The sequence below is a fragment of the Rhineura floridana genome, chromosome 7 (genome assembly GCF_030035675.1).
Source record: "Rhineura floridana isolate rRhiFlo1 chromosome 7, rRhiFlo1.hap2, whole genome shotgun sequence".
NCBI classification, from domain to species: domain Eukaryota; kingdom Metazoa; phylum Chordata; class Lepidosauria; order Squamata; family Rhineuridae; genus Rhineura; species Rhineura floridana.
The window spans coordinates 79,048,070-80,201,502 of record NC_084486.1 but is presented as its reverse complement, the minus strand read 5'-3'; the positions used below and the strand labels follow the sequence as shown (position 1 = coordinate 80,201,502).

The 1,153,433-nt window shown below is 42.0% G+C and overlaps 1 protein-coding gene, 1 long non-coding RNA gene and 2 pseudogenes across 2 annotated transcripts; 2 read left to right on the top strand and 2 right to left on the bottom strand.

Annotated features, from left to right (window-relative positions):
• The first annotated feature begins 237,145 nt into the window (after positions 1 to 237,145).
• Positions 237,146 to 242,995, top strand: LOC133388431 (uncharacterized). The gene is made up of 3 exons (XR_009763805.1): positions 237,146 to 237,201; positions 237,877 to 238,908; positions 242,246 to 242,995. It is a non-coding gene; the product is annotated as an uncharacterized LOC133388431 (long non-coding RNA).
• Positions 242,996 to 257,831: 14,836 nt separating this feature from the next.
• LOC133389792 (5S ribosomal RNA) lies at positions 257,832 to 257,947 on the top strand (annotated as a pseudogene).
• Positions 257,948 to 383,351: 125,404 nt separating this feature from the next.
• SORCS1 (sortilin related VPS10 domain containing receptor 1) lies at positions 383,352 to 1,013,515 on the bottom strand. Its single transcript, XM_061636065.1, has 27 exons — positions 1,012,644 to 1,013,515; positions 795,787 to 795,854; positions 716,752 to 716,851; positions 624,047 to 624,205; positions 589,386 to 589,459; positions 550,364 to 550,428; positions 522,921 to 523,039; positions 520,802 to 520,891; positions 506,948 to 507,127; positions 495,589 to 495,735; positions 491,189 to 491,291; positions 490,572 to 490,648; positions 474,266 to 474,357; positions 473,442 to 473,549; positions 472,396 to 472,513; positions 471,516 to 471,646; positions 460,807 to 460,920; positions 457,132 to 457,303; positions 447,950 to 448,136; positions 439,282 to 439,415; positions 433,554 to 433,677; positions 431,481 to 431,593; positions 424,518 to 424,649; positions 398,614 to 398,713; positions 391,396 to 391,501; positions 391,128 to 391,288; positions 383,352 to 383,450 (listed from the first exon to the last, which is right to left on the bottom strand). The coding sequence occupies exons 1-27, from the start codon at positions 1,013,418 to 1,013,420 to the stop codon at positions 383,386 to 383,388; spliced, it is 3,816 nt and encodes a 1,271-aa protein (XP_061492049.1). The 5' UTR covers positions 1,013,421 to 1,013,515; the 3' UTR covers positions 383,352 to 383,385.
• Positions 901,613 to 901,730, bottom strand: LOC133389812 (5S ribosomal RNA; annotated as a pseudogene).
• Positions 1,013,516 to 1,153,433: the final 139,918 nt, after the last annotated feature.

Genomic DNA, 1,153,433 nt, shown 5'->3' with positions numbered 1-1,153,433 from the left:
GAGAGATGTAGTTTTGAAGTTAGGAATGGATGAGAATTTTGATTCAATTTGCATTTCAGGCTGAATCTATCAAATTAGGATTTTCTGAAACAATATGGGAACTGAAACAGCCATTATTCAAAACTCGCACTTATTCAAATTTTGCAATGCAGTTTGCCGACCGAACAATGTTTAAAAAAATGCATATATTGGAAAGTGCATAAAAATGAATATAAAAGTGAAAATAACATGCAAAAATGATGAGAAATTACATTAATGTCAATGTGTACATTAGTCAAAACTGCCAACACTAATGCATTTATTAGGAGACATTAACACTAAAATAATGAAGTTTTTTTTGTAAAAAAATCACAAATTGCTGCAGAAATGTGGAGAACTGAAGACTAGAAAAATGAGAATCAGAGAACCGAAGTTGACAGATCATTCCATCCCTATTTGAAATTCATATTAGGTGTAACATGTGGTTTGATCCTCAGGGTCTGTGCAGGCTCATCATGTCATGTCATGATAAAGCACCATGGGAACCTGAGGGCTTTAGTTCAAATGACTGTGAAAGTCTGGCCTGAATGATGCTCTTTATTCTAAGCCTACAAGGCAGCAATTGGGAGATGACCTTTGCATAATAATATGCAAGGCCAAAACAACAGAAGGTAGGACTAGTCGACCTTCAATGTCCAATCCAACTCTAAAATGCTATAATTTTACAGTTCTAGGATCTCTAGAAAACAAGTCTTCCCAATGAAGCAAAGAACATGTAGTAAAGCAAATAACTATGGATTGTTAACCTTGTTTTCGGTTTATAAGCTGAAGGGCAAGCTAGAAGCAGTCACTAGATGAAGTCATAGTCAACCTAACAATGATGATTGTTTTTTAAAGCCTTAATCAACAGTTCCTAATTAATTGTAATATACTTTTGTTGTTGTTTCATCCATAGCCTGCTTGGGACCAATGACAAAAGTAAAGAGAAAAATAAGCTGCCACTTCAAGCTGCTACTCATTCTTTTTTCCACCTGGTTCCCAGAAGGGACATGGGAAGGTTTATAAATGTTGCCTAGTTATTATTAATTAATTGCTGTTGTCTCCTAATTAATTGGAAGCTGCCTCACAAGGTACAGTTTCTCAGTGCAGGCTCTTTAATGCTAAAGTTATCCAGAAATTCTGGGCAATGTTTGTAGTTTAAAATGTTGCACAAAAAATGTGCACGAAGAGAGAAAACATTAGTGAGAAGCCTATAGGCATCACAGTTTCAGAAAACACAGTCTTTTCATAAAGTGTCAATGTATACATGAATTATAGAAAGGCAATTAATGTTTTTAAAACAGTTCACAATAATTCACACATATCTTGGCTTATTTCTTTCAGTTATTGTACTGACTGAAAATTTGTTTCCATCCTCTTCTGGGCTTGATAACTAGATGTTTGAACTCGTAACAGAGTTCCCAGGCTTGATTCTTGAGAATGGTAGAAATTACGAGGTGGTGTCCCCAGATGTCATAAACTTTGAGAGACTGGGAGCACAGTTGAATGGACACAGGAAGGTAAAGGAAAGCTGAGAAGGCTGCTCCTATGTAGAAGGTCAGCACTGGACACCAGTGGGTGGCATCCTGCAAGGAAGAATGTTCCGGGGCAGTTCACACAGATTCTTCTAGCAACCACCAGAAAACTTAAATGAAGTCAACTTGCCTCAAGAGACTGAGCTTTGTAATCTTGCACTTCTCTGATTAGATTATAGATATATTCACTAAAAAGGGCAAAAAACCTTGCGGTTTAAGAATGTACCTATAGCCAACAGATATTTCTACCAAACTTTAAAAAGCAGGGAAATTGGGCAGCTATAGTGAATGCACCAGGGGAGCAGGAGACCTGAACTCCTCTCTGAGATATTGTACTGCCCTACAAAGTTGTCAAAATGCAAACACAATTTGGGTTGGTCTTTCACAGTCCAATCCACTTGCTGTGTAGCTTGGAAGAATTTGGTAACATGTGCCTCTGAGCATATGGTGAGTGGTGGCAACACCTGCCATCTCCAAAGATGGAGAATTATATTTTTGTATGTTTGTATGTTTGTTGGTGTTCTTCTTACTTTGCTTCTTTCCTGTGTTACTAATGTTTCTACAGAGAATCTAAACTAGACAATTTTATTTCCCTCATTATTCATCCTAGAAATCTGTGTCAAATTTAGTTTTATTATTTCAAAGCCTTTTTATTGGTCAATGTCATATGATGGTGAAGATAGCCTTTTGTGTTTCAAACTGGAGGTTATGGTCTATTTCTATTTGGGGTGCATTAACAGTTGGACCTGAAACTGCAGTTTAATGTAAAATCAGACTGATTACAATATGCTGCTACTTTAGCAATGACTCTAGTTGTTGGAAAAAAGAGGATGCATGTTTTCAGCCTGCTATGTTTAAACCACTTTATTTAAGGCAAGGTGTTCACGATCAATTAAAAACATAGAGCACACCTAGAATTTTGCTAGAATATATTTCACCTCCCACTGTTTTATCTTGTGCAAATTGAGACACTTCTGAGGTCCACTGGAGACTATTTTGCAGAAGTCAGTGCCATTATTCCACAATTATGTTTGGAGTTTTTTTAGTATAAATTTTGCAAAGTGTTGCTGTACTTCACATATTCATAGAAACAAAAGCAAAAGAAAATGATTTCCTATAGAAAACTTCACTAAAATTGCAAAGTAAATCAGACATATTTAAAGTGACCATCTGAACTATATCAACTGTCTTAATAATGTTGCTTCCTCCCGGCTAAAACAAGATCAGCACAGGACATATCTTCTTTCTGTTATTTGGGCTGATTGCAGGTGTTGCCACCACTCACATGCTCAGAGGCACACGTTACCAAATTCTTCCAAGCTACACAGCAAGTGGATTGGACTGTGAAAGACCAACCCAAATTGTGTTTGCATTTTGACAACTTTGTAGGGCAGTACAATATCTCAGAGAGGAGGTCAGGTCTCCTGCTCCCCTGGTGCATTCACTATAGCTGCCCAATTTCCCTGCTTTTTAAAGTTTGGTAGAAATATCTGTTGGCTATAGGTACATTCTTAAACCGCAAGGTTTTTTGCCTATTAGTGAATTTCCCTGCTTTTTAATCCGGGAGGTAAGAAATGGGATCATGTGCACGTTTGCTGAGAATGGATTGATCATTTGCATGCTTATTAAGTGGGATTTACACACACACACACACACACACACACGGCAATCATGCTTAGGATAGGTGAAACTGACCACAGGGGATGGGGAAGGGACGAGGGGGAGGAAGGAGGGGTGGAAAGGCAGAGGGAAGGACTGGGATGGGAGCAGGCAGGAGGGGGAGGGGAGAAGAAGGACAGATGTGGTCGTTTGCATGTTTATTGAGTTCAGTGGGATTTACTCCCGTGCAATCATGCTTAGGATAGGTAAAACTGGCTGGGGGGGAGGGATGGAGGGCTGGAGTGGGCAGAGAAGGTGGAAGAAGAAAGAGGGGAGGAGAAAGGGAGAGGAAAAGGGAAGGAGGGAAAAGGCAGGTCTGATCATTTGTATGATAATTGTGTTGAATCGGATATACTCCTATGCAATCATAATTAGGATAGGTAAAACTGACCAGGCTGGGCCTGCCAACCAAGACGTCTTCTGTATCTTTCGCAGTTGTGCTGGGGGAAGGGAGAATTCCACCTTGTGGTTTTTCACATTACAATGTTGCAAGAACACCTGCACTTGGCTGACTTTCTCTTCTCCTAAAGATACAGGATCAGTCTCAGGACCTGAACCTGGCAACCCTACCTCCCACCCAAATTTAAAACAAAGCTGTCCCTGGCCACATCCACACCAGGCCTCTATTACACTTTGGACAATCATTATTTATTTATCTATTTATTTAGTGTATTTATATACCGCCCCATAGCCGAACCTCTCTGGGCAGTTTACAATAACTAAAAACATTAAAAACAAATATACAAATTTAAAAACACATCTTTTAAAAACAATTTAGAACAATTTATCATGGCTTCTCTCAAAGCCATGGCTGAAAGCCAATCATGGCTTCTCTCAAAGAATCCTGGGAAGTGTAGTTAGTGAAGGGTGCTGAGAGTTGCTAGGAGACGCCCTGTTTCTCTCACAGACCTTAAATCAGAGTGGCTGACTGTTAACCATTCTCTCAGGGGAATAGGAGTCTCCTCTCAGCACCTTTCACAAACTACACTTCCCAGGATTCTTTGAGGGAAGCCATGACTGTCTCAAGTGAAATCAAGTCTGGTGTGGGTGTGGCCCTCTTATTAGCCAAGCCCAGCAGCTGTGAGGCTTTTAGAACACTGACAGTTGGTCCTTACTGAGCATGCCCCATGTTATAATAGGTTTCCAGCCAAAAGTTCTTAAATTAATTAAAAATCAACCAGGCATTTTTTAAACTTTTTTGAAGGTCAGAGTATGGGGCATGGTCAGTATTAGGATTACAGGTACTCTGTGAACATGGCTGATTTTTAATGAATTTCAACAGATTATGAGAACTTGCAGAAAAAAGTCCAAAAGGGCTCTGAGTTTTTTACTCTCTTTTTAGACTTTGAACTCTCGATTCTCTCTGACTGTTTTGTGTATCGCCATGAAAATTGACAGGGTTGTTAAGCAAGCGTTTCTGAATTCAGAACTATAAGTTTTGTAAGGTTTTGTTTTGAAATTTATTTTATTTATTTATTTATTTTTATTTATTTCTTAAACTTATATACCGCCCGACTAGCAATAGCTCTCTGGGCGGTTAACATAAAATACAATAAAATTACAGAATCTGATACAACAAGCATATAAAAACTACACAATCTAAAACCAAGTTACAAACATTTAACTAAGATTAAAATGCCTCAGAGAAGAGAAAGGTTTTAACTTGGCGCCGAAAAGATGATAGTGTCGGCGCCAAGCATATCTCCTCGGGGAGACTGTTCCACAATTCGGGGGCCGCCACTGAGAAGGCCCTAGATCTCATCACCACCCTCCGGGCCTCCCTATGCGTCGGGACCCGGAGGAGGGCCTTCGTAGTAGACCATAGTGTACGAGCCGGTTCATATCGGGAGAGGCGTTCCGACAGATATCATGGTCCCATGCCGTATAAGGCTTTATAGGTTAACACCAACACTTTGAATCTGGCCCGGAAGCGTATTGGAAGCCAGTGCAGGTGAGCCAGCACAGGTGTTATATGCTCAGACCGCTTAGTTCTTGTTAGCAGTCTGGCCACCGCATTTTGCACTAGCTGTAGCTTCCGAACCGTCTTCAAAGGTAGCCCTATGTAAAGCGCGTTGCAGTAGTCCAAACGCAAGGTTACCAGAGCATGTACTACTGATGTAAGGTCCTCCTTACTCAGGTAGGGACGTAGCTGGGCTACCAACCGAAGTTGGTAGAATGCATTCCGTGCCACCAAGGCTACATGAGCCTCAAGTGAGAGGGAAGAGTCTAAAACGACTCCCAGACTACGAACCTGTTCCTTTAGGGGGAGCGTAACCCCGTCCAGGACAGGGTATATATCCACCATCTGATCGGAGAAACCATCCACCAACAGCATCTCAGTCTTATCAGGATTGAGTCTCAGCTTGTTAGTTCTCATCCAGTCCATTGTTGCGGCCAGGCAACGGTTCAGCACATCGACCGCCTCACCTGAAGAAGATGAAAAGGAGAAGTAGAGCTGCGTGTCATCAGCGTACTGATGACAACGCACTCCAAAACTCCTGATGACCGCACCCAACGGCTTCATATAGATGTTAAAGAGCATGGGAGACAAAACCGAACCCTGCGGGACCCCACATTGGAGAACCCACGGTGTCGAGCAATGTTCCCCAAGCACTATCTTTTGGAGACGGCCCGCTAAGTAGGAGCGGAACCACTGCAAAGCAGTGCCTCCAACTCCCAACTCCGCAAGCCTCTCCAGAAGGATACCATGGTCGATGGTATCAAAAGCCGCTGAGAGATCAAGGAGAATCAACAGAGTTACACTCCCTCTGTCTCTCTCCCAACATAGGTCATCAAACAGGGCGACCAAGGCTGTCTCAGTGCCAAAACCAGGCCTGAAACCCGATTGAAATGGATCTAGATAATCGGTTTCATCCAAAAGCGTCTGGAGCTGGTCCGCAACCACTTGTTCCAAGATCTTGCCCAGGAATGGAACGTTCGCTACTGGTCTGTAGCTGCTGAAATCTTCTGGGTCCAAGGAAGGTTTTTTCAGGAGTGGTCTCACAGCTGCCTCTTTCAGACAGCCGGGGACCACTCCCTCTCGCAAGGAGGCATTTATCACTTCCTTGGCCCAGCCAACTGTTCCCTCCTTGCTAGTTTTTATTAGCCAAGAGGGGCAAGGATCTAGTACCGAAGTGGTTGCACGTACCTGTCCAAGCACCTTGTCCATGTCCTCGAACTGAACCGACTGAAACTCATCCAACAAAACATGACAAGACTGTGCCCCAGACACCTCGCTAGGGTTAACTGCTATAAAATGGGAGTCTAGGTCCCGGCAAATGCATAAGATCTTATGCTGGAAGTGCTCAGTGAACTCATTACAGCGGGCCACCGATGTATCTACCATGTCCTGTAGGCCTAGATGGAGTAGCCCTCGGACGACTCTAAAAAGCTCCGCTGGGCGGGAGAGAGATGACTTAATAGTGGCGGCGAAATGTTGTTTTTTCGCCGCCCTCACCACTCCTACATACAGCTTAGTGGAAGCACGAACCAGCGCATAATTGCATTCATCGGGAGTTCGTCTCCATCTCCGCTCAATGAGCTTATGGGAAGCCTCAGAATGGCATGGGGGATATTTTCCATTTAACATTGCGGAATGTGGAAAATCCCCACTGACTATAGTATACAGCCACTCTTGTGGCTGTATAATACTCCACCATCTCAGGCTGGAAAAGGCACAGGAGGGGGAGTGTTTTTGTTGTTCTCATATTTGATGGGTGAGAGAAGTTCAACCCACCTGGTGTCTGAGTGACTAAGATGTCTCTCTGGTTTTGGTGGTTCATCTCCATCATTTGGGATATTTCTGGTTCCCCCTCAGATGAGATGTTAGTCTCTCTCTCCACTGACCACCTGTGTTTGGGAGTGATCTAATAGCTATGCTGGGATCAGGGTTGCCAGGTTCATGGCCTGAGACTGATCCTGTATCTTTAGGAAAAGAGAAAGTCAGCCAAGTGCCTGGCCTGGCAACCAAGAGGTCTTCTGTATCTTTAAAAGTTGTGCAGGGGGAAGGGAGAATTCCACCTTGTGGTTTTTCTCATTACAGGGTTGCAAGAACACCTGCACTTGGCTGACTTTCTCTTCTCCTAAAGATACAGGATCAGTCTCAGGCCATGAACCTGGCAACCCTAGCTGGGATATAGACATCTTTAACACTATAGTCTTCATTTGCATCAAATCTTCAAATGGAAAAGGGAGTGGAAATAAAGGAGATATGAATAAAGAACTGGGAACCAACTGCAGCCTCATTCAGTGATGCTAGGAGAAAATGTGCACACTTTTTGAAACACCTCCCCCGCCATCCTGAAACAGTGTTTTATAACAGAGTCTAGATTTATGAAGAAGGTGGAGGCTGAGTGTCCTCTAACAGAGAGCACATGCCCACCACTACCTTTATATTTAGCTGCTGTCTACTTACCATTAGAGCAGACACAGACTGACAAGCCTTTGTACTGGTTGTACTTGATGGACATTGGGGGGGGGAACTACCGATATAACCCATTTCTTTTCGTAGACTCTACTTCCTTCAAGGTCAGCACTGTCATCAAGGAAGCTATTGAGTTATTGAGAAATATTACTAGCCTAGGCCAGACAGTCCAATCAGCAATATCAAGGACTGGAGCTTTTTTTCTTTACCCATGTGAACGGTGTTACGACATGTGCTCTTGAGAACCTGAGTGTGTGAATTTGCCACCCTCATGTCCCAGAAACACACCTCCTTGAGAGGAGGGGATCTTTTGCTAGGGATAAAACAAGCGCTTTGCCCTGAAATGTGCCTAAATGGTATAGAAATGAATGGCTATCTTTCACTAAAGTAAGTGGTTTATATGTAGGTATTCCACTGGTATGGACTCACAATTCCCATTATACAGGGCAGAGGAGTCTCTGCTGCAGACATCCATAACGGAGCTCAGGGGTGTTGGTAAAGCAATGCATCTTTGGGGTCCCTGAAATCTATAGGAACTTCCTCCTCCAATCATTGCACTTCACTTGAATGCTAACTACTGTGTTGAGGTTTATCCTGCTCTGTTTTGCTTAAGCATTTTTTCTCGACTTAAAACGGTTCATAGAGATACAGTCAAAAAAGTTTCTAAAATACGGATTGACACTCCCAACTTTTAGCTAAATTTAGCAGATTATAGCTAATTTTCAGTTTGAAAGCAAAACCTTCAAACCACAGCTGTTGCTTCTGGTATCACATTGTTTATAGTATCAAAACATTCCAGATATTTCATTTTGTGACTGGAGAGTGTGTGAAGTGAATTTAAATGAGTATCAAATATACTTCAAATCAATCTTTTGTTCAACTCACCTGAATAGGTAGTGTGACTTTTCATTCATATTCACTAATAGGCAATTTAAGAATGTACCTATAGCCAACAGATATTTGTATCAAACTTTAAAAAGCAGGGAAATTGGGCAGCTATAGTGAATGCAGCAGGGGAGTGGGAGATCTGTCCTCCTCTCTGAGATATTGTACTGCCCTACAAATTTGTCAAAATGCAAACACCATTTGCATTGGTCTTTCACAGTCCAATCCACTTCCTGTGTAGCTTGGAAGAATTTGGTAATACGTGCCTCTCAGTCTTCTCAATGGCTGATTCACCTCCTTTCACTCTGATTCACTCTAATTTGCTGGAAAGAACAAGGAAGTATGTTAGAAGACTCTTCTCAGTGCTTAACACAATCTCCTTTCATGCTGATTGGCTAATAGGATGCTGGAGACATGGGGACCCTGCTGAGACCCTGCTCCCAAAAAAGTAAGGGGTCTAAGCCCCCCTGAGACACTGGATCACTATACCCCTGCACATACCTCCCAGATTAAAAAGCAGGGAAATTCACTAACAGGCAAAAAACTGTTGGGGTTTAAGAATGTATGTGTAACCAACCGACATTTCTATCAAACTTGAAAAAGCAGGGAAATTGGGCAGCTATAGTGAATGCACCAGGGGAGCAGGAGACCTGACCTCCTCTCTAAGATATTGGACTGCCCTACAAATTTATAAAAATGCAAGCACAATTTGGGTTGGTCTTTCATAGTCCAATCCACTTCCTGTGTAGCTTGGAAGAATTTGGTAACATGTGCCTCTGAGCATATGGTGAGTGGTGGCAATACCTGCAATCAGAACTGCATCTCCATAGATGGAGAATTACATTTTTGGTATGTTTGTTGGTGTTCTTCTTGCTTTGCTTCTTTCCCGTGTTACTAATGTTTCTACAGAGCATCTAACCTAGAACATTATATTTCTTTCATTATTCATCCTAGATATCTGTATCAAATTTGTTTGTGTTAATTTCAAAGCCTTTTTATTGGTCAATGTCATATGATGGTGAAGACAGCCTTTTGTGTTTCAAACTGGAGGCTATATTCTATTTTTATTTGGGTGCATTAACAGTTGAATCTGAAATTGCAGTTTGATGTAAAATTAGACTGATTACAATATGTTGCTACTGAAGCAATTAATCTAGCTGTTGGAAACAGCAAACTTGGACTGCCCAAGATGCATGTGTTCAGCCTGCTATGCTTAAACCACTTTGCTTAAAAAAGGGTGGGCATAGTCAATTAAAAACACCTTGAAATTTGGTAGAATATATTTCATCTCCCACTGTTTTATCTTGTGCAAACCTGTGCTAACCTCATGTCAGTGCCATTATTCCACAATTATTTTTAGAGGGTTTTTTTTAGCGTAAATTATGCAAAGTGTTGCATATTCACAGAAACAGAAGCAAAAGAAAATGATTTACTATAGGAAACTTCACTAAAATTGCAAAATAAATCAAACCTATTTAAAGTGACTATCTGAACTATATCAACGGTCTTAATATTGTTGCTTCCTCCCTACTAAAACAAGATCAGCACAGCACATGTCTTGTTTCTGTCGTTTGGGTTAATTGCAGGTGTTGCCACCAGTCACCATATGCTCAGAGGCACATGTCACCAAATTCTTCCAACAAATTCTTCCAATTCTACACAGGAAGTGGATTGGACTGTGAAATACCAACCGAAATGGTGTTTGCATTTTGACAAATTTGTAGGGCAGTACAATATCTCAGAAAGGAGATCTTCTGCTCCCCTGGTGTATTCACTATAGCTGCCCAATTTCTTACTTTTTAAAGTTTGATAGAAATATATGTTGGCTATAGATACATTCTTAAACCGCAAGGGTTTTTTTGCCTATTAGTGAATAACGTCTGAAGTGTCTGATTCCCCATCTTTGGGGAATGAAGCCATGGATTCAAAGGAGGCATCAGTGGGAATGTCCCCACTGCCCTGGAAGCCCCAGCCCTTGAGGGCCCCATTTGCCAGCACCCTTTCAGACTACAGAGGCCACATTGCACTCATCTGCCTTGGAGGACTCTAGCCCAGAAGCCTCAGTGGAATTTGATGGAGCAACTTAGACCCCTTTAACTGAACATTCTTCTCTTACTAGAAACGGAGAAAGACACCCACACTGAGTTGCATCTTTATTTAAGGTTTTATCTGGAGTTACCTGTTGCTAAAGCAACATTTGAGCGTAGGTCCTATTAGTCTCCAGTTTAAGCTTCCCCACAGAACTGTCAAGATACACTCTGCATCCTGAACTCTAGCTTTGTCTTACCTAGACTTACTTAACCTTCTCTTATGTTGCTTGGCCCTGCAGTGCCTCAATGAAACCTGGAATTTGTCCTCATTTGCCTTGTCCAGCTTTCCTTTGCTAGATCTTGAAGTATTGCTGTGAATAGTTCAACTGGTCCAGAATCCTCACACCACTGTGACCATCACTTGGGATAGAACAGTCAATCAGGATTCTGTCAGGATCTGTACAGTGGATTGCTTGAAGGTGGTTTTTTTACCCTCAAACATTTTCAGATCCCTCATTTAGGCCACAGCTGCATCATGGTTTCCCCCAAAGAATCCTGGCAATTGAAGACTGTTAAGAGTGCTGAGAGTTGTTAGATGACTCCCTGTTCCCCTCACAGAATCACAATTCTCAGACTGGTTTAACAGTCAATTTCTCTTCCCAGGGAACTCTGAGAATTGTCACTCTGTGAGGGGAATAGGGGTCTCTTAACAACTTTCAGTACTGTTAACAAACTACAGTTCCCAGGATTCTTTAAGGGAAGGTGTGACTGTTTAAAGTGGCATGATACTGCTTTAAATGTATAGTGTAGATGGGGCCTTAGAGGCTACACTCTTTGGAATTACTATTATTTTTCTCTTCATTAAGTTTAAATGTAAGAAGATTTTGTGGTCTGGCTAAAGGCAAAATTACATGGGCTAGACGAGCCTTTTTCATTCTGGTGCCTTCTAGATATTTTGGGCTACAATGCCTATCAGCCCTAGCTTGCATGGTCAATGACATTTGGGATCATCATCAGGGATAATGAGACTTGTAACCAAAAATATCTGGAGGGCACCATGTTGCGGAAGATTGGGCTAGATTGTTACTGAGAACAGAATTTCTGCTCAGAATAGTGGGAGAAAACAAAACACAAGTTGTTGGCCAATTCTTAGTCATAAGCCAAAGAGCTGTCTGTGGAGAACAAGGTAGGAAGCAGATAAATTGGGGCAAGCAAGCCAACTTTGAAAGCAAGAGCTTAAGCAAAGGGCAGTGATCACAAGCAGGTGGAAGCAAACAGCAGGAAAGACTAATTTTATCTGACAGTTATCACTGACCTCTAACCCAATCCACTTTGGGCTAGGTGACTTTGCAAGAAAGCCCCTCCTTTGGATCACACAGCTACAAAACCTCCCTCGATGGCACCCAGAGGAACCATTTCTTGTTTTATTTTTGAGCCAGGAACTCATTAGTCCAGACCACCTCTCACCCTAAGTGCAGAAGCTCCGAGATGACAGCTGTTTCACCAAGGTTTGGAAGCCTGCCCTTAACGAAGCCATTTGGAATTCACAATGTATATCCTTCTCTTGGCTCCTATATTCACACCGTCTGCTAGTATGGCAGAATTCCTCCTCAAGAGATGGAAATGCCACGTTGGTAGCACAAGTGCCAAACAAGGAATGGCTTGGATGAGTGAAATGTCATTATGTCAATGCCTTCCTTCTGTAACATATTTAAGCTGGGACAGTTTGTCTGCTCACACCTAACAAGGTAAGAAGTATGAGTGAGGCTGTGCCAAATGTTCATTCGTTTTGATTTTTTAAATTTAAATGGTGTTTGTAGGGGGCAGATATATTTTCCCCAAGTCCTTAAATGCAACAAACTTCACTTTTTTTGGCAGGTTGGAGGAAGGTATACACTACCATGGTTTTCCCAGTTAGCTCATTAGCTCTATAACCCCCACCTGCACATTTATTTGCCACAAAAAATAAATAAATAGAAATACGATTCCTTCTGACTTTACTGTTCAATTTCTGCAGGATCCTCCAGACAACATATTCATCGAGCATTCATCCTGATTTCCCTGCCCAGTGCTTACGCAGAGGTTAGATTATATCTGGTCTTTATTGAACATTTGTTCTTATTTGTTTGTGGGGAGGTTATATGACAATGAGACTTCATCCCCGTTTGCTTGTGGGATGTTTATGTGTCCTCTTATTGATCATTCATAATTCCACACTTTTCAATGCATTTCTTCATCACTTTCCTAACCATACAAAGTCCATTTCTTTTTCTCTTTTTTTAAAAAAAGTGGATTAAGTGTTGTACCGGGGGACAGAACTCTTTCATCTACTTTAATTGTACAAACCTAAATTTCCTGGTATGATCTTGAATCCCTTCTGCAAAATATAAACTGTCTGGAGGTGTCCTGCATCTCAATATAATTTACATCCAAATTAAACAAATGGCAAACTATTGACATGAAACCAATTGCAAAGCTTCCATGGATTAGCGTGGCTTTGGATTTCACCCTAAGACTGGTTTTTTTCTTCTAATTGCACTACCAAAAGCAGTCAAGCACTGTATATTGCCGTGTATCTGACAAGCATCTTGTTGTTTGTATATTTTTTCATGTTTTAATCAACAGAACATTAGCAAAACAACAACAGGCAGGGCACAGCAGTGTATGACTTGTGCATGGCTGAATATACAATAAGATGACAACTGCCACTTACCTACACACCAAAGCACCCCAAACTTTTACCCTCTTCCCATACTGTTCACTTCAGTAAGTCTTTCCAGAAAGGAAATACCCATTATGGGAGGCTAAAGTTTTTGTTTACACCCATTATAAATGAAACCATGTCAATAAAATTATCATGGTTCACTATTCCTCTCCTACGGTGAGATATCAGCTGTTCCAAGTTTCCCACACACTACTTGTGCAGAGCACTTGAGATGTCTTGTGGCGGTGAGCCACCTGCATTTCAGTTGCCACTAGTAAAAACAATGCTGATGCTTTGTGAAGGAGAGGGCCATGTAAACTAGAATCTCCCCTCTTGTTTTGCATTCTCAGGCAGGCACCAAGGTTTGGAAGCCGACTGAGCTCCTGGTGGACCACTATGCAGGGTAGTAGACAGTGGTTGTGCTCCATTTGCTGGGTCCCAAATTGAACATGCGTGCTCTAGACCAGTACTAACCTGCAGTGAGCCTTCATGAGCTCAAGATGTCTTTCTCAGAACTATCTGAAACACATTCATTGTAGATGCTGAGATTTGAGGGCCATAGCACAGTGGTAGAGCACACGTTTGGCATGCAAAAAGTCCTAGGTTTAATACCTGGCATCTCCAGGTAGCACCCCTTGTCTGAAGGCCTGGGGAGCCCCAGCTAGTCAGTGTAGTCAGTGAGCTTTATGGCCCAATGGTCTGTCTCAGTATAAGGCAGCTTCCTATGTTCCAACTATACCACTATGCCTAATCATAGTGAATCTCCAGATGTATGGAGCTACATTAGGTCAGCCTTCCCCAATCTTGTGGCCTCCAGATGTTGTTGGACTACAACTTCTGTCAGCCCTGACCCTTGGCCATGCTAGCTGGGGCTGATAGGAGTGGTAGTCTAAAACAGCTGGAGGGCACCAGGTTGGGGCAGGCTGCCCTAGATGAAGCCACATAATCACTTCCAGCATTTCAGATCAATAATATACCTCTCATATCCATATAATTCTGATCCAAAATGTATACATGTGCTATGTGCTATTGAAAACAAATTAATGTAAAATAACTTCCTACAGTGACTTGTGCTAAGGGAAGTAAATAAAGAAAAAATATTGTTACAGTGACAGTAATACTAGCTGCCACAAACAAAATCAGTCAATAAAAGCACTTCGGAAAGTTAAAAAGCCAAATGAAACAATAAGTCTTTTCTTAAATTCAATATTCTCTTGTATAAAATATTAGAGCTCAAGCTCAAATTGCCTCCTCCTAAGTATAGTATTTTTTCTGTTCTATTAGCAGTCTTGCTCTCTTACTCCCAGTAAATTCATTTATTTGCTCTAAACTGCAGTTGGTTGCCAGTGCTTTCCAACCTTTTATCAACCCTAAAGCTGTTGTTTCATAGATTATTGATTTCTCTCTACATCTTTAAACACATATAACCTAATCCTGCCCTTATGTGTTGTGGGAGTGGCACCATGGGCAGCTGAGCAGAGCTCATCCTTAATTCTGATTGGCTGAAGCCAACTGTTAGGCAAAGAGTGCTGAAGGCAGTGTGGCACCACTGAAATTTCCTGTTACTGACATGTAGGGATTAATTCCTCCTATTTTGTAGATACAGAAAAAACACAATGGGATAGTGGCAAGTCTCACAATTCTCATTATTGTTATGCCAGAGTAGGGGAAGGGCTGCAGCTCAGTGGCAGAGCATCTGCTTTGCTTACAGAAGGTTTTACGTTCAATCTCTGGCATCTCCAGGTAGAGCTGGGGAGAACCCTTCCTGAAACCATGCAGAGCCGCTGCCAGTCAGTGTAGCAAATACTGAGCTAGATGGACCAACTGTCTGACTCAGAACAAGGCAGCTTGCTATGTTCCTGTGTTGATGCCCCATAAGAAAATGAATGTGTTTATAAGGCCCACTGATTATACAATGTTACCATTGTTGTCACTTCCTGATTCAGAGATTGATTCCACTTAACCCTTCATGTCACATCGATCCAACACACTAGAAGGATCAAGATTGTCAGATTTAAATGCGGGTTTATACTCTCTATATGAGTAGAATATAAGCCAGGGCAGAGATTGATAGGAGAATTAGGAATCCATCCACTGTTCAATATAAGGAGATGATGAAGCAAGATGCACACCAATCAAGGTCAAGGTGACAAAGTGCTCAAGGTGCTCAAAGTGGTCAAGGTGACAAAGAGTTGATGACCAAGGTGCAAAGCAGTACAAAGATTTGTCTTGGGTATATGAATAGGCCAGGAATAGGTAAAAAGGAGGTACTACGGACAGAAGATCCACAGAAATAGTAGAACACAAAGGAAAGTAAGAGAAAATGTGCAGTCTTGCCTGATGCAGTGTGTTCTCCTGGCTTCCCAATAGACCTAAAGGCAGCATGCAATCCACTGTCATCACCACCACGACCCCCAAACTGAGAAGCTCAGTGACCAAAGAAGAATTAGGTGGGTGGTTTTCTGGATTGCAAAATAAAACTGGTAATTTTAGGACAAACCTAGATGTGATTGGGCACTGCTGTCACCGGTATTGATGTATAAGCCCGCTTCATTGAAATTATAAAGTATAGATTGGGGACTTGGCCACCACTCTACTCACTCCTAACTCTAGATTGTTTATGAACAAGTTAAAAAGCACAGGTTCCAATACTGATCCTTGGGGGCTCCACTTTCTACAGCCCTCCATTGGGAGAACTGTCCATTTATTCCTGCTTCCTGCTTCCTGCTACTTAACCAGTTCCTGATCCACAAGAGGCCCTCTCCTCTTATTCCATGACTGCTAAGCTTACATAGGGTGCTTTCACACTGCACTTTATTCTGTTATTCTGACGATTTATTTCCTGTTAATTTGTGCATAAAATTTGAGCTTTCACACGACATAATGGGTAGCTCCGGAATTCTGGTGGAATGTAGTACAAGTAGAGCGCTAAATTCCGCAATAAAAGATACCTGAAATAATCCGATAGCAAGGCCGGGGACACGGAAGATCGCGGGAGTTTTGCACTAGCTGCTGCTGCTCACGTGACAGGCATCCCAGCATGCAGTGCATTCCCGCCCTTACAAACAGCCATCCCAGCATGCAGTGCATTTCTGCCCCTACCACTGCCTCTGCTGCTGTGCTGCCGCGCCTCTCAGCTAATCGCGATTGCGCCTCTCAGCTGATCGCGATTGCAATCACGCCTCTCAGCTGATTGTGATAGCGATCGCACCTCTTTCAACCCCCCCCATGCACCAAAAGAACAGGCCTCAAACCAAAGGTAGGTAAAGACCTGCTCATCGGGTGTCACCTGAGGCCAAATGAAGGGGGGAGAGAAAAACTCTGCTCTCTGTTCATTGTAGTGTGGCTGCTTTCACACATGGGGCTAATAGCGCCTCGAAAAGTTGTGGGGGAAATACACCAGTGTGAAAGACTGTTGCGCAAAATGCCGGTATAACAGGTACTGCAGTGTGAAAGGGATTTTTGAAATCCGGAATGAAGCATTACCTTTTTAATCGGTTAAACTAGCTCTATTAGCCCCATGTGTGAAAGCAGCCTCAATGGTCTTTGGTGAGGTACCTTATTGGAAGCTTTTTGAACGGCTAAGTACACGGTGTCCACTGGATCACCTCTATCTATATGCTTATTGACACTCTCAAAGAGTTCTAATAGGTTAGTGAGACAGGACTTTCCCTTGCAGAAGCCATGCTGATTCTGCTTCAGCAAGACTTGTTCTTCTATATGCTTGGTTAATTTGTCTTTAATAATACTTTCTACCAGTTTTCCTGGGACAGACATTAAGCTAACTGGCCTATAATTGCTGGAATCCCCCTGTATCTCTTTTTTAAGATTGGCATTACATTGGCAACTTTCCAGTCCTCAGATATGGAGGTGGATCTGAGGGACAAGTTACAGCAATTTCACATTTGCGTTCTTTGAGAACTCTTGGATGGATGCCATCTGGACCCAGTGATTTCTCAGTTTTTATTTTGCCTATTAAGCCTAGAACTTCATCTCTCATCACCACTATTTGCCTCAGTTTCTCAGACTCCCTTCCTGAAAATGTTAGTTCAGGTTCAGGGATCTGCCCTATATCCTTTACTGTAAAGACAGATGCAAAAAAAAATGGTTTAGCTTCTCTGCAATCTCCTTATTCTTCTTGAGCACACCTTTGACTACCTTGTCATCCAAGGGTCCAATCGCCTCCCTAGACGGTTTCCTGCTTTGTACGTATTTAAAGAAATTTTTGTTGGTGGTGTTTATGTTCTTAGCAATGTGCTCCTCAAATTCTTTTTTAGTATCTCTTATTGTCTTCTTGCATTTGTTTTGCCAGGGTTTGTATTCCTTTTTATTTTCCTCATTTGCACAAGACATCCATATTTTGAAGGAAGCCTTCTTGCCTCTAATAGCTGCTTTGACTCTGCTCGTTAACCATACTGCCATCCTTTTGGCCCTGGTGGTACCTTTCCTGATCTGCGGTATACACTCCAGGTGAGCTTCTATTATTGTGTTTTTATACAACTCCCCAGTATTTTGGAGTGATTTGACCCTGTGGACTTTGTCCTTCAACTTTCTTTTTACCAATACTCTCATTTTTGGGAAGTTTTCTTTTTTGAAGTCAAATGTGACCGTGTGACCATAAATAGCAATTGGCCATTTACATGTATGTTTCATTTAATATCACTATGGTCACTGTTCCCAATCAGTTCAACAACACTTACATCTAGCACTAGGATCTGGATGCCGCTTAAGATTAAGTCCAGGGTCACCATCCCTCTGGCTGGTTCCATGACTAATTATGCTAGGGCCCCGTCTTTTAGGGTATCTAAAACTTTTGCTTCTTTGTCGTAACTGGAACACATATGTAACCAGTCTATGTCAGGGTAGCTGAAGTCACCCATTATTACAACATGGAATGCATGTTGTTATTATTTTATTACTATTTATTAGATTTATATCCCACCCTTTCTCCCAGGAGGAGCCCAGGGCAGCATCATATTACATGATACTGCATCATGATGAAGACCTCTCTCTTTGAAAAGAGAGACAAAGAGGTCTGCGGCCAGAGGTCTCTCTGGTGTTCCACCAATGGTGTGGCAGGGAACAGGGTGCTTTGGGGAAGGTGTCAGGGGCATGTCGGGTGGAGGAGGGGCATGTCGGGTGGGGCATAGATCTGCAGGATTCTCAGTGTCCTAGCTCCCCTGAATCATCTCTAAAAGGGCCCTGGAATAACACTGGCCCTGGAGCTGGCATAGCAAATTCCTTCTCTTTGGAATCAGTGGAATAGGGGGGAAATGCTTAAAGGGGTAAAGACACCACCACAATCAGCAGGGCTTAAGAAGTGGTGGCTCTTCTGCCAAAGAACCTCCCCCCTGCTACAACCTTAGGATTGCTCAGCTAGTCTCTCTTTTATTGGACTATTTTCTACTACCTCTGTTCTCTCTCATTGGATTTCATAATTGTTTGTTACATCGTACTTTACTGCTGTAACAGATTGGATTGATTGTTGTAAGCTGCTGTAAGCACTTAGTGGCAGAAAGGTAGGGTATCAATCTTTATAGAAATAAAGCACAATAAAATAAATGCTGAATATAGTCAGTTATGACTTTCAGCTGTTGTTTTCTACAGCTGCCTTTAAAGCAATTTTGTCACATTGAGCTTTAAATTTCATAAGCACTCCCACGAGTTTCCAGGCCCTGCTTCAGAGAAAAATAGCTCTTAATATTAACAATCTTCCTCTGCTGGAAATGTTTGCCACCACCTTAATTTTATTTGCATGCAAAACATTGTTATGCTTTTAAAAATGGGGTCATCATGAGGCCTACTATATGTAACCCTTTTTTTTCCTTGCAAAAATACTAGACTTTCAGGTTGGAGGTGAAACTCCACTCTCTTTTCACCAACAAACTTTATTTTCTTTCTTTAAGCTCAGGCAATCTGATTTGGGAACACCACCCTTTCATGTTTTATGCCTATATGACTGTTTATTTAGTTGTGAACTGATTGATTGGTAAGTAAGTGCTTTTCTAGTTGGCAGTGTAAATAATGAAACTTTATTAGTGATATATGTGACACGTTTAACAATGCTAATTTTCCAAACTGCTATGTCTAATTCACTTGGCTTTTCTGGCAGGCTATAAACAACGGGGGTTTGTGGGGAAGTCTCTAATTTGATGGCTTTGAACGAAAAAGAAAATAGAAGCAATTTAGAAGCATCTACAGAGTGCCACCTAGTGGAGAAGAATAGAATTAAATGGGAAATAAGCAAAGATGTGGTTTTGTCTCCTTGGATATGCCTTCACTTATTTATATATAAAAAAACATTTTTATAAGGTCATTTTTTAAAATTCATTCACCCCAAAATTTTGCCCAGCTACCTGAGAATGTTAGTCACTTAGCTGCTTGCACTGCAGAGACAGTATGACAGTGTATCTCCTGGCCCCATTAGTCCACAAACATACAAACTAGACACAAGAGGTGTAAGGGAATTATAAATTATAAATTTAAAATGCTATCAAATGTTTAATTTATATATTGCTCTTGCTAGTTAATATCAGCAAAATATATCTTGCAAGAGCTCAAATGGTGGATCAAAGCAGAGCTCTGTGAGAGAACTCAGCTGCCTGTATGGTAGGCTTTACCTGCAGAACTGATGTGTAGATGTAGGATTAGATTTTGCAGTCTGGGGGGGGAATTAAGTGACAGGTTTGAGAGAGCAAAATAAAGCATTCATTGTTTTCCCTGTAACACATATTTTAAAACATGGTCCAGTTCAGCAGTAGCCAACATGGTGTCATCCAGATGTTGTTGGACTAAAACTCCCATCATCACTAACCATTGGTCATGGATGAGACTGACTGTTATTATTTATTAGTCGCTTGATCCCCAAAGATCCCCAAGTGACTTACACAATGTTAAATTAAAACAAATAAAACAGACTATAAAAACATAAGAATAAGATATTGCATATATGCTTTTAGTGTAACATTCATGGAAATTTTTAGATATATTTTTATAATTGTTACATTCTTTCTTTTTGTTTTGTATATGATTCATTTTGTTCTCATGTTATGTATATTGTTTAGAGATTTATTGTTTAGTTATGTTTACTTAAAATGTGAACTATTGTTTTTTATTATGTAGAATTTATATTGATTTTTTATGTTGTAAACTGCCCAGAGAGCTTTCGTTATGGGGCGGTATACAAATGTAGTAAATAAATAAATAATAACAATATACAACAACAAAATAATAGCAATACCACCCCCACACAGCCATAGGAAGAGTTGGCAGCATATTAAAAACAAAATATCATCTCAGTCTATCAAATGCCTAGAAGAAAATATAAGTCTTCACCTGGTGCCGAAAAGATGTCAATGACAGCACCAGGTGGACCTCACTGGGAAGCATATTCCACAGATAGGGAGCCACAACTGAAAAGGCCCTCTCCCTTGTCACCACCCTCCAAGCTTCCTTCAAAGGGGGGACCTGGAGAAGGGTCCAAGGGTTTGGGTAGGTTTATATTGGGAGAGGCATTCTTCAAGATATTGGGGTCCTGAGTCGTAAAGAGCTTTATAGCTCAAAACCAGCACTTTGAATTGGGCTCAGAAGCATATAGGCAGCCAATGCAACTGGAACAGGATAGGTGTTATATGCTCTGTTTGCTTTGAACCTGTCAACAGTCAGGCAGCTGCATTCTGCACTAATTGAAGCTTCCAAACTATTTTCAGAGGCAGCCCCACATAAAGAGCATTGCAATAACCCAACCTTGAGGTTACTTTGAGCATAGATAACTGTAGCCAGGTTATCCCTGTCCAGATAGGGTCACAGTTGGTCCACCAGCCTAAGCTTATGGAAGGCACTCCATGCCACTGAGGCCACCTGTGCCTCAAGCCGACAGCAATGGATCCAGGAGAACCCCCAAAGTATGAACCTGCTCCTTCAGAGGGAGTGTGACCCTAGCTAGAGCAGGCCACACACCATTCACCCAGTCAGAGGAACCACCAACAACAGCATATCAGTCTTGTCTGGATTAAGCTTCAGTTTATTGGCCCTTATCCAATTCATTATTGCAACCAAGCACTGATTCTGCTCATCTGCAGAAGATGAAAAGAAGAAACAGAGCTGTGTGTCATCAGCATACTGATGACACTGCACTCCAAAACTCTGTATGACCCCATCCAGCAGTTTCATGTAAATGTTAAACAACATTGAGGACAGAACTGACCCATGTGGAATCCCATACTGGAGAGCCCATGGAGCCAAGCAATGCTCCAAGAACCACCTTCTGGAGCCAGCCATCCAAGTAAGAATGGAACCACCACAATTTGGTGCCCCCAATACTCAACTTGGACTGTCGCCCCAGAAGGATACCATGATTGATGGTATCAAAAGCTGCTGAAACATCAAGGAGAACCAACAGAGTGACATTCCCCGTCTCTCTCCTGACGCAGGTCATCATACAGGGCAACCAAGGCAGTTTCCATACCAAACCCAGGGCTGAATCCTGATTGAAATGGATCTAGAAAATCTTTCTCCCCCAAGAGTACCTGGATCTAGTTGGCAACCACCCTCTTGAGAACCTTGCCCAGAAAGGGGACATTTGCTATTGGTCTAAAAATATTAGGATCTTCCAAGAGACTGATGGAAGTTGGAGTCTGACAACATCTGCAGGGCACCACATTGGTTACTTCTGGCCTCACTGTATGCAAATTTTGAAATCACTGACCAAGTTTGCTTTATTTTCCTTTTAATATGAGCTATATGTTTGTGTGTGTGTAGGGTAATTTCTGAAGCATAGAATCACTGAATTGGAGGAAGCCTTCTAGATCACCCAATCTACCTTACTGCTTGATGCAGGATATTCATCCCTGAAAGAAGACTACTCAGACTCTACTTGAAGACCTCTAGCAAAGGACAGCCCGCCCATCCTATAAACACTTGGGTCCATTTTGAACTACTGTACTCATGCAGTCAATAAAAATGAAAGACTTCAGGACAAATATATACTTGCATCATCTGGGTTCCCGGAAGGAAGGGTGGGATATAAATTTATTAAATAAATAAATAAACATTTCAATCTCAGATAGAGAATGTACCAGCTCGGTGTCACATGTGAAGGCATCTGTTTGGAATTTCCCAGCTCATGGAAGTAAGCAAACTTATCATACCTTAGAAGAGCTCTGAAACTTACTCTTCATTTTGATGCACATTTTTTTCAAGCTTCACCAGCTGGCAGGGGAACAAACTCATTGGCTCCAGAAATGAAAATCTTGGATGCTGTTGTAATATTGTTTATTTTTATTTTAATCATGCTGTGTTCTTGTGTATTTTTAATTGCTTATACACTGCTTTGGGAGCCTTTGGCCAAAAATTAGCATAGAAACAAATATTAACATTACATAACAACAAAATAACACACTGGAGAATAATGCTCACATCTTGTTTGAGTTTTGAGTATTCATGAAACTCTTTTCTAACAAGTCTGACAAATTATAAAGGCAGGTGGGAAACACTTGAGAAAAAAACAGTATGAGGCAGCACAATACTAATCTCAGTTTGTAGATGAAAGTGTATGAAGGAGGCAGTAGAGGGGACTTGATCCCCTTTGTGTGTTTGTGACATCCCCCCAGCTCTTGTTTTCAAAAGACTACTGGGGTACAATTTGGCTAAAATTGGGGGGAATTAGGGATCTGGGCTTGTGGATGTCATTAAAGTACTCCCTCCCTCCCCCCACATAGTATGAACATGGCCTGAAGTTGTTAATCTGGGTCCTCCTAGGCCTGCTAGACCCAGCAGTTATGATGAGTTAAAGCACAGTAGGGCAGCCATGATGGATTACGATGGATAACACTGTATTGTCTTTTTGACATTTCTGTGCAAACTGCTTGGAACTTCATGCTTTTGATGTTTGCGAAGACCTTGGCATCTTGATAGGAGTAGCAGAAAAACAGCCATGAAGAGTTCCCTGGGAAGAGGTTCTGACTGTAAAACAACTCTGGGAATTGTATCTCTGTGAGGAGAAGAGGCGGGTCTTCTAACTACTTTCAGCCTCTTAACAAACTATGGTTCCTAGGATTCCTAGGAAGCCATAATTATTAAAGTTGTATGATATTGCTTTAAATGTATAGTGCAGATCGGGCCTTAAAAGGCAACAGGCTGTTAATAAAGAAGTTAATGGTGTAACACATAAATAATATCCAACTTTGGTAGAAAAGATGAAGCAACAATTCTGTGTTCAGAAAAACAATTTGTTCAGAGGTTGGACTGTTATCAGTCACTCAAATAACAGAGTCCAGAGAGAAGAATCCTGATAACGCTTTACTGAGCAAACTGAACAAAGCTGTGTATAATCTGTATACTCTGATGAGAAATGAACAGCAAGGTTTCATTTTTCAGTTCAGGCCTTGTACATAGCAGGGAGACATATAACCAAACATACAGAGGTAAACTCTGTCAGATCTACACATGTACTGTCCAGTCAGAGGACATGCTACCTTAGTGAAGATGATGCCACTCTGCCAGGTTGCTAAGCGACACCTCCACCTGTCCTCCTTTTGACTAATTGAGTTTAACACTAACAGAATTAACCCTTAAGCTACAAAATGAATGATCCCTGCTGTTGCACTTCCAACATGGAGGAGCTTCTTTGGATAATGATGATGGTGATGTTTGAGAATAGGAATGGAAAGTTGTTCCCTCAGTTCCACCTGAGGTGAAGGATCTCAAACAGACCGTGTAGCGGAACTAGATGGGAACAGGATTCTCCAGTACTGTTATCACTACTAAGGATGCCACACCTTATAAGAAAAATGTAAAGTGGAGACAGACTTTTCACTCCTTCTGAGGTTGGGGAAGGAGAAGAACCAAGAAAAATAGAGGAACAGAAGGTCCCAGGTTGCCATACTGTGATCTGCCATGCTGTAATGCATGTTCAGAACTTCAGTGGTCTCTGTATGCTCCACTGTGTGTAACAGATTAAGAAAATAGGGAAATTCTTGGGCATGTGTGAATGGAGCAAAAGGCAGCCACCAGACTCAAATGTGCAACAAACAGTAAGTGAGAAATATGAGTGCATGCAAAGCATGGCTCTAGATGACAAAAGCAGTAAGGCAAGCAACAGGGTGCCAACAAGTCAACTACACATATATACACTACTGTGTTGCATTTGTTATTAATTATTCTGCTGTATGCTGAAGACGCATCTGTTTATTCTGGCCTTCAACACCTAAGATATGTGTTTTCAGGACCCACTCTACTCCAGTGATTGTAATTTGTTGTAACTGTTTTTAATACTGCATTTTAAATTATTGTAACCCGCTCTGGAACATGATGGATGATGATGATGATGATGATGATGAATTGCTTAATACAGAAGAAAAAAAGCCTCCAAGCAACTTACCAAAAAAAAGAGAGCCAAAGGCAGAGCAGAAAAAAGATACATTAAATAAAACCATTACAAACCCCATAAAACAGACCCAGCAAAGAGCAGGAAAGGTTTATACCATTTCAAGGGCACTGGTATCATTTGACAGCTGAGGGACACTAAATGATGAGTCCATGATCAGCCCGTGACTCCACAGCATATAACTCTTAAGACAAAATAATGTTGTTAGCTGGCTTCTGTTCTTTTGGGAGAAAGGAGTGGGGAATATAAAACTGATGAAATAAGTATATGTATTAAAAGAAGAGATGGAAGCTTGAAAGAGTGACCCTTCTGCTCTCGATTACTCAGCTTTGCATACTTCCATGGCAGCTCCACTAATATTAGTGGACAGGGAGAAGCAGATTGCTATCCAATGATAAAAGAATTTAATTTGAAGGTAACACTGGGAAGGAAAATTAGCATATGCTTTTAAACAAATACCTTATATGACATGATTTTTATTTTTATTTTTGCTTGCCTCATCAACAACTATAATTTTGGAATCTCCATAACTTACAGGGTTTCAAACATACATATATATACCATGTTCCTGGCTTCAGGTTTATATCCATAATGCAAAACAAAGTGAGGCAGACAGGGAGAGAGAGAGCGCACAAGAGAGGAGCAAATGTACTACTTCCTAAAAATTGGGCCAGTCAGATTGTGCGGTTTTCCATCGATAGGGCTCTGCAAAATGTGACAGTCTTGGATATTAACAGCTGGAGCAGTCCATTCCCTTCTGCTGTTCTATTTTATACTTCAGAGGACAATGTCAACATACTATGCCGCAACATTCCATAGTCCTAGAAGTCACTGAAGACGGGTCCTTTGGGCTGCTTTGTTTTGCTTTTTTATATTTTCCTCTTCTTTTAATTTATAAACTAATATACTTCATGGTATTCAAGAATCCCCTCAAGAATGCAGAAACAACTCCCTTATTTTTGGCTGGCCTCATTTATCTTCCATCTAGATAGGAATGACAACTGAAGTCTGGTTTTAAAGTGAGTGATGATATGCTGCTGATAGTTATCAAAAATGCTTCCAAATTGGTGATGGTTTATCCCCTTTCTAGCTCAAAAAGGACATAACATGCAGAAACAGCCCACTGAAAGAGTAGTGGGGTAGTGCCACGCAGTGACCCTTCCAACACTGGCGTTACTGCAGCTGACTTAGATGGTGAGGGAATGGCGTAGGGCAGCAGCAAGGTTAGGCTGTGTGGGTGAACCAATGGGAGCACTGGATTGGCTCCACCAGTACTCCCATGCAACCCCAAACTTCCTGCCACCCTGGCCTGCCTGTGTATTGTCCAGATAATCAACAGCGATGCCTTTGTCAGAAGAGAAGCATTGCCGCAAGCCCCCTCAACACTGACAGCTCCTTCATGATGGACATCTTCACTGACCAATGGAACTCTTCTCCTAACCAGGAAGTGGCTTCTGAAGGGTTTCAGTGGTTTCTGATTCATGCCTCCGGGCCTTCTAGAAGAATTGTTGCTAATTATTAACTACGCAACCTAAGCCCATTTTTTCTGAAGGCAATTTGCTTTTCATTTAGTTTAATTTCTATAGAAATGATGTGTTATCTCCAGTGTTTATATGTCAGAGGGAGAAATTATGCACAAAATTAAATAATAAATCATCCAATTATCCCTTGCAGAGTTGCAGGTTCTCTTCTCTTCTCTTCTTTTTTTTTTTTTTTTGCATGAAAGGAAAAGAAAGAGGACATCCTAATCTCTTCACACAGAGGCTGTAGGTTTGCTGCCACCCACACATAAGAGAGGGATATCAGTTAAACTGAAAGAAAAGAAAATAACAATCTCTCTGCAAAAGTCAGTGTTATTTTCTAAGCAGGTGTAAGCTTCTGTTCTTCCAAACTCTGCTAGAAAATGTGGTTTGTCAGAATCATTGATACAGTAATGAGAAGCCATATCACATTTTGCAAAGCATAGTCATTTTTTTCTGCCATATTTTCAAAGGGGTATCCCAAATAAGGATATAAGAAGGGATCATTCTTCATTCCACCCTGTATTCATTGCATGCAGCACTGTTTCAAGTTCTGCCACAGTTCATCTTCTGCTAAAACCTGTTACTTGTTTCACTGCACGCTTTGGTGAATTTACATAACTTATATAATTCACATAATTACATTGTTGTTGTTATGTGCATTCAAGTCGATCACAGCCTATGGCGACCCTTTGAATCAGCGACCTCCAATAGCATCTGTTATAAACTGCCCTGTTCAGATCTTGCAAGTTCAGGTCTGTGGCTTCCTTTATGGAATCAAGCCATCTCTTGTTTGGTCTTCCTCATTTTCTACTCCCTTCTGTTTTTCCCAGCATTATTGTCTTTTCTAGTGAATCATGTCTTCTCATTATGTGTCCAAAGTATGATAACCTCCGTTTCATCATTTTAGCTTCTAGTGATAGTTCTGGTTTAATTTGTTCTAACACCCAGTTATTTGTCTTTTTCACGGTCCATGGTATCTGCAAAGTGCTCCTCCAACACCACATTTCAAATGAGTTGATTTTTCTATTATCCACTTTTATCACTGTCCAACTTTTACATCCATACATAGAGATTGGGAATACCATGGTCTGAATGATTCTGACTTTAGTGTTCAGTGATACATCTTTGCATTTGAGGACCTTTTCTAGTTCTCTCACAGCAGCCTTCCCCAGTCCTAGCCTTCTTCTAATTTCTTGACTATTGTCCCCAGTTTGGTTAATGACTGGGCCAAGGTATTGATAATCCTTGACAAGTTCAATATGCTCATTGTTAACTGTAAAGTTACATAAATCTTCTGTTGTCATTACTTTAGTCTTCTTGATGTTCAGCTGTAGTCCTGCTTTTGTGCTTTTCTCTTTAACTTTAACTCTTTTCCTCTTTAACTAACAACAACCACCATGACTAAACTCACAAGTCCTTTCACACAAAAATCCATTCCTGGTATTCCCCAAAGTTTTTTTTCCAGGTACCTAACTGAAAGAGAGCCAGTGTGGTGTAGTGGTCAAGGTGTTGGACTACAACCTGGGAGACCAGGATTCGAATCCCCACACAGCCGTGAAGCTCACTGGGTGACCTTGGGCCAGTCACTGCCTCTCAGCCTCGGAGGAAGGGAATGGTAAACCCCCTCTGAATACAGATTACCATGAAAACCCTATTCATAGGGTCGCCATAAGTTGGGATCGACTTAAAGGCAGTCCATTTCCATTTTCAACTTGGGTGAGCTTTTTAGTTTTGCTGACTGTTAGGCAAGTGGAAGTCTGAAAACCTTGTTAATATACCCAGAGATCAACTGTGAGATCCTGATCTACCTTCTGCCCACCCCTGCATTAAGTTTTGCTCAGCCTTTCAAGCTTTGTCTCCAAAGGTTCCATATATATATATATATATATATATATATATATGAAGTATTACCTCCAGTTCTGAAAACACTGTCACACAATAGAATCTATGGATACTCACCCACAGAAACTTTTCAAGTTGTCTTTCTACTTTCTCTGAGATGCCTGTACTGTCATACACATACTGTCAAATTTATATGACTAAGAATGAAAGGTTTTAGAAATAGTCTCTCTTCCAGCCTGCCTGCCCGATTTTGAATTGAGGGAGGAGACGTAGGTTTGTAATCATGAAAAAAAGCCTAACCTAAAAATAGAAAGTAAAAAGAATCTGGGACACAACCAGGATATTCAGGCCTACAAACACTGGTCTTTACATATAGATCTTCAGCAAATCCAATGACGGTCCTGCCCATTTGGTAGGGGCGGGTTTGCCTACACCCTATTTCTAGGAAGGCTCGGGAAGGTTCCAGAAATTGTGTAAGAGGTCAGGTGGGGTATCTTGACCAATGGGGTAAGGGTTTTTGAGCGACTATATATAGCCTGCTCCGCTTTAAGAGCGCGCCTTTTTTGCCTTGCGGCACGCTTGCATTTAGCTCTTTTGTTGGATTGGTTCAGCTTCCCTCGCTGGATTTCTTCGTTCCTATGTCTCCTTCCTCCCATTGCAGCGACGCAGCTGGGCTGTTGCAGCTGGGCTGAGTCGGTGTTGGTTTGTGGAGGTTTTCCCGCCTTCCTTGCTGCGTGTTCCCCTTCACTTGCTCCCTCACAGATGCCACCCCAGTGTGTTAGAGAGTGTGTGTGTGTGTGGTGTCTTTCTCCTCATTCCAGCTTCAGCTGTGCTGCGGGTGAATAAATTCCCTGTGCTCCGGCGTTATTTAGAGCCTGGGGGGTCGTTTCCTTCCCCTTTTATCCCCGCCCGTCAGCTGGTCAGTGGGTAGATACCAGCCGGCCGTTTCAAAAAACTGCGGGCAAGCGTTTCTTTTTTGTTTTGTTTTTAAAATCTTGCTGCTTGCTCTGCAACAGTTGGTGAGTTGTAGTGATTCCCCCACCCCATTTTTTTTAGGGGCCTTTTGAGCGGCATGTTTTGTGTTGGTCTTGTTGGAGAGGGCCTTTTGATAGTGTGTTCCAGCACAATTCCTCCCCCCCATTTGTTTTAGGGGCCTTCCTTGCACCCTTCTGGGGCCTTCCTGGACTGGGATTTGTCAAGGCGTTTTGCACGAGCACCCCCCACTTGTTGGTATCCTCTGTCAAGCCCCCCCTTCCATTCAGCCTGCTCTGTAATTCTCCCACCCCTTATTGGGTGTTGTGGGAAGTTGGGTCGTTTACCACCTCCCCTTGCACCCCCTCTTGTTCCTTTTGCCGCTTTCATGGGGGAGGTGTGAGTTGCTTCAAAGGGTGGTGGGGTGTTTGTTTTGTCTTATTAATTTATTATATATCATACAATTTTATGATTATTAAATCAATGGATAATTGCATAATTTAATTTTAGGATAATTATAGATATATATTTTTTATTAAATAAATAAATAGATAAATACATGAATTCATTTTAATATATTTATAGATATATATGTAAATTTAACACACACCCCGTTCCTTTTGTTTAATGCTTTTCCCTATATCAATTTATTTTATATTTAGTTCTGTTTGTACTCCTACATTCATGTTTTGGTTTTTAAAATGCTGTTCTTGATTATTTAGCTTCATAATTTTGTTGCATTTATTGCACATGGAGAAAAAGTATAGATGCTTATGTAATATCATCTAAAGGGCAATAGATAATTTATTTTAAGGTGAGTTCATTGGAATCCCACATCTCAGACTTCTTATGTGGCTTCAACATATGTATAAGTGTGATTCAGAGAAAGGTAATTTATGCTATGCAAGCATAAAGGAAATGCTCTATAGCCAGGTGAACTCATTGTTGTGGCTTTCTGAGAGCCAATACGTTAAGGTTAATGGAAAAATAAATAAATAAGTAAATAATTATTTATATATATATAAGTTTGCTAAATCAGTGTTTGTTGGCTTTTTGAGTGATTAAGTTTTAACTGTAATTTTCTTTATGGATCTCTAGTAGTTAATAAGCTTATAACAATAGTTTTTCTATAGCTGGAGTGTAGCAGGAATGTTTTAATACGTTGGTTGCTTAAGGCATTCTATTGCCTGTATTTTTAAATGCTTTGTTTTATCCCTGAAATAGCTAAATGAAATATAAAATATGTCTATTTTAGGAATGATAGCTTATTGGTTCTTGCTTAAACTGTTCCTCTAGCATTTGGTAAATCTATATCATGAAGCTTTTCCAAGGCATTTTTAATTCAATTTAACTTTATTCCAAAAATATGAATAGTATACTGCTTGTTTCACAAGATACAGGTACCCTCTTCAATCACATCTATTTCATGGCAGTCTTGTGCATACTAGGCGCTGCTACCTGTTAGATTCACATTCATTCATACGTCGGGATGGCAGCACTTGTTTACATCATATGAAGAAGAACCTTCTGTGGGAAACCTGCATAGGTTGTGTGAGCTTTTGCATTATGGCCAGGTTGTCGCCTAGATCCTGATCACTTCTACTGGGTTGTGCAAGTGCTGCTGGCCAGATGTGACTTCAACGGCCATTCTTTCTTCAAGAACAAAGGACTTGCTCCTGTAGCTTGAACTGTAGGTAAGCTTTGATGCAGTCGGTGGTTGGTATTTTGGTGTCAATTTAGGATCTTGGGTGTGCCGAATAGTGTCACGAGTCTTCCTTGGTGTGTTGGCAATAATATATTTGCTAGTCTCTAAAGTGCTACTTGACTGTTGTTTTATTTCTGTTGTAAGCCACAGCTAGTTGACTATCCCTTTGACTGAAAGGATACCAGAGTGATGTATCCTACCCCACACAATGAGCCAGTGACAGAGAAGCAGATTTTTAACATAAGTCTCCAGATTATCTGGCTTGCTTGTTTTTTAGAAGATATAAAGACAAGAAACTTCTTGCCAATTGACTTACTGAGAAGGAAAAGATGCAGACAATATTCTGCCCAATCAAAGTATGATGTAGCCTAAAGGATTTAATAATTAGCACCACCTCACAAACCACAGCCTCCTCTCATAGACTTGAGCAGAGGAGATAGGATTAGGAACTATAAACCTCAGAAATAAATGGCATGATCATGCACAGATTACACTTGCCTAACCAATGAGGAGCCTCTGTTTGTCTTTAATAGTGTGATTCTACAATTGGTATCATTTGTATAAATACTACATCTTGTAAGCACCACAGTAGAAAAGCCTGCCAGCCCATCTAGTCCATCACCCTGTTCTCACAGTAGTCAAACAAACAAGCAGCATGTTTAAACTTAAAGAAAAACAGGAATGCAAAACCTCTATACTTCTCCCAAATCTAAAAGACACCCACATTTCTGCCTGTAGTTCCAAATGCAAATACAAGGCACAGGCACACAGAGCATTGTTTAAACCTAAAGAAAAACAGATATGCAAAACCTCCATACTTCTCTCAAACCCTGAGACACATGCATATCTAAAATAGATATGATAGACTAGGGGCTGTGCCCTTGCTCGCTTCACTCAGGACCTCCCCTCACCACCCCCATTCCCCACCACCCAGCAGGCACCCCCACTCCCCAGGCCTAGCTTGGAAAAGTTACTTTTTTGAACTACAACTCCCATCATCCCCAGCCAGCATGGCCACTGGATTGGGCTGATGGGAGTTGTAGTTCAAAAAAGTAACTTTTCCAAGCTCTGCCCCAGGCACCCCCACTCCCCTCCTCAATCTGCTTGCCTCACCTGTTACACCACCACTCCCCTGGATAAACTCTGTGGGCATCTCTGCTGGCCTCCCACCCTCCCACACACCTGCCCAGGCTGCAGCCTCCACAATGTAGCCTACTCACTCACCAACCCCTCTGTCAATATCCCCCTACTCCTCTCACCACTGCCACCACCCAATGGTGGGGGCCCCCACCAGGCACCCACACTTTCCTTCCCAAGCCACTTGCCTTGTCTGTTGTGCTGCAGCTGCTGCCCCAGACAAATTCCTTGGGTGTCACCACTAGCCTCTCACCCTCCCATGCACCTATCCAGATTGCAGCCACTGCTACATAGCCCATTCACTCACCAACTTCTCTATCAACCACCCCATTCCCCTCTCCACTGCCTCCCACCAGGCACTCACACTACCCTTCCCCAACCCACTTGCCTTGCCTGTTGTGCTGCCGCCACCCCGTACAAACTGTGTGGGTGCTGCCACTGCCCTCACACCCTCCCACGCATCTGCCTGGCTTTAACCTCTGCCCTGTAGCCCACTTGTTCAATTGCTCGCTGACCCCTCTGCCACCTCCCCACTCCCCTTGCCCCCTCCAAGGCACCCACACTCCCCACCCCAACCTGCTTGCCTCACCTGGTTAGCTATGTTTTTGTCTTGCCACCCTGCCATTAAGCTCCACATTACGCTGAATGACATAAACATGATATGACGACGCAACATCCTACATTTTTATTATATGTATAGAAAGATACTCATAAGCTCTGTCTGCTATTGCTCTCTCTTAACAAATGTTAATTTAAACAGCAATGAAACAATGAATGTGTTTTGCGGTGCAGCCTTTGAGGAAACCGTTCTGATTGTGCTTGGACTGCCCTTCAAGGCAGCCCTGCTAGGCTTATACTGGGGCCGTATGGGCCCTACTGAGCTCATAACAACCGGGGGGAAGGGCAACCTTCACAACTGGGATGGAAAGCTGACATTCTATGACTCAATTTTCACTTCTTTTTTTGCCCAGAGACACATAGCTATACTTTTGGATTAGGACTGGCTGAGTGCTATAGAGACCTGATAGGCCAGAGAACAGCAGATTGACAGAAATGTTTTCAGAGGTTCTCTGAGTTCAAATAGAAGAATAAAATGTGTGTGGGATAGGAAATTGAGATTTTTTTATTTTTATTTTTTAAAAATGCTTCACATTCTCCTTGGAGGGCTGTGCCCCAGTAGCTCTAGTGGACTAGTCTCCACTGCCCGGGTCTCTTATTTTGTATGATATGTTACTCAGTGGTGTCATGGATTCCACTGCCCCACTGACATGGAGCCACCAGCCATCACTGAAACTACTAGTTGCAGGCAATGATACGTCAACATCTTTAAGGTTGCTGGCTCCCCCAGAAGCCCCCCTTCCCCCCATTATTCCAAATGTCTTCCCTAAGCTCATAGTCTTAATGCTTGGGGAGGAGTCAAATAGAACATAAAATATCTCGGAATTTGGTGAGATTCTGGGTCTTCAAGATTGTGGATTTTTTTAGTCATTCTTACCAAAAAAGTTTGGCTTATTCCAAATATCCCTGACTAATTAAGGCCCCAATCCTTGGCAGCATATATACTAAGGGTGGTCGTTGGTTCTGTGTACTTCCCAAATAGGGATGGGGCTCGCTACCTAGTTCCGATCTGCTAGTATTCCAATAATCTGTCATTCAATCCCGATCCACCTTTGTTTGTTGGTTTGTTTCCGCTTGCTTTGGCACTTGCCAATTCAATCTGCTGGTTTGTTTGATTTTGGTAGTGAAAATATTGCGTAATTTGTAACATAAATGCCTATGGAAATGATCACAGTGTTCCATGTAGTTTATTTTTTCCTATTTATCACACCTACACACTGTTACGAATGCATCAACTAAGAGGAAATTACCAAGATACTTACATAAAACTGAGGGTTTTTTTTAAAAAAAATCTGTGCTGATTACAGTCATGGCCCACTGCAAAAAATCCATGCCGATTACAGTTGCAGCCCGCCGCAAAAAATCAGTGCGGGTCTGAAAAAATAGCAGACTGTCAAACTCAGTTGGAATCAGGTACTAACTTTGATTTAATGGATATTCTCCCCCATCCCTATTCCCAAATAATGAGCCTTTCCTGTGGATTCATGGCCTTTCACCCACCATTGCCCCATTCCTATATGCTTCCTATTGTACCCACCCCAAAATGTCCTTGCAAGAGTATCACTGCAGCTATCATTCTGAAATTTTATGGGCTTCATCCCCTCAGAAGGGAAGCTCATGCCTGCAAATTGTGTCCAGCTCTGGCAGAAAATAAAAGAGCCATTTAAATAAATAAATAAATAAACATAAAGGTGTTTCTCCAGTAATGCATTATATCTGTCTACAAGTTGGCAGCCTTGATCCCCTTTGGAAGGCTCCTATGCCTGTAGAATTCATCTACTTCAGTTAAAAGGGAAAAAAGTTGTACTAGTTTTTAGATTCCCAATGATTGTGAATAGGGGCAGAGCTTCATTTTTGACAGATCAAATTTAGTCCTGAATAATAAGTGAAATTGGAAGGACTAAGTGGCCTTGAAACAGATCAGACCAGGTTGCTTCCCGAATTACAGATACAAGGTGAACCATGTGGCTAGTGCAACACTCAATATACACAGTAGATCACTTTGGGTGATTTAAAACGTACAGTGAACATCTATTATTTGTTTATTTACATGCAAATATATAAATCCCTTCAAAATTAAAAGCAACCAAAGCTATGTACAATAAGATACAATACAAAAGACTACAGACTCCATGAGAACAGGGAGCACCCCAGTTCATATCTTCACCTCTGACTCATGGGTAAGGATACAAAGGGTGATGGAGGGGTTCACCATTCCCACAGGTTCCCCTTGCATGTTAAGTGAACTCACTTTTGGAATGCCTGAAGAAGGCTGGTAGGTGTGGATGTGAAGCACATAGGCAGCTAGAGATATCTTGGAAGTTGCTATGGCAAGTGATTAAAGTACCCTGATTGTCCCCAGAATATTTAGACATGCATTCTTCTGGCACATTCGGGGTGGGATGGTGCCCACTGTGAAAGCTCTATTGCTAACAGTAAAACAAACAAAGAACACAACACAACACAACACTACTGCCTCAGTAAATAGTTAGGCTCCAGTTTTTGATCCACCTGATAATCTCTGGCTAGCCCAGCCAAAATCGTTGCCTGTGGTTGGGATAGCATTTGAGGGTTGGGGTGAGGATTGTTTCCATCCACCATTTTCCTTCTTTACTTGGTGCAGGCTGTGGTGGCCTAAAAAGGTTTATGTCACAGTACACCAGAGAATTTTTAATCTTAATAATGTGTTTCCTCTCTGCTAACTGCCTCTTCTGATTTGTCTGGTGAGTTCATTGCAATTTCCTTCTTATCTTTTCCCATTGTGTTACATTAATTATCACCCTGCAGAAAAAGGCTGGTATTTATCATTAATAATCTATAGAAAGGATGGAAAGAATATGTATTTGTCAGGTAGCTGGGGACTTTGAATATCACTATAAGGCTACACTTCTAGGCACGCTTACAAGGGAGTCAGTCTCAACAAATTCAGCATGGCTTACTACTAGGTAAGCTAAACACACAGGGGTTTGGACTGTGGGACTTTGCTTGTCATCCATCTGTAAACTCTGACATTTTATAAGCTCTGTGGGGGGGTGCAGATATCAATATGCAGACAGTTTTTAAAACATTAAACTGAACTTCACCTAATCTTGCTCTGGATCCCTATAAGGATTCCATTTAATTGCTTAAAAATATACATATAATTGACTTCAAAAGAGGAAACTTCACAAAAATGAGGGGATTGGTAAAAAGAAAGCTGAAAAACAAAGTCCAGAGGGTCACATCACTCGAAAATGCTTGGAAGTTGTTTAAAAACACTATATTAGAAGCTCAACTGGGGTGCATACCGCAGATCAGAAAAGGTACCGCCAGGGCCAAGAAGATGCCAGCATGGTTAACGAGCAAAGTCAAGGAAGCTCTTAGAGGCAAAAAGTCTTCCTTCAGAAAATGGAAGTCTTGTCCGAATGAAGAAAATAAAAAAGAACACAAACTCTGGCAAAAGAAATGCAAGAAGACAATAAGGGATACTAAAAAAGAATTTGAGGAGCACATTGCTAAGAACATAAAAACCAACAACAAACAATTCTATAAATACATTCAAAGCAGGAGACCATCTAGGGAGACAATTGGACCCTTGGATGATAAGGGAGTCAAAGGTGTCCTAAAGAACGATAAGGAGATTGCAGAGAAGCTAAATGAATTCTTTGCATCTGTCTTCACAGTGGAAGATATAGGGCAGATCCCTGAACCTGAACTAACATTTGCAGGAAGGGATTCTGAGGAACTAAGACAAATAGTGGTAACGAGAGAGGAAGTTCTAAGCTTAATGGACAATATAAAAACTGACAAATCACCGGGCCCGGATGGCATCCACCCGAGAGTTCTCAAAGAACTCAAAGGTGAAATTGCTGATCTGCTAACTAAAATATGTAATTTGTCCCTCGGGTCCTCCTCCGTGCCTGAGGACTGGAAAGTGGCAAATGTAACGCCAATCTTCAAAAAGGGATCCAGAGGGGATCCCGGAAATTACAGGCCAGTTAGCTTAACTTCTGTCCCTGGAAAACTGGTAGAAAGTATTATTAAAGCTAGATTAACTAAGCACATAGAAGAACAAGCCTTGCTGAAGCAGAGCCAGCATGGCTTCTGCAAGGGAAAGTCCTGTCTCAGTAACCTATTAGAATTCTTTGAGAGTGTCAACAAGCATATAGATAGAGGTGATCCAGTGGACATAGTGTACTTAGACTTTCAAAAAGCGTTTGACAAGGTACCTCACCAAAGGCTTCTGAGGAAGCTTAGCAGTCATGGAATAAGAGGAGAGGTCCTCTTGTGGATAAGGAATTGGTTAAGAAGCAGAAAGCAGAGAGTAGGAATAAACGGACAGTTCTCCCAATGGAGGGCTGTAGAAAGTGGAGTCCCTCAAGGATCGGTATTGGGACCTGTACTTTTCAACTTGTTCATTAATGACCTAGAATTAGGAGTGAGCAGTGAAGTGGCCAAGTTTGCTGACGACACTAAATTGTTCAAGGTTGTTAAAACAAAAAGGGATTGCGAAGAGCTCCAAAAAGACCTCTCCAAACTGAGTGAATGGGCGGAAAAATGGCAAATGCAATTCAATATAAACAAGTGTAAAATTATGCATATTGGAGCAAAAAATCTGAATTTCACATATACGCTCATGGGGTCTGAACTGGCGGTGACCGACCAGGAGAGAGACCTCGGGGTTGTAGTGGACAGCACGATGAAAATGTCGACCCAGTGTGCGGCAGCTGTGAAAAAGGCAAATTCCATGCTAGCGATAATTAGGAAAGGTATTGAAAATAAAACAGCCGATATCATCATGCCGTTGTATAAATCTATGGTGCGGCTGCATTTGGAATACTGTGTACAGTTCTGGTCGCCTCATCTCAAAAAGGATATTATAGAGTTGGAAAAGGTTCGGAAGAGGGCAACCAGAAGGATCAAGGGGATGGAGCGACTCCCTTACGAGGAAAGGTTGCAGCATTTGGGGCTTTTTAGTTTAGAGAAAAGGCAGGTCAGAGGAGACATGATAGAAGTGTATAAAATTATGCATGACATTGAGAAAGTGGATAGAGAAAAGTTCTTCTCCCTCTCTCATAATACTAGAACTCGTGGACATTCAAAGAAGCTGAATGTTGGAGGATTCAGGACAGACAAAAGGAAGTACTTCTTTACTCAGCGCATAGTTAAACTATGGAATTTGCTCCCACAAGATGCAGTAATGGCCACCAGCTTGGATGGCTTTAAAAGAAGATTAGACAAATTCATGGAGGACAGGGCTATCAATGGCTACTAGCCATGATGGCTGTGCTGTGCCACCCTAGTCAGAGGCAGCATGCTTCTGAAAACCAGTTGCTGGAAGCCTCAGGAGGGGAGAGTGTTCTTGCACTCGGGTCCTGCTAGCGGGGTTCCCCCAGGCACCTGGTTGGCCACTGTGAGAACAGGATGCTGGACTAGATGGGCCACTGGCCTGAGCCAGCAGGCTCTTCTTATGTTCTTATGTTCTTATGTGATTAACAAAATAGAGTTTTTTTTATTTTTCCAACAAAACATTTCGGCTTCTGCCTTCATCAGCTGCTAACATACAGCTGGGCCAAGTTCAAAGATCTGCTTTTGGTGCACAAAGCCATATGCAGCTTGGGACTAAGATACCTGAAAGTTCATCTTTCCCCTTTATATACCCAGTTGATCACTGCCTTCTGCAGGTGAGGGCCTCCTGTAGATACCATCTTATCAGGAGGTCCGTTCTGCACAACATAGGATGCAGACCTTTAGTGTCGTGGCACCTACCCTTTGGAATTCCCTCCCCTTAAATATTAGACAGGCACCATCTCTGCTATCTTTATAAGTAGAGTCCTTATCCCAGACTGTGGTCTGTGTTTGAATTACTTGTTAAAGATGTTTTTAAAGCTTTTAAAACATGTTTTTAAAGCTGCTTTGTTTTAATAACTTTTTAAAGATGTTTTGTTTTAATATGTTTTAAAGTCTTTTGTTTTTAGAGTGTTTTTAATGTTTTTGTTTGCTGCCCTGGGCTTCTTCTAGATGGCAGGGCAGGATATGAATTTAATAAAATAAATAAATAATACAGCCTGCTAGACCTAAGTAATAGGTGTAGATATGCCAATAGATCCAACAATGTCAACTAAGAGGGAGCACTTCTGTATATGCACACTGGGTGCATTGGCACTACATGGCCTTAACCAGGAGGACAGTACAAACATTACTTAGCTTCTGCAAATGAAGCCCCTCTGAACATTCCATCCTCAAAACTCTATAACTGCCGCCTTGATAACATCATTACATTTGTATGTTAGTAGCTGATGAAGGTGGAAGCCAAAACGTTTGTTGGAAAATTAAAAACCTCAGTTTTGTTAATTGTGTGTGTGCATGTGTGTTATATCATATACACACACAGATTTCAAATAACTGTTCATAAGTAGCAATGTATCTCCAACAATGTACTCCTGATAACAGTCAATACAATTTACAGTTCCAGTTACGGGTCCCAGCATATTCTTGATTCAAGGAAGTAAAAATTACGAAAGACCAACATTTTGAAAGAACTGAACTCCAAAAGATCTACAAAAAATCCACAAGAGCTACAAGAAAAAAATCCATATTAGCAACATGGTATGAAAACATCTATTCCCAATTGGACTGGTTTGCTTTAACTCATTTCGTTCATAAAAATGGCCATGTGAAATGACATTAACCTGGAGGTTATATCTTCTTAATTACTCTATCGTGCCTGGTAAATATTTCATGAGCAGCTATAATAAAATATTGATTCTGATTTTGCAATTAATCTATATTGTGCAAAAATATTCTTCTAGTTTTCAATAATTTAGCTCATTCAGTCTGCAGTCCTTTCCTTTCTACATGGTGAAGGCAAAATTCACATTTCTTAATATATAATAAAATGTTTCATTTCTGCCATCAGTTTTAAGTCAGTTAATTACACATCATGGCAGACAATTCATGGTGTTGTTACTCCTCTCTTTCCCCAAATATTTGGAAGGAAATATCTCAAACCATGAAAATTTTTAACTACTCTTCAAACAAGAACTAGTTAGTATGATTCATCCTAAATGTTTAAAGATATTAAAGTATACAAAAATGTATTTAAAAAGGTATGTTCCAATCCATTTATGAAACTAAAATGTGTGTCTGTGTAAGAAATGGGTAGAATAAAGCAGTTTGCATGGAAGGCATACAAGTACCATGTTTCAGATCTTCCATGTCACCAGACATCTAGTTCTTAGGCACCTCCTTCTTAACTCCTGATGCTGCCTCTCTTAACAGTATTGTTGTGTGCAAACCCCTCTCCTAGCTTCAGCATTGACACTGATATCCTGATAAATGTAATTTTACAAGGAAGCAGTCAGTTTCTGACAGTGTGCTGGATAGCCTGTTGTCATACTTTCACTCTCAGATATTAATTCATACCTTTATGCTGATTTGAATATTTCACAGTTCACATGAGCGGTCCATTTGTGTGAACAGTGTCATGAGTTCCCAGTTTCAAGGATCTCAGTCAATCCCAAGATCATGTTGCATTAACATCTTTGAGCATTCAAATTAGCAGGTCAAGAAGTGCGACATTCTTCTGCCAGAGTAGCCAGTGTGTTTCCTCAAGATGCTGTTGGACTACGTCTCCCATCTTTTCTGACCATTGGCCATGCTGGCTGTAGCAGATGGAAGTAATAGTCCAATAACATGTGGAGGCCACTATGTCGGCTACCCGTTCTCTAGTGTCTTTTTTATTGCTTTAATATTATTAAGAAGGTAAGAAAAGCATTATATTTCTCAAGATTCTGCCCTGAACAGAAGGGAGCTTTCTAAAAATAAGGATGTGAGCAGAAAGAAATAAGGGCTGTGTGGGAGCACAAGATGGAAAAGGAATTAGAATTTTCAATTTCATTGATGGAAAATAATTTTGACCTCCATATACTGAGCAGCAATTGTACTGAATACCTATTGCTCATGAAAACGACGACATTGCTCTGTATATAAGGGTAACTAATAATGGGGCACTGATTTGTGTCACTGACCTCAAGTCTTCCATCAAGTAGTTGAGTAGATTGCCTGTTAACACCATAAATTATAGGCCACAGGTACATAAATGCTTTAATTGTATTGTAATAACTATGAAATGGCTGTTGGCATGTTACATCCTTTGGCATGACTGGTCACAGCCTAATGATTGTTCTGGCTGTCTAAAGGTCCAAACAGATGACATGCCAATTAGCCTAAGCCTGCCTTTTGTTTCTGCACCAACATTTTTCATGTGAATTGAACAGCAGCCAGGACAGATTGCTGTTCACAGTGTCCCCAGAAAAAGCAAGTCAGCAGAGACTTTTACATACTGTATATTCACTTACAATGAACTTGTATATCAGCACTGCTGAATGCATGCCTAAATTCAAATTCACATTTGTATGTATTTCACATCATGACTGCCATTATCATTCAGTTCAGAACACAATTGATGCTGATTCTTCTGAAGATGGGGATTCCCAGGATAAAATGTTTAGTCAATAAATCTGAGACAAGATGATAGAATAGATGGAAATGAGTTGGCATTAATGCACTCACAGATCCATTGCCACCACACCAAAGAAGACTCGTGACACAAATGTGGAATAATTTTATATTTATTAAAATATAACAAATATTAAACCTTAGCCATTTCCAACCAATTAACCAGATTGAACTGCTTCGGGCAGGTGAGGATCAACCTAACTAGGAGGGAGTATTCCCTCCATTCCTCTGGGCATGTCAGTCACCACAGACTATAACTCACCAGTCAAGGATGTGGGAAAACTTGTCCCTCCTTGCTAGTAGAGCCAGGTATGTGGTTCCAACCTCTGCAGCCTGGTCCTGCTGTACAGGCGTTCACCATGATACACAAGCTGGTCCCACAAGTACACGCCCCAGATCGCCATCAGACATGCAGCACTGATGGTTCCCTAGCGAGTGCCCTTTGCCAAAATGACTCAGTCTGTTTTTACCCCCTGCTTCCTCACCTGCCCAAATTCCATGCCAGCCAAAGCCAGACAACCACAATCCTCCCAGAGGCCAATCAAATCAACCCATACAGTATGGAGTAGGTGAAACCAAAGGGATTCTGAAATCAGGATCCTCCCCCAAAAATTCCTACTCAGTGCCAACAGGTGACTAGCAAAGCCCATACTGACAGGGAGGGACGGCGGGTGTCACAAGGCGAAAAGAGGCAAGATTCAAGGGAGGAGCAGGCTTTTATACCTGCTGATCCCTTCTTCCTATTGGTCCAAAGAGCACACCTGACCCCACTCAAAACCTTCGGGAACATTCCCGAGCCTTCTGCATAATGGGGGGGGGAGGGGTGGCGGCAAACACGCCCCCGCTCAAAGTGGGAACACCATTCACATGAATCCATATACCATTCTCCATATGAGTTTGTGGCTTATGAAAATAATGATTATTGCAATGTGTTCTATGTGGGGCTACCCTTGCACCTGGTCCAGAAGTTCCAGCTAGTGCATCATGCTGCAGCTAGACTGTTGTTAGGGATAGAATACTGCCAGCACATAACTCCATATGTTACTGAGCCACATTCAAGGTTCTTCTATTGATTTACAAGTCCCTTAACAACTTGGGTCCAGGATATCTTAAGGACCACCTGATCCCTTATATCCCAGCTCAAACACTGAGATCTTTGGGGAGTCTCTTTTGGTGGTTCTCCATGGCTCAGGTGCACAGGTTGTAATAACAAGAAGTCATGTTGAAGCCTGTGGGATGTCCTCCTGGCTTAGATCAGACAGGCAACCTCCTTGCTGAACTTCAGGTGCATGACTTAGGCTGCAATCCAATACACACTTACCTTGGAACATAAAGGGGCTTACTTCTGAGTAGACAAGTATTTGATTGCAGCCTAAGACTTTCTTGTTTCAGCAGGCATTTTAAAGTAGTGTTTGGTTTTATGATGACTTTATTATTTATTTTATGTATAACTTGTTTTTATGGACACTGCTTAGAAATGCAAATGATTAAATGGTATAAAATGTTTTAAATAAATGCAATAATACATAAATCTCCACAAATCAAGTTTTGTCAGATTGGTGTCTTGGTTTCCCTCATTTTCACTTTGATATTTCAGGTTTCCCTTAGATATGCTAGAATAATTAAAGACTAATTAGGAAAAATAGTGGCATAGCCTAGGATAATTAACGCATCAACATATAATTTTTCTCCCTTGCATTTTGCAAAGAAAAAGTGAAATGACTGATAATGAACTGGACACATACACATTGTGCTGCATCAGAACTAATGAAATACCAAGGTAGTTTACTTAATACCCAAATACAAATGAACAGACATCTTTATATATGTTTCTTCAAAGTCTTTCTCCCCCTGATAGTTTGCATAAAATCTGCCATTTGTATCAAACTCAGCAGTGTTTGCATAAATGCTCTGCTTTCAGGGTCTATTCTATGTTTCTTGTGCTTTGGGCCTCAGAAAGAGCTTGAGCTGTTGCTTAGCAACAGCCAACTGCCAGCTAGGGAAGACTTGCCTCCATCATGGGCTAACTGAGATCCAGCTACTCAGTCCCTCTCCCTTGCCTCAGAAGATTTTGGTGCTGGTGCCTGGTATGATAGGAAAGAACCTTAATAATCCTAGTTCCATATGGACATCATGAAAATTTTGTCCCTGTACCAGATTTGAATGAGATTTTATTATGAGAACCTTTTGTAAGCCACTTTGAGAGCCTCTTGGGGTTATAAATCATAGTCTAAATAAATAAACACATAAATGTTTTTGGATAGGATTAACACTATTTCCTGTTAAAGACCAGTAGTAGTAGTAATAGTAGTAGTAGTAAGCAATTTTATTAATTAGGCAATAGATCACAGTCAATCTAATCATTTATTAGATGTGGTCCATATGTGGTAGATACAACTGGCAACTGTGTTACCATAGAAAAAGAATCCATAACCAGGCCACTGGCAGAGAGAAGGATAAGATGGAGTATTTAAAAACAAGTAGCCTAGCTATTAGACCACACTTCCAAGTCGCTAGGAGGAGACAGCTGTTTTCACAAACAAAACATTGCAAGTTGTGTATAGAAATTGTTTGAGGTGTAAAATAAGTTCACAAACTATTCAAACACAGCTAGCAACAAGGTAATTTTAAAATAGCACATATAGCAGATGCACATCTGTGTTGGCTTTGGACCAACAATCATTTATGATGGTCAGCTTTAGTGATGGGTGAACTCCCATCCCACCCAATCATCTGATTGGTTTGGATCTTCCTCCCAACTCCTCAATTTCAAAAATAGCTCTGCTTTCTCTGAGCCAACCCAAATTAAATTGGGACTCATTGTGGTTCTCTCCCCCAAGCCATCTATAAGATGCAAAGTCCTCCATCCACCTGCAACCCTGCCTTCCACACACCACGCTGCAGGTCCCACATCCACATACTTCCCACTTATATTATATTACTTATTAAATTCATATCCCCACCTTCCACCCAGAGTGCAGTGATTGACTGGGTATATAAGGGATAAGCCAATCTTTCAGGTATCCTGGTCCCAAGGTGCGCAGGACTTTGTACACCAAAACTAGAACCTTGAACTTGGCCTGGTAGCTAATAGGCAGCTAATGCTGCAGCTTATGTTGATAACCCTGAAACCAGAGAAAGATTAAATTCAATCTTGCCGCCTCTTGCATCAGTTCCTGGCCGGCTCAGGGGGCATAAAAGCTCGGCAGCTCCTGGGTGGTGGGTCTGCCACTGGCGGGGTCACCACAGAAGGGGTGACATCAAAGAGGCTTGTCCCTTGGGGAGGCACTTAGGGAGTGCCAAGAGCGAGGGCACTACCTCTTCTATTTTTCCTCTGTTTTAAACCAATCTAGAGGAGATTGGTAGTGGGGAGGGTGTAAGGTGCATGTGTGGTTCCTGTGTAGGGTGAGAGCCTGTGCAATGAACTGTATGATAGGAGAAAGTCACCAGATGGCTTCAAAGTGAGAGTCTGCAAATGTCATGGGTCCAGCAGAACAGGGATGGTGTGGTGAGATGGCAGAGGCGGAGGAAGACTTTGCATGGACTGATGCTTCCCATGTTGAGCCGCCGGGTGCACAGGACTCTGAGAACTCTCTCATTTTGGATAATGATAGTTCCATCCCTGAAGCTCTGGTTACCTATGAGGAGGCTCAACTCTGTCAGGCAGTTGCCACCCCACCTGATGCACCTCCTCCATACACGCCTGCTCTGCTGCCTCTCCAGTGCATCACCCCTCCGACAAGGAGGGTCCTGCTGATGCAGAGCAGCCACCCTTGCCTTGCTCATGGAGGTGCCAGTGCTGGCAAGAACACGCCCCAATGGCTCCCCTGAGGTGGAGGTCTCGGGTGCACTCCCACAGTGACACTCATTTCACGTAAGTAGGGTGCCTACCCAACCTTACTTAAGCTGAGTGAGGGGGCGAATCTAGTGGCTGCATCTTAGTGCAGTGTAGTCATGTCTAGTATAGCCCAGTAATGATGATGAATCCTGTGTAACCTGTAAGTTGATTCATGAAGGTCTCTGAACCAAAATCTCTTAATAAACCTATTAAAGAAAAACACAGGTCCTCATTTGCTGTCCTGCCTGCTGTTCAGGCAGGACAGCAGATAGCAGAAGGCTGCCTCCCCTGGGTGTGAGATGGGGGGGAGTAGATATGCCTTGGGTAAAAGCAATTATGTGGGTCTGGTGTAAACACAAGAATACTTTCCCAGTTCTCTCAGAGGCATACTGGTTCTGGGAAGTTTAATTGGTGGCCTCTTGTTTATATCATGAGTTTAGGAGGAGTCCTGGGAAGGAGGGACATGGGTGATGACACACCAGTTTCAGTGACCATGGGTAGAGGGAGGTAAAGCCATGGGGAGGTGATGAGCTACCATGGAAAATGAGGGCAAGACTATCTACACCTTATTCCTTATTTCCATTCCCCCCATGGACAGGTCCCTGGTTGCTTATCTGCTGTGGGCACTTGCCTGTGTGTACTGTTGTTTTCACACCAGATCGATAAACATAAGACCACTCTCATCCATGATTTGATCATGGATGAAGATGCCAATTTGGTGTGTATTACTAAGACCTGTGTGGGTGAGTTGAGAGGAGTTGATCTGACCCAGTTTTGCCCACCTGGATACTCAGGAGAACACCAACATAGACTGCAGGGATAGGGGGCGGGGAAGGGATGCTGTGGTCCAGAGAACTTCCATTTCTGTCACTAGGTAAACACTCTGTCTGGGAGCTGGCTATGAGGGCCTGCACCTGGTGTCAGGCCAAGGAAACAGTAAACTAGGGCTGCACCCTAGTTCTGCATTGAGGGTGTTCTGTCCACCCTGCTGCACAGCAGCTTCTCTGATGGAGCTAGCAGAGGCCATCTCAGCTGTTGTATTGGAAGAGCCCAGAACAATAGACTTGGGTGATTTCAGTGTCCATGCTGAGGCTGCCTTGAGTGTTCCAGCTTGGGACTTCATGGACTCCATGACAATCATGGGGCTGTCTCAAGTTGTCCAACATATACGGCAGGGCACAATCTCAACTTGGCTTTTGTTCTACGTGAAGGAAGGTGTGGTCTGGAGATGGGGGTGGACGTCACCCCATTGCCATGGTCAGACCACTTCCTGGTGAAGTTTAGAGTTACGGCTACAATCCTCCATTGCAGGGGTGGTGGACAGATGAAGATAGGCAAACCTCGGAGACTAATGGAATCCACTGGATTACTGAACCCCTTGGGGGAGTTTCCAGTAGATAAAGCAGGTGACCCTGTTGAAGCCCTTGTCACTCTGTGAAACAAGATGCATCGGGTTCTTGACAGGGTTGTGACTGAGGTTCCTCTCTGGCATTGTGGGGCCCAGTTTGTGCCTTGGTACACCAGTGAACTAAGAGCAATGAAACAGGCTGGATGACAGCTAGAGCGGAAGTGGCAAAAGACATGCTGCAAGGTTGATTGGGCAAAAGTAAAAAAAGATAACTGTGCCTACTGTGTGGCAGTGAGGACAGCTAAGAATGCACACTTCTCTGCTTCCATTGCATCCTCAAGTAGACATCTAGTTGAGCTTTTTCATATTGTCAGGGGTCTGTTGACATCAACTCCAGGAAATGGAGTTTTAGACCCTTCGAAGGCCCACTGTGAATTGTTTGCAAGGCACTTTGAGGATAAAGTTGCTTGCCTCTGTAGCAATCTTGAAGCCCCATCCATATCTACTGCAGTTCCCAGTGAGGAATCCAGTGCAATGTCTGTTGCAACTTCTTGGGATGAGTTCAGTTGATGCAGCTTGATGACATAGACAAGTTGCTTGCAATGATACAGCCCGCAACATGTCCTCTTGACCGTTGCCTTTCTTGGCTTATTAAAAGTTGCCAAGGAGGCACAACTAAGTGGATCTAGGATGTAGCCAACATGTCTCTGTGGGAGGGAATGGTCACAGTTGCCCTGAAAGAGGCAGTGATCTGACCACTCCTGAGAAAGCCCACCTTGTACCCATTGGTTTGTGACATCTACCACCCGTTCTCAAATACCCTCTTTTTAGGGAATGTGATTGGGAGGGTTGTGGTGCAGCAATTGCAAGTACTCTTGGATGAAACAGATTATCTTGACCCATTGCAATTTGGATTCAGGCCTGGTTATGAATCAGCCTTGGTCGCCCTGATGGATGACCTTTATCAGGAGAAGGAGAGGGGGAGTACAACCCTATTATTCTTACTTGATCTCTTGGCAGCTTTTGTTACCATTGACCATGATATCCTTCTCAGCCTACTTGGTGAAATGGGTATTGTAGGCACTGTTTTACTGTTCTTCCAATCCTATCTACAGGGTCATTTTCAAAGAATAGCATTAGGTGATTGTCTTTCAGTCCCCTGGCAGTTGTACTGTTGTGCTGCAGGATACCATCTTGTCCCCAATGTTGTTTAACATCTATATGAAGCCCTTGGGAGCAGTCATCAGGAGATTTGGGGTGAGAAGTCAGTAGTACGCTGATGATACCCACCTCTATTTCTGGATCTGAATCAGGAGAGGCCTTGTAAACCCTGGACTGGATGAAGGCCAATAAATTGACTCTGAATCCTAGCAAGATGGAGGTACTGTGGGTTGGTGGTTCCCGAGTTTGGATAACCGGTCAATTGCTTGCTTTAGATGGGGTTGTACTCCCTCTGAAAGAGCAGGTTCATAGTCTGGGGGTGTTCCTGGATCCATCTTTGTCACTAGAGGTCCAGGTGACCTCACTGGCTAGGAGTGCCTTTTACCAGCTTCAGCTGGTAAGACAGCTGGGGCCATTTCTGGTCCAGAATAGCCTGACCACTGTTGTCCATCAACTGGTAACCTCCAGGCTGAAATACTGTAATGTACTCTATATGGGGCTGGTGGGGAATTTTGTAGTTTGTTGGACTGGGAGTCTTTGAGTAAAATTGAAGAACACAGGCTTGCAGCAAAAAGGTATGCCTTTATTAGATGACAAGCGTACTCTTGGTCAGTCTCCCTCTTAGTGAGTGGTGAACTGCAACATGGCACTGTTTGCCTGGAGTTTTTATACATTTCAGGACAAAGACTTTAACATCTACCAAGCAGGAGGTTACACATCAGTATGACATAGGCATTACAGTATTGTTACACCAGAATTAAGGTTCGTTCCTGCTGGTTGAGGTCCAATATCAAACAACGGAGACTCAGAATTGCCAACCAAGGCCTTTTATTAACTATACGTTTGCAAAGCGGAGAGCTCACAGTAGACTCGTGTCAGTCTGTGAGGTCTGAAGCATTCATGTTTCTTACAGGCAATTATACACTCTGAGTTTCAAGCAGTTGGCAATACATGGACATTCCAAAGGTGGGAGGGAGTTCTACTCAGTTCCACTGTGCTTCACAGTAAAGATAAGGAACACTCCCTTACTCCCTGAATTATACTGTGTTCTGCTTACTGACTGTTTTGTGCTTACTATACAAGGTCGCTTTTAAACAATGAACAAAACTGAGAACTGAGCGTCTCTTCTTAAAGCAGGCAGGAAACTAAAATCCATTCTTTCTATAAATCAATAATCTATATTTTTATAACAATTCCTCCCTCAAAAGCATGAAGAAAATTAATTTTAGGCATATTCATTTGCTTATGGATTATACTTTGCAGACCTGCGACTTTCTTTGGAATTTATCCTCCTTGCAATCATGGTAAGTCTAATTAGTTTATTACAACAATATATCCAGGCAACTATAAAATTATCTGTATTTCTAGAACACTAGGAACTCTAACAGAAAGTTTCTGTTTGAGTCCAACACATTTAGATAAAGCTTTGTTCTGTATAACAAGTGCATTTAGAATTATTAATGTGTGTATCATTAAATGAATACTGGTTACATTGAATTTCATCAAGCTAGATGGAAACACAAACCATTTTGAGTGTTTATGCAGGATAAATATCTTACTCATGTTTGTTTGGTTCAACTGCTAATTCTGGAGCTGTGACTGGGAGGGGGTAATAAGGAATTTCATCTCCTTTCACCTATAGTGTGACACATATTCAGCAGTTTATTAAATTAAATGTTTTGAACTTGTATTAAAATACTGTTTTCATGTGTTTGAAGGCATAGGGAAAGCAATACGATACACGTACCCTACAAATGTGCTTGTATAATAAAATTACTACTGCCTACAATTACTGTTCAGCAAAAATGCTGCTTCTATCATGTAAAGCTTAATAGAGTTCTAAGTTCTAATTCTGAAATAAAAAGTCACTGGATGCGGTGTAGTCTTATCTTTAAACCTAAACCGGGCACTGTTTCTGATAGCCATTTTGCTTCAGGGGTCTTGTCACTCCCCTCACCAGGTGGGAGGTCCTTCGCTACCTCCTTGGGTTCCATCGGCTCCTTTGACTCCACTGGTTGGGCAGAAGACTTTACACGATCTGTATGAATCCACTTTGGGTTGCCACTGACTTTGATTGCGGTGTGGGCAATTAAAAGAACCTGCTGTGGTGGTCCCCAGTTGTTACCTAAGGGATCTTTCTGCCAACTTTTCACGCGAACCCAGTCACCAGGCTGAAATTGATGGATTGGTCCTTCCAGGGGTAGTCTTTGGAACTCTCTGACGTACCTATGGAGATCACAGAGAACAGACTGCAGGGCAATTACATATTCTTGCACTTGTGCTTCTCCCACCACAAAATGTCTGTCCTGTCTTTTACCTAACCCCAACTCCGGTGGACTGCCATACAGAACCTCATAAGGTGTCAATTTAGTCTCCCCCCTTGGAGTAGACAGAAGTCTGGTTAGTGCCAAAGGTACAGCTTGTGGCCATTTTAAATTGGTTTCTTTACAGATTTTCACTATGGTGGTCTTAAGTGACCTGTTAAGTCTCTCGATCTGAATCTATAGTCTCTGGCAACATAAAACGTGGAATAATTTCCTTTAGTAAAATCTTTGCCACTGTCTGTGCAGTGTTGTTTCGACATGGGTATGCTTCAGGCCAACCTGTAAGTTGATCAACAATCACTAGCAAATATTTATAGCCATTTGTTCTTGGTAACTCTGCAGTCAATCTGAAGTCATTGGAAGGGGTAAAAAGCCCATGCCTTGCCTCCCATTGGGTGTGGAGGTTTTGGTCCTGCTGGATTTAATGCTGCACAAACTGGGCATTGGGAAGCTGCTCTCTGGGTTTCAACATATAATCCAGGGGCAATTATCTGTTGAACCAAAAGATCTCCCAAAGCGCTTCCCCCTAGGTGCGTGGCTTTGTGAGCTGCAATTACTGCATGTCTCAGTAAAGGCCGAGGAATTATGATTTGTCCTCCTGGTGTTTGCCACCACCCATCAGGTCTTTTTAATGCATTTGCCTCTATGGCTCTTTCTTCTTCCTTTGGGGAATAGACTGGTTTTAACTGTTCTAGTGATAAATTTGGTATTAAAGCTCCCTGTACATAACACAGCAGTGGATCTGTTTCTCCTGACAACGCTGCTTCCTTGGAAGCTTTATCAGCCAAATTATTTCCTTGCTTCAAAAATGGATCTTTGCAACATCCATGAGCTGACACATGTATTATGGAAACTTCTTGTGGCAATAACAAAGACATAAGGAAACTTCGAATCTGTTCCCCATTCTGTATAGGCCTGCCATCACTTCCCATAAAGCCTCGCTCTTTCCACAGAATGCCAAATGCATGAGCTGTTCCATACACATATTTGGAGTCTGTGTACAGATTTATTCTCCTCCCTGTCCATAATTTCAGTGCTTTTATAGCTGCATATAGTTCTGCTTGCTGGGCTGACCAATGTCCAGGTAACCTGCCTGTCCAGATTACTGAATCCTTTTTAACAACTGCTGCTCCTGTGTGATGTTTGCCTTCATAGATGTGGCTTGAGCCATCCACAAAAACATGTTCTGCCTCTGGGAGGGGGACATCTGACAATCCTGGACGTATGGATGTATCTCTTTCTAATACTTTCAAACAGTTGTGCAAAAGTTCCCCCTGTTCTGGCATGAGGGTGGCTGGATTTAAAGTGTTACAAACTGTTAGAGTCAAATTCTGTCTTCCTGTTAAAGCTTGCTCATACTCTGTATGGCGGGAGGGATTGAGGATTTTATCTGCTTTTGAGCCCAAGATTTTAGCAACATCATGGGGGCCTTGTATATCCAGAGGGGCTCCCATCACAATTTTCTCAGCCTTTTTCAACAATAAGGCCGCTGCTGCCACTGCGCGCATACATGATGGCCACCCTTTGGCCACGGAGTCCAGAATTTTAGAGTAAAAACCTATGGGTCTCCATGTTTCACCCCATTTCTGAGTCAGTACTCCTGACTTCAGATCCCTGAACCTGAACTAACATTTGCAGGAAGGGATTCTGAGGAACTGAGACAAACAGTGGTAACGAGAGAGGAAGTTCTAAGCTTAATGGACAATATAAAAACTGACAAATCACCGGGCCCGGATGGCATCCACCCGAGAGTTCTCAAAGAACTCAAAGGTGAAATTGCTGAACTGCTAACTAAAATATGTAACTTGTCCCTTGGGTCCTCCTCCGTGCCTGAGGACTGGAAAGTGGCAAATGTAACGCCAATCTTCAAAAAGGGATCCAGAGGGGATTGTGATGTTCCTATATATTAGTGTATATATGGTAAGTGCTGGTTGTTTAGAGTATACATGGTAAGTAGTGAAAGAGGAGGGGGAGTGAATGGGTAATAGAATGCTTGATGATTGGCTGAATGTTTAAAATGGCTGACAGTATAAATGAAAGGATGACTGGTAAATCTGGGTGAATGTGAGGTGGTGAATTGTGGAATCTGGGGGGAGAAGAGAAAGAGTGGATTGCTTGGTGGGGTTTAGAGAGTTGTTTACCAGGAGGGAGGTGGAGTTCGGATTAGTATTGAGTAAAACCGTATGCTTATGTGCCTTAAGAAGAAATCTTTTAATCTTGTTAGCTTTGTTATCTGTAATAAATACTTAATTTGGTTTACCAAAGGCCTGATCCTTGGCTGGGGTTTCACAGACCAGAAGGGAGGGTAAGGTAATGACCAAGGCTGAAGGGGAACTGTAACAAATGGTGGCAGTGGTGAAGAGAATAACAATACCAGTATTCAGAGTCTCTGGGAATACTAGTATTGGGACGTTACTGGTGGTTGCCTAGCAGGGGGATCTGTTGAGATCTGTGCTAGAGCGGATAGGTAAACCATAAGAGAGTGCGGTCCGAACTGGTGGAGTCCCTGGTGGTGCCTAGAGACAGGCAGTAACCACGAGCAGGTAGGAACCTGACAGGGAGAGCCAGGGAAGGACGCATCACATGTGGTGTCAGTAGCGGTGGGATACGAACAACAGAGAATCCAGATACGAATACTAGAGAATCCAGAACAGTGGTGTGGCAAACAGAAATAACAAAACAAGATTTCTTGTGAGAGTGACTGGCAAAGAGTGTGTGGCAAAGAGTGAGTGAACTCAAACACAATGGCTGAATACATAAAAATGAAAAGAGAGGAGCTGGTGGAGAAGTGCATAACATTCAATTTACCTCACGAGGGTAAAGGGGTAGATGAATTGAGGGTAGCACTTATAGGATTTGCTACTGCCCAGCAAAAACAACCTGTCAGGGAAGAGACCCCAGAAGGATATTTAAGCAATCCCGCTTATATAGAGTACTTGAGAGAGAAGTTAAGATGGGAGGCTGAGGAAAAAGACAAGCAGAGGGAGTTGGAAGCTGAGAGATTGAAGATGGAAGCTGAGAGATTGAGGATGGAAGGTGCAGAGAAGGAAAAACAGAGGGAGTTGGAAATTGAGAGAATGAGATTGGGGTTTGAGGAGAGGGAGAAGCAACGAGCATTGGATGCTGAATTACAAGTAGCAAAGTTAAAATTTGATAGAGAGAAATTTCACTCTGAGGAGACAAGGAAAGACAGAGATGGAGCAAAAATAAAAATTACTCCAAAGGACTTTGCTGTCTATGAGCCTGGTCAAGATCCTCAAATTTACCTCAGCACCTTTGAAAAAGCAGGTCAGTTGTGGGGGCTACCTGAAGATAAATACATGCAGTATTTATCAAATCTGATTAAAGGGGAATTGGCTGAGGTATACCAATATTTCCCCTCAGACAGGCCCGTCACCTATGCTGAATTCAAAGAAGCAGTGTTTAAAAGATTCAGACTGGGCCTGATTATTTTAGAAAGCTTTTCAGAAACTGCCAGATACAGACAGGGAGGTCTTTTGTGGAACTGGGAGCAAAGTTGATGGATATATTTGGAAAGTGGATGAGTAATGCCAAAGCTCAGTCAGTGGAAGAGGTGAAAAGCCTCATGATACTGGATCAATTATACCATCAGTTACCACCAGAAATAAGGCTCCTGGTCAAAGACTGTTCCCCTACATCTGTGCAGGAGGCCACAGAGTTGGCGGATCACTTCGCCTCCAATAGAACTGGCTGGGTGGGGAAAACATCAAGAGAGTTTAAACCCAGACCATATAGTGCTGGCAGAAGGGATGTGGTACCACAGCGAGTGAGTCCTCCAGTAAAATCTGAAGGGCACAGGACACCCCAGAGTGGATCTGTGTACCCTAAAAGTGAGGAGAAATTATGCTACAAATGTGGTAGACCGGGGCACCTACGTTTTCAATGTGAGGTTGCCAACCCCATTAGTAATCCTGCTCAGACAAGGGCAGTGAAAACAGAGCCCAAGGCTTTAGAAGCAGCGAAAAAGGTTCAGTTTTGCCAGATAAACTGGACAGAAGTAACAGACCTGGATTCAAGTCTGAGAGAGGAAGTGAGTGTACAAGGGGCAACTTATTGGGCATTGCTTGACACTGGTGCCGCTCAGACATTACTGAGGCCAGATTTAATAAAATCTGAAGAAATATTACCTCAGGAAACAGTGACTATCCAAGGAGTGAGGGGTCAACCAGAGAGTTTGCCTGTGGCCCTAGTGAAAATGGAATGGAGAGGCTGAAAGGGCCAATATAAAGTTGGTATTAATGCCCAGCAACAAGAACCAGTAATACTGGGAAGAGATGTTATGGGGGCACAGGGGAAAATATATGTAGTGACCAGACAGCAAATTGGCAGAGAAAAAGAAGCCATATTAAGGGCTGCTGAAACAAACAGGGTGGAATCTGTTAACCAGCCTCAGGTCACCATAGCAACCACTAGCAGGCCTGCTGAAGAAGACAAACTGTATCAAGTGGTCTCTGGGGAAGAAGCAGATCAATTCAGGGAAGAGCTGCATAAAGATATAAGTCTGAAGCAGATAAAGGAACAAGCGCTGACCCAACAGATTCCTTTCACTGACAAACTGAGGAATCAAGTTGTGTGTGAGAATGGGATTTTATGTGGACTGTGGATGCCTGCTGAGAGAAAGGATGAATGTGAACCAGTGAAACAAATGATGGAGGTGGTGAAAAAGAATCTCAGTCAAGCACAGCAGAAGCAAAGTTACTGGTATGACAGAACAGCCAGGGAACGTGTGTATGATGTGGGAGATATGGTTATGGCGTTCATACCCAGGAAACATGACAAATTACAGGCTAACTGGGAAGGACCATATACCATCAGAGAAAGGCTTGACACAGTGACATATGTAATCACCACAGACCAATTAAACAAAAGCAAAGTGGTTCATGTAAATATGTTGAAGCCTTACCATACCAGGGATGCACAGGTGTTGCAAGTTACCTTATTCCCTGAGGGAAGTGGGCCTGAACTTCCAGATTTGGTACAGGAAAGCAAAGACAAAGGAGGGGTAGATCAAGTGGAATGGTCAGAGGAGGTAGAGGAGGAAGTAAAAGAAGAGATTCTGAGAGTTTTGAAAACCTATAGGAATCTCTTTAGCAACAAACCTGGCCGAACCAGTATAGTTATACATTCCATTGATACTGGAGATCATGCCCCAATCAGATCTGTTCCGTACCGTGCGAATGGGAAAGTTTTGAATGAGATCAAAAAGGAGGTGGAAGATATGCTGGAATTAGGAGTGATCAGGGAATCCATCAGTCCCTGGGCCTCAAGTATTGTCCTGGTTCCGAAAAAAGATGGAACGACCAGGTTTTGCATTGATTATCGGCTAATCAATAAAATTACTGTCCCAGATGCGTATCCTATGCCTAGGGTAGACGCTATGTTAGAGTTATTGGGGGCAGCAACCATTATCTCTACACTAGATCTCTGTAAAGGATTTTGGCAAATGGAACTAGACGAGCAATCCAGAGCCAAAACTGCCTTCAGTACACCAGATGGGTTATATGAGTTTGTGACCTTACCCATGGGACTAAGGAACTCACCAAGTTCATTTCAGAGGCTAATCAATACTGTGTTGTGAGGCATGTCAGATTTTGCAGTGGCCTATATCAATGACGTGGCCATTTTTAGCAAGTCGGTGCCTGAGCATGTCCAACACCTGACAACAGTATTGGAGGCCTTAAGAAAAGCAGGCCTCACAATAAAAGCTAAGAAATGCCAGTTTGGACTAAAGGAAGTAATCTATTTAGGACATAAGGTGGGGAGTGGGAAAATCACCCCCTTATGGAGCAAGGTGGAGGCAATACAAGCGTGGCCGATCCCCTTAACCAAAAAACAAGTAAGGGCATTTCTGGGTGTGGCTGGTTTTTATAGGAAGTTTGTGAGAAATTTTGGGGAAATAGCAACCCCCTTGCATGAATTGACCAAGAAGAAGTGTTCTGAGCGTGTGGTATGGACGGATGAATGTCAGAAGGCTTTTGATCTACTGAAGCAAGCCTTGTGCCAAGGACCCATATTAATAGCACCAGACTATGAGAAACCATTCATCGTGGCTACAGATGCGTCGGACCTCGCGCTGGGAGTCGTCTTGCTGCAGGAGAGAGAAGGCACCAGACATCCAGTGGCGTACCTGAGTCGCAAGCTGACGCAGAGGGAGAAAAACTATTCGTCGGTCCAGAAGGAGTGCCTAGCGGTCGTGTGGGGACTGAACAAGTTGCGTGTGGGGACGAAGATTCACAGTGACTATGGATCATCGGGCCTTGTTATGGTTGCAGACTATGAAAAACCATAACACTATGCTGCAGAGGTGGTCCTGGGCCCTACAGGACTATCAAGTGGACTTCCAGTTCATCAAAGGCAAGGACAATGTACTGGCCGATGGACTTTCCAGGCAAGTGGCTGGGACTGCAGTGATGTGACCAGACAGAGGAACAAAGAAAGACATTTTCCCCATAGAGACTTTTATTTGTTAACGCGACGTATAAATCCTGGAACAGGAATAATACTCTGCCGTTGTTTAAGGGGGGGGAAATGTGATGTTCCTATATATTAGTGTATATATGGTAAGTGCTGGTTGTTTAGAGTATACATGGTAAGTAGTGAAAGAGGAGGGGGAGTGAATGGGTAATAGAATGCTTGATGATTGGCTGGATGTTTAAAATGGCTGACAGTATAAATGAAAGGATGACTGGTAAATCTGGGTGAATGTGAGGTGGTGAATTGTGGAATCTGGGGGGAGAAGAGAAAGAGTGGATTGCTTGGTGGGGTTTAGAGAGTTGTTTACCAGGAGGGAGGTGGAGTTCGGATTAGTATTGTGTAAAACCATATGCTTATGTGCCTTAAGAAGAAATCTTGTTAATCTTGTTAGCTTTGTTATCTGTAATAAATACTTAATTTGGTTTACCAAAGGCCTGATCCTTGGCTGGGGTTTCACAGACCAGAAGGGAGGGTAAGGTAATGACCAAGGCTGAAGGGGAACTGTAACAAATGGTGGCAGTGGTGAAGAGTATAACAATACCAGTATTCAGAGTCTCTGGGAATACTAGTATTGGGACGTTACTGGTGGTTGCCTAGCAGGGGGATCTGTTGAGATCTGTGCTAGAGCGGATAGGTAAACCATAAGAGAGTGCGGTCCGGACTGGTGGAGTCCCTGGAGGTGCCTAGAGACAGGCAGTAACCACGAGCAGGTAGGAACCTGACAGGGAGAGCCAGGGAAGGACGCATCACAGGGATCCCGGAAATTACAGGCCAGTTAGCTTAACTTCTGTCCCTGGAAAACTGGTAGAAAGTATGATTAAAGCTAGATTAACTAAGCACATAGAAGAACAAGCCTTGCTGAAGCAGAGCCAGCATGGCTTCTGCAAGGGAAAGTCCTGTCTCAGTAACCTATTAGAATTCTTTGAGAGTGTCAACAAGCATATAGATAGAGGTGATCCAGTGGACATAGTGTACTTAGACTTTCAAAAAGCGTTTGACAAGGTACCTCACCAAAGGCTTCTGAGGAAGCTTAGCAGTCATGGAATAAGAGGAGAGGTCCTCTTGTGGATAAGGAATTGGTTAAGAAGCAGAAAGCAGAGAGTAGGAATAAACGGACAGTTCTCCCAATGGAGGGCTGTAGAAAGTGGAGTCCCTCAAGGATCGGTATTGGGACCTGTACTTTTCAACTTGTTCATTAATGACCTAGAATTAGGAGTGAGCAGTGAAGTGGCCAAGTTTGCTGATGACACTAAATTGTTCAGGGTTGTTAAAACAAAAAGGGATTGCGAAGAGCTCCAAAAAGACCTCTCCAAACTGAGTGAATGGGCAGAAAAATGGCAAATGCAATTCAATATAAACAAGTGTAAAATTATGCATATTGGAGCAAAAAATCTGAATTTCACATATATGCTCATGGGGTCTGAACTGGCGGTGACCGACCAGGAGAGAGACCTCGGGGTTGTAGTGGACAGCACGATGAAAATGTCGACCCAGTGTGCGGCAGCTGTGAAAAAGGCAAATTCCATGCTAGCGATAATTAGGAAAGGTATTGAAAATAAAACAGCCGATATCATCATGCCGTTGTATAAATCTATGGTGCGGCTGCATTTGGAATACTGTGTACAGTTCTGGTCGCCTCATCTCAAAAAGGATATTATAGAGTTGGAAAAGGTTCAGAAGAGGGCAACCAGAAGGATCAAGGGGATGGAGCGACTCCCTTACGAGGAAAGGTTGCAGCATTTGGGGCTTTTTAGTTTAGAGAAAAGGCGGGTCAGAGGAGACATGATAGAAGTGTATAAAATTATGCATGGCATTGAGAAAGTGGATAGAGAAAAGTTCTTCTCCCTCTCTCATAATACTAGAACTCGTGGACATTCAAAGAAGCTGAATGTTGGAAGATTCAGGACAGACAAAAGGAAGTACTTCTTTACTCAGCGCATAGTTAAACTATGGAATTTGCTCCCACAAGATGCAGTAATGGCCACCAGCTTGGATGGCTTTAAAAGAAGATTGGACAAATTCATGGAGGACAGGGCTATCAATGGCTACTAGCCATGATGGCTGTGCTCTGCCACCCTAGTCAGAGGCACCATGCTTCTGAAAACCAGTTGCTGGAAGCCTCAGGAGGGGAGAGTGTTCTTGCACTCGGGTCCTGCTTGCGGGCTTCCCCCAGGCACCTGGTTGGCCACTGTGAGAACAGGATGCTGGACTAGATGGGCTACTGGCCTGATCCAGCAGGCTCTTCTTATGTTCTTATGTTCTTAAGCTACGCCACCCTTTTCAGTAATATACAGTCTATAGGGTTTCTGATCATTGGGCAAGGCGAGCACTGGAGGCTGGCTTAGGGCCAATTTTAATTTTCTGAATGCTTTTTCCATATCACCATTCCACTTCCAATCTTTTAAGCCTGTCTTTGTCAAGGATTCATAAAGTGCTTTGGCTTTCACTCCATATTCAGGGATCCATTGTCGGCAAAAGCCTGTCAGCCCCAAGAAGGCTCTTAGCTCCTTAGGATTCTTTGGCTGGGGCACTCTCATGATTGCCTCTCTTCTCTCATTACTAAGGGCACGAGATCCATACTTGATCTGATACCCCAAGAAAGTTACTTCAGGAAGGCACCATTGCACCTTTTCCTTGGAAACTTTATATCCCTTTTCTCCCAGCTCTTTGAGCAAAGATACTGAACTTGCTTCACACTGTTCACGTGTATCACTGCATATCAGAATATCATCCACGTAAACCAGTAGGGGGCAGTGCTGAGGCCGAGCTCTCCAACTTTCCAAGTCTTTTAAAAGGGCCTTAGTAAATTCGGATGGGGATCCGAGGAATCCTTGGGGCAAAACGGTCTAACTCATTTGGCATACCCTGCCTGTTTGGGAGTTCTCCCATTGAAATGCAAACAGATTTTGACTGTCTGGATGGAGAGTAATAGAGAAGAAGGCATCTTTTAAGTCCAAAACAGTGAAGTACTTGGACGTTGGGGGTATTTGAGTCAAAATGGTATGGGGGTTGGGCACCACAGGGTGGTCTCCTTCAGCTATGCTGTTTACAAGTCTCAAGTCTTGCACTAGGCGATACTGCCCTGGTCGATTGGCTTTAGGTACTCCCATTATTGGCGTGTTATAGGGAGATGTAGTTTCTTTCAGCCACCCATCTCGCAGAAACTGCTGTATTAAAGGCTGTAATCCTTGCCTAACTTCCTTCCTCAGCGGATACTGTCGAGTAGCCTGAGGTAAGCTTCCATACTTTAACCTTACTTTCACTGGCTCAGCATATTTAGCTCGAGCAGGATTCCCTTGAGCTGCCCATACATGGGAAGGGATCTCCTTTGGCAATGCTACCTGACCTCCATTACTTCCAGTTGGGCTGCTAAGTAGCATCTGATACGTGGAAGTATAACACTTGGGAATGCGTACTTTCATTTTGTCCTTTTCAAAGCTTATTTCAGCTTGCAGCTTGGTGAGAATGTCTCGCCCCAATGACCTCTGCGATGACATTTTGCACATTCGTCCTTTTCTAACCTTCTCCTTGGCCTATCTCCTACTTGCCTGTTCCTTTCTTTAGATTGTGTTCCCATGGCAACGACTAGCATGGTACACTCCTTTTTCCATCTCTTCTCCCCCTCCTTTTTCTCCACTTGGTCCCTGTTCACATACACCTTGTATGCCACTTCCATTAATTGGGCTATTGGCATTGCCTGGGCGCCTGGCAACTTCTGAAGCTTTCTTCTAATATCTGGGGCTGCTTGGCCAATAAACATCGTGGCTACTAGCCGGGTGTTTTCAGGAAGCATGGGATCCATTTCACTATATTGCCGAAAGGCTGTGTAAAGCCTATTCAAAAAGGAAGGAGGGTCTTCTGTAAGTCCCTGACGAACTTCATATAACTTATTAACATTCACTCTTCTTGGGACTGCATGGGTCAAGCCATGCATAATCAGGCGCTTATAAGTCTGTAAGGCCGGGGGTGAACCATTATGACTATTCCATCTTGGGTCCTGATCAGGGAATGTATTAGCTACAGGCAATCCCCCTTGTTGGCCTGCTTCCACCTCTGCTTGCCTTCTTGCCTGGCTTAATACCATGGACCTTTCTTCTGGCCCTATCAAGGTTTGTAGCAAAGTCTGTATATCTCCCCAAGTTGGATTATGGCTTGAGAAAATGGATTGGAATAAGGCAGTCATTTTTATAGGGTCCTCCCTCAGGGTGGGGGTCTGATTCTTCCAGTTAAATAGATCAGAAGTGGTAAAAGGTGCATATACATATGTCTGGGGTGCACCAACAGGTGCAGCAGGATCCACCACTTCTCTCATAGGACATTCCAAGGTACCAAAACTTCTTTCCTGTTCCTTTTGCCGGGTGCGGGACCTAGTCTGTGGGCCCTGAAGTGTACGTTCACTTTCTTCATTAAGAAGGCTTTGCTCAAATTGGAGCTGCATCCTGTCTATTTGTTCTTGTATGGCACTTAGTCTCAATGGAGTAGCCAAAGTCTGTTCACCCTCTCTTATTGATCTCCTATATCCCAACAAAGCTGCAGGTGGGATAAACTGAGAGGTTGGCTTTAATACTTGAGGAGTAGGTGTTGGTGTAGTGGATGAAACAGGTACTGAGAGAACAAGTGTTGGTTGTGGCAATCGGGAAGCAGGAACTGCCTGGGGGGCAGAAACTGCTGGAACAGGCACTGCTTGATTGTAGGGTGGGGGACGGACTTGAAGAGTGTCCAATAATGGGTCCTCCTCAACAGGGAGGATAGGACAGGGTTTATTGGGCTTCTGACCACCTGATTTGGATATTAACATTACTTTGAAATTTTTATTCTTATGTTTGCATTCATACTCGAGCAACCACTGTGGCCTTGCTTCCACCATGTTTAACCAGATCCCAGCATACGCAGCTGAATCCACATAGCCACTTTCTCGAGTCTGTTTGCAAACGGCTTTCACTATATCTATTTTGAATGTTCCTTCTTTAGGCCAGCCTATGTCCCAGCTGGGCCATAACTTTTCACAACACAGTCTCATTCCTTTGTCAGACACCATACCTTCCCCGTATCTTCCCATGAACCGGTTCTTATGTTGCAACACTAAACCTAAAGGGGTCCCCCTGTTGGATGTTCCCACGCCCATTCTCGGGGTTTTCACCTGGTTGCTTCACAACCCTGACCCAGCAAGCACACACCACTTTTCTCGCTTCGTCTTTCTCCAGCCGCTTCCCTCGCGGTAGGCGGAAACGTGAATCCAGACTCCATACTCACTTCACAAGCACTTTTGCGTCTCAGTCACACACACACACCAGGTCAGATGGGGATTCCACGTCCCACAGGATCCCTGGGCAGTGGCCTTTCCCTTACCTCCCTCTCCCACACGTAGGTAATGCTTACCAAAGTCCGTTGTGAGGGGCAATCCGCGTCCGGATGAGAGGCGTTGGTTCATCTGAGTCTTTAATGGGAGCCCTCAATTAATACTCACGTGGTGTTAGCTCTCCGTCCGCCAGCCCTGGGGTCAGGCCAAAAGTGGCCTGGAGCGCTCTAACCCTCAGCTCTCCGGCGCGGCCCTAACACCAGCAAGGTTAACCAGAGGACTCCTGGCTGCTAAGCTCGCCAGAACTGTTACACCAGAATTAAGGTTTGTTCCCGCTGGTTGAGGTCCAATATCAAACAACGGAGACTCAGAATTGCCAACCAAGGCCTTTTATTAACTATACGTTTGCAAAGCGGAGAGCTCACAGTAGACTCGTGTCAGTCTGTGAGGTCTGAAGCATTCATGTTTCTTACAGGCAATTATACACTCTGAGTTTCAAGCAGTTGGCAATACATGGACATTCCAAAGGTGGGAGGGAGTTCTACTCAGTTCCACTGTGCTTCACAGTAAAGATAAGGAACACTCCCTTACTCCCTGAATTATACTGTGTTCTGCTTACTGACTGTTTTGTGCTTACTATACAAGGTCGCTTTTAAACAATGAACAAAACTGAGAACTGAGCGCCTCTTCTTAAAGTAGGCAGGAAACTAAAATCCATTCTTTCTATTAATCAATAATCTATATTTTTATAACAGTATTGCATAGGCATTGCTCAGGTACTTTCTGCATCATGTTCTGGTGAATTTGTCAATGTTCAGTACTTCACATAAAAGTACATATTCATTGTGAGCTAAGCATTCCAGCTAATGCAATCCTTCCTACGTCTTGGAGAGCACAAGGATGTTCACAGATATTCAGTGTCTATCAATGTTATCATAATTGTTTAGAGTTCTAGCTGTTCCATACAAACCAAAACAGTCAAGGAAGACAGCTCCAAAAAGAAAAGGGTTCTGGCTGGCTACTAAACGTGTTAGATGTTAAATTAAATGATTAAAATGTTATAAACCTTTATAAACCTGTATAGCTTTATAAAATAATATATTTTGCTTATTTTTTGTATATAAGAATTTCCCCAACAATTCCCCGCTTTGAAGCTAGCTATAACACTAGCTTCACACATTCTATTTTATTGTTGTTGTTGTTGTTGTTCATCCTTGCCCATTCAGTCTGTAAAGTCTTCACCTTAGCATATTCCTCTGTAAAAAAAAAATGGGGGTGTGAGGTGATCCATGTTGTGTGTATGTATTTTGCTGACCTTGAGGTTGGTCCAGAACCTGCAGCTGGTGCAGAATGCAGCAGCGTGATTGCTCACTGGCGCAGGGTATCACCAACCTGTTACACCACTGCTGCAAGATTTGCACTGGCTGCCCATTAGCTACAGGGCCAAGTTCAAGGTTCTGGTGTACAAAGCGCTATAGAGGTTGGGGCCAGGATACCTGAAAGGTCATCATCTTACCCTTTATATACCCAGTTGATCACTGCGCTCTGCAGGTGAGGGCCTCCTGCAGATACCATCTTATCAGGAGGTCTGTTCCGCACAACATAGGAAGTGGACCTTTAGTGTAGTGGCACCTACCCTTTGGAATTCCCTCCTCTTAAATATTAGAAAGGCTCCATCTCTGTTATCTTTTCAGCACCTAGAGAAGACCTTCCTCTTTCAACAAGCCTTTCAAGTAGAGATCTTATCCCCGTTTGCATCTGTGTTGGAATTGCTTTTTAAGATGTTTTCAAAGCTTTTTCTGTTTTTTTTTAAATGTTTTAAAAGATCTCTTGTTTTAATATGTTTTAAAGTCCTTTGTTTTTAAGATGTATTAGAGTGTTTTTAGTGTTTTTGTTTGCTGGCCTGGGCTCCTTCTGGGAAGGACGGGATACAAATAAAATAAAATAAAATAAAATAAAATACATAAATACATAAATACATAAATACATAAATACATACATAAATAAAGCTATTGCTGAAGTTTTAACAGCAGTGGCATAAGTCTCTCTTATTCCTCTACTCCCTGGTCCCAGATACAGCAGCCACCTGGGTGCCAGGAGTCATGGGAAGAAAAAATAATTCTCAGTGCTCCTGATAGATGGATGACAAGCTCTGGAAAGGGAGAGAGAAAGGGAGAGATCTCTTCCTCCCTTATACTATTATTAGAACTACAGCAGCAAATAGTTCAGTGAGAGGGTTGGTTGGTTGCTTGCTTGCTTGCTTGGAAAGGGTTGCTGTGATGCCCTTCCCTGGCTCTCCCTGTCAGGTTCCTACCTGCTCGTGGTTACTACCTGTCTCTAGGCACCACCAGGGACTCCACCAGTCCGGACTGTCCTTTTATATGGTTTCTCTCCCCGCTCTAGCACAGATCTCAACAGATCCCCCTGCTAGGCAGCACCACCAGTCACGTCCTATAACCAGTAGTCCCAGAGACTCTGCCTGAGTCTCTCTATCTGGTTACCTCTGTGACTGAGTGCTAAAGCTGTCCCAATCCCTTTGATTTACTCAGACTGCTTATAATTCTGGTTTGCTCTGAATACTTGTGGTGTTATTCTTCCCTTCCCCGCTGCCACCATTTGTCACTCTTCAGCCTTGGTATTTACCTCACCCTCCCTTCTGGTCTGTGAAACCCCAGCCAAGGATCAGGCCTTTGGTAAACCAAATAAGTATTTTATTATATAACAGAGATAACAAGATTTCTTTAAAAGGCACTTAAGCATATGGTTACATCTATTCCTGAGGTACTGGTCTTAGTATTAATCCGAACTCCACCCTCTCCTCTCAAAACCCACCAAAACAACCCTCTCAAGTCCACCAACGTCCACACACGTCCACACCACATCCACCCAGATTTACCTGACATTCTTCCTTTTATACTGTCAGCCATTTTAAACATTCAGCCAATCATCCAGCATTCTACTGCCCATTCACTCCCCCTCCTCTTTCACTCCACTTACCATGTATCTTCTAAACAAACAGCACTTACCCTATTTACACTAATACAGGATCATCACAGTTGCTGACTTGTGAGAGTAGAAGGTTGGAGTCTTGCTGGGAAATTAGGGTTAGAGGCAAGTGAATGGGTTGGAGGGAAGAGCTGGATTCTTCTTTGGCTTGGATTAATAGCTGAGCAAGAATCTGAAAGGGCATGATGTTTATCATGCATTTGAGTTGAGAAATGTGTGTTGCTGAAATTTGTATTCTAAGCCAAGGAATGACAAAGCTTAGCAACATATCTGGTCAATTTAGATGTGTGCAGCAGCATGCAGTGCTGACCTGTGTCTCTATAAATTGAGTATTATAAAAAAAACCTTGTAGGTTTTCTTGCAAAGAGCAGATTCCATGTATGCAAATGTCATGACTCATGGCAAAACACCTTCATGGACTGGGGCAAGCGTGTTTAGCTTCAGCGAGCAAATAAAATAACAATTACATGTTTCTGTTGAATGGACACTGAAATGATAAATGAAGAAAATGAATGTGTATGTGAACATATGCAACGACACAGATACCAAACCTGATTGACTATGTGTGTCTCTACTCATTACTATAATCTCATCTTTTTCATTTTTGTTATCCTTGAATGAGGCAATAATTATCAGTTTGAGAGAGACCAAACCACCAAAACGTGATCGAATTTCAATTATTTATCTTACCGTGCTCTTCTTCTCTCACACATATATACACGTGTGTTCTTGTATAGTTGCATCAGATCCTCTTAATGAATGCAGAGTTTTAATATACTGCTATAATTACTTTTATTTAAATGTCTAAAAACAGAGCTAGTCTGCCTTGTACAGGGTTTAAATGTAGCCAAAGCACTTAGTTCTCCAGTAAATCTTCACCCTGTCTAAGGAAAACAGCTTTTAAAATAGCAAGTAGGGAGAAAAGGTCAGCGCTATTCTTACAATCTTGTCTGCGAAGTAGTATTATAAAAATAATTGCATTTCTAGCTAATCAAAGGTGTGTTTAGTAGAGCTAGGAATGTAAGCATAACATATTAGGTATTAGTCAGGTGTTCAAGTCTTATCATTTACTAAAAATAGGATTTTGAAATAGTTGGTTTTCTTATTCTAATTCGATCCATGAATCATAGGAAACTGACTTATGGTGAGTCATGCTATTGGTCCATGTAGTTCAGTACTGCCTACACTGACTGGTAGCGGCTTTTTGGGATATCAGACAGGGTCTTTTCCAGCCATACCTGGAGATGCTGAGGATTAAATCTGGGACTTTACTTCTGGATGCAAAGTAGATGCTCTACCACTGAGCCATGACCCTTCCCATGTAGGTAGGGCACACCATCGACTTGGTTTTTGCTCTAGATGGAGAAAGGGGTGGTCTGGAAATAGGGGGTGGAGGTCACCCCATTGACATGGTCAGACCACTTCTTGGTGACATTTAGACTTATGGCTCCAATCCTGCCCTGCAGGGCAGTGGACAGATAAGATAAGATAAGATAAATTTAATTTTTGTGTCGCCTATCTGGCCGATGGCCACTCTAGGCGACTTACAATTAAAATACAGTAAAATAAAATAATCACAATAAAATCATAATGTAATAACAGCAGTCAACAAGACATTAACAGTACACTGTTTAACCCACCCCAGGGATCTCAAAGGCCTGTCTGAACAGCCAAGTTTTTAGGGCCTGGCGGAATATATCAGACAGATTAAGATGGTCCACCCGCAGAGACAAATGGAATCCACAGGATTCCTGAATGCTCTGGGGGAGTTCCCAGTAGATAGAGCAGGTGACTCTGTTGAAACCCTTGTCATGCTGTGGAACAATGAGGTGCATTGAGCTCTGAACACAGTTGCCCCTGAGTGCCCTTTTCAGCATTGTGGAGCCTGGTTTGCACCTTGGTACACCAGTGAACTAAGGGCAATGAAACAGGCTGGATGATGGCTAAAGTGCAAGTGGTGAAAGATGTGCTGTGAGGCTGCTGAGGCATGAGTACAACATCATAATTGTGTGTACTGTGTGGCAGTGAGGACAGCTAAGAAGGCCACTCCTCTGCCTCCATTGCATTCTCAAGTAGCCATCCAAGAGCTTTTTCATATTATCACGAGTCTGCTGACATCAACTCCAGAAATTAAGTTTTAGACCCTTCAGAGGCCCACTGTGAATTGTTTACAAGGCACTTTGAGGATAAAGTTGTTTGTCTGTGTAGCATTCTCAATGCCCGATCCATATGTACTATAGTCCCCAATGAGGTGTCCAGTGCAACGTCCACTGCAATTTCTTGGGATCAGTTTCAATTGATCCAGCTGGATGATGATGACAAAGTGCTTGTGAATATGCAACCAGCAACATGTCCTCTCGACCCTTGTCCTTCTTGGCTTATTAAAGCTTGCCAAGGGGGTATGACCTAGTGGATCCAGGGTGGTCAACATGTCTTTGCGGGAGGGAGTAGTCCCAGTTGCCCTGAAAGAGGCAGTGATCCAACCACTTCTGAGAAAGCCCACCTTGGATCCATTGGTTTGTGACAACTACTGCCTGGTTGCAAATACCCCCCTTTTAGGGAAGGTGATCAAGTGGGTTGTGGTGCAGCAATTGCAAGTGTTCTTGGATGAAACAGATTATCTTAACCCATTGCAATTGAGGTTCAGGCCTGTTTATGAGTATGAATTAGCCTTGGTCACCCTGATGGACAGGGCCGGTTCTAAAGGGTGGCCAGGTTGGGCACTGGCCCGAGGTCCCTGGAGCTAGAGGAGCCCCTGAGGGGTCCCCCGCTCCCCTTCTGCGATCCACGCCCCCACGCCCCCCACTTACCTGTCAGCTGGCTTTTTAGCATTGCCCTTAATGAAGATGGCGGCCGCAGCTTCCCTAAGGTGCTGAAGTCGCTGCCGCCATCTTAGTTGATTGCAGAGATGTGCGTGCATAGCATGCACTTGTGCCATCAACAAAGATGGCGGCAGAGGCTTAATTCCCCTTAGGGAAACCGCAGCCGCCATCTTCATTAACGGCAATGTTAAAGACTAGACAGGTAGGGGGCTGTGGGGGGGCCGCACGCATGTGCGTACATGCACATGCACACCCACCCACCAGGGGGTCAGGGCAAGCTGATGCCCAAGGGCCCCCGCATGCCTGGAGCTGGCCCTGCTGATGGATGACCCTTATTGGGAGAAGAAGAGGGGGAGTGTGACCCTGTTATTATTGATCTCTCTGCAGCTTTTGATACTATTGTTCATGGTATCCTTCTGAGCCAACTTAGTGAGATGGTTATCAGAGGCACTGTTTTGCAGTAGTTTTGATCCTGTCTACAGGGTCCTTTTCAAATAATAGCATTGGGTGATTGTCTTTTGGCCCTCTGACAGTTGTGCTGTGAGGTGCTGTAGAGTACCATCTTGTCTGTTTAATATTTATATGAAGCCCTTGGGAGCAGTCATCAGGAGATTTGGGGCAAGGGGTCAGCAGTATGCTGATGATACCCAGCTCTATTTCTCTGTAATATCTGAATCAGGAGAGCCTGTGCAAGCCCTGGATTGGTGCCTTGACTCAGTGGTGGGCTGGATGAGGGCAGGTAAACTGAGTCTGAATCCTAGCAAGATGGAGGCACTGTGGGTTGGTGGCTCCCAAATTCAGATAATTGGTCAATTGCCTGCTTTCGATGGGGTTGTACTCCCTCTGAAAGAGCAGATTCATAGTCTGGGGGTGTTCTTGGATCCATCTTTGTCTAGATGACCTCAGTGCCTTTTACCAGCTTCAGCAGGTAAGACAGCTGCTGCCATTTTTGGACTGGGATAGCCTAACCACTGTCCATCAACTGGTAACCTCCAGGCTGGATTACTGTAATGTACTCTTTTGGGGCTGCCCGTGAGGTTGGTCTGGAAGCTGCAACTGGTGCAAAAAGCAGTGACGCAACTGCTTACTGGGGCAGGGTATTGTCTACACATCACCCTGCAGCTGATAAAATCGCACTGGCTGTCCTTTAGCTACCGGGCCAAGTTCAAGGTTCTGGTCTTGCTGTACAAAGCCTTATACAGCCTGGGAGCAGGATACCTGAAATATTGTCTTACCCCTTATATACCCAGTCCATTGCTACTCTCTGCTTGTAGGGCCTCCTGCAGATATCATCTTATCAGGAGGTCCATTCCACACATCATAGGCAGCGGACCTTTAGTGTAGTGGCACCTACTCTTTGGAATTCCCTCCCCTTAAATATTAGACAGATGCCATCTGTGTTATCTTTTCAGTGCCTACTGGAGACCTTCCTCTTTAAATAAGCCTTTTAATTAGAGACCTTACCCATGTTGCATCTGTGCTGAAATGGTTTTTTAAGATGTTTTTAAAGCTTTTTTTAAAAAAAATGTTTTTAAATATGTTCTATTTTAATATGTTTTAAAGTGTTTTGTTTTTAAGATGTTTTGGGCTCCTACTGGGAGGAAGGACAGGATACAAATAAAATAAATAGATAAATAAATAAAAGCTATTGCTGCAGTTCTAACAGCAGTGACATAAGCTTTTAAAGATGTTTGCTTTTTTAAATGATATTGTCTTTTTGGTGCCCAGTGAAGACCTTCCTCTTCCAACAAGCCTTTTAAGTCAAGATCTTTCCCAGTCCACATCTGCATTGGAATTGTTTTTAATGTTTTATCATTTATGTGTTTGGTGCCCTAGGCTCCTTTAGGAGGAAGAGCAGGATATAGATTTAGTATCCACCCAAGCCTTCCAGTGTTGGATAGGAAAATATGAAGGAGGCTTCTAAGCAGGTTCAGATGAATGTGCTTATAAGCCTCTGCACAGTTGCGAACCCTGATAATTCAAGATTCCTGATCACGTGGAAGATTCTGTGTTCAGCCGAGCACAATTAGAAGCCCCTTCAAGGTCTTCAAGCTCAGTGTGTAAAGGTCTCCTGTGGAGATGTTGAGGGCAGAGGTTACACACATGACCCTGCTTCCTTTTTTATGCATTTACCTTGAAAGCCAGAAGAGGGCTGATGTGTCAGTATCAGGGAAGTGCAGGCTTGGGTGGATACTAAATCTATATTCTGCTCTTCCTCCTAAAGGAGCCTAGGGCACCAAACACTTTTTCAGGAGTGGTCGAATCACTGCCTCTTTCAAGGCGGCTGGAACCACTCCCTCCCGCAATGATGCGTTGACCACACCCTGGATCCACTCAGTCAGACCCCCTTGGCAAGCTTTAATAAGCCAAGAAGGGCAAGGGCCGATGTCAGGCCCAGGATGTGACTCAGGAACCAGACCAACGGCTGTAGTTAATTCGTGTTTTATTAGGGTAATGTCCAAACAAAGACTGCGTTTTCTCATGAAGCAATACAGGGATACAGGTCCTGTGGCATTGGGAGAAAGTTGACAGAGCAAGGGACTTCTTCCCGCCTGTTCTTTAAGAAGGGGCCAAATGGGCGTGCAATCTTTCGCTCCTCCTTAACTGCCCCTCAGGTACTGCCCGCCTTCCCCCCCTTCTCTCCTGTCTTTTCAGCTGTCTGCGTGTGCGCGGTGAGGAGGGAAGCATCACCCCTTCCTCTTCTGAAGTTTCCGATTCCAGGATGGGGGATAGGGGAGGGGCTGATGGTAAACTGCCTCCCCGCTTTTCGGCTGTGAGCAGCCCTCCCTCTTTCCCCTCTTGCTCTGAGCCTGAAAGAGGGGGAGGCGTGAGAATGTCCAGGGAGGGCTCAGGCTCCCCGTTGCTAAGCGACCTTATCACTGGCAGTTCCTCTGTTTCGTCTTCGCTCCAAAGGGGGGAAGTTCCTCCCCCTTCCCTCTGCCATCCATCCGAATACTCTTCTCCCAACTCTCCGGGATCCAGCTCCCCGGGATTGGGACCCCAGCTCTGCCTTCCGACACCATCCCCCCTCCCAGGCTGTGCCCCCCTCCCCTTGTCTGGCTTGGGACGGTGGGGAAAACATTGATGGAAAAGTTTTACCAATTCTGGAGCATGCACATCAGCTGCATCTTCCCATGATCTGTCAGCCACCCCATAGCCTTTCCAGTGAATCAAGTACTGCAGCTTGTGGCGTCTGATCCTGGAATCTAAGATCTCCTCAACTTCAAACTCAAGCTGCTCATTTACCAGGAGTGGAGCTCCGGGAGGTTCCTCCGGCCGTAACTCACTGGGAGGGGCGGCTTTCGTTAAGAGGGATCGATGGAACACAGGATGTATTTTAAACGTGTCAGGCAGCTTCAGTCGGTACGCCACGGGATTAATTTGAGTTTCTATTTCGAAAGGACCCACCCTCTTGTCTTGTAATTTTCTACATTTGCCCGGCATCTGGAGGAAGCGGGTGGACAGCCATACCTGGTCTCCCGGTTGAAGGGGGGGGGGCTCCTTCCTGTGCAGGTCAGCAACTCGCTTGTACTCCGTTTTGGCTTCGTTTAACTGCTGTTTCAGTGTCTGTTGCGCCGCTTGCAATTCCTTAAGGAAGTTCTCAGCTGCCGGTACCAGCATTCCTTCTGAGCTGCTTGGAAAGACTTTAGGATGGAATCCATAATTAGCGAAGAACAGGGTTTGTTGAGTGCTGGAGTGCAGAGAATTGTTGTAGGCGAACTCTGCAAAATGCAAATATGATACCCAGTCAGTCTGTTGATAGGACACATAACTTCGTAAATATCTTTCCAAAACGGCGTTCAAGCGTTCCGTCTGCCCATCTGTCTGGGGGTGATGGGCGGAGGAGAGTTTTAATTCCGTCTGCAACTGTTTCCACATTGCTCTCCAAAATTTGGCTGTGAACTGAGTTCCTCAGTCTGAGACTACGCTGTTTGGCAATCCATGCAGCCGGTAGACTTCTTTTATGAATAACTTGGCCGTTTCTTTAGCCTCTAAGGCCCCTGCACAAGGAAGAAAGTGTGCCATTTTGGTAAGTAGATCCACCACTACTAAGATGGCTGTCATTCCTTGGGACTTGGGTAGATCAGTTATAAAATCCATGGAGAGGTCCTTCCAGGGTTCATGTGGGACAGGCAACGGTTGTAACAGTCCTGCTGGTGCCCCTGTTTGTGTTTTTGTCCGCAGACAGACAGAGCAGGACTTTACATAACTCTCAATATCTCGACGCATTTTAGGCCACCAGAAGTCCTTGGCCACGTTCTGAATGGTCTTGTAAATCCCAAAGTGTCCCGCTGTGATGGAATCATGACACTGGCGTAGGATTCTGAGCCTTAATTCCCCTTCTGGCACATATCTGGCGGTTTTGAACCATAACAGTCCATTTCTCCAGTGAAAGGTTACTTCTGAGTCTTGACCTTGTCCCGTCTCCTGCTGATATTTTAGCATGTCTGCATCTTCTTGTTGTGCCTTTTTGAATTCCTCTTCCCATGAAGGCTGGCATACTTTTCTTTTCTTCTTCCGACAGTCTTGGCCTAGCCCCTCCCTGTCCCTCAGTTGCATTACCTGCCATCCCTGCAGTGGGAAGGGTCTTGTTGCGGGATGCCGAGGCTGAGTATCTCGGGACCTCCTGCTTCCTTTCCAGGCGCCTTCCTTCCATCCGGTGATCTATCTGTAGGCATAGCCGGATGAGCCCTGGTAGGTCAGCGGGGGGGGAGGTCCTGGCCAACTCATCCAGGATTTCAGCATTTAATCCACTCCGGTACATAAACATCAGGGCGGCGTCATTGTAACCAGTTTCCTGGGACAGAATTTTAAAAGCGTTAGTGTACTCGGAAACAGTCCCTTTAGCTTGCTTCAGAGCGCCTAGTTGCCGCGCTACTGTTTCAGCCCTTTGCGGGTCTTGAAACATCTCGGTCATCTCCTGTATAAATCCTCTGTACCTTCCTAAGACAGTATCCTTTCTCACGAGATACGGAGTCACCCATTTTGCAGCTTCTCCCTCCAGGAGGCTAATCACGAAAGCTACTTTAGTCCTCAAGAGTTCCACTTCTTCCGTCTCAGAAGTGGGGTTCGTCCCCCCCGCTTCTCCCTTTGACATCTTGTCCCAGTCAAGTGAAGAGAGTGTTGAGGGTGATTTAGGTGGCTCTGTCAAGCTGTCAGGCCCAGGATGTGACTCAGGAACCAGACCAACGGCTGTAGTTAATTCGTGTTTTATTAGGGTAATGTCCAAACAAAGACTGCGTTTTCTCATGAAGCAATACAGGGATACAGGTCCTGCGGCATTGGGAGAAAGTTGACAGAGCAAGGGACTTCTTCCCGCCTGTTCTTTAAGAAGGGGCCAAACGGGCGTGCAATCTTTCGCTCCTCCTTAACTGCCCCTCAGGTACTGCCCGCCTTCCCCCCCTTCTCTCCTGTCTTTTCAGCTGTCTGCGTGTGCACGGTGAGGGGGGAAGCATCACCCCCTCCTCTTCTGAAGTTTCCGATTCCAGGATGGGGGATAGGGGAGGGGCTGATGGTAAACTGCCTCCCCGTTTTTCGGCTGTGAGCAGCCCTCCCTCTTTCCCCTCTTGCTCTGAGCCTGAAAGAGGGGGAGGCGTGAGAATGTCCAGGGAGGGCTCAGGCTCCCCGTTGCTAAGTGACCTTATCACTGGCAGTTCCTCTGTTTCGTCTTCGCTCCAAAGGGGGGAAGTTCCTCCCCCTTCCCTCTGCCATCCATCCGAATACTCTTCTCCCAACTCTCCGGGATCCAGCTCCCCGGGATTGGGACCCCAGCTCTGCCTTCCGACAGCCGAGAAGAGTTCAATGGGCCTTTCTCTAAATTAAGTGTGCGAAGGACTGTAGCTTTAGTCTACACTACTAGTACTCTACTATTACTATTACAATATCAAAATTCAGTGTTTGTTCTTGCATATATTTCCAAAACCAATTCTATAGTAAAAAAAATAAATAACATAGAATTTTTTAATACCTTTGGGAGTCAGATACTAGTAAATTGAGAATGCAATATACAACTTAATAATAGGGGGATGCTGTGGAAATAAATGTATTTACTTCAGCAAAGTTTTGCTGATATTCATGATTTGATATTCTGATTAGCATGCTAGATAAAAATGGGCTGGATGGAACAACTATCAGGTGGATCCACAGTTGGCTACAGAATTGTACGCAAAGAGTGCTTATCAATGGTTCCTTCTCAAACTGGGGGGGGAGGTAATGAGCAGGGAACCACAGGGCTCAGTCCTGGGTCCAGTGCTCTTCAACATTTTTATTAATGCAGGGGATGTTTAGCAAATTTGCAGATGATATAAAATTGGGAGGGAGAGCTAATACCCTGGAAGATAGAAACAAAATTGAAAGTGATGTTGATAGGCTGGAGCACTGTGCTGAAAGCAACAAAATGGTATTTAATAGGGATAACTGCCAAATTCTACACCTAGGAAAAAGAAAACAAATGCACAGTTATAAGATGGGGGATGCTTGGCTCAGCAATACGACATGTGAGAAGGATCTTGAAATTGTTGTGGATCACAAGCTGAACAAAAGCCAACAGTGCAATGTGGCTGCAAAAAAGGCAAATACTATTTTAGACTGCTTTAACATAAGTATAGTTTTAAAATTGCATGAAGTACTAGTTCCTCTCTATTCAACACTGGTTATGCCTCATCTTGAGTACTGTGTCCAGTTCTAGACACCACACTTTAAGAAGGATGCAGACAAACTGGAATGGGTTCAGAGGAGGGCAATAAGGATGATCAGGGAACTGGAAACAAAGGCCTATGAGGACAGACTAAAAGAAATGGGCATGTTTAGCTGTGAGAAGAGAAGACTGAGGGGGTTACGATAGCATTGTTCAAGTACTTGAAAGGTTGTCACACAGAGGAGGGCCAGGATCTCTTCTAGATCATCACAAAGTAGGAGTTTGGACAATAAAAACTCGAAATGGCTCTTCCTAGCAAGAGATGCAGGCACTAGGAGAAGCTTCCTACCTAGGCTAACTTTCTGTGCATGACCGGTTTGGAAAGAAAGAAGAGGCAACCCTTCAAGTTTCTGAGTGTCTTTTGTCATTCATCCAGCCTAAACAGAGGAGATCTTGGAAAATAAAGAGAGGCTGCTAGACTGGTGTCTTTTGGGGATGTTCTAGCAATAGCAACAGCCCTGCCTCAGTGAAAGGCGAGCTGCCACCCCGCCTGACACTGCTGCCGTCAAGTACATCTCCCCCAAGCACCGGCTTATCAAAATCGAAAGCAATGAAGGCTGCAAGGGAGGCAGCGGCATCCCCATCACCTGGAGTCCTTCAGCAAGCGCCGGGCCCGGCCAGAAGAAGTTCAATAAGTGTGTGGAGCAAGCAGAAGGCGGTGGCGTCTCCAGCACCAAGAAGGAGAAATGGACGCAGGAAGGCCGCAGCGAGGAAAGGCCTCCGGCGGCTTCTCGCTCTTCCTCCCTCCCCCCATCGGACTCCACCTTTGGGACCCTCACAAGGTGAACCGGCGGTTCCAGGGCCAGAACTGCCATCCCGCCGCCATCGTAAGCGGGAGCCCCAGCTTCCACGGGCTGAGAGGGCTGCGCCACTCCCAGAAATATGGGGATAGGACTATGACTGAGAGAGTGTGGCTAGCCTTGCAAAGTAGCCCAATGCCTATAATACCTATTTAGCCAAGGTGAGGGGGGGTAGTTTGTGCTAACTTTGAAATGTATTACCAATTGTATTGTTTTTATTGTTTATTGTTTTATTTATGTATTATTGATGCTTTATTGATATATTAGTGTTTTATTGGTGCATTTTTATACGGGTGCCCTTTTGTAAGCCGCCTTGAGGACCTTTTGGCCGGAAGGCAGGGTAGACATATTAAAATCAAATCAAATCAAATCTTAAATACAGGACACAGAATAATGGGCTCAAGTTATAGGAAGCCAAATTTCAACTGAACATCTGGAAAAACTTCCTAGCTGTTAGGGCGGTATGACAGCGGAACCAATTACCTAGGGAGGTGGTGGGCTGTCTAACACTGGAGGCATTTCAGAGGCAGCTGGACAGCCACCTGTCAGGTATGCTTTAATTTGGATTCCTGCACTGAGTAGGGGGTTGGACTTGATGGACTTATAGCCATCTTCCAAATCTACTATTCTATGATTCTGATTCTAAGTGGATGAGCGGGATCTGCAACAACATGTGCCCTGCTGAAGTTTCAGCCAGCTATTTCCTCAAAGCAGGGCATTTTGCTCCCCCCCCAGGTTTCTGTCCCCCTCCTACAAGTTACATTCAACATTCCTTGGCTAGTGAATATGTACTCATTGTTCTATTTTTGAGGAACCCCACCTTCTGAAAATATAAGAGTTCGCCCAGCATGCTGATACTTCCCTCTTGTTTCTCCAAGGCCTACTTTTTATTCCATTTATATTGGCATTCACCACTTGAGTTTGCTCTTGGAGGGACTGGGATGTATCCAACTAAGTTCAACTCAGAGTAGACCCATTGGGATTAATGGACAATTTAGCTATGTCCATTAATTTCAATTAATCTCCTCTGAATACCACTAAAATTGGATACAGCCCACTGATTTTACAAAAATTCTCAGCGGGACTAAATTATGAAGCATACCCTTGAATAAAAACTATAACTGAAGAAGCTATCAAGTCTCTCTCTCTCTCTCTCTCTCTCTCTCTCACACACACACACACACACACACACACACACACACACACACACACACACAAACTTTTACTCTTTTCAGTATTATTTTCTAACACTAATCCCACACAGAAAAGATTTGTTGCCAGTTTCAATGGGAATTGGCTGCAATTCTGAAAGGCTTGAGTAAAACCCCCCGAAATCAATACAATTGCAATCAATACATTTTTTCTGTTTTTTTTAAATTGGCATAAAGGTTGGTTCACAAAGCTTTAATTCAAAACTCTCATTGCACGTGCTGTCTCTGTATCTAAATGTTGATTACCTAGAGAATAAAGACTATGATACACTACTCAGCAGTTTATTTTCCTGTTGTTTGCACTGTGACAGGATAACTTGAACAGTGCCAGTAATCTCAGATATTCATTACTATGGAAATCTTTTGATCTATCTATAATATCCCCATGGGACAGCAAACCTATTTCCTCCTATAATGAAAGCAATGTTTAGCATGTATATGTGTATATAAGCAATTGCTGGCATTTCTCATGCAAAGTTCCTTGCCTGAATGCTAATTTGAAGTGTTCTGCATTTTGCCATCTAAACCTTCATTCCTTCCCTAGGAATTCTCCAAGAATATTTGTTTGCACACAGGGAACATTTTGATGTGCTATATTTGATGGACTGGGCAAGTGTATTCATTAATAGGTATTTCTTCCTTTCAGTGTGAGAATGACACTAGAACTCATGGACATCCAATGAAGATTAATGTTGGAAGATTCAGGACAGACAAAAGAAAGTACTTCTTCACACAATACACAGTTAAATTATGGAATTCACTCCGAGGCTGTGATGGTCACCAACTGGGAAGGATTTAAAGACAGATTTAGACAAATTCATGGAGGAAAAGGCTACCAGTGGCTACTAGCCATGAAGACTGTGCTCTGCCTCCATAGTTGGAAACAGCATGCTTCAAAATACCAGTTGCTGGAAATAGCAGAAGGGGAGAGTGGTCTTGTGCTACTTGTAGGCTTCCCATGGGCAACTGGTTGGCCACTGTGATAACAGGATGCTGGAGTAGATGGGCCATTGTTCTTATGTAATGAGTGCGGAAATAAATTTGTGCCCCAAAATATATCTGCCACTTTTTTGCACATATTTTCTGAATATTCTCTGTGTCAGCAAATGTTCAGTGAACATTTTAAAGTTTTATGTAATGCTTTTCCAGGAGCCGTCAACATTTTTACAATATTATGTTCATGCAGTGGTATGTAATGTGCATTAGCAGTCAGCACTTCACTTTAATTATTTCACCATATCTCAAGGCTGATATTTAAATATTTAACTAGATAAATAAATTGTTAACTGTTACCCTTTATTTTATATATATTTATTTTATCTCTCTCTATATATATATATACACACATACATATAAGGTGGCATTGACAAAGCATTAAAACAACAGTACATGAAAATACAGCAGTTATACCAATCCACATAGCTGATAGTACCTTAAGTGTATAACAAATCATCAGATGGCATTTTATATGTATCAGGATTGTCTAGAATCATACAAGAAGGGTATGATTAGGATGAAATTGCCTGACACGAATCTAATTTTTCTTTCCAGAATTTTGAAGTTAATGATTCTGAAGTGATTCACAACAAATTAATTTAGCAAGTCATAAAGATGGTGGTGTGGTTTATACTTCATGGTAAACCGAACCATAACTTAACAGCAGAGCTTGGAAAAGTTACTTTTTTGAACTACAACTCCCATCAGCCCAATCCAGTGGCCATACTGGCTGGGGCTGATGGGAGTTGTAGTTCAAAAAAGTAACTTTTCCAAGCTCTGCTTAACAGGTCCATGTGAACTCCTGAAGAGATGTTTGTAACCACTTTGCTCCATCCTGGCCTTTTCTACTCTCATGCCATGCTGAACTAAGGCTAGTTTGGCTTAGTGCAGCCTTTCCCAACCAGTGTCCCTCCAGATGTTGTTGGACCACAACTCCCATCAGCCTCAGCCAGCATTGCCAATGGTCAGGAAAGATAGGAAGTGTGGTCCAACATCTGGAGGCACACTGGTTGGGAAAGGCTGTCTTAGTGTGTTGTCTTAATCTGGGTTAAGCTCACTCCTCACAAACCATAAACTGAGGTTTATTCACAGTGAGCTCTTCTTCAGGAGACCACATGAGCCCAGTAAGCCATAAATTAGCTTACTGTGATGTGCAAACCGCTTTAGAGTAGCAGATAGGGATGGGGCAAAAATTCAATTCAGTTCACATTTAAAGGTACACATACCTAATTTGCACTTTCTGAAACAATATATGAACCAAAACAGAGCTATCCTTTGAAATTCACACTTCTCAAAATTTTGCAATGCAGTTCTCCAGCCAAATAATATGTACAAAAATGCATATACGAGGGTGAAGTGTGCATATAAATTCATATACCAATGAAAATAACACACACAAATGCACTATATTCGAGAACAAATTGCAGTGCAGAAAGGTGTATATTAGGCAATATTGCTTGCAAAAATGTGTACATTACGATAAATTCATAGTAAAATGCTGATGAATTTTCATTTGGACTTTTTTAAAGAAAATATTGCAAACTGATATGGAAATGTGGAGAAACAAACTTAAAACTGGAAAGAAGAAAAACTGAAATATATGGAAGATTCACCCATCCGTAGTGACAAAGAGTTCGTTCACACGGCGACTTACTGTGGAATTGGTGCTACTTGCATCCCTGTTTAATTCGCATGGTTCACATGCCATTGCAGGCAAGCCAAAGTTATGACAGTTTTCCCCTTTAAATCTATATTAACCCAATCTGCTGATAATGCAAAAAGTGAAGGAAAAAACATCTCCGCTTTCACTGTGTTCCTCCATGTAAGAGCTTTGCTCCAATGTTTTTTTTGCTGGGCGGGTGGATCGTCCCTTTCAGATACTCCCCTTTCTCCACCCACTAAACTCTCCTTGAATTCCATTTTGTTTCCGGCAGCTTAACCAGCCACTTCTGACTCGCTCTGTCTTCCCATATCGGAGTTTGCTATAGCCTTCCTTTTTTCCCCTTCCCCCCATTAAGTCCCCTCTCTCCTTGAAACCAGTGATGTGCTCCATTTCAATATTATTTAATGATGCGCTCCATTTCCATGGTATTTAGAATTCCTCTCAACATTCTTTCTGACATCCCATTCTCCCTCTCCACGCCTGTATCACATTTTATCCCCCCCACACAAACCCTGTCTCCCACTCAGATATAAAAATTGCATTTAATACCTTCTTTAAAAAGGGGGGTTACTATAAATATGTGAGAAGGAAATGAAACTGACAGAAAAAAGGAGAGGTGAATGACTACTTTGCCTTTCACTCAGTTCATATATAGCTTCATGTCGATTGCACCCCAACGCTATCCTGGTTTCAGCGTGCAACTGACAAAAAACAATGAAATTGACCAAAAAAACCCTGTCCTGCCCAGAGTGTGAGGCACGAGACAGAGACGAGGGTGAAAGAAATTCTTCTTTTATTAGGGTAATTGAAACATCAAAGGCAGCACGCCTCATTAATTCGACTAACTAACTCACTGCAAGCCCTATCTAAGCTACTAAGCATACTCTGCAGCATATGAAGGAAGTTGACTCAGCACCCCAGTCAGGGGGGTGCAAGCTTAAATAGGAAAGGTCTTCGCTCGTAATCTTTCACTCCTTCGAAGAACCTCCCTCTGACCGGCGTGCTTCTCACAATGTGTGGCGCGGGGTGAGAGAGGGCACGCCTCTGATGGCTCATCTGCCAATACCGACTGGATAGGTGCAGGCTGGAGGTCAGGAGGTGGGGAAGCATTTGAAGTGTCAAGAGGGGGATCCAGGGTGGTTGGAATTGGCACATGCACCAGCGATTCTCCCAACGGTTCTGTTGGTGCGTCTTCTTCAGCAGGAGGACTGTCCATGGGAACTGGCGCAGTGTCAATTACACTCCCTCCCCCAGTGTCCTCGAAAGTCTCAGGCTCTGCCCCTTGCTGCTATAGCTGAAGGGGCTGAAGCTCCTCCAGCCCCCTTCCTTGATTCCCTTGAAAGACCTGGGGCTCGACAAAACCCTTCCATTCTCCATTAGCAATATCAACACTCCGGAGGGAGTAAACATGTAAAATTGGGAGCGGCACCAAAATGAAACAGCGATACTAAACCTTTCCAGAGGAATGTCAACTAGTGTGAATAGAAAACAGTGGATTGGAAGGTAGGAAGTGTGCAAATCTATCGCAATGGCAAAAGCTGCATCTTTAATACAAAGTTTAGCTTCTGTGTGAATGAGCCCAAAGGCAAATAAAATACCTGAGTAGTTTGTATTTGCAATTTTCATATTTGGTAGGCACAATTTTCCTATCCTAACCTGCACACTTCTGTTCTTTTTGCTTTCCCAGTGTTTATTCTAGCAACAATGTACCGTGTGATTATTCCCGTGGTAAATTCTCTCCTTAGAATCCTTCCAGCTTAGTTTGGTTAAACCTGGTGGCCTTAAAGACGCTCTGTCATTCCACATTTCATATAGCATTCAACAGAATTTACATTTAACATTCTAAACAAGAAAACTTTGTATTAATTCTTTTTATTTCAAAAGCCATTTGGCACATTTAAAATCTAATTTCTTAAACTACACAATGGAATTATTATGCAGCTCCAATTATAATTTACTAGCTGTTCTGAAAAAAAAATGGCTCACAGATAATTTCTTTATTTTAATAGATTTTTCTAACAGCAAGAATGAGCTTGAATAACCTAGTGTTATATTTTGCTGATATAGAGTTCCTTAGAGTTCCTTCTAGGAATAATGTGCCATCATCTAATGGCTTTGCTCCATTGTGGATTGTGTTTGTTTTCCCCTCCCATTTACTTATTTTTTTTTTTGGGGGGGGGTTCTATGATCCCTGAGCCATAGCATACACCATAGCTCCTTCTTTGACACTGGAGAGTTCCAGTGTTAAAAAGGGAAATATTATGTTGCATCCACCAACCCCATTTAATTTATTTATTTATTCAATTTATATTCTGCCCTTCCTCCAAGAAGGAGCCCAGGGCAACCCCATTCCTAGGAAAATATCCAATACTACCTATGTCAGAACTCCAATGTTGGCACAGCCAAAAGGAGGCATGTTGGTGTGGTTTGGGGTATATGTGTCAGGGATGACCAGGAAACAGAGGGTGGTATCCAATGCACTTGTTTCATTACCACAAGGATTTACATGTGCACAATGGAACTTCCCCCCTTCCACCTCCCATAGACACTCCATACCCTCCCCAAATCTGCTCTGGAGTGTTGAAGGAACCCCAGAACAGGTTTAAGGAGTGTGCAGGAGTACAAGGGGAGCAGTTCCATCACACAAACGTAAATACTCTTGCTAACAGAATGAGTTACCTAGGGCTACATTGGATTCAACCCAAAGGATCCAAATGAATAATTGCACATGGAACGGTGTCTTTTACAATGTCCATAACATACTGACCTCCACTATTTTGTATAGGGCTAAAAAACTTATATTTTTGTTTATTTTTTTTTTATTTATTTATTAAATTTATTAGTCGCCCATCTGGCTGGCTGTCCAGTCACTCTGGGCAACGTACAAAATAAAAACATACAAATACATTAAAACATTAAAAATCTCAACAATAATAATAAAACCTAACCCACCCCAAAAGCCTGTCTGAAGAGCCAGGTCTTCAAGGCCTGGCAGAAGCTCATCATAGAGTGGGCATAGCAGAGATCATTTGGAAGGGAATTCCACAAAGTGGGGGCCACAATTGAAAAAGCCCTCTCCCTAGTTCTCACCAGTCTAGCTGTTTTAACTGGTGGGATAGAGAGAAGGCCTTTTGAGGCTGATCTTGTTGAGTGGGATCTCTGATGATGTTGGAGATAGACTGGGCTGAAACTGTATAGGGTTTTAAAGGTCAGAGCCAACATCTTGAATTGGGCCCAGAAAACAACCGGTAACCAGTGCAACTCCTTCAGCACTGGAGTGATGTGATCTCACCGGTGGCTGCCCATCAGGCGAGCAGCCACATTCTGTACCAGTTGCAGCTTCCGGTCCATTTTCAAGGGTAACCCCACGTAGAGCGCGTTACAGTAGTCTAGGCGAGAGGAGACCAGGGCATGTACCACGGATGGGAGCAGATGGTTGGGAAGGTAGGGGTGCAGCCTCCGTATCAGATGGAGTTGATACAGCGCCGCCCGGCTCACAGCCAAGACCTGAGCCTCCATGGACAGCTGGGAGTCAAGAATGACCCCCAGGCTGCAGACCTGGACTTTCAGGGGCAATTGTACCCCATTGAGCACCAGGTCAACATCCCCCAACCTTCCCTTGTCTCCCACAAACAGTACCTTGGTTTTGTCAGGGTTATTTCTTATTATTTCTTAAGATTTTTTGGAGACTCTGGGTTGGAGCTGTCATTTCTTTTATTTCCTTATATATTAGGGTTGTATCTGATGGCCCTGAGAGCTGTGGCATGGTAGAAGATGGGTGAAATGTGGAGGCAGGAGGATGCTGGGGATATTAGGCAGTGAAAGAGGAATGGATCTCTCTCTCTCTCTCTCTCTCTCTCTCTCTCTCTCTCTCTCACACACACACACACACACACAGGATAAGGGTATGCAGAATATCCTGATTGCAGGATATGGATCATATTGTGAGCCCATTCGACATTTAAGTGGGAGGGATCAATAGTTCAAACTAATTACATGACTGTGGGAAGCAGCAACATCTAAACCAAGTGGTTTAATTCCCCTGGCCCCCATCACTGGTGTAGTGATTAATATATAATCTGAAAACTCTCATTTATGCATTGGTTGGCTAATTTATGTAACACAGGTGTGGCAAAATGCATATGGGGGGGAGGTGGCCTGAAAAATCATCTATGCTCATGCTTAACTGATTTCTCTGAAACTATACAAGAGAGACTGTAAAATATAAATTATCTCAGGAAGATTTACAATGTTCTGCTGTAATGTCTTATTATGTGCCATGGAGCTTAAATGTGCTGAGAGACACAGCAAATGAGGGGCAAGCAGAATTCACTGTAATTGAATCAGAGAGTTTGAGGCTCAATCAGTTTTCAGTTCAAATATTACAATGATATGAATTCTTAAACATGGAGAGATAGTTGACCCATACATCAAGTTTAAGAAATCCTTCTGAGACACAATAGGGAAAAGTACTAAAAAAAGAACGTCTTCATCCACATTCAGGCCTGCTAAAGAGAGGGAAATGATAAATCAGAGGCTTTGCCATGCACAGACACACCCCCTCTGCCTGATGGGTCTAATCCAGAGGAGGGGCATCAGGCCGACCTGTCTTGGCTCACTTCGGGCACCACTCACCCCATCTTGGAGCCACTCCTGAGTAAGTTTGGGAGGCAGGGATCATGTTTAATTAGGGTAACCCCCCTAATTAAACACATGGTGGGTCAGAAACACATCTTCCTATCCCTCTCCTGACTGAGAGCAGGGTCAATTGTTCTATGCAATGCTGTTTTGCTTGTTCTTGCTGCCCTGGGTTCCTTCTAGGAGGAAGGGTGCAATATAAATTTAATTGATGATGATGGTGATGATGATGATGATGATGATTAGAAATGGAATAACTTATGATCTGATGATATGGGATTCCTTTTATAAGACTACTTCGCTACATGAAAACTGAGCACTTGTATGAGTTAGGGCTTAGATGACAGACCATGGTGCTAAAACTTTGTTACAATGCTGTCACAAGGGTAACTTTTTTAAAACTGTAAGATCTATATTAACTATAAGATCTATTTTCCTCAATGTGAAACATTTCCATTGGTGATAGTGGATTTGTGGAATCATGCCATAAAGCACGGATGAAGAATGTGTGCCCCCCAAGATGTTGCTGGACTACAACTTCCATAATTCCTGGCCATTGACTACGTTGACTGGGGCTGGTGGGAATTGTAGTCCAACAGCATCTGGAGGACCTCAGATTCCCTATCCTTGAGTTAAGGTCTGATGGAATGCTAAGAAGCTAGCATCCAAATTGATTGTGTTTCAGGCCATTTTAATTTTAAACCATCTTGCTTGTTGAAAAACAGGGTGTTAAGAATTTCCTCCCAGTTCTGTCTCATTACCTGTAAGAGCTATTGCTTATGTGAATCTACAATTTCATTATTCAATGAACTTTATATCTAGATGACATTGTGGTTCAGCTTCTGTTTGTTCATAATTGGGAATTAATCACATTGCATTAAACTGTTCACTAAACAACCACTTCATCATATCTTTCCAATCTGTCATAACAGTACTCCAGGCAACAGTTATTACTTACATTTGTGGATTATTTTTCCACATTTATACATCACATAAAAAACCCTACATATTGAAAACTAAGTACCCATGTCATGATTTTGACATCATCTAACAATAAAGCACATTATGTTAATTAATAGTTATTTACAATTAATAGTTTTAGGGTGGTTGTTGTTGCATCGTTTTCTCCCAGAGAAGCAGAAACTCACAGGAATGGCAAAAATCACCTATACAGGAATGTGGAGAGTGTGTGTGGAGAGTGGGATAGAACACTTTTTTTTTTAGTACCCATCCAATTTGTGCCCTCCTTTCAGATACCAATGGCACATGAAGATATCCCAGAATGGGTAAACAGAAGTTGACTGCTCCACAACCTTCTGTTAATAAAACTTTGAAAAAGGATTGGTTCAAAATACATGATTGATTTTTCCCAGCCGATATTTATTTTGCAGCAGATTTGTTTGCTGAAATTACTTCAACGCTAGATCTATTGTTTGCATACTCCATTATGGTTCAATACAAACACTAGACAAACCATATACACTGTTATCATAGATTAGAGGCAAAGTCAGTTTGCTTGCACCATCTAGCTAATGAGATTGGATTCTTATGTCCTTGTAGCTACTACAAAAATCAGTGTCCCAAGATACTAAATATATTTCAGTAAATTAAAGATTTTGCACACCTGTCACTTGGAACACTATCTATCAGTACAAGTTCTACTGAAGTTAAAAATTAATGGGTGTGTACCCCTTTTACTTTTGGGCTGGATAAAGATCACCAATGCCCAAATGACCAACATGCCTACTAGGGATGGAGGAGAATATTCGCTAAATTGGACTTAGTACTGGATTCTGACTGAATTCGACAGTCCATTATCTTTTGGACCTGACGGATTTCTTGCAGCAGGCTGTGGCTGTAATCGGCACAGATTTTGCGGCCACGGCTGCAATCGGTAAGATTTTTTTTTATCCCCCCCCCATTTTACATATTTATCTTCGTAATCAAAGCTGCTGCATTCGTAACTGCAGGTGTGATAATGATTGCCATTTATCCGTTATATATTACCAAAAATATTATGTTATTATCGCCATACAATGCAAAACATATTGGCTGCCTGGCCTGCTCTAGGCTATACATGTTCTCAGTTATAATTGTCAGATCATCCTGCAATTTCGTGTTTTTAAAATAAGACAGCTCAGAGCATTCTGAATCTCCATCCTCTTGCATGGGAAACATGATGATGATGAGACTGATCCACACTACCTGCCCCAGCCCTGCCCTGCCCTGCCTGGCCCTGCCCTACTTTTTTTCATTCTCCTGCCATTTCACTGTGACTGTAGACAGCACACCAGCCACACTTGGACAGGATCGTCTCCCCCCCCCCAGGCTTTTGAATCTGTACTACTGATGTGTGTGTGTGTGTGAACAAAAATACAAGGTAGTACTAGTGGTGGTGGTAATGATGCTGTAGTGCTGCTGACAAACTAATTCAAGAATAGCAAAAAGAAGGGGAAGCAAGAGACAGACTCAAAGGCAATTATCTGCCTCATTAATATGTAAATAGGGAAAAAAGTCATTCACATAAGCATTTACACTAAAAATTATGCAATATTTCCCACCACTGGAGATCGTTTATATAAGTATTTATGTTAACAATTATGCAATTTTTGCCATCACTGAAAAAACACACACAACATGCATTGAATCACAACCCCCCCCCCCGAGAATCAAATTGGCAAGTGCAGATTGTGATCAAACAAGACTGTTGGAATACAAGTGGGTTGGAATTAGGCAGCGAACCCTATCCCTAATGTCTACATGTTATTACAGGCTAGATGACTACTAGTTGCTTGCCAGTGCACAATAAGAACAAGGGTTTGAATTAGTGTCCTGCCAAAATTTGTCCTCCAATTTCTCAAAGCTTTTTTCCTTTCCATTTTCCTGTCTAGTTCCCAGGATACTTTAAAACTTCGATAGAATTTCAGTACATGGGGAGTTGAACTTACTTTATTGCAGCAAGGCAGTTGTGGATAATGTGTATTTTTATTACCATTAAATATTTTGTCAGCATTTCTGCAGCCTCTTTGGCTATCTCACTTTCTGATCTGAAAAAGGCCCAGTGAGAAGAGTTACCTCTAGATGTCTTGTCTTGCTTTAATTAAAATCCATGGCCAGTGAGGTTAGTTTCCAAATGCCTGAATCTGTGTGCTCACCTATTTTGCTTTCAAGTTCTTTCTCTTACATTTTTTAAAAAATTGACACTGATTTCATTAAAAATAAAAAAGACTACACTTAAAACCCCCAACATAACTCAACAGCTTTGAAGTACACAGCAGGCAGCCTCCTCACATTTCTCTGCTTACAGAAAAGCCCACCCAAGAGTGTCATGAGGTTTTCAGGAAGTGCGGGCACACAGGAAGTCTGCAGAGTGAAGACTATTAGAGAGATGATTTGCAAAATGAAAGACAAGGCACTTACAAGCACCTCTCTGCTACTTCACAAACAGTATAAATACAACAAAAAGCCTGTACTACAGCCATGAAAAGTGTGTATAATATAATATAATATAATCATAAAATGTCTTCACTCAGTCCCCACTGGAGGATTTGTAGCGCTGCAGCACAATCCTGTATTTGCATGAAGCCAGGGCACAGCCCCCATTGGAGGGGTTGGAGTGCCTCATTACAACCCTGGGATTTCCATCAAGTCAGGGTAGAGTAGGGGAGCAAAAGAGAAGGCAGGTTGCACAACAACAGTGGGTGCGGCAAGAAGGGAGGGACAGTGACAAAGGGAAAGTGGTGGTTTAAAACAACAAGAGAGGTCTGAATAGATTGACAAAGGAGGAACCTTAAGGTTTTTAAAAAAAAAATAACAAGGAGAAATAGCAGAGATGGGTACAACACAGAAGCTAACACAACAGAGCCTTTCCCAACTCTCTGCTCACTGTACTGAAAGCTCTGCCATCCTGTAAAACTGCCATTTTTCTCTCAATGTCTCTCAATTCTTGCTTCAATCAAACCTCTGGCATTGTTTAAAACAGACACATTTCCCCTTTTAGTGTCCTCCTTTTCTCACACATCTCCCTCAGTTGCTTCATGTGAGAAAGATAAAGGATGTGGAGTCCTCATATATTTCATAGGACATTCACACAATGTATTTCACTCTCGGCACAATGTGTTGTCAACATGACATTCCAGATTCACTCTAGTACTTTAGAACAGATATTTTATGAACAAGCAAACACTCATATACGAACAACATCCAACAATTGAACTTCACCTTCTCTAATTGAACAAGCTAAATGCCTGGCTTGCTCTTAAGATTCTATTCATCTTGAAGATACATTTTCATCACAGGGTGTTGTGTGTGTGCAAAGAGGGTTGCAGAGTAAAAGAGAGGGGAGGAGGCATGGAAGTTGGGATGGTCTATGTGCAAGGGAGAGCTAAGAAGAGGAGGGGAAGAGGCAGGGAAAGGTGTGGAAAGTGAAAATTGGTGGGTGTGCAAAGAAGATGCAGAATCGGAGAGAGAAGAGGCATGGAAATGGGGGGTGATCTGTGTGCAAGGAAGAGTTGAGAAAAGGGGGAGAAAGAACAGAGGGCAAAGGGGGTAAAGATGAAAATGTGGGTGAAGATATTTGTTGTTGTTATGTGGCTTCAAGTTGATCATGACTTATGGCAACCCTATGAATCAGCGACCTCCAATAGCATCTGTTATAAACCACCCTATTCAAAAAAATTTAAGTTCAGGTCTGTGGCGTCCTTTATGGAATCATTCTATCTCTTATTTATTTATTTATTTTATTATTTATTTTATTATTTATTATTTTATTTATATCCCGCCCTTCCTCCCAGCAGGAACCCAGGGCGACAAACAAAAGCACTAAAAACACTTTAAAACATCATAAAAACAAACTTTACATTAAAACAAAACATCTTTAAAAACATTTTGTAAGAAAGAGCTTTGAAGACATCTTTTTAAAAAGGTTAAAAACATATTATTTTTTTAAAAAAAGTTTAAAAACATGTTAAAAAGCAATTCCAACACAGACACAGACTGAGATAAGGTCTCAACTTAAAAGGGTTGTTGAAAGAGGAAGGTCTTCAATAGGTGCTGAAAAGTTAACCTATTGACAGATGGCACCTGTCTAACATTTAAGGGTAGGGAATTCGACAGGGTAGGTGCCACCACACTAAAGGTCCTTTTCCTATGTTGTGCAAAACAGACCTTCTGATAAGATGGTATCTGCAGGAGGCCCTACCCGCAGAGCGCAGTGATCGACTGGGTATATAAGGGGTAAGACAGTCTTTCAGGTATCCTGGTCCCAAGCTCTATAGGGCTTTGTACACCAATACTAGAACCTTGAACTTAGTCTGGTAGGAAATGGGCAGCCAGTGCAATCCTTTCAGCAGCAGGGTAACATGTTGGTGATACCCTGCCCCAGTCAACAGTCTCGCCACCACATTTTGCAGTAGCTGCAGCTTCCGGACCAACCTCCAGGGCAGCCCCACATAGAAAGCATTACAGTAATCCAGCCTGGAGGTTACCAGGCTATCCTGGTCCAGAAACGGCTGCAGCTGTCTTACCAGCCAAAGCAGGTAAAAGACATTCTAGCCACGGAGGTCACCTGGGCCTCCAGCGACAAAGATGGATCCAGGAGCACTCCCAGACTACGGACCTCCTCTTTCAGAGGGAGTACAACACCATCCAAAGCAGGCAACTGACCAATTATCCAAAATCGGGAACCACCAACCCACAGTGCCTCCATCTTCCTAGGATTCAGACTCAATTTACTGGCCCTCATCCAGCACACCACCGAATCCAGGCACCAGTCAAGGGCTTGCACGCCCTCTCCCGATTCAAATATTACCGAGAAATAGAGGTGGGTATCATCAGAGTACTGTGACACCTCACCCCAAATCTCCTGATGACCACTCCCAAGGGTTCATATAGATGTTAAACAGCATGGGGGACAAGATGGTACCCTGTGGCACCCCACAGCACAACTGACAGGGGGGCGAAAGACAATCACCCAATGCTATTCTCTGAAAACGACCTTGGAGATAGGATTGGAATCACTGTAAAACAGTGCCTCCAATACCCATCTTACCAAGTTGGCCCAGAAGGATACCATGGTCAATGGTATCAAAAGCCATTGAGAGATCAAGTAAGAGTAACAGGGTCACACTCCCCCTGTTCTTCTCCCGATAAAAGATCATCCATAAGGGTGACCAAGGCTGATAGAATCCCATAACCAGGCCTGAACCCAGACTGGAACGTGTGAAGATAATCTGTCTCATGCAAGAGCACTTGCAATTGCTGTCCCACAACCCTCTCAATCACCTTCGCTAAGAAGGGGTATTTGCGACTGGTCGGTAATTGTCGCAGACCAGTGGGTCCAGGGTGGGCTTTTTCAGGAGCGGTCAAAAGTAGTTTGGCCTTCCTCTTTTTCTACTCCCTTCTGTTTTCCCCAGCATTATTGTCTTTTCTAGTGAATCATGTATTCTCATTATGTATGATAACCTCAGTTTCATCTTTTTAGATTCTAATGATAGTTCTGGTTTTATTTGTTCTAACACCCAATTATTATTTTTTTATTTATCACAGTCCATTATATCCACAAAGCTCTCCTCCAACACCACATTTCAAATGAGTTTATTTTTCTCTTATTCACTGTCCAACTTTCACATCCATACATAGAGATCAGGAATACCATTGTCTGAATGATCCTGACTTTAGTGTTCAGTAATACATCTTTGCATTTGAGGACCTTTTCTAGTTCTCTCATAGCTGCTTTCTCCAGCCCTAGCCTTCTTCTGATTTCTTGACTATTGTCTCCATTTTGGTTAAGGACCGTGCCAAGGTATTGATATAATCCTTGACAAGTTCAGTGTCCACATTGTCAATGTTAAAGTTACATAAATCTTCTGTTGTCATTTCTTTAGTCTTCTTGATGTTCAGCTATAGTCCTGCTCTTGTGCTTTTCTCTTTAACTGTGAACAGCATTCATTTCAAATCATTATTGGTTTCTGCTAATAGTATGGTATTGTCTGCATATCTTAAATTATTGATATTTCTCCCTCCAGTTTTCACACCTCATTCAACTTGGTCCAATCCCACTTTTGTATGATATGTTCTACATATATATTAAACAAATAGGGTGATAAAATACACCTCTGTCTCACACCTTTTCCAGTTGGGAACCAATTGGTTTCTCCGTATTCTGTTCGTACAGTAGCCTCTTGTCCAGAATATAGGTTGCGCATCAGAACAATCAGATGCTGTAGCACCCCCATTTCTTTTAAAGCATTCCATAGCATAGGTTTTCATGATCTACACAATTAAAGGCTTTGCTGTATTCCATAAAGCACAGGGTGAATTTTTTCTGAAATTCCTGGGTCCATTCCATTATTCAACATATGTTTGCGATATGATCTCTGGTACCTCTTCCTTTTCTAAATCCAGCTTGGACATCTGGCATTTCTCGCTCCATATACGGTAAGAGCCTTTGTGTAGAATCTTGAGCAATACTTTACTTGCGTGGGATATTAAGGCAATAGTTCCATAATTAATGCGTTCCCTGGGCTCCCCTTTCTTTGCAATTGGGATATATATTGAATGCTTCCAGTCTGTGGGCCATTGCTTAGTTTTCCATATTTGTTGATATTTTTTTGTCAAAATTTGGACAGATTCAGTCTCAGTAACTTGCAACAACTCTATTGGTATGCCATCTGTTCCTGGTGATTTGTTTCTTCCAAGTATTTTAAGAGCAGCTTTTACGTCACATTCTAAAATTTCTAGTTCTTCATCATACGGTTCCTCTGTGAATGAATCTGTCATCCTTGCATCTCTTTTACATAGTTAGAGGTTGCAAAAAAGGAGGAAGTAGGAGGCATAGACATAAGGGTGAAGGTGAAAACAGGGGTGCAAAGCAGGGCTGTAGAAAAAAGATGTGGCTTCAGAAATGGGGTTGTGAAGGTGTAAAGGGAGCTTAGTAGTTGCATGGGGTAGGGAGGAGAAGCTCTGGGCAGTTAATCTGGAGAGAGTCATGGGGGAGGAAGGGGAAGCTCTACGGGGTTGATGTGGAGGGGACTAGAGTGAGCAAGGGTGCAGCCCTGTGTGTGTGTGTAATTTGAATTCAATTTCTTTTCTCAGTAACTGATGGAGAATGGGGAGCACTAGTCTAACTCACAGACAAGCATATCACCAGAAATTGTCTTGATTCTGGGATCCGTGTTGGTGTCAGGAAGGGGGAGGAGAAGAGATTGGGTGGGTGGGCACTTGGTTAGAAATGAAGCCCCTTTCCTTTCCAAAAGAAAACATTGTGAACAGTATCATGACTACACAAAAGGCTGTCTTCACCATCATATGACATTGACCAATAAAAAGGCTTTGAAATTAATAAAAATAAATTTGACACAAAATTTCTAGGATGAATAATGAGAGAAATATAATTTTCTAAGTTAGATCCTCTGTAGAAACAGTAGTAACACAGAAAAGAAGCAAAGTAAGAAGAATACCAACAAACATACAACAATATAATTCTTAATCTTTGGAGATGGCAGGTATTGCCACCACTCACCATATGCCCAGATGCACATGTTAACAAATTCTTCCAAGCTACACAGTTAATGGATTGGAGTGTGAAAGACCAACGCAAATGGTGTTTGCATTTTGACCAATTTGTAGGGCAGTACAATATCTTAGAGAGGAGGTCAGGTCTCCTGCTCCCCTGGTACATTCACTATAGCTGCCCAATTCCCCTGCTTTTTCAAGTTTGATAGAAATATTTGTGGGCTATAGGTACATTCTTAAACTGCAAGTCTTTTTGCCTATTAGTGAATTACATATACAAGTATTTGTTATAACAGAATGTGAAAACTAATTTTCCAGTTATCTGTCTCATATTTAGGTTTGTTAATTTGTAGCAATGCAAATACTTTTTTAAAAAAACAGAAAATATTTTTTTAAATTTTAAGTCTTTATAAACAAAATCTGATTTGAGTTTTGAGAGGATACATAAGAACAAAAGAACATAAGAAGAGCCTGCTGGATCAGGCCACTGGCCCATCTAGTCCAGCATCCTGTTCTCACAGTGGCCAACCAGGTGCCTGGGGGAAGCCCGCAAGCAGGACCCGAGTGCAAGAACACTCTCCCCTCCTGAGGCTTCCAGCAACTGGTTTTCAATCCTGTTCTTGTGAATATTTATGCTCTTGTGAATATTTAGATGGAAGAAAGTCCTATTGAGTTCATTCGGACTCACTCCTAACAATGTGTGCATAGAATCACAGCATTAAGTAGTCAGTTCATGTAGGTCACTTTGTTCATTGCAGTACTGGAACACCAGCATGAGCTACTACTCGAAAGCCTATCAATATATTGCTCCGAATATTACTGAGAACTAGAAGAAAAAATATTTGATATTGACATTTTAATGAATATCCTATCATTTTTTTTAAAAAAACCAATTTTTGTCTGGCACTCTGTGCTTGTAATTGACACTTGACACTTAAATCCTAGTGCCAGCTCCAGTACTGACAAGATATGATGATATGACTGATAGGAAATATCCACAAGAGGCATGAGCTCTTCTCCTTATTGCCTACCAAGCATTTTACACTTACCTGTGGTTCAACATTAGGAGCCAATAAGGTGACTTATCACATGCTGGGCAAACATGCTTTTTATAGCAGAGCTATAAAAAATGAAATCATATTTAAAGTGTGGTCATAAGGTATAATTTCAAAAGACTGAATAATAAAATGTTTTAATTAAAGTGATAATGGCACACTTAAAAATGAGAAGTGCTTTATTTGTGTATCATTTCAGAGAATTCACTTGCTTCCTCGCTCCTCTGTCTCAACTCTCTGCCAATGAAAGTGTTGATTTTGACTCCTTTTGGATATAATTATCTGAAGAAGCAAATGCCTTTGCCCATGTAAATCTGCCCAGCTATTAAGATCTTGGGATGAGGCCCTTCTGGTTGTACCATAGCCTGCCAGAGTACATCTGGCAGCAACCAGGAGGTGGGCTTTCTCTTGTGGTGCCTAGCCTGCAGAACCATTTGCCACTAAAATAGGCTGGGCACCAACTCTGACAAGCTTTTGTGCTTCCTAAAATTGCATTGATTCATCCATATATTTGTGGGTTACTAATTCCTTGATATACTGTCTGGCTACTGTGGTTATTGGTTGTATTTCAGACTGTTTCTTTATTGTGGTGTGCTTTTACTTACCTTGTTTTAATGCACTGTTTTGTTTTACTGTCATGAATCGCCTTGGGATTTGTATGAAGGGCAGTATAAAAATACATTAGTACATAAATAAATTAGTAGAAGTGAAATAGATTTGTGCCCTTGCTCTTTAGTTGTGGCAGCAAGTTGCTTTTGCAACTAGCAACATAGAGAAGAAGGAAATTGTTTCAAAGGTTCAAATTCAGTTGCAGGATTTCACATTAATGAATGATGTGATATTTGGTAGTATAGAGTTTTACTGGGAGAAATTCTAAAAAAAATAGATGTTTTTTTAAAAAAATTGTAGTAGTAGTAGTAGTAGTAGTTGTTGTAACAACATATTAAACTGTCTGATATCGAACCACACCAGTGGGATCTTGGGAAGTTTGAGAAAGTGAAGAGAAATAAAACTAAAATCATGTTTGACACTGCCAAGAACAAATATATTGCCCTTCCTTTTTAGTGATGTTGGGGTTGATAAGGCCTGAAAGGAGATGGAGTTGGTAGCATCAGCACAATTTGTTGCATACCTGGGGAGCAAAGATGAAGCGGAGGAAGAGAATTTTGACTGTAATCACAGCAGTCCAACGAAAATTGAGAAATGAAGGGTATGTTGGGTGGTTGATGGGAACATAAAAGCAGAAGCAATGAGGACTGAACTTCCTGTGGGCTTTGTTTGTTTGATTGGGTATGTTGCCCCACTCCCAGAAAGAAGACTCAGGACACAAACTTTGGAATAATGTTATATTTATTTAAATATAACACATTTTGGAGATCTTGCAGGCCAGATCAACCAAATTAACCAAATTCAAACCATCCGAGAAGGTGAGGTTTAGACTAACTCGGGGGGAGCCTGTTCCCCAGCCCCCTGGGCATGTAACCAGCTGCAGGCTGAGGCGCCTCAGCCAAGGATGAGGATGCAAACCTCCCTCTTTGCTAGGCAATCCTTGGGTGTGCATCCAACCTGTGCATCCAGGCCCCACTGAAATGGCCTTCACCCCAATGCGCAAGCCAGGCCACTAGGGGCACCCAGGTCCAACCCAGGCATTAAGTACCAGGAGATTCCCAGAGGGTGCCCCTAAACCCAAAATGCCTCAGTACAGCTAATTTTACCCACCCCAACCTTGTCACCTGCCCAGACTCCACACCAATAGGCAAGCAGCCATGCCCCTCCTACAGCCTATTGAATTAAATCCCGCAGTATGGAATAGGTAAAACAAAAGGGATCAAAATGTCAATCCATCCCTAAAATCCTACTCAGGCCCTAAATGGTGACTAGACAAGCTCATACTGGGAGGGTGGGTGCAGCAAAAAAGGCAGAGAGGGGAATTGGGGGCAGGGCTGACTTCTAAGCATTGTCCCTTGCCCCCTCCAGGTTGGCCATCAGGTCCACATGACCTCCCCCCTCTCCTTGGGACTAATCCACCCAAGTCTTCTTTGAAAGGAGAAGGATGGAGGAAAACACATCCCTGCATAAAGTGAGACCGATATTGTCATTTGCTATTTCCAGTATCGCTATTTCCAAGTGAGTTCAATCACATATTGGCAAATTCAGGTTGCACAATTGAACTATATTTGGATCTCTTGCACAAGGACTTTTGTGGTAAGGAATGTGAAAGGGAAATGCAGTGGAAAGTATGGGATAGCAATTGCTTGACACATTGTCATACAATCTCCCCAAAACAAATCAGGACAAATTCTCAATAACCAGCTGATGCTGTAAAAACTCCCCATAAACCTTGTACAAACAAATCAGGATGAGCGCTCAATGAACAGGTCATCTGGAAATGACTACATAAACTTTTTGATGTGTGGCTTTCAGGATTAAGAGTTTACAGGGAAAAAATAATCCATTACCAAAAAAAAAAAAGAAATAGAAAGAAAAGATGTTTGGGCAGCCTTCTATGTGCTAGCACTGAATCAGACAGATATTTATGTTCCACAATATTTACATCTCAACAGGAGCAACTTATTAGGAAAGTAAGACTCTTCTGTTAAAATAAATAACATTAAGTATGCATGCAGATCTTGGTTAAATCTCTGAACCATAATATAGAAAGACATTTTAATGGTTATAGTTGAGCTTGCACATAAAATCCAATTAATAAACTAGCACCTTTAATCTCTTGTTTAAAAGAAAATTAAAACAAACTGTTAATAAAATGAAACACACATTAGCAGACTTTTTACTAGTGGTCATCACATTTTTATGTGAATTCCATGTATTCAGGAGTACATTTTGCTTTCTCACCTAGACATATTCGGGTGGTGTTACTTCCAAATCATTTCCATTTTTTAATGGGCCTGGCACGATTCACATTCATATTCTACAAAAAGGGAAGGCAGAATGACAAGACATACCCACAAATAGAATTAGTAGTGGCTGTCACCCCTGCTCGTTTCATTTGCCAACCCTGCCTACACCCCACCCAACAGCAACCCCAAGACCTCCCCCACCCCATATGCCAGGTGCCCCTAGCCATCCCTCCATCACCAATTCTGTGTGCACTTCCCCCACCCCTCATCAACCCCAGACCAACCCCACCCCACATGGAAGGCCAGAGCCCCCCAACCCCCATGGGTTGCCACAGCCGCCCATGGGTTGCCAAAGATCTCCTATTATTTATTTATTTATTTATTTATTTATTTATTTCATTAAACTTATAGACCGCCCCATAGCCAAAGCTCTCTGGGAGGTTAACAAGAACAAAAACAACATAAAAAACACAATAGCATATAACACATTAAAACACAATTAAAATACAGAATATTAAATTAAAACAGTTCCAATACATACATACAAACATGATTAAGATGGTTAAAATGATTAAAATGCCTGGGCGAAAAGGAAAGTTTTAACCTGGCACCGAAAAGATAGTAACGTTGGCGCCAGGCGTATCTGCTCTGGGAGGTTGTTCCACAATTCGGGGGCCACCACTGAAAAGGCCCTTTTCCATGTTGCCGCCCTCCAAGCTTCCCTATAAGTAGGGACTCGGAGGAGGGTCTTCGATGATGAGCGTAGTGTACGGGTAGGTTCATATCGGGAGAGGCGTTCCAACAGGTATTGTGGTCCTGTGCCGTGTAAGGCTTTATAGGTTAAAACCAGCACTTTGAACTGGGCCCGGAAACATATAGGCAGCCAATGCAGGCGGGCCAGAACCAGTGTAATGTGGTTGAACCATCTAGTCCCTGTTAACAATCTGGCCACTGAATTCTGCACAAGCTGCAGTTTCCGAACCGTCTTCAAAGGCAGCCCCACGTAGAGTGCATTGCAGTAATCTAATTTTGAGGTTACCAGCGCATGAACTACGGAGGCAAGGTTCTCTCTGTCCATATAGGGGCATAGCTGGGCCACCAGCTGAAGTTGGTAAAAAGCACCCCGTGCCACCGAGGAGATCTGAGCCTCAAGCGACAGGGATGGTTCTAAAAGAACTCCCACTACGAATCTGATCATTCAGGGGGAGTGCAACCCCATCCAGAACAGGTCAAACATCCCCCATCCTGTCAGGAGAACCACCCACCAGCAGCATCTCAGTCTTGTCTGGATTAAGCCTCAGTTTGTTAGCTCTCATCCAGTCCATTGTCACGGCAAGACATCGGTTCAGCACGTTGACAGACTCACCTGAAGAAGATGAAAAGGAGAAGTAGAGCTGCGTGTCATCAGCGTACTGATGGCAACGCACCCCAAAACTCCTGATGACTGCACCCAGTGGCTTCATATAGATATTAAACAGCATGGGGGACAGGACTGACCCCTGTGGAACCCCATACCGGAGGTCCCAAGGTGCCGAGCAATGCTCCCCAAGCACTACCCTCTGGGGACGGCTCGCCAAATAGGAGCAGAACCACTGCCACACAGTACCGCTCACTCCTAAATCAGCGAGTCGCCCCAGAAGGATACCATGGTCGATGGTATCAAAAGCTGCTGAGAGATCAAGGAGAATCAGAAGGGTCACACTCCCCCTATCTGTCTCCCGACAAAGGTCATCATACAGGGCGACCAAGGCTGTCTCTGTGCCAAAACTGGGCCTAAAGCCGGACTGAAATGGATCCAGATAATCGGTTTCATCCAAGGACCTCTAAGCCTCCCCTGCCCCCCACAGGTCACCAAAACTGCCCCCACTCCCCACTTACCTTATGGCCTTGTTGTTGCTGCTGCTGCTGCTTGCTCATGTGCTAACTAGGCCCCACCTGTTAGGCCTGCTATATCTTCGTCCTTTTTCATGTCCCAAGACCACTAAAATAAATTTGCTTGGACCAAGGAGAGGACAATTTCAGTAGCTGTACCAGGGTTTGGAATTCCCTCCCAAGGGAAGTCCACCTGTCTCTCTTGTTAGTGGCCTTTCATCTTATTTTAAATTCCTCCCTTAAGAACATAAGAACATAAGAAGAGCCTGCTGGATCAGGCCAGTGGCCCATCTAGTCCAGCATCCTGTTCTCACAGTGGCCAACCAGGTGCCTGGGGAAGCCTGCAAGCAGGACCCGAGTGCAAGAACACTCTCCCCTCCTGAGGCTTCCAGCAACTGGTTTTCAGAAGCATGCTGCCTCTGACTAGGGTGGCACAGCACAGCCATCATGGCTAGTAGCCATTGATAGCCCTGTCCTCCATGAATTTGTCTAATCTTCTTTTAAAGCCATCCAAGCTGGTGGCCATTACTGCATCTTGTGGGAGCAAATTCCATAGTTTAACTATGCGCTGAGAAAAGAAGTACTTCCTTTTCTCTGTCCTGAATCTTCCAACATTCAGCTTCTTTGAATGTCCACGAGTTCTAGTATTATGAGAGAGGAAGAAGAGCTTTTCTCTATCCACTTTCTCAATGCCATGCATAATTTTATACACTTCTATCATGTCTCCTCTGACCCGCCTTTTCTCTAATCTAAAAAGCCCCAAATGCTGCAACCTTTCCTCGTAAGGGAGTCGCTCCATCCCCTTGATCCTTCTGGTTGCCCTCTTCTGAACCTTTTCCAACTCTATAATATCCTTCTTGAGATGAGGCGACCAGCACTGTGCACAGTATTCCAAATGTGGCCGCACCATAGATTTATACAACGGCATGATGATATCGGCTGTTTTATTTTCAATACCTTTCCTAATTATTGCTAGCATGGAATTTGCCTTTTTCACAGCTGCTGCACACTGGGTCAACATTTTCATCGTGCTGTCCACTACAACCCTGAGGTCTCTCTCCTGGTCGGTCACCGCCAGTTCAGACCCCATGAGCATATATGTGAAATTAAGATTTTTTGCTCCAATATGCATAATTTTATACTTGTTTATATTGAATTGCATTTGCCATTTTTCCGCCCATTCACTCAGTTTGGAGAGGTCTTTTCGGAGCTCTTCGCAATCCTTTTTTGTTTTAACAACCCTGAACAATTTAGTGTCGTCAGCAAACTTGGCCACTTCACTGCTCACTCCTAATTCTAGGTCATTAATGAACAAGTTGAAAAGTACAGGTCCCAATACCGATCCTTGAGGGACTCCACTTTCTACAGCCCTCCATTGGGAGAACTGTCCGTTTATTCCTACTCTCTGCTTTCTGCTTCTTAACCAATTCCTTATCCACAAGAGGACCTCTTATTCCATGACTGCTAAGCTTCCTCAGAAGTCTTTGGTGAGGTACCTTGTCAAACGCTTTTTGAAAGTCTAAGTACACTATGTCCACTGGATCACCTCTATCTATATGCTTGTTGACACTCTCAAAGAATTCTAATAGGTTACTGAGACAGGACTTTCCCTTGCAGAAGCCATGCTGGCTCTGCTTCAGCAAGGTTTGTTCTTCTATGTGCTTAGTTAATCTAGCTTTAATCATACTTTCTACCAGTTTTCCAGGGACAGAAGTTAAGGTAACTGGCCTGTAATTTCCGGGATCCCCTCTGGATCCCTTTTTGAAGATTGGTGTTACATTTGCCACTTTCCAGTCCTCAGGCACGGAGGAGGACCAGAGGGACAAGTTACATATTTTAGTTAGCAGATCAGCAATTTCACATTTGAGTTCTTTGAGAACTCTTGGGTGGATGCCATCTGGGTCTGGTGATTTGTCAGTTTTTATATTGTCCATTAAGCCTAGAACTTCCTCTTTCGTTACCACAATTTGTCTCAGTTCCTCAGAATCCCTTCCTACAAATGTTAGTTCAGGTTCAGGGATCTGCCCTATATCTTCCGCTGTGAAGACAGATGCAAAGAATTCATTTAGCTTCTCTGCAATCTCCTTATCGTTCTTTAGTACACCTTTGACTCCCTTATCATCCAAGGGTCCAATCGCCTCCCTAGATGGTCTCCTGCTTTGAATGTATTTATAGAATTTTTTGTTGTTGGTTTTTATGTTCTTAGCAATGTGCTCCTCAAATTCTTTTTTAGCATCCCTTATTGTCTTCTTGCATTTCTTTTGCCAGAGTTTGTGTTCTTTTTTATTTTCTTCATTCGGACAAGACTTCCATTTTCTGAAGGAAGACTTTTTGCCTCTAAGAGCTTCCTTGACTTTGCTCGTTAACCATGCTGGCATCTTCTTGGCCCTGGCAGTACCTTTTCTGATCTGCGGTATGCACTCCAGTTGCGCTTCTAATATAGTGTTTTTAAACAACTTCCAAGCATTTTCGAGTGATGTGACCCTCTGGACTTTGTTTTTCAGCTTTCTTTTTACCAATCCCCTCATTTTTGTGAAGTTTCCTCTTTTGAAGTCAAATGTGACCGTGTTGGGTTTTCTTGGCAATTGGCCATTTACATGTATGTTTAATTTAATAGCACTATGGTCACTGCTCCCAATCAGTTCAACAACACTTACATCTCGCACCAGGTCCTGGTCCCCACTGAGGATTAAGTCCAGGGTTGCCGTCCCTCTGGTCGGTTCCATGACCAACTGGTCTAGGGAATAGTCATTTAGAATATCTAGAAATTTTGCTTCTTTGTCATGACTGGAACACATATGCAGCCAGTCTATGTCTGGGTAGTTAAAGTCACCCATTACTACCACACTTCCTAGTTTGGATGCTTCCTCAATTTCATATCTCATCTCCAGGTCTCCCTGAGCATTTTGATCAGGGGGACGATAGATTGTTCCCAGTATTAAATCTCTCCTGGGGCATGGTATCACCACCCACAACGATTCTGTGGAGGAGTCCGCCTCTTTTGGGGTTTCGAGCTTGCTGGATTCAATGCCTTCTTTCACGTATAGAGCGATAACACCACCAATACGTCCTTCTCTGTCCTTCCGATATAGTTTATATCCAGGGATAACCGTATCCCACTGGTTTTCTCCATTCCACCAGGTCTCCGTTATGCTCACTTTATCAATGCTCTCCTCTAAGACCAAGCACTCCAGTTCTCCCATCTTGGTTTGCAGGCTCCTAGCATTAGCGTACAGGAACTTGTAAGCAGTGTCTCTCTTCAAGTGTCTTTGGCACTTGTGGTTAGGCCTGTGGTAATTTTGCTCTTCTGAATTTATATCCTGTGCCCCTGCTCTCACAATGCCTACTTCTAGGCCTACCCCTTTTAAAAGTTCATCATTTCTTTGGTCTTAATCCAAGGGGGTGGTTTACTCCGAACCGGACCTTCCTCAAATCCTGTCGGGTTTCCCCCTCAGTCAGTTTAAAAGCTGCTCTGCCACCTTTTTAATTTTAACCGTTCTTAGGAAGGGTTTTGGTTAAGTGTTTTAAAGATGATTATTGTTTTACTCCCACCATAGGGAACCTGTGGCCCTCCAGATGTTGCTGGACTAGAATGCCCATCATCCCCGACTATTGGCCATGGTGGCTGCAGCTGATGGGAGTTGGAATTCAACAACATCTGGAGGGCCACAAGTTTCCTGCCTACTTTTAATCTTTGCTTCTTTTAGTTTTATGTAGTTTTTAATTGTATTCTTTTATTTTAATTTATTATTAGCTGCTTTGATACCTTTTATTGGGTATAAAAACCATTTCAGATACAGTAAATAAAACATTTGAATATGCACTCTTACTGCTGTTTATGCTCACTAGTCGACTCCCATTTACCCCAACATACATACTATTTCTTTTCAAAAACAAACCAAGTGAAGGAACAGAATTGCACTGAAGCAATGCGCTGAGAGCATATTATTTTTCAGATTGATTTTTCATGTTTGCTCAGCTTCTCTTCACAAGCCACCATTCCAGTCCAGACTCCAGACAAATAAGAGCAGCTCACAAAACAAACGGACAGGAAGATGGAAATAATACGTGTTTAAATATGAGTGACCAGATTCTTCGCTGCCAGCCCTAAAGTATGGAAGGCTTGTTATAGAGTACCTCCTTTAATCATTTCTGACAGATTCTTTCCTCCACTCTTATCTGTCTATCCAGTGGGAGGATGGAAGAGCTCTCCTCTGATTGTTAGTCAGAATGATGGACAGTTGAATTATTTAGATTGTTTCCACTGGCTCCCTAATCCTTATTTGTAATCCTTATTTGTAAAGTGTGAAAGTGAGAAGAGACTTGTTCCCACCCTGATGCTCCACTTAAAGTTCAGATTGCTGGTACTTAAGTTCAGCAGGTGCTTAAATGCCTGATATTCCATTTATAGCTAGTCACATTTGCAAATGGCTGTATGTGAACATTCTCATAAGAATGCAACACTTGAAGCATTTCTACATTTGAACCCCACAAGGCTTGGCAAAACTAAAAACAAGGGGCATCCTGGAGTTCGATACAGCACTCACTGTGCAATGTGCTTTGTAGGGTGAAGAAGTCTATGTTGAAGAGCTTATATCCTGAATTCAAAATGGGGGAGGGGCAGCCATGTATATCTTTCTATAACAGGAAAGGATAGAAAGATCTGTTAATTTTGGTTCTCTCAGTTCCTCATTTTTCCAATCTTCAATTCAGTTCTCCACATTTCTGCAGTAATTTGTAATGTTTTTTTAAAAAAACCTCTTGTGGAAATTCTCCAGCAAGTTAGTGCTAAGTTTTCCTAATAAACACATTTCTATAGGCAGTTTTGACTAATGGCCACATTTGTGCAAGCCATTTCTTGTCATATAATGCATTTTGTATAGTTATTTTCATTTTATTTTCATTATATTCATTTTATGCATACTTTCCTCTAAATATGCATTTTTGTAAACATGGCTTGGTTGGTGAACTGCATTGCAAAATTCGAATATGTGCAAATTTCAAAGGTTATTATTGATAGTGTTTTGGAAAGTGCCACTTTGATAGATTCAGCTTGAAATGCGAACTGAATTGAATTTTTCACCCATCCCCAATAACAGGGATGGTGGACCTGTAACCCTCCTAATTTTGTTGGACTACAACTCCCATCATCTATGTTCTTACATTCATTAAATTTGTATTTTTGTGAACAGGAACATTGACCATGCTGGCTAGAGATGATGGACCTGGAATCCAACAACATTTGGAGACTGACAGGTTGCCCATCCCTGCCCTACAACAGAAGCATGCAGAAAGTTTAGTCCTCATCCCAGTGATGCCCCTTAATGTACCCTCTGTTTCTCTTCTATAAATGAATGCCTGTCATTCCTATAAAGTAAAAAGATACACATGAGGCTAATAATTTGGTGAGGGCAAAAGAGCGGAAGGCATAATCCATTGTAGTGTGTGCCCTAGCTTCCAGGAACTGGTTCTCTATGGCTTTGCAATATATAGTTCCTTGCTTCACATATATCCCACTTTTCATAACAAGTATTTGACTAATATTTTGTATTAGCCATCTTACGGATCATTGTTGTAAAGGGCAGGGTTTAGGCCAGAACCTCCAGTGGTGGGTATGCTGTTTGGTGAGTGAGGAACTGGAAGTCACTATCCCTCTTCTATCTCCCACCCATCCAACATGATGTCTTTAATTAATAGCATAATTGTGAGTACATGCAGTTTCCTATGTGCTTAGATATATTACACTTTTGTGTAAAGCAGCCTTGAGGAGGGATCAGAGGGAAAAGAGGCCAGTATATGGCCTGGTTCACATATAATGCTAAGCCACACTATGGCTTAGTGTGAACAAGTAAGCATGCTGATGCACATTGAGAAAATAATGGCCACTCTGCTCCTTCCTCACCCCTGCTGCTGCCATGCTACTAGGAGCTAAGCCATGGTTTAGCTTAGTGTTACATGTGAACCTGGGGTCATGGTCTGTCTCACTCCAAAGAGACTTATAACCAAGGTTTGTTCTTGGCTTCCCAAACAAGCCATAAGCCCAGGTTTGCATGCAACAGTAAGCCAAACTATGCCAGTAGCACTGTGGCAGCAGGAGTAGGGGAGGAGTGAAATGGCCATGATTTTCTCAGCATGCACCAGCATGCTTTCTTGGTCATGCTAAGCTGTTGTTTGGCTTAGTATCTTGTGCAAACTGAGCCGATATGATTAGGAATAAGGGAAAACTGGGGAAAATTGACTAACTCCTTTGTGATGGTACATAAAAGCAAACGTTTTGGCTGGAAATATCAATAATTATATACAGTTGGTCATAAGAATCTAAGAAGAGCTGTGCTGGGTCAGAACCAAGGCCCACCTAATCCAGAATTCTGTTCCCACAGTGGCTAACCAGATGCCTCTGGGGAGCTCAAAGCAACGCACAACTGGAATAGCACTCTCCTGCTCATGATGTCCAGCAACTGCTATTCAGACGCATAGCTTGTGTGAAAGCCTGCAAGGCAGTGTTCAGGGACTGGGTGCATTAAAAATAGCAGGCAAATATAATTCATTTAGTAAATGTCTTGGACAAGGTTAAGGGAGAAGTTTTAAGAAGTTGTAAGAAAATAATACCTATGAAGAAAACTCTTACCTACATAGATGAAATGATTACAGTAAGAATATTCTTCTTACATTTTATTCCACTGCCTTCCTCCAAATTGTCTCTAAATCTGTGTATTTTAAAGGAACAAGTGGTGATTAAATCAGGCATATCTTTTCATAATTTCCATGGGATACACATGTTTAGTATTCTAGTATCTCCACTTGGGTACAAACTGTTACATGTGAAAACATCCATAGAATCAACAGAATTCACTTAGTAATGTAATACTGAAATGTATCTATCTACCAAACAGAGAATTTATTTCAAAATTCTGCTTGCCTATGCATAGTGTCTCTGAAAATTATGTTCTTTTCTTCTTCAATTCACTGCACAAATTTTGCTTGAACTTAAACACTACCCTTTGGAGATCAGTAACAGACTGATCAAGAAAAATAAGCCAAAGTTCGTATCCCTGCCTCTATGGAATAATTTATTCTGATCCACAGAAGAACAAACTTGGAAAAAAGATATTATATTTTCTATAAACATGAATTTCAGATAGCAGCCATTAGGACCAGCATTTAATTAAACACTTAAGAAATTTTCAGGGGGGAAATTAATACTGGCAGTTTTCAGTACATAGTCTCAACAGGCGTTTTAGGAAAGAAGAACTGATCCAGATGGGTATGATGGTGCCAGTAATGTTGCTGTTACAACTGTCTTCACTGGTATTGTACACATGAATTGAGGGATTACAGGCAGACTTGCATTAATTTCAATTGTGATTTTACAATACAAAGCTGCCCAAAGGAAAAAAAGGGAGGCTGACCAGGATGAAGATGAGGGGAGTGAAAGTTAGATCTATAGATTGTGCCCAATCCTTTGTTTCAAAGACCTTGTTCATACAGTATAACCAGCTGAAGGAAAGTCAGGAATTGCTAAAGCTGGATAGAATGCATCTGTGACTGGGTTGGCACTCTCCCAAGATGGAACAGTCTACAACAGAATCCATACGTTTAAAGAACAATAAGGCATGGTACAACCTTCTTTCTTTCATTCCTTCTTTCTTGGATGTAAAGTAAACAGGCACTCCCCACCTTTTATTGGAACAAAGCAACAGGGAAAAGTCTTACCATTTGCTTTTACCAGACCTATGAGACAAACTGGACATCCCCCTGACAACCCTTTGACAGACCTCTGGGACTGGTGCAAAGAAGTGAAAAGTTCATACAATATATCAACTTTCATATATGTGGGTATAGGATATACATGTTTGGTCTCTCTTCCCCCATCATCCCTCCATAGCCCTATGGTATTATATTAATCCTAGAGATGTTACTCTCACTTTCAGAAAATGCTTGTCTGCAGCATTTTTAAATGCGGGGATCAGCAAGGTGCCATGAAGCGCTTCAGGGATTCCTGCTTCATCTCATTCCACTCTTAAATCCCATGTTGCTTTTGACAAGCCCAAAATACTTTCATGGAATCTCTGCACTTTGTGAGTCATTTGAACCTGATGCACACTCCTACTGTATATTAATTTTGCAATATAAATATTTTGGATAAAGTGTGTACTAATAGCAGGTCCTGATGCTGAACCAGCGAGATAAACTTAAGCTATGCAAATTCGACTGTAATGACATTGTCCCCAAAAGAGAAATGACAGGCCTGCTAATCAGAAGGTATGTTGCAAACTATGCAATCATTAATTGCATTTGAGCCCAGGTTCCCTTTGGCAGGAGAAATAACAAAAATAGAACACAGAGACCTCTATACAAAGAAAAAACCCCACAGCCTTCCTTTTACAATATGCTTTTAGCCTGAATGGAGCACAATTTCCTTAACATATTAAATTAATTAATCAGATCCATCCCTGGAAGCCAAGCTTCCGTTGCTGTATTTAACCATCAGTGATTTCACGGAATACTAAATAGCCCTTCAATTCTGTTACTTTAACGGCCATTAAATAACAAAAGTGGAAGAAAGGCGATCATGGCCATCTAACTATTTTTAATTAAAATAAAATGAAGAAGTAGTTGTAATTTACTCTCCACCTTTGACGGGAAACAAATAGTAAAGTTTATAGCAGGCACTACTGAAAATGTTTCAGCTTTTAATTAAAACTTTAGTAGTTTGAGTTAGAGATGAGCACACAGAGCAGCAAAGAAGTTTCTGAACATACAGATCAGCTGTTATCTAGAAAAAAGGTTATTTACTGTAACCTAAAGGGATGTAATTTATCTCTGTTTCTCTGTCGTGAATATAATATGAACACTGAGTTCTGGCCATACATGGGCCGACTTGGGATGGGACTAGACTCATTCTGGCTGGTACAGCTACAGACAATATCCATACTGATTTCATATTGCCAAAGTACTACTAAATGGATGTTACTTTATATAAATATATATGTTATTTTAGATTTTAGAATTTTGGTTTGTCAGGACCTAACCTATCTTCTTGCATTTAAAGTTATGAGATGGATACTAATCTCTGGTACTGCACCTAAGTTCAGAAATGAATGCATACACCATTTCTATGTATACACATACATAAAATATGCCTCTAGATATGTTGAATTAATCAAATGAAAGTTTCTATAGACATCCCTGTCATTTGGTGGGCATTTCACTTTTTAAAATGCACCTAGTCTACAGCACATGGCAGGTTTCAATGAGCAAATAACTCATAAACGGCATCTACATGGACCACACATATTTAAGTGTTGATTTTTCTGAACAGTGAATACAATAGTGTATCTGCATTTAATGAATTGAAATCAGGCAAACATACATATACACACTTGGAAAAAGTTATCAAATTCACCTTCACCTGCCATCTTTTTGCAATTCAAGATGGCAGAGGGCAAAGTCACATGGTTAACTTAGTTGATTCATTTCCCCCTACTTTGATTTTTAGCCTCTACCTTTCAGCTGTGATGTTTATAATCAGAGACAACTTATTTGCTTGGGTTTCAAATCACTGTCATTCTTGGTAATGGGACTAAAACCTCATAATGATTCGTGAGTATTGTTAACTCCCTCTGCTGATCTGCCTCTTGTGAATCTTACTCTAATTAGGGGTTGGCTTCATAACGTCTGTCAGTGTAATGAGATGGGCTGGCAAAGTTCAGTCACTGCTGACTTTTATTATTTATACTGCTTCCAACATAGTAGAACAGTATACTGTAGTCAGAATGTGGCTTATATATTATCTTCATTGTGCTTATTTCTCTGTCATTAATGCGTTATGCAATCTGTCAGATTCATTTTATTAGAGACCACTTTCCCGCATATGCTTCGCACAAGGAAGTCCGAAAGCTCCATTAGATATCAATTGTTAAAAATATAAGAAAAGCCTGCTAGATCAGGCCAGTGGCCCATCTAGTCCAGCATCCTGTTCTTAGAGTGGCCAGCCAGATGCCTATGGGACACCCACAAGCAGGACCTAAGCGTAAGACCACTCTCTCCTCATGCAGTTTCCAGCAACTGGTATTCAGAAACCTCTGACTATGGAGGTTGTTTAACTTTGGGACTTCAAGAAATACTCTTAATTAAGTCTATCACAGGCAGATCTTCCTTGACTGTGCACTGGGGGAGTCATGTTGGAGGTATGATAGATATGCATAGACCACCCATTTCTCCTAACTAGGTATTAAGGAGGAATCTGCTTTAAATGAATTTGACATTTCTGACCAAATTGTGCTATGTTTGCATTGGCTTCTTGTTTCGAGTGCCTGCTGATGTCTGAACCACTTGTAAATTGTTGTGTTTTTTTAAAAAAAGCTGAATTTATGCAAAATTATATGCAAAATTCACATAATGTATTGTTATATGCATTATATATATTATATGTATAATTAATTCTATAGCATGAAGCTAGGGATGCAAAGATCTATCAGTTTTGGTTCTCTACATTTCTCATTTTTCCAATCTGAAATTTACTTCTGTACATTTCTGTAGCAATTTGTGATTTTTTTAAAAAAAATCCTTATGAAAATTCTCCAACATTTTAGTAGAAATTTCTCCTAATAACATATTTTTGTATGGAATTTTGACTAATGTACACATTTTTGGAAGCAATTTCTCCTAATACATTGCATGTGGTATACTATTTTCACCAATATATTGATGTTACACACATTTTAATACAAGCATTTCTGTAAACATTATTTGATTGGAGAGCTGCATTGCAAAATTCAGATAAGTGTGAATTTCAAAGAATGGCTGTGCTTCAGTTCTCATATTGTTTCTGAAAGTGTGAATTTGATGGATTTGGCTTTAAATGCTGCCATCCTGGACCTACTGGGAGGAAGGGTGGGACATAAACAAACAAACAAACAAATAAATAAATGCAAGCTGACTCAAAATTCTTCCCCATCCTTACATTATCATCATCTTCATCATCATCATCATTTATTAGATTTGTTAGTCGCTTGATACCTAAAGGTCCCCAAGCGACTGACATGTTAAAATCAAACAAATCAAATGCACTATAAAAACATAACAATAAATAACTCAAAACAATAGCACTACCATCCCCACACAGCCACAGGAAGGTTTGGCAGCATATTAGAAACAAAACATCTCAATCTATCAAATGCCTGGGAGAAAATGTACATCTTTACCTGGTGCCGAAAAGATGTCAATGACAGCGCCAGGCAGACCTCACCGGGGAGCATGTCCCACAGATGGGGAGCCACAACTGAAAAGGCTCTCTCACTTGTCCCCATGCTCCAAGCTTCCCTCAAAGGGGGGACCTGGAGAAGGGCCTCAAAGGAAGATCTAAGGGTCGAGGTAGGTTCATACTGGGAGAGGCATTTCAGAAGATATTGGGGTCCTGAGCCGTAAAGAGCTTTATAGGTCAAAACCAGCACTTTGAATTGGGCTCGGAAGTGTATAGACAGCCAATGCAATTGGAACAGGATAGGTGTTATATGCTCTGTTTGCGTTGAACATGTCAACAATTGGGCAGCTGCATTCTGGATTAATTGAAGTTTCTGAACCATTTTCAAAGGCAGCCCTATGTATAGCGCATTGCTTGAAGTTATCAGAGCATAGATTAGTGTAGCCAGGTTATCCCTGTACAAATAGGTTGCAATTGGGCCACCATCCTAAGTTGATGTAAGGCACTCTGCACCACTGAGGCCTCCTGCGTCTCAAGCAACCGAAGTATAAACCCACTTCTTTAGAGAGCGTGTGGCCCCATCTAGAGCAGGCTGCACACCACTCAGCCAATCGGAGGAACCACCACCAACAGAATATCAGTCTTGTCTGGAATAAGCTTCAGTTTATTGCCCCTCATCCAGTCCATTATCGCAACCAAGCACTGATTCAGCACGTCCATAGCCTCACCTGCAGAAGATGAAAAGGAGAAATAGAGCTGTGTGTCATCAGCATACTGATGACAATGCACTCCAAAACTCTGTATGACCCCATTCAACAGTTTCATGTAAATGTTAAACAACTTTGGGGACAGAACAGGCCCCTGCAGGACCCCATACTGGAGAGCCCATGGAGTTGACCAATGGTCCCCAAGAACCACCTTCTGGATTGGGGCATCCAAGTAAGAATGGAACCATTGCAATGTGGTGGCCCCAATACCCAACTTGGACAGAAGGATACCATGATCAAAGGTATCGAAAGTCATTGAAAGATTAAGGAGGATCAACAGGGTCATATTCCCTAGTGTCTCTCTCGACACAGGTCATCCTACAGGGTGACCCCATACTAAACCCAGGCCTGAATCCTGATTGAAATGGGTCCAGAATATCTGTCTCTTCCAAGAATACCTGGATCTGGTTGGCAATCACCCTCTCGAGAACCTTGCCCATGTATGTATGTGTGTGTGTGTGTGTGTGTGTGTGTGTATGCATGTATAATATATATAATAATATATATAATATATATAATATATAACAGGGGCACCTGTGGGGGAAGTGAAGGGGAGGAGAAGGGATAAATCTCCTTTTGCTAGTTGACATCATTACACTAGTGCAAGAAAATAGTTGAATACCATCCATTGTCTTGTAAATTGCTTCAGTACTCCATAATAAACCAAACTTAACAAATTAACTAAACTATATAGTTCCCTGGACCTTTGAAGCCTTTGCTGGGGGCAGGGGGAATGTACAGCTTTGTCCACAAAAATGAGTCTGCTTGGTTGGGTAGTCTTGTTTGGTCATGTAATTCTCAGCAATCAGCTAGACCAGGGACAGACAACATGGCTCCCTCCAGATGCTATTGAACTACAACTTCCATCATCTCAGATGATGGACCATGCTGGCTGGGGCTTATGGGAATTTGGAAGACACTATGTGAGGTTTTCCTGAGAGTTTTATCAAGAGGGAGCACATAACATTAAAGAACATTTGTGTGTGTTCCTATAAAGCAGCTGACTGAACCTGAAAGTACATGGACAGGATTTCATTTTATATTTCATGACAGTGAAGAACGTGTAGGGGAAAGATGCTCAATTTGTAGTACATCTGTACTGTATGAGATGAACAAAGTTGCATTCCAAGCCAGGCAATTAGTTATAATATTTTGTAACATCACTCATCACCCTTTTACCTCTGTATAGCCAAACTACATTGTACAATCCCCTTCTCCACCAGAAGCTTAATTCTATCAGCTGGTAAGTCTATGAAGAGTTCTTTTGTGAGCCATCTTCAGACTGCTTGCAGTAGGATTTAATTTTTTGTCATGCTTGTTACATGCTAGGTGTAAATACTAGGGGTGTGCACCAGCCACAAGATTTATTCTGTATCTGTAGTTTTGAGGAGCAACCTGGTCTGTTGCAGAACCATCCAATATCTTTTCAATTCAACTCAATATTCAAAGCCAAATAAAATCTGTAAAAATGGAAGCGCTGGCCCCTCCCCCAATTTTATTATAATGGGGAATCTAAGGCTGCATAATACGGCATTTTATTCTAGAATTGTTAGAGACCGAGTTCTTGGTATTTTTCTATCTAGCCCACACACAATCTAGACCTATTGCAATTTCTTTTTGACCCTGAAAAGTGCTTCATAACAAACTTGCTTCATTCCAAAAATAAAAAGCTCATTGCAGGTGGTGATGGTGATGAAAAAAAGAGAATGGATCCTCAAGAAAAATTAAGTTGGATGAAATTCCATCCAGCAAGGACCCTGTTACCCCCATGGTCATTGATGTGTGTATGTGGACTTTCATGAACCCAGGAATTTCCCCCCCCCCAGATATTTTCTCTGGGAGAGAGAGATCTCTCCATTGATTTGCCTAAGGGAAGAGGGTGAGAAAACATCATGTATCTCCAGGAAAGACTGCAGTGGAGAAAATATCAGCTTCCCAGCAAAGATCATGTTACCAGGATGGTGATGATGGACTTCTGCCCCCACTAGGGATTTTAGGGACAAACCCTGGAAGAGAGGAGTTGACCTGAACATCAGAAGGGGAGGTGGAGGAAAACATAGCATAGATCCATGTGAAAAGCAAACACTTTTAATATTTATTTCAGCATCCTTTCCCCAAAACACTATGACTAAAGTGCACTGGCAAAAATAATTAACTGTAATTAAAACCTAGATATGTCCATCAATATAAAAGATCTCCCACCTCTCCACCACATCCCCACTTGAGCTTTGACAGTTTCCCTAGTCAGGTTGGTTTCACTTTTTTAAAAAAGTACAGTGGTCACTTTGTAAGTGTGGTGTTTTGGGGGCACTTGACTCAAGAGAACAACTCGTGACTTTAGGGAGTACCTGATCCAACTGGAAACATCTTAATGGTACAATTCAATGTGGGCATGCAAAAAAAAAACCTCATCTGAAGATTCCCTGTTTGCCTCATAATTCAGGAAGTACACAAAGTTGATGCACAGTTGATGCCTAGAAAATGCACATGAAGGCCTGAACTCTGTCTTTTTTTACCAAAGAAAAGCAGATTCTGGATGGGAAAAGTTGTGGGGGAAAGGAATGGGGTGATGGAGTGTTACAGAGTATCTACTGTTTTTTCCATTCTAAAACATTCCTCCAACCTCCTTTTCCTCTGCAGGGTTCAGTGATAGGGTTAGAGGTTAAATCCCACTGATTTCTGGGGAGCTTAACTTTGCTTATCTTCCCTTTGATTTTATGTATTGATTGCTTGTAATGCCATTTTCATAGATGTAGCAAGTGCTGAATGCAGTGATAATGAAAATTAAATCAAATCTGTGTAACTTGCTTAACTTGCAATAGTTGCAGAATTTGACACATTTAATATGGATTTTGTTTTAAAATGCAGAATTCAAATATATGTGTTAGTTATTCCATACTAGCCTTAATAACAAGTATTTCACTCTATCATAGATCAAGACAATAGCGAAGTGGCAACAATATTAATTTCCCAATAAGTAGGTCAGGGAAAATCATTTCCAGACTTACTGCAATAACCCAACTTTCCATTTGTTTTTAATGTCTTTGCATATACTCTAATTGGATTTTTAAGAAACACATTGTATAGTAACAAATACAGAGGCTATAAATATAAACTGCACTGGAAAAGCAATTTGTTTTCTGTAAAGTCCTTTAGTCCTTATCAATCATCCAAACAATACTTAGCTACCCACCTGAATTTCTATGAACTTAAAATCATTCCATGCTTTCTTAATCTGTCATAAAGTTGACACAAAACATGCAGAAAAGGTGAGGCATCCTGTGCTTTTGGTACACAAATGAATCTGTATAGTTAATTATATACAAATCAGCTTCACTAACAAGTACCTAAATAATTTAGCCTTGGATTCATTACCTAGGGAGTTATGACACATTTCTCAGGGGATTAGACAAAGGATATTAATCAAAACACTTTGTAAACCCAAATGAGCTTACTTGATAGTTGACCTTTGTACTTTCAAAGTGTGATACAAATATAACAGACATAAAAGTATTTTATTGGAAAAGGAATTTTGAACAATATATTTACCTAGCATTTGAAGTTGGCTTCTCCCTCTCTCCATAAATGTAGAGGTTTTAAGTATGTTGAAAATAAAGTAATGCATGACAAATCCTAATCGAACAGCATGTTAGCCTATTGTAATGAAGAATCAGACATCATCTTCAAGACAGTCAGAATTATGGTTGCTTTCGTGGGTTGGGCTGTAGCCCACTTTGTCATCAGATATATGAAATGTGTAGGTACACACACAAAAACAGAATGGGTCACTGCTATTGTATTCATTTGGTGACAATACCTTAGAATTGAGTAAAGCACATCACGCATTTGATGTAGTGGGGTCTACACCATATAATTTATGAAGTTGTGATCTAATAGGTGCTCAGCATCCCACCTTCTCTTAGTTTGTTTAATCCCAGGCATGTAGCAAAAACAAAAGTTGCATCTAGTCCAAGACAGGATACCAAATGTGACTGATGATCTATATTCACAACTTCTACAGCCCTGGAATATACATTTGAGGAAGGCTCTCCTAAGGCCACACGGACTCAGGCTTGTGGCAAATAAAGAAAGCACTGACTGTTCAAATTGGCCAGGCCTTCAGTGTGCATGTCTGAAAATGTTCTTTGCTAGGTGTTTGGATGACACCTAGGGATGGGATCTGTTGCTGGTGCCAGTTTGAAAGCATTCCATTGACCTAACAGGCTGGTATTGATTCGAGTCTGGTCTTTGTCCACAAGCTGCTGCTTATACTGATGCATTTTTCCCTCAGAAAAAATATTAATATCGACATTTTGAAAGGAAATGTCAATAAATTAAAGGAAATATTGATAAATTGAGGGAAATGTCAATAAAATATTGATATTAATATCAATATTTTATATGCTATTTTTTTAAAAAAAATCTGTTTCTGAAAATAAGCACGGAAAATTACTACATAAAAATCCAATCGGCATCAATAGAAAATTAATGGAAAATTTGGTACCAAATCTGAATTAGACAGAATTCTAGCGTATCCCTAGATATCACTCAGAAGATGAAGCCATCTCTCCTTCTCCCAAGTCATACTGGAGAACGAATAGTACTAACAGTAATAATTATCCATGAGAGTGGACATGAGAAGATAGTAACTGAGGTCACTTATGTGTAAGGATTTTATAAAATAAGGAACCATAAGGCATCTTATTTTTGTCTCCGACAGTTGGTCTTCCTTTTACAGTTTCCTGGTGAACATTGTTTATTTTTTTAGTTAACAAAATTTTATATCACTTGAATGTAAAGATCTAAGCCATTTAGAAAAAACACAAAAATTATCAATAAAATAGTTAAAAACATTAAAACATATTTAAAACAATTAAAACAGCTACTAACTGAATAAAATTAAAACAGATCAACAGCTATGTGTCTGGAAAGGCTTGCCTAAGCAAAAAAAGTTTTAAGCAGGTGTGAAAAGCAGAGCTTGGAAAAGTTACTTTTTTGAACTACAACTCCCATCAGCGCAATCCAGTGGCCATGCTGGCTGGGGCTGATGGGAGTTGTAGTTCAAAAAAGTAACTTTTCCAAGCTCTGGTGAAAAGGGATACAGTGTGATAGTCTTTGGCAGGGAGTTCCAAAGAGTAGGTGCCACCACACGATAAGAATAATTTCTTGCAAATGTAGAACAAGTATTTTGTGGCACCTGTAACAATGCCTGTTCCACAGATCGAAGTGTTCGAGTGGGCACATACGGGGTAAGGCGATCTCGCAAGTAAACTGGTCCCGAGCTGTTAAGACCTTAAATATCTTGAATTTAACCCAGTAACAAATTGGCAACCAGTACAGATCTCTGAGCAGAGGTTTTATATTCTGACAGTATCTCATTCCTGTCAGCAATCTGGCTGCAGCAATCTGCACTAATTGCAGTTTCTGGGTCAAGTGCAAGGGACACCCCACATAGAGTACATTGTTGCAATACAACTATAGGAAATCCCAAATTCATTGCAGCTTTTTGTAATGTTGAATTTTGAGATTTTAGGAAAAATACACTCCTCTTTCTCTTGCACTGCACAGGAACACTGGGAAAATGACAAAAAAAGAAGAGAGTTGATTGGTATGGTAGTTTTCTTCCCATGATAAAACATTCTGTTCGTGGTCTATTTGAAACATTTCAGAGTGCAATTCAGCCTGTTGTTTTCCATTTCGAACCTCTTCAATCAGCCTCTCTTTCTAGCTTCCTCTTTGTCATTGATTTATTTCAATTAAGGATCACATGTTCAAGTACCATAATTACCCCTTGTCACTATTAATTCCCATCCCGTCAAATTTATAAATGGATCCAGAATCCATGATGAGAAGTTAGAAGCACTTGCTCCTCTCCAAATGAGCCAAATGACAGTGGAGAATTTTGGACGCAGAAGACTCAACAAGCTTAAAAGAAGCAGGAGAGACAGCAAGGAATGCAAAAATATTGCCTCGGATACTGGGGTAGAATTGTTGATGAAGTGAATGGTAAAGTGAAGACAGCATCAGTATCAGGAGGAACTTTTGAATGTTTGTCTGTGCTCCAGGAGCAGGCTGAACCAGGCGACACTTGTCATGTTGCAAATAGCTGTAAAACTCCAGCCTAGAGTTTATAATGGTTTTTTTTAGCCTGCCCAGTCTTGGGCAAGTAAGAGTATCTGAATCCTGCTCCATTAAATTATGTTTGCCCTATTTATGCCATAAATATAAGCAATCAGTTTTACTGTTACTTATATATAAATTATTAACCTTGTAGCCTTCTGATTAGCAGGTATTTTACAGCACATCAAGGCATGATTTACTGTAGAGCAAATGCCCTCTTGAAATTCTCCACGCTATTTGTGGGCTGAGAAACTGGGAGCACCATTTTACTGAATTTCTCCAGAGTTTGTGGAAATTCTCCAACAGTTTCTCAGGGATGAGGCTCATCACTACGTAATGCACTTCTTTCTTTTTTCCTTTTTTTCTCTCTGTCACTTTAAGTGGCAACATTAGCAACTGTTTTAGCAGCCTGGCCACCATTTTTCATCTTCCACAATGCCCTGTACCTAAGTACCTCATTCTAGGGCATTGTGGGTAGGTAGGTGGGGGCAACAGAAAAATTGTGAAGTTTATTTGAAGAAAATTCCACAAAGTGGTCTTCTTTTTTTAAGGAGATTAAAAAAAATCTCAGAAATTTTCTCAGAAAAATATCCTCTGATAAATGTTGGGGCTGTTCTAATATGGTACAAGTGTTGCTTGTCTTGTCTTATCTTACCATCTTATCATCTTGGTTTATCGTCATCTTGTAAAAAAGGAAACCATTTTGCTTTAGATTCAAGGAACAACTCAAGCAAGGTAATCCACATCTTGTTGCGCAAAAATGCCTGCGTGAATCAGCATGAAAGCATGTGTTTTTTTTAAATGAACTTTTAAAAAATAATAATGAAGGATGAACTTCAGACTTTAGGCAGCACACAAACAATAATCACTGTACAATCTGTAGCTTAGCAAAGGAGATTGGGTGTATCTGACTGAACTGGATCAACTGTTGTCCAGTCATAATTTTGGAAAGTTCTTTGAGGCAGTATAGAAAATAGAAATGGACTGCTTTCAAGTCGATCCCTATTTATGGCGACCCTATGAATACGGTTTTCATGGTAAGTGGTATTCAGAGGGGGTTTACCATTGCCTTCCTCTGAGGCTGAGAGGCAGTGACTGGCCCAAGGTCACCCAGTGAGCTTCATGGCTGTGTGGGGATTTGAGCCCTGGTCTCCCAGGTTGTAGTCCAACACTCCAACCACTACAGCACACTGGCTCTCGAGGCAGTGTAAAAAGGATACTATTTCAGGTTTCACTGGATAAGTGTATATGTAATTTTGTTAACTGCATTCATTTCCAACAAGTGCACACTTCTATTTTCTTAACTGTGAACATTTTTATTCATACTCGTATATTTTAATGTAAGGTCTTTTGTATGCAGTGAATGCTCAGTTATTCCTTTCGACCTGCTTATTTCTTCTCTTAGAATCCAGCACACGTTATCACTAAGGTCTCTTGCCTGTTTTCTTACAAAACCCTTGCTATGGTTCTGAAATTCTCTCCAGTTTTCTAGTTGCAACTTTGATATGAGTCCAGTTCAAGAGTTTGCCAGAACATGTGAAGAGTTAAAGTGGGGGCAGGGGCAAGAACACAAGCCCCACCGTCAATGTCCTTGGGCATGCTGGCTGCTCTTGAGATCTTCACATGATTAGCACAAAGGTATGAAGAGAGTTTTTAAGCAAGGTTGATTAATTGTGGGAAGAGTTTCTAAGAGCATTCACTCACAATATGTACCCTGTCCCCATCCTGTTTGAACCTTTTGCTTCATCAGGTAAATGCCTGAACATGGCTATGAGCTTTGGAATTCCCACTTCTGCAATGTCAGTCTTATTTCTCTGTCCCAATGTAATCATCCCTGTTTCCAGTGAACATTTGTGTGTATGTGCTAGGGATGGAATGATTATGTCAATTTTCTCCCAGTTTCTCATTTTTTGAATCTTGAATTTGGTTCTCCATATTTCTGCAGCTATTTGTGATTTTTTAAAAAAAATTCTCATGAAAATTCTTAATTGTTTTAGTGCTAATTTCTTCTAATAAATACATTTCTGAATGCAGTTTTGACTAATGTACACATTTTGCAAGCAATTTATCCTAATATAATGCATTTTTATGTTATTTTCATCAATATATTCATTTTGTACACACATTTTCCCCAATATATGCATTTTTGTAATCATTGGTTGGTTGGAGAACTGCATTGCAAAATTTGAATAAGTGCGAATTTCAAAGGATGGCTGTGTTCCAATTCTTATATCGTTTCAGAAAGTGCAAATTTGATAAATTTGGCTTTAAATGTGAACTGAAATGAATTTCTCACCCATCCCTAGTATACACATGTGTGTTAACAGAAACATAATCTGATTGTACATTTACCAAACAGTCAATATTGTCATGGTGGAAAACTGGCAATGTTTCTAAATGTTAACAGAATGATTCCACAGATTGATATCATATCCAAGTCAATGTTCAGGCATGGATTTGACAGTGACTGGGTCTTCTGTTGTGCAATGTGCCACCAAATTCCTATTCTTTCTCACTTAATTAGTCCTCATAAGCAGATGTTTGCACTGAAGGAGCAGATCAGCTTACCTCATACATCCTTGCATTACCCTAGTTCAGGGATAGCCAACATGGAGCCCTTCAGATGTTGTTGGAGTACAGCTCCCATTATCCCTGATCATTGACCATGTTGGCTGGCACTGATGGGAGCTGGAGTCCAACCATATCTGGAGAGCACCATGTTGACTACCCCTGCCATAGCTATTATTGTTGTTATTGTTATTACCAGATTACCAAATATGATAGTATCAGTTACAACTAGGTGGTTTCCCTTACAAACATCTTACAAAAGAACTGGAGTAAAACAGGGAGCAAATGTTGTGAACATCTCTCTCTCTCTTACAGAAACACACACACAGCACATTTTAGCGGTGTGCCACAAAAGGAGTCAAATATGTTCACAAAGCTGAAGCATCACCTGGCAGATAATCAGATGACATCCTCCCTCCAACGTCCTGACCATTTAGTAGCACATCTAGGTAGCCAGTATTCACATGGTGATGGCATGAGTTCCTCACAGCCTCAACCTGCTTCTTCTTTAGCTCTCATAGATATTTACAAATCAGTCTAGTTCCTAGTATATCGCACCAGTAGTGTAGTGCCCAATTCAGAAGTGCAGGGTGCCTTCATGATAGTCACACTACACCCCTTTACAGCCAATCCCCCTTCTAAGATTATACTATAAAATGAGCTTTCAGTCTGTTACTGTATTTTGAGTACTTTCCCTTAGTGATGCATTGCAACACTCAATGCAGATCTCCATGTTGTCTTTCAGCTAAATCTATTATTTTCTTTGCACGTACATGGGTAAATTCACTGATATGCAGAAAATATTGCGGTTTAAGAATGTACCTATAGTCCACAGATATTTCTGTCAAACTTTAAAAAGCAGGGAAATTGGGCCGCTATAGTGAATGCATCAGAGGAGTAGGAGACCTGACCTCCTTTCTGAGATATTGTACTGCCCTACAAAGTTGTCAAAATGCAAACACCATTTGGGTTGGTCTTTCACAGTCCAATTCACTTCCTGTGTAGCTTGGAAGAATTTTGTAACATGTCCCTCTGAGCATATGGTGAGTGGTGGCAACACCTGCAATCAGCCCAAATAATAGAAACAAGACATGTGCTGTGCTGATCTAGTTTTAGCAGGGAGGAAGCAACGTTAGTAAGACAGTTGACATAATTCAGATAGTCACTTTAAATATGTCTGATTTACTTTGCAATTTTAGTGAAGTTTCCTATAGGAAATCATTTTGTTTTGCTTCTATTTCTGTGAATATGTGTACAGCAACACTGCAAAATTTACACTAAAAAAACTCAAAAAATAATTGTGGAATAATGGCACTGACTATTCTATTTTTAAACAGCAGAAGATGAAGGTCAGAGTATGGGGCAAGGTCAGTAATAGCATTACAGGTGCTCAGTGAACATGGCTGATTTTTAATGAATTTCAACAGATTATGAGAACTCTGACAGTAAAAAGTCCAAAAGGGCTCTGGAGATTTTTTCTCTCTTGTTAGACTTTGAACTCTTGATTCTCTCTGACTGTTTTGTGTATCACCATGAAAATTTAGATGGTTGTTAAGCAAGCATTTCTGGGTTCAGGACTATACATTTTGTAAGGTTTTGTTTTGAAATGAGCTCATGGGAAGCATCAGAATGGCATGGGGTGTATTTTCAATTTAACATTGCAGAATGTGAAAAATCCACACTGGCTATAGTATACAACCACTCTTGTGGCTGTATAATGTACTAAGATGCTGTCAGGTAAGGAACTTCCTTTGCTGAGTTTCAGTTGTTGTTGGCCATACTAAGACTAACGGAGAGCATGTTAACCACTGAGAAGATTCTTCCAGTGGCTGACTTGTCTCTTTTCACAGTTCACAAAGTCAGCAGGAACGGACACTGATGATATACAGGCCCTGCTCCAAAAAATGTAAAGGATCAAAGCCCCCCTGGGACCCTGGAGGACTACACCCCCATGTAGCAGTAATAATGACATGTTGCCAATTATATTTGGCTGCATGATGGCATCACTATTCCTAGGATGAATAAGGGCAATTTTAAAACAAAAATGCCGCTGAAACTGACAGTAGCCAAGCAGCAGCAAATGACGTTCAAAAGGTACGTTTTTAGAGGTCTTTAGGGAAATACTGACACCCAGTCAATCCCCCTTCTTTGCATCAGAATTATTGCCCTTAAACACTACACTTAAAATGCATTGGGCATACAGTCATAGCAACTGCCATAAATCTCTTTCTACTTATACTGCTGAAATAAGTTTGTAGTATATAAAGTTGTCATGCCATTGTTCAGGCCCCATGTAGTTCTCTGACATTTAGAGCTTTCTTCCTGTAGGGTTTTTTTTAGGAACCTCTAGCCAAACGTGAAGCATTCTTGTGAACACTTCTCCATAAATACTTAAGCAAGGTTTGATGTGCTGTATCTCATCATTTTCTGCATCTGCCAAAAAACAATCAGCTCCAAAATTCACTCCAAGTTTGGATAATTTTAAGAATTTTCCTTTATATCTGCTTGGACCATATTACACATCTTTTCTTCTTGACAAGCAAATTGCTTTCTCTATGTAATTGCAGAAAACCATGGGGTGTCCTAGTATTGGCAGGGTCTTGGTACATGTGTACTGTATATCACCAGTGGGCCAGATGGTTATCTTCCCTGCTCCTGCTGGGCAAATTTTGACAATGAGGTGGGGCTGCCCACCTGTCAGTCATCTGATATCATAATGGCAGGTGACCTGTTTTTGTGGACATGGTTTGAAATCAAACCATGTGGGCAAGGAGCACAGCCCAAAATGTGCTGATTATCCAAAGTGCTATGCACAGGGTTTGCAAGCACCAATGATCAGCTGATTGTTCATCTTACAAAGACCAGTGCATAGTGCCTCACAAGTCCTGGCAATAAGCTGATCGTTGGAACTTGGCAAAGCCAGGTGCACAGGGCTTCACAAGACCCAACAATCAGTTGACCATTAGGTCTTGCAGAGAGCTGTATAGAAGGCTTTGCAGGAGTTCTGCTTGTAGGTGTCTGAAAATCCCCTTTCAGCTCAGCTGCATGCTCCACACCTTTATGTGCCTGACCCCTAATGTCATATATGATGTCAGGTGTTGGGTGTGGCTTAGCCAAAATGGCTTGGCAGTCCAAATGGGAGGCCTGGTGGGCCTTTTGTCCTGTGGCCTTGAGGTACTCCAACACTGTTCTAACCATTGGGCAGAAGAGATGGAGAGAAAGTTTCCTTCCTATTGCCATTAGGTACTGAGATTTAAAAAACCCCACTTCACAGCATGTTTCAAGCTCCAAACTTGTGACACATCTTTGTTTTGTGTCCATGTGACATGAAGCACTGAAACCCACTGCTGCCTTTGAATGCAAATCAAGGTCTACTAATACAACACCTTGAATTAGCAAGCACTGGCAGTCCTTGATACCGGGTTCTTGGGAACTGCTTTGGTAGATTCAGCTAATTGAATCTATTGTCCTTGGCAGCAGTCCACCTTGGTTTATCCATCCATTGCCTTTGTCATCACTGCTAATTATACAGTAGCATCCTGCTTGTGTCTGTTTCTATAAATATACACCCACGAGTATGTGAGTTCTTCTTTCATGGTTGGCATTAATAATCTTTATGAGGCAGAAGTGAGCATAGTATATTTCATACATAGTGAGTTTTGGAAGTTGTGTCACTCACTGTGGATATTGGAGTGTATGTTTTTTAATCAAATGGTCTCATTTTGACACAGAAAATGTAAGTGCAAGGTTAGATGAACATTCTTTAAACACAAATACAAATTAAATTGATATTACTATGTGGCTGACACTGTTATGAAGGCATATTTTTTGGGGGGTGCAACTGCTCTGTGGCCAAACAAAGAGGGAAATTGAATGATTCAGGGTGATTTCACCTTTCCCAAGTGAACTGTAATGTCAACAAAAGTCTAAATCGGATCAAGGCCCCTACAAAGGCTTGTGTTGCTCTGTCACTCTCTACTTAGCTGTGCATGATATATCTATATTCACTAATAGGCAAAAAAACCTTGCAGTTTAAGAACATACCTATAGCCAACAGATATTTGTATCAAACTTTAAAAAGCAGGGAAATTGGGGAGCTATAATAAATGCACCAGGGGAGCAGGAGACCTGACCTCCTCTCCAAGATATTGTAATACCCTACAAATTTCTGAGTTCAGGACTATAAGTTTTGTAAGGTTTTGTTTTGAAATGAGCTATGGGAAGCATGGAGGATATTTTCAATTTAACATTGCAGAATGTGAAAAATCCATGCTGGCTGTAATATACAACCACTTTCGTGGCGGTATAATTGTTGCTATCGTTATGTTTCTCTACTCTAGGTCCACAGACTTCACTAGAAGTGTGGCTGTCTAGTTTTCTCTTTTTTCTTCTCTTTGCATTTAATAATGCTGCTATTGTAACAGCCTTTTGACTTCCATTTTCTTTCATTCATATGCTTTGGTTTTTAATAATGACAGGCAGTAAAATAAATCTTTGACTATCTACATTAGATGCCGCCAGCCAGCAAATATCTTTAGAGTTCCTTGACCTTCTGAATCACTGAAAAAGCTACATGATTTTGTAGCCCACAATCCACTATGCTATCCCCTACCTTACCAAGACACAACAAATTAAACAGAGACAAGGAAAATCATTCAAACTACAGGAAAGGAAATATCACTGAAAATTAGTACCCTCCCATACTCTCCAAACACAGTGCTAGCTTTCTTCACAAAATTTGACTTCTCAGATCATATGCTCTTCATTCAATTCCAGTTTCTTTATTACTCCAGCTGTGCTATTTTTATTGTTAATGTTTTAAAACAAATGAGTTACATATGAGTTACATTATATCCAATCTATATAACAAAGCACTGTTGGCATTAGGCCGTACTGCCTAAGGATGTTTTCATCAGGTCTGAAAGAGTTACAAGCATGTGTCTGAAGGAGCAGCGTTATCAGCTAAGACTGGCCTGGGAAACAGACACGTTGCCATGGCACTGGGTGATAACAGCTTGGGAATAGTTCTAACAGCTATCTGTACAAGTGAGTGCTGTCTGTGTCTTGTCTCTGAACTGAGAACTTCTCCTAAAGGGGGGGAGTAACTCTAGATGTATCTATTCTAAGCCTTTGGCCTTAATGTCTAAGTAAAGACTCTTAAACTTTCTCAAGCCTCTGTGATGTTTCTTTACCATCTTACATCCAAACGTAACGTGTTGTTTCACGCAAGAACCGCCAAGCTTCAACAGGGTTATGGGCCCAGATCCACAGCGCGTTACACAGGAGTAAGTGGCTGGTCTGAACGGCAGATGGAGATCCAGAGGGCAGCTTGATTGATTGTACCAGACAGAGGTGAGCAGAGATGGCTGCTGTAAACATGTCTGGAGGCTTGCCAATGGAGAGGCTTACAGAAAAGAATTATGGCAGTTGGAGGCCGAGAATGCGTGCTTTCCTGATAAAAGAGGATTTATGGGAAGCTATTGATGGAACACCCCCTGCACCCCTTACAGCGGCCTGGATATGGAATGATGAGAGGGTGCAGGCTTTTATTACTCTGGCTCTATCCGACTCTCAACTGCTACACGTGAGAGATGTTACAAACGCCAAACAGATGTGGGACGTGTTGGAGGCCCTTCATGTGCAACAGACCACGGGATCTAGATTGTGTTTGGCACGGAAACTGTACCAGATGCGCTTCACAGGAGAGTGCGACATGAGTGAGCATCTCACGGAATTCAGACGTTTGTTTGCTGAGCTGACGGACTGAGGCGTCGAACACAGTGAACTTCAAAAGACTTATTTGATCCTGGCTTCGCTCGATGGGAGTTGGAATACTTTTGTCATGGCCATGGAAGCCATGCCCGACGGGGGGCTCAACGTCGCGTTTATTGAGGAAAAGCTGAGCCAGGAATGGCAGCGGAGACAAGAGGCGAAGAAAAGTGCCGAGCCAAAGGAGGCAGTCGGAAGCAAGCAGGATTACAAGCAGGAGCAGCAGTGGCTAAAGGCTTGTTATGTCTGCGGAGCTCGTGGGCATCTCCAGAAAGACTGTGCAGTCAAGTGAAACTCCAGGGACAGAGACTGGAAACAGGGAAGTGTGAACTTTGTTTGTAAACAGAAGCCTCACAATTTGGGACAAATTGACTGGATTCTTGACAGTGGTGCGTCCCATGTATTAATCAAAGACAGGAGTTTGTTTTACACGTCTACAGATGAGCAGGACTCTGTTCTTTTGGCGGATGGATCGCGGAAAAATGTGGAAGCCCGAGGACTGGTGAGATTTGATAAGCTTGGAATACTGTCAGAGTGTTTATTGGTACCAGAACTGTCTCATAACATATTGTCTGTGAGTAAACTGACCAGTTGTGGGTATTCAGTGTTGTTTGACAGAGACAAATGTTATGTAATAAGGGGAGATGAAGTGTGTCTGCAGGGAAGTCTGAATGATGCACAGTTTGTAATAAAGAGCAGTCAAGCAGGGTGTGCTGTGTTAAATGCTGAGGCACAGGCACATCACGGCTGCGTCCATGATTGGCATCAGAGGCTGGGGCATGCAAACTTTGACACGATTAAGAAAGCCCCAATGCATAGTGAAAACATGCGGTTAAAAGACTGTGGGCAGCTAATGGATTGTGATGCTTGCCATAAAGCGAAAATGACAATTGCACCAATAAACCAGGAGGCTGAAAGCACCACAACAGCTCCCTACCAGCTAGTTCATGTTGATTTATCAGGGCCAATAAACAGTTCACGTGGAGGTGCGAGATTCTTTATGGTGGTGGTTGATGATTTTACGAGATTTTGTCATGTTTATTTGCTCAAGCAGAAAAGTGAAGCTGAGCAGAAGCTGAAACTGTTCATTAAGAGAATCGAAACTCAACATGGCACCACGGTGGGGGCTATACGCTCAGACCAGGGAGGGGAATTCACGAGCAAAGCATTGAGTGACTTCCTTGAGAGTAAGGGAATACGCCAAACTTTCACAGCTCCATATTCTCCGTTTTCTAACGGGACCACAGAGAGAAAAAACAGAGTGCTTCAGGAAGCAATGAGAGCCATGCTAATGGATTCCAGTTTAGGGAACTCCTTCTGGGCAGAGGCAATAATGTATGCGAATTACATTCACAATAGGGTGTTACATAGTGCAATTAAAATGTCACCCTACGAGAAGCTCACTGGGAGAAAGCCGAAAGTGCAACACATTCAGAAATTCAGGGCACGTTGTTGGGTACACATACCGCAAAACAAGAGGAGTGGCAAACTTGCACCCAGAGCACAACAGGGTTTTGTTCTGGGGTTTCAGAATGCATATTTCAGAGTTTGGATACCGGAAACACAGCAATTAGTTCTGAGCAGAAGCATTAAAGTCTCAGAAAAGCCTTGGGATCAAAGGCAAACAGTCATTCTCACAGGGTCAGATGATACACAAGCACCGGCACAGACATTTAAACCAAACCTAGATATAAAAGTGGAAGGCACACAAATTCCACTCAGGGACGCATTAAATGAACTCATTTGTGGGAAACGAAGAACAAAGAAACACAAGGCTGAGGAAATGGAATATCCTGAGCAAGCTGTGCCAAGCACCAGCTCAAATGGGGGGGGGGGGCTGGGAGAGCAGAAGCTCTAGTGCCTTTGAGACGTTCTGAGAGATCCAACATTGGGAAACCTCCTGAAAGATTTACTGTGGGATTAATAACCAGTCCAGGGATGCACAAAGCAGTGGAGATGGATGCAGAGACTCTATATCTGACTTGTGTGCAACCAAAATTTGATTAATAAAGTTTTGACAATGTACTGAACTGTAAACTGGAAATGTATGATGCAATGTATTGAAATGCATTACTTTGTATTGTAGAATTGTATTACTGTAATGGATATACAGACATGATGAAAAAGGGGGAAATGTTGGCATTAGGCCGTACTGCCTAAGGATGTTTCCATCAGGTCTGAAAGAGTTACAAGCATGTGTCTGAAGGAGCAGCATTATCAGCTAAGACTGGCCTGGGAAACAGACACGTTGCCATGGCACTGGGTGATAACAGCTTGGGAATAGTTCTAACAGCTATCTGTACAAGTGAGTGCTGTCTGTGTCTTGTCTCTGAACTGAGAACTTCTCCTAGAGGGGGGGAGTAACTCTAGATGTATCTATTCTAAGCCTTTGGCCTTAATGTCTAAGTAAAGACTCTTAAACTTTCTCAAGCCTCTGTGATGTTTCTTTACCATCTTACATCCAAACGTAACGTGTTGTTTCACGCAAGAACCGCCAAGCTTCAACAAGCACAAACTTTATAAAATCAGAAATGTGTTACCAGAATTCCATTTTGCATTTACTCCTCTGTTCAACATCCTCCCCTCCCCCAGTGATGTCCTATTTATCAAACGTCAATATAAATAATTTTTCAGCTGCAGTTGTGCATAAAAAACAGAGCTTCACCAATAACACCTACGTTTGTGTGCATGAAGATGGAAGAGGGCAGACACAAAAGAATGGAAGATTTAATTTTCAAATCACATGAATTTCTGCTGCTTCCAAGGGACAAAACTAGGCACAATCTGTAATTTGTATCTGCTGTGCTTATTTCAGATTCCTGTAACAAAGCTGGGTTAAAAAAATAAGTGAAAAGACTGGAGCAAACTCCAGGGTATCCTTACAAGAGGTGTATTTTTTTCTGCAGAGTCAATTTCAGACATAAAACCAAGAGATATTGATCATCTTCAATTAAATAAACTTTCAGATTTATTCAGAGCCATAAACGATGCTGTGATAAACAGAAAAATGATATATGGATTGACCTTGCATAAAGAATTGTGTGAGGCATGAAAATTCTTTTTCTGCCATAAGGGAAAACAAGGCTGCCCATTGATATCTTGGATCCTATAGTTATGGCATAATGAAATATGAAAACCTCCTGGTATGTGCCAAGTGGCAAATCTCAGCAAAGTCACTGGCAAAACTCCCTTTGAGCACAATCCACTAGGAAGTTTTTCTTGCAACTCCTATTTAAAAATGGAGTTCTTCAAAGCTTATTTACACACTACATTGAACACAGGTAGAAGCTATACCTACATATGCACAAGCGTTTGCAAGAAAGAATGTACATTTGCCTGTTCAACTATTGTGTACATAAGTACACAGATTCTACAGTCACTGAACATTACATGTAGGGTTATAAAGCTCAATTATTGTATACATAAGCACACAGGCTGTATACTCGTCGATTGTAACTTATAAACACCCTTTGAGTAGTGTAGGATTGCATGTAATGTAACCATACCTAGCAATTAACTATGGGCATAAGGAATGGTATGTTGCACGCACATATATTAAACCCACAACACTGTCCTAATCACTTTAATGGAGGCAGCAGATAGAAACATATGAAGTTGCTTTATACTGGGCCAGACCACTTAGCTCCAAATTATCTTCAGTGTAGCCACACCAACTGGCAGTGATTCTCCAGGGCTTCAGACAGGGGATTTTCGTAGCCCTTCTTGAAGATGCCATGGATTGAACCTGGGACCTTCTGCACATGAAGCATGTGTTCTGCTACTGTGCTATCATCCTCCACAAGGTTAATTCTAACATGCAGCTAGACAAATTTTGTGTAGTGTCAAAAAAAAAGTGCAGTGTGAAATAAGTTTTGGTGTAGTTGAGCATATGGGATTTAATGAGGACCTAAGTAATTTCTAAAGAAGAAATAGATGACAAAAGGTGAAAAGAAATAGAAAATGAAGATAAATACTGGTTCCTTTCAAATCTTCATAACCTTATACTACTAGTCAGTGTTTTTTTTGGTAAATAATGAGGTGCTGGTACTCATATCTTGATAAAAGTACTGTGGGTGCCAGCACAAAATGGTTGCATGGGAAGCAACAAAAAAGAGGTGCTGGTACTCCATACTGGTGAGTACTGTCACAAAAAAGCCCTCCTAATGGTATATTATGTAAATGTAAATTTAATTTTTAGGTCGCCTATCTGGCCGAAGCCACTCTAGGCGACGTACATATTAAATTCCAATAAAATACAATAAAATACAGTAAATACAATAAAATATGATATACTCAGCAATAACAAAAATAACAACATAGGCAGTACATAACAACAGGCATTCAATATATAAATTAGCCCACCCCGGCGGTCCCAAAGGCCTGTCCAAACAGCCAAGTTTTTAAGGCTTGGCGGAAAGTATCCAGGGAAGGGGCATGCCGAAGATCAAATGGGAGGGAATTCCAGAGAGTGGGGGCCATCACTGAAAAAGCCCTCTCTCTAGTCCCCACCAACCTAGCTACTGTTGTTGGTGGGATTGAGAGAAGGCCCTGCGTGGCTGATTTTGTCGGGCGGCATAATTGGTGACGCTGGAGGTGCTCCTTCAGATAAACTGGGCCGAAACCGTATAGGGGTTTAAAGGTTAACACCAACACCTTGAATTGGGCCCGGAAAACCACTGGAAGCCAGTGTAGATTGAATAATACTGGCGTAATATGATCACGGCGATGACTGTTTGTAAGTAAACGAGCCGCCGCATTCTGTACCAGTTGAAGTTTCCGGACCGTTTTCAAGGGTAACCCCAAGTAGAGCGCATTGCAGTAGTCTAATCGAGAGGTGACCAGGTCATGTACTACCAGTGGGAGCTGATGAACAGGGAGGTAGGGTTGCAGCCTATGTATGAGGTGTAATTGGTACCAGGCTGCCCGGCTCACTGCCGAAATTTGAGCCTCCATGGACAGCCTGGAATCAAGAACAACCCCAAGGCTGCGGACCTGGTCCTTCAGGGGTAATTGTACCCCATTAAGCCTCAGGTCAACAGGGCCCAACCTTCCTCTGTCTCCCACAAGCAGCACCTCGGTCTTGTCAGGATTTAGCTTCAGCCTGTTCCTTCCCATCCATCCACTCACGGATTCCAGGCACTTGGACATGGTCTCCACAGCCAACTCTGGTGAGGACTTAAACGAGAGATAGAGCTGAGTGTCATCTGCATATTGGTGACACCGCAGCCCAAATCTCCTGATGATGGATCCCAGCGGCTTCATGTAGATGTTAAATAGCATGGGAGAGAGGATAGAACCCTGTGGCACTCCACAAGTGAGAAGCCAAGGGTCTGAAACCTCATTGCCCAGTGCTACCTGTTGATGCCTGTCAGAGAGAAAGGAACGGAACCACCGTAGAACAGTGCCTCCTATTCCCAGTCCTTCCAGGCGATCCGATTATGGGACTAGTTGCTTGAATAGCTTGGGGGCGGGCAGTATACTGGCTGCTAGTGCTGTAAAAAGAAAACTTCGAATAAACCCTGATCCTCCACCAAAGCATTCCTGTGTCCATTCCTTTATATGCCCTGGCCTACTATTTATTTTCAGTGCAATAAGTGGTGAAGCTTGCGTCCTCAAACTCCATGTGCAGATCACAGGACCCATGAAACAACAGAATTAACCCAAGCAGTCTTGGTGAACTGGGAAAGCATTCTAAGAGAACAATGACATATCTTAAATTTTATTTATTTATTTGTTTCATTTTATTTATATCCCGCCCTTTCTCCCAGTAGGAGCCCTTTCCCTCTCAGCTTCCAGTAGTACCTTTTCCACCTATACAGACAAAGCAGTTTAGAAGCAGAAGATGGGCAGGCAAGCAGCAAGACTTGGAAAGGTGTGGTCCATTATTATAGGTGATATTATTAGTTTCCTCTGCTATGAAATGATACTCCTCAAGGTTCTCTCCTTTGCCACTCGGTGCAATGAGCTCCTGGCTCTCCAGGAACGACTTCATTTCCTTGAGGCCAAGGTGGCTGACCTGGAAAAGCTCAGAGAGGCAGAGAGGTGTGTGGATGAGGCCTTCAAGGATATTATAGCTGTGTCCCACTCCAAGGATGATAGCTCTCTTGCTATCATGGAGAACGATGGTCTCGGGGAAGGAGAACATCCAGCCAAGGAAGAGGGAAATGATCCCTTAGAAGGGACCCATTCCTTGGGGGATGAACAGCTATCCTCTCGTGCCGAGGATATATCTCCGGGGGGTGGAGGGATCCTTGTAGTGGGCGATTCGATCATTAGGAACATAGACAATGGGATGTGTGATGGGCGTGCAGACCGCAAGGTGATTTGCCTACCTGGTGCAAAGGTTGTGGATATTGCCCGTCTTTTAGATAGTTTGGTAGACAGTGCTGGGGAGGAGTCAGTGGTCGTGGTGCATGTTGGCACCAATGACATGGGGAAATGCAGCCGTGAGGTCCTGGAAGCAAAATTTAGGTTGCTAGGTAGGATGCTGAAAGCCAGGACCTCCAAGGTAGCTTTCTCTGAAATGCTACTGGTTCCACATGCAGGACCAGCCAGACAGGCACAGCTTTGTAGTCTCAATGCATGGATGAGACGATGGTGCCGGGAGGAGGGGTTTGGATTTGTTAGGCACTGGGGAACATTTTGGGACAAGCCGGGCCTGTACAAAAGGGACGGGCTCCACTTGAACCAGAATGGAACCAGACTGCTGGCACTTAAAATTAAAAAGGTGGCAGAGCAGCTTTTAAACTGACTGAGGGGGAAAACCCGACAGGAGATGAGGAAGGTCCGGTTTGGAATAAACCTCCCCCCGGGATAAAGACCAAAGAAATGATGAACTTTTAAAAGGGGTAGGCCTAGAAGTAGGCATTGTGAGAGCAGGGGCACAGGATATCAATTCAGAAGGGCAAAATTACCACAGGCCAAACCAAAAGTGCCAAAGACACTTGAAGAGAGACACTGCTTACAAGTGCCTGTACGCTAATGCTAGAAGCCTCCGAACCAAGATGGGAGAACTGGAGTGCTTGGTCTTAGAGGAGAGCATTGATATAGTGAGCATAACGGAGACCTGGTGGAATGGAGAAAAACAGTGGGATACGGTTATCCCTGGATATAAACTATACGGAAGGCAGGGAAGGATGTATTGGTGGTGTTATCGCTCTATACGTGAAAGAAGGCATTGAATCCAGCAAGCTCGAAACCCCAAAAGAGGCGGACTCCTCCACAGAATCGTTGTGGGTGGTGATACCATGCCCCAGGAGGGATTTAATACTGGGAACAATCTATCGTCCCCCTGATCAAAATGCTCAGGGAGACCTGGAGATAAGATATGAAATTGAGGAAGCATCCAGACTAGGAAATGTGGTAGTAATGGGTGACTTCAACTACCCAGACATAGACTGGCGCATATGTGTTCCAGTCATGACAAAGAAGTAAAATTTCTAGATATTCTAAATGACTATTCCCTAGACCAGTTGGTCATGGAACCGACCAGAGGGACGGCAACCCTGGACTTAGTCCTCAGTGGGGACCAGGACCTGGTGCGAGATGTAAGTGTTGTTGAACCGATTGGGAGCAGTGACCATAGTCCTATTAAATTAAACATACAAAATCAAGATTTTATATTTTTATATTTTTATATTAATTGTAAAATGCTCTTGGATATGCTGGTCATGTGACCGTAATAAGTTCATTCATTCATTCATTCGTTCATTCAACATACATGTAAATGGCCAATTGCCAAGAAAATCCAACACGGTCACATTTGACTTCGAAAGAGGAAACTTCACAAAAATGAGGGGATTGGTAAAAAGAAAGCTGAAAAACAAAGTCCAGAGGGTCACATCACTCGAAAATGTTTGGAAGTTGTTTAAAAACACTATATTAGAAGCTCAACTGGAGTGCAAACCGCAGATCAGAAAAGGTACCGCCAGGGTCAAGAAGATGCCAGCATGGTTAACGAGCAAAGTCAAGGAAGCTCTTAGAGGGAAAAAGTCTTCCTTCAGAAAATGGAAGTCTTGTCCGAATGAAGAAAATAAAAAGGAACACAAACTCTGGCAAAAGAAATGCAAAAGAAATGCAAGAAGACAATAAGGGATGCTAAAAAAGAATTTGAGGGGCACATTGCTAAGAACATAAAAACCAACAACAAAAAATTCTATAAATACATTCAAAGCAGGAGACCATCTAGGGAGGCGATTGGACCCTTGGATGATAAGGGAGTCAAAGGTGTACTAAAGAACGATAAGGAGATTGCAGAGAAGTTAAATGAATTCTTTGCATCTGTCTTCACAGTGAAAGATATAGGGCAGATCCCTGAACCTGAACTAACATTTGCAGGAAGGGATTCTGAGGAACTGAGACAAATTGTGGTAATGAGAGAGGAAGTACTAGGCTTAATGGACAATATAAAAACTGACAAATCACCGGGCCCAGATGGCATCCACCCAAGAGTTCTCAAAGAACTCAAATGTGAAATTGCTGATCTGCTAACTAAAATATGTAATTTGTCCCTCTGGTCCTCCTCCGTGCCTGAGGACTGGAAAGTGGTAAATGTAACGCTAATATTCAAAAAAGGATCCATAGAAGAACAAGCCTTGCTGAAGCAGAGCCAGCATGGCTTCTGCAAGGGAAAGTCCTGTCTCAGTAACCTATTAGAATTCTTTGAGAGTGTCAACAAGCATATAGATAGAGGTGATCCAGTGGACATAGACTTTCCAAAAGCGTTTGACAAGGTACCTCAGCAAAGACTTCTGAGGAAGCTTAGCAGTCATGGAATAAGAGAAGAGGTCCTCTTGTGGATAAGGAATTGGTTAAAAAGCAGAAAGCAGAGAGTAGGAATAAACAGACAATTCTCCCAATGGAGGGCTGTAGAAAGTGGAGTCCCTCAAGGATCGGTATTGGGACCTGTACTTTCAACTTGTTCATTAATGACCTAGAATTAGGAGTGAGCAGTGAAGTGGCCAAGTTTGCTGACAATACTAAATTGTTCAGGGTTGTTAAAACAAAAAGGGATTGCGAAGAGCTCCAAAAAGACCTCTCCAAACTGAGTGAATGGACGGAAAAATGGCAAATGCAATTCAATATAAACAAGTGTAAAATTATGCATATTGGAGCAAAAAATCTGAATTTCACATATATGCTCATGGGGTCTGAACTGGCGGTGACCGACCAGGAGAGAGACCTCGGGGTTGTAGTGGACAGCACGATGAAAATGTCGACCCAGTGTGCGGCAGCTGTGAAAAAGGCAAATTCCATGCTAGCGATAATTAGGAAAGGTATTGAAAATAAAACATCCAATATCATAATGCCGTATAAATCTATGGTGCGGCCGCATTTGGAATACTGTGTACAGTTCTGGTTGCCTCAACTCAAAAAGGATATTATAGAGTTGGAAAAGGTTCAGAAGAGGGCAACCAGAATGATCAAGTGGATGGAGCAACAGGACAGGACCACCTTGCTCAGGGGATAATCCATCCAAAAGGCTGAGTCATGTCTTCCATCACTTGCTCATGAAGAATGAGCCAAGGGGGCATCATGAACCACCCTACACTCATTGACCAGCATTTGGTGGGGTAGGCCCATTGGAGCTGTTCCTTGCCATCTTCCCTCAAACTGACTGGTAAAGCAATAGGTTGGAAGCTGCAGATGCCTCAAGATGCTTGTCACTGAGCATATCCATTATTTTCCAGCTCCACGTCCCACCAGCTATGACCTGTTATGTGCTGACCCCATGTTCAATGTAAATTACCCCTTTAAGAGTCCTGAAAAAAATGCATGCTATAGTTCTTATGTGTGGAATATTGTATGTCCAGGTATGTAGAGCTCTTCATACAAGAGTATACAGCCATAGTATACAGTCATACAAGAGTATACAGTCAAGCCCTGGTGTTAAAAGGAGACTTTTTTGCCTTATTTGGAGAGTTGGAAACTGCACCTGCCTCTCAGCTAGTTTAGTTAAGTATGTCATCAGAGATGTTGCTCAGAAATGGAGGTCAGGGATGGAGCTCAAACAGCTGTGATACCAAAAGATAACTTTGGCACACCTCTATAAAAGGAAGAGAGTTCGAACAGTAATTAACAGTGCTTCTTTTGCACTTGTCAAAGCAAGAAGCATGTGTCCCATCTATACCATCCGATAGTAAAAAGTATTATTGTATATTTCTGTATGTCCAACTACTTTTCAACACTCTCTTAGTAAGACTTTGAGCTTGGACTCAGTCTTGTACAACAGTGTAGTGTAATAGATGCTGTACCTTGAAGGTTTCATACTTTAAAGTTTAAAGTTTCTATACTACATATATATATTGATTGTATACTGCAATTAACCTGTTTCTGGTATGTATTTCTGATTCTGATATGTTGGCCAAGGCTGACTAGAGTGTATTTAATAGTGGTAGTGTGCAAGTCATGAATAAATAGACCATTATAAGGATATTCCTCTGTCAGCTTCCCATTATTTTCCTGTTATCCCCCAAGACTCACAGATATGTGGGTGGGAATTCTCACCATTAACCTACCTGTACAGATGACTGCTGTTATGAAACTGTGTAAGCTTAGGTGAACATGACTTCTGACATATAAGGACTCTGAATAGCCAATGGGCAAAGGGGAGAAAGCAAGAACCCTCAATCTTGTACATTCACTAGAAACAGACTGTCTTGCCAGTTTCAGACCAATAGTAACAAATTACCCAAATCAGGCAAATCTTAATAAAGACAGTTTGGACTTCGCAAAAAAAAAAAAAAAGTGAACCACAAAGCCAACTAGGGTCCTCTCCCCAAAATTCCTACTGAGCCTTCCAAAGGAACAGCTAGCCAAAGCCCATACTTATTGAGTACACAATTTTGATCTATAGAATATGCTCCTGCAGGTATTGTGAGCATATGCCACCTCAAAAATGGATTTGTCCCATTTTTTGTGACAGTGTGGAAGGCAATGGCAAGACAGCAGCCACGCTGACAAAAAGCCTTCTTTGGTGATGGGGCAAGAATGGGAAAGATGAATTTTCCCTCACAGAGGGGAAGTAAGTACATAATTGTGGGCTTTATCTTGAAAATATTAAGATCTAGCAGCTACATAACAAGAACCTTGCCCTGACTCTTCCTTTCCTTTCATTGTTGCCAATCAGGAAAACATTCTTTTGAAGTCCATTGATGCACACCAGAATCCAGCAGGTATAAGCGAGAAAAGACTAGCTCATGGGAGTGAAACAGTTACTTGCGATACAGATCTGTCATTTAGGGTAGATGAAAGGTTGCTGCTCAGTAAGGGCTCCTTTTAAGGATTTCAAAGACCTGATTGATCTATAGCCTTCTCCTCACCAGCTGTGCCTAGCAACATTAGAAATTTCTCTTCACTTTTAGGAATTGGATATAAATATCCTAATTTCTTTCCAACATCGGGCAGTGTGCATCCCAGCAGGAGCTGTAAGTTAGTTAAGGCCATCTCAGTAAAGAATTATTCAAGCTTTACTTAGTGGCATGTGAGTTGTCTCTATGCTTTTCATGGAAGAAACCCATCTTTGGAATTGTAGACCGCCCTCCAGTTATTCCAGTCAGGTTCTACTCCTGACATGCAGCCCATCTATCAGTTCCTTAGGTTGACTTTCAATCTATTAGCCACCATCATTAAATTGAATTGGAGTGCTACTGGCTATCATAGAGGGGGGGGAAGTGGAAGTAGAGTAAATCACTATAAAATCACCATAAATCTGGCATAACATCTACGAGGTACTGTGCTAGGCATTCTGTTCAGTATTGGTTGATTATTTTTGCAAGAAGGATCATCCAGTATCTCAACCTGTGGAAGCATTGGATTACAGCATAATCTTTACACCATGGAAAGTCTGGCTTGGCTCTTAATAAGTGAATTATGGTCCACTGGATAACAAAATTCTACAACAGTTTCTGGTCATGCACAGTGAGGCCCAAGGATGTGCCTAGCTCCTAGTAAATTTTGCTGCAGAGGACACTAGCCATGTGAAGCAAGTCCTAGCATAACCTAGAGAAACCCCAGGCTATAGTTGCATGATGACTCAAGGCACCAAGAGGGAGCCAATCATATTATCCAAACACTGTTATGTCTTCTGGAGAGATGTTTGAAGTGTGCACAGACTTACACTAGGACTTTCCCCAATTTCCAAGTGTTTAGGAGGAGTCTTAGTAGGGAGGCATATGGGTGATGCCACCCCAATTTCAGTTATCATGTGTAAAGGGAGGTATGGCGATGGGGAGGTGGTGAACTATCATAGAAGGTGAGGACAAGGCTATCTACCCCTTGTTCCTCACTCCCACTCCTCTCATGGATGGGCTCCTCTTTGTTCATCTGCTATGTCCACTGGTCTGTGTGTGCTGTTTAACGCCAGATCGGTACACAATAAGACCACACTCGTCCATGATTTGATAATGGATGGTGCCTTTTTGGTGTGCATTACTGAGACCTGGGTACATGAGCTGGGAAGAGCTGACCTGGGTGATTTCACCCCGAGACATGTGTAGGTAAGCTGACCCAGCTTTGCCGACCTGGATACTCGGTGCAACACCAGCACAGGCTGCAAGGACAGGGGGAGGAGTTACTGTGGTCTACAGAACTTCCATCTCTGTCACCAGGAAACCACACTGTCTTGGAGCTGGCTGTGAGGGCCTGCACCTGGTGTCGGGCCAAGGAGACAGGAAACTAGGGTTGCTGCTGGTGTACCATCCACCATGCTGCCCAGCAGCTTTTCTGACTGAGCTGGCAGAGGCCATCTCGGCTGTGGTATTGGAAGAGCCCAAAATGATAGCGCCTGGTGATTTCAATGTCCATGCTGAGGCTGCCTCTAGTGTTCTGACTCAGGTCTTAATGGCCTCCATGATGACCATGGGGCAGTCTCAAGTTGTCACCAGCCTGACACATAGGGCATGGCACATCCTCAACTCGGGTTTTGCTCCAGATGGAGGAAGGGGTGATCTGGAGATGTGGGGGTGGATGTCACCCTATTGCCATGGTCAGACCACTTACTGGTGAAGCTTAGACTTATGGTTCCGATCCTCACCTGCAGGGGTGGTGGACAGATTAAGATGGTCCTCCCCTGGGGACTAATGGAATCCACAGGATTCCTGAATGTGATGGGGGAGCTCCCAGTAGATAGATCAGGTGGCCCTGTTGAAGCCCTTGTCATGCTGTGGAACAGCAAGGCGCGTCGGGCTCTTGACACGGTTGCCCCCGAGCTCCGACTTCGGCATTGTGGAGCCCGGTGTGCACCTTGGTACACCAGTGAGCTAAGGACAATGAAACAGGCTGGATGATGGCTAGAATGCAAGTGGCAAAAGGCATGCTGTGAGGCTGATCAGGCACACATAGAATATCATGACTGTGCCTACAGTGCAGCAATGAGGGCAGCTAAGAGGGCCCACTTCTCTGCCACCATCGAATCCTCAAGTAGTCACCCAATGGAGCTTTTCCATATTGTCAGGGTTCTGTTGACATCAACTCCAGGAAATCAAGTTTTAGACCCTTCAGAGGCCCATTGTGAATTGTTTGCAAGGCACTTTGAGGGTAAAGTTGCTCGCCTCCATAGCAATCTTGATGCCCCAATCACATCTACTGTAGTCCTCAGTGAGGTGTCCAGTGCAACATCTGCTGCAACTTCTTGGAAACGGTTTCAGTTGATGTGGCCTGATGACATGGACAAGGTGCTTGCGACGATGTGGCCAGCAACTTGTCCCCTCGACCCTTGCCTTTCTTGACTTATTAAAGCTTGCTGAGGGGGTTTTGTCGGTGCGTGCGTATAGAGATCATACAAGGAAGAAATCCAAGTGTCGCATAGAACAGTAAATAAGCCAGGCCAGGCAAGTTTCTTGTAAGAGTCTTTACTAGGCAAAGACATTAGACACAGTTCTCTCCACAAACGACTTTTCCCCCACACAGAGCTTCTGCAAGAGTCCCTTCTTATCTGCTTGCCAGCCAGCTGCTGACCTTGGCAAACCTGGCGCTCTGTTCTTCCAACTTAACCCTTCTGCTTCAGGTTTCACTCTCTCTGCTAAAAACCCTGTCTGTGAGTCTCACAGCATGCCTCACTGACCAACAGCCCCCACCTGAGACTCACAGATTACAAAACTTCATTGTAACATTTATACACTATTAACTTTTCAATACAATACACATCAGTACATGGTTTGTTTCCTTACAGTTTCTATTTACATTTTTTTTCAGTTCAGTTTTTGTTTCTTTATTTCTTTATTCACACAGGTTTCACAATGTTTTGTTCACTTTTATTTGATAACACATTTATATTTCATTCCTCAATACAAAACTTCCACATGAGATCCATTGTTTCTTTATCTATTGGCCCTTCTTTTTCCCATTCTACAGGATATTCATCTGTCTCATCATTCTGTTGTGTAACATTAAATGTGAATCTCTGAAGTGGTTGTCCTTTCGTTTTTCTTTCTGATCTCCTAACATTATCTATTTCCATTTCTTCCTCACTCTCTATTTTACTTGGACCTGCACCTGTGTCTGCACTTGTTCCTGCACTAGTACCTGGCACTTCTGTATCTTGCATTGCCATGTCTTCATTTCTCAGTCTTTTTACAGTACGTTTGCCACTGTGTATTAGATCAGTCAATGCAGTTCTTAATGGAATTTGATGCCCAAAAGGAACATCTGCTGCTTCCTGCTTGCTTGCACCTTCAAGGATAACTGTTTGACTGTCTCTCCAAGGTTTATCTATCACCTTTATACTTCTGCTTAACACTAATTGTTGTTTCTCAGGCAACCAAATTCTATAATATGAATTCTGAAATCCCAAAATGCGTCCTGCCTGAGCTCTTGAGCCTAATTTACCATGCCTTTTCTGTTTTGCAACACGTACCCAGCATTTTGCCCCGAAACGCTCTATGTGTTTCACCCTGGGCTTTCTTCCAGTCAACTTCTCATATGGAGACATGCCTATTACTCTGTGCAGAAGGCGGTTCTGAATGTATGTAGTGTACAGAATACATTCACCCCAATAAGTGTTATTCATATCAGCATCTGCTAGCATGGCTCTCATTGAATCCTGCAATGACCGGTTCCTCCTCTCTGCAGTTCCATTGGAGGATGGGCTGAAGGGAGCAGTGAGACTCTGTATTATTCCCTTCTTTTCCAAATATGTTTCAAATGAATTACTGGTAAATTCCCCACCTTGATCTGATTTGATATTCCTGATAACAACCCCATATTGTGTCTCTGTCCTCTGTATAAATGCCTTTAATTTCTCTTCTGCTTCACTTTTCTTTTTCAATAAGAATACATGTGTAAATCTGGAGAAATCATCCACAATCACTAAATAAAACCTTGCTCCACCTTTTGAACACTGGAAAGGTCCAGCCAAATCCACATGTATGAGCTGATAGGGTTTAGTGGTCGTGCTTTCACAGCTCTTATTTACCGGAGTTACAGTCATTTTTGTTTTATAACATACCTCACATTCATCTACATGCTCACAATGTGTCAACTTCAAATCTTGACTATGCTTTGGAGTATTTTTCACTTTTTCAAAATGTGATGTCCCAATTTTCTGTGCCATTCATGTATACAATTTTCATGTTTATTTTTATTTACTCCTATCCAGGCACACGTGGGTTTATCAAGAGTGCACTCAACCATAAACATTTGATTCTGTAATTTCCCTTGCATACAGATTTCACCCTCTTTTCTCACAAAACATCTATCCCCTTCAAATGTAATTTTACAACCTATTTGAGCCAATTTTCTTACTGATAGAATGTTATATTTTAAACCAGAAACTAATAACACATCTGTTAATATAGTTCCCAAATTACTCAACCTGAGCGTGCCTCTTGCAATTGCGTCCTGAGTCGATCCGTCAGCCAGATAAATCTTCTCCTGCACTGGCTTTGAAGTGTAAAATAAACTAGAGTCTGTGATCAGGCAATTAGACGCTCCGCTGTCGAGAAGCCACTTAGAGTTAATGAGTTTATTGTCCTCCTTAGTAACAAAGTTCACGCTTGTTCTCTGACTTCCAAAGTCCCTGTTATTTCTCTTCTTACTTAAACAATGTCTCTGTATATGTCCACGGGACCCACAAAAATAACATATTTTATTCTCTTGCCTGTTTCTTTGATATTGTTGTTGTTGTACAGCCACAGTCTCTTTTAACTCTGTTTTCTTATTCTCTTGTCTCCGATTCCACTCTTGTTGAAGTTTCTGTTCCACAAAGTCCAAATTTAGATTTCCGTCTGGTAAACTTTCCAAGCTCGAGACCATGACATCCCATTTTTGATCAAATGAAGATAACAGTATATAGACCATCTGAATGTCACTATGATGCACTCCTCTATCTTGCAGCTCAGCATTTAATCTACGAAATTCAGCCAGATGCTCTGTCATAGTCACTTCATCTGTAAAATGCATCTGATAAAGTTTCCGTGCTAAACACAGCCGGCTCCCTGCGATTTGCTGCACATGAGCGGCTCTTAGCTTCTCCCACATCTGATTAGCTGTCGGCTCATTACTCACCAGCAACAGTTGTGAATCAGACAGCCCCAGAGTAATAAAAGCCTTCGCTTTCTCATCTTTCTTCAACCACGCTGCTGAAGGAGCTGCCGGAGGGGGGTTTTCTACAACATCATTCAACTCTTCTTTAATCAGAACTGCTCTCATTCTCCATTTCCAGCTGGAGTAGTTTACAGCATTCAGTCTCTCCATCGGCATCCCGGATAACAGGTTTACAGCCATGTTGCCCACTCTTACTTGCCTCTTTCTTGCACTTTCGTTTCTCTCTGCAACAACGTCACGTCAACGACTCTCGAACCCGTCACCTTGTATGATAAGCTGGGCCCATAACCCCTGTCAGTGCGTGCATATAGAGATCATACAAGGAAGAAATCCAAGTGTCGCATAAAACAGTAAATAAGCCAGGCCAGGCAAGTTTCTTGTAAGAGTCTTTACTAGGCAAAGACATTAGACACAGTTCTCTCCACAAATGACTTTTCCCCCACACAGAGCTTCTGCAAGAGTCCCTTCTTATCTGCTTGCCAGCCAGCTGCTGACCTTGGCAAACCTGGCGCTCTGTTCTTCCAGCTTAACCCTTCTGCTTCAGGTTTCACTCTCTCTGCTAAAAACCCTGTCTGTGAGTCTCACAGCATGCCTCACTGACCAACAGGTTTAACTGAGTTGATCCAGGCTGTGGTCAGTGGATCACTGTGGGAGGAACTGGTTCAAACTACCCTGAAAGAGGTGGTGATCTGACAGCTCCTGAAAAAGCCCACCCTGGACCCATTGGTTTGTGACAACTACCTCCCGGTCACAAATACCTCCTTCTTAGGGAAGGTGATTGAGAGGGTTGTGGGACAGCAATTTCAAGTACTCTTGGATGAAACAGATTATATTGATCCATTCCAATCTGGGTTCAGACTGAATCAGCCTTGGTTGCCCTGATGAATGACCTTTATCGGGAGAAGGACAGAGGGCGTGCGACCTTGTTACACTTACTTGTTCTTTTGGTGGCTTTTGATACCATTGACCGTGGTATTCTTCTGGGCTGACTTGGTGAGGTGGGTATCAGAGGCACTGTTTACAGAGAATAGCACTGGGTGATTGTCTTTTGGGCCCCTGGAAGTTGTGCTGTGGAGTGCCGCAGGGTACTATCCTGTCCCCCATGCTGTTTAACATGTATATGAAGCCCTTGGGAGAGGTCATCAGGAGATTTGGGGTGAGGTGTCAGCAGTATGCTGACCATACCCAGCTCTATTTCTCTATGACATCTGAATCAAGAGAGGCTGTGCAAGCCCTGAACTGCTGCCTGGACTCGGTGGTGGGCTGGATGAGGGCAAATAAACTGAGTTTGAATCCTAGCAAGATTGAGATGCTGTGGGTTGATGGTTTCCAAGTTTGGATAATTGGTCAGTTGCCTGGTTTGGATGGGGTCATACTCCCTCTGAACAAGCAGATCAGTAGTCTGGGGGTGCTCCTCAATTTATCTTTGTCGCTGGAGGCCCAGGTGACCTCAGTGGCTCTTTCACTAGCTTTGGCTGGTAAGACAGCTGCGGCCATTTTTGGATTGGGATAGCCTGACCACTGTTGCCAACACACTGGTAACCTCCAGGCTGGATTACTGTAATGCACTGAATGTGGAGCTACCCTTGAGGTTGGTCCAGAAGTTGCAGCTGGTGCAAAATGCGGCAGCAAGACTGCTCACTGGGGCAGGGTATCACCAACATGTCACCCTGCTTCTGAAAGAATTGCACTGCCTACATATTAGCTACCAGGCTAAGTTAAAGGTTCTAGTTTTGGTGTACATAGCTCTAAAAAGTTTGGGACTGGGGTACCTGAAAGACTCTTATCCCTTATATACCCAGTCGATCACTGTGCTCTGTGGGTGAGGGCCTCCTGCATATACCATCTTATCAGGAGGTCCATTCTGCACAACTTAGGAAATGGACCTTTAGTGTAGTGGCACCTACCCTTTGGAATTCCCTCCCCTTAAATATTAGGCACCATCTCTGTTATCTTTTTGGCACCTACTGAAGAATTTCCTCTTTCAACAAGCCTTTTAAGTTGAGACCTTATCCCAGTCTTCATCTTTGTTGGAATTGCCTTTTTAATATGTTTTTAAATCTTTTCTTCTTTTGAAAAGATTTTTAAGCTTTTTTTAAAAAATGTTTTTAAATATGTTTTATTTTAATGTATTTTAAATTCTGTTTGTATGATGCTTTAAAGTGTTTTTAGTGCTTTTGTTTGCCGCCCTGGGCTCCTACTGGATGGAAGGGTGGTATATAAATAAATAAATAAATAAATACATTCCAGACCTATCAGTTTTTAACTGTCTGCTAAGACTGCAAGCAGCCATTAAAGCAGCAGCATCAAGTTCTGAGAGCGAGGATCCTGTACTGGTATTTCAAAGGGGGAGGAGGACAGAATAATGAAGAGTTTGTGTGCTGGAGAGACTCCCTGTGCCAGCAACACTACCAGGACAGAAACAAAATGTGAGAAAGAGCTCTACTGACTGGCTTCACACCTGGCAGCATGGCTTTGGCTGCAATCTAAGCAAATGTGGTCAGAAGGGAGAATATGTCCAGTAAGCTTACGATGGGAGGAAATTCATTAGTCTGGGCATGGAGACGCTCAACAGGATGGTTGGCAATGTCAGGACTCAGATGATCAAGAAGAGATGGGAGGCCAATCTTGTCGTTATCCAGGGTCAGAATCACTCCCTGGAGGAGGACTGCACTGAGTGGCTGCAGAAAATAAGAGAGCATAGGAAGGAGGTCTACAACAGCTTGGGAAACCTTGTCTGCCAGGCTGCTAACTTCTACTCTAGGGAGATTGATGCTGTCTGGATGAAAGATGGGAAGGCCTGAGGGTAAGACCCATTCTGTGGAGTTGTTGCACCTAACTCAGATGGTACCTGTTACACCTGGCTCAGTTTTGAGATCTACTCTGAAGACATTGGTACCACGTGGAGCATAATAACCTGCCAGACTACCTGAACTTGGCCAGGGAGGAGCCTTTCTCAATGTAGTCCGTTGTGGAGAAAATCACAAGGGCCATGTCTGCTGCTGCCATTCTGCTGGGGACAGGGGTCCACGTCAGGGATCTACCAAAACAAGCCACAAGAAATCTGAAAGCTCTGTTAGTGCATTGCATCTTGGGGGAATGTGAGAAGAGAGCAGAGGGAGTACACTGAAGGCTTGCTGCCGAACTTATGCCAGGATTGTAACAGTGTTTGCTACCCTGCCCAGTGTTGGCGCCAACTGTCAGCCCCAGTTGACAGTATGGCTTGGACTTTGAGGAATGCCTTTCCAAGGGCTTTGGACTGCTTTTTGTTTTTCAGCTAATTCTTCTGAAGCACTTCTACTGATCAGAAATGTACCAAATATCCAGTATATGTGCAAGAGAATATTGGTCCACCCATCACTGATTTTTTTGAGAATTTGGAGTGTTACTGTATCTTTAATTTGATATGTTTGTACACTCTCTTGAGTTTATTAAAAAAAAATAAAAATGGGGATCTTAGAGAGCAAAACTGAAGTCTTAACTAGGGAAATGGAAAAAGATTTACACAATGTGGCATTGTTAGAACTCAGAGAAAAAGAACATTGTTTGAGATTGAGGGCGATTCCTGAGGATTCGGATGAAGATATTAGAGAAAAAGTGGTCAAGGTTATAGCAAACTTTTTGAAATGGGAGGAAGAAATGACTGAATTGGAGATAGATAAAGTCTATAGGATAAACACACGATATGCCAGACTGAGAAGTGTTCCAAGAGATGTGTTAGTGCATTTTGTTGGAAAAAGGACTAGAAATATTGTTCTATAGCAACACTTTACTGTTAAAATGCAAGTGGATGATAAAGAAATAATTGTGCTCAAAGAAATTCCCATTAGGATCTTGCATAAGAGAAAAGACTATATGTTTTTGACAGATAAACTCAAACAAAGTAATATCCAATTTCGATGGGACAAACTGGAAGGTGTTATTTTTATATACAAACACCAGCGATTCAGATTGAATACTGTACAGAAAGCAAGAGAATTTTTGGAAAAATTTAAAGATAATATGGAGAGACAACAAATGAAGGATATTGAGTCAGCAGAGGCGAAAGTAGGACAGCAACAATTTATCCCTGAAATGGAGGAAGATAACTTGGTATTGGGAGATACAGGAATATACACTTTTAAACTGCAAGCTTAATAATGGCTTACAAATACTTAACTTGGAATATAAATGGAGCCAATGCTCCACAAAATAGGAAAAAATATTTCATTATTTGAAAAAGTTAAAATTGGATGTAATTTGTTTACAGGAAACTCATATCAGAAAAAAGGATACAAAGTATCTGATTTATAAGAGTTTAGGGGAAGAGTTTGCTTCTGCAGGATTGAAGAAAACAAATGGAGTTGTCCTGTATATAAATTCTGTACTATGTCCAAAGCTGATATTAACTGATGAACAGGGTAGATATATAGGAGTGGAAATAACTATACAAGGTCTTAAGACTTTAATTTTGGGTATTTATGCACCAAATGTCGACAAAACAAGATTTTATAAAGGACTTATGAATAAGTTGATAGAGCTCTCATATGAAATTGGTGTATTATGGGAGATTGGAATGGTGTGGTATCTCCACAAAGAGATAGAAAGTCTGGAAGAAAAATTAAAGTGGCACAGGGTAAGTTGCCAAAGATTTGTTTTGATTTGCTGAACAACTTAGAGTTATTGGACGTATGAAGACACATTAATGGTGATTTAAAAGAATATACGTATTTCTCTGAGAGACACAGCAAATAAGTTTGTCATCAAGTGACAATCTGCTGGTCAAGGAATAACCAGTAGAGTCTCCTCAGAAGATATTAAAGCTCAGTTTGGTCTGTACTGGCAGATACAATCTAATAGATACCTCAGGTGGAATTCAAATAAATTATACCAGTAGTGCAAGGTTTAGAGCCAGTACAGTTGGACTTTTCTCCTTCTTCTCCCTGTGTGCCGCATGTCATCCCTAAATCTGCTCTGGAGGGTTAGAGGAAAACCCAGAACAGATTTAGGGAGTGCACTGGGGGGGAGTCCTATTATGCTAGCACTAACCCTTGCACTAGAACCATTTTAGTTGAATAACTCCCCCTCTATCCACTTCTGTAACAGAACAAATAATTTGGAAATACTCATGCACATGAGAAAATTCTAGCTTGGGGGAGCAGGGAGAGAAATTCTCCCTAACCACAGATTTGTCATACCCTTTGTGGTATCACTGGAGTTCTTTACAATTATATACTTCATGATGTGTTTCCTCCATTTTTGAATTCCAAAATCGGCATTAAGAAGATGGCATCCACTGAGACACAAACTGGAAGTCTCTCTGACTCATGTATTGCTTTGGCCAAACACAGCAGCAAGCTTATTAACAGCATAATTTTGCTTGTTCATGACTTGCCTATCAACATCCGTCTTCAAATTCAGTACTAAATCATCAGCTTGCAGATGCTATGTAACATCTCTCTCTCTCTCTCTCTCTTTCTCTCTCTCTCTCTCTCTCTCTCTCATTTCCCCTCCCTAGTTTCTATGCATGTGTACTGTAACTCAGTGTCCGTGTCTGTTATCAGTGTCATCCTAAAGCAAAATTGCTCTCTTAACTTGTGGAGATGTGACAGATGTTGCCAATCAGTCACCAGGAAGAGATAACAGGAGTGCCTGGGATCATTGTAGGACATGAATCTTTAGAAGTAATTATAGGTGGTAACAACTGAGATGACTATCAGGTCCCTCCGGTCTGCAGCTCACTGCTGAAAACAACTGCTAGTGATATTTCCCTACAGGAAAGTGCCACCAGCTTCAGGATCCTGCTGTTGTTTAGTATGATGTTCTAATATGCATGTTAAGTAGGAGACATTTTGTCATTACCTTTTCCTAAATTAGCATAGCAGAACTTATAGGGATCTGTGGAAATACACAAAATTATTAGGTGGAAATATGCATTTTTCTCACAACAAAAAAGTCACCTCTTTGCTGAAACATTCATTGACACATTTAGGGTTTCATTCTCAGATAGTGTTAGAAAATGAACATTACTTTTAGTAGATATGAAATTGCTTTAAGCTTTCCTAGGCACTTCATGTTAAAAGTCTCTGGTTGTTTTGTTCAGAGAAAACATGCGTTCTGGGCCATCTCCAAGTTTGTCTCTTCTCAAGCTGCAGAGCAGGGATAATTATATGCAGCCTTGGTTTTACTGAAAATATATAAATATGTGGGATGTACTGATGAAGGGGAAGCCATATTTATCATTGTAGGTATGATACACTCCATTTTTAGTGATTCCAACAACTTGCATCTATATGGTCCCATACAGTTGTTGGATACAATAATAGGAACTATTTCCTGGACAGGGTAGGAAGCAGAACCATGGCAAAATCAGGAAGAAGTGAGCAAGACAATAGAAAACAAGCTTAGGTTAGACGTAGATCATAGGTCCAAATTTTGCTGGATGTTACCCATTTGTTAGCCCAAACAACTCAAGGACAAAAGTGATGTTCATATTCACTTACCACTCATGAACCTTTTGAACAATGTCCATTTCTCCTACAGTTCACCTTGTTCAGGTGAGAACTAACAGAAGAAAATTCAGGGTTGGGGTGAACGACACAGTTGCTTTGGACCAAGTAGGACTATTTACCTTTATCCCACCCTGGCTTTTGAGACTGATTGTTTTTCATTTACTCTGCACCAATGGGTTAGTTGTCTGGTGTACCCAAGCAGGATGAGTGCTAAGCAGATGCATTTGACCTAGTCATGGCTGGCAGAAATAGTTCAGGTAGGAGGTGAGTAAGAGGTAGAGGATGTTGCTGAACACCCTGAGACATCAATCTGAGGATGATGTTTCTTTAGATCAGCATCTTAGAGTTAGGGGGCATGGGGGAATAGAGCCTACTGAGCACATGACTAAAACTGAGCTAACAAGTCCAGGGAGTGGCAACTGAGGCAGGCATCCTTCAACATATCACAAGTGATGCTGAAGTGAGGAGCTCAGAGCAGTTATAGCAACTGTTCTTAGACTCTGAGTCTGGGTTGAGCTTGCCCATACATGTGTGAGGCAGTAGAGAATTTACATATGCAATCTCAGCCCAGACGTGTTAATTGAAATTTGTTAATTATTATTCTGTTGCAGAACCTTTAAAAAGTTATGCCCTTGTTTAATCCAATTGATGTTGTCTCCCCTCATTCATAGATCTAATTGCAAACTATAATTCAGAAAATATTACCCTCTTGAATGTTCAAAAATGAGGCAAAAATGATTGGGGAGTATTGTCACATCCCTACTTTGTGTGTGGATTTTCCTCCCCCCATTGGTGTTCTCCTGACTGTTTGTTGTTACGGTAAATAACAACAACAACAACTTAGATTTACTACAGTCTTAAAATATGGCAATATAAGAAGTCGTGTTGTTTTTTTGACACACCTTTAGGAGACATTCTGAAGGGGTGGAAATGCTTAGAATGCTTCATCAAATTTTATCAGCAGTACTTTCAGAGTGTGACACTGAAAGGGTATTTTTAAGATTGGAACCTAAATTTGCCTGTTATAAATTTTCACACATGGACAGGTTTTTTAGAATAAATATACCTTTCAGATTCTTGTAGACCTTGAACAAATGCTTTTGTTGTTGATTTGTGCTTTATCTGAGGAATCTAACATTAAGCAAAAAGTATGCTACAAGTTTTTAAGTTATGGTGAACCTCTTTTCAGTAAGGAAGGGAGATAGCTGAATTGTTTAACTATCAACCACCACTCCAAGAGGGACCAGGCTCGAAGACAGCATAGGCAACACTGGAAGTGGTATCACTTGAAGAAGAATAAAGGGAAAGAGGAAGTACCCTAATGAAAAGCCGAATGGGAAGATTTTATAAAAAGCAAAAAGAACTCAGTCTGTTTACTGAAGAGATGATGCACAATAGGTACATAGATACAGTGACAGCTTAAGTGACAACAAACTACATAAGCAAGAAAGAAGGGCAGAGCAATTGTGGATACAGGCCTAACTTGTATTTTGTAAATGAGCAAAAGATTCCTTGTATATCCTGTGTAGGTGTTTGTCCAGTGTGCTTGGCTGCAGAATGATGGGTAGAGGGAATGAGTATCCCACTTCAAAAATGGAAGTGGTAAAGATGAAATGCTTGAGTCTAGAAAGGAATAAGTAAAGTATTAACAAGGCTGGAAAAAATCCATAAAGGGAGGGTATTGATAATTTTGCAGATCTGCACATGCTTGCTGAAGTCAGTAGCCCAAGACAGACTTGGCCATGCAGAAGGCGAAGTTACATGTTTGAAGAAGTACTTCAAATGATGAAGGCAGGAATTGATGGTAGCAAGCAAGACTATAGTGGTAGTGATGGGGATATGGCCTCCATTTCAGGCAGCAAAATCTCTTACAATAGGCTACTACCATAGGCCATGACCTCTGGCTGGCACAATGGCACTGGCTTGGGGGTTAGAGTTCAGGTTAACAAAGCCAGAGGAAATGCATTTACTTATGGTCTGCCTTTTGAGGACGTAAGGAGGTGTGCAGCCCCATCTGGGACATTAGTCAGATGCTTCATGGAGAGAGCAGGGATGAGCACACTGCCCCCACCACCACCTTTTGAAGTGGGAAACCTTATGTAGGCTGCCTACTGCAAATAATTGCCTAGGCTTCATGGATGGCAACAAGGGCAATGATGGGGAGTGAACACTTGTCCCTGTTCTTCTTCAACACACAAGAGTAGGAATTGGAGAGCAATTTGATTCAGTTCACATTTAAAATAGAACTTTTCAAATCTCCACTTTCCAAAACAATATGAGAAATGAAACACAGCTGCCTGTCAAACTTCACACTTATCTGAACTTTGTGATACAAATCTCCAACTAATGTTTACAAGAATGCATATATTAGAGGAAAATGTGCATACAAAAATTATATTAGGAGAAATTGCTCACAAAATGTGAACATTAATCAAAATTACAAACAAAATTGTGTTTATTAGGAGAAATTTGCATTGATATGTTGGAGAATTTTCACGTATTTAAAAAAAATAGCAAATTGCTGCAGAAATGTATGGAATTGAATTTCAGATTGGAAAAATGAAAAATTGAGAGAACCAAAATTGACTTATCTTTCCATCCCTATACAAGGGATTTAGAAACAATGCCTGAACAGGGTTACTGAGAGCCTTCTTCCTTATAGGGACAGCAGAGGAAATTCCAGGGAAGAAGTGCAACCTGGAGGCATGGACACCTTCCATATTATTGGGCTTCCAGCCAAATGTATCTGATAATGATTAAATTTATTACCTGCCCTTCACTATCACGTCCCAGGGCAGGACACAACAATATAAAATACACTGTTAAAAACAGTTGAAACCAAATTATCCAGACATTTAGAGTTTGGAATGGAGTCGAAATTTGCTTTGGTTCACATTTAAAGGTAACCCTACCAAATTCAATTTCCAAAACAATATGCAAACTGAAACACAGCTATCTCTCAAAATTCACACTTTTTGCAGTGCAGTTCTCCAGGCAAGTACAATGAATAAAAATGCACATTTTAGTGAAAACAACATGCAAAAATGCAGTATACTGGAGAATTGCTTTGGAAAATGTGTATATTAGATGAAATTAGCACTAAAATGCTATAACTCTTCATGACAACTTTTTTTTCCTGATGAGGAAATGCAGAGAACTGAATTTAAGATTAGAAAAATGAGAAATTGAGAGAAATCAAAATTGACAGATTCACTCATTTCTATTTTGAGAAAATTGACTGGTCGGGGCAGTATTATATTCATATTGTATAGTATCTAATACTTTTTTTAAAAAAAGATTATTTACTTTTTTAAAAAAATCTTACTTTGAATTTTATTGTATTTATTATGTTTTAAATAGCATTTGTAAACTGCCATGGGATCTTTTTTTGGATGAAGAATGGTCTAAAAGTTCAGTAAACACTAAGAAGAACAATAGTGAGGAATGTCAGCAGCAGCAATCTTTGGTGGTCATAGAAGAGAGGCATGGAAGACAATGAAAGTGGCTCTTGTGAGCCCTTATGCTTGCAAAGATACTTCAGGGTTGGAAGGATCAACACGCACCATCCATTATGCAGTGGTCTGAAGATCCCCTTTCTATATTTGATCATATAATAATCAATCTTGTTTGGATATCTAGTTTGACATATGGACTGTTATATCAATATACATTTAAATTAGGATTGTTGGATTGTTCGTATTGTTAATGTGAGTTAATGTTTCTTTTTTCTTTCTGTTTTATTTGCATTAAAATATATTTTTGAAAAATATTCTGCACAATTTGGATTTGGTACCGAATTTTTCATTAATTCGCTGATTCTCTGTCATCATGGGTTGGATTTTTATGTAGCCATTTTCCATGACTATTTTTGAAAACTGTTTTTTTTAATCCACCTCTAAAATATTGATATTAAGAACAATAATTTTATCAATATTTCCTTTCATTTATCAATATTTCCTTTCATTTATCAATATTTCCTTTTAAAATATTGATACTGATATCAGTATTTTTTGCAAGGGAATTTTTTTGCTAAAAGCAGTGGCTAACGGACAAAAAAACAAACTCAAATTGATACTGGCCTAATAGATCAATGAAATGATTTCAAATCAACACTGGCCAACAGATCCCATCCCCAGAGAGGCATTGAGCAGCAGGGATTTGTATTGCATATTTATAGGAGGAAAGGGACAGCTGACATTACTGCAGGTCCTAAATCTGTGTGCTCCTGCTCCTTGCTGCTTTCTATCAGTAGGTTTTAATTCTACTTTTGTTGTTGTTGCACAAACAAGATCAGATGTTATTTTAGGGGTCTCTGTCTCTTTTTATCTTGGGGGTAGGAATATATGGTTGAGGCCATTCAGTCATACTCAGTTATACACTGAGTGAGACACCATACCCAGTTCAGTTAGCTCAGTCTTCACCAATCTGGGATAGTCCAGATGTTTTGGGCTACAACTCCCATCAGCTCCAGCCAGCCCAGCCGTTTGGAGGACGCCAGTCTAGCTAGTCTCTCCCCTTTAATTTGGATATGTTTGTAGGTGCCACACCAGTCTGGTAGGTTTCATTGTCTGGTAGTACATGTTTGTGAAATAAGACTCTACCTCTCTGACAAGGGACATATAGGTTACTGTATACTATACAGTGAATACCACTGGTCTTTTTTTTTTTTTTACTCTCAACTTAGACATTTGTTACTTGAGCTTTTGCATGCTAGTTTTCCCCAAACTTCAGGAATGCAGAGGTTATGTGTTACTTCACAACCATGCCATCCATCTTCTGCTACACTGGGGTGGTGGTAAAAGCAGGCCTGGTGCCAGCAGGTGGCCAAGTAGGGAACTGGCCAAGGGCCCCTGCCACCGAGAGGGCCCCTGCTGCTGGGGCTGGGTGGATGTAGCTCCTGCGCCACAATCTGCACTAGCATCGGGTTGTGGAGCATACATCCTGTGACCCGATGTTGGTGCAGATCAAACAGCAGCAACCACCCTCCCAGGCAACAGCCCCCGCTGCCTGTGGCACAGGCTGGCTGCAAAATGTTCTGTGGCACCATGGCACTATGTCAGTGTGCTGCATGTGTATGCTTGCCATCACCCAAGATGGCAGGCATGCACGTGCAGTGTGCTAATATGCTGACACAGCCAGTCCTGTTTAAACCTGTTACTGACACAGGGCCCCTGCAGTCTGGTGACCAAGGGTGTGCTGCAGTCTGGTGCTGGCCCTGCATAAAAGATACTGCAAATTCCCTAAAAGCCACATGATCTGTTCCTGCTGTGAGATTAATACAGGATCCATTTGCCTTGTGATTATGCCATTTTATGTACAGGGCTATTTCCTTCTTTTGTAACAGGTTGTGGTGTTCTGTCTGTCAATTTCAGGGCATGATGCTGTAACTATCTATGCTCAGCCCTTGAAAACAGCCCACCTTCTTGCATTGCAAATCAGCTTCAGGCTTCCATTTTGTCTTAGCAGAGCCCCTTGGACTGCAAGTCATAAATAATTCCACCATTCCGAAACATCAGAATGCCATGAATTATGAGCTTTTCATCAAGGATCAATAGAAACAGAGGGTGTCTAGATAAGCACATTTCATAATTACTGCTTAGAACTGCATAAATCAATTTGGTGACGCACTTCGGAAAAGTTTTTCAAAATCTTCTCTTTTTTGGTGTAAGATTTATAAGAGTAATGGTGTCTCAGTGGAACATTCCATCCCATCTCCTTTTTAATATACCCTTTTAAGGAAATTTAATTTCAGCTTCAAAAGGAGTTACATTAAAGATCAATCCTGTAGAATCATATCTGACACATTTATGTTTCATTATGATGTTTTTTTACCAAAGGAAATGAATCAATCATCTGGTATACTCTTTGATTCATCATCTTCTTGATCTGTAGCATCTCCTTGAAATAACCAGAAGTCTCTGGCAGTAAGTTAATGAACAGGCACTTAAGGATTCCTTTCTTTCAGTCAAATACTCCAGGTAATGAGGTTGAAATGGATTGCACAATATGAGTTACATAGGATCCTTCTCTAGCATTAATCTAATAAACTCTCAAGCTTTGTATCAAAAATGCATTTGAACTTTCTGGTGATGCGATTACAAAAAGGATATGAAAGATGTAGCATTTTATATGTAAAGTATATTTGCTGAAGTCTTCTAATTTTTTATTTTTTTGCAGAAAAATCCTAAGGGCTGGGGATATACTGATGGCTTGATATAATGATTTAAAGCAGCAGTAGCCTTGTAATAAAACTGAAGTGCCCTTGCAGCTTTGCCTTCTTTTTCCATGTGTTGGCTTTTGCTAATTCACTTCCTCCGGTTCTAGTGTTCCCTCTTAAGAAGTAGTTGTTTTACCATAAGAATTACAAGATAACACATATCTCTACTCTAGAATTGTTTTTAAACAGCCACAAAAGTGGCTGTATACTATAGCCAGCATGGGGTTTTTTTGCATTCCACAATGTTAAATTGAAAATATCCCCATGTCATCCTGATGCTTCCCAGAAGCTCATTTCAAAACAAAACCTTACAAAAATTATAGTCCTGAACTCAGAATGCAGTTCCTGAATGCATTGAGTAAGATAGCTGCTTGTTATTTTCCACCTTTTCTTACGCTGCACCAAGTTCTTTTAAGGGACAAACCATATATAACTGGGTCATCTCATATGTCCATACCATTTACATATAAAAGAGGAAGTAACAGAGTCTTGTTTTTCTTCCTCGCTGGTTTGGATGCCAAGAGTGAATCAAGAACAGAGAAAAGTACTTGGAGCAAGAAGTGGGAAGGACAAAGATCTTCTTCCATATAATACTTTTCCCATTAAAGGAAGACCCCCATATTCACTGTAATGGGAGGGACACATGTACAGAAACATGCCTCTGCCACTGTCATGTCTACTTTGGTACTCTCGTGGCTGTATACTATAGCCAGCATGGAGTTTTTACATTCCGCAATGATAAATTGAAAATACCCCCCTTCCCATTCTGATGCATCCTATAAGCTCATTTGAAGACAAAACCTTACAAAACTTATAGTCCTGAACTCAGAAATGCTTGTTTAACAACCCTCTCAATTTTCATGGCGATACACAAAACGGTCAGAGAGAACTGAGAGTTCAAAGTCTAAAGAGAGAGAGAGAGAAACCAGATCCCTTTTGGACTTTTTTCTGTCAGAGTTCTCATAATCTGTTGAAATTCATTAAAAATCAGCCATGTTCACAGAGTACCTGTAATCCTGATACTGACCTTGCCCCATACTCTGACCTTCTGCAGTTTAAAAGTTTAAAAAATGCCTGGCTGATTTTTAATTAATTTAAGAAATTTAATATAGGAGTCAATGATAAGCGTGGGCATGCTCAGTAAGAACCAACTGTCAGTGTTCTAAAAGCCAGACTCACAGCTGTTTGGCTTGCCTAATCAGGGGGCCACACCCACACCAGACCTTTATTTCACTTGAGACAGTCAAGGCTTCCCCCAAAGAATCCTGGGAAGTGTAGCTTGTGAAGGGTGCTGAAAGTTGTTAGGAGACTCATATTCCCCTGGCTCCAGTGGCCAGAGTGGTTTAACAGTCAGCCCCTCTTCTGGGGAGTGAAGTTCTGTGAGGGGAAGAGGGCATCTCCTAGCAACTCTCAGTACGCATCACAAACTACACTTCCCAGGATTCTTTGGGAGAAGCCATGACTGAAATAAAGGTCTGGTGTGGATATGGCAAGGGACAGCTTTGGTTTAAATTTGGGTGTGAGACTACATGTGCCTGCTGTAGAATAAAAAGGTGGGGAAAACCCTGAAAAACAATGGTACTGCTCACAATGATTTCATTTTGGAAAGGAAAGGGGCTTTCCCTCTGCCCAGTGCCAACCCACCCAATCTCCTCCTCCCCCTCCCCCTTTCTCCCCTTCCCCCTCCTCCCCCCTCCCCAGGTCAGTTTCACCTATCGAAAGGATGATTGTACAGACGTAAATCCCAATGAACTCAAAAAACACACAAATGATCAGAACTGCCTTTCCCCTCCCCTCCCTCCTCTCCTTCCCCTCTCCTTCTTCCCTTCTCCTCTCCCCTTCTTCCCTTCTCCCCTCCCCTCCCCTCCCTTCTGCTTCACTTCTTCCTTCTTCCTCCTCCCCTGCCCTCCATCTTTCTTCTCCTCCCCCATGGTTAGTTTCACCTATCATAAGAATGGTTGCACAGGAGTAAATCCCACTGAACTCAATAAGCATGCAAATGATCAAACCTGCCCTCGTCCCCTCCCACCTGCTCCTATCCCCCTCCTTCCCTCTGCCCTTCCTCCGCCCCTCTCTCCCCCCCACCTCTGCCCTTCCTCCTTCTCACCTCTCCCGTGGTCAGTTTCACCTATCCTAAGCATGGTTGCAGGACTCAGGCTCAGGGGCACATGTTACCAAATTCTTCCAAGCTACGCAGGAAGTGGATTGGACTGTGAAAACCAACCCAAATTTTGTTTGCATTTTTACAGATTTGTAGGGCAGTACAATATCTCAGAAAGGAGGTCTCCCACTCCCTTGGTGCATTCAGTATAGCTGCCCAATTTCCCTACTTTTTAAAGTTTAATAGTAATATATGTTGGCTGTAGGTACATTCTTAAACCACAAGCCTTTTTTTTTTGCCTATTAGTGATCAATATTATTTATGGGCAGTTGTCTAGTATACCATGTTAAGTAATGCTACTAGTAATTAACAAAGACTCTGCTTTAGCAGCCATAATAATCGGACTGCCTGGCTTCTCTATTCTTAAATCTGCCTTGATTTACAGAAGGCAGAAAACTAAAGGTTCCTCTACAATGTAACATCAAACTAACCTTTTTTTTTTAAGTGAATCTGGTGTAAAACTTGCCTTTTGCTTTCTTCATAGCATGGTTGGACTTGGTGCTTCAAATTTTTACTCCTGATATAACAATAATGAAGAACCTGTGACCCTCCAGACGTTTTTGGATAACTCCCATCATCCCCAGCCAGCATGGCCAATGATCAGGGATAATGGGAGTTGTGGTCCAGCAACATCTGGAGGGACACAGGTTCCCCACCCCATGGTATAACATGACATAATTTTCCAGCTATTTTCTCATTTCGTTCCTGGCTTATTCAAATGCATTGTGTTCCATTTTTAATCATTACTTGGCTCTTGGTTCAAGTTATTCAATTCTACTTGCCCTGAAAGTGAAGTGTCAAACATCTTTCCTATTCCCAGGTCATTATTTTAAAATATCAAATCCACAGGGTCTATGTTCTATGCTAGATAGATGTCACCTATTCCTGAACCACAAAATGATGTAAGGAGGCACCCATGTGGTCCTGCCTCTGAAGTACTGCAGATCCTAGGAATGTCTTCTTTAGAAATTTTTATATTCTAGTGAAGTAAGGAAAATGGTGTCTATCAGTGTTTGACTACCGATAACTTCAGTATAAACAATTATAATTAATTCAGCTACAGTGAGGCATAGTAGGATATGAATGTTTCTTCAGAATTATTTGGGGACGGGAAAGTAAGCACAGAGATGGGAAGACAACATTTCTTAGAAGACTGCTTAGAACATTCTCTTACAAAATGCCACAACATTGTATGACACATAGGAAGTCCATGGAATACTAAGTGTGAATCGGCACAAAAATAAAAAAAAAAGTTTTCCTTGGCCTGCTAAAGACCTGAAGGTGTAATAAAACACATTTTCTTTTTTAAAGAGATAAGTAGATATAATTTTTGATCAAAATGTTGTCATTGGTTATTGTTATTTCTTAGACAGTGCTGAACGTTACAAGTAATTACTAAAATAAAAAAATGTTGGTTTTGGTAAAGCAGTCATTGTAGGCCTCACAATTATTAATTGAATTGTTTAGCTGCTAGCCAGAGTCCCCCCCCATCATCTGTGACATTGTCCTCTATGGAAAACTTCTCCCCAATATAAAGACTCAGAATACAAAAATTCAAGGCATGTGTCACCACTTCTCATATCTGATCAAGGACAACTGAGACCTTGGAAAACTTCTTTATCAAAACAATAAAATATGTTAGTGAGGCTGCAAGTGAAGAAATAAATAAAAATTTGCATAAATAGCCTTATATGTCTGGCAATGTGAGTTATTCATAGTAAGAATTTTTTAAAAAATGGGAAAGTGATTGATGCCATGTTTCAGTGATCTCTTGCTGGTGCAGGGGCAGACGCATCTATGAATAGAAAAAGATTACCCATAATTTGGGCAATATGAGGACATTGAGAAGACAAATAAGATGAGTTTTGAAAATATGTTTTATTGTTCCAAAACAAACATAACCAACAAGTAGATCAAGTGTGAGTCTTCTTACACTTACCCCAAATTTCCTTCACACATCTCATTACATCAAGCATCAGAACATTATAATGCCACCTCTTTGAAGCTGTTCTAGTGAGGATGTACTGTGATATTATTATTATTATGTTTTGGGGGGAGGCTGTGTTGCCCTGTTAATAAGCTCTAGAAATGCTTTTCTGGTGTGCTGGTTTCTAAATAATAGACTTTTCATTTCTTGTTTTGACAGGCAAGAAGGTGGGGTGGTGATTGAACAAATGTTCCAACTATGGCAGCTTGGCTTTTATTTCTAGCAAATTCAGTAGCGTCAATTTCAGAAGAATCTGAAGATTTGTGTTAAACCTTGACCACTAAATCAATGTTTGCCACTTGCAATATCCCTCAAACCTACAATAAACTGTCTTCTGAGGAAAAACTGATGCTAGCTGATTTGTTTCTTGTTGGCCAGATTGCATTTCAACTTTATTGATCCATCCATCTATGGCTGGTTTCTTTCATCTGGGACCATTAGTTTAACTCTCTCACAGTAGCTGGTGCCACACCTGTTTCAGGAATAAATATTAAAAGGCCTTTACCCAATAAATAGGGCACAATCCAGCCAAAGTTAAGCACAATTAAGCCCTATTGGTTTTAAAGAGGTTGCTTCCAGACAATCTGTTTATTGAACATTCATCCTGATTAGTTTGCACAAAGTTTGCAGGGAGGTTTGATGATGTTAAGCATTCATTATTGAGCATTCATTCTGATTTGTTTGAAGGGACAACATTGTATCAAACAAATGTTTTCCCACACTTTCCAGAGCATTTTCCTCTCACTTTCCTTACCGATTTTGGGGGGAAGCAGGTTTGTTGTGCAAGAGCTTCAAAGAAACTTTAGTTGCAGAACCTGAATTTGTGCAATTGAATCCCATCCAAAATCTGTAAGTACCCTGACTATAGATGGTGGAGAAATTAGATTTAGTTCACATTTGAAGTCGAATCTATTAAATTTACACTTTCTGTAACTATATGAGAACTGAAACACAGCTAACCTTTGAAATTCACACTTATCTGAATTTTTCATTCTCCAACTAATATTTACAAAAATGCATGTTAGGGGAATGTGTGCATAAAAATGAATATATGAATTAAAAATAGCATACCAAATTGCATTATACAATGAGAAATCGCTTGCAAAATGTGTACATTTGTCAAAACCGCTTACAAAATGTGTTTTATTAGGTGAAATTTGTACCAAAATGCTAGAGAATTTCCATGAGTTTTTTTAAAAAAAGAAAAAATCACAAATTTCTGAAGAAGTGTGGAGAACCAAATTTAAGATCGGAAAAATGAGAAACTGAGAGAACCAAAAATGACAGATCTTTCCATCCCTCGACCTGACAACCATCCTCTTCCTTTCTACCAATCCTTATGTCAAATATATTCCCCCCACATGAACACAACATTCTCACTCTGTTGCCCAACCCCAGAAACCATAGGCCAAACCCTATGCTTTGCCTGAAAAATCCTGCAACTATGAATCTGGCCTTTTAGCCTCCCACAGAGTTTGGAAATTAATCCAGCATTCAACCTCTTCCACAAACAGAGGCAGAAACTGGAAACCAAAACTAAATAACTTGCCTGCAGCTGCATCTAATTCACCCTGCTGTTCTTTGAACATTTTAACCATCCTTATTGTGTCCTACCAGTGTTTCCATATTTAGCAGTGCTGATGGGTCTTTGGGAAAACTGCTGGTTGGAAAAGAGCCCAGGAAAGTACTGAGAATGTTCCCACTTTCCCAAAACTTTCCTCAATAGCATGAGGGGAAAGGCCCTAGCTCAATGGCATCTGCAAGTCAAAGGTTTAATCCCCAGAATCTCCAGCTAGAGCTGGGAGAAGCCCTCGTCTGAAACCCTGGAGAGCCACTGCCAGTCTCATCTAGGCTGCTTTCACACGGGGCCGAATGCATTAGTTTAATGGGTTAAAATGGTAGCGCATCCGTCCCAATTTCTAAAATTCCTTTCACATTGCAGTACCTGTTATACCAGCATGTTGCGCAAGACTTGAAAAACAACTTCAGCAACTATAAGCCTCGTCTGAAAGCAGCCAGGGGAAAATAGCTGGAGTAAAGTGAACACAGAGAAGAGAAAAAAGGTGGGTAAGATCTTTTAGCAGCCGCCTGGCTCCATGGGGGAGGAGGGGGGAAGAGGCAGGAAAGAATGGGACTTCCAAGGCACAGACCAGAGGTAACAGAAAAATAATGTAAGGAGGACTCAGGCAAACCAAAGCAAATAGGGAGCAGGCACAGGCAGGAATGACTTTAAAAATGCAGAAATATAGCAAGGCTACTGAGAGGAAGTTTAGATGCTTGTCACGTGACAGGCTGCTAGCACAAATCTACAATCTTCCGGGTTCCCAGCCTTGCAAATGGATTATTTCTGGTATTTATCATGGAAATTAGTGCTAAACTTGCGCTTTATTCCACTAGAATTCCAGAACTAGCTTATACATTGTGTGAAAGGTCAAATATAATGTGCAAATTACAAGGTAAGAAATTGTCAGAAAACCAGAATAAAGTGTGAAAGCAGCCCTAGACAGATCAATGATGGGACTCAATACACGGCAGCTTCCTAACAATTTTTTTTTTAGGTTACCCTTTGCTTTCCTTTCACCATCTAGCAATTAGAGAGAAAACAATATATTGCATGCACCAATATAATGACAGCTATACTGGACCCTTGTAAGGGATGAGACTACTGTCAAGGGGCAAATATTTCCACATGCCTTGTCCCCTCACCCCTGCTCTTTCTGACATCTTTATGGGGACTGCCCTTTACCAAAAAGATGAATTTATCTGGCTTTTAGTTGTTGCTTTTTAAAAATGTTAAGATTTTGTTGTGGGTCTTTTTGGAAAATTGAATTGTTCTTTTCTTATATTTTTCATTTGTGTGCATTCTTAGTGAGCCACCTTGGGGGCCTTTTTGGCCAAAAGGCAGCATAGAAATAAACCATGAAATAACATCCTGTGCTGATTTATTTTGGTGAGAATGGTCACCACAAAGCAGTCTGAGGAGGTCTTGAATTTCAAAGGTATAGGCAGGCATGTTTAAGGAAGTAAACATGAGTTGATGGATTTCTCCTGGACAGTTTTCTACAGCTTTTTGGTTTAGGCACTCCAAGATGAAGAGTGAGATTCAAAATGGAACCTAAGCAGGTCCAGCACTACTATTAGTGGTCACCTCAGATGCCAGGTACTAGAGTGCTGGAGCAGCAAGGTGTTGAAAGAGTGGTGTGTGTCACACTGCCTGCTCTGAGCCCCTTAAGATAACCAGGAACTCACACAAAGGCAGCAGACTATCAGCAACAATCAACCATCAGTCCAGTTGATATCTGTAGTGTGTGTGTGTGTGTGCAGAGAGAGAGAGAGAGAGAGAGAGAGAGAGAGAGAGAGTTGTCCTTTACCTCAGGCAACAAAATATCTTGGCCAGCCCTTAACTGAAAAAAGAAACCACTTGTTCCTAGTAAGCCATGTTGGCAGTTCCTCACATACACCTATACAATATTTCTCCCTTCCGCTCCTTAAAACTATCTTCATGTGGAGAATGGGAGTGACCTCATCTGTAGCTAGTTTTCAGAACATAAAGAGGTCAGTTACTTGCATAGTTTTAGGCATAACTTTGGAAAGAAATGTCTACAAAATCTGTTTTGAGGGACATTTGCATCACTAAATGTTATAGCATGACTAAAAGCCATTTTCTAAACTTCCAAGTTCATTCCAGGCTGACAAATGTAAATACTCTAAATATTATAGTCATGGAGAAAAAAGAAAAAGAAAGCATAAGGCACATTGACAAAACTGGCAAAAGCAATGCAGAATGCATTTAATATTGGCTTACTGAATTTTGGGGGACTATTCACCACTTCTGCAATAAGGAGCAGGGGATTTTAGCTGCCTTGGGGGTGGGCAATAAATTTTCCTAACGTTTTTGGCCTGGGGTTGGCTTACCTAAGTTTCAGGTGTGGAAGAAACAGGGCTTCACATTGTGTTTGAATCAGACCTGCCAGAGGCACTTAATTAAAATAAAGCAAGCAGCTGCTTGGAGAGAAATTAAGACATGCATGGAAATAACATGCAAGTCCAAAAGTTCTCTCTGCCTCAACCATTTTTCAGCACATACTTATAGGGATTTTCAAAAGCACACAGGCAGCAGTGTCCTACCTCTCAGAAAACAAAACGTCCTATCATTACACAAGCAGTTTTCCTTATCATTGCACAAACATCTTTGTCTGCTTGCAGTTAGAAGGCTGAGCGTCAGCAGTTTCTTGGAATGTTCTCTGACATATCCTTTCAGAACTTTTGCAGTGGCAACATCCTGTAAAACACTTTCCAGTATGCTTCAATGTCACTCTTTTTCAAGACCACCTTTGTACTTACAAAGTCTGAACCAAAGTTTGAGGCCTACAATTTTTTATTCCACACAGATGATGAGTAAGGTGTTTTTCTTTTTGATTATCCACATTTTTAAAAAGTGTAATCTCTGCATGGCAACGTCTGCAGCCTTCCTCCTGTCTTCCCTTCCTTTTGGCTGATCCTGATAGACAAATACTTGCTAACTAACATATTTATCTGATTGGCTATTATGGTTTGATATGTGCATTGGACTCTTCTTGTATTATCATTAGGACGAACCTTTTGACTCAAGCATCCCTTTTTCCTCTGCTAAAGTGAGATTCACACTGTTTGTTCTCAAAGCAGAAACAAGTCTCTAAAAGATACAAAAAATATTCTCCTTTGATGCTTGAAGCAGCTAACACAATTTGAAATACTTGAAATAACAACTCAAATTAAATGTAATGCTAAAGGATTTCCCAATTACTTTACTGTATAAACAACATAAATAAGCAAATCATATTAGCCTTTAACATAATTAATTGAACACGTGAGTGTCTAAATAAAAACCCATTCCTTTCCCCCCCTTTGTGTGTGTGTTTTTGTGTGTATATGATCTAAGAAGATTTGAATGTTGAGCTATTTGCATGAATTTCAAAGAATCAAAAGAACTGTCACTTTTCTTAAATAATCTGAGTAAGTACCAGTGAGGAAGAATGGGACAATACTTCCATACAAGGAAGAAAAACTCTGAGGCAGAAATATAAGCTCATTAGAATTAACTTGACAAGGGTTTCAAAGAACAGTACTCCCCACTCCGCACGGTACTTACTGGCTGCGGGGCGAGATTTGCGGCCTGGGGTGAAGCCCTAGCCGCCATTTAGAGGAAGGGCAGGCGCGCCAGGACTGGCCCAACGTCATCAAGGTGCGCCGCGGGCGGTGATCGGCCGAGCCTATTTAAGCTCGCGCTGGCCCCTCACCCTCCTCTTCTTCTTCGGCACCTGCCCTACCCTCCCTCTGCTGCAGTGTGATTAATTTGGTCGCTTCGGGACCGACTAGGAATTTTTGGCTTGCCTGCGCTTTAGCCGGTGGGTTTCTTTTGCCTACTCCATACTGTGGTTAGCAGTGAGGGTGCTCAGGGTTAGCACGGGTGCATTTCTGGTTATTAGGTTGATTTGGCTGTTTGATCTTAATATCTTAATTGGTCGCTTTATGGCAAGGAAGTGCGGGAAAGTGTAAAGGTGAAGGGCAGCTAGGTGACACCTTTAGGCATCTTTGGAGGTGATTGGCGGTTCCGGAGGCCTGCAGCTCCGGGTTATACGGCCCGAGGGCAGGATACGGGTCGCCTTTGGGGCCAACATGTCTCATCCACTCAGAGTTTCAGGGCACCGGGTGCAGGCGGTGATGCAGGTTGGCCTTCCTACACACCCTATGGGTGTGGTCAGGCCAAGGGGTTGGCAGATTGACAGCCCCTTGACTGGCAGGGGTTGAATCGCCCCAATAGCTGCAAGCAGGCCTTGCCTGACTCACCAGGAGAATCTCGCACTTATGTTCCCCTCTGTAGGTTCGTTATGCAATGTGAATTTGGTTAATAAAGTGGCCCGTTATTTAACCCAAATATATATTGTGTCTGTGTCTTATTTCACCCCTGGGCCGCAAATGCATCTCAGATCATATTAAATCCTTACTCATGCATCCTTCAAATCCCAAATGAATTGGTGTAAATCATCTCAGACTAAAGCCAGGCAGGAGCTAGTTGCATTGTATATAGTATGAGCAGATATTCTGCGACAGAGTTGATCAGTGTTTGTCAAGGACACATTAGAAAACTGAAGGGAACCTTGAGAAGTTCCTAAGAAAAAGGGTAATATTAGGCCCAGCAAAAACAGAATAAAAGCATAGGACAAAGGCCAGGGGGTGGGAAGTCTGTGGCTTTCCCGATGTCACTAGACTCCATTTCCCATCATCCCTGAGCATTGGCCATGCTGTCTGGGGCTGAAGGGAGTTGGAGGGCAAGAACATCTGGAAGCCACAGGTTCTCAATTCCTGTGATACAATAAGAACCTAATGGTTTCTTAATGGAGCTAAGGGCTAGAAAATAGCTGGCAATTTCTCTGGAATCTTCTGAATGGAGAAAGCCATTAGGATGTGAATTCATCTAACCCACTCCAGCTAACAGTGGGTCTTCATGTATTTCTCTCTGTCTCTCTCTCTGTGTGTGTGTGTGTGTGTACATGTGAGTGCGTGTGAATAAGATAATCACTTTCAGCACAGAGGTACACAAGATGAGTGAGAAACAGAAGGAAGGTGAAGGCACCTAGTGATACACAAGTATCACTCTCTGCAGAATCTGGTATATGGCAATGGATGTGTTGCCTGCTAGGACCGTGCTGTGTAGTTTACTTCCATCTATGTTCTACTTGTATATTTGTGAATAAAGCAAATATTAAAGAAATGTCCAGTGATGATCTCTCCTCCAAAAGGAAGATAAATCCTGGTTTCAATGCTGGCCCTGGAATAGTAGGCAACAATCTCTTGGGTGGGAGACCTTTTTTTCTTTACCTAATGTGTATAAATTGCTGGTTCAGTGGAACTACTGTTTGGTATTATTAACTGCATAGCTTTTCATTGCTGGTTATGAATTCTAGGGTTTTTTGGTGTTTTTTAAAAAATAAATTTATTGTTTCTAGTTGATATTGCATTTTTGAATTTTTTAAGATACAAGCTACCTTGGAAAAGTACACTTGGAAAGGCAGCATACAAATGTCTTAAAATAAACTTACAAAAAGAAAAAAATAAACTTCTCGCTGTTCAGGGAAGTGAGAAGTGCATTAACAGTTATACTTGTTTTCATGTATTACAACAATATCGTAATCCTGGGAACATCAACCTTATTGGACCAATGGGCCCATCAAGAATTTTAAGAGAGTGCCATGGGCACCAGTCACAAAAGGCTGCTCTGGAGGGTGTAGCATAACATAAAATGGGTACCATATCTAAAAGAGCAGAAAAAGAGGCAGGATCACAAAATAGTGCTGTAATGCTCCGCCCATCCACCACCTCATCAAAGAAAACTAATGCAACTATATTACTGCACTCACAGAGAGAATCACTTTACACAATGGCAGCTGGTAATATTTTCACTAGGTAGGGTTGCAATTTTTAACCTTGCTTTTTTATAACAATATTCATTTTACAGCACTTACTGAAGAAATTGTGCCATTACACATTTGCAGAGTGCCATTGTCTCTTCACTAAAAATGTATCAATTATTTGCACATCTATGGACAATAGAAGAGCTTCCATGTACAAGGACCTAGTATGATTTTCAGATAAGATCAGCTCCATAGCTAATGTAGACACTAAGCCACACCACATGACATATGTTTTTGAATTCATGTACTGATTACACCTTCATTTATTTTATTTATTTAAAATATTTCTATCCCGTCCTTCTACCTTATAATAGGGCACTCAGAGCGGCTTACAATAAAATCGAGCCCGTGCATAATAAAGTTGTACACAATAAAAATCACAAAAACATTAAAATAAATTAAAATACATAAAATGCAATTAAAATACATAAAATTATATATATATATATACACACACATAGACACATATATGCCTATATAGGGAGTGGTACTGAAGGGACTACTGAGGTAAAAATTAACATAGAAGGCATAAAATCAGTGTCAAGCTCTACCTTCAGTCCTCCCAAAGGCTCTCCGGAACAAGATCATTTTCAAAAGTCTCCAGAGAACCATTAGGGAGGGAGCAGAGCGGGCTTCTTGGGGTAGGGTATTCCAAAGCTTGGGGGCCACACCTGAAAAGCCTCTCTCCTGCGTGCCTGTCAATGTAACATCTTTCACTCCAGGCATGCAGAGGACACCCGAGGCAGATGATCTTAAATCCCGGGCAGGTACATATGGGCATAAGTGATCCCTCAGGTACATTGATCCAAGGGCTTTAAAGGTCAGAACCAGCACTTTGAATTGGACCCAGAAACAACTTGGGAGCCAGTGGAGTCGATAAAGCACAGGGGTGATATGCTCCCTGAGCCTTGCTCCAGTTAACATTCTGGCTGCTGCTTTTTGAACCAACTATAATTTCTGAACTGTTTTCAAAGGCGGCACCACATAGAGTGTGTTACAGTAATCAAGCCTCGATGTCACCAATGCATGTGTCACTGTGGCCAAGTCAACTGCTTCCAGGAACGGACACAGCTGGTAGACCAGTTTGAGTTGGCCAAAAGCACTCCTGGCTACCGCAGCCACCTACGAATCACAGAAGGGGAGTGCTGGGGCCTGGGGCAGGCTGGTGTCCAAGGCATTCCCCCAAGAGCACAGGGCCCCCACTAAGTGCAGGGTCCAATTGAGCCTAATTAGTTCTATCTGTATTTTGCCTGCCCTGGAGCCAAAAATAATTGCACCAGCATTTCCCTCCATTCCACTGCAATGAAAATATATTGAACTTAAGCTAGGGGAGGAGTTTGTTCAAAACCAGATCCCCACATTTTTTTTCTGGAAGTACTTTGAAAAATACTCTGGAATTGCAACTGGTTCAGATTAATCTGTCCTGCTCCACTCACCTGTTAAAAGGAATGTTTAATACAAAGTTTGCTGCAACACATACATAAGCCATCCACTATTTCTCCTCCCAAGTCCCAATTTCATAAAAACAAATGCAAAATGATTAAGTATATATATCGGTTCTAAAGGGCGGCCAGGTGAGGCACTGGCCTAACGGCCCCTGGAGCCACAGGGGGCCCCTCAGCCACCCCTCCGCTCCCCTCCCGCGATCCGCAGCCCCCCACGCCCTCTACCTACCTGTCTGCTGTCTTATACCATTGCCCTTAACGAAGATGGCTGCCACGGTTTCCCTAAGCTACTGAAGCCCCTGCTGCCATCTTAGTTGATGGCAGAGATGTGCGCACGTGCCATCAACAAAGATGGCGGTGGAGCCATCATCCCCTTAGGGAAACCACGGCCACCATCTTCATTAAGGGCAATGGTAAATGACAGCAAACAGGTAGGTGGGGGGGCTGTATGCGTGCGTGCATGTGTGTGTGCGCGCGCACACACACACACGCCGGTGCCCAGGGCAAGCTGATGCCCAAGGGCCCCGGCATTCCTGGAGCCGGCCCTGCCTGCTTGCCTGCTTTCTTGCTTGTTCTCTCTCTCCCTGTCTAGAAAGGTCACACACAAAAATACTAAACTAAATTTTTAAAATCTCCTCAAAGTAGGAAACATTTCATGTTTCTTCTCTGGTTACCAATGAGGAGATCTGGCTTTCAGGGAAAGAGCTTTGAGCATGCTCAGAACTAGACTTCAAGAACATTGGGCTGTTCTTGAAGCAAGCCTAATTTCTCCCTAATCTGCCGCACTGACTGTGCTGGATAAGCCGTATACCAATAGATGGAGTAGGAGCTTTCCTGGTAAGCAAACAGGCAGCCACTCCAGGAAGGAACTTCTTTGTCATAGCTACACTTTTGGATTAGGACTGACTGAGTGGTGCAGAGAGCTGACTGGCCAGAGAACATAAGCCTCTGTAAGTTCAAGAAATGATAAAATTGTGTATGAGACAGGAAAGAATGTGCAGCTTTGAACTTTTTGGGGGGCTGTATATATATGTATGTATTTAAAAAGCTTGACATTCTAATTGGGAGGGCTGTGCCCCAATAATCCTAGTGAGCCAGCCTCCACTGACTTTACATCCTTCTTTTCACAATTGAAGGAAGAGGGTGTCCAATCCTGGCATCCACTGCAGTGTGGGTTTGTTTAAAGGGGGGGGAGTTCAAGCCAGTGCAAATAGGAACTGAACAGAAACAGCAAACAGTCTCCCATGCAGTGTGGATATTTAAGGGGATCAATATTGAAATCTTTTGCAGGCGTCAAATTAGTGCTGGCACCCACAGGCGTCATGTTGGTGACCCCATCTTAAACTTTTCTGCGAGCACACAGCTCCCACTTCCTTTCTGTTTCACCAATAGCAAGGACCTTCAGATATATTGTTTACTACCTATTGGTATATGAACAGGTAAGGATATGCATGAAAATTAAAACCTCATTATCTGCATTTTTAAATTTAAAAATTATAATTCCAGGAAGCATATCGCTGTTTGCACTCAGAAAAGGCTATGGGCAACCCTCTGAGGGGTGTTCACTTTGTTGATTGTACATGAATATTACTAAGATTTATAATATGCTGCCATATCTACTGATAGCTGCTGCTCCTGCATGTATCATTTTTTATATTTACCAAAGAAAGCAGGTTTATTTCCTCCCCCTCTTTCTTTCCACAGTTTTGTACCTTATTTCCAGGTCTCTCATTTGAATGGTTACTGATGAGAACATTTGCCCGTGTCATTTCAGTTGGAGAGATTCCTACATACAAAACAATTTTCCCCTATATTTGAATTAAATTTTGTACAATGCTTTTCACAAACCATGAAATTGCCTTAACAGCAAGCATTACTGATTGAAATTACACACTTGTCAAAATGCTCCTAATTAGTCATTACTCGCTGAAACTGGCAGTTTATTCTTGTCTGTGATGAGAATAATTTTTCATTAGGGGCTGAGGGCTGGAATGTGATGTGAGGTCATACTTTTTTCTGATAGCCCTGCGTTTTTTAAAAGACATACCACAAAATGATCTAAAGGCTGATTAAAAATCATCCTCAGGCTATAGCCCTCAAACCGCTTATCCTAGGGCAAAACCAATTAAGTAAAAATTAAGTTAAAAAATTAATAGAGTAAGCCTGGTCAAAGGTTTAATCAGCAGCAACTTTAGTTTTGCATTAGCCTATGCAAAATACAGTGCAGCATGATCCTCAGCATGCTTATGCAGAAATAAGTTACACTGAGTTTAATTGAATGCAATCTCTAGTCCAGGGGAAGGCAACCTGGACGCCCACTCGCGGTTGCTGAACTACAATTCCCATTACCCCTGAATCTTAACAATTGGCCATACTGTCTGGCACTAAAGGGAGTCCAAGAATATCTGGAGGACCACAGGTTCTTCAACCTTGCTGTAGTTACTGTAGTTTGTAGCCTATAACAAGAAGATACAATAGTAGTTACTCTGATCCTGGTTCTGCTCTGACTTCAATTCTGATTCTGAATCTGATTTGCCATGTTTTATTTTATTTATTTATTAGTTGATTTATATCCCACCCTTCCTCCCAGCAGGAGAGGTGAACAAGCTTATTTTATCCTCACTGCATGTGATCTGATACTTAGCATCACACCTTGTGATCTTTCTTCATAGAGATAATTAGTGTTGAAGGAGAGGCAAGCAGCAGCAGCTGTAAGGTTTCCACCCCATACTCCATCATGATCTCGTCATGGTTCTTTGAGGCCAGGGGAGGAGGACACTGACTGAGACATCAACAGCCCACATAGTTATCACCACTTTTGTTCCAGCAAATCATGAAATGTGTCCATGTGAAATTGTAGAGATAAAAGTGTGCTGTTAATGCAACATGATTCATGATAACCTGTCCTTATGGGAATCGGTGGGTTTTTCTTGTTATTAGTATTTTATTTAGACAATAAAGCAAAACAGTGTGATAAGCACCAGTAACCCAGATTTTACTTTGGTTGTCCCAGTGTTTTATCATCCATATATACCATATATATATATATACACACACACCATATATAGGCTGCTTTCACACTGCACTTTATTCCATTATTCTGATGATTTCTTACCTCCTAATTGACACATTATATTTCCCATACACACCCCTGTGTTGATACAACTAAAACCATTTTAAAAGTCAGATCCTAAAGGGAGAGGGCTTGCATAGCAACAGGACGAGATCTTAGACCTCCTGCACAGTGGAGAACAGTGTGCATGGGTGAGGGACGAAAACAAGCTGTGTGAAAGACAGTTGCACAAAGTGCTGGTATATCAGCTGAAAAAGCTGCTGTTCCTTAACGCAACTGGTACTGCAGTGTGAAAGGGATTTTAGAAATTGGGACAGAAGTGCTACCTTTTTAATCTGTTAAACTAATGCAATCAAAGCAGCCATAGTCAAGTATACTATCTATACATATCATCAATATGTAAACATAGGGAAAAACAACTGAGATTTGTTATTTTTAGCCATTGCAGCGGCTCCTTCTAGACCTGACAAAGATCTTACAAAAGATCAACCTCTTTGGTTCCGCCAGTTATATCTGGTAAAAATTTTCATTCATCAAGTTTAAGGGGAAGGGTCTTAACTAAGGTTGTGCACCAGATTCAATGGAGAGAGCTAGGCCCATTTGGAGGGCATCCAGGCTTTGACTGGGTCAGATGGAGACAGCCTTGGATTACTATGGGTTGGGCTCACCAGAGCGATCCAGGGCTGTCAGGGAGAAGAGGGTCAGGTGGGAAAGAGGAGAGGTTGGGCTAGAAGAAGGGGAAGCAGTGAAAGAAAAGGCCTAGGGAAGTAGGAGGGACCTATCAGGTCAGCTGTATCTCAGCTGTATGCTGTATCTGCTTCCTCTCCTCTCCCAATTGTTTAATTAGTTTTCTTAAATTAATAATTAAACATTAGCCCCATCCCCAAATTGATTCTATGCCAGATCTAGGATGTGGTGGGTGGCCTGGATCAGGGCCCCAGGTCAGAAAACAGGGGCTGTGGAGAGCCCTAGTCTTAACCATTTCCTCCCCTGCTCTGGCCCTGAGGAAAACCCCTCTTCTGAAGCCAGTAGTTGTCTTGTGGGGAAATCCCTCACTGACACAAAATGCAAAAAAAAAGAAAAGCATTTAACATAGTTTGGCCCTGAGAAGATGACTCTATGGTTTTGATAGAGTGACTCTTGCTGATCATACTCATGTACTCTGTTTTAATCCTATTCAATCTCTGCTGGCCCCCAGAAGAAGCACTATCATGATATTGTCTATAAATCCACAAGGATTATCTAATGCCTTTGAGCATGAAGTAAATCTTTCAACATCTCGTCACTGTCATGTAGGGTTGCCAGGTCGGAACCATCCAAAAACCTGAGAAAATGGGGGCGGGCCCTAGTGACGTCACGGGGCGGGCCCTAGTGACATCATTAAACATGATACATTGTATCAACCACAGTTGCTTGGAGCATACCATTCAAAAAAAATTCTCTGATTGGAGATTAAAATAGAAATCTTTCCTAAAATAGGGTGTTCCTAGGTCCATCTGAAGTGACAAGGTCATTCTTTCTCACAAGCTGAGGGTGATGCAAAATGGAAATGGACTGCCTTCAAGTTGATCCCAGATAGGGTCTTCATGGTAAGCAGTATTCAGACAGATGTGGTTTACTATTGCCTTCCTCTGAGTCTGGAGCAGTATTGCTGTTGCGATCTAAAATTTCAGACACAGTTCTTAGTGCAGGCTTCTCCAGCTTGATGCCCTCCATATGTTTTAGACTGCAATTCCATCAGCTCCAGCCAGCATAGCCAATGGTCAGCAATAATGGGAGTTGTACTTGTAGTATCAGGTTGTGGAAGCTGGCTTAATGCAACACACTTAAAGCCTATTGTTTCAAAAAGCAATGTTACATTTCTAACATACACATTAGAAGGCTTACAAAACAAGCAGTAAGTTGCAAATAACAACTATGGCTTATTGCAGCTGAAATCTCCCCAAATGATGCAAGTGTTCTGAGAATCCTTAAGACATATCAAACTTGCAAGAACTGCTTTGTGTATTATCAGTAGTCATGACAATAAAGTAATAATACTGATGCAATTAGTACAGGTGTGACTAATGTTTAGTCATCCATATAATGCTGTACTACAGCTCCCATCATGCTGGCTGAGGCTGATGGGAGTTAGAGTCCAACAACATTTGGAGGGCCACATGGGTTTCAGCTATAGCTATTCCTGGACCTCAGTAACTTGGTCACAGACAGTAACACATGCACTGGTAGCCTCCCAATTGTAATGTGTTGTAGTGGGGCTACCCTTGAAGAAGGTCTGCCAGAGTGAATGTAGTTGCCAGAATGCTGAGCAATATGACTTATTGTAGCCTTATAACACGAGCCCCATTCAAGGTATTGTTGACATGTAAAGCCTTTAACAGTCTGCCCACTCCCTGTGACCTGCAGGAAAGGCTCTTTTGGAGGTCCTGCAAGTGACTGGTACATGAGATGGTGACTTAGGGTAGGGCCTTTTCTGTTGTGACACTCCAACTATGGAACTCCCATCTACTAGAAATACAGCAGTGCCTACATTGTATGGATGTCAATGTCAGCTGAAGATACATGTCTTCACCAAGGGAATGGTTGACTAGTGCCACCTGTTTGTAATTGAGTACTGCCTTCTGCTATAAGTTTGGCCTGGATTTTAGTTTTGGTTTTACTTTGCTGTGCTGTGCTTTATTGTTTCAAGGAAAGGTTTTGTGTATAAACTTCATCATGAATGAATTCAGGACAGTTTATACACAAAACTGTAAATAAATTGAATGAATGGATGAATAAAAGAAACACTCTTGGTTTTGCTTCCATAATAAACTCCTTGAGTTATCACATTGATAGTAGATGTTAAAATCGGCTTTTTCTTTAACTTTCAAGAAAATTAAGTTCTCTCAGATTCCTTCTCTGTAAAGTCTGAAACTTCTGCACTCTCCTCTGTGTGGGACCCTGAAAATCTTAACCACCACAGATGCAGCCAGTCTTTAAAATAATTTATTTTTTAATTTTTAATTCTTCACTGTATAGCATCCCTCTCTCTCTCTCTCTAGCCTCTCTCTTCCTCTCCCTCCCTCCAGAGTCCAGCCTCTCTTTCTCTCTCTCTCCAGCCAGCCTCTGTCTTTCTCTCCAGCCAGCCTCTCTCTCTTTCTCTCTTTCTCTCCTGCTCAGGGCCAGGCAGCGGTTGCTAGGAGATGGCGTGCGCCTGCCAGCCTCAGGCCGGCCAGGGCCGGCTCCTTCTTAGGCCCACTGGAGCCGGTTCCCCTGCTCCGGAAAGGGCGGCCAGCGTCTTCACCCCTCCTGCTGTGGGTGCCACTGGGCAGCAGCGGCCGCGATGGGGCTCAGGCTGGGGGCCTGATTCACGGCCGCTGCCGGCCAGCCACGGCGCCCACAGCAGGAGGGGTGAAGATGCCGGCCGCCCTTTCCGGAGCAGGGGAACTGGCTCCGGGGCCAGGCGCCTAAGAAGGAGCCGGCCCAGCCTCGCTGCCACCGCCTCTTCACGGCTCAGGGGCTGCCAGGCCGGCCGGCTCGCTGTCTTCTAGCAACCGCTCCGTCCCGACTCCTGAGACTCCCGACTCCCGCAGGGGCTGCTGCTGGGGGGGGATCCCAGGGACAGCGGCTGGACGGATCCCATGTCAGGACGCTCAGCCAGGCGGCTGCAGATGGGGGCTCCACATCCAGCACCCCCCTCACCTGTAGTTGTGTGTGGGCACTGGCTGGTGGTGGGTGGTGTGGCTGCAGCTGCGGCTGCCTGTGTACCGCTCGCTAGCGGGCAGGGGCTGCTGCTGGGGGGTTCCCTGGGGCGGCGGCTGCTCAAGTTGGAAGTCCTCCTTGTGCAGTCCCTGCGGTGGCGGCCTGCCTGTGTGTGACTGACAAAGGGCGGGAACGCCGGGAAGGTGGCCCTCCACAGCCCAACGTATGCGTGCGTCAATCACGCATGCGTGGCTGAGGGGGCCAATGAAAAACCGGAGATCCACCTTTTTAAATAAAGTATTGCCGGAGGCCGGAGATGGCCCCCTTTTCCCTGAGACTCCGGCAGAAAACCGGAGACCTGGCAACCCTATTGTCATGCCAGCTTGCCAGCCTTACCCTGGCCTGCAGTTAAAATGGCTAACTCCCAAAGCCTTATGGGGAATTCTGCCCCTTGACATCTTCCTTGGTAGCTTGCTAGCAAGCAATTAAATCTTTGATGTTCTTTCATCACTGTGACTTGGTAATTTTTATAACACAGCTGTACCCGCTTACAGTAATTTTGCACCTTCTTATCAGTGGAAGGGGCCTGGTTCTGTCAAGGCTGTAAAACTCCTTGCTTTGTTATGGGAAACCAAGAGGAGGCGCCAGGTGCTGTGGGAACATCATTTTTTCATCCCTTTGATGAAAATGTTAATTGGTTAATTGTCTCCAGCTGGGAGGGAATTTTCCTCCATAAGAGGAGGCTCAGAACTCTGGGTTTGTGTCCCACTTCGGAGCATCACCTTGCCTATGGTGATGTTCTGTTGTGGCTCCATTTACATCTTGTCTTGCAACTCCCTGAGGGGAAGAAGGCTATTCATTGAGAGATCCTATGCTCTTGTAAGTATAGCTAGGCAAACAGCTTTGTTATTTTGATTTGTGCCAAGAAACTTTCCTTTACCTTTGTTACTAAGCACCTTACCCGTTTGGGTGTATGGTTTTAGGATTCAATTTGCTGCTACAAATTATTTGTGTGTACCTTTTTGTTTTTTGTAACCTTTTTATGCTTTTCTTATTTTTTTAATAAACTTTAATTACTTTAAACCAATGTGTGTTTATTCCAGAGAGAGGGGTCAGTTCCTAAATTCAGTCCTTGCCATTTGACCACAACTACCGTGTAACAGAGAAACGTTTTTACCTAAGACTTCAGAAGAGGCCAGGAGTGTATCTAGATTCTGGTCCTGAGACATTCAGGGGTTTAAGTGGGCTCTGGGGTTCCCTTTCCCTGGGGATTGACTCCTAGGACAGTGAGAGCAGACAGGGAAGAGCTCCCCGCTTTCACTACAGTCACCATTTAGTCTGTTAAAAGTTTTGCAAATGATCAAACTCATTAGTGTGACATTTTATTATGTATGAATTAGTTTTGTTTTTTAAAAACACACACACGCATACACATCTCCTTTGTCCTGAACTCTATAAATGAATGCCTGCAAGTGAGAGAGAAATTCTTCACTGAACTGCAAGGCTTGCTGTTATGGAATTGATAAAATTAATTAATGCATTGTGTGTCAAGCAGCTTGCACAAGTGAAAGTGATTTCAGCTGCAGTTCAGGTGTGTATGGTTTTATACTCAAACTGCCTATGTGCACCCTATGCGTATGCCAGGAGTGAAACAGAGAGTGTGTGTTTATGTTTACTGAAGATCTCACCAGCTTCAGTACCATCCATGATATCCTTCTGGATTGTGTGTGAATGGTACTTTTGGTGAAGCTGCTGATACCTGGAGAGTAATTTCTAGAAGATGGTGCTAGTGGATTGCAGCTTGGCTTTCTGACATTTGTGCTTTGGAGTCTACAGGGTTTCACCTTTCCCCCCCAGCCTGCCCAACATCTACATGAAACCACTAAGTCAGATTATCAGGAGTTTTTTAGTGCAGTGTCACAAGTGCCCTTATGTTACGCAACTCTATTTTTCCTTGTCAGCAAACCTAGGTGAAGCAGTGGATGTAGTAAACTGGTGCCTTGCTATGGTAATGGACTGAATGAGGGCCAATAAACTGAAACTCAAACCAGATCATTTGGAAGTAGTGTTAGTGGGAAAGAAAGTTAGTGGTTCATCTTTCCAGATATGTGTGTGTGTGTGTGTGTGTTATGTGCCTTCAAGTTGATTATGACTTATGGTGACCCTATGAATCATTGACCTCCGGTAGCATCTGTTGTATACCACCCTGATCAGATCTTTGGGTCTGTGGCTTCCTTTTTGGAATCAATCCATCTCTTGTTTGGTCTTCCTCTTTTTCTACTCCCTTCTGTTTTTCCCAGCATTATTGCCTTTTCTAGTGAATCGTGTCTTCTCATGTGTCCAAAGTATGATAATCTCAGTTTCATCATTCTAGCTTCTAGTGATAGTTCTGGTTTAATTTATTCTGACACCCAATTGTTGTCTTTTTCGCAGTCCATGGTATCTGCAAAACTCTCCTCCAACACCACGTTTCAAATGAGTTGATTTTTCTCTTATTCGCTTTTTTCACTGTCCAACTTTCACATCCATACATAGAGATTGGGAATACCATGGTCCGAATGATCCTGACTATAGTGTTCAGTGATACATCTTTGCATCTGAGGACCTTTTCTAGTTCTCTTGTAGCTGCCCTCCCCAGTCCTAGCCTTCTTCTGATTTCTTGACTATTGTCTCCATTTTGGTTAATGACTGTGCTGAGATATTGATAATCCTTGACAAGTTCAATGTCCTCATTATCAGCTTTGAAGTTACATAAATCTTCTGTCGTCATTCCTTTAGTCTTCTTGATGTTCAGCTGCAGTCCTGCTTTTGTGCTTTCCTCTTTAACTTTTATCAGCATTCATTTCAGATCATTACTGTTTTCTGCTAGTAGTATGGTATCATCTGCATATCTTAAATTTTTGATATTTCTCCCTCCAATTTTCACACCTCCTTCATCTTGGTCCAATCCCGCTTTCCATATGGTATGTTCTGCATACAGATTAAACAAATAGGGTGATAAAATACACCCTTGTCTCACACCCTTTCCAATGGGGAACCAATCAGTTTCTCCATATTCTGTCCTTACAGTAGCCTCTTGTCCATAGTAAAGGTTGAGCATCAGAACAATCAGATGCTGTGGCACCCCCATTTCTTTTAAAGCATTCCATTGTTTTTCATGATCTACACAATCAAAGGCTCTGCTGTAATCTATAAAACACTAGGTGATTTTCTTCTGAAATTCCTGGGTCTGTTACATTATCCAACGTTTGTTTGCAATATGATCTCTGGTGCCTCTGCCCTTTCTAAATCCATCTTGGACATCTGGCATTGCTCGCTCCATATATGGTAAGAGCCTTTCCAGATGAGTGGTGTTAAAATATTCTGGAGAGAGACTATCCTCCCCCTTAATGATCATATCTGTAGTTTGAGGGTGCTTTTGCATCTGTCTTTGTCACAAAGGTACAAGTATCATCACTGGCCCAAAGTACCATTTTCCACACATGATGACACATCAACTACAGCCCTACTTGGTTGGATATAACCTGGCTATGTAGTCCATGTCCTTTGTAATCCATGACTCTGATTCATTGCACCTGGGACTGCCTTTGAAGTCCAAGTCCAGAAACTGTGGTTGGTACAGTATATGTCTGCAAGAGTATTAACTGGGACTGGAAGTTAGCAGAGCTTGGAAAAGTTACTTTTTTGAACTATAACTCCCATCAGCCCAATCCAGTGGCCATGCTGGCTGGGGCTGATGGGACTTGTAGTTCAAAAAAGTAACTTTTCCAAGCTCTGGAAGTTAGGAATATATTATGCCAGCATTTCACCATCTTCACTCTCAGTCTGTTTCTGGGACCAGTGCAAAGAGCTGATTTTGACCTTTAAAGCCCTTCATGGCTTGGGGGCTGCAATATATGAAGGACTGGCTCTTCCCATACATACCAGTCATCTCTGTGTGCCTCCTCAAGCTATGGCATATGGCTCTACAAGAAAGGGTCTTCTCAGCAGTGGTCTCCCACATCAAAATGAGAGGCTCACCCAGCATCTGTTTTAATATCATGTCAGTGCCAGGCAAAGCCTTTTATCATAGTCGTTATAAAACTGGGTTTTGCCCCTAGAATGTTTAGGCTATGATTTTAGTTTTCTCTCTGTTTTATATTGATGGTTTTAATGCTTCTTTTTAAAAGTGTATTTTGCATTTTATGATTGTACTGCTTTTATTAAATGCTGTACATTACCTAGAGAACATTAGTTACAGAGCGAGTAATAAAGACAGTAAAAGATAAACAATAAACATTTATTGCACATAGAGGGGTTTTGAACTTGTGAATATATGCAATTTAGGAAACTGACTTTTTAAAAATCTGAATTGTCATGGAACTGTGCCCAGGCCTTTGGTTCACTAGAGGCCTCTGCACAAGTTCAGTGTACTTGATTATACACTGTGCAAAACAGACTTTTCCAGCTTCCATCATTGCCACCCACTGGTGCAAGATAATAGAAGTGTAAGCCGTTCCCCCATAAAAGTTCTCCACTGGCCCAGTAATGTTCATGAGTACACAAAAGTGAGACACAATTTGTGGCAGTTTTCCTATCATTCCTTATCAATAATAATCACTTATAAAAACAGGAGTGTACAGGAATACCCTCTGAAGTATACACGTAAACAGAAGCCCAAGAATATGTATCATCAACTAGCACTGGAACTTATACTGCACTTATACTACAGATTTTGTAAACTGCTCAGAGTATAAATTAGGTTATATTAATTTTGAAATCCCTGTACGTTTCCAGAATTGGACAAGACAACTTTATTATGCTTAGAAATTAGCCTCTAATATATCTGCTGATTATACTGGAGAAGAGGAAACCAATAATATGGTTAACTGTGGTAGAAGAAATAGTAATGGGACATTTATTGTCAGAGAGGGAGGGCATAGACATTTCATTAATTGAAAACGTTTATATCCCTTTCCATCAAATATAATCTACAAGGTGGCTTAAACTGAAATAAAAAGCAAAACACAAGCAACATTAATGCACATCACAGAACAACAGCAACATTAAAACTAATAAGAAAGACAAGAACATCAGCTACCTACCCACCTCCTACATTTCCCCAAACCTATCAGTAAGGCAGGTTGGAAAAGCTCTCATGAAAGGGCCTTCAACAGGCTAGGCACCATCACTCAGAAGCTGCCCAACAGTGACCCATTATTGATCTACAATATTACCCCTTTTCATGCTGTCTTCCATTCATTCAGTCAACATTTGCGGAGAGGGAAGTATCAGTCCCCCTGGCCCCATTCTGATCTTCATGTGAGAAAAGGTTCTATTGGTGTAAAACTATACATTTAGTGCAACTGCCCTTGTGATAGAGAAACCCGGTCTTGTGCATAAGTCTTGGTCCTTATAAGCCTTGGGGAATTGAGGACTAGGGTTCATATTGTGCTTGATTGACTGGAGGACTGCCAGCCACTGGGGTGAATAAAAGGCTTTATTTGGTTCAGACATATTGTTCCTTTGCTCAGTCGTCTGGGAAGAGCACATGGCCTATGTGAAGAAGTATCTTTCCCACTAATGGGGAATGAGCTCATTCTTACACTTGTGCTATCTGGTACAAGCTATACTTCAAGGCCACCATGGCAGTTCTGCTAATTGGATTGGATCCCTCTCTGGTGAGATCTCACATATGCTCCAGTTCTGGAAAGTTATAGCCAGCTAGCTCTCTGAATGGCCAGGAGAGTTGGTTCCCTGTCACTTGGCCTTTCCCTGTAAAAGTAATCTTGCCCCTTTGTTCTAAGCCTCACATATTGGATCCCGACACCTGTGGACATCCCTGTGCTACTTGCTGGTTTCTGTGGAGTCAATTGATCTATCTGGTTTGTATTTAGAGTTAGGCAAGTTAGCTTTGTTATTTTCATTCTTGTCTTATAATTCCCTAAATGTACTCTTAATAGTCTTTTATAATCCAATTTTTCACTGGTATATGAATTCTGCTTTTATGTTGTTATATTTTGGTGTAGTTTATTGGAACTGAGCTTTGGGTACTAAACCAGTTAATTTGCTTCTTGGTCAAATTGCTACAAAGTAACTTTTGAGGCTTAGGGCTCAAGGGACAGAGAGATTGATTTTTAGCTCTTGTCTTTATTGAATCTCAAGGACATCAGGCGTAAGGCTTGGGAATCTCATGACCTAAATTGGTTGGACTTAAGGTGTTGGTTTTTATCCTGGAAATTTGGCACCTGCTGCCCCAACAAGACTCTGGGGCCCAAGTTTTGGGGCCAGTGGTTCTTGACAACTAGTATTTCTTAAATGTTCTTAGAGAAAGGGTAGGGAACATTTTTCAGCCCAAGGACCAGATTCCCTCATGGACAACTTTTACATGCTTAGTGGAAGGTGACACCATAGCCAACAGTGTGTGTGGCCAGAGGCAGAAGTAGGTATAGCCATTTCTGTTTCTCTTACTTTTGTATAGTGGACTATAATCCATTCATGTAAAAGTCAGAGGTTACTGCAAACACATATTTTCATCTAGGCAAGCAAGAGGCATCACAGCCAAGGATGCACTCCTGCCAGGCAAAAGCACAGCGAGGGCATGGAGGTCACTGACAGATGAGGTCTGGAGAGAGGCGGGTGGCTTGGGAAAAATCATGAGGGCTAGATAGATAGCCTAGAGGGCTGCATTCACCCCCAGGGCCTGAGATTTCTCATCCTACCTATCTCTTAGAACCTACCCTATCCTTATCTCATCCAATACTTCCAGCCCTTTTCAGAAAACGGTCACTCTCCACTCCATCCCTTCTATTTTCCTTCAAAATTCCACCCCTTTCCCTTTGCTAAGCTCTAAATCCCTCCTCCATTTAGCAGATAACATCCTGCTCAGTCTCTTCCATTTAACAGTCCATGTAAGCAAGGGATTCTTTGGAGGATCTTTTGTTGCTATCCCTGGAAGGTTTCTAGTGCACCATTACAAGATGGAGATGCAAGAGTGATACATTAGTTTGCTTTATGTTAATTCCAATAAATTATTGTCCATTTTATTTTATTTTGACAATTTACATACCACTTAATTACAGTCACCTCTAAGTGGCATACCAGAGACTCAGTACAAGGAAGCTAAAAAGCTACCATCTTTATTTTGTATACAAGTGGCTCAGTGATTCATCACAATGGGAAGGTAACATAAATTATTTATTTACCATTGGTACTTTGACATTATTACCTCTCAAGCTGTAAGAATTTTCCTGTAACATCTTTAAAAAGTATGGCAGTTCCTCTGTCCCAGACTTGAAGCATAATGGATTACTGCGGGAGAAACGATTTCCAGGGGCAAAAAGGAATATAGCTGTGTTTACAGAATGCAGGCTGAATTTATTTAGAAAGTACATTTTCTGCTTTTACTTGAATCCCAAATGGATAAAAGCACCATCATAAAATAGGGCTGTCCTTTTTTGCAGCAACCCATGCACAAACCTATGCCTAGTTAATGATGTTTCCATTTATACAACATGACTTACTAAGATTTTGAATTTGTTTGCTTTCATCTGCAGTCTTTGTATTTCAGTCCTTCCCAGCCCCTATTTCCCTCTCTGAAGTGTTTCCATGGGAAATCAGTGGAGTCCCTTTCAAATGGGTTTTCTCTTGCTTCAGGGTCAGATTTTAATGGACGAAGTCATTAAATTAAATAAAAACAGCATTAATTAAAGTCATGTATGTGCCTGCTGTTTTCTCAAGAGCTGCTCACTATAGAGCTTAAGAGGTGCCATTGTCGCTGTCATTCTCAATCATGAGAAATTGTGTGTTTATAGGGTCTCCTTCTGATTTCTTTCACTTGATAAAGATACTGTTACATGAGGCAGGACAGTGCATCTGTGTTTTGGATGAAGGGCAGGATAAAAAAATATAGAAGTCTTCAACCTTTTCAGACTTGGGATCCATCTTTATTTCAAACATATATTTGGGGACCCACTTCTTAATTTATTGTACCATATATTTGTATAGTGATAAAGTTGCTGTTGTGACTACCTTAGGTCAGTAGTAGGTCATGTTCTATCAGATGAAGACTCATGCAATAGAAGCCAAAATGAAATGTTTTTAAATCCTATTTGATTTCAGTGGGATGGTGTTTTCCTCTTATACTAGATAAAATTAGTACCAAAGTAGACATGACAGTGGCAGAGGCATGTTTCTGTACATGTGTCCCTCCCATTACAGTGAATATGGGGGTCTTCCTTTAATGGGAAAAGTATTATATGGAAGAAGATCTTTGCCCTTCCCACTTCTTGCTCCAAGCACTTTTCTTTGTTCTTGATTCACTCTTGGCATCCAAACCAGGGAGGAAGAAAAACAAGACTCTGTTACTTCCTTTTTTATATGTAAATGGTATGGACATATGAATGATGACCCAGTTATATATGGTTTGTCCCTTAAAAGAACTTGGTGCAGCATAAGAAAAGGTGGAAAATAACAAGCAGCTATCTTACTCAATGCATTCAGGTAAATTACTGCTGAGAAGGGCATGGTTAATTGGGCAGTATATAAATGCCAAAAAGAAGGGAATAGATTACAAATAATAGTCCACTTTCTTTGATATGTATACCTATCTACAGCTTATAAAATCCAGGCAAAGTACACTGTACTGTGTATTCCTATGCAAATAGTGTGACATTACTTCAGCAATGCTTGATCCAGGCCACTAACTTATAACTAACTTACAAACACTGTAAATATGTGAAAAGTAACACTTCCACTTTGCTGGATGGAGGCTCAGTTTGTAATGATCAGTTTTACTTTGAATGTGTTTGATTTTTCAATGAAGTACTTGCAAAGTATGTTCCGTTTGACTTTTGCTTCTGCAAGGTATTGCAAGAAAACGACTTGAGATCCCTGAAGACTAAAAATGAAATGGTCACAATCCTATGCAAGTTTATTCAGCAGTAAGCCATGCTATGTTCATAGGGGCTAAATCTCTGGTCAATGTGCTTAGGAATGCAGCCTGGTGTCACTCCTTTGTTGTGTCTCTTGTTCTTGTATTGTAATGTGACTCATGGATCATGCTACCATACTGTTTTCCTATCTTGTTTTGTTTTTAGAGATTTGTGATGGCATAAAAAAAAATACTGTGATCTGTGAGCCACTACATACAAATGTCTTGCCACATGGAAACAGCTGCCATGGGAAGCAATCTAATTCATTCTTAATGGTAACTACTGGTATTCTCATTTTCATGAATACAAATTATACATGTCAGCCCCTTCATGTGTTGAGCATAGGGACAACTTGTTTAGAGCCAATTATGTAATACAGAAGATATGTCCTATGAAAAGTAACAGGCCATGTTATTAAAGTGGTGGTTGAGCAGGAAGGAGAATAGCTCTGGTAGAGTGGCCTGAGCCTGCTCACTCCCCTCATAATATCTGGGGAGGAGAAACTGAGATTTTGGTTTCTTGACCAAGGATTAATCCTCCCTATTTTCTTAGGACAACCTTTTATCTCTTACTAAGGGCCAAACAACACATTGCATTGATTATATTGTTCACCCTGAATCCATCACAAGACTCTCATCTGGATCGGTACCCCAGCATGCATGGGGAGCAAAGAGGCAATTCTTTGTGCCCTTGCTGTGATCTTGAACTGGGTTACCTGTTACTTGCATGGGGAGAAGCTCCCGTTTGCTCCAGTGGAAATTTGCCACCAATTCAAATAGCAGGTACAAGAGTCCCTGATCTAAAGCGGGATTACAGTGGGGGGCATATTTTCTTCAGGGTAAACCACGTAATTAACATAATATGTCACCTATATTAAGGTATCCTGGAAGGATTTACAATATCCTTTCACATCAGCCATTCATTATATATTCTCCTCGATGTGTCATTAATTCTTTTCTTACCTTCCTTCTTTTAGCTCATCTACTACTTTAGCTTTTTTTGCTTCTTCCCTGAGCATTGGTCTTTGCCACACTGCTGCCTGTTCTTCAGGGTCTGCTCCCACCCAACTAGCTATATTTTTCTCTCTTGTAATCTCACTTTAAAACTCACTTCTTAAAAAAAAAAAAATTCCCCTTGAACCACCATAATCCCACATTATCCTGTGTTGTCTGCTGCCATTTTAGGTTTCATATGTTATGAACACAATTCTCTAGTCGTCTCTGTCTTCATTCTTCATGTTTCTCCTTCCTGACTTGGTGAGTAATAGACTTGGAGACTGGATGAACTGAGCAATCTTTTCCCATTTTGTGCACATTCCTTTCTTTGGTTACTTTGCTATCTCTGACACACAGCTATGACGGGTTTTGAAGCGCTAAGGCTGCATTCGGACATAGGGTTTATTTTTCCTGATTATAATGCTAGCAGTTCTGTTCCAATTTCTAATGTTCCTTTCAGACTGCAGTACCTGTTGTGTTATGGAACTGTGTTTTTTTTCATCAGTGTATTGCCATGTTTCACAGTAGTTGCATTCAGACAGCACTTTATTCCATTTGATGTTTTGTTACCTCTTAATTTTTATGTTTTTATGTGCTCTTTCACACAATCCTAAAAAACACTTATGGAAATCTAGTGGAATCAAGTGGAACTTTAGTCCTCATTTCCATGATAATTGCTTAAAAAATATCCATGTGCAACCTCATTAACCTGGGAAATCATGGGAATTTGGCATTGTATTTTCCTTGTAGGTTTCATGGAAATGCACCACCGCCACTCACATAATGAAATTTGGTGCGGTATTCCAGCATACAGAAGCACGCATACACATAAAGGGTGGAGGAGTTGACATGTTTGATGATATCCGCTGTTGTTGTATCACACCACACCGAGTGAAATTTCATGCAACATGGTGGTAGATTGGTGAAAAAACCACAGTTCCATAACACAACAGGTACAGCAGTGTGAAAGGAACATTAGAAATCAGGTCAGAAGGGCTAGCATTATAATCTAGAAAAATAACACAATAAAACCCCATGTCTGAATGCAGTCTAAATTTTATTCACACCTTTGGGTGTGGTATGACACAATTATAGCGGATGTCATTGAATATGTCGTCCTCCACCCTTTATGTGCATGCACATTTCTGAATGCCAGAATACTGCCCCAAATGTTGTTGCATGAATGATGGTGGCTCCCAAGAAAACCAAAATAAAATGCCAAACCTCCACTATTTTCCAGATTGCAAACAGTTTTTTTATGTAAGCAATTAACATGGAATCAACTTCCATTTGATTGTGCTAGATTTTCAGAAGTGGCTTTTATGTTATGTGAAAGATCACATAAAATATAAAAATTAACAGGAAAGGAAACTTTGGGAAAATAGAGTAAGTGCTGTCTGAATGCAGCCTAAATGTGCAAAACTGTTGTGACTGACCAGAGATAATGATGGAAAAAAAGAAACCAGTGTACACACCCATCGCAGTACTGGCTCTATCATAGTGCCTCAAGATCTCTGAAATATATACATTCCATTTTGAGTCAATGTCTACTAAATTTGTGTTTCAACTAGCCAGTCATTCGCATGCTGCTATGTTGTCATGCAACTGCATCCCTCAAAATGTCCATAGGGAGGAATTACAATTAGCACCTAGCACACTGCAGATAGTGTTAAAGATGAATAATTGTTATGAGTCATAAAAGTATGAATGCCGATGAAGCGGGTGTTCAATGCTCATCGTGAATAATTAATAGAAGACCTCAAATTGGCCCAGTTCTCTGGAATGCTCTGCCAACAGAGATTCAGCAAGCACCTTCTGTTTTAACCTTTAAATGCCTGCTGAAAACCTTTCTGTTCCACCAGGCTTATGCAGGCAGTTACGAACATGTCTCTTTGCAATACTTGACTTTGTCTTTACTTTATTTTAATGTTTCTTATTATACATTTTTATTTATCGTAAACCACTTTGATGTTTTTTGAAATGAAATAATGGTATACAAATAAGTTTATAAATAAATAAAATAAATTTATCAATAGATAATTGTGGTATGTGTGTGAATGTATAGATGATAGCTAGATTAGGGATGGATGGATCAACCTATTTCTATTCTGTGTTAGCCTATTGTGTGCTCAAGCATAGGCTTGTTCATCCTGATTTTTTTTCAAATTTAGAAAAGGCACAAACATTTGCCTGTAAATTGCATGGATTTCGTACACAGTTTATATGTATGTAAGACCTATATGTATGTAATACATATAATACAGTTTAAATGCAATAATATGCATTTTCTCCCTAAAATAAATATTTTGTATGATTTTCAATTCATTTCCCTATTAAATATGTACTTTGTATGCATTTTTAAAACCAAAACTCCATTGCAAAATTTGGACAAATGCAATTGGGGGGGTGCATGTCAATGTGTTTATAGATGACAGATACATATAGGTGTGCTGTGTCATGCATGTCTCATGTTTCTTTTTCTGTAGACTTCCTGTTTTCTTTATATTTGAATAGAAAAGATAGAAGCACAAGCACTCATCAGATAGAAATATAATTCAAGTTGTGAAGAAAAGCAAATTCTAGGAGACAGAAGAATCCTCATTCACTCTCCTTTCATATCTATGACACAAAGCAGTAACTAATGCAGTACTGCAGCAGGGATTTTAACAGACAAGAAAATGAACATCATTAAGATGCATTTTCAAATGGGGATGGGAAGAAAGGATTAATTTACATTTGAGCACTATATGTGTGAGATTCATTTCTGCAAAAGAGGCATTGAATAGTAAATTTTCAAGAAACCCCCCCCCAAAAAAACCCGACCACTGAGTTCCATAGTGATCCTGCAGCCTTACTTACTACCTGGTTGTGGTACCTTCCTCTTCAGTAGACTTACCTGAACTTCTCAGAAATGGGCCTACAAATGCCTCAGTAGTTTCCAGCAGCCCACCTCATTGGGCCATTGTTGGAGGCAGGACTATAAGAGAGACTCCATCCTGGGTGACACCAAAGGGAAGTACTCTTTTGGGCCAGACCAGGGATGAAGGTCAGGACTCTTGGCAGCTGGGTTCAACTGGATGTATAATATTTGGGCTGGACAGGACAAGGATTCTGTTGGTGTACTGACCACCTCACTGTCTAACAGTCTCCCTGTCTTTGCTGACAGAGGTGGTTTCAAGTATAATGTTGAGAACCCCAATGCTTTTGTTGTTGAGAACATTAACATCCATGCCAAGACTGCCTTGTCAGGAACAGCTCCAGAAATCATAGCTGCCATGTCAAACACGGGCCTGTCTCAAATAATATCTGGTCCAACACATATGGTGCGACATATATTGGATCTGGTATTTTCTACAGATTTGGGGGGTAATGATTTGTGGATGGGGAAGTCAAAAACTGACTCTATTGGCATGGACAGATCATTAGGACTTCTCAAAGTTTCTGTAGGGGTGGTGGACTGCTTGTTATGGTCTGCCCCAAGGAAACAGATGAACCACCTGCTTGATCGATCCCTGCCCATCCAGGCTGGTTAAAACAGCAAGTTTTATAGGTAAATCATAGCTAAAATCCCTAAACAAAGAGAAAATCAATAAAACATTTAAAACAAATATAGGTAACTAAATCATGTATCTGGATTTGAACGAAGGTTTAGCCCAGAATTCTGTTTATCACTTTATATAACTACCAGAAGACCTGGTTCCCATGTCAGTTTTGACACATCATTGCCTATGTCTACATAAAAATAGACATAAACATGAGAGAGAATATCTATATGTCTGGAACACCAACAGAAATCCTTGAGCATAGCTTCCAGCTTCAGACTAATGTGCTGGTAGGGAATATGCCTATACAGCTGTATACAACAGTAAATCATTTGTAATGCTACTCTTCACTACAGCAGAAATATTTAATTGTTGGTATATATGCTTAATTATAACCACAAACAATGAGGAAACAGAATGGCCTGCCACTTCCTGGACAACAGCAAAGGAAATTACATAGCAGGGAAGATGTTTCAAGAGTAGATTGCAGTCCTTTAACTAGACTGATCTTGCATAGACCATTTAATACAGTGAATGATTGTGAGAGGAAGTTAGAGAATTATACAAGACCCTTGTTTTCTTTTCCTTGAAGAACCATCATTTTGCATTTTAGAAATAATTGAACAGTTTTATGATGGTAAAATCTGATGGCAGTACTTGGGAATTATTATTGTTGTTATTATTATTATTATTGATGATGATGAAAATAATAATAATAATAACTTTATTTATATACTGCATTTTACACAAATACACATATGCTCAAAGCGGTTCACACAAGCAGTCCAAATGCTGTAGCAGCAACACATAATAAAAAGTATAATTACTACAACATTAAGAAAAAATATATATACATCAAAGTATAAATGAACATAAAGCTCAACAACAAAGCCAAGGCAAAAATATTTAAAAATTAACTTCCAAGCTGATACAAAAATCTCTTCCATCCCCCCAATTCCAAATCACAATATACGGCATGGAGGGAACATCCAAAGTAAGTTGCAAACTGAGAATGCAATGAAGGTGAATAAGCTAGGGACGGAGGTGTGAGGGTGAAATTTGCAAGAAATTTGCCAGTTGTGTAGGGGAGGCAGAAGAGGAAGAAAGAGAGTGAGAAATGTTATTTGCCTATTTTTGTCTCCTGTTTGCAGAGAACATGAATGGCAAATAGATAGTTTCAGCAATCTGTACAGTATATGTCAAGTATGCCTTCTTTCCTAGGAAAACACACATACACACACACAAACACACACACACACACACAAACACACACACACACACACACACACACACACACACACACACACACACAACGGTTAACAAACTGGAGGCCTCAGAGGGAATGGGCAGGAGTTGGGAATCCGTCATTAGGAACAAAAATGTGAAGGAATCAGTGATGAAATGATTCAATAGAGAAGGTACAACCAGTCTTAAGTCAGATGACATTAATTGGTGGGGAGGCCAAGCATAAGCATCTTATTAGGGATGGGGACAAATTCAATTCAGTTTGCATTTAAAGCTGAATTTATCAGATTCACACTTTCCAAAACAATATGAGAAGCGAAACACAGCCATCCTTCGAAATTTGCCCTTATCTGAATTTTGCAATGTAGTTCTCCAACCAAAGAATGTTTACAAAAATGCATATATTAGTGGAAAATGTGCATAACAATGAACATATTAGTAAAAATAACTTACAGGATGCTTTATATTAGGAGAAATTGCTTGCAGAAATGTGTACATTCATCAAAACTGTATTCACATTATGTGTTTATTAGTAGAAATCCATGCTTTTTCATGAGGATTTTTTAAAAAAATGTGAACTGAATTTAAGGTTGAAAAAATGAGAAACTGAGAGAACCAAAATTGGCAGATCCTTCTATCCCTATTGTTACTCATAAGATGTTTTGCTTTATTTTTGAGAATATGCAAAGAACTGTGTTTGGTACAGAGAAATATAATAAACTGAGGAAATTATTACCTGAAAAATCAGGCTGAAAGTCTGTTCATATGTGCATTAGAGACAATTAACAAATCATGGTGACTTGTCAGATCCAATTATTGAACCAGATGGGTATGGCAAAATCCAGAATCCAAAAGCCGTAGTATTACAGCATTGGAGGTAACTTTGAGGTCATCTGTTCTCCCCCACCCTACCCACTCATGGCTCAGTTCAGGAATTCCAGAGCTAAAGCTGCCTAATATGCAAAAACTTTACCTCAACTAATTTAATAAAAGTCAGCATTGGTCATAAAACAAAGTTGTTTAAGTCAGTTTGGCAGGGCAAATAAGCCAAATAACTGGAAGATATAATCCAATGGCTATGTGTAAGTTTGACTTGCTTCTTTAAATTCTTCTCAGAGAACTAATTTTATCAGCTTGCCCTTTACAGCAATGACAGTGTAGAATAACTGATTAGACTGCAGCAATCTGTTCGGGATGGAAGTTTGACTGCATTTCTCTTAGGTCTCCCTCTTAACAACAGAATCAAAGCAGTATGTCCTCAGAGTATAAAATTGTTTTCTGGTATCCTCCCTCTGATCTCTCCCAGCTAGGACTGAACATTTTCAAGTAGTCTCCTCCTAGATACAGAAGTAAAATAAGGGCCAGGGGCTTGGGGAGGATTCATGGGCCTTCAGGATCTAAGAATAATGGTTTTACTATTATCGGAAATAACATACTGTATGTTTTGGAAAAGGTCCTCATATATCTTCCATCCTTTGGTCTGTTTTTTATAAAGATGCTACAAATAATACAGGGATGGGTTAGGGTTACTGGACTACAACTCCCATCATCCCTGACCATTGGCCATACTGGCTAAGGCTGATGGGAACTGCAGCCTAACAACATCTGAAAGGCCAAGATTACTCATCCCTGTCATAATATCTGAGATCATTTATCCCATGAAGGTGGTCCTGAATTGAAGTGAACCAAAGAGCTCTATTCTCACTGCTTTCTATCAACTGACTGCAGACAGTCCTGAGATTGACTAGGATGGTAACAGAGAAACAACTTGCCCATCCCCTTTGCTCCATTTGTCTACATAGTTTCTCACACTCCCTACTTCATGATGTGGTTGGAAAAGGCATGAAGTTGGAAGTTCACCTTTTTCCATTGTTAAGATATAGCTATCCCATCCTGACATATTCTTTTACAGTCTCCTTTTACAAGCATCCAGAGAAGGAGTTCACAGAACTTGCACAGGAGGCAATTGGTTGATTGTTCAACTGTTATTCCAGCTGGAAAGTATTTACTGCTCTCCAAACTAGATGTTTAGTAAAAATGTATACCTGCTGTTTGTTTTCCCAAACCTTGATGCTCCTGAAGAAACATTTCAGGAGTTATGACACTGCAGGGTTAAACTTCATAACCAGAAGAATTGTATTTTCCATGTTTTAAGGTCATCATTTAAAACCAATTTATTTTAAAGAGCTTTACACGAGATACTAATATCCAAATCAAGATAAATCTAGAGTAGTCAACTCATGCTCGTATAAGTCATGAACCGTTAGCTTCCTAGATATGTAATTTGGTTGTTTCATGTTTCTTGGAAGTGATGGTCTACAGTGACTTCTAGCTATTTTTGCTGTGTGCACTCCATCACCTATAAACAAATATGAAACCTTTACAAAAATCCCTCCTTTCAGGAAATTTAATTACTAGATAGAATCTTGTATAGAACCTGGTGAATCAATAGTCTTAGTGGCAATGTTTCAGAGATGCTACATCACCTTCTCATTTAAGAAATGTCTCCCATCTTGCCAGCTTTCACAGTATCATCAATTATACATAATTGACTTGAAATTTATTTCCATTTATAAGGTTGGATGTGCAGTACTTGGCGCTTTACTAAACAAACCCCTCCCCACATCTTCTAATTTTTACATTGCTTTTATACTACTCTGAACTTATGCACTTTCACAGTACTCTGTACATAGTACTCTGAACATGAACCTCATGTTAAGTGGTACCATGGCAATTTACAACTTAACAGGTTAAAAAAAATTAAATTGTCAACTGATCAACTAAGAAAAGGGAACAAATAGAAAACTGAACTGAAATTTAAATTCAATGCGAACTTACTTCTGTCTAACTAAGAAGTGCCATTTGACCTTTGCTAACAGTGCTTCTTATCAAATATTAAAATTACATCACATCACACAAAATTCAGTGAGAGGTATATCAAGGGTGGAGGAATACCTGAAGGCAGGGGAAGAGAAGATAATCTTACATAGAATCTCTAAGCAGTTTTCAGTGCCATCAACCATACTGTTACTCTATACAGTGTGGGCTACTGTTTTACAGTGGCTTTGCTCTTACCTGGCTGAGTTAAGATCCATAGGAAAAAAACTGTTTTGGAACAACTTAAGATTCATCTCATACCTTTTTCTATGGTGGTCCCTGTGTTATGGAACTTCCTCTCCAAGAACATTTGCTACCAGACTTTCACAGAACTAGGTTTTATTCTGTTTTTAATCATGAGATGAAGTGTTGCTAGGGTTTGCCATATTCTGTATTTTCTTTTATCACTGAATATTTTATGATGTTTGACTATGATTTCTTTTTTGGTAAGGTGCTTTGAGGACCCTTGTGGGTAAAATCTAAATGGAGGCCAATGAAACAAATAATATCAAATATCATTTCCCCTATGAGAATGGAAATGTCTTAAAATATTCAAATGTGCAAGTATTGTTTATGAAATAAATGGCCCTATATTTCAGGTATAGAGAAACTCAGCTATGGACCATCACATAGAGCAGATAATGGCTAGATATTCATTGAAAAGATTGGCTTCATCTTGCTTTTTACAAGATGCACAATGTCTGGCCACTAGCATGAGAGAGAGAGAGCATGAAGAGAAATTGTGTTGCAATTTTCCTGCAACTAAGGCATTCCACAAAGTTACTCCTAAAGCCATAAGCATTACAGCTATGTTTTGTAGTCCTGACATCCTTTCTAGGAGCTAATGACACTTTCCCTTTGTAACAGGTGAACCTGGTTATTTCTGCCAGGTCCCAGAACTTGTACCTATTGTTTTCAACAGTATTATTGATCCCAGGGTTTTCTACAGCTGTATAATGCATTCTTCAGAAATCATTTTGGAAAGATAGAGGTTTGATTAGGGTGATGCATTTGAAATGGCAAAGGTCCCTCTACCTCATCTAAAATAAATGGACAGAGTTGACAGATGTGCATGACGATAATGAGAAAAAGCTCCACTCTTACAAGGCCTTTATAAACTTCTGGTTTATCCCTCTCCCTCCTTTCCCTGCTCTCTTTGGGTACAAACAAGAGGGTTGTTACAAATAAGTAAATATAGAAATAAATTTGGCCCTGGTTGACTAACTTCAGTTACCAATTAGTTCTCCTTTACTTATTATCCTCTTCCTTGAACTTTTAACACTTGTCACAGTGATTGCACAATATGAAGTTAAATTCTTAAGCCTAAATTTCAGGTATCCTTTGCAAACTGCCTTCCCCAACCGGGTGCCCTCCTAATGTTGTTGGACTCAGCTCCCATCAACCCCAGTCAGCATGGCCAGTGGTTAAGGATGATACAAGTGTCAGTCAGTCAAAGTTTATTGCCAGGCCATAAGCCAACGCAATCTTAAAAACATGCATTTACATATAATATACAAATATAACATTAAAATTAAAACCGTATTAAAATTCACATAATAATAAAACATGAGTTAAGCAACCAGGAGCCTAGGCAGTCACTAAAATCTCTAAAATTCAGTAACAATCAAGTATTTAGCCCTCAATTTCTGAGCAGCAAAACCAAAATGGGCCACCATGTTGGTAATTTGAGGATCATTATCAGAAAGAAGAAAAGCTATAATTTGAGAAACGTCAGAAGTACCCAAATTATTAATCACGGGGTCCAGTAGATAGCTCTTGGTTGTTTATATAAGAGACAGACAAGTAGGTAATGTGGCAAATCTTCTACCTGAGCAGAGGGACAGATACATAAACGTTGTTCCCATGGGATTTGTTGGTAACGACCTGAAATTATAGCAGAGGGCATAGTTTGGAATCTAAGGGCTGTGAATGCATATCTTAAATGTACATTCTGAAGGCTTAGCAAATAGTCAGCCCTTGAGTGTTCACATTTATATGTACAGAACCACTTTGAAAACTTGCAGTTAAGAATGGTTATTTTATCTATCCAGTTGGAATATTGTGTTATCTGAGCACAAATTTTGGATTTATCAAGAAGATGAGGAGATTGCAAATTAAAGTGGTAATGTTTATAAATGTTCAAGGATCTCTGTTTCCAAAATCTAGACACCATGGACTGATCAAAGCAAGCCTTCGCTAGGATCTTAGTAACTGTATTGCTTAGATAGGACCAGTATGTTAATAAGCTCTTATGGATGTGGGCGCTAATTGGCAGAAGACCGCATTCGGAGCACAAGAGGGCAGCAGAGGAGCCAGAAGGTAATCGTAGTAGCTGTTTAAGAAAGTTATTTTGGATAGTTTCAAGAGATGGGAATGAAATAGCATCCCATCCCCATACAGCCGCTCCGTATAAAATCTGGGATAATACCTTACACTGATAAATTTTCAGTGTAGCGGTCGCTTGGTAACCCCCCACCGTCCTGTAAAATCTAAGTAATGCTCCCACTGCCCGATTTGCAGATTGTTTGATAGTATTAAGATGCCTTTTCCAGGATAAATTGTCTTGAAACCATATCCCCAGATAGTTAAAATGACGGCATTGTTCTATAGGACGATTTCCCATAGACCATTTGTGCTGTTTGTATCTGTTTCCAAACACCATAATTTTAGTTTTCTGGCAGTTAACTTGCAAATTTTCCTTTTTGCAATAAAGGTCCAGATTTGTCAATAGTCTCCTTAGTCCAACTGGAGTAAGGGATAATAAAATCATATCGTCCGCATATAAAAGAATTGTTACTTTTCTATTTCCTATAGAAGGGGCAAAGAAGGATGGATCTTGGAGCTCAGATACAATGTCATTTAAATAGAAATTAAACAGGAAAGGAGCTAATAGACAGCCCTGTTTAACACCTTTATTCACCTTTATGGAGTCAGTATAGGTGTTCTCTGCTCTTATTCTTGTAGTATTATTAGAATATAAAACCCTAATTAAATGTAGAAGGCGTTTGTCAATGTTGGTACTCGCCAGTTTGGACCATAAATGCTCTCTATCAATCGAATCAAAGGCTGCCGCCAGATCGATGAAGGCGGCATAAAGATGTTTTGTGGGTCCGTTTATCGATTGTCTGGCAAGAAAATATAGGGTATAGCAATGATCTATAGTGCTTTGTCCTTTTCTAAACCCCGCTTGTTCCGGGTGAATAATCATGCTCTCAGTTTCCCATTCCTGTAATTTATTTAGAAGGAATTTGCTATAAAGCTTCGCTCCTACATCTATAAGACTGATTGGGCGATAATTCGCTGGGTCTTGTTTCTGTCCCTTTTTTAAAATAGGAATAACTATGTTCTGTCTCCATCCCTCTGGTATTATACCTGTGTTATTTATCCAGGTAAAAAGTTTAGCAAATATTGGCGCCCACCAATCCGGAAATTCGATATATAATTCAGGCGGACACATATCCTCCCCGGGGGCCTTGCCCTTTCTCAAGGAAGAAATTAGCATTTGGATTTGTGTTACAGTAACCGGAGGCCAGCAACGAAAATTTGCCTCATTAAAAACTGGTAATGTAGCATCCGAAATTGTCGAGGAAAAGTAAAGTTTGTTAAAATGGTCTCTCCAATCTTGGGCGGAAATTTGGTCAATCGTGACTTGTCTACCGGATCTATAACCACCCGTGACTAGTTCCCAGAAAAAATGGTCATTCCCATCTCGTTGGGCTTGGATGAGATACTGCCATTGTTTGTTTGCAAATAGGGCCTTTTTTTTTCTTAAAAGTATTTTATAGGAAGAGCGTAAATAGACTAGGTGTTCCCTGGTATAAATAGATGGTTCCCTTATGAACCTACGTGCATAGTATGTTAGATTACGTTTGGCCATTTTACAGTCCTTATCAAACCATCTCTTTTCCAAAGGGCATGAAGTTTTAAAGCGACCTGATGTTATCAAGAGAGGTTTAAGTTGGAAAATGATATTTTGATAGAAAGCAAGTATATCAACCTCTGTATTCACAATTTCATCTCTAAGAGAAAACAAAGAATCACTATACAAAGATTGGGTGATAGAAAAATTTAGGGTTGGAGACCATCGCAATCTTCGTTCAACTATTTGTGCATCCTCCAAATTTGAAGGGATAACAAATGGTGGATGATATCTTAAGCTAAGTGTCGTCAGGGAGGGGAAATGGTCGCTTTCTGTTCTATCCAAAATTTGGAACATATATATCTCTGGGAGCAAAGATCTTGAAACAAAGACATAGTCTATTACAGAGGCCCCTACCGAGGAGACATATGTATAGGCTCCGTTAGTCAAATCTAATGGGGAACCATGTAGACATTTAAGCTGATGAAATTGAGTAATTTCTGCCAATTTTTCTCCTTGTTTGTTTATGAACTGATCTTTCGAATGTCTGGGAAAAATAGGGAAATCGAAATCTGGGCCCTGGTTCATAGACTTCCCTTCAATGTCCACTGGCCCTAACCTAGCATTAAAATCTCCTGTAAGTAATATCCTTGAAGCAGGAAATTGGTGTACCACAGAGGATAAGAATTCAGAAAAGTGAATCCACATGCAGCCGGGAGTAAAAATTCTAGCCACATCTGGGGGTATATAAGCATTTATAATTATGAGATCACCTATAGGAGGGCCCATTATTCTTATACTCTGCACAAACTGGTCACAGTTAGGGGAAATAATTTGCGTGGACACTACCGGATCATCTGATATAAAAATACAAAGACCCCCACTACCCCTGCCTTTATTATTAAATCTTTTCGCTGGTATAGTAAATGCTTGGTAACCATTTAACTGCATTGGAACGTCTGGGAGCATCCAGGTTTCCTGGAGGCATATAATTTTAAAATTATTTTTAAAAGTTGATAAATTTTCCCCTCTGCATTTATTTAACCAACCCCTTATGTTCCAAGAAAGAATCGAATAATATCACATTGAACCCCTCATGATCGGGGGAAAGGCTTGGACATTATTTGGTGTAGAGGTTGGTATTCTAGAGGTTGAATTCTCTCGATGTGGTGTCGGCTGTAGAATTGTCTTCAAAGTTGACCTAGATTGATTTTGCACCTGTGGTGATTGGTCTTTGGACTTGAAATTCGTCTCCATATTATCTTCAACCGGGATGGACGTGTCCTTCTCTGAGCGATCATGGATCGTTGAAAGGCGTAAAATTAAATGAACAAATCTATCTAGAATTTCATCCCTTTCAGTCTTAGGTAGATTACCAAAGGAGTGGAGCAGCTCTTGTTCCTCTGGTTCTATAAAAGCCTCCGTAAGTGATAATGAGAAAAAGCTCCACTCTTACAAGGCCTTTATAAACTTCTGGTCTATCCCTCTCCCTCCTTTCCCTGCTCTCTTTGGGTACAAACAAGAGGGTTGTTACAAATAAGTAAATATAGAAATAAATTTGGCCCTGGTTGACTAACTTCAGTTACCAATTAGTTCTCCTTTACTTATTATCCTCTTCCTTGAACTTTTAACACTTGTCACAGTGATTGCACAATATGAAGTTAAATTCTTAAGCCTAAATTTCAGGTATCCTTTGCAAACTGCCTTCCCCAACCGGGTGCCCTCCTAATGTTGTTGGACTCAGCTCCCATCAACCCCAGTCAGCATGGCCAGTGGTTAAGGATGATACGAGTGGTAGTCCAAAACATCTGGAGGTATGGATGGAAAAATCTTTCAATTCTGATACTCTGTTTCTCATTTTTCCAACCTTAAATTCAGTTTTCCACATTTCTGCAGCAATTTGCAAAAAAATTTTTTAAATACTCATGAAAATTCTTAAGCATTTGAGTGCAAATTTCTCCTAATAAACACATTTTGTATGCAGTTTTGATTAATGTACACATTTTTTCAAGCAATTTCTTCTAATGTAATGCCTTTTTGTATGCTATTTTCATAAATATATTCTTTTTTAAATATTGTTTGGTTGGAGAACTGTATCGCAAAATTTGGATAAGTGCAGATTTCAAGGGATGACTATTTCTGTTCTCATAATGTTTTGGAAAGTGTGAATTTGATAGTTTCAACTTTAAATGCGAACTTAATCAAATTTCTCCCTCAAATAGAAAGCATCTCATTGTGGAAGGCTATTTTAGAGTCACAGCATCAACTGCTAAGAAAGCAGGAATGAGTTCTCCAAAAGTAATTAGATTATAAACTTGAATAAGATGGAGGCACTGTGGGTGAGTGGTTCCCATGTCTGAGAAGTTAGACAGCTGCTTGCCCTGCATGGACAGGAGCAGGTACACAGTCTGGGTGCTTCTGGATCTAGCTCTGTCACTGGATGCCCAGGTAGTCTCACTGGCTAGAAGTGCTTATTATTAGCTGCATTTGGTAAGACAACTACGACCATTCCTGGACCAGGAGAGCTAGGCCACATGTGACTTCATGACTGGATTACTACAATGCACTCTAGGCAGGGCTTCCCTTTCACTTGACCCAGAAACTACAATTAGTGCAGAATGCTGCAGGCAGATTGCTGTCAGAAGTGACACCCTGTCAGCATATAACATCTCTGCCCAGAGATCTGCACTAGATTCCAATTCATTACCAGGCCAATTTCAATGTGTTACTACTGGTATATAAAGCCCGTAACAGCTGTGCCCATTTGAACACTTCAATCTGTAGAACAGGCACTATTACAGGTGTCACATAATACTCATTCCGCACTTGCAAGAAATCATTCTTTTAGTGTGGCAGCACCTATTCTTTGGAACTCCCTGCCTATTGACATCAGGCAGGCATCTTCATTGTATTCCTTTTGGCACCTGCTTGAATAAGATGGAAGCATTGGATGAGTGGTTCCCATGCCCAAGAAATTGGACAATTGCCTGCCCTCTATGGGGTTGCATTCCCCCAAAGGAGCAGGTACACAGTGATTTTTGTTTAGGCAAGTCTATCCAGACATATAAATGCTGATATGTTTTAATCTTTTTAGTTGCTGTTTTAATTGTGTTAAAAAGTTTTCTAAATGCTTGTTTTTAATTGTTCTATTGATAATTGTTAATTTTTTTGTAAACCACTTAGAAGTTTTTTTTACAATCAAGCAGTATATAAATTTTGTTAAGTAAAATAAAAAATTGAATACCATTCCCTAGGATCACTATTAAACTCTGCATAAATCAGATACAAATTCCTATGGAAGAGGGTAGAGAATACTGTCCCATTTTTGTAGTCCCATCCATAGTCTGTGGAGGTGGAAGGGCATTTGGGGGCATTTTCTCTGCAAGTAAGAAAAATTCAGATAATTTTCCAGGTGTGGGGACTGACTGGAAAGCATCTGTGGATGATAGGAAGATAGAACCTTGCAGAACTTCATAGTCCACCAGCCATGAAGAAGAAGAACAGTCCTGCAGCACCACCTTCTGGGTCCCAGCTCCCAGGGATGAGCACAGACTCTTCTGTTCTGCATCTGTAATTCCCATTCCTTCACGGCAACCCAGAAGGATACCATGGTCAATGACACAGAACACCACCATGTGGTCCAGGAAAACCAACAAAGTCACACTTCCACTATCCATCCCCCAGTAGAGATTATTGACTAGGACTGTCAAGAATGCTTCTGTAGCAAAACCAGACCAAAATCCAAAAAACCCAGTGGACGAATATATACAGTTTTGGAGAAGGATTCGTGCATCTCAGAACAAATAATACCAGTTCTTCACATTTTGGGAAGGGGAGAAAAAATATGTGAAAGACATCCAGTTTTGTTGCTGATGGTAGAAAAGCATAGTCCTAGCAGTGAGACACCCTCCTGGATACATAGTATTTGGTGCCATGAAAAATAAAAATACTGAAAGAAACAAAGTCTCTTAACATTTATTAATAAGTTCCAGGAGGAAAGCAAGTGGCAGGCTATCTGGCTAATTCTTCTGTCATATGTGCCATGATCAATCTGTGGTTCATCTAAGTGACATCAAAAGAATTATTTCTCTTCTCACTACAGAGATTTGGGGAAATTTTGCATGGCATGGTTTAATGTTCTTTACCTAGCCTGCAGTTGTGCTGGATCTTTCACTTCATACTTGTTGCATATCGAACTGTATATTCTACGATATGTTCTCTCCCACTAGTCTGGAAAATATTTCTCACTCAATATCTCTTTTAATAGCCTTGGCTACAGGGCATAAATATAAGGTAATCACTATGCAGTTCATGTTTACAAGATAACTTCCTAGTAAATTGCCACAGAGGAGGAGGAGATGTCTATTTACATATTAAAAGGGCAGGTTTATGACAATATCATTCTCCCAGACTCTGTCCGATACAACCTTGTAATTGCTTTTGGACTATAAACTCCTCCAAGGCATTTGCCTGTTGTGTGTTTACTTACTATAGGGGAAAGGGAGGAGAGATGATACATTTACAGAAGAAGAAAAGAGCAATTTCATAGAATAAGCTTCCTATCCCCAACTGCCCCAGCTGTATCGCATCTGCCAATTAAAATTCAGGCATGCAATGTTATTGGGAAGCTACAGAGGAACATTGTTCCAAAAAAGAAATGGGGTGATATTCACTTGTCATTCTCTTCTGAACATAGAGGGAAGATTTTGTAGAATGTTTCCAATCTGGACAGCCATGATTTTAATGTAAGCTCAAGCAGAAAAAATAATAACCACTACCACCACCATTGTTGTTGTTGCTGTGGTTGATGATGATATATCCCACCCTTCCTCCCATGATGATGATGATGATGATATATCCCACCCTTCCTCCCATGATGATGATGATGATGATGATATATCCCACGGTTTCTCCCAGAAAGAGCCCAGGGTGGTAAACAAAACACTAAAAACATTCTAAAACATCTTGAAAATAGAATCATAGAATCATAAAATTGGAAGGGGCCTATAACACCATTGGGTCCAACCCCCTGCTCAATGCAGGAATCCAAATTAAAGCATACCCGACAGGTGGCTGTACAGCTGCCTCTTGAAGGCCTCCAGTGTTGGAGAGCCCACCATCTCCCTAGGTAATTGGTTCCATTGTCAGTTAGGAAGTTTTCCTGATGTTCAGTTGAAATCTGACTTCCTGCAACTTGAGCCCATTATTCTGCATCCTACACTCTGGAACAATTGAAAAGAGATCCTGGCCCTCCTCTATGTGACAACCTTTGAAGTACTTGAAGAGTGCTATCATATCTCCCCTCAGTCTTCTCTTCTCAAGGCTGAAATGCCCAGTTCTTTCAGTTTCTCTTCGTAGGGCTTTGTTTCCTCTGAACCTGTTCCAGTTTGTCTGCATCTTTCTTAAAGTCTGGTGTCCAGAACTGGACGCAGTATTCAAGATGAGGCCTGACCAGTGCCCAATAGAGGGGAAGTAATACTTCATGCGATTTAAAAACTATACTTCTGTTAATGCAGCCTAAAATAGCATTTACCCTTTTCTGCAGCCACATCACACTGTTGGTTCATATTCAGCTTGTGATCAGTAACAATCCCAAGATCCTTATTGCATGTAGTATTGCTGAGCCAAGTATCCCCCATCTTATAACTGTGCATTTGGTTTCTTCTTCCTAAGTGTAGAACTTTGCACTTATCCTTGTTAAATTTAACTCTGTTGTTTTCAGCCCAATGCTCTAGCCTTTCATGATCACTTTGAATTTTGTTTCTGTCTTCCAGGGTATTAGCTATCCCAATTTTGTATCATCTGCAAATTTGATAAGCATTCCTGCACCTCCTCATCCAAGTCATTAATAAAAATGTTGAAGAGCACTGGGCCCAGGACCGAGTTCTGCAGTACCATGCTCATTACCACCCACCAGTTTGAGAAGGAGCCATTAATAACCACTCTTTGAGTAGCATTCTGTAGCCAACTGGATCCACCTGATAGTTGTTCCATCCAGCCCACATTTAGCTAGCTTGCTAATAGAATATCATGGGGCACTTTGTCAAAAGCTTTTCTGAAGTCGAGGTATTCCCACAGTCTATGAGGGAGGTTACCTGAACAAGGACCAAGTTCAAGGTTCTAGTTTTGGTGTACAAAGCCCTATACAGCTCAGGACCAGGATACCTGAAAGATCATCTTACCCCTTATATACCCAGTCAATCACTGCACTCTGCAGGTGAGGGCCTCCTGCCGATACCATCTTATCAGGAGGTTCATTCTGCACAATATAGGAAACGGATCTTTACTGTGGAGGCACCTACCCTGTGGAATTCCCTCCCCTTAAATATTAGGCAGGCGCCATCTCTGCTATCTTTTCGGCACCTTTTGAAGACTTTCCTCTTCCAACAAGCCTTTTAAGTTGAGACCTATCCCAGTCTGCGTCTGTGTTAGAATTGCTTTTAATATGTCTTTTAATGTCTTTAACCTTTTGTTAAAAAAAGATTTTTAAAGTTTTTTTAAATGTTTTTAACGTTGTTCTGTTTTAATGTATTTTAAGGTTTTTTATGATGTTTTAAAGTGTTTTTAATGTTTCTGCTTGCCACCCTGGGCTCCTGCTGGAAGGAAGGGTGGGGTATAAATAAAATAAATAAATAAATGAGATAAGACAAGTATGGAATGATTTGTTCTTGACAAATCCATGTTGGCTTTTAGTAATCACTGCATTGTTTTCAATATGCTTACAGACTGACCACTGTATAATCTGCTCCAGAATTTCCCCAGGGTTCGATGTCAGGCTGTCTGGTTTGTAGTTCCCATGTTCCTCTTTTTTGCCTTTTTTGAAGACGGGGACAACAAATGCATGTTATTGCAATAGTTCTTAAGGCAATCTAATCATTTCTAGAATGGAAAAAGAAGGAAAGCAGGTAGTGAAGTCCTACACCCAGCCTTCTCCGGTGCCCTCCAGGTGTTTTCAACTACAACTCAATCACCCCAGTTTAAAATACAGCTGCTGCAATCAGCAGCCAGGAGGGCTGCCAGATTCCCCCAAAAGCCTCTTAAGCAACACTGTCATGATGTACCATCTTTCTGGTTGCATTTGGGGGAACATGATACCTAGCACAAAAACCCTTGCATAAATTTGTGTGAAAGTTGGCAGGCTTCGTATACTGCAAAGGGGCTGCTATACCTACAAATGTCATACAATTATGTCAAAATGTTTTTAAAAATGTTGTTGCTGTTCGTTCATTTCCCCATGTAAATCAATGTGGAAACATACTAAGTCTCAGATTTTCCAAAGTGAGGTTCTGATTTGGATCCAAGGAAAAGCAGGTCATGCTTTAAGAAGTCCAAGTAAAATTGGCCCACTTTCTAAAGCACTGGAGTGGACTGCTAATCATTTCTGATCTTCAGTAACACCCTTAATAAATATTATTATAGCGGTTTATAAAGTTTTTCAAGAAGGTGTGGGTGGGTGGGTGTATTTGCGTATGTGTGTGTGTGTTCAGTATGTGTCCAGTGTAATAGTCTATGACTAAGATAGAATTTTAATAAACGCAGCAAGACATTTGCTTTTCCATAACACTTACAGCAGATTGAGTTCATGACTTCTGGGCAATCCATGAAAACAGACTTGGAAACAGATGAGTGTGGAAATAGCTCTGTATCTCAAGAAAATAGATATGCAGTTAATAAAAAACAAAAGGCCAAGTATCTTGTAATATAAAGAAGCAACAGAATGCATGACATTGGATGCAAATGTTATTGAATCACAAGGGATGTTTTGTAAAGCATTCTTTATAATAACAGATTTTGGGGAAATGTAGAAGATTGGATAAAAAAAATAACAAGCATGGAACTGAATAATATGAAGGCCATCCAGCCCAACCTTTTGCATTAAGGCAGAAAATCTCTTCATATCCAGTCATTTCTAGCAGACTAGTCCATACGATATATATTATATTGCTCTACAAAGATAAAGCTGGGTATTATGTCTAAGCAAAAAGTCTTACCCCCTCTAGGATGCACACTTTAACATGGTGAGGGGGTTTGAGAGTGCTGAAGAAGCTGAGAGCAATGCCATCAGGAGTCTAGACCAAGAGGCTAGACTTCTAATAGGGGTACCTGAATAGTCAAAACTGAGACACCAGACTAAGAGGCATCCATATTCAGAGGAAGACAATGGTAAACCACCTCTGAATACCTCTTACCATGAAAACCCTATGAACAGAGTATCTACAATGCAACACGAGATAGTGCTGGAAGATGAGACCCCCAGGTCAGAAGGCACTCACCGAGCTATGGGGGAAGAACAAAGGACAAGTATGAGTAGTGCTGTGACTAATGACGTAGCTGGGTCAAAGTCGAAAGGAAGCCCAGAGGCTGATACGCACAGATGCGAAAGGAATGTCCAGAGTTGTACGACGTACACAATAGGAACATGGAATGCAAGGAGCATGAACCATGGAAAGTTAGAAATAGTTTAAAAAGAAATGGAACATATCAACATTACAATACTTGATGTGAGTGAATTAAAATGGTTGGGAATGGGACATTTTCAATTACGCAACTACAAAATATTTTATGCAGAAGAAGAAAGAAACGGGGTTGCTTTAATAGTAGGAAGTGATGTAGCAGTTACAGTAGGGCCCCATTTTTTGGAGTTCCGCTAATATGGCGGTGCCAGCAGGGTGATCAGCTGTAGTGCGGGAAGCTCCAGCTGCCACGCTCCAGCTGACAGCGATCAGGGCCCCACTTTCTGGCACTTTCCCCTTTTTGGCGGGGGCCTGGAATGTAACCTGCCGTATGAGTGGGGCCCTACTGTATATCAGTGAGATTTAACAGGAAACCTATTAACATAACCATCATCCCAGTTTACGCTCCAACAGCAAATGCAGAAGAGGAGGAATTGGAGAGATTTTATGCAGAAGTACAGGAAGAAATTGTACACACACCAAAACAAGATGTGATGATAATCATGGGGGACTGGAATGCAAAAGTAGGGAACAGAGAAGAACTAGGAACTGTGGGAAAATGGGTTTAGGAGATAGAAATGAAGCAGGAGAAAGACTTTCAACAATTTAACATATGCAGATGATACCATACTACTAGCAGAAACCAGTAATGATTTGAAATGAATGCTGATGAAAGTTAAAGAGGAAAGCACAAAAGCAGGACTACAGGCCAAACAAGAGATGGATTGATTCCATAAAGGAAGCCACAGACCTGAACTTACAAGATCTGAACAGGGTGGTTCATGACAGATGCTACTGGAGGTCACTGATTCATAGGGTTGCCATAAGTCATAATCAACTTCAAGGCACATAACAACAACAACAACAAGGCTTAATGATAAGGGAATATGCACGTAGATAAAGACATAGTTCCAGATGGCTCAAATAAGAGAGTAAGAAGTAGTAGTAGTAGTAGTAGTAGTAGTAGTAGAAGTAGAAGTAGAAGTAGAAGTAGAAGTAGCAGTAGCAGTAGCAGTAGCAGTAGCAGTGATTACTGTGATATGTACATTTGCATCTATCTACCTATCTGCCTGCCTGCCTGCCTGCCTGCCTATTATTGACAGAACCGAAATAATGGAAGTTCTTAGGCTCAGCATACTTCCTTCTCATGAACATGAAGTAAGTCATGCACATCACAGACTTGACCTTTGTGTGTACAGAGTATCATCACTGAATTGGAATGTAAGGGAGGAGGTGGCAAGTTGCATCATAATGGAGGTACCTGCCATGCCAGGATAACAACTTTCTCACTGTAAAGTGGGGGCAATTTTGTCCTTACCCTCTCCCCGGGAAGAAGACAGGGCTGGTCTGTCCCAAAGGGAGGGGTCAGTGGAGGGGACACGTGACATGTTCCACTGCAAAAGAGGATGGGGCAGTGCAGGGCTTAAATACCTACCTCACCTTACCTTCACATCCACTGACATTTGTTTGTGCCTGCCCTCCCTCCCTGCATGCAGTATGGGTTATGACTGGTCGCCTTGTTTTTGGGCCCAAGGCTCACCCAGCAAGGAGGGAAGTTATTCCATAGCCTTGCCTGGTGGGTCACAGCTATGAGCTGGATGACATGCCCAGGGGACTGGGGGGAGTCTTCCCTACCAGAAGTATTTGAATTCCTCACCTGCCCAGAAGTTCTAATTGGTTAGTTGGAGATATTAAAACCTTATTTCAATACTGTTATATTTTAATAAATATAACATTTAATCCAATGCCTTGTCTCTGTGTCATCTTCTTGGGTGTGGGGGCAATGAATGTTTGCCATTGCTATCTGCCACTTCCACTGATGGAACCATGCAGCTACTACCTCCTTCAGTTCTATTATAACTTGGAGTACAGTATTCAACTCTCCCACCATGTTGCACATAACTTCACACACCTTAAACTTGTGTATACTTTTTTAGGCCATGGACAATTGTTAAGAAATGTAAGAAAATAATGGCTATTGAAAAACAATTACTTTTTGGAACAGATGATCTGTCTAAAATGAAATCTTCAATAGAGTAGGATGATCATTTTAAAAAGGGCATCTGGATGAACTGAATGCCATTATATGCTATTCCAGTAGGCAAATAAAGTAGCCTAGGCAAATTTTAGATGCTTCAATGTAATAGAATATAGAAGTCAATCGATTCATTTCCACCTACACAGTGTAGAAAGGGCAAATCATTCAGGAAAGACACCTATGATTTCTCATTGAAGGGCTCGCATTTGGCAGCTTAAGAAGCCAAATAGGAATAAATTTTGCTCTTTTCCTGAACTGCCACAATATTGGCCCTATGCTTAAGTTGAATTTAGCACCTCAATCATAAATAGAGTTCTGGTGGACTTCCCGGAAGGATTGCTCCACCTGTGGCTGCCTCTGAGATGAGCTCTGTCTCAGAGGAAGCTTTTTTTAGTTTAAAATCAGTCAAAAGGGAACTTTGACTGGTATAAATGTTCTCCCAGGCAAGGGTGAACCGAAGATTATCCACAGAAACTTCGTTGGGCTGTTGGTGGCTGGAATTGATCAGGAATTCCCTGAGATAAGAAGGCATACCTAGCAGCCGAGGACGGAGTTAGGACTTCCAACAAGCTGGGCTGAAAAAAAGTGAGATGTTTTTTCTTTTAAACAATCCACAACGGGCGAGCTTTCTTCTGTCTAATCTTATCATTTGGCTTAAATTACTACAATAAAAGAGATTTGTTTAAGAATCAGCAATTAAGATACCTGGGTGAGTTAAACTTCTCTCTTTTATACAAGGAATTAAGGAGGAGGAAAGAAAATTTAAAAAGCTTATCTTATTTTTTATGGCAAAAAGCTGGCCTGAATTTGGAATTATAAAGATTAAAATGGATGAGGGGCAACTTACCCAAAGAGAAAATCTGATTTAGATGATTATTTGATTGATATATGTCTGGGACTACTTTTTCTTGGACTATTTTCTTTAGATGAATCTGCTGTTCGTGTATGTTACTAATTGTTCGGCGCTGTGAACCAAATTTGTTTTGCATTCTTGGACGTGCGGGAGATAAGAACTGTGCTGGCCAGATGATGTCAACAGGCCTGGAATATTAACTCCCTTATTGCTGGAAAAAGAAGCAAATTACTCTTTGCTTGGGAATTGTGGCTATATTGGAAATTTGAAGGGTTTTTTTTCAGCTTTAAGAATGATAATCAAAGAAGTGGCAGACACCCTGCATATACCCCTGGAAGGGTTTTCCCCTCTGGATATGTTTCAGAAGATAATGGATGAGATTAAGATAACGAAACAAGAACTGGGAGAGAGTAGACAAGAGATGGCAACTGAATTTGGTAAAGTGAAACAGGAGCTGAAAGAAATAAAGGATTATATGAGAAAAAAAGCAGATGGACAAGCAATAGAAGATGAAAAAGAAATTAAAGGGAAGGAGCAAATTCTGGAGATTGGATCAGATATATCAAATGTGGAATTGGAAAAAGATTTGGACTTTATGGCAGAAATTGAAGGGAGGATGCAAGTCCTGGAGATTGGAACAGATATATCAAGTGTGGAACTGGAAAAATATTTGGAGTTTGTGGATCCTGGAGATAAAGATTACTGTTTGGAATTCGGCGTTGTCTCTGGAGAAATTGATGAAGATATCAGAGATAAAGCTATCAATGTTTCGATGGAATTTCTGGACTGGAATGATTTGATGGAACTTGAAATAGAGAAAATTTATAGAATTAATTCCAGATATGTGACAATGGAAAAACTCTCAAGAGATGTGCTAGTGCATTTCGTAAAAAAGAGGAACAGAGATATGACCTTACAACAATATTTCAGTAACACATTCATAATTGATGGCAAGGAAATATTTGTGATGAAGGAAATTCCCATCAGACTCTTACTATATGACTATGACTATGACAGCAAGATTATTATGGGTGCAAGGATGGAAGTTGGAAGATGGAATTAACACTGATAATGGAAAAATGGCTATTGAAATTATTGGACCTAGCAGACTTGATGAGATGGATTAATTGACATGTTTATTTGAAGAAAAATCAATGGATATAGTTCTCAAGGAGTGGAAACCTCTCTTTGACTTTTTGCGGAAAGAATAAAGCGATGTTAATAAGATTTGATGATTAATTAACATAACTACTGGAGGAAAGTGATTTTGTAATATGTTAAGAGACAGGTTTGTTATATATCATAGACCTATGGCTGATCTGCGACAAATCGGAAGTCAACATTTTATTTTATTGTTTGATTTGTTTCTTTTTTGTTTTGTTTTGTTTTGTGTTTGAAAATTTGAATAAAATTAATGATAAAAAAATGAATAGAGTTCTGGTGCGCATTGATACTGTGTATTTATGTCTGTGGCTTTCTTTAATGTACATGTACATTCAAAGTTATAGTGAGGCTCACAATACAATTCCTTCAGTCTCTTGCAGTTTAGGCATCTTTATATGTGTCATCTCACCACCTTCTTTGAAACACAAACTACACGAGGGAAAAAACACAAACTCATTCTGGAAAGTCTAGTGATAAACATTGCTGTCCTTCCGGTGCCAGATAAAACCCTTTTTGTTCTCCCAGGCTTTTTAACAACATTTTAACAACATTTTTAACATCTGTTGTAACACCTACATTTGCACTTACGCTCTTAATATTTTAGTAATTTTAATTACTTAACATCTTAACATCTTAATACTTTTAACTGATTTAATACGTTTTTAATATTTTTTAGGCTTGTGTTGTAGTTGTTTATATGTTTAATTATGTTCTACTACTTTTGGTATATTGTTTTTAAGTTGTTGATATCTGTTTTTACTTGTATATTGGATGTTTTCATGTTGTGCACCGCCCAGAGAGCTACGGCTTATTATAGAAATATAATAAATAAATAAATAAATAAAAACAAATATACAAATTTAAAACACATCTTTTCAAAACAATTTGAAACACAATTTTAAAATTTTAAACAATTTAAAACACATGCTAAGATGCCTGGGAGAAGAGGAAAGTCTTGACCTGGCGGCGAAAAGATAACAGTGTTGGCTCCAGGCACACCTCATCAAGAAAATCATTCCATAATTTGGGGGCCACCTCTGAGAAGGCTCTCCCTTGTTGCCAGCCTCACAGCTTCCCTCCAAATAGGGACCCGGAGGAGGGCCCTGGATGTTGAGTGTAGTGTATGGGTGGGTTCATATCGGGAGAGGCATTCCATCAGGTATTGTGGTCCCAAGCCGTGTAAGGCTTTATAGGTTAAAACCAGCACCATGAATCAAGCTCAGAAACACATAGGCAACCAATGCAAACAGGCCAGAATTGGTTTTATCTGTTCAGACCATCTGGTCCCTGTTACCAATCTGGTCGCTGCATTTTGCACAAGCTGCAGTTTCCGAACCATCTTGAAAGGCAGCCCCACGTAGAGTGCATTGCAGTAATCTAACTTGGAGGTTACCAGAGCATGGGCAACTGAAGCCAGGTTATCCCTGTCCAGATAGCTGGGCCACCAAACGAAGTTGGTGGAAGGCACTCCGTGCCACCGAGGCTACCTGAGCCTCAAGTGAAAGAGATGGTTCTAGGAGAATCCCCAAGCTATGAACCTGCTCCTTCAGGGGGGAGCGCAACCCCATCCAGGACAGGTCGGACATCCACCATCTGGTCAGAAGAACCACCCACTAGCAACATCTCAGTCTTGTCTTGATTGAGCCTCAGTTTATTAGCCCTCATCCAGTCCATTGTCACAGTCAGGCACCAGTTCAGCACATTGACAGCCTCACCTGACGAAGATGAAAAGGAGAAATAGAGCTGCGTGTCATCAGCATACTGATGGCAATGCACTCCAAAGCTCCAGATGACTGCACCCAAGGATTTCATGTAGATGTTGAACAGCATGGGGGACAGAACTGACCCCTGTGGAACCCCATATTGGAGACTCCAGGGTGCTGAGGAATGCTCCCCAAGCACCACCTTCTGGAGCCGACCCGCCAAGTAGGAGCGGAACCACTGCCATGCAGTCCCTCCCACTCCCAACTCAGCCAGTCTTCCCAGAAGGATACCATGGTCGATGGTATTGAAAGCCGCTGAGAGATCAAGAAGAATCAAGAGAGTCACACTCCCCCTGTCCCTCTCCCGACAAAGGTCATCATACAGGGCAACCAAGGCTGTTTCCATGCCAAAACCAGGCCTGAAACCCAACTGAAATGGATCCGGATAATCGGACTCATCCAAGAGTGTCTGCAGCTGGCCCGCAACCACTCATTCAAGGACCTTGCCCAGGAATGGAACATTTGCCACCGGCCTATAGTTATTATGATTTTCTGGGTCCAGGGAGGGTCTCTTCAGGAGTGGTCTCACTACTGCCTCTTTCAGGCAGCCAGGGACCACCCCCTCTCGCAGAGAAACCTTAATCACTTCCCCGGCCCAGCCGGCTGTTCCATCCCTGCTAGCTTTTACTAGCCAAGAAGGGCAAGGATCCAGCACAGAAGTGGTTGCACGAACCTGTCCAAGCACCTTGTCAACATCCTCAAGCTGTACCAGCTGAAACTCATCCAAGAAATCAGGACAAGGCTGTGCTCTGAAAACTCGCTTGATTCACCTGCTATAACACTGGAGTCTAAGTCCTGGCGAATGCTAAAAAATTTATCCTTGAAGTGCCCAGCAAATTCATTACAGCGGGCCTCAGATGGTTCTACTATGTCCCTGGGGCCAGCATGCAATCGCCCCCAGACAATTCTGAAGAGCTCTGCTGGGCGGCAGATTGATGATTTGATAGTGGCAGCAAAATATTGTTTTATTGCTGCCCTCACTGCCCCTAAATACAGCTTACCATAGGCACTTACCAGTGTATAATTGCATCCACTAGGAGTTTGTCTCCATCTGCACTCAAGCAGTCTCCTATATTGTTTCATTGCTCTCAGCTCTGGGGCATACCATGGAGCTGTACAAGTTCTACACAGGAGAGGGCGCTCAGGAGCAATCATGTCAACCACTGGGGTCATTTCTGTATTCCACAGTTCAACCAGGGTTTCGACAGGAGCGCCAGCCCTATCAGCTGGAAAACTCCCCAGAGCCCTTTGGAAACCACCCGGATCCATTAGTCTCTGGAGGCAGACCAACTTAATAGGCCCCCCACCCTTGCAGAGGGGAAAAGCCACTGTAAGTCTAAACTTCAGCAAGCAGTGATCTGTCCATGACAGAGGAACTGATGTAAGTCCCCCACATTCAGATCACCATCTCCCTGTCCAGTTGCAAAAACCAAATCTAGAGTATGCCCTGCTACATGTGTTGGGCCAATGGCATATTGGGACAGTCCCATGGTTGTCATGGAGACCATGAAATCCTGAGCCGCCCCAGATAATGTGGCCTCAGCATGGATGTTGACATCCCCCAGAACCAACAGTCCCCCAGAACCAACAGACTAGAGAGTTCTGTACACTTCCTCACCTGTTCAATTTAAATGGAAAATGAAGGGTGAGCACCATGAGGTGCACCTTCTTTTCAGAATTCAGAGGCATGCATATCCCAGCACCAAAGGCTGATTACCTCCCCCTCTCCCTATCAAGCTGGATGGGCAATAAGGGGGAACTTGGGTAAACATCCCTTCACCGTGATGGCACTCTTGAGCACTCACCAGGGCAACTAATCTAAGCCCCCATCCGGCCCAAGCTGTGAGCTAGTTCTGATGACAACAAACAACATACAAATCAAATTACTCCCCAGTCCCATCTATGGAGTAGGCAGGAAAAAAGTGCAGTTGCTGCCAATTACAGAACACCCAAGAAGTTCCTACCAAGTCCCAAAAGGTAACTGGATGTTCCTATATTGCATAAAGGTATAGATTGCTAGCTGCTAAAGAGACTGAACAGGTAGTATGGCTGACATTTAAAATCCAGCTGAACATTTCCCCTATACACATGCAGGTTCATCTACCTTTAGCAGCTGTGTGGGAAGAATCCCAGGAGGGGGGAGGCAAAGATCATCTCCAGGTGTCCTCTCTCTGGACTCCCCCCTCCTCACACACACACAGAGGGTGATCTACCATCAACTGCCTTGTGGGAAGGACCCTGATGTGTTTTTAATATAGTTTAAATTGCTTTTAAACTATTTAATAAAAATGTTACTTGTAAGCTGCCTTATATTTGAAAAGGTGGGATATTTTGTTGTTATGTGCCTTCGACTCAAATATAACTTATGGCAACCCTATGAATCATTGATCTCCAAGAGCATGTGTCATGAACCACCCTGTTCAGATCTTGTAAGTTCAGGTCTGTGGCTTCCTTTATGGAATCAATCCATCTCTTGTTTGGCCTTCCTCTTTTTCTACTCCCTTCTGTTTTTCCCAGCATTATTGTCTTTTCTAGTGAATCATGTCTTCTCATTATGTGTCCAAAGTATGATAACCTCAGTTTCATCATTTTAGCTTCTAGTGACAGCTCTGGTTTAATTTGTTCTAACACCCAATTATTTGTCTTTTTTGCAGTCCATGGTATGTGCAAAGCTCTCCTCCAACACCACATTTCAAATGAGTTGATTTTTCTCTTATCGGCTTTTTCACTGTCCAACTTTCCCATCCATAGACATTGGGAATACCATGGTCTGAATGATCCTGACTTTAGCGTTCTGTGATACATCTTTGCATCTGAGGACCTTTTCTAGTTCTCTTGTAGCTGCCCTCCCCAGTCCTAGCCTTCTTCTGATTTCTTGACTATTGTCTCCATTTTGGTTAATGACTGTTCCAAGGTATTGAAAATCCTTAACAAGTTCAATGTCCTCATTGTCAACTTTAAAGTTACATAAATCTTCTGTTGTCATTACTTTAGTCTTCTTGATGTTCAGCTGTAGTCCTGCTTTTGTGCTTTCCTCTTTAACTTTCATCAGCATTCATTTCAAATCATTACTGGTTTCTGCTAGTAGTACGGCATTGTCCGCATATCTTAAATTATTGATATTTCTCCCTCCAATTTTCACACCTCCTTCATCTTGGTCCAATCCTGCTTTCCATATGATATGTTCTGCGTATAGATTAAACAAACAGGGTGATAAAATACACCCCTGCCTCACATCCTTTTCTATGGGGAACCAATCAGTTTCTCCATATTCTGTCCTTACAGTAGCCTCTTGACCAGAGTATAGGTTGCGCATCAGGACAATCAGATGCTGTGGCACCCCCATTTCTTTTAAAGCATTCCATAGTTTTTCATGATCTACACCAGCCTTTCCCAACCAGTGTGCCTCCAGATGTTGTTGGACCACAACTCCCATCAGCCTCAGCCAGCATTGCCAATGGCTGAGGCTGATGGGAGTTGTGGTCCAACAACATCTGGAGGCACACTGGTTGGGAAAGGCTTATCTACACAGTCAAATTAAATAGATAAATAAAACAGAGGTGATCTACACAGTCAAATTAAATAGATAAATAAAACAGAGGTGGGGACTCGTTCTAGCCAGCAGGGCAGTTTGTTATCTCCCCACCCCAACCCTAGGCCAAAAAAGGTGACTCTTTTTGCCCACATTGTTGGAAATAAAGTGCTCCACTCGATTTGGCCATCAGCTGTCAGGGCCATTACAAAATGCTCCCACTGCAGAGCCTTTGTGGAGCTGATTGTCGGGTCTTGTGAAGCCTATTGCAAACTGCTTTGCAAGACCCCATTGCAGAACACTTTGCAGTGGGCTTCTAAAATCCAACAATCAGCTGATTGTTGGGGTTTATAAAGTCCATTCCAAAGTGTTCCATGAGACCTGACAATCAGCTGGCAGTCAGGTCTTGTGGAGTGGTTTGAAAGGGGCTTCACAAGACCCAACATTCAACTGCTCCTCAAGTTTTGCGAAGCCCTGTCCCAAGGCTTTACAAGGGTTGGCTATCAACTGATTGGCAAGCTGAGCCAGGTATTTTCAAGTGTAGGACAGATAGGCATGGCTTCACCAAAATAACCTTCAGGCTGGAGGTTCCTTATCCCAGGAATAAAGCATTTATGTGGGCATGTACTTTTATGACTGCACAAACTCTTATATTGCTCACTCTGACAGTCAATGAGGCAAAGCAGCCCCTACATTAGCTTTGGAACTAAATCTTAGCAAAACTCTTGTCCCTTGATGCATTATGGCCTTCCTTTTAAGTTTCACAGTTTGCTAACTTCAGTGATTAAGCTGCAAAACTGACACCGAAGACATCCAATGTCACTTAAGGCAAAACCAGAAGATATCTCAAAAAAGGTGGTGGCAGGCAAGGCTAATCTCTTCTTTTTGGCTCAAATTCAGGTGTAGTTCAAAGAGGTAGCACTGAACTGACTACAGTACTTCCTATTGTGGAAGCAACATATATTTACAGAAATGAAAGCCAATTGCAGCATTATTTGAATCATGTTGAAGTGCCCCACATGAACCAGAAGAGCCTCTCTTGATTTACTCTTCACTGTTACTACAGGTTATTTATTTTTCCCTCTGCTAATGGCAAGCCATCAGTCATAAGAGCTGTAATCAGGTTTTGCAGAAGGCCATGGGCATCATTTCCAATCATTTACCATGTGCCAACTTGCCTTGTCTTCCTTATCAATTGCCAAGAATATTGCTAAGGGATATTATTTGCCCCACCGTTCTCTCTCCATGTTTTTTTTTAAATCAAGCTATAATTGTTACCCTTTTGTTCCTATGGGAGTGCTTTATATATCTGGGCTATCTTATTAATGTTAGGTTTATTTATGTTTAGAGGAAACACATTTTTTTCCTGATCACATTAACTTAATCTTAAATGTTCATGGGTTTTATGTCCATTGAAAAGTACTGTGTGCACACTGCACAATCAGGGTGCTGAAGCGAAAACAAGTAATAACAGTTTGCTTGCTTACATAGGAAGATAGAATGCTGCCTAATACCAAGTCAGATGAATAATCTAGTGTATTGGCTATACTGACTGGCAGCTGTTCTCCAGGTCTTCAGAGAGAGCATTCTCAGCCCTAACTGGTGATGCCAGGGATTGAATCTGGTACCTTCTGCATGCAAAATATGCTCTACCATGTGAGCTACAGGTCTTCCCTGCATCTGCTTGTTTTACCCTCAAAAAATAAAGCTAGCCCTGTTGCAGCTGGCCCAGGTTGGCAAGTCCTCTTTGCCAACTGAGTTATTAATACAAATGCCATAAAGGAGTAGAACTGGGTGATCAGTCAAAAGAAGTCATTGCACTGCTTCTCAGGGCATTGAATTTATATCAAAAAGTCATTACCAGCAGAGCTGGCTGCTCCAGGTTCCTCGCAAGTCTTTTCAATACTAGTTAGATACAGGCACAAGATAACAGCCATTCTACACTCCACACACACACAAACACACACTCCAAATTTACAGTAGACTTCATGTCATTGATACATTTGCTCTACAATTATATTCAGTGCATGTCTTTTTCTTCTTCAGCATGCAGTAATGCTATAAATTTAGACCAAATATTATTGTCCCAGAGGCCTTTTAGTAGATGTGGGCTTAGAGTGTGCAATGAATAAACACACATTGTGCCATTGCAGGTGGAACGGCAGATATTTTGCTGGCATGTGTAGAATATCGAGTGTAAGGTTGAGAGTGTATAGTTACAGAAATGTCTCGTAATGTATGAGCTACTCCTATAAATGTGTTCAAGGAAATAAGTCAAAATGGACTTGGCTTTCAACAGAACACCATGCTGAGTTCCATTCATAACAAATCAGATGACAAATCATGTTGTTAGTATTATTCATAGAATTCTCAGTCCCATCCAGCCAAGAAATAAATACATAGTTTAGATAATCATGTTTCTATTTTGTGCTGTAGAATCCTCACTCATAACCTAACAAGTTCAAATCACTCTGCTATGAAATACCTATAACCACAATGTCATATTTATTTATTTACTGCATTTGTATCCGACCTTTTCTCTAAGGAGCTTCATGTGATGTACATAGTTCTATCCTCACAGCAACCCTGTGAGGTATGTTAGGTTGAGAGACAGTGACTGCCTAGTCCCACGTCACCCAGTGATTTCTTAGCTGCATGGAGACTTAAACCTGGGTCTTCCTGGTCCTAGTCTGACACTTTAACTACCTCACAAACTGGCTGCCCTATAGACCATTCCTTTGATTTGATGATAATAGAACACAGATGCAGATAGGTTTAAACAGGAGGAAGTTGGAATTCACCTAAGAATGTGAGGCAAGCAAATACATTATGGAGTGAAAGCACGGTGTCATAGACAGAAACTATGGGGAGAAATTGAGATCCATGCAGAAAACTATAAATACGACTCAGATAATCTGGTGTGGGCAGTGTTCAAGCTCAGAGAAGATGTGTTGTTGTTATTTATTTATTTATTTATTTATTTATTTATACATACATACCCTGCCTTCCAGTCAAAGGCCTTCAAGGTGGCTTACAAAAAACACAAATATAAAAATACAATATAAAAAAATAAATTAATTGATACAATTTACAAAATACAATTTACAAAAGTTAAATAACTGCTCTTAGGCTAATAATGTAAGATGCACAACACATGAGGGGAAAGGGACAGGGAAGAACAAGGAGAAAAGCACGCTCAGGCACCAGTTCTGAAATTACAGTTCTTATCATGACCAGCTAGAATGGAAGCAGGTAACCTGATAGCTTGGTGGCTACTGGGGAGGGCAAGGACAGTTAGTTGCTCAGCAGAGGCGATGAAACAGCTCATGGATGGATCAGCTTTGGCACGGAAACAAAACACATCTTTGCTGCTGAAGCCACGATGCATCCTGGCAAGCACGTTGCATGGCACCCTCCACCCCCACACTCTGCCCCTCTCGTTCACCTCTCACTCGGGTTCCTTAGCCGCCATGAGGCTACGGAGACGCTGGATATGCTCAGGGTCAGCGGAGACCGGCCAGCTCGACTCTGGGTACACATCCTGGCAGAGCGGCTGCTGCACCCAGGGGTCCCTCGCTGATGGCCCGAAGAGTTTTTACTAGAACCCTGAGATCCACCAAGTGAGGCCGGGTGCACAAAGACATTACACTTAGGATTAAAGAATTCTGAGCCCAGGAATGTGTTGTGAGTACCAGAACTGAATGGACCTCACAATTCTCCAATACACAGGAACGTAGGAATCTGCCTCACATTGAATCAGACCCATTGGTCCGTTTAGCTTAATATTTTCTGCTGCGGCTGTCCAGAGGTTTCAGGCAGCAATCAGCCCCAGCCCTACCTGGAGATGTTGGGGATTATATTGCAATCTTCAGCATGCAAGGTAGATGTCTACCACTGAGCTACAACTGATTTTAAAAAATTCAGTCCTTTTTATGCTCCCAAGCTTTCTTCATTTCAGGAGTATAATTTAGGGCAGGTAAGAGTCATTTCATTTGCTGCTATTGTTAAACAATCAGGAGCCAGAAATCCTTGCTGATCAGCTAAAAATAATCCAGAGATCTATTGTAAGAGTCCAATCAACATTTTCTCCACCCTTGATGTATACCATGCAAGTGTTCAGCCAAGGTTCCCCAAACATTTACAAAAAAAGAAACATAAAGTATAATCATAGATTGGTTCACAGCATTTCTTTCTTGCATCAATGTGAAATGGCCTCAAACCAACTCTTTCCTGTACATGCACAGGATGGAGGGTTCTTGTGTACTCCCCTAGTTCGTATCTACACAGACAACTTATATGACATATGTTGTGATCACCTGAGCTTCCACCGTTTTTGCCAGCAGTTAGGTCTGTCTAAGCGAACTGTAGTCAAAGGTTCCATCAAAGAACATACCAAGGTTTAGGGCTATCTCAGGGAAAATAATGTGAATTCCACAGCAGGAATAAATTATATTTTTTATTGACTACACATTTCTTTATACAGTATACACAAGTCACGTATAAGTCTCTGGCCGCAGCAAGTAAATCAGAACCATATAGGCAGTCTTGATAAATGTAAGGTGAAACCTGAATTACCATAAGGGAAGTCTACCACAATTTCCCATGATTCTGTCAGCTCTTTTGCTACTTACCACGATCAGGAAAATTGCTGTAGACAAGAATGCATTATGTTTCTCCACATGAATGTGACCCTGGGAAAAGTTTGGACAAACATGTCAACCTACTAAAAATATTTTGTGAATGAGAGTGCTAGGCAGGTATCTGCTCTTAAAATGAAACTGAGGGTCAAAAGATTTTGTGAGGTGGGCATATGCAACAAAATTTTCCTACTTACTTCAAATTGGGGGGGATGTCAAAGGGTTTTCTCTTTCTTTTTTTCTTTTAATTCTTTTAAAAATAAAAGGGCTTGTTCAAGTCCTGCTTCAAGTGGTGATTCAGATGCTTGCAGAAGCCATGTTTCTTGACCCAAATGCCCCTAGGAATGATGCTATCTCATGATGAAACATCATCCCCAGATGCATTTTTAGGGGGAAATGGGTTCCACCATTGTGGAAAGGAAATGAGCAGAAGAACGGGTAGGGGAGTCCAACTCAAATGGTCATCAGGAACCACAGGAGGATGGGATTCCGAGGGCCCCTTCCAGACATCCTTTCATTATGCATTCATGATGATATGTGCTCATGATGGTAACAGGGCAGTTATATGTGATCCCACTTTCAATACTGTTTGTGCCTGCATAGTTCTGAGGCAGACATACTGCCTCATTTCCAATTAGTGCATATTTCACAACTTCCTGCTGAAATCCTGTAACTTTTTAAACCACAAATCTCCCAGGGTTTCAGGGAGGGGGTTGTCCTGCTTTTATTGTGCTATATTTATTTAAGTCATAATTTCTATACCATTAAAAAAAAAAAAACCTTCAAAGTACAAAAATCAATAGCAAAATAGTGCCCCTTCAGAGAGCAATAAGGAGGTAACACTGGAGAAGCATTGCAGAACAAATAATAAAGTGGATGATGTGTAGCTGGTCCACTATAAATTAATCACAAATGCATCACAAATGCATTATTATTGCATCAATGATGTGTTGCCAAATACACTCACAGGAAGGGGGAGCAACGGAATAAACACCACAAGTCTGAAGGGTCCCTGATTCTTCGGCTGAAGCCCCTGCTACAATACTCAAATCATGGGGGGGGCAGGCAGAGAGGGCTGGTCCCCTTATCTTTTGTGACTCCTTTCTTAGCTACTATGTTTAAAAGGCTGTAGAAGGCTACAGAGGGCATGAGTGGAAAATACTGGGGCAAATCAGGCAATTGGGCTTTTAGATTTTATTATGGGCTTCCTACATTATCGTGCTTGTTGTCTATCAGATATGAACCGAAGCGGTCATAAAAGTTAGACCAGATTATACCAGTAGTCTATCTAGCCCAGCACTAACTTCTCTGAGGAGGAGGAGCTCTCGAGATTCCCAGATTTCTCTCTCTCTCATTGCTATTGGAGCAATGATGTCACACACAAAAATCATTTGTGTATGGTCCCTCCATATGGAGACATTTTGTGTGTGCATTATCCTTATGCGTGCAATTAATAATGAAGTGAACTGGGGTGATTTGGGGTTTCTCCTCATCCTGAGCAGAAGTGCAATGTCAATAAACCCCCCAAAGCATATTAGGGGCCCTATAAAGCCTTATGTCATACTGTCGCTCTGATTTTGTACATTTCTGTGCCATATACCGCTCTGTTTTCCTATATATCTCTGTTTCTCAAGGTCCATGTACTATGCAAAAATTGAGGCTGGCCAAATTTTGTTTGTTTGTTTTGTTAAAGCACAGCCATGGAGGTGGGTTTTTTTTAAAAAAAAGTTAAAAGCTTCATTTAATATTTTTTTAAATCCTACGTTGCTCTGCTTTAACGAAGACGAAAAGAAACCCAGAGGTCTTCAGACACAGTGTTCTAAACAATCTCATCTAGTAAGGTCAATTGGAGACCTAACAAAGCCCGTTTGGAGACCTGTAAGGCTTATCAGAGGACACAAACAACCACCAGAAAGAAAGGCTGGTGTGAAGCTGCAAAGTTTTAAAAAATGCACAAGCAAGAATAGACAGCACTTGGCCACTTCTTCATTATTTTAATGTAGGAAAGAGACAAGCCCCCAGGACTGAAAGGAAGTGAACCCCTTTTACTCCCCCCCCCAAAAAAACCAACCTTGGACCTATTTGCCTACAATTTGGCAGGCTTAATCGACTTTGGAAGGGTTCCTGTGCCTGTAAATTTAATCCACTTTGGTAAAAGGCAAAGAAAGTTATAGCCATTTTTATATTCCATATTTAGTAAATGGGGGGACACAGAAATTCATTTTCTAAAGAGGCAGCTTACCAAGAGAGGAGGAGGAGCTCTGGTGAGGCTCGGCGGCGCTCTCTGTGAGGGAGAAAGGACTCGGGATTCCTGACCCTGAAAGACCTGAGAGACTTGGGAGGCAGCTGACCAAGAGAGGAGGAGGAGCTCTGGTGAGGTAAGCAGCTCATCTGCATACTTTCTTTCTCATCAGACTCGGCGGCGCTCTCTGCAAAACTACAATCCGTTCAACTAATTCCTGGCACTCACAAGAGAAACATCAAGACTGCCACTGACAACAGAAATAGGAAACAACAAACATAAAATAGAGGGGGATCAAGCAGTTATTGTCACCTGCAACGTGTGCGCTATGTTCATCTTCTTAACGGAAAACAGACGCGATTACACTTGCAGCAAGTGCAGATTGGTGGCGCTCCTAGAAGAAAAGGTTAGGGGGCTGCCGCAACGCATAGAACCCTGCGACTTATCAGAGAAGATGAGGACTTCCTCGATAGAACACAAGAGGAATTAAGGGAGCGACACAAAGTACAGGAAGAAAGTGACAAGGAAGAACAGGACTGCAACAGCAACAAATCCCCGTGGAGGACTGTCACTGTAAGGGCAAGGAAAAACAGGAGGGATTCAGAACTGATGCAACTAACAAATCGCTTTCAGTGTCTCTCGGCAGACAGCACCTCTGAAGAGCCTCAACAAACTCACCTACATCAAGAGACACTGACTGCAAAGGAAGACTCCACACCCCAGAAGAAGGAAGCTGATGCAACCACTGCTCGCGGCAAAAAGAGGAGGGTGCTGGTGGTTGGAGACTCGTTGCTCAGGGGGGTAGAGGCACCGGTATGCCAGCCAGACAAAATGAATCGGGAAGTCTGTTGTCTCCCTGGGGCGCGCATCCAGGACGTCGCTGACAACCTGCCGAGGCTCATTGGGAAACAAGATAGGTACCCCTTTCTCCTCATCCATGTGGGCACGAATGACACGGCCAGAAACACCTTGCAACAGATCACCTCAGACTATGAGGCTCTGGGTAGGAAGGTCAAGCATTTGGGGGCGCAGGTGGTCTTCTCGTCAATTCTTCCCATGAAGGATAGAGGACTACAAAGGGAAAGGAAGATACTGCAGGTCAACGACTGGTTACGCAAATGGTGTCGACGGGAGAGGTTTGGATTCTGGGACCATGGTCTAAGCTTGTTGGAGGGGGGACTGTTGGCAAGAGATGGGCTGCACCTCACGAGGACTGGGAAGAATCTCTTTGGCAGAAGTATGGCAAAACTCATCAAGAGGGCTTTAAACTAAAGCCTCTGCGGGATGGAGATGATAGCTTAAAGACCGATCTAAAGTCAGCGGGTTGTAAACGCAATGATTTGAAGGGTACAGGAGACACTGGGAGAGAGAAAGGGATGCACGGCAAAGCTCACGGTATATTAATGGAGGAATCCAATCGGGACAAAAGAGACTTCTGGTGTCTATATACCAATGCGCGGAGCTTGGGAAACAAGCAAGGGGAGCTTGAAGTCTTAGTGCATCAAGGCAAATATGACTTCATAGGGATAACAGAAACTTGGTGGGATGACTCCCATGATTGGAATATAGCCATTCAAGGATATAAACTCTACAGAAAGAATAGAAGCAACAGAAAAGGAGGGGGAGTAGCGTTATACATCAAAGATAAATACACCTCTATGGAAATCCAAGAGAGCGAACAAAGTGGTCCGATAGAGACCATTTGGGTAAAAATAAATGGAGAAACAAATAAAACCGACATGGTAGTAGGTGTCTACTACAGACCCCCTGGCCAAGAAGAGGTGGTAGACGAGGCCTTTCTCAAACAAATCTCTGAAATCTCAAGGAGGCAAGAAGTAGTTGTGATGGGGAACTTCAACTACCCGGATATCTGCTGGGAGACAAACTCTGTGAAGCACAAAGCCTCCAACGAATTCCTGATGGGCCTTGATGATAATTTCCTCTTTCAAAAAGTAGAAGAAGGAACAAGGGGATCAGCAATCCTGGACCTGATCTTAACTGACACGGACAAATTGGTCACGGGAATTAAAGTGGTCGGTACCTTGGGGGAAAGTGACCACGTAATGCTGGAATTCGGGATTCTGGGGAAAGCCAAAGAAGAAAATAGTCAAACATGGACCTTGGATTTCAGGAAAGCCGATTTTAGCAAGCTCAGGGAAATGATGGGTAGGACCCCGTGGCTAGATATACTAAAGAAAAAAGGAGCCCAAGAAGCGTGGGAGTTCATGAAGAACGTATTACAAAAAGCGCAATCGCAAACAATTCCAAAGAGGAAGAAAAATGGAAGACATCGGGAAAAGCCAATGTGGCTACACGGAAGACTGGTGGAGGAGGTAAAAGTAAAAAAGAGCATGTATAAAGAATGGAAGGAAGGACGCATCACCAAGGAAGAGTACCAACGAGTGGCTCGGGCTTGCAGGAATAGCGTAAGGAAAGCTAAAACCCAGAATGAGCTGAGGCTGGCGAGGGAAGCGAGGAAAAACAAAAAGGGTTTTTCAGATATGTTCGAAGCAAGAGAAAGACCAAGCAAATGATGGGACTGCTGCTCAATGAGGATGGCAAAATGTTGACAGATAACGAGGAAAAAGCAGAACTGCTCAACACCTATTTTGCCTCCGTTTTCTCCCAAAAAGGGAACAGTGTGCAACCTTGCATCGGTACCAATCTCAGTAAGGGGTCGGGACTGCAGTTTGAGATTGATAAGGAGATAGTCAGGAAATACCTAGTTAACCTAAATGAGTTCAAATCTCCAGGGCCTGATGAACTGCATCCCAGAGTATTGAAGGAACTTGCGGATGTACTCTCGGAACCTCTTGCCATCATCTTTGAGAAATCCTGGAGAACGGGAGAGGTGCCGGAGGATTGGAGACAGGCAAACGTCGTCCCACTCTTTAAAAAGGGTAAAAAAGAAGATCCGGGGAATTACAGGCCGGTCAGTCTGACTTCAATACTGGGAAAGATATTAGAACGGATAATAAAAGAATCCATTGGCAACTATCTAGATGACAATGCTGTGATTAGAAGGAGCCAGCATGGGTTTGTCAAGAAAAAATCCTGTCAAACTAATCTCATCTCTTTTTTTGATCGGGTCACTAGCTTAGTAGATGGTGGAAATGCTGTAGATGTCATCTATCTAGATTTCAGCAAGGCGTTTGACAAAGTCCCCCACGACCTTTTGATTAGCAAACTAGTCAAATGCGGACTACATGGAAATACTGTATAAAGCATACAGCCCTGGGTTACTCTGGATACTTGACAATGTTACAATATCTCTCTTCACCGCTGCCACCATTTGATACTGTTTCTCCACTTTGGTAATTACCCTGCCCACCCTTCTGGTCTGTGTAAACCCCAGCCAAGGATCAGGCTTTTGGTAAACCAATAAAATATTTATTTATAAACACCAGGAAATAACAAGATTACTTAAGGTATATTTAGCAAGCGTATGGTTTCATATAGTGTCACTCTTTATGTTTCCAGTCATATATAAACTGCCTTAATACCAGCCAAATATAATCCAACCCACAACCAACTCCAACCCACAACAACTGACCCAACCAACAGAACTCTTTCTCAACTGTCATCCTCTCATTTATACCTTCAGCCACTCAACCGCTCAGCCAGTCACAATACAGCATTCTCCAGCATTCTAGCCCATGTACTCCCCCCTCTCACTCACTCTACTTACCACATTCACCCTACAAAACCTGCACTTATCTTATTTACAGTAATATCTACATACAGGGACATCACACCCACGCACACCCCTAGAAAATATTTTGTAAAACAATAATGTAAAGTGTCAGTGGAAGCTGCTGGGATCAGCATTCCATTCCATTCCCATGTTGTGTTTGCAGCCACCAGACAGTACCTTCTTATCCACAAAAGTCCTGTTCTTCCCCATCACAATCTTTCTATGCTTTGCAAAGGATTGCTTTGAACTGCAACAATAGAATTCATTACTCAGTCTCAGTTTCTGGGAACATCATTCATGTCCCCCTTGTTACTTGCTCTTCAGTCACAAGAGCTAAACGAAGGTGCCTTGAACTCAAAAGAAGGACAATGGTGTAATACATTTCCCATCAGCTGCAGGAAGAAAGGTTGCAACCTGCTTTGTGCTGAATTCAATTAGGCATCAGAGAGAGAGAGTCAGTATCTGTATTAACTCCTAGAGATACTGCAGCCTTTCAAGTTCCAGTTGAACCTATCTCTGACTGAAAGGATTTTTAATAATCATGAACTTGATATATATCAAGCATCTTCCTCTAAATGATGGGAGATCTATTCTCCTTTAACATGCTGAGCAGGGCCTTAAAAGATTTGGTGGGTTTTTTGTGGAAACCTCTGAAAGATTCAATTTGAGAAATAATTTGTGATTTTATATAATTTACACCCCACACACCAGCATGGAATCCACACCACTTTGTACTCTGCAGGAGGCTTTCTGTGTTGTTTATTGACATGCAAAGAAGCTCTCTAAAGCCAAGGAACTCTTCTTCAGACTTATTTAGGCATGAAATTGAGGGAAGCTAAGCCAAACCCTCTATGTCCATAGTAAATAAGTCACACAGCACAGGCAGGAGAATCTGAGGGTTATTTGAAATGCTAAATTTCTGTTTTCTCCTATGATTTTGCAGCACAAGCTAGAAGAGGATTTTCAGTTTGTCCTTAAAGAAAACAGGACGAGGCCATATTAGTCATGGATGTATATTTGACTTCAAATAGACCTTCAAGAATCATGAAACATTGTGCAAGGAGGAGGCTGTTGAGAACTAACATTGAAGAAGATGCCAAGTTGGAATTGGGTGTGCACGATTAAAATCCATCTGGACAGCCTTATGGCGCTGTTGCATTCTACCCTGGCAGGTGTACATTAGTCAACCAAGCCATGTAGTACTTCTCTGAAGATTTTTAATGGGGTATTAAATGCATCAAAATGGTAACGCACTGCAAACATTGCTGGTGGCAAGGAAACATTTCCACTCCTTATAACACAGCATAGTATATCCAAGAAGAAAAAGAAGAGAGACAACAGGAGGATGCCTAAGGATGTTGGATTTGGTTTTAATTATTGGAATTCTTTACCTAAAAAGTTGTCTCCAAAGCACTGTGAGTGGATGAAAAATAGCTCCTAGTACTCTACTGCAATTGTTTAGACAAGTGTTCATATAGCACTATAACTGATAGGTACTCTACAGTTCCCATGCCTTCTTTAAATTTCTTTCCATTTTCTAGCACAACAGCTTTCCTGTGAGCAGAAGATGACTTTCACATGCCTATATTTAGATATAGATACAGATACTGATACACACACACATAATTGAAGATTTATGTTTAAAGATAGCAAAACCTGAATAGGTAATCCTGAGTGTTTTACCTCTGAATAGAAAGTAAGGGTGTGCACTGGATTTGGATGAAACCTGAATCCTGAGATGAAACAGGATGACTCAGAGGTATTTTGGGCTTGTCAGATGTGAAGCAGGACCTCTACAAGGTGGCATTGTTGGGTGAGATTCAACATCAATCTCACTGTGCCTCCTTCCCCAGGTAAGGCACGAGCTGGATTGGACCCTGAACCAGGCTTAGGAAGGAAAACACATTCACACACAAGTGATCTTTGGCCAAAGGTTCCACCCGCACAAAGCAGCCCTCAGTCCAACCGAGCGACAGCCTTGGTCAGATGGACGAGTTTATTTAGGAAGCATCAACACTTTATAGATCACCAAGGCATGGTGAACAGTAAACAGATGAAAGACAGAGTCATCAAACAAAGTCGTAATACAGACGTAATAAAAGAACAAAAGGTGCGGTTTCATCCTTCCTGTCTTCCTGTTCTTCTGACAGATCCTATCTTAAAGTTAATCCCCCCCTATGACGCAGACCCTTCATGACTTATTGGAAAAGAACAAACATGTTTGTTCTTTTCAGGGTTAAATGCGTCTCTGCAGGGAACACGTTCTTTGTCTATGTCCTGGATACACAAGGCAATTTCAGCAGATTCTAAATGCCAGAACTTTATAAAGAATTAACATATACTTAGCACAAGCCTGAAGGAAAGGCTAAGGAGAGATGCATTTTAGAACACTCATAAGCCTACAAGGGGATAGTTTAGATCCATTTGGGGTTGCTACTTGAGGCACTCATATTTTCCACGCCAACAGCATAATTTAAAGTAGAGACCCCTGAAATGCTTTGTGGTAGAGGATTGGACATTTTTTAAAAATGATGCAGATAAGCATCTGCTGAATGTGAAAGTAATGTCACTAAGCTTACCATAACACCATAAACCAGGGTGGGATGATGGTGAAAGGGAGAACAAACACAGTCATGAGTTTGCCAAAGAAGGAAGAGCTCCACTGTGACTGACAGGTCTAGCATGTAATCAGAGTTAATATTTTATCAGTGTTCTCCAACTAAAGTGCTTTGCATGCCACATCAGCTTTGCAAAAGTGAAATCATGTGTACAAAAATAAGGAAGATGCTGAGAAGGGGAAGGGAGATGGTTGAGAGAGAGCATGACTGACAAATAATTTGTAATCAGAGGGAATGGCTTTACCTGGAAATTGAATCCATTGTAATTCTTCCCAGCCCAAAATCAACTTTAAAGATGCCTAGCATAAAAGCCCTGGACCTATTTGTCTTCAGTTTGGCAGGTTTGTATCCCAGGGTCACCTCTCTCATATCTGCACATTGCAGACCAAATGCCCACTAAATACCACCCCCAAAACTGTGATGGCTGCCCTTGCAGGAAAATTACTATAGCATTTGCCACACTGGGCTCCTTTTGAGAGGAAGGGCAGGATATAATTTAATAATAAATAAATAAAATAAATCCTAAAATTTGACAAATTCATGCTCTCAGAATGGGCAAAACTGGCTGCAAATTTCATTCAATCCTGCTTGAAAATAAAAAATTGAGAGAAGGTTCTTTTTGGGGGGTTACTTTTAGAAGTACCCAGTACAAAAGACCCTGGACCTATTTACCTGTAGTTTGTCAGGTGTTATCTACTGTCTAGGGAGAGTGAATAACACCTGCTACTATGCCTGCAAATATCATCCACTTATGTCAAAAGCAAAAAAAGTTTATATGTCTGGTGTAATTTCTTTTTAAAAAACTATCAATAGTGAATGAGAATAAGGGGAAGGAAAGTGGGATAAAACCTATGAGCCAAATTGGGCAGCTTTCAAATTGTTCCAATCCAAACTGGGCTGTTTTACAAAGCCCCAAATTTAAGTCTAAACTGAATCTTGTAATTAGTACACACCCCTATATAATTATCATAAACTGCAGCATGAGCTGATTAGAATGCCTTATGCCACAAAACCCAGAGGGCTGAGGAACATAGAATGCTGTATATGTATGTACTGCCTTCAAGTCGATTCTGACTTATGGCGACCCTATGAATAGGGTTTTCATGAGGCTGAGAGGCAGTGACTGGCCCAACGTCACCCAGTGAGGTTCATGGCCATATGGGGATTCGAACCCTGGACTCCCAGGTCGTAGTCCAACACCTTAACCACTACACCACACTGGCTCTCATATAGGATGCTATCTTAGGTCATATTATTGGTCCATCTAGCCCACTATTGTTTTTAGTTCTCCAACAGAGGCATTTCCCATTGCATGTTCCCTGATCCATTTAACAAGAGATACCAAGGACTGAACGTGAACCCTTTATAAGGAGGAGTTGCTAACTGAGAGATACTGCTGCAGAGGTGAGACTGTGCTGGGACCATCAAGGAACCAGCTTTTCTACCTGCCTGACCCTTCATCCCTGCTCTTTCTGACATACTTCTGGGCATTACGCTTTACCAGGAAGATAAATGCATTTAGTTTTTATTTGTTGCTTTTTAAAATGTTAAGACTTTGCTATCTTAATTTTTTGTAAATGTTTTTTTTTTCTTGCTTGGATTTTGTATCTGTGTGTATTCTTTGTAAGCCACTTTAGGGGCTTTTTTGGCCAAAAAAGTGGCCTAGAAATAAACTATAACATAACATAATATAGGACCTTCTGCATGCAAAGCATGCACCTTACCACTGAGCAGTGGTTTCCATAGGCTTAAACACAGTTCTACAATGGTAGCAGATACTGAGACTGCCATCTGCTCCTGTGAATGAACAATGTTGGCACTCTCCATGTTCCTAATATACCAGATTGTACCCATCAGTCAAAATCAAAAGGGCAAATATTTTTAAGAAAAAATAATATTTCAGGGCTTAAAAGTGCTGCTTGCTCATTTGTGGAAGCATCACTCCATCTGTTCCATTTGTGCAACATTGTGCTGAAATTTCTGTCACAAGATAAGCCAGCTATTTGGAGTGTGAACTTGAGGTAGTTCATTACTAGAGGAAAACACCATATAAAGCTGATGGCATGGATATGTATCTTGAGCTATAAATGCACCACATTTTAAATGTTCAGTTCTAATCCAGCAAATATTCCCCATGTTGGTTTACCACTTTCCAAAAAAACTATTAAAACAATGTTTTCTCACTCTCACTATGTGGAGTCATAAAATATATTAGAAATGTTCACCATATGAGCATTACCTCAATAAGCTTATCCTGGTCTTTTGCATTTGATGACATAAATTATAATGCAGGACCTGCAGGTGATGTTCTGTTTGATGTAACATGTCCTGCCTATTCTGATACAATTTATGTCATTGAATGCAAAAGACCAGGATATCATATCCAATACGTAAAAAAACCCACAACTGACCTATGCACACACTTCAGGAACCACAAATCAGCAATCTTAACAAAAAAAGTGGAGCAACCAGTTGCAAAACATTTTAACATCGAGGGTCACAGCCTGTTGGACTTTTCCATAACAGCAATAGAGATACTAGCAGATCCAGCAGCACTGACCAAAAGGGAGAACTTTTGGATATACTCTCTGGACACATTGGCACCACATGGCCTGAACCTTGGAGGACACTACCATCACTACTTAGCTTCTGCAAATGAAGCCCCTCTGAGCATTCCATCCTCAAAGCTCTATAACTGCCACTTTGGTAACAGCATTTGTATGTTAGCAGCTGATGAAGGCAGAAACCGAAACGTTTTGATAATACAATAAAAACTTCTGTTTTGTTAATCACAATTATGTGCATATATTTTTAGGTGATTAAAGGAATCCTTATAGGGATCCAGAGCAAACTATGTATGAGAGAGATATGATTTTAGCACATCCTAAATGAATGACTAAAAATACATAAACTACTGAAATGCCTTCACACTCTGATTATTAATATTTCAGATTACATATTCAGATAATCTTAGGTGTTAATTTGTTATTTGGGATCATTTTCTTGCTGCAACAGAAAAAAATAAAAGTTAAAAAGGAAAGAACTTGAAGACTTGTTTATTTTCCAGCTGCCGTTGGCTCCCATTCATGTCTACTCAGAAGTAATCCCCATTGAATTTAATGGGACGTACTCATAGGTAGAGGTTTGTGAAGAGGTTTGCAGCTTTAGGCCACTTTCAGATTGCTGCTATTTTGCAGGTGAGATTCATTTACATCAGGGAGGATTCAGGTAGTACAATTAAAGTTGATTTGGTGCTCTAGCACAATAAACCTGCTTCCAAAATCAGACCTGTTTCAAAAATCAGATTTTTTAAATAGTTTTTTTATAGTTAGGAAAATGATGGGAAAAAGCACTGCAAAGCGTGGAAAGTGTGGAATTGCTTGATGTGACATCATATAACATTCCCACAAACAAATCCAAATGAATGCCCAATAAACAGTGGGTAACATATTACCGCCCTGTAACCTTTGTGCAAACAAAAGGGAATGAATATTCAATGAGTAGATCATCTGGAAGTTGTAGTGAAATGTGTCTAAGTTAGATGCACAGCAAAGAAAGAGTTAACTTTCTCTAGCGTGTATTACACACCCTAGGGGGAGCTAGACTGATTTAAATACTGGAGTTAGTCAGTATTCTGTGTGCTGGGTGAGGCCTGGCACAGAACAAGCTCAGATGTTTTACTGTTTGAGAATTATTAAATAAAGAAGCTCTGTTTTATCCTTGGTCTCATCCTGATCAATATAACATGGTGTCAGAAGTTAAGAAATCCTCATAGTGTCTCCAGAGTCAATATAACATAAGTGACCAGAGTGTGACCTTTCCTTCATCTCCTCCAAGTCCCTTTTTTAATGTGTTTTAAATAGATATGGCATCAGGTCATTTTATTGTACCATTTTATAATATTCTGAGCAGAAATGTGTGGGGTGCTATCTAATAAAATAGGCAATATTTTCAGCAGCTTTAAGAATGTTAGTTATTTTGTCTCAAGAATGAAATGTGAGAACTAGGTCAAAATTGGCAATGAAGGCCATGCAAAACTTATACAATGCTGACACCTTCTTGGCTTTCACCACTCAAGGTTTCCTATCTCTAATATTTATTCATTCCATGTATTGTATATCTCACATTTCTTCCATAGAACTCAAGGCAATGTACTAAAGAATTCACAAGCAGTATCCCAGCCAGGTACTGGACGGACACAGGCTTATTTAGCTTTAGCAAGCTTGCTGCATTATGTGTTTTCAGTTTTGTGCCAGATACAAACAATAACTTTCTTAGTGTGACATTGAGCAGACTGTTTAGTCACTATTCAGATGTAACCACAAGTGAAATGAGACACAGCCATTGCTAAAGGACATAAACATAATAAATTAAGCTCAGTATTGTTTTCTGTAACTAGCAGTAGCTGTCCATGGTCCCTGAAGATCTGTCCATGGTCTGGAAAGTGGTCTTTCCCCAGCCTTTGTTAACTTGTGTACATGTTACTGCTTACGCTGACTCCACCACATTCCCACTGCTGGTTTTTGAATCCATGTACATGTCATTATCCACACTCCAGAGATATCCTGTCATTTCAGATGATGATCTTTCCTTCTGGGGAGTGGTCCCACATATCTGCTTTTCCTAAAGAACTCAGAATGCACAAGCATCCCCATCCTTTTCTGTCCCCCACCTCTCTTGCCAACAACACCCCCTTCCTTTCCACACAAGAGTGCACCTGCTGCTGCTGCTCTCACACATGCATGCACACACATACACAGGCACACACAGTTTACACCTTAAAGAAAAATCAAGGGGAAGAGGGTAGGTGCAGAACTCAGGATATATTATATCTCCAGGGTTGCTGTCTGAGAATAGCCTTGGATAATTGTCTTTCTGTGCCCTGGCATTTGTGCTGTGGGTGCTGCAGGGTGCCATCTTGTCCCCAATGCCTTTTATCATTCTTTATGAAGCCACTGGGAGCTGTTAGTAGGGGATTTGGGGCAAGGTATCCGCAGTATGCTGATGATACCCAGATCTATTTCTCAATAACATCTGAATTGTGCCAGTGCTGGACCAGTTCCTGGACTTGGTGGTGGGCTGGATGATGGCCAACAAACTGACTCCTTGCAAGACAGAGTTGCTGTCGGTAGGTGGTTCCCAAGTCCAGATAATTGGTCAATTGTCTAGTTTGGATGGGTCATACTCCCCCTAAAAGAGCAGGTTTGTAGTCTGGGACCTCAGTGACTAGAAGGGCCTTTTACCAGCTTCGGCTGGTTAGACAGCTGCAGCCATTTCTGGACCAGGATCGCCTGACCACTGTTATCCATGTGCTGGTAATATCCAGGCTGGATTACTGCATTGCACTCTGTGGGATCCAGAAGCTGCAGCTGGTGCAAAATGCAGTGGCTCGGCTGCTCACTAGGGCAGGATATTGCTCCCCTGGACTCCTGGGAGGAAGGGTGGGATATAAATATAATAAATATCACCAACTTGTTACCCCGCTGCTGAAAGAATTGCATTAGCTGTCCATTAGCCACCAGGCTAAGGTGAAGATGGGCTGTCTCTATGGATTTTGGCCCTCACAAGCTCTCTAGTGCCTCATAAAGTATGTAATAATAATTGATGTAAATTTCTCCATAGTAAAACACAAACCATTTTTAAAGAACATCTTGCCTTTCACTCCTCTTTTCTCCCCCATTTCTAGGAGGCTAGCCAGCATGTTCTCTGTTAATGTAAACACCAGATAAACAACCAGAAAACCTGCCAATTATGATGGTAGCTGTTCTTGCTGGCTGAAGCCATGTCTTTAGCAACACACAGATTTTACTGCCTGATCCAAACAACAGGAGTATCCAAACAGGTGCACTGACCTTGAGCTAGCTGGCCTTGAGTTAGTGAAATCCAGTATCTCACTGAGGCTCTTGCATAAAGTAGCATCCAGAAGAATACACAGTCAGCATATACAATCCCTAGATCTACAGATAGGATCTACAGCTGAGATCTACAGATGGGATCTTTAGATAATAAGGAGCTATATAAGGCAGATAGCTCAAGATAGGTTACCAGTGCTTTATGCATGTTCAGAAGAATGCTGCTCTGTGTGTTTTATTATCGGGGAAAGTGCCAGAGGGCAAACAGGTTGGGCCCTGGATGAGGGCCTCTGAGGTCCAGAGGGGCCCTGTTTATGATCCACACACACACAACTAGAGTGAGATAAGTCCAATACTTACTGTATTTAAGAATAATGTAATGTGATATGTGACATTTATTTATTTATTTATTATTTGATTTATATCCCACCCGTCCTCCCAGCAGGAGCCCAAGGCGGCAAACAGAAGTGCTAACAACACTTTAAAACATCATAAAAACAGACCTTAAAATACATTAAAACAAGATGTTAAAAACATTTTTTTAAAAAGCTTTAAAAACATCTTTTTAAAAAGGGTTAAAAACATTTTAAAAAACATATTAACAAGCAATTCTGACACAGATGCAGATTGGGATAGGTCTCAACTTAAAAGGCTTGTTGAAAGAGGAAAGTCTCCAAAAGGCACCAAAAAGATAGCAGAGATGGCGCCTGCCTAATATTCAAGGGGAGGGAATTCCACAGGGTAGGTGCTGCCACACTAAATGTCACTTCCTATATTGTGCAGAATGAACCTCCTGATAAGATGGTATCTGCAGGAGGCCCTCACCTGGGTATATAAAGGATAAGACTGCTGTGATGCGTCCTTCTCTGGCTCTCCCTGTCAGGTTCCTACCTGCCCGTGGCTACTGCCTGTCACTAGGCACCACCAGGGACTCCACCAGTCCGGACCGCTCTCTCTTATGATTTCTCTCCCCGCTCTAGCACAGATCTCAACAGATCCCCCTGCTAGGCAACCACCAGTAACGTCCCAATACTAGTATTCCCAGAGACTCTGAATACTGGTATTGTTATTCTCTTCACCGCTGCCACCATTTGTTACAGTTCCCCTTCAGCCTTGGTCATTACCTTACCCTCCCTTCTGGTCTGTGAAACCCCAGCCAAGGATCAGGCCTTTGGTAAACCAAATTAAGTATTTATTACAGATAACAAAGCTAACAAGATTAACAAGATTTCTTCTTAAGGCACATAAGCATATGGTTTTACTCAATACTAATCCGAACTCCACCTCCCTCCTTCTTCACTCTCTCCTGGCAAACAACTCTCTAAAACCCCACCAAGCAATCCACTCTTTCTCTTCTCCCCCCAGATTCCACAATTCACCTCCTCACATTCATCCAGATTTACCTGTCATCCTTTCATTTATACTGTCAGCCATTTTAAACATTCAGCCAATCATCAAGCATTCTATTGCCCATTCACTCCCCCTCCTCTTTCACTACTTACCATGTATACTCTAAACAACCAGCACTTACCATATATACACTAATATATAGGAACATCACAACTGCCTTTCAGGTATCCTGAAAGCTGCATAGGACTTTGTACACCAAAACTAGGACCTTGAACTTGGCCCAGTAGCAAATGGGCAGCCAGTGCAATTCTTTCAGCAGCGGGGAGACATGTTGGCGATACCCTGTTCCAGTCAGCATTCCCGCCACCACATTTTGCATCAGCTGCAGCTTCTGGACCAATCTCAAGGGCAGCTCCACATACAGCGCATTACAGTAATCCAGCCTGGAGGTTACCAGTGTGTGGACAACAGTGGTCAGGCTATCCTGGTCCAGAAACAACCGCAGCTGTCTTACCAGCCAAAGCAGGTAAAAGGCACTCCTAGCCATGGAGGTCACCTAGGCCTCTAGCGACAAAGATTGATCCAGGAGCACCCCCATACTACGGACCTGCTATTTCAGAGGGAGTATGACCCCATCCAAAGCAGGTAACTGACCAATTATCCTAACTCGGGAACCACCAACCCACAGGGGCTCCGTCTTGCTAGGATTTAGACTCAGTTTATTGGCCCTCATCTAGCCCACCACCAAGTCCAGGCAGCGGTCCAGGGTTTGCATGGCCTCTCCTGATTTAGACGTTATGAAGAAATAGAGCTGGGTATCATCAGCATACTGCTGACACCTCGCCCCAAAGCCCCTGATGACCGCTCCCAAGGGCTTCATATCGATGTTAAACAGCATGGGGGACAAGATGGTACCCTGCGGCACCTCACAGCAAGACTGCCAGGGGGCTGAAAGACAATCACCCAATGCTATTCTTTGAAAATGACCTTGGAGATAGGATCGCAACCACTGTAAAACAGTGCCTCCAAGACCCATCTCACCAAGTTGGCCCAGAAGAATACAATGGTCAATGGTATCAAAAGCCTCTGAGAGATCAAGTAAGAATAACAGAGTCGCACTCCCCCTTTCCTTCTCCCAATAAAGGTCATCCATCAGGGCAACCAAGGCTGATTCAGTCCCATAACCAGGCCTGAACCCAGACTGGGATGGGTCAAGATAATCTGTTTCATCCAAGAGTACTTGCAATTGCTGCACCATGAACTTCTCAATCACCTTCCCTAAAAAGGGGGTATTTGCGACTGAGCAGTAGTTGTCACAAATCAATGGGTGCAGGGTGGGCTTTTTCAGGAGTGGGCAGATCACCATCTCTTTCAAGGTGGCTGGAACCACCCCTCCCATAATTATGCATTGACCACACCCTGTGTCCACTCGGTCAGACCTCCTTGGCAAGCTTTAATAAGCCAAGAAGGGCAAGGGTTGAGAGGACACATTGCTGGCCACATCATCGCAAGCATCTTGTCCACGTCATCAGGCCGCATCAACTGAAACCGTTCCCAAGAAGTTGCAGCAGACATTGCACTGGACACCTCATTGGGGACTACAGTAGATGTGGATGGGGCATCAAGACTGCTACAGAGGTGAGCAACTTTACCCTCAAAGTGCCTTGTAATCAATTCACAGTGGGCCTCTGAAGGGTCTAAAACTCCATTTCATGCAGTTGATGTCAACAGACCCCTGACAACACGGAAAAGCTCTACTGGACGGCTACTTGAGGATGCAATAGAAGCAGAGAAGTGGGCCTTCCTCGGCGCCCTCACCACCACACAATAGGCACGGTTATGATGTTTTACTCATGCCCGATCAGCCTCACAGCACGTCTTTCGTCACTTGCGCTCTAGCCATTGTCCAGCCTGTTTCATTGCCCTTAGTTCACTGGTGTACTAAGGTGCAAGCCGGGCTTCACAATGCTGGAGAGGGTGCTCAGGGGCAACCGTGTCAAGAGCCTGACACGCCTCACTAGTGTGACAAGGGCTTCAACAGCGTCACCTGCTCTATCTACTGGGAACTCCCCCAGAGCATTCAGGAATCCTGTGGATTCCATTAGGTTTCAGGGGTGGACCATCTTAATCTGTCCACCACCCCTGCAGGGAAGGATCAGAGCCATAAGTCTAAAATGTACATGTACTGTTATAAATTGTAGCATGATTGGTGTACATCCCCTGCAATGTGATGTGTATGATCTGAGATTCTGATTCTCCGGCAATGGCCACCAATTGCATTATTTGTAATGAAGGGATTTACAAGTAAGAAATAAATAGAACATTGTAAGGATTCTGCTGTTGACCTTCCATTTATTTTTCTGGTACATCCAAGATCTAAGGATACTTGGGTGGGGTCTCCAACCAACTGCCTGCCTGTCTCTAACTGCTGTTAGTGATGGTGCAAGCTTAGGCAAATGCAACAACTGACATATAAGTAATCTAGATAGCCATAAGGTAAATGGGGAGACAGTAAGAACTCTTGGTCCTGTGCATTCACAAAAAAGGGGGCCGATCTTGCTGGTTTCAGTTGGTCTTGCTTTGTAAACCCTATACAGCTTGGGACTAGGACACCTGACATGATGTCTCACCCATCGTATGCCAAGTTGATCAATGCACTCTGCAGATGAGGGCCTCCTGCAGATACCAACTCATCAGGAAGTCTATTCTGCATAAACATAGGAATTGGGCCTTTTGTGTTGTGGCATAGCAACAACAATGCCTTTTAGAAGGCAACATGGGGGGAAACTACATGTCTGTAAATGTATGTATGAGAGACAGAGAGACCAAAAGCAAGACTGTGGGAGAGAAATAGATGTGAGTGGGTGCAGATTAAATCTGGCTAGATTAAGATCTTGCAGTAACGAATGTTAATTTATTTTGACTGCCAAATGAAGGGTTAGAAATTGTAAGAATGAGGTTAAACTTTGAGTGTGTGGTGTGTTCACTCAGTTTCTGTAAATCTCATTGCATCTGGAAGATGCATAGGACAGTGGCTCAGATTGCAGCCACACAAAGATGGCTTCTGGTGCATGTCTGTGTCTGTATCTCTCTGTGTGTGTTTGTGTGTTGGGGGAACGGGGAAACCAACCATGTAAGGTGCATCAGGCAAATACACCCTTGCCCCCTCTCTACCCACTGGTGTATACATACAGCAGATGACATGAAAACACACCAGATTGTACTGTTGTGTACAACAAGGTCAATCAAAAAGAGAAGGTCAAAGACCAAGATGCTGGAGAGTGGGAACTTTTATTTTTGATAAAACCCAACGCGTTTCAGCCTGTTATCTACAGGCCTTCATCAGGGGCTATGGTAAACCAAACACAGAGGACAAATTAGTTCTACACACATATAAAATAATATACACATACATAGTACATATAAATCTTTTGAACAGTCTTGTACTCACATAATAGCTTGTGAGATTAAAAGACGAGCAAATCGCTTTCTGTAATGTACCAATATCAAACGTCTCAATGAGTAATACAATGGATTGTCTGTATATATACACAAGCAACCCAAAGCAAGGTGCAGGTGAATGCAATTATGTTCCCTTTTGCATTAGGAACAGCTAACACCTGGATGCAAGAAACAGATGAGGGACTAAGGGAAATTTTTAAAATTTACAATAGGGGAAGAAGCTCAAAATCTTCATTTAAACCACTAGGGGTCATTGTTTTTAAAATTAATATCCAAGATAACTCTTTCCTCAATAGAATATCTTCATTCTCTCCATGCACTTTCTCCAAAACCCAAAATCTTAGATCGGCTGTGGAATGTGGACATTGGCTATAGTGGCCCACTAGAGGGGCTCCCATCCTTTTATTCCTTAAGTTGCTAAGGTGCTCTCCTATGCGTTTTTTAATCATTCTTGAAGTCTGACCCACATACATTTTTGAGCAGCCACATTGTATCAATTAAATGACTCTTGCAGTGTTACAAGTCAAAAAGTGATTCAAAGTGTGTCTTTTGTGATTGACTGGATTCGTAAATTCCGTCATTTTGCAAGTGTATCTGCAAAAAACACAATGACCACAGGGGTGGTGACCCCTAGGTACAGTAGTACCTGGAAGGACCTTTGTGCTCGGATGTGAATTTTACTTGAAATCACTTCTGACTAAAATGTCTTTCAAATTCCTGGTTCTCTTGAAAGAGATCAAAGTTGGCTCTTGACAACCAGGGATGTGACGTACAATGTACCAGTGTCTTTTTATGCTGCTCTGCAACATACTAGTGATATGGTCAAAAGTTAGGTTGCAGTTTAGGCGAACAGAATTTTTTGATACTGTCTTCTGCAAAATGTCAATTTCAAAAATTTCCCTTAGTCCCTCATCTGTTTCTTGCATCCAGGTGTTAGCTGTTCCTAATGCAAAAGGGAACATAATTGCATTCACCTGCACCTTGCTTTGGGTTGCTTGTGTATAAATACAGACAATCCATTGTATTACTCATTGAGACGTTTGATATTGGTACAGTACAGAAAGCGATTTGCTCGTCTTTTAATCTCACAAGTTATTATGTGAGTACAAGACTGTTCAAAAGATTTATATGTACTATGTATATTATTTTATATACGTGTAGAACTAATTTGTCCTCTGTGTTTGGTTTACCATAGCCCCTGATGAAGGCCTGTAGATAACAGGCTGAAACGTGTTGGGTTTTATCAAAAATAAAAGTTCCCACTCTCCAGCATCTTGGTCTTTGACCTTCTCTTTTTGATTGCCCATTTGGATGCTAGCCACTCTCTGTGTACACCAAGGTGCAATTTTGATTTGAAACACAGTGGGGGGAAATGACTTTGCTGCATTTTAAGCATTTAATATGTACACATATAATGTGTATGCAGCCTGAGATCTTTTTAAACAAACACCAGGGACCAAACCTGGGAGGGACCTTCTGCATGCAAACCTTCTGCATGCCACCAGTGCGCTATAGGCGTCTCTTGTAGAAGCAGGTAGCAACTCCATATGAGCTGGTTGCAACAGAAAGATTATTACTGGCACCTATTTAGCATTGTGGAGAAGAGGAATTCAGTTCTCCAAATGGGTTTTATATTTCCTGGGTCCTTTGGTTGAACAAAAGTCAGCTTCGAAAGAGATGGGGAAAGTATTTTTGTTGCTTTTGTGTTTCATTGATGTTTCAGAGGTTATCCTCAGTAATGTCTGTAAAAGCAAGCTTTTTTTCTGTTTCCTAGGCAGTGTCAGTGAAAGGTTCACTCCAAGACACTGAAATCTTTTAACAGGAAAGTACCAGTGAGAAGAACTAATGGGTCTTCTAGCAATTGTCATCTTCAAGTTGATCCTCCAACCTTTTGACCCTTTTCCAAGAGTTTCACTTTTGTCTCCCAGGAGACCTGGTAGATGAAGGATCTTCAGGTTTGTCCTCCTCTTCTTTGATACAGCAAGGGTCTAATCGCCATGTAAAAGCAGCCACTGTGATCCTCTCCATTCTCCATTTGTTCCTACTCCATCAGAAAGGAACTAATTCCAAACACTGGCAGATTCAGTGTCAACTGGCAAACTCACTCTGCTGCAATTCCAACATCTTACCTCTGGTAGTAAAGGAGACAAGAGCCCAGCACTCTTTCAACAGTCTCAGTGTGAAAAGGAGAATAGTTTAATCAAAATGACACTGTTGCCGCACTAGCATTCTTTCTTAGCATAGCTCTTTCTTCATTGCCAGGCAGTAAGTTTTGACTTGGTGTGTGGCAAACATCTGGAGTCCTGAGTGTAGAAGGAACTGGCTGAACTGAAGAAAAGGAAAATGGCTGGGATGGTCCTGCACAGCCATGTAGGGCAGTGGCAGTGATTTTTAAGGTCTTCACTGAAACTAAACTGAAGCCTAGCAAAATCATTTTCCTGACTTAAAAGGAATGATTAATCTTGTTAATCTGGGGAAGTTGGCCTCCATTCCCTTAATCGGGGATACCTGTATTTTTCAGTAGTAGAGTGTCTCAGGCAGCAAATGCTGGTTGGTGTTGGAGGATAGAGCTATGTGTGCCACACATGGGTTGCCTTGTGCCCCCTAAGCTAACCTGCTGCCCCCAAATGCAGTGGAAGATGTTGTCCTGTTGCTGAAATAAGATACAAGCACCAATCCAGCTGGCTTCTGTGCATTGAACTGCAGGGAGCTGCCATCTTATCCTACATCACAAGCAGCAAAACATCTTGGGGAAACCCTGTCCTTAGTCAAGGAAGATGACACAATGCTGGCCATCCAAAATATGGTAAGTCCCAGTCAATCAGTTGTCAGTCTAAAGCTGCTCCCACCACATCAAAAACAAAGCCTTTCTCTGAGTGGCAACTAAGGATGTCAGAGAATCCCAATGGAAACAGAAGTGGAAACTGCTGATGTTCACTTATTCATTCCATGTCTGGAATGGAAATCAATCTATCAAATACAATCAATAATCATTGGTGTTGTTTTCAGTCTGCAAATGATATGTAACTGATGACTCCTTCCCTCATTTGCATTGTGTTTCCCCTGCATTGAAATGAATGGCCTTTGCATTGAAATGAATTGTGTGGAATAACATAATGATAATATAATGAATCATGTAATTAAAATTCTGCCACAGCAGACAGGGAGATTAATAATGTAGATTTGGTCAGAAGTTTAGGTCAGAATGGAAATCAATGCCTTCTAACATTTCTAGTGGCAACCCACCTAAACTTCCCTCATTGGTTCTCAGCACAAAATTAGCTAGTTGCCAGTTCAGAGATTGAGCAAGGTTGTCCTTCAACTGGCAGCATGAGGTTGTTTGTTTTTTGCCTACATGATGAGCCAACTTTTGGGAAAATATTGTAACTTGGCTGGTTGTTATTCAATTGTTTGGCACAGCTGGCAAGTACAGTGTGGGCAAAGAAGGAGAGAAGGTGAGACTATGTTGAGCACCAAGAAGCATCTGAAGGGTTCTTTTCTAACCAACCCTTCATAGCCAGATGCTGAGACAAGATACAAAAGGGTAGCTAACCATTGGCTCTGGGTGTCTAAGCACATTAAGGGGCCATCCATCCATGGTGTCATGGGACTGTCAGGGGCCTCCTCTGCCTGCATCTTGTTGAGCAGGCAAGAGCAATCACAAATTGGTAAGCTGACTAGCTTGGAGGCAGGATGCATACTGACACTAGCAGAAGACTTCTTCCAGCTGTCACCTGTTCAGGGGGTTTAGGTGGTAGTTAACTTGTTCTATTGCACTGCAGAATGAGTTAATAACAACATTGCCCATTCATCCCAGTTTATACCTAGTGTCTTCATTCCTGTGGAGGGGAGAAACCATTCTTTAGCCAACTAAGTGTGCGTGCAGGGCGGGGTGGTTTCCTACTGCAAGCTCAGTTGCTTACTTATCTTGGTAGTTATATCTAGATGCTGTTTGCAGCCTTCTACTCCCAGCTGAAGCATAAACTATTCTATCCACCGAGATTACCATTGTCCCTTAATAGCAAACCCATATAGATTACCCTTTCACCAGAGATCTGTAAAATTCTCCTTACCACTTACCATCTCTGTGATGATACAAATGACAGCCAAGCTTCTCTGGATTGATAGAACATAAGAAGAGCCTGCTGGATCAGGCCAGTGGCCCATCTAGTCCAGCATCCTGTTCTCACAGTGGCCAACCAGGTGCCTGGGGGAAGCCCGCAAGCAGGACCCGAGAATTCACCCCTGCAACTCATTTGACTCCTGTTGCTTTTTGTTACCCTGATTTCCATAGCTCATGGCATTTTATTTATTATTTGCTTCATTTGTATCCCAAGAAGCAGTGTGGCATAGTGGTTAGTGTATTGAACTACGACCTGGGAGACCAGGGTTCGAATCCCCACACAGCCATGAAGCTCACTGGGAGACCTTGGGCCAGTCACTGTCTCTCATCCTCAGAGGAAGGCAACGGTAAACTACCTCTGAATACCACTTACCATGAAAACCCTTTTCATAGGGTCGCCATAAGTTGGAATCGACTTGAAGGCAGTCCATTTCCATTTTTTTCATTTGTATATAGCTCAATAACATATGTTCTGAATTTAAAATGCAAAACAATTTTTAAAAACATTTAAAAGGCCTGGGACAATAAAAATGTTTTTCCCTCACACCAAAAACACCATAAGGATGGCACCAAGTAAGCTTCTCTGTGGAGGCTGTTTCCATAACTAGGGTGCCACCACTGAGTAGGCCATCTCCCAAGTAATCACTCACCTCACTTCATATGGGAAGTGATCTTCCAGAAAGACTGATGCAAGCCATTAAAAGCTTTACAGTACAAAGGTATGGTCACAGCTGATTTGTCCTACAATGATTAGGCAGGCAACAGGTTCAGACCTCGTGTGAACCACATCCCTCTATTACCATTGTGCAGAGCTTCCACTGGAACGTCAGATGTGTATGGACCTGTTCCTCCTTCCTCCTCCAGCATGGCCACAAGTGGGAATAGCATCTACCTCTCTTTTTAGCTAACAACAGATTGTTGTGTTATCCAAACCAGGAACTGCAATTAGTTTTAACTATGGCTTATCTGAACAAGTTGGGATGAGAAACTGCAGGCTGAAGGTGATTTATTTGGACAAACAGTAGTTTACGTTAACCCACAGTTTATCCTACTTCAGACAAAATGTCAAACTGTAGTTAGATGAAAACAAAAGTGAATGCTTCTGATCTCTTTCTGGTAGTCGAGCCAGAGGCATTGGTGTTATGTCCAAATGCAGCCATTGCGTCCTGCCATATTACAGAGAAAGAAAAGCTAGGAGGTCGTGTGCACAGCTGTCTCATTGTGAGAAAGCCATTCACTTATTTTTTGTTTGTTTTTGAGTTCTGAACTAATGAACTGGAAAGTGAAGTTTCATTTTAATATATTTCTCATTATCTTTATAACAGTGCAAACAATAATAGAGTTAACCGATAAATTGATTCATGACAGCAACATAATCAAATAGATAAATGTGAGAGGTTGTGGGGGTTGCTTTTGCAAATTTACAGGCTGTTTTGTGAGTAATATGTGAGGACTCTCAAGTCTCTTGTAGCAATAAAAGTAGAGATGGAATGGTGAAAAAGTGTGTGTGTGTGTCAGTCAGAGAGGGAGAGAGGGAGGATGGGAGAAATTCAACAGTGGAAGGCACCTTAGTCATCCTATGCTCCCAAAGTAGCAAATATTATGGGGTATATTGTTATCCATTGGTTACCTATGTGCACTGAAGAAAGAAAGTGCATGCAGTTTGCTGAGACACTCAGCCCGCTAACATCTGAGTGATGTAGCTGACTTTGTCTGTGTAATAAACAGCAACACAGTGAATAATGTTTCATTCAGCCATGGCTCCAAGGGCTGCCAGTGATTACTCTTGGCATCCTTCATGCTTTCTTTGATTACAGCAATTCCACAAAGTCACCTCAGACTAGAAGCGCAGTATGGAGGTGAGAGCAATGCTATGGTGGTAATTCACAGGACCTTCTTGACCTTCCATGGGGCAAAGAGATTTTTTCAAATCATTGTTCCATATTGTTTAAATAACTATAGCTGTGCCTGGGTTTTGTTTCATCCACATCTTGCTAATATTGCATTGGTTTGCTTGCAGGCTTAATTTTCATCAAACTGCCAAAGAAGGTGATAAGCGTCCTTGCTTGTTGTCTCGGTCATGTTTTTAGCTGTCATGAAATGAGCCACACTCACTTCACATATTATTTTAACCAACTGGAAATAAACACTCATGCAATGCTTTATACATGGTGAAGTACATGTTTTCCTCCCTGGAAATGAAATATGGAACTACACAATATGGCACGGTCACCTGAATCTTCTCTTCATCTTCTGAATACAAGTACTGTGAACTTTACCAATGGAGCTTTCACTAACGATGGGGGAAGGGAAGTTTGGGCCATAATAAGTTTTTGTAGTTGTGAGAATGATTGATGTATTGTTTAATGAAGTGACCAGACATGTATCATTAAAGGATGGCTCCTAGACTTGTAGCAATTGCTTCTGAAGGGTTTGGCAGAAGGATATTTTCACTTGTTTTTATGTACACTTTTCGGTCAGCTTTCACAGGATATTTTGTGCTGGGCTACAGAGCATTACAGATTTGAGGGGACCCTGGCAAAGTATGCTCTGGTGGCCCCTCTTACTAGGGTAGGCCCCCAGCTGCAGGCCCTCAACTGTGGGAAGCCATTTTAAGTTCCTGCTGTAACAGAAGGGGGATGAAGATCATCCCACTCCCTTCCTTCCATAACTGCCAGTATGGGTAGGCCAGTCGTGCCAGAGGCTATCAAGGAGGCTGCCACTACACCCCTTAAACTCCCTCTAACCCTGGAAAGGAGTACTTTCTGTGGATCCAAGACAAATACTCAGGGATCAGGAATCAGGGATCAGAATATAGCAGGCCCTTGGGAACCAGACCGCAGGGGCCCTTGAAGGTGCTGGCACTATCACCACTGCTGGGGGTTTAAATAGGCCTGGCTGTGTCAGTGGATTAGTGCACTGTGCATGCACACCTACCATCAACCAAGCTGGTGGGGTTGTATTGATGCCCACGCCACCATCTTGGGTGATAGCAAGCATGCATGCACAGCTTGCTGATGCAGTGTCATGGTGCTGCAGGAAGTTGCATGGCCAGCCCATGCTGGCATCAAGGAGTGTAGCCTGGGAGGATGGCTACCACTCCATGATCTGCATCAGCATCAGGTCATGGGGTGCATGCTCCATGACCCAATACTAGTGCGGATCATGGAGCGGGAGCTACACCCAGCCAGCCCCAGCAGCAGGGGCCCCTCTCAGCACTGGGGCCCTTGACTAGTGCCTAACCTGGCCACCCACTGGCACTGGGCCTACAAATACTTACAAAGGGGAAACAGAGATGTCATCCAGCTGCATGTTCCTTTCTAAAGATCAAAGTAGCTTGCTCTTTTTCTGTCAAATTTCACTCTCACACACAGCTAGCACGAACCAAGTGACCAGACCAGTGAGAGGTTGAAATAACCCTGAGAGTTTTGGCACAAATGCATCCAAGACCCTATCAGCTAAACTTTAGGAAGTTTATTAAGAATAAAAAAAGAAAGGAAGAGGACAAACGGAAGAGGCAGGATGTTGTTTCGAGAAAATAACATTTTAGTTCAAGTCTGTCTGTCCTGTATATAGCTACTTACAAAGAGGCTTCTGGTCTCCTCACATGGAGCAGTATGGATGCTCTATTGAGGGACTTTGAGAGACAAAGGATTGTTTGGCAACAGTCATCTATTCAAGTGTTTCTGACCCTGGTGGGTCTTGATTGACAGGTGGCTGGCAATTTAGTCACATTCATCAGGAAGACAGTTCGATACAGTTTGTAAGTTGGGGGATGGGATATCACAGAATTAACTACTGTCAGATTTCTGCATCTCCCTGCCAGACAGAACTTATTCTGCCTGATGCTTATTCAAGGGAAGATCACACCTTTTTGCTAAGGCGGAATGGAGAACAAGATATTCTGGGCCCTTGCTACAGCCCCAATGTAATGTCACTATGGGGCATTGTGGGAAATTAAACAGATTGCCTGTCACAGCCACTACCAGGCTGCTCAGCTACTCCTAAACATTCCTGGGACATAATGCCCTGGAAACCATGATACATTGTGACATACCATCATTCCTGGGGCATTTGTGGGGGGGAGGATGTAGAATTATATATCTTGGACTGAAATGTAAATATTACATGAAGAATGCATTGTGCCTTCAATTAAGTCCATTCTTTTAAAATTAGGGTACTTCTACAGTGAAAGTTTAGTGCATAGGTTTTGCTGGTTTTATTGCTATCAAGTTTTAATGAACATTTTACACTGCCCACCTGATATCCTGCATCTTTCAGCTATTTTGTTGTTCAAACTAGTGGGAGGGGTATGACAGGACATGGACTGTTGACTTTCCCATTCCCGCAAAAATCTCTGTCCATGCCCTCTTTTATCAACAAGAAGTGCAGGAAGGGGACAAGGCAATTTTAGTTCTTCCCCCCACTGCCACTTTCCCACTTATGGATTCCCCCCCTTCCCCTCTTGCAACATCAGCCCCCCAGTCTCCTTCGCAATATGACTGAGCAGATCAGACCTTCAGTGAATGGATTGAACGTACAGCTTGCTAAAAAAAAACCATGTCCCCTGCAAACACAACATGTCAGGTGGGCAGTGACAGCAGCCTGATATCTGAAATATCAGGCAATTTACATAAGAAAGCTCTCACAAAAGTTGCACTTCCTAGGGCTGAAAACGATTTTTTTCTGGAAGCAGAAAACATGGAAACAATCACTAAACTTGCACTAAAATTCTGGGACTGGGTGTTACGTCATCTGAAAACTCCAGAAAAAAAAAGGGGGGGAGAGATAAAATAAGAAAGACATAAATGAACTGTCTAGAACAGCCTTTCCCAACCAGTGGGCCACCAGATGTTGTTAGACCACAACTACCATCAGCCTCAGCCAGCATTGCCAATGGTCAGGAAAGATGGGAATTGTGGTCCAACAACATCTGGTGGCCCACTAGTTGGGAAAGGCTGGTCTAGAAGCACCCTTCATGTTCAGGTTTCAATTCAAATGTTTGAATAATGACGTTGGAATCTATTCTGGTCCCTCTAACAGCATTCAATTCTACTCAAACATTTTAGAACAAAAACAGTTATGCAGCATGTAGGCTTGGTCAGTGTGTGCATGTATATGTGACTAAAGGACATTTCTTTTGAATACATTCTCCTACATTTTTTTTTAAAATGTCAAAAGTACCATTAAAATTTGGGATTTGAAATTTCATTTCTCTCATATAAAACCCAAATCCCGTTGTGGGAGTGTCCCAAATATTTTCCACTATGAATGACATAACCATAATCTTCCTAATCTATGTTAGTAGTAACAATAGTAATCATAGCAGTAATTTTGAGAATTCTTGCATACATTAGTGACAGTTCCTTGCATATATTTCATCTACGTCAGCATTGTCCCAGGGTATGGCCTGAAAGCACATGGGGTGACCACCTTATTACCTGCTTTGGGTGAGGTTATATTCCCTCTGAAGAACAGGTTTGTGGTCTGGAGGTGCTTCTGGATCCATTTTTGTCACAGGTGACCTCAGTGGCTAGGATTGACTGTTGCAGCTGTTTCTTGACTGAGATAGCCTGACCATTGTCATCCATGACCTAGTAACCTCCAGAGTGGATTACTCTAAGATGCTCTATATGAGGCTATCCTTGAGGTTGGTCTGGAAGCTGCAGCTGGTGCTAAATGTGGTGGGGTGACTGATCACTGGCTCAGGATATTGCCAATAAGTTACTCCACTAATGAAAGAATTGCACTGGCTGCCCATTAGCTACCAAGATCAAGGTGCTGTTTTTAGTGTATAAAGTCCTATACAGCTTAGGACCAGGATACATGAAAGATTGTCTCACCCCTCATATACCCAACCAATCACTGCGCTCTGCAGATGAGAGCCTCCTGCAGATACCATCTCATCAGGAGCATTGTTCTGCAGCAATTCTCAACATAGGAATTGAGTCTTTAATGTTGTGGCACCTATCTTTTTGAATTCCCTCCCCTTAAATATTAGACAGGCACTGTCTCTGTTGTCTTTCTGAAACCTACTGAAGACCCTTCTCTTTCAACATGACTTTTAAGTTGATACCTTATACCAGTCTGCATCTGAATTGTAATTGTTTTTAAGGATTTTTTCAAAGATGTTTTGTTTTAAAGATTTTTTAAAGGTTTTTTTTTACTGTTTTGTCACTGTTGTTTGCCACCTTTTCGGAGGAATGGTGGGATATAAATAAATAAATAGGTCTTCTTGGTTCTCGTGCTTCCTCACCAGTAACTCACTGGATTGGTCCCTTGGTTCTGACACCTGCCTATGACACTTGTGGTTTAAAAGGTGAATGGGACTGGAATGGACTTTGCTTCAGCTAATCATTCAATTCTCAAAGACAACAGCAGAATGGACTTTGCTTCAACTAACCATTCCATTCTCAGAGACAAGAGCAGTAAGTGATAAAGTATGGACTGTTTAAACACCTAGAAGAAAGGGAATGCAAAAACAATTCTCAGTGGCCCATATGATAGCTATGTGCTAAAAGAATGTTTATGATTTGCTACTTGGCTGCAGTGGGAGATTGTACTGGGGTAATTGATCCCAACTCCACAACTCTGAAACAGAAACTGGGAATACTCTCGAGTGCCCATTAGATTCACCAACTTTAGCACACTGTAGCTCTCCTAAATGTAAACATTACACTGACCATGTGAGAGGCCCAGAGCTTTTATCTCAGCAAACTGAAGATAAAGAATAAAAGATCCTCAAATCCATTCCCAAGTGGACTGGCCAAGAGCCAGTTCCTTGCACATATGTTTTAATATACTTTAGCTTTACTGCCTCCTAGAAATCTCTCTTCAGAGCTAAGTTATGTTTTGCTTTCTTGAAAAAGGGAGTGGGGAGGAGAGACAGTTATCCTAGAAAGAATAACTCTTAGGCTGCATAGCACAGGAATTATTCTTCTGTCATGAAGCATTTTATATTTTGGCAGCTGTTAAGCTGATTCATTTTGTTCTTGCCATTCTTGTTGATAGTCAAACAATTTTTCATGGTTTCCCTGCAAATATAATTCTCTTTTGTGTGGGTTTTTCAAAAAAGCAATTTACTTTTTCTAATTGGTTTATCAAAAAAGAGAGCCATCTACCTGAACTGAACAGGTTCATTATGAAATTAAAACATTTAGTAGCTTTCCAACATGGTTTATATGGTTTTCAATTAACTCTTTTTGTTTCTTTCCCAGTCAAAATCTTTGTCTCATTGTGGAGACAGGGAATAAAGACAAGTTGTGGCTCTCCCCAGAGTAATGGATTAGGGATGCTGTGCTCTTTTTGCAGCCTCTTTTCACAAAGATGTACCAAGGGGATGAAGTTAAAATTTATGTGACATGTTTCAAAAAAGACTGATGGAAACTGTGTGTCCTTTCCTGTCTGTTTTCCCAGTCTGTTGATGGAGGTCAAGACAAAAAACTGATAAGGAAAACCTGCTAGTGCAATTTGTAGCATTTTAGTGGAAAGCCTCCTAGTATATCTAATCAAAGAATCATAAAGAAATTGATGGACAGCAGAGGGTCACAACACACTTAGGTTGTCAGCACATTTGACACAAGGGGTCATACTGAAAATATATGTTCCAGAGAAGGTCATATATTAGCATATTTTATTTCTATCCAGCTAACAGTCTTTGCGTGTGCATAATCATTTTCATTTCAGGAGTGCAGGGGAGAGATGACAAATTCCCCTTTACTCTTTGTTTTCCAGCAATAAGAGAAAACAAAAGTGGTTTCCCCAGTCCCAATCAAGAAGCAAACATCAGAAGACAAACAGATCGATGTTCTCAGTTGCTCACTATTTAGAAAATTATAGTGATTTTGTAAGCTTCCTCTCAGAAAGTGCTGTAAGAATGAAAAAAAAATCAACAAGTTTGTAACAATGGCTGTGCACACTCCCCCTATTCACCCCATAGCTCCAATCTGAAGGGGGGAGCATCAACCTGGAGACCACCCACCTGGCTCAGTGATGCTCCTGGTTAATTGGGGTTAAAAAAGCAATCAAACGTGATAAACGTTGAGTGATCCTGGGGGGATGCTGGTTTGCAAGGAGTTTTCCTGCAGGAAAGCCCTTTGCAAAACAGCATCACACTGGATAAATTGACCTAGCTGTCAGTGGGGGTGGGAGGAGACCTCAGGCCACACCTCCACTGACCTTTCTTCAACACTGAGTGTTTTTGGGCTGGCTAGAATGCATCCTTGAACTTGGATCATGCTTCTTGCTTGTCCAGATGGAAGAACTATCCTACTATACAAATGTAAAATTTATATGTGTTGCTCCACCCACTTTCCCTTAACTTCACCCACCAGTGGCATGTGGCTGTCAGAAGGTTGCCCAGAAGGAATGCGGCCCTCAGGGTGAAATGTCTTCCCACCTCTGCTCTAAGAAATGTGGAGAGGTTCCTCTATTTCTCCGTTGCATGGGACTTGTCTGAGAACTGAAATCAGAACCACTTGCACTCCAAGTGAGAATCATGCTCTTAGACCTAAGCGGGGAGATGCTGGCCTTTGTGTACATGAGGCCCATGGCTAAATTTTATCTAGCCCTACAGCACTGCTCTGATGGTTCTGCCTCTTTCCCTTTGTGTGCGTGTGCACAGAAGCTAAGGGTCTACCATGGCACACCTGGTAGATGTTAAGAGTCTACCATGGCACATCTGGGCTGACATGGGGATAGCCACCTTTTTTTCTCCAAAAAGTCCTAAAAAATGATACTACACTGTTTCTATGAAAGATATAGTCCCATATTTCAAAGGGAATGCCACACACTGCTGCCAAGTGGTTATTTGGAGTGGCAAGAAAGCCCCCCTTCCTTTTTTTTTTTTAAAGGGGTGTTGTCTTCTTCAAGCACAGAAAACACTATTCATTTTGGAGTTTTCACAATAATTTGTCCTACAATTTTAGACATTCCTTATAAACGAATAGAAATATTCTATTTCAAAACCTCTCTGCCTGCAGACATTCTCAACAAAGATGCATGTAAGTCCCCTTTCCCCATTCTTTCCAACAGTTTAAGTAGTCATTTCTCTGCACGTGTATTACTTGCACAGAAGTATAGTACCATCTATTAAACATTTTCACAGAATTCACTCAAATGTACGCCAACACAAATTTCATTGGCTTTGCTACCCACAGGTTTCTTCTGACTGTTCAGTGGCAGCTGGTGAAGGTACCTTGGACAGCTCCTTAAAAGTTTGGACTAAAACCCATCAGCTGCCACTGTGACTATTTGAATTCTGACTATTCAAAGCTGGATGCTACATTGTTTAATTTATCAAATATCAATTGAAAAATTAATTTAATTTAATATTATTTAATAACATTCATGCTTTGACAAAGGAAATAATATAGTATATAAAAACAAAGCATCACTCATAGTATAAAAAGTAGATTTTTACAGTGCAGTTGTTTAATCCTTGAGTACCTATACCCACTTTCCTGTGAGTAAATCCCATTGTAATCAATAGGATTTACTTCTGAGTAGACATGCATAGGATTGTGGTGCCAAGGTGGCTTTGAAACAGGAATGGCTAGGTAGTTAATCTCCAGTCCATGTCACTTTTGCATATATTTAATAAAAAATCTATTTCATCCTGTATAACCCATATCCATATGTATTACCCCACACTAAAATTTGCATTTAAATTTTATGCATTTCTCCCTTAAATCTGCATTTTCCTATACATTCCCCATAAAATACACATTTTGTATGCAGTCACCTGAAATGCATGTTTTGTTTGCATTTTTCCCTACAAACTTTTGTATGCATTTTTAAGCTATAAACTACATCAGATAACTGTGGAATCCTAAGGATAACAGAATTCCAATCTGTGTATTAGTCTGGGAAGTATGAATTAGGTTGGCTTGCTTTGAAATGTAGACCAAACAAAAATCTCCTCTGCCCTTTCTTTAAAATGCATTTAATACCAAAGGAGCTACATAAATCAACACCTTTCTATTCTTTTCTGTGTGGGTTCTTTTATAGGATAAATGTCATGGATTTTTAAAGTATGATAACATCAAGAGTATGCTAATACTGAGTTTGAAGCTGTCTCATTAAAAATATATATTGATTCCTTCAGTAATCCCCTTTGTTTAGTATTCAAAGGGAGTATTCTCATTGTTTCCAATGATAAATCAATTAGGCCTCATCTGGGTAAAAGAATATAACAGGAAACACCACAGGCAGCTGAGGTGTGAATTGGATGTTTCCCCCCTCCCAAAATGATGTAATTGCAAAGGAGTCTATAAACTCTATGTGCTGTTATGCAGTGATTAAAAGGCATCCTGAATATTAGTAATTTGTAAGAGGGCAGAACAGAACCACACAGGAAATGTCATCTTGTGCTAATCCATGCACAGTCTCAGTCTTTGCCTTTACTGGGTTAGGGTGATCAAACATTTACAATTTCTGTTCACCGGATGAAAATAGCATATTTGCAGCTGTGGATGTGTCATAAATATAGTACAGGCTTCTGACTAGCTATCACAAATCAATACACTAAAAAAGCCATGTCTTGTTACAAAAAAGTTCAGAATTAAACATGCTTCACATAAAGGGAGAAGGAAATGAAATAAACATCAAAATCATTCTGTGCTGTGATCTTCATGCATCAGGGCTCCTATGCCTGATCCCTGGATCAGGGTAAATTGCCAGGCAATCTATGAAAATCTCTTAAGTAAGCATGCAACTAAGCTTGTTTAAAAGGGGGGAGGGACACGACACACATATAGAAAAAGGGATTGGATACAATTAAGTTTTACTCAGAGTAGACCTACTGAAATTTAAGTTAATGTTCATTAATTTCAGTGGGTCTACGCTGAATAGGACTAGTACTGGATACAACCCTATATATCAGTAGCAAGTAGCTAAGAACATTTGACAGAAGGATGCTCCTTGAACTGCAACAAGGGGTTTGCAACAAGTGAAGGGTAGAGTATTGCATTAGTACAACTTATACTGCTGCCCAATTCTGCAAACACCCAGAACTACAAAGACAAGATATTCAAGCAGCTGGACCATTGCCCCCACACCTCTGAATGAAACCAAAGAACAGTTGAGATTAAAGGGTCATGCTATATTATAATTAAGGATCTTGTCCTGTGGGACCTCAATCTCTTCTAGAACATCCCTCCTGATATGAACCTTCATCTGAGACTCTTCTCTGGGTCCTTCCTCTGAGGGAGGCTCAGGGAGCAATGATGAGGAAGAGGGCTTTTTCAGTTACAGCTCTCCATCTGTGGAATGCTCTCGCTAATGAGGTCCCCCTGGTGCCTTCACTGCCATCTTTTCAGGCCAGGTCAAGACTTGCCTTTCCCCCCTTCCCAGCCTTTGATGAACTGAGTCGATTTTGTTTTAGTCAGTATGCTGTCAAAGCTTTCTGTGGCTGTTATTTGGACCTTTTAGTTAACAAATAACTAATACGTAGTAGTAGTAGTAGTAGTAGTAGTAGTAGTAGTAGTAGCTGGAGAAACTCCATTCTTCCTCTGCTAGCCAGCATTTGGAAAGAAGGAGCCTCTCAGAACTCCAACCAGCTGGCAATGAGGAGTAGGTTGGGAAGGCATCACTTCACCCAGGGGTTGCCTCTGAGTGTTCACCAATACCTGTCCTAACCTTTCTCCCTGCCTGCTGTTGTGACCAAGGCTTGTAAAATTGGGCCAAATCACACCACCATATCTGGGTCAACCATGCATTGTGAAGCCGGGGGCAGGGGGAGATGATCCCAGTGGCCAACTGTGGATTTTCCCTCCAAATTCCTACTCAGCTCCCTATGGGTGACCGGCTAATCCCACAGTGATACAGTGATGGGTGGGTTGCCATGCCAAGCAAAGAGGATGGATGGAAAGGAGGGGCCACCTTCTATCAGCAAACCTCTTCCCCTCTTTAATTGCCTAGCCTGGCCCCTTCCACATGATAGGGGCAAGCTGAAATTCCCCAGAGTGCTTCATTCTGGCTCCGAGGTGGATGGGAAGGACAACATTTATGCTCAGTATGGCAAGGCCAGGAGTGGAGGATGAGATGATGAACCTTCAGCATGGTGTGCTTTTACAGTATTTGAATATGGCTTATATATTCAGGCAGATGGACCATTGTTTCACCTAGTACTAATGGATATTTCTTGTGTATTTGTGATTTTATCTCCAAAATAATCTGAGACAAATTGAACAAAGTAGTAGGTTCAGATCCTATTAGGTTTTTGAACACTGGTTTTGGAAAAATGTCAGGAGTTATTTCATAGGACATCCTTTATATGATTAGTCTAGATGAAATGGAAAGCAACTGACCTTCCACTTCAGATGTAAGATTAAAGTTAGAAATATAGAGATGCACTTACACCTACACATCAGCAGTAAATCATTTTCTGCAAGCTCACTGTTCTCTTGATTAACTCCCATGCCTTGGATTAACTCACATGCCTAATTGTGCCTTGGAATAGCATATTACCCATCTATTAAGAAGGCAACTAAATGATAGCAAGCTTGGTGCCAGCCAAATTTCACAGGGGAGGAAATTCCATAACTGGGATGCCACCACAAATAAGGCCATCTGTCACATCAGCACATAGTGTATAACACTTGGGGGGGGGTACTAAGAACACCAAGGCAGGACTACATAAGATGAGATGCTACTTTAAGCAGTTAAATCCCAAGTCATTCAGGGCTTTTTATTAAATGACAATGCCTTGAATTTGGATTGGAATGTATTGGCAGCAAGTCCAATTCTTTAAAAACCAGTGTTATATGGTTCTGTCTAGCTGCCCCACACAATAGCTAATCAGCTGCATTTTGCACTAGCTGAAGTTTCCACATCATCTTCCACATTACTGCAAGTCCCTCCCAAGGAAACTTACTAAAGAGCATTAAAATTTATTTATTTATTTTATTTTATTGCATTTTTAAACCGCCCTATAGCAACAAGCTCTCAGGGCGGTGTACAACAAGATAAAACCACATTTTAAAATACGAACAAGTGTGGATTACACTATACAATTATAAAACATATTTAAGAACAAAATTAGAATAAAATTAAAATTAAAATTAAAAATTAAGCTTAAAATGCCTGGGCAAAGAGGTAGGTTTTTAGCTGGCACCGAAAGGATAATAAAGAAGGCGCCAGGCGTATCTCATCTGGGAGGGCATTCCATAATTCGGGGGCCACCACTGAAAAGGCCCTAGATCTAGTTACTGTTCTCTGGGCCTCCCTATGAGTTGGGACCCGGAGAAGGGCCTTAGACGTCGAGCACAGTGAATGGGTAGGTACATAGCGAGAGAGGCGTTCCATCAGATATTGCGGTCCGATGCCGTTAAGGGCTTTATAGGTAAGAACCAACACTTTGAATCTGGCCCGGAAACATATTGGTAGCCAGTGCAGTTGGGCCAGAATAGGTGTTATGTGGTCAAATTTCTTCGTCCCAGTAAGAACTCTGGCCGCAGCATTCTGCACTAGCTGAAGTTTCTGAATCGTCTTCAAAGGTAACCCTACGTAGAGTGCATTACAGTAGTCCAATCTAGAGGTTACCAGAGCGTGAATAACTGAGACGAGGTTCTCCCTGTCCAGATAGGGTCATAGTTGGGCTACCAGCCGAAGCTGGTAGAACGCATTCCGTGCCACCGAGGCTACCTGGGCCTCAAGTGACAGGAGCGGATCTAATAAGACCCCCAAACTACGGACCTGCTCCTTTAGGGGGAGTGTAACCCCATCTAGGGCAGGTCTGACATCAACCATCTGGACAGAGAGCCCCCCCACCAACAGCATCTCAGTCTTGTCAAGATTGAGTTTCAGTTTATTAGCTCTCATCCAGTCCATTATCGCGGCCAGGCAGCGGTTCAGTACATTGACAGCCTCACCTGAAGAAGATTAAAAGGAGAAATAGAGCTGCGTATCATCAGCATATTGCTGGAAACGCACTCCAAAACTCCTGATGACCTCACCCAGCGGCTTCATATAGATATTAAAGAGCATGGGGGACAGAACTGAACCCTGCGGGACCCCATATTGGAGTACCCAGGGACTCGAGTAATGCTCCCCAAGCACCACCTTCTGGAGATGATTCCCAAGATAGGAGCACAGCCACTGCCAAGCAGTGCCTCCAACTCCTAAATCCGTGAGTCGCCCCAGAAGGATACCATGGTCGATGGTATCAAAAGCCGCCGAGAGATCAAGGAGAACCAACAGAGTTACACTCCCTCTGTCTTTCTCCCGACAGAGGTCATCATACAGGGCGACCAAGGCCGTTTCTGTACCAAACCCCGGCCGAAAGCCTGATTGAAATGGATCCAGATAATCAGTTTCATCCAAAAGAGCCTGGAGTTGGCGAGCGACCACGCGCTCTAGAACCTTGCCCAGAAATGGAACATTTGCTACCGGCCTATAGTTGTTGAAATTATCGGGGTCCAAGGAGGGCTTTTTTAGGAGCGGTCTCACCACCGCCTGTTTCAGGCAAAGTGGGACCACTCCCTCTCGTAAGGAGGCATTGATCACCTCCTTGGCCCAGCCGGCTGTTCCATTTCTGCTAGCTTTTATTAGCCACAAGGGGCAAGGATCCAGAGCAGAAGTGGTCGCCCGTACCTGTCCAAGCACCTTGTCCACATCCTCGAGCTGTACCAACTGAAACTCATCCAATAAAACAGGACAAGGCTGTGTTCTGGACACCTCATTAGGTTCAACTGCTACAATATTGGAGTCAAGGTCCCGGCGGATGTTCATGATCTTATCTTGGAAGTGCCTCGCAAACTCATTACAGCGGGCTATTGATGGTGATATTGCGTCCGGAGGACCAGAATGTAAAAGTCCCCTGACAACTTTATAAAGTTCCATTGGGCAGTTACAAGATGACTGAATAGAGGCAGCAAAGTACTGCTTCTTTTCTGCCCTCACCGCCCTCACATAGCGTTTGGTAGAGGCCTTCACAAGTGCATAGTTACAGCCGTCGGGAGTTCACCTCCATTTGCACTCAAGCCGTCTCCTTTCTTGCTTCATCACTCTTAGCTCCGAGGTAAACCAAGGAGCCGATTGAGCTCTGCAAAGGAGAGGGCGCACCTGGGCAATTGTGTCAACTGCCCGGGTCATTTCCGTATTCCACAGAGTGACCAGGGTTTCAACAGAATCGTCAGTTTTATCAGCCGGAAAATTCCCTAGAGCCCTTTGAAATCCCTCAGGATTCATTAGTCTCCAGGGATGGACCATCTTAATTGGTCCTCCACCCTTGCAGAGGGGAGAAGACAATGTGAGTCTAAATCTCAATAGGTGGTGATCTGTCCATGACAAAGGAATAGATGTAAAATTCCTCACTCCCAGATCACCTTCCCCTAGCCCAGTGGCAAAAATCAAGTCTAGAGTATGTCCCGACACATGTGTAGGGCCAGTAACAAATTGAGACAGCCCCATGGCTGTCATGGAGGTCATGAAGTCCTGAGCCACTCCAGATAAAGCGGCCTCGGCATGAATGTTGAGATCCCCCAATACTAGAAGTTTGGGGGGTTGCAACACCAAATCCAAGACCACCTCTGTCAGCTCAGTTAGGGAGGCTGTTGGGCAGCAGGGTGGACGGTACACCAACAGTATTCCCAGTCTGTCTTGCTGACCCAACGCAATGTGCAGACACTCCAGGCCATTAGCCACCTGGATAGGGTGCCTAACAAGAGGGATGGAACTTCTATAGACCACAGCGATTCCCCCTCCCCGACCGTTGGATCTACCCAGATGCTGGACCAAATACCCAGGTGGGCACAACTGGGAGAGATTAATACCTCCCAGATCGCTCACCCAGGTTTCGGTAATACATGCCAGATATACCAATAAAACAATCCATTTTAAAAAACCTATTGCAGTTCAAAGTAGTTTGCAACCCAACTCCAACACTTCTAAAAGAATGCAATTCTATTAAATAGCTCCAAAGATATGGGACCACTGCTGAAAAGGCTTGCCAGAACCCGTTATTGAAACTGAAGGGCATTAGTTTGGAATGTTTCAGAATTCCTCAAACTCCCCTACTAAAAACACTAAAGACAACACATTCCTGTTAGCTCTGCAACCACCAATCACAACACTAAGTAACAACAACATTCCCATGTAGCCAAAGTAGTCACCAATCAACAAGTCCCTATCATGCAAAATAGTACACAAATATTTATTTATTTATTTTATTTGCAGATTTATATCCCGCTCTAGTTCGGAAAAATCCAAATTCAGAGCGGTAAACAATAGATATAACCAATACAACCATACAAAAATTATAACAAATTAAAACAAAGTTACTACTAGAAAATCAGGGCAGTTCCATTTAAATATCTACACACACAACACACAAGAAGGTAGCCAGAAAGAGACTTGGGATGGAGTGGGATTTTGGTAAAAGCAGAGAGTGCATCAATATGACCAATGTACATATTGGATTAGGTTCCACTCCTGAATCCACACAATGCCAGATTGCCCACTTACCTTACAGATCTCATACAAGGTGGTCTGAGAGGCTGTCTCTATGTCTTTCTCTTTGTTGGTTTCGAAAGGAATTACTAAGAGTGGCTAGCTGATGCACACAGCTTCTGCCACAACAGATGCTGAAATCAAAGCAAGTCCCCCTGAGGAATGATGGGTCGATGATGTGCCATTGCTTTCAGGGGGGAATTGTACAGGAAAAAATGGCTGCCCCCGGGGGAATAAATTAAGAGTAAAGAGTGCTTCTCCCCCCCAAAAAACAATTTATGTGAAGTTTTCTTTTTATTACTAAATTCATTTCCTGGCAAAAGGTTAATTATGAATTGCGGTAGTAATCTATGGTGGGGCAGAGCCAGAGAGCCACCCTCCCATCAGCATTGCTATTGCAGTTTATCTGGGTGGAGATGGGATGGGGCAGGGAGGTCATCAGGTCAGGGCTCTATGGGTCCATCAACAAAGCAAATGTGGTTCTTCCACCAATGGGATTATGCAATGACACCCTCACGACTGCCCCATCCCCAGACCAGTAAGCAGCAGTGATTCCAGCATCAGGAGGGAAGCTCTGTGGTTCTACCCCATCTGATGCTGTGTTTCTGGACCATTCTCCACCCACTTCCCCTCTTGTATTGGTGCTCCCCTTACATAAGAGTTCCATTGGCAGCAGGTGCAACTCGTGTTAACAGTAGCATTACATGGCACGTCTTCATCCTCTTTCAGCACAGGACCAATTAAATCAATCCATTCTCCTCTGAAGGAAGGAGAAGCTAAAAGTGTTCAACTTTGACTGGATTGTACTCTCTATTTGCAGACTTGCTGTTAAAGTTGTATCCAAATTCTAGACATTCAAATGAGTGTTTGAACATAGGTAGGGATGGAGGGATCCCTCCATTTCAGTTCTCTCAATTTTCTCCCCCCCCCCAATCTTAAATTTGGTTCTCCCCATTTCTGTAGCAATCTATTTTTTTTAAAAAAAAAAATCCTCATGGACATTATTCAGCATTTCAGTGTGAAATTCTCCTAATAAACACATTTTGTATTCCACTTCGACTAATGCACAATTTTTGCAAGCAATTTATCCCAATGTAATGCATTTTGTATGTTATTTTCACTAATACATACATTTTTAGGTATGTAGTCCCCTAACAGCCTATGACACTACCCTGAACAAGCCCGATCTCGTCTGATCTTGGAAGCTAAGCAGAGTCAGGCCTGGTTAGTACTCGGATGGGAGACCGCCTGGGAATACCGGGTGCCATAGGCTTAGAGAAAGGCAATGGTAAACCACCTCTGAATACCTTTTACCGTGAAAACCCTATGAATATATCCAAAAAGATTCATAGGGCCACAATAAGTCATAATCAACTTGAAGGCATATAATAACAACAAAGTCTCCTAATATATATATATTTGTAAACACTGGTTGGAGAACTGCACTGCAGAACTCTGATAAGCATGAATTTTGAAGGATGACTGTTTTGGTTTTCATATTATTGTGGAAAGTGCAAATTTGATAGATTCGACTTTAAATATGAACAGAATCAAATTTCTCCACCATCCCTCAGTATAGGTGACTGATCCTTGCTGGGATGAACTTTTTCTTATTTGCAACCAGGTTGAGGACTCTTTTGTGCTATACTCCAAAACTCACTCTCTTTCTTTCTTGCCCTTGAAATAACTGCAAAGTACTGGTGAACAAAAGACAGCATGGAAAAGGAGGTTACAGTCAACACATTATCCTAACCTCAGTGTGTTTATTGACAATGGCAAATTAGTTCCTGGTGATAAGTTAGATTACGCAGACCGCAATAAAGCACAAATCAATAGCTTTATGAGTTAAGTATTCTGGGTCAGCAACAACACATAAGACAATGCATCCAGCCGCTCGGCACTCTTTGATAACATAACACACATAATTTGAATCTATCCTTGGTGCATCATTGCGTTGAAGCAATTTCTCCTATATACTTCTTGGCCTGAAATCTGCATCTTGTCTGATATTTTTGTTTATTAGTTTGTTTCTTTATTTTTCAAATTTAATTTCTTTTTTACTTTTTGTTGTATGTATTACTGTCTTTTGTGTTTGAACTGTGTAAGCTGTTTTTTTAATGCTGTGTAGCAACGTATATTTTTCTTTGATTTGGAAAGTCTTAATTTTTTTATAATAAAAAACTGCATTTACTGTTTTTATACTCTTTTTTCCCCATCCCACCCCTCCATATTTTATTTCATTTAGTGGAAATACTACTCTTCCCCTGACTTCCAGAGTGACTGGTAAGGTGGTTGCATTGAGTCCAGCCATCGGAGCAGAGATAGAATGCTCAAGTCAATGTACAGCCACACACAGCCTTGTGCAATATGGCCAATGAGTGGGACGCATGCTAGAGGCTGCATGTGGCTTCGCCTACCCCAAACAGGCACACTTTAAAATCATTTGGGCACCACCCCAGTCTTGATGCTTGAAGCTGTGTTTTGGGGCTCAATATTATTATTATTATTATTATTATTAATTAAATTTCTATACCACCCCATAGCCGAAGCTCTCTGGGCAGTTCACAACAAATAAGCATCTGAAGTACAATTAAAAAGCCATATATAACACAAGTTAAAAAATGAATTAATTAAGCAAAAAATGTAAACATAATGAAACACATAACTAACTGCAAAACTCAATACTAAATATGAAAATGGTAAAGATGTGAAATTGGTAAGAATGTTAAAACGTTAAGATAATTAAAAAATCAACATATTAAATAATTTAGATGTTTAAATGTTTGAGATGTTTAAAATGTTTAAAATGCCTGGGAGAAGAGGAAGGTTTTTACCTGACGTCAAAAAGATAGTAGTGTTGGCACCAGGCGTACCTCATCAGGAAGGGTATTCCAGAGTTCGGGGGCCACCACTGAAAAGGCCCTTTTTCTCGTTGTCACCCTCCGGGTTTCTCTCTGAGTAGGCACCCGGAGGAGGGCCTTTGATGTTGAGCGCAGCGTACGGGTAGGTTCATATCGGGAGAGACGTTCCATCAAGTATTGTGGTCCCAGGCCGTGTAAGGCTTTATAAGTTAAAACCAGCACCTTGAATCGGGCCTGGAAACATATAGGCAGCCAGTGCAAGCGGGCCAGAATCGGTGCTATATGTTCAGACCGCCTGGTCCCTGTTAACAGTCTGGCCGCCGCATTTTGCACAAGCTGTAGTTTCCGAACCATCTTCAAAGGCAGCCCCACGTAGAGTGCATTGCAGTAGTCCAATTTAGAGGTTACCAGTGCATGGACAACTGAAGCAAGGTTTTCCCTGTCCAGATAAGGGCGTAGTTGGGCCACCAGCCGAAGTTGGTAAAAAGCGCTCCGTACCACCGAGGCTACCTGTGCCTCTAGTGACAGGGATGGTTCTAGAAGAACTCCCAAACTACGAACCTGTTCCTTCAGGGGGAGTGCAACCCCATCCAGGACAGGGTGAACATCCACCATCTGATCAGGAGAACCACCTACTAACAGCGTCTCAGTCTTGTCTGGACTGAGCCTCAATTTATTCGCTCTCGTCCAGTCCATTATCGCAGCCAGCCATCGGTTCAGCACCTTGACAGCCTCACCTGAAAAAGATGAACAGGAGAAGTAGAGCTGCGTGTCATCAGCATACTGATGGCATCGCACTCCAAAACTCCTGATGATGGCACCCAGCGGCTTCATGTAGATGTTAAAAAGCATGGAGGATACCACTGACCCCTGCGGAACTCCATATTGGAGAGCCCAGGGTGTCGAGCAAAATTCCCCAAGCACTACCTTCTGGAGACGACCCGTCAAGTAGGAGCAGAACCACTGCCAAGCAGTACCTCCAACTCCCAGATCAGCGAGTCTCCCCAGAAGGATACCATGGTCGATGGTATCAAAAGCCGCTGAGAGATCAAGGAGAATCAACAGAGTTACACTCCCCCTGTCTTTCTCCCAACAAAGGTCATCATACAGGGCGACCAAGGCCGTCTCCGTGCCAAAACTGGCCCTGAAACCCGATTGAAATGGATCCAGATAATCGGTTTCATCCAAGAGCGTCTGGAGCTGGTCCGCAACCACTCTTTCTAGGACCTTGCTCAGGAATGGGATATTTGCTACCGGCCTGTAATTGTTAAAATTTTCTGGTTCCAGGGAAGATTTCTTCAGAAGTGGTCTCACCACTGCCGCTTAATGAGGCATTAATCACTTCCCTAGCCCAGCCGGCAGTTCCAACCCTGCTAGCTTTTATTAGCCAGGAGGGGCAAGGGTCCAACATAGAAGTGGTTGCACGCACCTGTCCAAGCACCTTGTCAACGTCCTCAAGCTTGCACCAATTGAAACTCATCCAAAAAATCATGACCAGACTGTGCACCGGATACCTCATTTGATCCCACTGCTGTAACATTGGAGTCCAAGTCCTGACGGATGCAAGAGATTTTATCCTGGAAGGATGATGATTGATGATGATGATGATGATGATGATGATGGTGATGATGGTGATGGTGATGGTGATGATTGCCATTGACTCTGACTGGCTGCAGAGAGGGGACTGTTGCATTTGGGACAGTGTTTCACAGTTTGGGGCAGTTCCAGTCTGGTAGTGTAAGCTTTCTGATTACAACAAACAAGGCAATGTAGATAAGCAAGGAGGGAAAAGAAGAGATTAGTGAACACTCTAAGGCATCAAGAAGGTGAAGGTTGATTTCCATAGACTGGCCACTCAGGGCTTTGGAACTCAGGGGAACAGGCAACAGAACTCCTTTGGAGCTTGGAGGAGACCAGTACAATGACATTTCCTTTTGACTTAGTAACTTGCAGATTGATCTCATTCTGATCCCGCTGGTGAAGCTGGTTCTGGGATGTATTTCTGTGCCCTCAGAGTGTTGGTTAGAGTGTTGGACTACAATCTGGGAGACCAGGGTTCGAATCCCCACACAGCCATGAAGCTCACTGGGTGACCTTGGGCCAGTCACTGCCTCTCAGCCTCAGAGGGAGGCAATGGTAAACCCCCTCTGAATACCGCTTACCATGAAAACCCTACTCATAGGGCTGCCCTAAGTCGGAATTGACTTGAAGACAGTCCATTTTTCATTTTTGCTGTGCCAAGCAGCACAATCCTGGAAATGGTTTTAACAAAGACTTAGCATGTCAGGACACCTCCTGTGGTCACCACTCTGTCACAGTCCCACCTCAGGGTCTGGTCTCTTAACTGTTCTCTCACAGGCCCTAGCACAGATCTCTCAAGATCCCACTGCTAGGCACCACAACCTGACACTCTCTGTAAACAATATTGCCTTGAGACTGTGCCTTAGTGTCCTCCTGGCCTATTGCTACTTTGTGTCTGGGTGCACCTGCAGGCCACAACCCCCCTATATCTTTGTGCCTATAAAGACTACAGCCCTGGGCTGTTTTGGATACAATGATGTTATACAGTAGGGCCCCGCTTATACGGCGGGTTCCGTTCGGGACCCCCTTCATAAAGCAGAAATTGCCGTAAGGTGGAACCCCATTGATTTTAATGGGGCGCATTGTGCAAAAATGCCGCAAAATGCCCCAAAAGCAGCAAAATCGGCTTTTAAAGAGGGGAGGAAAGCCGTCGCATTAGCAGAACACCGGTAAGCGGAGCCCCGGTAAGCGGGGCCCTACTGTACTATCTCTTCATCGCTGCCACCATTGATACTGTTTCCCGGCCTTGGTATATATCCTGCCCACCCTTCTGGTCTGTCAAACCCAGCCAAGGATCAGGCATTTTGGTAAACCAAGAACTATTAATTTATTTACACAGGGAATAACAAGATTACTTAAAGGTTCAGTCAACAAGCATGTGGTTTCATAAGATGCGTTACTCTTTATATTTCTTAGTCAGATAACCTGCCTCACTACCCACCTAAATCCAATCCACCCAACAACCCTCTCCAAAAACCCCTCTCAGAACTCCAACCCAGAACAACTGTCATCCTCTCATTTATACTTTCAGACACCCAGACGCTCAGCCAATAATCACACAACATTCTTCAACATCCCAACCCATGTACTCCCCCCTCTCACTCAGTCTACTTACCACATATACTCTAATAAACCTGCACTTATCATATTTACAGTATTATATTTACAGTATTATATTTACAGGGGCATCACATAGCATTCTTGGATTTATCTGCTTTTTTTTTTTTTTGGCCATTCAGTTTGATCATCCCACTTTCTTATTCCACAGCTGGCTTTTGATGTGAAAAAACTGGGGGATTTGGAGCAAGGTGTCATCAGTATGCCAATGATACCCATCTCTCTCTCCCTCTCTCTCCCTCTCTCTCTCCTATCTGAATCAGAAGAAATGGTAGCTATGCTGATCGATGCTTGGAGGCAGTGACAGTCTGGCTGAGAGCCAATAAAATACAACTGAATCCTGATAAAATCTAGGTATGGTGGGTGATAGGCAGTAGTTTGGTCCAAGAATTGGAAATATGGCTAGTTTTGGATGGTGTAGTACTCCACCTGGTGGAGCAAGTATGTAACTTGGAAGTATGTTTTGATCCACAGATGTCACTGAAAGGAAACTACAGCTAAATCCAACTACAGCTAAATCACCAGATATGGCCATTCCTGGACTGGGATATCATTAACCCATGTTCTAGTGGTCTTGCTTTTGGATTATTGCAATGTGCTCTATTCAGGTTGATGTTGAAAGTGATCTGGAAGCTGCAGCTAATGCACAATGTGGCTGCCATGTCAATAACTGGAGCAGTGAAATGGGATCATGAAACACCTCTCCTAAAGGCTCTGGATTAATTGTCTATATGCTACCAGGCTCAAATCAAGGTGTGCTCAACTGAAGATGTTAATGATGGTTTACAAGGGCCTATATGACCTGGAGTCCAAATATCTACAGAAGTGGCTCCTCCAATACCAAATTCAATCCTAATGGCCCCATCTCCTCCTTAGAGGTGTGTCTGTATCTCACATTCTTGGGTTTCAGGTGCTAATTGAAAATATTGTTATTTGCTCAGGCTTTTGTGGTTTGATAAATAAAAGGTGCACTTCTAATCAACAATGTGTATATTTCTGTTTTAATTGACCCACTACACATTTTTTGTGTGTATATACTGTTTTAGTGCTATTTTATTGTATTTTGTTGCCATGATTGATGTACATTGCCCATGGCTCTTTCTGAGTAAGGCCAATTTATAAACATATGATTGATTGATTGAATATCATAATCACCTGGAGTTATGCACCGAGTTCATGCTTGTTTTCAATATTTCACAGAGAACATCTTGTTCCTGGTACAATATGTCTCTAGTTTGGACAATTGTATTAGTGATACCCTCTCTTGTTTGCAATGCAATGCTTTCAGGAGTTGGCCCCAGCTGTCAAGGCAAAGAAGTACAGTATGGCATAGGTCACATAGAATCTTGTCAAATAGAGGTGAGAAGTGGTATTAGAGCAGCTCTGTCCCCAAGCACACAGACACACACAACAGTTTACTGGGTAGATCAGGAAATCTTTTGGATTTTAGAGCCAAGGAAAGTTTAGTTCTATCTTGGTCCACTGCAGTGAAACACCTTATACCATTTGCCATTCAGCAGAGGGGGTTGTCACTGAAGACTACAGTGGCTATGTGTTCTGTGTTGGACTTTAAAGCCAAGCAGAGAGCTGGCCCAACAAATCCAAGGAATTTCAGGGTTCCTAAAATGTTGGAAGGGTAGACCAGTTGTCCCCTTTGGTTTCCAATAAGCATTGTCCTTTCACTCCTGATATCTTGTATTTCTTAATTTTGCAGTTTGAACAGAAGTGTCTTCTTCTCCTTTTGAGGTTTGTTTCTTCACAGCCTTGTGGCTTTTTTGTTTTGTTTTGTGGCCCTTCACTTTGGTAAGCTTCTAGATAAATCATACAGTGACACACAAGCAAGGTCCTGGCCCCAGGGGATGTTCAGCACTCCCTGGAGTGGTTAAGATTCATAATTTATTATGTGCTGTCAGAATATTGCTAGCCTCTAAATGGTATCCATCTAAAATGCCAACAGTAAAAGAACAGATTATGAAAATCTGATATGTCACCATAGTGGTGAAATTAACTAAATTAGTTAGGATGAGAGAAAGGAAATAGAAACAAGGACAATTTGAAATATTATGGTCTCCTTTTGAGACATATATAGAGTAGAATTATAAGATATAACCATTTTTCGCAGCTGAAATGAAATGTAACAAAATGTTGAGAGAATACTAGTGAACTATAGCACTGACAATTATATTAGTCATTTATAAAGAATGAAAATGTAATACTGAATAGGATATGTTCTAAAAGAATAATATGTTTTTACTGTATAGATTTACATACATATTTATTTATGTTTTTGTATAAAAATAAATAAATAAATCACATCTGAACACCCAAAACTGATCAGAGGCCTTGGAGTGACTAAGCGCAGTTCAGGGGGTGTTATACACTCAGTCTTTGCCCTGTGTGAGTGGATGGTCATTATTGTGATGCTATATGGCAATGCCAGAGACCCCTTTTTCTATCAGCTTATGGTGTGTGTATTCTGAAGTCAGATATTTTAGTCCCCAGTTATATGATGATGGGGTCCATCTTTCTCAAGAGGGTGGGGTTTGTTTATTCAAGATGTGCAGAGGGGGGTGCATGCCCTCAGTGTTGGCAGGTGGGGGAGTTTACCAGGAGTAACCGGTGTGGGTTCTCCCACTGGTGCACCAGGGACACTGTCTCCAGAATCTTCAGTATTGCATGGTGCCCACATGCATCTCTTGGGTTATTGCCTTGCTGCAGATTCTTGTTTTGGATTAATAAAAGACTTATTCACACATTGTACAGCTACAAGCTATGTACATATGTACAACTGCTTGCGTGAAAGAGTGTACACTTGATGATGGTGGTGATTTCTTATCCACCCTTCACCATAAAGTCCAAATATGGGTTATAGCAATTGCCCCCAAAGGGGATATTTGCCACTCGGCAATAATTGTGTACCAGTTCTGGCTCCAAGGAGGTCTTCATAAGGAGGAGACACACTACCACCTCCTCCAAGGTTCAGCTATTGTGCACATAGGTACACAGTTTGTACACTCACTGAATGTAATGTGTGTTCACACTGCTAGTGTGACCCTTTTATCCACATTTTTGTGTCATGCCATTATTCTGGTGGGGAACAAAGAAGTAGTAGAGAAAGTGGAACCCCAAGAACATTCATTTCCTGTGCATTTTCCTTACTAATTATGTATGGAGTCAAGAAAAAGTTTGAGGAGCTAGAGAAAGATGGAGACAAAACTTGATGATGAAGAATGATCTACTTTATGAGGACAAATATGTTTTGTGAAATTCTGTTCTCTTGCCTCAATCCCCTGATGTGCTTTTTATATAAAATGCAGATGAAGCTGGCAACTTTATCTGTTTTAATTTTGTTCAGGCACACTGAGACCTCCTGACCCTTCCTGTTCCGCCACAGGAAGAGTGACTGTGAATGTGATAGAACATATTATACAAACCAAGCAGCATTAATTCTGATGGGATGATTAAATGCACCAAGGTGTGCTAATGAGCTCTGTTCAACAAGAACAGAAAGGAGAAAGTATAAGATAGAAAAGTTTCACTTTGCCACCAACCCATCATGTTTTACAGTTTTCTCAAGGGTTGCCCTAAGCATTCTCTACTTTTGACAGTCACTCTGAATGTAACAAACTCAATATAGCAGAACAGATTGACCATCCCTCCAAAAATTAATACTTATTGTGCTATTGTGCCCTTTCGTCTCCAACCTGCTGCTTGCCACATCTTGTTTTCATCTTTGCCTTCTTAGTCTGTGGCTTCATTTGCTGCACCTGAATCTGCTTGGCTGTTGCAAGTCATATGCTTTTATTTTGTGAACATTAATGATAATTAGGGGAGAAATTTGATTCAGCTTGCATTTGAAGATGAATTGATTAAATCCACACTTCCTGAAACAATATGAGAACCAAAACACAGCCAGCCTTCAAAATTCACACTCATCCAAATTTTGTTTTTAAATTGTTTTTAGATTGTTTTTAAATTGTTTTTGTATTTTAAAATTTGTATATTTGTTTTTAATGTTTTGAATTGCTGTAAACTGCCCAGAGAGCTGCGGCAATGGGGTGGTATATAAATGTAATAAAAAAATTAATAAATGCAGTTCTTCAACCAAACAATGTTTACAAAATTGCATATATTAGGGGAAAATGTGCATTAAAATCATCATATTACTCTGTTACTGAAAATAACATACAAAATGTATTATATTGGAGAAATTGCTTGCAAAAATGTGTAAATTAGACAAAATTGCATAGAAAAATGTGTTTATTAGGAGAAATGCATTAAAATGGTTAAGAATTTTCATGAGGAATTTTTAAAAAAATTGCAAACTGATACGGAACGGTGGAGAACCGAATTTAGGATTGGAAAAATGAAAAATGGATAGAACCAAAATTGATATTGAGGGAGACTGCAAAGGCAAAAATGTTGCCTAGAGCAACAATGAATCATCATTAATGTGTTTCCTATAACTGTGGGGTGGGGTGTCAAAAATGGAATCTTCAATGCTTGAGGAAAAGAGTAAAAAGTGTGTTAAGTATTTGGGGGTATACATCAATTTTCTCAAATTCTACCAGGGATTAATTTGAGCCACAGATCACCAGGAATTATAGTCCTGAATATATTGCAACCATTTCCTCCAAGAAGTTCCAAAAGCAGTGCTACTCAAGCTTTGATTTCCTTTGGAGGAGAGAACACTGAAAACATTTTGTGGAGCATTGTAAACCATAGCTGGAGACAAGCAGCTTATGCACTTTTGCCAGGAAGCTACTTCACATCCCATCTCCAAGGAGAAGTACCTTGCACCCTGATATTGCCAGCCTACAGCTAACTCTCAGTTATCTCTGCATCTGTCTGTTTCTCTCTGCCCCCCCAAGCTACATAAGATACATAACATTGTCTCAAAGAAGTGTTATCCCGTACTTTCCAGCACATTTTCCTGTCACTTTCCTTATCGCAAGAAGTCTGGTTGGGTAGGGAGAGAACTCCAGATCGCCTTTAATTGCACAACCTGAATTTCTCAGTATATGACTGAATTCCATCCCAAACTAGCGACAGTCTGAAAGTGCCCACATTCCTTATATCAGACCTCTCCTCTTAGCAGAAGTGGAAACGGTGTATCACCTTCCTGTTATTATCTTTATTTGTACATTGGTGTATATTCAAAAGTCTCAAGGCAGTTTACAGAGTAAACAAATATTAAAACGTACAATAATAACAAAAATGTTTCACTAGAACATCCCCCCAAGTACACATTTTCTGCCATAAAATTATCACAAGCAACCACCATAAAAGAGCAACCAACACCTAAAAACCATCCACCATGCAAGCGGCAGATCTCTCTTCTTATTCAAAACATTCATGAGGGATCTCCAACTAGTTCCTAATGGGGAAAAAATGCATCACTCATCCTGGGCTTTTAAAAATAATAAATAGCTGAATGGCTTTGAGCATATGTACAATGGTTTTCCTTGTTTCTCAAAGATTATAGCCAGTCCTACACAAGTGGATTTAATACAGGATGTTTGGGTTGGAAGGTGTTGTTTGCAGGCAGTCTCACCTTATCTCTTTCTTTCCTGAATACATTCTCAGTACAAGAATGCTCATCCTTTAAAAGTGAAGCTCATGCACCCTTCTGTTGCTCACAAATGAAGAATCACTGGATTGCTGGGTCTGATGTAAGATTTTGCAGCTTTTGGGACTGTGGAAAGCATTACTTATCACTGTTCTCATCAGTTATGCCCATTTGGACATGATACTTTAGTTTTCCTAAACAAATGGTTGAACTGACACATTGTCCAAGTTTAGCTTTTGTTTGCTTTTTCAATTTAGCAAAAGCCAATGAATGCGACAAGCATTCAGTATAGATGGAAGGACCGCAGATGGTGGAAAACTCACTCTGAAGCTGACTAAATGCTTGTCAGGTCACACAGTGCTGCTTACCAATTGCTTACTTAATTGCTGTAAACTGCCCAGAGAGCTTCGGCTATGGGGCGGTATATAAATGTAATAAATAAATAAATAAATACGAAGTGGTGGTGAAGGCAGCAAAGAAGAACTACTTGGCTGCCAGCATTGAATCCTCCATGAGCTATCTAACAGAGTTATTTCAGATGATCCGGAGGCTAACTGTGGCAGAAGTGGTGGATGGCCCTCTGGAGTACTTAGTAGCATGCTGTGAGCACTTTGCATGGCACTTTGAGGATAACTCAGCAGTTTATGTAAGTCTATTTGAGATGTCCAATGCAACATCTTCCCGTATTTTATAGGAACAATTTCAGTTTGTGTGCCCTGATGATGTTGACAGAATTCTTGCAGTGATGAGACCAACTTCTTGTTCTCTTGACTCCTGCTTATCCTGGCTGATGAAAGCCAGGTGGGGACGACTGAGCGGGTGGGTCCAGGGTGTGGTGAAAGTTTCTCTACATGATGCACTGGTGCCTGCTGCCCTTAAACAAGCAGTAGTGTGTCCACTCCTGGAGAAACCCATACTGGACCCTGTAACAACTATTGTCTGGTCACAAATATCCTCTTCTTGGGCTAGATGGTGAAGAAGTTGCTGACAAGGAGCTCCGGGAGGATAAAGACTATCTGGACCCATTTCGGTCTGGGTTCAGGCACAGTTCTGGAATGGAATCAGCTTTGGTAACCCTGACAGATAATTTGTATCAAAAGTGGGGCAGGGGGGATGCAGCTCTGCTCCTGCTTCACAATTTGTATGTGGCTTTTGATACCATTGACCACGGTATCCTCCTAGACTGGCTCTATGAAATGGGTTGGGGGGGACTATTTTACAGTGTTCTGTAAAACACTTGCAGGGCCATGTCCAGAAAGCAGAATTGGGAGATTGTGTTTTGGCCCCATAGTCCTTGTGCTATGACATGCCATACAGCACAATCCTGTTGCCAATGCTGCTTAACATCTCGATGAAGCTGTTGGGAGTGGCCATAAGGAGTTTGGGAACAAAGTGTCATTTAGTACGCTGATGATGCATAGCTCTATTTATCCATAATTGAGTCAGGAGAGGCTGAGTATGGTCTAAAATGTTGTCTGGATGCCGTTGTGGAATGGATGAGGTTTAATGAACTGAGCTGAACCCTGGGAAGATAGAGGCACTATGGATGAGTGGTTCCAGTGTCCCAGGGATTGACCATTTGCCTGTCCTGGATGGAGTTACTCTCTCACTGTGAAAGCAAGGTGCATAGATTGGGGTGTTTCTTCTTTGTCACTTGAGGTTGAGGTGGCCTCAGTGGCTAGGACTGCTTTTACCACCTATGGCTGGTGCACCAACTGTGGTCATTCTTGGATAGGGAAAACCTAGGTACAGTGATTCATGCATTGGTAACCTCAAGACTTGTTGCAATGCACTCTGTTGTGGGGCTACCCTTGCACCTGACCCAGAAGCTCCAGATGGTACAAAATGTTGCATCTACAGTGTTGATGGGGATAGACTACTGCCATCATATAACTCTGGTGCTTAAAAGCTTGCATTAACTGCCCATATGCTACCACACCAAGTTCAAGGTTCTTGTATTAATTTACAAGGCCCTTACATGATTCCAGGATATCTTAAGAACTGCCTGATCCCTGATATCCTGGCCCAGGCACTGAAATCTTTGGGGAAGTCTTGTTTGGTGGTCCCCCATGGCTCAGATACAGAAGTCATAACTACTAGAAACCATGAATTCAGTGTAGTGGGCCCAAGCCTGTGGAGTTCTCTCCCAGCTGAGATTAAACAGACACCCTCCTTGCTGAATGTCAGGCCCATGACTAAGACTTTCTTGTTCAGGAGGCATTTTAAGGTAGTGTCTAGTTTTATGATAAATTTATATTGTTTTATTTTCTGTATGGTTCATTTTCATGTACACTGCTTGGAAATGCTAATGATTAAGCAGTATATAAATGTCTTAAATAAAATAACTAATATTATAAAACTGAACGTTGTTAGCCTCTACACATTTACCTGAGAGTAAGTCTGATGGAGCTCATTCGGGCTTGATTCTGATTAGACATGCATAGGATTGCACTATAAGACACTGTGATACCAATGCAGCTAAAAGAATTTCACTAGGAGAGGAATGATATCAGATTTCTATATTCATAAATACATTGGAGGCATCATTTACTGTATGGAAAATGGAATCAGTCATAGAATTCTTAACTGGTCTTCAAGCTGTGCAGGTCGACTGATAATTAGTAACAGGATATTTTGCTTTTAGCTAAACAGTCAGTTAACTGTTTGCTTTCGTTAGGTTTTGAAGCTGCTGTCTGGTGGTTGAACATGTTATTCCAGCCACTGTGAGACTCTCTACATGACAGCAGAGACAATTTATGTGGAAAGGTGATGGGGCCTGCCCCTCACTGGAGTTTGGCATATATTGCAGCAGGATGCATAAATAATCTGGCAAGACTGTTGGTTGAAAGAATAAAGAAACAAGGTTTTTCGCTACTGGGAAATAAAGTCATTCTGACTACAGACATACATGTGGCCATTGTAGAGCCAAGAGGTTCAAATTCAGACACTATTATTATTATTATTTATTACATTTATATACCACCCCATAGCCGAAGCTCTCTGGGTGGTTTACAGCAGTTAAAACAATAAAAACAAAAATACAAATTTTAAAACACAAAAAACAATTTAAAAACACAATTTAAAAAAATTAAAAACAATTTAACAACACATGCTAAAACGCCTGGAAGAAGAGGAAAGTCTTGACCTGGCGCTGAAAAGATAACAGTGTTGGTGCCAGGCGCACCTCGTCTGTCAGATCATTCCATAGTTTGGGGGCTACCACTGAGAAGGCCCTATCTCTGATGAAAGGAAGAGGAAGGAAGTAAAACCTGAGAAAAACAAACAAGTAGTTACTAAAGGAATCAGTGAGGGAAGAATAGGTTGCTTTTCTGTTTATCGCTCCACAATGGTTCAGGTTACTTGTTACAAGCATCGGTGCTTTGCTCCCAACAGATATCATGTGCCCGCTCACCCCACTCCAAGACACTGAATGGGATTGCTACAAAGGGGCAACTATGCAATTGGAACTCCCAGTAACACAGGGGGCCTGGCTGCACCAAGTGCCAACTAACATGCATAGGCAGCCACTCTGTTCTAGATGTTCCACTCAGTGCACAAACATCTGACAACAAACAGGCAAAGAAATAATGTGTGTCACAATCATATGGAAGGAAGGAGAAGCCACTGGCCAGCTTTCCCTGTCCATTGTTTATCTACAATTATTTCTCCCTCTGCCTAATTTTCACTAGCAATTGAGAGTGGAAGGAACAATGAAAATTAGCCACTGTGAAAAGAGAGAGCTGGAGATAAACAACAGATGGATAAAGGCAGTTAGTGGCTCCTTCTACTATGTGTTTGTCTGTGATCCCCTCCAGCTTTCTTTGTCTGTTGTCTGAGCACCTTCCAAGTTCTTAACAGGCACAGCCTGGCCACTCCTCATGTGGTGAGCATAATCAGTATTCCAGCATTAAGATATACACACTGGTATTTCAGTAAAGCATTCCAATCAAGTAGTGGAAAAAAAAGTAAGTTTGTCCCAGATACAGCAACAAAATAATTGGAGTCATCAGGCACACAGTGCTACTGTTGATTTTTTAGGACTTAAAAAAGAAAAAAGAGATCACCACCACACTTTGGCAAAGCATGAAAGAGGCTGAACTTGCAGCAGCCAGCCTAGAATGTGGGATGAACTTCTGCAGGACTTGCTTCTGTTTTTGAATGCACCTGTTTCTCAGTCCTCATGTAGGGAGGGTAGTGACATGAGTAGTGGGTGCAGGAGCTCTTCTCTTCTTCTCCAAATCCCCATTCACATTATAGTAGTGTGTTGTATTCAGCATATTAACATCAAATCTAGGCTACCAAGTACTGATACCGAACATCAGACTCTACATTTTCTATTGAAAATCTAGTGGGTACCTACTGTTACCAGCCAAATATTGATGTCAAATCTTGGATATTTAATATTAAGTACTCTGAAGATTTGCATACAAATCCATAAAATATAATTTTGATCATGTGTTACCAGTTATGGGTAAAAATTCATTTCAGTTCTGCACGTGTTCAGGGCCTACACATGGGGGTGGGGATGGGATGCTTTACCCAAACCTGGACATTCAGAGGAGCCCAGTCTGGGCTGAAAAGCTATTAGAATAAGGAAACAAAATGAGGCTTAAATGTAGATCATGCTTGAGGATATCTAGGCAAATTGATTGCGCTTCATCTATATGGGGTATCCAGATCTTGTATGATCTTATGAGCAAAAGTCTAAACAGTGAGCTGCTGGTCCAGGCTGTCATCTAGAACACAAAAGGAATGTTTGCATGGGAACAGAGAGAAGTGAGCTGTATAACATGACATGCTTTCTCAGGCACTACAAAACCCAGGGTTCCTTAGTTTCTGCTGGCATTTCCTAGGTCAGGGGAGCCACTGGGGACTGGCAGCAGGAGGGAGAACCGATGTGGGATACAAAGGACAATGGAAGCCATTGCTACAATAGAATGTACACAGCTCCTTTGGGAGGAAGGACAGGATATAAATTTAATAATAGAACAGAATAATAGAAATAGAACACAGGATCAGGAGTGCCAGATTAGTTCCACTGGTAGGCCTGTGCAGCCCTGATCTTGGCACTGCCCATCCCCATCCCAGTAAGGGAGGGTGGTTATGTAGCACTGCCGCACTGTGCCCACTATTCCTACCATAATATATGTGAGTAAATCAGTTTGGCTTCTAGTCCTCTGAGTATACAGAAGAACTGACATTACATCCCAGGGACAGGCAGCAGTGTCAAAAGGGCATATGTCAGAAAGAAAAAGACCGACTGCAGGCGTATAGATAGGGACCTCTCTCTGGGGGTGAGACAGGGTGGGCACGATAGAAATTTGCACCAGAGAAACTATGGACAGGCACTGTAGAATTGTAGTGTATGCAGCTTTTATATCTCTTCTCAGTATGTTGTTGTTATGTGCCTTCAAGTCAATTACGGCTTATGGCGACCCTATGAATCATCAACCTCCAAGAGCATGTGTCATGAACCACCCTGTTCAGATCTTGTAAGTTCAGGTCTGTGGCTTCTTTATGGAATCAATCCATCTCTTGTTTGGTCTTCCTCTTTTTCTACTCTCTTCTATTTTTCCCAGCATTATTGTCTTTTCTAGTGAATTATGTCTTCTCATTATGTGTCCAAAGTATGATAACCTCAGTTTCATCATTTTAGCTTCTAGTGATAGTTCTGGTGTAATTTGTTCTAACACCCAATTATTGGTCTTTTTCGCGGTCCATGGTATGAGCAAAGCTCTCCTCCAACACCACATTTCAAATGAGTTGATTTTTCTCTTATCTGCTTTTTTCACTGTCCAACTTTCACATCCATACATAGAGATCGGGAATATCATGGTTTGAACGATCCTGACTTTAGTGTTCAGTGATACATCTTTGCATTTGAGGACCTTTTCTAGTTCTCTCACAGCTGCCCTCCCCAGTCCTAGCCTTCTTTTGATTTCTTGACTATTGTCTCCATTTTGGTTAGTGACTGTGCCAAGGTATTGATAATCCTTGACAAGTTTAATGTCCTCACTGTCAACTTTAAAGCTACATATTCATTCACTGGCGATCACTCATGGCCGAGTAAGATTGTCTTCCAAGGTAAGGTCTTTAACAGTGGGTCCGTAAGTGACTATGGAGGCCAATTCTGGATCCACACAGCCTTCCACAGTGAGGACATAGGTTTCCAGATGGAAGGTGGTTGCACTGAGGATTTGTTTGATGTGTGTTCTGCTTAGCTCATTTGTCCTGTTCGCTCTGGATTCATGCTTGTTCAAAGTCCACAGCACCTTTGATAATAGCCGACCTCCATTTGCGACATTCATGGGCCAAGACTTCCCAGTTGTCGATGTTCATGTTACATTTGTTCAGATTTGCTTTAAGAACATCTTTAAACCTCTTTTGCTCTCCACCTATGTTGCCTTTTCCATCAAGTTGGGAGTAAAGTAGCTGCTTTGGAAGATGGTGATTAGGCATTTGAACAACATGGCCAGTCCAGCCAAGTTGATGTTGAAGGATCATTGTTTCAACACTGGTAGTCTTTGCTTCTTCCAAAATGCTAACATTAGTCTGTCTGTCTTCCCAAGTTATTTGCAGAATTTTCTGGAGTCAGCATTGGTGGAATCTTTCAAGAAGCTGGGTGGTGTTTATAAATGGTCCATGTTTCACAGGTGTACACTAAGGTCGGTAGTACAATGGCTTTATAAATAAGCATTTTGGTCTCCCTGCGAATATCCCAATCCTCGAACACTCTACGCTTCATTTGGGAGAATGCGGCACTTGCAGAGCTCAGACAATGTTGAATTTCAGCATCGATGTCAGCTTTTACAGAGAAATGGCTGCTGAGATAGGGGAAGTGATCAGCGTTCTCCAACATCACACCATTAAGGTGGATTGATGGTGCTACAGAGGGACTAGTTCGCACCTGTTGATGAAGCACTTTGGGTTTTTTAATATTAAGTGAGAGCCCAAGCTTTCCATATGCTTCTGCAAAGACATTTAGGATAGTTTGAAGATCTTTCTCTGAATGTGTGGAGACTACATTATCATCGGCATATTGAAGTTCTATGACAGAGGTTGACATTACTTTACTTTTTGCTTTCAGCCTACTGAGATTAAAAAACTTTCCATCTGTTCGATATATGATTTCCACACCAGTAGGAAGTTTCCCCTCAATAAGGTGTAGAATCATAGCAATGAAGATAGCAAATAAGGTAGGAGCAATGATGCATCCCTGTTTTATGCCTGATCCGACTCTGAATGGATTGCTCTGAAAGCCATTGTTGTCCAAAATTGTTGCTGTCATGTTGTTATGAATGAGTCGCAAAATATTCACAAATTTATCAAGGCATGCAGTTTTTAGAAGGATGGTCCATAGAGCGGTTCAATTCACAGTGTCAAAGGCCTTAGTCAGATCAATAAAAGGCATATATAAAGGTTGATTCTGCTCCCGGCATTTTTCTTGAAGCTTTTGTGCACTGAAGATCAAGTCCACTGTCCCCCTGGAAGGGTAGAAACCATGCTGAGATTTGGGGAGGACATCCTCTAAGATTGGCAGGAGGCAATTTGCAAGGATCCTTGCAAGGATTTTACCTGGAGTAGCAAGAAGGGAGATACCTCGATAGTTTCCGCAATCTGTTCTATCACCCTTCTTAAAAAGGGTGATAATTATGGCATCCCTAAAGTCTTCCGGGATCTCCTCCCTCATCCAGATTTTTTCTTATAATAATTTTTTATTATTATTCAAATTTTTATAAAACAAATACAAATACAACAAAACAATACAACAACAAAAAATAAAAGAAAAAGAAGAACTTGACTTCCGATTTGTCACAGATCAGCTATAAGTATATAATATATATCAAACCTGTCTCCTAAAACATACGAAATTCACTTTTTTCCAAAGTCTATCTTAATTAATCGTCAAATCCCATTATCATCATTTCATTTTTTTCTTTCAACAAAAAGTCCAAAAGAGGCTTCCATTCCTTAAGAAATGTATCTGTCGTTTTTTCTCTAATAAGACATGTCAATTTGTCCATCTCAACGAAGTCCAATAATTTCAATAGCCATTCTTCCATTGTTGGTATCGATTCCATTTTCCACTTTTGCGCATATAGTAATCTTGCTGCCGTGATCATATATAATATTATTCTTCCATATTTCTTTTCCTTTTGTTTATCCATAAAACCCAATAAAAAAAATTCTGGTTTTGACTGAATATTTATCTTTAAAATTTTTTGCATCATCCTACCTATCTGTGCCCAAAATAATTTTCCCTGTTTACACAACCACCACATATGATAAAAAGATCCTTCTTGTTGTTTACATTTCCAACATACATTAGAAACATTACTATACATTTTTGACAACTTTTCTGGAGTCATATACCAATGATACATCATTTTATAAAAATTTTCTTTAAGATTATAGCATAATGTAAATTTCAAACCTTTTTTCCACATATTTTCCCATTGATCCATTTGTATATTATAACCAAAACTTTTTGCCCACTTAACCATACACTCTTTTACTTGTTCTTCTTCCATGTCCATTTTTAATAAAAATTTATACATTTTTGCAATTATACATTCATCATTTGTACACAAACCTATTTCAAAATCAGATTTATTTATTTCAAACCCATACATTTTCTTGTCCATTTTAAATCTTTCTAACAATTGTAAATAGGCAAACCATTGTGAACTATATCCTTCCTTTATTAGTTGTTCTCTCTCTTTCATTATATATTCACCATGCACATTTTCTAATAGTTCTTGGTAAGTTAACCATTTCTCTTTTCCAGCCATTTCTCTTCTATAAAACGCTTCTTGACTTGAAACACATAGTGGTATTTTCGAAAAAAACCTTGTTTTGTATTTATTCCATATACTCAACAAAGGACGTCTTATAAAATGATTATTAAAATCCACATTAACTTTTACTGTATCATACCATAGATATCCATGCCATCCCCACTTCAAGTTGTGACCCTCCAAATCCAATAATCTTTTATTCCTCAATAGAATCCATTCCTTTATCCAAACTAAGCAACAAGCAGCAAAATAAAGTCTCAAATTTGGTAATCCCAGCCCTCCTCTTTCTTTGGCATCTTGTAATCCTCATCCAGATTTTTTCAATGAGTTTATGAAGTTGTTGTGTAAGTTCAGACCCACCTTCTTTAAAGACTTAAGCAGGAATCCCATCAGGTCCACTAGCTTTGTTATTCTTCATTTGATTGATGGCATTACTGACTTCATCCAAATTAGGGGATAATGCAAGCTCGTCTCTGGTTTGTTGTTGTGGAATTTGTGAGAAGACCTGACCCCCTCACACGATAGAGTTACGATTAAGGAGGTTGTGGTAATGCTCTTTCCAGCGCAGTGCAATAGACTCTTTATCCTTAAGAAGTTTGCTACCATCCATTGAACGTAAGGGATTTGCACCATAATTTGTTGGTCCATAGATGGCCTTTGTGGCATTAAAAAAGCCCTGTGCATCGTGAGCATCTGCAAAGTGCTGGATTTCTTGAGCTTTCTTTATCCACCAGGCATTTTTAAGTTCTCTAGTTCTTTGGACATCAGCCTTTGCACTGGCATAGATTTTTTTCTTAGCAGCACAGTTAATGTCTTTCTGCCATATCTGGAAGGCTTTCCTTTTCTTGTCGATGATATGTTCAATCTCGCTATCATTCTTATCAAACCAATCCTGATGTTTCTTAGTTTGGTATCCAATAGTTTCTTCACATGCTGCAATAATGGATGTCTTCAGTTTAATCCAGTGTTCCTCAACATTTTCAGGGAGTTCCATTGGTAGATGTTTCTTGAGAGATTGAAAGCAGGCTCGCTTAATAGGATCTTGAAGGGCATGGATGTTCATTTTATGCCTTGGTTTTCTTCCTTGGAGCCTACGTTGAGGAACAATATTAATGGCCATAGTGGATTGAATTAATCGGTGATCTGTCCAGCAGTCGTTGGCACTCGTCATGGAGTACATCACAACGATCTCTGGCACAGACAATTACGTAAGCTAGGAGATGCCAGTGTTTTGACCGAGGGTGCTTCCATGATGTTTTAAATTTATTTTTCTGATGAAAGAGTGTGTTTGTAATAACAAGATTATGCTCTGCACATTTAGTCAGAAGTAGAATGCCATTCAGGTTGCTATTGCCAACTCCTTCTTTCCCAACGGTTTCTGGCCATAAATAGAAATCACGCCCAACTCTTGCATTAAAATCACCCAAGAGGATAATTTTATCCTCATTAGGTATCTCTGATAAGATGGTGTCCAGCTGGGTATAAAAAATTTCTGTGATATCTTCATCAGCATCTAATGTTGGTGCATAAGCACTTAGAATAGTTGCCTGCTGGTTTTTGGCAAGTTTTAACCAGAGGGTTGAGAGTCATTCATTAATGCCAATAAGAACTTCTGACAAGAGCTTCACAAGATTATTTTTAATAGCAAAGCCTACTCTATGTATTTGTCATTCTTGTTCAGGCAGTCCTTTCCAGAAGAAGATATAACTTCCTTTTTCTTCATTCAGGTGTCCTCCTCCTGCTCTTGGAGTTTCTTGGAGTGCTGCTATGTCAATATTAAAACGTCTCAACTCATTCACAATGATGGCAGTCCTGAGTTCAGGATGTTCACTATCTGTATTGTCCAGCAATGTCCACATATTCCATGTTCCAAAATTCAATAGTCTTTTGGGACCGCTAAGTGGTGATCCCACTGGACATGGTAATCCAGTCAGGGAGAGATTATGAGGCAGACTATGTTTAGGGCACCTTTTCTAGCCCCCTCACCATATGGGGTGAGCAGAGCGGATCCTGAATAGGACTACTCAGTCATGGATATAGCTGCCGAACTACTCAACTGTCTCGGTCCTTAAGTCAGGACGACTGAGTCTGTATCCACTGCCCATGTGCTGGTCCATGACTAGGGGCTTCCAGATTGCACAGTCCTGCCCCCGTCACCATTTGCCAATCGTCATGGGACTTTTGTTTTGTTTTGTTTTGCTTGGAAGTTGCCTGTGTGTGAATTTGTTTTATGTGGGGAGATCGGCGCACAACAATCAACACACAATCTTGACAGAAAAAGGCTTTGATCCAATGCCATGGATACCATGACGATTGGAAGTCTTTTATCTGCTGCAGTTTTCATCTGCCTTCACAGCCGTTGTAACATATACATAGTTATCCTCCGCCTGTTCTGCCGTTGAGGACTTTCTTGGATCATTCTTTGTCTGGTTCCTTTCCCTTGACCTTACCGCCATGGGTGACCCTGCTGGGAGTATGTGACTCCAGACAGCATTGCTCACAGGGTTCATTGGAACACGCAAGCCCACTCACCACTACAAGGTGACGATCCAGAGAGGGGTACGTACGTTTACGTACGTATGTTTAAAGCTACATAAATCTTCTGTTGTCATTACTTTAGTCATTTTGATGTTCAGCTGTCATCCTGTTTTTGTGCTTTCCTCTTTAACTTTCATCAGCATTCGTTTCAAATCATTACTAGTTTCTGCTAGTAGTATGGTATTGTCTGCATATCTTAAACTATTGATATTTCTCCCTTCAGTTTTCACACCTCCTTCATCTTGGTCCAATCCCGCTTTCCATATGATATGTTCTGCATATAAACAAATATGGTGATATAATACACCCCTGTCCACACCCTTTCCTATTGGGAACCAATAGGTTTCTCCATATTCTGTCCTTACAGTAGCCTCTTGTCCAGAGTATAGGTTGCGCATCAGGACAATCAGATGCTGTGGCACCCCCATTTCTTTTAAAGCATACCATAGTTTTCCATGATCTACACAGTGAAAGGCTTTGCTGTAATCTATAAAGCACAGGGTGATTTTCTTCTGAAATTCCTTTGTGCGTTCCATCATCCAACGTATGCTTGCGATATGATCTCTGGTGCCTCTTCCCTTTCTAAATCCAGCTTGGACATCTGGTATTTCTTGCTCCCTATATGGTAAGAGCCTTTGTTGTAGAATCTTGAGCATTACTTTACTTGCATGAGATATTAAGGCAATAGTTCAATAATTACTGCATTCCCTGGGATCCCCTTTCTTTGGAATTGGGATGTATATTGAACACTTCCAGTCTGTGGGCCATTGTTTAGTTTTCCATATTTCTTGACAATTTTTTGACAAAATTTGGACAGATTCAGTCTCAGTAGCTTGTAGCAACTCTATTGGCATTCCTGGAGATTTGTTTCTTCCAAGTATTTTAAGAGCAGTTCTAGTTATTCATCATACTGTTCCTCTATCAATGAATCTGTCATCCTGGCATCTCTTTTATAGAGTTCTTCAGTGTATTGCTTCCATCTTCCTTTTATTTCATCTCAGTCAGTCATTGTGTTCCCATTGATTATTCAACAGCCGTACTCTTGGTTTAAATTTCCCTTTCATTTCTTTAATCTTTTGGAATAGGGCTCTTGTTCTTCCCTTTTTGTTGTTCTATACAGTATTGTAGTAGTTCTCTGTTGGGGAACCTTGTTCAGCTCAAGGGCCTCATGCCAGTGGTGAATGTGGCCAAAGAAAAAAATATGGGTGGAGCAACATTTAAACATTCCAACCACGCAAAGGTCAGAGGTTTCTATATACACATTATTCCATCATCCAGAGCAACCAAAAGGCATCATCATAGGTCAAAGACACATTCCAGCTGGGCAAAAGCACTTAAGGAGGGTGCAGAGCAGGGCCAATGAGGAGCATGGCCTGGGAGGGGGCATGGCCTGGGAGAATCCTGAGGGCCAGATATGCCCCCTGGACCTGTGGTTCCCCACTCCAGCATTAATCAATGTAGAGGATTCAAAGTGGATTCAAATTCCTTTTCATGTATGCTTCCGACCACCTTGAGACAAGGTTCGGCTTGTGAATCAGTGTCTTGACCAAGTAAAAACAAAGGTTTTCATGGACAAGGATGGCTTTGAACTTTCATGTTCCTTACTGAAACTCAGACTAAGGAGTATTGTACCCTCCTGTCCCTGTTTAATTGATCAGTGTGCTTCTTGCCAGCAGTACCCATTTCCATGAGATTATCCCTAATACATCTTCCCTTACTGTGCATAATTTTTAGATTATGTCTTTTAATTTTGTCACTGATGGCTAGCAGGTAGGACTAAATCAATTTTAACAAGAACCTACTTAATTTTAAAAGCCACAATTATACAACCATGAACTCATTTCTTTTCCAGTAAGGAGTTCCTCAGTCTTACCTTTTTGTCTCCAATCTTCTTATAGTGTCACAATTACAGCTATAATTTACTCTTCTTCAAGAATAATTGTTTCTCTCCACCACCACCCCAATCTATCAGCCCATGTTGCCTGCAATTTGTAAAGGATGGTGGAATTATCATGAAGTCATTTTGTATGCGTGGCTAAATGATAGGCTTTCTTGCTGAGAATTGCCTTCCATTCTGGATCAGTATCTAACATGCTAAGGTTGCATTTCGATGCAAGTGTGACTAGGCACAAATCTGATGGCAGGGAAGGTTTGTGGGAGCCCTGCCCTCTAGTTGGCCCTTCCTCTTCAGTGGGCCCTGCTAGGTTTACCTGGCAGCAGCAACAGAGGGAAGCTGCAGCAATAGCAGCAGCACTCACAGTATTGCCCTGAAACACTGTAGGATGTTAAGATAGTGGCTAGACCAAGTCACTTGGTAGTACTCAGAATGCTGGGTTGGAAAATGATATTTAAAGATGTGTTCCAGGCAGGCATCTTCAGTGAGCTCTGCCAGGATGCTAGGACCCTGGCAGCTGTCCAAGGATGCCAAGCGCTCACATTGGCCATGGTTAGAAGGGGATGTTGCATGTGTTTGGGTAGTTTCTTCTTCCTTCTATCTCCTTCATGGAATAGTAGAGTTGGAAGGGGCCTACAAGGCCATCGAGTCCAACCCCCTGCTCAATGCAGGAATCCAAATCAAAGCATTCCCGACAGATGGCTGTCCAGCTGTCTCTTGAATGCCACCAGTGTCTAGAGCCCACTACTATTGTCGTATGGCTCTAACAGTTAGGATGTTTTTCCTGATGTCCAGTCGAAATCTGGCTTCCTGCAACTTGAGCCCATTATTCCATGTCCTGCACTCTGGGACGATCAAGAAGATCCTGTATGTGACAACCTTTCATGTACTTGAAAAGTGCTATCATATCTCCCCTCAGTCTTCTCTTCTCCAGGCTAAACATGCCCAGTTCTTTCAGTCTCTCCTCATAGGGCTTGGTTTCCAGTCCCCTGATCATCCTTGTTGCCCTCCTCTGAACCTGTTCCAGTTTGTCTGCATCCTTCTTGTAGTGCGGAGACCAGAACTGGATGCAGTATTCAAGATGAGGCCTAACCAGTGCTGAATAGAGGGGAACTAATACTTCACGCGATTTGGAAACTATACTTCTGTTAATCCAGCCTCATATAGCATTTGCCTTTTTTGCAGCCACATCACACTGTTGGCTCATATTCAGCTTGTGATCAATGACAATTCCAAGATCCTTCCCACATGTCGTACTGCTGAGCCAAGTATCCCCCATCTTATAACTGTGCATTTGGTTTCTTTTTCCTAAGTGTAGAACTTTGCATGTATCCCTGTTGAATTTCATTCTGTTGTTTTCAGCCCAATGCTCCAGCCTATCAAGGTCCCTTTGAATTTTCTTTCTGTCTTCCATGGTATTAGCTATGCCCCTCACTTCACTCTGATCTCTCTTGCTCCTATCTGCTGGCCTCTGAATCCAGTGCAGTCAAGAGGAGCTTCTAGAAAAGGCAAGGTTGCCTTGAGGATCATTCATTTTCCCCACCTCACTCATTTATGCTCACCTTGGAGGGACAGTGGCAAGAGGAAGCAACTGGCAAAATTGAGCCACCTCTTCCTTCTTCACTTTCTTCACTTCCACGTCTCCAAAGCTTACCTTAACAAAAGGAGAAGAACCTGATATGAAAGTTCAAGATTGGCTAACCTTGCATTGACTGTAGCATGTGGTCTGCTTAATGTCTGAAATGGTGCTCCACCTTGATGCAAATGGTTTCATTTTCTTAGTGGGGATGCTGGAACTTATAGTGCCAGTCCCCTCCCCAGTAGGAAATGGCATTTTGCTGGGGAACTGGAATGCCTCCTCTGTTTCTATCACTTCTCACTTCTCCTGCCCCAAGAAATAGTTGTAAGCTCTTGGATGGAAGAAGAGATGGCAGTGGATCCTTCAGGCACTGCAAGTGTTTTGCAAATACTTGCACAGAGCATGGGAAAAGCATCTATCTTTCACTTGATCTCTCTCAGTTCCTTCATAAGGGTGGTGACTTGTAATGGAAGAGAAAAATACGTTTCTGGGTATAAACTGATAGCAATGGTCAGTCTGATGTTTCATAGGTGAATCAGGTCACTTGCTGATTAGCCATCAACTCTGATGAGTATTTCACCCAGAGAGTTCTGGAAATGGGTATTTGATTATCATGGTGCAAGGCAATATTATTTATTACATTAATGCTGAGATCAATCTAGGTGGTCTTCCACTCTGAGCAGCACTGGGATCTGAGCATTCAAAATGAAAACAACCCAACCATAACAACATAAGAACCATAAGAAGCTGCCTTATATTGAGTCAGACCAATGGGCCATCTAGTGCAACACTGTCTATACTGATGGGCAGCAGTTCTCCATGGTTTCAGATGGGACATTCCCAGTCCTACCTTGAGATGTTGGAGATTGAACCTGGGACCTTCTACATGCAAAGCAGATGCTTTACTAAGATACTGAGATACAGTTCTTCCCCAACAATGTCAACAACATAACTATCATTTCTATCATCCATTTCTAAGCCATTGCAAAATATAAAAAACAGTGTGTACCCTGCTGTAGACATGGGATCAATTATTATGGTTGTCATGGAGGTCAAGAATCCTGAATCAGCTGAAAAGAGTCCTGGGTCCTGATTAGCTTTAAAAAAAATCCCTCCAAATAACAACATTATTAGTTCAGACTCAGGAGTTCTTGTTGATTTCAGCAAAACTTACTTCCAGATAGTAACTGATCCCAAAGAACTTGTGGACTAGGCACTGGTTCCTTGATTCTTCCACTTCTGCAGGATGAAAGAGGGAACAAAAGTCTGTACAACTTACAGAATACATCCCAGAATCTGGAGAAGCAAGTGGTACCAGACTGCCAATCCTATCCCAATAAAGCTCCTAGATTTGTTGCTATCATAAAGTCTGGTGACTAATTGTTGCTGAAGGAGCCTGTTTTCAGCATGACTAACTTCCAGCAGGAGCTTTCTAGGACCTGAGCAACTAGAAGTAGGATTTGGATTGAAGTCTAAATCTGGTTGATTTAAACATCACAGATCACACCAGCAATTTTAGTCAGTTTTGCAGGAAATCAGTATTTATTTATTTATTATTTGATTTATATTCCACCCTTCTTCCCAGCAGAGCCCAGGGCGGCAAACAAAAGCACAAAAACCACAGTTTAAAACATCATAAAAACAGACCTTAAAATACATTAAAACAAAACAACTTTAAAAACATTTTTTTAAAAGCTTTAAAAACAGCTTAAATAAAAAGGGTTAAAAACATATTGTTTAGGGAAGAAAAGGATTTTTAAAAAAATATTAAAAAGCAATTCCAACACAGACACAGACTGGGATAGGTCTCAACTTAAAAAGCTTGTTAAAAGTATATTAACAAACCCATTAGACTAAGAACATAAGAAGAGCCTGCTGGATCAGGCCACTGGCCCATCTAGTCCAGCATCCTGTTCTCACAGTGGCCAACTAGGTGCCTGGGGGAAGCCCGCAAGCAGGACCCGAGTGCAAGAACACTCTCCCCTCCTGAGGCTTCCGGCAACTGGTTTTCAAAAGCATGCTGCCTCTGACTAGGGTGGCACAGCACAGCCATCACGGCTAGTAGCCATTGATAGCCCTGTCCTCCATCAATTTGTCTAATCTTCTTTTAAAGCCATCCAAGCTGGTGGCCATTACTGCATCTTGTGGGAGCAAATTCCATAGTTTAACTATGCGCTGAGTAAAGAAGTACTTCCTTTTGTCTGTCCTGAATCTTCCAACATTCAGCTTCTTTGAATGTCCACAAGTTCTAGTATTATGAGAGAGAGAGAAGAACTTTTCTCTATCCACTTTCTCAATGCCATGCATAATTTTATACACTTCTATCATGTCTCCTCTGACCCGCCTTTTCTCTAAACTAAAAAGCCCCAAATGCTGCAACCTTTCCTCGTAAGGGAGTCGCTCCATCCCCTTGCTCATTCTGGTTGCCCTCTTCTGAACCTTTTCCAACTCTATAATATCCTTTTTGAGATGAGGCGACCAGAACTGTACACAGTATTCCAAATGCGGTCGCACCATAGATTTATACAATGGCATGATGATATTGGCTGTTTTATTTTCAAAACCTTTCCTAATTATCCCTAGCATGGAATTTGCCTTTTTCACAGCTGCTGCACACTGGGTCGACATTTTCATCGTGCTGTCCACTACAACCCCGAGGTCTCTCTTCTGGTCGGTCACCGCCAGTTCAGACCCCATGAGCATATATGTGAAATTCAGATTTTTTGCTCCAATATGCATAATTTTACACTTGTTTATATTGAATTGCATTTGCCATTTTTCCGCCCGTTCACTCAGTTTGCAGAGGTCTTTTTGGAGCTCTTCGTAATCCCTTTTTGTTTTAACAACCCTGAACAATTTAGTGTCGTCAGCAAACTTGGCCACTTCACTGCTCACTCCTAATTCTAGGTCATTAATGAACAAGTTGAAAAGTACAGGTCCCAATACCGATCCTTGAGGGACTCCACTTTCTACAGCCCTCCATTGGGAGAACTGTCTGTTTATTCCTACTCTCTGTTTTCTGCTTCTTAACCAATTCCTTATCCACAAGAGGACCTCTCCTCTTATTCCATGACTGCTAAGCTTCCTCAGAAGTCTTTGGTGAGGTACCTTGTCAAACGCTTTTTGAAAGTCTAAGTACACTATGTCCACTGGATCACCTCTATCTATATGCTTGTTGACACTCTCAAAGAATTCTAATAGGTTACTGAGACAGGACTTTCCCTTGCAGAAGCCATGCTGGCTCTGCTTCAGCAAGGCTTGTTCTTCTATGTGCTTAGTTAATCTAGCTTTAATCATACTTTCTACCAGTTTTCCAGGGACAGAAGTTAAGCTAACTGGCCTGTAATTTCCGGGATCCCCTCTGGATCCCTTTTTGAAGATTGGTGTTACATTTGCCACTTTCCAGTCCTCAGGCACGGAGGAGGACCTGAGGGACAAGTTACATATTTTAGTTAGCAGATCAGCAATTTCACATTTGAGTTCTTTGAGAACTCTCGGGTGGATGCCATCTGGGCCTGGTGATTTGTCAGTTTTTATATTGTCCATTAAGCCTAGTACTTCCTCTCTCATTACCACAATTGTCTCAGTTCCTCAGAATCCCTTCCTGCAAATGTTAGTTCAGGTTCAGGGATCTGCCCTATATCTTCCACTGTGAAGACAGATGCAAAGAATTCATTTAGCTTCTCTGCAATCTCCTTATCATTCTTTAGTACACCTTTGACTCCCTTATCATCCAAGGGTCCAATCGCCTCCCTAGATGGTCTCCTGCTTTGAATGTATTTATAGAATTTTTTGTTGTTGGTTTTTATGTTCTTAGCAATGTGCTCCTCAAATTCTTTTTTAGCATCCCTTATTGTCTTCTTGCATTTCTTTTGCCAGAGTTTGTGTTCCTTTTTATTTTCTTCATTCGGACAAGACTTCCATTTTCTGAAAGAAGACTTTTTGCCTGTAAGAGCTTCTTTGACTTTGCTTGTTAACCATGCTGGCATCTTCTTGGCCCTGGCGGTACCTTTTCTGACTATTGCAGGCTTCCATCAAGGGCACATATATTTTAGCTTAGGTTAGTGAAGCACTCTGTATCTTTGAAGATTCCCCAAGAATCACTGGAAACAGGGAAGAATCCATCAGTTCTGCTCACATAAAGATACTGAGGTAGTAGCAGAAACAGTACAACGCTGCAGATGCAATGCAAACCTCCAATCTGCTGGTCTGGGAGGGTGTTGATGGGGTGGCCCCCCTGTCCACCCACCAAAAATGGGTATTCTGGGGCTGAGGAGGCTGAGCCAGACTAGGATCTGATGGATTCAGAGCCATCCCCACTGCTGTCATTTGATAGCATCAGGTACAATCCAGACCTGATTATTATGCCACCATTGGGCTGGTATAGTCCAGAGGAGGCTTTTGCCTGTCATCCACTGCCTTCCACCCTGACCAGCAAGCTGACTGAGCTGCGGATATGGTTGTGGCAAAAGCTTTTGTGAAAAGCACTTTCATGCTTTGCTACTGCTTGCTTGGGGTTTGGATTACTCTGTAAGCTACCATGGCTTAATAGGAGTGGGCTGTCAGTGTGTTAAAAGAACTTTCTGCTGTATGGGGTGGTGGTGTTTCACTTGCCTTCAAAGCATGTAATGCCTAATGACATGAGCAAAATTCTTCATGGCCAGGCTAGGCTCTGATTGACTTCCCTGGCAAATAAACCATGTCTCCTACATCCATGTGGCTGTACTATAAGAGCTGCCATTGATTTTAATAGGTCATTGAGTGGTTTACACCTCTGAAAACTGGCTGAATCAAATATCCAGTCATTGTGGTAGAGCTATTTGCATAAGACAAATGTCCCTAAGCCTTTGTGTCTGGTCATTAAGGGCTTTTCTGTGCCACACAACTAGCATCCGTCTTTCAGCTACACTGAAATTAGCACTTAGACTATCTTCTAGACTTTCACACCACTCTCATTATATTATGCTAATCTGAGCCTTGCTATATCTTTTGTCTTCCAGACCACATGCTGAAAATAATCAAAATCTCTGTGTCCCCAAACCTTTACCACCTTTACCATCCTATATCTACGAATGCATTGTCTGTATGTTTACGTGTCCAACATTAGCAACAACTGGCAATCTAAAACAGCAATATTCATTCCTGAACAAAGCGGCATGAAATTACTGAATTTCACTTCTCATGCGTTTGTGATTCAAAGGATTATTATTGTACAAGGTTTCATGGAGCTGAGAGAGAATAAATAGTCTCTGTTGCTTTTTCCTCTTATGTCTAAAGCTTTTTTAAAATTTTTGAGCAAAAGTATGGCTTGTAATGAATCTGATTCAGAATTTTAAAATGGTGTTTGTCTTTTTACAAAATATAATATTTCCAGAGAGGTAGAGTCTTGTAGCACTTTAAATACTAACAAATTTATTAAGACATAAACTTTCATGGACTACAGTTCACTTCATCAGATGCAACTACTCTCAAAATTCTCTGCAAATCCATTGAGGAGCTTGTGTTCTGCAGAGACTGATTTGTTCCCTGAAATCACAGGGCAAAAACTGAAGCTGCCTTTCAATGTCACATATCCATTCAGGTCAGTATTGCCCATTCTATGAGCAATTTTCTGTGGTCATGGTCAAGGTCTCTCCCAGCACCTATCTGGCATCTGCATATTTTGTACTGAGCTCTTTTGCTGGAGATGCTGGGTATTAAATCTGTGACTTTATACTTGCAAAGTATGTGGTCCACCAATTCAATGACATCTCTCCATCACTTAAGTAATACCTGATGTCTTGGGGGCAGCTTCCTATCTTAGGACCAATTTTTTGGGGGGGTTGCTTTGGAACTGACTGGAAGAACCTGCTTCTCATGCTGTCTTCTAGCACAGTCAGGATATGCTGGGATGAGAAGAGGCCATCCCAGCCATTCAATGAGAGTTGTGTATTTTATTGGTTTAGGAAGGAGAATACGGGAAGGATGGACTGAGAGGTTACTATGGCCTGTAATGACAGCAGGGCCGGTTTTAAAGGGCAGCCTGGTGGGGCTCTGACCCGAGGGCCCCTGGAGCTACAGGGGCCCCTGAGGGGCCCCTCCACTCACCTTCTGCAATCCACAGCAGCAGCCACAGATCGCAGGGCAGGAGCTTCCACCTGCCTGCCATTCCCTTGCCCCATCTACCTGTCTCCTGCCTTTTAGCATTGCCCTTAATGAAGATGGTGGCCAAGGTTTCCCTAAGGTGCTGAAGCACCTGCCGCCATCTTGGTTGATGGCAGAGATGCACGCGCATAGCATGCACATGTGCCATCAACCAAGATAGCAGCGGAGGCTTCATCCCCTTAGGGAAACTGTGGCCACCATCTTGGTTAATGGCAATGCTAAAAGACAGGCGACAGGTAGGTGGGGGCAGGGGGCCCGCACGCGTATGCACATGTGCGCGCATACACACACACCAGAGCCTGGGAGAAACTGATGCCCAAGGGCCCTGGCATGCCTGGGGCTAGCCCTGAATGACAGTGTCAAGAGACTAAAACAAAGTGCAGTTGCAATGCAAATTCAGTGAAGTTGCACTTAATTTTTTTTTTAGTGGGTTATGTTGTTGGACTATGACCTGGGAGACCAGGGTTCAAATCCCCACGTAGCCATGAAGCTCATTGGGTGACCTTGGGCCAGTCACTGCCTCTCAGCCTCATGAAAACCCTATTCATAGGGTCGCCATAAGTCGGAATCAACTTGAAGGCAGTACATTTACATTTAAGTCAATAATTTTGCAGCAAGGTTTCAGTCTACAAACTGACACACTTTCTGTCCAACCTCACACTATGTAAGCTTGCTTTGCATACTATTTTCATTTGCACTCTGTTGATTCTTTTACACTATTACATGCGATTGTTTTCCCTCATTAAATATGCTCAGTTCATCTCTAATGTAACACTTGATTTCCTATACATTATATACTGAGATCATGATCTTTCCTGTATTAACATTTTAGCCATCTTCAGGTGTTCGTAAAAGCTATGAAAAGCATTTGCCTGAACATGTGATGTTTAAAAGTTGGGATGATGGAGGTAGGGACAGTCATGCAGGCCCAACCCCCAAAGTCCCCATGTGCATTGGCCCCACTCATTCAGTCCCATGTTGAGTAAGGAAGGTCTGCAGGGGGCTTTCACTTCTGTTCACTTGAAAGAGGGTAAAACCCTCAATGCAAGTTCATTCCTGCTCAACGCAGGAAGATCAGGGCCCATTTCCTGTTCAACATAGAGACAGAAACACATGGGGGCATGGGGCTGAGGCTTGTATGCACATCCCTGCCACCACCCATGGTTTTAAACATCACACGTTGTATTCAGAATCCTGACTGAGCTATTTTAGGTATGCTCCTCTTAAACGTAATATGCCTTCTATGTTGAGGGGAGAAAAGAAATATCTAGAAAATTCAAGACAATTTGGAAAAACAATGCAAAGACATAAAGTATTTATATAGTATGAAGCCTAAAGCGAGTCTGAGACTTTCATTATAAAAGTGCTGAAGTTTCTTGAGATTACCTAAACTACTCGATTGCTCATGAATTTTTTTGCTTTAGTTAACACTTCTCAGAACCAGTGAGTTTTGGAAAGACCTCATGTAGCTATTGTTTCCTATTTTCTCATTTCATGGTTGATGTGCTGATTTTCTACAGTTACTATTTTTTTAAAAAAAATTTTTTTGAAAAAGACAGTCATGACATTATTTTATATTAAAATGAGGAAATGACAATATAGGCTACGAAAAGAGCTACAAAAATAACAAATAGTATAGGATAATACCAACACTGTGTTTTGGCAAGGGAAGGAACAACATTGGAATTCTCTTGTTGCTCAGAGTCAGACCGGAGTTTGACCTATACGCTTTTTTGGGATCAGAGTGTACCACATGATAACTTTCTCTTTGTTAGTCTGATTTTCTCTCTCTCTTTAGCCAGAGTTTGGTGATGGCAGGGAGACTGAATCCTACCTGCCAACTCTCCAATTCAAGGTGCTTACATTAGTGTTTAAAGTGCTAACTGACTTGGCTCCAAATGTCTGAAAGACCACCTCCTTCCATACAGACTCTCTTGGGTATTAAGATCAGCAGCGGGGTGGGGGTGGTACTTCTACTGCTCTCAGAAGCTTGGTGAGTGGTCCGGGAGAGAGGATTATCTGTGGAAGCCCCTAAGTTGTGGAATTCCATCCCCACAGAGGACTTCACTATATAGTTTTTGTCATATGCTGAAGACAAACCTCTTTACCCTGACACTTGAGATGTATATTTTTAGGACACATTTTATTCTTGTGATTGTAATTTGTTTTAAACTGTTTTAAAGTTGTATTTTAAATTGTCGTGACCTTCCCTAGGACCTTAGCATGAAGGAAGGAAGGAAGGAAGGAAGGAAGGAAGGAAGGAAGGAAGGAAGGAAGGAAGGAAGGAAGGAAGGAAGGAAGGAAGGAAGGAAGGAAGGAAGATGACAATGACAACAATGATAATAACATCAACAACAGGTTGACAACACACTCAGGCATTGAATTTGCTTATGTGAGTACAGATCTGGGAAAGGCTAGAACTACTTGTGTAAACAAGCAATATATGGTATGAATGGATCATTATCTTTTGGGTTTTTGTTTTTTGCTTACTGAAAGGGTGATGAAAAGCCTGTAATATTACTTACTGCTAAGAATAAAAATTAGCAAGAATTCCTCCAAAAAGTATACATTAGAAAAAACTTGATGAAAAAACTTGATGAGGTTTTTAGTTGCCTTTTGACTTTTTTAAAGTGCTTGAGGTACAGACAAGATTTTTTTTTTACAACGAGCAACACAAGCCTATAAATATCTACTCAGAAGTAAGCCCCACAGTGTTCTATAGAACTTACTCCTGGCAACTGTACACAGGCTGCAGCTTAAGATGGCTAAAATGATACTGCATACTTCTCCACTGTAGTAACTTCAGAGTAAGTAGATTGTGCAGGAATGTGTGAGCTATGGATTGCCCACTCCTGCCTTCATGTAGCATAAGGTTTAGTCAGAAAATAATGAATACTTTTTCAGTGGTCAATTCAAAGCTTAAAGAATGTTGACTTTTAGCTCATGCCATATTGAAGTACAAAGCAAACAATTTTCCCACTAAAGGCTAGAGGGTCAAATTTAACCAGGCTCCGTCAGTCACAGTGACACTTAACTGATAGCTCCCATTCATTCAGGGAAGGGAGAAAAATCATCAGTGTTGCGCCTTCAGGGTGAAAAAAAAATCTTTCCCACTGTGAAGTGGTAGGCAGCAATTAGGGGGAGACTGTGCAGCATGCTCACCCTTGGAGAGGTTTGGTTCACTGTCTATAAGACAGAGTTAATGTCTTCAATACTAGAAGGCAAAATTGGGGTTGGGGAAAGAGAACAGATTAGTTTGGGTTGAGCAGCATCCCAGACACTGAAATAATTCCTCAAACACATAACAATGCTTTGTTCAAAGGAAAAGGGCGATGGCAGTTTTGTGTTTGCTACGAAGCAAAATGTCACAGCCAGGGTGAGGAACCTGTGGCCTTCCACATGTTGCTGGAATACAACTCTCATCATCTCTGGCCACTGACTATAGTAGGAGGGGCTGAGCGGAGCTGGGAGTCAGAGAACATCTGGAGGGCCACAGGCTCCTCAACTCCTTTGTTACAGGGTGGCTGTGGCCTGTGACTCAATTCACAGAAACTAGAAAGCAGCAAGAGGTGAACTAGGTTTGCTCTTGGGATAAGGCTTTTAGAAGCACTGCTAAGCGCTCTTAAGCCTTTACTCTGCAGAAAGAAGATTACCTTTTGATGTCCAATGGGGAGCAAAAAGAGGGAAGAGAAGGAGGAAGGGAGAAAAAGGAAAGGAAACTACAGTGGAGACAGAAACAAAGACAGTTCTTTAGTCTCTTTTCCTCTGTTCTGCTTTTTGGTGTTAGGCATCACTGAACCTGGGATCTAAATATGGTGTAGGAGTTAAGAGTATCAGATGAGGTCTGGAGAAGCCTTGGTTCAAATTCCTACTCAGCTATAAAGTTTACTAGATGGCCTTGGGTCAGGGCCGGATTACGCTGAGGAGGGCCCCTAGGCTGATTGGTGTTTGGGGGCCCTTTCTCCTCTTAGGCAGATCTGCGGAAACAGCCGCAGGAGGGATCGCAGGACAAGAGCTTCTGAGCTGCCCGCCGTCCCATCCCATCCCCCCGCTTCACCTACCTTTCCACTCTTTTGAGGCTGCGCGCACTGCGCACACAGGTTTGCCATCAATCAAGATAGCAGCTGAGGTTTCCCTAAGGGGCTGAACCCTCTGCCGCCATCTTGGTTGATGGCAGCAATATGCATGTGTAGCACGCATGCATGCCATCAACCAAGATTGTGGAAGAGGCTTCAGCCCCTTAGGAAAACCTCGGCTGCCATCTTGATTGATGGCAAACCGCAAAAACAGCGGAGAAAAAGGTAAGTGAAGCAGGGGGATGGCAGGTGGTTTGGTAGCTCTTGCATGGGCCCCCAAGAGCTCCAGGCCCCTAGGCTTCAGCCTACTAAGCCTAATGGATAATCCGGCCCTGCCTTGGGTCAGTAACTCTACCTTAGTCTAATCTACCTCACAGAACTAATGGGAGGGTAGAATGAGGAAGGAAGAACAACATACGCTGCCTTGAGAAAGGCTGATAGAAATGTTACAAAGAAACTTTGGTGTTATTTTTTGTTTTTAAGCTACAAGGCTACCCTGGGAGAGAGGCACTATCTGTCACTATTTTATCAATTTAATTATTTATTTATTGCATTTATATACCCCCTTTCCTCCAAGAAGCTCAAGATGGTATACATGGTTCTCTCCTCCCTATTTTATCATCACAACAACCCTGAACGTTAGACTGTGTTGTAAGAGAAAATATTCCCTTTCGGATCTTTTTCTAGGTACTGCAAATAACAGCCATTCGACAGAGAGTAAAGTAGCAGCAGTCTATTAGTTCAGAACTAAGACCCCAGTCTCTGAAATGAGACTGCAGTCTTGAAGAGAAGAGGCAAGTCACTTTTATACCTTTTACATTATAAACTTTGCATAGTGGTCCCTGCCTCATAGACACGTCACATGGTATCCATGGAGACAGTTCTTTGCATAGATAAGAACTTAGCACTTTGCTAACCACACAGGCTATATGGTACAAAACAAACATGGCAGATATACTTTGCATATGTTCTGTGTACCGTTGGTAACCACAGAGGCACACTGTCTAGGACAAAGCAGGCTAAAACAGACTGGAACAAACTTTGTGGTTAATAACATGATGCTATATAAAATAAGCTGAAAAAACAGGATGTGGTGCTCTGCTACTCCTGAAGTCACTGGGCAGATTTCACTGTGTATGTGTCTTGCTCGCCTCGAGCCTATGTCTATCAATCACATGGTCTCAGAAATATGGGGTAACTTTGGCTCTTCTCACAGTCCCCCCATTGTTCATAACCAGTTCACTGGTTCAGGAACACTTTATTATAAGGAAGACGTTGCATCCTAATGGCATCTCTACATCCCTTCGGATCCTTGGCCTTTGGTGCATACTCCAATCTTCCCCTGGATCTAACCAATGAATTTTGACCATGTGAGGGTTTCAAGATTTTAGAAAACACATTCTAAAACATTCCACAGAGACATTATTCACAACACAGAAATGTTATTAACCCAATTAGACAAGTTATTGCACCTATTGCCAATCATCTTAACCATCCTGAACTAGGCAATCAAGAGAATAATAAGTCCTATACAAGGGACTACTAGCGTTTCCACCTTCCATTACATTCATCCAAAGGTTTTCCATTTCCAACAAGTTCTTGATCCTGGGTCTGAAGTCACCCTGGACAAGAGAGCCCATGCTGACAAACCCACATTTTCTCTGCAGAGACATTAGTTAATTGTTGATAAAGGATTAAAGGGAAAGGGATGGATGGCACCTAGAAAGCAAATCAGGTAAATTATCATAAATATCAGCTTTATAATTATTTCTACAGGAATTCAATTGCCCAAAAAGCAAGCAATATAATATCACCAATAAATTAAAAAAAGCACAATATATGTGACGCACAGGTTCAAAAGCATTTAGAGAATAGAGTATTACTGGTTGTTCTAAGTTTGTTTCTTTACTAAGTCTAGGGAGACGGCCAAATGGGTAACAATGCATGAGTCTATTTCTTAGTATGCTGCCTTGTCAGCTTTAGTTTTATTTTAGACTAAGGACTGGGAAGCCATACGTCTACTTCTGGACCTTCCTTTTCATGGTCAGAAGGTCGTGCGTTGCTCCCACAAAGTCCGCCGTCATCTACTTCTGGGGACACAGTCCCTGCGATGTCCACCGGAGTTGAGGCCTTCTTGGTCCTAGTATAATGTATTCAGGAATTCTTCTCTTTTACTCTTATGTCTGGCTTATACGGATGTACAGGGACATCAAGGGGAAGGGCCTAGAACTGAGCCGCATATCTGCAGAGAGAGTGTTACTGATACTGCAATGACAGAACAAATCAGATTAGATCTTCATCGCCTGCCAAAAGACTAGTGTGAGCGGGACCTAAGGGCATAATAGTGGATACAGGATGGCCAAACAAATACTCAAAAGGAGACAATCTTCCCGAACTTCTGGCCACCCAGTCAATTGATCTACAAAAACAAGCATATGGTGAAACCCTTTGTATTTAGGCATATCAACATAATCAATTTGCAACCTTATAAAAGGTAAATGGACCCATAGCCTCCCTCCTGGAACATTCCTAGGTAGACCCTTTGGGTTCATTTCTTGACAAATGGGACAGTTTACCGCCACCCGCTTCACTTCCTGATGTACTCCTGGAGCAAACCACTGTCTGGAAATGATATCAGCCATAACATTAGCTCCAGCATGTGTTGTTCGGTGTAATTCCTGCAATAAAGTTCTGAGTAAAAATTTGGGGGCCACTGGCCTTCCATCACCTGGAATTCTCCAAACCCCATCCAAATCTCTGTCTGCACACTCTTTTGTCCATAGATGTTTTTCTTCTTCCAAAACTATTGTATATAGTTTTTCAAGACTATAAGTAGTTAAATTTCCTGGTAAAATGAAATGCAGTTCATATTGAATCAGTCTCTGAGGGATAAAATGTTGAGTTTTCTTTTGCAAAAAGGAGAACTGTTACCACATGAGGAACTCTCAGAATTAATAAATGTCCTAACACAATGTCCTGAGCACATTTGACCAATATCGCTGCAGCCGCTACCGCCCGCAAACAGACTAGTTCCCCCACTTTTCAACCTGATCCAATTGAACAGAGTAATAGGCAACAGGTTGCATAATATTTCCAAAGGTTTGGCACAACACATCCGAGTCCACACCCTTATTCTTGTGAACATACAAACAAAGATTTCTCATAGTTGGGGAGCCCCATCGTTGGGGTGGTGGACAATGCGCATTTGAACTACATATACATCAATTTGGGGTCGAAGGCCTTCGATAACTTCACGGGAGAGTGAGTACTGTGGCTCACTAGGAAATGTCATGTGTGGCTTAATAGTAATTTTTACTGGGGAAGTAGACTTTAGCATCCAATTCAGGGGCAGTTTGGAAGGGACAAGTGGGACAGTCAATTGGGACATCTTAGGTGCTGGCAGTACAATTCTCAACCCGTCAGGTGAATAGTAAATGGTTGCATTTAACTTACATAAGAGATCTCACCCCAACAAATTGACAGGGGAACCTTGCATCAACAAAAAACTATGTTCAGTTGTTAAAGGACCAATTGAAACTCTAGTAGTTTTTGATTTCTTCACAGTCTGAGGCCGGCCTTGTATTCCCATAATTTGTACATCTGTAGGGCTTGATGTTACTGAGCCCTGTTGCAACGTTGAATAAGTGGTACTGGTATCAACCAGACATTCATACACACATCCATCAACAATCAAAGACACCATTGGTTCAGACGACAAACATGACATAGAATACATAGAGGGAGACAAATCTGACACTAGGGAAGCAAGAATATATGTTGAGTCACCCACCTCATCCTATTCCGATTCTTATAAAATAAGCTGAAAAAACAGGATGTGGTACTCTGCTACTCCTGAAGTCACTGGGCAGATTCCACTGTGTACGTGTCTTGCTCACCTCGAGCCTATGTCTATCAATCACATGGTCTCAGAAATATGGGGTAACTTTGGCTCTTCTCACAACTGAGAGACAGTGACTGCCCAAGGTCACCCAGTGAGCTTCATGGTTGAGTGGGGATTCAAACTCTGGTCTCCATGGTCCTAGTCCAACATCCAAACTATTTCACCACACTGGTGTAATGGTCTTATGTCACAGATGCTGAGATTGTGTTTTACACAACCTCCCAGCTTGAAGCTTTCAGGAGTATTTTACCCCAGGAATTTTACCTCAATAGAGAGATGATGGACTATTTCACTGTAGTCCCATCAGGTGTAAATGTTGCTGCATGATAATTAGTTACATGGGTCAAACCTCTAAGTGGTCTGAACAATTTGTTTCCCATGAGTGATATGTTAACATATTTTCTACTCTGCATCTTGCATTATCCAGAGATGGCTAATCTATTCCAGTAATGTTGAGAGCTTTTAATCTTTTAAAGTACTTAGACATTATAGTCCTACATTGTCAACTGGAAGAGTGCACAAATCAGTTGGGGGTCTGTACCTTTAAATGTGTCCTGATATTGAGCCGGAATGACTCCTCTAGTTGCTTCACCCCATCAGCAGGTAGAAGAATTTGTAGGATATGGGAGGGGGAAAGAAGGGGATGAATTTGAGTTGTTCCTCCTGAGCTGGATTGCCAAAAGAAGATTTCACTTGAAGCAACATGGCAAAACACTCAGAGAGAATTGAGAGTTCAAAGTCTAAAACAAGAGAAAAACATTCCAGACCCTTGTTAAACTTTTTTCTGTCAGTGGTCTCATAAATTGTTGAATTAATTAAAAAATCAGCCATGTTCACAGAGTATCTGTAATCCTATTACTGACCTTGCCCCATACTCTGACCTTCATCTTCTGCAGTTTAAAAGTTAAAAAAAATGCCTGGCTGAATTTTAATTAATTAATTAAAAGAAATTTAACATTGAAGTCAATGATAAGCATGGGCATGCTCAGTAAAAACCAGCTCTCAGTGTTCTAAAAGCCAGACTCACTGCTGTTTGGCTTGCTAATCAGGCAGCCACACCCATACCAGAAATTCATACCACTTTAGACAATCATGGCTTCCCCAGAGAATCCTGGAAAGTGTAGTTTGTAAAGGGTGCTTAGAGTTGTTAGCAGACTCCTATTCCCCTGACAGCGCTCCAGTAGCCAGAGTGGGTTAACAGTCAGCCCCTCTTCCCAGAGAATTCTGGGGACTGTAGCTCTATGCAGGAACTCTCCTAGCAACTCTCAGCACCGTTCACAAATGACACTTCCCAGGATTCTTTGGAGGAAGCCATGACTCACCATATGCTCAGAGGCACATTACCAAATTCTTCCAAGCTACACAGGAAGTGGATTGGACTGTGAAAGACCAACCAAATTGTGTTTGCATTTTTACAAATTTGTAGGGCAGTACAATATCTCAGAAAGGAAGTCAGGTCTCCTACTCCCCTGGTGCATTCATTATAGCTGCCCAATTTCCCTGCTTTTTAAAGTTTGATAGAAATATCTCTTTGCTATCGGTATGTTCTTAAACTGCAAGGGTTTTTTGCCTATTATGTTTGTTTGTTCATTGCGGTCAAAGACCCATCACACAAAGGAATAAAATACAAAATACAAGGGTAGCATAAAATAGGATACAATAAAATACAAATACTGTGTATCTAGATAGGATCAACGTGCTAAAGTCATGTAGTAGGTCATTCAGGACAAAGATTTTGACCGTTTAAGTTGGGCAGCATGAACAAATTTAGCAACAGACATAGTAAAAGTCCTGTTTGAGCCTGTCAAAAGATAGAGTAACAAAACGATCAGAAGACTCATTAGGAAGCGTTTTTATGATAGGAGATAAATATTTAAAACGTTCAGAGGAATATAATGGGCAGACAAAAAAAACATGTAAGAGCATTTCGGTACCACCCTCCTTACAGGGGCAGAGGCGTTGGTCATAAGCTATACCCCGGTATCTCCCTTCCAATAATGCTGAGGTTAAGCAATTAAATCTGGCCTTGGTGAATGCAAGTCGATATTTGGGAACAATAAGAAAATCCAAGTATGAGGCACAATTCAGAGGGTCAAAACTCAGGTTGAAGTGAATGGGAGAGCATATTTTGGATGCTGCAGCGGTTGAACTTTGGAGATCTATATCCCTAAGTCGGGCTCGAATGGTAGATTTAACCATTGCTAGAGCTTGGGAGGATAAGTATTCTATGGAAAAGCCTAACCTGGAAAGTTTAGCATGAAATGTTTTCATCCGTGTGGAAAGATAAGGATCTTTCCAAAGGGATGCTAGATAGCCAGGAGAGCATTCATAGGATAATTTGATCCAGTAATTGAATGCAAGAGACCATGCTTGACATTCAATCGAGGCTAGGCTGGATTCTAACCTGAGAGCTGCGTTCGGGACGCACCTTGGGACACCAAAAATTTGTCGTAAAAAATTAGAGAGTACTGATTCTACAGAGGAGTTATAAGCACGGATCCACAGTGGGGCACCGTATAAAAGTTGGGGAATAATCTTGGTTCTAAAAACCTGGATAGCAGCGGGAATATACTGCCCCCCTTTGGTGTAAAAATATCGAAGAATACCCTTTACTGTGTTCCGGGCAGTCAAGACAGCCGCATGAATATGGGGAGCCCAGGAGAGAGAAGAATGAAACATAATGCCAAGGTATTTATAATGCGTAACCTGGGCATTTTGTTGGGCATTAATTGTCCACTCAGAAACAGAGGTGCGCTTTAAGAAAACTAGAATTTTGGTTTTAGAAAAATTTATAGTTAACTGATTATCAGAGCAGTAGGACATAAAAGCTCGAAATAGGTGTTTAAGGCCAACTTTGGAGATTGATAGGAGGGCAGCGTCATCTGCATATAGCAGAATGGGACATCTGTGTTCACTAAGTTTGGGGGGATGGAAGTCTGGGGAATGACACCTTATTTTCAAATCATTCAAGAAAATGTTAAATAAAAGGGGAGCCAGGATACAACCCTGCCTAACCCCTTTTGTTGTGGAGATCGAATTTGTTAGGCCACCATCACGCCCACAACGAACACGGAGAGAAGTATGCAGATGCAGGCTAAAAATTAGGAAAAGAAGCCTTTCATCAATTGCTGTTTTTGCAAGCTTAGCCCATAATTTGCCCCTTGGGATAGAATCGAAAGCAGATTTTATAATAATAATAATAATAATAATAATAATTTTATTTCTGAGTCGCCTATCTGGCTGAATTAACGGCCACTCTAAGCGACGTACATTAATACAATAAAATACAATATAAAATAGATAAGACCATCAATCATCTAACCCACTCTCCCAGTTAATAACATGTTAACAACTAACCCATCCCAGAAATCCCATAGGCCTGCCTGAATAGCCAGGTCTTCAAGGCCCAGCGGAAACCAGTTAAGGAGGGGGCATGACGAAGATCAAACGGGAGGGAATTCCAGAGGGTGGGGGCCACAATTGAAAATGCCCTCTCTCTGGTCCTTACCAACCTTGCTGTTTTAGTTGGTGGAACCGAGAGAAGGTCTTGTGTGGCTGATCTCGTCAGGCAGCATAATTGGTGATGCTGGAGGCACTCCTTCAGATAAACTGGGCCGAAACCGTATAGGGCTTTAAAGGTCAAGACCAACACCTTGAATTGGGCCCGGTAAACAATTGGCAACCAGTGTAGATCCACTAGCACCGGAGTGATGTGATCACGACGACGGCTGTTCTTAATCAGCCGTGCTGCCGCATTTTGTACCAATTGTAATTTCCGGACCGTTTTCAAGGGTAGCCCCACGTAGAGCGCATTACAGTAGTCTAAGCGAGAGGAGACCAGGGCATGTATCACCCATGGGAGCAGATGAACAGGAAGGTAGGGTTACAGCCTTCGTATCAGATGTAGTTGGTACCAAGCCGCCCGGCTCACTGCTGAAATCTGAGCCTCCATGGACAGCTGGGAGTCTAAAATGACCCCAAGGCTGCAGACCTGGTCTTTCAGGGGTAATCTTACACCATCAAACACCAGGTCTATATCTCCTAATCTTCTCTTGTCTCCCACGAGCAACACCTCGGTCTTACCGGGGTTAAGTCAATAAAGGCGACGTATAGGCCATTTCCCATTCGGTTCCTATATTTTTCTGCCAGATGGTTTAAAAGTACACAATGATCCAGCACAGATCTACCCCTCCTAAATCCTGCCTGTTCCCAACCCAGAATGTTATCCTCCTCTAACCAAGTGGACAATTTCCCCTTCAGGAAGCTAGCATAAAGTTTTCCTACTACCAAGAGAAGGCTGATAGGCCTGTAATTTGTGGGATCATCTCTTGGACCTTTTTTATATATAGGAATAACTATGGCTTTGAGCCACGCCTCAGGGAAATGGCCGGTATTCTTTATCAGAGTGAATAGGTTAGCTAGTATGGGAGCCCACCAGTCTTGGTGACATTTCAGGAGCTCCGGGGGTATATTGTCACAACCTGGGGCCTTAGCAGATTTTAAGCCACCAATCAAATCAATTATTTGACTCTGGGAAACAGATGGCCAAACAGGGAGATTTTCAAAATCAAAAGAAAAGGGATGCTTTGAGGGAGTATATCGGGTATCCTCATACATATCTGTGAAGTATTGTTCCCATATGTGGGAGGGAATATTGCATGGAGCGGGATTAGTGGACCTCAAGATTCCAGAAACAAGAGACCAGAATGTTTTTGAATTTTTGGTCCTGGATGCATAAATTAAGGCCTTCCAGCCATCGTGTACTGCTTGCCTCTTTTTAATGGCTATTAATGCCTTATATTTTCTTTTAATGGTAAAGTACTCGGAAGGAAGGGTACTAGCATTTTGTTGGCGATATTGTAGATAGGTCTGTCTTAATTGTCTCTTAACAGCTAGACAGTCTTTATCAAACCATCTAGGAGGACATAATCTTAAGTTTGTTCTAGAAGAGGAGGAATTGGGGACTAAGAAGGAATTTAGAGTCACAGTCAGGGTATCGTAGACATTTAGGGCCGTTTGGAGGTTGGAAGCCTTCACTAATTGTTCTTGAATGGCCAAAGCAGAAGGGGAGGAGATAAAGGCTGCAACCATAGAAGCTACACTTGGAGACCAAATGGATCTCTTATATATGAAATACGCTGAATTGGCTGCCGGATTGTACTCCATATCTAGGCGGCTCTTCTCTTTTAATTGAATTGAAAGGGTTAGAGGGAGATGATCACTATCTTGTCTCTTGCCCACAAGGAAATTAATTGTTGAATTTAATAGCTGATGGGAAATTAGCGCATAATCGATTACACTACTTCCTCTACTAGAGATGTAAGTGTATTCGGCGCAGGTATCCAGTGGATTAAGACCATTAAGGATAATAAGATTACGGCTTCCAGCTAGGCGGGTTAGACAGATTCCCGGATAATTAACCCTAAGGTCCTTAGAGGACCTATCATGGGCAGGGACATAGTGTTCATTATCCTCACCCCCCCACAGTTTTGATGCAAAAAGTGTAGCATTATTAGGTCCAATCCTGGCGTTAAAATCTCCCATGATGATTAATAGGGCTTTGGGAAACCAGGACTCAAGTTCTGTTATATAGCTGTCTAGATCATCCCATAATTGATCGGTGTATTCCCTTGACGAACATGGAGGCATATAAACATTAATTAAGAGAAGAGATAATGTATGAAACATCAACAGGACAGCCATAGCATCATTATTGCACGGATGGAGGCTTCTGAAATGAGCAGTCAATGTAGTAGAGAGTAGTATTGCCATACCTCCTTTTTCTCTACCTTTCCGTTTACCCAGGGATGGAACTGCTGGTAAATCAATAGAGGAAAAGCCATCCAGGAATAAGTTATGGGTAGACCAGGTCTCCTGGAAGAAAATTATATCGTGTTCATTCAGGTAAGTGCTCAGTTCTAGATTGTTTTGCTTGGCATTCCAGCCTGCTATGTTCCACGATAGGAGATGTAGTGCAGGCTTTGACAACAAGGTGTTCCGACGTATGCAGAAGGATGTTGCGGAAAAGGCTGTTATAGATCCATGTGTAGAGTTTATTAAAGAAGGAGAATGTCAATGTAACTCGCTGATCCGATTTAAGGAGCCTGTAACATCCGCAAAGATTGCACCAGATATCTTAGTGGGAACTACATATGTATTCACCGGTTGTATTGGCTTAACTGGAGAAAGGTCAGATTCAGATGGGGAAGTAAAAGAATATTTTTCCGACGGAGTCGCATCAGGTTTCATAGCAGCTAGTCGTCGTATTAGCTGGTATAGCTTATTGATAATCATCGATCGCTCAGTATCAGGTAAATGGGAATATAGTTCCGTAAATTGGAGCTCCTCAGGCTCCAATTCCTGCATTAAAGCTGACAGGGCTTGTGTCCCAATAGGGAGAACAGAGGATCGAGTTGACGTTGCAGGACTGAGCTGTAGAGGATTCCGTTGGGGGACATGAGTTAGAGTCATCCCTAGCTCAGAAGTAGTTGATCTGGGGGATTGTGAAGTGTAGAACACCAACGGTGAGAGAGGGGCAGTATTAATGTAATAACGCTGTATTACTAAGCCCCTTTTCTTAAGATTCTCCCTTACATGATAGATCTGACTGGCGATAGATGAAGAGTGAAAGGTGACGATCAGACGCCAGTAGTCAGGATTGATGGATATGTTAGCCATAGACTTGATATAGTTTGTGCGATGTAGTGCAGAGAGAGATTGGCCAAAACAGTTATCCAAAAATGGAATACTCGGGAAGGAGGGCCGACGTCCAGGGGTCCTCCGATGATATAAAACTACCAATTTTTCAGATTGTAGCACAGGGTTCCAGGGGAGAAATTCAGTTTTAGCAAAGGATGGCCTTGTATCCGGTGGAGTCGTCAGTGATAAAAGGCTTTCTTCCAAAGCCCTATTTATAGAGTCATTTCTGGAAGTTTGGCTCTCTGATTTAGAGACATACCCTTTTTTTGTAAGGGACTGTTATTAGGTTTTATAGGGCATTGCCCCCTCAGGGTGTCACTCGACGTCTGGGTATCCAGCAGCTTAAACAGAGGCTTAAAGTTCATTTTCCTATCAGGACTAGGTTTAGAGTTCTTAATATTCTTTGATTTGTTTGATTTCTTTGTTTGCTTCTGCCTCCCAATGCCTGAGGAGTTTTTCTTCGAAGGCTTATTCTTATTCTTGCCAGCTCCTCCTAAGGTCAACTTCTGTTGAACACAAGTAGGTGGAGAAGTTATCAAGGTTCCATGATCAAAAGTACTCTTAAGAAGGTGAGGCCCGAGCGCCTGCACCAGCGTGGTAAGTAAGTTATTAGTTTCTGTGATATACGTTTTAGCTAGGCTCAGTTCTTCGAACAAGAGAGCTTGCCAGCCCGGACTGGGAGTCCTAGGAGTGGTGGAAGATGGAGAGGTTGAGAAATTTGCCTCTAATCTCGTCTCAGGTAGGGACGTTGGTTGCCTCTGGGGTTCATGATATGAGTCGATAGTAATTACCTCCGAAGGAATTTAAGGTACAGTTGAAGCCAGCATCTAACAGCTCCTCAGCCAGACTTTTAGCAGCTGTATTAGCAGCATATGCTTTTATTGAGAAGGGTTGATCTAAAGTCCATTCATGTGACATTTCTGGCAGAGGATTCACTTCCTGCGCACTTTGGGGCTGTGATGGAGGTTGTGATGAGTCATAAATGTATGGAAAGAAGCTCATGATTTTGAATTGAAGGTTACTTGTCAAAACATCACCCTCAGTATCTATTCCCAGCTCCTGATATCGCCTCCTTGTTAGAACCATTTAGATACACAAATTAAAAATAAAATATAAAAGGTAGGTTTCGTTTTCAATTCCAAGGAGTGTCTCAGAAGCTTTGCACTTGAAGTTTATTTCACACAGACTATATAGTGCATTTATTTAAGTTCTGCACTCGGGTCGTTTTCGCCTTGCATTTAAAGTTGTAAACTGGAGTGATTAATGGCTGAGTCTACAGCCGGAGATTAATGGCGTTCGACTCCTTCAGTTTGCAGCCATCTTTAATAAGCAGCGTCCCGTATATAAAATGTTCTAGTGCTGTACAGGCTTATGGCTTGCAGTCGAGTACTCAAGGGAGTTAAATTTTCAAAAACGAAGGCTAATTACAAGTCGTTAAAAGCAAAAAACCGAGATCACATATAAGCGTGTCTTACCAGAACAGAGGTAGCTGGAAGTCTTTTTGCCTATTAGTGAATAATCGAAGTGAAGAATGTCTTGTGATATATCTGAGCTGGAGTTGTCTGGACCTTTTTGCACCTTGGTAGACTTAACCTCTTTCTCATGCTTTGCATCTGAAAGTGAAAGCATTTACATCTATTCCTCTCACATGATCTGCTAGCCTGAAGTCTTCTGGCCTTTCCTCTTAAAGACACAGTTCAAATCACACTTCTTCATCCAGTTCATGGTTGGATTATAATGCTGCAATTAGAGCAATCAAAAATACAAGCACTAAGTCCCCTTTGTAGCTGTTTTAAACCTCCTTCCATATCTTAATAACAGCCATGTGAGGTAGGTTAGGCTGAGAATTGGTGACTGGCCCAAAGCAGGATGTGAGCAAAACTAATGATAATAAGTTAAGTGAGTTGAACATGTTGAATTGCAAATGCTCAATGCATTTTTTTCATTCATTTAACCAAGGCTGGCCAAAAATAAAATTATTTGTGTTTTGCCAAGAGGTGTGAAACTGCACATACATTTTTGTAGTTCATAAAAGCTTATGCCATAATACATTTGTTAGTGCTTAAGACACTAGAAGACTTATTTTGTGGTATTTCATGTTCTTTTTTAGGAACTGCATCAGGTCCCACAACCTCCTTAATGTGGCCTTGATCTAGTTGGAACTGATGAAGAACATTAGATGAACCTTGAAGGATCAGGCCAAAGGTCCATCTAGTCCAACATCTTATTCTAATAGTGGCCAACCTGATAGTGGTATTCAGAAGCATACTGTCTCCAATATAGTGAAGGTAGTACACATTCATCAATAGCTAGCAGCCATTGATAGCCTTATGCTCTATTAATTTGTCTAAACCCCTTTTAAAGCCATTCAAGCTGGAGGCCATTGCTAGTTCTTCTGATAGTATCCATAATGAGAATATTGAACATCAAAAAGATTTTGTGGAACCTCTCTCTGATGTTAACCCATCTTCAGTTAACTGCATACCATCCTGCTGTAATTTCTTTTGGAGGGAAAAAGATCAGTCATGCTGTCTAGTGATAAATACATCTGTTTTCTCACTCACAACAACAATTTTGTAAGACCATTTTAATGAGTAATTTCCTGACTTCAGAAATATGACAGTTGAGGAGGAAGAAGAGGTACCAAGTAGACACTAGGCCAATTTGAATGCCTGCTAAACATAACTTCATTTTAGTCCGGGGAATCAGGCAAAGACAAGTCATTAGAAAATCACTTAAGATTTGATTAGCAACTCTGCTTGCCTAAAACACACCACACCACTTGTTCTTGTATAGATGAAACAAATGGAATGTAACATGAGTACACTTGTGTTGTCAATTATCTACCTAATAGGCTTATAATTGAAACCACCATAATCATGTTGATTTCCTAATAAGCAACGGATGAGATAAAGTAACACAGATTGTCCTTGTGGATTTATCCCAGAGCTTTTATTCTAAATAACCAAAGTTCCCTCTTTAGACTTCCTGAGATCCTGAAAAAAATAACCTAAAAATAAGCCTCTGCATCTAAATACATCTGAGCTTTGAGGAGGATTTGATTATTTGTTCAAGAAAGACAGAAGTTACAGGAGATACCTTTGAGGCTCACTACAATAACATAATAGATGAGACCATGCTTTTGAGAGTAAGCCAAACATTCACAATGATTTCACATTGGCTTAAAAATAAAATAAGAATTTAAATTTAAAAAGTCACACAAATTATAAAGTGTTATATAAAAAAGGCTTCAGTGTTAAGATACGATGTAGTAGTTCTGATCTAAGAATAATTTGGAGGTTATCTATGTGTTTATTATTTATTTTATTATTTATCTGTTGCTTTTTTGTCTTTCACCCAAGAATTATTAGTCACAAACAAATTAAATCTATAATGATGTAAAGTTGCTGGACAAAAAACAATGCCATCTTTAAGGCTACATTAACAAAAGTATTTCACCCCAAGCTCAAAAAATAACAACCACCTTTTGATCACCATTAGTTAGATCCCATTTGGCATTTTTTAATCTGTTCAAGAATGATCTTGACAAATTGAAAACAATTTTTTTAAAAAAACCTTAATAGGAAGGGGTTGGCAAAACTAGCATTGAACCAACAGGAAGAAGCTTTTCATGGGCTTTTTTTGATAACGCTGATTGTCTCTTTGACAATTTTTAAGAACATAAGAACATAAGAAGAGCCTGCTGGATCAGGCCAGTGGCCCATCTAGTCCAGCATCCTGTTCTCACAGTGGCCAACCAGGTGCCTGGGGGAAGCCCGCAAGCAGGACCCGAGTGCAAGAACACTCTCCCCACCTGAGGCTTCCGGCAACTGGCTTTCAGAAGCATGCTGCCTCTGACTAGGGTGGCACAGCACAGCCATCACGGCTAGTAGCCATTGATAGCCCTGTCCTCCATGAATTTGTCTAATCTTCTTTCAAAGCCGTCCAAGCTGGTGGCCATTACCGCATCTTGTGGGAGCAAATTCCATAGTTTAACTATGCGCTGAGTAAAGAAGTACTTCCTTTTGTCTGTCCTGAATCTTCCAACATTCAGCTTCTTTGAATGTCCACGAGTTCTAGTATTATGAGAGAGGGAGAAGAACTTTTCTCTATCCACTTTCTCAATGTCATGCATAATTTTATACACTTCTATCATGTCTCCTCTGACCCGCCTTTTCTCTAAACTAAAAAGCCCCAAATGCTGCAACCTTTCCTCGTAAGGGAGTCGCTCCATCCCCTTGATCATTCTGGTTGCCCTCTTCTGAACCTTTTCCAACTCTATAATATCCTTTTTGAGATGAGGCGACCAGAACTGTACACAGTATTCCAAATGCGGCCGCACCATAGATTTATACAACGGCATCATGATATCGGCTGTTTTATTTTCAATACCTTTCCTAATTATCGCTAGCATGGAATTTGCCTTTTTCACAGCTGCCGCACACTGGGTCAACATTTTCATCGTGCTGTCCACTACAACCCCGAGGTCTCTCTCCTGGTCGGTCACCGCCAGTTCAGACCCCATGAGCGTATATGTGAAATTAAGATTTTTTGCTCCAATATGCTCAAGTAAGGCTGCCTAATCAGGACTACATAGCATCATAATGTTACCTGGTTCACTATGTGATCACTGATTGGATGGGATTACTATATGACAATTTAAAGAGGAAGTAGACACATTAATTTCTCCTTTTCATTTCAGCTCTATTTCTCCTTTTCATCTTCTTCAGGTGAGGCTGTCAATATGCTGAACCAGTGCCTGGCTGCAACAATGGACTGGATGAGGGCTAATAAACTGAGGCTCAATCCAGACAAGTCTGAGATGCTGCTAGTGGGTGGTTCTTCTGACCGGATGGTGGATATCCAACCTGTCCTGGATGGGGTTGCACTCCCCCTGAAGGAACAGGTTTGTACCTTGGGGGTTCTCCTAGAACCATTTCTGTCACTTGAGGCTCAGGTAGCCTCTGTGGCACGGAGTGCCTTCTACCAACTTTGGTTGGTGGCCCAGCTACGCCCCTATCTGGACAGGGATAACCTGGCTTCAGTTGTCCATGCTCTGGTAACCTCCAAGTTAGATTACTGCAATGCGCTCTACGTGGGGCTGCGTTTAAAGACGGTTTGGAAGCTGCAGCTTGTGCAAAATGCAGCAGCCAGATTGGTAACAGGGATCAGACAGTTCGAACACATAAAATCGATTCTGGCCCACTTGCATTGGCTGCCTGTATGTTTCTGAGCTCGATTCAAGGTGCTGGTTTTAACCTATAAAGCCTTACACGGCTTTGGACCACAATACCTGATGGACCGCCTCTCCCGACATGAACCCACCCGTACACTACGCTCAACATCTAAGGCCCTCCTCCTGGTGCCTACTCCGCGGGAAGCTGGGAGTTTGGCAACAAGGGAGAGGGCCTTCTTAGTGGTGGCCCCCAAATTGTGCAATGATTTTGTTGACGAGGTGTGCCTGGTGCCAACACTGTTATCTTTTCGGCGCCAGGTCAAGACTTTCCTCTTCTCCCAGGCATTTTAGCATGTGTTTTTAAATTGTCTTTAATTTTTTTTAAAAAATGTCAATTTAAATTATTTTTTGTGTTTTAAAATTTGTATATTTGTTTTTATTGTTTTTAATTGCTGTAAACCGCCCAGAGAGCTTTGGCTATGGGGTGGTACATAAATGTAATAAATAAATAAATGAAAAGGGGAAAACATGGAAGAAGCAGTAGTTAGGGATCATAACATTTCTGTTGAAGGGAAGTCGGTTTATTTGTTAGGGAAATATTTTTCTAACAAGTACTCTTTCCATCTTGAACACAGAAACAGAAGAACATTCAACTGTATATTAAAAAATCCCTTGATAAATTTCACTAATCTTATATAAATTGTTTACATTTCTCACAATATTTCTAATATCTATTGGTTGCTGTGCATGATGTTCCTTCCAATCTTGTTTTAGGCTGAATTCAGTGATAATTTCAGAGGGTGCCAAAGTTTCCTGAGGAATTTCATAAGTATTATCAAAATACGTGGCGCAGAGTGGTAAGCGGCTGTAACGCAGCCGAAGCTCTGCTCACAGCCGGAGTTCGATTCCAACAGAAGGAGGAAGTCGAATCTCCGGTAAAAGGGGTCGAGGTCCCCTCAGCCTTCCATCCATCCGTGGTCGGTAAAATGAGTACCTGACATATGCTGGGGGGTAAAGAAAGGCCGGGGAAGGAACTGGCAATCCCACCCCATATATACGGTCTGCCTAGTAAACGTCACAAGACGTCACCCTAAGAGTCGGAAACGACTCACACAATAAGTGCGGGGACACCTTTACCTTTATCAAAATCTAAGAATTATCAAAGAAGTATTACAGTCTCTTTTGAACTTCCTAAGACATGGTTCTGGTAAGAGAGTTGCTACTAGTGTAGAATGGGGGGAAAGACTTGAAAACTCACATGAGGAAAAATTGAAGCTGGACAAAACCTGTCAGGAGAAATGTGCTGACAGCTTTCAGTTAAAATGCTGTCAAGAAGTCAGAATAATAGCTGTTCTTATCCACTGGGCAAAGATTACATAGCAAAAGTTTCACAATGGATGGACGGGTGTTCAGTTTATATTAAAACCTGAGATAGTAAGATGGGGGCAGTAATGGAATGAAGAAGAGATCTCACAGCTTGGAGGTCACATAAGACTTCTACATCCAAGAAAGGAGAGCTCTCCATAATATAAATAATATATTTATTCACAGGAATTTGTATACCACTCAACATCCAAAAGGCCAGAGTGGTAAATATTTTAAGACTTGAAATCATGTATATATAGCATCCTGTTCTGACAGTAGTCAACAACAGTAAAGCGTATAAACAACTAGGAGCACTGTGCTTGCTTTCATCACCAACCTCACCTACTGTCACCAAAGTCCCTCCTTCCCCCCTTGCTCCCACAGGTCACCAAAGCTCTTCCCTTCTCTCATGGGCCGCCTAAGCTCCACTCTTTTCCCCACCCATGGGCCACTGAAGCCGGCACCCAGCTTCCACGCTGTTGCTGCTATTACAGGCCTTCCACCAGGCCTCTCACCTGGCCTCCTGCCCAGGCTGCAGCTGCTGCTGGCCTCTCACCCAGCTTCCTGCTTAGGTCACAGCCACCAAGGCGTAGGCCACAGCCACCCAGTGCCAGACCGCATAGCTTGCTGGCGCATCCCATGCCTGCCATCATGCTGTGTCATCACGATGGCATGAGGGCTTACATTTTTAAAGCAAGAGACATGGCTGGATTACAGTATAGGAAAAGCCTGTTATGAATAAGAAAGCTTTAAGCAAAAATCTAAAGAAGAGGTGAGGAACCTAAGGCCTGGGAGGCCAAATATGGCCCTCCAAGCCTCTCTATCTGACCCTTGGCCCTCCCCAGGGAACATCCCCTCCCCAGCCACACCCTCTTTGCCCAGGCCACACTCCTCACCAGCCTTCCTTCACATCTTCCTGTAGTTTTTTTGTGGGTTTTTTTGTTTTATTTTGTTTTTGGCCTGAGTGGAATGTGTCCTTGAACTCATTGGAAGCAGGATAGAGTAGTGTGTCTGTGTAGAAGCTAACCTACTGTACAAAGATAAAATTTATATTAACTGCTTCACCTAATTTTGTCACTGGCCCTGCCAACCACTGGCATAGGCCCCTCAGAAAAATCTCCAGAAGTAGGGTTGCCAGATGTCCGGTTTTTGGCTGGATACTCTGGTTTTGGGGGGGGGGGGTCCTCTCAGGGTCTCTGGGTGACTCACCTTAATCTCCAGACTTTCAGCTTTCATTTTTTAAAAAATAAGTTTCTAGGTTGTCTGGTTCCCAAGATATACACCAAAATGTCAGCCCCCCCCCCCACAACTCCCCGCTCCGCACGGTACTTACCGGCTGCAGGGTGAGATTTGTGGCCTGGTCAGGGCAAGGGGTTGGCAGATTGGCAGCCCCTTGCCTGGCAGGGGTTGAATCGCCCCAATAGCTGCAAGCAGGCATTGCCTGACTCACCAGGAGAATCCCGCACTTATGTTCCCCTCTGTAGGTTCGTTATGCAATGTGAATTTGGTTAATAAAGTGACCCATTATTTAACCCAAATATATATTGTGTCTGTGTCTTATTTCACCCCTGGGCCGCAACTTCAGTTAAATCACTCATAGCTGGTTGTTCTAATTCCACCCTTTCAGGTTTATAGCCAATAAGTGAAGTGGGACTGCTCACCCTAAACCAGTGCCTGAAGGCTGTGAAGGGCTGGATGTGGGTGAACAAACTGAAACTTAATCCAGACAAGATGGAAGTGTTGCTGGTCAAGGGGAAAACTATGCCAGGGATAGGGTTGCAACCTGTTCTGGATGGAGTTACACTCCCCTTCAAAGAGCAGGTCCACAGTCTGGGAGTTCTTCTGGATCCTGCCCTGCTGCTTGAGTATCAGGTAGCTGCGGTGGCCAGGGGTGCTTTTGGCCAACTCAAAATGGTCTACCAGCTACGTCCGTTCCTGGAAGCAGCTGACTTGGCCACAGTGACACATGCATTAGTGGCATCGAGGCTTGATTACTGTAACGCTCTCTACGTGTGGCTGCCTTTGAAAACGATTCGAAATTACAATTGGTCCAAAATGCAGCAACCAGAATGTTAACTGGAGCACAGCGCAGGGAGCATACCACCCCTGCGCTTTATTGACTCCACTGGCTCCCAATTTGTTTCTGAGCCCAATTCAAAATGCTGGTTTTGACCTTTAAAGCCCTAAATGGCCTTGGACCAGTGTACTTAAGGGACCGCTTACATCCATATGTTCCTAGCCTGGATTTAAGATCATCTACCTTTGGTCTCCTCTGCGTGCCTGGAATGAAAGGAGTTAGATTGACAGGCACGCAGGAGAGAGCCTTTTCAATTGTGGCTCCCAGACTTTGGAATTCCCTGCCCCAAGAAACCCGCTTTGCTCCCTCCCTGATGGTCTTCCGGAAACTTGTAAAAACTATTTTGTTCTGGAGAGCCTTTGGTTGGGACTGATGGGTCCGCCTGACACTGTTTTAAGTTTTTTATCTTTTATTTTTATCTTTTAAGTTCTTTTATTCTCACTTTCTTTTATGTGTATGCACATATATACATGTATGTATGTTTGTATGTGTATGCAAAATACATAAGAACATAAGAAGAGCCTGCTGGATCAGGCCACTGGCCCATCTAGTCCAGCATCCTGTTCTCACAGTGGCCAACCAGGTGCCTGGGGGAAGCCCGCAAGCAGGACCCGAGTGCAAGAACACTCTCCCCACCTGAGGCTTCCGGCAACTGGTTTTCAGAAGCATGCTGCCTCTGACTAGGGTGGCAGAGCACAGCCATCATGGCTAGTAGCCGTTGATAGCCCTGTCCTCCATGAATTTGTCTAATCTTCTTTTAAAGCCATCCAAGCTGGTGGCCATTACTGCATCTTGTGGGAGCAAATTCCATAGTTTAACTATGCGCTGAGTAAAGAAGTACTTTATGTATGTATGTGCATAATGCATTTTATGTATTTTAACAACATTTTATGCGTCTTAATTTACTGTAATGTTTTGTGCTTTTATTGTGTATTTTATTATATATGTGTGCAATTTTATTGTAGCCACCCTGAGTGCCCTATTGTAGGATAGAAGGGCGGGATAGAAATATTTTAAATAAATAAATTGATGGGACTTTTGAGTGAACATAGCAAAGAATTGTATATCTTTCTCTTCCTCTCCAATCCTATTTTTAAAACAATTAGTCAGGGCTTACTTAGGTGTCACTGCTTTTATTATGTAGGAATCTAATACTGATTTTTTTTTTTTTAATGTTCTGCAATGATCAACTGGTTTTGACAATAAACTATTATATGGGGTGTATGTATTTTTACATCTCCAGTGTGTGTGTATGGGAATCTTTCTAACAACCCTGTGAAGTAGGGTTGCAGTCTTGAAATCAAGGCAGCTCACAATAAAAAATAAATCCCTTTAAAATCCAATAACCATAAAAACAAGTATAAACAGTTTCAAAACTGCTTAAAGTGGCATGATTCTGAATTTTGGGTTGCGTGAATGAAGTTGCTTATCACTTGAGGTTGCAGTTCTGTCCCTGATTGAGTGAGCCCAACTGAATACATTGGGACTTGCTTCTGAGTAAATAAACATAAGATTGCACTATAAATATCTTTACAGTTTGTGTAAATAATAAACATATTTGATAGTCATGCTTATATAAATATTTCTTCATACTATGTCCCAATAAGTATCTGATCTCACACTATGGTTGTACAATACTTCCTCCTACATTTTAAGTGTGCTCTTCTTCCTTGGGGTGTTCATGGTTCCCCTCTGTTGTTTTCATCCTGGGGGGCAGATTAAGCTGAGAGATGGTGAATAGCTCATGGTCACCCAGTAAACTTTATAGCTCATTTCCATTTTAAAAAAATAATTAAAACAATTTACATGCAGTCAAAGTTTATTAAGTAGATCCACATAATACGTTTAAAGCACATCCAACATGAATTTAAAGCACATGACTTCCCCTAAAGAATCCTGGGAAGTGTAGTTTCCCCCTCACAGTTATAGTTCCCACCACCCTTAACAAACTACAGCTCCCATGATTCTGTAGTGTGATTCATGTGCTTCTCCCAGGCATTTTAGCATGTGTTTTTTTTAAAAAAAATTAAAGTGTTTTTAAATTAGTATATTTGTGTATTTGTTTTTGTTGTAACCTGCCCAGAGAGCTTCGGCTATGGGGCGGTATACAAATGTAATAAATAAATATGTGTTGAATGTGCTTTAAATGAATGGTGTGGATCTGCACTAGGTATGATGTGCATTCATTTAGTGAATTGAAAAGAACAATTTTAAAAGATTTTTTTAAAATGGGAAGGGTTGTAGCTCTGTGGTAGGGCATATGCCTTGCATGCAAAGGTCTAAAATTCAATTTCTGGAAAAGACTATTGCCTGGAATGGTGGCCCATGTCATCAGCACTGAGCTAGATGGCACCAAATGGCCTGCACTGTATAAGGCAGATTCCTTTGTTCCTAAAAGTGGAAAGAGACCTAATGGTCACAGTGACTCTAAAGTTTATTTATGTATTTTAATTACAACATTTATATACCACTTTATTGTAAAATAAATCTCAAAGCAGTTTACAGAAGGAATTCAAACCAAAAAATTATTGGCAAAACAGTTAAAGACAGGTATTTAAAAATATTCAAAATAATAAAACCCGCAATGAGTTAAAAACAGATAAAAGGCATAATTGTTTCTACATGCCTGGGTAGGTTTGCCTAAACAAAAAATGTTTTTAGCAGGCACTGAAAACAGTTCAATGAAGGCATCTGTGTAATGTCAATAGGCAGAGAGTTCCAAAGTGTAGGTTCTGCCATGCTAAAGGACCGATTTCTTACAAGAGCAGAACAAGTACTATATGGCACCCATAAAATGTAAAGCACACCTTGAACTTGGCCTGGTAGCAAATCGACAACCAGTGCAGATTTCTGAGCAGAGGTATTATGTACTGATAGGGTCTCACTCACTCAAACATGCCACAGCTTTCTGCACTAACTTTAGTCCCAGGGTCAGGTTGTGCTGCATGGGGATTTCTGTGACCTTAGCTAACTGGCTGCCAGATGTTTTTTAGTTTTTGTTTTGTTTTTGGTTAGGAATCCTGACTGGCTGTGAGATACTGAGTTTTCTGCCTTACTCATAGGAATCTTGTGGTTGGTATGGTATTGCATTTACAAAATCATCACTGTCTTTTGTTTTTCTTTTTCTATTTGCATTTCCTTTACCTTTATCCTCACTCCCTTTCATCCGTAGAAGCAACAACAGTGGTTCCATGCACTCCACTCAACCCTCTTAAACCCACTGATGATGCACCTTGTTGTTTGTTTCTTGCCCAACAGCGGTAAAAGAGAATTCACATACTGGACAATGTGGTTGCAATAGTTGTTGTTCCCAAGCTGCTGCCTATGAAAGTAGACCAAATCATGTGTGCTTTCTGTCAATTATATTAACTGGAATTGGGTTGGCTGATGAAGTGAGTTTGTATCAGCCCAGAGGGGAGACAGAAAAGGGTAAAGAATCTTCTTATTCATTTTTCAGGGTCAAATCTGTAAAGAAATTTGGACATGAAAAGGTAGGAGCAGGGCATTCCATGCAGGGGGTTGCCAACCCTACTTGGATATGGATAACTTTGCAGAGGATCCCTAGTCAAGCTTTACCAACAACAAAATCCAAACCATATCTACTCAGAAGTAAGTCCTATTGAGTTCTATGGGGCTTAGTCTCTTAGTAAGTGTGTTTAGAATTGTAGCCCTTCAGGGGCATCCATCTTTACTCTTGAGTGCTCCCATCTAACATCTCCACAACACTAGGCTCCTTTCTTCCTACAATGGCCTTCTGGTGACTGGTCTGGCCTGAGGGCATTTAAACCCTTTTTTCCAGAAGCAAGTTGGCTAGGTTCAATGTTTCCTACCCAGGCTCCATCTTTTAGCTAAGATTTCTGTCTTAATTTCCAATCGGAAAAATGTTTTTGTTTGAATTGTGTGCGCCAAGCAACTGTGGTTGATACTTAATGTATCATGCTTAATGACATTACTCGGGCCCACCCTGTGATATCACTCAGACCCACCCCGTGACATCACTGAGGCCTGCCCCATGGCATCACTGAGGCACACCCCTATGACATCACTCAGGCCCACCTCAAAATCTCAGGGTTTGGGATGCTTCTGACCTGGCAACCCTACAGAAGTAAATGTGCCCCTGGGACTAAAAAAGGTTGCCATCCCATGGCCTAAAGCATACCACTGTAGATGCTAGCTAGGTGTCCAAAGGGAGGGAATTCCATAAAATAAGTGCAACAGTGCTAAAGGTTCTTCTCTTCAGCTACTATAGCTGGAGAATGCAATGACCAAGCAGGCACGTATGGATAAGGTGGTATCTCAAATAGGATGGTCCCAAGTCATTCATGTTAGTAAAGCAGGTATGCCTGCAGATGTGCCAGCCACAGAAAGAAGAACCATTACATGGTGGGGAGGGGGGGGGGAGGAAGATATCTTTTCAAAGTTTAAACAGCATTGGCCTTAAAATACATTTTTCCTTTGGGAGCAATCCCCAATCAAGTACAACATTTTTCACAGGTCTTAAACTGGATGAAATTATCACTAGGGAGTAGAGTTATTCTGCACTCAAGATAGATCACGTGTGAGGAACCTTTGACCTTTCAGATGTTGCTAAACTAAACTACAACTCCCATCAGCTCCAGCAAGCATAGCCAATGGCCAGAGAAGATGGGAATTGTAGTTAGGAATATCTGGAGGGCCAAAGGTTCCCCATGGCTGGGCTAGATGAATATGGCTCAAGGATTGACTCATTGGTGTTGTGGTTATTTTTAACCCCAACTTTCAATAGTGGGCCTACTTTTAATTTGTTTATTTCTCTCTCTCTTTCTGTCCCTTCTTTCCCCTCCTCTTTAAGAAAGAAAGAAGCAATGAAAGAAAGAAAATGAAGAAATACACGGTGTTGTTACTAGAGTACAAAACCATAATCCCACCTACCAACCATGGTCCATACTAGTTCAGCTGTCTGTCACAGCTGCATTTTCTTTTCTTTTTTTGGCCTAGCAGTGTTGCAATGTCCATAAAACTGAAGAGTGTTTTCCTACAATTGCTCTTAGGCCTATATAGTGCAGAATTCTCCCTCACTGCCTTTTCACAGTCTTGCTGATGACTCACCAGAAGGCAGCTCTTTGCCAAGAGATATTAAAGTAGTTGGAGCAGAAGTTCATGATTTAAATGAGCTTTTTTTAAAAAAAAAAGTTTTAATAATCAAATAGTTCTTATTTTTGCCATGAGATCTTTTCCTGTGACACCACATTTTGGAGGCCAAATGCCCTCATCAGAATAATGTTATATTTAGGGAACTGAAGAATACTTTTTTTTCTCAACAAGAATAAAAATGAAGTCAACTGTAGAGATTTTTAAAAGGCCAGAAGCATTATAAAGTTGAAATTAACTATTTTTGGATCACCCAGCCTTCTCCCAACTATTTCATCTGTCCTTACCTCATATCCATAATTACTAATTAAATGGGCCTTTTTGATGCCAGATATTCACAGGTCAGATTTAAAGACCTGTGACAGGAAGTTCCAAATCCAGCCTCTCTACTTTGGTCTACCAGTGGTCTGATGCCACACCAGTAGCAGCCGGCAGGGAAGCACACGTGAGGTAGCTTTGCTCACCTGGCTACCCAATGCCACACATCATTGTGTGAGGGGGAGAAGCAAGGCGGTATGGAGCTCAGTGCAATGTGGGTACAGCAGCAGAGCCAATATGACACTCCCAAAGCTGTGCCTGGTGCCTGGTTCCCCACTTCCTTGCCTTTTTTCCTCTCTTTAACTGGCAGCAATGCATGGCACTGGGAAGCCAGGTGAGCTACGCTGCCCTGCCTGTGCCACCCCACTTACCACCATTGTGTTACACATATACACACACACATCCTTGCAGCAATATGGATCCATTATAAAATTAAGCAATTGTGCATAAGGTATTAGAAAGAATGGACTGCAACAACCAAGCCAGGAAGAAAAAATACTAGATTTGTACAATTTACTGGAGATTATTTTTTAAAAGTTCCAGCAGCTATAATTTCCTTTCCCAAATACTTGTGTTTAATTATATTATGAGATCAAAGTCAATATTAAAATTTCTTCTTTTTGGGGGGCTCCAATGGAACTTTAGAACCAGGAGTGGCTGGTGTGGTAGGGCAGTGCCACAGAGCCAGCCTCCTGGCACTAGCATCACTGTAGCTTGCCTGGATAATATAGGGCAGGGCAGGGCAAGGGTGCAGTGATGCTGGGGCTGTGTGGATGCACTGGCAGGAGTGCTGGATTGGCTTCACCAGTGCACCCACACAGCCTTGACCTTTCTGCTACTCTGCCTTAATCCCCCACACCATCCAAGTAAGCTGCAATGATGCTAGTTTGGGGAGGCTAGCTCTATGGCACTGTCCCACCATAGTGTCTGCTCCTGTTTAAATCATTTGAAACTTGGCCATTATTTCCAGTATCAATAAGTATCATTAAATCGGTCAGCTTTTTTGAAAGTCTGTTCTCATATCTCCCTGCCCATTTGAAATCTTAGATTAGTGTGGTATATTATAAGAGATTTTTAAAAATCCTAAATACATAAGTGTTTCCACAAATCTAAACTCAAAGCCTATTTATAATAGGGTTACCAGATCTTGGAGGTCAGCCTGAAGAGCCAAGTTTAGCATCAGGAGTTCCTGAGACCACAGTGAAACCCTTAGTTATTCTTCTTGGCTCGATGAAAGCTCTTTTTCGGTCTCGTTTTGGTTAGAATCAACCTTTGAGACACCAGGACAAATTTATTAAGGCAGCTATTCTTCCTTCTACTCTTTTGTGGCATCACAAATGGCCTTTGAAACACCAAATGCTCAAGTTTCCAATAGAGCTTTCAAGGAGCAACAAATCCCATAAAATTAACCAGTGGGACAGGGGCCTTAGCTCACTGGTAGCACAACCACTTTACATGCAGAAGGTCCCAGATTCAATCCCCAGCATCTCCAGGTAGGGCTGGGACAGACCCGTCTGAAACCCTGGAGAGCTACTGACAGTCAGTGCAGACAGTGCTGAGCTAGATGGAACAATGGTCTGACCTGGTATAAGGCAGCTTCCTATGGTTCTATGTACAGTGCAATGTCTGCTCAGAAGTACCTGCCATTGAGTCCCATGGAATTTACTCCTAGGGTGTATAGGAACAGCAATATAACTATGGAGTACAGCAGTTGGTTCTGACTCTGTGTTATTGTTCCCAATAGCTAATGACATTAGTGTGGTGACTCCGCTGGCAAAGTTCACAGAAGCACTATAGTAAGTATCTTCCTGTTGCATGGGAACCACTGATTTTAAAGGAAACAGGCAAAAACATAAATGTATCTATTTTTTCCATGCAATTTTAATCCATGGCTTGTATCCAGTTAAGCTCTGCTCAGAGTAGACTTACTGAAATTAATGGACATGGCTAATTTGGATCCATTAATTTTAATGTGTCTACTACTCTGAATAAAATTTAGTTGAATAAAGTCCCATGACTATGTTGTGTAAATTTGTGTAAATGTTAGCTGAGATTGTCAACGGTCTGAGATGCGTGTGTGCCAGTGTGTGTGTTTACCTAAGAAAGCAAGCTTTTACCCTGCATTGAGATCACTGAGACTTAAGACTTAGTAAAATAAGGAAAGCTACATTATTTATAGAAATACATAGTAGATAGGAAGGCATACCTAGTTCTAATTAACTAAGTTGGAGGCACAACGCCCAGGTTTGGGAGTTGCCCTCATGGCTCAGGAGAGAGAGAGAGCAGAGACAAAGGTGTCTCCTCTCTCTTGGACAGTTGAAGAAGAGAGGAAAGGGCAGAAGGAGGAGGGGCAGATAAGCTTTCCTAAGCATATCAGTCTAATGATGGAAGGAAGTCAGTCAGAGCATCACAGGTAAAGGTAGTCAAGCCCAGCCATCTGGAGGACCCTAACTCTATCTTCCTTCTGGAACATAAACAAAAAAACAAAACAGGAGTTGCTCTTGCCCCACTTCCAACAGACTAGATGTCATGGTAAGTATGATTGCATCTCAAAGCTGAAAGTTAAGTCAGCAGTTTTGTCATGTGATGAATAGCATATTGATAAACATAGCTGTTGCATCTGTTGTATCATGGAAATGTCATAGCTCCATGACAGAGCTCATACTTGTCATTTGCAAGGTCCCAGGTTCAAGCTCTGGGTGCAGGGTAGGGCTGGGAAAGATTCCTGTCTGAAATCCTAGAGAGCAACTGCCAGCCTGCACGGACAATACTGAGCTGTATGGGCAAATGGTGTGACTCTGTATAAGGCTGCTTTCAGTGTTTCTGTGTTTCACTTGGTTAGCAGCAGTTTGTGCGATGGGGGCTTCTGAAGGGCACCAGTGCCCCAAACCTGGTGCTCTACCCTCCTCATGGGTCTCTGCTTCTCCTGGTTTCTTCTTTGATGATGAAAAGACCTCTGGTTCTGGGATAGCAGGAGGAAAGAATGAAGATCTGGGAACATGCAACTATGGACAGGTGAATCCTATTTCCAGTTTGTGTTGCTACAGCATATGTGCATCCATTTGTCATGTTTTCACATTAATCTTTGGCTTTCTTTTTTTAAAAAAGTATGAAAATGCTATTTAAATATGCACTTTATATTAAGAAATATAGCCCTCCCAATACACATTCTTAAATTTATTTTCCCTCAAAATACACATTTTAAAATGTGTTTTAATGCCTTTTTTACAAAGTCAAACACAGCATTGGAACATTTAGGAAGTATGAAAGCCAGTGGAGAACTAAGTCCAAATCTCCACATTAGCCCGTGTGGTGTACATTAAGTCAGTTTGTATCAAATTTCACAAAGATTGAATTCCTCAAGCATTCCTACATGCAGCCAGGCAACTGACCACCCAATGAGATGGAATGAAAGGCAATGAGAACAGCCACAATGATCTATAAAAACCAGAGTTTGGGGAGGGGAGGTAAGGTCTCTTCAAAGTGATGCTGTATGTCAGACAGGATAGAATCAGCCCCAGTGTAATAATATTTTATCATTTAATGTAAGCCACCTTTCTGGATTGGAACAGACATCAAATAGATAAAGTGGTTTCATGTTGTTATTTATTTCCATAATAGCCCATGAGGTAGTTCAGACTAGCTCCCCTTGGCTCTTCCTAGTGAGCTTTGTGGTAATTTTATAGTGAGCTTTCCAAGCTCAGCACCTTCCCATTGCAATTTGTTGCGCTATTCTGAATTCTGATAAGACCTTTGCCAATTGGTGCTTCACACATTGCTGTTAGAAAATTAGCCAAAAGGGGAGGGGGGAAGCCAGATTCCCATCTGGATTTGTGTGAGGTACTCTTCAGATATGATGACAGAACATCGTAGACATCATCAAAACATTAGGAAAGTACTGATTATTGCATTGTTACTGAAAGATGTTGCTGTTGCTTTTTTAACAATGTTAGTATTTTGTTATTTAAATTTTTGTACACTGTATTGTTCTTTTCTGATGTGTATTTTGTATTTGTGTTTATTTTTTGTGAGCCACATTGAGGGTCTTTTTGGCCAAAAGGCAGCATAGAAATAAACCGTAACATAACATAACATAACATAAAACATAACATAATGGGAACCCAGATTCCTAGCCTTTTGGGACTATGAACCAACTATGTGCACCCATGGGCAAACAACTGTCTGTCAGCATAATTTATCTTATTGGACTGTTGTGAGGAGAACGTAAGAATATTTGGTAACACTTCAGTCCTTGGAATAGGGCAGGAAACACAAATCTAAATAAACCACATAAATACCAGGGGTGATATTCAACACTGGTCCAACTCAGAACCACTGAAGTTAATGAACATGACTAACTTAGGTTCATTTATTTCAATGGGTCTACACTGAAAAGCTCTTGATTGAATACCACCCCATACAGAATCAAACTCAGGCTGTATCCATCTATACTTGCTGAAGTCTATTTAAGAAAGAGTGTTGCAAGTTCTCATCAATGACTTCTCTGTTGATACAATATTTTCTGGAAGGCACTAAAGTTCTTGTTCAGCCTTAGATCAAATGCAGCAACAACATTTTACATTTCTTCCTTGACACTTCAGATCTTTTCTCTAAATAATGGATCTGAGTGAGCAAATATGGCTTACACCAGGCTACTGAAATTGGAGGAGGTCCCTTCTGATTAACATTCTAAAAACATTTTAATAGCATGTAAAAATACTGAAATAGGCCTATATGGTGTTAGAGAGATAAGTGTCACACAGGACTGGGCTGAAGATCTCATGCATATTGCTAGGTAACACATTCTTCTCTATCTCTCTCTTTCACCTTAATATTCAGAAGTCAATATGTACTGTTGCAAGTTGGATATGTATAATTGCTGTGGATTTCAGAAGCTTAAGACACTAGAACTAGATAACAAAAATAGATTTTAATGAACAATTCAACAGGAGCCATTTATGAAGTGGTGTCTGGAGGATATCATAATGATTGAGAAAGAAGGCAAATTAGATGAGTCCAAAAAATGAGAGGGTGGGGAGCAGAAGAAGGAGTTGGCAGCAGGGAGAATGGTAAGATTGAGAGGAGATTAAAATAACTTCAAACATAAGCATAATGGGAGAAATAAGACTTTGAAATTAGTTTTAAAATCTTAATATGCCTTTTAATACTGCAAAATATGTTTGAATGGCATTGTTAGCAAATCTGCTTTGCGGACAGAACCAAGGATTCCAACAACAAAGACATGTGGGAAGAAAAAGAAAAGAACTGTCTCTATGAGACTGCTGTATATTGCTGCTTTATTATATAGCCACAAGAGTGGCTGTATACTATAGCCAGCATGGATTTTTCACAGCCCGCCATGCTAAATTGGAAATACCCCCCATGCCATTCTGATGCTTCCCATAAGCTCATTTCAAAACAAAACCTTACAAAACTTATAGTCCTGAACTCAAAAATGCTTGCTTAAAACCCTCTACATTTTCATGGAGATACACAAACACTCAGAGAGAATTTAGAGTTCAAAATCTAAAACAAGAGAAAAAAATCTAGACCCCTGTTGGACTTTTTTCTGTCAGTGGTCTCATAATTTGTTGAAATTAATTAAAAATCAGCCATGTTCACAGAGTACTTGTAATCCTATTACTGACCTTGCCCCATACTCTGACCTTCATCTTCTGCAGTTTAAAAGTTTTTTAAAAAATGCATGGCTGATTTTTAATTAAGTTAAGAAACTTAGCATTTAAGTCTATTATATAACATTGGGCATACTCAGTAAAAACCAACTGTCAGTGTCCTAAAAGCCAGACTCACAGTTGTTTGGCTTGGCTAATCAGGTGGCCACACCCATGCCAGACATTTCTTTCACTTTCAGCAGTCATGGTTTCCCCAGAGAATCTTGGGAAGCGTAGCTTGTGAAGGGTGCAGAGAGTTGTTAGAAGACTCCTATTTCTGCGACAGAGCTCCAGTGGCCAGAGTGGTTTAACAGTCAGCCCCTCTTCTGGAGATTGCAGCCTATCGCCAAAATGAAGCATAGACACCATTTGTTGGGTTGAATCATGGACCACTTTATTAAACAGAATCCAATTAGCATAATGAACTGGCAGAGGGGAAATTAAGTGCGGGAGCATCCTGATGAGCCAGGCAAAGCCTGCTTGCAGCTATAGGGCAACCAACCCTGTCAGAGTCAGGGGCTGCCCTATGCCAGACCCCAACTCAGGCCACACCCAGAGGATGTGTAGGGGGTCCAACCCACATCACTGCCCCTCGGGGCCCTGAAACCCTGAGCAGATGAGGCACGTTGGCCCCAAAAGTGGTCTGTATTCTGCCCCTGGGCTATATAGCCCTGAGCTGCAGGCCTCCATACCGCCTATCACCCCGAAAGGTGCCTAAAGGTGTCACCTAGCTGCCCTTCCCTTTTAATCTTTTCTCGCACTTCTTTGCCATGGAAAGGGGGACAAGCCTCTGCTTAGTCTTCCTTCACGCCACACCCCATAAGAATCTCGTGTAGGCCCCTCTGCAGGTCCATTAAGAGGATATCATTGCCCATGTCTGTCAGATGCACCCCGTTTGGCTGAAACAACTCTACCCTGTCGTGTCCAATCTCCGGGTGGTGAATGACAGAACCACCAGAGTCCAACAGAGCCCTCAGGATTTGCCTGTTCACCTTTTTGCGGGCCCTGTCCATCCCCCATGGATCACCACTGCAGTTCCATTTCCTGTGTGGCAGGATGTCAGACCACATCAAATGCACCCCCGGCCAACAACGTGCAATGGCCCGGAGGTCACTACATGCCTGCTCAATCAGGGCCTTGCCCTTCAATAGGCCCAAGTCATTAACCCCCAGGTGGATGACAAGAAACTTGGGTTCTGCCCGCTCCACAGCCAGCTGGAACAATGCGGGAAGGAGCCCGTCCCAATGCATCCCACGGCAGTCAAGCCAGTGCACTGAGGCCCATTGACTGAGCCCCAGCTGCGTACCAAAGCGAGACTTCACCACTCTGCGGCCTGCCCAGAAAACCATGCTGTGGCCACAGAGTAGGATGCATGCCTGCTCCATTCCTTTCCAGCGGCCTGCCAAAATAATAACAATCAGCATCAGAGAAGGGTAATAATTAGGAGCCGGCCTTCTGCGATTCCGCCAATGGTCTAATGTAAGTTTTGTACACGTTTGTATGCCACCTGCCCATTGCCTGTAGCCTTTCCTTTGAGAAACCCAAGTGGGCAGCAGGGGAGGCCACTCCTATCCTGAAGGAGTGTGTCCCGAACTTATGAGGGTCCACACCTAAGTTGCACAACACGGCCTTGGCCACTGTCCAGAACTGGTACTTGGTGAGGGGGTGAGTGTCCCTGTGTGTGAATAGATACCCCGAGTGCAGCCCCCGAACTGCCACAAAGTGCCACAAGGCTGTTACCGGCCAGAGTTCCTTCTGCTGACAGGGGGCCAACACAATCAGGCGTCCCTTACCATGTTGGTCAGTCTTTGTCATTGCCCCGTCAGAGGACTCATCAGACGAGGATGATTCAAGAGTAACAGCAGCAGACCCAGAAGCAGCAGACCCAGAAGCAGCAGACCCAGAAGGAGAAATGGAGGAAACTCCTGAGAACCCAGCTCCTTCTCCCCCTCAGCTGCAGAGCACCCCAGACACAGCTGAAGTCCTTCAGCCAGACGCAGACAGTGAACAGGATACTCCCCCCTCACCTGCAGAACATAGACAGCAGAAGGTCAGGCAGAAGAGGGGCAGGCCTGTCCACTTAAGGCCAAAACGCTGATGGCTCACACCTGCTGACAAACCTGCTCCTTAAAAGTCAAACCTTGGTTTCAGCTTGTTGCTGACTACAACGTCAGGCGTGACCACTGTGTGTCTTCTTATCCCCTGAACCTTGACTTGGACTGATCTCTCGGCAAACTAGACCCGGACCTTCACTGAAGTCTCTTCTGGATTTCTGGCTCGGCACGTAAGCTTTGAACGGCCTCTGCCCTTATCTTGCTTCCTCCTTGCTAGCCTGGCAGATTTACAACCAAGCTGCTGGCTGAGGACTTACGGCCTGGGAATTACCAAGGAATCTCCAGCCCTGCCTGTACCCCCACCGACACTGCTGTCTCAGTGAAGCGCTGACAGTCTTGGACCGTCTAAGTCGCAGGAGGGCACACTCCGCCTCCCAACTGAGGTCTGACACCATGAGGGCCCGAAGGAAGTTGTCTGTTTTAGACCCCACCACCACCTCCCCGATTCTAAAAGCCCCCAAAAATAGGGTGAGGGCGGCTGCATGAAATAGCAGTGCCTCAAAAGGGGAAGAACATAAATCCCTCCACTGCCCTTGCAAGCCAAACAGTAGTTCTGGGGAAAGGGGGAGGCGGGCATCTGCGGTGCCTGGACACCTGTGGGACCAGCCTTCTAGCATGTGGCGGACCCTAAAGTCACCCGTGTGGTCCTGGAAGTCCTGGGTCTTTGCCAGGAAAGAAAGCCCCGACAGCTTACCTCTGATGGTCCTAACTGAGAGGCCCCTCCGTTTGCCCTCCACGCAGAACTCCATAAGATGCTCCATGGGGATGGGCTACTCCTGTGCATAGCCTCCCGCACAACAGCCTGTCGGCGAGGGCAGAAGAGCCCCCCTGCGCAAGATGGTGCCACGCACTAGCCTCCCGCCAAAATCCTCACAAATTCCTGGCCAGAAAGGCTGCTTAGCAGTTGATGTGAACTGCTGCTGCCGTGCCGCCGCTGCACTGCTGCTGCCTCACCACCACAACTGCTGCTGCACTGCCACCCCAATTCCGCCACTTATGCTGCCACGCCGCCATGCTGCCGGCCGAATTCCGCAGCCACCGCTGCCTCACTGCCACTGATCACAAACGACACTTCCCAGGATTCTTTGGGGGAAGCCATGACTGTCTAAAGTGAAGTAAAGGTCAGGTGTGGATGTGGCCAGTGACAGTTTTGGTTTAAATTTGGGTGGGGGACTACATGTGTCTGCTGCAGAATAAAAAGATAGAAATCCTGAATAAAAAGATACTGTTCACAATGATTTCCTTTTGGAAAGGAAAAGGGCTTTCCATCTGCCCAGTGCCCACTCCATCTTCTCAGAGCTTGGAAAAGTTACTTTTCCAAGCTCTGCAATCTTCTCCCCTCCCTCCCCCGTCCCTCCCCCTACACTTCTTACCCACCTTCTCCCCCGCCCTCCCCTTCCCCAGGTCTGTTTTACCTACCCTAAGCATGATTGCACAGGAGTAAATCCCATTCAACTCAATAAGCATGCAAATGATTAAATCTGCCCTCCACCTCCTCCTCCCTCCTATCTCTTCCCTTCCTTCTCTCCCCTTGGTTCCCCACTTTCTTGCCACCACTCACCATACACTCAGAGACGCGTAACCAAATTCTTCCAAGCTATACAGGAACTGGATTGGACTGTGAAAGACCAACCCAAATTGTGTTTGCATTTTGACAAATGTGTAGGGCAGTCCAATATCTCAGAGAAGAGGTCAGGTCTCCTGCTCCCCTGGTGAACTCACTATAGCTGCCCAATTTCCCTGCTTTTAACAGTTTGATAGAAATATTTGTTGGCTATAGGTATGTTCTTAAACTGCAAGAGTTCCCCCCCCCCATTTGTGTATTTATTTGATACTACGGTTACGTCTTTCGGTTATAACTGCCACGAAACAATTAGAGTTGGACATAGAAAGTGGGTTGTATTTGGACCTTTCTGCCCTTCTCCTGAAAGTATGGCTGCTTTCACACATGGGGCTGATTGTGTTTGTTTAATGGATTAAAAAGGTAGCACTTCTGTCCCAATTTCTAAAATCCCTTTCACACTGCAGTACCTGTTGCATTAAGGAACAGCAGTTTTTTCAGCTGATAAACCGGCATTTCGCACAACTGTCTTTCAGATGGCTTGTTTTCATCCCTCACCCATGCACACTGTTCCCCATTGTGTAGGAGGTCTAAGATCTCATCCCCTCTGCCTTTAGGATCTGACTTTTTAAATTATTTTAGTTGTATCAAGACTGGGGTGCGTCTGGGAAATGCTGCTGCTATCTGCACCGATGCCGGAATACCGATACGACGTTCATCAGGCAAAAACAAAACAAAACCCCTGCATGACTAAAGGGCGGGAAAGCACTGCATGCTGGGATGCCTGTCATGTGAGCAGCTGCAGCTAGCAAAAAACTCATACAATCTTCCAGGTTCCCAGCCTTGCTAACGGATTATTTCTGGTATCATTTATCACAGAAATTAGCACTAAACTTCCACTACATTCCACTAGAATTCTGGAGCTAGCTTGTGCATTCTGTGAAAAATCAAATATAATGCACAAATTACCAGGTAAGAAATTGTCAGAATAATGGAATAAAGTGCAGTGTGAAAGTAGCCCAAATTGTTTTCTGTCTCTTTGTCCACTCCCTTTCCCCTTATTCCATTTCCTTGGATCTCTCCCTGCCAACTGTTGTTCCCTCTGGCATATGATATTTTATCACTTCAGTCCTAGTTCAGTCATTGTGTCACTCTAGGGATAGTTTCAAGTGATAACAGTCTCATGCATTGGCTACTTACGATCTCATTATCCAAGCAAAATGTCTGACGGATTTTCAAGCAGCAGTTATCAAAATGATTTTGATAGGATTAGGAAAAATTCTCCAGAGGTGGAAAGTTGTTCTACATCACCCCTAATCCTTAACACTATTCACTGTAGGAAGCCAGTAGATAAGAGGTGGAGCATGTGTTCCAGGTTCAATCCCTGATATCTTGCTAAGATGCCTGTCGGAAAGCCTAGGCAAAAAAAAAAATAACACAAAACCCGAAGAGAACTGGAAACCATATATTACTACCATGTCACAAGAACGAGCGGTGGGAAAGGCATGAAGAACTACGTTGCCACTTGCATTGCATCCTCAATTAGACATCGTGTAGAGTTGTTTCGGGTGAAACCAGACTTGATGGTTGGTCGTCTGGATCATTCAGCAGGATGCTGTGAGCAGTTTGCTCTGCACTTTGAGCATAAGTTGATCAGTTTCATAGTGCTGTGAGTGCCACAATTCTTGCAAATCCAGTCGAGGTATCCAATGCAATGCCTTCCCATACTTTCTGGGATCATTTTCAGTTTATGCAGCCTGATAACATGAACAGGATTCTTACAATGATGCAACCAGCTTCTTGCTCTTTCGGATGGTAAAAACCAGGGGTTTTTTTGTGGGGGGACATTGACTGGGTGAATCCAAGTGTGGTGAAAGTATCCCTATGCAGTGGAGTAACTCCTGCTGCTCTTAAACAGGCAGTAATGTTTCCACTCCTGAAGAAGCCCACACTGGACTCTGTGGTTTCTAACAACTACTGCCCAGTTATGAATACCCCCTTCTTGGGCAAGCTGGTGGAGAGCAGTTTCTGAAGATACAGATTATCTGGATCCATTTCACTTTGGGTTCAGGTATAGTTTCAGGATTGAATCAGGCTTTTTTGTGCTGATGGCTAGAGTGGGACAAGGGGAGTGCAATTCTGCTTCTGCTTCTAAATCATTCAGCAGCTTGGTATCATTAACCACAGTATCCTGGACTGGCTCTGTGGTGTGGGTATTGGAGGCATTGTTTTACAGTGGTACCATTCCTACTTTCAGGTTCATGTTCAGAGAACAGCATTGGGGGATTGTGTCTTGGCCCATGGTCCTTGCCATAGGCACAACCTTCTCTCCAATGCTGTTCAACATCAATACGAAGTCATTGGGAGTGGTTATTGGGAATTATGAGACAAAGGGTAGTCAGTATGTTGATGACACACAGCTCTATTTCTACATAACATCTGGACCATTGTCTGGGAGCAGTGGTGGACTGGATGAGCTTGCACCCTGGGAAGACACAGGTACAGTAGGTGGTTAGTTTCTGTATCTAGGAGATTGACCAGTTGCCTGTTCTGGATGGAATTGTTCTTCATTTGTTTTAAATAGTGTATTATTTAATTGTTGAATTATTATATTTATTGTTCTGTAAACCACTTTGTGACCATCTATGATGAAAAATGGTCTATAAATATTGAACATAAGTTAATCAATAAATCTTTGCAGGATCAGACCAAAATCTATCTAGTCCAACATCTTTCCCACATTGGCCAACCCGATGCCTATGGCAAGCCCACAAACAGGACATGAGGGTGATAGCTCTCTCCCACCATTGTTTCCCAGCAACTGATCATCAGAGGCATGCTGTCCCTGATCTTGAGAGCATTCATTCTCAAACATATTGCATGAATATAAATCCCACTGACTTCTATGGGACTTACTGTCAAGTGAATGCAATAGAGACTTCTATAGAACCATTCAGTGTGGCTTTCTTGGAGCTGACAGCTATTTTGACATCTGCTTTTCTAAGCCTTTTAGCAAAATATATAGCTGTGGAAGTCAACCAGATGATAGTTAATGACACCTTCTCGGCAACATGACTATTATATAAACCCAGAAATTAAAGAAAGGCTTAAAAATATCTCTGGCTATTTTATGCTGATGTTTATGCCAAAGTACTTCACTCTGGAGCCCTACACCATTACAATTACACTGGGATCAATTAACTGCATATATTGACTGACGTAATATACAGTGCAGAAATCTTCTCATTAGAGCTACAAGGGAATATAAACATGGAAACAAGGCAACGTTCCAGAACTCACTCTATGTTTATGTGCTGCCTGCCATATTTTCTACCCAGAATGGTGGTGTTGTTTTTTGTGAGATCATATCCTGCCATACTAAGGTCACCTGAGAATGACCAAGCCCTTTTGTTCTGACCCTCACTCTTTCCCCCTGCATGTGTCTAGTCCTTTTCTGTGTCCTCTTGGGGAATATAGATAAGAACTCTGCGAAGTGAATCCAAGTAAATCCCTTTGTTGCTTTCTGATGTTAGGTTTCTTTGCCTTAGGAGATTTCCTCTGCTAGATGCAGGGAGACTACATGGGCCTAGATTCCCTGGGATGCCCTCCTACACTTACTAATTTTGAAGCACTTGGCTAGTAGGGGTGTGCATCAGCTCTGTGTGTATCCCAAACTATTAGGTGAATAGGGGTGATTCAAGGAACGTTCTCATATTTCCAAATCAGATCATGTCATTAATATGGCATCCTGAGTCAGATCAGGGAATCTCTAAGCTTCCAAGTAGCTCTGGGGCCTCAGCTCTTCAAAAATGCATGGCTGTTGTTGGTTTTTCACTGATAAATAAAATCAAGCTGACTGAGTTGGGCGGGTGGAATGAGAGGAAAGGATGCATGTGTATGTGTATATGTGTGTGTGATCTTTAATTTTGATTGACAGGTCCAGTTTTATTCACAATGAGTTATTTTCTACTACCATGCCAGTCACAATGATTTGGGGGAGGGATGTTGAAATAAATAAACAGTTCTTCATGTGGTTGTCATTCTCCAGTTTTGGCTGTGACAACAGGGTATAAATGGTGTAGTTAGACTATTGGGTTGGCCTGCTTCTTTCCCATTTGTTCTTTTTCCTAACAAACAATTGCAAATCAAAGCTCTCTGTCTTTTTTCTTTATGGAGAGTATCTCTAGGAAAGGTGGGGAAATCTGACTTTTATAATGAAGGTAAAGTCACTGAGCACAATAGTGCTAAATCTTACCCAGGGCACTTCCCTCGTGTCTTCATCAATTTCTATTTTCCCATTCCAAAACATGATTTCTATTTTCCTATTTCAAAACAGTAAAAATATTCTGTTGTGGAAGAACTACTGTATCTATCTTTGTTAAAGTTGGCAGCCCTCATCTCCTCAGAAAGGGTAATCATGTCTACAGTTTGCATTGAATTCTGGCAGAAAATAAAAAGAGACTTTTGCTTTTTTGGGAAAAAAAACTTTAAATTTTCCCTGCACAAAACTGCTTGAATGGCTCTGCCTGAAATTTAGTAAACTTGATAGAGAGACTCCGTTACCTGCAAATTTTATTCACTTATGTGAAAATGAAAAAAGTTATAGCTGTTTTAGATTCCCCATTATAATCAAGGGGGGCAAAAGAGAGATTTTGGATTTAACAGATCAGATTTGGAGTCAAATAATTAATCAAAATGGAATGACACAGACCAAATCCAAATAGTGTGAGTGACAAGTACAAGATTCAGCATGCCTGTCATCCCAAATCTATGTAAGTATGTGCCAAATAGCAAGCACTGATAATCCAAATCATAGTTAGCTTTTACATTATGTAGTTGCTTCAGACAGCAGATTCTAGAAAGGCACTCTTTTCTTCCCTTCAATCTCCATCCTGGTTTGGTTTGGTTTTAAGTCCAGAATATGGGACTGTCATTTTGATTTGTGCCTCAGATGTGAAAAGGGCCAAGGCCAGCACTGAAGGGTATAAGTGCAGGTGGCAGTGAAAAAATCAATGATTCTCCCACCCCGTCCTGCAGTAAATTATAAGAATGTGGAAACCTCTCCATGGGAAAACACCCTTTATATAAAAAGATTAGACTTCTAGAGATGACATAAAGAGGAAGGCTCGGATCTATTGCTGGACATTACATGGGTGAAAATCAGTGTACTGGTGGAGTAATTACAAAACAATTCTATTGACAAGTATAATGCCATTCATATATACATTCATGGATTCATAGGAAATTGAGTACAAAATCACAAGTGTTGACAATAGAAATATGAAAGCACATCAGTTCATAAATATAACATTGCTTTGTCCAGATTAAATTCAATTACTGTTCGTAACTGAATAGTATTCTATCTGGTGGGATAACAGTCTGATACTCATTTTGGTTAAAACCTTATTTATTAACTTCCATATACTGACAATCAATGAACTGTTAGATCTCATGTATAAAGAGATGGTATGCTCAAATGTGCTTCAGGTAATTCTGTGATTTTTTAAAAAATTAAGTTTCCATTTACTCTGTTAAAATATATTTAAAAGTGTGTATATAAAGCTATAAGCTTTTAATGGAAATATGGGATATTAGGGGCTGCGCCCCTGCTCATTCCACTCGCCAACCCCTGCCACTCCCACCACTCCCACTATGGTGACTCCATAGAGATTTTTCTTCCCACCCCTTGCAACTATTAAGTTCTTTTCTTTCATTTTTACCTTGTTTTATTTTATTTTTATTAAAGAAATTCCAAATTTTAACATTACTGCCTGAAATATTAAGCATAAATATACCAAGCTCTTTTTTTACCTTTCAAAACCCCATTTCTGAAGCCACTTTTTCTTCTAATCTGCAGCCCCACTTTGTACACCTATTTTCACTTTCACCCCCATGACTATGCCTACTCACCCCCTCCTTTTCTGCAATACTGCCTTGCACACAGACCATCCACATGGTAATCTCTGCCTCCTCCCACACACTGCAACTACTAAGCACCATTTTCACCTTCTGCCCAATTATGAATCCACCACTATTCTTCAGCCCTTTTTGTCCCCTTTTTTGTCCCCATTTCCATGCCTCTTATTCCATCCTGGTTTTGCAACCCCATTTGTCCCATATTCACCTTCACCCCTTTTTCTTCTCTCCTCCTCCCTCATTTGTCAACTTCCCCTTGCACATAAACCACCCACCATTTCCATGCTTCTTCCTCTTCCTCTTCTGCAAGCCTCTCTGAGCACCCCCCACATTTTAAACAACAGGAGAGGTATAAGTAAAGCAAGGATGGAGGAACATGATGGAGAAAGTGTTGGCTTTAACCAATGGGAAGGCTTTGAGTAAAACAGGAATGGGGGAAAATGTTGGTTTTAAACAATAGGAGAGATTTGAATACAAGAAGAAAGGAGTTGGGAAAGGCTGTTGTACCCATGTTAACTTTTTGTGTTAGCTTCCTCCAGAACAGTTCCAGGAGTCAGAAGTGCCTGCTCCCTTCCACTCTGATTGGCTGTGAAGTAATCCTCGCCCTTTCTTTTTGGAGACGATGCTAAGAGTTTGTGCTAAAGGTGATTGCTGTCAAAGCTAGGTCTAGCTGCCTTTTTTTTCAAAGGCTGTTTGGAGACAAGAAACAGTGATGGGAGCATATTTTTGGTGCCTAGAAGGGCTTTCAAACAAAGGGAGAGAAGATAAGCAGTAACAGAGTTCACTTCCTCCCTTGCTTCATCTCTCGTGCTGATGGTGGCTTGAATATTTGCTGTGGACAAAAAGGAGGGGGAAGCAGCAACAGGGTGTTTTCCTCCTTCACCCCACCTCACCTTGTTCCCACCTGAGTATGTGTTAGTGATGTCAGGTAGGTAGCAGATCTCCTGCTTTGCCAAGAAGGGCAGCGGGAAGAAAAAAGTGTGAAATAGTGATTTCCATCATTGTGATTTGCTGCTTTGCCCTTTTGAAAAAGGGGAGCGTGAGGAAGGTGGCTGCTTCCCTCCTTGTGAATCTGCTACTTTTGCCCAGAAGGGGAGAGAAAAAGGCAAGAGGCATGGTTGTTTCCCTCAAAGGTTGTTATTGTTTTGACCTTTGAAGAATGGGGGAGTCAAGGAGGTGTCTTCTCACCCCAAATCTGCTATGTGTGCAAGCTCTGACTGTACAATCTTAGCCATGCATGTGAAGAACTGTTACTCTGTTTTTTAAAAAAATCTTCCATCTTCCTCACCAATTCCCCCACAAATATTTTAAAAATACCATTTGTGCAGCAATTTATAGTGCAGTTGTAACCATGACTACTCAGAGATAAGTCCCATTGAATGGAGTAGAGCTTAACTCCCATGTAAGTGTGGTTGGGATTGCAGCCTAAATATTTGAGAATGTGAGGAGTTAATACTGTGCAAGTTTTCCCCTTTCAGTTTGTGTGTTTAGTTCTCAGACTTGCTCTCACATGGGTCATTTTTATTTCTGGGTCTGAAGGAAGCAAGCAACCTTTTGGTTGTTGAAGGCGGCGACTGAAGCACTGAGGATCATAACATGTGCTTGCTTGCCCACCTGCCTTCCCACATGACCTGCCTCTTGCTGTTGTGGAAAGGAGGGGGGTCTGCACTGTTTGTCAATATCCTGTATGAGATCTCTGTGTGTGACTGAGAGTGAGAGATAATGACTGTGCCAGAATGCCTAGCAAAACTCATTGCTAAATGTGGGCCGTAAATTTTCTTTGACTGGGATGCCTTTGATTAAGCATGTTTATTTCCAGTACAGAACACTGGAAAGTGGGAGGAGATGTTACCCCAATACACACTGGGACGTATGGATCTAAAATTTAGAATAATCAGGCCAGTTTAACATTGGCTGAAGCCTTAGAGATATAGTAATTTGCAGGAGGAGGGGAATGACCCTTTACCATACAAAGATGCATAACTCTGGTTAAAGGAACTGACATTTGTTTATGATACAAGTACGAATTCCCCCTTTTCAGCCATTTTATACCTCCTATATTTACACAATAGCCATGTGAGATAAATTATGCTAAAAGCTGGTAACTGGCCAAAGGTAGGAAGTGAGGAAAAACAACAATGGGTTATTCATGCTCAATACTGTTATTTTCTTTTTGTTTATCAGCGATGGCAAATTGTAGTTTGTTTGCAGTCTGCTGAAAATTGTGAAACTATATTCTCGGGGGGGGGTTGTACTCCATGGAAGCTTATCCCATAATAAATATGTTGGTCTTTAAAATACCACAAGACTTTTTTGTGGTATCTTATTTCAGGTGTTTCTTCTGGGGGAGGGGGGTTGCCCCCTATTCTATGGAGATTGATTGAATACATTCTAATGGGACTGATGCTCAATAAAGACTCAATAAAAATTATCAATCCTAAACTGTAGAGGCTTTTGCCTTATCACAAAACAATAATTACAAATTCCTGGACAAAAAACTCCCATATGAAATCATCACAAGTTTGAAAGGAATGGGATCAATCAATGTGTTGAATCAGAATTAGCAGGGAATAATCCTACATCATAGAGTTCCAGACTCTCTGGTCCAAGTCTTAGAGCTATACCAATATCCAACTCATAAAATACCTACATAACTAATATAGCAGCAACATCATACTTAAACTGACTTCATCCATCACACATCTCCACCTCGAAAAGCTTGACAAAACAGAGACACTGTACGTGCAATGCACACCTTAGTGGGAAGATAATTCTATAACCATGGAGCTACCACTAAAAAAAACTCTATAGCCTTGGAGCCACCACTAAAAAGACTCTTCCACAGGCCCCTATACTGTGCACCTCTGTCAGAGCAGAGACTACCAAGATGTCTAATTGCTGATTGTTATGTATGGGTAGACTGAAATGGGACAAGATACTCTCTTAGATATTTGGGCCACGGAGCATTCAGGGCTTTAAATGTCAACATAAGTCCCTTGAATTGGGCAAAGGAAACAATAGGCAATCAGTGTTAACAGCAGTTTCAAGGTTTAATCATCTTGACAACAGTAACAGGCCAAGTGGTTTACTTTTACACGGAGCAGTACCTTCCATTTTCTCCTTTCATATGGCCCTTGAGAGACCTTGAAGGTGTGTAGTAATGCATTGCTGGATCTCTTCCAACCCTTTGCATGCATACATCTTGATTGGGGCTCCATCGGAAATCCTCCCACAGCCTCCAATTCCTGGCTTGCACCCTCCTTGCTGTGCCATTTTCACTCCTCCATCGGGAATCCCATTCTTTAGCCCATGGCCTGTACCTCTCCATCTCTAATTCCTCTTCCTCTTGTACCCATGACTCCTCATTCTTCTTCTCTTTACTCTCCTTCATCCCCTTCCCTTCTCAGAGCTTGGAGCTACCAGCTCCCCCTTCCCCATCCACTTCTTCCTTGTTTAACTGCCTGTTGCATCCTTATTTATTTATTTTATTTATTTTATTTGTTAGATTTTTATACCGCCCGACTAGCATAGCTTTGTGGGTGGTGTACAGCAAAAATACAGATACATACAGTAAAACCCATCATAATAAAACAAGAACACATATAAAAAAAATGAAAATCTAAAATCAGTTATAACAAGTTTAAAACTAGATTAGATCCTTGCATATCTAAGGCCACAAACACTTGGCCAATGTCTCCCCTTGCCCTTCTCCTGCCACCCAAACGTTGACTGTCCTTTCCCATTCCCAGCCAGACCCTGAAGACAAAGGGGTGAATGTGATTCCTGAGGAGGAAGGGGGCTTAAGCCAAAACTTATATCACCTGGAAGCCAGATGCCCACCCCCCGCGCACCCGCGCACCCACCCACCCACCGGCAGCCAGTGAATCAGAACTTTTATTTATTTCAGAATGCATTGGTGATATAATTATGTTAATCTGTTGTATTTATTATTCGTTATTTACAGCTGGTTTTCCCCCCCACCCATTGGATTCTGTGTTGCTCATAATTATAGAATGCTAGCTGCTTTCAATGTTATCTTGGCAAGCAGTGACCTTGCAAGCAAGGTCATTAATCATTAGCTGTTAGTAATGATTAGGACCCAAGTGTAATGAGTTGCAAGCCAAGGAGGGTTGGAAAGCAGATGTAGGACTGTGCTCTGCTAAGCAAAAAGAAACCTAAAAGGTGGTTTTCCACTTTAGGAGAAAGCAGACTGAAAGCCTGTGTAATTAAATTCATTGTGAGCTGTGTCCATCCGGCGTAACATAATAGGACTAAACCAGAAATTGTATCTGATAGCCTAACTTCCTGTTGCCATGTTAATTGTCATGCTGCAGAGCTACCCAGCAACCAAATTACATTCATGCAGGATTAATTAGTAACATTCTCCACAAAGTTAATATTCAATGTAAATGAAGCAGATTAGCATGGAGTTATGTGATGGCTTATGAGAATGGAAACAGTTGTTTTTTTTAATGTTGGGACTGTTATAAAGTCAAATTTAATAAAAGGAAAACAAAACTTTCAGATAGTCAAATGCAAGTCTTGTCATTGGGTTTCTCAATAGTATAGAAAGGACATGGATTTACAGAAACAGGAACAGCATTCTGTCTGGATGGATATATGTCCACTCCATGTCTCATTTGGTGCTGCTGACATCACAGCAAGGACAAATTGGAGTGATCTGAGGTGATTTGAGGGGGAGGGGGATATAAACAAGCTTCCATTCTTAAATAGGGAAATGTCCCCTCTAGCCAGATTTGGGGACACCTCTAAGCTTGTTTACTATGATGTAACTTTCTGCTGATCAGGTGTTCTCCCTTTTCTTTCTCTTCTTTGTTAAGAGCTGCTGTTCTCTTTTTGGATAAACATAGATGTACTGCCTTCAAGTCGATTCTGACTTATGGCAACCCTATGAATAGGGTTTTCATGAGGCTGAGAGGCAGTGACTGGCCCAAGGACACCCAGTGAGCTTCATGGCTATGTGGGGATTCAAACTCTGGTCGTACTCCAACACTTTAACCACTATACCACACTGGCTCTCTCCTCTTTTTGCATATCCCCTGTCAATCTACAGGAGAGAGAAGCCTTGGTTGACATCACAGATCAACCTGGGGAGTAAAAATTAATGGACTCAAATGAGATAGAACTACTCAACTGTTTCTATCTCTCAGCAAATTATACTTGGCAAAGCAGAATAGAGAATTATCCAGCCCAACTTCCCCTTATACAGACTAGTTGAATAAAAGCAACAGAGATAGTATTCTTTAGTAAAAAGTATAAAAATGTTTACTCATGACCTTTCATATCTTCAGAAAACATGGGGTTTAGCTTGGAGGAAACTGAATCCTTTTCCTCCCCACAAAACTCCCTGCCTCTGCAATTTGGCTGTCTTAATCCACTCTGTAGAGGCTCTGTCCTCCAGCAATGTGCTGCCATTCCCTCAATCCCCAGCATCTGCCACCTCAGGTTGCTTTTCATTCAGCCAAATGGTAGAGCCAGCCCTTTATGACTGATGGACAGACCCTCCATGAGTTTTTCATAGTTTGTATACAAGGACCAACATGTATACATACAACAGCATTTGACACTATAGATATACTCTGGATTTTTAAAGATAAGGATTGTGCATAGTCTGTGTGCACTGGATATATGTGCACTGGACCTCAAACACAAGAAAAACATAAGCAGAGGGTTCAGTCAGGTAGCTGACTGCCAGCACCCTCCACACATTGATCTGAACAAAGGTTAAATATTTGTTCAGGGTTGTGTTGTGATTGTTCCCCTTAATGTATATTTTACCAATGCCTCTCCTCTCTCTCTTCCTCAACCCCCAATTATGTCTGCAACAAATTAGTCTGTTTTCATGTTTAATGCAGGCTATCAATAATCCTTTCATGAGTAAATTGTTTCATATTAAGGGACAAATGTTAACTTTCAATGTATTTGTGTTATTATTGTTCTCTGGAAAAGATCCAGGGCTGCAATAAACCAGTGACTGGAAATGCTGAAAATATTTTAATATCCTTTCCTAATTATTTTTACTTAACTGCCCCTAATAGTTTAAATTGATTTGGATTTTTTATATATATTTTATGTTTTTTGAGAAGAAGGATTCTACACCTCCCTCTTCAAGAGTCATAAACACTACAGAAATGTAATTAGCCACAAATGAACTTTATGGGGAGGGGGAGATAACAGACACTGACAAATAGGCCCACACCCTTCATTTAATTATCTTTTTTTATTTTGGTCCTCCTTGACGGAAATAATTAGGAAGGCAATCTTGATTTTGTTTGCAGATCGTAATCAAACACCCACCAGCTTCCTACATGGTAGGCATGTAATAACGTTTGACAAAGTGCAAAAATGTAGTAAAATAGTATATATTTCTTCCTAACTTTGTTATCAAGTCTTGCTTGTATTGTTTCCATAGATCTTGTCTTCATAAGCAACATGCGGCCTTCTGATTGTATTTAATTGTATTAGCATAGCAGAAGGTAAATTGTATTGATTCCTGCTATCTCACAATCTTTTATTTACTGTCTCCTCATATCATGTTTATATGCAAGAAAAGCAAGCAGAGGCCTCAGTTCTGTACTTTGTGTACATGGAGACCAGGGTGGAGGGTGGTTCCTGTAGCCTTAGTACACTTTTTTTTTTTAAAAAAATGATATAGGCATCAATCAACAAATTTTTCTGGGCAGCTTATCCCACCCCCAAATACAATCATTAAAATCAACAATAAGCAATAAAAGAAAGCCAAAGAAGAACAATCCACCTTTCCTTGTAATAGAAACAGCATACATAGTTTACAGGCTGGATTTAAACTGCACTAGGCCACAATAGCCCAAGGTGAGTTTATTTATTTATTTATTTATTTATTGTATTTATGTACCGCCCCATAGCCGAAGCTCTCTGGGCGGTTTACAGTAACTAAAAACATTAAAACAAATATACAAATTTAAAAACACATCTTTTAAAAACAATTTAAAACACAATTTAAAAATTTAAAACAATTTAAAAAACACGCTAAAAAGCCTGGGAGAAGAGGAAAGTCTTGACCTGGCGCCGAAAAGATAACAGTGTTGGCGCCAGGTGCACCTCATCAGGGAGATCATTCCATAATTTGGGGGCCACCACTGAGAAGGCCCTCTGCCTTGTTGCCATCCTCTGAGTTTCCCTCGGAGTAGGCACCCAGAGAAGGGCCTTTGATCTTGAACGTAGTGTATGGGTGGGTTTGTATCGGGAGAGGCGTTCCATCACGTATTGTGGTCCCAAGCCATGTAAGGCTTTATAGGTCAAAACCAGCACCTTGAATCGAGCTCAGAAACATACAGGCAATAACAAAATTTTAAAAATGCTGGGCAAATATAAAGGTCTTCACCTGGTATTGAAAAGACCACAGAGAAGGCACCAAGTGAACCTTTCTGGGGAGGCTATTCCATAGCCAGGGTGTAACTACCAAAAATATCCTCTCCTTGGTAGCTACCCATCTCATTTCACTTGGCAGGGACAGACAAAGAAGAGCCTCCAAAGATTAAAGAACATAAGAACATAAGAAGAGCCTGCTGGATCAGGCCAGTGGCCCATCTAGTCCAGCATCCTGTTCTCACGGTGGCCAACCAGGTGCCTGGGGGAAGCCCGCAAGCAGGACCCGAGTGCAAGAACACTCTCCCCTCCTGAGGCTTCCGGCAACTGGCTTTCAGAAGCATGCTGCCTCTGACTAGGGTGGCACAGCACAGTCATCACGGCTAGTAGCCATTGATAGCCCTGTCCTCCATCAATTTGTCTAATCTTCTTTTAAAGCCATCCAAGCTGGTGGCCATTACTGCATCTTGTGGGAGCAAATTCCATAGTTTAACTATGCGCTGAGTAAAGAAGTACTTCCTTTTGTCTGTCCTGAATCTTCCAACATTCAGCTTCTTTGAATGTCCACGAGTTCTAGTATTATGAGAGAGGGAGAAGAACTTTTCTCTATCCACTTTCTCAATGCCATGCATAATTTTATACACTTCTATCATGTCTCCTCTGACCCGCCTTTTCTCTAAACTAAAAAGCCCCAAATGCTGCAACCTTTCCTCGTAAGGGAGTCGCTCCATCCCCTTGATCATTCTGGTTGCCCTCTTCTGAACCTTTTCCAACTCTATAATATCCTTTTTGAGATGAGGTGACCAGAACTGTACACAGTATTCCAAATGCGGCCGCACCATAGATTTATACAACGGCATCATGATATCGGCTGTTTTATTTTCAATACCTTTCCTAATTATTGCTAGCATGGAATTTGCCTTTTTCACAGCTGCCGCACACTGGGTCGACATTTTCATCGTGCTGTCCACTACAACCCCGAGGTCTCTCTCCTGGTCGGTCACCGCCAGTTCAGACCCCATGAGCGTATATGTGAAATTAAGATTTTTTGCTCCAATATGCATAATTTTACACTTGTTTATATTGAATTGCATTTGCCATTTTTCCACCCATCCACTCAGTTTGGACAGATCTTTTTGGAGCTCTTCGCAATCCCTTTTTGTTTTAACAACCCTGAACAATTTAGTGTCGTCAGCAAACTTGGCCACCTCACTGCTCACTCCTAATTCTAGGTCATTAATGAACAAGTTGAAAAGTACAGGTCCCAATACCGATCCTTGAGGGACTCCACTTTCTACAGCCCTCCATTGGGAGAACTGTCAGTTGATTCCTACTCTCTGCTTTCTGCTTCTTAACCAATTCCTTATCCACAAGAGGACCTCTCCTCTTATTCCATGACTGCTAAGCTTCCTCAGAAGCCTTTGGTGAGGTACCTTGTCAAACGCTTTTTGAAAGTCTAAGTACACTATGTCCACTGGATCACCTCTATCTATATGCTTGTTGACACTCTCAAAGAATTCTAATAGGTTACTGAGACAGGACTTTCCCTTGCAGAAGCCATGCTGGCTCTGCTTCAGCAAGGCTTGCTCTTCTATATGCTTAGTTAATCTAGCTTTAAGAATACTTTCTACCAGTTTTCCAGGGACAGAAGTTAAGCTAACTGGCCTGTAATTTCCGGGATCCCCTCTGGATCCCTTTTTGAAGATTGGCGTTACATTTGCCACTTTCCAGTCCTCAGGCATGGAGGAGGACCCGAGGGACAAGTTACATATTTTAGTTAGCAGATCAGCAATTTCACCTTTGAGTTCTTTGAGAACTCTCGGGTGGATGCCATCCGGGCCCGGTGATTTGTCAGTTTTTATATTGTCCATTAAGCTTAGAACTTCCTCTCTCGTTACCACTATTTGTCTTAGTTCCTCAGAATCCCTTCCTGCAAATGTTAGTTCAGGTTCAGGGATCTGCCCTATATCTTCCACTGTGAAGACAGATGCAAAGAATTCATTTAGCTTCTCTGCAATCTCCTTATCGTTCTTTAGTACACCTTTGACTCCCTTATCATCCAAGAGTCCAATCGTCTCCCTAGATGGTCTCCTGCTTTGAATGTATTTATAGAATTTTTTGTTGTTGGTTTTTATGTTCTTAGCAATGTGCTCCTCAAATTCTTTTTTAGCATCCCTTATTGTCTTCTTGCATTTCTTTTGCCAGAGTTTGTGTTCCTTTTTATTTTCTTCATTCGGACAAGACTTCCATTTTCTGAAGGAAGACTTTTTCCCTCTAAGAGCTTCCTTGACTTTGCTCGTTAACCATGCTGGCATCTTTTTGGCCCTGGCGGTACCTTTTCTGATCTGCGGTATGCACTCCAGTTGAGCTTCTAATATAGTGTTTTTAAACAACTTCCAAGCATTTTCGAGTGATGTGACCCTCTGGACTTTGTTTTTCAGCTTTCTTTTTACCAATCCCCTCATTTTTGTGAAGTTTCCTCTTTTGAAGTCAAATGTGACCGTGTTGGATTTTCTTGGCAATTGGCCAGTTACATGTATGTTTAATTTAATAGCACTGTGGTCACTGCTCCCAATCGGTTCAACAACACTTACATCTCGCACCAGGTCCCGGTCCCCACTGAGGATTAAGTCCAGGGTTGCCGTCCCTCTGGTCAGTTCCATGACCAACTGATCTAGGGAATAGTCATTTAGAATATCTAGAAACTTTGCTTCTTTGTCATGACTGGAACACATATGCAGCCAGTCTATGTCCGGGTAGTTGAAGTCACCCATTACTACCACATTTCCTAGTTTGAATGCTTCCTCAATTTCATATCTCATCTCAAGGTCTCCCTGAGCATTTTGATCAGGGGGACGATAGATCGTTCCCAGTATTAAGTCCCTCCTGGGGCACGGTATCACCACCCACAATGATTCTGTGGAGGAGTCTGCCTCTTTTGGGGTTTTGAGCTTGCTGGATTCAATGCCTTCTTTCACGTATAGAGCGACTCCGCCACCAATACGTCCTTCCCTGTCCTTCCGATATAGTTTATATCCAGGGATAACCGTATCCCACTGGTTTTCTCCATTCCACCAGGTCTCGGTTATGCTCACTATATCAATGCTCTTCTCTAAGACCAAGCACTCCAGTTCTCCCATCTTGGTTCGGAGGCTCCTAGCATTAGCGTACAGGCACTTGTAAGCAGTGTCTCTCTTCAAGTGTCTTTGGCACTTGTGGTTAGGCCTGTGGTAATTTTGCTCTTCTGAATTTATATCCTGTGCCCCTGCTCTCACAATGCCTACTTCTAGGCCTACCCCTTTTAAAATTTCATCATTTCTTTGGTTTTTATCCCAGGGGGGAGGTTTATTCCGAACCGGACCTTTCGCAGCTCCTGTCGGGTTTCCCCCCTCAGTCAGTTTAAAAGCTGCTCTGCTACCTTTTTAATTTTAAGTGCCAGCAGTCTGGTTCCATTCTGGTTCAAGTGGAGCCCGTCCCTTTTGTACAGGCCCGGCTTGTCCCAAAATGTTCCCCAGTGCCTAACAAATCCGAACCCTTCCACCCGACACCATCGTCTCATCCACGCATTGAGACTGTGAAGCTGGGCCTGTCTGTCTGGTCCTGCGCGTGGAACTGGTAGCATTTCAGAGAAAGCCACCTTGGAGGTCCTGGCTTTCAGCATCCTACCTAGCAACCTAAATTTTGCTTCCAGGACCTCACGGCTGCAAGATTACCTTAATATTAAGGTATGTAAATGCAGGAGTCTTTTAGGTCTTTCTACCATCATGCTGGCTCCATGCCCAACAAATTGCTTCTCAAAGTGTCTGCAACTAGGCCAGTAAGTTCTATGCAGTAAGTTGGCAGGCCAATAAGTTCTACACAAAGGCCTCCTGTGCCTCTAGGCACATTTGGCATTCAGTACTTGCTCTTTCCTAGGCTTCTGCAAAATGGCTCTACTCTTTGAGCGGAAAGTAACTTCTGCACCGGATGAATAGGAGCTGAATACAGAATGATCAGGCACAGGAGACCTCCTTAAATATGCAATGATTGGTCAAGTGTGCCCTTAGAAGTTGCAGATTGCCTGGAAAAGTAAAAGTCTTCTGTAATAATGTTCCAGATTTCACTAGGCCACCAACTCCTCATTTTTGTGGTGAAATTGGAAGAGGTACCACCAGAAAGTTGAAATGGAGCGTATGGTAAGGAACTTGCAAACTTTTAGTTGAGACAATCCCCTGACCAAAATGGCTCTGAAACCTTAGGTCAGAAGCAGGGAAGAGAAGAATACTTGGGAAGGATTCTAGTGGTGCTGCTAGAACTCATACCTAGAGCAGATGAAAATATTCAATTTACCAATATAAATCTACTTGTGCTTATGGGCAAGCTCTTCTTTAAAAAAAAGAGAAATAATTTCCTTTCAGTCCTTGCTCCTTTGAAGACCCATTGTTTGTTTATTTATTTGTACACATTTATTTAACTTAATCATAATGAAAATATCAATGCAGTGAATTTGTTGTTGTTATATGCCTTCAAGTCGATTACAACTTATAGCGACCCTATGAACCAGTGAGTTCCAATAGCATATGTCATGAACCACTCTGTTCAGATCTTGTAAGTTCAGGTCTGTGGCTTCCTTTATGGAATCAATCCATCTCTTGTTTGGCCTTCCTCTTTTTCTGCTCCCTTCTGTTTTCCCAGCATTATTGTCTTTTCTAGTGAATCATGTCTTCTCATGATGTGTCCAAAGTATGAAAACCTCAGTTTCATCATTTTAGCTTCTAGTGATAGTTCTGGTTTAATTTGTTGAGTTCTCTCATAGCTGCCCTCCCCAGTCCTATCCTTCTTCTGATTTCTGGACTATTGTCTCCATTTTGGTTGATGACTGTGCCAAGGTATTGATAATACTTGACAAGTTCAATGCCCTTGTTGTGAACTTTAAAGTTACATAAATCTTCTGTTGTCATTGCTATAGTCTTCTTGATGTTCAGCTGTAGTCCTGCTTCTGTGCTTTTCTCTTTAACTTTCATCAGCATTCGTTTCAAATCATTACTGATTTCTGCTAGTAGTATGGTATCATCTGCATATCTTAAATTGATATTTCTCCCTCCAATTTTCATACCTCCTTCAACTTGGTCCAATCCCGCTTTCCATATGATATGTTCTGCATATAAACAAATATGGCGATATAATACACCCCTGTCTCACACCCTTTCCGATTGGGAACCAGTCGGTTTCTCCATATTCTGTCCTTACAGTAGCCTCTTGTCCAGAGTATAGGTTGAGCATCAGGACAATCAGATGCTGTGGCACCCCCATTTCTTTTAAAGCATTCCATAGTTTTTCATGATCTACACAGTCAAAAGGCTTTGCTGTAATCTATAAAACACATGGTGATTTCCTTCTGAAATTCCTCGGTTCATTCCATTATCCAACGTATGTTTGCGATATGATCTCTGGTACCTCTTCCCTTCCTAAATCCAGCTTGGACATCTGACATTTCTCACTCCATATATGATAATAGCATTCATTGTAGAATCTTGAGCATTACTTTACTTGCATGAGGTATTAAGGCAATAGTTCAATAATTACTGCATTCTCTGGGATCCCCTTTCTTTGGAATTGGGATATATATTGAGCGCTTCCAGTCTGTGGGCCATTGTTTAGTTTCCCATATTTCTTGACAAATTTTTGTCAAAATTTAGACAGATTCAGTCTCAGTAACTAGTAGCAACTCTACTGGTATGCCATCTGTTCCTGGTGATTTGATTCTTCCAAGTATTTTAAGAGCAGCTTTCACCACACATTCTAAAATTTCTGGTTCTTCCTCATACAGTTCCTCTGGGAATGAATCTTTCATCCGTGCATCTCTTTTATATAGTTCTTCAGTGTATTGCTTCCATCTTCCTTTTATTGTATGTCCATCAGTCAGTATGTTCCCCTGTTGATTATTCAACATCTCTACTCTTGGTTTAAATTTCCCTTTAATTTCTCTAATCTTTTAGAATAAGGCTGTTATTCTACCTTTTTTGTTGTCCTCTTCTATTTCTATACAATAACTATTGTAATAGTTATCTTTGTTCCTATGTACTAGTCGCTATATAGTTGCATTTAGGGTTCTAGCCATGTTTCTATCTCCTTTTGCTTTTGCTTTCCTTCTATTTTTAACCATTTTAAGAGTTTCTTCAGTCATCCATTGAAGTCTTTCTCTCTTTTTAACTAGAGGTATTGTCTTTTTGCATTCTTCCTAGATAATGTCTCTGACTTCATTCCATAGTTCTTCTGGTTCTCTATCAACTAAGTTGAAAGCCTCAAACCTGTTCCTTATTTGATCTTTATATTCTTCTGGGATGTTATTTAAATTGTATTTTGGCATTATAATTGCTTTGTTGTTCTTCTTTAGCTTTACTCTGATTTTTGATATGACCAGTTCATGATCTGTACCGCAGTCTGCTCCTGGTCTTGTTTTCGCAGAAAGTATGGAACTTCTCCATCTTCTATTACCAATTATATAATCAATTTGATTCCTATATTGACCATTTGGTGATGTCCATGTGTACAGTTGTCTTTTCGGTTGCTCAAAAAATGTGTTTGCAAGAAACAAATTATTGGCTTCACAGAAGTCAATAAGTCTTTCTCCTGATTCATTTCTATCTCTTAAGACCCATTTCCCAGAATTCCTAGTTCTTCTCTGTTCCCTACTTTTGCATTCCAGTCCCCCATGATTATCAGCACATCTTATTTTGGTGTGTGATCCATTTCTTCCTGTACTTCTGTGTAAAATCTCTCCAATTCCTCTTCTTTTGCATTTGCCATTGGAGGGTAGACTTGGATGATGGTTATGTGAATTGGTTTCCCATTTCATCTCATTGATATAACTCGGTCAGACTTGCGTTATAGCTCCTAATTGCTTTTGCTACATCATTTCTTACAATTAAAGCAACCTTGTTTCTTCTTAATTTCTCATTTCCTGCATAAAATATTTTGTTGGTGCCTGATTGAAAATGTCCCATTCCCATCCATTTTAATTCACTCATGCCAAGTATTGTAATGTTGACATGTTCCATTTCTTTCTTGACAATTTCTAACTTTCCCTGGTTCATGCATCTCAGATTCCATGTTCCTATTGTGTGCATCGTACAACTCTGGACTCTCCTTTCACATTTGTGCGCATCAGCCTCTGGGCTTCCTTTTGGCTTTGACCCAGCTGCATCATTAGTCACAGCGCTATTTGTACTTGTCCTTTGTTTTTTCCCAGTAGCTCGGTGAGTGCCTTCTGACCTGGGGGTCTCATCTTCCAGCACTACCTTGTATTGCATTTTGGATACTCTGTTCATAGGGTTTTCATGGTAAGAGGTTTACCATTGCCTTCCTCTGAGTTGGATGCATCTTAGTCTGGCGTCTCAGCTTTGACCATTCCACCTTGGTGCCTCTGCTAGGAGTCTATCTTCTTGATTTAGGCTCCTGACAACATTGCTCTCAGCTTCTTTGACAATCTCAAACCCCCTTACCATGTTAAGGTGTGCATACTAGAAGGGGAATGCAGTGAATAAGAAATATAAATACATGAAATGAGCATCAGAATAAAATTTCACAAAGCAATCAAAGAAAATGCAGGCACGGGAGCTCTTCCAGAGTGTATAGTCTGACACGTTCCAGACAAATAGGTCCAGAGGTTGTTTGTGGGACAAATAAAAGGGATTTACTTCCTTCCATAATCCCTTATGAGTGGAGACGGCAAGCAGAGGTTTGAATCTTGCTTTCTCTTATCTTCAGATAATTAAGAGGTGGCCAAGTGGTGTGTAATATTGCTTATAGGGTTTTTTCCCCTCACCAGCCTTAGTTTCCAGTGTCCTCCAATGGGGCTCACAGGCTTACAGTAGGGCCCCACTCATATGGCAGGTTAGGTTCCAGACCCCTGCCAAAAAGTGGAACACAGACAATAAAATGGCACCGACGCCCAAAAAACGCCAAAAAAGTGGAACAAGCACCGTATGAGTGGGACCCTACTGTAACTGAAAACTGACATATTAGTGGAACACCAAGAAGCAGAACGCCAAAAAGCGAGGCCCTACTGTATTTGTGTTCTCTCTTACACCACAGGCCTCCAGTACAGGCATTACAATATGACGCTGTCTGAAATGCTGCCTGTGGAGTTACAAAGAGCTCTGGAGGTCTTTTTCTTAAAGTAGAGCAATGTAGGATTAAAAATAAAGAAATGAAGCTTTTAACTTTTAAAAATATCTTCCATTGCTCTGATTAACAAAAAAAAATCCAGGACCCTTCAGTGCTCCACATGCACTGTTTTGGACAGCCTCACCTGAAACAACATACAATTAAAATATTAAAAAAACAATTGAATCGAAATATTTAAAACATTAAAGATCAGTCACCAAGTTTAGGTATTTGACACTCACAATTATGGAATTCTATTGATGCCCCTCTCTCCCCCTTACTCTTCATATCTAGGCTCGTATACACAAATAGAAGAGCTACATAAAGACCTACTAACATTGAAAACAAGGTGGGCATTGTTTAAAGGGGTGGTTCTCTCTCTGTCTCTGTATATATTGTTAAATCTTCACTTTTATTAAATCTTTCTGAACGTGTCATTCTTTTCTTCAGCTGCAGCAGTCTGTGCTCCCACAGGCAGTGCCTTAACATTAACACTGCTATCTTGACATTTTAATATGAATAGGGAATAAATGAAAAAGGAGGGGGAAACAGTGTAATGAAACATTTTTGCCTCCCAAAATGAAATGCTCTCCAATAAAATGCTGCCCCTTTTGAGTTCCACTAGGCCCCCAATAGTACCTTTTGGATAGAGGTCTTCAATGGTCACTTCACAAAATACAATCCATATCTGCTTTCCATTTTCTCTACATTCATTCCTTTCCTCTTTTTTTTGACATGCTTAGTCACTGTGTTCTGACCCAAATCTACCCCACACCAGCCCATCCATCCAAATAAACCCAATTATTTCCCAGATACCCTGCTGTCTTGCTAAGCAGAGCTGTGTCATTCTTCCACCACCGTGTTCCCCTGGAGCTGAAATGTGTTTTTTTGTGCCCTGAAACTGCATCACAAAATCTGGGAATGTCATTCCTGCCTTTAGCAGAGCCGAGTTTGCTTCCACCGTCCCCTCCTTATCAAAGGAGGCTTGGGAGTTGCTCTCCCAGAGGAGGGGATTGGAGCTAGGTCATGTGGAGGTATACAGGGGAGGATCAGGGCTTTTATGCCAGCTCCACATCAACCCTTCCTCTTTTGCGCTTTGCTGCTCCCTTCCTATATTCAGTATGGGCTTTCACCAGTCACTGCTTATGGGCTGAGTAGGATTTTTCTGGCTAGATTCTGCTTTTTGGGGTCCTTCTTATTTTGCCTACTTCATACTGCTGGAATTCAAATTCATTTTTCTCTGGAGTAGTTTATTTATTTATTTAATTAAATTTTTATACCGCCCCATAGCCGAAGCTCTCTGGGCGGTGTACATCAAGATAGTTGGGTGCTTGCTGGTTGGCATGGAGTTCAGGCAGGTGAGGAAATTTTAGGGGGTAATTAGGAGGTATACTGAGACATTGTGGGGTTAAGGGGATCCTTTAGGGAACCCCCAGTGCTTTATGCCTGGGAGGAACTAGGGATTGACCTAGTGGCTTGACCTGTGCACTTGGGTGAACACCAGTGCAGCAGGGCTCTGGTGTGCAAATTGGGTGCCTAGCAATGAGCTCCATTTCTACCGTAATCAGATTTGCTATTGGATTAATTATTATTTCTGATATTCTCTATCTTTGCAGAGAGAATTTTGAAGTAGAAACTGTCCATACCTGGTTTCAGATTCATTCTTATTTTTTAATTTTTTAAAAAATTTTCTTTTAAATCATCAATGTATGAGTGATACTTTTATCAATCTACTTTATATGTGAGCTCTTCACATGTGTATTCCCTTTCACTGATGTCAGTGAGATGTTGATGGTAACTGACAGACAGAAAGCAGTGGTGGGACCTGAAGGATGCTTTCCTACCAGATTATACAACCCCACATACCCATATCATTTGAATTCAGTTAATTTAGTTTATTTGGTCTGCAGGTTCTCCAAGTTTGTTATATTTTAATAAATATAACATTATTCCAACTTGTCTCACAAGTTTTCTTTGGGGTTGTGGTGGCAAAGAGGTTAATCCAACTGAGAGTTGTGTTCTGATCTTCAAGCAAGTTCGGGAGCATTAGATTGGATCATTGTTAAACATGTACCAAACAAATTGCTTCTCCATCCCTAGTTCCACCTGCAGTGGGAGCTTTCTCAATCTCTCTGTCTGGTGTAGTGAGTGAATTTAAGAAGATGAAAGAGCTGAACTCACCTTACCAAAGGCAGCTGGTCTCTCTGAAATGGTGATGGGATAGCTTCTTTTCTGTCTCCTTTGTTCTTCAACTTGATGGAGTGGCTGCCACTAGGTGATTGTTATATTCAGATCTAGTTTATATATTTTTGTAAATGGCTGTAAGACTAGTAGAGTATAGGTATTGCTATACATTACCAAAAGCATGCACAAGCAGTTTGACGCTTAACCAGAATGGCAAATGCACAGCTGATGAGTCTTAAGTGTATTTACTATGGCTGAACACATAACCATAATTGGTTTAAAACATGAACAAGAAAGCTATTTCCAGTGCCAGCACTTTGTTTTGGATATCCGTTTTCCTCCTTCACAATAGGGACATACACTTGATTCAAACCTGAAAGATTTAGTAGACAAAGCCAGCAGCTGCCCATCTCAAGACTTCCTGTATTTCTTGCTAAAATATCAGTGGAGAAGCTAGGTCCCTCCGGATGCTGCTGGGCTACAGCTCCCACCATCCATGACTATTGGCCATGCTGGCTGGAGCTGATGGGAGCTGGAGCCCAGCAATATCTGGAGGGACCCAGGTTCCCCACCCCTGTTCTAAAGTGCACATTTCATTCACAAGGTCAGGATATAGATAAAACTTGTTGAGGGTCACCAGCCATTCATGGTGACTGATAGCAAAGCCCAGAACACCCTGCCCCCAAATCCCTTGACATCTACACATTGAAGCAGGAAACCAGTAATGAGGACAAGCTGTCTTCAAGAGAAGCTTATGTTCCACTATTGGCCTTTTGAGTGAGGAATCTCTGTTAAGCTTTCAAGATCCCAGGTTTCCAAGGTACAATGTTGAAAACTACTAATTTATTCATTTGAACACTGTACATTTTATTGACCATTGGTCAATTCCTCACAGAACTTTCTACTCCAATATGTAGCAACTCTCCAGAGTGTTAAGATGTCTGTTACCTGAGAACTTTGGGGGTTCTGTCCAGTTATTCAGCATAATTGTTACCTTTCTACATAGCTCTGGTGCTGCTCAGTAAATATCATGTATGACTATGATTCATTACTCCTGAGTCCATGGATATGTCTTCTATGCTATCATGACTAAATATAGCTTAATTAGATGCATAAATATGGACTACATCTTCCTTAGCATTGTTTTGCTTCACTGTTTTTCACTGTTCAGCTACACCTATGACAATTTGGTGTAGTTATAATCTCACAGACTATGAAGTAATTAAAACAATATGACCCTGTCATAACTAACTCCTTGGCAAGGCTGTGTTGTAGTGAAAGGCTGGCAACCCCCCCACCCACCACAAAAAAGTGATTGATTCTGGGTCATGTTTTGAAAATTCCTTTTTGGGAAGATGCTGACTTACATTCTGGCAAATGAGAGAGAAAATACAAATTCTGTTCTATTAGAGAATAAACTATCCCTAAAACTATTCAGTGAATTTGGCTTATAATAGAAATACTGACTTTGTTCTGGGGGGTGGGGGTATTCCCCATTTTGCATTATGCCTTAATTTACTTCATCACCATTCCATAATTCCTCTCTTTCTACCTTCCCTTCAAGTCATCTCTATCTCTATGTCATCTGCCTCATGTCTTTTTGCATTACCTGCCTCTAATAGCAGGTGCCCATCTGAGCAGTTTGGTTCCTTGTAGAAACAGCACCCAGGGACAAATGTTTTATCCAGGGGTGGTCAACATCATGTTCTCCAGATGTTGAACTCCAACTCCCATCATCCTTAGCCAGGATGATCAGGGCTCATGGAAGCTGTAGTTTAGCAACATCTGGAAGGCACTATGTTGGCTATCATTGGTTCTATCAATCCAGTGGGACAGTCACCCCCTGTTTTGTTAGGGTGTAAAAAAAATACTGCAGTGATTGGAGTGGTATAGATGGTGCATACATTCTGGAGGAAAGTTTTGAAAACAAAGAGGTTCCATCTATAGTTCATGTAACAATGGATGCACTGATCCTTGATATGCTAATGAAATCATGACTAGCAAATAATCTTATTTTGTACCAATGTAGCTCAAGGTTAGCAGTCAATTCTATTCAGGGTATGGAATCATAGAACTCAATGATGTCAATTTTATTTCATTGTTTAATCTTATACCTGCATTTCCACAACTAGGCACCCAAATTTTCCCCTAAGCATAGAAGTATCTACTGACCTTATTTTTCCTGAAGACTTATGCTAATGTAATAGCTCTCCAGAAATTGCTTGGGACTTGCTCACCAATAGCAGTGTGGGAATACAGAGAGAAGTAGGGAAATTCAACAATGAGCATCTATACACACATTACATATTTTAGGTCTAAAAATGTTATGAGACATGAACGAGACAGACAGAAATCAAATCAGAGAACCAGTATTGGGTGCAAGTCTGTCAGGTCTACAGTTGGTTAAAAAACTGAGTTTGTTGCCATATAAGGTGGGAAAACCTCAGGATTTTCTATTTCAAAGATTATAGACAAGTAAAAGCTGCTTTACTTATTCAGCCCAAAATAGATTTTCAACCCAATCTTAATCATATTTTCTGAGAAGTAAGTCACATTGATTTCATTAAATATGTCCAATGAATGTGCTTAGGATTGCTGCCTTTCATTTAAAATAAGGTTGGCACAATTTTTGATTTGTTACTAGAATAAACACAAAGAGTCCTTTAATTTCAAAACATTATTTGGAGAGATGTGATTTCTGACTAACTGGGGATGCCTTTCCAAGATGACACTGCAATAGCATTCTGCTAACACAGCTCTCTGTGGATGAAAGGTCATTTCCAATCCTGAATAAGATACTCAATTTGAAATTAGGAAAGTGGTTGTTTGACTGAAAGATGCTTGACAAACACAATCCTCTTATGGAGCTTCAGGTGAAAGAAATAGTCAGTGGAATTTAATTAGCAATGGTATTCTATGCTGGCTTGCTTCCAGTTGAAGCCTGCAGGTATCTGTAATGGTAATTAAAATGTCTGGCAGTTTATAAGTATAATCACCATAGTGTAAGAAAAATGCAAAATTCTAGGAAGTGATCCAGTATCACTATATATTTTTCTTAGCACCTTGAAGCAAAATTCAGTCTGTGGGGTCATAATGTTTAATTACTAGTGGTAGTGTCATTTTGAAATCTAAGAATATGGTGTTTTTGAAAAGCTTCTGAAGCTGATAATTTTAAGGTAATCATGTTTATTGGATGAAATTTTCTCTGATATGCAGGTATGCAAATCAGATCTGGTTTACAATGATTTATTCTAGATTTACGCCCTGTTCAGAAATGACATGATTTTGTATAAATTTAAAAGCAGTAGCTCAAATGACAACTTTGCCTGTTGTCTGTAAGAAAGAGAATAGATTTTGACAATATTACCATCATCATCATCATCATCATCATCATCATCATCATCATCATCATTATTATTATTATTATTATTATTATTATTATTATTATTATTATTATTATTATTATTATTATTATTACATTTGTATACCGCCCCATAGCCGAAGCTCTCTGCGCAGTTTACAACAATTAAAAACATTAAAAACAAATATACAAATTTAAAAACACTTTAAAAAAAAAATTGAAAACATCCTAAAATGCCTGGGAGAAGAGGAAAGTCTTGACCTGGTGCCAAAAAGTGTTGGCGCCAGGCACACCTCATCAGGGAGATCATTCCATAATTTGGGGGCCACCACTGAGAAAGCCCCCTCCCTTGTTGCCATCTTCCAAGCTTCCCTTGAAGTAGGCACCCAGAGGAGGGCTTTGGATGTTGAGCGTAGTGTACGGGTGGGTTCATGTCGGGAGAGGCATTCCATCATGTATTGTGGTCCCAAGCCATGTAAGCACTTTGAATCGAGCTTGGAAACATACAGGCAGCCAATGCAAGCGGGCCAGAATTGGTTTTATATGTTCGAACTGTCTGGTTCCTGTTACCATTCTGGCTGCTGCATTTTGCACAAGCTGCAGTTTCTGAACCATCTTCAAAGGCAGCCCCACGTAGAGTGCATTGCAGTAATCTAACTTGGAGGTTACCAGGGCATGGACAACTGAAGCCAGGTTATCCCTGTCCAGATAGGGGCATAGCTGGGCCACCAACCAGAGTTGGTAGAAGTCACTCCATGCCACCGAGGCTACCTGAGCCTCAAGTGACAAAGATAGTTCTAGGAGAACCCCTAAGCTATGAACCTGCTCCTTCGGAGGGAGTGCAACCCCATCCAGAACAGGGTGAACATCCAACATCCGGTCAGAAGAACCACCCACTAGTAGCATCTCAGTCTTGTCTGGATTGAGCCTCAGTTTATTAGCCCTCATCCAGTCCATTGTCGCAGCCAGGCACTGGTTCAGCACATTGACAGCCTCACCTGACGAAGATGAAAAGGAGAAATAGAGCTGCATGTCATTAGCATACTGATGGCAATGCACTCCAAAGCTCCAGATGACTGCACCCAAGGGTTTCATGTAGATGTTGAACAGCATGGGGGACTGAACTGACCCCTGTGGAACCCCATACTGGAGAGTCCAGGGTGCCGAGCAATGCTCCCCAAGCACCACCTTCTGGAGCCGACCCGCGAAGTAGGAGTGGAACCACTGCCATGCAGTTCCTCCCACTCCCAACTCAGCCAGTCATCCCAGAAGGATACCATGGTCAATGGTATCAAAAGCTGCTGAGAGATCAAGGAGAATTAAGAGAGTCACACTCCCCCTGTCTCTCTCCCGACAGAGGTCATCATACAGGGCGACCAAGGCTGTTTCCGTGCCAAAACCAGGCCTGAAACCCAACTGAAATGGATCCAGATAATCGGTCTCATCCAAGAGTGTCTGCAGCTGCCATGCCACCACCCAGGACCTTGCCCAGGAATGGAACATTTGCCACCATCCTATAATTATTCAGATTTTCTGGATCCAGGGAGGGTCTCTTCAGGAGTGGTCTCACTACTGCTTCTTTCAGGCAGCCAGGGACCACCCCCTCTCACAGAAAGGGATTAATCGCTTCCCTGGCCCAGCTAGCTGTTCCATCCCTGCTAGCTTTTATTAGCCAAGAAGGGCAAGGATCCAGCACAGAAGTGGTTGCACGAACCTGTCCAAGCACCTTGTCAACATCCTCAAGCTGTCATCCAAGAAATCAGGACAAGGTTGTGCTCTGGATACCTTGCTTGATTCACCTGCTATAACACTGGAGTCTAAGTCCTGGCGAATGCTAAAGATTTTATCCTGGAAGTGCCTAGCAAATTAATTACAGCAGGCCTCAGATGGATCTACCATGTCCTTGGGGCCAGTGTGTAATAGTCCGCGGACAATTCTGAAGCGCTCCACTGGGTGGCAGATGGATGATTTGACAGTGGCAGCAAAATATTGTTTTTTTGCTGCCCTCACTGCCCCTGAATACAGCTTACCATAGGCACTTATCAGTGTGTAATTGCATCCACTAGGAGTTCGTCTGTATCTGCACTCAAGCTGTCTCCTATATTGTTTCATCGCTCTCAGCTCTGGGGTATACCATGGAGCCATATGAGCTCTACACAGGAGAGGGCACTCAGGATCAATCATGTCAACTGCCCGGGTCATTTCTGTATTCCACAGTTCGACCAAGGTTTCAACAGGAGCGCTAGCCCTATCAGCTGGAAAACTTTAGAAACCATCCGGATCCATTAGTCTCTGGGGGCACACCAACTTAATAGGTCCCCCACCCTTGCAGAGGGGAAAAGCTGCTGTAAGTCTAAACTTCAGCAAGCAGTGATCTGTCCATGACAGAGGGACTAGTGTAAGGCCCCCCACATTCAAATCACCACCTCCATGTCCAGTTGCAAAAACCAAGTCTAGAGTATGACCTGCTACATGTGTTGGGCCAATGGCATATTGGGACAGTCCCATGGTGGTCATGGGGATAATGAAATCCTGAGCTGCCCCGGATAAGGTGGCCTTGGCATGGATGTTGACATCCCCCAGAACCAACAGTCTAGGGGATCTCAACAGTACATCTGAGACCACCTCCGTCAGCTCAGCTAGGGAGTCTGTTGGGCAGCGGGGTGGGCAGTATACCAACAGAATCCCCAGTCTGTCCCGCTGACCCAACACAAGGTGCAAACACTCCAGACCAGTAGTCACATGGACAGAGTGCTTGCAGAGGGAGATGGAACTCCTATAGACCACAGCAACCCCCCTCCCCAACCCTCAGGTCTATCCTGATGCTGAACCAGGTACCCTGGCGGGCATAGCTGGGAGAGACTGACTCCTCCCTGCTCACCCACCCAGGTCTTGGTTATACATGCCAGATCGGCTGCCTCATCCACAATTAAATTGTGAATGAGGGATACCTTATTGTGCACCGATCTGGCATTTAGGAGCAGCATCTGAAGGTCTGAGAGCTGGCTGATAGGGCCTGTGGGTGGGTGGAGGACTAGAAGAAGGCATATTCCTTAACTGCCTGGGCCGCGTTTCCCTTACCTGGTAAGTCCTCCTCACAATGCCATATCTCCCTCTATCCATCACTACACTAATTGGGGGCCCCTCAAGTCTCCCTATTGGCTCCAAGTCCTCTCTTCCAGGCACAACTCAAGACCCAAAAAAGCCAGGTAATCTGCAAAGCAGGAGCCACCTCAGCCAGCCGGGAATGGACAGGTGAATGATATCAGCAACAGCTGGCTGAGTACCTGGGGGCCTGGTCCTGCAAGGCGTGACCCCTGCAGAGCAGAAGTCCAACAGGGAGAGGGTGGTGGTGGTAGCCGAACAGCAGCAAGCAAACAAGCAGGCAGGCAGGCAGCAGCAGCAACAGCAAATGGCTCTCCTTCTTCCCTGGGCGGTGGTGGTCCCCTTCCTCCTGCAAGCACTGGGTTGACAAAAACCAACCATGTGGGGCTTTGTCCCTTTTCCAGTCAGATGTCTTTGTAGTGGAGAGTATGTTGTGCGCAGTCCAATATCTGAGTGGTGCGAGACTTCCATGGGTTCCTGTGCTTACCCACGATTTGGTTTCATTGGAATGAAGGTCAGAAGAGACTGTGGTGTCTTAGAATCATAGAATAGTATGGTTGGAAGGGGCCTATAAGGCTATGGAGTCCAACCCCCTGCTCAATGCAGGAATCCAAGTTAAAGTATACCTGACATCTTAGGATGTATTGTTTACTTATACATATATACAACCTGAGTGTAAGATGGAGGGATTCTCAGCATTAACAGTCCAACAGTGTCCCATCAGGTTTCTAGGGGAATCCTCCAAGCCATAGCTTGGAGTTCAGCACAGAGAGCAGGGCAATGATCTGGCCAGTAGTCCAGCTTTCTTCCCCTGCAGATCCCAACTTCCAGATACAGGATTACAGAAAGGGACCCACAGAAATCATTCATCCCAACCCCACAATCCTATAACAACTATTTCTGAAAACAGTGGTATTTATTATATTTGTGTCCCACCTTTCGTTGAGTTTCCAGGTGACCTGCCAACCAGACATTGTCTAGACTTAGTTTCAGCAGCTTTGCTGCATCATCCAGCTTTGGCTCATGATATTGGACCTAGCATATGGTAGTACATAGACCCAAAGCTTGGAAAAGTTACTTTTTTTGAACTACAACTCCCATCAGCCCCAGCAAGCATGGCCACTGGATTGGGCTGATGGGAGTTGTAGTTCAAAAAAGTAACTTGTCCAAGCTCTGCATAGACCTCACATATCATAGGGAGCACACACTTCCTTATATTGTATTATGATGTTTGAGGTCAGTCCTCCAGGAATCATATCTTAACAGCAGGAGAGGAATTTACCCCTCCCAAAGATTCACTTAAACATTTTCATGAAACATTTTTAATCCTACTAGTTTCAGTGACCTTTTGGAGAATAGAATTAAATAGCTATGGTGATTTTTCTTTTTTTTTTCTTTTTTAAAAAAGCAGTATATATATATTGTATTTGAGTTGATTTTTATATATTTTGTTGTTTCTGGGTTTGGAAGCTTTACAGTATAATGTTATGCATGTTTACTCAAAAGTAAATCATGTATCTGTGTTCAATAGTGCTTCTTCCAGTTTTCACCAACCTGGTGCTCTCCAGCTGTTACAACTGTCATCTATCACAGTGATGGATGGGTCTGATGAGAATTGTAGCACAAAACATCTGGAGGCACCAGGTTGGTAAAGGCTGGTACATAGGACTCCAGCATTTAACAATTAATTTGTGCAGTTAATTACAGCTGTGAGGAGATGGACTCCTAAAATTCTCCAATCTACTGTATTAATGGACAAAAAATGGGGGGGGGCAGAGTGTGAGAGAGAGACAGAGGAACATTCTACCCAATTTCTCCAGGGGGCTGATAAAGTTTCTTGCAGGTGGGGCTCACCAGCAGAGCATCCTCCTTTCCCCCCCTTGTTGCCACTCTAACTGGCATTAGCCCTGTTGGCAGCCTAGCCACTATTTTGCATTTTCCACAGTTCCCTGGACACAGAGTAATCATGGGACATAGTGTGTGCGCATGTGGGGGAATGGCGACCATAATAAAAAAAATAGTGGAAATATTTGGTGTAAGTTCTGCACAGTGTTCTTCTTTTCTGGTGGTAGGTAGTGGTGAGAAAAAGGATGAAACGAGGCCATATGTGGGGCATTCTGGCTCTATAGTAGCACATGTGCTCCCTCCTGATTGCCCATGCTGGCAAAGTGAGGTATCCTTTTTCTGTTGAAGTTGTTTGTTGAAATGGCATAATCTCAGACTTAAGAGAGGCCCTCTTTCTCCAGGATCCTTTAAAAGAATACATGCATCAAAGCTGTACAATACTTAAATGTATATACATTTCTTAATTAATCTGCTGGAAGCTGAGTTGGCAGACGATTAGATCATCTTTCTTCAGTTGACAGCCAGAGTCATTAGCATTTTGATAGGATGGGCTAAACAGGAACAGCAAATGGTACCCAGAACATGCACTGGGAACTCCAAGCAACAGGTGACTAAAGAGAGGTGTGGTGTAAGCAAGATGAGGCCAAATCACATCCCAGCAAAACAAGGGCAACTGTGAAGCAGGTGTGCATTCCAGCAAAGCTTGGATTTCTTGCAACATCCATAGGATATTTACAAGGTTTTTTCTCTGTGGAATCCTTGCTGATTCCTTGTCCGTTGAGCTCCATGTCCCTGAGAAAAAGAGAACCCTTTGATTTCTTCGCAGGCAAGATTTGAAATTATACAGATCTCCTCAGGGCACCTTGTACCAGAAGAAAGCATGCTTTCTGCACAATTTTCTGTCCAGCATGAAAGCAGAAAGACGTTCAAAGATGCCAAAGTCAAAGGCTGGAGAGAGGCCTTTTAATCCCACCACCAGGTATCTGAAGAGCTGCAGAGTTCCGTGTGTAGGCTGGAAGGTAATGACATTTCATGCATCATCTGCTTAAAAAAATAAATCTACTGCTGCTGAAGTCCTAACTTCTCTGTCACCTCTTCTTGCAGATGATTTTCAGGCATATATATATATAACGACTTTAGAATGAAATCTAATTCCAAAACTTAAAATATTCACTGCTTGACTTCTCCTGTTCTATATTTGCTTGTGAGGAGCAGAATCCTTAAAAAAAAAAAATCCTTGCCCCCTGCACAAAAAAATTACCTCACTATCTTGCATGATTTGCAGTGTCAAAAACCGCATTTTCAAGGAATAGACAATGTGATTGGTTCTGGTTTTCTAATCTGTCAGATGTACAAAGTACCTAACAAAACTAGTCTCTCTGCCTAGTTGATAAAACTGCTTGCAGGCACTTGTGGGTTTCTAAAGATTAGCAATGGTGGGAAGATCATACACTTAAATATTTATCAGGGTAAAGTAGCTACATTTATTTTGAATTAGGTAAGAAACTAGTTATTCAAGATGTCGTTACTGTCATAAGTAAATCCCTTCCAGTGGGCCTGATAACCAACAATATGCAACAATATATATTTTGAGAAACTTACTTTCATAAATCATTGCTTTTTTAAAAAAACCTCTTTTCTGTTATTTATATGGTTTCCCCCAAGTGAATCGTAGAAATACAAATTCACACAATCCCCTTTGCCCCCCTAACAGGCTGATTTCTTTGCTTTGAATGACCATATTTAAATGCACTGGTCGCATTCTGATGATCATAGTTAAATGCATAGGCTGTGTTTGGGCTTAACACTAAATGATGGTTTAGCATTACATGAATGGACCTAGCCCCTTCCCAGTCTTTCACACTGCTTCATTCCTCTTTCTTTCACCCCTAGGGCAAAAAGGAGACGTTCAGAAATTTTGCTTCTGCTTTTATTTAACCTCGGCCTGTTACTTTATCTATACGCACTCTGCACATTTAACTGTGGTCACCAGATGAAGATTCAAAGAGCCTGTTGGAGGGGGGGGGAGAAGAGATGGGCAAATCAAAATTTAAGAAGTGGATTTCTGTGATTCACTGGTAAGCTACTTCAAAACACAGCCATAGCTTCACTCTGCAAGGCGGCTCCAAAGCACCTGCACTGCAGTATCCCAGAGGTCACTACCATGGTGCCTGTGGGTGCAATGGCACCCTTGAAGTCTTCCTCTGAGTGCCTCTCCCTCATTCACTATCCCCTATGGTCACTGGGTAGTGAAGATAATAACCTTGAAAAGTACACAGAGCTGAGGAAGTTGGAAAAGTGACATTCTTTCCCACTTTCTTTGTCAGCTCCAAGAGCTTTTTAAAAGCTCAGATTAATTCTACTGAATCTGACTTTTATCCAAATACTATGGAAAAGTGAAGTGTGCACACTTTCTTTCTTTCTGACTCTCTGGGAGGGAGACTGATATGGGAATGAGGGAGAAATTGAAACTGAAATTGTGTGGCACCCATGGCACTCGCTCAAGATTCCAACTGTGTTCCTGGGCCTAAAAGGTTGGCGAGCCCTGCAATAGCCTTGTCTGAAAAAAGCAATCACTTACAATCACATGCTTTCTGGCACCAGCTACCCTGCACCACTTGACCAGTTTTACACAATCCTTTGAACTGAACCAAGGCAACAATTTGGTGGTGATGGTGGGGACTCAGAAAAGAGCCCTGCATAGGATCTTTTCTCTATTGAAGCCAGAAACACTGGTTTCCCCACCATAATTTTGTTGCCAAGTATAGTGCTTTGGGTTTTTCCCTCATAATAACAGCAGGTATCTGTGAAAATCAGAGGAGTTCAAGAGAAACCTTTGTGATGGGAGGAAAGCTTGCCTTTATCCCCGAGATACATTGAATTGGTGCAGAGTGGTAAGCAGCGGTAACACAGACGAAGCTCTGCTCACGGCCAGAGTTCGATTCCAACGGAAGGAGGAAGTCAAATCTCCGGTAGAAGGGGTCAAGGTCCATTCAGCTTTCCATCCATCCGTGGTCAGTAAAATGAGTACCCGGCATATGCTGGGGGGTAAAAAAAGGTCGGGGATGGAACTGGCAATCCCACCCCATATATGTGGTCTGCCTAGTAAACGTTGCAAGACATCACCCTAAGAGTTGGAAATGACTCGCACTACAAGTGCGGGGACACCTTTTTTACATTGAATTACAAACAAAATGAAAATCCATGGAAGTGAAATGAAGGCCTTTTCTTGCACACCAATAACTGGTTGTCTTTATGTTGGGAATTCCAAGGGTAGACACTATTCCAGTGACTGAGAAACAATTCCACAGACAGAAATATATAGAGATGCATGCTTTTATAAGCACGTGTGTTTAAACAACTTGTCTGCAAAAATGTTACCTCATATAGATATGAAACTGATGTTTGCTGTAGGTAGAGACATCCATTCATCCACCCTATCCAGGAACACCAGGAATATAAAGGGGGGGTATTGACAACCAAAATTGACAGTCATGGTGGATTTATATGAAATCAGACATGGACAACTTATGCTATTGATGCTCCTGCATACATTGCATATGAAAACAGAGTATTTAATATGCTCAGAGCTCTTCAAACCATTAATTCTTTCTGGTATCAGATGAATCATCTAACATTCTCTCCCAAAGTGATATAAGCAGTATTATGGATGGATATCCTGAGTGCATTATTCACCTATATTCAGGTAGCAAAATACAGGAACATTGCTGACAATATGATTCATGTATTTCACTGCTCTTTCCTATAGTAAGCTGATAAGCGTAACAAAAGGCCGTAGCCAAGTCTGACAACATGCAGGAACAATTGCAGTGACTACTTCTGAAGACAAATTACTATATGTCAGTTCAGCCACAGCCAACCATTGAAACAACTGGAGATGGGCATATAATATGGAAAGGATCTGCTAATTACCTCACTAAGATAAGGCCTTAGGTCTCAGGTAAGATAGTGAGAGTGGCAGGGAGACAATAAGAGGGAGAACTTAGGTGCTTTGATCACCTTCCATAGAACATAGAACAAAGATCAGACCAGAGATCCTCATCTAGTCCAGCATCTTGTTCTCAGAGTAGCCAACCAAATACCTACAGGAAGCCCACAAGCAGGACATGATTGCAAGAGCACTCCCTCTTTTGTTATTTATTTATTTAACAAAATTTATATACCGCTTAATTATAGAAAATCTCTAAGCAGTTTACAAAAAACATTACAAGTATCAATAAAAACAATTAATTAAAAATTTAAAACAATTAAGACAGCAATAGACTGAACAGATTACAATACACCAATATTATGTGTCTGGATAGGCTTACCTAAACAAAATTCCCTTTTTCACAACTGCCGCACACTGGGTCAATGACTTCATTTTGCTCTCCACTACCACCCCAAGGTTTTGGTCCTGGTTAGTCACCACCACTTCAGACCCCATGAATGTATATGTGAAATTAAGACTTTTTGCTCCAATAGGCAGATAGTTGTACATATAACAGAGAGTGCAAAACACTGGAAAGCCCACACGCCTCTGCTGGCTTCCTATCTGCATAACTGTTTTTGTTGGTTATTGAGTTACTTTATAGAAAGCTTAGAACAGTCAAGTCAAGGAACAGATGGGCACACTAGTGTGTCCTGGCCTTCCCACCCTGCCACCAAACTCACTCTGCTGCTAAACTAGCCTTGATACTTTGTCACCAAAGCAGAGACACTTCATTGGCTACCTCCTAGGCAGTCCTAAATTTATATCCTTGGCTGGTTCCTCCCAGCTGCTACTACAGCCAATGAGGTGTGGGTGTGTGGCTCAAATGCCTGACTGGAGGAATTTAAATGGGGTTGGAGTCAGGGCAGTTTGGCTCTTGGCAATGGGGAGTAAACAGAAAGTGTTGATTAAGCAGATAATGTGTGGTAAGTTGACTGGAGATTAACTCCTTGGAGAGGTTTTCCTTGTTTCCTTTCTTTCTTTCACCTATGAAAACTGCTTTATCTTCTTAGTCTAGGAAAATTGAAGGCTTGCACTGAGCTTGCTTTTAAAGGCTAAGGCTACCCTTTTATACTCTACATTGATTCTCTCACTAGCTAAATCTGTATTATGTGGAACTATAGATGTTTGTGGAGGGTTTCCTTTTTACCCCTTCTCCAAAACTGGAATTTGGTCTAGTTTACTGTGGCCTCTCAAGCTTCTCTGCTGAGATAGCGCTGCAAACAAGGTTTCTTTTTTTTTATAATTTTTATTCAAATTTTTCCAAAAACATACAAAACAAAGTCAAAAAAACATAACAATACAACAACAAAAAATGAAAATAAAATAGTTGACTTCCGATTTGTCACAGATCAGCTATAAGTATATAATATACATCAAACCTGTCCCTTAATATATACATACAGAATCCCTTTTCTCCATAGGCTGTCTTAATTAATCGTCAAATCCCAGTATCATCATTTTATTTTGATCTTTCAACAAAAAGTCTAAGAGAGGCTTCCATTCCTTAAGAAATGTATCTGTCGATTTTTCTCTAAGTAAACATGTCAATTTATCCATTTCTACTAAGTCCATTAATTTCAATAGCCATTCTTCCATTGTTGGTGTTGATTCCATTTTCCACTTTTGTGCATATAATAATCTTGCTGCCGTAATCATATATAATATTATTCTTCCATATTTCTTTTCTATTTGTTTATCCATAAAACCCAATAAAAAAAATTCTGGTTTTGACTGAATATTTATCTTTAGAATTTTTTGCATCTTCCTACCTATCTGTGCCCAAAATGATTTTGCCTTTTTACATAACCACCACATATGATAAAATGATCCTTCTTGTTGTTTACATTTCCAACAAACATTAGAAACATTACTATACATTTTTGACAACTTTTCTGGAGTCATGTACCAACGGTACATCATTTTATAAAAATTTTCTTTAAGATTATAGCATAGTGTAAATTTCAAACCTTTTTTCCACATATTTTCCCATTGATCCATTTGTATATTATAACCAAAATTTTTTGCCCACTTTACCATACACTCTTTTACTTGTTCTTCCTCCATATCCATTTTCAATAAGAATTTATACATTTTCGCAATTATATTTTCATCATTTGTACACAGTCCTATTTCAAAATCAGATTTACTTATTTCAAACCCATACATTTTCTTGTCCATTTTATATCTTTCTAACAATTGTAAATAGGCAAACCATTGAAAACTATATCCTTCCTTTGTCAGTTGTTCTCTCTCTTTCATTGTATATTCTCCATGTACATTTTCTAATAGTTCTTGGTAAGTTAACCATTTCTCTTTTCCAGCCATTTCTCTTCTATAAAACGCTTCTTGACTTGAGACACATAATGGTATTTTCGAATAAAACCTTGGTTTATATCTATTCCATATTTTCAACAGAGGACGTCTTATAAAATGATTATTAAAGTCTACATTTACTTTTACTTTGTCATACCATAGATATCCATGCCATCCCCACTTCAAATTATGGCCCTCCAAATCCAATAGTCTTTTATTCCTCAATAAGATCCATTCCTTTATCCAGACTAGACAGCAGGCAGCAAAATAAAGTCTCAGATTTGGTAATCCCAGTCCTCCTCTTTCTTTGGCATCTTGTAGTAATTTAAATTTGACTCTTGGTTTTTTTCCTTGCCATACAAATTTAGAGATATCTTTTTGCCATTGTTTAAAAGGTAAATCAGAGGATATTACAGGTATTGTTTGAAACAAAAACATCATTCTCGGTAATACATTCATTTTTATCACAGATATTCTACCCATTAATGACAGTTGTAGTTTATCCCATTTTAGCAAGTCTTTCTTAATCTCTGTCCATAATTTTTCATAATTATTATGAAACAACTTTGAATTTTTATTTGTCATAATGATACCTAAATATTTCAACTTTTTCTCTATTGTAAAATCTGTCTTGTCCATTAACTCTTTCTGTTCCCTTAAAGTTAAATTTTTCACCAACATCTTTGTTTTTTGATTGTTGATCTTAAATCCTGCTAACGGTCCAAATTCTTTTAATTTGTCCATCAATACATTAATTCCTTCCAAAGGATTTTCTAGTACAATTATCAAATCATCAGCAAATGCTCTCAATTTATATTCTTCTTTTTTTATCTTTAATCCCGAAATTCTTTTATCTTGCCTTATATCTCTAAGCAGCACTTCTAAGACCAGAATAAATAAAAGAGGAGATAAAGGACATCCCTGTCTTGTACCCTTTTGTATTTCACATGAATCCGTTAAATCTCCGTTAACAATTATCTGAGCCTTCTGAGATGTATAAATCGATCTAATCCATTTTATAAAATTGTCTCCAAAATCCATTTGCTCCAAAACCTGAAACATAAATTTCCAATTCAAATTATCAAATGCTTTTTCAGCATCTAAAAAAATCAAAGCTGCTTGTTTATCATTTCGTTGTTCTAAATATTCCAAGACATTCAAGACATTCCTGACGTAATTGTCACGTAATTGTCTTTTAGGTAAAAACCCTGATTGATCTTCCTGAATAAATTGTTGCAATATTATTTTCAATCTTTCTGCCAAGATCATTGTAAAAATTTTATAGTCATTATTCAATAGAGATATTGGTCGATAATTTTTTGTTTTAGTTAAATCTTGCTCCTCTTTAGGTATTAATGTTATATTAGCATTTTTCCAACTATCCGGTATCTTTCCCTCTTGCAGAATAAGATTCATTGTAGACTGTAAAGGTAGTAAGAGTTCTTCCTCCAAACATTTATAATACATTGCAGATAACCCATCTGGTCCTGGTGCCTTTCCTAATTTGATTTTGTTTATAGCTTCAGATATCTCTCTTAACGTAATAGGGCCATTAATAGCTTGTCTCTGAAAGTCTGTAATTTTAGGCAAATTCTGTTTAGATATATATTCTTCTATTTTTTCAGATGGAATTTCCTGACATTTGTACAATGTTGAATAATATTGATGAAAAATCTTTTTAATTTTTACATTATCTGTCAACGTCTCATCTCCTTCTTGTATCTTTAAAATGATATTTTTTTGACGTTCTTTTCTTAATTTATATGCTAACCATTTCCCAGGTTTATTTGCAAATTCAAAAGTCCTTTGTTCAGCAAAATTTAGTTTTCTTTCAATTTCTCTAACTGTCAGCATTGATACTTGCTTCTGTAACATTTTGATTTGATTTACAATAGAAACTTTAGTTGGATTCTTTTTCAATTCTTCCTCTTTTTGTTTTATTTCTTCCAAAATTAATTGCATTTTCTGTTGTTTCTTTTTTTTTAATTCAGAGTTACATGCAAACAAGGTTTCTACAGGTTTCCTTCCCCTCAAATTTAGCTCCTGAATCTGGCTGCTAAGCACACTGTGCCCTTACTAGTCTGAGCTGTTGCTTTAATTAAATAAATGGGTGTTACCCTCTCATTACTCTGTTGCTAAACATTTGTCACGGGGACAGGGATACTTTGTTGGCTGGGGCTTCCTCCAACTCAGCCTTTCCCAACCAGTGTGCCTCCAGATGCTGTTGGACCACAACTCCTATCAGCCTCAGCCAGCATTGCCAATGGTCAGGAAAGACAACAACATCTGGAGGCACACTGGATGGGAAAGGCTGCTCCAGCTCATGGAGCTTGTATGTGAAAGGAAGAGGTTTCTTCCCCTGAAGATGTCAGTGGGGTGAAACCTTATCCCACGTTTTAGAGTGCCATTGAAACTCCTGGGGGACATGGGATTTAGGAAGCCAAGAATATGATTGTGAATATGGTCCCAATATACAGCCCCACTTACACTTGAATCACTAACCACAGCCATGTTGCAGTCCATCATTTTTAGAATCTAACAGTGTAAACGTGCTCTTTCCTCCAGTTCACGTTTTCAGTCTGGTGAGTGTCAGTAGGTGGCTCCATTCCCCAACAGAAAAAAGTAACGTGTGGGGGTATGTGTTTTTTTATATATTAAAAAATTGGTAGACTGTTCTGTGATAATTTTTTTATCTGATCCAGAAGAAAACACTTGTGACTTACTATTTCTAATGCAACATTCTTCTGCACTTTCTAACCTCAAGCATTAGTCATTTCTGCACTTTATTATTTCATTTCATAGTGAAACTCTGTGACAATATCTCATTACCTGAAGTGGGGAAAATAGACTTTAAAAATGAACCCTGTGCCCAATGAAGCTCCCAATTTACTACCTCAAGTTGTGCCATTCTGATCAATGAGCGTTTGGAGAGATGCAAGCAGCAAATGAGACACAGTTCTTTACATTCAATTAGAGATCCTTGTGCAAAGATGCGCACTGGTTGTTATGATTTATGACTATGAGAACTAATGCCATTGTCATAAATACAAATGGGAAACCATGGTACAATTAAAAAGAAAAAGTCAAACAGTTCTGACTTCCATCTAGCATTGTGCGAACTTTTAGAAGCAGTGCTATTTAAGAACATGAAAGCACTGGTGTCCTCATCTCTGCATACGAAAAAGAAAAAAAGAGCCATATAGCTACAGTATATTATGTAATGTAATAATGGAACTATGGCACCATTTAGTATGAACTGCATCATTCAAAATAAAGTTAAGATAGCTCATTCCCTGTGGATAAAGGAAATATATCTTAAAAACCTCAGCATCTATCTTATGTCTTTTATTTATCTGCCTTTCACTGCCTATTTGGACATGTCTATAAATATTGAGGGATACAGAATAGTGGATTCAGTGTTGCAAAGAAATGAAAAACAGATGAAAGACAATGGAGAACAGAGAGTTTTCCAATCCTTGCTGTCCCTTCCCTTCCCTTCCCTCCCTCCCCCCCCCCCGGTACAGATTATGGTTTGATATCCTAAGGTTCCTTCTAGGGCAGCCTTTCCCAACTAGTGGGCCACCAGATGTTGATGGACCACAACTCCCATCAGCCTCAGCCAGCATTGCCAATGGTCAGGAAAGATGGGAATTGTGGTCCAACAACATCTGGTGGCCCTCTAGTTGGGAAACGCTGTTCTAGGGGCTCACTGAGATGACCTTTCAGTGTATGTAATGGTGTAAAAAAATGTAAGCCTATGCTGCCTCCAGCCACTGGCAAGCCATTCATATAAAGCTTAACAGGAAGTCCTTAACATGGATAAGATTTTAGCACTCAGAACCACAAATTTTTAAGTTGCTGCAATTATCAAACACCTGCATTAGTGCAGTCCTCACCACTATTTTATTTACAAAATTCTACCTGCTTCTGAACATTCTCCAATGCAGCATCAGGGCCATGGGGTACTGAGCAGGCCCACATTCTGCAACCTTACACCATGTGGAATGAAGGAGAAGGAAAAAGTGAAGATACTACTTAATATGTGATATTCCTAAGTGGGTCACATAAAACACAATAAGATCATTTTAAAAAACCTGTATCACAGTATTATAACTGAAAATACAAAGAAATACACCAACAAAAACAGAATCCATAAGTAAAACATCAATATAGGAAATGGACCTTTACTGTGGTGGCACCTACCCTGTGAAATTCCCTCCCTTTGAACATTAAGCAGGCGCCATCTCTGCTATCTTTTCGGTGCCTTTTAAAGACTTTCCTCTTTCAATAAGCCTTTTAAGCTGAGACCTATCCCAGTCTGTGTCTGTGTTAGAATTGCTTGTTAATATGTGTTTTTTTAATAATAAATTTTAACCCTTTTGAAAATATGTTTTTAAAGCTATTAAAAAAATGTTTTTAACGTTTTGTTTTAATGTATTTTAAGGTCTGTTTTTATGATGTTTTAAAGTGTTTTTAGCATTTCTGTTTGCCGCCCTGGGCTCCTGCTGGGAGGAATGGCAGGATATAAATAAAAAAATAAAAAAATAAATAGCGATGTGATGGATTTTATGAACCAGGAAAACAAATGGATCTTCCGGAAGCATTGAATGCTTGCCACAGTTTCCACCTCACAAACAATATGGGGAGGGTGTTCCAGAAAGTGAGTCCCACAATCGACAAGGCCTGCTCTTGCCATATTATAAGATGGCATTTTGGCAGTTGTGGTATGATCAGCAGGGCCTTCTCAAAAGATCTGCGAGATAATGGAGAAATAATTCTGATCCCAAGTTGTTTGGGGGTTCACATGTCAGCAATAAAACCTTGAACATGGCTTGGTAGTTATTAGGCAGCCAGTGCAGTCCTTTTAGCATGTATAAATGTGTATTGCTAGGGGCCCTTCTGACCACCCTGTCTGCTGCATTTTACACTAGCTGCAGATTCTGAAACAAGCACAGCACAGTGCAGCGCAGCATGCAATGCATTATAGTACCATGAGGTTACACTGTGGGAACCACAGTAGACAGGTTATACCCATCCAGGAATGTGCAAATTTGTCATACCAACTGAAGTTGGTAGTGGATGCTCTATGCCATGGAAGTCACTTGGGCCTCCTGTGACAATGAAAACTCCAGGAGCACTCAAAGACTACATATTTGTTCCTTCAAAGGGAAAGCAATCCTATTCAGAACAGCCCAAATCCTGGACCCCGGAACTCACAGGATCTCACCTGGATTCAGTTTCAGTTTATAAGCCCGCATCCAGCCTATGACAGCATCCAGGCATCTGTTAAAAACATCCATGGCCTCTCCTGATTCAGATGTTAGGGAGAAACAGAGCTTGATGTCATCAGCATACTTATGACACCTTGCCCCAAATGTCCTAATAATCACTACAAATGGCTTCCAATAGATAGCATTGGGGACAACACAATAATACCTTGTGGCACCCAGAGTGGACCCACCATAAAACAGTGCCCCCAACCCATGTGGACAGTACGGAGGATAGCTTGTTCAGAGGTATCAAAGGCCACTGAGAGATTAAACAGAAGCAACAGGACTGCATGCCCTGTGTCCATATTCTGCAAAAGGTCATCCATCACAGAGACCAAGGCCAATTCTGTCCCAAAACCAGATCTGAACTCAAACTGAAATGAGTTAAGCCATTATGTTCTGTTCTATTCCATTTTGTTCTTTCTTTCGGCTTGTACTCATACAATATCACAGCAACAGTCATAAAGGGAGGGATGGAGGTTTTCACCTATCCTCTTGCCACATTGCAATGCTCAACAAGTCTATACCTTGTATTAGGGAAGCTACCAGAATTTACCTTTTCCCAAATATGGGCAGCATCCTTCATTTAATGTCAAAGAAACAATGACTTGTTTAAAGTAGTCCAGAACAGGGTCTGGAAGACCCTACTTTTACTAATGCAGAGGGACACCTATTAGATCATTGAACAGCTGAGACCAGAGTTCTGTTTTGCTTAGCCAAAAGATGAATCTGGGTCTCTTTCATCTTCCCTATTTTGCTCCACAGATATGGAACACATCCTGCATCATAAAAGGCCCTGGCCATCCTGCAAAAGTCTCCCCTCCCCCAAGGCTAACGTGTAGCAGCAACTGCAGTGAGAAAGGACGTTTGTAGGGCAGGAAGAGACAATTAACTAGTCTCATTTATTGGCACAGCTATATGGGGTCTTACAATGACTGGAGGGCTTTGAGTCATCCCAACAGCTCATGGATCCAAAAGATCTCACAAGAACCAGGATCTACACCTCTCACAATATTTGGTTGCACAAGATTGTAGGTGGGTGGGTGTTGTACAGGGCCCATCACACATGGCATTTAATGGCTTTGATTTCTTTGGAGAAAAATAACCAAGAAATGTTTGTTGAATACATTGCTTTGTTTTATGCCCTGTATAGATAGAACTGATGGAATATGCATCAAATCTCTCATTTGGTATCTCCCCAAATAAGAGCTTGACCCAGTAAAAATTTTGCCTGTCACCTTAAGAACATAAGAAGAGCCTGCTGGATCAGGCCAGTGGCCCATCTAGTCCAGCATCCTGTTCTCACAGTGGCCAACCAGGTGCCTGGGGGAAGCCCGCAAGCAGGACCCGAGTGCAAGAACACTCTCCCCTCCTGAGGCTTCTAGCAACTGGTTTTCAGAAGCATGCTGCCTCTGACTAGGGTGGCAGAGCACAGCCATCACAGCTAGTAGCCATTGATAGCCCTGTCCTCCATGAATTTGTCTAATCTTCTTTTAAAGCCATCCAAGCTGGTGGCCATTACTGCATCTTGTGGGAGCAAATTCCATAGTTTAACTATGCGCTGAGTAAAGAAGTACTTCCTTTTGTTTGTCCTGAATCTTCCAACATTCAGCTTCTTTGAATGTCCACGAGTTCTAGTATTATGAGAGAGGGAGAAGAACTTTTCTCTATCCACTTTCTCAATGCCATGCATAATTTTATACACTTCTATCATGTCTCCTCTGACCCGCCTTTTCTCTAAACTAAAAAGCCCCAAATGCTGCAACCTTTCCTCGTAAGGGAGTCGCTCCATCCCCTTGATCATTCTGGTTGCCCTCTTCTGAACCTTTTCCAACTCTATAATATCCTTTTTGAGATGAGGCGACCAGAACTGTACACAGTATTCCAAATGCAGCCGCACCATAGATTTATACAACGGCATTATGATATCGGCTGTTTTATTTTCAATACCTTTCCTAATTATCGCTAGCATGGAATTTGCCTTTTTCACAGCTGCCGCACACTGGGTCGACATTTTCATCGTGCTGTCCACTACAACCCCGAGGTCTCTCTCCTGGTCAGTCACCACCAGTTCAGACCCCATGAGCGTATATGTGAAATTCAGATTTTTTGCTCCAATATGCATAATTTTACACTTGTTTATATTGAATTGCATTTGCCATTTTTCTGCCCATTCACTCAGTTTGGAGAGGTCTTTTTGGAGCTCTTCGCAATCCCTTTTTGTTTTAACAACCCTGAACAATTTAGTGTCATCAGCAAACATGGCCACTTCACTGCCAAGTAAGTAGCATGTTTTATGCTCATGAAGAGGCCCAGCTGGAGCAAAATTGCTAACAGGAATGAAATTTACAAAGCAGAAGTAAAATTAAGTAAAACTTAAGCACTGTCTATCAGTCGGAGAAGCTAGGGAACTGATTACTCTTTCTCAGTGGAAACTGATGGATGGTTAATCATGCTGCATGTAAGAGTAGCTGAGTAAACTGGAAAGTGCAAAAATGCACCATCTCAAATTCTACCTTATTGCACACAGAAAAACATGCCTTTATGATACAACAGTGACCCAAAGTGGACATTGGATTCTCTCTTCTGCCCTGTGACCCCTTTACTAATACATTTCACTTATTCCTGGCATACATGATGTCACTCATGCAGCCCAGAAAACACCACCTTCCATAGCAACAAGTCATGATGTGAATCTGCCATCATACAAAACCCCATTAAAATGTCTTTCATTATATCTGTCTCCTTAAAGCACTCAGTTCCTGTGTAGAAAAGCTCATCACACAGATTTGAATTAGATCTATGTTGCAGTGGCAGCTTTTTCATGTGTACTATGACACCAGTTGGAAAGGAAATGGATGTTGACCAAAGAGCTGCTTGTAACACAAGGAGGCAGTGATAAGACCTATTTTGAAAAAGCCCTCCTTGGACCCCCAAGATTTAAACAACTTTCGCCCAGTCTCCAATTTACCATTTTTGGGCAAGGTGATAGAGCGTGTGGTGGCTAAACAGTTACAGACACACTTGGAGGAAGCAGATTATTTAGATCCTTTCCAATCGGGCTTCAGGACTGGACATGGAACTGAAACAGCCTTGTTCGCTCTGGTGGATGATATGAGGAGGGCGTTGGATAGGGGAGAACATACTTTCCTCGTCCTCCTGGATCTCTCAGCGGCTTTCGATACCGTTGACCACGGTATCTTGTTAAATCGCTTGGAGGGATTGGGAAAGGGAGGCACTGTTTTACGGTGGTTCCGTTCCTATCTCTCCAACAGATATCAACGAGTAGTGTTGGGGGATGAGGTTTCAGACCCTTGGCCCCTTAATTGTGGTGTGCCACAGGGCTCTATCCTCGCCCCCATGCTATTCAACATTTATATGAAACCATTGGGAGCTATCATCAGGAGTTTTGGGCTGCACTGTCACCAGTATGCAGATGACACGCAGCTCTATCTCTCGTTTAAATCCTCACCAGAGTTGGCTGTGGAAACCTTGTCCAATTGCCTGGAGTCCGTAAGTGGATGGATGGGAGAGAACAGGCTGAGGCTGAACCCCGACAAGACTGAGGTGTTACTGGTGGGGGATAAGGGAAGGTTGGGAAACTTTGACCTGGTGCTTAATGGGGTGAGACTGCCCCTAAAGGACCAGGTCCGCAGCCTGGGGGTCATTTTGGACTCTCAACTGTCCATGGAGCCCCAGGTAGCTGCAGTAAGTCGGGCAGCCTGGTACCAACTTCATCTGGTACAGAGGCTGCGACCTTACCTTCCTATACATCTGCTTCCACGAGTGATACATGCCCTGGTCTCCTCTCGATTAGACTACTGTAATGCGCTCTACGTGGGGTTACCCTTGAAGACGGTCTGGAAATTGCAGCTGGTACAGAATGCGGCGGCACGCTTAATAAAGCAAAGCCGTCGCTGGGATCATGTCACCCCAGTGTTGATGGAGCTACACTGGTTGCCAGTTGTATACCGGGCCCAATTCAAGGTGTTGGTATTAACCTTTAAATCCCTAAATGGTTTCGGCCCAGTTTATCTGAAGGAACGCCTCCAGTATCACCAAATATGCCGCCAAACAAGATCGGCCTCACAAGACCTTCTCTCGGTCCCACCAGTGAAAACAGCTAGGCTGGTGCGGACCAGAGAGAGGGCCTTCTCGGTCGTGGCCCCCACCCTCTGGAACTTGCTTCCTTTTGACCTTTGACATGCCTCCTCCCTGATGGCTTTTCGTCGAGCCTTAAAGACCTTGTTATTCAGGCAGCCCTATGGGATTTCTGAGGTGGGTTAGGCTATTACTAACAGGTGGTTTACTGTTGTATGAATATGTTTTAAATTGTGTTTTATATTGTGTAAGTCGCCCAGAGTGTCTGTTAAGTCAGACAGATGGGCGACTAACAAATAAAATTTTATTATTATTATTATACACATTGGCTTATTTTAATCACTGATTCTCAGTACTACTACTGTACTATGAATGGCCATTTACAGTATATCTACTTATGGAATATCATATAGGCTTTTTTCAAATGAGGCGTTAATCAAGGAACATGTGACTATTATTCAGTGATTGTATCAAACATCCTGCTCTCATTCAGTGTTGATTTGCAGGGCAAACCAAAATTTTTATAGCATTCAAGTTGCAATTTTGCTATTAGTGGAAACTGTTATCCCCACCCACCTAGCAGTAGTGCCATGCTGAAAATTCACCCTGCCTTTCTTTTGTTCATTCTCCATCAATTAATAATAATAATAAAAGAAATAGTATTTGAAAATTATCAAAGGGGAGAGAAAATTTCAGTGGAATTTTCATGGATGGCGTTTGGGTTTTTTGTTGCACTTAGCTTATTTTTGAGATGGCCAAGGACAATTTCTGAGCCTCCTTTCATTCTACAAATCATCCCTCCAGTGGTCTACACTCTGCAGCCTTCCAAGGTGCCTGCACTTCCTAAAATCGCCATGAAGTCCTCAGCCTGTCTTTCCTGTAAGCATGGGATGTGTGGAGGCTGCCTATCATCTGACAACTTTCTTTATAGTAATGTCTATTAGTTTTTAAAGAAAGTGTGGATTTATTTGAAAAGGTAAATAAAAAACATAAAAAACAATATCAGCAATTGCACTCGTCGTTGTTTCCCATAAAAAACAATATCATTGTATGTTGTAATTGTATGTTGTTTCCCATAAAAAACAATATCAGCAATTTCACTAATCTCAGGCACATAGTAGACAGGTTCCCCAGCTTCATTTAAAGGCCAGGAGAAAAAGTCATGAGGTAACTTTTCATCTGAGGTATATTTAGATCAGATAATGCAGGCAGGAGAGACTGCAGAATGCTGGAGAAATGCTTAATGGAAACAAAAAAATGCACATGCACACTCTTCTTGGAAACTTTGTGACAATATGGCAAGCTCAACCTTGTATCTATTAAAATTCTATAGAAATTCTCCAGCGCCTTGAGAATGAAGCAAAATAAATGAAATGGAAATGTTTTGCAGGAGAGATTCCATTTTTGAGAAATTGGAGGAGAGGTTTTGGCATAGCTCTAGCCAGCACATCCATTCCAGTCCTGAATTCTGTGCAGACTATGGCTGTGATTGCTTGAACGTCACCAGCAGCTAACAGACAACAATGGTGGCCCACAGTGCACTTCTTTCCAGTGTGCCTGATCTGCCAGTACCATTTTTTAAAATTGCTTTTAAAAAGTCCTTGGGAGGATGTCCTGGAGCTGTAAGATTTTGTGGATCTCCACTCCATGGGTGAAGAAAGAGATCTGTGAGCACAGTGGGAGATTCAACCATGGAGACCTCCTCACTGCAGTTGCAGAAACTTGTGACTGTCATCCTCCACTAGGAGAGGGCAAAAAGGAGGTATTCAGGGTGTGTGGGTGTGTGCTTTTGGGTGGATCAGGGGAGGCAGAATGGGGAGGAGGGTGCACACCAGCCCTGGGGCTGACATACTTATTTTCCCTCTCATTGTGACCAATGGAAGACAAATTCTTAAAGAAAATCGGCAATGGAAACTTGGAGTAGGGCATGCATACCATGCCAATCACATTTTGCCCTGCAACATGAGTCCAGCAAGGATTTGGCAGTTCATCAGCCTTCAATTTTCCCTCCCCTGACCAAGTAGGATTGTTTCCCCCTTCTTTTATTAGACTGCACACTTGTGCTTGAGTGCTACTCTCATCTTTTTAAAGCATAAAAGAGGGGAAATACTACTCATCATTAGCGGATCCTCCCCTTTCCCCCTAAAAAATTGATTACAAGATGTATGCTCCATGACTCCATGGAACATTCATGCTTTTTTTTTTTTTGAAGAAAAAATGGAGATAAGATGATCCTGTCAAATTATTTATTGTCACCTAAAATCAAGGCTACCAGCACCCACCTCACACCCCTTGTGCAGACTGCACTTCTGTACTAGGCTAGTGTTGCTTGAGCACTGTTCCAAGCATTAATTTGCAGTCTTTATATGTCCCATGGCTTGAAATGGATTTGATTTCTCAAACTGCTTATGTATCAGAGTAATTAATGCCTGATAATTAAGGGCACAATGCAGTTAAACTTAAGCATTTTAAGACCCATTGATTTCAGTGGGAGTAATTTAAGCATGTGTGAACTCTGCAATGGAAATCAATGGGACTTCAGAGCTTTGCCTAGATTCTGCCCTTAACACTGAAGACACAGTTATTACTCCCTTACGACATAGCAGAAGTAAAACTTTATGTATATTTCAAAAGCATTCTTCTGTTTTCAGTCATGCACTGAGATAAACGAGCAACAAACACATCTACACCTTCCTTTAGAGACAGAATCTGTTTAATAAATATGACTGTAAAAGCAAAAACAATAGCAATTATACATTACACTACATTGTATCCAACAAAAAAGGGGGGATCACATCAAAAAGTCTTTTTAAAATTTGCAGTAGAACCAATGGGGGAAAAATCCAAATTTACCTCCTGTAAAAAATAACTCGGCTAATATTGGACTTCCATGGCCTATTAGAATTGTGAGGTTACTAAACAGGGATTGTGTTGACTACTTTCCAGTCAACCCAAGGGTTACAGCTATGGACATATGCGTGATGCCAAATCTTGTAGCAAAAAGTGCAGAGGAATTTGAGAGACCATCAGCATACATAAATCATTTAAAATGTCCCCATTTTCTTGAAATGTATTCATTTGGGACTAAAATACAACTTATGAAGCGAGGGTAACAAAATGGAGGCCACTGCTCAGTCACCTCGACATTTCTTTCTCTTAGTCACACCCCTGACTAAAATCACATTTCAAAGGTTTTCAAGAGGAACAACTGCTACTGTTTACAAATATATTTTGTAACTGTGTGGGGAGATGGTCATATGGAGGCTCTGACCATGCACTTAAGGCCAACATTACCATCTCTCATATTCCTGGATTTCCACATAGTAGTTGTGAGGAGTACTACCACTGGACTTCTTGTTAAGAAGCTACAGATGAGAAGGTGAGTAAAGTACACTTATATTACCACTTCCCTGTAGCAAGTTCCCACATGGCTCAGCTGCAGTAACCATGTGGGCATGATCAGTCAAACTTGTCATGGCGTGTTTCCATGGAGCCAATCTGGTCTGAATCTACTCTTAAGAGGTGGTGACTTGTACACCTGTCAAAGCATTTATATGACCAGAAGCCACATGTGCATAAGTGTAGAAAAATGGCTCACTTTTTTTCATTCTCCCATGCCAAAATGGTTATGTGGATTGGCCAGCCCGTGGTCCACAATCTAAACCAGGGTACTGGGATTCAAGCTGATTTGGTACCACTAAATCAAAGAGAACTGACACTCTGACCCCAAATATATGTATAACGGTTACACACATGGTGGCTTGTGCTGCAATAGCTGTATCACTGTCCCGTGTGGGACCACATTCAATCCCATTATAACAGGATATTTATAGCATGGTTTACCCATATGCAAAGTATTCAAAAAGCTCCATAGAAGACAAAAGGTGAGCCATATTTTAGGACGATGCACAGGTAAAACCATGGCCATGCTTGCTGCCCTAACCAAAACAATTCTCTCTGTGTGTGTGAGTGTGTGCACAACACCACTGCAACAATACTGATCACAGCAACGTATCGACATAGTGGCTTTTGTACTTTATTTCCCCATCCCCTTCCTTTGCTGGAATTAAAGGTTTGTCCTTTAAAACTTGCATCAGGATTGTCGGAGTTAATGATATTCAGATTTCATTTTTAAAGTCCTGCCATGTAACAAAGCATTTATTTCTTATGAATCAGTGTGATGTCCTTATATGTTAAAACCTGTAAATATGGTAAGTGCAGGTTTATTAAGGGATATATGGTAAGGGAATTGAATGAGAGGGGGGAGAGCATGGGTTGGAAGGCTGGAGAATGCTGGATGATGATTGGCTGAGTGTTTGAATGGCTGAAGGTATAAATGGGAGGATGACAGTTGAGAGAGGTCAGTTGGTGAGAGTTGTTGGAGAGACGTTAGTGGAGAGTTATTTGGATGGGTAACCTGGTGGGAACCTGACAGGGAGCCAAAGGTGGGATCAGAAGGAACCCAGATTTCTTGATGGAAATACAATTAAGCAGGGTGAAATTCCAGCCTGAGGTATATCCATCCAGCAAATCAGAGTGTGAGGTCAACTTGTTACAGCAACCAGTTTCTCATCAAGTGTTGGTGGTTCAAGATCTTGAGATCAGAGATCGCTTGGCTACATCTCAGATGAATAAATTTCTCTACCTTTACTGCAGTAAGGAAATGCCACATGTGACGATCCCACCGTTGGCTCCCAGTCAGGTTCCCACCTGCTTGTGGCTACCACCTTTCACTAGGCACCACCTCAGGACACCACCAGTCAGGATCGTCATTTTTATTTTTTTCTCACTCGGCTCTAGCACAGATCTCAGAAGATCCCACTGCTAGGCAGCACCACCAGTCACTCCCTGTAAACAATACTGCTAGAGACTTTGCCTCAGTCTCTCTATAGCTTGTTACTTTGTGTCTGGGTGCCCTCACTGTCCACAACCCCCTTGTATCTTTGTCTATAAAGCATACAATCCTGGGTTGCTCTGGATACTTGACGTTGTTACAATATCTCCCTTCACCGCTGCCACCATATGATACAGTTTCCCTTCAGCCTTGGTAATTACCCCGCCCTCCCTTCTGGTCTGTGTATTCCCAGCCAAGGCTCGGGCTTTTGGTAAACCAATAAAAGTATTTATTTGATAACACCAGGAAACAACAAGATTACTTTAGGAATGTTTAACAAGCGTATGGTTTCATATAGTGTCACTCTTTATGTTTCCGGTCATATATATACTGTCTAAATATCAGCCAAATATAATCCAACCCTCCCTCAGAACTCTGCCAACCAACCCATCCAAATAACTCTCCACTAACGACTCTCCAACAACTCTCACCAACCGACCTCTCTCAACTGTCATCCTCCCATTTATACCTTCAGCCATTCAAACACTCAGCCAATCATCATCCAGCATTCTCCAGCCTTCCAACCCATGTTCTCCCCCCCTCATTCAATTCACTTACCATATATCCCTTAATAAACCTGCACTTACCATATTTACAGGTTTTAACATATAAGAACATCACAATCAGCCTATTAGTTTTTTTGCTATATACAAGGAATATGTGTGTGAGAGTTTAAAAATAGCAGATATACTGTTTTTGTCATTATTAAGACATCCAAATTTTCACTATTCATTTTGAAATCCATAATAATTCCACACATCCATAATTCACATTTAAAAATGTAAGAGTTCAGACATTTGAACTGTTGCATTTCTAATATAGTCTGAAGAACCTTAACACACAAATCAAATCCATTATTTAATTCGATTTACAAGTAGAGTCCTAAATTAGCTTCAGTTTGAATAAAGCTCACTGAGATGAAAAATGAACCAGTACTATTATGATCTACAGCAGCCTTCCCCAACCTTGTGCCCTCCAAAGTTTCAGATCACAACTCCTATCATCCTTGACCATTAGCTGGAGTTGATGCAAGTTGTATTCCAAAACATTTTGCTAGTACCAGCTCAGGGAAGGCTGACTTACATAAATCAGTATGCATCTGATTTCAAAGTAGTTTTGAATGGACTGGTTGATCTGGATATTTGCTGTAGGTCAAACTGGTTTCAGATGTCTGAAAAATGTCCCATCTCTCCATACAATCACTTAGAAGCCTTTGAATCCTAGCACTGGGTACCATGACTTGAAGACCTCAGACCTGCAATGAATGGGCCAGTCTCCATTACCCCCACTTTGCTTACTAGAGGGAATAGCTACAAGAGGATCAAATTCACCATTTGAATATGGAACATCCAGGATTATTTTGATTTCTCCTACATGTGTATGGTGCATTCCGGCGAACTGTCCTGCATGCTGTAAATTGCCATAGGCCTTTGGGGAGGCCTAACTAATCTACAGCTATTGGGTTGTATTCAGCGACAGAGCTTGAAAAAGTTACTTTTTTGAACTACAGCTCCCATCAGCCCCAGCCAGCGCCATGCTGGCTGGGGCTGATGGGAGTTGTAGTTCAAAAAAGTAACTCTTCCAAGCTCTGCCACTGCACAGTGTTCCACTCACGCAATGGGACTTCTCTTTCCTCTCATGTATTCCCAAAATCTGCTCCAGTGTCCCCAAACTCTCTGGTGCAGATTTTGAGGGTGCACGGGGGGGGGGTTGCAGGGAAGAGGAGAGGAGGAGGAAATTCCATTGCACAAATGGAAGTTGGTGAGTGAATGGAATAGTATTAATACAACCCATTGGTATGGAATCTGATCAACAGGTCATTTTTGCTAAAATAAATTCAGCTTAATGTTTAGTGTTTGTAGCTTGCCGCGATGAGTTGGTGATAATGTGATCAGATCAGAATGACAATGATTAATCTGTGCTCTAAAATCTTTTAAATTGATAGGAGGACATGTATTTTGCATTTAACTGAAGAATGAAGCATGTAGCATGAAGATAAGTAATGTACACTGTGGGAGGGAGTGGGTTAGTCATGGATGTACCATTTTCCAGCCACGGGATGGGGCAAAATGTTTTGTGAATGGATCATCTATACACCTTGGTTTAGCATGTTTCTCTTACCTCCTCACCTTGTGGGATTGTCTATGAGCAGACTGTGTGAACTTCGTGCACAATGTGCAGTTGTGGCATTCACACCAGGAGCTGCAAAATTATTATTCTGGAGCAAGTCTTCTGATAGTTGAAAGTGGTTTGAAAGAGGAATTTGCTGTTCATGGGTTTTTTTGCCCAATTTGTTAGGTCAGAGAGAACAGTGGAGCAAAAAAAATGTCTGTGTACAGAATGGCAAAATACTGCATGCCTGCCTCAAACCACTCTCAGCATTCTTCAAAATGATTACTGTCAGAATAGAATAGTCAGGATCTTGGGAAGAGGCTGTGAAGTAATTGATATAGATGCTAAGCAGGACTAAATCCATTTGGACTGGATAGCACCATCACACTCTTTCTTGACTGCAGTAGGTATGTGTAGGAGGTGCCGAATAATAATCAGAGAGTGAAATGTCTTTTATGGATAGACCCTTCAAAGGGCAGGCTTGGACTTTAAGTAGCTTCATCCCATCTTACAGGGATAAGGAATCTGTGGCTATTCAGATGTGGTTGAACGGCAATCATCCCTGATCACTGGCTGTGCTGGCTGGAGCTGATGCCCAACAATGTCTGGAAAGTCACAGGACCTCCATCCCTGTATGACTAGATGTGATCAACAAGGGGAGCTATTTCTTAATTGTACTAGATAAGCATGAATAAAGGGGCAACACCTGTATTAGGAAATAATTGGATTTTGTCAGTGAGAGGAACCTGAGCTGCTTCTGGACTTTGAACTTTATCTGAACAAGCTAAAAACAGCCCTAGAGAAATGAATAACACAAGACACAATTTAAAAAGCCCAACAAAGACACCTGAATAACAAAAACAACCTCCCCCCCATAAGAACATTGTGATACCTTTAAACACTAGTGCAGTTTTGTGAGTACATTCCTATGCATGTCTACTCAGTAGGAAGCCTCACTGAGTTCAATAGGGCTTACTCCCAGGTAAGTGGGTATAGGATTGCAGCTGTAGAAATGTAGGTTGGAGTGGCAAATCCACCGTCAATCCTGCAGTGCTAAAAGTGTAAAAGTTTTACCGAAGTCAGGAACTTTCCCCCCACCTCATCCCTTCTTACAAAGACCCCATGCACATTCTTGGCCTATATTCATTATGAATCACCTACAAATTAAACCTTGATTAGAAAAGAAGAGAGAAGAGGCTTAAGAGGAATGATTTCCCCCCCCTTTACCCCATTAAAACAGAGCACCTGTACACTGCAGTTCCAAATATGTTATCCAAATGACATCCACATGCACAGGCTTAAAGCTAAAAACCCTTTTGTCTTCAGAGGAATCAAAACGTCCAAAAGCAGTGATTGGTTTCTTTTTCTTTTTATACATATATATATATATAGAAGGGTGAAGGGGACAGAGATAGACCGGTGTCCTTGTTTCAAACATTTATACAGGTAGGGATTTCTTTTGTGCTTTGAGTCTCAGCAACTGTGGAAATACTTCCTGCAGCAGAGAAAAACAACAACAAAAGGAGAGTTAGCAAAGTTAGTGGGAACAGAAAGTCTCTCAGTATCATGTCATTTGTCTTTGGATTTAATTGTTCCTCCCTAACACGCCATGCACCCAGAAGGTCTGCTTGTCATTTAGACACGAATGTAACATCTTGTTCCTATATTCATAAATATGACTTAACCCTGTCAAATTATGGCACAGCAGGTGAGGGAACGGAGGAACAGAACTCTCTGTGTTCCTCTGCGAAACAGGGCAATGTTTTTAACGGCATTTGAAATAAACTACAAGGTGTCAGAGGTTTGACAATCTGCTGAGGAATTTGTGTGAGCACAAAGAGTGTATTCTCAAACAATGAGTGCCAAATGCGGACAGAATCAGCTTTTACATCCAGTGGTTAATTTTTAAAGAAAGGCAGCCGGAGGCTCTGATTCTGTGTGTAAGCAGTGTCTTCTGCCCTAAAAACCCGTATCTCAGGGAATATATAACCCCCTCCAGCAGAATTCACTACGAGTTCCAATTACCTTGGTGACAGGTTGTGGAATTTAGCAGAAAATCTGCCTGGCCCATTGAATTTGTGCTGCCATTCTTACTATTATCTAGGTCAGGGATAGGAAACTGTGGCCATCCAGATGCTGTGGGTATACAACTCCCATCAATCATGACTATTGGGCATGCTGGCTAGGGTTGATTAACCTTGGAGTCCAACAGCATTTGGAAGGCCACAGATTCCCCATCTCTGATCTGGATCTTGAATGCTTTCACTCATATACACATTGCTCTGTCACAAGCATTATAGGCTTTGTAGTCTACAGCATCTGCAAGCCCAGTTGATGGTTGTCATGAAAGAGGAATGGGCATATGAATTATGAATACTTCTGAATTTCTGTCATTCTAAATGGAGGAAATCAATCCATCCTTCATAATGATGTGTCAAAACTTTGTTAGCAGCACAGCACCTGTAGACTTTATTTATGTGACAAATTTGTATTCCACCTAATCTGCCCACAAAAGGCCTTTGAGTGAAACCTTATATAAACCAAGCAACTGTCAAAGTATTAAGATGACCACCTGGAATCCTATTGAAGCCATGTTTACTCCATGATGCCCTTTCCCCCCAAATTCAGAAAATGGTTCTTTTCTCTGAGTGGAAATCCTCATTTAGTTCTAATTATTCTTTAAGAAACAACATTAATCCCAGATATGTTGAAACTGGCTGTGATAACTCAATATGGAGGGAAAAACAAACCTCACATGCTGAAGAGACACACACTCTTTTCATTCAGTGTCCAAGGCTGAGCCCTGGCATCACAAAACACTTTCAGGATGAGCCCTGGTAAGCACTGGCTCAGATTAAGCCAAGGCTAGATCCAAAATAGGGTTGCCAGATATCCGTGATTGATTTGGGCATGTAAAAACGGCTTGCTTTGTGCAGTGTCCAGGGCAACATTCACAGTCAAGCCTTGTGACTGGCAGCACTGAAAAGACTCCATCTGCCCACTCACTTTTCCATGCAGATGCTTTGGTTTTTGCCCCCTGCAGACAGCAGCCCCAGCCCCCAGCCCTTCCACTCTGCTGACCGCTAGTCCACTAATCAGCAGGTCAGCAACCCAGCGCACCTGCGCCTGACGAGCGTTCCTCATGCATCTGACCGCCAGCATGCTCATCAGCAGGGCAACAGTCTATGCACTGTCTGGTCCTGGACTCTGGGCAGTCCTTGGCTGTCTGCTCACGCTCGTTGGTTGGCGTCCAAGATGTCCAGGAAATTTTCCTCCCAATAGCCTCTTGTGTACAAGAATTGGTCTTTGGAAATCTGGCAACCCTACAAATAACCCCAGCTAGAATCAGATTCATTAAATGCACAGTTCTTGGATACTTTTCCACAAGTGCAAGGAAACAGGGGAGGAAGGGAAGTTATTAAGAATAAAAACCACACAATGGTAACAAGAGAACACATATTCACATGCATTTGATCACCAAGAACATATTTAGAATTAATATTTCATTTACTGAATTGTCAAGTTGTGCCCCGTTCCTTACTACTGGCAGGTCCTGCTCTGTTCTGTACTCCTTGACATCCATTTAACAAGTCATTTTTTACAGAGAAGATTCCACCCAAGCCTTCTCATGACTTAATTCAGTGTTTTCTCCCTGAATGTGGGTGCTGGAGGCAAAGAAAGCCAAACCTACTATGCAAGGGGTATGTCAGCCCAAACCTAAACTAGTATTTTCAGTCCCTTTTTGAACAATGCAGATTTAGTTGTTAGATTTAGTTGTTATAAGATAACAGAACTCATGTGATTTGTGCTTCCAGATGGAGGTGATGGAATGTAACCAAACATTCAGTCTTACTGGATTACTGCTTGTTTGCTTGATACTCATTGTCTGTCGAGCATGTTTTCTTTCTCTCTGTCCACACATTTTCTTTTTTTAGGCTTCTCTCGGGTTTACTTTGCTTCTTCTCAGGGATGGGGAGCTTTAAGCCCTCCAGATGTTGTGCAACACTGGCTCCCATAAACCCCAGCTAGCATTACCAGTGATCAGGGAAGAGGGGAAATGTAGTCCAAGAACACATGGAGCGTCACACGTGTTCCCCATCCCTATATCAGATCCTTCATCTATGCTCAATGGTCATATGCTTTGTTAGCTAGGTATACCAGCTAGAAACCTGCCCAGTTGCATCTGAAGTCCTTGCTGTTCTTCTCTTTCTCATTTCCTTTTGTACAGTCTCTTGAGTTGCAGCTTTGTGCATAATAAGACTGTTGTTATTCATGTGCTTTTCCTCTTTCAATCCTTCCATTTGTTGGCTGAAATGCAACACACATTCTCTCTCTCTCCGTCGGAGACTTCTGCTGCTATTTCTTTTAGTAGCTTCACATTTTTCATTTAATTAGCCATGAAGACTGTGGCAGCAAAGTTGGTTTTATGCCTCCCCCCACATCTCCTTGCCTTCTCATTCCTTTCCTTCATTTAATATTCATGCTGTTCACCTTTTCTTTCTTATGAATTGTTGTTTGGCTGTTGTCCATCTGCTAGTCAATTCTTCTTTTCTGCCTCATCTGGACTAACGGTTAAGTTTTCTCCTTTTTTCTTGGATCCCATTTTAGCATTCACAATTATTCCTCCCTCTCATCCAGCTGTTTCATATTTCCCCTGCTTCTCACCAGAACATTTCTGCCCACTCTCTTTGGTTGAATGTTCCTAACATTCTGCCCTACACATCCTGATCTTCAGTGCCCAAAATCTGACTTTGTCTCTCTCATTGTTTTTGCCTATCACCTTATTAATTTTATTCTCCACAGTCCTCATTTCAAGATTTTTTGTGATGTTCATTCCATGAATCCCAGAGCTTAAAAAGCAGTTTATGAATCAACAAACACCAGGAAGGGACTTTGGTAAGGACAGGGAGGGGGAAAATGCCCCACAGCCAATGTGAATATGTACGTATTCATGCTTTTGTCAAAATAAGTTTCACTGAGTTACAGCCAGAATTTTCTAAAAGTCCCCCCCCCCCATGAAAGGGGCTAATATAAAAAGGATAAGATAGCTCTGGTATATATTAGTACTAAGGATGGGCAAGAATTTTGAGTCAGTTTGCATTTCAAGCCAAATCCATCAAATTCACACTTTCTGAAACAATATGAGAACCTAGCCAAAGCCATCCTTCGAAATTCGCACTTGTTCAAATTTTATGATGCAGTTTGCCAACCAAACAATGTTTATAAAATGCATATATTAGGGGTGTGCATAAAATAAATATATGGGTGAAAATAACATGCAAAAATGCATTATGTGACAAGAAACGGCTTGCAGAAATGTGTACATTAGTCAAAACTGCCTACAAAAATGTGTTTCTTAGGAGAGATTCATACTAAAATGCTGGAGAATTTTCATGATGGATTTTTTTAAAAACAAACTCAAGCAAATTTTTCTAGAAATGTGGAGAACTGAATTTAAGATTGGAAAAATGAGAAACCGCAAGAATCAAAATCTTTCCATCCCTAATTAACACTGGCATTAATAGCATGACCTTATACATGTCTTCACAGGAGGACACCCAGTTAACCAATGAGACTTATTCCCAGGAAAGTGGGTACAGAACTGTGATTAAGAATAACAAAGATTTGTTAAATAGCTTCAAACCCTAGTTAAAAAGGGAGCTTTTGTAAATACCATTGACATATTCTGAATACCTTGACATATACTGGAATTGTGGTTGTAGCCTAGGGGCGGGTGCTTCACAGAGGAAATACTCAATCCCTTTCTCTCCCCTTTATTAGTCTTATAAACCGCCTCCCCCCGTGGTTAAAATAACTCCATGCTCCTTTTGCACATGGTTGTAAAAATATCAAAACTGCAGTGGTATCAAAATTAAGTGGGTTGTATAACAGTGTGGTGTAGTGGTTAAGGTGTTGGACTACAACCTGGGAGACAAGGTTAGAATCCTCACATAGCCATGAAGCTCACTGGGTGACCTTGGGCCAGTCACTGCCTCTCAGCCTCATGAAAACCCTATTCATAGGATTGCCATAAGTTGGAATCGACTTGAAGGCAGTACATACATACATACATACATACATAACTTCCCTGATGGAACATATGTAAATGAAAGTTAACAAGAAATTCTGCTATTTTAATAGGATTTTTTTCCAAAAAAAATATTGTTTTAATGCAGTTATGTTGATATGCTTGTGCCATAATTTTAAACTATTAACTGAACTTTGTGCTCTTTACATTTGTAGCAATGAACATGTTGCCAAGTTTTCCTCAACTTTCTCTTGTGTCTTTCACAGCAGCCTAAACATATAGGGCTGTATCCAATGCTGCATGAGCAGTGTTCCACTTGCGCAAGGGGACTCCCCCTTCCTGTCTTCTCCCTGTGTGCCCCCAACATCTGTTCAAGGGGGATCTCCCAATCCTCTGGAGCAAATTTTTGACAGTTCACGGGAAGATGGGAAAGTTCCATTGTGCAGATAGAGGTCTATTGTGCAAGCAGAATGCCAGCATTGGATACAACCTGAAGAAATGAAGCAGGCAAAGCATTATATCTCAGCATGGACATAAAGCACTGAGAAAAGCTTAACCTGCATTATCTCCAATTATTAAAGCACAAGACTGGGATCAGTTGAAAATGTGGTAACCTTAGGATCCAGTGATTTTGTTGTCATCATATAGACAGATAAGGTTTTATGGGCATCCTCCCCCAACTGCAACACTCATGTCCCCCCCCCCATGGTTCAGTACTATGAAGAATTTATAGTTCATTGCATATAATACAGTGCTTCAATTTAAAACAGCATACGCTCGTTGAAAGCAATGGGATTATGCCATTCAGTTCAGCCACTGATTTTTAAATGTTTTCTGGGTCATAAAAAATTGCATTTAGAGTATGCCTCTTTTTTTTGTATATATCCAAAACAAGTATATACTCAGATAATAGTAAAATTGGGCAGAAATGAACTTTGCATAGGGGAACACATTTTAATTATGAAGATTTTCAGGCAACCAATATTTCTGGACTATAGGATTTTCAGCTGTTCATAGAATTTTTGACTGAAAAAAGAAATAAAGGTTATCAAATTTAAATCCCTTCACCAAGACAGACAATCTTACATATTTAACATCACCCAACAGAATAGATATAAGCTAGATTATAGTGTGGGAGGGAGAGGGAGAGGGAGAGGGGGAGAGGGAGAGGGGGAGAGGGAGAGGGAGAGGGAGAGGGAGGGAGAGAGAGAGAGAGAGAGAGAGAGAGAGAGAGAGAGAGAGAGAGAGAGAGAGAGAGAGAGATGCTCAATCAAGAAAGCCATATGAAATTCTCTTAAGGAGAAAAAAAAGTCACCAGATGGGAACTGCCAACAATGACTAATCCAATGACAACGTACAGTCACTTGAGAAGGGACTGTAGCACATGTTTTGGTTACAGAAGCTTCCAGGTTCAATCCCTGGCATCTCTGGGTATTTTTGTTTGCTTTTAAGGATCAGAGAGAAGATGATGGGAAAGATCTCTTCCTGAGATCCTGAAGAGCCACTGCCAGTATGAGTAAATAATACCGGGTTAAATAACCCAGTGTTCTTACTAGGGTTGGGATCTGTTGGCCAGTGCCAGTTCAAAAACATTCTGTCGACCTAACAGGGATGCATCAAACTGAGTTCGTTCTGTACCCCCAGCCACTGCTTCTACCAATCTGTGGGTTTTTCCTCAGAAAAAATATTGTTATTAATTTTGATATTTTGAAGGAAATACCATTATTTCCTTTAACAGTATTGGTATCAATATATTGGTATCAATTGGTATCAATATTTTAAAAGGAAATGTCAATAAATTATCATTCTTACAATCAATGTTTTAGAAGTGGACTTTTTAAAAAAAAGCCTTTTTCAAAAATAGTCATGGAAATTCACTACATTAAAATCTGATCCTCAGCAATTGAGAATAAGCGAATAAGTAGAAAATTCGGTACCAAATCCGAATTGGGCAGACTTCTAGTACATTCCTAGTCCTGACTCAGTACAAGGCAATGTCTTATATTCCTATGAGCATACAACCATACATGGAGGCATTCATCAGTTGTCTGTGCCCAGTTGGTGAAAAGAACTTCCTCCTGCACTGGCTCCCCTAGATTTTTGATCAGGTGCAAGACTCTCCTTACCATGTGGGCAAATGTTAGGAAAATTTGCTCCTCACATGTTTGCATGTGCCCTGCAGTAATTTAATGTTTTATGAGCATCACCCAGTTCACCTGTAAAACTTCACACACATGCATATTGTTTGGTTTCCATTTGTCTTTTGGCTGCAGTCCTCAAGCTGTTATCTTTGAAGAAATTCCACTGAGATCCTGCCTAAATCAACTGAATTAATTGATGACTACTACTGAGAGAATGGTCAGCAGTCTGTAGTCTTAAACCAAGCCACATAACACCAACTCTGTGGCACCAAAACAATTTTCAGACTGCTTCAGGGCTACTCTGGAGAACACTGCTAGCAGAATACAGCGTAGATCTTTTTTCCCCCTTTTCCAGTTTCTTAAAAGCAGACTGCACTGATGGGAGATGCTACAAAGTAAAATTGAAAGTGAGATGTCTCTATACATCCTTTGCAAGACTACTTGTAGGTAGGACATGTTGGAGTGGCTATTTATGAGAGGGTGTTTTGAAAGCACAATGTTTTACCTGATGCTATTTTACTATATGTTATTTACTCAGTGTTTGTATTGTTTTTAATATTTTAATGCAATATTTTTGTGGGAGCTTGCCTTAAAAATAAATCAGTCTATGATTCAGTGACAAGGGACTCGGCAATTTGTTGGGAGGCTAGCAAGTTTTCACTTTCCCTCTTACGTACCATAACTTCATGGGTATAGTTGAACTTCATGGCACCAGAAGATAGAAAACATTTTCCTGAAAATACAGCGTTCATGTTTTCATAACCCTAGGCAGCTGCAAAGGGAGTTACTGTAGTGAAGGCAAAGCTTCACTGTTGATTTTCATATCATTAAATAGGAGACAAGGAGGAAAGATCTTGGAGTTAGTTTAGACCAATTTATAGAGAGATTGACAGGACAGTGGGAATAGTGAGTGTTTTAACAGAGGAGGCTGGAAGACTCAGAATAGATTTAGCCAATGAGAATGCAGACTTTGACTAATTATTGGCTGCTGTAGTTTATTTACCTATGGGCCGGGTATCCAACTTCTCATCTACTAGTTGTTCTGGGGTCATCAGCTCCCTTTGAGGGACATTAGGCATGCTTTCACTTTGACTGCCTGGACTGACCATCTCTTGATCTTTCTCATTCTGCATCTGTGCATAAACATTAATGCCCGGAATCTTCCTAAAACATTAACAGAAATCATAATTGGTGTGTACGCTAAGGTGCTCTTTGCATTATGTTTTCACACCTGACAGGAGAATGGCAGGGAAAGAAGGGATGAATCATACCTTTTGAATTTGTAGATTACAAATACTGCCAATCCGACAAATACCACGGAGAGCAGCATCAGCATGGCTGAACCACTGTGGCTAGGTGTGACATCTATGAGTGGGGCTGTAAAAAATTAAAGAAAAGTTTAAAATGCTTGGCCCCATATACTGTAATAAGGTTTTCTAACTACAGGATGGTGGTTATTATTTTGGTTTGGGTTTTGATTTAGAAATCTGTCCTCCTTTGTTATTTTGTATCTGACAGTCAACCCACACACCTTTCCCAACAGACAGTTGTTCTTGGTCTTCAGATTGGAAACTGGCTTTTCAGGGATCAGTAAATGAAGACATTAAAGATGCACACATCACATAAGTCTACACAGAAACTGCAGAGTGATCATCACCTTTTTATGAATAGCCATCTTTGATACTTATGAATTTCTCATCGAAAGGGCTGTACTTTTTTCAGCAGAAATGTACAATGCCTTGTAATCTGCAAATTACAGAACCTCTGCCATGCTTCTAAGACCTGTACTTGCACAATTCTGATCAAAACCATAGCAGCATATATGGACTAATCCACATAGTGGTGTGTGGCCTCAAAGGCTGACTCAGGACTGGCCCTGCCCGAAAAGCAGTTGTACTTGTTCCAAGTATGTATGTATGTATATATGTATTTATTACATTTATATACCGCCCCATAGCCAAACCTCTCTGGGTGGTTTACAAAAATTAAGAACGTTGAACATTAAAAACAAATATACAATTTTAAAAACCATACAAAGTTTAAAACCATGAAGCACAAATGAACAAGGTAAAAGACTTGGGGTCAGAACTCAGGACATGCTGTTAGAATGCCTGGGACAAAAGGAAAGTCTTGATCTGGCACCGCAAAGATAACAATGTTGGCACCAGGCGAACTTCATCGGGGAGATCATTCCATAATTTGGGAGCCACCTTGTTGCCATCATCCGAGCTTCCCTTGGAGCAGGCACCCGGAGGAGGACCTTTGATGTTGAGCATAGTGTATGGGTGGGTTCGTGTCGGGAGAGGCGTTCCATCAGGTATTGTGGTCCTAAGCCATGAAAGGCTTTATAGGTTAAAACCAGCACCTGGAATCAGGCTTGGAAACATACAGGCAGCCAGTGCAAGCGGGCCAGAATTGGTTTTATATGTTTGAACCGTCTGGTCCCTGTTACCAATCTGGCAGCTGCATTTTGCACAAGCTGCAGTTTCTGAACTGTCTTCAAGGGCAGCCCCATGTAGAGCGCATTACAGTAATCTAATTTGGAGTTTACCAGAGCATGGACAACTGAAGCCAGGCTATCCCTGTCCAGATAGGGCATAGCTGGGCCACCAACTGAAGTTGATAGAAGGCACTCTGTGCTACCAAAGCTACCTGAGCCTCAAGTGACAAAGATGGTTCTAGGAGAACCCCCAAACTACAAACCTGCTCCATCAGGGAGAGTACAACCCCATCCAGAACAGGTTGGACATCCACCATTCGGTCAGAAGAACCTCCCCCTAGCAGCATCTCAGTCTTGTCTGCATTGAGCCTCAGTTTATCCAGTCCATTGTCACAGCCAGGCACCGGTTCAGCACATTGACAGCCTCACCTGAAGAAGATGAAAAGGAGAAGCAGAGCTGCATGTCATCAGCATACTGATGGCAACGCACTCCAAAACTCCAGATGACCGCACCCAACAGTTTCATGTAGATGTTGAACAGCATGGGGGACTGAGCTGACCCCTGTGGAACCCCATACTGGACAATCCACAGGGCTGAGCAGTGTTCCCCAAGCACCACCTTCTGGAATTGATCTGCCAAGTAGGAGCGGAACCAATGCCATGCAGTACCTCCCATTTCCAACTCAGCCAGTCGTCCCAGAAGGATACCATGGTCGATGGTATCAAAAGCTGCTGAAAAATCAAGGAGAATCAATAGAGTCACACTCCCCTGTCCTTCTCTCAATAAAGGTCATCATACAGGGCAATCAAGGCTGTTTCTGTGCCAAAACCAGGCCTAAAACCCAACTGAAATGGATCCAGATAATCGGTCTCATCCAAGAGTGTCTGGAACTGGCCTGCAACTACTCGTTCCAGGACCTTGCCCAGGAATGGAACATTTGCCACCGGCCTATAGTTATTAAGATTTTCTGGGTCCAGGGAAGATTTCTTCAGGAGTGGTCTCACTACTGCCTCTTTCCGGGAGCCCAGCACCACTCCCTCTCATAGAAAGGCATTAGAGAGGCATTAGAGAGGCATTAATCACTTCCCTGGCCCAGCCGGCTGTTCCATCCCTGCTAGCTTTTATTAGCCAAGAAGGGCAAGGATCCAGTACAGAAGTGATTGCACGAACCTGTCCAAGCACCTTGTCAACGTCCTCAAGCTGTACCAACTGAAACTTATCCAAAAAATAAGGACAAGGCTGTGCTCTGGATACCTCACTTGATTCACCTGCTATAACACTGGAGTCTAAGTCCTGGCGGATGCCTAAACTTTTATCCTGGAAGTGCCTAGCAAATTCATTACAGCGGGCCTCAGAGGATTCTACCATGTCCCTGGGGCCAACATGTAATAGTCCCCGGACAACTCTGAAGAGCTCCGCTGAGTAGCAAATTGATGATTTAATGTTTGACAACCTTTGCTACACTGCTCTCCACATGAGGCACAAACAACAGTTATTCTTCACTAATTGCCTGAGTTCCCCCATGACCAAGAACAAAAGGCAACATAGTCTGCTCCAACTGTGACAATTCTGAATTTGACCTAGATTTGGACACTGTAACAAACATACTAGCCCACCAGTGCTTTTTACCAATCCTAAATGTCTTATAGAAACTGAGAATAAACTGGGGGAAAAGATGCTGCTACATCCTAGGTTAAACTTTACTGTATCTTTGCCCTGATGTTGCATACCAAAGCCAAGAACATGGCCTTTTCTCAATGCAGTATACAGGTTTCATGTAAAATCCAAAGGTGGAAATATGTTGCCACTCACGATAAAGTTCCCTGCTAAACACGAGGTGGTAGATCATTTTATTTACAGATAGTTCCACTTAATTTTCTACTTAGTATTTATTTGAATTGGATTTCCATTGACCTCAATGTGTTTTTGTTGGAACATAGAGAAACAAAAAGGAAATCCCCCAAATTCTCCCTGTTCCTTCTGCCCCATCTTAATGTGCTGGTGCACTGATGGAGAAAGGGAGGGAGGGAAAGAGCTCCACTTTCTGACACCTGGCACAAAGCATATCAAGACCCACAGGAAATATAGCTTTCTCAAGGGCTATGTGAATTGGTGTTTGGGAGGAAAGGGTTTTGGGGTAGGCTAGGTGGGAGGGGATAAAAGGGCAATTCTTTCTGAGCTCAGAGTAATATTCCAAGCCAGAGAAAAATTTGAAGGTCATAATGCTCACCTTGTTTTTGAGACAAACATTACAAGCCTTGAGGCATGTCCTTCATCTCTTCCTGCTTTTGAATATACATGCTTAGGATCACACTGGTAATTTTGAATAAATGGTCTTTGAATTTTGCTGGGTTTCGGGGATAAGGTGGTGGGGTGGAGAGTGGAATGCCTATATAAATCCCCGGTCCCTTGCCTTATCTGGGTAATTTAGGCAACTGGAACTAAAAACCCAAGATTTCATTTGTATTTAGCAGCATTTGACTAAATGTGTGGGGATTTTATTTTTTAAAGAAAAAAGTAGTCCATTTAAAAAGTGATAGCTGCTTACTTAGAGGATGCTTTTAGTTCGGTTGTGACAGAAATTAGATGGCACCTCCTGTAGTTTTTCAGTGTTATAAAGAGGACATGCAGATATTTGCTGAGCTGCTAATTGGATAGTACACAGCTCTGATCCCAAGAGAAGCTATTAGTAAATCTGGCTTAAAAATTGCTTTAAACAGTGACTCGTTCTTTATGCCCTTTAAAAGTATGTTGCTACTCTCTGCATATGCTCTTCCCAGAGCTCTATGCAGAGTCCTTTTTCCACATAGGCAATTGAACATTTACTCAAAAGAGATCCTCGCAGGAATAGCAGGAGACCACTGCCTTGTGGTTAAGAGCAGCCTTCATCTCCAACTTCCATCAGCCATGAATAGCATGGCCAATGGTCAAGAACGATGGGAGTTGTAGTCCAACAACAACTGGAGCGGGCCAGGTTGGGAAAGACTAGATAAAAGTATGGAAATTCTTAAATGCCCACCTATTGTGAAAGTATTTTGATCTAGCTGTAGACGAATCAAGATTAAAATTGTGAGATTTAGGATTAATTTGGATTTATTTGGGTTTTTTTTTAAAAAAAACCTAGACTAACAAGATCCAATTATTGCTAAAGCTCTTAATTATACATCTCTTAAATGCCACCAAGGAAGTGTTAGCCAGATACTGAGAAAGTGCAACTCTACCCGCTATTATGGAATGGCTGATTAAGGGATTAGAAATTATGGGGGAAAGGGCAAAATGACAGACAGTGTGCACAGAAGAAAATAATTTATTTCATCCATTCCAATGTCAGATAAATGGAAACTCTTTTTTACTTCTTGCTATATACAAAATAATGTTATTTCATTGAAGATAATTTCTTTTTAAAATTTCTGGAACCCCCCCTTTGCAAAAAAAAATAAATCTGAAAATTATACCACTAAATGAGCTTTTCAGGTTAATTTACTGGATCTGTCTTTGAGCCAGATTCCTTGGGAAAGTGATGTCTCTGTGTGCAAGGGCTTTCTCTCTCTTTTTGCTTCTTAGAAGGGAGCAGGCTGATCCAAGGAGGTGGGAGAAAAGTGGCCAAAGGGGGTTAACTGTGATTTTTAGGCAAAAAAGCCAGGACTGTGATTTGAAGTTGGTTTGTTTCTCTGAATTACGGTAAATACTGCTCATGCTTTGGACATAATGAGACACCACAATTAGTTGAAAATGAAAGCGAAAGCTTCTGTTCTCACAGCTGTGCCAGATGGAGAGAGGTGGGAGCACACAAGCCCAATGTTCATTGCTGCTCAAGCTAAGTGGCAGATAGTAACGTAGTGGTAAATTCAGAAGTGCAGGGTCCCTTCATGGTAGTCACAGCTTCCCCTTTTTTGCTGCTGGGTTGAGAATGAGATCCTTGTTAATGCCTTCTCTCACAACATCCCCAGGAACCAATAAAAATGAAAGGGGAGAGTGTTAGCTACTGAAAAAATCTTCTCAGTGGCTGACTTACCTTCTTTCATTCTGATTAGCTCCAATCAGCAGGAAAGGACCAGGAAGCATGTTAGAAGACTCATCTGGGTGGCTAACACATTCCTCTTTCATGCTGATTGGCTTGTAGGATGCAGGAGACATAGAGACCCTGCTGGGACCTTACTTACAAAAAAGTAAGAGTTCTAAGACCACCACCCCGAGACCCTGGACGACTACACCTCTGGTAGTAGAGTACATGCTTCCCATGCAGAAGGTTCCAGGTTCAATCCCCAATTTCTCCAGGTAGGGCTTGAGGTATCCCTTGTCTGAAATTCTGGAGAACTGGTGCCGCTCAGAGAGGGTGGAAACATATGCAACAGGTCTAACAAATGTAAATTATGGCATGAACGTCTTTCCAATATAGTGGAATACATTTCTGCTGAACTGGCTAGGTGACAGCTAGTAAAGATATCATTTTTATTAACATGGTAAGTTCATATTTCATAAACAGCGCTCTGGATGAAATGTGAATCTTAGAGGACCCACAGCAGCAAAAGGAATCCTGAAATAATGAAGAGACAGAGTGAACACTGAATTACTTAACGATAATGCTGCCATGGATACTGCTAATAAAAGCTGACAAAGTAAAGAGTATATAGTCCTATTCATAGTTTTTCATGCATATTTCCCATTGTAAATGATGACAAACTTTGTAAACAAAGCACTGAAGATCATGGAGTTTGCAAATGACATTTAAAATACAACTTACACACGTTATGATACCCCAATAAATCTAATATTTCAGATGATTACATAATTACATGTAATGGGCTTGTGCTGATGGATTTTAAAAGGTGCCTTGAGAAAACTGGCATCAAATTTGCAGCAGTTTATTAAATAAAAATGTCATTATCCTGCAAATGGGGCACATCTGATTTATACTCACTCTATGATAACCAGAGATTTTACTAATTAGCCAGCAAGGAATGGGAAATGAGAAAAGGGGGAAGCTCTGCATCACCATCATTATCATTAAGGTTAAAATGAAAAGTGTTCGAATTCAGAATTTCACAAATTATTTTTCCACATTCAAAGCATTCAAATTCCAAGCTACTAAGCAGCATTAAAATGTCATTGATTTTAGATATTGACAACTAGGGATGGTCAGATTGGTCTGCATTCTGTCTGTTTCAGTTTCGCACATGACAGGTACAAAGACTGTACTGTCCCATCTAAAAAACAAATGCACAACATTCTCTTTTAAAATGTTTTTCAAGTACTTATATTCTACAAGCTGCTCCAAGGGCTGCCTTTAAACTTTTCCCTTTTACAAAACAGGTTATACCTGCTCAGTACTGCTAGAAAGCACAACAGCTGCTATGTGCCTTGCACATGAGGTCACAAGAGCCCCTGGGAGGACAGGACATGATGACATGGCATCCCTACACTTTTTATGTTAAAAGACCTCGCTGCCTCCATGCCTCTGAGTACCAATTTCTGAGTATCACAAGTGGGAAGAGTGTTGTGCTTATGCCCTGCTTGCAGGATTCACATAGGCACTTGGATGGCCACTGTGAAAACAGGATGCTGGACTAGATGGGCCTTTGGCCTGATCCAGCAGGGCTCTTCTTATATTTATGTACCCATAGTAGCAACCAGTTTTTCCCTATACAATGCCACACTCAGGGTGCAGGGACATTGGAGGTGGGGGCAATGTGCACAGCACCACACAACCTATGTGCTTTATTTCCCCTCTCCCACAATGTGCTATTGAAACACCCAAATAGGACTAGTGAGATAGCCATTCCTACATTTATAACACACATAGGCTGCAATCCTAAGCACAATTAGTAGGAGCAAGCTTGGTTGTGCACAATAAGGCTTACATCTGATGTTCCCAGTAAAGATGCATAAAATTGATTATCTTGAGCTATTTTCAATACGTTATAATAACAACTGCAAAGTATTCTGAATATGAAAAAATAGGAAGCGTTCACAATGCTGCCACTGGAGAATTCATAATAAAATCTGTGCTAATCATACTGGCTGAGGTTTTAAGGAATCTACACCAACCTGCTGTTAAATGAGCAGCATGTACAAGGATTCGAACTCCAGGCTTCAGGTCAAATTGGATGGAGTTTTGGTTCAATTTCTGGACCAATATTTCTGAAATCTGGAATAAAAAAGTAAAGACAACCCAGCTGAAAAAAATACTTGCACAATCACAGAGGGCAAGAACAATATTTCATCTGGCCTAGTCTCCTGCCCTAAACAGTGGCTGTTATTGGATACTGCAGACAAAATGGTGTAAGAAGTATTGGTGCAGTTATGAAATGACACTATTACAGACATCCTTATTCAAACAAGTAGATGTTTATGAATGCTTTATGAATGACATTACTTTCCCCAACAATGTAATCTACCAGTTGGTAGAATGATGCTGTCATGAACAGTGGTGGAAGCCGCCAGCTAAATTGAGGGCCTATACAAAAGTCTTGGGTTCCCTGTGTATACAGAGGTTTTACACAATAAACATCATGTGGCCTGCAACAGGTCACTGGGAATTACAATGCTCTGAATCAGGGTGGCCACTATAGATATGGAAATAGCTTGCTCACACTTGCTCACTGTTTTGAGTTCAGTAAATTGTCCTTGGATCTGGCTCAAGCTATATCAAAAATTTGCATTACAACAGACTGAGCTGCAAAGAAGGTTATGATAATGCCAAAAGTGCTCTGACTTTTTCATAGGTATGTATGGATTTGTGATGATGCTTACATTCTTTAAAACATGTACACTCAAGAAGTATGAATAGGTTATGGAGTCAAAATAGATTATAATCTATATCCGCATGAAAATTACTAGTGCACATTTGGGGATGGTACCAAGGCACAACAGATGGGCTGGTGACTTCTGATTGTTTATTCAGGGCTACCCTTTCCTCTAGGAGGAATCAATATACATCTGTCTGATGATATGACTAATGGAACAATCCTAATTTCCAAATAGAAGCAGCAGTGCTGAATGGAGCAGCAAAGGTGCCACCACATCCAAAGCCCTGACATCTATGCCAGTGGAAGCACAGAAGCTGGGGGGGGTGTAAAGCTAATATTTGGGGGACTTATGTTAGTTACCACTGGAAGATACACTAGTGGTGGCTTCCACTTGTGCTTTTCACAGGCACAGTGAGACCTCCATGGTGACAACGCTCACTGCCGGTAGAGTCCAGCACAACCACTTCCTAACCCTTTCCAGTATGGTGGATTGGGGGTTAGATTGCTCTGCTCTGCCCACCAATCTAGAACCTAGTTCATTTTCTGCTCTTCCATATCTTGAGAATGCTATTGCAAGATAACTCAACCCAGTGGCATTAGCTTTCATTTTTAGCTGATTTGTTTCTTTCAACAGGTTCTTCTGGAGCAAGTGGGCTGTCCTAAAAGTATGAAAATATTTTGTATTCCATCATATTTATAAAGGCCAAACTAGATGCCGCCACATCTGCTGAAATCCTGATAATTAGCAGCCATTCCAGCTGATGCTATTTGCATTTTTAAAACCTTAACATTAAATATAAAGATGCATTGAAGATTATGTCTAGTTGAAAAGTTCTTCCAAGTTTTTTTTAAAAAATGTATTTCATGTAACAATTGGATATGATTTTATATAGTATATTTTGCATCTCCCGTTATTTCTCATCATGAGGATGTTAAGCTAATTTAGATAAGTTTAATAATTTAAAATGAAAAATTTCAAACCTCATATTTTGAAGAAGGAAAAGGAGACAGAAAAGTGTAGGAGCTGGGAGGGGAGACAACAGGCACTCTTTAGAGAAAACAGACACAGTGTCAGACATATGGAATGTCCATCTGTACTCATTTTTTAAAAATCCAACATGTGCAAGAAATTTGCTCCTCTTCAAGGTTAGTTCAATTTTCAGCATGTAAACAGATTTCCTAATTAATGCCGAGCTACAGATAGAGTTCCAAGCAATCAGTGGCCAACATGAAATGCAAGAGCCAAAAGTATTTAAAAAATTCAACAAAGATAATAAAAGCTGCTGATAAATCACTCGCAGTGAAGAATAGAAGTCAGCAAACTGCTTCCCATCTAAGCAGCGTTACAGAATTAAACTAGATCAACAAAATGATGGGGATGTCCTTTTACGCTTGATAATTTTTCATTAATCTTTGACCATGTATGGAGGCTTATTTAAAACAAATTACATTAGGTGACTACATTATGTGGTGAGCCTATTCATGGAAGTAGATTCTTCATAGATCTCTGTCACAAGATTCCTGCGCTCAGGTCAACTTTTGGTTGTTTTTTAAAAGAAAAGTAATTGTGTGAAGCACACTGGGTTACATGGAAACATTTTGGTTAAAAGGGAAGGACTGCTGGTTTTTTAAAAAGATAACTTCCCAGTCATTAAGCCTGTGATATGAGCCCTGTGTGTGCTGCAGCTAAGCAGAGGGTTGTAAGTCTGGCTCATTATGCTTGTTAACTACAATTGCCATATAGTTGAAGGCAGTCTTGACCCATTTATTTTATTTAACATTTATATATAGCTAGATTGTACATAACTTATCTGAGCGGTTCACAAACATAAAGAAAGCAAACATTAAAATTGTCAATAAGAATTTTTAAAAAATGTAATTAAAATTAACTATAGCTAAAAACAGACAATTTTTTTTGTCAACATCAACATGGTAAGATGGGCTTGTGTGAACAAAAATATTTTTAGCAGGTGCCAAACAGAGTACACTGAAGGTGCATGCCTGGTATCAGTAGACAGGAATTTCTAAAGTGTAAGTGCTGCCACACGAAAAGTTTGATTTCTTACGAGTTCAGAACCAATATTATATTGCATCTGTTACAGTGCCAGTTCCTGAGATCGAAGTGGTAGAGTAGGCACATGCGGATTAAGGCAGCCACTCAGGTAAACTGGTCCCAAGTTGTTCAGGGATTTATATACTAATAGTAACACTTTGAACTTGACCCAGTAATAAATCAGCAACTAGTACAAATCTCTGAGCAGAGGTGTTACATGCTAACAGGGTCTCTCTTATATAAGAATCTGTGCTGCACAATTCTGCAATAACTGCAGTTTCTGGATCAAGCACAAGTTCCGCACAGAGCACGTTGCAATATTCCAGTCCTGAAGTCACCAATGCCTGAGTTACTGTGGTCAAGCTCTCCCGGTCCAGGAATGGCCACAGCTGGTAAAAGGTGCTTCTAGCTATAGAGGCTGCCTGGACCTCCAGTGACGAAACTGGGTCCGAGAAGCACCCCCAGACTGTATACCTGTTCCTTAAGGGGGAGTGCAGCCCCATCCAGGGCAGGCAATTGACCTATTTCTCAGAGATGAGAACCATTTACCTACAGGGCCTATTTCTTTCTGGGATTCAAACACAGCTAATTTCCCCTCATCCATTCCATCACTGTGTCCACACACCAGTCCAGGGCCATATGGCCTCCCCTGATTCAGATGTTATGGAGAAATTGCTGAGTGTCATCAGAATACTGTGGCATCTTGCCCCCAAACTCCTAATGATAGCTTCCAGCGGCTTCATTATAGATATTAAATAGCATTGGGGAGTGCCCTGCAACACCCCATTCGAGGGGACCAAAAATCACTTTTCCAAAGTTACCCTGGAGTCGGTCCTGTAAGTAGGACTGGAACCACTGTAACACAGTGCCCTGAACTGCTATTCTACAGAGCCAGCCTAGGATGATACCATGGTCAATGGTATTTAAAACCACAGACAGACTGAGAAGCAGGTGGCACTCCTCTTGTCTTGCTCTCTGTAAAGGTAATCCATCAGGGCGACATGGAGTCTCTATGAGTAAAATTTGTGTCTAGTCTAGTAGACTAACTGTGCCAGTTTTGAAACTTGCCTACTTGTACACAGTTTAGACTTATATACAGTCTAAAGTACTCTACAGTGAAGGTTTGCAATGAGAGATATCCAAAAGCATTACAGCTGCAACAGTCCAAGAAGGAATTTGTAGCCAGGACAAGTAACGTTCCACAGCATCAGCTCAGTGTAAAAATGTGCCAACTCTTCCAGAAGGACAGGTGGCCTTTTATGGTTTCATGGCTGCAGCTCCAGCTTGGACACATAGAAACAAAACATGAAATGATGACTTGGATGACAGCCACAACAATATAAACTGCTCTAGAGGACTAACCAAGAAATTTGAGGTCACTGCATAAGAAGCATGAGCAATGCCCCCAAATTTAAAGGGCTGTAGTGGTAAGAACAAAAATCAGTGAAATGTTTGAAGGATACCCAATCCTCTGGAGGTAAAAATACACTGCTGGTGCAATTTTCATTTCAGAATTTACACAGAAGTAGGCATACATAGTCCTTCTAGGGCATTGTTACCTGCACAGCAGTAGACAATGCTCCCAAATTTTAGCCATTTACCATTTACAGGGTACACAAAAATATCCCAAGAAAACCAAGTGAATTTTACTTGTAGGGTCGTTTCTTGTCCCAGCCATTGTAATGTGTTGAGAAAGGGGCTGCTGACTGCCGATGCAGATGTAAGTGCCCAGGACGTTTTCTTTTTGGGAACCAAAAAAGCAACTGCATATGGAATTGGAAGCATATGTATTGCTTGTGCTCAAGAAAATGGGGAAAACTCCTAGGGTATGAACAAACCCATTTTTCTTTCCTGAGCACATCCACCTACAAGCATCCAGCTGACAGCTTTGAGAACAAAGCCTGTAAGAGAGGCACAGTGCTGCATAAAACAGGACTGCCAAGGTGTCACTTTCTTTTCATTTTTAAAAATTATATTTAATTTGATCTTTTAAAAAGTGAAATGATATTACATAGTACTCAGTTTCATATTAAATTACATATTAAAGAAAAATGAATACATAAAACATTTCACTTCACAGTTGTACTATTATATTAAATATTATAGTTGTACCTAATCCTAAAGTGCCACATCAAATAAGGGTTGTATTTAACTAAGTTATACTCAGAGTAGACCCATTAAAATGAATGGAACCCAAGTTAACCATGTCCATTCATTTCAATGGGTCTACTCTGAGTAGAGCTAACATTTGATACAACCACAAGTACACTTTACGAATACAATAGTAATGAATAAATCCCAGTTCTGTGCAAATCTATTAAGTTTCTGTCTGTCTTATTTTTCTTTTGTATAGCTTGTAAACATAGTTATTACTGCATATTCAAATATTTTTGCCTCCCGTTTTGTTGTTGCTGGGATTTGGACCTTTCCCAAGTATTTTATTTAACACATTCTTGCGTTTACAATAATATAAGATATAATTATCTTTGCTGTGAAGGAATTTATGTGTGTTTAGCTGTCAAAAATAAAGCAGAGTCTAAATCTAATTGCACTTCTTTTATTTTCTGTAATATATTCTTAATCTACTTGTTGTCATACAACTCTCAGATATAGAAGTGGCTTCCAAAACTTCACATTACCAGCTTTTATTGTTTAAGTTCCTATTTGTTTCATGTAGCCTTTCCGGTGTTGTGTACCACCTGGGCATAACTTTGTAATAATTTTGATGTCTTTGTACATAAAAAATCAATGCCCAGTTTCCTTTATATATTCCCAACCACACATTATTTGATTTCCCATATACTGCTCAAGGTGTCATCTTTGAAAGAAGTTATTAGAAAATTATTTGCTTTTCATTAAATGAGGGTTAGACATCACCTAAGCAAGTGTATGTATTCAAACAATTTTATATTGCTTACCACTTTAACAGCACATCAGCAAAATCTTTATGCAGGGATAAATGTAGTGCTGGATAAACAGTTATTTTTAATTTTCTGTAGATGGCAATATATAAATAAAAATGCATATCAAAGCTTGGACTTCACAATAGATAAGACCCAGAATGAAAAGCTAAGGAAGAAGAGCTAAAAGAGGACTAGGAAGACAGGAAAAATGAAAAACATGGAGAAGAAATAGCAAGGTTGACATGGCAAGACCAGGGAATGAGGAAAAAACAGTATTAAGATTGTTCTCCTACACAAGCCTCATTGAAGTGAATGGGAACTGTATGAGTGGCCCATTTGTTTCAACGGAGCTTGTATACATGAACTTTCTATCAATAAGGAAAAGGAAATTAAAATCTGCACACAAAGACAGATTTTAACATGTAGTTAATACATTTTATTATTTATTTTATTTTCTTAAAAGCATTTCTGTCCAGTTCTTCATTGCAAACAATTTCAGAGCAGGTGATGAGTTAAAAGAGACATTTGGTCTTACCGTGAAATCGGTCTTCTCTGTGCATGTCAAAGATGATATCAGGTGAGTAATTAGCTCCACCTAGTGGTTGAAGGCAAAAGAGTACTGCTGACATTTTATTGTAGATCCGTTCCTGGTCTGCGCCTGCTCCGTGCTCAGTTTTCAATGACAAGCCCATCCGAATAAGACCAATAAACACCACAAAGACAAGACAACAGTACTCATACACTCTCTGCTCAAGGTCTAATAGTGCTTGTAAAGGCAGCCCAGCCCTCATAGGGAGCGGCCCTGATATCATCTTTGACATACACAGAGAAGACCGATTTCACAGTAAGACCAAGTGTCTCTTCTCCTGTGCATGGAAAGATGATAGCAGGTGGGATATACCAAAGCTGACCCATGTAGGGTGGGAATACTGCTGGGCTGAAGCTACTATTGATCTGTGAGGACGTACTGTAGCACCCTCCTCCCGAAGGCTGCCTCAGCTGAAGCATAGGAGTCTATTTTATAATGTTTAATGAAAGTATTGGGAGTGGACCAAGTGGCTGCCCTACAAATCTCCTCTAGAGGGGCATTATGGGAAAAGGCCGCTGATGTGGCTACTGCACTGGTCGAGTGAGCTACTATTCCAGTAGGACGGGCTAATCTTAGAGAGGCATATGCCAATGATATGCACGCCTTGATCCACCTGGCTAGCGTAGACGTGGTCACCTTATTCCCCAGGGATGTTGGGTGAAAGGAGACAAACAAATTATCTGTTTTCCGAATTGGCTTTGTCTTGGAAATATAAACTTTAAGGGCTCTTCTCATGTCAAGAGAGTGCCAGGCTTTCTCTAAAGGGTGGACAGGATTCGGACAGAAGGATGGCAATACCAGCTCTTGCTGGCAATGGAAGGTAGACAACACTTTGGGATGAAAGGAAGGGACAGTACATAGGACTACTCTATCCTTATGAAATACACAAAAATTCTTATGGACAGACAGGGCATTCAATTCAGACACTCTATGGGCTGAAGTAATGGCCACCAGAAACAAGAACTTAAAGGACAGAAGACGGAGGGAAACTTGACTCAGAGGTTCAAATGGAGGTCTTTGAAGGGCTGACAAAACTTTATGTAGGTCCCAAGTTGGGTAGAGATGCACCGTAGATGGCGCTGTTATCGTTGCTCCCCTGAGGAAACGTTTGACAAAAGGGTGAGACCCGATTGGATTATCTGGGGATCTGGAGAGAATTGCAGATAAGGCTGAAACTTGGCGCCTCAGGGTGTTAGGTCTGAGACCCAAAGATAAGCCGTCTTGCAGAAAAGACAGGATCTCATTGACCCCCGCTTTCCGAGGAAGAATTCCTTTTTTCCTTGACCAGGATGAGAAGGTCTTCCATGTGCTTTCATATATTCTGAGTGTGGATGGGCGCCTAGAAGCCATCATGGTTTCTAATACTTGGGGAGAGATGCCTTGTTTCAAGAGTCTCTTCCGTTCAAGTTCCATATATGAAGCGCCAACCACTCTGGGTCCGAGTGGAGGAGCTGTCCCTGAGATAGCAGGTCCCTTCTTGCTGGAATTTTGCATGGTGGTTCCACCGACAGGCGAGGAGTTCTGGAAACCAAGGTCTCCTTGGCCACCATGGAGCAACCAACAGAACCGCTGACCTCTCAGCATGAAGTTTTTTGATCACCCTGGGGATAACTGGAATTGGAGGAAAGGCATATAGTCTGCCCGGAGGCCATCGGGAAGTTAACGCATCTATCCCCTGCGCCTGGTGTCGCATACCAGGAGAAGAACCTCTTCACCTGCAGATTGTGACAGGTGGCAAACAGGTCTACCTGAATGTGGCCAAAACATTCCACTATTTGACGAAAGACCTCTGGGTGAAGTCTCCATTCTCCTTGAATCAGCTTCTCCCGACTGAGCCAGTCGGCTTGGCTGTTGTCCTCCCCCTTGAGATATTCTGCCGCTATTGAGTCGACATTGTTTTCCGCCCATTGGAAGAGGAGAAAGGCTTCCTTCTGAAGAAGGAGGGAGCATGTGCCCCCCTGACGGTTTAAATAAGATTTGGCTGACACGTTGTCTGTTCTGATAAGCACCGCCCCTAACCGTCTGGTGCTCGCGAAGTGTCTGAGGGCCAGACAAACTGCACGCAGTTCAAGCAAGTTGATTGGCAGTGTGGATTCCTGAGACGACCACATGCCTTGAATCATCTGCCCATCACATATGGCTCCCCATCCTGATAGGCTGGCATCCAATGTTATCAGGGTGTGCAGTGGATCCTGGAAAGGGATGCCTCACTCCAGGTTGGGCTCGTGGGTCCACCAGAACAGCGACTGCCGAACCTGTGGTGACAGAGTTACCCTGCGGTGGTGTCTGGATGCTATGTCATTTTGGAAGGGCAGGAGCACCCACTGAAGTGTGCAGGAATGATGATGTGCCCATGGTGTTGTTTGGAAGGTGGACACCATCAAACCCAGAAGTGCTGCCAACTCCATCAGGTCCGTTGAGGGGGAGGATAGGACATCCAACACTACTTTGCGAATCTTGCTGATCCTTTCTTGGGACAATGTGATGAGGCCGTGTTGTGAGTCTATAGTCACTCCCAAATGTGTAATGCGTCTGGACAGAAAGAGATGGCTCTTGGCCTCGTTGATCAGGAAGCCATGGTCCTTTAGACAGGTCAGGGTGACATGGAGGTCCTCCCATGCCTTGTTCAACGATGGTGAGTGGATCAGAAAATCGTCCAGATAAGGAAAGATATGAATCCCCAGTGTCCTGAGGTGTGCCACCAGGGCAACCACAATCTGGGAGCAGACGACAGGCCAAAGGGCATAGCCCTGAATTGATAATGGTCTTGTCCCACATGAAGCGAAGGTACCTTCTGTGAGGGGGAAAGATTGGTATGTGAAGGTAGGCCTCCCTCAGGTCGATAGAAGAGAGGAAGTCCCCTAGTCTCAGCGCTTCTTTGATTGAAAGTAAGGTGTCCATACGAAACTTGTGGTATTTTATGAAGCAATTTAGACCCTTGAGGTCTAGCACCGGCCTGGACAAACCGTCTTTTTTCTCGACGGTGAAGAACAGAGAGTAATTTCCCAGGAATCTCTCTCCTGGTGGGACCTTCTCAATGGCTGCCATGTGTAGGAGATGGGAAACTGACTGTAAAACCTTGCCCCTCTTGTGTGGATTCACTGATAGAGGGGATGGAATGAATCTCGCCGAGGGGGTGGAAGAAAATTCCAGGTGAAGGCCGTAACGAAGGGTGCGTAGGACCCACTGTTCGGAGTATAAGTCCTTCCATCGGTGAGCAAAATGTTGGAGACAGCCTCCCACCAGCGAGGCGGAGGTGTCAGAACTGACCCGTTTCCACGCAACTGGGATGCAAAGCCCGATCGACCCAGAAGGTGTTGCTGGAACTTAAGCTGGCTGCTCTGTCTGTTCCAGAAGGGATGGCTGGAGTGAGCGTCCTTCTGTCTTCGAAAGGGACGTGAGCCCCAAAAGGACTGCGACAAATGATAAGGATGGAATGAGCGACGAAAGGTTCTTCCGTCATCCCTTTTTCTGGTGGATGGCATGGACTTTTTCTTTACCTTAGTTTCCAAGACATTAGCGAGGGAAGTGTCCCCAAATAATTTGCCTCCTATGTAGGGTTCTGAGGCAAGATTTGAATGAGCTGCCGGGTCTGCCTCCCAATGTTGAAGCCAAAGGGTTCTTCGCGTGAAGATCCCTGCTGTCAGTGACCTTGCTGCAAACTGCATGGCATCCATAGACGCATCTGCCATGAAGGTAACTGCTCGAGAGACCTTCAGCAGAGATTTGTGCACCCGGGCTGCATCTTGCTGTAGGCCATCCAGCAGATATTCCAGCCAAAGAAGTGAGGCTCGAGCAAACACCGAGGAGGCTGCTGCTGCCCTGATTGATAGCGCACTAGCCTCGTGCACCCTTCTAAGCCCCTGGTCCATCTTGCACTCAGTGGTATCCTTAAGGTGCGCATCTGAGTCTTTCAGATTCAATTATGGGTTTAGCAGATTGACTATAGGCGCGTCTATGAGTGGGACCTTCAGCTGATCCATGATCGGTTGTTCCAGCGTATAATATTTGTTGGCTAAGGAAACTGATTTTTTGAATTGCAAAGGAATGTCGAATTCTGATTTGAGCACCTTCGGGAGAAGAGAAGGAAGCTTCAACACTCTAGACCTAGGTTTTGGATCTGGACATACCGCTGAGACTCTCGAGGTGGATGGAGTAGGAGAATCCTCTCCAGAGGTGAGGGTAAGGGCTTCCATCGCCCTGAATAGCAGAGGAAGGAAATGAGGCTCTTGAAATATCCTAGCAGATAAAATCTCCTCAGATTCCGACTCCCCACTCCATTCCTCTTCATCCAAAACAATCAAGTCGTGTTCTGTGTCTATAAGCTCCTGCTCTGGGGGCTGAAGGTGCCTGCCTTGAGATGTCGCATAGGGATCTGGAGATGTGCGGCTCGGGGAAGGGCGTGGGTTTGCCCTCAAGTGATCTGTGGGTGGGTTCCGTGAGGGCTGTGGGCCCGATGTAGCTTGAGAAGACAAATCTCTAGCCAGATCCATTAAGAGGACATCCCTAAGCTGCTCCTTCAGTTGTTGAATTGAATGTGCTGGTAGGTGCAACTGTACAGGGTGAGCCTGAGTGTGAGATGAGTGGAGCCTGTGCCCTTCAGCATCTTGGATCTGCTGGACAGGGATTGGCTCCTCCAAAAACCCTGTAAAAGCCTCAGGAGAGGAAGTGGTAGAAAAAATAGCGCCCAAGGAAGGGTGAGACTGGCTGCCTTCCTCATCAGACAGGGGTTCCAGGTCCCTCTGATCCCTTGTATGGTGGACAGGACCTTAATTGTCTCTACAGGTTCCCTTATATGGGACAGGCAACCTGCCTTCCATAGGAACCCTGCCCGCCAGAACCTGAGGCTCAGCCACCTCGTGCCTGACGGTAGAGGGGTGGGCCACAGCCATATCTGCATGATCCCCCGAAGAATGCGACTTTCCTGATCCCAGGGTGGGAAGGGGTTCTGATGCTGCACCTATTGCAGGCACGCGGGGGAGCAGTTTCAACCCCTTTGAGAGGTGTTTAGTCTTGTGTGTGGCTTCCCCCATCGCGGGCACACACTGTGGGACTTATAGGGTTAATGAAGGAAAGACTCTCGCTGGCGGTGACTAACCATGCTGTCTTGGTAAAAGGCTGGGCGAAGCAGAAAAAACCAGCAGCAGCTGCAGCTGTCTTCCCCACTGCGTTTGTGTGTCTGCCCCCCCCCACTGCTATAGAGCGGGGAAAACAAAAGAGCTCACCAAAGGAGTGTGAAAAATCTAGGTGCCGGCTTGGACGCTGAGCCCCAGGGAAGCCGTCTCCAAGCTAAAGCTGCCGACGCTGTTGCTAGCTCTCCAAGGAGAAACGGCAGCGAATTTGGCTGGAGAGGGAGCCTGAAGAGGCCGACGGCCCCAGGAGCCGCGGGGAGGGGCTAGTTGCTCTTCGCCATGGAGAAAGGCTTCCAGGGAAGGACACAAGGAACTTTTTTTAAAAAAACTTTTTATTTTTTAGAAGGGAGAGGAATAAAACACACGGAGGGAAAGAACAAGAATAAAATGACACACAAAAACTCAACAAACAAACAATACAAGCCTAAACCAATGGAGACAGAGAGGATCCAACCACTTTCGGTGAAGGCAAAAGAGAAAACTGAGCATGGAGCAGGTGCAGACCAGGAGCGGATCTACAATAAGACGTCAGCAGTACTCTTTTGCCTTCAACCACTAGGTGGAGCTAATTACCCACCTGATATCATCTTTCCATGCACAGGAGAACAGTGCACCGCATGCCAGTGGGACTCTCAAGTATACCCTGAAGTAGGACAGGACAAAGCACAGGCCACTCCAAAAACAAGTAGTTAGAAAGAAACAAAAGGTAGAAGAGAGTATGAATGGGAAGGATACTCCAGTGGTTGTGACCTGCAAGCTGTGTGCCATGTTTGTTTTCTTGCCTGAGAACAACATGGCATACACGTGCAACAAGTGCAAGCTCATGGCACTGTTGGAAGAAAAAGTGACCGGCCTGGAACGGCAGGTGGCCATGCTGAGAACTATAAGAGAATATGAAGAGTTCTTAGATAGGACACTGGAACAACAGCAGCAAAGAGAAGTGGAGGTGGAAGAGCAACAGCATGTGGTAGCAGAAGAGGAGACTGCTTTGGAGAGGAACAACGAAGTGGAGGAAACTCCGTGGGAAATGGTGACAGTTAGGAGCAGAAGAGCTAGAAGACACCCTTCACCAGTGGAGCTATGGAACCGCTTTCAACCACTCGAGGAGGAGATTGGAGGACAGCCTGTGGAGGAAGAGTTACAGGAGACCCCGTGCGACAAAAACCAAGAGGCTGAAGCTCAATCAAGCAGGGACAATGAAACCACACCTCACAACAAGAAGAGAAGAGTACTAGTAGTGGGGGACTCCCTACTGCGTGGGATCGAAACCCAAGTATGCTGAGAAGATCTGTGGACTCGCCAGGTATGCTGTCTACCAGGAGGACGGATTAAAGATGTGACGGAAAGGTTGCCATCACTCATCAAGTCCACTGACAGGTATCCCTTTCTCCTTATCCATGTGGGAACAAATGATACTGCCAAACGGAGCTATGAAGAAATCACATCAGACTTTGAAGCTCTGGGAAGCAAACTCAAGGACTTTGGGGCCCAGATAGTTTTTTCATCCATCCTTCCAGTACTTAGAAGAGGAGTAGAAAGGGAAAGAAAAATACTCTGTGTGAATGAATGGCTACGAAGGTGGTGCCGACGTGAGATTTGGATTCTGGGACGATGGGCTATGGTTCCTGGAAGATGGACTGCTGGCAAGTGATGGGTTGCATCTCACAAGGACTGGGGAGAATGTGTTTGGCCACAGCATGGAGAAGTTCATCAGGAGGGCTTTAAACTGAATCTTAAAAGGGAGGGAAACGTAAACTTGGTGGTAACGACTGATGAAGGCTTATGTACAGTAGTGGGACCAGAGAGATCGGCTCTAATAGGACCCAGTAACAGCCCTCAGAAAAATGTAGTAAGGAAGCCAAGCCATAAATCACATGGTCTTCGATGTTTGTATACTAATGCAAAGAGCATGGGAAACAAGCAGGACGAACTTGAACTCTTAATACAGGAGGGCAATTACGACTTGATAGGTATAACTGAAACTCGGTGGGATGACTCCCATGACTGGAATACAACAATTGAAGGATATAACTTGTTCAAAAAGAACAGAAGGAATAAAAAGGAAGGCAGAGTCACACTACATGTTAAAAATATATATCCCTGCACAGAAATACAGGAAGATGAGCTTGGTAGTTCCACCGAGAGTATCTGGATTAAAATTAATGGGGCAAGTAATAAAAGGAATGTGATGCTTGGAGTCTATTACCGACCACCCAATCAAGGAGAAGACAAGAATGTAACTTTTGAAAAGCAAATTGCCAATGTTTCGAGGAGGCATGATGTAATAGTAATGGGGGATTTCAATTATCCCAATATCTGTTGGGAGACAAATTCTGCCAAACATGGCCCTTCCAAGAAATTTCTGACTAGTGTTGGAGAGAACTTTCTCCTACAGAAACTGGAGGAAGCAACCAGAGGATCAGCTATCCTGGACTTGATTCTAACCAACAGAGATGATTTGGTGGATGAAGTGGCAGTTACGGGAACTTTGGGGGAAAGTGACCACACCATACTTAAATTCTTGATTTTAACAGAAGCAAAAGCTGAGAGTAGCCATACGCGCACCCTGGACTTCAGGAAAGCTGATTTTAATAAACTCAGAACAATTGTAATTACCATTCCATGGCAAGCGACCCTAATGAGAAAAGGAGTCCAAGATGGGTGGGAGTTTCTAAAAAAGGAAATTATAAAAGCACAATGGCAAGCAATTCTAACAAGGAAAAAAGGGGGGAAACAGCAGAAGAAGCCAATGTGGCTTCACAAAAAGCTTAGAGATGACCTGAAAACAAAAAAAGACACATACTGGAAGTAGAAAGAGGTCCAGGCCACAAAGGAAGAGTACAGGCAGGTATCATGGAATTGCAGGGATGTTGTCAGGAAGGCTAAAGCTGAAAATGAGCTGAGGCTAGCGACGGATGCTAAAAGCAACAAAAAAGCTTTCTTCAGGTATGTCCATAGTAAAAGACAGAGAAAAGAAATGGTGGCACAGCTACTCAATGAGGATGGCAAAATGATAACAGATGACAAACAAAAGGCAGAAGTGCCTACTTTGGCTCAGTCTTCTCCCAAAAAAAGGGTCTATGACCCTACCAGGAAACATGAAGTAGAAGGGGCAGGATTGGAGCTTGAGATTGATAGACAAATGGTCAAGGAATACCTAATCACTTTGAACGAGTTCAAATCTCCAGGGCCCAATAAACTGTATCCTAGAGTATTTAAGGAATTGGCTGAAGAACTCTCAGAACCGCTCTCTATTATCTTTGCGAAATCATGGAGGACCGGTGAAGTGCCGGATGACTGGAGGAGAGCTAATGTTGTCCCTATCTTCAAAAAGGGCAAGAAGGAGGAACCGGGAAACTACAGACCAGTCAGCCTAACATCAATCCCTGGAAAAACTCTGGAGCAGATGATAAAGCAGTCAATCTGTAAGTACCTTGCAAGCAATGCAGTGATTACTAGGAGCCAACATGGATTTATGAAGAACAAATCCTGCCAAACTAATCTCATCTCATTTTTTGATTGGGTAACCTCCCTTGTAGACTGTGGGAATGCTGTGGACATAATATATCTCGACTTCAGCAAAGCTTTTGACAAAGTGCCCCGTGATATTCTGATTAGCAAGCTAGCTACATGTGGGCTGGATGGAACAACTATCAGATGGATCCTCAGTTGGCTCTAGAATCATACTCAAAGAGTGCTTATCAATGGTTCCTTCTCAAACTGGGTGGAAGCAACGAGTGGGGTATGACAGGGCTCACTCCTGGGCCCAGTGCTCTTTAACATTTTTATTAACGACTTGGATGAGGAGGTACAAAGCATGCTTATCAAATTTGCAGATGATACAAAGTTGGGGGGCATAGCTTATACCTTGGAAGACAGAAACAAAATTCAAAGGGACCTTGATAGGCTGGAGCATTGGGCTGAAAACAGCAGAATGAAATTCAACACGGAAAAATGCAAAGTTCTACTCTTAGGAAAAGAAACCAAATGCACAGTTATAAGATGGGGGATACTTGGCTCAGCAGTACGACATGTGAGAAGGATCTTGGAATTGCCGTTGATCACAAGCTGAATATAAGCCAACAGTGTGATGTGGCTGCAAAAAAGGCAAATGCTATTTTAGGCTGCATTAACACAAGTATAGTTTCCAAATCGCGTGAAGTACTAGTTCCCCTCTATTCAGCACTGGTTAGGCCTCATCTTGAATACTGCATCCAGTTCTGGTCTCTGCACTACAAGAAGGATGCAGACAAACTGGAATGGGTTAAGAGGAGGGCAACAAAGATGATCAGGGGACTGGAAACAAAGCCCTATGAGGAGAGACTGAAAGAACTGGGCATGTTTAGCCTGGAGAAGAGAAGACTGAGGGGAGATATGATAGCACTCTTCAAGTACATGAAAGGTTGTCACATAGAGGAGGGCCGGGATCTCTTCTCGATCGTCCCAGAGTGCAGGACACGGAATAATGGGCTCAAGTTGCAGGAAGCCAGATTTCGACTGGACATCAGGAAAAACATCCTGTTAGAGCCATATGACAATGGAACCAATTACCTAGAGAGGTAGTGGGCTCTCCGACACTGGAGGCATTCAAGAGGCAGCTGGACAGCCATCTGTCGGGAATGCTTTGATTTGGATTCCTGTATTGTGCAGGGGGTTGGACTCAATGGCCTAATAGGCCCCTTCCAACTCTACTATTCTATGATTCTATGAAAACATAAGACAACAACGCAAAAGGAACTGGGCTAAGTTCAAGGTTCTAGTTTTGGTGTACAAAGCCCTATCCAGCTTGGAATTAGGATACCTGAAAGACCGTCTTATCCCTTATATACCCAGTTGATCACTGCGCTCTGCAGGTGAGGGCCTCCTGCAGATATCATCTTATCAGGACGTCTGTTCCGCACAACATAGGAAATGGACCTTTAGTGTGGCAACACCTACCCTGTGGAATTCCCTCCCATTAAATATTAGACAGGCGTCATCTTTGTTATCTTTTCGGCGCCTACTGAAGACTTTCCTCTTTCAACAAGCCTTTTAAGTAGAGACCTTATCCCAGTTTGAATCTGTGTTGGAATTGATTTTTAATATACCTTCTTTTAAAAATGTTTTTAAAGCTTTTTTAAAAAAGTTTTTAAAGATGTTTTATTTTAATGTTTTTAATGGTTGTTGTGTTTTAATATACTGTTTTTTAAAGTCTTTTTTAAATGATGTTTTAAAGTGATTTTAGTGCTTTTGTTTGCTGCCCTGGGCTCCTACTGGGAGAAAGGGCGGGATATAAATCAAATAAATAAATAAAAATGGAAAATAAAATACAATAAAATAATAGCTGGCATCAATCTGACATTTATTTTATTGAAAGCATTTTATCTTCACATGTAAACCAAATTATACTTATATTTATTTCCTTCAATTCTAAGTGTGGCTAACATGATGGACACGTGTGGGACCAAACTGCCCTATATCTATGCCACCCTATATTATTCTTTTGCTTCTATGCTGAAAATGAATCTTCTCGCCATTGCAAAACACCTAATTTAGAGTCATCAAGAGTTCTCCCCTGTGAAAATAATTAGGTCTCTGAATTAGTTTTGGTCCTTCACATAGCTTCATTGACTTTATCTGCTTCATTTGCAGAATTAGACGCAATGTGCAAAAATGTTTTTGGTAATAGAAGCCATTCTTTGTCTATCATTCTCTCATCAATGGACATACAATGAATAATAACAACAAATAATTTGAAAAAGAAAGAGAGGGGAATTTAATTTACAAAGAGAACAAAACAAAATTAATTCGGCTTCTGCTATAGTTCTGCCTGAATAAGGTCCGACTTTGTCTTGCTATGTGTGCCAGCAATCTGAATTAGACATGAACAACTCCCTCTGCCTTCATCTAAGTTGATTCAGGAGTTAAACATGTGGGCTAAAGGAATACAGGAAGCTGCCTATGGTCCCTCTAGCTCAGTGTTGTCTACACTGACTGGTTGTAGCTCTCAAGGATTCCCAGACAGGGGTCTCTCACAGCCCTGTCTGAAGATTCCAGGAGTTGAGCAAAGGAGATGCTCAATCACTGAACCACAGATTCCTTCCACTACAGATTTCTTTACCCAGCGCTGGCTTGACATATGTCAATTAGCAACCCTCTCCTGCCCATACTGCTTTTAAAATGGGGTTTTATATCCTTGAAAAATTGAGTTTTATATCCTTTATGTTTATTTAAACTCATTTTGGAGATCTGCTATCAGAGCCGGCACCAGGCATGACTAGGCCTTTGGGCACCAGCTTGCCCCTGGCCCACAGAACCTGTCTGCCTGTGCCACTTACCTCTCCTGCTGCAGTGAATGCTGACCCCGCTGCACGTGCATGCCTACCATCAACCAAGATGGTGGCAGGGGCGTCCCTAAGGGGCTGATGCCTCTGCTACCATCTTAGTTGATGGCACCCATGTGTGGCCAGCATGCATCACAATGGGAGAGGTAGGTGGGGCATGCAGGCGGGCGTTGTGGGCCTATGAAGTTGTAGGGGGGTACCTGGGAGCTACCTCTCTGTGATCCGTGGCAGGGTCTGGAGCCAACGTTGCCATGGATTGCAGAACAGGAATGCTACCCTCCCACCCTAAGGAGGGCCCCTTTAAGGGCCCCAGGGGCCTTCAGCCAGGGCCCGACCTGGCCGCCCTCTGGTGCTGACCCTGTCTGCTATATATTTTGGAAATCAGATAGTCTCTTTGTCTGTTCTCTGTGCAATTGGACACATCTTAAGATAGCATAACCAATTTTTGCTGAGATAAAGAAGTGGGTTTTTTTGTCTATGTTTGAATAGAGTTGGATGCCAATTTGAATCAAGATGGTAGACTGGACCTTTCAAAATGGCACTGATTTCAACCACTAATTTCAAAACCACACTGATCTTTTTATTTGCTTGTTTGTTTCTTAGAATTCTCAAGCAATGCTGGTGAGATAGTGAGATTACAATATTCAAGTATTTAGGGCTGACCCTGGCAGATGACAGCACGAAAGGAGAGGAGGAATAGATGAAGGCAGAAACTGATGTATGGTGCAGCAAGACATTTTCATATGTCGGCCCTAATGGGGGAGGACACATCTGGGCAGCAAAATGCCTGGGGCCAGCACTGCAAGTATGATGATTCATAATTCAGTTCTCATATTCAAAATATAACCATATGATTGCCCACTTTACTTTTCTTGTTCTTATTTCTTATATTGGTGAACATAGTAGTTATAACTCAAAATCTCCACAAACGTCTCCTCAAAGAGTATGTACTAAAACAGGCCTGCAGGAGACAAAGCTTTGTGTGTGTGTGTGTGTGTGTGCGCGCGCGCACATGCACACCCACACTGTCTAAAGCCTCACTGAATGAAATGAAATCCATGGCAGCTTGTTTCACTGGGACTTCCACAAGAATTTCCCAGTGGAGTATGTCCAACTTAATGCTGGTTCCATATGGCAATATTATTGAAATAAATGTTGCTATTGCAGTATTCTGAAGTACTGCAGTGCTAAATTCTAGGGGGAAGGGAATCTTCCAATTCAGTATTGATGTCACAATACCCATATAGTTAAGATGATTTATGCTATATATTTTTCATCTAGCAAAGAGACCAAACTGCTTCAGGCCCCTGTCAGTGAGTTAGCTTAATGTATAAACCTGGTTGCCGTGTATGCAGCTTCATGAACTGGGAAGTAAAGCCCAGAGAAACACAGAACAAATAGGCAGCCATCTTAAGTTTCTTGGTCAAAATAGGAAACAGGAAGCAAATATTTACAGGTACAGGACTCTACAATGCTGATTGTGAATATAGTCAACAGCAATTATATAAATCTGTATCTAACATAGGCTTGTCCATAGATAATATAATGTTAATTAGGGAATAAGTTTATATTTTGCTGTAATTCTTTGCTCACTTATTGGGAAATAAGTCCCATTGAACACAGTGGGTTTTACTTCTGTGTAAACAGGCATAGGAATGCACAATTAATCATCTGTAAGCCACCTTGAGTACCAATTAGACAGAGGGATGGCCTAGAAATTATAAAAATTAATAAATATACATAGTGTATATCAGCCCTCCAATATCTGTACTTCATATTTTGTTTGCATGTGAAAATTTCAACAGATACTGAAATAAAATGTCAGCATCACATTTGATACAAACAGCTTTTGGTTTCAATGTGGAATTTCATTTCATTATAAAGTTTTAACCCCAAAAATTAATGGTATGAATTAACCAGATAACATGTGGGTATAAAGGAGTTTAAATGCATATAAACATGTATGTGTGTGCAGGTATAATGCTGCCCTCTAGTGGCATGCTGAAAATTGCTTGCCCTGTGTGTGTCAGAACAGAACTTTCAATACATCCTACTATATTTAAGGGTGATCAAGATGTGTTACTATGAACCTTGACATCACAAGAATCTATTGTGATGCTCTATTCCTTATTTGCAGTTTAGCTTCATTTTCCCCATGATTTCCTTTACTACTGTCTCTCCCTCACACACACAGATAACTACAGATCAAATAATTTCTCTTGTTTAGTTTCATTGTTGTTCTTCCAGCTTCTTTTGTCTTGCATACCAATCCTCCTGCACTACAAATTTAACTAGTAGAATTTGCAATATTAAATCTGTAATTGAATCATGCACAGTTTGCTGTAGTTTTCAATTCTTTTCATTCACTGAAATCTCCCCCCCCCGTTGAAAATTGGTTTGAATATGTGTATGGATAAAAAAGGCTGCAGAAAGCCATCAATGGGATCATATGTATGATTGCATATAGGCATTTTTTTTGTCCTGTATTATATTAATGCACAGTTGCAGTCTTGCAGACTGGTTGAACAATAACAACAAAAAAGGACATAAAAGAAAATCTAGCAGACATTCACATCAGAGGATTTGAATTGTCTCCATGCATTATTTGCATCTAGAGCCAGCATGTTGAAATGGGCACTGGGAGCATACATTTAGCTTCACAACAAAGTTCTAAATTGTGTGGGGAGCGTCAACACATAGAGAAGGCTCCTTGCTGCGGATATTATTTTCAACATGAGGATGGTAGCCCCGGGACAAGAGGAGCAGCAAGAGTTTGGAAGCGGGACTAAATGCAAGTTCCAAGACCCCTTTCAACATCCTTGCCCTCTACAAATAAGTAACACTTGAAGAGAGCTTTGGTTTTTTCAGACGTCACATCATCCTGGTCACCGTGGTCACCCTCCTATGTTCACCCTCCATTTTGTCAATGTCAAATGGACACAGTGCCTTCTAACTGTACTGTTTTAGACACCTGCTAAAAACCTGTTTGTTTCAGAAAGCCTACCCTGACATATAATTTAGCTTCCAATATTTGTGTTAAAAGTTTTACTGATTTTTATCTGTGTGTTTAATGATCGTGGTTTTATGTGTATGTGTTTTTTAATTGTTCTGTGGATTTTACCTGTGTCTTATGTACAATTTTATTGTACGCTGCTTGGAGGGCTCTTTAATTAAGCAGCTTATAAATCTTCTAAATAAATAAATACTGCAGTCCAGATGCAGCCTGATCAATGCAGAACAGAATGGAATTATAGCCCTATCCATTTGTTCTATACACACACAGAGCTCCCCACATGATTAAGAATGCTGATATCATGCAGAAAGCCTTCTTGAATAGACTGCCTGCTGCAGGCATTCAGCTCCCACCATGTGTGTGTGTGTGTAGAGGGGGCTGCTAAAGGCTGGCTGTGGTGAAAAATAAACCGATCAACAAACAAACAAATAAATCCTCCTCCACCCAAGCCCCTAAGCAGTCCTTATTTTGGCAGCAGAGTCCATCTCCCTGTTCACAAGAGAATTAGTTAGCTGTTCTCCTCCCCAGTACTCCCTGCCACCTCAAATAATTCAAGGAGTCATTATCACTGTCATGTCATGTAAGCTACAGAAATGACATCACTGGCAAGCATCAAAGCATCCACCTCTTCACAACTATTTCAGAGCTTCAAGAGACAGCAGACAGAGGTGCAGCTAAGACTGAAAAGTGGTTGGTAGGTGGGAGGGCATTTCATTAGACGGGTTATATGTAGGCTGCCACCCAGATCACTTGATCTGACAGGTCTCTCTAGTGCTGGGGTGCAGGCATGGGGAACCTCTCTCCCATGAGCCAAATATAGCCTGCTAGGCTTCCACATTTGGCCTGCAAGGCCATTTCCCCCCCAAACACACCAGCCTGCTCCACGCTTGATGTCAAGTGTGGGGCAGGTAGAGAGGTGGCTGGACCCTGCAGCTGGAAACCAGGACTGAATTGATGCACAGGGAGTTCAGTACTGCTTGGTGACTATCTCCCCCCCATTCCTGGCAGTCATCTTTGACAGGTGCGCCATCTTATGATGTCAGATGATTGACAGATGAGTGGTCCCTCCACCTGTCAAGGTTGGCCCACTGGATGGGGGGAGATAAAAGATCTGGCCCAACAGGCCAAATGAGTGCTTCACCCCTGCTCCAGTGCATAGCAATCTGATGATCACAAAACATGCGTGTCATCAAACAGCACTGGAGCTCTCCAAGTTTGATTTCTTTTACCATCTGCTCCTTCTCCTAGAGGTGCTATTATATGTCGGCAGCAACAGTTAATGTGGGAGCTTGTTGAAGGGTTTCCAGTCCCTACTGAAGAGTGCTTCTGTGTGGAGTGTCATGGCACCCATATCAAAAGGTGTTGTGAGGCAGTTGCCAGTAGCGGCTGATGTGGGGCATGTGTCACTGCAACTTACCTGGATAGGGTTAGGGGGGTGGTTCTGGGCCTGCTATTGCATCTGTGCAGCACCGCCCTCTGTGTGCCATCTCAGCCCTGACCAGGTAATCTGCAGAGATGCTGGTGTCAGGAGGGCAGCTCCAACTCATCACTCTTGCAGCTATTGGTAGTGGCAGGGCAACAGGGTCTGCTAACAGATGGAGCTTTAACTGATAGCACAGGAGCTTACAGAAAATAATTAGAATCAGCTGCATGAAGACCTGACTTCCACTGGAATAACTGAAACAAAAACCTGACATCCATATTTCAGCCTGTAAAGAACTAACAGCCTGTGCTTCTGATGCCAGGACCTTACAAATATATTATATTGTTGCATGGCAACCAACAAGCTACCCAGCTATAAACAACACTAGAGCTGGCAGCTAATTAAAGATTTTTTATTTTGGTTAGTGTGGTTTTTAACCGATTAACCAATTACTAATAATCATCTGTCAATGGAATGATGTTTAGTCGATAGCCACCTGCCTTTTAATCACTTAAACAATTGGTTGATCAGTAAAATGAAAATACTGGAGTTTGATTGCTGGATGGTAGAATGTAGAATGGCAATTTTGTTTTTAAGATTTTTTAAAAGTTTTTTTAGTGTTTTATCACTGTTGTGTCTAATTCTTGCTGAACCAAAAATCTATCATGGGTGGCAGAGCAGACTGTGCATCCTATGATACAAAATCTCTGTTCTAGTGAGTAGTAGATAAAAATACAATATCTTAAGAGAGACCTTTAGGATGCAAGTGGAGAGTGTGCCACAGATTGGGTCTATTCCAGGCTTCACATGATGCAAAGCTCCAAGGCAAGCAGGGGAAGATAGAACAACCTTTATGGTGTCATCCCAAATTTGCTGGAAATAGTCAGTCCTGCTCAATAAATGCTTCTGTCCACCTTAAATATGTAATTCTAGCCTAAACACTAGTAAAGGTGAAGCTATTCAAAAAGGCGGTGTTTCTGAGATCCTGAAGGAAGGGAGGATTGGTCATACATGACATAGTAGACCCCAGCTGATACATTTGGTGCCCATCAGTTTCCCTGAATTACCTACTAGATAAGGTGGAAAACCTGGGGCAACATATGTTTAGTCTAGGATATCTCATGAGAAAGATGTAAAAGCATTATCTGCTGATTGACCCTTAATAAAACCGGTGATTTCAATTAACTGATGAAAAACGAACAACAACAGTATTTGAGCCACACCCAAAAAGTGCACATGTGCCCTTATGAGTTGGTTTGGTGTTCACAACTCTGAAATAAACTGTATGCAAGTTTAATTATTTTCTAAAACTATAATGTCCAATATAATAGAGACGTTCTTCATTATGCTGCATTTCTGGAGTGACTCTTAAGTGCTAAAGATATTGTCAAGAGCACTAGTGCTAAAGGATTGTAATTTAATGCTCTTTTAAATGGAAATGCACTTGTGGAAGTACAGAACAGAGGTGAAATTTGACATGTAGAACAACTGCAGAAACAATTTGGATGACCACAGTACAACACCTGCAGTATATGTTGACTATTAGCCCAGCACAGTATAAAGAAAAAAAATGCATGGGCATGAATGAGAAGATGGCAGAGTACTTCTACATAATTGCTGCTGAAGAAACAGAGAATGCCTGCTTCTGTCACTGGGAATCAGCAATCTGAGAACGCAGTACCAACTTCTGGATGTAGTTGGTGGATGTAGTTTCAATTTTGCATTATAAAATGCATGCAGTGCTATATTGTTCCACAGGCAATGCCTAGCAATAAATAAAGAGTAATTCCAGTAAAGTAGCAGATTACAATCCTGTCCCTTCTGGAAGAACAGTGGAGGATGGTAGAGCCCGTTTAAAATTGTATTATTCTTGTCTCCCTATAAAGGCTTATGATGACAATGTGCCAGTGTTACAATACTTTATGTCCACAGAGAGTCTGGGAATGCAAGGGGGAAAGTATCTGTATAATAATTTGTGGAAGGCAATAAGCAGCCAAGTGCTGGAGGCGAGTTGGGTCAGTAGTAAATCTGAGATTCTACGTACTGCCTTCATTTCCAATTTATGTTGGGGGAGGGGATCTGCAAGTCAGTAAATTTTCTTTCCTGATGTTCATTACTAGCATGGGGAGAAAATTACAAAGATGCATAGTTTGTCAAGCAGGACAAAAGCTAAACAGGCAAAACAAAGATAAACAGGGAGTGACTTCTGCATGGCCATTGGACAGTAGGTAAAGCAAAGCTTCCACAAACTGAAATAAATCTGAAAGAAAATTGAAATATGGGGAAATTTCAGAATTCTTATTTTACTTTTAGAATTCTGAACCACTCCAAATGTCGCTTTTAAAATCTGATTTGCAAGTATACTTAAAAAAAATACTTTAATTGAAAAAAAAATGGAAATGGACTGCCTTCAAGTCGATCCCGACTTATGGCGACCCTACGAATAGGGATTTCATGGTAAGTGGTATTCAGAGGGGGTTTACCATTGCATCCCTCTGAGGAGAGTCCTCCCCAGCTGGCTAGGGCCTGCTCAGCTTGCCACAGCTGCACAAGCTAGCCCCTTCCTTGTCCGCAACTGCCAGCTGGGGGGCAACTGGGCTCCTTGGGACTATGCAGCTTGCCCACAGCTGCACAGGTGGCAGGGCATGTAACCCCAGAGCCACTCACTGTGGGGGTGATCTTTAGCTAATTTTAGTATTCTTGATCAGTGATTCAGCTTAATGAGAGAAGGTGTCAGCTTGCTAAATTTAAGAGTTTTGTACTTTATTCTTTCTAACATTCCTAAAACTAACGGTATCTATAACTGGTAGTACTGAGAGAAAAATATAAGAACCCCATCCAGAAGTTGGATTAATTTGGTGGCAGCTAGCACATGTCAAACAAATTAATCCATTTACTTCCAATGATTTCTAGAACAGATTTGAGCAGGTTTCGCCCATTGCTACTGTACTCTAAAATCTATACATGAACTAGTGGATCAGGTCGGAAGTCTTTAGAAAACATGCACTTTTATCTGGATTCATCCAGGAGAAAGGCAATCAAATAGTACAGTGACGGTTAACTGCTCAATTTCCTAAATCTCTGTCCTCGTCTAAACCACTCAGTTATCATCTTGACATGAACTTGCTGTGGTGGGTGAATATGTGCGCCATGCTATGGGTCTGAGGTCTATTCTTTGGGTCAAGGTGCATATAACCTTGATTTCATGAAACAATATATCCAATGCTATTAATGCCATATTTGTACACATCATTTATAAACATTATTAATTGGCTTTATTTCTGACATCTTTAAGAATCACATCACAGGTGTGAGGATTTCCCTCCCTAGAGGGAAATAATCCCAGTGTGAAAAATGGTGTGTATGACATAACCCTATGAAAAACCCAAGTGAAGTTCATCTTAAGGGGTTACGATCTGTTTTCTGGGAATCACTCTTTATTCCTGCACTCTTTCCCTACTCACGATGGTGCTCTTAAAAAAGATTCTTGGGATTGGCATAAACACACTTAGTTGTCTGACTCACAAGCAAACATGGACACCAATATTTCCAGTTTTGGATGTTTATCACACAGCTGACAATAAATATTGCTATGGATAAAAATGGTTAATATGAAAGTGCATGAATGTGGAAGTCCACTTCCCAATACAACCTGCCTGAACTTTCCAGTGTATGTTTGCCAACACTGTTTTTCAAAAAATATATATAGTTAAAATACAAGCTCTCCCCTGTGCACACCCATTGTGTATAATGAAAGGAAATCGTACCTGTTGCAGGTCTTCTGCTGTTTGTTTGTCTTCTCCTGTGACATCCTCATAGGGCAAAATAAAGAGTTCAGCAGATGTAGGTATACCTGGGAGGACTGCCACCAAAATATGCTTGCTGGAAATACCTGTTACCTAGTATGTGGAAACAATGAATAACAATAAACAGATGTGGCATCTCAAACTTTGTCTGTGTGGCTAAAACAGCCTTGAAATTAAGAGGAATAAAACCACTCAACTAGCCAAAAATGCCATAATATAAATATTGTGGGTGGAATTCAACATTAGCTACTGGCCCAAGTTTAAGGTTCTGGTTTTGGTGTTCAGAGCCCTATACAGTTTGAGACCAGGATACCTGAAAGACCGTCTTATCCCTTATATACTCAGTCGATCACTGTGCACTGCAGGTGAGGGCCTCCTGGAGATACCATCTTATCAGGATGTCTGTTCTACACAACATAGGAAATGGACCTTTAGTGTAGTGGCACCTACCCTTTGGAAATCCCTCCGCTTAAATATTAGACAGGCACCTTCTCTGTTACCTTTTCGGCACCTACTGAGGACCTTCCTCTTTCAACAAGCCTTTAATTAGAGACCTTATCCCAGTTTGCATCTGTGTTGGAATTGCTTTTTAAGATGTTTTTAAAGCCTTTTTAAAAAGATGTTTTCAAAGATGTTTTGTTTTAATATGGTTTTAAAGATATTTTGTTTGAATGTACTAAGTCTGTTTTTAAGATGTTTTTAGAGTGTTTTTAGTGTTTTGTTCGCCACCCTGGGCTCCTTCTGGGAGGAAGGGCAGGATATAAATTTAATAAATAAATAAAATACTTTTTCACCTTCTTCCCCTCCCCCCTGCAGTTCCTGTGCCCCCGCCCCATGTTCTGGAGCAGATTTTTTAGGGCATAAGGGGATTGCATGGGGGAGCAGAAGTCTGTTCGTCATGGACAGTATTGGATACAACCTCATATATGCAATATGTGAACTGATGCGTGTTTCAAATAGCATACTTCTCATTATTGTATCAGAGCTACAACAAATCTGAAGAAAAAAGTTTTAATTTCTATCCAGATTGGAAGTGTAAAGTTGTTTTTTAAAAAGTGTGTCTGTGGGCGATCATGCCTTGAAACCTGGTCCTTGCAACTCCCTTTTTGTATCTGATGTTCATATATTGGCCATTAGAATCCGTATCTTGCTCCTGCCAAACAGCCCACTTTCTATAGCCACTCTTGGATAAGCAATTTCTCTATATGAGTTTCTCAGCAGGGAATGTTAAAGAGTTGTAATGGAGTTTAAATTTAACAAAGCTTTCCATTGGCTAATAATAATAAAAAAGAAACAGAGTTTAATTAGCATAGTCACTTATGAACATGGCACTGGCTTACCTGCAAAGAAAAAGAATGAATGCAATTGAATGTTAGGAAGAAAAGATGCATCAAGGGCAAACTGTGCCTGCACAATGCTGTTCATAAAATGTAGATATCAAAATAAATAGAACGGTAACCTATCACACTGGTGCCACTACAGTAATAACCAACTAATTCAAAACACCAAATTCTGAAATTTGGAGTAAGGGAATTTCAGAAACTCACACATAGACAAACTATGGAAATCATCCTAACAATTCTGTTTAGATATTAGTGTAAACTAGCCCCAGCACTGGGTGATTGAGGGTTCTGCCTACATGGGACCTTGTTGTAGACAAAGGACCCAACATGAGCCTTCCCAGATGTGCTACGCATGTTTTCCCCCAGCGGCGTCACTAGCAGGAGTGTGTGGGGGGTGCAGACCTCCAGCGCGCGCCCTACCAGGGGTATGGACAGGGGTGGCTGGTCTCGCACACGCGCGCACTGCACGCTCCAGGCTGGCGGTGGAAGGCCCGTCCAGGCTTCACCACCAGTGAGCGGGCGCCTGCTTTTGGCACGCACCAGACCGGGTGCCAGGGGGCAGCGGCGTCACTAGCAGAAGTGCGGGGGGGGTGCGGCTCTAGGTGTCACCTCCTTCATGGTGTCACCCGGGTGTGATCCGCACCTCCCCCACCCAAGTAGTGACGCCGCTGTTTCCCCCTTCATCTGCTTGCCACCAGCTGGCCCTCACTAATGTCAAGATCATTTTAAAATCTCTCCCAGGAATGTGGAGCAGAAGCAGTAGGGGGAAATGCACTTCTTTGAACTTAGCATGGTGGTACACAGTTATGACACATCTACTGCTGTGGGAACTGTGTTTTCCAATCAGGCTGGGGAACTGCTCTGTGGCACGTGAAGTGTGGGAGTGAGTCCTGGGAGCTGTCTCTCTTTTTGATGAAGGCCTGCACCTAGGGATGGAAGAATCTGTCAGTTTCGATTGTCAGTTTCTCATTTTTCCCATCTTAAACTCGGTTCCGTGTTTAAAAAAAAAAAAAAATCCTCATGAAAATTCTTCAGCATTTTAGTGCAAATTTCTCATAATAAACACATTTTGTGTGCAGTTGTGAGCAATGTACGCATTGTTGTAAGCAATTTCCCTAATATAATGCATTTTGTATGTTATTTTCACCAATACAGGTATATTCATTTTGATGCACACTTTCCCCTAATATATGCATGTTTGTAAACACTGTTTGTTTGGAGAACTGCATTGCTAAATTTGGATCTGTTTGGATTTTGAAGGATGGCTGTGTTGTGGTTCTCATATTGTTTCAGGAAGTGTGAATTTTTGATGGATTCTGCTTCAAATGTGAACTGGATCTAATTCCTCCCCCATCCTTAGCTGTAGCTAAGTCACAGAGCACATGCTTTGCTCAGGTTAAATCCCAGCATCTCCAGGCAGGGCTGGGAAAGATCCATGGCACCTCCTTGAGAGCTGCTGCCAGTCAATATAGGCAACATACAGCTAGATGGTATAAGGCAGATTCTTAGGTCCCTAGAATCGTATATATAGAAAACACACACACACATGTTATATATGGTTGTACTGTATATAAGAATTGCATTGACTGTTTTAATGTGCAATGATTCATGCTGCTTTTTATTACTGCATTTTAAATATGCAACTAGCCACTCTGGGTCTGGTTTGAAGGAAAAGTGGGCTACAAGTAACTAACAATAATACTGACATATACAGCACTTTCTGCAAGTATGGGTACACTAGAGGCTGCTGCCCCTGCTTGGTTCGCTTGCCAACCTTACCTAGAATCACCAAAGTTCCCTTGCCCCTCTATAGATCACCAAATCTCCCCTGCCCCCACAGGTCACTAAAACTCCTTCCCCCTTGGTCACCAAAGCTTCCCCCTTCTCTCATCCACAGGTCGCCAAAACTGCCTCCTTTCCTCCATGGGTCTCCAGATCCCACTCTTCTGCCCCCCCATGGGTCACCAGAGCCTGCTCCCCATGGGTCACCACAGATCCCCCTGCCCCACACGGAATGCCAGAACTCCTGCCACCCCTGCAGGAGTCATCAGAGCTCCCCCCAGCCCTTCATTTTGATGCACACTTTCCCCTAATATATGCATGTTTGTAAACACTGTTTGTTTGGAGAACTGCATTGCTAAATTTGGATCTGTTTGGATTTTGAAGGATGGCTGTGTTGTGGTTCTCATATTGTTTCAGGAAGTGTGAATTTTTGATGGATTCTGCTTCAAATGTGAACTGGATCTAATTCCTCCCCCATCCTTAGCTGTAGCTAAGTCACAGAGCACATGCTTTGCTCAGGTTAAATCCCAGCATCTCCAGGCAGGGCTGGAAAAGATCCATGGCACCTCCTTGAGAGCTGCTGCCAGTCAATATAGGCAACATACAGCTAGATGGTATAAGGCAGATTCTTAGGTCCCTAGAATCGTATATATAGAAAACACACACACACATGTTATATATGGTTGTACTGTATATAAGAATTGCATTGACTGTTTTAATGTGCAATGATTCATGCTGCTTTTTATTACTGCATTTTAAATATGCAACTAGCCACTCTGGGTCTGGTTTGAAGGAAAAGTGGGCTACAAGTAACTAACAATAATACTGACTTATACAGCACTTTCTGCAAGTATGGGTACACTAGAGGCTGCTGCCCCTGCTTGGTTCGCTTGCCAACCTTACCTAGAATCACCAAAGTTCCCTTGCCCCTCTATAGATCACCAAATCTCCCCTGCCCCCACAGGTCACTAAAACTCCTTCCCCCTTGGTCACCAAAGCTTCCCCCTTCTCTCATCCACAGGTCGCCAAAACTGCCTCCTTTCCTCCATGGGTCTCCAGATCCCACTCTTCTGCCCCCCCATGGGTCACCAGAGCCTGCTCCCCATGGGTCACCACAGATCCCCCTGCCCCACACGGAATGCCAGAACGCCTGCCACCCCTGCAGGAGTCATCAGAGCTCCCCCCAGCCCTCCATGGGTAACTAGAGCTCTCCCTGCCCCACACAGAGCTCCCTCTTCCCCCATGGATCTCCAGAGCTTCTCATCCCCCTACAGATCTCCAGAGTTCTCCCATCCCCCTGCAGGTTGCCAGAGCTCCCTCCTCCCCCCACAGGTCACCAGAGCTCCTCTGCCCCCTCACAGGTCATTGAAGCTCTCCTGACCCCCCGTGCACATGCCACCAGGTCTTCTGGCAGGGGTTCTTCTTCTTTTTTAAGAAAAGGATTTTCTCTCTACTGCCTAATTTGTTTTTATTAAGTACCAGGATCTATGTGATGACATTACTGATTTGCCAAAACCTAGTGGGACCCACAAAAGGTGCAATCCAACCCCCAAACCCCACTAGCAGAGCTTTGCGGAGCAGCAAGGCCACAACTTCATCTACAACCTGGCTGCTCATGGCTGGTGCAACAATCCGGTGCAGATTGGGCCCAATGCCATTGCCTAATCGCAGCAGGACCATTTGGGGATCCAGCAGATCTCGGGCTTGCTAAGCCATGCCCCCTTCCCACCCTAGGAACACCTTATTTCAGGGCTTTCTGCTGGCCACTACTAGCAGGGATCTGCCCATATGTCCTGCAGGTGGAAGGGGAAGATGTTGACAGCAGGAGGATGGCTCAGCTGGCAGAGCTGAGCAAAGGGACATTCCAATTAATCCAAGTCTTCCCCCAGCACTGTCATGAACTTGTAAATTTGTTAACCTGGTTTTCTTGTAACATGGCTCAGATACAGGGAATTGTGGGAGTTACATCTTGGAAGGAGACAGGCCTCTGTGAGAGGAAAATGTTAAGTTTCGTTTCCAGCTGCAAGCACTTGGGAGGCCTGAACAGAAACACCTGTTTATCTCTGCTAATCTGCTGGGAGCCTGGTACTCAAGGCCATGCGGGCCTGAGAAGGTTGAGATCAGAGATGGGAGGGGGGCCTGCAAGGCGCGAAAAAGCGAAGACACTTTGGGAATAGGATTGCATCAGACAGCCCCCTGATTGGTTAATCCATCTTGAACCATTGTGTGCCTTTTTCCTTAAGTATAGGGGCTGTGACCCATAGCCTTTGTTCCCCTCTGGACATTCTACTGGACGTTCCCCTGGGGCGTTCTTGGGATACCTCTATGGGGTTCCACTGCTTCTTACCAAGCTGATGCTATTCTCTCTGAGGGGAGATGAGATTTATCAACAACTACCTCTTCAGTAAGTAGAACAGGCTAGTTAGTTTATTATTTTCTGTTGTGTGTTGAACTCTCTGATGTTATACCTAAACCCCTGGTTGGGTGTGGTTTTGAGGAATTGTTTTGCTGCTATGTCTATATTAAATGTGCACATATTTTTAATAAAGCTACTTCTTATTAACCTGGTGTATTCATTGAGTGAGATAAGTTGGTTCTGAATCCAGCACCTTGACCACTGACCACAAACTACCAAGAGTAAAAGCAGGGAATGTACTTTGGTTTTACCAGAGGTTTCTGGACAAGGAGTGTTTGGCTCTTGTCTTTTTGAACCTTGGTTTACCTATTTCTGGGATCTGAGTTCCCCTAGCTCAGAGTGGAACCAGTGAAGGGGTGGTGGCAGCCTATCTTCTACCTTGCAGGGTTGGTGTTGGTTTGCACAGCCTTGGCAAGGGGAATTTGGTGATTGGGTTCCAGATCAATTACCCAAGGTGAGGAAACTGGGTCTGAAGCCTGCTCCCCGTGGCTCTTGGGGGCCCGAGGGCACGACAAGCACAGCATAAGGGGAGTTGGTTTGCTCTGACGTATGTCCCCTACCTCACATCCAATTCAGAGTGTGATTTGCTCAGGCAGAAATGCATGGTGGGTCCATGATATTCCATATCTACCACTGTCTCTCCTCTAAACTTGTGATGATGTTTGCATGCCATTTAGAAATATTACTTGAATAATGGGAGAAAAGAATTTTTTCTGTATTTCAAAGATGCTCTGAAAAATAATGTGAAGGGTGACTTCAAAATCTATCCTAACATATATTCAGTCATACTCTTGCTCTGCCCTCACAAGTATTATGTTAATCACAGTGACTTCTATGGAATGCACTAGTACCACAGACTGGTGAATTACTTCCCCAAGAATGTTATTTTGCAGAATGGGTGCCAGTACTCCCTTGATCTCTGTTCTGGAACATCTACTCCACAGAGAAAATGTGGCAAAGCAATGTACATTTCAATTTTATATTGCTAAGCAAAGGCAGCAGGGATGATTAATTAACTGCATTATCGCAGCTCAGGCACAGAGCAGCATGCAGTGACCTGGAAAGTCTTGGTACTACTGTTTGAATACCACCACAGACATGGACAAAATGAAGCATCATAAACTGAAGGGAAAATAAAATGAAGATCCCAAATTGAACATTTACACTACTTTTCTTTCTCTGGGAGCCATGAGAAGAAAAGACAACTATTTATTTTTCCTAAATTAAACTAATGCTATTTCCCATAATAACCTTGCAAAATCACCAGAGAGTGCCTGCAAGTTGTATCATAGAGGTATTCTTGCAGGCATCTCCTTCCAAAGCAAGTGTTGGAGACAGAAAGAAATGCATCCATCAGAAGTGACAACTTATTTCCATGCTTACCTCAACCAGAGCAGCCTTGATGACTCGACCAATGTCTCGTCTCCATTCAGGAATGCTTGGATTGTATTCATCCAGATTTGGAGAGAATGATAACCTTAGCGATTGAAATTGCTCTGGGGCAGAAAGAGCAACAGGGCTATTATGAGTGAAAACTCCTGAGACATAGCTCCTGAATTTTTAAAACGTGCTTGGTTTGCATTAAAGAGAACTCTTGCTTTCTCCCAGGGCTGGGGAGGGAAGGATCCAATACAATTCAGGGAGAGGGTGGGTGCTGGATGCTGAGTAGACACCTTTTAAAACCCCTATTGAAGATGCTCCCATCATCTATGAGTGGGTATAAGAACCAATCCCATGTTATTCCTATCTCTGGTACCAAAGTTTCTCTTAAAGAAGTAATGTCCAGGAACACATCCACTTTGTTAACTGAGGTATTACTGTATTGTGTATTCCCTTTTTAACCAAATTGAGATCCATTGTGTTGTGAGACAACTATTACACTTCTCTAAATATAGTAAGGTATAGGCAGATGACCACAGGTGCAATGAAAATTGGAGTAGTTTATTCACTAATAGGCAAAAACCTTGTGGTTTAAGAATGTACCTATAGCCCACAGATATTTCTACCAAACTTTAAAAAGCAGGAAATTGGGCAGCTATAGTGAATGCACTAGGGGAGCAGGAGACCTGACCTCCTCTCTGAGATACTGTACTGCCCTACATATTTGTCAAAATGCAAACACAATTTGGGTTGGTTTTTTACAGTCCAATCCACTTCCTGTGTAGCTTGGAAGAATTTGGTAACATGTGCCTACATGTGTAGTCTCCCACCCAAATTTAAACCAGAGCTGTCCTGGCCACATCCACACCAGACTGTTATTTCACTTTAGGCAGTCATGGCTTCTCCCAAAAATCCTGGGAAGTGTAGTTAGTGAAAGGTGCTGAGAGTTGGTAGGAGATGCTCTGTTCCCCTCACAGAGCTTCAGTAAGAGTGGCTGACTGTTAAACCACTCTGGCCACTGGAGCTCTGTCAGGGGAATAGGAGTCTCCTCTCAGCATGCTTCACAAACTACAGTTCCCAGGATTCTTTGGGGGAAGCCATGACTTTCTAAAGTGAAAGAAAGGTCTGGCATGGGTGCGGCCCCCTGATTAGCTAAGCCAAACAACTGTGAGTCTGGCTTTTAGAACACTGACAGTTGTTTCTTAATGAGCATGCCCAACATTATCACTGAATTCAAGCCAAAATTTCTTAAATCGGTTAAAAATCAGCCAGGCAATTTTTAAAAACGTTTAAACTGCAGAAGATGAAGGTCAGAGTATGCGGCAAGGTCAGTAAGAGGATTACAGGTACTCTGTGAACATGGCTGATTTTTAATTAATTTCAACACATTATGAGAACACTGACAGAAAAAAATCCAAAAGGGGTCTGGTTTCTCTCTCTCTTTTCACACTTTGAACTCTCAATTCTCTCTGACTGTTTTGTGTATCACCACGAAAATTTAGAGGGTTGTTAAGCAAGCGTTTATGAGTTCAGAACTATAAGTTTTGTAAGGTTTTGTTTTGAAATGAGCTTTTGGGAAGGATCAGAATGGCATGGGGGTATTTTCAATTTAACATTGCGGAATGTGAAAAATCCATGCTGACTACAGTATACAGCCACTCTCATGGCTGTATAATGCATTGACATTGCAGCTGTACTAATTTTCAGTCACTACAGATATAGAATGAAGAGAGGCTTGGGAGATGCATTTTCTACAATCAAGATTTTTCATGAGGATGAATTTATTTTGAGGTGGGTGAGAGTTTAAAATATCCATTTTTGACATGCAATCTTAAACATGAAGTATGTTCTTTAGTTCAGGTCCTTGCAACTCCACAGAACTCCATAGAACATAACCATGCAAGAACTTTGCGGCTGCCCTTGATCTTGAAAATTTTATTTCACAGATATACATTTTACCTTGCATGGTTGTATATTGTTTGTGTCATCTTAGTGCCTTCTTCTCTGAATAGCAGAGGAAAACACCCAGGCTAGTCTGAGAAATGAATCAATACCTGTGAAAAAGATAGGGCTCACCATACACTGCAATCGTCTTGGTGTCTTGCAGAATGGCATTTCCTGCAGAAACCTGCACTGTGATAGTGCTCATCCCTTCAGTGGAGAATGTAAACGTGATGCTCCCTTCCAGGGTGATCAGTGGCTGCAAAGGCAAAAGAAGGGAAGGGGAACGTACTTAATGATGTTGCTTGCCTTATTTCCAGTTGCACAGAAAGCCAGGCTAAGGTTCCTTCTCCTAAAGTTGTTGTTGTTGCTGAAAATAGACCTGGATGAAGGATGCCCAGTATGGTGGGTCTGGAGAACGGAACAATGGAGGTTTTAAAAAAAATCCAGCCTGCCACCAGAATTCCTAGAAGCACTGGTTTGGAAGGGGAAGGGGAAAATGTAACATCTATTGGCAGGACTATTGATTTAAAAAGCTTCAGAGAAGAACTAATATAATCCAGACTACCGGGTATAACAAGCAGAAAAAAGAAAGAAGACTCTGTACAGAAGTTAACTCTAACTGACTCAAGATAGCATAGAAGTGGACAAAGCCCTCTCAAAATTGGCCAAACTGAGGCAGGGCAAAATTCCAAAATATGATAAAGAAGCTCTCCCACTGAATCTTGCAAAAGAAAATATTATATGGCAGGGATGAGGTACGTATGCCCCTTCTGATGTTGATGGACCCCACCTCCCATCAGCACTAGCTAGCATAGCCAATGGTCAGGGATGATGGGAGTTGTAGTCCATCAACACCTGGAGTGCCACAGTCCCCCGTTTCTGCCATATGGAACAACTCGACACAACTCAGCATCTTTGTCTTTCAGTACAGCAGTCCCTAATATTTCAGAAGAAGATAAAAGACTATGATTATTAACAGAGCACCATGTTAGATATTAGTGATTATGGCAAGGACAGATTTGTAGACATATATGGAGTTATTTTACATGAGGATCCTTTTCTACTTATCCTCACAGTAATCTAGAGACAAACATCATTTGCATTTCCATTTTATCAAAGGATAATGTAGGTCAAAATTATCACTGGCTGCAAACTGATATATAAAAATATGGGTGAATTCTCTGCAAAAGTGCTTAAGAACAATCAGCTCAAACAGTGGTAAAGCACTGCAGATCCCCAGCTTTCAATCAGGGACACCTATTTTAATGTTTATGCAGTCAGATCCTTGACACAAGCATAAAGAATGTCTCCCCGCCGGTGGCATGAACAGAGGTAAAAAAATAAAAGAGCAGAAACGTTGGAAGATAAAAGAGGGAAAACTGCAAAGAAGAGAAAAATGAAACGAAACGCAAAAGAAAAAAAGAAAAAACTGACAATCCTTTCATAAGTCACTCTAAGTCATAGTGGGAAACCTTTTTCAGCCTGAACAGTGCATCCCCTTCAGGGCAACCTTATTTATTACTATTATTTATTTATTTATTACATTTATACCCCACCTTTCTTTTCATGATAGAAACCCAAGGCAGTTTCCATATGGTTCCCAGGTGGTCTCCCAGCCAGGCACTGACCAGACCTGACCCTACGTAGCTTCAGCAGGGTGCTGGCCTAATGTGCCTTCAGACCACAGCCTGGGACCTAGGGCACATATCAGAGGCAAAAGTGGGCAGAGCAACAAATGCAAATTTTACCTTTGTATAGTCAGCTGGTTTGTGTACACATACTCTCACATACCTCTCCACTATCCATACAGACAAGCAAGAGGCATTATCAGAGTTTAAGGACACATTCCAGCAAGGCAAAAACATGGAGTGCAAAGTTCTGAGGGCCCGACAGAGAGGCCTGGAGGGCTGCATTTGGCCCCCAAGCCTGAGGTTACCTACCTCTGCCCTAAGTAATAACAATAAATCATAAATTATATTCCATAAGTAAATACATGAAAACCATGTATTACATTTATCGCCTAACAACTTTACCTAGAGCTCCAATGAGGGCTGCCATGTTTGTTTGTTTTCAACAATGCCCCTGGAATTATGCTACATCATAAAGTAGCATCATTCCAAATGAAGCCCTGTGGGAAAACTGAGCAGATTTGCCCAGGGAGAAATATATGTTAAAGAGAGAAATGTTACAAACAACAACACTGTCACCACTTTTCCCAATAAGCACTATCCTTCCAATTCTTTGATTGCCTACCCATTCCTAGAAAACTAACAATTTTTCCTCCCTTTTTGTTCAAACCCAATTTCCTGTTTCACCAAAAAGTTCTTTAGTGAACCTTTCAACACAGCCCAAGCTAATTCAGAGTGAGGGCAATGGTTTTGACAAAGTGCCCCATGATATTCTGATTAGCAAGCTAGCTAAATGTGTGCTGGACAGAACAACTGTGGATCCGCAGTTGGCTATAGAATCATACTCAAAGAGTGCTTATCAATGGTTCCTTCTGAAACTGGGGGAGGTAACGAGCAGGATACCACAGGGCTCAATCCTGGGCCTCATGCTCTTCAACATTTTTATTAATTACTTGGATGAGGAGGTGCAGGAATGCTTATTAAATTGGCAGATGATACAAAATTGGGAGGGATAGCTAATACCTTGGAAGACAGAAACAAAATTCAAAGGGATCTTCATAGGCTAGAGCATTGGGCTTAAAACATCAGAATGAAATTTAACAGGGATAAGTGCAAAGCTCTACACCTAGGAAAAAGGAACCAAATGCACACTTATATGATGGGGGATACTTGGCCCAGCAATACTACATACAAGAAGGATCTTGGGATTGTTGTTGATCACAAGCTGAATATCAACCAACAGCATGATGTGGCTGCAAAAAAGGCAAATGCTATCTTAGCCTGTATTAGCAGAAGTAGAGTTTCCAAATCATGTGAAGTATTGGTTCCCCTCTATTCAGCACTTGTTAGGCCTCATCTTGAGTACTGTGTCCAGTTCTGGACACCACACTTTAAGAAGGATGCAGACAAAGTGGAATGGATTCAGAGGAGGGCAACAAGGATGCTCAAGGGACTGGAAACAAAGCTCTATAAGGAGAGACTGAAAGAACTGGGCATGTTTAGCCTTGAGAAGACTGAAGGGAGATGTGATAGTACTGTTCAAGTACTTGAAAAGTCACACTTAGGAGGGCCAAGATCTCTTCTTGATCATCCCAGAGTGCAGGACACAAATTAATGGGTTCAAGTTACAGGAAGCTAGTTTTCAACGGAACATCAGGAAAAACTTTCAAACTGATAGAGCAGTACAACAATGAAACCAATTACCTCAAGAAGTGGTGGGCTCTCCAACACTGAATGCATTCAAGAGGCAGCTGGACAGCCACCTGTCGGGTATGCTTTAATTTGGATTCCTACATTGAGCAGGGGGTTGGACTCAATAGCCTTATAGGCCCCTCCCAACTCTATGATTCTATGGTTCCTATGCTACACTGCCCTTACTCTAGGAAGGTAGGACATGTTGGATGTTGGGCAGAGTGGGAAGCAATGCATAGCTGCCATTGCAGCTATTTATCTCTGTTGCTAAGCTGTTTGAAATGTCACAGTCCTGTTTGAACTCCACTCCTCACATTACTGTAGGTGGAATTTCCTTTTCATTGCCACCAAACAGGCTGTGAGAACTGGGAGGCAGTTTTACCCCACCAACAAGTGAAACTAAACATCATCTTCTTTAAATCCAACATTGTTCTATGGTTTATAGCAGTAAAGTGGCTTTAGTGCCCTTCCTGTCTGTGGCTTTTCTAAACTTTCACAAACTTAAAAAAAAAAAAGTCCTTGAAATGCACGTTGATTTAATGACACTAAGAATTAACCATTTTCACAACAGCCAACTGAGGGAATAAGCAATAATATATAACCAATGGAACCCCACTTATACTACAAAAATTCTTAGGCTTATGAGACACTGCATGAGCAATGCCACACCAATGTGTCACAGCTTGATATGCTACAGCAGGTGTGGGAAATCTCTGGCCCTCCAGATATTGCTCAGCTACAACTCCCATTATCATGATATATTGGCCATGCTTGCTGGGGCTGATGGGAGTTGTAGTTCATCTGGAGGGCCAAATGTTCCCCACTCCTCTGCTACAGACTGGATATTACATGGCTTTTATGATACTATTGTGCTAGCAACAGCCATCACTACAATATGTCACTTGGTTGCACCAACATAGGGGTCTCTCCAGTGGCCACCCCCTCTAAAACTGCATTTACTTTTTCCTCTACCCATTCTATCATCTCATCCCTGCCACTCCTGGTTTCGACACCATTTTAGCACCACCACCACCACCAAGTGCCATCTTTTGGTAGTGTCTATTGATAACACAATAGTGTCAGAATTAAAGCAATGCAATGCCCACTGTGCAGCACTCTGAGCTATGAGAGTTCTAAACCCATTGCTAACAGCTTTTCCTCTACAGATGCCTCATTTGTGCCAATAGATCTCAGCTGCATCAGAGACAAGGCATCTGATACACAGTAATAAGCAATGGGATTGGGACTAGTAGGCAATTTTATAGACTGGTCTAATCTCACAAAGGCTGCTGCTGTAATTCTCATCAGTGTCAGTCTCATGGTTCTCACCATTATTTATTTATTTATAAGTATATATTTAGCCTATCCATCATGTGAGCCTAGAGGGCAGGTTACATTATTATTTAAAGCAATATACAATCCAACAAGAAGGGCGGGCAAAAATAATACAGATTAACTACTTATACTGTACATAGTTATGCATATTAGTATTTATCAGATATCACACTGGCTATGGACACTGTTTCCACCTTTTATCAAGCAAGAAGTGTTTTACAGCTAGAAACCTGAGATAAGGGAAGCACCATGCACGTTTGCGTAACTCCTGAACAAACTCCTTCAGTCATGCTAGCAGTAGCAGTTGGTGTCTGCACTGCACCAACCTCCCCACTACCTCCCCTCTCTCCTTCTTGGTAAGCAGCAGTGACTCAGCTCTCAGGAGGTCAGGTGAGCATCACCACTCCAGCATGCTGTCTGCTAGTGCATGCCAGTGTCAGTTCTCCCAACTCCCTGCTGAAATGTAAAGCCTGAGAAGAGTCTTAACAACACACATAAAAAACAATTTATTAGATTAAAGATTTTTCCAACACACAAATGAGGCAGCAGAAAGGGTGGGTAGTGGGTTATTTTGGCATATCTTTTATGCTAACTACCATCCGTAGGCAGGGAAATGTACTACATGTCATTTCACTTCTCCTAGAGTGTGGTAATGAGGCATTCTTACAACTTAACAGCGCCAATGAGAAATTCGTTTAGGTTTAGGATTACGAAAGAGTAGGTGTTGGGACTCATCGCAAACATTCTTTTTTTGTTAGTGCTACCAAGCACCATGGACTATAAAAATACAGTTTCAAACCCTGGAGCAGTTCAGAGAGATCATCAGCCAAACTCAAAACTTTATCTCTGAAGTCTGAGTCTGTAACATGATTTTTGGGTTGTTTTTTTAAACCTTCCTGCATTTTACATAAGGGGGGGAAAGCCCCAGATCTATATTTGATAATCTGTCACTGTGCAGTGTTCTCAGTTTGATCTCTTCAGCCATGTACATTGGGGGATTAGCGATTTGCATAAGATGCAAATTAGGCCTAAACAGAGACAGTTAAGCAAGTTTTTTAAAAAGCTGATTTGCAACATAAAAGTGCAGAGAGTTCTTCTCTGTGATTCGCAGGGTCCTGTAATGTTCCTCAAGAGAACTCCCAAAGCCCATGATAATGCTATTATGTCATGATTTAACTATTAATTTAGCTCCATGAAATACAAACCTCAGTATTGTTTCCAAACCACCAGATGTAAGTTAGTGTTCCAACTTGACTGGGCCACAGGACTGCTGTGGCGTTAACTTCTTTGTTTTTCGTTGTTACAAATGGCAGCGATAAATGGACATGTTCCAAAGGGCCTGGAAACAAGGAACAATGGGGAGAATGTGCGCATAAGTCCAGTTTTATGCACTAATATTCTAAACTTGTTGCTGTTCCAATCTTCCTGTCCCCCTCCCCCATTTTCAATAAGGGCTGTGGACTATTTCCCACAGAATCTTATTATCATTGGCTGCAATCCTATGTGTACTTAGTTGGGAGTAAGTCCCAATGAACTCACTTACTTCTGAGTAGGGATGGGGAAGAAATTCAATTCAGTTCACATTTAAAGCCAAATCTATCAAATATGCACTTTCCAAAACAATATGAGAACCAAAACATAGCCATCCTTCAAAATTTGCACTTATCTCACTTTTGTGATGCAAATCTCCAGCCAAACAATGCTTACAAAAATGCAAATATTAGGAAAGAGTGTGTATAAAAATAACATACAGAAATGCATTATATTAAGAGAAATTGCTTTCAAAAATGTTTGTGTTAGTCAAAGCCGTATATAAAATGTGTTTATTGGAGAAATTTGCACTAAAATACTGAAGAATTTTCACATGGAGTTTTTTAAAAAAATGCAAATTGCTGCAGAAATGTAAAATGAATTTAAGACTGGAAAAATGAGGAACTGGGGGAATTGAAATTGACAGATCCTTCCATCCCTACTGTTGAGTAAACAAGCACAGGACTCAGGTATAAATGGGTTCCATATCCTCCATATTCTGCATTTACACTGGGAAGCCATGGCCAACCACAGCATCCTAGTGTACGCCCTTCAAGTATTCACAGAAGATCATTATACATAATGATGTACAGATGGGATTCCTACTCTTACACAGAAGTGACTTTCATGCAGAAATGTTATGATATGTGAAACAGCCCTAAACAGTATAGCTATTTTTAGGATAAGCTGAAGAATGCTGAGAATATTATTTGTGTTTTATCTTGTCAGGCCATGTAATTGAGCCCATGCTAAAGGTTTTCAGCACATTCACCAAATTACAGCTGGTCCATCAATGCATATTAGAAGGTTTTGTTATGGTGTGCTGAAGTACAGTCTGTGATTAGGGTGGAAATATCAACTCAGTTTGCAATGTTATGGTTTGCTAGATGAATATAAATCCCCCCCTCTCAAAAATGAGCATAGTTCTCCTTATTGTTCTTTTCCTAACAATACATTGCATGGGCAACTGATAAGTGCAAAGGATGCATTATCAGATGTCAATAACAAAGAATATACTTTTTTTTCTACACCCAGATTACTCCCAGATTGTGACAATCCAAAGCATATTAGTACAGCACATACTGTTTTTCAGAGGATCACAAATTTCTACATATCCAGTTACAGGATACTGAGCAGCAGGGTTTGAAAAGACCTTAGCATTAGACCTCGGATAGGTGCTACCAAATCAGAGACATCTATGGGCTATATGAACCATTGGTCTGACTGAGGATAAAATAGCTTAATACGAGACCTGGAACCTTTGTCTCACTGTACCAAATTGATCATCATTTCACTCAATCCTAAATGCTTTAGCAGGAATAGTCTCCTGGTTTTAAAGCATATTCAGCCTCCAAACTCTGAAAGCAACTTAGACAAAATATCATTCCACATTTATCTGGTATTCTGACTTATGAAAAACTCAATATATGTGTTGCTTGGGACAGTGACACTAGCTCATTGAACCATTTGGATCTGGAGAATTAAATTTAATTATTTGATTCTAATTCTAAATCAATTGCTGTTGGGAGAAGTGGCACCATGACAACTCTGGATAAGGATTTAAGAACTACAGCAGGTGTGGGGAACCTTTGGCCCTCCAGATGTTGCCGAACTACAACCCCCATCAGCCTCAGCAAGCATGACCAATGTCCAGGGATGATGGGAATTGTAATTCAGCAAGATCTGGAGGCCTTCAGGTTCCTCACACCAGGACTACAGGCTTTAAATTGTACATTTAATGAAGTTAACAAAATCTTTACTATGCAGAAGCCTACCAAAAAGCTATACACAGCCAGATCCTCAGCAGACACAGAGTGGTAGCCTGCCTTAATACAAGGGTGTTGCATTGTCTTGGGAACAGACAATGTATGAATAGAAAAAGCCCTTAATATCTGTTAGGAATATTGCCATAGGTCAATAGCAAAGTATCTATTTCCAACAAGGATCAGTTCCAAAGCACTTATTAACTTCTTCACACATCTTGTCTCCTATTTTTTTTATGCATAGAGAAGTTACAAAATATCAGGAAAAAAATATTTATATTTGTCCCTATTGCCCTCTGCCTCTCATTTGGAAAAATGTCCTTTTGAAAATAAGGGGGGGAGGGTGAGACACACAGCAGTACAGGGTCACCATAAGTCGGAATCGACTTGAAGGCAGTACTAACAGAAAAATAAAATCCAAAAGGGACAGAACATTTTGCATTCAGAAGGTCCCAGGTTCAATTCTCAGCATCTCTAGGTAGGCTGGGAATGTCCCTGGAAGGTCACTGCTAGTCAGTGTCAGCAATACTAATGTAGATGGACCAATGGTCTGACTCAGTATAAGGTAGCTTCCTATCCTGATGAAATTTTATTATTTATTCAGTTTGTATCCTGCCCTTCCTCCCTCTTGGCTTCTGTTTATGTCAGGCCTAAACTAGACAAGATACTTAGGCTGTAAACATGCTAGTTGCCAGATCAAAGCGTTTCCATTAGCCACACCTGGAGGGGGAACAGGTTGATCTCCTAATCAGCTGTGAAATCTCTTTGAAGCTACTCAAGCTGCGCCCACGAGGTTTTACAGTAAAAGGGGGCAGGGTTTGACTAGCATTGTGTGCCCCCATTTTCAGACGGAAGAGATGGAGACACACTGGAACCAGCATAACAGTGAATGTGTTTCTTCCCTTAATGCATCATTAGGAAACTAATCACTGTGTGTGTGTGTGTGTGTGTGTGTGTGTGTGTGTGTGTTTAATAAATATGGAGAGGTGTGGGACTGCAACAGAACAGCTGCATATGGGGAGGTGAGAGTCAATCCTTTAGAGCAAGGGTTAAACTTCCTGCATGTTTCAGTTCAGATGCTAATAATAATAATAATAATAATAATAATAATAATATCTGCCCTTGCACCTATGATAATGATGATTTTAACTTGACAGCATTACATCTAGTTTGACTCTGTTTAGGAGTTTATGGGTAGCTACTGTTTTCTCCTATCTTTAGAAATGCTACTGCGTATAAGTGTGCACACTATACAGTGAGGAGAAAATAACCACAAACTACTCGTGACTACCCCCTTTTTTAACTTCCCAGGTTCTGCATTATACTTAAAAATGCATGATAGAGGAGATAAAAAAGAAGCCAGTTCACTATTCTAAACATTTATGAGCTGAATGAAACCAAGCAGGAACTTCCTACCCTCAAATATACCATTTTACTAAAGATGTAATGTATAAAATGGCCATGTTGGAAAAACATTCAAGACCCATTCAGAATGTTGGCTATTCAGGGTTACATCCAACTAAGTCATGCTCACCCACTGAAATCAATGAAGTTAGCCATATCCATTCATTTTAATATGTCTCCTTTAGTATGTCTTAGTTGTATCCACGTGAGGCCAGATTCCCTGCCATAAGTGCATGTAACTAGAAATTGGTATGCCAGTTTGAATTTTGAAAAACTATTCACCAGATGTAAAATGTGTTAAACCACTTGGTACAGATAAACACTGTTCTGGCCCCATCAAGAGACATTTTCCCCTGCATGCAGCCTGTATGATCTGTAAGTGCTTGCAAGGGAATCTAATACTGATTTAGAAATTCTCAATTAAATATCTAAACTAGGCTTTCAGTACTCTGGTTAATGTCCAGTATTTTAATTTTAGCTCATGTAAAAGGCTACACAAACTCAAACTTAGTTCTCACTGAGGCAGGCACATTGTTAATACTGTTATGAAGAGGTATGTTTCTTCTTTGAGAGCTGAACTGTTTCTCATAAATATATCACCAAAGCAGGTAATTCTGATTAACTACTACAATCAGTGTGCTAGAAAACAAAAATGCAGTTTTGAAAATGCAGCATTGGAACAGTAGGTGGTGTTGTATCACTATCTACACGACACAGAGCAATAAAACTATACATTACTTTTTCTGGCGGAGTTGGGTGACCTTTTGTGATCTTTGAGTCAATTATTATTATAGGGTTTGCCTCCACAAGAGCTATTCAGGTGAATGGGATTGGTATATACTGATTTGCTCACTCTGAGATATTAACATTCCTTTCTCATGCAATGAGGAGAGCAGGCACATGCTAGCAAAGCTCTGCCCTCTCCCGCATGTCCCTATCCTGACTAGCCCCACTGCTATCCAACTTTTGGAGGGCAAACATCTGCAGTGGGAGCCTGCAGTCATCATGGAGGCTCCCCACTCCAATGAGACCTGTGCACAATCAGGAGCCTCCATGAGTAAGCAGACGTCTCACTGCAGATGTTTGCTTTCCAGCACATAGAGGGCAGTGGGGCAGATGATAGGGATGTGACAGAGAGAATGAAGCTAGCTGGCACTTCCCTATCGAGTGTGATTCTAATTGTGTGAGTACTAAAATGTCCGCATAGGGTTCTTCTTCTGTCCCAAATGTGCAAGAATTCTACAATATTGATATTAAGCAGACAGCTTCACTGTACTGTTTTCAGCACCTGCTAAAAATGTTTTAGTTCCAGCAAGCCTACTCAGGCATGTAATGGTAGCATGTAATTATGACATGGGATTTTGGTAAGTATAAGTTTTTTTAAAAAAAATCTTACTGATTTTATTTTATTTTTAAAACATATAACTTGTTTTGAATATTTGTTTTTCACTGGTATTTTAATGAATATTTAGACTGTGTATTGTAAACTGCTTAGAGATTTTTTGTTCTAGTAAGCAGTATATAAAATTTGGTTAAGTAAAACAAACATAGTTTCCAAATGAACTTATCTGGCTGCTAACATACCAGTTTTCTTAGTTTGGTGTGTTTGAAAGCTTTGCTAGTAAACATTAAGCTTTGACATTCTGAAAAAGTTCTTATGTCAAACAGGACAATATGGGGAGTGATCAATGCTAATCCTACTCAAAACAGACCAACTGACTTTAAGAAATGGCCAACTTAGGTTTATTAATTTCAATGGGTCTATCTCTGAATAGCAATCCAGCATACACTTACCTGGAAGTAAGTCCCATTAAACCCAATGGGCCTTACTTCTGCGTAGACATGTACTGAATTGCAGCCTTAGTTGACTACAACCCAGTGTGAGGTATTTGAATATTCAAATAATATATTTCTAGAATATAGGGAAATGCATCCTTGGCAATAATGTTTGACAGACGGATTGGTAGATGCACGTTTCCAGTCTTCCCAGGTAGAGAGTTGATGAGGGAGCACTTGGCTCCTTGTGCATCTGCTGGTTCGTCCCTAATGGGGCTCTTCCTGGCAGAGGGGAAATGGGAGCTGGATTCTGGAAGAACTGCAGCTCAGAGAGGGAGTGTATGTCTTGTATGTATGTATGTATTGAATACATACATTCATCTTTCAACAAGCCTTTTAAGTTGAGACCTTGTCCCAGTCTGTGTCTGTGTTGAAATTGCTTTTTAATGTTTTTAAACCTTTTTTTAACCTTTTTTTTTAAAAAAAGATGTTTTGAACGTTTTTTTTAAATGTTTTTAAAGATATTTTGTTTTAATGTATTTTAAAGTCTGTTTGTATGCTGTCTTAAAGTGTTTTTAGTGCTTTTGTTTGCTGCCCTGGGCTTCTGTTAGGAGGAAGGGTGGGATATATATATATATATATATATATATATATATACATATACACACACACACACACACACACATTCTGCCCTGGGCTCCTTTTGGGAGGAAGAGTGGGATAGGGCAGAAGATTGCATATCTCCAGTTACAAGGAACAGGTACCAGGTGATAGGAAAGGCTTCTGCCTAAGACCCTTCAGAGACAACACTTAGCTAAATGAAGGCAGCACTTTATATGTGCTATAAAGTGTCCAATGTCAATGGCTCATGGTGCCAACAGAAAATCTCCCCACGTACACAGTACTCTCTGTTTAAATCTATTTATTAGATTCATCTGGACAAATTTTATATGAGAACACTGGTTTGCTGTAATTTTATTTTATTTGAATTAATCCTTTGTTTTATATATCTATATATAAAAGTTCTTATTATAGGCATCAAGTTTAAAACCAGAAACAAAACCCTTTCTTGACCTTTAAACTATATGCAATTGATCACGTGAACCAGCTATCATGAATATCCGTTGTGAGCTTCTACACAAAAATCTAGACTAGCTCCCTCCACAGTAAAACTGAACACCTCCCAAGAACTGCACCTGCACCTCTCATTCCTCAGCCCTGTGGGATCTACAATTACTAAGGATGCTTGTGCATTTGATTCCAGAAACAGTTAAGAGAAAACATTAACAGCTATGCTGCTTGTGACTCTATTTTCATTCTGCTCCAGTGTTATACAGTGCTGATCAAATTCTATGGCGGGGAAACCTGTTACAAGAGAGGATTGACCCAGACAATGAATTTTCCTTTGCAGCTTGTGGCTTGCGTAGGCAAACAGGTCTTCCATCAAGTGGCCTCATTAGCTTGCAAACAAAGTAGTGCACGATGAAGATGGGCCCCTGCAGAACCATATTATGTCAAATTGCAGCAGATTGCATAGCCCTGCATTATCTGAGACCCTCAGAGCCTCTCTGGGGATATTACCACTGCTCAGTGTGTTTGCAGTGACCTTTACAAACAAGGCCTGGCCTTTGTTTTGCTGGCATTTTCATAAAATGGGAAGGGATAAGAGGCACATAATCAAATTTTATTTCTTTCTTATTGATTTTGGTTATTTTGCTTGTTGCTATTTAAATATTGATTTTAATTGTTTCTATATAGTCATTTAGCTGTACACTGTTTGGTAGCATAATGCCAACAATTGGTGTATAAATACAAAGTCATACATAAATAAATACCTCCCCCCAAATTATTTAAATAAAGATTGTCTGGCACTGGGGGTATTCACTGTTAGTCCTACTCTGAGTTGACTTAATTTAGGTTCATTAATTTCTAAGGATCTACTCTAAGAACACAACCCATAACACTGAATATTTTGTTCCTGGATTCGATGGGATGATTATTTTGTCAATGGAATGCTTACTTTATATAAGCTTATATTGTTTTACATTTAAAATATCTCTCATACTTGGGAGCTTTCAATATCTTTAAACCAAAACTTGATGTTGTGATATAGGCCTCGTGTTCCAGTATAAATGTAGGCCTGCTCACACTCTCTACCACAAGAAAAAGAGTAGACAGATTACACGGGCAGGGATGCCCTGTGTTCACTGCCCTTGGGCCAACACTTTGAATAGTCTTGTTGCAACTTTCAGCCTGCTAATCCAACTCCTGCTTTCATCTATTCCACATTCTGTCCTATGCACACTAACTTGGAAATAAATCCCATTGAACTCAGTAGGATTTACTTCCAAGTAGACCTACTTAGGGTGGTATTCAACTAATGTTTTATGCTAGTGCTAGAGATACCGCTAGCATGATGTTCCCACCGCCTCCCCCATGTGTGCCCCTTATGGATGGGATTCATTGGTCAGTGCTGGTTCAAAAGCATTCCATCAACCTAACAGGGCGGTAGTGATTCCACTTCATTCTTTGTCCACTAGCCACTGCTTTTATGATCCTTTTTTTTACTCACAATAATATTGATATTAATACCAATATTTTTAAAGGAAATGCCAATAATTGAAAAGGAATTATTGCTGTTTTGAAATATTGATAAATGAAAGGAAATATTGATAAAATTATTGTTCTTAGTATCCGTATTTTCCTTTGAAATGATCAATATTTCATTTAAAAATACTGATATTAATATCTTTGCAGGGAAACAATGGATCGATAAAAGCTGTGGCTAGTGCACAAAGAATGAAGTTGAATCAATACTGGCCTGTTAGGTCAATGGAATGCTTTCGAACCGGCACCAGCTAACAGATCCCATCCCTATTTATCAATAATCAAAATGGAGAACACACAGCTACCATTTTTGTCCTACAATGCTAAAGAACCATGCTAGGTCTGGGGCATTGTGGAGGTTGCAGTATGGTGACCAGGCTGCTAGCACAGTTGCTGCTGCCACCCCTTGCAGCAGCAGCAACAACAAAAATGAAACAACAAAATCCAAGGGGAAAGAAAGAAACTGTGCTACTACTAATGGTGAGCCCCACCTGAGAAAGAGTCAGGGAATTTTCACCCTCTTGGAGAAATTCAGTGAAATGGTCACCCCCACAATTTCTCTACCCACAGATAGGGTGGGGAATTTTGAGAGGCTATTTTCTTACAGCTCTATGGTCTCCTGTTTAACTTTTGGGGGGCGCTCATTCCTCTTTCATTTCCATCTTCCCCAAGGATAAATATTAAGATAAAAGTGAAATATTCCTTCTATTGGCGTGTCTCAAAGTATAAAAGTGTAGCCCTAAGAAGAAAAATGTATCTTTAAAATATTTCATATACCAACATAATAACATACAATTTACATGCAAGTACAGGACAGCACTGTCTGCCCCCAGGCTGTTTTCCACCTGCGCTGTTACTCGGAAAATCCCCACATTCTGGTAGATGTGCTTGATCCCATCTTCTGTTGAGCTGATATTGGCATATGACACAGCACTGCCATCTCCAAAATCCACACGGATTATTGATCTTTGAATATCGCCCTAAAACAGAGAAGTAAGGAGGATGCTCAGTTAATAAAACAGATATAAAATCTAGGACAATGTGAATATTTGCAATGGTTGAAGGGATTCAAGTGTATAAGTAGGAGTCTACAATTTATAGGGATAGGAAGAATCGAAGGCAGGTTTGGCCAAATTGATGTGGGGGGGCAAATCACTGAGGCAAAAATAAAGAAAAAGGATGAAATGATTTTGGGCTGGGCAAAATTATTCAAGGGAGGAAGCTTACAATTGCAGGGGGCTTCTTGCCTTTTTGTTTCTTTTCTCTCTTTTAAAAAGTGCTTGGCAAAACTGGCAGTTAAGAACAAAAACGTAGGAACTGCCAGTCCTGTCGCTATTATTCACCATTCCTCCCCACAAGGCCATTTCAAGGGTCACTACAAGGGTTGAATCACATCATCCAAAATGGCTGCTCCCAATTTTTCACCTGTGAATGGAGTAGCAAATTGGAGGCAGCTGTTTTGGCCTATCCCCATCACTGGCTTTTGGTGAACCACAGAAGAACTTAATGCTAATCTGCTCAAACGTCCCAGTGGATTGCAGAATCTGAAATATATTCTGCAATCCATTAAGATCTCAAAAATGGAGCCTGGAATGACCTAGAATAGCCTCCAAGCATTCATTTGTAGGAAGTCTGTTTCAGGTGCTACTCTGCCCAAAATAGAGCCACTTAAATCTAGTCCAAATTTTGGGTGCCACAGAATTCAGAGCCACCCTTTAAAATGTAAAATCTCATTTAGGAATTTCACAACAAAGTGACTGTCTCCAGACAGGGTGGGAAATACTCCTGCCTGAAACCTTGGAGAGCTGCTGCCACTGAGAGTCAACAACAATGAGCTAAACAGACCAATGGTCTGACTTAGTATAAGGCAGTTTCCTATGTTCCTGTGTTGTTCCTCATATTTTCTTTCTGTCTACAAGGAATTGCTAAGAACAGTTTTCTAACTGTTGGATAGGAAATGCATTATTTCATAACTGCTGGTATCACATGTAGCATAAACTTGAGAACACTCCAGTAATCGGATGTTTGGCTAAATCATAGTGCAGGGTCTCTAGGAAATTACTGATACAAAGCTGGTACAAAGAGAAACCTGGTAAATATAGATTGTCAGAAGGTATGTGTAACAGACACCCATTATGAGGATTTCTACAGTACATGAAATTACAAGAGACAGATGTGTCTGTCATTTTTCCCTATCCTTCATTCATCACAATGACAAATGTAATGATAGACTGAATGGTTTCCTGACTTTACTGAGCTCAAAGAATAAGGTAGGCAGTAAAGTGAATATATTTCTCCCACAGGTTTTATATTAACGCATCAAGGCTACAATCCTAAATGTATCAACTTAGAACTTAATCATTCATTCCCCAAACTCTCTTTAAATTGGTCCTTTATGACAATGGTTCCTAAACTTTTTTTCCCATGGACCACTTTAAAATTGCCGAGGCTCTTGGTGGACCACTTAAATGATTTTCCCCCCTGCCTGTTGTAGCAATTGTGCCAGATGCTGGATGATTTTTGAAAGTATTTTTATTGTTTTTATTGTTTCTTTTTTTCTTATATCATACATTATTGATTAGAATTTAAATTCTGTAGAATTCTGTTGAATTCAAATTGTACATGATCTTCACAGACATACCACAGACCACCTGAATGATATTACGGGTGACAGTTTGGGAACACCTGCTTTATGACATCAAATAGTATTCAAATATTCTCTGAGTACTTGAATATTTATCAAAAATTCTCCAAAAAGTGAATACTGAGACAAAGCTCGGTGGTAGAACACAGGCTTTGTGCAAAAAGCCACAGGTTCAATCCCATGCATCTTCCGCCTGATGGAAATATCCCTGTCTGAAATCTTGGATTGCAGCAGCCTGTATAGACAATACTGAGCTAGAAAGATCAATTTATAATACAGCTTCTAATGGAGCAATTATAACTATGGGAAGCCAGCATAATTTATGCTGGCTTAAGTTTAAACAGCATAAAGTATGCCAGATCCAAACCCCATTGAAAAGCGAAGCTGCTGTCAGCTGAACTGGCCCAAGCCTAGCAAAGGGAAAACAAGTCTGTAAAATAAGTTTAATTTACACCACCCTTTTTGCTGGTTTTAAGTTTCACTGAGTTGCCAGGTCATGGGACTGAACTGTACAGAGTTAGGATCCAGTGTAACCCCGCTGTGTGATCCCACCCATCATAACCCTGAAACACCGCTTTTGGGGATTCATACTGGCCTCAGCTGAGCTGGGCTAAGACCCTGCTGAACCAGGATGAGGGACTGACACTGGCGCATCTCCAGCTCAGCCAGGGTTGGAAACTTCACCAGTGTAACTGGCTGAGCTCGAGATCTGTCAAATCCTAACTCTGTCATCCCAGCAGATCTTGGCTTTGAATTGTTCCCTCTGTTAACTATCACAGACAAAGGTTTGATTATTCTAACTTTTACTCCCAAATCCTTGTGAAAATTGATTTCGGTAGTTGGAGGGCACAATTTTACCAAACCGTTACATTATTTTGATGCCAAAATCAAAATCATCAAGAGATGTCAACAAGTCTAAAATACTTGAATTCAGAGATAAGACTTAGCATTGAAAATATGAAAGCAAATCGCAAATTAAAAGTTTTGAATATGTCATATGAATGTGAACATTGGAAAGACTGGTGAATTTCAAATATTGTAAATATTTGCTTAAGTAGTTTTCACTGAAATAAGCACAACCTAAAAGTGATTCATGTATTACTGGTTGCAATTTTCATGTGCAGATCATGCAAATGGCCAGACCCCTCTAATAATGTGAGAAAAGCTGTCATGAAAGATCCATTGGCAACTTCTGTGAGCAGGGATTAGTTAGTCATGAATTGTTAAGTCATGGTATGGAGCAAAGGAGAAGTGATCCTTCACTTAATACTGAGTGGTGTCAGGAGCTGACAACAAATGCAATCACTGACAAACTGCTTGGGGATGAATGGCATCTACAAATACAGAATGTGTACAGAATGTGAATTTCCCCCAAATAGTTCTCTTTTTTTTGCCTAGAGCTTGGATTGTAAACTGAGTCAGGAAAAAAAACCCTCCTTCCTACCCCTACAACTGCAGCTGTGTAGTGATGGCAAGAATGTAAGTCTTCCTCCTCCTTGCTCCACCTCTCCCTCATGTGTAAAACACTGCAGGCCTCATCTCCAGAGTCATTCTGGTGGGCAATTTGCTCAGCCAGAATACTCAGAGCAGAGACACCATTAACAAGGCAAAGTACCTAACCAAGAAGACTCAGGCTTCCAACATGGAGGCTGTGAAAATGCTGGATGAAATCCTGCTGCAATTGAGCATGTCTGTGCCTGTAGATGTGATGCCTGGTGAGTTTGATCTCACCAACTACACTTTGCCCCAGCAGCCGCTACATCGCTGCATGTTTCCCCTGTCGAGTGCCTACTCCACACTGCAGCTGGTTACCAACCCTTACCAGGCTAACATTAATGGTGCCAGGTAAAGGCGGCTTTTCTAGCTTCTTAAGATGCAGCAGCAGCACTGCCCTATCATTTCCAGAGCGCTTTTAGGGGTTCAAAGCAGACCATGGAAGGGATGTTTCCAGCCTCTCCACTGCCCCCTGCCTTTGAAAGCTTTAGAAGAAGTTGCTACCAGACTGGGACTCTGAGCAACATCATGGGATTTCTAGTGGATTACTAGGAGCCAAGTGAAACTGTCAAAATTCTCTTCTTATTTTTGCTATTGCTAGAAAGTGTAACATTGCCTGCCAAGAAATATAATGTTGCTGTGTTCATGATATTGAAAAGTTGTTTTTGTTTGCTGTTATATTTACTGTTACATTACTGTTTTATTATTTTTTGTTATTAGGAAATTGTTTTTGCAATTGTTGTTTTCGAGATATACTTCTGTTCACCTCATTGTAAGCCACTTTGAGCACAATTTTTTTTGTGGAAAGGTGGCATACAAATAAAATGATGAATGAATGAATGAATGCTGTGGCACCATCACAAATGCTGAGGATGCTGTGACTAGGGATGTGCCAGAATTCCACCCAAATTGCATTTGGTACCAAATTTTCCATTAATTCACTTATTCTGTATTGTTGTGGATTGGATATTTATGTAGCAATTTTCTGTGGCTTTTTGAAAGGATGAAAATGTCTCACCTTTTCTGCTTAGCTATAAAAATGTAGATGTGAAAGATGCTGTTCCTAAAACAATCCTAGGCTGGGCTCTTTTTGCTCCATTTCATAGTTTACCAGAGGTGGAGAGCACTTCACTATTTGCACTTTTTTTTGCGAGGGAGGGAGACTTACCATGGTGCTAGCCAAGTCTCACTTTCCTTGTATTTTTGTTTTTTAGGCAGTTTGGAAGACAGATGCAGTAACAGTAATGACACTATGGCCTTCTATCTGTTTCCCATTACTCCCCCTGTAATGATGCCACTGTGGACACAATAGCATCATTCATTTGAGGTGCAGTCTAGGGAAAAGGTGCACACCTGGAAGAAGGAAGCAACATGGCAGTGGCCCAAGCTTCACTCCAACTATCACCACAATATAAAGTATTTTAACTAGACTAACTAAAGAAAAAAACTAAAGGAAAGGAATCCATAGCCACCAAAGCAACAACCAACTTCCTCTCCCAATGGTTTTGCGAGTCAATTTATGTATCCTGAAAAGTTGTCACTGAAACAGTTTCCACAATTTGCCACCTGTAAATTGGGAGGGGTGAATGTCTGTTTTGGTTCAACCCCATATTAGTCCCATACTTTTTAAAAAGTGTAAGAAAAGTCAAACACTAGGAGAAGAGGCTAGATCACGGGTGGAGACCCTCAGCCCCAGTGGCTGCATGCGGCCCTCAACCTACTTTCCTTTGGCCTTGGCCTAATTTCACATGGGTGGCAAGGAGGAAAAAAATGGGTAAGGGGGTGGCAGAGAGAGATAGAGAAAAGGGATGGCAGAAAGAAAGAAAAGGGGGCTTTAGCTTTGCCAAATTTGGCTCTAGCCCTGCCTGCAACCTGATCTGGCCCCTGGCATGTCACCTGTGATAGATTTTCCTGAGGAGATGCAAAAAGGGAAAAAAATGCTCTCCATTCTTGGCCTAGATACTGCGTCTCTCTAGCAAAAGTAGCAACTGGAATGGATAATAAGACCCATTTTTCAGTAAGAGAAATGTTCATACTATTTTAAATTAGCAGCCAAAGCAGTTCCACAGGAATAATCAAACTAATAATGTTCAAAGCATGTAACAATATTAGTCAGTGTTAAGAGACAAAATGGAATTATGAGCCTATCTAAGGCTGTTCAAGGACAGTATGCTGACTAGGCAACCAATTTAAATTCTAAATTTCTCTGCATTCGAAGTCTCAATTTCCAGGATGTGCAACCAAGACATACAGTTCTGATTTTCACTAGAAAGAACAAAATGGAAAGGGAAATACTCAAATAACTTCCATTTTTTTTAAAAAAAAGTACTTTCTTCATAGAGAAGTAAAAAAATAACGCTTTTAGGTTTTGACTATCCACCTGATAGTTTCAAGTATCCATAGATAAATCCTTCCCATAATGAAGGCTGCTTAGAATATGAATCAGTTTGTTGCTGAATGAATCAGGACGACGAAGAGAAGGGGGAGGGGGAGGTTGGGGAAAAGGGATATTATCCTGGCTGTGTGCCTCTGGATGCTTCCAGACTGTCACTATTTTAAGATGGGTTTGAATTGCACACCAGCAAATTCAGGTTGCTCAGTTGAAGTTGATTGGGCGAGGTCTTGCACAACAAACCTGCTTCCCCCAAAGACTGGATATTTTTGCAATTAGGAAAGTGAGTTAGAAAGTGAGTGCAGTTAGGAAATGCACTGGAAAGTGTTGGATAACGCTTGATGCAACATCCTCTAATGTGCCCACAAAAAGATCAGGTTAAAAGCTCAACAAATAGCTGGTGGCATCTAATCTCCTTGCAAACAAATGAGGATGAATGTTCAATAAACAGGTCATCTGGAAGCGACATCTAAGAGAAAGAACAGGCTCTTCTACTTGTCAGGTCATGGCTTTGTTTTACACTGCAGATTTTGGCAGGGTGTTCCTGAGTGAGAATACTTTTCCCAGTTCTGCCCTATGGATATATGGAAGAAGTGTAACAATGGCCCCTAGATTCACCTTGTACCTGAATGTTTTTAAAATTCTGCTCTGCTTCTGAATTATTCTGTGCTCTCTTTGCTTCAATCTTTGCTCCAGGTTCCCAGCTGTTCTGTTGAAAAAAAAGCTCTGTGTTCCCCATACACTGTAATGGCAAGCTTTACAGGCACAGGAGCACCTTCTGTGGATTAAATCTGCCAAATCGAAGGCAGATACATGCAGGGGTTTTGTGTAGGGCACCTTTAAATTTGATTTTTTGAAAAAGTCTATAACTTTTTGATTTTCTGCCAGAATTTGATAAATTTAGACATGATCACTCCCTCTGAAGGAATGAAACCTGCCAGATGTCAGATTGATAGCTGCAGTGGTTCTCCCACAAGGGCAGACTTTACCATTTTGGGATGGGTAGAATAGGAATCCTAGGGTGTGAGGAGTGTTGGTGAGGGGAAAAATAGCATGGATCCCTAGGAAAGGCTGGGGTGAAGGAACTGCCATTCATCAGCAATTTCTCTTTTACCCCAAGGATCATTCAAGGGTGGGAAGGACTTCTGATTCCCCATGGAACTCTGAGGATGCAATGGAGATCTCTCCATGAACTTAGACATAGGTCTGTATAAAAACAAATACAGTTTTTATTCCCTCCTCCCTCAAGTCACTGGAGTGATCTGGGGAAATAATTCACTGTGAATATAAGCTAGAACTGTCCATCAAAACAAAAGACACCTCCCCGCTTGAAGTCGGGGTATTTCCCATTCAGCTTGGTTTAATTTGGTGTGTTTGTGGGAGACGACTGTGTGTATTTTGGAGAGCAGAGTCCTCACAGAGCCACTTGGGAACTTAAGAATTTTCTGATCTGCCTCTAGACTCTTTGTTAATGCTGTTATCTGACTTGGAAATATGAAAACTTTTCCCAAATCACCCCAATTCAGGGGTACATGCATTGTAATTCAGGGTACAAATAGAGTCGATGCACATGCCTAGTATATACACATATAAACAAGACAGTGGTTGATGTTTAGCTGTATCTTATACCTAAATCCTTCTCACAGTCTCCCTGATTATTCACACCTAAAGATTCAGAAGTAACAGCCTGAGCTGCTTGCAGAATATTATTATGCCTTGATTACTATAAGCTGTCCATAGAGTTTTGATGTGTGAGAGATGATATTGCTAATTTTAATCATCCTAATGAGAATGACACCTTCAAACATTCAATTCCAATCTCACCCAAGTGGCTGTAAGCATGAATTTATTCTATAAAGTGCTGGGCTTTACATGTAAATTAACTATTAAACAATGAGATGCAAACTCAAAGTTTCTAAATCTAGTCCCAAGACTCACATTTTATTTTGGAAGTTTTCATTTAAGAAATGATTTGTTATCTCATCTCTTTATCCACACATATGTTTAACATTGATTTTAATTTAGCCTTTGCAACAAGCAAATGTGGCTTCTCCTTTGTTTTCTTCCAGAATGGAATTCTCAGAAAGTTGTTTTATGTAGCCTTTATGCAGATTAACCCAATTTTTCACTCCATAGTCCAGTGCAGGGATGGTATTTAACTGGTTTCTAAAACACCTAGCACATAGGAATATGATTCCCCCCAGGGTCTCAAGGGAAATTTGGATTAGATTTGGCTTAAGAAAATTGGTAACAAAATATTTCCATGTCTCAACACAAAAACACCCATGTTCCCTCTATCCTTGTTTCTCTGTGTGTTATCCTGTCATGTAGACAACTCTGATTCAGATGTGACAGTCAGTTTTGTAGCTTGTATTTCTTAAATATATGAAAAGATGGCAACTGTATGGGGTAAGGTTTCCTCTAGATTTCTACACAGTGGATACAATATTATTACTCTTTGAAAATGCTCACATAATAAAACTGTTTAAAAAATACCTGCAATTTGTACATACTGCACTAATGGTGAGTTCAATAGTTGACTGAATAGATGATAGGATTGTTATTATCCCTTGATTGTCTTCTTATAGATCAAGACACCAAAGCTGAATACCCACAACATTTTATTCTAGAATCAATGGAGACTGAATTCTTGTTTTTTTCTACCTACCCCACAAACAGTCTAAACTTACTGCACATTTTTTGCCCCTGAAAAACATTTCTTGACAAACTGGTATCATTCAGAAAATACAAGCTCATTGTAGATGGATTCTGTATTACTTTGCAATGTGTGTCCATTTGGAAATAGATGTAGGCATGTATCCACAGCTGCCCAATGACATGGGTAGACGACATATACCAAAATTGCAAGGGGAGGCTTTTCAAATGTGTAATCTAATCAAGGGGAGGGTTTTCCTAAAACATATCAAGCAACTACTCCCACCTTTCTGGATGGCAGGATCTACAATCAATCCAGATTGAAAGCAGCATGTTGAGGATGGGCATGGATGAGTCCGTATTGAGAAAAAATACATTTTTGCGCTACAAATGGGAAAGTGCATACACAGCCTAAGCCATGAAATCCAAGAGGAATAAAATTGCCAGTTTCCACGGACAAACAAATCCACATTCACCACTTGATTATACAAGTCAGACACATTGAACAAGTAACAATGCATTGTTTCAGAAATGTGCATTTTCCATGTCCCTGGCATCATTTGTTTGGCAGTACTAGCCAAAGTAGCTTCACTCTCTGGTGTACTCTTTAAGGAATCAGGGAGGGCAGATATGGAAGTAGGCAAAGGTTACATGAATAAGTGTATCAGGCCTTGCTCAAATCTGTGAAGCTATTGATCAGTTAAATTACACGGGGTTCACTTCTATCCATTTTCTTCTAAACAATTCTGACTCAAAAACCCCAGTGGGGAATGTGTGAAATAGACCATACCTCCTCCAGCTGTACCATGAAGGTAACATTGTGCCCTTGTTCTGATGTCAATGTGCCATCTGAAGTGACAACTCGAAGTCCTCGTGGGGCTTTGCCAGGACACTGCTGAGGCTTGGCTGTGTACTGTTCACGCACACCATCTGTGCAATTATTAGAAACAACCTTTCTATACCTGTTGAAAGGGAGAAGCAGACACAACAGAGTAAGGAAAGGCTACAAGATGCTCAGTAAGGATTATTTCCTAATTTTCCAGATCATCTCTGTCACATGGCATTTAGTTTAAGCAAATTAATAATAATATCACCACCACCACCACTTTTTAGAAAAAAAGGTCTCATAGAGACTTACAACAAGCTAAGAATGCAAAGAAACCATAAAATAGCCAAAAACAATAAAACCATGCATAGCATTAAGTGCTCATCCAACAGCAATCAATAACAAGGACATTAATCAAGAACCAGCTCAAACTGCCCAACATTAGGAACTAAAATGGGAAGGGAGCAGCTGAGCCACCATCTCATCTGAAAGACCAGCTGCTCACACCAGCCAGGGTGGAAAGAAAGATCAACAAGCATATAGATAGAGGTGATCCAGTGGACATAGTGTACTTAGACTTTCAAAAAGTGTTTGACAAGGTACCTCACCAAAGGCTTCTGAGGAAGCTTAGCAGTCATGGAATACGAGGAGAGGTCCTCTTGTGGATAAGAAATTGGTTAAGAAGCAGAAAGCAGAGAGTAGGAATAAACGGACAGTTCTCCCAATGGAGGGCTGTAGAAAGTGGAGTCCCTCAAGGATCGGTATTGGGACCTGTACTTTTCAACTTGTTCATTAATGACCTAGAATTAGGAGTGAGCAGTGAAGTGGCCAAGTTTGCTGACGACACTAAATTGTTCAGGGTTGTTAAAACAAAAAGGGATTGCGAAGAGCTCCAAAAAGATCTCTCCAAACTGAGTGTATGGGCGGAAAAATGGCAAATGCAATTCAATATAAACAAGTGTAAAATTATGCATATTGGAGCAAAAAATCTTCATTTCACATATACGCTCATGGGGTCTGAACTGGCGGTGACCGACCAGGAGAGAGACCTCGGGGTTGTAGTGGACAGCACGATGAAAGAAAATGTCAACCCAGTGTGCGGCAGCTGTGAAAAAGACAAATTCCATGCTAGCGATAATTAGGAAAGGTATTGAAAATAAAACAGCCGATATCATCATGCCGTTGTATAAATCTATGGTGCGACCGCATTTGGAATACTGTGTACAGTTCTGGTCGCCTCATCTCAAAAAGGATATTATAGAGTTGGAAAAGGTTCAGAAGAGGGCAACCAGAATGATCAAGGGGATGGAGCGACTCCCTTACGAGGAAAGGTTGCAGCATTTGGGGCTTTTTAGTTTAGAGAAAAGGCGGGTCAGAGGAGACATGATAGAAGTGTATAAAATTATGCATGGCATTGAGAAAGTGGATAGAGAAAAGTTCTTCTCCCTCTCTCATAATACTAGAACTCGTGGACATTCAAAGAAGCTGAATGTTGGAAGATTCAGGACAGACAAAAGGAAGTACTTCTTTACTCAGCGCATAGTTAAACTATGGAATTTGCTCCCACAAGATGCAGTAATGGCCACCAGCTTGGACGGCTTTAAAAGAAGATTAGACAAATTCATGGAGGACAGGGCTATCAATGGCTACTAGCCATGATGGCTGTGCTGTGCCACCCTAGTCAGAGGCAGCATGCTTCTGAAAACCAGTTGCTAGAAGCCTCAGGAGGGGAGAGTGTTCTTGCACTTGGGTCCTGCTTGCGGGCTTCCCCCAGGCACCTGGTTGGCCACTGTGAGAACAGGATGCTGGACTAGATGGGCCACTGGCCTGATCCAGCAGGCTCTTCTTATGTTCTTATGTTGTTCTTAAAGATACGGTTTTCTGCTGCACCAGCTCTAGGCTGCACAAGAGGGAGGCCTGGATCATATCCATCACCAGTAGGTAAACTGACTTAGGATCTAGTAGGTGTTTGGCAAGACCTGATTTGCTCCTCCCCCAAAACCCAATGTTGGGAGTTTACACTGGCTACCACTGGTGGTAGTTTCTGCCCACCCATGCTTTTGGCGGGGGCAGTAGGGACCTCCATGGCAGCAGAATGCCCTCCCTGCAGGTAGAGACAGGTGAAGCTCCTTTGCATCCTAACACCCTTCAGTGCAGCAGATCAGAGGTCGGAGGCAGTATGCTTCTGAATACCAGTTTCTCAACAGCAAAGGAGAGGAGAGTGCTCTTGAGTTCATATCCTCCTTGTGGGCTTCCCATAGGCCTCTGGTTGGCCACTGTGAGAACAGGATGATGGACTAGATGAATCACTGGCCTGATCCAGCAGGCTTTTCTTATGTCCTTATGTTGGGGTTAAGACTGCTTTGTTTGACACATGTGGTGCTCTGGTGTTCAAAGCAGGAGATCAAACATCCCTGCACTGGTAAAAGTGGCTGGTGCTGTCCCAGAACTTGAGCAGGAGCAAACATGAATCCTGCTGTGCTAGCCAGAAAATGACGCAAAGGTAATGCGGAAGTCCATGGGACTTACCTAATTTTTTCCTTCTTGATGTAAGCTTGTTTCTGCAAAAAAGCTATAATAAGACGTTGGAAGGGGCAGAAATGGCAAGGCTAATCCAAATGTCTCTTCCCTATTTATCTGTCATAGGCCTCTGCTTTAGCTGCTGCATCAGATACCTCAGCTACAAGCTAGCTATATCAGGCTGTGTGTTACCTTATGCAAGGTAGTTAGGTGTTGATTGCCTCTTTCCCTACTGTCATGTTTGTCATTCACCTGTGTTATATTTCTTCATTTCTTCCTCTTGAAACAATTCTCATTAGTTTAATTCCACTTTGATCAAAGTGAAAAAAAAGAGTCAGTACACTTAAGGTACACTTAATGTACCTTAAGAATCTGTACCACCTTGCATAAAGATTTCAGGGTGGGGGGCATGTTGAATGCAGCCCCATCTCAAAATTTCTCTGCTTGTGCTAAGTTAACAAGGATGAGGCTTCTAGTCTAGTCTTCTCCCTGCTCTGCTAATTTTGCAGGCACAAAGAGATTTTTAAGCAACAGTGCCTTCAAACTTACTCCAGCTGTCAGCCCACACTATTTGGACTGTTCATGTGTTTCTGTTGCATATGTGAAAAGACAGTCAAACGGGTGAAGCATAACTCCATTCCCAGACACTTCCCTGCTTCCTCAAGTAAGCAAAAACAAACCCAGCTTTAGGGTAACAGACAGTGGGGAGGAGGACTAGTCCCTTCCAGCCAGAAGAAGCAGGGCTTCCCATTAGCCTTGAGCATCATTTCCTGCCAGGGACTATGAGGCTTATAGGCCTGTGTAATAAGGGAGACCTGCCACCTATTACCGTCTTCCTTCAGCTATCACCACCCTTTTTTTTAGCTTTGACAAAGAGTGTCTGTGTGCGTGTGGGGTTGTGACTGGCAGAGAGGCCAAGTACCAAATGAGGTAGGTTGTGAACCCTAATTCAAGATGGGGGCAGACCTTTTGAGCAGTGTGACTTTTGCATATTGAGCTCTCTCCATCTGAAGTCTTGCTCTGTAATAAACCTGGTGAGCAGCACAAGGAAAGTTTGATATCCGTTCACAAACAATATTATGAATGAGTGATATTTGAATAACTCTGAAGATCACTCACCCAGTGCTATTGAGATAACTCTGACCAAGACTGCAGTCTTTTGATAAGGAGGAGGGGTTGTACCAAAAGGCAGGCAAACACTGGCCATTGCTGTGACGTTCAAATCCATAGTCGCTGGTTTGAATAAAGGAGAGGTCATTTCAATAACATGCAAATCACACATTGCAATGGAAGCATATATTTCAGAGAGATAATGTTACAGTGAATCCTGTAGAAATCCCATTCACACAAATAAAGCCTTCTAGGCTTAATTTGTCTTCTACACATATGTTGATATCACAAAGGTTCTATAGCTCTACAGCTTTTTTTCTGCATTTGCATCAATAATTATACAACATTTGACTGCTTTGGCGGTGGGGGGGCCTGTCATCGTGGATGCACTCCTTGGAGCAGGCGCTGGAAGAGGCGGTGGCCAATGGTGCTCTCAACCTGAGCGGCAGGAAGCTGAGGGATTATCCGTGGGGCAACGCTGCTAGCCACGACCTTAGCGGTACCATCCAGGCTGTACAATATTTCTTTGCTGCCGCCTCCTGGTCCCAGTCCCGGTCCTGCTTCACAGGCTGGCTGGCCATGAACTTCCAGGGCGGGCTTGTACAGAGTGCCAGGCAACAGCAGCAGCAGAGCCTGCCGGCGCCGGAGGGCCCGTTGCTGGGCGGTGCACCACAGCTGCAGTTTGGCCTCTCTAACTCAGCGGCCACCCGTGTCAAGATTGAGTGCTTCGAGTCAGTGCATCCTAACATCTACACCCCAACATCTATGCCATCTACAACCTTATTGAGCATGTCGACGATCTCACGCTCTAGAGCTGGATTCGCGAGCACGTCATCTCCACCGAGGGCAACAGAAATACAGCTAGAAGAGCTGGATAAAAACCATGCAGGAAACGAAGCTGTGACAACTCAAGCCAGAATTTCCAACAAGATCCGAAGGATCCAGTATGATTCCTACTATTGGAAGCTTGTAATTGCTGTTTTCTTTTCTTTTTTTAATAATGTTATTTGTTATTTAATTTTGAGAATTGTATTATTTTATTGATGTATTATGTTCTATTGATGTATTGCTATATTCGTGTTTTTTGTAAGCCGCCTTGAGGGCCTTTTGGCCATAAGGCGGGGTATAAATTTAATAAATAAATAAATAAACATTTGACCTTGACTGATTCTGGATTATATTCATTGTTTTCAATACAAAAATTTGAGCAGAAGCCTCTTCAACACCGAATGAATGGGTAGGTCAAAGCACATTGAGTATGTGCTGGATTTTGTCCCCTTCATTTCTCTGTGTTGCTGTGTGAGGCTGGAAGTTACGCAGAATATGGCTATGGCCAATTATGAGCAAATGAAGCTGCCTTATACTAAGTCTGACCATTGGTCAGTCTAGCTCAGTACTGTCTACTCCCCCTGCTGGTCTCTGAGCTCATCTCCAGCTCTGATATCTGATATCCTTTTACTGGAAATGTTAAGAGAGTGAATTTGGTATCATTTGCATGCAGAATGTGTGCTCCACAACTGAGCTGAGGGTCGTCCCAGGAGCTGCTCCTTTGGTTTTGAAAACCAGTGATCCACAAGGAGAGGGAAATGAGGCACTTCCTTTTTTTTAACCGCACACTTGATCCAACATTTTCACTTCCCTCTTTGCTTAACATTCCTGAGTCTTTTCTGTAACATGCTCAACATTGGTTAATTGCTTTATAAATAGGTGCTTGGTTATCCAAATGATGCAAAATAGATTTATAAGCAACCTTACTAGAGGGGTGGCATAAAGGCTACTGAAATTATCATTCAACAAATAGCAAAGCTCAGTTTCATTTATTTATGAATAAGACTTGTTTCCTCTGTGATCTGATTGTCAACAAGCTGAAATGCTTGTATTGCTGAGCTCTCATGTATCAATATAATTAAAAAGCCGTAACAACACACACACTCAGCATGTTCAATAATCGAGTGAAAAGCATAGCAGCAAAATATGCAGAGAAGAGAACACACATTCAAAGCCTGATTTAATCTAACAATATTAGATTGCATTTCTATGCTACATGCACCCTTTCTTCTAGGTGAAGGATCCTAGATATTAGCTCTCAGTGCTAGATATGGATTACACAAGCAGTGCTTAGTTTTTTTAAAAGAGCAGGTTAAGCATTGGAAGCACTGTCCCAATCAAGATTCTTTAGAGCTGGATGTGAGTAAGAAAAAAACACTCAGCATATACTCAGATGTGCTGTCTTAGCATTTCCTCATATATTCCAGGACTGAGCTCTGTCACTGAAACTAGAATTGAGACCTCAAATTAAGAGTCTATGATATATCAGTGATTAATCTGATTTAATATACAAATTACTATACTACACTATACAGTGGTGGATATGAGTAATGTCCCTTGGTTGAGGCAACTATACTCCATCAACACTGTATCAGTATTACCAGAACCACTTTATGAGTATATATATATTTGCACGTACATGATACTATTCTGATGCTTTCTTCACTGCTTTCTTTCTTGCTCAAAATTGGTCAGAGGGCACTTCCAGATGGGCTGTTTATTCACACAAAATTTGGTTGGTGTTCCATACTTTCCAGCGCAATTATGTCATCCCTTTTCTAACTGCAAATGTCCAATAAGAAAAAATGAGGGAAAATTGCATTGGAAAGGGTGGGATAACAACTACTAGTTGGCAGTGTTGTATAACCTCCATGTGAAGATATCAGGATGAAGGCTCAATAGAGAGGCAACAGAATATAACCTCTATGGAAGATTTGTGTGAACATGTCAGCAATGCATGTTCAGTTAATAGCCAGTCTGAAAGTTCCCAGAAACTCCTTTAGCACAGACACTGGGGGAAGATACATGGAGATTCAAAGTAAAGATGAGCCATATTCTAGAATGGAGAGATCACATGCATCCTTTCTTGTTATACTCATGTTAATCTGCTCCCCAGTGAAGTCCTCCTGATGCTGTCATTGACATTCTTTCAGCGCCAGGTAAAGACATACCATTTCTCCCAGGCATTTGATAGATTGAGATGATGTTTTGTTTTTAATATGCTGCCAAACCTTCCTGTGGCTATGTAGGAGTGGTATTATAGTTTTGTTGTTTTTTATTGTTATGTTTTTATAGTATATTTTATTTGTTTTGTTTTAACATTGTGTAAGTCACTTGGGGACCTTCTGGTATCAAGTGAACAACAACAACAACAGCAACAAGGGTTACTAATAATCTTTAACTTCATCAGAGCCTTCTAGTTCTGGATCTCAAAGTCACAATACCTGGCATTCCCAATAAAGGGCAATTCCATTTTTTATTAGTCTTCAGTCTGGAGAGAAGATGGACTTAGCATAGTTGGAAGCCCTGTCTAAGCCAAGAGAGATAGGGGAAGGGAACCAAGGAAGTTTGAACCAAGCAAAAGTAAGGGTTCTTGATGGACTGTAACATATGTCCTGGGAGCCTTGGATGTGCAGTTTCCAGGACTCCTCCATCCATACTAAAGATTCAGTTGCCCTGAGAAAACAAAGCATTCCTGCAGGCACAAGACAGAGAAGTAGGGAGGACTTCCATTTTCAGCTTTATCATCACCCTATTAAAGATGATTGGGAGGGAAATTAGAGATTGACAGACAACGTACAGTGGCCTGCTTGAGGTCATCTATTGAGTTTATTGGGATTTATTTGAGCAGGGGATGTCCTGGTTCACAGCCTTGTGTCTTATGCTTGATCTAAAAGTGACAGTGGGAAAATTGTGTGTTTTAAGTCCAGATTTGCCAAAGTCATATAGAAAGTATGTCTTGGGATCCAATATTAAGAGACGAATGGGTGCGTGGGCATGGAGTGCTGAACTTTCCTCCTGTCTGAACTTCACCACAGTCTGTTTCCCAATATCATTTTTCTCTCAGCTGGGCTCTGAAGCAATCCTAGCTGGAAGAAGAATCATTGGTGAAAGGGGATTTATGAAGGTGAGATATGGGTGGAAGGAAGAGAAGATTCCACACTTCTTACCTGTGTACCCCTTTTCTTTATTACATTATAACTTTCACCACAACTCCTACTTTATATGCAACTGGGCAGATCTGGGTTTAAGATACACAGCTATGTTTCTGCCTCTAAACTGGCTCTACAGACAGATTTAGAATTTTGATTGCAATGTTTGATTTGGTTTTGTCAACTTCTCTCTCTCTCTCTCTCTCTCTCTCTGCATCTCACTAGAGAGGCATTAGTATCTCTTCTTCACCTTGCAGACCTGTAAACTAATGAATTCCTTGTCTTCTCTCTGATGCACACAGAGCACTGATGATAACAACAAATTGCTGCCTAACTGTAGGCACAACAGGCTGCTTTGCAATCAACAAGCATTAGCATCAACTGGAGCCGCCGAGGATGCACCTGACTACTGAAATCCAAACAGAGGAGTGAACTGAGATCAACAGTATTACAGCCAGACATCTAGTGTTTGAAGCTAGTGTTTACCTATATTCTCTGGCCGATTGAGGCTTAATGCTGCAATCCTAACCCATTTACCTGGGAAGAAGCCCTACTGAATTCAATAGGACTTCCTTCTGAGTAGACACAGTGAGAATTATGCTGCTGCATGTTACATATTACTGGCATATGACTGTAACAGTTGCCCAACCATCAGCCCCAGATAGCCTGGTCAATATTTAGGGGTGATGAAAGCTGTAGTCCAGCACAATCTGGAGAGCCACAGATTAGCCAGCCCTGCTCTCTAAGGCAAAGGCCTTTCCAGTAAGAACAAGAGGGAGCATAAAGGCGGCAGGGGATGAAGAGAATGCTTAACTCATTCCTATCTATCACTTCTTCCTCCAGCAGCTTTTCCATGCTCTGAGATTTTTAATTTATGTTTTTCCAGATTTAAAATCCCACGGGGGGGGGAAGCCACTTAAGGGTGTAGATGGTTGTGGAGTAGGGATGGGTGAATGTCATTTTAGATTCTTCTCAGTTACTGATTTTTCTGATAAGTTTGGTTCTCCACATTTCCACATCATTTCGCCATTTCTTTTAAAGTCCTCATGAAAATTCATCAGAATTTTAGTGTGAATTTTTCCAAATATACACATTTTTGCAAAGCAATTTCTGGTAATGTAATGGATGTTGTTGTTTTCACTAATGTATACATTTCGAAGCACACTTTAGCCTAGTGTGTGCATTTTTGTACACATTACTTGGCTGAAGAACTGCATTGCAAAAATGTGAGAAGTGCAAATTTCAACGGAAGGTTGTGCTTCAGTGCATATATTGTTTCGGAAAGTGCCAATGAGGTAAGTTCACCTATAAATGCAAACCAAATCAAATTTCTCCCTCATCCCTAGTGTGCAGCAGGGGTACAACTCTTCCCCTAAAGAAAAGATAAAGTCAACCTACTTCCTACTTCCAATTGCCCCACTGGAAATGGCTTTTCCTCATTTCTTCATTTCAAGCACCACTTTCCATGTAACACTGAGTTTGGCCTCAGCAGAATGCAAGTGCCCGGCATTCATTTAAAAGGCTTTATTTCACAAAGCTGTTTTGTTGCAAAAAGAAAAGTAAATTCGGGGCTCTGGAGAACAGATTTTTTTTTTTTGCAGGTGATTATTGGAAACACAGTACAAACATCTTTAAAAACACCTCTCTGTGGACTGGAGTTTTAGCAGCAATTTAAGGATAAAACAATGATAGGCAATAAGCAGACAACAGGGATTCTACAAGACAAGATGTACAGACTTGATGAGACTCACCTTGGGGAGAACAAATGAATCATAAAGAGTGTTTAGCTGAAGGAAAAGGGAGCTGAAGGAAGGTGGCTCTGGCAAGCAACAGGCTACTGTAGCCCTCCATGGTTAAAGTTGACAAACCTGCACGTCTGTGGTGTGGCCACAGTTGGAATATTGCGTAAAGTTCTGGTCACCGCAGCTCAAAAAAGATATTCTAGGTTTGGAAAAGGGCAACTAAAATGATCAGGGGACTGGTGCAATTCTCTATGAGGAAAGGTTATAATATTTGGGGCTTCTTCAGTTTAGAATGAAGAAGGCATGTAAGAAGGATGCGATAGACATATATAAAATGACACATGGTGCAAAGAAAGTAGAAAGGGAAGCGTTTCTCCTTCTCTCATAATACTAGAACCAGGGATCATATAATTAAGCACATTGTTAGAAGATTCAGGACAAAAGAAAATACTTGTATACATACCATGTTGTTAAACTATGGCATTTGCTACCACAAGATATAATAATAGTCACCAACTTGGATGGATTTAAAAGGAATTGGACAAACTCACAATGGATAAGGCTATCACTTGTTACTAGTCGTGATGGTTCTATATGCCTCCAAATAGTTTCTGGGATTCATAAGCGAGACACAACTATTCTTATTATTTATTTAGTACATTTATACCCTGCATTTCTTTTCATGAAACCCAAGGCGGCTTACATATGGTTCCCAGGCGGTCTCCCATCCAGACACTGATGAGACCTGACCTTGCTTAGCTTCAGCGGAGAGCTGGCCTTATGTGCCTTCAGACCACAGCCTGGGACCTGCATTACTATTGCATTAATGTGCTGCTTGTAGGCTACCCAGAGGCATCTCACTGGCCAATGTGAGAACAGAATGTTGGATGAAGTGTGCCTTTGGTCTGATTCAGCAGGGCCCTTTTACATTCACAACCACTTGTGTTCTGCCAGTTTGTGTGGAATCTCTCTTTTTCAGATGATGGTGGTGGTAGTGTGGAGGTAGTAGAAATGGTGCAATCTCTGCACATTCAGGAATTTATGTGGAGGCCCCATCTCTTACTCCATCATCTGCATGGTGGAGGGAAGGGGACATGCCAGTTTCCCACTACATGACTTCCATATGTGACTATTGAAGAAGGGCTTTAACTAAAGAAGAGTACAGAAACCCCATTGACAGAATATGAAGTGTGGAAGGCTTTTCAACAATTGCATAAATATAAGGTATTCTAATTTATGGTACTTTAGCAAAACAAGTGAAGGTGTTAATCAAATCAAACAAGACCACTGTTATGGCCAACCTAGCAGAAGAACTGAATGATCTATTTAAAAAAAAAAAGCCTAGAATTGTATAGAATTTGTATAGAATGAAAAACCTGGATCTGTTGCTGGAGTGATCCTATGCATGCTGTGGTAAAACACAGGGAAACCTCCTAAATAAATGCTTTAATAACACATGTGTCACCGTGTAATCCATTTACTACTTAAATAAATACAATCTGGTTCTAGGCAGTTGCTAGGTAATATTGTCCTTAGGGCTATGCACACCATTTTCATTGTGATAATCATTCCTGAAACACTATTGCCCCCTGGTAGTGAGAAGTGGGCAATGCATGCAAATCTAATCTCTGCTACATTAACTCCTTTCCTAACAGTTTTCTAACTCGCCCATTTTTCCAACCATAATTCAGGCAAGACTTAAGTTTCTGTCTCTAGAAATAAGCATAAGTTTTTCAAACCTGTTTGGTGACAGGGATGGAAGCAGATCAAATTTTAGTTATGCATTACATCTTTTCAGAGCTTTTTTACTTTTTTAAACTACAACTCCCATCAGCCCCAGCCAGCATGGCCGCTGGATTGGGCTGATGGGAGTTGTAGTTCGAAAAAGTAACTTTTCCAAGCTCTGCATCTTTTTAAAAAACATTATTCCTGAGTAAATATAGATTTTCTTTGTGTGCCTGCCCAAAAAAGGGCATTTAAAAGTATTAATCTTTCAAAACATAAAATTAACTTTAAAACACATTTCTATCAATACCCTGAACTATGGAAGAGAGAATGTGAGATGAGTTATCTTATAATGGACTCAGGAGGCTTTGAATGTGAATATAGGAAACTAGTGAAGCTTGTAGCAACAATTAGGTATCAGGAAAGAGGATTCTCCCCAACCTGTTAATTAGGGTTTTTCTCAGTTTCTCATTTTTCTAAACTTAAATTCAGTTCTTCACATTCTGCAGCAATTTGCATTTTAAAAAAACCTCAGCATTTTAGTGTGAATTTCTTCTAATATACATATTTTTGTATGCAGTTTTGACTAATATGCACATTTATGAAATTTTCAATAATTATTGCATTTTGCAATGTTATTTTCACTAATTATGCATTTGCATGCGCACTTTCCCCTAATGCATACATTTTGTACACATTGGTTTGCTGGAGAACTGCATCACAACATTTAGAGAAGGGTGAACTTCAAATGATAATTGTGTTACAGTTCACAGATTGGATCAAGAAGTATGGATTAGGCAGTTTCCATTAAAATACAAACAAAATTGAATTCCTCCCCATCCCTAGTTCTGTTATTGTTCTTTTGGTCTGTATCTATTTTACATCCTTGTATCCATTCTTCTGTTTTCTGTTTTTTAACTAGTAAAATTTCTAAAATTAATTCTGGAATTGGCTCATACACAGTTTCCCACAACTTTCCATTCCTTCAGTTCATGTTTTCTTGTGCCTCTCTTTGTTACTGATGCTATATAATGACGGAACAGTGCAGAGAAGCAACCTTGATGTAATCAGTATGTAGGTTTGCATCAAGATTATTTTTGTGTAGTACTCTACTGCTGTACAGATGTATTCCTGCATAAAGGCGAAACACCCCACAAAAAGAAACTTGATCAGGGATGTCAGAGGAATCTCTTGAAAGTGGACTATTAAGCAGATTTCCTTCCATCCACCCATTTGACCTCCATAATGGCACAGACTCTTGCTATAAATGCTTTTTGCCTTTATACCAATTATGCATATTATACATAAATTGTCTGCCAATGTAGATTTTTTTACATATTGTTTCACTTATAATTGTCATTGTCCTGGCAGGTGCCTTATTTTTTCCCCTGAAGTGTTGTTTGTTGATTTTGTATAAGTTGTTTCATCGCCAGAGAGGCAGCCTATATGATTGTCTACTCAGAAGAAAATGCAAATGAACAGCCTTCAAGTCGATTCCGACTTATGGTGACCCTACGAATAGGATTTTCATGGTAAGGGGTATTCAGAGGGGGTTACCATTGCCTTCCTCTAAGGCTGAGAGGCAGTGACTGGCCCAAGGTCATCCAGTGAACTTCATGGCTATGTGGGGATTTGAATCCTAGTCTCCCAGGTTGTAGTCAAACACTTTAACCACTACGCCACAGTGGCTCTCACTCAGAAGAAAGGCCTGCTGAATTCAGTTATGCTTACCCCAGGTAAATGGGGTTAAGATTGCAGCATTCCACTTCCTACTGTGATTTTTTTTAAAAAAACAATGGAATGCATCATTCATTATTGTCCTTTTCATATGGAAAGAAGTGACATCTTTTGTTACCTGTAGACTTTATTTGAGCTCCTCAGTTAAACTCTGAGCCTCTTTGTCAAAATGGGGAGAAAATTCTGGATTAGCACCCATCTCCTAACTCTTTGTTTTAAACTCTTGTCTTGCAGCCAAATGCCAAATTAGCTTGAGCGTTATGTTTCAGCAGTCACACATATGGCTATTTTCTGAATAAAATGCACATTTGTGAAATAAATATTGCAATAAACAATGTGGTTAAATAGCATTACAGCTGAGTGAAGGCATACATTCATATAATCCAGGACGCAAAGAGCAAAATATCAACAGGGTGCTAAATTATCCCTCCCTGAGGCCCAAGTTATGGAAAGGAAACAGAATGGCAAGTTTTCTACTCCCTTCTGTTTTCTCCAGCATTATGGTCTTTTCTACATTGAATACAACTCTAAATTATTTGTAAATATCTGTTGATGGCTAAGATATGTACGTCTATTGTACACTATGAGATAAGTTAAAAATCCATATATTTCCACATCAGCAGTGGACAAAATGGAAGAAAGACTTGTACAAAATAAACTAACTGCAGTGGAAGGTTAATGAAGTTTCTTCCTATCAAACATTGCCCAGCTGGAGAGAGATGGAACAATCAGGTGCATCTTATTATTTATTTATTTATTAAATTTATATCCTGCCCTTCCTCCCAGAAGGAGCTCAGGGTGGCAAACATAAACACTAAAAGCATTTTAAAACATCTTTCTAGTCTTTCTTTCAGTTTTATCTCCTATATTTTCTATATCAACCATATTTTTTCAGAACTTTCCTCCAATTTCCTTTTCTCAATTCTTATAAAAAAGCCCTCTGAATATTTATCTCTTCTGTTTTCTCAGCTCCTGCTAGATTGTTTTTCTCCCACAGTGGACACTAAAAGATGGTAGTAAGAAGAGTTCTAACCATCTGCAGAAGGAGAAATATGGTGATTGTGACTCTGGGCCGAAAAAGGATCCCCTTCTATTTAATTGACAGCAAACTTTGAGAAAAGACTTGTCTAGGATAACATAACAATATATTTCCTGTAGGAATGGGCAGATCAGTCTGTTCCCATTCTATGTCATTTTTCCACTCTGTCCCATTTGTATCTTAATCTTTGCATTTTTAAAAATACAAAATCTGTCTCAAAATTATATTTAACTATGTATTTCATTACAAAATACAAATGCATCTTAATGCTTTTTTTTGTTAATCCTAGAATTATATCACAAAATTTGAAATCGAAGGAAAATTACTTTCTGATCCACACATTTGTCTGGGAGGTGGCTCAAGTGAGTTCTCATCAGAATTCACAGAAACCAAATTCCTCAAGCATCCTTAGTTCTCAGTGCACTTGCCAACATTATGTTTATTATCAGGCCATATAAGCTATAGCCTTGCTAAAGCTCTGCAACGACTACTCACCAATCAAAGTCGGCCTCTGTGCAAACACATGGTTCAGATGCCATGGCTCCAGCGTACTTGCCCTGCATACATTTCTTTTCTGACTTACGCTTCTTGTAGATCCTTTTTGCTCCCATGATGCATGCTTCTCCCTGGGGTAAGAGAAAAACATTCTCTCTACATACCACAATGATCAGATTTATCCCTGCAGTTTAATAAAAAAGGAAATGGAACAAAAATATTTGTGGCTCTTGTCTGACTAAATTAGAAAGAGCAAGTGGTTTTATTACTTTTTCTACTTTCAAAGCAAATAGACCAAACCTTTCTTAATTCTACAAAGACCACAGCTAGGAATGCAAAAAAAACCCACGGGCAAAAAAATAGGTGTGAGTCACAACTGAAGGAATCCAGATAAACCTGTTACCCTGTTATCCATTAGCAGCCATTGAGGTGGCGCAGGTAGAACACATTGCTCTTCCAGCTTCTGAACATGGTGGGTCTCTGCTGCTGACCAAGTGGGAGAGGTGTGCAAAGCTTGCTGCATGGTGGCATGGATGGTGCCATGCAGTGGAGGAGCCAATGCTACAACATGCCACACCACACCGACCTCCCCATGCCTTGCCCTTCCCCATCTTGATCACTGGCAGCAACCTGTCATGTGCAGAAGCCGGGAAAACTATGCTGCCCTGGCTGCACCACTTCACCAGCTGCTACTGCAATTAGCTCTAAGGACCACCTTCCACCAAAAGTGCTCACTAGCTGCAGCTGCGATTTGCATATATCAGATCCCTAAAAGAGGTGAATTCATTCATTCTGAACAACTAAAGTAGGCTGAGCAGAACTTTGTATCTTTAATCAGAAATCAATGGCACAACTCAAATCCAACTCTTGAATTTTTTACCTGGCTATGAAGCTGCCAGGGCCGGTAGTCACCTTCAGCACACCGTCTATCAAAGATTGACTTGTAGTCCACTTTCACCAGCTGCCATTCAGAGCGATGGCTGAAGTGCCCAAAAACTCTGCACAATATATATATTAACAGAATGTTATCATTTTGAGATCAGAACATGCCTGTTTGCCTAAATTTAACATTCTAAAACAACTTTTGAATCAAGCTAAAGAAAATGCATAAAAGTCCAGATGGCTCATATGAAACGGAATGTCAGGCTGCATCACACAGCTAGAAAGAAAGGATGCTAATGTGCCTGTGTGGCAATACCAGAGGCTAGTTTCTAGTCTCTCAAAACTTGAGGTATCTGATCATTAATTCTGCACAACAAGCCTAGAATCAACATTTACTGTATATGTGGTGTTACAGTGGGATAGATTTTTCATGTGTTATAAATGTATACTTGCAAATAAAATTTTAAAATAATAATGTAATAGGAATTTATTCAAAATATATTCTTCAGTACTCATCATTGTTTGATTTACAATGTACCAAACAACTATTAGTGGACTAAATACCAATGAATGCCCATGTGGATGGTAATTCAAACAGCAATATTAAAGATACACTTAGAAGCAAGTTATTCTGAAATAAAGCAAGTTAAATGCTTTCAAACGTGTTTGTTCTACCAATTACATTTTTACAATTGGTTTAGTATCTGGCTTCAATTAAACTAACTAGTTAAAATATAAATAAATGATCATATTACCAACCCCCCCAAATGTATGCATTTTATGAAATGTAAGAAATATGACATAATTTATAATATAATTAACTGAAATGTACCACACTGTTGAAATCATTTTCACTGCTACATTTCTCTCTTGTATTCCAAGGTTACATAGGATATCTAATCTGATCATTAGATTTTATACACTTAATTCTGTAATCCAATACATGTCTACTCAGAAGTAAACTCCATTGGGTTTAATGGAACTTACTCCCAGGTAAGTGTGTATTGGACTGCAGCCTTAGTTAACCATATATTCTCTACTTACGTCATTATTAAGGTCTCTTCTCCAGGCTCACCCAAAACTCCATCAACAAAAAGTGGGATGGAAGTAAAGCTGTATTTGCTCCAGGATCTTCCTTCATCAAAACTTAACCTGATGGAAACAAAAGCAATGGGACTCCCAAAAATATGATTTTTTCTACCATGCAAGTCTCTTAAATATCAGAGTAGTGACAATGCAGAGAGATAACTACAGGATTTCCCAAAGGATCAGCATTGATATCTATGTTTTCAGGCCACATATTAAATGCCCTGTGGAAACAGCATGGCTCAAGAAATGGCAAATATTTGCAAAGTGTGAGTCTTTAAGAGAATCTCATGACACTGGAAGAATGTGAAAGAAATGGTAGATGAAATTCAGTGTTGATAGATGCAAAACACTGGGGCAAAAGTTGCAGTTTTCTATATATCCTGTAGGATTCTTAAACATACATTTATCATGTACATAAAAATAATATATCACAGTTTGTCACATTAGGAGATGGAATGATTTATGACTACTATTATAAATTATTTTTTTATTTGAGGTTCCTGAACCTTGGGGGGGGGGATGAGAGGGACCAGTTCAGCTACTTGATATTAGCCCAAATGACAATTTGGCCATTAAAGGGTTCTTTCTGTAGCAGATCTTGTGTGTGAAACTGAAATCATTGCTTTAGTATGATCAAGAGAAGAAGCGTGTAATTTTTTTAATTGGCATTTCCTGGCACTTAGTTAAAATATTTAGTCATGGCCCAATTTTGTCAGGGGCGTGTAATATATAATGAAGGACTTCATGACTAATGAGATCAGAGAAGTCACAGTAATTACCAGAGATGTCGTATAGGCAGCGAGGTATGTTTCATGGCAACTAAAACCCCACCTTGATCCAGATAAAGAACGCTGTGTTCTTCTTCAAAGATCTGGAGAAATACATTAAAAAAAGGTATTAAGTTTAACTTCCCTCAGTGTGGGTCACAGTTCTAAAACCAGGTAGTGACAGGCTTCTTCTGCAAGATATACTGATGAGAATATAAAATGGCGAGAAAAATATTGTCACTCAGTTGGATCTAGCTTTTAATGTTGTCATATTCCCCACAAACCAAGCCTATTCTTGGAAATGAGAATGAACAAGGTGTCATTTCATTGATCAGGGAGGTTTGCTGAAGTTAAATTAACAAACACCCCTTTACTTTGCAGATGCAAGCTGAACAAATACAGAAATATTCATTTCCTGAAATGTTGGTTCAAATATTTAAATAGTTTCTATTTGTGGTTCTTTTTCAGTATCTGCCCATGCAGTGAAACTAGTAAAAATACTTACGAAAAATGAAAAAAACACATACTAAATGTCTCCTCCCCCACCCTGAAGAAATAATAGCATCTCTACAATGAGGATAGCCTGTCTATTTACATAGGGGGAACAACTGCAAGTCACCAAACAAGAACAAAAGTGGACACTGATTTGCATAAAGTTTGCATATGTGAATATATAAATGATGTTGTTGTTGTTGTTATGTGCCTTCAAGTCGACTACGACTTATGGCGACCCTATGAATCAGTGACCTCCAACAGCATCTGTCGTGAACCACCCTGTTCAGATCTTGTAAGTTCAGGTCTATGGCTTCCTTTATAGAATCAATCCATCTCTTGTTTGGCCTTCCTCTTTTTCTACTCCCTTCTGGTTTTTCCCAGCATTATTGTCTTTTCTAGTGAATCATGTCTTCTCATGATGTGTCCAAAGTATGATAACCTTGGTTTCATCATTTTAGCTTCTAATGGTAGTTCTGTTATAATTTGTTCTAACACCCAATTATTTGTCTTTTTCGCAGTCCATGGTATGCGCAAAGCTCTCTTCCAACACCACATTTCAAATGAGTTGATTTTTCTTTTATCCACTTTTTTCACTGTCCAACTTTCACATCCATATATAGAGATCGGGAATACCATGGTCTGGATGATCCTGACTTTAGTGTTCAGTGATACATCTTTGCAGTTGAGGACCTTTTCTAGTTCTCTCATAGCTGCCCTCCCCAGTCCTAGCCTTCTTCTGATTTCTTGACTATTGTCTCCATTTTGGTTAATGACTGTGCCAAGGTATTGATAATCCTTGACAAGTTCATTGTCCTCATTGCCAACTTTAAAGTTGCATAAATCTTCTGTTGACATTACTTTAGTCTTTTTGACATTCAGCTGTAGTCCTGCTTTTGTGCTGTCCTCTTTAACTTTCATCAGCATTCATTTCAAATCATTACTGGTTTCTGCTAGTAGTATGGTATCTTCTGCATATCTTAAATTATTGATATTTCTCCCTCCAATTTTCACACTTCCTTCTTCTTGGTCCAATCCTGCTTTCTGTATGATATGTTCTGCGTATAGATTAAATAAATAGGGTGACAAAATACACCCCTGTCTCACACCCTTTCCGATGGGGAACCAATCAGTTTCTCCTCTGTCCTTACAGTAGCCTCTTGTCCAGAGTATAGGTTGCGCATCAGGACAATCAGATGCTGTGGCACCCCCATTTCTTTTAAAGCATCCATAGTTTTCCTTAATCTACACAGTCAAAGACTTTGCTGTAATCTATCAAGCACAGGGTGATTTTCTTCTGAAATTCCTTGGTCTCTTCCATTATCCAACATATGTTTGTGATATGATCTCTGGTGCCTCTTCCCTTTCTAAATCCAGCTTGGACATCTGGCATTTCTCGCTCCATATATGGTAAGAGCCTTTGTTGTAGAAACTTGAACATTACTTTACTTGAATGAGATATTAAGGCAATAGTTCAATAATTACTGCATTCTCTGGGATCCCCTTTCTTTGGAATTGGAATGTATATTGAACACTTCCAGTCTGTGGCCCATTGTTTATTTTTCCATATTTCTTGACAGATTTTTGTCAAAATTTGGACAGATTCAGTCTCAGTAGCTTGTAGCAACTCTATTGGTATGCCATCTGTTCCTGGTGAATTGTTTCTTCCAAGTATTTTAAGAGCAGCTTTCCCCTCACATTCTAAAATTTCTGGTTCTTCATCATACGGTTCCTCTGTGAATGAATCTGTCATCCTTGCATCTCTTTTATATAGTTCTTCAGTGTATTGCTTCCATCTTCCTTTTATTTCATCTCGGTCAGTCAGTGTGTTCCCCTGTTGATTATTCAACATCCCTACTCTTGGTTTAGATTTCCCTTTCATTTCTCTAATCATTTGGAATAGGGCTCTTGTTGTTGTTTTGTTGTCCTCTTCTATTTCTATACAATAACTATGGTAATAGTTCTCTTTGTCCCTATGTACTAGTCGCTGTATTGTTGCAGTTAGGGTTCTGACCGTGTTTCTATCTCCTTTTGCTTTTGCTTTCCTTCTCTTTAACCATTTTAAGAGTTTCTTCTGTCATCCATTGAGGTCCTTCTCTCTTTTTAACTACAGGTATTGTCTTTTTGAATTCTTCTGATAATGTTTCTGACTTCATTCCATAGTTCTTCTGGTTCTCTGTCAACTAAGTTTAAAGCCTCAAACCTGTTCCTTATTTGATCGTTATATTCTTCTGGAATGTTATTTAAATTGTATTTTGGCATTATGATTGCTTTGTTGTTCTCCTTTAGCTTTACTCTAATTTTCGATACGACCAGTTCATGATCTGTACCGCTCCTGGTCTTGTTTTTGCAGAAAGTCTGGAACTTCTCCATCTTCTGCTACCAATTATATCATCAATTTGATTTCTATATTGACCATTTGGTGATGTCCACGTGTACAGTCGTCTTTTCGGTTGCTTGAAAAATGTGTTCACAAGAAACAAATTATTGACTTCACAGAATTCAATAAGTCTTTCTCCTGATTCATTTCTGTCTCCTAAGTTCTTCTCTGTTCCCTACTTTCGCATTCCAGACTCCCATGATTATTGGCACATCTTGTTTTGGTGTGTGATCAATTTCTTCCTGTACTTCTGTGTAAAATCTCTCCAATTCCTCTTCTACTGTGTTTGCTGTTGGAGCATAGACTTGGATAATGGTTATGTTAATAGGTTTCTTGTTTAATCTCATTGATATCACTTGCTCAGACCTTTCATTGTAGCTCCTAATTGCTTTTGCTACATCACTTCTCACTATTAAAGCAACCCTGTTTCTTCTTAATTTCTCATTTCCTGCATAAAATATTTTGTAGTTGCCTGATTGAAAATGTCCCATTCCAGTCCATTTTAATTCACTCACGTCAAGTATTGTAATGTTGATATGTTCAATTTCTTTCTTGACAATTTCTAAGTTTCCCTCGTTTATGGTTTTCACATTCAATGTTCCTATTGTGTGCATCATACAACTCCGGACTCTTCTTTTGCATCTGTGCGCATCAGCCTCTGCGCTTCCTTTCGGCTTTGACCCAGCTGCGTCATTAATCACAGCACTACTCGTACTTGTCCGTTGTTCTTCCCCAGTAGCTCAGTGAGTGCCCTCTGACCTGGGGGTCTCATCTTCCAGCACTATCTTGTGTTGCATTTTGGATACTCTGTTCATAGGGTTTTCGTGGTAAGAGATATTCAGAGGTGGTCTACCATTGCCTTCCTCTGAGTTTGGATGCATCTTAGTCTGGTGTCTCAGCTTTGACCTTTCCGCCTTGGGTGACCCTGCTAGGAGTCTAGCCTCTTGGTCTAGACTCCTGATAGCATTACTCTCAGCTTCTTCAACACTCTCAAACCTCCTCACCACATTTAGGATGCACACCTTAACGGGGGATATAAATGATATGCTAATTTATATCAAGAGATATAAATTTAGAAACAAGGGGTTGTATCCAATGCTACTGTTCTATGTGTGTAGCAAACTTCCACTCATGCAATGGGACTTCCCCTCTCTTTTCTTTCCTCTTCTCTCCCTGCCCCCCCAAATCTGCTCCCGAGGGTCTCCCAATCTGAATCAGAGGGTGTGTGCGGGACTTAAGGGGAAAGGAGAGGAGAGAAGAGGGGACTTTTGTTGTGCAAGTGGAAGTGTGCTGAATGAAAGGAACAGTAATGTTGGATAAAACCCAATGACTAAAATTCAAACTAAAATGTGATATGTCTCACTATCGTTGGGAAGACTGTGATTATGTCCAGGTGCTAACTGTTGATGGGCAACTTCAAGGCCCCTGCTTTCCGCTCCAATGGTTCTTTATCTTTGAACTGGAATTAGACTGGACAGTCTTTCAAATAGAGGACTGTCACCTGTAAAGGAGGACACGTAACCACCTTATACACAACCTGTACGGGTGCCTTGCAAATATGAGGCAAAGGCACCAATCCATCATCCAACCTGCTATTGCCACTTATGTAGTGGTGCTTGTCTGTGTCTTTCCAAACCAAGAGCAAGCAGAGAAACAGACATATGTGCATTCTTCGCATGTAATAATAAACACATCTTTTCTTAAGTGAAAGTTCTAGCTTTGTAAAACAAATTGTGAAGTGGCACTAGCTGGAACTCAGATGCAGAATTAAGAGATTGCGGCATTAAAAACCGAAGGAGTTGGGAGGAGAGCTCATCCATCACAGAGGTCCTGTGAGGGATGGCCTCTGTCCACCCTGGGGTTTGCCTCTGGAGCCTCTGCATCTAATCAAGGTTACTCCATTATATTGCAGAAGGGAAAAACAGTAAGAGGCAGCAGAAGCAAAAACCAAAGGAAGAACTTCTCAAAAGTACTCTTTGTGGGATATGCTCACTCCTTAATATTTACCCTCTTAATTTTTCTTAATGCAATGTAAGGATGTATTATAGTGTATATAGGAAGCTTTTCTATTACATTGTATTGAATTTCAAGCTTGCAGTAAGCTTACAGTGCTTTCTAGGCAAAACTGAGACATGTCGCAGCCTAATATTTGAAGAAGTAGTAAGCAGTTCACAGTTCTACAATCACATCTGTGAAGTACTTCCTAGATAAGCAAATGACCTTGATCTGCTATGTGATTCAACTCAGGTGCATTATATCAAATACAGAAGCATTGAGCATGAAATCATTCTTCAGGATTTTGCTGCTATCTAAGTCCCTCTTCACATGTTTCTAGATGGAGCATTATTCAGCCCTGGTAACTCCCATTGCTTCAGGCCCCTCTTTTACTTTCCATGCATGTGACGTCTGACTCCTTGGGAGGTATTTGCTTGTGTGTTATATAAACATTTTGTAAAGTTGAACCTCATGTAGTGAAGTTCTGAAATGTCATGAAAGCAATCACAGAGGTGATGGCAGCCACCGCACTCCAGGTTTGTGCATAGGTGTACTAAATCACTGGTAGCAAACCTGACATTACATTCACCAAAAATATTGCCTTCAGTTTAACAAACATACTTCAAAGTCCTTAGCACACTTTAATTCTGTACTGTTTGCAACAGGAATGCCACTCCCACTATTGGAGGAGGGGCAGAGGTTGGAAAAGTTACTTTTTTGAACTACAACTCCCATCAGCCCCAGCCAGCATGGCCATTGGATTGGGCTGATGGGAGTTGTAGTTCAAAAAAGTAACTTTTCCAAGCTCTGAGGAGGGGATATTTGTTCCCCATACACCCCTGCTTGAAAAGTCTCAAGCGGTGTTAGGCCAATTAGGAGAGGGCTCCTTAAGCCAGTTCCACCCCCAGATCTTCCTTCTTCTTTGTGGTGCTTTCCCTTTACAATGTGAACTTTGCTAGTTGCTTTTTGGGGGCTGAGTAGGAATTCTGGGGGGAGACTCTGTTTGGCCTTTGGGGCTCCAATTTTTCATCTACTTTACACCACTGGGTGAATTTAATTGGCTTTTGGAGTGGCATGGGTGAGGATTTGTTTATTTGGCATTTAGTTTGGACAGGTGATGAAATGTTTAAGAACTGGTTGGTTTAACACCTGAGGCATTATTGGCTGAAGGACAAGCTTTTGTCACCTTCTACTGTCTCTGCCTTGGGGGGGTCATTGGGGGTTCTCTTTAGGCTTGGCAAATGCACCTTGGTGAATGTGGACAGCAAGGCCATGGTGCACATGTCTGGTTTGCATATCCAAGGCTTTTGTACCAAGGAGGGGAAATTTACTTCCAATTCTTTACTGTGTGGCCATAGTTTGCAGCTATAAACATGCTCAGGAAATGGACATGTTTCCTTGTTACATAAACCCACCTGCTTGGATTTGTATGATTCGGTTAATTGGTTGTGCAGATCCTCTAATTTTGTTGTTTTTAATAAATATAACTGTTTTACCATTTAATTTTGCTTCTTGAGTATTCCTTATGGTTGTTCTGGCAAATACGGACTCTTAAAAGAGGAACAGCACGCAATAGTTGTGCATATTTTCCTTTTGTTGCTGTTGTTATTATCATTATTTATTAGGGCAATTTGCAAAAAATATAAGAAATGCAGTCCATTCCTTCCCAGCCTAGTGTATCTTGATCATCACAGATAGCACTTTGGTTATCAGAAACTATTCCCCTTAATAAATATCCATATATTGGATATGTTTTAATTAGTAACCAGAAATGCATTTAAGTGTATATTTAAAGTCAAGTACACAAGCAGTGAGCCTCAATGTTTTATGTATAGAAGGCAAAGTAATTGTCAGTTCAGCACTGACTCTTTGCTTTGTTAATTCCACTTAAGTATGTACTTGACTCCACTTTATGAGGAAAGTTATTGCACATTAATTAAATGCCAACTACTTACAAAAAACATATTTACTGATGTGCAACAACCATGCATTGTTGTCCATCTTATTACCTGATTGTGAAAGTTCATTACATATTTATAGTCAGTGTAATGAATATGCAATTAACAGGCAGGGAAACAAAGAGCAGTGAGAGGACAATTTTTGTTTGGAAATCATAATTTCTAATTTTGTGTGAAATGAATGTAAAGATGTTCTTATGAATAATAACTGATAGGCAGATATTTTAAAGCTGAAATTCACAAATCACTTAATCCAGAAATCTCATCCTATGGAAATGCATGTGAATTCTTAAGGATTGTGCCAGAGTAAGATATTTATTTCAATTAAAATATCCCACATTTCAGGATATAAATCTTTCCAAGGTAGCTTGGAGTATCAACCATCATTAATATAATAGCTATTTTTATATTTCACAGTATAAAAATGTATATAACAAGCCATCTGGATTCTCAGAGGGAAGCTAGTCGTAGATGGCACTATGATAGGCCAGTCCAGCTGGAACAGGCTTTGAAATGGTTTTGCCTGCCTCACAAGCAGGAGAGCGCAACTGGGCTCATGTCCTGCTTGTGGGCTTCTGAGAAGCATCTGGATGGCCACAGTGAGAACAGAAGGTTGTACTAGAGAAGGCTTTGGTCTAATCCAGCAGGGCTTTTCTTATGTAGTTACTCTCTCTCTTTCTGGACTGATGCCATTGTTATTTTTATCATTTTTATCATACCTATTATTCATATAAAAAAGTAACAAAAGACAGGAGAGGATGACAGGACTCCTGCCAGTGGGCTCGTTTAATGCTGCTTCAGTGTTATTTTGCTACCTGCATATCTTTCAAGTCAACAGACTGTCAGAGCCTTTCAAAATGGTGACTGCTATGCTTTCTTTTCACTCAGTGATGTTAATGATTAGAGGTTGCATCTGAATGCATTCCTGCTACCTCTCAATCACTAGTTGGATGCACTGGCAGTGTTGGATGCTGTGGAGAGAGACATATTCTAAAGATGTTAGGCTTACAGATGCCAGAAACAGTAAACCACTACATTACCCACCATGCCCAAGTGCTGTGGAACACACCTTGCATGGATTAGTATCTACAACCTCTGTGGATCTGATACTTTCAGGACATTATAAGTGTTCCTTTTGCCATTCTCACTGCCTCTGATACATCTGACGGATCATCTAGACAGGACAGGGGTGATTTGGCAGGGCCTGATTCAAATTCTGAATGCCGTAGCCTCTAGACTCTCTTTTTGGCAAGGTGCTTGAGAAGGTGGTGGTGGTCCAGATTCAAACTTGCTTGGAGGAAACTGATTACTTGTATCTATTCCAGTCTGGGTTCAGGCCTTTTCATGGCACTGAAACCACTTTAGATGCCCTGGTTGATGACATCTGTCAGGAAAGAGATGGTGGGAATGTGACCCTGCTCATTCTCCTTTTAATACTATTGACCACGGTCTCCTTCTGGAGCATCTCAGGGAGGTGGGTGTTGGAAGCACTGTGCTTCAGTGGTTCTGCTCATACCTTCAGGACTGTTTCCAAAACATTATGGGAGACTATTGCCTGGCATCATGGAAACTGTCCTGTGGTGTTCCTCAAGGTTCCATCTTGTTCCCCATACTATCTAACATCCATATGAAGCCACTGGTAGCTCTCATCAGGAGATTTGGAGTGAAGTGCTATCAATATGCCAATGACATCCAACTCTACCTCTCTGTTTCTTCTGAATCAGGAGAGGCGGTTGAGGTGGTGAACGGGTGCTTGGCGGCAGTGATGGGCTTGATGAGGGCCAATAAACTGAGGCTGAATACTGAAAAGACAGAGGTGTTACGTGTCCAGAGTTCTCACATTCAGGAACTAGGGAGATGTCCTATTCTGGATAGGGTTGAGAGAGGGTCCACAACCTAGAGGTACACCTGGATCCAACATTGTCACTGGAGACTCAGGTAGCCTCAGTGGCTAGGAGTGCCTTTTTTTTTATAGCTCTGGCTGGTTTGCTAGCTCCAGCCTCTTCTGTACAGAGATGACTTGGCCACAGTACTCCATGCTCTGGTAACTTCCAGACTGGATTATTGCAATGGGCTCTATACGGGGCTGCCCTTAAAGATGACTCAGAAACTTCAACTGGTTCAAAGTGCAGCAGCCAGATTACTGGCTGGGATTCCCTTTAGAACTCATATAACCCCTGTTTGAAAACAGCTGCACTGGTTGCCAATTTGTTTCCGGGCCCAATTCAAGGTGCTCACATGAGTGTTCAAAGCCCTAAATGATTTAGGTCCCAAATATCTGAAAGACCACCTCCTTCCTTACAGACCCTTTCAGGTGCTGAGATCAGCAGAGGGGGCCTTTGGGTAGTTCTGCCACCTTTGGAAGCTCGGGGGTGGTGGTCTAGGAGAGGGCATTCTCTGTGGAGGCTTCTAAGTTGTGGAACTCCCTCTCCACAGAGGTGTGTTTGGCAAGTTCATTGTACAGTTTTCAGTGAATACTGAAGAGGCACCTTTTTACCCTGGCTTTGACACCTGAGATGTGTATTTTTAGGTTAGGATCCACCCTTTTGTACAATTTTAGGTTGTTTTTAACTGTTAATTATGTATTTTAAAACTATTGTGACTTGCCCTGGGACCTTTGGGCAACATCCAGACAATAAATCATCATCATCATCATCATCAGAAGTAAAATAACACTGAGCTCAATGAGACTTACTTCCCAGTAAATGGGCTTAGGATTCTAAAGCCGTAGGCTGCGAGTAAGTCTCACTGAATTTTATAGGATTTACTTCTAAGTAGGCATGCATAGGATTTCACTGGTAATCTTAATTTCTAATATTTATGTGGCATTTTAGGAAATGTTTCTATTTGCAGTGATTTTACTGAGGTCTTGGGATGGTGCTAGAATATGTAAAATTTTCTGAAGTTTCTGACAACAAAGGAGTAAAGTTAGTATAACTTTCATTATATTTAACCATGAGTAATAGCATGTAAATAATGAATTGCATATTCCAGTTCTCATAAAATAATAAAAAGAACAAGGATCAATAAGGGAAACAGAAAGGCAATGAATTTAAATAGAACAGAGGTAAGTATTTAAGAACTTAGATTTCATAGTTCCTACTGTAGGCTGACTGTTATAAAGTATAAGGAAGTGGTAGTGTTATAAAAGGATTTGATATAACATTTAGAACAACAATATTTAGAATTGTATCAGATTAGGGGCAGAATGCCCCAGGTTGAGATTATTTTATTTATTTGATTTGATTTCATTTGTATCCCACCCTTCCTCCCAGCAGGAGCCCAGGGCGGCAAATTATGGTTTGGCTTTGTGAAAAAACTTTGATTTTTCAACTATTGCAAAACCATGAAATCTCATGGGGGGGGAGATGGTTGCTGCTAGATAATTTCAATTCAGCTCTTATTATTAAAACCATCTTTTTATGGGAAAAATTGAATGTAAGACGTACAAACCAAAGGAGTTGAGACTTTGCATATATTCCAAGCAAATGAAATCAAAGCCCTCAAATATGCTCAAAAAGTGCCTGTTTGCTCTGCTGCCTGATTGCACTCATGAACATTTGAGAAGGGGTGGACATCTATGCAAGCACCTCTCCTTGAAAGCTCACAATACCCCTAATCAAATGCTCTTAACAGAGAGTTACACAGGTGTTCTGTTGATAGAGAAGTCTTATAATAATAATAATAATAATAATAATAATAATAATATTTTATTTATTGGTCGCCTATCTGTCCAGGTTAGTGGACACTCTAGGCAACTTACAATAACAAAAAGCTATACATAATATACATATACAAAAACAAACCACAGTCCTAAACAATTTAAAACCAATTTCCAATTAAAACATCATAAAATTAATCCTCCTTAATCCCACAAAAAAAAAAAGCAGCACACAAAAAACAAACAAAAAACAAACAAACACCCAGGCCACCCCAGCCAGCCGGCTTATGTATCCCTCCAGAGAGGGACAGGTGGTAGCAATCAGTCCCAGCTGGCTGGGTACCTGGGGCCTGGTTCTGCAGGATGCAGGTCTGCCAGGCAGAAGTCCCACAGGGAAGGGTGGTGGAGGTGGTGATCCCACAGCAGCAGCAGCAGCAGACTCTCCTTCCCTGGGCGGCGATGTTCTCTTCCTGCAGGCCCTGGGTCTCCCAGGCCACCCCAGCCAGCCGGCTTATGTATCCCTCCAGAGAGGGACAGGTGGTAGCAATCAGTCCCAGCTGGCTGGGTACCTGGGGCCTGGTTCTGCAGGATGCAGGTCTGCCAGGCAGAAGTCCCACAGGGAAGGGTGGTGGAGGTGGTGATCCCACAGCAGCAGCAGCAGCAGACTCTCCTTCCCTGGGCGGCGATGTTCTCTTCCTGCAGGCCCTGGGTCTCCCAGGCCACCCCAGCCAGCCGGCTTATGTATCCCTCCAGAGAGGGACAGGTGGTAGCAATCAGTCCCAGCTGGCTGGGTACCTGGGGCCTGGTTCTGCAGGATGCAGGTCTGCCAGGCAGAAGTCCCACAGGGAAGGCTGGTGGAGGTGGTGATCCCACAGCAGCAGCAGCAGCAGCAGCAGACTCTCCTTCCCTGGGCGGCGATGTTCTCTTCCTGCAGGCCCTGGGTCTCCCAGGCCACCCCAGCCAGCCGGCTTATGTATCCCTCCAAAGAGGGACAGGTGGTAGCAATCAGTCCCAGCTGGCTGGGTACCTGGGGCCTGGTTCTGCAGGATGCAGGTCTGCCAGGCAGAAGTCCCACAGGGAAGGGTGGTGGAGGTGGTGATCCCACAGCAGCAGCAGCAGCAGACTCTCCTTCCCTGGGCGGCGATGTTCTCTTCCTGCAAGCCCTGGGTCTCCCAGGCCACCCCAGCCAGCCGGCTTATGTATCCCTCCAGAGAGGGACAGGTGGTAGCAATCAGTCCCAGCTGGCTGGGTACCTGGGGCCTGGTTCTGCAGGATGCAGGTCTGCCAGGCAGAAGTCCCACAGGGAAGGGTGGTGGAGGTGGTGATCCCACAGCAGCAGCAGCAGCAGACTCTCCTTCCCTGGGCGGCGATGTTCTCTTCCTGCAGGCCCTGGGTCTCCCAGGCCACCCCAGCCAGCCGGCTTATGTATCCCTCCAGAGAGGGACAGGTGGTAGCAATCAGTCCCAGCTGGCTGGGTACCTGGGGCCTGGTTCTGCAGGATGCAGGTCTGCCAGGCAGAAGTCCCACAGGGAAGGGTGGTGGAGGTGGTGATCCCACAGCAGCAGCAGCAGCAGACTCTCCTTCCCTGGGCGGCGATGTTCTCTTCCTGCAGGCCCTGGGTCTCCCAGGCCACCCCAGCCAGCCGGCTTATGTATCCCTCCAGAGAGGGACAGGTGGTAGCAATCAGTCCCAGCTGGCTGGGTACCTGGGGCCTGGTTCTGCAGGATGCAGGTCTGCCAGGCAGAAGTCCCACAGGGAAGGGTGGTGGAGGTGGTGATCCCACAGCAGCAGCAGCAGCAGACTCTCCTTCCCTGGGCGGCGATGTTCTCTTCCTGCAGGCCCTGGGTCTCCCAGGCCACCCCAGCCAGCCGGCTTATGTATCCCTCCAAAGAGGGACAGGTGGTAGCAATCAGTCCCAGCTGGCTGGGTACCTGGGGCCTGGTTCTGCAGGATGCAGGTCTGCCAGGCAGAAGTCCCACAGGGAAGGGTGGTGGAGGTGGTGATCCCACAGCAGCAGCAGCAGCAGACTCTCCTTCCCTGGGCGGCGATGTTCTCTTCCTGCAGGCCCTGGGTCTCCCAGGCCACCCCAGCCAGCCGGCTTATGTATCCCTCCAGAGAGGGACAGGTGGTAGCAATCAGTCCCAGCTGGCTGGGTACCTGGGGCCTGGTTCTGCAGGATGCAGGTCTGCCAGGCAGAAGTCCCACAGGGAAGGGTGGTGGAGGTGGTGATCCCACAGCAGCAGCAGCAGCAGCAGACTCTCCTTCCCTGGGCAGCGATGTTCTCTTCCTGCAGGCCCTGGGTCTCCCAGGCCACCCCAGCCAGCCGGCTTATGTATCCCTCCAGAGAGGGACAGGTGGTAGCAATCAGTCCCAGCTGGCTGGGTACCTGGGGCCTGGTTCTGCAGGATGCAGGTCTGCCAGGCAGAAGTCCCACAGGGAAGGGTGGTGGAGGTGGTGATCCCACAGCAGCAGCAGCAGCAGACTCTCCTTCCCTGGGCGGCGATGTTCTCTTCCTGCAGGCCCTGGGTCTCCCAGGCCACCCCAGCCAGCCGGCTTATGTATCCCTCCAGAGAGGGACAGGTGGTAGCAATCAGTCCCAGCTGGCTGGGTACCGGGGGCCTGGTTCTGCAGGATGCAGGTCTGCCAGGCAGAAGTCCCACAGGGAAGGGTGGTGGAGGTGGTGATCCCACAGCAGCAGCAGCAGCAGACTCTCCTTCCCTGGGCGGCGATGTTCTCTTCCTGCAGGCCCTGGGTCTCCCAGGCCACCCCAGCCAGCCGGCTTATGTATCCCTCCAGAGAGGGACAGGTGGTAGCAATCAGTCCCAGCTGGCTGGGTACCGGGGGCCTGGTTCTGCAGGATGCAGGTCTGCCAGGCAGAAGTCCCACAGGGAAGGGTGGTGGAGGTGGTGATCCCACAGCAGCAGCAGCAGCAGACTCTCCTTCCCTGGGCGGCGATGTTCTCTTCCTGCAGGCCCTGGGTCTCCCAGGCCACCCCAGCCAGCCGGCTTATGTATCCCTCCAGAGAGGGACAGGTGGTAGCAATCAGTCCCAGCTGGCTGGGTACCGGGGGCCTGGTTCTGCAGGATGCAGGTCTGCCAGGCAGAAGTCCCACAGGGAAGGGTGGTGGAGGTGGTGATCCCACAGCAGCAGCAGCAGCAGCAGACTCTCCTTCCCTGGGCGGTGATGTTCTCTTCCTGCAGGCCCTGGGTCTCCCAGGCCACCCCAGCCAGCCGGCTTATGTATCCCTCCAAAGAGGGACAGGTGGTAGCAATCAGTCCCAGCTGGCTGGGTACCTGGGGCCTGGTCCTGCAGGATGCAGGTCTGCCAGGCAGAAGTCCCACAGGGAAGGCTGGTGGAGGTGGTGATCCCACAGCAGCAGCAGCAGCAGCAGCAGACTCTCCTTCCCTGGGCGGCGATGTTCTCTTCCTGCAGGCCCTGGGTCTCCCAGGCCACCCCAGCCAGCCGGCTTATGTATCCCTCCAAAGAGGGACAGGTGGTAGCAATCAGTCCCAGCTGGCTGGGTACCTGGGGCCTGGTCCTGCAGGATGCAGGTCTGCCAGGCAGAAGTCCCACAGGGAAGGGTGGTGGAGGTGGTGATCCCACAGCAGCAGCAGCAGCAGCAGCAGCAGACTCTCCTTCCCTGGGCGGCGATGTTCTCTTCCTGCAGGCCCTGGGTCTCCCAGGCCACCCCAGCCAGCCGGCTTATGTATCCCTCCAAAGAGGGACAGGTGGTAGCAATCAGTCCCAGCTGGCTGGGTACCTGGGGCCTGGTCCTGCAGGATGCAGGTCTGCCAGGCAGAAGTCCCACAGGGAAGGGTGGTGGAGGTGGTGATCCCACAGCAGCAGCAGCAGACTCTCCTTCCCTGGGCGGCGATGTTCTCTTCCTGCAGGCCCTGGGTCTGCATTATTCTTAATGCTGTTCATGTTTTTATTAAAGTGCCTAAAACATACTTGCTAAATGTTACTCATTTTGTGCATCATCAAGGATATATAAGCCAGCCAAGCATTGTGTGGTTGTGGGACTGATTCTTATAGGAACTGAAGCAAAGTAATATCCTTCAGGTTAGTTAATTTCAATGGTGCCAAAAAGGCCCACTATAGCAGGCTTTCAGAAGCATGGCAAGCAGCAGTCATTACTAGAAGCATAACCCTATACAAAAACATTTTCAAGAGAGAATCACATTATTTTGGAGACCAATTTTCCCTCTCTGTCAACAAGGTAATAGCTAACTGAATTTATACCATACATGGTATTTATGTTATTTGTGTTATTTTTCCAACCAACATGTTCATTTGTTATTATAATTCTGCTCCCTCAGTAATGGGGTCATAATCACCTGAACTTAGATCCCCCTTCCCCTCCCCACCACACACAAATGCTTTCTTTGAGCTCTGGATTGTGTGGATTGAGCTGTTGATGGATGGTGTTCTGTTTCTGTAGCAGTGGCTTCAATTCAATGGCCTTTGACAGGGCTGTACATATTCTGGGTTCTACACAGTAAGTATGAGAGCCAGTGTGGTGTAGTGGTTAAGGTGTTGGACTAGGACCTGGGAGACCGGGGTTCGAATGCCCATACAGCCATGAAGCTCACTGGGTGACCTTGGGCAAGTCACTGCCTCTCAGCCTCAGAGGAAGGCAATGGTAAACCCCCTCTGAATACTGCTTACCATGAAAACCCTAGTCATAGGGTTGCCATAAGTCGGAATCAACTTGAAGGCAGTACATTTACATTACACAGTAACTATGCAAGCAGAGAATTGCTACCGGACAAGAGTTCAGCATCAGCTTTCATTTGAAGAGGAAAAGAAGGAGCAAGTTTCTAGTTCTTATGACTTCATTTAAAAAAGAAAAAAGAAAATGCCACAATGACACATATATCCTGGGGATATAATTGCAATGTTTTCTTCTAAAGAAAAACATCATGAGAATACAGATATGAAATAAATACTGAATGAGTGCTGCAGAATAAGTGCTACAGACTGAAAGAACTTGCAGAATGGGTCCGCAAAGACTGTGGGTCTCAGTCAGGATGCCAGAATTTTGAGAACAATATTCAACAATAACTTCTGTCTTTATCCTACATGTGGCTGTTTGTGAATTTTGGCTGAAACACTGCCAGAAACAGTGATATTAATCAGCCATTGTGCAACAAGATAGCTTAGATTCCCCAGTTCCACAGCTCACTGTGTAGCAACCACATCTCCTACTCTACCTCTTCCTCATGATGTAGAACAGGAAATGCTTCCTGGAGGGGTGCTCCAAAGAGCAAGAGGGGGCCTGCAACATCCAGAGGGCCACATGAAATTAGGCTGGGGACTGCATGCACTCCTGGGTATAGCATGATGAATGGGAAAAATCAGCCAAGGTTATTCATCTCACTGTATTTGATGAACTGCACAACTCTAATAGTTTTCATTAAATTGAAGCTAATAATGTCTGCTGTCTTTGAGAAATTCTTGCTCAGTTCCACAGCTCTCATCATAATGGGGGACCCGAGCAGTAGCTGTGGAACTGAGCAAAAATTTCCCAAAGGTAGCAGAAATATCAGCTTTAATTTAATGAAAACCACTATAACTGTACAGTTCATCAAATCTAGTGAGTCATTAAACACAACAGCTAAATGGGGAAATTAATCTGGTACCAATTTACATTCAGTTAAAATGCCCAATTCTGTTAAGAAGTCATACATGGTCCTTACCTACTGTTCAACAGGAAACTATAAACAGAGTGTATGTTATTATGTTTTATCTTTACCTGGCATAGTAGATTAATCCCTTGTGCCATCCAGAAGACAAACTACTTTTTGGGCATTGTTTTCCTTTGCTACTTACTTGTCTCCAAGTGTTGCCAGCATCAGATGAAACAAACATGCTGATATCATTGTCTGACAACTCATTCCCGATATTACCTGTAAAGAAAGCACCACTGAATGAAATGATATCTTAAAGCAAAAGGGAAAAAAAAGAAAATTCAATCCAAAGGCAGGAAAAAAGCCTCCTCCTTTTACTGATCTCAAAATGTCAGTCACTTGGTGACTTAAAACTGTGGTTTTTTGTTTTGGAAATAACCACATGTGGCCAATTTAGTACTTTAAATGAATAATGATGACAAGCACTTATACAACACTTTCAAATGCTATGCTTCATTTACACTATCTGCTTGCAATTGTTACAACAACCGTGTAAGATAAGTCAGTATTATTATCATCCACATACTGATGATGGCGGGGAGGCAGCTGGTGAGAGACAGTGGCTTGCCTCAGGTCCTCTAATGAATACATGACAGAGGTGAGATTTGAAGTAGGGACTTCCTGATTCCCAGCTCAGTCTCTTAGCCATGATTCCACCTTAGCCCTTATTTACAATTTGAAGATTTCAGCTCTCAGGCTCATTTTAAAAAATAATAGGTCATTGCAGACATCTGTATATAGAATTGGAACATTTCCTACCAGAGGCCACAATGATGCCTGGAGCAGTATCCCGACTGGCAATGTTGCCGGAAGTGTACGGATTTTCTGAAACCTTCAGGTGTAGGTGCAGGGAACAGTAGGGCTTGGAAGAAAAAGAGATATTGCATATAAGTTGTAGAGAGAGTAAGACACACTTTCAAGAAACTTCAGAGGAAAACTACATTTTGAAACTGCTGAACTGCAGCTTATCAAAAAGTTGATTTTTATTCATTTGGGTCTGAATAGAGAAATGGTTTTCCATTTAACTACTCAACAAATTACTTAATTTACTCAGCAATCCTAGACTGATTTTGTTACTACCAATTACTGACCCCATGAGAAGTAATTTTGCATAGATTTAACCTCTCATTGAAGTGTCACAAATTATACATTTTTTCTTTTGATTGCCATTTCGCTTCAACCTCTACGTTTTGTTCTCGTTTACACCAATGTGTGTATAGGTACTGAACAACAACTGAGGCTCACAGCCCATGCATCTGATGAAGTGGGATCTAGTTCGCAACAATGTCAATCAGGTGTCAGGCAAAGAGGAAATATGTTCTGACAATGTCCTGCCTGAACAGGTACAACTTTTTTTTTTAATGTGGGCTCTGTGTGAGTAAACCCTGGCAGCTGGATCAGGCAAAAGAGCCACATGATCAACAACCATTAGGTACATCTCCTCATCTACCTGCATCCACTCACTTTTAGGTGGATTGGTACAAAATGGGGAAGGGCTGTAGCTGACAGGTAGATCATCCATTTGCATGCAGAAGGTCCCAGGTTCAATCCCTGGCATCTCCAGGAAGAGCTGGAAATGTCCCCATTCTGAAACCCTGGAGAGCTGCTGCCAGTCAGTGTAGACAATACTGAGCTAGATGGACTAATGGTCTGACTCGCTATAAGGCAGTTTTCAAAATTCTCACTATATTGAAATTAACAGCAAAAAAAACCCCTTTATCTCATGAGTGTTAGACATTGTTTTAAAATTATATGTAAGTTTTGAACAGAAAGAGGTATACAACTCTACGAGTTTTTATCAGTGCCAGCACAAGACTGAAGCAAAAGACGTGATACCTCCCCGCTCAGCATTTTGTGTACAGAAGCTGACCAGACTGGGTTGTCCACCACACCTGAAGGCAGCAGGCTAGCTTATGGGGTGCAGGGCAGCCCACATGGCACACACAGCTTTCTCCTCAAACACCTAACACTGCTCACTGACCATGCCACCTGGCACTGCTTGCTGCCCGCTTAAACAAAAGCAGAGTAATGGATGCATGGTGCCCGCTGAACTGCTTGACCTGATCTGGCTGCCTTTCTGCTTGCTGGCTTAGTCGGGATCTTTCTCAATGGCACTGTCTGTGGTATGTTGGGAGAAGGCGACTAGGTGAATCAACCAGTCAGCTAGCCAAGCTCAACAACAAACAACAAACCTTTATTGTCACCACCAGAAAGTAGGCTCAGGAGACAGGAACAACTCAAAAAAGGAGGCTGCTGCTACTGCTCTCTGCTTCTGCCACCTACAGTGCTGTCTCACTCTGCCAGACAGAACGGTCTGCCTTAGGTTTCATTAAAAGATGCTTTCAAGATTCATAAAGAAAACCCCTCAAACATTGGTATATTCTTCCTTTTTGCAGGGATGTGATTTAAAAAAAAGTAGCAGGCAACACTGATCTTTCTCCCAGCACCATAGCACACAGAAATCTACGTAACTAAATATAATCTGTAGCATGTTAATGCGTGGATGCTGGCAGCGGGTGGTAGGGTGAGGAGAACAGTCAAAGTAAACAATGAAAATAAGGACATTTCCCCTTCACTCTCAAATCCTGGGTTGTAACAGTTTCCAAAGGCTAGCATAATCCTTCAAAGATCAAAACAATCGCAGTGGTTACACATGGAAAAGGCCTACCAATGATACTCCTTAACCTATTATTTACTCAGCTAATGAATACCTGCAAAACTGCTGGAAAGCAGATTACTGTTAAATGCCAATGAGCTTTGTATCAGACGATTCATTCCCCTGCCTGCCCAGTCCAAGGTAAGCCTTCTGGGAGCAAAAGTGTTCTCTGCACTCTTCAGAGTTCATGCCTCTTCAGAGAGGCTGTCAGCCCTGAAAGTCAGTATGTGTGTGGTATCAAAAGGTGAGTGGGATACCAAGTGCTGGGTGGTAGGATGTGAATTCTGTGCTGATGTGACAAAAGGCAAAAAGAAATGGAAAAAAAGAAAAGAAAAGGCAGAAGTGAATGAATGGGCACGTCACTACACAAGAACAATATACCAAACACCATAACAGAAACTGACAGTCTTGGAAGGGTTACACTCTGTAGCAATCCAACTGAGGATGATACAAAGCAATCACAATGGACCTGAAGTGCATCTGCAAACTGAGAAAGTGAGTTTGTGTTCCTTTAATGTGTTATCTATTCTGAAGGGCGAGCTGAGGAACACATTCTCTAAAAACCCAACTAATACTAATCACCACCACCCTGGTATGTTTAGACCATTTGTAAACTAAAGTAATTTACCCAGCCTTGCAATCCAGTGGGATTCTCTCTCTCTCTCTCTCTCAAAACTTTCAGATTATGCTGTTTCAAGATTCCTTTTGTATTTTATCTTTCAAGCACTCAGTGAGATCACTAAGAGATGGAGTACAAGTTCATGCAATTCACCCCTAATTTGCTTTGGTGGTCGCATCACAAACTGGTGAGCTTTTACTGATGTGTTTTGTTCCCTTCCTTCTCTCTGAAGCCTATGGGAATTCTCTGCCCTATCTTCCATGCAATATGATGACCCTGTATGTTGGAGGAAAGCAAGACAGACCATTTCCCCCATATCCTATCCTTTAGAAAGTTAAATTGTGCAAAAGAGAGGTGGTGGGCATCATGGAATTATACCCACCTGCACTGCAATCACAACCCTGTTTAAAGAACTGGATTGTGCTAAGAAAAAGGAAGAAAAGTTCAGTCTACCCTCTCCTTCATAAGTACTCTTGAGGACCACAAGATGGCAGACAAATCCTTATAGGGTGAGGAGAAAAGAAGTGCAGACTAACCACGAAACTTCAGGAGAGATGAAAAGTGGATATGTCAAGGCCGACACATCTCTACAGAATTCATCTTCATCTTACTGATACTACCGTGCTAGGCATTCTGCCATTGATACAATACTCGCAACGTCTGCTGAAAGTAGAGATGCAATGTTACAACACTTGCTCAAGTCATGTATTGTTGTGACCTGTTTAGACTAAAACAGTCCAGTTGTATTTGCCCTTCCTTTCCAGGGTTCGGTGAAATTGTCTAAACCTGTCAACCTAAGGAAGTGCTCTGATAATGCTCCTTTGCTATCGGGTTTGACAGGGAGATTAGAAGTCCAGAGTCGTATGTGTGCATGTGGGTGTGCAAGAGAGCGAGAGTGAGTGAGTAAGCAAGCGAGAGAGAGAAATGGAAAGAAGACTGACTGGTGTGTGCTTGAGTGAGTAGCAATGAATGGATCAGTCTATTTCTGGTCCATGCCAATTTCAGATGTGTTCATAAATCCATTCCACCTTGTTTCCATAATCTTCTATGGAACTGAAATCTATAGAATAAATGTGCCTGACAAGTTTGTATTTAAACACTATTTTATCCCAAAATACATATTTACACACATATTTTATCTCAATGTATTAACTTCTCAGTTCATTTTATTGCAAAAAATGTGCATTTTGTAACTCTTTTGAGCTGAAAACTGTTGCACAAAATTCAAAGGGTGCAGACCAAATAATCGCCTTCCAGTAATTCACAGTGCAAGAGGTGTAAATTAGGTTGGTCCATTTAAACATATGGACCCAATGAAATTCTCCTCCATCCCATGAGTTAGTGAGAGTGGTGGGGGTTTTTGGAGAAAAGGGAAACAGGCATGCAACCTTTTGCGAACTTCATGGACTTCCAGTGTTTCCCTTCCATTTTAAATAGAGGTCTTACAAATCCTCTCTAAAGAAATTCAGATTATGGGATGAGAAACCACACATTTGGCCATAAGATAATTGTGTGAATTTCCACAGATCTGATTAATTGAAGTAAATTATCCTGGGAATATTATTTGCACCCAACACTGGGGTTACCCCCAGGATTTGCTGCCAAAAATAGCTCACTCTCTCAACAGACCTGGCACAAAGTCCAGCCTGTATGGCCAAAAATGAATGCATCAGTGAAAAGATTCATGAAGAGGCATGCTTTTTCCTTTGAGAACCACAAGAATTGGATTCCCTTACCAGAGATGGTCGAAACTTACATAATGAAATTTTCACATAGTAGGTACTATATCGGGGGAGGGACTCTGGTGGAAGATACATTTATTTTTAACAGGCCGTGTCACAAACCACTTTCCTGCTCCAAGCTGTTCCAGAAACCATCACTTACCAGGAGGCAATGAACTGGATTTCCTCTCAGATCCGTGTCTGGGGCCTGTAGCAAGTGCCAGTCTCTGCCTTTATTGTAGGTGATGAAAGTTTTCACTTGGTTGTCAATCTTCTTGTTAGCCAAGAACATTCCCTTTATCCCTGCTACCTAGGAAAAATTGGCATGGCTGAAAAACAGATAAATTTGACACAGATTGTGTGTACATTGTTACCTGTCAAATCCAGTGTTGGGATATGGCATATAGTCTGAGCATGCTCTAAGGTGAAAAATACATCAAAGGCCCCCTTACTAACCACAGGCTGGAAAAGGAGTAAAATGAAACTCCACAGTGGATTCAAAGTTAAGATACTCGAGGGAAGGGTGGGCTTTGATAGTGAAAGTCACAAAACAAATATATATAATGGCTTGGATCCTAAGGTAAGTTAACTTAAGGAAGCCCATGGAATGGAAGTTTCCCATCCTCTTCTGAGGCAGCCTCTGATGTCTCTCTGGATTGTGTAGAGGCTGCTGGCAGAGGCAGAAATTACCCAGTTGAACATGGAACCAAAGAGAAGTAAACTTAAGGCAGGTCACAGTAGAAATGTTTCCCGTAACTTCCACCTCCAGCAGCCCCTGCACCCAATCCCACATTGGTACCCCTGACCCTCTGGAGTGGCTTTTTGGGGGATACAGGTGGCTGCAGGAGGAAGAGAAGATGGAGAATTTGCCTTCCATGAACTTCCTGAAGTTTACTTATCCAAGTCAGTGCAGATTTTAGGATGTAGCCTCTAAAATATAGTAATGATGCAGAAAAAGGAACAGTAGTAATTAACATAGCTCCCTTTCACAGTTGCTACTGTAGTGCAAATCTAGAAATTCCTGTGTGGAAAAAATATGAAGGATTTGAAAGACCAAAAGTTTCAAAAATTGTATTTTTTGGGGGGGCGGGAGGGTTGCACATTCATAATAACTATTTTGCCAGATAAGACTGAAGTTCCAATCTAGTCCACCATATTGTCTTGCAAGGTGGCCAATCAGATGCTTCTAGGAAGTCCACAAGAAGAAAATGAAAGACCTTCCCCTGTGGTTGTTCCCTTCCCTAGCAAAGGAGGCATATTGCCTCTGAACATTTCACCATCGTGAACATGTCACCATCATACTTAATAGCCTTTGATAGACTTGTCCTCCATGAATTTGTGTAACTCCCATTTAAAGCTATAGTTGCCTCCTGCATTGCAGATTCTGTATTGAGCAGGGAGCTGAATTAGATGACCTGCAAGGTACCTTCTAACTCAATGATTCTATGAGGCCAGTGGCAAGGAACACGTGTTGTTCCTATTCTCTCATGTTTCTGTAGAAACAGTCATATCAGCATCTCTCTTAGGTCTAAACTTCAAATTAATGAAATGGAAAGAAAAATAAGTTAAACACCTTCAGAAGAGACACGAAGATGGTTTACAAATTTGAAAAGGACAATTTATTCAGCTCTAAATAAAACTGAACAGGATGCAAGGAGCAACATGAAAAACAGCTTTGCTTTGTTAAACAGGGTGAGCTTTCTCCAAGAGCTGGAAATCAATAGCACAATATCTACAGCAGCATGAGAGACAATCTGTCACTGTGCCAATTGATAGTTTTGCAGTGGGATGAGAGGGGAGGGGAAAAAAACTTTTGTCTTTGAGCAGCGTGTTTCTGATTCCTGCAATATGAACAGCTCCCTAGGCAGGGGAGTACAAGAATTGATACATAATATCACCCATGGGGCCTTTTTCATATCAGTTGTTATTGTTTAATTGGCACCCAGCTGCAAAGTACTATAGCAGCAGGAAAACTTACCTGTATTTCAACTTAGATTGTTAACAACTAGCTCAAGAAGAAACACAAACAGAAGCTGAATGAGAGCACTTCTTGTCTTAACATGTGAAGCAAGCTATGGAGAGACAAAAGATGTACAGTGCAACTGGGATCCCACTGATGTTATAATTTGGAGTGTATTCATGAATGCACAATGGCAGCTGAAAGTTGGGGACCTTTTTTAAAAGTAGGAATGCAAGCTGTAGTTGAAACTAGGGATATGCTAGAATACCCCCCCATTCATATTTGGTACCAAATTTTCCATTAATTCACTTATTCTCTATCGTTGCAGATCAGATATTTATCTAGCAATTTTCCATGGCTATTTTTGGTTGTTGTTTTTTTTAAAAAAACCTGCCTCTAAAATATTGATAAAAGGAAAGATGATTTTATTGATATTTCCTTTCATTTATTGATATTTCCTTTAAAAGAAATATTGGTATTTTTGGAAGGGAAAGAATGGATTGGTAAAAGCAGCAGCTAGTGGACAAAGAACAAACTCAAATCAATACTGGCCTGTTAGGTCGATGGAATGCTTTTGAACCAGCACCAGCAGACGGATTCCATCCCTAGCAGAAACTATCACATGCAAATTACAGTGGTCTGGTGTGTCATTCATTGCTGCTTTAAGAAACTCATGAAACACCAGCATCAGGAGATTCCAAAAGAGAGCAGACACTTTGAGCTTTGCCATAACACATCCAAATTGTTGGTGTTCTAGAATTCATTTATCCATTTATAAGCAAGGGTTACATTAACCGGGCTTCCTTTCACCAACCTCAAAGTTGTTTTCATCAGCAGAGAAGGAAACTAAAATACCAAGCAATATCTGAGTCTTCCACAAGCCCCATTGAAATCAAAGGTGCTCTCTGAATTGTTTGCTATATTCTTGGAAAAAAATCAAAATGTAATGTATAAAAATCTAGCAGGGTGTGGGTTTAAAAGGAAAACCATGTCTCTTCGTTCACACACTAAACCCCTCAAAACTCTGTAACTTTCATTCCTATTATCTTAAGGAAATTGTGCTTTGCTCTCCCCCTCTACCCTCTCTCTGTAGGAGATGTTAGTCATAAAAGACTCAAGAATATTTTATATATAAGGTGAAAAAAGTGTTCTGTATGTATATCACCCTATGAGATACTGTTTGCCATTATGGGATCTGAAAACTATATCTATAATATTTAACATTAACGGTGGATGTGGTTAACTCTGGTAACTGGAATGCACTGGATGAGGTCATAACTAAAGACCAAAAATAAAAGGCCTGAATGACTTGAACATGAATAAAATCATACCAATATTATTATATATAGACAACAGATACAATGGTAGGTTCAGTGATCTTTAACAACAAAATGAAATTCATAACAGTAGCTAAATGACCACCATCCTCAACGTACATAGAATAATGAAACAGCTCAACACTACATTAGCTAGTTGCAAAGAAGGTAGAGCTAATTATAACCCAGGACTGCCATGGTCATCAAAGAGAAGCAGAGAAAGTGTGGTCAAGGGCAGAAAGCCTCATTATACAGAATGACCAGTGTGATTTTCGCATGGCTTGGGGAAGGAGCTCCTCAAATATTGGCAGCAGTCCCATATCCTCCATTATCTCCAACACTTTTTTTTAAAAAAAAAGTGAGGGTTTTTCTGGGGGTTTATCAATTTTATTAGTGCAAATATAACAGAAAAAATATTCAATCGATCGTGAATTAAACATATAAATTAATATAGGTAGTCCATATGTCCAAATAGGTATCCATTCACTTGTTATAAGGAGAAAGTTACCATGTTCGGAACTAGCAGGATTCAGAGAGCAGATCTGAAAACAATGTAATCATGGTCATATTTCCATAGTGGAAAAACCTTAGATAATAAAATCCGAGCAAGAAGCACAATTTCACCCTCGCTCTACAGTTGTTGGCACAGTGTGGTCATAGAGCAGCCTTCCTCAATGTGGCACCATCCAGAAGTTGTTGGACTATAACTTCTATCAGCCCAGCCAGCATGGCTGATGGCTAAGGATGATGGACATTGTAGTTCAACAACTTCTGGGGAGCACCAGGTTGAGAAAGGGTGCTTTAGAGGAACAAAAAGATTTTTTTTAATAACTGTCTTTATTGGATTTTTCATATATACTACAAGATAACACAAACCCCAAAGAACAAAAAACAAATCAAGAAGAACAAAGGGGGCAGATGGGCCAATATGGTATCATACAAATCAATAAAGAATCAAATCAACAGTTCCAAATTTCTGGGGTTGAAGTTGCTGTTGAAGCTGATATTCAGAACACATGAAATAAAAAGATTTTTGACAAACACCCATGCATATTAATGGAACTGTCTCCCCCCGCCACCCCCCTGGCAGTTCAATTACTATTACCTTTTCCCACCCACGCAGGCTCTCATCCCCTCCCTATTTTCTACTTTTTTAAGGAGTAGATTTCCTCCCTCCTGTCTGTCATTTATCTTCATTTACCCTTCAGAACTCATCAGTTACAGCAACCCTGTTGGGAGACTTGCACTGAATGGCTTTCAGCTCACTCCCAGCCAGAACAATCAGACTGAAGGGAACACTTTGTTCCAGCCTTGGTGTCAGCCAATATTCTTTCTATCTCGGCAATCAGCAGATACGACATGACCAGTCTGATCACATCAATTTCAATCCAGACTGCTATGAACTGTCAGCCTAATAATACAGAAGCTTTTCGTTCGATCCATCCTCCTTTCCCCTCTTGGGATGTAGGACACCTTTACATAATGCAGTGAAACCACTCCTCATCCTGATGGTAATAAGAGGCAACAGCCTTTTCAACAACCTGCCAAAGCTGAGAAGGGATTAATAGTGGGTTTCTTTTTGAAGAAAAAAAAAAGAAACCATTCTCAGTGTGATCAGGAAATGGAATGCCTATTCTTCCTCAACCTTGTATGCTTTTAATCATTGGCCATTCAGCTTTCTGGATGGTGGCCTCAAGGTTCTTACCAGTTGAAGATGTTCAGAGTCAAGAGCAAAAATCAAAGTCAATCCACCTAGTGACTTTCACATTCAGAGAGACAGCCCAAGGGCTTCTACGTTTCAAAGGAACTCAACATCTCTACCACATTTTGTTATAGATGGCCAAATGGAAACCTGCATGGTGTCTTACTCCCCCTACACAATTTTATCTGGCTCCTGGTAATTCTAATCAAAGATTGGCAATAGGTTTGCACACAGTCTCACTCCTAAGCAAACATATTTTCAAATTGTAACAGATGGAGAGAGTACATACTTGAACGTTACATTCCCTTTGAATTTTTTATGCAGTTTTTGGGTGCATGTTCTCAGTAACTGAACATTCCTTACTGTTAGGGATGGAAGGATTGTTTTTTGTCTTAAATTCAGTTCTCTACATTTCTGCAGTAATTTGCATTTAAAAAATCCTCTAGAAAATTCTTCACCATTTTAGTGCAAATTACTGCTAATAGTTCAGACTAATGCATACATTTTTTCAAGCAATTTATTTAAATATAATAATAATAATAATAATAATAATAATATTTTATTTATGAGTCGCCTATCTGGCCGAATTAACGGTCACTCTAGGCGACGTACATTTACATATTAAAATACAATAAAAACCAATGAAAACCAAAACAGTAATTAATGTACCTGTATTAAAAACAACCTACCCCAGAGATCCCATAGGCCTGCCTGAACAGCCAGGTCTTCAAGGCCCGGCAGAAACCTATCAGGGAAGGGGCATGGCGAAGATCAAAAGGAAGGGAATTCCAGAGGGTAGGGGCCACAATCGAAAATGCCCTCTCTCTGGTCTGTACCAGCTTCGCTATCTTAACTGGTGGGACCGAGAGAAGGTCTTGTGTGGCTGATCTCGTCAGGTGGCATAATTGGTGCTGCTGGAGGCGCTCCTTCAGATAAACTGGGCCGAAACCGTATAGGGCTTTGAAGGTCAACACCAACACCTTGAATTGGGCCCGGTAAGCAACTGGTAACCAGTGTAGATCTACTAACACCGGAGTGATATGATCACGGCGACGGCTGTTCTTAATCAAATGTGCCACCGCATTCTGTATCAGTTGTAATTTCCGGACCGTTTCCAGGGGTAACCCCACGTAGAGCACATTACAGTAGTCTAAGCAGGAGAAGACCAGGGCATGTATCATCCGTGGGAGCAGATGGGCAGAAAGGTAGGGTTGCAGTCTCCTTATCAGATGTAATTGATACCAAGCTGCCCCGCTCACTGCCGAGACCTGAGCCTCCATGGACAGCCGGGAGTCAAGAATGACCCCGAGGCTGCGGACCTGGTCTTTTAGGGGCAATTTTACCCCATTGAACACCAGGTTTATATCCCCCAACCTGCCCCTGTCTCCCACGGGCAACACCTCGGTCTTGTCGGGATTTAGCTTCAGCCTATTCCTTCCCATCCAATCACTTACGGATTCCAGGCACTTGGAAATGGTGTCCACTGCCAACTCTGGTGAGGACTTAAACGAGAGATAGAGCTGAGTGTCATCTGCATATTGGTGGCACCGCAGCCCAAATCTCCTGATGATGGCCCCCAACGGCTTTACATAGATGTTGAATAGCATGGGGGAGAGGATAGAACCATGTGGCACTCCACAATTGAGAGGCCAAGGGTCTGAAACTTCATACCCCAATGCCACCCGTTGGTGCCTGTCTGAGAGATAGGAACGGAGCCACCATAAAACAGTGCCCCCATCCCTAATCCCTCCAGGCGATCTAAAAGGGTACCGTGGTCAACGGTATCGAAAGCCGCTGAGAGATCCAGGAGGACGAGGAAGGTGAATTCTCCCCTATCCAACGCCCTCCTCATATCATCCACCAGGGCGACCAAGGCTGTTTCCTTTCCATGTCCAGTCCTGAAACCCGATTGGAATGGATCTAAATAATCTGCTTCATCCAAGTGTGTCTGTAACTGTTTAGCCACCACTCGCTCAATCACCTTGCCCAGAAGTGGTAAATTAGAGACAGGGCGAAAGTTATTCAACTCTTGGGGATCCAAGGAGGACTTTTTCAGGATGGGCTTTATAACTGCCTCCTTGAAGGCTAATGGCATTGCACCATCTTCCAAGGATGCATTTACTATTGTCTTGATCCCTTCGCTCAGTCTCTCTTTGCAGCTCATAATGAGCCACGAGGGGCAAGGATCCAACAGACAGGTGGTTGGCTTCACAGTAGAGAGCACCTTGTCCACTTCCTCAGAGGGAAGAGGCTGAAACCGATCTCACCGTACCGGAATGCAACTGGCCGGCTCTGGCTCACTGCCTGTATCCACGGCGCACAGAATCATGCTCTTCAGGCGCTCGATTTTATCGGCAAAGTGTTTAGCAAATGTGTCACAGGAGGCTTTAGAATGCTCCATGGGTTCCTGAACAACTGGACCGACGAGATTTCGGACCACTTGGAACAACCTCCTGGGACAGCACTCTGCGGACGCAATAGAGACAGCAAAGAATTCCTTCTTTGTTGCCCTTGTTGCCACCTGGTAGGCAGCTATTGCTGCTCTAACCAGTGTCCGATCGTCTTCAGAGCTAGATTTCTGCCACCGGCGCTCTACTCGTCTCACCTCCTGTCTCAGACCCCGGAGCCGTGGTGTATACCAGGGTGCTATCTGAGCTCTGTTCAGGGGGACAGGATGTTTTGGAGCCACCCGGTCTACTGCCCTCGTGATCTCCTTATTCCACTCCATCACCAGGGTTTCGACTGGGTGGCCTTCAGCCGGCTCCAAATCTCCCAGCGCATTCAGGAATCCTTTAGGATCCATCAGGCGTCTGGGGCGGACCATCTGAATAGGTCCTTGTCCCCTGCAGAGGGTGTGTGGCATTGAGAGGTCCATATTCACCAGGTAGTGATCTGACTATGACAGGGGGTTAGAAGAAACAGCCCCCATTTTCAGAGCACTTCCCTCCCCTCCCGAGACAAACACAAGGTCAAGAGCATGACCGGTTACATGGGTGGGCCCCATATTACTAAGGTGCAGTTCCCAGGAAGTCATGGTTTCCATGAAATCCCAAGGGGCTCCAGTGAGGACGGTCTCAGCGTGCACGTTGAAGTCCCCCAAAACCAATAGGTTGGGGGAGAGCATTCGTACACCCGAGACCACCTCGAGCACCTCGGTCAAGGAGTCTGCTGTGCTGTGGGGTGGGCGGTACACAAGTAGAACCCCTAAACTGCCCTTTGGGCCCAACCTCCAGTACACGCAGTCAACAAACTTGGTCTTATGGAGGGGAGGCCTGGCAAAGACCAAGGACCCTCGATAGATGACTGCCACTCCCCCTCCCTGCCTACCAGCCCTCGGCTGCTGCGCGCATTGGAAACCGGCTGGACACATGGCCTCAAGCTTGGGAGCTGAGGCCTCATCCAGCCAGGTCTCCATAATACACACCAGTTCTGCGTTCTCATCCAGGATCATATCATGGATGAGCGTTGTTTTCTGTACCACAGACCTGGCATTACACAACAGCAGTCGAAGGTCGGATGGAGTCCTGCGTCCCCCAGTTGTCTTCTGGTGATGGACAGGCCCGGAACAGGGGATAGATATTATGCATCTATCCCATGTTCCCCTAAACTGGCGTGGCCCGCCACCCGCACCTTTCCAGGAACTGCCGCCTAGCCTTTTAATATAAAACAATTTTGTATGTTATTTTTATTAATTTATTCATTTTATGCACACTTCCCCTAATATATGTATGTTCATAGAATTGTTTGTTTGGAGAACTGCATTGCAAAATTCAGAAAAGTGCAAATTTCAATTAATGGCTGTGTTTCGTTTCTCATATTGTTTCAGAAAGTGTGAATTGGATAGATTCAGCAATTTGAATTGGTTCACATTTAGCTTCCCCATCTCTGCTTACTTCTAGGTGGCTTGGCTGTCCACATAAAGGTCAATCGTCTGTGGAAAAATGCAGGCAAGCCCACAACTGTTGTCTAAAGAAGGGAGTGTTCAGCTAGAATTCTGCGCATGGCCTGGGGTTATGTGCTTATTTTGGCATTGCTCTAAGCAATGAGTGTGGCATCACTGCAGGGAATAGAGGAAGCTTCAGTAGTTCAGTGTAAGCATGCTCCCATCAGGGGAATCCCCTGTTTTTACCACCAAATGTCCTCTCCATAGTAGATGACATACAGAGGAATTTCCTTGCAATACCCGGTATGCATAATGGATTGTGAAAGTGCAAGCCTAATTAGTCCTCAGAATTTTTATCACATGTAATGTAAGTAGACACCTTTATTTAGCTTTTATTAACCCAGGACAGTAATGGAGGCAGCCTTCAGCATGCACCATCCAACAGTAATTTGATTCAGTCTAGGCATCTCAGACACCTAGTGGTTAGTTCTGATTGGGAGACCCTTTGTGACCTCCTGGCCATTCCCCAGGGGAAAAATTCCATTGTTGTGTTGACTGACAGACCTATGGTCTTATCATATAATGACCTTCTTCTGTGCAGCCCCATCCTTAACAAAATCACTCTTTGTTTTGGAGCTACCGCCCATCAGCAAGTGTCTTTTCTATAACTGGGTATCTCTCAGTCCCTATTTTGTTCAGTCTTCTGCCCGAGAGACTGCTCTACTTTGTCCACCTTTTTGGAATCCTCCAAGGGGATGCTCAAAGCTGTCCCCCCCCCCCAAGCCTGCTCTAATCCCGAAGATGCCTGCAGGAGCCAGACTTCTTCTTCAGCCTATCCTGACCCTTAGCCTTGTCTCCTCTTCTTTCTGGAATTGCTGCCAGAGAGATCCCTGAACCGAGCTGTGATCATGCAACTCAGGTCATGGTGAAACTCTGGACACTGCTTCTCTTTACTGCCCCTTCCTTGGAGCATGCAGTTCTTAGTGTTTCATATCTCCTTCAGACCTTGGGTCAGTCACTACCTCTCAGCCTCAGAGGAAGGCAATGGTAAACCTCCTCTGAATACCGCTTACCATGAAAACCCTATTCATAGGGTCGCCATAAGTTGGAATCGACTTGAAAGCAGTCCATTTCCATTTCTCCCCCTACTCTACCTTTCTCGTTTCCTTAATCTTGATATCTGCAAAGCCCAGTCATTTGCATTCAAGCTTTCTCTCCAGTTCATTTAGGCCTTCACTACACTCTGCCTGGTTCCCCAGCACCCCGCCCCCCTACTCCATATAAGGCCATCTCTCCATCTAGCTATATTTGCAATAGGAGCTGTTTAAGCTTACAGTCCAAGCAACATGGGTTTGGCCAGCCTGTGTAACTTGTAACAGCTAACCATTTACTAATTTATTCTTTTTGTACTGACATTTTGCTCACTGCCTGCCATTTCGAGTAAATAAACGCTAACCACAATAATTGTGTGGTTTTTGTTAAATTTACCTAAGTAAACCAAGCAATATTGACATTTCTAAAATAATTGTGTCTTTCTCAATAACCAACAGTTCTCTCCAGTAAAAGATCCCTAAAGTTATAGTTCCATGAATATGTGTATAAGATACAGGTGGTCTTCCACAAAAGAGTTCAAACAAAAGCCCTCCACGGATGACATTTTTCTATGCTTTGTGGTGGGCATTGTGAGAATTGGCCTTGCACCCTTGGTGGACTCAGTTTCTATGTGTTGGAATAAATATAAGCTCATGAGCCTATGTGAATAGATGTAGGTGTGTATAGATGTATGAGCAGACCTGGTGACAACCTATTATAGAGGATCCTGGTTCAGTAAACAGGCTTTGAGACAGGCACAGCAGAAAACATGCTTTGCGGGCAAGAGCTTCCACATTCAGTTTCTGGCATCTTCAATTAAAAGAACAGATAACAGATGACATAAAAGACCCCTCTTCTCCTAAGCTCTTACAGAGTTGCTGCCAGTTTGAGTAAACTGCATTGAGCAAGACAGTTTGACTGAGTGCAAAGGGAGCTTGGTGTGTTCAAAGATCAGCCTACATGCATTGCTTCCCACCTCCCCATGCTACTAGAAGCCAGCAGTTTCTGGTTCACTTTCATAATGCTTTAACCTTCCAACAACATGAAAGTGGACTCAGTGTGGGTATTCTGTTTTTTGTTTAATTTGCACATTAAAATCCTAATAAAATCGCTATCAAAACAGCCTAACTCCTCAAAGTGACCCCCACCCAGGTCATTCAATGCTTCCAAAAGTGCTCAGCTTCATACTTTGATGAACTTTTATAGGGAATAAGTTTTATGAATGAACTGTAGAACAGGCATTGAGAACTTAGATTGGTAAGAACACACTCTTTTTCAGTGTTAAAGATTTCAACAGGATATGGTTGCTATTCAGCCCAAGTTGTTTAGGGTTTTGTAAATCAAAATCAGCATCTTAGGTTATGCAATGAAGACAATGGTTAACCATTCACTGAAGGTGAGTGTATCCCTTGTATGATATGCTCCTGATGTGTCTACCTCTTGTGAGAGAGATATCACATTCTACACTCACAGAGACTCCCTTCTACAGATCAAGGGCATCCCAGCTTTTGTTAGGAATTTTCTTGTCTGAAAAAACATGAGATGAGAAGATGCCCTATTGTCACATACCTCATAGAGGTCTATCATCACATTGCCCTCCAGGTCTCGGCTGCTCTTGACATTTTCCAAAGCCAGGGTAAAGTAGATCCCTCGGGTATCAGAGATGTAAAGATTGTATGTATCATTCTGGTTCCATTCCTGGACTGCAGCAAATACCTGATTCTCATCAGTGCTGATGACATGCATGTCCTGGGGGAGAAAGCACAAAGAAGCATTATTGTTGGGAGTCTCATTTGTCCCTGCTCCAAGGACAAGGCAGGGTAAGTCTTTTGGAGAAAGACAAGAGATTCATTATGGAGTCTAATCAGAAACCAAAGCCAATCTACTTGCATGTGCACACACATATTTTACACATTCTCTCTTCTGCAAATATATGCAGAGCAATAATGAATGGAAGACATTAAATGAACATTTACACTGGTGACAGTATGTACAGTAGCAATGGAGGATGAGTATGTTTGTTATAGGAAATGTAGAATATTAATTCCTTTTTGTGTTTGACATGGTGAGAAAATTCTACAGTTAGGACTCACTGGGTAATATGGAAAAGGAAATGCCATAGGGCAGGGGTTCTCAAACTTTCTATTCCCAGGGCCCACTTGAGAAGGGGTACAGTCACAAATTGGTGGTGCAGGAGCAGATCCAGTAACAAAATGGTGGCAGATGGAAGTAGAAACTGGTATAATCAGCTGGCAATTACTGACATTATTTTCTTTTGGCATCTAATGCCTTTCTGGAGACGGCTAACGTTGATGACACAGTGATTTTCCTGTAGAAAGGAGTTCCATACTTCAACTTTCCAAAAGTTAAAAAGGAGACATTGCCCCTGGAGGTATTCTAACAAATCCTCCTAAGATTAGGTAGAATTTGTTGATCCAGAGGCTCTAAAGTGCATAAGTCTTTTTAAAATTATTTTAAACACACACCCCATGCCTCTTAAAGTATTATTACTAATCTCGTCTGTTTACTTCTCTCCTTCCCCTTTCACAGTTGATATGAACTTATCCCCACCTGCAAATTGCCAGTTTTCTCCATCCCTCCTCTCTGATCCTTTTACTTTCACCTGCTCTTCCTATAATGGGTTCCCTTTTTTTATCCCTGTCTTCTCTAGTCCCAGTTTATTAATACAGCTTTTGAAATAGATGGACCTTGTATCTTTCTCTGTCCTCCGCCCACCCCCATTTCCTGCAATGCCCACTCTGGCTCTTTCCCCTCAGTGGAGTGAGGAGAGGCTTCCTGGCTCAGCAGGAGACTGCTCAGAAAGAAAGGATGACTGGGGTGTGGGAATGTGAGTGTGAGAAATGGAGGAGCCAGAAGATTCTATAGCAGCCCTGGAAGCTTCTTCTTTTCCTTTCCCTCAGTAGAGCTATCCCTTCTGCTTCCCTTTTTCCTGCTCTCTCTTTTTCTTCTCACACACTCGGCTGACTGCATTGTTCATGTCCCATTCTTTCCTTTCTCCCACTCCAACTTTGCATGCTACAGCTTCACTCTCTAGCCACACCCTGGTCCCATGCATGCCCATGTACTGTGCACGTGAGGATCTGCTGCCACTAGTGTCCATTCATCCAAAAGGCTACTACATAACCAAGGCTGCAGTGCTAAGGCCCATCTGAAAATGGTCTGAGGCTCACTGATCGTCCCCAGCCCACAGTTTGAGAAATGCTGCAGTCTAGTAGACCATGTGCTTGCCCCTGTAATATTCCACACTCAAACTTAGTTTTGTAGGGAAAGGGACCCTATGCATCATTCAAGGTAAATTCATTCAAGGTAGGGTTTAAAAAATAAATAAATCTGACACTGAGACATCCACTTTCCAAATTGGACACAATGAAGCTTCCTTCTGAATACAATATAGGATTGGGTTTCACATGACCAAGTCGCTATGAAATCTGTAAATCCTGCATTGTTAATATTTGATGTACTTGAGGTTTCCTTAAATGTTTGTGTTTCCAAGCTCCTTGTAAAAAAATTTATATTTGCTGTTAAAATCTAAGCAACTGTTTTGCTGCTTCAGTCTGCTATTGGTTATGCTGATACTTGTAAATAATATTTTTCTTCTGCTATTGCATCTCATAAAGATTCATGCAAAAAAGCCTGAAAACTAATCCCATGGTATATTTTGCTATATTCCAAGACATAAACTTGTGTCCTCATTGTCTAATTCAGTAGTTCCCAACCTGAATGAGTATGGGACCCCCTTTGTAAGCTCAAAAATGTTCATGATTGAAAAAATGGCGTAGGGCAAAATCACATTTCCAAATATCCCTTTCCATACAAAGCTCCCTACAGACAGGGAGGTGTTGCTTTCTTTCTGCAAAGGTCCAATCAAATTGGGATCCCCCTCTACCCAACAGTCTGAAGATGTACAGTCCTGTCTCTTAACACTAGTGGGTTACAGTGTTGGGCTAAGATCCAGATTCAAATCCCCACCCAGCCATGAAGCCCACTGGGTGACCGTGGGCCAGACACAGCCTCTCAGCCTGACTTATCTCACAGGGTTGGTGTAAGGATAAAATGGAAGGTGGGGAGAACCATGTGCACCACCTTGAGCAACCTCGAGAAAAGGTGGGATATAAATGCAATAATAAATAAATAAATTTACAATTCAGCTGCAGCTCCAGCCTCAGACAACCTGCTGAGCTTTTTTAAAATCATCATCATCATCATCATGAAGCAGCAGTGGGGTAGTGGTGGGGATGCTAGATTGTGAAAAGGGTGGACAGATTGAGGTAAGGGGGAGTTAGTGCTTTTAGGCCTTGGGATGATCATCAGAACTGGTGACTTGGTTAGCGTACAGTTGGGGAATGAGAATGGAGCAGACGACAGATCAGCGCATGCACGCACACCAACACACCTGCCCCTCGTGCAAGCATCTGCAGCCATGCATGCTTTTGGGTATGTGGGAGGGAGGAAGACCTCAACTGCTGCAGCATCTTGGAGGAAGAGGTTGGGAGGGGTGGAATGTAGGTGGAAGAAAGGAGGGACACTGGCACACACACTTAGCCTTAGAGATGGGGGGCAAGCAAGTCCTGAGCTTCCTCACTGCTCCTTGGCTCCATCTGGGCTGAAGGTAAGACATGGGTGGCCTCGCAAATAAGAATAATTTTTAAAAGTGTCAGCAAAGCAGGAGTCAAGAAAGGCAGGCAGGCTGTCAGGAAGAAAGGGGGAAAGCAGCCTTTCTTTGCTGCCTTGTTTCTTTTTGCTTCACAAAAAGCCCTCTCCTCTCATTCTGAGTTAGGGCGTCATCAGCAGCAGCAGTGCAAGGAGAGGGGAGTCAGGATAGTAATCTCCTCTTCTTCCTGGTAGCACCTCCCTGAGCCTCCTTTGGGATCTGCCATGTGTGGTATAGGCAGATGCCTGCCCTTAGTGTGCCTGAAAGATGCTCTGGTACTTCAGCGAAGTCCTCCCCTCTCGTTTGGAGCAAGGGGGAGGTGTCATCTGCAGTGGCAATGGAGAGCAGACAGCTTCCAAGTAGTGAAGACGTTTTAAAAAATAACAAATAATTCATTTCTTTACTGTTCACGGCCCCCTCTGGATTACTTTGCAGCCCTCAGGTTGGGAATCACTGGTCTAATTAATACATATCTGTGTTTTAATACAGGTAATCTTAACCCATTTTTCTAGCACTTAAAGAATTAGCAAATAAATGATGACTAAAAATTGTAATTAAAATCTTGTTATAGAACAATGAATGTTCTATAACACTGGGGGGGAAAAGACTTGTACTGGTGAACTAGATCCCACAAAGCTGTTTATCTACATTTACTGATATCCAAACGTCTATCAGATACATCAAAGACCCCACAAAGCTGTTTATCTACATTTACTGATTTCCAAATGTCTATCAGATATATCAATTAGTTACGCAGTCATCTATTCCAGCTATAGGATTAAGACAGCAGAGTTCTCAGGTGAGTGGGCATCGCTTCCAGGCAGGCACCTCTTGTTAGAAATTCCCTGCTAGACTTTGCCTCCACAATCTACTTTTCACTGATAGCCTTCCACTTGGAATCCAGCTTGGCTTGAGCAGATGCCATTGTCTGGCCCAGGAATAGCCAATCTGCTGTTTTCAAAATAGTTATCTGTTTATACAAAGTATGGAGACTGCAATGAAAAAGGCAGAGGCAGACAGCTTCATAGGAATTACAGTTCAGTACTCGCAACTTGCAGATAACTGGACTGTTCCTTTCACTCTATATTTAGACAGGGAATACTTTCTCCCCATTCTTTATTCAGTCTATATATTACTAGGCTGAGGAATTGTCAGCAAACTTGTCATCTGCAACAAATACCACTCAGATGCACCACATAATGTGGCCCTTATTCTTTCTGTCAGACGCAGTAATTCACCTGTTATTTCTGCTGGGTAAATCATACCATGAAACAATATTCCCACTGACACGAAGAAGCTCGATACAGCGGGATGGAGAGGGAAGCTCTATCACCATTTTTTCCCAAGGAAAATAACACACATCTTGCCTTGTGAAAGAAGAGCAGGGAACGGTCTCTTCCAATTAGTAAATGCCTCCCTGACATTGGCTGTGACGCCGTTCCTATATATCTGCCTACAAAAACATCACAAGACAAGTCTTCATAATTCCCCAGTCTACAGCATTGCAGGACAGACAGCATTAACATGCAGTCCATCTGCCTGGCCTTTATGCCTTTGCAAAAAGCAATATTATGCATGCGTGTTTGATTGGGTGACTGCAGAGGGCTAAAGGTCAATGATTTCTGAATTGCCAACATGCTGAAAGTGCCCTTTTCTCAGTTGATCAGGGGATCCTTGCCTTTTGGCAGAAATGCAATATCTGATTTATAATTTTGATTGTAGATACTGTCACCTAATTTTAAGAGCCTATATCTTTTTGAATGTGTGGGTTTTCCTCCCAGTTCTATAGGATGCTTGGTTCTGTTTTCCTGATAACTCATTGGTTAAAAATGAATGAGGAGCACAGATTCTTTCTGTCATCACAGAACCTGGAACCCTATAAATGATTGGCCAGGATAACAAAGGTCAGACAGATAAGATATGGCACAGGCTGAAGACTAAAATTGCAAAATTATCCAACAAGGATGAATGGGCATGGATGATAGTAAAGAAAGAAAAGTGTTAAGAATGAAATTGTGTCTTATTGTACTTTGTTTTAAGAACATACTCTGTCTCAATCTTTCACATCACTACCTAGGTAGAGCTAATTATATCTGGGTGAGTGGGAGGCTCTGTAAACAATGCGTAACTTTAAAAAAAAATCCTGTAAATGAAAACAATTTTTTCACATCATTTTCAGATGAATGCCTACATTTTCAATTTCAAGCTATAGTTTCATGTTATGATTTTACAGTAGTTATGATTTTACAACATCCTACCAAGATTTCCACTCCAAGCAGAATGGCAATGGAGGACCAGTTATCTATCTATCATTACAAAGCAGTTTCTGAATTTTGTAGCTGCAGGAGAATGTTGGCCACACTGATACCCAGCACAAGCTGAGAAAACACACTTGAATGCACCCCACAGTCTTGTGCAATATGCAAGAGTTTCACAGCAGCTACACTTATATAGAAGGGTTCTCTGAGATTAGGAAGAGTGGACATCACTTGTCCTCAGGAATAGCTTGTGAGGGAGCAAATACTTCACACACTACTCTAATAAGTGTGCTTAATCAATGTGCCAGAAGATATCTCTCTCTCTCTATAAAGAAGCTGCATCCAAAGACAATGATAGATTCCAACCCCTGGTTGATCGTCCTTTCACCCAGCTAAAGTGCCTAATGTTACATCAACCCTGGAAAAAGAGGCATGCGAATTGCCTTATAACCAGCCATTAACAACAGCAGCAGCAATCTATAAAGTGCCCAAAAAGCAAAGCACTGCACACTAGGCCATCCTAGATCCTGGATTTACCTTTTGTACACCGCCCTGAGAGCTAGAAAGCTATAGGGCAGTTTAGAAATCTAATAAAATAAAAATAAAATAAATAAAAAATAAAGTTCCATGTGTAAGGCAGTGCAGTCACTAGTAAACATTTTCAAACTTACTAACATCCATCAAAGTTTATGGGAAGAGGCTCACCTCAGACATTAAAATTAGAGCTCAGAGTTAAAATTAAGTATCTTATATTTTTCATCTACCCATCTCCCATCTACTCATTTTGCATCTCTAAAATTCATGATTAAATTGTGTACTTGGTGGTTGGTGGCAACAGAACCATAACTATAAGGCCACCTTAGCAAATGCTGCGCTGCAGAAGGACAATGTCAAACATACAATGTTTGGAAATTATACAGATGACTGCTTTAATGATGGACCACTGGTCCACACAGGTCTACTGGATTTATTCATTTTTCTTTTAAACTTCTCTTGAATTGTGCTTGTGCTATTTGTATTATTTGTCGTAAGTATGGTTTGACAGTAAATTGATTTGTCTGATCAATGTTCCTTGACAAATTCCAGATGCTAGCTTTCTCCAGTGGTCACAGTGCTTTTGAAGGTGTCAGGAACACTCACAAAGCAATATGCCAGAGACTAAAAATGCCAATCCTTATCCTGATCAGTATTAGTTCAAATATATTAGCAGAAAATTAGTAACAATATTGAAAAACCATGTATAATAGCTCCAAATTGATAAATCCTAGACCTGTGCTTGCAAGCACAGGGCACTGTTGTGGGGCGGTGCATGGCCCCAGGCAGCAACAGGTGGGGAGATTCAACCTCCTGCCCATGGTCCAGCTTTTGCTGGACTGCCTGTAGTCGCGGGTGATCCCACAAGACCTCTAGGAAGGGCAGAGTCAGGCCTTTAAGAGGCTTTGGCCATGCTGCTGCCAACCTGTTTCTTTGCATGCCACCTTCCCCACCCACCTGCCCTCAGTTTTAGTGGATCACTGAGCTTTTCTTTAAAGGGTCACTGGTTGACAGGGCTGAACAGGAATTTTCCTCTGAATCAAGTTGGTTTTTTGCCTGTCCCTCAGTGATTGGTTCACAATTGTTAGGTGTCCATATGCTTCTGTCCCAACTTAAGGAGGAAATGGCATTGGGCAGGATCAAACATAAGGGGAAACCCTATAAGGGGTCTATTGAGGATATAGGTTGGGCAGTATTCCTAGCTTGGGAGAGACTGGGCCTCATCTAGCTTGCACCCACCCCCAATGGTTGACCAATGGGATTACAAGTGCATTGGCTTGCACCATACTTGGGGTCTAACACAGGCCAACACTCAAGGGTGATTCCCCAACTGCTAGTTGGGTGGACAAACATTCCTTTAGCATGGGCGGTTGTAATAAAGCCAATCTTTGCCCTAGTGGCATGCCAAACCCACTTACTGTGATCCAATAAGGTTCTGGTCCATTTTCACCCATACGTCATTGTTGGCTGTTTTATTCCTGTTGCTGATGAGGGGACGCATAAAGCATCTCCCTCACATCCTGCTCCTCTTCTGTGAGATTTGGAGATTACTTCAATGCCTATATTGGCTGTTGCTCAGAACCTGTTGCCTACAATCATTCTTGCTACTGCTGCATCAAAGGCACAGAATTTCACCACTTCCTTTCATCTAAAGAAGTAGAAACATCAATGTGGGGATCTAGTGATCAAGCTACTTTGTCTGGGTACAAGAATTCCACAAGATACTATGGTCTTTAAGAAAGCTTTACACACCATTGATTTTATTTGGGCAAAGTAATTGAGTTGAAAGATTAAAGACTCTCTAGTCATAAAGGACCTTGCTCGTTTCATTTCCTTTTGACTGTGCCACACTTTGTTCATTTTTAATAAAGGCATCCACCTGCTTTGATAACAGCATCCTGAACATGCCTTCCCCACGGTAGCTCTCTGCATACAGATTTAACTGTTCATCCTTTGAAGATGCTGCAGGATTGTAATGAAGCACCTTGTTGCCTTAAATATCACCCTGTAGGTGGATTCAACAACATCTGCTTCTTGTGCCGGGTGACAGAGAAGGCCTCTTGGGGCTTGTTAAGGCAAGTGACATCCTACATCAGAGGAAGTTTCTTGGGAAATATTTAATATGAGCTATTTCTACAAGGAATGAGAGAAGTTAATACATGCTCTGTCCAATAAGTGGGAATACATCCTTAAAGATATATCCAGGCCACATTCCACAATTTGTTCCACAATTATAAATGGTCATGGTTGCCCCCAAAGAATCCTGGGTAGTTTGTGAAGGGTACTGAATATTGTTAGGAGATTCCTATTCCCCTGACAGTTCTAACGGCCAGAGCAGTTTAACAGTCAGCCCCTCTTCCCAGAGAATTCTTCTAAAGCACTCCCAGACAAACATTTACAATAGGGCACTGAGTACCAAAATAAAGGGAGCTGAAACTGACTCATAGAGATACTATGCATGTACATGTTGCAGGCTGGCATGAAAGAATACAGCTGGTGCATGCCTTCTGCCACTAGTATGCTCAAGTTATATTAGGACAGGGATGGTAAACCGCTGGTCACAGGCCAGATCCTTGCCCCCAAGAATATTGTTTTGTCCCTGAGTCTCTGAGAAAATGGTGACTGCTCCATGCCCCACAGAAAAGGCAAGCAGATAGGCACAGCAATGTTCCTCCAATGTCTTCTTAAGTGATGTGAATGTGTGTGTGTGTGTATGCATGGGTGTCAGGGATTGTGATTTTTGATTTGTTATTCATTCAATGCAGTATTTTAATGCCATGCAAAATGCTATTTTGTTCTGGGGTGTGTGTGTGTGTGTGCTCGTGTTCTGAAGCATGGTATGTTTGTGTGAAATTGTGGAGTGGCCATGTCTGCTGGTGGGATTGCACTGGGGCAATGTGATCCTTGGATCAAAAAACACGAGGCATTTCCTTGTCTTAAAACCAAGACAGTGGAGATAAAATGTGGTTGGTGTCTGATGATGGTGGGAGATCTATCAAAGCAGAGGTATCAACAACAGCTCCTGGGAGATTTGCTTCCCAGTCATTGTCTACTGTCATGCCACAGTTCTCCTGTGACTTTAGCTAGCTGGCATTAGAGCTCCCAAAGCTCTATTTCCTGCTTACCTGTTCAGTTACATAAATGTGTTTTAGCTTATATACTGCTTAATATGAACTCTAAGCAGTTTACAAAAGAAGTATATAACTCCCCCCCAACAAACACATACATCAAAGTACGATATATTTGTTTTTAAAAAAATTAAAATATCAAAGTAATACAGTAAAATAGCAAGAAAATATACATACTGAGCAATGTGATTTGAAAATTCCCCCAAGAGTCAGGGAAAAGCTGTCTAAACAGAACGGTTTTCAGTTGCCTCTTTAAACCCACCACAGTGGATATCTCCCAAATTTCCCAAGAGGCTATTCCAGAGGAGAGTTGTCATAATAGAAAAGGCCTACCTCCATGATGACACAAGTTGACAGAACACTGATTGCGATAAGGTCAGCAGGACCTCCCCTGAACATCATAGGGCTCAACTGATCTATAAAGGGGAAGCCTGTCTGCCAAGTATCCTGGTCCCAAGATGTTAAGGGGCTTCTATGCAACCTTGAACATGATCCAGTAGCTAATAGCACAGGTGAAATGTGTGCATAGCTAGGTGCCCTATTCAACATCCTATCTGCTGAATTCTAGACTAACTGCAGCCCCACATACAACACTGAGCTATGAGCTATAGGCTGGCAGAGAGCACATAAAAGTAAGTGGCAACCAGTTTCTGTGAACCAGACAAGCAATAGTGGTAGAAAGAACAGTGAGTGGTGTTCCTCACCATGTGAATACAGAGGAGTACAGATGTGTAGAAAAAGAAGCCCTGGAGCTAGAAAAGAAAGATTACTGCTATTATTATTGTTGGTGTTGTTATTCTGTTGTTGAAGTTTTCACAAGCTCTTTTAATACAATATAACAAGGATGGGGAACCTCAGGCCTGGAGGCTGAACACAGTGTCCAAGCCTCTGTATATGACTCTCAGTGGGCTTCTCCTCACACACACCCCCTCCCCAACCATACCACTCTCCCCAGGCCACACCCCTCACTGGCCCAGCTTTACACCCTCCTTTAGAATTTGTGCCTGGCTGAATGTATCCCTGAACTCTGATAATGAGTTTTGCTGCCTGGCTGCCATCCTGGGCTCCTCTGAGAGGAAGGATGAGATGTAAATTTAATAAATAAATCAGGGTGTGTGAGTCTGTGTAGAACTACCCTACTGTACAATGTGATGTGGTATCTAAAAGGTTGTCCAGAAGAGAATGTGGCCTTCAGGCTAAAAAAGATTCCCTACTCCTGCAATATAACAATTCATCCTCAATCACTCCTTTGGTTCTCTTCCCCCCACCAATCCATTAGCCTGTTTTATAATGCTAGTGTTATGCCTGCCCTTCAGTCATTGTCAAGCCATGTAAATGAGTTAAGTATATGATAGTTGAGTAAGGATATAAATAAATAGATAACTATAAGAAATCACAAAATCAAATGCATAGAAGGTAAGTTTGAAAGGTTCCAATTTCCACATTGTGTGCAGTATCCTTTGGCCTTAGATGTCACTCAGCACAGTTCAAAGAAACCACTCCAAATCTCCTGGAGACATATTTCTTATTGTAGTTTGGTGAACAGAACTTTCTCATAGACTGCCGACTGCAGAATGTTATGTATCTAACATTTCATGCCTGGTGTGTCTTGGGATTTCAAATGTTAAAAGATTATTCATCCTGCTGCTAGTATAGCCTGTATGACTAGTATGACCAGGGCCGGTTCCAAAGGGTGGCCAGGTTGGGCACTGGCCCGAGGGCCCCGCAGCTCTAGGAGCCCCTGGGGGGCCTCTGAGGGGCCCTCTGCTCCCCTTCCGTGATCCCGCAGATCGCAAGATGAGCTTCCGAGCCTCCCGCCATCCCCCGCGCTTCACCTACCTTTCTCTGCTGTTCGTGCAGGGTTGGCATCAATAAAGATGGCGGCTGAGTTTTCCGTAAGGGACTGAAGCCTCTGCCACCATCCTGGTTGATGGCAGCAATGCGTGCACGGGACCAAGATGGCGGCAAAGGCTTCAGTCCCTTACGGAAACCTCAGCCGCCATCTTTATTGATGGCAACCCTGCGCAAACAGCACTGAAAGGTAGGTGAAGCGCTGGGGGTGGCGGGGGATGGCAGGCAGTTCGGAAGCTCGTCTTGCAATCCATGGGATCGCGGAAGGGAAGCAGAGGGGCCCGGGGCAGGCTAATGCCCAAGGGCCCCTGCATTCCTGGAGCTGGCCCTGAGTATGACCATCTTTTCTACTCTTCTGACAGGCCTCATTTTCTGGGTATGTGGCTTATTATAGTGTTAATGTCTTACATCTTTCTTCCAAGATTCTATGATTGGGCATCTCCAAAGGAGGTTTGTCAAGTCTTCCTGAGCATGCAGGCTTTGGGATTTGCAGTTGATGGAGTTTTGTTTGAGGTAGGTAGGTAGGTAGATAGATAGATTAGATAGGAATTCTTACCCCACCTTTCAAACATGAATTATTCGAGGAGGCTGACCATGGTTAAAATCACAGCATCATAATAAAACAGTAACATCAAACAAAACACAACAAATGTAGGCACAGCAGAAGGAACACAATCTTCAGATAAAACTATCTACCTCACAAGCTAAAAGTCTATCGGAATGATAACATCATCATCACCATCAGTATAGAATCATAGGCTGGTGTTCAACTAAGGTTTACTAAGAGCAGATCCACTGAAACTAATGAACATGATTAAATTAGATCCATTCTTTTCAATGGACATACTGTGAGCAAAACCTAGTTGAATACCACCCACTGAATCAATTCAGAATGATAACAATAGAATCTTCACTAACCAGTGCAAGACAACGAAAGTGGGGGAGGCCACCTGAGGTTTCTGAGCAAGGTGTTCGATAACATCATGCAGCCACAGAGAAGGCTCTACCCCTTGTCCAAACCAACTGTGCTTCAACCATGGGTGGGGCATAGAGAAGCCCCTCCACCCAAACTTGATTTTAATCAGCAGGACATTGTCTAAATTGGTGCCACCTCTCTCTTTTCAGAGTTTGCCACAAACCCAACTCTTCTGTAGGCTCAGTCATTAATAATACTATTATTATTTTATTAATTTCTTAATCAATTTTCACCATGAGGTCCCAGGGCAAGTTACAAAAATTTTAAAATACAATGACTTAACTAATAGATTGTCTTATATAAAATAAAATAGCAATCAGTTAAAACAAATTACATTACATTACACTGCAAAGCAGAAAGCACTTCCCTTCCATCCAAGGAGCTCAAGGTGTCACACACAATTCTCCTTCTACCTCCATTTTGTCCTCACAGCAACCCCATGTGGCAGATTAGGCAGAAAGACAGTAACTACCCAAAATCACCCAGTGAATTTGTGACTAAATGGATTTTGAAATGTGGTGTACCCATCCTAGTCCAACACGCTGGCCACTATACTACACAGGCTCTTAGACAGCCTTGAAGCCAGTGGAGTTCTGTGATATCAGATATTGCAACCTTTTCAGGCTTTGCTATCTTGGAGTGATAGTGTTTGGGGCCACTTCCAAGAGAAGGCAAGAGCACAGAGCTTGGCAAATTTATCTTCACAGTTCTTTCACTTTGACTAAACTAAAGTCAATTAGCAAGTTACCTTCCTCAGTTTTCTATAAAAATTAGAGAAGATCTGCTTATGGAGAGAAAGCATTTTGGAAAGCCCGACCATCTCAGTGTACAACCTCATCCCAATGGTCCATGTGAGCAGCAGCTTGGTATTTCCAAGTGACCTTTTAGCACAACCTTCACAATAACTGGCTAGGGAAAGGCTCTGATGAGTTTTTAAGCATCGTTCGCAAATAAACACTCATCTGACTATGATGTGATTTGATAAGAAACACCCTCCCAGGGCATTTCAAATCCCTGAGGATCATCTTTGTTCAGATCCCATCAGGACAATGATTTTGCAAAACCTATCACTGGATTTCAAATGAGGGTTTACATTTTTAAAAGATAACTGCATAAATAAATACCTCTATTTCTCAAGGCCATATTTCCAAATCATGGCATAATGAAACAAGCATCTTCATTATACTGAGAGACAGCAACTATCCAGAGTTTACCCAATGAGTGGTTTGTATGGGGAACAACAGTCCTTAATAATAATTTTTCCCTTCCCTCTTGTTTTCCTCCTGACTGACATATTTTACATAGTGTTTTTTAAAAAAAACAATTTATAGCTCCAGAAGGCAATGATAGCCTTTTAGGCTCCATTGCTAATTCTTAATTGTTCTTAATTAGGGAAGATGTGAAGCAGACAAATAAAGGCATTTTGTTCTTTAATCCCCATTAAATTCCATTAATAAAGCAAAATATGGAAGCCACTGGCACAAAGAGAAGGGAAAACATTTTAAAGAGTCCCAAATATCACTAATGATAAAAATGAAACACTAATTAGTTATTTCCACCAACTCAAAAATCAATCTGCATTTTGAACAAATGTCTGTAGCTAGCTGTAATATTGACCTTAAAAAATGGAAATGGACTGCTTTCAAGCCGATTCCCTATGAATAGGGCTTTCATGGTAAACTGTATTCAGAGGTGGTTTTCCATTGTCTTCCTCTGAGGCTGAGAGGCAGTGACTGGCCCAAGGTCACCCAGTGACCTTCATTCAAACCCTGGTCTTCCAGGTCATAGTCCAACACTCTAACCGCTACGTCACACTGGCTCCCTATTGACCTTAAAGGATGGGGATATTTTTTTTTTCTAATTGAACATTTTCTTTAGTAGGAATTTGGTATGCGTCTAAATTAAACCAACTCTGAAATTACTGCTGAAAAGTAGTAATGCTGATTGCTGGTCTGACTGTGAGCTGAAAGTATGTGTGTGAATATCCTAGACTTAAGAGTTTACCTTTGGCAAAGCGTACTTAGGAAGCCTCATCTGCGCAAATGCATTTCTCCGATAGGACACGTAGTAATGAGGCCGGCCTCCTGATGTCAGCTGCAACATATAACAGTTTTCTTTTATTATCAAGGTTATTATCATCAATGTTTCAATTTTTTTTAAGGCATGGAGAAAATAATAGGCATGCTGGAAAGGGGAATGCAATTGCAGCAGTGACAGCTCAAAAATGGGACTGCAGTTACAGCAGGAGACAAAATAGCCATCATTCAGATTGTCTGCAGTGAAAACTGACAGTGTTAAGTGGCCTAACCTATTCAGATTGCTTGTACAGAAAGACAAAAGGGCTCAGAAAAACCTGCAAATATAAGCGTCTAGAAGCAGCCTTCTGAAACCTCATCTGAGCATGCAGCAATTGTAATACTTGTGTCAGTGGTAGTTGTTCTTTATATCTAACAATCAGGACTTAAGAGTATAATGACAGAACCGTTTATGTTCATGTCACCTTTGGGAAAACTTTTTTTTCTTCAAACACAAGGCTATATCTAAAGTTTTGGCCAGATCTCAAGTCTACCAGGGCCACTGAATTTTACAGTGTTTAACACTTACTGTTATATGTTTCAAGGAAATCTATGTTTACACTACAGACAAAAGCTAACTGCAAGCAAACCAATGAAATAGACTATCTTCCTCAAATTTGCTTAAGGAAAAACAAAAGTGAATCTCAGTAGCTTATATTGAATGCCAGAATAAAAACAAGTATCATTTATTACAAGCGACAGGAGATGGCTGCCATATTAGATATTATAACAGTAGTCTAAGCTTAACAGTTTGGTCTTTATTAACAATTATGTATTATATATTTCCTTTTCATTTAATCATTTGAACACAATAAAACCAGTCTCTGTTAACACACAATTCTACTTCAGAATCCTGCCCTCAACCAAGTATATTTAAGTCCATAGCACTAACGGTACAAAACTGCATAGGATTTCAGCTCAGTCTGCATGACTAAACACTTCATGCATCTGATGAAGTGCCCATAATAAAGTCTTAATGGTGAAACAAGACTCTTTGTCATTTTTGCTGTAACAGACTAACATGGCTACCAGTCTGCAAATTGTCTTTTTAAGCCACACAACAGACTTATCTATGCAATATAGTGTATACTTTTGTTTGGCTATGTGTATAGTGGATTACACTTGGTAAAAGTAAGGCAATGCGTATGTGCTCTTTACCACACAAGAGGGCTGGCAAAAGTTTTATTTGAGTGGGCAGTTATAACAGGGAGGGGGGTTGTTAGGCCAGATTCTGCATACCATTATGACTGGGGAGGATGGGTAAGATAGTTCAGCACTATATCCAAGATAGCCAGTATAATCCCAGTTCAAAAATCAGGATCATTTACAACCTAGACAGGAAAGTGATCCTTCATGTATGCACTGAAACAAGCCAGAGGCCTCAGAATCTCACGCAATAGTTTGAAGCTATATAATTTACAGCTCGTCTCCACTCTGCTTGCACTTTATTTCCTTTCTCTTTGTTATGAAATGGACAGCAGCAGGAGGATAATGAAACCTGAAACCATTCAGATATATTATCTGGCTTTCACCTGGAACACAGCTCAGCTGAATATGTATCATCTCCATCCTTTTCCGAATAATCATAGCCCATGCATGACAATCATGCCTGATTACTCTTCTCAAGGACTCCCTTTCCATCTCTTTCCCTTACCCCTTCTTCCCTATCACAAACTGATAGAGAAAAGCTTGATTGGTCTGTTGCAATTGTGATATCAGAACCTGGCATACAAACTTAAAAACCTGGTGAGATGGAAGGATGCTCTTGGAATATAAAATGAGATGGGCTGATTAGCAAGGAATATTATTTCTGTACACATTGCACATACTCCAGGCAAAACGCTTCATGACCCCTGTGTTGATAAGGTACTTGAGATAGAGGCAGAAGGAAACAATTAGCATCCCGATGGGACCAATGCTTGGAGTCGATGCACTGAAATGGAGCATTCATGCAAGCTGTTTTGTTGCAAGTGTGAGGGAAGGGAGATTAAAATTCAGGGAAGGAGGACAAATGATTTGCAATCAATCAGTGAAAAAGCTGTTCAGACCTGAACAAACACATAATCATCCTGGACGATGAGGGAGTCAGAGTCGATGTATCCTGGAAAAGGTTTACTTCTTATAGCTTCAGAGCAGTTCTGCATCCTGCAGGTGATGTACTGTGCATCTGAAATCACAAAAACAACAACAATGCCTTTAGCTGTCAAATGCTCTTAAACCATCCCATGAAATTAATTTCAGATCTTCTTTCATACTTGCAATAAATTGATGACTTTAACTAAGATTAGTCAATGTAGAACAGAAGATAGAAATAAGGGAACAAATTGTTCCCTGCTCATTTGCCACTTTTAACTGGTGGTAGTGGAGGAAAGACTGGAGAGCAAAGGATGACTTTTCTGAGAATGGAAGAGATATTGGAAAAAGAAAAACCAAACAATAAAGTGGGCAGTGTCAAGAACACCTGAGTTTTACAATGGCTATGTGGCAAAGAATTGTGGGTATTTCATCTTGTCTGAAATGGCCTCTGGGAAGAGCAATGACTTGCATTTTTTCATAGCTGAAGCTACTTAATTAGGCCTAAGCAGGAACACCTACTTATCAGCAGTGACTGGTACAATCAAGGCTACAGGCCTGGGAAGGATTGGGGAGTACATGCCAGTTAGGTGCAAAAAATCCACCAGCATTCCATCATCTGCAAGCCCTATAGCTGTTGCTAGGAACTTTCTCATAAGTATAGGATTCAGAGTTTAGCCTTTGTTCTCCTGGGTTCCATCATGCTTATTGGTGTTACCTGTGTGGGGTTCCGTTTTCCATCTGCTATCCAGGCTATGCATCTCTAGGGAGATGTGGAATCATGGAGCTATACAAGAGTTATCTCTTTGTAAGTATAGAATAGGTTAGACAGTTTTGTTATTTTGTTTTATGACTGTAACTCTCTATATTTTACCTTGCCCTCTGGGTGTGGGTTTTAAGGAACCATTTTGCTGCTATTTGGGGGCACTTATATTTTATTTAATAAAGCTACGTCTTATTTCCCAGTGTGTGTTCATTTCAGGAGGAATGTGTATGTTTTTATTATATGTATCCACTTTTATCTGTAAGCCGCCTTGAGTTCCAACTTTGGAAAAAGGGCGGGGTAAAAATAAATAAAATAAATAAATAATACATGTGGCTCTGAATCTGGTACCTTGTCCATTTGTCCATGGAGTACTGTGTATTTGGTTCTTTGCTCAGGGCTCCAAGACAAGGAATGCATTTTTGACTCTTGTCTGCTGGAATCCATGGCAGGTCTATTTCTAGCACTTTGGATTTCCCCTTGGCCCAGAGTGGTTGACCAGTTTAAGGGGTGGGGGCAGTCTACCTACCTTGCAGGTCTGTTGTGACTTGCTCAGCCCTGGTAAGGGAGGCGTGGGTTGTGCCTTGTCAGGATCAATTGCCCTGGATTTGGGAATTGAGTCCTGGGACTAACAGGGTCAGGTTTATGACAGGGTCATGACAGGCAGAACAGCCTGTGTAGGAAACTAGAATGTCTACAATTGTTCTCCACCACCACCCCTTCCTACTTCAAATACATTTTCACCATCACTGGACTGATTCTTGATTTCCTCAAAATTATTCTGATGTTTTGTCACAACAGGAAATTTGAAATTCACCATGAAATTCACTGTGTGTGTTTCTAGAAATTTCCCCTCCCTGTTAAGCCAACTCTAAGGGTTTGGCAGGAAGTGGGTAAGTGGTGGACCAACTTGTAGCCATCATTGGCTGCTTTCCCTTTACTATAAAGAAAAGTATGTATTTGTGTGTAGGTGATTCTGAAAATGGATTGATGTTCTTCCAGTGCCCATCCAGCTCCTTATACACTTTAGCCTACACAAAGAGCCAATACGGCACCCCATACCTCAGTAGTTCCCTATCCTTTCATATTGCAGGTAGCAACTGAGTAGCATTACCACTAGTTGTATTCAATGTAGGGCTAAGTAAATAGTTCCATTAGTGCAAGGATTTCTGTCTGCACAACAGAATTTCCCCCTCTCTCCTTCCTCCCTGCCACCTAAAACTGTTCTAGGGGTTGGGAGGGAGGAGGAGGAAAGCTCCTTTGCACTAGTTATAATCCTTGCATTGAAGGGACAGGTTTGTTGAAGACTTCTCCATGAGTCCTACTTTACAGTAGGCATCCTCTAGTTTAAAGATAAAGTTAAAGAATCATAAGAAGGGAGAACAGGAGCCTTAGACAGTTAGCACCTGGACAGCAGACTAAGAAGTCATAGAGGTCACCTGGTTACAATCTTCCCCACTATGGTGAGATGTGCCGTATAGTATTTCTATCTCCTGCTGGGAGGAAGGGCGGGATATAAATCAAATAATAAATAAATAATATCTAAAGTATAGCCATTATTTCTAAATGTGCATCTATCTATCTACACACACACATATATTAGCATATGAAAATGTTATGCAAATCTGTGTCCTTGTTTTATTTATGTGTGTGTGTTGTGTGATACATTTCCTTTGTTTTTGGCAGTACAAAAGTGGCTACCCTACAATGGAGGAACAAGTAGAGCCTCCATTGCAAATACCATTATCTCAGCTTGCAAAAAAGAAAAGAGAACCTTCTTTTTCAAAATGTACACTTTTTCCGTTCACAGGACTTCTGGTTTAGTAAACAGCCAGCAAAAGAGAACAGTTAGAGAACATTTCTTGCATGATCTTAAGAAAGATCTGAAAATATTGACCCTCAAATCAATACATACAATTTCATAACAACCATGTACAACTACCAGTACTTGAATGGAAAGAATTAGTACAGTCATATCCAATGCTAACAGTGCAGAATGTAAAATGTCTGAGCTGGGGAATACAGCTACACACCCCATAGTCAGAACATCACAGTGAGTTCTTGAGTGCTGTGTTTTGATGCCAATGAAGGTTTTCTTGAAGGAAAGAAAATGGTAACGGAAACGGAAAGGGAAATTAATCTCAAAAACACTGTCATTTTGCACTGCAACAATTGGCAACTGATTATGTAAACAATAAATCCCTCTGCTGCATTATTTTCTCCTTTCATAACTGCGTAATATCCCTAGGGATGCAGTAGCATTTGAAATCACAATATTTAGATCCCTTTGCATATAAAAAATAGTAGCAATAACTCATTAGGGATGGGGGAGAATTTTTGGTTTGGTTTGCATATTAATGCTAACCTGTCTAATTTGAACTTCCCAAAAGAATATGTGAACTTTCAAAGCTGTCCTTCTCTGAATTGTACAAATTCTCTAACCAAATGATCTATACAAAAATGCATATATTAGGAGAAAATGTACATTAAAATGTACATATTAGTGAAAATATACCAAACTGCATTGTACTGGGGGACATTGCTTGCAAAAAGGGGTGTATTAGGGAAAAATACAAGTATAAATGTATATTAGGAGAAATGTTCACTGAAATATTGTTGAATTTTTGTAAGGATCTTTTTAAAAATGCAAACTGATGCAGAAAATGTGGCAAACTAATTTAAGATTGGAAAAAAAGAGAAACTGGGAGAAACCGAAATCGACAGCTTTGTCTATCCCCAGCCATTCCTAATTCTGTTATTTCTTTCCCATGGTAAAAGATTGCTCATGGCATGGCAGCTTGGGTAGAAAAATACTCTACTCTATTTCATGTCCAGCACCCCGCTTTCCCAAATTCCCATATCATGACTTCCAATGAGGATTGCTTCATATAGCAGTTTAGCTGTTATATTACCTCAACCTATAATGTCCACTAATGTGTGAGATAGATATACATTTTTTCACTGCATATACACCATGTGAACATGCTGGTGGGAGCCTCAACTGGCCCTGGTTCCTTGCTGTGTGTATACCATGTCCATGAAATCAAATAAAACAGCATTATCCGTCTCACTCATTATGAGGCACAGAGTACACTCATGCAGAGTGCATCTTCATTTTTTAATGCATGAGGAAATCTGTGCACGTGCATGTTTACTGAAAATAAACTCATTATGTTCAATAAAGCCTACTTGCACGCATCTGTGCATAGGATTGCAGCTTCTACTGCTATTTGGCCTCAAAGATGCTGTTTACAACAAAGACATGTAAACATTGAGACAGTTCTTCTGGATCAGACCGAAAGACTTTAATTCAGGGGGGTTTCATCTCCAAGCACTTTTTACTCACCCCCCAAGACCCCACCAGTTTTGACAGTGGAAGCAAAAGGGGGGAAATCAAGAAGACATGGCAGTGGGGTGGCCAAAGAACTTTTAACCTCTCTGCAGGCATCACATTGATCCTCCACAGGCATTACTTTGAACATTTGATGAGTGGTGAGGCAGCAACACCTCCATTCTCAGCTGATCTGCACAGAGGAGTTGAGGGTGGCTGTGTGAGAGGACGGGTTGGTCACAACCAATTTTGGCTACATCCACTACTGGCATACAGACCTGGAGAGTTGACCAAGGATGAATGTGACCCTTGGGCCATAAAACGTTAGCCATCCCTGTCTCTAATTGTGGGAGTAGCATATATCCATCATGATTAGCAACCAGCCATGGACAGCTTTAAAAGCCATCTAATTTTGTGGCCATCACAAAGAGGAAAGTGAGATAGCAAAAAAGGTTCAGTATAAGGATTTTCATATAAAGCAAACATTTTGACAGCTCTGTTCACAATAGTTACTTTTTCTTGAGCTAAGGGGGGTTAAAATAGGATTCAACAACAGTTGCTCTCTTGGTATTTAATCCAAGAGGACTCTTTATTTACCCGGTTACACAGGAAGCACCTCATCATTTACACTTAATTCATGTCAATTAATATATTCCATTGCTAAACGCTGGAATTAATTTCATTCCTTCTCTAGCGCAGATGTTTCCCTCCCACCAATAATTGGGATGTTATGCTTCTCATTTCCAGCACTCGCATATCCAACAACAGCTGCTGTTTTGATTGTTACAGTAACACTGAAAACATACCGGATCTAGCAAAAATAAATTAAGAATTGCTACCCTAGATCTGGTCCATATGGACTGAATAGCTTAGTTGATGTTCCCCTTGGTTTTTTAACCGCCTAAAATGAGGACATCTTATCATAAGCAATGTAAATGTATCCACTGAGTCAGTGAGATTTACATTCAAGTTATATGTTCAGGATTATGGTGGAAGAGGGGCTTATCTTCCTCAGTCTCAACCAAACTGGGCAGCTAGAGTGGGAAAGGGGGTAGCAATAAAGATATCAAAAGAACATGCATATTGAAGCAAATCTGACATATTTTTAATTACAACAATTGTGGCTAACATAGCCAACCTAAACTATTGTTATAATTACTAATATGAATGAATGAATGAATGAATGAATGAATGAATGAATTTATTTCGGTCATGGACCAGCCAAAATTTATTATTAATATGATTTATTACCTTCACCTTAACATCCCAGGGTGGCTCGCAACAATTCAAAATACAGCATTAAAAACATTTAAAACAAATTACAATCACAAGAATAGAGTGGGTCCTAAAAATATACATTTCAAACGTCAAAGGCTAGGGAAAAGAGGCGTGTCTTCTACATATGAAAAAAAAATCTATATAGTGATGGTGTCAGATGCATTTCTGTGGGGAGAGAGTTCCATAACTTAGGGGCTGCCATAGAGAATGCCCTCTCCTGAGTTATTTCCCCCCACTTATGAGGGCAGTGGAACTAGCAAGAGGCCCCCTCTGCTGATTAACATGTGAGAGGGTCTGTAGGGAAGGAGGTAGTCTTTCTGACATTTGGAGTTTAAGTCATTTAGGGCTTTAAACACAAGTGTGAGCATCTTGAATTCATCCTGGAAATGAACTGACAACCAATGCCAAAACAGAGGTTATATGGAATCTAAATGGGACTCCAACCAGTTATTTGGCTGCTGCGTTTTGGATCAACTGAAGTTCCCAAGTTGCCTTCAAGGGCTGCCCTATGTAGATCACATTGCAATAATCTAGTTTGGACACTACCAGAGCATGAAGTGCAATAGCAAGTCATTTCTGTGCAAAAGGGACAACAGCTGACAAATCAGCAAAGGCACTCCTAGCCACCGAAGCCACTGAGCCTCCAGTGCCAGTATTGAATCCAGGAGTATTCCCAAACTATGTACGTGCTCCTTCCAGGGGAGTGGAATCCCATTTAGAACAGGGGACCCTGTACTCTTGCCATTGGAGCAAGGAAAGACTATTTGTATTTCTTATTATTATGATTATGATTACTACTACTACTACAAAGTCACCTCATAACCAAAGGTCTCTAGGTGACTTACAACAAATTTCAATATACATACAAATTTAAACCCCTAACCCATCACATTGCAGTTTGCTTGGCTACAGACAGATGGCACTGTGAACTGCAGCCTGACTGAGCTGTGCTGGGCTCAAGGGCAGGGGGGAAGGAAGGAATAAATCCAATCAATGAGTGATCGAGCCACTCTAGGGTTAAGGCTGAGAGAGTGGAAGGAAGGAAGGAAGCTAAGGGGAGAGAAGGAAGATGGCATAGGTGGTGGTGGCAGCCTTGGTGCCCGGATGGGAAAGCCAGTAATCCACCTGGATACAGCAGTAGCCTAGGTGTGCTGCACGGTGGCACCACTTCTCGAGGGGGCCAGTAGCAGGGTCCTGCAGTGGTGCACAAACAAGCATGGCAAGACAGCCCAGAGCGCAAGTGGGCACATTCCAGCCAATGCCTGCAGACATCGGATATTGCAGGGGGAATGGGGCTGCTTGGAGGGGTGCCTGAGGTGGAGGAGTAGGGGTACCTGAGAGAGTAGGGCTGCCTGGGGGCATCTGGGGGTGCAGTGCCTGGGGGTCATAGGGCTGCCTGGGGAAGTGTCTGGAGGAAGGGCTGCCTGGTTGTGTGTGGGAGTGCTGGTGGTCGTATGTGAAGAATGCAGGGGCAAAGCCACGAGTAATAAAATACAATATAAAAGAATGTTTTTAAAAATACAATATAAAACAGATTTTAAAACATACAATATAAAAACTTAAAACCCGGGGGTGTGGCCAGCGGTGCTTCGAAATGGCTGCATAACTTCACTGCTCTGTTCCCTCTGGATGGCAAACACTGTCTTACTCACAGATAAAAGCTATTTCAAGGGGGGAATGCTCCCCGGCATATTTAAAGGAAAAGACAATTTGGAGGACTATTTTAAATTGCAAAACACAGAAGGCCCAAGCACAGCAAAGTGACAACTACTAGACAAGATGGCTCCTGGATCTCAGAAAAGCTCTAAAACTGCACCTGCGGATGTGAATTTTACGGCTGCTTCATCGAAGGAAGAGCTAGCTAAGCAATTTCAGCCTTTTAAATTGGACATAGCAAGTACCTAGGATGCCACTTTTCAGCGCTAGGAGGTTAAACTGACGGACCTCACTGCACGTTTGGATGATGTAGTACAATCATCATCAGAATAACTGGATCTGAGCCTAACTAATTCAGAGGAACTATTGCTACTCCAATATGAGAATAAGATTATAAAAAATAAGCTGGAGGACATTGAGAATCGGGTACGTAAATGGAATATTTATTTTTGTAGGATTAAAGAAGGGGCTGAAGAACACTTTGCATCAATGGCCACCTTTTTGGCAGCATGGTTAAATTCTGTATTCCTGGGCCTAGCAATATTGAAAAACGACTTCAAACAAGCTCACCGGGCACTAGCTGCAAAACCCAATGATAAAGCACCCCCATGGGATATTATTGCTTGCTTCACAAGGTTCACAAAGAAAGAAAAATTAATGCAAGTCCTGAGGAAGATTAAAGATTTGCAGTTTGTTGGCAAGCCTGTTATGGCATTACAAGATTTATGCCCTGATATGCTGCAAAAGCAAAGCAATTTTAAACCAGTCACCACCCTCTTGCAGGTACAGTAGGGCCCCGCTTTCTGGCTTTCCACTGATGCCGCGGCTTTCATCAGGGGAAATTCCCCATTTTAAAGCTGATTTTGCCGTTTTGCGGCATTTTGGCATCATTTTTGCGCGACGCGACCCATTAAAGTCAATGGGTTCTGCTTTACGGCGATTTCCGCTTCATGGCAGGGGCCTGGTCCCTAACCCGCCGTATAAGCGGGGCCCTATTGTACCACTGGAGATTCTCATTTCGACTGATTGTGCCTAAGAATGGAGGGCTGCTGACAGCGAGCACCATGAAGGAGGCTCTCCTTCCCTCCTGGTGGCATGCAACACAGAACACCCTGAAGGGATCTGAAAGGAAGACCTAAAAGCTGACAGAAATGACACACATCACAGACACAATGGGAGCTGGAAAAGCAGCAAGAAAAATCTTCACCCTTGCAAACACACTCCTACAGAATCAATAGCTTATACCAATGTGGAAGCTCGATCTCTCACACCAAGTCCCTCTAGTGCAAGATGAAGAGACTGTGCATCAATGCTCACATACTTCCAGTGGCATCACTAGGGGGATGCGGGGGAAGCGGACTGCACCAGGTGACACCATCAGAGGGGGGTGACTCTCAGCTTTAATTTTTTAAAAATTAAGTTCCTAGGTGGTCCGGTTCTCGAGATATACATAAAAACGTCAGCCGCCCTCCAGTGGTGTCACTAGGGGGTGCAGGGGGTGCAGACCACACCAGGTGACACCATCAGAGGGGGGTGATTCTCAGCTTTAATTTAAAAAAAAATTTAAATTTCTAGGTGGTCTGGTTCTCGAGATATACATAAAAACGTCAGCTGCCCCCGTTAAATCTTTTTTTAAACTACTGTATAGCACTTCGTAGCTTTAACCCCGCCCGTTCAGGATTGCAGCCAATCAGTGAAGTGTTTGTTTGACCTGTGGCAGTGTCTAGTGAACCTCATTGCAAGGCCAGAAAATGGTGGTTTCCCCCCAGTTTATCTGAAAATCTCATAAATTGGGTAAGTATATATATTTCAGTTTTTTCCCCTCTTGTGTGTAGGAGTCAGATCCTGCGCAGTGTTTTCAAAACCTTCCCAATACTTGCTTTTGTGGGGGTAAAAGCATTGCTAATCCCATATCTCCAGAGTAAATCCCATTGAATTCAATAGGATTTACTTTTGAGTAGACATGGTTATGAATGTGCTGAAAATCAATGGGACTTTGGAGTGAATGTAAAAAAGAATTGTGTTTGTGTTGTCTTTCTGTCCCCCCCTCCTCCAGTCCTATTTTAAAGCAAGTAGGCAGGGCTTACTTAGGTATTACAGTTTTTATTCTGTAGGAAACGAATACTGATTTTTTTTAAAACTAATACTGTTTTTCTGGAATGACCAACTGGTTTGACAATAAACTATTATATGGGCTGTATGTATTTATACATCTGCAGTGTGTGTGTGTGTAGTCTTTCCAACAACCCTGTGAGGTATGGTTGGAAACCAAGGCAGCTCACAACAAGAAATAAAGCCATTTAAAATCCAATAATCATGAAGCAAGAATAAACAGTTGGAAAACAGCCTAAAGAGGCATGCTTCTGAATTTTGGGTTGGGTGAATGAAGTTTATTTATTTATTATTTGATTTATATCCCCCCCTTCCTCCCAGTAGGAGCCCAGGGTGGCAAATAAAAGCACTAAAAGCACTTTAAAACATCATAAAAACAGACTTTAAAATATATTAAAACATCTTTGAAATAAAAAACATTTTTTTTAAAAAAAGAAAAGGCTTAAAAACATATTAAAAAGCAATTCCAACACAGACTCAGACTTGGATAAGGTCTCAACTTAAAAGAACAAGTTGAAAGAACAAGTTCCTTATCACTTGAGGCTGTAGTTCTCTGCACACTTCCCAGTTTGAGTACGCCCCATTGAATACATTGGGACTTGCTTCTGAGTAAACAAACATCGGATTGCACTATAAATATATTTAAAGATTGTGTAATTCATAAACATATTTGATAGTCATGTTTATATAAATATTTCTTCATACTGTGTCCCAATAAGTATTTGATTTCACACTATGGTTGTAGATGATTTTTTCCTCTACGTTTTAAGTGTGCCCTTTTTCCTGGGGGTGGTCATGGTTCTCCGTTGTTTTCATCCTGAGGGGAGGACAGGCTGAGAGATGGTGAGTAGCACATTTAAGGTCTTTTCACCTCCCCCCCCCTTTTTTGTTTGTATTTATTTTATATTTCTCCAATATCTTCCCCTGGCTGTTTTTATGTATTTTAAATATTTTTAGATTAAATAAATAGGAAATCATAATTGTGAACCTCCCTAAAAGCAATTTACCTATCCTTATGTTTTGGCAAAGTGATGGTGTGAAGTCATGCTGGTAGAACAAGAGACCATGTTTGAGGCATGTTATAAGGTGTTTGAGGAATTTGTCACACGTTACTTTTTGAGACCTGTAGATTCATGTTGGAAAGAACACGTGCACGTATTGAATGGAGGCTTGGGTGCTGTTTTTTCAGTCTACGTTGCATGCGTAGCGAAGGTGATACATCATCTGGCAGCTAGCTTCATAACATGAGAATGAAAAACATTTGGATCACCATTCACTTGTTTACTTTTCTCACCATTGAGACCACTTCATATATTACTTTTTCATACACAGAAATTTAATCTTTGTATAGGAAAAAGTATTTTGTAAAATGTGAAGGACAGTGGCTGCCCAGTCAGTATAACCACTGTACAAGATCTACTCAGCCACTGTAATTACCTTTTTGTTTTGAGTGCCCTTTTGTCTGGGTCTTGGTTCAGGTGTGTATCCAACTTTGATGTGCTTATGGAAGGGGTGTGCAAGTAGTGCCCCCCCCAAGTGTGGAGGCTTGGACAAACATTGTGTTATGGAAAACCAAAGTCTGTGCGAAAGTACATATTTGGGAATGCCATCAGTGTAATCCTAAACACACTTAATAAATAATATCGAACTTGCACGTCACAAAATATATTACGGTCATGTCCATAAGCACCAGGAGGGTAGTCGCCCAGGAGATCTTAGTCCCTCTGCTTATTTGGGAGCAGGGTCCCTATGTCTCCAAGCATCCTACAGTCAGCATGAAAAGGGGTGTGTTAGTCACTGAGAAGAGTCTTCTAATATGCTTCCTTGCCTTTTCTGCAGATTGGAGCCAATCAGAGTGAAAGGAGGTGAGTCAGCCACTGAGAAGACTCTTCTCAGTTGCTAATGCTCTCCACTTGCATGCTGATTGGCTCCTAGAGATGTTTGTTGTTGTGACAGAATGCATTAACAAAGATCTCATTCTTAATCCAGGAGCAAAAAAGGGTGTACGTGGCTGTAACTATCATGAAGGGACCCTGAGCTCTGAATTTTCTACTGAACAACTGATAAATACTTATGTAACTTTGTGTCTGGAGACTTATTATTAAGAATCACTTTCCATAATTGTAAGGAGGTGTGTCCACACGCATGCATCCCAGGCACCTAAATGAGGGGAGAGAGCAGCATAGGGACATAAGCAGGTGTCTTATTCCAGGGGTTCCCAAACCTTTCTTCTACATAGACCACTTGAAAATTGCTGAGGGTCTGAAAGTATCTGAAAATTTACTATGGGCATATGCAAGTGTTGCGCTGCAGCCAACTCAGAAGGGACAGGAAGGGGGGAGGCATGAGTTTCAGGCACCTCCACAGCCAGAAGAAGCAGAGTTGGGGATTGTTGTGTCTGAGCAGGATCGTGCGGGAGGGGGCAGCCTGCTCTCCAGCCAGTTCCCACGAGTAACGCCCTTTCCGAGGAGCCGAGTGCACCGCCCCCAGTTGATGCAGAGGACTTGTGGGGGGAAGCTTCAGAGTCAGTGCCAGCTCCTCCTTTACCAAGCAGTTCCCAGGAGGATTCCAGTGTGGCACCGCCCCCTGACCTCGAGCCCGTTGCTCGGGTGCAGGTGTCTTCAGATGAGCCGTTGGATGCGTGTCCCCTGTCTCCTCGTTCCCATCGCCATGAGAAATGGACAGGGCAAAGACAGGAATTATGAAGGAGTCAGAGATTACATTTGAAAACATTTCCTATATAAGCCTGCTGCTCCCAGTGGGGGGTCGTTGAGTCAACTTCCTTCGCACGCTGCAGATCATGTCTAGAGTATAGTTAGGGACTCTAGTGAGTTAGTGTAGGGTTTCCTATGAAGTGCAATGCCTTTGATGTATCCATTACTCTAATAAAACGAGATTTACTTGCACACACACTCCAGCCTCATTCTTTCGGCTCTGGACGGGACAGCAAGATAATTAACTCCCATTAGTAATAAGAGCAAGAATTTGAGCTGTGCGTATGATATTGTAATTTATAGGTGTAATTTTAATTTTGCTAGTTGTTTATGTCACTACTATTGCCATTACATTCAGTGATATATGGGAATTACAATTTACGAGTAACATTAGTACAAAAAACATTACTAAGGATTCTGTATGGTCTGATACGGGAGGAGGTCCATGGGGGTGACACCATGAGTTACCGCACCGGGTGACACCAACCCTAGTGACGCCACTGCATACTTCTGACAAATTCTCCAGCGTTTAAACCTCCAAAATGATGTTGTTTGAGAAACAGCACGCAAGTCACCCATATGTTAATCTTGGTTGCTTCTAATATTAAGGGGAGGGGGTGCATGGGGAGGGAAGGAGGGGGAATGATAGTTCTTTTTTCTCCCCTCCTTCCTTATTCCTTCCCATGTGTTCCCAAGTCTTTTTTCTTCTTTTTTTTTACCTCATGTTCCATCACGGGGGGGAGGGGACAAAGGGGATGGCGGCTCTTTGCAGCAGTCTTTTCCTTTCCATATTCTTTTTTGCCTTTTGGCCTTTCCCCCTAAAATAATTGCGTTTATCACAAGGGCCTAAACCCTGGATATATGCATTTTTGCATAGACGTGGACTCAGTATTTTCAACCAAGTCCACAAGGTCAGGCCTCTAATGGCACCACTCAGTGACTTTACGTTTTTCCCTGTAAGGAAGGTGCTGGTATGTTGTTCAAGTTTAGCATTTGTTCCCTCATTTAGACCCCATTGAGTAAGGTTTGGGTGGGAAGGGGCCCACGGGGAAGGAAAGGTGGCTTATTTTGGTTGCTATTATTAAACCCTCGATTGATGTATTCCAAGTTAAATTGGTGGTTGTATATGGTGGATGTTAAGGGGGGAGGGGAGAAAGGGGGGAAGAAGGCAGAACCCCCCCCAAAAAAAACATCATGACTAATGTAAAATTTCTAACCCTCAATGTGAAGGGGCTATGTGACAACATAAAGAAGCACAGAATAACTCGTTATATAAAAGGTATAGCCCCTGCTATGTCGGGATGCAGGATTGGGAACCTGATGTTTCTGAGGACGAAGAGAGGGAGGGGGTCATTTGGCCAGGGCCGTGTGAAGAAAATGAAGAGGAGGGGGAGGGAGTCTCAGAGATAGAACTGTCTGGCAGAGAAGACCTTGAAGTTCCCACAGACACATATCCTTCCCAGGAGCTTCCCACACCCCTCCCCCTTCGAGCTCAGAGCAGTTAGAGAAAGAGGGAGGGCAAGGGGGAATCCAGCCTCCTCCTGACTCAGAGAAAAGCAAAGAGAAAGAGCCCGACGATTCAGGCCTGGTCCCCCCTCTTTCCCCAATACCTGAATCAGAGCCCTCAGAAGGGGAGGGGGCACCTCCTTCACCACGTACCAGGAGACAGCAAAAGAGACAACAAAAGAAGAGGGAAAGGAGGGGAGTGGATGAGAGCACTTTGAGGCGGAGTGAGAGAATTCGCGCCCGATTGCCCCCTTCTTAAGGGGCAGCGGGAATAGTGATTCCTTGTTCTGTCAACTCTCTTTAAAGTTGCAGGTTATGTTTCATAGTGAAACTTCATGAAAAGGCATAGTTTTGTCTGGATATTACGTTAATAAAAACTGAATTGCTTTCACCAGCTGGTCTGGTTCCTGAGTCCCAACCTGGATACGACAGTTTGACAGAACCACCTACCCAACCCTCAACGCTTTCACCACTTGAACGTAACAAGATGGAAAAGGGAGCAGCAGGGGGGACAAATCCCACTTCCGAGGCGGAGGAAGTGCGACGGCTGAGGACTACTGTTGCAGATTTACAGACAGATGTCCAAACCTTGATAGCGTCAGTTAGGACATTGAAAACTGACAATCAGACCTTGAAAGCCACGATAGATCAAATGCGGACAGCCCCTTCAGCTGCTGTGGTTAAGGTCCCTATTGGATTACCACCTAAATATGCAGGACAGAGTGACCAATTCTCCACCTTCGTGGCTCAATGTGAAATGTATCTGGACATTAGGAATGCAGAATTTCCTGGTGATGTGGCCAAAGTGGCCTTCGTGATCAGTCTATTGGAAGGGGAAGCGGCCAAGTGGGTCACTCCCTATCTGGTAAGAAAGTATGCCATTCTAGGAAGATATCAAGAATTTATGCAAGCCATGACGGAGATGTTTCAGGACCCTCAAAGAGCTGAGACTGTGGCGAGGCAATTGGGCGCTTTGAAGCAAGGGAAAGGAACTGTTTCAGAGTATACCAATGCCTTTAAAATTCTGGCTCAGGAAACTGGTTATAATGACTTAGCTCTGATGTTCGTGTACTAAAGTGGACTGAATGCTGAGATCTTGGATGACCTGGCCAGAACTACACCCCCAACAACTCTGCCTGGACTGATCCGGCTGTGCCTACAAATCGACAACCGGTTGGAAGGAAGGCACCTGGAGAGGAAACAGGACATACAGAGGTACCCAGTTTCAGCCTCTCGCAGTAAAATCCCTCTGACTCCCGGGGTGACAGGCAACACAGGAGAAGGGTCGGGAGGGGCTCGTTCAAAGATCTCGGAAGAGGAAAAAGAAAGGCGTCGTCGGGAGCGTCTCTGCTTTTATTGTTCCAAGCCGGGACACGTCGCTAGGGAATGCGGACTTAAAGCAGAGAAAACAGGGCCGTCGGGAAACTAAAATACCCAGCTCTCATGCAGGCCGGAGGGCTGGGTGCCGCGGTGTACAAAGGGCCTCAGGTGGTTCAGCCCCCTTCAAAAGGGGTACTGGTACTACCGATTCGGATTACAACTTCCACAGGAGAAATGTTCAGCTCTACGGCACTGATTGACAGTGGAGCTTCCACCAATTTCATTGATGCAAAGTTGGCAAAACGTCACCGAGTCTCCCAATGGAAATTAGAAACCCCCTTACCAGTTGAAACCATTGATGGCAGGCCATTGAAGTCGGGCGGAGTGACTCGAGCCACAGAGGAATTGAAGCTACAAATTCCTGGGCACGAAGAGCACATTTCGTTGTATGTGTCAGATCTCTCGAACTTTGATGTGATTTTGGGAATGCCCTGGTTAGCAAAGCATGACCCAAAAATAGCTTGGAAGGATGCGGTCGTCTGGTTCACTTCTCAGTACTGTCAAGAGAACTGCCAGCCAGAGAAAACCATAAAAGCCCTGGCGGGAGCGGTACAGGAAGCCAAAGAAGTGGTACTTCCCTTGAAATATGTAGATTTTGAAGATGAATTTAACGAAAAGGAAGCCGAGGCATTACCCCCCCATCGCCCTTATGACTGCGCTATTGATTTAGTGCCAGGAGCAAGCATTCCAGCTGGGAAAATTTACTCCCTCACAGGGCCAGAGAGAGCCACTCTGAGAGAGTTTTGGGACAAAAACCTGAAGCGAGGATTTATCCGTCCCTCACAATCCCCCACAGGGGCCCCCTTGCTGTTTGTGAAGAAGAAAGGAGGTGAACTCAGACCCTGTAATGATTACAGCGCCTTAAATCAAATCACCATACCTAACAGTTACCCCTTGCCCTTAATTCCGGAGTTGTTAGACCGACTGCGTTCTGCAACAATCTTCACAAAATTGGACTTAAGAGGGGCATATAATCTAATTCGAATGAAGGAGGGGGATGAATGAAAAAACGGGTTCAACACCTCTTATGGTCAATTCGAATACCTAGTGATGCCTTTCAGGCTACGTGGAAGCTCAGGAGTGTTTCAGAAGTTTATGAACGAAGTGTTTAGAGACCTCTTGGATCAATACGTGATTTGTTATCTGGATGATATTCTGGTGTTTTCAAAGAATCAGGAAGAGCATGATCAACACGTGAAAACTGTGTTGAAAAGACTGAGAGAGAATCACTTGTATACCAAGTTGGAGAAATGTGGATTTGACTTGTCAACTTTGGACTTCCTTGGGTACAGAATCTCGGCAGGAGGAGTAGAGATGGATCCAGGAAAAGTAAGTTGTGTATTGGAGTGGGGCCAACCGACCACCAAGAAGGATGTACAGCATTTTTTGGGGATTTGCCAATTACTACAGAAAATTCATCCCAGGCTTTTCCAAGCTAACAGCCCCCCTTACTGACTGTTTAAGGGGAAAAGGAAAGTTTCAATGGACAGAGGAGGCAACAAGAGCTTTCGAGGAACTGAAAAGGAAATTCGCATCTGAGCCTATTCTGCGTTTTGCTGACCCTACCCGCCCTTTTGTCGTGGAAGCGGATGCTTCGGACCTAGCCATGGGGGGGGGGATTTCTTTTGCAGACAGGCATGGACAGAAAAGAATTGTATCTCTGTGCGTATTTCTCCAGAAAATTAAAGGACGCCGCAAGAAATTATACAGTGTGGGGAAAAGAGCTGCTAGCCATCAAGGACTCATTTGAGAACTGGAGACAGTATTTGGAGGGAGCCCAGCAGCAGATAGAAGTACGTTCTGATCATAAGAACTTGGAAAGTCTACAAACAGCAAGGAAACTGAACCAAAGACAGATACGTTGGTCGCAGTTTTTCGCCAGGTTTAACTTCAGGATTACTTACCATGCCCATGCAAAAAACCAGAGAGCAGATGCTCTATCTAGACAACCACAATACAAAGGCGATGAAGGTGGCAGCTCTCCCCAGTACATTGTTCCGCCGGAGAAGCTGATGTTGGGTTTATGCCAGCCTTCGTGGGAAGAGGAGCTCAGGAAGGCACAGCAGGGGGATCCATGCATGCAACAATATATCCAGGAAAGTGAACAGGACCAGGAAGAATAAGTAAGTTTCCATTGGAAGGATGGACTGTTGTGGTTTAAAGCTGCCAGGTACGTGCCAAAGGGGGACCTAAGACCAGAGCTTGGAAAAGTTACTTTTTTGAACTACAACTCCCATCAGCCCAATCCAGTGGCCATGCTGGTTGGGGCTGATGGGAGTTGTAGTTCAAAAAAGTAACTTTTCCAAGCTCTGCCTAAGACTTAGAATTTTGCATCAATGTCATGACTCTGTCACGGCTGGGCACTTTGGGATCTTTAAGACCATTCAGAATGTGGCTAAGGATTTTTGGTGGCCTCAAATGCGCCGAGACATTGAGAACTATGTAAAATCCTGCTCTGTCTGTATGCGCGCGAAAACAGACACGGGAAAACCGACAGGTTTGCTCAACCCTCTACCTACGCCGACCGAACCCTGGAAGGACTTTTTCATGGATTTTATAACTGATCTACCGAAGTCACAAGGAATGACGGCGATATTGGTGATCGTGGATTCCTTGACCAAAATGGCACATTTCCTTCCTTGCTCAGGGGCCTTAGAAGCTAGAGAAACAGCAAAGCTGTTTATAAAGGAAATCTATCGATTGCATGGATTGCCAAATAGCCTAGTCTCGGATCGGGGAACTCAGTTTACAGCTAAATTTTGGAGAGCTGTTTGGAAACAGCTGCAGACGGAGTTAAAACTTTCTTCAGTGCATCACCCCCAGACAGACGGGCAGACTGAGATACTTAATGCAGTTCTGGAAAGGTATTTACGTTGTTATGTGTCTTACCAACAGACTGATTGGGTCTCATATTTGCATTTTGCAGAATTTGCTTATAATAACTCTTTATTATTATTATTATTATTATTATTATTATTATTATTATTATTATTATTATTATTATTATTATTATTATTATTATTATTTGCATACCAGTACTGGGCAGACACCTTTTTTTGCTAATTATGGATTCCACCCCAAAGCTTTCCCTAGCAGTACAGGGAGCATGCCTGTACCGGCTGCAGGGGAATTTCTGCAGGAACTTCAGGTGGTGCAGCAAGTCCTGAAAAAACAACTAGATGAGGCTAAAACGGAGTATAAACGAATTGCTGATCAACATCGACGGGAGCCCCCCCCTTCAAATAGGAGACAAAGAGGGAGGGCAAGGGGGAATCCAGCCTCCTCCTGACTCAGAGAAAATACATCAGAGCAGATGCCGGGCAAATGCAGGAAGCTACAGGACAAGAGAGTAGGGCCCTTTGAAATAGAGGTGCAAATCAATCCAGTGGCGTATCGTCTGAAATTGCCAGATACTTTTAAAATACACCCTGTGTTCCATCGCTCTTTGTTAACGAAAGCAGCCCCTCCCAGTGAGTTAAGGCCAGTGGAATCTCCAGGAGCGCCGTTAATAGTGAATGAACAATCTGAGTTTGAAGTAGCAGAAATCCTGGACTCCAGGAGAAGGCAGAATAAACTACAATATTTGATTCACTGGAAGGGTTATGGACCAGCCGACAGGTCATGGGAAAATGAGAGCGATGTCCATGCCCCAGACTTAGTAAAAAACTTTCATCAACGGTTCCCTCTGCATCCCAAGCCGACAATCTGGGTGTCATGGCCCCGTCAGAGGACTCCTCAGATGAGGACAACTCGGGAGTAACAGCAGAAGACCCAGGAGCAGCAGACTCAGAAGGACACACGGAGGAGCCTCCTGAGAATCCAGCTCCTTCTCCCCCTCAGCTGCAGAGCACCCCAGATACAGCAGAGGCCCTGCAGCCAGACACAGACAGTGAACAGGATACTCCCCCCTGACCTGCAGAACGTAGACAGCAGAAGGTCAGGCAGAAGAGAGGCAGGCCTGTCTCCTTAAGGCCCAAATGCTGAGGGCTCACACCTGCTGTCAACCTTGCTCTTTATAAGGCACACCTTGGCTGCAGCTTGTTGCTGACTGCAACATCAGGCATGGCTTGTGTGTTCCTAGTTTCCTGGCACCCTCTTTCGGACTGACCCCTTGGCACTTGATTCCGGACCTCTACTGACCTCACTTCTGGACTCCTGACTCGGCAAGTACGCTTCGGACAAGCCTGGCCCTTATCAGCTCCCCTCCTCCTAGACCTGGCAGATTTATGACCAGACTGCCGGCTAAGGACTTTGCTTCCCTGCCAACCACCCAGGAATTTCCAGCCCCCCACCGGCACTGCTGACGCAGTGTAGAGCTGACACTGGGGGGAAGCACAGCATGGGAGGGGGATGGTGTCGGGATGCAGGATTGGGACCCTGATGTTTCTGAGGATGAAGAGAGGGAGGGGGTCATTTGGCCAGGGCCGTCTGAAGAAAACGAAGAGGAGGGGGAGGGAGTCTCAGAGATAGAACTGTCTGGCAGAGAAGACCTTGAAGTTCCCACAGACACATATCCTTCCCAGGAGCTTCCCACACCCCCTCCCCCTTCGAGCTCAGAGCAGTTAGAGAAAGAGGGAGGGCAAGGGGGAATCCAGCCTCCTCCTGACTCAGAGAAAAGCAAAGAGAAAGAGTCCGACGATTCAGGCCTGGTCCCCCCGCTTTCCCCAATACCTGAATCAGAGCCCTCAGAAGGGGAGGGGGCACCTCCTTCACCACGTACCAGGAGACAGCAAAAGAGACAACAAAAGAAGAGGGAAAGGAGGGGAGTGGATGAGAGCATTTTGAGGCGGAGTGAGAGAATTCACGCCCGATTGCCCCCTTCTTAAGGGACAGGGGAATAGTGATTCCTTGTTCTGTCAACTCTCTTTAAAGTCGCAGGTTATGTTTCGTAGTGAAACTTCATGAGAAGGCGTAGTTTTGTCTGGATATTACGTTAATAAAAACTGAATTGCTTTCACCAACTGGTCTGGTTCCTGAGTCCCAACCTGGATACGACATGCTATTACCTTCTTACAAGAAATTCACTCACCTCATATCTCTTGAAGTATAGCTATTTTGACAAGCAATATTTAGCAGTGGGCTCTGCCAAGGCCCATGGTACAGCAATTGTATTCAAGAGAAATTTCTCTTTTGAAGTGTAAATGTAAAAGGGCTAGATCCGGAATTGCTTGTTAAATCCAAACTGCAAAAATCAATTCTTAAAGGCAAACATAATACATTAAAAAAAAACCTACAAATTCTACAAATACTGCATAAATTTGGACTAAAAGATGTTTGGGCGGATATGCACCCAGGGAACCATAGTTTCATTCCCCCCCCGAGGACCCATCAAACTCAGACACACCTGAATAGCATCCTAGTATCAGAGACATTACTGACACGGGTGGCAAGCACCACTGTAGGGGCTATTAGAATCACTGATCATGCCCCTGTCATAGCATCTTTTTTTAACCTGAGCATTCAATGAAACTCCCCAGTTTGGAGGTTTAGACCAATCCTTCTTACCATCCTAGGCAGCACAAATACTATAAAATACACTTAAAAAAAAATTTCACAGTAAATGAAACCCCAGACACCTCTATCACTACCCAATGGGAGGCCATGAAGGTGGTGGTGCGCAGCATCTGTAAAAACAATTAGCAAACATTAAAAAATAAGCAGGTTACAGACAGATGCTATAGCAAGAGAGTTGGAAATATTGACAGCTGAATATGGGAGAATGGGATCTAGAAAAAATACTAGAAAAATACTACGTTCCATGGAAATAAAAAGACAGGAATTGGATTTACAAAAGGTAAACAAAACAATGGTCAGTCTGCTATATACGAAGCAACATTTTTATGAATATGGAAATAAAGAATCTAGACTATTGGCGAATTGGATCAAGAAAAAACGGTGGTACACAAACTACAAAAAAAGAGGGGGCAAATATGGGAAGCTAAGGCAATTAATAGAGAATTTATTGATTTTTTATAGCGAACTATACAAGGATAGAGGTAGCTCAATGAGCGCAATCCAGGACTAGTTATTGAATTGTGCAATTGGCAGCTCTAACAGGAGAGGAGAAAGCAGCTCTGATAGCCCCTATTCACTCTGAAGAAACTGATGAAATCATAAGCAACTTAAAGACCAATAAATCTCCAGGCCTGGATGGGTACACCAATGAGTTTTATAAACACTATAAGGAGCTTCTCACTCCAAGGTTGGTGCATTTATTTAATGGAATATTAGCTGGTGACACCTTTCCGGAAACCTGGAGATATTCCAAGATAGTGGTTTTACCAAAACCTTTTAAAAGTCCTCTATACTTGGAATCATACAGACCAATTTCGTTATTGAACTCTGATTATAATTTTTTTACCATTATATTAACCAAACAAATGAATTTAATTATCACAAAATTAATCCATCCTGACCAATCAGGCTTCATTCCAATGAAACAAATTGCTGACCCTATTAGACACATTTTAAATTTGATTAAACATTGTAAAGATAAATCACCCCTTGTTTTTGATTGTGTAAATTGGACTTTTAAAAAAGAAACTGCACGTAGAATGAATTTTGACCCCACGTTATCAATCATAGACAAAATATATAATACCTCATTTGCATCTGTCAGAGTAAATGGAATTGATTCAAATTTAATTTCTCTTCGTAGGGGTACAAAACAAGGGTGTCCCCTCTCTCCTCTCCTGTTTTTAATAGCCATAGAACTTCTGGCACAGTGTCTCAGGAGCAACAATGCCATTTCTGGGATCACCATAAGAGGCGACATGCACATACTAACCCTTCACTCAGATGACATGGCATTGCTGATCACCAACCCGGCAAAAGCAGCCTCTCACATTAAAAAGGAGCTTGATCAATTTGCTCAGGTATAGAGATTGACAGTCAATTGCCAAAAATCAGAGGCATTATGTTTTCATTTACTCCCTAGAAATCAACATATATTTGGAAGAATTTTAGGTATAAAACTCTGTCCAAAACAAGTACATTATCTGGGAGTACAGATACATAACAATTTTAACAAACTATTTCAAGCAAATTTCAGACCTATTTGGATGTCGATTAACGCGGACATGAAAATATGGAGCAAACTAAATCTCTCTTTAACAGCAAGAATAGCAACACTTAAAATTTCCCCGACTCACCTTCCTCTTTCACTCACTCCCAATATGGATTTCTGACAAACTGTTTAAGATATGGCAAAAAGAGAGGGAGTTCTTTGTATTTAAATCCAAGAGGCCCAGAAACAGGAAAAAAGTTAATATACCGACAGGTAAAAGCAGGAGGGTGGGGTATGCCCAACCTAAAATTATATTTGGAAGCCAATCAACTCTACCGTTTTACTTTCCTGATCCTGGGTAGCACTAGAAAGCGATGGATCCAAATTGAGAATGTATTGGTGGATGGCATACCTCTGAACACATTATTTTTTTCAAAAAATTACTAAAATAACATTACAACACATTATGGGAAACTTGTTTACAGCTACATTGATTAAATGCTGGAAGAAGAATTAAAAAACTCTGGTTGGTTTAAATTCCCCTTTGACTCCTCTCCATCCCAATTTTTACAATAAAAATAGATATATAGCCTGGCAGGAATGGAGGTTGAGGGGACTCTTCCATATTCAAGACTTTTTCACTAACCACCAACTAATAACAGAGCAATCTTTTAGAGATACACTGGGTGACATGAATTTTACTTGGATCCAATGGTGTCAGATGCATGATTTTTTTTATCAAGGACACGAATTAAAGAACAGGGCTGTCGCCAATTAAAAGCTTTTGATTAACTTATTGTAGCTGCAAATAATGGTGAGAGAGGCATTGTTTCTCAAATATACTCAATCTTGCTATCACTTGAAGACTCTGATTTATCCAGTCTCAAGATGCAATCGGAGAACGACTGTAGTATTTTCATAGATGAGGGGGTGTGGCATACTTACTGGCAAAAACCTATAATAAAATCAGCCTCCAACCAACTACATGAACATATGCTAAAATTGGTGCATAGATGGTATGTCACTCTGGTGTGGCTGTCCCAAATAAATCCAGCAACATCTGGACTTTGTTGGAGGGGCTGCGGGGAACGGGGTACGTGTTTTCACATGTGGTGGTCCTGCCCTTGAGCCCAGTCATTTTGGAATCTGGTATTTGAAGAAATCCAATTGATTGTGCCTGGGTCCTTGGGCAGGACTCCACAGGTGGCATTCCATAATCTCCTCACTGATGTAGATGTGGATAAGAGGGACAAACCATTAATTGGACATCTACTTATGGTGGCCCATCTAACAATAGCAAAACATTGGAAAGACCTAAAAGGTGCGACAATACAATATTGGTACCACAAGATCTGGTTCATTGCCTTTATGGAAAAACTAACATACAAACTAAGGGCTGCCCGTGGTATTTCTAAAACTGATAACTTTACCTCAATATGGTTTTCTTTTATTCAATATGTCAACAATAAATAGCATAATCAAAACCTACCATCTTATTATGCTAAAATTTGGAGCGACTAAATTAAACAAATTTAGAAATGTTTGTTTTGCTCACCTGCTTCATCCACCATTGTTTCTCCCCCTTTCCCCCCTTTCTGTTCCCCCCTTCCCCCCCACATCCCCTTATTCCTTAAGTAATGCCACCTGGTTGGGGGGATGTGGGTTTGTTTGAGGGGCTTGTAATTAGTTGTATTGAAGTTGACATTTGTGTAAAAGATGTATGTTCTCAATTAACTACAATGTGTGTATTACCATTAGAAGAAACAACAAAAACTTCTGTTACATCACATTGTAAATTTTATTTGGAAAATCAATAAAACATAATATACAAAAAAAAATAAAAACTTAAAACCCAAATAGACAGGAATAACTAAAACACCCCACATCAAGGCCAAAGGTCTGAGTAAAAAGGAAGATCTTTGCCGGACACCTAAAAGTGAAAAAAGAAAGCCCCAGGCATGCCTCCCTGGAGAGAGCATTCCACAGCCAGGGGGACACCACTGAAAAGGCCCATTCTTGTGTTGCCACTCTCCAGACCTCCTGTGGAGGGGGGGTACATGTAGAAGGGCCTTGGATGATTAATGCAGAATCCGGGTTGGTTCATATGGGGAGAGGTGGTCCTTGAGAGGACATTTTTGGAGAACATGGTGATCTAACTCTTTGAAGATACACACAATGAAGAAAGATTCTTAAGCAGGTGTTTCTTTGGAAGAGTTAGGTTCCATTGTTACCTAAATACGATACATACTCACTATATGATTCCCCAGTTCCTAGTATGTGCAATGGCTTTATTCCAAGGATGTCATTATAAACATCAATATATGGCATAATTAGCCACCTGTCAGGGTCAAATAAAACTCTCCAGGGACCATATTTTAACTGTCCTGTAATTGTAGAGCAGTGTTCCTCTGTCTACCAAATCTATCACTGTATGTGTGAATTTGCGTCTGTACCTTAGAAGAGTGAGCACATGGATTGGACTGGCAAGCTTCCTCGTATTGGCCGCACACTCAATAAGAGACAAGCATAATCACATCTGTTTTAAGCAACTTCCCTCAGATCCACCACAAACTTTTGGTAGTACAGGATGAGCCCACTGTCAGTGGGGCCACACAGAATTGTTTGGATTCCCGTTGTACTCTGCACTGTCAGACTGATGGGGTTAAGAATTAGCTTCATGTCACATTAGGTTTTCCCTATATAAATATGTGCAACTGGCAGGTTCAGAGTGGGTTCAAGGAGTGGAGATATGCAGAGGACATTGACAATAAGCCTAAGGCATCTGAGTTGTGAATGGACTTGTGGTTTACTAGCCCAGGGGACCGAGAGTTCAGATCCATTACTGATAGTCTCATTGACTTTTTGGAAAGATTTCCCAGCTCAGGGGCTGATGATGATGACAGAGCCCCCTCAGCACATTTTTCAAGTGTGTGGGCAGTGAAGAAGAAAGACCAGCCATAACACTGATCCAGTGCTCAGAGCCAGGGTGGTGTTGTCCATCCAATATGAATGCTGGGAATCACACTGCTGAGCCTTCATTTTGGCTGCACGTATACCTGTACTGAGATTGGGTTGGTTGACTTTAACTATTTAAGATGTTGCAGATCATATATTTAAATTAATAATTCTGTAGCCCACAATTCAAACCATTTACTGTCTGGTATCATCAGTCTGGTGGTTTAGGAGCAAAGTCTCTGCCAAGTAAACTATGAAAGCATCTGCGTTTTTCTTCTTCTAACAATAATTTCTGGTACAGTTTTAAGCTTACTGCAGACTCACAGTGATACCCAAGCGACACAAAATGAAAGCTTGAGATAACCTTCAGATGAGTGTCATCCAACAGAAAATGCAGAAATTGATACCGCTTTCCGGCTTTTTTATATAGAGCCTATTTATGGCTGAGAGTGTTCAGAACCTCACAGAACTCCCCAAATCTGAGTAACAGCCTGATCCTGACTCTGAGTAACAGCCTGTATATTTCTACTGAGTTCAATTGCACTAACTCTGGTTTGTTTGTTTGTTTGTTTGTTTATTGCATTTGTATACTGCCCCATAGCTGAAGCTCTCTGGGCGGTTTACAATTAAAAACATTGAAAACAAATATACAAATTTAAAAACACATCTTTTTTTTAAAAAAGCAATTTAAAAACACATGCTAAAATGCCTGGGAGAAGAGGACAGTCTTGACCTGGTGCCGAAAAGATAACAGTGTTGGCGCCAGGCATGCCTCGTCAAGAAGATCATTCAATAATTTGGGGGCCACCGCTAAGAAGGCCCTCTCCCTTGTTGCCAGACTCCCAGCTTCCCTCCGAGTAGGCACCCGGAGGAGGACCTTTGATGTGGAGCATAGTGTACGGGTGGGTTTGTGTCGGGAGAGGCGTTCCATCACGTACTGTGGTCCTAAGCCATGTAAGGCTTTATAGGTTAAAACCAGCACTTTGAATCGAGCTCGGAAACATACAGGCAGCCAATGCATGCAGGCCAAAATCGGTTTTATATGTTCCAACCGTCTGGTCCCTGTTACCAATCTGGCTGCTGCATTTTGCACAAGCTGCAGCTTCCAAACCATCTTCAAAGGCAGCCCCACGTAGAATGCATTGCAGTAATCTAACTTGGAGATTACCAGAGCACGAACAACTGAAGCCAGGTTATCCCTGTCCAGATAGGGGCATAGCTGGGCCACCAACCGAAGTTGGTAGAAGGCACTCCCCACCGAGGCTACCTGAGCCTCAAATGACAGAGATGGTTCTAGGAGAACCCCCAAGCTATGAACCTGTTCCTTCAGGGGGAGTGCAACCCCATCCAGGACAGGTTGGACATCCACCATCCGGTCAGAAGAACCACCCACTAGCAGCATCTCAGTCTTGTCTGGATTGAGCCTCAGTTGATTAGCCCTCATCCAGTCCATTGTCGCAGCCAGGCACTGGTTCAGCACATTGACAGCCTCACCTGAAGAAGATGAAAAGGAGAAATAGAGCTGCGTGTCATCAGCATACTGATGGCAAACTACTCCAAAGCTCTGGATGACCACATCCAACAGTTTCATGTAGATGTTGAACAGCATGGGGGACAGAACTGACCCCTGCAGAACCCCATACTGGAGAGTCCAGGATGCCGAGCAATGTTCCCCAAGCACCACCTTCTGGAGACGACCACCCAAGTAGGAACGGAACCACCACTATGCAGTCCCTCCCACTCCCAACTCAGCCAGTCTTCCCAGAAGGATACCATGGTTGATGGTATCGAAAGCCGCTGAGAGATCAAGGAGAATCAAGAGAGTCACACTCCCCCTGTCTCTCTCCCGACAGAGGTCATCATACAGGGCAACCAAGGCTGTTTCTGTGCCAAAACCAGGCCTGAAACCCGACTGAAATGGATCCAGTTAATTGGTCTCATCCAAGAGTGTCTGGAGCTGGCCTGCCACCACTTGTTCAAGGACCTTGCCCAGAAATTGAACATTTGCTATCGGCCTATAGTCGTTATTAAGATTTTCTGGGTCCAGGGAGGGCATCTTCAAGAGTGCCTTATGTTTATTATGTTTATTGACAGTCCATCATCAAAATGGTTCCAGGCCAGCATGCAAATGCTGTGATCACATATAACATACAATCAGCTGTAATTATATTAAAAAACCCCACAACAATAACATCAGAACATTAAAACACACTTGTATGATGTTACAGGAATTGAAGAGACCCAAAACTGGAAAGAAGGTCTATTAGAAGCAAAACCAACAGATCACCTTCTAACTCTTCCTAAAATTTAGGAAGGATGGAATGTTACCATTCCAAAATTATTCCTAAGTCTGCAAGGCAGTTTGTGGGAAACCAAACCAAGAATGAAACCTCAAATACTCCACATTTCTACTGCATCTCTAGAAAATGAAGCAGCCCACAAGGGGGGGAAATGCTTGTTGTCTGTTCCATTTTATGCTTTCCCCTTGCAGATTCTCCATGACTTACAAATCTTTTCTATTTCTATATAAACTGTATTTAGCTCCAGAATATCATGAATTGCAACCTACTTGAGAATAGCTTCAGCCACACCAAACCAGATAGAAATGTGCAGCTGCCATTAGATCTCTCTAATGATATCCTAGATTTGGATGCACCCTGTATGGCTAAGCATTTACACTTGCAATAAAATGACAACAAAGAAGCAAAAGAACTTACGGCCATCCACTGTCTTTGCCTCCAAATGGACTATGTCTGGATCTTTACCAGTGCCCATTCTAGACCTGCAAAGGGAGAAACCAAAGCTGTAGTATTTGTATGAAGAGATATATGGAAGATTTCATAAAACATTGTGTCTATTTGCATAACTGACATACTTAATGAGAAAAAAATTATAATTCGTTTTACAAAATAGAAAACAAAGTCCCCATTAATTTTCAGGCAGGTTATTACTACACATATTAAATGAATAAGAGATGCAGGAATGGCTAGGAAATAAAATATAATGTGCTCATAGAATTAGCAAAAGCAAAATATAATACACTCAGCATAATATGTGAATGGAATAAAATGCTTGGTTGGATACATTTAAATAGGTTCATATAGATCTACTTTTAAACAATTCTCTTAGAGAAGCTTTGTGGCCATTTGCACAATGTCATATATTATTTATGGCTCATCTCTGGATACTAAAAGAGCTGAATCCCAGTATTAGGCAGCAGCATCTGTGGAAAGGGTGGGGAACCCGTGGCCTTATAGGCTAGACCTCCCAACATCATTGGCCATTAGGGTTGCCAGGTCAGAAGTATCCCAAAGCCTGAGATTTCAGAGGCGGGCCCTAGTGATGTCAAGGGGCAGGTTGTAGTGATGTCACAGGGATGGGCATTAGTAATGTCACATGAGTGGGCCTTAGTGATGTCACAGAGGTGGGCCCTAGTGATGTCATTAAGCATGATACATGAAGCATCAACCACAGTTGCTTGGAGTATACAATTCAAACAAAAACATTTCTCTGATTGGAAATTAAGATAGAAATCTTAGCTAAAAGATAGAGCCTTGGTAGGCAACATTTAATCTAGCCTACTTGATTCTGGCAAGAAGGACTGAAGTGCCCTTAGGCCAGCCCAGTCACCAGAAGGGCATTGTAGGAATAAAGGAGCCTAGTGTTATGGAGATGTTAGATAGGAGCACTCAGGAGTAAAGATGGATGCCCCTGAAGGCTGCAATTCTAAATACACTTACTAAGACCCATAGAACTCAATAGGACTTACTTCTGAGTAGATATGGTTTGGATTGTGCTGTTGGTAAAGCTTGACTAGGGTTTCTCTGCAAAGATATCCACATCCAAGCAGGGTTGGCAACCCCTGCCTGGAATGCCTACCTCTACCTTTTAACATGGCTGCTGCAAACTTCTTTACAGATTGGACCCTTCACATCCAAAAGAGGCCTGAGAAATGAGGAAGAGTAAGAAGATTCTCTACCCTTTTCTGTCTACCTTGTGGGCCGCTATAAACTCACTTTGACAGCCAACACAATTCCAGTGAGTAATAACTGACAGAGAAAACACACAAGGTTTGATCTACCTTCATAGACAGCAGCTTGGGAACAGCCACACTTCCCAGTATGTGAATTCTCTTTTACTACTATTGGGCAAGAAATAAACCGTCATGTAACCAACAAGGTGTATCATCAGTGGGTTTAAGGGGACTGATCTGAGCGCATGGAACCACTGTTGTTGCATCTATGGATGTAAGGGAGTGAGGTTAAAGGTAAATGAAATGCAAACAAAAAAAGAAAAACAGAAGACAGTGATGATTTCCTAAATGCAATACCATACCAACAACAACAAAATCCCTATGAGTAATACAGAAAACTCAGCATCCCACAACCAGTCAGGATTCCTAACCAAAAACCAAAACTAAAAATATCCTGGCAGGCAATCAACCAAGGTCACAGAAATCCCCATGCAGCACAACCTGATCCAGGGGCTGCAGTTAGTGCAGAATGCTATGGCACAATTGCTGACAAGAATGAGACTATCAGCACATAATACCTCTGCTCTGAAATCTGCACTTGTTGCCGATTTGCTACCAGGCCAAGTTCAAGGTGTGCATTCCATGCTGCAGGTGCCACATAGTACTTGTTCTGCTCTTGAAAAAAAATCAGTCCTTTAGTGTGGCAGCACCTACGCTTTGAACTCCCTGCCTATTGACATTAGGCAGACACCTTCATTGTATTCTTTTCAGCACCTGCTAGGCAAGTCTACCCAGGCAGGTAGAAGCTATTGTGTTTTTTATCTGTTTTTAACTCATTGTTGGTTTTATTATTTTGAATGCTTTTAAATACCTGTCTTTAACTGTTTTATTTTGTTTTAATTCCTTCTGTAAGCCACTTTGAGATTTTTTACAATAAAGAGGTAAATAAATGTTGTAATTAAAATACATAAATAAATGTTGGAGTCACTGTGGCCCTTGGGTCTCTTTCCACTTTTAGGAACAAAGGAATCTACCTTATACTGAGTCAGGCCATTTGATACCATCTAGCTCAGTACGGATCACATGGTCTAGCATTGGCTCTCCAGGATTCCAGGAATAGTCTTTTCCAGAAATTGAATTTTGGACCTTTGCATGCAATGCATATGCCCAGCCACTGAGCTACAACAATTCCCCTGTTCAAAAACATATCTTTTAAAATTGTTCTTTTCAATTCACTAATGAATGCACAACATACCTAGGGCAGATCCACACCATTTATTTAAAGCATATTCAACACACATTTGAAGCATATGAATCTCACCACAGAATCATGGGAACTGTAGTTTGTTAAGGGTGGTGGGAACAATAACTATGAGGGGGAAACTGCACTTCCCAGGATTCTTTAGGGGAAGTCATGCACTTTCAATGAGAGTTGGATGTGCCTTAAATGTATTGTGTAGATCTACTTAATAAACTTTGCCTGCTTTGTAAATCATTTTAATTATTATTTTTTAAATGGAAATCAGCTATAAGGTTTACTGGGTGACCATGGGCTACTCACCATCTCTCAGCCTAATCTGCCCCTCATGAGGAAAACAACAGAGGGGAACCCTGAATACCCCAAGGAAGAAGGACACACTTAAAACGTAGAGGAAGTAATAAAGAAGTAAAGTACAAGCATAGTGTGAAATCAAATAGTTACCAGGATCTGGTATGAAGAAATATTTATATAAGCATGACTGTCAAAGATGTTTATTATTTACACAACCTGTAAAGATATGTGCAGTGTATTCCTATGACTGTTTACTCAGAAGCAAATCCCAATGTATTCAATGGGGCTTACTCAAACAGGGAAGTGTGCACAGAACTACAGCCTCAAGCGATAAGGAACACTCACCCAACCCAAAATTCAGAATCATGTCACTTTAAGCTGTTTTGCAACTGTATGTACTTTTTATGCTTATTGGGTTTAAAAGGGATTTACTTCTTGTTATGAGCTGCCTTGGTTTCCAATCAGCAATCCTACCTCACAAAGTTGTTGGGAAGACTCCATACACACACACACACACACACTGGAAATGTAAAAATACATACACCCCATATAAAAGTTTATTGTCAAAATTGCAGAACATTTTTTTAAAAAAATCAGTATTAGTTTCCTACATAATAAAAGCAGTGATATCTATGTAAGCCCTGCCTAATTGCTTTAAGAATAGGATTGGAGGGAGAGAGAAAGATTTACAACACAAACACAATCCTTTGCTATGTTCATTCAAAAGTCCCATTAATTTACAGCACAATCCTAATCATGTCTACTCAAAAGTGAGTCCTATTGAATTCAACGGGGTTTACTCTGGGTATGTGGGGATAGCATTGCAGCTTTACTCCCAGAAAAGCAAGTATTGGATTAAAGCTTCATATTGGGAAGGTTTTCAAAACACTGACCTCTTCAACAGCTCAGGAAAATTTAAACTTGTTTGACTCCTACACGCAGGAGAAAAAGACTTTTGGTACTGCTGAAAGCTATCGTTTATGAGATTTTCAGATAAACAGGAAAAAACAATAGTTTTCTACCTTTGCAATGGAGTCTAGGTATTACCTGGATGCCCAGAAATCCCTTGTCAATCACAACCCTGACTTCACTTATTGGCTACAAACTTGAAAGGGAGGGGTTAGAGCAGCCAGATAAGAGATGATTTCACTGATGTTGCGGGGGGGAAGTGGCTGATGTTTTGGTGTATATCTCATGAACCAGACCACCCAGAAAGTTTTTTTTTTTAAAAAAAGAAAGCTGAGATTCCAGAGATTAAACTTACTCACCAGGAGACTCAGAGAGGACCCCAAAAATCCAGAGTGTCTGAGCAAAAACTGGACACCTGGCAACCCTATTGGCCATGCTAGTTGAGGCTGATGGCAGTTGGGGTCCAATAAATCCAGAGGGCATAGGTTTCCCAGCCCTGATCTATAAGACACATATCCAGAATTTCATGCTACTTATGAAGAAGCTTCTAAGTTGCCACCTTTCCAGAAATACAAAGAATCCCTATGATCTTCCGATCACTTAAGGAAACATTATGTGACAGCAGAACTTTGGTTGTTAGGGTTTCTCCAGATGACCCATTTATTCAGCATCCATTCTGATTTGCTTGCACAAAACTTACACAGTGATTAAACTATGACTAGTCTTTCTTGAGCTTCTTCCGCCTGCCCATTCACTGCCTACATCTCTCCTGTCTTTTGCGGCTGCATGGGCTGCTACGCATACCCATCGCTGCCATCAACCAAGATGGAGTTGGAGGCTTCAGCCCCTTAGGGAAACCTTGGCCGCCATCTTGGTTAATGGCAGTCCTGCGCATGCAGCCCACGCAGCCTCAAAATACAGGACAGATGGGTAGGGGGAGCCAGCGAGCGGGCGGGCAGAAGAAGCTCCCTCCCTGCAATCCGCAGCAGCTACTCTGCTGCAGATTGCAGAAAAGGAGCACTACTCCTCCCCCACCCTATTGAGAGGCCCCTCAGGGGCCTCTGTGGCTCCAGGGGCCCTTGGCCAGGGCCCGACCTGGCCACCCTTTGGGACTGGACCTGGCAAGGGTGCTCAGAATTGTTGAGATGTTTCATTTTTAATGAAGAAGCTAGAGTCATTTCTGTAGTTCATTGATACTTTAACAAAATCTAAATTGTGGTTAAAGAAAAAGACTTAATCCCTTCAATTACTTTTGTTCAACAAACACATCTGGAAGGCCCTAGCCTATGAGCAGAATTTTATGTGGAAGAACAAATACTGATCATCATTTCTTACTAGATTTAAGTGAATAAAAAAAATGATTAATGTTGACAGCACTATATTTGCCAAAGCCTAACTAAATTAGGTATTCTATGGGAAGAAACCCTGAAGCTTTTGAATAATTACCTATTGTCAGTATTTGCATTAGAAGACTCTTTGCTTTGGGCATAATTCTGTTCGGAAAAGAAAAAAAAGATATTTATTAAACTTATATGGAAACATATACAGGATACTGACCCTGAGCTAAAAGAAAGTAGAAAGGCCAAAGGCTGATTCCAGCAACCTCAAATAGGCACTAATGAGAGTTTTCACCATGACTAATTGTGTATGTGTATGATTTTTGCTGCAATTCCATGTGGGAAGGGAACGGAAAAGAAAAACTTGACTTCCCTCTGTGCTGCTGTTGTCATCAAAAACACATCTGCCTTTACAATTAAGTAAGCAAGCAAACAAACAAAACACTTATGTGACTGGCAGCAAAGCATTTAGCATCTCATAGAGTTAGGCCCACACTCACTATGCTAGCCAAGCACAAATGGCTTGGTTCCAGGATGCTAAAGGACCACCTCCTCCCATAGCAGCTTGTCCAATGTCTAAGATCTGTGGAGAGGCTCTCCTTTGTGTCTTGACTCCCACCTATGGTAGAAGCACAGTTGACTGTGAGAAGAGACAGGGCTTTATCAAACAGTGGAATGCCCCAAGTTTGGATGTTTTTTATCTGAAGTGTAAAAGATGTGTTTTACCAATAGTTTGTTTTCAGTCTGTTCTGCCTGCTTCCATCATATTTGCTTTGATCACATGGTTTTATGATATTGTGATTTCAGTTCTTGGTATGCTGTTGCAAGATCACAGCTCTGATCCTTCTCCATGCTTGCTCAGGTCATGTGCACTGAAAGTTGCTGAATCTATTTTCCATGCTCAGGGAGTAAGCCCCTTTGGAATGATGGAGTAATTGGGGGATTTAGTCTGGTGCTAGAGAAACTTCCTTCTGCAGTCCCGATTCTGTTTCTGCTAAAGGATAGTTACAGACATAAAAGCCATAAAATATGTCACCTGAGAGACAAAATGGCTGAATTTGGGCAACACATGTATAATCTTTGTGCAATATTACTCTGGCTCCAATGTAGCAGTTCAGACCTACAGCACACTTGCCATAGCCAGGCATTTCATGCATAACATCAATTGTCCATCAGAGCTACGTATTTGGCTCATTTGTTCCATTTGTCTCATCTTTTCATTTTCTAAAGCATTCTGATTCCTTTTGCCTTGATGGCCAAATCAGGTAGGCTATATGAAAAAGCCACTGTTTGCTGGATCTGGACACCATGACAAATTATGCTTTACTCAAACCAGGAAGGAAGAGGTAGAACTGGACTGTGGCAGGCAAGAAGGGAGCGTGTTTGCCCCAAACCTGTCTGCCATGGTTTGTCTGTCACGTGAACCAATTCAATGAATTATGACACTTAGCTGTTGATATTGTGTGTCCCACATGAGTTGTTCTTCAGGAAATCCAACAATAGCAGTCAGCAGAGCAGTGGCATCCCCCAGTCTCCTGTTGCCCATGTTGCTGTTGCTTACCTGGAGGTAGAGGGGCAGGTATGAGACAGCGGCGAGATCAGTGTGGTTCAAATGCACCAGTGGAAACAATCTGGTGCTCCTGCTAATGTATTTGCACTGTGCCGATCTCACAGTTGCTTCCTCCCATCCCTTTTAACTCTTGGTAGACAGCACTGACACAGGCAATCAGAGGTCAAGTGAGCACCACTGCCTCACCCTGCCAGCCACTACTGCAACCCAGTCTTATTACAACCTGTTGAGCTGTAGCGAGCTAGCAGTAAACAGGCTTGTGCCATTGCAAGTATTGATTGATTGATTGACATCCCACCCTTCCTCCCCGTAGGAGCTAAGTGGCAAAACATGCAAGCCAACTTAGGAATATGGTTGTGTCCTACTTGCCATAGCCTTTTCGTTGTTTTGTTTTTGTAATATCTAGTTGTGGCAGGAGGAAAAGCAATGGGGCCAGTCTGCCAATCTTTAGGATTCAGCACTGAAAGCCATTAGAACTATTGTAAAAAGTTGGCTCATGATTTCCAAAACTTTACAGTACATTTGAGTTATAAACCAGTGAGGGCTTTGGACTAATTCAGAGATTTTAGTTCAGTTCATCATCTTGCCATTATACCATTATCAGAGCTTGGAAGTAATTAGTTACAAAAAAACAAATTACTTGTAATTCATTACTTTTTTGAGGAATGAGTGGGTATTTTCTTTATATTTTGATTGTAACAGAACGAGGAGTAATGTTATTATTTTTGAGGAGTAACTGTAATGTTTCCAGCATTACTTTGGGGCATTACTTGGGGGGGGGAGTAGGGGAAGTCTTCTGCTCTTCTGATTTGTGGATGAAAATCATGTGCCTCAAACTGAGCTTCTGTGCAGCATTTTTCTTTTTCCCTCATGCTCTGTGGATGGGTAGGAGGCGACGAGGGAGGAGGTGAAGAGTGAGATGGGGTGGAGTAGAGAAAACAAAACAATTGTTTAAAAAATGGATGGTGGAAAAGAATGGAGTGGAGGGAGAAAGGAGCCTGAGGACAAGAACATGGATAAAGGAGGAGAAGGGGGCAGCAGCAGAATGGAGATAAAGAACTGAGGAGATGAAAGATGACAACATCTCTCTCTTTCTGTGTGTGTGTGTGTGTGTGTGTGTTTGTGTGTGTGTGTGTGAATACTGTGCACTTGGCACACAAAGTGGCCTCCACTGCCCTTCTGGCTAATTTGCTGCATTTGCAGTGTTTTAACTTTTTTGCATCTCAGGGAAAATGTTTGCTTGGGTGAGTGTCCCTTAGTTGGTGGCAGGGCAGGGTCTGGGAGGTGGTTAAGTGAGAGAGATGCTTGCTGGTTGAGAGTGTGTGTGTGTGTGGGGGGGTTGCACTTGGTTTGATGTGCAAAGATCTGAGTGGTAACCTCTGCCTCCCTTCCCAGCTGAGAGACCACCATTGCTATATTATGGATAAAAAGAATTATTCTACTACCTCTGTATGTATGTGTTTATTTTTAATGTTGTTTTAGGCAACTTAGGTGTGCAGCAGCCAAGACCAGCACTTTGTAGGCACTCTAGGGTGTGTTTTTTAAGTAACTTAGTTGTAATTGTAGTGATTTCTTTTGAGAAACGGTAAAGTAATCAATTCCTTTCAGAACAATTGTAATTGTAATGTATTCCTTTTTGGGACCATGTAACAGTAATTGTAATTTATTCCTTTTAAACAGTAATCTTCCAAGCTCTAACCATTATTTAACAGACTCATTAAAATACATGTTAGACCATACGAATGCAGGTGATATTATGAGGATATTAAGGATAATAACTATTTTGCTTAAACAATTTGCACACACAAGTCATTTACTGTTTGGAAAGTGATTTGAGGCCTTTTTATATCAGCCACATTTCATTCAAATTCACTTTTAAAAATGCAATGCATGACTTGACTAAACAAGCTGATTCATTTAGTGCTTTCATGGCTAACCCAAAGTCTAAAAATCATTCAGTTTTGTCCAACACTTGAAGACAGGGTACATTTTCTTACAAATTAGTGCTACCCTTTCTTTCGCTACATAAATGTTTATTTTTATGGTACAAACTATGTATTTCAGGACCATACTATTCTGAAAGTACTAGAAAGTAGATGCTCTTCTATACTAGATTTTTCAATTCACATTTTTGGAGTTGGTACAAGTAGTAGGTCACAACTCATTATCATTGTCATTTCCACCTCTGATACTCTGAGTTTGTCCATCATAAGTGGCTCCAATCCAATGTAAGACTGTTACACAACTGCAATAGAGTGGTTGCCAAGGTGCACTTATATTAAGCCAGATCTTACTAACTACACTGAGTCCCTATCCAGGTCTAACTGGAATGCATTGTGCAAGCATCACCTGTAAAGCCCTACACTGCTTTGGCCAGTGTGCTTGAAGGAATACACTGGAACACAGGAAGCTGCCTTACTGAGTCAGACCATTGGTACATCTAGCTCAGTATTGTCTACACTAACTGGTAGTGGTTCTCCAGGATTCAGACAGGATTCCCTTCTACCCTACCTGGAGATACCGGGGATTGAATCTGGGACCTTCTGCATGAAAGGTGGTTGCTCTACACTGAGCTATGACCCTCCCCAGGCACTATGGTCAGTAAATGGGGATCTGTTCTAGATTCTGTCTTTCTGGGAAGTGAGATCACGCAGTAAATAGAGTAGGGTCTTTTTTAGAAATGGCAATTTTGTTATGGAACAGCTCCTCCAAGGTGCCCATCAGGAGCCTTGCATGTGCAATTTGAGATGCCAAGCCAAAACAAAACAAAATCTTTGGCTTTTCAGCATGTTTTAATAGTTAATCTTTCTTTTATATTGTTCCTTTTTATTGACAGCATCTTCTTCATCTGTTTCATCATTTTAAACATTTCATTTAGGGTTTCTGAATAGTAAGGTAGTTTCTAACAACCATTATGAATGACTAAACAATGGGAAAAAGGGTGTCAGGGATTTACTTGAAACTTTAGGCTTCATTTTAGACATGGAAGAATGCAAAAGAACTTCAGTGAGGAGAGTTTTAGGCATAGGAAAGGCAAAAAACAGATTCTACATTCCAAACAAAGCATTTGCCTCCCACTTTGTTTTAAATGGGCTGTGAAGCACCCTTGATTTGTTCTGGATCTGAACTGGATCAAAAACAATTGTACATAAGAGTGTATATGTGGGCTTATCTCAAACACTCATGTTGGCAGTGAAGTCTGACACAGTGATGCCTTTCCTCTCATCTACACACATTTGACATAGCAGAATGACTAAAAAGGGCTTTCATCACCTGTGCATACATGCAAATTCACTCTTGCTCACAGTTAACTCTGTCTGAGGGCTCATCCAGACGACTGTAAAATGTGTGACATGATCGCTTTGTATTTTCATTATTTTTCGGTCGTCCATATGACGTCACGCGCTTTTGCGCATTTTCGCATGGTTAAATCCGCTCCTGCAATACCGCAAATCATGCGATTTGCTTTTTTAAACGGGGAATCATCCACTGTACCTTCAGGCGCTCGGATGCAATACCGCAGACTTTACAGCTGTGGGTGTTTGATGGGCGGTTCTTGGGCAGTTCCCCATATCCCTTCCCTCATTCTCACCCAATCACGTACTTCCACTGTTGCACATGTGCGCGAATGTCCGGGGAAAGCCCGGGAAAAAGGAACCTATCAGAGCAATGGTGTGGTGTTGGGGGAGCCCCCCTGCAACTTCTACTGCACAGATGCAAAAAAGTGCATTTGCGCAGAAGCAGCAACTGCGGTTAATGTTGAGCCAGCCTGCAAACTGGGCAGCTGTTCAGGGTGAGATCTGCAATTGTGGTTGTTTGTAAACTTTTTCAAGGGAGAAGATATTTATCTTTGCCTAACCTCCACCTCCCACCCCTCACCCCCTGCATCAAATGCCCTTCTTGAACGTATTGGTCTTTGCTTCCAGGCATCCAGAGTCGAGGGGGGGGAGAAGAAATAGAGGCTTTCCTATTGGATTACAGACACTCACGCACCCTTAGTCAATTTCGCTTTCCTGCCTGCAAGGCTACTCTCTTTGAGTCTTGTCAATTTCAACCACAGCCTGCAGGTTCTCCCAGCCCAGCTGAGCTGAAAAGCATACAGTGGCTTTTGTGAAATATTGCAAATACAAGCAAAAAACCCACAGGAATTATTGGCATATAAGTGGTATGCTAGAGTGTCTCAGCCACCCGCAACCATAGAGACTGGTGGTCTACCTTCCTAGACATGACACATCGTTACTTGCTGTTCTGGAGAAATAAGTGGAATTGCAATCATGTGTATCTCCGGAAACATTAATATGTGTAAAGGTAGAAAAGCATACAGTCGGTTTTGCAAAATATCGCAAATACAAACAAACAAAAATACAGGAATTATAGGCATATAAGTGGTTTGCATGTTTCTTTTATCAGAGGGAACACCGCAAAGCCTGTGCTGGTTGCTTCAGCGCAAATTGACACAGCAGCACGTGGGGCTGTTTGCTCACATTCCCTGCCCGAGCCAAGAGTGGCCACCCGTGGGGGGGCTGTTTGCTTCCCTCAGGGGCAGCGTTCCTGCCACCCAGCCACATAACAGTCTGGGGCTGAACTCTGCAGTGAATGAACCCAAGGGTTACGGGGGGATTCACCCGGCGATTACAAGCACTGATCCCTTGCACTGCCCACAATCCCTCTGGATGGTCAGGGGCACCTGGAGACACACCCCTGGCCAGCACTGCTCCAGAGTGGTGAGTTACAAGGAACGCCATTACAGCCACTACTACCAAACCATCAGGAAATTCAAACTTTCGTGCTCATATGTTCAAGCGCATGCACCTTGTAGTGCTTTGCTGCAAAGGGGGAGAGGAGCATACGTCATATTTTTGCGGACCAATTGGTTGATGGGGGGAGTGCTATGGGCGGAGCTGGGAAAAAGCGAGAAGAAGTACGGGTCCTCTCGCTGCGTGTGTGGGCGCAAAAAAACCATTTTTTATTGGGAAAGAGAGAACAAACAGGCAAAGTGAGGACTGTCAGATGACGAACCGGATATGGAAAACATGGATTATCCCGCTCCATTTGGATGAGCCCTGAGAGTTGGCCATTTGGAACTTCCTTTTAACTCATACCAGAATATGGCTCACACATATCAGGGTCAAAATGAATATAAAATTCACTATTCAAAGAAAAGGTGTTAAATCAGCAATGGATTTAATGTGAAGCTTTAATGTTATATGGTTGTGTGCATGGTTTTTTTTAAAGGACTATCAAATCGTGGTGGAATAACAGATTAATAATCAATTTACATGCAAGGTATATCTGTTAAGTAAAGCTGGAAATGGAATCACAAGACATAAACCAAATCCTGTCTCTTTAGATGTTTCCCTTTTCAGAGACTTTGAAATGTCACTGGTTTATCTTTCGGGTGGCATTTTGTCTCTTTTTAGAGCAGTTGACAGTATTACTTAATAAATGCTGTAAAGTCCCATAATGTTCTGATGCAGATAACAGACAAAGCACTGAGGAAATAAAGAAGCATGACAGAGGAGGACGTGATTTGTATTCAAATCTAGCAAGGCAATACAGTGCCAAGTTGTGAACTGACAAAGATTCTTTCAAATGGAAGCAAAGCAAGCTATTCTCTCCCACAACTGAGAAAGACTTTGGATAACATATTATCCATAACCTATGATAGTTGCACCTTGAAGTTTAGTCTCACAAAAACAGTTTTCCTACAGACTTGTAGTCGTCCTTGGACAGTCTTATGCAAAGAAGTCATACGGCATTCCAAAATGGCAACAATGTGGATCCTTCTGTTAATTAATTAAAAATACTTGCATTCCATCTTTCCATTATAAAAATACCCAAGGCGGCTAACAGCAGAGCAGAACACAGTAAAACAAAACACCAATAAAAAGTATTATGTCAAAACATCACATATTTGTGATGGGCTCCTGCTGGGAGGAAGGGTGGGATATAAATCAAATAATCAAACACCACCACCAACAACAATAATAACAATAATAATTAAAAGCAGCAGGTAAAATGTTTTGGAAAATTACCATCACGGCATTAGTCTGACAGATGGTGATTTAACTGAAGTCAACAGTGTTTGGGCAAAGTGAACTAACTGAGCACTATATCCTTAAATACACCCCACTTTCAGACTCCCTACTTTGTCTTTCCATTGGAATATGAGAAGCCCTGTTGCAGGCTGGTGTTTTAGAGCGCTGCCAGTGAGCAATATATAAACCTGTTTAATAAATACTTTTGTGGACCCTCAAAGTATGTAAGATTCAAACAATAGAATGGCCAAGAGGGGAATGAACACAGTTCTCCCTGGTCCATGTCAAGCACTCTTGACCTAAGGAATGGTCTGAAGGCCCACAACACTGTTCAGCCATAGAAGCTAAGCAGGTTTGGCCTTGTAAACTGTCTGATAGATGAGTGTCTGGGAAGTACATATATGCAGGCCAGTAAAATTATTTAAAGAAAGAGTGGATATAAGAGGAAAGAAATGCAATACAATAGTGGTTTCCTTTAATGGGGAGGTGAGACACTTTCCTTCCCTGAGGAAACTGTGGCCCTACTGATTGTTGGACTCCCTACTACCATCAGTCTCAGCCAGCATGGCCAATGGTCAGGGATGCTAGAGTTGTAGTTCGACAAGATCTGGAGGGCTACTGTAAAGTATGCAACTAAATAACTGTATTTGCTTCCTAGGGTTTGTACACTGGATAATACCGTATTTAGAGAAGCTTGAGAGATTGGGAGTTCTGTTTATAAGAACTTGACTCTATCCTCTTGTCCTCAACCCAGCCAATCTTGTGCGTGCTCAGTTAGCCCACCCAGTTTTTGCAAACCATGTAAACACTAGTCACTATCTGGTTTTGTGTAGAAGACATAGGTGTGACGATCCCACCTTTGGCTCCACCTGTCAGGTTCCCACCTGCTTGTGGCTACCGCCTTTCACTAGGCACCGCCTCAGGACACCACCAGTCAGGATCGTTTTTATTTTTTCTCACTCCGCTCTAGCATAGATCTCTCAAGATCCCACTGCTAGGCAGCACCACTAGTCACTCCCTGTAAACAATACTGCTAGAGACTTCACCTTAGTCTCCCTATGGCTTGTTACTTTGTGTCTGGGTGTCCTTGCTGTCCACAACCCCCCCCCATATCTTTGTCTATAAAGCATACAATCCTGGGTTGCTCTGGATACTTGACGATGTTACAATTTCTTCCTTCACCGCTGCCACCATTAGATACAGTTTCCCTTCAGCCTTGGTAATTACCCTGCCCTCCCTTCTGGTCTGTATATCCCCAGCCAAGGATCAGGCTTTTGGTAAACCAATAAAAGTATTTATTTGATAACACAAGGAAATAACAAGATTACTTTAGGAATGTTTAACAAGCGTACGGTTTCATATAGTGTCACTCTTATGTTTCTAGTTATATATATTCTGTCCAAATATCAGCCTAATACAATTCAAACCTCCCTCAGAACTCTGCCAACCAACCCATCCAAATAACTCTCCACTAACGACTCTCCAACAACTCTCACCAACCGACCCCCTCTCAATTGTCATCCTCCCATTTATACCTTCAGCCATTCAAACACTCGGCCAATCATCATCCAGCATTCTCCAGCCTTTCAACCCATGCTCTCCCCCCTCTCATTCAATTCACTTACCATATATCCCTTAATAAACCCGCACTTACCATATTTACAGGTTTTAACATATAAGGACATCACAATAGGCTACACAGCAATACCACATTTTACCTTTTCTCTGTTTCCCACATTTCTGGCTTTGCATTACAGCACTGAGCTGCCTTTGCAAAAGCTTCTGTCTGGATATATCTAAGGCAGGAAACTGGAACAAAGAACACGGTGCCAACAGGAAATAAACTAGTCCAGTGGTTCCCTAACTTTTTCCCTCATGGACCACTTGAAAATTGCTGAGTCTTGGTGGACTACCTAATGATTGTTCTGCCTGCTGTAGCAACTGTAATGTGTTGTGCTAGATGGTGTATGATTTTAATCATTTTTTTAAGACAAGCTACTGATCACCTAAATGATGCTTGGGGGACCCCAGTTTAGGAACCCCTAAACTAGTGATTTCTAGTCATCTCATCTGAGCTAAAATGCAAAGCCTGTAGCTCAAATAAATTATAAATAAAAATGTGGGCTTAATAAAAAAAATGAATCAAAGTACTTCTCTTTTAAAATACATATATTCAAATTTACTTATATTACTTATACTTTTCTGGAAACACTCATGCCCCTCTCTCCGAGATTGTTATATACTCCATTGGGGGGCACACACCATTGCCTGAGAAACACTGGTGTAGACCATTTCATTGGGGGATCTCATTAGCAAAGACCTAATATCAGACAAGAAGCTGCCATTCCTATTGCATTGTTCTATCACTTCCTCTGTCAAAGCCACCAACAGCAATTCTGAGAGGCAGTCCAGGATCAATTATCAGTATTACTTGACATCTTCAATCAGGGAACCAAAATATATTCCCACCACTAACCAGAGCCTACCAGTGAAACCAAACCTGTCAGGTGGTGGCAAGTAGGAATAGCAGCAGGAACCACCATAGACTGCCTCTGAGACCTGTTCTGCCTCCAAGCTTAGCCCTTACTGCCTTTTACTCCTGGCTCCTCCTACAAGCCCCACTTTCTTACCAGGAACTAGTACTGCAGAGTCCTGAGAGGCATAAGAAAGGGCAAGAATCAGAAATGGTCTGCTGGTAGGGCGGAGCCTCTATCAGGGCCAGCACCAGAGGGCAGCCAGGTTGGGCCCTAGCCGAGGACCCATTTATTTATTTATTTATTTTCATTTATAAACTGCCCATAACCAATGGCTCCCTGGGCGGTGTACAACATACAATAATACAATAAATCAACAAAAATCACTAGATATAAAATACAGATACATAATAACACTAAACAGTATTGAGATAACTAAAACATTAAAACATTAAAATATATAAAATGCATTAAAATGCCTGGGAGAATAGGAAGGTTTTAGCCTGGCGCCGAAAGGATAACAATGTAGGCGCCAGGCGTACCTCCTCGGGGAGACTGTTCCACAATTCGGGGGCTACCACAGAAAAGGCCCTGGATCTTGTCATTACCCTCCGAGCTTCTCGATGAGTCGGTACTCGGAGGAGGGCCTTAGATGTCGAACGAAGTGCACGGGTAGGTTCATAGCGGGAGAGGCGTTCCATCAGGTATTGCGGGCCCACACCGTGTAAGGCTTTATAGGTCAATACCAGCACCTTGAATCTGGCCCGGAAACAAATCGGCAACCAGTGCAAGCGGACCAGAACAGGTGTAATATGTGAGGACCGATTGGTCCTCATCAACAGTCTGGCTGCTGCATTTTGCACTAGCTGCAGCTTCCGAACCGTCTTCAAGGGCAGCCCCATGTAGAGTGCATTACAGTAATCCAGTCTAGAGGTCACTAGAGCATGAACAACTGAGGCGAGGTCGTCACCGCACAGATAGGGGCGTAGTTGGGCTACCAATCGAAGATGGTAGAATGCATTCCGAGCCACCGAGGCTACCTGAGCCTCAAGTGACAAGGAAGGATTGAAAAGAACCCCCAAACTACGAACCTGTTCCTTCAGGGGGAGTGTAACCCCATCCAGAACCGGATGAACATCCTTCATCTGTGCGGAAAAGGCACTCACCAACAGCGTCTCAGTCTTGTCTGGATTGAGTTTCAGTTTATTAGCTCCCATCCAGTCCATTATCGCGGCCAGGCAATGGTTCAGCACATCAACAGCCTCACCTGAAGAAGATGAAAAGGAGTAATAGAGCTGTGTGTCATCAGCATACTGATGGCAACGCACTCCAAAACTCCAGATGACCGCACCCAGAGGCTTCATGTAGATGTTGAAAAGCATGGGGGACAGAACCAATCCCTGAGGGACTCCACAATGGAGAGTCCAGGGTATCGAGCAATGCTCCCCAAGCACTACCTTCTGGAGACGATCCGCCAAGTAGGAGCGGAGCCACTGCCAAGCAGTACCCCCGACTCCCAACTCCGTGAGTCTCTCCAGAAGGATACCATGGTCGATGGTATCAAAAGCAGCTGAGAGATCAAGGAGAATCAACAGAGTTACACTCCCCCTGTCCCTCTCCCGACAAAGGTCATCGTACAGGGCAACCAAGGCTGTTTCTGTGCCAAAACCGGGCCTAAAACCGGATTGAAACAGATCTAGATAATCGGTTTCATCCAAGAGTGCCTGGAGCTGGCTGGCAACCACCCGTTCCAAGACCTTGCCCAGAAATGGGACATTCGCTAATGGTTGATAGTTGTTCAAATTATCTGGATCCAAGGACGACCTCTTCAAAAGAGGTCTCACTACAGCCTCCTTGAGACAGCGAGGGACAACTCCCTCTCTCAAGGAGGCATTGATCACTTCCTTGGCCCAGCTGGCAGTTCCAGCCCGGCTAGCTTTTACTAGCCAAGAGGGGCAAGGGTCCAGTACCGACGTGGTTGCACGCACCAGTCCAAGCATCTTGTCAGCTTCCTCAAGCTGCACCAACTGAAACTCATCCAATAATTGAGGACAAGACCGTGATCCAGGTACCTCAATGGATTCAACTGTCCTAACATTAGAGTCGAGATCCCTACGGACGCATGCGATTTTATTTTGGAAGTGCCCCGCAAACTCGTTGCAGCGGGCTTCAGATGACTCTGTGGTGTCCTGAGGGCCAGAGTGTAAAAGCCCTCGTACTATCTTAAAAAGCTCCGCTGGGCGGCATAAAGATGATCTAATAGTGGCAGCAAAATAACACTTTTTTGCTGCCCTTACCGCTTCTATATACAACTTAGTGGAGGCACTTACCAAAGCATAATTGCATCCGTCAGGAGTTCGCCTCCATCTGCACTCAAGCCTCCTCCTCTCTTGTTTCATCACTCTCAGCTCCGGGGTATACCACGGAGCTGTATGAGCTCTACATCGAAGGGGGCGCGCAGGAGCGATCGTGTCAACAGCCCGGGTCATTTCCGTATTCCACAGTTCGACCAGGGCCTCGACAGGAGCACTAGTCTTATCAGCCGGAAAGTCTCCCAGAGCCTTCTGAAAACCCAGAGGATCCATTAGTCTCCGGGAGCGGACCAACTTAATGGGTCCCCCATCTTTGCAGAGGGAAAGGGATGCCGTAAGCCTAAATCTCAGCAGGCGGTGATCTGTCCATGACAATGGGGTAGATGAAAAGCACCCCACCTGCAAATCACCATCTCCATGTCCAGTGGCGAAGATCAAATCAAGAGTATGTCCCGACACATGCGTTGGGCCAGTAGAAAATTGAGACAGCCCCATTGTTGTCATGGCGGCAATGAAGTCCTGAGCTGCCCCAGATAAGACAGCCTCGGCATGGATGTTGAAATCCCCCAGTACCAAAAGTCTAGGGGATCCCAACAACACCTCCGAGACTATCTCAGTCAGCTCAGCTAGGGAAGCTGTTGGGCAGCAAGGTGGGCGGTACACCAACAGAATTCCCAATCTGTCTCGCTGGTCCAACACAAGGTGGAGACACTCCAGGCCAGTCACCGCCTGGACAGGGTGCCTGGTGAGAAGAAAAGAGCTCTTATAGACCACGGCGACCCCCCCTCCCCGGCCCTCGGATCTACCACAGTGCTGGACCATGTACCCGGGTAGGCAAAGCTGGGAGAGGGCAACTCCTCCCTGCTCCCCCACCCAGGTCTCGGTTATGCATGCCAGGTCGGCGCCCTCATCCACAATCATATCATGGACTAGGGAGGTTTTATTATATACCGACCTGGCATTTGAAAGCAGCACTTGGAGATCCGAGAGCTGGCTGATAGGACAACCCGAAATCCTGTGGATATGAGGAGAACCGGAACAGGGTACAGACACGACTTGTCTGGGACGAGTTCCCCTTACCTGGCATGTTCTCCTCCTAACACCATTCCTCCCATTACCCGTCACTACGTTAATCGGGGCCCCCGAAAGTCCCCCCGCTACACATAAAATCCTCTCTCCCAGGCACATATTAAAAACACAGAAAATTAATACACACACACACACTGACATACACACAACACAATCCTCACTCGTACAACACAACAACATAAGACGACAAATAACAATGATGATGATGGCGGCGTCCACACTCGGGTCAATGACAAAGCAATCAAAGGCTGTAGCAGCAGCAGCAACAACGCCCACAACCAAAGCACCGACGGCAATTCAGTTCCAGGCAAGCGACAGATGATAACAGATGACAGATGGCTCTCCCTCCCTGGGCGGTGATGGTCCTCTTCCCCCTGCAGGCACTGGATCTCCCAAGCCCCCTCAGCCAGCCGGCTTATATATCCCTTCCAAAGAAGGGACAGATGGAACAGTATCAGGCACAGCTGGCTGAGTACCTGGGGCCTGGTCCTGCAAGGTGCCCACGTGCAAAGCAGGAGCCCAAGAAGGAGAGAGCAGAGATGTTAGCCAAGCAGCAGCAGCAAAGCAGGCAGATGGCTCTCCCTTCCTGGGCGATGATGGTCCTCTTCCCCTTGCAGGCACTGAATCTCCATGGAGCCTGAGGGGCCCCTGAAGGGTCTCTCCTTAGGGTGGGTGGGTAGCACTCCACTCCACGATCTGCTGCAGCATCAGCTCCCGACCCTGCCACAGATTGCAGAGAGGGAGCTCCCAGGCACCCCCCTACGACTGCACAGGCCTGCAACACCCACCCGCATGTCTCACTGACCTTTCTCTTGAAGTAAATGCTGGCCGCGCTGCGGGCACTTGCCTGCCATCAACCAAGATGGAGGCTGAGGCTTCCCTAAGGGGCTGATGTCCCTGCCACCATCTTGGTTGATGGCAGACATGTGCACACAGCACGGCCAGCATTCACTTCAAGGGAAAGGTAGGTGGGATGTACCGGGGCAGGTGCTGGTGCCCAGGGCAGGCTGGTGCCCAATGGCCCTGGTATGCTTGGCGCTGGCCCTGGCCTCTATGCTAGCTTTCTGGCAGTTGGGTCTCTGTTGCTTACTGGGAGGGAGAAACAAGGCAGTGGGGAGAGTGGTGTGATGCAAACAGTCAGGACCCTGCTCAACCTATGCTTTGAGTGCCCTCCACTGGGACACTGCTTTCCCCAGTCCACTACAATTTATCCACAGCAAGAAAGAAGAGAGGAAGCAGCTAGGAAACATCCAGGAATGTCTTAGTTACGGATTCACGATCACGGTAGAGGTCTTTTGACATGCCCCTCCATATTCATTTAGTGAACACTGAGAGAGTGTTGAGCAGAACTGTTCCATTGTCCCTGCCTCCTGACACCATATAACCACATGTTCCCTAGATCCATCCACCCCAATTGTCCATGTGTTCAGTCAAACATACAGGCATTAGGTGGTGATAGCCTGGGTGTCAGTTCAGCTTCCTCTTTCACTTAAAGAGATACATAGAAAGGTAATGTCTGTCTATACAGGTCTACAGTTTGCATATAATTAAGAACTCCACGGATCTTTAATGCCTGTTTTCTATATTTGTACAGATAATATTTTAGGCATACATCTAGAATACAAGTGTAACTGTGACATACACATATTTAAAAATACATGCATCATACAGGTACACATAACAGAAATCTGGAACTGGCTGTGCCTCCCTTCTGAATGTACACTTGGTGGCAACCCAGACTTTGTTATTGGGTAATGTAACAAATGGCCCTGTCATGAAAATCCAAGAAGACATCTCCCAAGAAGGGAAGGCAGTGTTGCTGCTCCTTTCACCCAGATGCCTTATTCAAAGGTCTGAGCCAACTCCCTTAAGTCCATCAAAGGTTAGCACCTGGATAGTGCTGAGCAGTCACACAGGTCACCTGGTCATAGTCTTTCCCACTATTAGGAGGCATATTGTATTTCAATTTAAATTATAGTAATTATTTCTAAATTTGCATATATACATTTAAATTAGCATTTACAAGTTTTCTGCAAATCGGTCACCACTTTCGTCTACTTTTTTGGTAATGCATTTCCTTTTTTTTTGGTGGCAATTTGTAAGTGGCTACCGTCTTCACAGCTCCCATCAGTTTGTGTTTGAGGGAAGGTACAGCAAATGTAATTGTTTTTTACAAGTTGGTCAGTTCGTGCACCATAAATATTTTGTCATTGTCCCATAACTGTGCCTTGAAAGAAACAGTATCACATTGAAGGGAGAGAAAGGCCATGACTACATTTGTTTCAGAAACATATGCAACAGCAAGGTACATTTTGCCCATTAGAAACTCAAAGAAAATGATGATCGAAAGGCCCTACCTTCCCCTTCAGTGTGTATACTCTTTAGTCCTGAAGCTGGAAATAAGGTATTATTTAAAATATATAGAACAGAAATTTTGGTTGTTTTAACCTTAGTTATTGTAATTTTAGTTGTTTTGTACTTTTTTACTGTATTGTATGCTAAGCTGGAAAGGTCATGAAGGGTGGGCATAATTAGAATATAGTAATGTCATTTAGCTCTACAAATAAGTGCCAAATAATAGCTCTGTCTGTAATGTACAAGTTTAATTCTAATATCCAAACTTCACTTTTCCTTCAGTGATCTCAAGATGGCATGCATGGTATCTCTCACATTTTTTATCCTCAAAACAACCCTGTGAGGTAGGTTATGCTGAGAGATGGTGGGTGGACCAAGAATATCCCAGTGTGCTTCATGGCTGAGCAGGGGTTTGAATCTGGATCTCTCCTGTGTTAGTCTGAAACTCTCACTACTCACTACACTGTACTGACTGATTAGGGGATCAGGAAACTATGACTAATGAACATTCAAAACTCAGCTGTGCGCCCAAGTATCTTAATGTTGCCGGAATATGATGGATCAAAATGAGTGATAAAGCTGTGTATAACATGTTTTGCCTACTCTAGACAAAACAGTAGCAGTGGACTTCCTCCAAGCAGAGAAACATGGCTAAGAAAGTAAAAAGCTCAAGGTCTACTTTGTGGGATTATGGGGAACTGTTTTCTTGAACCAAACTAGTAATTCACATTATGATTAGTGACTTAATAGAACCAGGATGAGCTCCAGTAAATTCTTATGGGCAAGATCACAGTTATCCAAGATATCTGAAATTCTGCTCACTAAAACTTCATGACCTGGGTCTGAAGCTCTTTGTGTATGATTTATAGTTTAAACATAGCCATAATTCACCTTTTCTTCTGCAGGTCTTTACACACACCAAAGCTCCTCTAGTTTTCAGTCCAGTAGGGAAAAGAGCTGATGTGGATTCTCATAGTGACATCTACTGTGTGTCTGACTTACGACTTTCATGTTTTAGTTATGGAATTGTCTGGGTGGAATTTGAAAGCAAATGGTGGAAGAGCTAGAGACCGGTGGGGGCGAGGGGAGGCTCTTAAGACATAGTCATTCCAATGGGAATCGCAAACTGATGTTTCTGGCTGCCTTTGCAGAAAATGGTTATGAAAAATGTAAGACCCCCTCTAAAGCTTCTATTACAAAGCTGCTTCCTAAAATTTTAATCAGCTTCAAACCTTCCAAGTCACAACGAGAGATTCAAAGCTTCAAAAGAATGTATATTGAGGCCCAGTTATTTTGTTTTGTATGGGTGTGTAATGAAGACCGGCTTCAAAAACAGATTCATTCCCCTTTCTTCCTTTATTTCAGAAATCAAAATGTCAACAGCATCTAGTGTGATGTGTTGAACTGGTAAGCTTTATCACAGAATCACAGTCTAGAGAGTAATACAGTCCAGAGAGTGAGCTGCTACAACCCTTCTAGTCCAACCTCCAGCAGTGAGGCACAGCCTTCTGTGTCCATACACAGAACACCACAGCCACAGAATAACACCGGAGAATATAATACCTGAGTTTAAGACAATTTACTGCCTGAAAACCACAATTCTGGTAGCTAAGTTTTAATGAATATACTGTATACAATTCAGCTCCTCCTCTGTCCACTGAATTCAGCGGGGCTTACTCCCAAGTACAAGGTTAGGAATTCAGCCTTAATTCACCTCCTACTGTGAATTTTAAAAACCAATGGAATGCATTATTTCATTACTGTTCTTTTCACATGGAAATAAGTTAGCTCTTCTTTACCTGTAGACTTCATCTGTGCTCCTCAGTTAAATCCTGAGCCTCTTTGTCAAAGTGGGGAGAAACTTCTGGATTAGCATCCATCCCATAATTTTTGTTTTAAAATCTTACCCTACTCCCAGCCAAATACCAATCTTTTAATACATAAATTAAAGTGCTATGTTTCAGCATGCACACAAACATAACTCCTTTTTTGAATAAAATATGCATTTATGAAATAAAATGTTGCAATAAACAAGAACATATATGTAGTTAAGCAGCATTACAACTGAGTGAAGGAGTAATCCATACAACCCATGGATGCAAAGAACAAAATACAAACAGGAAGCTAAATTATCCCTCCCTGATGCCTGAGTCAGGAGAAAGGAGACAGGATGACAGTTATACTGAACTGTGAAATCAAGGTAGTGAGATAGACTGAAATCCTAAGCCCATTTCAGGTAAAAGTTAGTCCCACTGAAGTCAGTGGAATTTACTTTTGAGCAGATGTGGTTAGAATTGCAGCCATAGATGCCTTTGTGATAGGCCATTAGCCACTTCGTAAACTTTGTCTTCACAGTGCAATAGCGCAGTGGCAAATTCAGAAGTGCAAGGTCCCTTCATGATAGTCATGTCACATCCCTCACAGCCATGCCCTTTTCCAGTTTTCTTTGTCTACCTTGCTCTCCCTGTCATCTCGCGAGTACACACTCTACTACAACAGACACCCCTGGGAGTCAATCAACATGAAAGGGGAGGCTGTGTGTTAACTCCTGAGAAAAGTCTTCAGAAAAGACTCACCTCTTTTTACTCTGATTGGCTCCAAGAAGTATGAAAGGACAAGGACTCTTTTCAGTGGCTAATACACTCCCTTCTCATGCTGATTGGCTCATACATAAGGACAATGCTGGGACCCTGCTCACCAACAAGTAATGAGTCCATGACCCCTTGTGATCTTGGTTGACCACACCCCTAGTCTCAAGACTCTTGCAGTTTTTGCTATAAAAGACTAACAGGGTTATCCTTCTGGAAATTTATTAACATTGAAAGAGAACACAAATGGAAGGTAATTGATTTGTAAATATCTACTGGTGGCTGAAATATGTATTTCTGTGGTGAACGATGAGATACATAAGAAGTACACATATTTCCACATCAGCAGAGGATGAAATGGAAGGACTTGTGTAAAATAAACCAATTACAACCGACAGGAAATACCAGATGAAAGCATGAATAAATGATGAAACAGACTGAGGTACATTCATACACAGTAGTGTAGTGGCAAATTCAGAAGTGCAGGGTCCCTTCATGATAGTCACACCACACCTCATAGCCACGCCCCTAGAATTTACCATCTCTTCAGCAATTACAGAATTACAGAACCAGAATAAAATTGTGTGCTTAGGCTCCCCCCCCGCCTGCTCAATTTTGCTCTCTCTGGGGGCTAAACTTTGCCAAAAATGTTTAGATTTTAAGAATTCTGAAAAGAAGCCAAGTGTGGGACTAGGATTTGAGAAGCCAAGGTACTTTGCCATAAAGCTCACTTCTCACTCACCCTAGGCACCAATCAGCATGAAAGGGGAGGTATGTGTTAGCTACTGAGAAGAGAGTTCACAGTGACTGACTCAGCTCCTTTCACTCTGATTGGCTCCAATCAGCACAAAAGGACAAGGAAGCATGTTGTTAGCCAATTGAGAAGACTCTTCTCAATGGCTAACACACTCACCATTAATGCTGATTGGCTTGTACATAGGGACCCTGCTGGAACTCTGCTCCCAAAAAAGTAAGGAGTATACAACCCCCCGTAACTCCAGACAACCCCTGCTCATACAGTCCTACTTACAGAACATAGGACATGGCTCCACCTCCTTTGCCAGCATAATGTGTAATCAGAGAACTAGTTGTCCTTCAGAAGAATTACACTCTTGGTTTATTTAACACATTTGTGTTAAAACCCATTTGTTTTCCCATAATAAAATAAATACCATGACAAATTCTAAATTATAAAAAAATATAATTATAAAATATTTCAATCCCATGATAAAATATCTCTCTATTCTTTTCCTCAATAATAAGTTCTATTTTCTTTGCGCCACTTAGGACTATTTTGTGCCCGGCCTTAGCCTAGGAATCTGTTTTTAATATCAGGACTGAAATCAAATCCCTTCATAACTCTCTACAAAATAAATAAATAAATTCCATACCAGATTTCCCCACCATCTCTCATCCTTGCAGCCATCTCTCTTTTCTCTCCCTCTGAAAACTGCTCTGTTCCTGGGAATTTTCACTGCCAGAAGCTTATTGCAACTGTTGACAAAATGCCTCCATATCTAGATGCTAAACAATCATTGTAAATAAAGGTACTTGAGAATCAGGGCACACATATGCCACCCACAATAACAGAAATAATTTTTAATAGCACTCCAGCAGCAAATTGGGGTAAAATCTGTCCAGTAGTCTCTGACTCTTCTTTATCAGACCCCTTAAGAACAAACAATAGTGTTACAACAGGAGGTTGGTTGGTTTGGATGAGTCTGTGTGTACCCTCCAAGCCTTTACAACAAAGCAACATAAACAACACAGAGGTAAGCGCTGAACATAATTACACATCATAGCTGCTTGGTCACAGTAAATAAAATACACTGCATTAATACAACTACTCCTGGAGGAAAAAACAAAACCAAAGCAACAATAACCGAGAAGCCCAGGTCACAGCCTGTAGGTTAGCTTTTACATTCTGAGCAGGCCACATTAAAAAACCTTCATGTACTACTGCTCAAATGTATCAAGCTCTTGTTTTAAAACCAATAAAGTTTTTTTTTTTTTACTGCCACTGGCATTCTGGAAAGGCTATTTCAAGACTGTAGTCCTAACATTTAGACACTCCCCTCCCCGAAACTCCAGTGTAACATTATTAATGGGCAGCTTAAAACTATTTCTTCTTTTAGACCTACTCTAATCAAAATTCTGCTCTTCATTTCTAAGCACATTTGCAGTTGCTTCTCTCCTTCTCCTTCTTCTACCACTCTGGCTATATTTCTCAAAAACTGGGTTCCTTTTTCATATCACTTATTTGCTTTGCCCAAGAAATTCAATAGACCCTGTCAGGTAGAGTCTTTCACCTATTATATTTACTTTATGAGTGTGAAAAAGTCTATAACTCATGGACAGCAATGGAAGGGAAGTGTCAGTGAGTCAAGCTTTTCTTTGCTGTAAAGATACGTAATCAAATCGGCAATAAAGATCATCCATATCTGGTATTTCATCATGACAACCATTTTCCAGCAAGATAATTATTCACTGAAAGTGCAGATCAATAAGAGGCTCATTTAATTCCTAAGTAGTTGTGGGAGCAAAATTTTAAAATTTACATATAGCTGGGGGCTGCAATTTATTATTGGTTTTGGTTGCTTCATGTTTGGAAGCTGAAAGGTGGAAGGCTGACATTCTGCAAGCACTCTAAGAAGACATCTTGTTTGAGCAACACCTCACTCTTTTTAATCAAATCCCTATGCAGAATTCAGGATAGATGAACAGAAATTGAGGCACTCAAATTAAAGACAATTCTGGAAACATTCTTAGCGTCTTATGTGAAGCATTTTGGTTTAGAACTACTAAAAAGTGTTTTCTTTTGTAATCAACATGCCATGCTTCACTTATTTCCATGCATTCAGCAGTCCCAGAGGTCAGTGTTTAAACCGGACTTGAAACTACTCCTCATGTTTGCTGAGTTAATTAAATCTTCAGCAATTCTTGGCATACATGCTGTATTTTGCTAGGGGTGCCCATCTGTATTTAAAACAATGGCAACAGCAACAATAATACCTAGCACTACCTATATAGCACTTTTATGAAAGTAGTCAACTCATTTTATATACATTATGTCCATAATTCTTACAGCAACCTTGTAAAGTAGGCAAGAGTTACTTTCACATATTAGAGATGGGATGGAGCTAAGGCTGAGAGGTATTAGCTTGCCCTCAGCATCCCCATGAGTCAAAGGCTGACTTGAAAGATACAAATGTAACATCCTTTCTCATACTTTTAATATTCATACACAGCTGTGTATGAATTGTGCAACTACATTGGTAGGACAGATTGCAAGAATCTTTCCCACAAAATCAGTATAAATTGCATAGGAAAAATCTACACAATTGTAACCGCTCACTTGGTTGCAACATTCATATGCAACCTCAATCTTCTAGAATCCACTCATGGAAAAGCAATGAATGTATGTCTGGGCCTATGTTGAAAGGGTACCACAGTTAAGTGTCCGGTACTCACCGCAGAGGGGCACATATCCCAGATATTACCAACCATCTGATCATACTTTGTGGGGGACTCATGGCCTCATCTCCACTCATTTTACAACTAGCACTCCACATTTCCTTTAGGTTTCTTTTTTCAAACCTTGGGATGCCAGCCATCATCAACCCACAACCACTATTTAATCACAGGGCCTAATCCTACTCAGACCAATTAATCCCAGCGTACAGCCACCAGTATCTTTCTGGCCCTTCCCCAGGGCCTCCACTAGTTGATGAAGTATTTTTGAAGGTTCTAGGATTGAATATAGCCCCTGGTGTGGTGTCACCCCAAAATAATTTCAGCTTGATTAAGCCACAGATGGTGAAAAGTGGTGAGCTCTGGGAAAACACAACACAGAGCCAGGTCTTTCTCAAGGGATGTGTTAGCAGTGGGATTTTTTATATTATCTGCTGAGGCCCACAGTACCTTTTCTAAACAGAAGGAATCTAAAAGTGGAATGCAGTTTTTAACAAAACGAAGAGGAAAAGAATCTTAGTGTATTCTGCTAATGCCACATGACAATAATAGATGGATTCTCCTTATTTAACTTCTTGATCCATTAATAATATATCCTGGGATATTCTGTCCAATTATTCTCACTGGAATGACTGCTAAGAAACTAGAGATTTGGATTTAATCAGGAATCAAGGTGTGTGCTTGTTTTTTTGGTTATGGGATGCTTCAGGTTTGAAATGGAAATGGACTGCCTTCAAGTCGATCCTGACTTATGGCAACCCTATGAATAGGGTTTTCATGGTAAGTGGTGTTCAGAGGGGGTTTACCATTGCCTTGCTCTGAGGCTAGTCCTCCCCAGCTGGCTAGGGCCTGCTCAGCTTGCCACAGCTGCACAAGCTAGCCCCTTCCTTGTCCACAACTGCCAGCTGGGGGGCAACTGGGCTCCTTGGGACTATGCAGCTTGCCCACGGCTGCACCGGTGGCAGGGCACGTAACCCTTGAGCCACTCACTGTGGGGGTGATCTTTAGCTGGCCCATGACACCCAGGGGACACGAGCGGGGATTTGAACTCACAGACTCTGGACTCCCAGCCAGGCTCTCCTCCCCACTGTACTATACCAGCTGCTTCAGGTTTAGTGATGTTTAATTTCAAATGGTTGAGTTTGTCATCCACTCCACATCCTTTTATGTTTGCAACACCATCTAGAAGAATGGATTATTGGTGTCACGCTTGATGATTTGGAACACCAGCTGACCTTAGTTCTGGTCCCTGCTGGTCCAATAGCAAAATGAAGCAGATCAGCCAGCTCATTTTGTTGTGCAATCCATACATCTGTTTTTGACAAGCATAGATACAGATATTTTACGCACCATACATTTAAAGCACATTCAAAGCACATACTACCTTCCCAAAGAATCCTGGGAACTGTAGTTCACCCCACACAGATCTACAATTCCCAGTATCCTTAAAGGAATTACAGTTCCCATGATTCTTTTGGGGGAAGGTGCTTTGAATGTTCTTTAAAGGTATGGTTTATACACAGCCACAGCTTAAGCCAGGAGTGGGGAACCTGTGGCCCTCCAGATGTTGGACTAAGACTCCTCTCACAGTTGGCTATGCTGGCTGGGGTTTGTGGGAGTTTAGAGTCCAATAGCATCTGGAGAATCACAGGTTTGCCAGCCCTAGACTAAGCCATCTCCATTTTCTTCTCACATACCATCACCTCAGAAGGCTAATTGGCCACATCAGACTGCAGGGATAGAAAGCTTGCTTCCCCACAGTTATGTTACTAAAATTATCTTCAAGAGCATAAACATTTTAACAAGTTTTTCCTTGTCACAACAGAATGAGAAAGTGGCTCAGTTCACCACGTTATCATGTAAAAATGGCTTTGCAGCTAAGGACCAAACCAGACAAAACACCAATCACAAAATTAGCAATTCTACGATGGCTTTAAAAAAAGTAAATTACAGGCACTGGACCCTTGATATGGATTGGGATTCTGGTATGGACTGTGGGGAGGGTTTAACCCTTTGTCCTTCCCCAGTGCTGCGGTCCTGATCCAGATAGGGCTCTTGCCCCTGCAATCTGTATTGAGGAGAAGCTTTCATTCACTCCAAATAGTAGTAGTAGTTGTTTAACAATGCAAAGGCAGAATACCCAATCCACTTCAGTGGAGGGAAATGGCTAAAGTCCCTCTACCCTCCATGCCAAGGTCTCAATCCAGATTAGGTCCCCTACTTCTAAAATGTACTTAAAAAACAACAACCAATCATGCAATTGATAAACGGGGGCCAAACTAGATGAGATGGTAATCATGCAAATGACAATTTGGCCTCCTCAGTTATCAGAGTTTGGTAAGTCAGAATTTAGTAAGAGTTTCAAAATGGCACCCTGAAGTAGAATGAGTTTGGAAGTATAGTAAAGATCCCAAAGACAAAAGAAGTGAAGGGGATTTTAGCAAGAACTTTTTGCTAAATATAATGCAATAACTTTGGGATCCCAATGGAGAACAACATGCCAAATGGAGCATATGCTGCTCTGGTCACATCAGGAGGCAAAGATGTTACATAAACAGTTCTGGCTTGCTCACACAAGATGTTGGAGGCCTGGACTGCTGCCTTGGTTCATTTAGGTATAAAGTCCCCTTCGGTTCTGCTGGCAGCATCATCTTTTAATTGTAGAAAACTCAAACATTTTGTTGTGCAGGCACTCTGGCACCGAGAAGCGCCATTCACCCTTTTCTGTATGGCAGTGAACCATCTATCCCAAAGACCTCAGAGACCAGCCTCTTCAAAGATATCCACAGTAGGACATCAGCCCTTACCCCCTAAGGCTCTAACCTTGCCCCAGACTTCCTTCCAAATCCAAAATCCATTTGACAATAAAAATGCTTGATTAACTTCCAGTTGCACAGAGCTCCATAGAAGCTGCCAGAAAGCACATCCTTGCTCTATGGATAAGCTATGAAATGTATCCATTTTTAATCATTACTTTTTCCATGCTGTTCCATTCCTCCGCCATGATTTTTGTGTCTTCTCAACCAGAAGATTTTCCCAGATGTGCTCTTGTAGTGTCACTCTGATTGGCACATTCTACATCAATCTCCAGCAGATGCCCATAGGGATGAAAAGGTTTGCATTGCTGATAAATACTATGCTGGACTCCACACCATCTCAGTTGGCTCCTTCCACTTAAATACACACATCAAAGCCCAGTCCATCAAATGTGATCAAGGTTTTAAAGGTACTCAGTCTCAGATTTACTCATGCTGCCAGTGCCTTGCAAATAAAAATAAATTTATCTGTTTTTTAACCAGCTCCCCTGCCCACACTTCCCAAAATTAGTTAACTGTGGCATACTGATGGCCTAAATGGGCGGCGGGGGGCGGCGGGGGGCGGCGGGGGGGGTTAATGTCATTTCAAAAGCTTTGTTGCCTTGTTGCTTAGAGGCTATTTTTAATAACCGAGAATGATAGAGAAATGAGTATTTATAAAGCTCTTTGTGAGGATTTTCATTTGCTTCTGTGGGCTGTGTCACATAGCAGCAGCCCTCACGCAATCACACAGGGAGGATTCACTGCATGAACTAGGGATGCTTCTTTGCATCATGTCATCTGTTTCCTCAACCCCACCAGTGGTAACCAATAATGTGGAACAGGGGCAGGGAAGCACATGTGATGAAGGGCATAGGATAAGTAACTTCCTACAATACAGAAGAGAGAAAGAAGTTGACACAGGGATGCCATTTGTATTTGCCATTTGTATCTGCGGTCTCTACCCCTATGATAAATATTAATCAAAATAACTTTGTTCAATATAGTCATTTCAAATACATTGCAAATAGTTAACATAAATAGCATAAACTGAGCTCAGTTCTGGAATGGAAAACACATGTTTAGGCTGAACATGTAGTCAGATGTTCAAGTGTGTTTGTCCCCGAGTCACTGGGCTTATCCACATGGGAGCATAACTTGGTGCTAAAGACGCTGCTTTTACCTCCATTTTCTGTTTGCACCATCTATAATAAGAGATCAATGCCAATGGCACACACGTTTTCTAGTCACACTTGAGGGGAAGCATTAACCAGGCAGTTTCCTAAAGACCATGCCCTCTAATTTAATATTCCTACTCCCTCTCATTATCTGGCAACTGAGAGTACTCAGTTTGTTCTACCAGTAAGTTTCATTTAAAAAACAACCACCCGGAAGTACGATTATTTGTATTTTTCCTGGTACAATACAGCTGAAATACAAATCTTTGTTTCGGCAGTGTTATGTTTTTGTGCACGAGTTAGGAGGAAAAAGAAGATAAAGGCACTGTTTAAAGCAACATAAAAAAAAATACAGAACAGGGGAGAGCAGCTGTAGGCTGCAGGAAATAAAATGAACGAAGGGGAGGGAGTGGGCGTGGAGAAGGGAACGACTGACACACCCACCTAAAAACATCAGAGCAAAGTGTTTGCAAGTCCTACAGATACGAAGTGAAGAAGTTTTTTCCTTCCCTTTTTGGATTATCAGAGGATTGGGTTAGTATGAATTTATAGGGGGGAAACTGTGTGATAGCTTCTGTTTGCCAGTAACGTCATGTGAACCATGCAAATTAAAAGGGCATGAAAGTAGCACCAGACACACAATAAATCACTGTGTGGATAATCCCATAGTTTTGCACCTGGCTGCTGCTGTTGACTTGCGTGGCTCTGTGAAAAACAAAGTAGATCCCACAAAGCTTGCAATAATAATATAAATCTCTTAGATTGTGTGAGGATTCTGTATTACAATGCCAGAATTTCTAGCCTCAGGAAGCATGGTCATATCAAGCTTATCGCCCCCCCCCAAACACCCAATCACTCTACCGGCCTCACATTCACTTCTGTATGCCACCTGCCATGTCTCAGTGGATTCAGCACTTCCTTGCACTGACCTCATAGCCATTTGCTTTCCCATCCATCTCCCTGTCTCTCCCCATTTACAGAATGTTCCTGCACTCACTGCACTGACATGAAAGATGACATTCAAGGTTTGTCATTTTTATAGTATTGCACCATCTGGACCACAAACTGTCTCCCTTCCCTGAATCCCTAAGCAAATGACTTCTTTTCTTGCTTAGGCAATCTGGCCTTATGGTGATTTTCTCTTTTTCCCAATGACTGAATCTCCCCATGAACATTTATGGCATAATCTGTTAAACAGAAATTGTCTGAAAGATCAGATACAAACAAAAAGTGATTGGGTTTCAAATGGGCCAATATGGTGGAAACAAGAGTTCCAGCCAATTCATAAGAATAACTGTAGGTAAAATTCAGATATTGGGTCAAAGTTGGAGACTCAGGGTATGATACTGGATAGTCTATTGCTTTTATTTGCATTTTACGTTTATTTCTAATGAAAACCAGTTTCAGTTACTATTGTGCATATTCATACTTTACTTTTCAATCTGCATCTAGTACAGTAGATGGCACTTGATTCTTGGGGGCAATAGTGGCTACTGCAGATGTAGGGTGCTATTTTGCCTAGAACAGGGTTGGACACAAAGAAACTCTGAATCTACTGGTATATCGCTAGATGTTTTTGCAGTACATCCACAAGGGTTTCTGGCTCCCAATTGTTATAACAATAACAATTAAAAAAGTTCTCTCCTCCCACCCTTCGTTTACTGAAATGAAGCTGGGGGTGAGGTGGGAGCTAGAAATGGACTTTTGGGTGAAAGGACTGTGAGCTCTGGAACTGAAAACAAATGTTTAGGCTGCACATGTGGTCAGATGTTCAAGTGTGTTTGTCCCCAAGTCACTGTTTTTAACCTGGCTCCTGCTGTTGACTTGCTGGACCCCCAGCCTAGAACTCTATGGGTTAGATTCAGACTTGCTCCTGCATGACAGAAGGGCTACTTTTAACTACACAGCAAACTGGACCCAGCAAAGTCTCCCCACTGGAGGAAGGGGACACAGCAGCTATTTAGGATGATATGTCATTCCCCCTGCAGCCCCAGTGCCATCTTCCCAAGTTTTCAGGCTACGGGGGGGGGGGGAGAGAAGCAATTAGAAATAAAAATGTTGTGCCTCCACCTTTCTCCAGCAGAACTCTGTTGTGCGCCAGTCAAGACGAAACAGCATAGCAACATAAAGGGAAGAGGAAAGAGAATCAAGAGAAGGAAATGTTGATTGGATGGGCTATCAAGATTCACACACCATACCAAAGGCCTGGTACGGTAAAAACTAGAGGTCCTTGGTCTCTGAAGATGCAACAATTGCACAGTTGCCACATACAGCTGTCAGTACAGCTGGCACACCTGCCAGAGCTCCCCTAGCATTATGTTTAAGATCCACAAAGTAGGGCTGCTATGTATCAAACAGTTGTTACTTGGTAGCTACATTAAATTCCTCCCAGTGGCATATGTCTCCCACATGTCAAGCCATTTGTGTGCACAATTTACTCTATTGCAGTGAAACAGAATGTTCCCCATGCCAACACAATTCTTGCAAAACAAGGACAGCAACAATAAGGCAAAGACAGCTACTTAGGTAGCAGTTTGTTCCAGCCCAAAGCCAGGAGAAGTAGGTGAAGAGGGAGAAAAATACATTCAGTGATTGGAGGAGAAAGTGTGTATGTGTGCGTGAATGAATGAGAGACAGAGAGAAAGAGGTGGTGTTTCAACTTTTAAAGATTTATATATCTGTGGTTTGTACGGTAAGGTGAAATGTGTGTGTGTGTGTGTTGCAGCCAACACCAAAGGTTAGGATCAGGAATATCCATGCTTAAGTTTCTTCCTAAAACTCATAAATTCTGCCCAAATGCAGTTACTCTGAGTCTTAGTATGGCAGCCAAGAAGGGAAACTCAGCAAAGGAAGTTCCACACCTTACAGCATGATGATGATGAAAAACTGTGTGAATGTGCTAAAACCTGTGTCTTTCTAAAACTCTAGGTATGTGAGGAAGGAGGAGGGGGTGACACAGGAAGACAGGAGAAGGGGGTGGAAAAATCCCTTCCTGTCTTCTAGAAGATGGAAAGGTTCAAAAAGTTACAAATTCCTTTGCAAAATGAGTGGCCTGCTTAGAGAATGTGATTTCCTTCATTCAGGAAAAAAATAGGCTTTGTCTTAACCCAACAGCAAAAAAGCCCCCAGAGGAAGAGTGGGGAGCATTTATTGCTATAGGGCTTACTGAGTCAGTTATGCAGACCCAATGAGTACTAGTTGCAATCAAGCCTTTATTAGTTCCTACTTCAAAAAGCCAAAGTCCGTAATTGCAGAAGAAGAGACAGTGAATACTGATGATAGCACCCCATCCACATCATCGAGCAGTTTGGTAGCAGCAGGGGATTCATGCAATATCTCTGACAGAGAAACAGAAAGCAGTATTCAAGCCTGGGCCGATTATTCTATAATCTTACAAGGTTGTATAATCTTAGAAGGGCACACAGCTGTGACTATTATGAAGGGACTCTTTACTTCTGAATTTGCCACTACACTATCGGCACCAGCAGTGGTACCATCCCACAGTGTGTTGGGCTGCTGCTTTAAACAATTTACCAGATGTGGGAGCACAGATCATCACTAGCCTTTAAACAGGACCTATATAGGACCTATAATTACTCTTTAAAGCAATGGCACCTGCTTGCTTGCTTGCTTATTTATTTAATTAATTTATATCCCACCCTTTCTCCCAGTAGTCTAGGGTGGCAATTTTGTACATTCTGTACCACACATTTTGCACAGAATGTGTTGCCTCTACTGACAGTGCAACTGAACAAGGTTGGCACCAGACTGCAGCAGGCTCTTAAATAGGCCTGGTAGTGTCACCTAAGATGTTGGGGGGGCACATTGACCCTCTGCCACCATCTTGGTTGATAGCAAGCATGCTCACACAGATGTGGCACCACAGATAGTGGTGCAGCAGTGGCCAGTCTGCACCAGCAGCAGGGAAGGTGTTGTCTGGGAGGGTGGCTTTCACTTCATGATCCACACCAGCATTGGGTCACAGGGCACACACTCTGTGACTTGATGCTAGTATGGATTGCAGAGGGGGAGCTACACATGCCCAGCCCCAGCAGCAGGGGCTCCTTTCAGCCACAGGGGCCCTTGGCCAGCACCGAAGCTGGCTGCCTCTTGGTGCCAGGCCTGAACTGTACCTCCCTGTTCTAAAAGCAAATAGAAGGTGGACACAAGGCTCAGTACAGAAGGTGGCCTGGAGTTCATCCAGTGCAGATCTGAATTTGTGCCAGTGTGCAGACATGCTTCAGGCAACACACAGGGTAGTGTCCAACATATTTGTCCCACTAGTGAAAGGATTTACACTTGCACAATTGATTTATCCTCCTGTCTTTCCCCCACATGCACCAGACTTGCTCCTCAAATCTGCTGCAGAAGGTTGGGAACAAACCCAGAACAGATTTTTGGGGGGAGAGAGGTGGGAGTTCGACTGTACAAGTGTAAATTCTTGTGCTAACGGAACAAGTGACTTAGCACTACTTTGGATACAAGACAGTGTGAACAATGACCAAAACCTCATAAAAGGTCAATGCGATGCACAAGACCTTCTCAGACAGTTAAAAATAGCATAAACATCAGCTTTCCAAATGTATGCAGTCTAATTCTCTCCTGGATGCTTGATGGAAGATGTTTTTGCCCATCCATCTAAGCTCATAAATGATAAAATGTCCTTAAGCCAGGGACAGGAAATCTGTGGCCCTCCAGATATTGCTGTACTCCAACTCCTATCAGCTCCAGCCAGAATGGCCAAGGGCCAGGGGTTGATCGGGGTTGTAGGTCCACAATATCTGGGGAGCCAAAGGTTTCCTGTCCCTGGCTTAAGGACATTTTCCCTATTCCTGCTGCACAGTGCTAATATATAATAATGCAGGTGTTGGATTATGACCTGGGAGACCAGGGTTCGAATCCCTACACAGCCATGAAGCTCACTGGGTGACCTTGGGCCAGTCAATGCCTCTCAGCCTCAGAGGAAGGCAATGGTAAACCCCCTCTGAATACCATTTACCATGAAAACCCTATTCATAGCGTTGCCATAAGTTGAGATCGACTTGAAGGCAGTCCATTTCATTTTCATTTCCAAAGGCACCTCATCACGGGGTCATTTTATCCCCTCCATTGTGGAAAAGAACTATGAGACCCCACCCCAGAGCTTAACGTAATAAAATTCTTATGTCTGTTTCCTCTGAAGTTTTGTATTTGCTAATTCTCCTTGTTCTGTCTCTTCTTCTTGAGTAACATTACTATTCCTTCCAAATGACTTACAGCTGCAGATGCACGATAAACCCTTTAAAAGAAAATTAAAGGATCCTGGTTTCAAGCAAATGACTCATTTCTAATGAAACAGAAGACACAGGAGCACAGAATGTCTGTCATATATTGTCCTGCCCAGAGTAAGAAGCATGAAACAGAGGCGAGACTGGAATCAATTCTTGTTTTATTAAAGTAACATCAAAGGCAAGAGGTCACTAACTAGCTCACTGTAATCCCTAACTCACTACTCAGGCTTACTCTGCAGCATGTAAGGGAAGTTGACTCAGCACCCACAACAGGGGGATGCGGGCTTATATAGGAAAGGTTTTCACTCACAACCTCTGACTCCTGCACGGTGCCTCCTTCTGATCAAGTGCATGGGGTGACAGAGGGCGCGCATGTGATGTTCCTATATTAATGTAAATATGGTAAGTGTTGGTTGTTTAGAAGATACATGGTAAGTGGAGTGAAAGAGGAGGGGGAGTGAATGGGCAGTAGAATACTAGATGATTGGCTGAGTGTTTAAAATGGCTGAACGTATAAAAGGAAGAGTGAGAGTGGAATCTGGGGGGAGAAGAGAAAGAGTGGGTTGTTTGGTGGGTTTGAGAGAGTGGTTTGCCAGGAGAGAGTGGAGAAGGAGGGGGGTGGAGTTCGGATTAGTATTGAGTAAAACCATATGCTTATGTGCCTTAAGAAGAAATCTTGTTAATCTTGTTAGCTTTGTTATCTTTAATAAATACTTAATTTGGTTTACCAAAGGCCTGATCCTTGGCTGGGGTTTCACAGACCAGAAGGGAGGGTAAGGTAATGACCAAGGCTGAAGGGAAACTGTAACAAATGGTGGCAGCGGTGAAGAGAATAACAATACCAGTATTCAGAGTCTCTGGGAATACTAGTATTAGGACGTGACTGGTGGTTGCCTAGCAGGGGGATCTGTTGAGATCTGTGCTAGAGCGGGAAGAGAAACCATATAAAAGGACAGTCCGGACTGGTGGAGTCCCTGGTGGTGCCTAGAGACAGGCAGTAACCACGAGCAGGTAGGAACCTGACAGGGAGAGCCAGGGAAGGGCGACACAGCGCACACGTCTGTTCATCAGACATTCTAGACTCCTCAGGTGCCGGCTCCATTGAAGGGGGAGGAGATGTTTCTGGCGGGGAGGCGTTTGAAGGGCCAGCCAGGGACTCCTGGGGGGTAGAGTTGCCACACGCGAGAGGTCTTGCTCCAACGGCTCTCCTGGGATGCTCGGCAAAGGAGGGTGAGCGGGCAACATTCCCATGGGAATCGGAGAGCGGTTGGGCATGTCTCCTCCCCCCAGATCTTCAGAAGCATCCTCCTCATCTGACATCTCTCCCATCTGCGGAGATGGGGTGTGCACTCCCCACCCGAGTCACTCTGCGCTCCCCCAGCCCTGGATCCAGGCCCCCCTGGGTCCCCTGGGTCTCAACATATATTGGCATCCAAATTATCTCCAGATGGGATGTTCTAAAGTTTTGCAGGAAACACGAGCAGATCACTTTAGTGGATTTTTTTATCCTGCAGATTCCTTGGGAGATTATAGGGAAGCAACTGAAAATGGCAGAGAAACACCATTGAATCACAACTTAAATAAGTACCCGAGGGGGAAAAACAGCAAGACTATGACAATAGCTTCCATAGCAGTAGCATTTGCAGATTTCTCTACAGATGCTTTGAGGCATACATGTATTCATAAGACACAAAGTGCCAAGGGGATAATTAAGTGAGGGCAATGGCTGGGTCAAATGGCAGTTAAACTATACAGCTTGATATTCAAGAAATATAGCTTTGATCTTGCCAGCCATCTACAGTAATTCTAAGAAGTACACAAAGCTCTTCTGAAGATGCCTCTCCTTTGTTCTCAGGTATATGAAATCTAATTTTAGCAACTTGTAAGTAAATTCTTATCTTTTTAAGCTTCTACTTTGGAAGGTCTTGCCCTTCTGCCTTACCAAAGGGACTTTTCAAGCTAGCTATGATCTTCATCGGAAGAGCTTCTGAAAGACCCAATACAATTTATAGTAGGGCTATAAGCCACCTGAGGAAATCTGAGTTTGAATAATGGCATGGATAGATTGAATTTATCAATAAAGTTAGAGAAAAATGTGCATATGAATATGAACCGCCCTGGGCTCCTCCTGGGAGAAAGAGCGGGATATAAAATAAATAAATAAATAAGAATAATCAATAATTCTGAAGAAACAGGCATTGTGTAGCTAATGCCAACATTTGTTGAGTCAGGTCCAATCTTAGAAGAAATATACCCTTCTGTGGGAGATGAGAAATGATGTCCCTTCTAAGGTGTCACCACCCAGCCTTTAACTATACTTACTAACCAGTGAGAGCTAATCTGATGTAGTGGCAAATGTATCATACTAGGACTAGGAGGTTTCAAATCCCATTCTGCTATGTAGCCACTATCTCTCAGCCTAACCAACTTTACAGGGTTGTTGTAGGAATAAGATGTATAGGATCCACGTATACCACCCTGAATTCCTTGGAGGAAGAGCAAGATAAAATTATTAATAATTAATGATAATTTACTCAGACGTTAATGTTACTGAGTTCAATGAGACCAACTTTTATGTGTGTGTGTGATAGGATACAAAGTAAAATTGGCTATGGGACTTTAAAAACACATTAGCATATAGCAAATTACACAGATGGTAATCTAAACATGGTATTTATTTTTAAGAATATTTTGAGATCATACCACAAGAACTAATAACTCACAAATCAAACTGATCAGATGTTGCTGCACATTCTCAAAAAAGATCACCTAACACCAAAGAAGTGGTTATCAGTAAACTGTGTGATATGAAATTGCTTGCCTCTTACCAGTAGAATCTGTTTGGTGTTACGTTTTCTTGGAGAAGTAGCCATCTTCTTCCAAATTCAACTGAACTGTATAACTAAAGAAAAACATCAAGAAAAAATCAATCTCTTAATCTTCCGCCAGTAATTTTATTTTCTTTGGCTTTCTTAAATGCTGATAATTCAACAATAAATGTAAGTATAGAGAAAAATACAACCCACCAGGTTAGTTTTGTGAGCTATCTTCTTTAAACAATAACAACAAAAACTATAATGCCAGAAGCCTTATAGATAACCCACGGAAGTGTCCTACAGTATTTAATTTCTTTATTTTCTACCTTTTCAATTTTGCCCCATAACAAAGTTCTGTGGGTGGCTTACAATATAAAACCCCAAATCTAAATATAAAGCAAAGCATAATAGCATAAAATCAAAACTAAATATATATGTTGAAAATAGAGCACACAACAACCCCAAGATTAAAAATATAGATTAAAAAATGAAGGGTCCAGACCTACATAAATTGTTTAGAAGGCATGGGTAAACAGAAAGGTCTTTACATGGTGCAGAAAAGACCACAAAGATGGCACCAGGCAAGCCTGCCTGGGAAAGCTGTTCCATAACTGGAGTATCATTACTGAAAAGGTCTTCTCTCTGGTGGTTACCCACCTTACTTCATTAGGCATGGGCATTTGGAGGTAATCCAAAGCAGATTGTAAGGTTGAGGTAGGTAAATGTGGGAGAAGGTGGTCTTTCATGTAACCTGGTCTGAAGATGTTTTAAGTCTTTAAAAGTTCAAACCAGCATTTTAAATTGGACCTGGAAATAGACTGGGAGCCAGTAGAGCTGATAAAGCACAGACAATACGGTTATACCTCCCAATCCCAGTTAATAAGTCTTTTTTTAGACTAAATGCAGTTCTAGACCATTTGTGGCAGCTCTAGATCTATACCCGTTAGCTGTCACTCTTTAATGTTTGCATTGTTCTATTGCAACAAATATGTCCATTCTAGAAGAGATTTCTCATAACATGAGCTGACTGTGGCATATTGCATGAGGCTACAGCTATTCAACAGGCTGTTGTAGAGTGGCAAACAAATTCAAACAGGTGCAAGGGTTGATGGGTACTTTTGGAAGGTGGGGTCTAGCTATTCTGTCCAATCCCTTGCTCAATCCCTTCCCACCTCCTTTGCTTCCCCACCCCCTTACTCTCCAATTTTGCCCTTTTCACCACTCTAAATCTACCTGCGCCCTATATATTCCAACAATTTTATCAAGCTTCCTTTACTCTTGATTAAGAGAGCATATTGCAGCTGGTTGCTGTCACTCCTCATTGACTTCTCAGATGTGACAGCTGTTAATGACAGTACTGAATACTTTGCTGTCATAGTTGAGAAAATGTAGCCAGAGAGGGCAAGGCAAAGAAATGTGAAGATTAATCTCACTGAAGTTAAGCCCAAGTCGTGAACTTTATTAGAGACTATTTATCCAGGGAATGCCCTTGCTATATTTGCAATGAGACAGTTTTTTTGTTTTAAGAATGTATTCCAGGCTTCAGCAGAAAGTTAACATGTTCACTTGTCACATCTGCTAAGTATGTAACCTAAGGAGAAGAAATCTCAAGATCTCCTTCACCTGAAAAGAAGAATGCAGAAAAGCCGGTGGGCAATGGCAACAAAAGTGTACTTTCTGCACACTAATTGACAGTGTTGTTAGAATGGCAAGTCTACAACCTTGTCAGTTTCATAGGTGCAAAGCCCTAACTCTGGAAATACTGATCTTAGTCTGTGTCAGGTAAAAGTGGCAGATAATGCATGCTGGAAAGAAATACTGAAAACTTCTCTTCATTAGAGTGCCTGGAAGAAACTAAGATGTTGCAAAACACATTTCTCCCTGAATGTTCACCCATAAATAATAGAGGTGTTTCTGGTTGGATTAGGCTGACATTGAAGATAAAGAGCTAGCTTTGTACAGAGAAAGGTATATGCACTTGTACACAGTTTCTGCACTTAATATCCTGTTGCTGATTTTCCCCTCCCTCCCTTCCTCATTTTTCAGGAAGCTGCTGTTGTTAGATATATATTATGTTTTATAGTTGCATCTGAGACAAGTAATAACATGTTATGAGACTATGACCACCTGAACTATACATTTAGAACAGCATCATGCCACTTTACATAGTCAGAGCTTCCTCCAAAGAATCCTGGGACCTGTTGCTAAGTGTGCTGAGAAGTGCTAAAAAGCAGGGAAATTGGGCAGCTATAATGAATGCACCAGGGGAGCAGGAGACCTGACCTCCTCTCTGAGATATTGGACTGCCCTACAAATTTGTCAAAACGCAAACACAATTTGGGTTGGTCTTTCACAGTCCAGTCCACTTCCTGTGTAGCCTGGAAAAATTTGGTAACATGTGCCTCTGAGCATATAATGAATGGTGGCAATACCTGTCATCTCCAAAGATGGAGAATTACATTTTTGTATGTTTGTTGGTGTTCTTCTTACTTTGCTTCATTCCTACAGATTGTTTCTACAAATATTCTAATCTAGAAAATTTTATTTCTCTCATTATTCATCCCACAACCCTGTGTCGAATTTATGTTTATTAATTTCAAAGCCTTTTTATCAGTCAGTGTCACATGATGAAGACAGCCTTTTATGTTTCAAATTAGAGGTTATGTTCTATTTCTATTTTGGGTGCATTAACAGTTGAATCTGAAACTGCAGTTTGATGGAAAATCAGACTGATTACAATATGTTGCTACTTCAGGAATGACTCTAGCTGTTGGAAAAACAAACATAGCCTGCCCAAGATGCATGTTTTCAGCCTGCTCTGTTTAATTTAAGGCAAGGTGGGCACGATCAATTAAAAACATAGAGCACACCTAGAATTTTGTTAGTATATATTTCACCACCCACTGTTTTATCTTGTGCAAATTGAGACACCCCTGAGGTCCACTGGAGACTATTCTGCATAATAGTCAGTGCTATTATTCCACAAACATTTTTGGAGGTTTTTTAGTGTAATTTTTGCAAAGAGTTGCTGTACTTCACATATTCACAGAAATAGAAGCAAAAGAAAACTATTTCCTACAGGAAACTTCACTAAAATTGCAAAGGAAATCAGACATATTTAAAGTGACCATCTGAACTATATCAACTGTCTTAATGATGTTACTTCCTCCCTGCTAAAACAAAATCAGCACAGCACATGTCTTGTTTCTATTATTTGGGCTGATTGCAGGTGTTGCCACCACTCACCATATGCTCAAAGGCACGTTACCAAATTCTTCCAAGCTACACAGCCAGTGGATTGGACTTTGAAAGACCAACCCAAATTGTGTTTGCATTGTGACAAATTTGTAGGGCAGTCCAATATCTCAGAGTTATCCCCTGGTGCATTCACTATAGCTGCCCAATTTCCCTGCTTTTTAAAGTTTGATAGAAATATCTGTGGACTATAGGTGCATTCTTAAACCGCAAGTTTTTGCCTATTAGTGAATTTCTCTGCTTTTTAATCTGGGAGGTAAGAAATGGGATCCTATGCAAGGTTGCCGAGAATGGATTGATCATTTGCATCCTTATTGAGTTCAGTGGGATTTACTCCCCTGCAATCATGCTTAGGATAGGTGAAACTGACCACAGGGGATGGGGAGGGGAGGAGGGAGGGAAGGGAGGGCAGAGGGGAGGAGGGGGATGGGAGCAGGAAGGAGGGGGAGGGGAGGAGAAGGACAGGTTTGATCATTTGCATGTTTATTGAGTTCAGTGGGATTTACTCCTGTGCAATCATGCTTAGCAGAGCTTGGAAAAGTTACTTTTTTGAACTACAGCTCCCATCAGCCCCAGGCAGCATGGCCACTGGATTGGGCTGATGGGAGTTGTAGTTCAAAAAAGTAACTTTTCCAAGCTCTGATGCTTAGGATACGTAAAAGTGACTGGGGGGGAGGGAGGGATGGCTGGAGTGGGCAGGGAAGCAGGAATGAGGAAGAGGGGAGGGGAGGAGGAAGGAAGGAAGAAGAGAGGGGAAGGAGGAGAAAGCCAGGTCTGATCATTTGCATGCTTATTATTTCAGTGGGATTTACTCTTATGTAATCATGGTTAGCAGAGGTAAAACTGACCATGGGGGAGGAGCGGGGGGAGGGGAGAGGCGAGGGAAGGAGAAAGGGAGGGGAGAGGGGAGCAGAAGGTGGGGGAGGGGGAAGCAGGGGATTGAGGGGGAGGGGCAAAGTAAGGGACAGGGGAAGGCAGGTTTATTTGCATGCTTGAGTTCAATGGTATTTACTCCTGTGCAATCATGCTTAAGATAGGTAAAACTGACCATGGGGAGGGGGAGGGGAAAAGAGGGGATTGGAGGGGGAGAGAAGGGGCAAGAGGGAGGGGATAGGAGGGAGGAGAGGGGAGGGTGGTTTTGATCAGTTGCATCCTTTTTGAGTTCAATGGGATTTATTTCTGTGCAATCATGTTTGGAAATGGAAATGGACTGCCGTCAAGTAAATTCCGACTTATGGCGACCCTATGAATAGGGTTTTAATGGTAAACGGTATTCAGAGGTGGTTTTACCATTGCCTTCCTCTGAGGCTGAGAGGCAGTGACTGGCCCAAGGTCACCCTGTGAGCTTCATGGCTGCATGGGAATTTGAACCCTAGTCTCCCAGGTCATAGTCCAACACTGACCTGTGGCAAGGAGGGGAGGAGGGAGGGGAGGAGATTGGATGGGTGGGCACTGGGCAGAGGTGAAGCCCCTTTCCTTTCCAAAAGGAAAACATTGTGAACAGTATCATTGCTTTTCAGGGTTTCCCCCACCTTTTTATTCTACAGCAGGCACATGTAGCCTCCCACCCAAATTTAACCAAAGCTGTCCCTGTGTCCTGCCCAGAGTCCGAGAGACGAGACAGAGACGAGACTGGAATTAATTCTTGTTTTATTAGAGTAACAGTTACATTAAAAGCAGTGCGCCTCATAGACCTATCTATGCTGACTCACAACTGACCCTAACTAGGCTACCTAAGTTTGCTCTGCAGCATGTGTAGTAAGTTGACTCAGCACCCCAATCAGAGGGGTGCTGCCTTAAACAGGAAAGGTCTTTGCCCATAATCTCTGGCTCCTTCGAAGTTTCACATTCTGACCAACCCGTGTCTCGCGCAGAACGAGGGGGGGCAAGCCTCCGCTTGCTCATGACAGTGCAGGCCAGGTGCCAGCTCGACTTCAGGGGGCAGGGAACCCACTGGTGGGGAAGTGTTTGAAGTGCCAGGCGGGGAGTCCTGGGGGTGGTGGAGTTGGTGCATGAGAGAGGTTGTTCCCCAACATCTCTGTTGGGGCGCTTGTAGGTGAAGCGAGCTCTGGGTTGACGGGAGGACTGTCTGTGGGAACTAGCTGGCTGTCGACTTCACCCCCTCCCTCAATGCCCTCATCCACCTCTGGCTTCTCTCCCTGATCTATCTGGGGAAGCCAGGGCTCAACCAATTCCCCTCCCTGCTCCTCCTGGGGGAGTTGGGGCCCAACACCCTGGCAACATCCACATCAATCCTTTATTTCTCTTTAGATAGTCATGGCTTCTCCCAAAGACTCCTGGGAAGTATAGTTAGTGAAGGGTGCTGAGAGTTGCTAGGAGACACCTTGTTCCCTTCACAGAGCTACAATCAGAGCGGCTGACTATTAAACCACTCTGGCCACTGGACCTCTGTCAGGAGAATAGCAGTCTCCTCTCAGCACCCTTCACAAACTACACTTCCCAGGATTCTCTGAGGGAAGGCATGACTGTCTCCTGTGAAATCAAAGTCTGGTGTGGCCCCGATTAGCCAAGCCAAGCAGCTGGGAGTCTGGCTTTTAGAACACTGACAGCTGGTTCTTACTTAACATGCCTGACACTATCATTCAGTTCAATGCAAAATTTATTAAATTAATTAAAAATCAGCCAGGCATTTTGTTTTAACTTTTAAACTGTAGAAGATGAAGTTCAGCGTATGGGGCAAGGGCAGTAACAGGATTACAGGTCCTCTGTGAACATGGCTGATTTTTAATGAATTTCAACAGATTATGAGAACTCACGAGAAAAAAGTCCAAAAGGGGTCTGGTTTTTCTCTCTCTCTTTTTACACTTTGAACTCTGAATTCTCTCTGACTGTTTTGTGTATCACCATGAAAATTGAGAAGGTTGTTAAGCAAGCATTTCTGAGTTCAGGACTATAAGTTTTAAGGCTTTGTTTTGAAATGAGCTTATGGGAAGCATCAGAATGGCATGGGGTATTTTCAATTTAACATTGCAGAATGTGAAAAATCTACGCTGGCTATAGTATACAGCCACTCTTGTGGCTGTATAATTATGTTATATATTGACATTTAATTGCTGTAAACCGCCTAGAGAGCTTCGGCTATGGGGTTGTATATAAATGTAATAAATAAATAAAATATATTGTTGATTTTGTTCTGTGTTTTAAAATTTCCTGTGGTCTTTTGACAAAGGGTGGTATATTAATTTTAAAATAATAACTTAAAATGAACTACTTTTTCATTTGCTGGTTGGAAGACAAGATGAAAATCTGCTGCAATTAGACAGGAAGGAGAAGAGGTTTATTATTAGCTTTTATCCTGTAAAATCACACAGTGAAGATAAACTTGGCAGAGGGAAAGCATAGTCTGGCAGTCTTTGGGTTATAGCACTTTATTCAACTTATTCTATCTCACTTTTAATGAAGCATCAAATATAAATAAACTAAAATAAAACATGCTAGAAATATAACAAATAAGAATACGGCAACATTAAAACAAGCATAATATTCCAGTTGCCCATCACAATCACCACCAAAAATAAAGTCACAAGATAGTGACGGGGTGGACAAACGGTAGATTGAGATCTACTGATAGATTTCTGGATAAACTGGGATAAATTGGAAAGGATTTCTGACTCCCATTTGTTTAACAATAACAACAACAAAGTTATTCCATAGCCTAAATTATACTGATGAAAGAAGACCAGTGGATCTCAACAACCCTTCAGTGTGGGTCCCTGAACTTCAAGTCAGAACTGGGAGCATGAATATTTCATTATATACCTACCACTCATCTTGTCCATGCTCACTTATCTTAAAGATATGATGAGGAAGTACCTCATCACACATACCACAGTGGCTGGACAACTTTAGATGGAATGAGACTTCAAGGGCCAGACTCTTTAAATCTCCTTCTGTAGCCACTCACACCAGTAAACTATGAGACTGAATAATTGAATAAGCACCCCTTCACCATAAAGATGTTTCAGGATGCTTACCGGCATAGCTTCATCTAAATTCCCTCACCACTTACAGTGAACTGAACAGTTGTACAAAATTAATATTGTCACTAATCCAGCCAAATTACCCTCATACCCACAAGATTACTACAGCATGAAGTAGGTGAAAAAATATGCTTCCTGACAATTATGAGACACACCCAAAGCATTCCTATTCAACTGCACAACAAATTTAATTTGGTTTGCATTTTAATGTGCACCTACCTAATTCACATTTGAAACAATACGCAAACTGAAATACAGCTATTCTTTGAAATTTCCACTTCTCCAAGTTTTGCAAAGCAGTTTACCTACCCAAGAATATTTCCAAAATGTGTGCATTAGGAGGTGTGCATGAACATGCATATATTAGTGAAAATAACATAATGCATTATATGTTCTCCACAGTGAAGTGTTGCCTGGCACCTTCTTTATCTATCTTTAGGCACCAGGCAAAGACCTTCCTTTTCACTTTTTTTTTTTTTACCGAAAAACAGACTCTTTATTATGTATTGAGACAATATTTTTCTACATAAATATTTAACCTCACATTTATTTCTCTTTGATGTAATATATATTTTTACTTAAAAATATACTAAAAATAATAATTTATTTTTTTCAATTAATTTTTATTCAAATTTTCAAAACCAAAACAATACAAAAAGAAAAAACACAAATCAATAACTAATACAATAAAAAAAGAAACAAATATAAAAATATTGACTTCCAATTTGTCGTAGTTCAGCTATAAATCTATAATATATAACAAGCCTGTCTCTTAATAGATTATAAAATCACCTTCCTCCAGCGGTTATCTTAATTGGTTTCAAATCTCATTAACATCATATCATTTTATTCTTCCACAAAAAGTCAAAGAGAAGTTTCCAATCCTTGAGATATATGTCCATCAATTTTTTTTCTAGATAAACATGTCAATTAATCCAACTCATCAAGTCTACTAAGTCCAGTAATTTCAAATCGCTCTTCTTCCATTATCTGTATTGGTTCCATCTTCCATCTTCCATCTTTACGCACCCAATAATCTTGCTGTCATAGTCATATAATAAGAGTCTGATAGGAATTTCCTTTATCACAGATATTTTCTTGCCATCAATTCTGAACGTATCACTGAAGTATTGTTGCAAAGCCGCATCTCTGTTCCTCTTTTTTACATGATACACTAGCACATCTCTTGAAGATTTTTCCATTGACACAAAACAGGGATTAATTCTGTTAACTTTCTCCATTTCAAGTTCCATCAAATCCTTCCAGTCCAGGAATTTTTTTGAACCGATAATATCTTTATCTCCAATCTCTTCAATTCCTTCAGGGACAGCGCTGAGTTCCAAACCGTAATATTTGTCTCCAGGATCCATCACAGCCAGGAAATCCAAATCTTTTTCCATGTCCATATTTAATCCAATCTCCATAGTTTGAACCTTGCCTTTAATTTCTCTTTCATCCTTTTTTGGTTTTCCAGATCTATCTTTATTCTCCTTTCTCATAGAATCCTGAATTTCTTTCAGCTCCTGTCTCTTTTCATCAAATTCAATTCTCAACGCTTGACTATTATTTCTCAGTTCTTGTTTTATTGACTTAATCCCATTCATTATTTTCTGAAACATGTCTAAAGATAAAGTCCCTTCTTGTACATCCATGATCTTCTTAATTGTCATTCTTAAAGCCAAAAGAACAAAACTCCTTCAATTTTCAATGTCCCAAGCAAAGAGCAGTTTATTTCTTTATCCAGTTACAAAGGAGTTAATCTTTCAAACCAACTGGCGTCACACTCTAGACAGCCCTTATCTCTTATAAGTCCAGAAGTGCAAAAACAGCTTTAGTTCACAGCGTCCAAATAACTAGTAGCAGAAAGAATGAGCAGATTCGTCAAAAAAAAAGTAGATCAGAAAAAATAGTCCCAGACATATATTACACAAAAGTCTTATAAATCAAAAAGATTTTTCTTTTCTCTTCCAATCAGAAACCCCTCATCCATTGTAATCTTTATAATGCTATTTTCCATGTCAGCTTTTTGCAATAAAAAAAGATAGGCTATTTTTATTTTCTTCCCCCTTAGTTCCGTGAGTAAAAGAGAAGGAAAGTTTTGACTCACCCAGGTTTTCTTAATTGCTGGTTCTTTGACAAATCTCTTTAGCTGTATAGATAAGAAAGTAATAAGCGTAGACAGGAGAATGCTTGCCTGTTAGTCCGTTTTTCTTTAAAGAAAAAAAAATGGGTCACTTATTCAGCTGAGCTAGCTAGAAATCCTCGCTCCATCCGAGCTGCTGGAAGACCTTCTTTCACAGACAATTCTGACGAATTCCAGTCTCCAACAATCACAACAAAGCTGTGTGGGAAATCTCACATTTCTTCCTTATCCGGAAGAAATTATCCCCAGTCAAAAAAGATCCTTCTGACTGGATTTAAAACTGAAAAAGTTTCATCCAAGACGGGAGCCCGTCTCAGAGGCTGCACTGGCGGAGGGATCCTCCTGGGAAGTCCCTTTTCACTCTTTTGAAAGCCTTTGGCTCTTGATGTGTACTGTCTTAATTATTCCCTTTTGTTTGGGTTTTAAGTTGTTATACTGTGTTTTTAAAATCTACTTTATATTGTATGTTTTTAAATCTGTTGTAAATTGCCCAGAAACTGTTGGGTTACTAACTATTTGAAAATAATAATAATAATAATAATAATAATAATAATAATAATAATAATAATAATAATAATAATAATAATAATAAGCTTGAAGAAATGTGTACATTAGGTAAAACTGCATGCAAAATTATATAAGGAAAAATGTCTGAAAATGCTAACACATGTTCATTTTGTTTTAACCAAACTACAGACTGATACAGAAATGTGACTCGAATTGCAGATTAGAAAAATAAAGACATTAACAGAAACCAAAACTGACAGATTTGTCCTTCTCTAATGCAACCCCATCTAGGACAGGTTACACACCTCAACCCAGACCAGCAAAAACCACCTCCATCTTGACTGGATTAACTTTCAGTTTGTCCACCCACATTTTAAGGCTGTATCAGCCATAGTTATCAAAGACAAAGGAAGGTGTAGCTGTAAAATAAAATATTCAGTTTAATTTACATGGATGACTCTCTCTCTCTCTCTCTCTCTCATATACTATCCAATACATAGAGCCAAACACTAACAACATGTCCCTCTCCCTCCTCTGGAACAGTTGCTGTGGGCTGAATCTAACTCATTCACCATTTTCTTTTCCTCTTTTTTTAGTGGCAGTAACATTGGGAAGGCAAAGGTTTGCAGTGGATATGATTCTAAACTTCAACTTGGCCAAAGGATTTGCCTGCCATTTTCCTTGTGCCTATTGGTAGGAGATTTACTTGATAACAAAATATAAATGACATTCAAACTAATTCTGGCTTTTTAAAAGCCAATAGCTCACCTAAACAGATTGGCCATGAAACAAAATGTGGTATGTCAAGTTAAATCTAGTAAGTACTGAAGCATCACAAATATAGCTTGAACTAACAATCCAGACAAATGAAATATAATGTTCTCAACTGGGAGCCTTTGTCAAATGCTCGCTATGTGGGTAGTACCATTATGGATTGGGAGAGAACAGGTGGACTGGAAGTAAGAGACAGTGATGTCGATCAGCCTTTTGTCCTGCCAAAAAGAACACTGACATTTCCCCCCCTTCCCACTCCATTCTATTGCTCTTTGAAAAGGAAAAGTGCTGCTTTGTGTTAGAAGATTTTCCCTAATACAACAGATTTGTTCATGTGACTTCTCCCCAACATACCTTTCCCTCCACACAGAATCTAAAGACTGCTAACTCTTCATTATTGTATCAAACTATATAATGTATTTACCAGATGCTAAGAACATTTACAATTTGGTGAGATTTTTTTTTGTTGGTAGAGAGCAACAATTTGATATCATCAATTTATTTTCACTCTTACAAGGACAGAAAATAATTTTCAGGTACAGCAGAAACCAAATAATCAGGGTCATATGTTGTTACTCCTCAGGGAATACTCTATATTCCTTTCTACCTCTTTCCTCTATTATGGGAAAACTTGTATTTCAAGCACCTCTTTTGCATGGCCCAGATTCCCAGCAACTGTAAATTGTGTTCCAACTTGGCATGCAGCAGACACTGCTCTCCATGAGCACCTTATACTGCTATTATTTAACATTTACTATTCATGAGTTGTATAAAATGAAGACATGATGGGATCTGAGAAAGTTTTCAGTCAAAGCACACAATCCACCACTACATTTTCTACATAACAAACATTTATTGAAATGAATGGGAGCTTTCTGAGAACTTGCACAGCCCCCATTCATTTCCATGGGATTTATGCATGAGTTATTGGTGGGTGGTACCCAAACTAAGACGGTGAAAGGAGAAGGTAGGGTCTGAAAAAGATGTACATTTCCTGTGCTGTGGATGAGTATAGAAGTATAATGCATAGAACAGTCAGGTAAATGTCCAATCTATAAGTCTGTCTGGAAACAGGTTACTTAAGTGAAGAAGCAAGTACAGGCAGGGAATTCCTAAATAAGAGGCGGGGGGGGGTTGCTTTGTTTTTAGTATCAAACAAATTTTATTACAGTCAACAGACCATTAAACCATCATTTAAAAATCCAGATATTATTACAACCTCATTTTAAAAAATATAAATGGAATATACTGTATATAAATAGGTGAGATAATACTTTAAAAAATTACAAAGGACCAAAAGCACACAGTTGGTTTGGAGACTATCAAACAATCATTAATGGTCTAATATTAATAGCCAAGTTCAAGAATTTGGCCACTTGCTCTGTAATTGACTTGTCAGTACCTTGCGGTAATATAATCATAAGAGATTCGCTAGGATGATCAGGGAAAGACTGGATAATAGGGTATATTAAGTTCTTCCTGGCCCCTTGATAGAAACTGCAATTAAAAAGAACATGCAGGATGGACTCAACCTCTGCATTGTTGCAGGGGCAACACCTAGAATTCACAGGAGGGAACTCTATGGAGCTCTTGATGGTCTATATCTAGTAGTCTCTGCTTGACTATCATTTCAGGACTCACCAAATGCATAGATGTCAAATAGGAGGCAGAAAGACCTGCTGTAGTAACTTTATGCTCTATAGTCTTTCTCCAGGGAGATTCACAGGCACCTGTCAGTATTTTATAGACCAGAGAATTAGAGGTAAGCACATAACTGCAGCGAAGTCAGAAGTGAACAGAATGGATCCAAGCCAAACATTTCAAGGAATTCAACCTTGCTTCCAGACAAAGGGGGGCTCCAGCAACACATTTGAGAACTCCAAAAATTAACTTGAGGAAATGAGATTGAATTCCTTCAAAAAAACTTTTAGAGTATGGAAACCAAATTGGACCTCTAAAAAGAATTTGTGGCACAATTTTAGCTTTAAAGACCCAATGGCTGTTGGTAAGAATTTTCCACCCTTTGTAAAGAAAAATCAGGATATCACACCCACATTCTGTTCGGGTTTTGACCAAGCATATTCTTTTTGTGTTCTCCAACTTATGGCCTTATGAAACCATATACCCAAAGTATTTGTATGAATCAACTTGTTTAATTCTATTCATTCTGATGGCCCAGAGAAATCTGAGCTTCCTTTTGGGGAAAAAACACACACAATACTTTAGTCTTTGTCAGAGCTTGGAAAAGTTACTTTTTTGAACTACAACTCCCATCAGCCCCAGCCAGCATGGCCACTGGATTGGGCTGATGGGAATTGTAGTTCAAAAAAGTAACTTTTCCAAGCTCTGGTCTTTGTGTAGTTAATTGTTAAAAGGTTTTTCACAATACTCATTAAACCTTTCCAATAATCTCTTGAGACCCACACGGGTGTGCGATAACAGAACTGTATCATCAGCATAAAGAAGAATGGAAATTTTTGTTCAGCCTAGCCTGGGTGGATGAGATGGTAACAGTGCCAACATAAGAGGAAGGTCAGCCAAATACAAATTAAATAAAATGGGGGCAAGAACACATCCTTGTTTTACACGAGTGGACACAATCTCATTGGTGAATTGACCTTGATTGCTGCAACGGACCTGGGCAGTTGTATTGTTATATGAAGACTGAATCAAAAACAGAAACCTTATTTCAATAGAGAACTGTTCCAATTTACTCTACAGGCATTCACAAGACTCAGAATCAATTGTGGGTTTCAAATCAATAAAGGTGGTAAAAATTTGCCGCCTTTTGGCAGGGAGTACTTATGTACTAAATGAGCCAATACCAGGCAATGATCTAACACAGAGTAGCCCTCTTTATAGCCGATCTGCTCTTCTCCCACAATATTATTATTGTTGATCCACGTCTTTAATTTGAGGCTTAAGAAGGTGACATAAATCTTGCCAACAACAGATAGTAGACTGATAGGCTGCTAATTATATGGATCATCTTTCGGGCCTTTCTTATAAATTGGAACAATAAAAACCTTCAGGCTGGCTACTGGGATTATACTAGACTTATTAATTAAGGAAAAAAGAGAAGTCAGCTTTAAATCCACCAACTTGTGCTAGATTTCAGCAGCTCTGGAGAAATACCATCTGGTCCGAGAGCCTTACCCTTCTTTAGCTGTAGTAATAGTTCCTCAACAATGTCAGGGTCGACATTTGGCTATTCAGGAGTGTCAGAAGGCAGACAAGGAGAGGAATTAGTTGTATGAGAGTCATTAAAAACAGCATGGAAAGGATCTTCCCATATGTTAACCAGAAAGTGTCATTCCGGACTACCACTTCTATTGCTTAAGGCTTCTGAAACTGTCTGCCAGAAGGTTTTACTATTATGGGTAACCACTACAGCAGTTGGCATGACTCTCTAACAACCTCACTTTTTGTGTTGTAAAAGCTTCTTGTACTCTTTCCTTAGCACATAGTACAAATGAGGTATTTCATGCTCATTATTCACTCTGCAGGAGCGATAGACAGACTGAATTCTGCACCTGAGTCTGGCACACTCCTGATCGAACCACTTATTAGAGGGAACTTTCTGGGAATTTGTGATATTAACAGCATTTTGAAGTGAGGAGTACAAATCCTGTGTAACCTCCTCATAAGCAAATATACCCAACTTGGGAGAAGCACCAGCAGTAATCTACTTAGTAATATTTATATATTTAGGAGAATTCACAAGCTATTAAAAACCTGCCCAGTTTCATTTATCTATTTGATCATTTATAAATGTGAAGTAGATGTTAAATTAAAGAATGGGCAGTGATATACACTCAACCTTGAGAACCCTGGGAGTGCAAGAGAAAGCTGCAGAAGCATATGGTCACTGTCAGAAAGCACTACAACTCTGAATTTGCATTCCAGGGTTTTCAGGAACCTGTGTGTTAAGATGTAATCAATCACGCTTGACCCCTTAGAGGACACAATAGTATATTCACCCCACTCATCACCAGGGGAAGACCCATTCAAAAAGCATAAGTCATTGAAAAAACAAATTGGAGCAAACATGTACCCGAGGGGTTAACATATCTTTAGAATGACATAAACTGACTTTAAGTTGATCCTTACCCCATGGTTGGTGAGTGCAATGAGTGGAACAATTCACCAGATAAGTTCCAGACATTGCATTAAAGTCACCCACAATTATAGGGAATGCAAGGGGGAACTTAGCCATCTGCTCCAAATAAGAGCATTCAATTTTAAGCCAATTTGACACAACATCCTCCTTGCAAGCTGAAAGAACAAGACAGATGTTAAACACAAGTAAGCCCACGTCTGAAGCCCTCAGTTCCAGGGCCAGCACCAACACAGGGGAGTCACATTTGGGCAGCTCTGTAACGTTAGCATCTAAGGCTGAAGAAACCAGAAAATACTCTAAAATAAGCTCTACCCTTACTCCTATTGGGAAGGGCAGGGAGGCAATGGATATAAACCTATTTACATAAATATGGTCACTACACCAGGTCTCTTGACACAATAATATATCAAACCCTTTCAGGTAAGCTAGAAAGTCTTGATTCATACTTTTCGCATTCCAGCCAGCAATGTTCCATGATAAAAATTTTAGAGGCATATTGCCCTTCACTGATCTTGGTGAGTCCAGTTCTTTAGTCATGTCTAAGCAAGCCCCCGAATTTCCCATTATGCAGCAATTTGGCAATGGTGTTTGGGGGCTAAAAAAACCTGAAGCAGACCTACAGGGGAGCTTGGAATTTTGAGGACCAATCTCATCCAGTTCTATCTGTCGCAAAGCAAACAAATCTACATTTATTAAACTCTAAGCTTTATGATTAACAGTAGAGACATCTGTTGGCTCAGGATCACATTTGATGGAATCAAATAGATCAGTCTGTTTTTAGTAGAGAAATAGTATTTTGGATTGTCATAAATCCTATTCACATGTTACCCACATGTAGAACATGCCTGTGTTGTTGGAGCAGGACCATGGTTTTGCCCTTGCTCCTGCCATCTTCTTCCTGCAACAATCACGAGCGTACACAGTTGTCTGAAGAGAAATTCAAATACACAAGCACCCAACTGAGTGTAGAGGTTGCAGAGGTATCCTTATCATGTAGAGCTCCAACATTTACATAGCTGCTCATGCATTGGAACTGCTCTGCAGACAACTGCACACAGCTTGACAGTTGTTGCAGGAAGGAGACCTGGTGATAGAGCTAAAAGTATTGCCCCACACAGCTATCTACACAAATATGCCCTACACATACACGTGAAAACAGGGCTACACAATATTTGTAATCTGACAGGAATATTTCATATTTCATTTATTCAATATTCATATTGAATATTCAATATGAATATTTATTCATATTTCATTGTTCAACTCATATTTCAAATATTTCATTTAGGGCAGGAGTGGGGAACCTGTGGCCCTCCAGATATTGTTGGACTCCAAATTTCATCAGCCCCAGCCAGCATTGCTAATGATCAGAAATTATGGGAGTTGTAGTCCAGAAACATCTGGAGGGGCACATGTTCCCCACTCCTTATTTAGGGCAACATAACAGAAGTTCATAGAAATCAAGTCTCCCATCTTTTCCTTCCCCTGCAGCTGCCTGTACCCCTCAAACAGTTTCTCCAGGGGTTTTCTTTTGAGAAGGGGTTGCTGTCTGATTTTGGAAAGTTCTGCCCTCCTACAGCTGTCTCTATGTGTACCATCCCACATTTTTAGGAGGGCCCCCTGGTTCTCTACAGAGGCCTTCTGGGGCGCACAGGTGACTGATGGTGGCGGGGACAGGACAGAGAACAGCCTTCCATGAACTTCCTTCCATTCACTTATCCCAGCCATGCACTGTTAATGCCTCCCCTTTCCTGCCCTAATTGCCAATTCCTCCAAACTGAACTCCAATACTACAACAGTTTAAAGATTTATTAATGTATAAAATCAAATGCAAATAGGGGAAAATCCAAGTACTTAAACTGCTACCAAGAAATCAGTCACACTATGATCAATATAAAGCTATCAATATGCTTCACTGGCTACCTGGGTACTTATTTATTTATTCCTGATGGAGGCCACTGATAGTGATAAAACCTTTAGATATCCATCTAGAGGAGAAACAGTCATTTAAAACGTACTGAGATTAACATCCCAGCAATTAGTTTTCCTGTGGTGTCCCTTTAGGATTCTTTACAATCATCGTTAAACATCTTCAGGTAAAAGTATCTTCAATCAATGCTCTTTTCTCAAATGCTTCTCTTTTCTTAAATATAGTGGCAGTTTGATTCTTCTTTCTCAATGCATCCTCGTCTTAAATTCTGTGTTTCTCACCATGTTCAAATTAAAAAGAGCATCATTTAACATTCTAATTTCACCCATAGGCACATCAGTCTCTGATTCGTTTATCAGCCCAGCTACCACCAGCAGCCCCGAACATGAAAACAACTGGGTGGAATCAGACCATCTAACTTAACAGTGGTCAGTAAGACAATCCTAGTAAATTGACAAGCATGATATACTGGAGATAGCATCTCTTGTTATTTATCCCCATTATTAAATACCCAGAGGCTGCCTCTAAACAAGGAGGCTCCATTATAAGCTATCGTGGCTCTTATGCATCCATAGATCTGCCCTCCAGGAATTTGTCTCATCCTTTTTTCACAGCTAAAAACCAATGCACATGCTATGGTTCCTGCCAAATGGAAAATGCTTTAATAGCACATTCCTATGCATGCCTACTCACAAGTAAGTCCCACTGTGTTCAATTAACCTTATTTTCTAAGGCCCCATCTGCAGTATACATTTAAAGTGATATGTTACTTTAAACAGCCATGGCTTCCTTCAAAGCATCCTGGCAACTGTGGTTTGTTGTAGAGAGTTGTTAGGAGTCCCCTATTCCCCTCACAGAGCTACAATTCAAAGAGTGGTTTAACAAACAATCCTTCCCAGGGAATTCTGGGTATTGTAGCTCTGCGACTGGAATAAGAGTACTCTAACAATTTTCAGCACCCTTAAAAAAACTAGTTCCCAGGATGCTTTGTGGAAAGTCATGACTGTTTAAAGTGGTATGATACTGCTTTAAATGAGCACTGCAGATGGGCCCTAAGTGTATGCAGGATTGCAACCTTAATCACTTAGCCACATGAGAGTTGTCATGAAATAACAAGGTGAGCCATGCAGTGGCTTACTAAGTGGAAGAAGCAATTTCCTCCACACAAACACAAATGTTCTTTAGTGGCATGGAAGCAATTGTGTGGCGGTGAGTCACTGAACACAACAAACACTGTCACATGGTACAGCTTTTCTAAAGAGAAGCCATTCACAACTTGGTACCCTGTTTTGGGCCATCATCCTGGACCAGCGGCGTCACTTGCGGGAGTGTTGGGGGGTGCGGACCTCCGGTGCGCACCCTCCCAGGGGCATGGACAGGGGTGGCTGGTCTTGCGCGCGCTTGCACGTGCGTGCACTCACCACATGCTCCCGGCTGACGGTGGAAGGCCCGTCCAGGCTTCACCGCCAGCGAGTGGGCGCCTGCTTTCGGCACGCACCAGACTGGGTGCCGGGGGGGCCTTGGCGAGCCCCCAAATCTTGTGCTGAGCACACGCGGCCAGCCACCCCCGTCCATGCCCCTGGGAAGGGCGCACCAGAGGGGTACCCAGCCAGAGAAGCAGGCCTGGGAACACTGGCGCGCCTCCCTCACCTCGCCGATGCTGCTCCCAGTCTCGCCCGCCCGCCTGCGTGCCTCTGAGGAGTTGGCTGCTCTGACTGACCCAGAGTGCTTCTCGGCTCCTTTGCCAGGCAACGGCGTGGGGCGACTCTGGGTGTCACCCCCTTCATGGTGTCACCCAGGTGCGATCTGCACCCCCTGCACCCCGGTAGTGATGCCCCTGTCCTTGACCACAGGCCACACTGGCTGGGGTTGACAGGAGTTGTAATCCAAAAAGTCTGGAAGACTCCAGATTTGAAAAGGCTGCTATAGAGTCATTGGAAGTAGGTTTTCAGGAACAGTTATTAAGTTGTACAGCAACCCTAAGATGGCTTTTTAAGCAAGCCTGGCTCTATCATGAGGCCAAATTAGACAATTGTCTCAAGTGTTTGTGCAGGGAGTGACAAATTTGCAGCTCCAAGATCCCGTACTTGTTTGTCTTGCTGTCCCACTCAGCTATACAGGTGCTATCATCCACCTATCCATATTATATATAGCCCTTCAGAGTAGGCATAACTTTTTGATCCGCCCTGTATTTGTTGCATGCAGCACTATTTGCATTTCACTGCAATTCATATTAAAGTTCATACTTTATTCATCTTACTGTCCACTGTGGTAAAGTTACATTACTCCACCCCATTCATTTCAATGCAAAAGAAATGCAATGCAAATGAGAAACAAACTGTAATCAATTGCATAATGTTTGCAGACTGAAAGCAGTAACAACAGTGAATACCTATTGTATTCACAGGATTGATTTCCATTCTGCAAATGAGAAAAATGAGCAAATATTGGCAATATTTGTTCCTGTTTCCATTGGAATTCTCTGCCACCTCTACACCAGACCTATCTCCTGCTCTCCTCATATCCACTGCTACATTCATGGCCCCCTCTTACTCATCCCCTCTTGTTAATTTGTTGTACACCGCCCTGAGAACTTGTCGCTAAAGGGCGGTCTAAAAGTGCAATAAATAATAATAATAATAATAATAAATGCTTTGCCACTGCTAATGTTGAACTTAAGGTGTATAACTAAGGCTGCTTTCAGATAGCAGTTATTCCATTTTCCTGATGTTTCCTTATGTGATAATTTCCCCATTTTATTTGATCTTTCACATCTAGCAGAATCTAGTGGAAGTTAAGCACTCATTTCCATGTTAATTGCTTCTAGAAAAATCAATTTCCAACCACATTAATCCAGAAAATTGCAGTGAAATGACAAAATTTGGAACAGTATACCTGCATACAGTTTTTTCCTGTCATTTTCATGGGGAACAGAAGTGAACATGTGTGGAAAGGCCAGGGGAGTAGCAACGTGTTCAGTGATGTTCATTGTTGTGTCACACCACACACACTGATGTGAATGAAATTTAGTGCAACATTGATTATTGCTGTTGTTGTCGTTATATCCTGCCCTTCCTCTCAGTAGGAGCCCAGGGCAGCAAACAAAAACACTAAAAACACTATAAAACATAATCAAAACAGACTTTAAAAAATATTAAACCAAAACATATTTAAAAACTTATTAAACCAAAACATCTTTTTTTAAAAAACAGCTTTAAAAACACCTTAAAAAGCAAGTCCAGCACAGACACAGACTTAAAGCTTTGTTGAAAGAGGAAGGTCTTCAATAGGTGCTGAAAAGGTAACAGTGCCTGTCTGATATTTAAGGGAAGGGAATTCCAAAGTGTTGGTGCTACAACACTAAAGGTCCACTTCCTATGTTGTGCAGAACGGACCTCCTGATAAGATGGAGTGCAGTGATCGGCTGGGTATATAAGGAGTAAGGCCATGTTTCAGGTATCCTGGTCCCAAGTTGCATAGGGCTTTGTACAGTACACCAAAAGCAGAACCTTGAACTTGACCTGGTAGTTAACGGGCAGCCAGTGCAATTCCTGCAGCAGCAGAGTAACATGTTGGCAATACCCTGCCCCAGCAAGCAGTCACATTGCTGCATTTTGTAGCAGCTTCAGCTTCTGGACCACCCTCCAGAGCAGCTCCACACAGAGCACATTACAGTAGTCCAGCCTGGAAGTTACCAATGCATGGACAACCATGATCAAGCTATCCCGGTCCAGAAATTGCCACAGCTGTCTTATCAGCTGAATCTGGTAAAAGGCCCTCCTAGCCACTTAGGTCACCTGGGCCTCTAGCGACAAAGATGGATCCAGGAGCACCCCCAGGCTATGAACCTGCTCTTTCAAAGAGAGCACGACCCCATCCAAAGCAGACCAATTAACTCAGAAACCACTCAGGAATTAACTGACCAAAATGAACTCAGGAACCACCAACCCACAGCACCTCCACCTTTCTAGGATTCAGACTCAGTTTATTGGCCCTCATCCAGCCCACCATCGAGTCCAGGCAGTGGTCCAGAGCTTGCACAGACTCTCCCGATCCAGATGTTACAGAGCAATAGAGCTGGGTATCATCAGTGTACTGCTGACACCTTGCCCCAAATCTCCTGATGACCAGTCCCAAGGGTTTCATATAGATGTTAAACAGCATCAGGGACAAGATGGCACCCTGTAGCATCCCACAGCACAACTGCCAAAAAAGGGGGCCAAAACACAATAACTCAGCCTTTCCCAACCAGTGTGCCTCCAGATGTTGTTGGACCACAACTCCCATCAGCCTCAGCCAGCATTGCCAATGATCAGGAAAGATGGGAGTTGTGGTCCAACAACATCTAGAGGAACACTGGTTGGGAAATCCTTTAATAACCCAATGCTATTCTCTGAAAACGACCCTGGAGGTAGGATCAGAATCACTGTAAAATAGTGCCTTCAATGCCCATCTCACTAAGTCAGTTGAGAAGGATACCATCATCAACAGTGTCAAAAGACGCCAAGAGATCAAGTAAGAATAACAGAGTCACACTCCCCCTGTCCTTCTCCTGATAAAGGTCATCCATCAGCATGACCAAGGCTGATTCAGTCCCATGACCAGGCCTGAACCCAGACTGGAATGGGTCAAGATAAATTGTTTCATCCAAGAGCACTTGCAATTGCTACCATAACCCTAAGAAGGGGGTATTTGTGACTAGTTCAGAGTGGGCTTTTTCAGGAGCAGTCAGATCACTGCCTCTTTCAGGGTGGCTGGAACCACTCCCTTCTGCAACAATGCATTGACCACACCCTGGATCCACTCAATCTAACTCACTTGGCTTGACTTAATAAGACAAGAAGGGCAAGGTTCAAGAGGACATGTTGCTGGCCGCATCATTCCAAGTACCTTGTCCGTGTCATCAGGCCGCATCAACTGAAACCGTTCCCAAGAAGTTGCAGTAGATGTTGCACTGGACATCTTACTGGGGACTACACTAGATGTGGATAGGGCATCAAGACTGCTATGGAGGTGAGCAACTTTACCCTCAAAGTGCCTTGCAAACAATTCACAGTGGGGCTCCAAAGGGTCTAAAACTCCATTTCCTGGAGTTGATGTCAACAGACTCCTGACAATATAGAAAAGCTCCGCTGGATGGCTACTTGGGGATGTGATGGTGGCAGTGGGCCTTTGCCGCCCTCACTGCCACACAGTAGGCATGGTTATGTTTTACTTGTGCCCAATCAGCCTCATAGCACACCTTTTGCCATTTGTACTCTAGCTGTCATCCAGGCTGTTTCATTGCCCTTAGCTAATTGGTGTACCAAAGTGCAAACTGGGCTCCACAATGCTGGAGATGCGCTCAGGAACAACAAGCCTGACGTGCTTCATTTTTCCACAGCATGACAAGGGCTTCAACGGGGTCACCTGATCTATCTACTAGGAACTCCCCCAGGACATTCAGGAATCCAGTGGATTCCATTAGTCTCTAGCACAGACCATCTTAATCTGTCCACCATCCCTGCAGGGGAGGAGCCATAAGTCTAAACTTCACCAGGAAGTTGTCTAACCATGACAATGGGGTGACATCCACCCCGCTATCTCCAGACCGCCCCTTCCTCTATCTGGAGCAAAAACCAAGTTGAGGCTGTGCCCTCCCCCATGCATCAGGCCAGTGACAACTTGAGACAGCCCCATGGTCGTCATGGAGGCCATGAAGTCCCAAGCTGGAACACCAGAAGCAGCCTCAGCATGGACATTGAAATCACTCAGGACTATCATTCTGGGCTCTTCCAACACCACAACTGAGACAATTTCCACCAGCTCAGTCAGAAAAGCTGCCAGGCAGCAGGGTGGATGACACACTAACAGCAACCCTAATTAACTGTCTCCTTGGCCAGACACCAGGTGCAGGCCCTCACAGCCAGCTCCAAGACAGAGTGGTTTCCTGGTGATAGAGATGGAAGTTCTGTAGACCACGGCAACTCCTCCCCCCCCCATCCCTGCAGCCTGTGCTGTTGTTGCACCAAGTATCCAGGTAGGTAAAGCTGGGTCAAATCAAATCCTCCCAGCTCATCCACTCAGGCTTTGGTAACACACACCAAATCAGCACCCTCATCCATGACTAAAACATGGATGAGTGTGGTCTTATAGTGTACTGATCTGGCGTTAAACAACAACACACACAGGCCAGTGGGCACAGCAGATGAGCAACGAGGAACATGTCCATGGAAGGAGTAGGAATGAGGAACAAGGCATATATAGCCTTCTATTGTAGCTCACTACCTCCCCACAGCTATACCTCCCTCTACCCGTGAAATTGGGGTGGCATTAACCATGTTCCTCCTTACTAAGACTCCTCTTAAACACCTGAAGTGGACCCAACAAGAGCCCACCAACAAAACCTACCTGAGCCAATTATCCCAGTAGGCCTCTGCAAGAATTGGGAATAGTCAGACCCACTCAATATTTTTCACACAGGGCACATATACGCCCTCCCTGTCTCACACCCAGGAAGGACCAGCCTTCTGCCAGTTACAGATTCTCACTCTGAAGGCATCTGGCGACTTTCTCCTATCATTTGGCTCACTGCAGAGGCTCTCACCCTGCACAAGAACTACACAATCACCTTACACCCTCACCACCAATCTCCTTTGCGTTTTTTTTTTTAAAAACAGAAAGGTATAGCACCCTCTCCCACAGGACTCCCTAAGGGGCTCCTCAAAGGATGACCCCCTTCAGTAGCAACCCCACTGGTGGCAGACCTGCCATCCAAGGGCAGCCAGGCTTTTATGCCCCCTGACCCAGCCAGGAGCTGATGCAAGAGGCTGCAAGAGGCAGCCTCTCTCTGGAGTCAGGGTCAGGCAGGGGGTCCCAGTCCTTGCAGCACTCACCAGGGACCAGCTGTCTCAAGAGACAGCAACCCAGAGGAGCCAGTAAGCAAGCACCCAGATGCTCAGATACTCACTCCCAGGGCAGGTGTTTTCCAGTCCCCCAGTGCTGCAGCTGTTCCCAAGGACCCAAAGGGCAGCCAGACTTTTATGGTGGTATATCACTCAAAAAGCCATAGTTCCATAATGCAACAGGTACTGCAGTGTGAAAAGAATGTTAGAAATTCGGACAGAAGCACTACCATTAGAATCAGTAAAACTAAAGCAATAAACCCCATGTCTGAATGCAGCCTAAAACCTTCTTGTTCCAGCAGGCATTTTAAGGTAGAGTTTGGTTTTATGATGATTCTATCAGAGGAAGGCCAACAAGAGATAGATTGATTCTATAAAGGAAGCGACAGACGTGAACTTACAAAATCTGAACAGGGTGGTTCATGACAGATGCTGATTCATAGGGTCGCTATAAGTCAAAATTGACTTGAAGACACATAACAACAACAACAAATTGTTTATGTCTGGCTTGTTTTTGTGTACACCACTTAGAAATGCAAATGATTAAGTGTCATATAAACAGATTAAATAAATGAACAAACAAATGTGATGGCAACTCTGTCCATGCCTCAGTCTCCAGCTCCCATTCACCTCTGTCTCACTCTGAAGAAGGGATGGGTTTTTTTTCAGAGCAAAGCATTCTAGGCAATGTGGCCCAGAAGATTACCTGAAGAAGCACGGCTTTGTTGCCATGGGTAGAAATTCTCTTTTAAATTTAATTAAAAATTGAAAGGTGCTAAAATGACTTTTGACTTTTAACTATTTTTTTAAAAAAAAGAGAGACAAGAAGAATCACTAGCCATTCTCTTGGGCCACTTGCCCAGGATGCCTTTCTCATAGTTAGATAGAGGAGGGGGAGACCCAGCAGCTGAGGCACAACCAGCACTGTTGCTACATTAAAGTATCAAAGCAATTAACATGTAAGCCAGGAAAAGAGAACAGTGGCTCCCACTTCAGGCGGTACAATGCCTTACGAAAGCCAAAGGATCAGCTGTCAGTGGCTCATAATGATGAACGCTAATAATAGTTCTAGGCTAGCTATCATCACGTTTTGCAGCAACTCTATTGAAATATATGTGTTTCCCTTGATGGTAAGTAAATATCCTCCACAATTAAATGACTTTAATTCTGACATTTTTATTTCACTTGTTCCTTTGGAATCTTAATGGACTACACCAGCCTTTCCCAACTAGTGGGCCACCAGATGTTGTTGGACCACAACTCCCATTAGCCTCAGCCAGCATTGCCAATGGTCAGGAAAGATGGGAATTGTGGTCCAACAACATCTGGTGGCCCACTAGTGGGGAAACGCTGGACTACACCCTCTAGTTTAGACTGTGCCATCAGGTTGTCTAGCACTGCCTCATCTGTTTGTTTTTTCATCTCTTCTTTTCCTCACTGCAATTTAGTTTATTTCTTTCATTTCTTTAAGGTGTGTCCCAAAACATAATGTTTAGTGAGGTGTATTAAGAAAATAACTGATGGATGGACTCTGAGGGCATGCTTTATGGCCTAGTTTGTACACTAGTTTAGGGACAAATTAAAATAAAACGCATTCTAGCAGTTGAACCTTTTGCAGAATCTCAGCTAAAGATTCTGAAGAACAAGACAGCCAAAGACAAAAATAAATTCTGTGTTTTCCAGCTGGCCAGCTTCAAGCTTAATGACATGGAGGCAATTTCTCAGCTGAATTCACTCTCCCATTGAAGATTAGCAATGGGCAGACCATCTGGATCGAATCCCAAATTAATGAAAAAGGGATTAATTTTGCAACAACAACTGATAAATATCTAATAAATCACAACAACAACAACACAATTGATATATAGTCAATCAATCACTGAGATCTTCTGGAGAGGATTCTGTTCCATGCAATATAGGAATCAGCCTTCACTCAGGATTTCTTCCCTATTAAATATTAGACTGGTGCTGTCTCTTTGTCTTTTCACTACCTATTGAAGACAATCCACTTATAACAAGCCTTTTAAGCAGTGATCTTTCCAGTCTGCATTTGTGCTGGAAATGTTATTAGATGTTTTATTATTTGTGTTTTTGTTGACCTGGGCTCCTCTGGGAAGAAGGTCAGGATATAAATTTAATAAATAAAATAATAAAGAATAATTTTATTTTTATTTATTTTTATTTATTGCACTTTTAAACCGCCCTTTAGCAACAGGCTCTCAGGGCAGTGTACAACAGAATAAAACCACATTTAAAAACCAGCGAATGTGGATTACAACATATAGGTATAAAAATACAATTAAAAACAGATTAAGACAAAATTAATAGAGATTACAATTAATTAACTATAAAATAGAATTAAAACTAGAATTAAAATGCCTGGGCAAAGAGGTAGGTCTTTACCTGGCGCCGAAAAGATATCAAGGAAGGCGCCAGGCGTATCTCGTCAGGGAGGGCATTCCATAATTCGGGGGCCACCACCAAGAGGGCCCTAGATCTCGTTATAGCTCTCCGGGCCTCCTTGTGAGTTGGAACCCGGAGAAGGGCCTTCGACGTCGAGCGCAGCGAACGGGTAGGTTCATAGTGGGAGAGGCGTTCCATCAGGTATTGCAGTCCAGTGCCGTTAAGGGCTTTATAGGTAAGAACCAACACTTTGAATCTGGCCCGGAAACGTATTGGTAGCGTGCAGTTGGGCCAGGACAGGTGTTATATGATCAGATCTTTTAGTCCAAGTGAGAACTCTGGCCGCAGCATTCTGCACCAGCTGAAGTTTCCAAACCATCTTCAAAGGTAACCCTGCGTAGAGTGCATTACAGTAGTCCAATCTAGAGGTTACCAGAGCATGGATAACTGAGGCAAGGTTCTCCCTGTCCAGATAGGGTCGTAGTTGGGCTACCAGCCGAAGCTGGTAGAACGCATTCCGTGCCACTGAGGCTACCTGAGCCTCCAGAGACAGGAGCGGATCTAATAAGACCCCCAAACTACAGACCTGCTCCTTTAGGGGGAGTGTAACCCCATCTAGGGTAGGTCAGACATCAACCATCTGGGCAGAGGGCCCCCCCACCAACAGCATCTCAGTCTTGTCAGGACTGAGTCTCAGTTTATTAGCTCTCATCCAGACCATTATCGCGACCAGGCAGCGGTTTAGTACATTAACAGCCTCACCTGAAGAAGATGAAAAGGAGAAATAGAGCTGCGTATCATCAGCATATTGCTGAAAACGCACTCCAAAACTCCTAATGACCTCGCCCAGCGGCTTCATATAGATATTAAAGAGCATGGGGGACAGAACTGAGCCCTGCGGGACCCCATATTGGAGTACCCAGGGCCTCGAGTAATGCTCCCCAAGCACCACCTTCTGGAGACGGTTCTTGAGGTAGGAGCACAGCCACTGCCAAGCAGTGCCTACAACTCCTAAATCCGCAAGTTGCCCCAGAAGGATACCATGGTCGATGGTATCAAAAGCCGCCGAGAGATCAAGGAGAACCAACAGAGTTACACTCCCTCTGTCCTTCTCCCGACAGAGGTCATCATACAGGGCGACCAAGGCCGTTTCTGTACCAAACCCCAGCCTAAAGCCCGATTGAAAAGGATCCAGATAATCAGTTTCATCCAAAAGAGCCTGGAGCTGGCGAGCGACCACACGCTCTAGGACCTTGCCCAGAAAAGGAACATTTGCTACCGGTCTATAGTTGTCAAGATTATCGGGGTCCAAGGAGGGTTTTTTTAGGAGCGGTCTCACCACCGCCTGCTTTAGGCAGAGTGGGACCACTCCCTCTCGTAAAGAGGCATTAATCACCTCCTTGGCCCAGCCGGCTGTTCCATTTCTGCTAGCTTTTATTAGCCACGAGGGGCAAGGATCCAGTACCGAAGTGGTCGCATGTACCTGTCCAAGCACCTTATCCACATCCTCGAGCTGTACCAACTGAAATTCATCCAATAAAACAGGACAGGACTGTGCTCCGGACACCTCATTGGATTCAACTGCAACAATATTGGAGTCAAGGTCCCGGCGGATGTTCATGATCTTGTCTTGGAAGTGTCTCGCAAACTCGTTACAGCGGGCTATTGATGGTATCATTGCGTCCTGAGGACCAGAATGTAAAAGTCCCCGGACAATTTTATAAAGTTCCGCTGGGCGGTTAGAAGATGACTGAATGGAGGCAGCAAAGTACTGCTTCTTTGCTGCTCTCACCGCCTTCACATAGAGTTTGGTAGAGGCCTTCACAAGTGCATGATTACAGGCATCGGGAGTTCGTCTCCATTTGCACTCAAGCCGTCTCCTTTCTTGCTTCATCACTCTTAGCTCCGAGGTATACCAGACGGTTAGAACAGGCCATAACCTCTTCAGGCCAGATTCCCTCCTTACAGGGGCCATCTGCCAGTGGTGGTTATGTCAGAAGGTGTGACTTCTGCCTGGTGCCTTCACCGCACACCAGGAGGCAATTAAAAGCGAAGAGAACGGAGGGGGGAGAGAAGGGTGGTGGATGAGAGCACTTTGAGGCGGAGTGAGAGAATTCGCACCCGTTTTCCCCCTTCTTAAGGGACGGGAGAGATAGTGACCCCTTGTTCTGTCAACTCTCTTGTATGTCGCAGGATATGTTTTTGTAGTGCAACTTCATGAGAAGACGTAGTTTGTTTCTGGATATTACTTTAATAAAGACTGAATTGCTTTCATCAACTGGTCTGGTTCCTGAGTCCTATCCTGGATACAACACCTTACAGGGGCCATCTGCCAGTGGCGGTTATGTCAGAAGGTGTGACTTCTGCCTTTGAGTGCAGGAGGTTATATGCCAAATACGCAAAAGAAAAAGGTTTCTACGCACGTCTCCAACTACCATCCAAGCATGCAAGAGGAATTATCACAGTTCAGGGACACATTCCAGCCAAGCAAAAGCACTTCAGTAGGACATGAAGCACAGACAGAGTTATGCCCTGAGAAGAGGAGATGTGGCCTGGAGAGAAGGTCTGAGAAGAGTCCCAAAGACTGGATCAACAGGTTTGGAGGGCAACAATTAGATCTGATTTTCTACATTTCTGTTCTAGGTCACATTGTGTGCTAGGGATGGGTTCTGTTGGCTGGTGCCAGTTTGAAATCATTCCATTGACCTGACAGGCTGGCATTGGTTCAAGTTTGTTTGTCCACTAGCTGCTGGTTTTACTTATGCATTTTTCCCCTCACACACACACACACACACACAAGATATTAATATTGATATTTTGAAAGGAAGTATTGATAAATAAAAATATTTATAAAAGAAATATCAATAAAATATCAATATTATCAATATTTTAGAGGCCGATTTTTGTTTGAAAAATCTATTCTCATAAATAGCTACAGAAAATCCAATCCACAATGATAGAGAATAAGCAAATTAACAGAAAATTTAGTACCAAATATGAATTGGGCGGAATTCAAGCACATCCCTATTGTGTGCCTAATGATGTCTTAGAAGCACCTAAACTCTGCCTGACAGGAAAGGAGCTCTTTGCACTCTCCACCATACCATACATCACTTACCAGCACAACTGGTGAGGGTTCATTTCCTGATGGGAAAAGCACACATTGTCTTGGCCCAGATATTTCCACGTATGTATATGAATTAAGAGCAACTGAGATCCATGAGAACCATTTCCCATTGTCCTTGATGTACCACGCACTAAGGCTGTGCACCCCCCCCATCTGATCTGGTTTAGTGATCTAGATCCAGTCCTGATTTGGTTTGGCTCAATTTGGACCTGGATCCAGATATTCAAATCTTGTACTTCCATTTACTTGCACTGAGAAAACAAAACAACTTTTTTCTTCCACATAGGTGCATGAAATTTGGAGACATGATAGCCCCTCAGGAGGGATTAGCCCTAATTTCAATTTTAAATTAAATTAAATTTCAGATAGGTAGCTCCAGGGTTTTTCATGCTAACCACCTCTAAAGTTTTTTTGCCCCCAAATTAAAATATTTAAGTATTTTAAAAGACTAAATTGCACTGATGTATGTAATATTACACTGTATGTGTGCTGCTTGTGAACTGACTGTGTACAATGTACTCACAAGACATACTGGCACATGCGTGCACACACACACACACAATACAGTGATAATAAAGACAGTCACAGAAAACAGAACATAACTATAAAAAATGCAGACTTAACCCAAAACAGTAGGACTAAAATTGGGGATGGAGGTGGGGAATGAGGAAAGTAACACTGTCTAAGTAACTAAGGCAGACTAAGTCAGACAACAAACTCATTTTTTATTTTTTGTGTAAGGATGGAACTGGGATTGTTTGGGAAAGGATGGAAAACAGGTATAAGAGTGGGTAGGATACTGTGAAAGAAACAAAATGCAAGCTTAAACAAATGCCACAAACTTCACCAAATTCTTTCTAAGAGGTAGAACTTACAAAAGAGTGAAGGCAGTTTGTGCTTGCTGCATTTTAAGACTTCTTTTCCTCCCTCCAAGCACTGTGATTGGAGAGGGCTTGATGAGATTCTAAGCCTGGATTGCAACACTTTTACAACACTTTGGAAATAGTCCATCTGGCTTTAGAGAGACTGTTTTTTAGTTCTGGATAGGCACGTATAGCTACAAATCACTTTGTATACAGCTGCCTCAACCTGATCAGGAATTGACACAAATCAGTTTGTCATTCTGGATTCAGACATATCAGTTGCACAACACCACATACATCCATGGGAGCTTCCACAACTTCACCTAAAATTTGGTGTGATGACCCCACACTGCATAATCTGGCAAGTTTGTTGCACTTTGAAAATCCCAGCACTATGTATATTCATTAACCTCACTTAGAATATTAGAATGACCTGGTTCTGTTTAATATTGCTATATTTTGTGCAGTCAATTGCATATTGAGATTAATGCTAGCCCCCTACAACACCCAATACTTTGTTTAACGATTACATTTTAAGTTATGTGTTTATGTCATGATTCAGCAGTCTGTATAATGTGCAGTTTATGTTGTTCAAATGATTATTGTCTCTGCAGCTAAGAAGCTACAGTAGGGCCCCACTTCTCGGTGTCCCGCTTTTTGGCGTTCCGCTAATATGGTGCCAGCAGGGCGATCAGCTGGAGGGGGGGCTGGAGCTCCCCACACTCCAGCTGATCATGCCGGAGGAGAGGAAGATCAGCTGTAGCATGCTACAGCTGATCTTCTCGGGGATAGTCAGACTCCTGCACTCCAGCTGATTGCGCCGGAAGAGGGGAAGATCAGCTGTAGTGTGCTACAGCTGATCTTCTCCTCAGGGGTGGTCAGACTCCTGCACTCCAGCTGATTGCGCCGGAAGAGGGGAAGATCAGCTGTAGTGTGCTACAGCTGATCTTCTCCTCAGGGGTGGTCAGACTCCTGCACTCCAGCTGATTGCGCCGGAAGAGGGGAAGATCAGCTGTAGTGTGCTACAGCTGATCTTCTCCTCAGGGGTGGTCAGACTCCTGCACTCCAGCTGATTGCGCCGGAAGAGGGGAAGATCAGCTGTAGTGTGCTACAGCTGATCTTCTCCTCAGGGGTGGTCAGACTCCTGCACTCCAGCTGATCGCACTGGAGGAGATCAGCTGTAGCTGTCGAGCCCCAGTTTCCTCAGGGGGATCAAGGAAGGGGGCTAGATGAGCTTCAGCTCCCTCAGAGCAAAGGGAAGAATCAGAGGATGTTGACACTTTTGAGGACCAAGGGGGAGGGGGTGTGGTTGACTCTGTGCCAGTTCCCATGGACAGTTCTCCCACCGAAGAAGACTTTGCGCCACCTCCAGATGCCTCAACAGAGCAGTTGGAGAATGTCCTGGTGCACGTGCCAACTCCAACCCCCCTGAGCTCCCATCCCTAAACTTCAAATGCATCCCCACCCCCTGAAGCCGAGCTGGCACCTATTGAGCCTGTATTGTCAGATGAGCCGGCGGAGACTCACCCCCTTTCGCCCCGTGTGAGACACCGCGAGAAACGCCTTCTTTATGATTGGTAAGCATTTAGTGAATTGTGCCCTAACGTAGCAGTTCAGCCACTACTAAAGTGATTAAAACAAATTAATTCTGGTTCCCAGTTGACGGCCTGTTTTATTTTAGTTGACACATAGATTTTTCAGTCTGTTCACCACTCTTGCCCCACATATGGAAAATTCTACAAACAACCAGGAACAGAAAGTACTGTTTCAAATCCACTGAACTGTAGCACTATGGCCCCTGCATATATTAGGAGTGTGCATCAGCCACACCAGATACAATTTGCCTTGTATCTGCATCTATAGCACTGAAAAGTACCCCAATCTGTTGCGGAGCCATTCTGTGTCTTTCTGATTTGACTTGTCCAAATCAGATCTGTCAAACCTTAAACTCTGTTTCCCCCCCCATCCCATTGACTATAATGAGGGATCTAAAAACAAATATTACTTTTATATCTTATATAACTGGCATTTGCAGTCAAAAGAGCCCCTCCAGAGTGGATTAAGCCTGACAAATTATTCATTATTTATTTAATTAATTTGTATCCTGCCCTTCCTCCCAGCATGAGCCCAGGGCAGCAAACAAAGTACCAAAAAACTTTAAAACTTCATAAAAACGGATCTTAAAATACATTAATACATTAGAATACAGGCAGATCCATTCAGAGATTGTCATGCAAGAAACCTTTAAAGTTTCTTTTTGAAAAAAAGGGGGGAAAGTCTTTACTTAAATATAAGTAAATGTAATTTGCAAGCATGGTTGCCTGTTCTGAGGGGATGATGCCTGCCAATTTTCAGAACGATAAGTGCAGTGTTTCCCCCACAGTGGCCAACTTTTAGAAATCACTGAACCTCCCCTTGTGTTTTGTGGGCAATCAGTCTGACAACTGGTGGAATGAGAAAGGTTCCTTTTGGTAAGTGGATAATAATAGTGTGAGAATTACCAGCACAACTGGGAGCTTATTTAAGGAACAAGCAGACTTAGCTGAGAGGAGGAAAAAAGTACCAGGTCTAGAGGGGGAAGGAAGAGAAAAAAGTAATCAAAACTATATTTAATAATACCAGACAGCAAGAATTTGACATAATGAAATCACAGGTACCCTAAAACTGAAGAGAAGAGAATGAACAAGGAAACTAAAACCAGGAGGAGAAGAAAACCTGGACATGAATACAAAGCCACAAACCTACACATGTGCAGCAGCAAGGAGTTGCGCAAATTTAAGAAAAAAATAAGATAAAATAAAGAGAATGAAAAACAAATAATGTTCAACAAGCTGGTAGTCATACATATGATAGTATAAAACGCTGGAAAGCCCCCATACTCCTGCTGGCTTCCTACCTACGTAACTTTTTTTGTAGTTCTTTGAGTCGCTTTATTGAGAGCTTAAGTTTTCTTTAGGTCAAGGAAAGGATGGGCAGTGTGGTGTGTTATGGCCTCCTTGCCCTTCTGCCAAATTTGTTCTGCTGCTTAACTCATCTTGACACTTTGCTGGAACAGAGATGCTTCATCAGCTGGGGCTCCTTGTATCTTCTGGCATGCCCTCACTAGATTGCTCTAAATGTATATGCCAGGCTAGTTCCTCATAGCTTCTGCAGCAGCCAATGAGATCAGGTCTCATTGCCTGAGTACAGGAATTTGACAAGACAAATGGAGCCACATCAATTTAGCCTCCTGGGAATGGGTTGTGAACTGTGGGAGTTGATTAAGTGGGGAATGGATAATGGAAAATGGCTGGTGAGTACACAGAGGATTAACTTCTTTTGGAAAAGGCCTACATTCCTTAATGTGTGAGACAGTCATTTTTTAAAACTTTTAATAATAATCATTTTTAAAAGCTAGCTAGGTTTTACTTATTTCTGAATTGAACAGAGCACAGTTTTAAAAGTGTAAATTGCCCTGTAATTTTAAATTGTTCCTATCCCTCTGACTTTGATATACTAGAAAGTTTCAACTTTCAATTTAGATTAAAATCAGCTGAAAACTTTCAGCTGATTCTTTTTTCATCTACAACCTGTGGCTCCATATACAGATACTAAAGATGTGCAAGATACTAAAAATGTGCAAACAGGTTACAATAGCAACAAGATGCTGGATTATGATGCACTGTAACTGCAACATTTGGAATTATTGCTGCCTATATGCAATCCTTGGGACAAGGAGAGTGGGAAAACATGAAGGCATTGCCCTGGTTGTAACTGCATATGCAGGGATTTTGAACTTTATGGAATATGTAGATTTTTTAATGTGCAGAATCATCAGATCCACTGCCCATGCTCAACATAATCCAGGCTTCTAAGCAGGCTGTGATCCCTTACTCACAACATGCACAATATACACAGAGGGGATCAGGCCCTACTATTCCACCTCTGCCCCCTCCAATGTATTTTCTAGAGATGCTTGAGGAATTTGATGTTTGTAAATTCTAGTAAAATGGACCTCATCCGCACCTCTTGGTCTAAACTGAACACCAGGTTTTACATTTCCTTAATGTTCCAACACCTTGTATTGCACCAGTGGTGAAACTGACCATCTACCAACAGAGATAAATGGATCAATCTATTTCCAGTCTGTGTCAATTCTGCATGTGTACAGTCATAATTCCATTCCATTCTGTTTCTTCATTAACTTCAGATTTTTTAAAAATGAAATACATATTTAAATTTATTTTGTTACAAAATACATATGCAAATACATATTTTATCTAAATTTAGCTTATCCTAAGATATTAATTTTTAATGTATTTGGGTATAGTTTTTAGTCAAGAACTGTACTGTCTAATTCGGAGAAGTACAAAATCTAAAGATAATTGTGTTCTGATTTGTGGAAGGGCAAGTATACTTGTGAAGCAAATTAAGTTCTCTTCTGTCTTAATATACCAATAAAATGATTGGTTACTTCATAACTTGAGGTAAAATGCCAGTTTTACACAGTTAGCACCTTAAACTTTAACCCAAATACCTATAATTATCTGCAGGACTATGCACCATGCTTCAGCATTTAACCTGGGGAAAAGGAAGACTTGTGGCAGAAAACATGTCCTTAAATGACTTTATGCATTTGGCAGATGGAAGTACCAAGTTACTGACAAAGAAAACTGCAGATACTAACCTTCTGATCCTGACTATAGGCCAGAATCCAATCCTCCTGCTTGGGATGGAAGAGCATGCTGTGGATGTAGAAGTTCAGACGGTATTTTTGATAGGTAGCACCTTCATCAGAACTGATCAACAGGCTGCTCTCAATCTCAGGGTCAGTAAGCAACATAATCTGTAAGGATCAAACAGATGAATAGTGGAGTTTAGGATGAGGGTAGGCGAAGAAATAGCTAAAACCTCTAAATCTCCAAGAACTATGTTGTTGTTTTTGTTAAAAGAGTATTAGTTTTATTGGGCTCCATGACTGTGCAAAGCAATCCAAGTGAAACAAACAAGCTGAAACAAAACAATGGTGACCTTCTCAAAGGCAAAGGCATTTTATAACTTAACATCCTATTTATCAAAATGTCTCCCAATACTTCTGTAATCCAGTTTATTCTACGTCCTTTGCTGCATTCACTATTGCTATCGTGCACTACATTTGTGATAATGAAGGACCTAGGACAGATGGCCCATAAAACTATCTTCAGTTTGAGCAGAAGCTTAAAGAGTTTTGCATTACATAAAATCCATCTCAGTTTATCTTGGTTTTTACTGAAGCCCCCTATTCTTTCTGTAAGTGAATTCACTAACCTAGTGTTGCTAATTTGGATACAAAGCATCACTGAGTGGAAAAGCAAAGGTTAACCTCTCTTCCACTATGATTTCACTTGTCCACTAATATATGAGCAGCATAAAACAAGGGAAGGAGAGAACTGTCAGTGTGATGGCAAACACATTGCTTACAACTCCATAGTGAGGGCAAAAGCAGTGGTGCCCATAGGGACTAGCGGGGCAGTAAGTAAGAAGGACAAACAATAAGTGGGGCCAAACTCAAGGCAGAGCCAACTAATTCCAGTTTTGTCCCCATTTTCTTCCCTGCTGAGTTCTACGAAGGTACCGAGACTAAGGAGGGGGAATCTGACAGGCAGGGCCACCTGGACTGGCTGTAAGCAGGAAGGCAGGCAGTTGGGGGCTGGCTGAAAAGAGAATGAGATTAGTAGGGCAGCTCACCTCTTTCCTAATGGACCAACCTCTACTGTGTAAATGCGAGAGCTGGGAGGTGTCTTCAAGTGGCTAAGATCATTAAAAAACTGCTAGCAGAGATTAAACAACCCCAATGCATGCATTAAGATTTTGTGCAATTTCATGGCACACACATCATCTGTTATCACTGCAGATGGCTGCTTGTGCTTCCACAGAAATCACTAATGATAACACTGGATATTATTTGTGTTCTCATCAACCACTTCACACATGTGCACGCCCACTATCTTTCTCTCATACAAAAACAGTTACATTCTCACACAGATCTGGACTTGATTTTGAAAGACCTGTGTCAGCAGTGGACCTGAAGAGTGAAAAGCACCTCTCTCTCAGTGTTTGAAACACCAGAACCCACACAACAGCTTGTGTCTTCACTGTAGCAGATTGACATTGTATTTCTTCTCCTCATCCCCCAGCCAAGTATTGCTAATGTACCCCCAAATCCCACTCCTCACTCACAGAAATGAGACAGGCTTCATACTAAAAGCAAGATTGGATTGTATGAATCATGTTGATGAGGAAGCTGTAACTGGCCATGTTAAAATGAAAAAAGGGCCTGATTTGTTCTACAGGCCTGAGGGTAAGCATGTAACAGATATTGGACACTCACTCTTACACACAATGAATCTCCAGTAGGGTTACCAGACCTCCAGCTATCAGCCAGAGACTCTGGTTTTTGGGGTTCTGCTCCGGGTCTCTGGGTGACTCACCTTAATCTCAGGACTTTCAGCTTTCATTTTTTTAAAAAAATAAGTTTCTAGGTTGTCTGGTTCCAGTGATATACACCAACATGTCAGCTGCCCCCCCACAACTTCTGTTAGTTGCTCTAAATTCTGCTGTAATCACCAACCTTTCAGGTTTTTAGCCAATAAGAAGTCAGGGTTGTGACTGACAATAGCAAGAGCTAAACCTCATTTCAGGTTCTGAGAACAGTTTAATGTCCTGTTTCCTTTCACATCAGGAATTCAGTAAATATATAGCTTTCAGCAGCATAAAGTACTTTCTCTGTACAGGATTGGGACTTGTTTCTGAGAAAATATGCATAGGATTGCACTACAACAGAAGATCACAGAATGATCTTGGTAGGCATAAAAGTGTACGTGTAAGGTTTTTTAAATTATTTGCAAAAATGGTATACTATACTTTTTATTTTTCAAATAATTTTTGAACAGAAGTTTTAAAAAGTGTACATTCTTCAGTTATATTTTTTCTAATTAAGGAGTCAAACAAAGTTTAAATTTTACAGGACTGTGGAAGAGGGCAGCTTACTTGTCTTATTCATAACCTGTTTTGAAAACCTTCCCAATATGATTTTTTTCTGGGAGTAAAACTTCAGTGCTAATTCCACATATCTGGGAGTTAACCCCATCGAATTCAGTAGGACTTACTTTTGAGTAGACATGGTTAGGATTGTGCTGAAAATCGATGGGACTTTTGAGTGAACATTGAAAAGAATTGTGTTGTAAATCTTTCTCTTCCCCTCCAATCCTTTTTTTTAAGCAGTAAGGCAGGGCTTACTTAGGTGTCACTGCTTTTATTTGGTAGGAAACGAATCGTTATTTTTTTTTTTAAAAAAAATCTGCAATAGCCAACTAGTTCTGACAATACACTATTTTTACATCTCCAGTGTGTACACATATGGAATATTTCCAAAAACCCTGTGAGAGAGCTCACAACAAGAAATAAAGCCATTTAAAATCCAATAACTGTAAAACAAATATAAAACAGTTGCAAAACAGCTTAATGTGGCCTGAATTCTGGATTAGGTGAGTAAAGTTCCTTATCATTCAATTGCAGTCCCGTGCATGCTCCCCTGTCTGAGTAAGCCCAACTGAATACATTGGAACTTGCTTCTGAGTAAACATGCACAGGATTGCACTATAAATATCTTTACAGGGTGTGTAAATAATAAACTTCTTTGACATTCATGCTTATATAAATATTTTTTCAAAATATGTCTTGATATGTATCTGATTTCACGCTATGGTTGTAAATTATTATTTACAAATGATTATTTCGTCTACATTTTAAGTGTGTGCTTCTTCCTTGGGGTGGTCATGGTCCCCCTCTGTTGTTTTCACCCTGAGGGGCAGGTTAGGCTGAGAGATGCTGTGTAGCCCATTTTAACCAAGTAAACTTTATAGCTTATTTCCATTTCAAAATTTAATTAAAATGATTTATACGTAGGCAAAGTTTATGAAGTAATGGAGATCCACATAATACAAGTAGAGCACAACCAACTTTCAATTTAAAGCAAATTACTTCTCCGAAAGAATCCTGGGAAGTGTAGTTTCCCCCTCACAGTTATAGTTCCCACCACCCTTAACAAACCACAGTTCCCATGATGCTGTGGTGGGATTCATGTTCTTCAAATGTATGTTGAATGTGCTTTAAATGCATGGCGTGAATCTACCCTAGTATGCTGTGCATTCATTAGTGAATTGAAAAGAACAATTTTAAAAGATACATTTTTAAAAAGGCCTGTAGCTCTGTGGTAGGGCACATGCAAAGGTCTAAAATTCAATCTCTGGAAGAGACTATTTCCTGGAATCCTGGACTGTCAGTGCTAGCCCATGTCATCAGTACTGAGCTAGATGGTACCAAATGGTCTGACTTGGTACAAAAGAGGAAAGAGACCCATGGGCCACAGTGACTTTGAAATTTATTTATTTTATTTACAACATGTATATACTGCTTTATTGTAAAAAAAACTCAAAGTGGTTTATAGCAGGAATTAAACAATAAAATTATTGGCAAAAACAGTTAAAGACAGGTATTAAAACATTCAAAATAATAAAACCAACAATGAGTTAAAATAGATAAAACATAATAGCTTCTAAATGTCTGGGTAAGCTTCCCTAAACAAAAATATTTTAGAATGTGCCAAAAAGAGTACAATGAAGGCACCTGCTAATGTCAATAGGCAGGGAGTTTCAAAGTATAGGTGCTGCCACACTAAAGGATCGGTTTCTTACAAGAACAGAACAAGCACTATGTGGAACCTGTAACATGGAAGGCAGACCTTGAACTTGGCCTGGTAGCAAATCAGCAACCAGTACAGATTTCAGAGCAGAGATATTATGTACTGATAGGATCTCACTCGTGTCAACAATCGTGCCACATCATTCTGCACTAACTGCGGCCCCTGGGTCAGGTTGTGCTGCATGGGGATTTCTGTGTGACCTTGGCTGACTGGCTGCCAGAAGTTTTTTAGTTTTGGTTTTTAGTTAGGAATCCTGACTAGTTGTGGGATGCTTAGTTTTCTGCCTTACACATAGGAATCTTGTTGTGGTTGGTATGGTATTGCATTTAAGAAATCATCACTGTCTTTTGTTTTTGTTTTTCTATTTGCATTTCATTTATCTTTATCCTCACTCCCTTTCATCCACAGAAGCAACAACAGTGGTTCCATGCACTCCGCTCAACCCTCTTAAACCCACTGATGATGCACCTTGTTGTTTGTTTCTTGCCCAACAGCGGTAAAAGATAATTCACATACTGGGCAGCTTGGCTGCAAATGCTGTTGTTCCCAAGCTGTTGCCTATGAAGGTAGACCAGATCATGCGTGCTTTCTCTGTGTCAATTATATTCATTGGAATTGGGTTGGCTGACAAAGTGAGTTTATAGCAGCCCACAGGGGAGACAGAAAAGGGTAGAGAATCTTCTTACTCATTTCTCGGACCTCTTTATGAAGTGAAGGTGAAATTTGTAAAAAAAATTCAATGTTAAAAGGTAGGGGCAGGGTATTCTAGGCAGGGGGTTGCCAACTCTACTTGGATATGGATATCTTTGCAGAGGATCCTTTGTCAAGCTTTACAAACATCACAATCCAAACCATATCTACTGAAAAGTAAGTGCTATTGAGTTCTATGGGGCTTAGTCCCTTAGTAAGTGTGTTTAGAATTTCAGCATTTGGGGGCATCCATCTTTACTCCTGAGTGCTCCCATCTAACATCTCCACAACAGTAGGGTTCTTTCTTCCTACAATGGCCTTCTGGTGACTGGCCTGGCCTGAGGGTATTTAAACCCTTTTTGGCAGAAGTGAGTTGGCTAGATTAAATGTTCCCAACCAGGCTCCATCTTTTAGTTATGATTTCTATCTTAATTTCCAATCGGAGAAATGTTTTTATATGAATTGTATGTGCCAAGCAACTGTGGTTGATGCTTAATGTATCATGCTTAATGATGTCACTCAGGCCCGCCCAATGATGTCACTTGGGCCCACCCCACGACGCCACCTGGACCCACCCCGTGACATCACTAAGGCCCACCCCCAAAATGTCAGGGTTTGGGATGCTTCTGACCTGGCAACCGTAATCTCCAGGGATGTGTACACATCAGGGTCTTAACATGCACATGGGTTAGAAACATAAAACAGTAGAGTTGGAAGGGGCCTATAAAGCCATCAAGTCCAACCCCCTGCACAGATCTGATTTTTCCATGCCTGCTTTTGAGCACTTTCGTCCACATATGAGTACGTTCAGTTTAAATCTATCTTGATGCTTCCCATACACACTAGTGGGAGGTGCAGGATGGGACATATTTGTGCTGTGTGTTGTCGTTCCATCCCTTCAATTACTACTTCTCTGCCCTCTGGAAGTTCCAGAAATCTGAAAATCATTGTGGGCATGTACACATGTATATTTGCTTATCTGTGTGCAATCACATATATATATATATATATATATATATATATATATATATATATATATATATTGTCCATGGATTAGCACAATAACAAACTTTCACTAGTTCAAGTATGCTTTAGAGTGGACTAAACAGCCATTAAAAATAAACGTTTTTCAATTTACCAGATTTGCACAAAACAGCAGTTTCAAAAATAAGTATGTGCGTGTAATGCCCAGCCCCACCAGGTAGACAGCCAGCAGCCCACTGAGGAGTGCCCCATCAGGAAAAAGAACACCCAGGCAGGTGGAGGCATCGGTGCATCCAATCTCCAGACCCCTCCCCAAAACAAAAAGCTGCAGTGCGGCTTGGAGAAGAACATAAACAGTATGTTTCACACACAAGCACACACAGCCAAGGCACAGCAGGGAGGGCAATTTGGGGGAAGGGATTTAGAGACTGTGTTTTGCTTTTTCTTTACACTTTTCCTTTCCCACCTGCAAGGGCCAATTTTATTTTTAATACAGCTTATTTATTTATTATTTATTAAATTTCTATTTCCAGAGGCCCAGGGTGGCAAACAAAAACGCTAAAAGCATTCTAAAACATCTTAAAAACAAAAGACGTTAAAACATATCTAAACAGAACACCTTTAAAAACATATTTTAAAAAGCATATTTTTTTAAAAAAAAGCTTTAAAAACATCTTAAAAAGCAAAAGCATGAAAAGGAGGACGTCTTAATAGCCCATAACATCCCCTCAATGCATGTGGGGTTTTTTTGTACTCTGTATTAATAAATCCAAAGTAACAAACACACAACTTTCTGAATTCAAAGAACCAAAGCTGGGGCACTGCCAGGTGCTTAAAGGACTCAGGGCAAGGGCCCATGACATGGCATACATTTTCTTTGTTGTTGCTTTGCTTATGGTACTTCCTGTGCAGCCTCATAGATCTGCACCCAAAGGACACAGTGCAAGGAGGAGAAGGAGCTGCTTTGCACAAGAGCAGTTCTACACAAAACAGCTGTTTTTAAAAAAAATCTAATACTGCAAACATGCCTTCAGAAATACCTAGCAGAAACAGGTATACTGCAGCCTTTCCTTTTGACTGATGAAGAGAAAAAGGCTAGTTTGCCCTATGGAAATGAGCAAAGGGGAGTGTGACAACAGAAGGCACTTAGCAAAATGTCATTACACATATAAAAATAAAACCTGCTCACACAATGTATTTCAGCGCATCCAGACTTGAGTACCATGTGAGTTTATATTGGATTCCCACTCTTACTTCACTATCCACAGATTGGGAAAATCCAAATTAAATTGGGTGGGGGAAGTGTGGATGAAGATGGCATCGTGTGGATAACATGACAAAGTATGTGTACATGGGATGTATCAAATCCACCTTAAAATGCTGTGTGTACAGGTCTCAGGTCCTTTCTGGACACATTCACACCAAACATTTATTCCACTATTATTCCACTTTCAACAGTAATGACTTCCCCCAAAGCACCCTGGAAAGTGTAATTTGTGAAGGGTGCTGAGAGTACTTAGGAGATCCCTATTCCCCCCATATAACTACAATTCCCAGAGTTATCTGGGAAGATGGACTGCTCTGTGAGGGGGACAGGAGTTTCCTAACAACTATCAGTACCATTCACAAACTACAATTCCAAGGATGCTGTGGGAGAAGCCATGACTGTTTAAAGTGGAATAATAGTGGAATAAATGTTTGGTGTGAATGCAGCTTCTGTGTTTCCTCCAGACTCCTATTCAATTTTCATACCTACTTTGAACCTGGTTACTTCATCTCATCTCATCACTTAATTCTGGTCCCAAGAATCCAGATAAATGGATGATAAGAATGGAATCTGACTGGAGCAATATCATACAGTTAGCAAAATAAAGACATGTACCAGGATCCCCAAAAGTGAGATGCATTTGCGGGGCAGAAATACATATACAGCCAGCGCTACAGTACTTCTCACTGGCAAAGAAGGAATTGTTTTTCCAAATGAACAACAGATTGTCTCTTTGGCAATGGGAACTACTGTGCCACCAACATAAAGCCCTAACTATGGATGGGCTCTGTTCTCCTGCATGTTCTTTGGATTCTGGCCATAGCTAATTGTGACAGCATACATGCCTGCAAATATGCAATACATTGAAGAAACTCGGCATATCTGGCTTTGCTAGGCAGAAACAGTATGAATGGAGCAAAAAAGCTCCATAATCAAGATACACCATTGGCATGGATACTAAATAGACATATATCAGCATGACTTCATTCTGGATGACATATAAACAATGCCAGTATTCCAGAAATGAATAGACAGATGGTTGAGTAATTCCATTACCCAAAATGAAATTAAAACTGATGTATATTAGCTCTTCAGTCATCCCACCCTCCTAAGTAATTAGCATATTAATCAACCTATTTATCACTCCTCTCTGTGTATGTATGTATGCCTGCATGCGTGTGTGCAGGCATGCATATAGATACACTGACATGTACAGGTACATGTGTTATAAATATATTTATCAAGCAACATGAATGTTCTAGATTTGGTTTTCCATTTATATTATTTGATGATGCCTCCAAGTAGAATCTATTGGCTGGAAATTCTGTAGTAGGGGGGAAATGCAAACTCTTTCAGATATAATTTAATCTAAACTGAAAGCCACCCACTGCAGCAGTCACAGTGCTCACAGTATGAAAGTCTGCGAGACCTGGTAAAATGAGTTGAGGTATATAGTTCATGGCATCGTAATCATAGAATTTGCAGAAACGTGCAGTCAAGTAAAAACTACTCAGGCTTGTGATGCCTTAAAGACTAACAAGTTATGATGACATAAGCTTTTTTTGGACTAGAGTCCATTTCATTAGATGCACAAAGTGTTATGCGAAGTTGTCAGGTTATGCACATGGTTGTGAAAGGGATATGGTTGTAAATGGTGAGGTCAGAGGAAAATGAAATGCCAAAAAGAGTAGACTGTAACAATTAGATTAAAGCGTAAATGTATGCAAAATCATTTTAGTGAACATTCACAAAGCAGTGTTAATGATGTACTGATGATGTACTGCCCTCAAGTCGATTCTGACTTATGGCGACCCTATGAATAGGGTTTTCATGAGGCCAAGAGGCAGTGACTGGCCCAAGGTCACCCAGTGAGCTTCATGGCTATGTGGGGATTCGAACCCTGGTCTCCCAGGTTGTAGTCCAAAACAAATGATCCTGGCTTTGGTAAATTAATTAATATCTATAGTGGTGGTGGAAGTCACAGGTCAAGAAGGGGTTTCCCCTTTCTTACTTTTTAGTACAAGGATTGTGTACCCTTGCTCATTCTACTAAACATTAAAAGGCATCCCTGAAACACTAAAATGTATAATTGGACCTAACAGTTATCACTGTCACTAAATCAACTGTTTGTAGCCACTCAGGATGCTTTGGATCCCCAGAATTATTTTTTTGGGGGGAGGGGTGTTAAAAAGAAGTATCACTAGCATGTAGTTTAAACAAAAGGAAGCCTAAGTAGGCTTAAAAATATGGATTGCATTCAACTAAGAGTAGACCCACTAATATTAATGAACCTAAGTTACGTTATTAACTTCAGTGGGTCTACTCTTAGAAGGACTAGCATTGAGCACTACCCTATACAACCCAGATGGACAGTGTTCTAATTAAAACTGAATATATTTATTGAGATCACAGACATTCAGTCATAAAAGGAAAGAGGACAATTAAATATATAAGTAAAAAGGCAAGCTTTTGTTGCTTCCTATATGGTGAGACAGACAAGGCATTATTATCAGGTTTAAGGCTGCAGTCCTAACACCACTTACCTGGAAATAAGCCCCACTAAATTCAGTTGGAGTTACTTCTGAGTAGACATGGCTAGGATGGCATTGTTAGTTACCTAGTTTCTCAAAGTGCATTTCCAAGCTGCATCCAAGCAGTGAAGGCACAGACTGGTTCCCCTCCTGGCCTGGCACAAATAGTTCAAAGGAGAACAAAGAAACAAGGAATGTTTATTTATTTATTGCATTTATACTCCACCTTTTCTCCAAGCAGTTCAAGGTGGCATAATTATGGTTGCCAGGCTCAGGGCCTGAGAATGATTCTGTATCTTTAAGAGAAGATGTCACCAATGCGTGTGTCACTGTGGCCAAGTCAACTGCTTCCAGGAATGGATGCAGCTGGTAGACCAGTTTGAGCTGGCCAAAAGCACTCCTAATACAACAACTTACAAAAAATATGCAGGCACCACTTTGCAAAAAGCATTCCTCCTTTCCTAAATCAGGAGAGGATATGCCTCTTCTTTGATGAAGCCAAACGTAATGCATGCAAGCATCATCTAAAAATTATGTAGGCTTTTTTCTTCAGAACTATTTGCAAGTAAATTTACACAAATATAACTGATCAATTAATTGATTAAAAATCTTATGATGAATCAACTAAGATCTTTAATCATCCAATGGCTTTACAACATATCTGGACTACATGGGCATTTTTTCAAATATCCTTATTTTTATATACTATATTTCTAATTTAATCCAATAAATTCATTGTACGCATGAAGGCTGAAAAGACTGAAAACCTTTTTGGTAAAAATGAACAGAAACAAAAAAGAAGAAAGATTTTGCTTCAACAATGCAAATTACTCTATGAAGCATTTTGCTGTGGCTTCTACTGAGCCACATTTGCTGGATAGTGGTCGAAAAAGTAATTTCTGAGTAATACATTGCCATGCTAATTGATAGTAAGCACTTCCCAAAGAGAGTATAAAGCAACGTGACTGGCATCTGTCACTTTAATGATCTAATTTTATGTACGCTCATTCTGTAATAGATGAAGCAAGTGATGGGGGATTTGTTTTTTGGCTTTGCTTCTGTATTTTGAAATTCTGCCTATTGTGACAATCTCTGGCTGCCATTCTATGCACACTTGGGCTGCAAACCAATGCACACTTTCCTGGCAGTAACTCTAACTGAACATAGTTCTACTTACTGGTAAGTATGTACAGAATCAGATTGTTAAGTATATACTGTATTTTTGTGTATACTCTCTTGAGTTTACTCAGGGTTATTATTCTGTGTGAATATGATAGCAGCACAAAATCTATGCTTGCATCTAGAGCATGGATGTCTCCAGTTACGTAAGTAGTAAGAACATTCAGAATTACATTTAAACACATACAGAGAGAATCAAAATAGTTGGTGCCTATAATAAACTGAAGCTCAATCCAGATAAGACATATATCATCATAGTGGTAGGTAGTCTAGTTTTTTGCTGCCCAAGTCAACCATTTTGTGCTGGTACCCATTGTACTTTTATCAAAGTATGTGTACTGACACATCATTTTTTTTACCAGAAAAAGTACTGTATGTGTATAAACAGAACGAAACAAACAAATAAATAATAGAAAAGACCATTATGTGGGTAGGCTGGTGAGTCTATTGAAGAAGTTGCATAATCAGGCTACTTCCCAGTAATCACCTACCACATCTCATTGAGATGAGCACATGAAGAAGGGCCTCTAAAGACAACCACAGGATCTGGGTAGTATTACTATAGAGTATTCAGAAGTTACAGGCTGATCCAAAATGAAGCCTCAATAGGATTCTCAACAGGAGCAAATTGCAGAGACCATTAAACATGTCTTGCTAGAGCTGTACAAGCTACCAATTCACTAATGGGCAAAAAAGCCTCACAGTTTAAGCATGTACCTATAGCCAAAAGATATTTCTATCAAACTTTAAAAAGCAGGGAAATTGGGCAGCTCTAGTGAATGCACCAGGGGAGCAGGAGTCCTGACCTCCTCTCTGAGATATTGTATTGCCCTACAAATTTGTCAAAATGCAAACACAATTAGGGTTCATTTTTCACAGTCCAATCCACTTCCTGTGTACCTTGGAAGAATTTGGTAACATGTGCCTCTGAGCATATGGCGAGTTTTCACAACACCTGCAATCAGGACTGCATCTCCAAAGATGGAGAATTACATTTTTTGTATTTTTGTTGGTGTTCTTTGCTTCTTCCCTGTGTTACTACTGTTTCTACAGAGAATCTAACCTAGAAGATTATATGTCTCTCATTATTCATCCTAGAAATCTGTGTCAAATTTGTTTTTATTAATTCCAAAGCCTTTTTATTGGTCAGTGTTATATGATAGTGAAGACAGCCTTTTGTGTTTCAAACTGGAGGTTATATTCTATTTCTTTTTTTGTGATAGGGAGGAGCGGGGAAAGGGCTGACTGTTAAGCCACTCCAGCCACTGAAGCACTGTCAGAGGAATAGGAATATCCTACAAACTGTCAGCACCCTTCCCAAACTACACTTCCCAGGATTCTTTGGGGGAAGTCATGAGTGTTTAAAGTGGAATAAGTGTCTGGTGTGGGTGTAGGCCCTTAATAGCCAAGCCAAACAGCCATGAGTCTGGATTTTAGAACACTGACAGTTGGTTCTTACTGAGCATGCCTGAGCTATCATAGACTCCAATGTTAATTTTCTTAAATTAATTAAAATCAGCTATGCATTTTTTAAACCTTTAAACTGCAGAAGATGATGATGGGGCAAGGTCAGTAACAGGATTATGTGTACTCTGTGAACATGGCTGATTTTTAATTAATTTCAACAAATTATGAGACCACTGACAGAAAAAATCCAACAGGGGTCTGGATTATTTTACTCTTGTTTTAGATTTTGAACTCTGGATTCTTTCTGCATGTTTTGTGTATTGCCATGAAAACCTAGAGTGTTATTAAGCAAGCATTTCTGAGTTCAGGTCTGTAAGTTTTGTAAGATTTTGTTTTGAAATGAGCTTATGGGAAGCAGCAGAATGGCATGGGAGATGCTTTCAATTTAACATGGTGGAATGTAAAAAATCCATGCTGGCTATAGTATACAGTCACTCTCATGGCTTTATAATATAGTTCTAGGCTCAGTTTCCTAGTTTTGGCCCTTAAACTTCCTCTCCCATACATCTACTTAGGTGCCATAAAATCTGCAGAGGAGGCCTTGTACTATGTTTCTTCCCCCCCCCTTTTTTGGAGTTATCATTGATAACAAGAGTGGTAGTACAGTAGCACCACACTTTAGGAATGCCCTCCTCAGACGGGCTGACCTGATCCCCAATCATTAGATTAGTTAAAAGTTTGTATTTAGGATGACTTTGGGGTTCTTTGCTTAGTGCAGGGATGGGGAATTTATGGATCTTCAGATGTTGTTAGACTACAGCTTCCATCACCCATTACTTTTGGCCATGCTGTCTCGGGCTAATGGGAGTTGGAGTCCAACAATATCTGGAGGGCCACAGATTCTCCATCACTGGCTTAGTGATAGCTAGCCTATTTTAAAGGTGTTCTTTTAAAGGTATTGTTATTTAGATTAATTTAATTGTAGAATGCTACAACAGACATAATTCATTAGAACATTTTAAAATAAGCAATATATAAGCATGTAAATATATTAAGGATATTGTGATTAATGTTATATGCATATATCTTGAGATACTGAGTTTGTGACATGTCATCAAACCAAGGATCAACTTTGCAAAATGTTCAAAATGGAATCTTTCTTTTGGCATAACTAAAGAGTTTCAAAAAAGCATTGATGCACTAGTGTATTTAGCATAGGTTGCTATACATTCCTTTTATTTTAGTAGCCTGCATATGTAGCTCCACAATCTATTGATCCCAATTCACCAACATATATCTCTGCTTGATTTTTACCCTCCCTCGCTCCCTCCCAAGCACAACACATTTATTCCCAGATCACAAAATTCATTTAAAATAAACTAAAAGAAAATATACAAAGTAGGCTACAATCCTGGGCATACTAGGCATACATAGGGCAGTGGCAGAGCATCTGATTTGCATGCAGAAGGTCCCAGGCTCAGTTCCCAGCACCTCCACATACAACTGGAAATGGCACCTGAACAGCTGCTGCCAGTCCATGTAGACAGTACTGTGGACCAATAGTGTAACTCATATGAGAAAGCTTCCTGTGATATCTATCTGGAAGAAAGGATGTCACATTGAAATAAATAAGGCTTGCTTCAATTAATCAAGTAAAAGTTGAGTGAGGAAATACAGGGATTCAATATTGTTTGCCTATACAAGTATGTTTTTCCTTTACAGAATTTGTATGTTCTGTTCTGAGGTTTAGGATCATTCCATGTTTGTAGTATTCTATTTTCCTTTGCCTTATAATGGAAAGGAATCTCTAAGTGCATTTGGGGTATAGATCTGGTGAGGAGAAAAGCCATGGGACAGATTAAGAACACATAGCTAGGAGGAACGGGTTCTTATTAAGAACAAGGGCATTTGAGATGAATATTGTGAAATATGTTATAATAAGCCATATTAAGTCTATGAACTAGTCTCCCAGTGGATGTGGATATATGATTCAGTGTTTATGAGGGTTAATAAAATTAAATGGAGTAGAAATTCCTGCTGCTATGGATCTCCCTGTCTGTGTAAATCCTTCATTCCCCATGGGTTAAAACCTACTCAGCAGCTGTCTTGCCATCAGTTCACCCATCCTCACAGTGTTCTACAGACAATGAACTCTGTGTCACCCTGGGCAAATCTCTTGTTAATAATCTTGGCACCGTGCGTGCATACTCCAGCCAGGTCTGGTCATTTTTATGTTCACTTTGTAATGTTGTGATGCATCCAGACTTCTTGCTACAGGGAAGGCTACACTGATACAAGAAGTGGGGATGAATTCTTAGACTATTAGTAACTCAAAGAAAAAGAAAGGACAACTATTCATTAAACATTTGAAATAGTTCAATGACAAAGGAAAGGGGTGCTTGCCCTGGGAAATCCCATAGTTCCATAAATTATTTGTCTGAACTCTTTATAAGCAAAAGCTGGTTTTTTTTCCAGATGATAAATCCAGGAATAACTGCACAGGGGAAAAGGGAGATAAAGTAGGATCATAGCAGGCCTCATCCCATTTCACACACATTTAGTGGACTGTCAGAAGCGGCCATATGTGTATACAAACAAGCAAGTTTCCCGACTTTTTGGACAAGTCTATGTGCAACATACAGTTTGTATGTGTATACAGTCTGATCCAACAGTGGCCCATGGACTAGAAGTACACTTGATGTTAACGAGGAATCATGCCTTCAGTAGAACTCCCTGCCATTAGAAAGCAGGCGGGCACCGTCCTTGCTAAGTGTTGCGCCCCAGATGCAGGGAGAGTTAGATCAGGGAGAGGAGTCAGATGAGGACGAAGTTCCTGGGGCCGTTGGAGGAAGGAAGGGCTCTGACAGCCTGCAGACTCCCATGCCCGGCACCCCCCATCGAGGCAGTTCCAGACCTGCCTGCGAGTCCCCTGCCTGGACCACTGGGAAGCAACCCTTCGCTTGTGCCAACCCTGCCCATGTAGGAATCCCCTGGTTGGCACTTCAAACACTTCCCTGCCAATCAGCATCCCATTTTCAGAGCCCATGTTGTCACCTAGCAAAGCCCCATTCTCAGATGGGCTGTCTGAGGTTGCACCTCCTCGCCCCATGTGAGGAGGTGCAAGAAGAGAGACTTTCAGAGGGTGGAACTCCGTCAGAGCCATCATTTACGCTCAAAGCAGATGCCTCCTAAGACTAGTGCTGAGTCAACTCTCCCCACACGCTGCAGAGACTGCTTAGGTAGAATAGCTAGGGAAAGTAGAGTGAGTCAAGGTAGATAGGTTTATGAAGCTCACAGCTTTGGATGTGACCATCAAATTAATAAAACAAGAAACAGATCATACCTCATCTCAGTCTGGTTCCTTTGTCTCTGGGTTGGACACTAAGTTTCAGAATCCAGGTTAAAACGGAATCATTTCAGGAAGCCTTTGCACTATGAATGGTTTTCTAATATTTCTATTTTATAACTTTTTAATCTAAGTTTTACATTTTGTATATAGTATGTTTATTTATTTTTTCCTGTAAGACACTTTGGGACATAGAGAAAAGTGGGGTATAAATTCCTTACATAAATAAATACTTAATGAACATAGGGCAGTGTGCACCACAGTCCTGCTCCCCTCCCAAACAGATTTCAGTATTCCTAGATGATTTGTCTTTAAAAAGACTAAATGACTTTTTGTTGGCGAGGGGAACAACAACTGGACTTTGGGGTTTATTATTTTGTTTTAATTAAATGCATTTCTAAACTTTACTATTTAAAATCTCTAACCTGTGCACAAAAATGCAAACATAAAAATAGAAAATAGTATCATAAAAAAAGAAAGCTATTTCATGGAACAGGGAAAAGATGTGCATTTAGTATGCTACCAGAATCTATATGAGGTTCTCCATTGGGAACCCAGTCTTGGCCTGTCTAATTGTAAGGTTATGTCTTCCTGCTTTGCTTTTACTTTAACACCATGAATGATAATGAAGTGCAAGAAAACGGTCTCAAAGAAAAATTGAGTAATCTGATATCTAGGTACTATTTCTTTCTATGCTTGATAAATAGTAGGTAAGTAGAATTATACTTCCTCTGGATTTATGGCCAAGTCAGCACTGGTAGATTATGATGGCTTTTCTGTCCCTTAAATACAAAGAACACAGTTCTTTGTTAAATAGGCAAGTTTAGAGGTTTTTTAATCTCTTGACTGTCCTAGCAAGAGAATTAATGGTCTATGTAGGAAGACATTTAAATGAACTCCTTTCTTTATGAGAGATCAAGCAAGACAGAGTATGTTAAATCCATTTTTTTGCTAGTTTAGGGGAGTATATAATAAGTGTCCCATATCACATAAAGTGTTTTTATTATTATTATTATTATTATTATTATTATTTAAAAAAATTTTATATTCTGGCATAAATGGAATTATTAGTTTATTTAGCACAGGGTGTGAGAATGACCATGTTAAATAAAATGTATTTGTAGTTCCTCGATAATATTAAAAACTGAAGGTGCTCTTCATTTAAAACAAACATAGAACAAATGTAAAGGGGCCACACAACTTGTTCTTCCTATTTTAAAGGGCTGTTTTAACAAGACTGCCCAACCAGAGGAAGCGGCAGCACCTTGTCAGGCAGGGTGATGTTACCCACACTGTTGAGAGTTCATTGGACCACAGACAATAAGCTTATTATTAAATATGACAATCAATATAAAGGAAATCTTGAAAAAGAGCAAACTGGGGAAGATTTTGTGTGTGTGTGTGTGTGTGCGTGCGTGTGCGAGAGAGAGAGAGAGAGAGACTTGAATGAATCTATTGGCCTAAGGGCTTGGTAAATTCCAGACAAGAGCATTTGTGATGGGTGGAACAAATATTTTGAGAGGGGGGCAGGGGAGTCATGTAATAATTGTATTATTATTATTATTATTATTATTATTAATATTATTATTGTTATTGTTATTATTATTATTATAGTTTATTTATACCCTGCCTTATGGCCAAAAGGCCCTCAAGGCGGCTTACAAGAAAAACACAAATATAGAAATACATCAATAGAACAATACAATTTACAAAAATTAAATAATAACATCATAAAAAAAAGTGATTACAACTTCCAATAATAGTGTGGAAAACTAGCAAACAACAAGAACTGACTTCTTAAGATACATGTACCTGCTGTATTTGCCTGATTACCTCTTCCCATGTTTATATTAGACTCTGGCAGCCATAGGAAAATGGCAGTTTGGTGATGTCTTCCAGCTGGGATTCAAGTTTTGCCTTGCTATCACATAATGTAAGTGTTTATAAACCCTTGAATCTGCTTCAGTCCTGAGTTTGGTGCAGGCTACTCATGACTTACTCTAATAAAATTCACTGCCACAAGATGTGGTGATGGAACAATCTTAGAACCCTTCAAAGACAATTAGACGCGTCCCTGAGGGAAGGTGTTTCAATGGTATTAGTAGTGATAGCTGAAAGGAATCTTCATGTCCAGAGGCAATATGCTTATGAGACATACCTTGAATATTTGCTAGAAAGGAAGAAAAGACTTATAAATGCTAGTTGCTGGGGGAAACGAATGGAGAAAGGCTTTCATGCCCTGCTTGTGAGCTTCTCTGATACATCTGACTAGCCACTACTGGAAAGGTGCTGCTGGGTTAGATGAATCCAGTTCTGATCTGTTTTACAGAAAAGGGTCATAGCTCAGTAGTAAAGTTTGTATGTAAACTTGCTTTACATACAAAGATATCAGGTTCAATCTAGGAAAGCCTCTTGTATAAAACGCTGGGGAGCTCCTGCTTGTCAGTGTAGACCAAGAATGTGAATTTTTTTCCAGTCCCTAGAAGACTGTCTTGAGGGGAATCTTCTGGGACTACATGCCAGAGTTGGTCGGACCAGACGCAAAAGTAGGCAGAGCAATGAATGTGCTTCTTACCTTTGTACAGCAGGCTACGTTCTAGACACAGACACCCCTCCATCCTTCATCCAGGAAGCAAGATGCATTATCACAGTTCAACGACATATTTCAGCTAGGCAAAATAACTCAAGTAGGGTCTAGAGGAGGGCCAGTGAGTAGTTTGGCTTGGCGTGGGGTGGGGCATGGCCAAGAGAGAGTCCTGACAGCCAGATAGAGGCCTGAAAGATAGCATTTCTCCCACGTGCCTGAGATCCCCCACTTCTAGTTTAGACAGTAATGAGCTGGATAGATCAGTAGTCTGAATAGTCAGATTCTTATGATCCAGCAGAGCTTTTCTTATGATATCAATATGAGATTATGTAGCCTGAAGTCTGCATAAACTGATGCTTTGTTCACCAACTGACATAACTGTGTGAATTTAACTGATGGTACATAAATATTGTCAAGTTTGAAATGCTTGAAATGAATGTGAACAATTTACCACAAATTCAGCTCAGTCAAGAGATACTGCTCAATCCAGATTCTCATAACACCGATATTGTTGTGTGAACTGGGCCTAAACATCAATCCAATTAAACAGGCATAGTGTATAGTAATAATAATATTTCATGAGGATCTTGCTGAGCACCCTTGATAAAAATTCAAAGAGCTTTTTTAGTCCCTTATCATAAATGCTTACAATGTATGACAGTCATAAACAATAGCATACATGAACAATTTTTTTTTGCTGACTCTGTATAGCTTCTTTAACAAGAGACAATTAATGTGAGAGCAACATCGTTCCAAAATAACATGAATGTCCTCAGCTCTCCTTCCATAAATTGGAGACATTTTGCAAAATTTATGTCTTTAAAAGAAACGTCAGACTTTTTTTATAACTGCCCCTCATCAAATAGGGTTCAGCTAAGAACAGATGGTCTTGACGACAATCTGAACATCAGATCATTCATGTCCACCAAGGAAATGGATGTCAACCTATTGCAATTTCATAATCTTGTCTCATAACTGCTAGCATTTTGAGGAAGTAGAAACCTTCTAGTATTTTCAGATTTCATGGATTCTAAAAAAACTTTCTCAGAATTAAGTCAAAGCTAAAACAAGCCATATTTCCCCATTGTTAATCGGCTTACAACTCCACAGAAATGGCACCCCCTGGAAAATTTCAACCAAACCTACTAGTGATATGGTAGATATAAAACTGTGGGCCTGTTTTTAGACAATCAGAAGTTAAACTTTCCCAACTGAAGGAAAGGTGGTTCACTCTATGAAAATGATGAGACACTTCATAATTATACACAGTTGAAGGCAGCATGCTTCTGAATACCAGTTTCTGGAAACCACAGGAGGGGACAGTGCTGTTTGTACTTTAGTCCTGCTTGCAGGCTTCCCATAGGCATCAGGGTGGCCACTGTGAGAACAAGATACCTGTCGGAAGGCAGAGCTGGGGTCCCAATCCCGGGGAGCTGGATCCCGGAGAGTTGGGAGAAGAGTATTCGGATGGATGGCAGAGGGAAGGGGGAGGAACTTCCCCCCTTTGGAGCAAAGACGAAACAGAGGAACTGCCAGTGATAAGGTCGCTTAGCAACGGGGAGCCTGAGCCCTCCCTGGACATTCTCACGCCTCCCCCTCTTTCAGGCTCAGAGCAAGAGGGGGAAGAGGGAGGGCTGCTCACAGCCGAAAAGCGGGGAGGCAGTTTACCATCAGCCCCTCCCCTATCCCCCATCCTGGAATCGGAAACTTCAGAAGAGGAGGGGGTGATGCTTCCCCCCTCACCGCGCACACGCAGACAGCTGAAAAGACAGGAGAGAAGGGGGGAAGGCGGGCAGTACCTGAGGGGCAGTTAAGGAGGAGCGAAAGATTGAGCGCCCATTTGGCCCCTTCTTAAAGAACAGGCGGGAAGAAGTCCCTTGCTCTGTCAACTTTCTCCCAATGCCGCAGGACCTGTATCCCTGTATTGCTTCATGAGAAAACGCAGTCTTTGTTTGGACATTACCCTAATAAAACACGAATTAACTACAACCGCTGGTCTGGTTCCTGAGTCACATCCTGGGCCTGACAGCTTGACAGAGCCACCTAAATCACCCTCAACGCTCTCTTCACTTGACTGGGACAAGATGTCAAAGGGAGCAGCGGGGGGGACGAACCCCACTTCTGAGACGGAAGAAGTGGAACTCTTGAGGACTAAGGTAGCTGATTTGCAGACGGATGTTCAAGCCCTGCTAGCAGCAGTCAAGGCGCTGAAGATGGATAATCAAACCTTGAAGGCCACGATAGACCAGATGCGAACAGCCCCTCCAGCTGCCATAGTAAAGGTTCCCATTGGATTGCCCCCAAAATACGCGGGACAAAGTGATCAGTTGGCAACTTTCGTGGCTCAATGTGAGTTATATCTGGATGTCAGGCACACGGAATTTCCAGACGATGGGGCTAAAGTGGCCTTCGTGATTAGCCTCCTGGAGGGAGAAGCTGCAAAATGGGTGACTCCATATCTCGTGAGAAAGGATACTGTCTTAAGAAGGTACAGAGAATTTATACAGGAGATGGCCGAGATGTTCCAAGACCCGCAAAGAGCTGAAACAGTAGCGCGGCAACTAGGCGCTCTGAAGCAAGCTAAAGGGACTGTTTCCGAGTACACTAACGCTTTTAAAATTCTGTCCCAGGAAACTGGTTACAATGACGCCACCCTGATGTTTATGTACCGGAGTGGATTAAATGCTGAAATCCTGGATGAGTTGGCCAGGACCTCCCCCCCCGCTGACCTACCAGGGCTCATCCGGCTATGCCTACCGATAGATCACCGGATGGAAGGAAGGCACCTGGAAAGGAAGCAGGAGATCCCGAGATACTCAGCCTCGGCATCCCGCAGCAAGTCCCTTCCCTCTGCAGGGATGGCAGGTAATGCAACTGAGGGACAGGGAGGGGCTAGGCCAAGACTGTCGGAAGAAGAAAAGGAAAGACGCTGTCGGGAACGTTTATGCTTTTATTGTTCAAAGCCGGGCCACGTGGCCAGAGACTGTGGACTGAAAGGGGGGAAAGCTGAGCCGTCAGGAAACTAGAACACCCAATCCACGTGCAGGCCGGTGGACTGGGGGCAGCGTTGTATAAAGGCCCCCCAATGATCCAACCTCCCTCAAAGGGGGTGTTGGTCTTGCCTATTTGGATTACAACTTCCAGAGGAGTGGTGTTTAATTCCACTGCCTTAATTGACAGTGGAGCCTCCACAAATTTTATTGATGCAAAGTTAGTCAAGCGTCATGGAATTTCCCAGTGGAAACTGGACGCTCCCCTAGCTGTGGAGACTATCGATGGGAGACCCCTGAAGTCAGGAGGGGTGACACAAGCCACGGAGGAAGTGAAACTTCAAATCCCTGGGCACGAAGAGTTCATTTCGCTATACGTGTCAGATCTCTCGAACTTTGAGGTGATTCTGGGAATGCCCTGGCTAGCAAAGCATGAACCCAAAATAAGTTGGAAGGAGGCGGTGGTGTGGTTCACCTCACAGTATTGCCAGGAGAACTGTCAACCTGAAGGAATCAAGAACACCTTAGCGGGGGCAGTGCAAGAGATCGAGCAGGTGACCCTGCCGCCAAAGTATGAAGAATTCAAAGAGGTGTTTGATGAAAAAGAGGCAGAGACTTTACCCCCCCACCGCCCTTACGACTGTGCGATTGATCTAGTGCCAGGAGCCAGCATCCCATCAGGGAAAATCTACTCTCTCACAGAAAATGAGAGGGAGGCCCTGAAGGAATTCCTGGATAAAAACCTGAGGCGAGGATTCATACGCCCCTCACAATCCCCTGCTGGAGCACCACTATTGTTTGTGAAAAAGAAGGGGGGGAACTCAGACCCTGTAACGACTATCGCGCATTGAACCAGATCACCATCCCCAACAGCTACCCGCTGCCCCTGATCTCAGAGTTGCTGGACCGACTGCGCTCTGCAAAAATCTTCACGAAGTTGGATTTGAGAGGAGCGTACAATCTGATCAGAATGAAGGAGGGAGATGAATGGAAAACAGGATTCTTGACCGCTTACGGACAGTATGAATACCTGGTCATGCCGTTTGGGCTTTGTGGAAGTCCAGGAATTTTTCAAAAATTCATGAACGACGTGTTTAGAGACTTGTTGGACACGTATGTAATCTGTTACTTAGATGATATCCTGGTGTTCTCAAAGAACCAGGAAGACCACGACCAGCATGTGAAGACGGTGTTGAAGAGACTGAGAGAAAATCACCTGTATGCTAAATTAGAGAAATGTGGATTTGACCTCAAGTCTCTAGACTTCCTTGGATATCGAATCTCAGCGGAAGGCGTGGAGATGGACCCAGGGAAAGTAAGCTGCATATTGGACTGGGGCCAACCTGTCACCAAAAAGGATGTACAATGGTTTTTGGGGTTTGCCAATTATTACAGAAAGTTCATTCCAGGGTTTTCCAAATTAACAGCTCCTCTGACTGACTGTTTAAGGGGGAAGAAGAAGTTTCAATGGACAGAGAACGCCACCGAGGCCTTTGAGGAGCTGAAGAGAAGGTTTGCTACTGAGCCCATTCTGCGCTTTGCTGATCCGAACCGCCCTTTCGTAGTGGAAGCAGATGCTTCAGATTTTGTCATCGGGGGGGTCCTGCTACAATTAGACCAAGAAGGGAAGGAGCTGCACCCCTGTGCGTACTTCTCTCGGAAGTTAAAGCCTGCAGAGAAGAACTACACAGTTTGGGAGAAGGAGCTGCTGGCCATCAAGGACTCTTTTGAAAACTGTAGACAATACCTAGAGGGGGCCTCTCATCGAATTGAAGTGCGCTCCGACCACAAGAATCTTGAAAGCCTCCAAACAGCCAGAAAGCTGAACCAGAGACAGATAAGATGGTCCCAGTTCTTCACTAGGTTTAACTTCCAGATTACTTACCATGCCCAAGCCAAAAACCAGAGAGCGGATGCCTTATCCAGACAGCCACAATACAAAGAAAGTGAATCCGAGGACCAGCCTCAGTACGTAATCCCGCCAGAGAAATTAACGTTGGGAGTATGCCAGCCTTCATGGGAAGAGGAACTCAAAAAGGCACAACAAGAAGATGCAGACATGCTAAAATATCAGCAGGAGACGGGACAAGGTCAAGACTCAGAAGTAACCTTTCACTGGAGAAATGGACTGTTATGGTTCAAAACCGCCAGATATGTGCCAGAAGGGGAATTAAGGCTCAGAATCCTACGCCAGTGTCATGATTCCATCACAGCGGGACACTTTGGGATTTACAAGACCATTCAGAACGTGGCCAAGGACTTCTGGTGGCCTAAAATGCGTCGGGATATTGAGAGTTATGTAAAGTCCTGCTCTGTCTGTCTGCGGACAAAACCACAAACAGGGACACCAGCAGGACTGTTACAACCGTTGCCTGTCCCACACGAACCCTGGAAGGACCTCTCCATGGATTTTATAACTGATCTACCCAAGTCCCAAGGAATGACAGCCATCTTAGTAGTGGTGGATCTACTTACCAAAATGGCACACTTTCTTCCTTGTGCAGGGGCCTTAGAGGCTAAAGAAACGGCCAAGTTATTCATAAAAGAAGTCTACCGGCTGCATGGATTGCCAAACAGCGTAGTCTCAGACCGAGGAACTCAGTTCACAGCCAAATTTTGGAGAGCAATGTGGAAACAGTTGCAGACGGAATTAAAACTCTCCTCCGCCCATCACCCCCAGACAGATGGGCAGACGGAACGCTTGAACGCCGTTTTGGAAAGATATTTACGAAGTTATGTGTCCTATCAACAGACTGACTGGGTATCATATTTGCATTTTGCAGAGTTCGCCTACAACAATTCTCTGCACTCCAGCACTCAACAAACCCCATTCTTCGCTAATTATGGATTCCATCCTAAAGTCTTTCCAAGCAGCTCAGAAGGAATGCTGGTACCGGCAGCTGAGAACTTCCTTAAGGAATTGCAAGCGGCGCAACAGACACTGAAACAGCAGTTAAACGAAGCCAAAACGGAGTACAAGCGAGTTGCTGACCTGCACAGGAAGGAGGCCCCCCCCCTTCAACCGGGAGACCAGGTATGGCTGTCCACCCGCTTCCTCCAGATGCCGGGCAAATGTAGAAAATTACAAGACAAGAGGGTGGGTCCTTTCGAAATAGAAACTCAAATTAATCCCGTGGCGTACCGACTGAAGCTGCCTGACACGTTTAAAATACATCCTGTGTTCCATCGATCCCTCTTAACGAAAGCCGCCCCTCCCAGTGAGTTACGGCCGGAGGAACCTCCCGGAGCTCCACTCCTGGTAAATGAGCAGCTTGAGTTTGAAGTTGAGGAGATCTTAGATTCCAGGATCAGACGCCACAAGCTGCAGTACTTGATTCACTGGAAAGGCTATGGGGTGGCTGACAGATCATGGGAAGATGCAGCTGATGTGCATGCTCCAGAATTGGTAAAACTTTTCCATCAACGTTTTCCCCACCGTCCCAAGCCAGACAAGGGGAGGGGGGCACAGCCTGGGAGGGGGGATGGTGTCGGAAGGCAGAGCTGGGGTCCCAATCCCAGGGAGCTGGATCCCGGAGAGTTGGGAGAAGAGTATTCGGATGGATGGCAGAGGGAAGGGGGAGGAACTTCCCCCCTTTGGAGCGAAGACGAAACAGAGGAACTGCCAGTGATAAGGTTGCTTAGCAATGGGGAGCCTGAGCCCTCCCTGGACATTCTCACGCCTCCCCCTCTTTCAGGCTCAGAGCAAGAGGGGGAAGAGGGAGGGCTGCTCACAGCCGAAAAGCGGAGAGGCAGTTTACCATCAGCCCCTTCTCTATCCCCCATCCTGGAATCGGAAACTTCAGAAGAGGAGGGGGTGATGCTTCCCCCCTCACCGCGCACACGCAGACAGCTGAAAAGACAGGAGAGAAGGGGGGAAGGCGGGCAGTACCTGAGGGGCAGTTAAGGAGGAGCGAAAGATTGCGCGCCCGTTTGGCCCCTTCTTAAAGAACAGGCGGGAAGAAGTCCCTTGCTCTGTCAACTTTCTCCCAATGCCGCAGGACCTGTATCCCTGTATTGCTTCATGAGAAAACGCAGTCTTTGTTTGGACATTACCCTAATAAAACACGAATTAACTACAACCGCTGGTCTGGTTCCTGAGTCACATCCTGGGCCTGACAATACCGGACTAGATGGGTCAAAGACATAGGCTCTTCTTATGTTCTTATACATTTTTCCCAGTATGCATTGTGTTATCCTGGCTTGGTGCTTGAAGTATCCAGGGCTCAAACCAGGTGTCTTACAGTTCAGGTACTAATTCCCAACTACTGGCTGGAAGAAGAAACTGGAGTTCAAGCCAGAAAATAAATTTCATAGACTGGAATTCTCCTATTCCAGAGAGTAGGGATCTTAGAGAGCTAATCCTATATTCAGAAGTGTAGTGGAGCAGGAATGGGGATAGGAAACACAGCTCTGGGTTGTTGTTTTTCAGAACAGGAGCAATGATTTCAACTGCCATCATGCCAGAGCAATTGCTAGACTTGGTTTAGCAAGCGAATGAGGTGATAACAAGGTTCTCAAGTGTTGCTATTGTTTGAGACCTTAGTGCAAAAGAAGTCTGAGAAAGAAAAAATAATCAAGCAGAGGATGGATACTAATTTTCTTTGATAAAATGTTCTTACTTCATGACAGCAATGGAAACAAACAATGTGTTGAGTGCACTTGCTTACATCTGGCCACATTAAGCTTCAATGGATAACCCTGTCTTTTTTGTTCTAGGATTATCCATTTTATCCACACTATGCATAATTTTGTACTCACCTTTGTTTTTCTAAACTAAAAAGCTCCAAATGTTGAAGCCCCTCATAGTAGAGGTGTTGGTCTATCAAGTTTTGCACGAGTATCTGTCTACAGTAAAGACATAGAATATTACAAAGAAGCTGACATCTATTTACTTCACTAATTTACAGACAATACACTAATATGCAAAAAACCTTGCGGTTTAAGAACGCACCTATAGCCCACAGATATTTCTATCAAACTTTAAAAAGCAGGGAAATTGGGCAGCTATAGTGAATGCACCAGGGGAACAGGAGACCTGACCTCCTCTCTGAGATGTTGGACTGCCCTACAAATTGGTCAAAATGCAAACACAATTAGGGTTCATTTTTCACAGTCCAATCCACTTCCTGTGTAGCTTGGAAAAATTTGGTAACATTTGCTTCTGACCATACGGTGAGTGGTAGCAATACCTGCCATCTCCAAAGATGGAGAATTACATTTTTGTATGTTTGTTGCTGTTCTTCTAACTTTGCTTGATTCCTGTGTTGCTATTGTTTCTACAGATATTCTAATCTAGGAAATTTTGTTTCTCTCATTATTCATCCCACAACCCTGTGTCGAATTTATTTTTATTAATTTCAAAGCCTTTTTATTGGTCAGTGTCATATGATGGTGAAGACAACCTTTTGTGTTTCAAATTGGATGTTATGTTCTATTTCTATTTTGGGTGCATTTACAGTTGAATCTAAAACTACAGATGTAAAATCAGACTGATTACAATATGTTGCTACTTCAAGAATGACTCCAGCTGTTGGGGAAAAAAACTTAGCCTGCATGTTTTCAGCCTGCGATGTTTAAACCACTTCATTTAAGGCAAGGTGGGCACAGTCAATTAAAAACATAGAGCACACCTAGAATATATTTTACCACCTACTGTTTTATCTTGTGCAAACTGAGACACTACTGATGTCCACTGGAGACTATGAATAGTCAGTGCCATTATTCCACAATTATTTTTGGAGGTTTTTTTAGTGTAAATTTTGTAGAGTGTTCCTGTACTTCACATATTCACAGAAATAGAAGCAAAAGAAAATGATTTCCTATAGGAAACTTCACTAAAATTGCAAAGGAAATCAGAGATATTTGAAGTGACCATCGGAACTATGTCAACTATCTTGATAATGTTACTTCCTCCCTGCTAAAACAAGATCAGCACAGCACATGAATTGTTTCTGTTATTTGGGCTGATTGCAGGTGTTGCCACTACTCACCATATGCTCAGAGGAATATATAACCAAATTCTTCCAAGCTACACAGGAAGTTGATTGGACTGTGAAAGACGAACCCAAATTGTGTTTGCATTTTGACAAATTTGTAGGGCAGTCCAATATCTCAGAGATAAGGTCAGGTGTCCTGCTCCCCTGGTGCATTCACTATAGCTGCCCATTTCCCTGCTTTTTAATGATAGAAAGATCTGTGGGCTATACGTACATTCTTAAACCACAAGGTTTTTTGCTTATTCGTTAACTGCTTTTTAATCCGGGAGGTAAGAAATGGGATCCTGTGCAAGTTTGCTGAGACTGGATTGATCATTTGCATGCTTATTGAGTTCATTGGGATTTACTCCCCTGCGATCATGCTAAGGATAGATGAAACTGACCACAGGGCATGGGGAGGGGAGGAACCGTGGAGGGGAGGATGGGGAGGGGAGGAACCGTGGAGGGGAGGATGGGGAGGGGAGCAGGAAGGAGGGGGAGGGGAGGAGAAGGACAGGTTTGATCATTTGCATGTTTTAGTTCAGTGGGATTTACTCCAGTGTAATCATGCTTAGGGTAGGTAAAACTGACCGGGGAGGGGAAGGAGGGACAGCTGGAGTGGGCAGGGAAGGAGGAAGAAGGAAGAGGGGAGGGGAGGAGGAAGGGAGAGTGGTAGGAGATGAAAGCCAGGTCTGATCATTTGCATGCTTGTTGAGTTCAATGGGATTTACTCCTATGTAATCATGGTTAGGATAGGTAAAAGTGCATGAGGAGGAGCAGGAGGAGAGGGAAGGAGAAAGGAAGGGGAGAGGGGAGCAGAAGGAGGGGGAGAGGCAAAGGAAGGGGCAGGGGAGGGCAGGTTTGACCATTTGCATGCTTATAGAGTTCAATGGTATTTACTCCCGTCCAATCATGCTTAAGATAGGTAAAACTGACCATGAGGAGGAAGAGGAAAAGGGGGAAAGAGGGGATGGGGGGGGAGGCAGAGGGAAGGGGCAAGAGGGAGGGGATAGGAGGGAAGAGAAGGGAGGGTGGGTTTGATCAGTTGCATACTTTTTGAGTGCAATATGATTTATTTCTGTGCAATCATGTTTGAAAATGGACATGGACTGCCTTCAAGTTGATCCTGACTTATGGCGACCCTATGAATAGGGTTTTCATGGTAGATGGTATTCAGAGTTCGTTTTACCATTTATTTATTACATTTATATACCGCCCCATAGCCGAAGCTCTCTGGGCGGTTTACAACAATTAAAAACAAATATACAAATTTAAAAACAATTTAAAAACACATGCTAAAATGCCTCAGAGAAGAGGAAAGTCTTGACCTGGCACTGAAAATATAACAGTGTTGGCAGCAGACGCACCTCGCCAAGGAGATCATTCCAGAATTTGGGGACCACCACTGACAAGGCCCTCTCCCTTGTTGCCAGACTCCCAGATTCCCTCTGAGTAGGCACCCGCAAGAGGACCTTCAATGTTGAGTGTAGTCTACAGGTGGGTTCATGTCGGGAGAGGCGTTCCATCAGGTATTGTGGTCCTAAGCCATGTAAGGCTTTATAGGTCAAAACCAGCACCTTGAATCAAGCTCAGAAACATACAGGCAGCCAATGCAAGCGGGCCAGAATTGATTTTATATGTTTGAACCGTCTGGTCCCTGTTACCAATCTGACTGCTGCATTTTGCACAAGCTGCAGCTTCCGAACTGTCTTCAAAGGCAGCCCCACGTAGAGCGCATTGCAGTAATCTAACTTGGAGGTTACCAGAGCATGGACAACTGAAGCCAGGTTATCCCTGTCCAGGTAGGTGAGTAGCTGGGCCACCAACCAAAGTTGGTAGAAGGCACTCCGTGCCACCGAGGCTACCTGAGCCTCAAGTGACAAAGATGGTTCTAGGAGAACACCCAAGCTATGAACCTGCTCCTTCAGGGGGAGTGCAACCCCATCCAGGACAGGTTGGACATCCACCATCCGGTCAGAAGAACCACCCCCTAGCAGCATCTCAGTCTTGTCTGGATTGAGCCTCAGTTTATTAGCCCTCATCCAGTCCATTGTCGCAGCCAGGCACTAGTTCAGCACATTGACAGCCTCACCTGAAGAAGATGAAAAGGAGAAATAGAGCTGCATGTCATCAGCATACTGATGGCAAAGCACTCCAAAGCTCCGGATGACCGCACTCTACTGTTTCATGTAGATTTTGAACAGCATGGGGGACAGAACTGACCACTGTGGAACCCCATACAGTAGGGTCCTGCTTATACGGCGGGTTAGGGACCAGGCGCCCGCCGTAAAGTAGAAATCACCGTAAAGCGGAACCCATTGACTATAATGGGTCGCGTCGCACAAAAATGCCGCAAAATTGGCTTTAAAACGGGGAATTTCCCCTAATTGAAAGCTGCCGCATCAGCGGAACGCCAGAAAATGGAACGCCGTAAAGCGGGGCCCTACTGTACTGGAGAGTCCAGGATGTCGAGCAGTGTTCCCCAAGCACCACCTTCTGGAGCTGACCTGCCAAGTAGGAGCAGACCCACCGCCATGCAGTCCCTCCCACTCCCAACTTAGCCAGTCTTCCCAGAAGGATACCATGGTCGATGGTATCGAAAGCCGCTGAGAGATCAAGGAGAATCAACACAGTTGCACTCCCCATCTCTCTCCTGACAGAGGTCATCATACAGGGCGACCAAAGCTGTTTGTGTGCCAAAACCAGGCCTGAAACCCGACTGAAATGGATCCAGATAATTGGTCTCATCCAAGAGTGTCGGCAGCTGGCCTCCTCTGAGGCTGAAAGGCAGTGACTGGCCCAAGGTCACCCTGTGAGCTTCATGGCTGTGCGGGGATTCGAACCCTGGTCTCCCAGGTCGTAGTCCAACACTGACCAGGGGGAGGGGCAGGGAGGGGAGGAGGAGGGGAGGAGATTGGGTGCATGGGAACTGGGCAGAAGGGAAGCCCCTTTCCTTTCCAAAAGGAAACCATTGTGAACAGTATCATTGCTTTTCAGGGTTTCCCCCACCTTTTTATTCTACAACAGGCCCATGTAGTCTCCCACCCAAATTTAAACCAAATTTGTCCCTGGCCACATCCACACCAGACCTTCATTTCACTTTGGACAGTCATTGCTTCTCTCAAAGAATCCTGGGAAGTGTAGTTAGTGAAGGGTGCTGAGAGTTGATAGGAGATGCTCTGTTCCCTTCACAGAGCTTCAGTCAGAGTAGCTGACTGTTAAACCATTCTGGCTACTGGAGCTCTGTCAGTGGAATAGGAGTCTTCTCTCAGCACCCTTCACTAACTACACTTCCCAGGACTCTCTGGGGGAAGCCATGACTGTCTCATGTGAAATCAAAGTCTGGTGTGGGTGTGGCCCCCTGATTAGGCAAGCCAAGCAGCTGTGAGTCTGGCTTTTAGAACACTGACAGTTGCTTCCTACTGAGCATGCCTGACACTATCATTGAGTTCAACCCAAAATTTCTTAAATTAATTAAAAATCAGCCAGGTATTTTTTTTAACTTTTAAACTGCAGAAGATGAAGGTCAGAGTATGGGGCAATGTCAGTAATAGGATTACAGGTACTCTGTGAACATGGCTGATTTTTAATTAATTTCAACAAATTATGAGAACTCAGAGAAAAAAGTCCAAAAGGGCTCTGGGATTTTTTTCTCTCTTTTTACACTTTGAACTCTCTATTCTCTCTGACTGTTTTGTGTATTGGCATGAAAATTTAGAGGGTTGTTAAGCAAGCATTTCTGCGTTCAGGACTATAAATCTGGTAAGGTTTTGTTTTGAAATGAGCTTATGGGAAGCATCAGAACGGCATGGGGGTATAACATTGCGGAATGTGAAAAATCCATGCTGGCTATAGTATACAGCCACTCTCATGGCTGTATAATCATTTATTACACTTGCTTATTGATTTTGACTCCTTTGGCTACTCATTCAGCTAGCTGATATTGTTTCATACAAAATGTCTATAGGGGACATAACAGAGAACCTGGAGCTGCAAAGTTAGTGAACTTCTATATATTTCTTTTTAGAAGAAATCACTGTCAGCCTAGTCAATAAAGTACTTGCACAAATACTTGGAAACTTACAAATGTTGACTCATGTTCATGTGTTATTTCTAAGAAAAGCAAAACCAAGTTTCTTCAGTTTTGGGGATGGATGATAAATGGGTACATTTGGTTTGGTTGCAGGAGCTGGTGTCAATGTTATTGACTTTCTACCAAGAGAAAAAAGAAAAGAAAAACCCTTAAACAATTTGTTGAAGCATCTGTAAAGGCAACCTGCATCTGCTGTGAGTAAATGGATTCTGATCACTTCCAGGCAACAGCCTGAGAAGAGAATAATTACCTTTGCTGGGGGTGATGGCTAAAATCTTGATTTATCTACACTTTTCATTCTGACTGAATATAAACCAGCAAATAGTGGTTTGGGCAGAAGAACTGGTTAGGCATGGACTTAGTGCGAAACTTCTAAAAGTGGCTTCAATATTTTACTCCCACCCTCTTCCACATACAAACTAATCAACTTATCCAGAATTGTGAAGAATGGAGGCAATTAAAAAAGACCCTTCTTTGCTCAAATGAAAAAAACAATATTTTTGACTAAGTGATTGAAATAATCCTTGAGAAACTCCAAACCAAAACAGCAATACCCTTTGGGTTTAGGACATAAGTGAAGGAGTCATTCGTTATTTAGGTGATGTTTTAGGGCTACTGTTGTGACAGCATGGCTCTGTATCATCAGAGGCAAGGCAAGGAAACCAGCTAACTTAGCCCCACTTTCCTCACTGTTGCCGCCAAGTGAACATGGTTGGCTTTCCTGGATAAAAAAATAAATGAACTGCCTTCAAGTCAATTCTGACTTATGGTGACCCTATGACTAGGGTTTTCATGGTAAGCGGTATTCAGAGGGGGTTTACCATTGCCTTCCTCTGAAGCAGAGAGGCAGTGACTGGCCCAAGGGCACCCAGTGAGCTTCATGGCTGTGTGGGGATTTGAACCCTGGTCTCCCAGGTTGTAGTCCAACACTCTAACCACTATGCCACACTGGATCTCATTTCCTGGCTATCTTCACTAAAAAAAACTTTTATCGGATCTGATTTTGTTGCCTTCTTTGGACAGATCCAGGCAACTGCCTATATAGAACAGCAAGGGAATAAGGTTTGGGGAAAAGATCAAGACATAAGACCAAGGTTAAACCAGCAACAAATTTAGTCTTTACTATTAAGGTTTTGAAAAGCAAAAAATAGTTATTGTCATAATGTTTCAGTGTGTGTGTATGGGAGAGAGATTTTTCAATTGTTTTAGCGGTTAACCCTAAGAGCAATCAGGATATGAACATCAGTAGCAGTCAGCGTGGTGGAACAGAGCTGCCCTCTTGACAGCAACATTGCTGCTGCTTACCTGGATGGTGCAGGGGCAGGGCATTGGCAAGTCAGAGCTGTGTGGGAACACTGGTCCACATGTGCAACCCCAACCTCATCTCTGTCCCACACCATTCCAGTATGAGCCACAGTTGGTGCTGCTGCTGTAGAAAATAACCCAGGAGAAAAATGCATCCATCTACATCATGTCTAGACTATTTCTCTATAGCCAAGACCTAGCAATAAAGCGAATTTGTGAAGCTCATCCTAGTCCATTGGAAGTTATGCTCTTAGCTTTTTTGCTTTCACCTCAGTTTTGTTTGTCTCTGGAGTCTGGATCCTCTGCATTACCATCCATCATGACTATCTTTATTTCTTGTAGAATACCATTTCTATCTCTTTTTATTTTTCTGCCTGCTTTATTTATATACACAATTGCAATTCCTCTTCCCAATACCTTAGTCAAACGAAATGCCTTCTGGTTCCTGTAATAATTTGGTTTCTTCTCCCCACTCTTGGGTTTCAATTTCCTAGGCTGACATTTTGAAGCCCTGGCATAACTAAAGTATCTTAAATGGTTAATGTATTAATATGTTAACTTAGGTTTCTGTCCTTTCCATTGAATTTAGTAGCTTGCACACAACAACAACAACAACAACAACAACAACAACAAATGCTGTATAGCCTGAGTCCATCACAGAGGTATACAACAAGATAAAGACAACATAAAATACAAACTTGAAAAACAATAAAATCATTCCTATAATCTCTAACAACACCTCAGGGAACATCTTAAACAAACATGCCTTCAGTAGGAACTTAAACATCATAATTTCAGCTGGCAATTGATTCCAGAGGGCTGAAGCTGCAATACCAAGGGTACATGGGTCAAGGCAGTCCCTTAGGTAACCTGATCGCAAGATATTTAGAACTTTAAATGCTAAAAGCAAGACCTTGTACTGCACCCAGTAGCATATTGGCAGCCAGTGCAGCTCCCTCAGGGGAGATGTTGTATGGTGCTGACTGGATACCCCTGTCAACAACCTAGCTACTGCATTCTGCACCAGGTGCAGCTTCCAGGCTAAATCCAAGGAAAACCCCACACAGAATGTGTTGCAGTAATCCAGCCTTAAGGCTATCAGTGCCAAGACTACAGTAGCCAAGCTATCCTGGTCCAGGAACACCACAGCTGCCTTCGAAATCAAGCTGGTAAAAGGCATTCCTAGCCACTTGTGCCTCAAGTGACAAAGGTGGGTCCAGGAGCACCCCCAGACAACATACCTGTTGCTTCTGAGGAACAGATAAATGATCTATCTCCTGGAGTGCAGATCAGAACTTAGTTACACACACCAGATTTCACACTTCCCAAATGATCTGAGGCAGTTCTCAGCTCAGAAATGTAGCAAAACATGTTTTAAAATATGTATTGAAATTTGCAGATTAATGCAGAAATGGAATCGAGAACACATGTGAAAGTTACATGGATCAGAAATTGACTGATTTTTCCATCCCTATCATGCCAACCTAATCACAGTGTTATGTCTGTAGTCCAGCAGCTTTGATGCATTTTAAATATTCCACACTTGCGAAGTCTTTTTATTTCCCTTCACTGTGTGTGCAGTGAGGAATCCCATCACACAAAAGAAAGGGAGGGCCATGCAGATGTGAGACCTTTGCATCACACCCCATCCCAAAAATCAAGTTGGAAATGCTGGCTTTTATAGTTACTGGGGTGGTTTTTTTTGTATTTGGGAAACAAGAAAGCTTTTAGGAGTCAGGGAAGTGTGGTGTTTAAAGTATAAGACTAGGGCTGGGGAGCCTCAAATTGAAATCTCCACTCAACTATCAAGTTTGCTAAGTGGCCTTGGACCAATAGCTATCTTTCAGCCTAACTTATCTCAGGGGTTGTTGTGATGTGAAGATAATAATGCAGGACTGGTGGTAGAAACAGAACCTTATTAACCACTATGAAATCCTTGGAAGAAGGGTAGAATAAAAAATAAGTAATAAATATCTAAATATGAGTGGTGGAGGGAGAATCTAATGAAACTATCGCCAATTTCAAATTTTGGCCAAAAGCTTTTTGATTTACAAAGTATGTCTTGCTGCCCTTAAAAGGCTGATCTAATGAAGATATCTGCTTAGCTACTTTAAGACCAAAGTAGTAAACATCTTCTATGCAAGGTGTGTGTGTATAATCCTGAATTTTTTTTGTCCATATTTGGGAACAGCTGTTGCATTATTTTGTGGGATCACATAAGAATGAATCACGGCAGATTCCAGACTGCATTCTCCTTCTGTAGTGTTAAGAATTTCATTGAATTGGTAGACAGACGGCAAAGGGTTTTCATACAATAGCAGAATAACACAATGTAATTTGATTTTGTGCAACATCTCCCACAAGCAAGTATCAAAAGGACTACAATCAGAGCTCATAATTAATGTGTGCTGTCTTTAGTTTCTGTGTCTTTGACAGTTAGATAAAAGATATATTTTATTATAAAAAGAAGGGTGTAACTATGTCAACAGAGTGACAGAGCCGTTGAGTAATTATAAAGGATATGGTATTTGAGTGCTTTAATAGAACAGAGGTTAGAAAGGTGAGGTAGCAAGGAGAATGGACAAATCAGAAAATGGGATTTCAAGACAGCAATTTATGCAGGACATATTAGAACTACATAGAGTGAAAACACTTTCCTAGTAGATACTCTTAATTTTGAAAGAGGGATGGAAATTCAACAACAGGCAGTGAAACAAAGAAAGACAGTTCCCAACTTTAAAGACCTTTGGCTGATAGGATGGATGGAACCACCGAGTTTCCCTCTACAGAGTTTTGGTGTAGAATGAAAAGAAATCATGAAATCATTTGCTGTGTTAGTTCAATGGATTAAAATGGTAGCAATTCTGTCCTAATTTGTAAAATTCCTTTCACACTGCAGTACCTGTTGTGTGGCTTTTTCAGCTGATATAGCAGCATTTCGTACAACTGTCTTTCACATTGCAGCAACAAACAGTACCTTGTTTTTGTCCCTCACTAGTTATACATATGCACACTGTAGTTCCCCCATAATTCACTGTTTGAGTTAGTGTCTGGACACAGAGGTGTACGTGGGAAAAGGAGGAAGGGAATGCCACTACCTGCACCTACGCAGGAATAGCAGTACAATTTTCATCAGGAAAAAAAAATGTTGTATGCCTGAAGGGTGGGAACGCATTGCATGACTGGATGCCTTTCATGTGAGTAGCTACAGCTAGTGTAAAGCTCCCACAATCTTCCATGTTCCCAAGCTTGCATGATATTAGTTATCATGAAAAACAATGCAAAACATCCACTATATTCCACCTGATTTCTCAAACTAGCTTTTACGTTATGTCAAATATAATGCCCAAACTACTAGGTAAGAAATCATTGGAATAACGGAATAAAGTGCAGCATGAAAGGAGCTCAAGTTGCTGGCTGAGCATCTTCAGAGACCTTCCCTGAAGGTCTCTGATGCAGCAAGGAGTCAATAAAAACAGCATCACCCCCCCCAATTGTTCTGGGTGAGAATTTCAATTCAGTTCATATTTCAAGCAGAATTTATCAAATTTGCAATTTCTGAAACAATATGATAACCAAAACACAGCTATCCTGCGAAATTCACATTTATTAGAATTTTGGGGTGCAGTTGGCCAACTGAACAACATTTACAAAAATACATATATTAGGGGAAATGCGTAAAAATGAGTACATCAGTGAAAATAACATACAAAAAGGCATAAAATGATGAGAAATGCCTTGCAAAAATGTGTACTTTTGCCAAAACTTCCTACAAAAATGTGTTTATTTGGAGAAATTCACACTAAAATGGTGGAGAATTTTCATGACGATTTTTTTAAAAAACATTGCAGATTTCTGCAGAAATGTAGAGAACTGTATTTAACATTGGAAAAATCAGAAACTGAGAGAACTGAAACAGACAGATCCTTCCATCCCTAAGCTGGAGTATTGTTATACGGGACAGCTCAGCAGCTTTTTAGGTCCTACTAGACCCACATTGTGATGGTTCAGAGATACAATGAAGGGATGGTCCTCATGCCAGCTCTTTTCTACTTTGGAGACCTTTGAGCATGAAATTCAAATTGTAGCATGTCTCAAGGATGTCACTGGGCCCTACCAGAATACTCATATCCCATGCCTGCACTCTGATGATGAAAGGAGGTTGTGTTTAAAAACAAACAGATAAAATAACTTAAAGGTTAAGAATAATGAGACCCATATTCCTCTCAAAGAGTTCCCGAGTTCCCTGGGAAGAGGTAAACCACCCTGAATGAATGAATGAATGAATATCCTGCCCTTATATCCCAGGATTTATACAGAGCTTGGAAGATTACTTTTAAAAAGCAATAAATTACAGTTACAATTACATGGCCCCCAAAAGTAGTAATTACCGTTACAATTGCAATTGCTCTGAAAGTAACCGATTACTTTGCTTTTCCTTCAAAGTAATCACTACAATTACATTTCAGTTACTTTTTAAAAAACCGCCTACAAGGTGCTGTCCTTGGCTGCTGCACATCTAAGTAGCCTAAAACAACATTAAAAATAAACACACACATACAGAGGTAGTAGAATAATTCTTTTTATTCATAAGATAGCAATGGTGGTCTCTCCGCTAGTAAGGGTGATAGTGAGGGAGGCTGAGGCCACTACTCAGATCTTTGCACGTCAAACCAAGTGCAACCTCCCCCCCCACTCAGAGAGACAGCATAATATATCTCACTTAACCACCTCTCGGACCCTGCGCTGCCACCAACTAAAGGACACTCACTCAAGCAAACATTTTCACCTGAGATGCAAAAAAGTTAAAATACTGCAAATGCAGCACAGTAGCCAGAGAGGGTGGTGGAGGCCACTTTGTGTGCCAAGTGCAAACACAGTATTCACACAGTATTCACACACACAGTATTCACACACACACACACACACTTTGTCATCTTTCATCTCCACAGTTCTTTATCTCCATTCTGCTGCTGCCTCCTTCTCCTCCTTTATCCATGTTCTTGACCTCCAGATCCTTTTCCCCTCCACTCCATTCTTCACCACTTCCGGTTTTTTAAATAATTGTTTTCTCCACTCCACTCCATCTCACTCTCCACCTCGTCTCCTCCTGCCCATCCACAGAGCACGAGGAAAGAGCGACACTGCACAGAAGCCTAGTTTGAGGCACATGTTTTTCATCCACAAATCAGAGGAGCAGAAGACTTCCCCTGCTCCCCCCCCAAGTAATGCCCAAAAGTAATTCTGGAAACGTTACAATTACTCCACAAAAGTAATAAAATTACTCCTAGTTCTATTACAATCAAAATGTAAAGGAATTTCCCACTCGTTACTCAAAAAAGTAATGAATTACAAGTAATTCATTACTTGTAACTAGTTACTTCCAAGCTCTGGATTTATATCCCAGAATTGTAGTTCCGGGAGAGGAAAAGGGGTCTCCTAACAACTCTCTGCACCCGTAATGGACTACAGTTCCCAAGATTCTTTGGAGGAAGCCATGGCTGTTTAAAATTGTATGATACTGCTTTAGATAGGGCCACACACACATATGCCCACATGTGTTTGTGCAAATACACACACAAATACACAAAAATTGATCTGGAAGCCAAACTGATTCTTCAGGTGTGCCTCCTCTTTTTCTTCCCTGCGAGGAACTGAAAACAAACAGTGTATGTTTGTGTCTCTTGCATCTCTGATTTCACAATACACATCTGATGGGTTGCATTTGGCTTGGTAGGCAACATGTTAACCTGGCCTGAATTAGTCTGTTTTGCCCTCTGCTTTACAAGTGTCCTGTGAGGCCTGATGGTAATGGAGATGAAGGGATGCCTTGCAATGAAGGTTATTTATTTATTCATTTATGGTTGACTTACCTCTTTACATTTTTTGGCTAATAAAAGGATTCACTTGCCTTCCTTGCTTTGTTTCCTGCCAAACATGTCTACTAATACATAAACACAAAGAGTAAAAATGAGGGATGAGACATATTGTTGGAATGAATGCAATTGCAATAAATAAATAAATAAATTGCAACTATATTCAAAGTATATGATCCTCTGTGGCGCAGAGTGCTAAGCGGCAGTAATGCAGGCGAAGCTCTGCTCACGGCCGCAGTTCGATTCCAACGGAAGGAGGAAGTCGAATCAACGGTAAAAGGGGTCGAGGTCCACTCAGTCTTCCATCCATCCATGGTCGGTAAAATGAGTACCCGGCATATGCTGGGGGGTAAAGAAAGGCCGGGGAAGGAACTGGCAATCCCACCCCATATATACAGTCTGCCTAGTAAATGTCGCAAGACATCACCCTAAGAGTCAGAAACGACTCGCACTACAAGTGCGGGGACACCTTTACCTTTTTTTATAGTCAAAGTATAGACAACACTTGCACAATCACACTTCACAAAACACCCAAAACATGCAGGTGGGGGGAGGGGGAGAACTGCAATTTCCTACTTATTGTTCTATTGTAGTTTGAAAGGTGATGAAATGCTATATCCCGGCTACTTAAGGGAAATATGCCTGGATCCCCAACTGAATATCAACAACTACATTTATACAGAACTAACTTACAAAAGGCCCTGAGCGTAGTATCCATCCTTGGTCTCAAGAGGTAGCACAGTAAATAGGGTTTCTGCTGGACAAGAATGCTAATGAAAGTTCGGATTTGGTGGAAGCAAATACCAAGAGATGCAGGGTCAATGATGGGAGCAGATGTGATTCTGGGAAAAGCCCAAAGTCAGGTTGCCTTTGATTTTTGGTAGCCATAGTTATATCTCTCCAACCTAAACACTGATGACTTTGAGAACAAGTTCAAAATTCATATTTGAATTAAAAAAATGCATTCAGTGTTCCACATTTTTTTCCAAATGTGAATTGCTGCAGCAGCTCTACAAACACTGTTTCCAGTTCCAGCTGGAACTAATTTATGTCCTACACAGAACATGTGCCTAGCTATCCCTAGTCATTTTTGTCAAATAGAGATACAATCTCCTTTCTTTTTCTAACATTATTTCCCAGACTCATCAGCTGCATTGTTAATTTCAATAATTAGAGTTACTTGCCTGCTATTCAAAGAAAACACCATTCAGCAAACATGGATGTATCTTAATTGAATAATTTATTTGATGAGGGCTTTTATTTTTCCTTCCCGATATTTAGTCAGCTGTGACAATAATGGAATATTGTACTGAATGCCAAGTGATAACAGAACTGTACTTTTAATTTTTCATGTCCTTAATAATGAAATGATGTTCCATTTCTTAAAAGCATATAAATGATGAACTAATCAAGTGTGGAGCCTTTTTTTGAAAAGTGTGGCATCTTATTGTAATGTTTAAAGGAAGTACACATTCAAAACATTTGTGTTTAAATTCCCTGAACATTCAATTGTTTGGAAAATTCAAAACTTTTGAAAGTTTTAATAAGTTAAAATGGTGATGTATAAAGAAGAACGCAACCAAGTTGGTCAGGAAGGGCAACTACTGGCATAGCTCTTGTTCCCCAGGAATACTGCTTGAGAGAGGAGAGGAAACTGAAGAATGTAGCTGAAACTACTAGATGAGGAAGACAAGCCACTTACAAAGTATAAATATATATTGAGGACTATCATATCTTTTGCTCTAAGTTGGGAGGTCAAGTAAAAGCTAAGCCACCTACCAGAATACCTTCTGTGTTGGCAGTTGTCCCTCATTTTGCCACTTCAAGATTCCCAGGCTTGAATCCAGAAACCAACTACCATCAAAACACTTTTCCATCGGAGACTTCTCCCACCTCAGTAGATTTGGAGTTTTATGTGTTTTTATACTCCAAATAAATAAGTCCAATTGAACTTGCTTATTTCCATATTTAGAATGGCAGACTTTATAGTTTACAACCTTACAGTATGGCCTTAACAATGTTTACTCAGAAGTAAGTATCACTAAAACACAAACAGACCGAAGTTTTCACTCTCATTGAACTTTATGGGACTAAAGTGGGTCAAGTAGTTTGTGGATCAAACCAATTAATCAAGCTTAACAAATATAGCAGGGTTTAGCCAAGTACCCACTAAAGGAAATAATTTATGACTCAAATGACAATATTTCAGTTTTGGTTACCGTTGGATTTATGGGTCATGACTCACCTACCATTTGCAAATCTGTTCTGACAAGAAAGCCAGTCTCCTCCAGAACTAAAATTGGCAATTCACCAGATATTTTAAACTCCACTGGAACATGAACATTTACATGAGTTCAGTAAGAGGGAGCATTTACGTCAGTGCTTGCCTAGTTTGAAAAGCCACTCTTTCCCTTGACCACAGATATTAATGTTGAAAGAGTGTTGTAACAGCAACAGTTTAAAGCTATCCAGTTTCATGAAAACTTTGAAGCTTCATTTCTATTTTTTAAAATAATCATAATCATAAATTGGTTTTGTTTTAAAAGACCACTATGCTTTATAACATAAATGTATAACCAAATGCAGTAACTTGTCTCACTTCCCTCCTTTTCGTTTATTGAATTGATCCATTGCTATTCCACTGTCAAGCAATAGAACACATAGCTTCCTTCTAACCAGGTTTCAAAGGCTTGCATCACAGGATACAGTAGGGATGGGGGAGAATATCTAACAAAATTGAACCTGGTACCCGATCCTGACTGAATTTGCTAGTTTGCTATCCCTTTGGAGCCGCAGTGATCTCTTGCAGCGGGCGGCGGCTGTAATTGGCATGGATTTTGCAGCCGCTACTGCAACCAGTAAGAATTTTTTTCAAAATCCTCCCCCTATTTTACTTTTTTTTTTCATAATTAAGATGCTGTGTCAACTACAGGATTTCCATTTGTCCATTATATATTATGAAAAAAATAATTATTATCGCAATATAATACAAAACAATGGCTATATATGTCTTCAGTGTTAATTGTCAAATCATCCTGCAATGTCATGTTTTTCAAACAAGATATCTCACAGCATTCTGAATATCTTGTGTGGGAAACATTATGATGATGAGACTGACCCACACTACCTGCCTCACCCTGCCCCCACCCCTCTTTCATTGCTGCTGTCCTGAGCTAAACAAGGGCGCTCTCTCTCTCTCTCTCTCTGACTGTGCTTTTTAACTTTCTATTGCCGCCCCTCGCAAGACCCTTGTTGATGTTCAATCATTGGTGCAGCTCCTGATGCCCTGTCTAAGTGTGAGAGTTTTTAAATTATTTAAATAACCCGGGAATCCATTGCTTAAACCAGATTGTAAAGCCACTTAAAAATTACACCATGTTTTTCTCCAACACCAAAAAACTACATGGAATGCTGTCATTTAAATAAGTATCTACAAAAACAATTACTTAATTTTTGCCAAAAAAATCTGCAGATAGAACATCCAAAAACGCATGCAGCAGATTGAATCGGCAAGTGCCAGAGAAAGCGGAAACAAAAAAAGGATGGACTGGTAAAGAAATGACAGACTATCGAAATGCATGTGGATCGGCACCATGCAGCAAACCCCATCCCTAGGATACAGTCTCAAAAATGTTAGTTGGGTTTTACTGATCTGGCAAAGACATCTCTTTGTAGCTGTTTATTATTTGAATGTTCTAATGTGTTAGAGAAACATAGAGTCACTGTGGTGCTTAAACTGAAAATGGCAGTCACAATATCACCCATGTGTCTGTAACACATCAACGAATCACATTGGAAAAGTGAACCTTAGAACTATACCATTCACTAGGGACCATCATACCGATTCTTGTGACATTTTAAAGATTAACAGCTTTATTATAGCCCATGCTTTGGTGGGTCAGAATGCTCTTCATCAGATATATTAATATTTTATATAAGTGCTATGTCTAAATAATATTTTAGCATTTGTCCAAAAACATTGTAACAGTAGAGCTATCCCTTCATGCTTGAGTGGGTACAGATTTGCCTGTCCCCCACTGAGGCCAGAATGGGGACATGTGACAGGCCAATTGGCCAGATGGTGGCGCTTGGCTATTTAAGGCTGCACCACTTACCTCCTGACCTCTTTGGACTTCCATGCTGCTACCTTCCCGCTTGTCCCTCAGTAGCAGTTTGGGATTAGTGGGTCACTATTTTAAGGTATTCCCCTCAAAGAGCTTTGGGATTTCTTGTTAAACCACTCTGGGAACTGTAGCTCTCTGAGGGGAATATAGGTCCCCTAACAACTCTCAACACCTCTAACAAACTATGATTCCCAGGATTCTTTGGGGGAACCATGCCTGTTTAAAGTGGTAAAATGCTGTTTTAAATGTATAGTGAAGATGGGGCCATACTGAGCACACACTGGTGACATTTCCCATGCTATCTCACACAGTTGCAATACTGTATGTTTGTGCATGTGAAAAAATAGCTTGTGTGTACACATGTGCACACATGCATGAGTATCACAGCAATGCAGGAAGGGCTGATTACATCTAGATGGGGTGCTAATCAGGGAGAAGACTCATATGTTTGATCCCACCCACATGGTTTATACAAACTCATTGTGGCCAAATGGGATGGGATGATGGAAAACTAACCCAACCACACAAGTTATATTACTAGACAAGTTATATCATTGTTGCTGTTGCTTTTATTTGTTAGTCGCCTCATATTCCACAGTCTCTAAGCAACTTACAAGAATTTAATAACATACTATATAAAACAGATTTAAAAACATACAAAATAAAAACCTACGACACAAATAAAAAAGGAATAACTAAAACAGTCCACATGAAGGGCCCAAAGGCCTGTGTGAAAAGTAAGGTCTTTGGCGTCTAAAGATCATTAAATAAGTTATATGTGTACTGTATAATGCCAGAATGAGCTCTGAGGTACTTAGGAAATCAGCTCTCCATTTCTCATCAGGAATTCAATTTTAAATTCAGTATAAGAACTTTTACTGCAGCTTCCTAATTTTTCTTGTAATTACATTTCCTATTTCTTGAATCATGCATTAACTCTCTAAGCCTTTTGTAGCAAATATCACACTTATTTAAGATCACAGACTGCCATCAATAAACCTCTCTTGAGTTTTGGGTACTTAGACAAACATCTGCTTGGTAACAAATTTCAGAATTAAACCCAAAGAAGCTGCATTTAATTTTGTTGTCAACAGAGCATCTTACTTAATTGTAGAATCTGTGGATGATTAAAATGGAGGGGAAAACAAATGAGAAATGGTTTTGTGATTCAAATATAGGTTTGGCATGACCATTTATTGTTCCAGTTCTTTTAACATGATTAGGCTTACCTTAAAAATGATAATTCTATGCTAATTACCTTACAGAAATAACAATCGTTTGTTCTCTTATCCTGGTGTTAAAAATGATATTTTCAATTCAATAAGTAGTTTCTGTCGCCAAGCATTCAGAAGAAAGGGATATATTGTTCCAGGCCAGAGGAAGGAAACCAGGAGCTGAATGTGGCCCTCAGGAATGCTCTGTCATGCCCTTGTGACTCTCTCCAGACCACACAAGCTCCCTAGCCACCCCTGTAACCAGCCCTGCTTCTCACCCTCCGTGAGTGTTTTCCCCTGGCTGTAATGAGTCCTTGAACTCTGATAAAATCTCTTGCTTGCCTGGATGGAGGACGGAGAGGTGTGAGAGAGTGTGTGTAGAAACTAGACTACTGTACAAAGGTGAAATGGGCATTCCTGTCCACTTTTGCATCTGGCCCTGCTCACTACTGGTATGTGGTCCTTGGAACTAAAGGGAATCCAGCCCTTTAGCTGAAAATGGTTCCTCCTCCCTGCTCCAGACATACATTGACAAGACCCTGTATCAGTGATTGCCTGTATAACAAATATTCTCTGCATCTGCTACTCCATCAATTATTCCTTTCCCCCCTAAAACCCCTCTAAATATCCCTTTTTGATAAAGAGGTGGGGGGAGGATTTCTGATGGATTGATTCTAGATGGTTGAAAACATTGGGCCTATAAAATCTTCTATTTCATCTGTACAATATTTTTCCAAGCAGTAAAGTCTCTGCTTACCTCACATTTCTAACATACTAAAAATATAAAATATATATTAGAAGTGGCCTGACAACCAAAGTTCTAGCTGATGAGTTAAATATCAATATGGAAAATTCAGTGTTCCCCCACCCTGGATTTCTGGCCAACTCTTTGGCTTCTCTGTTTCACTGCCTTCATGATTTCATTTCCACATACCCACTACTCAACTGATGCCAAATCCTGTTTGTAGGTTTCTAAGCTGTATGGCATATTTTCATTCAACTCCATTATCACACTGGCCATCAACATTGCCTATGTTCCTCTTCCTTTCAAGCTGCATTCTTCCCCTTCTCAGGAATCAGGAGACTTACAGATGTTCATCAATTTCTTGTGCACAAAAAAACTAAAGATAAAACAAAACACAAAAGCTAGCCCAAACCATGGTAAAATGGGTCCCTGTTCAGGACTTCATTTGTGCTCACCAGTATGGATTCTGGAATCCATTCAGTGCTAGTGCTTTAATATCAAGCCTGGGTCCTGGAACAAGCACAAGGTGCATTTCCCCCTTATTATTAAACACAGCTGATTTATATGCCCCCCCACTCTCTCTCTGAGGGATGCAAGCATTCAAAGCATACAGGTTGATGGTCACACAGACTTAAGCCCCATCACCTTTCTTTTACAATAATAAAAAATAAGTACTGCCTTCACCTCTTTTGCCAGCATAACAATCAATCAGTCTCCACAACAATCCACTCTTGGTTTTCCCCTTATCCACTTTTCTGTAGCTCCTTACTAGAATACTTTTCACATAATATTCCAACTTGGGAACTTACTTAAGGATAGGGCATTTAAAAAGCCTTTAAATAAATAAATAAATTTCCAATAGGTTTGGAGATCCCATAGGCAACAGGTTTTTTTTATCAGCTGTTAAGAATGTTTCACATCGATTAGGCAATTAATAGCTGCTGGCCAGCACTAAAAACCTTTAGTTCCTCCTTAAGATGGCACAAGAAGCTATTACAACATGATCTTAGACTACTGGGAAGGATTTGGGGAGGGGGTTGTTTTTGTGTTACAGACTGCAAAATCAGCTCTTTCTCCCTGGCATCCCATAACTGAAGCAATGCAGGGATGAACTGTAGCAGAGAATCATACTGATAGCTGCCCTCCTGGAAGATCTGGGGAAAACAATGACAAAACAGGGATATTCTTAAGTTGTGTGAGGTTGATGCATAGAATTGCACTGGGGCTTGGATTTCAGACAGCTTCTTTTTCTTCTTCTTTTTTTTACTTTTGCCAAAGAGCTTTGTTCTGGCATGCTGACAGTGCATTTTGCTCAAGGAAGGTAAAACACAGCAGACACAACTACATCCTGAGGATGGGAGAAGGCATTGTGCCAGAGGGATAACACACCATGGTTTCTTGTTCCTCTCATTAAACATGCTGGGCTCTAATAGAGAAGTGAGCCTAAACTTTTAACAAACGTGGAGAAGCAATGGTTTCTCATAATTGTTGACTATTTAAGTATAACTTGATTAAAGGATTGCATCACTGTTAGGTATGTCAAAATAGGTTCAGCATCTCTAATGGCAAATAACACAAAGGCACTAAAATGGTTGTTGGGTCAAATGAAAGAACTATCTAAAAATATAAGAAGAGCCTGCTGCATGAGGCCAATGGTCCATCTAGTCCAGCATCTTGTTCTCACAGTGGCCAACCAGAGGTCTATGGGAAGCCCACAAGAAGGACATGACCTTAAGAGCATTCTCCCTGTGATTTCCAGAAACTTCCTAGCCTAGGACTGTGCCAATAGGAAGCTTTGAGACTGCTAGATGTACAGTCAATGACTACTTTGCTTGCTTGGCTTATTGAAGGAATGCAGTGCAACAGCTACCATTTTTGTTCACAGCAATCCCATGTCTGTCTGCACTTCAGACAGGAGTAACTTCAGGATCAACAGGGAACATCACGTATTATGATCTGAACTATGGTGGTAGCGTAGGTGCCATATTGGACCTACTTTTTGTGTTTGTTTAGCACTGTAGCACCTAGTGGTATCCTATTTTTTCTAGTCATGAAGCATGCATGTTAGGTGTGCTGCAAGTCAGACTGATCAGTCATTGGATGTGGGAAAGTATCATGTCATCCTGCAGACAGAAATTCAGTGCTACTTATTTCTAGGTTTAAACCAATCTCATGTTTTTGGGGGGATGAAGTGTTGTTTTTGGACACTGAGAGCTGGTTACAGATCTTACTTTTTTTAAAAAAAAATTGCATGCTTAAAGGATCACATGCGCCACCAAATGTGTTATGTAAATTAATTGGTTTCTTTGGTAGCAACACATGCAACTCCAAACAGGCTCTGGAGTACACAGAAATCAGCTCTTTTTCCTGATAAGACACACCATACAGTATCTTTTCATGAATATGCAGTACTTCCATGGGAAATAGTTATGATAAAGCCTGAGTGCTCTCTACTGTACACATGTATATTGTCATTGTAGTACTATGTAGCTAAACCTGCTCTTCCCTGGTGTCCGGAAGGGATATGTGGGGTGGGGATGGTTCTGCATCTATCCTAGATAGAAGCAGGATGTTCTCAACATGTATGCAAATGCATGCTGAGCTGGTATGCAAACCAGTGAGGCGGGGCCAGAAGGGCTGTGTTGCTCTGTAGCCCAGTCTTAGCCAGAGCATCTGTATTGTATGAAGAAGATCCCAAGTTCAATCCACAACATTTCCGGGTAGGATTCAGAGAGAACCCTGTCTGAAACGTTGGACAGCAATCAGTGTGAACAGTATTGAGCTAGATGGAGCAATGGTCTGACTGAGTATATATCAGCTTCCTAAATTCTTAAAGCCTATGCCGCCCTTTGAAGTCCCTCTTTCTGATCTCCTTGGCACAAGAGCAGCTGAGAGAACAACAGGGAGCAGAGCCATTCTTGGCCTAGTGGTCAACTGTCTGGGTCCTAGCAGGCCAGACGGTAATGGCCATTGGGTTCAGCTAAGGAGACCACTGTTTTCTGGCTCAGTGAACCTGAGCAATGATATTCCAGTAGTAGCCCTTTCACAGGAGTCCCCTTACAATCTACTCCAAGGATTTTATACCTATGTTGGGAAATACAAGTGTCTCATAATAAATGAATAACACTTTCTTTCTTTTTTGCTCTGGGATCATGCATTAGGGAGACATGTATATCAGATTTCTGATACATGTATCGGGGGTGAAAAAGACGGTCTGGACTTCATGCCTGATGAGATATGCACTTTTTCTGATGTAGAGATTCATAACTATGTCAGAAAATATACCAAACGAAATCACTCTCAGAGAAAACATTTCTGTTTTAGACCATGGAAATCAGATATTTATAGACTTTGTTGAGAATATGTTGTTTACCACTATAACTCATCTCTAAATATCAGATATATTTTTGTCTGAGAACTTTGGGTTCACTGTGATGATCAATTCTTTGTTCACAGATAAGCCCTAGACCATTTAGCACTGTTTATTGTCTGACAGCAGATCAATTGAACATCATCAGTTTGAAAGCTCCTGTTTCCCTTGACATGAATATCTAGAAACTGATGCAAAATTGGACAGTTTGTTTACTGGGGGCTTGTGACAAACAGAGGGACTTTTTTTTTAGTTGTATGCATTCAGCATCAGTGCTTTATATGTCAATAGTTTCATTTTAATAAGTGAACTCCCCTTGGTTCAATTTGATATTGGCTTAGCATTTATGAGTTTTCTGGGATAATTTTTCTGAAAAAAGCTCAGGGGCAGACGTCTTTGTATGCATAAGATTTGAGGTCCAATCTCTGCATCCATGTTAAAGGATCTCAAGTACCAGAGTCAGAAAAGACCTCTATCTGAAACTTGGGAGAGTTGTTGCCAGTCAAAGTAGGTAATATTGAGCTCAATGGACCATATCCCTCTTCAAACATTCTATTCATGTGTAAACCAACACTCAGGCAGAGAAAGCAGGTACAAATATGCTAAGCTCCACCCTGTCACCTCTGCCCTCCACAAGTTGGAGGGTAAATTTGTGAGGAACCTCCTAGATTCATAGAGGTTTCGTATATAAATTTAGAACCCTCCTGCAGTGAGCTTCCATGACTACAGGAGGATTCCCATTTCAGATGTGACAGAGATAGCCGTGGGAGGCGGAGCTTAGCACATTTGTTCCTGCTCATGTGTTGGTTTTAAATGCAAGCAGAACACCTGAATAAAGCTTTTATCTAAAACAGGTGTGGCTAACCTGTGACCCTCCAAATGTAGCTCAACTCCCCATCATGCTTGACCATTGGCCATGTTGCTTGAGGTTGAAGGAAGCTGGAGCCCAACAGTGGGCCTCACTCTGGTCTAAAACCAGTTTCATTTGTTCAGTGTCTGAGTAAGTTCTACATGAACCCAAGAAGCTCTGTCACCTGGCTAAACAAGTTGTCCTGCCCGCAGTGAGCCATAAACCCAAAGAACCTAGCTCATCTGTTTTTTAGTATTTATTTATTTTTCAATAGAACAATAGTAAAATTAAACCAGATTAAACCTCATTTAGAGTACAGACATTTTTTTTACATAAATGAATATTTTGCCCACAAGCACAGCAACTAAATACCAAGTCTTTTAAGCTGTCTCCATACAATTGCAAATTGTTCCAGAACATCTTTGAAGAAGGAATTGTTCAATTTTTAAGCTAGCCTCAAAGTACCAAGGCTGGAGAAATTCCTACTTCTTGAGCCAAGACAGCTATGCAATTCTGGACCAAGACCCAAAAACACTCAGGTCAGAGAAGCTTCTTAGCTCAACAAAGCAAGAGTTTGACATCAGCCTTTCTCAATCTACTCATGCAAGCCCACCCCTAACCCATGTCAATTTCAGCAGCCTTGCTCTTGCGGATGAAGAGTAACATGGAAACTACTCCAACAGAACAGGTGATGCAATGAAGATGGAGCCTTATTATATCACCTTGATGTCTACTGCATGCATACAGAATTTGAGCTCCAGACTGTAGAAATTCAGGAACTTATCAGGGCTTGATATAACATATATTAATTTCTGGAATAATAACACCCTTAACAACATGACTTCCTCAAAATATTGAGTCTCATAATTTCCTTTTATGCTAAGGCAGAATAGTCTGCACGTGTGAGGCTGTTACTAAAGATTAGAATATTTGTGATGTATGATTCACACATGGAAGGCACCGTTTGATGTAGTCACTGAATTATGAAGGTGCATATGTGAAATCAGTCACCCTCAACCTCCTCCCTGTTTCCTCCTGCATGTCTTCTCTCAACTTCAGATCTGTACAAGTTCATATCCAATGTCAGTCCCTTTTTCCTCCTCCTGTCAGTCTCATCTTCATATCTTGTTATGCTATATCAAGAGCACACATGGACCTCATGTGACACATATAGCAGGAGTTTATGACAGACTGGGCCAGAAGCATGGTTATGACATAAAACGAGGCCTACATTTGCACCACTGCACTGCTCCCTCCCCTTGGCTTTGTACCTCTGACAAAACCATCCTAGAGTCATTGGTGGGTTGCAGATGTGGTTTTATGTGCATTATAGCACTTGCTCATACATTAGACTTAAGGCACATTTTCCATAGACATTGGCCACTCCTCTAAGAAGAGCTTCACCCTCTTCATTTGCTAAGCTGCTTCTTTCTCCTTTATGTCCCTCCTGAAGACCCACTTCCTCTTTAGAAAAGCCTTTACTGAAATCCCTTAGCCTCCCTTTACCTTCTGTTTTGTGATCACGCTATACTCCCCCACCCCCATTGTGTTTACCATTGTTAATTCCTGGATTCCACAATCCTTGCAGTCTTGCCTAACTTTTGTACATTTTAAGCTCTCTGGAAAGACAACATGCCACATACACACATGTTCTGCACAGTACCTAGGTAAATGCTGGAGGAAATTAAAAACAACATTGTAAGTGAAAAATCACTTACTTATCCATAGAATGGGTTAGCTATTAGAATACCTTCTATTTCCCACATTTTCTAGTCCTGCTCTCTACTTCCTTAACAGGTACTTGCAACCCTCACTTAGCCCAGTACAGCACAGTTTTATGATAAAAATAATGACAAGGTTCAGTAAAGCAAAACAGAAGCTTTTGGAATAAAACATAGTTATGACAGTCTCAGGTTCATAATGCTGAGGCTGTGACGGATGAGATATCATCTTCCTTCTGTTCCCAAATCTGGACTGTGATCGAAATGGCATAATAACTTAATGTAGTCTCACTCACATATGCAAAGTTTTATTCAAATGAAGCTTTTAGGGCTTGATATAATACATTGTTTAGTTGACTGAGCACAGAAGTGCAAGCCAATGTGCCTCTGAGTGACTGTTCATTCTCTGTGGGTTTCCTTACTGGAGACTGCATATTCATGAATTAGAAGAATCTTCATTTGTCCTGTTCTTTCTGCCCAGAAATAGGCTTTTGCACTTTCAAAGAGAAACATAAAACCAATGCTGTGGTTGTTGCTTACAGCCTTAGGCTGCAGTTCTACACTTACCTTGTAGTAAATTCCTTGAACTCAGTGGGGCTTACTTCTGAGCAGATACATTCAGGACTGCATTGTTAATTCCCCCCCCAAAAAAAATAAGTATGAGAAGCATTTTCAGCATAATAAAATAAAAAATCAAACTTGAGCATCCATAGTAAGCCCATCTACACACTCTCTGCTGCTTCTGGTTTTTACTATTTTTCTTTCTTTTTCAATCTCTTTTTTCATAAATAGCCATATATTGTTGATTCATGTACTGAAACAGCCCCTTATTTTAGTATATACCAGTTTGTCTGTCCACTCTGATAGGCAAATAAGACATAGCTGACAAAGCAAAGTGGGATTCAGTCAATCAAAACATATGCCACAATCATTTTGTTAGTCTTTAAGGTGCCACAGAACTCTTGTTTGTTTGTTTTGCTTCAACAGACTAACAGTTACCCCACTGGGAACGCAAATCACAAGAGTGGCAGTGTGCAGAGGAAAAATACTAGGACCCTCCTTAGCCGCCCACTGTATGGTTTTGTACAGTGACCCAATTGAGCCCAGCTCCCAATTATTCAACCCTTTTGCATGCATTCATAGGAGAGAAGGGGTGGGAAAGGCTTGAACAGATAGATCCCTTGCAGTGAGCTAGAATGCTCAGCTACTCTGTATAATCCACATTATTCTATGTATCAAGCAAAAAAGGCTAAAAGAGGTACTACTCTGAAGAAGTATATTTTAGGGCAAGAAAAGCTATCCGTAAAACAAGCTCAGATGGCTGAAAGGCCTTGTTTCATATTTAGATCAAGATCACACAGTGAATTTGAGGAATTAAGCCAAGCTCATTTCAAATACACAAAACGCATCTATATTTCCTGAATAATAGGGTATTTATTCATTCATTTTCTGGATTTATTAGATGCCTAATAGCTATCTAATCAAAGACTCCTCACCAAGACTCATGAGTAAGTTTAATAGTTATGGAATAAGAGGAAAGGTCCTATTGTGCCTCAATAATTAAGACACAGGATCCAGAGAATAGGGAAAAAATGGCCAATTATCCCAAAGAAGGGATGTAGAAGGTGGAGTAGTCCCCAAGGATTGGTATTTGTATCTGTGCATTTTAACTTGTTCATAAATGGTCTAGAGCTGGGGTGAACAGTGAGGTAGCCAGGTTTGCTGATTATACCAAATTGTTCAACATAGTTTAAGCAAGAAGGGATTGTGAAGTAAAATGGTAAATGAAATTCAATGTAAATTCATGGGTTCTCACCTGGCAGTGACCAGGAAAGAGACTTCAAGGTCATAGTGGATAGCTCAGTAAAGATGTTGATCTAGCGTATGGCAGCTGTGAAAAAGATGAATGTCATGCCAAGTATTATGAGGAAAGGGACTGAAAATAAAACTGCCAATATAATAATGTCATTAGACATATCTAAGGTGAGACTGCACTTAACATACTGTGTATGGTTCTGGTTCACCTCACCTCAAAAAGGATATTGTAGAGCTGGAAAATGTTAAGGGCAACCAGAATGATCAAGGGGGTGGAGCAACTCCCCTATGAGGAAATGTTGCAACATTTGGGGATTTTTAGTTTCGAGAAAAGTCGAGAAAAGGAGGACATGATAGAACTGTATAAAATAAAGTATGGTGTAGAGACAATGAACAGATAAATTTTTCTTCCTCTCTCATAATAGTAGAACGCTGGGGGCATCCAATGAAGCTGAATATTGGAAGGTTCAGGACAGACAAAAGAAAGTACTTCGTTACACAGCACATAGTTCAGCTATGGAATTTGTTCCCATAAGAGGTAGGGATGGCCACCAACTTGGATCGTTTTAAAAGAGGATTAGAAAAATTCATGGAGGGTACGGCTCTCAATGGTTGCTGGTCATGGTGGCTATGACATACCTCGACTGTCAGAGGCAGTATACCTCTGAATGCCAATTGCTGGGAATCAGAAGTTGGAAAATGCTGTTGCGCTCAGGTCCTGGTTGCAGGTACCTAAAGACATCTGGGTGGCCATGGGGAGAACAGGATTCTAGATTAGATGGGCCTTTGGCCTGATCCAGCAGGACTCTTCTTACATTCTTAACCACAATATGAAAAACTGCACACAAATTATGTACCACAGGGAAGCAACCACCCTGGAACCTTTTATTTTTCAAAGTATCAGTTCTTCACCCTGTTAGCCTCCATTCTTGAATACACGCCTGTTGCTTGGGTGGGTGGCATGTTCTCCATTATGTACTAATTATGCCAGCTTTGCTTTGCCAAATCACATTTAATTTTGCTTGTTATTTGGAGGCTTTTAGAGTTTGACAACTGAATAATTAAACAGAGATAATCTACAGCTTGGCCATTTATTCTTTTTCTTTCTTTTTTGGCAATGTCCTGAAAAAAGAAGCAATTAGCCATTGAGGAATGAGGGAAGTCTGTCAACTATACATGAACTCAGCCATTTGCACTCCTGTTCTATAAAACAGATACGGATTTTCTTTCACTAATGGGAGAAAATGGTCCTTGATTGCCATGTGAGAACAATAGGTGCCCAAATGGGTGGCAACCCCCATGAAAGCATATTGTCTGTGAGTGGAAAATAACAGGTGTAGAACTTGAAATGACATAATTGATGGCACTTGTTGCAACCTACAAACCCTTTCATTGAGCCTTTACTAAATCAGATGCTATTTCTTTCTCATTATGACTTCTATAATCCAGCAAAGTTGGCTGTCAGTTGCCTATTCTGAGGCAAGCACAAACAGCAATGTCAGGGGGAAAATTGCCCTCAGTGTTCAGTATTTATTTATTTATTTATTTAATTTGTATCCCACCCTTTCCTCCCAGCAGGAGCCCAGGGCGGCAAACAAAGCACTAAAACACTTTAAAACATCATAAAAACAGATCATAAAATACATTAAAACAAATCAGCATTAAAAACATTTTTAAAACAACCTTAAAAAAGGGTTAAAAATATTATTAACTGAAGCTCAATCCTCAGGCACCTTGAAAAAACCTTGCATCATTTTAGGTCTTTGGTATCAGGCAATAACAGTACTGTGAGGCTATTTAGTTGCCATATTTGGCTTTGGTGCTAACAGCCTTCTGAGCCATACACTGCAGCAAGTTCATACAAGTGCTTGGAGAAAGCTCCTGTATGCCCTCTAATAAACTGTATGCTACATTTCCTCTCCATGAATGTGCAATGGGGCCATGCCTTGGTCCCTTAAACCTATAATGGAATCCATTGTTAACTTCTCAATGGCAGAGCACATGTGTTGCTTGCAAAAAGGTCCCAGGTTCAATCCCCAGTATCTTCAGGTAGGGTTGGAAAAGACTCTTTTCAGAAATGCTGAAGAGCCGCTACCAATCATTACAGCCATTACTGAATTAAAAGGAGCATGATTTTACTTGATATAAGAAAGCTTCCTATAGTGTTCTGAAGCCTCTTGCCTTTAATTTTTACATGGCGGTTCTCAGAAATGTGTTATTTGGGAACCTAATGCAGCTTACTAAAATCTGAAGACCCAGTTAATACATGGAGATCAGAATCTGGTTTCCTTTTCTATGCATTGATTATCCTCAATTTTAGCCTTTAAAGATTAAGTCTTCCTGATTCAACCAGTTTCAACATTGACAGTACAAGTGAACAGTTTCATTCTTTTGGTGACTAATGCAGGGCCTTTTCCTGTATTGAAGTGCTTCATTTTTTTCACACACACACACCCATGTTGTTCCCAGGTAACTTTCCACTCTCCATGTCATCTCTCACAACCACTCCATACACATTAATCAGCGCACATTACTAGCCTATTTACTGCACACACTTGTGTGTGTGTTGTCATTTTGTGTCTACCACAGAGCCATGCTGCAAGGAGCTATGATTGTCCTCAGCTCATGTTTCTGCAGTATACATGAGATTCAAAAGTGTGTATATGCTTCAGTTAATACTGTCTTAGTGCAATCTCATGAACTGTTTGATAGCAGCTACTGGAGGCATCTGGATTGCATTATGATGTGGAAGGAGAGAGGATTTAACCCTACATTTTATGTGCTTACTTTGTCTCACCCCTAAATTTGGCCATATTTTGAAAGTTTAGTTTAACGTCTCCTATTGACCTTTATCACTCTGCTCTGGCAAAAGCAAACAATGAATGGAACAGGTTTCCACTTCCAAATTGCTGTTGCTGCCATTGCAAAAGGGTATTGTGGAGAGGAAAAATAACAACCACTACCATGAACTGAGAACTTGTGGTGCTACTATACTATGTCTTTCCCACCTTACAGATTATCAGCTTTGATATAGTCAACTTCTAGTTAGGTGGGGACAAGGGTCAGGCATTGCCCCTAGCAACCTGTACCTTGACAACAGTTTTGCACATCAAACAGGTTGAATGTTTTCTCTGCTGTGCTTTCAGCTTCCTGGATTGGGGCCCCATGCAAAGTGCTGTAGCATTGTGAAGTCAATGGATTGCACTAAGGAGCATTTTATGATATACTTTGGGAAGAATTCATCAAAGGATGATGACACACATTTATCTTTTTGAAGGTTTTGCATTTCAATCAAATGACAGCCTTCTGACTGCTTAGAATTTCAAAGCACCTTCCTATAGAGGGTTGCCACTTGGGGGTGCATCACCTAAGGGATGAGGGAAATCACCTAAAGAGGATTATTTGCTCATTATTCTGGTGATGAATCTAAGTTTTGTTGCTGTTGTTTTTAAAAAAGCATTCATTCTTAAAGTGTAGTTGTGCCTACCTCTCACAGATATCTTTAAACTATAAAAAATGTTTTCCATCTCAAGTATGCCAGTAACATTATTACTCTTACAAAGCAATAATACAGCAAATTATATACAGCAGTGTGATCTCTATTTATATAATTCTTACAAGAATCTATATGTAGTGCTTTATGATGGCTGTAATTTTGATATATTTCATAATATCTCGTTTATAGTATATAACTAGTTTTTTAAAAAAATATGCACATGCATTGCCTATTTAGTAATAATAAAAAATTATGTTTATACTTCACCTATCCACAAGCTGCTGTTGCTTTCTCCACAACACCATTTTTAAGTCTACCAATTTTATGTGCATAGTCCTTTTTAAAATGGTAGTGCTATGGGCAGGATAATGGAAAAAATGGCATTGTAAAGAGGAGCTTTCCCAATATGTCTTCAGCCTTAATGTGATACCATTTAAAACATACTACAGAAGAACACATAGTGAACAACCTGACAAGATTCTAGATGTGACAGAGTGAAACTAAATGGGCCTAGTGAAGGCTACTTCACAATCTCTACATTTTGTAAATCATAAATCACATCAAAAAGACTATTAAACTCTATAGAATCTTATCTACTTGATCATTTTCTCACTAGCAGCAGTCCACATGGAGATTGCCCATCACTGGTACTATAGGATTGGTGGGCTAAAGTATAGGCACTGGCACTAGCTGAGAAATTGACAGAACGAAACAGGGCAATTCAGAGGGCAAAATCAAACCACTCATTTGCAGGAACTTGGAATCCCCTCACTGTATATGTAACCAGTAAGCATGCCAAATCTCAGTTTTTGGCCAGAGAGTCCGGTTTCTGGGGGTACCCTCCGGCTCTCCAGCTGACCCACCTTAATCTCTGGACTTTCAGCTTCAATTAAAAAAAAAAGTTTCTAGGTGGTCTGGTTCCCGAGATATACACCAACACATCAGCCGCCCCCCGCGACTGTTAAATCTGTTTAACGGATCTGTTACAGCACCTCCTAGCAGAGCTTGGAAAAGTTACTTTTTTAAAACTACAACACCCATCAGCCCCAGCCAGGATGGCCACTGGATAGGGCTGATGGGAGTTGTAGTTAAAAAAAATAACTTTCCCAAGCTCTGGCTCTAACCCCGCCCTTTCAGGATTGTAGCCAATAAGTGAAGCCAGGATTGTGATTTGTTGACCCAGGCAGTGCCTACACTTAATTACAACATCAGGAAAAGTGAGTTTATAGCAGCCCACAGTGTAGACAGAAAGGGTAGAGAATCTTCTTACTCTTACTCATTTCTCAGACCTTCTGAAGTGAAGGGTCAAATCTGTAAAGAGTTTGGAGCAGCCACATTAAAAGATAAGGGCAGGGCATTCCAGACAGGGGGTTGCCAACCCTGCTTGGATATGGATGTCTTTGCAGAGGATCCCTAGTCAAGTTTTACCAACAGCACAATCCAAACTATATCTACTCAGAAGTAAGTCCTGTTGAGTTCTATGGGGCTTAGTCCCTTAGTAAGTATGTTTAGAATTGAAGCCTTCAGGGGCATCCATCTTTACTCCCGAATGCTCCCATATAACATCTCCACAACACTAGGCTCCTTTGTCCCTAAAGTGGCCTTCTGGTGACTGGTCTGGCCTGAAGGCACTTAAACCCTTCTTGCCAAAAGCAAGTAGGCTAGATTAAATGTTCCCTACCCAGGCTCCATCTTTTAGCTAAGATTTCTAGCTCGATTTCCAATCAGATATTTTTTTAATTGTATGCTCCAAGCAACTGTGATTGATGCTTAATGTATCATGCTTAATGACATCACTTGGGCCCGCCCCATGACATCACTTGGGTCCGCCCCCATGACATCACTTGGGCCCGCCCCTAAAATCTCAGGTTTTGGGATGCTTCTGACCTGGCAACCCTAGTAACCAGGCAAAGTGGGTCTATTTTGCCACAACCTCCCAGAAATCATTTTGGATTGATTCAGTACTGAAACCCTACTGGTCTTTAATTTAATGGTACTGTTCTGCTCCCTCCAAGAGTCCCTTACTGACACGACTCTCTCTGGTGCTTCTACATGGATTCTAACAGTATGTGCTCAATGTACATTGTTTAATGTTGCTATAATTGTTTGTTAAGTGATTTGTTTCCTGTATTACCTTGTTTGTAATGCTCCTGAGAAGTAAAAAAAAAAAAAGACTTAAAAAATATGTTAAACCATAGGTAAAAATTTTTTTTGTTTTTTGTTTTTTTGAAAACAGAACGTATGGCCTGGCAGTCAGAGTTTTTGACTGATGTTAAAAAAAGCAGTCTCTCTTCTGACTCCGGGTTTCTTTGATTCACAGCCTCCAAAGTTTACCTTGCAGGTCCACCCCACTCTCCTTGATGTTGACATCACACCATTCTTCTTGGCCTGCATGTGGAATATTTCCCTTTAGTCTCGTTTTCCTACTGACCATCAACTTGTCCCTCTTCCATTCAAAGTATACATTCCCCTTAGGCTTTTCTTTCTCCTGATTAAACTTTATCACTCTGACCTCCCTCGCATGTTTCACCCTCACAGGTTTCTGCATCCAAACTGGGCCTGCCACCATAGCAAAAGGGTATGTTGCAGTGAGCACTTGGTGTACTATTGCCACATCAGGCATTTCCATCCTTAACTCATTTCCAACCTTCCTCTGCAGCCCATGTGTCTACGTGTATGTTTGTACTACAGGAACACAAATTTGGGGGTCACAGCAGCATAAATTACATTTACAGTACACTTATACCAGGGGGATTGACAATCAGGCAAGAGACCAAACCTTAGAATCAAAAACATTTACTAAGTATTGCAATAGATAGATACTATGTGTTCCAGAAATTGAAAGGAGAGAGCCAGTGTGGTGTAGTGGTTAGAGTGTTGGACTATGACCTGGGAGACAGGGTTCGAATCCCCACACAGCCATGAAGCTCTCTGGGTGACCTTGGGCCAGTCACTGCCTCTCAGCCTCAGAGGAAGTCAATGGTAAACCCCCTCCGAATACCACTTACCATGAAAACCCTATTTATAGGGTCGCCATAAGTTGGGATCGACTTGAAGGTAGTCCATTTCCATTTTGGTGAAATTCAAATTGGACCAGCAACATTGGAGTTAAATCCAAGAGGCAGCAGAGATAGGGAATATTGAATAAGATATACCCAAATACAAAATAGTAATATCACCTGTCACTTAGAAGAAAGCATGTGAGTATAATTTGATTCATTTCAAAATACTCACAACCAGTGATTAGGAAAGGATTAGAAGACTTTTGCAAATATTCTGAAGGGGAAAACTGCAGTTTATACATGGACTCTTTATAATTGGTGTGATATGCACTTATTTTGTACTTGGGAATTGGACATTGAGTACTAAATATATTGTAAGAAGCGGGTGAAGGGTCTGCTTTGGTTTAGCAATGTATGAAAGATTAGGAAGGCAGCACCTTTTCAGGAAGGAAGGAAATCAAATTACTGAGCACTCTGTCACATTGATTCAATAATTATTTTAACACCCTTTTGAAAGGAAATGTCATTATTAGTACACACAACATAATCACAATTTGTAGTTAACCCTTGGGTTAATTAAAGTCAGCCTACTAATTTGCTATACAATGTGTAATATGTTGTGTGACATTTAGACTATATCTAGTATTCAAGCCTTTCAAAAATGAAAACAGGCTTAGCAACTGTTCTAACATCAGTTGTTTGTATCTCTTAAAGGTATGTCAGATCAGCAAGAGACAGAGTATAATCCTGCATGGCTATTCTACCCTTCCCCCCAATAATTAATTAATATGCAAATACTGAAAACACAAGTAATAGCTATTGCATACACTGGGGTCCAGGCCTCTGGGGACCTGGACCATGAAAAAAATAAACAACATATTACAAAATAAATTTCAGTATCTCAACAGACCAGAGAGTGACTATAATGTCATTTGCTAAATTTCTGTATATCCAAATTTTCTTGGATAACTTTTACCAAGAGTGAGACAGGGAGTGCAACCTTGCTCCTGCTTCTTGATCTCTCAGCAGCTTTTGTTGTAAACTGACCACAGAATCCTCCTGGACTGGCTCCGTGGAATGGGAATTGGGGGCACCATGTTATGGTGGTTTCAGTCCTACCTACAGGATTGAGTCCAGAAAGCAGTGATGGGTGATTGTCTTTTGGCCCCTGGCAGTTGTGCTGTGGGGTGCCGCAGGGCACCATCTTATCCCCAATGCTATTTAATATTTATATGAAGCTGCTGGGAGTTTAGGGGCAAGGTGTCATCAGCATGCCAATGACACTTAGCCCTATTTCTCTGAATCAACAGAAGCTGTGCAGGTCCTCCCTCTGAAGGAGTAGGTACACAATCTGGTGGTGCTTCTAGATCCAGCTCTGTGCCTAGTAAGACAACTACAACTGTGTTGTAAGACAACTGTGCCTAGTAAGACAACTTACTAGCAGTGCCTAGTAAGAGAGCTACAACTGTTCCTGGACTGGGAGAACCTGACTACAGGCATTGGTGACTTCAAGACTGCATTACTGAAATGCACTCTATGTGAGGCTTCCATTGCACTTGACCTGGAAACTGCAATTAGTGAAGAATTCTGTAGCCAGATTGATGACAGGAGTGAGGCCCTGTCAGCATATAATGCTCTGCCCAGGGATCTGCACTGGTTACCAATTTTTAACCAGACAAATTCAAGGTTTTACTATTTGTATATAAAACCCTTAATAGCTAAGGACCAATGTACTTGTGGGACCGCCTTACATCATATGTACCCACTTGAGCGCTTTGATTTGTAGAACTAGCACTGCGACAGTTGCTGCATAATACTCATTCCACACTTGTAAGAAATTTTCTTTTAGTGTGGTAGCATCTACTCTTTGGAACTTCCTGCTCACTGACATCAGGCAGGCGTCTTCACTGTATCCTTTTCAGCGCCAGCTTAATACTTTCTTTAGGCAAGCCTCTCCAGACACATAGATGCTGATGTGTTTTAAACATTTTAGTCTGTTGCATGGTTTCAAAAACGTTTTAAATTGCTTGTTCTTAATGGTTTTATTGATAATTTTAAAGTTTTTTATGTAAACCACTTGACTGCATATACATTTTGTTAAATAAATTTTAAAAAGCATCAACATTTATTACTGTGATTCAGACATAGCAAAACACAGCATATACCTTGAGACCAGAACTATTGGTAATAGGTCTCAGTTCACAGTTCTGCATTAACACTACTAATTAAATAGTTTAGTAATGCAATAGTACTAAAATTATTTTAACTTGGGTTTGTGAACAGTGTTATTTGCAGCCCAAGGGTGAAATAAGACACAGACACAATATATATTTGGGTTAAATAACGGGCCACTTTATTAACCAAATTCACATTGTATAATGAACCTGCAAAGGGGAACACAAGTACGGGATTCTCTGGTGAGTCAGGCAAAGCCTGCTTGCAGCTATTGGGGCGATTCAACCCCTGCCAGGCAAGGGGCTGCCAATCTGCCAACCACTTGCCCTGACCACACCCGTAGGGTGTGTAGGAAGGCCAACCTGCGTCATCGCCTGCCCTCGGTGCCCTGAAACTCCGAGTGGATGAGACACGTTGGCCCCAAAGGCGGCCCGTATCCTGCCCTCAGGCCGTGAAACCCGGAGCTGCAGGCCTCCGGGACCGCCAATCACCTCCAAAGGTGCCTAAAGGTGTCACCTAGCTGCCCTTCACCTTTAACCTTTCCCGTACTTCCCTGCCATAAAGCGACCTTTTAAAGTATTAAGATCAAACAGCCAAATCAACCTAATAACCATAATGCACCCGTACTAACCTTGATCACCCTCACCCTTAACCACAGTATGGAGTAGGCAAAAGAAACCTGCCGGCTAAATTGCGCAGGCAAGCCAAAAATTCCTAGTCGGCCCTGAAGCGACCAAATTAATCACACTGCAGCAGAGGGAGGGTAGGGCGGGTGCCAAAGAAAGAAGAGGTGGCTGAGGGGCCGGCGCGGGCTTAAATAAGCTCGGCCGCCCGTCATCCGTGGCACGCCTTGATGCCGTCATGTCATCCTTGGCGCGCCTTGTTGGCATGAGGCCTGGTAGTTTTCCATCAAGTCTGAAAGTTAAGAGGAGTTATGTCTTTGCCCTGTCTGGGAACGGACAGTGAAGGCCGTTGTTATGGTAACCATCAAGATATAGACTGGGAAAGTTCTAACAGAGTCTGTGAGTTGTTGTTTCTTCTGCAACATGCCTCTGACCTGAGAGGCTGTCTTACTTTTGCTTTCGGAGAGAAATGTGCTGTAGAGCTAGAGGGGGGTGAATCTGCTGAAAAGCCTTAATGTCTTAATAAAGACTCTTAACATGCTCTAATGCTCTGAAGAAGTTTCTTGCTCAACTTAACTCCAACGTAATGTATGCTGTTTCATGCAACAACGCACACACGACAACACGCCTGCCCTTCTTCACCATGGCGGCTAGGGCTTCACTCCTGGGCCGTGAATCTCACACCGCTACGGTAAGTACCTTGCGGAGCGGGAGTTCTAATAAACATATTAACCATCCCATTCTGATAAATTTATTTCATTTATTTTCAGTCGTTCTCACCCTAAGTTAAACTTAAGCACTTAAAAACTTGTTTAAAGAAACAAGTTTAAAAACTTGTTTAAAGAAAGTAGTAACATTTGGTTTGTAGGAAGATTTAGGGAGGACCCAGGCCCAATGCTAGCTCTCAGAGGCCCTGCTTCCCACATTATGATTTTAAGCCCCATGTGTACTGTGTTGTTGTTGCCTAACAGGGCTGCCTTTATTAGAAACAACTCTAAGCACTTCAGGTAAACTCAAACTAGACAAGCTTTATTTAAGTCTCAGTACACAGGAAGCCAAGCTGACTCATTCCCCTCTAGGCCTCCCTTTTCTCCCTTGCTCCTCCTCCCCTCCTCTCAAGTACTTCCCCTTGATCCAGGATCTAACTATACATACTTCCTCAAAGCATCCCATGTCTCAAATGGTAAGACAAAAACCCATAGGCCACCACATTCTTAGCATCTCACTTTCTGGAGAATCATCAAATACCTTCTCAGGTAGTCACGGTGAACACTGGTGTTATAGGGTGCTTCCAGATGACCTGTTCATTGAGCATTCATCCTGATTTGTTTGAGGGGAGGCTAGACAACACTCTGTCAAAGCAGGTGCTACCCCACACCTTGCAGTGCATTTTCCTACTACTTTCCTTCTCGCAAAAAGTCAGATCTTTTGATGAAGTAGATTTGTTGTATGTCCTCCCAATCTACTATAATTATGAGACCTAAATTTGCTAATATATGATTGTCAATATTTTTGAATGAGATTCAGTCTGGAAGTGCCCATACTCTCATGATTTCAATACACATTATGATGTAGCTTTTAAAAACTGATCTAGTCAAAGACATACACATAAAGCCTTTCCACATTTTGGGATGACAAGAAATTTAATATCCCCTTAGGAGTCACCTAATGCTATGTTTGTTTTCTGGAAGTAAATCTTGAGCTGATTTATACTCCAGTTCTGTGCATGGTTACTCAGAACCAGTGAGTTCAATGGGACTTACTCTCAACTAAGTGTGCATAGATAGGTTTGCTGTCACATGCTCTGTGTTCTGTGCTGGATTCACCACAGGACTATTCCGAAATGCAGATACTCAGGATACATTTTCTCAGTAAAGCTTGACTTTTCAGAGGAGTTTACCCTCTGGAACATAGTGTTCAATTAGAATTAATTAGTTGCAGGGTTCTCTCATGACCACTTTCCACCACTTAAATAACATTATTTTAAAATTTTGATGAGTGAGGTATAGCAGGTGGTTTCTACTCCCTTCAGCTGAAAGGAAAGGCTCCAAGTTTCCTGACTACTTTACAGTACCCATGAGTCAGGGGGTCTTTTTCCACATGAAAGGAACTTTAAAAATCAGTGACTATTGCACTAGATTTCTAATATCAAAGCATGCAACTATACAGATGATAAAAACCCCTCTTTTTGTCATGCAAAGTGAGCTAGCTCTGCTAGGTTCTCATGATGGAAGGCTTTCACTGATTCCTGGAGGATGTCTTTAACTGAGCCTTTTTGCTTAGCTTTTCCAAGAAAAGAGAAATATGTTGATATTTTCATTTTCCTCTAGGGAAATTCAAATCTTCATATAGAAACCTCTCCTCCCATTTCATCCCTCCCACTGCTACTCCCCATCTCCTTGAATTATGAAATCTTGTCTATCAGAGTTTCAGAAATGCATTGAGCAATGAGGAATATATTCCTATTGCTAGGGAGTACCTGGATTAGAAAAATGAGGATAGATGTTTTACTTTTTAAATAAAGCACAGAATCTGAATCTCACTAACTTGAAGGCATGTTTTATGTGCCATTTTGGTTCAAAATTGAGTATTCCAACCAACGTGAACATTTTTTTTTACACATTTTACTTAGTATTTTCACAAATATGTTGATGGTTACATTGTATTTCTTGTGATTAGGTTTTTGAATTATCCCAGTGTGAAACAATATGTAGTAATGCTTAATTCCTGGGAGGGTGTATTGATCCAGCAGTCAAAATATGAGATCTCTGAGGCAAGTATAATCAAACCCTCGTGCTGTGTTGTGATGCACCAACTCTCAGCAGCTGATCCCTTGGCCACTGTAGTCCATTGCTTGGTAACCTCGACACTGGATAACTGCATTACGCTCTATGTGGGACTGCCCTTAGACCTTGTCTGGAAGCTTCAGCTGGTGCAGAATGCAGTGACTAGACTGCTGATGGGAACAGACAGCCTACAGCATTTGACATCTCCACTACAACGTCTGCACTGGCTGCCCATATCCTACCGGGCCAGGATTAAGGCTCTTGTGATGATTGACAAAGCCCTGAACAACTTGGCCAACAAAGCCCAAGTTGTTCAGGGCTCTGTTAATCAACAAAAGAGCCTTAAGGACAATGGTGTGCTGGTAAATGTTTAACAACAGGCTCTCCGGGAACAAAATGTATGCATATATATACGTACATAAGTTTATCATAAATTTTACTGATATAAAGGATGTGTAGTACACTATTTACAAATAGCACAACACAAAACCCTTTCATTTTACAGACTACTCAGCGCTCTCCCTGCAACGCTGGATTTTTATATGCAGGGGTGTCTTTTTCTGCTTTCCTTTCTGCTTTCCAAAGTAGCTAGCATTCAGTTGCGTGACCAGACCCCCGCTCCAGCTGATCACGCAGGAGGAGGGGAAGGTCAGCTGGAGCGCGTTACAACTGATCTTCTCCTCCTCTGGCACGATCAGCGGGTTAGGTTCCAGTATGAATGGGGCCCTACTGTAATTCATTCATTCATTCACCTACACTTATATACTGCCTTTTTACCATGGCACCCAAGGCAGTTTACAATTTTAAGATACTAAAACAAGTAAGTAGAATAAAATATAAAGCAACAAAGACTTCTCAGGCCAACTGGTGATCTCTTCAGCAGCTGATGGCACAAGCTGCCTGGGCTGGGCTTCCTTGCTTCTGCCTTCCTTCAGCACACGCAGGTCTTAAACAGTCGCAGGGAAGATGAAGGAGGGGCTGGGCCAACAGTTCTCTCAGGCCACTGATGGAGCTGGTGGTATGTGCTCCCTGGCCAGGGCTTTCTTGATTCATACAGAAGCATGTTGTTTTGAACAGAAGAGACTTAATGATCCCTAAATCTGGAGTTCTCTTTCAAATATATAGCCGCCTCCTGAAGAGAAAGACCTTTCTTGATAGAGTTGCCGCATTCATAATCACCTGCTATTTGTGCCAGTTTATCATGAAGTTTATATAAGCTACTCATTAGAGTTGTTTCATTTGCGTGTATATTAAGCTTCCCAGTGAACAGATTTTTATTGTCAACTCCTACATCCTCAGTTATTCATTTCTCCTGGCATTCTTCTTTGAAATTTGATTCTTTTTTCTATGTAAATGTCCATTTCCTTACATTTTGTTGTTGCATAGTTAATGGCCTTCTCTACAAATAAATAAATGAATAAGAACTGTCTGGCACATCACTATTCCTACTGGCAGCAGCTTCAGGAATGAAAAAAGGAAGGATTTCTTCACACACGGTGTAATTCATTTGTGGAACTCATTGCCACAAGATGTAGTGATGGCCAGTAGCTTAGAAGGCTCTAAAAGGGGAACAAGGCAAATTTGCTAATGGCTATTAGTTATGCTAACTATGTGGAACCTCCAGCTCTTAGCAGTTTTGCTTCTGAATACCCGCTGCTGTGGGAGCAAGAACAAAAGAAGGCTATGCCTGCATGCCCTGCCGTGGGCTTCCCAAAAGCATCCAGATGGCCGCTGCTGTGGGGAAACAATATACTAGACTAGATGGAACTTGGGTTTGGTTGCTCTGGGTTCTTCTTATGCACACACCATACATTTAAACCACATCTCCCCCAGGAATCCTGGGGACTGTAGTTCTGTGAGGGATAATTCCCAGGATTCTTGGAGAATGCTTTAAATGTATGGTGTGTAAGCAACTTAGGAAACACTCAGGTATGAACGGATGCCAATCTGGGAACAGCTATTGCGCTTGAGGAAAACACATCTTGACCAGATTTTGGGGGTGGGGGGAGATATACAAGAGGCAGTCCTGTTTCTGCAAACTCAGCCTTTTGCCACCCACCCCCATCTTTTTAATTCATTCCCTTGGGCCAGCCATCTACCTAGCTTAGAGAGCAGGGTGGACATGAACCAGACGAAGAAGAGGAACACACAGATTAAACCGAGCTGGTGCAAGAGCATCTCCCACCTCTTGCAAACTTTCCTCAGCTTGAAAAGAGGAGGCTTCAGGGGGACGCTCGGTGGCACTTCCAGCCGCATCGTGATCCGGGGCTTGCTGGGCGGGATCTAGAGGTCCTGCGGTGAAGAGGAGGCAGCCTCGTTCCCTCTGCGTCTTTGCAAGGAGGCTCACTTTGAAGGGATTCCTGTGGAGGGCTTCATCCTCACGGCCAAGGGCGAGACACCCACCAAAAGGGAACCAGCAGCCCTTGGAGTCACAGGACAGGAAAGTGGGAGAACACACACACACGTAGATGGGCAAAGGGGAGCTGGTGGGGCACCAATGTGCAGCCAAAGTAGCCGCCTTTGCAGAAGTGGCGATTTGCAGTGCCCCCAATCTCTTCTCAGGCACCCATTGCACCCGATCAGCTTGAGGAAGATTCCCCCCTGCAGGCCTGGTGCCAGAGGCAAAGGGAGGGGGAAGCCAGGCAAGAAATCACCACCAGTGATGGCGAAGCAGCTGCAACAGCAGCATCTAAGAGCTTTCCTCCACACACACGAGGGGAGGGGAGGGGAGGGGGGAGAAAGTGCCCTTAAAAATCTCAAGCAAAGCACCATTTCAGGACAGAGTGTGAGGGAGTGAGAGCTGGAGGCAATCAGGACAAGAGCCGCAGCCACTCAGCTCGGCACAGCAGCCCACTTGAAAGTTTGTGTTTTTTGCACCCGCACATGCAGCGGGAAGATCCGTACATCCTTTTTGCTTTTTCCAAGCCCAGCCTGTAAAACCATCCCCATCAGCCAATTGGTTCACAAAAAAAAAGACGCGTGCTCCTCCCCCCCTTTGCAATGCATAATATCGTGCATGCGCTTGAACATTAGAGCGCAAAAGTTTGAATTTCCCTGTGGCTGTAAAGGAGTTCCTTGCTGCTTGCTACTTACAGGTCTCTCTGTGGTGCAATCAGTTAGCGCCTTCGGCTGTTAACTGAAAGGTTGGCGGTTCGAGCCCACACAAGGACAATTCATATTTTCTTCTGTTATTACCCATCACAATTATAACTCATTTTATCTGGGTTAGAACCAATCGGGGAGCAGGAGAGGGGACGTGAAGGGACAAAACTGCTGGCTCCATTCTTTTTGTGCTGGAAAGCTGGGACTCAGCTGCCTTCCAAAAGCAGCTCCTCCAGGAGGGCCCCCCCAAGGGGGGTTCCTGCTCCCTGCCCTTCCATTTTTGAGAACGCCTTGTAACAACCACTACCACCCCTCCCTCCCATTTACCTGCATTTCTGGAGAAATAAGTGGAATTGTCAGCCCTGTGTATCTCCAGAAACGTTAATATGTATAAAGGTAGAAAAGCATACAGCCGCTTTTGCGCTATACCGCAAATGCAAGCTAACAAAAATACAGGAAGGGACTACACTGCTCGAGGAGGGGGTTCCTGCTCCCTGCCCTTCCATTTTCGTTTCTTTTATTAGACGGAACACCAGAAAGCCTGGCTGCCTTTCAAAAGCAGCTCCTCGAGGTCTACCTTTATACATATTAAGAGCATCTGCCTCACATGCAAATGGTCCCAAATTCAGTCTACGGCATATCCAGGATGGGCTTCAGCACAGCGGGGCTGTTTGCCCACATTCCCTGCCCAATCCAAGAGCCGCTCCCTGCACCAGCCAGCCACACTTCAGTGAGACCAGCCAGGAAAAGGGGGGCTTTACACACAACCACAATTGCAGATCTCACCCAGAGCGACCGCCCAGTTCGCAGGCTGGCTAAAAATAAACTTGGAATTTTGCATCTGCGCAGTAGTTGCAGAGCCCCCCCCAACACCCCACCATTGTGATGATCGGTTCAATTTTCCCGGGCTTCCCCCCGATATTCGCGCACATGTGCAAAAGTGCAGATACGTGATTGGCTGGAATGAGGAGAAGGGGCATGGGGAAACGCCCAAGCACTGCCCATCAGCTGTAAAGTCCACCGTATTGCATCCTAGCTCCTGAAGGTACAGCAGATGATTCCTGATTTTAAAAGGCAAATTGCATTTTTTGCGGTATTGCCAGGAGCAGATTTAACCCGTAAAAAAGCTCAACAGCGCGCAATGTCATATGGATGACCAAAAAATAATGAAAACACAAAGCGATTGTGTATCACATTTTGCAGTCATCTGGATGAGCCCCAAGTCAGTGAGCAGTGGGGAAAGAAACAGCTGGTGGACTTTTTTAGCAGAGCTGCTGAGGTATCTGGGGATGAGTGGACTTGAGTCAACATATTCACCACTTTTTGTCACAGCTGCTTCCTCCTCCTCCTCCCGACTTCTCCCCCTGTAACTGTTCCCAGCAGTAGGGGCTGACACCCTGACATTCACTGAAAGGCCACCAGCAGCAGCAACACTTTGCCCCTGGCCAGTCTCCATCAAGCCATCACCGGCTGCAGGACATGCATGGGCCAAGAATGGGGTAATGTGTTTGGCGCTGCTGTAGGAAACGAACCTATTCCCATTCACTGCCCGATTTTTACAGAGTTCCTGCTGCGGATCTTCCTCAACTGCCTCCTCCTCTTCACCACCATCCCCGAACTCTCTTCCGCCTTCGGTCTGCTCCCCAGCCCCAGCTGCGACTGTCGCCCATCTAGCAGTCACCACCCACCAGGCATTGGGCTTCTTCCGAGCCGGCACCTCCACCAAGGTGCTGTTATTGAGGCAGGCAGCATCCAAGACGGCTGCAGGCCTTGCGTCCCAGCATTTCGTTCCCTCCGGCTGCCAGTGGTGCCAGAATGGCCCCTGGGACTGGCCTCCACATCTGATTCATCAGAGTTAAAGCCCAGTAGGACTTTGCCGCCGCCACCTCCACTGAGGGGAGCTCCACAAACCCAGCCGCTCCTGCCACCAGCCGCCCCAGACAGGGAGGAAGGTCGGCATTGGCCAGCCTAGTCCCCAAGCCACCACCGCCACATCCTCCTCCACCTGCCCCCGGGTTATTGTTGTTACTGTTCTGGGTCTTGTTGGCGGGGCGGACCCCACCAACCCATTTTTCCTCTCGGAGCTTCTTGAGCTTCTTCAGGTAGACTGGTCGGGTGCTCTCCGTCACCAGCCCCGGGGAGAAGCAGAGTCGCCTCAGCTCGGAGAAAAGCTCCTCAGCAGTGAGCTGCACAGCGGCCGCCACCATTTTCCTCCCTTTAATTTCTAATAATGGCTGTGTTTAACAACTGGCTTGCAAAATTCCCAAAAATTTAACCATCGGCTCTCGCGAGCCGGTACAAGCCGGCTCCAGCACACCACTGCTTAAGGACCACCTGAGCCCTTATATCCCAGCTCAGTCACTAAGATCATCAGGAGGAGCACTGTTAGTTGTTTCCCATGTTATAGAGACCTGACTGGCCTCAACCAGGAGTCAGGCATATAGTATAATTGGTCCCATGCTATGGTACAGTCTTCCAGCAGAGATTGGGCAGGCATTCTTGCTTTTGACTTTCAGGCCCCTCTTGAAGACTTTTGTGTGCCAACAGGCCTATGCAGCTTTTTTTTTTAGCCAGTCATTTGAATGATTGTTTTGTATTGCTTTTACTGTTTTTATGTTGTTGTACACTGCCCTGATGTTATTTAAAAAATACATTTATAAATAAATACAAAATAAATACACTTCAGAAACCTAAAGTGAGTGCATATCTTTGTTGCTGGTAAGCCCAAATGCTGAAAAGCAAAGTATTCCTGGCATTATTTCATGGCTTTTAAAACTGAAAATCCATAGTAAGCAATACTTTTTTACCAGCCAAAAGCTTTCAAGAACTCTTAATCAGGCAAGATGTGACACAAAGCAGGGGATGAAGGAACAAGGAGAACAAAATAAAGTACAAAAATTAGGTCAGATGTTGTAGTCACAAGGTAAGCTTTCAGTCTCAGTTCCAAGAAGGAACAGGTATCAGGTTCCAGACCTAGGATTCTGCTCCCCATTTTTGAAAACACAAAGCCTAGTTGTAACCTACATCTGCCCCACGCATTAAATGAAGAACATAGGTTCCAGGTTAGGCACTGAGCAGAAACATCACAGTCTTAACATTAGCAAAGCCAGATATTAATGTTGGGTATTGTATTAGGTAAAATTGTGGTAAACTGACTATCCTTTAAATTGCTACGTTTTCAGCTCCCCATGTTTCCTTGGAATTCTCTAATATTCTATGACTAAGATTGCAGTCCTATGCACACTTACCTGGGAGTAAGCCCCACTGAACTCAATGATGCTTATTTCTGAGCAAATACAAATGGAAGTGCATTGCACAAGACATTAATGGTGATAAAGTTCCTTCTTAGCTTTTCTACTTTCTCTCATGCCCATCCTATGTTTATGATGGATAATAATGTACCATTCATAATATACCTATGAATCAGCTTATCCTCACAAATCTATAGTGGGCTACAAGATACTAACCTGTGCAAAGTCGCTCAGTAAAATTTCATGGTTGAGCAAGTATATGAAAATGTGTCTCCTCCACTGAACTGTACCAGAGGAGATACATATGAATTCAAAGGAGATACAGCTGAATTTGTTTCTATATTTTATTGCCATTTCTTGGTAGTTTATCCCTTGACTTCCCTAAACAGACTCAACAATCAAGGAGAGGAACAAGATCCTCTAATATGATCCAGGAGTCACCTGGGATTTCCATGACTTACCAATAAAATATATAGGCTAGAGTTTTCAAGCTGGAGGCAGGAGGGAAAACCAGGTTCAAACTCTCTGTCCAAAGCTTACTGTCACTGGGCAAGTCCCAAGATGAGGCTAAGCATCCCAAGAAACACAACACTGCCACAGAATATAGCAGTTCTGGGTCGAGATTCCCTTCCTCCACAAAATCTTACCCCACTCCTTGTTGCCATTACACTGCACACTTCCTGTTCTCACTTCATGTCATTGGCTTGCAGGAAACACAGAGTACTGATATCAGGATGTGGGACAGGTTGCATTAGAAGAAAGTGCCATTTTTGGTGGCAACTTCATCTTGTTCCTAATGTTAAATTCTTACCTATATTTTGGCCCAGCAGTATAGGAAGCAGTTTGCTAGTGGGACGTGCCAACCACATCTGTGGAGCAACTAAGGAGAAGGAGAACTTTCACTTTACCGTTAATCAGGAGGGGGTGGTGAAGGAAAGACAGCATCATAACAGCACATGGTTGCTGATTGGCTAGGTGATATCAGCAGGCCACACCCACAGCAGAAGTGGCTAGGTGACACTTGTGTAGCGCTGACTGAGCTGAGACATACTTGCAGTGTGCACCACTATCTCTCAACACTTACCATTAAGGAAAAAAATAGCCTCCCCACCACCACCACAATTGTTCCACAGGTGGTTCCTGTAGTGAACTTTACCAGCCATTCCTGCAGCTTAACATAACCTACACAATTTTTGTGAGGTTAAAATGCTGTCCTGAGCTCATTGGAGGTACAAATGAGCAAAACAGAATCATCTAACATCTTGGAAGATCAGTGGGCTGGCCTGGATATTCACCCAAAAGCATTCTGACTACTCACTGAAGTCTAATGCTTTGAAGGGAATGTCTTGTCCTATTAATATATGCCAGCTGATTAAAATGAATAAATCAAAATGAATGAATCAAACAGTATCTTTGGACATAATCCATTTGACTGTGGAGATAATTGTTCTTGATATTCTCTATATTCTCATTTTAATTTGATATGTTATAAAACTCTGTATGGGTGACAGTAATAAATTAATTCTTGCCAATTTCAATAATTTCAGGAACTTCCTGCATTCAAAAGGTTAATTTATTTGTTTCTTAAAACAGAATAAAACTCTCAGTTATGAAAAATGTATTTCATCCCTCAAATGGAAGTGTCAATATATTATAAGCTTTCATATTTCAAGTATGGACATTTTGCAAGTGCCATTTGGATTTCAGGAGTTCAAATTTATGTCTGTACAAATATCAAAGCCTACTCAAAAGGTATGCCTGACAAATGAAGATCATCGAAGCCAAATAAAACAAAAGTCATGAATGTGATCAAAATCAAAACAAAGAGTTTAAGGGATGCATCATGTATCTGAGACATCCAGTATGATGAGCAGTGATATTATTATATAAATTAGGGTTGCCAGATCTCCGGTTTTCTATGTGCCATCTCCGGTCTCCGGCCATAGTTTCGTTAAAGACGTTGATCTCCGGCTTTTCAGCGGCCCCCTCAGCCACGCATGCGTGATTGACACATGCATGCGTGAAGGCTGTGGCTGGCCGCCTTCCTGCCCTTTCTCAGTGAGGCAGGGACTGGAGAAACAGGAGGACTTGAGGCACCGCCGTAGTTGTTCCTGTGGTTGAGCAAGGCCCAGCATGTCTAGCCGCCACCCCTGCAGGGCCCCTCCCAGCAGCAGCCCCTGCCCGCTCCCGCCGCCCACACAAGTGCAGGTGAGGGTGCTGGAGTAGAGGCCGTAGCTTCCTGTCCGAGCGAGGGCAGCCTCCTGGCCCGTGTCTGCCACGACGTGGGCGCCTTCATCCAGCCGCCGCCCCTGCAGGGACCCCCCTCCAGCAGCAGCCCCCGCGGGAGCGGTTGCTAGAAGATGGCATCCGAGCGGCCTGGCAGCCTCAGCAGGAGCCATGAAGAGGCGGTGGCAGTGGAGGCCAGGCTGGGCCGGCTCCTTCTTAGCCCCGGCCCGGAGCCAGTTCCCGTGCTCCGGAAAGGACGGCCGGCCGCTTCACCCCTCATGCTGTGGGCGCCGCTGGGTGGGAGCGGCCACGATGGGGCTGAGCAGTCGCTGCCTGGGGGGCCCCATCGCGGCCACTGCTGGCCAGCGGCATCCACAGCATGGGGGGTGGCCGTCCTTTCCGGAGCAGGAGAATCGGCTCCGGGGCTACGAAGGAGCCAGCCGTGGGCGGCCTCCACTCCTGTTGAGGATGGGAGGCCTGTCGGACGCAGGAGCCGTGGAGGCGGTCGCAGGCTGGCTTGTTGTTTGGCCGGGAGCCAGGTCCGCTTGCTCGGAAGCCGTTGCGCAGAGAGAGAGAGAGAGAGAGAGAGAAAGAGAGAGATGTATATGGGGGGCTATATATGTATATGGGGGGTCAGTGGGCTGAATAACCTCAGAGAGAGGGGGAGCTATGGGCTGAATAATTCTCAGAGCTGATGTGCCTGTCCCCCCACCTTTATCTTGCTGTAGAGAGCCGGGACGAGGTCCAGAACATCCAAGAAGCACGCACAGCAGGATCTTGGTAGGCATGCCTTTATGGAATCATATGGCTTCCTTTATGGAATCAATCCATGTCTTGTTTGGCCTTCCTCTTTTTCTACTCCCTGCTATTTTCCCAAGCATTATTATCTTTTATAAAAGATTATTATTATTTTGTATAATCTTTTATAAGACGTTTCATCTTGATGCAATTAAAAACCATTCAGCATCTAGCACAGTGCATTACAATTGCTTCAGCAGGCAAAAAAGTCATTAAGTGGTCTGCCAAGACCCTCAGTAATGTTCAAGTAGTGGTGGTGGTGAGTTTGGAAATCCTTGGTCTATCGCCTTGCTGTCTGGTTGTGGGCTTACAGGATGCGTTTGACTGACCAGGGTTGGATGCTGGGTTTGAAGAATATAAGGAGAGCCCTGCTGGATCAGCCAAAGGCCCATTTAGTCCAGCGTCTTGTTTGCACAGTGACCACCTAGATGCCTGTGGGAAGCCCACAAGCAGGACCCGAGTGCAGCAGCGCTGTCCCCACTTGTGATTCCCAGCAAATGGTACACAGAGCCATATAGCTTCTGATATGAACGGCCTTTACTCTGATCCAACAGGGCTCCTCCAGCAGCATTGTGGCATACTTGTGTGCAGGGCTGGATTACCCACTAGGCCCCTGCATTAATGCCTATGAAACTCCTACAGGCCTACAAGAAAGTTTGGGTTCTACAAAATAAGTTAATTAATGCAAATTATTGTCTGATGTAGCAGTTTACTCAGCCTTGACCGAATGAACAACAAACATATGTCTTAAGTAAATGTAGATTAAAAACTCACTTTGCAGCTGTTGTTAGCAAAATCACAGATTACAATAGAGGAGCACAAGCCAAGATAGCCATGAAGCATTCTCAGTACATGATCTCTTCTCGGTTATCCCAGAGTACAGGACACGGAATAATGGGCTCAAGTTACAGCAACATAGGAGACCCCTGTTCTCACAGAGCTACAGTTTGCCATAGTGATTCAACAGACAGCCTCTCTTCCCAGAGATTTCTGTGATTGTAGCTCTGTTAGGGCAACAGGAGTCCTCTAACAGCTTTCAGCACCCTTTGCAAACTACACTTCCCAGGATTTGTTGAGGGAAGCCATGGCTGTTTAAAGTGGAATAATAGTGGATTAAATGTCTGGTGTGAATGTGGCCTGAGTCTTAGCAATAGTAAACCACCTCTGTCTGAATACTGCTTACCATGAAGACCCTATCTGGGATCAACTTGAAGGCAGTCCATTTCCATTTTGCATCACCCTAAGCTTGTGAGAAAGAATGACCTTGTCACTTCAGATGGACCTAGGAACACCCTATTTAAGGTAAGATTTCTATTTTAATCTCCAATCAGAGAATTTCTTTTTTAATGGTATGCTCCAAGCAAATGTGGTTGATACTTAATGTATCATGCTTAATGACATCACTAGGGCCCGCCCCGTGACATCACTAGGGCCCACCCTGTGATGTCACTAGGGCCCACCCCGTGACATCACTAGGGCCCGCCCCCATTTTCCCAGGTTTTTGGATGGTTCCAAACTGGCAACCCTAATATAAATTGACAAAATTTAGTGGGCCCAGATTTACAAGTCTGCAAACATGGCTCAAGGGAGTATTACTACTTGCTCCCCTACCTCAAAAGGAAACCAATTTTCAGGGTTCTTAAAAACATACAGGAATACTACCCTATAAAAATAACATTTCCACAGCTCTGGGATATTTGAATCAGTGAGAAAAGGAAAGCAGGGATTGCAAAGCCAGCAACCAATTCTGCTCTCCAATTATCAACAAATGGCAGCTGTAGATTAATGGGGACATCATAGCAAAGAGTAGGGAAAGCAAAAGCAAACAAACCATATTGCCATGCACACCCAGAAAATTATTTTCTCTGCTTCTCCACTTTGATTTGTGCTGACAAGCAATTTTTGTTTAATTAAACATTTTCATTAAAAACCACATCAGCGCCCCTCCAAAATAATTTACATTTTGTCCTCAATATTGCATTTTCAAAAATAACAGGGGGGGTAGGAGGAATAGTTCCCCCCCTGGAATAGGGCCAAGATTGCAATTATAGTCTATACTAAGCAGGAAAGTGAAATGGATTTTAATTGGGGGCCCAAGGGTAAAGGTCAGTTTGCTTGGAACAAAGGGTGTCTTTTGTGGTAATTGACTGAATCATCCTGTAGAAATTTGTAAATGTCAGTACTGTTCTTAAAATGAGAGGAAAGAGAGAGGCCTGATACCAAGGAACGACAAAAAAGCTTCAGCAACAGGGGAAAAATGTTATGATTGCTTAAACAACACCTTCACTAGGCATAAGATGAGAAAGCTGCAGAATGTAAAGTGGAATTCAGCACAGTTAACAAATAAGAGTCATATGATAGGGATAAGATGGCAAAAAAAATCAAAATGTTGACCTCATGTGTCCTTTGTCTCAAAACCCATTACCAAGACCACATGAACAAATAGGTTATTCTTAGCTCTTTAGCTCTATTCAGATCTGCAACGAAGAAATTTCCCACCATCGTCAGCCCCAAAGGCTCTGGCTCTGAGCCTTTGCAGTCATGCTGGGGAAGACCTGACATGGCTTCAAAAAACCCCATACCTTCAGCGCGACGTGACCACGCACGACTGTCATGTAAGGGGTGGAGCAGGGTGGCTATTTAAGCCCTGCTCCATCTCCCCTCGGCCTCTTTTCGGCCTCATGTGACACCAGAGGAGCAGGTCCTCACTTACCTTTTGCTGGAGGCAGGGCCAGATTATCCATTAGGCTTAGTAGGCTGAAGCCTAGGGGCCCGGAGCTCTTGGGGGCCCGTGCATAAGCTAAAAAAATTATCGCGGGACAAGAGCTTCTGAACTGCCTGCCATCCCCCTGTTTCACTTACCTTCTTCTCCAATGTTTTTTGAGGTTTCCCATCAATCAAGATGGTGGCCGAGGTTTCCCTAAGGGGCTGAAACCTCTGCTCCCATCTTAGTTGATGGCACGCATGTGTGCTACACACGCACATTGCTGCCATCAACCAAGATAGCGGCAGAGGCTTCAGCCCCTTAGGGAACTCTCGGCCGCCATCTTGATTGATGGGAAACCTAAGCGAAAAAAAAGTGGAAAGGTAGTGAGAAGAGGGCCCCAAACACCAATCAGCCTAGGGGCCCTCCTCAGCTTAATCCAGCCCTGGCTGGAGGCCTGTTCTTTTGGTGCATGGGGGGGCGGAAAGACGCTGATTGTGATCAGCTGTAGCATGGTGAAGCACAATCAGCTGAGCGGTGGTGGCGGCGCAGCACCAGCACAGGCTGCAATTTGAAGAGCCCAGCGGCAGCTTGCAGGGTCAGCTGGGTGTTGGTGCAGCAGCAGCGCAGGCTGCGTTTTGTGGAGCGCAGCGGCAATCATGAGCTGAAGCAGCAAGGGAGGCTGAGCGGCGTCGGCAACAGCACAAGATCAGTTGGCGGGGGACTTCTTGAGGTTTGGTGACAGTGGTTGGGCCTGGCCCCGGGGTTGCTAAAGGCGGTTGGGGCCTGGCCGCATTCCTGGAGGAGATGGGGTGGCTTTTGGCCCCTGTTAAGCAGGCTTTTGCTTGTCTTCTGCTCCTGGGGGGCGTAGCAGGTGGCTATTTAGACCATTCAGCTATTTCCTGCCAATTTGCCTTTTCCTTGGGGGTGGCAGCCATTTTGGAGCACATTTTGCTCCTCCATGTGTGCAGCCATTTTGAACACATTTTTTGTGGCAGCCATTTTGGAGCACATTTTGCTCCTTCGTGTGGGCCGCCATTTTGAACACATTTTCTGTGGTGGCCATTTTGGATCACATTGTGCTCCTTCTTGTGGGCAGCCATTTTTGAGCACATTTTGTGTGGTGGCCATTTTGGAGCACATTTGCTCCTTCTTGGGGGGGCAGCATTTTGAATAATTGTCTGCCTTGTCTGAGACAGGCATTTTGGGGTGCATTTGTTTAACCATTATTTAACCATTATGCCTCCCAAGAAAGGCGCCGGGGGTTCTAAAGGGAAGGGGAAGGCCGTGAACCGGCCTGCGCTGAGACCGCCCACGCCACCTCAGGAATCCTCATCCTCAGAGGAGGAGGGCCCTGATATGGCTTCTGTATTGGCTCGCATTGAGTCGTTGGAGAGGTGAAATAGGCAGTCTCAGGAAGTTAGTGGGGCAAGAGTTAAAACAGCTAAGGGGCCGCAGAATAAAAAAAAGTCAGTATGGCACTGATTGGGATTCTGTTTTAGGCAAATTGGCAGCTTTGGAGGGCTCCTCAGGTCGGTTTGCACCTCCTTGTTCAACGCTTGAGATGGAGGTGGTGGCTCCTAAGAGTCCTGCAGTGGAGAAGGCTGTGGTTCATCCAGGTTATGGTGAGTCTACACCTGGAGGTAATGTGTGGGGAATGCCCGTGTGCCCTGGGATGGGGCCTGGGGGCACACCTTGGGGATCGCATCAGGGTTTGCCTTATTCTCCTTCTGCAGGTGCACATCAGGGGTGGTCTCATTCTTCTTCTGCAGGTGCAGTACCTTCTGGATATAGAAGGGGGATGTCTCATCCAGTAGAACAGCAGCCTGTAAGTGAGGCTTGTAGGCAGGTCTGGACTTCTGTGGGCGGCCCTACCATGGGGCTGCCTCAGGTGCCTGCTGATCCTTTGGTTTATGTTCAGGCTGGCACTTTGCCTTTTGGGGAGACATCCTCTCCCCTGGGGGCTCATTTGTTGCTTGCAATGAAGGAGCATATATGGAGAGGGGAATACGTGGACGTGTTCTCCTTATTATATTGAGAGCCTGAACAGAAGGAAAAGGATAGGCAGGAAGAGAGGGAAAATGAGAAATTTAAAAGGAAGAAGGTAGATAGGACTTGGGGCAATTGGTTGGCAGGATTTTTTATCTATATGGGGTAGTGATCCAGCACCAGCCCATGGGGGCTACGGCCTTGATGAAGTACCTTGATATAGTTTTTAGAGCGCATACGGAATTCATGGGGTCAGCATTTCTGGCCTATGATGAAATCTTTAGGATGAGGGCAGCAGTGGATCATTACCTGCCGTGGGACAGAAAGGACCCTGAGTTGTGGTTGCAGTTTATGCCTGCAGCTTGACCCATGCAGGGTGATAGGGCAGATAGCGGGCATTTGCTTGGTAAGTCTGCCAGTGTGGCCCCTACCATGGGTTCACGGGGCAGGGGGTTCAACACCACCTGCTCTGTTGGGAGTTTAGAGCCAAGGGCTTTTGCAATAGGAACCCATGTAAATTTAGGCCTGAGTGTTCCATTTGCTCTGGCTTCCACCCCTTCACCAGTTGCCCTACGGCTTGAGGATATAAGGGTTTGCAAAGGGGGAAAAACCAGGGGCTGGAGGATAGCCTTCAGGAAAGGGGTCCCACACTGATTAAAATTCCCCAGCTTATGTGTTTGCTCTGGTATTACCCTAGAATGGTAGATGCAGCTTATTTGGGGGAAGGTTTTCATTGTGGTTTTAGAATTCCGGTTGTTGGGGAGTATAGGCCTTATATGTCAGGGAATCAAAGGTCTCTAGTGGGTATGGAGTTAGTGGCGCAGGAGAAAATTAATAAGGAAGTGGCTGAGGGATGGGTCTTGGGCCCATTTGATCACCCTCCCATGCCCACACTAAGGGTTTCCCCCTTGGGCATCGTTCCTAAAAAAGATCCTGGACAGTTTAGACTCTTATTATTATTATTATTATTATTATTATTATTTATTACATTTGTATACCGCCCCATAGCCGAAGCTCTCTGGGTGGTTTACAACAATTAAAAACATTAAAAACAAATATACAAATATACAAATTTAAAAACACTAAAAAAAAAAAACAATTTGGGGGAGCTTCATCACCCGTCTTACCCGAGAGGGCAGTCAGTGAGTGATTGTTATTCCCGAACATTTGTGTTTGGTGCGTTACACTTTCTTTGACAGTGCAGTTTTGATGGTTCGGTGTTTTGGCCCGGGCACTCTCATGGGTAAGTGTGATATTAAGTCAGCGTTTCACCTCTTACCAGTCCACTCTTTAGACTTTGTTCTGTTGGAATTTTCCTTTAAGGGTTTGTTTTATGTGGATCGAGCTTTGCCCATGGGGTGTTCTATTTTGTGTTCAGCTTTTTAGCTCTTTAGTACATTCCTTGAGTGGGCTCTTAGGAGGTGAGCTGGCTGTGATGCAGTAGTGCATTATTTAGATGATTTTCTGTTTGCTAGTCCTGCTGCTTCACAGCAGTGCATCCAGCTGATGGGGACGTTTGGGCAGTTGGCAAAGGAGTTAGGTGTGCCTTTGGCCAAGGAGAAAACCAAGGGGCCGTCTCCTGTGCTCACCTTTTTGGGCATTGAGCTTGACTCAGTCATACAGGCTTCTTGTTTACTGGCAGTCAAGCTGTGGGATTTGAAGCGCAATACCATGCAGGAAGCAAGGAAGGTTACACTTAGGGAGCTTCAGGAGTTGGTGGGGCATTTGAACTTTGCGTGCAGAGTCATAGCACCTGGCAGAGCATTTTTGCACAGGATTTGTGACCTGATGAAGGGCCTCACCAAGCCTCATCATCAGGTCAGAGTGACTAGGGACATGAGGGAGGATTTGCTAGTTTGGTTGCTTTTTTTGGAGCATTTTAATGGGGTTTCATTTTGGCGTAGGGATTTACTGCTGGAGGCAGAGTTGCAAGTTCACTCTGATGCCTCTGGGGCTTTAGGCTTTGCGGTTATTTTCAGGGATAGGTGGTGTGCTGAGGCATGGGCAGAGGCATGGGCAGAGGCTGGCATCACTAGGGATTTGACTTTCTTGGAGTTTTTCCCAATAGTGGTTGCAGTGCACCTATGGGCGGCTGAGTTGGCTAACTCTGTGGTGCATTTCTGGTGCGATAACCAGGCCACAGTACAAATTATCAACTCTCTTACTTCTAGGAATGCTAGAGTGATGGTTTTGGTATGTGCCTTTCTAACTCAGTGCCTTACATTTAATAGTCTTTTTCTTGCTCGCCATGTTCCTGGCCTGGACAATGGCATGACGTGTTTTTGGGAGTTGGCCCCTTTGGCCAAGCTTCAACCGGAGCCAATGCCAGTGGCATTGTGGGAACTTGGCAGCTTGAAGCTGAGGAGGACATAATGTGGTCCCTTGCCACCAGCACAAGAAACTCCTATTTGAGAGCGGGTAGGGAGTTCGATAGTTTTTGTCGTAGCAGGGGGTATTCTCTTCCCTGGCCCATACCTGTGGACCGGTTGATGGAATTTTGCGTGGCTGTGCATCGCCAGGGACTTTCAATGAAGACCATTAGGGGTAAGTTAGCGGGAATTGTATTCCTGGCTAAACTAAGGGGTGTGACTGATTCCTCCAGGGACTTTAGGATAAGGAAGGTGTTGGAGGGGTGGTCCAGGGCCCATCCTCCTGCACCAGACACTTGTAGCCCCATTACACCTGAGATTCTGTTGGGTTTTCATGGGCTTTGGCTGTCCTTATGTAGTTCCAGTTATGAGGCAGCCTTATTTCATGCAGTTGCTATTTTAGTGGGGGGGTTGGGGGGGCTTTTCGCATGGGAGAGTTGCTTGCTTCTTTGAGGACTGACAGGTCCGGTCAGACGATGGAGATAGGTGATGTGATGGTAGAAGATAGAGGCGTGCAAATTTATCTGCGCAGGTCAAAGACTGACCAGAGGGGGCGAGGAGCTGTTATTATGTTGGCCTCTTCCTCAGTAGGTGGACTGTGTCCAGTTCAGACCTTGAGTTTGTTTTTGCAAGTCAGGGGTGAGGCTGGGGGCTTCCTATTTTGTCATCAGGATGGTCAGCCTTTGACTAAGTTCCAGTTCTGGTCCATAACCAGATGGGCTTTGTCGTGTTTGGGTTTGGACCCAGGGCTGTTTGGTATGCATTATTTTAGGATAGGTGCAGCTTCCACAGCAGCTGTTTTGGGATTTGGAAGCACAGCAATTCAGGCAGTGGGGCGCTGGAGATCAGGTGCTTTCCATGCTTATGTTAGGCCAATTAAGGGCCCACGTTGATTGTTGCACTAATGGGCATATTGTTAATTGTTGTTTCTATTTTAACAGGTTGGAGGGTGCTGGAGAGAGTCAAGGTACTCGTTTGTGGCAACAGCATGGTGTTCTGGGCCAAGAGGAGGGTATCGCAGACCAGGCATGGAACCCAGTTGGGGCTCAGCCATTGCGCTTTGGTCCAGTGGCTGGGTAGACATGGCATGCTGTGGGAACGCCTCCTGCCAATGCTGTTTGATGCTTCATTGGTGCAGCACCCTCCACAGGTTGTGGTTATACATTTGGGTGGCAATGACCTGGGAATGCTGAAGGGGAAAGCTCTTGTCATTCAGGCTTGCCATACGCAGGAGGTGGCCTGGGACTGTGATTGTTTGGTCCGATATCTCCAGAGGAGGACTTGGAGGGGTGGGAATGATCCCAGAGGCCTGAATAAGGCTAGTCGAAAGGTAAATAGGGAAGTCTGGCTCACTCTTGCTGATCAGCAGGGCAAGGTAATACATCACCCGGACGTGAGGTGTGAGAGGGCCGATCTTTACGGCCAGACGATGTGCATATGTCTGACCTGGGTAACAATCTGTTTCTTTCTGCTCTGCAGAGTGCCCTGCATGAAATAATTTGTTGCAGGTGGGGGAAGAGGGAGTAAGCTGAGGCTTGTCCTCTTCTGTGGCGGATATGTACGGAATTTCACAAGGTAGGGTTTGGTGACCACCCTTAGGCACCCTTTAAGGTGATAGGTGGGTTCTTCTAGGTTGTGCGGCCGGTTGGCAAGATAAGGCTCACCTTTGGGGCTAACCTGTAACACCCACTCAGAGTTGTGCAGCCCTGAGGGGGGGGTGGAGCAGGAAGGCCTCCCTAACCACCCTGCTGGGTTGGAGCTCAGAAGAGGGGATTGGGCTTGGCCCACCCCCTTTTCCCATAGCAGGGTGCCCTCACCCGACTGGGGATGAGATAGGTTCCGCACTTGTCTCTGCAGATCATTTTATTATGCAATCAAGCATGTAATTGGCTTTATTCCAATAAACATGGCCCTTGATTTACCCACACATCATCTTGTCTTGCCTCTTCATTTCCCGGCTATGCGCTGCAATACTATTTTCCCAAACTACATGTTCATTTGTTACATTAGCCTTACAGAGGGTTTTTTCTTCTTAATATTCATGCTACATCAGAAAACTCATCCTGACTTTCCCTCAGAGAACAACAGCTGTTCCACATTCTCTATATGGTACTCTTTCATCATGAAGATTTGATCACCTATTATGTTCTTTAGTAGATGATACTGAACATTAAGCAAAATGAGGTGGTAGTTTTGAGATGGAAGAATGCAGCCATTGCAGACTGCAGGTGGGAAAATGTCATTGTTCAATTCTCCCCCATGTAATGAAAATTCTCTTTGAGTAGGAAATAGTACATCAGGAGGGAAAATCCTAGAATAGACCCCTCTCTCTGCTGTGCCAGCATTCTTCCTGTTAGACAAGAATGTAAACAAAATGTTTTGCACACAGAAGTTGCCAGAGAAATTGCAGTTAGCAGAAGCCCGGAACCGAACATGGGAACTTGTGTGTATAAAATTTACTTTACTGCTGAATTAAGAACTAGTAAAATGCTAGCACAGCAGGGATTGAGTTAGGCTGCATTCAGACAGCAGTTTATTTTGTTTTCCCAATCTTTCCTTACCTGACAATTTCCGCATTTTATTTTATCTTTCACATGACATAAAATCCACTTCTGGAAATCTAGTGGATTATAGTGGAAGTTCAGTGCTCATTTCCATGTTTTTTGCTTCCAGAAAAAAACCATTTGCAACCTCATTAATCTAGAAAATCACAGGAGTGAAGTTATGAAATTTGGGGCATTATACCGGCATACAGTTATTTCCTGCCATTTTCATGGGAGAATCATGGGGGAACAGAAGTACACATGTACAGAAAGGTTGGGGGAGTAGCAACATGTCCAAAGAAGTTCATTGTTCTGTCACACCATGCCCACTGGTGCAAATGAAATTTAGTGTCATGTGCTATATCGGTCAAAAAGTCACAGTACCAAAATGCTGCAGAGTGAAAGGAATGTTTCAAATTGGGACAGAAGTGCTATCATTATAATTAGTAAAACGAATGCAATAAACCCCATAGGTGAATGCAGCTGTAGTCTAAAAATCTCAACAGTGCTAGAAATGACGTTTACACATTTAAGAGCTGCTTCCAGTTCAAGTAAGTAATACAGGTTAGATGGATCAACACTGACTCCATGGAAGTCTACATTGTACATGCAGCATTGTGGCTTTATTACCTAAGGTACATTCAAAATGGTTCTCCACACCAATAGTATCCAAAGTGTGACTTGAGCATGCAGTAAAGGAGATAGACAAACTATTTGACACAAGCAGGAAGCTATCTTGTGAAATTGTTTTTAAAACTTTTGATATGAGATGATAAAAATATAGCTCAGCTATAGCAAAACTGATGCTATTATACACTGAGCATAGAATCAAAAGAGTTCAACCCTCAACAAAGTCAATTGTTCCTCATAAACCACATCACTGACTTTTAACCAGGTATCTCTGCCTTCACTGCTAGAGAAATCAGATCATGTTCCTTGGATTTTAGTTGTTATTATGGGGGGGGGACAAAAAGAAAAAAAGTAGAGGCATAAAACTCTTTTGTGCAAACTGATGAAACTCTACAGGTTTTATTGACTGCATTTGTTTTTGGAATGGCATCCAAGGTTATAAGTCTCAGCCGATTCAAAGAGTTTCGACCAGCCAAATAATATTGCTTCAGTGGTTTCAGCTATGCAGTGTCATCCATCGTAAAATAAAATATATTGACATCTTAATATTGCACTCATATTTATAAATATTTTCAACTTTAGGGATCCAGCAACATCAATAAAACACCAAGGCAGATTTGTTAAAACCATAGAAAAATATACTTAATATGAAAAAGGAAGGACAGAAGAAATTTGACATGTAAATTTGATGTCTTCTAGTTAGGATATTCATGCAGGTAGAAACAGTCATTCTGGACTGACTATAGCTGAAACAATATTCCGACCTCTACATTAAAATAATGGATTTTCTAGAAGTCAATAATAAAAACCAGACATCTCATCTGGCTTTTGAAATCTTATCCCAGCAGGAAGCTATATGCTGCATAACATGCCAAGAGCAGCACACCACACACCCTTCCGCCCATTTGCCAACACTGCTGTATCACCAGCAGCTGCCAGGGAAAAAAAGGAAGAAGCTTGGTTGATTAATGAAGGGAGTCAGTTTGAGGGGATGTGAAGCCTGACTAGGGGTGGGCGCTGAGTGGCGGTGATGTTTGGGAAGGCAGGTTCAATCTGAATTCAGAATGCCATGGAAATTACTCAAGATAATCCCCATTTTTTTTCTTTTTGCAAACTGTTTACCTTATTTCTGAGTCATTCCTATTTGTACTAGGCTGAATTTGTCCATCACTAGCATAGCATGGTCTCCTCCTGCATGGTCCAGGCTTCTTGTGTTACTCTGACATCATGGGAATGAGTTGTGCTCATCCTACATCACTGAGATTATACAAGAACCCAGTCCCAGAATCATAGGATTTGAATGCTCCACAGTCTATTCCAATTTGTTGCCCAAAAGTCAGGGAAATCATTTATGTAACCAAGGTTGGAGTGTGATCCCCAAACCTAGAGATGGTTTGCTGGAAGAAAGGATCAGCAAAACAAGTAGCTCCAGGCAAGTGCAACCACATATCGAACCATAAACTACTGGTGAAAGCATCCCTTCTACCTTGACCCATTCTCATTACTGGGTGGCTTGACCTGGGGGAAAATGTTACTGCTGGGTGAAGAATGTCCTCCCACTTTCACAGCACCATCCACAAGCAGTGCTGTTTGATGACATCTGGGAAGGCAGGCAAAAAAATTGGGAGGAGGTTTAGTTGTTGCAGCATCTGTTTATAACATACTCTTTCCCCATAAATGTTTCTAGTCTGTGGTTAGCTGAGCCACTATGCCCCCTTGAAATGCAACATGTGAATGATACTATGTCACAACAAGCATAGTGTCAGATGCACTGTATGTGTTGGAGATGGTGCTCATCCCTTTTGGGAGGTGGACAGACGGTTGCCCAATCACAGCTAAAATCTTGGATTTCTGCATTGATTTCTGTGGTCAGCTCTCACTTTTGTCCTTGGGGACATTAAAAAATAGCTTCTCAATGTAAACCAGTAAGTAAGTGTGTGTGTGTGTGTGTGTGTGTGTGTGTATTTCTCTCCTCCATCGTCTTTTGCTTCATTTCTCTTAGAGGAAGAAAGAGAAGAAAATAACTGGAGCAAAAAACAACAAAGAAAGAGACAGACGTATTATCCATCTTTCACTCTCCTCACCTCATCTGCACTCCTTATTTCTATGTCAGTTAACCTCTTCTGTCCACCTGTCAGCTGATATTCAGGACTTTTCTTTCCACCTTCCTTTTCACTCTTCCCCCCAGGCAAAGATCCACAACAGGAGGGATGGAAGAAAAAAGGGGAAATGTTGGTGTTTCTGGTCAGCTGTTTAACCCCTCCTTCTCAGTCGCTCCATTTCCACCCAGCCATTCCCTTTTCCAGGATATATTTAATCCCCATGGTTTTCTTTTCCAACTGAGCTACTGAGCATAAGCAGTTTTTTTTGGGGGGGGGGCATTTCTATAGAATTGATTCTAAAACTTCTACAAACTTCTACAAATGTTTGTACTTCTACAAACATACAGGTTCCTCCAAGCAGGCTGATACCTCCCTCTTGTTGTGAAGTGAGCATTAGTAGGAGAGTTACACAGAGGTACACATGACTCTGTATACATATGTCTGTAAATTGCAACACAGGAATGCTTTTGCAAGTACTGTATATATTTCACTCATTTATGTCACTCTCCACTGCCATGTACACTGTATTCATACACGAACATGTCCTATATCCTATGTTGAAAAGATAATGCTGCAATTCTTCCTCAGACAGCTTGAAATTCTGTACAAGAAAATATTCAGCTATATATCTTTTTACTCTCTGTTATGAATTATCATCTCCTCCTTCTCCTTTCTATCAATTCACTAGTCTCCTTTTTGTGAGACTGCAGTTTTGGTGTGATACTTCACAAGTATGTTTGTGTAGATGTTTTTTAAAAAGAAATTGTATACAGGGAAAAAACCAACTGTGATAACTTCCATGAAAAGAATCTTATTTGTCTTTAAAATAAGCTATGTATACCTATTAAGGTCAGGCTTTGCCACTTATTTTCTTTCAAGTGAATCAGCAGAGATTAGCAGAGATAGCCACAACTGGAGATGGAGTATCAGATGAAACAAGTTGGACCTAGAACTGAAGACTACACCATTTTATTGGGAAGATATGACACATTTTAAGTCTATGAACAGTATTCAACAACATTATTGTGCTAGTGCAAAGCTGTGCACTACCACAACAGGTTTTTCCCCCTTTATCTCCCCCCACACCTGTCCCATGCCATCCCAAAATCTGTTCCAGAGGGCTGGGGGAAACCTCAGAACGTATTTAGGGAATGGGCAAGGGGAGGAGAGGGAGAGAACATTCCATTACGCAAGGAAAAATCCCTGTGCTGATGGAATGTTCACCTTAGCACTACACTGATTACAACACTATGATTTTAGGATATTTTCCCATGTTTTGCTGAAGACTCCTAGCCCAAAACAGTTAAATCTTATACATCTTTATGCCATAATTGCATTGTCTGCAAAGCATTTCCTAAACCACAATAGCATCAGAGTTTCTGACCTGTCTGTGCACCTTCTCAGCTATCACTATCTTCTTGTTTTCCTGCTTCCATTACCGTATCTATTATGCTTGATACAGCCTCCTCTCTATCTACTAAGCCAACTTCACTAGCATTAAAGCTGCAAAGCCACTGTAGGAGTTGATGACCTCCAAATTCATCAATTTTTCCTCAGAAGGGAGAAGAAGAAAGCTGTATCTGAGCTCATCACCATGGACTGGCCTCTAACCTGAGGGTTCAACAACATACCTTCTACTTATCACGTGCTGTGAGCAAACTGACTTTAATTTGACACACAAGTTTAGCTTAGTGCTAAATCCAAGCAGTGTGCAGTTGTGCTTTGCTCTCTCAATAACCTGGTTTTGCAAAGATATACAGCTTTACAAGAGGATGAATATACTATTTTTCTGTTGCTTTTAAAATCAGGCAACACCTCTCCTACTCAGAAGCCAATAACACCTTGTCTTGAAAACACATTGAGCAATACTATACATATTAATCATGTCCTCTAAGTGTAAAAAAGGAAAAGACTGAAGGATTAAGGCATCTGCAGCCCATTCATTTTACACATTCAGCAGCACAGCAATTAAAAATGAAAGGTTTGGAAGATATGAAAGCAAAATTTAATACAGGCATGCAGGACAAGAGAAAACAAAACCTAGGCCCACAGGAAATAATCAATATCTGATGAGAAGACACGGTGCTATTAATAGTATGAAAGTGCTGGCAGATATTATCAACTGGAGTTTTATTAATTAACTGGAGATGCAAAGATACAATGGTGCTAGGAAGCACAAAGAACAAGTGTACTGATTCCTTGGAAAGAACACTGTGCAATTTATGAGGACACAACATCTAAATTAGCCAGCAGCTCAGTGACTCAAGCAAAAATATTTTCCCAACCAACATAATTCTTTTCTTCCCTTCCATTTTCATATCCATCAGGATTTCTACTTGTCCCATGCAGTTCTAAAATCAAATACTTGGAAACCTTTAACTTCAAAACCCATATAGAATAATAAAAAAATGTTTCCTGCAAACCAATTGCAAGAAGGCTTTTTGAGAACTTGCTGTGTAATCCTATGTATGCTTATTCAAAAGGAAGGTTCATTGTACTCAGTGAGGTTTACTACCTAGTGACTGTTTTTAGGATTGCAGCCTTATTTAAAATAGGCCAGGGGCTAAATGTGGCCTTCCACGCCTCTCCAAATAGCTTGCAAAACTCTTATTAGGCTATGCCCCTTCCCAATCCATGCCGCATCCCCTGGCTACGCCCTTTGATAATCCTGCTCTGTACCCTCATTGAGTGTTTTTGCCTGGCCGGCATGTATCATTGAATCGTGATAATGCCTCTTTCGTTCCTGGATAGAGGATGAAGAGATGTGTGTAGGGTGTGGGTCTCTATAGAACCCTTGACGTTTACTGTACAAAGCCATACTTATTGCTCTATCCACTTTTGCTTCAAGTGCTGCCCGCAACCAGAATGTAGCCCTCAGGTTGAAAAAGTTTCCCCACAGCAGCTTGAAAACACACAAACTCAGCCACATTTCTCCCAAAAACTTCACACTCCTTCCAGGGGATAACTATCCATTTTTTCCTATCCCATTGCAACAGTGTGCTATAACAAGACCAGACCAGATAAGAAATTTATTGGACATTTGGGATTCTCTCTTCTGGAAACTTGTTGACAATTAACTATGCAGGCAGAATCCTTAGGCAGAATTGAGGAGCTGAGATTTACCTCCTCCCCTCCCCCTTTCTCCACTGTCATAAATCACAGGACCAGGTGGCACCATATTTCAGCAAGATGAGAGTTATTTGCCTGTAAACAGGTTTTCTGTGGCTATTATATCTCCAAGGTTTATACTCCTCGGTATTATTAGATTATTGTTTTCTATTATTATAGATTGATCCAAAGAAGATGTTGTAATTTACCCAAATAAAACCCCAATAGTGACTGATCAGCAGCTTAAATGGTAAATAATGTTTTCTTCTTTATGTCTCATAAAACCCTCTGGGAACAACAGATTCATTTATTGTTGGGAACATCTTGTTTTAAAAAACCCACAACCTGTACTTAAATAAAATGAGAGACAAAAGGTGGAATATAGCAGCATTAAAGAGAAAATTGACATTCACAGACCACGACAGACAGTTTTCAAAATATGTCTATGTGCATTCAGATGTAGCACATTACTTAAGGAATGCTGGTAAAATAGATATTAGAATCACAGAATTGGAATACTGTAGAACTGACAAAGATCTGACAATTTTCTCATTTAGCTGTTAAACTGAAGCAAGTTGTGTACACCAAAGCACCCCCAACAGATTAGTGTAAACGAAACAAAATATAAAACTTAAGTTAAAAACACTTTAGGTCCATGGCTTTCAATAAGACTACCAGTCATCTTTGCTGGAACTTACAAGTAAATCTGGTTAGTATCGAGCTGTAGTTCAACTTATGTACCTTGTATTTAAATACTTTGTAGGTTGGTTTCCCTGACTTTATTCACATATCACTTAGCAGAGGGGAGTCTTACGTTTGCAGCAAACAAAGATGTCCAGGCATAAAGTACAACTTGCATGTCTTCCTACTAGAACTTACTCACCACACAATTAACTCACATTTTTGCTCATTATAATCATAAGATGACTGAAAGACTCAAGGAAGAATCTTCTGAGGAGAAAGTCAAAACAAAACACCAGTATCACTATCATCATTACTGTTGACAATCTACACGTGCATTCTCAAGTTGCTTTTTAAAAATTAGAACTTCCAACACTTCCTCTTTCTGTCCATCTTCTTTATTTAATTTTTGGAATGCTATTGGTTCTGTTGTATCATTTAACTCTTAAGTCTCCCTTACCATAGACTTCCATAGAATGCATCCACAAATATGCCAGCCAAGTACCTTACAGAGCAATTAATGCAGCTAGTTTATTACTTAGGCTACTGTGACTAAAAATTAGCTATTACTGGGGGGGAGGCGTAATTAATATGTCCATGTTTCCCAAAATAAATTTCAAGTGTGCACAAGTGATTATAATAGTCATTAGTGATGGTGAAACTGGTCTGGAGCTCAAGGTGGTATACATGGCTCCCCCCTCCACATTGTATCCTGATAACAACCCTATGAGACAGGTTAGGCTAAGACCCTGTGACTTGCCCAAGGTCACCCAGTGAGCTTCATAGCTGATCAAGGACTTAAACTTCGGTCTTCCACATCCTGGTCTACCACTCTAACAACTGCACCCATCCTGAATACTCCACTTCACAATTCCCTCCTCTTCCTCCTTCATCCAGTTTTCTACTTTTCATGGAACATGTTCCAACTTCATTGTGCTATGTTTGTACCTCCCTCCCTTAAATTATTTTTTCATAAAGGTGTTTTTTGTCTTTTGTTTGGTACTTGTGCAAACTTTTTAGTTTCAACAAGCCGGCTGATACCTTCCCCTTCTGCACGGATGGTATCACTATGCCTTCATAAGAAATGGGTTTGCTATCAGTATATAGGATATATGTGGGTGCAAATAAAAATGTTTGTGTGTGCCATAGGAAGTGAACAGGGCCAGCCCAAGTAATTTTGCTGCCTGAGGCAAAGAACAAAATATATAAATTACCTCAACAGTGGCAATAGGATAGTGTCCTCCATGGCACTTGAACATAGCAAGCTAGCTGAAGGGGTGCAAGGCAGGCTATGTGTAACACACAGCTTTGCCCTCCAACAGAGAGCAATGCTGCTCCCAGCAAATGGTAGGACTGGCCCTGGAAGTGAAGCCTCTCCCAAATCATTTTTACCTCTCTCAAAAATTATTGTCTGTCCCTAGTCCACATTTGTTTTCTACAATTAATGGTTTGTTCATATGTACATGGGGAGGAAAAAAATAACCACCCGCTTTTTATGAGTATTTCCACATTACAAATCCTTTGCAAATTATTGCTCAGTGGGGTGTTCATACGATTAAAACCTTCCACGCTTTGGGATGTATTTTCTTTGCAGGATTTTGTCAAATCCTTTTCAGTTAGCTATTGGAGTACTTAAAAGGCAAGCAACTTTAAATACAATCTGGCCTCTATAGTTGTCGTTCTAACATCTTAATGAGCTGCTTTCCTTTCTCAGCAATGAGTTTATTCTCATTCAAGAAGAATAAAAATGACTTCAGGATTCGTACCATTTATCCACACCTTGTGTATTTTCAATATGGCTGAATCAAACTTCTTTCCAAACTTCTTGCATTCAGCACAGTTAAAGAGTATGCAAATCTGAAAACAACCAGTTCCCATGTCTGAAATGTTGCCATTTTTAGAAAGAACAAAAATTTGGCAATGTTTTAAGATAACTTGTTATCACCTAATAATAGTGTCACATGCACAGGTAATAATTGCACTGCTAATTTCCTGACTTTCTATGGACATGTTTCATCAAACATCCTGTAGTTTTTTATTCTCCTGGATCCAGGCACTCCTAGATTTAATTCAGTATGTGTATTGTTTGTGAATGGGCCTGATTTTATTTTTAATGAAGGGTTGTATAGAGATGTTTTAACCAATCAACCATGTCCACCCCATAATATTGCAATGTAAAATAGGCAAGAGGGTGAAAACATTTTCAAAGGGCAATTCAGGAAAGGAGCCAAAAGGCAAGCAGCAAATTGTAGAAAGTTGGAATGGAGAGTGGTCTACTGCTTCCTCATCTGAGTGAGGGCACAAGGATGACACAGGGTTTCCCTTTGCAACCCTGTTGGCTGGGCCCATGGGATCACTGCCCCTCCTGTAGCGTCGCTGAGATTTTCCTCATGCCATTTCAGCAGACCACAGAGACCAAAGCTTTAGATTGGGGGAAAGTATGGCAATGTTTACACCATTTCCACATACACACTGAATTTGTAAGGAGGGAAAGAAGCAGGGTTGCAATGGCACGCTATTTCCCCACCATCTGTGTGTTCATCTGAAGTTGTTCATACAGCTCTATGCAGTACAACCTTACACACATAGACTCTGTACTTATGATCAGGGACCTGGCCATTTGCATTGTTCCCAAATGTGCATAAATTGTACATCTGTGGATGTCTATACACACCGTCATCTGGAGATGGAATACATGGAGATGGGAGTGAAGACAGGGATAGCACTCTCCATACCCATTCACTGAATGAATGATAAGCTCTATAGTATTATCACTGTGTACATGACAGATTGGCATTGGTCTAAAAGTAGGATGAGAATCAGAATATTAAATTCTGTGAACATTAAAAAAGAAGGTTCAAGACATTCTAAATTGTAAACTGCTTGTTTTTGTTTGTTTGTGAATTATTAACATTGGTAACACTGTGTATATTATAAGTAACCAATCAAGAAAAATGTTGTGTCAGGATTAAACCAAACACATGTTTTCACTTACCTTGCGCTTATTAGTTGGACAGACATAGAGGTAACTAAGAATGGTCTTCAGACCCACTTTGTCATTCAGCTTTTCATATGTTGTCCCATAATCCGTTGACCTGTAATTGCAGAGAAGTTTAGTAAGTAAGCAAAAGTAAGATGTAAACTATTTGGCTGCTTTCCAACTTTAGACTCGCAGCAAAACAGCTCTCTGGAGCTTTCTGAATGATTCGTGTAGTATATAATGACACTTAATTATGTACACATGCCATCATGTGAGTGGTTAACATTTGCATTTAAATTGGATTAGGAAAAATTAAAATTGCATCCTCCCGATGTCATTGCAAAGTAAACGCCTACAATAAGAAATGTTAATCTAGTTCTAAGAGGTGGTGGTAATGTTTATCGTAAATGCCAAGTGTCATGACAACAAGAGAATGAGTAACTTCTTTGCCAGATATCAATCTCTGCCTTAGGATCATGTTGAGATAACATAATGCATTCATCCCTGGCAAGCCAAGTAGTACAGTTCAAGATGTTTGTTCAGAAAAGAAAAAGCTTCCTCATATTGGGAAAAAAATGACAGCTTAGCAACAACTTCATTGTCCTATTTTTGTGGGCCATTTAGCTGTCTGTTCATACAACTATGGTTATTACAGAGGTGGCTACCCAATAAAATGGATATCTTGCTAAGTGTCAAAGGGCTGGTATACATGACTTGATTCCTCTTCCTGTGTTTATTTAAATATGGTGATGGAGGGCGAGTATCTGGATAAAAGAACCATGCTTTTCCAATAGAAATCTGCTTAGTTTAATACTATATATCTTACAGTCCCTGATAATGAGGGTTCTCCCTCAAAATGCAGTGGCCACATGGAATTGTTGTAAATGACCCTGGTTTTGCTCTTCATAATATGCTGGATGTGGGATTATTGACTTTATTTCTGTTCAGCCTATTTTTGTGCAACTTAGGCATTTGGATACTACACTTGTACTGCAAAGTTAAGACATCACTAATTAACCACACCAGTTTCTACACATCTGAGATAGAAATGGCTCCTGGGATGAGAACATAACATCTAGCCACACTTGAACCCTATTACCACCTCTGTTTAGATATTAAACACTGGGAATAAGTCATGTACATCCCCTTCTTGTCAGCTTCCAGTGGATTAGCTAAGCATTCACTTGCAGCTTGACATTTCCCAGCATATCTGAGTGAACAGTGGCATACATTAAATTTAGAAGTGATATTTGTCTGCACAAAATCAGATATTTGAAAAAGGCACAAGGTCATCTGATTAACTGAGACCAGAGGCACCCTGGATTTTTAGCAATGCTGCAGGACAACAGTTAAGCACAGACAACACAGTATTCAAGAAGTTGGGTCAAAAGCTCACAGGCAAATGTATTCATGGGTAATAATGACTCAAGCTACCAGTTCACTGCAGCAGTTTGTGCATCAATAAACCATACAATCATTTTGGCTTCTTCAGTAGGTCAAGACGTGATGACCGCTTTGTGTAGCTTATATCTTGTTTTCCAGCAATGATTACACTGAATAGATTGTCTGAATTGTTCATTACAGGAATAAATAATTATTTGGCATGTGAAACCATGATTGCACAGATTAAGCAGAAATATACCAAATAGTAATTTGTGCTCATGACAAAAGGGTTCAGACAACTAGACAATCAAAGACATAATTCAATCTTAGCTGAGGGACAACCAGCTTGTCAGTGCAGAGAGTAGCTATGTGAACTAGCTACCATGTGAGTTGAACAGGGTTTTTTCTCTTTCTCTAAAAGACATATTTCATGATAATCTTATGCATTTGCCAAATTGCCACCAATTGATTTCAGTGTATGACATCTAATATATATATATTTCTCCAAATCCTTTTTTAGTTTGTTCAGAATCATCAATAGTTTCTCTCCAACCAATTTCCAAGGCAACTGGATTAAATTATTTTAAATGTTTAAATAGGTTTTTATTTTATTTTTACTTGTTTTGTTTTAACTTTTTTCTATTTGTTGCCCTGGACTTCTTTGGGAAGAAGGGTGAGATATAAATTTAATTAATTAATTAATTAGTAATCTATCCTCACCCTTATCTAAAACATCACGATTATAGAAGAATGACGTTTCAATAGAGATCACTGAGGTGTTTTACAAAGATATATTTTGAAAATGAATTCATTAGCAGTCATAAGATCAGGAATCCTTCTTAATGGCTTTCAATAATTTCAATATTTTTATCCTAAATACCTAAAAGATGCTTACCCATACACATTATGCTTTTAATAATTTTATTCCAACTGCCTAATAATCACACACCTGCACTCATACCCCCTGCAACTCCATTTCCCTCTTTACTTATTATTCAAGAAGCCACAAGAACATTCTTCATTTTAATATGTATACAAGTTAGTTATAACCACCACAAATGAAAAGAGGAACCCAGATCATCCAACGCAAAGACCTTACAAACTACCCTGAAATCATCGGATCATGACAAAATCACTCAAACTGCTCCTTCCAAGTTTTAAAGCCTCACAATTCCATAAAGGTCTTAGACTTGTGTACATTTTACAGTGAAGGGGAAGTGTTTATAGAAGGCAAAGGGGCACTAGTCTTCCTCTTACTATAGGAATACTTCCCAAGATGAAGACTATCAATCACAATAATGAGAGAGAGGCTCTTGTGTAAGCAATTAGCAGACTGAGGGCCCAGTGTGGCCCCAGAGTTCCCCTCTGCCCTCCAGCATAATCACTGATCTCAAGAATGCCTCTTATTGTGCAACCCTCTACCATTTTCTAAGAGCTTTTTGGTTGTGTCACGGAGCATGGCAAAGAAAGGTTCCTATCAAAATCTCTGTTGCTGATCATGCTAGTAAATAATTATTTGCTTCTGTCATGACAAACATGGGAGCAATTTGCTCATGGGTGGCTGGTGGCTCTTTGTTCAATTCAGAATATGGTCCCACTTAAATACCAACAATGATTATAGCAAAGACAATTTCAAATTATCAATTGTTTGAAATTCAGAATATTCAAATCACAGGGTTTTTTTAACTATACTATCCTAAACCATTTGAAAAATCCATATTATTATTGTTTAAAGTAAAGGTTATTGCTAATTTTTCATCACATTGGTGACTATGCTATCTACCTTCATCTTTGAAGTCATGCCTAGACTGTTAAATGTGAATGAAGGCAAGCATCTGTGCACCTGGCAGAGAGATGTAGTCTGACTGCTTAAGATCCAAGGGCAGGCTGAAAGGTAATGGTCTGGGGGCATGGAGGGGAAATCTGATTGCATCTGCTAGCAACAAATTGCCTATAGAGCTGGACTAGACCCCCCACACACACACACACAAGGAGAGGGGGGTAGTGGCTGGTGCCCATTGAAGGCAAGGAGCCAAATACAGTAGCAGACAGAGCCAGATCCAATGACAGGCAAAGCCAGCTCATGCTAGCTTTGCCCCCCACCGTCCTCCTCCCTGCTGTGTTCTGTGATGGCAACAATGACACTACAGAGGAGGAAGTTGACAGGTAGTGCCACCCCTTTGTTGGTTGTAAATAAAAAGATGGGCTTGTGGGGGCTGGCTGAGGGCACTTACCCTAATAGACCAGCCTCCACTGCACACACACTTTCTCTCACCCCCTTCCTGCCCCCCAGCTCAGCTTAGCTGGAACACATCACACATATATGCTCATTCCCTCCCCCCCCCAACTGTCTCTGAGTTGATTGGCTCATATTGAGTTGTGAGAAGCAGAGAGTCTCGTGGATGAGATGGCATTGTTTTTGGGGTACTATGGTACCTGGAAACACCATGCTGGAGGATGCTGTTGTACATGCTTACTAGATAAGAAACTCCATTGAACCCTGTGGAATTTGGTTTTGAATAAACAGGCATAGAATTGGGCTGTGTTGGGAATTTAAGATAAATAATTTAAAATCCTGTCTTTCATGGTTCCCGTCCTTTTGTTCCCTAAACTCATGTGTCTATTGAGGGACATACAATCCATCTGTTTTATTTAAAACTCTGTGCACGGAGCAACAAATAAATCTAAGAATGTGTGCATGTGTAACACTCACACACTCACACACACACACACACACACCAAGATTTAAGCCACAGATTTAACATGTCTACTTAACATTGTTTGGGTGATGTATCTAAAGCAACTAAAGAAAATAACACAGTGAAAATAATGACTTAATATTTATTTGTTTGTTTGTTTATTATTTGATTTATATCCCGCCTTTCCTCCCAGCAGGAGCCCAGGGCGACTTCCTAATCTTCCATCACTCGTGCTTTGTGTAACTATAGAAAGCCTGCACTAACCTTTCTATCCACCCACACAGCTCCTGCCTGAAAAAAATTAGCTCAAACGTGGTTACACATCCCTAGAATAATTTTTATTTTGTAAAATGTTTTCACAAAAAAGATCTTGGCATTTAAATAACTTCATTATTATTCATTGACACTCTTCCCCCCCTCCTTTTTTCCTGTCAGGCAAATGACATTACTATTATGGTATTATAACAAAATACTTGCAAACTTTATTTAAAGTCACCAAATTCCATTAGTCCACCCACTGTCAGGACTATATCTCAATTTGCTCCTCAAAGTATTTTGGAATGATAATACAAAATCTGCATCCACTGAATATATGAGCCCTAAGGAAATTGTCATCTACTTTCTTAAGCATTGTACACAAGAATATTTGAGGCTGTCAGCTAGAATGCAAAATTTCACTACATTGTTTAAGGACATGTTATTTATTTCCTTGATCCAAAATATAGGACTCATGAGAAATACTTGTTTTACTTGAGTTCTTGCACACTTGAAACTCATTTTTCCCTGAAAACTCCCAAATGGGAGGCATCTAAGTACAGAAAATATATTTGTGCTATGGATATACAGAGGATATGCAGTGTCTGCTAGTACAAAATGTTTACGGAAAATGTCCATGGTTCCAGTATATTGTTGAAGGTCTCCACAGATGCACCTGTGAACAGGTGTGAGAAGTGCACTACCTGTTCAGAGAGACAATGTGAAAACTATTACACTTTTTTCTACTTTAGCGACTAATGAAATTACATTTTTCAAACTATTTGTTCTCTAGTTTGCTCTCTGGTGTGTTGTCTGCTAATGGTACTCTTTCAACTATAAATTGGGGTGTGCAGCAACTACAGAATTTAGTTCAGATTCAGCATTTTGGAAAACAGCTATGTCCTTGGAGCACTTCAGTGGCTGGAGCCTCCAAGTTCAGAAAAATAAAGCTTGGTATCTCCCCGCCCCCATTCACCGTGATGGGGAACTCAGAATGCCTACAAATCCCCTTCTTTTGACAGAGGTGGATAAAATTTGAAAACTTGGTAGCTCCTCCTGAGGGGATGAATACTGCCATATTTCAGACAGACAGCTGCAGTGATTTTCCTGCAAGGGCAACCTTTACAGTTTGGTGAATAAAAGAGAATTTGTGAGCAACTGGTCTGAAAATAGCTGACATGAAAGAGGTCCCCCTGGTTAAGAAACCTGCCAAATTCCAGACAAATAGGTCCAGGGGTTTTCTGCTAGGCACCTTGAAAGAGTTTTACTTTTGTTTTGTAAGGTGGAGATCTAAAAGGACTTTCTTTCCCTGTGGTAACTTTTGTTAACAGGACACAGAGTCCTGTCCCTCTCCTCTGCTGCCTCATACTGTTTCTTCTGCCAGCCTGGGGATTGTGGGTGGTTTAATACTGTAGTTCCTGCACTCATCCCTGCTTCTACCTGCAACAATGAAGGTGAGTGTTAGCTTGTGGGAGAGGGGGACTCAAATGGCACAGTTCTGCTGCCCCATTGCGCCCACCTGTGGCCTGGGAGCTCCATGTGGTTTGCTGTCTGCACCATGTATGAATTCTGTATTGAATGAATTCTTTATTATACAATCATAGATCCATAGTGCAAACAAAGCAAAATTAAAAAACAACAACCATGTACAATTTACAAAATTTAAAATAATTTACTTTCTAAAATCCAAGGAAAGAACCTGTTTATTGCGAATAGACTGGGCTATATAAAAATTTTTTGCTACATGTTCAGTAATAGCCTTATCATTATCTCATAGTAAATATTGTGTTAACCACCTTTGGGGTTTATCAGAAAAGATTATTATTAATGGGTGAATAATTTTTATCCTTGCGTCACAATAAAATTCACATACAAAAAGAACATGTTCAATAGTTTCAACCTCTTTTAACTTACAACTACATAAACGATTTTGGAGAGGAATGCCTTGGAAGCGACCTGATAGAAGTGAAGAGGGTAAGCAATTAAATCTCACTCTGGAAAACAAAAATCTATAATTTGGAAAGGTTAGCTCTTCTAAGTATTGTGCTGGGAGCGGAAAACGAAAATTTAAACCAAAGTGAGAAGGTGAGCAAGATGTATGTGCCTTTGAGAGTAGGTACTGACAATCCAAATCCTTTATTCTTTGACTTATAGTACTGTTGGCTATCACTAAGTCCCAGGATGCCAAAAGGTCCAAAGACAGCCCTATATAATTTAGTTTTTCATTAAATAGCTTGGACCAGGACCAGGAGCTCACAAAAGGGTCCTTCCAAATTAAATGGAGATATCCCAAAGAGGGTCCAGTACAGACCATCCTGGCCCAGAATCTAAAGGCAATCAGCCAAGCTGTACATTCGATTGAGGAAATTCCTGCCTCAAGTTGAAGACCTGTTGAAGAAACACAGCTTGGGAGGCCAAATATAGTCTGTAAAAAACTTGATGCCACTAGTTCAACATTTCTATTAAAATTTGTTATCCATATCGGAATGCCATAAAGAAGTTGTGAAAGTATTTTGGCTTTAAATTTTTTTAAAGCAGCTGGAATGTAACGTCCTCCTTTAGTGTAAAAAAATCTGGAGGTGGCTTTTGAAGTGTTATGCGCTACAAGAATTGCAGACTGCATATGGGGCGACCAAGATAAGGATGAACAGAATGTTACACCAAGATATTTAAATTTTTTAACCTGCTCATATATTTGGCCTTTTACTTTCCAATATTTGTTAGATGTTTCCGGGAAAAAACCATTATCTTAGACTTTGTGTAATTAATGCTAAGGAGGTTTCTTTCACAATACGTCATAAAGATACTTAGTAAGCGTTTAAGTCCAATTTCCGAAAAGGATAGCAATACCGTATCATCCGCATAAAGTAGCAGAGGACATCTCTCCTCTGCAATTTTTGGGGAGTGTAAATTTTCAGCACCACAGGATATATATCAACTATAGGAAATCAGGAACAAATATCCTCCCTCCTGAATATTATCTGGCAAAAAAATCTTATAAAAACTTAATTGTCCAGAAAAAGAAACTAGCATTACAAGAAAATTGGAACCTCCTGATAAATGCTTCCTTAAATAACGACTCTAAACTTTTTTGGGCCTTAGTTACAAATGCTTTGGGATCCGCTGCGCCTTCAAGTTGCATTATTCCTCCAGATCTATGGGAACATTATTTCTCCCTCCAATTTACAAAACATAACAATAGCAGTTGCTTTTCGTCTTTGACAGATTTCACCATACTCTCTAAATGGTCCCCAATAGAGCAAGCAAAGGTTGCTCTTTTGATTAAAAATCTTAAAAATGGAAAGGCCCCTGGAATAGATCAAATTCTACCTGAAATGTTAAAAGCAAATATAAATTGGTGGACGCCATTGCTCTCATCTCTGTTTACACAGATAAATTTGACTGGGAACATTCCTAAAGTCTGGTTAGAGGCGATAGTAATACCAATTCATAAAAAAGGCGACAGAAGCGATCCAGCAAACTATAGGCCCATTAGTCTTTTATCGGTTGTAGGTAAAGTTTATGCGAGCCTTCTTAATGTTAGGCTACAATGTTGGTTAGAGGAGGAAGAAATATTAGGCCAAGAACAGGCAGGCTTCAGAAAAAATAAATCTACCAATGACCACTGCCTAGTATTAAGATACCTGGCAGAAAAGTATACTAATGGTATTAACAGAAGCCTTTATGTTGCCTTTATGGATCTAAAGACAGCGTTTGATTCAGTACCTCGTGAATTACTATGGGCTAAACTGAATAAGTCATTGATTGATAAGCGCCTTCTATTTCTAATCTCTCGACTCTACCAAAATACCTCCCTTCGGGTGCAATATGGATTAGACGGTAGCATGACTAAACCGATTTTAGCAAACATTGGAGTGCGCCAAGGATGTGTATTGGCCCCTGCTTTATTTAACTTTTTTCTTAATGATCTGAGTAATAAATGTGGTGCTGCACCATGTACTTACCTCATGATCACTCACAGAAGCAGATTGCTAACAATAGGGGGTGACTGTGTGATGCTGATGTCTGGGACAATAAATGACAAAATGTGTATTGTGTGATGCTCTGCTGCTCATAAATTAGTACTTATGCAAACAACAGCACTGTAGTTTAGTAACAGACAGTAGTGTGTGCAAACACAGGGACATAAGAAGCTGCCTCATATCAAGTCAAACCATTGGTCCATCTAGCTCAGTACCATCTACACTGACTGGCAGCGGCTCTCCAGGGTTTCAGGCAGGGTTCTCTCCCAGCCCTACCTGCAGATGCCTGGGATTGAATGCGGGATCTTCTGCATGCAAAGCAGATGCTCTGCTGTTAAACCATCACTTTTCGTAAACATCCCACCTCTCAATCGCAAGAGTCTCTAAGGTTCTACTGATAAAAACGAACATGAAATGCCCATTCACAGAAAGGCACTAAGAAAAATAAAACACCTAATCACTTAATAAGGCAGACTATGGCTTGATAATGAAATTAATAAAAAGAATCACTTGAGACAGACTAAAGTGTGTGTTAAAAAGCCACAGACACTAAGGGCACAATCCCACTGCCATTTATGACAACTTGAGAAGAGCTGGATATGATGGACCCCTGGCTAAGCTGGCTGGATACTGACTCAGCCAGCTATGCTAGCAGAAGGCCCTCATCCCAGCTCAGTGGAAGTGAAACTGGGAGAAGGCCCCAAAAGAGGCGTTCTGGGGGGTGTTAGAGGAGGGCCCGGGGGGGGGAATTTAGCCCACATCCAACTCATGTTCAATGTGCTTCTGTAGGCCCCAATTCAGGCCAAAGTTATGCTGGGAAAAATGTCAGTCTAAGAAAATAATTTTAATGAAAGTCAATGGAGAGCCCTTACTAGCTGGCTTTTACTTTCCAGTCCCTGCATGCAGTTCCTAGCTGAGTCAGTGCTCAGCCGACCCGGAAACTTGCAAACATCAATTGGATGGCATGGACCTTCCCTTCCAGCTCCTCTCACACCGGCCCCCCTTCTGCTGGCTTCCCTGAGTTGGATTACTCTGTGCAAATAATATAAGGCAGACAATGGGCGAATCAAATCATGACAAATTAAATATATAACAGAACAATTAATTTAAGGAAACTCATCCAGAACTAAGGGGAAGGAGTGCGGGGTGGGGGGGAAGGATGTCCACTGACTCTAAGAACAAGCATGCAACAAAAGATTCAAATGCAAACAGATTTTTTTTTAAAAAAAAAAGAATAATGAAAAGGAAGTATTTGTAGAGGAGGGAGGGCAGTTGAATTTAATGAAGCAAAAGGAAAAGCCTCACTCCAACTTTGAGAGAAGTCTTAATAACATTCCGCGCTCAGAGACAGAACTAGGAAACTGCAATAATTATGTCAACATCCCTCCACAAAAATACTAGGATTGGAGAGTCCAGGTAAATTCATTCCCTCTGATTACAAGCCTGACCTATCAGGCCCCAAAGAGCTCTACCTCCTCCCTCTCCCTCCTGACCCTGGTGTTTGCTCTCCCTCCCTGCCTCCCTCCAACCTGGCATTTTCCATATATAGGTATCTTAGAGGCATTCGTTTTGCTCTTTGAAGACATTTGTCTGCAGGGTTGTATCAGAGGTGCCATGAGGCGCTTCAGAGGGTCCACACTTAGACTTGTGGCACCATCTCCTATGTATCACAGTTCACCTTAGACAAGCCCAGAACTCCTTTGAAGCACTCCACTTCTGCTCAGGCTTCATTCAAAGCCTCTGCACACCCTTACTAAAAGCAGAGCTACTTCATGTAGTTCTGTAATATACCAAAGGGGAAAAAAAAGAAAAATAGAAAGCTAATGACGAACCCGATTGGAACTTCCCAATCTCATAAGCAATCATTCAGGATGATGAACTCAACACTTCTGTGCATTTATACAATTTCAGAACTCAGGACCTGGTTATTAGTGGCTTGTTTTGATTGTCAGGTACTGTTAGTAATGGCTTGTGTGCAACAGGATTGGCAGTTTTCTCCCCTACTCAACAATTGTCTTGTTCCCCTTTTCCCTTTCCGGTCACAGGGTCACATATCCCTCTTCCAAAGCTGCCTGAATGATGCTGCATATTTGCAACAATTTAGAAAGAAAGATCTGGAAATGAGAAAGCAGCAACATCCAGCGTCCAGTCAGGTCATCACCTAACTCTCCACATGGGAAAATGGTTAGTTGGCAAGCCTTTTATTGGGAGGGTGGGGGGAAAGGGAACAGGTTTTGGGCACAGGGACCAAGTGATTGTTATTCCGTGAATAAAGACCTAAGAGTATACATGTACAAAGTTGATTTTCCATGTGAAGGGAAGGGGAAATATTACACCATTCAACTCAAAACTAAGCTCTGATGACTTGCCTCTTGCCAAAACAAAATATAAATTAATTCCTGATCAAGCAAAGTCCCTATTCCAGTGGTTCCCAAAAATTTTCCCCCATGAACCACTTGAAAAATGCTTAATGATTTTTCTGCCTGTTGTGGGTGCTGTAGGATTTTTAAATTGTATTTTATTGCTACTTTTATTTCTTGTATTGTATTATGTTGTATTACAATTTGCATTCTGTAGAACTCAAATTGTAATACAGTAAAATATGATATAAGAAATAAAAGAAGCAATAAAATGCAATTAAAAAATCAATACAAATGCTTCATGCAGATATGCTGTAGACCGCCTGAATGAAGCACTTTGGGAACGCCTGCTCTGTTCCATTTATTCCAGGCTTCTTGAAAAGGTGTGCAGGAATTGTGCTCAGTTTCATCATGACATTTATAATTTTGTCCTGAACATACATACCAACTTTCATTCTGGTATCTCAGCCTTCAAAGTATACATCACATTTATGATATATTTTGAATTTTCCCACCCCTTCCCCTTGAGAAAAAAATGTGGGGCTGAATAGGCATTTGACCAAAAAATGGAAAACTATATGACATATAAAACTATTGTTGTGCCCCCCAAAATCTGCATTTTTAACCATTTCCCATCAATGTATGAGAACAGGAATTGAATTTAAAAACTATGAAACTTCTCCAATGGTGCTTTTTTACATCAGTAAACATGGGTAGCTGAGGAGGACGCAGAGTTTTGCAGAAATGTTTAATGGAAAGAAAAATACCCAAACCTCCCACAGCCATTTCCCTCAACCCCATACCTACCAAAATTATGAAGATATCCTATAGTGCACTGAGGAAAAGGCAGAAAAATAAAAGTATTTTTCCAGGAGAAGAAAACTTTCAAGAAATTGGAAGGACAGATTTTAGCACATAGAACAGGCTTCACTGTGATCTTTCAATTTTCAGAGACAGAGATCTCACTGCAGCATGTTTTACATTTTGTTTCCCCTTGAAAAACATTTTGTGGCTTGATGTGAGGTTTTGAACTTGAGGGGCCATTGGGGAAGGGCCATAGCTCAGTGGTAGAGCATCTGCCTTGAAAGCAGAAGGTCCCAAGTTCAGTCCCCAGCATCTCCACGTAGGGCTGGGAGAGACTCCTGCCTGAAACCCTGGAGAGCTGCTGCCAGTCAGTATAGACAATACTGAGCTAGATGGACCAACAGTCTGACTCGGGATAAGGCAGCTTCCTCTGTTCTCATGTTCCTAAATGTGGAATGCTGTTCCCAACATACACACCAACTTTCATTCAGCAATCATAGTTTTCAAAGGTCTTTCCTGCCACCCATGAGTGTGGGGATCAGGCACAGTTTTCAAGTGCAGAATGTTGTGCTCAATGAGCACATCAACTGTCACTCCATTATTTCAGTCTTCAAGGACATAATCCCAGGGAAGTAGGTCAGGAAGTGGTCTGGAACAGATAGCCAGATAGCTTGGTATCTCTATCTACTTGAAGGTCAAGAGTCAGAAGCAGTCAGCAAGAGAGATCAGGAACAGGTTCTTCAGAACACTGGACAGATCTCAAGGAAGAATCAACATGTTCTGACAAGTGCTGGGACTTGACAAAGCCCTTATATAGATTCTCAGCCTCCATACTTCTCCAAGATCTGGCACCTTGCTAAAGAGCTAAGACCCTTAAAGGGACCAGCAGTGTAGTGGCAAATTCAGGCTCCCTTCATGATAGTCATGCCACACTCTCTCACAGCCATACCCCCTTTCCACTTTCCCTCATCTCCCTGTCATCTCACGAGTCCACATTCTAGTACAACAGACATCCCTAGGAGCCAATCAGCATTAAAGAGGAAGCTGTGTGTTAGCTACTGAGAAGAGTCTTCTCATTGGCTGACTCACCTCCTTTCATGCTGATTGGCTCCAATCAGCAGGAAAGGACAAGGACTCTTCTTAGTGGGTAACGCTAAGTCACTAAGTGGCTAAGTCCCTTTTCATGCTGATTGGCTCATACATAGGGACCTGGCTGGTGCTTGCTCCCAAAAAGCTATGACCCCCCGTGGCCCTAGATAAGTACACCCCTGAAAGGGACAGTTTTTTCTGGTATAGAGTTTTGCACTCTATTGATTCTTCATCCCTTTTGCAGCATAGTACCTATGGTGGTGAACAGATACAGTACATGAGAGCCTTGGGGCAAGGATGATGTTTTATTCATAGGATTCAGCTTGGGGGCTGCAATTCCAGGGGGTCTTGCATCAAATATGTCTGGGTTGCTAGACTGAGTCTCAGAATGTCAAGGTATAGATCTGGTCATTCTGTGGGTGATGCTAGTGACTCAGTTGATCCCTCTCCTTCCAAATCAGTGTCCAAGTCACTGCTGGTAGTCTGGGTTATGGCAGTGTTGTATTTTACATCTTTCCTAACCACCTTTAAAGAAGTTGGACTGAGGGTTCAGTGTTGAAACACAGAACGTTATCCTGAACATACACTCAAACTTTCACTCTGACATCTCAGCCTTCTGTTCTTTGTCTTTTACACTGTCTTTTACATTTTCCTACCTCTTTTAAAAGTGCATGTGGGAATCAATCTGGACATTGAATTTAAAATGTAGATTTGTGTCTTAAATGGGCATGCCAGATTTCATTCTGATATCTTAATGCTCAACATAGTCATCATTAGTAGTGGACAGTGTGGCAGGGCAGCAGCACTCATCTCTGGTCAGTCATGTTGCTGCTGCTTACCCAGAGGCAAAGGTTAGCACAGTGCAAATGCACTAGTAGAGCCAATCCGCTGTTCCTGGTGGTATATTTTCACCATGTCCATCTCACTGCCGCCTCGCCCCTCCCTCTCCACCCCCTGGTGAGCAACAAAGGCAAAACTGAACAGAGGTCAGATAAGTGCCACTGCCCCATCACACCTTCCACTACTGGCCATCATGTTACCAAAAAAAAGGTGACAGACTGACAAACAAATGTAATGCCAAGTGAACAAATTAAAATGGTCTTTTCTCACTTAAATGTGAGAGAATAACTCAGAGCAGACATCCCCAACCTGATGCCCTCCAGATGTTTTGGACAACAACATCCATCATACCATACCTGTGCTCACTGAGTCTGATGAACGTTGTAGTCTAAAACATTTGGAAAGCTTCAGCTTGAGGTAGGCTGCTCTAGAGCTATATTGATTTTCTTACATTTGTAGTGGCTTTAATAATCGCCTAGGTTCATATTCTGAGCCAAGGAAACAAAAACAGTGTATCCTTCAAGAGAAAGGGCAAGATATACATTGAATAAATAAAGAATAATAATCTCTAGCTAAAATACATGTCTAGTTTTCACAGGCCCTTTTCAGCCAATAGTGTTCTGATCATTAACTGGCTATTTTTACATTTCTAACTTGGACTTTTCCCTTTACATGTACTATCCCCTGTCTGTCTTAACATGCATAACATGCGCTTCAAAGACAGGCTGGCTCTGAGACTTCAGAAAACCTATTTCAGAATGTTCAAAGAGAATGTTCAAGGGTGCTGCTTTGTTAGCTGGCCTTACAACATCTACAGCCCTCACAATTAGTACTGTAAAGAGAGACTGGCTTATAGACCTTATCTTCACCAACCTCACAACTAAACCATTTTTTCGGTTTAAAAACTGAAACTCATATGAAGATGGATTATTACATACAGCCTAGTAAACTACCTGTGCAGATCAAAACATATGTTGAATCTATGAATAAAACAAAACTTGTGTTGTCGACTGTTGATATGAGGGAAGTTCGTAAGGTCACTTTCCGGTGCACAAAGCCATCAGCTGAAACCTTAATAATATCATTTCTAAAGCAAGAGCTCATTTACTCCCTCTGCAGATAGGGATTAGCTATTTCCTAATTTCTATCTGTAAACTTATGCTTCCATTAAAATTAGCCTTTATGTTTGGCCCTATGCTGCATTGTACAGGGCAAAAAGGAGATACTATAGTTTTCATGGTAAGGTCCAGTAGTGGCAGGTGTGTTGGGGCAGAGCCAGGGAGTATTCCTCCCAGCACCACTATCACTACTGTTTATCTAGACAGAAGTGGGATGGGGGACCCTGTTCAAGCCACCTCCATGCCCCGTGTCAGCCCTGACTGAGCAACACTGACACTGGTGTTGCGAAGGTGGCTCAGTGGCTCCACTCTACCACAAGTGGTGCTATTGGCAAAGTCTCTTGCACTAGTGCAACATTTTAAGTCACCACCTTGAAAAAACTTGCAGAAATATGGCCTATATATATTTTGAAATAAAATAAAATGACATTTTTGGGGTGGTAAGAAGCTTTGTTTCATATTAGAATTCTGAAAGAGAAATAACAGTGTATTTTACATGAATGTTCGCAGCCTAGAACTCCTCCAGACAACCTATTTAGTTAGCATTCATTCTGATTTGCTTGCACAAAATTTATGTGGTGGTTGGGCTATGCCCAATCCTTTTTGAGCATTCATTCTGATTTGTTTATGGGGCAGTTATATGACAATGAGCATTCATCCTAATTTGCTGGTGAGGTGTTCCCATGAATCATTAATTCATCCCTCACTTGTCAGTGCATTTCCCCATCACCTTTCTAACCATCACTTTTCTAAGGTCTGTTTCCTTTGTAGGCTTCTTGTCCAGGGGCAAAATACCTTTCACCTAGGCATGCTCCTCATACTTATACCACAGTTGCAATTAGCCATTTTGCCACTGAGAGCCACATGCACTGATGGCAGTGGTGGCTGTGTGCCAATGCCCGTCGCTGGAGCCAGCTGTTTGGTAAGGTTAGCAGGGGCATCACACACACATATTCACACTCATTCTCACACATACACTCATTCATATCACACATATGTGTTCACACATTCAAACACACTCATGGTTGACCCTCTTCAGGCAATGTTCTTTCCATGACAATTGTGCTGCCCCCAGCCCATCACATAGCTGTGTGGTAGGCTGAAGGAAGGAAGTGCAATTTACTTGGACAAGACAGTGCATTGGCTTGTGGGAGTGTCAGGGATGCAGCAAAATTCATTGATGGGGGTATATTTTGGGTCATCATGCAGGCTTCACTGAAGCTCACCGGGGGCCACATGAAGCTCACGGGCTGTAGGTTGTCCACATGTGTTATACCATAGTTTTGAATGTCTGTCAATCTCAAACATCTCTTCACAGCTATTGCCTTATGTTTGTTTACTGCTTCCTTAGCTGAAAATTAAACAAGCTTCTAGGAACCCATAAATGCTACCCTTCCAGAAAAGTACAGCTTAAAATCATTTGTTACAACCATACGGCTTATCTTAGAATGTGAAAAGTAATGTCATCAATTCAATCCATTCCCTAAGCGCTTGTGCATTAAAGAGTTCATTTTCTTGTTTTGCCTCTGTCACCAACTTTTGCTATATATCACATTAATAGCTACATTTGGTTCCTCAAAATGATAGAATAATCAGCAAACTATTAGATTTCCAATTGATGTAAATAGCCAAAATATCATGCAGGCTTGGTGGGTGGCTAATGAATTTTGCATTTGGGAGCAAACGGCAGGTGGCTGTTCACCATCACCATCTATCAGAGGGGTTTGACATAATCTGATCCTTCCAATCACCCACACAGATCACAACTTTGTGTCAGAAAAATTATAGTGGAAGTTTGACTTGAGAGGAGTTTTTAAAAAATCATAGTGCTTTGAGCCTCAAGAAAACATCTGCTATGAGAGTTGAAACTAATTTTGTCCAGGTCTAACATAAAGACAGATCAGGAAAGTGGATACATTTTATCAGACCAATTACTACTGGTAAAGAATTTGGAAGCTATGAGTTTTCTTATCCACACTAATATCCTTGATCCACTGTAAAGTGATTACATTTATTTGACAAGAGCTAAGTTTCAGTTGTTAAGGGTTCAGACCAGGCAAGCAGGGCACTTGTGTGTCAACACGGAATTATATCCCATAGGTTTTGAAATGAGTTGTTCCATGCTTCTGAAATGTTCTTGGCTACAGCTGGTGATTAGTGAGGAGAAGAGCTTAACCATGAATCCTGGGACAGATGACGTACTACATCAAACCTTGGCTTAGCTTAGTGCAACACAGCAGCAAAAAAGGACCAGGGAGGAGCAAAGTGGCTGTGAGTTTCTCTCTGGGAGTCCACACATTTGTACAATCTTGCTAAGCCAAATTTGACTTATTGTGTCATGTGAACCTGATTGATAAATCATGGAAGAGTCAGATTTTGTTCTGAACTGACCTGGCATACAGAAACAACACCAGTAGGCCCAAGGACAGGCTGGTAAGATAACTGTGGACCTGCTGGTTGTGGGGAAAGACCAGAACAGGACAAATGTTGGATGTCTACCTTGTCTTTCCCTTATCAGGCATATATGAAAAACAGTGCATGAAAATTAGTGCATTAAAACATATCCTGACTCTTCTGTGTCTCTAAAATTTAGCACATCAAATAAAGAAGCATCTGAGCCCTTTGTGTCATTAGCAGTTTATTATGATATATCTGGGGGATCAACTGGGTTATAAAGCCGTCTATTTATAGCTTCTCCTGGGATATGGAGTGGTAATTTGTTCCCTTGACACCTAACCTGAGGTCAATGCCAGCAGTGGAAGATGTATTTTTACAGGAAATGAAATGAAAGCATACAACAGAAGATTAATATATTTTCTGAGGCCTGAAGAAAAAATGTGGTAGAGAAAAATGGTCAAGAGCACACATTATGTATCAAAAATACAACAATGTGCTATGGCCAAGGTGAAGTGTTATATCAGTCTATTAATGAATTGATACACTGGTGTTTGTGTGTCATGGAGTTATAGCCTGATGTTTTTGAAATGAGCTGTTCCATGTTTCAAAAAAAAAATTTGTAGTTGAATGCCTACAACAGATCAAATGGTGTCTTATTTTTAGGTCGTCATAACATAACGGAGCACAAGCAAAATTGGGCATAGATTCCGTGGTAGAAATAAATGTTATATGACAAGATCTATTTACCATTTGGTCATAATTTACAATAGAGTTTTCAGTGCTCTAAGGCACTGGAACTACACGGGCGGTGGGAACCCTAGAATTCTTATACTTTAATTAAAAGGAACATTCCAGTGTTTTGTTCCTGCTCACTTCCTAGAACATGCAATCAAACATATTGACCCTACATATGAGCTATTAATTTTTCATACAAATACAAAATGCATGTATGCCCTATCACACTTATGTCCTCCACAGAGAGGCTCACCTGATGCCCAAACAATGGTCTTTTAGGTGCTAAGCAAAGATACTATTGTTCAATTATAATGGGTATTTTAATGGTCTTAGAGCTTTATTTATTTATTTATTTATTTATTTATTTATTTATTTTATTGTGTTTGTATACCGCCCCATAGCCAAAGCTCTCTGGGCGGTTTGCACTAACTTATTTTCCTTGATGCATTTATGCTATTTTTAAATTGTTGTAACTGCTTTGTTTGTGCTAGTTTTGGCTGCTTATAGCTGGTTTTAGTATTTTTATCATTTAATTGGAAGGTGGGGGTGGATGTATTTTCAGTGGTCTGTAAACTGCCTAGAAAACTATGGGTGGTATGCAAATGTAATAGATAAATAATTGTGGGAAGGTAAGTGTGATGGGCAGGGCTAGGATCCATCCTTTTCCATCTTCAGCCAGATGTTTTCCATCTTCAGATGTTGAGAGAGTTCAGCTCACAGTTAGTTGGGGAGTGGGAGCCATATAGTTGGCTGGAGCTTGGAAAGGGAATAGGGTAGAAATAAGAGATGTTATAAGTTGCCCTGGGCTCCTGCTGGGAGGAAGGGCGGGATATAAATCAAATAATAAATAAATAAATAAGTTGTTGGTAAAGGATAAGGTTAAGCAAGAGATACCAAGGGGGAGGAGGAAGACAGAAGGAGAGCGGTCAGGGAAAGTTTAAAGTTGTAAACAATGTATCACTCATGCCTATGAGCCAGCTATAAATGCTTGGGTGTGAAATTATTTTGGTTTAAAATAAAAGCTTTTCCTTTTTGTTACCCTACTGCCTGGACTTCCTGAATGCTGTGGAATTACAAATTAAAGTAGTTCTGGAACCCTCTGCTACTTCTCACACACCTAAAGACATATTGGGACACATCCTGAACATTTATTTTACTGTTCCTTTTGGGCAATCACCTCAGGAACCTGGCTGAGGTTACAAAAGGCAGGGGAAGTGGGACAGTTCACTCCAGTGAAGGGAAATAAAACCAGGAGAGTGTGCCTGGTTTTACTCATTTGAAGCAGGTTAAAAAGGGCTGACAGCAAGTGCATGTTGAATCAATCTCTTTAGTTTTAATCCTTTCTCACCCAAGTAAGGATTAGGCGATTACTACTATTGGGATTATATGCCCATGGAAACCTTTCATATTTGGTTGGGATTTGTGCATGTAATACTGTATATGCTTAAGTATGCATACCCAGGTATAGAAAATAAAGTCAGACCCTTACTATCTTATTCCTACAATCTCCCTGATCAATTGCACATAGAAAGAGTGGGTTGTATGCACTAAGGCTAAGGTTCCATCAGTACAAGGATTTCTCCTTCTGTGACAGAATGATTTTTCCCCTCCTCTGCATCCCCTAAATCTGTTATGGGGATTCCCCCAACCTCTGGAGCAGGTTGGGGGATGATGTGGGATGTGCACAGGGGGAGGAGGAGGAATGAAACTCTGTTGCACTAGTGCAAAAAGTTAGATGAATTCCGACCAGTGTTTTTTTTTCCCCTTAAAGAAAACTGACACTTTCCCAAATAATACTACTTGTACTCATCATTGTTCTCGAAATCATGGAACTTGCATGTGGTTCTTTGGTGGATCTGTAAAAAAGAAGGGGGTAATGTAAATTCAATGAAGAGAGGCTGTGCTGTTCCCTGCCTTTGTAGCAATGTTTTCAGTGCATTGTGATGAATCCTAGGGTATCTAAGGCACCTTAACTTTCACATCATCCTTCCCTCCCCCCCACCTTTTGAAATTTATGGTTACCATTTAGGCCAATTTCAATTTCCATTAATAATATGTGCAACTGCTGTACATTTAAGGGAATTTAATCATGTCTTGGTGACAGGTTTAGCTTAAAGCTGGGGCTTCACTTGGAACTATCAAGTAAATTTCTCTTGAAAAGGTCAGTTTAACATTTCACAGTGGAGTCCATTCCAGACAAATTAGATTTTGCTCCACTTGTCTTGAGTGAAAACACACTCCTTGCGTCAGATAAAACAGTGCTGTCAATCAAAAGGCAGAGGCAGTCTGTGATTGCACAGGTGCTTTGCCAGCACCTGGAGAAATGTGCTCCCTCTTGCATAACATCCTGGGCTCATTTTAAGAGCTAAAATATAGCTGCTTGATGACAAAATTATTATTATTCCTGGGAAAAGAGCAGCAGTAGTTGCAACAGCTCAAGATTAAAGCTGGATGTCTTCTGGAATTTCTCCTTATCATTACCAAAGAGACAGAGGATACCCAACGTCAAGCTTATGTGACAGAATCTGAGCAGCTACTAAGCCCTGGAGCTGAAGGTTTGAGGCTGTGGGTCACACTTACAGGAAATTAACAAATATAAATATTTATAGTGTTGTATATCTAACAAATAAGATGATTCAGACTTAATCATACTGCAAGTATATTTTAGGTCCTTTTCAGTAAGACCTAACAGCACTTTTTAATTGGAAAAATATAGACATAATTTTCGGGTTTTACAAAGTTTGAGTAAGCTCATGCTTTTATTTTGAGAATGATATATATTTACTCTATATTAATATAGATTAATATATAATTAATTAACTATAATTAATATAGTGAATATTACTAAACTGGTTAATATAGACTTGCGTTACAAGCAACACTTTAATTTCTCAGAATTCTAGGTATATAACCTGATATACACTATGCAGCATCTGGCAGGTGCTTATTCAGCATCCATTCTCCATCTTGGAACTGAGTCTACAGACTGACATCATGAATACAACGTCAGCCTGATTTTTGTTTTCCCTTGTTTTCCTCATGCCCTGCTTCAAGCAACATCTTCCCTGATGAAGAATTCTGGAGAGCTTAAATGCTTGTCACACTTTTGTGGCATTTGGTTAGTCCGACTAAAGGTACTGCCCAACTGAGGATATAGACAATTTAGCCTTATTTGTGGACTTGGTGAGGCAGTTGTACCTGAAAGCACTGAAATGATAAAGTTATTTTTATGAGAGACACCAATCTGCTTCAGAAAAGCCATATCTTGGTTTTACAAGCTGAGATATGAATGAGCCTTTTACCTGTGGAAGCAACCCCTTTTCACCAGCAGTGATCAATCTCTATGTAACCATAATCTCCTGCTTCTTCTGAATTGGGAAACAATTATTATCAGGTTCAAAACAAGCCAAAATTGCTATAGACTACATAAGCAGACCCAATCTTTTGTTTGGGTCCATCAATTCTCTTGAAAATTTATTGCAAACGTTTTATGTGGTTATATTCTCATCCAGATCTGAATGTAAGTGAACTAAAATTGAAGTGGGAAGATCTGAAGGGAATTTCAATCTCATAAGGATGAGTACACTTAGAACAGTGTTTCTTAACCTGGGGTGCGTCCCAGGGGTGTGAGACACTTTTTCTAGGGGTGCGAGGCATTGTTCAAGATATTTTGGAAAACTGTCATTTATCTTAGCTAAGTTAAACTAAAACACATATTAAAAGAAAAGAAAAGAAAGATATTTTTTCAGGGGATACAAGAGAATATTTTGGAAATCCAAGGGGTGCTAGCAGTGGAAAAGGTTAAGAACCACTGACCTAGAATGAACCATGAGTCCTGAATCCTCAGGAACTATCAGGAACCCTAATTAAGGTTGTGTGCATACCATGATCACCACTATTAGACCATAATCATTCAGGCAAACACCTGAGTATTCTTCTCACCTGAATAAACCTATAAATGATCTTGCATCCTTATCCATCAAGTCTCTGTATGTGACTCACATAAACAGATGTCTTTAATTAATTAAATAATTGATTGATTGATTGATTGATTAATTAATTACAATTTTATACCACCCCATAGCCGAAGCTCTCTGAGCGGTTTACAACATAAAAGCAATATACCATCACATTTGGTACAATTGATAGTAAAAGAAAAATGAATATATCACATTTTAAATAAACATAACTTAACAATAAATCACAGCAATATGCATATCTTCAAAAACAAACTATAACAATTATAAAAATATCTAGACAAAAATAAAAGAAAACCATATATCACATAAAACAGAAACCGAACAATAAATCTCAAACAATATACATTTCATCAAAAGCAGAACAAACAAAAAAGAATAACAGTTGTAAAATATGTCTAATAACAGTTATAAAATATGTCTCAAACAAAGTTCTCTGCTGTCCTGTTGTGCTTCTCCCCACCTAACCACCATCTTCTATAACCAGTAGGACTATAAACCCCTAAAGGTTTCGGATATATCCCAGTCTGAACTACACTTAAGACTTATTTTTTTTCTTATTTGGCATGTCTGTGTGTGGTGGGTGTGGGGACAGGGAGCTATACTACAGAGATCTAGAAAGTATTTTTAGGCACTTGCATTATAATGATTATAAATATATGACAAATGTATACATAAATTATGCCTCTAATTTCATTTTGGGATAGTGACGATCTGTGCATCACTCGTCAGTTCCCACGATGAAAATTCAGGCTTATTAATGGTCACTCAAGGGAATATTATAATTCCTAGTGTGCCAGATGCTGTTGCCAAAGCAAGTGCAGAATTATCCATCCAGTTTTAAATGCTGAAGACCCAATTGCTTCCCTTACATTTATTTCAGCCACTGTTGTGGGTTATTTCCCTCCCCCCCCCAAATAGCATCTTGATAAAACATAAAGCAACAAAGGGTCCTGTGGCATCTTAAAAATTAACAATTTTGTGAAGGTACAAACTTCCATGGTTTAGAGCCTATTTCATTATATGCATGAAGTGTGCAGGAGTGTTATTACATGCATACACAAACACTTAGAGGTACCAAGAAGAAAAATGGGGAAACAGTGGGGCCAACAGTCCAGGAAATGAAAAGATCAGCAGTATGTCCTTAACATTTCTATGCACAGCCCAAACGTATACTGTACTAGACTAGAATAGGACAAGCCATTCACAACAGTAGTCACTGGTGATTCTACTGGTGATAATAGGTTACTAGGCTTACATTGAGGAATCCCTAGCAAGCTTTCAAAACACTCCAGCTTCCTGTAAATAAATATTTGATGAATTTCTGACTTCAGTGTTATTATGGCACAATGCTGGAATACTGCCATGTTGGATGTGACCAAAAAGTGATCTGTTCCCCAAGGGTGCTAATAGGATTATCTTGGCCCAGTACACTGCATGTAGATTGGGAGTCCCCACCCCATTTGCAAACAAGGACACATATTCACATAACATTTGCATACACTTTGTGTCATCATATGTATCCTCTTTTGCAGATGGGGTGGAGAGCCTAAAAATAAACCAGGGGCTACACATAACTACTAAGATGTTAGACAGACAGAATGTCAACAGGTGAAGCTTTTCCCATAACTGTGTTTCCATACTTGAAAAGACTTAATCTGTTACATTTCAGCCTATCACACGTCTGTTAAAGGTACAGGAGACCTGATCTCCCGCAATGCCAATACTAAACCATGCAAACTGGGGAACAGAGGTTAAAAGATATTTAAGATTTTCATAAACCCAGGTTCACATGCACCTGAAGACTATTGTTTGTGGTTACTTATTATTTATAGCTTGAAATAACAACAATGTTATCAGCACAGATCAAGAATCCATTCTTTTCTCATCTTTGAACAAAAAGGATTTGAGCCTTTCCCATAAATATACCCATTCAAGTGTTTATACCAGCAGCACCAACTCATCCTAAGAATTTGCCTATTTTTCACTGTGGTTGGGAAAAAAATTAATCACCTCCTCCCACCTCAGTACAAACATCATTGTGCTGCTTGGGAATTCAAATAGATGTAAGTTGCAATCCAATACAAGTCTACTCAGAAGTAAGCTCCTTTGTATTCAGTGAGATTGACTGCCAGGGAAGTGTACATTTGGATGCTACTCCCTTCCCCTATAATGCCAAGCTTCTCTTTTATTATTTTTCTTCACAGGGTATGCAGCTATATGCTAGCATCTCTCATTTTAAGCTTTTTGCAGATAGACCCCTGCTCCCATCTCTTTTATTTAAGCAATTATCCAATCCCTCGTGTGAGATCAGACCTTGAGTAATGGGAAGGAAGTCCCATTTTTCCTACAAAATTATCATCTGCACAGCTTTGGGTTTGTACCATGAGAACTGTTCTGGTTCTGACCTCTCCCACCTTTCCATTCTTTGATACGTCATATCTTTCATATTGGCCTCTTGAGCTTAGCTCTCTAACTAAATTGGGACTGAAATATCCTCCCACAACTGAATTAATTCACTCAACAACAAGGGAGGAAAGCAACTGCTAACTCTCCTTATGACCTTAATGCTAATTAATGAGCAAACTAGGCCCTACTGCAGGTCTATGTGCATAGAATTAAATAATGCAGAGGTCACTATGAAGCCAAGGCCCCCAGGCATCCAAGGTCTTTCATCTAAGCCCTCCAGATGTAAATGCTGATAAAGAGATTTAGTTATGCCTTGCTGAAAATGGCTCTGAAAGAGTGTTTAGAAAGAAAAAGCAGTGGCATCACCCATAATGGAATTTAGTGTAGCTTCATCCCAATTAAAAGTGGCAACATGAACAGAGTAAGGCGCCAGTAAATTCAGGTTTATATGGAGGCTCTTGTCAAAAATGCTTCACAACAATGGCTGTCATAATCAATGCTCTTCAAAACTATGCAACTGTCTTTAGTACCACCAGCCATATCTTTGGGCAATTACAAAACAGAGGGCAAGAGCATCTGCCCTGGGTGTATATAAGTGGGGGATGTCTTAAGAGGATGGGACTATTTTAGGTTAGAAAAAAAGGATGTCTAACTGGGGTGGGATGTGACAAGGTTTTATAGAGTTCTGAACAGTCTTACAGAACAAGCAGAAAGAAATTATGTCCCCTCAAAAGATTATAAATTGGGCATCCTCTGAAATTGACTGGAATAGCTTCAAGACAAATAAATGGAGCATTATAAAACTGATTGCCACAGCATTTCATGATGCCCATTAGCTTAGATGTATTTTAAAAGTATTAGACAACTTAATGGAGGCTATGTCTATCATTGGCTATTAGCCATGATAGCTAAAACAAAAACTGTCTTATACAGAGACAGTATAATTCTAGTTGCCAAATGCTGAAAACAGAGGGGAGGGAAAGGTTTTGGATATCTATATAATGCCCTGTTTGTGACCTTCCCAAAAGCATCTGGCTCCTAGAGACAGAGTAGTGGCCTAACTGGATTTTTGGTGGGATTTAGCATGGGACGTTCTTAGACATGTTCTCTTGATTAGCGGCATGGTTTGTTTTAAAATGTTAATGTGTGTCACATTTTTCTAGCTAAAGAGGATTTTTTATTATTATACAAATCAAGAATTGTTTTAAAAAATAGGCAAAATTTTGTCTCCAGGCAATACTAGCATAGCCAGTGGTACATGCTGCTTGACCTCATTTCTACTCACACTCACATTTAAATTTCGTTTTATTTTATTTTGAGGGGAGGTGGCTATATCAGCTCTTGTCCCAGTTGTTTTGCTGCCCAAAGCAAAGCAGTGCCATGGGAGGTCCAGGGGCTATGCATGAACTTTTTTAGGTCCAGGTTTTTATACCTTCTAACACAATAAAATATCTGGCTACTTAAAATGAGATTGGCTCTAAAAAGAAGGACCTTTTTATTAGCAAAATCAATTACTCAGCACAAAGCAGTCTTCTGAAAAAAAAGTCAAACTCTAACGATTTCAAACTATGCTGCTATAAAGACCTGGAAAAACATAAAGATTTATTTGCTGCTCAGCAGAGTTTATTTTATTTTTCCAAGAGAAGCAGTTATTTGAGTCAACACAGCCTGGGTGATACATCTGGTGAGAAAATGTATCCCAGAGTAGTAGCTGCCAATTGTGTATTGGCATCTCAAGAGGCATTGTATACCCAGCATGTAATTAGAGAACATAACATGCTGCCTGGTTATTACATTCCTGTTAATGTTGCTGTATAGCCATTTGGTGGGGGGAGATCCTTCAAATTAGCAATCATTTGTTTTTATTTTAGTTTTCCAAGATCAAATTGTCTCAGCGGCACTTTGGGGAACAATATAGGAGAATTCAAATGGCTTTTTAATTCTTTGCCAAATTCATTAATAGAGAGTTTGTGGCATGCAATTTTGCATCTTAGACCCGTGTTATCTTGTAATAGAACCCTTAGCAAAAGGATCTTGATGATTGTAATATTTCTTTTCCTCCGTTTTGTTACATTGCAAATTTCAATTAAGCAGGAACCTAAATATATAGCTACAAACACCCTATATGTCACATAGAAGCAGGAATTATGAAGCACACATGGAATAATTTAAAAGGGTTTCCAACAGATTTCAATGCAGTACTGGGTGGCAGTACTGTGTTTCCATTCTTTTGCATGCATTATGCTGCATGTGCCACTGAAACAGAGGGATCAAAGTGTACAAGTGAGTAGTATAAGTAGACCACATCCTGTCAAACTAATAAGCCCCGCCCCTTTTGAGTTTCATTTATGACCTGTTTGAGTTTGATTGATGACATCACTGGATATCCCATCCTGGAAATCCCATGCTGGAAGTTCCAGTCCCCCCGATAACATCACCGGATATCCTGCCCCAACCCCAGATTTCCCACCCTGGAAATGGAAGCATGTGATCTCCCACTGGACCAAAGGGTGCATTTTTTACTCAAAATAAGGTCCTGGATTGGTCTTATAGAGGCATGTGACCCCTCTACAAACACATGGTCTCCAGGGGACCAATCTGAATAGATTTAAGCCCCTCAAGTGAAATTAGAGGGTGCCCCTCTCCAGATTGGCACAATAGGGACATGTGACCCCTCTACAGCTACATCACCCAATCATGAACCAATAGGGTGAGGTTTTGAAGCCCTAACCATTCAGGAAAGGGGACGGTCAGACTTGGCACAGGAGTCCATTTTGCATGCCCAGACACATTCTTAGGATTGAACATGGAAGCAGTCAGCACCCCTTTGTCCTACTGAATTAACCACACTGCCATCGGTAGAGAGGCCTAACCCTCAAAAGTGCTATACTAGCACGAGTTCTGATGAAGATGAATGTTTTTCACCAATTAAACTGCTAAAAGAGGAAGAAAATGAGATCAGCCAAATGTGGACCCAGTGCTCTTCAACATTTTTTATGAACAACTGACCAGGCATATGTAAACCACATTGTAAGTGTTATTAAAAACAGACGTTTTTAATTATAAAAGTGTTCTTACATCTCTCAATGAAACCTCTGAATAAAATGCTCTATCTGGAAACATGGTGGGTTTTTAAAAAAAATAAAGTTCTAAATACTTGACTCCTCCTGATTAAATTAGGATTGGTCTTGGGTAGGGTCACCAGATCTCCGTTTTTCAGCCAGAGACTCCAGTTTTTTGGACTCACCTTGATCTCCGGACTTACAGCTTTCATGTTAAAAAAAAGTTTCTTGGTGGTCTGGTTCCAGAGATATACACCAAAACGTCACCCCCCCCACACACACAACTGCTTAGTCGCTCTAAATTCTGCTCTAATCCCTGCCCTTTCAGGTTTTTAGCCAATAAGAAGTCAGGGTTGTGATTGAAAAGGAATTATAGAGCCAAAAAACTATAGAATCAAATTGAATTGTCTGCCTTCAAGTCAATTCTGACTTATGGTGACCCTATGAACAGGGTTTTCGTGGTAAGTGGTATTCAGATGGGGTTTAACATTGCCTCACTCTGAGGCTGCAAGGCAGTGACTGGCCCAAGGCTCAGAAAATGTGCTTTTTCCTGCTTTTCTGAACAACTCACAGATTAAATATGTAAGCTTTCAGTCTTTTGTTATCTTGTGTGTAGGAGTCAGACAGGTTTAAATTTTGAAGAGGGCAGTGTTTTGCAAACTTCCCAATATGAAGCTTTAATCCACTACTTGCTTTTCCAGAGTAAACATACCCAGAATAAACCCCACTGAATTCAATGGGATTTCCTTTTGAGTAGACATGGTGATGTAAATTGATGGGACTGTTGAGTAAACATAGGAAAGAATTGTATGTGTGTTGTATATATTTCTCTCCCCCTCCAATCCTATTTTTAAAGCAATTAGGCAGGGCTAACTTAGGTATCACTGTTTTTATTATGTAGGAAACTAATACTGGTTTTTTTTTAATGTTCTGCAATGATCAATTGGTTTTGACAATAAACTATTATATGGGGTATATGTATTTTTATGTCTCGTGTGTGTATGTGTGTGTGTGTGTGAATCTTTCCAGGTAGGGTTGCAGTCTGGAAACCAAGGCAGCTCACAATAAGAAATAAAATCCAATAACCATAAAAACAAGTATAAACAGTTGCAAAACAGCTTAAAGTGGCATGATTCTGAATTTTGGGTTGCATGAAGTTGCTTATCACTTGAGGTTGCAGTTCTGTCCCTGTTTGGGTAAGCCCCACTGAATACATTGGGACATGTTTCTGAATAAATAAACATAGGATTGCACTATAAATATATTTACAGGTTGTGTAAATAATAAACATATTTGATAGTCATGCTTATACAAATATTGCTTCATACTATGTCCCGATAAGTATCTGATTTCACACTATGGTTTACAATACTTTTCCTACATTTTAAGTGTGCCCTTCTTCCTTGGGGTGTTCATGGTTCCCCTCTGTTGTTTTCATCATGAGGGGCAGATTAAGCTGAGAGATGGTGAGTAGCCCATGGTCACTCACTACACTTTATAGCTCATTTCCATTTAAAAAATATTAATTAAAACGATTTACATGCAGGCAAAGTTGATTAGGTAGATCCACACAATATGTTTAAAGCACATCCAACTTGTATTTAAAGCATATGACTTCCCCTAAAGAATCCTGGGAAGTGTAGTTTTCCCCTCACAGTTATAGTTCCCACCACCCTTAACAAACTACAGTTCCCATGATACTGTGGTGTGATTCATATGCTTCAAATATGTGTTGAATGTGTTTTAAATAAATAGTGTGGATCTGCACTAGGTATGATGTGCATTCATTAGTGAATTGAAAAGAACAATTGTAAAAGTTGTTGTTGTTTAACGGGAAGGGTTGTAGCTCAGTGGTAGGGCATACACTTTGCATGCAAAGGTCCAAAATTCAATTTCTGGAAAAGACTATTGTCTGGAATCCTGGAGAGCCCATACTAGTCCATGTCATCAGTACTCAGCTACACGGCACCAAATGGCTTCAGCAGTATAAGGCAGATTCCTTTGTTCTTAAAAATGGAAAGAGACCCAATGGCCACAGTGACTCTAAAATTTATTGATATATTTTAATTACAACATTTATATACCACTTTATTGTAAAAAAATCTTAAAGCAGCATTACTCAGACCTCTTTCTGAAGTGAAGGGTCAAATCTGTAAAGAAATTTGGATGTTAAAAGGTAGGGGCAGGGCATTCCAGGCAGGGGGTTGCCAACCCTGCTTGGATATGGTTATCTTTGTGGAGGATCCCTAGTCAAGCTTTACCAACAACACAATCCAAACTATATCTACTCAGAAGTAAGTCCTGTTGAGTTCTATGGGGCTTAGTCCCTTAGTAAGTGTGTTTAGAATTGCAGCTCTTCAGGGGCATCCATCTTTACTCTTGAGTGCTCCCATCTAACATCAACACAACACTAGGCTCCTTTCTTCCTAAAATGGCCATCTGGTGACTGCCCTGGCCTGAGAACACTTGAATTCTTTTTGCCAGAAGCAAATTGGCTAGATTAAATATTCCCTACCCAGGCTCCATCTTTTACCTAAGATTTCTGTCTTAATTTCCAATCAGATAAATGTTTTTGTATGAATTGTATGTGCCAAGCAACTGTGGTTGATGCTTAATGTATCATGCTTAATGACATCACTTGGGCCCACTCTGTGACATCACTTGGGCCCACCCCATGATGTCACTTGGACCTGCCCCATGATTTTACTAGGACCCGCCCCATGACATCACTTGGACCTGCCCCCCAAATCTCAGGGTTTGGGATACTTCTGACCTGGCAACCCTAGTCTTGGGGGGGGGGAGCTAGTCATTCTTGCTGGACTAGCTTTAATGCCAAAAGTGAAAAAAATAATGATGCTGATCTTGATCTCTTTATTTTAATTCTCATTGGGGAAATCTTTGTAAAAATAAAATACACGGTTTTAGGGAACTTCCAGACTGGGATTTAAACAGAACTCTATATTAGGTTAACATACGTGAAAACTTTACCACAGACTGAGCCCCACATTCACTAATTCATCTATAGTGTAGCAAAAGACAGAGCATAACAGAGTTGTACCCACAAGCTGACAAGACTTATGGGCAGAAAAGGTCTATTCAGACTGGGGGCCCTGCATTTCAAAAACAAGCTTAATGGTAACTTTGAGCAATAAAATATGAAAAGAGGGATGAAATAACTGCATATGTACTTTGAAATAAGTCCCACTGAGTTTAGTGGGGTTTACTACTTTGGAATAAGGCCCCAGCTGCACGATACATTTAAAGCAGTATCATACCACTTTAAAAATCATGGTTTCCCCCAAATAATCCTGGGAATTGTCATTTTGAAGGGTGCAGAAAGTTGTTAGAAGACCCACATTCTCCTCAGAATGGTTTAACAATCAATCCTTCTTACCAGGGAACTCCAGGAATTGCAGCTGTGAGGGGAACAGAGGCCTTCTAACAACTCTCAGTGCCCTTAACAAACAAACTATAGTTCCCAGGATTCTCTGGGGGAATCCATTACTATTATTTTTGAAGTACAACAGCAAGGATCATTCCGTTTGTAACATAAGAGTTAATTCTGTTAATGTTAAAGTCAGCTAGCCAAGAGGAAGACTGGTGGAAGCAGAGCAACAAGGCAGAGTAGCATGATCTTCAGTAATGCAGCATGTGCTCTGATTGGCTATGCAGTTCTGAAAGACTTTTCCTACGTATATTTGGCTGTGTGTCTCCCTACAATACAAAGCCTGAACTGAAAGACAAAATCTCTGTTCCTTTCTCCTCAAATTATACACAATTTTTGTTCAGTTTGCTCAGTGAAGTGTTATTCAGGGCGTAAGAGCCAGCTCAACACAGACTCCACCACCACCAGAGGCTTGTTGGATGACGGGAGGCAGCAGCTGGAACCACTCAGCTGGGCAAGTTAAGCTTTTGCTCAGCCCTGCCTGTGTGTTGCTGCTCTCCTGGAATCCTCCTTCCCTGCCTGATAACACCAACCTTTATGCTGAGGGAGGAGAGAAAATATTTTACTTTAGGCTTGAAGAAATCTGCTTGCAGTGTCCAGCATTCAGCATTTTTGAAGAACTGGCTGCCTCTTATAGCTTTGTTGATATTTTATTCTACCAAAAATATTGTTTGTGTCTGACTCTAGCTTATATTTTGATAGTTTATTTTATAATGTATTTTAAATGTTATAAGATTTATATTACCAAAATGAATTCTTCATTTGGATTGTTATATTGTGGTTGAATAGACACTGGATTGTTACTATTATGTTATATTGGTATGCATTTTTTTCTGCTGTGTTATGAGCCACTTTGGGCATATTTGTGCAAAAAAGCAGCATACAAATTAAATAAATAAAAATAATAATTATCAGGGCTTTTCTCTCTGGACCATCCCTGTTATTTGAGTGACTTTGCTAACATGTTTAAAGTGATATTATACTGCTTTAAATGTATAATGCAGATGGTGCCTAAGTCTCACTGATCTCAGTGGGAAATACTTAGATACATGTATCTCGGCTAAGCAAAGATTTCAGTGGGATGCAGTCTTATATAACTTTGCGTACAGTTGAAGACTGCATGTACTGTATTTACTATACATAGTGTGCGGGGTGTATTCAATATATTATGGGATATATAAAGAAGAAGCACAATGCTTCCTAGTCAAAGGTATCCTGGTCTTATATGCCATATACATACATATATTAAGTATTTAGAGGCAGGTCTAATGATTTACTTATTAAGTCTCATTCTTATCACACATCTGCTTCATCAGAAATATTGGTAGGGATTTTCAGGCTCATGTGAGTCAGTGCCAGTACAGCCTTCTTGGCAAAACTGCCCAGTTATCCCATAGTAATTGTTTGTGGCTGCTTCATTTCTGTTTGGATCAAGTTTTCTTTTGTTTTGCTTTTTGCAGTTACAACACACAAGCAGCATCAACACAGACAAAAAAATATGAAAGGATGTGATTCATTCAGGTCCCCTCCACCCCATGCACAGAAATTATTAGAGAGAAAACACATTGGAAGGCTAATGACTAGAATAAGTGTCTCCCAAGCTTGGAACTGGCTTCAAAATGTTGTCATCAATCATCCTAATAAGCACTTAGGAAAGTAAATCAAAGGCTATTAAAACACTTCTGACATCAAACTCACATCCCTGAGTAATGCACAAACTCTTACAATTTATGGTCCTCTGCATGAGGACTGTGGGACTGAACTTGTGGGGGGAGGTATGCTGGGTTTTTACACAAAACATGCCACTTCTGTTGTTTTCTGTACCTAGATATGAAATATGGAACACTGTTCTACCCTGCCCCTCCAAACACCAAAATATTGAACATACAGATAAGATATGCATCACAAAAGGCTACAAAGAATTAGGTTACTTACTCTGGAAAAACAAATAATTAGATGGGAGTTTTAAAAATTTAAAATCAATTAGTGCAAAACTAATCTTCTATCAGTTGTATAAGGATTGGTTTGTACTACATGGTCACTAAGAGCATGCTAACTAACATGAGATAATGTGTGTATGTATTCTGACCCACTCCATTGCTGCTGCTGCTGGTGCTGGTGGTGTTTTTCAAGAAATTAAAAGTTGCATATTGTTATCGCTTTTCAAAGGAAAGGACAGATACTTTTCACAAGCTCCTGAATCTATTCCTAGTGTATAAATCTGGGGTCAGGAACCATATATATATTGAGGGCTATATTCCCTTGGAGACCACATACCACCAGTTAATGGGGCCTGAGCCAGTGACTGATGGGGCCAAAGCGAAAAACAAAAGTTTGGCAGAGCCACCCTCTCTCTCTCTTCCCCCATCCCCCCTTCCCTTTTCTTTCAGTTTCCATATTACACAAGGGGAGAGAAAGGAAATACCAGAGTTTGGAAGATTACTTTTAAAAAGTAATAAATTACAGTTACAATTACTTGGCCCAAAAAAGTAGTAATTACAGTTACAATTACAATTGCTCTGAAAGTAACTGATTACTTTACTTTTTCTCAAAAGTAATCGCTACAATTATATTTCAGTTACTTTTTTAAAAAAATGCCTACAAGGTGCTGGCCTTGGCTGCTTCACATCTAAGTAGCCTAAAACAATATTAAAACTAAACACACACACACACAGGGGGTAGTAGAAGGGTTCGAATCCCCACATAGCCATGAAGCTCACTGGGTGACCTTGGGCCAGTCACTGCCTCCCATGAAAACCCTATTCATAGGGTCACCATAAGTCGGAATCAACTTGAAGGCAGTACATTTATTTTTTTTATTTTGAAGAAGATGATTATGATAATGCAGCATTTCAAATTAATTCTGTATGACAAGCATTCCATGCCAAGCTTGGAAAACCAAGGAGGAGGTATAAAATGTAGGCAAAAATACTTTTGACAAAATGCCATTTATCCTTTATATCTATATCTATAATTAACAATACAGCTGAATGATGTATGTAAAGTATTTTTTCTCTTTCCCTTTTTTATTAGTATTTTAGTACTACTGCTAAAGTTCTGATGAAAGAATAAAGCATTCATTAGCCACATTCAAATGGTTAGAACACATCACATAAATTCCACTGAAGTTGGAGTTTTTGCCATAGAAAAGGCAAAAAATATGTACCCTATGATAGCCCAATAGACAATCAGAACTAATATAAAACCCTATTGCTTCTCATTTGCAAATGTTGCAAGATCTAAGGTAACTCTAGATCATGTGAGTTCAGGTGATGCATGTTATGTAAATTTGTATAGATATTAGCAGAGATTGTCAACAGTCTGAGATGTGTGTGCGCCAATGTGTGCGTTTACCTAAGTGGCAGGCTTTTACCCTGCACTGAGATCACTGAGACTTAAGACTTAGTAAAATAAGAAAAGCTATTTTATTTATAGAAATACATACTAGATAGGAAAGGCATACCTAGTTCTAACTAACTTGGAGGTGCAACACTCAGGTTTGGGAGTTGCCCTCCTGGCTCAGGAGGGAGAGAGCAGAGACAAAGGTGTCTCCTCTCTCTTGGATTACTTTATTGCTTAACTGCATTCTGTGTTTGCCTCCGTAATTTAAATAGATTTAAATACTAACCACTTAAACTGGTCAGAGTGTCATTCCCTCTATTTCTGAAGCTCAGGCTGGAAGTGTTGTTGCTTATGTAGCCATGGTATCACCATCCATACCACACATAATAAGGAGTATTAGTGGGCAAGAGGGAACCCCAAGTGTTGCAGAATACAAAAAAGTGAGAGAGAAAACAGAAAGGGGATGACTCCCAAAACAGCCCAAATGAGTACTGAGCATGCTCTGTTATGAAATGCTCAGTGGCTGTGTGAGTGAGTGAGTGTGTGTGTGTGAGAGAGAGAGATGTCTCAGCTAAAGGAAATTATAGAATAGTAGAGTTGGAAGGAACCTTTAAGGTCATCGAGTCCACACCCCTGCTCAATGCAGGAATCCAAGTTAAAGCACACCTGACAGGCCAATTCCCCCCACAGAACTCCAGCCACAGAATTGTCTGAGAAGAGGGGCTGACTGTTAAACCACTCTGGACATTGGAGCTCTGTCGGGAGAATAGGAGTCTCCTAATAACACTCAGCACCCGTCACAAACTACACTTGCCAGGATTCTTTGGGGGAAGTCATGACTGTTTAAAGTGGCCTAAATGTCTGGCGTGGGTGTGGCCAGAAGGTCATCCAGCGAGTTCATGGCTGTGGTAAGATATGAACTCAGAACGTCCCAGCTGCACCCAGCATGGAACTACACTTTCAGCAGCAAATACCAGAAAACCAACTAAATGTGTGCTGTCAATGTGCAAAGCATTTGCTGGGGTGCATTTGGGTAGGTGAAGCAGGAGATAGATACAAGGGGCTGTTTTCCATGCTTGCTACTTTACCAGTGCAATGCCCCATGTTTTTCCTTATTGACCTCCATCAGCTAGGGAAAAGTGGCCAGGGAAGGGGTTGCAGATAAAAAGTTTCAGCAGCAAATTACCCCCTCTCATCACTTCTCCCTAACAAAATGCCCCCCACATCAGTAGCAGACACTAGCAGGGAAGTTCTTTTTTGAGTTGTAATTCAGCTCTCGTTCTGTTAATTCCCAAACTACACCAGTTGTTATTTTGACCTACAAGCATAGGGAGAAAGACAGTGTAAAGGGTGTGCACAAGGGGGAGGGGATGACAAAGGATTTAGGACTTAAAGATTTAATATTCCATGAGTAGAAAAAAATACCCTATGCAAATGTCTATATTATTGCAGAAAAGTTCAGTTCTACATATGTTTGCCATCTTTTCCTCAAGCACAACTGTTTTTGACATAACAGTCTTATTCTCTCTCGCCCTTCACCAAAAAGCCATGTTAGTTGTCCAGTATGTGAAATGACTGCAAGCAGGTGCAGCCCAAGACATTTTGCTACTTGAAGCAGAAGAGCAAATGGTGCCCTGCCCCCAAGTCAAGGTCATAGTACCATAGCTTGAAAAGTTATGTTGGCATTTGAGGCAGAAAATCTCACAAGTACCTCTTCCTGACAGTAAATATACAACAACCAAAAATTAAAATAGCTAATAATTTGTTGTATGGTGCCCCAAATTAGTTGCTTGGGGTAGTCATCTCTTGCTGCCTAGTGAGAGTCGCTCTATGAGAGGCACATAACTGAAGCAAAACACACAAACAGAAGTATGAGACTGCACCTACCTCCTAGTCTCTTGCCAGTTCCCAATTTTCACCCTCTCTGGAGGGGTGCAAGGACAAGCGGAGGGGGTGCAAAGAGGGTGCCAGGACGAGCGGAGGGGGTGCAAAGAGGGTGCCAGGACGAGCGGAGGGGGTGCAAAGAGGGTGCCAGGACGAGCGGAGGGGGTGCAAAGAGGGTGCCAGGACGAGCGGAGGCGGGTGCAAAGAGGGTGCCAGGACGAGCGGAGGCGGGTGCAAAGAGGGTGCCAGGACGAGCGGAGGCGGGTGCAAAGAGGGTGCCAGGACGAGCGGAGGCGGGTGCAAAGAGGGTGCCAGGACGAGCGGAGGCGGGTGCAAAGAGGGTGCCAGGACGAGCGGAGGCGGGTGCAAAGAGGGTGCCAGGACGAGCGGAGGCGGGTGCAAAGAGGGTGCCAGGACGAGCGGAGGCGGGTGCAAAGAGGGTGCCAGGACGAGCGGAGGCGGGTGCAAAGAGGGTGCCAGGACGAGCGGAGGCGGGTGCAAAGAGGGTGCCAGGACAAGCGGAGGCGGGTGCCAGGACGAGCGGAGGCGGGTGCCAGGACGAGCGGAGGGGGGTGCCAGGACGAGCGGAGGGGGGTGCCAGGACGAGCGGAGGGGGGTGCCAGGACGAGCGGAGGGGGGTGCCAGGACGAGCGGAGGGGGGTGCCAGGACGAGCGGAGGGGGGTGCCAGGACGAGCGGAGGGGGGTGCCAGGACGAGCAGAGGGGGGTGCCAGGACGAGCAGAGGGGGGTGCCAGGACGAGCAGAGGGGGGTGCCAGGACGAGCAGAGGGGGGTGCCAGGACGAGCAGAGGGGGGTGCCAGGACGAGCAGAGGGGGGTGCCAGGACGAGCAGAGGGGGGTGCCAGGACGAGCAGAGGGGGGTGCCAGGACGAGCAGAGGGGGGTGCCAGGACGAGCAGAGGGGGGTGCCAGGACGAGCAGAGGGGGGTGCCAGGACGAGCAGAGGGGGTGCCAGGACGAGCAGAGGGGGTGCCAGGACGAGCAGAGGGGGTGCCAGGACGAGCAGAGGGGGTGCCAGGACGAGCAGAGGGGGTGCCAGGACGAGCAGAGGGGGTGCCAGGACGAGCAGAGGGGGTGCCAGGACGAGCAGAGGGGGTGCCAGGACGAGCAGAGGGTGCCAGGAAGAGCAGAGGGTGCCAGGAAGAGCAGAGGGTGCCAGGAAGAGCAGAGGGTGCCAGGAAGAGCAGAGGGTGCCAGGAAGAGCAGAGGGGGCGGGCGAGCAGGCTGAGGGAGGCAGGATGAGTAGGGGGGGCAGGGAGAGTAGGCTGGAAAGGGTAACACATACACTCACCTCCACAGCTCTTCACTTCAATTCTGCTGCTTCTGCCTTCTACTCCTCCTTGCCCTCCAGCTCTGTCTGACTCTCCACTTCCTCCCTCATGCCTCCATAGAGCACAAGGGAAGAGCTAAACAGCGCAGAAGCCCAGTTTGAGGCACATATCTTTCCTCCACCATTCCACCAATCACAGCAGCAGATGATTTCCCCTGCTTTCCCCCCCAGTAACGTCCAAATGTAACGCAAAAAAGTTACAGTTGCAGCTCAAAAGTAATGAAATTACCACTCGTTCTGTTACATACAAAATGTAACGAAGTTACCCACTCATTATGCAAAATTGTAACGAGTTACTTCCAAGCTCTGGGAAATACAACCCAGCAAGGACAGGTGGGTCCAGGGATGAGCAGATGTTCTGTTCTGGCCCTAACAACTTACTTGGCTTCTGTGTTGGGCAAGGAGAAAGCTTATCTTCTTCCCAACCAGCAAGGAAATGCAGGAGAAGTGGAGGTTGGTCCACTAAGGCTACTGGGGCACAGCCCTCCCAGTGAGAATGTCAAGCAATTTTTAAAAAAACAATCCCCCAAATCTCAAAACTATACACTCTTTCCTGTCTTACCCACATTTATAATTTACTGAACTCACAGAGGCTCGTAAAGGCATTTCTATCAAACTCTTGTTCTGTGGCCAATCAGCTTCCTGTTCTCTGGCCAATCAGCTCTCTGCACCACTCAGCTATGCCTAATCCAAAAGTATAGCTGTGGCAAAAAGGTCCCTCCCACGCCTGCCTCATTGTCATCTCTACTAGGAAGGCTCCCACTCTATCTGTTGTTAGGAGGCATATCCAGCACAGCCAGGGTAGCAAATTAGGGAGAAGTCTAGCAAATTAGGAAGTAGTCAGTATTGTTTCAAGAACAGTCCTATGTCATAGTCTCAGCCTATATCTGAATAATATATTGGTTCTAAGCATGCTCAGAACTGTTTCCCTGAAGGCCAGATCTCCTCATTGGTAACCAGAGAAACAACAGGAAGTGTTTCTACTTTAAGAAACTTTTTTGATTGGTTGCTTTTGTTTAGTATTTCTGGTGATTTTGCTCAAGAAAGAGAGAGCAACCAACAATGAGTGTCTTGCTATAATAAATATATCTATTTTTTACTTAATCATTTTGTGGTTATTTTTGTGAATTGGGAAATCGGGAAGAGAAATAGTGGATGGTTTGTGTATGTGTTATAACAAACACTGTATTAACCATTTCCCTTCATTCACTCATTAAAACCTGAGTGGAACAGGGCAGGTTGATCTGAGCCACTTGCAATTCCAGAATATTTTCTAGAGTGTTTCCAGAAAAGGTGTGTGGATATGCTTCCAACGAGCCCCTCCCCTAGCTTAAGTTCAAAATGTTTGCAATCCAAAGGAATGGATGGTAATGTTGGTGTTATTATTTCTAACTTGCTTTTTTGTGAGTTTTGTCAGTGATTTCTAAAATGAAAAGTTTGGGTTCTCTGCCTGCCTGGATATGACTCCACATCCTGCCCCAAACCTGGAAGATATTCTCTAATATCAGACATAACAGTGACCGATCCTGATTAGTCTGATGTGACTGATTGATTGATTTAACAAAATTCATATACAGCTTGATTATTTAAATAAAGCCTTCTAAGCAGTTTAAAGAAACATTTAAATTATCAATAAAAACAGTTCAAAACAAGTAATTTGAAACATTTTTAAAACAATCAAAACAGCAATAGACTAAAAAGATTAAAACATTTCAATATCTATGTGTCTAGATAGGCTTGCCTAAACAAAACAGTTTTAAGCAGATGCTGAAAATAATATAGCGAAGATGCCTGACTGATGTCAATAGAGCTTTTAGAGCTTTGCACTCCCTTATTCCCCTTGATGGGTTTGTGCTGGTTTTCAGTTGCTTTTCGCTGTTCTGTTTATACTACGTAGTTTTTTTTCAAACCTAGATAGATAGATAGATAGATAGATAGATAGATAGATAGATAGATAGATAGATAGATAGATAGATAGATAGATAGATAGATAGATAGATAGATAGATAGATAGATAGAGTAAGTAAGTAAGTAAGTAAGTAAGTAAGTAAGTAAGTAAGTAGTATGTTAAAAGGTGTGGAATCAATCCTTTTTGAAAATCATACTTGGCCCTCTTACATGGAAGTTCTTACACTGTCCATAGATGTGAAGAGAACTGATATAGTTTGATTTGAGGAGACAGTGGCACTCTGCACATGTGTAATGGCACATTTTCCTCAGTAAGTGTTGTACAAGTCCTATTGCAATTAAAACAGCAAGGTTAAAAATTGAACCCTACCAAGTGAAAATGTTACCAGCCACCACTGTGCAGCGGACTATAGACTCACAGCTGGGAAAGGAAGTAGGGCTGAGGAAGAGAGTCTCTAGAACAGATAGGAACATGTTACAGGATGGATCCAGCCCAGATGCTGGCAGTTCCCTACCCCAGTGTAATGTTCTCATAGGTTAAGGTATGATTCATTTCCCAGAAGGGCCAGGAAATGAATGTACCCAGTAACTATGCTACAGGAATTAGTGGTTCACAATTAAGCAATGGATGCTGGTTAGCATTAAATTTGTGAGAATACAGTAGCTTCTGAAACTTCCATTTGTGGCCGGATGAACCAGCTCTGGAAACAGAAGAAGTTATGAGAAACCCGATTCATTTTGGGTGTTGCTTTTGACCTCTGAATATTACAGTAATCATGCTAAAAATACCTCCAAAGAATGAAAGCAGCACAGTAAAATGGAAGATTTACTTAGTGTTATATCAGCACCAAATCATTTGTGCTCTTCAAGCATCAAATAAAGTCAAACAAGACAGTTCTCCAACGTTCATCTTTAGTTCTCATAGGGTACATGCCAGCTTTTCTTTGCTTGCTACCCCTTTCTGTGCTCCAAAGGGGGAAAATAACTTGATGAAGGGGAGAAGGTTAGCAGATGGAGAAGGGCTCCAACAATGATAAGTGATGCCCAATGGGGTTCCACAGAGTGAGAAATGATGCAATCATTTCTCCTTTATTTGCTTCCCATTCCACTTTCTGCAAAGTGAGAATTTTGTCCCTTGGAGGAGGGAGAGAAGGCAACAAGCACAGAAGGGCAGAATGCCTATGAACAGAATGAAAACAGGGTACCTACCCAAGCTGGGCTGTGAGAGAGAGATGAGTTGCTAGTGAGCCCAGACTAACTGCACAGTGATGCTTCAGTATATGGGGGAAAGAGAGGGGGAGCACTGGAAAGCTGGAGTGTAAGGAAGGGAGGAGATATGAAATCAGGAAGTGGGGGTGAGTGAAGAGTGAGCTATTGTGATCATGTCCTTAAGTTTTGACAAAAAAACAAGTCAAAGGGAGCGGGAAAGCAGTTATGATGAGCAGGCATTCCCTGGCCACAGGAAAGGCTTTACTAGACAAGGGGCTCATCCAGATGACTGCAAAATGTGTGACACGCCCGCTATGTGTGTTCATTATTTTTCGGTCATCCAAATGACGTCTCGCGCTGTTACGCATTTTCGTGGGTTAAATCCGCTCCTTGCAATACCGGCAAAAATGCGATTTGCTGTTTAAAATTGGGAATCATCTGCTGTGCCTTCAGGAGTTAGGATGCAATACCGCGGACTTTACAGCTGATGGGCGGTTCTTGGGCATTTCCCCTTGCCCCTTCTCCTCATTCCAGGCAATCACGTATCTGCACTTTTGCACATGTGTGAAAATAAGCCCGGGAAAATTGAACCAATCATCGCAATAGTGGGGTGTTGGGGGGGGTCTGCAACTACTGCGCAGATGCATTTTATTTTTTGCCAGCCTGCGAACTGGGCGGCCACTCTGGGTGAGATCTGCAATGCACAGCAAGCAAGAAAGAGGGGATGGTCGGTTTCAGCCTGCCTCCGAAAGCCTTGTCTATTTCATTCTACTTGCTGGGGTTTTTGCTTCAAATCAGAAAAGCATACATTGGTTTAAGTGTAATATCACAAATACAAACTTAGAAAAGGGCTTCTGGTCAGTTTCAAGCCAGCTCCTGAAAGCTTTGTCAATTTCATTCTCCTGGGAAGGAAAGGGAGAAGGAGGGTGTGTGTGACAGTTTCTTGCTTTTTTGGAGAAATAAGTGCAATTGCCAGCGTGTGTATCTCCTTAAATATCAATAAAGGCAGAAAAGCATACATTCGTTAAAGTGTAATATCGCAAATACAAACAAGGCAGGCGTGAAACCGACCAGCAGCCTTTCCTTCCGAGGCAAGAACTCCTTTACAGCCATATTGTGCTTCGTTGCAAAGGGGGACAGGAGCATACGTAATTTTTTGGCTGACCAATTGGTTGATAGGGGGAGGTTTTAGAGGCGGAGCTTGGAAAAAGCGAAAAGAATGTAGGGGTCTTACCACTGCATGTGCAGGTGCAAAAAAGTGTTTTTTTTTAATTGGGAAAGAGCGAACTAAAAGACAAAGTGAGGACTATCAGATGACAAACCGAATATGGAAACCGTGGATTATCCCGCTCCGTTTGGATAAGCCCAAGGACTGAGCAATGAGGAATCATAGCACACAAAGCCAAGAATTCCAAGAGTCAGTCAGACTCTGTGTATAGTCTTAGAAAGACAAAAACGAGGTTGGCAATTATAAGGAAGTACAAAAGGAGAGGATGATTGTCTGTGCTTTTCAGAATAGAGGGCTGCTTGACAAACTGGCACAAAAGCTCCCAGGTCTCAAAAGCCAATTGACAAATGGTACCATGTTAGCCCTATTTGGTGTTCTACAACATGTGACAATACTTGCATAAGAGAGGAGAGCAGGACCACACCCTATAGCCCTGCCCCCACCATCATACTCTGCAATGGCCCATCCCCAATACTGTCAATAATGGGGAATTTTATGTATCCACACATATATAATCATAGATATTAAGAAGGCACATTTCTTTTATAATCATAAGGAGTTAAGGATTGAACTTCAGGCCTATTGGGGCCTTGAGATTCATGCATATAGGGAACCCTGAATCAGCATTTAATTCAGATCTGAAAGAAAGAAAACCTGTTGCAAAACAGCAGCGGTCATAGAGACATTCTGTTTCTTTGCCAAGACCCGATGCAGAAAATTAATTACTTTATTGTTTGGAATCAAGGAGCGTTTCAATTTGTGAGAAGAAGCTGTGATTAGTAGGAATTTCCAATGTTTGATTCTTGAATACCATCTAAAGAAGAAAAGTTTTATAAATGTTTTAATGAAGAGAAATAGTGAGATTTTAATAATGATTTTAAAACAATCCAGTGTATTAAATTTACAACTTTATAAGTGTGTTTCAATAAAGAAAAAGGGTACATCTGGGGTGGCCTGCTTGCCTGCCTCTAGATTTCTGAGGCTGAAGGATACTAGTTAGCCAGAGTCACCCAAGTTTCTTTTGTCTGTGGAGTTTCACAATGTAGCCCAGGGGTTTAAACAAAATCCTCTCTCTTGAGCTATGTAGTTTATAAGTAAGGAAATGGGATTTCTGAGAACGTATAAGGACATAAGAACCCCTGTGGCAAAGAACTGGGGGTGCTCATAATTCACAAACACCGAGTTAAGTGCCCAAACTTAACTCAAGGAACTTGTCCAAAATATTTCCAGATGTACCTGGGTCAGCCTGACTGATCAGAAACAATGCAACAATGGCATATGGAATGTACTGGGTATGCTACTACATATTCACAGTAGTAACTGTTCCAACTAGTCCCAAAATTAATTAGTCTTTTAAGACAGTAGGATAATGGAGACATTAATGTATTTGATAGAATCTTGGAATCACCACTGGAGTTAGCTAATACTTTCTGATTGGTTTGGAATGATTGTAGAGAGTAGGAACTGTGATTTGGGTGGGCAGGAACTCATGTGATTGGTGAATCACTGTCACATGCTGCAACTGTACTCTATAAAAGAGTGTCTCAGTCCCTGGGAGGCTGGCCCTGCATATGCTTGTAAGAATAAAGGCCTACCGTTTTGCTCCAAGCCTGTGTCTTCCAACTTTATTCAAGGACCCCCAGCAAAAGATCCCAAGGAGAAGAATTCTCCAACATCCATGCATTTGGAGCACCCTGCAGTAGTACAGCCTGCTGAATGCATGTAGGCTGTCCCTGAGAGTTGGAACCCTGAGCACCCAGCAGGCTGTCTTACTGCAGACAGTCCTCTGAACGTGCAGACAGCATTGAAGAGGGGCTGGTGCAGCACATAGGCACAAGGTGAACATGCATGGTCCACTCTACCTCACACAAGTATTGTCACCTGTTTCAGAATGCCCAAATAGGGCATCTGTTTGTCTTGATTAACAATACAAAGTGGAAGAAATTTAGCTTAGTTCTTCCAGCTTCCAAAAGTTCCAGCTCAGTATAGAGAGGCCAGCAGCACTCCCTTTTCCTTATCAATAGAAGCTGTCAACAGGAACTTCAAATGTGCCCTGTCATAATATGTTGGCCATTGCCAGCTAACATTTACAGACAAAGTGGATACTTTCATCCAAGATGACAGCATGGCAACACAACAGGGATGACCTGGTTCTCGATGGAAAGACAGGAGTGCTTGAATAGTTGAGTATCACTGCTTAAAATGCTCATCCCATTCCTCAGTTTAATAAACAGGATCACCATGGTAGACTCAGGACTGGCCATTTCAGCTGGATGCACCAGTTAGCATAGTAGCTCCACTAACCCATTTCATGAGTACTTATATTTTTTTTATTATTTATTTATTTATTTATATCCCACCTTTCCTCTAAGGAGCTCAAGCTGGTGTACATAATTCTCTCCTCCCTATGTTATCCTCATAACAACCCTGTGAGATTGGTTAGGCTCAGAGACAGTGACTGGCTCAAGGTCACCCAGAGAGCTTCATGGCTAAGTGGGGATAAATGGCACACTATAGCAGACCCCATTTTCAACAACTGTGGCAAGCAGGGGCTCTTCAAATACTGCTATATGCCATGTTTTTACTGGTTGCCAGTGCCATACAAAATCCAAGGTAGATTAACAGTAGCTTATTTTATGTGGTGCAGGTGCTTCAGAAACAAATAGCCAATCCATTCCCACTCTTCTGTCCCTAACTCAAACATCACATATATACACCCATATTACACCAGTCTCCCAGCTCAAACTTCCTTTTTTCTATACACTCTGATTTGGGGAGAAGTGTAGAATGAAGCACAGCATACTTTAAAACCAATGAATCCACATAACATTTTGTCCACTTTGCCTTCTAACATAACTATTCCCTTGATCACTCACGGCTATGCCACTCAAAAGATTTGTCAGAGGAATGAAACCATTTGAAAAGCCTGTAACTTACTAAAGGAACAAAAATCTCTCAAAATGGAGTTAAGAGCTAGAAATGGTTCAAAGATTTTTAATTACTGGGGAGCGGGGTTGCTGTAATAATAATATGAAACAGTAATACCAGTTTGTCCTGTTCATCAGACTGCACTTCACTCAGTATGGGAGAGAAAGAATGGCAGGATAATCACTCACTATCTGTTTCATTCACACTTTTGTATAGTATATGAGACTAAATCATGCAATGAAAGAACGGCAGCACTGTCAACCCCCATGCGCTCAACACCACAGTATAATTTGACAGGGAAGAAATGGAGAGTTCATCATAAGGCAGTTTAGAAGGTCTTTTATTTGCTACCTAGTATTCCAGGATGAGAGCCAGTGTGGCGTAATGGTTAGAGTGCTGAACTACAACCTAGGAGACCAGGGTTCGAATCCCCACACAGCCATGAAGCTCACTAGGTGACCTTGGGCCAGTCACTGCCTTTTAGCCTCAGAGGAAGGCAATGGTAAACCCCCTCTGAATACAGCTTACCATGAAAACCCTATTCATAGGATCGCCATAAGTTGGAATCAACTTGAAGGCAGTCCATTTCCATTCCAGGATGCTTATATATTGTATAATACTTTTGTGGTATTTTACAAGACACAAATGGAAGATCTTAGACACCAACTAATGCACCAATTTCAGCTAGAGAAGCTGGATTCCATTGCACAATAAGGGTTACAAGCCTAACATGTTCTACTTGAACAAAAATAAATCATTCTTTCCTGCAGATATCCACTGAAAAGAGCTGGGAAATGCCAGCACATTGTATGCATATGAAATCCACTATAGTCCATGTCTTCCTGGGAATACCATAAAGGTAAAGGTGTCCCTGCACTTGTAGTGCGAGTCATTTCCGACTCTTAGGGTGACATCTTGCGATGTTTACTAGGCATGCCGTATATATGGGGTGGGATTGCCAGTTCCTTCCCCGGCCTTTCTTTACCCCCCCAATGCCCCATATTAAAAGTGAGGATGGAACAAAAGCATAAAGGCTGACACTATATAGAGTGTTCCTGTGTCTAATTCCCCCTTAATGTGTAGTAATGGAACAAGTGGCATGATATCACAACATCAAGCCTCTTACACCACAACCAGTGAAGTTTAGGAAACACACCATGTGATGATGTCAGATGATATACTTCATTACTTTAAACGGTCATGGCTTCCTCCAAAGAATCCTGCGAACTGTAATTTGTTATGGGTGCTGAGTAGGGTTGCCAGGTTCAGGGCCTGAGACTGATCCTGTATCTTTAGGAGAAGAGAAAGTCAGCCAAGTGTAGGTGTTCTTGCAACATTGTAATGGGAAAAACCACAAGGTGGAATTCTCCCTTCCCCCTGCACAACTTTTAAAGATACAGAAAACCTCTTGGTTGCCAGGCCCAGCCTCCAAAAGGTCTTCTGTACTTTTAAAAGTTATGCAGGGGGAAGGGAGAATTCCACCTTGTGGTTTTTTCCCATTACAATGTTGCAAGAACACCTGCACTTGGCTGACTTTTTCTTCTCCTAAAGATACAGGATCAGTCTCAGGCCCTGAACCTGGCAACCCTAGTGCTGAGTGTTGTCTGGAGACTGCTATTCCCCCTCACGGAGTTAAAATTCCAAGAATTCTCTGGGAAAATGGATTGATTATTAAACCACTCTGGGGGGAATGGGGGTCTCTTAACAAACTACAATTCCCAGGATTCTTTGGGGGAAGCCATGATTATTTAAGGTGCTATTCCACTTTAAATGTATAATGCAGATAGGGCCAAATTGTCACAAGGGAGGGGAGAGTGAACTAATCAGAGGACCACTGTTTTCAGCACAATGATTTTGGTAGCATCTAAGCCCTATTCAGGCATTTTCCTTCACTTGTTTGTAGGTGTATGGGGAGGGAGAACTGAGATACACTTCTGCCCCTGCCCCACCTGTTGTGTCCTCGTCACCTAGTCCATGCATCTCTCACACATTGTAAAGGTCTCACATGTCTGCAGTGAGGAGCCTACTGTAAAGATTAGGGTTCTAAATCGAGCAGGGATCCTTCATGATTACAGCAGGCTTGTCACCTCAGAAGTTAATTTTACGACACATGGACCAGGCGATGAAATTGCAACAGAGGGGTTGTAATTGCATGAGGGGAAACACCCAAATAGGGCTCTAGTTTTGCTGAATCATAGATTTTACAGTACTATTTTTGAATGCATAAAATGTTAGGAAAATGTTATAAGGGGTGGACACCTTTCCAACTGGTCCCACTGGGCCCAATCTAATCATTTTGTAAATATGGAGTAAGATATTCAGGAGATGTTGATCAGTTGCTTCAAATACACTAACAATAATCAGTCAACTCAATCTTCTCTTGAGCACAAGCTTGCCATCCTAAGCAAATGTGCCTAAACGAATAGCGTTCCACAGGGACATTTTTTTTAAACTCCTTGGAGACCTCTAGTGACAAAACACTGCCTATATAATCTGACTTTGAAGTTTGATCAACTTAACCTGACAAACTCCAAAACAATTTTATTCTAAGAGCCCCTGTCCCATGCAGTGTTCGTGTGGGGTGTGGAAGCTCTATTTATTTATTTTTTACATTTTATTTCTTCTTTGTCATACAAATATCAGAACAGTATAAAACAATACATAACACACAACAAAAAAAGAAAGAAAAAGGAACATTAATCACATTGTTGCATATAAAGACAATTTTGTGTTAATTGTCCTTTTTTAGTAATTGTTCTCTTTTCCACTTTGAGTTTTCCTATAAAGTCTTTTTAGAGTGGTCCGGGTGTGTATGTGTGCGTGCACACACACACACACACACACACACATACACACATTCACATAACCCCATATGCAATAAAACTTAACTAAGATGCTCAAAATTTGTCTACTGCGTTCCTTGAATTCCTTCTTTTTTCCTTAAATCAACTTAAGTGTAAAAATCAAATCTTCGTAGAAATTTAAATGCCTGTTACAATGTACTGACATATAGCTTATACAATCAAAACATATATACATAGATAAATTAAAAAAGGAAAAATAAAATAAAATAAAATATTAAGCCCTATTTTAAAGAGCGAGCCTGCTGGTATGATTGCTCGATTTCTGGTGTCTTTTTCCCTAGTCAAAATCACTCACTCATTCCTAAACAGTGGCGTCACTAAGGTTGGTGTCACCCGGTGTGGCCCGCAGCGCCTTCTCTCTCAGACTCCGAGCAATCGCATGTGCAGCGGAGCGCGCACGCGGCCTCTAAGAGCATGCGGCTGAACGACAGGGCCCAGGAGCACGCCGCCACCTCGTTGTCTGCCGCCGCTTCCACCTTCTAACAGCCGAGGAAGGCAGCCAGCCATCTGGTGGTGTCACCCGATGCAGCCCGCACCTGCCACACCGCCCTAGTGATGCCCCTGTTCCTAAATGAACCACATAGTTTATCTTTTACTTCCCAAAGCACAGAAAACGTGGCAAAAACCTTGGAAATTACATGAAACAAAGGGGCTCTTGCGACAATCTAAGCTTTGGGGTATCCTATTTTTGCCAGGGAGCGCAGAAATTAAAAGACAGAAATGCTCTCTGCCTCCTTGATTGGTCAGGGGCATTTCCAAAGTTCTCAACATCATTGGGAGTAAGGGGACTAGATGAGACGAAGAGATAGCCCAGGCCATCAACAAGCAAGCATTGTGGCTGCCAGGAACTGGCTCAGAAGGATGGGAATAACTCAAAACTTCATTACTGTAATTTACTTTATAGAGTTCCCCTTTGATGACAGCAAAAAATTATATGGTATTCCAGTCTGCCCTGACAGACCTCCACCTTCATTCCATTCAATATTCTTGTCATAACTTATAAAACACTTTACAGCATCCCCCTCACATTTTAGAGTCTATCCCTTCTCATACACACCTGTGTTCCCTTTATCTCAATCAAATGCACCCCCTTTAACAAGATTATTCATTTAACCTAATCAAACTTTGAACAGATAAGAACTAGCAGGGAGACACTGATTGGCTGGGTCAGGGAGTAGTGAATGCCTCATTTTGTCAGATGCCTCATTTTATCTAGGCCAAGGGTAGTTATTCTTTGATCCAAGACCCTGATCTGTCCCCAAACATTTTTTCAGCCCCTCCAACACTGCCATGAATGTTAGTGGCAGCAAAAGAAACAAATTGAGAGTGGGTCCTACAGTGGGTGAAAGAGTTTTAAGCCTTGATGAGGATGCAGATCAATCATCTGATTAACAGGGAGGCAACATGCCCCCTCATCAACTGATTGGCATTTATTTATCAAATTTTATTTAACAAAATTTGTATACCACTTAACTGTAAAACTTCAAAGCATGGATCAGCTAAACAGGGAGGGTGTATGCACACACGTGTATGAGAGAGACATGCCACTCAGGGCTCCTCTGGGAGGAAGGATGGGATATAAATTTAATAAATAATAAAATGTAGCCTTCTGATAGTTTGGCAAAGAACCCTGAACAGTTTTTATGTGATCTGAAGGGCAGGGTTGCAAGATCCCCAGTTTTTGTCCAGAGACTCTGGATTTTTGGAGTCCTCTCCAGGTGAGTAACCCCAATCTCCGGACTCTCAGCTTTCATTTTTTAAAAGAATAATTTCTAGGTGGTCTGGTTCAAGAGATATACACCAAAATGTCAGCTGCCATCCCCCCAACTTCTGTTAAATGAGATCATAGCTGGCTGCTCTAATGCCACCCTTTCATGTTTTTAGCCAATATGTGAAGTCAGGGTTGTGACTGACAAGGGATTTATTGACCTCCAGGCAATAGCTAGAACCCATTGCAAGGACAGAAAACTGTTGTCTTTTTCTGCTTGTCTGAAAATCTCATAAATTCTGTGGAGGTCAGGAGATGTAGAACAAAAAATCACAGCAGGATTTTGGTAGGCAATTGTTTACTGTAAACATTTTCATTTCTGATAATAATAAAAGTGTACATGCAGGGTTTTTGAAAAAAATTACTTGCAAAAATAGCATACTCTACATTTTATCTTTCAAATAATTTTTGAACAGAAATTTAAAAGAATGCAATTTATGATTACAATGTGTTAAATTTTTCTAATTATGAGGAGTCCAACAAGTTTAAATGTTTGTGGGCTGTTGAAGAGGGCAGTTTATTTGTCTAATTCATAGCCTGTTTTGAAAACCTTCCCAATATGAAGCTTAATCCTATACTTGCATTTCTGGGAGTAAAGTTGCAATCCTAATCCCACATACTGGGAGTAAATCCCATTGAATTCAATAGGATTTACTTTTGAGTAGACATGGTTAGGATTGTGCAGTAAATCAATTAGACTTTTTAGTGGACATAGCAAAGGATTGTATCTGTGTTGTAAATCTTTCTCTCCTCCTCCAATCCTATTTCTTCCAAGCCTTCTGGTGACTGGTCTGTCTTAAAGGCACTTAAACCCTTCTTTCCAGAAGCAAGTAGGCTAGATTAAATGTTCCCTACCCAGGCTCCCTAAGCAGGTGAGAAGAAATGATCCCATCAGCTGGACCTGGGAACACCCTCATTTAGCTAAAATTTATGTCTTAATTTCCAATCAGAGATTTTTTTTTGTTTGAGTGGTATTCTCTGAGCAACTGTGGTTGATGCTTAATGACATCATTAGGGCCCACCCCATGACATCACTAGGGCCCACCCCTGATGTCAGGGTTTGGGATGCTGCTGACCTGGCAACCTTACTGAAGAGGGATGTCTCATGTATGAAGAGGCCTATTAATTGAAATATCTTTTCAATACTCATTGCACATCTTTCACAGGTAATTTCACCAGAGCCCCATGCTAAGAATGGAAACTGAAACTGAAAAAGATCTCTCTTTTTGGACAGGTATTTAATGTCCAGAATTAAACAAGCAATGAGTTCGTTACAATGGAAGTATATTACAAAAAATACAATTATATTGTATGTTATTTTAATAGTGCATTGATACTATCTCTGAACCTCTGGGACTTAGCAAGATATAAGCTCAAACACAAACTGAGCATGTTAAATCAATTAATATTCACTAAAAACTACTATTATTGTCCATTGGGAAGAAATAACATTCTGTGGCTGGTATAATATAAAAGGAATATAGTATTGCACTTTATCATAGATGATCCTAGCACATTTTATGAGACAAATGTATGTTTAATTCTCTGGACCACTAGGGTAAACACAGTGACTTTATGCATTTTCTATCTATCTATCATCTACCTATCTTCATCATCATTTAAGAATAAAATGTTGTCAAGGATTTCCTTATTTAACTTTTCCTAGGGGAAGAATATGAAGAGTAATACTAACATAGTCCACAATGTCTCGCAGTTCTCCCATGTCACAAATACATAAGCTACAACTTATAAGGACTTTGACATATCTTCCCTTGAAATGGTCTGAAGGCATCATTCAAAATTGCAGAAAGCTACAACCAAGCAATTTTAGTGCTCTTGCATCCTTTGGTATGTATGACCTTCAGAAATCCAAGCTGAAACACTAACAGCAATACTATCCCAAACTGAACAGAAACAAGCTAATGCTATTATTCTGCCAAGAAAAATGTTGGTCATTTGGAAAGAGGCCATCGCTCAAGGATAGAGCTACGGCATTTGTTTTAAGTTTTTTTTTGTAGGGGGATTAGAGTTGATGTTTTTGTCATTTTGGACACAGAAGCTTTTAATATTTATTTATTATTTGATTTATATCCCGCCCTTCCTCCCAGCAGGAGTCCAGGGCGGCAAACAAAAGCGCTAAAAACACATCAAAACATCATAAAAACAGACCTTAAATATACATTAAAACAAAACGACTTTAAAAACATTTTTTAAAAATATATTTAAAATGGGTTAAAAAACATATTGTTTTTTAAAAAACATATTAAAAGCAATTCCAACACAGATTCAAACTGGCATAGGTCTCAACTTAAATGGCTTGTTGAAAGGGAAAGTTATATACAGTATAGTTTTGCATAATAGAGGAGTGAGCTAATGATTTTATGTAATTGTTAGGCCAATGCTTGGAAGCAATGATGAGCTGGATGTGGGCCAATAAATTGAGGCTGAATCCTGGAAAGTAAGATGTGTTATATGTCACAAGTTCTCATGTCCAGGAGGTAGGAGAGAAGGCCTGTTCTACAAGGAGTTGTGCTCCCCTGGAAGGAGCAGGTCTGCAGCTTGGGGTGTTCCTGGATTCAACACTGTCACTGAAGGCTCTGGTGGCCTTGGTGGGGTGCCTTTTTCCAGCTCCAGCTGGTTTGCCAGCTATACCCCTTTTGGACATAGATGACTTGGCCACTGTGTTCCATGCTCTAGTAACTTTCAGAATGGATTATTGCAATGCACTTTACATGGGACTGTTCTTGAAGACAGAAACTTCAACTGGTCTAAAATGAAGTAGCCAGATTACTGGTTGGGGTTCCATTTAGCTCTCATATAACCCCCATTTTAAAGCAGCAGCAATGATTGCCAATTAGTTTCCAGGCTCAATTCAAGGTGCTCACATTGGGGTTTAAACCCATAAATTAGTTAAGCCTCAAATATATGAAAGACCACTGCCTTCTCTGCAGACCCTCTTGGGTGTTAAGATCAACAGAGGGGCCCCTCTTGATTGTTCTACTGCCCTCAGAAGTTCGGGATGATGGTAGTGGTGGCCTGGGAGAGGGCGTTTTCTGTGGTGGGCCCTAAATTGTTGAACTCCTTCCTCACAGAGATGCACCTGGCAACTTCACCGTACAGGTTTTTTTTGGTGAATGCTTTGGTGAATGGTTCTCATATTGTTATAGAAAGTGTGAATTTCATAATTCTGCTTAAAACCTGAACTGAATCTGATTTCTTCCCCATCCTTAGTTCCATCTACATATGTAATGAGTACTGGAAAATCATTGGCTTCATTTTTTTCTACTAGCTACTGTAGGAGTAATAACACCCCATACATGTAAAAATCATTACTATCCTATATATAGTAAAATACCAAAATGGATACATAAGCAGGATTCCTCATGAATATTAAATTCTACCCTAACAATTTTTTAAATGTATTCTGTGGATAAAAACGTAACACTGAACAACACCGGAGTATTCTTTCCAGCTACATCTACAATTTGATCTGCACACATTCAAATTATTTGGGAGTGAGAATAGGGATCTAGGGAGCCAATGAATAATTGGAAAAGTTGTGAATCATACAGTTGCAATTCAAAGCATGGAACAAGTAGCTATGCAACTGAAGTTCACCATGTTCACAAATGAGGATTTCAGTGTACAAAGTTTCCTAGTTCAGAAGATCTGGTCTAATTATGAGTTGAGCTCAAACCTCTCCAAAGTTTGGGTTCAGTCTGTATCTAGATCAGCTCCAGAACAAGTCATACAGCTACAGCTACTCCTTTCCCATTCCTGCTAAAGCGTATCTGGTCAAAAAGAATGTTCCTGAGGCCTATCTTCAGGAGCAGCTTCATATCCACCAAGACTTCTCAGAAATGTTTTCCCTGGCTACTGGATCCTTACTGAGGACTCATTAGTCATGGGAAGCTACAATTTGAAGGAATTCTGGCATCCAGAATATGAGTGCCAAAAATCCAAATAGAAAAAGTAACTTCATTGTATAGCAGCATTGTGGGTAATTAATTGATTTGGGCTCAACTGAAATTTAGTCAAAAGTAGGTCATTTAGGTGAGCCCATTCAAAGTAAGCCCAGGTAAACTCACCTATTGCTAGCAGCAAGTCTACACACTGAAACTTCAATAGACTTTGACACAAGTTACATGTATTTGCAAATCACACTGCAACCTAGAATCCCTGCTTCCATATCCAACATCTGTGAGAGCTAGCTATGGTTGTCCATTGGTTGGGGGGGGGATCATCTTAGTATCAGCAGCGTAGTGGCAAATTCAGAAGTGCAGGGTCCCTTCATGATAGTCACATCCACACATACCCTTTTTTGCTGCTGGGTTGAGAATGAGTTCATTGTTAATGCCTTCTCCAACAACAACATAGGTGTCTAGGAGCCAATCAGCATGAAAGAGGGGATATTAGATACTGAAAAGAGTCTTCTCAGTGGCTGACTCACCTTCTTTCACTGATCGGCTCCAATCAACAGCAAAGGACAGGGAAGCATGTTAGAAGGCTCTTGTAAGTGACCAACACATCACCTGTCATGCTGATTGGCTTGTAGGATGCTTGAAACATAGGGAACCTGTTAGGACCCTGCTCCCAAAAAACTATGGGGCCTAAGACCCCCCGAGACTCTGCACGACTATAGCCCTGCTTAGTATATGTGTGATCTATTTGTCAAGAGTTAAACTGGGACTGGAACCAAATTCTAGGTCTGAGCCATAGCTCAAATTAAACCTTACTTCTTTTAGCTGTGAAGCTTGACAACTTCTGCCATTTCAGTATCCACACTTAAGTGTAGCACCTATTTCCTTAACAGCTAAGCTAGATCTGTGTCATTTGCCAGATTCCTCTGCAAAAGGAAAGGTGTTTGAAATCAATCTCTCACTATGCACAGGCTTTCTAGTACAGCCTTCCCCAGTCTTTGGCTCCTCAGATGTTGCTGGACTGCAATTTCCATCAGCCGCAGTCATCATGGCCAATGGTCAGGAATTATGGGAACTGTAGTCCAGCAACATGTGGGGATCCAAAGGTTGGGAAAGGCTATCCTAGTAGAAATACCTATTGACCCAGCACCCACCCCCAATTATACATTGTACTTTTTGTACCTTGCACATGTCGGTGTTCTTCTGAGCAGTAGAATATGTGAAAATGATTAAACTTCAGTTTTGCCTAGTGATCCTGACTTCTTCTGAAGCACAACATTTACATGAAATTGTACCGCTTATCAGCAGAGCTGTTAGCTGCAACAACTTTCAGATAAGCCTAAATTTACTATTAAGTTTTAAGCCTTGCAGAGTTCTGCATGACAAGCCTTTCATAAGGATATTGGATGGTGATCTGCTTTGTACTGATGAGTTCCTAGGGTTGACAAACATCCTGCCAAGAAAACATTTTATGTTCTGATCCCATAGATGGCTGGCAGAACCACATTCCATGTCTCTCACTATCTCATTAACACTGAGAGTTTAATCCAATTTATCATGGTTTCATTATTGTTATTAACATTATTTCACTCTGTCCAAATTTCTCTTCGTGTGTTAGGGCAAAGTGAAGACAGACAAATCACTGGGACTGTCATCTCACTGCAAGGTTATGATCACAGAGACAGAACTATTTGTATAAGATTAAGTAACAGACCAGCATAATGTCTAATGTGTCCTCTAACAGAAGACAGCAATCTGGTAAGATGGACATAGGAACATCATATATCTTCTTCATCTTTGACACCCATCAGCTGTGAGTTTTGGCTGTAAATCATTGTCATCATCAGGAAAACTTATGAATGAGAGGAGGCAAATAGATGATGGATGGGCTTCTTGTCATAGTGGGCACTAGCCTAGATTTTATGGAATGGTACAGCTGGGTTATATGTGAATATAGCCTAAGATATGTACATATAAGACCATTACACCATCTTTTGTGACTGTAGGTGTGGATAGTGGAAGCCTAGTGTGTTCTGATACATGTGGTCCCTATTAGCAGTTCTTATGTCTTCCTTTGTTAATTCCATTGTCTTCAGAAAACAAATAACTGACTTGTACGCTCTGAACTTCAGCAACAACATTTATTCTCCTTTACTGGACTGCTGGTGAAAGTAAACACTAGACTTTCAAAAGGCCTATCTGGTAATTTGTTCTTACACATAGGAGAGATCAACGAAGACAGATTCAATGATTGCAGGTCTGTGACATTCCTATCTGCAGGATGGAGTAGTGAGAACACGGCAGTGAACATTACATTTGAAATCTGTCTTGAAATCCCTGATGTAGATATTTGAAGTTGTATTGTTCTGTAGCCACAATTCAAGCATGAATTTCAGTCGCCGTTTGGCCCTCGAAATTAACTTTTGCCCCTTAAACACAGAATGAGATTTGGAATAATCTAGGCCAGTGGTGGGGAACCTTTTTCAGCCCGAGGGCCACAATCCCTTCTGAACAAGCTTCTGAGGATGACATTCCAGTAATATGTGTGAGTAGAGGCAAAAGTGGACAGAACAAAAAATGTAAATTTTGCCTTTGTGCAGTAGGCTGGTTTCTACAGACACTCACCCCCCCTCTCATTCATTCATTCACTAGATTTATATCCCACCCTTCCTCCCAGTAGGAGACCAGGGAGGCAAACAAAAGCACTAAAAACACTTTAAAACATTATAAAAACAGACTTTAAAATATATTTAAACAAAACATCTTTAAAAACATTTTTAAAAAAGCTTTAAAAACATCTTTATAAAAAAAACCACAAAGGTTATCCTCCATCCAGACAAGCAAGAGGCATTATCAGGGTTCACGGACACGTTCCAGCCAAGCAAAAACACTCAGGGTGTGACACAGACCCAGCGATAGGTGTGGTCTGGGAAGAGTTCCAAGGGCTAAATTTCTATTTAGAAATTTGGAGAGTCTGGAGAGTCACATTTGGTCTCGTGGCCTGAGGTTCTCCACCCCTGATCTCAGAGCTTGGAAAAGTTACTTTTTTGAACTACAACTCCCATCAGCCCAATCCAGTGGCCATGCTGGCTGGGGCTGATGGGAGTTGTAGTTCAAAAAAGTAACTGTTCCAAGCTCTGCCTGATCTAGACTACTCCTTGGCTACAAGAGGATTTCCTTATGGACTTGTATTAGAACATCTCCAGGTAAGTGCAGTCCTTGACTTAGCTGGGGAAGCAAAGACCCCTGTCTGAAACCCTGGACAGCTGCTGATAGTCAATGTCAACAATACCAAACAGGCTAGATGGAGCAATGGTCTGATTCAGCATAAGGCAGCTTCCTGAGTTCCTAGAAATTTGTTCAACTGGATCTTACAGTTATAAAGCATTTCTGCATTCCCAGCCCAATTCTGATTTGCCACCCATTGCAAAACCCATTGCGTCTGGATCTTTCCTTGGATGCCTTGATAAAACAGTTGCTGTTTATGACATTGTTTTGGGTATTTGAAAACTGCAATGTTATCATGTTTTTTAACATGCCGGTTCCGTCTGCGATCATCTCTCACAAGTTCCAAACACTTCATAATAATTGCTGCTCTTACAATACATAATGATTATATCAATTGCAACATTGAAAGAAAATATCTATGTAGACAATGCACAACCAGCAATGAGAACAATAAATTCTATGCATACAACAACAACCATAACAGCAGAGACCAATTCAATACGCCTGGAGAAATGTATCTGTAACATCTTTCATCAAAACATGGTCTGTGTGGGGAAAAGAGATTAACAGTAATCTGACACCAATTGTGTTTCCTTGGAAGTAAATGCCACTTAACGCAGTATGACATAATCTAAATAAATGAGTTTATGACTGGGCTTTAGAAATAAAAATATAATACTAATATGGATTGGCGCTTTTTTTGCCACAGTACAACAAAACTATTGTTTGTGCTACAGCAGCTCAAGCACTCCATAAATGGCAAATGAGGCCATCTAGTCCTATTTGTAATATGCCCCCTGATTTGGGCTGAGTTGTGCCACTATTCTCAGCTCCAGTGGCAATTATTTTGCTACTCCCCCACCCTGCCTGCCCCTGCTATGCCTCTAGCATACCCCAGATTCCCTCCTTGTCTGTGTCTGTGTTAGAATTGCTTTTAATATGTCTTTTAATATCTTTAACCCTTTTTAAAAAGATGTTTTTAAAGTTTTTTTAATGTTTTTAATGTTGTTTTGTTTTAATGTATTTTGGGGTCTTTTATGATGTTTTAAAGTGTTTTTGGTGTTTCTGTTTGCCGCTCTGAGCTGCTTCTGGAAGGATGGAAGGGGTATAAATAAAATAAAATAAATAAATAAATAAATAAATATAGTTGACCTCACATACCAGAACTGGGATTCATGCACTTGTTTATACAAGAAGATACTTCAGCATCTGGCTTCAAACATAAAGCCCACATAAACAATTCAATTAGACCTGAGATTTAATTGAAAGGTATCGCCTAAATTATGTCTATGTAATCCTATTACACCATCTTCTATGACTGTGAGTATGGATAGCAGAAGTCTAGTATGTTCTGATACAACTGATCCCTACTGGCCACCACTGTTCATTTTACAGGCAACAGAAAATACCTAAAAGGTAGATTAAAATAAAGAATTGGAGTGGAGTAAAAAGTTAAGACAGGCTAGTGGATTTTTTTTAAAAAAAGCAGGATACAATCACAGTGTAGCTACGTACACAATTTATAACTAATCAGCACATATAATTATGCATGTCACCTGCCTAGTATTAATTATACAGAGTTTTCCTGTAGGCATTATAGACAAGATGAGTTTTCAAAAAGGAAATGAAAGATTATATTTTACTAGATTTTGAATGGGAGTTTCCCCCATATGAAAAGTGATAGATTGGTGTAAAATATCCTATGTAGAACCCTGAAGCACAACAGATTTCAGCATGACTAATGTCAGGCAGTCAATCTTCTATCTACTTATGCAGTCTTGCAGCCTCAGCTTTCAACAGTGTTTGCAATCCAGTTAGCAAGTTTGCCTTGCATGCCAAAGCAGTAATCCAGAACCATAGCTTAAACACAGCAGGAAGCAGGAGGTAAGTCAAAATGCACCTGCTTGTGACTTTTAAATCAGAAACAGCATGAGAAGAGACAAGCCGGTGAGACACCACTTCTTCTGACATCATACAGACAATAATTCTGTCACTGCACTAGTGATTATATCCATCTCGGCTATACACTGCATGGCCCAGTGTCAAAAAATGCAGAGGTAAGGGTTGGCAATGAATCTGTAGTAGGGTTGCCAGGTTCAGGGCCCAAGACTGATCCTCTATCTTTAGGAGAAGAGAAAGTCAGCCAAGTGCAAGTGTTCTTACAACTCTGTAATGGGAAAAACCACAAGGTAAAATTCTCCCTTCCCCCTGCACAACTTTTAAAGATACAGAAGACCTCTTGGTTGCCAGGCCTGGCCTCCAAGAGGTCTTCTGTATCTTTAAAAGTTGTGCAGGGGGAAGGGAGAATTCCACCTTGTGGTTTTTCTCATTACAGGGTTGTAAGAACACCTGCACTTGGCTGACTTTCTCTTCTCCTAAAGATAGAGGATCAGTCTTGGGCCCTGAACCTGGAAACCCTAATCTGTAGTGCTGTCAAAATGTTAGGATACCATAACAGACTGTGGACTTACCAACATTTAATTTAGTTCCAATAGGGTTTGGAGGCTTCTGCAGCATTGTATCTGCATGTCTAGCAGTACACCACAAAGGTGTCTGTAGTCAAGGGAAATGCAACTGGCCCTCCATTTTCCAGTAAAGGTTTATGGTAAAAACTGTTGACTGAAGAACATGAAATAGATTCACTAGGAGTTGGGTTCAGTAGACATTTGGATGAAAGATCCACATACACTGAACTTTTACAGAGTGGATAAAACAATGGCTCTGCTCAGTCTCTGTATGATCCACACAACAATGAGATGGTACAGTCTTCTAACACATAAATTGTTCCAAATCAGTTTTCACTAAAATGTCCCCAGGTATAAATCACACCTAGCATGAAAAACATGCTGTGGCAGAGAAAAGGGTAATGTTGACATTCTAGAGTTTTCTACTTAGAGCACTGACTGCATGAAAATGGACATATACCCACAAATGTATATAAGAGTCAGTTATCAGATTATAGCAATGTGCATCTAATATACGAACATCCTATGGCAAAGGACAGGTTGCAAGGGTCAGTTGCACTTGATCATGCATCAGATCTAAAACTGACCCTCTGATTATTATATTTGTATTGCAGACAAAATCTATGCAAAGACAAGACAATAGCAAGTTGGATGTCAATAAACTGTACATCAGCCTTTGGGTCCCCAGATGTTGCTGGACTACAGTTCCCATAATTCCTGACCATTGGCCATGTTGGCTGGGGCTGATGAGAGATGTAGTCTTGCAACATCTGGGGACCCAAAGGTTGGGAAAGTCTGCTGTACATATTCTTTGCCACTTTCAAAGTTTCAGCAAGAAATGTTAGGGGGACTCATTAATGAAGAATCTCTGCTACTTTAAGAAAATAAAATGCTTATGGTTGAAAAAAGATCATTCCTAACCTAAACAATTATACTTTAGCAAGAAAAATAATTGCCAAACTGAGAAACAAGTGACACATATTGGAACTGAAAGGCTAAATACTAATTGTTTGGAAGGCTTGATGTTTAACTGTCTTGTCATCTAATCATAGAAAAACAGTGAAGATACACATATTAAAGGCATTAAGTCTTAGTAATAAGGACTATGTTGCTGTTTCATTCTAGAAAAAAATAGTCTATGAACAGAACAATGCAGAATGCTCTGTTGGACACAAACTGGGACCAATTTATTGGTATCTTGCCGCACAAGGCCCATGCGCAGTAACAGCTTCACATGGTTTGTGAAATTCCCTTTCATTGCAATATGACATGCACCATAAACATTACTCATGGATTGTGTCCAGTGTTCATACATTCTTCTAAATCACAGTTGCATTTGGGTTTCACTAAGAAAAAGGAATGAATACCACAACACTCAGCTATAGAAAGCCCTAGAAAATGGATCCATACTTTCAGTCCCCAGCTAAGTTAATCATGCATAACTGACTTCTGATGTATAAGTGTTTCTAACTTTATGCTGGAGTACAGCTGGTTTATTCATTTTTTTATTTCTGATTTTCACTCCATCACCAAACTAAAAGGAACCTAACTTGAGACTGGCAGAGTATGTGCCATACAATAAGGGGCCAATCCAATTCCTCCCTTCGGGGCTGGCCCCAGACATGCCAGGGGCCTTGGGCACAAGCCTGCCCCAGGCCCCGGCACTCCCCTTCCGTGAGTCGTGGCAGGATCACTGCCGCGGATAGCACACCCCACCATTCCCTTGCTTAACCTACCTTTCTCAGTTGTTCTGCGGTTGCACACACAGTGCTGCCCTTAACAAAGATGGTGGCCGAGGTTTCCCTAAGGGGCTGAATCCTCTGCCGCCATCTTGGCTCATGGCAGGGATGCGCGTGCACAGCACACATGTGTACCATCAGCCAAGATGCCAGCAGAGGCTTCAGCCCCTTAGGAAAACCTCAGCCGCCATCTTTGTTAAGGGCAGCACTGTGTGCGCAACAGCAGAACAAGGTAGGTTAAGCAAGAAAATGGCAGAGCTCCAAAGCTCTCGCCATGCGATCCGCGACAGTGATCCTGTAGCGAATTGTGGAAGGGGAGTAGAGGGGCCCCCCAGGGACCCCTGTAGCCCCAGGGGCCATGGGGCAGTGCCCCACCTGACCGCCCTTTGGAACCGGTCATGTCTCCCTTACACATGCCAAAAGCTCTATGAAGCCCTCCTGAGAGTGTAGCTAACCATTCATGGGGGAAGGAGGCTCTAACACAGGGAGCTCCCAGGGATGGATGGGCCAATCATTATCAATCAGGTCTGTGTTCCTTGCACATGAATAGACTGGCAACTCTGTTCCATCCCAATCCTGTGCTGATTTTTTTTTAGGTGAAGTCTTGTAAAATCCTTTAAAAAATCTGCATGGTTTCAACATATTTAAATTGATTTGGAAGTACTTAGGAAAAGGTGCTCTGAGGGTTTCCCTGGCTCTTTCTTCCATGCTTTTAAATTGTTTCTATCTGCTCATATTGATACTTCCAGGGGCCTTTTACTCAAATGTTTTGAATAAGCACTGCAAGCAGTTAGGAAAATGTAGCAGGTAAGTCCTCAGACTATTTAGTAAAAAAGAAAAGTAAGTTGGAGGAAATCCTGCTTGGAATTTTGAAAGGTTTGTAAGCATGCAGTCAGTGTGGAGTAATGGTTAGCATGTTGGACTAGGATCTGGGAGACCAGAGTTCAAATCTTCACTCAGCCATGAAGCTTCCTGCGCCAGTCACACTCGCAGCCTAACCTACTCCACAGGGTTGTTGCAAGGAAAAAATGGAGAGGGAGAAGAACCATGCATGCCACCTTGAGCTCCTTGGAGGAAAGATGGGATGGAAATGTAATAAATAAATAAATAAAGGTCTACATTCCCGCCTGAGCACAGTCCATCAAATGTGGGAGGTTAACTCCAAATTCTGGAGTGAACTGAAATTATCCCCCATCCCTGTTCCCAGGCACAAAAAAACACATCCTGAAGGGGAACAAGGGATGTGGTGGATGACTGGATCATGCTCCAAAAGGCAGAAAAGGGGAAATTTGAAAACTTGAGTTCTGTGCCAACAACACTGATGGCATTGCTGGATTGGTCTTAGACTGGCATTTTCTCAATACAGCAGCTCATTGGATAATGCTATAAAACTGCTGCTTTAATCTTTAATACTTCATTATAAGCTAGTTTAGTTCTACTGTTTAGCCTGTTGTTTAGTTCAAGTCAAGTCAACGTCATCTGTGCCATTTGTCTTAATTTAATTTTAAAAATTACCATTATGAAAAATGTAGTTATATTCAGTTTTGCTTATCCTTCCAAATAAATAGCCCCTTCAGCACTAGGTACATAAATAAATAACTAAATAGATTATTTTATTTATTTTAGGGGAGGGGAAGTTTTTTTTTTTTACATGCTCAAAGCCTCAAACCCATTTTGATTACTTGCTTGTTGACATTTCAGGTACTGAGAACCTTACCAAAAAAAACTTTGACCTCCATTGTTATGCAAAGTTTACAAACAAAAATGTGTACAATTTTGCTGTTCATTTCACTTTGTCAGGGTCATTGAATATTAAAATATTGGTTTAAGTGCTACGTATATATTTTGTACATTTTTGGTTCAAATATAGTTGCTTCCTATCAAATCTAAAAATATGCACATCTAAATTTATGTCAGAATATATGCACACAATAGACAATAAAGGAGGAGAAATGTGTTTTAAGTTCAATAAGAATCATGCAGGCAGGGCTGGGAGGGTAGGGAGGTACACAGTTAAGTAAGTCAGTTTCATGGTAACTATTAGGTTTAACTGTGCTACACTCTAATCTTGATCATGCCCTATGTATGTATGTGGTGCCAGCAGGGTGTATATTATGGTTCCAATACATACATCTAGCTCAATGGAAGCAGAGGATGACTAAGTATCCTATTTCAGGAAATGCTCTATTCACAGGTTGAGAAAAAAATATGCTCAGTGAGAGCAAAGTACATAAAGAGGAGTCTAGATTATGGTGCCAGACAGTCTTTGAGTGTAACCCTGTGGGTAGTGGTGAATGCTTTAGGGACTGCACATATGTTTAAGACAGGACTTCCAGAGGTATCCCGTATTGTTTTACTGTTTGATTACATTATTCTTAAATTAGTTTTAGGTATTTTTAGGTGATGTTTAATTGTTTTAATGCTGTAATGAGTTTAATTATATTTTAAATGTAGATTTTTTATATGTCCAAATTATATGTACCCATTTTTAGTTGTAAGCCGCCCTGAGTTCCAGTTTTGGAAAAAGGGTGGGGTATAAATAATAATAATAATAATAATAATAATAATAATAATAATAATAATAATAATAATGTCCATGTGTGTTCAATTAACAGCAGGATTACAGCCTGAATTTAAGGAAGACAAGAGATTAGGAAAACAAATAAAAATATGAGATGCCCTACCACTCTAATCTAGTGGTCACAAGAGGTATGTTGGGCCTCCAATGCACTGCAGAGCTCTATGTAAGCAAGTGCCAACTCATTTTTTTTTATATTAAGGAATGTTCTGTGCATGGGTGTTGTTCGAAGGTGAAAAGAACAGGCTTAATAAGAGCTCTAGTACACATTTTTAATTAAAATAAACATTCACATTTCTGCATTTCCATAAAAGGCACCAAACGCATATTGGTGCATTTAGTAAAAAGATGGATATCGTGCTGCAAGTGAAGAGAAAAAAAATTACATATAACTTGGTGTTTTCCAGACTTTTCTTAGCTGGAGCAAACTCCCCACGCCTAGGTTATAAATGGAGGTACACTTAGTCCTTATACCCAATGTATGAATAAAGATTCATTCATTCTTTTGGTATAGGAGGTATTTAAAATAGGACTCTATAAGGTTGGTTGTATTGTCCCATGGTTTTACCTGTATTTTTTTTTTTAAAAAAAATGTATTTTAGGTGTATGCTTCATGGTTTTAATGTCGTGAATAGTTTAATTGTATTTTAATTGTATATTTTTGTATGCTTTTAACCATATGTAGTTTTTATCTGTAAGCCGCCCTGAGTTCCAGCTTTGGAAAAAGGTCGGGGTAAAAAATAAAATAAAAGATTCATTCAGTGTAGTTTACTTTTAAAGCATGGAGACAGAGATATTAAGTTCCTTCAGAGGAGTCCATCCTTGTGTTTCTGCTAAAGACGTATTGAAAGGGGGATAGGCTAATGCTCATGCAGAGACACCAAAGCATAGGAAAAAGGAGTGACTGAATGATGCAAAACAAGAATATGGTAAATTACAAGGAGCTGCACCCTGCTTACTCCACTTGCCAACTCTCCCTACTCCCCCACATTAACCCCCTAGAGCTTTCCCTTCCTATCCCATGCAACTACTAAATTCCCTTTTCACCTTCCCAATCCCATTTTCCCTCTTGCACACAGATCACCCCCATGGAAACCTTCTGCATCTCCCTCCTCCCACACATTCTAACTACTAAGCATCCTTTTCACCTTCCACCCAGTTATGAAGCCACTATCTCCTCCTGTTCTGCAGCTGCTTCCATACCCGATTTCATCTTCACTCCCATTTCTATGCCTCCTACTCCCTCCTTTTTTAAGTCCCCATTTGTACCATCATTTTCACCTTGACCCCCTTTTCCCTCCTTCCCTTTTTTTCCTCAACTCTCACTTTCACACAGGCCACCCCATTTTCATGTCTCCTTTTCTCCTATTCTGCAGTGCCCACTTTGCATGCCCACTCTATTTTCACCTTCAACCTCTTTCCCTACCTATCCCCTTCCTCCCTTGCACACAGACCACCCCTATTTCCATGCCTCCTCCCCTCTCTCCTATTCTGCAGTCCCCTTGGCGCACGCACACACACACACACACTGATATATGTTGCTGTATCTTTAAGATGACTAGAATCGTAGGTGCAAGCATGCCATTTAGCTTGTTCGTTTAGAAAAGGTTAAATTAAGTTGGTGAGCATTGTACATATATGGGTGTTTGCTTTTTAATAAAAAGTCTGTTCTAAATTACTAAATTACGTACCCTGAATCTGGAACTTCATGCTGAAGACAACACAGGTTACCAGGAGTGAAATACATTGGATGAAGGTACTATGGAATATTTGAGGGCTCTCTCACATGGAGCAACTGAGGAATAGAAAAGGGAGATGTTTGAGCACAGCAAGAAGGGATGGGCATTAATAGGGGGAAATGGCTGTTTCAAACAATGGCAGAGGTTTGAGCAAAGCAGAAATTGAGACACAGAAAAACGGCAATTTTAAAGAATGGCAGAAATTTGAAGAAAGCAGGGATTTACAGACACAGAGAAAAAATGGTTTTAAAGGATGGCAGAGATTTGAGTAGACCGAGTAAGGGTTTGAGTACAATGAGAAGGGAGTTGGAAAAAGCTCTGTTGTGTTAGCTTCTGGGTTGTATCCATCTCTGCTATGTATTTTTTAAAAAACAAGCAAACAAATAACCCCTCAATGTTCCTGCCTTGCCAATCTATTCAGACTAGGGTTGCCAGGTTCAATCCCTGAGACTGATCCTGTATCTTTAGTAGAAGAGAAAGTCAGCCAAGTGCAGGTGTTCTTGCAACCCTGTAATAGGAAAAACCACAAGGTGGAATTCTCCCTTCCACCTGCACAACTTTTAAAGATACAGACCTCTGTTGTTTTAAACCACCACTTGTCCCCTGTCAGTATCCTTCCCTTCTTGCTCCCATGCCACACCACTGCTGTTATGCAACCTGCCTGCTCTTTTAGTCCCCTATCCTGCCCTGACTTCATGCAAATCCAGGACTGTGATAAGGCACTACAAATTCTGCAAAGGGGCTGTGCTCTGGCTTCACGCAATCCATGGTTGACATGCAGCACTACACATCCTCTGTGGGGGCTGAGTGATAATATTTTATGCTATTATTATATGTAAGGCATGGACCTAGAAAAGCCAGCTGAAAAGAGGCATATGAAGACAGGAAATCATGAAGAGAAACAGTGAGCAGTTTCGTCTGTGGATGGATGCTTTGAGCTCACAAACCTTTATCTTTCATGTCCCACTAGTGGGCCGTAGTATACAGTTTGAAAATTACTGGACTAATTTAACATGATTCCTTTTACTTGTTTGGACAGTAGTACTAGTGGATTCTGGAAACATTACCATTCAAATATTCTCAACATTTTTTTTCTGCCAACAGAAATTGGAAGGCACAGGAAAAATAAAATAGGCTTCAGGCTGTCACCAGCTGTTATGCAATTGTTTGCTTATCTGGAAATAAGTGAAGCCATTTGGCCTATGCTGCTCTAAGAGTTTTTGAAAGATGTGAATCTATTCAGTGGTCACATAGTGCTCAGGTTCAGAACAGTTGTAGGGCTGCGCCTTCTCATGACTTTGTATGCCTGTTCATGGGTTTTGAAAGAACCCCTCCTTTGTTAATTGTTCAGGGGGCTGCAAACAGGCAAATTTCACACACTATGAACAGGAAGAGACTATACCCACTCCCAATTACCTAAGTGAGGCTCCTAGGTGAGGCATTGCAAGGGTAAGTAATGAAAGCACCCCACTGCAGAACAGGAAGAAAGACAGACACACACTGTTGCTTAGACTACTATGGATGTCAGGGTCGGCGCCAAAGGGCAGCTAGGTAGGGCCCTGGCCAAGGGTCCCTGCAGCCCAGAGGGGTCCCTGAAGGGCCTCTCATTAGGGTGGGAGAGTAGCACTCACCTTCTGCAATGCCACGGATCACAGGGAGGGAGCTTCCAGGCCACTCGCCTGTTCGCTTGCTCCAACTACCTCTCTCCTGTCTGTGCTGCGCACACAGGGCTGCCATCAATCAAGAGGGCAGTGAAGGCTCCTTTAAGGGGCTGATGTCCCTACTGCCATCTTGGTTGATGACAGGCTTGTGCACGCACATAGCTTATGGTGCATGTGTGCCATCAACCAAGATGGCAGCAGGGGCATCAGCCCCTTAAAGAAGCCTCCACCGCCATCTTGGTTGATGGTAGCCCTGTGTGCGCACAGCAGCTAAGACAAGAGAGAGGTAGGTGGAACAGGCAGGAGCTGCACGCCTGGGGCGGGCTAATGCCCAGGGCCCAGTTGTTCCTGGCGCCAGCCCTGATGGATGTGCTCCCTCTCTTCCCTTCTTGTGGCAACTTTTTTCACTGTCCTACCCTCACAGAGCAATGCTGGAAGAGAGACAGTGTTGCTTGATATCTTAGGCTACTGGGTAGCACTGTCTTTCATACCGCTACATAACCAGTCGAGCCAGTGTGGTGTAGTGGTTTAGGTGTTGGACTATGACCTGGGAGACCAGGGTTTGAATCCCCACATAGCCATGAAGCGCACTGGGTGACCTTGGGCCAGTCACTGCCTCTCAGCCTCATGAAAACCCTATTCATAGGGTCGCCATACGTCGGAATCGACTTGAAGGCAGTACATTTACATTTTACATAACCATCTAGTGCACTATGTGATTGTTGCTTGGCTAGGATCATGCAGTAAGAGTAAAACAAAATGGTGCAGAAAGAGTCAGGCCTGGTGCCAGAGGGTGGCCAGGTTGGGCACTGGCTGAGGGTCCCTGGTGCTGAGAGGTGCCCCTGGTACTGGGTCTGAGAGGTGTAGCTCCTACTCTGTGATCCATGCAAGCATTGGGTCACAGAGCACGTACCCAACAACCCAATGCTGATGTAATCATGGAGCGAAAGCCACCCTCCCAGGCATCCCCCTGCCACCAACAGGGGCTGGCCATGCAGCTTCCTGTACGTGCATGCTTTCCATCACCCAAGATGGGAGGGGAGTCAACACACACCCCATCTTGGGTGACAGCAGGCATGCACATGACACAGCCAGGCCTATTTAAGCCCCGGCAGCAGCACCGCTACCATGGGCCCTTGCAGGCTGGTGTCCAAGAGCCCATCTTGCTATGATGCAAATTTCAATGGGGTTACAATTCACATACATAGCTTTGTGTGAGCAAGAACTGGCCATATCTTTTGGATGGCATGAAATGCTCTTTCCACACAATGTGGATATTTTCAGGTAGTAGAAAGAATGAGGCAGGCCATGCTCCACACACCTTAAATGACCACTTATGTTTTCGTCTAGCAAACTTTAATGAAAAACCTCATGGCAATACCCTATTTATTAGCTCCATTTTGAAAACAGAACTGACAAACTTTTAAAACATTATATAACTGAGAAGCACTGTGAGCATTACATATCTGTAATTTACAGTATCTGACTAATAAATGTCAATATTAATATTCATATTTCTGATTTACATGCTAACTCCTCTGCTGCAAATGGATCAAGGTTCTCTCTCTTTCCATGGCAGCGTTACTACATTTCATGACTGGATGCAAGAGAGAATGCAATTTTAATGCATATAATAAATTTGCATTCTAATTAATGTGGAATATTTTATAAAGACCAGCACACCAATGGAGAATGTACTGAAGTGAACTCTGAGTCAAGCCACATTCTTTGGGATTTAGAATCTGGTTCTTGCCATACTCAACAGCACTGATATGGTACAAGTGCAGAATAAGTAAATGTTTCTAAAATAAGGGTCTCTGTTGGCTGTGAGAAAAGCTGTATTTTAGCTATCATGAGCCTGTTTGGGGTGAGGGAGAGAGGGAAAGTGGGATACTAATTTAATGAAGAAATGCAATTTTTTACTTATGGATATGCTGACACTTTTTCAGGCATGGAAGTTCTTTAATTTTGAGATTTAGGCTTTAATAGGTTCCAGATCTTTATTAAACAGGTGATGGAAAGTCTTGGAGTATGATTCATCACTGACAGGTGGATGTGAAATAACTTTAAAGTCAGTTCAACCAAGTTTTGATGGCTGCAGGAAATGCTTTGCACATTAATGTCCCTAGAGCAAGCATTCAATGTGTTAACATAACACATGAGTATATACACATTTTTAAACTCCAGTATACACATATCTGAGAAGCCAGGCCCAATTAGGATTCTCAGGCATGCATATACTCCTGTTTAAATATGCACAGATTCATGTTTAAATATGAATGTATATGTGTGATGGCTACACTTGCACATTTATATAGGAAACATCAGTATAACACCAGTGTTTCCTGCAGCAATCAAAACGTGCAGAACTGGCTTAAGAGAAATTGGTTTCCTGTATTTATCTACTTTTCAGTGTTTTTTTCATAGGCCTGGAATATAGCATTGTTAGGCTTCATTTCTCTTTGTAAATCTACTCTAAGGTGCCTTGCTCCAGAGTCATAGATAGTTCTGGGACCAGTACAGGGCAAAAATGTGTCTCTAGCCTTCCCGAAAGCTATTTTTGCATCCAGTGTGACTGTTAAAGGGATAATTCTGCTATAGAGATGGATTGATCAGCCTATTTCTGTCAGGTTTGCATCTGTTTATTCATAAATTTGTTCTGCCCCATTTCCACATTAAACTGTTATTTTTCCTCACAAAAATGTGTATTTAAATACATACCCACTTACATATGTAATCATAAAATATGTAATTAAATAGTATTTTATTCAATGTATGCATTTCTAAACATATTTCATCTTAAAATACACATTTTCAAAATGCATTTTGTACTTCATTGAGCTCAGAACTATATTGCAAAATTTGGAGAAGTGTGAAATCCAAAGGATAATTATGTCCTGATCTGTATATTACTCGAGGAGATGCAAATTAAGTCAGCTCACTTAAAAATGCAGGCTAAACTAAATTCTCCTCATCTCTATTCTAAGGCAAGGTGGGAGGGAGAGCAGAGCACAGAGCTGAGCTCCAGAATTGTCACAACTTGTTGCTCCTTCTTTCTTCAACAAGCGAAACATGTTATATTTGATTATTTCCCAATAATTTCCTTCTAAGACTGCACTACCCTCTCCTCAGATTGTTGCCCCTGGGGTTGGGGCACTGCTTGCACTACAGAAGCAGAAGCAGCTCATGGGAGTTGGGTGGAGCCACTAACTAGCTTTCTGGCAGTTGAATCACTGTTGCTTGCTGGGAGTAAGTGTGAGAAAGGCAAGGCAATGGAGAGATCTGCACTATGCAAAAGCTCTTTCAGGAGCCCTGAACTGGCTCTGCCAGTGTGCTTGCACCACACTGACCTCCACAACTCCTTGCTTCTCTTCTAGTTTGGTTAGGTGCTTGGTTTGGTGCGTGCAACCACTTCTAGGTTGGATCCTTGCCCCTCTTGGCTAATAAAAGATAGCAGGGATGTAACAGCCGGCTGGGCCAGGGAAGTGATTAATGCCTCATTACGAGAGGGAGTGGTCCCTGACTGCCTGAAAGAGGAGGTGGTGAGACCACTTCTGAAGAAATCGTCCTTGGACCCAGAAAATCTTCATAATTACAGGCTGGTAGCAAACGTCCCATTTTTGGGCAAGGTCCTCGAACGAGTGGTTGCCAGCCAGCTCCAGACACTCTTGGATGAAACCGATTATCTAGATCCATTTCAGTCAGGTTTCAGGTCTGGTTTTGGCACAGAGACAGCCTTGGTCGCCCTGTATGATGACCTTTGTTGGGAAAAAGACAGGGGGAGTGTGACTCTGTTGATTCTCCTTGATCTGTCAGCGGCTTTTGATACCATCGACCATGGTATCCTTCTGGGGAGACTCGCTGATTTGGGAGTGGGCAGCACTGCTTGGCAGTGGTTCCGCTCCTACCTGGCGGGCCGTCTCCAGAAGGTAATGCTTGGGGAGCACTGCTCGGCACCCTGGGTCCTCCAGTATGGAGTTCTGCAGGGGTCAGTTTTGTCCCCCATGCTTTTTAACATCTATATGAAGCCCCTGGGTGCGGTCATCAGGAGTTTTGGAGTGCGTTGCCATCAGTATGCTGATGACACGCAGCTCTACTTCTCCTTTTCATCTTATTCAGGTGAGGCTGTCAATGTGCTGAACCGATGCCTGGCCACGACAATGGACTGGATGAGAGCTAATAAACTGAGGCTTAATCCAGACAAGACCGAGATGCTGTTAGTGGGTGGTTCTCCCGACCAGATAGTGGATATCCAACCTGTTCTGGATGGGGTTACACTCCCCCTGAAGGAACGGGTTTGAAGTTTGGGAGTTCTTTTAGAACCATCCCTGTCACTTGAGGATCAGGTAGCCTCGGTGGCACGGAGTGCTTTTTATCAACTCCGTCTGGTGGCCCAACTTTGCCCCTATCTGGATAGGGACAACCTCGCCTCAGTTGTCCATGCTCTGGTAACCTCTAAATTAGATTACTGCAATGCGCTCTATGTTGGGCTGCCTTTGAAGATGGTTTGGAAACTGCAGCTCGTGCAAAATGCAGCGGCCAGATTGATAACGGGGACCAAGCGGTCCAAACATATAACACCGATTCTGGCCAGCTTGCATTGGCTGCCTGTAGGTTTCCGGGCCCAATTCAAGGTGCTGGTTTTAACCTATAAAGCCTTACACGGTGCGGGACCACGATACCTGATAGAACGTCTCTCCCGATATGAACCTACCCGTACACTACGCTCATCATCGAAGACCCTCCTCCGAGTGCCTACTCAGAGGGAGGCTCGGAGGGTGGCGACAAGAAAAAGGGCCTTCTCAGTGGTGGCCCCCGAACTATGGAATAGTCTTCCAGATGAGGTACGCCTGGCGCCAACATTACTATCTTTTCGGCACCAGGTTAAAACTTTGCTCTTCTCCCAGGCATTTTAGTATTTTAGTATTTTCGTATTTTAGTATTGTGTAAAAAGGTTTACATTTTAAATTTAACTTTTAAGCTTTTAATACTGTTTTAAATATGTGTTTATTGTATTTTTGCTGATTGTTGTGAACCGCCCAGGAAGCTTTGGCTATGGGCGGTATATAAATTTAATAAAATGAAAATGATAATGAAAGAATGACCCACCTGCCAAGTAGCTAGCATAGTGGCTCTGTCCCACCCTGTGAGACATTTCTGCCTAGTTAGTTACCACCCTTCCCCACACATCACTAGCATGAAATAAAAGTTTAATAATAGAAATGGTGGTGGTGTCTGTCTGCTCCACAAAAACAAATGGATCCTCCTGGGTTTTTTTACATCTTTGTTAATCTTCCTTCCATTCCTTTTGCTAATAAAAGTTTTTGGAGATGCAGGGAGAAAAGCACCACACCAAGGTGCAAACTTTCAGTAGTGTGGGTATATTAAAAGAATGTTTCTTCATTTTTGTCCTTTTTTAAAAAATGCTAACATTATTTTAAAATATGTGAGCCCAGGGTATCAAAACGTTATTTTTCAATAGAGTGATTTGCTGCGAGACAAAAAATACAATCAAATCAAGGAAAATTCTTATTGAGTTATATGAAAGGTATTTCTGCCTTTAAGCCATATTCTGAATAATATCAGAGCATCTACAGAGAGAATAGCCCAATTCCCATTACTAAATGCATTTGCATTGAATATGTACATTCTCTGATCTTTCAGACTCATGGCTGAAAGTCTGATAAACAGATAGCACCACCTAAATTTGTATTTCAATTTGTTTTGAAAGACAAAGGCAACTGCTGAATATACAAATTTGAATATCCAGCTTTAGAATTCATCTTAAGATCCTCAAGGAGAATTTTTAAGTATTAAATTGATTTCAACTCCTGTTTTACGATGCCAATAAATTGGTTAATCACTGATTCCATTCTCATTAAATTCAGTGTTACTGATAAAAGGTAGTAAGGTCTGAAAAAGGTGGATTTTTGGAAGGATTTGCCCGTAGGCTTTCCAGTGATCAGAAGTGATGCACACAACTAAGCATTAGAGACTAGGGCTGTAATCATAAACACAGTAAGCCTCATTGACCACAGTAGTACTTATTTCTAAGTAATCATGTATAGGATTACATTGGGGTGTTTTTTGTTTCCACATTCAGACATCCACTCTTAGTCTGACAATGTTCCTAGCAAGATTGAACATAGCCAATATGCCAGACTATGATCCTATGGCTAAATATTAGGGAGTTATACTTTCCGCCGAGCCGTAAAAACTTGGCTGTTTGGTCAGGCCTTTGGGACTATTGGGATGGGCTAATTATATACTCAATGCCCATTACTGTGTACTGAATATGCTGCTATTTTGTTACTGTTGATTATCTGTATTTTATTGTATTTACTGTATTTACTGTATTACTGTATTTTATTCAATTTAATATGTACGTCGCCTAGAGTGGCTTCGGCCAGATAGGCGACCTAAAAATTAAATTAAATTTACTTACTTACATTGCACCCAATGTGACTTACTTCTCAGTGTACATATTTATGATTCCCCTGCAAGTGACCTAATATGGGGCAAAGAGCAATGATGCCACCAGGTAAGGACACTGGGGACAGAATGTCTTGGCCTCAATCAGCCAAATAATCAGGAGGGTTCTCAAGCACGGCTGGCTTACCACTGAAGTAAATGAAGTAATACACAAGACCATTCAGACCAAAGTCTACAATTATCTAACTCCCCCACAAACAGGGAGTGTACTGACAATGAGTCATTGGGGGAAAAGCACCTGCCAAAGTTATATCTGTCAAAATTCCTTCTTCTGTTACAGGCAGAAGAACCCTTTCCTTTCCTGCATCTAGTCAACCTAGCTGCCGTACAGGACCTAAGACAGAAGGGCCTACTGAGCTGACACAACAACTGCATTGAATCCAAGTAGAAAGTATAATTTCCAATCCCACTTATCACCTAATTTATGGATGGTCACTCATCATAAACCATAATCAATAGCAAGCCAGTACACCGTCAGTGATGCTGCACATACCCGGTACACTCCCCAACCAGGTTGATTGGGGTTTCTGTTTCATCTTGGAAACCCTATTCATCAGACTAACGCCAATCATGTATCGGCTAGGGAGTGCACACAGCACACATAGTTACTGAGGTGGTGGGGCTCACCCTGCACATTCCTACTCCCCTTTGGACATGCAGACTGAATGCCCTCTCCTCTTTTCTAGCGACAAATTTTGAGCCAGTTTCCTCACCCTCAGCAGCTGTTTAGAAAGTGAGAAATGTAAATGCCTTTCTTCTTGCCTTTCCTGTTTGCACCTGCAAACTGTCATCCACAGCACCCAGGTCACTAAACCCATATCAGTAAAACAAAGGTTACAGCTTCATTAATGAAGATCAGCAGGTGTCACCCCCCGAGTCACTGAGGGAAATCTTTCTGTAAACACAGGCCAGGAGGCTGATTGACATTCAAGACCCCTGTGAGACCCCACACTATATATGCGAGATACACACTCTGTATGTAAGGGCAAATGTCATAAAAACATTTCACTGTAATTTAAGACAGGTTTTTTTTCCTAAACAGAAAAATTATTTTAGAGAAACTTTACCCGGGCTACGAGGTAAATGTGAATGGACAGTCAGCCATCAACTGCTTGTTAATCGTCTTTTGCTTTGGTTTCACAGAAGCAAAGTCATTGTGGCAGATGCAGATACACTCACTTCAGAAACAGAGAAACCCCGACATTTTGCAATTTGCTTAATACTTTACTTCTTTATTTTTTTTTTTAAAAAAGCTCAATAAAATTGTCTAAGTAGCTGTGAAAGGTGCTCACAAGAGTACAGCACTCTCAACAGAGAGAGAAAACGGAAGCAACAAAAGTTCTAAGAATGTTAGAGCATTTCAACATTTATCTTAAATAAAGAAAATTCCTGAACACAATCCACTGGGAACTGAGTATTTCATTTTAGTGGGGTTTGTGCATGAAAACTTTCTGGAAGATTGTGCCCCTTGTTACCAGCCAACTTTATACACACAACAAAGCACTTTCCCAAATTGATTTCATTCATAACAGCAGCAAACTTTCATGTTAGGCTAGTTTAGTTACAACAAACATAAGCTCCCACTGAATTGACTTTGGGCTTACCCACACATTAAAGGCTTACCACTTCAACCCTCAACTAGAATGAATTTGAGTTTGTTTGGGAGATGTGATACACACACGTTCTGCTTGAATATATCAATTTCAGTTCAAGTTGGGTTCAATTTCCCAATTCAAAATGGGTATCACCTGTCTCACAATGTCCTGTCTCACCCATTCCTCTGTATTACCCTTCTATCAGTCCACCCATGCTTCCCAAAGAAGGGGGAAAAAACCTTGGGGAAGAGGGTTACATGCAGTGGAGAGCAGAAGAGAGGGCCAGGGAAGCCTCCAAGCGGCATTTATTCAGAGTCAAATGCCATGCTCTGTGGATAATTCCCCACTGGATCATGTAGCTTGACTGGGTCATGGGATGCTGAGTGTGTCATTTACCACCTAGAAGAGGCTTTGTCATGCCCTTCCTGCCCTACACTGCTGTTTCCTTTCCCAAGGGAAAGAGGAGCCTGGGAGGAAGGTGGGGAGTTGGAGTAGCAAGGCTGGTTAACTGGGGAGAATTGGGTTGGTCAAGTTGAATTCTTGAAAAACCCTACAAAAGTTCTTTCTTGGTGAAAAAAAAAATCCTTCCTTTGACCTGTGATACCTGTTTCATATAAGTCGTTCCTTGAACTGCAGCCATCAAGTGAGGAACAGGCATGCATCAACTTACCCTTTGCTACAAAATGTCAAGGTGAATTTAAGTTAGAACTTGCTCACACTTTAAAGGAAGAGAATGGGCAACGTAAAAATATCATTCTAGCCACTTGCAGCAGCATCTCTTCCCTTGGAGAGCACATCACTGGTTGGCATTCAAAGCCTTGAAGGATAAGGTTAATCACAGTTCTTTAATGTTTGTCCTCACACAGCTCCAATCACATTACAAATGTGGAGATTATTTCCTCCCTCCATCTTCCTGCCACCACCACCCATTCCCTATAGATATGGTATCTCTTATTCTGACATTTTATTTATCTTAAACTTAAGCTTATCTTTCTTTAGTAGTAGAAGCCACTGTTTTCTCCATAGTTCCCAAGCTTAATCTGTTGCGATCTAGGAGATATCTAGGACAGTGTTGGAAGACAAAAATATAAACAAATCCAACTTGACTAATTGTTCTGTGTCACATAATCTCTTTCTTACTCTTACTCCCTTCTTGGAGAAAAATAAATATTTATTTTAAAAAAAAAGAAAAATCAAGAACACAAGGAAGGTAAAGTCTGCCTAGAGGATTATAGTGTAATTAATGCCAACTCTAGCTGGAGAGAAATCTCAATAACTCATTTCAAAAGTAGAATCACCCTTGCAACTTAAAGGCTATTGATCTACTGAGACTTGGCACATGAAACACTCAGCGGCCTATCCACTTCTCTGCCTCTTAGACACTGTGTATTAGCACCTAACAGTTGTTTGATTACTAAGACTTTGAGTGGATCATTTTATTAATTTTACAGTAGGGACCCGCTTTACAGCGCTTCGCTTTACGTTGCTTCACTAATGCAGCAGTCTCAGACGCAATTAGACTAAAGCCCCACTCATACAGCACTTGTTCCGTTTTTACAGCAGTTTTCGGGAGTCGCGCACCATTCTATTCAATGAGTTCTGCTTTTCAGCGGTTTTTGCTTTTCAGCGGGGATCCGGAACGTAAGCAGCCATATGAGCGGGGCCCTACTGTATTACAACTACAAAAATAACTTTAGATAAATTTCTGGAGTGAGGTGATTGAAGTCAGGCTCCAAACATGGCTAGTAATCACACTGATGAAAATACATGTTCCCACATTTCCCCATTTCTGCCTGCAAAGGTCAGCAAAGGTTTAGCTTTACATGAATGAGTCTGCTTGACCTTTGTGCTCATGTGGTCCCACTCGTCCTTGTGGTACAGCCATGAGGATAAGATCAGAAGCATTCACTTTGATTCTAAGCTAACCACAGTTCCCTATTACATCCAAACTCAAGGGAACTGTGTTTAGTTTAAATTATGGCTAGTAGAAACAAGCCAGGATCAGACCATGGTTTATGATCCTGGCCTGTTCACTAACCACAGTTTAAACTACAGTTCCAAAGTTCAAATATAATAGGAAGCTCTGATTAGTTTAAATCTGGAAGTGGATGTTTCTAATTTTGTTCTTGTGGTTGTTTCACAGGAGAAGTGAGGAGGGGAGAGGAGCATGTAAATAACTGTGTTACATCTTACCTGGCCTTTAGATTGCTTCTGCTGTATACATACTCATTCAGCATACCTGATTATCTGAAGATACAAAGTACCTATGTAAAGCTTGCTCAGATTCCCACCTACCCACACTGCAAATAGGGAAAACTATGCATGGGCCGAGTAAGGATGTCAGCGCGCAGCCCTGCTATTTAGTGAACCCCATACTTTCAATTGTTCAAGCATCAGCTCAGGAGCCTGGGCCATATCCAGTGGACAGATGACCCTAGAATGTTTTTGTACTATGTGCAGTTAGCTAAATAAGCATTAAGCACAAAGCAAAATGGAAACTATCTGTTTTATAACTGAAACATACAAAGAAGCCACTGCCAAGTGATGGGAACGGATAGGAGTGAAGTAGTGAAGTGCCTGCATTCCCAGATTTATATGATTGCATGAGCCTGGCAGACAGGCAAGAGAGCAGAGTACATATTTTCTTACATCAGAACTGGGACAATGCACTTAGAAATGGCTAAATCTTTTTCTTTAAAAAACAGCGAGAGAAGGGCCATATCTCAATGGAAGAGCATCTGCTTTGCATGATGAAGGTTCCAGGTTCAATCCCTGGCATCTCCAGATAGGCTAGGAATATTCCCAGTCTGAATCCCTGGAGAGCCACTAGCAGTCAAGGCATATAACACTGAGCTAGGTGGACCCATGGCTTGATTCAGTATAAGGAATTGGGACCAATGTGCAGGTAGAGAGGAGTTTAGCTCTTTTTCTTGCGCTTTTCTTCCTTCTAAAAATAACATCCAAAACTGCTACTTGCACTGATTTTTTAAAAATCAATGTAATATGTTAAAATATCAATATGACTAATCATATTAAAGTTCCCTTCAACTAAATAGATTCTGCCAAACTATTATGAATGACATCCAAAATAAATATAAGAAGGCATGTTCACATATGATAAATTTTATGAATTAAAGGAAACATTCCGTTTGCAAATATCACCTGACCATTTGGGCATAGGTGTTAGTAATTGCTTTATAACCTACAATACGCTGTTCTAAAGGTTCAAGGACAATGACAAGATATCACTGTACTGAACCTAAGAGGAGGAAAAGTCCTTGCTCTCTTCAGCCTTCAGAAACAGGTTGCCATTTGTAAACAAACAAGATCAAAACACTCAAACGCAGGATAATATGTTTTCATTCATTGACATCAGACCTCAACAAGCTCAGCACATCAAAGACTTGCAGAAGGTCACTCTTTTCATATTATTTCTATGTGGTCTTTGATGTCTTTAATGTACAAATACCAAGATTTACACTTAGGTCACAAGGCAAATGGGAATAGCAGCCAATATCCTATTGTTAAACACTCTCAAAACTTCTCCTTACATCACTTTCTGCCATCTCATAGAAAAAACTTATGCAGCAGTTCTGTTGGTAGTCTCTGGTGAAACTAAAGAAGATTATAAAGAGCAGAGAGCAGCAATCAGTGCAACGATTTGATGCCCCATCCCAACCCCACCTGCACTGTTCTCCCATAGGAGTAGCTGGCCTCTTAGTAGTGGAGGTACGTCTGCTTACAGATGGGAGATGGAAAAGGAGGCAGGGAGAAGGGTGCTGTGCCAAGCAATTATATTCTAATATCTATTTACATTATAGATGTAGATATGTTTATTAGTAATAATATTGTTATGATGTAGTAATTTATGTGTAAAAAAGAAAAATACAGCATTGTCTTCTTGACAAAAATAGCAGAGTTTGTTTTCAAGGTGGTATCCTTCAGATTCCTTTACTCGATGCAAGATAGTATAGGATGACCAGTATTTTTCTTCTCAGCACAGGAGAATACAGAGAAGGAAAAACAGTATTTTCATCTGAATTATCTTGGAACACCAAATGCTACATTGTTGTTGGTTAAGCAACTATGGAGCTGATGAGTGTCTGGACAGGAATCCATTAAGAGCTCCATGTAAGTTTTCTAAGCAAGGAGTGAGATATAAGTTAGACAGATAAAACAGTATAAATCATCTGCTATAGCAGCATGAACAAAAGGGAAATATCACTGCTAAACTTCATATGAAAATTAACTCATACTATTGGAAAATGGGCTGTTAATGCACCACTCCCATTGTATTGTGGGAAATAAATTATTGCAAATTAGAACAGCAGGATTAGGTTTTGCATTTGCCTTTTAAATAAAAGTTATTTTTAATTAGCAGATACATGACAGAAGAAATACATCATGCAGTTGAATAGGATGGCTCAATCCTACCATTGCCATGTGTGAAGAATGAGACGAGCCCCAAATGACCACACTGAGAGACCTACAAACCTTCCATCATGTACAAAATCCAATTAAGTCTAATGAAAGGACTGTACCACAGTGTCCAAATTGTAAGTAAGCCGGTAATTATTAGCTCATCTTATCTACTCACCTCCAGAGTGAGCTCTCTGTGATACTCCCCAGGTTGTAGTCATACAGCTTTGTCAGAATTAAAATCACCTGCAGGCACAAGAAGGAAATCATGGTTATTCTCTAACAATTAGAATCTCATAGAACTGATATCACCCAGGGGAGGACTTAGACAGCTGTTAATGGGTGCTTAACATAATTAAATGAATTGCTCAAGCATTTGCTTAACTGATATGGAAGTCTCTGCAGAGATGTCCGCAGAAGTCAGAATTTTCCTCACCAGTGTCAGCTGCATATGGAAATTCCTCACAGAAAAAAAGGGGGGGCATTTGCTTTACCAGTCTTCTTGGGGAGGAAGGATGGGATATAACTTTAATAAATAAATTACTTTACCATAGCATAAGGCATTTTAATACTATTTTTCTAGGCCTGCTGTTCCATATGGGTTAATGATCAAGAACCTCTATACTGGTGGTTAGCCTTCCCTAGAAACAACCTCTCCATTTTACTATGGCACTGATAGATATAAAATAACAGAATGTAGCAGAGAATCATAGTATATATGATTCTAAGTAGTATAGGATCATAGAGTCAGGGCCTTGTAGGCCATCTTATCAAACACCCTGCATGATGCAAGAAATCCAAAGATAGAGTATCCCCAATAGATGGCTGTCTAGCCTCTGTTTGAAGACCTTCATCAAGGGAATCCATAATCTCCATATGTGATTGGTTCTGTTATCAAACTGCTCTTATGGCTAAGAAATATCTCCTGCTTGTTCAACCAATATCTACTCTCCTGTAATTCAAGTCCATTAGATCTAGCTAAACTCTCTGGGACAACCTAGAACAATTTGTTGTCCTCTTCTATGTGATAGCCCTTAAGGTATCTTAAGAGTACAACCATCCAGCTAAGTATACTTAGTCTCTTCAGCATTTCTTCTTAGGATTTGTTTTCCATACTTGGGACTATCTTTGTTGCCCTCCTTTGAATCTGTTTCAGTTAGTCTGCATTGAAACCTAGCATTCCAGGAGAAGGCCAGCATCAAATCTTTCTTCCCAAAATAACAATTGGCTATGTGCAGGCAGGTCTCTGTCTTCTTTTTAAGGGAAGCATTTATACATGTGAGGGATGGGGAACCTGTGGCTTTCCAGATGTTGTATTACAACTCATCTTCCTTGACCATTGAGCACACTGGATGACAATGAAGGGAGTTGGTCCAATGACACCTGAAGGTCCACAGAATCCCCATCCCTGATTTATGTGGTTAGCACCTGCAGTCTAAAACAGAAATTTCAGGAAAAGCTGTATTGCATAGGTTTTCAGTGCAGATCTGCTCTTAGCATTACTTAATCAAAGTGTGCTTTCTGCTGCCAGGTGAGACATTTTAAACCCATTCATTGATTGTGCTGGGCCTGTTTTCTCCCCCCCCCCTCACCCATACACATCATAGTGGTATTATGGCCATGTATAGCAAGGATATATAACATGTAGCTCTCCATATGTTGTTGAACTGCAACTATCATAATTCCAGACTATTGATCATGCTGGCTGGGACTGACGGAGTTGAAGTCCAAAGACGTCTGGAGGCCACAGGTTAGCCATCCCTGGTATAGATTATGCTCCATGGAAAACCATTCATGTGGGGTAGTTTGCTACATTCTCTGGTGGTTTTAATCATGCCACTCTAAAACCACCCCCCAAAATAAGAAAAATAGTGGTGCCCCTATGGACACTACAGACATGCTTTAGGTTATATCTTTGTTGGAGGTCTTGCTAAGCTGCTTTTTGGGTTAACAGGTTCAGTTGCTGACAGTGCCCTTAATTCCTGTTACAGATGGATGTGAGACCTGGCACACTGCTAGCTTGACTTCATTATTTAGTTTACTGCTGCCTTGTATCAGGAGAGCAACTACCAGAAATGTTTTATGTGCAAACGCCTCTCCCTTCCCCATTTTTGTAGTGGGGGATTTATAGGCCTATTCAGGGAGCAGAGCGGCAACATAATTCTGTATCTTCAACAAACAGCCACCCTGCTGCCACTGATAAGCTTTCCTGGGAGGGTGGTGATTGAAATTTAGCACTTTCCAAGTCTTAATTGTCACATGTCTTTGTCAGGCATATGCACCCGCTGTGGGAATGCCATCTGACAGGGTAGTAGGCAGCCTGACACCTAGTTCATGTTCTCTTTAAAGAAGTGAAATTAAAATGAAAGTAAGCCATCAACTTTTTGTAGATTCGAGTTTGGCAAATGGAGGAGAGAATGATTAGGAATCTCCAGCTGCAATTAGCTGTTCATCTCTGCTGTGCTCGACCACATGCTTGGCACCATATTGTTTCAGATGCATTGTGCCAATAACCCCATATGAACCAATCATTTGTTATGATTTATTTACCCACCACATGGCTCCATCAAGCCCCAAGGGCAGCATACAGACAAAAGCAAAAACGGTACTCAGTTTGTAATAAAACAAGTAACAACTGTAACTACATCAATGTAACTAATTCAAAATTAACATCCAAGTACCATTTTATTGAGCAGCTAAGACACCAATTTATGTGTAAATAAAAAAAGTCAGGCCATGCTTCCTAAAAATTTAGCAGAGAAAGTCTCTTCTTGAAGACTCAGGTTCACAGTTTGGATATAGTCATTGAATGGATGCTCAGATTTTGGCAGCGACAAGGAACACTTCTGCTCAAACAAGTATGCAAACTGTCATTCATGAAAATAAAAAAGATCTGGCCATGATGACACATGCCTTAGTTCAGAGATTTATTTATTATTTATTTTATTATAGTTGTATACCGCCCCATAGCCGAAACTCTCTGGGCAGTTTACAGTAACTAAAAACATTAAAACAAATACAATTTAAAACAGATCTTATAAAAACAATTTAAAACACAATTTAAAAACTTAAACAGTATAAAAAGATGTGGAACCATTCTAGCCTGGCAAGATTCTTATCTTCCTCATCTCTTGTAAGCAAATTTGAAAGACAGGAAGATTGCCCATCTGTTGATCACCTGATGTCACAATGATGTCAGGTGATGTTATTTATTTATTTGCTTGCTTGCCAGTAGGGATCTTCATAAGCCCTTTCAAAGCACTATTTTGCACTTAGTTACCTCTCATTTGGACTGCTGTAACATCCAGCATTAAATCCGAGGATGCCTTTGTTTGGAAAGTTCGGCTGGTTCAGAATATTGCATCCAGACTACTAAGATTTTCCTCTTCTCCCAGGTATTTTAGCATGCATTTTAGCATGTGTTTTAAATTGTGTTTTAGATTAGATTGTTTTTAAAAGATGTGTTTTTAAACTTGTATATTTGTTTTTAATGCTTTTAGTTATTGTAAACCGCCCAGAGAGCTTCGGCTATGGGGCGGTATCTAAATACAATAAGTAAATAAATAAATAAACTGCAACAACTTATATGTGAGAGTGAGAGTCTGGGTTGTCATGTTTTGTATGCTTCAGAGATGCCCAATACCACTCTGGTATTGAGTATGGCCCAACCTGGGTGAGAGATAGGGAGGGAGTGGTTGCATTTTTTTTTGTACGACACTGTGTTGCCCTAGATGGAAGTGGGTGAATGAATTGTAAATTATATTTGATGCTGCTATGTATTTTTGTAGGCTAAGCATTTGCTCCTTAATGGTGGTTCAGCTGGAGATAAGTTATCTGTATGGTTTGTGGGAATGAATCAGAGTGGGATTTAGACAAGGAGAACATATTTGGGAGGGATTACTAGTGTGTGCGTGCAGCTCCTAGTATAGTTGTTTTAATTAATTACTAATGATGCTGTTTCGGGAGTTTGTATTTTTGTATTTGATTTTTGACTCATAATGTTTTTGAGAATACTTTTATTTTTCTGTTAATTATGCTGTTTTGAATGTGTCTTTCATATTTGGCCTGAATTTGTAATGTTTTCTTTTAATATTTTGTGATGTTTTGCTTAATGTTCTAATCTAGGTTGTAAACCGCTTTGAAATTTCTCTCAAATAATAAAGTGGTATAGAAATGACTTCAATAACTAAATAAATAAATATGTGACTTCCGTGTCACAATAGCTTCACTGTCTACCAGTCATGATTTAGAGTGCTGCTTATGACCTAAAAAGGGCCACACAACTTGGGACTAGGTTATCTGAGTGACCATGTTCTCCCATCTGAACTGCCCCAGATTTTAAGATCTTCAGGGAAAGCTATTAGTTATGCCCCACCAATATCTGCAGCACTTTTGACAGGAATTCAAGAAAGGGCCTTCTCCGTAGCTGCTCTCAGGCTCTGGAGGCAAATATGTGTTTATTCAGACGGGCCTCATAAATTGACTGTTGTGGCCAATTTGTTCAACAGGCTGTTGCTTTTATAGATTTTATTGATGTATTACCTATTCATTTTTAAATTTTGATATATATTTTTTACTGTTCTTAGCTGCCTTGAGCACCACTAGCACAACTGCTATAAGAAATAAAAGCTCATCAATTTGTATTAGTTTTTAATATTATCTTAAAATAAAAGATGTAGCTACCCTCACAAATTATTCCGGAGAGGAAGTTTCATAAGGAGGACTCCACCACTGAGAAGACCCTGCTACTGGCTAATATATTGGTGATACATGCAATTTATCACACAACATTTAAGACAGTACATCACATTGTGTTTACCCTGAAAAAGCAAAAGGGCTGTGTGATTTAACTAGTAAGCTCACTTACAGCTAACTAGTAACTGCACATCAAAGCTGAGGATGGTATTCAATGCTAGTCCTGAGTAGACCCATTGAAATTAATGGACATGACTAAGTTAGGTTCATTAATTTAAGTGGGTCTACACTGAGCAGGATTTAGCTGAATACAACCCAGGAGTGTAGCCGGGGGGGGGGGAGGCAAGTGGAGTCATTGCTTCCCAATTTTGGGGAAATTGACTTTTTAATTTATAACATGATAGTTCTCATTTTGTATGGATTTTTTGGGGGGAACCTATGAAAACCCATCTTTTTTAATATTTATTCTTTCATTCTTGCCTTCATTTCATTGTTGTGTAGACTGTAAAAGGTTAGTTTACATTTGACACCTCCCGCCCCGGACTGTCGCTATCCTGATCTGAAAACCCTAATGAACAAAGCATGCATACTATGTTGTTCTAAATGTCAAAATATGGGTGTAATGGCATTCTGCAATGAAATGAAAAATAATGCATTGCCTTTCTTTCTCTTTGTTTCCATCCCTCCGATTCCCGATAATTTCACCAATCAGCACAACTAGCTACGGGGGGGGGGGAATAACAGAATGAAGAAGAAAGGATTAAGGGGAGTCCCTGATAAAGGAGCTGACAATTTTGTTTCCTGTAGTGAAACTTTTCACAAATTAAGACAAGATGTGACTCAAAGCTTCTCGAGGGCTACCCATTTTGGCTACTTCAGCTTTGCTTACGTATCCCGCAGTCTTGCAGGGGGTTCTGTGGTCATGCTGCTGAAGTGAAAAAAAAAACATGCAACTAACAGACATAGTTGCCATTTGCTATTTTTGCCCCCCGTGCAATGTTTTCCATTCAAACACTACGGTAACTTGTTCATAAATGATCTAGAGTTGGAGTGAGCAGTGAGGTGGCCAAATTTGCTGATGATACTAAATTGTTAAAACGAAAAGGGAATGCGAAGAGCTCCAAAAGGGCTTCTCCAAATTGAGTGAATAGGCAGTAAAATGGCAAATCCAATTCAATGTAAACAAGTTATGCATATTGGAGCAAAAAATCTTAATTTCACATACATGCTCCTGAGGTCTGAATTGGCAGTGAGTGACCAGGAATGAAACCTTGGCAGTATAGTGGACAGCTCAATGAAGATGTCAACCCAGTGTGTGGCAGCTGTGAAAAAGGCTAATTCCATGCTAGGGATCATTAGGAAAAGTACTGAAAATGAAACTGCCGATATCATAATGCCGTTACATAAATCTGTGGTGCAGTTTGTTTGTTTGCTTGTTTGTTTATATCCTGCCCTTCCTCCCAGCAGGAGCCCAGGGCGGTAAACAAAAGCACTAAAAACATTTTAAACATCATAAAAACAGACTTTAAAATACATTAAAACAAAACATCTTTAAAAAAAAATTTTAAGCGTTCAAGACTTTTTTTAAAAAAAAGTTAAAAACACTGGTTTTTTTTTTAAAAGAAAGCTTTAAAAATATATTAAAAAGCATTCCAACACAGAAGCAGACTGGGATAAGGTCGCTACTTAAAAGGCTTGTTGAAAGAGGAAGGTCTTCAATAGGCACCAAAAAGATAACAGAGGGGGTACCTGTCTAATATTTAAGGGTAGGGAGTTCCACAGAGTAGGAGCTGAAGGTCCGTTTCCTATGTTGCGCAGAACGGACCTCCTGATAAGGTGATATCTGCAGGAGGCCCTCACCTGCAGAGTGCAGTGATCGACTGGGTATATATGGGATAAAACTGTCTTTCAGGTCCCAAGCTGTACAGGGCTTTGTACACCAAAGCTAGAACCTTGAACTTGGCCCTGTAGCAAATGCGCAGCCAGTGCAATTCTTTCAGCAGTGGGGTGACATGTTGGTGATTCCCTGCCTCAGTGAGCAGTCTTGCCGCCACATTTTGCACCAGCTGCAGCTTCTGGATCAACCTCAAGGGCAGCCCCACATAGAGTGCATTACAGTAATCCAGCCTGGAGGTTACCAATGCATGGACAACAGTGGTCAGGCTATCCCGGTCCAGAAACATCCGCAGCCTCTGACATTGCCTCTGATACCCATCTCACCAAGTCAGCCCAGAAGGATACCATGCTCAATGGTGTCAAAAGCCGCTGAGAGATCAAGTGAGAGTAACTGGATCACACTCCACCTGTCCTTCTCCTGATAAAGGTCATCCATCAGTGCGACCAAGGCCAATTCAGTCCCATAACCAGGTCTGAATCCAGACTGGAATGGGTCAAGATAATCTGTTTCATCTAAGAGTACTTGCAATCGCTGCACCACAACCCTCACAATCACCTTCCCTAAAAAGGGGGCATTTGTGACCATTTGGTAATTGTCGCAGACCAATGGGTCCAGGAGTGATCAGATCACCGCCTCTTTCAGGGTGGCTGGAACCACTCCCTCCTGCAATGATGCATTGACTACACCCTGGATCCACTCAGTCAATCCCCCTCAGCAACTTTTAATAAGCCAAGAAGGGCAAGGGCTGAGAGGACATGTTGCTGGCCGCATCAACTGAAACCGTTCCCAAGAAGTTGCAGTAGACGTTGCACTGGAGACCTCATTGGGGACTACAGTAGATGTGGATGGGCCATCAAGACTGCTATGGTGAGCAACTTTGCCCTCAAAGTGCCTTGCAAACAAACAGTTGCATTTAGAACGCTGTGTACAGTGTCACCTCACCTCAAAAAAGGATATTGTAGAGCTGGAAAAAGTTCAGAAAAAGGCAACTAAAATGATGATGGGGATGGAGCAACTCACCTGTGTGGAAAGATTGAAGCATTTGGGGCTTTTTGATTTAGAGAAAAGGCATGTAAGAGGCAATGTGATAGAAGTGTATAAACTTTATGCATAGCATAGAGAATGGAAATACAGAAAAAGTTTTTCTCCCTCTCAATGCTAGAACTTGTGGAAATCCAATGAAGCTGAATTTTGGAAGATTCAGGACAGACAAAAGAAAGTACTTCTTCACACAGCACGTAGTTCAACTATAGAGTTCACTCCCACAAGAGACTGATGGGCACCAACTTGGATGGCTTTAAAAGAGGATTAGACAAATTCAAGGTCTGAAGGCACATGAGGTCAGCACCTTGCGGAAGCAAAGCAGGGCTAGGTCTGGTCAGTGCCTGGGTGAGAGACCGCCTGGGAACCATACGTAAGCCACCTTGGGTTTCTATGATGAAAAGAAGGCCAGGGTATGTTGTTGTTGTTATGTGCCTTCAAGTCGACTACAACTTATGGCGACGCTATGAATCAGTGACCTCCAACAGCATCTGTCATGAACCATCCTGTTCAGGTCTGTGGCTTCCTTTATGGAATCAATCCATCTCTTGTTTGGCCTTCCTCTTTTTCTACTCCCTTCGGTTTTTCCCACCATTATTGTCTTTTCTAGTGAATCAGGTCTTCTCATTATGTGTCCAAAGTATGATAACCTCCATTTCATCATTTTAGCTTCTAGTGACAGTTCTGGTTTAATTTGTTCTAACACCCAACTATTGGTCTTTTTCGCAGTCCATGGTACATGCAAAGCTCTCCTCCAACACCACATTTCAAATGAGTTGATTTTTCTCTTATCTGCTTTTTTCACTGTCCAACTTTCACACCCATACATAGAAATCGGGAATACCATGGTCTGAATGATCCTGACTTTGGTGTTCAGTGATACATCTTTGCATTTGAGGACCTTTTCTAGTTTTCTCATAGCTGCCTTCCCCAGTCCTAGCCTTCTTCTGATTTCTTGACTATTGTCTCCATTTTGGTTAATGACTGTGCCAAGGTATTGATAATCCTTGACAAGTTCAATCTCCTCATTGTCAACTTTAAAGTTACATAAATCTTCTGTTGTCATTACTTTAGTCTTTTTGACGTTCAGCTGTAGTCCTGCTTTTGTGCTTTCCTCTTTAACTTTCATCAGCATTCGTTTCAAATCATTACTGGTTTCTGCTAAGAGTATGGTATTGTCTGCATATCTTAAATTATTGATGTTTCTCCCTCCCATTTTCACACCTCCTTCATCTTGGTCCAATCCCGCTTTCCGTATGATATCTTCTGCATACAGATTAAACAAATAGGGTGATAAAATACACCCCTGTCTTACACCCTTTCCAGTTGGGAACCAATCGGTTTCTCCGTATTCTGTCCTTACAGTAGCCTCTTGTCCAGGGTATAGGTTGCGCATCTGGACAATCAGATGCTGTGGCACCCCCATTTCTTTTAAAGCATTCCATAGTTTTTCATGATCTATACAGTCAAAGGCTTTGCTGTAATCTATAAAGCACAGGGTGATTTTCTTCTGGAATTCCTTACTCGGTTCCATTATCCAATGTATGTTTGCGATACGATCTCTGGTGCCTCTTCCCTTTCTAAATCCAGCTTGGATGTCTGGCATTTCTCGCTCCATATATGGCAAGAGCCTTTGTTGTAGAATCTTGAGCATTACTTTACTTGCATGGGATATTAAGGCAATTGTTCAATAATTACTGCATTCCCTGGGATCCCCTTTCTTTGGAATTGGGATGTACATTGAACGCTTCCAGTCTGTGGGCCATTGTTTAGTTTTCCATATTTCTTGACAATTTTTGTCAAAATTTGGACAGATTCAGTCTCAGTAGCTTGTACCAACTCTATTGGTATGCCATCTGTTCCTGGGGATTTGTTTCTTCCAAGTATTTTAAGAGCAGCTTTTACCTCACATTCTAAAATTTCTGGTTCTTCATACGGTTTCTCCGTGAATAAATCTGTCATCCTGGCATCTCTTTTATAGAGTTCTTTAATGTATTGCTTCCATCTTCCTGTTATTTCATCTTGGTCAGTCAGTGTGTTCCCCTGTGGATTATTCAACATCCCTACTCGTGGTTTAAATTTCCCTTTCATTTCTCTAATGTTTTAGAATAGGGCTCTTGTTCTTCCCTTTTTGTTGTCCTCTTCTATTTCTACACAATAACTATTGTAATAGTTTTCTTTGTCTCTACGTACTAGTCGCTGCATTGTTGCATTTAGGGTTCTAACTGTGTTTCTATCTCCTTTTGCTTTTGCTTTCCTTCTCTCTTTAACCATTTGAAGAGTTTCTTCAGTCATCCATTGAGGTCTTTCTCTCTTTTTAACTAGAGGTATTGTCTTTTTGCATTCTTCCCTCATAATGTCTCTAACTTCACTCCATAGCTCTTCTGGTTCTCTGTCAACTAAGTTTAAAGCCTCAAATCTGTTCCTTATTTGATCTTTATATTCTTCTGGGATGTTATTTAAATTGTATTTTGGCATTATGATTGCTTTGTTGTTCTTCTTTAGCTTTACTCTGATTTTCGATACAACCAGTTGATGATCTGTACCACAGTCTGCTCCTGGTCTTGTTTTTGCAGAAAGTATGGAACTTCTCCATCTTCTGTTTCCAATTATATAATCAATTTGTTTCCTATATTGACCATCTGGTGACGTCCACGTGTACAGTCGTCTTTTTGGTTGCTCAAAACATGTGTTTGCAAGAAACAAATTATTGGCTTCACAGAATTCAATAAGTCTTTCTCCTGCTTCATTTCTGTCTCCTAAGCCCCATTTTCCCACAATTCCTAGTTCTTCTCTGTTCCCTACTTTTGCATTCCAGTCCCCCATGATTATCATCATATCTTGTTTTGGTGTGTGATCAATTTCTTCCTGTACTTCTGCGTAAAATCTCTCCAATTCTTCTTCTTCTGCGTTTGATGTTGGAGCGTAAACTTGGATGATGGTTATGCGGATGATGGTTATGTTAATAGGTTTCCCATTTAATCTCATTGATATCACTCGCTCAGACCTTGCATTGTAGCTCCTAATTGCTTTTGCTACATCACTTCTCACTATTAAAGCAACCCCGTTTCTTCTTGATTTCTCATTTCCTGCATAAAGTATTTTGTAGTTGCCTGATTAAAAATGTCCCGTTCCCATCCATTTTAATTCGCTCACGCCAAGTATTCTAATGTTGATACGTTCCATTTCTTGCTTGACAATTTCTAGCTTTCCCTGGTTCATGCTTCTCACATTTCATGTTCCTATTGTGTGCGTCATACAACTCTGGACTCTCCTTTTTCATTTGTGCACATCAGCCTCTGGGCTTCCATCCGGCTTTGACCCAGTTGCGTCATTAGTCACAGCACTACTCGTACTTGTCCTTTGTTCTTCCTCAGCAGCTTGGTGAGTGCCTTCTGACCTGGAGATATGTAAGCCACCTTGGGTTTCTATGATGAAAAGAATGCAGGGGTATAAATGTAATAAATAAATAAAATAATGCTATCAATGGTTGCCAGATATGATGGCTGTGCTCTGCCTCCATTGTAGGAGGCAGAATGCTTCTGAATGACACTTGCTGGAAACTGTGGGAGAGAAGAGTGCTCTTGCACACAGGTCCTGCTTGTGGGCTTTCCACAGGCATCTGATTGGCCACTGTGTGCTGGACTAGATGGGTCACCTGCCTGATCCAGCAAACTCTTCTTATGTTCTTTTATTATGTTTCCCTCCATGTTTTAAGTTTTATCAGAAAGCATCCTATAGCGACTGTAGTCCAACATACTATATAGAATGCTTCCTTCCTTATACACTATCTTGGTCTCCCAGATCAATCGAAAGTACTCTTTTGAGAATGCCATATCTGTGTTATGGAGCAAACTCTCACATCAAAGTAATCTTACTGCACAACCCTCAGAAACAAGCCCTACTAAGTTCAATCGTACTAAATCCCACATAAATGTGTATAAAACAGTAATGTCAGAAATGTGCTAAAATTCAGGCGTAAGAAGCATTCAGAAGTGTTTCCATATTTATCAGTGTGGCAACCCCAAAACAGCCTTGTTCTTACACTGCTCTTGAAGATGCTCATGTTCAAGTTATGATGAGTCTCTGAGGAAAAGAACCACAAGAACTGTGCTTGAAGCAGAGCAGATTACATGTTTTAACTCTGGCAACAACTACATTTGGTAGGCCTCAATGGGGGGCGAAGAGGGGGGCTTCCCATCAGACCAAGAAAGAATGGACACTATAAGAACCTCAACTTGTAGCTGCAACAACTGATCTAGGAAGTGAAAGCTACAAACCTTCATGAACAGCCATTGTCATCTTTTGATGCCAAGTTTCCCAGGCATCACAAAGGCAGATGTCAACATGGGTGCTATCCAGTTGTTTCCTCAAGTCTTCAAGGACTGGGAATCTGTGCTTTTGGGAAAATATGATCTCAGGACTTGTGCATTTCTGTTCCAATGCAAGACATAACATCTAATAACATCTAATAAGTGTCTTCAGCCAGGGGACCAAGGACCACTGGAAGGTTGCACCCTTGTCTTCCAGAAAGAACACAATGAAAGAAATACTACAGCTGTACATTATGAATTACAGGGATGCAGTTTGACGTGATATTCCTAGAAGACTCATTTATTTCTGCTAGACATGCAAAGGATCCAACTGTTTCAGACAACTTTCCAAAATGTGGATATCATATCAAGCCAATAAAGTGTCCCTGTATTGAACCAAAAACTTATCACTTGGCTAAGCTTCCTTGACACTAATGCTCTTTTCCCCTGGCAGCTACTGTGGCAATTTTTACACAATGGCATTCACTTAGAAAGATTAGTCACTATAACCCTATTCATTTTACAAAGAGACTGTAATTGTGCCAAGGAATAGAATGAGCAACCTTTTAAGATAGAGTTGGGATAGTTTAATGTATAAAAGACAATGGGCCCACAGAAGCCTCCCAGCAGCAGTATGCACAGCAAGAACCACTTCTGATGTAGCCTTTTAATACCCATGTTCTGAAAAAGACAGGACATGTTTAGTGTAACGCAGCTTTGTGATGCTGAAATGTTTGCATGTGATTCTGAAATGTATTAAATATCACAGGGATCTGTGAGCTACGCTAGATAAGACATCAAACTCACAGCTGATCTTTCCCACAATACAAAAAAATGTGCTTTGTATTTTGAGGAAGGAAATGGGGTCGTTTTCTTTTGTAAATACATTAAAGGGAGCAATTTCTGATTATGTGGCTATATCAAATATCCTAATGCAAAAAAACAACAACCTGTCTGTATGAACAAATAACTCAGTCCTTCCACCTAAAATATATATTGGCATGTTTTGAATCACCCTGCTCCCTAACGATAAATTATTTCCACTTTTTCCCCAGTACAATAAGATGCTCAAGTCAAGCAAATAGGTTTTATTGCCCCGTCGGAGAAGTTCTTCAAAGAAAGGCAAATAAATCAATCTAGTAAAACATGCTTCTGTTATAATTTCAGGACTGGATCCAGAATGTTGCAAGCCTCCAGGCAAGACATCTGCAATGGTCCCCCACAAGCAAGAAACCTCCATTCCTCAGTGAATGTGCACTGCTTGCTCATTTCTATCATCCTTCCATCACTCCTAGGCCAGAGGACCAAAAGTCTAATTTATAGAGTTTACCTCTGCCTGCCTTTCCATGTAGTGTTGCTGCCCATTGTCCACTTCACTGGACTAGAAGAAAAAACCACTCAACGGTTGGAGAGAAGATGAAATGCTGCAGATGAACTATGGTACACACTAGAACAACAACATTCAGTACTTTGGACTTTTCGCACACATGTCAGAAAGACTGGCTACCTCTGATTCTTCATCATTAGATGATAGACCAGGGAGCATAACTTTCTTTTTTTTTTTTTTTTTCAATAATTTTTATTCAGATTTTCATAAAACATACAAGACAAAATCATAAAACATTCAAAGACAAAAAACAAAATCAAAAATAGTTAAACAAAAAGAAAAAAAGAAAAGAAGAAAAAAAAAAAACAAAAATAAAAAATAAAGAGTAAAATATTGACTTCCCATTTGTCAAAGATCAAATCAGTTATAAGTCTATAATATATAGCAATCCTGTCTCTTAAGTCATATTATAAAATCACTTTCCTCCAGTAGTTATCTTACTTAATCATCAAATCTCATAAACATTACTTTATTCTTTCCACAAAAAGTCAAAGAGAGGTTTCAATTCTTTAAGAAATATATCTATCAATTTTTTTTTCCAGATAAGCATATCGATTAATCCATCTCATTACTAATTATGATAATCTTATTGTCATAACCATAGTCAAAATAAACATTTCAATTAATCCATCACATCAGAATCTGTTAGGTTCAGTAATTTCAGTAGCCATTGTTCTATTATCTCTATTAGTTCCATTTTCCATCTTCCATCTTCAGTAGTCTTGTTAAGTCCAGTAATTTCAATATCCAATCTTCCATTATCAGTATTCCATAATAATCTTGCTGTCAAAGCCATAGTCATATAATAAGAGTCTGATGGGAATTACCTCTATCCCAAATATTTTCTTGCCATCCATTCTGAATAAGTTGCTGAAATACTGCTGTAAAATCATATCTCTGTTCTTTTTTTCAAAATACACTGGGTCATCTCTTAAAAGTTTTTCCATTGTCACATGGCTGCAGTTAATTCCATAGATTTTCTCTATATTGGGCTCCATCACATCATTCCAGTCCAGAAGATAATAATCCATGCCATTGATAACTTTATCTCTAGAATCTTCATTAATTTCTTCAGAGATAACATTAAGTTCCAAACAATAGATTTTATTTCTAAAGTCCATAGACTCCAAATCTTGTTCCTGTTCCACGTTTGTTCCAATCTCCGGGATCTCCTCTCTCACAGGGACCCCTATTCCAGTCTCCAGGGTCTCCTCTCTCACAGGGACCCCTATTCCAATCTCCGGGGTCTCCTCTCTCACAGGGACCCCTTCCAGGGTCACCTCTCTCACAGGGACCCTTATATCTTTAATCTCCTGCTTCATTTTACTCAATTCAATTTTCGTTATCTCAATCTCATTCATTATTCTCTGAAACATAGTTATTTCCAGATTCTCAGCCACTTTCTTAATTGCCATTTTAAAAGAAAAATATAGGAAAACCACTTCTTATTTCAGCAACAATTGGGTTAATACTCCAAACTTGGTGACATCACAGTATAAACAGAGCAGACAGCCTTATCTCTCCAATAGTTAAGTAAACAAAATGCAGTTCCCAGGATCGAAGCAATTAATGGCAATCGTCAAGAAACAGATTCGTCAAAATAAAATAGACCAAAAAGAGAGTAGTCTCAAAACAGTATAATATTTTTCAAAATAAAAATCTGGAATAGAAATCCCTCTTCTGTGTGTATCTTTAGAATGCAAATCCAGGACAGCTTTTTGCAACAAAAACAGAGATAAGCTATTAATTAGTGCGTAGCAGAGAGAAGTTACGGCTCAGGGAGCATAACTTTCAATTCAAAATGAATGACAAGGTGGTGAGGATTTCTTTCTGTCTTTTATAAGAAGCCAAGCATGGGTAGCCAGTGCAGCTGGCTGTTGTGCACTTTGAGAATATGGGCACTAGTGCCCCTAGGAACTCAGTATGTGATGATGCTGTGTCTTCCCAGGTGCATTCCTGGAACAAAATGATGGTTGCCCCCCTGGAGGAATGTCATTGTCCCAGGAATGTAGGGTCATTAGCCCTTCCATTTTTAAAGTATGCTCAGTTGACCTCGGCTTGGTTTATTTATTTTATTGTATTTCTTACATTTATATCACACCTTTCCTCCAAGGAACTCACGGTAGCGTACATGGTTCTCCTCCTTCTCAATGTTATCCTCACAACAACCCTGTGAAGTAGGTTAGGCTGAGGGGCAGTGGCTGGCTCAAGGTTATCCAATGAGTTTCATGGCCAAGTGGCGATTTGAACCCTGGTCTCCCAGGTCCCAGTCCAACAACATAACCACTACACCACACTGGCTGTTTTAAAGTATAAAAGAAAGTAGGACAGAAGTACTTGCCACTTCAGAATCCCACACCTCAAAATCAATCATCTCCCCACCCCACCCCAAAAAGATCCCTAGAAGTCCTCTCTCTTCACAATGGAACAAAACTCTGATGACACGAGGAGGGGGGCTCTGTCCCAGCCCTACTATTTACACCCAAACTGGTAACTGGCTTGGTTCATTGCCAAACAAATCCAAAATTCATTTGGGATTCTCTTCAGAGCAGAGATTATCCGCTGAAAAACTGCACACATGGACACTAGGAGTGATAGGCAAAGGTGCATACCCCACTGGGGTCCTTGCACTCCCAATTATTCCTGTCCTGGTACAATCCGGGTTAAGATACTACAATTTGTTATATGCGAGGCTACAATTTCAGATGGTTAGTTCTAAATGTAGCTGAAAGGCTAGACTGGGCATTATTAATCTTGATCACATTATTGTCATACCCTGCCAAGTTCATTGGCTTCCAGTTTATTTCTAGGTTCAATTCAAAACACTGTTTTTGGCCTTTAACACCCTCCATGGCTTGGGACAAGCACCCCTGAAGGACTGCTTGTCTCCCTGCATCTGTCTGCTCCTACATTAAGATCTTCAACTGAGGCTCTTCCCTGGATGCCCCTGGTATACAATGGATGGCTACAGGGAACAAAGGTTACACAATGTGGGCACCCCAACAGTAGAATGCTCTCCCCAGGGAGACTTTTCTAGTGCCTACTTTGATTTCATTTTTGCAGCAGGCAGACATTTTTATTTTTCCATACATTTTAATCTTCTTTTTTTCAATTAATTTTTATTCCAATTTTCAAAACCAAAACAATACAAAAAGAAAACAACACAAATCAATAACTAGTACAATACAAAAAGAAGAAATATATATATATATATATATAAAAGAAAAAATATTGACTTCCGATTTGTCACAGTTCAGCTATAAATCTATAATATATAACAAACCTATCTCTTAATAGATTATAAAATCACCTTCCTCCAGCGGTTATCTTAGTTGGTTTCAAATCTCATTAACATCCTATCATTTTAATCTTCCACAAAAAGTCAAAGAGAAGTTTCCAATCCTTGAGATATATATCAATCAATTTTTTTACTAAATAAACATATCAATTAATCCAACTCTTCAAATCTACTAAGTCCAGTAATTTTAAATCTTCTGTACATTGCTTTTGTGCTGCTTGGTGTTTGCTTTTTATTTCCACTTATTGCTGTCATATAGTAAATATAACTCCTTGTACGTTGCCTTGGGGAGATGATGAAGCATGGAGTATACCTCCCATAAAGAAAGAAATAAGAAATATTTTTGTTTTCTTTTGAGTTCCATTTTTCCATTATATTTTCCCACAATCAGCAATATTAGCCTTAAAAAGCAATGGTTTAAGCAAAAGTCATGACGATGGTGAACAGTTCAGTTAGGGGAAAACACCTGCTTAAAATGTTTTACTATTCAGTTAAACTATTAATAATAGCATCTGGTTTATATGCATTATGGCCCATGGGTAAAGTACTTACCTATTTAAAAAAATTATATGTGCTCTGTCACATTTAAATGTGTGTACTGGCCAGTAGTGTAGTGGCAAATTTAGAAGTCCAGGGTCCCTTCATCAGTCATCAGGATCGGCCTCACAGACCAAATTTGACAGGTGACTGGGGACACCCACCTGTCAATAACATGACATCATTATCCAAGCCACTTATCAAAAACCCCTTTGCAGGGGGTTCCAAGCCACAACATCCTGCTGGCAATCAGGTGCTTGGAATCCCGTTCTGCGCCCGGTACATGCCGGGCAAAGGGGTGAGTTTGCGGCCGCAGCCGAAGCCCAGGCTGCCATCGTGGGGGATGTGTGTGTGCACGCAGCGTGCTGGTGCGCCTGTGTGACACGCAATAGAGGGCGGGGCTGCTGAAGGCCATTTAAGGCCCGCTCCGCCAGCCTCCGCCCTCCTTTGAATTTTGGCGGTGAGGCTTTTGGCACGGCAAGGCCTGCCGCGCGGTGAGGCCTTGCAGCGTCGGCGCTTCCAGCTCGGCAGCCTTGCAATGGTGAGACTTCGGCCGAGAGAGGCCTTACAACGGTGGCGGGGCTTCTGGCCATGGGAGGCCTAATGGTGGTGGTGGCGGCGGCAGCAGCGAGGCCTTCTAAGGGCATGTTGTGGCGCATTCAGCGCACATGGAGCTCTCTGGCGCACGTGGCTTCGCTTGCCTTGTCTTGGGCGATGTTGAGCAGTGTTGAGGTGGTGAGCCCTTGGCCTGGGAGGCCCTACAGCGGCGGCAGCGAGGCCTTCTGGCGGCGGCGGCGGCGAGGCCCTCCCATAGTGGGAGCAGCGTCGGCAGTGGGGCTCCTGGCCGGGGAGGCCTTCTGGAGACATTGAGGCTCGTGGCTCTTGGCCCAGTGGGGCCTGGTGGTGGCGGCAACTCCCCACGGCAGTGGCAAGGCCTAGAGGCGGCGGCAGATCCAAGGCATTACGGGCGGCTCAAGAGCACAGGCGAGGCGGCCTTTGGCTGCGTTCTTTCCTCGAGGGTTCCTCAAGGGGATCCCCGTGGGGGTGGGTGGGAAAGATCATCACCCCCTCACCTCACCACATAGTAGGGGAAATGGGTGCTGGGCACCAGCTCCATCACACCCCCTATTTGGTCACTTGGTGGCCCAGGAGGCCTGGATTGTCTGGGGCTGGACAAGGGAGCCAGTGGGTCGGTGACTGGAGTGTGCAGGATGACAAGAGGGCACAGTCTGGCCAGGCTGTGAAGGTGCTAGGCCCCCCTTTAGTGCTTCCTCACACTTACCACCTTTCCTTTCTGAAGGATGCACGCCCCTTGCTTCTGCAATGGGGCATAGGCTGGGGGGGGATTTGCAGAAAAGAATAGATCCAGCTACACGCTCAATGCCACCCAAAAAGGGCAAAGTGGGCCGAAAGGGAAGGGCAGGGCCCCCAGGGCGGAGGGTAGATGCCCACCCCCAGCTGTGGAGTGGAACATAGCCAATGCACTTCATGTGTTTTCTTGCTAGGATTATTCTACCATTTACAGGGATCTCGAACCCTGGAGATGAAGGATTGTAGCTCAGTAACAGAACACTTGCTTTGCATGCTGAGGGTCCTCAGGTTCAGCCCTCAGCACCTCCAGTTAGGGTCAGGAGATACTTCTATGGGGGCCCCCTCGCCCACTACAGAAAGTGAAATAGGAATAGACTCCTTTTCTTCATAGTGAAGTGTATTTTTAGTTTAAACCGAATGTTCCTTTTCACTTACCAATTACCTAGAGAGGCAGCTGGACAGCCATGTGTGGGAATGCTTTTATTAAGGGATGTACTGAAAAGGCCATTCCACTTCCACACTGTCTTTGCAAACCAGGAAAGTTTGGAGAGGGGGTTAGTCAATTAGGGAGAACTTAGGATGAGAGGGGCAAAATTTGCCTGTACCTTAGAAAGATGCTCTGTTACAACGTGGCAATATTCTGAGATATATTCTAAAAGATAATGGGGGTGTTGTTTCATCCCAGAGCATTTGGGGAGAGACATATGGTGGCCATCAGTTGGAGGCCATTTGGATTGGAACAATGCAATGTGATTACGAAGAGCAGAGGCTTTTTGGGGAGGGCAGGTGGCAGCTGGAGACAGAAAGGAGGCTGCAGGGGCCAGTAGGGATCCCAGTTGGTGCTGCAACCTCACCTCCAAAACTACCTCAACTCCGCAAATGCAAAGGGAGCTCATCCCCTCTTTTCACTGTCAAGCTTCCCCTCCCCAAATACTTTCTTCAAAACCCAGGTAAGAATATACAAACCTTTCCATTAGTTAAGTCCTATAAACCTCAGTCCAGAGACCCATTTAACCTGTGATATTCTGAGTAAACATACTTAGGATTCTGCTGTATGGGTGCAATCATGTGCACCCTTCCGTGGGGAAGAAGTAACAATACACTCGGTGGGATTTTCTCATAAGTAAGTATGCATAGAATTGGTCCAAGTCTTTTTCTCTGAGTAAATTATTTAAACATAATGGAATTCTTTTCAGTGATCATGTACAGGCTGCACATTTGCTTGCATCTTCTCTTTAGCTAGTTTGCAAACTGGCTGTAGATAAGGTAGCCACCTTTTTACAGGCCACTAGTCCTGTGCTTTTAAGAGTCATTTGATCAGCAGACATTAGAAGATGACATTGCTCAACTCCATGCCATCTAATAACTGCTGAATATGAACCCACAATTAAAGTCACAACAACAAGCCAGAAGGATAGCAGAGGCTGCTCAAGGAAAGTGTCCCTTTCCAGCTAAGCTCGAGGTGCTACGGACCTTACTGGCAGACTGCCCAGTTTATGGGGAGACTCATTTATGATGCGGTTTTCTTTATTAGGCTTTTTTTCTGGATCCTATACAGTGGCCCCCAGCTTGCCCTTATCCCCTCTTTTCACTGTCAAGCTTCCCCTCCCCAAATACTTTCTTCAAAACCCAGGTAAGAATATACAAACCTTTCCATTAGTTAAGTCCTATAAACCTCAGTCCAGAGACCCATTTAACCTGTGATATTCTGAGTAAACATACTTAGGATTCTGCTGTATGGGTGCAATCATGTGCACCCTTCCGTGGGGAAGGCAATCTTAAATCAGTCTTAGGTACAGACGCACTGGTCCAGGGGATGATTGATAAAGACATACAGTTGGGCAGGGTTATTGGCCCCTTCCCATCATCCCCTATGTCTGCTCTCACAATGCCCCCCCATAGTGCCCAATGTGGCAGTGGGCGGAGTCTACCTGATTCATCATCCGTCATACAAGTGGGGTCAGTCAGTAATGGCTTCATACCAGATAGACTATGCACAGTGCACTACACTGCATTCAATATGGTGCGCGCCTGTGGCAGAGGTGCCTTATGGGCAAGGGTGGCAGCTAATCTGCCTGCATTGCCGGATGTTGAGTTTTGTCTTTTAGGTCGACTATGCAGCAGAGCATTACCTATGGGCTGCTGTATTCTTGTATGGAGCACTTCAGCTCCTTCTTGGAAGGGACAGTCAGGAGACGAGAGGGCTCAGAAGCAGTGGGGCACTATGTTCATGATTTACGGTTCACGGGTAGGGCAGACTTTGGGTGCATGTTAGCACCTGATGGCACCGTTTATGGCGTGGCTATGAACCGGGGGGTTCCTTTGGCAGCTGGGAAAATGGAGGATCCTGCCCTAGGGTTCACCTTCCAGGGTATTAAGATTGTCTCTTGGACCCAGGGCTGCAGGCTGCCCGAGAAAAGGGCTTGAACCGTTGCAGATCAAGATCCTGGAGTTTTCAGGGGCTGGGAAAGTGTTTGCTTTCTGCCCTTCAGGTGTTGGGGGCCTTCGACGGTGGGGTTTATGGTGCCATAACAGGGATGTCACAGCCTTACCACAGCTTCAGGGTTTGTTTTGTTTTTGGCTGCCTTATGCGCCAACCTGAGGCGTGCCCCCCCTTTCCGACAGTGTGTCAATGGTATTTTTAGTTAGAGGAGGGAACGACTCTGGGGGGGAGAACTGCTAGTCCCATACCACACACTGGGAGATGGGGGAGGGGAGTCAGAGATGGCCATATGCCTATCTGTTGCCCCAGCATGCTCACCAGCTATCAGAGGGCAGGAGGGGATTTCTGGGAGTTAGGGGCCGGCAGGGGCTATGCAAAGTGTGGCCTATTCCTATGAATCACACGCAGGAATTCATCATGGATTGTAGGAGTAAAGCCTGTCCGTCAGTGTGTTGCAAGGTAGGCTGGCAGGGGGCCTTTGGGACCATTCAGATGGCTTGGGATATGTCATGTGCTGGCTGGCTGGCCCATGCACACCACCGTACCCCTTATCCTCATCCTCCGTGTTCACCTAACCCGCCAGGGATTGTTGTTCAGGGAGGTGCCCTGTGACCAGCAGTTGCGGGCAGCGGCCCTCACACTTAATTTTGGAGCCTTCTGGATGGAGGGCGGGAGTGTTTGGGTCCAGGGCAGACTTCCCTACGAGCCATCCTGCTGTCCGAAATTTGCTTCCAGGCAGACCAGGGGCACAAGAGGCACACCATTATTTATCCTGCCCCGGGACTGGACACTTGTCCCGTGAGGGCGTCACAGTGTTTTTTGGCCTGTAGCTACAGGCCCGGTTGCCTGATACTCAGCGGGAGGGATCTTACCTCATAAAGTTTCGGCCTAGCGTCACAGAGACTGGGAGCAGACACATGGGGTTTTGGGGGACATGCTCCTATGGAATTGGGGCTGCATACCAGGCAGGGGAATTGCCTACCTGAGCAATTGGTTTGGTATATGCAGGTGTAGGCCGTCGGAAGGTGGAATTATGGGGCACCTGGAGTGCATTCACCCCTGGGCCGAGTCTGAAGGTCCAGGACCCAACTGTTCACGATTGTTTCTGTTTTTGGCAGGTTGCTGGATGGGGATGGAGCAGATGCGCAGCCTACTCTGCAGCCATGGCATGATCTTATAGGCTGACCTTGGGGCCGCAAATGCACATTGGTTCACGGCTGGGCCTCTGATGGTGGGCCACAGATTGGTGGCTGGGTCAACAGAGTATGCACTGGGATGGTCTCCTACCCATGTTGTTCCAGCAGGGTTGAGTGTGGAAGGTCCCGCAGGTGGTGGTCATTCCCCTGGGTGGGAATGACCTTGGTTACTCAAGGGCAAGGCCCTCAATGGCAGGGATGTGAGGACATGCGGTTGAGGCAATGATAGCCTCTGGTTGTCTGCCGTGGTCAGACATGGAGGGCAAGGCCCTCAGTGGCAGGCATGTGAGGACATGCAGTTGAGGCTACGATAGCCTCTGGTCATCTGCTGGAGGGCAAGGCCCTCAGTGGCAGGCACACAAGGACATGCAGTTTGTGAGGCAACGATGGCATCTTCTTGACAGACCTGCAGAGGGGTCTGCACAAGATTCTTATCGGGTGTGGGGTAAAGGGAGACTAAGCAGAGGCTTGTCCCCCTTTTGTGGCAAGGAAGTGCGGGGGAAAGGTTAAAAGGGAAAGGGCAGCTAGGTGACACCTTTAGGCACCTTTGGGGGTGATTGGCGGTCCGGGGGCCTGCAGCTCAGGGCTATACGGCCCGGGGGCAGAATACAGGCTGCCTTTGGGGCCAACGTGCCTCATCCACTCGGAGTTTCAGGGCTCCGGGGGGCAGTGATGTGGGTTGGACCCCCTACACATCTTCAGGGCGTGGCCTGAGCTGGGGTCTGGCACAGGGCAGCCCCGGGCTCAGGCAAGGGTTTGGTTGCCCTATGGCTGCAAGCAGGCTTTGCCTGGATCATCAGAATGCTCCCGCACTTGATTTCCCCTCTGCAGGTTCATTATTATAATTGATTCCGTTTAATAAGGTGGCCCATGATTTACCCCAATGAATGGTGTTTGTGTTTTATTTCGGCAATAGGCCGCAAATTGCTGTACATGGAGTGTTGCTAGCCCTGTGCTCGACACTTTCCAAAGCACCAAACACAGAGCTAGCAAAGTGGTTGTTTCTCTCCTCCCCATGAGGGATGGGGACAAAGAAGCCGATATTTTACAGGCATTGCTGCCTGCAAGAAAGGTACCTTTATTTTCTTTTATTTATTTATTGCATTTGTATACCATCCCATAGCCGAAGCTCTCTGGATGGTTTACAACAGCTGATCTGCAAAAAGCAGGTTTCTTCCCCCTGCATTTTGCATATCAGCTGAGAGATGGACTTATCTCTTGCACATGATGGATGTAAAATACAAGGGGCATTGTTTGACACGTTTTTCTTTCTCCTTGCACAGACTCACTGCAGCCAAAACAGAGGGTGCAAAGGGAGAGAGAAAGAGGGCTAAGAAGTGTGATGGAGAATAAGGTGAGGTGGCATTTCCTCACAGACAAGGGGGCAAAGGAAGGCTGAAGAAAGGGAGATGGAAAGCTGCCTGTAAAATACAAGAATTGTTTGTAAAGCAGTTCCCCCTCCCCCCATTGTGCTTTTTGCAGATTGTCTGTGAAAAAGTGGAAGGAGGAAAGAGCGAGCGTCACGGAGGATGGGGGAAGACTGAAAGAGCAAAGGGCTAAGAAGAATTAAACTGCCTGTATTTTACAAGGAAAATAAACCTGCTTTTTGTAGATCAGCTGTGAGAAGGAGTTCTGTCTCACACAGTGATGTCTGTAAAATATCCCCACTCTTCTTAGCCTTTTTTCTCCCCCCCCCCTCTATTTTCTCCCAGACAATCTGCAAAAAGAATAACTGAGGGAGAAAAATGCTTTACAAGCAATGCAACTTGTATTTTACAAGCCGCCTTCCTTCTTTCATCCCCCTTCTCTGAAAGAAACCGCTGCTTTGCCTCACTCTTAGCTCCATTCTCCCACCTCCCTGGGTGGCTGTCTTCACCTACCTTCTGCATTGGCTACTATGGGTCTGTGTGGAACTGTTTGAAAGCCCTTCATTATAGTAAAATTCTGATGCAAATCCCCTCTCAAATTGAGCTTGACTGTCCCTCCTCTTCTCAGTAAACGTCCCTCTCTTAACTCTCCTTCCTCATGCTTCTCTCCTCCCCACAACAATAGATAGTGGGAGTCAATTAACATGCAAGGAGATTCACACAGACTGCTGATGAGCTGTAGTGACCTTGCTGGATTCTCTGGCTCTCCTAAGGCAAGAGGAAAGCAAACACAAGCATACACTCAGTGTCTGGGAACTGTGGCGGCATGATTGGCTGTAGAGACCGACAGAGGGACTCTGGCAAAGGCCCAGCTGTAAAAAAAAGTAATGGGGCTGTGTCCTGGAGCATCCTCCCAGGAAAACATACCTGGTGCTGGCCCATTCAAAGGCTTCTCTGTGTTGTGCCCTGTGAGCTAATGCAGAGATTGTACAGTTCCCTGTAGTTTTAAAAAGCTTTGTGGACTTTTGCACACTTCTCTCCAACGTCAGATTAGTATCTAGGACTTGCACAACAAGTAAAATGCTTTGTAATTTTGCATGATTTCTTAAGTGTCAAAAGTTTTCCTTCATCAAATGTGTGCACTGGAGAACAAAAGTAAATATTCATAAAAATTCAGTTCAGATGTAGTGTCCTGCTTTCAGGGACTAATGGCCCTAGACTTGTTTACAAGGGGCCAGAAGTGTATAGGCCTTGAAACATTGTTCTATATTAGTTTTAATATGGCTCATTTTCCCTCCCTCATTCCTCCATACATCCAACCATTGTTTATCTCTGTTCAGTGACCTTGTCTCCAGGGAACTAGAGCACTGAGAGTGTTATCCAACACAATGCTCTCTGTCGGTACTTACATGGGATTGTCTGGGTCAAATTTTATGCCTGGTAGATTCACTCATATCATGTATTGGTAAGAGAAGGCATGTGCACACAAACTGTCACGTCAGAAGTATCAGCCAGCTAATTGGCTATGACTTACTTGGTTTAATAAGTAAAACTGCTTCTAAAGCAGCTTCTCTAATGGTAACCATAGTGCTCATCCCCCATCCAGATAATCCAGAAGTGAGCTTTTCCACACTGTACAGGGGGATGAAAAGGGCAAGAACAAGTCCCTTTTGCAAATATCCCAGGCCAATACACACAATTATTTTGCACACAACAAATGTGCCAGAGGAATTGGATTGAATAGTTTGAATTTACCACAGTTTGAAAAATTATCAAATATGGAAGTGGTATATGTTGCTGTATTCCCAAGTCCAATCATCTTGCCAAAAAGCCTAACACATGGTGGATTTACTACACAAGTACTATATAAAAATATCTGGTAGTTGATTTGTGGATGAAAGCAAACCATGGAAGAAGAAAATGAAGATAGTTTTTAGCCTTCTAACACCCAAACATTCTCTGATATTCCACCTCTAGCTGTGACAGTCCTAGAGAAGTCTGAAGATGAAAAAAATCACACACACACACACAATCTGACCTCTCAGTGGGTATTCACTCCAACAAGATCCCATTTGTGGTAAACAGAATACTGTTTCTAGCCCTATTAGCACTCTTCTTTCACACTCAGACACAAATGACAACCACTCTGTCAGCATATTTCTAAAAACAGAAAGAAACTGCCCGGGGACAGTAGGGCAAAAATAAAGCATTGGTCTATAGCAGAAATAGGAAGCCTGGGGCAATCCAACTGTTATTGGACTCCAGCTCCCATCAGCTGCAGACAACTTAGCCAATAGTCAGTGATGATGGAAGATGGAGTCCAGAAACACCTAGAGGACCACTGATTTCCCATCCCTCATCTATGGCATTGCTAGATTTTTTTTAATGATCAAGTTCAGGAAGTGCATTCTTCATGCTAAGCCAATAATGCCCAGTAGTGGGCAGCATGTTGAGAAAGCAGTGCTCACCTGACCTCCGGTTGGTTGTGTTGCTACTGTTTATAAGCAGATAGAGGGGGAAGGGTGACGTTGGTGTGGTGCAAACACACTGGTGGAATCCCTGGGTTGGCTCTGCCGATGAGTTTTCACCATGCCAACCTCACTGCCAGCACACCCCGCACCTTCTACTTCTCAGGAAGCAGCAGTGACATAACTGACCGAAGGTCAGGTGAGTGTTGCCATCCCACCACCACTGTCTGTTACTAGTACTGCCACTGTTTTCTGCTGGAGAGTGGTTGATTAGATTAAGTCCTCATGTGACTGTTTCTCTCTATGTGAAACAATAACATAGGGAAGAAAGTTCCAGGTTTTGCAGTTATAAATTGGGTTGCAAACTTAGACAATTGCAAACTTCTGTACACATACATACACACACACACACACACACACCATACATATCTAAATTAGGGGCTGAACTCACACTATTTGGAAGCATTCTACAAACCTGACTTTAGTTCACATTTATCAGATGATGTTCTGCAGGATGGATGGATGCTTATGGCTCACAGTATTTTCTAGACTATTTCTAATAATTATAATAATGTCTATAAACCCAGACACAGAATCTTTCTAGCTAGAGGTTGTAGCAATATGAATTTACCCATTGTTTTCAGCCACTTTCTAAAGGAGAATGAGAAAATGTTGCAAAGAGAGCAGAAAAGGTTAGTATGGAAGGCCTTCCTTGGAAATAGAATCACTAGGTTGTAGGGAGGGAAATAATTAAAAAACAAAATGGCAAGACTCTTAAATCACTAGCTAGGAATATATTATACAGCCACAAGAATGGCTGTATACTATAGCCAGCATGGCGTTTTCGCATTCTGCAATGTTAAACTGAAAATACCCCCCATGCCATTCTGATGCCTCCCACTAGCTCATTTCAAAACAAAACCTTACAAAAATTATAGTCCTGAACTCAGAAATGCTTGCTTAACAACCTCTAAATTTTCATGGTGATACACAAAACAGTCACAGAGAATCCAGAGTTCAAAGTGTAAAAACAGAGAAAAAAGACCCAGACCTCTGTTGGACTTTTTTCTGTCGGTGTTCTCATAATTTGTTGAAATTCATTAAAAATCAGCCATGTTCACAGAGTACCTGTAATCCTATTACTGACTTTGCCCCATACTCTGACTTTCATCTTCTACAGTTTAAAAGTTAAAAAAATGCCTGGCCAATCTTTAATTAATTTTAAAAACTTACCATTGGAGTCAATTATAAGTCCGGGCATGCTCAGTAAGAACCAACTGTCACTGTTCTAAAAGCCAGACTCACAGCTGTTGGGCTTGGCTAATCAGGGGGCCACACCAGACTTTGATTTCACTTTAGACTGTCATGGCTTCCCCCAAAGAATCCTGGAAAGTATAATTTGTGAAGGGTGCTGAGAGGAGACTCCTATTCCCTGACAGAGCTCCATTGGCCAGAGTGGTTTAACAATCAGCTGCTCTGATTTAAGCTCTGTGAGGGGAACATGGCATCTCCTAGCAACTCTCAGCACCCTTCACTAACTACACTTCCCAGGATTCTTTGGGAGAATCCATGACTGTCTAAAGTGAAATTTAGCCTTCACTTTGCCCACCCACTCCAGTATCCATTCCATCCGCACCCAAGCGCCTCCGGATTCTTTGAGGAGAGCCTCCCCTCCCTGGACTCTGCCCTGGGGGGCCTGCTAACCACACCCTCCTCCTTGCTGGAGCTGCTGGAAGCCAAGCCCAAGAGGGGACGCTGCTTCTGGCCTCCCAAATGGACAGCTATCTACACCTGTTCTTACACCGGCTGTGAGAAGATCTACATCAAGAGCTCCCACCTGAAGCCGCACCTCTGGACCCACACAGGTGGAGGCAGCCTGCTGGGTTGCCCCATGGCCTTTCTGCATCTGCAGAGACCCCGTTTGGCACGCAGAGAGGCCCTGCCTCCATCTCCAATGTGGCAGTGCCCTGGTTTTTTTTTTGTTTCCGAGGTGGCTTCTGCCACCAAACATACCTGAAGTGGGGCTCCCTGTAGCCTGAGCCTGGGGGGGAGGTTTCTTGGCTATGATGGTTGAACTAGTAGGTTCTGAGTTTTGGGGACAGGAGGGGGGTAGCAGAAAATATATATTTGAGTTGTATTGTGTGTTGCGATTTTTATCGTATTCTATTTATTGTATTGAGTTTTGCTTGGTATGCTTTTGTACTGTTATCTTTTTTCTGTATATGTTTTTAAGATTTTTTTTCTTTTTTGTAAGTCACTTTGAGTTCCATTTTGGGGGGAAAGCAACTAATAAATATCATTAATAAATACATAAAAGTGAAATAAAGGTTTGGTGTAGATGTGGCTAATGACAGCTTTGGTTTAAATTTGGGTGGGAAGACTACATATGCTTGCTGTAGAATAAAAAGGTGGGGGAAACCCAGAAAAGCAATGATACTGTTCACAATGGTTTCCTTTTGAAAAGGAAAGGGGCTTCTCTGCCCAGTGTCTGTCCACCCAATCTTCTCCCCTCCCTCCCTGCCCTCCCCCTCCCTGCCCTCCCCCTCCCCTCCCCTCCCTGCCCCTCCCCCAGGTCCCTTTCACCTATCTTAAGTATGATTGCACAGGAGTAAATCCCACTAAACTCAAAAAGCATGCAGATGATCACACTTTCCCTCCCCTCCTCCTCCCTCCTATCCCATCCCTCTTGCCCCTCCCTCCTCTCCTCCATCCCCTCCAATCCCCTCCTAATTTGTCTCTTGACTGCCCTGACCAGGCATTTGGCATAATACAAATGAGGACAAAGATGGGATTTCAGAAGGACATGCCCTGGTGGTGTAAGAAAGGGAAAGCTAATGAGCAGTAAATTAAACACAGAATTCCTGGTTGGCCCAGCACCAAGGTCTGGGGGGCAGTGGCTCAAGTGTTAAACAGGCTAGTCCCGCCTACTGATTGGGAGCCTGACTTGGCAGAAAAAGGGGGGCCTATGCCCAGTGCTGTGTTGAAGTGTTTGGAGGCACTGGGGTGGGGAAGAAATGCAAGACAAAGGCAGTGGCAGGGATGGGATGGGTCCTGCTGAGTGCATTGTGCTTTGTGTCAGAGAGTTTGGAAGCCAGCCAGCAGAGGGTTCAAGAGCAAGTTGAGGAAGTTGCTGCACTAAAGGCTCAGCAAACTCTCCTGAGGGGAGCTTTGGTGGCTGCCCAGGGGCAGGGGGAGGAAGCTGTGGGGAGAGCTGCAGTAATGGCTGTTCGGTTTGCTAAACCTAAACACAGAAAGCAGGCAAGGCGTGGGCATATACCTAACCCACACAAAGTTCGAGCCCTTATCACATCCCAGGGGTGGGACCCAGAAACCTGGGATGGTGATATGGAATCTGAGGAAGTTGAGGGGGAGGATGAAGGAGAACACCCAGTAGAAGTAAGTCCCTTGGTGACTAATAAATCCAAGGGGCCTTCTGGAAATCCTCTAGCTGCTCAGGTGACTAGAACACTGAGGGATTACACCCAGCACAAACTGGCAGAGATAGCTAAATCTGCCAGACAGCACCAGGGACAGAGGCTAAGCCAGTGGCTGGTGAGGCTATGGGATCAAGGTTCTGGCAACATTCATATGACAGCAGAAGAGTTAACTAGATTGGGAGCTTTATCAAAGGACACTCTAATTAACCAGTTCCCTAGAAATCCAACTCCTGGGACTATAGGTACACTTTTAGAGTGGTCTATTGCTTCCATTCAGGTGAGATATCCGGCCCCAATGGACTGGGAAGTACAATTGCCCCCATGGCACAATATTGATGAGGCTACAGAGCATCTGAGAGCCATGGCCATGCAGGCAGGAATTTATCAGCCAGGGTTCCAGGGTCCTGATGCCCAGCTGTTTACTGATGGCATGAAGGGCTCCAGCCCACATGTGTGGGGCCCTGCTAGCTTTACTGGGGCCTGCGCGAGGGTCCAGTGTAGGGGAGGTGGTTGTCCTGATTGGACAGCTGGGAGACAACGAAAGGGAGAATGAACACAAGCCTCAGGCTAAAGCAGCAAAGGAGGGGGGGAAGACACGGGATAGCCAACACCCTCAGAAGGAAAGAGTGAACTGGAGACAGATGTTTGCAGATTTGCAGGAGGCTGCGGTGTTACAAGCTGACATTGATGGGCTTACCACAGCTGATCTGTATCAGATGTGGAAAGGAAAGTGTGCTAATAAAAAGAGGATGAGGGAAGGTGTGCAGCAAGACAAGGGTGCTACCCCAACAGCCCCACCTGCAGAATATTTGTATCCCCCACTGCCTATGGATACAGGGGGATGGGAGATACCCCAACCCTTAGATTAGGGCTGTGGCAAGGCTCCAGAGGTAAGGCTAATAAAGACAGCTATCCCTGGAGACCTGAGCCCACACCTACCCTTAACCATTTATTGGTCTAAGAGCAATACACAACAAGTGATGACTTTGCTAGATGCAGGGGCAGAAATGACTTTAATTCATCGCAGTCCAGACAAACATAAGGGGCCTACAGCTTACATCAATGCTTATGGAGATGGAGAGGAGTGCACTACCCAAGTGCACTTGCATTTGGCAGTAGGGCAATTGCCCCCAAGGTGGACCACTGTCCTGATTGCACAGGTCCCAAAAGATATTATGGAAATGAATTTGCTAAAGGGGCCTGTCCAACAGGTGTAACTCCAAGGGGTGGTCTGGGCAGAACCTGTGGGACATATACCTGGAAAAGCACTCAATGTAATTGTTACCTTGCAGGCTCCAACATCAAAGGTAGAAGCCCAGAGCTTGGTGGGCCTGTCCAACAGGTGCAACTCCAAGGGGTGGTCTGGGCAGAACCTGTGGGACATATGCCTGGAAAAGCACTCAGTGTAATTGTTACCTTGCAGAATCCAACATCAAAGGTAGAAGCCCAGAGCTTGGTCGGCCTGATGGGCTTCTGGCAACAGCATATTCCGCATGTAGCCCAGGTTCTGCAGCTCATTTGCCAAGTGACACATAAGAGGGCTCTATTTGAGGGGGGAGCTGTTGTGGAGCAGGCTGAGAGGGAGCTTAATGGTCATCATTTGAGCATGGGTCTGACACCCTTACAGCATATGACTGGGTTAACAGCACCTACACCAGTTGAACATCTGAAGGTGTGGCAGAGTCAACCATGTGAAGTGCTTTCACTCCAGGTGTTACCAGGAGCTGACCTCACCAGGCTAGAAGGAGTGGTGATACCGGCTGGAGGACAGACCCAATACCCTTAGGCGTAAAGATCACAACCCTCCATGGAACCTATCGGCAAGGTGTGCCAAGATCTGGTGTAACCCTTAAAGGAATACAGTGTTAGGAGGGGTGGTGGATGCTGCTTTCAAAGGGGATGTGAAGGTGCTGTTACCTGCTACCAGCTCAGACAGCATAGTACTCAAGCTGACCAGGGGATGGCACAGCTACCCTGTGAGAAACTAAGCGTGCCTATGCTCCATGAAATAACAGACCTGGGACTCCCAACCAGCAGAGGGGAGAAAGGCTTTGGTCCCTGGACAAAAGGTCTGGGCTATCTACCCAAATCAGTCAAACAGAACAGGTGAGGTCCTTAGCAAAGGGCCAGAGGTCACCTATTGGGTGATGGTAGCCAATGATGGTGGCCACAGTTCCAGTATGTTTGGATATTGGGAAACTGAGGCAAAGAGAGTAATTTACATGTATCTATCTACAGGTGGTGTGAAATAGATGAAGATGCCATTGGGAAGCATTAGCTTTGGTGTAGGGGCACCTAGAGTGCCCTGCTTAGATTGTGGTATGTTCCAGATTGGGCAGGATATGAGTGAAGGGGGGCAGGAAAGTTAAAGCAGAGGTTGAGTGGAGCAGCAGACTCTTTCAAGTAAGGATTGGATGTGATCCATTCCGTACCTTCTTTGTACTATGTTTTTTGCTAATGTAATTTGGCTTTTCCTTTTATGTCTGGAGAGCAATTGGAATGAAGTGAAGTTGCACACTAATCGTGATGCCTGTCTGGGTTCCCTTCGGCGTTACCTGCCAGAGACTGTGCCAAGGACACCAATCTCATGCTGTCTGCAGTGTTACAGCTGTCTCAGGAGGAAAGAGATGCAACAATTTCAGCTGTATAATGTGTTTTGATGTACTGTGTTTTGGGGACCCAAGGCAATTGTATGAATGTAACCAGAAAAGGGGAGGAAAATGTGTAAAGGAATGCTTATAGTTTCCTCTACTATTGTAAGAGATGCAGATGTTAATTGAATTGTATTTCTGATTGCTGTTATAATCCTGTTAGTGATAAATTGCTTTTTGTATATCAAGACACTGCCTGTGTATAAGAAGTGCAACCTTCAATGGAGGGGGGAGGGGAATTGAGGCACGAGGACAAGAGGAATGGCGCATGCCATAGGGATGGAGTGGAGTGCTAATTTCTGGAAAGCATCTTGATGTACAACTGAGGAGGTTTAGTATGGCATGCCTATTCCCCGTCCCATAATTCTTGCCCCAAACCCCTTCTTTATGGGGTGCTTATTGCTTTTGCACACTGTCATTGCATAGTATTGGAGTCTGGAGAGCTGAAAGCACAGGCTTTCTGACATTGTTTATAATAAGCTGAGAAAGAAGTTTTCACTCTGCCTATGTTCAAAAACAGGGCTTGGGGAAAGTTGTTCAGTTAACTAAAACGATCAAGATGAACTCACCTCACACCTGCTTGCCCAGGTAGATTTCTTTATGGCTTTCCCAAGCTGAGAAGGGACAGTGAGCTTAATTGGTTTGCAAATGTTCTCACCCTCCTTATGTAAACAAGAGTCAGACAGACTCTTGTTAGTCAAAATACAGGCGTTATGCCCATGGAGGGAGGGGCATGGGCAAAAGTTGGGAATGGGTATCATAGCTGTATACCCAGCCCAGGTTGTAGCAAACTCAGGGTTTCCATTTGCTCAGCTCAACCTCCTTAAACGCACTGATGATAGTGCTTGCATGGTTTGTTTCTTGCCCAATAGTGGTAAAAGAGAATTCACATACTGTGAAGTGTGGCTTCAATTGCTGTTGTTCCTAATCTACTGCCTGTGAAGGTAGACGAAACCATGTTTGTTTTCTTTCTGTCAATTATTACTCACTGGAATTGGGCTGCCTGTCAAAATGAGTTTATAGCAGCCCACATGGTAGGTAGGAAAGGGGAGAGAATCTTCTTAACTCTTATTCATTTCTCAAACCTCTTTCTGAAGTGAAGGGTCAAATCTGTAAAGAAGTTTGGAGCAGCCACGTTAAAAGGCAGGCAGGGCATTCCAGGCAGGGGCTTGGCAACCCTGCTTTGATATTAATATATTTGCAAAGGATCCATAGTCAAGCCTTACAAACATCAAAATCCTAACCAAGTAAGTCCTGTTGAGTTCTATGGGGCTTAGTCCCTCAGCAAGTGTGCTTAAAACTGCAGCCTTCAGGTGGCACCCAACTTTACTCCTGAGTACTCCCAACCAACATCTCCACAACATAGGCTCTCTTCTTCCTTCAATGGCCTTCTGGTGACTGGCCTGGCCTGAGGGCACTTAAACTCTTCTTGCCAGAAGCAAGTAGGCTAGATTAAATATTCCCCAACCAGGCTTCCTAAGCAGGTGAGAAGGAATGACCCCGTCACTTCAGCTTGGCCTGGAAACACCTTCATTTATCTAAGATATCTATCAATTTCCAATCAGATCTTTTTTGTTTGTTTGAGTGGTATGCTCCAAACAACTGTAGTTGATCCTTAATGTATCATATTTATTTATACCCTGCCTTTTGGCCAAAGGCCCTCAAGGTGGCTTACAAAAAACATAAATATAAAAATACAATATAATGACATCACTAGTCCCTGCAACTTCTCTAGGGCCCATCCCTGAAATCTCAGGGTTTGGGATGCTTCTGACCTGGCATCCCTATTGGTGTTTTGTATTTAAGTTTGGAACTGCAGATATAAATGTGTGGTGTGTGGTGTGTGTGTTTTAAATCTAAGAGAAATGTGGAGATTTTGCATTCCTGGTTTTTTCCCCCGGTTTAAATATGCTCTGTGTGTGTGTTCGTTTGGTTGGCTACTCTGAGGACAGGATGTTGGACTTAAATGGACCTTTGGCCTGATCCAGGAGGCTCTTCCTGTGATGATTATAAGATGTAATGTTCATACAAAGGGTACCTGTTGTGGAATCACCTTATTAAATACAAATAAATGTTTCTCATTGGTGAGACACTTGCACTCCGTGCATGCTCATACAATTTATTTCTGAGGCTTGTAGTTCCTATCATCATGCCTCCTCTGTTTAAGTCTCTGGGAGCTAGCTGTGTTTTGTGAGGAGAAGATGGTGATGCTTAGGCTGCATCACACTTTGGGCTTATTCACATGGGAGCATAACTTCGTGCTAAAGACTCTGTTTTTACCTCCAATTTCTGTTTGCACCGTCTACAGTAAGAGATCAATGCCAGCTGCAAACACGGTGTTTTCTAGTCACACTTGAGGGGAAGCATCAGTCACACAGTTTCCTAAAGACCATGCCCTCTAATTTAACATTCCCACTCCCTCTCATTACCTGGCAACCGAGCATGCTCAGTTTGTTCTACCAGTAATTTTCATTTAAAAAAACAACAACCTGGAAGAGTGGTTATTTGTATTTTCACTGGTACAATACACTAAAATACAAATCTTTGTTTGAGCAGTGTTATGATTTTGTGCACAAGTTAGGGGGGGGAAAGAAAATAAAGACACTGTCTGCAGCAACATAAAAAAGCATTGCAAAATGGGGGAGAGCACCTGGAAGTTGCAGAAAATAAAATGAATAAAGGGAGGAGCAGAGAGTGGACGTGGAGAAGGGATCAGTCAGCACACCCACCTAAAGCATCAGAGCAAAGCATCTGCAAACCCTAGAGATACTGAGTGAAGACTTTTTTCCTTCCCTTTTTGGATTATCAGAGGATTGGGTTAGTACGGATTTACAGGGGGGAAACTGTGTGATAGCTTCTGTTTGCTAGTAACATCATGTGAACCATGCAAATTAAAAGGGAATGCAAGTAGCACTAGATACCAGGGCTGTGGAGTCGGAGTCGGAAGCAATTTTGGGTGGAGTTGGAGTTGGAGTTGGAAGCAATTTTGAGTCGGAGTCGGAAGAAATGTACCAACTCTGGCTTCAAGATAAGATTAATATTTTAATATTAATATTTTAACATAAATCAATATACATTTGCCATTTATGAAGCAGTCAGAGTTGGACAGTAGAAAAATAGAGGAGTCGGAGTCGGAGTCGAAGGTTTGACATACTGACTCCACAGCCCTGCTAGATACTTCAATGAGATTGAAGTATTTGTAAAAACCACCAGATTATCACTATAAAATGTTCAACATCCACTAGATTTTCCACTAGCCAGGAAAATTTGCCACCAGATGCATGCCTAACAACACTAGATTTAGTGGGGAAATCACTAAATTGGCAACAGTGACTGTCAGGAAAGATTTTTTTTTTAAAGCTGCAAGAAAAAAATAGTAAGAAACATCCAGAAGAAGCAAAAGAAGGAGTCGCCAGGGACAAGGAGCACAGAGGATGAAAAAATGAAATGTAACAAACTGAAAAATAGGGTATATAGTATTTTACTTGGGGAATATGGTCATAGCTGTTGCATATCCACTTCCACAGTACAGTGAGACATATTATATTGAGCTTCCATTGTACCCTGTTCTGTTTCAGTGGCCTGTCTTAATTGTTCTCCTGATGTGGAAAGATGCTTATCTTGATGCAGAACCCTCTTTCCACATCAGAAGAATAGTTAAGACCAGTAGCCAAGTATTATTTCTCTGGGCCCGGTTCAAATTTGTAATGCACCCCCACCATTTTAGCAGAGAGGTGTGTGGAGGAGGCCTTCAGGGACGTTATAGCTGTGTCCCACTCCAACGATGATAGCTCTCCTGCTATCATGGACAATGATGGTCTCGGAGAAGGAGAGCATCCAGCTGAGGAAGAGGGAAACGATCCCTTAGAAGGGACCCATTCCTTGGGGGATGAGCAGCTATCCTCTCGTGCCGAGGATATATCTCCAGGGGGTGGAGGGATCCTTGTAGTGGGTAATTCGATCATTAGGAACATAGACAGTGGGGTGTGTGATGGGCGTGTAGACCGCAAGGTGTTTTGCCTGCCTGGTGCGAAGGTTGCGGATATCGCCCGTCGTTTAGATAGTTTGGTAGACAGTGCTGGGAAGGAGTCAGTGGTCGTGGTGCACGTTGGCACCAACGACATGGGGAAATGCAGCCGTGAGGTCCTGGAAGCAAAATTTAGGTTGCTAGGTAGGATGCTGAAAGCCAGGACCTCCAAGGTGGCTTTCTCTGAAATGCTACCGGTTCCACGCGCAGGACCAGCCAGACAGGCCCAGCTTCGCAGTCTCAATGCGTGGATGAGACGATGGTGTCGGGTGGAAGGGTTTGGATTTGTTAGGCACTGGGGAACATTTTGGGACAAGCCGGGCCTGTACAAAAGGGACGGGCTCCACTTAACCAGAATGGAACCAGACTGCTGGCACTTAAAATTAAAAAGGTGGCAGAGCAGCTTTTAAACTGACTGAGGGGGGAAACCCGACAGGAGCTGAGAAAGGTCCGATTCGGAATAAACCTCCCCCCTGGGATAAAAACCAAAGAAATGATGAAATTTTAAAAGGGGTAGGCCTAGAAGTAGGCATTGTGAGAGCAGGGGCACAGGATATAAATTCAGAAGAGCAAAATTACCACAGGCCAAACCACAAGTGCCAAAGACACTTGAAGAGAGACACTGCTTACAAGTGCCTGTACGCTAATGCTAGGAGCCTCCGAACCAAGATGGGAGAACTGGAGTGCTTGGTCTTAGAGGAGAGCATTGATATAGTGAGCATAACCGAGACCTGGTGGAATGGAGAAAACCAGTGGGATACGGTTATCTCTGGATATAAACTATATCAGAAGGACAGGGAAGGACGTATTGGTGGCGGAGTCGCTCTATACGTGACAGAAGGCATTGAATCCAGCAAGCTTGAAACCCCAAAAGAGGCAGACTCCTCCACAGAATCGTTGTGGGTGGTGATACCATGCCCCAGGAGGGACTTAATACTGGGAACGATCTATCGTCCCCCTGATCAAAATGCTCAGGGAGACCTTGAGATGAGATATGAAATTGAGGAAGCATCCAAACTAGGAAATGTGGTAGTAATGGGTGACTTCAACTACCCGGACATAGACTGTCCACATATGTGTTCCAGTCATGACAAAGAAGCAAAGTTTCTAGATATTCTAAATGACTATTCCCTAGACCAGTTGGTCATGGAACCGACCAGAGGGATGGCAACCCTGGACTTAATCCTCAGTGGGGACCGGGACCTGGTGCGAGATGTAAGTGTTGTTGAACCAATTGGGAGCAGTGACCACAGTGCTATTAAATTAAACATACATGTAAATGGCCAATTGCCAAGAAAATCCAACATGGTCACATTTGACTTCAAAAGAGGAAACTTCACAAAAATGAGGGGATTGGTAAAAAGAAAGCTGAAAAACAAAGTCCAGAGGGTCACATCACTTGAAAATGCTTGGAAGTTGTTTAAAAACACTATATTAGAAGCTCAACTGGAGTGCATACCGCAGATCAGAAAAGGTACCGCCAGGGCCAAGAAGATGCCAGCATGGTTAACGAGCAAAGTCAAGGAAGCTCTTAGAGGCAAAAAGTCTTCCTTCAGAAAATGGAAGTCTTGTCCAAATGGAGAAAATAAAAAAGAACACAAACTCTGGCGAAAGAAATGCAAGAAGACAATAAGGGATGCTAAAAAAGAATCTGAGGAGCACATTGCTAAGAACATAAAAACCAACAACAAAAAATTCTATAAATACATTCAAAGCAGGAGACCATCTAGGGAGACAATTGGACCCTTGGATGATAAGGGAGTCAAAGGTGTACTAAAGAACGATAAGGAGATTGCAGAGAAGCTAAATGAATTCTTTGCATCTGTCTTCACAGTGGAAGATATAGGGCAGATCCCTGAACCTGAACTAACATTTGCAGGAAGGGATTCTGAGGAACTGAGACAAATAGTGGTAACGAGAGAGGAAGTTCTAAGCTTAATGGACAATATAAAAACTGACAAATCACCGGGCCCGGATGGCATCCACCCGAGAGGTCTCTAAGAACTCAAATGTGAAATTGCTGATCTGCTAACTAAAATATGTAACTTGTCCCTTGGGTCTTCCTCCGTGCCTGAGGACTGGAAAGTGGCAAATGTAACGCCAATCTTCAAAAAGGGATCCAGAGGGGATCCCGGAAATTACAGGCCAGTTAGCTTAACTTCTGTCCCTGGAAAACTGGTAGAAAGTATGATTAAAGCTAGATTAACTAAGCACATAGAAGAACAAGCCTTGCTGAAGCAGAGCCAGCATGGCTTCTGCAAGGGAAAGTCCTGTCTCAGTAACCTATTAGAATTCTTTGAGAGTGTCAACAAGCATATAGATAGAGGTGATCCAGTGGACATAGTGTACTTAGACTTTCAAAAAGCGTTTGACAAGGTACCTCACCAAAGGCTTCTGAGGAAGCTTAGCAGTCATGGAATAAGAGGAGAGGTCCTCTTGTGGATAAGAAATTGGTTAAGAAGCAGAAAGCAGAGAGTAGGAATAAACGGACAGTTCTCCCAATGGAGGGCTGTAGAAAGTGGAGTCCCTCAAGGATCGGTATTGGGACCTGTACTTTTCAACTTGTTCATTAATGACCTAGAATTAGGAGTGAGCAGTGAAGTGGCCAAGTTTGCTGATGACACTAAATTGTTCAGGGTTGTTAAAACAAAAAGGGATTGCGAAGAGCTCCAAAAAGACCTCTCCAAACTGAGTGAATGGGCAGAAAAATGGTAAATGCAATTCAATATAAACAAGTGTAAAATTATGCATATTGGAGCAAAAAATCTGAATTTCACATATACGCTCATGGGGTCTGAACTGGCAGTGACCGACCAGGAGAGAGACCTCGGGGTTGTAGTGGACAGCACGATGAAAATGTCAACCCAGTGTGCGGCAGCTGTGAAAAAGGCAAATTCCATGCTAGCGATAATTAGGAAAGGTATTGAAAATAAAACAGCCGATATCATCATGCCGTTGTATAAATCTATGGTGCGGCCGCATTTGGAATACTGTGTACAGTTCTGGTCGCCTCATCTGAAAAAGGATATTATAGAGTTGGAAAAGGTTCAGAAGAGGGCAAACAGAATGATCAAGGGGATGGAGCGACTCCTTTACGAGGAAAGGTTGCAGCATTTGGGGCTTTTTAGTTTAGAGAAAAGGCGGGTCAGAGGAGACATGATAGAAGTGTATAAAATTATGCATGGCATTGAGAAAGTGGATAGAGAAAAGTTCTTCTCCCTCTCTCATAATACTAGAACTCGTGGACATTCAAAGAAGCTGAATGTTGGAAGATTCAGGACAGACAAAAGGAAGTACTTCTTTACTCAGCGCATAGTTAAACTATGGAATTTGCTCCCACAAGATGCAGTAATGGCCACCAGCTTGGACGGCTTTAAAAGAAGATTAGACAAATTCATGGAGGACAGGGCTATCAATGGCTACTAGCCATGATGGCTGTGCTCTGCCACCCTAGTCAGAGGCAGCATGCTTCTGAAAACCAGTTGCCGGAAGCCTCAGGAGGGGAGAGTGTTCTTGCACTCGGGTCCTGCTTGCGGGCTTCCCCCAGGCACCTGGTTGGCCACTGTGAGAACAGGATGCTGGACTAGATGGGCCACTGGCCTGATCCAGCAGGCTCTTCTTATGTTCTTATGTTCTTATGTTCTTACCATCACCACATACATACACAGAAAAAATTATCTGTTTTGAAAAACTGGATGATTAATTAATATTTCTGGCTGCTTTATATGCATTTTACTGCCAGACACAGAAATATGGTATATGTGTATGAATGTCTGTTAATTATACATAGATGGACCCATAATTGTGAGTTTACCATAGCTATCTTGTTGGACACTGAGAAGAAGATACTGGACCAGGTAGGCCTTTGCCCTGATGCAGCAGTGCTCTTCTTATATTCTTATGTTCTTATCATATGATTACCACAGTGAGGCTGCACTGTCAAGGTTATGTATTATGAAGTCTTTCCCACCCCGCAACATCCACAAATTAGGCTTCCTTGGGAGATGAAATCTTGAGGAATGTTATGCATAGATTTCCCCCATCAAACACCCGCACCAAATTCACGGATGACACAGAGCAGATAGGAAAGTCATGAGACCATGGCGATGGAGCTACACTCCCCAGTAATCACATGAAGACTCTTTCAGACATATAACATGAAGAAACAAGTGTTCCCTGCCTCTGGGAATCTAATGTAAGTTTGCTCACAGCCTTGTCATTTCAAAGTGCTATCTGTGCTGTGGAATCTCTGCAGAGCAGTTTCATGAAGGCTGCAACAGGGAATAAGCTGCTCTGCAGAGATTCCAACTAAGCAGCACAGACAGTACTTGGAGAGGCCAGGGTTGTAGTGAGTCAATGTGCATGTGTTCTGCCCACACATTCACATGTGCACCACCCCGGAGCAGCTCCCGGGCTTGCCGGATGCCATACCAGCAGCGATGCGGAGAGCTTCTGATGGAGGTTGGGACTCCCATCCTTACCAAGTCCTTCCAGGAACACTACAGTCTCAGCCCAAGCTGTGAACTCAGCAGGATGCGGCCGTTGCTGCTGAGCGAGGCACCGGGACAAGGAGGGCGGCTGCGGGAAAAGGAGCACCCCGGGCAGGTGGGCAGATTCCCCGAGAGGCAGCAGACTTAAGATGGCTACCATTCTGGAACCTGAGAATCTGGGGACATCTGAAGGTCATAGCAATTGTGCTTTCTTCAGAACCAGCAGAAAACCTCAGGATGACTTGCTGTTTAGCTGAGTCTTAAACTGTAAAAAGATGCTCGCAAGGCTGCTTTTTTAAGGCTGGCATGTGCTATTTGTATGATTTCCACCATCAATATCTAATGAAGGTTAACTATTTAATTTGCAATTTGCACATTGTATTGTTTTTATTGTTTTATTGATGTATTACTGATGTTTTATTGATGTATCTTTATATTGGTGCTCTTTTGTAAGCCGCCTTGAGGGCCTTTTGGCCAAAAGGCAGGGTAGAAATATTAAAATCAAATCAATGTGTATATACTTGAGTGAAAGAGGATATGAGTTTGCATACAGTAGGCAAAGGTTGAACAAAACAAATTGCTATTTTATTCCCATACTCTTTCTTATTGTTTTGTCTCCTTCCGTCCTCCTTTCCCACTCCTTTTTTATTCCACTCTTTAACCATAAGCTTCTGGAAAAACAAATTCTGAATGGGCTACAGCTATAGGGGTACAACTATGTGTTTTACAAATAAATGCCTGTGTGTTCTTGATATTGAAGCATGTGCATTGTAGCATGAGATAGGAAGCACATTTCAGGGTGAGCCCTGAATCTGACACTTTGTGGAGTTCTCTCAAAAAGCAGAGTATGAATTTCTTAAATAAACAATTATCTTTACCTTAATGATCCACAATTTCTGATGTCAAATTTAACATCAGTCCCAACTTTAAATTACCAAATCAGTAATTACTGCATTAGTATTAAATGTATTTTTCTTCCCAATGTTAAATTTCACTGAGTATCATGATCAATTTATTTTACACCAGGGATGAGGAACCTCAGGCCTGGAGGCCAAATGTGGCCCTCTGGCCCTCTCTGTCTGGCCCTTGGGACTCTCCCCAGGTGACCTGCCTCAGCCACACCTCTCACCAACCCTGTTTTGCACCCTCCTTGAGTAGGTGTACCTGGCTGGAATGTGCCTTTGAATTCTGATAAAGCTTCCTCTTTGTCTGCATAGAGGATAGAGAGGGGTGTGAGAGTGTCGGTAGAAACTAACCTACTGTAAAAATGGAAATGGACTGCCTTCAAGTCGATCCTGACTCGTGGCGACCCTATGGATAGGGTTTTCATGGTAAGCGGTATTCAGACAGGGTTTACCATTGCCTCCCTCTGAGGCTGAGAGGCAATGGCTGGCCCAAGGTCACCCAGTGAGCTTCACAGTACAAAGGTAAAATTCACATTTATTGCTCTGCCCATTTTTGCTTATGGTCCCATCCATCACTGGCATGTATCCACCAGAAGGTTGCACAGAAGGGAATGTAGTCTTGTTAACTACAATAGTAGCTAAAACAGCGATTCCCAACGTGGGCGGTAGTGCCCCCCTGGGGGGCGTTACAGCCTTTCAGGGGGGCATTGGCATGACTACAAACTTTAGGAGGGCATTTCAGTTCATTAGGGGGCATTGACATTTGGTGGTCTGATGCGACAGTTGAAGCATTTAAGTTTAATTTTATTTAATACACAAATCATTAATTTTTAAACTGTTTTATCCCTAGTTAGAATGTATTTAATAGTCTCAGTTCATGGAAATAACACTATAAATCGTGTGTGCTCTTTAGTAAAGAAATTCTGAATAGCAGCCAGTGTCATACCAAGGAATGGGGATATTAGCCACGCCCCAGCACTAGGTAACATTCCGATGCTAACTTGAGGGATGTTGGAACCAATCACAAGAGTGTTTGATAAGCTGGGTGTAATGGTGGAGGGCGCATTTTTCCAACGGATGAGTGCTATGTGCAAACGAGTGACGCAGACAGTTATTCGCTGGTTTTCTTCAGGAATGGGACACACTCGCTACCCGTTGTTTCTGTGATGTTTAAATGAACTTGTTTAACGAAACAATGCCGGTAAACTGAATGAGTTTGTTGTTAAGTAACACAGTGTATTCTATTGGTTCATACTGTGTGGACTTAATTAGTTTTTGCTTATGTATGTATATTAATAAATCATACTAATAATTCAGTGTGTAATCTAAGTGCAATAAAAAGGCATGATAAAAACAATCAGTAATAATAATTGAAAATACCTTTTATGCATTACTCATATTTTAAGGGAAGAATAGGAAGCATTGGCATATACTTAATCTGAGGGGAGCGTTGGGCACAAAAAGATTTTGCAATGGGGCGTTGGGTCAAAAAAGGTTAGGTAACGCTGAGCTAAAACAAAGATATAGGGTTGTATGCAATGCATCCAATGTTAATCCATACTGCAGAGGTAGACCCTTTGAAATTAACAGACGTGATTAATTCTGGTCTATTAATTTCAATGGGTTTACTCTGAGTATAACTTAATTTGATACAATGTATATATTATATTGTAGGGTAAATCCATTATCATCTATGGAAGTGTGCCAACAATTTATAGAGGTCATAATTAAATCTGACAAGCTACCATGGCTAAAACTGTCCTTAAATTTGGGCAAACGAATTGTCTAAACAGGCTCTTGGCAACATAAGTGAATTCCTCCCAGTTGCTTGTGGGTAAAGCTAAAAACCCAGCATTCTTGTACTGTCTCATAAGCTGTGACCTTTTGTGGGACAAATGCCAAAAGGAGGGCTGGAATGTAAGCTCATTTATTTCGGCAGAAACAATGGCTTCCAATCTGCCCACTCATTCATGAGACAGAGGAATTAGAGGAATAATTTTTCCTTTTAAAAAATACACATTTATGAATGCACTCTATTTTTCACCTTTCCTTTTTTAAAAAAGTGCTAACTCAATAAACTCCAACTAATTAGTTCTATTTATTCCATGACTGCTAATCAATTACTGCCAAAAAATTCTAATGACTTTCACTTCCCTCATCCTCAACTTTTAAAAAAAGTCATGCCATCCATAATCCCTCAGGTTTTCAAGTTTTCCTGGAGACAGACAGAGAGAAACTATGGTCTGCTTGAGTGTATAATAAAGTCCTTCACTTACTTGCATTCTCTCACCTATTCAGTCTCAATGAAAATAACCCTGTGCCAGCTGCTTGAAAGTAAGCTCAGAGGCATCTGGAGACCAATTGCAATGCAAAGGTCATATTTTCCAAGCTGTTTATAGATTGTAATTTGTAAGGGTGTAATGTCACGGGTTGTCAATAATTCAGGGTGGAAAATTACAAGTCGTAATAGGCTATCAATTCTTCATTCTTCCCCACTTAACTCTTTATCCCCAAAGAGTGGTTAAATTGCATTTCATTTGAGTTTATTCCTTGAACTTGGATTCCCAAGTTTCATTTGTTTATAGTAAAGACATTTAGGGTGGTAAAATGTAACTAATGCCTTAACAAGTCCTCAGGGAATATAACCAATAAAAAGTGCATGTTTCAGAGTACAGATATGAATTCCTGCAAAAGGTCTATTCCTGCTGGGCCCTTATATTCTGTACAGCCTGTTGGTAATGCTGTCAGCACAAAAAAAAATGATTTTTTTCCCCGCAGACTGAACAAAGATTGAAATGAAAAGCTCTGTGTGAGAGAGACTACTTCAAGCCACTAGATTTAAGATTTATCTCTTTGGATGCAATCCTATCCCTAGTTAATCAGGGAAAAGTCCCAATAAAGTCAATGGAAGCTGTTACACATAACAGATGGCAGGATTATACCTTTTGTGTAATGAAGCAGGAAATAAATTGCCTAGTTTGTGATCAAAAATGGGTTCCCCCCTCCCTTTGGGGAATCTAATTAGGACCTGGTTGAAATGTTTTATTACCTCCAGTTCTGCAAGCTGAGGAAAAGCAGATCTCTATTTTTTTAATCAGCAAAGCCACGTTTGTTGATCTGCCTCCATTCCCTCTATCCATTGCCCAACCCAAGGGCAAAGGTTGGTAAATATGAATTATTCACATCTAACACACAATTGTATTGTTTTGTTTACAACTAAAGAGACTTCATCTGATTCTATGAACCTCAGTACCACTAAATGAACATTAGGGGCTCATCTACATGGTGATTTACTCTGTTTGGTGCTACTCACATCTCTTTTTAATTCACATAGTTCACATGACTTTACTGGCAAATAGAAGCTATTATGTAATTTCCCCCTGTAAATCCATAGTAAGTCAATACACTAATAATACAAAAATTTAGAACAATACAGCTCCACTCCACTCCACATGTCTTTGAAGACGGTTTGCTTCTATGGTTTTTAGTGGGTGGGTGAATCATCACTTTCAGCTATTCACCTTTTTCTGCCCACTAACTCTCCCATGAATTCCATTTTGTTTCTGGTAGTTTATCCAGCAACTTCTGACTGCTCTGTCTTCCCCCCTTCACAGTTTGCTGCAGCCCTCCCTTCTTTCTTCTCTTTCTCCCTGAGTAAACTTCCTTGATTCCTTGTAACAAGCGATGGGAATTGCCATTGGATTTTATAATTCTTTCTCATATTCTCAATATTTGCAGAGATAATTTTGAAGTAACATCTCTCCATGCCTGGTTTCTGATTATTATTTTTAAAAGTCACCTCAAAAAATATTGGTATATTGATATTTTGAGAAAATATTGATATTGATATTTTCTTTAAAATATTGATATAATTGGTTTTCCAGAAGGGAAAATATAACTGAGAAAAAGCAAGTGACAGCAGAGAAAGGGGGGAGCAGATGACCCCATTTCTTTCAACTGCCAAACTCCAGGAAGTGGTGGGAGGAGGAGGGAGTGAAAATATTGCGCAGGTCAAAAATATTTGCACATGCCCTGTAACTGAGCAACTGGAGGGAGTAAAAATATAAAATTAGAGGGCAGGGCCATAAGGAAACAGTGACGCTAATTCTTCTCAGAGGAAAGCCTACATGTATGAATGGAAAACAACAGATTTGAAGCTATAATTGAGCACAAAATGTGGACCTTGCAAATCTATTATGATGGTAAAAGCAGTGTATTTGCTATAAAGAAATGCTCCCATGTGGATAAACCCTACGATGGAAAACACAACAATGACTGCTCAAGTATCATTCCATTGGCTCTGTGACCAAATTCCCCTTCATTGTAATGCTGGCAAAGCAATTTGGGTTGGTGGCTGGTACTGCTACACCAACAGCAACCAGCATTGTAAACTGTGGTGTAGCAATGCTATGGAAAGTACGGTATAGAATTTGGCAAACAGACTGTGTGGTGGGATTGTCATGGGGATTACCCTGTTGTGGATGGCATTCAATTGATGAAAAGTTGTTTTCCTGCGACCAATGTCCTGCAAGGCATTTCCACATTATCCCAGATGTGCAGATCTGGTTGAAACAAGTCAAAAACGTATTTTGGTTACTCAAAGTCATTCACTTTGATTATTTTATGTGTCCTGAGCACCTTGATTCTGAAGCAGTTTACAGCCTGAATCCTATTAAACCCTGACTCAAATTAAGTCTGGCACTAAAAAGACATTTTAACTGAGCATATAGGCTGTATGTTGGCATGTAATATTTAACATAAACCTTTTCATATTTTAATGGACACACAAGCAAAACAAGAGGAATTACGAAATAAAAAAGGCAAGATACAACTGTGGTGGGGTTTTTGTTTTTGTTTAATTGCAAATATAGCAGAAAGAAAAAAGCAAGTTACACCTGTAACCACATTGGCAGAAGCTACTTTCTCTGTGTTATCATAGTTACACATGCCTGTGAGATCAGGTTGCCCAGATGGGATCCATTGGCCAGTGCTGCTTTGAAAGCATTCCATTGACCTAACGCAGTATCGATTTGAGTTCATTCTTCGTCTACTATCTGCTACTTTTACCGGGCCAGTTTTTTCCTCCCAAAAATATTGATGTTAATATTGATATTTTTGGAAAGGAAATATCAATGTATTAAAGGAAATATCAATCATTTAAAAGGAAATATTGATCTCTTGAAAGGAAACATTTTAAACGTATTTATCAGCACTTCGGTATCAGGCAATAAGTCCTCAGTGGGATATATGTCTGAGTATGCCTTGCGTAAATATTGGGTTAAACTGCAGGGGGCACCAACCTTTCGGGGCCTGTGGGCACATTGGCAAGCCAGATAAACTGTTGTGGGAACACACATGTGGCACAACTCTAACCTCTGCAGCTGTAGCCCTCCTCTCTAAAAGTCACCCCATACACTGTAATTAAGCTTGGGAATAAAGCCTTCGATTTGCTAAAGAAGGATTATTTCAACAGAGGGAGAATTAGGGGGACAGGACTCTGAATGCACAAGGGAATGCCTATGAGGGTCAGATGCCACACTGGCAACCCTTGGGTTAAAGGTTTCAATGGATACATTTCTGTGCTTACACAAAAATGAGTTTTAGTATAGGTAGAGTAACCCGCTCGCCTCATTAATGAGCATCGCAAGAGTAACAGATTCCTAAGAAATAAGAATGTTTTGTCTAAAGTAATGATGTAGTTATCATTACTTAGACCCTAAAATCAAAACAGTTCTAAACAATGTTTTCCCTAATAGGCAAAATGCCCACGTTTAAAGTATCTGAACCCAAAAAGGCTCCAATATAAGCACATATCTGGGATATCTTCCTTCCTTAGTACAGATACAGGACAGACAAAGCACTTTCGATATTAAGGTTGAAAAGACATAAAATTCAAGGATTTACTGCACAAACAGGTAAAATATAAAAAGATTTGAACCAGAAATGCCAGAGAGGCAAAAACAGAGGAAGGGGGAGGGGGGTACACCTTAAACTGATGCCTAATGGAAAAATTATCTATTCAGTAAATTGTAGATTCAACTCCAGTTTGCAGTTTGTTTTCTACTATAGAAGTAGCATGTCTTCAGTTCATTGTCCTTCTCTATCTTTTTGGCTTTTTGTCAGTTTGTTTTTTTCTCAGTTTCTCATTATTCCAATCATAAGTTCAATATTCCACATTTCTGCATCAGTTTGCAATTAAAAAAAAAGTTCCCATGAAAATTCCTCAGCATTTTAAGGTGAATTTCTCCTACTATGTATAATTGTATGCATTTCTTCAAAAATATACACATTTTTGTAAGCAATGTCCCCTAATATAATGCATTGCTGCATGTTATTTCCACAACCATAGGCATTTTTATGCACACTTTCCCCTAATATACCCATTTTGCGAACAGCATTTGTTTTTTTAAAAAAATGCCTTGCAAAATTAGCAAAAGTGTGATTTCAAAGTCTAGTTGTGTTTCAGTTGATGTATTGTTTCAGAAAGTGCAAATTAGGTAGTTTCACATTAAAATGGAAATCGAACTGAATTTCTCCCACATCCCTACTTTTGGAATTTGTATTGTGGAAAATTCCAACCAATAGTATCAAAATCTCAATGAATATCCTGAGAATCCAAGGACTTCGCAAACCTCAAGGTCAATGATGACCAAGGTGACATTTATTTATTTTATTTATTTATTTTATTTTATTACATTTCTAGACCGCCCTATAGCAGAAAGCTCTCAGGGCGGTGTACAACAAATAAAATCACAATTAAAATATGAGCAAGTGTGAAAAATATAATACAATTATAAAAACATTAAACATGATAAAAATCCGAAATAGAATTGCCATTGAGTTTATAAATTAAAATCCATATTAGGTTTAAAATTAAATTTAAAATGTTTAAAAAGCCTGGGCGAAAAGGTAGGTTTTTACCTGGCGCCGAAAAGATAACAAAGAAGGCGCCAGGCGTATCTCGTCTGGGAGGGCATTCCATAGTTCGGGGGCCACCACCGAGAAGGCCCTAGATCTAGTTGTTGATCTCCGGGCCTCTTTATGAGTTGGGACCCGGAGAAGGGCCTTCGACGTCGAGCGTAGTGAACGGGTAGGTACATAGCGAGAGAGGCGCTCCACCAGGTATTGCGGTCCGATGCCGTTTAGGGCTTTATAGGTAAGAACCAACACTTTGAATCTGGCCCGGAAACATATCGGTAGCCAGTGCAGCTGCGCCAGGACAGGTGTTATATGGTCAAATTTCTTTGTCCCAGTGAGAACTCTGGCCGCAGCATTTTGCACTAGCTGAAGTTTCCGAACCGTCTTCATAGGTAGCCCCACGTAGAGTGCATTACAGTAGTCCAATCTAGAGGTTACCATAGCATGGATAACTGAGGCGAGATTCTCCCTGTCCAGATAGGGTCGTAGTTGGGCTACCAGCCGAAGCTGGTAGAATGCATTCCGTGCCACCGAGGCAAGTTGGGCCCCTAGCACACATACACCCAGCCCCGTTTGAGTTGCTGTTCATATTCCCATAGTTTTCTTTCTTTTTGTGAAAGAAAATACAGAAACTGATAACTTAACTGAAGAGTGAAGCAACGATCTCCAGCACCGATGACCTTGTTCTCTGGAGATTGACAAAAACCAGCTAGCAGCATCTGTAACCACAGTATGTAATGGCCTCACTTTCTCCATATCTCATGCACTCAGATAGAGTTGCCAGATGGCTCTTATTCTAAAGGGTTGTCACTTTTCTCTTTTTATCATACCCCCAACAAAACATTACAACTTCTTCGGGGGGATTTGGTAGATTTAATCTGGCAACCATACATGAGGGCATCTAACACAGAGAGAACAGCATGAAACAAGTGCATGCAAATCTGATGCTATTTTACACTCAGAACAGTAACATGAGCCCCACTTCAACAGCATTGTCTATTTCCCCTTGGCACACTTCTGAGACACAAATTGCTTAATGCAAGCAGAGGGGCAAGGCCAAGCATATTATAACACAGTGCATAATATTTCAGATCTTATTAGCCCCATATGATAGTGCCAACCAGATCCGAATATCTGAAGGACAACAGATCTGTGTTGGCTTTTGCTTATCAGCTGGAGGATTCTTCTGAATTTGCACAGACAAGAAAGTTGTTCTATCAGACTGGTGACCTTTGTATGAAGATTAAGCTAGTATTTGTCCTCTAAAATTCCCATTTGCAATTTTCTTTTTTAACCTCCTCAAAGACCAGGTAAATATTCAGCCATGTTTATACAAGTCCCTTTAAACCCCTACACAAAGAACTAAAATGCTAAATGAGTAAAAAAAATGAAAGAAGGGGGTCAAAGCATCCTTAGCAGCCATAACATTGCCATATTACAATACAATCTTGACCCTGCTGCTCAGTGCTGTTCAGGAAGGCTTCAAGCCGCCTTGCTTCTCTGAGTATGAGCAGTTATCAGATTGTGTTCATGCTGCAATGGAAGGGTTAACATTGCTGCAACTGTGTTCATATATAATGGAACAGAGGCCTTTTGAATTATTTCTCAGGGAAACCTGCTGCCTTGTCACCAGTTCAGTGAGCCATGTACTAGACTAATTTGACTTACACTTATGGTCAGCTATTTGTCAAAGAGCAGGTATGGAAAAGAGCTTTATATTCCATTCCCTTTGACTTATGGCTAACTTTTGACATATGTGCCTCCAGGGAAACACATACGTATTTTCCCTGCCTTCCCTGATGCTTGTCCAGCACCTGTTCCTAGAAAGAGAGGAATTGTGAGTCATTTGTGTGTGTGTTTTCCCAGGCAAAATAGAAGGAGAAAATAAATATCTCTCAGCAAATGAAACTCTTATTTTGTGAATGGCTATCATTCTTCTTGGGGTTTTTTTCTCTTCTGCCTGTCCCCCAGCTTTCTGTCCTTGTGGCTCTCTCATATTGTGAGGACTATAATCTCTTCATAGGATGCTTCTCCCAAGGGCCAATTGCACTTATCCACAGAATGGGTTTCACCACTAGTACTCATCAAGCTTACAATTTAAACCATTTGTCACAATCCAGAGAATCAGGCATGCCTAAATTCCATTGAACTCATTGTAACCAACAAATCTCATTGTACCATTAAGTTTGTCAAGTCCCAGAACCGGTAAAAGACTTAAGCGAGTCCGTACATTCTTTGGTGTACGTCCATTGTTCTTTTCTTAATTTTTTTTTAAATACAAAATGAAGTTTTTATATCCATATAAGATAAAATGTGTTTAATTTTAAGATATTTAAAGAGATGGGAAATTGGATATGCAAAACTATCTGGCAAAAGGTCACCCAGTAAGATTATAGCTGAACAAAAATTTGAACTCAAGTCCAAGCTCATTTTGTCTACTAAATTATAACGGTTCATGCCGAGCCAACTATATATCATAATTTCTGTGATGAATTGTTTTTAAAAAAAGAAAAGAAAGAAAATTAAGACATTTTTCATCCAGTGTGTATCATGTAAGTTAATGGTAAAGCAAAATGGAGGGGGGAAATGGAAATTTCCTTACAGTGTAACTTCTTAGTCTCCTCTCCAGGGGGAAGAGTCATCCCTCTCTCCAGACCGAGCTGACAGAGCAAGAACTCCTCCTCAACCCCTTAACACCAACCGTGCAGACATTCTTTTAGCAAAAGCCTGTACAAGGTAATAACTAGAGAAAAGGTAATAGACAGAAACAGAAACAGACACCTGGAGATAGCATCACATGGGAACAGAGACACACATTACTAAACTTTGTGTGAGAATGTAAGGCGCTGGCAGAATCCCTAAGCCCCCAACCCCTCGCTCCAGAAAGTCATAGCAGAGGAATGAGAGGTGGGTGGGATGTCCTCCAGACCTATCTACAAATAGAAATTTACAGTAAGGAAATTTCCATTTTTGCTAGATAGGGCTGGAAGACATTCCTGGTTAAGAATATAACAGAGCAGTATACTAGTACACAGGGTGGGATTCGTCTGTCTAGTGAGGCAACATATTCTGGAGCACCTTCCTATCAAATGCAGCGTCCACTGAGGAAAATGAATCTATTTTGTAGTGCCTGATGAAGGTGTGTGGGGAGGCCCAAGTGGCCGCCCTACAGATATCCACAATAGAGGAACCCCCTTTACATGCTGCTGATACTGCCGGCCCCTGAATTGAATGTGCTGTGGTACCCAAAGGGGGTTCCTTGCCCAATGCCTCATATGCTTGTGCTATAGCAGTTCTTAACCAGCGGGAAATAGATGAGGTTGTCACCTTATACCCTCTCAATTTTCCAGAGAAAGACATGAAGAGGGCCTCTGACCTCCTAAACTCTAATGTGCGGTCTAAGTAGAAACAAAGTGCCCTCTTCACATCTAGGAAATGCCACCTACGTTCCTGAGCACAAGATGGTGCAGGACAAAAGGAAGGCAGAACCTGTGGAAAACCGAGTTGACCTTGGGTAGAAAGGATGGGTCTGGTCGAAGGACCAACTTGTTCTGATGGAATATACACAATTGGGGTCTGAGGATAAGGCCCCTAATTCAAAAACTCTGTGTGCAGAAGTAATGGATATCAGAAAAAACTGTTTTGGAGGTCAGCAAATTCAGAGGACAGGTAGCCATCGGTTCGAATGGTGGACCCGTTAACGCTATCAACACCCAGTTAAGATTCCAAGTTGGGAACCTATGGACTGTCTGAGGGGAAACAACTGCAACCCCCTTCAGAAAATGTTTGATTAAGGGGTTGGACGAGAATGAAGGACCAAACAGAATGTTACTGAGGGCAGCCGCTTGATGCCTAATGGTGTCTGCACTCAGTCCCTTATCCAGACCCGACTGAAGGAACCCCAAGAGGACCCTGATGTCCCTGGACAGTGGTTCAGCCTCATTCACGGAACATCAGGACAGGAAGACCTTCCAAGTGGAGGAGTATACTCTGTTCGTGGATTCTCTACAGGAAGCCAGCAGAGTGTCTAACTCCCAGTGAATCCCATGTCACTCAGCCAGAGCAGCTCAGCCTCCAAGCTGTTAGCCGGAATAGTTCTGGCCAAGGATGGCATACCGGACCCTGTAACAAGAGATCCAGTTGTGTTGGCAGCTGCCATAGGATCCTGACTGACAGATTCAACAGGTCTGGAAACCAAGGGAGTCTTGGCCAATAAGGAGCCGCAAGGATCAGTTCCACCCTGAAGGTCTGAACCCACTGAATTGTGTGCTGTATCAACCCAAAAGGGGGAAAGGCATATAGAAGGCTTTGCAGCCACTGCACCTCAACAGTGTCTGTGCCTTGGGCCTGAAGAACCCGTCCAGCTGCACATTTTCAGTGGTGGAGAAGAGGTCCACTATTAGTTCGCCCAACCATCGCCCCACCTGGTGAAAAATTGCTGGGTTCAGCTGCCACGCCGCCTCCTTGATCGATGTCCTGCTGAGCCAGTCAGTTACAAAGTTGTTTGTGCCCACCAGGTGTTCGACCTTCAGGGAGGACTGCTGTCTCTCCACTCATTTGAACAGACGCTTCGCTTAGAGCATCATACCTCTCAATCAAGTGCCCCCTTGTTTGTTGACATAAGCTTTCACAGATGAGTTCTTGGTGCATATAAGGAGATGTTTCCCATTGATCTCTGATGTAAAAGCCCTCAGGCCTAGCCTGATGGCCCGTAACTCCAGTACGTTTATGCTGAGCTCTGATTCGGACACTGACCAAGTGCCCTGTGCCACCTTGTGATCCAGGTGAGCCCCCCCATCCATAGAGACTAGCATCTGAGGTCATGATTATTCATGGTGGGTCTTCCAGGTGGACCCTTTGGATCAACCACTGGGGTTTCAACCACCACCTGAGCTCTGCCCTCAGTGCCAGGGGGATCATTACCGTGTATCTGCGCTGAAGTAGAATGGCTTCCTGTTGGAGTAGCAGGAGCTGTTGTAGTGTCCTCGAGTGGAATTGGGCCCATGTGACCATGTTGAATGATGAGACCATGAGCCCTTGGAGTTGAGCTAGGAGCATCAGGTCCATTTCGGGAGATAAGACTATTTCCAGAAGCAGTTGATTTGAGTTTTAGCACCCTTTCTTTGGAGTGTCTCATCTGGAAGAGGTGCATGTCCAACGGTATCCCCAAGTGTAAAATCACTTGGGATGGGATCAGCATGCTCTTCTCGGTGATTACCACAAAACCCAGCCCTTGGAGCCAGGCTAGTGCGACCTGGGTATTCATCCGGGACTGGCTCTCTGATGGTGTTCTCACCAGTATGTTGTCCAGGTAGGGATGAACACAGATCCCCATTGTTTGAAGATGGGCCAACAGCGCTACTAGCACCTTGGTGAAGACCCTGGGTGCTGAGGAGTCCGAAGGGCAACACCCGGTACTGGAAGTGTCTGTTGTCATATGAGAACCGGAGACATCTCCTGTGGTGCCTGTGAACTGGAATGTGCAGGTACACCTTGCAGAGGTCCACAGAGGTCAACCAATCCCCTTTTCTTAGAACTGCTGTTATGGATCGAAGAGTTTCCATTTTGAAATGTCTTTTGGCCACCCACCTGTTGAGCCATTTTAGATCTAAGATGGCCCTGGTATCGCCATTCTACTTGTCTACTAAGAAAAAAATTGTATAGATCCCTGATTTCCTCTCCAAGGGGACCACTGGCTCTATTGCCTGAATGCTCAGCAGATGCTGAATGGCCTCCATTGGTGCTTCTTCAGTTTTCAGGACCATGAGGTGGGCAAGAACAGATCATGTGGAGTTTGGACAAACTCTACTGCATGGATACTGTCTCCAGTACTCAATTGTCCAAAGTGATGTCTCTTTGGAGGCGAACTCCAGCAGCCTTGCTCCCACCCTGCAAGAGACCTCTGGAGGCTGCCAGTCAGGAGGAGGGGCCCTTTGGGGTGCCCTTCTGGGGTCTCCCTGAGGAGAAAGATGTGCCTCCTGATTTTGTTGAGGAGGTGTGGCCACCACCTCTCTCCTGTCTGTCCCAGTGAAACCTGCTGGAAGATTGGTTTCTGAATCTGGAGGGCTGTCTTGGGGAACGAAAGAACTGGTTCTGTCTGTTTTTCTGTACCTCTCATTTAGCCATCGGAAGTGCTTTCTTTTTGTCTCTAGTTTCCACCAGGTAAGCCTCCAGAGATTCACCAAACAACTTAGAGCCTGAAAGGGGAAGTGCAGAGAGGCGAGTGTGTGACCCTGTATCCACTGCCCATTACCTGAGCCAAATGTTGCATCATGCCACAGTAGATGCTGCCATGGACCGTGCTGCAAATTGTAAGGTGCCCATAGACACATCAGCAGACAGAGCTGAGGCATACGCCATTTTCTTTAAACTGTCCTTCACAAACTTGGGAACATGGTCCGTTCCTCCCAGCTCTTCTGCCCACATGAATACTGTCCTGGAGAAAATTGAGGAAGTGGCCACAGTCCTGAAGGCCACAGCATCTACCTCAAAACCATAAGAGAGGCCCTTCATGCCCCTTTGACCCGCTTATCATAGTGGTCCTCACACCACCTCCCCTTTGGCGGGATCACTGCAGAGCAAGCAAGGGCAGTGACAGGCGGGTCCACTGTGGGAAAACACAACCATGCCATGATCCTTTCAGCAAAGACATAGTGCTTCTTTGACCACTTAGCAGGCGGCTTTGAATTGCACAGTGATGCCCATTCTGCATCCCACGCATCATCAAAAGCCTGAGGAAAAGGAACAATAACCGGCTTCGCGTCAGTCGAAGGAAAGGCCTTTTAGCTCCTGCCAAATCCAACTGGGCGGGTGCGTCACCTCTCCCCTCAGTCTCTGACAACTGTAGCACTCTATGCACCTTCAAGATAAGGGGTTGAAAAGCCGTTGGGGCGAAGAGCCTAGGTCATCTCAAGTTCCTCTCCTGACAACTCCCCCTCTTCCCTGTCAGGTTCAGGGGAATCATATGAATCAGATAATGCCCCCTGCTGGCCAGTGGCCTGCTTGGGCAGTTGTCCTTCTAGCTGCAACCAGTTCTTTTGACTCGTAACACCCCCTACCAGTCCACTGCATCCAGTAAGATCCTTGTCCCCTGTAGCGGCTGCTGGGAACTTCCCCCCCACACTGCATGATGTGACAGGGTGGGGTTTGCCCCCAATATGGTGGCAGTAGGTGTGCTACCCCGGCTGGTAGCTGGAGTAGAGGAAGGACGAGATGTGGAAAAGCTGTGGTGCAATGGCGAACTGCTATATCTCCCCTCCCTGCTAGAGCCGCTAGAGTGAGATCTGCGCCTCCACTTCCCCTTATGGGAGCGCCTGCTTGAGTGTCTGCCCCATTTACGTTTAAGGGAATGACGAAAGGAGCCACTGATTTCAGAGGCTAAAAGTGCTTAACCCATGACATAAACTCGAAAAGCTGGGAGGGGGGGAGGAAGCTTCCATACCTTCATTATTAATACACACACACACACTGCCCCCGCTTGGGGATGGAGAGAGCACAGGCTGAAAACTCATTGAGCCTTGCTCTTGCAGCTCCTTAGTGTCCATCGTGTCTCCCGTGTGGCAGGAGTCTTGGCAGGAAATCGAGGAGGGAGCAGACAGAGCCATCCAAATGGCGGCCGTGGCTGTTCTGTGCATGGGAGAAAAGTGTGGGAAGCTGTCATGATGGCAAGCCACCTTAGTGGGCACTGCTCAACCCCCTGCTGCCTTTTACATCCTGAATCTGGGGCTAGATACCCCCAGGCAGCCCGTTGCGCTAGTTCTCAGGAGGGGGAGAGCTGGAGACTGGGATCCCACTCATATGGGTGTGACAAGAAATGCAGCTCTGTGGAGCAGGGAGTCAGTCTGCCTTCCTAAGTGGCTGCTGCTGTAGCTGGGAAGCTGCAGCCAGCCATGCTCCGCTGATGTTTGAAGTGCCACATGTGGCGCCAAAAAGCCCAGCCGGGCTCGACAAGCCTCCCAAACCACGAACCTACAAAGTGAAGGCGGGGGGGTGGAAGATAAAAAGACAGATGGTAAGGGATGAGAGGGAAGAGAAAAAGAGTTATCTAAGTAAGGAGAGGAGAATGACTGAGAGAAGAGTAATAGGAAAAGGTAGCAAAAAACAGACAAAAGGAAGTTCTGGCCAGAGGGAAGAAAAGACCCAACCTTCACTGACTGCAGGCAGGGCCAGTCTGGAGAGACAACTCCTTGCCCTGGAGAGGAGACTAAGAAGCTTAGAGACCCTGCCTGTTATGATCAGTAGGAGGAGTCATCCCTAACCAGGAATGTCTCCAGCCCTGTCTAGCAAATAGCCTATTTGGTTATATGATAGCGACCATTGTTAAAATGATGAAATAGAACTGAAATTATCATAGCTACAAAATGTGGCAGAAAGAAGGAAAGTAAGTCTGAGTTTTGTTACTATAAAAACTCTATCAAGATGAAATAGAGAATGGAAGCACCAAAAGGCAGACTCACTCTTAAAACTCTGCTTGTGGCAAAGTTGTTCCTTATTCTACTCAACCCAAGTTTCTGTTCAGCAGAGATGGTCCGAAATGAAATTGCCTATGTTGGCTGATGTGAACAAGATACCTATTTCAAAACCAGCTCAAAAATAAAATTCAGCTAAGCGCGATATCACGATAACCTTCTAGAAGGATTCTGCTACATAAATGACAACTGAAGATTAAGCTGACTAACATATTGTTAAGCCAATAAATGGATCAACTGAAAACTTTCTCCAAGCTATCCAGTTCTGAGAAAAGAATGGCCTAGAATTTTAACAGATCTGGCTGGAAAAAAAATAATATATTACATTATTCAGTCCCCAGTCAGAGAGCAAGCCCTGTGGCTTTAATAGTAGCTTTGGAAGAAAACTTATTATTTGGTGTTACTTCCATGGTGAAATTCTACGCAAAGTGTCAAACAGACAAAAAAAAATCTTGCTATGAAATGTAGCAGGTATTTTTTTCTAGAAGATCTAGACAGAAAATTGTTCTATCTCCACCTTTTTAGTAGCCTTGGTAAGAAGAAACGAAGTCAAGCATGCAGCAGGGGATCCCTCCTCTTCCCAAGCACCACATCCCCACCTCTCTCTTTCTGTGTGTGTGTGTGTGTGTGTGAGTGTGTAAAGCAAGGTGCTCATGTCCAATTAGTAACTGACAAAGGATTCTATGCCAGAAGGAATGAAAAACCATACAAGAGATAATTGTGAGGAACATGTTATGTTATTGTTCTTGGTCCATGTGAACAGTGCTTGAAAGAACAAGTATGTAAGTTGCATGAACAATTATCACATTGCCAGCACTAGGTTAATGAGGCTGGGGTCAAGATGATGGCTGGGGCTTTTCCCTTTTATTGAGCTGGTTTCCACATAACATTAAGCTGTCGACACGATCGCTCCTGTGCGCCCTCTCCCATGTCGAGCTCATGCAGCTCCGTGGTATACCCCGGAGCTGAGAGTGATGAAACAAGAGAGGAGGAGGCTTGAGTGCAGATGGAGGCGAACTCCTGACGGATGCAATCATGCCTTGGTAAGTGCCTCTACGAAACTATATACAGAAGCGGTGAGGGCAGCAAAAAAGCAATATTTCGCTGCCATTATTAAATCATCCCTCAACCGCCCTGCGGAGCTCTTTAGAACTGTCCGAGGGCTCTTACATCACAGCCCTCAGGATATCAGAGAATCATTGGTAACCTGCTGTAATGAGTTCGCTGGGCACTTCCAAGATAAAATCTTATGCATCCGCCAGGACTTAGACTCCAATATTATGGCAGTTGAACCTAGTGAGGTATCCGGAGCACGGTCTTGTCCTCATTTGTTGGATGAGTTTCAGTTGGTACAGCTTGAGGAAGTTGACAAGGTACTTGGACTGGTGCATGCAACCACCTCTGTACTAGATCCTTGCCCCTCTTGGTTAGTGAAAGCTGCCAGGGTTGAAACAGCCGGCTGGGCCAGGGAAGTGATAAATGCCTCCTTGAGAGAGGGAGTGGTCCCTAGCCGTTTGAAAGAAGCGGTGGTGAGACCACTCCTGAAGAAACCTTCCTTGGACCCAGATAATTTGAACAACTTCAGACCGGTAGCGAACATTCCATTCTTGGGCAAGGTCTTGGAACGGGTGGTTGCCAGACAGCTCCAGGTGCTCTTGGATGAAACCGATTATCTAGATCCATTTCAATCCGGTTTTAGGCCCGGTTTCAGCACTGAAACGGCCTTGGTCGCCCTGTATGATGACCTATGTCGGGAGAGAGACAGGGGGAGTGTAACCCTGTTGATTCTCCTTGATCTCTCAGCGGCTTTTGATACCATCGACCATGGCATCCTTCTGGGGAGACTCACGGAGTTGGGAGTTGGAGGTACTGCTTGGCAGTGGCTCCGCTCCTACTTGGTGGGCCGCCTCCAGAAGGTAGGGCTTGGGGAGCACTGCTCGATACCCTGGACTCTCCATTGTGGAGTCCCACAGGGATCGGTTCTGTCCCCCATGCTTTTTAACATCTACATGAAGCCACTGGGCGCGGTCATCAGGAGTTTTGGAGTGCGTTGTCATCAGTATGCTGATGACACGCAACTCTATTTCTCCTTTTCATCTTCCTCAGGTGAGGCTGTTGATGTGCTGAACCGTTGCCTGGCCGCGATAATGGACTGGATGAGAGCTAACAAACTGAGGCTCAATCCTGACAAGACTGAGACGCTGTTGGTGAGTGCCTTCTCGGCCCAGACGGTGGATGTTCAACCTGTTCTGGATGGGGTTACACACCCCTTGAAGGAACAGGTGCGTAGCTTGGGGGTTTTGTTTGATCCATTCCTGTCTCTTGAGGCTCAGGTAGCCTCGGTGTCACGGAATGCGTTCTACCACCTTCGGTTGGTAGCCCAGCTACGTCCCTATCTGGACAGCGACGACCTCGCCTCAGTTGTGCATGCTCTGGTAACCTCTAGATTGGACTACTGCAATGCACTCTATGTGGGGCTGCCTTTGAAAACAGTTCAGAAACTACAGCTAGTGCAAAACGCAGCAGCCAGACTGTTGACGAGGACCAGACGGTCTGCACATATAACACCTGTTCTGGTGCGTTTGCACTGGTTACCGATCGGTTTCCGGGCCAAATTCAAAGTGCTAGTTTTGACTTATAAAGCCTTACACGGTGCGGGACCACAATACCTAGTGGAACGCCTCTCCTGATATGAACCTACCCGTTCACTACGTTCAACATCAAAGGCCCTCCTCTGAGTTCCGACTCACAGAGAGGCTCGGAGGGTTGTAACGAGATCTAGGGCCTTTTCAGTGGTGGCCCCCGAACTATGGAATAGTCTCCCCGATGAGGTTCGCCTGGCGCCTACACTTTTATCTTTTCGGCGCCAGGTTAAACCCTTTTTATTTTCCCAGGCTTTTTAAAAATTTTACATTTTATTGTTGTTATACAGACCAGGCTGTTAATTGTTTAAAATATATGCTCAGTGTTACTATTGTCATTTTAATGTATTTTTTATTGTATTGTATTTATTGTGCACTGCCCAGAGAGCCTCTGGCTTCGGATGGTATAAAAATTGAACAAAATAAAATAAATAATAATAATAAGCCAGACTATGTCTTAGGACACAATCCAACTTGCATTTATGCTGGGCTGAGGGGATTTGGATGTGGTAGATCTCCAGCTGAGCTGGCTGGGTCCTCAGCCAGGCTTCAGCCTGCCTCAGTGAGGGCTGAGCTGGGCCAACCCAGCTGAGCTGGGACCCAGCCAGCTCAGCCAAGACCTGTGCAGGGTCTGAAAAAGGGGCATTCTGGGGGCAAGTCAAGGGAGGGGCTGAAGTGAGGGGTCTTAGATCACATCCACCTCATGGTCAGAGCGCTCCTGCAGATCCCACTCTAGGCAAAAGTTATGGTGGGAAAAAGTTACGCTGGGGAAAAGGTCAGTCTAAGAAAATTAAAAAATGGAAATGGACTGCCTTCAAGTTGATCCCGACTTATGGCGACCCTATGAATAGGGTTTTCATGGTAAACTGTATTCAGAGGGGATTTACCATTGCCTCCCTCTGAGGTTCAGAGGCAGTGACTGGCCCAAGGTCACCCAGTGAACTTCATGGCTGTGTGGGGATTCGGACCCTGGTTTCCCAGGTCGTAGTACAGCACCTTAACTGCTACAAAATTGCAATATAAATCAATGGAGAGGGCTTACTCTCCAGTAGGGGTATTTGGGAGAGCAGGCTATTACTTTCTGGTTCCTGAGCACAACTCCTGGCTGAGCCGGCATTCAACCAACCCAGAGGCTCCTGAATGGCAATTGGATGCGGTGGAAATTTACGTCTGCTTCTCTTCCTCCAGCACAACTTATGCCAGCTTCTCCTGAGTTGGATTGCTCTGCCCTTGTGAATTAGGGATGGAAAGATCTGTCAATTTCAGATCTCCCAATTCCTCATTTTTCCAATTCAGTTCTCCACATTTCTGCAGCAATCTGCATTTTTTTTTTAAAAAAAATCCTCATGAAAATTCTCCAGCATTTTAGTGCAAATTTCTCCTAATAAACACATATGCATAGGCATTTTTGACTAATGTAAACATTTTTGCAAGCAATTTTTCATCACATAATGCATTTTTGTATGTTATTTTCATATTCATATGCTCATTTTTATGCATATGTTCATTTACCCTTACATAGGCATTTTTGTAAACATTAGTTGGTTGACGAACTGCATTGCAAAATTAGATTGTGCATTTCGAAGGATGGCTGTATTTCGGTTCTCATATTGTTTCAAAAAGTGCAAATTGTTAGATTCAGCAAATTTGATAGATAGAAACGCAAACTGAATCAAATTTCTTGCCCATCCTTAGTGTGAATGCATAAGCATGAGAGTGTCTGGGAAGGAGTGCCATGAGCTAAGCCATGGCTTGGCTTAGCATGTTATCCAAACATGGACTCATGGTTTATCTCCTCCAGATAAACCATGACCTGTAAACTGAGGAGCATTCCTGTGTTTACATCTTGTGGTTTCCCTGGTGTGAGACAAACCACAAGCCCAGTTTGGATGACATGGTAAGCTAAACCATAGCTTAACTCACAGCAGCACAGCAACAGGAGGACTGGAGAAGGAGGAAAGTGGCTGTGAAAGTGTTTGGTATTTTAAAAATATAAAATGAAATCGGAACTAAGTTTCGTGCTCCTATTTCTTAGCAGAGATATAAAATTGCAAGCAGCAGAATGAGATAAAACCAGTCCACACCTTTCCCTAGGCACAAATAACAACAGACACAATCTTCTTAGGTAAAAGATAAAGAATATTTATTCACAACCTTTCATATGTTCAGAAACAGACTCTAGCTTAGATGAAAGAAAAGTAGAAGTCTTAGTCCATCTTAGTCTTTAGTAGTGATTCTCTCAGAGGAGAGCATTTGCCATGCGGCCTCTTCCAGAGGTAAAAAGATCAGCAATGGAGATTATTCAAGAAATCTCCAGGACAAAGGAGGAGGAAGCCAGGTAACTAATCCCACCCATTAGGAAGTTACATCATGGTAAACAGGTACATGGGATATTTCCCCAAATATCCCTTAAAGTGAACATGCAAGTTTGCCTATCCCAACAGAAAGCTTGCTTAGTTTGGCTTAGCATGACCTAACATTTGAACCAGCTCGTTGTCAGTGTTTGATTTTATTTACACAGTGCCATTTACATGGATCTTTACAGGATGTCATATATTTTTAAAAAGCTGCCTGGCTGAACGAGCTCATACTTGGGAACCATTCAATAGTCAAGTTTTATCTGCTCATACTTTCTTTCCAGATCAGTTCATATCTAGGTTATCATCCTCAGATACGAGCATGACAGGCTAATGGGTGGGATATTAAAAAAATATGTGCTTGATATTTCAAGGCAGATTACTATGGAAGCAGCAATACAAAATATTTGCTGTAAACCGCCCACAGAGCTTCAGCTATGGGGGGATATATAAATGTAATAAATAAATAAATTTCCTGTTTTATGAGTGGGGTCATGCTGGTGTGCATTTACTTTCTTATTCAGCGTAGCCAGCATAAGAGAACAAAACTGCTTAAAATGCATGAAAATAAGAGTGTTTGCTCTATGTTTCCACTGTGCAAAATACTTTACAATTCCATCTATTCATTCTAATAATGATCCTGGTACTACCATTTTGTTCAGGAGAGAACCAACTCTCTAATACAGCAACTTACCTAAAGTTACACAGGAGTCCTTTCGAGAGCTAAGATTAGAACACTCTGCGAATAATATACCCCTCAATCACTCTTAATTGTGCACCCACAAAGATGGAGGCCACTGATTCATCGTGAAAAATTATTCCAAAAAGGGTACAGACTTGCATAAAATTTCCATGTTACCAAATTCTTCCAAGCTACACAGGAAGTGGATTGGACTGTGAAAGGCCAACCCAAATTGTGTTTGCATTTTGACAAATTTGTAGGGCAGTCCAATATCTCAGAGAGGAGGTCAGGACTCCTGCTCCCCTGGTGCATTCACTATAGCTGCCTTATTTCCCTGCTTTTTAAAGTTCGAAAGAAATATCTATTGGCTATAGGTACATCCTTAAACTGCAAAGTTTTTTGCCTATTAGTGAATCTCCCTGCTTTTTAGTCCAGGAGGTAAGGAATGGGATCCTGTGAAAGTTTGCTGAGAATGGATTGATCATTTGCATGCTTATTGAGTTCAGTGGGACTTACTCCCCTGTAATCATGCTTACGATAGATGAAACTGACCACAAGGGATGGGGCAGGGAGGGGGATGGGAGCAGGCAGGAGGGGGCGGGGAGGGTAGATTTGATCATTTGCATGTTTATTGAGTTCAGTGGGATTTACTCCCATGCAATCATGCTTAGGATAGGTAAAACTAACCGTGGGGAGGGAAGCCTGGAGTGGGCAGGGGAGAAGAAAGAGGGGAGGGGAGGAAGAGAGAACAAGGGGAGAGGAGAGGGGAAGGAGGGAAAAGACAGCTCTGATCATTTGCATGCTTATTGAGTTCAATGGGATTTACTCCTGTGCAATCATGGCTAGGATAGGTAAAATTGACAATGGGGGAGGAGAAGGGGGAGGGGAAAGGAAGAAGGTGGAGAGGGGAACAGGAGTGGGGGAAGGAGGGGATTGGAAGAGGAGGGGGAGGGGGGAAGGAAGGGAGAGGGAAGGGGCAAAAGGGAGGTGATGGGAGGGAGGGAGGGAGCGCAGGTTTGATCATTTGCATACTTTTTGAGTTCAGTGGGATTTGCTCCTGTGCAGTCATGCTTAAGATAGATGAACGTGACCTGGGGGAGGGGCAGGGGGAGGAGGGCAGGTAGGGGAGGGGATTGGGCATGTGGGCACTGGGCAGAGGGGAATCCCTTTTCCTTTCCAAAAGGAAAACATTGTGAACAGTATCATTCTTTTCTCCTACTTTTTTATTCTATAGCAGGCACATGTAGCCTCCCACCCAAATTTAAACCAAAGCTGTCCCTGGCCACATCCACACCAGACTGTTATTTCACTTTAAGCAGTCATGGCTTCTCCCAAAGAATCCTGCGAAGTATAGTTAGTGAAGGGTGCTGAGAGTCTCTAGGAGATGCCCTGTTCCCCTCACAGAACTTCAATCAGAGTGGCTGACTGTTAAACCAGTCTGGCCACTGGACCTCTGTCAGTGGAATAGGAGTCTCCTCTCAGCACCCTTCACAACCTACACTTCCCAGGATTTGTTGGGGGAAGCCATGACTGTCTCACGTAAAATCAAGGTGTGGCCCTCTCACTAGGCAAGCCGAGCAGCTGGGAGTCTGGCTTTTAGAACACTGGCAGTTGGTTGTTACTGAGTATGCCTGACATTATTATTGAGTTCAAGCTAACATTTCTTAATGGAATTAAAAATCAGCCAGTCATTTTTTAAACTTTTAAACTGTAGAAGATGAAGGTCAGAGTTTGGGGCAAGGTCAGTAATAGGATGCAGGGTCCGCCCCAGACATGCCAGGGCCCTTGGGCACAAGCCTGCCCCGGACCCCTACGTTCCCCTTCCTCAATTCGCAGCAGGATTGCTGCCACGGATCACATGCCGAGAGCTCCAGAGCCCCTGCCATTCCCTTGCTGCAACCTACTTTTCTCGGCTGTTGTGCAGTTGTGCACACAGCGCTGCCCTTAACCAAGATGGCGGCCGAGGTTTCCCTAAGGGACTGTGTATAGCCATGAAAATTTAGAGGGTTGTTAAGCAAGCGCTTCTGAGTTCAGCACTATAAGTTTTGTAAGGTTTTGTTTTGAAATGAGCTTATGAGATGCAGCAGAATGGCATGGGGGGTATTTTCAATTTAACATTGCGGAATGAAAAAAATCCATGCTGACTATAGTATACCGCCACTCTCGTGGCTGTATAATATTGAATGTGTACACACCATACATTTAAAATGCATCCCCGCCCCCCCAAGAATCCTTGGAACTGTGGTTTACCCCACACAGAGCTACAATTCCCAGCACTCTTAACAAAGTGCAGTTCCCAGGATTAATTTGGGGAGGGCAATGTGCTTCAAATGTATGGGGAGAAATAATATATTGTTAAAATTAGTTTTACAGGTTTAGCACCATTCCACAAAATGCTCGTCCAAACACGAAGGACTTTTACTGTTTGCGGCCTATTGCCGAAGTAAAACACAAACACCATTCATTGGGTTAAATCATGGGCCACTTTATTAAACGGAATCAATTAGAATAATGAACCTGCAGAGGGGAAATCAAGTGCAGGAGCATTCTGATGATCCAGGCAAAGCCTGCTTGCAGCCATAGGGCGACCAAACCTTGCCTGAGCCCGGGGCTGCCCTGTGCCAGACCCCAGCTCAGGCCACACCCTGAAGATGAGCGGATGAGGCACGTTGGCCCCAAAGGCCCCCAGACCGCCAATCGCCCCCAAAGGTGCCTAAAGGTGTCACCTAGCTGCCCTTTCCCTTTAAACCTTTTCCTGCACTTCTTTGCCACAAAAGGGGGACAAGCCTCTGCTTAGTCTCCCTTTACCCCACGCCCGATAAGAATCTTGTGCAGACCCCTCTGCAGGTCCATCAGGAAGATGCCATCGTTACCCCACGAACTGCATGTCCACGCATGCCTGCCACTGAGGGCCTTGCCCTCCATGTCTGACCACAGCAGACGACCCAAGGCTACCGAGGCCTCAACTGCATGTCCTCACATGCCTGCCACTGAGGGCCTTGCCCTCCATGTCTGACCACCGCAGACGACCCGAGGCTACCGAGGCCTCAACTGCATGTCCTCACATGCCTGCCACTGAGGGCCTTGCCCTTCCTGTCTGACCACAGCAGACGATCAGAGGCTATTGTGGCCTCAACTGCATGTCCTCACGTGTCTTGCCCTTCAGTAACCAAGGTAATTCCCACCCAGGGGAATGACCACCACCTGCAGAACCTTCCACCCTGAACCCTGCTGGAACAACATGGGTAGGAGACCATTCCAACGCATACTCTGTCGACTCAGCCACCAAACCATGGCCCACCATCAGAGGCCCAGCTGTGAACCAATGTGCGTTTGCGGCCCCAAGGCCACCCTATGAGATCATGCCATGGCTGCAGAGTAGGCTGCGCATCTGCTCCATCCATGTCCAGCAACCTGCCAAAACAGAAACAATCGTGAACAGTTGGGTCCCGGACCTTCAGACTCGCCCCCGGGGTGAATGTATTCCATGCGCCCCCTACTTCCACCTCCCGACGGCCTGCACCTGCATATACCAAAACCAAATAGACCGTCCCAGGTAGGCAATTCCACTGCCGGGTAGGCAACCCCAATTCCGGAGGAGCATGTCCCTCAAACCCCCATGGGTCCGCTCCCAGGCACTGCGACACTAGACCGAAACTTTATGAGGGAAGATCTCTCCCCCTGAATATCAGGCAACCAGGCCTGTAGCTTCGGGCCAAAAACACTATGACGCCATCATGGGGAAGTGTCCAGTTCAGGGGAGGGTAAAATAATGTGGAGTGACTCTTGTACCCCTGGTCTGCCTGGAAACAAACCTTGGACCCCAGGATGGCTCGAAGGGAAGTCTGACCTGGCCCCAAACACCCCCACCCCCCATCCGGAAGGCTCCAAAAGTAAGTGTGAGGGCCGCTACATGCAACTGCTGAGCTTTGAAGCATGATGGTCACAGGGCACCTCCCTGCTCAACAATCCCTGGTGGGTCAGGTGGACCTGGAGGATGAGGATAAGGGGTATGGGGGTGGGCATGGGCCAGCTGGCCAGCACATGACATATCCCAAGACATCTGAATGGTCCTAAAGGCCCCCTGCCAGCCTACCTTGCGACACACTGACAGACAAGCTTTACTCCTACCATCTGTGATGAATTCCAGCACGTGATTCATAGGAATAGGCCACACTTTGCATAGCCCCTGCCAGCCCCTAACTCCCAGGAATCCCCTCCTGCCCTCTGATAGCTGGTGAGCATGCTGGGGCAGCAGATAGGCCTATGGCCATCTCTGACTCCCCTCCCCCATCTCCCAGTATGCGGTATGGGACTAGCAGAGTCGGTCCTTCCTCTAACTGAAACACCATTGACACGCCGCAGGAAAGGAGGGGGCCACACCACAGGTTGGCGCATAAGGCAGCCAAAAACTTTGAACTTGTGGTAAGGCTGTGAAATCCCTGTTATGGCATCATAACCCCCACCGTAGAAGGCCCCCAACACCTGAAGGGCAGAAAGCAAACACCTTCCCCAGCCCCTGAAAACTCCAGGATCTTGATCTGCGACAGTTCAAGCTTTTCCAGGGCAGCCTGCAGCCCTGGGTCCAAAAGTCAGTCTTAATACACTGGAAGGTGAACACTGGGGCAGGATCCTCCATTTCCCCAGCTGCCAAAGGAACCCCCCAGTTCATAGCTATGCTATAAACTGTGCCATCAGGTGCTAACATGCACCCAAAGTCTGCCCTACCCGTGAACTGTAAATCATGAAAGTAGTGCCCCACTGCTTCTGAGCCCTCTCGTCTCCTGACTGTCCCTTCCAAGAAGGGGCTGAAGTGCTCCATGCAAGAATACAGCAGCCCATAGGTAATGCTCTGCTGCATAGTTGACTTAAAGGGCAAAACTCAGCAGCTCAAAATCCACCGTGTGTAACAGCCGGCAATGCAGGCAGATTAGCTGCCACACTTGCCCATAAGGCATCACTGACTGACCCCACTTGTATGACGGATGGTGAATCAGGTACACTTTGCCCACTGCCACTTTGGGCACTATATGGGGGGGCACTGAGAGAGCAGAGGTAGGGGATGATGGGAAGGGGCCAATAACCCTGCCCAACTGTATGTCTTCATCAATTGTCCTCTGGACCAGTGCGTCCATAGGATCCGGAAAACCGCATAATAAAGAAAAACCACATCATAAAATGAGTCTCCCCATAACTGGGCAGTCTGCAAGCAAGGTCCATAGCCCTCGAGCGTAGCTGGGAAGGGACACTTTTCTCGAGCAGCATCTGCTGGGGGCTGCTTCCCACTCCTTTGAGGGGCCCTGGCCCCACATATCCTTCTGGCTTGTTGTTGTGCCTTTAATAGCAGGTTCGTATTCAGCAGTTATTAGATGGCATGGAGTTAAGCAATGTCATCTTCTAATGTCTGCAGATCAAATGACTCTTAAAAGCACAGGACTAGAGGCCTGTAAAAAAGGTGGGCACCTTATCTACAGACCAGTTTGTAAACTAGCTAAAGAGAAGATGTAAGCAAATGTGCAGCCTGCTTGTGATTACTGAAAAGAATTCCATTATGTTTAAATAATTTACTCAGAGAAATATGAATTGGACCAATTCTATGCATACTTACTTATGAGAAAATCCCCCTGAGTGTATTGTTACTTCTTCCCCTGGAAGGGTGCATGTGGTTGCACACATACAGCAGAATCCTATGTATGTTTACTCAGAATATCACAGATTAAATGGGTCTTAGGACTGAGGTTTATGGGACTTAACTGATGGAAAGGTTCATATATTTTTACCTGGGTTTTGAAGAACGTATTTGGGGGGGGGAAGCTTGACAGTGAAAAAGAGGGGATGAGTTCCCTTTGCATTTTGGAGTTGAGGTAGTTTTGGAGGTGAGGTTGCAGCACTAACTGGGATCCCCACTGGCTCCTGCAGCCTCCTTTCTGTCTCCGGCTGCCCCCCACCCTCCTCAAAAAGCCTCTGCTCTTTGTAATTACATTGCATTGCTCCAATCCAAATGGCCGCTACGTTATGACAGAGCATCTTTCTAGGTTATTCTGCAAAAACAAGTGGCGGCCCATTACCTCTCTAGGTTATTGGTAACTGAAAAGTAACATTTAGTTTAAACTAAAAATACATTTCAGTATCAAGAAAAGGAGTCTATTCCTATTTTGCTTTCTGTAATGGGAAGGGGACCCCAATAGAAGTATCTCCTGGCCCTGACTGGAGGCGCTGAGGGCTACACCTGGGGACCCTCTACATGCACAGCAAGTGATCTGTTACTGAGCTACAATCCTCCCTCTCCGGGATCCCTGTAAATGCCCTGTTGGGCATCTGCAAACAGGTACGAGGTACATCCTTGAGGCATACACAAGGGACATTTAGGTAGGATAAAATTCCACTTCCTGTAGCTGCCCCACTCAGTGCACCAAACACACACACACTGCTAGAGTCGGCAGTGGGGGCCTGAGACCCGCTTGATCATCCCTTGGCGCTAGCCTCCCCCCCAGCAAGAGCTCACAAAAACAATTTTAAATGTCCTGGCCTGAGTGCCTGCTGCACCACTCCCCGGGTCGCTGCCGTGCCTCACTGCCGCCGCTACTGCGCCTCTCCTGAGAAGATGAGGGATCGCCGCCGCTGCACGCAAAGGCCTGGCCGCCCAATGGGGTCCCGCGCTGCTTCCGCTAGCCAGGATTGCGGCTGCTTCTGCTGTCGCCGCCTGACCTCACTGAGCCACTGGCTTCAGCCTCGGAGTCGCTTCTCCCGCCTGTGCCGCAAGGCCTCCTTGAAGCCTCGCATCCACTGCTGGCCCAGAAAGGCCCTGCCGCCCTAGGGCTCCTCAGCCAGGCCTTGCTGTTAATCAACAAGGCCTTATACTTGTATAATATGGCATAGTTTCTTCCACCCAGTGTCAGAAAGAAGGGAAATGACCAATGAGGTAACCTTCCAACACATCTGCTTTTTTACAGCACACTATTCTGTACATAGAATTCACATCTCAAATATCAAAAGGACTTCCTCAAACACAATTATGAGGAAAACCTTGCCTGGAAAAAATAAATAAATATATATTTCTTTCCTTACCTAAGATTTGAACTACTCCTAGAAAACCACTCTTTCTGTTTGTGAAATTTGAACTGACCACATTCAAAGAGCTGATTAAGTGTTCATTAATTAGTTAGCATTTATTGCCACAACAAGGCCTCCTGTTAATGCTGCCGCCGCCGCAAGACCAGCGCATCAAAGGCTCAGAAGTAAGCTGGGGAGTGTGATTTCATTTTTTAAAAAACTTGCCAGCACTGGTCATCTGTTCAGGGCAGCACACACACACAAAAAGGCAAGATGCAACAGATGTGCCCTTTAAGAAAGGAAACTAATGCACCACCTTTTAGAAGCCACCAATACTTTTATTCCACCAAACAAAACAACTACACCAACAACATCACCTGAGCAGTTACAGGCCGGCACATCAAAGGCCTCGCCGCGGCTGGAAGGCCTCCCGTGCCTCGCCGCGGCTGGAAGGCCTCCCGCGCCTCGCCGCCGCCACCCCCGCAAGGCCGGCGCATCAAAGGCCTCGCCGCGGCTGGAAGGCCTCCCGCGCCTCACTCGCGCCGGAAGGCTCCCCACGTCACGCCGCCGCTGCAAGGCCTCACTCGCCACCAAAATTCAAAGGAGGGTGGGAGGCTGGTGGAGTGGCCTTAAATGGCCTTCAGCCGCCCCGCCTCCTTACTGTGTGTCACGATGGCGCGCCGGCGTGCCGCATGCACACACACACACTCCTGATAGCGGCCTGGGCTTCGGCTGCGGCCGCAAACTCGCCCCTTTGCCTGGCAAGTACCGGGCACGGAATGGGATTCTGGATAATGGCAAAAGTATTAGACTTTAACAACTACTCAAGATGATTTTTCTAGAGATGCCACTGGAAACATCATTTTACATATGTCTTGCCATTTCAATCATGGTGCATACTTTTAAGAAGAGAGTTCTTTTTCTCCTTAATGGTTTCAATGTGAAGCCAAAGATAAGCAGGAAAGTTCTATTTGCATTTGTCTACGCTACAAAGTTATAGGAGTTATACCAACCTGATGGGACTTTTAAAATCATGTATGTGTGGATGTGTATTCACTGGAGCAATCAGAAGAGATATGACTTGACCTGAGATAATCAAAGATGTTGGACAAGAAGGATTTCCCAGACAGAAGGGAGCATAATGCCGTGGTAAGGTCACAGAAGTGTTCACATAAGCACCATGAACAGTTCCAACTATTACCAGTAATTACTGGGGAACTTTGATCTGTATATACGGAATACATTTGTGTAGCTGTTTCTGGTTTGGAAATACTTGGGCGCTGTCCACTGATGAAAGTCAAAATGGAAAAGTGACATACACAGACTTAGAAGAAGTGCAAAGAATTGAACTGTTCAACCGTATAAGGTCTGTGTCTGAGGATGACTTAAAACATAAAAGATCTGGGAGGAGGAAAAGGAGCACAGGAAACATTTTGTGCTGATTCAATTGGATTTATTTGTTAAAATGAAAGAGAATAGCACCTTGTTGTTTTGTTTGCAATGTAGATAAACATAAAGACAGTTTAGCTTCTTCCATACCTTTGAAAATAGTTCAAACTGCTTATATTTTGTAAGTCAATCTATCAAATACAAGCTACTCTATGAAAAGTACTTTTTCAAAGATCGATATAGTTTTACCTGTTGCATTCCATGATTATTAAACAAAGCGACACAAAATATTTTGCCTAATTACAAACAGAAACTTTGCTTGCTCTTTCTTGTTTATTGTATGGGAAAGCAAATCAAAATGAAACATATGGAATGCATCCACAATCCTGTCAAATGTTATGAAACATTGCATGTTTGCAATTTCAGCAAGAAGGATAGATCAGCCCCCTTATTTCCCCCACTCAAAGAGAGAGGAAAATACAGGATATTCGGATGCTTGATGCATTGCAGGAATACAAGGCAGAGATAGGCATGACAGAGCACTACTTTGCCAAAAGTGATTAGTGCTGAGTATCTGGAAGATGTATATTACCAGTCTTGGATCTGTGATTACTTTTGGGTAGACTAATGGAAGCTTTGTGCTTATCCATATTCCAATTCATTTCCATTCTTTCCTACCCTACCTTATCAGCTCTAGGATTAACACCAGTAATAGGGTTGTATGCATATTTACACATTGTAATTAAGTGGTGGGTGAGGAAGGAAAGAAGCTTAAGAATAATTACTGAAGCTTGGAAAGTATTTTCTTCACAATCTAAAATGGTTATTTAAAAAATAAAGTCCATACCAAGATTAGAGTACTATTTATTTCTGGGACCTCTTGGAAAACCAAATAAGTTACATCAGGTTTGTATTCTGGGAGCCACCAGCAGACTATAAAAACTGCTTGCGTGCCTATGTTTGTCATTTTTAAGAAGCCCTCTGAAAGCATATTTGCACATGAAATTTGGAGAGTACTCCAAACATCTGTGTAAGATTTCTCCCTCTTTTCTACCCCCCATGTTTTAGGCATACATGTATTATACCTGAATCAAAGACTATAGGATTATAGACATGGAAGAGACCAAAGGGCACATAACTAGTCCAATCACCAGCTACTAGGCTGAGCTACCCATGTACTAGCCTATCACAGATCACTTTATGCAATCAAAGACCAGAATGCCACAAGCAAGCAGCAGGAAGTGCTTGCCTGTCAGATAACTCCAGGTGGCACAAGTAAACTTGCAAATACTACGAAGGGGCACTCTCTTGCAATCCTACCTGTGTTTAGATCAAGATTATTCTGTGCAATCTTTCACTGGTGAGAATGTGTTACACTACAAAAATCAATCTTGCTATGATCATAATAATATTCGCAGTGTGCACTGATTTTCCCAGGATGCTCAAGTGCATATTATATCAGTAAAACAATGCACAAAAATCTTGATGCATCATATGGTCACATAAAGTATGCTTTTTTGTTGTGCATTATCAATGCTCATGTATGCATCAGTAATACATGTGGCCGGGGATGACACAAGTGGAGTGAAGAAATTAAAAATTATATTCTGGGTTTAATTTTAGAAATGTCAAACTAATCTAGAATTCAGGAGGAAAGCAATGCAGGATGGCGTAATCCATGGATTAGTAAAAGAATGTATCTGGGGAAACTGCTCATCTCAAAATGATATGACAGTTGTGTTCTTAGAAATGCCCCCTTCACATGTCAGTTTATGTGCATAGTGTAAAGTCTAACATACAAAACAATATATTTTGACCATGTTGAATTTACTAGGAGGATAGTTGACTGTATGACTAATCTGGTGCTGTCTATTGTTGTTGTTATGTGCCTTCAAGTCGATTTTGATTTATGGCGACCCTCTGAATCAGCAACCTCCAACAGTATCTGTTATAAACCACCCTGTTCAGATCTTGTAAGTTCAGGTCTGTGGCTTCCTTTATGGAATCAATCCATCTCGTTTGCCCTTCCACTTTTTCTACTCCCTTCTGTTTTTCCCAGCATTATTGTCTATCCTAGTGAAATGTCTTCTCATTATGTGTCTAAAGTATGATAAGCTCAGTTTCATCATTTTAGCTTCTAGTGATAAGATCATTTAAAAGCTGTATTGGAACAGCTTGATGGATCAGCATTATTGCTTTCTGTCTGGGGAGAAGTGGTAAGACCATTAACATACATGCATAGTTCAACTTTTGCTTCTGCATAGATCAACTTTTGCTTCTGGCCTTTATCATAAAAAGGGTGGAAGGAAAGTCAGGTTACTCTACCAAAATCTGAACCCAGGGAGGATTTATGTAGTTAAATTTGGCAGAATTTAGGAGACAGCTGTAACATAGCTCAGCATTGATGCCACAAATAATCAAGGTTTTCCCTTTGTTTTCTTTAGCATTAAATCATTTTCTACCCATTAATGCCTGTTAGCATTAATCACTTCACAACTTATTTATTGAATTGATTTATAATACAACTAGCCCTGAAGCAGCTACTGTAAAGTGGATACAGTCTGAGCTTCATTCTGATTTCAATCACTGCAGCTTTTTTACCCTTCACATTACCACTTTTCAGCCTGCAGTCACAAAGAGAACTTTGCAAAAAGAGTGCAACAATAGGTTACAGGTGGGAGGATTATGGTTTGCCTACATATAGAAAGTACAATGTAAACAAGCAGAATGAATATACTCTTGTTACTGTCATTTCTGTTCACATAGATATGGTACCAATTGTATCATGATGGGGGTAGAAATAAGTATGAGAGGAAAAAAGAAATATAACTCTGCCTTCTCCTAGAGCAGAAATGTGCTGGATGTGGGATGCATAACATATGAATGGTTTTAATACTGTAAATAGTTTAATTCGATTTTAATCTAGACTTTTGTATGTTTTTAATTATATGTGTGCTTTTATCTGGAAGCCGCTGTGAGTTCCAGTTTTGGAAAAAGGGCGGGGTAAAAATAATGACAATAAATAAATAAATAAACATATGGTGCCTTGCAAAATTACTCTAACACCTGACCAATGCTCTCATATTTCTGAATTATAAATGGTGCATTGTAATTTCGTTCTGTATGATATTTTATTCTGAAACACTGAAACTCAAAATCAATTATTGTAAGGTGGCATTGGTTTTATGTTGGGTAATCTTTGTAAGAAACATAAAAAACTGAAACCTGTTGCTGTAGTACATTGTAGTACATTGTGGGAAGGCAGCACTAAATTTTTTGAAGAGGTTTTTTCCACCCTCCAGATAAAAAAGTTAATGCTTCTCAAGAGCCAAGAAAATCAGTCACTCAGGACTAAACATTTTCAGATCTGGATTTAATAAATCTAATTATTGAAATGTTAAAATGATAGGCAAAATATGTTGATGGAAGGTAGTATGCTGATGTAAGAAAGTATACATGGATAAGTTTCCATACACAGAGATCTAGTACACTCAGATGCATTATTGCTTCATTTTTATTGGTTTTCATCTAAATACAAGAAAATAAAATTGAACAACCATAATAAATTAATGGAAATTTTCTTAAACAGCTTCATTAACTTTTCTCCCCACACAACCCAGAATTATATCACCAAAGTCTAATTCTAGAACACAGGTTAGATGGTGGTCCAATTTTATATGTTTTATATAAATTTTATATAATTTTATATAGTTTGTTTGCATAATTTGGGGAACAGTCACAGAATTTGAAATTGTATGTACATGTATATTTTTTTGCCAAGGGCACACTTCACTCACATACATACACACCAGGTGGCTGGAAGAAAATTCCCCATTCCCTGTTGCTGGAAAGTGTGTGTGAATATTCCAAACATGCAAACATCTACTGTAATTGAAATAGTAATACAATATATCTCACCATAGTGGAAACCAATAACTAGGTGATCTGTGAGTCTGCCCGCGGTCCAGGTGCTGTCTACCTATTCTCCCTACTTAGGGTTCTTTCTTTTTAACCAGACTTGGACCAGACAGCCCTTCAAACGGAGCACTCTTTCAAATAGAGGACTGTACTTTCAAAGCCCTATAAAGTAGGACACATGACCACCCTACTGATTACATGGATTTCCCCCACCAGACTGGCACTGTACCAAGTGTTAAGTGAGAAAGACCCACTCAATCTTACACATGCACAGAATACTGGTTCCCAAACATTTTCCCCCATTGACAACTTTTGCTGAGGGTCTTGGTGAACTGCTTCATGATATTTCTCACAGTTATAGCAGTTGTAATGCTCTGTGCTAGATAGTATATTATTTTAACTTAATTTTTACAGATATGCAGCATACCTCCTGAATGAAGCTTGTGGATCACTGGTGGTCCACGGACCACAGTTTGGAAAGCCCTGGCATAGAACAGTCACACATACTCCTCAGCAATGTGTGTGTCTTTATGTGTTTGTGGAGAGGGGGAGGTTCCACATCAGAGAAGCAGTCTCCATGTCACTAGGCAGTGTGTGAAGGGAGCTTGAAACACAAATAGAAGAGTTGTTTCCCTTGAAGAAGGCGCTGGGGGGGGGAAATGGAGGACAGGGAAATCCATACCTGATTGGCTTGGAGGAAGAATGGGATAAATGAAACAAAACTACACAGTCACCATTAGTAGAAAGCAGCTTCAGTAATATGTATGAAATTAGTCTCAGAGCCCTTACCTTGAGAATATGCAGTTGATAGCCTGAAATTCAATTGGACTTCCATGGACTTATTATTTATTTATTTATTTATTATTGCACTTAGATCCCACTTTTCCTCCAAGGAGCTCAAAGTGGCATACATGATTCTCTCCCTCCTAATTTCGTCCCCACAACAACCCTGTGAGGTAGGTTAGGTTGAGAGGCAGTGACTAGCCTAAGGTCATCCAGTGTGCTTCATGGCTGAATGGGGATTTGAACTCTGGTCTCCCTGGTTCTAGTCCAACACTCTAACCACTAATTCTAACCATATGGTTCCTAGCATAGCCTCTTTTCCTAAGACCCTCTGTTTATTTTGCACTTAAACCAGATGTTATGGTACATCAGAAACAAAATACAGATGAATAAATTACTCTTAAAACACACACACAAGAAAAACAACAAAAGCTTTGTCAGATTAAAACTGTCTCAAATTATAGAAGGTATACATGTATTTAAAAGTAAAACAGATTTGGTAGTTTCTGTATTCACTTGAAATGTGCCTAAGGTAGGGATGCTTGAGGAATTCAGTCTTTACAAACTGATCTGATCTGCAATTACCAAACTGATATGGATTGGAATATAGCTAACTATTTGATTTCGCATTTCTCCTAATGATGTGATGCAGTTCACAGCTCAAAAATGTGTTTAAAATGTTCCATTATGAGATACAGTCCATATGGCATTGTGTCTTTTGAAAGAAAATGGGTTCAAAATATGTATTGAAATGTGTATTTAATTTTTTTGTGGATTTTTAAAAAAATAAGTCACAGATTAATGCAAATACAAGGTGGAATGGACTTCTGGATGAGCATATGCAAAATGGAAACAGACTGATTCAGCCACCCCCACCACAAGCTCATGTTGTACAACCCATCATGTCTCCACTTCTTCTGTCTGATGTATTTTCTTTGCCCTATTAAGAACTTACTGAAGACACCTTCATTTTTTTTTTTAAAAAAAGCTGAAATTATTAAACAAAATACTGCTTTTTAGGCAATGGTAAGTGAAATGAAACACAAATGAGAATAATGCTTCTGTTACTTAGGGCAACAAAAGCAGTCAGCTTAAATAGGCTGCTGATTCTTCTGACTTCACTAATGCAAGTTTTAATGCTATTTCATATGCCCTACTCCCACTTCTCCACAATTATAATAATAAAAAAGATGGAACAAAGAATCATCATTAAATAAGTTCACTAAGGGTCAGTTTCTGATTTCAGTCATAAAACTGCAACTTCTGAAGACATTCAAAAAGAAAGATGTGATAGATCTAACTAGGGAAAGCTTACAATAGGATAGACGCAGGAAGAAAGAAAGGAAAACTGGAGGGCTTCCCCAGTTCTCTTGGGGAACTAGGCTGGTAGTGAAAATCTGAGAAGAATGGAAATAGGAAAATGCAGACCAGTGTCTTGAAAGACTGTAAAAATCTCATGCACCTTCACATCCAGTATTCTCTCTCTCTCTCTCTCTCCTCTTGCTATTCAATCAAAAACAGCCCAGCTTTCATTGGCAAAAATATTCCCAGGAACAGCTTTACATTTGCTGGGATTTTCCTTGATAAATATCAGAGTCCTATACGCATTTCAGGTCGCAGTAACAAAACAGATGCTGAAAGAAGAGTCACTCTAATTATCCTGCAAGGTGGCCTTTTTTAGAATCTCCACTATCAGAACTCTCAACTTTTTCTTCGAGTTTTTTAGGTAAAATAACGAGAGCTGTATCAATAGTGCCAAAGAATGGGATCAGAACAAACAAGAAGAAAAACCAATAGCAGGAGAGGGAAGAAGGCCTAGGTTACCTTGTTTTGACACAATAATTGTCACAAAGCCCAAAGGCAGTTACCTGGGTCACTCCCTATGCCCTCCAAATACTCAGATCTATAAAACACTTTACACTTCATGTAGTTCCTTGGCCACAGTTGTTTGAACACTGTTTGCTGCAGTGTACATAAAATGTGACATGAATAAATGAATATCCAAAAATGAAGTTGTCAGATGCCCAAAGGCTGCAGCCAACTGTGGCTCTCTGCTGCATATCTCTCCACTGACTCCCTCGTTATTAACACTCAAGAGGAATGTTTTTAAAAAGCATTCCTATTTACCATGGCATTTGGTGGCTGAAATATACTGTTCCTGGCAATGTTTGCTATTTTGTTATTTGCCAAGCAGGGTTCCTTTGGGAGGAAGGGTAAGACAGAAATTTAATTAATTAATTAACATCCATCATGTGTCCATGAGTATTTGGTACTCTGAAAACTATTGTTCCATAAGTATAAGGGTACTTCCTTTTTAACCTTTTAAACTATTGGGGCACAGTCCACTAGTAAAAATTGATGCAGTACAAACCTGTACATCTGTTCTTCTGATTGTAAGTTGTTTTAACAGATTTTAATATTGCATTTTTATATTGTTGCTATCCACCCTGGGACCTTATAGTAAACAATTGGTAAGAAATTCAATAAATCATCCTCACTGTCGTCATTGTCATCGTCATCACACTGTGGGTGTAAAAGGCTCCAAATCTCATATTTTGCCTGGTTTGTTCACTTTACAGTGGCCCTAGCAAAATCTTTGTTAGTGAGACCTAACCCAGAGACACTTCTGAAGGTTACTGCTATCACCTCTATTAGACATCCCTGAAGCATCAACAGAGTACACAGAGATCTGCTTGTGCAACACAACTTCGCCTTCCTCTTCCTGTGTAAACCAAAATATTCTCCAGAAGATTCCCCCAATCCTCTTAGGCAGATTTTGAGGGCGCACAGGGGGCTTCTGGGAAGAGTTCTGTTACACAGGCAGAAGTGTGTTGTACAAGCAGAATAAGAGTGTTGGATACAACCCTGAATCCATAAACCATCATTTATGTTGCATTGTTTCCTGTGTTTGGAAGCCTGGAAATCAATTCCATCAGTCAGTTGTGACCACCTACTGTCCTATCATCTGAACCTATCATCAGAAAGCCAATGTCTTACATACTGGAGCAAAAGTAATTATAATCTATATACATCCTAGACTCCACATAACGTTTTTAAAACATTGTGTTTCTCATCATTTATTTACAAAAGCATGTTGACTCACACCTTTTCAGCAGGTAAATGTCCCACAAAATGTGGTGATCACCAGCTTTGACAGGAGCTGCATTTGTTGTCGTGCCTTGAGATGAACACCTGTGTGAAATCAACTAAGAGCTTAATCCAACCTTGAGATCAATGGGAAATACATTAATTTTAATGAAGGGGATTTCTACACATCCTGATGCTTCAACAGGAAAGTCTAGCATTGTATATTACAATTGTTATTCAGTGTGGCTGAAGGACACAACTGCATCATACTGCTCTATCCATTTTTATTTGCAATATCCTTGGCTTCATTTCTATTTACATCGAATCAGAATTAATCAGCCAGACATTCATGGTAGCCAAAATAAAACAATCCATGTAACTCAGCGTGGCAGTATGACATTATGACTAGCTAAGTAATATTAGGTTTGTATGATTATCATCTCCGGGGAGCTCATGGTATGATAGAACTTCAGGTGCTGGAATGATAAACTATTATATCCATTCTTCAAGCATCTGCATGACACCCCTTCTCAAGGACAGGATCAGAAAGTGGAACAGTGGCTCAGACTTGATGTATTAAACATGTGCACCAAGGGCATTAGAGTTTTAAAATCACAATTTTTCCACTTTGATCCAAGTTAACCCTTCGCTTTGCTTTCTTACTAGAGTTGAACATAAGTTTGTATATAGAAGACCAAAATATTGTATCATTTAATAAAAATATCTCAGAATCTGTAGACAATAAAATACTCTATTTACTTGTTGACATTTATTCTGCTTTCCAGAACAGCATATGCTTGCTTTACAAGGGCTGGGTTGAATGTTTGTTAGCTAGGTGATTACTAAACATCAAATGTCATATGCGGGGTTCAAACCTAAAACTTATTTTAGACTAGTCACTTCAGGTCAAACTCAGAAAATTATACTGGGCTATAAATAGGAAAGCCAAATTTAGCCCTGCATAATCATTGGCCTATACTTGAGATTTCTGTTTAGGTAGAATGCTTATATTTAGCATTATTCAAGCCATATATCCAACTTGGGAGAGGATGATGTAGGGAAAAAACCCAATGTATATTTATGGCAATGTGGACAGGTTCACAGTATCAGATCATACTTTCCTTTAACTGACACATGGCCTGTTCATACTTCTAAACAGGATATAATTTTACAATTTATTATCTTCAATTTGGTTTTGAATGGGTCCTGGATGGAGGCTGATATAAAGAAATCAGAAGCCATCTTCAGCTTTTGGCAAAGACCACCTTTACTCATGTCCCATATCCATGCACCTTGCTTGTGGTGAATGAGTTACTCACTTACTCACTAGGTGGAAATTAAAATGTTATACACAGGTAACCTTGGATTGCAAAATTGCAGGTCTTGTCTGAGACGAATAAGTTACATGAACCATGGTCAAGGAATAGTCACTACAGTTACAAGAAAAAAATGGTTCCATTTATTATTATTATTATTATTATTATTGGAGAGCCAGCGTGGTGTAGTGGTTAAGGTGTTGGACTATGACCTGGGAGACCAGGGTTCAAATCCCCACACAGCCATGAAGCTCACTGGGCGACCTTGGGCCAGTCACTGCCTCAGAGGGAGGCAATGGTACAATTCCTCTGAATACCACTTACCATGAAAACCCTATTCATAGGGTCTCCATAAGTCGGGATCAACTTGAAGGCAGTCCATTTTTATTGTTGTTGCTGCTGCTGCTGCTGCTGCTGCTGTTTACCCTCCCTTCATCAGCAGGTCCCAAGAAGGGTTACAATTTAAACTTCAATATTAAAAATAGCTAAAACAAATTTGTTTTAACTATTTTTAATACCGAATTTTAAATTGTTGTAATCCTCTTTGGGACCTGCTTGTGAAGGGCGGGTAATTTATTTACCATTGGCACTGTCTTGAATGATGCATGTCTCCCCCTCTCTACCTAATGAGTACTATTAAACTAAGGGTATGTAAACACCATACTTTAAAAGCACACTCAAAGCACATCCCCCCCCAAGGATCCTAGGCAATGTAGTTAACCCCTCACAGAGCTACTAGCACTCTTAACAAACTACAATTGCAGGAATCTTGGGAGAGGAAATGTGCTTTGAATGTGCTTTAAAGTTTTAGTGTGTATGCTGTCCAAGTGAAAGAGGTAAGAATGTTTGTCTGATTACTCAGGATTTGGAGAGGAGCAAAGGATAATATCTCTGTGGACCTCACCTGCACGTTGGCTCTTTCTAGGCCTCTGCATTCAATTTGGACCAGGTGTTGTTGCTTTTCACTTTGAGTTAATTCTTTACAATTTCTCATATGGTTTCTGTGAAGATGATCAGCCCTGTTTTCTCTATTCATTTCAGCTACCAGAGGAAGTAACTGAGTCAGCAGGGTATGTGCCTCTAAGATAATGATTTACAGAGGGAAGCAAGCAAAGCAAAGGCAGAGCATAAATCACTTGGTTTGTCTGGGAGAAGCATGATACACAATTATAAAACAATTAACTCGCCCTTCTCTCAACTCAGCAAGCCCCGAAGAAGGGTAAAATATAATAAAAAAAAGATCCAAAGGGCACTTGGAAGAGCTGAGACACAGCAATGAACCAAGATGATATTTTTTCAATCTTAATCATTCAGAAAAGCATCAGTGTTCATGTAAATGTGTACCTTTTGCCATCTATAACTAAAAATTTGGGACATAAAAAGATCCTTGCTGGATCAGGCCAATGGTCCATGTAGTCCAGATCCTGTTCTCATAGTGGCCTACAAGATGCCTATGGGAAGCCCACCAGCAGGATCTGTGCACAAGAGCACTCTTCCCAACTAGTGATTTCCAGTAACTGGTGTTCAGAGGCATACTCTGCCTCCATTAGTGTAAGAGAAAGATGTTAGAACTGTATTCCTGCATGTCAATAAGAAGCTTATCATTATACTGAATCTTACTAGATGACATTTAACTACTACCTGCAAGAAAGGTAATCACTGAGAGGATCCCCACCCCTTATTCCATAAACAGTGTGTTTCATCATCCCAATCTCCATATTAAAAAGATTTCTGAGCTGATGCAGGGTTTATGCTGATTGACTGAAAGTATCATCTGCTGTTTGGACCCCCTTTACTTGGCAGGGAAAAGCTAATTAGATATTTATTTATTGCACTGAGTGGCTTTACTGAAGCTTTGAGGTGTTGTAAAGCCAGCTAATCATGGTGTAACATTTAAATTCGGACTTAGGAATTATCAAATGAATTGATCTAGAGTTGAGAGAGCTTTTGGTTTCAAGTGCTTTGCTGCATTTTTTTTAGAGTGGCCAAGTTTCTCGTATGATTTTGTTATAAATGTAGATCTTAAATGCAAACTATTCATTAAAAAGATGTCTGGCCTCATCAAAGCCAAGAAAGATATAATTTTCCCAGTGCTCATAATCCTGAATTGTGCATGATTATCAAAACATTGTGGGAAAAGAAAAAGAAAACTGTAAATTATGCAACAAAACTGCACAAGTTTCTAAAAGGCAACATGATGCAGCCCAAGTTTAGCTATTTTAAATACCACTGATTTCAATTGGAGAAATTTAGGCATACCTTTTCTACAAAATGAGTGGGATGCCGCTTTAGTTGCATCACTGACCAAAAAAAAAAAAAACAGGCTTCAAAATTTTGAGTGTAGGAATAGCATAATCAGCAGTGTTCTGTTTCCCCCCCCCCACAATACAATCAAAAGGCAGACGTTTCCGCATACTGTCATACTAGAGTGCAGGCATCCCCATTGTGGAGCCTGCAAGGTGCCATGACATCTGCACAGCCATGCCCCACTGTCTGCAAGTCTCATTTTATCCTGTCTGGATGACCTCACTCAGGTGGACAATGGCAGTTCTGTATGGGAGCCACTCAGCTCCCATTCTTCTGAGGCAGCAGCCATTTTAGAATCTCCCAAAATGCACTGTCCAACATTGATGCTGGGCAATGCATTTTGAGGATTCTAAAATGGTTGCTGCCTCAGGAGGGCAGAAACTGAGCAGCCAGAAGTGCCAAAACAAAACAGAAGATGTTGAGCAATGTGGGGAGGGAGAAATTGGAGCAATATGCAGGGAAGAAGAGAAGGCTGGATGAAGAGAAAGGAAAGTGGAGCAACTTGGGAGGAGAACAACTGGGAGAGGTGTCAGGGAGGAGAAAGCAGGATGAGCATGGGTAAGGAGAGAGAAAGGGCACAGAGTGTGTCAGAAAAAAATGGGGTGCCAAAAAGAGAAAGAGGAAGGAGCCCTTCATCTCTCATAGGGAAAACAGCACAAAGCAGGAAGCAAGAGTCATTGCAGCTTTGAAACACAAGCCAGAACATTCAACAATCAAGTGTGTATATTATTTAATTTCTTAAAAGGATTCCATGCTGTTTCCCAAGCTGCCATGTTAATGTACTCATTATGTCTGTACACAAATCACAGGAGCAATTTCTTGTTTTATTCAACATTTAAATATGCCAGATACTGTCAGTGTACTTACTACATGGATAGTGAGGGGCAGATGGGGAAGATAGTTTGCCTACCATGATAGCCAGAAGGCAGTTGGCATTCATTCATGCTTTCATTCAAAGCAAAGGCTCAGGATTATTACTTTTTCCTCTTGCATAGATGGAATAGATAGAGACTTCAACCTCCTCACTTTCTGTTTCTCAAAAAAACAAAAGAAAGGTGCTAAAAACTTTCAGTTTCCTGGCAGGAGCTGCATCTTTTCTTTTGGAACTGATCTTCAGGTTTTGAATCTTTAACAAAATACATAATTTCTATGTTAATCTTGTACTATAATGTCTCTTCAGAGAAATGTGCATGATCTTTAAACAAGTTCAATGTGCAGAAACAAGTCAAGTTGGCTGCTCCATTTCATTATATTCATTGCAACACCAGACACTCTTGAGAGTAGAGACTATCAGATATATTCCCCTCCTTTGTTTGTCAGTCACAATGATAAATTCTACTCTGCAGGTTTCTGACTGCAATTTTCCCCATTGTTTTTCATTCCATCTCAGACCATTTGATCTTTCTGTTCATCATTGCAAAACAAAATAACCTTTCATATAACTGATAGGAATGATCACAGCATGTAACTGTCAGATCCCCAACGTAAAATATTCAGCAACCAAAATGGCATATTAGCAAGAGACAAAAGAACGTGTACACATTAGAAAAGAAATACCCAAGGGTGCCACTAAAGTTAACAGACATGTCAACATGTCTAGTTAACTACCTGCTAGGTCTTTGGTTTAAGATTTGGAATCTGACCATTAATGCTTCCCTTGGGCTAAAGCACAGAAGAGGTGTACTCCCTGCATAATGCATGAGGGTGACCTAGCTAGTCAGTATTAATGAGTAATAATGTATCCTTAATTATATGGTGTACTATCTGTCACTATAGGAATCACAAAGCACATTCCAAATGGTATATAATGCAGGACTCAGTTACTACCTAGAGAAATCCAGGTCCAGGTAGAATGCAAGGTATCTGCCATAACTTCTGTAGGATGGGAAGTAACTAATTTCTCCAGAGGGCATTTGTTCACAATTATGCTGTCAAGCAGCCATATTTCTGATTATCCAGATTCTGGGGCTCCCATCCCCCACACATCCCTTATACACACACCTCAAGTAATTCCAGCATTATGTTGTCAAAGTTTTGTACATGAAATATTTGAAATAAAACTTAATGCCACCATAGGAACAGGATGATGTGTAATTTAATTTCACCCATGGGAATCTTACATTTACAAAAGTAAACCGAGTATGCAGATCATGCACAGGGTTGATGTTCAGAGAAATCTGCACAATAATCTCACTAAAATTCTGAACAATTTTGATCAGGATTTTAAAAACAAAAGGTAACAAATTGCAGCAGACACCTGGAGAACTGAATTTAAAATTGGGAAAATGAGAAACTGAGAGAATCAAATCTTACAAATCCTTCAATACCTCATATATTATTTATTTATTTATTTTATATATATCCCACCCTTCCTCCCAGAAGGGGCCCAGGACAGCAAACAAAAACATTAAAAGCACTTTAAAACATCTTAAAAACAAAACATGCTTAAAAACATATTAAAACAAAACATCTTAAAAACATCTTTAAAAAACAACTTTTTTTATTGTTATATCCCTTCAAGACGATTACAACTTGTGGCAACCCTATGAATCAGCGACCTCCAATAGCATCTGTTATAACCACCCTGTTCAATTCCAGCACAGTCGCAGACTGGGATAAAGTCTCTACTTAAAAGGCTTGTTGAAAGATGAAGGTATTCAATAAGCGCCAAAAAGGTAACAGAGATGGTGCCTGTCTTAAGGGGAGGAAATTCCCAAGTGTCAGTGCCACAACACTAAAAGTCCACTTCCTATGTTGTGCGGAACAGACCTCCTGATAAGTTGGTATCTGCAGGATGCCCTCATGTGCAGTGATTGACTGGGTATATAAGGGGTAAGACGATTTTTCAGGTATCCTGGTCCTAAGCTGTGTAGGGCTTTGTACACCAAAACCAAAACCAGAAACCTTGAACTTGGCCCGTGAACTTGGCCCATTAGCTAATGGGCAACCAGTGCAATTCTTTCAGCAGCAGTATATCCCTAGTATAGTGTCAGAATAGGACCAGGAAGACTGGGTTCAAATCCCCAGTTGTAGAGTTCAGTGGGTGACCTTGGGCCAGCCGCTATTGCTCAGTCTAACCTTCCTCACAAAGTTGTTGTAATGATAACATGGAAGGAGAGAACTATGTATATCCCCCTGAGCTCCTTGGAGTACAGGTGGGAGAGAGATTCAATAAATAAATAGCATGGAAAGAAGTTACTGGAACAACAGTCAAGTAACTTGGTGCAACATTTTTGTAAGGGCAGAAACCAATCAGCAGCTAATTGAGATATGTCTGAACATCATTTAGCATGTCCTCAGACAGACTCTTACCTTTGGGACACAAATGAAGATTTTATCCTTCATTGCTTCCTAGGCTACAAACTTACTTTTTTTTTAAAAAAAATGTAATTTTATTTGCAATAAAAAAGCTTATACAAAACTTACTTGATGGCATAATGAACAGAGGAACTGCATAGTAAGCCTCCAGTTTAGGGTGGAAATATCCAATTCCCTATGCAGGCATGTGTTTATAATTTTTAAGTCTGCCTCCCATTTCTTCCAGAAACCTGTATATTCTAGAGTCATTCCTCCTTTACTAACAAATATTAAGCAACCCCACCAATCCACCCAGACCAGCACTGGATGGAGGCTTTCTTTGACAGTCCTAAGAATGTAACTTCTTTGCTCCTCACCTTCATAGGCAGCATATGGCTGTCTGTCGTGCTGCAACCGTATTGCCTGACAGGTGTCACCATCACATGGCTCTGCTCTACAGAATTCTAGTTATTTCACACACTCTCAATTTATAGTTTGCCTTTTTATAACCTAACAATTTGACACTGGATCACCAAGCAAACAACTATCCAGTCTTGCAGTGCCTCATGTTCCATATCGTACATCGTCTGGCCTTACAGATAAAATTATACATGAACGTAGCCTCAGAATACAAATCTTTTGAAGGAGAGAGACCGATGAGCTCCTACATTCTCTCAGCAGGAAAGAAAACAGAGGCTCCTCGTTCCCAGCAAAGAGCATTGGTGGATCTCCTCAGCGGCTCTCCACTTGTATGTCATTACCTGAACCAATGCTTCATTGTAACTGACGTGTGGGCAATGAGGGCCTCCAGCTGTCAGTGTTTACAAAACTGTAAAAGGTCAGAGAAGTGAAGCTGACCTTTTCCACTGGCCTGCTGTGTAAGCATGAGGTGTTGCAAGCCTTGGGAATGGAAAAGGGGGGGAGGGGAGCTGACAATAACATCTTGACAATTAACATCAGACTTGTCTCTAAAGAAAGAGGTGGATTGGTGCAAAAAGCCCACATAGTGGTTAGGCATTAAGTATGTTGTAAGGCACTTGAAAATATGTAAAATAATGGATTTCACAGTGAAAGGGAACAAAACTTTTGAAAAAGTTAAGAGGACACATTCCTAAATGACTACGAAAAACTTGAAAAAGTCAAAATGATGCATGCCTTGAAAAAGTCAAAAATGATGTATGTATCCACGCATTTCATATAACTTTTGGAGATCCTGAATTAATAATAAATAAATGTACATTTGGAAATTAAGAACCAACTTTCAGTTAATGAATGGTTTATATATGTATTTGTTACATTTCTATGTTGTCAGGTCTGGGGAGTTCAGGCAGCATATCCCAGTCCTGCCCCCATTGTTTTATCTCCACAACTACCAGTAGGGCAAATTTCATGGATAGTGACTCTCCCATGATTAAACAGGGATCATGAATGATGGGGATTTGAAGCTGGGTCTTCCCAGCCCTAGTTCAACACTCTAACCACTATACCACACTGGCTCTTCATAGAACCTTCATTACTAAGTCTTGCTGCAGCACCACGTTTCAAAAGTACCAAACTAGCAGTTCAGGGCAACAAAAGTGCTTATTAGGTTCTCAAATTCAAGGGATGGCAAAAGGAGGATCAGTAAGTACTTGGAGTAGAGCGGGCAACAGACAATCAATCAAGTAGCAGGCAGGCAGTAAGGCAGGAAAGTGGTGCCAGATGGTAGTCTGGAAGTACGTAAGGATAGCCTGATGGCTTTCCTTATCACCAAAATGTCCAGACTGAGAGATATAGAACATCTTGGATCGATATAGGAGGTAATAAAAGGGGACTGATTTTACAGGATCACCCAATTCACAAAACCAAGAGGGTACTTTTCCATTATATGAGTGTCTCATCCTGAACTACCTGCAGTTTTATCTCCAACTTAGGTTTGTAGTGGTATAGGGAGAACACAATAGATGCCTGATACTCAGGGTCTTTGGTTTGAACTCATTAGCAATGCTTTTGGATGCAAATTTGCCCTCACTTTAAGCTTTACTCTACACCAGTATTCCCAATCCCCCCTCCCCACAAACTGCTTGAAAATTGCTGAGGATCTTGGTGGACCAATCTTTTTTTCCTGCCTATTGTACCAATTGTAATGAACTGTGCTAGATGCCGTATGATTTTAATTGTAATTTATTGCTTCTTTTGTTTCTTATGTTGTATTTTATTGTATTAGAGTTTGAAGTCCATAGAATTCAGTTTGTAAGTGTTCTTTGTAGACATGCCACAGACCACCTGAATGATGCTTGCAGACCACTGGTGGTCCACAGACCACAGTTTCAGAACCCCCGCTCTAAACTTAATAGAACATTTTGCAATCAAATTGTTACTGGCCTAAGCAGTGAACTGAGGTTCTGTCAGAAAATGATAACTGCGGAGTGAAAAGCCAGTATTCACAGTACCCATCATCAACCAAATTTAGTCAGGGTCTTCCCATAAACCACCAGGGTTATGGGTCTATCATAACTTACCCATAACCAACCAGATTCTCCCTAGGATTCTTGCCTGCTGTACCTAATTCCTCCAGGCTCTTGTCCTTGTTGAGTGGGTCTTCCATGATCCTGCCCCATATAGGCTTGTCTACAAGCCCTTTATCAAGCCACTAGTTTTGAAATAAAAAGTTGGAAAGCCCAATTATTTCAACAAACATCTCATATAAACTTCTCTTGCAGATGGTAAGCAGTATATGAATATATGCATGCAGTAAGCATATATGCATATGTGCATATGTAAGCAGTAAGCAATATATGAATTGGCTGGAATTAGTCTGACTTCCCCAACTGATTTGCTATGTCCCCAGTCTCTCATATAGAAACTGTCCCAGTTTTGCTCAGGATTGCTACCACTTAGTGTCACTCTTAAAATGATAGGGGACTTATGTAGCCATGTATGAAGGAGCAGGTCCGCAGTTTAGGAGTCCTCCTGGATCCTGTCCTGCTGCTTGAACATCAGGTGGCTGTGGTAGCCAGAAGTGCTTTTGGCCAACTCAAACTGGTCTACCAGCTGTGCCTATTCCTGGAAGCAGTTGACCTGGCCACAGTGACACATGCATTGGTGACATCAAGGCTTGATTACTGTAACACATTCTGGGGCTGCCTTTGAAAATGGTTCGGAAATTGCAATTGGTTCAAAATGCAGCAGCCAGAATGTTAACTGGAGCATGACACAGGGAGCATATCACCACTGTGTTTATCGACTCCACTGGCTCCCAAGTTGTTTCCGGGCCCAATTCAAAGTGCTGGTTCTGATCTTTAAAGCCCTAAATGGCCTTGGACCAATGTACCTGAGGGACCGCTTACGCCCATATGTACCTGACCGGGATTTAAGATCATCTGCCTCGGGTCTCCTCCGCGTGCCTGGAATGAAAGATGTTAGACTGACAGGCACACAGGAGACAGCCTTTTCAGCTGTGGCCCCAAGCTTTGGAATACCCTACCCCAAGAAGCCCATTCTGCTCCCTCCCTAATGGTTTTCCGGAGACTTCTGAAAGCCATCTTGTTCCAGAGAGCCTTTGGGAGGGAGTGAAGGTAAAGCCTGAACTGATTTTAGCCTTCTATTTTAATTTTACCTCTTTACTCTCTTCAGTACCACTCCCTATATACATATATATATATATACATATACATATATATATACATACATACATATATATATATACATACATACATACATACATATATACATATGTATATATATATATGTATATATATATATATATATGTATATATATATATATATATATATATATATATATATAATGTATTCTAATTGTCTGTTATGTATTTTAATTTATTTTAATGTTTTTGTGATCTTTATTGTGTACAATTTTATTATGTATGTGTTCGATTTTATTGTAAGCCACCCAGAGTGCCCTATTATAGGGTAGAAGGGTGGGATAGAAATATTTTAAATAAATAAATAAAATGTAAAGGCTAACAGAAAGTAGTTTGCATGAGCTCATGGCAAGTTCCAATCTCCCTGTTTCTGAACAGTGAAAACAGCTCCTTACTCTCAATAAGTATTCAGGACTATACCATGGTATTTCACTAATAGTGGGTTTCATATGTTTTCCCACCCTCCAGTCCAGAAAACATTTGTGGCATGTGGCATTCATGTCAATGACACTTCTGAGTGACTTTAGAATCCTAATTAATTGAAAAGCTTCCAAGCAATATAAACACTAAACAATAGGATTGTTAATACTGATTAGGACCCAAGGCAGCATGCCACACCGGGTTATGCTTGTAAACCTCCAAATTAGCTATTAGAAGCCTTCCACTACATTGCTTCCCCCCCCAATGTGTCAACTATTAAAAATCTCAAAGAAAGCACCCACACACACAACTACATAGTTGCTACTGGGTATTTAGAAACAGATACTGTAACAGAGAAAACTGAGATCCAGGGAAGCAATATAGGTTTCTAAAGCTTACGTTTATGAGTTTAGGAATCCCAACACTGAAAGGGAAACACAGCAGTAGAGCTAAAATAATAATAATAATAATAACCAGTAACCCTGATTCACAACCTTTCTATCCAGCGCTATGTTTCTTATTGGCTGTATACTATAGCCAGCATGGACTTTTCACATTCCGCAATGTTAAATTGAAAATACCCCCATGCTGATGCTTCCCATAAGCTCATTTCAAAACAAAACCTTACAAAACTTATAGTCTTCAACTTAGAAACGCTTGCTTAACAACGCTGTAAATTTTCATGGTGATACACAAAACAGTCAGAGAGAATAGAGTTCAAAGTCTAAAAAGAGAAGGAAAAAACCCAGAGCCCTTTTGGACTTTTTTCTGTCAGAGTTCTCATAATCTATTGAAATTCATTAAAAATCAGCCATGTTCACAGAGTACCTGTAATCCTATTACTGACCTTGCCCCATACTCTGACCTTCATCTTCTGCAGTTTAAAAGTTACAAAAATGCCTGGCTGATTTCTAATTAATTTAATAAATTTTGCATTGAACTGAATGATAGTGTCAGGCATGCTCAGTAAGAAACAACTGTCACTGTTCTAAAAGCCAGACTCCCAGCTGCTTGGTTTGGCTAATCAGGGGGTCACACCTACACCCACTTTGATTTCACTTGAGACAGTCATGGCTTCCCCCAAAGAATCCTGGGAAGTGTAGTTTGTGGAGGGTGCTGAGAGGAGACTCCTATTCCCCTGACAGGGCTCCAGTGGCCAGAGTGGTTTAACAGTCAGCCCCTCTGATTGAAGCTCTGTGAAGCGAACAAGGTGTCTCCTAGCAACCCTTAGAACCCTTCACTAACTACACTTCCCAGGATTCTTTGAGAGAAGCCATGACTGTCCAAAGTGAAATAAAGACCTGGTGTGGATGTGGCCAGAGACAGCTTTAGTTTAAATTTGGATGAGAGGCTACATGTGCCTGCTGTAGCATAAAAAGCAATGATACTGTTCACAATGCTTTCCTTTTGGAAAGGAAAGGGGCTTCCCCTCTGCCCAATGCCCACCCACCCAATCTCCTCCCCTCCCCCTCCTCCTACCCTCCCTGTGTTCAACTATGACCTGGGAGACCAGGGTTCGAATTTCCACACAGCCATTAGGCTCACTGGGTGGCCTTGGGCCAGTCACTGGCTCTCAGCCTCAGAGGAAGACGATGGTAAAACCACCTCTGAATACCGTTTACCATTAAAACCCTATTCATAGGGTCGCTATAAGTCAGGATCGACTTGAAAGCAGTCCATCTCCATTTTCAAACATGACTGCACAGAAATAAATTCCAAAGAACACAAAAAGTATGCAAATGATCAAACCCACCCTCCCTTCTTGTCCCTCCTATACCCTCCCTCTTGCCCCTTCCCTCCCCCTTCCTTTGCCCCTCCCTACCCATTTCCATCTCCTTCCAATCTCCTCCTTCCCCTTCCCATGGTCAGTTTTACCTGTCAAGTATGATTACACGGGAGTAAACACCATTGAACTATATAAGCATGCAAATGATCAAACCTGCCGTCCCATCCCCCTTCCTTTGCCCCCTCCATCCATTCCTTCCCCTCCCCCTCCTCTTCCCTCATGGTCAGTTTTACCTATCCTAACCATGATTGCACAGGAGTAAATCCCATTGAACTCAATAAGCATGCAGATGATCAGACCTGTCTTTCCCCTCCTTCCCCTCTCCTCTCCCTTCCTCTTCCCTTCCCCTCTTCCTTCTTTCTCCTCCCCTGCAACACTTCAGCCCTCCCTCCCCCGCGGTCATTTTTACTTGTCCTAAGCATGATTGCACAGGAGTAAATCCCATTGAACTCAATAAACATGCAAATGATCAAACCTGTCCTTCTGCTCCCCACCCCCTCCTCCCATCCCCCTCCTTCCCTCTGCCCTTTCTCCCCTCCCTCCTCCTCCCCACCCTATCCCCTCTGGTCAGTTTCACCTATCCTATGTATGATTGCAGGGGAGTAAATCCCACTGAACTCAATACATTGTGGTTTAAGAATGTACCCATAGCCCACAGATATTTCTATCAAACTTTAAAAAGCAGGGAAATTGGGCAGCTATAGTGAATGCACCAGGAGAGCAGGAGACCTGACCTCCTCTTTGAGATACTGGATTGCCCTACAAATTTGCCCAAATGCAAACAATTTCGGTTGGTCTTTCACAGTCCAATCCACTTCCTGTGTAGCTTGCAAGAATTTGGTAACATGTTCCTCTGAGCATATGGTGAGTGGTGGCAACACCTGAAATCAGCCTAATTAATAGAAAGAAGACATGTGCTGTGCTGATCTTATTTTAGCAGGGAGGAAGCAACATTATTAAGACAGTTGATATAGTTCAGATGGTCACTTTAAATATGTCTCATTTACTTTGCAATTTTAGTGAAGTTTCCTATAGGAAATCATTTTCTTTTGTTTCTATTTCTGTGAATATGTGTACAGCAACACTTTGCAAAATTTATACTAAAAAAACTCCAAACATAATTGTGGAATAATGGCACTGACTATTCTGCAGAATAGTCTCCAGTGGACATCAGGAGTGTCTCAATTTGCACAAGATAAAAGAGTGGGAGGTGAAATATATTGTAGCAAAATTCTAGGTGTGCTCTATGTTTTTAATTGACCGTGTCCACCTTACCTTAAATGAAATGGTCTAAACATAGCAGGCTGAAAACATAGATTCTTTTTTTTCCAACAGCTAGACTCATTGCTTAAGTAGCAACATATTGTAAACAGTCTGATTTTACATCAAACTGCAGTTTCAGATTCAACTGTTAATGCACCCAAAATAGAAATAGAACATAACCTCCAATTTGAAACACTAAAAGGCTGTCTTCACCATCATATGACATTGACCAATGAAAAGGATTTGAAATTAATAAAAATAAATTTGACACAGATTTCTAGGATGAAAAATGAGAGACATATAATTTTCTAGGTTAAATGCTCTGTAGAAACATTAGTAACACAGGAAAGAAGCAAAGAAAGAACACCAACAAACATACAAAAATATAATTCTCACCATGCTCAGAGGCACATGTTACCAAATTCTTGCAAGCTACACAGGAAGTGGATTGAACTGTGAAAGACCAACTCAAATTGTGTTTGCATTTTGACAAATTTGTAGGGCAGTATATTTGAGAGAGGAGGTCAGGTCTCCTGCTCCCCTGGTGCATTCACTATAGCTGCCAATTTCCCTGCTTTTTAAAGTTTGACAGAAATATCTGTGGGCTATAGGTACGTTCTTAAACCGCAAGGCTTTTTGCCTATTAGTTATTCCCATCTACCTTTCTTCATATTTGTTGACTCAAAGATTCATTATCAACCGCTGCACTGGCGTTGCTCTTCATTTCATCTTCCCCAAAAATCATAGCCTTGAGTAGTTTGACAGCTGGCTTTGGTGGAAATTATTCTGTCATGAAGCTGAATACAGGTTTTTGTTGCTGTGCAAACAAGGAGCACTAGACTGTATTTACCTTTGCATCTTGCTGGCAGTTTAGGGACCACATATTTTTCTATAACAAGAGCAATATTTTCTCTTTTGTTTTTTCCCCCCACCAAGCATTGAAGTTTATCTTTAATGTATTATTCAAAGACTCACAATGATTAATTAATCAGAACGCTGCTGCATGGGGAGAACGGAACTGGGTTCCATGTATCACCCCATCCAGATGCTCCAAGTTAACGGGAGTCAGGAGGGAGAGCATGTCAGCAAGAGCTGTTAATTATGCAATAAAATGTTACAGGATTTCAGAGACAGCTTTCATATTTTAAGGCATATCTGTTCATTGTTTCTTTCTCCACTGTATATAGGCTGTGCATCTTCCTTCCCACCTTGTCTGTCAAAGCTACTGCACACAGGAAAGTAGCAACAGTCTCCAAACTCACTGAAATTAGTTTAGAAAGGACCATCATAATTTGGACTGACTGCTGGCTGTGAAATGTTCAACTGTCTTATTGCATGTTGGCAGTCCCAGCAGAGTACAGGCCAAGGGTTTGCTATAGCAGCCAACGGACACAGATTCCAAATCTAATTCTACCACTGACCTTTGACTTCACTTTCCTGCTCTCTTCTAGCCCACTGCTTTACTTTTCCATTTGGATTCTAATCTATTTTGTTCACAAGCTGTTGGCTCACTATTGGTAAATTTCTCCTAGCCAAAAAGTGTTCAAAACCTGTAACAAAGTGAAGATGGTGTCTAGCGACAAAGATGGATCCAGGAGCACCCCCAGACTATGGACCTGCTCTTTCAGAGGGAGTACAACCCCATCCAAAGCAGGCAACTGACCAGTTATCTGAACTCGGGAACCACCAACCCATAGCGCCTCTGTCTTGCTACAATTCAGACTCAGTTTATTGGCCCTCATCCAGCCCACCACCAAGTCCAGGCAGCGGTCCAGGACTTGTACCGCCTCTCCCGATTCAAATTACAGAGAAATAGAGCTGGGTATCATCAGTGTACTGCTGACACCTTGTCCCAAAGCTCCTGATGACTGCTCCGAAGAGCTTCATATAGATGTTAAACAGCATGGGGGACAAAATGGTACCCTGCGGCACCCTACAGCACAACTGCCAGGGGGCCAAAAGACAATCACCCAATGCTGTTCTCTGAAAACGATCTTGGAGATAGGATCAGAACCACTGTAAAACAGTGAATCCAATACCCATCTCACCAAGTCAGCCCAGAAGGATACCATGGTCAATGGTATCAAAAGCTGCTGAGAGATCAAGTAAGAGTAACAGGGATGCACACCCCCTGTCCTTCTCCTGGTAAAGGTCATCTATCACGGTGACCAAGGCCGATTCAGTCCCATAACCAGACCTGAACCCAGACTGGGATGGGTCAAGATAATCTGTTTCATCCAAGAGTACTTGCAATTGCTGCGCCACAACCCTCTCAATCACCTTCCCTAAGAAGGGGGTATGTGCAACTGGTCGGTAATTGTCGCAGACCAATGGGTCCAGGGTGCACTTTTTCAGGAGTGGTCAGATCACCGTCTCTTTAAGGGTGGCTGGAACCACTTCCTCCCACAATGATGTGTTGACCACACCTTGGATCCAGTCGGTAATACTCCCTTGGCAAGCTTTAATAAGTCAAGAAGGGCAAGGGTCGAGAGGACACATTGCTGGCCACATTATCGCAAGCACCTTGTCCATGACATCAAGTCACATCAACTGAAACCATTCCTACAAAGTTTACTGGGTGACCATGGGTTCCTCACCATCTGTCAGCCTAATCTGCCCCTCATAGTGAGTGAAAACAACAGAGGGGAACCATGACCACCCCAAGGAGGAAGGGCACACTTAAAATGTAGAGGAAATAATAATGTACAACCATAGTGTGAAATCAGATACTTGTCAGAACACAGAAATATGAAGAAATGTTTATATAAGCATGACTGTCAAAGATATTTATTATTTACACAACCTGTAAATACATGTATAGTGCAATTCTATGCATGTTTACTCAGACGCAAGTCCCAATGTATTCAGTGGGACTTACTGAAACAGGGAAGTGTGCACAGAACCAACCTCAAGTGATAACGAATTTCATTCACCCAACCCAAAATTCAGAATCATGCCATTTTTATCTGTTTTGCAACTGTTTTATACTTGTTTTTATGGTTATTGGATTTTACATGGATTTATTTCTTGTTGTCAGCTGCCTTGGTTTCCAATTGGCAACCTTACATCACAGGGATGTTGGAAGGACTCCATACACACACACATAGGAGATGCAAAATACATACACCCCATATAATAGTTTATTGTCAAAACCAGTTGGTCATCGCATTGCAGATTTTTTAAAAAATAAAATAAAATCAGTATTAGTTTCCTACAAAATAAAAGCAGTGACACCTAGGTAAGCCCTCCCTAATTGCTTTAAAAATAGGATTGGAGAGGGAAAGAAAGATTTACAACACAAACACAATCTTCTGCTATGTTCACTCAAAAGTCCCATTGATTTACAGCACAATCCTAACCATGTCTACTCAAAAATAAATCCTATTGAATTCAATTAGGTTTAATCCCGGTATGCGGGATTAGCATTGCAGCTCTACTGTTGGAAAAGTGACTATAGGATTAAAGTTTCATATTGGGAAGGTTTTCAAAACAGCTTATGAATTAGACAAATAAACTGCCCTCTTCAACAGCCCAGGAAAATTTAAACTTGTTTGACTCCTCAGTCTTGTTGGGCTCCTACTGGGAGAAAGGGTGGGATATAAATCTAATAAATAAAATAATGAATAAATAAATAAAATAATTAGAAAAGCATCACACATTGTAATGGCATTTAGATCTCCTGCACGCAAGAGAGAGAGAAACTTTAGCTTACTCCATTCATGACATATTCAAACAAGTAGGGGGAAAAACACTTTTCTGGCCTTGCAATGGGTTCTAGCTATTGCCTGGAGGTCAACAAGTCCCTTGTCAATCACAACTGTGACTTCACTTACTAGCTACAATCCTTAAAGTGTGGGGTTAGAGCAGCCAGCTACAAGCCCATTTAACAGACGTTGCAGGGGGGTGGCTGACATTTTGAACCAGACCACCTAGAAACTTAATTTTTAAAAAAATGAAAGCTGAGAGTCTGGAGATTGAGGTGATTCACCCGGAGATCCAGAGTGGACCCCAAAAATCCAGAGTCTCCAGGTGAAAACCGGAGACCTGGAAACCCTAGTTCCCAGGTGTCATTCTTCTGGGCCTTGACAAAATACATACCTGCTTAAATTAAATAAGGTGGTGGCCTCATGTACCTTCAGACCATACCATGGGATTCATGATCCGACACACTCTGATCACCAAAGCAACAAATTACAACAAATCAGTAAATTTAGCTCCCAGTTAGCTAAACTATTAAAAGGGAAAAGTGCCATACTTCAAAAGCAAACATACATCCAAATAGATTTGCCAGCCTTTTTTAAAAAAAATATTGCCCTGCTCTTGTGCTTTTAATAGCAGCCTAATACTGCAAAATTAAGCAAATGAAGCTTTCCCTATCACCTTATATCCATGCCAGGAAAATCTCTGACTGCTAAATTTCTGCATGTCAAAGGACAGCTTCAGTGAACCAACTGGCAACTCTGCCTGCAAAATGCAATAGTCTTCAGGGTTGTTTTAATTATGGCGTTTAACTTTCAGAGAGGATCTCTATGTCAGAAAACTGTATATGCCATTGCAAGTAAAGTGCAGTGCAAGCATTTATTTTATCATGAGTATGCATTTGACCTATGCTCATTTATCAGGATTCCAGAAGGGTACCGTTGAGATTCTAATGCGTGTTGGGGAAAATGTTCTCAAAGTGCCTCCAGACTGTCACTCTTCTGTGGAAGGGATTCAAGTGTATACCGGGAAATGTAGGTTTGTGAAGGTAAAGTGGAGTAAAAAGCTCTGTTGCCCTAGTGCAACAAATTCATTTTTTAAAAGAAACTGATGTTTTGCCATTTGTAAAATGATGGGGAAATTCATTGAAAAGTGTGGGATGAATGAATCACTAATGGGGAGACCTATAAATTCCCTGCAAGCAAATCAGGATGAATGCAGGACAAATGTTGATTGTTGTAGACCTGCCCCGCAAACAAATCAGGATGAATGCTCAAGAAAGACTGGATATAATCTAATCTCCATGTTAGCTTTGCACAAGCAAATCAGGATGAATGCTCAAGAAACAGGATGTCTGGAAGGACCATCAGTTGCTGAATGTTAAAAATGAAAACAGAATTAAGACCCACAGTTCCAAACACTGAATCCTTCATGATTGATAGGTATGAGTTGCACAGGTTGTGAATGTGTATTTTGATACACACCACTACAGAATTACAATGGTATATTTGTACCCCATTCTTTCCCACCTACTTTGGTTAACATAACTTGAGAACTTTCTAGAAGACAAGGACAAACCTACAACTAAATACAGAAGCTTTTTCCACCAAGGAGATCCTTTAGAGACCAGTGATCAGCCCAGCTTCTAAGACCTTTTGTAAGATACACTTTTCTAAAGTTATTTTAGCATTGTCCAAATTTGATTGCAGTGGAAAGGGGAGAATGTGAAAAGAGCAGAGCTTGGAAGATTACTTTTAAAAAGTAATAAATTACAGTTACAATTACTTGGCCCAAAAAGTAGTAATTGCAGTTACAATTACAATTGATCTGAAAGTAACTGATTACTTTACTTTTTCTCAAAAGTAATCACTACAATTACATTTCAGTTACTTTTTTAGAAAAATGACTACAAGGTGCTGGCCTTGGCTGCTTCACATCTAAGTAGCCTAAAACAATATTAAAACTAAACACACACACACAGCGGGTAGTAGAAGGATTCGAATCCCCACATAGCCATGAAGCTCACTGGGTGACCTTGGGCCAGTCACTGCCTCTCATGAAAACCCAATTCATAGGGTCACCATAAGTCGGAATCAACTTGAAGGCAGTACATTTATTTTTTTATTTTGAAGAAGATGATTATGATAATGCAGCATTTCAAATTAATTCTGTATGACAAGCATTCCATGCCAAGCTTGGAAAACCAAGGAGGAGGTATAAAATGTAGGCAAAAATACTTTTGACAAAATGCCATTTATCCTTTATATCTATATCTATAATTAACAATACAGCTGAATGATGTATGTAAAGTATTTTTTCTCTTTCCCTTTTTTATTAGTATTTTAGTACTACTGCTAAAGTTCTGATGAAGGAATAAAGCATTCATTAGCCACATTCAAATGGTTAGAACACATCACATAAATTCCACTGAAGTTGGAGTTTTTGCCATAGAAAAGGCAAAAAATACATACCCTATGATAGCCCAATAGACAATCAGAACTAATATAAAACCCTATTGCTTCTCATTTGCAAATGTTGCAAGATCTAAGGTAACTCTAGATCATGTGAGTTCAGGTGATGCATGTTATGTAAATTTGTATAGATATTAGCAGAGATTGTCAACAGTCTGAGATGTGTGTATGCCAATGTGTGCGTTTACCTAAGTGGCAGGCTTTTACCCTGCACTGAGATTACTGAGACTTAAGACTTAGTAAAATAAGAAAAGCTATTTTATTTATAGAAATAAATAGTAGATAGGAAAGGCATACCTAGTTCTAACTAACTTGGGGGTGCAACACTCAGGTTTGGGAGTTGCCCTCCTGGCTCAGGAGGGAGAGAGCAGAGACAAAGGTGTCTCCTCTCTCTTGGATTACTTTATTGCTTAACTGCATTCTGTGTTTGCCTGCGTAATTCTCACTTTTTTTTACCCACTGTTTGAATGTCTTTTGGGAATGCCTACTGATTATTTGTTATCATTTTGGGCTGATTACCTTCAGCTATTATCTCACCAAAGTTGCATACACATGACAGATTTAAAGCACATTTCCACCACCACCCCAAAAAAGAATCCTGGGAACTGTAGTTTGTTACGGGTGCTGGGAATTGTAGCTCTGTGAGGAGTAAACTACAGTCCCCAAGATTCTTGGGGAAAAGCCATGTGCTTACATGTATGGTGTCTACTGGGAGACTCTTACGGATTGATTCTATACTCCCAGAAGTAAATCCTATTTACTGCTATGGAAATTACTTCCAAGTAAGTATGCCTGGAATTGCAGCTTTTAGGTCATGCTTAATAGCCACCTTGTATCAAATTGAACAGTTTCCAATCAGATTTAAATACTAACCACTTAAACTGGTCAGAGTGTCATTCCCTCTATTTCTGAAGCTCAGGCTGGAAGTGTTGTTGCTTATGTAGCCATGGTATCACCATCCATACCACACATAATAAGGAGTATTAGTGGGCAAGAGGGAACCCCAAGTGTTGCAGAATACAAAAAAGTGAGAGAGAAAACAGAAAGGGGATGACTCCCAAAACAGCCCAAATGAGTATTGAGCATGCTCTGTTATGGAATGCTCAGTGGCTGAGTGAGTGAGTGAGTGAGTGGCTGAGTGGCTGAGTGGGTGGCTGAGTGAGTGAGAGAGTGAGTGAGAGAGTGAGTGAGAGAGAGAGTGAGAGAGAGAGTGAGAGAGAGAGTGAGAGAGAGAGTGAGAGAGAGAGTGAGAGAGAGAGTGAGAGAGAGAGAGAGAGTGAGAGAGTGAGTGAGAGTGAGAGTGAGAGAGTGAGAGAGTGAGAGAGTGAGAGAGAGAGTGAGAGTGAGAGAGTGAGAGAGAGAGAGAGAGAGAGAGAGAGAGAGAGAGAGAGAGAGAGAGAGAGAGAGAGATGTCTCAGCTAACAGAAAATTATAGAACAGTAGAGTTCGAAGGAACCTTTAAGGTCATTGAGTCCACACCCCTGCTCAATGCAGGAATCCAGGTTAAAGCACACCTGACAGGTGGCTGTCCAGCTGCCTCTTGAATGCTTCCAATGTTGGAGAGCCCACCACTTCCCTAGGTAATTGGTTCCATTGTCATACTGCTCTAATGACTGACAGTCCTTTTTTGAGTGTTGAAAGGCGTTTCAAATAAAATTCTAACTTTTATAATAGTCCAGATTTTTTTAATGTCCATATGATTGATGGGCAGGCTGGAAAGAAAAATGACTCACTAAGGCTACATCCACACCAGACATTTATTCCACTTTAAACAGTCATGATCTCAGAATCCTGGGAAGTGTAATTTGTGAAGGCTCCTGAGAGTTGTTAGGAGACCCCAATTCCCCCCACAGAACTCCAGTCACAGAATTGTCTGAGAAGAGGGGCTGACTGTTAAACCACTCTGGACATTGGAGCTCTGTCGGGAGAATAGGAGTCTCCTAATAACACTCAGCACCCGTCACAAACTACACTTGCCAGGATTCTTTGGGGGAAGTCATGACTGTTTAAAGTGGCCTAAATGTCTGGTGTGGGTGTGGCCAGAAGGTCCTCCAGCGAGTTCATGGCTGTGGTAAGATATGGACTCAGAACGTCCCAGCTGCACCCAGCATGGAACTACACTTTCAGCAGCAAATACCAGAAAACCAACTAAATGTGTGCTGTCAATGTGCAAAGCATTTGCTGGGGTGCATTTCGGTAGGTGAAGCAGGAGATAGATGGAAGGGGCTGTTTTCCATGCCTGCCACTTTACCAGTGCAATGCCCCATGTTTTTCCTTATTGACCTCCATCAGCTAGGTGAAAGTGGCTAGGGAAGGGGTTGCAGATAAAAAGTTTCAGCAGCAAATTACCCCCTCTCATCACTTCTCCCTAACAAAATGCCCCCCACATCAGTAGCAGACACCAACAGGGAAGTTCTTTTTTGAGTTGTAATTCAGCTCTCATTCTGTTAATTCCCAAACTACACCAGTTGTCATTTTGACCTACATGCATAGGGAGAAAGACAGTGTAAAGGGTGTGCACAAAGGGGAGGGGATGACAAAGGATTTAGGACTTAAAGATTTAATATTCCATGAGTAGAAAAAATACCCTATGCAAATGTCTATATTATTGCAGAAAAGTTCAGTTCTACATATGTTTGCCATCTTTTCCTCAAGCACAACTGTTTTTGAGATAACAGTCTTATTCTCTCTCGCCCTTCACCAAAAAGCCATGTTAGTTGTCCAGTATGTGAAATGACTGCAAGCAGGTGCAGCCCAAGGCATTTTGCTACTTGAAGCAGAAGAGCAAATGGTGCCCTGCCCCCAAGTCAAGGTCATAGTACCATAGCTTGAAAAGTTATGTTGGCATTTGAGGCAGAAAATCTCACAAGTACCTCTTCCTGACAGTAAATATACAGCAACCAAAAATTAAAATAGCTAATAATTTGTTGTATGGTGCCCCAAATTAGTTGCTTGGGGTAGTCATCTCTTGCTGCCTAGTGAGAGTCGCTCTATGAGAGGCACATAACTGAAGCAAAACACACAAACAGAAGTATGAGACTGCACCTACCTCCTAGTCTCTTGGCAGTTCCCAATTTTCACCCTCTCTGGAAGGGTGCAAGGACAAGCGGAGGGGATGCAGAGAGGGTGCCAGGACAAGCGGCGGGGGTGCAGAGAGGGTGCCAGGACAAGCGGCGGGGGTGCAGAGAGGGTGCCAGGACAAGCGGCGGGGGTGCAGAGAGGGTGCCAGGACAAGCGGCGGGGGTGCAGAGAGGGTGCCAGGACAAGCGGCGGGGGTGCAGAGAGGGTGCCAGGACAAGCGGCGGGGGTGCAGAGAGGGTGCCAGGACAAGCGGCGGGGGTGCAGAGAGGGTGCCAGGACAAGCGGCGGGGGTGCAGAGAGGGTGCCAGGACAAGCGGCGGGGGTGCAGAGAGGGTGCCAGGACAAGCGGCGGGGGTGCAGAGAGGGTGCCAGGACAAGCGGCGGGGGTGCAGAGAGGGTGCCAGGACAAGCGGCGGGGGTGCAGAGAGGGTGCCAGGACAAGCGGCGGGGGTGCAGAGAGGGTGCCAGGACAAGCGGCGGGGGTGCAGAGAGGGTGCCAGGACAAGCGGCGGGGGTGCAGAGAGGGTGCCAGGACAAGCGGCGGGGGTGCAGAGAGGGTGCCAGGACAAGCGGCGGGGGTGCAGAGAGGGTGCCAGGACAAGCGGCGGGGGTGCAGAGAGGGTGCCAGGACAAGCGGCGGGGGTGCAGAGAGGGTGCCAGGACAAGCGGCGGGGGTGCAGAGAGGGTGCCAGGACAAGCGGCGGGGGTGCAGAGAGGGTGCCAGGACAAGCGGCGGGGGTGCAAAGAGGGTGCCAGGACAAGCGGCGGGGGTGCAAAGAGGGTGCGAGGACGAGCAGAGGAGTTGCGAGGACGAGCAGAGGAGATGCGAGGACGAGCAGAGGAGATGCGAGGACGAGCAGAGGAGATGCGAGGACGAGCAGAGGAGATGCGAGGACGAGCAGAGGAGATGCGAGGACGAGCAGAGGAGATGCGAGGACGAGCAGAGGAGATGCGAGGACGAGCAGAGGAGATGCGAGGACGAGCAGAGGAGATGCGAGGACGAGCAGAGGAGATGCGAGGACGAGCAGAGGAGATGCGAGGACGAGCAGAGGAGATGCGAGGACGAGCAGAGGAGATGCGAGGACGAGCAGGGGGTGCCAGGAAGAGCAGAGGGGGCGGGTGAGCAGGCTGAGCGAGGCAGGACGAGCGGGGGGGCAGGGAGAGTAGGCTGGAAAGGGTAATACATACACTCACCTCCACAGCTCTTCACTTCCATTCTGCTGCTTCTGCCTTCTACTACTCCTTGCCCTCCAGCGCTGTCTGACTCTCCACTTCCTCCCTCGTGCCTCCATAGAGCACGAGGGAAGAGCTAAACAGTGCAGAAGCCCAGTTTGAGGCACATATCTTTCCTCCACCATTCCACCAATCACAGCAGCAGATGATTTCCCCTACTTCCCCCCCAGTAACGTCCAAATGTAATGCAAAAAAGTTACATTTGCAGCTCAAAAGTAATGAAATTACCTCTCGTTCTATTACAAAATGTAACGAAGTTACCCACTCATTATGCAAAATAGTAACAAATTACAAGTAACTCGTTATTTCTAACGAGTTACTTCCAAGCTCTGGAAAAGAGAAAATGCTCATCCAGCCCAATAAAAACAAGATATATTTTTACTCTTTCTAAGTGTTATGCTTTCAAACACATCTGATTCTTTGCCTTTTCTAGTTCATAGCAATGTCTCTCCATTTTTTTAAGCATGCTTCCTTTTGTTCCCTCACTTACTTCTATTTCTTGGTTTTTCTTTTCATGCTGAACATGTGTTTTCTCCTGGTTGGGTGCCTGTTCAGAGCCTGTGAGCTGATACTCCTTCTATTATTTAAACACATTATTAATTTTTAATGTTCTCCAGCATTTTCATTTCAATCAAATAAGGGATTTGTCTATAACAAAGGAACTACTTTGAGGTCCCAAAACGTCTAATCAACTCCTTAATTCTAGAACCGAAGTGTTATTCTGAATCTCCTTACATAATGGTTTTACTCTTTCAGACCACTAACCAAATACTCATTTCATCCAGCGTTGAACCGCAGCTCATCTCTGGCAACTTCCATTACAACTTTTTTTAAATGTACATTTCCGGAATGTCATTAGCATCCAGCAGCCTCTCTACCTACATGACCAGCAGTTTTATGATACCACTGCCATTCTCACTGTTGTATGATGCCATTAGAATAGATATCTGAAAGAGACATTTGTATTAATTTATTTACAATATTTATACACTTCCCAATAACAAAGTTTCTCTGGCGGTTTCCTGCAAAAATTAAAGCCATCCAAAGAAATAAGACACAGTTATGAAAATGAAAACAGCTAGAGAATAAAACCAGAGCAGAATGAACAACAGCAAATAATATTAGTACAACGTATTGAAAAACCTGGGGGGGAAACCTGAAAAGCCCACAAAATTTAAAAAGGTATTCATCTGGTGCCTAAAACACCGCAGCTGGGGTGCCACCTCTTAAAAGACTCTCTCTGTCTAGCAGCCACTGCGTGCACGCGCGCACACTCACACCTTATTTGGTGGGAGCACACAGCAAAGGGCTTCAGAAGATTACTTCAAGATTGGGATACTGTAAGGAGAGTTGGAAGTGAAATCAGCTGCTGCTGGTTGCCTGGCCTCTCCCCCTTGCAGTTAGCCCATTTGTAAACATGGACAGGAAGTGGAATGCTAAGGGGAGAGCAAGTCCAGGCAGATGCTCTAGCGTGCACAAAGGCTACATAAAAGGCAGCAGTTGGAGCAACAGTGGCAATTGTTGTTTCAGAATGTTGTAGGAATGACTGATGAGGGATGTAGGTATAAAGAAAGTAAGGAGGAATTCTGTTCAGATAACTTTAGGGATATGCTAGAATTCTGCCCAATTTGGATTTGGTACTGAATTTTTCATTAATTTGCTTATTCATTATAGTTTTGAATTGGATTTTTTGTAGCAATCTTCCACATCTATTTTCAAAAATGGATTTTTTAAAAAAAGTCAGCCCCTAAAATACCAATATTAATAATAATTTTATCAATGTTTCCTTTCATTTATTGATATTTCCTTTCAAATTATCAATATCTCCTTTCAAAATGTCAATATTTCCTTTGAAATTATCAATATTAATATCAATATTTTTTGTGAGGGAAAAAACAGACCAGTAAAAAAAGCAGCTAGTGGGCAAAGAATGAACATGAATCGATACCAGCCTTATTAGGCCAACGGAATGCTTTCAAACTGGCACCGGCCAATGGAACCCATCCCTAAATAAGATAAAAGATCAGAGAAAACCAGGAGGAAGCTGAAGGGAGTAGAATTACAGAGGGGAAGAAGACTAGGCAAGAAATTATCTATATAGCTGGGGATTTACATAAATGCTTTGGAAAGAGCTAGCAAGAGGGAACCTGGCCTTCTCTAGGGACCCACTAGGCAGACCCTGAACTAAGGGCATGCTCTGGAGTTCTGAGGACTATCATTATAAGAGAAAACTTTACAGGTAGATATATATGGAAGGAGATAATTCTTCAAGTAACCTGGTCCCAAACTGGTTAGAGTTTTAAAGCTTAATGCCTTTGAATTGAGCCAGAAACAGTCTGGAAGCCAGTGCAAATGGCTAAGCACTGGTGTAAAATGATCATATCAGTCAGTCCCAGTTAGCAGTCTTTCTGCCATGATTTTGACCAACAAATTTCTAGAAAGTTTTGAAAGGCAACCTCATGCATAACACACTGAAGTAAACAATTGTTACAGGTGTCACATGACACTTGTTCCACACTTGTAAGAAAACATTATTTTAATGTGGAAGAACCTACTCTTTGGAACTCCCTGCCTGTTGACATCAGGCAGGTCCCTTTTCCTGCTGCTGCTGTTGTCGTTATATGCCTTCAAGTCGATTATGACTTCTGGTGACCCCATGAATCTTTTTTGGACATATTCATAGGGATTTCATGGTAAGGTATTCAGAGGTGGTTTACCATTGCCTTCCTCTGCCAGCACCCGGTATTCCCAGGAGGTGTTCCATCAAAGTACTAACCAGGCCTGACCTTGCTTAGCTTCCAAGATCAGACAAGATCGGGTGTGTTCAGGGTAGTATGGCTGTAGATGCTTCACCTTCATTTCAAGGTGTGAACATCAGCACTTCCCATCCTTTCTGCGGCTGAGGGTTTGTTTATGTATGATACTTCTGGTTAGATATCACTGTCATACATGAAATGGCAGGCCAGTTCTTAACTACAGTGTTAACACATTACCAAAGCACTTGCTTTTCCCCCAAAACAGCTGTAATGCTCTTGCTTTGATTTATTGCCAGTACATATGGGGAGAAATTCAATTCAATTTGCATTAAAGGTGAATCTATCAAATTTGCACTTTCTGAAACAACATGAGAAATAAAACACAGCCATCCTTCAAAATTCACACTTACTCAAATTTTCCGATGGTTCTCCAATGAAACTGTTTACAAAAATGCATGTATTCGGGGAAGGTATGCATAAAAATGAAGATATTAATGAAGATAATATACAAAAATGCATTACATTAAGAGGCATTTCACAAATGTGTACATTAGTCAAAACTGCATATAAAAATGTGTTTATTAGATGAACTTTGCCATAAAATGCTGGCAAATTTTCATGAGGATTTTTTAAAGAAAATTTGTAAATTGCTCAGAAATGTGGAGAACTGAATTTAAGACTGGAAAAATGAGAAACTGAGAGTACCAAAACTTACAGATCTTTCCATCTCTACTTTGCCAGTCAGATATGTTTTTTTAACAATTAACTTGAATTTTATTTCAGGATAAAAATGTGGACTATGAATCTGATCTCACCTGATCTGCCTCTGCAATTTTTGTGGTGTGTGTGTATGTATGTGTATGAATCAATCAGACAATGTTTGTTAAGATACATTTCAAAATGATTCATGAATTTGTCCATTTTATGTCAGAAAAATACTTATTTTTATTAAATATATAAAAATATCATTGGTACTAGAATATATTAATGTTTGTTTAAATTTGTTACAACACAATCTTATGCATGTCTACTCAGAAGTAAGCCATTGAGTTTAATAGGATTTACTCACAAGTTAGCATGCATATGATTGCAGTCTTAACAAATTAAGAAACTAGCTACAAGTAAATTAGTTGATACTGCTGTCACCCTCTTCAAAATGTGTAGTTTTATGTGGGGAGTTCTGGTGATGATACTTGTAGGATCTCTTCTCCAAACACTTAACCTTTTAATTGTTGTCTATGAGTGCTCAGTAGAGGAGGCAGTGGGAAAGGAGGAAAAGATGACAAAATTGAATCACTTTTTTTTTCTAATAGCAAATATTAAGCAAAAGGGGAAATGGCAATATCTGAACAGGTTCAAATGCAGCTAAGGAGTAGCCAGGATGTTCACAACTGCAGATTGAATTTTATCATAGAGCATAGTCATGGCATGACCTACACTCTCGCTGTGCCACATATTACTGTTAGCCTGAGTGTCTAAGTTTCCGCCGTCTGCTGAGTTGAAGTTTAAACTTGAATGGCAATTTTGGCTCAGTGTTTGAACCCTCAAAAGTAAATGGCCATCTGCTACCTTGTCCCCAGGCTTATCTTAAAGAGAAAAATGTCTAGTATCTCGAAAGAAAGAAAGAAAGAAAGAAAGAAAGAAAGAAAGAAAGAAAGAAAGAAAGAAAGAAAGAAAAGGCTCATAAAATAAAAATTTGCTCTGTTGAGCCCCCCTGTGGTAAATCAGAATTTACTACAGAATTTACTAGTCAAATGCCCTTATACCTAACAGACTATAATATTTGCATAAAGGAGCATTAATTTAGTAATTAGTTTGACTTGGTATTGGCTAAGTGTTTCAGTTTATTCCATCTTGGCTTATAATGCTGGTATGAGTGTGGTGATAGTGCTGTGTGCATGTGATCTCCTTCCACCTGGAAACAGGAATTTGGCTTTTGTTACCACAGGCATATTTGTAATCGTTGTGACTGCAGATCCAACAGAGCTATGGATTTGGTCTTATTTGCTCACACTTCACTTTGTTCTGTAAATGGCATGCCCATTTAAAAAGTTCATATTGTTTCAGACCAATCCAACTATTCTTCCTGTTTCTGGAAGCACCCCCAAGTATTGTTTTTGCTGTTGCTGTTTGTTTTCCAAGACACACACATCAGGAAACTAGGAGAAGTCCAATGACAGAATTGCCAGTGCTGTATTCTGCTTTTAGGGTGGTTTATATTGTTTACAAGGATCAGCAATTATGAGATGACAGTATCTAGCCATGCTATATTTTTCAATCATCCAGTATAATTGCATCATATAACAGTCAGAACAGATGTGATAGCATAAAACCACTGATGGAAGTAGGTTGCTGTGAACCTATTAAATTCAGGAAAGGTTAAAGTGAATTTTGACTCAATGTCTGGATGTCACAGTTTTTAGGGAACACTTGTAGAATTGGGTGACCCCTCCTTCTATTGAAACTTTCTTCCAAACACAGTTCAAGGGAAAAGTTAGGTGACTTAGCAGGGTGCAAGACAGTCATATGACTGCATGTAGATATTAGTGCATTTATACATGAAACCTACCTATGTCATCAAATAAAAATATTGGTCCAATGTCTCACAGTAGTCTGGAAGTATAATTTTAATAACTGTTACTATCTTCTACCCTGTGTGTGTGTGGGAAACAGAACCATGCGAAATCAACCAATATAACATAGTGCCATCATGAAGTCACATATATAATCATCAATATATCCTAGTTGAATTTAATGAAACATGACAAGATACCATACTGGGGAACACTCAGCTATTCATATACCGTGGCTTCCTGGGACTTGTCAATGGCATTCCTGATAACTTCAAAGAAATAAACAAACGCTATAGATGGCAGCAATTAGAAGGCAATTAAATTACACCCCATTACTTACTGCAGAACTTCCCAAACTTTTTTTCCAATGGGCCACTTGAAAACTGCTGAGGGTCTTAGCAGACCACTTAATGATTTTTCTGCCTATTGTAGAATTGTAATGTGCTGTGCTAGATGCTGTATGACTTTTAATTGTATTTTTACAGACATGCTGCTGACCACCTGAATGAAGCTTGCAGGCCACTTGTGGTCCACAGACCATAGTTTGGGTATCACTGTCCTACTGCCTTTTCTCTAGTTAACAGTAAAAATTTCCATTGTATTGAGCACAATGATCAAATTAGACTTTAGGAGAAAAAAATGGTGTGGCTATCACTTTTTGATGCAGTTCAGTGGGATATTAGGGTGTGATCCCAACTACCAGTTTTTGCTTTTTAATAATGATTTTTAACTCAGCTTGAAAATGCCTGTTTAATTTGAAATGGCCACACCTGGAACATTTTTCTGCACATGTCACTTTCTCCACTCTCCTAAACCTTTTTGTTGACCTGTTACAATTCTTTATCTTTGCTGAGTTAATAAAACCCATCCATGCCAAGTAATATCATAAAAGGAACCTTGAATATAAAGAGTACTTCTGGATACCATTTTTCTCTCACTGAATTGTGTATTCTAGAAAGTAAAAATAAAGTACTGCACCCGTCACAAAGTTGTACTAACTGAAGCTCACAGCATAAACAAATGCTACCCAAGGAGATATTAATGTAGCTCCCACATGCAGAGAGTGTATTATTTTAGAGCTCCATTGTTATCTATCGATAAAGGAAGATAATCATGGCTTATCTCCCAGTCCCACTGTCTTAGAGCACAGAAGAAACTATTCTGTATTTGAGACCATGTATCCCAAAAGCATAGGAATGAAATTAAACTCATATGGCTTTAACACCCCCCTCCCCCAAGATGATCTACCTCCCCAATTTTGAAATGAAAAAGCCGTATTTCATGATGTTAATTTTTATAGCACAGGCTCTTGTTTGGTCCATCAGAAATCCCATGAGTTACAGGCAGAGAAAATTGGAGGCTTGGATGTAATCTTGCTGCTGTTTTATAGTACATTCTACTAGATCAATGGAGTGTAGAAATATTGATTGAGAAACCTTGCCGAGCTGAAAAGCAGTTCCAGCTGCCAGGAGTGTCATCTAGAAGAAGGGCTTATCAAAGTTTCCTCACTTTGTCATTTGCTCTTTTGCCCTTATATTGCAAGGGCTCTTGCAGCTATCTCCCATTGGTGTTTAATTATCCTGCCTCCCATCTCATTTGAAAACCAAGAACTGACCTAGACCTTTCCTCTTCGTGTCCCAACTGATTTAAAAGTCTATGTTTAGTAAATGTTGAGAAAGGAGAAAAACTCTAAAAAGGATGTGCAACCCAGTCCTATGTCTGTTTCTTCAGACAGAAGCTCAAGTGAGTTCAATGGTATCTACTCTGAAATTAACCCCAAAACATTTTCTTTTCCTGTCTCAAAGGAAAACATGAGCCTATGCAATTGCAACATCCTCCACTCTGTTGCATGCTGGATTGTGTTTCATTTCATAGCAGCTCCTTAGAAGTGCTCCTGCAAATGCCAGCACTGATATCATCACCAGAAAATCTGTCTTATAAAGATTTTCCTCTCCTTTTTCTTCATGTTGTTATCAATAAACAATAACGCCTCAATATTTTGGAATATTGAAAGGCTTAGGCACGCTCCCAGATCACAAGGTTCCAATAAACCCAGGAACTACGAAACAAGTAAGGTAAAATATGCCAAGTTTATTAGTACTCTTGCAAGAGGAGAATAGCCAGGCCAATTCTGCTTGGGCTGGGCGCAGCCAGCCTTTTTACTCCCAGGAAAGTTACGTATAGAAAGTACAGCATAAGCCCCTGCCCATTTCCCAGAAATCAGCCCATTTACAAGAAATCCCATACGTGTACTTTCGTTCTCCCCTCATGGAAGACCCCTGTTAAGTTTCCACTTTCCTTATATGGTGTTGTTTTTCTCTCCTTTCAGGTTAGGGCGTTGGTGGGGGTGTAAGCGCCATTACTCTAACATAGGAATGCGATGTCTAAGCAAGTTAAGCGACCTTGACACACATCTTCCCTGATGCTACAGGCTTTTCTACAAGAGCTACTTCAAGACATTTCTCTCAGGGTGATGTGGGCATCTATTTCTTTTTAACATTCTAACAAACAACTTATAACAAAATTAAAATCATTTTCCACAATTCCCCCCTCAGAAGCCTTTGAAAGTTTACTTTCACATGGCTTCTTCTTCTTGATGTACTTGTTGATACATTATCTTTCCATAGGCCTGAATGGCCTTCTTTTCTGCGAGCATGGATAAACTGTTGTTTACAGTTCTCATGAGTATTGGTATTACACATGGTAAAATAATACAGCCTGCTGCTATTAACCCAATCATAGCAACTATGGCTTGCAACCCTGGTAATTTAGGAAACCAGCTACTGAACCAATTATTGATGTTGAATCCTTTCCATTCTTGGTCTGGGTTATGGGTCAATTGCCGCATTTCTGTTGTTAGTTGTTTGATTACATGTCCAGTTTCATCTATTTGAAGACAACAGTTTGACAAATTGAACTTCCCACAGACTCCGCCTTCTTGTGCTAAAAGATAATCCAAGGCCAATCTATTTTGATAAACTGCAGTGCGTATTTTGTCTGTGGTTTCTGCAAGGATATTTAAAGCCTTATCAATTCTTTGTCCGGCCAAATCTAATACCGCTTGTAATCGGATGATGCGGTTTAACATATAGATGGGGGTTCTATATCCATAGGCCCCGTCCTCAGCCCATGTGGCAAGACCATAAACACATACAATGCGTTCTGAACTCCAAACAGAACCCTGTTTTTCATACCAGTCAGCTTCCTTGCAGGGAAAACCAGAAAAGGTCGTATCTACCTCTCGTCGGCGTCATTGGGTTCCCACTGGCTGGTACACAGGAACCCCTAACACCTGGCGAGACCGGATAGGTAACAGGAAGAACGAGGGTTTTATCCATCCTAACACACAGCTTCCTGACCAATTGACTGGTAATTCCTCATAGGCAAAGGTGCCACATATCCAATACATTCCTTCAGGGGCATGCCATGGGAGGTTGTTTGCCTCTTTTATATATGGCAGGAGGGTTAAGTTGAATTTATGAGGAATGGTAAGATTACTTGGAGATTCCCACTGGGAATATTGTATGTCCCAGGTTCCTAAACAGATGAGATGACCAACTTGTATTGTTCCGTTTCGGGTGAAACAAGTATGGCTGACTAAATTTGTGGTCAGTGTCCAAATTAAATTATTTTTCTTTGCTCGCTTGGTAATGTTTCCAGCTGAAGACATGTTATTATATATTTCTGGGCTTGCCTCTAAGGCTTCCCATGGCCATTGTTCACCCATTTTCGTTTCTCCACACACAAAACAACTTTTAACCATGAGGGTCTCAGCAATCTCCTCAGCCATAGCTATAAACATATTTTCTGCCTTAGGCGAGATGTCAAATTTGTCATTTGCTTGGGCTATACGCTGCAGAGTATTGTAAACTGACCACCCAAGGTTTCTAATTTGACCATCACGTACTTTCTCCACCTTTATTGTTATGTATGTCATAGGATCTGCTCCCTCTCCATCAATTCCAATTCCATAACTATTTGAGGGTGGGTGATTGTGGGCACCCTCAGGGAGACTGCATTTGTCCAGGGTATTCTTTGGAATTTAGTCAAATATGTACATCCTTTATACCTTCCATCAGTATGATCACACATGCCCCGCCATCCTCCTTCTCCCCATCCTACACATGGTGACAAGAATGGGTGTCCTTTTGGTTCAGGTGGGGCCTTATTACACAGATATTTATGTCTTTCAGCATATTGTTTTCTCCATGCCTGGGATCCACAAGATCTATAGGCTATTTTATCCATGGCTGCACAAACATTAAAAATGATTGTGAGGGGCTGTGTTCCTTTTAAAAGGCCAATGGTGTAATTTAGAAAATATAGATCCGGTCGCTCTGGGCCCTTGTTAAATCCAAGTCCTGCCCATACAGTGACATTTAGACGTACAGGGGTAGCGGGATCATAACATTGAACCTTAGAATCTTTCTTACAGATAGAATACATAGTACCAATATGAACACATGTCCCATCTGGCATACAATCTTCAGGGGGTTGTGTATGATACACTAAAGTAAAAATCATTCTTGTATCTTGAATTGCCTGAACAATGCATTCAGAACAACTTTCTGTTAACCCCGGACCCTTCCCCCAAGTCTCATAGAACGATACAGCCAACAACAGGTAAAAAACAAGCAAATTGCTAAAGCTAGTCCAAAAAATGCACCCCCAGCTGCCCATCCCAGTTCGCTTCCTAAGATGGCAGTCAGGTTTTGCGTAGACGTAGCTTCAGGCCGAGACCCGGTACTGTCTCCGAGAGCCACTTTGCTTCAGGCGTCTGATCCTTCGCCCCTCCAGGTGGGGAGTCCTTGGCTACTCCCTTCTCTGGTTCCTTGGTTTCTACTGGAGCCGATGTCTTTTTCACACGACAGACATGCGTCCACTTGTGGCTGCCAAAGGTCTTTACAGCTGTCTCGGTAACCAGGACGATCTGCTCTGGAGGCCCCCACGATGGCTGTAGTGGTTCCTTTTTCCACTTCTTAATGCGTACCCAATCGCCTGGTTGGAAGTTGTGGATTGCCACATCCAATGGAAGTCTCTGGAACTTCCGATTGTGCCTATGAATGGAAGACAAAACAGACTGCAAAGCCACAACATATTCCTTTAACTGTATGTCCCCTACTATCTGATTCAATTCTACGGATTCTGTCCGTGGCCATGGCCCAACAGGGGGTCGTCCGAAAAGGGACTCAAAGGGGGTCAATTTAGTTTTCCCTCTAGGTGTACTCCGCATGACTGTGAGGGCCAAGGGTAGGGCTGTAATCCAGTTTAGTTTAGTCTCTCGACAGATCTTAGTGAGTAAAGTCTTCAGGGTCCGGTTAGCGCGTTCAACCTGACCAGATGACTGGGGATGCCATGGAGTGTGCAATGTCCATTTGATACCGAGGGCTTGTTCCAGTCCTTCTATGATTTTGCTTACAAAGTGCGTCCCTTGGTCCGACTCAATCACTTCCGGGAGTGAATATCGAGGAAACACTTCCTTCAGCAGGGTCTTTGCAACCATAAGGGCTGTGGCCCGTCTACATGGAAAAGCCTCCGGCCATCCTGTAAGTTGGTCTGTGATTACAAGCAGATATTTGTAACCCTGTTTCGGAGGTAATTCTGCAAAGTCTATCTGTAGTCTTTGAAAGGGATAATAGGCCCAAGGTCTTCCTCCCATTGGAGCGGGTGGTCGCGGACTGGGGTTCACCTGGGCACAAACTTCACAACTGACTACCGCCCTTCGTGTTTCCTCATATAGGCCTGGAGCGATAATTTGTCTAATTAAGAGGTCTCCCAGGGCATTGCCTCCCAAATGGGTTCGTTGGTGCATGTCATGGACAATATGTCAAAGTAGGTTTCGTGGAATCACAATCTGTCCTGTTGGGATCTGTAGCCATCCAGATGATAACATTTTGGCATTCTGATCCTTTGCCGATTGCATCTCCTTCGGGGAATATACTGGTTCCACTGTGGGAAGAGAAAATGTTAGGGCCATCACATGTCTTGGCTCGGTTCCATTGATTGCTGCATCCTTTGCTTCCATATCCGCTATTCTATTCCCTTCTCTCCACTCTGGGTTCTTTTCTCTGCCATGCGCTAGTACATGGATGATGGCCACTTTTGCAGGCAATCATATGGCTTCAAGCAAGTTCTTGATTAAGGCGTTGTTTTCTATGGGTTTTCCCCCACTTTTTACAAATCCCCTTTCTTTCCAGATCATGGCAAAGGCGTGTGCTGTTTGGAACACATACTTCGAATCTGTATAAATATTTCCTTCATCCTCTTTTAATTCTTCAAGTGCTGTTATTGCTGCTGCTAATTCTGCCATCTGGGCTGAATAATGTGCTGGGAGTTTAACCTTGTGGAGAGCCCATCTATGTTCACATACCGCATATCCTGCATACTGTTTGCCATCTATTACACGTGAGCTTCCGTCAATGTAGAGGTCTCTTCCCGGAATTGGGAGATCTGTGAGGTCAGATCATGGTCTTAGATTTAAGTCTATGGTCTGGATACAATCGTGTTGCAAAGATCCAGGCTCAGGCAGAAGCGTGGCTGGGTTAAGAACATTGCAGGGCCGAAGTTCCAGATCTGGCCTTGCTAAGAGCTGTTGTTCATATTGGGTTAGTCGACTTGGACTTAGGACTTTGGATGCTGCTCCACCTAATATCCTCTTCAAATCATGTGGTCCGAAAACTTCAACCTTTGCGCCCATCATGATCTTCTCCGCCTTCTTTAGGAGAATGGATGTTGCAGCCACAATCCGAAGGCAGGCAGGCCATCCTTGTGCCACTGGGTCTAACTTGGAGGAATAGTGCCCCACAGGTACTTGCTTTATTCCCATCTTTTGGGTTAGGACTCCTGCTGCCACTCCCTTACATTCTGAAACATAAAGGCGGTAGGGTTTCTGTCCATCTGGCAATGCTAATGCTGGTGCTTGTTGAAGGGCAATCTTTAATTTCTCAAATGCAGACTGACACTGTTTTCCCCATTTCCACAATATTACTCCCACTCTAGCTTCTGAATGTTCCTTCAACAGGCCATAGAGGGGGTCCGCCAATTCACTGTATCCGGGAATCCATTGTCTACAGAATCCTGTTAGTCCCAAAAATGTACGTAGCTCCTTCATATTCTGAGGTGGTGGGAGTGCACAGATTGCTGCCTTACGTTCAGGAGAGAGAACACGGCCTTCCTTTGAGATTAAGTATCCCAGGTACTTGACAGTATCTTGCGCCCATTGGACTTTATCCTTTGATACTCAATATCCTTTTTCATGGATGTAATTCAGCAATTCCACTCCTTCTGTCACACATCTCTCCATGTCTGGACTACATAAAAGCAAGTCATCCACATAAATCAATAAGGTGGATTGCTTCTTGGACCCGTACCAGTCGGCCATGTCTGTCTGTAGTGCCTTAGTGAACTCCGATGGTGAGCTGATGAATCCTTGGGGCAACACGGACCAGGTAAGTTGGCAACTGCGAGCTATTTCAGAATCATCCCATTGGAAAGCGAAGAGATCCTGGCAGTCTTCATGCAATGGTATTGAGAAGAATGCGTCTTTTAAGTCCAGGACTGTGAACACTGTAGCTTGGGGGGGAACACGGGCCAGTAGAGTGTGTGGATTTGGCACCACTGGCACATCCTCCAATACTTTGTCATTTATCACTCTGAGGTCTTGGACCAGCCTATACTGTCCTGGGCGACCTTCCTTGGGTACCCCGAAGACGGGGGTATTGTGTGGGCTGGTCGTTTGATGTAGCCATCCATAAATTTTAAACTGGTCAATCAATTCTTGCAGTCCCTTCCGGACCGCTGCTTTCAAGGGAAACTGCTTCACTGGGGTAGATGCAGTTCCTGGTTTTAGGGTGACTTTGACTGGTGCAGCATATCTGGCACATGCTGGGTTGTCTTTTCGTGCCCACACATCAGGGTGAATGGGGAGATGCACAGGTTCCCAATGGGCCTTTTGTTTTTCCTTGATGCCCTGGGCCACCATTTGGAAAGCACACTCTTGGCTTTTAGGCAGTATAACTTTCATGCTTTGACCATCAAATTCAATGCGGGCTTGTAATTTACTCAAGAGATCCCGCCCTATGATTGGAAGGGGGCAAGCATCGGACAATAGGAATTGATGGGTCAAGTACTTGCTGCCGGCTTGAACTGCCATTGCATTGGTTAGGGGTAATTTCTGTTGGGTCCCCTCAATTCCCATTACTGTGACTGTCTCTGAACTGGGGTTATATTGACAGGATTTTGACCGCGGCAACATTGAGAACGATGCTCCGGTATCCACTAATCCAGTGATGCATTTTCCCTTGACTTTTAATGGCAAACATGGTTCTTGTGCCGGGTCCCCCACAAATCCCGTCCACCTTCATTCGGATTCCTCTCCACTGTCTGCCCACTGGGCCATTTCCTTTTCAACCTTCTTCTTTGGTGGCTGTCCAGCCCTTTTGCCTTCCTGCCACATTTCATGATCAACATTGCGAAATTCCACTGGCCTGCTTTTGCTTGCTTGAAATTCCACTGGCCCATCTCTATTTACTCTGTCATTCTTACAATCTTTAGCCCAATGGCCTCTTCTTAAACATCGGGCACATTGATCTTTAGTCTTCTCCTTGGTCCTCTTTCCCTGTCTTCCCCTTGCCTTGTAGCAATTGCTGCTGCAATCATGCTGCATTGTTTCTTCATTAACTTCCCTTCTTCTTTCTTACTTACTTCATCTCTGTTTACATATACCTTGTATGCAATTTCCACAATTTGCCCCAGTCCCATGCCCATCACACCTTCAACCTTCTGTAATTTCTTGCGAATATCTGCGCAGCTCTGTCCAATGAACAGGGTGACAAGGAGGCGCTGATTGTCAGCTCCTTGTGGGTCTAGAGGGGTGTACTTCCTCATGGTGTTAGTAAGATGCTCAAGGAATGAGGAGGGAGATTCCTGCTTTTCCTGTCTCACGTCATACAATTTAGCCATATTTGTGGGTTTTGGAATGGCATCCTTAATGCCTGCCAGGATTAATCTCTTAAAACGTTCCAATTCAGGGGCGGCTCCAGGTGTGGAGGGCCAGTTAGGGTCCGCATTCATTGGAAGGACTCTGTCTAGGGCCAATCTCAGGATGCCACCCGCTGCCCTCTGTTCTCCTTCTGCCACCTTTCTTGCCTGACTCAACACTAAAGTCTTTTCCTCTTGGCTCAGAAGAGAATTCAATAAAGTCTATGTCAGCCCAGGTGGGGTGGTGACTGGCAAAAATAGAATCCCAGAGCTGATAATGTTTATCAGGATCCTCCCTTAATGATGGCATTTGATTTTTCCAATTAAACAAATCTGATGTAGTAAAGGGAACATGTACATATGCTAGTCCTGTCCCATTAATAACTTCTTTCATGGGACACATTACTGCTGGCGCTGGCAAGGTGGCGCCACTGCGTAGCGTCATTGGGGTTAAATCGATGTTGTTGGCTGGGGCTACTCTTTCCCTTCTTGCGCTTTCCACAAAGTCCAAACGTTGAGAGGTTAAACCAGGCGCGCTTTCAGGACTTTTATTCATTCTAATCAAGTCTGAATATTGATCAAGGGCATCCTGCCACTGATCGTGTGCTTGTCTAGAAATCTGTTCCATAATCTCAATAGTTTTACTGAGTTCACTTGCTGCTGAGCCTGTTTCCCTGGGTGTGCTGGAAACCGGCATTGAGGCTGTTTCTCCGAGTGGCTTGGAAGCTGACAAGGGGAGGGGGAAAGGAGGGGAGAATATGGATGATCCCACCCCTTCTGGTGTTTGGGATCCCATTGAAAATGATGCGCCTGGAAGCTGGGGGGGCTATAGGGTGGAGATTGGGAGGGGCCGTAGGGCGGCGGCGGCGCCGAGGGTACAGATGCACCAAATGCCAGACCCTCTCCCCCGCCCGCGGTGGTGGCACCAGGGGCATGGGCACAGCAAACACCAGAGGAGGTGGAGCCGGCACGGCAAACGCCCGAGGAGGCGGAGCCGGCGCGGCAAACACCCGATCCATCCCCATCTCCTCCTCTGCCTCCAAAACTGGGGGCATTTTTGGTAATTTTTGGAGAGAGCATGGGGCAACGGCCATCTGCAGCGCACAATCTGCTGGTGGATCTTGGCTGAATGTCTGCCAGGCTTGCGCGTATTGCCATGATTCTGCAGCATCAGGCAACATCCGTGCGAGCGTGGAGACTACTCTGAGTATTATTTGGCGAAATGAGCCTTGTGACGGCCATCCAACACCCAGATCCACCCAGTCAATCCTGCAAAACTTTCTCAACGTTTCTGGCTGAGGCTTTTTCCCTCCCAAAGACGAGATTGCAATTTCAAAGTCCAGAAAGTTGTTCAATACACATTCTAACGATGTCTGTCGCTCCTTTACGCGCACCCTTCCTTTCTCTTCCTTAACCATGTGCCCAGTTCCCTTGACTCCCTTCTGCTTCGAAGCACCCTTCCCCATGTTGCGGTAAACCTTTTTCCCTTCCTTACCGGGGAGATGTCTAAGACGAACACAGAACAGTCAATGATGTACGGCACGCGCTTCCCTGCGTTTGCGGCTCAGCCCCTCGCGGAGTGTGAGAAACACGCTACTGGCAGGTCCACACTCGCTTCAGAACTATGTCCCGTCTCGTGCATGCCCTTTCACACACTCTCACACCGTTTCTTCAGCCCTGAGGCGACTCACCTCTCCCGTTTCCCTCACCCGGGGTCCAAGCTCCAGACTTGTTTCGATTTTCAAAGGGAGATATCTTTAGGATGCCTCAAATGCTCCAAATCGCTCTCACAGCCTTGGACAAGCTAAAGCAGCCCGGAGCGCTCCCCCAACCATCTGTGGACCACGCTTGGAACGCAGAGGGTCACAAAAGACACTCCTGGCTTTGGCTCGCCAATTTGTTATCAATAAACAATAACACCTCAATATTTTGGAATACTGAAAGGCTTAGGCACGCTCCCAGATCACAAGGTTCCAATAAACCCAGGAACTACGAAACAAGTAAGGTAAAATATGCCAAGTTTATTAGTACTCTTGCAAGAGGAGAATAGCCAGGCCAATTCTGCTTGGGCTGGGCGCAGCCAGCCTTTTTACTCCCAGGAAAGTTACGTATAGAAAGTACAGCATAAGCCCCTGCCCATTTCCCAGAAATCAGCCCATTTACAAGAAATCCCATACGTGTACTTTCGTTCTCCCCTCATGGAAGACCCCTGTTAAGTTTCCACTTTCCTTATATGGTGTTGTTTTTCTCTCCTTTCAGGTTAGGGCGTTGGTGGGGGTGTAAGCGCCATTACTCTAACATAGGAATGCGATGTCTAAGCAAGTTAAGCGACCTTGACACACATCTTCCCTGATGCTACAGGCTTTTCTACAAGAGCTACTTCAAGACATTTCTCTCAGGGTGATGTGGGCATCTATTTCTTTTTAACATTCTAACAAACAACTTATAACAAAATTAAAATCATTTTCCACAATGTCATCCCCAAAATGGTAGCTTGGAGACAGACTCAAATCATGGTATCGAAAGATTCTGAAAAAAGCCAGCGCATATAGCATTTCCTGCTTAGCACCTTTCCAGTTTAGGGGTAGAAACACACTCATTGTTCTGCTGGTTCCAGTGCATCTCCACCTCTCTCTTCTGAAAACAGGAGCACACAACACTAGTCAAACCTGTCACTTTTTACTGTAAAACCTGGTGGGAGCTGCTTGAGAGAGAGAGAGAGAGTTTAAATCAGCTTCAAAGAGATTTTGCAACTGATCGGCAGTTCAATCCGTTCTCCCTCCAAGTGTGACTAATGGAAACACTTTGATCTGGCGACAAGTGTGTTTACAGCCTAGAACAAGTTTGGAAAACTGGGATTGCCCTTCTCAAACTGCAAAACTCGGCAGGAATAACCAAGCATTCCTTTTTGAACTTTGAAATGGGTAACAAAGCTCAGGATGAACTTATTGCTACCAAGATGGTAAGGTCAGCTACTGTTTTAAGTATTTCTTTGAGTGTCTTTGCTCCAGAATCTCCATTTTGCATGAGAAGGATATGCTAAATTGAGGCTTAGTCACCTAGGGCAAGAAAGCAGTGTAACTGGCTGTTCTCCAATAATGTAACCAAGGAAAATGTTCCTATCTCTGTTAAGTAAGTCATGTATCTCTGGAATATGCACTTGCCCTGCTCTCAGCTCACTTCCTAATGCAGTATCTGGGCACATCCATTAATTAGCAGTACTAAGGCCAGGGTGGTGAAATCAACACATATAAGGCACTGTGCAACCCACTGGTAAACACATTAACACCCACTGTGGTTAGAAGCCTTCACCCCAAAAATGCACATGAAAACTCACTATCACATTGCACACTTTTGCTCTAATTGCCTGTGCAATTAGTAAACATTTCTCTCTTACATAACCAAGCCTAAAAGAGCAATATCCAACTAGAATTGGTGTTTCAGTCCTTTTTTAGCCTTTTGTTCATGTTGTTTGCTTCCCCCAAATAATTCCTTAGATTGCCTTCCCCTTCTCCGGTTCTATTTTGTACCCTATTATTATTGTACTTGGTTTTTCTAAGAAACCCATAAGATCATAAGAAAAGCCTTGCTGGGCCGTCTAGTTCAACATCCTGTTCTCAAAAATTGTGATGGCCCCCAATTTGGTTGGCTTTAAAAGAAGATTAGCCACATTCATGGAGGATAAGGCTATCAATAGCTATGGGCTACTAGCCACAAGGGCTATGTTCTACCTCCACTGTCAGAGGCAGTATGCCTCTGAATGCCAGTGACTGGGAATCACAAGTGGGAATAGTGCTGTTGTACATGGTCCTGCTTTCAGGCTCCCATAGGCCATTGTGAGAACAGGATGCTGGACTAGATGGACTGATCCAGCAGGCTCTTCTTATGTACTTACGTTCTTTACCAGATGCCTACGGGACGCCCACAACCAGCATCGCTACACTTGTGTTCATAGCTTCACCTAGGAAAGTTCTATGCCATAGGGGACTCAAGAGGACCTACAAGAAGTCAGCTTACCCTCCGTCCCCCATCATAGCCTTTCCCCTGGATTTTTATAGATCTGTGGCTTGTTGTATAAAAACTAGAGTGAACAAGCCATCATAATGCATAAAGAACAATCTATTCAACCCTGGTGCCCTGATATAAATGATGACTTCCAGTTTCACAGAAAACCCTTGATGAAGAGTCCTTTCCCAACCCCTTTGCCTTGAAACAGGCAATAGCAGCAGTCTGGTAAAAATGGATTCCCTATAGACCATGTTCTTAAAGGAAAATAGTCACTTTGAGGTTGAAAGCAGTACTTCTAATTTTCTATAAGGTTTCAGTATTGGGATTTTCAAAAATCAGATAAAGTTTTGTTATAACCTTTAAGAAATTGTTAAACTAGTACGGGTTGAGGAGAGTTGTAGTCCAGCATCATCTGGAACCCCATAGCTGATGACCACTGAATGTGATGCCACTTTTGCTTGACAAAAGTTACTGTACAGCTCACCTAGAATGGGAAGACACCCACAGGCATGACCCACTTACTGTGCTAATTTGATCATCCCTAGAATAAGAGCACTGTGCAAGACTAGTCATGGGTCATTATCCCTCCTCCCAGCATTTGGATTGTATGATGGAGCTAGATGAAAGTGAGCCAAGATAAGCTTTGGTAGGAATTTGGGGGTCTTGAAATATAGATCTTCCTTCACTAGGCTATGCACTCTATTGGCAGTATAAAGCAGTGAGAAATTATTTGTCATTTCTGGGTATTCACCAACACAGAATAAATTTGTGTATATAAAGCCCAAATGATACATGGCACTAATCATGTCATCAGCAACTACATCAAGGTTATCATTTATTTATTTAAACACAGAGGCAATTTTCATCAGTACTGCAGTATGTCAGGAGGGGTAGGTAAACTCTTCCCTCCTCAATTGCAATCTCAACAAAAAATGACACCCCCCACCCCAAACATACACACACACACACACATATTGCTGCCCTGGGCTCCTTCTAGGAGGAAAGGCAAGATATAAATTTAATAAATAAATAAATAAAATACACACACTGCCATTAGTGAATTATGCCACTTTAATATGTTTTGCAACTGTTTTATACTTGTTTTTATGGTTATTGGATTTTACATGGATTTATTTCTTGTTGTCAGCTGCCTTGGTTTCCAGTCAGCAACCCTACCTCAGAGGGATGTTGGAAAGACTCCATATACACATACACAATGGAAATGTAAAATACATACACCCCATATAATAGTTTATTGTCAAAACCAGTTGGCCACAGCAGAACATTTTTAAAAAAAAATAAATAAAATCAGTATTAGTTTCCTACAAAATAAAAGCAGTGCCACCTAGGTATGCCCTCCCTAATTGCTTTAAAAATAGGATTGGAGGGAGAGAGAAAGATTTACAACACAATCACAGTCTTCTGCTATGGTCATTGATTTACAACCCAATCCTAACCATGTCTACTCAAAAGTAAGTCCTAATGAATTCAATTAGTTTTACTCCCAGTATGTGGGATTAGCATTGCAGCTTTACTGTCGGAAAAGTGACTATAGGATTAAAGTTTCATATTGGGAAGGTTTTCAAAACAGGCTTCGAATTAGACAAATAAACTGCCCTCTTCAACAGTCCAGGAAAATTTAAACTTGTTTGACTCTTCAAACTTGTTGGGCTCCTACTGGGAGAAAGAGATATAAATCTAATAAAATTTACTCAAAATCCCATTACTTTATACCACAATCCTAATCATGTCTACTCAATGGATTCAATAGGGCTTACTTGGGTATGTGGAATTAGCATTGCAGCTTTACTCCCAGAAAAACAAGTATTGGATTAAAGCTTCATATTGGGAAGGTTTTCAAAACACTGACCTCTTCAACAGCCCAGGAAAATTTAAACTTGTTTGACTCCTTCACACAAGACAGAAAAAGACTTGTGCTACTGCTGAAAGCTATATACTTACTCAATTCATGAGATTTTCAGATAAACAGGAAAAAACCAACCATATTCTGCCATTGCAATGGGGTCTAGCTACTGCGTGGAGGTCGACAAATCCCTTCTCAATCACAGCCCTGACTTCACTTATTGGCTACAAACCTGAAATGGCAGGGTGAGAGCAGCCAACTACAAGCTCATTTAACAGCAGTTGTGGGGGGGAGCTGATGTTTTGGTATATATCTCGTGAACCAGACCACCTAGAAACTTAATTTTTTTAAAAAAAGAAAAAAAGCTGAGAGTCTGGAGATTAATGTGACTCACCCAGAGACCCAAAGAGGACCCCAAAAATCTGGAGTCTCTGGGCAAAAACTGGAGACCTGGAAACCCTAATCAGGACCCTATTTCCTCATCCCCATGTAAGAAAAAATGAAGCACATCTATCATTCTGTTTGATCCCAGGGCAAGGAGGAGCTGCAAGCAAGAATTCTCACATGTAGTTCGTGCATGCAAGAATTCTCAGAAATAACCCCCAGCTTTGTACACACATGCATGGGTCCTCAGGGTCCCCAACATCACACTACAGCAGGTCCTTTGGGTGGTCTTGCAAAACTGACCAGGGGGAAGCACCGAAGGCACTCCTTGCCCAGGACGCTATTTATCCTAGGGCCAGCCCTATTCCTGTTCACCATGTATGTGAATGATGGGTCAGACTTCAGCCACGACAAACATCCTTCTGGACTGGGTAGAAACAAAAATTTATAGACCAACGTATGTGAGAAATATTTGGCAATGATCAGAAATAATGGACCAGTGCAAGATTTAATATGTAAGTAATACTTTTGCTTAGATGCTATTATTGTTTACTGTTCTTTCATTTTATGTATACATGTTTTATAAAAATAATATTAAAAACAGTGGTGGAGAGAAAATGGTGGCTTTAGAGATTACATCTATAAAGCAGAAAACAAATGCATTTGCAAATTATGTCTTTTCATTGACAAGCAATAAATCCAAGCTTGCCATTTTCAGTAACATCGTGAGAAAAGCAGTTGCAATTTCCCAACACAATGCCTCATTTTACAACAAAGTATTTTCCATGCAACAAAAAAGACAATTGGTTTTGGCTTATTGTCTCTTACCTAATGTTATATCTGGCCAGACAAATTTTGGCAGGAATGTTAGTAGATTTTCAAAAGACAGACAGAAGCATTCAAGAACCTAGTGAAAGAAGTTTGGAAGAAGCATTCCATGATAATCCACATGGAAAAGTATAGCTTATTTTACTAAGATTTGGGCTGAAAATAATGGTTTAGAACCCATTAGCAAAAAGGGTAAGATTTTGAAGCTTTTAATGTTATTGCAAATTATTGAAGTTCTCTTCTGTGGGACAAATGATTGAAATTGCCTCCTGCAGAACATATTTTTCCTCTTGCCGATTAGATTTTTATCTATATCTATATTTTAAGAGTCCGAATGTAGCTCCATCAAGTTCAACATGTCCCCATCCCACACACTCAAACTGGACAATTTATATTCTCTTAGCTCGTGTCTTCAGCACAAAAATGGCAACAGCACCTGTGAAAAGAGAGTAGACAGTGCAATTGTGTGTTCTCCCTGCTGACATCATTCTGTTTTCCATACACCATGGTCCAATGAGAAGGACCACTGTTCAACAACAGAGCACACATCTTGCATGCAAATGCACCATTGGTTGGAATGTAGCCAACCATACAAAGGTGTCATCTCTGTTGCTCCATCCACTTTTGCTTCTGGTTTTGCTCACCAACGTGTTGCAGCCCCCAGATAGTTGCACATGAGGGAATGTGGCCCTCAGGCTGAAAAAAATGCACTGTCCCTGCACTAAGTATTCCCATAGAAATAGCCCTGTGCAAACTTTCATACTGTATGTATGGTAGGATTGTGATCACTTTGATTGGCCCTGTCCTCTCAGTGTGCTCAGCCTCCACAGGCTGGAGGACACATCTACATTCTGGTCTATGTTCATATATCCCAGTGCACATAGGCCAGAACAGCATAATCTGTACTCCCTCAACATTGCCTCCAACACATAGAACAGGGATGGGGAACCTGTGCCCCTTGAGAGGTTGGTAGACTACAGCACTCATCATTCCTGACTATTTGCTCTGCTGGCTGGTATTGCTGGGAGCAGGAATCCAACATCTGGACAGTCACAGACTCCTCACCTCTGGCATAGAAATTGGACACAATCAGTCTTACATCTTCTCAGGGCTCATGTGCCCCCCTTTATAGGTTTGCACCCACAGTCCCACTCCTCCCCTTGTCCATTCATTCATCCCCCCTACACTTCTTGCCTGCTGTGGGGAAAACAAGAATTTCTACTTTCTTCAGCTGGTGTGAGAAAGGTGGATGAAAGGCTGGAGTAGGGGCAGACTGCAACTTGTATGGCTGCATCATTTTGCTGTTGCTTTTTTAAAAAGTCGCAAGTATCAAGGGGGGGAGGTGCAAGCTTTCACCTCTACAACTCAATGCATTTAAAAGCATTTACTTCTAATAATCCATTTAGGAGTGAGGTAGCCAGTTCCAATCCTAAATGTATTGATTTATAAGTCTGGCTGAGTTTAAGGGGAATTAACAGAACATTCTAATTAAGATATGGGGACTTAGGTATCTAATAATCAATTCCACAAGCCAATTAAGCAGGAGAGTTGATAAATTAATAGTTGCACCAGTTTGGTTCCACTGATTCCTGTGCTTTATTATGTTCAGAGGGACTTGCCCAAAAGTAAATTGGACTTAGGAATGCGGCCTGAATCAGCTTGTATCCTGATATAGTCGTACTGACAAATATGTTTGTAGAATGGGGATGTAAAGCCTATTTTCAGAAGTCATCCAGGCTCCAAAATGTATCAGTAAGACTACTTTGGAATAAGCCATTAGAAGCCAAAAAGCACCATTCTTATTCTAGATGAATCTTATTGATTTTGAAAGATCTTCAAACAAAACTATTCTGAAAGTTAATAGGAATAAGCCCTTTTTGGGGGTAGGAATAGAAGTCGACCAGCCAGCATGGGTCTGTGGATCAGAGTGTAAGCCAGCAATCCTATACAAACTTACATGATACGTCCCATTGAACTCAGGCTGTGTACACACTAATCTAGTTGTAGCAGATAAATCTAATTTTTCTCAGGCTGGAATTATTCATGCTCCTCCTCAACATGCTGCTTTCAATCTAGATTGATTCTACCTCATGCAGTCCACAAAGGTGAATGTGATTACTTGATACACATTAGAAAACTTTCGCCTTGATTAGGTTATCCATGCTTTTTCCTCCCTGCACATGTCCCAGGTGAATGAAGAAGGAAGTAGTGTTTTGATCTTGGGATCTTAGTATATGTCCACCCACAACATCATTGGGCAGGTATGGATACATCCCCCCCCCATTGCAAGGACTGCCCATATCTCTTTTCAAATGAACACACTGTGAGGCAATGCAAAATAAATCTGTAATGAGCTTTTATTTTCTGAATGAGACCAGTTCCTCAAGACATACTTTTCAGGGGCAAACGTTATGCAGTAGATCTAGATTGTGTGTTAGACCATGTAGAAAAAACAAGTACCCAGACTCCAATGATTCTAGAATAAAATACTGTGTATACTCAACTTCAGTGGCACTTATTTCTGAACAAACATGCATAAGATGTTGAAAGTCATTGGAATATAGGTATGAGAAAGTGGTTGTCCTCTCTAACTTCCCAATATATCCCAGCTGGGTCTTCCTGACTTATATGTAAGCAGAACCAGTTCATCAAAAACAAAACAAAACAGCAAATGCTCTAAATCCAAAGGTTGAGCCCATTTTTCTTCCCTCACACACACACACCCCTGCCGCCCCTTTCCAGAGGAACAGAGGCCTCTCCTAAACAGGAAAATGCTGAGGGAAGCAGAAATCACAAAAAATCAGGTAGAGAGGTCTTGCATAAAACTACAAACTATCTTCAAAAGTCTCATCATCTTCAAACCAGCAAGGGAGCCCGCTCCTAGAATGGGAAGGAAGCCTAAACCTGGTACTTTATATTTGGGCATTTGTCTGTTTATATCCATTAAGTTGTGTCAATCTACACTACTGCATGTTCAGAGAGGTGATGAATTCTTAGTTGGCAGAAGGGTAGTTAGAAATGGATAATTGTTAGGTAAACAATATCCTACCACAAGTTATGATTACATCCCAGAGTCCAAATGTAGTTTCAAATCAGCCTAAATTATCTGCCCCATCATTAGACAGAGTGAGAAGCTAATCTGAAGTGAAGTTACTGAGGCCTAAGAGGAAGATAAGTTAGGTTCACTTAAATGCATTCATATAATGTGATGTGCTAATTTTTAGCACCCCTGCAGTTTACTAGTTTCTTTTTTGTAGATGTGAAACAGGGTCAACAGTGCTTCCCTACCTGCCTCATATATGGTAACAAGGGAATGAATTATTTACTGTATGCAACACTTTGAAGATGAAATTGTTAAATAGATGCCAAGAAGATTTATCATCATGTGGTTGCAGGGAGGAGAATCTTGTTGTTGAATACTACTAGAGTTCATCAGAGCAGACTTTAAAAGAAAACTAAAAGGGGATGAGGGGGAAGAGAGAGAGAGTAATGAGGAAATAGGAAGTTTAAATAATTAAAATGGGCTGCAGTGTACATAGTTTATTAACATATCCCCCCCCCATTTTCCCATTTCTACATATAGCATTCTATATCTACATATTGAAGATGGCCTCAAGTTGAAGCTCTCCAAAGAAAGAAAGAAAGGTCTGAGATTTATGGTTCAATTCAAAACCTCTTCCTTTGTGTCTGACATCAAATAAAATGGCATGGATTCCATTCCATAGTTTTCCATTTGAATGTGGATTTTAAGCATATTAATAGCATGATCTCATAAATCCTGCTAGGTTGGCTACAAGCATAATAAAAAAGAGGATACTGATTTGCAAATGTCAATGTATATGTAGAGTTAACAAATTTAGTAATAATTACTATAATTTAAATAGAAATACATCTGACCATAGTGGAGAAGACTGTAACCAGATGACCTTTGTGACTGTTAAAACTGCTGTACAGGTGCTAACTAGCTGATGGGCAAGCACTCTCCTTTCTTATGGTTTTTTAAATCTTTATCCTGAATTTGGACTGGATAGACTTTCAAATAGAGGCTTGACCTATATAAAAAAGGACTTATGGATACCCTAAATCCTTTTATTTTCAAAGGGGTTTATTCCCAAGCATTATGAATGGCCTGAAAGTGAGGGAGAGACAAAAGTTTGGGTGGGTGGGGTCAGAGGCAAAAATTGGTTGAGCAATGAATGTAATGACTGTTTTTGTATAGTAGCCTAGTTTCACACATCCCTCTCTGTCCTCCATCCAAGCAAGCAAGAGGCTTTGCCCCCACACCCCAGAACAAGACACAGAGACAAGGCATTGGATTAAATGTTATATTTATTAAAATATAACAGTATTGAAATAAGGTTTTAATATCTCCAACTAACCAATTAGAACTTGCGGGCAGGTGAGGAATTCAACTACTTCTGGTAGGGAAAACTTCCCCCAGTCCCTTGGGCATGTTATCCAGCTCATAGCAGCGACCCACCAGGCAAGGCTATGGAATAACTTTCCCTCCTTCCTGGGTGAGCCTTGGGCATGGATCTCCCATGCGCACCCTGGCCCCACTGTACTTGTGTTTACCCTGATGCGCATGACAATCCACCAAGTGGCACCCCCCAGTTCACCCCAGACCAAAGGCCTGTTGGATCCCTGAAGGGTGACCCTTCCCAATAATGCCTCAGTATATCTAATTGGCACCCCCAAATTCCTCACCTGCCTGAACCCAATGCCATAACTGGCTATCCGCCACACCACATCAAATTAACCGAGCAGTATGAAGTAGGCAAAACCTGAAGGGCCCCAACAATGGGGGGCCCACTAAAAAATTCCTGCCTGGCCCCCAAAACAAGGTGACCGGTCATAACCCATACTGCATGTAGGGATGGAGGGCAGGCGCAAACAAATGTGAGTGGAGGTGAAGGTAAGGCAAGGCAGGTATTTAAGCCCTGCGCTGCCCCACCCTCTTTTGCGGCAGAACACATCACGTGTCTCCTCCACTCACCCACCAATCCTGTCTTCTTCCCAGGAGAGGGTGAGGGCAAAATTGCCCCCACTTTACAATGGGAACATCATCATCAGAGTTCAAGGGCACATTTCAGCCAGGCAAAAACACTCATGGAAGGTGCAAAGCAAGTCTGGTTAGAGGAGTGGCTAGGGAACTGATGTGGCCTGGAAAGAGTCCCAAGGGGCAGACAGAGAGGCCTGGAACGCCACATTCACTGATTATAGGATTGCAACCCTGGTTTATTTGGAAACATGTACATGGAAAAATAAATTTCATATAAATCTCTCTCCCTCCTCCCTCCACAGACCTTGTTGAGTGCTTTTTTATCCATAATGTACATTATTTTTGAACTTGTAAAAATTGTTAACATAGGATCCAACACAGGAAACAGCTATGTGCAATCAAATGATGCACATATACTCATTAATATGAATAATTTCACAGAGGCATATTTTCCATCTCAACAAACTTAGAAGATACACAGCATCAGCAGCCCATTACCATATTTGCCATGCAGAAATATAGTAGCCAGGTTCTCCTGGGTGTTGGCTCTCCCAAACCAAAAATCAATGATATCATAACGTAACTTTGTTAACATTTAATATAGGTTGCTGGGATGTCATCAGTAAGATGTGAGGAATTCCTATGGCATCTAAATGTATCTTGCAAAAACAGCATTTCTCTGAACAGAACAGCCCTGTTCCAGCCAACTGCATTCAACCATATAAGTGAACTAAAAGTAGTTGGCTAAATTTCTGTTAATCTCACAATGATCACAAGTTGTAGGTCATCTGGGACTGCTACATGGGCCTTCAGCATGGTATCTAAAATCAGAAGAAAAAACCCCTCAAATCAGAAGTTGGGGACTATAGAAAAGAAGCAGCTATGCTACCTACTAGGAATATCTTGAGCAGTCAAGCAGGAGCTCTTGCACATATCTGTGAACAGGATTGAGATGAATACAGCCTTGCTTGCCCTGTGTGAGCTTTGCCCACCTTGATCTTGCAAGTTGCCTCCTTCATAGTGGCACAGAATTCCATTCCTGGGAGAAAAAAGGTACTTCACTGAGGCTCTGGGAGCCCCTGCCACTACCTCCACTCTTCTCTTCCCAAACCCCAAAGCTGAATTCTTATCCTTTAAGATGGGGAAAGAGGAAGCATGAACAGACACACGATATGAGACCCTTTGAATCTTTTGAGAGCCCTCACATTGAGCATTCACAAAGCTCAAACCTTTTCCATGCTCATTCATGCCTTCTACTGCCTGTTAAAACCAAGTTTCTGTGAAACATTAACTGACTATCATAATGATAAATAACTATAAACCTGAAGACTTTTGTAGCAGATTTTAAGCTTCTCAAACCTCCCATCATATCCTATTAAACTGTGTCATTCTCCACTAGCTGAAAAAAATGCTATAAATGTAACGGCAAAGGGAAGGAGAATGACATCGCTCAAATATTAATGAAGAGACGAACTTAGTTTCCTTGCACCATCAGTCTTACTGCATATCAGTCCAAAGCCACTGTGGCTGTTTCTCATGCAAGATATTGCGCCCTCTGAAGTAATTTCTCTGGGGAACAATGATTGAAGAAGGGCTATCACCTATATTTAATTAAAGTTACAGAGCCAACTGTAATTAAAGCTAATTGAGACCTCGCTGCTGAAAAGAACTACTTGTTAACCAACCCTAAGGTAAGGGAAAGGGAACCCAATAGTGGTCCATCAAATATGACCTTGCATAATGTGCCAGTGTGGGTAGGCCTCTCCAAGTGCTGTCATAGAACAGTGTGTAGCTGTATGCTGTTGCAGCACCATACTGAACCATTGATATTGCTGATTTTTTTCTAATTGGGTGGCAATGGTCCCAGTTTCCAAACCAGCCCATATTGCAGATGTGATGACTGAGAGAATGGGCAATCCTTAGAGATATAAGAAGTGAATTCTTACCCTCTCAATTTCTGTACCATTTAGGGTCACCTTTCCAACTGCATCCTATAGTTCTGTCTTTAACAGCTGCCTAATCTGCAGGAGCATAATGGGATATTAATTACGAGGGGATGTTTATCTTCATGTCCTGAAAAGCTTCCTCTGCTAATTTCTCAGGATCAAACTGCTGCTGCAGTGACTGGTTCAAAACTGGCAACCCTACTAGCAACTTCTGCATGTACAAATGTATAGTGTATGCCATGGCTTCAATTATGTACACATTGCTAGATGCCTCTGAGAAAGCACAGAGTTCATGGTGGGAGGGAATTACTAAGCTCTCCACAGTAGCCTCTTTTTCCCCACCCTCACCTTGAGCAATGTTCTTTACTGTGGTGGGGTGGTACAGTGTGCATGGCCACAGCACTTGTGAAGCTGAAGTCTCTTGGTTGCAGCCTAAAAACCCTAGGGTTGAATGAATTCTTTCGAAAACAACTGGAAAATCCTGTCCTCTCCTGTATTCCTTTCAAATAATACTGAATCAAGCCTTTAGTGATGTTAAATCTTCAAGGGAGAACATTTACACAGCCAAAATGGAAGCACACATAAAAAAAGGAAGAAGTATCAATAGTCTCAAGAAAATGCTATAGTTAAAAAGAAGTATGAAACATCATTAGGGGGGGAATTCAAAGAGGAACCCCCCCCAAAAAAACCAGCCAATGATAATTGAGCATGCTCAGTAGGCATGGGATGCTGATTGTCTTGTTGTGGATAGTGGGAGAGAAAAACTGAATGGGAGGAAGAATGGAATGGAGTTTCTTAAGAGAGGTATTAGAACCCTGAACAGGAGCATGCCACAAGGCACCATTTTGTTGCAGGTTACACTTGTATGAAAATGGAAATGGACTGCCTTCGAGTTGATCCAGACTTATGGCGACCCTACGAATAGGGTTTTCATGGTAAGCGGTATTCAGAGGTGGTTTCCCACTGCCTTCCTGTGAGGCTGAGAGGGAGTGATTGGCCCAAGGTCACCCATTGAGCTTCATGGCTGTGTGGGGATTCAAACCCTGGTCTCCCAGGTCGTGGTCCAACACCTTAACCACTACACCACACTGGCTCTCACACTTGTATACAGTATTCTAAAAGTAAATGTAACATGGGTAGATGGCTACCTTTTCCCTAAGCAGCATTCTTATATATTTAAAAGCTGCATGGCAACATTTAGCAGTCTAAACATACACTATCGCTGATCCTTGTGGCATTAAAAAAAACTATTTTATTTTTGCCTGCCATGCAGCTGGTAAAGAGAAAACAAAAACTAGTAAAGACTATGCATAGGTGTCTACAAGGACAATATGAGACCTGCTGCATTTATCTCCTAAACCATGTGATACAAGATCTGCACTTTCTCATTGTTGGTTCACTTTCCTGCTCCATTCCAATATACTGTTAACACACAATGGGCTTTCTGTTCATTGATGTGAGTTAGTGTGATTCTCTTCTCTCATTGTTATGTTATTGGCTTGCATGACAGAATGAAAGAAAAGCTAACACTCTTTAACCACAGACAGCGAGTGATTGAACACCCAGAGAGCAGCTAGTTGGACATTTTCTTTTTTCTTCAAACAAGCTTTTTAAATTATTCACCGCACAGCAAATGCAAAAGAGATAGACAGCTGGGCTCCTACAAAATATCAGGATGGTGGGTTCAAAGCTAAAAGGTTTCATTGTGATACAGGAGATCTCAATTTTGCCTCTTTGTCCCTGTCTTCCCTCTCCCCTTCCATCCTTCGCATGTGTTGTTTGCCAACTCTCTGGGGTGAAGACTGTTTCCTCTGATGCATCTGGTACAGCGTGTTGCAAATCAGGGGCTCAACTATAGTTCTTGCCCCAATTTTCTAAATGCTTCTACAGCATTAATTAGCCAATCTGTAGAAGTAAGGAAAAGGCCAATGTGGGGGGGGGGAATTAATCACCTGAAACTCAGTTCAGATGTTCAATCTGTAGCAGCTTTTTATCTTGCAATAGCCCACTAAATTCATATCCTCAGCTGTGATTAACTAGCCCACTCCCAAAATAACAGTGCTGTGTTTTTCCCTCCCCAGCTGACAACAACTTAATGTCAGCTTATATATGAATTTCCCCAATGGGTGTTCTCAGTAGGTAGAAAGTATGATTATTAGCATACTATTAAAATCTTGATATGTTGACCTTTAGGAAATACACAAAACCTATACTTTTAAGGTAGCCTGCTGTAAGAGCTTGTAATTTTTGATAAGTGTGCCTTTGTTATTTCTTGGACTATGTTATTCTAAATATATTAAACTTGAGTCAAGCAATGCTTTGCAAAAAAATTAATAAGAAATTTCTTAGAAATGGGCACTGTTTAGGTTAAAATTGAAGTTCTTTCAGAATGTAAGTATAGTTATGTGGTTACTGTTGCTGAACAAGGAAACAACCGTTTGAACATTTGAGTCAGCTCATAGTACTGTCTATGGAACTTTCTGTTTTCTGTTGATCTATGATCTGCGTTACATAGTCTTGTGCTGGAAATTTCCTCATTCTCTATTAATTTGCAAGAAAATTAATTGCATTTGAGAATTATTATTTATTTATTATTGCACTTATATACCACCTTCTGGCAAGGAGCTCAATGTGGCATTTATGGCTCTCCCCTTATTCTTCTTGTTCTCACAGCAACCCTGTGAGTAAATTAGGCTGAGAGACTGTGATTGGCCCAAGGTCTCCCATTGACCTTCATGAGTGAGTGGGGATTGAACCTAAGTCTTTCAGGTCCCAGTCTAACACTTTAACCACTACCCCATATTGGTTCATTATTGGAACGCTATGAAAGAAGATAAATATTTAATGAAATTCTCAGGGTTTTTGTCACGCTTACATTGCTTTGGTAGTAGGCAAGGAGGGGTGTATGTCTGAATGCTCCTTCTTTCATCATTCAGATCATCTCTCCAGTGGTCTGCAGTCTGCAGCCTTCCTGGATGCCCATGTTTCCTGAAAAGGTGGGGAGGCTGCCAGCTCTGCCTGACTTGTGTTTGTTGTGGTCTTAACAGTGAAGTTTTTTACTTGTAAAGAAATCAGTGTGGAAAGACTGAGGTAAAAGGAAGGATTTTTCTCAAAAACAAAATCATTGGCCACACACAGGGCTGGCACCAGGCATGACTTGGCCCTTGGGCACCAGCCTGCCCCAGTCCCATGGCACCCGCACACATGTCCCACCTCTCTTTTGCTTCATGAGGATGCACAGGTCTGCTATCAACCAAGATGGCAGTGGGGGCTTCCTTAAGGGGCTGATATTGGTTGATGGCATGCATGGGTGCCATCTTGGTTGATGGCATGCATGGGTGCCATGTCATGTGTGCGCACATGCCTGCATCAACCAAGATGGCAGTAATCAGCTCCTTAGAGAAGCCTCCACTGCCATCTTGGTTGATGGCAGGTATGTGCGCACTGCACGCACAGCATTCATGGTAATGGGAGAAGTAAATGGGGCATGTGGACAGGTGTTGCAGGCCCATGCAGTCTGTAGGGGGGGCTGGGAGCGCCCTCTCTGTGATCTGCGGCAGGGTCAGGAGTTGATGCTGCCATGGATTGTGGCAAGGGAACGCTACCCTCCCACCCTAAGGAATGGCCCTTTAGGGGCCCCTCTGAGACACAAGGGCACTTTGCCAGGGCTCAACCTGGCCACCCTCTGGTGCCAGCCCTGGCCACACACATCTCAGATGCTTAATAATCAGCTTCCCTGGCTTCTCAGGCTTCAGTTAAAGGTCAGAGGAAAATATCATGAGGGAATTTCTTCTATGGGGCTTTTTCAGATCAAGAAGTACAGGCAGCTGGGGAAGCTGCAGACTTCTAGAGAAATGATAGTAGAAAGGGTGAAGCACAGCTACCTTGCAACGATAAGGGAAGCTCAACCTCACACCCACCCAAATTTTAAGGAAATTCTAAAGTGCCCTGAGTAAAAAGGCAGAAAAATGGAAACCTCTTTGACAGAGGAAGAAAACTGAAAATTAAAAAAGAAGAAAACTGAAAATTAAAGAAATTGGAGGACAGGTTTTGGCATAGCACTAGAGCTGCAGAACAGTTTTCATTACTATTGTATGAATATCCTTACCTTATAAGCATACTTCCTTCTTGTTCTTTCTGGGTCTTTGTGCTTTGTCATAATCTTCCTCTATACCAGGCCAGCACAGCTTATTTTAATGTTATTTATAAATAAATAATTTTATTTCTTTATATTATATGCTGGCTAAAAACATCTCCCAAGGCATTTTACAACAATAAAACATCAATGCCATTAATACAGTTTAATTTACAATTTCATTTAATCAATAGGAAGAGGGACACAGGACAGTGATAGGGCCTCTCCTGATTTGGATGAAACGGAAAGAGGTGAGTGTCATTTGCATACTGTGACACCATACCCCAGATCTCTAGATGACTCTTTCCAATAGATTCATATGGGTGTTGAATAGAATGGGGGTCAAGAGATACCTGGCAGGACCCCACAGCACAAGTGTCATCAGCCTGAACAGAAGTTACCCAGTGCTACTCTCTGATAGTGGTTCTGCAAGTAGGAAGAGAGCCAGTGTAATACAGCACCTTTCACTCCCAACCTGAAGAGCCACTCAAAGAGGATACCATGCTCCATGGTAGCAAAGGCGGCCAAGAGGTCAAGGTGGATCAACATGGTTGCACCCATGCTCCAATCCCAGTAACCAGGAATGTTTTCATGCCAAACCCTGGTCTGAAGCCAAATTGAAATGTGCCTAAATCAGGTGTGGGGAATGTTTCATCCTCCAGATGTTGATGTTTCATCATCTCTGGCTATTGGTTATGCTTGTGGGGGCTAATGGGAGTTTTCGTTCAGCAACATCTGCAGGGCCAAATGTAAACATTTTTTTCATAGGGAGCATTTTAACTTGTATAATCTCTCAGTTCTATTTTCTGATTTTTATCTGCTATATTTTACTATAGCTGCTAATGTTACGCTTTACTGTAGTGCAGTGGTTCCCAACCTGGGGGCCGGGAAGTAATCCAGAGGGGGCCGTGAACAGTAAAGAAATGAATTATTTATTAATTTTTTAAAAAAAGTCTTCACTCCCTCTACAGTCTGATTTCCACTGCCACTGCAGATGACACCTCCCCCTTGCTCCAAACGAGAGGGGAGGCCTTTTGCTGAAGCGCCAGAGCGTCTTTCAGGCGCACTAAGGGCAGGCATCTGGCTATAAAATACATGGCAGATGCCAAAGGAGGCTGAGGGTGAAGCTACCAGGAAGAAGAGGGGACTACTATCACTGATTCCTGTCTCCTTGCACTGCCGCTACTGGCAAAGCCCTTGCTTAGAATGAGAGGAGAGGGCTTTTTGTGAAGCAAAAAGAAGCAAGCCTGCAAATAAAGGCTGCTTTCCCCCTTCCTTCCTGGCAGCCAGCCTGCCTCCCTGGGAGGAGGGGGTCACAATTTTTTTCAGCTTATAAAGGGGGTCCCATGCTCATAAAGGTTGGGAACCACTGCTGTAGTGTATTAGGTTTGAATTAACTATCTGTATTGTTGTGCATCGCCCTGGAAGAGAAGTATAGAAATGTTTTCAATTAAAAAAACAAAAAACTCATCCCTATGATTTGTGAGATTCCCCCCCCCCCGTCCGAAGTGGTACAGTCTAGGAACAATTTTACTATGTGATGAGATGTTTGTCTAAAAAGAGGACAGTGTGCTCCATGTGCATGGATATGCTGATGGTGGTTATTGCTCTCCAAATATGCCACCGTCTCCCCAAATTTTTCAATCAATTGTAAAACATCAGGATTAAACCCTTGCAAGTACCAGGGTTGCCACATGCAACATCTCGTCCCTTTTTGTCACATTGAATTTGGGATACATTAAGCCTAATTTCCAGTATAGCTGTTTTGTTGGCAGTGTTTTATGAAGCAGGTCATACTTGCTGAAGGGAAATAAAAAGTTGTTTCGAATGTAAAGCCTGCACATTCGTCATTTTTGCCGACCTAAAAGAAACAGTGTGTATGTGCATTATCTGTGCTTTATCTCTGCCAACTGCACTCTGCTGTATATATAGTGCAGGATAAATTGTTTTGCTTTCCTGAATTATACATCAGGAACAACTTTTTTCCAGCATCTGAGGGTACAGCTATCCCATTAACTTTGTTACTCTTGCCATATACTGTAATTGAATTTGTATAACCCCTCTAGAACCCATCTGGGGATTAAAATACATATGTCAACTGGAGTTAGTACTACAAACCTACGTGCCCTAAACCTTTTTATGTGTGTGTGTCTGTGGTGCTAATGTGGGTGCATATGAGAGACTGCGTGTGGGCCAAAGCAGATGTGACATTAAATGTGTCTTTGCTTTTAAAGTGCAGGTTTTAAAAAATGCAAACTTCTTTAGTGGCTGGGAGGGAAGAGTTTATAATTATCAGGAACCTCACAGGCACGGCATGAGGATTTAATATTTTCCTTCCTTACTGCAGTCCTGAGGAATATCTCTCCTCTGAAGCTGATATTTTCATTGGGAAGAAATGCCCCATTAGCTCAGTGGCACATTTGTATGCACAATGTCCCAGGTTCAAGCCCTGGCAACTCCAGGGTTTGTTTTTTTTTAAGTCAGGTAGCATGTAGTAAAAACCTCTGTTGGAGAGCTGCTACCATTAGAGATTATTATTATTGTTGTTGTTGTTGTTATTGTTATTATTTCTTCTATCCCACCCTTCCTTCAAAGGAGTCTAAAGTAAACATTACTGAGGTGGATGGACTAATAGTTTGACATAGTATTAGGTAGCTTCTCATGTTCCTCTGTGCTTTAATTAAGTTCTTAGTTAGGTAGATGGCTTGGGTAATGCTGCCATATGCTCTGTATGCATGATGAGCGTATGATGGATGTGCTACAACTTTGGATATGTGTGGCAGCATTCAAGAATTTCATGGCCATGAATTAAATCATGCAGGAATCTTGCCTCTTTAGTTTAAACCAGACTCTAATTGAATAGTTGAACTGCCTCTCTGTTATTAGAGTTTTAATGAATAATCAACATGCCTTTTTATTTTTTAATCTAACTTACTGGCTTGGTTTTTAATTAGTCTGCTCCCTGAGTCCAAGAACGCCCTTTCCATTTTCAAGCATTGTTTTCCCCTCATTCTGTCAGCAAGACTTATCATTTCAATAATGCAATCCAACATTTAGCAGTGCCATCTCCCTTATGAAAATGAAATGGGCAACATTTTCCTTTTGCTGTTGCTGGAAGAACAACAAAGGCAAGAAATTAAAGGGAAATTAAGACTGGGAATTTATTTATTTATTTTTTGCCACACAATATATTATGTTGGATAAGCACAATCCAGAATTACTGAAAGCAACAAACATCGCATACTTCATTCTTTCCCAGCTGTCTTCCAAGTAGAATGAAGTTTGTTCAGCACATCTGTGATAGCTGAATGATTAGATGCCTGTACAATAGAATCTTCTTTCTCCCTAATACATGGACACCGTATTGTTGAAACTCATTCAGCTGCCTGAATTATGATATTTTTCTGTTTCTTATAAATGTCAAGAAGGATGCTAGTTACTAGTCATAAGAGGAAAAGCTGGGAGTTTCCTTCTGCTTTGCCGTCTAGTGGTGACTAGCGAGTATAGCTTAATTTCAGGTCTCTTGCTTCACAGGCCAGCTTCCACTGTGTCCCATGTTACTCTCAACAATAAGTACAGTCCCTCTGGATGCCTCCTTTCCTGGAGTCCATTGCTTTTGTGCTATTGGCCTTGGCAGGCTTAAGTCCTATGTGTTACTGTGGAGGAAGGGGGCTGAGTAAACCTAGAATGCAGCTAGTCACTCTATGGCCTCACCCAATAGGGTTGTTGATGATGATGATGAAGATGAAGAAGAAGATGAATAATAATAATAATAATAAGAAATAACATTTATATTCCTAGTCTTCATTGCTGCCCAAGGCAGCAAACAAAACACTAAGAACACTCTAAAATATCTTAAAAACAGACTTTAAAATATATTAAAACAAAACATTTTTTAAAAAGTATTTCACAAAGCTTTAAAAACATATTTAAAAGCAATTCCAGCACAGGCAAAGACTGGGATGTCTCTACTTTCCTCTTGTTAAATAAATAAATAAATAAATAAATTGTTGAAAGAGGAAGGTTTAGGGAAAGAACTTGAATATGGCCTCTGGCAGGAGAGTGAGGCCCAAGCCTCCCATCTCATTCAGCCAACTAGCTAAACCAGCCTGCTCCCTGGACTTCCATTGCCCATTTTCTCCCTCTCTTGAGGCTTTTATATTCTCCAGCTTTCCCCACCCTTAATTTTAGCTGAGGCCCTGCAACTGTGCTCCTTCCATGAATCAGGCAAATGAATGAGAGTACCCTGACCTGCTGCTCCTTAAAGCATAGATGGAGCCTCTAGGCAATGTCCAAATATGGTCTCCCAGAAGCCATTGCCTGGTTGGTGCTTCATGGTGGGGATCAGGGCCTACTAGGGTTGCCAGGTTCAGGGCCTGAGACTGATCCTGTATCTTTAGGAGAAGAGAAAGTCAGCCAAGTGCAAGTGTTCTTGCAACACTGTAGTGGGAAACACCACAAGATGGAATCCTCCCTTCCCCCTGCACAACTTTTAAAGATACAGGAGACCTCTTGGTTGCTAGGCCCAGCCTCCAAAAGAGTTGATGATGAACTAATTCATATATGTTGGTATTGAAAATTCTCATGAAAATTCTTAAACATTTTAGGGCAAATTTCTCCCAACAAATACACTTTTGTATGCAGTGTTGACTAATGAAGACATTTTTGCAAGCAGTTTCTCCTAATGTGATGCATTTATTTTCATTAATATTTTCATTTTAATGTACATTTTCCCCTAGCATATGTATTTTATCAACTTTGGTTGGAGAACTCCATTGCAAAATTTGCATAAGTGCAAATTTCAAAAGATGGTTCACATATTGTTACAGAAAGGGCAAATTAGACAGATTCAGCTTTAAATGTAAACTGTATTTAATTTCTTTCCCATTCCTAGCTCCTAGGAACAGTCAAGACACTGAGCAAATCAGAAAGCAAGTGACTGATAACTGATTAATTTTTTACAAGCCTGCTTTACAGTTCTTATATTGTTTCCCACTTAACAACTATACTGTAAAGTATGTCATTATCATCCCCATTTTGCAAGTGCAAAACGAGTAAAAATGAAAGTCTCAGGGAATGTCACCCACTAAATTTATGGTTGAGCAGAAATTTGAGCCCCGGGTTGATGGCTACCCACTGTATTTCATGTAATCATCTTGCACAAATTGGTTAGATGCACATTTCTCTAAAAAGTCAAGGTATTTATTTATTACATTTATATACCACCCCATGGCCAAAGCTCTCTGGGCAGTTTACAGCAATTTAAAAATATACAAATTTTAAAACAAAACAAAAAATTAAAAACACAATTTAAAAACACATGCTAAAATGCCTGGGAATATTGACTCCTTACAAGGTACATTTCTTTTAAAAGTTGTTGGTTTGCGCGGACCCAGTGATACACCTGCACTAGACCTATGTCACAATTCCCTATATGACATGAGGAAGCTATATTCTGTTCCAGGTTGCTTATTTTCTCCTCAAGAACAGAGAGAATCTGGACCCAAGTTAGTTCACTTACGTTTTTTACGCTCTATTTTAATGAGACTTTGTAATGAAAATGCTGGTTTATGATACATTATAATGGGCCTCATTTATTGCTTGTGTGTAGGGTTGCTTTAATTTTCATTACCTCTTTTACTCCCCAAGCTTGTAAAGCTAAGATATACCTAGAGCTACAGTGTCGTTTTCCAGCTGTTAGAAGTTGGAATACAAGGTCTATGAGACCTCAAACAACTGAATCGGCTAACTATAATTATTGCAGACTTATATTTTGTGAATATTGAAAAGGTACTCATGATCTCTCATTCCTCGAACATGTATAATTATGAGAAACTGCAAACCTATTCTGTGGGGACATTTAATTCAAGAGTAACTATAAAATTATAAACCTTAGCCATGAATGATCTTAACTTCCGTACAGCATTTCCTGTAACAATGGTTTTAGTGGTTAATGTTTAAAAACGTGAGACTGCATTCATATTTTAAACAGAAAGTATTGTTTATTTAAATAGCTTCTGACGTCTGCTTCACAATGACATGTTTTCTACACAGAGATATTATCTGGGCCGAACACCCTTAGATAATGTGTATTTGCTATTAATGCAAATATTGGGAAGCTGTTCTAGGCTACAGCTACTATAATTTCCCCTATGTGTCCTGGAAAAACACTCCCATAGTCAAGATTTTGGTTAAATAGATCATTTCCTTCCTTTAGATACTACTGCATGCTGTCTAATCCATTTGGGCCATTTTCCTAGCCACAGAGAGCTAGATAACAGTCTCTATAAAGTGTCAGATATGGCCTATTAACTTGTGTGTGTGTTGGACCTATGTAAACCCTATTAAAATGAACTTAAATGGATCCAGCGCCCAACACTCCATGCTACTTAGAAGCAAATTCCATGGTTTTCCATGGTGCTTACTTCTTATTAAGTGTGGCTAGGATTGTAGCCTAATCTATGTAGCCTAAATCTAAATTCCCTTGCGGTTTAAGAATGTACCTATAACCAACAGATATTTCTGTCAAACTTTTAAAAGCAGGTAACACCTTCCATTGTTTTATCTTGTGCAAACTGAGACACTCCTTGCATCCATTTGAAACTATTCTGCAGAATAGTCAGTGCCATTATTCCACAATTGTTTTTGAAGTTTATTTATTTATTTATTATTTTATTTATATCCCGCCCTTCCTCCCAGCAGGAGCACAGGGCGGCGAACAAAGTGCTAAAAACACTTTAAAACACCATAAAAACAGATCTTAAAATACATTAAAACAAAACAGCATTAAAAACATTTTAAAAAAAACAACTTTAAAAAAGGGATAAAAACATTATTAAAAACATATTAAGCAATTCTGACACAGATGCAGACTGGGATAAGGGCTTGTTGAAAGAGGAAAGTCTTCAAAAGGCGCCGAAAAGATAGCAGAAATGGCGTCTGCCTAATATTCAAAGGGAGGGAATTCCACAGAGTAGGTGCCACCATACTAAAGGTCCATTTCCTATGTTGTGCAGAACGGACCTCCTGATAAGATGGTATCTGCAGGAAGCCGTCACCTGCACAGCGCAGTGATCAACTAGGTATATAAGGGGTAAGACGATCTTTCAGGTATCCTGGTCCCGAGCTGTGTAGGGCTTTGTACACCAAAACTAGAACCTTTTTTTAGTGTTGCAAAGTGTTGCTGTACTTCACATATTCACAGAAACAGAAGCAAAAGAGAATGATTTACTATAGGAAACCACTAAAAATGCAAAGTAAATCAAACATATTTAAAGTGACTATCTGAAGTATATCAATTGTCTTCATATTGTTGCTTCCTCCTGGCTAAAACAAGATCAGCACAGCACATATCACTCACCATATGCTCAGAGGCACATGTTACCAAATTCTTCCAAGCTACACAGGAAGTGGATTGGATTGTGAAAAACCAACCCAAATTGTGCTTGCATTTTTACACATTTGTTTGTTGTTGTTATGTGCCTTCAAGTTGATTATGACTTATGGTGACCCTATGAATAGTTTGGATATATTCATAGGGTTTTAGGGCAGTACAATATCTCAGAGAAGTCAGGTCTCCTGCTTCCCTGGTGCATTCACTATAGCTGCCCAATTTCGATGCTTTTTAAAGTTTGATAGAAATATCTGTTGGCTATAGGTAAGTTCTTAAACCACAAGATTTTTTGCCTATTAGTGAATTTCTCTGCTTTTTCATCAGGGAGGTAAGAAATAGAATCCTGTGCAAGTTTGCTGATAATGTATTGATCATTTGTACACTTTTTTAGTTCAGTGGGATTCATTCCTGTGCAATCATGCTTAGGATAGGTGAAACTGATGTGGGGGAGGGGCAGGTAGAGTGGAAGAGCGAGGGAGGGGGAGGAAGGAAGGGGGAGGGGAGGAATATGGATGGGTGGGCACTGGGCAGAGGGGAAGCCACTTTGCTTTCCAAAATTAAAACATTGTGAACAGTATCATTGTTTTTCAGTTTCCCCCACCTTTCTGTTATTCTACAGAAGGCACATGTAGTCTCCCACCCAAATTTAAACCAAAGCTGTCCCTGGCCACATCCACACCAGACCTTTATTACACTTTAGACAGGCATGGCTTCTCCCAAAAAATCCTGGGAAATGTAGTTAGTGAAGGGTGCTGAGAGTTGCTAGGAGACACCCTGTTGCCCTCATAGAGCTTCAATCAGAGCGACTGACTGTTAAACCACTCTGGCCACTAGAGCTCTGTAAGGGGAATAGGAGTCTCCTCTCAGCACCCTTCACAAACTACAGTTCCCAGGATTCTTTGGGGGAAGACAGGACTGTCTAATGTGAAATAAAGGTCTGGCATGGGTGTGCCCCTTGATTAGCTAAGCCAAGCAGCTATGAGTCTGGCTTTTAGTTCTTACTAAGCATGTCCAGGCTTATCATTGACTTTAATGTTAAATTTCTTAAATTAATTAAAAATCAGCCAGGCATTTTTTTAACTTTTAAATTGCAGAAGATGAAGGTCAGAGTACGGAGCAAGAAGTACAGGTACTCTGTGAACATGGCTGATTTTTAATTAATTTCAACAAATTATGAGAACACTTACAGAAAAAAAGTTTTTTCCTCCCTTATTATTTATTTATTTATTTATTACATTTATAACCCACCTTTCTTTCACCATGGAACCCAAGGTGGCACACATGTGGTTCCCAGGCAGTCTCCCATCCAGTCAGTGACCAGACCAAGACCTGCTCAGCTTCAGCAAGGTGGTGACCTCATGTGCCTTCAGACCATAGCCTGGGACGTTTTTTACACTTTCAACTCTTGATTCTCTCTGATTGTTTTATGTATCACCATGAAAATTTAGAGGGTTGTTAAGCAAGCGTTTCTGAGTTCAGGACTATCAGTTTTGTAAGGTTTTATTTTGAAATGAGCTTATGGATAAGAACCATCAGAATGGCATGGGGGTATTTTCAATTTAACATTGTGGAATGCAAAAAATCCATGCTGGCAATCATATATAGCCATTCTTGTGGCTTTATAATCTACTTTAAACATACTGCTTCTTGTCCTAGAAATGTGGTGCTCCTCATAGATGCATTTTTTCAGCATCCACAGGAAATTGATGTCATCAAAATACAATTCTGTATTTCCCCCCATTTACTCCAGATTTACCCTTTCCAAGTAAATCCAATGTAGAGAACATAAGAAGAGCCCTGCTGGATCATGCCAAAGGCCCATATAGTCCTGTTGTCACAGTGGCCAATCCGATGCCTTTGGGAAGCTCACAAGCAGGACTTGAGTGAAACAGTACTCTTCCCTCTTGTGATTCCAGCACCTGGTGTGCAGAGGCATATTGCCTCCGACAGTAGAACATTGCCATTATGGCTAGTAGCCTTTGATAGCCATATCGTGCATGAATTGGTCTGATCCTCTTTTAAACCTATCCTAGTTGGGAGACATCACTACATCTTGTGGGAGCTAATTCCTCAACCGTGTGCTGTGTGAAGAAGTACTTTTTTTATATACTCCTGAATCTTCCAACATTCAGCATCATTCATTAAATAGCCCCATGTGCTAGTAGTATGACAGAAGGAGCAAAACATTTGTTCACTTTCTCCACAGCATGCATAATCTTGCCTTTTTTTTGCTAACCTAAGAAACACAAATGTTGTAACATTTCCTCATAGCAAGTTGCTCCAACATCTTCATCATTTTGGTTGCCATTTCGTGAACCTTTCCCAACTCTACAATATCCTCTTTGAAGTGAACAGACCAGAACTGTATACAGTATTCCAAGTGTGACCACATCACAGATATGTATAATGGCATGATATTGACAGTTTTATTTTCAGTGCCTTTCCTAGTGATCCCTAACATGGAATTTGCTTTTTCACAGCTACCACGCACTGGGTCGCCATCATCACTGAGCTATCCGCAATGACCCCAAGGTTAGTTACTGCTACTACAGACCCCATTAGCATATATATGAAATTAGGATTTTTTGCCTCAATGTACATTACCTCACACTTGCTTACACTGAACAGCATTTGATATTTTACTACTAATTCATGAATCTGTAGAGATCCTTTTGGAGCTCATCACAATCACTTTTTGTTTTAACCACCGTGAACAATTTGGTATCATCAGAAAATGTGGCTTTCTCCCTGCTCAGCCCTATCTCTTAAAAAGCACAGGTTCCAATATCAATCATTATGGAGCCCCACTTTCTACATTTCCTCAATGGGGAAACTGTCAATTTGTTCCTACTTTCTGCTTCCTGTTCTTTAACCAGTTACTAATCTGTAAGAACCTGTCCTCTTATCCCATGAGTGCTAAGCTTACTCAGGAATCTTTGATGAGAGACTTCAAATTATTTTTGAAAGGTTAAGTACACTAAACTTAAACTTAAGTACACAGAGGTGTCAACTGGATCACCTCTATCTATATGTTTGTTGACGCTCTTAAAGAATTCGAATAGGTTAGGGAGGCAGGATTTACCCTTGTAGAAGCCATGCTGGCTCTGCTTCAGCAAGATTTGTTCTTCTATAAGCTTGACAATTCTATCTATAATCATTTCTTTTTTTAAAAAAACACTGTTGCCAATGACCTTTTTGTGATGTTTCAGTGACCCATTCACAATATCAAGCCCCCATCTGGAAAAATCCCAGTGGATAAAGTGAACAATTACTTTCTCTTTCTTTCCTAACATCCATATGGAGCCAGTCCTTGTTTTCAAGTGTTGTTAAAAACATTTATATAGTCCTCAATCATTTGCTTCTAAGCGGTGTACATAAAAACAAACCATACAAATATAAACTAAAATTGTCATAAAACCAAACAACTTTAAAATTCCTGCTGGAACAAAAAAGTCTTAATCATATGCCTGAAGTTCAACAAGAAGGATCCCTGTCTAATCTAGCAATGGGCTCCGTTTCTGCAATAATTGGATTTGCCATCGGATTAATTATTATTTCTGATATTCTCTATCTTTGCGGACAGAATTTTGAAGTAGCAACTCTCCATGCCTGGTTTCCAATTCATTCTTTTCCCCCTATCTGTTTTATTTTAAAAAAAATGCTTTGAAGTCATCAATAGTGATACTTTTATCCATCTACTTTCTATGTGAGCTCTTCAAATGTGTATTCCCTTTCACTGATGTCAAAGAAGTGTTGATTGTAACTGACACACAGAAAGCAGGGGGGGAATGAGTTGTTGATTGTAAGCAGCAGGGGGGAAGACACTGACTTGATTATCTGCCTTAATCTGCCTGTTCTGCAGTGCACTTGAAAAGGAATGTAAACAGGCAATCATTACAGAGTTTAGAATAAAGATCGATACCAGTGGAGACTCATGAATAAATAGTGATTATAATATCGATAATTCTCTGCAAAGCAAAAAATAAAAAATAAAAGGACCACCAACAGAGAGTTCCCCCAAAGATCTCAGTGATGAGGACAGGATATAAGGGATCAGGCCGTCCTTAAGATATTCTGGAGCCAAGTTATTAAGAGCCTTGTAAATTAATACATGATCCTTGAACCTGGCCCAGTAACATATGGGCAGCCAGTGCAAGCTTTTAAGCACTGGAATTATGTGCTGGCAGTTATCTGTCCCCATCTACAGTCTATCCACATCATTTTACACCAATGGAAGCTTCCTCATCAGGCACAAGGGTAGCCCCACATAGAATGCATTGCAGAAATTAAGTCTTGAGGTTACCAATGCATGAATCACCACAGCCAAGCTATTCCTGTCCAAGAATCAGCAGTTTTATTTTCAGTTCATTTTCTAATGATCTCCACTAATAGAATTTGCCTTTTTCACAGCTGCCACACACTGGGTCAACATCTTCATCAAGCTATCCACAATGACCTCAAGGTCTCATTCCTGGTCAGTTGCTGCCACTTCAGATCCCATAAATTCAGATCCCATAACAAATTAAGATTTTTTGCCCCAATATGTATACACTTGTTTAGAGTGAATTGAATTTGCCATTTTACTGCCCATTCATTCACTTTGCAATCCCTTTTTGTTTTAATAACCCTGAACAATTTATCATGATCAGCAAACTTGGCTGCCTCACTGCACACCTAACTCTAGATCATTCATGAACAAGTTGAAAAGCACACATCCCAATACCGATCCTTGGGGGACTCCACTTTCTCTGTCCCTTTACTGGGAGAACTGTCCATTTATTCCTACTCTCTGTGTCCTGTTACTTAACCAGTTCCTGATCCATCCTTAATTATTCCTAAGGGTCTGCATCTTTCTTGTTTGTTCCAACTAATAATTCTCATTTGTGGTAGAAAATACAAAACCCAGCATTAAGTTTGCCTATATTACATCAGAGCTGTTTGCTCATGCCCTTGCAAAGGAACATCCATAAGTAGCTGTGTCATCAAATCTCTATCAGGCCTTGTACAGCTTAAGTTTCCTTTATTAACATTTAATAAAATATTAATTATGAAAAATAAATCCTTAATTGGACATTACAACAACAAAGCCATAATGTTTCCAGAGTGTAATTGCACAGCACACAGTTCCCATTAAAACTAAGGAAACTGTTTTTCTGTAGTTAGCATTTAACCTGTTCAATTAATTTCCAAAATGGGAGGGGGAGAAAAAATTAATCAGCAATCGTTAGTTTAAGCAGTTTCATGAATTCAAACTTTTTAGGAGAAACAGGAAGTGGGGCTCACCTTTCTGTGCCTTCAGTTCCCCCCTTCCCAAGTTTGAATGTAGTAGTGGTAGGCAGAATAGAGTGGGGTGGTACAACATTGCTTACCTGACTTCCCAATGGAGATGTCACTGCTGGTAACCAAGAAGGAGAGGGGCAAGGTGGTGTGGAGGCTGGCATGGTGTGGGTGCAGTAGTGGAATCATTCTAAAATTCCTGTGCCCACATCTCATACTTCTCCGATACCAGCAGCAACCTCTTTGTTGGAAAGCCAAGTAAACAATGCTGCTCGCCCACCCCCACCCCCCTGGCTGCTACTCCTCAAATTAGGGTTGCCAGGTAACAAGCATCCCAATCCCTGAGATTTGCCCAGTGCTCTTCAACATTTTTATTAATGACTTGAATGAGGAGATGCAGGGAATGCTTACAAAATTTGCAGATAATACAAAATTGGGAGGGATAGCTAATACCTTGGAAGAAAGAAACAAAATTCAAAGTGATCTTGATAGGCTGGAGCATTGGGCTAAAAACAACAGAATGAAATTTAACAGGGATAAGCACAAAGTTCTGCATTAACAGAAGTATAGTTTCCAAATCACCTGAAGTTCCCCTCTATTTGGCACTGGTTAGGCCTCATCTTGAGTACTGTGTCCAGTTCTGGACACCACACTTTAAGAAGGATGCAGATAAACTGGAACAGGTTCAGAGGAGGGCAACGAAGATGACCAGGGGACTAGAAACAAAGCCCTATGAGGAGAGACTGAAAGAACTGGGCATGTTTAGCCTTGAGAAGAGAAGACTGAGGGGAGATATGATAGCACTCATCAAGTACTTGAAATATTGCCACACAGAGGAGGGCCAGGATCTCTTCTTGATCATCTCAGAGTGCAGGACACGGAATAATGGGCTCAATTATTATTATGGGAATATTGCAGGAAGCCAGATTTCAACTGAACATCAGGAAAAACCTCCTAACTATTAGAGCAGTACGACAGTGGAACCAATTAGCTAGGGAGGTGGTGAGCTCTCCAAAACTGGGGGTATTCAAAAGGCAGCCGGACAGCCACCTGTTTGGTCTGCTTTAATTTGGATTTCTGCATTGAGCAGGGGGTTGGACTCGAAGGCCTTATAGGCACCTTCCAGCTCTATGATGAATGCTTCTGTCTGAACCATGCTGCCATTTTTAACCCAAGGACAGATTGTCTTATATATCAACCTAAAAAAACCCAAACAATTGGTTGTCACACTCAAGAGTGCTGATGGCATGAAAAAAGGGATACCAAAAGGAAAGGCAGATGTCTATCTCCATCTTTATTCCAGCTTTTAGTACGTCATTCATCATTCATCTCTGCATGACTATGACTACAGAGGGAAGATAACAAGATTTATACAATGTGTAATAGATGACCCAACATGGTATGTAAATAAGTTTGTAAAAGGTATGCTCCATCTACAATAGTTATATGTGAACAGCCTAAAGAACAACTAGTGTTTTTGTGGGGTTCTCTAATAAGGATGCATTCATACTGGTGTTCCACATTAGTACACTACTCTCCCCACCACAGACAAGAGTCAGCTAAAAGTAAAACAAATGTCTCTAAGCTTATCATATAAGAAAACAGCAGGGTAGGGGAGAGGTGGAGCAAAAGCCAAGGTGGAGAGATGAAGGAGGGACAACTTCAGTGTCACTGACAGCTCAAGCTTGTGATCAAAGGGGATTATTTTACCAGACCCAGTGCTTTGCGGAAAGCAGATCCCTTTTAGTTCTCCTACAAAAAAATTCCACTATACAAAAAAAAGCTGGGCCAGTTTGCCTGCTGTTTGGGAGGTTTCTTGCCTAGGGACATCTCTGTTATGTCTGCAATTTTCAGGTAACTGCCACAAAACACTAAGGGAGATATAGTGATTCATTTTACACACTCCAAAAATGTAAAGCTGTCCATGTGGCAAAACCATTGCAACTATCCTGAAATTTGGTAGCTTTCTCTTTAGAGGTGTCCCCCATGATGGCATTTTCATGAAATTCTGCCAAAGTTATGGCTCCACTTTCTTAAAAAAAGTAGAGATGCCAAACACAATATACCTGGGACCTATTTGCATGCAATTTGGCAGGCTTAATCTAGTTTGGAAGGGCTACTGTGTCTGCACATTTCATCCACTTCTGTCCAAAGGGTGGGAAGTTATAGCCCTTTTTATTTCATAATAGTGAGGGCAAAGGAATGAAGACTCATTTTTTCTTAAGTGGACTTGGCTCAAATCACAAGTGTAACCTCCAAAGAGCTTTGGACCAAGATGGACTGTTTGCAAAGCAGTAAATCAGGGTCCAAAGTGAAACTTCTGGTAAGTACACACCCCTAAATACTGTTGTATTTTTATTTTTTTATTTATAAATATATCTGTATTTCATTTTTTAAAAAACTATCAAAGTGGTTTACAACAAATAAAAAACCATACTGTAAAAACTAGAATTACAGTAAAAACAAAAGTGAACTATTTTAAAAAGACATCTTAATTGTCTGCATAAGCCTGGTGGAACAGAATGGTTTCAGCGGTGTTCAGAGATTAAAACAGAAGGTGCCAGCTAAATCTCTGTTGGCAGAGCATTCCAGAAAACTCAGCCAATGACACTGAACGCTTGATTTTGTGTTGACGTTAAATGAGCCTCACCAATGCAGGGGATGACCAATGCTGCTCCTGCACATGATCCCTGTGATCAAGCTGGGATATAAGGATTCAGATGATCTCTATGATACCATGGCCCTAAATTGTTCAGGGCTTTGTAAATTAATATAAGGTCCTTAAACCTGGCTCAGTATTGGATGGGCAGCCAGTGCAGATGTTTAAAAAGTGCTGCCACATGTTGTCAGCCATGTGCTCCCATCAAGCAGTCTGGCTGCTACATTTTGTACCAGCTGAAGCTTCTGAACCAGGGCCAAGGTCAACCCCACATAGACAGCAATGCAGTAATCCAGCCTCAAGGTTGTATTCTTCAAGACATTTGGATTATTGTGATTATAGTTTCTCTTTTTTTCTTTATTTTTTTAATTCCATCTGCTGTATACTTACACTGAGAGTTTTCTGTTTGGGATTATCAGATGTTTTAGATGATTCTTTGCACTGGTTTAAAGATTTCTATGTAAACTGCCTTGGTCATTTATTTAAATGGAAAAGCAGGATACACATTTTAAAGAAGTAGCTTAGTTCTAGCTTCTTTCCCAGGATATATCGAATATAGTGAAAACAACATTACAAGTCAATTTAGAACTCTTGGGTGTTTGTGTGTGAGGGCTGGGGCATGAAATTTTAAAAAATCCAAAGAGTTCTTTAAAAATACTTAGAATTAATTATCCATTTCTAATTGGGGAAGTTTTCCCATTACTAATTTTATGGTCATAGAAGTGAGAAAAAGAGAAAGAAATAGAGAAAAGCAAACAAAACTGGGTAAGATGCAATCGGTATATTCTGTGAGCTAGAGCAGAAGTTGTAATAAATAAATGTGACCATTCTTTCCTTTGGCTTTCATTTCATTTATCTGTTATATTTTATCTCACTAAACACTAAAGTCAGATCATTCAGACCATGGTATTCCCGATCTCTATGTATGAATGTGAAAGTTGGACAGTGAAAAAAGCAGATAAGAGAAAAATCAACTCATTTGAAATGTGGTGTTGGAGGAGAGCTTTGTGGATACCATGGACTGCGAAAAAGACAAATAATTGTGTGTCAGAACAAATTAAACCAGAACTATCACTTGAGGCTAAAATGATGAAACTGAGGTTATCATATTTTGGACAAATAATGAGAAGACATGATCCACTAGAAAAGACAATAATGATGGGAAAAACAGAAGGGAGTAGAAAAAGAGGAAGACCAAACATGAGATGGATTGATTCCAAAAAGGAAGCAACAGACCTGAACTTACAAGATCTGAACAGGGTGGTTCATGACAGATGCTGCTGGAGGTCGCTCATTCATAGGGTCACCATAAGTCATAATTGACTTGAAGGCACATAACAACAACATTTTATCTCACACTTATTTTCCCTTCTACCTGAGCCCACCCTTTTCTACAAGGTTGCATGTAAACAAAGCCCAAAACCGAGCAATTACATTATCCATAAAGAAAACACTGAGCTAAGGATCTAACATGCAAGAAGCTCAACTACTACAGAAGCTGCTGAAAAGCATGAGTAACTAGATCATATAACAAGTATTTTGCTAGTGGGAAAATTAGTTTATGTAACATGGTCTTTTAAGCATGAAGGCTTTTGGAGGAAGGTCAAAAGATGAAGACTTTGGAAGTCATTGTGCATAAGAAATGGTGGCCCCATGTTCAGGCATCCTGAACATTTTAAAGTGGGCTTTGAAGACTCTGTTGCTTCACTTGTGACTGAGCTTTGACAGCAGTGTTACTGTTTTACTTTGCTTGTAATGTACTTAGTTTTATGCTGGACCGTGGGTTGTCTTGTGCAATTTTTATGATTTTTAAAGTGTTTTGGGTGTATTAAAAGTTTTTAAAGTTTGTTTTTATATTGCTTTTGGTGGTTGTTTTTGCCCTTTTGATGCCAGTTTGTGAGGAGTTTTCACCTAAAAAGCAGGATATTAATTCATAAATTCCTAAAATAAATAGAAATATCTGTTGTAGGGTAGTTTTTCCAATATCACCATTTCATTCCCCCATTTAATCACCTATGTTATGATTGTATAAATTAACTTGAAGAAACTTATCCAAATTTATGCAATTTAAGAATGGGATTTTTTAAGTGCAGGGGTGCTTTAGTTTGAAATTAAAAAACACATGTATATAAGCATTTTTAATGTTTTGAAGATGATAAAGAGGGATGAAATCAGTATTTATACAGCAGAACCACAATGAGCACCTTGATGTGCAGCTGAAATACCCTATCTCATAAAAGGAATATTGGGCTGCAGTGTTGTGTGAATGAATCCAATGGAGGTGCCATTCAAGGAACAGTCAGGAAGCAGACAGAACTTTTAAATTAGCTCAGTCAATTGTTTATTTTTAACATGGGTGTGCTTTGGTCTTTGTTTTTTTGCTGCCACAGCAATCCCACCATGTCTTGGTGAAATGACAGAAGGCTGTCATACTCTGGAAAACACATACACAAACAAAGCACAATCACCATTTTCTTGTTAGTTGATTTTATCGGGGTGTGTATGTGTGCACAGTGCACATGCCTGTATGAGCATGGATGAATTTGACTTTGTGTGGGTACAAGAGCTGACAGCTTAAATGTTACAGCTTGCTGCATTAGAGATAATACTTATGGGCAAAAATTGAAGCAGTGTTTGTATCTTCATTTACTGAAATAGAAGAAGAGAAAGAGCTGTCTATTTCCCACAAGGATTTTTTTATTTTCTTTTTTGTCACAGGCCAAGTCCTTTGTCAGCCACATACAGGGTAGATGGACTGTCATGCTGCATGACTGCCTCAAGATATAAGTTCTAGAATTTACTACTACAGACTCATTGCAGATTTCTCTTACAAGAATCTAAAGCCCAAAGTGTTTTTCAAGGAACAGAATAAATAAGAGCAATCAATATAACACATCAAACAGCCTTTCTGCAGCATGGTAACCTATGATATCTTTATAATGGTAAACTTGTTGACACGGGGAAATATACAAATCACTACAGTTTAGCTGTACTAATGTTCATTATCAATCTTCCTGCCTTGACTAAAAAATGCTGCAAGAATCTCTTCCACCAAATTAATTGTCTACCCGCTAATCTCTCTCTTTCCTTTGCTTGGGCGTTAGTCCAAAGTCATGACAAGCTGAGAAGAGGGTGCTCAAAAATATTTTTTAAATTCTTGAATCATTACAGTTTGACACAGTTTAGTAATTGGGGTCATGGCATTCTGCTATAGCAAGATTAGGAGGAGAAACAAAAATCAGGTTTAGGTGCTATTAATAATTTTGCCATACATCTTAATAATTGCCCCTCCAAAAATCCTCACCACATGCAGTGAATTTTACAGATGGAGATGAAGGAGGTGCAGTCCAAAATCAGAAAAGAAAAATAAACAAGATGTAAGGACTGGGAGAGAGCCAGTGTGGTGTACTGGTTAAGGTGTTGGACTACGACCTGGGAGACCAGGGTTTGAATCCCCACACAGCCATGAAGCTCACTGGGTGACTTTGGGCCAGTCACTGCCTCTCAGCCTCAGAGGGAGGCAATGGTAAACCCCCTCTGAATACCACCTACCATGAAAACCCTATTCATAGGGTCGCCATAAGTCGGAAACAACTTGAAGGCATTCCATACATACATAAAGACTGGGAGAAAATACACATTATATGTTTTTAACATTGTTTTGGTTTAATGTATTTTAAGGTCTGTTTTTAGGATGTTTTAAAGTGTTTTTAGCATTTCTGTTTGCCCCCCTGGGCTCCTGCTGGGAGGAAGGGCGGGATATAAATCAAATAATAAATAAATAAATAATAAATAACAAACATTGAAGCCAGTGCTTCTTGCTGGATGGGCAGACACCTAGATGTGAGCTAGGCAATTGCTTAGAGCCATTTGACAGAATTCTTCTGGGGTCCCTACAGGCTGGTGTTTGTTTGCAAGCATATTCTGCAACATGTCATTGAAGCAATAATAGTGCCTTAGTGGTGGATTTATACTGGACTGTCCACACATCATTTCACTTTATTAGTTCCCCGATACTTCCCCAATGTTACCAGATTATTGCCATCTAAAGGGGCACTCTTGCAATACAGCACAACAAAAGCAGAACAATTCCCCCTGTCCCTGGAACATTTGGGGTATGAAAAGGTACAGGATTTCAGCAGGAAGTTACAGGATATGCATTGATTGGAAACAAAGGAATATGTCTGCCTCAAAACGTTTGCAGACGGAAACAGTATTGAAAGTGGAATTGTGTGTAACTACACAAACTATCATGAATGCACAATTAAAAAAAGACATCTAGAAGGGCCCCTAGTTTGACCTCAGAGTCATACATACATGTCTGCTTTTGTCATGGCTGCTGCTTCTTCCCCAACCCAAGTACCAAATGGCTTCTGGTGAATATGATTGCCAGATTGCATCCCATATATCCTCCCTATGTCTTCACCTTTGCTGCTGAATCAGGAGACTAAGTGGTGTAGCTATAGTAAGGACTCCAGGTATACCACAGAGCAGATGGAAGAAGGGGCAGATGAAAAGAACAACAAGGGAAGTTACTGCTCCCTCTACTCTAAATTCAGCAGCAACCATATAGGTCTGGGAGAAATGGCAACTTTTCAACCAGCCTCTGCATAGCTTGTCTTTAAGAGCGGCTTGAACATGCTGATATTAGTAGGCAACAATGTTTCTACCACTGCATTGTGAAAAAGCTTCAGCCATCGGTTCCTGCACGAACTGTCATATAGCAACAGCTATCCCATTAAATTGTAACAGAAGGAGTGAAGGGAAGCAGCGTCTCCATCAGTTCAGCTGAGAGCTCAGCAACTTTTGGCTCCTTTTCTTCTTGAACTGTCTGGATCCCAGCTGGTCATTATAATAACTTTTGAGCTAAGAACTAGTGCCCAAGTTTGCTATTTTCCTCCTCCCTCCCAACCCCTTCCCCTTTTATGTTGTGTCTTTTAGATTGTAGGCCAATTCTTTCATAAGATCATGTTACTGATCTTACGTAAGTCACTGGGAGCCTTTTGGGACTGAAGAGAGGGGTAAATATATAAAATCTTCCCATTTCTGTAGATCAAATTGCTATGGAAGACAAAAGAGCAGGCTACTGGTAATAAATGAGCTATTTAAATAATTTGCCATCAGAATCATCATGCGCTGTTGACTGAATTATCACTGGGTTGACCACAAAGGAAGTGTAGGATTGCTGCTAGGTCTCGCCACACTACATTTCTGGCAAACCCATTTGCAACATTCAGTGCTCAGTTACTGCTCCTTTAGGCCACTGCTCCCCTTGCATAGGTAGCAGAGTTCGTATATCCTAAAATACAGAGTCTGATCCCTTTGCTTTTAAATACCATGTACTGCCTAAGGCTTTAGAACTACAACTTGTGTGCAGTTGGCTCAATAGACTCACTGGGGAAAATAATGTGCTATGGGAGAGGCTGCTGCTCTAGCAAAACAGAGATAGCTTTTTCTGTCTCTCTTTACCTTTTACCTAAGGGGGGAAACTGCTGCATCGATTTTTTTCTTTATTAATGAAAACAGTCACACTGCAATTTTGTTTATATATGTTGCTTGGAGGCTAACAGCAAAATGCTGAAGAAAGGACTTTATGAGAGGACTTTCATATAGCAGGGCTCTGCCAACACAGAGCAATCATTTCTCAATTAAATCTCAGTGTGAGGTGGTTTGATATTATTATGTGCATTTGACTGATGAGCACATTGAGCCATTAGGGAAGTTTCATGCTTTCCCCCAGGATCCTACAGGCACAAAATGAACAGACACCTAAATCCATTCATAATCCTCCAACAACATTTCACAGATGAAATAGGGGCACTGTTGAGTTGGTGGGGCTGGAGGCGAAGTCTGGCAGCCCAGTAGCATTGCCTAATGGAGCTTAATGGGGCCAGCAGAACCCAGAGTTACATGTTTAATAAGGTGAAACTAGAAGAACATGCAAGCAGATGAGTTCAGATGACAAAAGCGATGAGGCAAGGCACACATACCTGGCACAGGTATGCAATACACACAGGGTTGTATTCACTGTAGTGCTAAGTCTAGGATTTTTCCTTTTGCAACAGAAGGCCCTCTCCTCCCCCCCCATCATCTAAATCAGTTCTGGGTTTTCCCCCTACCCCCCAGAGCAGATCTGGGAGTGGTGGGATATGTACTGGGAGAGGAGAGGACAGAAATCCCCTTGCATTAGTTGAAGTCATCCTGCTAGTGCAATGATTTAGTTGAGTACCACCCATAGCGCACATATGCATACCATTGTATTGTTACCATTTTGGGGACACTGGTCCCATTTTACATCTGACAGGCACTGAGGAGCAGCAATAACTAACTAATCCAGAAGTCAGCAACCTTTTGGGGGCCTGTAGACACATTTGAAAACTGGATAAATTGGTATGGGCACCACGTACGCAACCAAGTACATGCTGCAACATTCTAATTGCATAGTATTGAGCCATGTGATTAAGCCATAATAGGCATGAATGCATGAGAGGTGGTCATGTGTAACATACACCTACTTTTAAGTAGAATTTTTTAGAATAGATGTTTCAGTTGAGAACACCATGAGCTAAACTACATAGATTTGAAATAATTTCATCTCACTGACATCAGAGTACTAGAATAAAATTAGATCCAAGACTGGCTGAATTACTAAATAAAGGAATTTCACCTCTGTCTCTATAACAATAGGGCTGAGTTCATGCATGGGGGCTAATAGCCTAGATAAGCTATGAAGGGATGGTGGTGGTAAGGTCCACTCTTCCTAGGCTTGTAGGGCCATGATTTTCCAAAAAAGTCACATTTGTTCCAGCTTTCAGGCTATCTAATCCTTCCATCTTTTCATTCAGAGCAATTTTCTTCCACATGTCTTATCTATTTGATTAATAGAGTTAAAGAACAAAAATATGCAGTCTCCCAAAATAAACAATCCACAGCATATTAAAAATGGAATCTGTGTAGGCATAGTTTAATTAGGAATGATGGTAATTGTGCTTTTCAGAATTGCAGACATGACAACATTTTGCGTATGACAAAATAATCCATTTGTCTTCACCGCACAACCATTTTTCTTCCACCTGACTAGCCTAACTTGCTTCAGTAAGGACATGCAATGGGATAGTTCTATGAAGTTCAAAAGCTTTTTCCTCCTGAATGACATAAAAACCTTACCTTGTTGTAAGGTTTTTGTATAGCTATTATAAGGCAGGTTGTAGCCCCGCTCCCTGCCCACCTCATGTTATGAATCATTCACTACAACAAGAAACCACAATTTTGACTGGCACATCTCAATCTACATTTAGAAGTTTGTGCTATGTTTAACAGCAGCTGTTGTTTATGATGCATCGTGACAAAAGGAATCTCTCCTAACAGATTGATCATGTCCATTGCAACTCAGGTTATGAAGCATACTAACAGAAGCCTTGCCCTTTTTATTGGGAGAAATAAATAAATAAATAAATAAATTGTGGTAAGCTGGTGACTGGCATTTAAAAGGATCTGAACCCATCCAGGCCAAGGATGAAGAAGACTGCTTTCATGGAGAACAAACAATCCGGTGTGAAGCGGCCCTTTGCAATAGCATAATAGGTTAGATTGGGAAGGAGAGGAAAATAGTAGCTGTAGGGATCTATTTTAAAACAGGACAAAAAGAAACTGACTGTTAAAGAAGTGAAACTGACCTGATTTGATTTCATTGCCAAAGTGAAAGGAACTAATGTTTACCAGCCGCTTGAGGCACAACAAAATCAAGCTACATTTTTTTACAAAAGCATTTCTATGCCGCTAATAAGCTGCCTTGCTGTTAGGGAATCTGCTTCTTATCCTGAAAGTGTCCAATTAATTTTTAGCACTTCAGGACTCATATTTGCATTAACTCAACAAACTGCCTTCCAGTCCTAATTCAAACTGCCATCCAGTGACTGCACGATTAAACGTCCCATCTTCCATTCCCAAAGGGATGCTGTAATTTCCTCTGTTATTCCCTTTTTGGTTTCTAGGCAATAAAGGAGCATGCAGCCATTTTAGACAATGAAACCCCTAGCTGAACAAACATATGAAGGAGCCTTTTGCAAAAAGAATGACAGGGTCAACTTAGATTTAACTACTGCACAGTTTTTAGGTTGCTACTGTAGTTTCTATGTGAAGGCTGGAAAGGCATTTGCGAAGTAAGGCTGACAGCTACAGATGGACGTCAAAGGCTAGAAAGGCTCATTCTTGAAAACTTAAAGTTTTACCTGGAAAAGGTGATAGCAGAAAGAAAGAAAATTGCCCCTGAGAAGACTCTAGCAAATGGAAGTTGTATGATGAATAGGATCTGTTTTTAAAGTGATTCAGTACCATAAGCATGCTTAATATTTTTTATAAAAGGCACAAAAGCTCAGACTGTTGCTCTGGTAGCCTTGTTTTGAAACAAATATGTCTAGAAACTTGCTGTGGTAGATGCAAGGTTATTCTGTACTAGATCTGAGTTCTTCCCAGTGAAAATGTCCATTGGCAATGGATTCTTTAAGCGTATGGGTTTCCTAATATTTTCCAATTAAAAGAGTGAAAAATTCCACAATCTTCCTGCTAAATGGTGCACAGAAGATGGTTTATTGGCCCAAGTCAAGTCTGTTGACTCCCTCGTGTGCAAGTGATTTTTCTCTTTATAAACGGCCAAAATATCTTCCACATTTCAGCATTCCTGCATTTAGTGCCTTCTCATCTTCCCTTTATAAAATTGAACTGCAGGATCCATGTTCAATTCTACAGACCTGGTTCTGCTATATGAACTTACTCTGGGTTGAGAGTAAATGAGGAAGAGCATCAGAACTGTTATTGGTCATATAACATCACCATGGACTTTCTGCTCCATCATGGTGCAAAGACTAGACTGAAGTTTTCCTGACCCAAGTGCTGCCCTTTGGTGGAAGGGGCATTATAAATAGTGTTGTTGTTGTTGTTGTTGTTGTTGTTATCCAGCAAACTCTCCAGTTTTGCATGAGTTCCTTACCAGTAATGAGTCCCAGTTGTTTTTCAATTCAAATTCAATAGATTCAAAAGTTATTTCATGTATTCAAAATGTAATGCACAGCACCACATATTACCAGTGCATCCATTCCTACAAAAAAATAATGATTTTTTAAAAATCTCCAAGGTACTATTACAGCTATTATAAAGAAGACTTTGAAATTCAAAGTGGATATAAACCTGACCATAAGTGAATATTGAATGATGCAGCAGCAAAAAAGGCAGATGGTACAGTACAGTGCCAGAAGATAAATAGTATAAAATATACAAAGAAAAGGCTCAAGTCCAAAGAGAGTCATAAGCAGCTATTGGCTTGAAACAGCTAATTGGATGCACATTTGTATCTATACAGCAAGACAAATTGGAATTCTATCCCTATCCCTATCATAGGTAGGCATTTTGTTTGATGACGTGCCTCTGAATGTCTGTTCATATACCTACGCTGATCACAGTGCTGATCCAGCAAGAGAGTATGCACCCTGGCAAACACAATGTACTGTAACACAATCCTGCTCATGGATCGTCCTAGTGAAATTAGGACAAAAACTCTGTTTGTTCAATGAAAATATTTATTTAAATGCAAGGGTACTAGATTCCTTTTTAAATTCTAGACCTTCAGATAAAACTGGAGGGGACTTCAGAAGAATGGGAAAGGCCACCAAGAGTATATCGTGTGAGGAAATGTTTCAAAATGGTTAACTTTACCCTTGAGAAAAGAAGATGCGAGAGTTGATCACACTCTAATGTTCCTCTGCCAAGTTACAATACTTGCCAAGGGAGAATCCACTCCTTAGCACACTGCCCCTGCAGCTCCCATTTTATCTGCTTAGTCCTTCAGAGGTGAATAAAAACTGGCTTAAAGCCAGTCTCTTTTAACAATCTGCCTCCTTTCTTCATGAAAGTCTGTGCTTAAACATATACATACACAGTTTTGGTTTTATATCCTATCTTCCTTTTAGTTTGCTTGCCCTAATCTATGATAATATCTGTACTATCAGCGTACAAAACTAATTTATATGATCTTGTATACTAGTTTAATTGATGTCCAAGAAATCCTGGGCATTATAATTAGCATGTACATATACAGATGCACCCCAGTTCTCCCTGAATTACAATACTTGGGCAGAAAAATTACTATTAAAGAAGCTTAAACCTCTGTTGCAGAAAATTGCCCTGTGTATCAAATGATTACAGCCATCTGGAACACTATCTTGATCTATCTTGAACCAGCCCGAGTTTGGCCATTGGTGGGATGCCAAATGACAATATTCTGATGTAGAAAATCTTAGTAAAAGATGGCTAAAATGATCAACTGTATACTAAAAAGTTAGCTTGAAACTTCTAATGAGCCAGTGATGATAATAGATGCTAAGCACCATCAAATCAGAATGTCCCTGTCCTTTGAGCCCAGACAGAGATGGACCAAGCATTCAACCTGCACATAACATCTGGGAATAGTTACAGTTTTCCTGTCTCTCAGACCCTGCTTTAAAGGCTGAGCAGGGGATTCATGCAAAGCCTTCTGACACCTGTTTCTAATGGTCATTCCTTCAGTATATATTTGGGTGTCATCTGAAAAAGTTAATATGCAACAAGGGATGCCATGTCTTTTTAAATAGTTTGGCACCATTTCCACAAATCTCAACCAAATGTTTAGTTTGAGGTCTGGTTATCTTTAAGACTACCTCTACCATATGAACCAACCAATTTTTAACATTTTCATCTAAGGTCATGCTCTCTGGGCTCCTGCTGAATCAATCTCTTTGTTAAGTATCAGAGACAGGGCTTTTTCTGCAGTGACACCCAGACTATGGAATTCTCTCCTTTGGGAAACCCAGTGCACACGCACACGTGTACGCACACACAGCTCTATGAGGCTGAGCATGCTTTGGAAACACTTTTATTTAGCTTTATAATCTGTATGTGTGGACATGATTTTTAAGAAGACATTTTTACTGTGTCTTTTTGTTATGTGTGATTCCACTGTGTTTATTGATTATGCCATGTCTATTGCTTTTGAAATCTGTAGGCTGCCTTGTATGAAGTCATCCTAAAAGGTGAGGTATAAATAAGATAAAGTAAAAAATACCCCTAGAGTTACATTCTTTATAAGCTGTTTTACAAATTGATTGACACATCTGCACATTCTTGCTTATCTCATAGCAGTAATATTCATGGTGTGTTTGGCCGCTCTAAGACAGAAGCAAAAACTCACAATAGCTTTCCTTCCCCCCCACCAGAGTGTCTTCATACTCAGCCTGCCACTGTCCTTCCTAAAGCAGTGCAGCAATGCAGACAGACCACTTTTGCTATGTCCCCAGTGTGCACCTTTGCTCCTTCCTCTGCTTGGAGAAGTCATATACCAAGGGTCCGGGTGGAGCATGCAGCTGAATGCCCTAAAGGGAGGCACGGTTGGAACTCTATTTAGATAGAATGGTCTACTGAGATACCACATGCTCAGTGTGACAGCACTGCATTAAGAGCAGAATTGCTCTGGTGTGGGAAGGAGACTACAGGTACTTCCAGAGTGTCAATATTTTGGAGGAGGAGTTCATATCGGGAAACTGAGGCTTACACAATTAAAGTGGGTTTAAGTGCCTCATTGTAACAACTCCACTTTAAAAAATGGATTTTTGCAGTGAGAAAAATGACGGGAAAATGCACTGAAAAATATGAAAGGGACAAATGATTAATGGGAAGTTATATACTGTAAATTCGCCATAAGCAAAATCAGGATGACTGCAGGATGAATGCCCATTGTCATACAACCTCCCTGCAAACAAATCAGAATAAATGTTCAGCAAAGACCAGATATAATCTAGCTTCCATATACATTTTGTGGAAGCAAAGCAGGCTGAATGCTCAATAGATTGTCTGGAGAAGCCTTGTACTCGCTACTTTTGAGGAACTGATCCACATTCTGTTCCACTTTCACAGAGTGAAGGATTTTAGCATATACTAGCAATTCTTGAGGGATTGGCTCAACTTTTACAGTCAAGTAGTAATAATTATCTTCTCACTAGAAAATTAGAGTTGTGATGTTGCAATATATATGACATAACTTTCAACACCCTGACATTTTGTAAACCAGGTGATAGATAAATCACCAAGTACTGCTTTATCTCAAACCCTCATTAAACATAACACATTTTATCTTATTGTTTCAAAGGAATTCCACATAGTTTCCTTGGACATCTGTACAGACTTTTAAACTTCCCCAGAACCCTTCCTCGCACCTCCGATTGGAACTAGTTCTATGGGGCAGGGGGAGTCAGAACAACCCCAGTTGTATTCCTGGCACTATTGTATTGGTGTTGTCTGCACAGAGGCAAAATCATGTGAGACCAGGATCATCCTCATCACATCATTCCTTCACCACAAATATCTTACAGCATCTCCCCATTGTGGTTAATTTCCAAGGTGCCAGGAGGTGTGTGCCATTGGCTGTATGGCACAGGAGGGCTTTCTTAGTTGTACATACTGATAATAACTGATTTAATCTGCAACTTACTCTTTCATATATATATTATAAGAAAGCCTGATCTGGGCTGAGTTCTAATGAGTTCTGGCTCAAATTCTTTTTCACAGTAGCAGCAAAAAGAGGTGCAGAAATCTCTGCACTTCAAAGCTGTATAACTCGCTTCCATTCAGCATCCAGAGCTGCCCCCAGAGCTCAATAGAATGGAGAGCCTCTTCCCTGCTTAGAACTCTGTACCCACATCAGAGCATGCTTTTTCGTGCCACTGGCATATATGACAGATAAATCAGTATATTTTTGTGATGTTGTCATCCACCCAGCAAGAATGGAAGTGCCATTTCCCCTCCCACTCCCTTTTCAAATAGCAGGAGAAGAACCTGATTAAACTAATAAGCGTAATTTTCTAAATTTATCCCTCGTGTATGTAACACTACCAAACTCAATGGTCCACTAGTATCTCTTTATGTAACACACACACAATGGAGGTCAAAACAGAAGATTATAATGGCCCCTTTTGGGTCTTAAAATATGTTAGTGAAAACCCTGAAACTGAATTAGCAGATAGTAATGACACAAATTATAGCTAGCTTTTTGGAGCGCAGGGAGGGAGGGAGAAGCATGAAAATGTACGTTTTTTGGTTAGGCATATTTATTTAAGAACAATCTATTTTCTGCTTAAGAAACAGGAACATAGAATTTTTAATGAAATCTTCCTTAGAAATAAATGCTTAAATTAAGTGCCCTTCAGACATCACAGAATTGGCTCAAGTGAGCTCCTTATTCTATCCAGCAGAGACAGATATGGGCTGCTTTTGGAAATAGTTGCTCCTGGAGGAGCAATTGGACTCCACCCACAAGAACTTCTTCTTTAGTAATCCACTAAACCCTAATTGGGTCATTGATCTAATTGATCTCCATGAGCTGGAGGCAAATGAAGGAAGCAGGGAGCCTTCTGTATTCATGCAGACTTCCTGCACAATTTAGATCCCTGCAAGATCAGGGTTTGAAATCATGTGGGGACTAGCCTACATGAGTAAAAAAAGGCCCATACTTCAGAAGCCATCCCTTCAACTTGTGGACAGCAACAGGATCAACAACTGGGTAAATAGGGGAGCTACGTGATCCAAGCTCTCCCTAATCACGAGGGATTAAAATGCCTTAACAGGACATAACCTGGGCTGGTTTTGCAACATCTGGCCTTTGAATTCAACTAATCTGAATATATAGCTTCTGCTGCGATCCTAAACTGATAAACAGGATAATCTTGTGCATGTTGACTCAGACAAAAGTCTTATAAAGTTCAATGAGATACTCTCTAGTACAATGCTTTTGCACAATTGCCTAGGAGTACAGATGGAGAAGAAATTTGATTCAGTTTGTATTTAAATGTGAACTTTCCTAACTTGCATTTTCTGAAACAGTATGCAAACTGAAACACAGCTATCCTTCAAATTTCGCACTTCTCTGAATTTTTCAATTTTTCCAACCAAGTGATGTGTATAAAAACACATATACTGGAGTAAAGTGTGCATAGAAATGTATATACAGTAAAACCTCATTATGCCCCAGGGGTCAGGGGACAAAGGATGCACCCGCACAATAAGGCTTCTGTGTTATAATGAAAACTGCACGGAAAGGCACTTAGAACGATTTTTTTAAAAAAATAAAACAGATGAGAGGATCAGGGCAGAAGCAGAAGATGCAAACAAAATGAATGAAACAGTGACTGGGAGCAGAAAGAGGAAACCAGGAACAGATATAGGGCAGCGGAGGAAAAAAGAGAGAAAGAAAAGAAGAGGGAAGAGTAATGCTGAGGGAAGAATAAGTTAACAAGTTAAACTCTGCAGACAATAACAAAAGGGCTTGAGAACTAACCAAAACTGAGGAGGTTTGAGTGATAGACCCCTAGAAAAAAGCCGCCAGGAAGGAAAAAGGGTGGGAAATGGAGGGTTGGGGCAGAATGTCAGGAGAAAAACTAAAAGAACGCTAACAGGAAAAAAATGGCTCAAAAACACCCATTAAATTAAAGCCAGTGAATACAGTACAGATTCCTAGACAGGAACTGAAGTGAAGAAAGTTATTTAGAAAGATGGGAGCCTACAGCGTTTTTCAATCTTGTGAGTTAAAAGGTGTGTGAACTGCTTACTGTATATTTTACTCTGGGGACACTGTCATAACTAGGATATATCAGGTACATTGAAATGTGTTTTATCAAGGTTCTACTATGTTAGTGAAAATAACATATGCAACCACATTCTGATAGGGGAAAGTTGCTTTGTAAAAATGTTTATATTAGACAAAATTGATTTCAAAATATGAGTATTGGGATGAATTTGCACTAAAAGCTGATGAATGTTCATGAGGATTTTTTTTAAAAAAAAAAAAGACTGATGTGGAAATGTGGAACACTGAGAAAGTGAGGGAAACCAAAATTGACAGATTATCCCATCTCTACCTTGGAGTAAGCCTTATTGAGGTCAGTGTGGCTTACTTCCAAGTCACATACTTAGGTTGCACAGCTAAAATACTAAAATATGTTTATCATCTTTTTTTAAGTGTTAAATTAGGCTTGGGTTCAGACTAGATGAACAAAAGAAGACTGCATCCGTAATTGGTTTTTCAAGGATTCTGTATTAAGATCTCCCAGTAGGATGGATTGAACTCCCAAAGTGCTGGATTCACTCAACATTTATTTTAACTCCTTACTTTTGGGGCCAGGTGTCCTCATCTTTTGTAATTTCATGTGGCTGCTATGTTTGATTGCTGCACTCTTATCTGTAAAGAAACAAGTCCTTTTCTTGTCCTCTCCAGCCAAGACAATAGCTCTCCAGCGGCTCTTCAACAGAAAGCCAATCCCTGCCAAATTCAAGAGGGTAAACAAAATTCATCTTGTCTGGCACAGTTTCTCCAATCTAATGCATGTAATTACCGGGTCCCTTATGATGTCCATGTTTATCCCTTATGATGTCCATGTTTACAGATTAAAGCTACAAATCTAAATACAGTAATACAATTAAAACAGATGATTCAAAAATGCACAGTTGTTTTTAGTAGCTCTATTGACACTTGTAAAATGACTTGGGTTGCCTTTGAATTTCAAGACTGGGCCAACGAAGCAAACAGATCACAACATGAAGAACTAATCTACATCTCTTTATGGTCTGCTACATTTGTGACCTTATCCACCCACATGGTATCAGCTCAGAAGCAGTGAGTCACCATCCCACATCTCCACTTTAGAGACATTACTAGCACAGCTTACTTTTTTGTTGTTGTGCCATTTGTAGAGTTACCATGGGGACTGAATCCATTTTTGATGTGTGAAAAGTAATACAATAACAAAGCTACAAATTTATCCTACTTTCTTTTAAGGTAAAGACCTAAATGGAGGACGTTTAGCTTTTAACAGAGGCATTAAAGAGTGATGCTTTTAAAAATTAATCTCAACATCCAATCAAGTCTTTATTTTGCTCCCTCTAGGCAGCAATCAATTACAATATTTTAAGTCTATATAACTCATTGTTAAGTCTAAGTAACAGTCAAATATTCAAAGACATCTTTCCTTTGTACAGTAACTGTATCATGGCATATAGCAATGCCGGTTGCTTAAACTACCCATTAAGAACCTGATCTGCAACCTGGAGGCAAAAGCATAGGATCCCACCACTGTTGCAAAGAAAAGCTTCATTTCATCCCCCTAGTCCTCCACACCAAAGTAACAGCCAGCTGTCGTTTTTCCTTAAAATGCTGCACAAATGCTGAGCAAGGGGTAACACAGACTGTCATGGGGCCATTTTTTTTCCTAAACACCCAATACCAGTCTATTATATCAATACATAATCCTAACTAGTATGATGATCATGAGTGGCAGAAAGGGGATATATCTTTACATCTGGGACTTCTGGCTCTGCTCACCTGCCTTAGAGAGAATATTAAGTTGATATGTTGTCAACACTAGCTGCTGCTGGTCAAACTCCCACTACTGGGCCATATTCACAAATGCCTCAACAAAGCTATGGCACATCATGCTGGACTGCAAAACATATGACTAGGCTGGGCAGGAGAAGTATTTGCTGCTTTACCAAGAACAATGTTTTTGCTCAGTTTCTAATTTATTCCATTTTTATAAAACAGTATGGGTGGAATCCAGTGCTGGTCCTCTTCAGAGTAGACCCACTGAAGTTAATGAGCATGACTTACTTAGGTTCATTAACTTCAAAGGGTCTACTCTTAGTTGAATAGTTGCAAACAGAGTGATGTATAGTGTTGTATCCAAAGTAGTGCTAAAGAAGCATCCTGTCAATGCAATGATTTTCATTTTTGCAATAGGACTTTTTCCCCTCCTTTCCACATGCCTTAAATCTGCTCTAGGTGTCGCCCAACTCTCCAGAGCAGGTTTGAGAGGGTGTGGGACATGGAAAGAGAGGAAAATCCCATTGTTCAAGTGGAAATCTTTGTTTGCATTGATGGGATTCATTAGTTAGATACCACCCATAGTATAAGATATAAGAACAAAACTTAAGAACGCCTGGTGGATAAAGAAAGCTCAAGAAATCCAGCACTTTGCAGATGCTCACAATGCATGGGGCTTTTTTAATGCCACAAAGGCCATCTATGGACCAACAAATTACAGTACAAATCCCTTATGTTCAATGGATGGTAGCAAACTTCTTAAGGATAAAGAGTCTATTGCACTGCGCTGGAAAGAGCATTACCACGACCTCCTCAATCATAACTCTACTATGGCTGATGAGGTCTTCTCACAAATTCCACAACAACAAACTAAAGAAGAGCTTGCAGTATCCCCTAATTTGGATGAAGTCAGTAAAGCCATCAATCAAATGAAGAACAACAAAGCTAGTAGACCTGATGGGATTCCTGCTGAAGTCTTTAAAAGAAGGTGGGCCTGAACTCACACAACAACTTCATAAGTTCATCAAAAAAATCTGGATGAGGGAGGAGATCCCGGAAGACTTTAGGGACGCCATAATTATCACCCTTTTTAAAAAGGGTGATAGAACAGATTTCAGGAACTATCAAGGTAGCTCTCTTCTTGCTACCGCAGGTAAAATCCTTGCAAGGATCTTCACAAATTGCCTCCTGCCGATCTCAGAGGATGTCCTCCCTGAATCTCAAAATGGTTTTCACCCTTCCAGGGGGACAGTGGACATGGTCTTCACTGCACGACAGCTTCAAGAAAAATGCTGGGAGCAGAATCGACCTTTATATATGGCGTTTATTGATCTGACTAAGGCCTTTGACACTGTGAATAGAACCACTCTCTGGACCACCCTTCCGAAAACTGGATGCCCTGATAAATTTGTGAATATTTTGCGACTCCTTCATGACAACATGACAGCAACAATTTTGGACAACAATGGCTTTCAGAGCGATCCATTCAGAGTCGGATCAGGTGTAAAACAGGGATGCATCATTACCTTATTTGCTATCTTCATTGCTATGATTCTATACCTTATTGAGGGGAAACTTCCTACTGGTGTGGAAATCATGTATCGAACAGATGGAAAGCTTTTTAATCTCAGCAGGCTGAAAGCAAAAAGTAAGGTAATGTCAACCTCTGTCGTAGGACTTCAGTATGCCAGTGATAATGTAGTCTCCACACATTCAGAGAAAGATCTTCAAACTATCCTAAATGTCTTCACAGAAGCATATGGAAACCTTAGGCTCTCACTTAATATTAAAAAAACCAAAGTGCTTCATCAACAGGTGCAAACTAGTCCCTCTGTAGCACCATCGATCCAGCTTAATGGTGTGACGTTGGAGAACGTTGATCACTTCCCCTATCTCAGCAGCCATCTCTCTGTAAATGCTGACATTGATGCTGAAATTCAACACTGTCTGAGCTCTGCGAGTGCCGCATTCTCCCAAATGAAGCATAGAGTGTTCAAGGATTGGGACATTCGCAGGGAGACCAAAATGCTTATTTACAAAGCCATTGTACTACCAACCCTACTGTATGCCTGTGAAACATGGACCATTTATAAACACCACTCCCAACTTCTTGAAAGATTCCACCAATGCTGCCTCTGCAAATTACTTGGGAAGACAGACGGACTAATGTTAGCATTTTGGAAGAAGCAAAGACTACCAGTGTTGAAACAATGATCCTTCAACATCAACTTCGCTGGACCAGCCATGTTGTTCGAATGCCCAATCACCGTCTTCCAAAGCAGCTACTTTACTCCCAACTTAAGGATGGAAAATGGAACATCGGTTGACAGCAAAAGAGGTTTAAAGATATTCTTAAAGCAAATCTAAAAAAATGTAACATGAACATCGACAACTGGGAAGTCTTGGCCCCTTAACGTCCCAAATGGAGATTGGCTATTATCAAAGGTGCTGGGACTTCCCTCCCCGTTTTATCTTTGTAACAACCCTGTGAGGTAGTTACAAAGATACTTGCATTGCTCAACAGCTCCTGGCAAATGTGTCTATCTCAAATGTATTTTGTATATTCTCCAGGCAGTATACATAATCCCTAGTGGCCCTGGTGAATGTGCATATCATGGAATGAGGGGAAGTTTAACTTTTCCTCTCTCCACAATTCTGATAAATCGCCCATAGGCTCAAGCTTATTGACAGCGAAGAGGTGATCTTCACTGAGATTGTAGGAAAGGAAAGGGTTAAACCATCCTCCCTTGATGCTGATTAGCAGGCAACAGCTGAACAGTGGGGAAAGGGGCTCTGGGCATAAGATATTTCCCACCAATCAGTTCAACAATGAGGCTCTGCAGCCATGCCCACTCTTCCCCACTGCTCAGCTGTGTGAATTCAACTCACATAATCCTAATATATATTCACTAATAGGCAAAAGAGAGCCAGTGTGATGTAGTGGTTAAGGTGTTGGACTACGACCTGGGAGACCAGGGTTCGAATCCCCACATCGCCATGAAGCTGGGTGACCTTGGGCCAGGCACTGCCTCTCAACCTCATGAAAAACCTATTCATAGGGTCGCCATAAGTCGGAATTGACTTGAAGGCAGTACATTTACATTTAATAGGCAAAAAACCTTGGGTTTTAAGAATGTTCCTATAGCCAACTGACATTTCTATCAAACTTTAAAAAGCAGGGAAATTGGGCAGCTATAGTGAATGCACCAGGGGAGCAGGAGACATTACCTCCTCTCTGAGATATTGGACTGCCCTACAAATTTCCCCCATCTCCTCCCCCTAAGCTACCCATACATCAATTCAATTAAATTGGTTTTTTCAAGTGTTTTTAAATTTGTATATTTGTATATTTGTTGTTAATGTTTTTAATTGTTGTAAACCACCCAGAGAGCTTCAGCTATGGGGCGGTATACAAAAGTAACAACAACAACAATAATAATAATAATTCTGGAGTTTCTCCCAACCCTCCAGAGCAGAGTTGAATGTATATTTGTATTGTATTTCTTATATTGATTCTTCTGTTGGTGTATGTAAACAGCTTACAGATTTCTGTTGAAATATAAGCAGTATATAAAGCAAATAAATGATAAATAAAATTTGGGGGTGGCACAGGGTGTGTACAGGGAGGGAGTTTCACTGCACTAGTGCTAATCCTTGCACTAGCAAAACTAGGTGAATATCACCCAAAGATTATTTTTGAAGATAAGGTTTTAACCCATGTGAGGACAGCTTTTCAGCGTTCAACATATTGCTAAGTTGCTGGTTCCATCATATATGGTTGGGGACTGCACCTCAGTGATGCTTAAGGGTGGGGATCCTCCAGTCTGCAGGCCTAATCCAGCACACCAAGTCTCCCCATTTACCCACAATGCCATTTTGGGTAAGCCACAACTACATGTCCTACACCTGACATAATATATAACATCGGGTGAGGGGACAGGTAAAAGGCGGTGCTTGTCTAGAATGGGCTTTGCGTCCACCACCAGTCAGCAGTTCTTCCAAAGCCCCTTCTCCAGCCCTTCCTAAGCATCCAACAATCAGGTGGCTATCAAGTGCTTTGGAAGCACTGCACAAAGTGCTTTCGAAGCCTTGTGCTCAGTGCTTCCCAAGTGCTGCACACAGGGCTTGGATCATCCCTTGCCTAATGCTTCCTATATCAGGTATTGGGAAGCTCTGCGAGCTCTTGTGGAAAGAAAAAAAACACTCTGCCTTTAAAAGGAGTTTTTGTTTCTTTCCAAGGGACAGCAGTTTTGAAATTACCTAACAAGCAGTAACTCTAACCCACAGGATCGGCTATGCAACCAAGTTCAATCCCTGCAGAAGGCAGATTTGGATCACATCAATCTTTGCTGTGGAATTGGCACCAATCACAATACTCTCCAAATATGGATATTTAAATGCAATTATCACAAAGAATCTCCCACTTTCCCACCCTCTCCTGCACAGCTCACACAATGCATTTCGAACTTATTTAGGTTAGGGCAGGTTTAATCATTTGCATATTTATTAAGCTCAGTGGGGAGGAGGAAGAGAGAGGGAGGGCTGGAGTGGGCAGGGGAGGAGGAAGAAGGAAGACAGGAGGAGAGGAAGAAGGGAGGAGGAAGGGAGAGGAGAGGGAAAGGAGGGGAAGGTCTGATCATTTGCATGCTTATTCAGTTCAATGGCATTTACTCCTGTGCAATCATGCTTAGGATAGGTAAAACTGACCGGGGGGGGGAGGGACAGCTGGAGTTGGCAGGGAAGGAGGAAGAAGGAACAGGGGAGGGGAGGAGGAAGGGAGAGGAGGGGAAAGCCAGGTCTGATCATTTGCATGCTTATTGATTTCAGTGGGATTTACTCCTATGTAATCATGGTTAGGATAGGTAAAACTGTCCATGGGGGAGGAGGAGGGGAGCGGAGAGGAGAGGGAAGGACAAAGGGAGGGGGAGGTGGGGGAGGGGGGAAGGAGGAGATTGGAAGGGGAGGGGGAGGGGTTAAGGAAGGGGAAGGGAAGGGGCAAAAGGGAGGTGATGGGAGGGAGGAGGGGAGGGCAGGTTTGATCATTTGCATGCTTATTGAGTTCCATGGGATTTACTCCCATGCAATCATGCTTAAGATAAAGTAAAACTGACCATGGGGGAGGAGTAGGGGAGGGGGGAGAAGGTGGAGGGGGAAGGAGGGGATTTGAAAGGAATGGGGAAGGGGAGGGATGGGCAAAGGAAGAGGGAGGGAAGGAGCAAGAAAGAGGAGATAGGAGGAAGGAGGAGGGAAGGGCAGGTTTGATCATTTGAATGCTTTTTGAGTTCAGTGGGAATTACTCCTGTGCAATCATGCGTAGGATTGGTGAAACTGACCTGGGGGAGGGGGAGGAAGGGGAAAGGGGGAGGAGAGGAGATTGGATGGGTGGGCACTGGGCAGAGGGGAAGCCACTTTGCTTTCCAAAAGGAAAACATTGTGAACAGTATCATTCTTTTTCAGGGTTTCCCCCACTTTGTTTATTCCACAGCAGATACATGTAGCCTCCCACCCAAAATTAAACCAAAGCTGTCCCTGGCCACATCCACACCAGACCTTTATTTCACTTGAGACAATCCTGGCTTCCCCAAAGAATCCTGGCAAGTGTAGTTAGTGAAGGGTGCTGAGAGTTGCTAGGAGATGCCCTGTTCCCCTCACAGAGCTGCAATCAGAGCAGCTGTGATAAATCACTCTGGCTGCTGGAGCTCGTCAGAAAATAGGAGTTTACTCTCAGCACCCTTCACAAACTACACTTCCCAGGATTCTTTGGGGAAGCCAGGACTATCTCAAGTGAAATAAAGGTCTGGCATGGGTGTGGCCCTGATTAGCCAAGCCAAACACCCGTGACTCTGGCTTTTAGAACACTGACATTTGGTTCTTACTGAGCATGCCCATGCTTATCATTGAGTTCAATGCTAAATTTCTTAAATTAATTAAAAATCAGCCAGGCATTTCTTTTAACTTTTAAACTGCAGAAAATGAAGGTCAGAGTATGGGGCAAGGTCAGTAATAGGACTGCAGGTACTCTGTGAACATGGCTGATTTTTCATTAATTTCAACAAATTATGAGAACTCTGACAGAAAAAAATCCAACAGAGGTTTGGATTTTTTCCCCTCATTTTACACTTTGAGTTCTCGATTCTCTCTGACCGTTTTGTGTAGCACCAAAAGCATTTCTGAGTTCAGAGCCATACATTTTGTAAGGTTTTGGTTTTAAATGAGCTTATGGGAAGCAGCAGAATGGCATGGGGGGTATATTCAATTTAACACTGTGGAATGCGAAAAAGCCATGCTGGCTATAGTATACAGACACTCTTGTGGCTGTATAATAAATCCTTAACAGCCCACTTAAGAGATCACCTTGCCCCATATATGTCCACTTGATCACTTTGATCTGTACAACTCACATGTTTACAATGTCCATTCTGCACTTATAAGGAACCAATCTTTCATTGTGGCAGCACCTACACTTTGGAACTCCCTGTCCATTGATATTAAGCAGGTGCCTTTGTTGTATTGTTTCTAGAACCTGCTAAAAACATTTTTGTTTACACAAGCCTACTCATACATGTAAAGCTGGTGTGCATTTCAATAGGTAATTTTCTTTTTTTACTATTTTTATCAGTATTTTTAAATACTGATTTGGTTCATATTTAGAATTGTTTTCAGGTCAACTTGTTTTTAACTTCTGACTTGTATAGATAATTGCAATGTATACTTTATATTTTATGTAAACGGCTCAGAGGTTTTGATGGCTGAGTGGTATACAAATTGTATTATAAAACAAAATAAATATTTATGGGCAGAGAAACTGCACAGACTGTTTCACCAAATTGGGAAGTAGAAATTCTTGTAAGTTTCTCATGAGTGAGACTCATCAATTGCAGTGGCAATAGCACCCTTCGCTTTTATTCCTAGGGGGCTTTGCCATTGTTATGTTTTGTTTTTGTGCTGCTGCACCTGTTGCTGCCAGGGGCTACAACAGCAACTGTGTTGGCTGCTTAGCAACCATATTGCATCTGCCACAATGTACCAGACCTAGCATCTTTCTGAAGCAATATGTGTGTGTGGCAAGGGTGCTGGACAGTTGTTGATAACAGATACGAAATTGCATTTAATAACTTCAAGTCATATATTCAACCAATTGATCAAATATTTATTACAGTCAACCAAACATTAAAGAAAGTACAAATATATATACACACAAAGAAAATCAGACTCTGGGTTGTAATCTGAGTCTTCTGGGGACAGTGCTGTCCGTTTCCACCTGTGGCTCCTCATTGAGGGCATGCCTGGGGAGAAGGAGTTGTGGGTGGAATCTGCATCGGCTGGGGAGAATGCAGTATTAGATTAATAGCATTAATCTAATTTAATTTTTTTTACACTTGACAATAATTGGCAGATGACAACATAACAATTCATATCTCAGACGCGTCTACCAAAACCATGAGGTGCCAAGAAATCTATTTGGCTACCCCATTAAAAATTGAGGTTAAATTTCACATTCTAAACTCAAATTTGCATTTCTAATCCAAGTTTTCACAGTAAAAGAACAAATGGCAACATTTTAAATTTGAAAGGTGTTCTTTTTGTTTCAAAAATGACTGGTAAATTCAAAGATTCAAAGATTGGATGTTCTTAAATCCAGTCATTCTACTGCTAAGGCACAAGTCAACTCTCATTACACGTCTTGATTAATCCATTCATTTCTGAATGCTCATATGCCTGTTGTCTGGCTCATCAGAAATAGACCTAGAAATGCTGAACTATTTCATTGTTTATTCTTTACATTTCAGTGAAATACTTTTGGAAATGCTAGAGAGGCAGTCATGGCCCAATGAGGACTACAGTGTGCTTCAGTAGTTATAGATGTCAATGAGTTAGCAGTAGAACCAGCAAATCTGAAAGTCAACACTCAATGACAGATATTCTGGTCACTTGCCAATTTAGTATGAATGAGTCCTTTGACACAGATAATGTAGATTAATTCTGTTGACAATCAAGGCCTACTTCCACAGTTCTATACCAGGATGAACAATTAGATGTCTATCATACATGTAGGCTAATCTACTTGTTTGCCAGATTTTCATCTGATAGGAACTCTATGAGGATTCCTCCACTGGAATGTGCTCAGCACATTGATCCCCATCACACACACACACCCTGCTGAACACTGAGCACTAAAGAATATCAAACAAATAGTAGCACAAAATCTTTCATAGGATGGATTAGATGCACAAATTGGTAGTTCCTCATTTTCTGCAAAGCTTGCTTCCTCTAGAACCCCATAGCAAATTCCAATGTGTTATGAGGGCAAAAGGCAGCTGGAAAAAGATGCCTGCCTTGCATGTTACAAGGATTATTAGTGGGGCAGGGAAAATGTTCCTTGAGATTTATGTGCTTTAGGGCAGCACTCTAACTATTTATGAGAGATTGTATACAGCTATTTACTATGCAATAAAAAGAAAGTAATTATCATCTGCATCATTTACTGCACTTGCTTCAGCTGAAATACTGAACACTAAGACTTAGCAGTGACCTCTTGTGTATTTTGTGATAAGCATCAGTCTTCTCACACTTTCGTGCTGTTTTCAGCTAAATTAGCATTTATTTATGCCATATGCTCCGTGCCTTCATTTTTTTTTACCAACAGATGATGAAATGCTGAGCACCAAGATCTAGCAGTGTCCTCTTGTATATTTTGTGACAGGGAGGTGGGATTCTACTTTCAGGAGGGGGGACATTTATACTAACTATAACATTCTACAGTTGAGGTGTTCTCAGCTCCAGGCACTCTTGAATGAGACTGATTTTCTAGATCCATTTCAATTGAGATCCAGGTCTGGTTTTTGCACCGATACAAACTTGATCTCCTGTACCGGGAGAGAGGTGAGTGAGTGGTACCCTGTCAATTCTTTTGATATCTCAGCAGCTTTCGATACCATTGCCCATAACATCTGTCCAGAAATAATGCATGAGTCCAGTCCATCCCAGTTCTGCATAGGGATGGGACTAAGTACATCCCATCTAGTTTCTGACCCATTTCTTTTGAAACGGAAATCCTTAAAAATCCATGCAGAAACACCAAGGTACAATTTTTTTTTAAAAAAAGTACTTACGAGATGGTCCAAGGGCTTCTAAAAGAGACTTCTTTAAACTTGTATAAATGTTTAAAACAGCTGCCCACAACATGGAGAAACTTCAGTGTGACGATCCTTTCCTCTGCATATTCTGAGTGTAGCTGAGCAAGTCCCCTGACAGGACTTGATGACATTTGGTCCCTCTCAAGGAAAATTATATGGAGAAAAACATGGCTGCCCCCAGTATTTACAAACTCCATCTGAGAAGCACCCAGCTTGGCTATGCCTTTTACCTGAAATGATTACCAGCCTAGGGCTTTTGATTACTGGGCAACTTGTTTTAAAATACAGATTACCAATCACCAAATGCAGAATGGGTGAAAAGTGACAACACTTTTCTACCTATACTTATCCGGTGAATGGACTTTTTTTTTTTAACAAATCAAGAAACTAATAGCACATCATGTTGTATCAAGCTGTTGCTGCCTGCCATCTTCTAGTAATGATCTCACCATTCTGCCTGCAATTTGGGTTGCTTAAATCATCGTTTCTGTTGCAATGTGTCCATCACAAAGAAGCATCCCAGCAACAGTGTCAACTCTCTTTGGGATGCACAGAAAGGAGACAGAAAGAGCTGGTGAGACAAGTAAGTTCTTTATATATATATATAATAAAGGAGGGAAGAAAAAGAGCAAACAGTAATCCAGTGGGGGAAATGAACAGAGCCTAGCTGCAAAATCTAGTGGAGGAAATTGCTGGATTTATTATGAAGAACATCATGGAGAAATCTACTGTATTGTCTTAAATAAATTGGGACCAAAACAAGAGCAAGAAGAAAAAGATGCTATAGCCAAGGACTTGGGTATGTACTATCCATGGGTTGTAACCAACTAAGTTCTACTCAGAGTAAACCCAGTGAAATTAATGGACTTCAGTTAGTCATGTCTATTAATTTCAATAGGTCAACTCTATGACTTAACACTGGGTGCAACCCCATATTTTCAAAAGAAGCCTCCAATGGAAAATGCATGGGGTGAGATAGATGACTGAAAGAACTAAAGTTTAACATGATTTAACATGATTATGTTAAACTAGCAGTTTATAGTACAGTAGGGCCCCACTCATATGGCAGGTTAGGTTCCAGACCCCCGCCGGAAAGCAAAAACCGCCAAAAAGCAGATCAGCTGTAGCGCGGGGGTCTGGAACCTAACCCGCTAATTGCACCAGAGGAGCAGATCAGATCTTCCCTCCTTGGGAGCAGTCAGCTGGAGCAGGAGTCTGATCTCACCAGAAGTTAATTTATTTTATTAACTTTGGCATCAATATTTTTTTATATCTAGATACCCAAGCCCAATTCTGTATTGCTGTCTAGCACTTTATAGTACTTCCAGGCAGGGCCTGCCCCAGACATGCCGGGGCACTTGGACACCAGCTTGCCCTGGGCCCTGGCACATGCACGTGGAGGAGCGGGAGGTCGGGCAAGTGAGTGGGGAGGAAGGGCAAGCAAGGGAGCCAGCGGGGGCAGAGGGCGAGCGAGGGAGCTGGTACGTGTGGAGGGTGAGCAAGGGAGGAATCGGGCTGGCTAGCCGGTGAGCTTATGGGCAGCACACTCCCTGAAATCCGCAGCAGCCTGCTGTGGAAGGGGAGTGCTACTCCCCCACCATAACGAGGGACCCTCGGGATAGCAGGTGAGCAAGCGAGCGGGGGGAGGGCAAGCGAGGCAGGCCCTTGGGATAGTGGGTAAGTGAGCAGGCATGGGTGGGCTGGCAAGTGGGTGGGCAGCTCCCTCCCTGTGATCCGCGGCATCCTGCCACGGAAGAGGATTGCTACTCCCCCACCATAACGAGGGACCCCCGGGATAGCAGGTGAGCAAGCGAGCGGGGGGAGGGCAAGCGAGGCAGGGGGTGGGGGAGAGTGAGCGGGCCAGCTGGTAGCTCCCTCCCTGCAATCCACGGCAAGGTGCTGCGGAAGGGAAGAGGTACTCGCCCACCATAATGAGGGGCCCTTCAGGGAGGGCCCTCGGCCACGGCCTCACGTGGCTGCCCTTTAGAGCCGGCCCTGCTTCCTGGCACAGCAGTGTAACACATTCTTTGGAGGTTAGGACTTCCCACTGGCTGTAGGAGCACAATGAGTATTCCATGAAAGCTTGTTGTTTGACAATTAACATATATCATAGATCAGGAAGATGAGCCAATTGACATGGTAGAATTGCTATGGGGTCATTGAATAGTATTAGAGTTGGCATACTGTGAGCGTACCATGGTTGTACAAATGTAACATTACGGCCAAGTTTACAACTAATGCAAAGTTTAAGCCAATTTCATGTGACCCAAATGACATTTTAAGAATGTGGGCTGAGTAGATCTATACAGAGGCCACTTAAGTCCAGTGACAATGATGAAACAATATTGAAATGAATATAGGGAAACAACAGAATCATGTCTGCTAACCTACACCATTAATTGATTTTCCCACACACACAGGGGCATATATGCACAGCCCCACTATGCACAATCTGTTCACAAAAATAAAGAGTGTGTTGCACATTCAGAGCTTCCACATGCTGGTGTGTATGGTCAAAGGCACATGGGGAATGTGAGGAGGTCACCACCAGGTTCTGCAAATGGAATTCTGTTTCCCTTCCCGGTAATAACTTCTAAGATGTTTGACCATTTGCACATGTCTTTCATCTCTACTCCATAATCCTTCAGTCATTCAGGACACCTCTGTGCAATCAATGAATGGTACTTAGTGCAGAGAGGTGGCATTGTAGTACCTAAACACGTACAAGCATACACACAAGGTCACACTGCAGATGTGCAAAGGAATGCATAAACAGTGGAGTACAGGGCCTAGTGCCCCCCCCATTGGATACTCATTCAACAAATGCATGGAAGGGTGTCAATAACATATAAAGAAGACTCTGTTTCCAGGCCACCATCAGCCAGGGCTTTAATTTCTCTGTATAATAAATGAGTCTTTTTCTACACACACTTGAAGATTTTATTCATCATTAAGAAATGTTCTGTGTTTGTCAATTAAAAAAATCTTCACAATTAATAAACCGACTTAGAATTTAAAACGTGAGCTGGATGTGTGTACATGCATTATAAGCTTTCTTCAGACAGATAATGCACAAAGAGTAAATGGGGAGAGTAACAGCATGGTCCCATGGTGCCCACCCACAATCTATGAGTATAAACTAGACTCTATGCACAGACTGAGTGAGACTGTACACATAATCTAATGCACACATGGATAGGTCAGAACAGGCCTGCTGTCCACATGCACATTCACTTTTCACATATTAACTGAAGACCTCTGCAACATGTGTCACACTTTTGTAGCATCTGTACTAGATTAAAGAAATGTGACAAGTAAGGAGAAAGTGGGCTTAAAGGCTTTTTAATCTGTGGCATGCCTAGTGAACAGACCTGGGGCTGCATTTGACATGGATTCTATCATATTTGTACCACAGCAGACACTGAATTTAAAATGCACAATTTAAATATAAAATGCACCTAAAATGTACAGGGTCTAACCTCTCATAATAACCTTCCACCTTGTCTTCAAGACACAGACCACAATCCTAGGCATATTTACTAGATATTCATTTCTTTTAAATAAAGTTTTAATTTTCTTTTAATACTAAATGAATGTAACAGGTCTGATATTTATCTCAAATGATTAAATGCATTTTTGCAATTTGAAGTCCTAATATTTATTTTCTTATTTATGACAAATGAGAGAATGAGATTAATAAATATTTTGCAAAAAAAAGTTTCAAAATGGGATTTATTCCAGTATAAAAATGTTTAGGATAGGGGTATCAGGTATCCAAATTTCAGGACACTGCAGACATCCAGTTACCTGTATACTATAGCCAGCATGGCTTTTTCGCATTCTGCAATGTTAAATTGAAAATATCCCCCATGCCATTGTGATGCTCCCCATAAGCTCATTTCAAAACAAGACCTTACAAAACTTATAGTCCTCAACTCAGAACAGCTTGCTTAACAACCCTCTACGTTTTCATGGCGATACACAAAACACTCAGAGAGAATCCAGAGTTCCAAGTGTAAAACAAGAGGGGGGAATCTAGACCCCTGTTGGACTTTTTCTATCAGTGGTCTCATAATTTGCTGAAATTAATTAAAGATCAGCCATGTTCACAGAGTACCTGTAATCCTATTACTGACCTTGTCCATACTCTGACTTTCATCTTCTGCAGTTTAAAAGTTAAAAAAATGCCTGGCTGATTTTTAATTAATTTAAGAAATTTAACATTGGAGTGAATGATAAGCATAGGCATGCTCAGTAAGAACCAACTGTCAGTGTTCTAAAAACCAAACTCACAGCTTGGGAATCAGGGGGCCATACCCATGCCAGACATTTATTCCACTTTAGACAGTCCTGTCTTCCCCCAAAGAATCCAAGGAAGTGTAGTTTGTGAAGGGTGCCGAGAGTTGTTAGGAGACTCCTATTCCCCTGACAGAGCTCCAGTGGCCAGAATGGTTTAACCGTCAGCCCCTCTTCTGGGAATTGTAAGAAGAACACCAACAAACATACAAAAATATAATTCTCTATCTTTGGAGATGGCAGGTGTTGCCACCACTCACCATATGCCCAGAGGCACATGTTACCAAATTCTTCCAAGGTACACAGCAAGTGGATTCGATTGTGAAAGACCAACCCAAATTGTGTTTGCATTTTGACAAATTTGTAGGACAGTACAATATCTCAGAGAGGAGGTCAGGTTTCCTGCTCCCCTGGTGTATTCACTGTAGCTGCCCAATTTCCCTGCTTTTTAATGTTTGATAGAAATATCTGTTGGCTATTGGTACACTCTTAAACCACAAAGGTTTTTTGTGTCAAAGTGAATATACTTTGCATGCAGAAGTTCACTTCCCAAACTACCATGTTAAAAGGATCTAAAGTAGCAGGGCTGAGAAAAGAACTTGGATAGTTGCTGTTACTGGTATTTATAGAACTATGGTCCAACTCTGTATAATGCATAAATAGATAGAATCAGAGAGGGGGAGGCAAAGAGAGGTTACTTGTTAAAGGTCACTTGCTGAATCTAAGTCTTGAATCCATGTTAAAAAATTCAGTTTAAAGTTTAAAAAATGCCTGGCTAATTTTTAATTAATTTAAGAAATTTAACATTGGAGACAATGACAAGCGTAGGCATGCTCAGTAACAACCAACTGTAAGTGTTCTAAAAGCCAGACTCACACCTGTTTGGCTTCGCTAATCAGGGGCCACACTCACTCCAGACCTTTATTTCACTTTAGAGTCATGGCTTCACCCAAAGAATCCCGGGAAGTGTAATTTGTGAAGGGTGACGAGAGTTGTTAGGAGACTCCTTTTCTCCTCACAGAGCTACAATGGCCAGAGTGGTTGAACAGACTTCCCCTCTTCTGGAGATTGTAGCTCTTTGAAGAGAACAGGGCATCTCCGAGCAACTCTCAGCACCCTTCCCAGGATTATTTGGGGGAAGCTATGACTGTCTAATGTGAAATAAAGGTATGGTGTGGATGTGGCCAGTTTTGGTTTAAATTTGGGTGGCAGACTACATGTGCCTACTGTAGAAAAAAAAGGGTGGGGGAAATGCTGAAAAAGATTCTGTCCACAATATTTTCCTTTTGGAAAGGAAAGGGGCTTTCCTTATACCCAGTGCCTGCCCAACCCATTCCCTCCCCTCCCCCTCACCTCACCTCCCCCTTCCCTCTCGCTACCCATCCTCCCCTTCTCTCCTCCTTCCACCTCCTCCCTCCTTCCTGCCGCTCCCCCAGTTCAGTTTCACCTATCCTAAGCATGATTGATTATGCAGGAGTACATCCCATTGAACTCAAAAAGCATGCCAATGATCAAACCTGCCCTCCCCTCCGCCCCCTCCTATCTGCTCCTTCTTGCCCATTCCCTCCCCCTTCTTTTGACCTCCTGCTCCCTTCCCACTCCTCTTCCAATCCCTTCTCCCTACTTCCCCTCCCTTCCTCCTTCCCTCTCCCCCCCTCCCCTTTGTCCTCCTCCCCATGGTCAGTTTCACCTCTCGTAAGCATGATTGCATGGGAGTATATTCCATTGAACTCAATAAACATGCAAATAATCAGACCTGCCTTTCCTCTCACCATCCCTCTCTCTCCTCTCTGTCCCCCTCTCCCCTTCCCCACCCCTTCTCCCCCTCTTATCTCCCCTCCTCATCCCTTTGTCCTCCCCTCCCCTCTTCCTTTTTCTTCCTCTCCTACCCACTCCAGCCCTCCCTCCCTCCTCCTCCTCCTCCTCCCCCATGGTCAGTTTTACCTATCCTAACCATGATTGCACAGCAGTAAATCCCACTGAACTCAATAGGCATGCAAATTATCAAACCTGCCCTCCTACTCCCCTCCCCCTCCCATCTGCTCCCATCCCCCTCCTCCTTTCTGCCCTTCCTCCTCTTCTCCCCCTCCTCCATGGTCACTTTCACCTATCCTAAGCATGATTGTACAGCAGTAAATCCCATTGAACTAAAAAAGCATGCAAATGATCAATCCATTCTCAGCAAACTTGCACAGGATCCCATTTCTTACATCCCGGATTAAAAAGCAGAGAAATTAACTAATAGGCATAAAACTTGTGTGGGTTAAGAACGTACCTATAGCCAACAGACAAAAAGTTTCTATCAACGTTTAAAAAGTGGGGAAATTAGGAAGCTATAGTGAATGCACCAGGGGAGCAGGAGACCTGACCTCCTCTCTGAGATACTGTACTGTATTACAATTTTGTCAAAATGCAAACACAATTTGGGTTGGTCTTTCACAGTCCAATCCACTTCCTGTGTAGCTTGGAAGAATTTGGTAACATGTGCCTCTGAGCATACCTGCAATCAGCCCAAATCACAGAAATAAGACATGTGCTGTGCTGCTTTTGTTTTAGCAGGGAGTAAGCAACAATATTAAGACAGTTGATATAGTTCAGATAGTACCTGTAAATATGTTTGATTTACAATGCCTTGCAAAAGTAATCAGACCCCTGACCAATGCTCTCATATTACTGAATTACAAATGGTACCTTGTCATTTCGTTGTGTATTGCGTTTTATTTTGAAACACTGGAACTCAAAATCAATTATTGTAAGGTGACATTGGTTTTATGTTGGGAAATGTTTGTAACAAAGATAAAAACCTGGAACATGTTGCCTGCATAAGTATTAAACCCCCCACATTAATGTTTGGTAGAGCCACCTTTCGCTGCAATAAAGGGTAGGTATGTACCAGCTTTGCACATAGTGTCGGAGGGATTTTGGCCCATTCTTCTTGGTAGATTCACTCCCGGTGGTTCAGGTTAGTTAGACATCGTGTGTGGACCACAATTTTCAAAGAGCACCACAGATTCTCAATAGGATTGAGATCAGGACTTTGACTGGGCCACTGTAGGACATTCATCTTTTTGTTCTTGAGCCACTGCAGTGTTGCTTTGGCCTTGTGTTTGAGATCAATATCCTGCTGAAAAGTGAATTTCCTCCCAAGTTTCTTTTTTTTTAGTGGACTAAAGCAGGTCTTTTTACAGTATTTCCCTGTATTTTGCTCCATCCATTCTTCCTTCAATTTTAACAAGATGCCCATTCCCTGCTGATGAGAAGCATCCCCACAGCATGATGCTGCCACCACCATACTTCACTGTAGGGATGCTGTGTCTTTAGGCATGGGCAGTGTTAGGTTTGCGCCACACATAGAGCTTTGAGTTTTGGCCAAAAAACTCTGTCTGACCACAAAACCTTTTTCCACATTGTAGCTAGGGCACTCTCATGCTTCTTGGCAAACTCCAGACGTGTTTTCAGATGGTACTTTTTGAGTAATGGCTTCTTTCTTGCCACCCTCCCATATAGGCCAGTGTTATGCAGAGCTCTTGATATGGCTGACTAGTGCACCATTATTCCACTCCCAGCAACTGAACTCTGTAGCTCCTTCATAGCGATTGTTGGCCTTTCTGTGGCTTCTCTCACAAGTCTCCTCCTTGTTCGAGCACTGAGTTTTTAGGGATGGCCTTTCCTTGGCAGTGCCTGGGTGGTATGATGCAGCTTCCACTTCCTGATTATTTATCCAACTGTGCTCACTGGGATATCCCAACATTGGGATATTATTTTGTACCCTTTTCCTAATCTATGTATTTGTATTACATTATCTCTCACTTCTGTAGAATTATCTTTGGTCTTCATTTTCCTTCAGATCCACAGCCTGACCAATGATCCTTCAACAGTGGAGTCTTTATCCTAACAATGTGACAGCAACTTTACTGGTTCACAGGTGGGGGCCAACGGTAAGGTAATTGTGTCCTCAATAGGGCAATATTTTTCATCTGTGTAAACTGGAAGCTTCCGCAGCACAGAGGTTGAATACTTACGCAAGCAACATGTTTCAGTTTTTTATGTTTCTTACAAACATTTCCCAACATAAAAACAATGCCACCTTACAATAATGGATTTTGAGTTTCAGTGATTCAAAATAAAATATCATACAGAACAAAATTACAGTGCACTATTTATAATTCAGAAATGTGACAGCATTGGTCAGGGGTCTGAGTACTTTTGCAAGGCACTGTACTTTGCAATGTTAGTGAAGGTTCCTACAGTAAATCATTTTCTTTTGCTTCTGTTTCTGTGAATATATGAAGTACAGCAACACTTTGCATAATTTACACTAAAAAACCCTCCAAAAACAATTGTGTAATAATGGCACTGACTATCCTGCAGAATAGTCTCCAGTGGACATGAGGAGTGTCTCAGTTTGCATAAGATAAAACAGTGGGAGGTGAAATATATTCAAGCAAAATTCTAGGTGTGCTCTATGTTTTTAATTGACCATGCCCACCTTTCCTTAAGTGGGGTGATTTAAGCATAGCAGGCTGAACACATGCATCTTGGGCAGGCCAAGTTTGTTTTTTCCAACCACTAGAGTCATTGCTTAAGTAGCAACATATTGTAATCAGTCTGATTTTACATCAAACTGTAGTTTCAGATTCAACTGTTAAGGTACCCAAAATAGAAATAGAATATAACCTCCAATTTGAAACACAAAAGGCAGTCTTCACCATCATATGACACAGACCAATAAAAAGGCTGTGAAATTAATAAAAATAAATTTGACACAGATTTCTAGGATGAATAATGAGAGAAATATAATTTTCTAGGTTAGATTCTCTGTAGAAACATTAGTAACACAGGAAAGAAGCAAAGTAAGAACACCAACAAACAAACAAAAATGTAATTCTCTACCTTTGGAGATGTAGTCCTGATTGCATGTGTTGTCACCACTCACCATATGCTCAGAGGCACATGTTGTCAAATTCTTCCAAGCTACATAGGAAGTGGATTGGATTGTGAAAGACCACCCAAAATTGTGTTTGCATTTTTACACAACTGTAGGGCGGTCCAATATCTCAGAGTGGAGATCAGGTTTCCCGCTCCCCTGGTGCATTCATTATAGCTGCCCAATTTCCCTGGTTTTTAAAGTTTGATAGAAGTATCTGTTGGCTATCGGTACATTCCTAACCCGCAAGGGTTTTTTGAGTATTAGTTAATATAGCTCTGATTTATTGGACTAGAAACAGGCAGGGCAGCCTATTGCTCTGCCTTCTGCTGCTATGCAAGCCAAGAGGTAAGCACATTCAAGTGGACTTTCTACTGGTCATCTATCTAAATTTGCTAGCAGAAACACAGATGAGCTCCATGGATGAATAACTCAGAAGCGGCAGAACAGCGCTGGCTTCATCCCCACTGGGTGAGCCTCATGGTTGTTTCAGTCTAGTCTTTATGCAGTTCACTAGCTGGCTTCTGTGTCACTATGCAATCTTCACTCAAACACTTCTATCTTGATTCTCTAGCCTGAGTGCAACCAGGACAACTTTGCCATCCTGGCACTGCAGGCAGGTAAAAACAGGAAGGTTTTTAAGTACTAAGACCTGAGTAGCAACAATCCCTGGCAGAACTCAGTGTTGCTAGTCAAAGAGACTATATTCTTGCTCCCAACAGCACTTTGATTATACTACCAACAGTGAATCTATCAATTTTGGTTTCTCTCAGTTTCTTATTTTTCCAATCTTAAATTCCGTCTTACTCATTTACAAAACAATTTGCTATTTTTTTAAAGTCATAAAAAAAATCAGCATTTTAGTGTGTGTTTATCCTATTATATACATATTTTGTATACAATTTTGCCTAATATACACATTATTGCAAAACAATTTCCCCTAATTTTTTTGTTATTTTCAGTAATATATGCACTTTTATGCACACTTTAGCCACTACTTTTTATACTCAGTACTTGGCTGAAGAACTGCATTGCAAAATGCAGAGGAGTGTGAATTTTGAAGGACTGTTGTGTTTTGGTTCACATATTATTTCGGAAAGTGTGGGTTTGGTAGGTTCACCTTTGAATGCAATGAATGAATGAATGAATGAAATTTCTCCTCCATCCCTAACTACCAGTGAACTCGTGCTATGCCATCTGCAATCTGGCATGGCCTTTTCCCCATGCATCTCTTCAGTTCATACCAGTCTCTGCTCCAACCCTTCTCTATGAGGGATCACCAACAAGGCTTATCAATCTGTACTGGTGGACACAGGTAGTAAAGAGCAACCTCTTTGTTACACCTAAGATTTCTTTTGTGCATGTTTCTATCAGTGCACTGTGCCAGTAAAAATTTCACTAGTGCTGAAATCAAACGTGGCACAACAAGTGCTGATGTGGCACAACTAGTGCTCAGCACTAGGTAGACCAAGCAGATTTCATTTTAAAAATTTAGTATAGTCATATGTTTGGGAAAGGGCCCTACATCAGTCATAGTGCATCTGCATTGCATGCATATTCAGTCCCCAGCACTTCCATGTAGGGCCAGCAGAGACCATTATCTGAAAACCGAGAGAGTGATTGCCAGTCAGTGTAGACAATACTGAGTCAGATGGGCCAATGATCTGACTCAGTATAAGGCAGCTTGCTGTTGTCCTATGTTCTCTGGGTGACTAGCAAAATTAAAAGAATAAAATATTAAAAATACAATGCAAACAAGGAAACCAACAGGATTTCCTGGGCCCTGTACACTGTATGTATATTGGGGGCCCTAAATTCCATCCCCTCTCCACCTCCCGGCAATCTATGGGCAAGATCTGCTGCTCATATGCATATGTTACCAATGAATGGTTATTTTGAATCCATAATCTTGGTTTAAAATGTATTTATTTAACAGATATTTAGCCTTCCTTTCAGAGTTCCTGCTTTCACAAGGCGTTTTACAAGTTATAAATAGTTCCAAAACATAATCATATAGTTATTAAATAACATTTAAAGATTAAAATAACATTTAAAAGATAGCAGCAGCTTGACAGAACCAGCTCTCAACCTAACCAACCTGTCAGGGTTCTTGCAAAGATAGAAGGAAGAGGGAGGACCCTGGAAGAAAAGCAAGGTGCAAATATGACATATTCACAAACCATGCAGTAAAGGGGGGCATGCACAAGGCAGTCCTACAAATTTCTTTAAGAGCAACGTTGTATAGGCCTGATATTTTACAGCAAAATACCAACAACAAAAACGCTTGCCAACCCTGATAAATAACACTCACTCACACACATTAAGCATGTGCAGGTTGACTGAACCAATTCTCAGCCCACCCTACCTCACAGGGTTGTTACAAAGATAAAATGGGGAGGGAAGACCCAGGAAGAAACATGTGGTACAAATATATCATCACATATTCACAAACCATGCAGTGGGGGGGACATGCACAGAAGCAGACCCCCAAATTGCTTTAAGTGCAACATTCCACAGATTTTACTGCTAATTGCCAAGAAAGAAACCACTTGCTCACACACACACACACACAGAGACAAATATTCTAAGCATGTGCAACTTGTCTGAACCAACTCTCACCCTAACCTACTTCACAGGGTTGTTGTAAAGATTCCATACACACACACACTGGAGATGTAAAAATACACCCCATATAATAGTTTATTGTCAAAACTAGCTGGTCATTGCAAAACTTTTTTTTAAAAAAATCAGTATTAGGTTCCTGCCAAATAACAGTAGTGACACTTGCCTAATTGCCTTAAAAATAGGATAGGGGATGAGAGAAAGAGAGAGAAGGATTAGCAACACAATCCTATGCTATGTCTACTCAAACGTCCCATTGATTTACAGCACAATCCTAAACATGTCTCTGAAAAGTCCTATTGAATTCAATGTTTACTCCCAGATATGTGGGATTAGGATTGCAGCTTTACACCCAGAAAAATGAGTATAGGATTAAAGCCTCATGTTGGGAAGGTTTTCAAAACAAGTTATGAATCAGACATATAAACTACCCTGTTCAGCAGCCCAGGAAAATGTAAACTTATATGACTCCTTATATTTAGAAAAACTACAACATATTGTAATGGCATCATTAGCTGTGTGTACACTTTTGTATTTCTGTTCAAAAATTATTTGATAGATAAAATGTGTAATATGTTGTATCTTATATTTTTTTTAAAAAAAACTGCATGTACACTTTTATTATCATCATCACTGAAACGGTTTACCATCCATGCCTACTAAAATGCTACTGTGTGTATTTCTTTAATAGCCTGGATGTCATGTTAGATATGCACAGAGAGAAAAGTGGGCAGCTAGGGACACGTGCTGCTGCTGAAAGCTATAAGCTTACTCAACTCATGTGATGTGCATATGCACACCATTAACCAATATGCAGAGATAAGCATAGAAGGACAAAGCTTTTCAGCATTTGCAAGCGTTTCTAGCTATTGCCCAGTGTTCAACAAATCCGTTGTCATTCACAGCTCTGACTTCAATCATTGGTTAAAAACCTGAAAGGACAAGGATTGGAGCAGCAGGCTAGCTCATTTCACAGAAATTGCAGGAGGGCAGCTCACCTTTTGGCACTTAGAAATTTACTGCTTTTTAAATGAAAGCTAAGAGTCTGGGCCCCCTCCTGGCCCTGGGCCCAGCAGAAATAGACTCTTTCTAGCTGTTTGTCGGCAAAACAATTAAAAGCTGCATACAATTTGTTCTTTCTAGAAGATAAAATATTGCAATAAAATATGAAGCACAAGACTGAGAATCCCAGATTAAAAATACTAGTTGTAGGCCTTGGTAAATAAAAAGGTTTTCATTTGACACCAAAAAGACCATAAGGATGGTACAGGCAAGCCTCTCTGGGAAGGGTGTTCCATAACCAGAACAGAGAAGATTCTGTGTAGATCAATTCAAATCTATAGTTTTATACCTTTCTGGGGTACTGCTTTTGTAAAAATAAAATCTATTAACATTCACTTTATCAGGACAACGTGCCTTTGGTTTGGAAACAACATGTCATGCTATCCTGCTTATTTTTCATGTAATGATATATTTCAGCCTCTTTTTAGTTTTGCGAGCCTGAGAAAAGACCCTGCTGAAAGCAAATTGCATTTCCAGGTCAAATCCCGCAGTCAAACCCCTCTGTAATAATAGTACAATCTTGACAATAAATGTTATCATTATCACTACCAAAAGACACCTATGTATAAATTAGACCAAAATAGGCCTCCCACTCACCACTCTTCTATTTAAAAAATACTCCTTTGTCACTCACTTGAGCATAAAATTGAATTAGAGTCACCTGTCTCCATGTCCTTTTATATAGATTGAGAAATAACGGGTATTTTGCCAAATATGTTTACTGGTAAGACTGAATAGGAAACTGAGGGGAAGGGTTTCTTAAACTAGGGTAGTTAGAATCTGATCCCCCAAATTAGTATTTCTTGCTCTCTAAAATGCAGACCTATAAACAGGTAGAAGTTGAACTAAATAAAGTGAGACTTTCTCACAAGTAAGCATGTAGGAGTTGACCATCAGTCAGTGAGTAGACAGTGTAAAAATAAACATAACCTAAACCTATATAGACAGTTCTGGTTCAGAATGGAATTGAAACTGTGTTCAAGAGACTGTCATGATAGCTCCAATGATACTCCATGGCCCATTTCAACATTGTCATAGCTGGGTCCAAAAGTGGAAGGCTGAGTCTCTGGTCCCATTTTTTAGTGTGACACCATTAAAATGTTGATTCCCTAGAGTAGCCCCAACCTGGTGCCCCCCAGACAACCTGCATCATCCGTGACCATTGGTCTTGCCAGCTGGGGATGATGAGAATTGTACTCCAAAACATCTGGAGGGCACCAGATTGGGGGAGCCTGCACTACAGTGACAGAAATGTAACTATTCCACACCCAGCGTTGTATCATAACATTTACCAGGAATTTCAAGATGGTCCTGGATTATATGTCGCAACATTCAGAATAGTAGATTCCATTTCACTCATTTCAGGTGATGATGGCCAGAATTTTGGCAGGAAGATTTAAATCAAGGTGAGAATTTTGGGAAGCATGTAGAAGGACCTGGTAGGGAACTGGTTGAGAGAGAAAGAACTGCTTTGCTAATCAAATGTGGAAATAAGTCTGTTTTTAAACTTCTTATTTTGAAAAACTGTATACTTGAGAAGGGAAACTTGCATAGATACAGGTAGAATCAGAATACCTAGAATGGTTTAAAAAAGAGTTTTCAATGGCTATCCCAACAAGTGAAATTATTATAGTTTGTAGAAAGTTCTTTTCCAATTCCCTGTATCATGATTAATTAGAGCATGAGCAAGTCAGTTCCAATGAGAAAGCTAATAAAAAGCTTATTAGCACCAATGCACTCATTCTGATTTTAGTGTTTCTATTAAATATTTCTTTAGTACCAACTATGTGCTGAGATAGAAGATATATCATCACCACCTCTGCTCAGTAGAAAAAAAATCAAACTGGAGATTTTAGTGCAGAAAAGTTCCAAAACTGCCTTTCTTTTTCATACCAATTTATTTTCAAACTACTGAAATAGTAATAAAAAACTTGCCTTATATTCATTACATCTGGTAGATTCAACTCCCTAGCTTATAACTACAACAAATGTGGCACAGTCATCTCACACTACAAGAACTCCTAATTTCATTAGGAAGGGTTATTAATTTGTAAGCGCTTGTATGTTGTACCAGCTATATGAAAAGAAGCTGAGATTATCAGTTATCTAGAACTTTTTCATGTTGGGTAACAGTTTGATGTGAGGCACTCCCAAGAAGTAAGTCAAATGAACACACGAAGTCTATGGCGATATGTTTACATGGAGGATCAACACCAGAGAAGGTCCCGTGCACTTATAATTTCAAAACAAATGAATGTATTTCCTTTTAATAATTGTTCAGTTTGACTTGTCTGGAATAGTTGCCACGTGTAGGAATTCCACACTGCATGGAAATATCTGATACATATTGGATCTAATATACCTAGTATAACTAAAATGTGATTGACTTTTATCCACTCTCCTCTCCCCCTTACCCAGTCATTCACTCCAGACAGATCAGGTCTTTGCACAACATGAAATTAGCTATAATTGAGATTCAAATTTTAAGGGATATTAAGAAGCAATTTGTCAGATACTAGCTGCTAAGCATTCAAGTACATAGCCCTGGTGGCTGTTGGCAAATCTACTTGATGAATGGGTTTGGGCTCTACTCTCCAAACACTGCAAATTCTCTATGCATTATAGCCACCCCTGGTATTTATGTCAGCCCAGCCAGCCCATCAGTATGTCTTCCTGCTGCTTTGACATTAGAGAACACAATGGAGAAAGCAGTTTGCTTTATATACTTTGCCTATTCAGAGCCAAAACACAGCAGGTTGCTTCACCTTCATGCACTGTAATGTTTCTTGATACTGAGAGAGGTTCATTGCCCTTGAGGCTTATGGGACTTTGAAATCCAGCCATTTTAATTCACCTCCTGCTGATTAAACAGCAAGAACCAAGCAGTTGAAGTGCCCAGTCAAGACATTTTTATCCTCTGGTTATTTCAGGCTATATACATACATACATATAATTTCTAAACTTTAGAAAATAATAAAAGTAGTTGCAAGCATTTGACAGAGGCTGGTGGAGAAATCAGTGCAAGATGATATAGCTGTTAGGGATAGGGTAGAATTTCAGTTTGATTCAGATTTTAAGACAAATTTATCAAATTCTCACTTTCTGAAACAATATGCAGAAAGTATGCTTTAACCTGGATTCCTGCAGTAAGCAGGGGGTTGGACTCGATGGCCTTATAGGTCCCTTGCAACTTGACTATTCTATGGAAACCGAAACATAGCTATCCTTCAAAAGTCACAGTTCTCTAAATGTTGTGATACAGTTCTTCAGTCTACAAAAATGCATATATTAGGGGAAAATGTGAATAAATTATTATTCAGGACATTGTTTGCAAGAAATGTTTCTATCAGGCAAAGATGCATACAAAAATGTGTATATTATGAGAAATTTCCTCTACAATGTGGATGAATTTTCATGAGGCCCAATGCAGAAATGTGGAGAACCGAACTTAAGACTGGAAATGAGCCCTGTTATGAGCCCTGCGGAGAAATCTTGGTAGAACTGGTCTGAGGAAGAGATCCAGGGAAGGGTCCTAGTGGTCTGGGAGTGATGGATGAGGATGTCAGGGAGGGGCCAAGGTAGCAGCCTGTCAACGGCCCCTCCCCCAAGGTACTGGCTGAGGGGTTGAGTTGTCAGCCCGTCCCCTTAACCCGCCTCCAGTAGTCATTCCCCCTCCCAGACAGCTTCTTGTTGCTGACCCGCCTCTGGCAGAGGCAAAAGTGCCAGAGGCACAGCTAGGGGGAAACCTGGCTGAGTCATCTCCATCTCTGTCAGACTGAGCCCATTAACTAGCCTACTCATAGGAGTGCCTGCTTGCTTGCCCAGTCCTGAGCCAAGAAACAAGTCCTGCACACATAGTTGTGCCCACACCGTCCTTCAAAAGAGGGATTCAGGAGGCATGTTCAGTGTTGTGACAACATCTTTCCTTGTGTAGCTATATCGAGTAGTGCCTTGCTGTGATCTGAACTCTGTGTTATCTGTAATATGATCTATGTTTCAATTGTGTGCTAATCTACGGGTTTCCTTCAGAAAATGGAAGTCTTGTCCGAATGAAGAAAATAAAAAAGAACACAAACTCTGGCAAAAGAAATGCAATAAGACAATAAGGGATGCTAAAAAAGAATTTGAGGAGCACATTGCTAAGAACATAAAAACCAACAACAAAAAATTCTATAAATACATTCAAAGCAGGAGACCATCTAGGGAGGCGATTGGACCCTTGGATGATAAGGGAGTCAAAGGTGTACTAAAGAACGATAAGGAGATTGCAGAGAAGCTAAATGAATTCTTTGCATCTGTCTTCACAGTGGAAGATATAGGGCAGATCCCTGAACCTGAACTAACATTTGCAGGAAGGGATTCTGAGGAACTGAGACAAATAGTGGTAACGAGAGAGGAAGTTCTAAGCTTAATGGACAATATAAAAACTGACAAATCATCGGGCCCGGATGGCATCCACCCAAGAGTTCTCAAAAAACTCAAAGGTGAAATTGCTGATCTGCTAACTAAAATATGTAACTTGTCCCTCGGGTCCTCCTCCGTGCCTGAGGACTGGAAAATGGCAAATGTAACGCCAATATTCAAAACGGGATCCAGAGGGGATCCCGGAAATTACAGGCCAGTTAACTTAACTTCTGTCCCTGGAAAACTGGTAGAAAGTATGATTAAAGCTAGATTAACTAAGCACATAGAAGAACAAGCTTTACTGAAGCAGAGCCAGCATGGCTTCTACAAGGGAAAGTCCTGTCTCAGTAACCTATTAGAATTCTTTGAGAGTGTCAACAAGCATATAGATAGAGGTGATCCAGTGGACATAGTGTACTTAGACTTTCAAAAAGTGTTTGACAAGGTACCTCACCAAAGACTTCTGAGGAAGCTTAGCAGTCATGGAATAAGAGGCGAGGTCCTCTTGTGGATAAGGAATTGGTTAAGAAGCAGAAAGCAGAGAGTAGGAATAAACGGACAGTTCTCCCAATGGAGGGCTGTAGAAAGTGGAGTCCCTCAAGGATCGGTATTGGGACCTGTACTTTTCAACTTGTTCATTAATGACCTAGAATTAGGAGTGAGCAATGAAGTAGCCAAGTTTGCTGACGACACTAAATTGTTCAGGGTTGTTAAAACAAAAAGGGATTGTGAAGAGCTCCAAAAAGACCTCTCCAAACTGAGTGAATGGGCGGAAAAATGGCAAATGCAATTCAATATAAACAAGTGTAAAATTATGCATATTGGAGCAAAAAATCTGAATTTCACATATACGCTCATGGGGTCTGAACTGGCGGTGACCGACCAGGAGAGAGACCTCGGGGTTGTAGTGGACAGCACAATGAAAATGTCGACCCAGTGTGCGGCAGCTGTGAAAAAGGCAAATTCCATGCTAGCGATAATTAGGAAAGGTATTGAAAATAAAACAGCCGATATCATAATGCCGTTGTATAAATCTATGGTGCGGCCGTATTTGGAATACTGTGTACAGTTCTGGTCGCCTCATCTCAAAAAGGATATTATAGAGTTGGAAAAGGTTCAGAAGAGGGCAACCAGAATGATCAAGGGGATGAAGCGACTCCCTTACGAGGAAAGGTTGCAGCTTTTGGGGCTTTTTAGTTTAGAGAAAAGACGGGTCAGAGGAGACATGATAGAAGTATATAAAATTATGCATGGCACTGAGAAAGTGGATAGAGAAAAGTTCTTCTCCCTCTCTCATAATACTAGAACTCGTGGACATTCAAAGAAGCTGAATGTTGGAAGATTCAGGACAGACAAAAGGAAGTACTTCTTTACTCAGCACATAGTTAAACTATGGAATTTGCTCCCACAAGATGCAGTAATGGCCACCAGCTTGGATGGCTTTAAAAGAAGATTAGACAAATTCATGGAGGACAGGGCTATCAATGGCTACTAGCTGTGATGGCTGTGCTCTGCCACCCTAGTCAGAGGTAGCATGCTTCTGAAAACCAGTTGCCGGTAGCCTCAGGAGGGGAGAGTGTTCTTGCACTCGGGTCCTGCTTGCGGGCTTCCCCCGGGCACCTGGTTGGCCACTGTGAGAACAGGATGCTGGACTAGATGGGCCACTGGCCTGATCCAGCAGGCTCTTCTTATGTTCTTATGTTCTTAAAGCCATTGGCAATAACCAAGCCAAGAGTCCCAAATCTGAATATGTTGATGGGTACTAGGACAATACATACTTTTCAAGTTAATGCCAGTTACTTATTTGACAAAAAAAATCTATATTTATATTATGATGACAAATCATAATTTATAGTGTTGTAGTAGCAGTAGCAGCCCCTTCCAGCAGTCTTCCAGAAACAGAAAGATTTTTTTCCCTGTAAGAGTTGAACACCTCCTACTGAGGCTGCAATGTTCTGTTATACATACTTATTGAAATCAACTGCCTTTTACTTGGATTCCTGCACTGAGCAGGGGGTTATAGATAAAGTTGCCATATTCCAGTTCCACAAATCTGAGCAGGCTAATTTGCATATTATGTAAATTATTTGCATATTAATATTTGGATTGTCCAGTTGTTTTGTTTTTGTGCCTAGGAATTACCACCAAAAACTGGGGAAAGATGTGAGAAATCTTTTTTTTTTAAGCAACATTTTCAGCCTTAAATGCCTAGACTCTAGTTTCCAACACTATGGAATATTTATTGATTGATTAAGAGGATTTATATCCTGCCCTTCTGCTGTTAAAAACAGAGCTCAGCACAGCTTACAAATATAATAAAAACAATAAAAATACACAATCAAAAAAACATAATAAAAACACAAAATAGCAACAAACATAAAGTAAGTCAGGGCAGCAGTATGGTTAACCTTTGCTGGTCATTGACCAAAATAAACTTATCTACATTTTTTAGTATGGTTAACCATTACATATACAATATATTTCAGAGATGTGGTGGGACAGAAATGCAACCTCAAGTGATAAGCAACTTCATTCACACAAACCAAAATTCCGAACCATAAGACTCCATACACGCACACGCACACACTGCAGATGTATAAATACATACAGCCCATATAACAGTTTATTGTCAAACCAGTTGGTCATTGCAGAAAAATCAGTATTAGTTTTTAAAAAATCAGTATTAGTTTCCTACAGAATAAAAACTGTAATACCTAAGTAAACCCTGCCTACTTGCTTTAAAATAGGACTGGAGGGGAAGGGACAGAAAGAGTTAGAACACAAACACAATTCTTTTTTACATTCACTCCAAAGTCCCATTGATTTTCAGCACATTCATAACCATGTCTACTCAAAAGTAAGTCCTATTGAATTCAATGGGATTTACTCTGGGCATATGGGATTAGCATTGCTTTTACAAAAGCAAGTATTGGGAAGGTTTTCAAAACACTGCCCAGGATCTGACTCCTGCACACAAGAGGAAAAAAAACTGAAATGTATATACTTACCCAATTTATGAAATTTTCAGATAAATGGGGGGGGGGACCAATATTTTCTGGCATTGCAATGAGGTTTTCTAGAGTGACACTGCCTCAGGTCAACCAAATGCAACCCTGGCTTCACTGATTGGCTGCAATCCTGAACGGGCGGGATTAAAGATACGAAGTGCTATACAGTACTGTTTAAAGAAAGATTTAACAGTCGGGGGTGGCTGATGTTTTTATGTATATCTCGAGAACCGGACCACCTAGAAACTTAATTTTTGTTTTAAATTAAAGCTGAGAATCCGGGCCACCTAAGGGGCTAAACGGGCTCCAGGTGGCATGCAAAGAATCCGGGTAAAACCCGGCTGACCGGGCAATATGGCAACCTTAGTTATAGAAGTCTTATAGGCCCCTTCCTACTCTACTAGTCTATGATTCTATGAGTGTTACATAAAGACAAACTAACTACAGTTGAAAAATACAGAACAGAAATCCAGCACGCTGCTCAAATTCTGAAACAGTCAATAAAAACAACAATGTGTAATCTAATTCAGATATATCAGCACACAAAAAGGGTACATTTAGGTTAAATGGCATCATGAACAGAAGACATGACTTGCTGGATCAGATCAAAGTCCATCTGGTCTTAGAAATTTGTTTCCAAAAACCACCAGGAAGATACCACCAGAAATTGACAAGCAAGGCATGAAAATTATGAACTGTATCCTAGAGTATTGAAGGAACTGGCTGAAGAACTCTCGGAACCACTTCTAATACCTTTGCAAAATCCTGGAGGATGGATAAAGTGCCAGATGACTGGAGGAGGGGTAATGTTGTCCCTATAAAAATGTAAATGTACTGCCTTCAAGTCAATTCCGACTTATGGTGACCCTATGAATAGGGTTTTCATGAGGCTGAGAGGCAGTGACTGGCCCAAGGTCAAGCCAAGCTTCATGGCTATGTGGGGATTCAAACCCTGGTCTCCCAGGTTGTAGTTCAACACCTTAACCACTACACCACACTGGCTCAATAACCACCATGAAAAAAATGCAGTAATTGCTAGAAGCCAACATGGATTCATCAAGAACAAAGCCTGCCGGACTAATCTTATCACATGTTTTGATCAGGTAACCTCCCTGATAGACTGTGGGAATGCTGTGGACATAATACATCTCAACTTCAGCAAAGCTTTTGACAAACTGCCTCATTATTTTCTTATTAGCAAGCTAGCCAGATGTGAGCTGCATAGAACAGCTATTAGATGGATCCACAGTTGGCTACAGAATCATACTCAAAGAGTGTTTATCAATGGTTCATTCTCAAACTGGGAGGAGCTAATAAGAGGAGTACCACAGTGTTTGGTCCTGGGCCTAGTCTACTTCAACATTTTTGTTAAAGACTTGGATGAGGGGATGCAGGGAATGCTTATCAAATTTGTAGATAATACAGGCATACCCCGCTTTAACGTTCACAATGGGACCGGAGAGTATACTTAAAGCGAAAATAAATGTTAAGAGAAGCAATTGTCTTCACTTGTAGTGCACGCAATCACCACTAGATGGCAGCAGCATCATGCCAATAAAGTATACATTATTGCGACGGGCATGAACGTTAAGCGGGGTATGGGGATGAATGGAGCATGTACGTTATAGCAAGGCAACGTTAAGCGGGGCAACGTTAAGCAGGGTATGCCTGTAAAAAATTGGGAAGGATAGCTAAAACCCTGGAGGACAGAAACAAAATTCAAAGTGATTTTGATAGGCTGGAGCATTGGACTGAAACAACAGAATGAAATTTAACAGGGATAAGTGCAAAGTTCTACACCTAGGAAAAAGAAACCAAATGCACAGTTATAAGATGGAGGATACTTGGCTCAGCAATACTATATGCAAGAACCATCTTGGAATTGTTGCTGATCTCAAGCTGAATATGAGCCAACAGTGTGATGTGGCTGCAAAAAAGACAAATGCTATTTTAGGCTGTATTAACAGAAGTATAGTTTCCAAATCGCATGACATACTAGTTCCCCCTCTATTCAGGACTGGTTAGCCCTCATACTGAGCACTGCATCCAGTTCTGGACACCACGTCTTAAGAAAGATGAAGACAAACTGAAATAGGTTCAGAGGAGGGCACCAAGGATGATCAGGGAACTGGAAACAAAGCCCTATAAGGAGAGGCTGAAAGAACTTGGCATGTTTAGCCTTGAGAAAAGAAAACTGAGGGGGAGATATGATAGCACTTGATAAGTACTTGAAAGGTCACACATAGGAGGCTCAGGATCTCTTCTCGATCATCCCAGAGTGCAGGACATGGAATAATGGGGAAGTTAGAGAAGATCAGATTTCAACTGAACATCAGGAAAAGCTTCCTAACTGTTAGAACAGTACAACAATGGAACCAATTACCTAGGTAGGTGGTGGGCTCTCCAACACTGGAAGCATTCAAGAGGAAGCTGGACAGCCACCTGTTAGGTACTCTTTAAGTTGGATTTCAGTATTGAGCAGAGGGTTGGGCTGGATGTCCTTATAGGCCCCTTCCAACTCTACTATTCTATGATTCTATAATCTCTTTCTCATGTTGTCTGTCCCCAGCAGATGGTATTCAGATGCATATTGCCTCTGACTATGTAGGTTCTTAAGAACATAAGAACATAAGAAGACCCTGCTGGATCAGGCCACTGGCCCATCTAGTCCAGCATCCTGTTCTCACAGTGGCCAACCAGGTGCCTGGGGGAAGCCCGCAAGCAGGACCCGAGTGCAAGAACACTCTCCCCTCCTGAGGCTTCCGGCAACTGGTTTTCAGAAGCATGCTGCCTCTGACTAGGGTAGCAGAGCACAGCCATCACGGCTAGTAGCCATTGATAGCCCTGTCCTCCATGAATTTGTCTAATCTTCTTTTAAAGCCGTCCAAGCTGGTGGCCATTACTGCATCTTGTGGGAGCAAATTCCATAGTTTAACTATGCGCTGAGTAAAGAAGTACTTCCTTTTGTCTGTCCTGAATCTTCCAACATTCAGCTTCTTTGAATGTCCACGAGTTCTAGTATTATGAGAGAGGGAGAAGAACTTTTCTCTATCCACTTTCTCAATGCCATGCATAATTTTATACACTTCTATCATGTCTCCTCTGACCCGCCTTTTCTCTAAACTAAAAAGCCCCAAATGCTGCAACCTTTCCTCGTAAGGGAGTCGCTCCATCCCCTTGATCATTCTGGTTGCCCTCTTCTGAACCTTTTCCAACTCTATAATATCCTTTTTGAGATGAGGCGACCAGAACTGTACACAGTATTCCAAATACGGCCGCACCATAGATTTATACAACGGCATTATGATATCGGCTGTTTTATTTTCAATACCTTTCCTAATTATCGCTAGCATGGAATTTGCCTTTTTCACAGCTGCCGCACACTGGGTCGACATTTTCATCGTGCTGTCCACTACAACCCCGAGGTCTCTCTCCTGGTCGGTCACCGCCAGTTCAGACCCCATGAGCGTATATGTGAAATTCAGATTTTTTGCTCCAATATGCATAATTTTACACTTGTTTATATTGAATTGCATTTGCCATTTTTCTGCCCATTCACTCAGTTTGGAGAGGTCTTTTTGGAGCTCTTCGCAATCCCTTTTTGTTTTAACAACCCTGAACAATTTAGTGTCATCAGCAAACTTGGCCACTTCACTGCTCACTCCTAATTCTAGGTCATTAATGACCAAGTTGAAAAGTACAGGTCCCAATACCGATCCTTGAGGGACTCCACTTTCTACAGCCCTCCATTGGGAGAACTGTCCATTTATTCCTACTCTCTGCTTTCTGCTTCTTAACCAATTTCTTATCCACAAGAGGACCTCTCCTCTTATTCCATGACTGCTAAGCTTCCTCAGAAGCCTTTGGTGAGGTACCTTGTCAAACGCTTTTTGGAAGTCTAAGTACATTATGTCCACTGGATCACCTCTATCTATATGCTTGTTGACACTCTCAAAGAATTCTAATAGGTTACTCAGACAGGACTTTCCCTTGCAGAAGCCATGCTGGCTCTGCTTCAGCAAGGCTTGTTCTTCTATGTGCTTAGTTAATCTAGCTTTAATCATACTTTCTACCAGTTTTCCAGGGACAGAAGTTAAGCTAACTGGCCTGTAATTTCCGGGATCCCCTCTGGATCCCTTTTTGAAGATTGGCGTTACATTTGCCACTTTCCAGTCCTCAGGCACGGAGGAGGACCCAAGGGACAAATTACATATTTTAGTTAGCAGATCAGCAATTTCACATTTGAGTTCTTTGAGAACTCTCGGGTGGATGCCATCCGGGCTCGGTGATTTGTCAGTTTTTATATTGTCCATTAAGCTTAGAACTTCCTCTCTCGTTACCACTATTTGTCTCAGTTCCTCAGAATCCCTTCCTGCAAATGTTAGTTCAGGTTCAGGGATCTGCCCTATATCTTCCACTGTGAAGACAGATGCAAAGAATTCATTTAGCTTCTCTGCAACCTCCTTATCGTTCTTTAGTACACCTTTGACTCCCTTATCATCCAAGGGTCCAATTGTCTCCCTAGATGGTCTCCTGCTTTGAATGTATTTATAGAATTTTTTGTTGTTGGTTTTTATGTTCTTAGCAATGTGCTCCTCAAATTCTTTTTTAGCATCCCTTATTGTCTTCTTGCATTTCTTTTGCCAGAGTTTGTGTTCTTTTTTATTTTCTTCATTTGGACAAGACTTCCATTTTTTGAAGGAAGACTTTTTGCCTCTAAGAGCTTCCTTGACTTTGCTCGTTAACCATGCTGGCATCTTCTTGGCCCTGGTGGTACCTTTTCTGATCTGCGGTATGCACTCCAGTTGAGCTTCTAATATAGTGTTTTTAAACAACTTCCAAGCATTTTCGAGTGATGTGACCCTCTGGACTTTGTTTTTCAGCTTTCTTTTTACCAATCCCCTCATTTTTGTGAAGTTTCCTCTTTTGAAGTCAAATGTGACCGTGTTGGATTTTCTTGGCAATTGGCCAGTTACATGTATGTTTAATTTAATAGCACTGTGGTCACTGCTCCCAATCGGTTCAACAACACTTACATCTCGCACCAGGTCCCGGTCTCCACTGAGGATTAAGTCCAGGGTTGCTGTCCCTCTGGTCGGTTCCATGACCAACTGGTCTAGGGAATAGTCATTTAGAATATCTAGTCATGACTGGAACACATATGCAGCCAGTCTATGTCCGGGTAGTTGAAGTCACCCATTACTACCACATTTCCTAGTTTGGATGCTTCCTCAATTTCATATCTCATCTCAAGGTCTCCCTGAGCATTTTGATCAGGGGGACGATAGATCGTTCCCAGTATTAAGTCCCTCCTGGGGAACGGTATCACCACCCACAACGATTCTGTGGAGGAGTCTGCCTCTTTCGGGGTTTCGAGCTTGCTGGATTCAATGACTTCTTTCACGTATAGAGCGACTCCGCCACCAATACGTCCTTCCCTGTCCTTCCGATATAGTTTATATCCAGGGATAACCGTATCCCACTGGTTTTCTCCATTCCACCAGGTCTCCGTTATGCTCACTATATCAATGCTCTCCTCTAAGACCAAGCACTCCAGTTCTCCCATCTTGGTTCGGAGGCTCCTAGCATTAGCGTACAGGCACTTGTAAGCAGTGTCTCTCTTCAAGTGTCTTTGGCACTTGTGGTTAGGCCTGTGGTAATTTTGCTCTTCTGAATTGATATCCTGTGCCCCTGCTCTCACAATGCCTACTTCTAGGCCTACCCCTTTTAAAATTTCATCATTTCTTTGGTTTTTATCCCAGGGGGGAGGTTTATTCCGAACCGGACCTTTCTCAGCTCCTGTCGGGTTTCCCCCCTCAGTCAGTTTAAAAGCTGCTCTGCCACCTTTTTAATTTTAAGTGCCAGCAGTCTGGTTCCATTCTGGTTCAAGTGGAGCCCGTCCCTTTTGTACAGGCCCGGCTTGTCCCAAAATGTCCCCAGTGCCTAACAAATCCAAACCCTTCCACCCGACACCATCGTCTCATCCACGCATTGAGACTGCAAAGCTGGGCCTGTCTGGCTGGTCCTGCGCGTGGAACCGGTAGCATTTCAGAGCATTTCTTAGCAGTTTTGACTAAAAGCATTGATTTTATTTATTATTTTTTTATTATTACATTTATGTCCCACCTTTCCTCCAAGGAGTTAAAGATGGTGTACATGGTTCCCCTCCCTCTCCATTCTATCCTCACAACAACCCTGTGAGGTAGGTTAGGCTGAGAAACTGTGACTGGCCCAAGATGACCCAATGAGCTTCATGGCTGAATGGGGATTTGAACCCTGGTCTCCCACGTCCTTGTCTAACACTTTAACCAATACACCACACTGGCTCTCTTTACAGACCTACCTTCCATCTGCACTAGGTATGGGGAACCTGTGACCTTCCAGATGTTGTTTGCCATGGCGCTTCAGGCTCATGGAAGTTTGAGATCAAGAGCATCTGGAGAGCCACAGGTTCTCCATTCCTCATCTAAGCTTAAAAAAAAATACTGGGCAAACACAGTGGATTTAATTCTGCAAATATGCAGAATGTGCAGCAAATATGCAATTCTGAAAAATTAGAATTTCTCATCACCTACCGATACTGGTGTCACTACCTCTGCTGCATGAATTGGTCCAAGAGATGCCCATTCCCATTCAAGTTCAATGGTTCCATGCATACCCAGCATAGGCTCAGCACTCCATTGGTAAAAGCCACAATAGTGGCTGTTTACTACAGCCAGCATGGATCTTTCACATTCTACAAAGTTAAATTGAAAATACCCCTCGTGCCATTCTGCTGCTTCCCATTAGCTCGTTTCAAAACAAAACCTTACAAAACATAGTCCTCAACTCAAGAAAAATCTTGCTTAACAAACCTCTAAGTTTTCATGGCGATACACAAAACACTCCGAGAGAATCCAGAGTTCCAAGTGTAAAACAAGAGGGGGGGAAATCTAGACCCCTGTTGGGTTTTTTTCTGTCAGTGATCTCATATTTGTTGAAATGAATTTAAAATCAGCCATGTTCACACAGTAGCTGTAATCTTATTACTGACCTTGCCTCATACTCTGACCTTCATCTTCTGCAGTTTAAAAGTTTAAAAATTGCCTAGCTGATTTTTAATTAATTTAAGAAATTTAACATTGGAGTGAATGGTAAGCAAAGGCATGCTCAGTAAGAACCAACTGTCAGTGTTCTAAAAGCCAGACTCACAGCTATTTGGCTTGTCTAATCAGGGGGCCACACCCACACGAGACAATTATACCATTTTAGACCATCCTGGCTTCCCCCAAAGAATCCTAGGAAGTGTAGTTTGTGAAGGGTGCCGAGAGTTGTTAGGAGACTCCTGTTCCCCTGACAGAGATCCAGTGGCCAGAATCATTTAACATTCAGCCCCTCTTCTGGGGATTGTAGCTCTGTGAGAGAAATAGGTTTGTTACCAAATTCTTCCAACCTGCACAGGAAGTGGATTAGACTGTGAAAGACTAGCCCAAATTGTGTTTGCATTTTTACACATTTGCTTGTTGTTATGTGCCGTCAAGTTGATTACGACTTATGGCGACCCTATGAATCTTTTGGATATATTCATAGGGTTTTAGGGCAGTACAATATCTCAGAGAAGTCAGGTCTCCTGGTGCATTCACTATAGCTGTCCAATTTCCCTGCTTTTTAACGTTTGATAGAAATATCTGTTGGCTATAGGTACATTCTTAAATTACAAGATTTCCTTTGCCTATTAGTGAATTTCTCTACTTTTTAATCCGGGAGGTAAGAAATAGGATCCTGTGCAAGTTTGTTGAGAATGTATTGATCATTTGCACACTTTTTTAGTTCAATGGAATTCATTCATGTGCAATCATGCTTAGGATAGGACTGACCTGGGGGAGGGGCAGGGAGGGTGGAAGAGCGAGGGAGGGGGAGGAAGGAAGTGGGAGGGGAGGAGTTTGGGTAGGTGGGCACTGGGCAGAAGGGAAGCCCCTTTGCTTTTCAAAATTAAAACATTGTGAACAGTATCATCTTAAACCGCAAGATTTTTTGCCTATTAGTGAATTTCTCTACTTTTTAAACCAAGAGGTAAGAAATAGGATCCTGTGCAAGTTTGCTGAGAATGGATTGATCATTTGCATGCTTATTGAGTTCAGTGGAATTTACTTTCCTGCAATCATGCTTAGGATACGTGAAACTGACAACAGGGGATGGGGAGGGGAAGAGGGGGAGGAGAGCAGGCAGGAGGGGGAGGAGGGGGCAGGTTTGATCATTTGCATGCCTACTGAGTTCAGTGGGAACTTGCAATGATCGCTAGGATAGGTAAAACTGACCATGGGGGAGGAGGGGGGATGGGAGAGGAGAGGGAAGGAGGAAGGGGGGAAAGAGGGGGTCGGAAGGGGAGGGTGAAGGGATTGGAAGGGGAGGGGAGGGAAGGGGCAAGAAGGAGGTGATGGGAGGGAGGAGGAGGAGGGGAGGGCAGGTTTGATCATTTGCATGCTTATTGAGTTCCATGGGATTTACTCCCATGCAATCATACTTAAGATACATGCTTAAGTAAAACTGACTATGGGGAGGAGTAAAGGAGAGGGAGGGGGATGAGGAGGGGGGAAGGAGGGGACTGGAAGGGAATGAGAAAGGGAATGGATGGGCAAAGGAAGGGGAAGGGAAGGGGCAAGAGAGAGGGGATAGGTGGAGGGGAGGGCAGGTTTGATCATTTGAATGCTTTTTGAGTTCAGTGGGATTTACTTTCCTGCAATCATGCTTAGGATACGTGAAACTGACAACAGGGGATGGGGAGGGGAAGAGGGGGAGGAGAGCAGGCAGGAGGGGGAGGAGGGGGCAGGTTTGATCATTTGCATGCCTACTGAGTTCAGTGGGAACTTGCAATGATCGCTAGGATAGGTAAAACTGACCATGGGGGAGGAGGGGGGATGGGAGAGGAGAGGGAAGGAGGAAGGGGGGAAAGAGGGGGTCAGAAGGGGCGGGTGAAGGGATTGGAAGGGGAGGGGGAGGGAAGGGGCAAGAAGGAGGTGATGGGAGGGAGGAGGAGGAGGGGAGGGCAGGTTTGATCATTTGCATGCTTATTGAGTTCCATGGGATTTACTCCCATGCAATCATACTTAAGATACATGCTTAAGTAAAACTGACTATGGGGGAGGAGTAAAGGAGAGGGAGGAGGATGAGGAGGGGGGAAGGAGGGGACTGGAAGGGAATGAGAAAGGGAATGGATGGGCAAAGGAAGGGGAAGGGAAGGGGCAAGAGAGAGGGGATAGGTGGAGGGGAGGGCAGGTTTGATCATTTGAATGCTTTTTGAGTTCAGTGGAATTTACTCCTGTGCAATCATGCTTAGGATTGGTGAAACTCTCCATGGGGGAGGAGGAGGGTGGAGGTGAGGAGAAGGAGGAGGGGAAAGGAAGGGACTGCAAGGGGATGGGGGAGGGGAGGGGCAAGAGGGAGAGGATAGGAGGGAGAAGGAGGGGAGGTTTGATCATTTTAATGTTTTTTGAGTTCAGGGGGATTTACCCCTGTGCAATCATGGTTAGGATAGGTGAAACTGACCTGGGGGAGGGGGAGGAAGGGGAAAGGGGGAGGAGAGGAGATTGGATGGGTGGGCACTGGGCAGAGGGGAAGCCACTTTGCTTTCCAAAAGGAAAACATTGTGAACAGTATCATTCTTTTTCAGGGTTTCCCCCACCTTTTTATTCTACAGCAGGCACACGTAGCCTCCCACCCAAATTTAAACCAAAGCTATCCCTGGCCACATCCACACCAGATCTTTATTTCACTTTAGACAGTCATGGCTTCCCCCAAAGAATCCTGGCAAGTGTAGTTAGTGAAGGGTGCTGAGAGTTGCTAGGAGATGCCCTGTTCCCCTCACAGAGCTTCAATCAGAGCGGCTGACTGTTAAACCACTCTGGCCACTGGAGTTCTCTGAAGGGAATAGGAGCCTCCTCTCAGCACCCTTCACAAACTACACTTCCCAGGATTCTTTGGGGGAAGCCATGATTGTCTCACATGAAATCAAAGTCTGGTGTGGGTGTGGCCCCCTGATTAGGCAAGCCCAGCAACTGCGAGTCTGGCTTTTAGAACACTGAAAGTTGGTTCTTACTGAGCATGCCCAGACTTATCATTGAGTTCCATGCTAAAAATTTTAAATTAATTAAAAATCAGCCAGGCATTTTTTTAACTTTTAAACTGCAGAAGATGAAGGTCAGAGTATAAAGCAAGGTCAAGATTACAGGAACTCTGCAAACATGGATGATTTTTAATTAATTTCAACAGATTATGAGAACTCTGACAGAAAGACGTCCAACACGTGTCTGTTTTTTCTCTCTCTCTTTTTAGACTTTGAACTCTCAATTCTCTCTGACTGTTTTATGTATCACCATGAAAATTTAGGGGGTTGTTAAGCAAGCGTTTCTGAGTTCAGGACTATAAGTTTTGTAAGGTTTTATTTTGAAATGAGCTTATGGGAAGCATCAGAATGGCATGGTGGTATTTTCAATTTAACATTGCGGAATGCAAAAAATCAATGCTGACTATAGTATTCAGCCACTCTTGTGGCTGTGTAATAGAATCAGAGAGGGGGAGAGGCAGAGAGAGGTTACTTGTTGAAGGTCACTTGCTGAATCTAAGTCTTGAATCCATGTTCCCCAGTTAAAAGATTCAACATTTCTATAAAGAACCATAGGTTTATGTTCTTCATTCAGCACAAACCAAAGCTTGTGAATCATCTTTTCTTTCATTGCTTTCCATCATAATGAAATTATTCTTGAGGAAACTATTCTCTGTGTATCTTGTTACAGAAATTGTATTAAAAAAAGCTAGCTGGGCAACACAGTGGAAAATATAGCTAGAGATGAATCACGACAAAGGCAGAGGAATTATGGCAGCCATTTGGTTTGGTTCTGAAACATAAAAAGCTGCTTTGTTTGTCGGGGAAACCATTTTCCATTTCAAGGACTGACTGCCGTTTGTGTTGGCTTATCTTTACTGAATGCTTTCTCACTGAGGATTTTGTTTCATATCAGGAGGGCATAGGAGAGATTTGTGAAGTGTACAAAACAGAAGAGTGTGTGAATGTAATGTGAGAAAGGTGAAAGATGAACTTTTTGGGACATTTGCTATGGCAATCGTTCCATCAGCACAAGGATTTCTCCTTGCATAGCAGAACAATGTCCCCCTCTTCCCCCTACACTCCCCCTAAATCTGTGCTGAGGGTTCGCCAAACCCTCCAGAACAGAATTGGAGGGGAGAAGAAGAGGGGAGGGAACCTGTTGTGCTAAAGCAACAAGTTAGTTCAGTCTCGCCCATTCTTTGATGTTTGATGGCACTTTATATGTTACTTTACTCAAAAGTGGCAATATCACATTTGTTTTGATAAGCACTTTGTAATAACAGAAACAGTACCATAGCATGGGCTGATGAGATTGAAAAACTCAGAAAAAGCACCGGACACACTTCACTTCAGGCCACTGTTTCTCCCACACTCCCACATGCTTTCTTGTTCCACTCTTGTTCCAGTGCTAAATTTCATTCGTATAAACTCATGCTAAACTCCAGTGCCCTTTGAGCTTTTTTATGACATTATCAACAGAAGAATCAAACACCTTTCTTCCCCTCCTCACAGATTTACATTATTCAATCTGATTCACATACACATGTTCATTATTTGATGACTGCATCAAAGAGATACCTGGCATGTGTGAATAAGTCATTACTAGTCACTTGAACACCATCACAGAGAGAACTTTCATAACCTCAAATAAATTCATTCCTGAGCAAGTTTACATCTACTATCACTGCATAAAGTGAAATACATTGCTTTGCAAAATATAATAGCCTATGATATTGGAGGTGTTATCTTGAATGCAGCAAACACAGGACAACACAAATTTAAGAACTCATGTTCTTATGCATCCAGGTCTGAGCTATTATACTTGAAAAACTTTATAGTTCTGCAGGTATAAATTCCCAGGTACGAACTGCACAATTGTTCTATACAGAGGATTCTTACAACAAGGAATAAAGTTGCATTATCATGCTGCCTTTCTGTTGTTCAAGCCTTACCTTTCCAATAATAACAACAAAGAATCTCATTATACCATCTTATCACCAAACTGCCTTATAATGAGTTTTTTTCTTCTAAATTTCTTGCTTGATTATTTAGAGAAATAACTAAACTTAGTTTTTAAATTGCTTTTTAAAATATGTTTTAAATTTGTATATTTGTTTTTAATGTTTTAATTGTTGTAAACCACCCAGAGAGCTTCGGCTATGGGGCGGTATATAAATGCAATAAACAATAATAATAATAACTACAGGTTTCTTTAAAAGAAGCAACCTTTATGTGAGTCTCTCTTGCTTTTCAGGCAAAGAGGTGTGAAGCAAGAAGTAAGAAAATCAACTTTGGCAGACATGCTGCATTTGCTTTGTATTCTATATGAAAGCTTTTGAGTATGATGGGTCTTTCTGTGTGAAAGAACGTATGTTTCCACCCATCCACCCCCAAGAAGCTGTTAAAGAGTTTTGATGACATAGGCTGCAATCCTATGCACATTTAACTAGAAGTAAGCCCCACTGAACATATTAAGACTTACTTCCAAATAAATATGCATATGATTGTGTTGATACAAATACTGTTACTAGAAATTAATGGAAATGTGTAATAGAAATGCATGGTGTAGACCAACACACATATTAGACACTAAAATACTCCTCTAGAGAAAAGCTCATTTAGATTCTATTTCTCTTTTCTCCCCTATAAAAACGGGGGGGGGGGGAGGAAAGCAGCCATGAGTGTTTTGTGTGTCATGGCTTGGAGTAAACATAAAAGACTGAGGCCCTTTCAGGGGAATGGAGTGTGTGTGTTTGTGCATCTCTGGAAAGCATACACCCAACTTCCCAAATAATAAATTTTAGGCTTGTGCTCCCATGCACAGCAGGATGTGTGGTATAGGAGCAATGATTGCTCAGAGACTGATGAGGATTTAACATGGCCACAACTTTATTGGTTACAGCTCATGGAGTTTAGTGTGGCATTGGACAAGGATCCAGTATCAGGAAACCTAACTGCTGGCCACTGTCACCAGCTGTGTACACATTAGGCATTTAAAGCACATGATTTCACCCAAATAATCCCGGGAACTGTAGTTTACCCCTCTCAGAGTTGCAATTCCCAGTGCCCTTAACAAACTACAGTTTCTACGATTCCCTGAAGAACGCCTTGTACTTTTAATGTGCTTTAACACATATAGTATGTAGTCACCAGCCTAGTCTGATTTCGAGTCTGTATGCCAAAATTCAGGGAGTTGTATGACTATCATGTTCACTAACATGGGATGAGCCACTCCCGTGGACTCCTCAATCAACCTATGTGTATACTGGCCATGCCAGCCTCCTGAGCTAGCACTGAGGCCGTAATGTGACACCCCAAGATCCCTTATTGGGATCCTCCAGTGAGAAGCAGTGTGCCTACTACTCCACTTACCCAACTATGGATATGGCCCAATGCCTCCCTCACCTTCAACAAAAAGTTATGATAAATTTTTGGTTTTGTTAATTCCCAACCATAATGGGGGTGGCAAAACCACACAGTGTCAAGGCCCAGGTGTGCATATGGGTAAAATTCATTCCCAGACCCACCCCCCAGCCAGCCACTAAACTCTATCACCACAATGTAAGGAGGGTGGGCAAGAAGTCAGCAACAATAATGCCAAACCCAAGGCGTGGGCCCTCTATTTATTGCCCAGGAGCAGACCAGAGGGAGAACATTCTCCCTCCAATCTGTTCCCAAGCCCCATCCCCCTGGAGTCCACCAGCACTGCAGATTAGCTCCCGTGAGCAAGGTGTGCCCAGCCAATGCCACCACTTGGGTGTCAGTGGTTGCACATCCGAGAAGCTGAACCTGCTCCCTTCCCCCATGCCTATGCAGGAGCACAAAATGGGCTTCCTGTGCAATGTGGAGGCCTGTGCAGCTTGTTCATTTCTTAAATGTATGCTCAAGTGCAACCATACAAACAACAGAATAAAAATAGGAGCTGTTGTATTCTGTGGTTGCAGTTGTTGTTATTGTCTTGGGCCCCATCTGCACTATACAATGAAAGCAGCAGTGCTTTTTTGTGATGGGACTCACTGGTATAGAGGACTGGCATCTCTTTTTTTTAATGCCCATGGTAACCATTTTGTGCTGGCACTCACAGCACTTTTATCAAGGTATGAGTACCAGCATCTCATTTTCTTTTTTTTACCAAAAAAGCACTGGAAAGCAATATCATACCATTTTAAACAGTCATGGCATTCCCCAAAGAATCCTGGGAACTGCAGTTTGTTAAAGGTGATGAGAGTTGTTAGGAGATCCCTATTCCTCTCACATAGCTACAGTTCCTAGAATTCCCTGAGAAAGGGAATTGATTGTTAAACTGCTCTGAGTGAAAACTTATCCCTACATGCATCACTGCAGTGTTTTGTCACTATTTTCTGTGTGTTTGTTTACTGACTCTTAATACGTTCTCACATACTTAAAAGTTTACTGTTCATAATAATGTTGTTGTTTCAAAGAGGTCAATAAAATGTTCTTCCTCTCACTGAGGCTATTCTCTTCTCTTAGGAAAAAATTATAGGGTCGCCATAAGTTGGAATCGACTTGAAGGCAGTACATTACATCTCAAGAAATTTTTTACACTCAAGTTTAATGATAAAAAAGCAAAGGCAGCCACACTGGCCCATAATCAAGCAAGCAAACAAGCAAAACTCCAAAATCCAGAGTAGGGCAATATCTTTATTAGGACCAACTAAAATGTCACAAAATATTTAGCAAGCTTTCAAGTTCTCTTCTTGAGGCCAGATGTTATACAAATCAGAGGTTGGGAGAGATGGGGGGACACAAATATCCATATTAACCTTACATACCTTGTTGCCCTCCAGATGTTTCGGACTACAACAGGACTTCACTTTCAAGCTCCCATCATCCTGACCATTGACCATACTCTTTGGGGCTAATGGGAGTTGTAGTTCAAAACATCTGGAAGGCACAGGGTTTAGGAAAATTCATCTATATCTATAATACTCCACCCAGTCCACTTATCACACAACACACACACACAACTGTGATTCAGAGATATTATTACAGTTTTTTACTTAAACAAACAAACACACTGTCGTAATAAGGTTGCACTGCAGCCTTTTACCAGCTTCAGGTGGTGAGACAACTATGGCCATTCTGGACCGGGATATCCTGACCACCATTGTTCATGCACTGGTAACCTCCAGGTTGGATTACTGCTCTTTGGAGGATTGCCTTTGAGGTTGATCCAGAAGCTGCAGCTAGTGTATAAAGTGCTGACTCGACTGCTCACTGGGGCAGAATATCAGCATCATATTATGTTACTGCTGAAAGAATTGCACTGGCTGCCAATTAGCTACAAGGCTAAGTTCAAGCTGCTAGTACTGGTGTATAAAGTTCGGGAGCAGAACACCTAAAAGATTGCCCCAGTCCTTATGCACCCTGCAAAGATAACCTTATCAGAAGATCCATTCTGCATGTTGTCAGAACCGGGCCTTTAGAGCGGTGGCACCAACCCTTTAGAATTCACTCCCTTTACATATCAATCATCATCTTTATTGTCTTTTCAGCACGTGCTGAAGACTTTCCTCTTTCAACAAGCCTTCTAACTGGAGATTTTTATCCCAATCAGCATCGACATTTATCTGAAATTGTTTACTATTTGCAATTTTATATATATATATATATAATTAATTTAATTGGTTTTTATTTATGCAATTGTTCTGTATATGGTTTTATTGTATTATGAAATCATTTCCAGATTCTTCATAGGAAAGTTCAAAAATAAATGAATAATCCAACAATTATGGGATTACATTTAGAACTTTTATTATAATAGGATAGAACAAGATTCCATTATTATTATTATTATTATTATTATTTCTAAACTGCTCCTTCTCCAAAGAAAACAGGGTGGTGTACAACCTATCATAAACTATTCCACAGAAATACAAAAGCCTAAACGCTATAAAAATTAAAATCCTTACATTCTGTTAAACTATGGAATGTACACCATTAGACTTTTCTCCCCATCCTTTTTCATTTCTGCCCAGCAAATTACCATTATTATTGTTGTTGTTGTTAATTAAATTTATATCCCGCCCCTCCTCCCAGCAGGAGCCCAGGGCTGCAAACAAAAACACCAAAAGCACTTTAAAATATCTTAAAAACAAACTTCAATATATATAAAAACAAAACATCTTTATAAAAAAAAAAGCTTTAAAAACATCTTTAAAAGCAATTCCAACACAGACGCAGACTGGGATAAGGTCTCTACTTAAATGGCTTGTTGAAAGAGGAAGGTCTTCAATAGGGGCCAAAAAGATAACAGATGGCTTGAAATACAGTGCTTGAACTGTAAGGAAAAAGAGGAAGCCTTCAGGAAATCCACTGGACCCACTCCCCAACTTCTGTCAGTTTTAGCTACTTTTAACAATAGTAGCTGAGAGGACCGCCACAAAGGAGAGAGAGCCAGAGTCCCTCTAGCCCACCCTTACATAATTCTAGCACTGGATAAGCAGCCAGTTTTCTGAGTCTGCAATAAAGTGAGCTGGGGTTTTAGTAACATATTAAAAAAGTAACACACCAACTGTCTGGCCCAGGGGTGGCTAACCTTTAGCCCAGGGACCTGACCTGCCCCCCAAGTAAATTTTTCTGACACCCTCGAACACCTGAACAATTTTAAAAGCAGCAGCAGCAAAAAAGGGAAAGAAAAGGATAGACATAGTCCTGGGATAGACAAAAAGGTTCGAACATCTCTGCTCACTTCAGAAGTCTGATAGAAACATAAATTGCCCCCTCTCAGACACCAAATCAATAATCCCATGAGTAAGGAGGGGGCAAACCCCCTCTTCAGTGGATATCTACAGATCATCTAAAGGGGGCCTGTGTGCCCAGTGTGTGAGGGGGTGGCCACACTCACTTTTTGGTTACATCCAATGGTGGCATGTGGCCCCTGGCGGATTGGCCAAGGCCTTGGACCAAGAAAGGTGAGCCACCCCTGGTCTAGCCCTATCCAGACATTCAAAATGAGACTGAAGTAAGCATGTGAGGAGGAGAGAACATACACGGGCATGCTAGCTCTGTCTTCCCATCTCTGTCATCCTCCATGTGTTCAAGCATTACTATCTGTGGTTGGAAAGCCTCCTGTACTTGTGTAGGCTCCCACACTTTCCTTTGTATGTTTAGTTAAGCTCCATAATGAAGTCCCACTATGAACATCTGAATAGGGCTTCAGTATTGGGCCAAGCACACAACATATACAACCACACATATGAACATGGTGAGAAATGCACTTGTTGGTGAGAAATTCAGATAATTATTGTTTATATTAATGTAATGTTGTTTATACTGACACAGTTCAGATATAGACACAAGCCTAGATCATATGGGCCTCACCGTTGGGGATTTAGATGACTATAATGGTGGTTGTCAGGGATGGACAGCTGGTAGAAAGGGGTCTGGGAAAGCCCATGTGAGACAAAAAAAACATGTGAGGCAAAGAAAACTTGTGTGCTCTGCAAGATAACCAGATTCCAGACTGCACCACTGCTGGTGCTGCCATAGACTTTTCTGCTTCTTTATAGTGATGCTTACTTTGCTTGCTTGCATAGGGATGATATTACCACTCTACATAAACTACTGGAAATATTGGTTCAGATACATTTCAAAGTCCATGTTTTTTATGTACAGAATTAACTCTTCCAGTTCCAGGTTGTCTTAATTATCCAGAACCAGACAATAAATTCAACAGAAAACTCTGGGCAAGATGCCACTGACTTGTACTTTAGAAACAACATGCAAGGTCATAGGTATCTCACTGGATCATAAAGAGGTCTTGCTTCCACCAAAGACAATGATTCAGCATCAAGTTCATTTTGGCAAAAGAATTGTGATTTCTCTAGATTCTGTAGATATAAAGCAAACCACTACATCCATTTGCTGTCATCAGATTGTAATGTGATGAATGTGTTGTGAACACATGCAGCACCCAACTGGCCTGGGAAAGCCCTATATCTGCCATGTGCCTTAAAACACAAAACGTTCAAAAGAATATGACCAGTTAACAAAATAACTTTTCTCCACTCACTTTGAAAATAGACCTACCACAAAGGTAAATTAGAATGTAGCATTTTATAATTCACAGTACAATAATGATCAGAATTATATATTGTTTTAAAGTCTGCACCTTAGGTCTTCTGTAGTACAGCATCATAGGAGACTTTTAAGCCTATTTTTAAGTTGTAAGCTTTTCTGAGGACATGAATCATGTTAAAGCTGTGACAAACTTGTTCAATCAATTTTAAAAGTCCAAAGTGGAGGATTTTAGTGGCACTGTATCAGAGATAGCCAAAATGAGCAGAAAGGGAAAGGTTCCAACAAAAAGTGCAAGAGGGTTTTTTTCTCTTTCATTATTTGATTAAAGTTCCTGAAAAAACTATAAAATTATGGTCTGGTCAATAAAGTCTGAATTCTTGAGATGTACTGAAGACATCCTCCTGAACACTAAATGAGCATCCTGTGATTTATATTCATCCATACCAAAAGGAATTTGCAATGGTCAAATCACTATTTTAAACAAAAAATAAACACTGATGACAGGTAGCAGGAACTGGATGTGACATCCAATAATGCCTTGAGAAAAGTATGAAAGAGTAAATTTACTAATCTGCATACATGGTCTACCCTATAAATAAGGGGGGACTTGCTCTTCTTGTATTTTGATGCATTTCCTTGGCTCCCTTTAACTTTTCACTCTAAAGTAGCTCCCAGGGATCTGCATTATACAGAACCCCAGACTGTATTGTCCTACTTCTCTGAAAACTGAGATCCAGTTTATACCAGGCAGTGTTGTGAAAGAAAGGAGCTCTGTTTATTTGAATAAATCTTCAGCACTGAAACACGAGATACGGGTTAAAATGAAGAGGGATTGAATTAGAAGATACAGAGATTGAAAAACTCTCATTTTAACATATTTAAAGCAAAGAACAACAGGTGAGCAGAACTCATCTTGCAACTTTAGTTTCTCTTTTACATAAATGGGCACCTAACCATCTCTAGGGAACTGATGGTACATGGTGAGTTAATCTTCAGTTGCAAAAACTGAGCTTGGTTAATATGCTTGAGGGAAAGGAATTCAGGGCAGTCTTGAAGGAGATTCCAACACATGCATGCATTTAATCAAAACTGAACCTTGATTGCTCATGATGTGATCTATTAAATTAAATATAAGGGGCAACAAACTAGTGACTCAGTAGAGATTGAGATACACTTTCTATTCCAGTTCGATAATCCAGAAACACAGTTCTAGAAATTCGGCAAAATCATTCAGTACTACACAGCGAAAGAGGAAAAGAAAGAAAATGGCCTTGTCCATGAGAAAGAAGATAGAAAAGGCAAAGCCATGTGTGCTTAGATACACGTCATCAAATCAGCAATGGAAAGCCAGAGATAAAATGGACACACAGGAGATCAGATAGGATCCAATGAAGAAATCTGGCCTCACAGAGGGTTTTTGCCTTGAAAGCATCATCATAATTCCACCATTCATCCTTTAAATCTGGCAATGTTTTGTGCTGCTTGTCATACCAATAAAGCATCTCCAAATTGGAATGTTTAACACTTTTCATTCTGCTTTGAAACAGTTGATCAACATCCTTTTTTATCCCACACACAATGAAACATATTTTATCCCAGTAATCTCTGTGTACCATTCTCAGAACACAAAACCCAGGGGTTTCCTCATAAATTTTTGTGTGTGCATGTGTTTAAAGATGCAATTCAAGGCAGTGCCACTGCCAAGCTGAGCAGGAAACTTTCTGCTCCAGAGAGGAACAGCTACAGGGAAGCTTCAGACACAACAAACAGAACCCCCCCCCAAAAAAAAAACGGGGGGAGAAAAGAAAAGAGGCAGAGGAAAACAAATTATCCAGTGTTGTGCTGTAGGAAGGCTATGCTATATCCTGCTCCCTGGATCTTTTATAGAAAACATAGCTGGGGTGTGATGCTCACTGGGCCAGCTCCTCCCGCCCCTCACCCTGTGGCTGTAGTTATCATGAGGATGGTTACTCACGCTGCTGTTGTGGCCTGACCAATGCACCATGGCTTGATTATGCGCCGAATCCCCAGTAAGGGCAAAGGTCGTGCTAGTCAATTTCAGTTCCTCCAGTCTGAAGCGCGTGGCTTTTCCCTGCAGCTGCTCCGCGGATGCCTGTTCTCGGCTCTCCAGTTGGGGGTCTCTTTCAGCCGGAGCTCCTCTGGGCTTCCGGCTCTGCTGCCCCCTCCGAGCCGCACTGTGCTTTCTTTGCCGGCCGAGGATCGCCGATCTGGCAGCACGGCTAGCCTCAGAGTTTGCTAGCGAGCGCCCTTCGGTTCCTCCAGGGAACGGAATAGGCTCCAAGGGAAACTTCAAGCGGCTGGGCTGATGAACATCCAAGGGCGCCGGTCGGCGGCTGATCCGAGCCTCTGGAGGCTCGCCGGTCAGTTTCCTCGATCCCCTCAGTTTCTTTGCTCCCAGTCGGGCATCACTCTCCCCAGCGGGAGCAGAAGCACAGAGGGCTTGATGCCCGGCATCAGCCAACTCCTCCCCATGACTCGGGTGCCCCTCACCTCTTTTCTCCACAGGTAGCCTCCTCGCTTCTTCGCCTCTTCGTCCCGTCCTCAAGTGCATTAATAATCCTTCCTGGGGTTGCTGCTGCTGCCGTTGCTGCTGCTGTAGCTGCACCTGCCAGTGGCACGATCTGCAAGTGATTTCTGCTCCGATAAAGCCAAAAGTGAGGATCAAAAGCCATGTCCGGGTGGCTAGCAGAGCAACGTGCCAGCCTGGGTACCAGCCAGTAACTTTTCCCATCGCCTCTGATGCTGATGGGGGGTGGGGAAAGCCCGTGTGTGTGAGAGAGAGAGAGACTGAGTGAATGAGTGAGTGAGAAACAAAATGGGAGGGAAGCCGGCAGTTCTTATTTTATTTTTATTTTTTTATTTTACCCAGAGGAAAACAGCAGTAACTCCACAGAAGTTTCAGACCCTGCCGTGGCAGAGGAAAGTCAGAGGAGAAAAGGGGGGTAAACCACCCAGCGTTCTCAGCTTTATTTTCTTTCGGATTTCCCACCCCCACCACCCCCACCCCCACCAAAAGCTGGCGTCGCTGACAGGGCTTTTGATGGAAGGGAAAGCCACAACCACAAGAGGGAGGAGCCAAATAAAGACGAGCGAGCGAGAGCGCGCACAAGCAAACCCTGGTTGATTTCGCCTGGTTGCTTTGCTACAAGTCAGAAAACCGCACGCCCACCCGCACAGCCCGCCGCCTTCCCGCCCCCCTCTCGCCGATCGCATCTCCTCGCGGGGTTTTTCTCTCGTCAGTGTGTGTTTAGAGCATGGATGACCCACTCCTTCTCAGTCATCCGGCCGCGCCAACTTCTTCCATTCTCTCTCTGCGCCGGCTTTAGGCTGCCACCACCAGCCTTGCATCGCTTTACCGCGCTTTCCCCACGACGCTGAAGTTGGTTCCTAGTTCCCAGTTCCTTATTTGCGTGAAAGTTCAATCACTAACAAAGAAAAGTTGACAGCTACAGCAACGTCAAGCCAAATTTAACATGCCCCTGAACCCCAAAATATATAATGGGGTACCCTGTATGATATATCGCTGTAATTAGGAGACTCTCCCCATCAAGACTGACAATAAATTTATACAATCAAAATCATCAGGATTCTGATATTATCATAAATACATAATGATGTCATAAAATCATAAAAAATAAGTAACTGGGGTACACGCCCCAAAATCTGCTTTGGGCAGGACAAATCATATACCCCAGGAAAGGGGAGGGTGTCCCCTATGAGATGCCACTGCGTCCCGTCTGGCCCAGAGCTTCTGCTGGGCGCAGGGCACATTAGAGGGCATCTATGCAAAATCAAACTGGACAAAAACATGCAGAAAAAAATAAGTATCTGGGGGTACACCCCAAAATCTGCTGTCATCAGGACAAATCATATACCCCAGGAAAGGGGAGGGTGTCCCCCACGAGATGCCACTGTGTCCTGCCTGGCCCAGAGCTTCTGCTGGGCGCAGGGCACATGGGAGGGCATTTATGCAAAATCAAAATGGACAAAAACACACTGGAAAAAATAAGTAACTGGGGGTTCATGCCCCAAAATCTGCTCTGGGCCAGGACAAATCATATACCCCAGGAAAGGGGAGGGTGTCCCCTATGAGATGCCAGTGCATCCCGCTTGGCCCAGAGCTTCTGCTGGGCACCGGGCACTCATGAGGGCATCTATGCAAAATCAAACTGGACAAAACACGCAGGAAAAAATAAGGAACTTGGGGTGCCCACCCCAAAATCTGCTCTGGGCTCGGACAAATCATGCACTCCAGGAAAGGGGAGGGTGTCCTCTATAGCATACCAGTGTGTCCTGCCTGGCCCAGAGGCTGTGCAGGGCGCAGGGTGCGTATGAGGGCATATACTCACAACCAAAATGGACAGAAATCCTCTACGAGAATCCATGGCTTCCTGACTGGCCCAGAATTTCTTGTGTGCATCTGAGCAACTATACACATCCAAATGTTTAAATTAGGTAGGGGAAAAAAGGATCTGGTGGTGCCCACCCCAAAACTTTATTCGAAGTATTATATATCATTCATTCATTCATTTCATTCATTCATTGGCGATCACTCGTGGCCACGTAAGATTGTAAGGTCTTTAGCAGTGGGTCCGTAAGTGACTGTGGAGGCCAATTCTGGATCCACACAGCCTCCCACAGTGAGGACATAGGTTTCCAGATGGAAGATGGTCACGATGAGGATTTGGCTGCTGGTTTTTGGCAAGGTTTATTTGGAGAGTTGAGAGAGCTTCACAAGATCATTTTTAATAGCAAAGCCTACTCCATGTATTCGTCGTTCTTGTTCAGGCAGTCCTTTCCAGAAGAAGGTGTAACCACCTTTTTCTTCCTTCAATTGTCCCTCTCCTGCTCTTCGAGTTTCTTGGAGTGCTGCTATGTCAATATCAAAACGTCTCAACTCCCTTGTAATGATGGCAGTCCTGCGTTCAGGACGTTCACTATCTGTATTGTCCAGCAATGTCTGTATATTCCACGTTCCAAAGTTCATTTGTCTTTTGCGACCGCTAAGTGGTGACCCCACTGGACGCGGTGATCCAGTCAGGGAGAGAGATGAGGCAGACTGTGTTTAGGGCACCTTTTCTAGCCCCCTCTCCATACGTGGTGAGCAGAGTGGATCCTGAATAGGACTGCTCTGTCGTGGATACAGCTGCCAAACAACTCAACTGCCTCGGTCCTTGAGCCAGGATGACTGAGTCTGTATCCACTGCCCATGTGCCGGTCCATGACTAGCGGCTTCCGGATTTCAAAGTCCTGCCCCCGTTGCCATCTGCCGATCGCCATGGGACTTTTGGTTTGGTTTGGTTGGAAGAAGCCTGTGTGTGAATTTGTTTTATGTGAGGAGATCGGTGCACGACGACCAACACACAATCTTGACAGAAAGAGGCTTTGATCCAATGGCATGGATACCATGACGATTGGAAGTATTTTATCTGCTGCAGCCTTCATCCACCTTCACAGCCGTTGTAACATACACATTGTTATCCTCCGCCTGTTCTGCCGTTGAGGACTTTCTTGGATTGTTCTTTGTCTGGTTCCTCTCCCTTGACCTTACCGCCATGGGTGACCCTGCTGGGAGTACATGACTCCCGATGGCATCGCTCACTGTGTTCATGGGAACACGCAAGCCCACTTACCACTGCAAGGTGATGATCCATACACATATTCATACAGGACAGGGTCCTCTGCAAGATGGCATTGGTTCCAACCCAGGTCAGAGCTTTTTGTTCAGTTATGGCTCAGACAACGTCATTTATCATTTCTGATTTTAGAGTATTTTTTAACTGTATTTAATTATGCATTTTATAACTTTTGTGATCCGCCTGAAACGTTTTAGTTAACTGCAGGAAATAAATCTAAACAACACCAACAACATTAATTTATGTATCAGAAGAATAGCCAAAATATATAGGAAAGAGTATATGAAACTTGGATGCCCATTCCAAAATATGATTTGGGGCACCACAAATCATAGTTCCACACATCAGGGATACTGTCTTCTATTAGATGCCGTCCATGCATAGTTTAGAGTCTCATCTATGAAATTACATCTTTATGCTTCTTGAGTGAATCGTTGTCTGGTGATCCAGCCAAGTTTCCATCTGCCATGGCACCAGATAACATAGAGTCATACTTTGAGAAGAATTGTTGTGCATTTGATTTATTATATCTCTAAATAAATTACTACACATATATATTATATTTCTCCAACAGGTAACAACCAAATATACAAATTAACATATAAACAAGTGCAGACTTAATTTTTTTTAAAAAATAAGGAAGTCATATTTATAAGAACTGGTAAAACAGTAAAAAACATTTTGCTTAGAAATATATTAGAACATTTTTGCAGTTTACAAAATCAACACCATTTCACATGGGCTGGAATTAAACAATTTCACCCATTCGAAATAATCTCCTGGTTTTCAAACATCTCTGAAATAGTAGTAGATTTAGAAGAGCACCTTCTAAACTGCTCATTGCACATCATCGTTATTGTTTGGTCCTTTATAGCCTCATTGCTACAATATGACTTGGAGTACTATTTTTCTTTGTGAAGTCTTGGAACAACTCATCTGTTGCACAAACATCACCACATTTGCCCAGGGTGGCAAAAAAGTGATACCCCCCAAGTCTTTTAAAAACATCTTAAAAACAAAAGATCTTTACAAAATCAAATACAAAACATTGAAAAACACCTTTTGAAAATTACAAAACATTGTTGAAACATCTTAAATATAATTCTAATACAGATGCACACTGGGACAAGGTCTCTCCTTAAAAGGGTTGTTGAAAGATGGGATTTTTTTATGTTTAATTTTTGTATCGGTCTTCCCTCTTACCTTGTTACAGCTCAAATATTATTATTTTACAAAGCCATTGGTATTGGCGACAGAAGGAAACGTGGCAGGTTAAACAACAATGATTTCTTGAAGATGTAATTTCATAGTTGACACTCAAAAGCATTCATGGGTGGCATCTCAGAGAAGACACTCTCCCAGGTGCAATGAAGTATGTTTTATGGTGCCCCAAACCATCTTTTGTGATGGGCACCTCATTTCCTTATTCTTTTCCTGTACATATTCGCTATATTTTCTAATACATATATACCCTTGTCTGTGCCATACAGATACAAGAAATTCTGAATTGTGTGGGAACCCTCTCCAGAATGCATGGGTGTATGACCTGCAGTGCCCAAAGCATGTTTGATGGTGGAATCCCACAGTTCCTTATGTATTTTCTACATAGCTTGATTATTGTTGTTGTGCATAGATGTCGATACCTGTTCCATATGACCACAAACCATGCCAGGCAGGATGCAGTGGCATCTCGCGGAGGACGCTATTCACTTTGCTCAAGTGAATGATTTTTCATAGCCCACAGAAGATTTTGTAGTGGTCACCCCAAATTATATCTTTTCCCATATTTACTCTTCATTATTTTAGCTGGGAAAGACATGCATCTCATAGAGTACACCATCTTTTTTCCTGGGGTGTATGATTTGTCCTGGCCCAGAGCAGATTTTGGTATGGGCACCCCCAGTTCCACACACGCATATTTTCCTGGAAGTATGCCCCATAAAACAATTACTTTTTGAGAAACATGGCTAGGATTGTGCAGCAAAAGTGCTAAAGACTTCAGTCTAGCTTTGTAGATACCTTCTGTTGTTCACTAGGATAAGTGACTGCAGAACCACATGCATGGCCTTCAAGGAGCACCTTTGTCCATTTAAACTTGGGAAGCCAATTGCCAGTGCCAGTTGCATTACCCTGTGACTTAAGTGGTAGCTGTCACACAGAATTGAGATAAATAAATCACTCAAACTTTGCCAAGATCTGTTGGATTAAAACTGTCAAGAATGGAAATACGATTTAGAGGAATATAAAAGCAACAAGAGGAATTCAAAGAAATTCCTATTTTCTAAGGTGCATGCCCTCTAGCTCTAAGTGGCCAATAATTTATAGCCAAGGGACAATGGCTTGCTCCTCATTGATCACTTTATACCACCACCATCCCAGTGCATTTCATTTCTGCTTGTCAAATTTTCCAAACCATATCGAACATTTGAGGGTCTTTTTGGGCTTCTCTTCCACCCATATTCAGGTTTAAGAATGCCACTTAGTGTTTAAAGTAGTCACTAATGAAACATATGCAGCTGCACATGTGCATAAAGTGCTTCCATTAAAATACTGGATGAAGCCCTATTAGTGTCACTGAAATCATTGGGAGATATATAGCTGGCCTGATGGTGTTTTTATAGATGTGACACTAAGGTTATGGATTGTATATACCAGACCTTGGAAAAGTTACTTTTTTGAACTACAACTCCCATCAGCCCAATCCAGTGGCCATGCTGGCTGGGGCTGATGGGAGCTGTAGTTTAAAAAAGTAACTTTTCCAAGCTCTGGTATATACACTATTTCTGGTGAAATAACTGTATGCATCTATTTAATGGTATGCACAAATATTGTATACCTAATTTTATCCAGATGTACATGGTCTGATCTACACATGAAGCAGAATGGGATGATAGTATGCTGAGCTGGTAGAATGGACTGTATTACTTCCTTATCCTTATGTTATATATCCTTAAGTTAACAGCCATGAGGAATAACCACCCTTCACCCTAATATCCCAGGGCAGGTTACAACATTTTCAAATACATAATTTAAAAAAACTTAAAATCACAAAAAACAAACTGGGTCCTAAAAATATACATCTCGGGTGTCAGAAGCTGGGGTAAAGAGGTACATCTTCAGCACTCACCGAAAACTGTACAGTGAAGTTGCAAATGCACCTCTGTGGGGAGGGAGTTCCACAACTTAGGGGCTGTCACTAGTTTTCTGTTTGCAGTGTGTTTATTGTTACATAGACAAACATCCAGATGTGACATCCCTGAAAAAAAATCCAAAGTAGTATAATCCATTGTACCACCTCAGCATTCTTCCATTTACTTCTGCTGCACAGATAGATCTAGCCACCATGGTGCAATAGACACATACGAACTTAAGACCAAAAATAAACAATGAAAGGGTCCCTCCAGACTGTCACTATTTGCATACCAGAAGTTTAAGTTTGTGAAATAAAAGTGGATTAAAGCACTATGTTGCCACTGTGGAAAAAAAACCCAGCTGTTGCATTTCTGCCTTTCATTCAACCACTAAAGAAACAAAAACATGGCCCTAGTGTGTGGTCTGAAGCATACTGTAGTAAGCTTCTCATGTTCTTTTTCTTTTAGGAACCTTTTTAAGGACGTGTCTGTTCTAGATATTTATGATGGTTTTATATCAGTTTAACTGCCATGGCTTTTCCAATGAATCCTTGGAATTGCAGTTTGGTAGCAGGCTTCCTAAAACTAAGCAGGTTTGGTCAATGTGTGTATGGGAGACCTTGTGAGAACCACATATATGCCACCTTGGGTACCACTGGTGATAGAAGAAAGGTACTATAAAAATGTAAGACCATAAGTAAATGAGAAGGTGATAACTCTACATGGATGAATAGCCCTTGGATCCTAGGTGAACGAGGACATTCTTTTTATCAAACCTTTTCTTAAATCTGTAACAACAGTGTCAAGCCTACATCAGGCTGCAACAGAAGGGATATAGGAAGCAAGTGTCTTCCCTTCACTGGCTCTACTGAGAGACCAGCTCCATCAGGCTCCTTCCTCCATTAATTGTCATCTAACAGCTGCCATTCCATCAGGCTGCAGCAGAGGTAGAGATGGGAAGCAGGGCCATTTTATCAGCTCTCCTGAGAGACCAGCTCTATTTGGCTCTATGAACAGTTGCCATTCCAGCTAGTTATTATACAAACTATTAAGTCACATCAACAACTGGTACCCAAAATTGCTTGTTTTCCTGTTCCTCACTTTTTCCTTTTGTACTGTATCTTTTAGGGCTGTAAGCCTGCAGAAAGGGGTTATCTTGAGAGCATAAGAAGAGCCTGCTGGATCAGGCCAGTGACCCATCTGGTCCAGCAGCCTGTGGCCAACCAGATGCCTATGGGAAGCCTGCAAGGAGAACCCAAGCACAACAGTACTCTTTCCACCTGTGATTTCCAGCAACTGGAATTCAGAAGCATACTGCTTCTGACAGTGGAGGTAGAACACAGACATCAGGATTAGTAGCCATTGATAGCCATATCCTTCATGAATTTGTGTGAGATCCTCTTTTAAAACCATCCAAGATGGTAGCCATCACTGCCTCTTATGGGAGTAAATTCATGCTTTTACTGATCTTATGTAAGTCACTCTGGGAGCCTTTTTGGCTGAAGATAATGTGACAAGATGCAAAAAAGGATGGGACTCCTACATATTTAATAATTGTGTGGAAAGGAAATGCCAGCAGGTGCAGCTGGCATGACAACTCCTAAAGGTGTAGAATCCTTGCCATTTTTTACATCTAGCCAGTTAGCTGAAAAGTGGGGTAACTAAAAATGCTTTAAACAAATAAGTGAAAATGCATATTGGATTTGTCTTCCCAATCATTTCCCACATTAACAATATTCAAAGATGGCACATAATAGCAAGCAATACTTCATCAATCACCAGCCTTGCCTTTGTTGCACATAATGAGGCCTCTTGAAATTGCTTCTCCCAGAACACAATTGAGGACGTGATACATAACACATCGATCCCATCAGCAGCTCCCATCCAAAGACTGTCACTTACTATGCTTTCATTTTAAGATCACTTATTTATTTTTAAACATATCCATTCTTGTCCTACAGACTTGTTGCAGTATGTTTCAGTCAGACATTTAAGTTTTTCCCTCATAATTATTTTACTACTCTCAAATATTCTCTGGCTGGCAGCCTTGAGAATGTAAGCAAGTGGTAACAAGGAAGTGAGTGGTGGGATTAATTGAGGTTTCACAATACTTTCTGCGAAAGTTGAAACAAAGATGAATTATCTGTAATCTGACCATCAGACCCCAGTTTAGTCAACTGTAAACCAATTATCTTCATAACGGCTTGAACTTTCTTCAGATAAATGATCACTATTACTTGCATAATCTGTGGACAATTAATAACAAATGCTTTGAAACTATGCTGCTTTTTCAATCTGTAGGTTGCATATGATTTGTTATCCCTGTTTTATGAGTGGGAAACTTTGAGGGAGAAAAATGAGAGTTTAAGCTTCATGATTTGCTCCAAAGTCACCTTCAAGCCAGATCTAGCATTTAGGACAAGGTCAAGATGCTTTACTGTCAAACTAACCTCAAATGTCTCAAACACAGCAGTCCTAGAGACTGCTAACAACCATTGGTACTCATAGTACAAAAACAGGCCCAGTCTCAGAAACTCCTGCCTCACATCTGCTCAAGGAATATGAGTAAGTTTGGGGCTTTCTTACTGACTTTCATGGTAGCCTTCAAAATGGCCTACAAGACCTATATAGGTTTTCTATCTCTGCAAAGCTCTCAGTCTTATCAGGGTGTGACATTTGTCAAGGAAATCTCTCCTGCAACTCTTTGCACAGCTCACCTTCTCCCTCATTTGGGGTTTTTCTTATGTTCAGACTGTGTTTTCTTCAACTTTTGCTTCTGTTCTACAGCATACTCATAGTCACATCAATTAATGGTAAGTAGTCATCCTTGATAGTCAAAAACTTCATACTAGCCTTGGGCCAGCATCTGGGTGTTCCTGCCTGATGGCTAAAATCAGGACAAAAAATATACAATTTAAATTCAGAAATGAAGAATCTGATATGACAAATGCCTAATTCTGTGTATGTTGGAGTTTTTGGAGGATCTAGCATTTGGGGACTCAGATCAGATCGTCAACATGCATGTTTCAGCACTAACATCCGGACTGTGTGAAATGTTGTGAAGTTTACTAACAAATTTGGCATCCTGGGTTGATTAAAAAAAAAGAATGCACTGCATTTTAATATTGGTGAAATTTCAGTGCAGCTGCAATATGTTTCTCAAAACATTTTTCCCCAAAAGGGTCACATAATACAAGCTGAAAAAGAAAAGAGAATTGACAGTACAAAGCCAATTGTTTCTTTTAATGTAGTTGTAATAATATTCCTTTGGATGTCTGTTACCAATAGGAGAAATCAAGATTGACTGTTTGAAGGCTCTTTAAACATCTCAAAAGGTTTGTGGCTTCTCAGTACATGAAGACTCAGCAAAACAGCTGCATGTGCTTAACATACATGATCATGTATATGTGTTTTTGTTCTTTTTCCTACACCAAAAAATAATTTCTTAAAGTTGAGATAAAATAGCTTATGGATTTATACACACATACACCACACAATAAATAAGCTATAACTTTGCAAAGAGTTAGTCCTTCAGTGATGCTATAGGGGTCCTATGAAGCTTCTTCCCATTCATGTGATTAACCACTAAATGCACCACATATCTAAAGTGACATCAATTTCAGTTAGTTAATGCAGCAAAGTTGAAGTAAGATTGAAAGGCTCTGCATCTGGAGTCACATTTATCCAGTGTAGTACATTTTTACACCTCCATCACAGTTATTTCAAATAATCTCTGGCTAAACTACAGAGCTTGGACATTTCCAGACTGTCACTATTTTTGGGAGGGATTCAATCACATATCATCAAATTCAGGTTGTGCAATAAAATGTGATTCGGTGTTCTTGCACAAAAATCCATCTTCCACAATTGAACTATTTGTGGTAAGGAAAGTGATGGGAAAAGGCAATGGGAAGTGTGGAATAGGGATTGCTTGATGCAATATTGTATAACCTCCCTACAAACAAAATAAATGCTCAATAAATAACTAATGGTGTCTAACCTCCCTGCAAACTTTGTGCAAACAAATCAGAATAAATGCTGAATAAACAGGCTGTCTGGAAGTGACCCTTTTATGGCATCCAGAGCTAATATGCATAGGATCTTTCTTTTTTGTGGATATTATTAATTATTTTAAAGTCAACTTTCAAGTTCTTTCTGATATCACTTGGGAAGTTCTTCATGAGTTTTTTGATGGGCAAGATCTCAATGGCTATCTCGCTGTGCCACCTTCCTCAGGTAAGATACGAGCTGCAATTGGACCCTGAATCGAGTGAGGAAGGAAAACATGATCCAAACACAATAGAACTTTGATCAAAGGTTCTAACTGCCCCAGAGAAACTCCCAGTCCAACTGAGAGTGCAACCTTGGTCAGAAAGACAACTTTATTCAGGAAACAGCAACAATTTATAGATCAACATGGCATGGCAAGCTGTAAACATTGCAAAAGACAGAGTCATCAAACGAGGATGTAAACAGACGTAATATAGGGAACATACGTATTCAAAAGAAACAGAAGGTGAAGTCTCATCCTTTCTGTCTTCCTGTTCTTGTTAGATCTTACCCTAATGTTATCACCCCTTCAAACAGACACTTTGTGACCAGTGGTTAAATGCATCACTGAAATCGTCTCTAAAAGGAACATTCTCTGTCTTTGTTCTAGATAAAGTAAGGCAGTTACAACAAATTATAGATGTCATTGCTTTGCCAAGAATTAACACATACTTAGCACAAGACTAAAAGGTTAGGGAGAGATACATTTTTTTATAACAGACATAAACCTCAGAAGAGGGAGAATTTTCCATGCCAACATTTTGTTCTACATTCCCTCAACTGTTTCCTAGAAGAATTGGGGGGACGGTTCCATACATGGTAAGATCAAATGGCATATGAAACTAATGAACAATGGAGTGATTTGGCATGACTGTTAGTTATTTTTAGAGATGTGAAAGCACCACTTGGATTGGAAATGAGATGAGCTATTTTTCCCCAAATTCATAATTAGCTCTGCACATTAAAGATCAAATCCAGGCAGGTCTCCTACACAGCCTCAGCAAAGCAGGAGACATGTCTCTTTTACTAGGAGGCTACTTTGATTATTTATCCCTAGGAAAACGGGGTGGAGGCCAAAATCCATCCCCCCCAGTGATCATACCTGAAGAGTCACCCATAGGGAGGAGGTGTTTGACCCACTGCCATATTTACCAGGGTTTCTAAATTGGGGGGGGGAGCTGCATGAGCAGAGAATGCTCCCCACTGCAGAGGTCTGGAGCACAATGGTTGGAAGGTTGTGGGACTAGCAACAGCAATGAGACAGGGAGTTTGTCCCCCCTCCCCCCTCAGAACATTGCAATTGTGGGGGGGGGAAACACTTGAACAGGGTTATTGCATGTGTGCAATGTGTATTACAAGCAGCTGAGTTGAACATCTTGCTTCAGCTTGCTGGCACATTGTCCCACAGGAGTACAGAAAAAGAAAAATAGATCTGTAGTCTATTTTCTTTAATCAGAAAAAGCATCCCTAATGGGCATTTTGATTTGATTTTGTTTTTTTACTTCGAACGGTGGAATTCCATGCCACATCACAAAACATAAGGTGCTGGTCAACATCACATGCTCCACTGCTACATATCCTGGCACCTAATCCTATTCTTATGCTATTTTGTCAAATGAAAAATGCCATTTGTTTCAAATATTAAACTAGCAGCTTTACTGGGTCACATTTATGGCACATTTGGAGTGAGCTTCTCATCTCTAATCCTGGCTAGTGTTCGCTGTGTTCAGAATACTTTCAGTGAAATCCTAGACATGATTGCTCAGAAGTTAAGTTCTACCCATGTTCAGTGGAGCTTGCTTCCAGGAAAGTGTGCAAAGGACTATGCTGGGTGTTCCAGTTCTTTGCAATCAGTTTGGGGCTGGGAATCAAATATCCTTTTTTTTTAAGGCACACTGAAGACTTAGGATACCAAGTGGAAATGTCCTTTTTTTCTTCTTTGAATGGCAGACTTCCATGTCGTATATTTTTTTTGAAAGCCCCCTTGTTGTTAAAAGTAGCTTGTTGTACAGGTTCTGTTTGAAAAGTCAAAGCCCAAGGTGGCTTGGATGTGCAGAACAAGTTTCATAGGGGGTTGGGATCCCATCTAAGGCAATGCATGTTTTTCTTTTTCTTTTCTTTGGCCTAAATTGGCCATTCTAAGATCTAGATAGCAAGTATAAATTTCCTTCTAGAACAGTTTTTGGCATTTCAACTATTAAAACAAAAATGCTAATATTAGATCAGCAGAGTGTACAACAACAAATGTCAAGTTCACACCATCTGACAAAAACATAGCTGTGTTCAAATGTATAGAGACAATGTAGTTAATGCTTCGTAATAACCACATACAAAATAGTTTTTTAAAGCCCTAAAGAGAGGGCCTTACTTTGATGTAATATTGATAGTTTGTTTTGATAATGTTGGGCATTAGCTTTTCAAATCATAGCATTTATTGTCATAATATCTAATATTGTCATAGTATCTGATTGATACCCTAATTTTCTGAAAATTCAGAAAGAAAAATGTTTTGAGCCATCTCTGATACTACATGTCAAAAATTCTCTGGAATGAATACTGAATACCATGAAGCTTATTTATCATAAATCAAAACATGTGTGACTCATATCCATGCACAAATAAAATAAATATATTTGTCTACAAAGTTTGCTTTGCAAAGGATTAAGTTCTTTGGTACACAAGGACAGTCTGCAAGTAACTTCCAGAGCTGCAGGAGTAAGACCTTTTGTATACAGAAATTATCACAAACAAGTCATCAGCTCTTAGCTTTATACATCAGTATTGCATATCTGCAGGACCTTATTTACTTAACTCTTGTTCTTTTCAGAAGAGGGAGGGGGAAAGACTTTCTAAAAATATTTACTCAGTGGTGGCTGGTGCCCACAGGGACTGGGAGGGCAAAAACCATGGAGGCCAATGATAGGCAGAACCAGTTATAGATTTGTTCCTGTCCTTTTCCCCGATGAATTTTGCAAAGGCAACACAGATTAAGGAAGAAGAAGCTAACACACAAGGCCACCACTTGAACTGATTGTAACTAAGGTAGGCAGGTGGGGAGGGGCTAAGGATAGGTTAAGGTTGGTGGGGCAATGCCCTGTTCCCCTAATGAACCAGTCTCCACTGCGTTTACACAAGTTCTTTACTCACTATGCTTGTGGTATTTTAGGATTGCACTCAAAGGTGCAGCTCAACTGACAGCCTTCTGTCAATGGAACATCAAGGGAAGGAATTTTCAGCAATTCTGGGTCCTCCCTGTTTTTGTTATGAATAGTAGGTTCCCCTCCCCCCCCCCCCGTGCTCTCTGTAGACATATAGCACCAGCCACATTAAATCACTGAGCACAGGAACACCGGAAGATAACATACTGAATCATACCATTGGCCTGTCTAGCTCAATATTGTGTATGCACTTACTGGCAGTGACTCTTTGAGGCAGTGACTCTCTAGGTGCCCTCCAGATGTTGTTGGACTCCAACTCCCATCAGCTCCAGCCAGCATGGCCAGTGGTTATGGGAGTTGGAGTCCCAATAGCAACTGGAGGGCACCATGTTGGCTACTCCTGTTGAGACCGGAGAAATTCCCAGTCCTACCCAGAGAGGAGAGGGACTAAACTGAAACCTTCTGTATGCAAAGTAAGTGCCCTACTACCGCATTATGGCCCTTCCTCAGTGGACATGCCTGGGTCCTTCTGCATGCAAAGCATGAGCTCTATCACTAAGGATGGCCCTTTTGCGAAAGATAAAGGTCTTTTGGTTAAGAACACCTCTCCCTCCTCTGCTATGCACACAATTCTTTTCCATAGGGAAGGCAGACATCTGAGACTGAAACTTGAGTACACAGTTCTAGTATCTTATAGAATCCTCCCAATATAACTCAGTCCAATAAACCAGAGTGGTCCTCTTAGCAGCTGGCTGGCTTGAGAAGAGATATCTAGTGGGAAACAAACTGAAATTCAAAGCTAAAATGTGCAGAAATTGAACCAAGTGCCATAACAATTTCCCACCACTCCTTTATTGGCGATGTACAATATGCTCAGCTATGATTTTCCTAGCACGAGTGCCAGTTGTTTTTATACTCCAGCAAGATTTTATCTGGTAGTATTTTTTTAAAAAACCCAGAAGGGCAATAATTTCCCTTCTATTTCCATTATTGTTTTCAACTACGGTTGCCTTTTCTCGTTTCTCACAAGGACCATTCACGAAGCTGCCATAGCTGCTATGCAATTCAAATGGAGGCAAACTATAAATACCATTTAAGCTACCTTTCCCGGTGACAGAGTACCAGGATAGCATAAATCTTCAACAGATCCCAAGAGATGACAAGAATTCATTTGGATTTCACTCTCGCTGTCCCTCACCTCTTCAGAGATCATTGAATTCCAGCCATTGCTGAAGAAGTAGTCTGGTATTTTTTCAGCTCCGGGTTTATTTGTATTGACAAGACAATAAAAATTCTTGTCTATCACTGTCACCTTTAGCTTTTCACTTGGTTCTAAAAGAGTTTAACAGAGGCACATAGATAATGAAGAAGAAGAAAAGAATATAAATGTAATGATCTGTGAATGCTGTCTAGAGTTTGTCATAATTGTTGAAGACATATCGGCAAGAAGATCTTTGCATTTATCTATCTATTTATTTTGCTCTTACATTTTTATTACACTTTTCTGCCACAACATGGCTCCCAAAGCAGCTAAGTATGCATTTTTTAAAAACAATTCTAGCCCACCCTTCATCCTGGATGATCTCATGATAGGGTAGAGTAAACAATGTAAAACTATAATAAAACATTAATACAATCACACAATAAAATGAGGGCAAATAAAACAGATCAGTAGAGCAACAGTCACTAAACCACAGCCCACCATACCTTAGTACCTGTAAATGGCTGCAGGAGCAAAAAGAGACATTGCCAGCCATACCTCAGAGGGGAAAACTTTCCATAGATGGGGCATCACCCAGAGAATATTCTTTCCCATGTTGTTGCATAATGGATCCCACCTGGTGACAGAGCACCAAGAAGATCCTCCCTTGCTGATCTTAACACATGAGCAAGTTGATATAAATGGGGAATCTATTTTTGGACACTCACAAAATTTATGTGAGATTATTTGACATTCATACATGAATATCAATGTTCACCAAATTTTGGACCAATTTTTTAAAGATAAAGGGGAATTGTTGGTTAAAGAAACTTCTTTTTACTTTCTCTCCCAAAGAGGAAGGTACACTCGTATAAACCTTTTTATCCCCTAAACATACATTATTCTAAAGCCAAACCGATATATTGGTAAGGAACAATCACTTAGTATTCTTTGGTGTGCTCTTTTCTATATCAATTACCTCAGGGTAGTTCAGCTTTGGGATTTAAAGACCCAGAGATACTCCATGCACTTGACCTGGCGCCGAAAAGATAACAGTGTTGGCGCCAGGAGCACCTTGTCAAACAAATCATTTCATAATTTGGGGGCCATCACGGAGAAGGCCCTCTCCCTTGTTGCCACCCTCCAAGCTTCCCTCGGAGTAGGCACCCAGAGGAGGGCCTTTGATCTTGAACGTAGTGTAAGGATGGGTTCATGTCGGGAGAGCTGTTCCATCAGGTATTGTGGTCCTAAGCCATGTAAGGCTTTATAGGTCAAAATTAGCACCTTGCATCGAGCTCGGAAACATACAGGCAGCCAATGCAAGTGGGCCAGAATCAGTTTTATATGTTCTGACCATCTAGTCCCTGTTACCAATCTGGCCGCTGCATTTTGCACAAGCTGCAGTTTCCGAACCGTCTTCAAAGGCAGCCCCACGTAGAGCGCATTGCAGTAATCTAATTTGGAGGTTACCAGAGCATGGACAATTGAAGCCAGGTTATCCCTGTCCAGATACAGATGTAGTTGGGCCACCAACCAGACTTGGTAGAAGGCACTCCGTGCCACCGAGGCTACCTGAGCCTCAAGTGACAGAGATGGTTCTAGGAGAACCCCCAAGCTACGAACCTGCTCCTTCAGGGGGAATAAACCCCATCCAGGACAGGTTGGACATCCACCATCTGGTCAGAAGAACCACCCACTAGCAGCATCTCAGTCTTGTCTGGATTGAGCCTCAGTTTATTAGCCCTCATCCAGTCCATTGTCGCAGTCAGGCACCGGTTCAGCACATTGACAGCCTCACCTGAAGAAGATGAAAAGGAGAAATAGAGTTGGCAATGCATCCAAAGCTCCGGATCACCGCACCCAACGGTTTCATGTAGATGTTGAACAGCATGGGGGACAAAACTGACCCCTATGGAACCCCATGCTGGAGAATCCAGGGTGCCGAGCAATGATCCCCAAGCACCACCTTCTGGAGCTGACCTGCCAAGTAGGAGTGGAACCACTGCAATGCAGTACCTCCCACTCCCAACTCAGCCAGTCTCCCCAGAAGGATACCATGGTCAATGGTATCGAAAGCTGCTGAGAGATCAAGGAGAATCAACAGAGTCACACTCCCCTGTCCTTCTCTCGACAGAGTTCATCATACAGGGCAACCAAGGCTGTTTCCGTGCCAAAACCAGGCCTGAAACCTGATGGAAATGGATCCAGATAATCAGTCTCATCCAAGAGTGTCTGGAGCTGGCCCGCAACCACTCATTCAAGGACCTTGCCCAGGAATGGAACATTTGCTACCGGCCTATAGTTATTAAGATTTTCTGGGTCCAGGGTGGGTCTCTTCAGGAGTGGTCTCACTACCGCCTCTTTCAGGCAGCCAGGGACCACCCCCTCTCACAGAGAGGGATTAATCGCTTCCCTGGCCCAGCCGGCTAGACTTTTGTATGTTTTTAATTATATGTGTTCTTTTATCTGGAAGCCGCCATGAGTTCCAGTTTTGGAAAAAGGGCCGGGTAAAAATAATGATAATAAATAAATAAATAAACAGATAAAATCCCTGCTAGCTTTTATTAGCCTAGAAGGGCAAGGATCCAGCACAAAAGTGGTTGCATGAACCTCTCCAATGACCTTGTCAATGTCCTCAAGCTGCACCAACTGAAGCTCATCCAAGAAATTGGGACAAGGCTGTGCTCTGGATACCTCGCTTGATTCACCTGCTATAACACTGGAGTCTAAGTCCTGGCGGATGCTAAAGATTTTATCCTGGAAGTGCCTAGCAAATTCATTACAGGAGGCCTCAAATGGTTCTACCATTTCCCTGGGGCCAGAGTGTAATAGCCCCCGGACAATTCTGAAGAGCTCTGCTGGGAAGCAGATTGATGATTTGATAGTGGCAGCAAAATATTGTTTTTTTGCTGCGCTTACTGCCCCTAAATACAGCTTACCATATGCACTTACCAGTGTATAATTGCATCCACCAGGAGTTCGTCTCCATCTGCACTCAAGCCATCTCCTATATTGTTTCATCGCTCTCAGCTCTGGGGTATACCATGGAGCTGTACGAGCTCTACACAGGAGAGGGCGCTCAGGAGGAATCATGTCAACCTCCTGGGTCATTTCTGTATTCTACAGTTCGACCAGGGTTTCGACAGGAGCGCCAGCCCTATCAGCTGGAAAACTCCCCAGAGCCCTTTGGAAACCATCTGGATCCATTAGTCTCTGGGGGTGGACCAGCTTAATAGGTCCCCCACCCTTGCAGAGGGGAAAAGCCACTGTAAGTCTAAACTTCAGCAAGCAGTTATCTGTCCATGACAGAGGGACTGATGTAAGGCCCCCCACATTCAGATCACCATCTCCCTGTCCAGTTGCAAAAACCAAATCTAGGGTATGCCCTGCTTGGGCCAATGGCATATTGGGACAGTTCCATTGTTGTCATGGAGACCATGAAATCCTGAGCTGCCCTGGATAAGGTGGCCTCAGCATGGATGTTGACATCCCCCAGAACCAACAGTCTGGAGGATCTCAACAGTACACCCGAGACCACCTCCGTCAGCTCAGCTAGGGAGTCTGTAGGGCAGTGGGGTGGGTGGTACACCAACAGAATCCCCAGTCAGTCCCACTGACCCAACATAAGGTGCAAACACTCCAGACATGGCAGGCATGTGCCCACAGTGCAGCCCGCATTTACTTCAAGGGTAAGGTAGGTGGGGCATGCGTACGAGCCTCACGGTCCTGAGCAGTTGGGGGTGCCTGGGAGCTCCCTGTCTGTGATCCATGGCAGTGTCGGGAGCCGATGCTGCTGTTGATCGTGGAAGGTAGCGCTACCCTCCCACCCTAAGGAGGGCCCTACCTGGCCACCCTCTGGCATTGGCCCTGCTGATGCCCTCCAAATGCTTTGCATCACAGCTCCCATCAGCCCTAGACAGTACAGCCATAGTTATAGTACAAAATATCTGCAAAAGCTGATGTTGACAGTGCTTCAATGATGATTCCAAAATGTCCATTACAGTGAACTAATCAATTAGAAATGCTCTCATAACTTCTAGAGTTTAGTTCACCTCTCAGTTTCTGGATTCCTTTCACTCTTTTGGAACACCAAGGAACATTTCAGGACAGGGAACATTGTTTTAGTTCAGAATGCTTCAATGCTGGTTTGTACCAATCATCCAGATTGTTAAAGAACAGCAGCAGAGGGTTAAAAAAAAAGTTAACAGTATCTTTTAAGTTTTCTTAAAAGCCTACATTTCTCTGCTTTAATAAAACAACAGCAACAACAGTCAGAGCTCCTCAGAACTCTGCAGGCAGCATTTTAGACAGCCTCACATCGTAAGGCATATTGGAGGTCTGTAGAGAAAGGATGGTGTGAAGCTACAAAGTTTTTAAAAACATACAAGCCAGAATACACACCACTCAGCCACCTCCTGTGCTTGTAAATTTCATTAACTTTGGCCAAAATGGGAAAAAGCTATAGCTGTTTTTAGATTCCTTATTACAGCAAATGGGAAAACACAGAGCTTTGTCTTATAAAGAGCATCTAGGAACTCAAAACAGACTGAAGTAGAAAGAGCACAGAGTGACTCGAACAGGTCAGAACTTTGTAAAATGCACAGACACAGATACAAAGCAAATCCTGGAACAGTGCACACCCAAGATTCTAGGAGCAAGGAAAACAGCCCTCCAGTGTCTTGGGCTATATTGCTGTATATGAATATTCTGCACTTAAAATATTAGAGGAAAGTGGAAGGTAGGTTTCTGAGCTACATAAGTAACTTCTCTCAATATATTCATAGGATGTATGAATATCTAGGATTGTACGGGCATGATGTTATACTGTTTACTCCTAAAAGATGTTGTTGTTATGTGCCTTCAAGTCAACTATGATTTATGGCAACCCTATGAATCGGCAACCTCCAACAGCATCTGTCATGAACCACCCTGTTCAGGTCTGTGGCTTCCTTTATGGAATCAATCCATCTCTTGTTTGGCCTTCTTCTTTTTCTACTCCCTTCTGTTTTTCCCACCATTATTGTCTTTTCAAGTGAATCATGTCTTCTCATTATGTGTCCAAAGTATGATAACCTCAGTTTCATCATTTTAGCTTCTAATGGTAGTTCTGTTTTAATTTGTGCTAACACCCAATTATTTGTCTTTTTCACAGTCCATGGTATGCGCAAAGGTCTCCTCCAACACCACATTTCAAATGAGCTGATTTTTCTCTTATCTGCTTTTTTCACTGTCCAACTTTCACATCCATACATAGAGATTGGGAATACCATGGTCTGATTTCTTGACTATTGTCTCCATTTTGGTTAATGACTGTGCCAAGGTATTGATAATCCTTGACAAGTTCAAGGTCCTCATTGTCAACTTTGAAGTTACATAAATCTTATGTTGTCATTACTTTTGTCTGTTTGACTTTCAGCTGTAGTCCTACTTTTGTGCTTTCCTCTTTAACTTTCATCATAATTCATTTTAAATCATTACTGGTTTCTGCTAGTAGTATGGTGTCATCAGCATATCTTGATATTTCTCCCTCCAATATTCACACCTCCTTCATCTTGGGCCAATCCTGCTTTCCATATTATATGTTTTGTGTGATGCCCCTGTATTTTGATAACTGTAAATATAGTAAGTGCGGGTTTATTAAAGTATACATGGTAAGTGGATTGAGTGAGAGGGGGGAGTACATGGGCTAGAATGCTGGAGAGTGCTGTATGATGATTGGCTAAGCATTTTAGTGGCTGAAGGTATAAATGAGAGGATGACAGTTGAGAGAGGGAGGTCGGTTGGTTGTGGAGTTTGGGTTGATTGGAGTTGGTTGTGGGCTGGATGGTATTAGGCTGATATTGAGGCAGATTATATTTGACTAGAAACATAAAGAGTAACACAATATATGAAACCATACGCTTGTTAAATATACCTAAAGTAATCTTGTTATTTCCTGGTGTTTATAAATAAATATTTTATTGGTTTACCAAAAACCTGATCCTTGGCTGGGGCTTTCACAGACCAGAAGGGTGGGCAGGGTAATTACCAAGGTTGGGAAACAGTATCAATGGTGGCAGCGGTGAAGAGATAGTGTATCATCAAGTATCCAGGGCAACCCAGGACTGTATGCTTTATAGGCACAAAGATACAGGGAGTTGTGGCCTGCTAGTGCACCCAGACACAAATTAACAATAAGCCAGAAGGGGACTAAGGCAAAGTCCTAAGGCAATATTGTGAAACAGGGAGTGGCTGGTGGTGCTGCCTAGCAGTGGGATCTTGCGAGATCTGTGCTAGAGCCGGTGAGAGAACAAATAAAACCCGGGATCCTGACTGGAGGGACCTGACTGGGGAGGGATCCTCACATTCTGCTTATTGATTAAATAAATAGGGTGATAAAATACACCCCTGTCTCATACCCTTTATGATTGGGAACCAATCAGTTTCTACATATTCTGTCCTTACAGTAGCCTCTTGTCCAGAGTATAGGTTGCACATCAGGACAATCAGATGCTGTGGCACCCCCATTTCTTTTAAAGCATACCATAGTTTTTCATGATCTACACAGTCAGAGGCTTTGCTGTAATCTATAAAGCACAGGATGATTTTCTACTGAAATTACTTTGTCCGTTCCATTATCCAACGTATGTTTGTGATATGATCTCTGGTGCCTCTTCCTTTTCTGAATCCAGCTTGGACGTGTGGCATTTCTCATTCCATATATCAGCCTTTTCCAATCAGTGTGCCTCCAGATGTTGTTGGACCACAACTCCCATCTTCCTGACCATTTGCAATGCTGGCTGAGGCTGATGGGAGTTGTGGTCCAACAACATCTGGAGGCACACTGGTTGGGAAAGGCTGCCATATATGGTAAGAGCCTTTGTTGTAGAATCTTGGGCATTACTTTACTTGCATGGGATATTAAGACAATAGTTCAATAATTACTGCATTCACTGGGATACGTTTTCTTTGGAATTGGGATGTATATGGAACTCTTCCAGTCTGTGGGCCACTATTTAGTTTTCCATATTTCTTGACAGATTTTTGTCAAAATTTGAACAGATTCAGTCTCAGTAGCTTGTAGCAACTCTATTGGTATGCCATCTGTTCCTGGTGATTTGTTTCTTCCAAGTATTTTAAGAGCAGCTTTTACCTCACATTCTAAAATTTCTGGTTTTTCATCATACGGTTCCTCCATGAATGAATCTGTCATCTTGGCATCTCTTTTATAGAGTTCTTCAGTGTATTGCTTCCATCTTCCTTTTATTTCATCTTGCTCATTCAGTGTGTTCCCCTGTTGATTATTCAACATCCTACTCTAGGTTTAAATTTCCCTTTCATTTCTCTAATCTTTTGGAATAGGGCTCTTATTCTTCCCTTTTTGTTGTCCTCTTCTATTTCTATACAATAACTATTATAATAGTTCTCTTTGTCCCTACGTACTAGTTGCTGTATTATTGCATTTAGGATTCTGACCGTGTTTCCATCTCCTTTTGCTTTTGCTTTCCTTCTCTCTTTAACCATTTTAAGAGTTTCTAAGGTCATCCACTGAGGTCTTTCTCTCTTTTTAACTAGAGGTGTTGTCTTTTTGCATTCTGCCTTTATAATCTCTCTGACTTCACTCCATAGTTCTTCTGGTTCTCTGTCAACTAAGTTTAAAGCCTCAAGCCTGTTCCTTATTTGATCTTTATATTCTTCTGGGATGTTATTTACCATTGTATTTTGGCATTATAATTGCTTTGTTCCTCTTCTTTAGCTTTACTCTGATTCTCGATATGACCAGTTCATGATCTGTACTGCAGTCTGCTCCTGGTCTTGTTTTTGCAGAAAGTCTGGAACTTCTCCATCTTCTGTTACCAATTATATGATCAATTTGATTCCTAGTTTGACCATCTAGTGATGTCTACGTCTACAGTCATCTTTTCAGTTGCTCAAAAAATGTGTTTGCAAGAAACAAATTATTGGCTTCACAGAATTTGTGATTGACATTATCCTTCTTTAGCCATTCAAAAAAAATACAAGCTTTCAAATTGTGCAAGGGGTATGGTTGTTCATACATTTGCCTCTTCCCAATGGCCCTGTGTGTGCCACGTCCAAATCCAGTGCTGCGCTTGAAGGTCTGCATAGAGATAGAATCTTCCCTTCAGTTAGGAACCCTTTTTATGCAGGCTCCCAATCACAGATGAGTGTGGCCATTTATGCATCACAAAAAAAGGACAAAAGGGGAAGTAAATTTGTATAAAGTTTGCATATGCTAATTTATACAGAGAGATGCAAATTTAGAAACAATTACTACAATTTGAATAGATATACAGTACATCTTACTATAGTGGGAAAGACTGTAATCAGATGACTTTTGTGCAGGGCTGTTGATGGGCAATTTTAAGCCTTCCACTTTCTCTTCTTTAAGGCCTCTGTGCATCCTTCTTATGATTCTTTATCTTTAAAATGGACTTAGACTGGACAGTCTTTCAAATGGAGGACTCCTTCAGATAGAAGGACGCATGGCCATCCTATCACAGTGAGAATTCAGAAGCCCTCTTCAGACCTTTGCAGGTCAGATGGGGAGCTGGTGCATGCAGGGACATTGGAGGCAGGGCTTATTGTCTCACCACTTTAAATTGGCATGTGTCTTTTGAACACCTGAAGGGAGCTATCCAATTACTAAGAATTTTCATAATGATCACGATATATTTTACTCTCCTTTTATTGTTGTGGAGACACAGAAAGAGTGGGAAGAGTTTATAATGTACTGAAAAGTACTGTCTCTGAGAGGTGAAGAAATAGCAATTCTATATAGCTAACCTAAAGTCTTGCCTGGATATCCTAGATAAATATCAGGCTATTCCAGAGTTGATTTGACTGGTTTGTGAGAGTAGGGAAAACCTTTGATTCATGTTATCAACACACATTTTTAGGTGAGCAAATAATAATGTATCTTGGCTTTTGACTGATCTGGACTACAGACTACTCTATGGTCTAAGAGAATGATTCTGACATTGTCACAGCACAATGTTATGATCCTGTTTTTATTTCTATGAAACTAGAAAACAGAAAGGAAAGGAGGAATAATGTTTGTGGATGTGGTTCCAGTTCTTGTGAATTTTAAAAAGTAAATTTGTATAATTATTTATTTAATATGATGTAATATTTAACTTAGGGCAATAAAATAGTTCATTCACGCTCTACGTGGGGCTGCCTCTGAAGACTGTTCGGAAACTTCAGTTGGTGCAACGTGCTGCAGCCAGAATGTTAACTGGGGCTGGTTACAGGGACCATACAGGGTCCTGTTACAAAAGCTCCACTGGTTGCCATTCTGTTTCCGGACACAATTCAAAGTGCTGGTGATGACCTATAAAGCCCTATATGGCTTAGGTCCAGGCTATCTGTCAGACCGTATCTCCCTATATGAGCCTGCCCGGGCCCTGAGATCCTCAGGAGAGGCCCTTCTCTCAATACCTACGTCCTCACAAGCACGACTATTGGGGACGCGAGATAGGGCCTTTTCGGTGGCTGCCCCGAGGCTTTGGAACTCCCTTGCTAGGGAAACAAGAATGGCCCCCTCCTTGCAGTCCTTCCATCGGCAAGCAAAGACTTTTTTATTTCAACAAGCCTTTGGAACTGAAAGCTGTTAAGGACAGGTCTTGAAGGGTGCTGCATTGCTGTTGCCTAATTGTATTATTTTAAACTGAGTTTGAATTATTTTAACTGTATGTATAAATGGTTTTAATACTGTAAATTGTTTAATTTGATTTTAATCTAGACTTGTGTATGTTTTTAATTATATGTGTGCTTTTATCTGGAAGCCGCCGTGAGTTCCAGTTTTGGAAAAAGGGCAGGGTAAAAATAATGATAATAATAATAATAAAAAAAATTACTACAGGAGGAATAATTCTGTTACCACTAACAGCAACAATACACTACTACCACATTTTCACTAGTAAAAAAATATTGATGGACAGAAATATGCTGCTGAATGCATAAAAGAAAGATATATCAAAACAATCTGGCCAGAAAGTATTGCTAAAAAGTGATTTTTGGATATTCATTATTACCAAGAATCAAGCCTGACAAAAACTACAGTATCTTCACATGTTTGAAAGTTAATATAAAATAAATAAGTTGTCTATTTCTTAATATTTAAGATGTTCTGGAGCTGAGCCAAATCTACAAGTTCCAATGCCAGGTCTTTGTTCAAAATGGGTTCTGACAATAGAAGACTAAAAACAACAACAACACAGTAGTTGAATTACTCATACCAAAAGGAAGAGTCTAGGGGGTTATATCTGTACACAGTGCCCCCAAGTGCCACTGACTTTTAGTCAGAAATACAATGATAAAGATAGATGTAAGGAAATAGTTGCAGAAAAGGTAGTAGGTAACACTCTCCTTGGTGGGTCATCCATACTTTTAACAAATACCTGCGGGGTTCAATCACAGCACCTTAACAACTTTTACATTGCCTGGATGGCCTATAAAATATTGTGAACATTTAACTTTGTCAGTTATTTCCTGTTCTAATTATAGGAGCAGGAAGCACTTGTTCCCAGATAGCACAACCCTTGTCAAACACTGTTTTTTAATGGTGACCACTGTGTGTAACTTGTCTTGAGTGTGTCTCTCTTTTCATCACAGCAAGAGCTGCTTTTCAGATTCAAATCTTCTCTTGCAGCCAGTCATTTAAATGTTTTATAGGGCTCTATATACTCCCCTTATCAGAACTTCAAATCCATACTATTACTCTGCAGAGTACTTAACACACAAGGGATGTCTACTTTCCCCTAACATCTGTGCACACAACACTTTCAGCCAATAAACCATCATGGTTTCTTACCTAATTTTTCTTCAGCAGATTCTAAAAAGACACACCACCCTTAAAAAAACACAGTAAATAAAGATAGCAGATAGTTTTTCCCTGTTTTTACGATGGAGGTCAAATCTCTAAACAATTTAGTGTATGTGTCCCTCATTTTTGTGGGATGGTTATGGTGGATCAACTAGAATAATCATTTTGATTGGTTGATGGTCAACAAAGATTTAATTAGGTCCTGGGGGGATCTGAAATGAATTTGTCTAATGCAACACTGCTGGAATTAGTTTTTGTTTTACTATGGTGTCTTTGGTAAAATATTATGTTATTTATTTGTGTTCCTAGTATCTTGCTTTCTTCTCCCTCCTTCTTTTCTCTTTTATCTGAGTTTCATGGATCTTGGTCTGCAGTGACATCTGTTCGCAAGAGCAATGTGCCCAATGTCACATTGAAATATCTGGGAAAAACATATGTAGTTTCTCCCATGGTGAATTATCGATCCATATTTCCTTCTGCCAGCAGAAACACATGTTATTTATTCCATTACCTCTAGAGGGCAGTTTCTTTAGAAGCTGTTTCTGGCACAAAAAGCCCAGTATAAACTAAAGCAGAAAAGAACAATTACATACAAAACACCTTGTCTACTTGTTATGATTATTTTCAACAGGAAAGGTAGTGTTGCTAGGCTCTACATTTATCCACAAGTCCAAAAATATCTCAGTAATAGATTCAACCTTAAGAAGACAAGAGAAAAAGAGAAAAAAGGAGAGCAAGAATGAATATCGATTTTCTAAAAGATGTCTGGAATGCTGTTATTTTCCAATTAACACTCAGCATTAGAGAACAATCCAGTGAAAAGAAACAGCCAAGCATAAGCAGTCTTCAGTTCCACTTTTGGCATTTTTTGAAAAGCATGACTTGCTATTCTTGCTAACTTCTGTTTCTCTCTCTCTCTAAAAAAAAGAGTAATCTGGGTTTTATGCTAGATATTTATTTGATGTAAACTGAAATTATATTGACTTTTCTGACTCATGATTATCTCTGTAAAGACAAACTGATCTGCACCAGGGAAGGAGTTGTTTCTGAATGGCTATAGGACAAGTAATATATTGATATAATATACATAGCTGGTTTTTTTTCATATTGCTAACATGATGACTGGCTAACAGAGCAATCCAACTCAGGGGAAGCCAGCATAAGTGGTATCGGTGCAAGAGAAACCAGAGTAAAGTTCCGCCATATCCAATTGCCGTTCAGGAGTCTGAATGCCAGCTCAGCCAGGAGCTGTATGTTGGGACCAGAAAGGAAATGTCTGCTCTCCCAAATACGCTGTTGGGGAGTAAGGCCTCTCCATTGACTTCTATTGTGTTTATTTTCTCAGAATGACCTTTTCCCCAGTGTAACTTCTGCCTGAACACACCCCCAGAGTACCCCTTTTTGGGGACTTTCAATGGCTTATGCTGGCTTCACCTACGCTGGTCTTGGCTGAACTGGCTGAGCTCTGGCTAAGCTAGGCTGAGGGACTTACATCAGTGTAGCCAGCTCAGCCACATCTAACTCTCCTCAGCCCAGCAAAATGCAATTTGGATTACACCCTAACTCTGTCTTCACTATCCCTTGCCTTGAATAGAGCAAACGCTCTCTGTCCTGGTACTGTATGGCATATAACTTGGAACCTTCCTCCCCTGCAATATATGAATTACCCCAGCTAATACAGCAGTTTTATAGAAGCAGGTCTAACCAGTTGTTTGCATGTCTCCAACCACACTGTCTGTATGCTGGAGTCAATCATGACTGAACCTCCCTCTCCTAAAAAATTATAAGGACAACCCTTGGTCTCCATGACTCAAACTTTGATCTGATGTAATCTTGGTAAGGTAACACAGCAGACCATGTATAAATGACAAGGGTCTTTCAGAGTTTTACTCTGTCTCTAGATAAATATGAACAGGATCCAGAAGACCTTCATCACCTTAAACAGCCCTGCCAGATGGTACTTGGTGGATGCAATGACAGCTACCATAACCACAGATTACTCTTTGGGGAAAAAAATCCTCTGTACTCTTTATTGCTTTTCAAGCAAGACAGATGCCACATAACTAGGGATGGGGGAGAAATTTGATTGAGTTGCATTTAAAGCCAAAATTATCAAATCTGCACTTTCTGAAATAATATGAGAACTGAAATTAAACCATCCTTCAAAATATGCACTTATCCAAAATTTGCGATGCAGTTCTCCAAGCAAAATATATTTACAAAAATGCATATATTAGGGGAAAGTGTGCATATAAATGAATATATTTGTGAAATACACAAATGCATTATATTAGGAGAAATTGCTTGCAAGCTATGTATATTAATCAAAACTGCATACTAAAATGTGTTTATTCGAGAAATTTGCCCTAAAATGTTGACGAATATTCATGAGGATTTAAAAAAATGTGCAGAAATGTGAATTTAAGATTGGAAAAATGAGAAATGGAGAGACCTGAAATGAACAGATCCTTCCATTCCTACACCTTATAGCTGCTCATCCTCCTGCTTCAGAGATCCTACAGAGCCATTGAAATAGGTTACAGAATGCTTTGTTGCATCTGTGTCAACTACACCTTATTTTTCCAAGTTTAAATGAGTATTGATTTACTAACCATCAGAGCCAGTGTGTCACTTCTGTGTTATATACAGTACCTATCTAGGATTATCCATAATGAATAGAAAGCAGTAATGAAAACCTTCATTAGGCAATTATGAGAACTAAGTCTGGCTATGCTATTTGAACTTAAGATTTCATTTATATTCAAAATGGGTGCTTTGAAATGAATGCATTTCTTAAGTGTTTGTCACTTTAGATCTGACAGTTTCAGGATTTTTTTTAATATTTGGAAATGTTCTATTTATTTTTATTGCAGCATCCTTTCTATGAATGTTTTGAAGTTGTTTTTGTGTTTGTTTTAATGTTCCCATTCAGGAATGATTAATTATTCTTCTTCAAAGATATAGATGATGATGATGGTGATGATGATCCCACTCTTCCTCCAGCAGGAGCTCAGGGCGGCAAACAAAAGCACTAAAAACACTATAAAACATCATAAAAACAGACTTTAAAACACATTAAAACAAAACATCTTTAAAAACATTTTTTTAAAAAAGCTTTCAAGACATCTTTTATTTAAAAAAGATTAAAAATATTGTTTCTTTAAAAAAAGGTTTCAAAATATCTTTTCAAAAAGGTTAAAAACATTTTTAAAAAGGTTTAAAAACATATTAAAAAGCAATTCTAACACACACTTTCTTCTCTTCCCCCTCCTTGCCTTACAGTGGCATTACAGGTTTCACTGCTGCCACTGACTGACAAGTGAAAGGAGATTAGTGGTGTGAGTTCCTGGGAGGGCTTTATTTATTTATTTTTTATTATTTGATTTATATCCCACCCTTCCTCCCAGCAGGAGCCCAGGGGGGCAAACAAAACCACCAGAAACACTTTTAAACAGACTTTAAAATGCATTAAAACAAAACATCTTTAAAAAAATTTTTTTAAAAGCTTTGAAGAAATCTTAAAAAAGAAAAAAGTTAAAAACATATTTTTTTAAAAAAAAGGTTTAAAAAACATATTAAAAAGCAATTCCATCACAGATGCAGCCTGGATAAGGTCTCAACTTAAAAGGCTTGCTGAAAGAGGAAGGTTTTGAATAGGTGCCGAAAAGATAATAGAGATGGCGCCTATCTAATACTAAAAGGTAGGAAATTCCACAGGGTAGGTGCCGCCATGCTAAAGGTTTGTTTCCTATATTGTACAGAATGGACCTCTTGATAAGAAGGTATCTGCAGGAGGCCCTCACCTAGATATAGATGTAGATATATAGATATAGATATACTGTATATGTAGACAAATCAAATTAAAGTACAACATGATCATAAACCATGTAATTTCTAGTGCATGTGTTAATGGGTTTTTTTCAAAGTTTCTCAAAATATATGTTATGAAAGGCAGCTAGTCACTACTAATAGATTATTCTGGGGCTTCAGTATATTCCAAATCTTAAATACTGATCCATTCTATGGTGGTGCAAATACCCAATATTGAATTATTGTCATTCCAGATTAGTTCATTTTATTTTAGACATCAATAATCTAATCACATCTGTTTTCTGATATGTGATGAAAATAATGCTGGTTGACCTACAACTTACTTATGAAACTGCCTTATTCCATGTCAGACTTTGGGCTTTAGCACAGTATTGTCTCCTCTTACTTGGTGGGGATCTCCAGGGTTCAAGATGGAGGTTTTCCCAATATCTACTGCCTGATCCTCTTTTTAAATGAAGATGCCACAGACTGACCTTATACATACAAGCCTATTCTCTGCCTCAGAGTCATGATTTGTCCCTCTAATGTGAGTTCACTAGCTTGATAACTTATTCTTTAACCAGTACTATCAAAACGGCCATGCTGTCATTTCAATAGGAGAAATCCCTTCTTGATCTCATTTGTGCAAAAAGGTATCCTTGATTTCTGCTCTTCTCCCAGGTACAGTCCACCTATGCCCCATACAGTGTTTTTAGCGCTTTGTTTGCCGCCCTGGGCTCCTGTTGGAAGGAAGGGCGGGATACAAATTAAATAATATAAAATATATAAATAAAACAGAGAGTTCCTGATACTCAGAAATGACTTTGGGGTGCAGCAAGAGGGAGGAAAGGCCTGTTATACTAACAGAATTCTGCTTGTGGTTCATAGGTTCCACCCCAATTTTCTTAGCTTTTTAACTCAAATCATGTTTTTGATATCTCAACATTTTCAAGACCACAAACATTACGGAGAAAATCTTCCCAAATCAAAGGATTCACAACTGAGTGAGCTTTCACAATTATCATTATTATTTTATATTATTATTATTACTACTACTACTATTGTTTCCATTTAAAGACTGCTTACTATCTGTAGATCAGGAAGTGGTTTACAATATCTATATCTATACACACACAAACACAATAAAGCAATATTAAATGATTTATATTAAAAACACATAATATCCATATCCATAAAAACTATATAAATAGAAATAAATTCAAAGAACATTACAAGGAAGCAAAATGTAGAATCCCAATCAGCATATAACACACTATTCATGCAGCTACTCACCCATTCTCACTCTCACCATCCATTCCCGCAATCACTACCATCATTCACCACCTCATACATTATCTCTTTCAACCAGCCACTCATATGCAGCAGGGCTGTGGAGTCAGAGTCGTGGAGTCGGAGTTGGGAGCAATTCTGGGTGGAGTCGGTAGAAATGTACCGACTCCGACTCCAACACCGTCATAAATGGCAAATGTATATTAACTAGTAATAACAAATTTACTGTAGTAAAATGGTAGCACAAGGGATTTCATCACCACCACGTGAATCCAGAGCTTGCAAAAGTTACTTTTTTGAACTACAACTCCCACAATCCCTGGGGCTGATGGGAATTGTAGTTTAAAAAAGTAACTTTTCCAAGCTCTGGATTCATGTGGTGGTGATGAAATGCCTTGTGCTACCATTTTACTACAGTAAATTTGTTATTACTAGTTAATATACATTTGCCATTTATGAAGGAGTCGGAGTCAGACAGTAGAAAAATAGAGTCGGAGTCGGAGTACTGACTCCACAGCCCTGATATGTAGTCAATAATATTACAACCCACATACAATGGATCACTGCCAAGCACACTCTTCCTATCTCTACAATAATGGTATCATGCCCCAAATCCACTGGAACATAAAGTACTCCTTTTGCATCTCTCACCTGAGAGGAGCCCAGTTCTATGCCAGAGCAGGCTCTTACCCTGGAGTGAGGTATAAAACTACCTCCATTCACTGACTCCCAATTGCATAATCATATCATATATGGTACTGTACAACCCTAACTCCTCACAAAAAACTGGTAGCAGACAGAAACATCAACTTCACATCCAAAGTAGCACTGAAGGTGACAGTAAACTCAGTTGTTGCTGCAAATCAGTGGCTCAGCTCTCCTCCACTTCAGCATATTTGCTGGGGCTGTTGTAACAACAGGCTTGGCTTCTAACATACTGTGAGTTGGCCTGCTCCATCTCATGTTCTATTGGTATCTTGTTGGACAGCATCTCATGCTCTGGCTGCTCATCCTTAACTGAGAGGTCTTACCTTTCAGCTCATGTCAAAGGCTTGCACCCTTGCCAGGCCCAAGATTTAAGAAGTGCAGTACATGGGGAAGGGAGCTGGGAGAGAGGGAGGACAAAGCAGTCACAGGTCAGGAGCCCCAGGTTCCTCTTCTTCCACAAAACAATCCAGCTCCACCCTTTAGATATGTAAACACTCTTAAGACATGCACTATTCAGAACCTCTCATAAATGTATCCAGTTCAGTTTCAATATGGGGAATGAATCTCAGTGGCTGATGACCCCTGAATTGCATTTGTCCAGTGTTTATTAATATTTAGAAATCTTCTGGATGATCTAGTGAATGTAGTGCTCTCAGTGGGGAAAAAATCAGCACTTCTTTAAGTTTCCAAATGAAATCAATGTCCTTGACATTGGGGCTGAATCAGTCCAGTTGTTTAGATCTTCACCCAAAATGTATTAAAGGACAGCTTGTTTAACTTTCATTTGTTTCATTTAGTGGATTAATTTAAATGGAAAAGCCCAAAGTGAATATTTGTTTGAACTCTAATAAGTATTGACAGATATGAACTTTGAGCAAATAGCTTTATTGCATTGGACAGATTCATGAAACTGGTTATCATGATAAAAACCCATCATTACCTGTGCTGCAGTGAAGAAGAGGCAAGCTTGCAGACCATGTAATATTAAGCAAATTGTTTTACTTCTGAACCTGACCTCTCTTCCAATACTTATACTCGTTGCCTGGTATAATTAAAATATTTTATAGACAAGGATCATATTTCCTTCTCAGTATCCATGCCAAATGACAGAGCCCCAATCTCAGCTTGCACCTCAGGGCACAACTTACATATAACAATCTTAAAAAAAATAGTCAGGTCACTGAACTCATGTCATGCATAGATGAATAAGCAGCTCAAACGACAGAAAGTGGCAAGTGCTAGCAATTTGTTCTTGATTCTAACTGGTGAATTGTGAAAACAAATGCATGTCAAAGAAGTGATTATCCAGTGAATTGTGTGACTTCTGCATATTTTTCAAATGCAATTCCTTTCTCTGTCCTTCAAGTTGCATCTGATTATTAGATGCCATTTGTGATTTTTGTGTAGTGAAAAACTGTTGGGCTCTCAGGTTATGTGTGTGTTCCTCACAGAGAGGAAAGCAACGGACAAACCTGCTCTTATGGGGTTAAGTCGGTTGGGAAGAGTGCCAAGGCCGTCGATGGCAGCTGTGCCATCACAAGGGCACTCTTATTTACATAAGGCTGGAGAGAAACTGAAAGGGCGTGGGAGTGTAGCGTGATGTGGAAGAAGCTGATTGTAATTCTGAATGTCTCAGTAAAAGGACTCTTAACGAAACCATTGCCTGTGACTGGATCTTTTCCTATACCGAACCTGCTTTTGGTGTTGTATTGGACCACACGCACTATAGCAGCGCAACAAGGGTTATGGGCCCAGGATTCTGGTCTGGTATACAGCGCTAGAGCTGGTTCTGGTCCGAAACCTCGGAGCTGAGACGCGAGCTTGGTCGGAGGCCATGTGAGAAAGAGGTGAGCAGAAAGCAGAGCACTGAGAATGGCAATAAATATGTCTGCTGGAATGCCTATGGAACGGCTCACTGAAACAGATTATGCCAGCTGGAAGCTACGGATGAGGGCTTTTCTGATCAAAGAGGATCTGTTTGAAGTCATTGACACCACCCCACCGGCGGCCCCTCAAGTGGCATGGACACGTAAGGATGAACAGGCGAAGGCTTTTATCACATTAGCACTGTCCGACTCTCAACTGCTATATGTGAGAGATGAACCCACAGCAAAACGTATGTGGACTGTTTTGAATACTGTACACGTGCAACAGACCGCAGGGAGCAAACTTTGTTTGGTGAGAAGGTTATATCAGATGCGTCTAACTGAGGAGAGCACCATGATTGAGCACTTAATGGAATTTTGATGTCTGTTTGCAGAGTTGGAGGACAGAGGGGTCGAGCATAGCAATCTACAAAAGGTGTACATCATTTTGTCTTCCCTTGACGAGAAATGGAACAATTTCGTGACGTCTATGGAGGCGATGCCTGATGGAGGATTGAGTCTGGATTTTGTAGAAGAGAAACTCAATCAAGAATGGCAAAGAAGACAGGAGGCTAGGAGGACTGAGCCGAAAGAAGCAGTCAAAACTAAGCAGTCTACCTTCAAAGAGCAGCATGGACTAAAATCCTGTTATTTTTGTGGAGCAAGGGGACATATACAGCGAAACTGTGCAGCCAAGCAAAGAGACAGAGGCTGGAAGCAATCTAGCGTGAACTTTGTTAGTACAAAGCAGCATAAAACAACTCTCACTGGGTAATTGATAGTGGAGCATCTCATTGCCTCATAAAAGATGCAAGCCTATTTCACTCATTGAAACCAGTGCAGGAAACTGTTTTATTGGCTGACGGATCCAAACGTGATGTCCTGGCGTGTGGAACTTTGAAACTGAGTAAGCTCCAGATGATTTTGACAGATGTATTGTTAGTCCCGCAATTGGCAAGTAATATTTTGTCTGTAAAGAAACTAACAGATATAGGTTATTCTGTAACGTTTGAGCAAGGGAGATGTGTTGTTAAACGAGGCAATGAGATATGCATGCAGGGGTGTCTGCAAGATTCACTGTTCACATTGCAAAGCGCTCACGCTAAGCCGGAATGTGCTGTATTAAATGCCAATAAGCTGTTGCACGAAAGCTGTGTGCATCAGTGGCACAGAAGATTGGGTCATGCTAATTATGACACAATTAAGAAAACCCCGACTCATAGCGAGGATATGAAATTAAAGGGGTGTGAGCAAGCATATGAGTGCGATGTGTGTTACAGAACTAAAGCCACAGTGGCACCCATAAATCAAACAGCAGAATGCACGACAACTGCACCATTTCAGTTAATACATGTCGACTTATCTGGACCATTGCAGTGTTCAAAGGGGGGTGCTAAGTATTTCATGGTTGTGGTAGATGATTTCACAAGGTATTGTGATGTGTACTTGCTGAAGAGAAAGGATGAGGCAGATACAAAATTACGCTTGTTCATAAAGAGAGTGGAAACACAACATGGGGTCACAATAAAACGCATATGCTCAGATCAGGGGGATGAATTCACGAGCCAAGCTTTGCAGGAATTCATGGAAAGCAAGGGAATAGCCCAAAACTTCACGGCTCCGTTTTCTCCGTTTTCTAATGGGGTTGCAGAGAGGAAAAACAGGTCTCTTCAGGAATCCATTAGAGCCATGTTGGGAGATTCAAACCTAGATAACACGTTTTGGGGAGCATGTATCCTGTATGCTGTATATATTCAGAATAGGTTGTTACACAGAGTTCTGGGAATGTCTCCCTATGAAAAACTGATGGGGAAGAAACCACGGATAAGGCACATTGAGCGTTTTGGGGCTAAATGTTGGGTTCACGTGCCCAAGAGTAAAAGGCGTGGTAAGTTAGCACCGAGAGCCCAGGAGGGACATGTGCTGGGCTTTCAGAACGCCTATTACAGGGTCTGGGTGCCTGAGCTGCAACAAGTGATTCTTAGTCGAAGCATAAAAGTGTCAGATCAAGAGTGGGATCAAAGTCAGACTATACATCTAAATGGGTCACACGATATACATGCAGTAAAAGAAGAAGACATACAGCCAGGTCCTAGCGCAGAAGAAGAAGTACTGCAAATGCCATTAAAGGATGCATTAAACGAACTCATTTGGGGGAAACATAAAACAAAGAAAAGAAAGGCTGATGATGTGTCATTACAAGATAGAGAAGTACCAGGAGCTAGTGCAGGCAACAGTAGCACAAGGGAAACTGAGTCTCAATTGCCCTTAAGACGCTCTGAGAGAGAGAACAAAGGGAAGCCACCTGATAGATTCACAATAGGCCTTATCACAGGCCAAGGGGCATACACTGAACAAGAAGTGGATGCAGATACATTGTACATGACTTGTGTAAAACCAAGATGTAATGAATAAAGTAAGCCTAGAATCTGAAAATGTAAACATGTAAAAACAAAGGATGCAATGTAAAACTGTAATCTATGTAAAAGGGAATTGAAACGTCTGTGAGAAACAGGTGGGGGCTGTTGGGCTCTCAGGTTATGTGTGTGTTCCTCACAGAGAGGAAAGCAACGGACAAACCTGTTCTTATGGGGTTAAGTTGGTTGGGAAGAGTGCCAAGGCCGTTGATGGCAGCTGTGCCATCACAAGGGCACTCTTATCTACATAAGGCTGGAGAGAAACCGAAAGGACGTGGGGGTGTAGCGTGATGTGGAAGAAGCTGATTGTAATTCTGAATGTCTCAGTAAAAGGACTCTTAACGAAACCATTGCATGTGACTGGATCTTTTCCTATACCGAACCTGCTTTTGGTGTTGTATTGGACCACACGCACTATAGCAGCGCAACATCTAGACTCCAAGAGTGAAATACCTTAGTAAACTAACATTCATGAATGGCTCACTCTGGTTCAGTGTTCTCTGTGAAGATTCCCTCATGTGCAGAGCGATGGATCATATTTTCATATGATTAGCCTTTACAATGCAATCCTATGCATGTTTACTCATGTTCATTGGGACTTACTCCACAGTAAGTATGTTTAGGATTGCAGCCTAGAAATATCTTTTAATAGCCCTTCTTACAAATTAATTCCGATCCTTTTTAATATGAAAGGGGAATCTCACAACCACAGCGTCACAAGCAAATTACAGAATTTATGGAATTAATTAGATTAGCAAATATCAGGAAGAAATTGCCCAGCTAAAGTGCATACCCCAATGAATATAATTTTTGCAAAGTTAAATTTCAATAGCAAAATCTAAAACCCAACATCTGGTCCTCAGACCTGTACTCCAGTATGCCTAATAAAGGTGTAGATTCCATTGTCTCTATATATTAGGATGGGGTGTCTCTGGTCCTCCACATGTTGTTGGACTCCAATTCTCATTAACACCAACCAGCATGGCCAATAGTCAGGGATGGTGGGAGTTGTACTCCAGCAACATCTGGAGAGCCCCAGGCTAGCCACCTCTAACTTAGGTAATTGGTTTAATGGTTATGAGACATTTAATCCAGGCTACCCATAACTGATTCTTCTTTCCTAAACACTGAAGATATTACCTTCACCTGATTATCTATTTATCTTCTCCCCCTGCCAATGTCTTCTGTTGTCATACTTTCCCTGCCCCCTTAATGGGTTCCATTTATTCTTGTTAATAATGCATCTTGTTAATAAGTTAGGTAAATCAGTGGAACCAGGATACTTAAATGGAAAGGGTGGGGGACCTATTAAGTTGGTCTGCCCCCAGAGACTAATGGATCCAGATGGTTTCTAAAGGGCTCTGGGGAGTTTTCCAGCTGATAGGGCTGGCACTCCTGTCAAAACCCTGGTTGAACTGTGGAATACAGAAATGACCCGGGCAGTTGACATGATTGCTCCTGAGCGCCCCCTCCTGTGTAGAGCTCGTACGGCTCCATGGTATACCCCAGAGCTGAGAGCGATGAAACAATATAGGAGACGGCTTGAGTGCAGATGCAGACGAACTCCTGGTAGATGCAATTATACACTGGTAAGTGTCTATGGTAAGCTGTATTTAGGGGCAGTGAGGGAAGCAAAAAAACAATATTTTGCTGCCACTATCAAATCATCAATCTGCTTCCCAGCGGAGCTCTTCAGAATTGTCGGGGGCTGTTACACTCTGGCCCCAGGGAAATTGTAGAACCATCTGAGGCCTGCTGTAATTAATTTGCTAGGCACTTCCAGGATAAAATCTTTAGCATCCGCCAGGACTTAGACTCCAGTGTTATAGCAGGTGAATCAAGCGACGTATCCAGAGCACAGCCTTGTCCTGATTTCTTGGATGAGTTTCAGTTGGTACAGCTTGAGGACGTTGACAAAGTGCTTGGAGAGGTTCGTGGAACCACTTCTGTGCTGGATCCTTGCCCTTCTTGGCTAATAAAAGCTAGCAGGGATGAAACAGCTGGCTGGGCCAGGGAAGTGATTAATGCCTCTCTGCGAGAGGGGGTGGTCCCTGGCTGCCTGAAAGAGGAGGTAGTGAGACCACTCCTGAAGAGACCTTCCTCGGACCCAGAAAATCTTAATAACTATAGGCCTGTGGCAAATGTTCCATTCCTGGGCAAGGTCCTTGAACGAGTGGTTGCGGGCCAGCTCCAGACATTCATTCATTCATTAGATTTATTACGGTCAATTGACCAGCCAGAGAAATTCAGTACAAAAAATACACTAAAACACTAAAACATATTCAAAAACAGTATAAAATAGTACAGGTAAGTTAATTATTTCATGATGCAATGGATCGATTGGGTCAAAGGTTCCTTGCTCATCAGGTCTCTACGTGTATCAATGGCTGCTGCGAAAAAAATTGCGACTTTGCGGGTTATGGGGGAATTAATATCCACTAATAGATATTGTGCAAAAATTTTTTATCTCTGCCTGGAAATTTCTGGAAGAGAGGAGTAATAAAATGACTGCGAAGGCTGGTATAAAACCTGCACTCCAGTAATACATGTTCTGCTGTCTCAATGGCACCACTGTCACAAGGACAGTAACGTTCGGTCCGAGGGATTCTATTGAACCTTCCCTCTAGTAGAGCTGAGGGCAAAAGGTCAAATTTGGCCATCGTAAAGGCCTTCCTTAACCTAGGAATAGTTAGGTGATAAAGAAATTGAGCAGAAGTGAATGGTTTTAGGGATGGCGAGCTTGCGAACCTAGGGCCGAGACAGGATAGTACATTTTGGAAATCCACATCCAGAATCTTCTGGGTGATGGCTAACAGTGCTTTCGAGCGCCCCAATGATATAACATAAGGGATAGAAAAGCCAAGAGAAGTAAGCTGCAAGGAAAGGGATTTTTTCCATTTGGATTGAAAGTTGTCAATTAATATAAGGGGGGTAAAGACCAACTGGCTCAAAAATCAGTTTCATCCAGTAGCGAAATTTAAGAATCCAGATCCGCGATTCTATGGAGGGCATACCTGTTATATATCTCAGTTTGGCATTTGAAACTCAAGGGGGGACAGCTAAAATACTTCTAAGAAATTTAGTTTGAATAATCTCAAAAGGTAAGTGTGAATTGTAGTCACTCACTTGGGCACCATACAATAATTTTGAGATTACCTTGGCAGTGAAAACCCTAATCGCAGATGGTACATAGTGGCCACCTTTTGAGCAAAAAAAGGATAGAAGGGCTTTTGATGATCTTAAAGCGATTGCTCTGGCACTCTCCACCTGCGAGCGCCAGAGACCTGACTTATGGAATAGTATTCCCAAGTATCTGTAGGATGGAACTTGGTCGATGGGGGTGCCATTAACTTGCCAACGATACTTCCTTCTCTTTCTAGAAAACACTATAACCTTAGATTTGCTGTGGTTAATCACTAACTGGTCTTCTATACAGTTGCAAGCAAGGGCTCTTAACAGACGTTTCAATCCAACGGGCGATAGCGATAGCAAGACCATGTCATTGGCGTATAATAATACTGATATAGGTTTATTGGCTAAGGTAGGAGGGTGAGCAGGGCATTGTCTCAGCTTCTGAGTCAAGGAGTTGATATATAGGTTAAATAGGGATGGGGCTAATATGACTCCCTTATACGTGGGGATGGATTTAGTAAGGATCCCCTCGCGGTTGCATCTAATTTGAACATACGTGTTATGGTGCAACCCATGGATCAGGGCAAGCAGACGTCTATCAATAGTGGAAGCCTCCAACTTAGACCAAAGGATATCTCTTGAAATTGAATCAAAAGCTGCCTTGAAGTTGATGAAGGCGGCAAAAAAAGCACCACCCGGCCTAACCATGTATTTATCTACTAGATGTTGAAGTACAACAATATGATCCAAAGAGGAATGCGATGCCCTAAATCCAGCCTGTTCCTCTTCTAGGATAGACTCCTGTTCCATCCAATCTTGTAGCCTGGACAATAAGTGCCCTGCATATAATTTGCTTATAATGTTTAAAAGAGAAATAGGCCTGTAATTAGTGGGATCCTTTCGCGAGCCCTTTTTAAAGATCGGAATAATGATGGCACAACCCCAATCTTCCGGGATGCATAGGAATTGATCTATACTAGTAAATAAGGCTGCCAGGACTGGGGCCCACCATTCTGGATTAGCTTTAAGAACTTCGGGAATAATGTTATCCGGCCCGGGAGCTTTATGCGGTTTCAATCCAGCTATAAGGGATTTTATCTCCTTTACAGGTACAGGCGGCCAAGGAGGGAGGTTTTCTATAGGAGGGTGAATCCTAATTAAATTGGTTTGCCCTAAATTAAAAATATTATGGAAATAAGTTTCCCATGTATGGACCGGAATATGATGATCCACTACATTTGGAGTAGTTGGCCAACCCCCAGCCACAAGCTTCCAAAAGGCAGATACGTCATTTGACTTAGAGGCAACTATCAATGCGTGCCAGAGTTGGGTCTGAGCAATTCTTTTTTTTTTTTTAATCAGTTGCTTGTAATTTCTTTTTAATGTGAGGCATTCGGAAAGCAAAGCTGGTAGATCTTGTCCTCTATATTCCTTATATTTCTGGATTAGCTTTTTTTTAAGGTGACACACTCCTTGTCATACCAAGTTTTTGATAAGTTCGGTCGGGCAAATTGCTTTACCGGTAGATGGGACACTAGGCATGACTGGACTTCATAGATCAGATTTTGAAAAGCTACCAACATAGGTTCAGCCTGTACTGACTCTAAAAGGAGATCATGGTGGCTAAGAAGCCGTTTGGAACAGAGAGATATCTTCAAATCTGTTTCTAATTTAAGTGACCACCTAATACGAGTACTACTGGAGCCAGGAACTAATTGCATTAAAACAGGACGTTCCAGATAAAAAGAGTGGTCACAATTCAGAAGAAGCAGCAGCGGCAAATGGTCGCTATCAAGGCAATGATCTACCGAACAGGAAACAAGGTTGCTAATTTGGTCAGGAGAGATGATAAAGAAATCAATTGTGGATGCACCTATCCCAGAGAGATAAGTATATTCACCTTTAAGATCTCCATTAGCAGAACCATTCAGTAAAGTAAGATTCAATTTAAAAAGGGATTGCATAAGGCATAAACCAGCAAAATTAATACCAATATCTTTAGAGCAACGGGAGGGAAGATCTAGAGATGCTTCTAAGAGAGGAGGAGCTTCATGAAAATGGGCATATAGGGCATTATCATTTGATCCAAGTCTTGCATTAAAATCCCCTGCTATAACAACTTTTGCCTCAGGGTATAGCAGGGTTTGTTTATCTATGTATTCCTCTAGCTCGCCAAACATTTTGCCTATGAGCTTTTTTTGTCGTAGAGGGGGGAGATACACATTTATTAGTATCATAGAAAATCTCGGGAACTTAAGGGCGAGGGACATAGCTAAACCAGGAAGAATGGCCAAAGCAGTGGTACAAATTCCTAGGTTTAGAGCAATCATTATCGCCAGGCCTCCCTTAGGGCGCCCCCCTTTAGCACTTGGGATAGCGGCCATCGAATGGGCTGAAAATCCGTCTAATTCCAAATTATCCCGACTCCAGGTTTCCTGGAGGAGAATAATATCGTAATTGTTCAAATATTTCTTAAATGAAGGGTCTGATTCCTTTGCTCTCCAACCAGCAATGTTCCAGGAAAGGATCTTGGTCAAGATGGCGGCTGAGGTCAGTAAGCAACTCGAGCCGCTCCATAACATTTTCTTTTTTCCCCTTTTTTAGACTTCTATAGACTATTTTAAATCATTTTAATTATACTATCTGAGCCTGTTTCAGATGGTATTTCCTAACGCGCAGCCTGGTAAAAATCAAAGGCTGCCTTGTCCTGTAACAGCCCTTATCTCGGATATTTCCCTTGCAAGGACCTGGCGAGCTGCCCAGAAGGTTGTTTGAGTGAGCCGGCAGTGAATCCAACCTTGGCTGGGCTCTCCGTGCTTGTTTTTAAGCTGCCTCAGTTTATCTTATGCCATTTTTTTATGTGTTTCTCTACTCACCCCTAAGCTGGTATTTGCCGCTTTGTCGTACGATTTATCTGAACAGCTCCAGACACTCTTGGATGAGACTGATTATCTGGATCCATTTCAATCAGGTTTCAGGTCTGGTTTTGGCACGGAAACAGCCTTGGTCGCCCTGTATGATGACCTTTGTCGGGAGAGAGACAGGGGGAGTGTGACTCTGTTGATTCTCCTTGATCTCTCAGCGGCTTTCAATACCATTGACCATGGTATCCTTCTGGGGAGACTGGCTGAGTTGGGAGTGGGAGGTACTGCATTGCAGTGGTTCTGCTCCTACTTGGCAGGTCGCCTCCAGAAGGTGGTGCTTGGGGAACATTGCTCGGCATCCTGGACTCTCCAGTATGGGGTTCCACAGGGGTCAGTTGTGTCCCCCATGCTGTTCAACATCTACATGAAACCGTTAGGTTTGGTCATCTGGAGTTTTGGAGTGCATTACCATCAGTACGCTGATGACACGAAGCTCTATTTCTCCTTTTCATCTTCTTCAGGTGAGGCTGTCAATGTGCTGAACCAGTGCCTGACTGCGACAATGGACTGGATGAGGGCTAATAAACTGGGACTCAATCCAGACAAGACTGAGATGCTGCTAGCGGGTGGTTCTTCTGACTGGATGGTGGATGTCCAACCTGTCCTGGATGGGGTTGCACTCCCCCTGAAATAGCAGGTTCATAGCTTGGAGGTTCTCCTAGAACCATCTCTGTCACTTGAGGCTCAGGTAGCCTCAGTGGCACGGAGTGTCTTCTACCAACTTTGGTTGGTGGCCCAGCTGCTCCCCATCTGGACAGGGATAACCTGGCTTCAGTTGTCCATGCTCTGGTAGCCTCCAAGTTAGATTACTGCAATGCACTCTATGTGGGGCTGCCTTTGAAGACAGTTCAGAAACTGCAGCTTGTGCAAAATGCAGCGGCCAGATTGGTAACAGGGACCAGACGGTCCGAACATATAAAACCAATTCTGGCCCGCTTGCATTGGCTGCCTGTATGTTTCCGAGCTCAATTCAAGGTGCTGGTTTTGACCTCTAAAGCCTTACACGGCTTGGGACCACAATATCTGATGGAACGCCTCTCCCGATACGAACCTACCCATACACTACGCTCAACATCTAAGGCCCTCCTCTGGGTGCCTACTCCGAGGGAAGCTCGGAGGGTGGCAACAAGTGAGAGGGCCTTCTCAGTGGTGGCCCCAAATTATGGAATGATCTTTCTGACGAGGTGCTCCTGGCGCCATCACTGTTATCTTTTCAACGCCAGGTCAATACTTTCCTTTTCTCCCAGGCATTTTAGCATGTGTTTTTAAAATTGTTTTAAATGTTTAAATTGTGTTTTAAATTGTTTTTAAAAGATGTGTTTTAAATTTGTATATTTGTTTTTTGTGTTTTTAGGTACTGTAAACCACCCAGAGAGCTTCAGCTATGGGGCGGTATAGAAATACAATAAATAAAATAATAAATAAATAAATAAAAATAAAATAATATCCTGGCACATTTTAGTTTAAAAATGACACCAGAAACATTTCTGCACAAATACCAAACTGTCTGATGTTTCTATGATATTTTTGCACTCATTCTTATTAGAATGAATATTCTTATTTAGCAAATATTTATATAGCTATCATGGCAACTTTTCTTTCAATGGCTGTGAGGGTCCTTGTGACAATGAAAGATAATACTCAATGGTGCAGAGAAATTATATGGCCAAAATTCATATTTAGAGTCAGATGAGGCAATGGCAGCAGGGTGGAGAGGAGAAGTCAATTTATTTATGGTATATTATAGGTGCTTGTAATAATTATGGATGTGGGAACAAAAACAATTTTTCCAGATTAAAAAGTGTACCGAAAGCTTGTTTGGATTAACATGATATGCTGAAAATATTCATTTGACTCCTCATCTATCTATAATTTACTGAGCAACAGAATAAACATACTGTGCCATTCTGCTGCTGAGGGCTCCGAGTCGTAAATATTTCATTACTTTAAAAATGAATCACTATTAGGTAGATGTTCTGGTATTCAGGAAAATAAAGTTTTAAGTTGTCAAATAAAATTGCTTCTTTTACCTTCCGGCTGATTTGTTTGTTTTTAACGGATTGGAATGGTGAGCAATACAGTGGCACCTCTTGGATTCTAATGGAACTACATGTCAGACAACTGTTTATTTCACCACCTTCTCTTTGGTACCTCTGCTATGGAGAGATGATCAAATGAGGAACAATGTGGAGCCACAGAAAGCCTATAATCTTCAAGGTGGAAGCAGCTGGTCTCACATCCACTTCAACAGCTTTGCCCATAGTGTATCTTGCAGATATTTATCCTGCTCTTTAAAGACTTAAAACACTTTAACATTTAGGAAACTCTGCAGCTTCCCTCAACAACCTACTCTAATGCACAGCTTTTTTATTGCTTGCATCTAACTAAATGGATAGCAGCTTGTCTACAAATTGAATCTACTTGGTGGCAATGAATAAAAATATATCCTGTGTACTGACTTTCCTTTTACATAATTTTAAGATGTCCCCTTTTCATTTCTTCTTACGAGTGTTAGTAAATTTATTTCTTCTAGTTTTTTGTTATGTGTTGCCTGTTAAATTCTAGCTGGTAATTTTTTTAATATATTTTCTAAACATTATCCAGTTTCTTAGCACTTTCCTTACAGCGTAGTGGTGACCCATACTGTATGCAGCAGGTTGTTTCCAATTCTATGAAAAGAAGGAGCTTTCCATTCATGGAAGGACAGTTGCGCATGCAGAAGGTTCTTCCATTAAAGGTTCCAATGCAAATTGCCAGTATTTAACTATGGATTCTACTAATTGCCTTGCGTATTTGTCTGTGAATGCTCCATGGAATGCCACCACCTCTCATTGATTACTTATGTTCAATTTGTTGTTTTAAAAATTGTATTCAAACTTTTCAAAATACAAAAACAAATAATAAAGACATCAAGGAGAAGAGGGGAGGGAGCTAACAGAGGGGCATAATATGTATGATTAAGTTTTGAAAAACCCAATAAAATAAAGAGCCCTTAAGAGGAAAAGGAAAGAGGAATTACACTTAAAGGCAAAAAAGAAAAAGAAAAAAGCAAAACAGATGGGGGGAAAGTAGAGAAAAGAAAACCATCTGTGGAGCAGGGAGACATGAACTGTTGTTCATTCACATGGGTCACAAATGTCCACCATATAGCCACAAAGTCCACTGGTTTAGCATCCCTTTGGAGCACTTTCAAGTAATGAGTAAGTTTCTCAGCAATGGCAATATATGAAGGCTTTTTAAACCACCTATCCAACATAACAACTGTGGCATCTTTGAAGCCCTGCATGATGGTCAAACAGGTGGCCACCAAAAGGTACATGATGAGATCCTTGGCCCCAGCTAACAATGAAGTAAGCATGGCTTTGGAACAGGTACCACTACACAACCAATAATAGTACTAATTTCATTCAGAACTGTAATCCAAAAAGAGTGCATGTGAGGGCAGGACCACCATATATGCCAGTAGGTGCCTAGGGAATGGCATTGCCACCAGCAAAGGTGGTTATTTGAGTTCTGTATCTATGATATCCAAACTGGCATGTAATGCCATCTAGGGATAGTTTTTAGTGAGTTCTCCCTAATGTTGGCAAAAACAGAAGAAAAGGGCTTGGTGGCCCAAATCAAATTCTAAGATCCTGTGTCTAATTCCTCACCCAAACCCATCTCCCACATTGCTTGTAGACTTGTAAAAGGGGGGAACACACCTCCAACCAGTATAGTATAAGGCCAAGACATTAGCCCCTTGGGACAAGAGTCCTGTAACAGACAAAGAGCTTCTAGGAAGGACAAAGTTCTGATAGCTTGAGCACATACTGAGTCATTCTCAAGGAAACCAGAAATCTGTATTAGTTGAAGCCAATGAAGCCTAGAATGGATCGATTTAGTACTCAAGTCTTGGAGCAAAAGAGAACCATGGTCACAGAAATCCCTTAGAAAGTGATCAACCAGGTTCATCCAGGGAACCAAATGAAGGGTGATAGGGCTGGAACAATAGGGGAAACAGAGTGGGGAGGAACTTTATGAACCATTTGTGCCATTCTGTGAGAGTACATTTTAGGGTTGTGATCCATATGTGGCCGAGGCCTGAGCTGAATCGTGCCTCTTTGGAGGCATTTGGGCTCCAGCCGAGTTGGGCTGAGATAGCCCTGGATCACTATGGATCAGATATGGTGGCCCAGAGTGATTGGGGGCTATCAGGAGGTGGGGCATACAGCAGGAAGAAGCAGGCTTGGGCTAGAAGGAGAAGGTAGGGCAGGACAGGCACCTTTTTGCGGGAGAAGAAAGGTGCCTGTTTTTTCCACCCAATCTTGCCTCCTTCCTGCCAGACCTCTCCAAGCTCCACACACCAAATCCTCTTTGTGAGTGGCTTCCCTGCATGCAGGGAAATTTCTTGCAAAGAAGCAACACCCCACAGTAGGGAACCCTCTTGCTTATGAGCTGATAAGTGGGAGGATTCATTCTGCATGGTGCCAGTTGCTGCACATTTGCTGGGGACTTCCCTACATGCAGAGGAGCTGCCTTGCAAAGCAGCAGCAACTGGCAATGCTCAGGATGGAATTGTCCTACTTACCAGCTGATAAGCAAAATGATTCCATCTTGTACTGGTTGGATGGAATTGATGGGGGGGGGAGAAGGAGATGTAGCAGCTCCTTCTTCCCCCTCACTAGATTTCTAATTTTAAAACCCTTAGCCCTGTCCCAAAATAACTTTGGGGATGGATCTGGGGTGGAGTGGGTGGTCCCATCTTCAGATTGGCTCTCCTCAGAACTCACAGATAGGGGCCAAAAGGTGGATAGGCCGCGCACAGCCCTAGTACATTTAGTAAAAGTGTTTGTCACTGTTAACCATCGCCTGTGCAAGGAAGGTACAAGCAAACCAGCACGTAGAGGTATGCCTTCTATATTGCATTTCTCCATCAAGACCCTAATGGGAGGGGTGTCTCGCTTCAAAAGAAGGAGCAGCTGGTGTGGCTGGAAGGCATCAAAATATGTCTGGTGGTGAGGAATACCCCATCCTCCCATTTTGGATCTAGTATAAATAGAGGTAGCTGCTAATTGTGAGATCTTAGTCAAGAAAGTGAATTTATTAAAAAGCAATTGCCATGCCTTCATTGTTTCGATAAGGAAAGGGATTCATTATTCATCCTCCTTTCTTCTCCAGAGACACCAGACACTGAGAGCAGGACATAAGATAATGGGCAGAATGAGAAGGAAAGCATGTTTATATTGGGTATCTGGAAAGACCTTCTAACTGTATGAGCAGTTGGGCAAAGGGGGAGACAGAAAACTGTCCCAATTGAAATGTGGAATGAAGTTATGTTAAAATAGAAGACAATATGTTATCTTCTGTGGTGGCTCTCTTGTATGTCCCGACAGAAATGCATTTGGATGGGACTAGGATGATGGGCATCTTTGTGGCTAAGAACATAAGAAGAGCCTGCTGGATCAGGCCAATGACCCATCGAACCAGCATCTTGTTCTGACAGTGGCCAATAAAATGCCTGTGAGAAGCCGGCAAGCAGAACCCAAGTGCACACTCTTCTGTGGTTTCCAGCAGCTAGTATTCAGAAGCATATTGCCTCCAACAGTGGACGTAGAACATAGCCATAATAGTTAGTAGCCATTGATCTTATCCATGAAAATCCAGAGCCCGCACTTAGACCCAAATTTCCCACCCAAAGATGGTTTGCCATGCTGTGAAGATCTACCTTTTTAGGAAGGCTTTTGGGCATGAGATCAGCTGGTATAGCATAGTGAGGAGGAGCCTGGCTGGGAGTCCAGAGTCTGTGAGTTCAAATCCCCACTCTTGTCTCCTGGGTGTCAAGGGCCAGCTAAAGATCACCCTCACAGTGAGTGGCTCAGGGGTTACATACCCTGCCACCTGTGCAGCCGTGGGCAAGATGTGTAGTCCCAAGGAGTCCAGTTGCCCCCCAGCTGGCAGTTGTGGACAAGGAAGGGGCTGGCTTGTGCAGCTGTGGCAAGCTTATCAGGTCCTAGCCAGCCGGGGAGGACTAGCCTCAGAGGGAGGCAATGGTAAACCCCCTCTGAATACTGCTTACCATGAAAACCCTATTCATAGGGTAGCCATAAATCAGGATCGACTTGAAGGCAGTCCATTTCATGATGATGATTTCTATCCCACTCTTCCTTCCAGAAGGAGCTCAGGGTGGTAAACAAAGCACAAAACACATCTTAAAATCATAAAGAAAATTAAAACATCTTAATAATAATAATAAATAAATAACACTTCTAAGTATTGTAGCCAACAGGAAGATACATGTAGAGCATCTAGACGTTAAGACAGCCTCTTTGCATGGTGAGATAAAAGCATTTATGGACCAAAACAGGCAGCAAGAGCATGGAATGAGAAGCTGGACCAGATATTCTTAAAGTAGAACCTTGCCTGTACAGCAGATTCAGAAGCAACAGATGGACCTACATCTTGACCATCTTGACCTGCCCCAGGGGGCAGACAAGCAAGCAGACAGCTCCTGCAACAGCTTCTGCAGCTGAAATGTCCCAGGCCAGAGGTGACTCCCAGCAGCAGTGTCCACCTCTTCCTCAGGAAGGCTCTAGCTCCTCTTTCAGTGGGATGCCAGATAGCATGAGCCATTTGTCCTCCAACTCCAGCACTTTCAGCTCCTTGGGTACGCTTCCCATGCAGGATCGGTCCATCATCCCTGAGGTTCAGGAGCCTGAGGAGAAGCCTTCCTTGCAGCCATATGGCACCTCTTCAGCTTGGCCCAATTGTGACTGCATGAAAAATGTGTAATGGGTTTGGCAGAGACCCAAGCTGCGACTTCAGCTTTACTAAGCTGAATATGGTGGAGACTGAGCTCTACAAACAGTACAGCAAGAAGCACTTTTACATCTTCAGAAAACCAGGACCAAGGCACTGCAGTCTTAAAATTACAGGTATCAGCTAACAAAAATACCAAAGATTCTTTCTCATCTCAGTAAATAAGGAACACACTGGAGCTTTGTGAGGCTCTCTGAACAAAGACTCAGCTGCTACTTGAGCAAGCCATTTAAGACGGGTGAGAAACTCGCAAATGTGGCTTCTCTGTCTGTGGCTTCAGGCTTCTCTGTCTGACCCTCACAACTTTCTCCAGGCCACACCCCTTCACAAAAAAATTCAGCTTTGAGGAATCTGACATGGGGTACATTTGATGCCCAGATTCTCAAAATCACCCCTATGCAGCACATGTTTCTTTTTCTCTGCTTGTTTCATATGTGAGCTTGTTTCATATGCTGTGCCAGGCATTTCATCTGTAGCTTTCATGCTCTTATCCTTTGGAAGCAGGGCTTATGGATCACAAAAACAATCACATTCTGCATCAGACCAGGGCTCACAAGATTTGCTGGAATTTGATAGGAATGTGGTTTCAGGGTCCAGATCTGCTACAGGTAAGTTCAGTATTGAAACTGAGCCTTTTCCCACTTAAATTTACAGGCTTTCTCTTTCCAGGGATATTTTTCATACCATATTATGGATATGATAAACTCTAAGGTGTCATCTGCCTTCTCTCTTCCCTTCTTAAGTTCATGTTCAAACATGCTGGAGGGATAGGAAAAACCCACTGGCCTCAGTGATGCTCCTGGTGCCTCCATGTTCACTCTCCAGAACATGTCTGGGCATTCAAAATGCACTCCTGTCCCATGTCTGGCCATCCCCTTTCCTGATTGGATAGGTCTTCAAAACATCATCCTATCAGTCTGCTGTAGATGGGTCATATATCCCTATTGGACAAATCTGAAGAGCGGGTGCTGGAAGTGGAGCCCTTCGGTCCATTTTTACTTAGGGGTCTAAAACCTCTTCTGATTGGCTTGCTGTGGGATCATGTGCTCATAGAGATGTCACATGAGTCTATAGGGCAAATCTAGCACCCTATTTTGACTTAGAGGACTGAATCCATATCTGATTGGTCCACTGGGAATCATGTGCTCATACAGAGGACATATGACTTCCATTCCCAGTGTGGGTCATCCAGGATAGACCTGCTATGGCTGGCCAGCTGGTGATGTCATTGAGGATTGGAACTTCTGGGGTGGACTTCTGGTAATGTTATCAATCAAACTAAAAAGGGGTGGAGCTTAGTGATCAGACAGAAGGTAGGCCAGCTAGGTTACTTCTGAAAGCCAGTATGCTGTAGTGGTTAGAACATGGACAGCCAATGTGGTGGCCTCCAGATGTTATTGGACTATAACTCCCATCAACCCCATGTCAGCATGGCCAATGGTCAGGGATGATGGGAATTGTAAACATCTGAAGAGAACCACATTGGTTTGGGTGTGGGGCTAGGAATCATAAGAGACAAGTCCAATCCTCATTCAATCATGAAGGCCAGACACTATCTCTCAGACTAACCTACCTCACTGGGTTGCTCTGAGGATAGAAGGGGGAAGGAAGAGCATTGCCTGTTGACTTGAGCTCCTTGGAGGAAAGGCAGACTGCAAATACAATGAATGATTTTAAAAAATGAATTTGGGATATGGCTTGGTGTTACACTGTTTTTTGCACACAATCTTGGTGAGGGGTTTTTAAATAGAGAATGTTGCTGATAAATGCTTAATTAAAGTGTGGCAAAATTCATAGTTTTCAAATTATTCAGGCTTAAGCATATAGGTTTTATAAAACACCTTTCATCCCTGCATTTACTATTCTGGTCAAGCACTGCAAGGAGATAAAGGTCAGTTGAGAAATGGTTAATTTATGATCAGGAGACACGACATAGGAATAAGTTCTGAAATTTAAACCCAGAATCTCCCTGGATGTGATCAAACGTTTGACCACATACTACTGGAAGGTATCATTTGCTTAGTGGAATATCTCAACTCTTAATTTGCTGCAATAATCACTCCAGTCTATATGTCTCAATTCTCTTCTAAAGGTATGCAGCCTTCATACAGCAAAGCTGCTCCAGGGTTTTACATCTCTTTAACTACTTTGTTGCCATTTGTCTAATCTCAGCACATCATCCCTTTCACAGCAGCACATATTAAAAGTGAGCTTGCACAGACTTCGTGGCAGATTGTCCAATTAACTCCTCAGCACCTTGATTACTTTATCAAGCAACCACTTACGCAGGTGCCACCTTTCCAAATGAGACATTCAATTCAAGGAAAAGTGGGTGGGTGGGTGGGAGAGTTGCCCCCTTGCCCTAAGCAAATTCCAACTTGGGTAATTACATTCCACCTACATGTTCCTCAATCAATTTCATTTGGATACAATGTTTCCTTGAATTCAAAATACCTTCCTGCTTTCATCTGTATGGGATATTGCCAAAGGGGTTCTTTTTTCTTTTTTTTTTAAAGTGTCTGCTCTTATGTTTATTGATTATGGAAGTATACAGGGAAAGTTATAGGGAAAGGGTCAGAGATCTGGGTGGGGGAACTGTGCAGCCCAGATCTGGTTCAGATCTGCCCACCTGGCTACTTGGTGCTGATACTGGCAAGGCAGGCCCTCTTTCCTATGAATGCACAGGGTCAAGGGTTCTTGCTTTCTCCCTTTCTCCATATCTACTCAGAGTCCTATGTTGAACGTTAGTTCACCTAAGCTCACAGTTTTCCAATAGCAGTCGTCAAAAAGTAGGCGGATTTTAGATAGAGACCTCACCCAAGGATTATTGGGTCTTGGGAGGTACCAGAATTTTTCTAATTGGGAGTCAGACTTCAGACAGCAGAATATTCTTCTAATATTTGTATTTATTCATATCTTGCACACCACAACTTTTAAAATGCACTCTAAGTGGCCTCAGCCACCGTAGTAGAAACAGAAAATAAGGACACAAATTCACTAATAGGGAAAAAACCTTGCAGTTTAAGAATGTACCTATAGCACACAAATATTTCAATCAAACTTTAAAAAGCAGGGAAATTGGGCAGCTATAGTGAATGCACCAGGGGAGCAGGAGACCTGACCTCCTCTCTGAGATATTGGACTGCTGTACAAATTTGTCAAAATGCAAACACAATTTGGGTTGGTCTTTCACAGTCCAATCCACTTCCTGTGTAGCTTGGAAAAATTTCGTAACGTGCCTCTGAGTATATGGTGAGTGATGGCAACACCTGCAGTCAGCCCAAATAACAAAAACAAGAGGTGCTGTGCTGATCTTGTTTTAGCAGGGAGGAAGTAACAATCTTAAGATACAATTGATATAGTTCAGATAGTCACTTTAACTGTATTTGATTTACTTTGCAATTTTAGTGAAGTTTCCTATAGTAAATAACTTTCTTTTGCTTCTGTTTCTGTGAATATCTGATAAGCTACATTTCCCAGGATTCTTTGAGCAAGCCATGACTGCCTCAAGTGAAATAAAGGTCTGGCGTGGGTGTGGCCCCCTGATTAGCCAAGCCAAGCAGCTGTTACTGACTTTTAGAACACACTGACAGTTTGGTCTTACTGATCATGCCTGACGTTATCATTGAGTTCAATGTAAATTTTCTTAAATTAATTAAAAATCAGCCATGCATATTTTAAAACTGCAGACTAGATTGATTTGAGATTTCATCCTGTTTTATGATATTTTGTGGTGTTATTTATTGATACTGTTTATTATTATTATTATGTTCTGAATTGTTTTTATCATATTATTTTGTTCTTGCTATGGAAGCCGCTTTGAGGTCACCTGGCGATGAAAAGTGGCATATAAATATGCTAAATAAATAAAGATGAAGGTCAGCATATGGGGCAAGGTCAGCAACAGGATTACAAGTACTCAGTGAACACAGCTGATTTTTAATTAATTTCACCAAATTATGAGAACTCTGACAGAAAAATGTCCCAAAGGGGTCTAGGTTCTCTCTCTCTCTTCTTACACTTTGAACTCTTGATTTTCTCTGACTGCTTTGAGTATCACCATGAAAATTTAGAGGGTTGTTAAGCAAGCATTTCTGAGTTGAGGACTATAAGTTTTGTAAGGTTTTGTTTTGAAATGAGCTTCTGGAAAGCATCAGAATGGCATGGGGGTATTTTTTATTGAACATTGTGGAATGCGAAAAATCCATGCTGGCTATAGTATACAGCCATTCTTGTGGCTGTATAATCAGCAGGAAAGAAGTTGCTGTATATACTCATTTAATATCAAAGTATAAGACCTTGAAGATACAACTTACTTAGTTAGGTTACAGGAGGTGAAAGGACTGTGTTAAACTCAAAGTATATGGAAACACTTGTCAAGATACATCTCATCCATCAGATAACATAGATGGAATCATTATTCCTGAAGACCTTCTTCGACCCATCTCCAGCTGAAGATGGGTCCTGAGCCTAAATGGCTTGGCTTTTTTACACTTTCTTATCAGACAGCATGTGTTTTCCCATGGTGTTATCAGCTACCGTCTCTCCATGCTGTCTCGCCATGCCACCTGCTAGAGACAGCAAGTGTGACCAGCTAACCCTTTTGTCAACAACTAGTTGTCTTAACTAGTCAACTTAATCAGGTGTGCTCCCTTTGTGGTTTTGGTGGTAATGTCTCTCCCAGACTTACAAATAAATGGAATGCTTTAAATGGTGTTGGAAGCTGCTTAACATGTTATCAATGTTGATGATTCTCTCTGAACATTTGCCTATCTTCCCAGACATCTTATCTCCCTGCACTTTGTTGCTAAACTCTCATAGAGATTCATTGCTTTACACTGGAAGGGGGGCAGAGAAATCCTTTTACAAGAACTTTTTTCAATCTTGCAATATGCATACTATAAAATAAACAGACTATGTAAGTGCTTACAGCAATAATAAGCACACTTTAAGCCTATATGGGGCTGGGCTCATTACAGGGTGACATCACCAAGTACTTGGCTCTGCAATACTACATGTGAGAAGGATCTTAGAATTGTTGTTGATCACAAGCTAAATGTGAGCCAACAGTGCAATGTGGCTACAAAAAAGGCAAATGCTGTTTTAGGCTGCATTCACAGAAGTATAATTTCCAAATCGTGTGAAGTACTAGTTTCCCTCTATTTCACAATAGTTAGGCCTCATCTTGTGTACTGAGTCCAGTTCTGGACACCATACTTTAAGAATGCAGACAAATTGGAATGGGTTCAGAGGAGGACAACAAAGATGATCAGGGGACTAGAAATAAAGCCCTATGAGGAGAGACTAAGAGAACTGGGGAGGTTTAGCCTTGAGATGAGAAGACTGAGGGAAGATATGATAGCACTCTTCAAGTACATGAAAGGTTAACTCAGACGTGGGGTAAGACCTCTTCTCGATCATCCCAGAGTGCAGGACATAGAATAATGGGCTCAAGTTACAGGAAGCCAGATTTCAACTGAACATTAGGGGAAAAATCCTAATTGTTATAGCAATACAACAATGGAACCAATTACATAGGGAAGTGGTCGGCTCTCCTACACTGGAGGCATTCAAGAGGCAGCTGTCCGGTATGTTTAAGCTGGATTCCTGCATTGGGGAAGGGGCTGGACTTGATGGCCTTACTCCAACTCTAGTATTCTATGATTCTATCAGTCCAGTCTGGAGGGGGAGTTACTGTAGTCCATAGGAGTTCACTCCCTGTCCGCAGAAAGCCCCTCACTCTTAGAGTGGGCCTGCAGGGCCTGCAGCTGGTGCTGAACCAAAGAGACATATCAGGGATGCTATTGATATATTGCCCATCCTGCTGATCAACAGACTCCCTATCTGAGCTGGCTGACACTGTCTTGGGTGTAGTGTTGGAGGAACCCAGAGCAGTGGTTTTTGGTGACTTTAACATCTATGCTGAGGCCGCCTCAGGTCCAGCTCAGGAGTTCATGGCCTCCATGGCAACTATGGGCCTATCTCAAATGGTTATCAGTCCAACATACAGAGCAGAGCATACCCTTGATCTAGTCTTTGCTCCATGTCTCATGTCCATGTGGGGGTCTGGAAATTGGTGGGATGGATATCACCCCATTGCCATGGTCATAAGAACATAAGAACATAAGAAGAGCCTGCTGGATCAGGCCAGTGGCCCATCTAGTCCAGCATCCTGTTCTCACAGTGGCCAACCAGGTGCCTGGGGGAAGCCCGCAAGCAGGACCCGAGTGCAAGAACACTCTCCCCTCCTGAGGCTTCTGGCAACTGGTTTTCAGAAGCATGCTGCCTCTGACTAGGGTGGCAGAGCACAGCCATCACAGCTAGTAGCCATTGATAGCCCTGTCCTCCATCAATTTGTCTAATCTTCTTTTAAAGCCATCCAAGCTGGTGGCCATTACTGCATCTTGTGGGAGCAAATTCCATAGTTTACCTATGCGCTGAGTAAAGAAGTACTTCCTTTTGTCTGTCCTGAATCTTCCAACATTCAGCTTCTTTGAATGTCCACAAGTTCTAGTATTATGAGAGAGGGAGAAGAACTTTTCTCTATCCACTTTCTCAGTGCCATGCATAATTTTATACACTTCTATCATGTCTCCTCTGACCCGCCTTTTCTCTAAACTAAAAAGCCCCAAATGCTGCAACCTTTCCTCGTAAGAGAGTCGCTCCATCCCCTTGATCATTCTGGTTGCCACTTCCCAGCGAGGTTTGGTCCTACAGCAACAATTTTACCCTGCAGGGGTGGGGGACCAGTTAGGATGGTTAGTCATTGAAGACTGATGGAATCTGATATACTGTATGCCTGACTGCTCTGGGGCATTTTCCAGTGGATGGAGCAGGTGATCCTTTTGAGGCCCTATGGAATGGTGAGACTTGTAGGGCTATAGACATGATCGCTTCTGAGGGCCCTATCCAGCGCCATGGAGCCTGCTTTGCTCCTTGGTATACTGACTGGGTATAAGTATAAGTGGCATAAACCTTGCTCCAGAGCCAACCAAGCACATGTCCACGCTCATAATTGGTCTTACCGTGTGACGGTGTGGGAAGCAAAGAGATCTTGCTTTGCTGCCTCCATTGCATCCTCAAGGAGCTGTCTGTCTTAGTTGTTCTGTGTGGTCCAAAGATTGGTCACTCTTGATCATGGGGTGGACCTTTGGAGCACACAGCAACCAGCTGTAACTGGCTGGCTAAATACTTCAAGAATAAAGGTGCTTGGCTTCACAGTGATTTAAACGCTGCTGTTGTGGCAGTTCCAGCTGAGGTTTCCAATGCAATGTCAAACCCAGTGTTGTGGGATCAGTTCCAGTTAATGCAGCCTGATGATGTGGTCAAGATGCTTGCACTGATGTGCCCAACCATGTGCTAATTAGATCCTTGTCCAGCCTGGCTTGTTAAAGCTAGTCGGAGTGGGGTGACTGAATGGGTCACAGGTGTGGTAAATGCAACTTTGTGTGATGATGTGATGCCCATTGCCCTTATAGAGGTAGTGATACATCCACTTCTTAAAAGTCCACACTGGACCCAATGGAGTGTAACAACTATAGATCAGTTGCCAACACCGTTGTAGAGCAACTGCAGGTTGAGTCCTGGATGAGACTGATTATCTAGATCCATTACAGTCTGTATTCAGACCCAGTTTCAGAACAGAATCAGCCTCAGTTACTCTGATGAATCACTTTTAATATGACAGAGACAGAGGGAATGCGACCCTGTCACTTCTGCTTGATCACTCAGCAGCATTTGATACCATTGACCATGGCATCTGTGATGTTCCACAATTGTAGGTTAAAACATTGTATGTGTTTGTATTGTGTTATATATGGTTGGTTAGTGTATTAGAATGATTAAGGTAAGTGGTGAGCGTTGGGAGGGGAACAAGTGAGATAGAATGTTGGTGTAGGCTGGTTTGTGATTGGCTGAGTGTCTGAGGGTTGAATGTTTATATGGGAGTGCTAGACTGTTGACAATTAGGGAAGAATTTGTGAAGAGTTAGAGTTTAGTAAGATAGGGCTGGATTTTTCAAGAGAGAGGGTGGGAAGAGTGGTTGTAGTGTGGATAGGTAGGCATTATGTTATTACTGGTGTTAATTGAGCAATTTAATGAGTGTACTTCATTCAGAAGTAAAGAACATATATTTGTAACCACACACTTAAGAACCTGAACACAAAGTATTCTTGTTCATGTTCAAATCTGTTATTTAATAAATCACTTTGGTTCAAAACATACCTGGTTAATTGGCCAGCTACTATAATACGTGTAAGGATTGGTAAATATAAACAAGGGTTGTGGAAAAGGTGGCATGTCTAGGAAATAGGCAAGTTACCTATTCTGGATGGGGCTGCTATCCCTCTGAAGTACCAGGTCCATAGTTTAAGAGTACTCCTGGATTCATCTTTGTCACTAAAGGCCCAAGTATCTTCTGTGGCTAGGAATGCCTTTTACCAGCTTTGTCTGGTTTGTCAGCTACAGCCATTCCTGGACAGGGTTGCCCTGACCATTGTAATCCATGTGTTGGTAACCTCGAGGGTGGATTGCTGCAATGCTCTCTTTATGGGGCTACCCTTGTCCCTGCTCTGGAAGCTTCAGCTCATGCAAAATGTGGTGACCAGACTGCTCATGGGGGCACATGGCCGACAACATGTGACACCACTCTTAAAACATCTGCACTGGCTTCCCATCCATTACCAAGCCAGGTTCAAGGTCCTTGTATTAATTTACCAAGCCCTGAACAACTTAGGTTCAAGGTATCTTAGGGACTACATGAGTCCTTATAGACCATTGCAATCACTAAAATCATCAACAGGAAAAGCACTGGTCATCCCCTGAGCTGGCAAGGATCATTTAACATTGACACAAAATTGAGCCTTGAGGGTCATTGGCCCAGTTGTCTGGAATGTTCTGCCAACACAGATTCAGCAGATGCTTTCTGTTTTAATCTTTAAACACCTGCTGAAAACCTCTCTGTTCCATCAGCCTTATGCAGGTAATTAAGAAGATGTCTTTTTACAACAGCTGACCTTTGTTTTTACTGTATTTTTAATGCTTTTTACTGTATGGTTTTTTATATGTAAGTGCTTTACCTAAAAAAAAATAGCAGTATACAAACATATTTATAAATAAATAAATAGTCTAGGTATGTCTTTCTGCGGCTACAAGGTAGCATGTTTATTATTATCCTCACAGTCTTGGTCCATTCTCCATTCTCTCTTCCTCGTTCCTATGCTGTTGTCCTTTGTACTTCATCAAGCACAATTTTCTAAAATTCCAAACTTTGGCAATAGCCCCAAACAGGGATGGGGGAGAAATTCAGCATGGTCTACTTTTTAATGCAAAACCATCTAATTAATTCTTCTTGAAGCAATATGTGAAGTGAAACGCAGCTCTCCTTTGAAATTGTCACTTCTCTGAATTTTCAACTGAATAAAGTGTACAAAAATGTATGTGCATATTCATGAAAACAGTATGCAGAAAACATCCAAAAAGAGTTAAAAACCACCTTCTAAAAACAATTAAAAACTCCTAAAAGTAATCACCTACTCTCAAGCTAATAATTTCAAGATTGTCAGGGCAGGACTTTCAGTCATCTCAGTATCAAGAAACTATATTTTAAAAATAAGCTCCCATAGAGATATTTACTGATGTTCCCATAAAGGAACATCAGCTAGTCATTCTGGTTCATAACATTTTTTGTTCGAACCCCAAACTGTGATCCAGAATTACTTCTTGGAGGCAAACCCACAGGGATGGCCTTATTTACATTAATCAGGTAGCAATTCTATAACAATATAGTGGAATGTTTATGGCACATTTTACAGACCAAGGGCCGCATTCCATCACGGGCAACATTCCAGGAGCCACATGGCAGTGGTGGGTGAGGAGGTTAGAAGCAAAAGTAGGCTAAGAAACAGCTGTGACTTTTACAGTAGGATACATTTCAGCCATGCATAAGTCAGAATTTTCTACATAGTTTCACTCTCCCACATCTCTTCATCCTCTATCCAGCATTATCTGGTTTACATTCCTCAAGGCAAAGGCACTTGAGAAGAGCACATGTGGTGAGGGGTGTGGCCTTGGGAGGGTCTCAAGGGCCAAACACCATTTTGGAGGGCCACATTTGGCCCTTCTGCCTTTAGTTCCTCACCCATGGTTTGTGGTGTGTGTCAGCCCAAGCAGGGCAATACTGGAGCATCCAAATAATGGTTAACATCAGTGTAGTTAACTGGGTCTCATTTCAGCTGTTCAAAGGTGTTCACTGACCAAGACTTATCTCAAAGCCCTTACATTTGTTGCTACCTATAAAGGTGGGGATTCCATGTTTGCAGAGTGGTGGTCGCCAAACTTTCTGAGCCTATGGGCACATTTGCAAACTGGAAAAACTATTGTGGGTGTGATGCCCACCTGTGGAAGTGGCACCTCAAATGCTTCTGGCTCCATTAGCTCCATGGGGGGGAAAGCTGAAGACCAAGCTCCAAATAAGGATCCCACAAGCCAAGTGCAGCTACTCAAAGTTTATTGAGGTATAGCATTAAGTACAGGATCAGGTCCCCAACACCACATGCCCTTCTTAGGCAGTACAATCATAGCTTTTTGGGTGGTGCATCCCAAAATCTCTAATAGCCCTTTTCCCCAGGCTTTGCAGTTTGGGAAGTGAAAAGTCCAGGGGCAATGCTGCTGGCTCCTGCTGGAGATATCCAGACGACTAGGTCCTCCCAAATCCTTGTTCAGGAGGGTTACGGAAACAGTGAAGGCTTCCCCTCAGGGCTCCCTGAGCCTCTTTCCCTCCTCTCTTCCCGTCCCTCTTTCTCTATTATATTGGCTACCACAGAATGCATCTTTAAAGCCTAATCACAGTAGAGTGGGAGGGGAACCCTGTGGGCACCAGGGAGGGCCTCTGTGGGTGCATGCACACCTACAGATGCCACATTGGCAACCCTTATGTAGGGTTGCCATATTGCCCAGTTAGCCGGGTTTTACCCGGATTCTTTGCATGCCACCCGGTGCCCGTTTAGCCCCTCAGGTGGCCTGGATTCTCAGCTTTAATTTTTTTAAAAATTAAGTTTCTAGGTGGTCCGGTTCTCGAGATATACACAAAAATGTCAGCCACCCCGACTGTTAAATCTTTTTTAAAAACAAATCTGAACTTTATAACGCTTCGTAGCTCAGTCTAACCCTGCCCGTTAAGGATTGCAGCCGATCAGTGTGAAGCCAATTTGGTTGACCTGGCCAGTGTCTAGAAAACCTCATTGCAATGCCAGAAAATGGTGGTTCCCCCCCCTCCGTTTATCTGAAAATCTCATAAATTGGGTAAGTATATACATTTCAGGGTTTTTTTCCTCTCGTGTGCAGGAGTCAGATCCTGGGCAGCGTTTTGAAAACCTTCCCAATACTTGCTTTTGTAAAAGCAATGCTAATCCCATATGCCCAGAGTAAATCCCATTGAATTCAATAGGATTTACTTTTGGGTAGTCATGGTTATAAATGTCCTGTAAATTAATGGGACTTTTGAGTGAATGTAAAAAAGAATTGTGTTTGTGTTCTAACTATTTCTGTCCCCCCTCCAGTCCTATTTTAAAGCAAGTAGGCAGGTATTACAATTTTTATTCTGTAGGAAACTAATACTGATTTTTTTAAACTAATACAGATTTTTCTGCAATGACCAACTGGTTTGACAATAAACTATTATATGGGCTGTATGTATTTATACATCTGCAGTGTGTGTGTGTAGTCTTTCCAAGAACCTTGTGAGGTAAGGGTTGGGAAACCAAGGCAACTCACAATAAGAAATAAATCCCTTTAAAATCCAATAACCATAAAGCAAGAATAAACAGTTGGAAAACAGCCTAAAGAAGCATGATTCTGAATTTTGGGTTGGGTGAATGAAGTTTATTTATTTATTATTTGATTTATATCCCGCCCTTCCTCTCAGTAGGAGCCCAGGGCGGCAAACAAAAGCACTAAAAGCACTTTAAAACATCATAAAAAACAGACTTTAAAATATATTAAAATATATTTAAAAGCTTTAAAAAAACATCTTTTTTAAAAAAAGAAAAGGCTTAAAAACATATTAAAAAGCAATTCCAACACAGACTCAGTCTGGGATAAGGTGTCAAGTTAAAAGAACAAGTTGAAAGAACAAGTTCCTTATCACTTGAGGCTGTAGTTCTCTGCACACTTCCCAGTTTGAGTAAGCCCCATTGAATACATTGGGACTTGCTTCTGAGTAAACAAACATCGGATTGCACTATAAATATATTTACAGATTGTGCAATTCATAAACATATTTGAGAGTCATGTTTATATAAATATTTCTTCATACTGTGTCCCAATAAGTATTTGATTTCACGCTATGGTTGTGGATGATTTTTTCCTCTACATTTTAAGTGTGCCCTTCTTCCTGGGGGTGGTCATGGTTCTCCACTGTTTTCATCCTGAGGGGAGGATAGGCTGAGAGATGGTGAGTAGCACATTTAAAGTCTCTTCACCTCCCCCCCTTTTTTATTTGTATTTTATATTTCTCCAATATCTTCCCCTGGCTGTTTTTATGTATTTTAAATATTTTTAGACTAAATAAATAGGAAATCATAATTGTGAACCTCCCTAAAAGCAATTTACCTATCCATATGTTTTGGCAAAGTGATGGTGTGAAGGCATTCTGGTAGAACAAGAGACCATGTTTGAGGCATAAGGTGTTTGAGGACTTTGTCACACATTACTTTTTGAGACCTGTAGATTCATGATGGAAAGAACATGAGCACGTATTGAATGGTGGCTTGGGTGCTGTTTTTTCAGTCTACGCTGCATGCGTAGGGAAGATGATACATCATCTGGCAGCTAGCTTCATAACATGAGAATGAAAAACATTTGGATCACCATTCACTTGTTTACTTTTCTCACTATTGAGACCACTTCATATATTACTTTTTCATACACAGAAATTTAATCTTTGTATAGGAAAAAGTATTTTGTAAAATATGAAGGACAGTGGCTGCCCAGTCAGTATAACCACTGTACAAGATCTACTCAGCCACTGTAATTACCTTTTTGTTTTGAGTGCCCTGTTGTCTGGGTCTTGGTTCAGGTGTGTATCCAACTTTGATGTGCTTATGGAAGGGGTGTGCAAGTAGTGCCCCCCCCAAGTGTGGAGGCTTGGACGAACATTGTGTTATGGAAAACCAAAGTCTGTGTGAAAGTACATATTTGGGAATGCCATCAGTGTAATCCTAAGCACACTTAATAAATAATGTCATATCGAACTTGCACATCACAAAATATTTTACGGTCATGTCTATAAGCACCAGGAGGGTAGTCGCCCAGGGGGTCTTAGTCCCTCTGCTTTTTTGGGAGCAGGGTCCCTATGTCTCCAAGCGTCCTACAATCAGCATGAAAAGGGAGTGTGTTAGTCAGTGAGAAGAGTCTTCTAATATGCTTCCTTGCCTTTCCTGCTAATTGGAGCCAATCAGAGTGAAAGGAGGTGAGTCAGCCACTGAAAAGACTCTTCTCAGTTGCTAACACTCTCCACTTACATGCTGATTGGCTCCTAGAGATGTTTGTTATTGTGAGAGAATGCATTAACAAAGATCTCATTCTTAATCCAGGAGCAAAAAAGGGTGTACGTGGCTGCAACTATCATGAAGGGACTCTGCACTTCTGAATTTTCTACTAAATAACTGATAAATACCTATGTAACTTTGTGACTGGAGACTTATTATTAAGAATCACTTTCCATAACTGTAAGGAGGTATGTCCACATGCATGCATCCCAGGCACCTAAATGAAGGGTGAGAGCAGCATAGGGACATAAGCATATGTCTTATACCAGGGGTTCCCAAACTTTTCTTCTACATAGACCACTTGAAAATTGCTGAGGGTCTGAAAGTATCTGAAAATTTACTATGGGCATATGCAAGATAATTAACTCCCATTAGTGATAAGAGCAACAATTTATAATTATTATTTTAATTAAAACAAGAGGCTTATCAGTACTTTGAAGAGGTTGTTGTTATGTGCCTCCAAGTCGACTATGACTTATGGCGACCTATGAATCAGCGACCTCCAAGAGCATCTGTCATGAACCACCCTGTTCAGATCTTGTAAGTTCAGGTCTGTGGCTTCCTTTATGGAATCAATCCATCTCTTGTTTGGTCTTCCTCTTTTTCTACTCCCTTCTGTTTTTCCCATCATTATTGTCTTTTCTAGTGAATCATGTCTTCTCATTATGTGTCCAAAATATGATAACCTCAGTTTCATCATTTTAGCTTCTAGTGATAGTGATAGTTTTGGTTTAATTTTCTCAGTCCATGGTATGCACAAAGCTCTCCTCCAATGCCACATTTCAAATGAGTGGATTTTTCTCTTATCCGCTTTCACTTTCACATCCAGGACTGGGTCTTTCATGATGCCCGGGGGGGGGGGAGCAGGAGAGTAGTCGATAAGACAGACATCCTGGCATTGGTAATCTAATTAGCAAGTATGCGTGGGATTGTTGCACACTTCCAGGCCCAGTTTCATTTTGAGTAGGGAGGTGGAACCTGTGTAGATGTGGTTGATCAAAGGGAGAAGAAATTTTGAGTTAAGCAAAGCTCTGCTTTTATAAAACCTAAGAAACATACAGATACTTTGAATGTCTGAGTGCCTGCACCAGTGGAATACTGGAGGAACTTGTAAAACTTGCTGCTACAGTATTTAGAACTGAGCATGTGGTGTGAAAGACTCCTTTTTCTAACATTTTGGCTTTTTGTTTTTCTCCACCCACCACATCTCTGAAATATATCGTATATGTAATGGTTAACCAGACTGGTGCCCTGACTTACTTTGTTTGTTGCTATTTTGTGTTTGTATTGTGTTTTTATATTGATTGTGTATTTTGATTGTTTTTATTATATTTGTAAGCTGTCCTGAGCTCTGTTTTTAACAGCAGAAGGGCAGGATATAAATCCTCTTAATCAATAAATAAATATTCCATAGTGTTGGAAACTAGCGTCTAGGCATTTAAGGCTGAAAATGTAAATTTAAAAAAAAAGATTTCTCACATCTTTCCCCAGTTTTTGGTGGTAATTCCTAGGCACAAAACAAAACAACTGGACAATCCAAATATTAATATGCAAATATTTGCATAATATGCAAATTAGCATGCCCGGATCTGTGGAACTGGAATATGGCAACCCTACCCTTATGAGATATGGAAGACACCAACCAAGTGAACAATTCAATTTTCATTCTGGGCCATTTTTCTTAGGTTCCATTAAACATTTTAAGTGTAAAACATGAATGCTACAAAAGTGTTTGCACTCCTGTATACAATACAGGTACACTGACAGGGAACTGGCTACAGCTTTATGTCAAGGCTACAGTATAGGTTGCCTACTATGTAATGTGTAACAGCTCTAAAAGATGCATCAACAGCTTGAGCCAGCAAGAAATTAGTCCCTTTTGGATGTTACTAGGGGATTAAAAATGCCCTGGGGAGGGAGAACCACCATGGTGTTCCTTCCTCAATCTACATACACTGCAAACATTATGATATATGAGCAGGTAGACTCCATGCAATTGGTGACCCTGCAAAAGATTGCAAACATGGGGTGGGGCAGTGAGTGGGCTCTTTACTCATGTTCTAGTGAAGGCATGTATGTTTGGAGAGGTGCCTTCACCATAGTGCTGCTTTCCTCATGCATGTTCACCTCAAGTCACTATAACATCTGAAAGAGGCTTTAATCTTTTCTATTCTCCTTGTTATAAAGCTTAAATGCGGTATTGCTAGTTCAAGCCAGCAGGGGAAGTTGTCTGTAAAAGTGAACCACTACAACACCGGAGCAGGAGTCGCTCATCCACACATAACACCTTGCAACTTCAAAGCTGTTAAATTAGCAGGCACTAAGACAGAAGTTGGCAACCGCAACCCTTTTCTCCCAAAGTAACAATTTCTGGAACTCTGCACCTGTCTGCATCTTTACATTTCTCTGAAAACGAACACAGAAAGAGAGAACCCCATCGGACTATTGGATCTGATGCTCCCAAAGGCCTTTTCATTTCAGATCAACCATTCTATCTATCCCAAATTTATCACTTTGCCCTCAGCTTAGTAGGCTGGAGAACTGACGCAAGCACAGTTGAAGAAACACTTTAAAAAATATATATTATCACAGCTAGTGTGTGTCTTTCTTACCCTTGGTGATAGATCTTACATCTGACAAAACAGTAAAAGCCAATGCATTTCAGCTTTCTGCTTGGCTGCTTGCAACGAGTGGTATTTCAGGGGTTTCTTTCTTTTTCTTTTTCTTTTTTCACATGCTGGCAATTTTGCAGACTTTGCTTCACTGATGAAGTCACAAGGGGAGGGGAAAAGAAGATTTCACACTATCAAAGTCTACAGGATATTCCATAGTATTGCTAAAACATAAAGGCCTACAGTCATGTTTCAAAGCCTAGCCAAACATACATGCACATAAACAGACACACACTTAGAGAAGCAGGTGCCAAGCAGGTTAGTCAAGACTGAGCAGTATACAAATGAATGTTAACAGTCTGAAGGGGGAAAAACTCTCTAATCAATGCCCAAGTTTTTCATTTGGTTTATACTGAAACACACACTTTATTGAATGCATACTTCTGGTTAATTTACGTCTTTTATTGTGATTGTACACAAGCTTTCCCAGTCTTGATGCTGTACAGATGTTTTGTATTACAATCCCCATCAGTGTCAGCCAACTTGATTGCACTGGGTGCAGTTGGTTGGAGTTGTAGTGTGAAACATCTGGCGAGCACTAGGTTGGGAAAGACTGTTGTATATCATTGGTGACCCATACAGTTTCCAGCACCCCCTATGTAAAGGTTAGTGAATGGTATAATCTAATCTGGAATATCTATCTGCCCGTAGCATGCCATTAAGCTTTTGAAAAGCAAATAAAGTGATTCTACTGTATGTGCATGGACACATTAAATAGGCAGTATGTGACCTTGTAGAAAATGAATTATCACTCTGAATAAGGCTGTGACACTGAATTTTGTTTATTTTAGTTAAACATAAAGATTGTTCATTTTGGGAAGTGTAGCACAGTTAATTTACAGTTAATTTACTTGTGTGTGTGTTAAAAAGAAATGCTAATTTGCTGACTGGCCTTGTTTGTTTAAAGTTGTGCTTGCAGAATGAGATATTAGATTTTGTTGCAATATGCAGCTGTGTTGTAGAAAAAGGTATCAGAGATGAGTGAAACATCCAAGGTTGAAATGAGAAAAACAAGTGTGAATAACAACATCCAAATATGGAGCTAGGAAGAAGATGGGCATGGATTAAAGTGATGTAAGGAAAATGAAAGTGATGTAGTTATGATAATAATGATGCTAATGTAATTAACATATCAAAGTTAATAAGAAGGCTGACTGTGCTCAGCTTAAATCAGAACTAGCCTGGCTGCTGCTTCTCCACGTGCACGTGTTAGTAATAAATATACTCTTTCTCCATCTTTGTTTCGTTGCTTCTGAACTTTATTAGGGTGAGTATTGGGAGCGAACTCAAGCCACCAGGACTCCTAAAAGGGACTGGGGCATTTTGTTTGTAACAAACTGGCGACTTCCGCCAGGACTCATTTTCTGGCGCCCCTCTGTGTTTTGGGCGTGGTCCGCAGGAGGTCGGAAGAGCGCTCCGGGCCGCATTGAGCCCGCCCGAGCCTGTGAGAGCGATCCGAGGCACTGAGGTGGCGTCACAATGACTCCCTTTTAAAATTGAAACAAGGTTGGAGTGGAGTGGGGGATTGAACGTTCCAACGTCTCTGGTCGACAGTGGTAAGGAGCCCAGTGGGCTTAAATGTGAAGAGAGTGATGTGTGAAAGTGTGTGCATGAGACAGGGCGTATCCCCAGGTGGACTACCCTGAAGTGAGTGCTGACCTGCAGTAGTGCGTTTCCCACACCTCGCGAGAAGCTGGGCCACGAAAACAGGGAAGCGAGTGTTGTACATCATTTGTCCGTCGTTTCGTCTCAGACATCTCCCCTGGTAGAAGGCAGGTAGGCTACCCGAGTGTCGTACATCATCTGCAGAGGGCAGAGGGGACTGGACACGGGAAAGATGGGGAAGGGTGCATCGAAACAGGAGGGGGCAGAGGGGACAAGACACAGGAAAGTTAAGACAGGGTCCAGAAAAAGTCAAAAGAAAAAGGGCGATTGGAAAATGACCCCCCCCTTGAATGTGTTTTGCAAAACTTTCTTAGATTTAAAACAAATGTTATTTCTTCCGGAGGGCCAGTCCCAAACAAAGAACAATTGTTAATGTTTTGTGATGAAGAGTGGGAGGGGCTGTGAATTGGTTGACCACTGGGTGGGACATTCAATCTCACTAAGGCTAGACAGTTGGAAGCCACCTTCTATGAGTTGCTACCAGATGAGGCAACCTCATGGTGGTATGCACGGGGTTGGAGAGCCATCTGCCTAGACCCACCACAAGAATGTGCGCTGACTATGGCGCTGGCTCAATGTAAAATTAATAAGGGGAAGAAATTGAAACCTAAGTCCCCAGTCCTTCAGGCAGAAGAAGAGGAATGTTTAGTTTCACCTACGGCCCCACCCGTGATTCCTTTACCGCCGCCTCAGGGTCCGGTGATTCCCCTACCAGCACCAGCACTACCAGTGCTACCATAGGCGGTCCAACAGCCACCAGCCCAGATTCAGCCACCAGCCCAGATTCAGCCGCCACCTCAAATCCAGCCCCCAATGTATCAACAGTCGACTGCCCCGCAGACCCAGTCCACTAGCTTTGGAACTCCGTCTGGAACTCCAGTAACGTCCCAAGATTTAAGTCAATCTTTAGGGCGGCTGAGACAAGAATATGATATTTTGGATCGTTACACACATTCTGTACTACAAAGCCAGGGCTTGGGAGCTTCGCCCCAAATGATACAGCCACGTCTCCAGATGATTGAGGAAGTTAGGAGGGAGAATCAAGGAGTGAGCGGACATACCTTGCGGAGTGGGCGGACATATAGTTCCACTCCCATAGGCAATGGCGCAGGTAGAAATAACCCTGAACTGGAAGATGTTTTGGCTGATGGCTCCTTTATGGGACCAATGCGACAAATGTTGGATGGCCATGGAGGAGTTGCCTATGTACATGTGCCTTTTACTACTTCTGATTTGTTTAATTGGAAAAATCAAATGCCAGGCCTGAGGGAGGACCAAGACAAACACTGCCAACTGTGGGAGACTATTTTCACTAGTCATCACCCCACTTGGGCAGATATACAGACATTAATGAATACTCTCCTCAGTCCGGAGGAGAAGTCACTGGTACTTTCTCAAGCCAATGCCCTCGCTTTAGAAGAGCAGAGACAAGGTGGCAACGCGCCCGGTTTAGCCCCAGATCGTGTTTTACCAACAGTGGAGCCTCATAGGTGGATCCAAACCCCAGGAGCAGTGGCCCCTGAGATAACCACATATAAACGGCTGATTTTATATGGACTTAGGCATGCCATCCCTAAACCAATGAATATGGCAAAATTATATGAAATTCATCAGGAAAAAGAGGAAACTCCCTCTGCTTTCCTTAACCGCCTTACTACAGCTATGCGGAGATTTACTACCCTCAATCCCGAGGCTGCTGAAAATCAAAGGCTTTTAATTTCCTTGTTTATTGGCCAAAGTCCTACAGACATTCGAAAGAAATTGCGGAAGGTGGAAGGAGTGATGGGTATGGGACTTGGACAAATAATAGACATTGCGTTCAAAGTCTATGTAAATAGGGATGAAGCAAGTAAGAAGAAAGAGGGAAAGCTGATGAAAAAGCAATATAGTATGATTGAAAAGCAATGCGACATGATTGTGGCAGTGGTTGGTGTAAATCAAAGAGACAGAGAAAGAGGGCCAAGGAGGAAACTGGAAAAGGATCAGTGTGCCAAGTGCCTGAAGAAAGGCCATTGGGCAAAGGATTGTAGAAATGAGAGGGTATCTAGGCCCCGCCAAGACGGACATCGTGATTACAGAGAGGTCCCTGGCTCTCGGGACAACTATAGGGAGCCGAGGACAGTCTCGAGCTCTGACCCGAACCCACCCTATGTTCGGATCGCGGCCGCCAGAGGGCAGGAGGAGGAATCAGAATGAAGCTGGACGGGATATGAGGGCGGCTCGTGGGAAGAACCATATGTGTCCCTTACCTTGAATAATTTGGCGATCCAAGGACTAGTGGATACAGGAGCGGCCTTCTCTATGATCCCACGAGCAATGTCCCGTCTACCCATGACCCTCAGTAAAGAAACTAAGGATGTAATGGGAATAGAAGGACAGCGTCGTCGAATCCCTTTGTCCCAACCCATACAGGTACACCTTCCAGGAAGAGAAGATAAACAACAATATTTTACACATCAGTTTTTGGTCTCGGATGGTTGCCCCATTGCAATATTTGGAAGGGATCTTCTAGCAAAGCTCCAGGCCCAAATTACTTTTAGAGGAAATACCTTGGAAGTGATGATACTAAAGCGGCAAGAATGCACTTTCCAAATGATCTTAAGGGGGGAGCCAGAAGTCAAAGAGAAACAACAGTGGGAACCTCCGAAAGGAATTCACCCTTATGTTTGGGCTAGAAAAGAATAATCCTGCTCGTGTGGTCAACGCTGAACCAGTGAAGGTCAGATTGAAGCTTGGGGCAGGCCTGACTCCAGTACGTCAATTGAAGAAGGAAACTGATTGGAAATGGACTAAAGAATGTCATCAAGCGTTTGAAGATATTAAACGAGCTTTACAAAAGGCACCAGCGTTGGCTCTGCCAGATGGACTTAAACCATACAGATTATATGTTTCAGAAAACAAGGGAACTGCTAGTGGAGTCTTGACACAACAGTGGGGTCCTGATTACCTACCTGTAGGTTATTATTCTTCCCAATTGGATCCTGTGGCAAGAGGATGGCCAGCTTGTTTACGAATTGTGGCAGCCACAGGAATCCTTCTGAAGAAAGCAGAGAAAATCAGGATGGGAGTCCCTGTGGAAGTATTGGGACCGCATGATTTGAAAAGGATCCTGGGAGAGAAGGCAGCTAAGGTTCTCAGTCCGAGCCGGCTTACCCAGTATGAACAACAGATGCTGGGACGGCAAGGCTTACGCCTGAGAACTTGTAATACTTTGAATCCAGTGACATTACTGCCTCAACCTGGAGAGTTGGTGCATGATTGCATCCAGACACTGGAATGCTCATTGAAACCCCGAGTGGACTTGACTGATCAGCCAATATCAGGGCGACATTTATATGTGGATGGAAGCTCGAAGGTGATAGATGGACAGCGGTATGCAGGCTACGCCGTGTGTGAGGACCTGAAGGCTATAAAGAGCGTTAAGTTGCCAATTACTTATTCAGCCCAGATGGCAGAACTGGCTGCAGCCATAGATGCCCTGCGAGAACTGGACCAGCAAGAGGGGAATATATACACTGATTCCAAGTATGTATTCCAAACTGCACATGCTTTCGCTATGCTGTGGAAGGAAAGAGGTTTTATTAACAGTGATGGACACAGAATTGAGCATCAACAAATGATAATGGAATTCCTGGAATGTGTTCAACTACCAAAGGAAGCAGCGTTGAGTGGACGACCATTGGAGAGGAATTTAATAAATATTATGATTCCATGAAAGGAGTTGACTCCTCAATATTTTAAGAAAGAGGAAGATGTTGCAGTACAGTATGGGGCTCAGAAATTGATTAATGGTTGGTGGCAGTTACCTACAGGACTAATTTTTGTCCCAAGGGCAGTGCTTCGGGCCCTTGTAAAGGAGACTTATAGACAGACTCATCTTGGAGGCAACGCTTTAGGGGATCTTTTGATCAGACAAGTAGTTGCACCAGGATTATATGAAGAAACAAAGCGAGCGGTATATGGATGTACTATCTGTGCAGCAACTAACCCTGCTCCAAAGCCACCACCGGCCATGGGAGGAAGACCATGGACCTATTATCCTTTCCAGAGACTACAGAGACTTTGCAGAATTACCAAGATGTGTGAGGTACAAGTATTTGTTTTTCATAATAGATCAATTGACAGGATGGATAGAGGCCTTCCCCACGCGAACGGCAACAGCAATAACAGTAGCAAAGATACTGTTGAAGGAATTTTTTCCAAGATACTTCATGCCAGAGACGTTTAAGTCAGACCTAGGTCTGCACTTTGTGAGTAAGATAATTTGCGCTGTAAGTGTGGCCTTGGGATTTAAGTGGAACCTCCATACTCCTTGGAGACCACAATCATCCGGTCAAGTTGAACGCGCTAACCGGACAGTTAAGACTTTGTTGACCAAATGGTGCCAAGAAACCAAGTTGAATTGGGTGACAGCACTGCCATTGGCTTTGACCATTATGAGAAATACTCCAAGGGGAAAAACAAAATTGACTCCTTTTGAGTCACTGTTTGGCAGACCTCCCATTGAGCCTGGGCCCCAGACAGGGATTAATGGGGAAATAGGGAATAGACAGTTATTGGAATATGTTTCTGCCTTGCAGGGTGTTTTGTCCTCTATTCACAGGCACAATCATGAGTTTCAGAGGCTACCCTTGGATGTGGCGATCCACCAATACCAACCTGGTGATTGGGTACGAGTCCGGAAGTGGAAGCAAGAACCTTTGCAGCCCACGTGGGGACCTCCGGAGCAGATCATTTTAATTACCGAATCGGCAGTAAAGCTTGTAGGCCACAAGCGATGGGTCCATGCTAGTCGTATAAAGAGAGCCAAGCCTATAACTATCCAGGAACCTGAGCAGGGAGTAGCCAAGGACTCCCCACCTGGAGAGGTGAAGGATCGGACACCTGAAGTCAAGTGGCTGTCGGAAACCGTACCGGGTTTCAGCCTGAAGCTAAAGCTCAAGAAACAATAAACTTGAATGGGCGGGTCTCTTCCTCCTCGCCCAATGCTAGTTTTGCCCACTGGACCACCAGTAGCTCATAGGTTTAGAGTCACAATCCCAGTAGCAGTCGGTCAAAAGAGACCTCTGCTGGGCTATTGTAGACGTGACGAATCTGTTTATAGACATGACCGATATAGTTGGCATCCAGTTACCAATACTCAAATTACAGTTAAGATAACTATTTGAGAGATTGGCTTACAGGGAAATTATTAAAAGGTAGATGGGTGGAGCGCTGGTTCCCACCCCAGCCTTCCAAGTAACGCCTATTCAGCTACCTTTTGATCCAAGACCACATATGAAAGTCTTGGTTTGTGCAAGTATTTTGATACGAGGTAGACGGTGTCTCCTTCCCATAGTTGAAACGTGGGTTACCCCTCGGGAATTGACACCTGTGCTACTGAGACGGATTCGTTGGTATTAAAGTAGCGAATGGGTGGCTCCAATAAGCCCCAACCGCTTAAGGTTACCCTTTTATCTTCAGAGAGAAGTCATCGCCCTTGTGTCTTTGTTAATGTGACTCGTAAAACCCATTATGGGGAACGAGTTGTGACTCGAGCTAAATTGTACTGTCAGGCTCCCTCCAATTGTTACATGAGAGATTGGCCAACTGAAGAATTTTACAAAGGTATTTGGATAGAACATTGGGCCCCGATCATATAAGAGTACAAAAATACATGTCAAAATGGGTTGAACCCACCCAAGTACCAACTCCTTTGGCTTTAAGCCTATGCTTGGTACTATCTTGTGTCTTGCTTCTTTATATATGGTATATGTCTACTTCTCAGCTTCTTTTCTCGCGCAAGAAATGAGAATATACAGTTGTCAAAGGCGCTCATTCCAGGAGAAAAGGGAAAATGTGTTTATTGAACTTGCCCAGGAGATAGCTAAAGGGTTCAATCTTACGAATTGTTGGATTTGTGGAAGTCCAAAAGGATTCCCAAAATGGCCATGGATGGCTGTTCCTTTAAGCCTTAAATGGTTAATCAGCAATCAAAGTGATGTCCATAATGGCAGCGAGTTGTGGACCACAAATCATACTTGGGACCTTCAGTGGGCTCCCACTGGCCAATATTGTATACATCAGAATGAATCTGTAGGTCCTTTGGTAGGAAATAGTAAATGTAATTGGACTCTCCAGTGGCACCCGCATTGTCATACAAAGGGATGTCCTGTGGTACCCTGTGCCAACTATGCATCCCAATGGAATAGCACTGGAGTACAACTTGAGAATGGCACATGGGTATCCTGTAAAGCTCGGAATGGACCACATGAAAATTTAATTGAAAATAGTTGTGATGTAAAGGTAGGATCTAACCAGAAAGATAAACAAAAGGTGGAGTGTCAGGTGTTTAATCGCACCACAAATGGGAGTCTAACCTTTCACACTTGGCAATGGAAGCATTTAAATGGTACCATAGTCCATGGATTTCGAACTTATTGGAGTATGAGAAATAATACCAACCAGAAAAACAAGGAAATGTGTGAATACAGAAAGAATGTATACTTATGGCACTGTAGTCTCATTCAAAGTGCAGGTAGCACATATCTTACAGGACCTCTGGGCAATCAGGATACGAAGTATTTCCCATACATGCATAACACATCCCAGTTGCCTGATTATGTTCGCCCAGCTCTACAGGGTCATTATTGGATATGTGGTAAGATGGCATATGCAATTCTCCCAGTACATTGGTGTGGAAGTTGTTATATTGGAGTTATACAACCAATGTATACCATCAAAGGAGGAAATTTGAATCCTTTAATTCCGGTATTTGATGAAACACAACACAAAAGGAGGAAAACAATGATTGTATTGGTTGTTCTGATTTTATTGGGATGTATGCTTTTACCTTGCTTATTACCGATCATCATGAATGGTATTCGCAGTATAGCAGATAATGCAGCAGCTAAAAGTAGTATGCAAATGTATGGCAAAATTATGTATCAACAAGTTATTCAGAATGAAGAAGCTATATGATATAAATATCAAAAAGCTTCTAAGGGGGGAATTGTGACACTGAATTTTGTTTATTTTAGTTAAACATAAAGATTGTTCATTTTGGGAAGTGTAGCACAGTTAATTTACAGTTAATTTACTTGTGTGTGTGTTAAAAAGAAATGCTAATTTGCTGACTGGCCTTGTTTGTTTAAAGCTGTGCTTGCAGAATGAGATATTAGATTTTGCTGCAATATGCAGCTGTGTTGTAGAAAAAGGTATCAGAGATGAGTGAAACATCCAAGGTTGAAATGAGAAAAACAAGTGTGAATAACAACATCCAAATATGGAGCTAGGAAGAAGATGGGCATGGATTAAAGTGATGTAAGGAAAATGAAAGTGATGTAGTTATGATAATAATGATGCTAATGTAATTAACATATCAAAGTTAATAAGAAGGCTGACTGTGCTCAGCTTAAATCAGAACTAGCCTGGCTGCTGCTTCTCCACGTGCACGTGTTAGTAATAAATATACTCTTTCTCCATCTTTGTTTAGTTGCTTCTGAACTTTATTGGGGTGAGTATTGGGAGTGAACTCAAGCCACCAGGACTCCTAAAAGGGACTGGAGCGTTTTGTTTGTAACAAGGCCATCAGAATTAATACATTATTCTGCTGGAAACAAGAGTGGGACAGTTAAGAAAATTACCTGTGGAAAAACTGTGAACATGAATGAGGACTGTAAGGAGTGGAATAAAAATACAATGCCAAAATACACCAAGTAGACCTCGCCACAAGGAATATAGGCCCCCAGTCATCTTGTCCTGCATTTCAGTAAGTGGAATAAATGTTCCAGTGTATAATAATATCATTGCCTTATATCAGTGGTGAGGACTCTTTGGCTGTCCAAACTTTATTGGACTACAACTCCCAACTTCCCTGACCATTGGCAATGCTGGCTATGGCTGATGGGAAATGGAGATTAACAATACTTGGAGGGTCACAGGTTCTCACTGAGACCACTAAGATGACCTAGTGCTGTTCAGGGATCTAATGTGGATCCATTTTGGACCATGCCCTCTGAAATTCTGAGGTGCAATCCAAAATGGATGTGTAGACATCAGATCCCTCACCTAATACTAGTTTCTGGCTTTTTATGGACTTCAGTGGCAAATCTGATCAAACTATTTAGCCATTAATGAAAAGTCAAAGGAAAGCCTACATGTTGCAAATTCTCAACTTCACATAAGAAGCGTTTGTTTGTGTATTACATTAGTAATAGATTTTGTAGTGATTTACTTGCTAGTTTATTCATACGTTAGAGATCTAAATTCCTTATTGGATCAGTTACATTATTTTTAAGAAAGAGTTTAAAGAATGCCAAGCAGCAGTATTCTAAGTATGCATGCCCTTTGTTATGTATCAGTTTTTGGTGGAATATGTCAGACCCCCACATACTTGAATTTTTGTTTGTCTGCATCTCCCATCTGTATTCCTTCAGATCTGTAGCGATACACTAGTTCTTTGAGTCCTGAGTACAAGTCCCAAGTGCAGAAAAATCAAACACTATGTGAAACCTTAGGCCTCCACACCTGAAATACCTCCCCACCCATCTTCTGGCATCTCCCACCATCTTGTTTCATTGTGTGTATATTCCATGATGTAATTTTGCACTGTATTTTTTACTCCATTCCATGCAGTCCTTGCTGAGAGGAAAAAAATACCATACTAGAGATGATTAGGAAACAAATGGAAAACTAAACTACCAGTATTATTATGCCTTTATACAAATCTATGGTACAACTACATTTAGAATATTTTATATACAGTTTTGATCATTCCATCTCAAGAAGAATATTGTGAAGTGTGACATGTTGCAGAAAAATTAACAGCGGGTTGCTGTTCTAAGTGCCAGCCTTAGCAATACGGCGATTCTGGCCAAAAGCAAATGTTCAGGTTGGGGCAAGCAGACCAATTTGGAGCAAAGTAGGAGCATGTCTAAGTTCTTGCAAGATAAAAGAGTCCAGGTCTTAATAGTACCATTGATAGCTCAATGCAGATCTCCAGCTGAGGACTCCAGTGCCTGCAACGGAGGAGGACCATCGCCGCCCAGGGAGGGAGAGCCATCTGCCTGCTTTGCTGCTGCTGCTGCTTGGCCGGCGTCTCTGCTCTCTCCTTCTTGGGCTCCTGCTCTGCACTTGGGCACCTTGCAGGACCAGGCTCCAGGTACTCAGCCATTTGTGCCTGATACTGTTCCACCTGTCCCTTCTTTGGAGGGGATATATAAGCCGGCTGGCTGAGGGGGCTTGGGAGATCCAGTGCCTGCAAGGGAGGAGGACCATCACCGCCCAGGGAGGGAGAGCCATCTGCCTGCGTTGCTGCTGCTGCTTGGTCAACATCTCTGCTCTCTCCTTCTTGGGCTCCTGCTCTGCATGTGGGCACCTTGCAGGACCAGGCTCCAGGTACTCAGCCAGCTGTGCCTGATACTGTTCCACCTGTCCCTTCTCTGGAGGGGATATATAAGCTGGCTGGCTGAGGGGGCTTGGGAGATCCAGTGCCTGCAAGGGAAGAGGACCATCACCGCCCAGGGAGGGAGAGCCATCTGCCTGCTTTGCTGGCGTCTCTGCTCTCTCCTTCTTGGGCTCCTGCTCTGCACTTGGGCACCTTGCAGGACCAGGCCCCAGGTGGCGTTTACGTGGGAAGAAGAACAGTCTTAGAGCTGGCGTTTGGGCGCACAGAATACGGGACTGTGTCTTCTGTGTAGGTTTGAAGTGGATGAATGGGTGTTATATGAGTGTATCTTGTGAGTGAATGTGTATTTTTATGTATATGAGTTTTTTGTATTTATAGTTTATCATGTGCCTTGGGAAGAGATTTTATCATCAAGAGGGGAGACCTGAGGGGGCCCCAATTGCCATAGTGACGGGTAGAGGGAGGTATGGTGATATGAGAGGGACGTGCCAGGTAAGGAGAACGCGGCCCAGACATGTAGTGGCTGTGCCGCGTTCTGGTCCTTCTCATACCTGCAGGGTTGTTGGTTGTCCTATCAGCCAACTCTCAGATCTCCAGTTGCTGCTTTTTAATGCCAGATCGGTACATAATAAAACCTCCCTCGTCCATGATTTGATTGTGGACAAGGTGGCTGATCTGGCATGTATAACCGAGACCTGGGTGGGCGAACAGGGAGGAGTTAGTCTGTCCCAGCTCTGCCCACCGGGGTATCTGGTTCAGCATCATGGTAGATCTGAGGGTCGGGGAGGGGGGGTCGCTGTGGTCTATAAGAGTTCCATCTCACTCACCAAGCACCATGTCCATGCAATCACTGGTCTGGAGTGTTTGCACCTTGTGCTGGGCCAGAGGGACAGACTGGGAATCCTTTTGGTGTACCGCCCACCTTGCTGCCCAATGGCTTCCCTAACTGAGCTGACGGAAGTGGTCTCGGAGATACTGTTGAGATCCCCCAGACTATTAGTACTGGGAGATCTCAACATTCATGCTGAGGCTACTTTGTCTGGGGCAGCTCAGGACTTCATGGCCGCCATGACAACCATGGTGCTGTCTCAATATGTTAGTGGCCCAACACATACATCGGGGCATACTCTTGACCTGGTCTTTGCTACTGGACATGGGGATAGTGATCTGGATGTGGGGAGTTTTACATCTCTCCCATTGTCATGGACAGATCATTGCTTGCTGAAGTTTAGACTTTCAGTAGCCTTTTCCCTCTGCAAGGGTGGGGGACCTATTAAATTGGTCCGCCCCGGAGACTAATGAATTCTGAAGGTTTTCAAAAGGCTCTGGGGTTTTTTCCGGCTGATAAGACTGGCGCTCCTGTCGAAGCCCTGGTCGATCTGTGGAATACAGAGATGACCCGGGCTGTTGACACGATCGCTCCTGCGCGCCCTCTCCTATGTAGAGCTCATACAGCTCCTTGGTATACTCCGGAGCTGAGAGCGATGAAACAAGACAGGAGGCGGCTTGAGCAGAGATGGAGACGAACTCCCGACAAATGCAATTATGAGCTGGTTCGTGCTTCTACTAAGCTCTATGTAGGAGCGGTGAGGGCGGCAAAAAAACAACATTTTGCCGCCACTATTCAGTCATCTCTCTCACGCCCACGGGAGCTTTTTAAAGTGGTTCGTGGCCTACTTCATCCAGGCCTACAAGATATGGCAGATACATCGGTAGCTCGATGTAATAAATTTGCTGAACACTTCCAGCATAAGATCTCATGCATTCGCCGGGACTTAGACTCCTATTTAATAGCAGTTAATCCTACTGAGGTGTCCAGAGCACAGTCTTGTCATGTTTTGTTGGATGAGTTTCAGTTGGTTCAGCTCGAGGACGTGGACAAGGTGCTTGGACAGGTTCGTGCGACCACTTCGGTACTGGATCCTTGCCCCTCTTGGCTAATTAAAACTAGCAAGGAAGGAACAGTTGGCTGGGCCAAGGAAGTGATTAATGCCTCTTTACGAGAGGGAGTGGTCCCTGGCTGTCTGAAAGAGGTGGCAGTGAGACCACTCCTGAAAAAACCTTCCTTGGACCCAGAGGATGTCAGCAGCTACAGACCAGTAGCCAATGTTCCGTTCCTGGGCAAGATCCTGGAACGTGTGGTTGCTGACCAGCTCCAGGCACTATTGGATGAAACCGATTATCTAGATCCATTTCAATCGGGGTTCAGGCCTGGTTTTGGCATTGAGACTGCCTTGGTCGCCCTGTTTGATGACCTATGTCGGGAGAGAGACAGAGGGAGTGTAACTCCTTGACCTCTCAGCGGCTTTTGATACCATTGACCATGGTATCCTTCTGGAGAGGCTTGAGGAATTGGGAGTTGGAGGCACTACTTGGCAGTGGTTCCGCTCCTACTTAGCGGGTCGTCTCCAGAAGATAGTGCTTGGGGAACATTGCTCGACACCGTGGGTTCTCCAATGTGGGGTCCCGCAGGGTTCGGTTCTGTCTCCCATGCTTTTTAACATTTATATGAAGCCGCTGGGGGCGGTCATCAGGAGTTTTGGAGTGCGTTGTCATCAGTATGCTGATGACACGCAGCTCTACTTCTCCTTTACATCTTCTTCAGGTGAGGCAGTCGACGTGCTGAACCGTTGCCTGGCTGCGACAATGGACTGGATGAGAACTAACAAACTGAGACTCAATCCTGACAAGACTGAGATGCTGTTGGTGGATGGTTTCTCTGATCGGATGGTGGATATATACCCTGTCCTGGATGGGGTTACACTCCCCCTAAAGGAACAGGTGCATAGTCTGGGAGTCATCTTAGACTCTTCCCTCACACTTGAGGCTCATGTAGCCTCGGTGGCCCGGAATGCGTTCTACCAACTTCGGTTGGTAGCCCAGCTACGTCCCTATCTGAGTAAGGAGGACCTCTCATCAGTGGTACATGCTATGGTAACCTCGCGTCTGGACTACTGCAATGCGCTTTACGTAGGGCTACCTTTGAAGACGATTCGGAAGCTACAGCTAGTGCAAAATGCGGCAGCCAGACTGCTGACAAGAACTAAGCGGTCTGAGCATATAACACCTGTGCTAGCCCGTTTGCACTGGCTTCCAATATGCTTCTGGGCCAGATTCAAAGTGTTGGTACTTACCTATAAAGCCTTATACAGCGCGGGACCACGATATCTGTCGGAACGCCTCTCCCGATATTAACCGGCCTGTACACTACGGTCTACTACAAAGGCCCTCCTCCGGGTTCCGACTCATAGGGAAGCCCGGAGAGTGGTGACAAGATCTAGGGCCTTCTCAGTGGTGGCCCCTGAACTATGGAATGGTCTCCCCGAGGAGGTGCGCCTGGCGCCGACACTATCATCTTTTCGGCGCCAGGTTAAAACCTTTCTCTTCTCTGAGGCATTTTAATTCCTGTTAATTGTAAATTATTATATTTTGATTTTAGACTGTACAGTTTTGTGTACAGTTTTGTGTTATTTTTATTGTATTTTTAATGTTCACCGCCCAGAGAGCTGTTGCTAGTCGGGCGGTATATAAGCTTAATTAAATAAATAAAATAAATAAATAAATGACCAGAGATCAAATGTGTCAGCACCCACCATCCTCAGACTAAGCTTTAAATAGGAGCTGATATTCTGAGTAGAGCCTCCTCCTTTAAACCACAGCCTGCTTTATCAGTCATCTGCTTCAACAGAGCAAGGGAAACTGGTTTCATTAGTGGTTTGAGATGGAGTCCTCAGAAACAACACAAACCCTTGAGCTGAAGCGGTTGTGACTTAAAAGGCTCCTCTTGCAGCCGTGCTTCTGAGTTAGTAGGGACATCTGGGTATTAGGCTTTTCCACTCTGAATTCTTGGCACCTTTCCCCAAAGATGAGGAGTTTGACACCACAGGCCATTGGCTCGTGTGGTTTTAAAAGGGCAGTGGACAAATTCATGAAAGAGAGACCTATCAATAGCTATTACTATGATGGCTAAATAGAACCTCAGTTGCTGGGGAAGGGCAGGTGAGAAACATAGATGGACTATTGTCTTCACACTTTGTTTGTTGGCTACAGACATCTAGTTTGCCACTGTTGTAAACAGACTCTTCTTATGTTTTATAAGCCTCTTTTTATTCCACAAAAAAAAAATTGTCTAGTGTGGCCTTCACTGCCTATGCACAAATGCAGTAGTTGCTAACCTGAATGTTTCTGCAGAACAGCCATCCACATTCACAGGTGTTTGGTGAACCTGCCTTGCCTAAAACACATGGTTCTGTTACATTCTGCTTAATCAGAGGTCATTCACTGACATGCTAAGCAACTACATTTCCCACAGAACATAATGTCTTGGTTGCTGTCCAAAATCCTTACCACAAGTTTGCATGCTAAGGGATCACAGATGAGGCCCCTGAGGCATATGGAACCTCCTCTAAATGTGATCAGCAAGAGCTACTTCCTTTGCTTCAGGATCTGATTTACCATGATGAATGGTTGGGTTGCTAATGCCAATTCAACTGATATTTCCAAGATTGATGTACTAATTTCTTATGCTGCAAATTGATTCACTGACATGAGATGTAATAGTTTCACTCCAGTTGGCACTGGTTAGGCCACAGCTGGAGTATTGTGCTCTTGTTTACATGCAGATAAAAAAGATGTAGATAAATTGGAGGCAATTCAGAATAACAAAAATAACAAGGGACTGAGAAAGTGATTTCTATAAGGAAGAGAGATGGAATGAGTGCAGAAAGCATGAGAAAATAAAGGAGTGTGGGAAAGAAAGACTATATTTAGTTACACATAAAAGTTGTTATGAGAAGATCTGTTATCTAACTTGTCCTTGACCACTGGGGAGAGGAGAAAATGAATTTTGAATGTAATGAATAAAAGTTGGAGAATGAAGAATTTAATTCATTTATTTTTCAACTTTTATCCATTTAGGTATTTTAGTTATATTTATAATTTCCAAGAACAGCTGTACACAAAGGGAAGTCAAGAGAGGGTATTCTCAAGGACACTAACAAAAGGCATAGATCAAGACTTGCAAAATACACACAGAATCCCTACAATGCTCTAACTTAAAAGACTTTACGTTGTAATCCTAATTAATGAATAGGGAGTAAGATCCATTGATGGGTCTTACTCAGTGGGACTTACTGCTGAGTAACCATGCATAAGACTGGACTGCTAGTGGAGCAGTTGTCTGTGTTGAGAAAAAGTAGGATGGCTCTACAGTTCTGGTTCCTGAAATGGCTTGAAAACAGGATGGATGACCATACAGAGTGAAACATTATATCTTTCATTTATTTCTGTTAAACTTGACCCACTAGGATCCCCAAATACCAACCCCATGCTTCTTTTTTTTATTAAAGAAATACAAAATGCCAATAGGATTTATGGGACATCCTAGGGTTTTGTTTTTTGTTTTTTAAAAAGAACAAATTAAAATGCTGTAATATAAGAGCAGTTTTACCAGATAAGGCAAATGGTTCATCAAAGCTAATATGTTGTGCCTGATAACGGCCGGTTCCAGCAGTTCCTGCTGACATTTTAACTATGGAGGGCTGCAATTTTTAACCTTGCTATTTTCATCACAACAGAACTTTTCTAGCACTTATTTAGGAAAGTATGCCATTACACCTGTGCAGAGTGCCACTGTCTCCTCACTAAAAATATATATATCAGTTTTTTACTCACCTATGGACAATGTAAGAACTTCCATGGAAGAGGGCCAAGTATGATTTTCAGATATGATTGACTCTGTGGCTGTTATTTAGAAATAAAGCCATGCCACATGACTTAAATTTTTGAATTCATGTATTGATTACACCTGCACATGCATTGCCAAAAAGCAAAACACACACAAACCTTTAAAAATGTGAGGAACATTTGCCTCCAGTTACATGCAGTTTTCCTCCCCCCAAAAAATCAATGTAACTTTTCATTATCCAAAACACCTCTTCCTTAAACTTAAACAAAAGTATTCCAACCAATGTACAAAAATGCTTCATTTGAGCCAGAGTACATCACATCACAGCAGAACATATTTGCAATGCATGGCTCAATCCTGAAAATGTGAAGTAATAATCTCTGCTCTTGTACAGACTACATCACACCAGACTAATCATAATCAGCCTATGTTATTTCTGAGATTAGGGACAATATCTTCCAGGTATGGGAAAGGATGTGGAGTCATATCCAGACAGGCTTAGAGCCCACACTTTTCATTTTAAAAATTGCTGACAAAACACATAAATCTAGAAATAATGGCACCAGCATTTCCCTCCATTCCTTTGCACTGAAGATATTCTGAACTGAAGCTAGGGAAGGGGCTTGTTGGAACCAGATCCACAAAATTTTACTGGAAATGCTCTGAAAAATACTCTGGAATTGCACCTGGCTCAGATTAACCTGCCCTGCTCCGCCCAGCTTTTAAGGGAAATGATTAATACAGAGTTTGTTGCAACACATACACAAGCCACCCACTATTTCTACTCCCAAATCCCCAGTTCACAATTTGCTCAGAGAAACATTACCAAATTCTTCCAAACTACACAGGAAGTGGATTGGACTGTGAAAGACCAACCCAAATTGTGTTTGCATTTTGACAGATTTGTAGGGCAGTTCAATATCACAGAAAGGAGGTGAGGTGTCCTGCTCCCCTGGTGCATTCACTATAGCTGCCCAATTTCCCTGCTTTTTAAAGTTTGATAGAAATATCTGTTGGCTATAAGTACATTCTTAAACCGCATGGGTTGTTTTTTTGCCTATTAGTGAATTTCTGTGTTATTTAATCCTGGAGGTAAGAAATGGGATCTTGTGAAAGTTTGCTGAGAATGGATTGATCATTTGCATGCTTATTGAGTTCAGTGGAATTTACTCCCCTGCAATCATGCTTAGGATAGGTGAAATTGACCACAGGGGATGGAGAGGGGAGGAGGAGGAAGGGAAGGAGGAGGGAGGGGAGGAGGGGGATGGCAGGTTCGATCATTTGCATGCTTATTAAGTGGGATTTACTCCCCTGCAATCATGCTTAGGATAGGTGAAACTGACCATGGGGGAGGAGAAGAAGACAGAAGGAGGGCAGGAGGGCTGAAGTGGGCAGGACAGGGGAGGGAAGGGAGAAGGGAGAAGGTGGGGAGGGGAGAGGGGGAGAGGAGGGAAAAGGCAGGTCTGATCATTTGGATGCTTATTGGGTTCAATGGGATTTATTTTTGTGCATTCATGCTTAGGATAGGAAAATTGAACGTGGGGTAGAAGAGAAGGGGAGGGTAGAGGAGAGGGAAGAACAGAGGGAAGGGAGGAGGGGGAGGGGCAGGAGAGGGGAGGGGATTGGAAGGGGAGGGGGCAGGAGAAGTGAAGGAAGGGGGAGGAGATAGGGAGGAGGGGGAGGAGGAGGGGAGGGCAGGTGTGATCATTTGCATGCTTTTTGAGTTCAGTGGGATTTATTCTTGTACAATCATGCTTAGGATAGGTGAAACTGACCTGGGGGAGGGGCAGGGAGTGGGGAGGAGGAGAAGGAGAGAGAAGGTGAAGAAGGGGCAGAGAGGAAGACAGAGGGGAGGGGAGATTGTGTGGGTGGGCACTGGGGAGAGATAAAGTCCCTTTCTTTCTAAAAGGAAAACATTGTGAACAGTATCATTGTTTTTCAAGGTTTCCCCCATCTTTTTATTCCACAGCAGGCACATGTAGTCTCCCACCCAAATTTAAACCAAAACTTTCACTAGCCACATCTACACCAGACCTTTATTTCACTTTAAACAAGTCATAGCTCCCCCCAAAGAATCCTGGGAAGTGTAGTTTGTGAAGCATGCTGAGAGTTGTTAGAGGAGGCCCTATTCCCCTCACAGAGCTGCAATACCCAGAAGAGAGTTTGACAGTTAAACAACTCTGGTCACTGGAGCTCTTTCAGTGGAACAGGAGTCTTTGAGCAACTCTCAGCACCCTTCACAACCTACACTTCTCAGGATTCTTTGAGGGAAGCCATGTCTGTCTAAAGTGAAATAAAGGTCTGGTGTGGGTGTGGCCAGATGATTAGCCAAACCAAACAGCTATGAATTAGCCAAACAGCTGGATTTTAGAACACTGATTGTTGGTTCTTACTGAGCATGCTTATGCTTACCATTGACTCCAATGTTAAATTTCTTAAATTAATTAAAAATCAGCCAGGCTTTTTTTTTTTAACTTTTAAATTGCAGAAGATGAAGGTCAGAGTTTGGGGCAGGGTCAGTAATAGGATTGCAGATACTCTGTGAACATGGCTGGTTTTTAATTAATTTCAACAAATTATGAGATCACTGACAGAAAAAAAAACAGATGTTTGGTTTTTTCTCTCTTGTTTTACACTTGGAACTCTCAATTCTCTCTAAGTGTTTTGTGTATCACCATGAAAACTTAGTTTGCTTTCACACATGGGGCTGATTGTATTAGTTTAACGGATTAAAAAGGTAGCGCTTCTGTCCCGATTTCTAAAATCCCTTTCACACTGCAGTACCTATTGTGTTAAGGAACAGCAGCTTTTTCAGCTGATATATCGGCATTTTGCGCAACTGTCTTTCACACAGCTTGTTTTCATCCCTCACTCATGCACACTGTTCCCCACTGTGTAGGAGGTCTTAGATCTCATCTTGTCGCCTCTGCCTTTAGGATCTGACTGTTAAAATTGTTTTTGTTGTATCAAGCAGAGCTTGGAAAAGTTACTTTTTGAACTACAACTCCCATCAGCCCTAGGCAACATGGCCACTGGATTAGGCTGATGGGAGCTGTAGTTCAAAAAAGTAACTTTTCCAAGCTCTGGACTATCAACACAGGGGTGTGTGTGGGAAATGCTGCTGCTATCTGCGCCAATACCGGAATGCTGGTACAACATTCATCAGGAAAAAAAAAACCCGCATGACTAAAGGGCAGGAATGCACTGCATGCTGGGATGCCTGTCACGTGAGTGGCTGCAGCTAGCAAAAAACTCCTGCAATCTTCCGGGTTCCTAGTCTTGCTAACAGATTATTTCTAGTATCATTTATCATGGAAAGTAGAGCTAAACTTCCATTGCATTCCACCAGAATTCTGGAGCTAGCTTGTGCGTCGTGTGAAAGATCAAATATAATGTGCAAATTACCAGGTAAGAAAATGTCAGAATAACAGCATAAAGTGCAGTGTGAAAGCAGCCTTAGAGGGTTGTTAAGCAAGTGTTTCTGAGTTAAGATCTATAGGTTTTGTAAGGCTTTGTTTTGAAACGAGCTTATGGGAAGCAGTAAAATGGCATGGGGGTATTTTCAATTTAACATTGCGGAATGTGAAAAATTCATGTGGCTATAGTGTACATCCACTCTCATGGCTGTATAATATAGGCCCGGTACCCTGCAGCTGATGGAGGTTAAGGGATGTCATAAAGTAGGGTTGCCAGGACAGAAGCATCCCAAGCCCTGAGATTTCAAGGGCGGACCTGAGTGATGTTACAGGGTGGGCCTGAGTGATATCACAGGGGCAGGCCTGAGTGTTGTCACAGGGGTGGGCCTGAGTGATGTCATTATGCATGATACATTAAGAATCAACCATTGTTGCTTGGAGCATACAATTCAAAGAAAAACATTTCTCTGATTGGAATTTAAGATAGAAATCATAGTTTAAAGATGGAGCCTGGGTAGGGAACATTTAATCTGGCCTACTTGCTTCTGGCAAGAAGGGTTTAAGTGCCCTCAGGCCAGACCAGTCACCAAAAGGCCATTGTAGGAAGAAAGGAGCCTAGTGTTGTGGAGGCTGTAATTCCAAACACACTTACTAACAGACTAAGCCCCATAGAACTCAATAGGACTTACTTCTGAGTAGCTAAGGTTTAGATTGTGATGTTAGTAAAGCTTGACTAGGGATCCTCTACAAAGATATCCATATCCAAGCACGGTTGGCAACTGCTTGCTGATTTGCTACCAGAACAAGTTCAAGGTGTGATTTCCATGTTACGGGTTCCACGTAGTACTTGCTCTGCTGTTGTAAGAAATCAGTCCTTTAGTGTGGCAGCACCTACACTTTGGAACTCCCTGCCTATTGACATTAGTCAGGTGCTTCACTGTATTCTTTTACAGTACCTGCTAAAAACATTTTTGTTTAGGCAAGCCTACCCAGACATGTAAAAGCTATTGTGGGTTTTTTGTTTTTTTTAACTCATTGTTGGTTTTATTATTTTGAATGTTTCAAATACCTATCTTTAACTGTTTTTGCCAATAGTTCTATTGTTTTAATCCCTTCTGAAAACAACTTTACAATAAAGTGGTATATAAATGCTGTGTATAAAATACATAAATATATTTTGGAGTCACTGTGGCCCTTGGGTCTCTTTCTACTTTTAGGTACAAAGGAATCTGCCATATACCGACTCAGGCCATTTGGTACCATCTTGCTCAGTAGTGATTAAATGGACTATCATTGGCTCACCAGGATTCCAGACAATAATCTTTTCCAGAAATTGAATTTTGGACCTTTGCATGCAAACCTTATGCCCTATCATTGAGCTACAGTCCATCCTCTGTTTAATTCACTAATGAATGCACATCATACCTTGGGCAGATCCACACCATTCATTTAAAGCACATTAAACACACATTTGAAGGACATGAATCCTACCACAGAATCATGGGAACTGTAGTTTGTCAAGGATGGTGGGAACTGTAACTGTGAGGGGGAAACTATACTTCTCAGGATTCTTTAGGGGAAGTCATGCGCTTTAAATGCAAGTTGGGTGTGCTTTAAATGTATTGTGTGGATCTACTTAATAAACTTTGCCTGTATGTAAATTGTTTTAATTAATGTTTTAAAAGGAAATGTGCTATAAAGTTTACTCGGTGACCTTGGGTTCTTCACCATCTCTCAACCTAATCTGCCCCTCAGGTGAAAATAACAGAGGGGGACCATGACCACCCCAAGGAAGAAGGGCACACTTAAAATGCAGAGGAAATAATAATGTACAACAATAGTGTGAAATCAGATACTTATCGGGACATAGTATGAAGAAATATTGATATAAGCATGACTGTCAAATATTTTATTATTTACACAACCTGTAAAGATATTAATAGTGCAATCCTATGTTTCTTTACTCAGAAGCAAGTCCCAATGTATTTAGTGGGGCTTACTCAAACAGGGAAGCATGCACAGAACTGCAACCTCAAGTGATAAGGAACTTCACTCACCCACCCAAAATTCAGAATCATGCCACTTTAAGCTATTTTTCAACTGTTTATACTTGTTTTTATGGTTATTGGATTTTATTTCTTGTTGTGAGCTGCCTTGGTTTCCAGTCACCAACCCTACCTCACAGGGTTGTTGTGAAGCTTCCATATATACACACACACCCTGGAGATATAAAATTAGATACACCCCATATAACAGCTTACTGCCAAAATGAGTTGGTCATTGCAGCACATTTTAAAAAATATATAAAATCAGTATTAGTTTCCTACATAATAAAATCAGTGATACCTATGAAAGCCCTGCCTAACTGCTTTAAAAATATGATTGGAGGAGGAGAAAAGATTTACAACACAAACACAATTCTTTGTTATGTTCACTCAAACGTCCCATGAATTTACAGCACAATCCTAACCCTGTCTACTCAAAAGTAAGTCCTATTTAATTCAGTGGGGTTTACTCCTGGGTATGTGGGATTAGCATTGCAGCTTTACTCCCAGAAAAGGGAGTATTGGATTAAAGCTTCATATTGGGAAGGTTTTCAAAACACTACCCTCTCCAACAGTCTTGGAAAATTTAAACTTGTTTCGCTCCTGCACACAACAGGGAAAAAGACTGAAAGCTATATGCTTACTCAATTTATGAGATTTTCAGAAAAGTAGGAAAAAATGACTGTTTTCTGGCCTTGCGATGGGGTCTAGCTATGTCTTTTCAATCACAACCCTGACTTCACTTATTGGCTACAAACCTGAAAGGGCGGGGTTAGAGCAGCCAGCTACAAGCTCATTTAATAGAAGTTGCAGGGGGCAGTGGCTGACATTTTGGTGTATATCTCTTGAACCAGACCACCTAGAAACTTAATTTGTTTTCCAATGAAAGCTGAGGGTCCAGAGATTAAGGTGACTCACCCGGAGACCTGAAAAGGACCCCAAAAATCCAGAGACTTTTCAACCCAATCATAAACACAATTCAGGATAAGCAGATATTGCCCTATAGGGTGTCGGAAGGCAGAGGACTTGGCTCACTTTCCTTTAGAATATCCATCATATTCAGATTTAAGAACTTGATATCTGGACCCTCTTATTGCTGATATTGGAGATAATACTTTTTAAAATTTTTAGGTGTCATATTGGGTTGCTAAATATTAGGATGCACACTTTAACGTGGTGAGGGGGTTTGAGAGTGTTGAAGAAGCTGAGAGCAATGCCATCAGGAGTCTAGACCAAGAGGCTAGACTCCTAGCAGGGGCACCCAAGGCAGAATGGTCAAAGCTGAGACACCAGACTAAGATGCATCCAAACTCAGAGGAAGGCAATGGTAAACCACCTTTGAATACCTCTTACCATGAAAACTCTATGAACAGAGTATCCAAAATGCAACACGAGATAGTGCTGGAAGATGAGACCCCCCAGGTCAGAAGGCACTCAACGAGCTATGGGGGAAGAACAAAGGACAAGTACGAGTAGCACTGTGACTAATGACGCAGCTGGGTCAAAGCCGAAAGGAAGCCCAGAGGCTGATGCGCACAGATGCAAAAGGAGAGTCCAGAGTCGTATGACGCACACAATAGGAACATGGAATGTGAGAAACATGAAGCAGGGTGTCAGGCCCAGGATGTGACTCAGGAACCAGACCAACGGCTGTAGTTAATTCGTGTTTTATTAGGGTAATGTCCAAACAAAGACTGCGTTTTCTCATGAAGCAATACAGGGATACAGGTCCTGCGGCATTGGGAGAAAGTTGACAGAGCAAGGGACTTCTTCCCGCCTGTTCTTTAAGAAGGGGCCAAACGGGTGCGCAATCTTTCGCTCCTCCTTACCTGCCCCTCAGGTACTGCCCGCCTTCCCCCCCTTCTCTCCTGTCTTTTCAGCTGTCTGCGTGTGCGCGGTGAGGAGGGAAGCATCACCCCCTCCTCTTCTGAAGTTTCCGATTCCAGGATGGGGGATAGGGGAGGGGCTGATGGTAAACTGCCTCCCCGCTTTTCGGCTGTGAGCAGCCCTCCCTCTTTCCCCTCTTGCTCTGAGCCTGAAAGAGGGGGAGGCGTGAGAATGTCCAGGGAGGGCTCAGGCTCCCCGTTGCTAAGCGACCTTATCACTGGCAGTTCCTCTGTTTCGTCTTCGCTCCAAAGGGGGGAAGTTCCTCCCCCTTCCCTCTGCCATCCATCCGAATACTCTTCTCCCAACTCTCCGGGATCCAGCTCCCCGGGATTGGGACCCCAGCTCTGCCTTCCGACACAGGGAAAGTTAGAAATTATCAAGCAAGAAATGGAATGTATAAACATTACAATACTTGGCATGAGTGAATTAAAATGGATGGGAATGGGACATTTTCAGTCAGGCAACTACAAAATATTATATGCAGGAAATGAGAAATTAAGAAGAAACAGGGTTGCTTTAATAGCGAGAAGTGATGTAGCAAAAGCAATTAGGAGCTACAATGTAAAGTCTGAGTGACTGATATCAATGACACTAAACAGGAAACCTATTAACATAACCATCATCCAAGTCTACGCTTGAACGGCAAGCAGAGAAGAAGAGGAATTGGAGAGATTCTACACAGAAGTACAGGAGGAAATTGATCACACACCAAAACAAGATAATCATGGGGGACTGGAATGCAAAAGTAGAGAACAGAGAACAATGAGGAATTGTGGGGAAATGGAGCTTAGGAGACAGAAAGAAGCAGGAGAAAGACTTATTGAATTCTGTGAAGCCAATAATTTGTTTCTTGCAAACACATGTTTTGAGTAACCAAAAAGACGACTGTACACGTGGACATCACCAGATGGTCAATATAGGAATCAAATTGATTATATAATTGGTAACAGAAGATGGAGAAGTACCATACTTTCTGTGAAAGCAAGACCAGGAGCAGATTGTGGTACAGATCATGAACTGGCCGTATCGAAAATCATAGTAAAGCTAAAGAAGAACAACAAAGCAATCATAACGCCAAAATACAATTTAAATAACATCCCAGAAGCATATAAAGATCAAATAAGGAACAGGTTTGAGGCTTTAAACTTAGCTGACAGAGAACCAGAAGAACTATGGATTGAAGTCAGAGACATGATCAGGGAAGAATGCAAAAAGACAATACCTCTAGTTAAAAAAAGAGAAGGACCTCAATGGATGACCGAAGAAACTCTTAAAATGGTTAAAGAGAGAAGAAAAGCAAAAGGAGATAGAAACACGGTCAGAACCCTAAATGCAACAATACAGCAACTAGTACGTAGGGAGAAAAAGAACTATTACAATAGTTATTGTATAGAAATAGGAAAACAAAAAGGGAAGAACAAGAGCCCTATTCCAAACGATTAGAGAAATTAAAGGGAAATTTAAACCAAGAGTAGGGATGTTGAATAATCAACAAGGAAACACACTGACTGACCGAGATGAAATAAAAGGAAGATGGAAGCAATACACTGAAGAACTCTATAAAAGTGATGCAAAGATGACAGATTCATTCATGGAGGAACCTTATGATAAAGACCCAGAAATTTTAGGAGGTAAAAGCTGCTCTTAAAATAGTTGGAAGAAACAAATCACCAGGAACAGATGGCATACCAATAGAGTTGCTACAAGCTACTGAGACTGAATCTGTCCAAATTTTGACAAAAATTGTCAAGAAATATGGAAAACTAAACAATGGCCCTCAGACTGGAAGGGTTCGATATTTATCTCAATTCCAAAGAAAGGGGATATCAGGGAATGCAGTAATTATTGAACAATTGCCTTTATATCCCATGCAAGTAAAGTAAAGTGCTCAAGATTCTACAACAAAGGCTCTTACCATATATGGAGCGAGAAATGCCAAATGTCCAAGCTGGATTTAGAAAGGGAAGAGGCAACAGAGATCATATTGCAAACATACGTTGAATATAGACCAAGGAATTTCAGAAGGAAATCACCCTGTGCTTTATAGATTACAGCAAAGCCTTTGACTGTGTAGATCATAAAAAACTATGGAATGGTTTAAAAGAAATGGGGGTGCCATAGCATCTGATTGTCCTGATGCGCAACCTATACTCTGGACAAGAGGCTACTGTAGGGACAGAATATGGAGACACCAATTGGTTTCCCATCAGAAAGGGTGTGAGACAGGGGTGTCTTTTATCACCCTATTTGTTTAATCTGTACACAGAACATATAATACAGAAAGAGGGATTGGACCAAGATGAAGGAGGTGTGAAAATTGGAGGAATATCAATAATTTAAGATATGCAGACGATACCATACTACTAGCAGAAACCAGTAATGACTTGAAACGAATGCTGATGAAAGTTAAAGAAGAAAGCACAAAAGCAGGATTACAGCTGAACGTCATGTTACGAATGGACCTTGAACTTCCTCATGAGCAGAGCTCACTAGAAATGCAAGTTCCCCTATTGAGAGCAGCAGGATCTTTGGCTGGAGTTACCCGCACGTCACCCCCAGAGCATGTATAAATTTACCCTTAACCTAATGACACACACACTGAAAGTAAAATAAAGAGTTGTTTTATTAAAAAGAAGAAACAAATATTGCAGTTTACAATTACAGTTAGCAATGAGCAGCTTTCTAACTATTATTGATTCATTCAGCAACACTGGATAGACTAAAGCAAAGAGACTAACCCTATGAACACTTTCACATTAAGCTCATTGACACAGAAAGAAAAAGGAAAGGAAAGGCCTAGAAGTTGCATATACCTTTCCTGGAGGTTGCTGAAAGACTAAGGCTGAGAGAGACTTTCGTATCTAGCCCAATGAGCCAAAAGCTCTGCCCTTGTGTAACCAGCGCTAGTTTTGAAAGAGCTCACTCAAAATCCTTAGCTCTGAAATTGTCCCAAAGATGCTAGGGTGCGCTGATAAGAAAAATGGCTGTTGAGCCCTCCAGAAGGAGGAACTCCTGACCCCTCCCCGCCCCTCAAGTGTATACTTTTTTCTAACTAAAACTGACCCAAATGTAAACCCAATGTAAATGTCCCCAGGAAGATGTGGACGTGACAGAGAACAATGAAAGAATTTAGGATCATCAGTCAAGGAATTTGTTGTTTTTCCAGAAACCATTCCTTGAGGAATTCCCAGATAATGACTGCAATCTCCTACCTGTGAACTCCTAATGTTCTGTCTCTTCCTTTAAGATTATCATAACTGTTATGCAGAACATTTCCTAGTTTGAAAGGAGTTCCTGTTCTTACTGGGTGACATCCCCAAATTTCCATAGGAGTCCGGAAGTCTATACCTTCAGGCTTTCAAGATATGTCCTCAGGGGTCACAAAGGGGCTGTCTCCCAGGAATCTTTGCTGTTGCAGGTTTTCCAAACTTTGGTTCACTGAGGTGAATCAAAGAGTAAAAATTCCCAATATTTGATTCCTCATTACAGTCAAAAAGACTAAAGTAATGACAACAGAAGATTTATGTAACTTTAAAGTTGACAATGAGGACAATGAACTTGTCAACATTATCAATACCTTGGCACAGTCATGAATGAAAATGGAGGCAATAGTCAAGAAATCAGAAGAAGGCTAGGACTGGGGAAGGCAGCTATGAGAGAACTAGAAAAGGTCCTCAAATGCAAAGATGTATCACTGAACACTAAACTCAGGATCATTCAGACCATGGTATTCCCATCTGTATGTATGGATGTGAAGTTTGGACAGTGAAAAAAGCGGATAAGAGAAAAATCAACTCATTTGAAATGTGGTGTTGGAGGAGAGCTTTGTGCATAGCATGGACAGCGAAAAAGACAGATAATTGAGTGTTACAATGAATTAAACCAGAACTATCACTAGAAACTAAAATGATGAAACTGAGGTTATCATACTTTTAATTAATATATTATTATTAATAACAACAACAACAATAATAATAATAATAATAAAGATAAAAATATCCCATCCTTCCTCCCAGAAGGAGCCCTGGGCAATTAAATAATGAATTATTTAGTGTTTATATATTTGATTTATTTTATTCTTTTTAATTATTGTTTCTAATTTGTTCTTTGTCTTTCTTACGGTGTATCTGCAGGAAGCCTGGTTGGCCATCATGCAATAAACTGAACTGAAGTAATAGAAAAAGTAGTTCCTAATTTAGAACACAAGTCTTTGAATAGCACACTGCATGCAGTGACTGAACTTTTATACTTTGATGCTATGTTTTAGTGCACAAAGGGGAAAATATAGGTAATAATGATTAACGGCTTTAGCAGTAAAGCAGCTCACACACATCCATTACCTTCCTCTTGTTGGATACTTATCCAAAATGGCAGATATATATATATTGGGGCATAGGGATATTAAAATGTCTCTCTTCATTTGAATTAATGCTTTCATCATGATGTTTTAGAGGATCTGATTTCCAAGTAAAAACATTTCTTGTTTTAGCTGGAAACTTCTGATGGGAGCTGTCCTACCGGGTGTATAAGATCTAGGCAAACACACAATAAGACCTTTTTGCCTCCTGTCCATTAAATTATTCTGTTCAAAACCCTGGAAATCATCCAGAAGCAAAAGCTCTGTTTCATTATTAATGAAAGAAAGTAGAGTGGGGAAAGAGAAGCAACATCTCAAGGAGAAAACATTAGCCAAAATCACAGGGTTGGGAGAAGAATGAACCACACAAAATACAGATAGTATGTTTTTTTTATTATTGTCAGTTCACAGGTTTGTCCCCTAAAGAGGTGCAAATAGAAACACAGACATACAAATATAAATATAGAGCTTAGCAGTTCAATCAAAGGCAGCAAGGACTGTACTGATACAGTGAGCAGTGAGTTAATTTATATAGCATCCATGTGTGTCATTTTTAGGTACAGAAGGTTCTGTCAATTTCAGGTCTCTCCCTTTCTTATTTTTCCAATCTCAGATTGACTTTTCTGTATTTCTGCAGAAATTTGTGAATATGTTTTTTAAAACTCATGAAAATTCTGCATTTTAGTGTGAATTTCTCTTATTAAAGACATTTCTGTATGCAGCTTTGACTTATGTACACATTTTCAAGCAATTTTTCCGTATAGACTGGATTTTTGTGTGTTATTTTCACTAATATATTTATTTTTATGTACACTTTCCCCTATTATATGCATTTTTGTAAACATTGTTCAGTAGGAGAACTATATCGCAAAATGTGGATATGTGCACTACGTGTCTGTGTTTTGATTCTCATATTGTTTTGGAAAGACTCCCTTTGGGTCCTTGTGATTCAGGCTGATTTAGGGAACAGTCTATTAGAATTATTTCCTTGCTACAGTTGATTTTAATGGCATTGATATGTTAGTTTTTGGTTTGTGTATTGCATTTTATATTTTATATTTTTTGTGAATTGCTCTGAGATGTTATTATGAAGAGTGGTATATGAATTAGATATTAAATAAATACATAAACAAATAAATAATGAAAATAAAGCATTTGCAAGGAAAAGTCAAGCTCATATAGTTGCAGTTGTGCTGGCTTCAGTGCACTTCCACCTCTGTTTTCTTAACATGGGGACACACAACACTAGTAAAACTCCACCCCCTTTTACTCCAAAACCTCAGAATTTGCAGCTTCAATGCCTTTTACCTTGAAATCAGCTTCACACAGACTTCAGAACTGATTGGTTATCATCCCCATTGCCTCTCCAAGTGTGTCCAATGAAAATGCTTTGCTGTGGGCTCACGCAGACAGTGATTGGCCCGACACTTTGCTATGGGTAGTCCCAATTAGTGTGTTTGATTTCATTTCATTGAACTGGCAGATGGTTATGATTTGGGTTCATTATTTTTCTACTACTCTTTGCTTTTACATTCCATTTTCCCTCTCTACAATGTTTTCAATGTTAACAATGTTTTCCTTTTTCAAAGGAAAGGAAAGCAGCTTTCCCTGTCTCCAGTGCCCACCTATGCACCCAATACCCTTTCTCTCCTCTTCCCCTCCCAAATGGTATTAGATCCTCCCCCTCTCAGCCCTGGGATAAAGCAAGATATGTCTTTAATGCAAACCAAATATGCAGGCCAGTCAGTTTCACCTTAGCCTAGCAATGGCACATGCTTGTCAGTATTTTCTTCCCAAAGAAAATATGCAGGTTGGTCAGTTTCACCTCAGGAAAGCCAAGGCACAGACATCAGTTTAAGGTTAGCAAAGCAAACACACAGGCTGCAAAGCAAAAAGCAAGCTGAGCAAAGCAAACTCACAGGCTTGTAAGTTTCACATTAGCAAGGCAAAGTTCAATGCCTGTTTTTTTTAATCCAGTGTCAGGAAAAGATGGGGAAGCTCACAGCATTCAGGATCGATCCACAAAGACAGCAAACCTGTGGACTATCAGGAAGGCCAGTGCCAAGTTCAATTTTAGTGAAATTTGGGGCATTCCTATTACTGGATTCCAGCCTGTCACTGGAATACAGAGTGGATTCTATTGTTAGAAATGTTTATGGCCAGCTTAGATTGGTTTACTGGCTGCCATTGAAATATCGGGCTCAATTCATGGTATTAGTACTAGAGTATATAACACTAAATGGCTGGGATCCAAGTACCTAAAAGAGAGCCCTCTCCAATATCAACCATTTCAGGCCCTACAATCAGGGAAGGTCCAGTGCTCCCACTGGTGCATCTTCCCAGTCCTGACCACCCCACCCGTTTGCCTCCCCCCCAGTAAGCAACAGCATCTCCTCTGCCCCTCCCCATTGGCCGCTACTGCAAACAATTATGAGATGGGAAAAAATGTACAATGAACTAGATAATTACTTACAACTATGGAGGCATCATTACTCTTTTGTCCCAAAATATGACTGCGAAATATCAAACTTTCATTGTAACAGCATCCTCTCAGTCATGTATTGAGATCTTGCAGTTCTGCCTGTCTTGTTAGACTTGTTTGTGGAATCGGTACCTTGGCAGATCTGGACTTCAGCATTCTACACTTTTCTGTCAGGACCACACAATGACATTTCCCAATGTTGGGCAGTATCCAGCTAATGCATACTGGCAGCACAAGGATTTATGCTTGCACAACGGAACTCTCCCCCCCCCACTAACATAAATAATAAATATATAATGCATGGAAATGAAACGGTAATGAAATACAAAGGGAAAAATCAAAACAAGGCAGATAAAACATCAATAACATCAGCTTTAAAAATGGTTAAAACCAATTAGCACATATTAACAATTCAGTTTATGAATCAAAGGCCTATCATGAATCAAAAAATGTCTTTGCCTGCCAGTGGGAGGTCACCAGAGATTGGCATAGCCAGACCTCTGTTGGCAAAGAATTCCATAAACTTGGGAGCAGCCTTTGAGAAAGTCTCTTAAGTTCCTGCCAAATGTGTTGACGGAACAGAACAAAAAGCCTTTTCTGAGGTTCTTAAAACCCTCTCAGATATGCTTCCAACACTCTGCACAATGGAACATATCAGCAGTTTCAGAATAAGCTAAAAAGTTAGACTCTGTCTTGAATAAAAAGTCAACCAGCATCTGATACTTAACACATGATGCATAGAATATATATGTTAGTTAAAGACTTCCTGTTTTACTCATTCAGCTTTGTCCATTATCCCTAGTCACAGTCAGACACCTTGAAAGCCTACATCATGTGTTGATATTACAGACGACTGAGAGCACTGCTTGGAAGACAGTATTTCTTTCTAGAAATCAACCAAATATCTGAAGTGTAAGGATTGTATCAGCATAGCTTGTGGTGTAACTGCTAGTGCTATTCATCAGATTCATATAAAATTGTCCAATATTTCTTTTGACTTATGTGCCTCATCCTCAGCTCATGGGTTTATTTCAGATAAACCCCAGCATTGGCAGGTGTTCTTTAAGATGATTCAGTCCATCAGTTTTCCCCTGAATAGTTATCTGTGACCCATGAACCCTGTAAACTCTACAAATCTGAGCTACAAAATTTGAACTGGGGTTATATCTCTGAATATTTTCCACCTGACTTCTCCACCGTGCAACAATATGCAATCTCCAGCAATCTTTAGGTCGGGAAGCAGCTTCTCCCAGGAAGGATCAAGGTGAGTGAACTTGGAGGCACTTGTCTTCTTTCTTGGAAATAATTATACAGAGGGTAACATTTTCTAGCAGCTTGGAAAGGAAAAAGGCAAATGCCTTGAGAGAGTCTCTCCTTTCAGTATTGTAACCTTCCTCTTCTGCTGGATGAACCACTGATGGAATCTGGTGATGGGGATGTGAGATGCAACACATGCTCCCAGAGACTTTCCCTACTAAAAGGTACCTTTTGGTAGATTTCAAACTTACCATCCTAACTTGAAAGATGCTTATGGCTACAACAACCCTGATTGGATAAAGAGCAACTGTGCCACTGCTGCCTATGCTTTAAGGGCTATCTTTCTTATATTGCACATACTGCCTCTGCATCAGACTGTAAACATTTTGCTTGTGAATCACTAGCATGTCCACCAGCATGTAACAGATTAGGAAGAATGCATACAATGCACATGCTGGGGGGAATGCAGTCTTGGAGGTGCCTCCCCACCGATGTCAGAAGAGAATTGTACAGATAGAACCATGTGCGTGCACACAGGGGTACAGTTGGTTTATTCTCCTGTGTGCACGCACATGGTTCTATCTGTACAATTCTCTTCTGACATCAGTGGGGAGGCACCTCCAAGACTGCAATGTGCATTGTATGCATTCTTTGATGCATTCTTTGACTTGGGCAGCTTGCTTGCAATCACTGTCAGAATCTTGTTCATGCAATGTTTCCCCTCATGTATAGAGAAGAGAGAGAATTGAGCTTGGAAGTTGCTTGGTAGAAGAGTGAGATATGAAGCAATTTAAAGAGCTCAGGAAAGCAATAAAGAAGTGGCATGGGAGTTGACACAGGCTTCTGTCTATACTAATTGCCACCAATAAAAAAAATATGGTTATTTATGAATTAATTTACACTAACCCAAACCATGGCACCTTGCATGTTCATAAATTGTTCTTGGCTTGTTTGCAAAGCCACGGTACAGAGATTTCATATGATCCAATTAAGGATGCACAGTTGTGCTGTATATTTCTCCTCACCAAATGCAGGAAAGCAAAACAGGGCAACGAAGTGTGATTCCACATCTCTGTGAAGCCACTGAGCAGAGCTGACAGTGAACAATAAAAAGGAATTAATCTTAATAGATATTAAATTAGACTCTTTCAAGTACAGATTTAATTTGTACCATTTATGAAATGCATCTGATCTGGCATTTCCTGATTGTTCCCACAAGTGATTTCATAGATCATTTAAATATATTTATCCTAAATGGTTCCATGCTTACTTTTATCGCATTAGGAAAGGCTATCAAAGGGAATCTGAGATTTAATGACTAGGTCAGGCCCTTGACATTCTTTTACACAATTACCTCAAAATCTGACAGAGTCCCAGTTCATTTCTATGGTGCCTACATTTATAGCCCCCAAACAGATGCATCATTTCTCACAAATGGTATCTCTATGTGAGTGCTTCTCATCTGCAAGCCCAGAAGCATCTTTAATACACTTCCAACATGCACAAATAGGTAGCTTCTATAAATATGAACTAGCACAAAATCAGAACATTTTGGAAATCTGGGAATCAGACGTTGTTGAACAGAGAGCCTCAATTATGCCAACAGACTAGAATACTCTAAAGACTGCTTCTCATTCAGCAAAAATGAGTCCAGACCTGTGGGACACCTCAATGGTTTTATCATAAATTCTTAATCTTGTATCTGAAGTGTTGGTGTGCAGAGCCTGTAATTTTCCTCCACTGGCACCACCTGTCAGGCTCCCACCCGTGGCTCCCACCAGGAAGAAATGTAGTTTTTATTTTTCTTTAGCTCACCCTAGCTCTATCTATCTATCTATCTATCTATCTATCTATCCATCTATCCATCTATCCATCTATCCATCTATCCATCTATCCATCTATCCATCTATCCATCTATCCATCTATCCATCTATCCATCTATCCATCTATCTATCCATCTATCTATCCATCTATCTATCCATCCATCCATCCATCCATCCATCCATCCATCCATCCATCCATCCATCCATCCATCCATCCATCCATCCATCCATCCATCCATCCATCCATCCATCCATCCATCCATCTATCTATCTATCTATCTATCTATCTATCTATCTATCTATCTATCTATCTATCTATCTATCTATCTATCTATCTATCTATCTATCTATCTATCTATCTATCTATCTATCTATCTATCTATCTGTCTGTCTGTCTGTCTGTCTGTCTGTCTGTCTGTCTGTCTGTCTGTCATGACTGTGCAGTACTGACAGACTAGAGGTGATATATAAGGGACCTGTCTGCAGGATATCCTAGATTATTTCACCTCTTAATCCCTCTAATAACAGGGAACACCTAAATCTCTGAAAAGTCATTTCAAAGATAAAAGACATTTGATATAAACTTTAGTAGCTGTATTCAAAATGAATACCATTTAATTCAACAGTTCATCTATGAACTATAACAGTTAAAAAGGTGCACACCATTAATCTTAAAGAATGCCTTAGAACATCAAAAAGGAAGTGTTCTCTTCCATATGTTGAATGCAACTAATTTAAGGTTCTGTAGGTCAAAGCAGTAACTGGAATTGTTCCAGAAGACAATAGGGTGTTTGTGCAGAAAAAGAAGCACTTCTGTAATATACTCAAGGCTCCTCCCATTAAAAGATTGGTTTATATTTGTACATCTTGAAATTTCTGGACAGCCATCATGGGCAGCCCCACACAGATTGCATTAGAATAGGACAGAAAGGCATGGACGACAGTTGCTAGATAATTTAAGGCTGGGGTGGATTTCTATCCACACTAGATCTGAGGCCAGAGTCAAGTTTCTGGTGGGAATGGAAGCATTTCTAGAGCAGACTGAAGACTACCACTTTCTATCAGGTTCTAGAAATAAACTGAAGTTTCAAGCACAGGGCAGGGAAAATGTTTTTGCCACCATCTCACTACCTGCAGGGAGGCAAAGTGGGGTCCACCAAAGTCTTCTCATGGGCCAAGATGTCTGATCCAATGAAAGTACATATCTGTTTGTTTTCCTGATTCTGGAAGCTGGATGGCCATGAAAGGAGTTAGGAATCTGTCGCTTCAGTGATGGTCTCGCTCAGATAAAGAACCTGTATTGCAGCTGGAGGCTCCACCCCTTTCTGGATCTCAACCTGTTCTAATCTACACAGGTGCCTACATGGGCCTCCTCTTGAAAGTTTACTCCTAGTGCCTTTGAAGAGTCTACTGAGATTGCCATCTTATGCTCCTGTTGCCCTAGGTATGATCAGGCAGTCTGAGTTCTGGTTGGGATCACAGGCAGCCAGTATGGAGTCCTTCACTACAGTGGCTGGAATGGCACTATAGGGATGGTGGATCCCTTAGGATCTCTAGCAATGCTGTGCCTCACTGAGGAGTCCTGTTCCCCCTACTCATCTTCTGAAGAGACTTCAGATTCAAGGTCTAGGCATGGCAGGACCCTGACAACATCGTATGATGGAAGATCTCCAATATAGTGACAGTTCACTAAAAAGCACCACTAATTCACTGCATTGGATGCCTACTACTGTACTACTCTCCTCTGTACCTGACCATATTCAACTGTTGCTCTTGCAGCCCACCATTCAATTTTGGTAGAAAGCTCCATGGAGTGGAACTAGGTCATTCTACCTTCTCTTTCATAGAGAATGAGGCAGAATGTAAGTAACTTGATATTTTATTATTCCCCCAACTTGCATACACATCTTTAGGCTTCACAGATCTGTGTATCTGTATTCCAGAACCTAACTATTATCAAAAAAGACAATGGCTTAGCCCTTTTCTATGTCTGGTTTCCATTATCTAATTTATCTCTCTGGGGTCTTTTATAATAGTGAGGTTAGGACAAACACTGCCCTAAAAATCTGATGTAGCTAAACAGAGGACATTTTCTCCAACTATAGTTCTATTATTTACAATGTCTGGCTGAAACGCAGTTATTAGCAGGAGACCTATAATTCTGCACTAAGAAAAGCAAAAGCGTTGTGACCCACAAGACCCAACTAATGCAGTTGAACAAAATTATTTAAATGAGAATGGATTTACTTAATATGCTTTATTTTGGTTTTGTAATTTGCAGGTGGTTTCATAAAAGGACTGTTTCCCTCTTTTAAATATGCTTGTATAAATATTGGAAATAAAAGGCTGGGAATCGAGACATTTCGATGGGTATGCTGGGGAACAAAGGTAAGATCAAGGACACTGGGGGTGAAGTGCCAAACTAAACCAAGCACAATAATCTGAATGCCAGATGCTCACAGAGACATCTTTTAGTTTCTTAACTTTTTGAAGAAATAATGCACATATTTTTGTGGTTTCTTTACAATCAATGGAGAATGGTGGCTCCGAGCTCCGTGGGTTCAGTCTAAAACCTGGACTGAATTCACTGCCCCACTGACATCAGAGCTACCAGCACCCCCTGTTTACAACAATGAGGGCTGGAAACATGTTCAGTTAAAAGAATAAAAGCCAATGTACTAGGGACTCTCGGATTACTTCCTGTACATGGAGAGAATACATGAAGGGGTTGCCACACTGTACAGGCTAGTCCTGCCCCCTACGACACCTATGTCCCCAACCATCTACACTTTCAGCAGACCACATCAGACTCTGCTTGCATATCAATGAATGTGCCTCCACACAAAGAGGAACCTGATTAGGTCACGATTCCTCTGACATGGTGGAAGTCTATACATGTACCTCAGTATGTGCAGAGAACCTCTTCTGACACACTCCAAATACATGGATGGCAGTGGGTTGGTAGGTGGCCACTGTGAAGCACATAGAGCTAGCCCACACAGCCTTGTACCCCCACCCCAATATCTCCTTTCAGTTTGTGGGTAGAAAGTATAACACCTCCCTACTGTTTAGAAGCTTTCAAGTTTTAGACTGGATGAGGGGCCAGATAGCTCAGTTAGAGTCAATAGTGGATAACTCTCAGATACAGAGGACAATGGTCAGGCTCAGTATAAGGCAGGGTTATGTCTTAACATGACATATTTTGCATTGTAGGCATTATTCTGTTCTTTGTGAAACATTAGCAGAGATGGACATTTCTAGAGGAAATCGCCAATGCTCGTAACAGCAACACACAAATACACACATAAACCATTTGGATATAAATTACAAGGTAGTTCAGAAGCAATATTTGCTGCTAATTATTCTTATTTTTTATTTTGGTAATTAGTTTTATAATTGGGAAGGAGATGACAGTGAGCAACCACTGTCTCCAGTCCTGTCTTAACATGACAGTGGTGTGTAATTACAGGTGGCTGCATCATGTTGGATTATATATTTGTACCACTGCTCATCTCTTCTGTTTGTTTTTTGCCATTGTTGTTTTCAAAACACATACACAAACTGGATTATTTGGTCATCCTTCCTGCTCAGCACTGCAAAACCTTTACTAAGAAAAACACAACAAAAGGCCGAGAGGAGCTTCTGCTTGATTGCAGCATTTGGAAGTGTGTCATCGGGATGACAGCTAAAGACATTATAGCTGTTGTTCACTTGGAGCTTCCTTCGGGAAAGCGGGGGGGGGGGTGCAGCAACAATCCCAGAGAAGAATCATCTGGTGTGTGCGTGTTTCTCAAGGTCACAATCAGAGGTTTGACTGCACATTTTAAGGAGACATTCCTCAGGGCTGACAAGAATATCTCTCATTAAGGGGCTCATCTGCTATTCCGGATTCCTTCAGGCAGTGGTACAAGGAAGTACAATTACATTCCAGATTTCTTAGGCCTTTCTTCACCTTTTCAGTGTGCTTAGGCAAATAGGTGTGACACTCAGCAGGGTTAACTTCATTCGTTTATTTAGCTTTATTGCCCAGACCCATCCTGAAGGCTTGTAGGAGGTACCAATTTAAAACAGTAAACATAATCAATGGTATCTGTGGCCAGCCTAAGATCTGAGGAAGCTGCCTGTTACTGAAATAGAAAATTGGTCCATCCAGTTCAGTAAAGTCTACACTGATGAGCAGCAGCTCTCTAGGGTTTCAATCAGAGGTTCTTCCCAGTCCTACTTGGAAATGCCAAGGATTGAACCTGGGCCATTTTGCATGCTGAGCATGTGCTCTCCAGCACTTCTCTACATCTGGCACCCATCTCAGCAAGGGTGGGGACTTCATTGCCCTGAAGTGGAACTGGGCACTATTTTCAGGAGGTGTAAGGAGAGCTGTGGAGAGAACCCTGTCCATGCCAGTTAGGGTTCTGGGGGTAAGAAAGCCTTTTGAACCACTCTTCAATGTCTGTAACCCAAAAATGGACACACACACATATATACATTTTACAGAAAGCGGGATTGGACCAAGATGAAGGAGGTGTGAAAATTGGGGGGAGAAATATCAATAATTTAAGATATGCAGATGATACCATACTACTAGCAGGAACCAGTAATGATTTGAAACGAATGCTGATGAAAGTTCAAGAGGAAAACACAAAAGCAGGACTACAGCTGAGTGCCAAAAAGACTAAAGTAATGACAACAGAAGATTTATGTAACTTTAAAGTTGACGAGGACATTGAACTTGTCAAGGATTATCAATACCTTGGCAAAGTCATTAACCAAAATGGGGACAATCGTCAAGAAATGAGAAGAAGGCTAGGACTGGGGAGGGGAGTGTGGAGGAAAAAGTAACAATTAGAATCCATTTTGTCCTTAGCATCCACTTAGCATCCATTTTGCTCTGTCATATCGCCTTGGCCTGACATGAAATTTATTTCTGAGAAGTCAGCTGCAAGACACTGGCTACTTATGAAAGTAGCTAAGAATAAGGACTGTTTGTGGTCGGCCCGTTGGGGAAGATTCTGATAAAACCAAGAAACACACCTGGACCTGATATGTCAAAATAACTTGTCTGTTGAACTCTTGAAAGTCCCTTTATGAAATTCAGTAAATACTAGGCATCATGCTCATGGAGGACAGAGAGAGCTTTTCCAATCTTGCTGTTGGGGAATCTCTCATTGTTAGCAATTGTGTGTGTGTGTGTGTGTGTGTGTGTGTGTGTGTGTGTGTGTGTGTGTGTGTGAATGGGTTTTTCAGACCATGGTATTCCCAATCTCTACGTGTGGATGTGAAAGTTGAGACCTATCCCAGTCTGCGTCTGTGTTAGAATTGCTTTTAATATGTCTTTTAATATCTTTAACGCTTTTTTAAAAAAAGATGTTTTTAAAGTTTTTTTTAATGTTTTAACATTGTTTTGTTTTAATGTATTTAAGGTCTTTTTATGATGTTTTAAAGTGTTTTTAGTGTTTCTGTTTGCCGCCCTGGGCTCCTGCTGGAAGGAAGGGTGGGGTATAAATAAAATAATAAATAAATAAATAAAATAAAGTTGGACAGTGAAAAAAGCTGATAAGAGAAAAATCAACTCATTTGAAATGTGGCGTTGGGGGAGAGCTTTGTGCATACCATGGACTGAGAAAATTAAACCAGAACTATCACTATCACTAGAAGCTAAAATGATGAAACTGAGGTTATCATACTTTGGACACATCATGAGAAGACATGATTCATTAGAAAAGACAATAATGCTGGGAAAAACAGAAGGGAGTAGAAAAAGGGGAAGACCAAACAAGAGATGGATTGATTCCATTAAGGAAGCCACAGACCTGAACTTACAAGATCTGAACAGGGTGGTTCATGACAGATGCTATTGGAGGTCACTGATTCATAGGGTCGCCATAAGTCGTAACCGACTTGAAGGCATATAACAACAACAACACATATATACACACACCTCACATCTAATGGATAGTTCTAAACATATTCCAGATCTCTCCCATCCATAGTCAGGACTCCATAGTCTGGAACAACATCTGGCTCTCTTTGTTGAGTTGTAGCTGTTGTGTGTGTGTGTCTAAGCTGATAGCTGTTTCTTACAAATCCATAAATAGAAACAGGCACATGATGAGATCTGAGTCTTCCTACCCTTTCTGTCTTCTAAAAAAAAAAAAAAATACAATGTTCACAACAGCCTGGTGGGAGTCTATGTAGATCTGACATATGGAGAGCTTCATTTTAGATCAGCTGCTTAGTGCCCAGATTTGGCACAGCCTTCTATTTTATGTTGTTTCAGGACTTCTCTGTGTATGTCATTAGGTGTACATTTTATTAAACCTAAAAATGTACACAGCTATGTGCTCGCATATACATATACCACAGGGTGTTTTTAAATATATATATATTAAATTATTTTGATACCGCTTAACAATTAAAAATCTCAACGTGATGTAAAAGAGAATAAAAGGCATACAATGCCAACAGCCAAAATAAAAGAGCATAAAATCCAGTTTGATCTTCACAGTGACCAATAAGATACAATAAACCTGAAAGCATAATATTGTCAGTGTATGTTTTATTTTAGGGGAAAGAGTGCTCCACATGGCAGGTTTACTATCAGGAAGCCAGAATGGATTATGTGGCAGACCCACGTTTACCCTGAGTAATGTCTGAAATGACCTTCAGTTTCTCTCACCTTACATGAATTGCTGTGGTTCAGAAAACTGGACTAGGATGATATAGATGGGTTATCCAGGAAGGTGATCCCAATGACTAAATCACTCATGTAAAAGCTGTGCTCTTTTTCCTGCCATCAGCTAAGAAGAGCAAAGTAATTCTCATTTCCTTATTAGTGTCTGATGCCAAAGTGTTTTTGTTCGCAGTTCCATTTGTTCTCCTTTACTCCTTTCAATTGTTTTCATTTCCTGCTTAGCTCCTCCTGAGTACCTCTGGCTGCCAAAATGAAAAGATATGCTACTTCCTACTTCATCACTTCCTTCCTCATTATTACATCATCAAACAACAATACTTCAGCTTTTGAAACAGTATATTTGTGTATGCTTATTCCCTACCTTTTCCTTTCAGACTCTCTGGGCTGTTTAGTTTTGACAGAATGAATCTACAGAAGAAGAGTAGCCAAGATGATATCATCCCCTTCAGGGCTGGTTCTAAAGGGCGGCCAGGTGGGGCACTGGCCCAAGGGCCCCTGGATCTACAGGGGCCCCTGAGGGGCCTCTTCACTCACCTTCTGCGATCTGCAGTAGCAGCCACGGATCGCAGGGCAGGAGCTTCCACGGGCCCGCCATTCCCTCGCTCCACCTACCTGTCTCCTGCCTTTTAGCATTGCCCTTAATGAAGATGGCGGCCGAGGTTTCCCTAAGGTGCTGAAGCCCCTACCACCATCTTGGTTGATGGCAGAGATGCACGCGTGTAGCACGCACACGTGCTATCAACCAAGATGGCGGTGGAGGCTTCATCCCCTTAGGGAAACCGTGGCCACCATCTTAGTTAATGGCAATGGTAAAAGATAAGTGACAGGTAGGTGGGGGGCCGTAGGGGAGGCCTACGTGCACGCATGCGTGCACACACACACACATCAGGCCCAGGGAAAGCTGATGCCCAAGGGCCCTGGCATGCCTGGCCAGCCCTGATCCCCTTGTTCATATGATGATCAGTTATTGGAGCTCTGTAACTATACAGGGCAAATTCATATGAATACAATGAAAGTTTATGTGTTACACTGCAAATACAACAAAACAAACAGAAACCAATTGCTGCATTTGGGCTCTTCTCCGAAGCATGGTTTGGAGGCTGAAGAATGAGCCTTGCACTCATGTGCTTCCACCTTCCTTTGCTCAGGATCTTCAACACCATGACCTGGAGAATCAAGAACAAGCCTTGTGCTTACATACTCCTTCTTTCACCCTTCCTTCCTTCCTTCCTTCCTCATGTGCATTGATTAATGTATGACTTCAGACTGTATTGCCAGCAAACTAGCACCAAACCCTGGTTTGTGATCTTGGTTTACATGCAAGCTATGGTTTGATCAAACCAGGAAGACATTCATCAAGCCACATGCATGAAGGAGGGAAAAGAGGAAGGTGAAAGTGCAGAGCTTTTTCCTGATTCTTCAAACCATTGTACTGAGGATCATCTGAATACATCCAGTGTGCAGGAGCACATCGGTTTTACAGGCTCTGTGCTTACCAGAGCATACAAACACTCAATGGAACTGTGGGATGTTCCCATATGAGGTTTCATGTTCAACTCTTTCGGAAGTTTCTCTTTTAACAAAAAGGATAGAAGTTACTTGTTATCCTTTCACAGTTAGTATTGTGATTCCATGTTCTGGATATGACTGTCATCTTTTCCTAGCAAGGCTTTTGTGCTTTAACAACTGTGTGTCAGTCTGCTGAAACTTTTCTTATGGGCAAAAGCTGTGCCTGTTGAATTTCAGTCCCTCATGAATTTGTTAAAAGCACAGGAGCCCTGCCAGCAGGAGACAGTGATCCTGACACTGAAATAGTGGCACATAAAAGTTTCAGTTATTGAAAATGTTCAAGTGCCTGAAACTGGTGTTGTGCTTTCCTTTCACCCCAAACATTCCAGAAGAATTACACAGATATCTGTCCTTATAGTTAGAAGTCCACTACAAGGAAATGCTTAAATTGGCCCCCAGTTTGCTCATACATTTATGGGCCCTGCTTTTTTCCCCTGCCAAATAAATATTTCAGTGAAAGGGAAAATGGTGACATCCCACTTGTGACTCTAGAATACTGCATTATACTTTTGTAGGGGAACAAATAATTTAGATATAACCTTTTCATAAAGAAAATCACTAATGTGTGGCTCTTCACCAGGAAATATCTATATTGTAAGACATCAGTGCCAGTGTACTGAAATATATATTAGATCAATACAGGGATAACTGAGACACCAATTAATTTCTCTCTCTCTAATATTAGAGTTGCACAAAGCAATAACTGAAATATATTTGCTGTCCATGTTGGTGAGAGATTAAGGATTTTTAATAAAATAAGTCACAAAAGGATTTTAGCTGCTGCTAATTAATCGAGCAGCAGGATTATTAGTTTCTTAAGGGACTTTTTCAACTTTCTAAATACTTTCTAGATAAAAAGAGACACATATACAGCTATGAAGACTGAAGCCACTTTCTCAACTATCACCTGGCGGCAGCTATTTCCATCAAGCATCAGAGGCAAGGGAGAGACAGGAAGCAGAGCTGTTGCATTGCCACTGCTGAGAGACCAGTTGTCTCAGGCCCTTCCTCCTATGCCACCTAGTGGCAGCCATTCAATCAAGCTACCTGAACCATTTCCAACCCAGTTAATCATCATAAGAACTCGCTGTTTGCTTCCTCCCTTTGTATTCCTTTTTTCTCTTAGGGTGCTATTTTCAGCGGGATTCAATCACATCCTGGCAAACTCTGGTTGCACAATGATAGTTGATTGGGAGATCTTGGGCAACAAATCTGCTCCCCCAAATATTGGACTTGTTGCAATAAGGAAAGTGATGGGAAAATACACTGGAATGTGTGAGATAACACTTGCTTTGACACAACGTCATTTAACCTCCTCACAAACAAATCAGAATGAATGCTCATTAAATAGCCATCATACTCTATCATAGAATCATAAAATAATAGAACAGTAGTGTTGGAAGGGGCCTATAAGGTCTAGTCCAGCCCCTACTCAATGCAGGAATCCAAATTAAAGCATACCCAACAGGTGGCTGTCCAGCTGCCTCTTGAATGTCTCCAGTTTTGGAGAGCCCATCATCTCCCTAGGTCAGCCTTTCCCAACTAGTGGGCCAACAGATGTTGTTGGACCACAACTCCCATCAGCCTCAGCCAGCATTGCCAATGGTGAAGAAAGATGGGAATTGTGGTCCAACAACATCTGGTGGCCCACTAGTTGGGAAAGGCTGCCCTAGGTAGTTGGTTCCATTGTTGTACTGCTCTAACAGTTAGGAAGTTTTTCCTGATGTCAAGTCAAAATCTGGCTTACTGTAACTTGAGCCCATTATCCATCTCCTGCACTCTGGGATGACTGAGAAGAGATCCTGGCCCTCCTTTGTGTGGCAACCTTTCATGTACTTGAAGAGTGCTATCATATCTCCCCCTCAGTCTTCTCTTCCCAAGGCTAAACATACCCAGTTCATTTAGACTCTCATCATAGGGCTTTGTTTCCACCCCCCTGATCATCCTTATGGCCCTCCTCTGAACCTGTTTCAGTTTGTTTGCATCCTTCTTAAAGTGGTGTCCAGAGCTGGACTCAGTACTCAGGATGAGGCCTAACTAGTGCCAAATAGAGGGGAACTAGTACTTCATGCAATTTGGTTAATGCTGCCAAAAAAAACCCCAAAAAACATTTCCCTTTTTTTGCAACCAGATTGCTCGTTCACTCTAATATGATGATGGATTTTCATGAAGACTTTTAAAAAAATCACAAACTGGTGTGGAAATCTGGAGAACTGAATCGAAGGGTGGAAAAATGAGAAATAGAGAGAAACCAAATTTGACAGATTCCCCTATCCCTATCTGGCAGCAAAAGAGGCTTGGTGGTGGAGATTTTTTGGAGGTTTGTGAAAGATGTAAGGCTTTATAAAAGGCTGTGAGGGAAGTGTGATAATCCTGTTGCTGGTAGATTGTGGTAATAGGGCCTTTCAACACCATTTAATCTGAAAAGGAGGAGGCGGTACTAGGTGAGCTTTTCAAGAAAGGATAGTCCATGCCAGAGAATCACAATGTTCAAGAAGGGCCTCTTTCTGGTCACCATCCACCTAACTTCAAGTTGTGTGAATCTTCCTTTCTCCACTGGATCCGAGCCTTCAGCAAATCCTGAAATGGCACAGCTGCTATATCCATTTCCATCATAGTGTTTAATTCTAAAATAGCAATCCTACATTAAATTCTGCAATGTTGATGTCTACCTGCTATTGAATAGAGGCAACTTGTGGGTGATGTGGGTGGGGTGGAAGGGGAATTGCTTATGTTTCCCAAACTGCTCACAAAGTAAGCCGTAGCTTCCAAATTGAGCAGCTAATATATTAGAATTCTACTTATATTGCATAGCTGTTGCACTGTATTGCATAGTGAGTGCAAAGCTGCTAAACAGTGCCTAGCTAACAAGCACTGTAGGGATGGGACAATGTAGTTATCCTTTCACTGTGCTTTACAAGGCCCAAGCAGACAATTCCTGGTGTACATTGATTCAGCTTCCTGATATATAAGCCTCATATTACTGTATCCCTTCTAGATTTTACTCCATCACTGGCACAGATGTTCCCTCTGTCTCTATTGCAGCCTCAGTTAGGCCGGGATCTGTTAGAGCGCTTGTGGGGAACCTTTGGCCTTCCAGATGTTGCTGAAGTACAACTACAACAGCCCCAGCAAGCACGGCCAATGACCAGGGGTGAAGGGAGCTATAGTTCAGCAACATCTGGAAGCCAAAGGTTCTCTAAATTGGTTTTAGAAGGAATATGGGAGGGACATCTGTGGTCCAAATTAGATCACATGATCACTCTGTCTAGTCCACTGTCCCATCACAATTTCCTTGATCTCTGTTTATTGCCCACCATTATCTAAATGCTGTTATTCTGATGTAAAATAAATTGCAGATTGTTGATAATCTTTTGAGATAGATCTCTAATGTTTACAATAAGAGGCTGGGAGTGAGGACACTTTAGACATCATCAGCATAATTACACTATTACCCTGCTGTGAGAGAGTTTCACCTCTGCGTGCCTTTGTTTATCCCCTTCAAAATGCATATAATGATATGTACCCCAGGGAGGTCAGAAGGTTTTAAAGATCCAGGTAATTAATGTTTGTAAAGAGCTTTGAGGTCTGACTTGAATGGTGCTCCAGAATAACCAGATGCTATTAAAACCTCAAACGTTAATCATGCCCGTAACTTTCTTTAAATAAAAAAGAATATTGACAGGCATCAAAATGGCTGTGTTTTACTTTATGACAAGAAAATTTTCCCCAGTGCAAGCCAGAAATCAGAAATAAAGTGCCCAGATGAAAGAATGTACTTCATTGCGTTAAGGATACTAACACAGTCTTTGCATACTCACCTTGGCAGGCTGCAGAAACACAAAGCAGCCAAAGTGATGAGATGCAAAGAACTGAAAGGGATTTATCTTGACCTAAAGAAGACTAAGGAAATTCCTAATATTTTTGTAGGGGTGGGTGAATATGTCTATTAACAGTCTTTTAAATGTTTTTACCCATAGTTCCATTTTGTTATATTTCTGTGTTAAAAGTTTTAGAGTGTGTATTTGTATTTACGTGAATATTTTCTCTCAAAATACTATTTAAATATATGTCTTCTCTAAACACACATTTAAAAGTATATTTTGATCCATTTAGAGTGCAATCTTATACCTATCTTTTAGTGTAATGGCTGAATGGCTAACAAAATTAAAATAAAATATTACATAAGTGCATACCACAAAGCAACACAAAACTGACACAAGTATTGGACATATGGCTGACTAGTTCTCTGGGACAAACATGGGCTGAACTGCGATGCAATGCATCACTCATTATGTCCGCCCCTGACAGATGCTAGGATGCTGAGCTCAGGTGGTTAAACAAATACCTAACAATGCATTTAAGGAGTGTATGAATTAGCCCTCATAGTATGACGTGTATGAGTTGAACAGGGTTTGGGACTTGGGTAAAGAATTCATATGATTGCTGCACTCTGACTCTAAAGTAAATCTAATCATATGCATTTTACTTGGGAGTAACACTTATTTCTGAGTAAAAATACATAGCCTTACATTGCACACATCCTGTTTTGTTTTTTAATGTGCTCCATCATATTAGCACACCATCAACGACCACCTATCAGAAACCTTTCTGGCAGCATGATATGAAATGTCAGCCAATGAAAAACCAGGACCTAGACATGCAGTGAAGCAACTATATACTATCTTCACTGCTTGCCCAAATTTAACTTACATTCAGGTTAGGGTTGCCAGGTTCCTGGCCTGAGACTGATCGGGTATCTTTAGAAGAGAAAGTCAGCCAAGTGCAGGTGTTCTTGCAACACTGTAATGAGAAAAACCACAAGGTGGAATTCTCCCTTCCCCTTGCACAACTTTTAAAGATACAGAAGACCTCTTGGAGGCCAGGCCTAGCAACCAACAGGTCTTCTGTGTCTTTAAAAGTTGTGTAGGGGGAAGGGAGAATTCCACCTTGTGGCTTTTCTCATTACAATTTTGCAAGAACACCTGCACTTGGCTGACTTTCTCTTCTCCTAAAGAGACAGGATCAGTCTTAGGCCATGAACCTGGCAACCCTAATTCAGGTCCTCTATAAATCACAGTAGCACCATGTGTTCATTCCACAGATATGATGTGATGTATTTTCATCTGTTATTGTGTAAGCTGCCTTGGGTAAGGTTTATTCTTAAAGGTGGCCTATAAATATTTTAAATAAATGTTTAAGTGGCTGCAACCATATGGGTAGGGCCAATCACTCATGCCTTAGTCTATTCATAAGTTTACATTTAAGTTAGCTAATAGCACCGGGGCAGTGCTTGCTTAGTTTGTGGGGTTGTTGCCATCTTGGATCCACAAAATAAGACCCATGGAAGTTACATTTATCACTTTAGAGAACTCTAATGGAAAACAACAACACAACCAAACTGAATTTTCCATCTTTAAACCACACTTTTCTATTAACAATAAGAGATAATTTTAACCAATGTTTTGCAGCCAGTCTAATCACCAGCATGTTCTTCTTTTAAGCTCAGTCACTTATCAGCAGCAAAACCAAAATGCTGCTTAGGAATTCACATGGAGCTCTCAAAAACCAAGGTTCCCATTATAACTTGAAAGATCAAAGCTTGAGACTTAGTTAAATATTACTTGTTGTATTGGTAGCAATTCAAGCATTTTAAACTTCCTCACCGTTCGTTGTCTGAAGAAACAAAGGTATCTCTGAAATGCTGCTAAGGAAAAATTAACGCAAAATATATTCTGTGGGGGTTTTGTTCATGCCCTAAATCTCTCCATAACATGTGGAAAAGTTCACATTGGAAGGGGTTTGAAAATGTGGGGAGTTCCTGTTTTCAGGGGCTTTTCTTTCATAATCTTTACTCCTGGGAGCATAGGATAGGTACACTGCATATAGGGGAGGCCCTTAATGTTCGTGCCCCTCCACCACGTAATAAGAAAGTCCTGTGGCTTCTGTATGAGAACAGAAGAGGTGGCTGTAAGAATCCTTTCATGTCAGAGTAGAATGGGAGTAAGTTGCCCTGAGTTTTGACAAATGTGAAGTGCCAAAAAATATCAGCCTTTTGACAATTTATGTGTCTCCAGCGTCATATTTGGATGCTCTCAGTTTCTGAATGGACAGCAATATTGAAAGGAGATATCGATTTGCACATTATTGAAGGCACTAAAGGCAGCAGCATCCTAGACTATAGAATTTTGAAAACTGCATCAACATTTTTCATTTAAAAGTGGGCTTTTGTTTGTAACTCCGTTGTAAAATGGCACCATTAAAAATACTGTATATAAAGAACTCTTCATACCCTTTCTCCTTTCCCATGTCTCCTCTCTTCATGACTGAGTTTTCACTCATAATAACTCACTCTATTCATCCCTGTTAGATGGTAAGTATATGCAGAATGAGTTTCTCATTGAGTACCACACAAATTAAGTTAAACTGGAGAGGCATTATTGCCTTTGCTCACCAAAAGGGGGAAGAATAACAATTTGACCTTTTTTTTACAACATTTATTCCAATTTTGTTTTAATATATCTATATTTAAACTCTTTGAGTCATGGATATATCTGAGCCTCAGCTAACGAAATGCCATTTTGAGTGTGTAGTCTTTAGAAGATTTTGCCACGATATAGAGCAGGAAAATAGTCCTAGATCATATCCCTCTTGGTCTAAAGCACTGCCTTCCAATCCAGAACCCCAGATTTTTCAAACCTTTCTCCAAACATCATTGCCTCAGCCACTGTCATAAGGGAGAAAAAATGAATGTACTGCTGGAAGTCACACACACACACCTGCACTGCACTTCATTGCACTTTCACTTGATATTCAGTTTAATATCTCTTAGCTAAATTTCATCCAGTGAAGTAGGTGATAGGGATGAAAAGAAAAGAGAGAAGCAATGGGAAGAGAGAATCATGGTGATGTTGTATGCAAGAGGAGAGCAATATGAGACACTCAGATGTTGAGCAATAATGGATTTGCCGCCACCACAGCAGCCCAAAATCAATAGCAAATTCCCCTCTTAATTCCTCACACTCTCCAAACTGAAATGGTCTTTTGATGTTTGTTTCAGTAATCTCCATGGATTTGGTCAGTTCTGAAGTTGTTAGCTTCAAATTGATATTTAATCCATTTTAAGATCCATTTCTACCCATGTTAACAGATGCAGTAACAATCTGGTTTCCAGCAACTCTCTCTCTCTCTCTCTCTCTCTCTGTGTGTGTGTGTGTGTGTGTGTGTGTGTGTGTGTTTTGTTTTTAAGAGGGGTGGTTACAACAATTATTAACATTGCTACCAAGCCTGCTCTTATGCTTTCTTTCTGGTAGTTTGGCTTATTTATTTTTAATATCCCCTTTTACTGAAGATTCCAAAGTACTCAAGACTTCCCAGCATATAACTTCAAACAATAGTATAGTCTATGATTTATTGCTGCTTTTTCATCATAAGAACGTAAGAGGAGTCTTGCTGGATTATACCAGTGGCCCATCTAGTCCAGCATCCTGTTGTCACAGTAGCCAACCAGATGCCTATGGGAAACCTCCAACAGCACTCTCTCCTCCTGTGCGTTCCAGCAACTGGTATTCAGAAGCATGCTGCCCTTAATAGTGGAGGGAGAACTTCACCATTGTGGCTAGTAGCCATTGATAGCCTTATCCTCCATGAATTTGTCTAATCTGTTTAAACTGTTCCTGGCAACCCAAATTGTGGTTGTTATGCGCCTTCAAGTCAATTATGACTTATGGCGACCCTATGAATCAGCGACCTCCAATGGCATATATTATGAACCACACTGTTCATATCTTGGAAGTTCAGGTCTTTGACTTCCTTTATTTATTTATTTATTATACTTTTATACCTCCCCATAGCCAAAGCTGTTATGGAATCAATGTCTCTCTTGTTTGGCCTTCCTCCTTTTCTACTCCCTTCTCAGCATTATTTGTTTTTCTCAGCATTATTGTCTTTTGCGGCCTATTGCCGAAATAAACACAGACACCGTTCATTGGGTTAAATCATGGGCCACTTTATTAAAAACAGAGTCAATTATAACCAATGAACCTGCAGAGGGACAATACAGTGCGGGGGAATTCAGCTGATCCAGGCGAAGCCTGCTTGCAGCTATAGGGCAACCAAACCTTGCCAGAGCCTGGGGCTGCCCTGTGCCAGGCCCCAGCTCTGGCCACACCCTGAAGATGTGTAGGGGGTCCAACCCGCATCACCGCCCCCCGGAGCCGTGAAACTCCGAGCGGATGAGGCACGTTGGCCCCAAAAGCGGCCCGTGTTCTGCTCCCCCGGGCCGTATAGCCCAGAGCTGCAGGCCCCCAGACCGCCAATCACCCCCAAAGGTGCCTAAAGGTGTCACCTAGCTGCCCTTTCCCTTTTAACCTTTCCCCCGCGCTTCCTTGCCACAAAAGGGGGACAAGCCTCTGCTTAGTCTCCCTTTGCCCCACACCCGATAAGAATCCGGTGCACACCCCTCTGCAGGTCCATTAGGAAGACGTCATTGCCCTCGTCAGTCAAGTGCACACCATCTGGCCTAAACAACTCCAGCCTATCTTGCTTGATCTCTGGGTGGTGTATGACAGAACCCCCCAGGCCCTTAATGGCCCTCTGAATCTGTCTATTAACCTTTTTCTGAGCCCTGTCCATTCCCCGTGGGTCATCAGCCCAATTCCACGTCCTGCGCGGCAGGATGTCAGACCATACCAAGTGCACCCCAGGCCAGCGCAGCACAATGGCCTGGAGGTCACTACATGCCTGTTCGATTAGGGCCTTGCCCCTCAACAGACCCAAACCATTACCTCCCAGGTGGATGACCAGTACCTGGGGCACTGCCCAGTCCACAGCCGACCGGAACAAGGTAGGCAGGAGGCCGTCCCAACGCATCCCCCGTCATCCCAGCCACCGCACTGAGGCCCACTGACTGAGCCCCAGCTGCGTTCCAATGCGGGACTTCGCCGCCCTGCGGCCTGCCCAGAAAATCATGCTGTGGCCGCAGAGGAGGATGCTCACTTGTTCCGATCTTTCCCAGCGGCCTGCCAAAAACGACAACATCGCCGTTAGCTGCTGGCCTCATGCATCTCCGTTAGTGGTCTAACATACGTCTTATATGCGTCCGAGGACCACCTGCCCACTGCCTGCAGCTGCCCTTTGGAAAAACCCAGGTGAGCAGCGGTGGAAGCTGCACCTATTCGGAAGGAGTGTGTCCTGAACTTGCGGGCATCCACACCTAGCCGCTGGAGTGCTGTCTTTGCCACCGACCAAAATTGGTACTTGGTAAGGGGCTGGAGGTCCCTGTGCCTGAACAGGTACCCTGGCTGCAGCCTGCGGGCTGCCAGAAAAATGCGTAGGGCCTTGACCGGGCAGAGCTCCTCCTGTTGGCATGGGGATAACACAATCAGGCGACCCTTGTGGCGTTGGTCCGTCTTTGACTGCCTGAGTTGCAGGCGGGCCCCCCCTGCCTCCCAGCTGAGATCAGAAACCTGGAGGGCCCGGAGGGAGCTATCCATCTTAGAACCTGCCACCACCTCCCCTATTCGGAAGGCCCCGAAGAACAAGGTGAGGGCCGCCGCATGGTATAGCAGTGCCTCAATATGGGAAGAACATAGCACCCTCCACTGTCCCCGCAGACCCAACAGTAGCTCTGGGGAAAAGGGGGAGCGTGCATCAGGTGTGTGCGGGCACTCACGGGACCACCCTTCCAGCATCCGGCATACCCTAAAGTCACCGGAGTAGTCCTGAAAGCCCCGTGCTTTCCCTAGGAAGGATAGACCTGAGAGCTTACCTCTGATGGTCCTGACTGAAAGCCCCCTCCGCTTCCCTTCCACGCAGAACTCCATAAAATGCTCCACGGGGATGGGCCACTCCTGGGTGTAGCCTCTGGAATCCCTGAAGGTTGCCAGGTCCCTAACTGCCCCCTGGTAGCTGGCCAAAGTGCTGGGTGCCACAGAAAGGCTTATGGCCTGTTCTGATTCGGTCCTCCAATCTCCCACAGCGCTGGGGGTACCACATCCGGCTGAGCCCTTGCCCACGGCGCCAGCTGGTGAAATCTCTCCATCTGGTTCCGTGATAGAGCATCAGCAATGCTATTATCAATACCCGGGACATGGCGCGCAAGGAACTGTATATTATAGCGGAGACATTGGAGCACAAACACTCGAACCAAACACATAACATCGGGGTTTCTAGAGGACAGGGTGTTGATGACATGTACCGTGGGGAGGTTGTCGCACCAAAAATGGACTGAGGAATTGCCCAGCTTGTCGGGCCAAAGGTCAGGTCTCTGGTCAGGCCAGCCTGCGCCCAGTTCTGTGGCCAGCTGCCATGACACCATGAGTCATGGAAAATGACCCCAAAACCGCAGGAACCTGAGGCGTCGGAGCTCACCTGTAGCTCCGCTTCCAACAGGCGATCCTTTCTCCATAAGGAGACCCCATTGAATTCCCGCAGGAAGGTGGACCAAACTGCCAGGTCCTCCCGGAGAGTGGCTGTAACACGTGTGTGGTGGTGGGTGCGTGATAGGCCCGCCATGGCATCGTACACGCGCCGCAAGAATGCGCGCCCGGGTGCTACCACCCTGCATGCAAAGTTCATATGTCCTGCCAGCTGTTGAAGTGTGGCCAATGTCACCTTCTTCGCCCCAACCACCTCTGAGATTTCCCCCTTAAGGGCCCCCAGCTTATCCCGCGGGAGCCTACAGCATTGGGCCACTGTATCGATCTCTATGCCCAGTAAAGTGAGGGTAGTGGATGGGCCCTCAGTTTTCTCAGCCGTGAGGGGAACACTCAGTTCCCCCACCATTCCCGCGAACTGCTCCATAAATGCCTGACAGGCGCCAGAGTCTGCAGGGCCCGCAAACAAGAAGTCGTCCAAATAGTGCATCACTGATTGCCGGCCTGCCCGTCTCCTGACTGCCCACTCCAAGAAAGAACTGAAGCGCTCAAAAAACCGAGCATGAGATGGAGCAGCCCATAGGCAATGCCCTATCCACATAGTATTTGCCCCTGAAGGCAGAGCCTAACAGCTCAAAATCCCCTGGGTGCACAGGGAGGAGACGGAAGGCTGATTTGATGTCACACTTTCCCATGAGGGCGCCAATCCTGCAGTCCCTAACCATACGAACCGCACAGTCAAATGATGTGTAGCGGACAGAGCAGAGATCTGATGGATGAAGTCATTTACTGACCCACCCTTGGGAAAGGACAGGTGGTGTATAAGGTGAAATTCGCCTAGTGCCTTCTTGGGAACAAGGCCCAGCGGGGAAACTCTGAGTGAAGGGATGGGTGGTGCCGCAAAGGGGCCCAGCACGCGGCCTGCCATGACCTCCTTTCCAATTTCCCCCCCCATGACCGATTCCATGCCCGCCACTGATTTTAGGTTGCGGGACATGAAGGGGTGCCTGGGACCCAAATAGGGAATCCGGAAACCCTCTGTAAAGCCCTGTAGCAAAAAGTGGGCGTCTTGGACTCGGGGGTAACAGCAGAGCAAGCGCTGGAGTTCGGAGAGTTTAACTGGACTGGGGCCCCTTTCCTTGAGCTGCGCTAGCAGCTCCCAGTCTCCTTGTGCCAGGTGAGTCCCTGTTCCTACCTCTGAAGGGGCGGCCCCTGGGGCAGGCAGCGCAGGAATGCGGGCCCCCCGCATATTGCGCACTCATGTCGGAACCTGCAGGGGTTACGACCACAGCGGCCTCAGGAGCTGAACTCCCAGCAGAGCAGGCGGGGTTGAACCCCCTGCCCCGCAGGCCCACGGGAAGGAACTGCTGCTGCCTGGCGGGCCAGGAGGTGGCCGCTGTCCATTCTATCCCCGGCTATGGGCTTGGAGTGTGACATACACTGTAGCCACAGGTCCGCTTCCTTTTTGTCCCAGGGGAGGGAGGTATCAAAGGCCGCCCTCATACGAAACGATTCATCATAGGCGAGCCATGCTGCCCCCTGGAACTTGGAGTAGCCCCGATATACGATATTGAGGTATTTAATAAGAATGGGGCCCCTCTGTGGCTGTTTCTGCATCACCACCCCCATGTATGTGAGAAATGCAGGCAACCAATTTGCCCAAGTGCGTTCAATGCGCTGCCTCTTGGGCTTGTCAGGTTCTGCCTCTTCGCCCTTATCCTTCTCCCTCCTCACTGGTTCCCTGTACAGAAGTGAGAATAAGTCGACGTACTCCCCCTTCCAAATTTTTTCTTTTGTAGCGGGCAGCAGGTGAAAGCCCAGTGGGGCTGATGTCTCCCCGAAAGGTATAGCCCCTTCCCTCACTGAGCCCAGAGGGTCAGTGTCCTCTGCTGGGGGGGGTACCGACCAGGAGGGCTGAGCCTCCACTCCCATCCCTGTTCCGGCAGTGGCCTGCCAGACCTGCTCACAGGCCACCCCTAGGGGAGTCAGCTGTTGTGGTGTGCCATGCCCCGCCCCCATGGTGATCCCCGCTTGCCCATACCGCTCAGTTTCAGCTGGTGGGGAAAAGGGCCAGTATGGAAACCCGCACGGGGGCCAGCCCCACTGGGGCTGCCCCTGTTGTTGTGCTGCCCAGGGAGACTCACCCCCTATGTTGTCCGCTGAAGGCCCATGCATGGGCTGTGGTCCTGGGGCTGCATGCGAAGACAACGCTGTTCCTGCTTCTGCTCCGGGTGGTCTTGCTGCGGCCCCACTAGGCCCTGCCTCCAGCGTGTCCAGTCGCGCTAAGATAGAAGTAATAGCCGCAGCGTTAGCCCCGCCAACTAGATGCTGCACTTTCTCCCGGGGCCGCTTGGGGGGTGGTTCCCTTGTCCTCCCCGTAGCCGGCTGGGCATGGCCCCTCTCCAGGGCTTCTAACCTAGCCAGTATAGTGGTCCATGGTATGCCTGCCCCCTGTCCCCCATCCTCCGCAGCAGGGGGTGGGCGTCTACCCTCTGCCCTGGGGGCCCTTCCCTTCCCTTTTGGCCCACCTTGACCTTTTTTGGGTGGCATCCTGAGCTAGCTTGTAGGGGGACGATGCCTTCTGCAATAATGAGAGGTGGTCAGCCTGGGGATACCTAAGGGGGGACCCCGCACCCTCACTGTCCAGCTGGACCGTGTCCCCTACTCAAACCAGTCCCTTTATCTCACCCCCACAATCCTGGCCCCTGGGCTGCTAAGCGACCAATGGGGTGGTGTGCAAGATGGGTCTGGGAACCACTCCCTTGCTATGGGCTGAGAACCTTCCCACAGGGGTCCCCTGGATAGTAATTTAAAGTAATTTAAAGATAGTAATTTAAAGATAGTAATTTAAAGAGTAATTTAAAGATAAAAGAACGCAGCCACAAGGCCGCCTTGCCTGAATTCCGCCGCTGCCGCTAGGCCGTGCTGCCGTCGCTGTCGCTGGAAGGCATCCCGGGGCCTAGGGCTCTCTCCGCTGCTGGATGGCCACTGCCACCACACCTCCGCCGCTGGATGGCCTAGGGCTCCCTCCGCTGCCCCACCAGGCCCGCCAATGCCTCCTGCAGGCCGCACCTCTGCAGCTGGATGGCCGCTGGATGGCCGCTGCCGCCACACCTCAGCCGCTGGGTGACCTAGAGCTGTCCCCGCTGCCCCACCGGGTCTGCTCCTGCAGGCCGCTCCTCCGTAGCTGGAAGGCCTCCCAAGGCCTAGGGTCACCACTGCCTCAGCCCGGAGCCCGGGGCTCTTCGCCACGCCGCAGCCGCGCCTCTCCGCGATCGAGCCGTGCCGACCGCTCCTCACTGCCGGCCCCGCACCAAGGCCTGGCCTGGAGAAGCCGCGTGCGTCGGCGGGCGATCTGAGCTGTGTCGCGCCGCCGATGCAAGAGGGCCTCCTGGCCGTTTAAATTTGCCGCCAAAAATTTGCAGTGAGGGTGGGCGGCTGGCGGTACGGCCTTAAATGGCCGTCTGCCGCCCCGCCCCCTTGCTGCGTGCTACGTCAGCGCACAAGCGCGCTGCGAGCACGCCTCCCTCACCAAGATGGTGGCTCGGCTGCGGCTGCAAAACTCGTCCCTTCACCGGTAAGTCCCAGCGTGGAACGGGGGTTCTAGTGAATTTATTTATTTATTTATTACATTAATATACCGCCTCATAGCTGAAGCTCTCTGGGCGGTTTACAGCAATTAAAAACATTAAAAACAAATATACAAATTTTAAAATACAAAAAACAATTTAAAAACACAATTTAAAAAATTTAAAAACAATTCAAAAAACATGCTAAAATGCCTGGGAGAAGAGGAAAGTCTTGACCGTGCGCCGAAAAGATAACAGTGTTGACGCCAGGTGCACCTCGTCAAGCAAATCATTCCATAATTTGGGGGCCACCACTGAGAAGGCCCTCTCCCTTGTTGCCAGACTCAGAGCTTCCCTCAGAGTAGGCACCCGGAGGAGGGCCTTGGATGTTGAGCGTAATGTATGGGTGGGTTCATACTGGGAGAGGCATTCCATCAGGTATTGTGGTCCCAATTATTATTATTATTATTATTATTATTGTTGTTGTTGTTGTTGTTGTTGTTGTTGTTGTTGTTGTTGTTGTTGTTGTTATTGTTGTTGTTGTTATTATTATTATTATTATCTTTATTTATACCCCACCCTTTTTCCAAACTGGAACTCAAGGCAGCTTCCAGATAAAAATAAGTACATATCATTAAGAACCTATAAAAATATAAAACATATAAACATATAAAATCAGCATTAAAACAGGATAAAACTATTAAGATGTTAAAACCAATTACTCTTAAAATACTGCAACCCAGTTTAGGAGCATACAAGTAAAACAGTAACATACAGCATCCTCTTCAGTCACTACCCTTAAAACTTTCAGTTCCAAAGGCCTGCCGGAAGAAAAAAGTCTTTAGCTGTCGGCAGAAAGACTGCACAGAGGAGGCCATTCTTGCCTCCCTAGGGAGGGAGTTCCAGAGCCTAAGGGCAGCCACCGAAAAGGCCCTATCTCGTGTCCCCACCAGTCGCACTTGTGAAGGTGTTGGGATCATGAGAAGGGACTCTCCTGAGGATCTCAGGGCCCGGGCAGGTTCATATAGGGAGATACAGTCTGACAAATAGCCTGGACCTAAGCCGTATAGGGCTTTATAGGTCATAACCAGCACTTTGAATTGTGTCCGGAAACAGACTGGCAGCCAGTGGAGCTGTTGCAGCTGGGGAGCTGTATGGTCCCTGTAACCAGCCCCAGTTAACATTCTGGCTGCAGCTCGTTGCACCAACTGAAGTTTCCGAACAGTCTTCAAAGGCAGGCCCATGTAGAGCGTGTTACAGTAGTCTAAGCGGGATGTAACTAAGGCATGTGTCACCATAGCCAGATCAGATGACTCCAGGAACGGGCGCAGTTGGCGCACTAGTCTTAACTGTGCAAAAGCATTCCTGGCCACCGCAGAAACCTGGGCCTCCAGGTTTAAGGCTGAGTCCAGGAGCACACCCAAACTGCAAACCTGTGTCTTCAGGGGGAGTGTAACACCATCCAGCACAGGCTGAACCCCTATTCCCTGATCCGCCTTTCGACTGACTAGGAGCACCTCTGTCTTGTCTGGATTAAGCTTCAGCTTGTTCACCCTCATCCAGTCCACCACTGCTATCAGACACTGGTTTAGAACAGAGACAGTTTCCTTGGAATTAGGTGGAAAGGAGAAGTAGAGTTGGGTGTCATCTGCATACTGATGGCACCGAACCCCAAATCTCCAGACAACCTCTCCCAGCGGTTTCATGTAGATATTAAATAGCATGGGGGACAAAACTGAACCCTGAGGGACCCCACAGGCCAACGGCCAAGGAGTCAAACAGGAATCCCCCAGCACCACCTTCTGGGTTTGACCCTCCAGGAAGGAACGGAGCCATCATAAAACGGTGCCCCCAAGTCCCATCCCGGTAAGGCGACCCAGAAGGATACCATGGTTAATGGTATCGAAAGCCGCTGAGAGGTCCAACAGAACCAACAGGGACATACTCCCCCTGTCCAGTTCTCTGCGTAGGTCATCTACCAAGGTGACCAAAGCCATCTCCATCCCGTAACCAGGTCTGAAACCAGACTGAAATGGATCTAGATAATCCGTTTCATCCAGGAATCCCTGTAGTTGGGAGGCCACCACACGCTCTATTACCTTGCCCAGGAATGGGATATTAGACACTGGCCAATTATTATCCATAATAGAGGGGTCCAGGGAGGGCTTTTTCAACAAAGGCCTTACAACTACCTCCTTTAGGCACATTGGAACTCTGCCTTGTTGTAGGGAGGCATTGACCACTTCCTTCACCCACTCGGCTAGGCCCCCTCTGGCACTTTTAATAAGCCAGAAAGGGCAAGGGTCTAACAGACATGTGGTGGGCCTCACCTCTCCAAGGATCCTGTCCACATCGTCGGGTTGAAAAGAATCCATTATTATTGGACAAGCAGGAGCCAAAGTTACATCCACTGAGCCTGTATCAACTATAGCATCCAAGTCAGAACGAATCTGAACGATTTTGTCTGCGAAGTGCCGTGCAAATTCTTGACAGCGGGCTGATGAGTGGTCTATATTACCCTCTCGGGGGCCAGAATGTAGGAGACCCCTGACCACTCAAAACAGCTCTGCTGGTCGGCTCCCCGCAGACACAATGGTGGCTGAAAAGAATAATTTCTTTGCTGCCCGCACTGCCATGGAGGTCTTCAGATAGGCTCTAGCCCGTGTTCAGTCAGACTCGCTCCGAGTCTTCTGCCAATGTCGCTCTAGTCTCCGTCTCATTTGTTTCATCACCATCAGCTCCCTGGTAAACCAGGGGGCTGGTTTGGCTCCATTCCGTGAGATGGGGCGCTCAGGAGCGATCATGTCCGCCGCCCTGGCCATTTCCCCTTTCCAGAGATCAGCCAGAGCTTCAACAGAATCACCTGCCGAGGTGACAGGAAAAACCCCAAGAGCTCTCAGGAAACCATCCGGATCCATCAGCCTCCTGGGGTGGACCATCCTAATTGGTCTCCCACCCCTGCAGAGCTGTGTCCCAAGCTGTGTAAGGCTTTATAGGTTAAAACCAGCACCTTGAATCGAGCTTGGAAACATACAGCCAGCCAATGCAAGCAGGCCAGAATCGGTTTTATATGTTTGAACCATCTGGTCCCTGTTACCAATCTAGCTGCTGCATTTTTCACAAGCTGCAGCTTCTGAACTGTCTTCAAAGGCAGCCCCACGTAGAGCGCATAGCAGTAATCTAACTTGGAGGTTACCAGAGCATGGATAACTGAAGCCAGGTTATCCCTGTCCAGATAGGGGCGTACCTGGGCCACCAACCAAAGTGAATAATGTCTTCTCATTGTGGGTCCAAAGTATGATAACTTCCGTTTCATCATTTCAGCTTCTAGTGATAGTTCTGGTTTAATTTGTTCTAACACCCAGTTATTCATCTTTTTCGCAGTCCATGGTATGCACAAAACTCTCCTCCAACGACATATTCCAAACAAGTTGATTTTTCTCTTATACACTTTTTTCACTGTCCAACTTTCACATCGGAAATACCGTGGTCTGAATGATCCTGATGTTAGTGTTCAGTGATACATCTTTGCATTTGAGGACCTTTTCTCGTTCTCTCATAGTTGCCCTCCCCAGCCCCAGCATTCTTCTGATTTCTTGACTATTGTCTCCATTTTGGTTAATGACTGTGCCACGGTATTGATAATCCTTGACAAGTTCAAGATCCTCATTGTCAACTTTAAAGTTACATAAATCTTCTGTTGTCATTACTTTAGTCTTCTTGACATTCAGCTGTAGTCCTGCTTTTGTGCTTTCCTCTTTAATTTTTATCAGCATTCGTTCCAAGTCATTACTGGTTTCTGCTAATAGTATGGTATCGTCTGCGTATCTTACATTTTTGCTATTTCTCACTCCAATTTTCACACCTCTTTCATCTTGGTCCAATCCCGCTTTTCGTATGATATGTTCTGTGTATAGATTAAACAAATAGGGTGATAAAATACACCCGGTCTCACACCCTTTACAATGGGGAACCCATCGGTTTCTCCATATTCTGTCCTTACAGTAGCCTCTTGTCCAGAGTATAGGTTGCGCATCAGGACAATCAGATGCTGTGGCACCCCCATTTCTTTTAAAGCATTACATAGTTTTTCATGATCTACATCAGTGTTTCCCAAACTTTATTTATTTTTTTGTTGCTGGACTACAACTCCTATCAGCCCCAGCCAGCATGGCCAATGGTCAGGAATTATGGGAACTGTAGTCCAGCAACAAAAAAATAAAAACAGTTTGAGAAACACTGATCTACATGATCAAAGGCCTTTCTGTAATTTATAAAGCACAGGGTGATTTCCTTCTGAAATTCCTTGCTCCGTTCCATTATCCAACGTATGCTTGAAATATAATCTCTGTTGCCTCTTCCCTTCCTAAATCCAGCTTGGACATCTGGCATTTTTCGCCCCATATATGGTAACCCAAATATCACTGATGAAAGAATGTTTTTAAACTGTGTTTTAGAATGTTTTTAATTGTAATTGCGTTTTGGAATGTTTTAACTGTTTTTAGTATTCTTTTTCTTGTTAATTTGTTTTGTTTATGTTTGCCACCCTGGGCTCATTCAGGAGGAAGGGTGGGATATAAATTTAATAAATAAGAATAATCCTCTTTTAAAGCCATGAAGTAATCCAAGACAGCTGAGGTAGCTTACATTAAAAATAATCATAATGTAAGAAAGAATAAACAAGGTTTAAACAATAGATTCATTTTACATATACACAGCACAAATCAGGAACACCTAAAATATTTTGAAGATAGCAGCACTAACTAAACTTTCCAATAGATCATACATTAAAGCTGATTGGAATAAGGAGATCTTTATTATTTATCTAAAGATGGTTGAATAATAAGACAAGTGGGTCTCTACCAGTGAGGAGCTTAAACACCAGCTCTACCACCACGAAGGCTCAGTCAATGTCTGTTGAATAACTATGTCATCTTTTATGCAAGTAGCAAGCTTTGAGGCATAGGCTGTGTACACATTAACCCACTTGTAGTTGATAAATGTAGTTATTATCCTCAACATGCTGCTTTCAGTCTAGATGGATTCTAGATCCTGGTGTCCAGAAGGGTTGGTGTGGTTACTGGATATGCATTTGAAAACCCTCCCCTTGATTGGGTTATCCATGCCTTTTCCTCCCTGCACATGCCCCAGGTGAATGAAGAAGAACATGGTGATTGCAATCTTGGTATATGCCCCACCATGTCATTGGGCAGTTGTGGACACACACCCATCGCTAGGACCACCTACATCTGCTTTCATCTATTTTCAAGTGAACACACTGCAGGGCAATGCAGAATCAATATGCAATGAGCTTTTATTTTTGGAATGAAACCTTTTTCTCAAGAAGTGCTTGTCAGGGGCAAAAAGTATGTAATAGATTGAGACTGTGTGTTAGACTACATAGGGGGGGAAAGTACTTGGTCTCCATTGATTCTAGAATAATATGTTGTATGTACGCAGCCATAGATCTACTGCAGTGATGGACCTAAATGTGCATCGCATAGCTTTGCATGCTAAGTAACAGTGTCACTGCACCACTCCCAAGAGGTTAGTGGGGAAGAAGTATGGGAAAGAGGGAGAATGGACTGAATCCTCTCCAGTTGAAGAGGCTTCTGTTTTCTAGTCATGATGGATCAGCCTGAAACACAGGCACAGCCCATATCCCACAGCCCTTGCTCTGTTTCTAAAAAGAGAAATGTGAATGTTGTAATAGTGCTTCTGCTTTAGTTTAGATATAACAATCTATATGTCAATAATATCAAGCCAGGTATATATAATTTATTATAAAAATTCCACAACAGGGACAGCTTGCTCTTTCTCAGCCGTGCCCCAAAATGTTGCCAGTCTGCTTTGTCTCATATAACCTGGCTTGATATTATTGACGTATAGATTGTTATATGTGTGTGTGTGTGTGTGTGTGTGTATATATATATATATATGTATATGTATATATATATATATATATATATGTATATATATATATATGTATGTGTATATATATATATATGTATGTGTATATATATATGTATGTATGTGTATATATATATATATAAAAGACAGTTTTTGTAATTGTGATGTATATATATAGGAATATTGATGAATATTGAATATTGACTTTAACTCAAATAGTGAATCAAAGTCTAAAATCTCTTCTTCCCTGTTATTCTGTAATTTTGTTTCTCTAATGTCACTTGCAAGGTCTCTTCTTGGAATGTTCAGTATGCTAGGACAGAAAGGCCCTGAAGATTAGATTTTGATGTACAGGACCTTGTTTAAGCAGACTAAGTGTCTCCATTAGGTCAGGAAGGCCTAGTTTTGGAATGTATTATGTCAAAGAAGTGATGGGCTGGTATTAGAGTTTCTATCTATTATCTGGTTGCCTAGTTTTAATGTAAGCAGTATCATAACTATGTATTGATGATGTATAACTTTTGGATTGGAAGATGCTAATTTCTTTGTACTGGAGGGTATACATTTGTGAACATCGGTGCCATGGCAAAGAGCTCCATAAAACATCATGGGAAGCTGACCACCTGTAAGTTTCCTTACTAAATAAAGGCCTACCTTTTTGCTACAAGATTGTCTCCTCAATTTCTTTAGGACCTCCGGTCCATTGGACCCTAAACTTCCCCATCATCCCTTGCCCCAGAGGCTGGGATCACCTGTAAATGCACTTCTTTATTTTCTCATATGCTGCTCCTATGTAGGGAAGTAAAGCACTGGACTTGGAAAACACATTTCCCCCCTGGCACTGGACAGCCTGGTTCCCTCCAACAGGGACCTTGCATGGGAGGTGCAAAGAGTGTAGTGCACTGCACCTTCTGGAAACCCCTTTAAGAGTATGAAATATGTAATGTAAAACTTTTTTGTTGCACACATGTTGATCATAAAGATTGGCACTTCACTGCTTAAAATAAAGATAATTAAAAAATAATGACTAGTAGTTCAAAAATATCATTATTGTTCTTTGAATGTAATACAGTGAGCTCCTCTTATACAGGGTATATTTATCTTTCTTTTGGAGATACTGCATTTGTATTGAGTTGCCAGACTGCAATATACTGTTGCTGCAAATATGTGCTTTTTCTTCAGTTTAGCAGGGAGAACTGTGATTCAGAATGCTGCCTGAGATATGGTTGCACAAATGTTACGGACTCTTATTGAATAGTGCCTGTGACTTGCACTCATACCTGCAGCACATGCACACCAGAAGAGCACCTTTCCCTACCCACTGTGTCCAAAGTCCTGAGTGGCAAGTCTAGGAAATATCCATTCACTGTACTGGCTCCTACAACCACAACCCTGACTTTGATTTTAACCTAATTTCCCCACACTGCCCTGCTGTTGGGACCAATCTGTTTAATTGTTAGATTAATAAAAGCCTACCAGAGAACCAGTGTAGCAAAGGTAAAAAATGCCAATCTGATTCACAGGCAAAAAATACCTACTCAGTCCCTAAGGGTGGTATTCAACAAATGTGTCTTGTCACCACAAGGATTACTGCAAGTGCAATGGGACTTTCCCCCTCTCCTCCCCCCACACATGCCCTGTGCCCTCTCCAAAACTGCTCCGGAGGGTTGGGAGAACCCCTAGAACAGATTTAGGTGGCATCCCGACAGAGGAGAGAGGGAAACCTCCATTGCACTAGTGGTAATCCTTGCACTGATGGGACACTTAGTGTTACATTAGATCCAACCCTATGTGACAAGCTACACCTACATTGTGATCCTTAGGGATGGGCAGGTGGGTGCCGAATCTGGGACAAAAGGACAGTGAGGGTGGATGTAGGCTTTTAAATGTTTCCTTGTCTCCCCCATCACATGGATACAAAGTGCTTCTTGTTCTGTGTCCTGTGTCCCACCCAAGGGGGATGCAGTACTACTACCACCGCCCCAGCCGCCATCCATCCACTTTTGGGAGAAGAGAGCAGGCTTCTCTGATTATGAGCAGTCAGTAAGAACATATGTTTTAATTCTTCAGTACCTTTACAAAATGATAAATTATAGTACACATTCTTAATGGGTGATTATGTCTAAAGCACCGATTGGGTGATATTAATACAGGGAAGCATGGCACTCAGTGGAAGTTTCCATATGTTCTGTTCCTGAAATGCCTTGTTGTAGTAGTCAATGATGGGGGTCTGCAGTCTTGATCAAAATCAGGCAAATTAAAACATACTTGAACTTTGCAGGAGATGATTTCCTATTAAGATAGTATGTAGAGAAATCTCCGTAGGCTGTTACAATCTTTTGCCTTAATCTCGAATGCAAAGTTTTACAAAATTGTAAATTTGAATTTTGAAAAGATCATCTTCACAAGCAGCTCCAACATTTGGGTGAATTTGCTCTCATTCTTCTGAATGATTTCTCAGCCCCTTTCTATACACTCTACAAACATTTTCCTATATTTCTACGCCAATCGCTGATACAGTTCTAGTTAAAACAAACAAAAATCTAGGATCTACAATTTGAAAAATGATTTTTTTTACACATATGCACATTTTCACATAATTTCGAGGAGATATTTGTAAAATCAAATTATTTTAGTGCAGAAATCTAAAGCATTTCAATGTTACCACACCTACTATCTCTCTGCCCTTTTAATGTTGTTCATCTTATTATTTCTGTTTTATAGCTATCAAAGTAGCAAGAAATGTGAATTTCACCATGAAGAAATAGCAAACATTTTCCTCTAAGGCACTTAACAAATGTTCTTTTGGAAGAATAATGTTTTTTTCTGTGCTGCAAACCTCAGCTTGGAATGACTAGCAATCCCTAAAGAATCTATGCCAGCTTTTATTTAGTCCAGGATCCCTTTGCCGAGACTACAAGTTCACTTTTCAAGATTCTTTGTGTTATTTATTTTTCATATAAATGAAAACGCATCCGGCACAGACATACCCCAAGCATAGGCACAAGAGTAATAAAATATCATTTAACAAGATACATAGCAGCTGACATAGTCTTGGAAAAATGGTACCTGCAACAAAATGTTGCACTGTGGAGTACGGTTCAGGATTCTAGCTTGCCAGCCATGCTCTTCCAGGATACAACATTCCATTTTCTATTCACCCCATTTCCTTCTTTCTTCATCCAAGCAGTCCATGCTCAGGCAATTGAGTTTGCTGTTAGTTACTCTATATGATGGGGGGAAATCCCAACAACTGTCGATAACACCCTGCCAATACAAGCTATAGACCTCAAGCAAAAATATGGACCGAACAAATACATTTGTGACATTCCTTGCAAACTGAAGAATACTTGGGAGTATCTGACATTTGTTATACAGATAAAAGGAATTCTACATATTCTAAATGCAAGAGGTAATATTCTTAATAGAAATATTACAAAGGAAAGTGCCTATTATTTGTAAAGAGAGTGCAACTTGGAACATGATTTCTGATCCTGGTTCTGTCATTGAATTCCATTGGGGTGACAAGGTAAGCCATGTCAACTAACAGCATCTCACTTCAATATACCTCTGGGTTGCTTTTTCAATATAAAAGAAAACAACATTTTGATGTATCATAATATATATCATGACTTTTAAAAAGAATTCTTCACAGCTTCCTTCACCTTATACCCAGAATATACATAGACAAAGAAAAAAGCTGCACAAATTAAACACATGCACACGCTTTAATATTTTATTTTATTTGCAGATTTATAAACCACAGCAAAAAGCTACCAAAGTGGTGTAAAATAAGATAAAATAAGATAAAATGCAAAAGATTACACTCAGTAAAATAAAAGCAACAAAACAATGTCTTCAATTGTACAATTAATATTTTATAAAATGACTGGTTCACACTTCAGGGGAATCCTTCTTAAACAAAGATGTCTCCAATAGCTGTCTAAATAAGAAATTTGGCAGCAGCTATACTCAAGACACAATTTTGATTGTCAAAGTATACATTTAGGTTTTTTGGGAGGGGGAATCAAACATGCATAGATCATTCAGTTCTTCTCTGCCATCATTTTAAAACTGTGCACATGTATTTCTCTCCAGAGTATCTGTGGATTTGGATTAAATATTCTATATATGCCATTTGAGAGATCCACGACCACAGAAATACAGACATTTCATAATAATATTATCCTGTTTTTTAAAAATGATTGAGATCAGTGTTAAGATAAAATGACTGCATTGAGCAGAGGGTTTGACTTGATGGCCTTATAGGCCCCTTCCAACTCTATTATTCTATGATGATTCTATGATTCTATGACTAAAACGGTAATTTAAAGATCAAATTAATGAAGGACGGCTACAGAATGGATGAGCATCTTTCATGGAAAATCTGTAAATCATAACTACTTAACCCATATTTAACAAATGGTGGCCAACTAGTCTTCAAAACAACATTGTTATGTCGGTCCTTTGTAACATAACTCATAAACTTTCTCAGTGCTTTATGTGACTATTTGTCAGCTCACTGAGATTCTTGTTTTTGGCTAGAACTGTTTCAGTGGCTGTTACCCAATTCATTAGTAGCTCCAGTGTGAGGTCCAATTGGGCATTGTGGTTAGAGAATTGGATGATTGACTCAGAAGTTCCAGGTTCAGAACCCGGATGCTTGCCATGATGCTTATGGGGCAAGGACTTAAAGGTTTACTTTAATGCATGGGACACAGATGTTCCTCAGTGAACAACGGCTTCCTCAATAAATTAGAGCAATACCTCTCCAGTGACACCGGTGATTTACTGAGAAGCCCTTAAAACAATAAATTGAGTTCCTCGTCATATTCTGGACAGTAATAACATTACTGCCAGAGACTCTAAAAAATATGGGACTGCCCTTTTGCAAAGATGACAGAAAGGAGAGTTACAGTTGCTAAATACCAAGTGGGAAGTAAGAATGTAGAGCATACCTATGGACCAGGAACATCTATCTTTAAACCAAAAAAAAGCATATTAAAAAACACTCTGGGCAAGGTTCTTTCTTTCTTTCTTTCTTTCTTTCTTTCTTTCTTTCTTTCTTTCTTTCTTTCTTTCTTTCTTTCTTTCTTTCTTTCTTTCTTTCTTTCTTTCTTTCTTTCTTTCTCTTCCCATCCCACCCTTGCAGGAAAGTGCAGTGATTGGGAAACCTTCCTTGTCGAACACCTGCTTTTTCACTATTAGCCCCATGCCTGTCATTGCATAGGATACTAAATGTTGTAGAAACTTCTTTTGATCACAGATGTGCTTGTGGCTAAATAAGAGATGCTCTACATATAGTCCCCTGCTAAGAGTGGTACCACTCCAGCAGTAGTGCAATGGCAAATTCAGAAGTGCAGGGTCCCTTCATGATAGTCACAGCTACCACTACCTCCCCTTTTGATGCTGTGATGAGAATGAGATCCTTGTTAATTCCTTGTCCCACAATGACAGGTGTCCCCAGGAGCCAATAAGCATGAAAGGGGAGTGTGTTAGTTGCTGAAGAGAGACTTCTCAGTGGCTGACTCACCTCCTTTCACTCAGATTCACTCCAATCAGCAAGAAAAGTCAAGGAATCATGTAAGGACTCTCAAGGCAGCTTACAAAAAAATAAACACAAGCATAAAAATACATCAATGAAGGCAATACAATTTACAAAAAAATTTTTATTTATTTATTTTATTTAGACTATTTCTATACCGCTTTGTTGTTGTTATGTGCCCCCAAGTCGACTACAACTTATGGCGACCCTATGAATCAGCGAACTCCAAGAGCACCTGTCATGAACCACCCTGTTCAGATCTTGCAAGTTCAGGTCTGTGGTTTCCTTTATGGAATCAATCCATCTCTTGTTTGGCCTTCCTCTTTTTCTACTCCCTTCTGTTTTCCCCAGCATTATTATATTTTCTAATGAATCATGTCTTCTCATTATGTGTCCAAAGTATGATAACCTCAGTTTCATCATTTTAGCTTCTAGTGATAGTTCTGATTTAATTTGTTCTAACACCCAATTATTCCTCTTTTTTGCAGTCCATGGTATACACAAAGCTCTCCTCCAACACCTGTATATTAAGTTCTAATTTACTAACTGGCTGGTTACCCTCAGCCAGGGGGCCCAAGCCTTGCCGCTTGTAGCCCTCCCTGGTGAGGACCATTGCACTTGATGTGAAAAAGTTCCTCAGCGCTAACTACTTAGGAGCCAGGCGTATGGTAATAAGTGATAGTTCTGGTTTAATTTGTTTTAACACCCAATTATTTGTCTTTTTCGCAGTCCATGGTATGTGCAAAGCTCTCCTCCAACACCACATTTCAAATGAGTTGATTTTTCTCTGATCCACCTTTTTCACTGTCCAACTTTCACATCCATACATAGAGATCGGGAACACCATGGTCTGAATGATCCTGATTTTGGTGTTCAGTGATACATCTTTGCATTTGAGGACCTTTTTCATTCTCTCATAGCTGCCTTCCCCAGTCCTAGCCTTCTTCTGATTTCTTGACTATTGTCTCCATATTGGTTAATGACTGATAATTCTCGACAAGTTCAAGGTCCTCGTTATCAACTTTAAAGTTACATATAGCTTCTGTTGTCATTACTTTAGTCTTCTTGACGTTCAGCTGTAGTCCTGCTTTTGTGCTTTCCTCTTTAAATTTCATCAGCATTCGTTTCAAATCATTACTGGTTTCTGCTAGTAGTATGGTATCGTCTGCATATCTTAAATTATTGATATTTCACCCTCCAATTTTCACACCTCCTTCATCTTGGTCCAATCATGCTTTTTGTATTATATATTTTGCATATAGATTAAACAAATAGGGTGATAAAATACACACCTGTCTCACACCCATTTCTATTGGGAACCAATTGGTTTCTCCATATTCTGTCCTTACTGTAGCCTCTTGTCCAGAATATAGGTTGAGCATCAAGACAATCAGATGCTGTGGCACCCCCATTTCTTTTAAAGCATTCCATTGTTTTTCATGATCAAAACAATTAAAGGCTTTGCTGTAATCCGTAAAGCACAGGCTGATTTTCTTCTGAAATTCCTTGGACAATTCCATTATCAAATGTCTGTTTGCAATATGATCTCTGGTGCCTTTTCTCTTTCTAAATCCAACTTGGATGTCTGGCATTTCTCGCTCCATATATGGTAAGAGCTTTTGTTGTAGAATCTTGAGCATTGCTTTACTTGGATGGGATATTAAGGCAATAATTCAATGATTACTGCATTCTCTGGGATCCCCTTTCTTTGGCATTGGGATGTATGTTGAACCCTTCCAGTCTGTGGGCCATTGTTTAGTTTTCCACGTTTCTTGACAAATTTTTGTCAAAACGTGGACAGATTCAGTCTCAGTAGTTTGTAACAACTCTATTGGTATGCCATCTGTTCCTGGTGATTTGTTTCTTCCAAGTATTTTACGAGCAGCTTTTACCTCACATTCTAAAATTTCTGGTTCTTCATCATATGGTTCCTCCATGAACAAATCTGTTATTCTTGCATCTCTCTTGTAGAGTTCTTCAGTGTATTGCTTCCATCTTCCTTTTATTTCATCTTGGTCATTCAGTTTGTTCCCCTGTTGATTATTCAACATCCCTAGTCTTCGTGTAGATTTCCCTTTAATTTCTCTATTTTTTTGTAATAGAGCTCTGTTCTACCCTTTTTGTTGTCCTCTTCTATTTATTTACAATAATTAATAGTTCTCTTTGTCTCCACATATTAGTCACTGTATTGTTGTATTTAGGGTTTGAACTGTGTTTCTATCTCCTTTTGCTCCTTCTCTCTTTAACCATTTAAAGAGTTTCTTCAGTCATCCATTGAGGTCTTTCTCTCTTTTTAACTAGAGGTATTGTCTTTTTGCATTCTTCCCTGATCATGTCTCTGATTTCAATCCATAGTTCTTCTGGTTCTCTGTCAACTGAGCCTCAAATCTGTTCCTTATTTGATGTTTATATTCTTCTGGGATGTTATTTAAATTGTATTTTGGCATTATGATTGCTTTGTTCTTCTTTAGCTTTACTCCGATTTTTGATATTACCCGTTCATGATCTGTACCACAAGCTGCTCCTGGTCTTGCTTTCACAGAAAGTATGGCACTTCTTCTGTTACCAATTATATAATCAATTTGATTCCTATATTGACCATCTGGTGATGTCCACATTTACAGTCGTCTTTTTGGTTGATCAAAAAGGTGTTGGCAAGAAACAAATGGTTGGCTTCACAGAATTCAATAAATCTTTCTCCTGCTTCATTTCTGTCTCCTAAGCCCCATTTCCCCACAATTCCTAGGTCTTCTCTGTTCCCTACTTTTGCATTCCAGTCCCCCATGATTATCAGCGCATCTTGTTTTGGTTTGTGATCAATTTCTTCCTGTACTTCTGCATAAAATCTCTCCAATTCCTCTTCTTCTGTGTTTGCCATTGGAGCGTAGACTTGGATGATGGTTATGGTAATAGGTTTCCCATTTAATCTCATTGATATCACTGTCTCAGACCTTGTGTTGTAGCTCCTAATTGCTTTTGCTACATCACTTCTCACTATTAAAGCAACCCCGTTTCTTCTTAATTTCTCATTTCCTACATAAAATATTTTGCAGTTGCTTCATTGAAAATGTCCCATTGCCGTCACATTTTAATTCAAATATTGTAATAGCAGGGAAGAAGAGATTTTAGACTTTGATTCACAATTTGAGTTAAAGTCAATATTCAATATTCATCAATATTCATATATATATATATATATATATATATATATATATATATATATATATATATACACACATCACAATTACATTCATATATATATATTAGGTGATTAACAGAATCCTTATAGGGATCCAGAGCAAGCTTGAAGTTCTGTTTGTTGTTTTCAAAACTGTCTTACAGTTTTGAAAGCAAGAAACAGAACTTCAAGCTTGCTCTGGATCCCTATAAGGATTCCGTTAATCACCTAAAAATATATATGAATGCCAGACCAGGCCCCCAAGAGGTCTTCCGTATCTTTAAAAGTTGTGGAGGGGGGAGGGAGAATTCCACCGTGTGGTTTTTCCCATTACAGAGTTGCAAGAACACCTGCACGTGGCTGACCTTCTCTTCTCCTAAAGATACAGGATCAGTCTCAGGCCATGGACCTGGCAACCCTATGTGCTAGTGGCATGACTTCAACTAGTGCAAGGGGAATTTCCCCTCTCCTCCCCCCCATATGCCCCATGCCATCCCCAAATCTACTATGGAGGGTTGGGGAAAATCAGAGCAGATGGGGGCACACGTAGGGGGGGAGGGAAATCCCCTTGTGCTAGTTGAAGTCATGCCACTAGCACAAGAGTTTAGCTGAATTCCACCCTTACTAAGTGCATTGAGAGGATATGGGAAACACATAGAAAAATAATAGAATCATAGAGTTGGAAGGGGCCTATAAGGCCATCCAGTCCAACTCCCTGCTCATTGAAGGAAACTGATAAGACTTACCCCTGATTTTGTCAGTTTCACCAGAAACAAAAGAGAGAACAGAAATGGAAATGGCTGTTCTTCAGGCACCCTAATTAATGGGAAAGAAGGTTAAAGAGAGCAACACTTGTTAATAGTAACCAAAGAGATACTTACATACAAGAAAGAAAGTTAAAATTAAAAACAACTCAAATGTGTCTATGGAAAAAGTACTATATGCATATTGGATAGATTGTGTGTGTTCAGAGGTGATACAAAGAATGTAGGAATGCAATTCTTAATGAAATGTGATTATAAATCCACCTTGGCCATCACTTGATTTTTAATTCTTGATACAAGCATGTTTAAAACTGTGCTTGTGTCTTTCATTCAAGTATCCTCAAAGCAGGAAAGAGGCTCAAAGGTGCTTTAAATGTCATATGTTAAATCCATTTTAGAGCTGCTTCACGTTACAAAGTTAACAGGTACATTGTGTGTATATTATGGTGTGACTGATTCACAAGAAAACTTTCCAGTTATAAAAGATCATTTTGACCGTAAGGGTTGGTGGTTAGGATCTGCCAAAAATGCAAAGTGTCAGCATGTTTCATTAGGGTCAAGGATACTAGAATATTTCATGTTGACATTTTCCTGTCTTTAATTTATTGGAACTCTTCATTCTGTACAAATTGTCAGTGCTGATGTGTTAGAATCTTGTATATATGAAGCTCCATTTTCCTCAGTTTAAAACATCACCTTTTTCATTTGCATATTCTCTCCTCTGCTAAATGAAAGCAGGCATTTGTGAATTGATATAACATCCAAGGCACCAACATTTTAAAGAAATGTGTGCTGTATCTCAGCTATCACTAACACTCATTCTATTTCTGTGCATTTTATCCTCCCTTTCCTAGTATTTCCTTAGATGTTTCTGAAGATAGTTGGTACACATCTGGTAGAATCATCAATTGTACTGTGCTCTGTAAATACATGTCCAAGTAACTTCTCATAATAACATGAGCTTTTATGGAAGGAAGACCATCTAATATGTTGTAAAATTCTAAGCACTGAAAAAATATGATTCCATGATGTCATGCTGCAAACTGTGTCATAGACCCAATGGTCCAGACAGGTTTTATAACATATTTTAAAGTAACCATTTGACATTCTTGCTGTATTTATGTTGGTGTCAATCCAGAGTCACATGAAAAAGTGTGCTGTGCATGACTATGAATGCAAAAGAAAATTCTGGGTGCAAGACAGCATATGGAGACACACACTGCAGAATGTCTGGATATTTTTAAGCTAATTATTTCATATCTTTAAGTAATCCCTGATATATTTTGTGACCTACTTTCTAAGGACAAAGAGTGGTATCCAACAAAGTTGTCCCATTTGCAGAAGGGCTTCCACTCAGGCAATGGAATTTTCCCTTCCTCTTGTCATACACACCCTGTACCCCCCAGTCTGCTCCAGAGAGTTGGGGGACCCACATAACAGTTTTGGGGGTATCCAGGGGGAAAAGAGTGAAGGGAAGTTTCATGATGCATGATATGAACATAGGATTTCCCAGCCTACATGCTTCAGTATTACATTAAACCAGCTCTCATTATGGTCTCAATGATGAGAGCTGGATTGCAGGGCTTTGGTTGATAGATTTTTGCTACATGTTTTATATGGAAATTATTGTTCCCCTACATGTTTTATATGGAAATTATGTACTATAACTTTATGATACATAAAGTACCATAAAGGGCTCCTACTGGAAGGAAGGGCAGGATATTATCATTATTATCATTATTATCATTATTAACAACAACAACAACTTTTAGACTACAGACAATCAGGTGTTCACAAAGCATAAGTTATTCATTAATCATGCATTAAGTGTCTTCTCTGAGACATTTGTAGAGAATGTTCTTGGAATATCCAATCTGCTCAAAAGTCTTACTCAATAATTTAGATAAATAGTTTTCATTCAAATGGTCTCTCTTCTGTAGATTCAGTTTATCAGTATTCCCCTTTCCCAATGTGGAGCAGTGTCAGTTTCTCTGATCTGTGAGTACAGTACTCAGATAAAATTAAGTCTCTGGAAGCATGGCAGAGATGGTGGATATAATGTATCAATTCATTTTCTCTGGCTAACACTTTGTAGAATCAAAAGGCAGGCATTTTTATTCCAGGTTATGTACTTGCTTTTCAAACACACTCTTTTTGAAAGATATATTTATACTACGCACCTCTGGGGAATTTCTTTGTAGGCTCTTCTCTATCACAGTGCATTTCTTCAAAGGAACAGGTTATTCTAGGTGAGTCCAGCTTCAGTCTGAGACCAATGCTGATAAATCAGGTATAAAAGTGGCATTAGGAAGGAAAATGAAACAGATTTTTACATTTCTTCTTTTTAACTATGGGTAAAAGTGATAGGTCTTGAGACATCCATAGTTACCCCAAATTTATACTTTGCAATTTGGCTTTTGGGAAATCTTGGGGGGGGCAGAATGAGGTATCGCTATACTAAGGCCACATTCTTTTATTCCAGATAACCAGATAATGGGCAGCATCCATAGCAACACTGTGACAACACTGCCCACAGACAAATTTATATTCACTAATAGGCAAAAAAACCCTTGCAGTTTAAGAAAGTACCTATAGCCACAGATATTTCTATCAAACTTTAAAAAGCAGGGAAATTGGACAACTATAGTGAATGCACCAGGGGAGCAGGAGACCTGACCTCCTCTCTGAGATATTGTACTGCCCTATAAAGTTGTCAAAATGCAAAGACAATTTGGGTTGGTCTTTCACAGTCCAATCCACTTCCTGTGTAGCTTGGAAGAATTTGGTAACATGTGCTTCTGAGCGTATGGTGAGTGGTGGCAACACCTGCAATCCGGATTACATCTCCAAAGATGGAGAATTACATTTTTGTATGTTTGTTGGTGTTCTTCTTACTTTGCTTCTTTTCTCTTTTATTACTGTTTCTACAGAGCATCTAACCTAGAAAATTATATTTCTCTCAACATTCATCCTAGAAATCTGTGTCAAATATATTTAATTTCTCTGCTTTGTAATCCGGGAGGCAAGAAATGAGATCCTGTGCAAATTTATTGAGAATGAATTGATCATTTGCATGCTTATTGAGTTCAATGAGATTTACTCCCCTGCAATCATGCTTAGGATAACTGAAACTGGCCTGGGGGGGGGGGAGGAAGGGCAGAGGAGAGGAGGCAGGAGGGACAGGGAAAGAGGAGCAGGTTTGATCATTTGCCTGCTTATTGAGTTGAATCAATTCACGTCTTCCTGAGGTCAGCAAGCTAGTTCTGACCATCCTGAAACTGGGGTCAATAAGAGGGCTGCATTACAGGGGTCACCAAACTAGGTTCTTATGCTCTGATCCACTGAGATAAATCAGAGAATAAAACCCCAAAATATGTGTACCCATTTACATCCATGACATCCAAGCAGTTTCAAGATAGAGAAATGAGAGAACTCAAAGCTTACATGTTTGTTTGCAGCTTCCTCACAGTAACTAAAGTGCACTCACCAATTATAATCTCTTTGGAAAATAATATGCACCTTTTCTTTAAGTCTGGAGACATTTTATAGCTTTCTGCTCTCCATAGAGCATGTCTTATAGTGTGGTGGGCATATAAAAGATAACAATGGTGCCCTTTGTCTTATTCATTTGACCTTTAGATATCTGTCTTCCACACCAAACATATTAATGATTCTTCTGTGAGAAAGGGCTTATTTGCAACTTTTGCTGTTCTCTTGTAGCTGTGCAGTGTTTTATCTACTCTCTGATAAAGGGTGGGAGATTGGGGAAGCAGCCAGAACTTGAAAGCTCTGTTTACTGACAAATGCAGTAATGAGGTTTGGGGCTATTCTTGCTAAGTGAATGAAACTCCCACTGTGTTGGATTACTCTAATTACTTATAGTTGTAATTAAGGGGGGTGGGAGTCTAACTTGCTTTGAAACAAAGACAGATTAACAGCCAGAAGACTTGAAACTCTCACAGGTTCTTGCGAAGA

What these genes read in the sequence shown, in the direction of transcription:
- SORCS1 (XM_061636065.1), bottom strand. Translation starts at nt 1,013,420, where the DNA reads ATGGGAAAAGTTACTGGCTGGTACCCAGGCTGGCACGTTGCTCTGCTA. An exon ending in TGATGATAGACCTCTATGAG is followed by an intron (nt 495,736 to 506,947) that starts GTATGTGACAAT and finishes AATTTTTCCTAG; the next exon opens with GTAGCAGGGATAAAGGGAAT. An exon ending in CAGCAGAAGACCTGCAACAG is followed by an intron (nt 398,714 to 424,517) that starts GTACGATTTCCT and finishes TTTTTATTCCAG; the next exon opens with ATTTCAGAAATATTGGTCCA.